This window comes from Lepidochelys olivacea (assembly GCF_965140295.1).
Source record: "Lepidochelys olivacea isolate rLepOli2 genome assembly, chromosome: 3".
In the NCBI taxonomy this organism is placed as follows: Eukaryota; Metazoa; Chordata; order Testudines; family Cheloniidae; genus Lepidochelys; species Lepidochelys olivacea.
In genome coordinates this window covers 202,530,082-203,683,514 of record NC_140413.1, presented here as the reverse complement: position 1 = coordinate 203,683,514, position 1,153,433 = coordinate 202,530,082, and the positions used below count along the sequence as shown (strand labels likewise).

Sequence of the window (1,153,433 nt, the reverse complement as noted above, 5' to 3'; positions counted from 1 at the left end):
TAAAACAGCACTCCTCTCCATTAACCTAACGCTAACTATAATAAATGAAAACACTTTAAAGGTGCAAAGAAATCAAGTACGAACAAAACTACATTGCAAAGCTCCCAACTGCTTCTGGGGCCTGACCCAAAGCAATATGACAGCAGTGAAACGACTTTGATTGCACAGGCCTTTGGATCACTCCTCTAAGAACAAGTGAAACTAACTCTAATAGGAGAGTGACAAAACCATCCATCCATTAGGAGCTACCTCACTATTATGGTATTAGCAGCACTGCCAACACCAAATGTTCAAAACTCATGAGTCAAGCTCACCAAAAGTCACGAGATTGTCTTTAAAGTCATGAGATTATGTACAAATAATACATATGCTGTTCTTTTTATTTGCCTTCTGCGTTTTGAGCCTTTAGGGTGCACCGGGGTCACATTTTGAAGCTTTCTCCACAGCCGCAAGGCCTGGAAACTTATTTTTTCTTTAAGAACGAAGGCTGAAATCATCCCATACCCACTTGACTCCAGGAGCTGGGGCTTTAAGGAAAACAATATTTATCATGAGACTCAGGACAAAATCGTGTGAGCTGGCAACACTGTAAAAACATCCAGTGAGCTGAGCCCAAGGGTAGCAAACAGTGACAGAGGTGCTATCTACCACCGCACGTTTCCAGCCATTAGCTTTATAAGGCTGACCGGCACTGTGGTCTTTCAGCACTTTCTTGGTTCTGATTGTTAATAAATCGGGAGCAGTTACTGCATCTTCAGTACTGTTAGTATTTTTACCCCCTAAATGTAAAGAGCAGCATTTCCCTGCATGTTCTTCCTTTAATTCACTATTGCTTTCCAACTTAAATTACTTTAGCTTTAAATGAGATGGGATTTGTTCTTTCTAATCTGCCAAATTAAACTGTAATTTCTAGGGAGGGGAAAAAAAGAAGAATTTCCATAAATTCTCCTGATAAGAGTTAGCTCGTAACAATATAGAACTCTGGGCACCAGTCAGCACTTCTACACACCAAAAAACCCTCTTTGGGGTCTTATCATAGCTAAATATTTACTGTGTCTTGGTCTTCCAAAAAGGCAAATGACCTCTCTATCACCAGATCAATATAAATTATATCTAGACATTTGCTGGCTACAACCTTTACACTTGAGCAAGCAATTAAAAACACTGTCTTGACGTGATTCTGCTAAGAAAAATGCAAACAAGCATTGACACTTGAACAGAGTGTAACTACAAGCTATGTTTTACTGCTGACTGCAGATGGAATTATATATGTATCAAACATCTAGGGCCAGACTCAAAATCCCATTGAAACCAGTGAGTGTCTCACACTGATTGCAATAGGCTTTGGATTGGGCTCTTTAAGGAATCCCAGCTATTACCCGTGTTTGTAAGCCCTCGTTAAAACGAATCTAGGAACCCATTTACACTGGGCCAGTAATAGAGTTAAAGGGACCGGTTTAAACATGGTTTGATCATACCATATTTTAAAAATGTGTTGTAACTTAGATCGACACAGCCCACAGTAGCACATTGGGTTAGAAACCAAGATAAACTACAAGATTGTGGTTTTATATATATATAATTTTTTTTCTCCATTTACACTCCCCAGCCAAAGCATGTTAGAAACTGTCTTGGAGTCTGCCGTGTTTCAGCTGAGGGCCAGATCCTCAGATTTTGTAATTCAGAGTAGCTCTTTTTATATCAATGCACCTATGTAATTTACATCAGATGAGGCTCTGACCCCTGAGTTTCAAAATGTTTACTTAACTCAGGTTGATGGGCAACATAGACAGGATCTACATCACTGTGAAGATGGCTTGGAAGGGCATGAGACTCCATTATTTTGTGTGTGTATAATCATGATATTGCATTTTAAGACATCCTTAATTTAATAAAGACTAAAGCATCACAGAAGTCCAGATAGTTGACTCACCATAATTCAGAGTTACCAAACTTGAAGGGGAAAAAAAATCTGAAATGATTTTTGGGATAATAGCACCAAGATCAATAAGAATTCAGGTTCAGAATAGAGAAATTGAGCCAGACAAACAGGACCCCATTTTTAATTTTGGTGGAACTGCAAAGGTGAAAGGAATACAGTCGATTATTATTATTTTCGTACCTGCACAGCGGGCCAGTCGTGGAACAGGACCTCATTGTGGTAGGCACGAGACAAACACAGAACAAAAATCTTAGTTTTAGTGCAGCATTTCAAAGAGTGCTCATGAAATCTTAGAAAATGGCTCGGATAAGAGCATTGTCACTCGGTGACGGAGCACAGCCAAACAGGACCATTAAACATCCAAGGTGGATTGTGGCGTAAAGCCGCAGGTCTATGGTGAGGCCAGTATGGAGGAATCCTGTCCCCACCTGGAGCTTCAGAATGCACAGTGCTTTCAGGCAAGTAAAATTCTCAGGAGCATAACCACAGCACTACAGCTGGACTGGGTTGAGCATCCACTGCGCTCTGTGCCTGGTCAGTTCCCTCCCATCTTTCCCACTCCCTCTTAGAGACCAGCACTGACCTAATGCTAGCCCTGCAGAGTCCTTGTGCTTCCTGGGGGCCTTTGCTTAACCAAATGAAACGCTGAACCACAGCGGGGGTCCCCCAGCCATTAGATTTACATGTAGTCTTGTAAGTCGGAGGCTGGGTCACTGTATGTTTTATCTGTATTTTTGCAATGGGGGAGGTTGCTTTTCTTAGATATAGTTTTGCATGGTTTATATGAGGTTTGGTCTACATCAGTGTTTCCCGTGGTTCGCTGCTTCAGGCCAGTGGGGGCTGCGGGAACCGGTGCGGGCTGAGGGACATACCGGCTGCCACTTCCCGCAGCCCCCATTGGCCTGGAGTGGCGAACCGCGGCCAGTGGGAGCTGCGATCGGCCGAACCTGCGGACGCAGCAGGTAAACAAACCAGCCTGGTCCGCCACAGGCTTTCCCTGAACAAGCAGCATCTCAAGTTTGGGAAACACTGGTCTACATGATGCTTTACTGTGTGATCTCAGCTGGAGTTTGGCACTCTTAGGCCCCAATTCAGTAACACCCTTCAGCATAGGCTTGACTATAAGCACAAGTCATCCTGTTGAGTTCAATGGAATGTCATGGGGTCCACATGGGGAGCCTCCTCCTGGCAGCTCTGGGGATTAGCTCTGGCCAGGTGCTGCCCTCTTCTGGCTGCATCTCTACCCATCGTCTTTCACCTGGCAGCCCCTCTCGCTCCCAAAGCTGCAGCTTCCTGTTCATGGCTTGGCCCTCTGGCCAGGTCACTAAGGTCTTCCCTTTCTGGGGAAATCAAAGTCCTTCTGTACCAGCTGGCTGGCTGGCATCTCCAATGCCCTGCACCACTTCCCAGTGGCTGGTAGGGAAACCCAGGCCTGCCCTCGACCCTAGGCTCCAGGCCAGGGACCCTATAACAAGCAGCCAAGCTCTGTACAGTCCTACCTATTGCTGCTGTTTTCCTGGGCTTCTCCCTCTTTCTGGGTTTGCCAGCCCAAACTCCCTCTTCCCAGGGAATGACTGTAGATGACTTCATTGCAGCTCACCTTGCAACTCTCAGCTCCAGGGCTTTATACAGGCCTCTCCTGTTCCTGACCAGCTGAGCCCATTCCCAATGAGTGGCCTGCCCTCTGACTCCTTCTTCAAGTGCAGCCTGGGCAGTTAATTGGCCTGCCGAGCCACTTTAACCCCTCTAGGCCTTGTGTGGGGTGGGCGTCCTATCCCATAGTCTACATATTATCTATGTACTTAGAACTCAGCATGCCTGCTTTGCTGGACCAGGCCTAGTGCTGGACTCTGCCTGGTTTTTATTCTGTTCTCCTCATGGGACATCATGCACCTTTGTATTGCTGAATAAGGGGGAAAAAAATCAATAGACGGAAGTAAGAGAAAGATGAGAATTTGGCAAAGTCTATAAAAAAACCAACGATAATAATCATGCCGCCTAGCTCCAGTTCTATAGTCGATCCCAAAGCGCTTTACAAAGGAGATCATCACGGTTACCTTGGTTTGGGATTCACAGGGGAAAAGTGTCGCTGGCATAGATCACAGCCGGGGTGTAGGCACAGATTACGTGCAGAAAACTAGATTACGCACCATATGTATACTTGTAACGTGCAATCACTGCACCCTCTGTCTGTAGGCATGCAGGTCAGAGTCAGTAGAGCTCCATATGTATATATTTACAAAGAAAGAAGGATCCTGATTAGAGACCAGGCTCAGGCTACTGGAACAATGTTTATAGTGGGGGTACTGACAGCCATTAAACCAAACTGTAAACCCTGTATACAATGGAAACCACTTCAAGCCCGCACCCCTAGTTCCAGCACTTATGACCAGGCTCGAAGGTTTGCCTGACTTTGCTGCTCCAGCCTGAGCTTATTATTGTCTTCTGCTTTCTAAGTATAATCCTCACGTCTCTGACTCTGTGCCGTGTATGACTCATAACAACCAGCGGTGCTTTGAGTACGCACCGAGATTCTACGAGGGAACATCCTGGCTTTTCAAAATCAGGGCATCTCCTCCCATTTACACCAGTTTCGGATCTGACCCTGTGTTTTTATTTCCACCTTTATGGTTTTTATTTGTCTTTGTGTTGCCAGCCAGCCCATTTAAAATTGGGAAGTAACACGGACACAGTATGTAACCAAAAGAAATTAAATACAAATGTTTTTGTTTCCATTCTTCGTTCTCGGACATTCGCTCTTCCGTCTGCTCATCCATTCTGTCAATTTCTGCCTTCACCCCTTTCTTTCCCTTTTGTGTTTCTTTCTTGATTGGGGTGTGGGGCACGTAGGGTCAGCAAAGTCGTGCTCAGCTTCAGCATTCTGCTGTCCCGTTAGCAAATCGCTTTCCCCTGGTATTGTGCTGTGCAGAGCTGGTTTGCTCTCCCAGAGCTGCACAGTGGCATTGTCTCCCTGCCAATGCTTTCTCCATCAGGCCAGTCCTCATTACCAAGCCCAGCTGGGCTCAGCTGACCTTGTACTAGGTACCGTGGGGCTGCCAATGGTTCCTGACTCAGGCATCCTGTTTAGACATCAGCCTGGTTCACCCTCCTAGAGGATGAAAGCAGTGGCCAAAGTCGGTCGAGCTCTGCACGTACAGGCTGCAGCGTGACACTATAACTGCATCTCCATGTAAGAAAACTGTATGGCATAATACCCAGGATGTCACACTAATATCACGTGGTGTCCCAAAGCATTTGAACGTGATCCAGATACAATTATAGGCACCTGCAGCTGATGACTCAGCTTCAGTACAGGAAGCGCGTGAGGTTCCGAAGAAGTAAAAGGAAACTACACACTGGCTGTAGAAAACCAATTAAGCAGTCTGGGCGTTAGTCAAAAAGAAAAATGACTTGGCACTTCTGGTCATCTTGCAGTTCATTTCCAGGGCAGCCTTGGAAGCGACTCAAAGATTTTCACCTACTGCCTAAAATTTAGACTTTGAAACATGCCAAGGCACCGACAAAACAGCAGCTGCAATGGCACAAAGAGACGGGGGGGGGGGGGGAAGGGCTTATACCTTATTATTATACTAACACTGAGCTTTGGCCTGCTTATTATTAAGAAGTGTGTCTACAAGGCCAGATCTTCCGCTGGTGCAAATCAGGGTCGTTTCGTTGAAGTCAATGGGCCTACGTCAATTTACACAGGCTGAAGAGCTGGGGCTGTACAGTCTTGGATTGTGCTGCATGAGGCTATGGAGCAGGTGGCTACCTTGTACAGACTGAAACGCCATCCCGCTGGCGCGCAGGGGGAACCCCCCACAGTGAAATCTGTCTTCAAGTGTTAATACTTTCGTTAATAATGCTCTGGAGGTTCGCGCAGGGGAAAGGAACATAAATGATGGAAAGTTCAGAAAGTTGAACAGCAGACCAACACCGCGAGCGTGCCTGAAGCTGCGTTGCTGGTTTAAAATTAGATGACTTTAAACAGAAAAAAAAAAGAAGAAGAAGAAAAAATGAGACACAGTAATGATCATGGATCTGGAATAAAAATTACAACATGCAACCACCATTTATAGTGTTGACCTTGTATTACTTTAAAAAAAAAAACAAAACACTGCAAAGGACAGACATACCACCTACAGCCTCATCCACCAGATGAATGACTGCAGCTATTTTTGGCATTCGTTATGGTCCAGGTGGCCCATCTGGCCTGATTCACTTCGCCAGTTTTCCTTTGCATCTGGGAATTTTGACCCTCCTGCTTTCCGACTAATTGTATCACATTATCTGCTTTTTGTTCGTGATTTCCCTCTCGGCAAAAGGTTGCAAAAATCTCATGCGCTGTGTTAGAAAGTCTCAATTAACCTCTAACCTTGCTTCAGTGCATGTGGCTTGGGTTACTTCTCACACCCAACCGTGGGCCCATTAACACGTTGTCGTAAAACAAAAACTGTTTTGACGGGCTGTAATTGCTGCTAAGTGACGCTGAACAATGGGGCTCCTGTACCACTGCTAAATGGGCAGTATGTCCAGCAGAGCCTGTTCTCAGCACCCCAGTCAAGGAGATTTTATTTGAGATAAATCTGAGCCCCCTGTTGTATCTCTTTAAGCACTTAAGCAACCCAGCTTCCTAGAGCTATGAGCTGATGAAGGGGGCGTCGTATTTTGAATTACATGCTGCAAATCTGACAACGCTGCACAAAGCCTGAGCGACAACTCCCAGGGAGAACCACAGAAAGTTTTTTTTCTCCTCTGCCGCAAATATAATTAGTTTATGTTAGCTGGAAAAGGCCAAAGGCTACCAAAGGGCAAGGCCCTTTTTGTTTTTAGGCAAGACAGTGGAATAATTGCTTGACGCTCAGATCTGCAGGTGCTTTATGAAGCTCATTTGGTCTTGGCAGCTTGCAGTGAAAGCTGATTTCCTCTGAAAACGCTGGATTCCATGTGACAGGATTGATTTGCTGAGCCAGGAATGATTGTCCATTCATGCCATTCATAATTACAGTACCTGTTACAGTCAACACTTACCGTAGGTGCTTGTTCTTTTAACACGATTCGCTCACTTTTGGAAGGTGAATTTTTGGGTGGAGTGAATGTAGCAACTTGCTGCAGGTACTTCTAAAAGACCAGGGGAGCAATGGCCCTTTATATCTCCAGCATATCTCAGACAAAGCTGACCAACACTCACAATCTTGTTTTACTTCCTTTCTGGAGTTTCCACTAACGAAGCAAGGCTGCTTGGGAATGATATCACATTGATGGTCACTTCTTAACAGGGAACATCATTTCCACCAAGCACCACCATCTGGAGTCTCTGCTCCTGGGACCACTATAAAACAGTCACTAGCCAATCTGAGCAGGCTTCCGGTACCATGTGCTGAATATTTATGGGAGATCCATAGGTATTTCATTCACAGCTCAGCTCTTCAGTAATCATTTCATTTCAAAATCAGCTGTAACGTGCTATTATTCACACAGAGTCTTAAGTATACACGCTTTGCAAACACACAGCAGGGAAGGTCCATGCACCAAAGGAGATGACAGGTTCCATAGAATATTAGCTTACGAGCTTTTTTTTTCCACCCTAAATGAAAGTTTTCTTGGGGATTTGAATTGTGGGTGCATCTGCGTTTCAGTTTTCAGCGATATTGGCAAGACAAATAGCTAGATGCTTTTTTTATAACTCGCGATTAGCCAAAGACTGATGCTTTGACATGGGATGCAGACCCCACCGCAGTCATCCATTCCTTCATCACCTCCAGGTTTGAGCAGGACAATACCCCATGCAGCGGGCCAAACTTGCAAACTATTCAGGAACTGCAGCTAGTGCAGAACGGTACAAGTGGTGCTCCCCACGGGCAGCACGTTACGTCTGTGCTCTGAACTACCTTCCAGTCCATTCTGGGTGTGAAACAAGGTGTTCGTTTTCACCTATAAACCAGTAAATGTTTTGCGCCTTGGCTAAGCGAGACACCACTTCTTTCCTCATGGGATGCCAGGGCAAATAGGATCATCTGTTAGTTAAGCGGAGAGCCAGTCCCTGGCATTATGCAGAAGGGGGCTTGCTGCTAGGGATTCTTAGTCCAGGACTATGGAATTCACTCCCTGCATTGGCTCGCCAGAACCTGGGTCTAAATACATTTAGTTGCCAGATGCACCTATCTTCCCAGGCATTTCCTGAGGAAGAGGACTGAATGGCGTCAGGTGAGGAGAGGCCATTAAGAAGTTTTTATATAAACATTGTGGGTGAGATTCTCAAAACTCAGGAGGTGGGAGGTATGGTGGCTTTAAGCCACTTTTGTCTCCTCCTGCTCCTGGGCAGCTCTGGAGACCCCAGCAGAGTTTAGTCAGCCCTGGGAGCTTACGTTTCAGCAGCCTCCTGGGGCTATCCTATGGGTTGCAGTGCAGCCCAGATTCCCCACTGTGCTATTTGGTATGGTCTCGCCCCAACTTGCCCCATCCACCACCGGCACCATCCCCCCTACACCAGGGCTCTTGAAGGGTCCTTGGAAGGAAACCTTATGGCTGTCTTCCACAGTGCCTGCACTGGGGGAACCATCCCCCAGAGGTATATGGGGCTTTTAGGACCCCTTTACACCACTTCAGTTCTTTTATGAATTATAAAGGGAGCCAGCTGGGGGAGCAGGAGGAGCTGAGGCTTTTGACTCCATAGGTCTGTGCTGGGGTGAGGGAGATCTTAGACGCTTTATCCTTAAGCTGGTTAAAATGGATTTATGGAACTGTGTATACATATGTGTTTTAAAAGTATGTAATACACATATAAAGCCAGATCCGTGGAGTTATGCAAACATGCACCCTCTGAGGATGCAGCACGCAACAGTACAAGACAAGCACAATGAATACTTACTCCCATTGATGGGCACTTCTTCGCCAAGGCATCCCATCAATATCAATGGGACACCTCACATGGGAAGGTGGGCATTAGCCTGAGTAAATCAACGCATGAATAAATAAGACAATAACGGCATGCAGAATATTATGGGGCTGTTATTGGGTGAAATTTTCAAAAGTTCTCAGCTGTGGTTCAATTCTGTTCCTGTTGACGTCAAGGGGAACTTTACTACTGGCTTCCATGGGAGCAGAGTTCTGCTGATGCTGAAAGCTTTAGAAAATCCCTCCCATAATGTTTCAAAGCTAGAAATGCCAGTAATCACCATGTTCAGAGATTACCATATAATACAATGAGCAAAATTCTTAACTTCTTTAAACAAGGCCAGAACACCACTGCCATTGCAGCATCTGGCCGCTTTGTGTAGCCGCTCTATCACTCAACCACCCATTGTCATGCAGGGAGAGACCCACATTTTAGGATCCAAATATCCCTCAGATGCTTTTATACTTTTCTGACTGTAAATAGATAAAGTTAAAAACCGTTTTGAGCATTAAACTTTCACAGCAGTCTTAGGGCTTGCTTATTTACACTTGGAAACAGCTACTTCAGTATATTTCCAAGTGTAGACAAGGCCTAAGAATGAACCATATGATGCCGAATGCCAGGACTCTCTGACATTAAGCATCAATGCCAACATTCTATGCTAGTGGGTGGTACCTATCTTTAGGAATTTACGCTTCACCATAGCAAAATATTTAAGGGAAAGCCCTCACTTCGTCAGCACACACATCCGGCCTACTGTATCTATTGTTATTATCTCCTTTGGCCTTTCATTTCTGAGGAATCTGAAATCTCTACATCGATTAACTCATTACCCCTCACTGACAGAACTCTTATAACTCCTAGAGCCAGGTTTGTAACTGATATAAATTGGCATAGGTCCATTGACTTCAACAGAGCCATGCCCTTCTATACCAATTAAGGATCTGGCCCATCCAGCAGTGCGTTAATCAATAATGAAGTCCAAAAAATATATTGCCCTCAAGAAATGTAAGATTGCACTTCATGGTGTATCTAGTTATATGTCTTTCATGAGATATAATCTCTATCTTGGATATTACTGTGCACAGTATCTAGAAAGGTTTGGATGTTTTCAAACACTGTGCATGTTCAGAGACCCTCAGTTGGTATTTCACTCCATGCTCTACAGTAGTATTTTACCTACATACTTTCCTTCCTAATCAACCTTATAAAAGTAGTATAATAATCTACAGTCATGGCCCCATTATTATGATTTACAAGAGTTTTATGCTGAGATGCAGTGTATCCTAGTGCAAGGGTTCTCAACGTTTTTCTTTCTGAGGCCCCTCCAACATGCTATAAAATCTCCATGGACCAGCTGTGCCACAATAAATTGCTTTTCTGCATATAAAAACCAGGGCTGGCATTAGGGGATAGCAAACAGGGCAATTGCCTGGGGCCCCATGCCACAGGGCCTCTCGCGAAGCTACATTGCTCAGGCTTTGGCTTCATCCCTGGGTGGTGGGGCTCAGGGCCCTGGGCTTCAGCCCCATTCAGTGGGGCTTTGGCTTTCTGCCCTGGGCCCCAGCGAGTCTAACAGTGACCCTGCTTGGCAGCCCCCCTGAAACCTGCTCATGGCCCCCCAGGGGGCCCCGGGCCCCTGGTTGAAAACCACTGTCCCAGTGGATAAAGCATTGGCCTGGGACCCAGGACACCTAGATTTTGTTCCCATCTCTGCCACTGATCTGCTGGGTGGTCTTGGGCAAGTTACTTCACCACTCTGTGCTTCCAATTCCCCTTCCATGCTTTGTCTGTCCTTTCTATTTTGATTACAACAAGAGCTGACTCTTTCTGCATGCACGTACAGTGCTTAGCACAATGGGGCCCTGATCTCAGTCGGGGTCTCCAGGTGCTACTGCAATATAAATAATAAATGCTAATACAGTGTTAGGGGTCAGATGGGCCACTCTTGTAATAAGATTCCAAAAAAGAAACCCCTTGTACTTCTAGGGTTGCATCAGCACATTGGACAATGCTTTGCTAGCAGTCCTGTAAGTAGCGTTGGAGCATCGATCTGTTATCACCGTATGCCCAATAACGTGCCATACCGTTGATGGAGCAGCTTGAAACAAAGAAAACCAGCATCTTGTGTCTGCTCTTGAACTGGGACACTCGACTCTTCCTCTCTTCATGTGAAATGGCCCCAGTAAAACCCAAAACACACTACAAATCAATAGCCTCTGTATTGTTGGGTCTCCTATAATGTTCATTCTTTCATCAGTTACAAGCCAGAAGGGGCCCACTGCATAACACGGGCCACCGGACTTCCCTGAATATTTCAGCGATGGTGGGATTCCAAGTACCAGAACTGGGATTCGGGCATTGCCAGTGTTATATAAAGCTACAGTGACAACAGTTATTAGAGGATGCTCCTCCAGGCACGCTGGTGTGGCAGTTGTCTTCTGAGCCACCATTTTGAGGGATTCGGAGGAGCCACAAAATGGTTGGCGTTCTTTTAGAGGAAGCCTGAAGAACTTCGGCTCCTAACTGTGGGCTTTCGTAGTTTGGGTTCAGCTTGTGTTTCCCATTGTTTGTCTTTGACGGTCAGGGCAGTGCTGGCATTTTTCTAACCTACACTTAGTAACCCACCTGTGGAATTGTGTGCTGCTCTTTCCCCAGTGATTCCCCAATATGTTCTACTTAACTGTTGATGTCAAACCCATGAATAGGGTATCTTCTTCAGTGAAGAAACATAATCGCTGAACAACAAATGCAACCACATGACAGAGCTCCTAGTTCTTCTGAACAACCCGTGATTACTGTTTTCTCCCCCTTTCTGTGTGCGAAGAACTCAGATGTCAGTCACAGATTGGCCTGGATCACAGACGCTGACATAAAAAGACATCTGGAAGCAGATAGTATCACACTGTGAAAAGGAACAATAAATTAACCATGAGAGCCATATGATTTCCCTGGAGCAAAAAAAAAACCCAACCCCGCACACAAATGGACTTCCAGGCCAGGGGCACCACATATGGAAATCAGTACTGGAGGTGGGATGCAAAGGATGTGGGGAGTTCAAGTTCACGAATCACTGTTGGAAGATGAAATAAAGATGCTTTAATTGAAAGGCAAATAATTTTCTCTTTCCCCCACAGCCATGCTTGACATGGATTCTAAAGCTTGCTCCTGATAGTTCAGATAAATCTCCGCATGACCTGTTTACCAGGTCAACTCCACATCATTAGATACAAATTGAATACCCACTCATTCACAACATGGTCAAGCCTTTGTAGCTAACCCCACCCTTCAAGAATATTTACTGATAACACAGGAAAAGATGCTGCAGGATTCAACAGCGTGCTTCAACCTTCCAGGTGTTCCCAGACATTTGCCATACCTAAACAGATCATATGGAGTTTGGGGCCTGACTTTAGGCACCAATCTTTGAAGCTTTCGATCCATTTGTTCATCAAGTTTGTCCTGATGCTTAAAATAAGGTGAAAATGCCCTAAAGTATCTAGTCAATTTGGCAGTGCTGCTTCTGGGGTAGGAAAAATATATCTTCCTGACCACTCGAGGCAATTAATTCAGTGCCTGAAACGTTAAATTCTCTTAAATTTCTATTCAGAATTACAACTATGTCATTAGTGAAATCATCCATCCCCTTTCTAAATCCAGTTGCAGCTTTTTGACTCCATGACCTCCTGCAGCAGCGAAACCGACAGGATAACCAATTCACTGTGTGAAGTGGTACAGTGGAGCCTCGTTAATATTCCCCTTGCTAATCCACACACCTCGTAATTCACACACCAAAACCAGTGGTCTTGTCCCACTTCTCAACTAAGATTTAACAGATTGTTGCAGGGAGCTCTCATGTTACTAAGGCTTCATGGCTATTTCAAAACATGCTGCAGGACACTTACTAGCATAACACAAAGTCTGGACATCAAACATTCAAACTAAAGTCCAGGTATTGCTAATCCATTCCCTTCTTGCTTTTTTTGCTGTTTGCTTGCTTATGTGCTCATTCACTGAATTCATAGCTTTACAGTGGTTCTCCTTCATTAATATGAATTAGCAAAATGTAACTTTTCAGGGGGATGAATTGGCTGATAATTTAATCGAGTGCCACCTTGTTCTCATACAGGGTGGAAAAAGGAGAAGTGATCAGTTTCCAGTGCATCCTTCAGGATTTGGAAAACCTTCGTAAATTTCCTGATAAGGGCTTGTCTTCACCATAAAGTTAACTTGAGTGTTGCCTCTATCGTGAGTCCCATCCACACACACCAAATCCCTGAACTTGAGTGTAATAGTGCTTTTAACTCACATGGGCTGGCCCAAGGGGGGGGCTGAAACTCAACCGAGTGCAACTCCAGAGCCGCTAGCCCTCCAATGCTTGGAAGGGACAAGTCAGTTCTCCCCCAGTTCACCTGCAAAAGACTTCATAGCACAGGCCGCTCAGTTCACCACAGCACTAAGAACCAGGAACTGCTCTGAATTCTTTCACAGCTAATGGTGGGGAAACGTGCCTGTCCTTCTGCTCCCTTGAGTGGCTAAGCCTGTGGCCTGACAGCAAAGTGACCAGCCCGACTGAAAGCAGCAGCCAAGCACCAGCCTGTACCTCCAGCTGGGCCTGCTAGCCTGGCTTGAAAGCACCCCCACACTCAGGAGAGAGGGTTTCGGGTGGATGGAGCATAGGTGCTGGAACTAGGGGTTCTGCCACATCCCCTGGCTCGAAGTGGATTCCGCCATATACAGGCTTTACAGTTTGGTTCAATGACTCTCAGCACCTCCACTATACAGATTGTTCCAGCATCCCTGGACAGGAGAGGGGGGTCTAGGCAACACCTGAGTAACAGCCCAGGCTAGCTTTGCAATAAAGACACACACTAAGGCAGGCTGTGTGCTCCTGAGAGTAATAGAGTAATCTCTAGTAATATCTTGGGGCTTGGTCCATAGCCCATTGAAGTCAAGGGGAAGACTCCTGTTGAGTCCAAGGGGCTTTGACTCAGGGTCTTTGCACTGTATTTGTTGCTCCACACCACACAGACGCCCTCAAAGGATCCCACATTCTGGCTAGTTTTGCCAGCATCCTTATGCTGTGTTACCAACATCTGGTGAAACGAAAGTCTGGGCATTCCCAAGGGGTTTGCAGCAAGGGCATCTGTAGTGTTTGCTGCCCTAACTCGGCTTCAGGTTACAATTTCCTGGCCGCTTCCTGTTTTTTTAAAGCAACACTTTTTAATGACATCACTGCATTGTACTCACTTCAGCAGTGAAATGTAGCCCTCATGATACCTGGTCCCCACCCCCATGGATTCAAATCCATCTGGAGTATTTCACCACCGGTTTCTTCCATAACTTTCACTAACTGAAACAACTTAGTGACAACAGAAAACTTCACCGACTTGCTCTCCACATCCTCTTTCAAATCATTAATAAAATATATTAAACTGCCACACCTGGGATTGACCCCAGAGCACATTCCACTATTAGCCTTTCTCCACTGGGAGGAGCTGCCATGAACTGGGACTCTGTTTCCCAGTGCTCGACCAGTTTTCAGTCCAGGACAAGGCTTTCCACATGAACCAATTTTGTTTTCCTTAATGATCTTGTATGAGGGACCCTGTCGGAAGCAATCTGAGAACTGACGTGAGCTGTGTGTGTCTACTCATTCGCTAACTTTTCAGAGGACTCAAATAGGTCAGTGAGTTACCTTTAGAGCAGCTGTGTTGGTTTGACCCTGCAGGTTACCCTGCAGCTGGCTGGAAAATGATTCTTTTTTTTCTGAATTCTTTTTTTTTTTTTTGGTGGTGGTGGTGGTTCCTGGCAGTTGACGTTTTGGGGGTTGGGTTTTTTTGGTGTGTGTGTGTGTGTGTGTGTGTGTGTGTGTGTGTCTTTGACAAAAACCCACATATTTTTGACAGGAACGGAAATTAGTTCATGAAAATTTCTGTGCCATTCCAAAGCTGTTTCCCTTTGAAAAAATGTCTAGCTGGAAAAATTGAGACCAGCTCTGCTGATATAGATCCTGAGGCTGTGCTATTCCAGCTTTAGCTGGGCCCAAAGTCAGCTGCAAATGGAGTTGAGATGAAGGTCACCTGCCTGTGTTGCGATCCCCAAGATTTCCCACAAACAGGTACCATCTTAGTCACTTTCCAGTCTTCTGGTAATTCGCTGCTGATCCCTTCCAGACTGAGTCATTTGTGTTGCTCAGCTGGCCCAGAGGAGCCAGGAATTCCTCTGGTGCTGATGTAAAACCAGCACACCCAGCTCGTACACCAGCTGCTTCCCCAACCAGAGTGAAGGGCAAGAGCAAGGTAAGGAGGAGGTGGAGCAGGAAGAGAGCACAGCTTTGCACTGGCAACTCTCAGCCAATGGCTGGTCCCTTAGGGGCTATAACCAGCTACTATAAGTTAAAACAAACTGGGGTGGCACAGATCACCCCAAAGAATCAGACTCACTGACATCTCCCCCACCCTCCTCTCTAATAAGCACATCTCAGCACAGTAGAAACTCTGGTCCGGGCTTTTTTATTTTAATAATATAGGCCAAAATCCAGACAGCATCACCTGGCCTGAGTATCTGGCTATGCTCTGGGCAGATGCATGGTGGGAAATTCTCTCCCAAGGCTACATTAGCAGCTCAGCCCAGTGGGTACATGCCCCTCCCACTGTTTTGCCAGCATCCTTATGCTTCATGGAGGGCGACAGAGGAACCTATGCAATGGTAGATCCCCTTGACCTAGACTGCCCATGCCAGCCCCTTGCACTCTGCCATGCAGAAAGCTCACGCAGAGCAAATCTCTCTGCAATGCTCCCAGATGTCCGTGCTGCAGGACCAAAACTGTCCTGGTTTCGTTAATCAGGAGCCTTCTGCAACCAATACTGCATACTGTCATCAGCACTGTACCTCTGCCATTGCATACTGAATTTTCTGCAGAGCGCGCCAATGAATCATCTCCGTTGCTGGTGATTTATGCGCTCCAGTTTCTCAAGTTGCTCCATAATTTGATTTCCTCCTGAGAGCCTCCAGCTTCTGTCAAAGCCAAACTCCAATTTCTCATAGAAAACTGCTTGTGGAGTCAGCATTTCCTTATGATCTTCTCCAGTAAGGACAGAATGATTCAGAGCTAACTGAAACGCAGTATGGTCCAGTGGACAAAGCACCAGACTGGGAGTCAGACCTGGGCTCTGCCCCGACCTCCTCTGTGACTTTGAGCAAGTCTCTTCACCACTTTGGGCCTTGGTTTCCTTCCTCTGTCTTGTCTATTAAGACTGTAAACTCTTTGGGCCAGGGATTCTCTGTGACTGTGTGTGTACAGTGCCTAGCACAATGAGGCCCTAATCCCAATTAAGGTCTCTGGGTGCTACTGTTTTACACATTAAAATAGCAGCCTGGGAGCTAACAGAGATCTTTGTTGTGTGGATTGCAAGGCGAGGACAAGGTTGGAAAGAATTAAGGTTTCAGTGTGACACTCCGACACTCCTATTCATGTTGAGAAGCTCCTTCAATAGAACCAATCAGGGAGTAAGATATTCATTGTGGGCAAAGGCATCAGAAATCTGGGTTTTAGCTTACTGGGTTAATCCTTCTATCCTGAAAATTGCAAATTATTTTATTGTTTAGTTTAAATACTGCTTTTTGGGGAAAATAATGTATATGTTGGAAAAGTTAAGAGACTCACAGCAGATTATTTATTATCAAACAAATACTAGCTTAATCGTGACTTTCACAAGCCTCAATCTGTCCAGCTGGTTTTCAATCCAACTGAAAGCAAGAATTGTAATAGTTATAATGTGATTCCCTATTATAAAGGCTGAAGTTTAAAAAAAATATTGTTATTCTTGAAAAAAAAAAACCCTTTTAACTAGGAATTTGGAAGTTCAAGAGCTTTTTTATTTTTAGCATTTAGAAGGAAATGTTCTCTCTTTTTTCTAAGGAAATTAAGTTCGCACACCTACCTGGAACATAATTAGCGTGCATTTTTTAATACAAGTATATTTGGATTTGACACTTCTTCCCTCCGGTAAATGTGTGTTTGTTTAAAAATAATGAAACACAGTGGTTCAAGACTATTGGGACTGCCGGGGCAGAATGTTGAACTTTACGTTCCCAAGAAACGTGCAGCCTTGACCTTGCCAAAAAATTCTTTTTTATGTTTAAATGGTCACTGCTTTAACAATGGGCATCAGGAAAGACTCTCCTTTAACTACATCCTTTACTTTTCATGTAGTTAGCTAAACATGCGTGCCTTTGGTGGATGCTGTCTGAACTGTGTTGGTTATCTCGGATAATTTGTACGCGTTAGCAAATGATGTCCCACTAGGTCAATGCAGAAATTAGTTGTGGAATTCTTGTCAGATTCACATTGTTTCCTGGCACAGTTGAAATCCACTCAGTTAGACACCTTTCAAGGTCTTTCGCTGGTCTCAATGTCGTTAATTGCTCCAGTTCTGGATGTGATGATTCATTCCCAGATGTCTCAGACCTTTCAGCAGCTATGCTCTGCTAAAATCAAAACGCACAGCCAGCGAACAGGACATTCTTGCAAACAGGATATTTTACTCATAGCCTCTCTTTTATGTGATTAATCCAAAGTAAGGAAGGGCTCCTGAATCATACTCTTGACATGGCAAACCCCCTGCACATTAGCGTGCTTCCCACACACACGAGATTGGTCATGAATGCAGCCTTTCTGTCGCCCCTCTCCAGGTGCAGTGCTAGTCACACTTTGAGCTTGACAGCATAACATAACAGTTTGCATTTGCCAGCCTTCTTGGCGAAGTATTCTTTTCTCTTCTCATTTGCCTGTATCTCAGTAGCAGGGCCAGCCAAACCGAAAATGAGCGAAGCACAAAGAGAGACTGTAGTTTCCAGTGACCGTCTCTGGGAAAATAGTGCACTCTTTGGGGTTTTTTAAATGGAGCCCTCAAAGGTCACTGGTATCACTTGTGCCTGTGAATCCGCAAACGAAAGGCCTAGCGCATCTGGTCCATTGGTTCCCAGCTTTCAGGAGAAATCACCACGAGCTGTGTGGTGTTTGTTTGCTTGACCTTGAAACCTCTTCATCAACCTACGCTCTGCATCTGCGTGTGATTGCATCCCATGGAACGGGAGCAACCCAAGTAACCAGCTTTAGAAGGCAGGTTTCATACACATTGTTATGGGGCAGCAATGTTTTACATTAGAGGTTTGCGATTCCAACCTTGCTGGGCGGCTGGGACTGTGAAACTGTAACTAGATTTAGTGTAGAACCCACTATACCACATCAGCTGGGCTCCCAGCTAGGGGAACATTCACTCACACACCTGCCATTAACCTAAGCAGCCACTGGATGTCTGCATTGCTCCATTCCAATGCTCCTGAAAAAGCATTTCCCTGAGGGGTAGAGCGGGAGAAAGGTCTCTTAAAGATGGCAATACAGAAATGATACCTGGGAGGAAATACTCCTGTGTTACATCTATGCTTAAGTAAGAAGCTACATCCAATGATTGGGATGCTAGGCTGGGGGCCAGGAGCTCTCGGCCTTCTTCCCAGCTGCACCACTGACTTGCCATGCGACCTTGGGAAAAATCATTTAATGGCTCCATGCCTCAGTTTCCCCTGCTGCAAATTAGAACTGATAACACTGCTTACCCCGTAGGGAGAATTCATCAGTGCCTGCGGAGCACTTTGAGAAATTGAGATTGAAGGAGTTATGTGATGTGAACACACAGTATTACCCATTACTGCACACCTTGTTCGAATGGGCCTTTCACTCCATACCCTCCGACCCCAGGGACTGCAACATTACTCTAGTAACCAATACAAATGAGTAACCTTAGCGAGACTTGAGCTCCGGTTCTGGCCTCACTATGTTGGTTAAACTGGAAAGAATAGGGAAAAAAAAGAAGGAGGCAAGCCAAAGTGAGCATAATTGCAGTTATTTGTTAATTACCGTAGTATCATGGTAGCATCTAGAAGCCAGGACGCCACTATGCTAGGCGCTGTACAAACTCATAAGGAAAAGACAGGCTGTGCCCCAAAGAGCTTAGGTATGTCTACACTGCAATTAAAAACCCATGGCTTGCCCGTGCCTACTGAGTCGGCCTCCTGGGACTTGAGCTCAAGGGCTCTGAAAAGTGGGAGGGTCGCAGACCTCCGGCTGCAGCTTGAGCCTGAACGTCGACCTCAGTTAACCAGCCCAAGTCAGCTGGCATGGGCCAGCTGCGGGTTTTTAAATTGGCACGTAGACAGACCCGTAGAGTCCAAGCGTAAGGCCGTAGACACCCGACAGACACAACAACAGACTGGGAGGAGCACACGGAGCAATGAAACGATAGTGGTCAGCAGGAAAACCAGTGGTTGTGGCATGCCAGCTGCCTCACCGCCGTGTTGAGATTTCTGTAGCATCACAGCAGGAAGGAGTCCTGCCAGCGAGCGTGTTACCTCCAAAAAGGGACAGAGCTAGCAGCAATCTGAACTGGAGTTATCCTTTGGCTGGGGACCTGGGGAAAAGTGACCTCAGTGGCTGGTTGTGGGACTACTTCCCTATGCACTGGGGCTGGAGCAGGGACCAAGGGCACCCTGTCCTAGGGGGAACAGCCCCCCCACAGATGAGATCATTGGGGAACAGCCAGGGCATAGATACATCCTAACCATGTCTCCTCCCTCACCTGCACTGGGTGTTACTGTGGGGCTGCATAAGCTGGTAGCACTTGCTCAAAGCTTGTTGGTGAGGACCTCTGTGCCATTGTCCCAGAGGGAGCTTACAGCTGCTTTGAGGACCCATTATTAATTCCCCATGCCGTGAGGTTGCTCTCATCATGTGTCTATAGGTGGTGTACAAGGACCCTACCCAGTAAAATCCATCTATGCGCCCATGTCTACTCTGAAAGTCTCCTAGGCAAAAATACAGTAAGCCAGTGGATGAGGTCTTGGTTTCCTTCCTACTTCCTCTGAAGCACCAGAGGTTTGGGCTTTAATTTCCCTGGATTTTCTTCTACTCTCTCTCCTCTCCTAGCATTTCTTTCCTTCACTCTTTCTCACTTCACCTACTTTTCCTGCTCTTCCTCCAGTGTTCTAACAACCTCGATGTCTGCCTTTTGCAAGACATGCATCCCTTTTGATGCTCTCCCTCCCCGGTACATGTAGACTATAGAAGCAGCAAGCTCTTTCCTTGTGTGTGGTATCTTCCCCAGTCTTGGGTGTAGCATTTGGAGACAAAGAGGACAGGGAGAGAAGGAAAAAGAGGCAAACTGAGAGCAGATCATCAGCTGGTAAAGTAGGGTCCCTCAGCATCCAGCTGGTGCAAGTAGGGAGGGAGCAAGGCACACTTTGCAGGATAATGTGTATTGCACGAACGTTGATTTTGGGAAACTCCACCAGGGTTTTGCAAAAGAAGTGCAAGTTTTTCTAACTGGCCATTATTCCTCTGCAGCATTTTCCTTATTTGTGGTTGTCTTCACCTACAGCCATGGGAGAGCTTCTTTCCCCTCATGGCACTGTCCAACTTCTCCCAGCAGCAGCTTCTGGGTTTACAATTCCGTTGTGACCCAGAGCTCCAGAGACAAAGGGGTGAATAGAGGAAATGGCTATCAAGGCCCACACCTTTGGCTCCACCCCATGAGCTCCTATCTGCATTTATGTCTTTCTGGTGTAAAAAAATATAGGTTAATCAGGTTGATGGAAACTAGGACCTAATCTACAGCCCATTGAATCATAGGACTGGAAGGGACCTCGAGAAGCCAGTGGTAATCTTTCCAGTGACCTCTATGGGCTTTGGCTCAGGCCCTTTGTCTGAATTCACCATGGAACAGCTGCTGTAGCCCCCTCTCCTCTTTTCTACACATGTAACCCAGAATCACATCCAGATGGGCCAAGACGTAGTCCTACTAAATAGAACATATCTAGTCCTATGACTGGCAAGAAGTTTAAAGATGTAAGGCAGATGGGCTAAAGATTTCAGAAACTGCTTAAGGGCTTGAGTTAGGTGCTTAAATACCTTTACAAATCATAGAATCTCAGGGTTGGAAGGGACCTCAGGAGGTCATCTAGTCCAACCCCCTGCTCAAAGCAGGACCAATCCCCAAATAAATCATCAACTAAATTTGACCCCAAGTGACTGAGGAGTGGGGCTGGTTGAAAAAATGTCCTTAGAAAATTCAGCCAAAATATTTTGGTTTTCGTCTAGAATTTTTCAGCATTCAAATTCCAGCCCTCCTTCCAAAATCAGAATGTTCACAGGCACCCCTCCCTCCCACACCATTTTTGACCAGTTCCACGTCAAAGCACCTAAGTGACTTAAGAACCTGGATGGCATTGAAAGTCAAGAGGAATTATGTACCCAAATGGCAGGCGCTTTTAAAAATGGAACATAGACTCCTAAGTCACTTAGGCACATTAGAAAATTTTACCCAGAGGCTTTGGGGCAAATCTTTTTTCCTGAATCAATTCTCCAAAACAGAACTTGTCCTGCCACTGAGGAAAAAGTTTTCAGCTTTGCACAGTCATAATCCAGGATGATTTATTCCCCCTCCCCTCTGGCAATTTCAGGTTGATGAAGTATTGTTCATTTCCAGTGAGAGAGCTAGTTTTCTGGGAAGGGCGGAAAAGTCAAATTTGGAAACAAAGGTTCAAACTTCTTCCTTCTTTTCTTGCAATTTGGACATACAAGAAAATTATAACATAACTGGCGAGCTCTGATTGCTGTTTATTACACTGCTCATAATTATTTATGTTACCTTGTGCTCCCCACGCCTGTTTGTTGGGTCTCATCATCTATGTAAATACTTTGCAGCCCTTTCTTTGTATCTGTGTACAGCTGCTAGCACAATGGGCCCCCGATCTCTGGCTCCTCTTGGCACGGCCACAATACAAATACATGATTGTTATGCTTACAGAATGCAAGGAAGCAAATTAAATGACTGTGGAAATGTGAAATGCCAAAAAATGTAGCCAAGTCTGGTACCTTGCTCCCTGGGACAGCAGCACGGAGGGAGGCGGTGTATTCAGCCCCTCAGGGGGCAGGGAATGCCTCACTGAGGTCACAATACAGGATCAGTGTTGATTAAATGGGCTCCAGTTTTCTTTGGTGTCAGCAGTTTCAGGAGGAAGTGTGCATGACCATGATTACCAAATGAATCCGTAATCCCAGAGGAGTATTTTTCTGACTTTAGAAGACCCCAGTTCAACTCCTTAAGTAGGTGAATTGTCCCACTGATGTCAGTGAAAATACTCCTATGCTCAGAGTTACATACATGATTAAGTGCTTTCCTGAGGACTAAATACACCATGGTTCTTCTGATTCAAAGCTTATCAAAGTCAATGGAAAGACTCCCATTGATTCTGATGTGCTTTGGATCAAGCCCCATGCCTGTAAAGGACCCATTCAAAAGTGAACATCTATCTATTTTATCTAAAGGTTTTATATTGTCAGCCATCACCATAATATCCGAGAGCTTTCCCCATAAAATCAAGAGCAAAGTTCCTGGTGAGCGTCTCACATTTTCCACTCAAAGGTATCTGAGATTCCATAGTTATTTCCTTTTCCAAGTATAAGGAATTAATTCAGTGTCTGAGCCACCCCAGTGGCAAATGTTGACTTTTTCACCATGAACACTCACATCTATTTTTTTAATCTGCTGTGAAATAACAGCAACATTTGCTAGCAAAAATACCATCGTTACGTCCTGTTCTTTGTATATGGAAAATCTGGTATCTCCGGATACTACTATATGGGAACTGTTGGTTATTGACTGAAATAGTATCATGGGATCATCTTATGATATAGCATATTATAAATTATTAGGGTGTATCAAATAACTGCAGCCAGCCAGAGTGAAAACGGTGTCTCTCTCTCTCTCTCTCTCTCTAACACTACCTACCATGATGTTTCACAGGAAATCTCCTTATGGGTGTGGAAGTATAACATTGTATAAGTATAACGTTGTATAAGGGGACATGCTGGATACATTGTATATGAGAGGGCATGCCAAAACATGTTACAAAGTATCTGAGGGAGCACACGTAGGGACAGTTAGCTTTTGAATGGAGAAGCAATTAAGATAGAGCCAGCACGTCTAAGAAACAGGCATCAGAATGGAAGGTGTGAAGGGTAATTAGTTAAGTTAACTGGAAGCTGTTAAAGGAGATTGTTAAGTGTGGCAGGTAATTGAAGATACGTGACTGGTCTCAGGGATCTCAAAGGGTGGTGACTAAAATCTTTTTCTTCTTTTGTCTGTAACTTCTCTGTAACTTGTTCTCCAAAAAACTGTATAAATTAAAAGACACAAGCCCCACTCGGGGGGCTCACTTCTAAATGTATTAGCAGAGCAGCTTTGCTAATAAAACAGAGTGGTCTGATAAATTGTGAGTCTGAGTCAAACTTTGACATGGGTAAAGAGGGCAGTGCTGCCTAGCGGATAAAGCACTGGACTGGGACCCAGGCCACTTGGTTCTATTCCCAATTCTGCCACTAGCCCACTAGGTAAGCTTCGGCAAGTCACTTTACCTTGATGTGCCTCAGTCTCCGCATCTATAAAAGGGGGATAATAATTCTGACCACCTTTCTAAAGCCATATGTGGTTGTGCAAGACGAGGGTTAGGGTACAAGGAGCCTTCCCCACATTCTGCAGCTGTGTCCGGGCTGAGCACAGTGTCAGGTGCTGTGTTCCCATGAGTGCTAGGGAATTACAATTACTAATGCCAGGCTCCTCAGTGAGGCCATAATACTCACCAGCCAGCAGCGCTGGTGCTATGTGGGGGAATGTAGTGGTGGCACCCCGTGAAAGGCTAGCAGAGCACCTAGAAGCACTGGGTCTGATTCATCATTGGGTTCATCCAGGGTTAACCCAGAGTAACTCATCAGTGGCATAAAACTGGAGTAGTGCAATGGTGGATCAGGCCCATTTTGCACACCTGGGGCACAACGCCCCAGGAATTTCCATCCCAATGCACTTGTGCACTAGAGGCTAAGGACTTAAGCCACAATTAACCCTCTGGGCCAGGGTGTGTTTAGTCAGTGGAAAGGAGGGGGGCACTGCTGCCACCTCTCTACTCTCCAGAAGAGTAGAGATGAGACCATAGCTTTGATCCTCTTTGGCTCTGGCCAGTAGGTAAAGTACACTCTGCCCCTTGATCAAGGGTGGTCCAGCAGCATCAGGAGCTCCCACTCGGGAGGTGCATCTGTACACTGCCCCCAGCCATGGGCTTTGGCTTATGGCCACTCTCAAGCCCTTTAATGAAAAGCATGGTGCAGTATATTACTGCACGAATAAAATTAGCCCCCAATCAGCAAATCATACAAGTACATGTGTAACTTTAAGTACGAGTAGTCCCATTCAGTACAATGGCACTATTCGCATCCCAGAAAGTTATACACATCCTTAAGGACTCTGCTGGATCAGGGCCTTCCACAATGATTCTCTCTTTTAATGCCACAAGGCCGAATGTTTTAATTTTTTTGCCAGGCTTTTATTGAAATTTCTATGATACCATTCCTTCTTCCATTTGTAGCTCAGATCCATTGCTGGGACTACATTTGTGATGACTTGGTTTATAGCATGAACTTAGTCTTTTTATTAATTATTATTATTATTATTCATTGTAGCACCGGTTAGGCCTGAATTACTTGCCTTGTGCTGGGAAACGCTGACCTTTTCCTTGAGTATTTTCTGTTTTGGAACACGGAAGTTGACAGACTGAACTATATTTCTCAGTCCTGGCTCTGTGCCATTGACCTAAATTATTTCATAGTAAAATTGATGCCTGGTTGTTGAGGGACAATAACCATGTCATGAGCACAAATCCAAACCTGGTTCCAGACCCAAGTATTGCAAATGGAACCCATCTTTATAATGGGCCAAACCAACCTGCTAAGTCTGAACACCAGCAGACTTTCTGGGTATTCAAAACCCAGAACTGGTTTTTGTGATGTGGGTTCATCTCTAATTTTAGATTTAACATACTGACTACATACCCAAGCATCTATCCTCTTTTCTCTCTCCATCTGTGCCATACAAAGTGTTTTTCCCCATATCCTAGTGTTATATTACCAAGAGCCAGAAATAACAATAATCCTAAAGGGAAGCATAGTTGAGTGATTATCAATGCAGCACTAAAGTAGGGAAAAAATAATACCACCACCTAAAATATTACTTTCTATATAAAGGCTAGACTGTTCCATTGATCTTTGTGCAAACTTCCCATTGACACCAATGGAGGTTCTGCTCATGGATGGGACAGATGAGGAACATGGAGTCCTACATGTAGACCCTTGGCCATTCAGAGGCTGTGCTGAAGTAGCACAATCAAGCCTCTTTTGATTAATTCTATTACAGACTCACGCTAGGGGAACCATTTCAGACTTAACTTCAGGCCTGTCTCAGTCTGAACATTCTGTAAGGTTCAAAACCTTGGTTTATATATATATAAATCAAATCAGTGATCCCTCAAAGCTGAGGATGATTGTCTTTTATGGATTGTCCATTTCAAATTTCTGTGAGTCCGCTGATGACTGACGAGGCCTATTCTCTAGAGCTATAGACTCTGCCACATTGCAGACATGTATTTCCGAGCAGGGTGGGTGAACCTGGGATGTTGGTTTGACCCTTGGTGCGCTCTGTCGCTCCCGTTTCGTGTAATCACATCTGTTTCCTCAAAGTGCTGAGTTCTCTGCCTCAAGCAATTCTTCCATTGTTGTCAGTCCTGGACTATAGAGTCCCACGAGTTGATGTCAATGTTGCATTTCCTCCGATTACCCTTAAGGACATCTCTGTAGCATTTTTTCTGCCCTCCTCTAGCACATTTGCCTTGATGTAGTTGAGAGTAGAAAACTTGTTTTGGCAGTCTGGAAACAGTCATCCAAACAACAAGCCCTGCCCAGTGAAGTTGATGATAGATAATCATCGCATCAATGCTCATGATATCGACTTGCAATAGGATCCTGATGTTAGTGTGTCTATGAGTCCATTTAATTTGAAGAATCTTACGCATACAGTGTTGATGATACTTCTCCAGAGCCTTAAGATGTCTCATATATGTTGTCCACCTTTCAGCCCCCAACCATAGGGTGGGGATCACAACAGCTGTGTAAACCATAAGTTTATTTTTAATTCTGATGTCACAATCTTCAAATATTCTCTTTTATCAGACAACCAAAAGCTCAGCTAGCACATCTGAGCTGGCACTGAATTTCTTCATCAATGTCAGCTGTCTGTGAGAGGTGGCTTCCAAGATATGGGAAAGTCGGCTCACCAACAAGCAAAGGTAGAGGTCCAAAAAAGAACTCACAACATGAGGAACAGGTGGTGGCTGGACAAGTCAAATGAGCTTCAACTCCTTGCTGAAACCCATGATATGCATGACTTCTTTAATGCTGTTAGAACCATTTAAGGCCCATGCATCTGGGGGCCAACCTTCCTGAGATCAGTGGATGGAGATGAGTTGGTCAATGAAATGGATGCTGTCATCGCACACTGGAAGGACCATTTTGAAGATCTCCTCAATCAGGACTCTGCTATTGATAACAGGGTATTCAGCTTCATCCGATAACACCCGATCAGAGATTAACTTGAAATTCTTCCCACCCTAGAAGAAGTGTGCTTTTAAAACAGATAAAGAGCAACAAGGCATCTGGAGTTGATTGAATCCCTGTAGTAATCTCTAAGCGGGGGGGAGGGCGGGGCAAAGAACTCACCTTACAGCTATACACTTATTTTGAAAATCTGAAACCATGAGAAAATTCCAGATTAATTTAGAGATACTATGATTGTGATGATCTTTAAGAAAAGAGATAAATCCTACTGTGGAAATTATAGAGGAATCTGTCTGCTAGCAACTTCAGGAAAGGTCCTACCAGATTTCTCCTGAACCATCTTCTTCCCCTTTTCCGAAGACATTCCTCCTGAATCTCAATGTGGATTTAGACTGTCTAGAGGCACTACTGACATAAGCTTAACTGCTCGCCAGCTACAAGGAAAAATGTATCAAACACAGACCAGTATACATGGAGTTCATTGACCTGACAAAGCCTTTAACTCCATCAACAGGGAAGCGCTGTGCAAAATCCTCCTGAAGTATGGATGTCCACTGAAATTTGATATATAAACATAGGCTTCTACACTACTTGGTTTCAGATAGGACAGGAAGCAAAAGGGCAAGATCATGTAAGTGCGATTCTCATGGTGTTTCCAACCTCCTGCCATTAGACAGAGCAGAAATGACGTGAGAATTCAAGCCCAAAGCTCAGGCCAAAAAATGTTCACAGAATTTAGTAAGATTTCAATAAGGGGAGGGAGGAGATTTAAATAGGTCTCCTGTAAACTCATTTGGGGACTATATCACTCAAGGAATTGATAAAGACCTGCAAAGCTTTTTAGCTCTAGGTCACTGGTTTGAATCCAACCCAACTGGTAGCGACAGAAAATCTTTGCTATCTGGCAGGTGTTCAGCAGCTCTTGTGAAATGAGTTACTGGTGTCAGTCCAATTTTTAGTGGACAAGTGCAAGCATCACAAAAGCAATCATCATTTGCTCTAATTTGCACCCTGATGGGCAGTCTGTAGAGAATAGGAATGGGCTGGTAGCCTGAGAGTGAGGTGCTTTTTCCAGATCAAGGTTGAGACACATTAACAAGGTAATATGTAAAAAGAACAGGAGGACTTGTGGCACCTTAGAGACTAACCAATTTATTTGAGCATAAGCTTTCGTGAGCTACAGCTCACTGCATCGGATGCTGTAGCTCACGAAAGCTCATGCTCAAATAAATTGGTTAGTCTCTAAGGTGCCACAAGTCCTCCTGTTCTTTTTGCGGATACAGACCAACACGGCTGCTACTCTGAAACCTGTCATTATGAAAGATAATGTGTGTAGAGAGCTTGCCCTACCACTGCCTGTGCTAACTGTACTTGGTGCACAAAGAGTTTCTAATTTGCCACCACTCACATGCACGGAATCCACCCCCATACAGATAAAGACAAATCTCAACCACTGTTAAAAAACAAGGTTCATAACAACACAATTCTCATACGGCTAAGCTGCTGAGATTCTTACATATTGAATACCGCAACAGAAACTAAGGTGTAATTAATAATTACTTGGTTATTCACCCTAATCTTACTCCAGATGGTCTTATTTGATGGTTTCCTTTTTTTATTGCTTTGTTCTGTATTTTTGCTGTCCTTACTACTGTGAAATTCATCTTTATTAATTTAATTACATTTCCACAAATGTCATGTCTGCAGAGGGCACAGGCCAGAAAACTATTAGAATAGTATTTCTCCTGTTGCCCCCACATTCAGCATACATTACTTTTCCGAAGATCATTCAACCCAGTCCATCCCCCCCAGCTTAAATGAAGACAAACACGCGCACGCACTCGCAATGCCAACTTACTAAGAGATCATTTTGGGAAGAACACCTGAGTTAAGAAGATTTTTTTAAAAGCCAGATGAAGTTCACCTACTTCAGTGAGACACTCCAGAATAAATAGTATCAAGAGTATTAGAATGACTGTTTCTAAAGCAGATTACTCATACATACTGTAGTAATCTGAAAGTCAGGGCTGTACAAATAAAATAGTAGATAGCAAAACCATTGCACTGAAAAAGCAAGGCAAAATTCCAGATTTGTTCCACAGAAATCCAGGAATGGGAATACATTTACTATCTACTATCACCTGTCACAGTAGCAAGCTCCCAGAAATGAAAGTCTAAGTCGGTCATGTAGGGTAAATGTCATTATTCTTCATTAATTCACTACAAATCAGCCTTGTTGTAAATCAGGGAATGTTCATTAATCAATCCATTTTTAAAAATATTTTATTTGGCCAAGAGTGTCAGTTCATGCAAGTAACAAAGTAAAAATTAAAACCATGTGCTACAAAGGGGTTCATGGCTGCGTGCTTACATCAACAAAGACTCATAACTGCACAAACAATTACCATAGATCATGTTAACTTTCATTAAATAAAACCATGCTGAAAGCCAGTAGTACTGTTCTTATAAAACACACATGTTGTCTAATCTGTTTATGTATTCAGGAAAAAAATTTGCCCTCCGTCAGGGAAAACTTAGGTTGCAAAGGTGTACATCAGGGCAGAATTTCTCTCACCAGTTCCCCACTATATTAGAGGGCATATTGTGTGAAGACACCTATTAGGAAGCATGAGATGGTTAGAGTCCTGCAAATTGGCAGATATCCGCTTTATATCCATGGACCACGTTTATGGATCGTGGATGGATGCGGATCCAAATTTTATATCTAGAGCCCTGCAAATCTGTGGATACCCGATGCTTTATATCTGCGGATATCCACATACCATGTTTACGGATCGGATGCAGCTACAAATTTTATATCTGCGCAGGGCTCTAGAGATGGTGCTCTCATTTCAGATCTTTAGTAGCTCACTTGGAAACATGGGTGAGATAGCAAGGGACTGCAATGTAGCCTCTATTGAGAGACTTACGTAGTGATTAAAGTAGGAGCTACTGGGAACAAGGATGCTTTGGTTCGATTCTTAATTTTGCCACTATCTAATGGTTTAACCGTTGGTGAATCACTTATGCTGACCTGCTCAAACTTGGGAGGGGGCCAGTTAATCAGCTAGTGTAAACTGGAATAACTCCATTGACTGCAAAAGAGCTACACCTATTGTCACCAGCCGGGGATCCGGCCTTCTTCGTCTCAAGTCAGACACCTCCATCCACAAGACCTAGTCTACAAGAGAAAAGGTTTGCCAGTATACCTCTGCTAGTACAGCTTTACCAGCAAACCCTGCTAGTGTAGATGAACCTTACAGGGGCAAAAGAGTGTTTTTACTGGTATAGCTTATACCAGTTCCCCAAATGCAATAAGCTATACCAGCAAAAGGATTTTTGCCAACATAACTGCATCTGTACCAGGGCTTTTAGCAATATAAAAATGTCATTAAAAATAAAGAGACAAGATGAGTGAGGTAATATCTTACACTGGACCAACTTCTGTTGGTGAGAGAGACAAGCTTTCGAACAGACACAGAACTCTTCTTCAGGTCTGGGAAACTCAGTGTCACAGCTAAATACAAGGTGGAAGAGAGAGTTTAGCTTAAGTAGCAAAAACATATTTCAAGGGACTATTCAAGGTGAAATGGCCCGTTAACACCCCTCCCATTATAGACAGGAAAGGAAGGGGAGGAAAAGGCAGCTGGGGGAGAGGCGTGGGGTTGTTAGTGGGTCATAGATTCTTGTAATAAGCCATAAATCCAGTGTCTCTGTTTGGTCCATGATTTTTAGTGTCTAGCAGAGCTATGAATGTAAGCTCCCATCCTCAACTATTGAAAGTGTCGCTCAAGTTTTCTGTGAGGATGAGGACCGACATGTCAGATAGAGAGTGATCGCTTTGTGAAAAGTTTCAGAGTAGCAGCTGTGTTAGTCTGTATCCATAAAAAGAAAAGGAGGACTTGTGGCACCTTAGAGACTAACCCATTTATTTGAGCATAAGCTTTCGTGAGCTACAGCTCACTTCATCGGATGCATCCGATAAAGTGAGCTGTAGCTCACGAAAGCTTATGCTCAAATAAATGGGTTAGTCTCTAAGGTGCCACAAGTCCTCCTTTTCTTTTTGTGAAAGTGTTCACCCCCATGTGATAGGGGGTTTTGGTTTTTTTTATAATTTTCCTGTGTGAGTTCATTCAAGAGAGTAATGATTGTGGGGTTTCACACAATAATTGCTATTGGGGCATTTAGTGCACTGGATGAGGTACACCACATATTGCAATAGGCATTTATAGGACCCAGAGATTTTGAAAGGTGTATGGCGGGGGGTGTTGATCATTGTAGCTGTGGAGAAATGTCTGCAGGTTTTGCATCTGCTATTCTGGCAGGGTGGGTCTGGTGCCGCTTTGAATTGGTGTCCTGTTGTATGAGGAGCTTGCTTCTGATGATGAGCTTTGAGAGGTTGGGGGTTTGTTTGAAGGCCGAAAGAGGGGTCAGGAAAGATTTATTTCGTCCTTTCGAAATAAGAGGGGTCAGGAAAGATTTATTTCGTCCTTTCGTCCTATGAGTGATTTATTTCGTCCTTTCGTCCTATGAGTGGAGGGGTGTTAATGGGCCACTTCACCTTGAATGGTCCCTAGAAATACATGTTAACTACTTATGTTAAACAATCTGGTCCACCTTGTATTTAGCTGTGACGCTCCGAGTACCTTTTCCAGACCTGAAGAGCTCTGTGTAAGATCGAAAGCTCGTCTCCCTCACAAACAGAAGTCGGGTTCAATAAAAGAAATGACCTCACCTACCTTGTCTCTCTAATACCCCGGGACCAAAATGGCTACAATAACACTACATAAGTTGAAAAAATAATCACATGCCTAACCAACATTACTATACCCACAAAAGATTCTAGTGTAGATCAGGCCTTAGTTACCTGGAGGTGTGACCTGTTTTCCAGAAGTGCCTGGACACCCAAGTGGAAACATTTTTGCCAAGTTTGAAAGAGGAAGGGATACTATTTGCACAGGAATGTTTTGAAAATAAATGGTTGTTAAAGGGTCCAATCCAACTCCAATTAAAGCTAATGGAAAAACTCCCATTGAAATTACCCCCACTGCTCTCTGAACTTCTTCGATCAAATGCACTACTAGTCTTGATTTAGCAAAGCACTGGCTTAACGTTAATGTGCTGAACTGCTTTCCTGAATCAGTGCCTATATATGGTGGGCCTGTGTCTCCGATCTCGTGCAAAGTCTGAGTGTGTGTGTGGGGGGGGGCGGGGGATGAGGTGTAAAGGTGTCTCTGACAGCTTTGCGCACCCCCACGTCCTTGGGCTTGACAGCTTTGCGCACCCCCACGTCCTTGGGCTACCAGGGGCCAGTTTGGCCTCAGGCATAGGTAAGAGCAACCTTGAGGCTGTCCTAACTTACACCAGCTAATAATATCTCCTAGGTGCTATTACACCAGGCAAGACTCTCTGGAGCACAACATTCATTAGTTTGTACACCGCTGTGAACTCCCCACTTAACCATCTTCCCTCCAAACCAAATAGCCAACATCTTTTTAATCTCTCTCCGAACATGTTGGTCTTCTTGTACTGCTCAACTGGCCAAACCCCATGTGGTACAGAATGTAGAGAAGATTCAAGCCTGTGCACTGAGTCAGGACAAGGTCTCTTATGCCCAACGTCAACCCTATTTCCGCTGTATCTTGTTGAAAGGGGATAACCGAGCGGGGGACATTCCAGCTGAGGGAGTGCCGTCAATTAAGAGGTCACTGTAATATTTTCAGGAATCTTCTCTATCCCTTTCTTACATACCCTAATACCTTTTGACTGCTGCTTCCCATGGAGCAACTAGTTCTACTGAGCTGTCCACAGTAGCACCGAGGTGCTTGTCCTGAGGCACTGCAGTTAATATTTTGCCTGTTAATGAGTCTGATGAGTTCAAGCTCTTCTCTCTAATATACACTAACTCACACTTGTCTACAATCAATTTCATTTGCTGCCGTGTGGCCTGCTGCTTAGTTTTATTAGGTCCATCTGAAGTTGCCCAGAATTCTCTCTGCTAATTGTGATGGATGATATAATGATATCCCATGTACTAAAGTACGTCTTCTTAAACCAGTATTTACCATACACTCCCAAGCGATTACCTAGTCATAAAATAATCCTGTTAAAAGACTGAAGTGTGAGCAAACCAGGGTGACCAAGTGCCTTGTTTAAAGCATGATTTCCCTGCCCCCACTCCTGCATGCTAATGCTACTACAGCCCAATGGAAATGGATGGCTCAATTGCCAGATCTTGAGATCTCTGAGCTAAAGGAAATTCATCAATCATCATCATCATGTTCCCATTACACCTCTGGCATTTAGGGCAGTGACAAATCTCCTCCACTCCTGTCTGTTTCTGGCAAGTCTTTCAATGGTTCCCCAACTGTGCCCCAGGTTTTTCAGCTCAGCTTCCACAGCTCTTCACCATGTTGTTTTCAGGCGGCCTCGTTTTCGCTTGCCTTCAGGTGTCCATCTTATTGCTACTCCGGTGATGGAATCAGTTTCCATCCGAAGCACATGGGCAATCCATCTCCAATGCCTCCTGGCAACGATGGTGCTCAGAAGCTAATTTCAACGTGCAAAGGAAATGTGTTCTAACACAAAAGATCCCTCACTGAGAACGATCCTTCAGACGTTTTGAAGGGTGACCCTGCTAGAGTGAACATAGCTGAAGACCCTGATTCCATTGGGCTGCCACAGTGGAGTGCGAGAATTCAGAACAAAAATCTCTAGGCTAAAATGTCAGCCAAAGGTTAAGGGTCCATATTAAAGAAGTGAAGGGGCTGTAGCAAGTACTTCCCTAGATCACAGCAAGCCACGTGAGAGCTGCCAAAAGCTGAATCTGGAACACATTTCTACTTCTTTTGTAGACTGCTACATATCGATAGTTATTACTTATATTACCGTAGTACCCACAGGTCCCAAATCATAGCAGGGTCCCATTGTACAAACACATAGTCCTTGGCCTGAAGAGATGGCAATTGAAATAGGTAAGACGGACAAATGGGGGAAGAAAATTTCTTGCATGGAAAATGGAGACAAAAAGATTTAGTCCTTGACCCAAAGAAGCAGTTAAGCATGTGCTTGACTTTGAGCATGTGAGTTCTTCCACTGAAGTAAATGGAGCTCTGCACATGTTTGAAGTAAGGCACGTGCTTAAGTGCTTTTGCTGGATCCAGACCTAAGTGACTTGTTCAAGGTCACCTGGAAAGGCTGTGGCAGAGGTGAGAAGTGAAGCTACAGCTCCTGAGTAGAGCTGAGTGAATCACTGATTTTTCAGTTCGGTGGCCAAAACCAAAAGAAAAGATTTATATTGGATCAAACAAAATGTTTCATTCAATCTGAAGTTGTTTCCTCCCCCCACCCCCGCCCCGCTCTATTTCATTTCTCCTTGCAAGAAAAAAGTCAAAATAGTTTGACATTTTGCAAATTATTTTTAATTTCTTTTGGCCAAAACTATTCAGCCCAAATTTGTGAATCAATCCAAAACTGTCTTTTCTCGCAAATTCTTTACCCAGTTCTACTCCTGAGTCATAGTCCAAAGCCTTTAACACATACCTATGCTCTCACAATTCCCATCATTACTGTGAAATGTGTTTCACAATTTTTTTTTACTTGAAAAATTAATGTATAAAACAATGCCCCTTCATTTTGGGGAACCCAGAGCTCACCCCTAAACTCATATTCCACCCCAAAGATATCTACATGTAAAGTTTTCAAAAGCACTTAATGATTTAGGAGTACAAGTCCCATTGATTTTTCCGGTTGTCAACTCTTGTGATATTTATTGTTTTTTTCTTAAAACCCCAGCTCCTGGAGTCACGTGATGATGTGAGAATCTCAGCTTTAATTAAAAAATAAATCCTAGCCCTTATGGTTGAGGGGAAAAGCTTGCAAACGGCTCCCAAACCAGAAAGCAAATAAATGAGATTTTTTTTAAAATTGTGGGGTTTTTTTAAAGTCAATCTTATAATTTTGGAGGGGAGGAGGGCTGACTCATGCTCTGACCACGTGAGGCTGGCAATACTGTGATATATCAGATCTTTCCTAATACTGGAATGCACACAAATATCCCCAGTAAAGTACAAAGGATGTGTGTGTGTGCACTTGCAAACCTGTTTTATGTGAGTCTCTTGTCCTGAAGGGTCCATACGCTAATGGTTATCAAATGGGTGGCTGTTTATTTTAACAGGGAAAGCCTACCCCGTGGAGCTGGTAGTTTTAAGTACTTTAAATAAACATTATCTGTAAACCCTAAAACGGTGCATTTATTAGCGCTTTTATAAAGGGCTCGTTTACGGTCAGATTTGCAGAAAAAAAATAAACAGAACGGATAATTTAAAACCTTGTCATCAGTGGAGTCAATCTCTGAGCTCAAACATCTATTGCTTTTTTTCCCCCGAGTGCAACTCTTTGGGGCTGCTGCTTATAAACTGCATTCTAGTCTGTCATATGGTCAAATAAGCCAATAAATATTCCTGCAAGAGTTTCATCATTTATAAAAATCTATGCTTCAAACAATAAAATATTTGATTTGTGAGGTGATCTGTAGTTTTCACAAAAATCCCTCCTGCTGTACAGAAAGATTATCAGTTTAACGGTCGGGATTAAAAGCCCCTGACGTGTAGTGAAAACAAATGCCTGTCCTCTTACAGGCCCGTTGCACTTAGCACCCGTTTGCTGATGAGTTGCATTGATTCTGTTAACTGTTCCATGAAATATGCCTTTGGAGCAGTGAAAAAACACCCTGAAAGAGCACCACCACTGTGAACGCCACAGAACCTTCTGTGTGTGAAAACAGAAAAGCACCTCCTCATGCTCCCTTGTTAATAGAGGTTTCAGCTATGAACAAAGCAAGATGGAAGGATGTCATAGCTTTCAGTGTAAGTGCTGGATCATGCAATGACTTCCCTTACTGATTTCTTTCTTTTGCTCTGTTTTTCAATCTGCTTCTCTTCTCCTTTCATCTTCCAAACTTTCAGACAGCTTCACTACTTGCCCTGGGACCCCACCCACACTTTATCACACCCCAAGCACAGCAGTGAGACACTAGGTTCGAATATTTAGAGACGGTCAACATTTTTCAAACATTTTCCTCTTTTTCCAAAAGTTTGCCAAAAAATCATTTTCAAAATTTTCCAATTTTTTAAGAATACCCCAAATGATTTTTTGCTTTGTTTTTGCTTTATCTCTTTTTTTGGGGGGGGGGGGGCGAGGGAAATGGGGCAAATTGACAGAGAAAACTAAAAATCAAAAAGTCAAAAATTTTCAAAACGTCCTGAGCAAATGTCCAGTGCCAAAATGCCCTCTTTAGTGGCCTACGCTTTCTTGGTCACAGCGTTGCCTAGTATGTGATGTAATGCAGGTTTAAAGTATGCATATACTACCGCTGAGGCTTGTTGAAAACTGTCAATACTCATTTTGGATGGAAAAATGGATTTTCAACTCAACCTATATTTGCAAAAAATATCTGCTTTTCTTGAAAATGTTAGATTTTTTCCTGTGTCAGAAAACCATTTTTTGTTTTGTTTTGTTTTTTGGCTAGTTTCCAGTTGAAAATATTCAGTTGCTGAAAACCCACAAAAGTTTTGTGTGTTTGTAGCTTTGCAATGAAAATTTGAAATTTTCTACTGAAATTTTTGATGAAAACTTAATCTCTCATTTTTGCTGAATTTTTTTTTGGGGGGGAGGGGATTTTTCCAACTCTATCTATCACCTTTACAGTGTATCAGATGCACTCTCTAAATTACAACAAATAACTATAGTACAAAGGCGTTTTGCACATTATGGCTGCTAAACTTTAAAGTAAAGGAGTGGGGGAGGAAACACCAGTTTCCCATACATCTGTGGATAATTTGGGTAGCTGCAGGATCCCCAGTAGCTTCCCTTGTCCTCCAGTCTGTGGGATTAGTTATCTAGGAAACATTTTGAGGCATTCACACTTGCCTTCCACCTTAATGTTGAACAGCTACAGGGGTATAGTTGAAAATTAAAGAGTTTCTATAAATCCTTTTTATTAAAAACATGGACTTTAAAGAGGTCTAATATACAAAATATTCAGCTCCGACGGTGATTACTCAGACCCTCTCTGGTAATTAGAGATGCTTTTTATTTGTCAAGAAAATATATTTCTCATTTCTCACTTACTAAAATCCAATATTGGGAACTTCCATTTGAGCACAGTGGGCCCACTCCTACACCCACCAAATACATGGCAAAACTCCAGTCAACCTAAATGGGACCTCGATCGGGACCTCTATTTGTACAATATATAAGTAGATCTTAGGAAGAAACTCAATGACATGTTATTTTTATTATTGCAATGCCTAGGAGACCTAGTCATAGACCGGGATCCCATTGTGCTGGGTGCTGTACAAACCTACAACAGAAAGACTGTCCCGACCACCAAAGAATTTACAGTTTAAGATCTGATTAAGGGCCCAACCCAATTCCCCTTTAAGTGAATGGCAAGGCTCCCACTGACTTCAATAAATGAGAATTTGACCAGACCTTCACAGATATATTTATATTATACACAAATATCCAACTGGTGTAGTTGTTTGACAAATATTGTTCAACCCTACAGAGCTTGCCTGAAATCTAGGTGGTACTTACGGTTACAACAGGTGACTTAATAACGAACTTTGGCTTTCCTTGAAAATGTGAAAGCGATCAGGCATTTTACAAATATCTAGGCTAGAGGTCAAAAAAGTTTTTATTAAGATATTTGAATGGCCAAAATTGTTCTGCGCTAAATCGATGTATATCTAGGTTACATTATTTCAATGGAGTGTATCAAGATATATATCTGTGTAACTAAGAACAGCATTTGGCCCAAATCACTTATAGATTACCTATAATTATGCAAAAAGAAAAGGAGTACTTGTGGCACCTTAGAGACTAACCAATTTATTTGAGCATAAGCTTTCGTGAGCTACAGCTCACTTCATCAGATGCATCCTATAGAACTTTTATTTAAACGTATCAAGGTTCGTTCACAAAAAGGAAAAAAAAATCTACATGGAGTAAGTTTGGAAACAGGCTTGAAAGATCAGGGATGGAGGTGGTTGGGAAAGGATTTTTTCCCCTCCAATACAACATTTTGACAAGTTTTTGTCTTTGTCAATTTTTCACTTTGCGGGTTTACAGTATAAGAACGAGAACCCAACATTTTAACAGTTCTTGCCCCCTCTCAAAAAAATCCCCAGGTTTTCACAAAAAATGATAATTTTGTCCAAAGAGCCATGTTCTATTCAAAAAAGCTTTTGTCAGTCCAAAGAAACACCACTGAAATGAACGGAGTTATTCCAGATTCACCCCCCTGTGACTGTGATCAGAACCTTACCCAGTCTCTCTTCAAGCTCACCTTGAGATAGCTCACTTCCCTCCCACCTTTCGGATATAGAACTAACACAGGAGAAATGAGACATGTCTATTGTTTTCTCAATCACACCAGCTTCTTCCGAATTAATTGTCAAGATCTATTCTTTGGCAGGGATAACAAGAAAGGTCAGGCTAGAACACAGCTGCAGGTGTGCAGACACAACCCTCTATGGTGCTTTGTTTGAAGATGAATGAAAACGTAAGTCCTTTTAACTCTGTCTAATGATCCAGGGGCTGCTTTCTCTCTTCTTGAGGGACTTTGGAAGGAGGGTGTTCAGCTGCTGCCGTATAGGAAACATTTGGTCCTGCTGATTTCATGGCTGGGAAGCTTATATTACAGCTGATTAGACAATCTGTTCTTTCCTCATTTAGCTTTCATGTGTCTTGCATACCACAGTGTCTTGCAAAGGAAAGTAAATAAGAATGAAAGAATCAAAGCAAAAGTCCAGGGTTAGTATTAGTCCAAAATAAGGGTTAGATCTAATATAATTGTAAAAATTACATGCAATGTCTAACATATGCAGAGAGACTAATTAAAACAAAGCAAGCACCTTGTATGTACTTGTTTTGTTTTAATTAGATACCAGGTTTTTTTTAAAAAAAGAATTGTACTGATATGTTTAATCTGATGTTTTACGGAAGCATGTTTCTGACCAGAGCTGAATTCATACTGAATATTCAGATGGTTGATTTTTAGGAGAGACTGGAACCACTATGGGAACACTGGAAAGAATACTGCCATGCTTGGTACAACAGAGAGTCCAATTCTCATCTCAGTAACAGCCAGGCAAATACGGACTTACTCCATGTTGCTGTAATTCCATAAACATTTGCTTTCCCCGGCTGCCCCTCAGCCTACCTACTAAGGGCCAGATTTTTAAAACTACTCAGATCCCAATAGCTGCCTTTTGGGCCCCAAATAAGTGGCCAGATTTTTAAAATGCACTCACCTCTCAGTTAGGCAGGCAGAAGTAGCAGCCAGATTTTCAAAAGCACTTAACATCCTGCAGCAAGTAGAATTCCCCTCCCCTGCTTCCCCACAATGAGCAGGGCTGAGCCCTTTTCAAAGCCAGGCTACCTCAATGGGCATGGAGCTCTTTGAAAATCTGGACCCAGTTGCGGGTGCTGGGTACTTGAAAACTTTCAAAAGTGACTTAGGTGCCCAGGTCTCACTGGGTGCCCATAAGTCACCCGGGCATTTTGAAAGTTTTACCCTAGGAGCCTAACTTCAGGCTGCAACCTTTGAAAAGCTTGAGCTTATGCCAAATCTTATACATATAGTTCTCCATGCCACCTCAAACTTTCTAGTAAGCATGAATGGACCAGATTCACCTGTGCTCTTATTCTGCTGGCTTCAGCAGAGTTACTAGGTAAATGGCTAAGGACAAATATACTGAGAAGTGATTTTATAGATAATATGCACAATATCGGATGAAAAGCACATTCCTACACTGGAATGTATCCTGGTTCTGGTAAAGGACCTGAGAAAGGAGCAGCCCAGGAACCAGATTGTGATTTTGAGACTCAGGATCTAGCTCCCAGTTCCCATCAGTGCTATACCAGCCACATATTCTGTCTATTTTAGGTATTTATATGGACCCTGCTATCATAGTATCTGAGCAGTGCATCACTTTTAATGTACTTTACTTTCTTAACACCCTGTGAGGTAGGGATTATCATTCCCTTTTACAGAAGGGGAACTAAGGCACAGAGAGACTGAGTGACACGCCCAAGGTCACACAGGAAATCCGTGGCAGAGCAGAGAATTGAACCCTAGTCTCAGACTAGTGCCCCACCACTGGATTGTCCTGCCTCCTGTTTCACCGGGCACACAAGATAAGCTGTACTGGGTAACTCACTGGCCAGGGGAAGCCAAGGACAATACCCAATCCCAGGTGCAGGCAGAGTAGCAGCAGCCTCAGGAAACCTGCTCTCCACCCTGAAATGGGAGCAGCCTACAAAAGGGGGCACTTTACTGCCTTGCACTGGTGCATTAGGTGGCTCACAGCTGAGCCCCTATCAGTGTGTCTACACTACATTGTAAACCCAGGTCTGTGGGACCTGGGCTTGTGGACTTGGTGTTTGTTTGAGCATCCACACAACACTGTGAATCTGGCTTTACATTGCTGGACCCATGTCCCACAGCTAACATGTCTGTACTGTACCATTCAGATGTTCTCACTCAGGTATGCAACTTGAGCTGTTTTCAGAGTAGCAGCCGTGTTAGTCTGTATCCACAAAAGGAACAGGAGTACTTGTGGCACCTTAGAGACTAACAAATTTGTTAGAGCATAAACTTTCGTGGGCTACAGCCCACTTCATTGGATGCACAGAATGGAACATACAGTAAGAAGAGTTGTGTCCACACTGCAAAATGATTAGGCTTGGATCAGAGTTGGGACTTGGGCTCTGACCCAGCCCGCCAGCTGGGTCCTAGCACCTGGAACTTGAGTGCTTCCTGACTGGAGTCAGACTGACACATGTGAACAGAAGGGGAGCTTGAGCGCTAACTTGAGTCAGAGCCTGGGCTTAATGTGCAGTGTAGACACACTCTAGAACACATGTTGTTGATTTCTTGAGAAGGTGCAGGTTTGGGTACTGCTTGTGAATACCTGATTTGAACCTTTGCCCTCCCCAAAATCTGGTGCAAATTGCTGAGAAGTAATGGGAGTTTCACAATATTTTTTAATAAAAGGATTGCTTACAAAGTTCATGGATAATGTTTCCAATATTTTATTAGAGGCACTTTGAGCCATGATTCTAAATGGCTGCACTAAACACAGAAAAGATTAATACTGGTAGTGGATGAAGTTCCAGGCTTCATTTTGATGAGCATTCAGAAGTTATGTTTAACCAAGCTTATACAAACTTCTTTGGTCTGAAGAAAATGTATATTTAGGCACTTCCCCGCCTAGGGTGACCAGATAGCAAGTGTTAAAAATCGGGACGAGGGTGTGGGGATAATAGGTGCCTATATAAGAAAAAGTCCCCAAAATCAGGACTGTCCCTATAAAATCGGGACATCTGGTCACCCTATCCCCGCCTTTCCCCAATTTCTATGGGAAGTTAAAATACGTTTCATCCTTAATTGAGCCTGACACACCTTATAGTTGCCACCAGGTGTCCTAACTGAGCTATTCAGCTCCCCTTTCTGTGCCAGTGAGAGGTATACACCCCATTACACTCCCGTTCAGGAATCTTCAGCTCTGCCACTACGCTACCTCCCCTAGGAAGCTATCGGGTAGTTTCAGTAGTCTTCACAATAGCAAGTCTATGATACTTCTCCTGAAGACACACATTGTCCCAGGGAGGCCCAGTTGCCCTTGGAAGCTTCGGAAGATGTAAAGGATCGAGGTTCCTTAGCCTTGCTACTAGGAGCAAGAGCTGGCCTTGCAGCCCCTTGATCTGATCTGGCACATTCTTGGCAGGGTTATCCTAGATAGCACTGTGTCCCAAGCAAACCCCAGATTAGAGATTCTCCAGAATGCTGCGAACTGTGCAATGCCATCATCAAGGGACACCCTGGTGGCAACAGCAATGAGCTGACATCTTGCCACCAGATGGCGAAGGAGGAGAGGAGAAATTCTTAATCAGCTGGACCGTGAGACTCAGGGAAGGTTCAAGGTTTGCTTCATTTTGAGGAATGGACCAGATGGCCTGGGTCAGTTATTATTTAACAGAAGTAGTTTGCCTAGCCCTCAATTCACATCTGGCAAGGACATTTCATAGGGGCTGTAATGATGCTGGGTGATTTGGGTTTTCCCAAGACCCCGGACGTGAGCTGCCATTCCATGGCTCGAGAGGGTTATATGATGATGTGGCAAAAACACACAGAGTCCTAAATGAAACTAAAACTGTGAGTCTAAGTAAAGAGAAGTGGTTGGTGGCTGGCTGTGAGACCCTGGTTTGCTGGCTCAGCTTAGCATTAGGGATATTAAAATGAGAAGCCAAATGCCTCCTTTCCTCCTGTGTTGGGGAGTACAGCGGCCTTCTCACATTCTGTCTCAGTCAGCTACTGGGCTCATTCAACAGTGACTGTGATTAAGACTAAACATACATAGCCACATGCACCAGCCTGCACAACAAATACCAGGCAGCTCAGATGAGGGATTCAGATAATGGTTTGTCCTTCTTTACATCAGTGTTATTTTCCCAGCAAGATAGGGGTTAAAGATGAGCTGAAAAGATATTCAGCTACCAAAAACTGATTTCAGGGATACCTAGGTCTGTGTTTTCCTTGGAATAGTTAATATTCTTCAACTCTAAAATAGTACCAGAACAATTCACTGCTAAAGCTAATTGTAGCTTTAAGGCACTGTATAAAGAGGATCATTTCTGTAGCCCTGCATTAAATCAAAATTCCATGATGAAGAAGAAGGTAATCAAAACAAGTAATGAACCAAGCTCCAGCAACAGATGACTTCCACCAGCTTCTTGGACTCTTCGCAATCATGCTGTAAACCAGGGTATGACAAAGTGAAACTTTTATAGCACTAGAGGGGGATCTCCACATGACTGGACGAACATAACTTCTAGAACTTGGTTTTCTGCATGAATGTTGGCAGAAAACAATTCTACACTTCTCCAGGATTTGCTGAAGTGTGGGTAAAATATAAACCTAACCCCATGTATTTTCTTGAGGAGAATCTACCTACTTGTGTCTGCACATCTGCAAGAAGGTGAGCATTTGCCTTGGAATCACAGCTCCCTCTTCATAATCCTAGAACCAATATTGTTGATGAAACAGTTTTCTATCATTTTAGGATTAGAGCTAGCATTTAATCCTGCCAGGCTTGGAAATGGTTGGAAATGCTTGTGTCACATTTAGGCTGGATTACTGCAATCCTGTCTCTTCGGCTTTATTAACTTTACAGAAGTGACAGTTCACCCAGAATAACACAGCAGCATTTGCACTTGATTTGGCTTGTGTAAGAACAAGACAGACTTACCTATCCGGAAATCGACACATGGATTCCAGACATCAGCCAAAGCCAGTTTTGAAACTGTCCTATCAAATGGAGAATAAAACCACATTATTTTTTCTCTGATGTATCGATCTGGAGCTTTACATGAGATGGGCCGCAGAGCTATATTTCACACCCAAAATATAAGTCATTGGGGTTTTCCTATACATGGACTATCCTTTCTCTCCCCAGTGATATTTTTCCCCACCTGACAACCAGTCCTTCCATCACCACCACACAGACAGCTGCCAATCCTGCTCGCTCCACTCCCAACTTCCTCTCTGCTCTGGTTGAGGATGCTGCTCAGGGTTTGGCCTGACCTCTGCATCCTGCTGCTTTTCAGACAATGGATCCAGTGCAGAAGATTTCACTGGGGCCTTTGAAGCTGAGCCTGCCTCTTCTTCGCTTGATATCTCCCCAGTGGGACCTCTCACCCATTCCCCCCCTACCACCACCAGCTGCAACTACAGAATCACCATAGGAGACGCCCTCAATTTAGTGGAAAGGCATCCTATCACCATGGTTACCCCAACTCCCAGGCTTCCTTACATAGTATGAGAGCCTCCTCTCTTACGGGCCCTGTGCTTGTGGCTTGGATAAGTTCTATCTTTCCAGTGGCCTATTCATGGGTCATCTGTCTGATTTCCCTCCAGGCTCGGGCAGTAAGATGGCTACTACTCCAGAGGCTCCTGATGGTGTCCCCATCGCCACTCCAGAAGAAGAGATAATGAAAACCTCTTGGGTACCAAAAATATAAGGTATCAGAGCCAACCTGTCTGTACAGTGTCGGCAATTAACACGTGGGTTAGGCTTCAGCACAAAGAATTTGCTTTGGCCTGGTATTTCTAAAAAGATACCAACTCCGACTGGCAAAGAAATCAAAGGCAGTGTTGCCATTGACTGAGGTGGTATCAGAGTTTTGTCCTATCATGTTTCACAGTCCCACCTCAGAGCACAACGAACAAAGCTCAGAGGGGTAATGGGGACAACTAACCTAGACGGTCCCAGCACCTTCAGTTGTGAAGCTTCTAACCAACAAAACAAGAAGGATATTGAAGCAGCACGTGGGGCCATAGTCAGTTATATTGGTATAAATCTGGAGCAGCTCCGTTGAAGTCCATGGGACAAGTCATGTGAGAAAGTGCCTACCTAGTAAGGGCTGTGCTAGCTGGCCCTTGGGGAAAAGGACAGAGTTCTCGGACAGTCCATTGGAAATTGCGGATAATATTGAGCCCCTGTCCATCACGGGCAGTCCTGCTGGTTACTGCCAGCACTAGAAGAGTCGAGTACTTCAGCTGGCAGCAATAGACAAACATTTTCAAAGCCTTCAGAGCTCAGACTTTTCATGGTGACAAGCTTTGGTTCAGCTTATGAGAAGGCCTGCTCCAGGGACCTGGCCGAAATAAGTATCTTTCCACTTCTGTATGTCTCGCTGGAAAGATTCGAATCCACTGCCATTTCTAGGCAGTTCCTCTGCATCTACTAAAAGAGATTTTCAACCTGCCACTGTCAAGCGCTCCTAGGCAGGCTCAGACATACTATCCAGGTCTAGGAAAAAACAGCCCCTGCTCTCTGTTGCAGGTCATAACCCACTAACCCTCCTCCCCTTTTTGTCCTATGACTACAGAGATGTGAAGTGGCCACTTCACCTAGAATGGTTTTTTTACAATATGTGTTAGCTACTTATGGTAAACAATCTGGTCCACTTCATATTTAAGCTATGACACTCAGAGTCCCTTTCCTAGGCCTGAAGGAGAGCTCTGTAGAAGCTCAAAAGCTTGTCTCCTTCCCCAGCAGAAGTTAGTCCAATAAAAGATATTCCCTCATCCACCTTGTCTCTCCCATGTTCTAAAGTGGCTTCTCAATCTATATTTCAATTCAGACCTAGAGTAAAGGGTCCCTCATTCACAAATACATTTAGACAGGAGTATCTTCTAGCTCAGAGGAGGAAATTATAGAATCATAGAATATCAGGGTTGGAAGGGACCTCAGGAGGTCATCTAGTCCAACCCCCTGCTCAAAGCAGGACCAATCCCCAATTAAATCATCCCAGCCAGGGCTTTGTCAAGCCTGACCTTAAAAACTTCTAAGGAAGGAGATTCTACCACCTCCCTAGGTAACGCATTCCAGTGTTTCACCACCCTCCTAGTGAAAAAGTTTTTCCTAATATCCAACCTAAACCTCCCCCACTGCAACTTGAGACCATTACTCCTTGTCCTGTCCTCTTCCACCACTGAGAATAGTCTAGAACCATCCTCTCTGGAACCACCTCTCAGGTAGTTGAAAGCAGCTATCAAATCCCCCCTCATTCTTCTCTTCTGCAGACTAAACAATCCCAGTTCCCTCAGCCTCTCCTCATAAGTCATGTGTTCCAGACCCCTAATCATTTTTGTTGCCCTTCGCTGGACTCTCTCCAATTTATCCACATTCTTCTTGTAGTGTGGGGCCCAAAACTGGACACAGTACTCCAGATGAGGCGTCACCAATGTCGAATAGAGGGGAACGATCACGTCCCTTGATCTGCTCGCTATGCCCCTACTTATACATCCCAAAATGCCATTGGCCTTCTTGGCAACAAGGGCACACTGCTGACTCAAAGGCACACTGCTGACTCATATCAGAAAGGCTTCATGCTCAAGCCTTAGAAGTGGTACTGAATAGAGGCATTCAGTGTAGCTGGATAAGTTCTATTTTCATGGTTCCCCAAAGTCCGGGGGGGGGCTATCACCCTGTTGTAAATGTAAACCCCTTAAATCAGTTTATTATAGATCAGTTGTTCACACGGATGGTCTCAAAGACTCAAATTACTGAGCCACATCTTCAGCTTCAATGACATCACATCCTGGAAGTCAATGGGTGATTGACATCTGCTGAGGATCTGGTCCAATGTTAGCACAGGGGTTTTCTTGCAAAAAATACATCTGAGCTTTGAGTTTTGGGTTCTAGAATGTGCTACCTCCTAGACAAACAACATGGCTTTATTCCCCAGAAAACCACCTGTGATTTCATGAACAGGCAAGTCTATTTAATAGTGGGGAATAAGGACAAATGATGTTATTTCTCCCCATTTGTTCCTATGCAAAAATCACAAATGTGCAAAGTGCTGATGTCCTAGTCTTTCTCAAGGCCTGAGTTTCAAAATCAGAAGAGGGGACGCTAAGCCCCATTTACAAAAAAAAGTGTTTGAGTTGATTGTAAAAGTTTGTTCTGTCCACGTGGCTTCATTTAAAGAGACAGGTGAATCCCCCCAACTGAAAAAAGAATGGCCTTATTTCTCAACTCAGCTACAGTGGTGATACACTATTATAACTCCAATGGATTGTGTGTTTGTGCCCTATAAAGTAAAGAGAAGTAGTTCGTCTTTCAACAACAACCACCACCACCACCAAATTGGTTTGCCTTAATGATCTACCGGTGATTACTGGAGTGAATCATTTAGTCCCACTTGGATACCCTTAGGGTCAGCCAGTGCTGGACATTTTCTCAAGACTGGCAAAAAACTCCAGAAGCAGAATGCATTTATGTTTCTCATACGATGCTCATGAATGAAAATATCGGCCCAGAAGATCAACAGCTGGAGTAAACGGACAGAGCTCCATTGACTACAATGGCAGAAACTTTCACACATTTTGCATGAGGCCAGCAAAATTAAACAAACTGGACACCAGGCAAAATGCTTGAATTCAGTTAGGGTTCATTGCAAAGTAACAAGACTGGTGACATTTTAAAACTCTCCTCCCCCAGTTTTGCTGTAGAAGCTGTGTGAGGCAAAAACAAAGGCAAAGTCAATGTGAGTTGGGGGTTTCTAAATCTATTGGGCTCTCCTGAAAATCTTAGCCACCATCATAAAAAAAAAATCCACATGTTCTCAGGAAAAATGCTGTAGGTTATCATTAGCTGATTTGTAGTCCAGGGTAACAGCCTGGGACTCAGGAGGCCCAAGTTTAATTCCTTACTGGCCCACAGACAAATCATTTAGGTTTTCAGTGGATGTTAAGAGCCTAAATACCATTGGGGATCTGGGCCATTTTACAGATAGGGATTAGAGCACTTGCTTTCCTTGTCAAGAAATGACGAAGATAAACACTCTAAGGATTATGCGGGGTTCAGATACTATGGTAATGTCTGAGTACATGCGACAGATATTTAGTAAGGTCCCAACTCAACAAGGTACTTAAGCAGAGTGCATAACTTTAAGCATGACTAATGCCATTGATTTCAATGGCAGTACACACACGCCCTGCGGAACCGGAGCTTTATTATTATCTGCACTTGCAAATGCTTCTATATTTAGACTGTCTGATACCTGAAACTTCCACTAGCAAGTAGCAAGAACCTCATGCTTGCTATGGATGCTTTGTGCCACCTCCAGCAGGGAAAGCAGTCCCAGTGTCACCAGGAGGGGAGATCTCCGCCTGGCACAGAGCTGTGGTGGTGTAGGAGGTATGTCCAGGAAAAAAGGAGAAATGGCAGCGCATCTCTAGACTCTAGCGATCATAGGTGCCAACTCCTTGGGTGGTCCAGGGCTGGAGCACCCACCAGCAGCCCAGATCCCCTACTCCCCTCCGCATGCGGCCCCTGCTTCTCAACTCCTCCCCCTCCCTCCCAGTGCCTCCTGCATGCTGTGGAACAGCTGGAGGAGCTGGTAGGGAGAGGTAGAAGCAGGGATGGGGCATGCTCAGGAGAGGGGGCGGAAAGAGGCAGGGCAGGGGTTGAGCAAGGACAAGAAGGGGCGGGATGGGGGTGGGGTGGGGTGGGGACTTGGAGGAAGGGGTGGAGTGGGGGCTGGAAGAGGCGGGGTGCGGGCTTGGGGAAGGGAAGGAGTGGAGGTGGGGCCAGGGGCTGAGCAAGGGTTGAGCATCCCCGGGGAAAATTAGAAGCCGGCGTCTGTGCCGGTGATCCCCAACCGCCAAACTAGCCCGAGGCAACTTAATAGAAGTTAGAGCATGATAGGCACAGTCCATAATTGGGGCCTATAACTTTAGATTCCCCTCTACGACCCTCATCCTTCAAATCAGAGGTGATGTATGGGGGAGGGGGTTACATCCCCCCCCTCCGATTTGTTGCTTGGCTTGTACTGAGCATGCTCACATTAACCGAGCATGCTCAGTAACATGGCTGAAGCCGGCTGCCCTCACTCTCCCCGCCGCCCCACTATTGGCGGACACGGTTCATCTCTGCCATCAAGTATGTGCTGAACTTTCTGCACGTCAGTGGTCCCACTGAAGTCATCAAGTTACACACAGGTTAAAGCGTTTGCAGGATCTGGCCTAATTTGTGCTGTTCTGACAGGTGTGTGAAAAAGCTAATGCTCTCCTCCGTGTTTTCACCAGCTTCAGGACAAGCAGGATGCTTTCAGATTTTACCTCCGCTCTGTATCCTTCCAGAAAACAAAAGCTCATTGGCTTAGATGAAATCTTATCACTTCACTCTGAAAAGCGGGGAGGGGGTTTTGTTTTCGTTTTGTGGTTGTTGAAAAATAGCAAGTTTTCACCTGGGGTAAGTAGCGGTAATTGTAAAGGTTTGGGTGCATAATTTTCCTCACACAGCCTGTTTCCCACCCACCCGCCGCCACTTACAGCTGCGTAAGCTACGCCAATAGGATTCCTGTGACTTCCGTGGAGTTGCTCCTCATTGACATCAACGTCATTTAGAGCAGAATCAGGCCCTTTATCCATAGTGCAATGTTATTTTTCATTGGTAGAAACGACGACATATCATCCCAGGCCAAATGCGCATACAAAAACATTAGAAAATGGAAAAAATAATAGAGGGTGCTCAACCCCAACTAGCCACTCGCCAATCTGCTGCAGTGGGTGGGAGAAGCTGGGGGGAGGGGGCGGAGTGGGGGCAGGAAGAGGCAGAGCAAGGGTGGGGCCTTGGGGGAAGGGGTGGAGTGGGACAGGGCCTCGGGGCAGAGCACCGACCCAGAAAGAAGAAAGTCAGTACCTGTGCTATATTCCCCTCTTCTAGCCCCATCCTCCCACTGAGGCCTGTTCCTGCCAGACTTGAAGCTAAGTCCTTTGGCAATTTCAAAGTGTCAGGGGGGAAAAAAAATCATTTCACGTTGGGCTAAAAATGAAAAACTTCCTAACCTTCAGCAAATTGAAAAATTAAAAAAAAAAATCATTTTGGATCAAGGAGGGTAGCGATAGGGTCCAGAGTGACCTAGACAAATTGGAGGATTGAGCCAAAAGAAATCTGATGAGGTTCAACAAGGACAAGTGCAGAATCCTATGCTTCGGATGGAAGAATCCCGTGCGCTGCTACAGGCTGGGGACTGCTGGCAGTCTGCAAAAAAGGACCTGGGGATTACAGTGGATGAGAAGCTGGATAGGAGTCAACAGTGTGCCCTTGTTTGCCATAGAAGGCTAATGGCATATTGGGCTGCATTAGTAGGAGCATTGCCAGCAGATCGAGGGAAGTGATTATTCTCCTCTATTTGGCACTGGTGAGGCCACATCTGGAGTACTGTGTCCAGTTTTGGGCCCACCCATACAGAAAGGACGTGACACACTGAAGAATGTCCAGTGGAGGGCAACGAAAATGATTAGGGGGCTGAGGCACATGACTTTTGAGGAGAGGCTGAGGGAACTAGGCTTATTTAGTCTGCAGAAGAGAAGAGTGAGGGGGGATTTGATAGCAGCCTTCAACTACCTAAAGGGGGGTTCCAAGGAGGATGGAGCTTGGCTGTTCTCAGTGGTGGCAGATGACAGAACAAGGAGCAATGGTCTCAAGTTGCAGTGTGGGAGGTCGAGGTTGGACGTTAGGATACACTATTTCACAAGGAGGGTGGTGAAGCACTGGAATGGGTTACCTAGGGAGGTGGTGGAATTTCCAGCCTTAGAGGTTTTCAAGGCCCGGTTTGACAAAGCCCTGGCTGGGATGATTTAGTTGGGGATGGTCCTGCTTTGAGCAGGGGGTTGGACTAGATGACCTCATGAGGTTTCTTCCAACCCTGATATTCTATGATTCTATGAAACCAAATGTTTTGTTTTGACAAAAATCAAAAGGTTTCATTTTGATTTTGGCCATTTTCTAATGTTTTTGCATTTAAAAAATTTTTTTAAAAAAGGAAATCTTGAGAAGTTGTTTCAAACCAAAAAATCAAAGTGTTTCATTTTTAAAATGTCAACATGAAACGGTTTGATTTTTTTTTCTGTTTTTTGAGGGGAGCAGGAAAGGGGGGTCCAAAACAGTTCAGCAAAAATTACATGTTTGCTGTCACCAAATCTACATTTTTCACCCCCAAAAAATGCCCAAAAAATTTAGCCCAACTCTATTCCACATACACAAAAAAGATAAAAATTGACAGGTCAACATCTTTATAGTTAGTTCCTTGTACTACAGCTGTAAGAAGATGGAGTAATTATCATGTAGTGGACACACCTGTTATCTGATCATCTGACATACCCTGTTATGGAGTGTCTGAAATGGGAGTCAACAGAATTACTTCTGTCCTTACACTTCTGTCCCTATTCTAGAAATCCAAGGGACATCTGTGAAGGGAAGTCTTTAACCCAGGTCAATAGTAGACATCAGTAAGGTATAGTTTTCATAGTTCTATGTGGAAGTTTGCATAAATCCCATGTCAACAGGATTTGTTCATGAACTTGCCACACACAGCCTAGAATTTTTAACCTTGCCATCTGAAGGTTGGCAGAAACAGGTACTGAAGCAAAACATAAAATGTTTAGTGGGTCATAAATTTAAAAGGTTTAGATTGAGGTTTTCATAGCCAGCCAGGAGATTTAGCCCCACAACTTCCATTGAAACAAGTGGACTCCCTTTGTGGAGCTGGACCAATTTCAGTCAGCTCAGGAGCTGGCCCTTTGTAAGTAAAGCAGACATTAAAATAAAGCTTGGTCAGTTCATGCCCTAGCCTGAACTAACACCCTATAAACTCGAACATTTCAAAGGAACTAGGCAAAATGGCCCTAACAGGTTGCTTACTGTCTCCGATCACTGTGCGCTAATCCACAGCTGTTCCTTATAAAAAACTACTAATCGGAACCTGAAAGTCTGACAAGAATTTATACCCTTCTTTCTACATGTTTTAGTGTTGATTTTCTTCTCTTCTAACTAATGCGAATAGTTTCTGAGCTATTAACCTTTCTGTGAACTTCATTAAAATAGGAACCTGTTACTTCTAGCTGCTCAGTTGTATAAACAAGGGGAATAGAGTAGGAAAGGGAGAAAATGTCTGTATCCAGCACAGGCATACAGCGTCCAGTTCCCGTGTCCACACTTCTAAAAGAAAGTTGAAAAATTGTAGATTGTTCAGAGACAAGCTACAAGGAGGATTTGTGTCTGGAAAAAATATCCATACAATGAGAGCCTTAAGGACCTCACTCCATTTAGTTTATCTACACTATGAGTTTATGATTTAGCAGCATTAAATCGAATTAACCTGTCCACACAAAAAAGCCATTTTTTTCAGCATAAAGGGCTCTTCAAACCAATTTCTGTACTCCTCCCCGATTAGCACTGAAATTGACATCGCTGTTTTGAATTAGGGTTAGTGTGGACACAATTCGAAGGAATTGGCCTCCGGGAGCTATGCCACAGTGCACCTTTGTGACCACTCTGGACAGCACTCTGAACTCTGATGCACTGGCCAGGTGTACAGGAAAATTCCCGGGAACTTTTGAATCTCATTTCCTGTTTGGCCAGGCGAGCTCATCAGCACAGGTGACCATGCAGTCCCAGAATCGAAAAAGAGCTCCAGCATGGACCGAATGGGAGGTATGGGGAGAGGAATTCATGCTATCAGAACTACATTCCAAAAGACGAAATGTCAAAACATTTCAAAAAATCTCCGAGGCCATGAGGGACAGAGGCAACAGTAGGGATGCAATACAGTGCCACATGAAACTTAAGGAGCTCAGACAAGCGTACCAAAGAATCAAACGGACGCTCCAGGACAGAGCCCCAGACATGCCGCTTCTATGCTGAGCTGCATGCAATTCTAGGGGGGCCGCCACCACTCCCCACCCCTGTCTGTGGACTCCAATGATGGGGTACTCTCCGCCATGCCTGAGGATTTTGCGGATGGGGAAGATGAGGACGACGATGAGCTTGAGGAGAGCACACAGCACACCATTCTCCCCGACAGCCAGGATCTTTTTATCACCCTGACTGAAATACCCTCCCAACCCAATGAAGCCGGAGAAGGGACCTCTGGTGAGTGAACCTGTTAAAATATAATACATGTTATAAAAGCAAGTGTTTTTTAAAGATTAAGTAGCCCTGAGGACTTGGGATGCATTCATGGCCAGTATAGCTACTGGAAAAGTCTGTTAACATGTCTGGGGATGGAGCAGAAATCCTCCAGGGACGTGTCCATGAAGCTGTCCTGGAGGTAACCTAAAAGCCTTTGCAGAAGGTTTCTGGGGAGAGCACCCTTATTCCATTCTCCATGGTAGGATACTTTACCATGCCATGCTATTAGCAAGTAATGTAGTATCATTGCATGACAAAGCCTGGCAGTGTATGGTCCCGGCGTTTGCTGGCATTCAAGCAACATCCAATCTTTATCTCTCTCTGTGTTATCTTCAGGAGAGTGACATCATTCATGGTAACCTGGTTGAAATAGGGGAATTTAATTAATGGGACATTCAGAGGTGGCCGTTCCTACTGGGCTGTTTGCTTGAGGCTGAAAAGAAATCCTCCCCGCAGTTAGCCACGCGGTGGTGGGCGAGATAGGGGGGCATTGGCGCTGAGCTGTTCGCATTTGGCTAGCAGGGATCTTCCCTGATTCCAGCCACGCAGTGAGGGGAGAGGTAAAGCGATCATCCCAGAAAATTGGATTGGGGCAGGAGGGGGGTTAGTTTGGTTTCTGCTGCTGCACGTTAACAGGAAAACCGCAGTACTAAATGGCCAACTCAACGTGCTTTGCTTGGTATGGGAGAGGAGGGCGCTGCTGTTATGAAGGTTGCAGAAGCCGAAAGACTATGGCTTACCGTGGCCACCTGCAAGCCAAATTCTGTTGCCTGGCACTGCGTGTGTGATCTCTAAACACCAAAGCCGCAGGCACTCAATATAAGATGCAAAATGCGACCCTGTACCAAAAATCACATGTGCTATGTAATGTGAATAGTGTTGCTCACCGTGAAAGAGTATAGCCATTGTTCTGTAAAATGTATCTTTTAAAATACTTCACTCCCTTTTTTTCCTCCAGCAGCTGCAAATGTTTCAAGCCTCCCTCCTCCGTCCCAAAGGCTATCTCAGATAAGGCAGTGAAAAAAATGCACGTGCGATTAAATGTTCTCTGAGCTCATGCAGTCATCCGGCACTGACAGAGTTCAGCAGAATGTGTGGAGGGACACAATAGCAGAGTACAGGACAGTGGCCGATGAACATGAGGAGACGTGGCGGCAGGAAGATCAGAGGAGGCATGAGGCAATGCTGGGGCTACTGCAGGATCAAACAGACATGTTCCAGCATCTAGTGGAGGTTCATGAACGGCAGCAGGATCACAGACTGCCTCTGCAGCCCCTGTTTAACCGCCCGCCCTCCCTCCTCCCCAAGTTCCATTGCCTCCTCACCCAGATGCCCAAGAACGCAGGGCGGGGGGGGGCTCCAGGCACCCAACCACTCCACCCCAGTGGTCAGCCCAAGCAACAGAAGGCTGCCATTCAAGAAGTTTTAAAGTGGCCTTTTCCTTCCCTCCTACCCTTCCCCCACACCCCACCTGGGCTACCTTGTGAGTTATCTCCCTATTTTTATAATCAATTAATAAAGAATACATGTTTTTTAAACGACAGTTACTTTATTTCCTTTGCAAGCAAGCTGTGATCGAAGGGGGGAAGGGCAGGTGGCTTACAGGGAATTTAGAGACAATCAAGGGGGCGGGTTTTCATCAAGGAGAAACAAACTGAAGTGTCACACAGTACCCTGGCCAGTCACGAAACTGGTTTTCAACGCTTCTCTGATGCGCAGCGCTTCCTGCTGTGCTCTTCTAACTGCCCTGGTGTCTGGCTGCGTGTATTCAGCCGCCAGACGATTTGCATCAACCTCCCACCCCACATAAATGTCTCCCCCTTACTCTCACAGAGACTGTGGAGCACACAGCAAGCAGCAACAACAATGGGAATATTGGTTTCGCTGAGGTCTGAGTGAGTCAGTAAACTGCGCCAGCGACCCTTTAAACGTTCAAATGCACACTCTACCACCATTCTGCACTTGTTCAGCCTATAGTTGAACAGCTCCTTACTACTGTCCAGGGTGCCTGTGTACTGCTTCATGAGCCAAGGCATTAAGGGGTAGGCTGTGTCCCCAAGGATAACTATAGGCATTTCAACATCCCCAACAGTTATTTTCTGGACTGGGAAGTAAATCCCTTCCTGCAGCCATTTAAACAGACCAGAGTTCCTGAAGATGCAAGCGTCATGAACCTTTCCTGGCCATCCCACGTTAATGTTGGTGAAACGTCCCTTGTGATCCACCAGTGCTTGCAGCACCATTGAAAAGTACCCCTTGCGGTTTATATACTGGCTGCCCTGGTGGTCTGGTCCCAAGATAGGGATATGTGTTCCATCTTTCGCCCCACCACAGTTAGGGAATCCCATTGCAGCAAAGCCATCTAGTACGACCTGCATATTTCCCAGAGTCACTACCGTTGATAGCAGCAACTCAATCATTGCGTTGGCTACTTGCATCACAGCAACCCCCACAGTAGATTTGCCGATTCCAAATTGATTCCCGACTGACCAGTAACTGTCTGGCGTTGCAAGCTTCCACAGGGGTATTGCCACTCGCTTGTGAACTGTGAGGGCTGCTCTCATCTTGGTATCCTTGTGCTTCAGGGCAGGGGAAAGAAAGTCACAAAGTTCCATGAAAGTGCCCTTATGCATGCAGAAGTTTCGGAGTCACTGGGAATCATCCCAAACCTGCAACACTATGTGGTCCTACCACTCTGTGCTTGTTTCCTGGGCCCAGAATTGGTGTTCCACGGCATGAGCCTGCCCCAGTAACACCATGTTCTCCAAATTGCTGGGGACCGCTGTTTTAGAGAAATCTGTGGTCATGTCCTCATCACCACGCTTCCATCGCCTCCTCGCCTGGTTTTTCAGATGCTGGTTTTGCATAAACTGCACAATAATGCGTGAGGTGTTTACAATGGTCATAACTGCTGCGGTGAGCTGAACGGGCTTCATGCTTGCTGTGCTATGGCATCTGCTTGGGCAATCCAGGAAAAAGGGTGCAAAATGATTGTCTGCTGTTGCTTTCACAGAGGGAAGGAGGGTTGACTGATGACATTTACCCATAACCACCTGTGACAAATTTTTGGCCCCATCAGGCATTGGGAGCTCAGCCCAGAATTCCAATGGGCAGCGGGGACTGCAGGAACTGTGGAATAGCTACTCACAGTGCACCGCTAGGAATGTCGACACTTGCCATGGTACTGTGAACGCACGCCGCCGAATTAATGTGCTTAGTGTGGACGCATGCACTCAACTGTATACAGTCTGTTCCCTAAATTCGACTTCTGTAAAATCGGAGTACTTTTGTAGTGTAGACATGGCCAAAGAGAAGGTTAAGAGGTGAGTGAACTGATCAAGTCTATAAGCACTAAAATCTTGCTCACACATTATGAAAGAAATCTTTCTGTTTGACTGTGTCTAGTAGCACCAACCTTGCCATAATAGCACTTATGCTGGGAGAAGGTATGAATCTAGGGGGCTATTTAATCTAGCAGACAAAGGTATAGCAAAAGCCTGGAGCGGGAAAAAAAAATTGAAATTAAAATATATCTTTAACAGTGGAATCGTAGCAAGGGAAGCAATCAATTTAACAACTCTTATGTCCTTAAATCAACACTGAATATCTTTCGAAGAGTGAAACTCTAGTTCAACCACAAGTTATTTGGCTCCATCGTGTTACCGATGTAGTAGGAAAGAGTTACTTTAACTTCAGGAATTACAAGGGGAGGTTCTATGGCTTGTGTTATGCAGGAGGTCAGACCAAACATCAGAATGGTCCCTTCTTGGCCTTAAAATCCATTAAGCTATCAGTCATTGTCCTCTGCTCCTAACGGTCATCAAACAACAGCTCAGCCAGTTTTCGGTTGTTTTGGGAGTGTACAAGTAAATACACTCAACATATTTAGTTAACATTTCACCTTTTCATTACAGCACTTTAGAAAGAAAACCTTAAGTACATTCTCTGTACAAATACTGTCTGGAGAATACCAAGGGCTGCATGAAATAAAACATGGCAAATGATCTTCTTTATTGGAGGTAAGCACAGCTGAAAAGGGAGAATTCTCAGAGATGAAAATATTCTCTCTTCAAATAAGGGGACCATTGATCCCAGCACACTTTGCTTGGATTTATTTGACTGGGAAGTAAAGTGAATGGATGTTTCATTGTCTTTTAGTAAGAGACAATTTCTACACTCTGGGCCAATCCAAAGGTCGTTGTTGGAGGTCAAATGGGAGTTTTTTCCACTGACTTCAAGGGGCAGTGGATGAGGTCCTATCTTTGGCAACCATAATCACATTTGCACTTTAATTCAGGAAGGAAAATAGATGACTAACAGAGTTTGGGGCACTTTTCATCTATATGGAACCAGGATACCCCTGTGCAAACACCAACTTTCAATGAACAGGTGGGTTGCTGACTAGTGTCCTTGCACTCTCCCCTCTGAGTCAGTATTGGTGCCAGTAGATCTTGTTAAAGGAGGTGCCATATTTTGAAAGACGTAAATCAAAGGTCCTAACCTTTGTGTACTTAAGGTTAAGCATGTGCTTGTAACCCTGATTCAGCAAAGCACACATCACCAGAGTGTGGAATAGATTGTATTGCTAATTCTATTTCTGCGCTACTCTTCAGTACTGTGTATTGAACTTAAGACCACCTCTGCTCATTAAAGGGCCAAAGTTTTAGGGAGCATCTATTTAATGTACCTGAAAAATGTACAGTTGTATTCATTTCCTCACACAAAAATCCAAGTGGAACTCATTCATAGGGTAGTTAAGCATGAAATCATACAATTTTTGAATGCATATGCCTATGTGTTGGTGCTAATGTGGGGTGTCTGTGGCATAAATAGATGTAACCTTAATGCAGGTCAGCTGACAATGTGGCTTTAAAGATCTCATGACATCTTTTGCAACAGAATGATGTTAGCCCTGGTGTTTCCGTTCTAGAACTGCATCTTTCATTCTAACCTACATATTTATAGGCTGCCAGTCACCATAGTGTCTAGGGGCCAATACACAGTACTGAAGAGTAGCCCAGAAGTAGAATTAGCAATACAATCTATTCCACACTCTGATGATGTGTGCTTTGCTGAATCAGGGTTACAAGCACGTGCTTAACTTTAAGTACACAAATAACGACAATTAGACTAGTAATTAAGCATGTGCTATAACTGAAAGTTTTGAGGGAGTACCAGACTCATAAACCGCATTAGGTGATCCAGCCAGTGGAGAGAACGAGGTCACTTGGTCAGCGTGTTACATACATGTGTGTTTAAAAGGAGAGGGGATAGGACTGATCCCAAAGGATTGTCCCACAGGAGAACTCCTGAGCACAAAGGCCAGTTGCCCATCTCCAATGCTTTCTGGAATCTGTTTAAGAGGACCACCATCATCTCCTTCTATCCCTAACTCTCTACCAACAGCAAACAGAGTGGAAATTAATAAACATCTCAAAAAAAAAAAACCCAAACCAGAACCCTATCTAGAGGAGAGTTTTGACACCGAAGAGGAAGAAGAGCCAGAGACTCCATGTAGCCTACTAGAGGCTTGGCTATTGCAATTGATTTGAAGTGGAAGGTGCCTCGACACTGTGGTGATGGGTAGAAGCGTAAAACCCTGAGGTTTGGTCTGCACTTTAAACATTTTACTGATGTAATTAAGTTGGTCAAGGATGTGACGACTTCTTGTTGTCCATCCCCCCTTCCCTCCCGTTATGCCAGTAAAAGCCCTAGCATTGACAACGTGTGAACTGCTGGCTCGGGAAGGCTAGACCCCCAGCTCCATCCCTTCCTACCAAGGCCACGCTTCTTCTGCTCCCCCCGCACCAGAGCCCAGAGGCCCCCCTACTGCAGCCGCTGGCCCCCACTCCAACCTCCCCCAGGCTACCCCCGCCCCAGAGCACCGGGAGGGCAGTGCAGCCACTCCCACCCCCCCACCCCGGTAGGCCAGGAGCGCCAGGATGGGGGTGGCGCATCCCAAGTCGAGGCCACCACACAGGGAGACTGGACTCCAGACATGCAGAGAAGGAAGCAGGAAGGCAGGGCAGTCTGGGGGCAGAGTGTGAGCAGGGCACAGCCTCCCCCAGGCTATGGGCTTCTTAAGTCTGCAGAAGAGAAGAGTGAGGGGGGATTTGATAGCAGCCTTCAACTACCTAAAAGGGGGGTTCCAAAGAGGATGGAGCTTGGCTGTTGTCAGTGGTGGCAGATGACAGAACAAGGAGCAATGGTCTCAAGTTGCAGTAGGCAAGGTCTAGGTTGGACGTTAGGAAAAACTATGTCACTAGGAGGGTGGTGAAGCACTGGAATGAGGGAGGTGGTGGAATCTCCAGTCTTAGAGGTTTTTAAGGCCCGGCTTGACAAAGCCCTGGCTAGGATGATGTAGTTGGGGTTGGACTAGATGACCTCCTGAGGTTTCTTCCAACCCTAATCTTCTATGATTCTATGATGCCCACCGCCCAGGAGTCCTAGCCTACACACAGTGATACGACTATAAGCTATACCAGTATAAAGTGCCTTATTTCATTTCAACAAATTGGAGTAAACTATACCAGCATAAGCATTTTGATAGCAGTATAACTGTGCCTGGACTATGGGTGGGGAGATGCTGTTTTAAGTATATGAATATAATTCAAGTGGCAAAACTTTTAAGTGTAGATTAAATTAGGTAGATATTGGCCAGTGGCCTGGATTCTGGGTCCTATGTGCACTTTGGGATTAACTATGTCAAAATTTCTAGAGAATTTAAGTAGAATAATCACAGAAATGAATGGAATAATACATTTACAAGGAAATTCATCTAACATTTTAACAGCTTGACTGAGAGGGCAAGCAGCAACAGTTTGCCTCAGTAAAACTGGACTAAGGATTTGGCCCTATGACTGCACACTTAACTAGACATGGTCAGATGTCTACCAAGGACAGGGCAAAAGCATTTGGACCCAGCTGCTTATAATTTACAGTCCTCCAAATTTTATGGATCCACTAACTTCTTGTAATAAGTTTTTTAGTAAAACAAAAACACTACTCTTAAAAAACATGGCACCACAAACGGAATGGGATTTACAACTAAGGCATTAGTACTACTGTGCGCAGCTACTGGGTATTACTGGCAATGGTACGAGATGACATCACTGTCAACCAATCAGAAAGCTCCAGTGGTGTCCCAAATTCCAACACCATTTCATAATCAGACTATACTACACAGCTTCTCCCGCCCCCTGCTCTCCAAAAAAAAACCCCAAACATTAATCTTAGGTAGAATTGCTTCAGAGCATGTTAGGTAAACTTTTAGATTCAGGATGATTGTCCACCAGGAAGTGAACCCAGAATTTCAGCCAAAAAATTTGTACTCCAAAAGCTTGACTTAGATAAACATAGTGCTATCCTCAGGTATATAAATGACCCCAATTCAGTTTCAGCCATTCATTTCAGCTGTTATAATAATGCATGCTCCTCTGTGTTTTTGTTGCAAAGGAAAAAAATCGCCATAAAATAATGAAGCACTGTAGTTGGTTCTTGTTAGAGGGAATGAAAATGCAACATTTCCTGTTTACTTTTGTAAATGAATGAACAGAAAAGTTTCACTGGCAAACCTGTGACATGCTGACCTTTTGCAAACCTTTGTAAGAAACACTGACAATTTGTATTTCAAACTTTTTTTTTGTAGAGTTAATGATTTCTCCAAATCTCTTGCAAAAGGGTTCCTTTGTGTGTTTTTTCCTTCATTCTAAAATGTTTCTTTTCATTTTTCCCCCTTTGCTTCTACAGGTTTGAGCCAACAGAAAAAAAAAACCCACACACCTGATTTATCAAGAGCCGCTGATTGGTTGATGAGCTTGGCAGATTAGCAGGGCAATTCTGCAGTGAATTCAGATATTAAACACAAGTTTAAAAGTTAGTATATACCGGGGGAGGGGGCAAAAACTACAATTTTAGCCTGATGAAATTGTTGTTCCTATAAAACACTAGAAAATATACATAAACAGGACTGCATTCATCAGAAGACTCATGGAAGCCCCAAGAGATTGTAGATACAGGGCCTGATTCAAAGCCCACTGAAGTCAAAGAAAAGACTGATCCAACTTGTATTCAAATGACTTACATACTGGGTCTTGCAAATTTGTTTATGCAGCTGACATATGCCTTGGCACTGGGTCACACTCCTTTGACATATTTGAGGGTGTTCTGAATGCAGATATGTTGGCTATGACCAATTATTGTCATTGGTGGCACCTGACACCAAGTGAAAAGTAAGACTTTGCTGAGTGTCTTCCACTTACATCAAGCATAAGCAGGCAGAGAGCTGAATATAGTTCTCAGTGGGCAGCGAATCAAGCATGATTCAAACCAGTTTATCTAGGTCACGTTGGATAGAACTCTCACATATTGTGACCATCTTATAAAGACAGAGACGAAAGTCAAAACACACAAACACCTGCTTAGAAAACTGGCTGGAACATGGGGGGCCAATGTCTAAACGTTACGCACTTCATCCTTGGCACTCTCTTACTCAGCGGTGGAGTACTACGCTCCAATATGAGATCACTCGTCTCACACAACGATGATCAATGTACTACTTAATTCCACCATGTGTATTATTTCAGGCACACTTAAATCTACTCCTCTACCATGGTTACCGGTTCTCTGCAATATTGCTCGCTCAGTGTTCGCAGAGAGGAAAACGTAGCAAAGCTCATAACACAATTGCATGATATTCCACATCTACATTTAAATTAAAGACTTGTTGAATCCACCACATGATCATCTGCCCTTGTGTCGCCCATTGTGGATAAGTTTACCAAGTGAGAGATTTACGGTAAAGGAGGCATGGAGAGCTTCCTGGTCTGCACGGAAAGTGACAAATTATCTGGTCTTGGATCCCACTCAAGATCAACCTGATTTTGATTTACCACGAAGGCAATGGAGCCTTCTGAACAGGCTTTGCACTGGACATGGAATTTGTGCTGCAGCGGAATTTCGGTGGTGTTTCAGAGACAGTCCGCTACGTCAATGTGGGCAGCCACAAACCATGACACACATTGTTGAGGACTGCAAAATGACTCAATTTCCTAGAGGTCTTGAATATTGTTGATAAGAACGCTGTGGCTTGGCTTGACCAATTGCATAGGCCAAATAAAAATGGGCACTGGATCAGTTCCAGGGCTTCCATCCTAAACCAACTCTATCCATTGTCAAATTTCCCAGTCTGCTGAAGGTTCTTACATAGCTTTGTATAAGGCTAGAACTCAGAGCAGGGGTCGATCTATCATGTCTAGTATAGACAGGATAAATCAATCGCCGATTGCTCTAGCCTCAATTCCGGTAGTCCACCTCAACAAGAAATGCAAGGGGAATCAACGCGAGAGCATCTCCTGTCGACACACTGGAGTGAAGACACTGCAGTAAGTAGATCTAAGTACGTCGATTTCATCTACTTAATTCATGTAGCTGAAATTGCGTAACTTAGATCGATCTCTCCCCGTAGTGTAGACCAGCCCTTAGAGACAGACACAACTTCTTCATAGCTACATGTTGCACCCTTGATTGTGAGCACACTCCACTTGGTACACTGAACTAGAGGAGAAAGCCAATTTGTAAGCATTTGGAGTGCATAGCTAATGGAGACATTGCAGCGGCCTCGCAGATGTCACCCAGTATCGATGGCAATAATGCACTTAAGTAGTATAGAAAATTGTTTTATTCCCCTTGCAGCTGAAGGGCTGGATCACCTATTTTGCAGAAGAGCCATAGCTCTGGCTTTTTTGTCTGGCTTTTTTTGTTACCCCTGAGCAGCTTCTAATTCAATTTAATTATTCAGATCTCAGTTGTTCACACTCTTCTGGACTAGAAGGTGGGAAGGGATTTCACTTTGTAACCAAAGACTAGAAAAGGCCAGATCCTTAGCTGGTGTCAGTCTGCGTAGCTCTACTGAAGTCAACATTGCCAATTTACACCAGCCAAGGATCAGGTTCGTTGTTGTAAGAAAACACTTCTAGTGTAACTGCGCGTGGACCCCTGCTCTGGTGGCACGAAGGAGCCATATAGCCAGTAGATCCCACCCCCTCAGGATTTACCCTTCCCATAACCTATAAGGAAAGAAGCCAAAAGATAAAGAGGTTCCAGAACCAACACACCCCACCCGGTCTCAGTCGAGCAGCTTGGATAGATAAGTCCTCACCTAGTGAATTGTGCAACCACTGGGTGAGGCTAACCAAGAGGTAAAGCTGAAAGACCCAAGGGGAGATAGGAGCTGCTGGCGATGTTGATCACAGCTGGATTTTCAGCTTGGCATTACTTGGCCTAGTTTTTGCACCCAGAGTTTTGCAGGTGCAAATAATTGTGAGTATCCTTTAGCCCAATTAGACGTCTACTTACTTCATTGCACCTGCACACCAGATAATTGGATGTCTAAATAGCCTAAGTTGAACATAGAGTTATACATACACACCTGCAAAGAAACCCAGGAGGGCAGTATTAAAAACGGAGGGCCTGATTTCCAGAGATGATGAGGACTGATGACCCTTACTGAAATCAGTAGGGGCTGGGGGTGCTCAGCATATCTGAAAATCCAGATGCAGGAGCTTGAAATATACGGGCTCAGATCCTCAGCTGCTGTGAATCAGCATAGGCGGCTTCACACCAGGCCCCTGATCCAGAAAAGGAGTTAAGCACATGCTTTGGTAGGTTTCTATTCAAGACACTATTTAAGCACATTCTTAACTACTTTCCTGAACTGGGGCTTTGGTGAGGATCTGGCCCCCTGAGTGTTGGTCTGGTTGTGTTGGGAGTATAAGTTGAAAAAGCAGTTGGACAGAATCAAGCTAATTTTTTCCCCACTTAGTTCTAAATACCACAGCAGAGTATATAATATAAACAGTGGCTTCTCATTCCTAGTGGATTTATACCAAGAATCTGCCGTGTCCATAGAAACGCCAGGAAAAGGATCTCAAGTGAGATTTCCACTGTCTACCACTCACTTTACCGAGTCTCCCTCGTACATTAGTGGCCATTGTGTCCTCCCGCAAACAAGGCCCTGACCTTAATCCCACCTGTCAGCCATGCCCTGTGAACAATCTCTCTTCATTACCATGCTTCAGCCACATTTGGACTCACATACACAGGTAATAAATATTGTCAGATTAACATCGAGAGGAGGGAATGGAAGTGTGAACACCTCAACCAGAGATCGAAATGACATATTCCGTGCCTGAGGTGGCTTTGTTATAACAGTCGAATGGGGACATCCGAGGAAGAATAATTGAAAAAACAGCTTCTTTAAGTACACCACATGATGCCTGTGGACTAACTCCCCTCACCCCCACCCCCAAGAATGTTTCATATCATACTGGTTTGGTGTTAAGTGTATATATCTAGAGGCATTTTTCTCCAAAATTTGGATCCAAAAACACATCAAAAACAACAGTTCATCTGTCACGGTTGGGAAGCATGTATGACAAGAAAATATTTGCTTTGCTCTGGTTTTGTGTTTGGTTTGCTGACCACTTATATCAAAAAGCTAAAACTTCTTTTTTCATCTTGGTGTAGTTTAGAAACATTTATAGGACAGATGGTCTAAATTTGTGGGTTTTATAAACTTAATGAGAATGAAGAGGGGGAAAAAAGGCGCATATGGGTGCAATATTTTCTGGGGCTTTTTTGAGCTGACCAAAAGGTAGCCCTTTGCAAAACGAAGTAAGAATTCACATTGGGAACTCATTCAAAGGCTGACAAATGACTGTGAAAGGGTAGTGGGCTTGATACCAAAATGAGACTGTCACGGGCTGACTTTTTTCACCTCGGTAGCAGTTTTGCTTGCAGTATATGGTGTGGAAAAAACATGCATTATTCTTTCCAGCAAGCAACTGTTTCTTTAAAAACTTTTCCATTGTGGCCTGGGTGTCAAAGCTCCACAAAACTGATTAACATCATGTATTGTAGAATCATGCCTGGGAACTTGCTCTAGGCCCAAACAGCTCTCCTGTTAATGGGAGTGCAATGCCCTTTATTCTACAACGTAACTAGCATTTTATTCCGACATGCAGCTATGGGGTTTGGGGGTTTTATTCTTTTTAGCTGGAAAACATCGCACAGAGACTTGACAATACAGGTCTTGCGATTAAGGCACTGTGCTGGGCCTCAGGAGATCCAGAATCAGTTCCTGGTTCTGCCAAAGACTGCCTGCACGAACTTGGTCAAGTCACACACTCTGCACCTCAGCTCCCCCTCTGACAGATGATAATCCTTCCTTTCCCTCCACCAATTGTCTCTCTCGTCTACATTTAGACTTCGAGCTCTTCAGCACAGAGCCTGTCCCTAACGATGTGACTGCACAGCAGATATCGCAATGTGGTCCTCATCTCAGTGAGTCTGTCACAGAAGTATTAAACATTCCATGTAAGAGTGATGTAAGGAATAGTGCATGAAATGTATACCCCAGTAGGAGATCCACAAGGGTTAACAATATCAAATCACCTGAGCTGGCTTCTTCCCAGCTGCCCTACGTCACCACCATTTAAACAACAATGGGCAGAAATTCTCAAAGTCCTTTTCACTTTGGCCAGTATCACTTGGTTGCAAATTCAATTCAGTCAAAACCTTTGAGAGCTTGAATAACCTATTCCAAGGGCACTCTAACAAGTAGAGATCGCAGAATCTGTGCATATTCTCATATCACGACTTAGCTAGACCAAAATCCTTACATTCACAGTATTAAGAGGAAAAAAAATCAGCATTCAACGTACAAAAGGGTAACTCAATAAGGGGGCTCTGTTGGGCTGTCTAAGGCCCCGATTCAGCAAGGTACTTCAGCACATACTTGAAATCAGGTATGAAAGTCATCCTACTGGGTAAAATTTTGACAAGCACGCAAGTCACTTAGGAACATTGTCATCAAAGATGCATCCTCTAGTGAGGACCGTTGTGCCAGTCAGAGTGACCATGGTGGATGGCATCGCAGTTTTCTCAGATCTGGCTCAGTCCCACCCCAAAAAAAATCCCTGAATCTCCGGAGCGCCCACATGGGTGATCCCAGATAGAGTCAGGGCATGCACCCCTTCCTGTGTTGATGGAGAGTTTGAGAGCAGAGTGTATTAAGATGTTTTTGCCCATCCTGGCAGACATGGCTGAAGAGCATTCAGTGCTGTTTTTGAATGTAGTGCGCAACCATCAGAAGGTCAGATCTCCGTATAGTGATGACATTTTGCACAGATTTGAACCACTTTATGCTTAGGATTTGGGCCTGAACAAACATATATGGAATGCCTCTGTCTGCTTCATAGAATCATAGAATATCAGGGTTGGAAGGGACCTCAGGAGGTCATCTAGTCCAACCCCCTGCTCAAAGCAGGACAAATCCCCAATTAAATCATCCCAGCCAGGGCTTTGTCAAGCCTGACCTTAAAAACTTCTAAGGAAGGAGATTCTACCACCTCCCTAGGTAACGCATTCCAGTGTTTCACCACCCTCCTAGTGAAAAAAGTTTTTCCTAATATCCAACCTAAACCTCCCCCACTGCAACTTGAGATCATTACTCCTTGTCCTGTCCTCTTCTACCACTGAGAATAGTCTAGAACCATCCTCTCTGGAACCGCCTCTCAGGTAGTTGAAAGCAGCTATCAAATCCCCCCTCATTCTTCTCTTCTGCAGGCTAAACAATCCCAGTTCCCTCAGCCTCTCCTCATAAGTCATGTGTTCCAGGCCCCTAATCATTTTTGTTGCCCTTCGCTGGACTCTTTCCAATTTATCCACATCCTTCTTGTAGTGTGGGGCCCAAAACTGGACACAGTACTCCAGATGAGGCCTCACCAATGTCGAATAGAGGGGGACGATCACGTGCCTCGATCTGCTCGCTATGCCCCTACTTATACATCCCAAAATGCCATTGGCCTTCTTGGCAACAAGGGCACACTGCTGACTCATATCCAGCTTCTCGTCCAATGTCACCCCTAGGTCCTTTTCCGCAGAACTGCTGCCTAGCCATTCGGTCCCTAGTCTGTAGCGGTGCATTGGATTCTTCCGTCCTAAGTGCAGGACCCTGCACTTATCCTTATTGAACCTCATCAGATTTCTTTTGGCCCAATCCTCCAATTTGTCTAGGTCCCTCTGTATCCTATCCCTGCCCTCCAGCGTATCTACCACTCCTCCCAGTTTAGTATCATCCACAAATTTGCTGAGAGTGCAATCCACACCATCCTCCAGATCATTTATGTAGATATTGAACAAAACCGGCCCCAGGACCGACCCCTGGGGCACTCTACTTGACACCAGCTGCCAACTAGACATGGAGCCATTGATCACTACCCGTTGAGCCCGACAATCTAGCCAACTTTCTACCCACCTTATAGTGCATTCATCCAGACCATACTTCTTTAACTTGCTGACAAGAATACTGTGGGAGACCGTGTCAAAAGTTTTGCTAAAGTCAAGAAACAATACATCCACTGCTTTCCCTTCATCCACAGAACCAGTAATCTCATCATAGAAGGCGATTAGATTAGTCAGGCATGACCTTCCCTTGGTGAATCCATGCTGACTGTTCCTGATCACTTTCTTCTCATGTAAGTGCTTCAGGATTGATTCTTTGAGGACCTGCTCCATGATTTTTCCAGGGACTGAGGTGAAGCTGACTGGCCTGTAGTTCCCAGGATCCTCCTTCTTCCCTTTTTTAAAGATTGGCACTACATTAGCCTTTTTCCAGTCATCTGGGACTTCCCCCGTTCGCCACGAGTTTTCAAAGATAATGGTCAATGGCTCTGCAATCACAGCCGCCAGTTCCTTTAGCACTCTCGGATGCAACTCGTCCAGCCCCATGGACTTGTGCATGTCCAGCTTTTCTAAATAGTCCCTAACCACCTCTTTCTCCACAGAGGGCTGGCCATCTATTCCCCATGTTGTGATGCCCAGCACAGCAGTCTGGGAGCTGACCTTGTTAGTGAAGACAGAGGCAAAAAAAGCATTGAGTACATTAGCTTTTTCCACATCCTCTGTCACTAGGTTGCCTCCCTCATTCAGTAAGGGGCCCACACTTTCCTTGGCTTTCTTCTTGTTGCCAACATACCTGAAGAAACCCTTCTTGTTACTCTTAACATCTCTCGCTAGCTGCAGCTCCAGGTGCGATTTGGCCCTCCTGATTTCATTCCGACATACCCGAGCAATATTTTTATACTCTTCCCTGGTCATATGTCCAACCTTCCACTTCTTGTAAGCTTCTTTATGATGTTTAAGATCTGCTAGGATTTCACCGTTAAGCCAAGCTGGTCGCCTGCCATACTTACTATTCTTTCGACACATCGGGATGGTTTGTCCCTGTAACCTCAACAGGGATTCCTTGAAATACAGCCAGCTATCCTGGACTCCTTTCCCATTCATGTTAGTCCCCCAGGGGATCCTACCCCTCCGTTCCCTGAGGGAGTCGAAGTCTGCTTTCCTGAAGTCCAGGGTCCGTATCCTGCTGCTTAGCTTTCTTCCCTGTGTCAGGATCCTGAACTCAACCAACTCATGGTCACTGCCTCCCAGATTCCCATCCACTTTTGCTTCCCCTACTAATTCTTCCCGGTTTGTGAGCAGCAGGTCAAGAAAAGCTCCCCCCCTAGTTGGCTCCTCTAGCACTTGCACCAGGAAATTGTCCCCTACGCTTTCCAAAAACTTCCTGGATTGTCTATGCACCGCTGTATTGCTCTCCCAGCAGATATCAGGAAAATTAAAGTCACCCATGAGAACCAGGGCGTGCGATCTAGTAGCTTCTGCGAGCTGCCGGAAGAAAGCCTCATCCACCTCATCCCCCTCGTCCGGTGGTCTATAGCAGACTCCCACCACTACATCACTCTTGTTGCTCACACTTCTAAACTTAATCCAGAGACACTCAGGTTTTTCTGCAGTTTCGTACCGGAGCTCTGAGCAGTCATACTGCTCCCTTACATACAGTGCTACTCCCCCACCTTTTCTGCCCCGCCTGTCCTTCCTGAACAGTTTATAACCATCCATGACAGTACTCCAGTCATGTGAGTTATCCCACCAAGTCTCTGTTATTCCAATCACGTCATAATTCCTTGACATCACCAGGAGCTCCAGTTCTCCCTGCTTGTTTCCAAGGCTTTGTGCATTCGTATATAAGCACTTGAGATAACCTGCTGATCGCCCCTCATTCTCAATGAGGCAGGAGCCCTCCTTCAAGTCTGCTTGTAAGAAGTTTCCAGGTTTCTAACACGAATATCAAAAAAAGTAGTACACAAGCTTGGTAGGTCCTGAACTTTGTCTCAGCACAGACATTTTTGCATCCATAAGCAAGACATGGACTTCACGCAGGAGGTGGAGAGACTTATATGTTGGAGGACATCCGGTTTGCTGTGACTTTTTGAACTCTGCTTGCAGCCTAGGTAGATTAACTTGTCAACCCTCTCTACGGTGTTCGTATAGGCAGAAGGTAGTAGTGGCAGAAGCTGTTCTACTTTAGGATGTGGTTGTCCCTGCCCACACAGGCCTCAGGTCCAACTGGCCCTGGTCAGTAGCACCCAATAAAAGCCCCTGCTCAGGGTAATGAGTGAAGGCCAACAGCAGACCCAGCGGACAAGGGCCAAGTTCCACAACGGTGATGACAGTGGCCTGTGTAGGACTGTTGTTTCATGGACCACACAGGGTGGAAGAAAAGCTAGATCTTCTAAACAGTCACCTATGCACAAAGAAACCAATGGCATCTGGGGGAAGCAGTCCTGGGAAGGGGGATGGTGTGTCTCTTCACACCAAACCTTCTACATCTCCCCTCTCTTAAGGTGGCAGAATGGATTAAAGGGACCACCAGCCATGACAGACTGCAATTACAGAATCAGGATTAAAGCCCTATTACCAACTCCAGAAGAAGGAGCATGTTCCATATGCATATGGACAGGCTCAATGACCCCAACTTCCTGGAAGTCCAAAGCAGACCTCAGAGACGCATTCCATGTTAACACCAAACAACAGCAAGTACAAGACAGCACTTGTCAAAGACCTCACTCATTACAAGTTTATAATTGCTGGCATCAAAGAGGTGCTCCTGCCACTTCAGAGCCTAAGCACCATTTTCTAAAGTCCCTAAGATGCACTGGCTTCAGGGGAGCTACTTATGTGTTTGAAGTTAGGCACAGTTAGGCTACGATTTTCAAAATACATCAACCGGCCAATAGTAAAGCAGATTAATGTTTGAAAGATGCGCCAAATGAAGTGGGTCCCATGTGCTCAACACAAGTTGGACCTAAATTCTATGGCAAAGTCCCTGGATTCCACCGCAGCCTGGTGAAAAATCGGGAAATACTGTGGCAGCAACAGATACATTTTAAAAACAAAGACCTTAATTCAGTAAATGAGAACATACAATCAGGGCAGGAGCCCCCGTGTTGTTTAGAAAGTAAATTCAATTTCATGCTGTTCCCACATGTTCAGTTTTCCATATGCCACAGAATTGTGTATTGATGGAACTGTATTTTGCCTGAACAGAAATAAAATGTTTCATGAAACTGTCAATTTGAGCAGAATTTCATTTTGGAAGAAAACCAGGAAAAAAGGTTCCAACAATATCAACATGCCCCTTTTTGATATTTTTGGAACAAATATACAAAAATGCTGAAAATGTTACTGTAACACAAAACCTTTAAGAGGTCAAAACAAAGCATGTTGATCAAGTCAAAATTTTAAGAAGAATTGTTTCGGAATGAAACCAAAATCTCAAAAGCCATTGACTGGAACTTGCATCCTCCACACGGCTTTGTTGACAATGGCTAACCACATCACTGGAGTTGTCAGGGTGGAAGCTGGTGGAGTGGGATGGGGGATAATTGGAGCTTTTTACCAGATGTGGAAGCAATTTGCAATAAAACGCATTAGGATTTTTTTATTTTTAACACCATAAAGACCAGCAGTGGAATAGTTAGCCATGTTGACCTTTAAATAGTCGTCTTTAGATTTCAGGGTAAACACCGCAATAAGATAAATGGGCAGTTCATATTTTGAAATGGTTGTGTTAGTTTCTCTGAAAACTCAGGCAGACAACGGAGCTTCATTTTACAGTAGGTTGTGTTCCCAAAGTTTTGCTTTGGATCCATGTGGACTAGAAGTATAATTTTCTAAAGAAAATGACAGCTCAGATCCTGGAGCACAATTCAGTGGCCAGGTGTGAATTGCTTGGCGGTGGCACTGTGGAACACACAGGGCCCAGATTACAAATCCAGCTGTCCACAGATTTCAGCGTGGGGGTTGACCGAATAGGGATTGCATTGGAAAGTGTGTCAATAATGCAGGACTCTCTTTTAGCCACTCATACCTGCTTTCCTTACCAAGACACACACAATTGGAATGGGTTTAAATCTCCCCTAATACAAACAAGTGCAAAGCAGCACAGGGCCAAACTCTGCCCCAGATTCAAACCTCACTGCAATCCCCAAGAGTTTTATGGGTGTGAGTAGAAATAGAATTTCACCTTATATGAAGACAGATCCCCCCTTCCCCCCGAAAAAGTCCTTTCTACCTACCAACACCATGAAGGACTATACAGTAGTTATTCAGTGTTCCCGGCCAGGGTTTTTGTTGCTCCCCCCCCCCCCCCCCGGTCACTTCCTCCACAAACCACCTTTTTCTGCAGGGTAGAGGGGAGGGTTTAAAAAAAAATATTCAGCTAATGTCTAACGAGTACTTCTACAAATAGCTGAAGATCTCTTAGTCAGAACGTCAAATGGTAATTGAATCTTAACGTGTGCTTTCCAAAAACATTTTTTTTGGTTGTTGTTTTTTGAAAGGAAGGTAGTAAAATCCACAGATGTGGACAGTCATAAACCTTTAGATGAGACTAGATTTCCTTGATGTCAGCTGATAAAATCCACTAATAAATGTGTACAGATGCAAAGGCCTATTTGTTGTCCTGTCAAGTCAGGCCATGTGGAACAAAAAACCTAAAAGCAACCAGGAAAGGAACTAATGAGGGGGGTTGCCTCTGCCAAGAGGCACTTACTGAAGTTCCTCTGACATTTAAGGAACATAGCGATGCGACATTCCTTTTTAACTTTATTGTTTTGTCAAAAGCGGGCTTTTACAGCCGAAGATCACGTTCCCAAGATAGTCAATTAGATTATGCAGATTTACAGACATGCTGTGATCTCTTTTGTGCAGCATGACTCGTTTCTTTGCTACCAATCATTCATATTTGATGACAAAGACGAGGCTGGAGTCAATATCTCCCATATGGAGCTGGATTCCCACCCCTACCCCCCTTCTACAAATAGCTCTTTAGATCTCACAATGCATCAAGAAGCCATATTTTTATATTATACACACACACACAAATAAATATATATCTCCTGATAATTAGTTCTGAATGCGCAAATATAGTTTAGAAAAAAAATCCCTTTCCGAAGTAACTGAACACCAGATTTCCGCAGAATGCAAGCCATCTCAAGGCATTGTGGTGTGCTCCGTGGTTAGCTCTGCTCTTACTTAATTAGGGACCGAAGTTATAAGTCCACAGCTGCAGGAGAGTAATAAATAGCTATTGCTGACTTCCTTATTGCCAGTACATAGGTCATAATTGTAGGGTGAAAAGCAGAGATCTTTTCATACACTAAGCTTGATGCAGCAATAGGACTTTGATGTCATAAGGAGGTTGTTACATATTTTGAAGTCCTAATTGTGGGCTGTTGTGGTGCTGTCAGCTTCCTGGTGAAACATTAAACCATTCCATGATTTCTTTGGTATATAGTACTGGCCTTATATTTGCAGACATCTGCCAGATCCTCAGCTGGTGTGAATCAGTGTAGCTCCGCTGACTTCAGTGAAATGATACCAAGTTACTCCAACTCTCTCTCTGGTTATAGATCACACACACACACCCCGTTTTTTAAAAAGAGCCAATATTAAGGCTGCTTCCTGGATCCACATTGTTCTAATTAATAGCACCTGTTTACTTATTGTTCAGAACACTCCCACCCTAACAGCACTGGTCCCCTCCAGAAGTCCCCTTTTCAGCTCCTCAGCCATGCCAGCCCAGTTTCCCTAGCTAATCTAAGACCTCTGAGCGATGCGGTCTTGCATCAATATTTAAGTAAGCTCTTCCCACCCTTGTAATTTTAATAACTTCACAGCCTTTCACTGCCAATGACTCCAGGTTCCGTGACCTTCGGCAATTTGAACATCTAAGTAAACCTCCCTTGTAACTCCTTAATCTTGGATTTTGTTGGCATCTCACTGAATTTATTGGTAAATTAAAATATGAGAACCTTTAACTCTCATAGGAGGTCTCTCTAAAATGCATGCTGTAGTTCAACCACAAGTCAGAAAGAGGCTTGACAATGTGGACATGTCATATTGAATAGTAATTCTGTCCGCTGAAGGAATTACAAGGTAAAATCCAGCCTGTGTCATGCAGGAAATGAGACTAGATGATCATAGTGGTCTCTTCTGGCCTTCAAAAATATAACAGTACTTCAGTAGCAAATACATGAGTTCAAAAGAGCTATGAAATGTGGATTAGGGTACTAGCCTAGGAACCAGGAGACCTGGGAATCTATTCCCCAATTTCCCACTGACCTGCCGTGAGTGGCATCTTGCACAAGGGACTCCCCCTACTTGTCCCCCTCTAGTAGTGTCTGGAAATTATAAGGGCTGATTAACCAGCCTTGACTATCTGAACTGGGTTTCTTAGCTCAGAAAGTTGACACTGATACTTCTAGATCCAGAGTTCCCAGGTTCAATCCCGGAGCACAATCCACTCCGGAGCCAGTGATGCATTTGCACGATGCCTAACACAATGGGCTCCTGTCCTCAGTTGGGATATCTAGGCAACATTGCAGTACAAATAAGTAACAATGACAGGAACGGGGGAATAATTGCATACATTTGCATTGGCCACTATTGTGCAATCCATGCCACTTGCCAGTTACAGCACTTTGGAATCTGCTTGACAAAGGAATGGTCTGAAAACACAATGGGATTTAGGATGAAGTGGGGACAAGTGGATTTCCTCCCCTGCTGCTGGAGGCTCCTATTGTTTGCCATCTGCACAGAATACCACCTCTTGCTACAAGAACACTGAGTTCTGGATAAAAAAAAAAAAAAAAAAAGCACCCCAGGTGACAGTTTCCATGCAAGGAACAATTGGGCTAAAGGTAGAGAAGAATCTTCTAGAGCAGGGGTGGGCAAACGTTTTGGCCCGAGGGCCACATCGGGGTTGCACAACTGTATGGAGGGCCGGGTTGGGAAGGCTGTGCCTCCCCAAACAGCCTGGCCCACACCCCCTATCCACTTCCCGCCCCCCTCAGAACCCCCGACCCATCCACACACACACCCGCTCCTTGACCCCTGACCACCCACTCCAAGGACCCCCCCACCCCAACCACCCCCCGGGACCCCACCCCCTATCCAACCCCCCCTGCTCCCCATCCTCTGACTGCCCTCCCCAAACCTCTGCCCCATCCAACCACCCCCTGACTGTCCCTTATACAACCCCCCCGCTCCCCGACCCCTTACCATGCTGGAGCCAGCCATGCCGCCGCGCTGCCCAACAGGAGTGGCGGACCAGAGCGCTGCTCATGCAGCGGTGTAACTGCAGGGGAGGGGGGACAGTAGGGGAGAGGCCAGGAGCTCAGGAGCCAGGCAGGACGGTCCCACAGGCCAGATGTGGCCCACGGGCCGTAGTTTACCTACCTATATTCTAGAGGTTACAAGACAACAGCAGTTACCAGAAAAAGAGGGACTAACTTAAGGACAATTGATGTGGGGAGGAAAACATGGGTCCTGGGTTGTCTGAGAAATACAGCTGGGGGAGAATGAGAATATTGGTAGATGGGTTGGGAGGGGCTGGCTGGGCGAAAGGACGAAGAGTAAGGTCACAGGATATAACTGTGTACAGGATGTGCAGTTAGGGTTGGGAAAGGCAGGTCAGTAGCAGAAAGGGAACTGGGATATGGCTGAAAGGAAGGCTGTTTTAAGGAATGGCGGGAACAGCCAAATTAATCCAGTGAAAAAGGAGAGGGGCTGCTATTGGACTAGGTGGGGAGGGCGGGAACGGGACGCTGAACAAAGTCAACTCAGTTTTGTTTTAATTTCAAACCTGAAGCTCAGGCTAGACTTGCTGAAGTTCATGGATCTTTTGAGCGAGCCTGGTTCCGCCTCCCCACCCACCACTTACAGGTTTGGATGAGTCAAGCTCATGATTCTATGCCAGAGCTGGGCTCATAGTTTAGAATGACAGTGTGTGAGATCGGATGAGGTCCTCTTGTCCCCCGTTAGGGGAAACAAACTCTGCTCATGGAATCACTGCAGCAGGTCAAGGTAAATGCACCAACTGGTCTGGGCCTGGGATAACTCGCCCTGAGACCGTGTCTACCCTTAAGAGTTCCCTACCTCAGGCTCAGTGGAACTGCCTACCACAAGACTGACACTTGTATGTACAGAGAGAACTATCTGGAATTGGCTGCAGACCACAGAACTGACTCTGGCAGGAATGAAGAACTACCATGTCCCAGTCCAAAGACAAAGCACATTTTGAACTTGCTTCCCCATGCCACAACAGCTAACAGAAACCACCCACACGCAATCTTGGCTCCTGCGAATGGGGAGAAATCCCCGTGGGAAATGTTAGTCACTATGAGGAGAACTGGTAACAGCAGACACGGGAGTTAGGCACACAACTCCCACTGAAAGTCAACGGGAGTTAACTAACGGCCTTTGGTGCCAAATCTAAACAAACCGTGCTCAGATACTATAGTGATAAGAGTAATACAAGAACCGGAACAGAGCAAGGGTGCCAAGTAGCATTAAGTGTTTTGTAAACTGCATTAAAATAAGTTCATTTTACATAAGCCACCAAAGAGCTGACAGATGGAAATAACCACACTACATTACCAGCTTAAGTTGGATTTGAACTCGTGGGTTGTGCACACAAAGAAAACAACCCACCCTCCCCACCGCCACCAAAAGAAAAACACTTTTCACTGTTGACTTGAATTGAATGAGAGACTGCATGTGTATGTACAAATTATTTAGCTCAGTAAGGAACAGCACTATAAATAGAGCACTACTGGCAAACACATATGGAGTAAAATTAACCAATACACATGGGGACCAGATCTTCAGCTGAAGGCAATAGGACTGTACCCATTTATAGCAGATGAGGAGCGGTCCTAGGATGAATGTAGATTGCAACATTTAGAAAACAGGCGAAATACGCCTGAGGAATTAGATTTCATTTTGTAGGTATTTAAAAATATATATATATATATATATCTGTTTCAGTATTTAGAAGACCAGAAATAAAACACTACTAAAGAATTGATGGATAATAAACGTCATGGTACAACATTGTTCTTGGCATCACCGCATTGGATTCTGTGTCAATACAGCAGTCACGCAAACAGGAAGTCAGATGGCCCACAATCATTTGGCTGACATAGGGCTTTGCCCAGAGTTGGTCTTCGTTGCATTCACCATCACGCGGTGGCCCCAATTCGACAAAGCAGCGAGGCTGCCATTTTCAAAGGGCTGAAGGGACTTAGGTGCCAGACTCTTATTGAAAGTCAATGCAAGTTGGGCACCCTACACTTTGGGCCCATTGAGCAAATGCATTAAACTGGGAATTCCCAATTTTAAACACCGGTGCTGTCCCACTGAAGTCAATCAAACAGAGTTAAGCATATGCTTAAGCAGCTTGCTGGATCAGGTCCTATGTTAATAAAACTGCTGACAAGTTTTACACATGTAGCTGGAATTTGTTTAGGAGTAAAACATTTAGAAGCTGGACTTCCCTTGCTGTTGGTTAATCTGTAGCGACAGGCAGACTCCCCCGCCCCCCGCAGCCTTTGTGTGGTGAGTAGCTATATCATGCTGCACGGGTAGTGCAGATTTATTATACAGTATTAAAAGAACATTATCTGAAGAGTCTAGCCTGGGCCAACAGAGATCCATGCATTCCGAACACCCACACAGATTCTGAAGATTTAGGGTTTTAGTAAACATTGTCTTTGGATTTTATTGCACGCAGAATTTAAAACAATCATTTAAAATTAATGAAGTTCCTAGCCCTCTGGGTTCTCCAGCTACACACGAGAACATAAACCCATGTGCTGGAATCCCAATCAACAGCCAGCGAGACCCAGACAATAGCACTACGGGCCTGGGTTCTGATCCAAATGAGCGGCGGAGTCCATGCAAAGACTCCCGTGGACTTCAGTAAGCTTTTGGATCGGGCCCCAAGTCCTGAGGTCCTCACTGAGCACCAGAATACGAATGTGACACAGTGGCCTCTGCTAGGGGGTGATGTGGGGCTGCACTACTCCCCCAGGAGGAACTGTGCCTGACTCTGTATTCCCAGCATGCAACGGAGCGCACAGAGAACTATCCCTTCACAGGATGCAGGCTGCTCCTCCCGTGAGGCTGGCCAGCTCTGCAGGTTGGCATGGAGGCAGGCGGGGGAAGAGGAGGGGGTGACCATCTCTGCTCTCCACCTCTCCTTGCTTTCCTTGGGGTGGTCTGCACCCTAGCAGCATTAGGCAGGAGCAGGAACTGCACTCCAGATGTAGAGATGACATTTTAACTTGGTAGCTGTGCCAAAGGAGCAGTGAGGAAGGTGCCTGGGTGCCCTCCACTGCCCTGTTCATCCATGCCAGGGACAGGCTCCATTTTTCCCCTCCCTCAGGTAAACCCACATTGAATTCAGTAGGAGCTTGCCTAAGAAAAGACCTCAGGAGTTGGCCCAAATCTCGAACCTGGCTCACACGGCATAGTGGGGCATGGGATTGCATTACTCCCACATCTGGACTCAGCAGTGCCTTTAACTCATCTCCAAGACAGTCAGGTTGGTGCAGATTGATTTTGCTACAGTTGTCCTTTGGGTCCAGCTGAAGAGGGCAGAAGACTTTTGCAGAGGCCTAATGTCCCTCTCCAGTGGGTTGGATGTACTTGTCATGTAACACACAGACATTCTATTCATTAGACACACTATCACACAGGCATAGGGACTGTGAATGGAGAATATGTGAATGGTCGAATACTCTATCCTGCATTCTTGGATATTCAGATAACAGAGATGCTTGCTATGGTCCTTCAAAATTAAGGTTATTTACAGCATCACTTTGTCATTTGCCCAAATGCCCCCAGGGATTACAATGCAGGCACAAAATCCAATTAACAGGAGACCTCAGTCACGTTTGATTAGAGACAGGCTAAAAATGTCATTGAAACTATTTTTAAGGGAAAATTAAGTTTTCAGTAACAGGAATATTTCCATGGAAATTAAATTGTCTGCTCTCTTCAAAAAACAAAAAATTGTTTTTTCACTGGAAAACCAACACTCAAAAAGTCTGTCTGTTTTCAGCTTTTTGTGTTTTTAAATAAAAAAAAAACGAACAAGAAGTGTTTCATTTTCATCAAAGATTTCCATGGTGGGGGGCGGGGGGAGGAAGAAGGGGAGAGACCATTTTCCGTTTAGCTCCACATGCGATCTGGCATATTATCTGCCTGCAGAACACCACAGCATCTGCCCATTATGAAGACTCATTCCTTCCTTCCTTTCTCCAACGTATTTAAACATATTGTACACATCTTCAGCATCTAGAGCTGTTGAAATTTTCCAAATTTCAATAGAAACAATGGGGGGGGGAGGGAGGAAATCTGGTTTTTAGTAAGGAACATTTTCACATAATCCTTTTCATGTTTCTTGAGCCAGCTGTAGTAAACATCCTTTGGGGGAAATACATCGATATCATTTTAACAGCAAAACAAAAAGCTGGTCTCGGCACAGAGACTCAGGAGATCTGGATTCAATTCCTGACTCTGCCCCTCTATGCAATGCTGGGCACTTTCTCTCTCTGAACCACAGTTCTCCATCTGTGAAATGGAGACCGTATTATTTCTTGCTTCAATTGTTGGTCCATCTTGTCTACTTGGTTTATAACAGTAGTTCTCAAACTTCTGTACTGGTGACCCCTTTCACATAGGAAGCCTCTGAGCGTGGCACCCCCCCCCCTTATAAAATTAAAGACACTTTTTAATATATTTAACACTATTATGAATGCTGGAGGCAAAGCGAGGTTTGGAGGTAGAAACTGACACCTCAAACGACCCCCAGTTTGAGAACCCCTGGTTTATAAGCTCTTCAGGACGGGAACTGGCTCTTGCTTTGTGTACGCACTGTGCCTAAAAGTGCAACCACAATCTTAGCTGGAGACTCTAGGCTCCATTCTGCATATTATATGTTTAATTTTTTAAAAAATGTGCAAATGAGACTAAATTCTAGTGGCAGTAGGGAGTCAAATGCCTGTCATACCTTCTTCACTCATCAAGCTCCTGCAAAAATTATGCCCTTCCCATCTCATTTCTTTTAAGAAAAAGCCTCAAAATCTCTTTTACAGTGAGGTTTACTGATGTTATTCCAGAACCAAATCAAAAGGCTATAAAAAGACAGGAGGATTATGGGGGAAAGGGGCTACACTGCTCATGTATTTTTGATTGTGTCCAAGAAATGATTCAGTTGAAATAATTATGAAACCATTATTATGATTCACATTAAATAACGGTAACTTCACCAAGCTGTATGTGGAAGAGGGCAGTTGGGGGATAGTTTTTAATGTAATGAAGCAACGCTAGCTCCCCAGCTTCTAAAAGATTACTGTACAGCAGTTCAAACAAAGGTTATCCCTGCCAGTGGTATTTACACTAGATAGGAATGGGTACTTATATACCCACCTACAGGCATTCACTTGTGGGTACCCCCAAATTACTAACTGACTCCAGAGGTAGCATTTCTGGAAAGTATGATTCAATTTGGTGGGGTGACTAGATAAATCTTTTCCCTCCCACCAAACCCAAACACATACACCCATAACCTCAGGTCTGTGGCACTGATGTGTTTGGAAGCAAGCAACGATGTGGGAGACTGTACCAACATCAGTCAACTGTGTCCCAGATCCTATCTTGGGTGTTGTTTACAGCTCTCAACTCTGGCAGTCTTCCCGCAAATACCATTCCCTTGATTTAATACCTACATCAACAGAGAAAGAAATAAATAATCCATCAAATCTGTAAGTCAGCTCCCTAGATTTTTCTTCATTATTGCAGATTTCACAGTGTTTTGGCGAATAATTCTTAATTCATGAATTTCACCTCTTTGCGATGAGACAAACACAACATGATTCCCTTGAACATATTTTTGTTCAAAATGATTCATCCAAATGGATTTCTTCAAATAATGCTTGCCAGTGTTATTTGTGTTGCAACAGAATCTAGAGGTCCGGGCTGAGATTGTGGCTTTGATGTGTTGGACGATAGAGTTGAGTAAAACGTTTCAACCAATATTTTTTTCCAGTGAAAAACAAAAAAACAAAACTTCCTTCAAAATTCATATTGAACTCAAATTATTTCAGTAAAAACTAAAAAAAATGGTTTAGAAAACGTCCAAAAGGGTTTTTTTTAAACATTGCAATTTCAGTATAAAATGACACTTCTTTTCAAAATTTTCCTTGATTTTATTAAATTTATTTAAACCTTTCAAAATGTAGATTTAGATTCTGATGAAGCTAAATGTTTTGTTTGGCCCAAAACAAAAAAAAGTTTTGTTTTTATTTTTTGATTCGCCAACATTTTCAACACATTTTTTTAGTTTGACCTGAAACTATGTTTTCCTTCAATTTTTTCAAATGGCCAGCAAACCAAAAAATCATCTAGCGGTACTAGGCACTGAACACGTACATAGTAAGGAACCGTACCAAAAAGAGTTTAAAATCTAAAGCTTCAATGCTGCAAAAGACTCATGCGTATGTTTAACTTTAACACAAATTGTCCTATAGAAGCCCTTTTGTGCATAAATCTTTGCAAAATAAAGTCTCCTTGTATCTTGTTTGTTTCAAGTAATCAATATGCATTATTTGAAATTAAGGGTGTTATGAGTCAATGCATAGGTCACATGATATTTTGTGGTTTCCCCAACTGGAGCAGACTTCTAGCATGAACATGAATTCAAAATTTGCTTTCCAAATACAAATTTGAATTCTTCAGTGGGATTTGCTTAACATTCACTGTTTTGGCAAACTGCCCTCAAAGCTCATTTGCTAGAATGTTAATGGGAAGCGAATGCAAAACAGTCAAAGTAAATTCACTTCAAAACTCAGTCAAATACTGGCAGAATGTTGGCGGTGGGGATGTTAATATTTGCCCAACTCTAATAGTTATCTCTAAAAACAAAGCTATACGGATAAAAGGTCCAAATTAACACATGGATTTACACCTGGGATTAATTTGGCTCAGACCTTTATAGTTCAGCAGCTCCATTCTGCTGTATATATACACTAAGTGAAATCATTCCCCTTAAAGAGCAGGCTAGCAAGCAGAAATCAGCAACACCTGTGATGATGGTAAAAACAACAACAAACAACAACAAGGCAGCAAGATTTTGCTCATTTACAGTAACTGGGATCCAACTTTGCCAAGGTTTGTTTTGGCCTCTGGTAAACCTATGTCTAATCAGAAAGTAATGCATTTCATGGAAAATAAACTGCACCTGGATTTGAGTCATACCTAGTCCCCTTGAAACCTATCACATCCTCTCCCTAAATGTCTCTGATACAATAAACACATGAACATAAACAAGACTGTGACTCTCGTCTGCCCGGCCTCTTTCCTCATTCCAGACAGAAAACCTTAAAAACAGCTAACAGATCAAGAGGCAGGAAACCATTTCTAAAGCTACTTTGGGTTGGTGTTTAACATAATCCAGGATCTCTTTTGTTCAGTGGACAATTTTCCTACCATGTGTTCACTTACTGTGTTACCTGCTGATGGATTTCCCTGCAGAAATATCCACCGAACACAACTGTAGACAGCATACTTCTTTGCTAGGGGCACATATTTCTGCACCGCTGAAGTCAATGGAAGCTTTCAAAGCCCAGTAAAGCTAGGAAAGGCAGAGATGGTGCAGGTGGCTTCATTAACGATTGCGAGGAGCTTCGATATTATGGCATAGGAGCCATATAATTAAAACCACATGAAGGAAATCTCATACAGAACAGAGAGTACTCCTCTAACGTACTGGAACCCTGTAGGAAGGATGGTGGTTTGGAACACTCCAATTTACCTGGCTGGAACAGGACAATGCCTAAAATGCAGGACAATGCCTTGTGTCATGTCAAAGAGGCTACTCTTTGTTTCTTAACTCAGAGACTTTCAGAATCAATGTCAATTAACTATTCTTTAGTGCTAATTGCAGGAACTCCTGGTTTGCCATCTTCTTGAAAGTCCTTTGCACAGTTAAATACGTATCCAAAGGGTGATATTATTTCAGGAGCAGATAGAGGCCCTGGAGGAGATTGGATGCTGTACAAACATTTAGTGAGAGACAATCCCTCCTCCAGACAAACAGTGCACTAAGCAGTTCAAAAAGAGAAAAAAAGATTTTCTGGGTAGTGAGGTCATGTGCACAATTGCCCAAATCTGTGGAAGAAATGTCAGCACAAGCATGGAGAATAAATATTCTCTGTTAAATGCACAACATTGGTAACCTTTAAAGTACCACATTTGGCACCGGATGAAAAAGAAGAGACAAGAACGTGATAATCTTAGGCCAGGTTTTCAAACCCGAGGAATGGAAATGGCATGCTTATAACTGAGCGCGTTACTTTCACACCCACATTGGGTATTTCCCCATGCACGTGCCTTAGTGTCACTGAGAATCAAGCTCAAAGGTTGCTACCCTTAGGGTGAGAAAGACAAGAGGGTTGTGTTGAGAAGAAGCCGTGGCAGGTAGCTCTAGAGAAACACAGGAGCAGCCCTGGGTGGTTTATACCTTTTGGTTTTGTATTTTTTGAGTTTACTACTTAATAATCTTCATGGAAGGAATAAAAGCCAAACTGGGTTAGCCCAACTTGACACCTGAACCCATGAAATACATTTACAGGTGGAGAGGATGTTTTTATTCATGTCTGAGCTGACAATTAATGCAGTCATTGTGGATCGGGCACTGGACCAGGAATCAGGAGACCTGGGTCCTCTTCCCAGCTTGAGCATTGACCTGCTACGTGACCTTGGTGAAATCACTTAAACTTCATTTCCTCTTTTCTTTGTCTTGTCTAATTTAGATAGTTAGATTGTCCAGGGCAGGGATGTTTTCTTACTATGCATATGTGCAGCGCCTAGCACAATGAGGCCCAAAGCACTACCATAATAAAAAATAACCTTCCTTTCCCAGGCCACTAGCTGCTGCTTTGTATTAACAGTTATTTGGCAAATAGCTTAGATGAATAAATTCCAGCCCATCGTTTGTACTCAAAACAATTTGCTCCCACTGTCCAGCACTCGATATGTGTGAGGTGGGAGCCAGAACACAAATAACTTGCTCAAATGCCTGGGTAAATCTTTTCACTAATCCATTTGTGCCAGGATAGGAAGGAGCTGATGTGACATGCTGGATACTGTTTCTTTTAACAAACAATTGAAACTCTTCAGACGTGAGTCGAGTTCCATTGTAACAATCTGTTCCTGAAAACAAGAAAGTCTTAACATTTCCACCATCTGTGCTGAACTAGTTGAATTCATGCAAAATACTTCAGGCCATTTAGAATGGGCACGTACGGCAATCAAAAACATATGCCCCATAAACGGTCCAGCATAGTTTGGGTAGATTCACTGCCACGGGGCAGTTGGCCTCTCTCAAGAATACATAGTAGCATGGTTAGAGATGTGTTGAATTTGCTGACTACTTTGACATTGTCCATTTCCTATACTTATTTATGTATCAATTCCTGGCCACCACACAGCTCCTGGCAAGGACTTTCCATTTTTAAAATTCCCGAATGGCCTTCATATAATTCTTGGAGTATGAGTGTCCAAAACTTTCCCCAGTTATATGGTGGGGGTGTGATGTGTGTACAGATCTAATTTACTCCATTCCAGCCAGAGTGGAGATTTACATTGTTGTAGTGGTAATATATCTGCTCTGAAATCACTACTGAATTATTAATTTGCTGCTTACTAGAAAAGTCATAATGTTCCATGATTTGTAAAATGTAACACATTGTGGACAGGTGAGGTGCTGTTATAACCATCTATGAGCACCTAAAGTACATAAGCACCAAGAAAGGAGAGGAGGGGAACTGCTTAGACTAATCATCCAAGGATAGAATTTGGAGTAATGGGACAACATTAAGCACAGGAAAATATTAAGCTACATATCAAGCCAAATTTCCTATCTGTGGGATTTATTAGATTGTGGAATAGTCTCTGAAGGGTAGTAGAAGAAATATTGCTCGAGTCATTTAAAACTAGTCTGGACAAAGACTCAGAAGTTGGCCACATCCCTGATTTCTCATTGAGTCAATGCATGCTGCTACACCACCCTACACCATCTTAGCGTAACTTCAGAAAGGAGACATGCACTACATTATTTGCACAAAGCCTTCCTTTTGATCACTTTCAGTCTGCTTTTGGGAGTCCAGTCAGTGTGTCATCCTTCCGAGATACTTGATAAACCCTCTACCCCTGAAATACAGTACAGAAGGTAGATAAAAATTCTGGGAGCGTCTTTCATTTGTCTTTTGTAAATTGTATTCAGTTATTTAATGGCAGAATCAGAGGGCATGGTCTTGTCAGCTGTGATTCAGGGAAGTCCTTAAGCACATGTGTCTCTTTAAGCAGGTGAGTGGTCCCACTGAAGTAGTCACATGCTTAAGATTACACATGTGCTGAAGTATCTTGCTGGTTCAGGGCCATAATGAAAAGCATTCTTTTTACTGACACTCTTCTCAATGGGCCTGATCCAAAGCCCATTAAGGTCAGTGGGAGTCTCTAACTTCAGTGGGCCTTAGAGGCAGCACTGGAATTTCTGTGTGTCAACGCGTTGCAACAATTTGAGTCTTTCATTCAAATTCACTATAATCCCTAGGATCCAGTACCCTGGATTCTGGGAAAGATGAGCTCTGAAGATAGATCTGAATTTCAACCTATTCCCCACTTCTATAATGGTCCGACTCAAAACATAAGGATACAAAGGAGCATCAAAACTTTGAGAAAGTTCATATCTGGATCAGGATCCAAACTTAAAAGCAGATGGAGTCTATCCCTACGGCAGATAGTTTCATTATAGCTTTGTTATACCACAGGTTAAGTAGTATAAAGAACCACTGAAAGGACATCTGCTGAGGTATACATTTCCAGGGTCTTTATACAAAGATCAGAGCTCCACTTCTTAATAACCATATAACTCTATAAAGAATTATCTATGATTTCACTGATAGATCACCAATGGAAAAAGAAAAGCATAAAAGCATTCCACCTGTATTGCTGGCAGATGGCTTATAAATGTCGCACAGACTTAAACCTACTACTGGCTCGTACAAGAGGTATTAAACAAACTGCTGAACATCTGCTGGTAAATACACAGCAAACAAGAATGCAACTTTGAGCCAAACATCTGGTGAGTGTGGGCCACATCTCTGCTCATAAACTAAGCAATGTTTTCTGCTAATCATTAGCAGAGTTATTGATTTTAGATGTGTATCGCACAACTATAATTTTGTCAGAGAGTAGACCACATAAGTTGTTCTTTTTCTGGTTGTTTCATTTTGTCTTATTCCAAAAGTCCGTAAATTGACGAGCGGGACAAAAATTATAATTGACATCATCTGTGGGAAATATTTCATAAAACAACAGGCCCAGATGTAGGATTAAAGCCATGTGGTAGTAAAATACCACACTGAAAAAAGTCCAGGTTCCATGATTTCTTACGAAAACAGATGTGCTATTACTCCACTTTACTTGTTTTTCCAATGCTTTTTACTCCAAATAATTCCTCCCCACCCTCCCCCCAGCAACTGCACTAGGGAGAGAGAAGAAATTGATTGCAGATGGTGACTTGTACTTCAAAATCCTAACTGTCACACTCTTTGAAATAAAAATAAATGAAACATTTTGCGAAATTATATTGAACTGTGTTAAAGGTTATGAAGATTACACAAACACATGTCTGCTTGTCATTTATATAGCACCTTGAGGCATGACAACCAAATCTATTAAACAGCGCTCTCCTCCCTGGGAAGGAGTAGTTCTCTGTGCATCCAGGATGTATTGAAATGTAGTAAATAACCCTGTTCTGAGAGCCCCTCAATTCAAACCACAAGATGGTTTTAACCTCTGAATATTCTAACGCAGTGTTTCTAAACCTTTTCGATACCAGGGACCTGCTTGCTGCCTTCCAAAACCAAAACTAGGGAGATTCCACCTGTATTGCTGGCAGACCGGCCCCAGTCCATGCACTGGTCATTGAGAAACACTGTTCTAATGCACTTGATGAGAGGTGCCACAAGTACTCCTGTTCTTTTTGCTGCTACCTGTGTTTTCTAAGACCGCCCTCAACACAGGAGTCAACATAAAAATAAGACATCAGTTTTGTGTGTCTTGCTTTTCATGTAATCTCATGGTACTGTTATGTTCTTCACGTGTGTAGCCAGCCAGATGAGACACAGAGGTTTAATTGTTTTGAATACTAATTTATCCTACTGTAGTGCAGAACAATTGTATTCTTACTAAATAGCTTACTGTCATGTGGAATCCATTATGATGACACTAATTACAAGTCATTAATTTAGCATTTATGGGATTTCACAATAGACTTGCATGGATTCTCCATAGGAATTTATCATAGCTTTAGTCAATCCTAATCAAATGCAATGTAAACTAAGCTCCCATTATGTGCTACTTTAAAGGCTTTTGACCCAATCCTAGTCCAAGAGAGCCAATTGGTGTTTTGTCAGTTACTCTCATGGGAGCAGGATCAAGCCCTCTGTTGCGATACTAAAAGCCCAGAAAAAAATGTGATCACAGAAGTTTACTTGCAAGAAGTATTTCAACTCCTGGTATTTGGTTTGGGATATTTCAGTTATATTATGTGTTTCACTTTTGGGTGCACCAGTGCAAAGGGCAAAGAAGGGGCAGCTAATGAGAACCAAGGGGGGGGAGGGGGGGTATTCGTACCAGAGAACTAGAGCAGAGGCTAGACCAGAGGTTCTCGAACTGGGGAGCAGGATCCCCTGTGGGGAGCAAGGAATGTATTTGGGGGGGGGAGCGTGAGGAGCTTTAGGAGGGAAAGAGAAACATACTGCACACATTTTACCCACAGCAACGAACAACTAGTAAAGCTGCTTCCTCCAGACATATCAGGTCCTCAGAGGGCACTGTGCATTGGACTGTAAAATGGCACTGTGCATTTTGACAGATCTGGCTCCAATCATCGACTCTACTAGACTAAAAATCATTATCCTGGCTACAGCTGTGCCCACATCAAAGCAGAAAAATCCATGTAACTGTCTCAGCCCAGACTCACTGCTTCATTTGCTCTCCTAGAGACTAGCGCCCAGGAAGCGCTGTATTGCATGGCCTACCACAAGGCCCCCTCTGGCCTTAAACAAAGGCTACCATGGAGTCTAGCATCACCAGCAGCATTTCAGATGCCACAGGTTAAGACCAACCAAGGCCAGTCTGAATTTTCCCTGTGCAGAAAGCTAAGCCAGAGAGCCCTGAAAGCTGCGCGGAAACCATTTTTCACACTATCTGGTCTAATGCATAGCCAGACCTTGGGCATGGTCCAATAATTCAGCTGGCTAAATGTTTAGGAAGGTTTTTAAAAGTTAACTCATTTCCATTACCCACCAGTAAGCAGCACTGGGCGTATTGGCAGAGGTTACATTTAAGCTGCTGACCTACTAGATTTTCATTTTAAGCAACAGCTCATATTTCACCACTAATGGTACGGAAGGCAATAGGAAATGCTTGATTGTTATTGGCACTCTAAATCCCATCCCAGTTTTATCAGTTCCATTCATTTTCCTTCCAGACCGTGGTACAATTTAACAGAATTTGTGCGGTTAAAGTTAACCAAGCCTGAAAAAAAAAAGTTCAGCAAGACGGAGTTAAATGAGCTTCAGCCAATTCTTCAAAAATCACACTTTCTTCTCAATGGACAGTGAAGCATTTTCAACAATTCCTGGATTCAGCACGCATTTAGGGTTAAAGATGTGTCAGCAGGCAAACATTGTTCAGTATTATTCTCTCACGCTATAAGGAAACGCCCTTCCAGACCTCATGACAGAATCCTACTCAATAACCAAATACCGGGTGCCAAACAACAACAAGCTGTTGCATGACACAGCAAGAGGGAAAAGGTGTAGGACTGGAACCAAGGAGTATGAACTCCTCATGATCCTACATCATCTTATTCTCAAGTCAGAAAGCCCAGGCTATGCTAAAATAATTGACCCTTAAATAAATCCTCTCTTGGGGAGAGAAATATGGAGAAGAAAGGAAGTCCCACGGACAAGAGGTGTCACAGTTTGGTTGTAAGCTCTTCATGGTAGGGATGCCAGGCCAAATTCTGCTCTCACAGCTCTATCTTCATTGGGGTTATATGGAGCCAGGGCTTGCTCCTGCAAGGTGCTGACCGCACTCTACTCCCACTGAAGTCAACATCTCACAAGACTTGGCCACACATGAGAGCAGAATTTGCTTCCTTGGTGCGCTGTGCGCTCCCCGCCCCCGAATCTCACACACGTGTTTCTGGACTACCATAGGCATTGACTGCAAACTGTACATAATAATAAATGTGAAACAAACTAATTATCTTCAAATGTAACCAATTCAGAACATGTACATCCATATTCCTGACAGCAGCGACTGGCTCACCTGTTATTCTCATGCCTAGTAGAACTCTGTACAGGTCTGATTTCAAGCCATTTGTAGTAAGGCTCCTCTAAGTTCTGATAACAGTCATGTTTTCTTCTTTGCCAGCACCCACTACACCAGAGTCCCGGAGACAGGGTATCCTAACTGTTGCTACAGCGGCTCTACACTGCCTAGAAAAATTGAGAGCAGCTCAAAGTGGCTAAAGAGTAGGTCAAAACCTGGCCCTAGGAGTTCATAAGAAGAGAAGTATAAAAGTTCTGCCCTCCTTCAAGTAACTAGTTAGAACTGATCAACGCTTGGAATTTCTATTTCACAGGAAATTTCAACATTTCAGCATTTGGTTTGGACGTTTCCCGAAAATCTGGAAAAGTTCCTTTTGAAAATTTCATTTAAAAAATTAATGAAATTTATTAATTTTAATACTTTCATTATTTTATATTACTTCATGACCTGTCAGTTGCAGTGCATAACATGACATGTCAGCATGTCATAATCATGACATGTAATGATGTAACAGTCACCATAGTCTATTTTATTTTTTAAATACACATTACTAGCAGCTGCTATTTAGTACAGATTGAAACATCTTATTTTCTAGATCAAAGGAGCTCCTGCTTTGGTGCTGCAGTAAAACAGCTTGAAACTGACACACAAAAACGTGTTGCTAGGGAAAAGAATCAAAATCTGTCCTATTTGTTTTCACAAACACTTTTGGTTTCAGTGAAACGGCATTTTCCAACAGAAAACGGTTTTCACGAAAAATTTTCTGATCCGCTCTAGTTAGAAATCTCTTAACTTTTGGGAGACCCCGTGTATCAAAGATAAATGCTAAACATCCTTTGCCACTCTGTACATGTGTCCAGATAGATGCTGACAGCAGAACAAACTACTGGACAAAATCACTAAAGAGGTTTTTACACCATTGAGTTATGAATTCTTTATGCTCTTTCACCATATCTCCTGGGTATTTTATATCAGAGATCTAGTAGGTGGAAAATATCAATCAATACACTAGGACTAGGTTTACAGCCATTTGATGTGGGGCTGTAGCACAAGAACTATCATTTGGATAACGAACAGTATGGTCCCATTTCAAAGTCAGAAACAGTATGCACCAATCATACGCAAGAGTTAGTGCCACCATGTGATTAGCCATCTACATATGGGAGCAAATATTATAGGATGTTAAAAATGACAGCACACTAATCAGCATGGTGCATGTCAGTGAGCTTACAAGATTAGCTCACTATATACAGCAACATACATTTGTCAAAAGGAAAAGGAGTACTTGTGGCACCTTAGAGACTAACCAATTTATTTGAGCATAAGCTTTCGTGAGCTACAGCTCACTTCATCTTATGCTCAAATAAATTGGTTAGTCTCTAAGGTGCCACAAGTACTCCTTTTCTTTTTGCGAATACAGACTAACACGGCTGTTACTCTGAAACCATACATTTGTCAGTTACACAAACAAATAACTGCCTGATCTTGTTTTGTGTAAGCCTCAAACTTCCCTCACCTCTCCACCCTCGAAACCTGCAGCTAATGCCGAGTCTCCTGTTGCAACGTCGAAATGTGGATGGCTACAAAAGCTTGCAAGCATTCCAGCAAGTTGTTCAGATCCAGCAAGCCCGTGAGGTAATAGTATTTCCTATTTCTTCTCTGTTTAGGCCCTAATCATGCAATTTGTTGCATACGCACCCATGTGCGTAGTGGGGAGGACTTGGGGGGAGGGGGAGGTAGCGTTTTCAGCTCTGTTTTACCCACATTGAACTTAAGGTAGCAGCTAGACATGCACAAGGAAATGTCAGAGATTTCAGTTTGGACAGATATCGACAGGTATGGAGTAGAGGTAGATCTGTCAATCAAGATAGAGATGGTAGTTTGTTTCTGGATGAGATTATCTAATTCCAGAGATAAGGTGCAGAGGGAGACGAGAACTGGATTAAGGACTGGACCTGTGGAACCCCCACAGAAAGCTAGATAGGGAATAAAGAGGCTCTTCCAAAGGGCAAGCTGAAGGAGTGATTCAAGAGGTGGGAGGAGAACCAGGAGAGGACAGTCACAGAAGCCACAGGATAGCTCCTGCTATCCCTCACAGGCCACAGATCCCTACTTTTGAAATAAGAAGCGTTTCATGGTGGTTTTTAAAGAGGTTTTCTTGTAGGATTACCTTCTTCCTCATATGCCCCGCTCCCCTTTCTCCCCCCCCCCACCCGTGACATACAATCCAGATTAATGAGTAGATATGTCACCCCTGCCCTGTAACCTGGGGTGCCTGTTACAATGCCTTGCTACTGTAGCCTCCAACCTGGACAGCTCACAAACAGCCTCCAGCATACAAGTCACTCCTAGCTATGTCCGTGTGTGCTGCAGCCAGCCAGTCACACCTTGGCACTTAACAGCCTTGGTTATACTGCAGGGTGACCCCAGCACAGCCCCAATCCCAGATTTTTCCCCAGAAACGCATGTCCTGTACTTAACGTTGCCAATACCCCTGACGAATGCAGTTGAGTACTGCTTATTATTAATAATTCTTACTAAATAATAATATCATTAATATCGGGAGGAGGGGTGAGGCAAGGGTGTTAAGAAAACCTTCCCTTATTTTTGAAATACAATGTTGGAAATCCTACCTGTATGGCCCAGCCCGCTCCTGGACAGTACAAATATATTTGAGTCTGATATTTCTTTAAAGGAATAATATGCACACAACTTATTCCTCCAAATGGAGTTTCTCAGACACTTCAACTCGAACACACTGGATTAGATAAAAACAAGTGTATTAACTACAAAGAGAGATTCTAAGTGAGTACAAGTCAAGAGGCATAAGAGTCAGAAATGGTTACAAGAAAAAGATACAACAGTACTAACATCTACTTAGGAAAAAAGAAAAGGAGTACTTGTGGCACCTTAGAGACTAACCAATTTATTTGAGCATAAGCTTTCGTGAGCTACAGCATAGATGTACATACACAAAGTGAGCTGTAGCTCACGAAAGCTTATGCTCAAATAAATTGGTTAGTCTCTAAGGTGCCACAAGAACTCCTTTTCTTTTTGCGAATACAGACTAACACGGCTGTTACTCTGAAATCTACTTAAGAAACTCTCTTTCCTTTAAATCAAAGCTCTCTCACCACATGCTTCTGGAAGACTTATTCATCAAACTCTTAGGTCAGGACCCCTCCCTCAGAGTCCAATGCCTGCTTCCTTTGCCTCTTCAGGTGCAGTGAATACAATAGGCAAGGGGAAGGATTCCTTGGGGTGTTTGTCCCTCCTTTTCATATTTTCAGTCCCCAATTTGAAAAACATTTCCAGCTGATGACCCAGAAAGCAAAGAGCCTATGGGGAAGGCTATTCCCTGCTGGGTTTTTCACCTGTTTGAACATCCTTTGTTTTTCCTTCCTGCTTGATCATAGAATATCAGGGTTGGAAGGGACCTCAGGAGGTCATCTTTTCCAACCCCCTGCTCAAAGCAGGACCGATCCCCAACTAAATCATCCCAGCCAGGGCTTTGTCAAGCCTGACCTTAAAGACCTCTAAGGAAGGAGATTCCACCACCTCCCTAGGTAACCCATTCCAGTGCATCACCACCCTCTTCGTGAAAAGTTTTTCTTAATATCCAAACTAAACCTCCCCCACTGCAACTTGAGACCATTACTCCTTGTTCTGTCATCTGCTACCACTCAGAACAGTCTAGATTCATCCTCTTTGGAACCCCCTTTCAGGTAGTTGAAAGCAGCTATCAAATCCCCCCTCATTCCTCTCATCTGCAGACTAAACAATCCAAGCTCCCTCAGCCTCTCCTCATAAGTCATGTGTTCCAGTCATGATTCTGCTGCTCTCCTTTCTTCCTTTTGTCAGGATCCTGAACTTGACCATCTCATTGTCACTTCCCAGGTTCCCATCCATTTTTGCTTCCCCTACTAATTCTTCTCTGTTTGTGAACAGCGGGTCAAGAAGAGCTCTGCCCCTAGTTAGTTCCTCCAGCATTTGCACCAGAAAATTGTCCCCTACATTTTTCAAAAACTTCTTGGATTGTCTGTGCACCGCTGTATTGCTCTCCCAGCAGATATCAGGGTGATTGAAATCCCTCATGAGAACCAGGATCTAGTAACTTCTGTTAGATACTTGAAGAAATCCTTGTCCACCTCATCCCCCTGGTCAGGTGGTCTAGGATTCAGTGAACTGCTTAAATGCAAATTAAGGCAAGGATACCTTCCTTTGTTTGGACAGACCTGTTTGCCAACTTCTTCTTATGGGCAGGGCGATGGGGTTTGGAACATGTGTTAATAGTACCATACAGGGGAATCTTATTTCTCCACATACAAAGGTTGCCCTACATATTTCACCAGGGCAATACTGACCAGCAAATTATGAGGTTTTCAAAGGATACCTCACAAGGCATACGCTGTACAAAGATTATTACAATGGTGTGCAGGGTGTGACCACAGGCGTATATTCTGTCGCAGCCCCTTTCATTGTTTTTATTCTTTGAAATTTTAAAACGATCACTATCATAATCATGCTTTGCTTTATACAGCACTGCAAGCATGTTGGCCACAGACATCAATCAATATTTAATGAATCATTGTAATTCCCTTCCTGCATTCTTGTTTCAGTATCTATCTTTTTATAAAACTTACTGCTTGCAACAGCCTTTGAAAATGAAAGGCACTGTGGGCATCATTAAACAGCGAGCACCGGTCAAGATACAGCACAAATACTTCACCGTGGGATCCATTCTAAATATGGGGACTGCCACAGTCAAGCTAGCAATATGGCACAGTATTTGTTTCCCTGTTAATGGGGCCCAGGTTATTAATAACAAAAAGGTTTTGTTTTTGTTTTTAAAAAAAGAGGCAGAATATGATACAGTGCCTTTCATTTACCATAGTAATGTATTGTCTTTTGAGCCGCATTTGATGTGTGTTCAAGCGTGCTTTTAGGCCCAGGCGTGGTGGTGTGTAAAGTGCACCACCGCAAGACAAGTTGAGGGAGACGTAGCCCTGTGAGTCACAGTTCTCCCTATGCTGAAGAGGGGATGGCAATAGTCATGTGATCTGGCCTACCCCATCGATAAATTGCAACACAATCTGTACTGGCTCATCTGCAGAAGCAAGCAACTAGATGGATCCAAAGTTCTGCTTATTCCTTAACTCTTCTGCCCACCTGCTCCTGGGGAAGGGAAGTAGGCAGTTGTGCAGTGCCTGCTTACTCCCGCATACCCCAAAGTAACCTTCGCAGAAATGCAAGGGGCAGGGATTCTTATTCCCATGCATATCCAGTGCTGAGATGTTCAAGAACGCTAAAGTGACTTCTGAAGACAAGCCCCATTGATAGTCACTGATGAGCTAAATCTAGCCCTATGTCAGTATCCACAACTTTACAATGCATTGTAACCTTCATATTTTTGGAGCCTGCATTTATTTTGCTAATTATGGGTGGGATTTTTCAAAACCATATTGGGGATTAGGACACCCCGTTCCCATGAGTTTTAATGAGAACTGAGCACCCCAATTCCTTATGCTGCTTTAAAAATCAGCCTACAAGTTTAATGACTGCTAGAGATGAGCATAAAATAGTTTTCTTGCCCTGCAAAATCTGAAATATCAAAGTTTTCCCATCCCAAATCAGGATCCAAAGTTGAAATCTCAAGTTTCCACGGATCAAAAAACCAGAAAAAAATTTCATTCAGATCAATCGAAACATTTTAATAAATTTCAAAATGTTTCAAATTCATATTTAACAATTAGCTTACATTTCAAAGAGAAAAGTAATTTTGAAGTCAAAACTGGACTTCCATTGTGAAAATGTCAAAATGGAGTTGACACTTTCAGATTAAAAAAAAAAATCAAATAGAAAAAGATATATCAAAATCTACCATTTCCTGCAAATGGTTTTGGCAAATCTGCATTCTCCAATGAAAAGTCATTTTGTTGGAAAATACCCAACTAGCTCTAATAACGACGCATCGCAAAGAGCAGAAATCTAAGAGTAAATTACTTGAGGTCAAAAAGAAAAAAGTGAAGGCACCTCTAGTACATGAACATCCCTTTCTTTGTGAAAGGCTTTCCTCTGGGAAGACAAGTCTTTACATTCAGATGTAAAGCCAGTCTTCAAAATGTAAATATTTCTTGTAATTTGTTATTGCCAAGATAGAAATCCAGCCTTCTTTCATAAAATCATAGAACTGGAAGAGACCTCGAGAGGTCTTCTAGTCAGGTCCCCTGCACTCAAGGCAAGACTAAGTATTGGCATGTGTTTGTTTAACCTGCTCTTAAAAATCTCCAATGATGGAGATTCCACAACCTCCCTAGGCAATTTATTCCAGTGCTTAACTATCCTGACAGGAAGTTTTTCCTTGCTGCAATGTAAGCCCATTGCTTCTTGTCCTAGCCTCAGAAGTTAAGAACAATTTTTCTCCCCCCTCCTTGTAACAACCTTTTATATACTTGAAAACTACCATGCTCCCTCCCCCGCCATTGGTGTTCTCCTCTCCAGATTAAACAAACCCAATTTTCCCTCATAGGTCATGTTTTCTAGATGTTTAATTATTTTTGTTGCCTCTCTCTGGACTTTCTCCAAATTTGTCTACATGTTTCTGGAAATGTGGCACAAACAAATGGGCAAATACTCCAGCTGAGGCCTAGTCAACATGGAGTAGAGCAGAAGAATTAATTCTCGTGTCTTGCTTATAACACTCCTGCTAATACATCCCAGAATGATGTTTGCTTTTTTTGCAACAGTGTTGCACTGTTGACTCATATTTAGCTTGTGACCCCCAGATCCCTTTCCCCAATGCTCCTCCCTAGGTAGTCATTTCCTATTTTGTATGTGTTCAACTGATTGTTCCTTCCTAAATGGAGTACTTTACATTTGTCCTTATTGAATCTCATCCTATTTACTTCATAGCATTTCTCCAGTTTGTTCAGATTTTGAATTTTAATCCTATCCTCCAAAGTACTTGCAGGTTGGTATCATCTGCAAACTTTACAAGTGTACTTTCTATGCTATTATCAGGATCAATGGTAAAGATATTGAAAAGAACTGGATCCAGAACTATGATCCCTGTGGGACCCCACTCATTATGCCTTTCCAGCTTGACTGTGGATCACTGATAACTACTCTTGGGGAATGGTTTTCCTACCAGGTATGCACCCACCTTATAGTAGCTCCACCTAGGTTGTATTTCCCTAGTTTTGATACTGTCATGGGAGAGACCGTATCAAAAGCCTTACTAAAGTCAAGGTATACCACATCTACCACTTCCCTCCTACTCACAAGGCTTGTGACCCTGTCAATGAAAGACATCAGGTTGGTTTGACATGATTTGTTCTTGACAAATACATGTTGACATGTCACATTATCTTCTAGGTGTTTTCAAATGGAGTGCTTAATTATTTGCTGCATTACCTTTCTGGGTACTGAATGATTGGTCTGTAATTCCCCCATTTGTCCTTATTCCCCTTTTTATAAATGGACAGTATATTTGCCCTTTTCCAGTCTTCTGGAATCTCTCCCATGACTTTTTGAAGATAAGCACTAATGGCTCAGATATCTCCTCAGTCAGCTCCTTGAGTATTTTAGGGTGTACGTCATCCCTTGTTTTATGTACATAGCTAACTGTCAGTTGGACTTCTGGCTCCGTGTGAAATTTTGCTGCTTTATTGACCTACATCAATGCAAAATGAAAGGGCAACAGAGAAATTGCTGTTCATGGCAAAACAGGAGTTGCCACCTAAGACTTTTTGTCAAACTAAACAGCCAGCCCATTATTTTCTTCTTCATAGCTATTCCTTGCACATTTCAGCTGGTTTCCAAGAGAACTCTTCTGGGATTAAGTAGTAACATTTCATTTTTCACTGATCCTTAACAAAATATAGCAAAGGTTTCTATAATATAACAGAAGGGGTGCTGTCATTGTACCAAGTATATTACATTTTGGATTAGCTGAATAATCTTTTCAGAACCAGAATGCTGAAACATACATAAAAGGTTACTAGGCTTTCTTGTCCATTAAGCCACATTTCTACAGAAAAGCATTCCTTCTTTTGGACTGTGGGATTTGCTCATCTGTGAAGCAAGGGACTTCACTCTAGACATAGGGATGAGATCAGCTACAGCCTCAATATTTTTCTTCACTTTAGTCCCCTTGCAACTGAGGTGTTCAATGGCTTAGCCAAAATTGTGTTTAGCCTGTGGCCCTATATAATCCCATTTTTTAATCTCACCAGTCACACACAAGAATTTAAAATGTTAAGTTCCTGACCTCTATTTCCTTGGGGGTTAAATAGTCTGACCTAGCTTCTGCAGTGAGACTGGTTAATCAAATGTCATCTTGGCTGAGGGTGAAAAAAAAAATCTGGTCTAAACTATAACTGGTGCTAATGTTTATTAAAATTAAATTTAAAAGATCAGGTTTCCTCCACAGCTGAGAACCGCTTGGGTGCATGGGGGTGAAAGGTTACAACTCCTTGATTCTCCACCCCCTTGCAGGTTCAATGTACACTGGAGCAGCCTAGGGACTGCTCTAATTCCTGACAGCCATCAACAGCACCAAAAGAGTATGTACTAGCTGTAATTGCAGAAGCCATATCACTTCCTCCCCCATTTTTGTTTATTTCTACAAAAATAGTTCTCCAAATCTAGCCTATTTATCCTTGGGACTAAAAGCCATTACGACACTTCAGTTGTCCTACCTTGTAGCTCTTTCTTACCCATTAAACTCTTCCAGTCTCCTGGGGGTTAGAGAGAAATCATAGAATCATAGAACTGGAAGGGACCTCAAGAGGTTATCTAGTCCTGTCCCCTGCACTCATGGCAGGACTAAGTATTATCTGGACCACCCCTGATAGTTGTTTGTCCAACCTGCTCCTAAAAATCTCTAGTGATGGAGATTCCACAACCTCCCTAGGCGATTTATTCCAGTGCATAACCACCCTGACAGGAAGATTTTTTTAATGTCCAACCTAAACCTCCCTTGCTGCAAGGACAGCTCAGTTGTTAAGGTGCTTAAACATAGGCTTTCCGAGTCACAGACAAGTCTCTGTGCTGCCAGTGAGACTTACAGCAGGTTTTTCCAAGGCATTTAGGCACCTGAAGATGTCAACTAGCACCTAGTTAAGGACCTTTTGACAATCCCACCAGGCGCCTATGTGGATCTTCAGGTGCCTAAATATCTTAAAGTTTGGCCCTTAATCTTTGTGGTTAGGTCCGATCTCTTTCCAACCTCACAGTGGTTTTATGAGGATAAATATAGGAATAATTGTCAAGGGTATAGATACTATGACCAGGGGAGACATGTAAGTACTTAAAACAGCTCGCTGTCCAGTTGCTCATAAATATCCAGTTTAAAAAAAAAAACCCACACCCACTCAAGTACATGAGTAAATCGCCTTGGAATGAATGTATATGTTAAAATAGTTTCGCTGCCCTCACAAGCATTTTATTAGCTGCTATAGGCTCAGATCCTGCCTCACTGAAGCCAAGATAGGAGCTTGGCCCGTGACTTCACTGCGTCCTGACTTCAATGGAACTACTGATGTGCTTGAAGTTATGAATGTACTTAAGTGCTTTGTTGGATCAGCGCCACCAGGTCCAATTCTGCCGCCCCCAATTACACTGAGTATTTCCATTGAACGGGTCTAATTTGTGCCTGAGCAGAAGGGCTGGTCGGATGCCTGCACATCACTTACATATCAATTAAGTCCTTTTAAGTGGTACATAGGCAGGATTGCTCACCCTCTGCAGAAGAGTGAATTTCACCCTCCCATTGGTGTCAGGGCAAGCTTGCAACGAGGCCTCTGCTCTCTCCAAGACCTTTATGTGGTGGAAAGAACCACTACATAAATTATCTTGTCTGTGGCAGGCTTGGCTGTCTCCCCATCAGATCCCCATATGTGGGATCTTTTCCACCCTTTCAATTTTAACATGAGCGATAAAACAAACAGAGCAGCCCACATGTAGGAATGGTCTCCTAAAACCCTAGGAACGTGGGTTTCATGCTGGATAAACGGCTCTGAAATTCCACAGTTATTGTTGTGTAAATACTAAGTATCACCTCAAAAATGTTCAAGTGAAACACATCAGTTTGATCCCACTTTGGATCCTCAGGCCCTTTTTACTCCAAGGTCAACTTCACCACAGGCACATGGAGATTTTGACTACGCCGATTACTAAAGATGAGGCACACAATTCATCTTATTTTCACTGGAATAGGCACTTGTCCTGTGTGTTCCCCAGAGAAGTTCTCAGTGTAACTTAAGGAGGTCCCACTTTCAAGATGTCAGAACTAGAGCAAAGAGTATAATGGATATTTCTGGTTTGCTGGCAATTCGGGGGGGCGGGGGAGGAGGAAGTCACCTAAACATTGTTAGATCTGAAACAAAATATTGTGTATTAATTTCAAGCATATAAAGCGGATTTTTTTAAATTTAGTAAGACAGAAGGAAATTTTGAAGGTCATTTCAAATCAATTAAAAAAAAAGTCAAAACATTTAAACTTTTTCATTGTGTTTTTAGTGGTCCCCCTCTCCCTCCTCCCCCAACATGAACAGTTTTGTGAAAGCAACACAAATTCATAACAATGTTTTGGTGTCACTGCATCTGCATTTTGCACTGAAAAGCTTTGGACAAAAATATATACATTTCAACCAATTCTACTCAGAGCACACCCAGGGCCTGACCCAAAACCCGTTGACGTTAAATGAGACTTTTTTCATTGGCTTCACAATGGGCTTTGGATAAGGCCTAAAGGAGCCCAGTACGGGACACATCTGACTTCTTTTAGGAATGGGAAAGTATGTAGGGCCTTCTTCCTACAAGACTATGGGTAGTTGGTCAAAAGTAAGCTTGAGTACGACTCTCTGCAAAATAGAGAAAGGGGGAAAAAATGGATAACAGGCAAAAATTGGTTCTTCCTGCTTTCTGGGTCTGAGATGCAGAGTTCTGACCCAGATCCAAAGCCAAGCTGCCCTCAGATTCAGGGAGGTTTGGATCCATTACAAAGGTGAGGACCCACAGCGAAGTCCAAAACCAGGTTCAGATGTGAATCTCCTCAAAAATCGCTGTGCTTCAGTTCTACCCCACTTCTGTAAGAGGGGGAAAACACTTCCTTTCTTCCACCCTTTGTCCTGTCTATTTGGACTGTAAATGCTGTGGGGGAAAGAGAGACTCTCTCTCAGGCACAGGTCCTCAAAAGGTATTTAGGCTTCTCATTTCCACTGAAATCAATGAAAGGTAGCAGCCTAAATACCTCTGGGGATTGGAGCCTTATTACCGACCACTGTGGGGTCTTGATCTCAGCTGGGGCCTGTGATAAGAGGGGGCACGCTGGAGGCAGGCCCAATGGGGCACTACTCCCTCTGTGACAGGCTCTCCAATGGTTGGTTGCTGCTTCAACCCTCCAGCTAAGGCATACTTGAGCCCCACCCCTTTCTCCGTATTGAAGTCCAAATATAAAGGAAGAATATGAACTCAAGAACAGGGTCATCCGAGAAGTCTTTGGAAGGATCCCTGCCATTCTACTTCTACATGTCTTCATGCAGCTACACCTTTGATCCATCCCCCTGGGCCCAAACATCCCATCCCCTGAGAAGCTTATTGAGGCAGCAAGCTGTCTCAGGCTCTTAGCTGAAACCAGACTTCCCTCAACAAGAGAGTGAAGCAGAGCCCTGCTCTCTGTCCTAGTCAGCCTGGAATTGAACTGGGCCTTCTCCTTTTAAACTCCCCTCTCCACACCGGACAGGTGTAATGGAGCGGGGCCAGTTAGGTACACAGGCCCCCCTCTAATCCCCTCACAGGGCCTGTGACAACAACAACAGAGTTCTGCTGCAGGATTTTGCTTTTAATCCAACAAAAAGCGTTCTGATTTGAACAAATTATTTTGAGCTGCGCAGTTCTAATTAATAAGGAGAAGAATAGAATTCTGCCACCCTTGAGGAGGGATGAGAAACTGAGTTTTGTTCGTTGTGGTGATTGTTGAAAAGAAACCTCTAAAAAACTGCTGCACAAGTCCAGGCTGCTGGTCTAGTCCCACTGCAAAAGCCCTTTGTCTTGCTTTTACAGGACTTAACATGTGTCCAATCAACTTCAATTTCTGGGTAGATCTAGACGGAAAACAATCAGGTGTTATCAATAGTATCATTTGGAGCAACATCAAAGCTCTGCTTTAGGGCATGAGGCTTGATACTTCCCAGCTGCAGTGTACAGTACAGTGAGAAACTCCAGGATCTGACAGAGGCTACAGGACACCTTGTAAAGATGGAGGAAATTAACCAAGCAGGTGTCTAATGCGGAGCATTTCTTGAAACCCCCTCTCTACATTAGACTTTGTAAAAAGGAGAGAAAGACAATGAGTGTAATTTGTATAATAAATGCTTTTCATAGTATCAAAACTAGAGTTTTGGGAAGGACAGAATCCCTTATGCTTCAGGGAAGGGTTTATGCCAGCTTCCAAGTAACAGTCATTAGAAGAAAACCTGCTTGTAGGACAAGTTATCCCATACTGTCTACCACAGAGTTCCTTCCACCTTCTTCTGAAGTTGCTGGTACTAATCTCTGCCAGAAGCAGAGATTTTGGACCAGGTAGATCATGCATCTGATCCAGTATGGAGTTTTTATGGTTCCTACACATTTCCCTATAGGATTTTCATTTTAGCCAGAGCTGTATTTCATTTCTGATGTTAGGGTGAAGTGAAAAGGAGAAGGAAAGATTCAGAAAGGCAGGAAAGAGTGGATTAATAAAGCACAGTTTTACAGCATCCTGACTGATATTATGAAAGGTACCAACAGATGGAGTGGGTGTCACACTTTTGCTTCAAGAGTACAGGGGGTAGCATAAGATGGGGAAGGGCCTCCATGGGACACACATTTCAATAAGGTTGATCAAAGCAAAGCAAAGCAATTTTGTATTTAATATACCTAACGTCTCAAAAAAAATGGAGCAAGTTTCAAATGTCACCGCTCAAACCGTTACCACCAGGACTCACTCTCAGAGTTTAGTGAATAAATGAAGCATAAAAGTAGGACGTATCATACAACAAATGGCAAACAAAGACAGCCAAGCAGATGCTATGCAAAACAGATGTGCTCCGAGTCTCACTAAACTCAGGCTCTGATGGAATGAAATCCAAGGTGCTGAGATAACACAGTTATGAGCACAGTACGGCTTGTTACGGACGACACGTGATGGATCTTTGTGACTGACTCAAAAGATGGTTGAAGGTTGGGTGGCAGACCCAGACCATTGGGGTACAGGAGTCTGGTCGAAGAAAAATATACCAGCCACTGGATGAATAGTTTTCATTGAGTGACCAGAGCAGGGGCTGTGCTAGAGCAATCAGGAACCGGCTAGAGCCAATAAAGACAGGCAAGCTAATTAAGACACCTGGAGCCAAATAAGAACATACAAGAATCAATTATGGCAGGCAGACTAATCAGGACACCTGGTTTAAAAAGGACCTCCCATCAGTTAGTGGAGGGCGTGCAAGGGACATGCTGCTGGAGGACTGAGGAGTACAAGCGCAATCAGGCTTCAGGAGGAAGCTCCTGCGGTGAGGATGAAGAAGGTGCTGGGGGGAGGCCATGGGGAAGTAGCCCAGGGAGTTGTAGCTGTCAAGCAGCTGATACAGGAGATGTAGACAGCTGCTATCCACAGGGCCCTGGGCTAGAACCTGGTGTAGAGGATGGGCCCAGGTTTCCCCCATTCCCCCAAATCCTGATCAGACACAGGAGGAGTTGACCTGGTCTGTGAGCAACACCAGAAGAAAAGGTCTAATTTGGAAAGGGATGTGGCCTGTCCCCGACCCACCACGTGGGACAACAGAGACTGCAGAGATTGTTCTCCATTTCCCCCAGGCTGGCCAGTGATGAGGTTAGCTGAGTGAATGGCAGCTTTAAGCCTCTAGCAGAAGCGGCCAAACTGAGAGTTGCCGTGAACCTCTGAGATGAGTAAATCCACCAAAAAGCGCAGGACCCACAAAGGCAGAGGAGGAACTTTGTCACAGTTGCAACCAATTACAGTCTCATACCAGAGTCATGTATTCCATGAAACCTAGTGGTGACTATAGTTAATTAGCATCCCTTGCAGCAGCAATTAATTCACAGGACTGAACTTGGCCATATATTGCTCTCCTGATTAGGCCTCAACCTCCTAGTGCCCTGGCCCATTCACGTCACAAACCTCAAGATGGAGAAAAGCAGCCAGCGATAGAAGCCGGAGATGGCTTTTGAACTTGCATCTCATTTAACAGTGTTGACTAAGGAGGTGAAAGAGAGAGACCCATTTAATGGTAAGAATTCCCCCCTCTGATCAGCAAAACACTAAATGTGCTTTGACAGATAGTATACAGCCCAATAGATCAACTCCGACTCCTGGGTGGGGTGAGGGGAGAGTTCTAACCAGCCAAAGGCCCATTTGTAGGGTGACTTTCTCAAAGTGAAAATGATGCTGGCCCAAGCCACTCATCCAAGCCCCCGCCCCGCTGGGGCTGGTCCAAGCCTCCTGAGGCCCCCCACACGGGGGCTGGTGTCGCCACTCCATATCCCTTCCAAACATTCCCCGTTGGGGGGGGCATGCCCCACTTTTGGGGGGAAACTCCCCACCCCCTGGCATGCTCAGCCCTTGTCCCCAGCAGCTGAGCCTGGACAAGGAGCAGGCTGCTGTGGCCTCCCGCCACACTCTCAGTCAGAAGCAGCTCCATCCTGTTTCCCGCCCTGCTGCCACAGAGATCTGCTGGGGCGGGAAAGGTGGGGAGAGAAGGACAGAGTCCCTCCCCGTCCCTGGCAAGCCAACCTGAGGGGGCACTTGACCTCCCCATGTCACCCCCTCACCCGTTGCCTCTGCAGAGAAGCTATACAGGATGTGTCAAAATATCCTTCCTGAAGTCGATGCAGAACCTTGTGAACCCACCTGGCTTCAGGACCAGTATTAACAGGCTGTGCCACTCATGCGGAGACTCCTCTCTGCCCACTAGTTCCTTCGCTTTCTCACTCCCTGCTCTTACCTAGGGTTGCCAGGTGTCCGGTTTTCAACCAGAAGGCCCAGTCTAAAAGGGAACCTGGCGGCTCCAGTCAGCACAGCTGACTGGGCCCCTAAAAGTCCAGTTTGCCACAGTGCCAGCGGGGCAGGCAGGCTCTATGCCAGGCTCCGTGTGGCTCCTGAGAAGCAGCTAGCATGTCCCTCCAGCTACTAAGTAGCAGAATGGCCAGGATGCTCCGCATGCTGCCCCTACGAGCCACAGTAAGCGTCGACTCCACAGCTCCCATTGGCCAGGAACTGTAGCCAATGGGAGCTGCTGGAGCAGCACCTGCAGAGGGGGGCAGCACGAGGAGCTCACAGCCACCCCTCTGCCTAGGAGCGAGAGGGTCATGTTGCCACTTCCTGGGAGCTGCCTGAGGTCAGCACCACCTGGAGCCCGCACCCCAAACCACCTCCTGTGCCCCAACCTCCTGCCACAGCCCTGAGCCCCCTCCCACTCTCTGAACTCCTTGGCCCCAGCCTGCGGCCCACTCCTGCACCCCAAACTCTTCATCCCTGACCCCATCCAAGAGCCACCACCCCCAGCTAGAGCCCCCTCCCCAACTGCCTGCCCCAGCCAGAGCCCTTTCACACATAACCTCTTTGCACCATCCTGCAGCCCCCTCCTGCACCCCAAACCTCTCATCCCTGGCTCCATCCCAAAGCCTGCACCCCCACCTGGAATCCTCACCCTCTCCTGTACCCCAATCCCCTGCCCTGTGAAGCTGAATGAGTGAGGGTGGGGGAGAGCAAGCAACAGAGGGATGGGGGATGGAGTGAGCAGGGGTGGGGTCTCAGGGAAGGGGCAGGGCAGGAGTGTTCAGTTTTCTGCCATGAGAAAGTTGGCAACCCCATCTTACTAGCATGAATTTTCCAGATTCTTCTGGGGGTGAGGGGGGGGGAGAGGGGGGTAACCACCGCTCAACTCAGCTGAGGTGCTTCCCAGAGTCTGGATTAGCACACATACCTATATCTCTAGCCACTCAGCAGTGAGGCTCACTATCAGAGTCCAGGAGGTACATGTGACCCCATTTTTACATAAGCAAGAATGTGCTTGAACTGTATCTTGCCTACTGCATTCTGGGGCTCTGCCTGGGGAGCAGACAAAAAGATTAGGCTGTGTGGAAGGGTGGTGCTGTGGTTACGACACTGATGTGGAAGCAGGAACAACTGAGTTGAATCCCTGTCTCTGCTGTAGACTCCTGGTAGGACCTCAGCCAAGTCACTTAGTGTTTCTGGACCTTAGATCCCCGCCTGTAAAACAGAGATAATGCTGCTTCTTTCTTTTCACACCTTGCCTGTGGAAACTATAAGGTCATTGGGGCAGGGACTGTCTCTTACTATGTGTATGTACAGGGCCTTGCACAGTGGGGCCCTGAGCTTGGTTGAGGTCTCCAGGCACAGCTGTTATACAATTTATAATGTGCCTGTATCCTCCCTGTTCTTTTAGGGAAATATTTTCAGGTACAAGCAGGGTGCCTAGAATTCTTCATATAGCTCTTTAATCTCATCTGGTTATATACATGATTCAAGCCAATGGGACTACTCTCATAGGCAAACTGAGTTGTATGTACCCCTCAGTGTTTTGTATTCACCACCACACACTCGAGGATCTCAGCTTGTCTACGTACCGCCATGTCTAAGCGGCATTCTGTCCTGAACCCACCAAAGAATGAAGAGAACTAAGCTATGCAGCACTCACTGCTAAGGAAAATGCAGGAGCTCACAAACTTGGTCCAGCAAAAACGTTGTTAAGCTTTTATACATTTCTTTCTACTGGGACATTAAAATCATTTTCCCTCCTTTCCCCCCAACAGGATTCGAATCAAATATTTGTGGTGTCCTTATACTTGGACTTTAAGGTCAGAAGGGACTATCATAATCATCTTAGTCTGATCTCCTGCATATCGCAGAAGAGAAGCCAAGCCCAGGCTCCTCTGAACAATCTCTGGACTGATCATTCCTGAGTAGACAGAAGTCACCCCTCAATACTTGCAATGATCAATATTCACAAACTGACAGGTTTCAGAGTAACAGCCGTGTTAGTCTGTATTCGCAAAAAGAAAAGGAGGACTTGTGGCACCTTAATAAATTGGTTATTCACAAACTGATCACCCCAAATGGTCAGCTGTCACAGTAATAGGTCTGCAGCAGGAGATATCTGCGAACCTGAGTGGTCAGGATTCACCCCTAACGTCTTCCCAATAAATAATATCCATGAACACATCACCCATGAGCACTTAGTCATCCCAACCTGTTTTCATGGATGTTGTTCATTGCAACGATCCTGCCTAAAAAGATAGCTGCAAAGTTATTGTGCCTGACTTGTTAGGGCTCATCCCTAATCACTTTGCACTGAACAATATTCAGAAACCGATCATCCAAGAGTGGTCAGTAGTCACAGTAAGCTCTGCGCCATGAACAATATCCAAGAACAGAGAACCCTTGGGTGGTCATCATTCTTCCCTAAGCTGAGCAGAGGTGCTGGGACTAGGAGTGCTGGTGCACCCCCTGGGTTGAAGTGGACTCTATTACACACAGGGTTTACAGTTTGGTTCAATGCCTCTCAGCACCTCCACTATCCAAATTGTTCCAGCACCCCATCCAAGTGGTCTGCTGTCACCAGTAACGTCTACAGTGAGAGATATCTGAATCGGTTATCCTTGAGTAGAATCACTCCAATGTCTTTCCAATGAACATTATCCATGAACAGAGAATCTCAAAGTGGTCAGAAGTCACCCCAACTGGTTTGCAACCAGTTTTATCCATCTGATTCCCAACTGGTTGACAATCACCCCCAACCGGTTTGCAGCGAGAGATATCAGCAAACTGATCATCTCTGAGTTGTTAGCAGTCACCACCCCAATGGGTTTGCAGTGAGAGATAGCTGCAAACCAATTATCCCTCAGTGGCCAAGACGTCTTTGCAATAAACAATATCCAGTGAAAAAATTATCTGTAAGAGGTCAGCAGTCAACACTGTACTGTTTGCAATGAGAGGTATCTGGCAACTGATTGTCCCTAATTGGTCAGAAGTCATTGCAAACCTGTTTCCAATTAATTTACAGGAAGTGATTAGCCCTGAGGGGTCACCATTCACCCCACAACTGTTCGCAATGAGAGATAGCCATGAAGCAATCATCCCTGCACGGTCAGCAGTCACACCCAACCTCTTTGAAATGAGCAACTTCCGCGAACGTGTGATCTCTGAGTGGGGAGCAACCACAACTAACTGTGTCACGAACCATATCCACATACTAACCATCCCTGAGTGGTCAGATGTCACCCCAACCTTTTGCAACGAGAGAACTCAGGGATGATCGGCTTGCAGCTGTCTTCGATGCAACGAATAAATACTTCATATTGATCATCCCTGAGTGGTCAGGTGTCGCCGCTAACCTATTTTCAATATCCATGAACTGATCATCTGAGATGTCACCTGATATAATAGTAACATTGCAAATACAGAACGCCTTCCATCCACTGATCTCAAAGCATTTTACAAGCATGAATGAATTAAGCTCCACGAGCACCCCTGTGAGATGGATAAAAAGGGGACAATATTTACCTATGGAAAAACTGAGATGCACAGGAATAAGGACCTGATTTTCAGACATGCTGAGCACTTGCAACGTCCATCGACTTCAGATGGAGGTACGGGTGCTCAGGATTGCTGAGAATCAGGCCATAGGAATCACAAGGCAAGACTGGGGCAAAGCTGGGGGAAAAAAAAGACACAGGTCTCCTGCCTCCACTCCTGAACTTTAGCCACAAGACCATCTAAAGAGCTAGCTCAGCAAAAGGGCACAGCCAGGGTCCAGTTCAGGAGTGTGCATTGGAATGATTGTGTACATGACCAGTGAGAGATTGCAGGGTAGCCCCTAGAACAATCTAACCTTGGTACTGTGTGCAAGGGCCTGGGTAGAAAGGCAGCGTGGCCTAGTGTCTAGAGTAGCAGACTGGCACTTGGGTTCTATTCCTGGCTCTGCTGTTGGCTTCCTAGCTTACCTCAGGCAAGTCATTTCGTCTCTCTAGGCCTCAGTGTTCCCCTCTGTAAAATGGGGAGAATGGTGCGTACACAAACACTGCACAGCAAGCTGGGCTGTATCTCTGATGCAGTAGCCTACTGCATGCTGTCAGCGTGGACTCTGCTGCTGCATGCTAAAAGTTCCCTAGTGCACTTTGATGTTCAATCAGGAGCACGGTAGATTTACACCCCAGCTGGTCTTACAGGGATGTGAGGCTTCCCACTTTTCATCAGCGCTTTACAAACTGCTATCTAAGAGCTAGGTATTGATATTACTCCCCAAACCTAAGATACAGGCAGCACCCAAGGGACCCCAATTTGTGAATTCTGTTCCTGGGGGCTATCCTGACGTGCAAACGAGAAACCAACCCACTTTAAAAACAAAAAACAGATGTATTCACAGAAAGAGCAGAAATATCTCCCTGGTTCTACTCTGCACTAGAGGGTGGGGAAGGCGTTAATCCAGCAATAGTCTGTGGAAGGTGTGTCCAGTGAGGCAATGAGACATAGAAATTAGTTATTTTGCCCAGGGATGGGCTGATAGATAAACTCAGCAGATCGTTAGCCCTGAGATGGAGGATGTACCACCCCCTCAAAAAGGGCCATTAATCTCCTTCCATTCAGGGAACGTGCGTCAGAACGACATACTACTCACAGAGCAGACATAACCCACCCGTGTCCCAGTTCAGCCTCCCTAACAAATTGAAAGGAATTATAGTGTGTAGGACTCTGTCACCCAACAGTGTGTCAGAACAGCCTGAGGGGACAGGATATTTTCTGCTGTCAAGACAGAAAGAGACACAGACACCCCCACATCCAGAAAATCCCTGTAAATGAAGGGTGTGGGGCACACACACACCCCCCACATTATTTTCTCAGTGCAGAAGTTGTAATTCAGCAATGGGAGCCAGTGAGGAGATGCATGTGGCTGGCTAGTCAACCCCAACGGCTGGACCCTGAGCTGGATTCTTCAGGCTGCTGAGGTCACTTGAGGCTATTTAAACAGTCTGGCGATTCTCAGCAGAAAATTCCCCAGGCACAGAATTTCCACTAGCACAGAACTGACAGAGCCTCACCTTTCCCTGGAGCAGAGGGGGAGCAGGAGGTAAGTTAGGGACAGGAGGGGCTGTGGTCATGAGGTGCAAAGGATCTTATGCCAGCAGCATAAATCAGGACAAAGCACTTAAATCTCACACTGCTCTAATATAGAGAGTTGCACTCATACAAAATATGCACTCAGGCTCGAATTTTAAAAAGGTATTTAGGCAAAGCAGTGCAAGGCCTAAGGCCCATATCCCAAAGACATTTAGGTGCCTATTTCCATTCAGATCAAAAGTGGCTTAGGCTCTTTCAGGCTAACAATCTCACAGGACTCCTAAATCCCTTTTGAAAATGGGACATCACTGAAGAGAGCAATTTCTGAATATCTTTACAAATCTGGGCCTTACACTAACACTAACTCTGCTAAACTGCTTTAACTTTCAGAACTGCCCAGCCCCAGTGTATCAGAGAGCCAAAACCAGCTCCCTGCCTCCACCCCTCAGCTCAGACATAATTGGGAAGCAGGCCCCACGCACCCAGCTGCTGTATTTATTTATTTATTTTTAAAAACACCATTGTTCCCTTCCTGGCCCAAGTCAGGAGCTGCCCTGAGTGGGGAAGGGTCTCCAATATCCCCACAGTCCAAGGCACAATTACAAATATTCTTTCCCCTTCTTTTCATGCGTCCAGAATTCCCTTCTCCCTCCTACTCTGGCCATGGTGCTGAATGCTATGGGGCAGGCAGGGCACATCTGGAGTAGCCCTAAACAGTCATTTACAGTTAATTGGTTCAGATGCCAATCTCGGCTCAAAAGTCATAGCAGGTCACCTGCTTACGTGTTGCTTTTGGAAAGGTGACTTGCCTCTCCGCGGCTATTTAAAAAGTTTACTTTCCTCCCTGTGGCTATGTTGAAGGTGGCTTTATCCCTGTGGCTATTTTAGGGACTGCTTTGCCTCCTTGCGGCTGTTTTTCGAGCATCCTGCTGCTATGTGGCTATTTCGAGTTGACAACTCACCTATTAGCGAGGAGTAATATGATCGCAGTCCCTGCTGGATTGTAAGAATGAGAGTTTCTCACTGAGACAGGAATTGCCAGACTGGCTCAGTTGGCCAATACCAAACACGTCACAGGAAGGGGCAAGCTTCTTCCCATCCCATCAGTTAGAGATTGGCATCTGCCACAGAGCATCAGGGTTTCTATCCCTTCCAGAACTCTTTGGGAGGTTTTACTTTCACTCCTGATAACACTGAATGTTCTTGTTATCTATCTAAAGGTCTGATCCTTTTCCGAATCCTGTTAAGCATCTTGCCTCAAAGTCCTTTTTCTGCAGCAAGGTAATTGTGCCTTGTGTGCAGCAGTATTCTTGTCTTCTTTTGTATTTGATTTATGAATAAGTAGACAAACAGATTGTGCTTTTGTGAATCACCAGGCATTCTGCTTTTGGATTCCAGAAGATAGCCCTGTCATACTAAAGAAAATTGCTATGTTTAGTCACGTGGCCATTAGCAAAAAAAAAAACCCCACAGTTAAACAACAGATCTGTCAGTGCCCCATTCAGAGATGAAAGGGGCTGGCATCACTTCTAGTCCTTGCAAAGGGTGTTCCTAAAGAGCACAGATTGTAAGATCCTGGGGGCAGGGACCATCTTTTTGTTTTGTGTTTATATAGCACCTAGCACAATCAGCTCCCGGTCCATGACTAGAGCTGCTAGGTATTTCAGTAATACAAATAGTAAATATTACCACAATTGTATGCTCCTCTCTAACATCTCAGTAGGAATAAGGTAGTGAGAATCCTGTACTTTTCCCCAGCATTTGTTTTTCCTTTTTAAGCACAAAGCAATCATTTTCTGCCACTGTAATGAGGACCCAAGCTGGCAGGTTCACCTTTTCTGAGTTCTGACAGACAAACTTGGATGCCATCAAACATCTGGAATGAGGCATTATGCTGGTATGACCCGTGGAGTAGGGTATTGATTGAAGGGGGAAGAATCCGGACTTAAGTGTTTTGTATAAATTGAGTAACAGTTGTTATTCACATGGATCTTGACTCGGTATCCTACAAAACTTCTAGCTAAGCTGTAGTATTGAGTGATTCCAAATGTGGATTTGTCGCATTGCCAGTTCAAACACCACTATAATCAATTACCGGAATGGTGAATTTTGGTGTTACAGAAACTCTTTGGCTACATAAACTTGAAGACGTCAGCTTTTCTGGCTCTTCCTGTGGGCCACAAGAGGTTATTCAGACTTCAGCACTTCCACCTTTTATTTTTAACTGCAATATTTAATTTGACATTCAGTTCTCTTGACCTTCAGGGCCTGAGCCAATGCCCGCTGAGGTCACTGGAAAGATTCCCATTGATTTCAACGCTAGTTGGGCCGGGTCAGGAAGTGTTGATCAGAACGGTTTATGTACAATTTACATTAAGATCTCTTCATTTTGCCTTGAGGATGTTTTTTAAAAAGTTTAATAATCTGAAAGTCTTTGTGCTCTAAGGAATTTTTCCATGGACTTCTGTTTTGTTTTTCCCTTTTTAATATTAGAGTTAGCATTACAAGTACTAGTCTGGCCAAATGTCATTACTGAACTACACACTGTTGTGACCTCAACTGGCAATGGAATTAAACCTCTTAAGATATATGCTCCATGAAAACAGATGAAATTCAATTGCCTCTTCAGATGTTCGTGAAACACTATACTGAATACGTAAGTCACTGGTACCCATGTTAACTTGCTGTCTTCATATCCTGCTGACGATAGTTACATTATTTTTAAATTTGTGGTGAAAGAAATGACACTGTCTTGGTTGGTAGCTAATCTGGATATTGGGTTTATAAAATTGGTGTCATCTTGCTTGTCGTCATTTACTATTACTCTGGAGAGTCTTGTAACATTTAGGTTTCAGAGAAGCAGCCGTGTTAGTCTGTATCTGCAAAAAGAACAGGAGTACTTGTGGCACCTTAGAGGACTAACAAATTTATTAGAGCATAAGCTTTCGTGAGCTACAGCTCACTTCATCGGATGCATAGAATGGAACATATATTAAGATATATACACATACAGATAAGTTGGAAGTTACCATAAAAACTGTGAGAGGCTAATTAATTAAGATGAGCTATTATTAGAAGGAGAAAAAAAAATTTTAACGTCTCATGCTCTTTAGGAGCATATGGTAGATATTTCCATATCAGATCATCTTTTCCAGTGTCCTGTGGCCAAGGCCATAGGCTTAAAAGGAACGTGCAGGAAACCCCATAGCGGACCAGTATGGAATAAGGTTCCCATGTGCAAGGGTGACAATATTAGGAAGAAATTATGTTCTGACACCTGAGGGTGTATTCTTTTTTATTATTATATCTAATGTTCTCATTATCCATACAAATGTCCTACTAAGCTCTTGACCTCAAGTAATAGCTTGTGGCAATGAGTTCCCAGTGTTAATAATGCAACATGTAGAAAAGAACTTTCTCGTCTGTCACCATTTTTAAAATGCCCCATCTTTCACTGTCATGAAATATCTCCTTGGTTTTTGAGAAAGCTACCTGGGGGGGGAAGGAGAGCTATCCTCTCTGCACCATTCATTATTGTATAGCTCGATCACATACCCTTTGAGTGGTCTACTCTCTAAATTCTCCCAATCTCTTCAACAAGGACTTGAAATGTTTTGTGGAACATCATACTTCTCTATGTTCTCCTACCTTCCCACCCCACAAAGATAATCCCAGGTTTTAATGCCCTGCACATCCAAGTGCAAAGAGCCATTAGGCGCCCCTTTACTGCCTGGGAATGGGATACCTGCAACTGCAAAACACTGTGCAGAAGAGGCAAGAGTTTCTATGTTGTGGCTATTCCCTCTCCCGCAGAGGGGGCAGGCGGTGGATAGACAAGGGTGGGGCATAGGCAGAGCCTAAGATTACTGCCCCCCCCTCCACCTCACACACACACACACCCCGCAGCAGAGCTGAGAGGGGAAAATAGCTTAAGACCTGGTCTATGTACAATTCTTATAGTGGTTTAATTATTTCAGGTAGGGATGCAATTTTTAATACCAAAATAGTGAAAGCTATTATTTTGTTGAGGTACCACTAAAAACAAGGTTCGAAAACAGAGACATCCCTCAAAATGCATTCACAGGAAACTGTCTAATGATGTTTCTTTGAATTAAAAAAAAACAACTCTTTGTGAATCCTACAAAGTCCAAAACACATGTTTAAGAGAAGAAATGTTGATATTAAAGAATTATCCTATTTTCCATAACTCTCCCTCCCCTTTCTTTCTAATAGATGAAGGGTAGCACTGAATAACACATTCATAACACTGAAATATAAAATGAGGAATTGTTAATGGTCAGATTAAGAGTTTTGATAGCCATGTTTTTAACGATTTGTAATTATGTATGGTGAATTAGTGAAGTTGATACTCCTTGCTGGCATAAGCATGGTTTTGCCAATTTTTACACAGAATTGCTAATCTGCTGAAAATGTTTTTGCTGAAAGAACAAAGGTAACCATGCTGTGTTGGAAAATACAAGTAAAAGATATACCAACATGTAACAATAAATAAAAATACCCCTTCCTCTGGGAAGACCCTGGGCAGGGTGACACAAAAACCATGACCCTGGAACTGGAAACCCACCAGGAAAAAGACAGAGGCTGGGTGATCAAAGCTTATGTGTGTGTAACATACGGGTTAGCACATCAACCCTTTGGATTTTAGGTAACAGCCAATTGGGTAAATATTAAATCATCTGTAATGTAGAAATGTATAAAGGATTTAAGTGAACTTGGGCCCAAACTTGAGAAACACTGGACCTGAAACTGAAGAATGGGCCTGAGGGACCAGACCAAAAGGATCAGAGAAGGTGACGACTAGCATGAAGGTGGAAGAACTTCTGGGTGCCCCTGAATGTGGTAACTTGGGGCCATTTACCAATTCTGTTTTGTCTTATTATTTGTCTGGCATAAATGTACGTCCAGACAACGTAAGTGACAATAGTTATGTCTGAAGTTGTATAAATAAAGGCAACAATTGATTAAACCTAAATTGGATGGATTTGTGACTCAGTTTCCAACTTTTACCCCCAACACTATCAATAGTTGTATTGGTATAAAGCTGCCATATATCTGTACAACTCATTCCCCTTCCCCAGCTATAGCAGTATAAGGCACCTTTCTACTAACAAAACAGTGTCCACACTAGGCATGTTGAAGCACTTTAACTATACCAGTACAATTTGTTTGGAAATAAGGTTTTATTTATCGGATTATAGACCGGTAGTAAGTTATACAGCCGTCCTGGAGAAAGGGGATTGCCAAGGAATGAACCGTGACTCAAAATTACTTCACTTGACCCTTGGTTTGCTCCTGGGGCAGTGTAACTATGTACTGCCCCTTACTTAGGGCAAATTGTTAGCTCACAGTCTAGCTCTTAAGCAGTTCCCCCAGAGTGCAGCTCTTCAGTACTATGGGCCACAGCAAGGTTACACAGGGCAAGTCAACATTTCAAGTAGACATAGGCTTTAACTGCAAAGTTCAGATGTGAAGCTGGACTCTTCTCAAAAGCTCAGGGGGTGCCTGGCTCCAGAGTTTCAGTCTGACTCTCTCCAAAGAAGTTTGGTTCCAGATCAAACTTCTCCAGGTTGTGGAGAGCACTTGGTATCTGGACCCATCTCTGATGGTGGAAGAGGAGAAGAGGCTAGTAGCTATTCCTGGCTCAGTGTTGCAAAACTATATGTATTCTTAGAGAGAATAGAAAAGGCCAGGGCAGAGGCCGAGTCTGCTTCACTGCAGCTCTGAAATGCCTTTGGCCATTTATATGTTTTTTATGCAAATATTTACTGTGCTTTCAATCAAAAACAAATATTTACTATTCTAATTGCAACAGTACTTGGCGCATACATACACACACACACCCCTCTTCAAATACGGAGCATCTTCCTAAGGAAATACACACTCGTAGACCAGTTGGTAATGAGCTTGCAAGGGAAAAGTCTGTTCTTTCCACTATTAAAGACACATTTCTTTTAGTTTTCCCTAAACCTGTGCCAGCTGAGTAAAAATAAAATTTCTGCTGCTGGTTTATCCCGTCCTACCCACAAGTGATTTACTGAGTTGCTATCTCCACTCAGCTAGCTGTATTGCCTTGCCTTTCTAATGACTGTGATCCATATCTGTTCTACACTTGCTCAGTCTTTTTAATAAAGTGTAAAACAAATTAGCTCTTGCTTCCCATAAATTAACTCTTAAGTGTTGAAGTTTGCTGGAGGTCACAGTGAACTCCAAGGATACCTTGGAGTAGAGAGTAGCATGCTCACAGACCATCACAGACTCTGCTCCCCCATTAGCACACTGCCACCGTTACTTTAAATAAAGCACTCTCCACAGAGTAAGGGGAAACAGATCAGAGTCCCGTAGGAGTAATGGGTTGTCTACAAGTTTACAAGACCAAGAAAGGAAAACTCAACAAGGCTTGAAACGAGCAAGAACCAAAACACCTAAATACTGTATAGACATACTATCAAACTAAAAATTACACTAAACTGTCAGCAATAAGTTTGTCCCAACTAAAATCATAAACTAGGTTTCTCTTGCCCCCCAAGAATTGCTGTCTTGAGAACTCAGATCTTCAGCCGGAGTAAATCGGCATAGCTCCATTGATCATAATGGAGCTATGCTGATTTACACCAATGAAGGGTCTGGCCCACTCTTTGGAGCCTCAAAAGCTAAGCCTAGAGCCTGACCTGCTATTTACTCTATGTCTATGACGGACATGGATCCAACCAGCATTTCACTCAAGAGATGAGCCAGGGACTTCACTTTCACTCCTAACAAAGCCTTTACCCAGACAGCTCAGCTAACCCTTTCTTTTCCCTTTGAGAAGCTTCTAGACTATACTGGGAGTATCCTTGACAATCAGCAGTATGATATCCTATGGCACATGCCCATTCAGGTTCTCAACGACTATCCTGCAATGCAACATTCTCTCTCACTTCTGGTAACTTGTGCCAACCTGGTATCACACACAAGCCGTGTGTTACATCTCACCACGTGGATGCCTTGGCTAAAACTACTTGAGCACAGCCCTAGCAACCACAAATTTTCTTGTCTTGTTTCACTTTGTGTCTTATCCATAGGAGCTGCTTTTTATTGCTTGTGAAGTGGCTTGCAATTCATCTTCTTGAGCACAATTAATTGCAATATCTGGTGCTGCACTGTATTGCTTCTTGCCATCATTCTGCCTCATGTAGCTCAGGCTGGGACATCCCTCCATACTTCCATTTTGAAATCCTTATTGTATAGTTTCTCTCTGATACTCCGTTTCATTTATTCCCTCCCAGAGAAGCAGGGTGGTCTAGGGCAATCTGCCTTGAACCAGGGTTGTGGAATTGCAATTTGAATTCTTAGCCATTCTGTATAATTTGTATTACCGTAGTTCCTAGCTCCAGGCCCCCGCATGCTAGCCACAGAACAATAAGTGGATCTATACCCCCAAATAACTTCCTGCTTAAGTAAGCTCTTCCATGGACTTGCTGCATACCCTTAGCCAGGTCACTTAACATCACTGCATCTTAGTGCCCCCAGTAGAAAATAGGGATAACAATTACTCACTTACCTGACAAGGATTTTTTATTTGATACCTGTGAAGTGCTCTCCACATGTAAACCACTCTGGAAGTGCTAGTATTAATGATCAACCTTTTAAAATACCGAGTTATAGAATATTAGAGGAGGGAGCTTTCCAAAGAGGTATGAAACAGCCAAATTTGATGCAATGTAATGAATATGCATGGCAAACTTCTTGCAGCCAAGTCCTGAGCTACAAGAGGAGTAGTCTCCAAATGGTGGGGCATGCCCCCTGGGGAGACAGAGGAACCCTGGGGAATTGTGTGACAGGGCATGGCCCAGCCCCCATGCGCGGGGGGCAGGGAGGGAGCACCATGCTTTCAGCCCTGTTCCGCCCCCAGACCAGCTATACCCCTAGCCTCGCTCCTCCCCCAACCCCATTCAGCCCCCACAAGGAGGGAGGGGCAGAGAGGGAGTGCCACACTTCAAGCCTCGCTGGGCCCCCAGGCCTACTCCACCCCCCAGGCCCTGCTCCACTGCCGAGGAAGTGCTGGCTATGCAGTAATGGAGGGAGAGGCACGGACAGATTCCACTAATGGTCCATGGGGGAAAGAAAGCGACTGGAAAAGTTTGCACACCACTGTACTAGAGTAAAACTCACCCCTGGACAGCAGCTAGCACAAGGCCTATGCATGCTTAAGTCTCACTTAAGTTGTCAAAATCAGGCTTCAAGTGATAAATGGTGCATCTTTCACACAGGCCCTCTGCACAGGGGTGAATTTCACTTCTAGCGCACAGGGACCTTGTGAGCTATGCTGCCCCTCCATAGTGGCGTCTCCCTGCAAGGCATCCCATTTCCTTTTAACTCTGAAATTGCAATACTCCCATCCCATGAGAGAAAACAGGCTGGAATGACAGTATCCACCACTGCAACCTGGTGACCGCAAGGAAATATGCTTCCTGCTTTTAGACTCGAGGTGAGTGAAATATTTTTTCCTCATGTATACGGGTGAAATGCTAACCCCATTAGAGTCAGTGGGAGTTATGCCATTGACTTTAGTGGAGCCAGGATTTCATCCTGTAACAATGAAGTGAACTTTAACAACAAAAATACCGTTGAGCGCCACAGTTGAACCAAAAGAACACCGTAGTTTTGATGAGGAGTTTTTCACACTTGACATATTGGGATGGATTCTCAGCAGATCTAAATTGGCCTCGCTCTCGTGATTTCAATGGTGCTTTACACCAGCTGAGAATCTGGCCAATTATGACACTGTCAAGTGTAAGATCATCATAACATTCACAAGAAGGCAAGTTCATTGCTCAGTCAGGGTTTAATTTTGGCCTTATTTTTTCCTTTATTTTCTCAAAGCTGAAGAGCAGCGTCTTAATATTCACCCGGCATTACTCACTTTGAACCCCGCTACTCACCACAATTGCCTGTACCCCACTTCCCCACCGTGTAGCCATTATCACGTGTCTGCCTCTGCCTTTGCTTGCGTATCGCTGTTAATACTAGACTTCATAAAGGTAGACTTTACAGAGAGCCAAGCCATGGGTTTGGCTTGATGCTAGGAGGCCAAATACTAACCAAGTCTTGGGAGCTGCCAGTGCTGGTAACTGCTGAGACATAAAATTGTTGGTTTTTGCTTTAAAAAGATGTTTAATTATTCTCTAATTTCAATTTCCATGAACTTCTTGGATTGGTTGTCTTTGCGGTAACGTTTAGTGTACACTGGAAGTTCACAGTGGCTAAAGGACTGCATCTGTAAGAGCAGCGGCCACACTGCACACTGCCAGCGAAGAGGTAGGAATATTCTTAGTGACTTGGCTTAGCCTCAGCTCATGCTTCTTTTTTACAGACAGTGGCTTGAGCCAGAGCCAGACTTAGCACTAAGTCTACACCAGGCTTGAGCGTAGACCATTGGCCAGCCTACCTCAGACAAGCACACTCACGCGCATGCACAGAAAAAGGTTTCTGACTGCAGTCCCATACCTATTAGTACCCTGCTCTCCCAGGCTGTTCACTGCTGCTAAAATTCAGGTGTTTTGTAATTGGTAAAGATCTGTGAAATAGTGAGACTCCAGGAAAGGGGATAGTCTGAAACAGTGTTTGGGAAAGGAGAGGTGTGTGTCTGCCCAGCGTCAGATGTACTCACCGAGTGCAAGAAGTTCTTCAGAGGCCTACAAAGAAAGGTGGTTCAGTGGTTTGAGTGCTAACTTAGGCCTTGGTAGCCCTAAGGTCAAATTCCTGCTCTCCCTGGATCTTCTGCATAACCCTGGGTCCCTTGGTCTCTCCCTGCCACATTTTTCCATCCACAAAATGGGGATAACAGCACTTCCCTTACCCTCACAACACCCGTGTGCGGAAGTGTAGTAGAGGTTGTGAAGTGCTCAGATGCGATAGCAATGGTGGCCATATAAACACCTGAGACAGAGCAGCTGTCCTCCACCATTCAGACTGCAGCCCGATCTCTAAACCAGGCAAAAGCTTGCTGTATCAATAGCGGGAGGCTGAAAGACTGATGAGATACAGAGCAAGATCATGTAATTGTTGCTCATTTTAGATGATTTTTTAATTAAATTTCAGACTCCTTGCCTCCAGAAAAATAGAGGGTTGAGGGGTTTGGGGATGGAGGGCTGTAAGCAGTGCTAAGTTTAATTACTGGCAGAAACAAGGAGGGAAATATTATGATAGTGCTAGACTTACATAGAACCATATTTAATGTATACTGAAACTTTCAAGTAATATGAAATATTTGGGATTAAGTACTTCAAGGTTTAAATGTAATTTGTTATTTCAATAGCTTTTCTTGGTTGCATTTTACTAAGCTCAAGGCTATGCATATATAGAGACAAGACACTCCCTGCCCCGAACAGCTGAAACTAAGGCCCCAGAACCCACAAAGACTTACGCAGAGGACTGACTCTGTGACACTAGCCACATGTTTAAAATTAAGCAGGTCCTGAGCTAGATCAGAGCCCAAGTAACTCACCCCCCAGTGGTTCTGTGGCAGAGCTGGTGAAGGTCCTCTGCAGCTTGGGCCATTGCCTTTGCCACAAGGCCAACCTTCCTAGGACAATACAATTGTATTTTTAAAGTTACTCCCGGAATAGCTCTAGGAATCACATAAAAGGACCTAAAGTGAACAAGTGAGAGAGCAAAGTAGGGATTCTGCATACTCATCTAACCTTCTATCCATATTTCTATGTCCATCATCCCACATTAAAATTTTTAGGGGGAGATTTTTAGAGGTACAAAGGACAGTTGAGTGCCCAAGTGGCATTCAGTTTTAATGGGCAACAGGCATTTAACTCTTTGAGACTTTGAAAAGAGAGCAGAAGAGTAGGTGGCACACTCTAACCCGAATGCTAGATGCTCTATACAAATCTTCTCAAATAGCACAGCTCCTGGACACTTTTTGTTTTTATTATTTAAAAACAAAAAACCCACCCACTTCCCTGTTTTGAATAGACGCAACCTGAAAGCACTTCACCCTTATTCCAGCATGAAGAGCTTGTTCCTTCTCTTATTGAAAGCCCATGCCACTGGCTTGCATAAAAGCAGGAGCAGGCCCCAAATTATGCAGAAATAGAGAGCATCAGGGCTTTGTTAGAAGGTTAATAATTGCTACAATGTGAATAATATAATGTTCTAACAAATAACTCAGTGTTGCTATTTAGTAGCCTGATGCAAAGAATAGTCAGCAAGAAGACTCCCACTGACTTCAAGGAACTTTAGATCAAGTCCGTAATCCTCATCATAGGATAGAAAGGGAAAAGAAGAAGATCTAAGCAGATACTAAGAGCTCAAGGGAAGAGGATTGAAAGTCTTCAAGGCAGAATGAAATCACTCAGTTTGATGGGAAGGTTCCCCCCGCCCCTCTTTGGAAAGGCAAACACATGGTGAAATAAAAAATTCCACTGGATAAAATATCAATAATTGGAGTCTCCTAAAATACCGAAATAGCCTCTTGCCCAGCCATTGAGTTTCCTGCATGTTTCCAATAAGACATTATATTAAGAAATATAAGATACATTTGCTTTTACACAATAAAAAGTTTAGCCATATTCTAGTGAGAGATTTAAAATGAGGGATATATGCATAACCTCACCTTGCTTAATAGTATACAGTTTAAACAGTTACACCTGGCTTGGCTAGTGGGCTTTATAAGGTCTCTGTAGTCAGTTACATACTCAATTGTCAATACATGGTACCTTGAAGTGTAGTTGCCTGGTCTTATTTAGAAAGCATTTAATCCTTTTCTTTTTCTGACACCCAGGGTTTTCTTTACTGTGTACTGATAAAATATTGGTGTCTCCGGTGGGTGGGATGCACCCTCAAACAGCTTAAGCTGGTTAACCTGAAACTTCTCCATATTTCTTTTATTTCCAGTAATCCAAACTCATCTACAGATGAGCTCAATGTGTTTACAGCGTGATGGAGACCAAGCCATCTGGGACAGCAGTTGTGCTTGGATACTGCATATGTCTGATGTACAAAGAGGTTTTGTACTCTTTATTTTAAAACAAAGATAATTTTTGCGCTTTATGTTTTGACTTCGCCAATTCTTTAGAATATATCCGTTTTATTTGCTTTTGCGGGTTTTTCCATAAAGACATTCATTTTTACTTCCTTAGCATGTGCATTACTAGTTTCCCATAATAGATATACTGCTTGACTGCTAAATCTGGTGCTCACAACCTTCTGTGAGACAATGTATGCTCTCCCCTGTGCCCAAGCACTGTATTTTACCAAACAGAATTTTTATCCAAGCTTTTCAGAGTTAATTTGTTACAGCAATTTACTGTTAAATATTTTAAAGCACAAACTTTAATAACCAATACATTTTTTCAAAAGCGTAGCACAACGGAAAAATCGTATAAAAATAAAGTTTAAATGCAGGTCTATATAAACACAGAGGATAAACTCTTATGTCATTGGCTTATGCTTTTGTGAGACATAAAAAAACCATGTTGAAATGTGTTGGTTTAGGTTACAGCATATTAAAGCTAATCAGACATAATAAATATTATAACCAAAAGGTTTAAAATATAACTATATTTTAGTTTTTAATGAAGGTGCAAACAGGTTTACCAACCAATAAAGTTATATTAATGTAATTTTTGCTTTAATATTGAGGTCTTCTCTCTATGGTTTTAAAAACTTGTTTGTTTGCAGCTGAATTATTCATTCAGGCAGAAATATATGTACACATATTTATAACTGAGGCCCTCTTGAGCTTTTCAGGAAAAGTGAGTTGGTATTATGAAGTGCAACCATAGTATCAAAATAATGTGGTACTACTAATGGATTTTTCTCATATATCTATATATAAATCAATTATGCACCCAGCATTTTTTTTGTGGCAACAAAAAATAAAGAAAGAGCTAAAATAGTTGTGACCCACAAAACGTAACACATGGACAACATACATTACATATAGACCTACTAACGATTAAAAGATGAAGATACCAAAACAGTTATATTTAAATATAAAAGATGAGGAATAGCTTAAAGTTACTATGGAAATGTGTGCTATAAAATAAAAAGTTAAACAAAATAATTAAACAATTCATTAAGGTATAAAGAAAATCCAATGTTTTATACACAATGTTAATGGCTAGTTTTTAAAAACGCAGGAGTTTTAGGATCAAAAGCAGAGTTAGCATTCTGTTCTCGGCAACCGCATCTTCATTAGCTGTTGAATTCCTGAAAGGTTAAGACAATTTATTGGACTGATTTATACCTTCGGCATTTGATAATTTCTTTCAGTTTGTCTTTTTATGAGGGGTGTTTCTGTAATAACTAGAACTTTTCAAACAAAAAGGAAGGAAAGAAGGCAGGAGGAAGCAAGGCACGGAGGGATATTAACTAACTTTGCAAGGACATTTCAACTAGTATAAGCAGCAGCCGCAAAAGAGCCAAATGAGCAACACAAGCAAAAAGGAAAGGAGAGGGTCTGAACACGAGAAAGTTCCAGTTTTTCCTTTATGTTCTACAATTGAGGAGCCATTAGCCAGTATTAGCCAAACCGTTTGGTAGAGGTTAGCAATCTGGTCACTTGGATTTTGGATAATAGTCACACAGAGTTTAGTGGTTATGAATCCTAACTACAATCTCACAGCATGGCCGGCATAGACGAGGGGTGGAAAAGAAATTTATAATAGTGCTACTTCAGCAAAATGCCTTAAATAACTGATAATATCAGGCACTTATAGCAAAATGCTTCACTTAGCAAAATGCCATTTATAAATACAAACTATGGGAAAATAAAGAAGCTCTTGAATTGTTTCTGTCAGGAAACATGTAACATCACCAAGATGCCTCATTCATGTGGTACTTGATGGATAAGAGTGACTCCTGGCATTAGGGTGGTTCTTTATACACATCGGAAAGAGGAAAAAAGGAAAAGATAAAAGACAAAGGAGGAGACTGTCAGTCACGATGCAGCCAGAAAGAAGCTAAGCTAAGCTAAGCTGGCAGGAACAAACTGAAAAATCAAGTGGCCCAGGAACAGTTAACTGCAGCAAAGACAAGCACCTTGACAGAGCATGTAGACAGTAGAGATGGGAGTGAAAGGAACAGCTTCAGGATTTGCAGAGAGAGGTAGTGGTGCCCACTCCTCCCAGAGCCAGGATAAAACCGAAAAGTCCTGGCTGCCATGCCCACTGTTCTAACCAACTAACCCTACTCCCCTTCTAGAGGAGGAGGGGAAATTCAGAAGAATTTGACAAGATTTTATACAGATCCCCAGTTGCTTCAATTATAGCTGATACATTATAATCAGAGATATGTATTTACTGTCCACCTATTCAGTGCCTAGCTCAATGGGGTCCTAACCTATCACTGGGGCTCAGGAGTGCTACCACAACACACATAATAAATCAGAGTCATAATACGGAGCTGTAATTTAACCTTTTGTTGGCGGATTTCCTTTTCTCTGGTGCTGTTTCGAGACCCATTTTCATTTCAATGGAGAAATTCACACACACACACAAATTGACAACATTTGAGAAACAGCAGCCACTTTATGAAACTGGGCAAAACTTGTGCATGCTTGCCAAAGACAGGAAGCGGATTATTTTTGCAGAGGTTGTATCTTGCAGTGTGATGGGGCGGCTGCCCCACACAAGCAGAAAAGAGGTTAAAAGCATCCCTAGGGAGGCAGCCAATTAAAAAGGGGCTGAGAGGAGCAGCCACTCATGGCATGGCAGGCTCATATAAGAAGGGCTGCAGGACAGAGGAGAGTTCAGTAGCTGACTAGAGCTTGAGGGCAGAAGAGCAGGCTTCTAGCAGGAGGAAGGAGAGCTGCAAGCAGGGGCCAGGGGAGCTACAGAGAGCTTCTGGCTGGCTGCTAGGGCCTGCAGGCTAAGACCCTGAGATAAGGGCAGAAGAGCGTGCTGGAGCCACATGGGAAGTGGCCCCGGGACAATGGACTGCAGTTGCCACTGAACGAGTTGCTGGACAAACATTGCATGTCCCCTGAAAAACGGGGGGGGGGAGGGAGAACACAGAGCGCGGCACAGTCAGAGGACAGCGTCACTGAAGAGGATGCCGCAGTCTTGGGAGTGCAGGTCTTGGAACAAAACTGAGGCGGGTGCCCTGGTGAGCAGAGCTAATCCCCAGGACAGCCAGCAGGAGGTGCTTCATTGACGAGTGACACCCTGTCACACGCAGATACAAGAGAGAAGTTGTGCCTATTTGTAAAACAAATGCAAAAAAAATGACATAAGTGTCTTGCTTACGTGTAACAGTTTTCATAAAATAAGTCTACGGGGAGAATAGTGTCAGATAGAAGGATTTTGGCAGGAGTGATTTTAAACATATACTGTATCAAACCCAAAGGTTAACGTTCCTTCTGAAGCTATACATGACAGAAATAGAGCTTTTATATTACATGAAAACGACAACTGAGGAGGAAGATATTTCATGATTTTGTTTCTATACCTGAACGTCAAACAGACAAATCAGTCTATTTGGTGCATGCTGACATGTGACTTTGACCACACATCATAAACAGACAGAAAATTTTGCTTTACCAGTCAGTTATGTAGGACCAAAGGTGGAGAGAGAATACAGCAACAATGCCAAGTCACCAATAGGAGAGGAAAAAACCTACACCTTCTAATAGGCCCTCTCTCCAGAATTCCACACAGCATGAGTGAGTGTGGAGAGGCTTAATTGATTGTGGCTGATCCAAAAAGCAGCAGGAGTCACTACACGCAGCAGCAGACTGAATTCAAAACAAGATTAGACAAAAAGACACTCACTTTTGGTTCCTCTGGCTACCTACTCATTTCAATTTAGAGTTTGTTGATAGTTTAAAAAAAATCATCAAGTGCTTCTTGTTGCTATGCAATATTCCTTTGCAAGTCTACCAACTAAAACATACAGCCACATGCACATAGCCTACTAAGGACGGTTACAACAGCCAGGTAATGGCTTTGCTCAGTTCTGCGATCTGGCTCAATCCTACAAATCCATGAGTCTTCGGGGTGGCCCCAGAGGTGGCAGCAAGTAAGGTCAAGGTGGGCAGATGGCAAGTTTGAGAGCATACGATGCTGGGGCGTTTTTGCGAGATGGCCAAAGAGCAGACAATGCTGCTTTTGCATACGAGGAGTGACTGACGGGAAGCCAGCTCTTTGCAAGGATTGTGACATTTCACGCAAAGTCAAGCCATTTCACACTCTGGCTTTGGCAGTGACCTGCACGTATGGAATGCCTCTAGCCCCTTCAAGTCTGTGTGTAGGAGGTCCCAGGTTTCCGACGCATACAGTGATATGGGCAGCACCCAGTTTTCATAAATAGTCGCATTTTATATTAAGGGTACATTTACAGATAGGTTATGAAGGATTAATGTATTAATCTATATTTTAATAAATAATTCATCAGCAGAGTCCAACAGGTTAATGGGTTGCTTATGATGACTTATTGATAACATCTACTGAATGCGTACTTATAACAATCTATGCCACTTGTTATTCACGTCTCAAACAATGCTTGTAACATCAATCAATCATTTAGGATACAATTGTCAAAAGTGCCTAAGTGACTTAGATGCCTGTCACTTTTGAATATGGGACTGAGACTCTTAAGCACTTTTGACAATTGTATCCTTAATAACCTGTTATAAACCATTTATGAATTTTCCCCAATATAAAATGTTACCTGAAATAGGACAATATTGATATAGGTTTCTATATTGTTGAATGCTGATGCTATTAAAACAGAATAAGAGCACCTTACATCACAAAGTGACCCATTGACTTAGATGAAACAACTTGTGGAGGAAGGTGCTATTCAGTTATCTACTCAGGGCATTATTCCAGAATGACTAGTCCATTTTGGATTAAACTAAAAAAGGAACAAGGCACACTTATTCCAGACTAGGAGCATCTACACATGGATTTATTCAGGAATAGCTATTGTGCTTTTTATTCACACCCTGCCTTAATCTGAATCAACTTTCCAGTGTAGACAAACCCTGAGAGTAAGGAGTCCAAATCTGGCACTAAAAATATTTAGTGGATTTGCAACTGTGGATACTGTCAAACATGCACTAACAAGCACTCTCAGAGAAGCAATCTGTTGTTAGAGATAATTTGATGGTATCCCAAGTTTCCAGTACAATTTTGTTTAACTCAGGGTCAAAGTCCCTCTGCCTAAACAACTAACTTTTGCTGACTTAAAGTAATAATAAAAACATTTTTAAAAAAACGTGCGCCAGGTTTTATTGTATTTATTGGAACATCTGCTTGTAAGTCTTAAAAAACACTACAAAAATATGGTATTTTTCAGTGATGTTCAAAGCAATTTTGGTTGGTTGGTGTGATGTTTTGCTACTGTACAATGATGAACTGGGCCAATATTTTTAAACTCGGATGCCTAAAATTAGGTACCTAAACCCATGCTTAGGATGTGGTTCCCAGAATTTGTCAGTGAACTGGAGGTTTGCCACTGAGTTCAGTGGAAGCAGTAACAGCTCTCCAGTGTTACTGACATTTGCCATTAAAGTTTATTTGACCCTTCTAAAGATTGTTTTTTTCTGCATCAAGCACTAGGAGAAGGGAAATTCAGAAGTAATTAATGCATTTTGCAATCGTTTATTCTTTTTGAAAACCTTGAGCCAAATTCAGTCCTCAATTTCCATGTGTGTAAATCCATAATATCCTTGTTAAATGCAGAGTATCTTCAGTGGCATTACTCTGGATTTACCCTAGCATATGTGATCAGGATCAGGCCTGTCATGGTTATGAAGAGCAGTTTAAAAAAATGCAGTGAACAGATGTTTTGTTATCATAAGGCATTTAACATCTTGCCCCGTGCACATTTTTAAAACCCTGAGGTTAGTAGGGTTCCCTGATATAATTCTTGTATACTCTTCTTTGTAAAAGGAGGCATCCAGAATTTCCTGCAACATTCTTACTGTAGCTCCGATATTCTCTTAACTAAGCACCAGAGTCAATACAACCACCAAAACCCCTCTTATTGTTATATGCTACATACATTGCTTGAGATTTGCAGGACCAGATGCTATGGAGATGGCATTAGATCCTAAGGGATATTTCTAAACTAGTAGCGGGCATTCACTCCATCGCTCAGTATTCTATTTACTTCAGACAACTGAAAAGCTGTTACAAAGGACACTGTCTTTTTGTCCCAGAGCAGATTTATTTCTATTGGGAAAATCTGCTTGCTGAAAATGGACCCCTCAAAAACCAATAGCAGGATATTAGCTATGTTAAACTTTGTTCTCACATGGCCTGACCCAAAGCCAGTTTGAAGTGTATGGGACAATTTCCACTAGCTTCAAGGGGATTCGGATCTATTGAAGTCAATGGAACCGCTCACCACTTGAGCATGTGCTCGAGTATTTTGCCATCTAGAGTCTTTGAGCTCTTGAAAGAGCCAGGACTGCCGGGAAGCCTTGTATGTCGCCAATATAGCTTCGGCCCTACATGGCGGTGGAGTAATTATGCCGACGGAAAAGCGCTCTCCTGTTAGCATAGAGCATCTTCACCAGACACACTGAGCTGATGTCGTGCTTCTAGTGTAGACCTGCCCTCAATATCAGTAGAAATTTTGATATTTTATTTTGACTTGATGGGAAATTTTGAAATCCTCCTGTAATGACAACAAACTTGAAAATAGCACCATGCTAGTGCATGGTACCAGAAAGTGAAACTGTCTATAAGAGAAAAGGAAAATAACCGCCCCCCCCAAATAAAACAGATTTTAAAATAACCTTGGGGCTAGACGGGTTCAGGCCATAACAGCACAGTGACCATTAAAATCAAAGAGAGTTTTTCACGGTCTTCAGTGTGTTCAGCTACCTACCTAAACACATGAACAGACCGAGTCACAGGATGAATCCCTCAAGATGCATGAAGCATTCTTCATCCTGCAAAATACTTAAGCATCTATTTATCTTTAAGCATGTGAGCAATCCCATTGACTTCAAATTTAAACTCAGATGTTCTGACCAGTTTTACGTAGATTAGAATTGGTTGACTTTTATTTTTTAATAAACAAAAATTTTTGTAAAATGGCTTTTTTTCAAAAATAATTCCCTCCCTCCACAGACATACAACTTGTCGTCATTCTAGTAATGTCTTGGTTTCGTGAAGAGTGTCAATTTTTATTTATTAAAAAGTCATCAAAATGATTACAGAAACGTTGAATTAGTTACACCCTGAACTCTCAGTAAACAAAGTTTTCAATAATCTTCATTTCTGAAAAAATTGAAATGGGTGAAGAATTCCTCTATTTTGAATGCTTTGAAACAAACAAACAAAATGCACATTCAGCAAAAAATGGTTTTCCTGCCCTAATAATTCTGCAATTTTGGTAAATTGTTTTCCGATACAGTTGGGAGGAAAGATGCTATACCACAGTGCAATATTAATTTAAACATGCAAAATTTACTTTTGCCAAAAATAATATAACTTCAGTGGAAATTTTACTCTATCAACCACAAGAATGTAATGCATGATGCAATCTCTTTAAAAATGTCCATTTATGCATGGGATTACTGACAGGAATTTCCATACCGGGTCAGACTAGTGGTCCATCTAGTCCAGTAGCTGGTCTCTGACTGAGGCCCATACCAGATGTTACTGATGAATGTGCTGCCCCACCATTTGCTATTATAGGCTAACTTGCCCTGGGGGAAAGTTTCTTCCTGACCTCTGTTAGTTGGATTATGCCCTCAAGCACAGGGGTCTGTTCTGGGACCAGTCCTATTCAACATATTCATAAATGATCGGAAAAAAGGAGTAAACAGTGAGGTGGCAAAATTTGCAGATGATACAAAATTACTAAAGCTAGTTAAGACCCAGGAAAGACAGTGAAGAGCTACAAAAGGACCTCTCAAATCTGGGTGACTGGGCAACAAAATGGCAGATGAAATTTACTGTTGATAAATGCAAAGTAATGCACATTGGAAAGCATAACCCCAACTATACATATAAAATGATGGGGTCTAAATTAACTGTTACCACTCAAAAAAGAGATCTTGGAGTCATTGTGGATAGTTCTCTGAAAACATCCACTCAATGTGCAGCGGCAGTCAAAAAAGCGAACAGAATGTTGGGAATAATTAAGAAAGGGATAGATAATAGGACAGAAAATATCATGTGGCCCCTATATAAATCCATGGTACGCCCACATCTTGAAAACTGTGTGCAGATGTGGTCGCCACACCTCAAAAAAAGATATTGGAATTGGAAAAGGTTCAGAAAAAGGCAACAAAAATGATTAGGGGTATGGAACGGCTTCCATATGAGGAGAGATTACTAAAACGGGACTTTTCAGCTTGGAAAAGAGACAGCTAAGGGGAGATATGATTGAGGTCTATAAAATCAGGACTGGTGTAGAGAAAGTAGATAAGGAAGTGTTGCTTACTACTTCTCTTAACACAAAAACTAGGGGTCACCAAATGAAATGAATAGGCAGCAGGTTTAAAACAAATAAAAGGAAGTATTTCTTCACACAACGCTCAGTCAACCTGTGGAACTCCTTGCCAGAGGATGTTGTGAAGGCCAAGACTATAACAGGGTTTAAAAAAGAATTAGATACATTCATGGAGGATAGGTCTATCAATGGCTATTAGCCAGGATGAGCAGGAATGGTGTCCCTAGCCTCTGTTTGCCAGAGGCTGGGAATGAGCAACCGGGGATGGATCACTTGATTACCTGTTCTGTTCATTTACTCTGGGGCACTGGCCATTGTTTGAAGACAAGATACTGTGCTAGATGGACCTTTGGTCTGACCCAGTATGGCTGTTCTTATGATTTATATCCTCTTTTTTAAAATTCTAATTACAAGTCTGGATATTCTAGTTATCAGACTTAGGGTTTTATACTACCACCCATCACCATAGTATCCAAGCACCTACCGTGTGTCAAAAATCAGTAGCAATGGACCCAGATCCTCCAAATGTATTTAGGTGACTAACTCCCATTGAAATGAATGGGAGTTGGGTGCCTAAATACCTTTGAGAATCTGGGACAAAGCCTATACATGTACACACAGATACTGCTTTTTAGACACACAGCTCTTGGAATAAAACCCAAAGCCATCAAATACAAATTCCTTGGGCTCTATAGCTATTTACTCCAAGTGTCTGGCATGTTCCAACTTCAGAGCACATACTATTTAGGCTAAGTGGTAGTGGGGCCCCAGTAGAAAGGTGGGGGGCATGGATCAGCATTCATGTCACACTCCCAGTCAGTACCCAGCACGGGCAAGCTAATGATCCGCCCAGTGGACCACATCCGGTGATGAATCCTGGTCACATGCCACCTGAGGTACACTGTGCATACGCTAACTAGAAAGATTACATCACAAAATAGGACTTATTAATTATGACTGCGCCAGCATGGGGAGATTTCGGGGGGAGGCCTCTGGGTGTCACTTAATTCTTCTGAGCAGCAGAAAGCCATAATATAGTTGCCTGCCTTCATTTGGCCTGGTTCTCCATTGCCCTACACCTTATGTAGTCATCTACACATGTGCAACGGCTGCACGCGTCACCCTTGTGATGATGTAATAGTTTATACCCACTTTGCACAGGATGCAGGGCAATGGAAAAAACAGACCTCCTGAGTGAAAGAGAAAGAGGTTCTGGCTTTCCCCTAGCATTAACAAGCATCTGCAAAGCTGAACTGTAGGGGGTGCACTTGTACTAATTGCGGCTATTAAGAATACCCCCTCCCACACACCCCTCAAAAGGCATTGTACCCCCTCCTAATTCTTGTAGCCACCTCCCTAATAATATGCTTCCCCTTCCCCCCTCCCCCTCCCCATCCCCATCCCGGCTCTGTTTCACAGCACTGAGCCTCTCATACTGTCTATTATGTACCATATTTCAGTGTATCATCAACCTCAGCTCCATAGGCTAGGCCCAGTTTATTTACAAAAGTTAAAAACTTAGTAAAAGACGTAAGGTTTAAAGGGAGTTTCAGTGGAGTCCCGTGCAGCCTCTTTACACATCTGCTCTAACAAACCTCGGTATGAAATATAAACACCCCATCACATGCTCTTCATATTGTCTCCCTTTGCGATTTCCCCCGCCCCACCCAAAAACGTTAAGTCTGGGGATTTCAAAGGGAAGCAGGCACGCAGCTTCATTTAAAAGTCAATGAGTTTCAACAGGAGCTGGGCCCCCAACTCTCCTGGGGCCCCTCTAAAAATCCCAGGCAAAAAGATTTTACCCCATCAAGACCAACCGCGTTAGAGTTTATAGCCATTCTGGAGCTAGGATAAGCCAAAGATGCGTTAGGAAGGTTTTCAAAAAGGCCCAGCCAAGACTATGGTTTGAATGCCACTGGCCTGATAGCCTCAGAACAGTGAGTGGAGAATCAAGCCCTGTAACTTTAAAACCCCCTCTTCTGCCCCCTGCCCCCCCCCCCAGAAACATTCTATCCAGAATGAGGTCTGGCCTGTGACATTTCATGAGAGGTTAATCTTTTATGCAGTGGGGTGACTGCAAACAGCACTTAGATTGGAAGCCATGTCTGGTGGTGGAAGCACCCTGCTCTGTTGAGTGGAGCTCAAATCCTAAGCCACATGCCTGAGAGAACCATGCAGATCTCCCACCAAACGCAGACCTCTACAATCCCTGAGAGGCAGGCATTAAACCCACAAACAATTCCTATACTGACCTACAGATTACACCTATGTCTGGGCAGAGACAAACTCTCAAGTAATACCAGGGACCATTCAGGGACTCTCATGGGGAGTCCCACAGACCTTCACCCCAGCAACAGCACCCTGTTGCAAGTCCCCAACACCTAAATACACAGGGGGATGCTCTCTAAGCCAGTGCAGAACCCCCAGTCTCATAATGCCAAACGGGGTACCTTCTGTCCCTTGTGCTGGTCACCAGGGCTTGGGTGTGGGACAAGCTCAAAGGTGAATCCCAATTTCTGCTGTGCTGCCTGGCTCCCATCACAGAACTCCCACCCTGGATCCAGGCTGCTCCTTCACCCTGGCTGCTCCCTGGGCCAATCTCCTAACCCAGATTCCAGCTGTGTTTAGGCTTTCCAGCAGCAGCAAATACATAGGCAGGCTTCAGCAGGTGTCCCTCTTCCATTCTATCCACACCAGCCCATTGGCTCAGAGCCAATCAGCTGACTGGCAACCCAGCACCACCCCACTCGAGCAAGGCTGGGTGATATTCCTCTCCTCCAGTGGGATTTCCTTCCAGGTCCCTAGCCAAAAGCATCCGGGGCCCACAGCCCTCTCTGTCCAGCCCTTCATCAACAAAGGCTCATAGGTATGGGGCGCTGCTGCTGATTTGTGGAGTAGGAGCGCCACAAAAACCCTAACTGTGGAGTGGCTACATAATACTGCATATGCTACTATTCTCTTCGTGGTTGATATTTAAAGAGTTATGAGAGATGGATTTTAGCTAGACTTTGTCCTGTGATGTATGTTTCATTACAATTTTTATTGCCAAGGATTTAAAAGTCCATTTTCCCCTCTAGCCTATGTAAAAGCCCGTACCAGTGTCTGCCTTAATTCTTTAAAGAGTGAATGCTTCAGGTCAGACATCAGTCACTTGCTAAGCACATCTGGGCCAATAAATGTCTGTGGATTACATACAATCTACTTAAAGAGCATGTCTGTAAATTACGTCACTTATTCCTGAACCCACAATACTCAGATTTTGATCAGCTTCCTGGTTCTTAAATCAAAACTCTGCCGCCTGTTCTGATAAGAGTTTTATTTTTGCAGCTGTCAGCCAAACAATATGCCATCAGTTTAACAAAAGGATCAAGTTTCAAACAGAATTATAAACCAGCCTAGTTTATTTGTTTTGTTTTAATGGAGACAGCTTCTACCAGTGGATTCTAGGGTGATTCTAGACTCTATTCGCCAGTAGAAATCAAGTTGAGTGGCTTAGCCTAGCAAGTTTGGACTAGGGAGGGGCTTTCAGGGAACATAGAAAAGAGGAGTGGGGGCCTGAGGCAGAGGAAACTGCCCCAGACAGATGGAACCCAGGATCCATCTTTTCTGGGGGTGGCAGAGGGCATGGTTGGTTCAAAGTGAAGATTTGCTTGGTGGAGTTCTCCACTAGACAGGGGTACCCAAGAGCTGTCAGGACTCCAGCCAAAGAGGCAGGTGTACCTTCTGAAGCTACTAAGAGGATTTTCTGGGGGGAGAGGAAAAATAACCTGGCACCCACTGTGATGTATATGAAATCCTGCAGCAGGCCTCTGGCCAGTATAAAAATCACCCCTTGAAAAAGCTGCTTCCATGCCCCATGGCTCCCTCTAGCCCCCAGGGTTTCTCCCCAGATGACACTTTCCTCCATTTCCTCCCCTTTCACAGGGCTGACCTGATTTTATGGGAAGAGCCAAACCACGCCAGGCAGCTTGGTGTCCCAGGCTGCCCAGCTCCCTGCTAGCTCTCTCAACAGCATCAGCACCTGGCTCCTGTTTCTCTTCTGGGCAATCACCGCACAGTGGCTCTCAGGGAAAGGCAAATGCTAGAGGGGCCTCAGGGAGCTAGGGCGGGACTTACTGAGCTGCCCGCGGGGGAGAGAGCAGGTCATTTTTAAAAACACTGTCTCCTGCTGGCTGCAACCTGGAGCACCCATCCAGACCCGGGTTTCCTGGGATGTGTGTGTCCGACTCTGGACTGTCCTGGCAGTTCCTTTCCAGCTCTCAGACAGGGTGGGATGGGTCTGGTGCTTGTGCTCCTGTCCTGCATCCACAGTGCTGGTCAGGAATGTGAGCCCCAGACTCTCCTTTTCTTCTGGCTCAGGCAAATGTTGCAAGAGGGCAGCCGCCATTGCGCGGGGTGGGAGGAGAACTGCTACTCCAGAGGGTGAGAGGAATACAGGGAAGCTACTGTGTGTGCTAGGTGAGCTGCAGGTGCGGGAAGTACAGAGGGGCCCATCTCGGTCCCAACCTTAAAGAGACAGACATTGTGTTTGTTTGGGCGACTTGATTCGGTTCTCTCTTTCCAATCCCGTTTTGGGCAGGCTGGCTGGGGATCACCTAAAATGCCCCTGGAACCTCCATGGGCCATTCTGGTCCTGCAGCCTACTCTTCAATTGCCTAGGCGGGTGTGCACAGGGCCACACAATCCAGCTTGTTTGTGGTCTCCGCCATATGGAATGATACAACCAGAGCGTTGCAGATCCCACTGCATTGACAGCGCTGTATGGAGAAGCTGGGATAGTGTCCCCCTGCACTATTAGGCCTGATTCTGTTCTCATTTACACCCGTCTAGCTCCCCTGATTTCCCTGGAGTCATTCTTGATTTACATCACTCTAGCTGAGCTCAGAATCAAGCCCAGTATCAGGATCTGGTACATGCTAGACGGCCCTCTCATTCATGCCCATGAAAATGACTCGCAGGTGGCATATATATTTTTTGCAGATTGAAGGAGTTCAGTTATTTAACATCTGTAAAGGATTAACGTGCTGAACAGTTTGGGGGAAATTAGATAGCAATGAGCACAGTGCATTTGCCCGCGCGTGGGATTGAACTCAACTTGTCTAGTTTTAGCACCGACAGGCGTATTTTCCTTTAATTACAATGTGAATCGTGAATGCCATGCACACACAGTATATGTCATTTCTGTCAGCCCATGCTTCAGCACTAAGCTACTGTAGTTTGCAATAAGTGAACACTTAGCGGGCTGATGCAGCCAGCTGCCATTTTCCATCCCCATCAGTGAGTATAGACTAACACTGGGGAATAAAGAGAACATTTATAGAGCTGCAGCCTTCTGAGTGCATTTCCAGCTGAACAGGAAAACATGGAGGGAGAGTCAACTGTAATGCACAATAAACCTCATTTAATTGTACTGCTGGAACAAGCTACAGCCTCGATCCAGTGGGGTCAGTGAGAGTCTATCAGTTGACTTTATGGGCACTAGATCAGGCTGGGTCTGTAATAACTGGTCCTTTAAGAAACAACCATTTTCCCAAGGAATTTCTTTTTTTAAATGAAAGTCTGTGTTGGGAAGTCTGTGATGCTGCTATCCTAACACCATTCCACCATATTTCCTACAGAAAATGAAGGATGACAGAAGATGAAAGAAGACATTAGCCTTCCCGTGTCTTCAATATCTCAATCCCTTTCTCTAGCATTAAAAAAAGATAAACGAGGTGGCCTGCCTCCTCCTTCATTCTTTGGGAGAACAGGTTCTCTCTTCGTCTGTTTGATGCTGCCCCTTACCACCCGCCAGCATTTCTCCAGGGGACAGCTGAATCCAGGTCACCACAAGAAGAATCGGTGCCTAGCACAGGATGACACTGTTGATTGCCTGCAGGACTTTTGATACTCCAACAGCAGATTACAAACCTAAGAACCACCATGCCTTGTAAAACAGAATATTCAAGGCTTTGCATGCCGTATACATTCTCTGTTTTCCCAGCAGCTGGGTATCATCTGGGACATTCCTCACACTTTTGCAAGTACGGAATCAGGCAGGACAGAATATAGCAAACCACCAAGAGTTCAAGAACTAATTTTGGAAGCCTTTGGTTCAAAATGGAAGGGAGTTTCAGCTCCACTATTTTTCTTTTTTAACTCCCCCCACATGCTAGGACTTTTTCTCCACTTGTCTGCAGTCTGCATGGAACTAAGGCAGGAAAACATTCCTGCAGGTGTGAGGGAAAGAATCAGTGCAGTGGGTCAACGTACAGGAGATTATTTTACCATATGGATAGCCATGTGTCCAAAAAAAAGTCTATATGCATTATCATTGTAGGACTCGGTGGATATGTCAAAAATCCCAGGTGTGACAGTAAAATTGGTTGCGAAGCCTTCACCTTCAGAAGAGTAATAAAATACAGGTTCAAAACTCATATTAAGGCCAACTTTTTCAACAGGCTTTGAGTTGCCTGCACCCCTCCTCCCCCTCCCCTTCCCATTTCTGCACCTATATAGGGTAGGACAGAAGGGCATATAGGCCCCAAGGTATATAGGTGCCTAAATACCATAGCTTTCAATAGGAGTTAGGCACCTAAATTCCTATGGGGACTGGGGCCATAGTCTACTGCAGATGAAGGGAGCTGCCTCCATACAAGGAGACAAATTGAAGTGTGGGCCTAAAAAAAGTCTACATAAGTAAAATTAGTTCCAGTTGTTACATTTTAACGATATTCTGATTATCCTTGAAACGGGACACTACTGAAATTGAGATTAGTCTGATACTTTATTATAGCCAATAGGTTTATGTTCCCAGCTGTGCCACATAGTTCCTGGGTGGGCTTGGGCAAGTCACTGCATTCTCTGTACTTCTGTATTCCATCTGTAAATGGTGGAGACGGATCCTTCCTTTCTCCCAGCCCGTTTGCCTTGTCTGCTTTGACTGTAAAAGCTTCAGAGGTGAGGCTGTCTCTTTTGAGCCTACCTGGGCTTTCTAGGTGCTTGAACCAAACACCACCAAATAACTCTTAGAATTATACCCAAATACAAACCTACCAAAGATATGATAGCATTTCATGTTATCTTTTTATTTGCTACTTGCCATTTAAAAAAAAAAAGACTTTTGAAGTCTTTTGGAAGTGGCCACATTAAAGAAAACTGAGAACACCCAAAACTTCCCAGAGCCAAGTGAACCCACGAGTCAAACAAATGCACTTTAAAAGTCCTCTGTTATTTATATTGGCTGTGTTTCCGTAGCACTCTTTTATGAACGGCCTGCCTAAGGCGTTTGTCTCCTTTCCAGGCCAAAAGGTACTCTGCTGGGGTTGGGTACACCATGCTTTAGTTTCTGCACTGGGCTCCTCGCCGAAGCTTCCACCTGTATATTCCAAGCCGGAGCAGCTCATTTGTTCTGTGAGGGCTGATATATGAAAGTTAAAGACATATGCAGTGACGACCCATTGGTAGTACTGCACTCTGTCTCACTTATGGAGCTGAGAACAATCCGAGAGCCAGTCAAGAGTAAAGAAAGAGCAATATTTTAGACACTAAACTTTCCAAGCATTTAGCAGAGAATGGATTGCAGATGTATATGTTTAAATGCCATTTTCGGTCCTATTGTTTCCTTTAACCTATTGCCTTTCTTTCTGAAAGCATCTTCTGATGAAAATACCAATACTGCTGAAAGCAATGGTCTTCTCGGTGAGAAATAATATCTTTCTCCTGAATGCTAAAACAAAAGGCCAGCATTTCACTTTTACTCCTTCACAGAGATGAGGCCAGACTGTTGCCTTTTGTGCAGACCTCAGAAATGCCAATATAGCTTGTGTAACTGGCCACAGGTGAATCACCCCAATGCAGAGGGACCCTGACTTACACAACAACACAAGAACGGCCATACTGGGTCAGACCAATGGTCCATCTAGCCCAGTGTCCTGTCTTCCAACCATGGCCAGTGCCAGATGCTTCGGGGGAATAAACAGAACAGGGCAATTATTGAGTGATCCATTCCCTTGTCATCCAGTCCCAGCCTGGGGCAGACAGAGGCTTTGGGACACCCAGAGCATGGGCTTGAGTCCCTGACCACTTTAGCTAAAAGTCACTGATGGACCTATTCTCCAGGAACATAACTAATTCTTTTTTTAACCCAATTATATACTATTGTCCTTTACAACATCCCCTTGGCAACGAGTTCCACAGGTTGACTGTGCATTGTTTGACATACTTTCCTATGTTTGTTTGAAACCTGCTACCTATTAATTTCATTGGGTGACTCCGGTACTTGTGTTGTGCTAAGGAGTAAATAGCACTTCTCTATTCACTTTGTTCATGATTTTATACATCTCTATCACATCTCCCCTTCAGCATCTCTTTTCTCAGCTGAACAGTCCCGGTCTTTTTAATCGCTCCTTGTATAGAAGTTGTTCGATACCCCTAATCATTTTTGTTGCCCTTTGTACCTCTTCCAATTCTAATATATCTTTTTTGAGAGGGAGTGACCAGATCTGTACACAGTGTTCAAGGTGTGGGTGTACAATGGATTTATATAGTGGCATGATCTCTTATGTCTTATTATCTATCCATTTCCTAATGGTTCCTAACACTGTTAGCTTTTTTGACTGCTCAATGTGCAGGAGCAGATGTTTTCAGGGAACTATCCATGATAATTCCAGTTCACAGCCTGCCAATCTCCTACTGCCATTTTGGCTCCTTAGGGCTACTAGTAGCCAGTGTAACATAGAAAAGCGACTGGATAGATACCAAAACTCCCTCAAGGCAGTGGAAAGGTGAGCTGTATGTCACATTTGCGCCTGTTTCCTAATCTCCACTGTGTGGTTCTCAGCCACGCCTAAGGACCTAGCCCACAGTCAGCAGGACTTTGAGCCACCCAGTAGAATCAGTTTCAATAAGGGCCTGACCCAAAGCCCATTGAAGCCAAAGGGAGACTTTCTATCAAAGTCTGTGAGGTTTGGATCAGGCCCTACATGCAAAACTATCACTGTTACCTGAGTTTTTCTGTTTGCACACCTCAAAAATCACCTAAAGATTGAAACAGGCTACAGTAATAAAATACTGGAAATTAAGATGTTCTAGGGATTTGGGGGGAGGAAGGGTGAGGGGATGGCCTCCTTACCAAAGACCTAACCAAGGGCTCACTGAAGTCAGTGGCAAGGTTGCCACTGACCTTGGTGCAAAAGCAGACCCTAAGCTTTGTATTAGCAGAGTTCTTTCAAATTCATATTGCAGGATAGGAAACCTTAGCATATTTTAATAAGAGTTCAATATTTCACTTTATTAGGCTTACATTAATGGCACATTGCCTGGTGCTTTCAGATAATTTAATCCCCAAATCAGCAACCCTTAAGTGCATATTTAAGCAGTTTGAACATAGATGGAATTATTCAAATGCTTGAAGTTAAGCATGTGCTTGAATCCTTTGCAGAATTGAGGGTTAACTACAGAAGTAACCTAATGCTGATTGAGAAATAGAAAAAAAGTCTTCGTCAAATATTATAATCAACAAATTTCACTAACATTCGTCAAGTAATTGATTTCATCAGGGCTTAAGCACATGCTTAAACTTAATCACACTTCCTGAATAAGGATGTGTTCCTGAATTGAAGCTACAGTCACCAAGGAGCATTCTAATAGAATTCTACAATTGTTATAAGGCTGGTTCATCACCAGAAAAAGAAAAAGCAAGTAATTATTCAAGCAAAAAAAGTGAAATTTACTAGTCATATTTAGTAGTCAAATACTACTTGAGTGGCCCTTATTATTCTGTAAACCAAAAATAGCCCCAGATAAACAAACCAACAAAAGCCCAAGCGTAAATTAAAGGGGCCAAGTTCTCATTTCATGTGTTCTTGTGCAATGGTGCGGAGTTTCAAGTGTGGCTGAAAGAAGAATTTAATCCCAGAAGTTTAGGGCCTGCTCCTGCTCCATTTGACTTCAATAGCACAGTCCTCTCCTTGTTAAAACCAATATGATAATTATTTTTTCATTTACCTGGGTGTTTTGATTTCCTGGATGACACTGCTTCTCTAGCCTTTACTTGTAAACGGTCAGATAAGCTCTAATGGTCTAAAAAGGAACTGCAAACCACTCCAGCTGTTTAGATGCAATATGACATTGCATCTAAATTTGCTGTAGGTATGGAATTTTTCCCATAGTTACATCAACAGTTCCATTTAGCCTAGGACTGCATGGTTTCCATTAGATTGCCTCCCCTGATTCCTTAAAGATGGAGGCTGCCTGGAAGTTTAAGATTCAACATTTTTGAGAAAGAAAAAAAAAGTCTACTTAGCATCTGAATAATGTTATCAGAATATTTGCTGATGTATAAAAGAACAGTGCTTCGAACTAGTGATGGCAGAGAGTGGTTGGGATGGACATCCACAGCATGATTCTCATTTTCACTAAGGTACCTCTACACCTCTCTGGCAGAGGTATGGGGCCATAAAGTGGACATAAAGTCAGAGACACCTAGTACATTGAGAATAGCCTTCCTCAGTAATAAGAGTGGGCTGCCACAGCTGAAGCATGAGGCATAGTTATATAGATAGTGCCTGACTCATAACATTTTCCAGATGGACGAGAAAAATGGATCACAGAACTTCAGTAGGAATAATTGAATAGCAGTGTCCTTTTGAGTAACTATATTTATTCACTGCACGGAGCCAGCTAGATGCGTCACCTTGTCTTGATGATGGGTCAGTCCCCAGAAATCAGCAACAGAGGTGGCTGGATATCAGAATTATATTTTATTTCTTTCCCCACGTGGGAAGGCCGAGATATGGAATAGAAATATCTTAACTTTGACATTTGCTAGCACTGTCATTCTATACAGACAAGCAAGGCGCATTTTTGTGGCTATCGTGTACACAAGTGAACAGGAGTTAAGAAACAGTGGGAAGTAGTAAGAATTTTTCTAGAAACAATTACGATATCAAATACCAACCCCAAGGCCTGACCCAAAGGCCACTGAAGTTGGTGGAAAGAGACTCCCAATGACTTCAATGGACTTTGGAACAGGCTCTCGCTTTGTTACATCTCCACAGCAGTTTTTAATTCAATTTGCCCAACAGCTTCTTCCCAAATGGTGCGGATACTTTGGCATCCCATACGACAGTGTCTCTATTTTTGATTTTCTGTCTTGGAAATCTCCTTTGTGGTTCAACCACTTTTTTTTTTATTTATTTTTTTAAATTAAAACTTCCTACTTTGACACATGATCTTAGGTTGGCCAGGATAAAGGGACATGCTGCCTAACAGGTCATCAGGAGGAAACCTGCATGACCAAGAAGTTTGCATAGAAGCTGATGGAAGTTATAGCTCCATTGGAGATACCAGCTCCCCAGCTACATAAATTAATGTCACCAGATTTATGAAACTAGCCATGCTTGAAAAGACGTTGCCATTCAACTGGTGACATTCCCCTCTCCTGTCTACAAGAAGTGACAGGTTCTATTACATGGCATTGCTGAGGTTCTAGCAGGAGGATGAAATAAGCAATGGTTGGTTCTCTACTGGCCTGCTTTCATACATGGGCTGAACTAATCCTAGGTCGGAAGACAATTCTATGCGTTGGTCATTTAAATAGCTCACGCTTTTGGGGTGCAGTTTGCTTTCCCAGCTATCACATGTGAGTTGCTCTATGCTTATTTCCTAAAAGCTCCCAGGAATAGTAAAGCATGACACATTGTTGCTGTGGATGTTGCAGTTAACACCAAAATAACCATGCCTCGTGAATTAGGAACGTTTCCCCAAAATCGAGGGGGGCAGGACCTGATTTGGAGCTTTTCTTAAACCAGGGTAAAATCAGTGTCACTCTAATGGACTTATTCCAGATTTACACCAGTGCAAACGAGAACTGGGTTTATGATTCCTAACTCTGGGTCTGATTTACCATACAGTTTTCAGTGGCAATTGCTTTTGCTGAAAGCCTGTAGCTCCAAGTCACCCCCTTGGGAGCTGTTAAAAATATACTAAAACAGAATTCTGTTTACATTTATAACCTGACATTCATGCATAGATCTCACACTGCATGACAGTTACAGCAATGGGCATCGCTGTAAAACGTTACAATAAGAAGCAAAAGAATGTGACCAGTAAATTGTGAGAGGCATAAAAGCTCAGGAATAGTACTGCAAGGGGTTGACGTCTTATGGAAAGGAGGCAGCGCAGATGGTTAGGTTTTGCTTAGTTCAAAAGGGAGGGTGAATAGACTCCTCAGATGGCTTCAATAGCAGATTTTTTAAAGAAATCCTCTGTCATGCAGAATTTCCAGGCATTTTGCCTTGTGGAGAAGGTTTTGTTTTTGCCTCACTGGGAAAACAAAAAGTCAGGTTCTAAGCAAGTACCTGACATGTTAGAGATGGCAACACCCTTTCCCACAGGCAAGTGTGTGTAAATTCTGTGCGAGTGTCAGGGCTGGACAGCGGGCAGCCAGTGTGCATTGCGCAGTTACCAAGTTGTGATCAGGAGAGATGTAGCATAGTCGGAGTCAAGCCAAGTCAGGATACCAGGAACAGGCACCAAGTTGAAGGCAGGAGGCAAGTAGCTGGGTTCGGGTTGAGCCAGGTCAGGATACCAGGAACAGGCACCAGATTACAGACAGGAGGCCAGTAGTGAGGACAAACTGGGATCAGAAGTTCAGAGTAAGCCATGGTCTGGAGCAGAAGCAAGCTGACAGTCTGCATCATTGCTCAGACAGCTCCCTGTAATGACTTCCTGGTTTATGTACCGGCATAGGCTAATCAAGGAACTGCGGAGGTCCACCACTCAGGCCCTGCTGGGCAGTATGTCCCACAGTGTCTAGCTCCACAGGGTCTCCCAGAAGAAACCCATCCTGAGCTTCAAGGCAACACAGAAGCATCAGCACACCACAGCCTCCATGGTCCCAGGTTCTAGTCCAGCCAGTGCTTACACGAAGGGCACTTACAGTGTGTCCTTGTGGACTGGAACTTGGGAGACCTGGGTATTATTCCCAGCTTTGCCACTGGCCTGCTGGCTGACCTTGCGCAAGTCGCTTTACATCTGTTTCCCCATTTTACAGATAGGGATAAGATACCGACCTTCTTTGGAAAGCACTTTGAGATCTCCTGAGGAAAAGTGCTATACAAGAGCCAGCGCTACAAGAGTTAGGTAGTAATATATAATCATGTAGCTATCCAGTGCTTAGAGTGAAAGAATGTGTTCCTGGAACAGTCGCAAATGGCACAAATTACAACACAGGACATAATGGGACCAAAAATAACCGATCAGCTACATTAGGCCTTGCTTCATAATTGCTTTACACACTCAAGTGCTTCCCTGATATCTCCACTAAACTATTCCTCATTGTGGGATGGATCCAAGCCCACTGGAGTGGCTGGAAAGACTCCTGATGACTCCAATCGGCTTTGGAGTGGACTCAGTCTGAATAATCTGAAGTAAGTGTCTCTGTGCCCTTCCATTTCATCTATTTGCTTAGAATAAATAAAAGCCGTAACTTCTGCTAGATGGGGAAAAAATGGAGCCCAACTCCATTCACAGCCTTGTGGGATTTAATAGCAATGCACGACTAACTCCCATCTCTTGGAGATGAGCTTTTGCAACCCCAGAATTTTATCTTCCTCTTTTGTAGAGATGCAATGGAATCTGCAAATATTTAAGGTACCTCTCCCACCTGGGGTCCGATCCAAAGCCCACTGAAGACGGTTGCTGCTTTTCAATCAAGTTCTCCTCATTTAAAGTCTCAAAAAATAGCCAGTACCACCTCTGTGTAGATACACAGAAAGGGCCAAGTTGTGCTCTCAGGCTGGTGTAATTCTGGAACAGCTCCCCTGATTTCAGTACAGCCACTGCGATATTTCAGTGGCGTAACAGATTAGGCTCTTGGCCAATAGCTACCCCATGCGAAAAAAAGCAAAGTAATCTCATTTTTAGAGCTTCATGATGAGGTACATTAGCTAATTATTTTTTTAGGAAATAAATAGTTTAACTATCACCCCGTTCAGTTTTTGTGGGTACATCACCAAGTTCTCCAAAAGTTCTAGCTCCTGAGACAGTAAAAAAAGCCTGACTGCAGAAGTGTATTTATGCCCTCCAACACTTGCATTAGTGAATGCCAGGTCACCCAGATAGTCAGCTGGTAACTGTTGCTGACATAAAAGGAGTAATGGATGCAACCCACTGCTGCTTACATGTGAGAGAATGGTTATATGGAGTCTCACTGTCCACCAACTAGCTGGTCACACACCCCTACTGTCCCTCCTTCCAAAACCGCAAATTCAGTCTCTCCTAAACTTGGAAATCTCAATTTCAATCCAAATTCTGCATCTCATACCCACCTCCACTGCCACTTGCAAAAACTTGAATTTTTTTTTCATTCCAATGTGAAACAAAAAGAAAATTTCAAAACCTCAAAAGTTATCACAAAACAGACTTGTCTTCCTCCAGCCAGCTCTAGAAGTGACCATTTACTGGTAAGAGAACAGGTCTTCTGAGGGCTAGATTATGCCAGTCAGGCACAGCCCTATATTTTTATTATTTGTATTCTCATAGTGCTAGGATAATCAGCCACGGACCAGGACCCCATTGAGTTAGGTGCTGTACAAACAGAGCAAAGAACTTACAATCTAAGTAATGGGGATGCTGCAAAGTCTCAGGCACACAGGATGCCTCCTAGACCACCTGTTGTCACAGTGCACAACACACACACTAGAGAGGTACTACATTAGAATGTAATAACGTAATTTATGCGACCAGCTTCCACACCTTTAACGAGTGCTGATTACTTCCAACCCATGAAGCTGGACAATTCCACCAGCCAACATGTAGGGCTGGAGCCAGGGTCCCACTTTCTCCACCCTCTCTTTGGGGCTGTATTCATTTATATTTCTTGAATATCCACCAATGAACAGGTCCGGGCAAAGCCTCTGGAGTGTGGTATTTGAAGCAATTCTATTGCACACGTTTTTGGAAGAGCACTTATGTACAAGACCTGCTCTAGGAATTATTTAGAGGATGTTCTCTGGCCTGTGCTATACAGGAGGTCAGACTGAGATGATCACAGTGGCCCCTTGTGGCCTTGGAATCCATGAATCTATAAATTAGGGACTTTACAAAAGAATCAGAATATTAGTTATAGGTAATAAAGTGTTTTACAAATGAAGCTGTCCTGTCCATGTAACCTGTATTTATGTACTGCACTGCTATATTACTGCCTGTTTGTAATGCCAAGGTCCGTTTGGGATCATTTTGCTTTGCACAGCCTTGGCTCAATGGATTATTAAGGCTTTTCAATCCTGTTATGACTTTGTATATCTTCTCAATCAACAGCTATGGATTAAAAATCCATATACAGTCTCTATTAAGCCCATTACCTCAGAAATGTGCACAATCGCTGCCGTTTGTCACGAAAGAACAAAATTTACCATTTCTCTTTCAAATGCCAAAGGGTATCAGTGCACATTAGAGAGACATGGCCTATACAATTTCATTTATATATACACACACCAAAGTAGCTTTCCATTCATACACGTGCAAAACAAAACAAAAATGGACTCAATTTTTTGGTATCGTTGCTGTTTTTTGCCATCTTATCCAACTGCATAAAATGTCTAAGCAGAATTCCAACCTCCTCAAAATCTTACGTGAAAAGAAATCCCTCCTGGGCTAAAACCTTGATTGGAATGTCTGCAATCTCTGCCAGACATGCTTGTGAGTGAGGAACGCCTCAGTACAGCTGTTGGGAATTATTTTTCCCTGTTGTGAAAAGTTTTGATGAAAATAAAAACATGTTCATCAAAAACATCCACTGAAAGTTTCAATTTTTCAGCAAAAATTCAAAACCTGACGTTTTTCAATTTGGAAATGTTGCTGCAGTGCCTCATGGGAGCTGCTGCTCTGGTAGCTCACGCTTTCGTTCTCCTTTATAGGCTAGGCTTAATGGCTGGGGGTGTGGGCTCTGATGTGGGGCCAGAGATTAGGAATTTGGGGTGCAAGAGGGGCTGGGGCTGAGGGGTTCGGAGGGCAGGAGGGGGATCAAGAATGGGACTGTGGGTTGGGGCCCGGGAGGGGGTCAGGGGTGCAGGCTCTGGGCAGCGCTTACCTCAAGCAGCTCCCGGAAGCAGCGGCATGTCCCACCTCTGGCTCCTATGCGGAGGCGTGGCCAGGCAGCTCTGTGCGCTGCTCCATCCGCAGGCACTGCCCCTGCAGCTCCCGTTGGCTGTGGTTCCCAGCCAACGGGAGCTGTGGGGGTGGCGCCTGGGGCGGGAGCGGCATGCGGAGCCCCCTGGCTGCCTCTACACATAGGAGTCGGAGGAGGGACATGCGAGCTGCTTCCCAGGAGCCACTTGGCACAGAGGCTAGCAGGGAACCTGCCAGCCCCGCTAAACGGCGCCGCCACCAGGATCCCTTTTTGACCGGGTGTTCGAAAACCAGACACCTGGAAACCCTGACTCCCTACTCCTAACCTTGATGTGGCCTGGTCCACTTTGCTGGTTGGTCTGGAGTGAGGAGGGGGCCAAGTCCCCACATATTCTCTCCCCTTCTCCTTGCCCCCTGGGTGGTTTGTAGGGGGAGCAGACCTTGTACTCCACTGAATGCAGGTACTGTGATTGTATCTGTCCCTCATGCAGTGTGAGTGTTCCTAGCTCTCATTCACCACTGCATCTGTGGAATTGAAAATCTTCTTCTACCTGATCTCTGCCACTCTTTATAAAAGGGTCAGAGACAATCCAGCCCTAAAAAAAAAAAAAAAAAAAAAAAATAGACCAGAAAAAATGTTTACAGCTCGGTTTTCAACCCCTCCAACAAGGGATTCTTTAGAACCAGAGACAAGCCAAGATCCAATACCCAGCTCTGACCCAACCCTTGGGAAAGCTTGGATTCACACCAAAAGAGTGTACCTCAGGCCTATTTCTGAGTAGTACAAAGGGTGAACTCTCACCTGTACCTCAGCTTCAGGGGCAAAAACAATGCTTGGATAAAGACAAAGTTCCATGGTTTTTAAAAAAAAAAAAAAAAAAAAAGTAAAATCCCAACTAATACTACAAAAAAAACCACACTTGGCAACAGGGATATTAAGTTTGATAGTTGCATCACTAAATCTAATACCCTTCATGAAGGCTGACATCAGAGGAAGGAGACGTCCTAAGAGTGATCTGTAGACTACCAAGGATTTTCAGATGATCAAAGAGAGAATACTGGCTCCTTTATATTACCAGTGATACCAGGAATTTCCTGGTTCACTAGAGTCTCTGGGCTGGATTCTGCTCTTACTCCCACAGGTTTTACACTGTTGCAACTCCATTATCTTGGCAGGTGTCACTCCTGATTCACAGAAGTGCACGCTGTAAATAGAATCAAGCCCTTTATCTCAAATACTGGCTAACTGAGAAGAATGCTAGGAGTGTGATCATTTGGGGCAAGATTCACCAACATGCTCCAGCTGCTTTGCATGTGTCTGGCAATGCAATGTAGCTGTAAACCCAGTTTAATGAGACCTGGCTTAAATGGTTAGTTAAGCAGCGTTTGACAACTTTGTATCAATGGAAGCACACAAAGCAGCCGGAGCCTACTGGTGAATCTGTATGCGCTAAAGGGATAGACAATAAGACAGAAAATATCATACTGCCTTTATATAAATCCACGGTACGCCCACATCTTGAATACTGCATGCAGATGTGGTCGCCCAACCTCAAAAAAGATATATTGCAATTGGAAAAGGTTCAGAAAAGAGCAACAAAAATATTAGGGGTATGGAACGGTTTCCGTATGAGGAGAGATTAATAAGACTGGGACTTTTCAGTTTGGAAAAGAGACGACTAAGGGGGTATATGATTGAGGTCTATAAAATCATGACTGGTGTGGAGAAAGTAAATAAGGAAATGTTATTTACTCCTTCTCATAACACAAGAACAAGGCGGCACCAAATGAAATTAATAGGCAGCAGGTTTAAAACAAACAAAAGGAAGTGTTTCTTCACACAACGCACAATCAACTTGTGGAACTCCTTGCCAGAGGATGTTGTGAAGGCCAAGGCTATAACAGGGTGTGGCAGAGCTCAGACCTTGTCCCCGTGGGTCCCGCGCTTCCAGGCAATTTATGCTACTTCAGAGGCTCACTGCAACCCTCCACATAGCCCTTCTCTCGCTAGGGCCAGGGATACAGTCTACTGAGCCCTTTTCATCATAAGCAAGCAATGGAGGTTGGTGAGAGAATTCCCACAGTCTCTGTTGCTCCTACAGCCTCATGCCAAAACAGTTTAGCCTCCTGTCCTGACAGGGGCCTGTTTTCCCCTCCCAGGAGGTGTTTCTGTAGTGGTTGGTTGGGAGGAACCCGGGCCCGCCCTCTACTCCGGGTTCCGGCCCAGGGACCCTAATGGTAGCAGCTGTTGGCAGCCAACCTTTTACTGCCAGAGTTGCTACATTTCCCTGGGCCACTTCCCCACAGCTCTCCTGCTTCTCCCTTCTTCACCCTTACCTTAGGGCTCCCTTACCAATGGCTTGAGGGTGTCTTTATTAACCAGCCCTTCAGCCACACTTCCTCTCCTCTGTCCCCTCTCTGACAGACTGGAGTGAGCCCTTTTATATTATCAGAGGGGCCTTAGTTAGAGTCAGGTGGTCACATTAGCTTAATGGCCTCACCTCACTCTTTGCAGGTTAATTGGAGTCAGGTGTTCTCATTAGCCTGGAGCAGCCCCATCTCTGGTCAGTCAGGGAACAGAAAACTGTTAATCCAGTGGCCAGTATATCTGCCTTCTGCTCCTCTGCTGAACCCAACTGGCCTGGGTCTATCACAAGGGTTCAAAAAAGAACTAGATAAATTCATGGAGGATAGGTCCATCAATGGCTGTTAGCCAGGATGGGCAGGGATGGTGTCCCTAGCCTCTGTTTGCCAGAAGCTGGGAATGGGCGACGGGGGATGGATCACTCGATGATTACCTGTTCTGTTCATTCCCTCTGCGGCACCTGGCATTGGCCACTGTCAGAAGACAGGATACTGGGCTAGATTGGTCTGACCCACTATGGCTTTTCTTATGTTCTTAAATTGTTAGGAGATGTCAGACATCTAGGTAATGAAGCTGTGACTTCTCAAAATCTGGTGATCATCAGTAGTACACAAGTATAAATTCTGCACACACCTTCTCGTTTGTAATTAAAGAAAATACTGAAAAAGAAACTCTTGCATTGCGAGGCAGGAACAACTTAGAAGACACTGCCCCATGAACATGATTTAACTCTAAACACACAATACTTCTGAGGGTGAAAAGATGATTTCTTCTCAGGGCTCATTCAGTCCTTGGTTTCTCCAGTGAAACTGCCACCAAGGAACTGTAACTGTAGAAACTACTGAGACTGGGCTTTTTGCGATCAGCTGACCGCCACGAATGGGACTGAGGCCTCCACCTCAATTCACATAGGCTGCTGACCTGCAGTAGGATGGCAAAATTGCCATTGGTTTCTATAGGGCCCAGTGATTTTCAAGCACAATCAACCTCCCCTGGTTTGAAACCAGTTCCCTATATAGAAAGTCTCTGTATCACATTACCAGTCCTCTTGTCCCATAATATTTTGGGGGTTCGTAGGTTCTCGCCCTGTGTTAAGGTTTACCAAGCATTAAGTTTAAGCACACTACAGGAGCATATACAACTAAGTTTAATGTGAACCCCACTCCTTCTAAGCATTTACATGCTTAGATTTTGAAATAGCTTGCAGCTGTTGCTTGAGTTCGGCTAACAAACTCCCATTTCCTTCTCTCTTCTTTTTTTACTTTGGTTGGGAGCTAGATGTAGTGATGGAAGAAACACCAAACAACAATTCATGTAGTGTATTCCATGCAAGATGAAAACAAAGAAGGAACCAACAATGGGACAAGGGCAAGAAAGCGTTTCTAGTTTGTTGGATACATGCTACCGGGAAGACCACCCTCTGCGTGTGGTATATATCGGTGTTAAGTCTCACATCTCTTCTGCAATACATATATTTTTACAAGGTTCTAAGCCTTTTTATGAGGTGAATAAAACACCCAAGAGCAACCTCCCAAGCAATTAAAGGGCAGTGGTAGATGTCTCCGCTGTACACTTGCTTCTAATAGAATTCCCAGTTGCTTGCCTTCAGCAAATCAAAAGGCTTTGATGGAAAAATTCTTTGGAGATCAGTGGCCCACACTATCCCTTTCTAAAGGAATGAAAGAGGCATTAAATGTTTGCAAGGCTTCCCCCAGAACATACATCCACGGAATACGCTGTTGAGTGAACGAAATGCACAGTAGTTCCCGATGAAATCATACAGGGTTACAGGCTCTGAGAATTTCAGGACTCCACACTTCACTGGAGACTCCAAAGGGCCTACAGGATACTGCAAAATCACTCTTGATGTCCCACAGCACACTGTACTTCCCCACGTGGGTTTGATCAATTTTCTTGGGTAGCAGCAATCTGCTCCATAGTGTTTTCTTTCATTTGAAGGCAGCTAATTGTTCTTGTCTCTCATCAGTCCTTTTTGAATCAAATGGTTATTTACTCCAATGGAAGTGGAAGCATCTAGCTTTCTTCTCTGCTGCTTTTCAGGCCCTTTTCTTTAGCCACCAAACCATCTTCTCTAATCCAAGAACTTTCATTTTTTTCTGTTCTCCTCCTCCATTTCCAGGGTCAGTGCCTGGTTATAAGCAATGGGTACATTCTTTTAAGGATGTAGTGAGCCCAGCAAGATTCACTGAGGCCTCTAGATCTATCGGAGGTAAAGGAAGGGGATGCTGACCTCCAATGTATGGGAGAAAACTAAAATGAAGCACGTGACAAAAATTAGCAAAGAAGGAAGCTTGAAAAGATGGAAAGAATTTTCGTGGAGTGAATCAGATTTCTCATATGATTCAACAATTCTGTTGTTACACTGCAAGTTGAAGTAATGGAAAACGGAGCAAGGACTGGGAGGATGGGAGGTGGAAGTGAACTGAAAATAAAATGATGTGCCACCTTTTAATGCAGGAAAGGTGACGGTTACATATGTTTAGGATGCATTAAAAGTATCTATCACTTGGTGAAATAAAATAACTTGTTCTATTTGCCTTTCCATTTGAATTTTGTTCTTCCACAAAAGGGTTTACTATTATTGGCTCTGTGTTTTACAAGAAGACCTAAGGTCTTCTGAAGGTTTGTTGGTCTCAATTTGGCCTGTAAACTTCAGCATCATGGAATCTGAGCAGCAGTTTGACACAGGGAAATCTCACTAACTGACCTACAGCTAAACTGTCATAACCTCTTACATCTAGTGGAGCCAAGTACATCATCACATGGTGTTCACACTGAATATCAGTTGTGAATAGAGTTCTTTTCCGTTTCTAGAGCTGATGGCTCATTAGCTTTCCCCACCAATTTTTACCCAGCTGACAAAGGAAAAATATTCAGTCATCACACTAAAAAGAGGAAAAATTCAGCAGTGTTACCTCTTCTCAGAATTTCATTGAGTCTTACAATATTTGTTGTTTTTGTGAAACCCCACTTCCAAGAATCAAGAGATGATAACATGAGAATCTCAGCTTTCATTTTATAAAAAAGTAAGTTTCTAGTCTTCATGGTTGTGGAGAATAAGCTTGAAAACATGAAAAATCTTATGATTATTTAGGCTTATATCATGATTTTGAGGGGATTGCCATGATTTCTGAATGCTTGCAGTTGGCAATACTGTGTGCCATAACACACAGGGGAATTTGCTCTTACTGTGTGCTAAGCATCGAATAAGAACACAAGAGAAAAAGAGAGATGAGTGACAGATAGAGAGCAGAACAGGAACTGTGCTTGGAGGGCCACCTGTGGTACTGTGGGTGTAACCTTTGCAGGGGGCTAGAGTTCACTTCCTTGCCGTTCTCCAGTGCCCCACAAAAATCCAACTCCCCTAGAAAAGCAGTTGGAGGCCCAGAATTCAGTCTCTGAGGATTTTCCTCAAGGATTGCCCAGGGTTAGCCTCCCTGCATTCAAGTCCCAAAAAGAACAAAAAGGAATGAACTTAACTAAGTACCAACTTTATAAAATCTCATGATAAAGAAACATAATTTTTTACAACAGAACATGGCTACTTTATAATTCACATACATTAACTTTACAGTTATACATCAGCATAAATAAAGAAAACAAATGACATCTAAACAGGTCAGTCCCCACAGAAACACAGTGAGCAGAAACTCGGAGTTCCCAAAAGCTTAAGCTGAGTTCACCTGAGTCTCAGAGGCTTTGATCACCAAATCTATGCAGTCTGGGGAGTCAAAATCAACATCTTCCCTCCACTTGCCTATAGGAATCTTCAGCTGGAATCCATGCAGACTCTTCCTTCTCCTCTGCCGAAATCACCGTTAGCTCGTCAGCTCCCTGATTAACCAACCACTCAGTGAAGTATATAGATTGAATTTTAAAAACCCTGCAGCAAAATGCTTCAGAGTTATGGAAAAAACAGCCTGCTTTCTGCTCCTGGACTCAGCTTCTCCCAGCCCACACAGGGCACATGGCCTTTGTAAAGCAGCTGCCTTGACTGCTTGTTCTCATGGAGCCTGAGTCCAGCTACAGGGAACCTACTAAGCATACCCAAAACTGCCACACCCAACTCCAGAAACTTCTGGGTGTGGAGTTAATTGTGCATCTGCCTAGCAACAACGATCCAGACACAACTCACTCCTACCCACCCCCATAATAGAGCCCTTAAAGAGATATCTCCCTATTAGTCACGTGGGTTACGAGATGACAGTCCAACTTACATCTGCAGTGAGACGATGACATGCTATAGCAAGAACGCCATGATAGGATGTGGAAAGGCACGTCAGTAAAGGATGAAACAAATGAAGACCGCCGTGGGAGACAGAGGGTAGGATAGCAATGCTGGGGGCAAGCATGGATAGCAGGAGACAGGCTGCCACCTGAGGGAAGGGGTGGGAACCTGAAAGAAAGAAAACATGGAGAGAAGAAACGGAAAGGGAGATAAAAAAGAACCAAGCAAAGCAGGTTTGATTTTAAAGTGGTGTGCAAATGTTATGAAACATGTGACGGAGATGCAGGCATACAAACACTTTCACTGCATTGTGCAGTAAATGTACCCAGTTTACAGTGCAGCTGGGACCTTCAGTTGTGGGAATTAAGCTCCTTGTCCCTTCCCAATATTTTGGGTCAAAATTACCCCACTTCCCAGAGACAGAAGACCTGGGGCGATAGGAGTTAGTGCATAGCAGAGCAGATACCCAGCTGGTATAAATCAGCTTACCTCTATTTGAGTCAAAGGAGCAATATCAATTTACACGGGGGAGGTTTTGGCTGCATGTGTTTTGATAGCAGTGTCCAGGAAAAAATCCCTCCCCGCACTTCTCAGGGAAAGCATGGGAGTATCCTGCTGACAATGGCTGTATCTAACACACCTGTTCCACAGCTAACATGGTTCTGATCCAGAGGTGGCAGGACCTAAGTCTTGTTCGTGTCCTTAGTGCCTGATCCCGTGCCCATTGAAGTCAATGCGAATTTTCCCATTGACCGTAAAAGGAACGGGATTGGCTCCTTGGGAAAGACATGACTGTAACAAGTATACCCTCTTGCAGTGATTACACTCAGCTTGCCAGACAGATTCATTCCAGACATGGTGGATGAGAGATGAAGTTTGAATTTCTACCACACCCACCCAAAATGAACTAAAAGAGCCCCCCTCTCTTTCCCTCCTTTCCCCCAACATTCCCACCACCACCTCCTAGAAAAGCGCAAAACTCTAACTCGTACAGACCAAATTATATAAACTGATGTTCCAGTTAACAGTCACTTTGGAAATTCCCAAGCCGTGAGCTGTCCTGCAATCTAGAAACTGTGGTTACCAAACATGAGCTAAATCAGAAACTGCTGCACAAAGAGTCTTTGCAAACATTCCTGGGGTCATTGTTTCCAAATAAAGCTTGTAACATTTGAATCCCATGACCACAAGAGCTTATCCGTTGGAGCGAGTAAGGAATATCCAGTGAGTTAGGAAAGCACCCCTTCTCCCCGCACCCCCTTTCCACTCTGACAACACTGTATTGGATCAAGACTAGTAGCAAGGGGCGGGGGTGGGGAGGGGCTGCTGGAAAAGGATACTGATTTACCTGCAGCACTAATGATAACTTCAGGATAACTCTCAATACATCTTAAATCAAGGTAATTTCCGTATTCCTGTTACTGGTCGCTGTACATCCTGGAAGGCATTTTTAAAGACTTTCCTTAGCGTTCATGCCTGAGGAAAACATTGGAAAGTAACATCTTATCCGCAGAACCGATACCATATGGGTTGCAACACTGCAATATTTTCCTTCTAGAATACCACCTTTCTCCATTGTTAGCAGCAGAATTACCATAGCACATAGAGGCTCAGATCACTGTACAAAAACCATAGTGAGAGTGTGTCTCTGGTCCCTCGGGAGCTTGCAGTTTAAACAGACAAGTATCACCATCCTGATTTTATACTGTGCAGTCTAAACAGACAAGTATTACCACCCAGATCTCCTGACTCTTAGTCCAGTGTCTGACAAGACCATCCTTGCTCTCGAATGCCCAGCTACCACTCTGGAAGATATGTTGTGGAAGTGAGTTCACTTTCAATGCTCATTAAGGGCTGAATCTAATGCCTACTGAAATCAACTGAAAGACGTCTGTCCTGATTTCACTGGTTTTTAGATGAGGCTCTAAATTCTCCAGGACAGGGACCTTCTCTCACATGGTGTTTGTACAGCACCTTGCACACTGGGGGCCTCAATCTCAGATGGGGCCTCTAGGCACTTCTAATAAGACATTTAATAAGACATTTCATATTTTTGCTAGCAGCTCAGCCACTTCACACTTCTGCTCCTTCCGAACTCTTGGATATAGCATTTGGGCCTTACTGCTTTTTTAAAATGATCAGTTTGCTCCAGAACCTGTTCTCCTGACACCTCATTCTCCGAGACTACCTGATCCATAGTACCAGAAAAGAGCAAGTCTGGGGTAGGTCTCTCCCCAACATCCTCTGCAGTGAAGACTAATGCAAAGACATCATTCAGCTTCTCCACAATGCCCTTATCTTCTTTAATTGCTACCTTTAGCCCCTCATGGTGCAATGGACCCACCAATTCTTTCACGGACTTCCTGCTTCTGATATACTTAAAGAATTTCCTGAATAGGGATGCTTTCCTAATAAGTCAGGGCCTCTCTGAAGCAAGGAGGTATTAATATACCCACTGGCCACTCTTGGCTGCAAGAAATCTTTGGAACTTCTGGTTTTATTATAAAGGCTACGTAGGACTATAATTGTAACTGTTGGTGAAATTAACACAAATATTTAGTAAACTGAAGTTCATTACCGGCAGATGGTATGACTCACTGAAAATCAAAACTTACCAGTAGGCTGGCAGTTTGTTTTCAGTAATTTAGGAGGTGTTGGGAAAAGGAAAAGGAATTTATCAGAGAACCGTTATCTTCAGTCTGTTCCAGCCGGAGAGGTTAAAGGAGAATCAGCCAGAGGCAGTGAAGTGCAAATAGGATTTTTTTTAGCTCCATAGCAGATTGTAGAGCTCTGCAAAAGTAAAAATACCACAAAGATTCCAGGAAAGCAACAAGGATTTGGATAAGTCAGGCTAACACAGACTATTAACTCTCTGGAGTTTGTGGACATAGAGAGAATTCCAAATTTTGCTTGATCAGCTGAAACAATTGAGGGGATAATTTTATCCAATTTTGTTGCCGGAATTTTAGCAAGAATTTTGTGTCAACAGTAGGGAAGATATATGTTTATAACTGCAAACATTAGGAGAATCCCTGCCTCGCTTTTCTAGTAAGGTGATATGAGCCTTGGAGGATGAAGCATCTTCCAGTGTCAATGAAATTTGCAAGTTAGAAGAGTGCTAAAGGTTTACATTAATACAGACCAAAAGCCAGCTGAAGCACGGGCTTTGCTCATTTTCATTTTAAGGCTGCTTTGGGAGCTTTCCTGTTCAGACTTATTCTTCCAGACCAGCTTGCACGGCTAAGACTGGTGGTTTTGTTGTTGTTTTGTCTGTAAGGGTAGCCTTCAAACTTGTACCTCACAACACAACAGAGATGTGTATTAATGATCTAATATGCACCCTGTCATGGCGTATTGCTATATTAGTGTCTAGTTATAGAGAATGATTAGCCAAAACCACATTCTGATTGGCTAAATGGACATTTCTGATGATGTCAAAACTGTGGCCAACTCCTAGCAGTGCACAGCTGATACCCTTGTCACTATAACACACACTGGCCTTACACCTGGTGCAGCAATTTACACCTGTGTAAAGTAAGTGTAAAATGGTAGCATTCCGATAGAGGAGTGTGTATACTCACTGCCCAGCATAAATGACTGCACAAGAACCTTCATGCATCAGGCCTATAGTCTCTAGGCCCATTATTTTAAATGTGGAGTGAGGAGAGAAGAGAACATCTGTCTTGGAAGTATATAGTTGTAAGGCACACTCTAGGAATGGGGGCTGAAGAGGGGTAATTTGGTGTGGGTGGGGAAAGAGGGACTGAATGCAAAAAGTGACAGGAGGATGGATAGGTGGAGAGGATAAGTGGAGAGCCCACCTAATGAAACACTAGAGATGCAATTACAGGCAGTGGAGGAGAACCAGGAGAGGACAGAGTCATAAAAGCTGAGAGGGATAGACAACAAGAAGAAAAGCACAGTCACGGCGTGGTTCAGGGAGGGTGGAGCTTTGCCCAGAGACCAGCCACTGGAGACCATGGTGAGTATAGTTTCAGAGGAGCATGCAAGGTGGAAATCAGATTTGGAGAGGGCCTAGGATGGAATCAAAGGGAAGAATTCCAGGTACCATTTTTGTAGACAGCATGTTTGAGAATTGTGGAGAAGAAGGGGAGAAGAAAGACTGGTTGATACTTTGAGGGTGAGGTGAGGTCAATAGTATTATCTTAAGTTGGGGAGACCAAAGCATGCTTGTATGGAGAAGAAGGAACCTGATGAAAATGAGAGAGCCATCAGAAGTGGGGGGAAGCGGGGAAGAAAGAGAGACTATTGTACTATATGCTTTTGACAGCATCTTTATCCTGTTGGGCCAGTCACCTGCACATACTACGGAATATATGTCAAGCCATGAACATCATCCCAGTCCTCCAGTACATCATGTGCAGCATTTGCCCATGTGCATTGGGAAGAGCAGCCATAGAGCCCTATTAAACAGGGCGGCTATAAAAATTCATTCTGCAGTGAAGAAAGCAGATTTTGGCAGGTGGCTCCTTCCTCCAAGAGGTTTTGCTGAATAGGCAGGCCATCTGTTTGGGGTGGATGTGGTTCGACAGCAAACCCAGCCAGTTCCCTGCAAATCATCATCCACTGGTAATTGTCATTGTATGGATCTGCAGCTGTTTAATTTTTCCCTAAAAAATGATAACAATGCTTTAAAGTTAGACACTGGAATAATAAAACCATGTAGGTTTGTACAAAGAAAGCGTGTTGGGGGGGGGATTCTTGGGTATGCTGTGTTTATTGTTTTAACTAGTTGTGAACCACAATCTATTTTCATTGTCTCTCTGATCTGCATTGTACATCTGGCTGCCGGTGCTAATGTCAGCTTGGTGGGAAAATTCTCTAGTGGTTTGTGTATGTCAAATCTCTCTGTTTGGCAGCCTTGTATGTAGGTTTGGAGGTTTCCTTTGTTCTAACCTCCCACGGAAGGCTCACAAGTGAAATGCACTTCCATTAAGAAAAGAATCCAAACAGCAAAGCCACAGCAGCCAACTATGTATATGACTGGGAAAAATCAAGAAGCAACATGTCACTTGGCTTCTATTAACCACTTTGCCCAAACCCATCAAAAGCTTGTTTGTTCATGTCCAATAAAATAGCTCATGTTAGTGGTCAACCCTACTGTTCTGTCCCCCACAAGCCCTTGGGAAGTGTCTGAGGCACTAGGATTGTCTCAAGTTTAACATCTCTATTATGTCTTCTTTAACCATCTCTTGGTGAATGTGGACATACAAAAAAGAGGGAATATCTCAGGCAGTGACCTGCTTTCTTGTGTCAGTTGAACACTTGGCATCTCAACTTGGCTGTTGGAAATAAAGTGGGGGAAGTTTTGTATTTTGTCTCTTCTGGCCATGAGCCTCATCCTGGGAGCTATGCACCTCCTGGGAAATGCTGAACATTTTCAACTCCCAAGATTTACTTCACTGAGGGCTGAAGGCACTCCACATTTATAATGCATTGTTGGTCTTACAGTAACACCCAGAGGCCCCTACTGAGATGGGGGCACCATTGTGCTGGCTATCATACATATACATAGTAGGAGACCCTGTCCTGAAGAACTTACAATCTAAACCAGAGGTCTTCAATTTGTGGGGCGTGCCTCCCTAGGGGGGTGTGGAGTAATGTTTGGGGGAGCTCCACTCCTGACCCTAGCCCCGGCTGCCAGTCTGCGCCTGAGGTCCCAGTTTCTGACCCCACGCCCAAGGATCTGTGCCCGGGGTCCCAGCTGCCCTCCCCATGCCTGGCCACGGCTGAAGGCCTCAGCCCCTGGCTGAGGGTCCGCTCCTGCTTCCGCCCTCAGCTGTAGCTCCAGCCTCTGCTCCCTTACCCCTGTCCGCCTCCCCCCTCCCAGAGCTGTGGCCCCCCCTCCATGGGGAGGGGGGGTGCAGACAGAGGTAAGGGGGGCGCGAAGTAAAAAGTTTGGGGACCACTGATCTAAACAGACAAGACAGAGAAAGAAATACAATACACAAGGAAGAACTGACGCACAGAGAAGTTGGAAGATTTAGCAAGGAAGTCTGTGGCACAGCTGGGAATTGAACTCGGTATTACAGAATCCCAATCTACTGCCTTAATTACCCATCCTGCCCTTCCAGGACCAGGTAATTTCTATTAAGGTAATTTCTTTGTCATCTATATAGTCAAGCGAGAGAGAGAGAAAAAACACAGCCAAATTCTGCCCTCAGTTACATCTGTGCAATTTCTCTAAGTCAATAACATTGCACCAGTAGAAATGAAGACAAACTCAGTCCCTAATTGCTAAGACAATAAAACAGTCATCTGTGGACACAACCTCTGATCTTGACGTCACACACCATTCTATGGGCCCCTTCAGGCTCCCCTTGAAGGTCAGTGTTCTAATACCCACACCAAAGTCTGGGTCATAAATATGGGTCTAACTCATGGAAATTCATAATGCTGTAAAAACAAAGATGATGAGTACCATAATTTAAAGAGAACATTGTTGGTTTTGAAAACTAGTCTATTATATTTATGCTTTATGCGTGGATTTGGAAAATGGAAAACTCGATCTGTCTCTAGACATATGTATATTTTTTTAAATGCGCTTCGTTTAGATTTTCTACTCACTGCAAACCACACAATCCATATTTTTATCTTTTGAGGCTTTGTTAAAGAATTTGGCAGACAGTCAGTGATCTGGAATGCTTCATACACTGCATACGCATAAATGAGCTGTAAATTGGACCTCATTTTCTCTCTCTTGTGACGAGCTGCTCCTCAAGTGCTAGATACAGCACGGTAATTACAACTATACTAATTTTTTTACTCCTGGTTTGGAGTTCATAATAGTGCGAATAACTGGTTTGGGGGTTCCCTGATGCTCCTGGAAAAAGAAAAAAAAAGCCACACATTTTGGGTTGAACAAAACATTTAAATAAATTTTCGTGAACCCAGAGTTAAAAGAAATGTTTCAGGTCAACCCAAATGTTTTGTTTAACCCTGTGATGGTCTGTAATTATCAGAAGCATCCCCTAGTGGTGAGCAGTTGGACCCTTTTAATGCAGAGGGAGGTGGTTAGGGGAGCTGGGTCCCTCCCATTCCCCTAAGCTGTGACCCAGGGCCCTGTAAGGGTTACCAAAGTTCTGGCACTCAGGAGTGCCTTAAGGCTGCCCTCCCGGAGCCACTTCCTGCCACCACTGTTCCCTCTAAGCTGTGCGCGCTGTGAAACAGGAGGGCCAGGGAGCAGTGGGAGAGTGCTAGATATACAAGCTCCAGGCTAATTAAGGCGTGGTTCCCTGTAGACTAGGGAAGGTGGTTGCAGGTTAATTGGAGCACCTGCAGTCAATTAACCTGTTAGGAACCTAATAAAACCCTCTGCATCAGGCAGACAGAGGAGGAGGAGGAGGAAGGAGAAAGGAGTGGAGTGGAGTTTGAAGGTGTGTTGAGAGATTTGGAAAACCTGAGAAATGGAGTAAGGGAAACCCTGCGCCCCAGCATCTAAGGACTGAGGGTAACCCCACCTAAGGGGAACGAGGGTAAGAAACCCACAGGGGTTGAGAGGGGCTGGGACTCAGAGCGAGAAGCAAACCCAGACCCCTCCCCCTGCTTCCCTCCTCTACCACCTTCCCGGGCTAGTAGCAGGGCCCTCGGCACCCAAGAGCAGGGGCAAAGGGTGGTATCTTAGCTCCCCGCCGAGAAAAGCGCAGGACCCACCAAACTAAAATTGGCCATCTTGCCACAGCTCGCACACAGATCCTAAACACAGCGAAACACCGCACGCACAGAAATGTGCACAGAAGCACAAACATTTGCACAGAAAACTTTTTTTGCACACACGGCCTGTCAAAAATTTGCACAGAAGAAATTTTTTGCACTCACAGCCTGTCAAAAATTAGAGGGAACGTTGCCTACCATCCAGTCTCTCCTCAGAGTTTTGCAGTCTGTTCTGAAAAGGTAATAGAAAAAGGTGCTAACTGCACCTTCAGTCTGTCTGAGCCCACCAGGTAGGTACCTCTTCTCCAAGAGAAGGCTTCTGCAGCAGCCCTCCTCAGGATCTCCCAGGGCAGGTCTTCTTCCCTGCCTTGTCAGCCCCATTCTGAGCTTCCTGGCTTCCTTTTAAGTTCCACCTCCATCTGGAGCATGGTCTGTAGGTGAGGCTTGGTGGAGTCATCTGGGCCCAGAGTTACTCTTTAACCCCTTCAATTCTCTCATGAGCTTTATATACCCCATCGCAAACCCAAAAAGAAATGTTTTGTTTTAGTTTTAAGCTTTTTTTTTTACACTCAATATATATATTTTAATAAAATTGAAGTCAATTTCAAAATCAAAAGTTTTGAATAAAAATATATTTTAAAATGTCAAAAGTAAGCTTTTGTTTGTTTGTTCTTTTGTTCAGGTTTTTCTCTCTCTTTTTTTTTTTTAACCAAAACAATTTGGCAAGCTCCGCACAAATTTATAAAACATGTTGGCTGACCCAAATCTTCATTATTCAGCCCAAAAGTTTAATCCAGCTCTATTTATAACTTCTATAAATCTGGAGAAGTCTTCTGAAAATGGCCACTGAAAGCTCATGCAAAATTTTATTTCATCCACGATTGCAAAAAGCTCACTTTCATGCCAAAACTCCACTGGAAATTTTTTACAACCTCAAAGAAAAGTAGAGGGTGGTACCAGCGCTTAGTCCAGTGGATTAAATGCTAAACCATTCTATACTGTCAGTGGCAGAGGCAGGGACAGAATCTAGAAGTTCCTTGTGCCAATGACCCCTAGCTAAATTCACTAGGTCAGGAAGGTTTTAGGATACTGTTGGGCTTAGAATAATTTGCCATTATTATTTGTTAGGTAAACAATATTAACAATCATCCTGCCGGTCATATGCCTGATTCACCAGAGAACAATGGCCACGACTAGGAATGTCACTTGACCTTTCCAAATCCTCACAACAAGCATATTAATATTTAGCTACTTTCAATAGCTGTGTGACCAATTAAAATCCTGTATATTTCTGGATTTCACTTTAGATTTAGAGATAGACGGCCCTGGTCTTTGTGCAAGGGGGACAATCACAGGCCTGTCTCATCCATATGAACCCATAGAAGAGATTAAACACCCCCAACAGGGTGGGGTTATGGCTCTCCACTCCTATATGTCAGCCCACAAAGCTCACTGGTCATCCTGGGGAAACAGATGTGCCAAGGGACAGTGCATCTTGCTCTCTCTGTGTACTGGAGTAGGGAGAATGCATCCGGTAGCATAATCCTTCTTCGGGCTCCTGCTCCAGTGGTGCGGCTCCACCCTGCTGCCCGAGCAGGGCTTTCCCTCACTGCCTCAATCTAGTCCCTAGAAATTTACATTCAAGAAGGGAGAGTGACTTTCATGGCAGCCAATGTAGCCCTCTATGTTGGGCATAGGACCAGAAATCATGGGACCCGAGTCTGGTTTTGACACTACATTGCTGTGTTACCGTGGGTAAGTCACTTAAATGGGTTAAGCCAATATCATTCAGGCACTGAATAAGACATACCATGGTCCAGTTCCCAAGCGTATTGGACAATTACCGCTGCAACTGGCATCCTTGTTGGCATCCTCTCACTGCCTCCAGGAACATATTGACAGGACAGGGTGGAGAATTCTGATCTACAATTCTCTGTGCTAGATGGGCTCTTTGAGGGTAGATAGATAAATAATTTCACCAGTTGGGAGAGATAAGATCCAGACAGACCAGGGTGACATCAGTATATTAAAAGTACTGTGGCCTATAACTCCTCACCAAGCCTCCTATCAGCTTCATATACATGTTGACTAGGACATTAGAAGAGAGAAACCCTTCCTGACTCCCATCAAACTAGCAACTGCCCCTCAGAATCTCTCAGGAAGAAAAGAACAGAGTCATATTCCATCTACCCTTACAAGGGGCCACAGACATTTCACCTCTACCTCACGGTCAACAGCTGGCAAACCTGAAAGAACTAACTTGGTCATCTGATCATCATCCATTGCCAGTGAGAAATAATTCATCAATGAAATCAGCACGGTTGTTACTTTACCAAGAGCGAAACTAGTTCAACCCAGGTCAACTCCACATATTGGTTGCTTTGTCACAAACCTTCCAGCAACTTCTCGCACCACCCCAAATATGGGAGGAGGGACTTGCTGTCATTCTCCAGCAACTCAATGCCTACTGCTCCCATGGTAGCTTTTGCAAGCAAGGACAAGCATGGATCCCTGCCAATATCAAAGCTCTCCAAGCACCTTCACTAGCCATGCACAAGTAATGAATACTTGGTATTTATCCCCTTATAATGTTGTTCTGCCACCACAGATAGATAGCTTTGTCCAGATGTGGGAAGATTACCTTATATGACTCCATAAAGAAGTGCAAACAACCCCGATTAACCAGGACGTCCTCCTCCATGGACCAGTTTCACTGTTTCAGCAGAAAACAGAGAACAAGCAATTTGGGAGGTTTTTTTGTAAACTGTTTATGGTTAAGATTTTCTGCTTTTCAAAAGCTAAAACCTGAATATTTTGATTTAAAAAAGAAATAACATTATCGAAAAATGTTTTGTTTCCAAGTTTTCATTTTTTCCAATGAAAAAGTAGAACATTTGGATCAAAATGAAAATTTTTGTGAAATTTGCTTTTGATCGGAAAGCCATATTCCATAGAAACACATTTGGATGGGAAAAAAAGCTTGCAACCAGCTGCAATAATGCTATAATGAAGGCAAAGACTAATTTCTCCACCTCCTGCACAGTCATGGCCTAGAACTCCAAAAGCTATATAACACAACTGGTAGACTTGGTACACAACTTCTACCTGTGAAACACTCACTTTATATTGAAAAGATTCTCAGACAGGGCTATAATAGTCTTAATATGAAAGGCCCAGATTATCAGGATTCTGATTTCTACATGCACATAACTTGTGTCTCCATCTGTCCTCGCATATGAAACCTGCATCTGCACTGTCAGATGAGCATTTATGCATACAAACTGGGTTGGGGGGGGGAGCCTTGCAGATGCAAAACAATGCTTTTGACCATGAAAATGAGTACACACACAGACTATTGGCTTGTCCTCTCAAAGGAAAATCTAATCCAAAATTGTGGACTAAGTGACCTCAACAGAAGGAACCTGATTTCCTATATAGGGATCATGGAGCGGTGATGAGAGAGCGTGCGACCAGGAGTCAGGATCTGTTTCTGGAGCGGTAACTGGCCTGCTGTGTGACCTTGGGCAAGACACTTCTCTGTGCACGAGTTTCCTCCTCTATAAAACAGGAGCAAAGAGAATACCTACCTGCCTCCCAGTGGTCTATGGAGGCTTAATCCATTGTGTGGAAAGCAATTTGAGATCCACAATGGAAAAGTGTTACAAGAGTGCAGAGTGCCATTATTTAATGGTAATGTAACAGTTATACTGGTGACAGCCCTTCAGTCCCATCACCTGTCCTCTGAGCTGTCTAGTCACTTTGCCCAAAAGCTACCAGCATACTTTGTGATATAGCTAGTGCTAAACAGAAAACAGCAGTACGATTCGGGCATCATATCCTGCAAACAGACCATGGTGTGTTAATTTTATTCGCCAGGTATTATATTGCACACACAGGTTGGGTAAGAACCAAATGGGAAGAAGATTGAAGGGGAAAATAGTGCCGATCAAAGTAAGTAACGTTTCATGGAATACTGGAAATTTAATTTTGCGCACATCACAGCCATTTCAGCAAAACCTTCGCTAAGAGAACAGTTGCACTAAGAATGTCCCATAAATGAAGATGGTATCTCATTAGATCCATCAACTCCTTTTAAATCTGTTTTCTCTCTCTCAAGTTTTTCATTACCACCATAAGACATTGATTTTGCAATGTAAGGATGAACCATATCGTAGCCCCAGTAAAAGAGAAACAGAGTAGTTGCCAAGACTTAGCAAAGCTCAATGAATCCTGAAGTTTTTTCTGATCCAATTCCAGCTTATAAATGGTCAAGGCTTTGCAAACTTTATGGGACATCTGCAGGCCTTAGACAATTTATGTTTGAAGTGTTATGTCAGATCTTTAAATCCTATTTTCACTGAAATAAAATAGTGGGTAAAATTTATGCTTTGCAGAAATTTCTCTTACAATCCAGTTTTATCACAGTGAAATTGTGACAAACATACCGGAGGCCCTTGGTTTTCCTCTGAGCTCTTTCCCGTTCTCCCCACCATCCTCTCAGCATAGATTTGGTGGCTAAGGTCCTTTCTGGACACAAAAAGTGACCAAAACCTTAATCTAAATCTCAAACCAAACAAGAAGCAAGCTTTGAGCCGTGGGTTGGACAAGATGACCTCCTGAGGTCCCTTCCAGTCCTGATATTCTATGATTCTTCAAACCCCAACACTTTGAATTACAATATTTTGGTTACAATATTTTTCTTCATTGTTTTTACCCTTTCCAGGCACTGGGTGATAATGGAAGCAAAAGAGACAAAATACCATGAAAAAGCCTGTTCTCATGAGATTCCATCTCATTTTTTGTAGACCCAAAGGATTCAGATAGCTTGGATACACTATGCATCCTAATGTTTGGGTATGAATGAAAGTAAGGGGCAAATCCTGTTTACTCATGTCATACCAATGAAGTCAAAATAACATAGGGACATCAGCCGTGACAGACACTTACATAGAGACCTCTCAAGATGTGCACATGCTAAGCACCGTCAGATATTTCTAACAGAGTGATACACAAATGTGTAATTTATGGGTTGAGTTCAGGTCTCCATTTACTTGATGAATGTTCAGCGTCTACATTTTTTTAGTTCCAAGAGATTAGGTAAATTTAACATCAATAGAAAGAAGCAATGTAGCAAAGTATGTTGAACAACATTAATATTTATTGGTATAAAGGTGCCACCTATTGTTATGACCACCACTGTGAGAGTAGCTTTAAAAGGTTCAATTGAAAAGTGTACCCCTTTTAACTCTATCTATGGATCATTTTTAAAGACCCATCCCCAACAGGTAAATATTTCTACGCATATTTATGTGGGGATTTTTGTTAATGGCACAGATTATAATTTAACCAAATGTGGTCAGTGTTATGAATGTTTTAAATATATTTGATATTATCCTAGACAGTAAATGTCAAATATATAAATAGGCTTGGAAATGACAGTAAACATACAATTTCACCATACACGCACAAGCCAATGGAAAAATATTTCCGTCACCACTGATCGAAACTTACAGATACACAAAATAAGAAAACTGCTGCTTGAGACTTATTAGAGTTGATGAAAGGATATTTACTTTGCATACTTGTACACGTGATGCTGGCAATGTGTATTCTAATGGTTATACATTTTTGAACCTCAACATCAAATCATCATCTGGTTTGGTAAATCTGCTCAGGTTTACAAAGGCTGGTGTATATCCACTTGATGAAGTGGTGAACCAATTAATAAGCTTGCACTGCTTGTCTTGAGCAGTGCAAGACGGTATATTCCTGAGGTACAAGGCTGGGAGCTGGGGGGATTCGGCTGGTGTCTGTCTCATGAGTGGCTCTGTGAGCAGTCATGCAATCTAGCTGGCTGTGGGGTTCCACATGCGGTTGTGCTGAGTGATAAGAGCACCTGGAGGGGGTTGCTGCTTGTCACTGGCAAAGCACTGGGAGAGACAGACGGGTCTGGAGAGTTAAGGGGACACAGTGGTCCCACAGTCCCAGGCTGCACCCCGGGGATCCCGTCACAGTGTCATTGGAATAATACGTTACTAACGCTGCTCAAAAGCGTTGCTTTGCCCTAGTAGCGATGGTACAAGAAAACTAAAATCCTCATTGCAAAGCATTGGCTCTGTTGTATCCCCTAATTTTTGATTTGCATTTTGGGTACAGACGCAGTTAATAGGTAGAGAACAGATTTTTTTTTTTTTATAAATGGTGATCATTAGAGATGAGAAACACCATTAACGATATGGGACTATCAAGCTTCTCTGACTGTCAAAAGGGTGAATCTGCATTTTTACTAATGGGATATAACAAAGATCAGGTACAAAAAGCTGTGTTATGACCAGCAAGTGTTCATCCTTATCTTCAATAATAGTTAAATATTTTGGAGCAGGACCACCCAGCTGCTGCTAAGACTAAAGAAACATCCATTGCCAGTGGTGTGGGGGTTTTGTTTGTTTGTTTTTGCTAATAGTATTCTGAAAAGAAGGAGCATTTTGCTGCGTGTTACAGATCAATATCTGCTTCTTTTGAACCAACAGGGTCTTAACATTAAGATTAACAGTCTCTATGAACTGGACAGGTACTCAGACACCATAGCAATGGTCAACCTTCTAAAAACCTAGAGGGATGCAAAGGATTAGCTGGGTTTCATTTCATTTCATTTGATCGTTCTGTGTTGCATAGACTGTGAGACCAAGAACTACTGAACTAAGGTGTTCAAACCATCTTGTACGCTACTTAAAAACAGTCAGGGTACAGACTGAGCCGGTACATGGTCAGCAGCAGTTTTTCTTTAGTGACTCATACAGTCCTGCTATCTTTGAGCTTTCAGGTGTGATTTTTTTTTGGGGGGGAGGGAGGGGTAATGGGGTTAAGACACATTTCTAGCCCAAAGAAAACCTACCAAATATGTAGTGATGCAATGCCAACTTACTGAGTCTGCAGACAGAAAGAAACAGAAATTCTAAGGCAGTAGAGAGTGATCCCCATTCTCCTCAAACGGAACTGAACATGGAAATCTAAACATCAGCATTGTTAGCTGATTAGAATTCAAAACCTTGATAAATTAGAGATTTAGTCTGAAATCAACCTGATGAAATGTAATAAAGACAAGTACAAAGTACTACACTTAGGAAGGAAAACATCAAATGCACAGCTACAAAATGGGGAACAACTGGCTAGGCAATAGGACTGCTGAAGAGGATTTGGGTGTTGTAGTGGATCACAAATTGAATAGAAGTCAATAACGCAATGCCATTGCAAAAAGGCTAATATTCTAGGTGTATTAACAGGAATGTTGTATATAAGACATGGGATGCAGTTGTCCTGCTCTACTCAGCACTGCTGAGGCCTCAGCTGGAGAATTGGGTTCAGTTCTAGGAAAGATGTGAACAAATTGGAGAGATACCAGAGGAGAGCAACGAAAATGATAAGATTTAGAAAACCTGACTGATGAGGAAAGATCAAATAAACTGGACATATTTACCCTTGAGAAATGAAGACTGAGGGTGGACCTGATAACAGTCTTCATATATTTTAAGGGGTATAAAAAAGGACAGTGATCAGTTGTTCTCCTTGTCCACTGAACATAAGACAAGTAATGGACGTAATCTGCAACAAGGGAGATTTAGATTAGATATCAGGAAAATCTTTCTAACTATAAGGGTGTTTACTGGAATTTGCTTCCAAGGGTGGTTGTAGAATCCCCATCGCTGGGGTTTTTAAGAACAGGCTAGACGAACACCTGTCAATAATGGTCTAGGTTACTTGGTCCTGCCTCAGTGCAGGGGGCTGAACTTGATGACCTCTCAAGGTCCCTTCCAGCCCAACATTTCTATGATTCTACAATTCTGTGGTCTTTTTAGCAGAAATAACCAAATATTCCAGGACTGTGGGTTTGAGTGTGTGGAGCTGCCTGTGGGGTCACCACTCTGACCCCAAAAGACAGAACAACCGAACCAGTAGCTATTTGACTCTTCCAATCAGAATAATTCTATACTCGGTCGTTATTCTTCTAAGGCTAAGCTATAGTTCTGGAATTCTAAAAGTAAAAGTAACCCTGAGATTCCTAACTGACAATGTTAGCAGGAGGCAAAAAAAAAAAATGCTTGTTTTAATTTGGCTGCCCTTTACCAAACAATATTAGTATTATTTAATATAATTGTTTAGATTTACGCAGCAATGAAAAAAGCCCTATACAAAAAGTTCTAGGTGCTCTAATGATCCATTAGATTTATAGTTGCAGATATCAACCAACTGGCAGAATTAAATAATCATAAAAAATCATTTAAAAAAAAAATCAACATTTTCCCATGGAAAATCGATATTCCAGAAACCACATTTTCTGCAAAGAAAACATTTCAGTGGAAAATTCCCAACTATCTCTTGGATGAACAAGTTCCACAGTCCCGGAGATAATGGATGGCTGTGGGAACGAATAGTGAGGTAAAGACCCAGGACGCCAGCTGAAATCTGCCTTGGGTCATTCATAACCAAAAGGCGCTACTGGCTGAAGCCCATGCAGCTTTACTTGTGTGTACAGTATATTAAACCTCTAAAGAGGTTGGGATAGGAGGCGTCTCAGGACTCGGGGCATATTTCAGAGGTAATGATTGAAGTAACCTCATTTTGGCTCTGCTAACTAACCAGTATGTAGCGACAGCAGATTTCAGCTCAGCTGGTAAGTCCCTTAATGAACTTGTTGACTTGTAACTATCAGCGGATGAGATAAGAAGCCCATTTGTTTCCCTTTGGGAAAGAGAGATTTAATGAGAACAGCTGTTCTTAATAACATCATCTAACCCTGAATTTGACCAACTAATGGAAATCCTGGTGACAATGCCAAAGCACACATCTTAATTGTTGACGCCGCTTTTACTTTTTGCAGTAAAAATATAAATCAATAAGCCAGTAATTAAAATTATAATATCCTAAGTGAGATCTTTATGCTTTGGCTCTTGCCAACAGATAAGAGTGGAGTTTAAGAACCATAAATGGACTCTTTTCAACTGCAATGGAGCAATAAGTTGTTTTTTGGAATTCATGTGTCCAGCCCGACAGCTCTTCTATGACAGCTCTGTACCCATAAAAGCAGGGGGGAGGTATTGATAAAGCAGAGTCCCCACCAACTTACATCAACCTCTCTTTCCCTAACCCCTCTCACACTGGGGACCCTGAAGTGCACGGCTAAGTCTCCCAGAGGGCGAGGTGCCTGAGCCCCTTTCTGCAAGGAATTGGATGGTTTCCACACAGATGATCTGCAGCCATAACAATTGGGGAATTAATCTGCCCCATTATTCATTAAAGCTAGGGGAACAGGTAATTATACCCCAGTTTAACAGCAGAACATCCCTCTCCGCCTGTTCTCAGCGGAGCAGCCTAATGAACCATTTCTACAGTTCAGCATGATTCGACCTCCGTATAACATGGGGAATGTAACAGGATGTTCAGTGCAGCGATTGTCACGCCCGTGGGGGCCGCGGACCAGACATTAAAAACACACAGCATTGACTGCGTGGCAAAGGTGCAGATTTCTGTCCCTTGCGCAGGCACAGAAAACTGATGTCTGCTCATTGTTTGCTTTACAGAGAATCCACCCTTTTGATCAGTGGGGCAATGCTCTGAGTGCCTGAACCTACAAAAGCATCCTCTCCTGTGGACTCTCTCTCTCACACTGAGTGACACTGGACTATTGCAAGGCAGGTGCCCTCCTGGCCTCAGTGGGGTTCCATAAAGGGGTCAGGGTCCTTTTGTGCAGATTCTCCCTGGTGCTACTATTTTATTACTATGCTGAGTAGTGGGGAGGGCGGTATTTTGGTTAGGGCACTAAGCCAGGACCAAAGAATTCCAGCTTCAAATCCTGGCTCAGCCACAGACGCCTTGGGTAAGTCATTTAAGCTCTGTGCTCCAGTTTCCAATCGCTTGCTTTCATGTATTATCCCTCTCTCCCTCCCTTTGAGTGTCTTGTTTATGTAGCACGTATGCTCTTCGGGGCAGGGACGGTCTCTTACTGCATGGTTGGACAGCACCTACCACAGTAAGTTCCCCATGTCAGCCTCTAGTCACTACTGTAATGTAAATAATAAGAACATTCCATCGCATCCACGGCCTGGTCCACACACAGTTTTGTACTGGCCCAACTAGGTCAGTAGGGGTGAGATTATTTTACTAATATTACAACTCTTTATTACTTGTGTAACCCTTCTGCCCATCAGAGTTGGCAGCAACAAGGGCCGGGTTCAGTATCTAGGGGTTCCATTCCAATAACACAATGCAAAACCGGCTTGAGCACCCACCCAGTGACCTTGGACAAATATATACCACCCCTGCTGGGCACCTCTAAGAGGCAATACTTCCCCTCTCGCAAGCACAGAGTCTGAGTGTAGCAAAAGCCTTTTAAGAAGAGAAAGAAATAATGTGGCATTACACCACCAACAGGATTCATAACACAACCCATGAGCAAAACCCATCCCAAGCAAATTGGGCTGTGTTCTTTCCCTTTGGTTCTTGAGTCCAGCAACCCAAAACCCACTCAAAGTCCCAAAAGTCCAACAACCCAAGTCTCTGTCCCTGGTCAGTACAGCCCCAAAGTTCGAAACTTTATCTGCAGAGTTTTACCTCCCAACGTGGGTGGAAATGGGAGGGTTAAGGGGCACCTTACGTGGTCCAAAGTGGATTGCCCCATCTCTTTGTGGGGCTCCGCTCCGCTCTACCAGCTGTCCCATGAATCGCTCTGCTCTGCCAGCCCCCCTGTAAGCTGTGCCAGCTGTCCCACAAACTGCTCCACTCCACCAGCCGCTCCGCTCTGCCAGCCAACCCATGAGCCGCTCCACCCGTCCCGTGAACTGCTCTACAATATATCTTCAGGCCCCCCCACTACTTCACACAACACTCAGTGATTTCAGCTCTTTGTAATTTTAGCTCTGTCATGATTTCAGCTTGTAGTAGGAGCCGCCTCAGTGCTGGTGCACCATTGGCCCAAAGTGAATTCAGCTCAGCAGCGTGTAACTAGATTCCTAATGAAATCAAAATTAGCTCTGATAATCCACAGTGGAGAGAGGAGGAGGAGGAGGAGGAGGAGGTGGTGGTGGTGGTGATGGAGGTGCAATTGGCATGTAGGGCCCTCACCAGGGGCCCATACCACCCGGTATTAATACCTGTCCCCAGCCTCTCTCAATTCACTGAATTTCAGAACCCATGTTCCTTGCCTAGCGAGTGCTACTTAGTTGATGGCAAGTCCCTCCATCATAACAAAAGGCCAAGGACAGTTCCACTGTCCTTGATTCACATAATCAAGATAATAACAATTTATTCTTCCTGCCCCAATAACAGAGAAACTGGGGATCCCACAGCAGCCAAAGTGACCATTTGGGAAGCTATGGACTCATGCTAGGTGGGGTGGGTGTGCCTATGCAAATGAGATACATAAAACTCCACAGAGATTCAAGCATCACAGGGCCCATAGTTAGATGGAGAGGGACTATGCTAATGTAAGACTGGCACTGCTGTAAAGTGACTGGTTACTTCACCACCACAACCCAGCAAAACACAGATCCCATCAAACACATTACATATTCTTGCTGCTGCAGCTTTAAAATTAACCAAAACACGGAGGGGAAAAAAACAAATGAATCTAGCAAGTGGCTGTCGGTTACAGTTACATGTTTATTTAGTGTCTCTTTTGTTGGATTTAAATGGATGGCATTGTCAAGCAGGGTAAACAAGTTTCTTCCTTTCCCTTTATTGATCCCCCCCTTTCTTCCCCTAGCCCTTTTCTCCACAAAATCCCGTTTCCACCTCAAATGGAACTTCAAAAAAGCAAACAATGATTACAAGTCTGCCGCTCGCATGGAATTTTTGCCACTTGACATTCAACGTGAAGTCGTATATAATTGGATTTCTGTTTGGCACTGTACATTACAGTTATATTCTTGGCAAAGGAGACCTAGAACTAGTGAAATTTAAAAAAAAAAAACAAAAAAAAACCTTCTTTTGCTTTGTTTTGTCCCCTACTTTCCTTCCACAGCCAAAAATCACAATTTGCTCCACAAAGGGAACACTCAATAAGTCTCCGTGAGTCTGCCTCCTCCATTTATTTGCATTGTATAAACCACCGTAAATCTAACGCTGCATTTTAATTCCACTCCAAACCTAGGCTTTCTGCTCGACTGACATAATCGCACAATGGACACTGTCTATTATATACAGCAAAACATGCCGCCTGTCGAGCTTCCGCTAATATGAAATTAAGCAGGAAAAATGCTTTTGTCCACTATTTCCAACTAGAGAAATAACATGCCCAATAACGCTCTCATTCTTGCATGATTTCCTATTAAAAACAGGACCACAAAGTATGCCTTTTATACAAACATCAGTTGAGAGTTGTATGCTACCAGATCAGAAACCTTTTATAACAAAGTTTGCCTATTTCAAAAGAGTTGTAAAGTTTAGAACTCCAAAACCCAGGCCTGCTCTATGAAGACATTCAACAGCCTGACGTGTAAGTAGGCAGAGAGTGCGGATCTAAAAATCAAATGCTTTGCGTCGCTATTTGTAGCCAGATTCTTCCCTCTCCAACAATAGACATGCACGATCCTCCTGCTGTAGTTGTGTATCAAAATCTGACGTCAGAACAATTATGGATGAAATGCAGCCCCATTCAGAAGGCCAGCGTAAGATCAATGCACAATTTAAGTCCGCAAAATAGCACCGCATAGACTTCATGCTGGTTCTCCACCCAGGGTGAAATTCACCTGGCAAGAATTTAAAATGGATGAACTAAAGACCTGTGGACAGGTCTACACTACAAAGTTGCATCAGCGTAGCTATGTTGGTTGGCGGCTGGGCTGTGGAAAAAAACACCATCCCTGGCCAACACAGAGATGTCAGCAAAATCCCCAGTGTAGGCGTAAGTGGGAAGAATTATTCAGTCGGCTACACTAATGTCGTTCGAGAAGGTGGTGTTACTCTGCTGGCAGAAAAACTCCTTCTGTCAGCAGACCCTGCATCTACACTATGGAGCTCTGCCGGTGTTGCTATACTGGCAAAGCAACTAGCCAAGGTATAGTATTGGGAAAAGAGGTGCTGGGAAGAGCTCTGGGCCAGCAAACGGGCATTTATAAGATTACAGCTATCATGGTACAATTCACTACAAGGTGCTCCACCAAACACAGAGCTATGATCCAAAGCTACCGAAGTCAATGGGAGTCTTTTCACTGACGTAACTAGGGTTGGATTAGACCCTAACGTTGCATGATGTAAAATAATCTACAAACTGGGTACAAATCCTGCTACTCCCACAGTGTATCATAAGATCGTACCTTACACTGATAGGATGCTGTGGCAATGTGCCTGTATGAATTCACTCTGGTAATCTCTCATTAACTATATTTTTAACCTTAAAGACATTACACTTTGCTATTTAAATACAGTCAATAGTCCTGTGAGTAGGAACGAGGAGAAATACAAATACTTCCCTAGCCAAATGCAGGATACTACTACATTAGTAAACCAGTCTTAGCCATTCGCAAAGCAAGATGGGGCAAACAATATAAAGGTGCTGTTGGATAAGGCCTGCAGCACAATAGAAGACCAAGAAGCAATATCTGAATTCATAAAGGGAAACGTCTATTGCAACGATCAGTTCAAACCTTAAACCCTGTGAGATGGATGATCTGGAAATGCTGTACAAGTCTGTCTTAGTTGCCTCGTGGAAGGGGAGAACAAACAGGTGACGTACCGTATATTCTGGACTTCTCTCTGGAAATCTGGGAGCTAAACCACAAACATTTGTACAAGTAGCAGTCTCACCCTTTCATCACTATCATCATTTGTAAAAGAGCATGTAGTCAGTTGGATATGACATAAGCTTTGCAGTATTGCCAACTCTCACAATTTTTTTTTTGGTCGTGAAACATTTACATACACATCTTAATATAGAATTAACATTATTAAGCAACACATATATTGACCGTGTATTGTTATATCATTTACATTTCCTTTTTTTTTCCAAAATTATTTAAATATAACCTTAACATTGTATCTATATTGTAACCATACATATGAACTTGTTTTGGGGAAACTGAATGGTTTCCAGGGTGAGAGAGAGAAGATTCTCAGGAAATCAGGAAAAGAAGCTGGGTCATGAGGGCAGAATGTAATTCAGTTATCTTCTGTGTATGTCCTTTATGACTAACCAATAAGCATAAGGTTACTGTGTCTACGTCACATCATCTCAATCATTTCAGTAACTGGAAACAAATGCTAATAGAATATCTTATAATGGAAGATTTAAATTTTGTGAGAACAGTGCCAAACAAATTCACAAAAAAGGATAAAATGAAGAGCATACATTGCACAGGAAAACTCTCAGGGTTTCATTGTGAAGTCCTTGATATTTGGTGGGGGAGGGAAAGTTAAAAGCCGCAGCTCCTGGAGTCAGGTGATTTACATGAGAATGTCAACTTTTTTTTTTTAAGTAAGTTTCTAGCCATCATGGTCTCAGAGAAAAAGTTTGAAAACATCATCCCTAAAAGATCAAAAATGAGAAGGCAAATTAAAACAAGTCAAAAATGTATTATTTTTGAAAACTTCTTGATTTTTAAGCTGATGTCATAATTTAGTGGGCCCTGATTCATGATCTTAGAATCTTTAGGGTTTACAATAATGTAGCTAGCAATCCAATATGCTACAAGTCTATTACCCAAATCACTAGAATTACCCAGGTTCACATGTGATTTAATGTGGAGTTCTTCTCTTGCATAGTTTGAAATGTCCTTTTTTTAGTTGTTAAACTTTTGTTTGCAAACTAAATAAATAATGATATTCTTAAAGATAAAAATATTTCTCTTGGAGAATTCTCAGTTTGCTAGAGCACTTAATATATTACACATAAATAGTTGCATTAGCAAGTACTATGGATCTGATACAGTTATAGAAGCACTGCTGATTGACTGACAGTTCAGTTTTCAACCAACTTTGTTTTGTAATGAATATATGGAATGTAGATCCAGCTATGAACCATGTACAGAAAAGGAAGAATATTTGTTTAAAGTAGAGACATTAACAGATGTTTACATCCCCTGTGAATTAGCAAACAAAAGAAAGATTTTGCAATATTACCTTGGTGTTTACCTAGATTTTGTAGCTTAGATAAAGTATACTACATATTTCTCCAGAATGACTCAAATTGATGGCCTTGTCTATTCATTTTTGCAACGTAGTAGTCACCAAGACAGCAATGCATTGCAGAGAGTAGTGCGTTTTACTGATGACATCTTTAAGAGTAAAGTTTAATTTTGTTAATTTAAATGAGCAAAGCAGTTGTCATGACCAGATCCGCAGTGGGTGTATATCAGCATAACACTGATGTACTCCAGCTGAGAATCTGGCCCTACCGGTCCAGTCTATATTAGATATAGCATGGACTGGTTTGGAAAAATCTCACACTCTTTGAAGTTTCATGCACTTTGCAAACAGTGCACAGGGTTTGGGAAACTAGAGTTTGTGAACTATTTCCCTCCGTAATTTAGATCCTATGTTTTTTCAGGGAGATTCAATAAAAAATAACCAATGAATGGGAAGCTGTAAGGTGTATGAGGTGAACTTGCTCAATGTCATAGTATTGCCAACTCTATAACTTTATCATATGTCTCATTATTTGGTGCTTATCTTAAATCTCTAGCTCCTGGAGTCATTATTTGAGAATCTCTGCTTTCATTTTTGAAATCTCATTCCTAAAATGAAGGTATGTTTTCTTTCAATCTTTGCTTCTAAAAGGAATTAAAATGCCAATTTAGCCCCTGATCCTGCAACCACTTACACATGTGCTTAGCTGTATTATTGTGAGAAGTACCGCTGGCTAGAATGAGTTGATTTCAGCTGATTGATTTCAGTGAGATTTTTCACGGTAGCAAACACAATCATGTGCATATGTACAGGACTGAGGCTTTTTATTGTTGGTATGCCTTGCGTAAGGAGCCCAGTTTTCCAATAGGGCATCTGAATCATGCATTTTAGACACACAAACTGGCATTCACAGTAAGCTCTTGAATGCTAGTTGCTGTAACTGAAGGTCAACCTGACCCTCCAAAATGTGGAATTTTTTACATCCAATTAAATAGCCCACCTTTTAGCACTGGACCCCCAATGGCTGCCAATATTTAATTATGTCTTGAGAAGACAAGAATTTAACTGAGACAATTCACACCTGCCTCATAAGGTTTTGATGGTGGCACTGAATAAATAGTCCTTTGCTCAACAGATGCACTGGATCAAGGTTTAGCTTGTTACATAGGAAAAAAAAATAAACCAGCTCATGTTTCCTTTACTTCATTTTTCCAGCTCTCTCATTCCATCAAGGAGCACATTGCATGGTCAAATCAGGCATGGCCATGCTTATTAATAAATCTTTGGAAAACCATGGATATCATGGTGCAATCATTTTTTATTATAGTCAGCGCACACCTGGTGAAAGATACTTTTATTTGTTATTAAAGCTCCCAAAAGCAGCTGAAGAGAGGGGGGGAAGTACTCCATAAGCAGAACCATAACTGTGATGCTGCTTTTCAAATCAAAAGGACAATACAGTCTTCACAGGATATGGCTCTTAGCCAGGTGTTTAATGCTCACAGGCCAATATACAACCACCTGAGCATCTGCTACCTAATTGAGAAACCAAATATCAGCGGCAGTTAGGTTAACAATTTAGCATTCCTTCATTTAAGATCTGGCTTTGAGTCCCTTAGCTCCTACCTCTTTTTATTTTATCATATACAAATATCCACTCTGATCCCAGAAAGACAATATAAATTTGACCCCTGGTGAACGGTGGGTGTTTGGACACTTTTGAGCAAGACCAGCTGTTCACCACCCTCCTGGCTTTCAGTCTGCCAAAGCAGTTCAAACCCGTCATCACGGGCATAAATTATTCGCAGACTTGCAAACCAGGAAGACATTCCTCCCAAATATTTTTGATGGGTCACATCATGACCCCAAACATCAGCACATCACCAGGCAGCATGATACAATCCAGTAAAGGATTCCATCTTGTTGGTAAATCATTTGTGTTGCAGACTAAATTTTTAACTGGGCGGGGGGGGGTGTGCCGGCGGCAAAACCAAGCACTCCAAACACTAACAAAGATTTTTTTAAAAAAAGCCACACAGTTATTCTTTCTTGTCCTTTCTCTATTTTGAGTGAGCAAACACACATGCGATGGCAGCATGCTAGGAGGGTGCACCGAACAAAGAATAAGCAAACAATAGAAGTCAAAGACATACATACAATTGCCCAGACAAGTAATCACGAGCCAACTTTAAGTATTATATGCTAGGGCTGATTACAGCCCTCATTCTGACCCTTCTATTGCCACTGAGGCTAAATATAAGGGCCAGAGAGGTGACAGAAGGGCCCAGATCCTCAAAGATACATAGGTGCCCAACTCCCATTGATCTGGGCCAAGGGACCGAGGAGAAATTCCAGAACTCAGCCCCATGCTACTGCTCCCTGCAAGCCTGAACATGCCCTGCCCCCAGCTCAGGGGTAAGGTGGGCTACTGGTGGGAGAGGGAGTAGAGACAGCACTGAGAGCCTGTCAGAGTGGATTCTGGGCTGTGGGATAGCCCCAGAAAGGGTACTGTAAGTTACAGCAGTCCTTACACAAAGGGCCATTTGGGCCCCATCAGCTGCCCAGAGACCACAGGCTGCAAACCTGGTGTCAAGCCCTCTCCCTGGGCTGCGCCTTCCACGCTGCATCTCTCAGGAAGTGCAGCACCGAACCTAGCTGGAAGCCCATGAGCGAAGTATGTCTGCACGATGCTGGGATCGTGCCCAAGCAGATATTCAGACACCAGATGGCGCTCTCAGTTACACCAGTGTAAATTCCAGAGTCACTCCACTGACTTCGTCAGCTTGCTCAGTCGTGGATTTAAACCAGTGTAAATGGGAGCGGCATCTGCCTTCTTTCAAATACACATCGTGATGCGTTCTGGCATGGCCTGTGCCGGAAGGGAGAACACAGGCACTCCCTTGGCGCGGCCATGCAGGACCCCGGTGTAATGCTACCACCAGCGTTTCCTGGACGTAAAGGGAGCAGAGGGCCACCCAGCACACGGGGCCGCTGCGGGAGAGAGCCCCTGTTCATTTTGGAAGCAGCGGTAAAGGCTGGCTGCTTTGCTCGGGCCCCTCTGTCAATTTTCCCTGCCTCTGCCTTGTGCAGACAGACTGGCTCAGGGAAGCACCCCGCAGCTGTGACATCTCCACGGCCTTCCAGCAGGGGAAAAGCCAGAAACTGGCCCTTAGCATATGCAGCACAGAAAAATAGCCCTAGTACAATGCTGTGACCTGCAGGTTACTCTTTGCACATCCTCCTAGGGAGAAAGCTGGAACTTACCCAATGTCTAAGAGAGTCTCTGTTCCCTGGTCTTGGCCTGGTGGTATCCTGTGAATGTGCTTCACTGGCAATTATTTTTTTAAAAAATACATGTTTTATGAAGTTGCTGAGCCTAAATTGTAGGCCTGGGGGGCTGGAGCTGCAATATGCAACACGCAAAGCGGAGAGAAAGCTGCTTGTGTCACGAAGCCAGTGGAGTCCCTCCAGCTTTGCACCAGGGTGAGACCAGACACTCCACACACTTCCCCCTCTGGGGGGGGAGAAGGGAAAGAACAAAGAGCATGTGACAGATGTGTAGTCGCGTTGCCTAATGCACTGCTGAAAGGTACTCCAATGCAAGGCTGATGAGCGCAGTGTAAAACCTACGTAGAATAAAATACACAGAACTGGGAGCCAGTGGAGAGACAGGAGCTTGGGCCTGGCATGCTCAGAGTGGCCTGAGTCATGGAGGAAGTGAGCAGCCGCATTCTGTACCAGCTGGAGCCTGGTTTCAGTTTCATAAGAACATAAGAACGGCCACACTGGATCAGACCAAAGGTCCATCTAGCCCAGTATCCTGTCTTCCGACAGTGGCCAATGCCAGGTGCCCCAAAGGGAATGAACAGAACAAGTGATCCATCCCCTGTTGCCCATTCCCAGCTTCCGGCAAACAGAGACCCGGGCCACGTCAGAGCATAGGTTTTGCATCCCTGCCCATCCTGGCTAATAGCCATTTCAGACACAATGTGTTACAATAATCCAGCTCGGAGGTGACAAACGCATGGATCACCATGGCCAGATGGCTGTTGGGAAGGAAGGGACAAAGTTTCCTCAGAAGCTGGCAGTGAAAGGAGGCATTTGGGGAAACTGACGAAACGTGATCATTCAAGCTTAGTGAGGAATCAAACAGGACCCCAAGGCATTGCTCTACTGTGATGAATGGGGGCTGCATGCCTTCAATGGAAGTGAGAGATAGTGCTTTGGCCAAGCATTTCCCTTTCCAAAAAGCATCACTTTGGTCTTGCCTGCGTTCATCTTAAGCCAGCTGCTTTTCATCTGAGAGCTGATCTGGTAATTTTGTAGGTATGTCTACAATGCAATAAAAAAAAAAAAAAACACCTATGGCAATGAGTCTCAGAGCCCAGATCAACTGATTTAGGTTCATGAGGCTCATGCTTCAGGGCTAAAAATAGCAGTGTAGACATTCAGGCTCGGGCTGGAGCCTGAGCTCTGAAACCATCCAGGTTGCAGCCCAAACATCTACACTCTTCATTTTAGCCCCATAGCAAAAGCCCTATGAGCCCGAGTCAGTTGACCTGGGCTCTGAGACTTGTTACCACAGATCTTTTATTGCAATGTAGACATATCCAGTGAGTGTTCAGTGGATAAGGGGCTGAACACTACAGGGGAATGCTTCAAAGGGGCTTGGCGACTGGGGTGTACCTATTGTTAACAAAGCAAGGGCTGGCATAGCCCAGAAGATTGTTTGGGTGGCTGACAGATTGGAGGTGTCAGGGAGCTGGCACCCAGTTAAGCACAAACAATTCTCCCTTTCGTTGGAGGCGGGGGGGGATAACAAGGTGACTCTCAGGCCTGGGTACCCCAAGAACCCGCACAGAGGAATTGAATTTTTCCATTAGTTATAGGCATAGTTGTTCTTCACTGGTCTTCATGCACAGATCCACTTTGCAAGGAGTGGCTCTAATTTTTTTTTCGTAGGGTTTCCTTGAGTCTTGGCGTGTACGACGGGGCCAGTCCCAGTGTGGGGTCATGAAGTGGGTAGTACAGTCTGGGCAGCAGTGGAATGCTCTTTCCCAGATCCCTTGGAGTGTATTCGGGTGATCTGACCACGGCAGTGTGCCGACAGCTCTTCACAGCAGCCTGTGCTTGGGTCCGGTGTCTGAGCCAAGCGAGATAGCTCCACTGGCTGTGGTTCCGCTGGATCGATTGCAGATTCGCGTTGCTTCCTGTCCTGATGTTGCTGCTGCTCTCAGAGGGATTCAGAGTCTTTGGCTCTCTTTTTTTCCTGCCTGTGCAGAAAAAAACACACACCCCTGACCAACATAAGCAGAATGCTCTGCCACCGACATAGCTACCGCTGCTCGCTGGAGTGGTTTAATTATGCCGGCTTCGCAGGAGACCTTACAGTGCTGCAGCGGTACAGCCGAGCCGCTGTAGGGTCCATAGTGTCGACATAGCCTCAGAGATTGAGTCAAATGCTGCAATAATCACGGAGATCACCTTTGTTCTAGTTTTCCATAATCGTTCCACGCCATTAAGAATAGAAAGGAGCTCAAAGCACTGAAAAGGAAGGCTGGGCTCACCGGATTATCTGTAGCAACTACAGACATGGATACCAAACAAACAAACAAGTTTCTGAACCGACAGTGACCAATATCTGATTTGAAAGTAAATTCAGCATTCTATCCCTTTCCATGCAAGATCTTGTTCATCTTTGCCTTCGTAAACACAGTAACTTTGAATCTTATAGTTATTTATTATAAGCCTTCCCATCATTACAATAACAAAACGGAACCAGCAGAATCCATGTGGCTTGATAGGCATGAAAACAGAAAGTCCTTAAGATAAGTTCATAGCTCTGAAAGTATCACAAGAAGGCCTAACACTTGCCTTAATAGCCCGAGCTATAGCATTTTCAGTTTTGCCAAAAGCAACGACTTTCCTTCTGATCCCAGAGTAACTGTTTCCACACAAATCACATGTGGAGACAGTTTACAGGGAGTTATGATTGTGATGCTGGGAGACCTGGTGCCAGCTCTTGCCAAGTCTGTAGGCATCAGTTGAGCACTGACAAATTCATAGCTGGAAACCAGACCAGCTCACCTGTATGTTAATATAGTTCAAGATAGGTGTTAGACTTTAAAGATGTGTTTAGTGTTTAGAGTCTATAAAATGCACGTAAATTGCTGAATGCGTTAATCTTACTCGTAATGTCTGCATCCCATGCCATCAGGTAATATGCAAGTTTTGCTTTATAATTGTAAAAACGCCTGCTCTGAACTTGTGAAGAGTGGTTGCTCTGCCCATCAAGGAATATGAAGACTAAATGGGCCATTGTAGGACAAATACGTTGTTGATTGCCCCTAGTCATGAAGAAGTTACGTGCAGGAGCCCTCGTCCCATCAGTTTGAACTCTGGGGAAAAGCATATAAAGATGCTCTCAAGAAGAAATGGTTCTCTTTTATGCTGCCTGGGCTCTGAGAGACAACATAAGCAAAGAGAACCGTATGCTGCTTGGCATGGGTTAGCCCTGAAACACATTTTGAATTGACAGATTACTACAACTCTGTCCCCTTTGAAATCACAGACTGAATCATTTGTATGTATATACTTGGTTTCTTGAAGCTGTACATAACTCTCTCGTTGCTTTTTCCTAGTTAATAAATCCTTTGTTCATTGATTATAGAACTGGCTACAAGCGTGGTCTTTGGTGTGAGATCTAAGGTACGAATTGACCTGGGGTAAGTGACTGGTCTCTTGGGACTGGGAGCAACCTGACTAGTTTGTGCTTTTTGGAGTAAAGTGACCACTTAGCACTAAGTCCAGCTTTCATGGGTGGCAAGATAAACTAGAATGCCTGTGACTCCATAGTAAGACTGTTACAGTGATCCAGGAGTTCACATTTGTTACTGGGTTGGTGAAATGTAATTACAGAACATACCATCCGTCTGGGGTGTCTGCACTGTTTTTTTGACAGTCTCCCCAGAGGTTCGCACTCACAGTCATGACCACTCCAGAGAGCATGACAATTGTATCTACGCCTCTTCTGTTATCTCTGTGCATCAATTATTGTATTTTAACACTACATTTCCTCCCTTATAGAAAGATCTTATCAATTAAATGTACAGTTTTACAACTGGGGTCAGATTGGTCCAGCTTGTTATAGTTTGGTATATGGAACAGGAATGAACGTCCTTCATGTGTTTAAGGCAGACATTACCGTTTAGGAAGTGAGACAGTGTTCATCAGTGTCTAGATCAAAGGACTTTGGAATGAGGGAGCCCTGGGTTCTATTCCTAGCTCTGCTTCCGACTTGCTGTGCAAACCTGGCCAAGTCATTAAGCCCTTCTGTGCCTCAGTTTCCCCATCAGTAAAACAGAGCTATAATAATAATACTGGCCCACTTTAGCACCACAACATCCCTCTGCATTCATAGAGCCCTAGAAATGTAGGACTGGAAGGAACTTTCAGTAGTCATCAAGTCCAGCCCCCTGAGCTGTAGCAGGACCAAATAAATCTAAACTACCCCTCACAGGTGTCTGTCTAATTTGTTCTTAAAACTCGCTTGTGATGGGAATTTCATAACCCTTTTTGGAAGCTGATTCCAGAGCTTAACTACCCTTATAATTAGAAAGGTTTTTCCTAGTAGCTAACCTAAATCTTCCTTGCTGCTGATTAAGTCCACTCCTTCTTGTCCTACCTTCAGTAGACATGGAGGACAATTGATCGCCGTCCTCTTAATATTTGAAGATTGTTATCAGACCCCTCCCCTTCAGTCTTCTTTTCTCTAGACTAAGCACACCCATTTTTTTAAAAAAAAAACTTTTCCTCACAGGTCAGGTTTTCTAAACCTTTTATCATTTTTGTTGCGCTCCTCTGCTCTCCCTTCAGTTTGTCCACATCTTCTCCTAAAGTGCAATGCCCAGACCTGGACACACTACTCCAGCCGAGGCCTTACCTGTGCTGAGTAGAGAGGGACAGTTACCTCCCGTGTCTCACTTGTGACGTTCCTGTTAATACCGCCCAGAATGAAATTCACCTTTTCCACAGTTGCATTGCACTGTTGATTCATATTCCAGTGGTGATCCACTCTAACCCCCAGACCCTTTTCAGCAGTAGTGCCACCTAGCCACTTATTCCCCATTTTATAGTCGTGCGTTTGATTTTCCCTTCCCCCGTGAAGCACTTTGCACTTATCTTTAATGAATTTCATCTTGTTGAATTCAAACCAAAAGGTGCTTGCAACCCCGCCCAGCTTGGTGTCATCGGCAAAGTTTATAAACATACTCTCCACTCCATTATCCAAATCATTAATGAAAATGTCAGGTTTCGGAGTAGCAGCCATGTTAGTCTGTATCCACAAAAAGAAAAGGAGGACTTGTGGCATCTTAGAGACTAACCAATTTATTCGATCATAAGCTTTCGTGAGCTACAGCTCACTTCATCCGATGCCTATGCTCAGATAAATTTGTCAGTCTCTAAGGTGCCACAAGTCCTCCTTTTCTTTTTATTAATGAAAATGTTGACTAGTACTTTGATGCCTGCAAAGTGCTGAAATACTGCAAGTATTCATAACATAGAAAAGATTCTAAATAAGGAAACCCAAGCCACTCTGGTAAAAGTGAGGTTATAAGGGAAATTGAATGACTCATCATTCAGGAGAATTATACCCCAGTATAATTACACGGCAAGCTTGTTAATTCTCACCTATGCAGTGGATAGCAGTAACAGTAGGCTAGCATTTAACATTAGGGCAGTATTCATGGTACTCCTTACATATTCTCTCTGCTAAGTGCAATGAATGCTGCAAATACCATGGTATTGTTCATTGCTTGCAATGGGGAAAAAAAAAAAAAGATTATAAAAAAAACTGTATACCAACCATTGTACAAGTGCCAGTGTATAAGGCTTCAGGGGCATGGATAGGACATTTGTACACTTTCTCTGAAAAGATAAGGCACCAAGATTTAAGTTTCCAGACACAACACAACTTAAGGATGCATGAGACGAATGTTACCTAATTTTAAATATTATTATTGGGCAGACATTCTGTTCGTCTGTGTTAAGCTATAAAACAGCAAAGCCAAGGAGACTGGGTAGTCATCACACAGAGAGAAATGTTGAAACAGGAGTGTCACGTGCGGAGACCAATGAGAAATATAGGTGAGGGGTAAAACTCAGACAAAAATTGCACTGCCAGGCAAACTAATGACAAACGATTGTCTTGTCAATTTCACAAAAGGCCGGGCATGTACTGGCATTATAAAAAATAAAAAAGACTATTGCAACATTTGGATTCCATTTGCCTATCTATCTATCTATCACTGGAGGCAGCATAATTTAGTGGATAGGGCACAGGCCTGAGACTGAAGCTCTATTCGTGGCATAGACCTGATCTGTGACCATGGGCCAATCATGTCACCTCTCTGCCTCAGTTTCCCTTCTCATCCTTTGTCTGGGTGGTCTACCATTCTTTCAATTTTCTGCCCCGTTATCAACTTCTAGCTTCATGCAGTGCTGTAATACTTAAAGTGAATTTCATTTATTGATTATCCTTTGGGCCTGATATCACTGCAGTATTCACTCAAGCACCTATTATTCTCTGTAACTTGAAGTTTTTAAATCAAAATTTGAGGCCTTCAGTAACTCAGCCAGAGGTTATGCACCTATAACAGGAATGGGTGGGTGAGGTCCTGTGGCCTGCAGTGTGCACGAGGCTAGATGAGATGATCAGGATGGTACCTTCTGGTCTTAAAGTCTATGGGCATGTCTACAGGCCAATAAAAAACCCACAGCACCGAGTGTCAGAGGTCAGGTCAGCTGATGGAGGTTCACCAGGCTACAAATTGCAGCATTGATACTCAGGCTGGGGCCAGAGACCAAGCTTTGAGATCTTCCCTCACTTGAGGGGCCTCAGGGTCCGGGATCCAGCCTAACATCCCCACAGCCAGAGCCCAGGTCAGGTCAGGTCAGATGACCTAAGCCAGTGGTTTCAAACTTTTTTTCTGGGGACCCAGTGAAAGAAAATTGTTGATGCCCATGACCCAACGGAACTGGGGATGAGGGGTTTGGGGTGTGCGCTGCAGGGTAGGGCCAGGAATGAGGGGTTCAGAGTGTGGGAGAGGACTCTGGGGTGCAGGAGGGGCTCCAAGTTTGGGGGAGCTCAGAGCGTGGGAGGGGAATCTGGGCTGGGCAGGGGGTTGGGGTGCAGGAGGGGGTCGGGGTGCAGGAGGGGGTCGGGCTCTGGGCTTGGGCCAGGGATGAGGGGTTTGGGGTTCAGGAGGACTCTGGGTTTGGGGGGGCTCAGGGCTCTCAGTGCAGGCACTGGGGTGGGGCTGGAGATGAGAGGTTTGGGGGGCTCAGGACTGGGGCAGATAATTGGGGCACGGGGTTGGGGCATGGACTTACCTCCAGTGGCTCCTGGTCAGTGGTGCAGTGGGGGTGCAAAGGCAGGCTTCCCGCTTGTCCTGGCACCGCGGACCATGCTGCGCCCCAGAAGCAGCCCGCAGCAAGTCCGGCTCCTAGGCAGAGGCACGCAAGCAGCTCCGTGCGGCTCTCAGCTGCAGGCACCATCCCCACCCAGCTCCCATTGGCCAGTTCCTGGCCAATGGGAGTGCAGAGCCTGTGCCCGGTACAGGGGGAGGGGAGGCAGCACATGGAACCCCATGACCCCCCTGCCTAGAAGCTGGACCTGCTGCTGGCCACAGGGACTAGCCTACCTTAGCCTGGCAGCATCACCGATGGGACTTCTAACAGCCCAGTCAGCAGTGCTGACCGGAGCAACCCAGTGCCTGACATGCCACAATCCAGTACTGGGTCATGACCCGAACTTTGAAAAACACTGACCTAGGTCAGCTGCGGCTGTGCCATAGACCTTTTATTACAATGTAGCGACACCCTATGAGTCTATGAAGTCAATGACCGCCTACCACAGGGTGCTCCCTCAGGTACCCACTGTGTGCGCTTCCTTGCCGGCTTCCATTGCCTCACAGTCATAAACTCACTCAGGCGGCTTCCCTTTCACCACCCGTACCTATTATTCCACCATTCTTTTCCAGACAGAACAAGACACAGGCATATTGACACAGAAGGTTGCCACATACCTCTCTCTCAGCTCACCCTTAAGGCTCCTCCTTCCTGTTCCTCCCAATTATTGAGCTAATTGTCTCCTGAGCCCAGCTGTTACCACCTAGATGTCAGTAATCCCCCCAGCAGAAACTGGTTAAGTACTTCCAATTAAGCCTGCAGCCTTCTCTGTGCTGCAGGAACCTCAAGGTGCTCCAGCTATTCTGTCACACACTGCCCTTATTATTGATAAAAAAAAAAAAAAAAACCACTAAACTGTAATCTAACAAAACCAGAAAAGCCCAGCGGAGTATGTTCTCTTCCAGCTTTTCACACATTGTTCTGCATTCCCATATATAAATGTTGTGTTTATTGGGAGTATGCTTTTTAGTTTATGGGAATAATCTTACGTTTAAGAGGAATAGCTTCAAAACATTTCTAAAAGTGGCCTCAAATATCTTTACTATACATAAAAAGAGTCATGATAGACTGATCTTCTCTGCCCCTCCTCCCAGGGCTAGATGCAAGTTTTGTGTGTCACATTGTAAAACTGGAAAATCTCCCCCTAACAGTATAACACAGCTCTTTCTCAACCTGAAGGGTGGTGATATATTGGACCTTAAACCTGACTATGATGCAGGAATGGACAGTGCCCATCCTGCTGCTCAAGCCAGTGTCATTTTGGTGGAAAATCTGCACATTTGGAGGAAAGAAGAAAACAATTAATTAGGTTTTTTTAAACATGACACAAAAAATTGGTTCATTAATATCAGCTGTTTGAAGCTACTCAGAGGTTTGGAACATTATTAAGTAATCCTGGAGGAGAGGGATTAATGCACACAGTTTAGGTGAAGTAAGCAAATGTGCTTAATAAATGCTGTTTACCAAATTGAAGAGCCATGTATCACACGAATATCAACACCAGATATATGTGTGTGTGTTTGTGTGTGCACACATTATTTTTTAATATGATGGGTAATACATATAACAGTATAGCTGGAAATCCATACATCTATAAATACATGTTTTATGCTAGTTATGTTTGAAAACAAAAAATACATTAAACATTTTCCCATCACCAGAACTCCAAACCCTTGAGTTGTTTGAAATCCACATTTGAATTATGAGGGTTTCGGGCCCTTCTCTAGTGCAAGGCCTGGGGCATACCCCTGCAGAAAGGAACAAGGACAAACGTCTGAAAACACAGTTTCATTGCAATGATATTATCCTTTATATTGGATCAACTATTAGGTAAATTGTATAACAGGAACGTCCAACTAGATTTATCAAAACGGCCACAGATTATGAATTCATTACTTTGCTTTGGAGCCAAATGCTCAGCAGGGACAGCGTAAGGAAGGTACAACAAAGGTTTTGTTTGTAGGGGATAGAACCACTGCTCGCTGGTCAGCGACGAGGTTGGCTGATGTGTTTTCCATAATAACCAGTTGAACAATCTGAGCACTCAATCCCAGCCAAATATTAATCTGCTGAATTTATTACCTTTGGGGTCTTAAATTAAAATTGCCAGCTGGAGCCTGCATGTGTGGTATACTGAACAGTGCAGTACTGTGACGAGGTAGACAAACTCATCTATACCTTGAAGCCCCATGAATTGTGATACTGCACACGGAGCATTTGCTTGCTTTGGTGGTGGGGGATTAATGAGATATTTGTTAATAATTCCGCAATGTACCTCTAATGGTGTACACAGCTCAGGTCTGGCTTGACCAAACCAGTCCTATCCATTGAACAAAGCCAAATTTTATAGGAAAAGGGCTGTGGTGGCCAGAAATAATGCACCTACACAAAAAATCCCAACTATTTTTCCCTTGCAGGCATAAAATGGGGCAAGACAACACAAACGGCTTCAATACTGCAGCTAGAGAAAGCTCACCAGGTAAAATCCTGGCCCCACTGAACTCACTGGGAGTTTTGCCATTGACTTCACTGGGGCTGAGATTTCACTCACAGCTTTGGTTTGTAAAGGTTTCTGTGGAGCTGCAATTTTAATTCACATTGTTTCATTCAGTCACAATGGGGTTAAATTTAGGCCCTTCACATCTTGCAAGTTATACTCAGGTGCCAGGGCCACAAAGCTTGAAAACAGATTACTGAGTTGTGCCACACTTTGGGCTTTCACAGCAGAGTTATGCCCAACCACCAGCACAACATGGTTTAGATGAGACATTGGAAGTGAGTCTAGGTTCACTGGATGCTGGACTCAAGTTCACTCAAGGTATGTCTACAGTGCAAAGAAAAACCCACAGCACAGCATCTCCAAGCCTTTCTCCTGTCTCTCTCTTCCCTTCTGGGACTCCACTCCTTCCTTTACGAAGCAATCCCAGCTCCTCCCCAGATGGTTCTGATAAGGAATGAAGTCTGATACTCTCCAGCTGCGACAAAGTGGACTAACAGAGCTCCCATTAGGCCCTGGCCTACCATCACACCCCACTATGATCAAAGGAGATCCTATTCCCTGCATCTGCTGCTCAATGTGGGGCGTGGAGACATGTAGAAGGGAGGATATTTTCTATTAGCCTAGCAAATTAACTCTTTCCCCGTCCCTAGGTGTGGTCCCACAGAAGCATATTGACTGGGCATATGGGTAGCAGCATGCTTCCACAGCTGCTGCCCATGCTGTATAGAAAATGGATATAGATCTCCATAGTTATCATTACAGTGCCTTTCCTGGGCATAAACTCACTTTCAAATATGCTGTTTGCAGTGCAGTTGTAGCTGTGTTGGTCCCAAGATATGAGAGACACCAGGTAGGTCCAATATCTTCTGTTGGACCAACTTCTGTTGGGAAAAGAGACCAGCTTTGAAGCTTAAGAACTCTGTGTAAACTTGAAAGTTGGTATTTCACTAACCAAAATTGGTCCAATAAAATATATCACCTCACCCCACCTTGTCTCTTTGAAACATGTAACTAATTGCAAAGTGCCAAAGAGAGGTGAGGGCTTTGTTGGTTGGTTTTAGTTGCTGTATTTCCATGTAGCAAGAGAACAGATATGCAAAGAATCCATTTCTGTTTTTTATGTTGATATTTACGTCAGAGAAAAAGTGTGTAAACCTCTTTTCCCAACCTTTAGGTTTGTCAGTCTTAATCACTGTCATAATACCATCTCACTCACCCTCTTGTAAATGGATGAGTTGTTATGTTTCTGACTGTCCTTATAGAACCTCCTGTAAAGAGCAAGCTCAATGGAGTTCTCCACCGCACCCCCTGCCCCTTCTAATTTGTCATCTCTCCAGAGCTTTATGATTTAGTTACTTGAAACATCCTGTAAAACCTAACAGGATTAGTACCCCCTACAGAAATATTTGTTCTCCATCCAAGCTTACCAGGTGTTCCTCACATTCTAAGTCTTGAGGTTTAACAAAGTGCACCCAACATATTAGGCAAGAGTGGCCTTCCTAGTGTAAGAACATTATCCTGCTTTCTTATATTGCTTTGGCTGAGACAAGACTGAGTTGCAGCCATTGTGAATGAACCAAGGACAGCAGAGGAAGTGTCTCTCTGATGTCATTAGGACATTATATCCCAAGATGAAGAAAAGGTTCCCTTTTTAGACAGAACTGGACATTTTACATCACAATCTGTTGTGTGTCTTGACACAGCGTGTTGTGTTTAGGATTTTTGATCTCTGTTTCATCCTATCCCATAATCTCCAGAAGAATAAATAATCAGATTATAACGCAACACAGGTTATAACCCAACCCAACCCTAATATCTAGTCATGCCGGATGTCCTGATGATTAAGAAATTAAGGTGGGTAAGAGAAAAGGTCAGAATCTGGTTGTGGTAGAAGTGTGCTGAATTAGATGGAAATGGTAGTGGATTACTATTTTTGAGCAAACATTTCTTGCAGAACCTTTTATCAGTTTTACAGTGGAAACATGAAGGATTTTATAACAAAAAAGCCCACCAAGATGTCTGGTTAGATAAGGTGGCTTATTTCTAGTCATGTACAAGAAGGTATTTGTTTACACAGTGATAAAGATTGATTTCCCTTTCTTTGAATCATTCACTTCTCCTCATTGGAAGCTTTCGCCCACACCGCCCCTCACGCTTGGGAGAAATTCCCCATAAAGATCCACAAAACTAACTCATTATCCTACTTCAAAATCCTCCTTTTCCGTGAGACCTACCGAAAAACAAAACAAAACAAAAAAAACATAACAGGCTGCTGTTGCACATTGACCAATTGCTGATCACATTAACCAACATTGTCTCATTGTTTCCCTTTCCTTTCCATTGGCCGGTCTGTAACCATCTGGTGTCTCTTGTCTTACACATAGGCTATGTCTACACTGTGCACCTTACAGCAGCACAATTGTGCTGCAACAGCCATGCTGCTGTAAGGTCGGCCATGTAGCTGCTCTTTGCAGCAGGTCTCTCTCCTTCTGACAAAATAAAACCACCTCCAATGAGAGGCGGCAGCTCTCCCGCCAACAAAGCTCTCCACACTTATGCTTTTTGTCAGTAAAATTTTTGTCGGTCAGGGGAGTGTTTCTTTCACACCCCGACCGACAAAAGTTTGACCGACAAAAGCGCCTGTGTCGATATAGCCTAAGATTGTGAGTTCTTTGGGGCAGGGACAGTCTTTTTGTTCTGTCATTTTGTAGCTCCTAGCACAATAGGGTCCCAGTCCATGCTGGAGCTCCTACGAGAATGCAAACAACACATCATAATAATTGGAAGCATCACTGCAATGATGAAAGCTTGGAGGGTTCCAACCTGAAATGACTGCATTTCAGGATTTCAAAAGCCAATATTTCAGAACTAATTTCATTTGTTGAAGGCGGCTGTAATTCTGTACATCTTTGAATACCCATACTTTATATTTCAGCCTCTCTCTGAGGCCCTGTGCATACAATATTTAGACTTAAATTCACAGTAAGTCAATTATGAAAATACTTACCCAGGGCAGAGTCATGGAGGTTGCTACTTTTCCACCTTTACCAGAAGTGACTTTTGGGGCAACATCCAGATGAGGATGGTCAAAAAGCAGTAAAAATTTGTCATTTAAAAAAATTATGCCATTTTCAATCAAGGTGTCAATAATTCGTAACATTTCTACCAGCTTTGTTTGTAGATTGTTCTAATTTTCCCTTGTTTAGTCATCACTTATTAAAATCAGTAGCTTGGCTCTTTTCTCATAACTCAGTCCCTTCTATTTTTCTTGCTCTTCTGGGCTGACCTCCAATTTTCCAGTAACTTTTCAGGTAAGGAAAGGTACCTGAAGTGGATTCAGTATTCTAATATACACTAGAGCCATAAAGAGGGACAATCACCTCCCTTCTCTGAAATGTGACAGCTGTATGCATGCAGCCAAAAGCTGCATTAACATATTACATTGCAAAAATCACTTCTAATTTGCTCTCCACTACTATTAGTCTTAAGGCTTTCTGGATATTACTGCTTTCAAGCTGTATTTTGGTTAAATGCTGCACGAATGTAGTAGCACACATTCTAAGTTAGTCTCATGTTCTGTTTATGTAACTCCCCGGGTACCTTTTTTCACCCTGTGCTCTTGAGAGGAAGGGAGTGAGCAGGCAAAGATCCGGAGCCTTTTCAGCACAGAGCACCGTGCCTACTGCTTAATTTCCCCTCAGACCCACATGCAGTATCCACTCATACCACAGTGCAAAAACCTTGCAAGGATTTGAGGATCAAGACCTTGCTATCATTTGAGAAGTTCATTAATGCACTATCCACTCCTGGTTCCAGATCATTAATGAACATATCGAACAAACACAGATCTCTCTCCAGAGGAACAAAAGACACGTTCTCACAATACCTAGCTCTTCATCAGGTAACAGGGCATCTATCACTTGCTTTGGAAAACTGAATTGGTGTTCTTTTTACCTTTGTCATTCCCCATTGCAGTACAATTGACTACAGTATATCAGAGCTGAAAAAGTTCCCCCAACAATCACACATAAATCCTATATACAGAGACTGTTCTGCAGAGACATACTTGGGTGTCATGAGTGCTGAGCTACAAGTGTACAATACCAGGTTTACTGTGGCGCTGAGCCCACACTCAGAAGGGGCCCATTCTCTGCCTTGAGGCCCTGCCCCTGCTCAGCCTCTTCCCCCCAAGGCCCTGCCCACTGATAGCATAGGAGGAAAAGGCCGAGTGGGGGTGGGGCCTCAGGGCGGAGCACAGGCAGAGCAGGAGGCAGAGCCAACCATGGGTCTGGGCACCGGGGCCCACAAAAGATTAATCTGGCCCTGCAAGAATACTGTTAAAAATACAGGGCCATATCTGTTATACCAGATAATAAGAGCACCCGTTAAGATATAACCCATAACGTAAGAGCAAATCATGGAATATTTTTCAGGAAGAAGCAGACCCAAAAGCCATCCATTCAACCACAAGAGTATACAATGGAAGCTTCACTGTGCCGGAGCCATGATTCAACAGCAGTCAGACTGGGTTAGGTGGTCTACTAGATATTTCAGTCACCACTTCCTTTTAAATACTCCTTTTCCCCTCTCTGAACGTGGTACTCCTCCTGCTTTGACCACTAGTACAGCCTAGTTTATCTGGAAAGAATAGTAGCTTGTTATAGACCCAGAGTTTAAGGTCAGAAAGGACCATCATGATCACCTAGTCTGACCTCCTGCACATCTCAGGCCACAGAACCTCACCCACCCACTCCTGTAATAGGCCCGTACCGTCTGGTTGAGTTACGGAAGTTCTCAAATCTTGATTTAAAGACTTCAAGTTACAGAGAATCCACCATTTGCACTAGTGCAAAACTGCAAGTGACCAATGCCCCATGCTGCAGAGGAAAGTGAAAAGTCCCCAGAGCCTCTGCCAATCTGACCTGAAGAAAAATTCCTTCCCAACTCCACATATGGTGATCAGTTAGACCCTGAGCATGTGGGTGAGACCCACCAACCAGACACTTGGGAAAGAATTCTCTGTAGCAACTCAGAGCCCTCCCCATCTCGCATCCCACCTCTCGACATTGGAGATATTCGCTAAAAGCAGTCACAGAAGGCCATATGCCATTATAGGCAACCTCATCGTGCCATCCTCTCCACAAACGTATTAAGCTCAGCCCTGAAACAAGTTAGGTTTTTGCCCCTACTGGTCATCTTGGAAGGCTGTTCCAGAACTTCACTCCTGATGGCTAGAAACTTCTGTCTAATTTCAAACCTAAGCTTGTTGATGGCCAGTTTATACCCATTTGTTCTTGTGTCAACGTTGGCCCTTAAATTAAATAACTCCTCTTACTTCCTGGTGTTTATCCCGCTGATGTATTTATAGAGAGCAATCATATCTCCCCTCAGCCTTCATTTTATTTGGGTAAACAAGCCAAGCTCCTTAAGTCTCCTTTCGTAAGGTAGGTTCTCCATTCCTCTGGTCATCCTAGTGGCCCTTCTCTGCACCTGTTCCAGTTTGAATTCATCTTTCTTCAACGTGGGAGACCAGAACTGCACAGTATTCCAGGTGAGGTCTAACCAGTGCCTTGTACAATAGCCATAACCCTTCCCTATCTCTTCTGGAAATACCTCACCTGATGCATCCTAGGATTGCACTAGTGACAGATAAGCAAAAAGACTTGTGTGCATGTGTCAGTCACAAGATGACTATGAACTACCACTACAATACAATTGTCTTTTTCACAGCTGCATTATATTGATGGTTCATAGTCAACCTGTGATTGACCAATATACCCAAATCTTTCTGCTCCTTTGTCACTTCCAATTGGTCCCCAGCTTATAGAAAAAATTCTTCTTGTTAGTCCCTATGTGCAAAGTGCAAGGTAATGCACAATTAAGTTTCATCCCATTTCTATTACCAGTTTACAAGATCATCCAGATCTTCTTATATGATATTCCGGTCCTCCTCCATATTGGCAATACCTCCCAACTTTGTGTCAACCACAAATGTTATTAGCACACTCCCACTTTTTGTGCCAAGGTCATAAATGAAAATGTTAAATAAGATTAGTTCCAAGACCAATTCTTGAGGAACTTCATTAGTATCATCCCTTTGGCCTGAGAGTTCACCTTTCAGTATGACCGATTGTCCTCTCCCCTTTAACCAATTCCTTACTCATCTTTCAATTCTCATTAGTCCTCATCTTCTCCAATTTAACTAATAATTTCCCATGCAGAATTGTGTCAGATGATCTACTGAAATCCAAGCAGAATATATCTACTGCATTTCCTTTGTGTAGAAAATCTGTTATCTTCTTGAAGGTTGGTCTAGCCTGATCTACCTTTTGTAAAACCATGCTGTATTTTATCCCAGTTACCATTTACCTCTATGTGTTTATCCTCCCTCCCTTTCAAAATTTGTTTTAAGATCTTGCATACAATTGAGTTCAAACTAACAAGCCTGTAGTATCCCCAGATCACTTCCCCCGCCCCCCAACATGCCTTTCATAAAGAGAGGTACTATCTCTGCAATTTTCCAGTCAATAGGATACGAGCCTTGAGTTTATAGATTCATTAAAAATCCTTGCTATTTGACTTGCAATGTCATGTGACAGTTCCTTTAATATTTTGCATGGAGATTATCCAGCCCTCCCCGCAATTTGGTCCTATTAAGTTGTTTGAGTTTGGCTTCCATCTTGGATGTGGCAATTTCTGCTTCCATATCCTTGTTCCCATTAGCCACTCTGCTGTTGCCCCCAAGGCTCCTCATTATCTGTATTAAAAACGGAGACAAAGTATTTGTTTAGGTATTGGGTCATACTTAGGTTATCTTTAATCTCCACCCTGTCCTCAATACTTAGCAGTCCCCCTTCTTTTTTATTTATATGGCTAAAGAACTTCTTACTATTGGTTTTAATTTCCTTTGAAAGGTCCAGCTCTGCCTGTCTTTTGGTATTTCACTTTTCCCCTGCACTTCTGATCTCCAAGAGGTAGCTCTCCTGGCAGATCAGTCCCTTCAACTGGTTAGGAGCAAGAGCCACAATTACTGCTTTGCATTCTAGACTTGTCATTAAGAGTCTCAAATGATTCACAAAACTGCCATGCTGGTTGCCTCAGATTCTGCCTCTTGACAGAAAAATTGTGGGCAGAGTAATGAAGGAAAGAGGGAGGTTTGTAAAAGACAAAAGAAACCCACCAGAAATATCCATGAAAGAACAGGCAGGACAAGTACCTATTTTCTCCATTCTGGATTCTAACACCACCAAAAATAGGGTACACAGGACAGATCTAGAGCCATGCTTTTTTTTCAGTTCAGTGGCAATTCAGAAAAAAACCCAAAACTTTTGTGTTGAACTGAAAAATGAAATTTCTGGTTAACTGCAAAGTTTAAAAGTATTTCATTTCAGGTTGAACAAAACCTTTCGTTTGATCCGAAATTAAATGTTTTGGTTCAATTTTGAGCATTTAACAATTTTGATTGGTTTTTTTTGAATGAAGTCAAAAAAATTGAAACAAAAAAAGTCATTTCAAATTGAAAAACTGAAACATTTCAATTTCAGAATTTTTTAGGACCCCCCCCCCCCCAGCCAAAACAATTCAGTGACGCCAACATACATTTGTGAAATGTTTTGGTGTCAAATCTGAGTTTACACTGGCAACAAATTCCATCTGAAAAATTTCTTCTAGCTTTAGCCAGAGCCACCATTGTCCACAACCCATGTAATCATTTAAACTTGTGCATTGGGGGTGTGAAATGCTCTCAAAGCACAACAGTAGTGTTTCACATTCATTTTGCACTAGTAAGAATCTGTCCCTTTGAGCTCATTCCCACCTTTCTTCCACCAGTGTAGATCAGGAGTAATTCCACAGAGATCAATGGAATTACAGCAGTGTAAAACTGGTGTGAGATCAGAATAATATCATAAGAGTGGAAAAATTAAGAATGAAAGCAATTGACTTAAAAGCAGAGTACATGCAGAAAAAAAAACCCCAAGGGACGCATTAAAAAGATAAACACTGACTTTGCCCCAATAAGTGTCTCTTAAGCACTTTTTGAATAGAAGTCCTGCTTATAATTAATAAAAAAAACCAGCTGTGTGTAGCCTTGAGGCAACCTATGCGATCTTTGAATTTAATAGAGATAATCCAAAAATATGTCCATGAATCTACAGAGAGAAAATGTATTTATTTTAATTTTGCCCAGGCTTTACAATTAGAATGCAAAACATCTTGTTAATACTAAAGCCAGAGAGAAAAGAATTAGGTTAGTAGGTGAGTTGAATTCCTTGACTGAATTTGGCTCAATTTAATTCTGAAACTATAATGTAGCATTAGTAAGAAATTTAATTTTTTACACAGGTTAGCTGCTTAAATTCCATTCGGGTAAAAGCAAACAGTCAAATGGATAAATCAAAAGATTTTGTCAGAAAATTTCAAAGCTTCCTACAGGGTTTGGACACCCAGTTCCCATTGATTTTAATGGGAAGTAGTCATCAAAATCCTTTACATGGCTTTGCAAACGTCAGCCTTTATTTCCTTAGACATACTAATATTAAAGAATGGGCCTGAGCAGCAAAATCCAGGTCTGGATCTGGATTTCCAAAGCTCTCCCTGCAAAGGGGCTAAGGTCTGGGGTTTGAGTTCCAGAGAAGCTTTGATCTAAAGCATTTCATTTCATGGTGGATTCTGTTTTATGTATTGTTTTAAAGTGTGCACAGTATTCCTACCAACTGGTGTTGGATCCTATTTGTTGACTCCTGGAACTGTAGTTGTAAAGAACATAAAACTGACTCAGAAGTTACAGCATAATAAGAAAGCGTTACTCACATGCAAGTCTGGTAGCTTTTCCTGGCCTAAAATTGGAAAAATCCTGCCTTCCTCTCTACAAACAAAATGCAAAAGTAATAATTGTAGTAAACCCAAACTCATGCACACAAAGGGGGGAAAAAAGCATGGCAGACAATATTTTAATTGTAATTAAGTTGATTTTCCATTAGGAAAGCAATTAAGAGCTTTCATTAAATCATTATACTTTGTGCATGGTGGCATGTCATACCACAAAAAAAAAAAAACCCAAAGGAAAAAAAACCACCCCAAACATACACAACCCAGGTATTCCACCTTGTCGCAATTTGTCACAGTCCAAGGGCTTGTGTGATTGGTAGAGAGGCTGAGATACATGGGCTGTAGTGTTAATAATCCAAGACGTTATTTGTAACAGGTAAGAAGCTGTGATCTAATCCCACGCCTGGTGCAAGGACATGTTGCACCTACTTACGCATGTGGCAGCTGTCCATCTCAGAAGAGGGTGGCATACTAACTGAATGGCTTTGGCGTCTACGTGTCATGCTGCAGCATCACAAAGGAATAAAAAAGTCCAATTCTTGAGGGACAGCCCTTGCCACAAATAATTCGGGGGTAAAGTGCTTGAGGCCTGCTGCACTTTCCTCTCTCCCAGCCACCTCTTTTCAGCCTTTTTAACTTCCTGGTGCAGCACAGCTCTCCAGTATAGCCTGTTACTCGCCACATCTTCCCAGCTGGTAATGTCAATTTTGAGAGTTTTCAAATTGTTCTTGCAAACCACCTTGAACTTTGGCCTCAACGCTTCAAGGCCACTGGGCTGACCCACAAGTTCTGCATAGAGAAGATCCGTTGGAATACATCTGTTGTCCATGTGGTGCAGTTGACCAAGCCAACGGAGGTGTCTGTGTTTGAGGGTAGTGATTAAACTTGGTAATTTCGCTTCCTCAAATACTTCATTGTCAGGAACTTTAGTTTGCCCTCTTGATATTTAGAGTATGGTGAAGAAAGCAGGCGTCAAAGGTGCTAGGCTTCTTTGTGGCCCAGGTCTTGCCACCATACAGATGCATGCTCAAATTTCAGTGGGTAGACCTGTGTTGTCAGTGTCCTGTTATCTCACATGTACTTGGTCAGCTGGCCAAATGAGGTTGCTGTCTTTCTCATGCAAGAATTAAGCCAGATTATCTGAAACAATCTCAAGATGACAATTGATTCGAGAGAGCAGAACTTGTGCACAAGCTATTAAAACTTCCAGTGCACTCAACACACCTTATGCCATAAACACTGTCTTCTGTACACTGATGGTTAGTCTAAATTCATAACAAGTTAGTTCACACCTACTCTAACATTGCTGTAGCTCTCCTTCACAGTCTGTGACGAGCAGTGCCTCACTGGTGAAAAGAAGTTTTCCTATAGGGTGGTGTTTGACATTGCTTTTTGCTCTTAAATATGGAACGTTGAAGAGTTTTCCATATGGTCTTGTATGGAGAGGTACAGCCTCGGTGCTAGATGAGAAGGCAGGATGATGCAGCAGAGAGAAGAATATACCAAAGACCGTAGGTGCCAAAGCACATCCCTGTTTGACTCCTCAATGGATTTCAAAGCTGTCAGACTGATCACTGTCAGGCTGGACTGTAGCCTTCATGCCATCATGGAAGCATTGAATCTAAATGAGGACTGGAGAGTACCCAATTCTCTCAAGTGATTGGAAGAGGCCCTTTCTGCTGGCAAGATTAAAAGTCTTACATCAGGGATGAATTTGGGCTCCTGTTTTCAAAAGTAACATTTAAATTTTTAATTGTACAGAGTTGCTTTAAACCAAAATCTTTGGCCTACAACAGCAGTTTCATCAATAATGTGTGGTGTATGTAACAAAGTCATCACAATTTCATAGTATTTTGTGTGCCACAAATTTACATTTCCAAGAATGTTGCCCATGCACACTTGTATGGTATAAGAGACACAAGGTAGGTGAGGTAATATCTTTTAGTGGACCAATCTTGGTATATTGGAAGGTACAAACTTTCAAGCTTCACAGAGCTTTTAAGGTCTGAGGAAGGCAACCAGAGTGTCTGAACTAAATATAAGTTGGGACAGACGGTTAAGCATAAGGTGTTTCCATTTTATAGTAAGCAACAACGAGAGCAAAAGTTAGTTGAAATCTCAGTTATTTCAGTGACTGTAGCATTTTCACATGCAGTCATGAGCTCCGTATTATTCAGTTATAACATTTATGTAAAAAATATTACTTGGTTTTGTCCCAAGAAGAATTTCTCTCTGTTAAAAAACCTCCAAGCTATTTCCCTGGTCAGAAATTAGTGGTTACATAACATTTACTCCTGGAAACCAACTGTTAAGAACTATCAGTTTTCTTGAAAAAGGTCACACTAAGACAAATTAACTTTATTTCCTGCCTGGGTCACAGTCACCTTACCTGGGTCAGAGTTACAAAAAATACTGACCCCTGTCATATGAGAGGGGTATTATCTATTAATTCTAGTGGCTATTGTTAGTCAGCACTTCCGAGATACATTACAATCTACTAGAATATTTAAGCCATGTTCAGCGATACTTAGCACTAATACAATTAGGGGCCACTCCACTGAAGTTAATTTGGTCTAAGGCTAAATACATTAGACTTCTTTTTCTTAAAAAATTTCCCTGTATTGCTTCATCAGTGACTAAATTAGTCCCTAGGGCAGGGTGATTAAAATGCCAGCAGCCACCACCACTTTGTCTATTGGAGAGTCCCTGCCACTCCTGGTGGAATTGAACTAGTGAGAAGCAAAGATGGGAGATTTAAAGGAAAAAAGTCTACAATAGACAAAGCCCCAAATTGGGAAATGGGGCGGGGGGCGCATCCAGGAGGAATTGACTGAGGTATCTAGGTCTGAGATTTACATTGTCAATAGCAATTATTTTACAACTGTCTTTTTACTGAGAGATTCCAAGATCATGAGAACCATCACTACACACAGCTGTTTTCTGCTATCAGAGAGGATTCAGACAGAGCCCTCTGACAGTTCTCAGGGTGCCCGGGACTGTGAGTCACCTTGTTATCTCTGCCTCATGTGAGGGGGAGTCTGATAGAGGTTCACAATACACCTGGGACCATTCTTGCTCTGGCTGCACTGGATTCCATGAGGTTACTACAAGCATAAACTCGACCCTTGCTCTTTTCATATACTTTTGTAAAAATTGGTTGCACTGCGGTCTCTGCTCATCCTGAGCAGCCCAGGGTGGTTGGGACTATGCCCTATGGAGATAACACATCCTGTGTGGAAGCAATGCCTTGGCTTGCTTCTGCAGGGCACTGAAAGGATTAGGTCTCCACTCCAGTGTGTATGGGTGTAGTCAGGGTTAAGTTCATGTGATAGATGTATATTTAATATACTGCAAAATTGACTTCTAATGAGTGTTCTTTTTTGAGGTGTGCATGAAAGTGCAGAGGTGCTACAAAAGTGCAACTGTTTAATTATAACTCCTTTCTGTTAGGGTTAATGATCCATTTGGGCCCATAGGTGTCCGTGGAAAAAGAAATATAAGATCACAGGCATCTGTTTGGGGTGGTGTCAGAAAGAACCGAAAGAAAGAAGGGAACAGACCTTGCAAATAGCCAACATATTGAAGGATTGTAGAAGGACAATGACATAACTATCATTCAAGCTGCCTATTGCCAGTAAACCTTAAAGAAACCATTTCTTTATCAGAACAAAAGTTTAAAACAGGTTGCACAGGAAGTTTGGTGGAACTGATTGAATTTCAGTGGGTTTGAAATCCCACGTGCTATGTTCAACCTACCCCATAGTAAAGTGCACAAAAACCCTATGTTAGTGGTGCATGCAACTTTATTATGAATCAGTCTCTTTCTCTGCACAGACACAAGCTCTTTGTTTATTGTGGATACTAGCAGTTACAGCTGCTACACGACATAGCTCAATAGAATGCATCATATTACTGTAGTTATGATAAATAACAGTAACGTTGTTATTGCAAATAAGGTGGTGTTGTTGCTGTTCCTCTGCAACGTGAAGACTCATGGAATATATCTTATTTGTTTTACAGGGAAATTCAGGGCAGTATTCTGGCTTTTATAATCGGACCACATGTAAGGAAAGTGCAAGATGACACAGCACCAGTGGTCATTTCAGGAGGCACTGCCTGCCTAGGACCTAGGCAGAATATGTCCCATGTCATTTAGGAAAGAATATTCAGAAATGACTCTGACCCCCCCCTCCTGCCTTTTGAAAGTGTTGCTGGAAGGACTGGTAGAAAATTTTCTGTCAGAACTGTTTTGCTACAGAAAATTGGGTTTTGGACGAAACGAACATTTCTCTGGATCATATCTGCTGTCCACAGTAAATTTCACCTTTTCAGCAGATAAACAAAAATCCCAACTGCAAATTTGTTGGTTTTTTTTTTTAAAAAAAAATCTAAATTCTCTCCACATGAAAAAATCCCATTTTCCAGCCACATCTAGTTGTGTGTTTTCCCCCATCCTTCCCCAGTGGCAGTTTCAGTCTGCCAGCCAGTGCGAAATGAGGGGCCTATAGCTCCACCCAACATATCTACGCTGGAGTATCTGTGGGGCTTGCAGCACTAACAGCCAGCTGTCCTTGAGTTCAGAAATCACAAGGACCTGGACTGTGGCTTCCCCCGTGAGCAGGTGCCAAAGCAGGGCGCTCTCCACCCTTTATTCCCATGTACCAGTAGCTGCCCTATGTATTTTTCATGTTTCCAGTCAGGAGATGTATTCAGACTTTCCAATACAAGGTGCCATGGAGACACGACCATGACCATGACCCTCCGGAATTAAAAGACTATGGGTACGCTCCTTTCCTTACTGCTAGGCTTTAGCAGTTGGTCACTACAGGTGACATTGGTTAGGTGTTGTTTAATCGAACAGCTGTGTACAGCTAGAAGCCAAGAACCGAAGGGATCATCAAAATTCAGAACTAGTGTGCAGTGTGAGGACCATTTCACACAGAGCCCCCTTATGTTTGCATTGCAGTTAGAAAGTACCATCTGTATATAATAGTACAGCAGCAACCACGTACCAAGTACGACTTCATGGGCGGCGGTTGACGCTTCCCCTTGGGGAGGCTAGCCCCCTGTCCAACCTCTTCCAGCCGAGGCCATGCCGGTGGCTCGCTGCTCTCATCTCCCCCCTGCCCCTTCCCCTCCGTGGCCCCAGCCAGGGTAGTGGGGAGGCTGAGCGCTCAGCCCTGGCGAGGGTCAAGCTCTCAGGCTCTGCCAGGAGCATGGTGGAGCTCTCTCGGCCCTGGCTAGAGCTCTGAGCCCTGCCCCCAATTCCACCCCTTCTGCCCATGGCCCCACCCCATTCTGCCCCTTCCCCCATGGCCCTGCCCCTGTTCGGCCTCCACTCCACTTCTTCCCCACCGACAACCTGCCCCCCACTCGATCCTTCTTCTCCCTCCTTCCACAGCGGGGAGGGACAGCTCCTCCAGCCCCGGGGCCATGGAGGGGGGAGATTTTTCCTGGGGCCCCCAATCTGCCACTGCCCCTCCCCCACACACCTCCAGCGGCATGAAGATTGGGGAGGCTTAGCCTCCCCCGGCCTCCATTACACGTTGCCTCTGTACTACTTCCATGTTTTGAAACCGGCAGTGCTTTTGTGGCCTATTTCTCTGGTTTGTCATCACTGATTGTTTTTAGACAACTCACATTCCCTTACATACTTTTCAAGTCCCTGTAAGTGAGACTATTGTCACTGAACTCCCATCACCAGGGACCCCGGCTAATTTTAGTTGCTGCTGGGGATGACAAATAACAGTTGGAGATTAAGGTGGGTGAGGTAATATCTTTTACTGGACTGACTTCTGTTGGTGAGAGAGACAAGCTTTCAAGCTTACACAGCGCTCTGCTTCAGGCCTGGGAAACTAGCTCAGAGTGTCACAGCTAAATACAAAGTGGAACAGATTGTTCAGCATAAGTTGTTAACACATATTTCAAGGGACCGTACAAGGAGAAGTAGAAGGAGAAGGAGACCTCTCCCAGACATTTATAGGTAAAGTTATAGTGTATTTATATGATGCCTCATTTAGAAAGGAATGGGCTTGAATGTGCTGCCCATGCTCTCCTTGAATAGTTCCACTGATGTCAACAGGTGCTCATCGCTCTAGGTGAGGAAGGACAGCACCAGTTGACCCAGCCTAATACTTTGTGTGACTATAGTGGCTTCTATCTGAACATCTCAAAGCACTTTGCAAACATCAAATTTAGCCTCATAATTACTGGAATCAAAGAAACCGAGGTGCAGCGAGACTAAGGGCCGGATAGTCAATAGCACTGAGGGGCCTAAAGATGCAGATACACGTTGTTTGTACTGGGGAAGGTGGTGAAGGCTGCTGGTGCTTCTGGAACGCTGGTGTTAGTTGCACCAGCCAGGAGTCCAGCTTGCCCATTCAGACCTCAGTGTTGTTCATAAAGAAAGACCACAGGCTCGGTGTGGTGGCGAAGGCGCTCGGCCAGGTTCAGTGTGGACAAAGCGTGATACTAGTGCCCCATAGGAGCTACAGGTATACTAAGACATGTCCACGACAATGGGACCAGCTCCATTAGCACACCAGGGCGCAGTCCCCTAGGCCAGCAGAAAGATGCCAGGTCTACTACACAATCATTGTTTTATGGTCCTTTAGGACGTTTCCCTAGTCCGGACCTAGGGCTTTGGAATGACGTGTCAGTGATGCTGACAAAGATGGAAAGATCAACATACACTTGCTAGTTGGAACAAAACATCATCATCCATTATCCTGGCATTCTCTCCTTATCTTCTGTCTCCTTGTGTGTGTGTCCCTGTACCACCTCCTAGGAATGTGTTCACGCAGTTACTTCTGACCGCTGAGTGTTCCTGTACCATCCTCTCCGGCCAGGAATGTGCTTACTTGGTGTTAGTTATTACTTGGTGTGTTGCTATTTTGCCAAGGCCAGACCTCCTCTGGTTCACAGCCTTTGGTTCATCCGATTAGTTATGCCAAGGGCTCCCGCAGGGCCTACCTTAGGCACTCAGGGGGATTTTCAATGTGCCTAAGCAGGTTAGTCACGTTACTCCTACTGACTTCAACCCAGAAACTCCCAAAATCCAGGTTTGTGCTTCAACAGCAACAAGGCCATGCAATTGTATAGGAATTCCCTTGCCCACCACTGAAACACAGCCATTCTTAAGGTGCAATGTAGCAATCCTAGGTAACCGTTTAGTACAACAAGCACTCGAGTTGAAACCACAGGTGTCATTTATGTACGGAGAATATATGTAGGTAAGCTGCAGTTTTGGCAAGACATGAAAGCTAGATTCCCCACTGTTGAAAAAAGAATCCTGGATTCTTTAAAGACCCTCACAGTCAAGATGAGGCCCCCATATACGTTACAATTCTGCAGATACATAGTCTGCAACTTGTTGCAAAGCTGCTCCAGAATCTGTTTTCATGTAAAACAATTGTTTCTAAGCCTTTATGTTTATAAAGAAAATCGTCTTACTATTGACTGACTATACCAAAGGTACTTGATTTTGCAGGACAGTCTAGCTGATTTAGACTCCCTGTTCCAAATCGGGTGACACTCCAGGTGTGGGGGAGAAGAGCGAGCCTCCTTATCCTTTAATCAAGGTGAAGGTGCACTGAATTCTGAACTAGGGAACTCTGAGGTCTGTTCTCACCTCTACCAAATTCTGCTTATTTTGCTGTGAACCTCCCAGCCCTTATTAATGCGCAAAGCCTCATAACCCTACCTGAGTGGACAGTCAAATAGTATTTGCCACATTTATAATGAAGGTGATCGAAAAGTTGCACATGGTCACTTGCAGCAAAGCTGAGACTAGAACCTGAGTCCCTAATACAAAAGGCCTAACGCTCATTTATTCAGCTGTACTGCCTTTTGATACGAATGGGCTAGCTTGTCTCTATGCAAGCGACCACAACCCTCTCAGAGCCCTGAGTAGAACCTAGGATTCCTGATCACCAACACTCTGCTGCTTAACAAACAGCCATGTGGATTCCAGCAGCAAAAGTGTGTGTTACATCCCCCTCTAGTGGCTAATCGACTTGAAAAATAACAGTTTCTCCTCCAGATCAAGAGGCAGATCTCCGTGCTCGAGATTTGAAGGGTCAGTGCAAACGCTTCTACCAATCCATGGAGAGATCCTGAGGATCGCATGGGATGAAACTCCTGTTTTGGAAAACCTGGTTTATTTAATTCACACAGTGAGAAAACAGCCTTTAAAACAGGTTTTTAAACAGACCATTATATAACCTATTATGGCACAATGTGCAACAAAACATGGCTTTCCTCATACGGGTCATTTGTCAGACACCTCCATTGCTTGAAGAGGGTTGAAGGGTGGGATATATGGTTGTCTTCCTGCATCTGCAGACAGCCTGAAGTAGTAGCTCTTGGAGATGTGTGAACTGCTTCCGTTCGCTTCCAAGGAGCGTTAACGATGAAGCCAAACCATCAGTTTAAATGTCAACATGGTTGACTGCTTCCCTGTTGACCCTGTCAGCACAAACGCTCAGCTAATGTTCTTGCCCCACAATCCAAAACTGCTTCCTGCCTCTTCTCAGGTGCCCAAAAGTGCCATCTGTGCCCAACCCAGCTGCCAGAACATCGATAATCCCCCTCACACAACTGTCTTGCAGAAGGTGTGATCAATACAAAAATCTGTAGCAAACTGCACATTGGAGGACACCATAAAAGAAACTGAGAAAGTCAACGTCAGAACACAAAACACACGTGCTACTGTGCTGACTGCATCATTTATACGCATGTTTGTGGAGAGGAAAAATACTGTTGCGGTTAAAGTATTGGACTAGGACACTGGAGATCTGGTTTCAGGCACTCAATCTCTATGAGTCTTGGCTCCACATCTGTATAATAGGAAAACAATACTTCATTTGTCTATTTAGACTGTAAAGTCTTTGAAGCAAGAACCATCTCTCATTAGATGCTTGTACAGTGCCTTGGTTTCACCTGGGTACACAAATAGCACCCAGCCATTAAAAAATGTCCATTCCTCAACTTAAATGATCCTGACACTGAACTCCCAATCTGCTGCAGAAATCAGGTCATCTGGCTGCAGAGTCCACAAGGCCTTGGCTATGACCATGGTATTCATGTGTCATCCAAAAAGGAGCACATCGACGAGACAGCACCTCCTAACACCACACAAGAGCACTTGTTCAGTATTGACTCATAAGGAAATGTACCACCTACTGAGTCACCAACACCACTTCCTACTGCACCTCAGTTTCCCCTTGAAGGTCTCCCATTTACGTACAGATTTGTCCTGACTAGAGCTGTGCACAATGTTTGCAACGAAACCCCAAACCGCACAAAATTGGCCTGGTTTGCAGTTCCACTGCAAACTCAAAACTCACATCAGGTTTGCCCTGAAAAAATCTGCTAAGGTTCATGCACTTTTGGAGCAAACCTGAGATCATTTTATTTCAAGCAAACCTGAATTACTTTCTGGCTGTTGATTCTGAATCTTTGGGATAATGATGGTTTCACAAAACCAGTTGGAGCACCGGAACCGAGGACTGAATGGCATTTTGAAATTCTGATATTTTTTAACTCAAAACAAATCAAAACTGAAAGAAAATGTGAAAAGCAACTGCTTAGTTATGCACAGATTTACACTTAATCTGATCCCCAAGACCACTGGGATGAGAGGTATAGCTGTCTACAAGAGATATTTGATACATTTATAAAGCAATGATTTTTCAAATGAAAATTTGTCCTAAGTAATGAATAATTTACTATGTACAATACATTCCATATGCATCCCACAGTCAACAGCCACAGCAACCGTTGGCATTGTATTGCAAAATACAGCACAATGTATTTAAGGAAATGACCCTTAAACAAACAAAAAAAATATTGTCTACAGGATTGTCATATGCATGTTTTGCATCTTTTGTCTGGCTTTGGGGTGAGTGTTCAAATACAGTCACAAATGAGACGTGCCAGAAGGAAACATGCCCTTTTCTATGGAAGATCAGCTCACAGGTGGACTCGCCTTTGATTCACTTTGACTCACATTAATATATATTTCCCCTTCCCCTTTAACCCACATCCTGAAAAGCTCTGCATTAAGGCAGCCATCCCCCTAGCCAAGAAGATACAGCTCTGGCTCTCTCCGGCGTCCCGGCACTGCTCAGCAACTCACGGCCACTAACCTAGCATGACAGCATCCCACAGAAGAAATGGCCTAGGCCCCAGTGACCTGAAACACCACTTCCTTCCCCACATCCTGCCCTGAAAGTTAAAGTCAGCTGTTGTGCTCCAGTTTACAGCCCCCAGACTGGAATACCTGGCTGCTGGGTGTTTTCAGTGGAAGGCCTCCATGCTGGAGTTTGTTCCGCCTCCACCTCCCCCCCAGTCCAAGTCAATTGAACTTCAATCCCAGGTGCAAGACTCATAGAATCATAGATGAACCAAAGGCTGTGAACCAGAGGAGGTCTGGCCTTGGCAAAATAGCAACACACCAGATAATAACTGACTCACCTGTCCTCCCAGTCCTTTGCCCTGAGGAGGGGGCAGGGGAAAGAGGAACAGGGTGGAGTTTCTGTGTTTACTTATTTCTCTATGTACGTAAGTCTATGTATTTATTTTTGTCTGGGTGAGGGCATTTATTTATCTTTGTTAAAATTGCCATTTGGAGTTTGTAGATTTTAAAGAAACTTCACATTGCAGGAGGCATTTGCCACAGCTACAGTTTTATAAATAAAATATTAGCAGCCAGATTAATAGGTTATTAGTAGAGAGAGACCAAATGCATTCAGACAGTTCCAAACACAGGAGGACCTCTGGTTAGCACAAACTAAGCCTAGCAAGTTCATTAAAAAGCTACGTCTACACTGAGAAACAAACAAACACAGAAGCAAGTCTCTGGCTCCAGGCTCAGTGGGAATGGCCACACTGCGATTTTTAGCCCTGTACCATGGGCCTCCCCGGTCCGAGTCAGTTGAGCCAGGCTCTGAGAGTCGTTGCTGCTGGGATTTTTGCATTGTAGGCATACCCGAAGAAGCTTATCAAGGGTTCCCCCTATATACAGAGATGGTTCTAGTTGATGACCTCTCCTCTCGGCTATGGAAAGGGCCAGACATCCCTACTCACGCTGCTGGGCCTCTTCACAAGGTTTAATACAGTGAACCATGGAATGACAGGTTCCTGCCTCAAGATCTGGCAGCAGTCAGTGGGGCGGCACCTCATCCGAAGTCACAATCGTTCAGAGAAATTTCGACGCAACCACATCCCATCAGAATATGCGGTTCCATCAATGCTGAAATGCTTTGTGAAGCAGGGCGGATTTCACTGGCATTTCGTTTAAGAAGAAAACCTGGGAAGGGGGATTCGGAGGGGTGGAGGACAGTAATTCTGACAATGTTAAAACATCCTGTTATGACATGTTTCTTAATTGAACATTGCAATCGTTTGTTTTGAATTTATATTATATATCATAATAGAATACGACATTTTAAAAGTCAAAATCAAAACAAAACGTTTCCATCCACCTGAAACAAAAACCAAAAAAAATCAGAATTCTGCTGAGAATTTTGAGATCTTCTGTTGATTTGAAATGTTGCCAGATTTCAAAATCTCCAAGAAACAGAACTTGCACCCTCTGCTCAGCTCTATCCTTCAGCCTCCAAATTACCTCAGCCTCACCAGACCCCTCACCCGGGGAGTGCTGCAAGAATCCAGCCTCTCCCTCTCTGATTCAAAGCCCTAGAACACAGTATGAAACTGCAAGGGTTGATACATCAGAAACATGAAAACGACACCTAGCTCTATATTACCTTCACCTCAGCCCCGAACAAAACCATCTCCCAAGGGCCGGGCTGAAATCAGCAACTGAATGAAGAATAATTGGCTGACGTTGAATCCAGGAAAGAGTGAAGTGATATCAGTGTGGAGAAAAAGGGAAGATCACTTCAAAGAAATTGCTCCACCCATAACATCACCCTCCATAGCGGTTGTCCACCCTGATATCATGAAAATGGTCTGCTTCCTGAGTGTTCACCTGAATTCCTCACTGCTTTTGGATTCCTAAATAACCACATCCGTTATTCACTGTGGCCTTGATTCAGCAAGGTACTCAAGTATGTGCTTCTAGAGTTTGGGAAGTGCTGTGGGATACACAATACAGATTATTTGTATTGCAGTAACATACAAAGGACTATGTGATCTCTGTTTGTGCAGCAGCTAGCAGAATGGAGTTTTGACCCATGACTAGGGCTCCTAGGCGTAATGATAATAGACATGATAAATAATTGAGACTCATTATTATTATTATAAGTAGTCACTGGTAGGTGCTGCATGAAGACCCAAGTGTAAAATGTAATTTTTTTCTTTAATGTATGCTCATTATGCGATATTTACAATCTGTCTTTGAAATGATCAATGACAAGTATAAGTGTGCTAGAGTGAATCAATACACATGCAGCACAGTACCAACAAACTCACATAGATAGTCACCTTACCCAGTGAAAACCAGCTACGTAACATACAAAACTTGTTCTGTACGAACCATGCACAGGGAAAAGCTGATCACGCATTGGAATAGATCTGTTAAAATCATAACATATATTTTCTGTGCACTGAATCAAAACACACAGAGAATAATACAAAAGAGTCCTTTAAAAAGTATGTCTGTCGAAGGAATAAATCTGTTAAACGAATCCCGTTTCTGTGTAACAAGGTTATGGCCCAAATTTCAGTCTCAGTTTTTTGGATGTAAATCTGGGGTAGCATGGCTTCAGTGGAACTTCTGCAGATTATACTTGTGTAGCTGAGGGTGCAATTTGGATCTATGGAGCATTAGTGGGTCCCCAGACACTGTTCAACAGAGAGTATCACGTCAGCATTACTAACATTTTGAATCACACACTGGAGTTAGTTGCAAGTCCTTGCATTTGCCCTTCCATCGTTTTTTCTCATTAAGATGCGTATCGCGTCTCAGTCGGCACGTTGCCCTATTTGCTTTCAAATGAAAACCAATGGGGTTCTCTCCAGATGGACTCTCCTGCAGAACACTTGAACACACCAGCATCCTGGCTCATTATTCAGTGATTCCTCAAGGGAAAGAAAGATCAGACTCAAATTATGTGTCTGAAAAGGAGGAGTCGAAGTTCTAAACCCAGGTGGTCTGACACTCATTTGCTCTTTCACCCCAATGCAGAACATCATTGTAAAAAAGTCACTAGGTATTGCTTTTGGCATATCTGGTAGGCCAGATGCTCAGCTGGTGTGAATAATCCCAGCTCCAATGGAGCTACTCCAGTTTACATCACCAGCTGAGGATCTGGCCCGTTCTCATTCAAACACCGTGTATTATATATCGAAGGGCCCGCTCTCATTTTTTCCAACTATTGTTTGTGTAAGTATTGGGGGTTGCTCAAGGCTAGAGCACACCAAACCCCAAGGGGGCCAGTCGTGAGCCAGGTGCACCACAACTTGGAGGCGGGCATGGTAGGTGTTTAAACACGAGCCCTGGTGGGTCCCAATAACCACCCAGACACATGGTTGAGGGAAAGGGTATTTTCCTAGGGCTGGTAGGAAAGGCTGTAGATACCCTAGAGGCTTCAACAGTTATAGTGCAAAGGGAGCAATTGTTTGGGTCCTTGGGGCTCTCCAGTAGAGAGCTTGGGGTGTCCTCTCCAGTCCAGTGTCTATTCAAGCAAATAGGAGCTTGCAGATTTCAAGGCCAGGTTCAGTTGAGTGTCTCTCCTGGGGTCCCTCTGTAGTGGCTCCCTGCCCAGCCGCTGCTGCTCTCCCATAAGTCCCACCCAGGCCTGCACTCAGTAGTCATGGCTTGTTCCACACACACTCCTGGGGATTCTACTCTGAATTCAGTTCCTCTCCGGCTCCCTGCTTGCCATGCACTTCAGCTGAATTCACGCATTCTCTGCAGCTCCTGGCTCACCATGCCCACATTGCTTCCAAAGGGAGCCCAGACACTTCCCAGTTCAGGGACCTACCTGGCCAAGCGCAAAGGGATGTGTAGTGGGGTGAGGGCTAATGGGAGTTGTAGTCCCCTGCTTAGCAGATCTATCACATTTGAAAAAGAAAATACAAGGGCAGTCTCACACAAAAGTCCACGCTGAAACAACTTGAAGGGTCAACTAAAAGACAGGAACCTGACAGGCTTTAACTCTGTCCTTAACTCACCATTGGGCCTAGGTACAAACAGATTGAGAGAGAAACCTGGAGTTCAAAATGTGGTGTCTCTCTTTCCTTCCATGGCTGAGCTATTAAACTTTAAAAAAAAAATAAAAAGTTAAATTGACTCAAAGCCCAAAGTGCCAGTAAGCAGAGCAGGATGGTGCGGAGTCCCCTTCTCTTGCTTTTCAACTCCTTTTTCAACTTTACAGCTTTGTGGGATAACAAAACCAGCTGCTCGAGGTTGTTTATGTTCCTTGCCATGCATATTTCACACTAGTCTAGTTGCTGCCCTTTTCCAGGTCTCTTCCCTTTACAGCACATTGTCAGCTCGCAAGATGCCAGTTCCAGCTGGCAAACACGGGGTTACTTTGCAAGAGAGTGATACGTGTCCACAGGGGGGCAATAATGCATTGGGTCTGATCCTACACTGATTGAAATGTGAAGGTGTCAGTGAGCCCTTCCCTTATCCCTGTAGCTCAGAAAAACAGGCATTAGGTGAAATCATAACCAACAATACAGGACTGTGTGATTCATTTAACGTTTCGTTCCACAGAGACACACTGGGTCTGGATATTCGTACATGCATATATAGGACATGGCCTAATTTCCAGTCTGTGGAGGGGGTCTGGTATAGATGAGCCACAGGGATAATTTAGGGGCATTGCTCCTGGCAGCTGCGAGGGCCTGGCAGCGCTGGGCAGGAGTAGAAAGGAAAGGTGATGCTAATCTGGGAGGTGGGGGAGAAGCAGCTGTCAGGAAGCAGCAGGTGGACTGAGAAGGGGTGCGTGAAGCATGAGATGCATGTGAAGGGACAAAATGAAGGAATAAGGTAAAGAAGAGGGTGGGAGCGTCTAGGGGAGAGGGCCACATGAGTGGGAGCACATAAGGGTACCAGTGAGCTATTGCCATTGGAGGAGGAATAGGGAATCAGCCATTAAGGGCTGGGGAACAGGTAGGGGGGCAGCACTAGATGGGATGGAGAGGGGGAATGGGGACTGGAAACTCAGTGAATGAGGCCAAGGAGCCAGCAAGGGGAAGGAGGACTGAGAACTGAAGTGATGAAGGGGAAGAAGCACCAGGTGGGAGCAGGTAGGAACTAAGCGCTGGGGTTCACACCCTTCCTTTGAGGGGAGGGCAGAGGGTTGTCAGCCTGCAGTGCCCCAGTCAGAAACATGCCGCCATCTCTAGGCTCATGCTTAGCACCTAGCTGGAGACTGAAAATAGAGCCCCTCCTCCTGGCGGGAGGCAAAAACCAGCAGAAGATGGCTGTCCAAGGAGCAGAGAAGATAGTGGCTGGATTTCCAGACCAATAGGAGCATCCCATTGCTGTGGGGAGGAGAAGGTGGATTGCCGCCGCAGCAGCTGGCTGAGAGTGGGCGTTCCATCATGGCAGAATCCTTGGGGCTGCTCAAGTGGGGACCCTTCTACTGTTCAGTCATTTGTGATTCCAGAGGCCCTGACCCTGCAATGAACTGCATGTGGGTGAACTCCCATTGACTTTGCTGCCTCCCACACAGAGCTCATGGCAGCACTAGGCCTTAGAAGGTTTTATGGGGGATCTCTGTCTCCTTGGCCCGCCTTTCCCCATGAATAGTTGTCTACACTAGCATTGGCCAGAGTAGCCATGCCAGCTGGCCTCGCCTCTCACAAACAAAACAACTTTGTTATGGTGCTTGGACAAGAGAAACACACCTTCCCGCCCTCTCATCTTGGTCTCCCTAGCAACCTTGTTTTGTTGTTCCACAAAGAAAGGCCAAATCAAATAGCATTGGAGGCAGAGGCACATTAAAAACCTCTTCCCTTCATTGAAAGCCTCCATAACTTGGCAAATTCCCTGGTTTGGGAAAAGTAAACAGTTTAGACAGCATGCTGTACACTACGATTTCTATTCTATGAGGATGTGGAGATCTGAACTTCACTCCTGTTCTGTTAGTAATTACACAGCCTTTCCTGAGAATACGGTCATGCCGCTTGTCAGGTTAGAATTAGTAGCCTATTACATAAGGGTGCATTTCCCCCAACTCACTTGATGTATCACAGCACCATCTGCTGGCTCCTATAAATTAAACAGATTGACGTCTCTGCTAAAAAAACAAAACAAAAAAAAACGACTGGTAGAATATTCTTAATGCTTCACAGCTAACCTGAAGGTTCTAGATCTTGGTCTCTTCAACTAATTGTTGATGGTAAATAAAATAATTATCTATAAAGGGCTTTCGCCAGGAGTTCCTTCTCAGAAACCGTATAATGATCAAAATCTAGCCATTATGCTAGTCCCCCCAGCTGAACTCTTGTGCCTTTTACAAGATTCTTTAGCCATGATTTTGCAATCCAACTAGTTATTCTGGGTGCCTCGGGTTTTGGGTGTCCAATTTGACACATCTGAAAGGGACCTGATTTTCAAAAAGTGCCACACACTTGCCTTCTGAAAATCAGGCTTTTTGAAGGTATCTGAAATTGGTCCCACGCAAAAGCTTTAGAAAATCCTCACTGGCCTCTGGCAATTATTTACTCCAGGCAATTGCCTCACTGGGCTTGCTTCACCAGAATGGCTCGGTCATCTTTATGAACTTTACTGACAGTTGCTTCTTGCAGTTAAGTTATAGCTTCTTGGGCATTGAGAGGAGTGTTCTGATCCCAGTCCCTTGCATGGTGATGCTCTGTGAGTGTCTTGGAAAGGCTTTGAAGAGGGGAAGACTTGAGCAAACTGGGAAAATGGCTAAAGAACTAAGAATGAAACATAATGTCTCTGTAGACACACACAGTCAAACATATTTACAGCACCTACCAGGTGGATCTGCCGGGGCTAGTAAATGTACTTTTATTTTTTAAACAAGCCAGAGGAATACAAAGAAAATGTGATGTTTTGCTGATGGTCCCTTGGTTGTTTTTATTTTCTCTGAGTGGGTTTCCTTTGCCTACTTAAAACAATCCAGATTCAAAGGAGACTGGGTTCCCACGCGCAAGCAAAAAGTAATATTGTTTTTAGATTATGAAATCTTTGATACACAGAAGATGAAAATAATTTTACTTTACTGCCTTACACACCCAGTCCCCAAAACCCTTACTCATTCCTGTAGCACGGTGTAAATTAGTGGGACTACTCAAGTGAGTAAGGGCTATCACAGAAGTAATGGCAAGCAAGATCAGGCTATTATTTAGAAGTGTAGCATAATCACTACGTAAACTGGATAACTTAACCCACAGCAGTCAAATGTGTCATGATATTTGAGGTAGCTCCTAATTTGGGAGATAGTATGGTCAAATGGATAGTACAGACTGGGAATCAGAAGACCTGCTTCTATTCCCAGCTCTGCTTCGTAACCTAAGGCAAGTCATTTCATCTCCGTTTCCCCTCCTGCCCTTTATCAGGCTTGCCTGTTTAGATTGAAAGCTCTTCAGAACAGAGACTGTCTCTGACTATATCTTTGTACAGCACCTAGCACAGTGGGGGCCCATCTCGGTTAGGACCTCTAGGTGCTACTGGAACGCCAATAACAGGAATCATCATTTTAATCAGACAGAACCGATCTGCAGACAAAGTGGTAGAACTGAATACTGTGCAGCGGTAAATGGCCATTCTCTACTGTTGCCGGTAGTCTGCGTGCTTCCATTTCTACAGGCGGTGCTAGCATGAATATACCATCTCCTAAAATTCAAGTTAAAAAAAAAGGGATTTCATCCACACCCCCCAGTAGCACTTTATATTCCTTTCCAGTCTCGCTCTTTCATTGAGCCGTTTGAGCTGTTATGTGATGAAGAGCAATTTGCAATAATAAGCATTTAAAAATGTGACTCCAGATACACAGCATTTGATTTAAGGAAGAGGGTTTCCCCTTTCACGGCCCAGCACACATACAAGGTTCAAACAAAGTGCGAGGTGCTGATGAACAGAATCTTGACAAACTTTGTTTTCCTGTGCGGCATCTCAGCACATAATGATTTCATTCAGCAGCTACTGCTCAAGCGTGGAAAGCATTGCTAAAGAAATCCCACAGAGTTCAGACTATCTTTTCCCTAACTTCAGCTCCCCACACACACACACACTCCATTTGCCTTTCAGGTTTTTTGCCAGGGATAACATAAATATTCATCAGCTGATATTTGCCATAGCTGTGAAGTCATGAATGAGGCCAAACGCTTTTCCCGCCTGCCCTGTCTGCAAAATGGCAGCTTCTGGTCTTAGCTCATCGCCAAACGACACTTTCCAAAATCCCCAAAGTGCACTTGCAGGCTTTTCAAATTCGGTCAGGTTTTTAATGTGCAAAGCAGAAATGCTGTCTGCCTAATATTTACCCTGGGATTTACAGGGAAAAAAAATATTACTTTGCTATGCTTTAAACTGTGGGATGCCTTGACATAACAGACAGAAATGCTGGCAGCTCAAATCTTGGTTGGTTTATTTCAGTGGACATGACTGCTGCAGGTTTCCTTTCTGAGTCAAACACCAGACACTTCAACGATTTGTTGTGCGGAAAAGAGAAACAGCTTTAGTCCATCATGCCGTTTTCTTAACCACTTAGGTGCTGTCACAGGAAGCCACATGCATTGGGAAACACTTTTAATAAGACTCCTTTAAGCTTGCCTTGAAATTTGGATCCTGAAATGTAGACTCTCCCATCCCTTGTCACAAGTGTTTGCCCTCTATGGTCCAGGTAGTGATTACCTCCTTAGAATTGTTCTAACCAAATCCAGAATCATTCATTCAAGTTTATACAGAGTTAATAGGTAGAGGAGTATCTTACTTACTAATACCTCCAGGGATCCCCTGACCACTTCTGATACTGCTGCTCCAGGCTATGGGCCATTACCATTGTCACCAGTGCAGAAAAGAGGGTGGGGGGACAAGGATTGCTTGGTGCCACTTTTCCAGCCACCAGTCTCTCACCCTTCCTCCCTCTTTCTCTTCTTTTTCTCTCTCTCTCTCTTTTTTATGCACACACAGTGAAAGAGATAGCTCGTGAGGAAGTGAAAGAGAGAGAATGACAGAGCAAGAATGAGCAGTGACGAAGAAGTGATGAGGATGGAGAAGCACTGTTGCCCAGCTAGCCTGCTCCCTGGGTGCATTCAGAGTCATATTTGCTAACATAACCAATGGAGCTGCACCAGATTACACCAGCTGAGAATACAGCCCAGTCAGCCATATCATTACAGCCCTTTGAGACATAGGAAACATTTTTCTCAGAAAGCTTTCATCAAAATTGCCAAAATTTGAAACATTTCAGTCATCACTCTGCTTTGCTGGCCAGCCAAAGCAATGAATGTAGCTGTGCATTTTCCCAGTGCATTGCTCTTCGTATATTGATTACTATTAAGTCACTATTAATGACAATAAAAATACTCTGGGGTAAAATATTCAATGCAAAGTGTTAGGATTCAGTAGGGGGAAACTTTTGTTATTAGTGGGAGGCAGTAGTTAAGTCCCTTCACTTCCCTTTCTCTACGTCTGGGATGAAACTGTAGCTCTGGAGATCACAACTAAGAACACAGTGATGGACTTGGATGCCTGGAACTATATCCAAAATGTTTGCTTGCTTTAGGTGAATCAGGGATTTTTGATCACATCAGTGGACAGTAACTTGGAGAAACAGAGGGTTCAATAAGAATAAGTTCTAGAAGTACATTAGGAGCAAGAGAAAAACCAAAGAAAGTATTGGTCCTCTACTTAGAGGGGAAGGAAAGCTAAAAATGGAAGACATCAACATGGCTGAGATGTTCAATACCTTTTTTAATTCAGCCTTCATTAAAAAGGGTAATAGTGACCAGATACTTAACACAATTAATATTAATATGGAGGGAAAGAACAGGTTAAAGTGCTTAGATAAGTTGTGTGTATTCAAGTTGGCAGGGCTTGATGTAATTCACCCTAAGAGACTTAAGGAACTAGCTGAAACCATCTCCGAATCATTAGCAATTATCTTTGAGAACTCCTGTAGAATGGATGAAGTCCCAGAAAACAGGAGATGGGCAAACATAGTACACATCTTTAACAAGGAGAATGAACAGAACCCAGGGAATTACAGCATAATTCACTTAACTTTGATACTTGGAAAGATACTCGTACAAACTATTAAACAATCAATGTGTCAGCACACAAAGGATAATAAAGAGTTATAAGAAATACCCATCATGGATTTACCAAGAATGAATCATATAAGCCACTAATTTCATTTTTGACAAGTTACTTGCCTAATGGATAGGGGGAAGCTGTAGACATGATATATATTGATTTTAGTAAGGCACCTGCCACAATCTCACATATTATCATAAGCAAACTTGAGAAATGTGGTTTAGATGGAATTATTATAAGGTGGGTACAAAACTGGTTGAAAGACCATATTCAAAGAGCAGTTATCAATAATTTACTGTCAAACTGGGGTGGTGTATTTAGTTGGGTCCTGCAGGGGTTAGTCATGGATTAAATACTATTTAATATTTTCTTTAATTACACGTATAATGGAGTGGAGAGTATGCTACTAAAATTTGCCCATGAGAGCAAGCTGTGGGGGGTTGCAAGCACTTTGGAGGACAGGATTAGAATTCAAAAAGACCTTAACAAAACTGACAAACTGGTCTGAAATCAACAAGATGAAATTCAGTAGAGATGAGTGGGAAGTACTGCACTTAGGAAGAAAAAAATCAAATGCACAACTACAAAATGGGGAATAACTGGCTAGGTGGTCATACTGCTGAAAAGTATCTGCAGGCGATGGTGACTCACAAATTGAATATGAGTAAACAATGATGCAGTTGCGAAAAAGGGCTCATATTGTTCTGGGGTATATTAGCAGGAGTGTTGTATATAAGACAAAGGAGGTAACGGTCGCTCTCTACCAGGCACTGGTGAGGCCTCAGCTGGAGTATTTTGTCCAATTACAGGCGCCACACTTTAGGAAAGCTGTGGACAAATTGGAGAGAGTCCGGAGGAGAGCAACAAAAACAATCAAAGGTTTAGAAAACCTGGCTTGTGAGGAAAGGCTAAACAAACTGGGCATGTTTAGCTGTGAGAAAAGAAAACTGAGGGGGGACTCAATAACAGTCTTCAGATATGTTCAGGGCTATACAGAGGATGGTGATCGATTGTTCTCTGAGGTTACTGAAGGCAGGACAAGAAGTAATAGGCTTAATCTGTAGCAAGGGAGATTTAGGTTAGACATTAGGAAAAACTTTGGGACTGTAACAATAGTTAAGCACTAGAACAGGCTTCCAAGGGAGATTGTTGAATCCACATCAGTGAAGGTTTTTAAGAACAGGTAGGGCTAATACCTCTCCGAGATGGGCTGTATGTACTTGGTCCCACCTCAGCACAGGGGGCTGGACTAGATTCCCTGGACTATGATTGTATGGTACAGTGGGACTGAATGACTCAGGATAACTGCCTTTCCCCTCTGAGTCGTTAATTCCAGTGTAACCCAGGCAAGTGGAAACAGAACATTTTAACCATGTGGCGGCTTTTTAGTGTTCCACTTCGTAAATATGTTTTGCACCATGAAAGCCATCAGCAAACCTTGCAAACTTGTTGGTTGCCACGTCTTGGGCTGTGTCTACACGAGGGATATATTCCCAGGGTTCTCCACCTTTGCAGCTCCACCAAAGGTCGCCTGGGACAGAAGATGCTTCAAGCCACCACTTCAGTTTTAAGCAGGCCTGCACAAGACTCTGGTTAAAGCACCAGCAGCATCTTGCAGGTATGTGCATTGTCACCATTGCTACCGGCAGAGGAGCAGATTCAGGGTTTGCAACGGTAGGGTGCTCTGGTGGGAAATTCCTAGGGTAGACGAGGCCAGAGAGGATGAAACAGGCATGGAGAGCAGTGGAGTAACTGCCAGCAAAGTCTGGGCAAGGCAATGGGCACAGACCTTCAGTGCTGAGTGCCCCCTAGCAGGATAAATCCCCTGCTACACCCCCACCACCAATGAGGCTCTAAATGCCTCCCTCTCCCCAAATATTCACTCCTACACCTTCCTTCCAAACATCCAGCTTTTCCTCCCTGTCACAAACACTCCTCCCACTACCCTCCCATCAAACCCTCACCTCCTCCAACCATCCTCCCCCTTCTCCCCAAAACACACCTCTCTCCCACCCCACACTCAGCCCACAGTTAGCATGATAATGCTGCTGGAACTATTATTGCTATTTTATTTTAAACAAGGAAAGTTAAAAACTGAAATTCTCTGCACCGATTTGTGTCTTTATAGCCTGTTCCTGCGCTCCCTTATCAAGGGAATGAGGGTTTCCAAGATGGGCCCTCAGTTTGCAAACCTTTGTTAAAGAATGTTCTATGCCCCTACCGGGACGGTTCTATTGAACAAATGCTATTCTGAAAGCTCAAATGGCAGCTGTTTACTCTAGATGGGCAGCATCAGGATGGGGTGTGGGCTTCATAAAACCAAAGTCAGGTACATTACAAATTCAGTTCCATAGTTTTCAACCTGTCAACATTTTGCAAGAGACATGTCTCCAAGTAAGCCAAGGAGTTGACCACTTGCTGTTTGTATTAACCGTTTAAGCACTGTCCCTTGAAATCTATAAAATGCAATGCCTTTGAAAATGAAGATGCTAAACTGTGACAAAGCCAGTTTGCATCTGGAGGAAAAGTTTTGCTACACTGAGAAATTCTTTGTGTAACAGATGTGGTATTCTCCCACTGTTTGGCAGGAAATAAGATAAACAGAAGCATAGCAAAATGAAAACAAAATGGAGCATGTATGCATCATGAAATAATTACAGTGCCATTTCATTAGAATCTAAATCTGGATTGGCAAACCTGCTTTCAAAACAATTTTGCTCAATCCACTGTGATAGAATTTGAAAGCAGTGACATCTTGCAGTACAGCAGCCAGAGCCCAGCTGCTGTAAATCGGTGTAGATTGACAAAGTCTATTTGGAGTGACACCAATTTATACCAGCTGAGGGGCTGGCCCAAAAACTTTAAATCTACTTTCTAGGAGTGTTCAAGGACACCAACTTCTCTGTGTCCTGTAAGTCAGTGGTTACTTACAATGGCCTTCAGTGTGAGTTGGAGCCAAATGTCCACATCAAAAGTAGTTTTATAAGACAGAGCCTTACAGTGAGGTTCAGCACACCATCACAACTTCAGAAGGCAGCTTTTCCCATGCTCTTAGGATTTGATTTGGGGCTGAAAACCATTCAGGAAGCCAAAAAACACAGCGCCTACTTCCCTAGGTTTGTTTCATCTCTGAGTCTTCTGCATATTCAATAGCATCAGGACCTACACTGTTCTTTTATCAAAGTGAGTTACTCTAAGTGTCTGTTTATTAATGTTAGGAAATTCTCAATAAGACAGACAAGTTTCACCCATAACTGGCACTCTCCCCACCAGCCGAGCTTGCGAAAAGGTAACACATGGCTCGCCAGAGCAATTCTGTTTGGTTTGCCCACAAGTAAAAATAAAATAAAATACACCAGATCCCAGAGGAGAGCTGAAGGTCACAAACAAAGGTCTGGTGGGCTGGAAGCTCCCTGTAACACCCTTTCAGCTCCTGATTGTCAGATTACTACTATAATTTACCTGCTGTAGCACCCACTAGATGCTCTTTCCAAACATTCAAGAAGGAGCAGTTCCTTGCTCCAAGGAGTTCACAGTCTAAGGACAGATAGACAATAGTGAAGTTATACCACGTAGAGGAGATCAGCTGGAAGGAGGCATGAAGATGATGTTGCAAAACAAAAACGAGCAGACCAGTCAGGAGCGCTGGTGGAGCGGAGGGCATGGGTGACAAGATGAAGGACGGACAGGCAGAGTTTGAAGGCACTGACAAGAAGCTTAAATGTGATGCAATAGCAGAAGTGGAGCCAGTGAAGGCATTAAAAGAGGGGGAGACATTATCAGATGGTCATGCCAGGAAGATGTGTTTAGGGGCTGAATTTGGAATGGACTGAAGGGGACAAATCAAATACAACCCAGTGCGTTATGTCTCCAGGGTTGGGTTGAGGTACATGGTATGAAGAAGCTAATGTACCTTCTGTCTATGCTATTCCTGATCTGTAAGGGCCTGATCCAAAGTCCGTTGAAATAAACTGAAAATCTGTTGATTTGACTGGGCTTTGCATCAGGTCCTAGATGAAATAAGGATTTCAGTTCCTGGGGCTATCAATCCAGCACCTTCCACAAGTAATAAATTCACATGAAAACTCCAAGTACACAAAACCCAAGAAATGCCTCTCAATGATACATGATTCGCAAAAAGAAAATGATACATGATTGTTAGGGCAGTAGCCTTGTCAAGACACATTTTGGAAAAAGTTATCATTGGAACAAAAGCAAATGTATTTTGTTTGCAGAACCACCCCCCTAAGTCACACTGTTTGGTTCGGATAGTACCAACAACCTCTAGGGTCTCCTAACATCTACTGGCCCAATCCTCCATCTCAAAGGCTCAGATTAGTTACTTGAATTCTTCAGAAAAGTTGTCAAGATTTTGGAACCCCCTAATTCTCCCTCACTTTTCCTTTACCTCCTTGTCCACAGAATACAATTTGGAGGGTGAAATACCCAGTATGCTTTTTGCTTTGCTACAACTGCTGTGCCTTCTGTTGATGATTATCACCCTCTGTGATGGGCTTAATCCCCATCACCTGTAACACAAGGGAAAGAACCTAATTAATTATGCTTCACACATGGGAGGTGATTATCTAATTGCCTCCTGGCCAAAGCTAGGCTGTATAAGATGTTGAGGGAGCGACTGCAGAAGAGAGAGGTCCTGCGGGAGAAGGTCCTAGACTAAGGTTTAACTGGTAGGATACAATAAGGGAACTGTACTGAAGCCCAAGAGGCGTAGAAGGGCTATTAATTTAAAGACTCGTTTGAATCCTTATTTGGACTTGTTCATGCTATCCCAGAAGGGGCTTAGACTTTTATGTGACTTGACAAGAAGGCCCATGGAACACCTGGAGGGGGAGAAGATGCAGACTGAGAAAAGCTATTGCTGGCCAAAGGACTGGCCACTGGTGTTGCGCACAAGAGGCGAAGTCCTATGCAGTGCTGCATGCCCAGGTGTGAAGGGGCACCCTAGAGGCAAGGATGCACATTTACATCCTCCTCTGTGCTTTTTGGTTTTGGGGCAACACTGCCAATTACCTCTGTTTTCCCTACTTAAACAACTGAACTTATCAGCCGAAGACATATTCTATTCTATACAGCGTCCTATCCCATCGTCATCATCATGCATTAAGTGACATGAATAACTGTGACATACCAGGGTATAATCCCGACTAATACATAGCTGTGTCACCTCTGACCTGGGGTGCCCTTTACAACACTTCCCACCTGGACTGCTCACAAACAGCCTCCAGCGTGCAAGTTACTCCCAGCTATGTCTGTGTGGGTGCTGTAGCCAGCCAGCCAAACCTTGGCTCTTACTAGCCTTGGTTATACTGCAGGGGACCCAACACATCCCCAGTCTTAGATTTTCCGCAAGAAATGTAGGTCCTGCCTACAATGCCCAGCTCTATCTAGGGCAATACAAGTTTCTATTAAGTCCATTATTCCTTGAATAGAAATAATATGCACAAAACTTGCCACCCGAATGAAGTTTCCCAAATACTTCAATTTAAGCACATTGGGTTAGATAAGACAAGTTTATTAACTACAAAGAAAGAGATTTTTAAGAGAACACAAGAAACAAGGCATGAAAGTCAGAAATGGTTAGAAGGAAATAAAGTTAAAATGCCATGAGTGCCTAACTTAAACTGTATCAGATTTAAGCAAAATTTCTCACCATATGTGTTCAACAGTCTTACTGACCAAACCCTATAAATCAGGACTTCTTCTCTTCCAGAATCCAATGAAGGCTTCCTTTGTTACTTCAGATGTAGAGAATAATATGGGCAGGGGGAGAGAGATGGGTGCCTTGGGGTGTTTGTCCCTCCCCGTTTATAGTTTCAGTACTCCTCTTTGGTACCAGGAGACAAAAAGTCTATGAGGAGGGATGTTCCCTGCTGCTTCTTCCCCACAGGTTTCCCTTCCTGCTTGATGACTCTGTTTACTGCTTAAATGCAAATCAAGCAGAGCACACATACCTTTGTTTGAAACAGACCTGTCTGCCAACTTCTGCTTGGTTAGGGCTGTGGTTTGGAGCATAAGTTATCATCATCATACAGGGAAATCTAACCGTAACATACGATATCACACATCTTATCAGGATGATACTGATCAGTAAACTACAAATTTTCAAATGATACCTTAAATGGCATACTTTGTACAAAGATTATTACAATAGTGTGTAAGTTGTGAATACAGGGGTACATTCTCTCACACTAACATCTGTCACATGTGGCTCATTCTCACTCATCCTAGCCCCAGGGGGGAAATTGGGTATGCAATGAAAGTTGTTTTTATTTTGGTTGGACGGGACTGGGGTGATTTGTGTGGGTTTTTATGAATCTGTGTGCTCCTCTGCGATCTGTTGAGCCAACCCCTGCTATCCCACCCCATAATCAAAAATCAGATACAAAACTCCTGTCTTTTCACATTAATTTTCACAAACAATGTTGTTAGTCTGTCACAAGATCCAGGGAAATTCCACTTCACCATGAAAGTTTTTTTTAAAAGAGGAAAGATTTAAGGCAAATGCATTAACTTCATCCTGCAGCATTTGGCTCTGAAATCACTCTTTATGAAGAGGGCTTATCAGCTTTGAACTTGGAGAGTCAGTCAGTTTGGAGATAAGCAGAGCAAGTTCATTATTCCACAGGAGCAGTAACTTAGAAATGGTTAATTAAACCCAATAAATAAAGTCTATTTCCTCACTATCAAAATTTACTCTGGGCCACAACACTATGGAACCTTCCTCAAATTAAGCTGGGTTAAGGACAGGAAACTGCATCTTCTAAACTTTAGAAATAGATCTTAAACATGTAAACATAAGATACTATGCCCCTATCTTTTGAGTAACATTTATATTATCTAAAATAAACAGTCTTTCTGAAATTGCTCTGTAATTGACATCTGACACAGTCCACATTGCAACACATATGATAAGTGCAGTAAACAGTAGAAATTACGCTTCCTTATGCTCTGAGAAACATATTTCCTTAAACAGATAAACTTTATTTTGTTGCTATGCAACCGTCATGCAACATAATACACTCGGCAGTAAATACGAGTAAGAATTTTACAACTGAAGGGTAGTGTGTGGCCTTTTGTTTCCTCCCTCCCCCACCCTTTGAGTTCAAGTCCCAATTTACGTTCATGCTGTAATATTCCATCATTTTATTCTAAAACCTTTTGCAAATTCAAACTTTTGGCAAAAAATGATTCAATGAGTAAAGCTCAATGCGAGGTATTTCAAATAGTGCATAAGGGAAGTTGGGGTAGGAGGATGAGGGGATGAAGATGCACCACTCCTATGTGGTTGATGGGAGATAAATGACTATGGGTCTCAGCCTACACCCATTTATATCAATGGCAAACTGCCCCGGGACTTCAACAAATGCAGAGCAATGGGATAGAGCCCTACTTTCTGTTTAAAAAAAAACCTTATTGCTAGATTTCTAGGGCAGACTTTTCCAAAACATTCTGCACTGATTTACCTTCGCTCCCACTGACCGTGCCACTGACTTCAAAGGAGTAGAGTTAGGCCAACAGCGATCGCTTTAGAAAACTCTAGTCCTAGTATTTTGTGTTCACTTGAGAGGTGAGATATCAAGAGCAATCTTGGGTTTAGGCTGAGGGAGACTACTAGATTCTTAACCCGACTGCCTTTATGGATTCGGGGAGGTCACTTAACACTGCTGTGCCCATTCCTATATTTTGTACCAAGGCAAAATTCCCATTCCCTTCTACTGAGAATTCTAGTTTGCTCAAGGCATACAGGACCAAGTCCCTTGTCTTAGTTTTGTCGTACCAAATAGCGTCAATAATACTTATGGACCTGCCTCAGACGGTGTTAGATCTAAGGGCTATCAACCCTTCAAGTACACAAGTAGTTCTTATTTTATTGAAATACTCACGTAAGTAAAGCTTTGGAAGGTCAAGCCATGAATAGCTACGGCCCTCATGTGAACAATGGGACTAGTCATTTGAAAAAGGACTACTTATGTAAGCAAGGGTTGGAAGAATTAGCCTCTTGGGGGCCCAATCCAAAGGCCATTTAAGTCAACAGGAGTCTTTCCATTGACTTCAATGGATTTTGAATAAAGTCCTTGATGAGTCAAACCCTGCTCTCCTTACTCGCGCAAGGAGCCACACTTAGTTTAATGGGACTTGGGTAAATGGAACATGATTTGGCCCAATGGCTGCAGAGTACCACTTATATGCCTATGTGAAATATCAGCCAATATATGGCTGCTAGGCTGGAGAGTTGGCATATTATCTAAGCACTCTCCTACTACTTTCTCTGAGGTGTAAAAATTCCCAGTACACCATTTTGAGGACCTCCAACAAAATGAATACTTGTCAGCACTAATATTCCTGAATTAATTATCAATCCAAAAAAACAGAAACGCACATCCAGCCCTTCTTTATACATCATCAATGGAAATAAGAGGACACACTCAATTTTACTTACTTTCTTAGCAGTTTACCTATAATCTTTCTGCACCTCAGTTTCCCTATCTGGAGAATAATGGATAGAGACCTTCCTTGTGTGAAATGCTTTAAGATGTGTGGCTGACAATGTAAGGTGTCATACTCAGCACTTACTGCATCATTATTATTATTTAGTATTTATACTTCGGGGAAGTTGAATTTGTCCAAGAAATCATCTAAACCAATGTTAATTTTTTTAAAGTAAAAATATAGCAGAGCTCCAGCTGGTGTCAGTCAGCACAGTTCTGTTCAAGTCACTAGGGCTACATGGATTTATACCAGCTGAGGATCTGGCTTATGGTCAGTATTCATATGTTATTGTAATTTAAGTGCAAAGAGATTCATGTCAGTTAAGACTGTAAACCTCCAAACTCTGGATTGGCTGTACAATCCCTTGCATCTCAAAAGCCTCCAAGATACTTACCCAGCTCCCAGCCTACGCTGTTTACACACTGTAATGTAGTTGCTAGGGGAAACGATGCCATGTTGATACGAAAAGAATATTTAATCCGGACAATCTGAAGTGTAGTTTCTATAAACAGCGAACAAGAGGTATCCTTTAAACTTTGATATTTTGGTAGTTGTTTGCTATCAAAACATTTCTGTTTATAGTTTCATTTTAACATCTAAGCTCCTTCCAGACATGCATGTTAACATCTGAGAAAAGTTCTTCGCATCTGTACACATATTGAAAAGTCAGCAGTTTCTGCTTAGCTGGACAACAACTACAATTGTGTGCACCAGGAGAGAATTAGGGCCCACTCTTTCCATCCTTATTCGCACCAGGAGCCAGATTCTCAAAAGTGCTCAGCTCCTTTTAAGGAGCTAGTGCGGGGTGCTGAGCACTTAGGAAAACCTGGTCCATGTACACCTTTCAGAAGTAGCCCTATTGGTTTAAACCCTCTCCTAAGTAAGGGTTTCATGATGAGGCCCAAACAGAACAATCTGGCCACAGTGAATAGGGTGGCTTTACCCAGAGCCACACTTTTTTTGTGCTAAATCTTGGAAACTGCAGATGAAGTTCTTCGTACCAATGTCGTGTCAATCCCTTTCACGCTCTGGCATCCTGGGAGATAAATTACATACATATAATATGAATATGCTTAGAAGAATAATCAGCATTATTCAGGAACTGGTCTTCCAGCAAAAGATGACCCTTGACTGGTGAGAGGATAGTCTTGTGATTAAGGCATAGGTATAGAACTCAAGTCATAGGGTCTTCACCAAATGTCCTGTGTGACCTTGGGCATGTCACTTTCAGAGTTTAATTCTGGAAGGGACCACTATGATGATGCAATCTGACTACCTTACATAACACAGGTTAGAGAATGTCATCTGTGATTCCCGCACATTGAGCCATACAATTTGTAATTGAGCTCGAGTTACCTTTTAGAAAAACACTCAATCTTGATTTACAGATGCCTAGTGATGAAGAATGTACCACATCCCTGGTGTTGTGTGCTAATTGGTAATTAGCAACACTGAAAAATTTACTATTTAGTCTCACTTACTCTCTCTGTGCCTCAGCACTCCATCTGTAAAAGAGGGATAATTATACTTCTTTTCCTGGTATTGTCTATGTAAATTGCAAATTTTTTAGGGCCGGGACTCTTATTCTAGATCTCTGCAGTGCCCAGCACATGGGTCCTTTTCTCTCTGGTCCCTAGGCACTACTGTAATAAACATAATAAATAATAATAGATGGAACTATTCAGGATGGAGACTGTTTTGCTATATGAATGTGCAGCACCAAGGGCAATGAGTCTTGGTTGGAGTGTCTAGATACTACTGTAATACACAGAAATGTGTAAAGTTTACAGCTCAGTGCAGACTTGTTAACTTTTATAGTTTGGCGGATAGGACAGTGGGCTGGGACTCAGGAGACGTGGGTTCAATTCCAGGCTCTGCCACTGGCCTGCTGAGTAAGGCACATCCTGCCCCGTGCCTCAGTTTCCTTATGCATAAAAATGAGGATAATGATACTAGTCTCCTTGGTAAAGCACTTTGACACCTACAGATGAAAAGAGCCAGATACTGAACCATTTTTATTATCTGCACTCAAGTGTAGGACTGGAAGGGACCTCAATAGGTCGGCTAGTCCAGTCCCCTGCCCTTAAGGCAGGACTACGTAATAACTAGACCATTCCTGACAGGTGTTTACCTAACGTCCTCTTAAAAACCTCCAATGATGGAGATTCCACAACCACCGTGCACAATTTATTCCAGTGCTTAACCACCCTGACAGTTAGGAAGTTTTTCCTAATGTCCAATCTAAGCCCCCATTGCTGCAATTTAAGCCCATTTCTTCTCATGCTCGCCTCAAAGGTTAACAAGAACAATTTTTCTCCCTCCTCCTTGTACCAACCTTTTATATACTTGAAAATTGTTATTGTGTCCCCACTCAGTCTTCACTTTCCAGACTAAACAAACCCAATTTTTTCAATTTTCCCTCAGAGGTGATGTTTTCTAGACCTTTAATCATTTTTGTTGCTCGTCTCTGGACTTTCTCCAATTTGTCCTCATCTTTCCTGAAATGTGGTGCCCAGAACTGGACATAATACTCCAGCTGAGGCCTAATCAACATGGAGTAGAGCGGAAGAATTAATTCTCGTGTCTTGCTTACAACACTCCTGCTAATACATCCCAGAATGATGTTTGCTTTATTTTTGCAACAGTGTTACACTGTTCACTCATATTTAGCTTCTGATCCACCATAGCCCCCAGATCTCTTTCCGCAGTCAGTTCTCATTTTGTATGTGTCCAATTGATTGTTCCTTCCTGAGTGGAGTACTTTGCATTTGTCCTCATTGAATTTCTCCCTGTTTTACTTCAGACCATTTCTCTAGTTTGTCCAGATCATCTTGAATGTTAATCCTATCCTCCAAAGCACTTGCAACCCCTCCCAGCTTGGTATCGTCCGCAAACTTTATAAGTGTACTCTCTATGCCATTATCTAAATCAATTATGAAGCTATTGAAAAGAACTGGTCCTAGGACTGATCCCTGTGGGACCCCACTCGTTATGCCCTTCCAGCTTGACTGTGAACCATTGATAACTACTCTCTGGGAACAGTTTTCCAACCAGTTATGCACGCACCTTATACTAGTTCCACCTAGGCTGTATTTCCCTAGTTTGTTTATGAGGTCATGCAAGACAATATCAAAAAAGCCTTACTGAAATCAAGATATATCACAATTACTGCTTTCCCCCTATCCACAGGTTTGTTACCCTGTCAAGGAAAGCTATTAGGTTGGTTTGATGGGATTTGTTCTTGACAAATCCATGCTGATTGTTACTTATCACCTTATTATCTTCAAGGTGTTTGCAAATTCATTGCTTGATTATTTGCTCCATTATCTTTCCGGATGCTGAAGTTAAGCTGACTAGTCTGTAATTCCCTGGGTTGTACTTATTCCCCTTTTTATAGATGGGCACCATATTTGCCCTCTTTAATCTAGCCAGTGCTGCTAAAAACAGCCGTGAAGACATGGTGCCACTGACCCCCAGCACAGGTTACCTACCTGACTGGGTACTCAGGCGGGCTTGTACAGCCTGCACTGAAGACCATGCTGCCACATCTTCACAGCTATTTTAGCCTCACTAGCTAGATTAAATCGAGCACAGGTTGGCCTATCTGAACTGAAAATAATGCTTTCAATTACAGCATCCAGAGAAGGAGTGTGACTATGGAAAGGAAGCTGGTGTCTCACCAGAAAGTGCCATTGCTAGCTGGAATTCTTCCCTCAGCATCTGGAGAACTTCTTTTGCTCCTTCTTCACCCTAATAGATTGGAAGACAATACATTGTACTACGACATATATACGCACCAGGGGGCTGAATTAAGGTTTCATGGACAATCTTAATTCTGGCATTTCATTAATTTCATGTGCTTGAGTTTGCACCCATAACAGTCCCTAGTCATATTTTTTGAATGTTAATGCATGTCTAAAAGTTTAGTCTAATAGTCAAAATTTGGACTGCAGCCTTTGATGAATTACCTGATAAACCAGCCCCCAGATGATAGGTCTTCCAATGAACACTGCCTTGGCACCAAGAGCCAATGCCTTGAGAACATCTGTGCCTTTTCTCACTCCACCATCCAGGAACACCTCTGCCTTCCCTTCCACAGCCTCAACAATTTCCGGCAAGACATCAATCTAGGAAAGCAAGAACAGGACAGTAGCAATTCAGTCCCATGTGACACTACTGAAGTTTTAAGCGAACTGCCACCTGTAGGAACCAGCCTTTAATGAAGATAAGCATGAATTTTGTGCCTAATCTATGTGCACAACTAATGCAGTTGTGTGTACAAATATGGGCGTGACTAACCATACTAGTAGGCAGAGGTTAGTAATGATCCAGTGCAGTGCTAGGGGATACTTTGGTGAAGGTGCTGTCTTTCTCATTACACATAAAAGCAAGGTCCTGGTTAGGACTGTATGTGCCTTTCATAATGAAATCTAGAACCAGATTAAACTCATTTTTCTCTTAGCACAGTGTGGTATGGCGATTTACCAAGCCCAGTGACCAGCCACAATGTACCTGATCCACAAGACCCGAAGAAGAGCTCTGTGCAAGCTCAAAAGGTTGTCTCTCTCACCAGCAGAAGACGGTCCAATGAAAGATGTTACGTCCCCCACCTTGTCTCTCTAATTGTGCTAGAAGGCATACATAAAGATCCTGTTTTACATGCACAATCACAATGGCTACATATACAAGTTTCCTGTGCATGATACCATTTGTGTGTGTTATAGCCCATCAGAGATCGGGATCCCATTGTGCCAGGCTCTGTACGTACACATAGCAAGAGACAGCCCTTGCCCTGAAGAATTTACTGTTAAAGCTGGTAGAAAGTTTTCCATCAAAGGATTTTTTCCAGTGAAAATGGCTTTTTCAGTGAACATATTTTTGTGATCAATTTTCCATTTTTGTGAGGAAAATGTCGGCATTGATTGACAACCAAAACATTTTCAGTATTTCAACTAAAATCTGAAATACTATTTTAAAAAATGGTTTTGTCTAATTTTGGGGGGGGCGGGGGCGGAATAATTCAATATTCAATAGGAATAATTTCCAACCAACTCACTATCCAGCCAACTTAATATCAAACTAACCACAGGAAAGGATGGAAGAAAGAAAGGGGGATTATTCCTATTTTACAAACAGGGAACTGAGGCAGAGGCAGATTAAGTATCTTGCCCATGGTCACACAAGATGCCTTGAGTCCCAGACTAGTACCTTAACTGCAGGACCACCCTTCCTGTCATGCCTAACTTTTACTATCTCAGCAAAGCAGGAGAGATATTCGATTAGAAGCAAAGTGCTAAAGAGGCTGAAAATATCACGCTCTAGGAAAGCAAGCAGGGATCCAAATTATCCATTTTCAAACAGGGATGTAATTCCTTTCCCTTTTAAAGGATCAAAACATCTCCCTCTTTCTACATCCAAGCAAACTGCACCACCATACAAGTGCTGTAATTACTAAAGTACAATGTTTTAATTATGGTTTGTATCAATTTCCTCAATGTGTAATTAGATATTAGGAAATGTTAACCAGTTTGGGTTCAACTCACATTTCAAAAACCCATCCAAATTAAAGCATGTGATTATGATGCAGAAACAGAAACACTTTATGATCCGGTACAAATATATATTATGAAAAATGTAATATAAAATATACCCCATTGTAGCAATATGAAATCCAGTGAACAGACCAAACATTCAAAATACATAACTTAACGGTTTCTTCTCCTCCAAACTAACTTATTACAAGCAAATAATTTGTAAAAAATACAGTTTTCAGTTCAATTTTTCCTTTATTTCAGTTGGCAAAATGTCAAAATTCTTGAATTTCCTTATTATTCAAAATAATTTGTTAATTTCCTCATGAATTGTTTATTTCAGAATAGCTCTCACATACAGTGTAAAATTTTCAGAAGTGCCCAAGTGACTTACGAATCTAAGTCCCATTTTCAGAAGTGAGCAAGCAGATTTTCAGATGTGCCTCATTTTTTGGGTGTTCAGCTTCAGCCACCTAAAAAGAGATCCTCATTTTCAGAAAGGGCTGAGCCCTTGCCCTCTGAAAATCAGGCCTTTTTTGGTGTCTTAAATTGAGTACCTGAAAATTGAGGCTACCAAAAATCACTGGACATGTTTAAAACCTTGGTCTAGGTCACTTTTGAGAATGGGACTTTGACTTAAAAGTCTATGAGGCACTCTTGAAGATTTTAGTGATAATTCACTGCAAATCCTCTTTTACATTTACACTTCAGAATCCATGCAGCACTGGTTAGTAAACACAAGTCACATGGTAATAGTTAGTTCCCCAGTTGAGGGTCTTAAGTGCTGCCTGACACCATGCAAATTTGGAATTTTACTATCAAGTATATCATTTGACATTTGCTGTCTGCAAACATTCAAGGTGGTAAAGCCAGACCAAGTGAATGCTTGCAGAAAGCAAATATTAAAAAGTCATGATCACAGTTAAATTTCATTTTGAATGCAAACAAATGTTCATACAAATGCTTTCCCATTGTTGACTCCAATCTAATTTCATAAGTTAGCTGGAAGGGACAAGTACTAAATTCTGCTCATCTGACTTATCGCAAAGCATCTTCTTCTCTCCCTATAGGGGTAAGTTTCCTACTGTGATGTCATGGGAGAGCCACACTAGTATTCAGAGAACATCTGAGAACTGAAAGACCTGAGAGTAGAATTTTGACCCCTACCTTACATTTAAAAACTGAGCCAAGTTGCCAGCTGACATATTCACATTCTCCCAGGGTGAGAGTATCACTGCATGGCTGTCTTCCCCCTATCCTCCTCCTCCCTCCCCACCATCATCAGTAGTCCTTGGTCTGCCTGAGACACATGGCCAAGCTAGGGCCAATCAGAGGCTGACTCCTTGCTTTCTGTAACATTTAGGAAACACGTGTGATCGTAGCTGGAATAGAGAGCTAAGATCATTTTTCTTCTGGAAACTAGCAAAAGGTCATTTGTGTAACACCAGCAGGATCTAGGGAGGAGGGTTAATGGTGGAAATTGGCAGGCCCCCCCAGAGAGGAAGGAAGAAAGGAAGGAAGAGCTTGAAGGGTTCTAAGGGAAGGAAGGGATGTTCTAACACAAATACTGGAAATTTTTCATTCAAAATGTTTTTCAGTGAAAAACAGCTTGTGCTTCAGAACGGAGAACTATTGTGAAAACATTTGTATCAAGCTTTCCAGTTTTTTATCAAAAGCAACAATTTCCCCAATTACTCTTCTCTGCCACTGAATGCAAAAGCATGACTGAGTACTAGCTGTATGGTTATTCACCTCAGGTAAACATCTTTTCTTTTTTACTCTACTCACTATCTTTTCAAAGTTACAAAGTTACAGAGCAGCAAAAGAAAAAATGAAACACGAAGGGGCGCTACATTGGCACAGCTGCACCTCTGTAGCATGTCTGGTGAAGACACTCTGTGCAGACAGGAGAGGGTTCTCCCGTTGGCATAATAAATACACTTCCGTGAGAGGCGGTAGCTATGTCGGCAGGAGAAGCTATTCCCATTGACATAGCGCTGTCCACACTAGCACTTAGGTAGGCGTAACTACGTCACTGAAGGGGGTGGCTTATTCACACCCCTGAGCGATGTAAGTTACACCGAAGTAAGTGGTAGTGTAGACCTGGCTTCAACGACTCTGTAAGGTTTCCAAAGTTGGAGAAGTAGTGAAAAGTCACAGTGGCAGACTTTGCAATTTTCATTTCTCCTTTTGCTGCTTCATAGCTTGCCAGTAGGTTTTGAAAAGTTATAGTGTATCAAAAGGAAAAGACGTGGTGGTGGGGACAAGTCTGGACATGATTCAATTTATTGCGCTAGGTGGTAAAAAGGGGTGGGGAGGAAACTGGATACAAATACTAAGAATTTCTAATTTTTTAAAATTCAGAAAACTTTGAAATAATATTCCATACATTTTGGGGGGTGAGGGGGAATAAGTTTTGTTGTATTGATCCAATCCTGCACAACAACTTTGAACTTTTTTGTCAATTCCTTTTCCCATTTTCATCCAGTTCTATTAAGACTCCTGGTTTCCTGTAAAACCCTTGATTTTGGGCAACCTCTCCCACCCACCTGAATCTCCTGCTTTTCACACAGTCTCTCAGGAGCTCAGGAATCTCAAGCAGCAAGGAGCCAGAGAGAGGGTGAATGGGGGAAAACGGTAGAGAAACTCAAAGGGGAGGAAAGCTAGGTGTGGTGAGCAGGAGACCTTTGATAGATTTGATTGTAGGAAGGTTTATTCAAATGAGGAAATGCATATTCAAATCTGCACATTAGAATATTGCCTAATAAGCATAAAATCCCCAGAATTCCAGGCCTCCATCCTTAACTGGTATGATTAGGAGAAGGTAGTACAGAAGTTGCTGGGCCCTACCATTCTTAATGTAAGTGGAAGACTGCCAAAGACTGGGGGCTCATGGACATCAGCGGGAACAGAGACAGATGGGAGCGGAAAGGAGTTCACTAAGGCTCAACCCCCAAACAAATGCAGACTTTCTGCTTACAGTAAAGTGGAGATATCGGAGTTAATTCAGCTATAGCTGGCTTGTCACCCTGGCTAATCCAGCCAACAAATTCTTTAGATGTCACCTCTGGCCTCCTGATATATTATTTATTCCACATTCCGCTGTGTTGTATTGCCATCAGGTAACAGGAAGTAAGACATTGTTTCAACGTGTCAGAAGACATGGACCCACTTGCGCCTCCTAGTGCAGTTAAAGTTCTGAATTATCCAGGGCATGCCAAGCATCAAGGACTACTTTTCTCCTTTTATTGCGCTCTTAAATGAGCTAACCTGAAACCACTCCTTTGGATTGCTTTCCTGAGCCCTGCAGCCAGGGCAGGCTGCCCAGGTTCCCAGAGGCAACTGCCCACATGTTAATCCTTCTGTGGCTTTTGGTTTGATTTCTTAGAAGAAAGAAATCCACAGGCTGCCCTCACACACACACCAGTAAGAGGCTACGAGTGCCTACATGCACGTTGTGAAATTCTAAGGGGCCTTGAAAGAAACAGCCCATTGGAGCTTAAAAAATATAGCACACGTTTACATGTTTCCTCTCCAGTAACCACATGTGCAACTTAAAAGGGGCAGGGCGGGAGCAGGGGACACAGAGACAGAGAGAGAGAACAAGTTAGCAAGCAGCTGTAGATGCAATTAAAGTTACTAAACAGATTCTCAAGTGCCATTCCTAAGTGGTTTCACCAATACTCACAGTTGCTGGCACACCATCCAGTTGGCGCGCACCATGGTTTGACACCAGGATCCCATTTACACCGTGCTTCACAGCTTCTCTAGCATCATCAGCTGGAAGAAACAAAAGTCAGCCCTTCAGACAGTGCAGTTTATTAGGGCTGTCCATGTAGAAATGAGAGCATCTGTAAAAATATTCTGTTAATAAGAATTTACCCAGGGCTCTGGCTTCTAATAGCTGGGCCTTGTACCAGCCTGTGGACAGCTGTGTCCATAAATTGTGGCCTGACCAGAATTAAAGTTAGCATTTGTATCACCTGGAACATTGGAGGAGGTAAGTAGCTCTGAGTGGGCAGTTATTGATCTCTTCTGGTGGCTGACATGTACTTTCATCACACTGATCTGCAGTTCATCATCAGTAAGACAATCCTGCTGTGGTGAGTTTTACTGTAGTCTGAAATTATTAATATCATTACAGTGTGTAATCACTTCACTAGGTTCAATTGGCTTTTGATTGATTACAGAAGCTTCAGAAAGAAACAAAAAAAAGTCCCATTCTCACTTATACACATGCAGAGTGTAACTCAGAGCTGAGCTTGGGTCTGTACATGCCATGGGTAGAATACGTCCGTTTGTTCCCATTTCCTGTCATAGCTGATTTCAGATTCACCCTAAATTAATGCCAACATATGAATGCTTATACAATTATGGAAAATGGAATATTGTATTGATTTGGGAATATCAGTTAAAATGGAAAATGAGGGTCTTCTAGAACTTAGACAGAGGGAAGATGGTCTAATGGTTAGGGCCCTAGTCTAAGACTTAGGATTCCAGTCTTTGCTGTGGCTCAGACTGAGTGACCTTGGTCAAGTCACTCAGGCGCTTTTGAAAATATGACCCTAAATGACTAAGCCTTTTAAGTGCCTATGTCATTTTTGAAAATGGGATTTAGGAGCCTAAGTCTCATCAGAAATCAATAGGACTGAGTACCTAAGTGACACAGGCACTTAGGTGTCTAAGTCACATAAATACTTCTGAACATTTTACCCAACGCTTCTTTGTGCCTTGGTCTCCCTATCTGTACAATGGGGATAATAGCACTTCCCTACCCCACAAGGCTGTTGTGAGGATAAATATATTAAAGACTGTGAAGTGCTCAGCTCCCATGGCCCTGGGGGCCATTATAAGTACTATAGATAGAATTATACCGAGTTTGACATATTAAAGTAGGTAAACATGTAAAACTATTGATTGTACTTATATGGTGCCCGCTACCATAGTATCTGAGCACGCACGCACAAACACACACAAATCTTTTAACGGGATCTCAAAGTCCTTTCCACATGCTAATTATGTCCCGCAAATATTACTGTTCACCTTTTATAGATGGGTTAACCATATGAGTGGTCAAACAACTTACTCAAACACCAAGACAGGGGCTGAGTCAGGAACTGAAGCCAAGTATCCTGACTCCAAGTGCACGGGACAATGACCCTTCCCTTATGCATGTAAATGAGCTGTAAGAATCTCTGATATTAGGCAGAACTGTGTTGCAATAATACATGGGGTACGGGATATGCACAAAGCAATACAAACTTGATTTCCACACAGAACAACGCTCTGTGTGTGTGTGTACAGCACCTAGCACAATGGGATTCTACCCCATGAATGACATTCCTAAGTGCCATTGCAATAGTTAATAACTCAAAGCCAACTTTTGGCTGTCCAGTCTGCAGTGCAGTACATGAAGACGGCTGAGATGAAGGGTCCCGTACACATCACTGATTTGTTTGCAGGTGGTGATGGTCTCTCAGGGAGGCAGTGTGACTTAGAGCACCCGGGACAGCACTCGGAATAGGGAAATACAAATGCAAAGTCCTGGCTCTGTGCCTAGCTTGCCATGAGACCTTGGGCTAGCCACAACGTCTCCATACTTGATTCAATTACTTACACTGGTGTTAATTAGAAGTTACTACAATGAGGTCAGCAGAGTTTAGGTGATCGGAAACCTGCGCGAGCAAAAGCACAACCCAGCCCTCTTCATCTCATCGATGTGGTGATAACACTTACCTACCTTGCAAGAGTAATGTGAGGAGTAGTTACCTAAGGTCCTGGTTCTGATGTCACTGACACTGGTCTAATTCCATTGGTTTCCAGGGAGCTACACCCACTTTACACCAGCATAGGTGAGATCAGAATTAGGTCCACAAAATTCTATACCATGTAAATGCTTAATAGTACTGGTGAGATGCTCTGTAACTATGCAAGGAGGCCAGTCCTGGTTCTAATTCTCTGCCATTACCCATGTTACACCTCTGTAACTGCACTGACGTCAGAAGCCCATAAAAACCATGCTTCACTGGTTTGTGTGATGCAGAAGCAGGATATAATTTTTGTTAGCTTGCACTCTCCTAGGGCCCAATCATTGAAGGCAATGAGCATCTCTTGGCCAGGTGATCAAAGACCTCCGACAATGCCTCCAGTGCCTACTACAAAACCCACATCTTTGCCCTAGCCTTCCCACAACTGGAAAAATAATGACGTCCAGTCCCTGCTGACCAGGAGGAAGAGACAGAGCAATATAAAATCTATGTGTATGCTTCATAACGTTGGGAGAGACTCCCATAGCACAATGAGGCATGCCATAGAATAGTTTACATGAGAAAAAAAGGCAGAGAAAACGCCCTTTAACTCCCATTGAACTCGGTCAACACGGAAAGAAAGTTAGCACTTCCCAAGCCAGCCCCCAGTTAGGAAAAAGAAGAAGCCATTTGTTTCAGCTGGTTTTTTAAGGCTCCAGTTGGGCAACTCCTCCCTATTCAGCAGATCGTTGAAGCATGCAGGTAATCCCCATTAAAATCCATGAGATTTCAGCATATGCTTAAAGTTACAGTGGCCTATGTTATAAGAATATTTTTTGAAAGATAAAGGAAAATCAGGCACACTCTATATCTATTCTATGCACACATTCTTGCCATTTAGTCCTACAGAAAAATCTGTGCCAATAAAGCAACATAAAAGTGTTTCTTTCTATCAGCGGTTGATTTAAATAAAAGAAGCCTCACGAGAACCTGTTGCTGAACCTTCACTGCTACAAACCTCGGAGAATTCCTTTAGTGACTATCGGCAGAGATGTCAGTCCTCTGAGCCATGTAATATCCTCCCACTTGATGGACGGATCGATTGCTTGGGCTACATAAACAGCCAGTCCGCTATTTTCACCGTAGCCTTTCTCGGAGGAAAATGCCAAATCGTTGGTGTCGAAATTTTTCATTCTAACATTACACAGAGACAAAAGAAAATGACACTGAAAAAAAAACATTTAAAAACCCATATTCGCCCTGCAATGAGTTCCATGCCAGCAGATCCCTTCACTGGTACAGATCTTATGGCAGGATCGGGGCCTCATATTGCACAGTGTGATGGGGCCGTCACCTCCCGTGAGTGCCTCCTATCCTCCTCTCTCTCTAGCTGTGTCACTTGCAGTGACCACCTGTTGGGCTGTTAACTTCTCAAGCAGGTTTTCAGTGATTCAGCCCTCCGGCTGAGTCACACACTGTCTGTAGGTGTGCAACACAAGTCAACCCCTTCTGGGGTACACAGTCTAACAGGGCCTCTCACAGTGCCGTTAGCTATGTCTTTATCTGTAGCCCTGTCCCTGGGCTCAGTCCTTAATCAGTCCAACCTAACCTAGGCCTAACCCAGTACCCTCCGTTGGTCTCTTTCGCCCTACCTCTGGGCTTGGTTCTCAACTGTCTCTCAGCCGATTCTGGGCTAGCTTTCATTACTCCCTGCTCTGTTATAGAGCAGTGCCCCCAGGACTCCCTCCCTGGAGACTCTTCGCTTGGTAGCAAGGCTCACTGGCCCCGGCTCTTCAGCTAAGCCACTAGTTCAGTCCCCTTCCAGGGGGTTATCAAAGTCCACAAATGCTGACCCTCTTTGGGGTCTTCAGCCAGCTCCCTGGGGCCTGTGTAAATTCCCCTTCTCCAGGGCTTTGGCCACTCCACCTGTGGCTGGTGGTGGGGGGGGGTACCTGCTGCTGGGCTCACCCACTACTCTGAGTCCCAACCCAGGGACCCTATAAAGAGTAGCCACCTGCTGCATCCCTTTTAATTATGTGGCTAGTGCTCCCTGGGCCACTTTCCCACTGTCCCTTCACCTGTACCTTCACCCTTAGCTCAGGGATAAAGTCTTGCTTGAGCCCCTGCAGTCAGCAGGAGCACCTTCCTTCCTCCCCTGGTCCCTGCTGGCAGTGCTCTGTCCAGTCCTGGAACTGCTGCAACCTGAAAAATGCAGCCAGGAGCATTTTCTTTGCTCCTCAGGCTCCAGCCAGCAACTGGTCTGATCTGTCCAGCAGCTGATTTTTATAGTAGCCTGATGGGCTCTGATTGACTACCCCTGCAGCCTCTCTCTAATTGGCTGCTTCCATGCAGCCACTCTAGGAAGCCTGGAGGAGTCACCTCCACTGCTCCTTTTCTGGGACACGGTGTGGTAGGACAGCAAGACCTCCAGGAGGGGACCTCAGATACACCCCATCATACACAGTTAGCAAAGGCACATATCCTAGCATTTAACGTAGTATTCGATATCAACGAAAAAAAATTGGCCATACATACGTCGGCCAGGGGTGTGAAAAAAACACCCCTGACCGACATAAGTTTCACCGACAAAAGGGCCAGTGTGGACAGTGCTATGTCAGTGGTAGATGCTCTCCTGCCGACATCGCTACCACCACTTGTTGGGGGTGGTTTAATTATGTCGGGGGATAGCTCTCTCCCACCGGCATAGAGGGAGATCGTACAGCTGTGCCACTGTAAGGTCTGAAGTGCAGACATAGCCTAAGTTTTAGTTGAGGACGAAGCTTTAGTTAACCCACTTACATTTCAAGAGTTAGCTTGAAGCAAGAGGGATATTAAGGGGAATTTCCCCAGTGCAATCTTCATAGGCTGGCTCATCAGATGAGCTCACAAAGGCTTCATTAGCATTATAGTGGGAGTGGCAGCAATTGCTAACAATGAAGGTTGCTTAACAGTTTCCATTCAAACACCCCTTTTTACAGTTGTACATAACTTTCTGAAATGTTTACCTTTGGGACTGAGGTAATTATTTTTTTATTGGACTAACTCCTCCCCTCTCCAGAAGTAGGTCCAATAAAAAAATAACACTACGCCGAACTTGTCTCTGTAGTATCCTGCGACCAGCATGGCTACAAAAACATGAATATCTTTTGGACTGAAATTTTCCTTGCGTGGTCACTGCCTGAAGGTGAATATTTTTGGAAAGTTTGAGCAAATGAAGCTTCCACTGTTTTTTTTTAAGTAAGATGAAGAGGGGTGTGTCACATATTTCTTGTACGCAGTAGGTTGCAGGGCTACTACTAGCAGATCAGGCTCTTATACCAGATATGGACCGGCTACAAAGCTTCTGACACTGAGAGATATACCAGAGGTGTGTATTTCATAACCATCCTTTAATGCACTCCTGCTTATGGTACACTAACTCAAGTAAGGGATGTTGCACATGGTGCCACCTAGTGGCTGAACAGTATTGTACAGTTTAGCATTCCAAAATGGTGGGGGGGAAATCACATTGGGTTTTGTTAAGCTCTATGGCTTGCATATGGGTATAGGAGGTTTCACAGTCCTTAAGCCTTGCAAAGCCTTGTGAAGATTCATCATTTCATTTGTCCAACAAGCATGACATTGAATCAGTTGATTCTAGTTTCCTTGTGAAACACAAAAGAAATCCATGACACTCCATACCAGAACGTATACTGTTATTTGGATTATGGTAACACCCAGAGATGCTAAGCGGTCCCTGCTGTGCTAGGGGCTGTATATACACCTAGTACGAGATAGGCGCTGCTCCAAAATGCTCATTGTCTTAATAGACAAGAGACTTACCCAAGTCACCCAGTGGCAAAGCCAACAATAAAACCAAGCTCTTCTGTGGCCCACTCGAATGCCCTATCTACCAAACAACTCTGCCTTTTCAGAAACTGGGCCCATTCTCTGACGGCAGGAAGTTTCATTTTGCATTTCAATGAACAGTTCTAAGAACCAAGCAATTTTCACATGAAACCAGCTGGTTTCACTTCTCTGTCCGTACCTAAAACTGGCTGAATTTCACCTGGTTTTAGGCTTTTATTGTGCCACTCTAATAGTAGCATTAGAAGAAAATGAGAAGGGAACAGTCTGCGTCCTCCCTCCCCTCTCCAAGTAAGATCCAGCTTTCCAGCACTTGGTTTGTGGGGTGGATAGGAAAAAACAGAACCATGGAGCCGATTTTAGCAATAACTGTTGTTTTTCTTGGACTCTGAAATGCAGATCAACGCTTGAATGAATGTTGTCTTACATACATTTCTGTGCACAATGGCACCTTGTTGTTACTCTGAAACTTTGTTGAAAGTCTGAAGCCAAGAAAAAGTTATCTGATAACTTGACAAAAGCATCATCCTGGAGAATTTCACCTATGGCTCTGAAACAAAAAGCTACATGGAAGTCTTGGTGTGTTTTCCATTTGAATTATGCTATTTCAGTGTTTAAAATAATTCTCTGGCTTTAGAAGGTTTTACAGGGTTAATTCAATGAAAAAAGCAGATTTTCCCCAAGTTGTGGAATTACCTTGATGACAAACTGTTTCAGAAATGTTCTACTCAGTCTGACCACGCAGAGGCTCACAGGTAAGACTTGTTTCATTAGCAGTAAGTGACGCAGCAAACAGGAAGAGTTGTAGGAAACAGATCTTCGCTATGTGCGCTGAGCTACTAGTGTTATGTGATGAGAGCCAGCAACCTGACTCAGCGTGGGTTCCGCAGATCCCCTGGTGGCACACGGAACAAGGTGCCTCCTGAAACTGGATCCTCTTTCTCCAGTCCAACTCATTACACTGCAAGATCCAGATTGGTTTGTTTTTAATCAGGAGGAGTTCCCCTTCCCCCCTCCCCACCGCTTGTAATACTTCCACTGACACGAAAGTGTTGGTCTCAAGTACGCTCCTAGAGGTGGCAGGGGTGAGCACGACAGAGGAAGCTTGCTCAGCTCCTGAGTCATAAAGGAAAATGTGATGCACCTAACCTGGAAGAACCTGCCCCCCACCCGCCCCGAAGGGAACAACCCAAAACGACATACAACACTGCAGGAGCAGCAGCAACAGGTGCATATGTCCTAGCTGAAAATGGGCTTTCCAAAGCAGCAGGCTGGTAAGTACCTGAGGTGCGGGGGGAGCTGGAATTTGTTGCGTACGTCGTCAAAGCGCTTGCCAAGGAGCGGCGTGTCCACCGTCACGAAGATTCCTTTGTAGCCTGCTCTCTCAGCACGCTGCACGAGCGACCTGGTGACCTCCCGGTCCTTGTAGATATAAAGCTGCAGCCAGTGAAGGCCATCAGGAGCCGCCTGGGCAACTTCTTCGATGGTGGAGGTGGCCCAGGAGCTGAGCATCATCCCTGTCCCCAGTGACCTGCAAGCTGAGGAGCAGAAGTTAGATTAGTGCCTGTTCTAAGTGTTGGACCCTTTTAGAGCTGGCTACTTGGCAGGAGTCACCAGGTTAAAACAGCAGTGAAGACACGGCGTCTCTGCTTCCAGTACAGGTTAGCAGCTCAAGTTAAAGTTTGTAGGGAAGTCTGGAGCGGGACTCAAAGCACCTAACCCAAGTTAAAGGCAGAGTAGCCATGTCTCCACTGCTGTTGTCACACAAATTAGCTCACTCGGGCTCAGAACACACCTTTTTTCCTGCAGTGAAGATATACCCTGAAAGTGGGCACACAAAGAGTAGGAGGTAAAAGAGAGGTGACTTGCCCAAGACCAAACAACAGGTCAGTGGCAGAGCTGGGAATACAACCTAGGTCTCCTGCCTCCCAATCTAGTTCCCGGTCTATTAGACCACATTGCTTCTTGAGCTTTTTCCTCCTAGAATTTAAATATCTTGTGGGTGAAAACCCCCTCCTGTGCAGAAAGTTAGCTATAGAGTTATGCATCATTTAAAAGCTCCACACAGGGGTTCAGTGGTGCCCAGGATGTGTTCTAGCTGTCTGCTCAGAGGGGACTTCCACCCCAGGGTGCTTGACAAACCAACTAACCTCGCACAATCACATTTTATGACTCTAACAGGGCAATCTATCACAATGTAAAATAGAGGGAAACCCACCGTAAAGCTCTAAAATATCAGATAGAGCCTGCTTTTTTCTTGGTGCACCACAGTATACATATTTTTCATGTAAATGGACCTCTGTCCAAAAACCTCATCTCCATACTTTCCAGGCCCTAAAAAGTGGTCTTTATGGCGACGTTTGATTAAATAAGGATTACAAATCTCTCAAAGTGCCATCTTATGAACAGTTTATTCAAACAAATTGGTTACACCCTCCCACAAACACTAGGCAGCCTTCAATCGGTGAAACAAGCATGCTTTGGTCTTCTATCTTGCAAGTTTTGCTACTCCATGAAGCACAAGCAGAGGGAAGCGTAAATTACAGAATCCGTGAAGCAGGATAAATATAGATATCAGACAGGCGTTTATGATGCATTAGAATCTACTAAGCATTTGTTTTTATTTATATTCTCCTTTGGCTTAACTCAGTAGAAGGACAACCGTATAAAGTGAACAGCAGCAGATGGGTCTCTTGCATTTGCACTGTCCCAGTGAGAGAAATGATAGACAACATTTTTACTCCCTGGCCTGCCCAGAAAATTATAAAGTGCAAATCATTAATTATTTGAAAAACTTTGCCTCTCATTTTTTTCACAAATTAGCAGCAACTGGATAACGACTTCTGCCAATGGCTCCATTGCCCAGAATTACGTGCTGAATAATTCTTGGTCTCAATGACAGGTGGTTCACAAAGCAATTCCTTGAAAATATTCAAAACTCAAGCTGATTTGGTGGGACATGCAAGTAACACAGTACATTTCTGTCACCTGATTAGATGAGAATCATTTTAACAGTTCGGTGTCTGGTATGAATCCTCTCATATTTGAAATTCGCTTTCAGCAAATATTCCACAATATGACCTTGAAACTCACCATGTCAACAAATATTCCTACCAAAAAACTTAATGACAATATTTGTGAAAAGAAACATCTGTGCAACACTTTCATAATGTCTAAATTGAGCCATGATTTGGCCCAATGTGTAAGAAAGAATCCAGATTGATTTAAAGTCCTCGCTTGATTTCACGTGACTGGCAATTCAAAGAAAAATCTTTTTACTCATGAGCTAACCAAATCATGATGGAATCTCTCAGAAATCATCAGCTTTTCACGGTAGAACTCACTTTTGGCTCAGATCTAGCAAAGAACTGAAGCACACGCGTTAATTTGCCATGAATGGGACTGTACTCATGCTTAAATTTAATTGCTTAAAAGTGTCATAATCAACAGTGCCTAAGCAGGCTAGGGTCATAAATACACAGACTTTAAGGGACCATCATGATAATCTAACCTGACCTTCTGCAAATTTCAGGCTAAACTGCCACACCCACCTATTCCTGTAATAGGCCCATAACCTCAGGCTGAGTTAACAAAGTCCTCAAATTTTGAGGTAAAGACGTCAAGGTGCAGACTCAACTGAGATCAATGGGAGTTAGGCACCTTAGTCACTTAGGTGACTTTCTATATCCCGCTATAAGTGTTTTGTGAAATCATGGCCTGTAAATGTTGGTAACTCAGCTACAGCAGACCTGAAATCTAATAATGGCAGAGAATGTAAATATTTTGCATTCAGATGTGTTTAGATAGTTATTTATTTTCTGTTAGGGCTTGTCTACACGGTGGGGTAATGTGCTCTATGGGGGTATGATTTCTCAAGCTCATTAACGTGTTGCATATTAATTGGACCATATAGACTCTGCTAGCATGCTTTAATTAATGCTGCTTGAAACAATACTACAGGTGAGTCGCATCATACGTGCATTTTATTTACGCGAATTCAACTATATGCGCTTGGCAAAAAAAAAAAAAAGACCTGTAAATAGTGTGGGCGATTCCACCCACCATTCCACTCAGTGAGCGTGAGATGGGAGACGTGAATCTGCTGTTCCCTCAATCGGTCTCAGTTCCCACGTGCCTCTCATAGTGTGAGCATCTTGCCACGCTGAGTGTGATTCTAGTCTTTAAAGATACGTATTTTTCGTACAGCATGGCCCCTAAACGCAAGCCAACTACTTCATCTGGTGCTCAACCGAAGAAACAGCAATCTGTTCCAACGCTGGAGGAAAAACTGGCTGTGTTGGACTTATTGACAGATGGTATGTCGGTCTCCAACGTGGCGCGTAAATATGGCCGCAACAGATCTAGCATCCGTGCCATCAAGATTCGAGAGAGAGAAATTCGTCAAGCTGTGGCATCAAGTGCTCCAATAACTGTTAAGGTGACGAGCCAGGTGCGTGGTAAGACTTTAGTGAAGACTGAAAAGGCATTAAACTTATGGCTGGAAGACATGAACCGTAAATGTGTGCCTATCGATGGCAACACGTTGCGGGAAAAGGCTCTTAGCCTCTACGCGCTGTTCAAACCTCCTGCCGAAGGGGGACAGCCTCCTGCTGAGAAGGAATTCAAAGCCAGCCAAGGTTGGCTTAACAGTTTTAGGAACTGCTTCAACCTCAAAAATGTGCAGACTACTGGTGAAGCTGCATCTCCCAATGAAGAGTCAGCAAAAGCCTACCCCGAACAATTAAAGAAAATCACAGAAGAAAAGGGCTATCTTCCCTAACAAGTTTTTAATGCTGATGAGACTGGGCTCTTCTGGAAAAAAAATGCCCAACCGCACTTACATTTCAAAATCAGAAAGACAAGCCCCTGGCTTCAAAGCAGCTACAGACCATGTGACTGTTGTTTTGTGGCAATGCGGCTGGGCATTTAATAAAGCCGGGCTTGTTCTACAGGGCTGGAATTCCCCATGCCCTAAAAGGCAAGAAAAAAGGTCTCATGCCTGTGATCTGGCAATCAAATAAAAAGGCTTGGGTGATGGCAGCATTATGTCTGGATTGGTTCCACAAGTGTTTCATTCCGGAAGTCAAGCGATACCTCGAAGAGAAAGGACTTGACTTTGAAGTGTTACTGATCGTAGAAAATGCTCCTGGCCACCCTGCGGCACTCCGGTTTGTGCATAACGATGTTGAAGTCGTCCTTCTCCCCCACAATACCACCTCCATCCTCCAACCTCTCGACCAAGGCGTGATTCGCTGTTTCAAGGCCACGTACACAAGGCTTACGTCTCACGGATACGTAGCACTATGGATGCTGATCCCAATCTTAATGTGATGGAGTGCTGGAAGTCCTTCAACATTGGCAATTGCATCACTTATATTAAACAGGCAATGGATGCAATCAAGCCTGAAACAGTCAATGCATGTTGGTGAAACCTATGGAAAGAATGTGTGAATGATTTTAAGGGTTTCCCCAACCATTGACAAAGAAGTGAAACGCATTGTTCAGGTGGCCAGGCAAGTGTGTGGTGATGGCTTCGTCAACATCCTTGAGGAAGAAATTGAAGAATTAATTGAGAGCCATAGAGAAACATTGACTAATGAAGAGTTAGAGGAAATGATAAAATCGTCTACAGAAGATGAAGATGACGACGACGAACAGGAAGAGCCAGCAAGTTGGAATCTTCATAAATTTGCTGCAGTGTTCCAAGCAGCGAAACACTTGAATGATTTAATTTCTGAATACGATCCCTCTATGGAACGAAGCCTCAAAATCACACGTAGTATTACAGACGATTTGAGACTGTATCAAGAAATGTTTGAGCAGCTCAAGAGACAACAGCGACAGTTGCCGATCACCATGTTTTTCAAGGAAAAACAACCAGCAGCAGATAAGCCTATGCAATCAACTTCTTGAGCTGAACCAGAGCCAACCACTTCATCTACGACTCGCTCTCCGTCACCCAAGCTCTCAGTCACCTCCGTCTCCTGGACTGACATCAAGCCCTGACGACCCCCTGTAATTAATCCCTTTAATTAAAAATAAAAAAAATTCGTCTATTATATATTGTACATTACTGTATACATTATACATATTACTGTAAGGGGTTGTACAGTATACACAAAACCATGTACAGTATACTGTACTGTATGGGCGATTTAAAGGATTTTCAAGGGTAATTTTGACTATACACGATTTTCGCCTTATGCGCTGACTTTAGAACCTAACCCGCGCGTAAGATGCGACCCCACTGTGCATTAAAGTGCACTTGGGAACTGACCACAAGGGGAGCTGGAACACCAGCAGAGTCTACATGGGCCAATTAACGTGCAACTTTAGAAATCACCCCCGCCCCATAAAGCGCATTATCCTACCATATAGACATGCCCTTCGTTATACCTCTGTAACCCTGGTGACGTAAGTGTAACCGCAAATGAGTAAATGAACATAATCTACCCTATTTACATTCATGTATATTCTGTTAATAGTAAAAGATCGTGGATATTTTTAATAAACATTTCAGTTCAACTATATATATGGAAATGAATTGGAAAGACTGTGTTTACATCTGGATCCAGATTAGGTTTAGGTTAGGGTTTGAGTTCAAAGTTGAATCCGGGCTCAATAGTGCCAAATTGGATTAAACAGAGCCAAAGTCTCACAAAATTTCAGCCTCATCTGAACTATATATGGAAAAGTCAATGGCTGGAGTCTACAGTCTAGGGGAACTTGGGCCCTCCCTGCTCCACCAGGTTCCAACCCAGGACCCAATGAAACAATAATTCGAAATGTGCGGCCAAGGGCGTGGGTGCCCTTATGCCTGCTCCCTGAGCCACTTCCTACTCCTGCTTCTGTTCCTCTGTTAGCATCCCCGGTTCGCCTCTGAGTCCCTCCTGGAGTCCTCCCTCTCTGTGCTCCAAAGGGCCTTTCTCTCTCAGTCACATCTTGTCATCATCAAAGGCCTGGGGCGCCTTGGCAGTGAGGCCAGGGCCCAGCCGCGTAGGGCCTTTGCGGATTCTTGGTAGGACCCTGCACCACACAACGGCTCCCCTGCTCCATCTGCCCTGACTGAGCTGAGCTGCTCCCTTTTGAGCTCAGCCTCCACTGTGAGCCTGGCCAGCGGGGTGGCTGGGCAGGGCTTTCTGGGCCCCGAGCTGCTCTTTAACCTTTACCTCCCCAGTGTGGGGCTTGTCCACCCCATCGCACATGCATATTGGCCTGTGTCAACTGGTCAGACCAGATGATCGCAATGGTCCCGTCAGGTTTGATAATCTAGCTGTTGCTGGAAATATGCACCCCATTCCAGTATTTTATTTTAGCAACAGTTTTATGATGGATGAAACTAGCTACTCCAGCAACCATATTTTACCCTTAAATTTCAGAATGTGCTTTTATTTGCTTAGTTATGCAAACTATTCCTGGATCCACAATAACTTGGGACACTCTTGTACTAACAAGAGACTTTTGGACAGAGCTTACACATCAGATTAATTTTGCTATCCTGCCCACCCACTCTTGTTTTTCATTTACCTTTTACTTCTTGTCTTTTAGGCCTCAATCCTACTCTGGTTGACATGTCTTTAACTAAATACATGTTGATTACTCCCATTAAAGTCAAATGGGCTACTCAAATTGCCTAAAGTTGGGCATGCATGAAGGTCTTTTCAGGTTCAGACTGTAAATTTCAGACTGTAAATTCTGTAGGGCAGAGCCCTGTATGTTTTTGCCTAGCACAAAGGGGTTCCGATCCAATTGAGGCCTGCGAGAGGCCTTGGGACACTACCACAACATAAATGATAAATAATAATCAATTGTGATTCTGCTGGGGAATTCAATTTTAAAAATGGGATAAAGGGACCGATTAAAGCTTAATGAGCCCAGATCAACCAAGAAGTGGGGCCAAAACCCCACCAAGGAGCATGGTGAGAGGTAACACAGCATTTCTTAACCCTTTTCATACTAGCAGCCCACCTTCCCAGGTTCCTCCTCCCACCTAGACAGGATCTAGCTGGGATCCCACTCCCATTTAACAGAATGGGCAAGATAGGTTGGTCAGGACCTCTAGGTTAAGACCCCTTGGGAAAGCATGTTTAAGGTTCCCTGGGGTTTGGCTTACATATTGTGACTCAGGTTGTTCATTGCCTTGTATGTTTCTTGGGAGGTTGACTAATTTTCTTTGTTTCTCGCAGGGAGGTTCTCCCATCATTTCCAGTCTTGGGGGATCCTTTGGAAAGGGCAACCTGAATTGCCAGTCAGACCCAAATCCATCACTAAAGATATCATCTCTAGGTCACAGGATAATGCATTATGTTGGTTCAGCATGATGCCTTTAGAACTTGGCAGTATTTATGGAGAGAAACACCCACGTTTTCCAAGTTGTTTGAAGTGCCTAAAGTTATTTGCTTGACGAAACACGGTTGGTCCCTGCAATGACTTGCTCAACAAAATACTCTGCGCCAGCTCTGCCTAAAATAATTTTGTTGACAAAATGAATTTTGTCATCTTTGCAGGAAGTCGTTGTGGAGTGGGGAAAATATGCCATGATGAAGTATAAAATGGTTTCTGTTGATCTAAAAAAAAACAGAGCGGTCATTCCGGAGCATTTCCACAAATGTGCACCCTGAAGGCCACGGGCTGCGTCAGCCTCTCCCATGGTTCTGTTTGCTGCAGGGGCTGTGATTAGCTCAGACCAGCCATTTTTGCCAGTGTTGACATTGTTTGTTGAACAAATGAAAATGACTCCATTGAGATTTTCCAGAAGTACGGCTGAAGAGCGGTGACCTAACGGGGAATTCGGCACCCAGATCTGCCAGTTGCAGTAGACTAAAAGTACTTAGGAGAAGTCTCACACACAAAAGCAGTGTAAGATCTGTTCTCTCTACAAATGCTTAAGGAATACATCCCCCCTGCTTCCCTACGAAATAGGAGAGTGCAGGGGGGAAACTTTGACCCTGGTTTCTAGCTGGTTTGTTTTTTAAGTGCCAGATGATAGCCCAGCCATAAGTGACCCCCCAAGGAGCCTAAGCAGGTATAAGCAACTCATCGCCCCCTGCCTGTGCACAGCAGATGCAGGGGGAGAAAAAGAAATGCTGCACGATTGGCTCATCAACACCTCATGCAGGTGGGCAGAAAGAGATGAGCACGGGTGGAACCTTGGCTCATCCCTACCTCACATACCTGTCCAGCTGAGCTGGTGGGGTGAGGAGCGGTTCATTATCTAGCAGTAGTCAGAATCACGGGGAGATGACTTACCCCCCCCGTCTCAGGCTGATGCTCTGTATAGTGGAACTCAATGAGCAAATCAGACGTAGTAACTATGCTTTTGAAAAACAAAGAGGCGGGCAAAGACAGCCCATTCTACAAACCATACAACCTGTTGGGTTGGAAAGTCAGCATCATGCTGTCTCTTGGACTCCCATCCCGATGATGGTGTGCCCACTGAATGGTAGCCAGCCACCCAAAGTAGATGTATTAATTAGGAGAGTTGCTACATCTCAAAGCTGGATTTATTGTGCCTGCAACCTGACCAACACTCCTCCCACATCCCTCACTGAGATTCAAATCAGGGCATCCTTAGTCCCCAGGCAACAGCTTCTCCAAGGAACTAACAGGACATCCTTCTTCTGGTCGAGAGCCCCATGCAGGTGGGTGGTTCCTGAGACCCCTCACAACAGCCATTCTCCTGCTAGAAAGGGTACGTTCTCACAATAGGAGAGGAATATGACATCTATTTTTTCTGTATATCTTACAGAGACTGCAAGGTTACAGAGTGTTGCATCTTCCAAGGGACTGGCCCAGATCCTCACCTGGTGTAAATCGCTGTAGCTTCATTGAAGCCATGTTGATTTACACCAACTGGCGATCGCCTGTGTGTGTTTCTGTAGTTAAAGGGGATACTGCACAGGCTTCCACAGGGGTAGAGGCTTATTTCACCACAAAATCCACTAATAACTAGCTTTTATATAGCACTTTTCATCACTAGATCTCAAAGCACTTAAAGGAGTAAGTATCATGCTTTTTCCTTTTCTGATTTAAAACTCAGGACAGTTAAACATCAGATCATCTGTTAAGCTTGAAAATTTCAGGTGCGCAAAAGTCAGGGCATTCCAAAATGAAGGTACATCAGACTACCACAACGCAACCCTTGCGGATAGTAGTTTGTATCGCTGTGCTGTATATGCCAGTTAACGTATGCCTTAAAAGCGAGTCGGTCCTGGGCTCTGTGGTAATCAACTATGGAATGTCCTGAATTTTGTGCATTTTAAATCTCAGCCATAACACGGCGTTACCATGGTTGCATTTAACAGCATTATGGGTCGCAGTTTCCTCAGTAATGTCCTATCATTGTAACCGAGGCCAAAAATATCGAAACATGTTTTCAGCTGACCAGCCATTTCTAAGAAAACGGACGGTGCGGGAAGCCCTGGTCTCTAATCACTACGATCTATTAAAGGTATTAGAGCTCCATCATGTGGAACACATCTGTATAACTATAGAGATATATCAAAAGCCATTAACTCACGAATAAATCTCCCAAGAAGCAATACATCTTTAAACCTGCTATAAATCTTCATCAAAGCAACTTGCTCTTACAGAGTTTCTGATTCAGGCTGACGGTTAAAGAGCGATGAAGGCTAGTCTGAATAGAAAGGCTACGATTGACCAAGGCCTGGAACGCTGGGGGGAGCTGCGCTGCAATTCACCTCAGCAGACCCTGTGTGCAGTGCCTCTAACCACTTTTTTCATATAGAACTCAATCCTCCAGTAGGAACAGAACCAGACTCAAAGTTGCCCCTTCATAAGGAACAGACACTGGCATTTTTCGGATTCTAGCATGGGAGATGTAGCTAAATGTATAGTTTATGCATGCACCATGCCCACACGGTGCCGATATTTTACCTTGTTATCCCTTGTTTATAGCCTCGTTCATTATTTTCACATTACAAAAACTTAAAGGTACTGGCTGGTCCTCTTTCATGAACAGTTATTGCACGGCCTCTGAGATGCACACCTGGTGCTCTCTGTAAGTCCATAGGGTTAGGCTGAGCTAGAGACAAACAGCCCAGAGTAAGGAGTAAGAAGTAGCTCCAAGCTGGACACTGAATACTGGTTAATGACCCTGGACTTTAGCTCTATATTACAGCCTTGTAGACTGTAAGCTCTTTGGAGCGGAGACCATCATTTACTATATATTTGTACAATGGGGCCCCAGCTTGGCTGACTCCTTGGCACGACCACAATATAAATGTGAAATGTTAATATGTGCTTGAAGGGTTAAATTCCTTCAGCAGGTAGCACCTTAATGGGGAAGCGTCCGGAAGTCCTACCGACAAAGGCGTGGATTCTCGTAGCTGCGCATAAACAGACCCACGACTGCCAGTAGAGGAGGCGTAATACCGGGGAGACAATCCATTAATCGGTGTTTGCATTTTTACAGACTTATCTGCACTGAATTGTTGCATTGACTGCTTTCACCTACCCTTCTGTGTGCAAGTATTCTAGCAAAGGACTTTACCAGGAGGAACGATCCCAGCAGCAGCTGATTGTCAGTGGCTATTGCAGAACATGTGGGCCCAAGTAAACACTGAATTCACAATAAATAAATTCACCAGAAACCTGATTCTGAGGATTATGCTCCTCCAGTCAGGGAACAGAAACAATACCACATGACTGGCATGTAAAATGAAAATGACTTAAAGGATGAATATCCATGACTCCCCTTGTAAGCTGCTTGCAACAAGCTATCAGCCAAAAAATCATTCATAGAATGTGTTGGGAGGATAATTTTGAATAACAAATCTGAGGAAATTACCTGGGGATGTTGTGAAGGCCAAAACTATAACAGGGTTCAAAAGAAAGAACTAGATAAGTTGGTGGAGGATAGGTCCATCAATGGCTATGAGCCAAGATGGTCGGGGATGTAACCTCATGGTCTGAGTGTCCTTAGCCTCTGTTTGCCAGAAGCTGGGAGTGAATGACAGGGGATGGATCACACTCAACGATTGCCGGTCCTGTTCATTCCCTCTGAAGCATCTGCTATTGGCCACTGTCGGAAGACAGAATACTGGGCTAGATGGACCTATTGGTCTGATGCACTATCACCGTTCTTATGAAATTGTGATCGGTTTGCAGCCAGTTCCCAACAAACAAAAAGGAGGCAAAATGCCTTTAATTAATTATTTGTTATGAATCATTCAGCCAGCTCAAGGTATCATGAGTGATAACTTGAATGACTAGAGGCCTGGAAAACATGCCTTATAGTGAAAGACTACATTAGCTCAATCCATATAATTTACTGAGGAGCAGGTTAAGAGGTGATTTGCTCCAGCTCTGTAAGTACCTATATGGGGAAGAGACTTCTGGCAGTGGAGGGCTTTTTAGTCTAGCAAATGAAGGCATAGCAAGATACAGTGGTTGGAACCTGAAGCGAGAGACATTCAGACTAGAAATCGGGCACACAAGGGACATGCTGGATTCCCCATCACTCGGAGTCCAAGTCAAGACTGGGTGTCTTTCTAAAAGACATGCTATGGCCCAAGCAGAAGTCATGGGTTTGGGGCAGATCTTAATGGGTGAGGTTCTTTGGCTTGTTTTATATGAGGAGTCAGACTAGATGATCAGAATGTTCCCTTCTGACCTTAAAATCTCTGAATCTATAAAGCATTATTTATATTACAGTTGATTCCAAAAAGCATGTGATGATGTGCAGACACCTCGAAAGTCATAGTCTTTGTCCCAGGAAGTTTACAAAAGAAAAACAGACAGAGGGTCAGAGAAAAGGGTGCAAAATAGAAGCAAAATTGATCCATAGATGATTGACACCCAGTGAGAATCTGCCAAAATCTCAAGGAGTTCTGCAGGGCTTCCATACAACCATCTGCACTTTGTAGCTCCGACAATGCAAACACCTGTCATTTGCTCCTGTTTGCTTGCCATGTATTTAAGCTGATGGCACTTTTCCATGTTTATCTCTGCCACAAACCATTGTTACCCTGAAGCGCCATCAGGTTGCAAGTGGCCCCCACAGATGTTCTTTTAAAGAAGAATGTTTCTAAATGAAAGGTCAAATTTTTCACAACTGGGTGCCTAAATAGAGGCAAGTAAATCAAAGTGACCTGCTCTTCAAAGGTGCTGGCTGTACACGGTTCTCATCTGAAGCCAGATGGAGACGCATGTGCTCAGTAGCTTTGAAGGCCACTTTGATTTAAGACCCTACACATTAAATTAGTGCCTGGCATTAGATCCCCGATGTTTGCAGCCATTGGCCCATGTCACGGTTGAAATGGGATTCATTTGGTTCCAAAGAATATAATTGCTTCATGATTTGTCCCTTCTCTCTTTTACCGAGATATAATGATGGCAGTGAGCATGCCACCGTTCATTCTGTGCCTCAGAGCGTGCCTATGTCTGGAAGGAAGAGAAGAAATAAAAATGGTAGACCAGGAAACTGGTGCAGCTCCATGGACTCCAGCAGAGCTACGCTGATTTATACCCGCTGCAGAACTGGCTCAGGTGGCAATTCCTTTCCCACAATACTCATCTTACCTGGCTGACTTTTTCAGGAACTGGAGCCAGAAAAGGAATTGTTGCTAATACGTAGTGCTAAGAACAATGGGATAGACCTTTGACAGCTCCTCCAGTGGAGCTATGCCGATAGACACCAGCTGAGGATCTGGCCCCTAATTCTAAAATAATTCTGTTATAGCTGAGCAAGGTGTTGTGAGCAGACGGGATTGTGTGAGTGTATGGAGGGCAGGGAAGAAACAACAGGTACATCTCCAGAGTTATGCATGTTTTAATTCCCTTTTACGGTAATGGGAAGTGCATGGCTAAATGCTAAAGTGCTCCAAAGGGCAACACAAGTAAAAACAATTTAAAAATGAGACCTTGGCCACACTGAACTGATAAGTTCATCCCCTCATCCTTAAAACATACAAGAGAATATTTTAGCCTTGTTCCCATAAATGTAACTGCCTAGCCACAAACTACTGCTGAAGCATCCAGTTGAGCCTGAAAACCAGGCCCAAATTCTGCTCCCAATTCCTAAACCCACCAGGAATTGAGTTTTCTGTTCTGGTGTGGAGTTCTCCTCTCCACGTATCAACAGTGGGAAGGACCAGCTCTCTGTGCCCAAAGCCCCAGCTGGCTAGGCAGGTGGCTAAAAATCCCATGCCTACCTCCCGTAGGTCAGGTCAGGCTTTGTAGCCTGCTAGTGTAATGGCAGTAGATGGTACCACCTGCAGCTGGTCCATGCTGTGTGCTGAGAAGCAGTTAAGTGACTTGGCAAACCTCAGCAAGTGCCAAATCCTTCAGATGGATGTGCACTTGCGGAAGGTAGTAGGACCTCAAGGAAGGAAATGTCATCAGAAGGCAGAAGAGGTAAATCATGATTTAACCAATGGCAGATGGGAGAGAACAAACTGGAGAGAAAGCGATGGGAAACCACCCTCTGTACTTTCACCCATGAGAACTATAATAGCAGAACAAAGGTAAAGTAATCCATGGGTGGCACTAGACAGTGAGCTCCCCAAACCAGAAGGTGTGGCAAATTATACTGGAGAAGAGGCTCCAGCCATCAATACAAGCTGTGGTTATGATGATGTTGTACCAAATCCTTGCACCAAGGAAAAGAATGACTTGAACCTTCATAAATGAATCATCAGAGTAGGAACATGGAACTTGAGGAGTCTGTATGAAGGGAAGCTCACCATTGTGACCAAAGAATTGGAAAGATGTAGGACAGAAATATATGGAACTCAGAGCTGCATTGGAAAGGTAGGGGGGTCATTTCATGACAATGGATGGATACAAGTGTACTATTCAGGATCTGAGAAAATGGGCATGCATTTATGTCATCGGCGGAAACATCATAGTGTGTGCTTGGATAAAATCCAATCAGTGACAGAATCATTACAATTCACCTTAGAGAGTAGCCTGTCAAGAAGTTGAGTATACAGGTTTATGCCCCTACAACAGCAGCTGATGACAATATGATTGATGGGTTTTGTGAACAACTTGAAGAGACACTTACTAAAACACAGCGTAAAGATACCATTGCTGTAATTAGGGACTTGAATACTAAAGTTGGAGCTGTAAGCTTTCATAAAATAGTAATGGGGGGAAATGGTCTGGGTTCACAGAATGAAAGATGAAGGTGTTTAGCTGAATTCTGTTCCTCTGCTCACTTGGTTATTACAAACACCATCTTCACCCAACAACCTAGATATTTATACATGAGAGCATATGCCAAAGAACCAAATCAACTATGTAATGATATAGCAATACTGAAGATGGAGTGTCCATTGAGCAAACACTGTCTTGAGTGCAGACTGTGGGTCAGACCATCAGCTGTTAGCTCCAAAAATCAAATTAAAACTTTAAAAGATATGATGTTCAACAGAAGCAGTAGACGAATTCAGTTATCTGGGATCATACACACCAACCGAGGAGGCTGTCCCAAAGAAATCAGAAGACTAGGGATAGCTTGCTCAGCTATGGCCTCCTTTAAGAAAGTGTGGGAAACCTGTGGTATCTCGGAATATATGAAGGTGCAACTGGTGAAAAGCCTAATTTTTTTCCCCTAGCGATTTATGGATGTGAATCATGGGACATTAATGCTGCTGACATGAAGAAAATTGAAGCTTTTGAAATGTGGTGCTGGCAAAGACTCTTGCATATCTCCTGGATGAAAAAAAAAAGATGGATTGCTGTGTTAGAGATACTATTGGAGAGAAACAGACCCTGATGTCAGAAATCAACAGATGCAAATGGATGTAATTTGGTCACATTAGACGATGGAAATAACCTTGAGAAAGTTACTGTGGAAGGAACGGTGGAGAATCATTGCAGATGGACACCTGCTGCTGTTGCAGGGACACAGCAACAGAGTGTCTGAGCTTGGGGCAAGGGGACAGGCCCAGGGAGCAGCTGGTCTGTCTGTCCACTGTGCGCGTGTAATGCACTGCACAAAGACTAGCCATAGCCCAAAGGAAAGGGGTACCCCGATGGGTGGCTGGGGGAGTGATACTGGAGCGGCACGTGGGCTGTTTGCTGATGTTAGTTTGTTCTGACCACGGTGATGGAGCGATTACAGGTGAAATCCTGACTCCCCAAAGACTGTTGTAGGGGTCTCCATCCCAAGGCAAAAGGTGGGAGTTTCTAACTACCATGGATCCATCCCCTGTCATCCAGTCCCAGCTTCTGGCAGTTGGAGGTTTAGGGAAACCCGGAGCATGGGTTTGTATCCTTGACCATCGTGCCTAATAGCCATTGATGGACCTATCCTCCATGAACTTATCTGATTCTTTTTTTAACCCAGTTATACTTTTGACCTTCACAACTTCCGATGACAAGTTCCAACTTCCCCAGGTTGACCTTGCGTTGTGTGAAGACGAATTTATTTTTGTTTGTTTTAAATTTGCTACCTATTAATTTCATCTGGTGACCTCTAGTTCCTGTGTTATATGAAGGGGTAAATAACAATTCCTTATTCACTTTCTCCAGAGAGAGGACACCACCACCATATGGCCATAACTGTGGTGACTCCCTTAGGAATAGCAAACCAAGCACAAAACTTACTTGGCTGAAAGAGAATAAAGAGAACATGGTGGAAGATATGCTCATCACACAAAGCGTCCAGGTTATGACACTCATGACAGAATTAATATGTAGGCACCTGCAATCTTTGAAAAATGTCATTCTCCTGGGAACAGAGAAATGTTTGCCGTCACTACCCCATCTCTCCCTGATCCAGAACAAGTTCCTGTGTGCCAAAATGTATTCCAATTGGTGTTGGGTCAGTTTTATACTCCACAGAAGCCAGATCTTCAGCTGGTGTGAACTGGTGTCGCTCCATTGTGGAGTTATGCCACTTAGACTAGCAGAGGATTAGGCGTGCATACAACTCAACCGAGCAGAGGCTATTATCTGCTTGTACATGGGCTTAACGATCAGTGGTTTCAAAATGCCCTTACAGCTTTTGTAATTATGTATAGCTGTTTTGAAACATGGATTATGAAATGGTTATTAACTTAGGCCCAATGCCTCAGCCGCTGAGTCATTTCATTTCTCAACACCGTTGCACACTGAGGGAGAACCAAAAAAAAAAAAAAACACCCCAAAAACAAAACAAAAAAAACCTGACAGCAACAACTAAAAGCCATTTGTAGAAAAGAATCACCAGCAAGAAACAAAGCAAAGATTCATGAGCTGCAAGCTCAATGTCATTCCATTCATCTCTTTGATTTGCTCGAGGGGGTTTCTCTGCTGTGGTGGTTTACCTCTGGCGGTAGCTGCTTCTCCGTCCACATGAGCCATGCTCTGCATGGCAGTTGCTCCAACACATATTGGCATGCTGATTTTCTGCCCTAAGACAGCGGTTGACAGGTCCATGACAGACACATCCCTGAGCATCCGTGGGTACAGTCTCAATCTGACATAAAAGAGAGGGGGGGAGAAAAAATTAACTATGTTATTCATAGCTCACAATGAATGAGATCAGGTTTCCTTTCATGGCGACAATCGTCAGGAAAGATCTAGAAGAGAAGGAAGCCCGGAGAGCTATTTGAAAGGTAGGCAGGGGTAAGTTAAAAGCTAGGGAGGGACATTGCTTTAATTTACTATCCCAAGCTTCTGTGAAGCTGCTGAAATGTAGAAAGCAAGGGAGGAAAAGAATCAAAAAAGGAGGAAATAGGTGAAGAGCATTAGATAAGTGGCTCTCAACCTTTCCAGACTATTGTACCCCTTTCAGGAGTCTGATTTGTCTTGCGTACCCGCAAGTTTCACCTCATTTAAAAACTACTTGCTTACAAAATCAGGTATAAAAATACATAAGTATTGTCACAGCATACTATTACTGAAAAATTGCTGACTTTCTCACTTTTACCATACAATTATAAATCAATTGGAATCAATATTATATCCATATTGTACTTACATGTCAGCGTATACTGTATAGAGCAGCATAAACAAGTCATTGTCCATATGAAATTTTAGTTTGCACTGACTTCACCCATGCTTTTTATGTAGCCTATTGTAAAATTAGGAAAATATCTAGATGAGATGATGTACCCCCTGAAGGACCTCTGCGTATCCCCAGGGGTACGTGTACCCCTGGTTGAGAACCATGGCCTTAGAACATTATCTGTTCATACAGTATTCAAAAAACAGCCAGCCGGTGCAAAACAGCTACATGAGTCTCCATCCCCGAGCAGAAACGGGTGTCTGTCAATGTCAGATAGCAAGAAAAATTATTGCTCAGCTCAGCTGCCCTCGATTATTTTCCCCCTGTGGAAACAAGCATTTAACGGAAAATGGTACAACATGGTCAGTGATCTCATGCACTTTTGTCCCCATGTGGCTGGCACCCTATGCACTGGCTGTCTAGAATATGCCATGGTCTTTCCTTAAGGCTAGGTTGTCTTACTTCCTATGCACCCAGTCAGGGGGAGTAAGGGAGTCCCAGGTAAGCCTTTAATTCCCTGGCATGGGCTACCTGCATCATAACTGGTGACCTTGCGGGGAGAACATGCTCCACTGGGCTGCTCTTTAAATGCAAATTACAAGATAACTCTGATGGAGTAGTTGAATTAGTTTGACAGTTTAATTTTTGTCAGCTCAAAGGCTGCATTAAGTGACAAATGAGTAGACAGGTGATCAGTGAATATCCTAGCAGGTGAGCGATTATGTGACAATTAACTGGGTATGCACCATGCATATTTTGAGAGGAGTGGCATGTAAATACATTGGATTGTAAAATGCTTCTTTGAATTGTCAGGCAAAGGGGAGAAGTTTGAGTAGCAGGGTGGTGGGAAAGAAATGGGCACAGGCTTGGTTTCCCTCACCCTCTCCACTTAAAAGCAATGGCCCAGTGCAGAGGGGGAAGTCACCTGCTACTGATCTGTACCAGCAGCAAGATTACGTCCTTCCTGGAGGAAGTGGGGCGGGATGGAATGAATTGAAAGTTCCTTTTGTTGCATGGTCTGCTCCCGCACAGCTACGTACTCCCCCTGAGGCAGGGCTGACTGGTAAATTACACTCTACTCCTTGAATGAGTCTGGCAGAATCCGCATGACCCTCCCAGCCCCTGCATTGGGCCCCTTCCATTCCAATGCCTGGAAATAATACCATTGCAGAGCACACCATTCTGGTTCTTTATAAAGGCCAGATTTCCAAAATGGATGCTGCAGCAAGGTGGTTTCCCCGCTCCGGCCCTGAAGGGCTTAAAACAGCCCTGGGAGAGGGCTGTGGCAGAGGAAAAGCTGGGCTGATTGGGAAAGCAGCCACAGCTGTAGCCAGTGCAATCAGGGCCCAGCTGGCCCTTATAAGAGGGCAGTGGGCCAGAAGGAAAGGCAGTCTCTCTCTAGTTGCAGAGAGAGAAGGACCTGTCTGCCTGGGAAGCTGAGGAGGGTACCTAGGGTGGAGCAGTGCTGGGGAAGTGCAGAGGGAGCTGGGGAGTTCCAGCCTAGCAAAACCCCAGGCTGCAGGCCGAGATAAGGACCCACAAAGGGTACTGAGGCTGCCGAGGGGCAGCCCAGAGATAGGCAGAGGCAGCAGATCCAAACCCTCCTTGCCAAAGATGAGTGGCCTTTACAGGCTGCAGTCTACCCCAGTGAGCGGGGGCTAGATGGTGACAGGCAGTAGTCACTGAGGTGGAGATAGGGCGTTGGGGGTTCACCTGAATGGGGAGGCCCAGATTGTGGGTTGCTGTGGTGGGCAGAACCCCTGAGTAAAAGGCACCGGGGGCCAGCAGCAGGCGAGACATGAGCTGGCAGAGGGTGCTCCGGGGCTGGAAAGACCTAATTCCCTGGACAACCAGCAGTGGGCGCCACAGCAGGGAGTCATCGTTGCCCCGCCACGGGCCATGAAATGGTATTCCAGAACAGGTAACAGAAGAGTCATGTATTACATCTCAATAAAGCCGAGTGTCGTGCTTTGACAGTAAGCAACTCAGGACAGGGAGTCTTTGTACAAACAGCTAGCACAGTGGGGTCCTGGTCCCTCCCTGCCTCCTTTATCACCCCTCCGCCCCCCGTGATATCACAATATAAATAACAAACATGCATGGGGTGACGTTAACGCTGGGCTGTCTGTCAAGTCACCCTTACTGTGACCAACAGGCTGAGGTCTGAAAGACAACAGTAACGATCGAGCCATTATTACGACAAGCCACAAGAGGGTGTGCATTAGTAGGTACTGGTGCATGTCCGGAGTGCATTGTGAGACACAAGGAGGGAAGGCTGGGTGCTTTTGGCATGCAGTGACAAGACACGCATCTGTATCTTGCTAATGCACATGCTGGGATGGCTGCTTGCTATTAGATTGTGGCTCCTGAATTTTAACTAAAGAAAACTAATTAAAAGCTGCCCAGCTATCGGCTGAGTCCAACCACCCGTGCTGCACGGGAGTCATGGATTCCCTTTGAAGCACTACTTCTGTTGTTATTCATAGGGTACCACCTAAATGCCCCAATGTGCTAGGCATTATAAAGCCATAGTAAGAGGGGGTCCCTACCCTGAGAAACTTACAATCTAAGTAGACCCAACAAGTTTTATAGAGGGCAAACTGAGACACAGAGAGATGAAGTGACTTTTCCAGGTCTGCGGCAGAGCCAGGAATTAAACCCAGATTCGTGCATCTCCATGCATTGTCTTACCCATGAGAATATCCTACTTCTCCAGGAAAGCACTCCTCGGGGAAGAGAAAAATGTTACCTTCTCTTTTGTTCAAGTGATGGTGCTCAGCAAGAGCTAAAGAAGTAGTGTGTGATTTTAACTATGCTGGCATTCTTTGCGTTCTCGTACTGCATAGGAACCCTAGTCATGGACCATGACCCCACGGTGCTAGGTGGCGTACAAACACAGAACAAAAAGATGGCTTCTGCCCCACAGAGTATATAATCTATCCTATTTCTCGCCCGTTACATTCACATAAGACATGGCCCTCAGCCTTGTGCCTAACAACCCACTAAATAAGGAATTACCACTCCCATCAAGACCTCCCCCTGTCCTATCTGATTGTTGTGTTTTGGTGAAGAATGGGTTGAGGGATGCAAGGAAGGGGACACTGCTTTCCCCCACCCCCTATCATCCTCTCCATTCCAGCACTTACAACTTAGAGTTTACAGAGACTTCCTCTATGTAGCCATAGGAACATTTTCTGTTCTGGCCTGAGATGACACTAGAAGATTGGTGTGAACTATGTGTTCTGGGTCGGGGGAGGGATAGCTCAGTGGTTTGAGCATTGGTCTGCTAAACCCAGGGTTGTGAGCTCAATCCTTGAGGGGGCCATTTAGGGATTTGAGGCAAAAATTGGGGATTGGTCCCGCTTTGCGCAGGCGAGTTGGACTAGATGACCTCCTGAGGTCCCTTCCAATCCTGATATTCTATGATTCTATGATACTGCCACCAGATAACACTTACTCCTTGCCTTACTGCAACTGGTCTCCTCTGACACTCCAAGTCCACTTTTCCCAGCACTTATAAAGCAGGGATGGGCAAAACAGAGCAGAAAATGTAAATCCCTCTAAAACTTTTGCTCATTTTTTTGGGCAAACTTAAAATAAAACCTTATGGTTCGGGCAGTTTTTATGGTGGATTCTCTGTACCTTGAAGTCTTTAAATCACGAGTTGAGGACTTTAGTAACTCAGCCAGAGGTTAGGGGTCTATTACAGGAGTGGGTGAGTGAGGTTCTGTGGCCTGCAATGTGCAGGAGGTCAGACTAGATGATCACAATGGTCCCTTCTGACCTTAAAGTCTATGAAAGGTTTGCCACACCCCACCCCATCTTCTACTTTCAGGTTTTGGCTGTGCTTTATTCTGTAAGGCTCAGATTCATAGGTGCTGGAACTAGGGGTGCTGGGGGTGGCTGTAGCATCCCTTGGCCTGAAGTGGTTTCCATTATATACATAGCTCACAGTTTAGTTCAATGGCTCTCAGCACCCCTACTATATGCATTGTTCCAGCACCCCTGTTCAGATCCCCAGCTGGTGTAAATCAGTGTGGTTCTGTTGAAGGACACCAGCTGAGGATCAAGCCGTGCGTGCCAAAATACCATAACTCCCGCAGTATTTCTGGCCAGGAACAGATGCAGAAGTACCCAAATCTCTCTTTAAAAAAAGCTGATTTTCATGAGATTTCCAGCCTAAATTTGCAGAATCAGGAGGCGTGGCTGTTTATAAACATCCACATTTTAGGAGAATAACCTCAGTTCCCAGCCCCTTGGACTTCTACTGTCACTATTACATGGCTCCTAAAAGTGAATATTCTTTGGTTTCCTTTTTTGATACTTCTCCCCTTTAAACGTTTTCACAGAGCAAGTTCTAGACCAGGGGTGGGCAAATGCCTGAGGGCCACAACAGGGAATAGAAATTGTATGGCAGGCCATGAATGCTCACAAAATTGGGGTTGGGGTGTGGGACGAGGTGAGGGCTCTGGCTGGGGGTGCGGGCTCCGGGGTGGGGCTGGGGATGAGAGGTTTGGGGTGCAGAAGGGTGCTCCATGCTGGGATTGAGAGGTTTGGAGCGGAGGAGGGGGATCAGGGCTGGGGCAGGGGGTTGGGAGAGGTTCAGGGGTGCAGGCTCCGAGCGGCGCTTACCTCAGGTGGCTCCCAGAAGCAGTGGCATGTCCCATCTCTGGCTCCTAGGTGTGGAGCAGCCTGCGACCCTCCGAGCAGGGCCGTGCCGCGGCTTCCGGGAGCCACGTGGTGCGGCTCCCCAGCAGGAGCTCACGGGCCGACTTAAAACAGTTCGCAGGCTGGGTGCGGCCTGCGGGCCGTTGTTTTCCCATGCCTCTTCTAGACAGATGTTGGACCAATGCTCATGTTTCAGCAGTGGTTTTACAAGGTCACCCATTCTTATGAAATAAAGAAAATGACACATTTGGCTCCTCCAGCCCTGGAACAATAGCATTTCCTGGACATATATTCAAGACCATGTATACTTTTTTTAATAATCTATTGAGCACCCCCACCCCTTTCTTTTTCTCAAGTTAATATAGCCTGCACAACCATGTGCTGTGATCCGCGGTTCTAAACTGTCAGTCGTTGGGATGAGAAACCACCACGATACATCTCAGTGATATGGAAAGTAGCTTTTGTGATTTCAGTGGCTGTGATGGTCACTTGTAATAACAAACTATCATTCTGTAGTTGTTAAGATAAAACAATAAGATGAGTTTAACCAATGTGTTTGGATTAGAGTGGAGGGAAACTCCATTTAGAATAGCAAGACTGGGGCATATAGGATTTCCTTTGATGAAAAGGTCTGTCTATGAGCATGCATTGTTCTGTAGCGTGCTGGACAGGACAAGACGCACATTTCTGGGGGAAGATCTGGGACTGGGAATTAGCGGGTGTGGGCCTATATGTAATTAAGAAGTGACTGGTCAGAGCACTCACCTATTTAGCTGGGAGTGAATTTGCATGCTGAAGTCAGTGTGAACAGGCCAAGAGGCACTCCAGGCCAGAGATTTTAGGGGACACAGCTGTTCAAACAGTCCAGATTGTACCCTGGGGACGGTCACAGTGGCTTGCTTCCAAAGTTGGTTTAAAAAAAAAGAGGAGGGAGGAGGAATTTCTTTTCTCTCCCCCCCCCCCTTATTTTTGACATTTGAATTCCATTGAAATTTCAAAACCTGAAAAATTTCAATCAGTTCTATATTTGGTTTATAAAAAGAGAAAAAAAAATCACTGACATTTTCCCCTATTGGTTTTTAAATTTCAGTATTTTAACTGTCATTGAATTGTTTAAATATAATAAATTTTAACCAGCTCTCCTTTGTTCCCTCTAAGTCGGTGCTAATTAATACCCCAGCTCTGTGCTGCCAGATAAACATATTGTGAAATCAAGCTTCTTATCCCAGGCAAATTCTAACTCATTCTGCTACCTTCCTGCTCTCTACAGCTCTGCACTTCCTGTCATAAACTGTCACGGCTGGTGCTGTGCCCTGTTCAGCAGTTACCCAGAGGAAACGTATTAGATCTCACAGGCTGTTTTGAATTTAATCCGTTTATTTTTTTGCAAAGCACTTGGAGAGCCTTAGATGACAGACATCACACAAATGCAGCCAGCGTATCCTCATTAAAAACCTATAAACCTTTTGGGGAAAGACAGGTGGAAATTTCCAGAGATTTATTCAAACAAGCCATGTAATAGTGGGTATGTCCACCCCCTTCTCTGGAGATCCCTCTGCAGTAGAAACAAGAAAATATTTCAATCACCCTTTGCTATCGATGGGGAGACAGCATGATACACATGTTCAGAGTAGATTCTTTAGTCTCCCAGTGCAGCGCTGTGTGGACACAGTATAGGGTTATCCTCCAGCAGCAGGCACTCAGCACTGAGAATTTACACCTGACAGGCTTAAGGAAGATGCTGACCAGAGTAAGTGAGCACAAGCCATAAATCACCCCCACTTCAAACATCCCCCTTGAAGAGGGAGATGCCAAATGAGGTGACTTGCTGCTACTCAGTGAAGTACTTTGGCTTTCCAGAGGCAATGTTCCTCTTTGTTCCTTTGAACTTCTATCTAAAATACAAAACATTCCTGGCTTTTTTTTTTTAACTGAATATAAATACCTGCTTGAACCTGACTGCATTCTCAATCTTCCCCAACAGATATGGCCAGTCACTTGAATTACCTTAATACCTAGCCACAAGGCAATGATCGTTTGCTGTGGCTTTGGTAAACAAGCAGTCGTTGTTCCATGTACGTGTTCCTGAGTGTAATGTCTCTTGTTCCAAATGCCTTTGGAAAGTCCATGGCAGAGTGTGTCACAACAGGTTATCAGAGATTTATTCCCCTCCCCCTCCGCTCTTCATTTAAAATGCTGAAAGAAGAGATTTTAGATTGATTTCTTGAGTGCCATCAAGCCAAAGACACCCTCACCTTGTCCTAAAATCCATTCTTTGTTCGTCCTGATTGGTAATTAGAAAACTTTAGGAGTGAATTTAATCACCAGGCAGCACAGCCTTGGAAGGACACAGTGTCGTGAGATAAAAACAAATGCAAAGTGAAAAAGGTCACGTTCTGTAGGGATGACGTGCTCGGACATCCCAAAATCTTCTCTGACCTTAAAAATCTCACCTTTACAACAATTACCACCATGTTATCCCAGGGCTCTGAAGGAACAGTGAGCTACTGTTAGCAATAAAGTCCTGACATTGGAATGTGACCCCTGGTTCTTATTGCAATACAGACTCATGTTCCTGATCAGTGTTAACAATCACTTAAAAATCAAAGAATACAAGAAAGTTACTGTGACTAGCATAAGAATTGATCTCTCGTGAAAATTTATACTCTAGGTGAACTGATATGTCAAGAGCATCTGAAGTTACTCAAACGTCTCATTGCTTAAAAGCAAAAACAATTATTTTTAATCCATTATATGTGCGTGCCACTCCTCCAGAAGCACACATGGTCCAGACCAAATTATCTGTGTCACATCCCAAAGTAATCTCTCTCTTGCTAGTACATTCATTGATAACCATTCTAATCATTTGTCACTTAATGCAGCCATTGAGTTGACAAAAAAAATAAACTGATCCAACAAAGTAATTCACATTTAAAGGCACCAAAACTATTTACTGCATGTACCTAAATAATTGCATCATGTACCAAATCAGCAACCTGTGCATTTCCCACACACTTTCCAAGTGCTGATTCGGTGTCAATTTTGTGCTGTTACTTTGCAGTTAAAAAAAACCTGAATTTTAAAGCCAATCGGTCCTGACTCCTTTGTCTTCAAGGTATAAGGGACATCTGTGCTTTTAGGGTAGGGTTTTCAAAAGTATTGGCTTAATTCTGCCTCCATTGAAGGCAATGGGAGGTTTAGGGGTTTCATAAATAAAGTTCAGTGTTAATGAATCTTTGCAACACTAACTTTGTGAGCTGAAGAAGTAAGATTCCTTTCTCTCCCCCCCCACCCCAGCCCGAGAACCCAATACTCCTGAGCCATAATCCAGCCACTGAACCACAAGACCATCCGTCCTTATTCAGCCTTGTGGCTGAAACATATTTGACAGCCTTCTCCATAGGCCCCAAAACACAACGGGGCAGAACCTCTGCCGGTGTGAATGGTCAATGCTATGTAACAGGCACTCTTCAGAATCCTGCAGAAAAACATCATTGCGGTGAAGCTCAGGTTGCAGACACTTATCCATGTTTCGAGTGCACGTTACCTTTCAAAAACATTAGAGTTTAAAAATACTTATACACACTAGAAATCCAGGAATGCAGTTAAGGTTGCACTTCTCAAACAAAGCACCCAAACTACATTAACTTTGTACCCTTAGAGATGCCAGATTACTACCTTTCCTGATAGCTATGCATAGATAAGGGAATGGGAGTATTTCATGTTCTCAAGGTGCCTCTATAAGTTCTAATAATTACATATACATTAGCACACAACCAGTGGAAAACTCTTCGATTTTACAGTGTCACAGGAGCAGGTAAGTAGCTGAGGATCACCTAAATGGAGAATGAGCATTCTAATAGAAAGGACTTTTTTAGCTTCACGTGTTAAGTATAATACAGCAGGATGGCCTAGCGACTAGAGCATTGGACTGTGACGCAGAAGATGTGAGTTCTATTCCCAGCTCTGCCACTGGCCTGCTGGGTGACCTTGGACAAGTCATTTCACCTTGCTGTGCCTCAGTTTCCCCAGCTGTAAAATGTGGATAAGAATTTCTACCCTCCTTTGTAAAGGAGCGTTTGAGTGTTGAATAGCACCATAATGGAGCCAGTTTTTCTTAGTATTAAACCACAACTGCTGTTTTGGGTTTTTCCAATAATAATTCCCAATAGTAAAGACTCCTCCCTATAAAAAGTAACACTGAAAAAATATACTGGCCCTGCTTCCAGTCCCATTGACCTCAGTGGGAACACCCATTGTTAATGGAGTTTGCATTTCATCCTTTCTAAAAGCTGATATAATGGTATTTACTCATCCAAGGTTATTAATCCCATATAATGCAGAATATTTGTTACATATGAATAGGCCAATAAACACTTGCAAAGGAAAAAAGTGAGCAGTTATTTGTGTGAGCCTTTTGGCTGAACATCCTAAGGAGACTTCCAATTAGTTGAAGACTAATTATTTTTAATAGAGATAAGCTATCTGCATTGTCCTGTGATGTAACAGGCAGGGTCATACCTGTTATGTCTTCCATAGGCATTAGTTATACTCTGTATGTTATAGTGATAACGGGGTGTCTTGTGCCCATCAGGAAACAAGGATTTCATTAACATCTTGTCCCTTGTTATATTAAATGGCTAAGTGTGGTCCAAAAATTTCAAGTTAAGTTAAGGCTGGTTTTCTTCTGTTATAACCACCACCATTAACATCTTTTTAACCTTTTATTAAATATACAGAAAAAGGAAAAACAGTTTCAGCATTAGAAATACAAAATGTTAAGAGTAAGGTTTTCATTTTAGCCATTTCCCTTATTCTCTTCCCTGTAGCTGCACAGAGTTGTTTATTGGGAATGCCCCTCTTTGTCTGTCTTTTAGACGTAGTAACTGGCCTTTTTTGGAGAAAAGGTTAGTTTAGATGATCTGGTGCCATCATTGAAGTCTGATCCTGGTTTGTTTGTTTTTTTAAGACGAAACATGACAAACACACACTGAAAAGAGAACAGCAAAGATAGAAAAGCAGCTTTGGTCTCTGGTGTGTTTTTCAGACTCCTGAGCAGTGAAGGTAAGCCAACCGAATTTTCTAGCATAGACCAGGCCTAAGAGAGACCACCACCCAACAAAACTGGTCTCTGACTACCCAACAGTAATGGCTGGCCTTTGTAGAGATGTCTAGCACGTAACCCAGCCACTCAGACTGTGCACTAGGTTTTGTGGTTTGCCCCTGGGGGCACCAATAGGACACAGCTTTGATTCAGCTGCCCGGCAGGAATGCACGTCATTGGTCATCTGAATAACTGAGTGGAGGAGCAGTGATTCACTATTTTGAGATATGATATAAATCCCCTTGAATTTCATCCTCGCAAAGAGAATCTGACGAAGGTTGAAACTGATCTAAAGATTGTTGCCTACTGCTGTTAGTACATTTTGTCTGAGTCAATAAACATGAGTGTCAGTTACCCGGGGTTGCAAATTTGCTGGAGTGCAATCCAGTTTTGAAGTTTTCCCACATCTCTCATTAGCCCGCGGGAGGCTGAAACGTGGAGGCTGAAACATACCCTGATGGCAGATGTGTGAAGACGAGTGTAGAAATTAAAATCTCAATTAGCAGATTAAATACTGCTTACCCCAGGGGTGATCCAAAGCACACTGAAGTCAATAGGAGTCTTTCTACAGAGTGCAGTGGAAAATCGATCGGGCTCCCAGTAAGAGCTGGTCAAAAAAACACTGTCAAAAATATTTTCCATCTTGGATGGAAAACTTCGGGGGTTTTTTGTTATTAAATGGAAATTTTCAAGAAATTCCGTGTTCACAAAAAGTGTTACTTAAAAACTAATTTATTTTCTCTTTTCAAAGAAAAAAGTCTATGGAAATGAACAATTTTTCATTTCTGGGGTTTTTTTTGGGGGGGGGGAAGGGGGAGGGTTTCTTGCTGGAAAAAAAATTATTTCCCAACCAGCTCCACTCCTAGTAAAGACTTTCAACCCGTTAAAGAGTGATTCTGTCTTTTTCCTACCTTGAAAAAGCTGCTACGTTATCTGCTAATGTCTGTTGATTGTCTGCTCCTGACCGGTAATAGTCGTACACTGCTTTTGGAAGAACTCTCTTGGCATATTGTTCAAAATCACCCACACAAACTGGTTTTCCAGACATTTTGCAGACCCCACAGGATAAGTCTCTTCTTACATTCCACTCTTTTTAAGGTCTATTTTTCGGCCTGTAAATAATTAATGTGTGACTTTTCCAAAGTTCAAGTATCTGAATCATTTGAATTGATTTTTTAAAATGTGCAAACAATCCTGGCACATCTGGACATTCTCTTTGGACTTTGCCATTCTGTTCTGATTCACAATTTGAGGGACGTGCCCAGTGTGTTCAGGGCAGATCCAGACTGTAAAAGGTCTACAACATGGGGAAAAGGAAAAGCAAGAAATAAAAAATGAATAAATAAGCAAAATAAACATATTGGCACTTTACGGATGCATGAATTAAAATGCTTAACCGAGGCTGGTCCCTCGGGTCAGGGACTCTGTGGGTGTATGCACGTGCGTCTTGTTCAGTGCTCTAGACCTTGTCAGTGCTAAAGACTAAAAAATTCTGATCTAGGCAGTTTGCAAAACCAGCTCCAAATCCAGGGTCAAACACCCACAAACGTAGAGGATTCTCAGATGTCTACAGGTAAGGCCCCTACTCAGGAGATCTGGCCTCAATGCCCAGTTCTACCACAGGTTTCAGAGAAGCAGCCATGTTAGTCTGCATTTTCCACTGAATGCATCCGATGAAGTGAGCTGTAGCTCACGAAAGCTTATGCTCAAATAAATTGGTTAGTCTCTAAGGTGCCACAAGTCCTCCTTTTCTTTTTAGTTCTACCACAGACTCCCTGCCCCTGGGTAAGTGACTTTCTCCCTGTGGCTCAGTTCCCCCTTTGTAAAATGGGATAATAATCCTTCCTCTCTCCCACCCTGTCTTGTCCACTTGGACAGGAAGAGACAATACGTGCCCCAAAGTACTTACTGTGTGTCTGTACAGCACCAAGCACTGTAGAGTCCACTTCTGTAACATAAATAAATCCCACCTCTACTGATCACCCGTAACACGTAAAACTGGCCCCTCACTACTTCATTGACCAACACCTAGATCAATGGTGCTGTGCTTCCTTTTTTCCCCTGCAGGGGGGGCTGTGAGCAGCAGAAGCCTCTGCCCATTCCACCACTGCAGACACAAGCTCAGCGGGTGGGGGCCAGTCCTGTGAGAACCCCAGTGGGAAGAAGGCTGAATGCCCCAGCAAAAGGAGAGGTTGTTGAGGGGGTCAGAACAGTGAGTGGAGGGTTGCTGGGGGGGGGGTTGGGGGGGAGGGGGTGATCTTGGTTCTCTCACTAGCTCTCCTCCCCCACCCATCAACTCCTGGTGGTCTCTTCCCTCCCCCCATGCCCAAACTCCATGCTCACCCACATTATTAAGACCTCACCAACCCCAGTTCGTTTGCCGGCCTGGCCCTTATCCTTAAATCTCTCTCCATACTGGGAGGAGCAGTGCATGATAGGACTAGTGGTTTCTATGGGTTGCAGTCTCAAAATAAAGATTAGGCAGGATTCTACTTTTGGCTTTTATGCATTTTAACAGATAACATTCACATTTATTTTCAAACTACACCTAAAGACATTGTCTACAAGTAATGATTTGCAAAGTCTTGTTGAAACTGTGCAATCAACTGAGATTTATGCCTTAGCTGGAAATAAAATGAACTCACCTAATAGCTGTTATTTATCCAAAACGTAATAACTGTAAAACAATTCAAGATTTAGAAATTAAATCATAGTACTTTGACTATATAACATTAATTTCTTCTTACCAGCTTGCCAAAGAGAATTGTAACTCACAAGCACAATGTATCTTAAAGTTTTCAAATTTCTTGCTCTGTGGGTGTCGGTTATTAATGATGAAGATGTTTTCCATTGCTGTTTGGGGTAGAGGGAGAAATCTAGAATTGAATTAAAATCTTATCCTTCCAAGTCATAGGATGAGGTACAGTAGAACTTTGAAGGTTACCTACAAGCTCGGTAGGTCATATTTGGGTCACCATAGGTAAACATAGGGCCTGATTTCTCACCGCATGACTTCACTATTGAAGTGACACCCGCTTCAAACTGGAGTAACGTGCTGATGAACCAGGCTCTAGTATCTACTTGTGATGTGCTATCCAATCAGGAATTGCACGTAATCAAAAAACAAAGCCAGCCACCCAGTCCCCTGGCCATTTGCATTGTAGAGTGGCTTTATGTTTCTTTAATGAGGCTGCAAAGTAAATAAACAAACAAACAAAACAAATCACAATACTTCCTAGTACACTGTAATGTGATACAGACTGTTTTTTAAACCAGTGCCTTTGTCTTGTTTTAAAGGTGCATCTTTTTTTATGGATACACTGTCCAGAGTATAACATCCAACGATGAGTGAGAAAAACAATTCAGCAGGGATTTCCTAACATCTTTTAAGAAACACCTTAGGGATCGGAACAGGATGGGTAGTGCTGACCATACGGTCAGTCTTGGGAAACATTTAAAGAAAGCTACAGCACTTAGAGAGAAAGCTGTATGTCTCTAATTGCTTTTCCCATATGAAGAGAAGATTAGTCTAAGAGGCTTGCGAGAGAGAGGTTTATGCTTCTTATGGGTATTCATCTGCTGAGAACTTTCATGAGAGGAATTACTGGAGATGAATATTAACGTAGGTATAATTATACCAGGAGATATTTAATCTAAAGAATGGAGGTCACACATCCATGTCAATTTCCAGCAAAATCCAGAATGGTTTAATTGACATCTCTCGCCCCTCATGATACAAAATTGGAGCTGTATCCTACTTATTTTATTTCAAAAGCATACAGTCTATGCTAAACAGGCTATCTATCCCAATGCACACCAGAGAACAAATACTGTGTGATAGCCAGGCATTTTAATACAGGCAGCTGCATTCAAAGGTACTTTGTATGTCACTTTATAATCTTGATAATTTGCCCCAAAACTGGTGAAGATAGCTTAGCTGCTCCACTCTTCCCAAGCTGTTCATGCCACCTCCCCCACCCACTACGTCTTTTCATTAGTCACCCTCACATAAATGAGACTACCTTTATGTCACTAAGTAGTTATTTGGTGCACAAGCCAATGCTTCCTCTCCCATACTATGGGACACAAACTCACCACACACACAAAACAGGGGAGAATGCTCAGTCCAGACTGGCTAAGAAGGTAAACCTAGGACCAAATTCTGGCTGCTCTGTGCACAGAGCCATATGCCAGAAAATCCTCAAGGAACAGGAGAGACCTTCCACCTCAGTTTTAACCCCCCTCCCAAAGCATTCCACAGCTGTCCCATGACAGGCGACCAGGGAAGGACACTCCTGGTTGGAGCCTCAGTATAAGAAAACGTGGTCCACACGTTCGTATGTATAGGCTACCCTGACCCAGCAATGGGGACTATGAACACACCTCAGACAGATCATTCATGTTCCTAGCAGAGATAAGGTGGGTAAGGAAGGCTAGTGGGCAGGGCTGGGTCGTTACTGGCCACAAATCAGTAGCACGTTGCTATTTCAAAGGTTGCATTTGCAATATCCATGCATTTCCATTATGGAGCTACTTACGCGATAGGCCGGAATTTGTCCCATGTTTTTGATGTAGATGTAATCTATATATCTTTGTGTACATCCTCTGATTATAGATGAACATTCAGCAAGCAGAAAAGGATGGCTACATTATTTCATGTTCATTTTCACAGCAAATAATTCACTCTGCTGTACTGTGAAAAGATATGCTATAATCCCAGCAAATTGCCTTGGAGGTGGAACGAAATGCTTTTAAAAAAATGTACTAAATGTATAATCGCCCTTGGTGCTCTTTCCGTCTCCCCAGCAGCCCTGCTTTCACCGACATAGGTGTTAGAGATGTCACTCACACCAGCCTACAGGACATGTCGCGAGGCACCATTGTTTAAACACGCCCTCTTCCCCAAACAGCAATGCTGTAATGATGTCAGGCGCAGAAGGCATCAAGCACCTGTGCCCTGTGGCTGTAAGGAACTGTTTTGGAAGAAGGGGTCCAACTAATTTGAGAAGGAGTTTGATATATTGTGAATGTTGGACAGTGCAGTCATGCTACCACACACGAATGCCATAGACATGCTTCTGAATAGCATAGTTAGGGGCTACCAGGCTGGGATGGAGATAGGATGGGATGAGCAGCTTTTTCAGTGACATCACCTCCTAGCTTAGGGTGGCAGTACACCTTTACACTTAGGGGCTCACGTTATGTCTTGTGTTGGGAAGGCAGCAGGCGATATCATACATCGGTGTCCCAGATGCCATGGGCAGCTCAAGACTGATCCGTATCTGATTGTCATGTACCCCATCAGGATGGGTCTGCTTCATCTACTGGGAGCAACCCAAGACCATCAAGTAGAGGGTGGGGCAGCTCAAGCCAGGGAGGCAGGATACATTTATGTTGCCCAGCAAAGGTGCTTTGAGCTTTCTGCATTGACTGTGAACACGTTATCCCATCCGGCTTCTCAGCACATGAGAACAGGGGGGTTATGAGTCTGCCCATCCACACTCCTTATTCTTAAGCAGCGCAGCTGTCCTCTTAGGCTACAGATGAGATGTATAAGGTGTGTGATTACTGCTACCTGATCATTTCTGACCGGGGAGAACCTCCAAATTTATTACAGAGCACATCAAAAACTGGTTGTCTGACTATAGGTCTCATCATTTGGCCTCTTGCAGGTACAGCCCGGTGCACTGAACAGCCTCCTCACTGCATCGGACAAGATATATACGCTAGCTCTGACATGGCTTCCTTGTAAGTAATTGGCTCCTTTATTTTAACGAACCTATGCACTTGCTGTCCTGCAGGATGAACGTCTCCTGTCTGCTTAATGAGACCTCCGCAGTCTGAGCTTTCACCTTCGGGAAAGGCAATGGCGTTTTGAGGCTCAGCAAAGAGCTCGCTGGACAAAGGCAAAGACGGCTGATAAAAGTCAAAGAGCAATCCAACTGAAACATTCAGATGTAATTGGAGGGGTCGAAAGGGGACAGAAATCAAGGCAATGTTAACATCCTATTCTGCAGCTACCACTGCTTCTCATTTGTTCCCCTGGCAGACACTGGGGAGTTACCATGGGAGTGACACAGCAGTGAAAGATTAGCCAGGCTGTCCACAGAACGCTGCCCTTTCCCAGGATTAAAGAGACAGTGAAGACAGAAGTCATATGTTCTTTTAAAAAAAATTATCATCCTTGTTTCAAGCACCTTCAGTGATTAAAATGGAGAGGCTGTTCTATTCAGGTTCTTAGCGAGGGCTCTTGATCACTGAATCAGAGTGATATTAACGCTAGGTTTCCCTATTTATGCTCTTTGTTTACTTTTCACTCACCTTGGCTATGAAGTCAGACAGGCCTGGTTCCTTTAGAGCATAAAATGCTTTCACAACATTATAGTAGCTGAGTTATTGCCGACCACTTTTTGGCAGAAGCTGAGCTTTCCTTTTTCAAGGCTGAAGTCCAGGTCCTCTGCAAAGCTGGCCTCCCAAAGTAAGGTCTGATCCATGCAGCCAAGCAGCTCGGTCTGGCAGTGGCTTTTAACCTTGGGGGTGGCCAAATTAGGCTGGAGCATGGTTTAGTTCAGCCCGTGTGGATGGGGTGAGGCACCAAATTGGGCACACTAGTGATAGCACCCGCTGGAAAGGGGGGAACAGGGTCAGGAAATGTTGTGAGGTTCACATCAGAGCCCTCGTCTAAGCAGCCACTTGGGGATGCAGGCTCTGCAGGGGGTGTAGCTGCCCCGCCCCACAGATCTTGGAGCTCCTCAGGGAACCCCCAGTCCTGCAGAGAGTTAACACCTCTGTGCTACTCCCCAGACTCTTCCTGAGTAGCCGGGCTCCCTGAAGAGCCCTCGTGTCAGAAGGCAGCTATCCTGTGATTACACAGTCCCCACCCACCAACTCTCACAGCTTTTCTCTGATCAGCCTTTAGTGTGGGGGCAGATGTATGCTAGGATGGGCCCAACCACAGAAAGGTTCCTACTGCTCCCACCCTTGTCAGAGTGCCAGGCAAGTCCATTTTTAAAAAGGAAGTCTAGCAAAGGGAGAGGCAGCGTTCTGTATTGGACAGTATGGCCCAGCACTTCTGGAAAGATAGGACCAATTAGCCCTTTGTTTAATGAAGCAAATCAAAGAGGACAAGTTCTACAGGCAATCCTGTGAGCAAGAGTCAGAATCAGATGAGGGTATTCTTTGAGAGTTCTCTTGCTTGTTCTCAGATGAACGATCATCCACGCTTAAAGTGTAATTATACTCTGATATTTTGGTAGAGTGCCTCTCTAGGGCCCCATCAGAATGCCTTGCAAACATTAAAGAATCTATGCTCAAAGCACAGCAAGGCAGATAGGTGTGATTATCCCCATTTTACAACTGGGCAACTGATACATGGAGGTTAAGAGACTTGCCCAGGGTCACACAGTGAGACTGCACAGCCAGAGCTACATTTCAATCAGAAAGACATATCTCCTTTTATTTACACAGCTACATGTATCTCAAGTCTGGCCTGGCCTGGCCAGGCCCTTAATAACATTGGCAATGGTATATATCCTCCCTTCCATGCCTATCTAGACAAATCACTTTCCGTGTGTGGATCTTTCTTCTGCCAGACTAACAGTGACAAGGCCTGGGGCCAACCTTCCCCAGTGGTGGCCATAGTCGCAAACTGAAATTTAAGATAACAACAGAGAGGTGAGGGACTGACACACCAATTTTACCTTCCCCTGTGGCAACCTGTGAGTTGAGGGCAGGTGCGCAGTGCCGGGTTGACAGTGGTGGGGAAAAGGGTGGCTTCTTGGCCAGGCAGAGCGAATGGTGGATGATAGCAGGGGGAAGCTGAGGGGCTCTGAAGAGAGACCATTCAGCCGCACAGAGTCAGAAGGACAGTGACCTCTACCTGGAGATCAGATGGTGGAGTGATAAGTGCAGGAAAGGGGCTTCTGGCAGAATCTGCAGGACTCTGTCATGAAGATAGCGGGGTATTACAAAAAGGGACCGTAACATTCTCTCCTCCTTCTTAACCAGGGTGATTTAGAAAGAAGCTGCATCCATCTCAGGTGTAGGTTTTGCACTCCCATTACAATAGGGCGATTTGGTCCTGGGAAGCTCTTGTGACGTGTCAGGGCACAAGCCTGGTCAAACACGCAGTCAGAGCACAGGTTTCCCCAGACCGCGCCATTTCACCTGCTGGTTTGCAAGAGGAACAGCCTTTGGGATTCTCAGCCAGCACCTGCCTCAGTCTGTGCATTCTCCACCTCCCTCACCCCAGGCCAACTGATAGGGCTCTGTGGGCCTCTGGAGATCAAGTCTGTGCACCATCATTTGAGAACCTCTGGCCTACAGCTTTAGCATCCTTCTAGACACCAATAAAAGAGTGCGAGAACAGGCTTCATTCTCCATGAAAACAGCCCAGTTTCTTTGCTCACCTTGAACGGCTTGCACCACTCCCACGCTCCAGCTATATTCACTGCATGAACTCTGAGGAGATACTCCACATTGGGTGTTAGGTTCCGCAGTTCCACAGAGTTGCTCGCTATTTGGAAGAACCATGGGCTGAGCTTCTCAATGGCCATATCTGTACTGTTGGTGTCTACTTCCTGCACGACCAGCTGATAAAAACTCACCTGCTGCCTGTTGAATGGGGCCATCCAGCAGAGCCCACATGAGCTTTCTTAGACCTGTGGATCTGCAGAAATCATCCGCAGACTAGAGAATGGGGAGAGGTTGTTATCTTTAGAGCAAACACCAGAAATGGCCATGCTGACACACACAAGCAGCCTGCTGTTCTGTGACTACAAATGCCCCTAACCACCACTGTTATCTAGAGCCATATCCTCAAAGATATTTAATGCCTAATTCCCCTTGATTTCAATGGGAGTTGGGTGCCTAAATACTTTGAGGATCTTGGCCCTAGTGACTAATGAATTGCACTTTCAGGTAGAAGGTTGAGGGTACATACTTTACATACGCTGCGGTGTGTGTACTAGCATTTGTGAGTAAGTGAACTGTGTGCATATCTTGTGTACATCATTTGTCAGTGTATGAGCCAAATTCTTTTGTCACTCACACCTGTGTAAAATCAGGAGTAACACCATTGAAATCAATGGCTTTATACCAGTGTACAACCAACCGACGTCAGGAGAGAATCAGGCTCTTTGTGTTTATCATTATTCATTACAGTTGGTTGAATTTCTTTGGTCAAAGTTTTCTGCATTAAAATGGATTTCAATGAAAATTGAAAATTTTATGGAAAATTTCATTTTATTTGTTCCCCCCCTTTCTTTTTTTAATATACACTTTTCCTCCTCCCACCAGAAAAGAGGGAGAAAAGTAAAGAAAAGTTGGGGGGGAGGGGGGAATGGAGCAGAGGGGAACACTTTTTATTAAAAACTTTTTCCAGTGGAAGAGTAGAAAAGAGTGTGTTAAAAAGCAGGAGGAAATGTTACATTCACTTGTTCTTAAAAATACACGTTTTCTAGTTGGAAGGAAAGGTCAGAAAGAGCTGGGAAGGAAATGGGTTGTATTGATAGGACTGAGTACAGGTGGGAATAGAGTCAAACAGTGAATGAGGTTGTGGGTAGGGCAGGCTGGAAAACAAGAATTCCACTTTGCAAGGGCTTTTGAATTTTTTTTTGGGGGGGGGAGAAAGATAGAAAGAGAGACCTCTGCCTCATTATAGCCAACAGCCCAGTGGTTAGGGCATTCATCTGGGATGTAGGAGACCTGGGGTCAGGTCCCTGTTCCATCTGATTCAGAGCAGGGACTTGAACCTGGTTCTCCCACATCCCAGGCATGTGCCCCTGCAGCCCAACTACTCATGCTGGGAATGAGGAGCCCCTGGCCTGCTTCGCGGGACAGTGCCTATAGTGAGTGTGAAGGACTGGAAAATGAAGTTAAACAGTCAAGATGGGGCAAGGAAAGGGAATGAGGCCCTCTTGGAAACTTTTGATGAAGCAAGTGGCAATTTTAATTTCCTCTCCTACTGCCCAGTTCACTAGCAGCATGATGATGGATGGGTGGCTTTGCTGTAGATCTAGAAAATCCAGGCGGTGGGAGACTGCAGCAGTCCATTCACTCCCCATGCCAATGGATTCAGGGTATGTCATGGAGGAATATACTGGCCTGAGACAAGGAGTTGGGGAGGGGTTGGGATGTTCTACTCGTGCCACCTGGCAAGCCCTCCTACAGAGTAGCCACTTTTGGGGACCAACACAGCCAAGAAAAGCCATGTTCCACTGCCAGGGAAGTGCATTCCTCAGACAATGATACATTGATTACTGACTGATCAATTCTACCTCATTGATTATAACTCACAAATCAGGAGGTTTGCTTTTAACATGAGATACATCCTTGTACCATGGCAAAGGTCACCCTGTTATTACAGTAAAAATTAAAGTAAACAAGTCTGAGCTGCTTCCAGTTACTCTCTACTGAAATGAGCCAGCCATTTGTTCATTGACCTTCAGATGATCTCACCTCCTGCCATATTTAAAAGAGCTGGTTAAATACAGCACAATATTATAATAAAAACAATAAATATTAAAATAAGTTATCAGTCAAATAAATATACCACTTGGTTAGCGTTTGACCAGCTCTCACACTGAATCACACCACTGGTCCACCAAGTTCAGAGACCCGCCTTCAATGATGACCAATGTCTGATGCTTACAAGGAAGGCAAAAATACACCTAATTGTGCTATATAGTTGGCAAGAGAAAAACCTCCTTCCTGACCCTCTGCAGCAGTCAGCCTAGGCCCTGAATCATGAAGTTTGATCTCCCTTATCAGTAGCACAGGAATTTTCTGGCCTAATATTTTTCACAAGGTGGTCTGGTTTCCAGAGACACAAAATGTTCTTTGGGAAAATGTGGATTTGAATGAATTTTTTTTTGTTTTATTTTCCACCCAAAAAAATCCCTTCACCTCTACCTGAGCCACCATGAAGAGACACATTCTAAACTATGCACCAGTCATGCCAGGCAGCCGGTACTTCCCATGATGGACTGGCCTCTCTGAGTGGCCAGGATGCAGCATGGGAGGCGTAACATGGCAGAACAGTCCAGCCCTTAGAGGAGAATGGGGGCACGAGGCACCATGGTTCAGGTGGATCCAGACTGAAGTTGAACGGATCCAAAATTAAATGTTTCAAGTTGGGTTGAGAAACTAAAAATGTGATGTTTCAATCTGGGAATCTCAAAATGTCTCATTTTGATTGAAATGCTTTGAGGTTTCTGTATCCGATATTTTACGGAACTTTTTGTTCCAACATGGTGACAGGACCACTGAGGTCACAAGGGAGTTTACATGGGAAGAAGGCAGTAACGTGAGCTGCAGAGGAGTATGGAATGAAGGCTGTGCCAGGAACTGATGCGGGCGCTGTGGAAGCAAGAGCGTGGAAAGGAACAGGGGCAGGAGAAAGAGGGACTACAGTCTGAAGCAGGAAGGGACTACAGTATAAAGAGGTGGCATTTCCTTTCCTGAGGGTTAATAACTACAAAGAGGAATACCTTCCTACGGCAGTTGCTTAGGGGAAGCCTCTCCATTTGTCTGTCTGCATTTCAGACTGAATTTACCAAGAGAAAGAGTCTCTCACGTTGAGAAGGGCTCCCCCCAAAGAGTTCCAACACAGAGGGCAGGCCAAAAATTCTGAGAGGCTGACGACAGGGTAGAGGCCCCACGGTGTACCTATATTAAAAGAGTTAAGGTTTTCAAAGATCCCCCAATAGGTCTATGAGATGTTTATCTCTGGCTTCCAGGGGCTAATACTATTGTAACTTAGGACTCTGGGACAACACAGTGTGTGCATGGTGGGGAGAGGAGGGGAAAATCCAGAGCTACCAGCACCATGTTGTGAGGCTGCCTATAAACAAAGCAGCAGTGTGCATGCAAGACCTTGCATTGAGCTTGTGAGAACAGCAGGGACAGCAACTTTCTAAGATGCCTTGGGAAGACCAGTGCTGTTAGGGGTGGGTGCCTATGCATATCTGGCACGACAGGATGCAAGATTAGGTGTAGGTTGCAGCAAGGACCAGTATCACGTGCTAGGGCAGAGCTGATGTCAGGATTCATCAGTGTAATATATAAGAGCAGTGGTCCTTAATGTAACTTTTCACCTTTCGACCTTCTCTGTGCCCCTCGCTCCACCCTCTCTGGCTTTTTTTTTTTTAAATAACTAATTTAACGTGTGTTCTGAACATTTGTCATTGACATGACCGAGGTAGGGGCAGCACTTCAGGGAGATGATGTAAATGAGCCCGCAACGGCAGACAGGTGGCGCCAACAGCAAGGATGTCCGTTCCAGTGCATGGGAGGACTAAGGAATAAGGAAAAAGGAGAGCAGCTCCACTCTTTCCCACCTGGTTACCCTTAATTCGCTCACCTAGTGACCCCTACGCCACCCTCAATCATACATAAAGTCCCCCACCCACCTTCCAGCACCACCCTGGGTGGATTTGTCTTTTGTTCCTCCTTTTTCTTGTTCTCATTTTTCCTGACTCTGTTCTCTCGTCTAAAAATGTAGAAGAAAGGCAGAGATGCCCATTGGGAACTAAGCTTTTATAGCAGGTTTATTTCCAAGAGACACTCTCCAAACAGAATAATTCTTGGTTTAAATCCTTATCCACTAAATACCACCACATAATTCCCAAAGAGGAAAATTAAGGATTTGTTAGGAATTTATAATCTGCTATTCCAGAGATCCTGTGATTTTTATATTTTTTCCTGTCCTAGAGATTCTGTGATTTTTATATTTTTTATAAAATGTATATATATTTAAAGCCACATAATCATATACCAGTCAAGGAATCAGCTACTAAAAAAGTTATTTTAAAAAAAAAAACACTGCCTTCTCCATTCCACAAAGCAGGCCTGTCTAATGAAACGCTGAGGGAATACTGAATTAATATTTTATAAGTGTTGATAAAGATTTGAGAGTGCTTCAGTTACTCAGTAAGTATTCTCTCTCGGGCCCCCGATAGTTTAGTTTAATGAGTGTCTGAGAAGCTGTGGTAAGCAATGATAAAGTGTGAGGAAATCCCTACTTTCCTGTACTACTGAGCCACTCACCAAATTGAAAAGATCTTTGTCCTCAATATTTCACTTAGGCTCAGAGTTTATACTCTGAATAAATGGTAATGGCTCCCTATTAACTTCTAGGATGGTAGTGCTTTCAGGCTAACTCCACACTGGCCTTTGACACTGTAGCTAGCCACATTTTTATTATAGTGGAGAACAAACATTTGATGCTGAGATTCAAACCATGGAGCTGTACAGAATATTCACACTGAACCTCAAATGCAGACAGCTTGAGCCTCGATACCTGGATTTGAAAGTCTCTCTGGAAGTCAATTAAGTCAAAGAGGGAGGGAGCACAGATTGGTGAGAGAAAATGAAGGAGAGGAGTTTGATGTCAGATTTATAACCAAACACACATACACACACAGGTCATTTGACTTTGAGACTGTTCGAACCAAACTTAGTTAAGATAGCAAACCCTTTCACAAAAGCCACATGGGTCTAATTTGAGAAACATGCAGCCCAGATGTAAAGAGAAAGATCACTCATCTACAGCAAGTGAAAAGGTGACAGCTACACAAAACTCAGCTGCTTCACTCAAAGGGCATATGAGAATATTTTGATATGCATGAGTTTGCATCTCATGTTTCACTGTGTTTTGGATTAGAAAAATGCAAAACCTTAAAAAAATAAATTTAGTTGCAACCTGGTTTTGTATGAAGATTAGAACACAAACCCATCAGCTGTCTTACTTTCACTTGAAATTTCAGCCCACATTAGCAACTCTTTGGATAAACAAAGAGAGAGCTTTAACTTTGCACCAACACAAGAAACTACAAATTTCAACCACAGTGAATAAATAAGTCAGCATTTCAAAGAATTGCAAGAATTCTGTTTCCCTACTGAATATAAAAACAAATTTTACATCTCAAAATACTGAGCCATTTGGGATTACAAACTCCGTTGCTTTAAAAATAATTACTAGAACAACTAGATCTTAGGCTCTCTTATTTCCATACCTGAAGTTGGCTAAGGAAAATTATTTTATCAACTTCATAATTGGGTTTGCAGAGCTAATTATAAGTAGAATGTAGTATTAAATTGGTCAGATGTCATATCAATGGAACACTTAAAGAGTTAAAAATGATGTATAAATGTTACAAGCACATTATAGCCACACTGTGTGTTATAGATGGCTTTAAACATCAGCAAGTGTTGTAAAACTAACAATTGATTAAACATTATTAAAACATCTTAATTTATTAATCCTTTATAAACTATTTACAAACGCAACCTTGAGATACAGTGTGATTTTTCAATCAAATGTAATTGTGCTGAAAAATAAAAACTAGCCAGAACCAGATCATAAATAAAAAATTTATATGGAATTCCAGTACAAATACCCATGGCTTAAAGCCACAGAATTTTTAGTATAAAAAGTAATTTTGCATAACATTTCCATGAAAAAGCCATGTAACAAAAAATGTTGTCCAACAGAGTAATTATAGTCGAAGGTTTACACAGATTTTATTTCACTTGAAACTTTATCGGAAGCATAAGTAAAAAAGGCAAAGCTTCATTTGTGCCCTCTTTAGAAATGTAGCCTTAACATTTCAAGACTGACTTACTGGTTTGTGGATGCCTCATTTTTTGGAGGCTCTTGTTGAGACACTTTCAGGACATGATTGCCAGAACATGTTGAGCACCAGCCTCTGAAAAGTAAGTCTCTAAATTGGAAATCCAAAATCTCTAGTCACCCTTCAAAACTCTGCACTCCCCGTCAGCAGATCTTACCAGAGTTAACGGTGCTACAGTTACTCAAACCATTTCAGTCAATTGTGTGAACATCAGCCTCTTTTCAAAGACATTTTGTCTATATTCCAAATGCAAGGACAAATGCTACTTCTGTAAAGTGAATCAAAACAGAGGATGGAGGTGATGAGATGACACACAGTCTTCTCAGTTGGCACAAATGAGAGGTATTAATCCTTTAAATAACCCAGAAACACAGACGATGCTAAAATTGCAAGTCTAATACTGATGTAAACATTTCAGTACTACACTAACATGTCTTAAGGTTAAGAAGACATTTTTCAGTGAAAAGGTACACGCCTTCCATATATTATTCAAGACCAACACTGCTATTATTGCACGGTTACCACATTATTCATTAAGGAGAAACCTGCCTTTTATAATGCCCTTTAATACCACCTGTTACTTAAGCCGAAGAAAGAAAAGGAGTACTTGTGGCACCTTAGAGACTAACCAATTTATTTGAGCATGAGCTTTCGTGAGCTTCAGCTCACTTCATCGGATGCATACCGTGGAAACTGCCGAAGAGTAGATTTCCTCCACAAGCCAAGAGTTACTACTGTTTTGCTGCAAGTCTATCTGACAAAGAAAAATGACAATCTTAAAGCTGAGGTGTTATTAATGTCTGCACAGCACTTTGAGAAGTGTTCCATAAATACAATAATCAGACCCACTGTATTTCAACTCCATTTGCAGTACAAGAGATCAACTGTCAAACCAAAGCTAGCGCTAATCTTCCTTATTAGCGGGAATATGGAAATAAAGGGGCCACCATCTACAGGGTCTGATGTTTGAAACACCTTAAAATGAATGTTTCATCACTCAAACAATGTCAGATTCACAAAAAACATAACTGGGGGGGAGATGAACAGCTGCCATTTGGTATGTGCCTAAAGGTTTGCTGTTCTGGCATGAGTCCCACTTGCTTGTGTCCCTTCATCTACAGAGATTTCATGTCTTCTTTAGACCGGTTTTCACTGAATGCTTTCTACAGCCCGAACCTGAAACATGTGACATGCTCCTTGACTTGAATGGGAGTTACTTGAACATAAGGGACTGCAGAAATTTGTTTATGTCATTAAAGTTTTGTTGTTTCTCAGGACATCTTGTAATCCCTGCATCTTGTACGGCAATAAGCTTGTTATATAATTTGTTAAGATCTCTTAGTTAATGGAGACAGAGGTGTACCTCTTTGCAAGATTAACAGATTTTTCAACACCAGCATGTCAAGATTTTCAAAAACAGGTGCCTACAAAGTTACTCCACACTTAATTCTTAGGCACCTAAACGAGAGGAAGGTTTTTTTAAAGGCTATACACCTAGCATCTTGTACTGAAGTAACTGGGAGGTTCTAGATACTCTGTACTTTTGAAAATTAGGCCTCTAATTTAGATGCCTCAAGATGACTTTCTGAGGCCAACTTTAAGCTCTTATTTTTAAAAAATCTTTGCCATCACTTTTTGACATTTTTAATATGGACGTTTCTCTCCCTCCAAATCTTTTTGGAGCAACTCAAGACTCTATTCTGTAGGGAACACCCTTTTCTTTTTATATAGCACAAGTCAACGTTTTCAATTACTTCATGATGGACACAATCCCCTATATTTTCAGGTCAAGCAGAGTTTTAAATCCATGACTCATTGAAGATGTCATCAACTTGAATCTTAGTCAGGTCACTGAAGATATGACCCTTGGTCTGCTTGTCCTAGCCAGTTTTGGTGATTTTAATATTTCATTTTCCTATTCTTAAAATATTTTCCCCTCTCGCTGTATGATTTACCGACACAAACAAGGAAAACTGACTATAGAGGAAATTGTGAAATGGAGTATACACAGCTCTGTTAAAAGCACAGCCATGGTTTCTCTCCCCCCCAATCTCTTCCATTTACAGTAATCTTGCAACAGATGTAGGCAAAAATTAATTTTTTATATTGACTGTATCGCTTTAAAGACAATGGGCCTCAGCTACACAGCTGAAGCCCTTAGCACCACTTCTGAAAGTTTAGGGGACTGTGTCCAGGCAAGCCAAGCCATCTGCTCTCATTTTAGTGCACTGCAACAATTTCATTTCCATCATTTCTATTTCAGAATTTTCTCTGCATCTATCTTCTCTGCATCCAGAGGGCTGGAGAAAAGAGTCTAATCTTCATGGCTGTATGAACAGTCTAAATATCTGAGTATATGCAGAAGTACTGCCCCAATTCTGATCTCCTTTATGCTCAAGAGCTCAGTGAAGTTACACCTCTTTACACTTAGACAACAGACCAGAATCAGGCCCTATGACTGCAGGATTTATACTAGATTAGCAAATGTTGTACATTTGGAAACATTTAAAGAACAGTGAGACACAGTAAGTTAGATTGCTTTCTGCTAAATAAAATTTTCACATTAACAGTAAAACAATTCCCAAGACAGATGTAAACTGACCCTGTCAAGACTGATTGTCTCCAAGAAATCACCTTTGTGCACTGGTAATATCCCTTTTCTCACACAAGGGGGCAACCATCTTAATCTCACAGAACACTCCTTTTTCTCACAAAAGGAAATGAAGAGACTGATGCTAGATGGCCAGGTTTACGCAACATGGTCATTAAATATGCAATACAAAAGATGTAAACAACCTTTCTGCTTCTTATTATGCAATCTGGATCAGCATGCTGCCAAAGTGGGAATGTACAGGATTATCCTTTAGATATTCATTCACGTAATGGGATGTGGTTATTAAAAAAAATTCTTAATATAAGTCATGCTAACTAGAATGAATAAAATGCTGATCTCTTGAATAAACTCGACAGCATGGGGTGTTGTCAGCAGATTAGCTAATGAGCTGTTTCCACTTTATGCAGTTCAAAAGATGCATCTGAACGTAGACAAGACAGCAGTGTAACCAAAAACTATTTCTTTCATTTCCTGATGTGTTTTTCCCACTACTTCCGTCATTAAAGCCAGTACACTGGAGGTGAAACCATAAGTGGTTTTTCAGTTAATATTACTAAAGCAGTTCTGACTGCCAACTACTGTGAGCTGGGAACAGCAAAAAAAAAAAAAAAAAAATACTGCAGTTCTCCGCATATGACTAGCTTGTATTGGTAAGAAATATGGCATTTTACTGTTTTAGACACAAATACTTCTCACTGCAACATCTTAAAGGAAAAAGGTTACACTTTGGTAAAAATTCCTTGTTCTCACTAAATCATTTCCCTTCCAGCCTCTGAGATTCCAAACATGTCATTTCAAGCATCTAGTTGTCTATGTTCCATAGCCCAAGGTTTTTTGATGATTTTAAATTATTAAAATCACCAGCTGACTTGTGCACTATGCCTCTGAATAATCAACAGTTGAGAAGCTTTGGGTGCACTTCAAGCATAGAATAAAACTAGTTTCTGTTATAAAATTATGGTATAGTTTCAAAATATCTTCAGCAGAAAAAAACGAGAAAAAAAGCAACATAATGAAGGTGCTTCAGTTGAGTTGATGAAAGCAAAACCACTAAACACAAAGCTGTTTTAATGGAAGACAATTAAGGTGCCTCTGTCTGCTGTTTTATGATGTGCCTGATATTCTTATGGCATTTAAGGAACATATTCAGAGAGAAAGAAAAGGAAGTCAAGAGTCCTGCTAAGCTACTTCTTGTTAATGCAGGTTTGTGAATTCAGATTCTCTTGCCTCATCTTGCTTTGAGCAGTGTCTATAAAAGAGCACAAGCATGAACAACAAGCATCTCATTACCAAGTCTTTCATCCCATTGGTCACGTCCCCCTACCCCTTAAGTCTCTAAGCAGACCAAATTATACTTATGATTTTGATTGTCATGCCCAACGTAATATATAAAGGCGTGCTTATAAAAATGAAAATCTATGAGCAAACATTGGCTTAGAAAAAGGAAAGAAGAAAGAAGCCAGCTGATGCAGAGCAGAGGTTTCGCTTTACATAAACACAAACTACAAATCAAGTGTTTGGCTTCAGCTGCAGACCAGAAGGGCCCCAAATATTTCTTTGGTCCGAGTCGATGGAAAACACCAAGAAAACTATAGTCCATTGTCAGCCATCTGGCTTTTACGTTGCCTTACTGAGCTTTGGGTCTCTGAATCAGATGGAGGTTGTTCACAGATGTCTTCTGTCTCTTCTGTCCCTGATCCTTCATCAACGGCAGAATCGTCTTCTGAGCCATCCTCACTTGAATTGGCCTCTTCACTTGATCTGGCTCCATCTTCCCCATCTGAAATGTCCTTCTTTTCCTCTGCAGCCTCTTCTAACTCATTTGCTGATAACTCTTCAGCTTCTTCCACCTCTTCTACTGCTGTAAGCTCTGCATTCTCCTTTTCAATCCACTCTACTGAAACAAAATAAAGATTGAAAATGTTTAAATCATAGGGCAAGTCATCTGCTGAAGCCTCTTTTCTTGTTACCACACTATCACAAGAGTACAAAAATTACAAAATATGCTTTGTGAAAAGATCCTTGGTGTAATTCTAATGTAGCATCATCATCATCTCATTTTATTACTTTACTCTGTTTCTCTGTACTCTCAAACCTAGGTATAACTTCCACCCCCTTATAATTTGTCTGTTACTATTAGGAAAATATTTGTTTTCATTTTGTTCCTAATGGATTACAAGTTAACAGTAGCTCAATTTTATTTAGTTCCTTGAATGTCCACCGTCATCCTACAAGCATTAGCTGGAACATAAGCAACTCTGGGAATGCTTTTTGTTAGGTAATTGTAGCTATAGAGCCAATCTAGCAAACACAAAAAGCACATATTTGTGTAAATCTGTCATAAATATACTGTTCCCATTGTTTCTCAGAGTGATGGATGGCTTCATATTACATGAAGTATATTCTCCACAACTTTTAAATGTGGCCAGAGTGGGACCTAATTACTTAGCAGTATCACTTTAAATGATGCATTTGAGACACTCAGTTCATTATTTTCAATACTACTGAACCAAACCCAAAAACCTACCAGCAAACATTACAGAGATATTTATGATTCCATAAATCACATACATATATACAAATCAAATTTCTTTACCTCCAGGTATCAGTACAACTATGTCAAGATAAGATTCGTGGAATATGGTGTTCCAGAATCAAACCTAAACCTAGACACCATTAAATGATTAAATATTCACTGGGGACTGAGATTTTTGCTTTGTGCTCACTGCTACCACCATTACGTTTGTAGAGTGGAACCTTACTATAAGAATCTTCACACTGACAAGGTGGCAGGACTGTCTCCTTTATAAATCATATACAGTAGATTCCGCATATTAGCAACCCCGCTGGTTGCCAGCAAGAAGTTGCTTTTATCTGGCATTTGTCAATAAGTGGAAGGCAGGTTTGCAAGGCTGCAACCAGGGAAGCAGAGGGGAGAGGGGCTGCATTCCAGATGCTGCGGCCTTCTACAGGGAGCAGGGTGTGCTGCAGGCCCACAGTACTGCACAGTACCTCCCCCTGCACTCTCTGGGGATGGGGGTCTGCACATCCCAGCACTTCCTTCCCTGGGCACAGCCCTCCAGCAAGACACAGCCCAGAGAGCCCAGGGAGAGGTACCATGCAGCAGCCCCCCTGCGTGCTACTGCCCTGCCCGCAGCCTCCCTCCCTCCCAGCTCACAGACCCTTACCACCTGTGGGGTCCCAGTGCACAGGCAAGTTTGTGGGGCTGAAGCCAGGAATGACATGTCCCAGCACTTCCTTCCCTGGCGGCAGCCCTTAATAAGAAGCATGCCCATTGCCAATATCCAAATCCCATTAACACAGAAGTCATTGGGACAGGATTGGTTCCCAGCAAAATATTACTATTAACCAGATATCAATATCTGGGCTGCTATTAAGCAGAATCTACTGTATAAAAGTTTCTAAACCTTTCCAAAGGGCAGTTTCAACCCTCAGCTGCACATATTGCTTTCCATTAAAGTAATGGAGCGTTCTAAATATACTGGAGGGGATAATTCGGCCTTAAATGTGCTGAGACTACAGACAAAGATAATGAAATAATATTAGATTATTAAAGGTGCACTTTGTGCCATAAGAGGCAGCTTGGTCTACGGGATTGTCCCAGGGACTTGGGAGCCAGAAACTCCTGAGTTCTCATCATACGCTGCCATGGACTCACTCTATGCCTTTCAGAAAATCTTACACAGCAAATCTGCACCAAGTATGTCTTGAGGTACATCTGCCTCCTTTGCAGACCCAGTCAATCAATCAATCAATCAATCTTCTCGTTCTATTTTAGCAGCAACGATTGAGATGAACTCTACTAAGCAAGTGTCAGCTAAAATATTTAGTTCTGGTACTGAGGTAAGAGGCAGAAAACTTCCCAACTTGCAAGCGGGGCACACTGGATACGGAAGTAATTAATTACTATAAAACTGCATCACGCCAACTATTTTACATCTTTGGTGACTTTAAGCATCACAATACCCACTCTTGCAGACCGTATGTGAACGTAACTTCCACTTAAGTGTTGCAGAGGGAGGTTCATTTGGGTCCAAAGTGCAGTCTGTGTAATGTCTGCCTATATACAGAATGTGCATTAGAAAAATCCTGTCAGAGAGCAAGACTGCTTGTACCTTTAAATTAGACCAGTGGTTCCCAAACTGGGGTTCGCAGAATGTTACAGGGGGTTCGCCAGAAAAATTTCACTAATGGAGGCCAGAGGACCCCGGACATTGGAGGTAGCAGGTGGGACCTAGTTGCAGAGCAGTGAGCCCGAGCCCCAGGGAGAGTGGGGTCAGGCATCTGGGGCTGGCAGCCCAAGCCTCAGCGGAACCTGCAGCCCAAGCTCAGTGGAGCTCAGTTGACCAGGGCGGTCAACGGGGTCCAGCAGCAGGAGCCCCATGGAGTGCGGAGGAAATTTAAACTTAAATCCCCGGAAATATTCATTTTTAGGAGTGGGTTCATAAGATTTCACAATTTAGTGAAAGGGGTTTAGCAGGCTGCTAAAGTTTGGGAACCACTGAATTAGACAATTTTGTGGATAAGCATAAAACTGGGAATCAGGAGAACCATTTCTACTTCTGGCTCTAACATGGATTTCCTGATTGACTTGGGATGTTTTTTAGCCTCAGTTCATGTGCCTGTAAAATGGGACTACTACTACTTTTTCTAATAAGGCTGTTACAAGGCTAAACTCTTTGGTGTTTATAGAGTGCTTTGAGTTCCTCAGATGGAAGGACATGAAATCATAGTGTTGTTTACAACAGTAAATACAGACCCTTCTCAGACATGCATGAAGGAATTGCCTGTACTCAGAATTAGTCAGTTGCCATCAATGAATCTTAGAGGAAAGTTTTATCATGAAAAAAATGTACATTAGTAGGCATAAATCTTTCCAAAAATAGAATATCCAAGCATGTCGAGTGCTTACCGGATGCTTCTTCTCTGTACCTAGCCTTGGAAGGGCAAAGGCAGTCTGCAAGCAAAACCAATATCTGAGTAGAAGAAGAAAAAGTGTAATTCAGTAACTTAACCAGTAGGAATTTCTTATCTCACAGCCCCTGCAATATATCAGTCCCTTTGCACCACTGAACTGGGTTTATGAGCTTACAGTAAATTTAACCGGTGACCGGGTAATAAGAAGACTTTTTGAAGAAGACAGTGCCATCCTAAGTCATTGCTGTACTGGTCCTCCACAGTGCAGGGGCCTAGTTCTAATGTTTTCTCCTATATAATTACTTACTTTTACATTACGAAAGGGGTCACACTTTGTATTAAGAATGTTTATAAAAGGTTAATAAATGATTAGACCATTTTAATAAACAGGTACTTTTTTACAATCACACCTTACCGTAATGGTCTATAACACATTCTATTCATATCTAACATGGTTAATAAATGATTAATACATGTTCTAAGCATTTATAAATATACCCTTAATATCAAGTAAAGGATTATTTCAGTATTTGGAATTTATATTACTCCGCATCTGTTCCTAACTAATATCTACACAAAAGTAAAGTGGCAAATGCAACAGATGAATTTCTTCAACAGATGAAAGCAGAGAAAAACAACAATGGCAGTGGACAGGCTCAGATAGGTTTAACAGCTATCATAAGCGGAATCACATTCAGAAAGGAATTACTACTTTCAAATAATTCTATGGGTCATTTTCCTCTTCTCCTATCCTACAATAAGAATTCCAATAGCCTCACTTACCAAGAAGCAGAGGACGAAAAACAACCAGTGACTGGCAGTATAAATATCCACGCTTAAGCCCCTTGCCTTAATTTATAAAGAGGACAAAGCCTGGGAAACATTAATACTAAATACACAAAAATGGAGGAAGCAGAATAGGAGATGGTGCTGACAAAGTTACTAGCTTTCCATTGCTGTATGCTCAGCTTCTCTCATCCTACAATAATTCCAGTACAAGCAAGTAAGTAGACAGTACAACCAATGCAAAAAATGAGTTAGTCTAACCCTAAACAGCAACCTAGAAAAACTACAACCTCACAGGACAACAGCAGGTCAGGCTGTCACAATAAAGTACTGAACAGAGAACTACACAACAGACATGTCTGTATCAAGCTTTGAAGCGGATCCCCCCTTCCTAAAAACCATCATTCTTTTTGAGTATCTATTAATAGGTCTTCTATCCACTGAACAGTGGTCTTTACAAAGCTGACTGAAAACAACATTTTTTTCCATGCAACAGAATTTTAGAGACTTACAGAGAAGCTTTATCCAATTTGATTGTCTCCTTAACATCTAAGCTATAGAATTTCTTCTGGGAACTAAAGTAAATAGTTCAGAGAGAAATAGAAAACTCATGTGCTGCCAACATTGAGATGAAAAGTGTGCAAGAAACCAACACTGAGATGAAAAGTGTGCAAGAAACCGGAGGTTTATTCAAAACACTTGTAGGTGAGGTGGACCAATATCTCCTCTCTTCCAATAGAGAGCACAACTTAAATAGAGCTGGACAGGAAATGACCTTCCTGTCCCAAGAAAACTTGGTATTTCAAAAACATTTTCGTGTCCCATATCAGGACAGTCAAAATCTCAAATGTTTGCGAACTGATAATCTAGAAAAATATCAGTTTTGATCAATCTAAACATTTTGTTTCCACAATTTGGAAATGTTTTCTTTAGATTTTGACGTGTTAAAAACGTTTTATTGTATATTAACTTGCATATGGAAATAAGTCATGTCAAACCAAAAAAGCAGCCTTTTCATTTAGAAAATGCCAAATAGGACATTTTGACAATGCTGAAACTTCGCAAAAAAAAATGTGACATGGGAAATTCATCAAAATTAACTTTCCACTGAAGAGTTTGGGTTTTGCCAAATCTGCGTAACAACAGAAAAACGTTCTGTGGAAAAATTCGTGACCAGCTCTACTGAAGAAGGCTATTTGGGCAGAAAGAAAATGAAAGGCTGCCTTTACCAGAGTCTTAAAACAACAACCCATAAAATACCACGTTTAAACGTAAAGTTGGTCCCACTGAGGGAAAATAAGTGTGCTTACTGCGCAAATCATTAAGTTCTGGAGAAAAAAACAAAACAGGAAAGTGATATGAACAAAAAGGCACATTCCTCAGTGAAGTACCAAACAGCAGAAACAGTAGCTGTGAACTATTAGCACAGGGGTGGCCAACCTGGGGCTCCGGGGCCCCACGCGGCTCTTCAGACGTTAACACGCGGCTCCTTGTCCAGGCACCGACTCTGGGGCTGGAGCTACAGGCGCCAACTTCCCAATGTGCCGGGGGGTGCTCACGGCTCAACCCCCGGCTCTGCCCCCACTCCACCCCTTCCTGCCCCCTCCCCTGAGCCTGCAGTACCCTCGCTTCTCCCCCCTAGAGCCTCCTGCATGCCACAAAACAGCTGATCAGGAGGCGCAGGGAAAGAGGCGCTCATCGGCCTGGTGGGTGGGAGGCGCTGACGTGGGGCTGCTGACGTATTGCTGTGGCTCTTTGGCCATGTACACTGGTAAATTCTGGCTCCTTCTCAGGCTCAGGTTGGCCACCCCTTTATTAGTGATCAGCCCAAGATGCTCGGGGTGCATCTACACCACATGACAATATCAAAAGACACCTGCATCACATCTACCTGAGTGCTTACATTATTAACACCAGTGCAGAAAAATGGGTAAGAAATTACCTAGAGTAGACAGGCCTTTAAATGCTGTTAAAACAAAAATCAAGAACTTGTTGAAAAAGCAAACCTTAAACCTTAAAAAAAGAGAGTAAAATTTTCAAGGGCACCTAAGTGACTTAGGAGACTAAGTCCTACTGACTTCCAGCGAGACTAAGGGTCCTCAATTACTTATGGTCAAATTTTTAAAGGCACCAAAGTGGATCAGTGCTATTAGCAGACATCTGGACACTTCAGGCAAGAAATCTTCATTCAAAGAATGAAATGTGTGCATGTGTAGATAGAAACACAATGCATTGGCAAATCTACAGGCCTTACTCCTGAGGGAATTCTGCACCAAAAGATTTCAAATTCTGCAAATTTTATTTGTCAATAAATAAATGTGGCTCCAGCATGGCAGTGGGGAGCACATGCCACTACTGAGGAGGAGATCACCCTGAAGCCCTCACCTGCCCTGTTACAAGGACTCGGCAGTGAGGTTGCACCTGTCCCTGATACAGTGCAAGGGCTGGGCCTGCCCTAGAAACACCCCGGGGCGCCAGGTGTGGGTGGGCAGGCTCAGCCCAGCAGGATCCAAGTATAGAGGGGCTTAGTGTGGGGGGATCCAGATGTGGTGTGAGGGGTTACTGTGCGAGGCAATCTGGGTGTGGGCGACACAGTGGGAGATCTGGATGCGCAGCGGCTCGTTGGGGGGTACCAGGTGAAGGTGGCTGGGACTCGGGGTGGTGGGGGGGGGGGCTGTGTGGGGGCTCCAGGTGCTGGGGAATTGGGGCTTGATGGGGTAGAGGTCCAGGTGCAGCTGGTTTGGGATCAGTGGGGTGGGAGTCTGGGTGTGAGGGGCTCGTCGGAGGGGTTCAGGTGTAGGGCTTGTCAGGGTGAGGGTTCAATGGGCCTGCTTAACGGGGAGCTCCAGCTGCTACTGTGGGGTTGCCGCATGCTGGGATCCCACTTCCCTTATCCCCGTTTTCCCTCCATCTCCCTGCCCTCACTCCCATATTCCCCTCCCCTGCCATATTTCATCCCCCTTCCTTCCCACCCCCTCGCCCCCCCCCCACATTACCCAGCCCCACCACGGGCACTCACTGTTGCACAGAATAGAAAACAGGAAGGCTCCCAGCACAGAATGGGACCACGACTGGCACTAGATCCAGGAGGCAGCATTCAGCTGCAGAGCCAGCGGAGCCCAGACACAGACTCCTTTGGATGAGCAGCTCTGTGCTAGTGGAATGAGGGGGGGGCAGTGGCATGTGCCCCCTCCCTTGCCTCGCCTCTGTTTGGAGCGGGGCAGTCCCCGCAAAAAAACTGCGCCCATCCCCGGGCGGCTTCCCTGCTATTTTCTGCAGGGAAAGGCAGGAAATCTACGGGAGAGGGGAGGACATTTTCTGTAGGCATGTAGTCCCGCAGAATCCCCCCAGGAGTAACTGGCGCATTGGTATAAGCTATAGCAGCGTGACTATTCCATTTGCCTGTTACATGTTGCACCACTGTCATCCAGCAAAAGAATCTAATGGACATATGAGCTTCAGAGCTGGAAGAGGGACTGAAGACGCAAAAACTCTTGATCTCAGGAGATGAAGGTCCTGCGTGAATCAAGCCACATTTCCACTGACAAGGTAACAATCATATCAGCCTGTAATTTGTCAACTCCCTCAAAAACTTCTTTCAGTTGCTTTTTGCAGTGTTGTCGTCACTGTGTTAGGTGACGACAACACTGATACTACAAAGACAAGGTGGGTGAGGTAATCTCTTTTATTGGACCAACTTCTGTTGGTGAAAGAGACCAGCTTTCAAGGTACACAGAGCTCTTCTTCAGGTCTTCAGTTGCTTTTGTAAGTTCATTGCTTCTCTGTAGAGATGCGAGGTGTAAAATGCAGGTTATGTTTTCATCAAAGACCTCCTCATGTTCAGTACATATTTATGGGAACGGGATGCAAGCAGACAACTTCCTGAGATTCCTGTCCCTGAGAAGTTGCGGTATTTATCCTCCTCGTTCAGTAAGCCAACAATGGGTGGTCAAAGACTCTTCTAACTTCCACAGTGTGCTCTGGAGGGCAGTGTTTAATGTTATTTTTTCCTCTAAGAGGTTTGAGTAGCATGCTGAACACACTAAAAGTTTAGGTTGCTTGCATCATAGAAGTGACCTACTTTCTCATTTTCTTTTTGTTGTGTGAGCAAAGACCTCCTTATACTTCTCTGCATTCCTGGGTTACAGTCAGCAATTTGGATGCAATATTCTGCAAGTTACTTTTCAGACTCAGAATAAATACCAGTAAGTAGGAACATATTTTTCCATTCAACCACCATCTTACAATAATGCCATGTTGATTAATTTAATCCTTTAATTTTCCCTTTATTGCTTCACTAGCAGTATCTAACATTGGATTTACAAGCTTAAATCTGTCTCGAGAAGTACATCCAGTAAGAAACACTTCAGTTATGTCTTTAAATTACTCGTTTTGTGCTACACTGAAGGCCAAGTTAGCAGATACGACGGTTGCAACATTTTTATCAAATTCACTGCTTTGCCACGCAGTTTTTGAGACAATTGCTAATTGTTCTTTGCTATTTTTGGATGGCAAACGTGCACTGAGAAGGCTCCTGAATGATGCTGATGCACCGCTGAAAGGCATCGAGAACTTAATTATTGTGGCTACACTGCAAGGGCAATGGCCTATTCGCCTCAGACAAAATTTCGAGTGCAACATCAATGGAGTTTCCCACAATCAAATCATTGCAGCGCTTTCTCAGTAATTATTTCAGGAAGTTTTCTGGAGGGAGAAGAGATGTAAGGTTAGTATACAAGGCAAGCCATGTGTCCAAGCCTACAGTGAATCTCAGCATGAGACTTTAATCCATGTTCCATGAAAGGAACACGAACAGTAGGGTCATGACTCAGACGGTTGTCTTCTTTTTGCTGGGAACCTGCAGCGTAAGTGGTGATTCCCAAGCTAAATGTTAACCTCTTTTTCCCCCTCATCCTCTTCCTTTATCTAAACGATCTCTTTTTCCCCCTCTGAAGACTCACATTTGTTCGACGTTGAGGAATGAGTGAGAATTCCATGTTTTCATTCTAAAGAAGCTAAAAAGTGCTGTAGGGAAGTGCTGCTGGAGCCAGGGTATTTATATGGACAGTTCCCTTCCTCCTGCTTCCTTTGTGTAGGGCACGTTGAAATGGCTTAGGCTAGGAGAAAAGGAAACGTCCAACAAATAAGCGAGGCTCTTTACAGCAAAGAGCTGACGTAGGGGGTGTTATTTATTTGCAAGGCCTATGAAGTGTTTCTATCCACTGGATAATTATCCAAGTTATTTTTGCATAGAATATTTTCACCTCCTGCTATGGCTTTTTGTTTTGTTTTTTTACACAAGGCTTTGCTGTCGGAGTAAGTTGTGACTTAAACTGCAAACACCATCTTATCACTTCTCAAAAAGTGCACCATGTAAGTGCTCAAACCAAAATTTATATATAAACAGTAGAAAAAGAAAAACAAGAAAATGGTACTATATATTTCAAGAAACAGATCTTCCAGTCAGTACAAAATACAGTTTTTCTAGAAGTAATGGCAAACAAATGATCCACCAGCTGAAACTTTTCACCTTCATCCATTTTTGGGTAATAAATGTATTCTGTTTCTTGCTAGCTGTGAATCTAATAAAAAACACCCATTTGATTCACATCCAGTTAGCAAGGGTACATTTACTACTTAAAAGAACACGCAGACATCTAAATGTAATAAAACTTATAATGCAGGACATTCATCTTTGCACAGGTTATACACTGGTGCCCACAATGTGCTGCATATATCGAAGGATAGAGAAACACACAATACATACTCCGCTTCGATACAATTACAGCTCTGTTATAATTAAATTCTCAGAGCCCTTTATTCAATCCCAATCCCAATCCCAGCAATCTGTGCTCAGGACCTAAGGGGAACGCCCAAAAGGTGGCTTTAAACCATCTCTTAGGCCAGTCAGGGGTCTAGTTCAGCCCCTGATGCTGCTTGGCAACCAGCACACAAAGCTTATTTTGCCAGTAGATCACTGGACTACAACAAAACTACAGCTATGCCTCCTACTCCAGCCATACTCTCCATGCCAGGGGCTGTGAGGTGAGTGTATGATGCTGGCCACACCATCTTGGGGAGGACAGGTGAATATTCAGTTGTCCAGTTAAAGCTGCTTTATATAGCCCCTTCCCAACGCTGAAGCAGTGCAAAGGCTTGTTGTATTACTTTAGATGGACTACATGAGCCAAAGGTGTAACATAACCTGGTCACTGTCTAACACTGAACAGTGTTAAACAAGGTTCAGGGTTTGGTATACAGAGACCGTGGCCTCCTTAGTACCATGGCAAACACACTATTAAAAATCTTTTTAACCTTTTATTAAAGATAAAGAAAAGAAGAAAAGGCAGTTAAAGCATTGGTCATGTAAAGTACTGCGTAAGGCTTTCATTTTAACAACATCCCTCGCTCCCTTTCCCTTTATCTGGAGAGGGTTTTTAGAAGAAAAAAAAACCCTTGTTTGACAGTCCCTTAGATGATACCAAAGTTGGTAAAGTAACTGTCTTTTTGGAGAAAAGCAAAGAAATTAGTTGAGACAAGGTGGAGCTGTTACTGTTAAAATCCAATCGCATTTCATCCTTATGTTGTTTGGGATTCAGCTGGAGCCAGCAGAGGTGGCAACGTCATCTGGGTTCCTCTCTGGCCTGGTCTGGGCAGGACCTCTCTCAGGATCAGGGTGATGAAGGCCTGGGGTCCCAGGAGATAGCCCAAAAGGGAATGTTGGGTGGAACAGCCCATCCCCTCATTCTTTTGTCCACTAATTAGGCCTTATAATCCAACACACCAATTTTGATTGATTAATTTTTCTGGTCTTACACTTTCTCATTTCCAGGCATGATCTTAACACAGTCCTTGAGTTATATCACTAGGCCTTTTTGTTTGGACTAATTCAGTCTGTCTTCCTTTTCCCACCAATATTTGTCATTATAGGCTATTGTGACATCTTATGAACTTTCACGTAATTGTTAGTTCAGCTGTAAAAAGTAAGGAAAATGTGAATACCCAGTTAACACAAGAGGCTCCAGAATCTGGCCCTCAGCATACAGGTATGTTACCAATGTTGTACAAGTCTCTACTGTAAGTACTTTTTTCAGCAACTGTAGTTCTGTGACCATCTGGGGATTTCAGAATACTCTTGGGTGTCAGTTTTGCTCAGTGACAACAGATGGCAATGTCACAGATACTTGATTTTGATTCACCAACGGGGACTCAAACCAGGATGGAACACATGGACGAAACAGTGGGAAATTAAGTTTTAATATAGACTAAAATATCAAAACAGAGAAATTATGAACCACTGTTAAAAGCAAACATCTTCATACACAATGGAATTACAGAAAGCCTCTTTCAAGCTGGGTTCCTTCCCCCCCCAAAAGACCAAAAGTCAAACCTTGAAATTTAATGAATTATAACCTCACAGAGTGAATCAAAGTGACCTTATGCTTTCAGTATAACTAATCATTAGTATAAGATTATTTTTCACTGTTTCTGTTTTTTTAGCAATGGTATGGGTAGATATGGCACTTCAAGCACTACAATGCTACATATATCTCCATTCCACCTACCATACACAATCTTTTCCACAGTGACTGTGCTTTCAGAAAAACTGAATCAGATGGATATGTAAAAGATCAAAATATTTACCTGTAAACATGGAAACTTTCAATATAATGGTACATCTTGTGAAGTTATTTACTGCTACTTAATTTTAGTCAATTTAAAAGAATATTTTTACTCCATCTATGAAGATAAAGGTCAAATAAAACCTAACCTGATTGAACCAATGAGTCCTGATCCCTGCTTAAGATAATTACTGAAGCCAAAAGAAGGCTCTGCTCTAGAATGGATAATATTTAAACCCACAACAGGAATGGAAAAGAGGAAAGCGTTTGTACAGTTCTACAAGTGTTGCAAGATGGTCACACACGAGATCAGTGATTCCTTCTTAAAGTAGGGAAGAGGTGTGTGATTACATGACAATTTACAGAACAGAAGAGCTTGACTATTTAATAAACTGCTATTTATGAAATCATTACATTTTGAAACAGTATTAAAAGAGCTAAAATAATTAAATGTCTATTACTTCTTTTCAAATCTTTTTTTGGTTTGTCAAATAACCAAGACAACTTTAGGATTACCCCCATAACTTCCTTTCTCAGAGTAGAGAACTGGGAAATAAACTAAACCTCTACACAGGAAATGGTAAAGAGGAAAAAAAATAGCTCTCAAATTGTGAACAATCTATCCTAATAATCCTAATTAGATCCATTCTAATTCAGTATTGCTGCACCTTCTGTCACTTAGCTTTTGAGAAAGCCAAACAATACAGCAACATTTAAACCAGTAAGAGAACATATGTGCAGACTAGTTTAAAAAAGTAATACATTATAAAATTATATAATTGGGATTGGCAAGACAAGCGGAGCATAAAGAGACAGCTTTAAGTTTTTGAGGTCAGGCTTGACAAAGCCCTGGCTGGGATGATTTAATTGGGGATCAGTCCTGCTTTGAGCAGGGAGTTGGACTAGATGACCTCCTGAGGTCCCTACCAACCCTGATATTCTATGATTCTATGATCTTGAGAGAAAATCAGTGGTAAACAAAGAAGCACCATCATGAAGAGCCTTGGATACGAGGAAGAGAAGTTTGAATGAGATGGGAGCACCGTGAAGGAACTCAAACACAGGACCAAGATCAGAACTACGGGCAAGGAAGAGTGTTGCATGAACTGGAACTATGGAGAACGGAATGGAAAAAGTTGCAACCGTTTAAGCAAGAGATGACGTGGGCATGGACAAGAGTTTTAGCAATATGGATGCAGAGGAAGGAGTGGATTTTGAAGATTATGTATAAGTGACTGATTTGGCAAAACCCTAGGGGTGAGAAGGACAGAGAAAAGTCAAAGATTGCAAGTTTGAGAGGCTAAGGAAAAGAGGCTGACAAAATATGGGGGGAAGACTAGAGTTCAAAAAAATAAATTACTAATCTGTTTACATTTTAAAGACTGTATCTGAAGACTGGCTTCCTTGTTTAACTAGTATAACCCACTTTCTGCTCCTCCAGCTACTGCTGTTGACTGTGGTCACATAAGGCCTCCACTCAACTCTCCTTATTCAGGCAAATCTTCCACTGAGCGTTGTTTGAGTAATGAGTGCTCAGCAGGGCTCGAAGGGTATGTCTACATTGCACACACACAAAAAAGCTGCAGCAGTTCTTATCAGAGCCCAAGTCTACAGACTCAGGTTCACAAGGCTCACACTATGGTGCTAACAACAGCTGTATAGGTATTCCTGATCCAGCTGGAGTTTGGGCTCTGTTACCCAGAGTGGGAATGTGTCCCAAGAAAGCTTTGCTTACAGTAGTTTTCTCATGTTAGTGATGCCATCAGCAGGGTAAATGAATTCAGAACATTGCAGCTAGAGGAACTAATTTTAAAGATTTTTTGTCTAAAAGGTAAATATATTTGTAAGTGGTAAACTTTGTCATGAATGCGACCAATTTGGGGAATGGGAGCTAGTTCAGGGGCTGGTAGCAGGGTGCCTCTTATTCCTCCCATACAGAAAGTTTGGATGCAGCGGGTGAGGTGAGTTTGCGGAGTATCCCACAAAACAGCTGCTACCAACACCACAGAGGTAAGGAAGGTTCACAGAAGTGCCTTGATGCTATTTAGTATCAAGATCTTATTGTGACAGTACATGCAGCCATTAATGGGACATGTTTTCTTCTCTGCAACCCTATGAAGACAGTTTAGAGCCATTATACATACCATCAGGTTTCAGAGTAGTAGCCGTGTTAGTCTGTATTCGCAAAAAGAACAGGAGTACTTGTGGCACCTTAGAGACTAACAAATTTATTTGAGCATAAGTTTTCGTGAGCTACAGCTCACTTCACTGGATGCATTCAGTGGAATACTATGTACACATTGAAACAAACGTTTAATTTTAAGTATTACAAAAGAGCCCCCTTGTAGCCCTTCATTAAAAATAAAATACCCTTGCTGTTTCTTTTTCAGCAATTACTGTAAAGCAAGATCTCTAGATAATTTTTAAAGCAATGAGTTCACATTTGGCTGTAAAGAGGAAAATTAAAATGTAATACGCTTTCTTACCAAACCCAGGATCAGGCCAATCAACAAGGTGGCTAAAATGAAGATTGCATAAGAACCCCAGACATGAATTCCAAGAGTGCCTGTGAAGTAGCTGTGAATTTGCTGCAAATGGGAAAAAAACAGATTTAATATGCTCGTATTACACATATTTAGTACCCATTCTGTAAACTGTTCTTAAGTTAATTCCCAATTGAGACTTTTCATTCAACAGCCACTAATTACATTAAAAGAATCATCCCCCTTTGCCCTCACGCTCTTCCACACTATATTTAAGCTTACTGATACTGTAATTCTTATAAGACATATGATAGTGATAAAAATCAAACCATTTGTTTTCCTTATTTAATAATTCTACATGTAAAAGCTGTTTCAGGAAGGAAACTACAATTTTTCCTTCCTGTAATACTTGCAGTGACTAGTATTACAATATCAAATCTTCCTGAATTGAAATTTCATATTGGCTCCATCACTAATTTACAATGCAATTTCCACACTCCACTCATCATACTGGAAGGGACAGAGACAGGGCCTACACTTGTAAGAGGGCATACGCGCAAAAATATGTACCCAAGTTGTGCATGCACTTTTAAAGATAAACCTAATCCTTTATATTAAAGAAAGGAAAGCCATGTCATAAGGAAATAATTACATATAGTGATCTTCACATTACTGACTTGAATCTTTTTCACGCTCTTCCCTAGGTCCTGTAGCACACAGTCCTGTGACATCTACTTTTGCTCAGAAATCGGGTAGCAAGAGGACAATATTAACAAATTTAAGGCTTCAGATTATCTTAATGATCTGATCCCTGTGCTCAGCACTATCATGCAGATCCATTAGTGTTAGCAATGTTAGGGGCCCTAGTAAAACAAATAAAACTTCATTACGTAATCTGTGCAAATCTGCAACAATTAGTATCACAAGGATGTTTACAATTCAGGGAACTTCTACCCCAATTTCTAATCAACTTAAGAACTAAAATATGGCTTCAGACCCCTAGTCATTGCCCTGTCTCAAACACTGGCTGGAAGGTACAAGAAACCCAAGAATACACAGATGTAGGATAATCTACTGCCCTCAAGAGAAAGTCTCCTCCTAATCCCTTATAGTTTAGATTGGCTTTAATGCATGAAATAAAAGGTTTTATATTCCTTCTGAAACCTCTCTTTTTAAAAAAATATTCCGTAAATTCTGGATATTCTTGTTATCCATCCAAGTGTCCAATGCCACTTGCACAATGCACTGATGCACAACAGTGTGCAAGTCATTTAACCACTGAATCTTAAAAGTGCCCTCCTGTAAAATGGCATAGAAAAGATTTGCACCTACTAGGAAAGGAACGAGAAGGAGCAATAAGCTATGCCATTCACTGTTCCATCCAAGGGAACAACTAAAGAGTAGCTCAACCTACCTGCGTGGAATTCAGCTGCTCAGCTTCCCGTCCCTTCAGTTCAATCTTTTAATTTGCTGCAAAGCCGACTTTTCTGCCTCCCTTCTTTAGGGGCTGCAAGTTACCCTGCTATATGTGGCCTCTCCTTCATAGGAAGCTGAAGCCCACTGCTTGTGCTCTAGTGACACATTTATGAGCAGCTCTATACTTCATTAAAAATGCATGCTTGATAGAGCATTCTGATCAACCTAGTTTTTGCCTGATTAATAGAAAGCAAGTACCATGGGACTTAGTGAAATCAAGGATTCTGTTATCTTCAACCTTTTAGAAAAAACCTGGGTTGTTCACAATACCATGTGCATTAGGCTCACAGGGAGGAAAGACTCGTGTTTCTCTATGCCGATGTAAGTGTGTGTGTGTATTTGTGGACTGGTTTCTTCCATCTCATCTTCTAAAAGGTGCTCTTTAAGCAATATTCCCATCTGCCATCACCTGCCTTCCCACCCAGGCACAGGATTTAAGAATTTGCCACCTCCTTACTCACCTACCAAATTGGTGGGGAGGTAGAGACTGGCAGGGGCTCAGAATTTCTCCTAGTAGCTCTACTGGGGAAGAGACTCTGGGGAGCATGTGGTTGTGTGAAGATTCCACCCCACTGTCCTTTCTGGTGAAAGTTATTTAGGTAGATGCCAGTGGACAGAAGCAAGAACTAAAGATGGGCACTCTGGCAACCAGTGGCTGATCAGAAAGGGCAGTAAAGAACATAGCTGAGGTATGGGGATTGCTGTGGGAAGGACCATGGATGATCTGAGCAGTTTTCTATCATTTAATTTATATTTTCGAAGACTACATTCAAACAAGTCTCAAAATTTAATTTAAAAAAACACTGTCTACCCCATTTCTTCATTTGCATTTATCCAAAGGATAATAAAAGGGACTCTGGACTCCTTGCCATTATTCAGCATTACAAAAGTTATCACCCATATCCCAAACAACTTCATCAATTTGCAAATAAACCCAGAGTATTCAAAACTTCAAATCCAGCACAAAATTCCCACCATGCCTTAAATCCTTCCCCTACACATCTAATCCATACATAATTCTCCTCCTCAAAGGCCCAAACAGATGGACATGCCTTGAACTTCAATAAATTCAGGCTATTTCAGAATGACCCCGGACGTAGGTGAGAGGATGAAATCCAAAGATGAGGGGCCCTCATCATGGAGGACACCTTGGTACAGCTCCATCTGTTACATCAAGGAGACTACAGTTTGAACGTCCCCAATAATGGCAGTTGTGACAGTACTGGCAGTTGTGAAGCAAACAAGCCACAGACCATTAGAGCTTCCTAGGTCAAAACATACTTTAATCTCCACCCAGAAGCCAAACAGCAACTATTGCAGATTACAAAGTAGAGATGTCATGTGACCTCATAAGACCTTTCACTCAAGCAGGCAGCTGCCTTCTTCAGGGTTGCAGCTTCTGAATAGCCTTAAAACGTAGCCTCATACTACACTATCCTGGATTTAAAAGATGTTTTAATGTCTAAAATTTCATAAAACCAGATTCTCCAACTTTTATATTGAACCTTCAGTCAGGTAATTTGGCCTATAGTGAATAACTAAAATGAGCCATCCAGTTCCTAAAAGTACTTAAAGGCACTCCTCTGAGCTGAGGACAACTGAGGACACATTGAAAGTTTCTAAACTAAATCTTTTCAGAGGAGATATTCCAAAAATAAATGTTAAGACTTCCCCAGAAGTGAAGAATCTCATTATTCAAATCCGTACCTATAAGAAGTCAGATTTAAATAACGTAATCTTAAGAAAAACATTTATCTGGCTAGACACCAAGCATGAAAAATTCTAGGCGGAAGACTTTTTTTTAAAATGACCCTAGAAAGATGGAACAGTCTAAAATAGGCATATACTAGAAAACTATTTCTAACATTAACAGTGTCACTAATAGAATTCCAAATTCATTTCTATTTTCTTTTTCAAGGTTTTTTTACTTGTATAAATAAGAACGTCAGAACACAAGAACGGCCCTAATGGGTCAGACAAAAGGTCCATCTAGTCCGGTATCCTGTCTTTCAACAGTGGCCAGTGCCCCAGAGGGAGTGAACAGAACAGGTAATCATCAAGTGATCAATCCCCAGTCGCTCATTCCCAGCTTCTGGCAAACAGAGGCTATGGACACCATTCCTGACCATCCTTGCTAATAGCCATTGATGGACCTGTCCTCCATGAATTTATCTAGTTCTTTTTTGAACCCTGTTATGGTCTTGGCCTTCATAACATCATCTGGCAAGGAGTTCCACAGGTTGCCTGTGCATTGTGGGAAGAAATACTTCCTTTTGTTTTAAACCTGTTGCTTATTAATTTCATTTGGTGAACCCTAGTTCTTGTGTTATGATTTGTTTATACTGTTGATTTGTTTATTCCTTAGATTTGTTTATACTGACTACACAGCTCCTAGTCTGTCAGTCATTCTGAGGAGGGCTGCTTTTTCTTTATTGGATTCCAACCCTTATTAATATTTCAGCAGTACATTCTATAAATCTACTTCATATGACTATTCAAGGCAATGAACTGAGGGACAAAGCAGCAAAAGGCCACTATATCCACAACAGGTCAAATAGTAGAAATACACAGCAGCTGAAGGATTAAGGGGATGTCCTGCTCAGAATGTGTGATACCCTTGCAAAAGACCGTACAATTCTGGAATGCTTATTCTGACAAATAAAAGGGAATTATTCTAGCAACATAAAAATTACTGAGGATACATTTAGAATGTTGTGCTTACTTCTGACCACCTTATTTTAAAAAGGGCATTACAGAAATGGAGAAAACACAGTATGGGGCAGCCAGAGAGTTTGAAATAGGTTAGTAGTTAGATGTGACAAGTCTAAATGGTTCCAAAAAAGGCTATAAGTTACAACAGAAAAAAGGACAAGAAATTCTAAATTTGAACTTGGGTCTTCTCTCATAGTTATATGGAAGTGATACTCCCAGCTTTGTATGATTAGAGAAAGATACGACACTAAAACAAGCTCATGTATAAAGCAATTCTTTCAGGCCGTGGTGCAGAGGGCCAACACAAGACCTTCCACAGACAAAGCAGTCTCTCAGACTTTAAGGTTAGAATGGACTATCATGATCATCCAAGTCTGATCTCCTGAACACTGCAGGCCACAGAACCTCATCTATCAACCCCTGAAATATAAATATTAAGAAGAGAATCATCTAGAGAATATGATGGCATCCTACCTCCACTGTGAATGCAAAATATATTCTGCAATATGGTAGTAATCAGACTATAACAACTCCAAGTACCAGTACAGAATTAATTTTAGGCTGGCTCATTTTATTAGGGCTGCTAACCAATATTAAGATAACACTGAGCAGAGAGTACCCTTTGGCATTGATCATAATCTTATCTATAGCCTTAAAATGTCATTTTTGGCAAACAATTAATTAGCCAAGCACAATTTCTGCCTTCAGTTACAAGGACACAGGAATACATCAAGGGCATAGCCAGCCACAATAAGAAAAACGTAAGTTATGTATAAGGCTGTCAAATATCTGTTTAAACATTGTTTGACACACTTTTTCCTCAGATCTTAAATGCTGTAATAGCGAATAGTGTTACTTACCCTGATACATCCAGAGAGATGAAAAAGACCTGCCATTCCATGCATCCTAAGAAAGAAAGGGGATTAAGAGTTTGATGCACGACATACTGTACAAATTGAATGAAAACTGATGGAAGAGATGGATGTAAAATTTACAACATCCATCACATCCAGCCGTTCACATCTTCAAAGAGAAACTTATATTGCACATTAGTGAACGTAGGGTGAAAGTCATCCCACCTGCACTTAGCCTGAGGTAAACCAAGTTGTGTAGAGGACACTAAGTAGAGGCTTGGGAGAAGAAATTCAGACAGACACAGCTGTCCACAGCCACTACTTCATTCAATAGGCCAGAAGAGCCACTACCTGCCTTTTTATAACCCCCATGCAGGGCAGAGTCATGGATCCTGTGGTTCTTCACCAGCCCAGCCTCCAACAGACAGTGTAACAGGAGAGGCTCCTTATACCTGTAGAATCCCTAGAGCCTTCCCAGCAAAAAAAGGCTGGGGCCCTCGACACCTCACTTGACTTTCACTCATGATGACTAAAGGACTCTCTTACTTGCAGGTCCAACACAAATCTCTGATTCATTGTTTCATCACCATCTCTAACGGGAAAAGTGTGGTTTTCACTTAAAGCAAACCCTATGTAAATGCAGCAGGTTACCGGAAAATACCTTATTCTAGCACTACGCTTTACCTCCCACCATTCAGCAACAAAGTATGGGAAAACTGCACGTTGATGTATGTGCTAGTCACTTAATGACAGAGATTTTTAGTGAGTCAAAATGGCCCATGTGACCAGAAGTCATTATATGGCAGACCTGCATAACAAAGCAGTTTCATTCCAGTACTCAGTGGACATAAAACTGCCATTCCTGTTAATAATAATGCTGAGCAGTTATGCTTTTCACCTTCCAAGAACTCTCTGTATTTAAAACATATAAATCTTAAAGATGTCAAGGACTGAACAGGCATGGAAAATAAACCGCTCACACACCAAAGGGTCAGGGCTGAGGCACCAGAGCAGGGTAGATTGCCAATACCTATGCTATGCTTCTCCAGTGAACAAGGACTTCAGTCTTTAATGCTATCAGTCTAGCACAGAGGTGGGCAAACTACGGCCCGCAGGCAACGTCTGGCCCGCAGGACCATCCTGCCCAGCCCCTGAGCTCCTGGCCCATGAGGCTAGCCCCCGACCCCTCCCCCGCAGTTCCCCTCCTGCTCCGCCATGCAGGCAGCGGGGCTGCGAGCTCCCACCACTCCGAGCGGCATGGTAAGGGTGCGGCGGTGCACGCATGGCGGTAGGGGGACAGGGAGCGGTTGGGGTGGGGAGTCCCAGAGGGCAGTGAGGGGACAGGGAGCAGTTGGATGGGGCGGAGGTTCTGGGGCGGTCAAGGGTTGGGGAACAGGGTTGGATAGGGCGTGGGAATCCCGGGGGCCTGTCAGGGGGCAGGAGTGTGGATAGGTCAGGGCAGTCAGGGGACAGGGGGGGTTGGATAGGAAGTGGGATCCCAGGGAGCGGTTTGGGGCAGGGGTCCCAGAAGGGGACAGTCAGGGGACAAAGAGCGAGGGGGGGGGCGGGCGGCGCGTTGGATGGGTCGAGGGTTCTGAGGGGTGCAGTCAGGGGAAGTGGGAGGGGGGCAAATAGGAGGCAGGGACCAGGCTATTTGGGGGGGCACAGCCTTCCCTACCCAGCCCTCCATACAGTTTTTCACTCGGGTGTGGCCCTCGGGCCAAAAAGAGTTTGCCCACCCCTTGTCTAGCACCGTTTATTAGCAACATCAAAAGCCAGTTATTTTTAAGGTAAAATTATACGGCAGTTACATTAGAGAAGAGGGGGATTTCCACCCAGCTACAGGCTCTACGGCTTCCCATTTTTTCTCTAGGACATAGCCTTGAAGGTCCTCTGACGTCCTTGATCCGCGGTATCTGCGAAACACTCCATCCTTCGCACTGAGGAGCACAGACACATAGTGATTACAATGATGCCCCTTATTAGAAGAAACTGCCCCCTACAGCCAAAGTGAATTACCCATCATCAGAGGTGTTGGTGCCACTTACGAAGTTTGAACTGCACACCAACGAAGAGACCCTTGATGGTAAATTAAGGTTCCAAAAAAATTATGAATACTTCAATTCATGAACTCTTGCAAACTAAACAATCCCGAGGGATTAAACCTATTTTTAAAAGAAATATACCCACATATACACACCATTAAGGCAGCGATTTTCTGAGAAACCTAAAAAAGTTGGGATTCCAAATCTCATTCAAATTCAATAGAATTCAGGCACCTGACTTGCTCAGGCTCCTTTGAAATAGCCTTCAGTGTTTTTGTTTTTTTGTTAAATTAGTTTACTGTAATAGACCTAACTGTGTGACATATTATTTATGTGCATTTATTTGAAGGATTCTTACAACATAATGGAGCGGAAGGATGAGGGGGTGTACACCTTACAATTTCTCCCCTGAATGTTTTAAATTATGTTACGCATAAACAAGGAATTTACAGACACTATTTTTCTTGGAAACAACTTCTGGTGAGGAATTTTCCCTGTGTTATCACAGACAAAAGTTTTAGCCCAAAGCTTGAATTAAATTTCAGACAATTAGTGTGTTCTCTTTGTCCATTCATACCCCCATTCTGCTTTCAATTATACCAGTTTAAGACCAGTTACAAGCAGAATTTGGAATACACACACACAGTATATGCACACATTAGATAGAGTTATTTTTAAGGTCCATACATTTTAAAACAATCTAGTAATAAAAAATCCAGTACTATATATATATGCAGTGCAAGTAAGTTATTGTTGAGATGAAAACCCAGACTTCAGTTTCCTGATATGTTTGAATTTGCAACCTTAATGTTATTAACATTCCTATTCTTCCTGCTCAAATAATTCCCTTCGGACTTCACGATTACATAATTTTTCCAAGAAAATTCTCACTTTGAGATGATATGGTCATAATAAATCTCGACTCAAAATGAAAATTCCAAGGAAAACCACAAGCAAGTAAGAACAGAGGAAAATCTTTGTGCAAATTTAAACTATAGCACTGGTTGGTAATAATGCAATTAAAATTGTCTTTAGACTAAGAAATAGCTGATTTAATTCATATTAATCTGAACTACATATGCATAGCAAGGCTATTTTGTCTTGGAACAAAAAAAACTGTTTTTAAAAGATATTTTAAGCTCTAAAATTTATTTCTTCAATTTAAAAAAAACCTGTACTTAGCTATCCGGGGATCTCGGTGCTTATCCCATGAATTAAAACACAAAGCAGACAGACATAGGACTACTTATAGCTATAACCACTCATCCCACACCCTCCAACAGCCTTAGCAGAGAAGGAAAATAAACTGCAAGTCTTGTTCTTAGCCACTGCAACAGCTAATGCTCTGGGGAAGGTGAGGAGAATTATGTTACATAACATATGCCAGAATTATGTTCAACAGGTGGTGGCTATCAATAACAGTATGTAAGAAATAATTTTAATTTGCATCTGTTCACAGGCTCTGCATGATGCTTCATCTGTATGGAAACTGACAGCTTTGATTCCTGTATGATACAGACTTACTGGTAAATAGTAGGAAGTGTGGTAACAAAAAAACGGCCACTCAAACCTGGTGGAGAGAAAAAAAAAATACAAATCACATTTGTTCAGTTCAGCTTTTGAAAAATAAATTTCTATTTCTATTTTCTAAAGATACCTATAAACATTTGTCTTTTCAGAACAAAATGTGAACATGAATGGGGTTATCACATTTCTAATAAAATGTTTAGTTGTTTTATTCTAGAGAATACTGCAGTAAATCCATGACAACGCTATTCAATATAAAATATTGTCTAGCATAAAGGCAAAAAACTTAAAAACTGTTACTTACCTTATGGTAACTGATTCGTTGAGAAGTTTTGTCTGTTTGGATCCCACTCTAGGTGTGGGCATGTAAGATCAGAATCTTTGAAAAGCAGCATCAGTTGAGCTGTGCCTACAACGTTCATGTGCTGGCCCCCTGCCAAGGGCATAAAGTGCAGAGTGGTTGCAACTGTCCCTCAGTTCACTTGCTAATTCAGAATCAGTTAACAAACGCTCCAAAAAAAGCAGAGAGAGAGTGGGTGGGGGGGATCCGGCTGATGACAACCACTCAAGATTACTAGTTACTAGAAGTTAAGTAAATGGAGGTTACTTACCTATAACAGGAAATTCTTAGAGATATGTAATTCCTATCTGTACCCAACACACACCATGAACCTGAGTCTGGCATTTTTTGCCAGCAATATCTGTTGGCCCACGCACGTGCTGTAGCTCTCTCTGTGCTCCAAACTGGTGATCTGGGCAGATGCCTCTCCAGTTTCCCCTTCTTATTGCAGTCCAAACAAAATGCACCGCAGGGGATGGAGGGCAGGTAATTGAATAGGTTTAGGGACTACAAATCTCAAAGAACCTTTCGTTACAGGTAAGTAATCTCCATTTCTTCGAGTGAAGGTCTCTGTGTATTCCACATATGGCAGATTATCAAACAGTAGTCAGACGGGGGAGGGTGTGCGGACGCAGAAGTAACAGCTGTCCCCACAGCTGCATCCACAGATGACTGGACCAGAGAGTAACGTCTCATGAAGGTATACAAAGGCTCCAAGTAGCTACCCTACATATCTCTGGGAGGGGTACACCTCTCAGAGATGCAGCCGAAGTAGCTTGCGCTCCAGTGGAATGAGCCCTCACCCACTCCGAAGGAGGAACACAAGCTAGTTGGTAACAAAGCAATGCAATCCAAGATCCATTTTGAAAGTCTCTGGGCCAATACAGCTTGATTACTCAGCTATGGAAATAAATACTTTACGCATCTTTCTAACATCCTTTGTTCTTTGCAGATAAAAGACCAAAGCCCTTTTATCCAGATAATGCAGCCATCTTCCCTCATATGAGGCATGTGGTGTAGGGAAAAAAAAAAAACAATGGTAAGTGGATGAAAGGGGACTCGTATGAAACTTGGAAACTATTTTAGGTATGCATCTGGGGTGGGGTCACAATGAGAACTTTTCGTTACATTCTCCATGAGATGTTTGCTGAGTCTCAGTTTCCAACCCTCATGAGGGAGGAGAAGGGCAGATGTTGCGCCTGGCAGAAACGTTAGCCTCACCCAAGCAAAAGAGGCAGCATTGATGTTCATCGCTTACCAAAAAGGAGGGAGACCATAAAACACAGGTTTTGAACTCTGGGACCCTGGGCATAATCCCAGACATCTTGAGGAGAAAAAGCCCCCGGGCGGGGAAGAAATGGGGGAAGCTATCTAACTATACTATGTTGGACTATACTATAAAGACTACTAAAGTTACTAAAATTACTAAAAAAAACTAACTATATGCAGTATCTTACAGCTATGACCCAGGAAAAAAGGTGCTGAGGACACAGAAGATTCCAACTCAGACCTTGCGGCAGTAAGAAGGAACTGGACAGGTGTCAGTTTCATGCCCACAGTTCAGAGCACAAGGAGAGCTGCAGTGCACGTGCGTGCCAATGGACACTGCTTGCAAAGAAAATTCTGGACTCAGGCAGATGGCACACACATGTATCCCATATGCAGAATATGCATACGAACCATCACTCGAAGAAGAATCATTTGTTCTTAATATTCATCCACGGGGATCCCTCTCTCCAGGTGACTGATGAGCAATGCCCTTATGGAAGGTGGGATTGCGCAATCCAAACTGCCAGTAAGAAAAGTGATTTTAACACTGTCCTACCAAATCTGGCACCTGATCTTGCAACCAAGTGTTTAAACAAAAATAAGGGGATTACCCAAAGTGGCTATCTTGCAGATCTCTGATATGGGGATGTTTCTAAAGCATGCAGAGGAGAGACTGTGGTCTAGTGGAATGAGCTTTGATGCTTGGAGGAAAAAGCGTTCAAGCCATGCGATAGATACACTGGGTAGTCCAGTTAGATAGTCTCTACAAAGAAGTGGCCTACCCCTTAGAAGCACTACTTTTGGCAACAAATACAGGGAACTTGCCTAAAGGACTTTGTTCTCTCAAAATATTATAACAAGACTCTGAAAAGATCCAAAGTGTGAGGTTTTGTTTCCCCTGGGGACAAATGGTGTTTTGGAATGAAAGCAGAGAGATCAACAGACTGATTTAAACGGAAATCTGACAATTTTGGTAATAATATTTTAGAGGGGATCTCAACATCACCTTATCTCTGTGGAATGTTGTATGAGGATCATCAGCCACAAGGCTTGTAATTCACTCACCTTCTGGCTGATGTAACAATAAAAAAAGGTCATCTAAAGAGTAAGGTGGTGTAAATTATTCACGAGAAATTCAAAAAGAGATTCCATGATGCTTGCAAGGACAATATTAAGATCCCACATCTGAGGGGGCTCTTTGGTGGGTAAGTATGAAAACTACAAAAACCTTTAGATATCTGGGGTGAAGAAGAGAGAACACAACTGCATAGGATGCCATGAATAAACAGCTGCAAGGTGGACCTGAATGGAACTAAATAAAAGTTGAGAGTGTTTCAAATGTAGAGTACAAATCAAGAATTTTAGGTCTGGGAGCCTCCAATATGTCAAGGTTGTGCTGTGCTACCCAAATATTGAAAATCGTTTCCACTCAGAGGAGTACTTTATAATTGTAAATCGCTTTCTGCTTGGCAGGAGGATTTGTTGGACTTACAGTGAATCTGTCAGTAGCAGTCAACTGGACAATATCCAGGCTACCAGGTGTAGCAATTTTACTTCTAGGTGAAGTACTTTATATTGGTTCTGTGATCTGTCTGGACAGTTTGGAAGTGCGATTGGAAGCTGAATAGAAGGAGACTAAGATCTATCAACCAGAATTTTCTTTGCCAATATGGCACTATCAAGATAAGTACAGATACATCCTGTCTGATTTTCCATATCACGCAGGTTATCAGAAAGATCAGTGGAGAAACACACAAGACTGTGATTCCACAGCATGATACAGACATCTTTCAAGGATCACAGGCTCATGAATCCTCTGAAGCAAAAAAGACCACACACTATTTTCTTTGGTGGCAAACAAGACTATAATACAATTCCCCATGGATGTTTTTATAAAAGGTATGATCTAGGAATTATTTGGGGGAAATTGTATGGCTTATGTTACACCACAGGTCTGCCTAGATTATCACAATGGTCTCTTTTGGCCTTAGAATCTATAAATCTGTGAAATACAGGCATGATGATGAAGCTCTTCAGAGATCATTTGTTGTTGCTGATGGCTTTCCTACTTGAGAAGTCTGTTACATTGTTACTGGCTCCTGGGAAATGAAGAGCTATTAGGGCTATCCTGTATTGTTGACACCATGTCCATAATTTCATTGCCTCCAGACACTGGAGTGATGAACAAGTATCTCCGTAGTTATTTACTGTGGAGTCTGTGAGAACCCATACAGTGGAATTCTATAAAACAAGCACAGCAACCTCCTCTATCATAAGGTCAGCTGGCACTATTAATGCTGCTATTATTGGTGCCTGTGTCAATGCTAGCAATTGCCAACATTGTCAGGTGCAGGCCCCATAAAGGTCTGAGCCAGAAGTTAAGCTCATGTCACTTGCCCCATCATATGAGTGGTCTTAATGCTCTATCCCAAGAGGAGAGCAAAGGTTTAAGCTTCTTTGGGAATGAGAAGATTGGCATGAGGAATGATGTTCTGACCTCCTTTGTTTTAAGGAGGAGATACTACTGGTCTTGGTGCAAGCCCATACAGCCGGGGGGGGACAGTGTTCGACAATCTCAGATCCTTATCAGACAGTGTTGGGGCAGATCTTTTGCAGGTATCAACCGCAAGGGTTGCAAACTGGCTATCAGGGGCACCAGCAGACTGGGATTTAGAAGCGACTAGTCCCATATTGGAAATTGATGTCCATTCTTCATTACTGAGGCTCCTCTCTCCAACTGCTGAAAAACATACTGAGTGTTTCTGGCTTTCTTGTTTTGGCTGAAAAGATCAGCAAATCAAGCAGCAGCCTAGTATGTGGCTCTAGCCAAGACAAAAAAAGGCAGTGGTTTTGACAGTCTGTGACGGCAAGGGTTTTGTCGCCAGAGGAACACAGGTTTGAAGCCCTAATGCTTCAAATTTGTTATTTTAGGATTATGATATCGGCACAAAGTACCATGGAGAAATTAATTTTTTTTTAAAGGAGGAATTTTGTTTGGAAATTAACCTTAACCAGGTGAAGATAGGAAAGGAAAACTTCTGCTATGTGTAGCGGACAGACACCGCTTCTTCGGTCTCACTGCCATGGGTCGTAAGAGGGAACCAAGGGACTTGTGGCCACTCTGCCCTTTATGCCCTGAAGTGGAGGAGTGTAAGTACATGTATAGCACAGACAAAGCCCAACAGAGATGTCTACTCATTCAAAGATTCAGACCTTGTACACGTCAGGGACATGTGCTTCTAGAGTGGGATCCACATGAATAAATACTTCAAGAAGAAATTACTGATTCTGTTATCTTTAAACTTCACTATCATTCATTTATGTATGTAAATATTCATTAATTCAGGCACGCAACTTCACACAGGTCTATAAAATTTTGCTAGAAGGCAGCCTGGCAGGAAGCCAGGGACAGTAGCAAGGGGCCCTAAATGCCAGTCAGAAGGTACAGGGTCTTATGTGTAAATGCCAACTCACTTGTATATACCCCAGGCTTAAGGATCAAGCCTCTGCATCCCCACAACTCCCTGCTCTCAACAAAGAAGGTATTTGGAGAGGCATTTTGCTTGGTTTATTCTTAGCCAGCACTTTGGATTTTAAAAACATGGATTTTTTTTTTTAGGACTTGTTAAATGATGCTTAAAATAAGGATTCTATGACTCTTGCATTACCCTAGACCAAAATCTGTGTTAAAAATGAGATGCTAAATGGATCAATCAGAAGTGAAAATTCAAATACCCAAAAAGCCCTTCAAAATTGTTGCAGTAAGAGGGAATCAGAGTAATCTCATATTAATCAGCCAAGACACGGCACTGGATTAAGAACCTGCTGCTTATTTCACCTCTGTAACGCAAGACCAAAAAAAAAAAAAGAAGAAGAAGAAGTGGGAGGGGAACAGAGGAAGGAAAAGCAATTAGATTAAATAAAGAAGAAACAATGTGAGATTTAAAGCTATGTATTACTTGTTAACGAGGGATCTAATTCAACCTGTAGCACATCAGAACTTTTAAAATATAATCACCGAAATGGCACTTTGTCATCACTGCACATTTTTTGATTTTCCAAGTTTCATTAGATCAGCTGGAAACTTCTACCTAGCAGTACTTAACTCCTGGTGTTTCCATCGCCAGCATCCTTAATGGAACTTATACCTCTCCGTCATGCTTAGTAATACCATTTTTTTCTTACATGTAACTGGTGTCGAAACAGATATTAACTTTTTTACATCAGTTGCCAGATATTCTGTTTTATCATTTTAGATGAGATCAAATAAAATCCCATAGTGCTAGAGAAAATATTTTTCAAAATCATAACAATGAATTAAACCACTGATATGTCAAATTATTCTACACCACCATTTTCATTACATCTGCATAGTAACAGTTCCCATTATAGTTGTATACATTTCTAGAACAAAAGCACAGCCATACTGGGACAGACAGATGGTCCAGCTAGCCCAGTATCCTGTCTTTTGACAGTGGCCAATGCCAGATAATTCAAAGGGAATGAAAAGGAAAGGGCAATTTTAAGTAATCCATCCCTGTCATCCAGTCCCAGCTTCTGGCAGTCAGGGGCTTAGCGTTACCTAGAGCATGGGGTTGCATCCCTGACCATGCTGGCTAATAGCCCTTGATGGACCTATCCTCCATGAACTTAGCTACTTCTTTTTTTGAAAACAGATACACTTTTGGCCTGTACAACATCTCCTGGCTACGAGTTCCATAGGTTGACTGTGTGTTGTGTGAAGAAGTATTTCCTTTTGTTTCTTTTAAACCTGCAGCTTATTAAATTTCATTGGGTGACCCCTGGTTCTTGTGTTATATGAAGGGGTAAATAATACTTCCTTAGTCACTTTCTACACACCATTCATGATTTTATAGACCTCTACCACATCCCCCCCTTAATCATCTCTTTTCTAAGATGAACAGTCCCAGGCTTTTTAAGCTCTCCTCATATGGAAGCTGCTCCATACCCTTAATCATTTTTGTTGCCCTTTTTTGTACCTATTTCATTTCTAATGGATGTTTTTAGAGATGGGGCAATCAGGCCTGCACACGATATTCAAGCTGTGGATATTCAAGCCCTGGATTTATATAGTGGCATTACTGTAATTACTATCTTATTATCTATCCCTTTCCTAATGGTTCCTAACATTTTTTGACTGCAGCTGCACATTGAGTGGATATTTTCAGAAAACTATCCATAATGACTCCACTTTCTTGAGTAGTAACAGCTAATGTTGACCCCATCATTTTGTATGTTTTCCAATCTGCATTACTTTACATTTATCAACACTGAACTTCAGTTGCCATTTTGTTGCCCAGTCACCCAGTTTTGAAATATCCCTTTGTAACTCTTCACAGTCTGCTTTGGACTTAGCTATCTTAAGTAATTTTGTATCAACTGCAAACTTTGCCCTTCACTGTTTCCACTTTTTCCAAATCATTTATGAATATGTTGAATAGCACTGGTCCCAGTAACGATCCATGGGGGACACTGCTATTTACCTCTCTCCAGTCTGCAAACTGACCATTTATCCCTACCCTTTGTTTCCTTTCAGTTACTGATGCACGGGAGGACCCTCCCTCTTATCCCATGACTCCTTACTTTGCTTAAGAGCCTTTGGTGAGGGCCCTTTGTCAAAGGCTTTCTGAAAGTCCAAGTACACTGTACCCACTAGATCACCCTTGTCCATGTTTGTTGACCCCCTCCAAGAATTCTAATAGATTGGTGGGCATAATTTCCCTTATAAAAGCCATGTTGACTCTTCCCCTACATATTGTGTTCATCTATGTGTCTGATAATTCTGTTCTTTACTATAGTTGCAACCAATTTGCCTGGTACTGAAATTAGGATTGCCTATAATTGTGAAGATTGCCTCTGGAGCATTGTTTAAAAATTAGCATCGCGTTAGCTATCCTCCAGCCATCTGCACAGAAGATGTAAGTGATAGCTTACATATCACAATTAGTAATTTCACATTTTCTTTCCTTCTGAGCTGTTGGGTGATTTATTACTGTTTAATTTATCAATCATTAATTTAAGGAGCATTTGGTCCTGGTGATTTATTACTGTTTAATTTATCAATCTGTTCCAAAATCACCCCTACTGACACCTCAATCTGGGACAGTTCCTCAGATTTGTCACCTCTGACAAATGCAGAGAATTCTTTGACTGACGCAAAGAATTCATTTAGCTTCTTCGCAAAGTCTTTTTTTTCCTTGAGTGCTCATTAAGCATCTCAATCATTCAGTGGCCCCACTGATTGTTTGGCAGTCTTCCTACTTCTGATGTACTTTAAAAAAATTGCTGTTAGTTTGTGTGTTTTGTTAGCTGCTCTTCATATCTTATTTTTTGGCTTGCCTAACTATGCTTTTACACGGGACTTGCCAGAATTTATGCTCCTTTCCATTTTCCTCAGTTTGACTTCCAATTTTTAAAGGGTTCCTTTTTGCCTCTAACCGTTTCTTTTACTTTCTTGTTCAGCCATGGTGGCATTTTTCTGGTCCTCTTACTTTTTTTTTTTTTAATTTGGGGTATACATTTAACTTGGGGTATATATGAAATTTAATTTCTACTGTATATATTAATCCTTCACTGTTCATGGAGGCTACCATCATCCCAGGAGACATGCATAAGGCATTCATGCAGTACATTTATTAAGTTTGTAATGAATGACATGACCATTAATGTGTCTACTTTTCAAAGGCACAAATGGCAGCTAGGTGCCTAATTCCCATTGACCAGTGAGAGTTAGGCACCTAAAAACCATTTAGGCCTTTGAAAGTCTCCCTCACTATCCCTAAGTATTCCCATCCCTATCCAATTACCCAGTCCATCTGAATGGAGACTTTTAGGGAGAGCAAGGCAAGGACATGGAAAAAAATTTTCCCCACCTGTTGATTACAACCAAGTTCACACTTCCAACAATGATCTTTCCCAGCACATACCTTCTAGCCAAGAACTGAAGCGGGCAAAGCCCCAGCATGATTGCCCCTATGGTTGAAAAATACTTCAACTTAGGTTACAACCAAAAATGGACTAAACTCAAGTAACCTTAACAGGTCCCCTTGCAAAAAACTTTTTAGAGCACAAAAAACATGGAAGCCTATGGTCAACTGAATTGCCACATAGGGCACACTGTAATTGTAAACTTACCTACTACAAGAAAAATCAGATGATAAACCAGAGAGCCAAAACCACTTAGGCTTTTTGAAAATCCTACCAGTAATTTTTAGGTTATTTATCAGAAAGACTAATTCTTTGAAATTTTCCCAAACAGTTCTGCTTGTCACAGCCTTATTTTTGAAAGAATCATTTTCTTAAAAAAATCATATGCTTCACATAAGTGCCTGTAGGCCCTAATAAAGATCAAAGTCCCATTGTTTTAGCATGGTACAAACACAAAAGAGCTTAAAATTTAATGCGCATTGGAAGGTCAGGCTCACAATGGAACACTGGTTGCAATCTTAATGTTGATATTGCAATAGTTAGGAGCTCATTGTTTCTTTAATATGAGGAAGCAGAGGTTCGTTTTAATTAAGGTCTTGCCCATGAGAAAGGAAGAACTGTTTTCAAACTCATCCCTTTATTAATCAGGTAACGATTTGTGCATTCGCTAACTGAAGAACCCATACCGGTACCTTTTGAATTTCAGAGAATTTTGGTGTTCCTCCAACTTTCTAATAATACAACTCACAAGCACACACTGAGCCCTTACGAACAGCCGGTATTCTTTGTCCTTGAGATTAGAGTTCAGCTTCACAGGTACAGAAAAATTAAGTCTGAACTTGTTAAAATTAACAGTATGGAATTAACTTAATTGCAGTATCACCTGCACTTGAGAAATAAACCCATAAAGTATGTACGCACTTCCACGGTTTGATAAAGCAAAATCATCAGCCATGGTTTTCTGATTTGGATGTATCTGGAACTTCCTCCCACTTTTATCACAAATCATTACTATAATTAAGCTTAGCATATTTTTTTTATTTCAGTGGATGACACTGATGTTTATTTTAAAGCCTTTTTATTGTCATCAATATAAATTTTCATAGTTGTGGGAAATTGGGGGGCGGGGGGGACAGGCAGTAATTATTTAAAAGGTAAATGTTGAGATTCAAAAAGTAGAAACTGTATAACCATTAAACCACAAAGTATCCTTAAGTCAAATGCTAATAATGGTTGTCAAACAGCATTTTTCTTTGCCCATCTGTAAAGTTTCAATCATCATCAGTGGAAATATTTTTTCCTAGGTTTATAAGTCTACAGTGAAATTGACGTTTACCGACATTTACTGATAAAAATCTAATCTTTCCAAGCCTAACTATAATAAACTTCATCCCTCTGCAGCTAGGATAGAATTGTAAAAATATTGCATTTATCTGCATGTACATAAAAAACTAACAAAACTTTTTTTTTGTTTCAAAATGTTACATATCTGTGTCAGACTCATTCAAAAAACACACCGAAGCCAAGAAATAGCCTATTTGAAAGTATAATTTATAGAACAAGTTTATAAAAGCTTTTTTCTATTCATACTTCATTTAAAAGAAACAAATTAAACTGGTCCTTTAAAAGTACTTAAAAGCATTACTATAGCTAGATAATACAATAAAGCAATAAAGCAGCCAGCTAATAGAGAGAGTTTATAAAAATTTCCATTTAGCTTGAGCAGACTTCAAGATTGTTTCCCCAACTAGAATAATCCATGGTTTTCAATCTCCTTGTTCCCCCAACCATTACTACCAGGCAGTGGAAATATCTCAGTCAACTAAGAGCCTTCCATGGCAGAAGTAGATCAACACTGTAGGTAGACACTTTTATGGGATGTCCGCTGCAGACGGCACTACAGCAGAGGACCCACGCTGATCCTTCGTTTGGAAGATAGAAACACTATGCTGTTAAATTCAAAAATGCAAGCAGCACAAAGAAATGGAAGGAAATAACATTTCTTTTGATTAAATAAGCTCATTTTTCTGAGTTGGCCAATTTTTCAGTTGCCCCAGTAAAATGGAATATTTTCCCAGTAGCTAAGAGTTACACAGGTTCGAGTGTTCCTTTTAAATACCTATATATAGTGCTCATTTCATAGCTTACCTGGTTCTTGAGTGACATCCACTTTTCCTACGGTGGTATCTAGATGTTCACTTTCTTTTGCAAAATTCTCCCATGCTGCTTCAATCTGTTGGCAGGCTGGACACCAAGGGGCATAGCTAAGAACAGAGAAGAATGTATTAGTTTAATATACACACACAAATTGTTTTTTAAATCAAGATTTCAAGAAAATGCACATCTGATACAATGGAAATATAAAAGTACTAGCCACAGATAAGTAGACACTTTTTCTAATTTTCTCTTAAAACTACTGGATTAGGAAAAAAAAATCATGAAATCCCAACCAGTTTTCTATAAATCCATAGGGATTTTTTTAAGTTGTTTAAACAATTCACAAGTTCGAAAAGATCAGCTTTTCCAAATCCTTCACAATGCAGCACAAATAACTCCATTTACACACAAAATTGATTTTCATGGAAGCTGTAAAAAGTTACTGAAGCGAGGTGTATCTTCAAAAATTATGTCCTAAAGACAACATTCTACATCACCTTCATACATCTCAGGCCCTCCTCTAAATTACATTGACTCTAATTTGTTAAAAGAACAGGAATACTTGTGGCACCTTAGAAACTAAAATTTATTAGAGTATAAGCTTTCGTGGGCTACAGCCCACTTCATCGGATGCATAGAATGGAATATAGTATATATATGGAATAGTATATATGTAGATATATATATACTCATACAGAGAAGGTGGAAGTTGACATACAAACTGTAAGAGGCTAATTAGTTAAGATGAGCTATTATCAGTGGGAGAAAAGAAAAAAAAACTTGAGTGGTAATAATCAAGATGGCCCATTTAGACAGTTGACAAGAAGGTGTGAGGATACTTAACTTAGGTCATGTCTACACTACGAAAGTACTCCGATTTTACAGAAGTCAATTTTTGGGAACAGATTTTATAAAGTTGAGTGCACGCATCCACACTAAGCACATTAATTCAGCGGTGTGTGTCCACAGTACCCTGGCAAGTGTCGACATTCCGAGCGGTGCACTGTAGGTAGTTATCCCACAGTTCCCGCAGTCCCCGCTGCCCACTGGAATTCTGGACTGAGCTCCCAATGCCTGATGGGTTCAAACATTTGTTGCGGGTGGTTATGGGTAAATGTTGTCAGTCAACCCTCCCTCCCTCCGTGAAAGCAACAGCAGACAACTATTTCGTGTCCTTTTCCCTGGATTGCCCAAGCAGACGCCACAGCGCAGCAAGCATGGAGTCCGTTCAGCTCACCGCAGCAGTTATGACCATTGTAAACACCTCGTGCATTATCGTGCAGTTTATGCAGAACTAGCACCTGAAAAACCAGGCGACGAGGCGATGGCAGTGTGGTGATGAGGACATGAACACAGATTTCTCTAAAACCGCGATCCCCAGCAATTTGGAGATCATGGTGTTACTGGGGCAGGCTCATGCCGTGGAACGCTGATTCTGGGCCCGGGAAACAAGCACAGACTGGTGGGACTGCATAGAGTTGCAGGTTTGAGATGATTCCCAGTGGCTCCAAAACTTTTGCATGTGTAAGAGCACTTTCATGGAACTTTGTGACTTGCCTTCCCCTGCTCTGAAGCGCAGGAAAACCAAGATGAGAGCAGCCCTCACAGTTCACAAGCGAGTGGCAATAGCCCTGTGGAATCTTGCAACGCCAGACAGCTACAGGTCAGTCGGTAATCAATTTGGAGTAGGCAAATCTATTGTGGGGGTTGCTGTGATGCAAGTAGCCCACGCAATCATTGAGCTGCTGCTATCAAAGGTAGTGACTCTGGGAAACGTGCAGGTCATAGTGGATGGCTTTGCTGCAATGGGATTCCCTGACTGTGGTGGGGCGAAAGACGGAACACATATCCCTATCTTGGGACCGGACCACCAGGGCAGCCAGTATATAAACCGCAAGGGGTACTTTTCAATGGTGCTGCAAGCACTGGTGGATCACAAGGGACGTTTCACCAACATCAACGTGGGATGGCTGGGAAAGGTTCATGACGCTCGCATCTTCAGGATCTCTAGTCTGTTTAAACGGCTGCAGGAAGGGATTTACTTCCCAGACCAGAAAATAACTGTTGGGGAAGTTGAAATGCCTAAAGTGATCCTTGGGGACCCAGCCTACCCCTTACTGCCCTGGCTCATGAAGCTGTACACAGGCACCCTGGACAATAGTAAGGAGCTGTTCAACTATAGGCTGAGCAAGTGCAGAATGGTGGTAGAGAGTGCATTTGGACGTTTAAGGGGTCGCTGGCGCAGTTTACTAACTCGCTCAGACCTCAGCAAAACCAATATTCCCATTGTTATTGCTGCTTGCAGTGTGCTCCACAATCTCTGAGAGAGTAAGGGGGAGACGTTTATGGCAGGGTGGGAGGTTGATGCAAATCGCTTGGCCACTGAATATGCACAGCCAGACACCAGGGCAGTTAGAAGAGCACAGCAGGAAGCACTGCGCATCAGAGAAGCTTTGAAAACCAGTTTCAAGACTGGCCAGGGTACTGTGTTATCCTTCTGTTTTTTTCTCCTTGATGAAAACCCGCCCCCTTGGTTGACTCTAAATTCCCTGTAAGCCACGCGCCCGCCCCGCTTTGAACACAGCTTGCTTGCAAAGGAAATAAAGTCACTGTCATTTAAAAAACATGTATTCTTTATTAATTGATTATAAAAATAGGGAGACAACTCACAAGGTAGCCTGGGTGGGGTGTGGGAGGAGGGAAGGAAAAGGCCACTTTAAAACTTCTTGAATGGCAGCCTTCTGTTGCTTGGGCTGCCCACTGGGGTGGAGTGGTTGGGTGCCTGGAGCGCCCGCCCCGCGTTCTTGGGCATCTGGGTGAGGAGGCAATGGAACTTGGGGAGGAGGGAGGGTGGGCGGTTAAACAGGGGCAGCAGCGGCAGTCTGTGATCCTGCTGCCATTCATGAACCTCCACCAGACGCCAGAACATGTCCATTTGATCCCGCAGTACCCCAGTGTTGACTCATGCCTTCTCTGATCTTCCTGCCGCCACCTCTCCTCACGTTCATCAGCCACTTTCCTGTACTCTGTTATTGTGTCCCTCCACACATTCTGCTGAGCTCTGTCAGTGCCGGACGACTGCATGAGCTCAGAGAACATGTCACCGCGCATGCGTTTTTTTCGCCGCCTTATCTGAGATAACCTTTGGGACGGAGGAGGGAGGCTTGAAACATTTGCAGCTGCTGGAGGAAAAAAAGGGAGTGAAGTATTTTAAAAGATACATTTTACAGAACAATGGCTATACTCTTTCACGGTGAACAACACTATTCACATTACATAGCCCATGTGATTTTGGTACAAGGTCGCATTTTGTATCTTATATTGAGTGCCTGCAGCTTTGGTGTTAGAGATCACACACGCAGTGCCGGGCAACAGAATTCGGCTTGCAGGTGGCCATGGTAAGCCATAGACTTTTGGCTTCTGCAGCCTTTATAACAGCAGCACCCTCCTCTCCCATACCAAGCAAAGCACACTGAGTTGGCCATTTAGTGCTGCAGTTTTCCTGTTAACGTGCAGCAGAAGAAACCAAACTAGCCCTCCCACTCCAATTCTCTGGGATGATCACTTTACCCCTCCTCCCACTGCGTGGCTGGTATCAGGGAAGATCCCTGCTAGCCAAACGCAAACAGCTCAGCGCAATGCCCCCCACCACCGCTTGGCTAACTGCAGGGAGAATTTCTTTTCAGCCACAGGCAAACAGCCCAGTAGGGAGGGCCATCTCTGAATGCCCCCTTAATTAAATTCCCCTATTTCAACCAGGTTACCATGAACGATATCACTCTCCCGAGGATAACACAGAGAGAGAAAGAACGGATGTTGCTTGAATGCCAGCAAACACTGGGACCATACGCTGCCAGGCTTTGTCATGCAAATGATACCACATTACTTGCTACTAGCATGGTGTGGTAAAGTGTCCTACCATGGAGAACAGAACAAGGCTTCTCTCCCCAGAAACCTTCCGCAAAGGCTTTTAGAGTACCTCCAGGAGAGCTTCATGGAGATGTCCCTGGAGGATATCCGCTCCATCCCCAGACACGTTAACAGACTTTTCCAGTAGCTGTACGGGCCATGAATGCATCCCAAGTCCTCAAGGCTACTTAATCACTAAAAAACGCTTGCTTTTATAACACGTATTATATTTTAAAAGGTACACTCACCAGAGGTCCCTTCTCTGGCTTCGTTAGGTTGGGAGGGTATTTCAGTCAAGGCGATAAAAAGATCCTGGCTGTCGGGGAGAACGGTGTGCTGTGTGCTCTCCTCAAGCTCGTCCTCCTCATCGGGACGCATTGGGCTTTGTTGCAAGGATAGGTTCCTGGGTTAGTGTTTTTGTTGTGTGGTTGCTGGAGAGTATTTGCTTCAGGTTGGGGGGCTGCCTGGGACTGGTCTGTCCTCACTTAGAAATTTGTCTTATAGCTGCTTCAATGCCACTAATATCACAACTTGAGAGAATTTGATGGTATTTTAGAAATTGAAAGGGAAATTGTGATTGGAAATAAATTGTATTGCTTGTGATAATTAGAAATGGAAGCCTTAGCTTGAAAGCTAACCTAGTGGAATTATGAAGTAATGACATATGTATTAGACCATTTAAAAATACAAGAATATCACATATCCCGAGAGGGAACAAACATTTACAGATAATATTGTAGAAATGCATTTCCCAACAGAAAAGCAACAGATTTTTGTACTGAACTTTCTAAGTCACATTCCCCAAGAGAAAGCGCTTCTGACAAATAAAGCAGACAATATTGACAGGAAAAAAGCCATAAAATAACTCTGTGCTCTATGAAGAAAAGAATAAATCACTTAAGGTACATTCAGAAATCAGAGAGTAGTCAGAAAATACAAAAGACAAGAAGAAAAACTATTTAATGAGAAAGCAGAAGGTGAGAGAGAAAGCCGCTGCAGACAGCTGATGTGAGAAGAAAGAGAGAAAGAGAGAAAGAGAGAAAGAAAGAGAGAAAGAAAGAAAATCCACAGGCCTACATCCAAGTGAGCAAAACTGGGATTTAAGAATACTCCTAAAGCATTCCATTTTCAGAATAGCAAGAGAATTAAGTTTGTGCTATCCTTTTAGAATTCAAAGCTCCGTGTTTGCGGAGAGTTGAAAATGTAAAGTTTAAGAATTATGGGAAAGAAAAAAATGAGAAATGTTAAACTAAAGCAAAAGTATTTTATATTGATGTGAGAATAAAATGTAAGCAAAACCATCTCTTATACTACAACCAGATTTATAGGAAAGGCCAAATGGGACTGTGTCACTGTAGGCTACATTAAATTGAAAACAGTATTAAAAAGCGGGGCACAACTTTTAAAGTTATGTATGGAATAAAGGAGGGCTCTTTTATTGAGAGGTGGGTTTTGGGCAAGAACATGAAGTCTCCACTCCAACCACAAAGAAGAAAATATAAAATAAAACAGGCAACATAGAAATATTTAGATGAAAAAAATGGGAGAGGAAGATGAACTTAACACTGATTTCTGGAGTAGACTTATACAAGACTGTGTATATTACATAACAATATACCCTGCCCAAGATCTGCAAGTGGGATTGAGAACAATGGGAATTTCATTTACAACCAGATGACCCTTGTTCGCACATCAAGCTACATTTATTATACACATACCACTCAATACAATGCATAAACCCTGTAATATAAGCAATCCCACAGCCTTCTTTCTCATAGATGTCCAACATCCTATGTCACCTCATCTCTCATGTAGACCCTCACCCCATCAGGGATCTACATGGACAAACCCTCATTGTAGTAAATGGGGTTCCAGGAAGGCATAAATTCCCATTGACTCCTGTCATAAATATAAAGGGAAGGGTAAACCCCTTTAAAATCCCTCCTGGCCAGAGGAAAAATCCTCTCACCTGTAAAGGGTTAAGAAGCTAAAGGTAACCTCGCTGGCACCTGACCAAAATGACCAATGAGGAGACAAGGTACTTTCAAAAGCTGGGAGGAGGGAGAGAAACAAAGGGTCTCTGTCTGTCGGTACGCTGCTTTTCCCGGGGATAGAACAGGAATGGAGTCTTAGAACTTTTAGTAAGTAATCTAGCTAGGTATGTGTTAGATTATGATTTCTTTAAATGGCTGAGAAAAGAACTGTGCTGAATAGAATGACTATTTCTGTCTGTGTGTCTTTTTCGTAACTTAAGGTTTTGCCTAGAGGGATTCTCTATGTTTTGAATCTAATTACCCTGTAAGGTATCTACCATCCTGATTTTACAGAGGTGATTCCTTTACTTCTATTTACTTCTATTTCTATTAAAAGTCTTCTTGTAAGAAAACTGAATGCTTTTTCATTGTTGTAAGATCCAAGGGTTTGGGTCTGTGGTCACCTATGCAAATTGGTGAGGATTTTTACCAAACCTTTCCCAGGAAGTGGGGTGCAAGGGTTGGGAGGATTTTGGGGGGTAAGACATGTCCAAACTACGTTTCCCAGTAAACCCAGTTAGAGTTTGGTGGTGGCAGTGGATATTCCAAGGACAAAGGATAAAATTAATCTGTACCTTGGGGAAGTTTTAACCTAAGCTGGTAAAAGTAAGCTTAGGAGGTTTTCATGCAGGTCTCCACATCTGTAGCCTAGAGTTCAGAGTGGGGGAGGAAACTTGACAACTCCAATGAGGGGCTACCTACATAACTTGCATGGATTGATAGTAAACAAAGAAATAACATGCCATGACTGAAGTGGCAGCATGCTTTAACTGTTTCTTGTTTACAAACTTTATTATGTTGAGATGGTGCACAGTGTGCTCTTGTATAGTAGTAATATATGTAGAATTGTAAAAAGAGAAAGTGCCTTTTACAGGCTATAGGTGCCTTTAACACTAAAAACAAATTGCACAATATGACTGACCCAGCAGCCAAGCTTTCCTATGTATCAAAAATAATCAGAAGAGATTGAAAAAAACATCTTTCTTAGACACCATCCCTTAGCTACTCCTCCCTCCTACTCCCCAAACCTGAGAAAAGAGATTGGTTTTTCAGCATGCCCTGGAAGTCAATCATGGAATATTTCAGACAAGGACTTCACGCAATCGGCTGAGCCAGCAGTCCTCCCATCCTTTTAAAAGAAGGGGAATATAGCTGGAACCTTGCCATTCACCTCAGTTATGCTATTTTTTTTTATAGATATAAATGTGCTGATCTATCAAATGCTTTTAGGCGTAGCGTGGCTGTGTTCATGGTAAGTACTTACATTTATTTTATCCCCCATTGCAGATGAGGACAGAATTATTAAAGAGGAGATTATTACTACATTCCACAGTCTACTGTGCACCCGTCACAAGCGTTATGAATGTGACGTTACCAAACATGTTAAGAACAATGGCAAGGGATCCTGAGTGAGGACCAGGCTTCGGAGAATCCTCTGTCCCCACTACTGCTGCTAACATAGACCTGCTAACACAAGTACACACAATGGCAGTCTTTCCCCTTCAGTGGGCTATAGGATTGCATATCCATATGTAGGCACTTCCACCAGGAGTTCCAAGAACAGTGAGAAAGAGCTTGAATAGCTGAAATTTTTTGGCGCTATTCAAAATTTTGAGACACTGCGACCCGCCTTTAACTTTCACTTCATATTTTTATGCACCTTAAGTTGACTGGTTTTGAGTCATCTCTTCACAAGCCACTCCCAGACACAGCCTTACAGACCTTAAACTACTACAGTCCAATAGTGATCAGATGTCACAAGAATGCAGTGAAATTAAAGAATGTACAGAAAAAACGACATAAGTCCCAAAATAGTTAAGAACTAAACTGGATGGGAAGTGGAGGAAAGGAGTACTAAGATTGTGTGTGCAGAATGGAGGTGAACGATGGAATGGAGAAGGACAAAAAACTATTTTTATTTTCTCCTATTTCCCGCTGTTTACACCTCTTCCTCTTTAAAAATGACAATGGTTTTAAATAAAAATTACAGAAAAGATGAGGCTCAGGGAAAGCAAAAACTGAGCTCTTGAAAGAATTTAGGTTTTAGTAAGTTACATAACAGTGGGATGGGTAATAGATTAATAAAGAAACTAAAGCCAGCCTATGCCCCTACAACCTAATAATTGGACATATTGATAGGAGTTTTATAAACCCAGCTGCACTACAAATGTGTTACCTGAGAAGATAATCACAAGATTTTCAATATTTACAAGATCAAAGAAGTTTTGTTGTTGTTGGTTTGGGGGGGGGCCGTTAAACCAAAATGTCACAATCTGGTCACAAAATTGGATTCCCAGATAATGAAGTTTTTCATGCCTCCCAGTTATAAAAGTAAAGCTACAAAACCATTTGAAGAAATATGACAGTTAACTGGTTTCCTGTGAGTCTATTAAGTTATAGGTAACCTCAAAATAACAGATTATTTTTTCCATTGATGCTAAAATAGAAAATAGTCAAAATATTTTACAAATGCAGTAGACAACATTTTTCAGATCTGTGCAACAAATGAGAGCGCCAACCAGGAGAGGAAAAAAACTCCATGAAATGCTTCACACTAGAATTGTAGCTCAAAACTCCTTAAATAGAATCTGCTCCTTTAGAACAGGTCAGTGTCACACTGACATCCATAGCTTGTTAATAGGGCCAAAAACACACATCCTAACACCATCACAAACAGATATGGTTGAAGTATATTTATTTATATTTTTTAAAACTGCCTATGAAGTTCATTGATGCAAGAGTATAGAATTGTTTTAGTTACTGAACAAATACACATTTACCATCTTGTTATAAAGGCAATGTTTCAAAATCTTATCTACAATACGCTGTTTGAAACAGAAAGGTGAAATCACTGAGGTCAAAGTTTCAAGTTTGGATGCCAAGTCACCTGAGACTATATGGACAGCTCTTCCCTATGGCCTGGTCTACACTGGGGTGGGGAACGATCTAAGTAATGCAACTTCAGCTACATGAATAACATAGCTGAAATCAATGTACTTAGATCTACTTACCGCGCCGGTGTCTTCACTGCAGTAGGTCGACTACTTACACTCCCCAGTCAACTCCGCCTATACTTCTCACTCCGGTGGAGTACCGGAGTTGATGGGAGAGCGCTTAGCGGTCAGTTTATTGCGTCTTTGCTAGACGTGATAAATCGACCCCTGCTGGATCAATCGCTCCGGAGGCAAGTGTAGACATGCTCCTATCATGCCTTTGAGAAGAGTGCCAGAGCCAGGACAGCAGCAGGGAGAGAAAGCCAACTGATAAAGGGAAATATCAGACAACCCTGAGTGTTGATTTTATTGTATCATCAAATTATTATATTTTGCTGTTGAGCACATGGGGAATAAGATGGATTTTCACAGAACACAGGAATCGGCAACACTGGGCACCCCAGAATATAAAAGTAATTTCCTAGAGGCCAGCAAAACCACACCCAAAGCACACAAATCCTCCTGTGTTTTTGCCCTTACTAAAAATAAAATTATAAATTGTTTTTATTTATACTGCAGTAGCACCCAAAAGCCAAAGCAAGATTTGAGACCCAGTTGGGTTAAGCACTGTTCAGATACAGTAAGACCATCCACATGAATCTTAACAGCTTCAACCCTACTGTCTCTGCAGCCACTCTCAGTACAGCAGCTCCCAGCTGATACTGAGGTTATTTGTAGGGGTGGAAAAGGCCACTAGTGAAAACGAATCCTTAGACTGCTCTTCTCTGCCTCACATCCAAGCACATACCCAAAGAGAAACACACTGTAGATGGGACCAAATATGGCAACAAAACTAGCTTCAAAACAGTGAGTTAAACGTTATTAAAGCCATACTATTCGTTGTGCTAAATTTTACAGGTGGACAAATGGCCCAGGAAGCAGGGGAGGCAGAAGAATCTAATCTGAACAGTGATCCTATCAACAGTGGCAGTTGGGATTAGGACAGATATTTAACACACGTACGTTTTACTGTAGAGTTCATCTTCCATTGCACCTATTGAGGCTCTGGGGATGGGCAGGCTCAAGCCAACCTACATCTAAAGCACCACCCTTCACCCCCCTCTCCCCCCCACAGCCTAAGGGGAGGAGCCACCAGACATAGGCAAAAAAATGGAAAAACAGGGGCACAGGTTCAAAAGCAGGGATCCAGATAGGGACACTGAGCAGAGAACCCCGGACAGCGCCCACTGCTCCTTGAAGGCATCCAGGGAGCCAGTGAACGTGGCCCAGAGGAACTCTGCCTGGAGGTGTGACTTGAGGGAAGATCAGAAATAGACCCTGCACCTGCAGAGCCCTCAGCCCCCATCCAATTTCCTCCTACTGGTATGATGGATGACCACCATGGCCAGCACTAGGTGGTTGACGAGGAGGTCTCGCAACTTTGCGGGGCCACAGATAGGGTGTGCATAAATCAGGAGGTGTGGGAAAAGTGCAGCCAAAACTTAAGGAGGTGGTTTTAGAGGAGCTGGAAGAGGAGCTGCAACCTGGCACACCTGATGTAAATGTACGCCAGTGTCTCCCTCTGACCACAGAACGGACAAGTGTGTGAACGACACCAAGTACACGCCCATGGTTACGGCTCCATGAAGGAGCCGCCAACTAACATCCCCGGTGGGCCATAGGACTAGGGTGGAATACAGACTGGCCCACTGGGGTTCCTCATCCCACTTGGGTGGTGAAAGATCCCGCCATTTGGTGTCTGGGAGGGACATGAGGGTGAGGAGCATAAGCATGTACAGCTGTTTCTTGGGCATGATTCGGTGACAGCCTGGCTGCAAGTCTCACAGCCAGCTTCGGTGGTGCGTGAGGCAGGAGGCGCTGAGGGGGCTCACAGGGCAGAGGCCCGATGGTGAGGTCCCCTGAATCTTCCACTGCAGTGACTCCCTGCTATACACTCACTCATCCAGCTCAGTGGCAAGGCTGAGGAGGCAGGATGTCCTTCCCGTCTATCCTATCAAAATTGATGCGCCTTTTTACAGCACCAGGGGAACAGCCTTTTTTTTTTTTTTTTTTAAGTTCAAATCCAAATCTGACAGGGCAGCCTAGGATCATATGCAAAAGATTTTCTCAGAGGAAGGGGAAGGAATACTCATCATCTGTGGCCTATTACAACCAGTAGAGTACCCTCATTTTGCCTATAATTCGTCAGTCTTTCAAGGCCCAGACTGACAGAGAGCCTCAAATATTTAGAAATGTATATTTAATATAATGATCTATTCTGGTTCTCCCCCTTTCAAGTGCTCTAGGCAAGAATATTTCACCTTGTTTTTAAAACTTAATGGTTTCAAAGGGAAAAAATCTCTATATTTACTTTCTCAGAGACTGCACTTAACAGTGGGCTGTCTGAAGCTTTATCCACTGAACAGCTGTGGATTGAAACCTGCAAGACTCACGTGCTTCAAAGCCCAGAAGCAACTGTGTGAGTATATTTCTTCTACATTGGGTCCTGGCAACAGTGTGCATCACGTAAGGAAGTTGCTGCCTTTATGAGATGTAATTAAATATAACGTGATGTAACACAAACAAAAAAAGATTCAGGAGGCAATCTACAAAGAAGGCAAGCAGAAGTCCAGCAACAGAGTGGGGGCTATCCAGTTTATTGCACTGAATGCGGCTTGTATGATTACCTGCCTTGTGGGCAGCTGGTGTATGTGTGCATTCGGTGCAAGGAGCTCATGGCCCTCAGACACCAAGTACAGATTCTTTATACTAGAGTGGCTGATCTGGATGAGCTAAGGGAGATAGAGAGCAGGTCTACACTGGAAGAGTTTACATCTGATGTAGATGTGCCGCTGTAGTGCGCATCGTGAAGACGCTCTATGCCGCTCTCATGTCGGCATAATTACTCCACCACTGTGAGAGGCAGAAGCTATGCTGGCAGGAGAGTGTCTCTCACCGACACAGCACCGCTGTGGACAGCACTTAGGTCACTGTAATTTGCGCTGCTCGGGGGGGTGGGGATATGTCTTTTTCACACCCTGAGATCAACTTAAGCGGTAGCATAGACCTGCCCAGAGATACATAAAAGAGACTTTCTGAGACAAGGAACACATGAAACCCCAAATCCATACTAGAGGAAGGTGAAGATAGAAAGCCAGGCCCTGTTGATCAGGAAGATAAATAAAGGCTTTTATGCTGTTATGAGAGCGAAATCATGGCCCATCAGATATCAATGGAAAAATTTTCATTGACTTCAATGGAGTCAGGATTTCACCTCAGAGATCTTATTATGCACAGGAACCTACCACTGTTTTCCACCAGCCCCAAATACTTTCCTGTCCAGCATCTCCCCCTTCATATTCTAGCTTCCTTCCATCATTTTCTGCACCCTCTCCATTCCCCTAATACATTTTCCTCAGATTAGCCTCACGCTACAGTTCCTCTTTACATGAGCCTATAATCTATTCTTTCAGTGAACTCCACTCAGGGTAGGTGTGTAAGACTTATTGTTTATTAACATGTCTGTTACAAAGTGTGGCATCATTTACAGTGAGGAAACCACATCTTAAACCTTTGAATATATTCCAAAAGAGAGAGAGATAAAAAGAATTGATAATCATGCTCTTAAAAACATTTCCTCCACTTTATAGCCAAATATGGTAAAATAATCCAGCATTTAACTTAAGCAGGAAATTGGTGACTAACGTAGCTAATATACCCACAGTAACTACTATTGGCACGGTTTTCTTCATTTGTTTCCTTCCTCGTCTTTGCATTGCAAAAGCATTGCAAAGAGTATCACTTGGGTTAGGTTTCTTGACATGCACAACAGCACTAGCCTGGCATTCAAGGAGTTTCAGACTGATGAAACAGGGTTTTTTTAACCTCCTTAATCCATGCATTGTGAAGGGAGATGTATATTGCAAATACATAGTACACAAACCAAACATCGGGAATGCAGGTAGTGTTATCACTGCTCTTCAGGAGTTATCTTAGGACCATTCAAATCTTGTTTTTACAACAGCTTCCTCAACACTCTGTGTTGGTTTATCCAGGCAGGCTGCATTCTCCAAGGAAATAAAAGATAAGTAGACTCACCAAGATTCTGCAGTAACAGAGACCTGATTTCTATGAGGAGGTGAGAAGAGAGTCACCTTTCACAAAACTCAGTAAGTCTCGAGTGCATTTAATCTGACCAGTCAACAAAGATTCAGGAATTAACCTCTGTAATCCACTAACTCCATATCACAAAGGAGTAGACTTTAAAATTGATATATTGATGCTTTTTGTTATAAGCAGAAAAGAAATATGTGAGTTCCATCAATCTGTCCACTATAGCTGCAGAAGGCCCAGAGAGTATGCCTACACTGCAACTGAACAACCAGGGCTGGCCCATGCCAGCTGACTCCAACTTGCAGGGCCTGGGCTAAGGGGCTGTTTCACTGTGGTGTAGACATGGCTCAGGCTCAAGTCCAATCTCTGGGACCCTCCCACCTCATAGGGTCCTAGAGCCTGAGCTCTAGCCCAAGACTCTAGAACGCAATTGGACAACCCCTTAGTCCAAGCTCGGGCCAGACATGGGTTTTTAATTGCAGTGTAGACATACCCTAATTATGCTCAAACCCTCAACAGTAAACACTATCTCTAAATTCTATTGCTGTATAGACCGTTAGCACAATGGCTTACACAGTAGACTTGCCTACACTTTACATGGAGGACAAATAAGTGGTACTCGATATCTACAAACAGCATCCCCAAAATAATAGGTATTCTTTTGCCCACAGGAGGTGAAGCACTTGTCTGGGCAGCACTTATGCCAGGCCAAAGCCCTTTCTCCTCTTCTGTTAGTTCTTTGACCATTACTCAGTAGCGTACACCATTAGTTCAACTGGGGCCTAGTCCAAAACAAATGCCCCACTGGGGCAGAGTTCGTGGCCAACGAACAGGTAAACCAGGCACTATCAGGCCGTTCAATCCACCACTAGACCTGGAATAGTGTTCAAGGCCTGGGCAGTTGTCAACAGTCACACTTGCACATAAATGTGTGAACTCAGGGACAACCTTCTGGCTCCCAAGTCATTCCTCCCACAAGTACAGGAGACAGCGGTTCAAGTTGCCACAGACAACGTCAGCAATGTATTCATGTAACACAAAAACAACAACATAAAACCAAAAACAAAATATTTTCTCAGATATTGTGGAATGTATGATTTCTACTCTGTAAGCTGAGAAAAAATAGAAGTCAATTAAAAAGCCTTTCCTATTTTGTTCATACTAGCCTCCTGCTATCCCCATTTCTTGCAAATGTTGGATCTCACACACTTCAGCACACTCCTTTTCACCTTGATGCAAACAGAAGCCCCAAAAAAGCTATGATTTCTTTCAAAGATAGTTATCCTACATTTCATTGATAAAACGTTCTGCAGTATTTCCAGATCCTGCAACTTTGCCAGCTGTGAACAGTTACAAAAAGCCATCCAAGAACTAATTTTTTTTATTGGCGTGTTTTGCAGTGATACACTGTACTGTTCTGGAAAAAGAACTTGACTCTTCACAGCTGGTATTGTGTAGAAAAATTGAAATGCTGACATTCAAGATTTTTCTGGTTTCTATTTGCGGCTTCTAAATCGTGTCAGTACTATGCCAATTAGTTTACACTATTCCCTAAGTATTTGCCATTGTATCATTTTGAACAAATGACAGCATTTTTCAGATATGCAGGTTGACATGGTCTAGACAGCAGCCCTTACTATACAACAGACAACTTACAGCCTTTAAATAGGGATCTCCAGTGTAGTCATGGTTGCCACAGAAGTGCTAAGAGAACTCATCATGTGTTAGTGTAGAAAGAAAACTCTGGACACACCAAAGGAGTTGGAGAAAATGCCAGGCCTCCCAAGCAGCTAGGATTTTTATGTCAAATACTGCAACAATTTCAGAGGAGTATATCGGACTAAATTCTGGATCAAGAGACTGGTAACTGGGTGGGAATCTCACCTCCAGGTCACCAGTTCAAATCCAGACAAAGTAAGCAATGACAAACAGTTGTCATCATTTAATGGCTGTTCTGTGAATACCAGTGGATCTCAGACTAGTTTCTAGTAGAAAGACGTCAAGACTCCTGATCACAAATCCAGCACCAGTGGATTCACTCTCACTTAGAGAGGTGACCTCTTGAGGTCAAGCCAGAGGCACTTTAGGATATTCAAGGAAAGAGAGCACGGGGAAGCTTAAACAGATATTTCCTATTACATACAGTGTCTATGTATAAACATAGTACAACTACCATAAGGGAAAAGAATTTAGGCAAGTCAAGTCCTATCCCCCATACTCAGCTAGTGGTAAAATCTGGGCTGATAGGTTTCCCATGCTACCATCTCCACGAGTCCCTAGTTCATTTATCTTCATCACTTCTAAGCAGAGTTAACACTACAGTTGTAGTGTGGAAAATATAGTTTTCAGATTCATGAAGTTAGTGGAAGGGCACAAAAACACATTGCAGACATCAGTCCAGCGGAGGAGTTTGTTGCTAGTTAAAAAAAAATCAGGAGCTTTCATTTTTAAATTTAAAATACCATAGGAAGTATCTTAATTAAAAAGTCCCAGTGTCCCATAATTCAGGTGATTTAGTTAAATTAAGCACCAGTTTTGAGAAGAAGAGAGCATCTGACTGAAACAAGCTCTGAGATCTAACCAGCACTGAATTCTGACAAAATTAGCTCTTAAGGAATGAAAACCAACCTAATAATGTCCTTGCTCCACCACTGTTGGTTTTAGACATTCACCACCATCTTTGCATGCTCCATTTCTCCCTGCCCCCCTTTTTTGGCAGGTTGTGTGTGGAGTGGGCAGCTGGTTGCTTAAAATATTTTCCATCTTACTTTTTATGGCCAAGAGAAAGTGAGGAGCCACCACCATTAACCACCCACTTGATTTTAGTATAAATTTATTATTCATACACAGGCTAGTGAATCTTCTTTCTTCATATAAAAACCTTAATTTATAAACCTTCACAGAAAGTCTAAAATTTGTGTTAAACCATTCAAGGTCTAAGTGAATGAAAAGCTTTGTTACATTATGCAAAACCTCTTCTATTTAAATCCTACATTTTAAGTCTAAACTAACAGATTGTCTCCAACTAATGAAATACTAAATGACTTATGGTTACTGAAAAAGGTACTAGGAAATCATTAATATATCAGTTGATTATAAGTGGCTCATAATATTTTTCATACGGCAGTAACAAGGCAAAACACTAACTACCAGATGACCTCAACTCTATTTTATTATTTTTCTTCTATTTATATCAGAAACTTTCCTTTCATTTTCATATCACAGTTTTGCACTTAAGATAGACAATGAAAAATCAAGCCCGATCCTAAAAAACCTTATTCACAATAATGAGTCAGGGAATGTCTTTAAAGCAGGGCCTTCAAGATGGTCAGGCATAATATCTATTTTGACTACTTGCTGATATCACTAAGACTCCAATAGGCTTCTGAAATCTAAAATTCCTAGGTGGACTAGACAGTCCCTCCCTCTAATCACCTCCCAATGCAGAGTGACTCAATCCCAGTAGAAGAACAATAACAAGGCAGAAACAAACCTAGGGAAATAGTCTAAAAACAAACATGAATGCAGCTTTCATAGACTCAATGCTAGTTTACATCCTAAATTTACCCAAGGATTTACTGAAGTTTAACACCCACCACCATCAACTTTGAGTCATGTTATTTAAACATGCACAGACTTTCTAGGAATAACGCGTACGGAATTAGATCATCCAAACTAACTCACGGCTTCAGTCTAGGACTAAGCTCTTTATTCTCTGTTATGAAGAGCATTTTTTAGAAAACAAAATTTAGGAAACAAGTACACTTGATTGTTCCTCATAACATCGTTGCAAAGGACACCACTAGTAGTTCTTAGCTTGTTTTTAACTGCTCGGATATTCAAGCTGTGAGAGCACTTTTACAGAAAGGCAGCAAACATGCCAAGATACAAATTGCACTTTACAGCACCCCTGCACGCAAAACCAGGGAAATATCATAATCCCTTCTAACGCTTGTTTTTAAAATGTTTTGCGGAAATACAAAATTGTTGTTTCTAAACAAATACAGCTGGGCTAGCCTATAAATTCAAAATATCGGTATTTCAGAGATTTGAATGGTCTGATATCCTCGGTGAAATCCTAGCATCATTACAGTTAATGGGAATTTTCCATTGACCTAAGTGAACTTCGCTCTATTTGCTAGTCTCTAAGGTGCCACAAGTACTCCTTTTCTTTTTGCAAATACTGACTAACATGGCTGTTACTCTGAAACCTGTCAACATAGAAGTCAATGGCAGAACTCCTACGGATGTCAATGGGAGACGGAACAGGCTCATGAGGCATTTTTGGTGTGGTTCATATCTTCCAAAGACAAGGAGAATTGGACATACCCTGCTGGGAAGTAAGAAGGGAGAGGGACGGACTTTGTAGTTTTGAACTCATGCATAGTACCACTGTATCCCAATTTTGCATTCCTTATTCCAACAAAACTCAATCGAAGCTTTGAGTGCAAAGAAGATGCAGGACACATGCTTAACTTTGCAAACACAAATAGTCTCACTGAAGTTAGTCTCTAAGGTGCCACAAGTCCTCCTTTTCTTTTTGCGAATACAGACTAACACGGCTGTTACTCTGAACACTGTATTTGGGCGTTAGTTACTACACAAATGAACAAAAATAATGATGTCCCAAGTAATGCAGTCACTCTCTCCTTCTAAGATGGTACACACAGGAAAAATATCACTCTAGGGATGGGAGAGCGAGTTATCTGGAGCACGACATTATTTCTTCTCCTGGCCCCCTACACTGTCCCTCCTCTGGATAGGTGTTTGGGCTGGAAGGATGCACAGTGTTGTCACCCCACCAGCCCACAGGAGTTTGCGGGGCAGGGGAGGGTACAGTATAGGCATCCAACACCGTGGGGTGACTGTCGCGGGGGAGAGGAGACTGTGCATGGGGAGGACAGGGGCTGCCCTGGGGTGAGGGGGACGGCACTCCCGGGGCGGCAGAGGCTGTGGAGAATAGGCAGTCCTGGGCAGGGGACAGACACGGGGGGGGGGGGGGGGGGGAAACGGGGCGATGGAGAACGGACTGTCCCGGGGAGAAGGATTGTTGCCGGGGGGGGGGGGAGCGGGGCGATGGAGAACGGACTGTCCGGGGGGGGCGGGGCGGGAGGGAAAGACGATGGAGGACGGACTGTCCCGGGGGGCGGGGGCGATGGAGAACGGACTGTCCCGGGGGGGGGGGGAGGAACGGGGCGATGGAGAACGGACTGTCCCGGGGGGGGGGGGCAGGGCGGGAGGGAAAGACGATGGAGGACGGACTGTCCCGGGGGGACGGATTGTTCCGGGGGGGGGGAAACGGGGCGATGGAGGACGCACTGTCCCGGGGAGAAGGATTGTTGCGGGGGGTGGGGAGCGGGGCGATGGAGAACGGACTGTCCGGGGGGGGCGGGGCGGGAGGGAAAGACGATGGAGAACGGACTGTCCCGGGGGGCGGGGGAAGACGATGGAGAACGGACTGTCCCGGGGGGGGGGGGGAGACGATGGAGAATAGACTGTCCGGGGGGGGGGGGCGGAGGGATGGATTGTCCCGGGGGCGGGGGCGATGGAGAACGGACTGTCCCGGGGGGGGGGGGGGAGACGATGGAGAATAGACTGTCCGGGGGGGGGGGGGTGGATTGTCCCGGGGGCGGGCTATGGAGAACGGACTGTCCGGGGGGGGTGCGGGGGGATGGATTGTCCCGGGGGGGGGGGAAAGACGATGGAGAATAGACTGTCCGGGGGGGGGGGGGCGAGGGGATGGATTGTCCCGGGGGCGGGCTATGGAGAACGGACTGTCCGGGGGGGGTGCGGGGGGATGGATTGTCCCGGGGGGGGGGAAAGACGATGGAGAATAGACTGTCCGGGGGGGGGCGGGGGGATGGATTGTCCCGGGGGCGGGCTATGGAGAACGGACTGTCCGGGGGGGGCGGGGGGATGGATTGTCCCGGGGGCGGGCTATGGAGAACGGACTGTCCCGGGGGGGGGGGGAGACGATGGAGAATAGACTGTCCGGGGGGGGGGATGGATTGTCCCGGGGGCGGGCTATGGAGAACGGACTGTCCCGGGGGGGGGGGGGGAGAGACGATGGAGAATAGACTGTCCGGGGGGGGGGGGGGCGAGGGGATGGATTGTCCCGGGGGCGGGCTATGGAGAACGGACTGTCCGGGGGGGGGGGCGGGGGGATGGATTGTCCCGGGGGCGGGCTATGGAGAACGGACTGTCCCGGGGGCGGGCAGGCGGCGGATTATCCCGGAGGCGAGGTGCCGGCGGCGGGGCCGTTACTCACAACTGCACCATCCACTGGCCCTGCAGCACCAGGCTCCAGTTGGCGGCGCTCAGGACCCGCACGCGGCTCCGCGGCTCGCCGGGGCTGCCCACCTCGGAGGGGCGGGACGCGGCGGCGGCGGCGGGGCCCAGCGCTAGCACCAGCCCGGCGGCCAGGAGCGCGCTCACCGCGGCGGCGCCGGGCCTGGGTTGCCGCGCGCCCGCCGCCATGTTGCCCGGCCCAGCCCAGCCGCTGGGGAGAGGCGCCGGAAGCGGTCCGGGGGCGGGGCCTCCCTCCGCGAGGGGGCGGGCCTCGCTGGCCGGGACGGCATGAGGGGCGGGGCCTGGGGGACGGGGCGGGGCTGTCAGGGGGCGGGGCCTGGGAGGAGGGGGCGGGGCGTCACGTCGCTGGAGCGCAATGGAGGGGGCGGGGTCTATGGGGGAGGGGGCGGGGTCTATGGGGGCGGGGCAGAGGTAGAACCAGAAGTGGGGTGTTGGGGGTGAGGCCTGCCGCAGACCAGCTGTCTGGGGGCTTCCTCCCACTCCCCCCCCCCCCCCCGTGTGGCAGGGCGGGGCTGTGAGCATGTGTTCACCTGAGTGCACTTGCCCATGCCTCCGCCTCCATTGGCTGGTGCGTGTGCACGCCCTTCTGCGCCAGTGGTCTTGCACCTCCCCATGCTTCAGGTAGCCTGTGCCTGTTCCTTTGGCCTTGTTTGTGCCCATTGTAAATTGACTGCCTGACTTAAAAACAAACAACATGTGCTGGGTCATCATCCGAGCCCGCCACAACATGAACTATCATAGAACATCAGGGTTGGACGGGACCTCAGGAGGTCATCTCGTCCAAACCCCTACTCAAAGCAGGACCAATCCCCCATTTTTGCCCCGGATCCCTCAATGGACCCCTCAAGGATTGAAGTCACAACTCTGGGTTGTGCAGGCCAATGCTCAAGCCACTGAGCTATCCCTCCCCCCCATATATGGCAGAATGTGGGTAAAACAGAGCAGGAGACATACAGTTCTCCCCCAAGGAGTGCAGTCACAAATTTAATTTACGCATTTTTTTTAATGAGCGTCATGAGCGTGGAAGCATGTGCTCTGGAATGGTGGCTGAAGCATGAAGGGGTATACGAATGTTTAGCTTATCTGGCCTTGCAATGCTGGCTACAAAAGTACCATGTAAATGCCTGTTCTCACTTCCAGGTGACACTGTAAATAAGAAGCAGGCAGCAATTTGTCCCGTCAATGTAAACAAACTTGTTTGTCTGAGTGATTGGCTGAACAAGAAATAGGACTAAGTGGACTAGTGGAGTCTAAAGTTTTACATTGTTTTGGTTTTTTGAGTGCAGTTCTATAACAAAAAAGAATCTACAGTTGTAAATTGCACTTTCTTGATAAAGAGATTTCTTTAGGGTACTTGTATGAAGTAAATTGAAAAACACTGTTTCTTTGTTTATCATTTTTACAGGTGCAAATAGTTGTAATAAAAATAATAATATAAAGTGAGCACTGTACACTTGGTGTTCTGTGTTGTAATTGAAATCAATATATTTGAAAATGTAGAAAAGCGTCCAAAAATATTTAATAAATGTCAGTTGGTATTCTATTATTTAACAGTGTGATTAATCGCGATTAATTTTTTGAGCTAATCATGTGAGTTAACTGTGATTAATTGACAGCCCTAATTTATACTGATTAATTTTTTAAATGTAGATGAGACCTAAGTGTCTACAGGATCAGGGGCTTACTGTCTGCTTTTCTACAAAAATTCAAGATGGAACAAAGTTGGATTTTTTAAAAATTGTTGTTCTCTAATTCAAGAGTGTTGTGTGTGAGTTTTTTTTAAAAAAGGAGGAAGGGTGAGGCTATTGAAAAAAGCATTTTGCGGTAGAGGCCAAAGCCTGCTCTAAGTTGATGAGAGCTTTGCTATTGGCTTCAATGGGAACAGGTTCATATATATATATTGGTATATATTTAGGACTTGTTTACAATCGAAGCACAGCTACTGTGCTGTAGCTATGCCACTGGAACACTGCAGCATAGACACTTCCTGAAGTGACAGAAGGGGGTTTCTCCATTGGTGTAGGTAATCTACCTTCCCAAGGGGCAGTAGCTAAGTTGTCAGAAGCTACTCTTCTATCAGCCTAGATATGTCTACACCGGGGTTAGGCCAGCATAGCTCTGGTGTTCAGAGATGTTGAGTTTTTCATACCCCTGAGTGATGTAGTTATGTCAATCTAAATTTGAAGTGTAGACCAGGCTTTAGCGGTCTGTCTACAAATCTCCTGGTTTTGTATGCGAGATGTGCAGAAATGGTGGACTGGGGGAAAGCCAACAGATGCAGGAGGGCACAGGATTTGGGTGGAGACGTCCCTTAGGAATACATTTATTGAAGGGGGAATTCTATATCCTAGTAAAGAGGATAGGAATGAAGTTGGTAAAGCACAGACAGGAGCTCGTGAGGAACAGTCAAATGTATATTTTGTCAATATTCAGTTGCTTGCCTTCCTGTGTTACATTTAAATAGGTTTCAGAGTAACAGCCGTGTTAGTCTGTATTTAAATGTAAAAAGAAAAGGAGTACTAGTCATGAAAGCTTATGCTCAAATAAATTGGTTAGTCTCTAAGGTACCACAAGTACTCCTTTTCCTTTTACATTTAAATAGGACTCTCTTACATGTGCTTACATACAAATACTAGAAGTCTACATACTAAGATGGGTTAACTTGAGTGCCTGGTATTAAATGAGGATATTGATATAATAGGCATCATAGAAACTGGGTGGAATGAAGATAATCAATGGAACATGGTAATACCAGGGTACAAAATATATAGGAAGTAGAGTAGGTTGTGCTGGCTGGGGAGTGGCACTATATGTGAAAGAAAGCATAGAGTCAAATGTGGTAAAAATTTTAAATGAATCAAACTGTATCATAGAATCTCTAGGGATAGAAATTCCATGCTTGAATAATAAGAGTATAGCAGTAGGAATATATTATTGACCATCTGACCAGGATGGTGACCGTGATTGTGAAATGCTCAGGGATATAGAGGATACAAAAAGAGAAAATCCAGTAATGAGGGATTTCAGCGATCCTTATATCAACTGGAAACATCTCACCTCAGGAAGGGATGCAGAGATAAAATTCTAGACATTAAATGACTGCTTCTTGGAGCAGCTAGTCCTGGAATCAGCAAGCTAGTCTTGATTTAGTCCTGAGTGGAACACAGGATCTGGTCCAAGAGGTGACTATAGCTGAACTGCTCAGTAATAGTGATCCTAATGTAATTAAATTTAACATCCTTGTAGGGGGGAAACACCAAAGAAACCCACCATAGTAGCATTCAACATCAAAAAGGGGCACTATGAAAAATGAGAAAATTAGTTAAATGGAAATTAAAAGGAACAGTCAAGTGGAAAATGCCTGCAAGCTGCATGGAACCTAGTTAAAAACAGCATAATATAGGCTCAAATTAAATATATACCCCAAATTTAAAAAAAACAGTAAGAGAACCAAAAAAAATGCCACCACGACTAAACAGCAGGGCAAATGAAGCAATTGGAAGCAGAAAGCATCCTTCAAAAATTGGAAGTCAAATCCTACTGGGAAAAATAGAAAGGAGCATAAACTCTGATAAGGTGATTGGAATAGTATAATTAGGCAGGCTAAGAAAGAATTTGAAAAGCAATCAGCTAAGGAGACAAAATCTAACAGCAATTTTTTTTTTAAATACATCAGAAGCCTGCCAAACAGTCACTGGAAAATCGAGGGGCTAAGAGAGCATTGAAGGAAGATAAGGCCACTATGGAAAAGCTCAATTATTTCTTTGCATCATTCTTTATTGCAGAGGATGTGGGGGAGATCCCCAAACCAGAGTCATTCTTTTTAGGTGACAAATCAGAGGAACTGTTCCAGATCGAGGTGTCAATTGAGGAGGCTTTGAAACAAATTGAAAATTAAACAGTAGTAAGTCACCATGACCAGATAGTATTCACCCAAGAATTCTGAAGGAACTCAAATATAAAATTGCAGAACTACTAACTGTGGTATGTGACCTGTCTCTTAAATCAGCCTCTGTACCTGATGATTAGAGGGCAACTAACATAACGATGATTTTTTTAAAAGGTTCCAGAGGCGATTCTGGCAATTACAGGCTGGTAAGACTAGCTTCAGTACCAGCCTAATTGGTTGAAAATATGCTAAGGAACTAAATTATCAGATACATATAATGTTTATCTATGTTGGGGAAGAGTCAACACAGCTTTTGTAAAGGGAAATCATGCCTCACCAATCTAGTACAATTCTTTGAGGAGATCAACAACCATGTTGACAAGGATGATCCAGTCAATATAATGCACTTGGACTTTCAGAAAGCCTTTGATAAGGTCCCACACCAAAGGCTCTTAAGCAAAGTAAGCAGTCATGTGACAAGAGGGAAGGTCCTCTTATGGATCACTAACTTGTTAAAAGATAGGAAACAAGGGTAGGAATAGGTGGTCAGTTTTCACAATGGAGAGGATCCCCCAAGGATCTGGACTGGGTGAGACCAGTGCTGTTCAGCATATTCATTAATTATCTAAAAAAGGGGTAAATGGTGAGGTGGTTAGATTTATAGACAATAATAAATTATTCACGATAGTTAAGTCCAAAGCAGACTGTGAAGAGTCACAAAGGGATCTCACTGAACTGGGTGGCTGGGTGACAAAATGGCAAATGAAATTCAAAATTGATAAGTGCAAAGTAATGCACGTGGGAAAAAAAATCCCAACTATACATACAAAATACTTTTGTCTAAATTAGCTGTTACCACTCAGGAAAGAGATCTTGGAGTCACTGTAGATAGTTCTTTGAAAATACAGTATCTGCTCAGTGTGCAGCAGCCCGAGGCAACGCATGGGGGGGGGGGGGAAGAGGGAGTCACATTCCCCCCAAAATTGCTCAATTACATGGTTCAGCTGAGTCCCCTCCTTGCAGGGCAGCTGAGCCTGCGAGCTGCACCTTGCAGGGAAAGGCAGAGGGAAGAGGAACAGCTGGAAGCTGCAGGGAAGGATAGCTGCTTTCTGGGAGGAGGAGGGGTTGCTTGGTGGATATGTGACTTAAGCTGTTCCAGGGTTGTGCCCTCCCACCCTTACCATCAGCAGGCATGGGTCATCTCTGGTAGCAGCAGCCAAAAAAGCTAACAGAATGTTAGTAACCATTAGAAAGGGGATAGATAATGACAGAAAATATCATATACCACTATATTAATCCATGGCATGCCCACACCTTGAATATGCATGCAGTTCTGGTTGCCCATCTCAAAAAAGATATTTTAGAATCGGAAAAGGTACAGAGAAGGACAACAAAAAATGATTAGGGGCATGGAACAGCTTCATTATGAGGAGAGATTTAAAAGATTGGGACTAGCTGTCTTAGAAAAAGAGACGACTAAGATGTTGAGGAGATAGGAGAGAGGTCCATAAAATCATGAATGGTGTGGAGAATAGAGAAGTTTTGTTTACACCTTCACATAGCACAATAACCTGAGGTCATCCAATGAAATGAATATGCAGCAGGTTTAAAACAAACATAAGGAAGTACGTCTTCAGACAACACATACTCACCCTGTGGAACTCATTGCCAGGATTTGTTTTGAAGGCCAAATGTATAACCAGATTCAAAAAAAGAACTGGGTAAGTTCAGGGAGGATAGGTGCATCAATGGCTATTAGCCAAGATGGTCAGGCATGAAACCTCATGCTCCAGGTGTCCCCAAGCCTCTGATTCCCAGAAGCTTGAACTGGACAGCAGGCTGGATCATTCCAAATTGCCCTGTTCTGTTTGTGGCCCCTGATGCATCTGGCACTTGCCATTTGCCAGAAGATAGGATACTGGGCTAAGTGGACCATTGGTCTGACCCAGCATGGCCAGTCTCATGTTCTAATGTATGTGCTCTTTATAAACAGCGCTTTGAAATTTATTCTTGTCAAATGACAGAAATCACGCATAAGACTGTCTATGGATTCTATCCAAGACAGGGTTTCTCATATGAAATCCAAAGAGCACTATTTATTTCAGAGACTTGTAATTAAAAAACAGAGCAGCACTGCTCTCTGTTTACAATATCAACAAAGTCTATAAACACTGAACTAAATCATTACATTACAAGGAATATTTTAGCCTCATCATTCAGCAAAAGTCAAAACAAAGTTTTTCTCCTATAAATCTATTGTTGCCCTTAAACTCTTCTGCGGTAGGACCTTCCTTCTAGACACAGGAAGTTTTAGGGAATATTGCAGTAACATTTAGCTTCAAAGGGAAAATTGAAAAGTGTAAGGGGTTCAGCTTTGAAGACAGCTTCCACATTAAAATAATCTGTAAAGTGAAAACATGAAACAACTTTAATTTGGTGTAACCACCAGCACTTCCTTCAGACATCCACATGTGATTCCCATTGAAGTCACTGGGACAGATCCTCAGCTGCTCTAAGAGGGTGCAGCTCCATTGACTTCAGCAAAGCTACACCAATTTACACCAGCTGAGGATCTGGTCCATAGTAAGTCACACGCATGCATGGGCAGACTGAGTGTTGGTGGACAATATGGAGCAAATGCTGCATCTCTATCAACGGGCATGCACAAGTTCCTAAGCACAGCAGAAGTTCTTTGCTTCTACTATAGCAGGGGTGGCCAACCTGAGCCTGAGAAGGAGCCAGCATTTACCAATGTACATTGCCAAAGAGCCACAGTAATACGTCAGCAGCCCCACGTCAGCTCCCCCCCTGCTCCCAGTGCCTCCCGCCCACCGGCAGCCCCGTTAATCAGTGCCTCCCCCTCCCTTCCCGCACCTCCCGATCAGCTGTTTCATGGCGTGCAGGAGGCTCGAAGGGATAAGGGGAGGAGTGAGGGCACAGCAGGGGAGGGGACAGGAAGGGGTGGAGGGGGGGCAGGGCCTGTGGCAGAGCCAGGGGTTGAGCGGTGAGCACCCCCTGGCACGTTGGAAAGTTGGCGCCTGTAGTTCCAGCCCCAGAGTCAATGCCTGGACAAGGAGCCGCATATAAACTTCTGAAGAGCCGCATGTGGCTCCGGAGCCATAGGTTGGCCACCCCTGTATTACAGGATGTTGGAGAGCCTGCAGTGTAAGAATCTGCAACCTCGAGACACAGTACAGAGCTCTGCAGTGTCTCGCTGCACTAGAATAGAGAGGATGATTTCTGTTTTGGGTGCATGACCCGTGTACCCATATGCAGCATAGCCACTAACCTGCAAAGAGAACAACAGCAGACAGCCTGCTATTTTTCATAAACTGCCACAGTGGTAATGACCTATTTGCATAAGTTCTCAGGTCCCATTTGTTGGTTGTGAGGAAGATCACCCTCTGTGCCTGTTATGATCATGGCATACACGCGGAGAAGTTAGATACAAACAAAATACTCTTGGCTGGGAGGCTGGAACGTAACACTATTTTATCTCTTAGAATTCAGAACAATAACACACAAGAACCAAAACCCAGAGAGAGACAAAACAGGCTGCTCTCTAAAACAGAGTGGCACAATTCACCCCCATCTTATTCTAGGTTGTCTGCTGACTAACTCTGTTGCCCCAGACAGATCATACACTTCCCTACAGATTTACAGAGACCCGTAAGGTGCAAGCAGGACCAGGAGAATCCCTGACAATTTAAAGTAATAGATCACTCTGGTCCACGGTATTAAAAGCTGTGTTAACACAGAGTACCATGTCTTTTCCACGGGTAAAGGCTTTTTACTTATGCTTTGTTCACTGACCCAGAATTTGGACTTCTGCGGCCCTGTCTGCCTGGCTATTACCATAAAAAGGGTTAACAGAACACTCAGTTCTAGATACAACAGTGTAAGGTACAGCATGTGTTTGGAAACTCTCTTTTGTAACTTTCCTCTATCAAGTTTATTTTCTACATTGTTAAACACTGTCCTATTATTAGGCTGGGTTGATGTCCTATGGTAAGGAATGTATAATCTGAGTGACTTCTTTCACTATGTGCCATGACAGATTCATGACACTGCCTCGGAGCAGAATAGATCATTGTAACACTCATTTTCCTAAAATACACCTAATTGCATAAGCCATGTAATTTTATCAGGTCAATACCGAATTTCCAGAGCTGTCATTCTAAAGTTTCATGGTTTGTTTGGGTTTCGTTGTTGCTGCTTTCAAGAGCATATCTTAAAAACATGTCTGGGAGCTAAAGTACAATAGCAAAAAATTTCTCTTTTTATGATTTAATGTTCAAGTTAACAGAAAAGTAACTGTTGCACTCAGTTGCCTCATTGTCAGCAATGTTGGTGGTTTGCTGGAGGAAAGCTACACCAAGTTTGGTGAACCCAACTGTGTGGGGAAATACATGATAAGAAGTATATTTCACTCTGTATAAATTACAATTTGCATTTCCAGTCCTAGTGATGGAGGCAAACTTTTCGGTAGAAAGTAATAACATTTGTGATATCACCTACGTAACAGCATACAAGATGCTGTGTTTAAAGCCTGTTTCAACAGTGATTTGAAAACCATACCGTGTAATATTTAAGCAGAATGTTTAGTTTTTAAACATTAATGTTTTCTTCAGTTAAATTATTATCACCACATTCTATAATACTAACAGGTGCTTGGTTAACAATTTGCCATTGCACTAAATCTTGGTATCTATTTAAACTGAACCAAAAATTTTTCACAAAAAGCAGAGTTCCAGTTTTGGCGCCAGATGACAAACAGACAGCGTTTGCTTCCGTCCTGCATGAGTCAGACTACTATATTCCTGGGATCATTACTTCTTTACAGCAGTAAACTTGGAAAGCATGTCATTGTTTGTATGCATTAAAAGGGATCTTTACCAGAGCATCTGCTAAACCATTATCATGGACTGTAGATAAGGGATAAAATTGTAAGAGGACATTGCATGGTAACATTTTGCCTCAGTAATACACTAGGGCTAGAGGAAAGTTGCTACATTAATAATATACACTTAATTTAATATGGTGTTAAGAATTTATATCTGAGAAATTCCAGTACACAGCATCCTGTATATATGTACACAAAGGAATTAGGGCTAGATTTTTCAAGTGGTTACTACCCACAGCACCTCACATCCTGAGCTCTTTTGAAAATCTGACTACTTATTTGGAACCTAAGTGGGAGCTAAGGATGTGCAGAACCTATCTTTTCTCATAGACAAGGCATGAAATAATGTACCCTCTCATCTTGCTGGAATATCTAACTACAGAAGGCATGTGAGAGGTGTGGTAGAAAAACCTAATAGTGTACTGAACCTGCCGGCTCATTACTGAGCAAAGTGTTAACCCCCAGTGCAACATCCCGCCCATAGAGGACTCCACAGTCTACAAAGCACAGGGAAGGAAAGTATCACCAGAGGACAGAGGGGACGGGATGCAGGAGCAGCAGGCTGGGTCAGGGAGCTGACTGCAGAGGCAGTTGGGGAGCTGGGACTAAAAGTGGTGGTCTGGAGTGCATATCCTGTCAGTAGGCTTGAAGAGACGCACTTTCATACTCTTTTATCAGGCCAACCCTAAGGCCTGAGGTAGGAACTGCAGGTTCATTGTCTGTGACTTAAAGCCCTCGTGCATAGGGTAATGGCAGTGATTGTACCTGGCAGTCCTAGGTTATTCATCAGCCTCTGGGTGTTTATGGGAACTCACCATGGCCGAGCCTAAAAGGCCTAGTCTTTAGAGAGCCTACAATGCTTACCTCCAATTGCGTTATACACCCAGCGCACGGCCAACTGTGTTGAGACTACAGCGCTCCCAGCCACTCCCTCATGTGGGCTTGGATATAGTTGACTAGAATTTAGGTCTAGGTGACTTATTTTATATTTAAGGGAAACCAGCAACGTAAAATCCCCACGGGAGAGAAAGCAGCATCTCTCCTGTTGCCAGATCCTCCATTTAGAATTGCCTCACCACCCTGCCCCTAGCAGACAGGCAGGCACACATGCTGGGACAGGTCCTCAACTGGCAGCATTCAGCATATCTTCACTGGAGCTAAGCCAATTGACCTCATGGTACATAAAGGTGCATGGCCCAGAAATCAGAATCATAGCTCTGTGCACCCTACTGAGGATCCAGTCCTGAGCCCAGGGCCATGCAAGAGGACTCCTGTGCCCGAGTGAAGTCTGTATGCAGACAGATCCCTGCAGCTGTCTCTTTGCAGGATTCAGGCCCCACCCCTCCAACTGCTGCTGTTCACTTTCACAGTCTACTCATAATGCCTGTCTAGCTGCTACAACAGCATGAAATGAAGGCTGACGTTGCGCAGGAGATATAGGAGCAAGCTTTCCACTTTGAGCGGATCCGATCAGAACAGCGCTGACAAGAAGCATGAATTTTTATTGCTTCAGTTTTTCAAGGAGGAGGAGTTCTCCTTCCACGGGAGGAAGTGTTCCTAGCAATCTATTTCTTTTCTGCAGTAAAAAAAAAAAAAGAAAAATCTCTAAGGCAGAGATACCATTCTCCCTTTGTGGCCCTGACACCTCTGAAGCCTGCTAAATAGGTTGCTGTGTAAACTAGATAAAATGGTTTTATTAGGTTATGAGGCAAGCCCCAGAGGGCTATGCTTATCAAATTGTAAATCTGCTGCAAACATGGAGGACCAAATTCTGCCCGCATACACCTGTCCCCGTCCAGTGACCACACCTTTCCTCTTTACCCTAATAGTAGCAGCCTTCCTTGAAATCAGTGTGGCGGCACAGGGGTAAATGAGAGCATGTTTTATTCCATACACAAACCTTTAGTACAGAGGTGGGCAAACTACGGCCCACGGGCCACATCCAGCCCACGGGACCGTCCTGCCCAGCCCCTGAGCTCCCTGCTGAGGAGGCTCACCCCCGACCCCTCCCCTGTTGTCCCCCCTTCCCCGCAGCCTTAGCTCACCATGCTGCCAGCACTCTGGGCGGCGGGGCTGCAAGCTCCTGTCGGGCAGCGCAGTGGTATGGCTGGCTCCGGCCAGGCGGAGCGGCTGCCAGTCCTGCTGCTCTGAGCAGCATGGTAAGGGGGCAGATAAGGGGCAGGGGGTCCCGGAGGGCAGTCAGGGAGCAGGAGGCAGTTGGATGGGGCAGAGGTTCTGGGGGGTGGGGGCAGTCAGGGGTTGGGGGGGTTGGACAGGCATGGGAGTCCTGGGGGGCCTGTCATGGGGCAGGGGTGTGGACAGGGGTTGGGGCAGTTGGGGAACAGGGAAGAGAGGGGTCCTGGGGGGGGCGGGGAGTCCCAGGAGGAGGTGGTCAGGGGACAAGGAGTGGGGGGGGGCTTGGATGGGTCGGGGGTTCTGAGGGAGGCAGTCAGGGGGCAGGAAGTGGGAGGGGGCAGATAGAGGGTGGGGGCCAGGCTGTTTGGGGAGGCACAGCCTTCCCTACCCTGCCCTCCATACAGTTTCAGAACCCCAATGTGGCCTCAGGCCAAAAAGTTTGCCCACCCCTGCTTTAGTAGCAAGATTGCTTCTGATCTCACACCCATGTCAAGTCAGGAATGATTCCATAAATGCTGGTGAAGCTATGCCAGATTCTGGCCCTTTGTATCAACAGAAACTGAATCTAGCTTCTATAGTGTGAGTAAAAAGAACAGGAGGACTTGTGGCACCTTAGAGACTAACCAATTTATTTGCGCATAAGCTTTCGTGAGCTACAGCTCACTTCATCGGATGCATGTAGCTCACGAAAGCTCATGCTCAAATAAATGGGTTAGTCTCTAAGGTGCCACAAGTCCTCCTGTTCTTTTTGCGAATACAGACTAACACGGCTGCTACTCTGAAACCTGTCATTATAGCATGAGTGTTTCCGCATCAGTCCCACTTAAACACTTTGCCATTTCAGAGACGTTCTGCTGCTAGAGAATCTGAGGGGGAGAGACTGTGTTTAGGGTAAGCAAAACCAGCTGCGGGGCCACATTTGCATGGACAGCTCTCATTGACTTTAGTAGTAATTGCCCAGGGATCGGGTATGTGAAGGCAAAATCAGGTGTTCCAAGTTCAGCAGCTATGCCCTCTGCGTCAGCTGGTGAGACTGACCCATCGCATTGGTTCTAGCAACAGCTAGCTTTGTATACAGTCACCTTATGCACATTTACATCCTCAGGGATTTATATTTCTGTAAAAAGAGGCTATTAGAAAGTATACTGGACCAAATGCTACTGGTGTAAATCTGGAGTAAATTTCATGGGTGTCACTGCAGAGCAGAATGATCTCGGCAATATACAGCAGGCATACTGTACGTGTATAAATTAGATTTTTTTTAAAAGGTCACCTAATGCTTCGAGACTTCATATTAATAGAAAAGCTAGACGCTCACATGAAAAACTGCATGTCTGTGATCATGGAAACTGATACATCGTAAGCCGTGTTCATGCTCACAATCTGCATCTGGACACACAAGTATTAAGAATGGGCCTGAACCAAAACCCCAGAAGCAAACATTCTTGAACTTTGAAAATAAATCCCAATCCAATCTTCCACAAACTTTTCAGTTGGCCCCTGTCTGTATTGCAGGCCAAATTAAATCCCCAAATCCAGGTACTGCTGAAGAAAGAAAGGAACAAAATAAACAGATAAAAATAAACCAGTTCCTACCCCACCACTTGTGTGTATGCAAATTCCTGATGGCTGTCAGTCTGTCACATCCACAGCAAGAAAGTACACCTTCATCCACATGCAGTGAGAGCTAATGCACTTGGAACCCACACCTGTGCAATTAGGGCTCTGCAGGATTGATGTCCTGCCAGTATTAACAAGCTGTTGACGGCTGTCTGAGAAGTCCACTTTCATCCTTCTGAAACCTGGAATCAAGTAATATTTGCTCATCCTCATCATCACTATGGTCAACAAATGTGCAATCCTTGCTCTGGAGTAATTAGTCAACTGGTGGTCAATCAAAATACTGTGAGCCTGATTTGCCATTGCTCTGCACTTTGTGTAGGCCTTTACATCAGGCCGAAGTGAGTGTAACACCGTCACTCTGATCTGGTAGTCTTTTACATCCTCTTAAGAGTGGGGTAATGACTTTATGATGTGTCAGGCAGTGGAGAATCAGACCCAAGGGCTTTTTCACGTGGAGAAACTGACTGGCAGAATGAGAGTTGTATAAATATACTAAGCTGGCATAACTCCCCATATGGTCACGCTATACTGGAATAAAGTGCCTTTAGTAAAAAGTATCCACAGTGGGGGGTTATACTGGAATAGCCATAGTAGCATAATGATTCTGCTATAGTCAATTTCCCCCTGTAGTCAATTCCTGAGATTTGATGGAAGAGTTGCTTCTTACCCTTTGAACCTTTCCAGTCATTTCTTTCAAAGGAAAGACCTGCTTTGTTTTGCAACAGGAGAATTGCCTTGTCCAACGTGAAGTCTATTGGCGATGCATCCACAAAGTACTGAAACGGTTCAGTGCTTTTAGATCAGTGCTAGCATCAGCAATACACTCTGATGGAATCCAGTTCCTCTTTCAGAAGTATGTTCTTGATTACCCAGTGCAAGAGTTCATTATCCAATCACTCACCACAATGGCAAATTGAGATTTCAGCCCATTTACCTTTCATGTGATAATCAGCTTTTCCTGCCACCCCCACTCCACCAAAGCAACAAGAAGAAAAACAGTGTTGTATTGAAACAGTCACTTCCCAGTGAATAATCGCTTTGCTTACCAAGTGTCTTCTCCCTTGGCAAGTCTGCTCACTTCAGTGTAAGAACAAGATATGAGGAGGGAAATATTAGAGGGCAAAATCCTGCTCTCCTTACTCACACAATTAGCCCCATTGATTTTAAGGGGGGTTACTTATGGAAATAAAATGAACAGGATTTGGCCCCAAATGCTCTCTCTGCTTAGTTAACATTGAAATGTAAAGCATGCTGAGTGTATAATTCTTAGTCAGCAACAAAAAGCCCAGAAGTGCACAACATGCCAAGACAAGGGGATTTTATTGCTGTTGAGTGGGAGACTGGATTTTCTCTCCAAGAGGAATGCAAAATGGAATGAGGAGAGTTGTTTAGGTTACATAGTAATTTATGCAGCCATGGGAACGTTCCTTTTTGCACCACAAAGGGGAGGGTGTGCAAATCTTTCAAGACCCTCATGCAAGAAAATATTTAGGGGTGAGCAGAAAGGGTCTAGAGTCATCAGAACCAAGAGAGTCACAAAGACTTGGGTGTACAGAGAGAATGAGCCACATAGATAACCCCATTCATAGCTTGGTCACACATCTGATGCATAAGCATCAGGCTGTTTTCTTGTGGTGTTTGCCAGGGGCCCAGACAGGGCTGCGGCTGTTGGAAGAAGCTTTTCAGTAACTTGCCATCTGGAGTTTGCACTGCCAATTAGACGGTAAATAAAACAGAGATCAAGGGCCCAATCCTGCCATCCTTACTCAAACAAAATTCCTTTGCCTTCAGTGGGAATTTTGGCTGAATAGTTACCGCTGGATCAGATCACAGAATGTTGTAACCATTTCCTACTGGCATGTTATACTGATGCACAGATCTTCTTAAACAGAAGGTGCTTAAAAAACAAAAACTAGAGCCATCCTGTAACAGGCTGGCTCACCCCTGAAGGGCTGGAGTCAGTCAACTCTGATTACAGAATAAGCCACACCTGGGATAAAGATCAGTGTGATTGCCCTATAGCAACAGGAGCCATAGCAGATAGTGCTGGGATTTAGGACTAAGAGTCCAGCCAGGTAGGGCCTGCTAAAGCAGCAAGTGTAGGTGTGAGAACTAGGGGTGTGGGGGTGCTGCAACATCTCTGCCGGCCCTGTGCGCCTGGGGTCCTGGCATCAGCTTGGGGGAAAGGGGCTGGCTTTCAGCACCCCCACTATTAAAAATGTTCCAGCACCACTGGCAGCAAAACCCCAGGCAAGAAGGTCTGGGAGGAGGAACAGAAACCTTTGTTTTGCGTGGACTTTTAACGGGACTTGGAAACTTTATTTTGAATGTTTGTTAACTTATTAAAGGTAGAACCTGAGAAGGGACTGAAGGGGCAAAAAGTATTGAATTTATTGAACAGTCTGATAGGGGAAGCTGAGGCAGGCTGCCTCTCACATGACCCTAGCCATGAGGAGGAACATGGGAGACAGCTGGTCCAGTTACACAGACAAACAGGCAAGCTCCCATGTAGCTTAGAGCTTGGTCTGGGGTTTGTTTTTTTTAAAATGCTAGAGGCCACAATCTGCATGGAACTCCATAGTGCACAGAGACATCTAGTGACTCAATATCACCCTGCAAGTAAACCTGCTATAGCCACGAGATACTATTTTGGAAATACTTTGGATCAATCGAGTTGTGCATTGTCAAACTAAGGACCTGGTCCTGGAAGCTCTCCACGTCGATGACACTGATTGACGTCTCGAGGTGTTACACAGGTGCAAGGTTTGCAGAATCCAGCCTTGTGAGATAAGGGGAAAAAAAGCCTGTGGTAGAAACAAGCAGATACTTGAACAGAAATGTTTCTTTAAAGATAAAGACGTTGGGCTAGTTTCATCCTGGTATAATTGCACAGTCTGAAGTAGAGTTACAGCAGGGATTAAGTTAGCATATCATGGGCCCAATACAACTCCCACTGAAATCAAAGAAGAGAGACCAGAGAGGAAATTCAGATCTTAGGACTTATACAAAAAATAATCAGTACCACTGAAATGAAGCTCCTTTTGCCAAAGGCTGCATTAGCAGGCACCATGGGGAATGAGTTTATAATATTTTGAAAAGAGTATGAATGTTGGACCTTGCATCTTATCTGGCAGGCTTTTCCTACCCATTAACTCATGCGTGATCTGGGCAAGTAACCACGTGTTTCTCTAAGCAAATATCCAATGAGATTCACTGTATGTCTACACAGCGAAGAAAAACCCTTGGTTGGCCCATGCTAGACTACCTGGACTGCAGGCCTGTTTCACTGGTGGAGCCTGAGCTCTAGGACCCTGTGAGGGCAGAGGGTCCCAGAGCTCAAATTTCAACCCAAGCCTGGAAGTCTGGGTAGCAATGAAACAGCCCCGCAGCCCGAACCCCGTGAGCCTGAGTCATCTGGCACGGGCCAGCCATGGGTTTTTCTTTGCTGTATTGACATATCCATTGAGGGTTATAACTATCACGTCTGCTGTGGTTCACGGCCATTAGTGCCAACCTCAGGGCAGACTAACAAAAAGCAGGGAAAACACTCCAAACTAGTGGTATTTCACCCATCCAATAACAAATGTGAACTCCTGGATCACAGTAACAAAGTCTTTCCAGAGAATCCCAGGCAGTGGCCTTGGCATTCCAGCCTATGTCGCCACCCAGGTCAGCTGGACTCAGTGATAAATGAATGGAGTGTAATTGTAGCTGTGTTGCCCCAGGATATTAGAGAGACAGGGTGGATGAGGTAGTCTTTTGTTAGACCAACTCTCACAAGTGTAGGACAAAAAAAGGGGAGGGGGTGCACTGTAACCCACCAACCCCCTCTTTTTGTTCTGTGCCTGCTGAGGTTTTACCAGACCACTCTACCTTGCATGGTCCCTTAAAATATGGGCTAACTACTCATGCTAAACAATCTGTTTCACCTTGTATTTTGCTGTGACTCTGGGAGTACCTTTCAGAGACCTGAAGAGCTCTATATGGCTCGAAAGCTTGTGTTTCTCACCAACAGAAGTTGGTCCAATAAAAAAGTATTACCTCACCCACCTTATCTCTCAGTAATAAATGGTCACTTACACCAAAGATCACAAAATATTTAGGTTGCTCCCAGGCTGACCCTGGGGATCTCTATTTTTGTTTTCCTAGCTCCAGCCCTGTGAGAGTCCAAGTAGCCAAAAGAGGAAGAATTTTCACAGCAGCTATCTTTATTTCCTACTTCCAGAATTCAAGCTGATGGGACAAGCTTCCTTGCACATGGCTCCTTTGCCAGTCTGAGAGGGCCATTAGCCCAGCCTTTGTATCGTGATGTTTCAACAATGGTCCACTTAGTTTTTTATAGTTCTTGATGGTTGGGGGAACCCTCCACCTGAGTTCACAACCACAGCAGGCATTTTTATCCCACCTTATAGCATGGGATACAGGCATTACAAGTAAGATTCACGTACGACCCTGGCAAACCAGGTGCCAGCTCTTGCCCAGGCTGCAGGCATTAGCTAAGTACTAACAAACTCATAGCTGGAGAGCAGACCAGTTTGCCCGCATGTTAGTTTTGCTCAAAATAGGTATTAGTCTTATAACAATGTATTTAGTGTTTAGACTCTGAGATGCTTGTAAATTGCTGCATGCATTAATCTCACTTGTAATGTCGGTATTCCATGTGATAAGGAAATCTGTAAGTTTTGCTTTGTAACTTTGAAAATGTGTGCTCTGAACCGGTGAGCCCAGGCCTGGGAATCATCTCCCCCACTCTCCAGAAGGGCTATCAAAATCAGATGGGCCACCAAGGAACATCATCATCATACAGACAGGTTTCAGAGTAACAGCCGTGTTAGTCTGTATTCGCAAAAAGAAAAGGAGTACTTGTGGCACCTTAGAGACTAACCAATTTATTTGAGCATGAGCTTTCGTGAGCTACAGCTCACTTCATCGGATGCATACCGTGGAAACTTCTGCTGCAGTTTCCACGGTATGCATCCGATGAAGTGAGCTGTAGCTCACGAAAGCTCATGCTCAAATAAATTGGTTAGCAGTTTCCACGGTATGCATCCGATGAAGTGAGCTGTAGCTCACGAAAGCTCATGCTCAAATAAATTGGTTAGTCTCTAAGGTGCCACAAGTACTCCTTTTCATCATCATACAAAGGATTAGTTAATGGCCACATCACACCTACATGCAAGGAAGCTCCTCTTGTGGACTTGGAAGCAGAATGAAGAAAATAAGAACAGGAAATTTTTCCACGTCGCTCTTCGCTGTTTGAACACTGCCAGGGCCAAAGCCTCTAAACTGAGACAGAGATATGCAGGGGTTGCGCCTAGGTCCACCCCTAAAAGACACTTTGAATTGACAGATCGCTACAGCTCAATTACTCTTAGGATTTAGATTGTAACTAATTTGTGTGTATACATTTACTAGCTTTAACCTGTAAATAACATTTCTTTTTCCTAGTTAATAAACCTTTAGATAGTTTATTACAGGACTGCTATGGGCACTGCGTTTGGTGTAAGATCTAGGGTACCAACTGATCTGGAGTAAGTGACTGTCTCTTGGCACTGGGAGTGTCATAAATATAAAAGGAAGGGTAACCATCTTTCTGTATACACTGCTATAAAATCCCTCCTGGTCAGAGGCAAAACTCTTTCACCTGTAAAGGGTTAAGAAGCTAATGTAACCTCGCTGGCACCTGACCCAAAATGACCAATAGATCATTCATGTGGTGTTAATATTTCAAATCTGCTTTCCTAATATTTTAGGCCATTAGCTCACTGTGAAAAGAAAATTAAAACACAAGGCACATAAAATGATGATTTCCAGCTTATTGTTTGCAGTGTTGTTATAGCCGTGTTGGTCCCAGGATATGCGAGAGACAAGGTGGGTGAGGTAACATCTTTCAGTGGACCAACTTTTGTTGGTGGTTGAGCCAAGCTTTCAAACTACACAGGTCAGGCCTGAAGAAGAACTCAGTGTAGCTCAAAAGCTTGTCTCATCCACCAACAGAAGATTTCTAATATGAAACTTCTGTTACTCATATTTACTGCTGCCTGGATCAAAGATAGATAAACTAATTCCACTTATTTAAGAACAAGTCACAGGGCTGACAAGCTGGGTGCCCCTTGCATTCTCAGATGATTTGAAACAGCAAAGTTACAAACTGCTGAAAAACCTGGTTTATAATGACAGGTTTCAGAGTAACAGCCGTGTTAGTCTATATTCGCAAAAAGAAAAGGAGTACTTGTGGCACCTTAGAGACTAACCAATTTATTTGAGCATAAGCTTTCGTGAGCTACAGCTCACTTCATCAGATGCATACTGTGGAAAATACAGAAGATGTTTGTTTTTATACACACAAATCATGAAAAAATGGGTGTTTATCACTACAAAAGGTTTTTTCTCCCCCCACCCCACTCTCCTGCCGGTAATAGCTTATGTAAAGTGATCACTTTCCTTACAATGTGTATGATAATCAAGGTGGGCCATTTCCATTTATAATGGAAATGCTGTCAGGGCCTTGACCATAATAATAAAATCACTTTTTGTAATGAGATTGTGTACCTATAACTACAATATTTCAATAAATTACCCTCTTCTGTTTGGCCTGAATATAGATTCACACTCACCAAATATATCCATCTAAATCACAGTTTCTAGCTTGAAAAGCTGTAGCAGTCTATTCTCTAGGGCTACCCGTAGTGCTTTTACAAACTTCTGTGAAGAAGCAAAGTTACAGCTCTGGCTGAAAAAGAAAAATAATTTGTTTAGTAGAGTTTAGAAAAGAATAAACTTCAATTCAATGATCAAATCCTTGAGCAGCCTCTCAATCATGGAAAGCACAGAATTAAATGGAACAACCAAGGTACTGGTCATAAGGCAGCAAAGAAGTGGAATGTTTATGTAGAGATTTCATAGTCCTACCACCGCACTCTGGAACTGTGCTCTGCAGTGAATCTTCTAATATTACTGAGAGTCAGTAGATGGTACTATTACTGTATAATACACTGTATAGGCTGTTAGACCCTCCAGTAATGTTTATAGACAGCTGTGGTGCAATTCTTTTTAGAAGGTGAACACATCACCAGTAATGCTTGAGCCACTTTTCAACTAAAATAATACCTTGGGTGCAGAGTAGCTGCTTACAGATTAAGTCTGCAGGAGAGAGAGAGGAAAAAAAATCCTAGAACATTTTGTGGTTTCCAAAGCACTGTATCTGTAAAAAAAAAAAAAAAATGGCCTAACAAGAAAACAACTCTGGCCAGGATTTTAGTTTTCTGAGGTCCAGATGCCCAGGATGAACAGGGAGGGAATGCTTCTGAGAAGTGTAAAGAACTCCAGTAGCATGGAGAGCTCATTTTCAGTGATTCTATGAAATCTAAAAATGAGAGAAATATCATCTGCTAACCTGGGTTATCGAGAAAGGTAGAGAGCTTTCTAATACTTAGATAAATATGTCAGCAAATAGAAAAAAGGACTGAGGGAATATTAGAGTAGTTTTAATGAACTGTGTACTTTCAATGGGTAACCCATCATTTGCACGTAATAAATTTTATCTCAGGGTACAAGGTCCAAGTGAACCCATAGAAAAGTAGAAGATTTGCTGCTCAAGAATTTTGCATTAACTGACACAGATGAATTGTTTCAGATTTAGTATGCAGCCGGGTCACAGTTTCCAAGCTTTCCTAGGCAGCTTTGAAGGGCAGAAACTTAACTTTTTAAAAATGAAAGCAGAGACTTACATTTTCACTTGACTCCAGGAGCTAGGGCTTTAAGAAACACATGAAACTGAGGCTCACAATAAAATCATAATAGTGAGCAACACTGCTGAGTTAACATCGGGGGTGGGGGGAGACTGCCAGGTTAAATTTAAATTGGACAGTGGTGTACAAGTTAGTGTAATATCCACTGAAGTATACAAACTGCTCTCGCTCTTAAATCCCCCGCTTCCTTCACCCAGAAGGTGTCTGGTTATGGAAGTGAACCACAGACATACAGGAACTGCAACATGTAAATGTAATAATGATGCACAATGTCTACAATTTCACATCATAAATACATGGTCTCAGAGCATGCCTGGATCTTAAATTGATCAAATTTGTATCGACGGCAGTAAACATCTCAGGTACAGTGCCAAGCTATGACAGATGACCTAGTAAGAGAAATATCCAGATGCACTTCATTGATTGGGTGCTGGGAACGCAATATAAAAAATGAGCACCAATAGAGATACTTGTAAATAGCCCTCAAAAATTCTCAGCTGCACTGGGAGACGGGTTGACTGAAGAGATTTTGAGATTGGAAAATGCCTGCAGAGGACAGTGGCAGTGATACAGGGGGCTGGAACAATTTGTGTAGTGGGGGTGCTGAGAGCCACTGAACCAAACAGTAAACCCTGTATGTGATGGAAACCACTTCAAGCCAGGCAACACCCCTAATTCTAGCACCTATGCAGTGATACCCAAACTCATGAGAGCTGAGTAAGGAAATCAGTTGAAAACATTACCAGATGCAACTATCTGATGATGTAGTGAGTGAACTAGCTGATGGCCGGGTTGTTGGGGGTTTTTTGTTTTTGTTTTCATGTGCTGGATGCCAAGTCTGGATACAAGCAGATAAATCTAAATAAAAGATCAGTGTTACTGCAAGAAGGGAAGACACTGGTTCATGTGTGCAAGCCTCTCACATCCACAGAAACTGCACTGCTCGGAACAGATCTGTGCTGTTTTAGCGCTTTGAGTGCTTCCATCTATGCATGTGAGGGAGAAAAGCTGCTGCAGACCCTTAGCGTTAGCCGTAGGAGACAATAATGAAAAACACTTACTACAAAACCCCCAAGGCTAAAAAAATGAATGCATTTCTTTTTAAAAAATTGGAAAACAACAAATGGACCAAGAAGGAAAGGGGAACATTGTTGATGGAAAACATTTCAATAAGCAGATAAAGTCCACGATATTCATAGAGTATAAACCCAGAAGGGACTATTCGATCAACTAGTCTGACTTCCTGTGCAACACAGACCATAGAATTCCATCCAGTTACTCCTGAGTTGAGCCCCATAATTTGCATCTCTTCCAGAAAGGCACCCAGGCTTGATTTGGAGATGGAAGAGATGGAAGAACCACCATGTCCCCTAGTAGATTGTTCCCATCACCTGTGGGGTGGGAGGGAGTAAATTCCTTAACTGGAAGATGTTGCACAGTATTTTGGGATGATAAAAGGTATGCTTGTCACCTCCTTAAATCACAGGAATTAATGTGATTACGGAGAGCAGGATTTGGTCATAGTTTTGTTAAAATGGGCTGATCGGAGTAACAAATAAATAATCTTCCAAAGACACCTGGTTACTGCCTAGAGAGTATTTCCAGTTACTTTTCTTGGCAGTCCTACCCAAGTATGATTTTATTCATGATAGCTTGAGTGGCCAGTCATTTCCGTACAACTCAGATGCATTACAAAAATGTGATTGACAAGCTATTGCTCTGAGGAAGTAATTATCCCTGTGTAACTGAGGAAAGGCGGCTTGGGGCTAAGATGCAGAACTGGTCGTCAGAAGAGCTGGGTTCATTCCCCCACGCCACAGATTTACTGTGTGACCTTGGGCAAATCACTTAGGGTGGGATTTTTCAAATGTGCTCTCAGCATCAACCTAACGCTGCTCCCATTGGGAGTTTTATCATTGACTTCTGCAGGAGCGGAATTAGGTCAAAACTTAGTGCTTTTGAAAATCCCACCCTATATTTCCATGCCTCATTCCCCAACCTGTAAAACTGGGATAATAATAAACCTTTCCCCCACCTTTTGTCTGTTCTATCTATTTCAACTGTAAGCTCGTTGGGGCAAATTATTTTTATAAAGAACCCACACAACAGAACCCTGATCTCAGTTGAGCCCTCCAGGACCTACCATAATACAACTGAGAAATAACAAGTACTTTTCAGATTCAGTAGCAAGGAGTCAATTTTAATCAGTAACTTTTTCAGAATGTCTTTAACCAGTACTATAAAACCAGGGTATATTTTGTGCATCATATTCTCCTGATGTCCATGGGGCTCTTTCTTGCAGTACACAGTGTGAAAAGCAGCTTTGCTCCTCACACTGAGGCTGTGAACCGTTTCTCTGTGATATTTCAGCTTGAACGATGACAGGTAGTTGGCACTGCCCTGTGGAGTCTTAGCAAACAGTCAAGCCTTGACTCACCAAAAAATAGGGCAGAAAAAGACTGTTTCGCAAAAGGGCTTGTGATGGTTTATACTCCCCACACTGGCCCTGAGAGGGTAAATTAGGCCTAATTAATTAATAGGCAGCACCTGGAGGAGGAGGCAGGGAGCAGGGATTGATTAGTCAGACATGAGGCTCAGCTAGACAAGAAGAAGAAGGGCCTGTATAAAGCCAGGTAGCTGGCAGCAGAACTGGGTGGCAGGGGAGTAGGTTACAGTCCTTCCCTAGGAGGAAGGAGTTGGGAGGTTGGCAAACCCAGAACTGGGGGGAGGTAGGAAAAGGCTCGGGGGCCGGAGGGGGAAGCAGCAAGGTAGGGCAGTGCAGGCCTTGGCTGCTGACGGGAGGGCCCCGGAGCTGGAACCTGGAGGGTGGGCCTGGGTTCCCCTATCAGCCACTGAGGATGTAGCATAGACCAGGCAGAGGGCAGTGGATTGCCTGGGATGACTTGTTCTGGAAAGACTTTGTTATCCCCCCCTGAAGGGGGAGCCACGGAGTGACCTGGCCGGAGGGCCGAGTCACGAGGAGGAGGCTGGGGTTACTGGAACGAGAGGGGTCTGCAGGGCAAGAGGACGATGGGAGAGATGCTGCTGCCAGAGGAAGGCGCAATATCTGGAAGAGTTAATCCCCTGAATGAGCAGGGGGCGGCACCTCAAGCGGTGAGCGGACCCCCTGACAGGGCTATATTAGTCTTACCTGAACTTCCTCTGCTTGCAATGTGGATTTGCGTGTGATGCAGACAGGACACATGTGGACCTTGGAGAGACAAGGTGGGTGAGGTAATATCGTTTATTGGACCAACTTCTGTTGGTGAGAGAGACAACAAATCCTTGTCTAAGTAATGTCCTGGGTCCAGAGCCGTCCCGTCCAGAGGATGGACCGGGGCAATCGCCCTGGGCCCCATGCTTCGGGACGCAGGGTTCAGGGCGGCCTGGGGGGTTAGCAGGGAGCCTGGCACCGGCAGCAGCGAGCGGCCCTCCGCACTCTGCTGGCTCCCAGCATTGCTTGGGGAAGGGGGCGGAAGCCGGAAAGAGGTGGAGCGGGAGTTTGGGGGAAGAGGTGGGGTGGGCGTGGAGCGGGGGTGGGAAGAGGTGGGGTGAGGGCAGAGCAGGGGTGGGAAGAAGCAGGGCGGGGACTTGGGGGAGGGGTGGAGTTGGGGCGGGGCCTGGGCCGGAGCGGTGGGGTTGTCCTGGGCGCCATACCCCACTAGGGATGGCCCTGCCTGGGTCCAACATGGCTACAACAACACTTCATACAAGGTATAGATGTGTGGGCAGGTTGGCTTTTGACAGCAGAACTGGAACGATGGGCCCTCTTGTCAAGTGTGGCGTACTCCCACTTCCCCTTGATGTCTTCTCAACATAGATCCAGTCCCATATGTTCCCCACATGGCTGGGAAGTAAAAGCACCAGAAAAGCAGGGGGCAGCCAGGTCTCTTGGCATGTCTTCACTGCAGCCATAGATGTGATTTGCTGCTCATGAAGACACAGCCACACAATTTGTATACTAGCTAGCTCACTGAAAAGACATGTAGATGCTTTGGTGCAGGTTTTAGCAGGGACTGCACAAGCCTGCCTGACTCACACCCCACCTGCTCCTGGGGTACGTATTCACTTGGGCAGCTGGCCCTGAAGCTCACACCACAGCATCCTCGCTTCTCTTTTTAGTGAGATCACTAGAGGGCAGCTAGCACAGGTATGTCTACACAAGCTTCAAATCAAAGCCATGGCCACAGGTGTTGGTGCTGGGGGTGCTACTGCACCCCCTGGCTTGAAGTGGTTTCCATTGTATACAGGGCTTACAATTTGGTTCAATGGCTCTCAGCATCCCCACTCTAAAAATTGTTCCAGCATCCCTGCCTGTGGCTGCTGTATAGATGTACCCTAAGAATTCACCTAAAATATAGCTGTAGCTCAATCACTTACTAGCTTTTTCCCTCCATCATAAATCCTCTTTCCAAAGTCCCATGTTCAGAAATGTGCCAATGGCTGGAAGAAAGTTTAAGATGTGTTACATTTTTGTTTTACCTTTGCTTTAGTTGTCCAACAGTAAGATTGGAAAAATATGCTATCAGTTTGGAGTCCACTCTGATCAAATTATCTGCTAGCTCCTTGTTGTTGTTTGCAATATTTCAGGTGCACTCTAACTGATTCCATTCTTTGCAGGGTACACATGGATAAGGTTACTAGCTGTACATTCCCTTAGCACAGAACAAGAGACAAATGGATGCATAAAGCATCTGATAGAATAGGTAGACAAGTCATAAACTCTTTTGGAGTTTCCATCTCCCACTTAGCCTTGGCCTGCACAACTCTCAATCAGTCTAGTTCTCCATTGTCTGGCATTTGGCAGTCATTCACACCAGGGCGAAGTGGGAATAAATGCTACCAAATGAGAATGGCAGCGTTTTACACCCACTTTGCACAGGTATGATTAACCGTACCAGGTGCAGAGCAGGGGAGCACAGCTATCTGATCATCTTTTCAGAAGAAGATGCCTGCCTAAAACCCCCTTTGAAAGGCCTATGGAAAATAGCATCTGCTAGGAGGGTGTGTAGTCACCTGCTTTGAGTGCACAGACACAGGGTGAGAGCCTCCCCTTCTGTTCTGGCCCCTTAACACTGAGTCAAAGGGCTGGAATGGCATAAAGGGACCATAAAAGCCCTGTATTTGGCCAGGGAGGATATGCCTTAGGGCACGTATGGTGGTTAGACAGCCAGAAGGCTGCTCTCTGAGACCCCCAAAGAAAGTCAAGATGTGGAGTGTGTGCTAGGGCAGCACTGCAGAGATCCTAGGCGGTACTTAGCCTACAGAATTGGGAACCTTATGCCGAGGGTCTCTCCAGTCTGCAGAACTAGGAGGGCACAAAGGTGGCTTAAAACCCTAGAGGTGCAGCACAAAAAAACTCACCGCCAGCATGTTGCAAATTCTGATCTTAGAGGATTGAACGCAAAAAGCAATTTAAAATCTAAATGCATTTGTCACCATTTATGCCCTTTGCTTATCATTTGTCATTCACTCACCTTGTTGGACTTAAATTTCCCTTTGGTGGGCCTTGGGCAACAGTTCAGGGAAGAGAAACTGTGTGAGGTTTGGGGGGGGGGGAAAGGTGATTCTCACTGGGGATTTTAGCCTTTGAATGGAAACTACAGGCTCAGCACTGCCCTATTTGGCCCAGAACCAAAGCATTCTAAGACCCATAGTTCTGAGAGAAGCTGTAGACTTCACAGCAAGGAATGCCAAATAAAAGAACTGGGTGGGAAGCAGTGTAGGGGAAAGTTGCAATGTGAGTGAAAGATATCAAAATCTTATTGACCATGATCTGAAAGAAAGCATGAAAAGAATCCTGGTAACTCTACCGTAGTATGGTGATGCCCTTTAAGCACCTACCTCTGACCTTATTGTTGGACTTTCGATGGGTATTGCTCCAAACCAATGATACTTAACGTTCCTGCTAGGAACTTGTGTCACCCTTGCATCTTTCTAGGAGATAAATAAGGATCCCAATAAAAGTAAAGGAAGCCAAATGGGACCCCACTCAGATCACCTGCTAAACCATTCGCCACGTTTTCTCATTTTAGAAACAAGGGAAATAAAACTGAAAATGGCAAAATGTACTGTCTGGATTTCGCAGCTGCTGTCCTTTCACAGTTGGCTTATTCCTGCGCCCTGGGGAGAATTCAGTTACACATAAAGATAGGAAATCAGATTACACCTCCAAGGCTTCAGTGTTAAACATTTCAAGACCAAGCGGGCTGCAATTTAGCAGAAATGTCAGTAGCTTTCTCTTGACTGCTTTATGAAAAACAAGATCTATCATCCCCTGACCTCAGACATTAAATCCAAATGGCCATGTTAGCCTCAATTAATGATCAGGATAGGGCCACATTTGCTCTCAGGGAGTGAATTAGAATTTTGCCCATTTCCTCAGTAGGAGCCCACCCCCAGTGGTCTCTTTGGTTTTATTGTGGAAAGATTTTTTTAAAAGCAAAATCTATGTTTGATCTTTCAGAAAAATAAACACAAAGATGAGAGAAACCTCGAAAAAGCAGCATTTAACCCCCCCAAATCTGAGAGGAGAGACAGTAATTTGGATTGCTACACACTTCCGCAAGGTAGTTAGAAAGCCTCCCTATATGCTCTTACTTGGCTACACAGACTCGCATCTTGGGAGCGTAGTAGTAAACAGGGGAAACCCTGCTTATTCCCACTCCTGGAGTAGCTGGGCAGTGGGTCATGGTGGGTAAGACTTTGTAATGGGTAGAACTTTGACTCAGCCCCTCACCCCTTGGTGCCAGAGTAGGTGAATCCGTAGTAAATTCATTATGGGTAAAATTTCAAAAGTGACTTAGGAGCCTGACCCACTTTCAGAAGTGACTTGGACACTTATACACCTAGATTTCATTGAAAGTTGGTGAGATTTAAGAGCCTACCTGCCTACGTCACTTTTGAGAATGGGACTTAAGCACTTCTTGAGAATTTTATCCTATAACTCCAGGGAGATACTAAGACTCAGGGAGGGATCTGAGCTAGACAGCTTCCAGGAACTACTCCTGAGATAATGCATTTTATGCATCACACCTTCCTCAGGGCTAGTCTTGAAACCTCAATCTGACTCACAGAATTAAATAGAAAGCAAGAATCTTTCTGTATATATATTTTTAAAAACTATCCTTTAGAATTTGAGAGAGAACTCTGTCCCTGTAATAGAATCCTCCAGGATCTGTCCTCAAATGCCTACACACAAAGGTTTAGCATTTGCTCAAAGAAATGTAAGAGCATATTCTTTTTTTTTTTATTGGCTTCATTCTTGTTAAATTTTATAGGACTCTCTCCCAAGAGAAAACCTTTATAAATATAGACAGAGAAGCTACAGATGAAGTGCTTGCTTTTTCCACTTCGTCACTCCAGTTTTATGCCATACAATGTGCTGAAATCCATGGAGTTTCACCGCTATGGAATTGATATAAAGGAGTAAAATATCAGGTTCATTGTGCCAGATTATGCCAGCTTTACTCATGTTGAGTAGCACCTAACTCCTCAAGGAGTCCCATTGAATACAATGGGACAACTGGTAGAGTAAGCTGTTACTCAATGAAGGGTAAGAATAGCAGAATCTGACCCTCCCTGGTTATTCATTTAAGGCTGGTTACTTACAACAAGGAAACAAACGTGAACACAACATATCCCTATGCAGTTAATAGTTGCTGACTAAACTAATCCTACAAATAATCAACAAAGAAAAGGGTAACGCCTTCAAAAGAACATCCATTTAAATAAGGAAAGAGATTTGACTGAGTTTGGCCCACTGCTTGCAGATGTTAATTTATCTGGGGGGTTGTTCCCTGGGGAGGCAGTGTTGCCTAGTGGCTAGCACTGGGGCTCAGGAGACCGGGGCTGTATTCCTAGCTCTGCCACTGGCCTGCTGGATGGCCTTTGTTGGTCACTTCAGTGCCTCACTTTCCCCATATGTAAAATGGGGATAATGATACTGGCTTCCTTTGTAAAGTGCTTTGAGATTTGCTGATAAGAGCTAGGTTTTATAATATGGGTGTTTCATTGCTACTGTACACGTACTCTTACTCAAATTCAGGGTCGGGGGCCAGGCTCAGTGAGTGGAGAGTTAGGAGATGGTAAAGATGACTTCCAGTTTCTCATTGCAACACACTGTTCAGCATTTTCAAACTAGATACACAATTTATTTTTCAAACCTGTTGTGTGGACAGGTTCCCAGTGTTCCTTCTTGTGGCCACTTTTGACACCCCATATTCAGGAATTCCTTCTTTCTTAATAAATAGTTGAACCACACTAATGCTACCCCAGGATCATGAAGGAGTCTGTATCAATTTAGCACTTAAAAAAAAAATAAATGAAAACTCTCTGCAGAAAGCACACAACTTTCCGGGTAAGCAGCATACAAGTACACTGGATGAAAATCTTGTAGAAATCTAAGACGTCTATGTTTTAAAAAAAACAAACAATAAAAAAAAGCCTGCTATTCCTTTCATGGAAAAACGGACACCACAATTCATCTGCTAGTGTCTCAGACTATTGCGTTTTCACTGCCATCAAATAAATAAAAATATGGTTACCTCCAGCTTTGATAGTTCTACCACGAGCAATTTAGATTTGTTAGCTATGGCATCACTGTGCAGAATGTCTGGGTCTGCAGTAGGGAAATTAAGAGGAGTCTGTAAGCTAATAAAATGTCATGCAGACGTAGAAAATGAAAGGAACCATAAAAACTCCAACCTCTTCAGCCCAGATCCTCAAAGATCCCATGGGAGCTGGGCACCTAAATGCATTTGAGGATCTGGGCCTTCCTGCTCTAAGCAGTGTTGCAGGAAAATACTGCTTGGAATGGGGGAGTAAGGGAAGAACCCAGCTGGGGCAGATACAGAGGGGATGATGTAAAGGGAGGGGAGCAATTTTCACTCTGAGGTGTACACACTTAAAATGTTACAGTGGCACAGCTGTAGTGCTTCACTGTACACACTGCCTACATCAACGGAAGGGATTCTCCTTTCAATGCAGGTAATCCACCTCCCTGAGAGGCGGTAGTTATGCTGATGGGCAGAATTCTTCCATCGACCTAGCACTGTCTACACAGGGACTTTGATCGGCTTAACTTCACTACTCAGGGGATGTGGATTTTTCACACCCCTGACCAATGTAGTGAAACAGACCTCATCTTCTAGTGTACACCAGGCCTTAGTTCCCGTTGACTCAGTAGGAACTGTGTCAATATATTTGAAGGCAGAATTTAGTTCAAGATCCCCGCTGATTCTCTGCTCACACTAAAGCTAATCCATTTTAGAGCCAGACTTTTGGGTAGGGCTCAATTTAATCTCCTCTTTTGTGCATGCAACTTTGCTCCTGCAAATGCTTGTGTCTGCACTTTTGTCTGCAACTTTCACGGCAGATGCAAATATGAGCAGTTACACCCAACCTGCTGATATAAACAGATTTTTATATGCTTAGCTACTAATACGTACACATATAATGAATATCAGAGGAAAACTGTTCATGAATACGCAGGGAGAAATGGAGGCCAATGGTGAAAATCTGTCTTACCTGTCCTAGGTTGTCCAGTAGAAATCAACAATCCTAGGTAAGCAGATCTGATTTTGCTTAGTAGACTGCAGTAGAACATAAACACACATATATTGCAACATATAAGGCCAATTTTCAGAAGTAGCTTCTTATTCTAATCTTGCATATATTCATTTGCATGCACAAAATCAGCATTGCCCCAGGCACATGGACATTTGCAAGTATAAATCACTGTGAGATTTAAATGACCCAACACTTGTTTTGGTAAAAAGGGCCTGATCTTGATCCCACTGTAGACACTGGCCAAAGTCCCATTGATTTCAGTAGTGGCTCAGAATTTGCATGGGCAAAATTGGAGGCTGTTTCAAAGCTGGCTGCTACTGGTCAGCCACCCTGGAACTGACTGCTGGATGCGAGAGGTGGTTGAAGATTTACCAGGTTTACATAAATGGAAGGAAAAATGAGATGGCAACTTAAAACATGGATTCTTTTCAAAATGTAACCCTAGGAGTTAGTACAGCTTAAAATGAATTACCAAAGGGAAGATGAAATTGTTCAGCACTTAAAGAGTTTTATCTTTTCAGCTGCTGGACTCATCTGATTTTCTGCAATAGGAATCTTCAGTTTCTTATTTACGCTTGGGAGGCATTAGCTAGTACTTCCTAGCCTGCAGAATCACTTTAACAGTGACAGGGCGGGAAGAGAAAAGTGTGGTAAATAGCATGGGAGATCAAAAATCACTATCATCGGATGCACTTCTCAGTGTTAAAGCACTTTAAAGTATTCTAAACTTTTCTGACTTTTCTAAATGGATCACTCCTTTCTAAATCATATCTATTCTACCATCAGGCTTGTTTTGCCAGGAATGCAGAACAAGAGTAATTCTGAATGGATTCAGATTAATCTACCTAGCACCGCATTTCTTTTTTCACTACCCACTAATTATTAATATTCCTCACTGTCAATAACGTTCACTTGGGACCTGATTCGAAGCCCGTTGAAGTAAATGCAAATAATCCTATTACTATCCCTGGGTTTTGTATTGGGTCCTACCAGCACTAAAGTACACTAGACACCGCACTATCCAAATAGGATGGGTTGGAATGGCATTTTTCTAACTGGAGTAGAACCAAGCAGCTATTTGTACAAAAGAGAGAGAGAGATGCAGAATTAATACGCCTGAGCTGAAATTAGTGACCATCTTCATGTGTGGATGTCACAACTCCGGTCAGATACCCACTTCTTGGCCACTCGTCAGACTGTTTGAGGGGATCCAACGGCTGGACCCTGTGTGTTTTAATCCTCTGGGGTCTGAATGAAGCCCAGGCAGTGCTGTTGTAAGGCTTGTTTTTTAGCTTTTGCAATTTTGTTTTATATAAGTGGTTGTTTGCCCTCCGTGTTTGACCCCCTTCTTGTTCATCAGTTGCTGCCCTTGTTCAGTAAGAGCAGGAAAATTGTGCCATGTGACTTGGGAATAGCCTGCCTAGTAACAGGAGAGCATAAAAGCCTGGCACGTCCCATGAGCGTGCTGTCCATCCCAGAGGCAGCCCAGTGTCTGCAGAATACCATCAAGAAAGAAGATCCACTCACCCGTTTGTGAGTCCCTGATCTGGTGTCATTGTTCCTGGTCCTTGTTGTCCAGTCCATGGTGGTCTTAGTCATGGTCCTCTTCCGTCCCTGTTCCAGCCATGGCCCCGATCCTGTTGTGGCATCCCTGCTCCCCTTTAGGTATCCCTGTGAAATGGTGATGTACAGTTTTACCTGTTTATCTTGTTAATCCACTTATAATTTGGGGTCCTGGCTGCAAACCAGTTTGTGTGTTAACTACTGAGTTACTTCAATAACTCTTGTTGTTTTGTTAACACTGAGAAGCACCTCATTAATTGCTCTTCCTTTGATGGGAAGATCTGGGGGTGAGGGAAGGGGATTGCAACCAGTGATCAGACATAGATCAAGGGGTGCTTGCAGTAAGAAGGAAGGGAGAATTTATTTCTTGGCCTCTCCTCCAACCCAACATTGTCTTGGGACCTTGTCATGGGGTGAAAAAAAACCCCTCTAGAGGGGAAGGAACTTGGCCCAGACTGGAGGAGGAGCTTTAAAGGAGAAGAGCCAGTGGAGGAGGGCTGAACCTAAGCTTGCAAAAGGAGCACAGTGGGAGGCCCAGCTGCCAGGGCCCATGATTACTGATGGTCTGCCTGACCTGCTGAGGAAAAAGGACTCTGGACACTTGCAAGGTCAGAGACATTTTTCTTTGATTTATTTTCTTTACAAGTCCTTGCTTTTCCTTCATGTGTGGGGAGGCTGGTAGGAAGGGATCCAGGGAGGGTATTGCATAGCAATCCAGCATACAGGACCCTTTGGGCCCCAGATCAGAGCCTGGTGGAGATGGTAGGCCTGGGATCCCCTACCCACCTGTGCTGGGGCTGGAGGCAAGAAGCCTAGCTCTGATACTAGGGATAGGACTAAAAGCCCATATGCCAGAGAGCCCTGGCTGTGGCTGGGTGAAGCCTGAAGCCCCTGGCTGGGTAGTGGAACTAGCATTTGTTGAATTCTTTCCACACCCTGAAAGGGATGGATACAACTTGCAGCCCAGTCGGTGGGCCGAGTCTCAGAAGGGACTGGGCCAGAGCAGCTATTGATAGGGAATGCTAAGATACAAGAGTACCTGTCACACCTTTTCCCGACCACTAGGTAGCACCTGTGGGGAGCAGATCCCTTCACAGGCCTTATGGCACACTTTTGGGTCTAGTACCCCTCCTGTAGAGCTGGGACCATCTGGCCCACTGCCCAGGCTCTGGAATCAGTACTGACCCCCTCGGACTCCTTTCTGCAATGTACACACTGTGGCCCAGAACCTCCACCGTATGGGTGTTCTGGGTCCACAGGTTAACTCTTCAAGGGTGCATCATAAATGTAACACATAACATAGACAGACTCTTCAAAGGATTCTAAATCACCTTGGCGCTTTACTTAATTGCACAAGAAATACACAGATCTATACCAAAATATACCCTACTTGCATTTCCCTGCCTCGGTTTCCTCACCATTCTTTGGAGTGGGGTCCGACATCTGGTTATATCCAGGATCCATCTGCTGCAGCACATGGCATTGTCTTTTTTTTAAACATGGAGTCCTCTCTCCACCACACTTTCTGACTTTGGATGGTCGATACGCTTCCTGTCTCCTGCCCAAAGCTTCCTGTATGGCTCTGTGCATCTTTCCTCTGGCCCACCCAGCCTCTGTGCTTTTCAAAGACTAGCATCAATATCTTGGTGTCTTTGTCCCGCATTAGGGTATTTACAGTTCTCCAAATGCCAGCCACTTGCTGATGGCACATGGAAAACTGCTTCTCCCAGCTTCAGCCAACCTCTCTAAAGCATTGTGTGGTGCTCTCTCCCATCTGAATAGGCGATTGTAGAGTTCTAACAACTCACCATTGTATCTGGCCAGCAAGTTAAAGAAGTATGGGCTGGATGAATGGACTATAAGGTGGATAGAAAGCTGGCTAGATCATCTGGCTCAACGGGTAGTGATCAGTGGCTCCATGTCTAGTTGGCAGCCGGTATCAAGCGCAGTGCCCCAAGGGTTGGTTTTGTTCAATAGCTTCATTAATGATCTGGAGGAAGGCATGGACTGCACCCTCAGCAAGTTTGCAGATGACATTAAACTAGGAGGAGTGGTAGATACGCTGTAGGGTAGAAATAGGATACAGAGGGCTCTAGACAAATTAGAGGACTGGGCCAAAAGAAATCTGATGAGGTTCAACAAGGACAAGTGCAGAGTTCTGCACTTAGGACGGAAGAATCCCGTGCACTGCTACAGATTAGGGACCGAATGGCTAGGCAGCAGTTCTGCAGAAAAGGACCTAGGGGTTACAGTGGACGAGAAGCTGGATAGGAGTCAACAGTGTGCCCTTGTTGCCAAGAAGGCTAATGGTATTTTGGGCTGTATAAGTAGGAGCATTGCCAACAGATGGAGGGACGTGATCGTTCCCCTCTATTCGACATTGGTGGGGCCTCATCTGGAGTACTGTGTCCAGTTTTGGGCCCCACACTACAAGAAGCATGTGGGAAAGATTGGAAAGCATCCAGCGGAGGGCAACAAAAATGATTAGGGGACTGGCCGGAGCACGCTGCGGCCAGGCCAGAGACATCCTCCCCGGCCCTCCACAAATAAGGTGGGAAGGGATGGGATGGGGAGAGTGTGGGGGTCCTGGGCTAGGGGTGGGGTCACGTGGGGAGTGGTCACAGGTGTTACTCCCCCTCCACCCCCCCAAAAAAAATTTCCCTACCAGTTGCTGTCCCAGCCTGTCAGGGTAAGTAGCTGGCGTGCCAGGACACTTTGTTTACTTAGGTTTACCTCCATGCCTGCGGACGCTTGAGGTAAACAAACCATCTCGGCCTGCCAGCAGCTTATCCTCATGGCCCGGGAGCCAAAGTTTGCTGACCCCTGAATTACAGGGTCGGCTTATGAATGGGTCACAAAAATTTTCCATTTTTACTTATCCATCTTGGGGGGGGGAGGGGTTGGCTTATAAACGAACCGGCTTATGATTGAGTATATACGGTAAGTCTTCAAGTTTCATTTCAGAGTGCATTTTTAGTTTCCAGGTGGTCAGTTTTTTGACTGAAAAGTTGAAACAGAAAACAGACGCTTTTCATGAAAGTCTCTGTGTTGTTGAAAATCTGGTTTTCCATTGGGAAAACGCTCTTGATGTAAAACTTTCAACCAGCCATTGAGAAGAGTCACTTTGTGAAAAAAGGCACCTTGATGTATATGCTTCCTTTGTACAGTCAGCATCATAGCTGCATGCTTGCATGACGAGTGGCGTTTATTTTTAACCATTGTAAGCCCTGCAGAGCTAAACCAGAAGTGGGAGAGTGAAGTGGATTCTCTTCTGGCTTTTGTGTGGTTAGAAACATTGCCTAAATTCTACTAGTAGGACAGGTGTGATTATATAGCTTGCATTCACTTTGCAGCTGAGAATCAGGCTCAATAAGTCTGGAACCCCATGCTTCAGCAGATGCTCTCATTAAAAGTACTAGGGACAGATTCATGGTCTTGTTAAGTCTGTGTTGTGCTGTGGGAATGCCTTAAGCCCATCTTAAAGGGCCACTTCATAATTCCCCCTGGTAGAGGAAACCCCAGGAGCAAAAGCTGTTCCCTTCAGTGTATGCATTCAGCAACACAGAGGCCACTGTGTGATAATTCAGGCCAAGAAAACTGAGGAGGAAATGAAATTAGAAGAAAGCCTGTATAGTGACAGGCCAGCGAGTGGATTAATCAGTACATGGAGAATTGATTTGGAGTTCCTTCAGTATTTAGTCCTGAAGACATGCCATAACATTCCTTTGGGAGATTATTTTAAAACCCCAAGGAATGTGTGCACTGTTCTTGGGTGTTAAATATCCACGTGCTTGTGCAGTCTGCTTGTCCAAATGCCGAGGGAGTGGGTGATATAAAGAATCTCCTCTCTATTGAAAAAAGGCAGTGCTATTGCTCTTCTTCAACTAGAAATAAGTTTATTCTTGTCACGGAGTCACCGGGCAATGCTCTGGAACTACTCCATACGAAGCCAGTCAGGACTCTGGGGAAGCGTGCCTCCTCTCTGTGAGCAGACTGTCTCCAGGGCAAGAGGCTTACACAGCTTCGACCTTCCTAGGTCTGACCTTGGAGCATTCAGCATCCCCTTCCGCACCGTGCGCTTCCCACAGCGAGTCCGCACCGGCGAGGCTCCTGGGGAAGCCAGAGGGCCCTGCACCCCAATTCCGCAGTCAGACGTGACTCTCAGACAGCCAGTAAAACAGAAGGTTTATTAGACGGTAGGAACGTGGTCTAAAACACAGTTCGTAGGTACAGCGAACAGGACTCCTCTGTCAGGTCCATCTTGCGGGGGCAGGGAGGCCAGAGCCCCATCTGGGCCTCCCTCCATTTCCCCAGCCAGCTCCAAACTGAAACTCTCCAGCACCTCCTCTGGCCTTTGTCTCTTTCCCGGGCCAGGAGGCCACCTGATCTCTTTGCTCTCCAACACCTTCAGTTGGCACCTTTTGCAGAGGAGGGGCCCAGGCCATCAGTTGCCAGGAGACAGAGTGTCAGCCATTCTCTGTGAAGACACCATCACACTGGCCCTCTAGGGCTCTACCACAATCACACACCCTTATCCCACCACCTAGATACTTAAGAAATGCATAGGGGAAACTGAGGCACCCACCCAGTATTCAGAGAAAACATTAAGAACAGTCCTACTTCATCACAATTCTGTTTCCACCTCTTGCACCCCCCGGTAGCCATTTTGGGTGAGAGCTTTCATGAGGCTCTCTCATTTCACGTCATGATCGTGATTTCTCTGCCAGTGCAATGCCACACTTCCCATATCATCACACCCAGGAGATGAGTTTTGTTTGTTTAAGCAGAGAGGTTTGTTCAAAATCAGGTTTAAAACAGTTTTCCGGACCAATTTTGGTAATCAATTTTATGCTGAGTTTAAGACAGACAAAGGCTTAAAGTGGACTTAAAGCCTTTGAGTAACTTCAATCAAAAACATCACAACCACTTTGAAGTGGCAATGTGCATAAAATTGAAACTTGAATCCTGAATATTCATAGTAATTATTTCATTCAGATGTGAAAACTAACTTCATTTTAAAATGTTCTTGCTCCAGCAATAGAATATCAAATGGCAATTGTAAAATTATCGTTAGTGGTCTATGGACTTCAAAACTCCAATAATGTGATTGCATATCTCTGGAGGTGGTGCAGCAAAGTCAAAATGCTTTGAAACGACATCAGTGGAAGCCCATGGAGAGAACAGCAAAACTAAACAGAGTAATGTCAACTTACAAGTCAAAATCCTGAGATGTAGTTGTGACCAAAAGCATCCCTGTATTCACACCCTACACATTGTTGTAATAATCTTTGTGTAAAATATGCCTTGTGAGGTATCATTTAAAAACAAATAACATTGATCATCAATATTCTTGTGTAATGTATATACAAAGTGCACATTAAAATTATGAAAACAAGCTGAAATTATCATGCAATGTGTTTGCCAGACAAGTCTGGGAAAAGGGTAAACCAGTTTCTCAAAGACAAAGGACAAGCTGATGCCTCTTGCCAGGTGTCATCAAAGTTGATTGGCTATCACAGGTCAGGTGGCAACAAAGAGGGACAGGAACAGATCGATCTGCATTTTAGCAAACAACAATGTAAAACCTCGTTCACCACAAGACTCCATGTCTCCATCCTCACAGCTGGAATGAACTTTATCCAAGGATAACCCTTAGGAAAATGCATATCAAAGGGTGTCTGGACTATAAAGTGAGGGCAAAAACACCCCAAGATCTCACGCTCACTCTTTTATTTATTTTTTCCCACCTAAGATGACAAAGGAGCCAGCCTTTTGACTTTTGGAGGAGATCCTGACCTGATGTTACTGGTAACCTATGGTAAGGATTTTACTTTGAACCAAGTCTAGCTTACTAAGCTTTAGCCACTAGGAAGCATTTTATCTTTTTCTTTTGTAATCATTTCTGACTTTAATACCTTGTACTTGTACTCACTTCAAATATATCTCTTTGTAGTTAAATAAACTTGTTTTATTTTTATTTTTAATTAAAACCAGTCCAGTGCTGTATTTGAACTGTTTGGTAACTTAAGTTAAAGTAGCAAACTGTCAAATATTGACTCTTTATGGGGCAATGGCCAGATTGAATTGCCCAAGAGAGGGTTGGACAGTGAAGGACACAAATTTTGGGGGAAATTCAGGACTGGGAGTGTGCTAGGGTCACTCTGCAAGAGGTAACTAAGGTCAGCGGAAGCCAGAGTGTGACTGGAGAGTTACTGACAGGCTGTTAGAAAAGAAGTACTTGTGGCACCTTAGAGACTAACCCATTTATTTGAGCATGAGCTTTCGTGAGCCACAGCTCACTTCATCGGATGCATCTGTAGCTCACAAAAGCTCATGCTCAAATAAATGGGTTAGTCTCTAAGGTGCCACAAGTCCTCCTTTTCTTTTTGCGGATACCGACTAACACGGCTGCTACTCTGAAACCTGACAGGCTGTTGGAGTCAGAGTTGCTGGAGCTATACACAGACTCTCAGGGTGTGGCCTGCATGCTGCTAGGCTGTTTGTGAGCGTTCCTGGTTGGGAGTCACAACAGCAAAGCCTTGTGAGGCAACCAAAGTTACGGGGCAGGCCACCACCCCTTGCTGGCCGGAGTTGCACCCTGGAATGTATTCTCTGGGGTTGGCGGTTACTGACCTGTGCCATGTAACTTTAGCTAAAGTAGAAGGGGGTTTCTTCTGCGGGATGGGAAGAGAGGCAGACAAGTGACAATAAATAATAGTCTATTGCAAAGTATAGCAAGATCTTCTAAGACATATCCACAAGTATGTCAGGCTAAGCATAGACTCTCCGCTCATGAATGCTAAGTTAAGCATGCTGTCAGTATACCTTGCTTTCATATATTTATCTCACTCAGTTTCAAATACTTCTTACTCTTTAATATGTACGTGAGTGTAAAAGCAAAGAAGGGGAAAATCCATTAAGAACATTCACTAAAATGTTGACTTTTAAATTAGACAGAGGGATTACAAATTACTCTGGGTTTTTTTAGTAAACTAAGCAGTGTTAAGAACAGGAGGACTTGTGGCACCTTAGAGACTAACCAATTTATTAGAGCATAAGCTTTCGTGAGCTACAGCTCACTTCATCAGATGCAAGTGTTAAGCAGTGTTAGTCCACTTCATAACCATTATCAAGGGAGAAGGACGTCAAATACCCTTCATCAGTTCTGCCAGAGAAGGGAAATTATCCTTATTAAAGTTGTGGTGTTTTTTTGTTGTTTTTTTTTTTAAATTTTATTCTGGTTTTTCTGGACTCCATCCAGGATGAACTGCTTTAATGACCATTGTCAGAGAAGCAAGCTCCATTGCAAGACAGACTGTGGAAGAATTTACTCTCAACAACACACCTGGAGCAATTCCACTAAAGTCAGTGGAGTCTGCACCATTGTGACAGATCAGAATCTGGCCCACACTGTCTCTCATTATAATGCAACAAGCTTAACTTTGTCAGCAAATAACTAATTTGCAGTCTGATGTTCTGGACCAGAATATTGAATGGAGATCAGAGGGCAAGCCTGCTGAATGTAATTTTAGAGAAATGGTGTGATTCTTGTAACCCCAACTGCGAGAGCACAGAAACAGTGCTTCTGTGGACCAAGCACTTAGTTGTCACATGCAGGGGAGCTGCTAAGACTCCAGTGGTAAGAGAATGGTATTTGCAAATGGCAGACGCAGCAGTTTATGGCTATATTTAGCAATCACCTTGGCAAGGGATTGAGTGCCCTAATTCCTTCAGCCTGGGTGTAGGCATGTTGAAAGATTGGGCCGAGATCGAATGCTCTTAGAAATGAATTTTGGGAGCCACACCACAGACGTGGGCCTCCAAATCTCTTAAGCGCACAGATCTTCAAGGAATTCAACCTCTGACTCCTCTGAGTATCCACAGAATGGACCACTTTCTTCCTCCCTTCCCTGTGCCTTCAAGACCACTGTCCTGGTAGCATAGCCCCTCTCTGTATCGGAAATATTACTTGTATCAGTGTGGGAGGGGTTACTTGGCTCCAACGGGATGAACTAATCTTTCACCCCTCCACAAATTCTCAGCTATCATATGGCCCCTTGGGCCACCAGGGAAGCTTCTGTCTGAGGGATCCAGTTCCCCTATTCCCCTCCACCCCCAAATCTTCTCTGCCAATGTGATCTCTGCAAAAAGAATCTTCCCCCCCATGTTTGCACGGTTGGAGGCTACACAAGAAAAGGCTTAGGTTAGATACCAGGAAAGGCCCCTGTCAGAAATGGAGCTGAATATACTATTGTTAAAGCTAAGTTTTGGTCACAGATATTTTTAGTAAAAGTCAGGGACAGGTCACGGGAAATAAACAAAAATTCACGGCAGCCTATGACCTGTCCCTGACTTTCACTAAAAAATATCCCTGACAAAAGGGGTAGGTGAGGCTGCTGGGGCTCCCAGGTCCCCCCACCAATGCGGTGCTTAGGAGCTCCAGGGTCCCCCAGCTCCAGGGTCTGGGCAGCTGTGCGGTCTCCCCACCAGGTTGGGAGCTAGGAGCTGCAAGGGCAGGGCTGGAAAATGTCCCGTAGGTCAATGGAAGTCACCGATTGACATAATCGTAGCTTAACTATTGTTGGAGATGTTCACAGACACGAGTTCAAGCCCCAAAATATAGTTGCAATGCAGAAGTACAGTGAAGTGCATGATGCTGAATGGCCAGCTGTGACTGCAGTAAGATGACCCATTTCACTCCCCCTCCAAGTCAATGGTGAAACCTACCACTGACTTGCATAGGAACAAGCTCCAGGTGATTTTCTTCCTCTATAAATGCTACAGGTCTAGCGCTGCCCTCCCATACACCTGTACGATCCCAAGGGAAGTTGCCCACTAACGTGGGCATGCACAGGTTAGTCCTGTGGTTTTTGTGTTTCAGACATATTAGGCAAAGCATCGGTGTTTTTCCTAGGGTTTTTATTCTGCACTTGCAATAACGGCTTAGACTCTTTTACTAATTTTTTTTTAAAAATGTGTTTTAAAGTCTTCCAGTTATTCTCAGTTTCCTATTTCAGTTTCCCCACTGACATGAATGATTTGAGCAGACAAACTGTATTGCTCTAGGTAACCAGCTTGCTCATCAAATGCCATGTGTGATTGAGCTAAGTGACTATTATGATTTCAGGACAACGCTAAGTGCTAGAAGCTGAATAAACTTCACACTCTACATTTCAGTAGGTGAAGGCTGTTTATGCAGGACAAATATCCAGTGGAGACTGACTGTTCTAATTTTTAAAAGCATGGAAGGCTTTTGACACTTACACTATTAATTTTCCAGTAAGGACAGTGAGTCCTTAAAATAACTGTTTAGCTAACCTCTGTATGAACTGGCTCTGCTTGTTACTACTAAAAGTGGAAGTACTCATTGTACTAATGGATTTTGGCTCTTCTCTGCTGCTTTACCTTTATCTTTTAAGCATAGACTTTATTATTTGAGAACTGGTGTTTTTCCTATGCGAAAAGATAAAGCGTGCATTTTAAATTAATCATACTTATAATATTAGCTACCATATCGCTGTAGCATTTCTTCCTGGAACAGGGGTGGGCAAAGTATGGCCCACAGGCCATGTCTGGCCCATCAGAACTTTTAATCCAGCCCTCGAGCTCCTGCTGGGGAGCGGGATTTGGGGCTTTCCGCGTGGCTCCCGGAAGCAGCGGCATCCCCCCCACCCCCGGCTCCTACACATAGGGACAGCCAGGGGGTTTCGCACGCTGCCCCCATCCCAAGCGCAGCACCCTCAGATCCCATTGGCCGGGAACTGAGGCCAATGGGAGCTGCAGGGACGTCTCCTGCGGACGGAACAGTGTGCAGAGCCGCCTGGCCAGCACCACGCCTCCACATAGGAGCCGGAGAGGGGACATGCCGCTGCTTCCAGGGGCTGCTTGAGGTAAGCACCACCTGGAGCCTGCACCCCTGAATCATTCCCCTGCCCCCCCCCATGTCCCAGCCCTCTGCCCAAGCCCTGATCCCCATCCCATCCTCCAAACCCCTTGGTCCCAGCCCGGAGCAACCTCCTACACCCCAAACCCCTCATCCCCAGCCCCACCCCAGATCCTGCACCCCCAGTCAGAACCCTCATCTCCCCCTGCACCCCAACCCCTAATTTCATGAGCATTCATGGCCCACCATACAATTTCTATACCCAGATGTGGCCCTCAGCCCAAAAAGTTTGCCCACCCCTGTCCTAGAAGCTCATAACTGCTGAACAATAATGCAATTACTAACATAGTAAATTGGACTGTACCAACATCCACTGCAAAGCTTTGCTTTGCTTTTTCTAGCAATACCCTTAAATCTCAGGTGCCAATGTCTTAGCTTGACCGCTGTTAATCTTGATACTCAAGGATCTGAAGGCCAAATGTAAACCTATATCCCAAAATACTGTATGCAAGCAGCTGTGTTTGATTAAAAGTCTTATGCTGGCAATATATTAATAAATTATTTGTGTGAAGATATAAGTGCAGTAAATATTTCATCTAAATATTTTAGATCTCAGCTCTCCCAAGTTTTAAAGCTCAGTTTCAACACTGAGAACTGCTTTTGATGGACACTTTTAATCACTTCAAGTCAAGTCCCCTGCTTGGTATATCAAGACTCACTAGCTGCCTTGAAATCCTAAAATCCCAACTGAACCCTAAGCAGCAGGTTTCAAACTAATTTCCTGACTTCCTAGCAGTTGAAGTGTGGGGCGGGAGTAGTCATCTGCAGCTGAACTAAGGCTTGGATTTGTATCATGTATTTATGCAATTAGGTTTCGTTGGATTTTAAGTTCTTTAGAAATTCTTTGAATATATTTTTTTTTCCAGAGGACCTGTCGGAGGATAAACAACTGTACAGGAACTCTGAAAAATAAACGTATGTTCCGGAATAACTTGCTTTTGAAATAACTTCTGTAACATTGTGTGCCTGTATGTCGTCATCTTAGTAGAATTAGGTGTGGGTTTTTTTAAAGATATAGAGGAAAAATCAGAGTATCATTCTATAATGGGTGAATAAGTAGCTGGCTAAGATTCATTCTAGAACCCCGTCTTACAGAATGAAAAGCATTTGAGGCATAACAAGTCTAGAGGCTAATCCCAAATGCCCCAGTGGCTCTAGAGTAACCAAAACTCTATTTGTCAAGCAGAAACTATATCAGTACTAGTACTGACAACATTGGGAAAAAACCAATGTTTTCCAGATATATCTGTGAGATTGGCTTGTCTGTTTGCTTTCAGTGGATATGAATGTCATCCTGATCAACGAGTCTTCTACAAAGCTCTTGTAGATGTAAAACTGAATACTTGGTGCTCTTTCAAATGTCCTTTATTGGCTGGAAAATGTGATACTGAAGTCTTTTTAATCATATGTTTGCATTCTGTGTATGTATATGTAATATGCACTTTATCTATGCCTATGTCCCTTTAGAGTGCTTGACTTTATAACCACATTCTTATAACATACCATTTTTTAAACAAAATATAGCTCCCTATATCTTATTTAAAAAACGGGAAAAAATCATAGAATCATAGAATCTGAGGGTTGGAAGGAACCTCAGGAGGTCATCTCGTCCAACCCCCTGCTCAAAGCAGGACTGATCCCCAATTAAATCATCCCAGCCAGGGCTTTGTCAAGCCTGACCTTAAAAACTTCTAAGGAAGGAGATTCCACCACCTCCCTGGGTAACACATTCCAGTGTTTCACCACCCTCCTAGTGAAAAGTTTTTCCTAATATCCAACCTAAATCTCCCCCACTGCAACTCCAAATGCCATCATGTGGAACAATATCAGCCTGCTGTGTAGGTCATCAGGAAGACTTCAACCCAGGACCTTTAGACCCACAGCACAAACTTCTACTGCTGAAACTCAAGGAGTAACTGGTAGTGGTAGTTGTCTTCTGTGGGAATCCTCCATTAGAAGAGAAGATGGAACACTGTGTCCTGCCAGGGGCTTACCATAGCTATTTGCTAAACAGCAGAGGAATATATGGAATCAGAAATCCTGGCTTTGGAGAGGAGCGTTGTCAAGTGGTTCACCAGCTGAGCCCTAAGTTTAGAGTTGGTCATTTCTTATAAAAGACAGCATGGCTCAAAGGGTACTTGAGTGTGCCGTGTTAGAGAACTGTCTTCTATTCCTTGCCTTACTAGAAGCAACCTTATGTAACCTCTTGGTGGGGCATGACACTTGTCTGCTTCCTAAGGTAAGGGTATGAGGCCTTGCTCAATAAGAGCTCTGAAGTGAACAGAGCTACTAGCATTAGTCAGTGCAGGAACTGAGATGAGAACTCATGGTAGTCTCCTGGCTCATAATAAAGTAGACCTTCCTTAAGGCCACACACAGGGACTGTTGGCTTGCCTGTGTATAGTCCAGAGTTTCCTCAGTGGGGCCTGGAAATATGCATGCTCAGTGCAGCTGAAATGTTCAGAGATCTTAAGAACAGGACTTTAAAAGGCTTTATTGAACCGGTACAAATAGTGATTTTTTTTCCCCAGAGACTTATTACTTGGTGAAATCTGGATGAATTTTACTGGAGACAGTAAAAAGGCACTTCTGTGAACGTGGCAGTAACTCTCTGCCAGATGTCCAGTTCCTGCTCCAAAGCATCAAGGTGCTAGAGCTCTGCCAAGAAACAGTATGAACAAATGTAACTGTGGCAAAACTACCTACTTTCCCCTAGCTTTATTCTGAGAAACAGCTCAACCACTTTTGCTGAAAGTTTTCCAGAACAATTCATTCTGAGGTAGACACCCGGCCTGGAAACATTTCGACCAAATGGTTAAAGTTTGGCAAAGTCACAAGCAACAGAAAACTGGATTTTATAACTGACTGTGTTAAGCAGCAGTGTTGCTACAAGTTCCATCTATAGTAGGATAGAGATGTTCCTGTTTGGCAGAGAGAGGTACCTAGAGTACTTGGTGTATGATTTTGGTACGTGCTCTTTAAAGGACTCCACATTTATTGAACCACTTTGGCTATGATTAAGCCCTTCAATTTCCAAAGTGAGATAAACAGCATCGTAGCAGTGCTAGGCAAAGGTCTTTGGTTTGCGAAGTCTGCAGCTGCAGAATTCAACACTGAGCCTTGCTTTATATGAGGCTTACCTATCTCATTCTAGAGACAGGACATGTTCAATTCCCATGCTCATTTCAGGTGTACAAATAGTTCAGGAAAGTCACAGGCTCACTGATGCTGTCCTCTGAGAAAACTTTTTGCAACTGACATTGGGCCAGATCTTCCTTGACTTTCTCATAAGGCATGTGTGTTGAGTGAAAGTTTTCAGTGTTAGTAAGGCAAGCAGAAATTGGCCTATTATTGCCACATCAATTTTGAAAGGCCCTGCTATGGAATCAAAACAAGCACAATCCTTTCAAGTGTGTCTTGGCACCGTTTGACCGGAGGCTAAAATAAAGATGACTATCCCCAGAACAGAATTGCTTCTGCCTGACGTTATGATGATAATTCCAGAACAGCTGTTTTATCTACAGCTATAGTGCTGGGCCAGATCCCATAAATCCAAACCACAATATTTCTATTTGTATCACTCCCATACAAAAGAGAGGAAATAGCTCTGATTTCTTCAAATGAAACAAAGTATTGAGATACTAGGGTTGGAAGTGGGTCAGTAATAGTGTCTTTCAGTTTAAAACAGCTCCTTTTTTAAAAAAAGAAACCCATTGCTCCTTAGGAAACTACACAACCCTGCCCGTGGCTCTTTTTAATTAGCTTTCTTGCTTTCATCTCATTTTTTCTGGAGACAGTTTAAAATGCACCTTTCTCTGTTACTTAGCAGAAGTTGTGACGTGTAATAATACTAAAACCCTTTTTAAAAAAAGCTGGAAAAAGGCAGAACATTCACAGAATGCCACTGTGCAACATGCCTGGTTATTACAGGGGGCAGGGGGGCAGAGCAATAGTTGATTCAGCAAATATGCAGTCAGTCCACAGAATATAGCTTTAATGTTGGAGCATCATTGTTTTACTTGGCCTAATAATCATTAGCAGTATGTAAGATAGCTTTTGAATTTCATTTTCCATATTTTAACAGTTAGGAATGCTTTTTCAGAGGAAAAATGTGATTATCTTCCATTGTTGTATGCAGAGTTGTTGCCATATTGGTCCCAAGATATTCGAGAGACAAGCTGGGTGAGGTAATATCTTTTATTGGACCCATTTCTGTTGGCGAGAGAGACGAGGAAGAAGAGCTTGCTTCTCTCACCAATGGAAGTTAGTTTAATAAAAGATATTACATCACCCTCCTTGTCTCTCTAATATCCTGGGACTGACAGGACTGCAACAACACTGTATATTTCCTTGCTAACATTTTAAAGGGATGCTGTAGCCCCTTTAAAACCAATACATGAAGTTGATGTCTCAAGAACGTTTGATTTGTGGTGTTTGCTGGTATTGTGGACTAAAATGTTACCATCCACGTGGTCACTGAGCTGGCTGGGTATGTATGGATGCCAGACTGTGATGTCAGCTTTTGGGGCCTAGCTGCACCCTGATATCGGCACAGCAATCTGTTTCCTTTATGGATGTGTTAGCATCCTCACAGAGCAGACCATGGCAATGACTCATGCCTGATATCAGTAGCTATGAGTGGGGAGGGAATGGAGGCCTTATGTCCTCATAGGGGCTGGGGTCATTAGTAAATGTGAGGATCAGATTGTTGACCCCTTTACTCTCAAAGCAGCACCATTGACTTCATTGGAGCTATCGTGGAGTAAAGTACTACTCAGCATCACTGGGAGTATCCCAATCCTTTCAGACATCCAGCACTTCACACCCTTTCAGGAAGATTATACTACGTTTTTAGGCCACACCGTTGTTTATGACAAATGTATTTTCAGGAGGATCCATAGAATCATAGAATATCAGGGTTGAAAGGGACCTCAGGAGGTCATCTAGTCCAAACCCCTGCTCAAAAGCAGGACCAATCCCCAATTAAATCATCCCAGCCAGGGCTTTGTCAAGCCTGACCTTAAAAACTTCTAAGGAAGGAGATTCCACCACCTCCCTAGGCAACACATTCCAGTGTTTCACCACCCTCCTAGTGAAAAAGTTTTTCCTAATATCCAACCTAAACCTCCCCCACTGCAACTTGAGACCATTACTCCTTGTCCTGTCCTCTTCCACCACTGAGAACAGTCTAGAACCATCCTCTCTGGAACCACCTCTCAGGTAGTTGAAAGCAGCTATCAAATCCCCCCTCATTCTTCTCTTCTGCAGGCTAAACAATCCCAGCTCCCTCAGCCTCTCCTCATAAGTCATGTGTTCCAGACCCCTAATAATTTTTGTTGCCCTTCGCTGGACTCTTTCCAATTTCTCCACATCCTTCTTGTAGTGTGGGGCCCAAAACTGGACACAGTACTCCAGATGAGGCCTCACCAATGTTGAATAGAGGGGGACGATCACGTCCCTCGATCTGCTTGCTATGCCCCTACTTATACATCCCAAAATGCCATTGGCCTTCTTGGCAACAAGGGCACACTGCTGACTCATATCCAGCTTCTCGTCCACTATCACCCCTAGGTCCTTTTCCGCAGAACTGCTGCCTAGCCATTCAGTCCCTAGTCTGTAGCGGTGCATTGGGTTCTTCCGTCCTAAGTGCAGGACCCTGCACTTATCCTTATTGAACCTCATCAGATTAACCTCATCCAGTAGAACCCTGTCTTGTAACAAACCTAAAATTGCTAGGTAGATGTCTGTGCTTACACTCCGGGTATGTCTACAGTGCAATATGAGGAGTGACTGCAGAATGGGTAGACACACCTGCACTAGCTTGGCTAAATAGCAGTGTAGATGCTGGGTATGTACTAGTGGTTCTAGTCTGTGCCTTTGCAACTACACTGCTACTTTTAGCTGCACTTGTGCAGGGACGTCTGCCCAGGCTGCACTCACACTTCTGACTAAGTGTAACTACGCTGCAGTTCAAGGTGTATCATATGGCCCCTTCTATGTGAAAGAGAGAACAGGCCATTTGTGACATGAAGAGCAGTTACCACTTCTTGCAGTGAACTCTAAAATATACTGAAACCCACTGTATGGAAAGGAATCCTTTCCTTTATGACACTGAGACCAGCATGACACCACAGCCAACATCACAATAAGGTGAATTCTGCATTTCTAATGTAAGCTAAGGCATAACCTCCTCTGCCCTGTGGGCAAAGAGCCTGTGAAATTTCATTTAAAAATGAAGCTTTCATTATTGTTAACATCTAAAACAACCAATCCGCTATTCATTAAATGCTGTTTAATTAAAAACTGGATTAAGTGATTTAGGGGCCTGAACCAATTCCCCCGATGTTATTGAGAATATTTCCACTGACTTTAATAGCAGTTGGATCTTGCCCCTAAGTTTAACCTTTTGGAAACAGCAAACAAGAGCATATTCAGCTTGTCCTGCTAATCGCTCATTTGGCCAGCAGTCTGGAAACTGCAAATGTGCTAAGGCTTAAATACAGCTTTGTCACTGGACAAAGAAATTGCACACCAGGTTCTCACCAGTTGCACATTAATAAAGTGGGAATTTATAACTACCTCTGAAGTAGGCTTTATAACAGTCTGACATTCAGGGCTGAGAGTGGGTTAGGGAGACTTTTTTCCCCCTCTAGGTTACTCGTGTTAATCTGAAATCAAGTGAGTGAATCTTTATCTGATTTTTTTTCTGAAATTGGTTAGTGTTGCTGTCACTGTCCTAGTTGACAAGTGTCCATGTCACAAAAGAACACCCTCCCTGCTGCCCTTAACTGCTGCCCTGTGGGCATTCCTAGCAGAGAGGCCAAAGACCAAATGAACATGGAGGCTACACTACCATTCAAGCTAAGTGGCGGTCTCTCCGAGTCAAGGTTGAGGCATGTTGCCAAAAAGAGCGGGAAAGCTTGTGCGGCTGCTCTGCTCCCTGCTTATTTGTTCTGTACATTTGGCAACTTTCACAAGCACTGATATAATGAATTTATTTCCCCCAGCAGTAGAATTTCTGTTGAAGAAACACTTCCCTATATCAGCACTGTTGTAATGCACTGGTAGCTGAGGAAACGGCTTAACTGCTACATTCTGACTTGAGGCACAGCATCGTATAAACTGTACTGCCCCAGGAGCAGCTGTTGGGGGTGCCGTGACTCAGACATGCCTGTATGAAAATTACACGGGCTCCCAGCGTGTAGAGATTTACCGCATGCCAATAGCAGCAGTGATTAAGTACCCTCCTGCCCCAGTGCTGGCTTAGCTACTGGGACCAATGAGTCCCACGGCCCACCGGGGATATCAGCTTGCGGCTCCTTTATGGAGCTGTGAGCACAGGTGTGTACCTGGCGTGGTTCAGCACCCTCCCCGACACCTGTCCCTTCTGCGGCGTCAGGGAGACCCTGGGGCACGTCTCTCTGGGGTGTGCCAGGTTGCAGCTCCTTTTCCAGCTCTTCCAGAATCTTCCCCTGAGATTCTGGCTGCACTTTTCCCCGCACCTCCTGATACATGCACCTCCTATCCCTGGCCCCACAAAGCCTCAAGGCCTCCTCGTCAACCTCTTCCTGGTGCTCAATAGGTACTGGGACCAATGAGAGTGGGAGTGGGGAGCCAAGGGGTGGTCATTCTCCATCTGCTCCCAAGACTGTAACTGAGCAAAGATTAAGCCCGACTTAATTTTATATGCATGAATCCAAGGTAGCCCATATAGGGGCATACTGTGGGGGTCTTGCTCCCTCTTATTCCCTTGCGCAGGTGTATAGTCTGAGCCACAACCTGGCACTTAACTAGACAAATCGCTAGGAATTTTTTTAGTGATTTCTTTTATGTATCTACTGCAAGAACAAAGAGTTTATTGTATTGCTTATTGTATGTATTGCATATTGTAGACAGAAGGTGCAGGATAAACAAAATAGTTCCCCCACCTCCCTTTAAACTCTACCCCTCAGAAAGCAGCTGAACACTGAAAAATGCTCTTCACGAGGGCCAGCCAGAATGATGCTGAACTCCTTGCTGGCCTGACAATGGCTCCCAGCCTTCTTTTTGGAGGTGATCTCATTGGCTGTGCACACAGGCTCTTTCAGCTTGGCTTGGCAACCTCATGACCGCCATGAAAGCGGGTGGAATACATCAGCTACTAACGGGGACTAGGGAATGACTGAGACTGTACCATAATGGGGGTGAACAATGGGTGGGGATATGTCAGTAGAGACAGCGCTTTCTGTGCGTGATGACGTATCTTTTCTAATAACTCCCAATATTAATTATACTTTAATGTCTGTGTATTGGATAAGGATAGAAATCACGGTCTCTTTAAAAAAAATGGGGTGAATCTATTTTCTTCTGGGTTTAGATGCCTAGTTCAACTACACAGTCAAGATGGAGGAAAGGAGCAGAACCTTGCTTGGGGCTGGACTGTCACAGCTCCTATATGGCCATGCAGGGGATAAAAGTGAGGAATGCCCCACACTCCTTTGCTTGAGCCCCTGCTCAGCCAAGGGATGCTTGACTTCTGGCTCTAGCCAAGAGAGAGTGAGTCAATGAATAGGGGCTACTCTGCCGATACTCCCCACTGTGAGTGGGGTGGTGGAACTGGGCAGGGTCTGGGAGGAACCCTGGCTCCACGCGCTCCCTTGCTCGCCGACCGGGCACATGTGACTGGCTGGGCACATGGGGGAGCAAGATACTCCATGGAAGGGTGAAGTAACTTACTCCTTCCCCAAAGCAAGTGGGGAGCAGTGAAAGAACAAAGTGTGTTCATTTCTGCGGTAGGCCAACTACATGCTGCCCTTTACCCAGGGAAGATAGCAAAGTTATGATCCGGCTCTTGGAGAAGAATGGCAGGGATACTCCACACGCTCTTAGTCCTATTTCCTTCCTTTTGCAGGGGGAGTGGGGGGCGGGGGGGCTGTGATCAGTGTCATTTAAAGCATCTCACCCCGTTTATTAACTGAAATACATCAGACAATGCTGTGTGGAAGTAGCAAAGCTGACACATAATCCTCTGTTGCTCTGTGCTCCTTGTCTTGACAGAAGAGTCCCAAAGAAATCCCCAGGCTTGCTTCGCTGGTGAGAAAAACCTGAGCCAGGAAAATCTCCACAAACAAACCCTGCCGAAGGGACTTGCATTCTAAAAGAGAAGTTATCATTTAGCATGGCTGAGGAAACAAGGGTCCTGAGGCAGACCCCACTGGCAGGAGGATCAGGCCCCAGGTTGGGAGCCGTGAAGAGCAAATGAGAGTCCACAGTGGCTGAAATCTCAGAACGGAGAGGTTGCAGTACAATCGTGGGGAACTAGAATTGACACACCAAGTTGTACAGAAATAGAATCCTGGTGCTAAAGGATTTAGGTGCCCACCATCTCATGTCGTTTAGCATCGCCCTCTAGTCTATCAGTGTCCATGACTGGGCTGCCACTCTGACCTCTCTGTCCTGCTCTCTCCTCTGTTAATTCACTCCACAGTCCAGCTTCATGGACTTCTTCACCTCTCTTTCCTGCATGCTATAACCTGCCTCATCCATGCCCAACAGCTACTTCCTCTACACCTAGCCTCTCAGACCTGAGGGGCTATGGAGAAAATATCATCTCCCTTCAGAGGAGGAAAACTGATAAATAGCAAGAGAGAGCAGTAGAAATACCAGAAGGGAAATGGGTCACTGGTGCCAGTATCAGGCCTCTTGTTTTCTCAGCCATGTTAAAAAGATAATTTCTCTTTTAGGATGAGTCCCTCTGATAGGGTTTGTGGAGATTGTGGAGGCTCATCTCCAGTCTTGATTGTGTGGCTGGATGGTCCAGTGGACCGGGCACTGGCCTGTGACTCAGGAGGCCTGGTTTCTAGTCTCAGCTCTGCCACTGATTTCCTATTTGACCTTGGGCAAGGAATTTACTCCACCCTGTGTCTCAGCTTCCCATCTGTAACATTGGGATACTACATCACAGGGGTGTTGTGTATATCAGATCCGCTAAAGATTGTGAGGCTCTGTGATGGGCTGTCCATGCCACACAAGGCAAAGCAGGTTGTTGGGGCAACTAACTTGGTAGGCCACACCTGGGGGACAGCCAGGGCCTGAAAGGCTAATTGATGAGGGAGCCCAGCTGGGCACGGCCTGGCTGAGCTTGTATGAAGCCAGCAAGCTGATAACAGAAGAGGGCTGCAGGGGAAGTAGTCTGCAGTTGTTCCCTGGGAGAAGGGAGTCTGGGATGGTAAACCCAAAGGAGGGGGCCAGAAGATATGAAGGAGAAATCACAATAGGGCCTGGGAGCCAGTAGACAGTAGTTGCGGGACAGGGTCCCTGGGCTGGAATTCAGAGTAGACAGCAGGCCTGATTTCCCCTACCAGCCGCTGGGAAAGTGGTACAGACCTAGCCTTGGACCAGAAAACAGTGTACAGCAGAGGACAGAGTGGGATTTTGATATCCTGGAAGGGGAGAACTATACAGTGAACGGGCTGGAGTGCTGAGTCATGACAAAGGAGCACCACGAGTCTTGGAGAGCAAGCGGGATATGTGGTGTGAGCAACTGTTGAGAGGGGGTGTCTGATCAGAAAAGAGCGAATCCCCAGATGCAACCATACGGCAGGACCCCAAGGATGAGCAGTAAGCCCCATGACAGGCACTCAAAAACTATAGGGATAGAATTTGTTTTTAAATAAACCCCAAGAAGCATTGTAACTCTTTCTTTTAGCTATAATTCTTGTCCCAAAAGAGCTAAAGCCAAGTCAGCTTAATGCTGTTATTTTCTATCTTCCCATAAGTCATATTATATTAAAAGGAAGAGCTTTTACTGCAGAATACAAATGGCAAACAAACCTAGTAGGGAAAAGGAGATGTATTTCACAATGTACTAATTGTGGGCCATTCTGGAGATAGCACAAATATTTAGTACTGACTAATATTCTTTCCTAGACTATACGAAGTCATTATAATGAATGATGTACCCTTTTGAGTGTCTGTGCATTACGCATGCTCTCTGGACAAGTTGTGATCAGGACCAGGAATTATGCCAATTTATTATGGTTAAAGTGATACTATTTAGCATTTATATAGTACTTTATATTTGCAAGGGGAATTTTAACTAACTAACCGTTTCAACACTCACATGTACTCAAGTGTTATCACCATTTTACAAACGAGAAACAGATTCAGAGGTTAAGGCCCAGATCCTGAAAGGTATTTAGGCTCCTAACTCCCACTGGCTGAAATCAAGGAGCCTAAATACCCTTGAGGATCTGGACTTGTCTCTGACTTCAGAATGCTGTGTTTAGAATGCAGGATTAGAACTCAGCGTCCTGGCTCCGTGATCCATCCACTAGATCATGCCACTTCATATATCTCCAGTTAAGAGTTTATAAAAGTGATTGGGATTGGGGAACGCTGGAATCTTCTGGCGTATTCCAGAGCTCCCCACAATAACCGCCCTGCTTCCCCGGGGTAGTTAGTGTGAGACGACACTGGGCAAAGAAATGGAAGCATCACATCATCAAAACCAACTCTGAGGCTAGCTGATGCTGTTGGCTAGCAGTTTCCCGGAATTGTTTTTTATGAATTAACCCTTTGATGGGTGTCAAATCCACAGTTAGTTCTTGGGCACTTACACCTTCCCCTGAAGAACTTTGGATCCTCAAACTCCATGTCCACATGACACGCAGCCTTAAGCCCCACAATCTCAGCTGGCCAAGCTTTTAGCCACTCTGGACTTAAAAAAAAAAAAAGAAAGAAAAGGCAGATGGATTGAGGGCATATGAGTCCTTGTAGTCCTGATTTGCCAAATCCTTCAAAGAATGTATTTTTCATTTTTTACAGGCTATCTTTATCCCTAGGGCTCTCCTTCCCCTTTAGCTCAGTCCACATTTTCCTTTTTTTAAAAGCTACTCTGGTTTTGTGGCACGTAGCAATGACTTTCCGTGTACCTATCCTGCAGAATCTAAATGTTAAAAAGCAGCCATAGCCTTAGGTAAAGATTTTGGGTGCCTCATATTTCAGTCCTGTATCCCATCTTCAGGATACAGACACTCCAGAGGAAGGTGGATGGGGAAATCTTTTGTGGCCCATTATGAATAATGGGCCAGATTCTATGCTGCAGCAGGAGTAGGAACCCAGACTAAGGGGCTAGAAAGACGGCATTAAATCACTTATTCATCTCCCTAATTTGCACAACTGTCCATTGGCTGTTCTGAGTTTTTGAGCAGCTCGAGTGCCCTGGCTACACCCCAGCATGCCACTAGTGAGGGGCTTACAGGTTAGTTTAGAGCTGCATGCTTTGGCCCTAACCATCTTGCGTGCCGCATGCATTGGAGAATTCTCAAAGGGGCCATCCCTCTTTACTGTTCCCTTACCGCCCATTAATCCTATATTGGTTGTGTAACAGGGAAGAGAATCCATCTCAGCATTCCAAGTTTCTTCCCAATCCTGGGAAGTCCGTGATTAGTTTATGTCGTGAAGGAAGAGGATGTGTTCCCTTTCGAACTGTCTTACCCTAGCTGGTATAAAACGATATTCACATAAATGTCTAATCCTCATTTCATTACAGAGTCAACTTTAAAATCTGTTTGCAGAACAAACAAAGTTAAAATCAAAGCTAATGGAATCATGAAATGATTTAGTTGATTTACACTTTAGCTCATGCTACCACTAAGTACACTTTTAAAGTTATAAAGAGATGAAGAATTATGGTATAATGTTAAAGCACAATTCATCTAGACATTGTTTGGAATGCTCACCCTGTTAGGCATATAATGCATCTGAGACACTGTAAAGATGCATTTAAAAAACCATTGAGAGATCAAAGTCAGTAGCACGAATGAGTGGTCATTGTAGACAGGGTTGACACATTTCATATCTGTTCCTACATATATATATATAAGGCTCTGAACTTCTGAAGAGATTTCCAATTCAATCTTAGTCAAAGATTATCTCATATGCCACTTAGCGTTGACAATTTTCATGTGCTTTTGTGTGATGAAGCAAGTACTCCCTCTGGGGATGATGTACACGGTTGCGTTAGGTGTTAAAATAAATTGTGGTAGGAGGGGGAAAGAGCTGATTGATTGAGAAGACAATTTCCTGGATTCTTAGCTTTTGCGTACTGTGACAGTGTATCTCTTTCATCATGGCAGGATTCAGCGTTGCCCCTCTGGCATTGAAGGGACCTGATGTAAATCAGTCCCACTCAGGATGTTTAATCCTTCACATTGTCTTATTCACAATATTTTACAGGGTAGGCCCACAGGGCTTCTTTAAACATAAACAAAAAAAAATTAGATTTCCTAACTCCCACTGGAGTACTGCCTCTTATGCCAGCTACTGATCACCAGCCACCCTGTCTAACCACTCTTGGCCCAGCAATGTTGGGAACAAAGGCCTCCCTCCCCAAATACAAGGCTTCCCCTTACAGGGTAAAACAGCTCTTTACCTAGGAGGAGCCTGTCCCCTTACTTCACACAACCCTTCTGCACCTTGCTTCCCACCTCTCCTCCCCTTTCTCAGTGGGAGAGGTTTTTAAAGGTCACAGGCTGCCCTTAATTAGACTCAGGTGACCATAATTAACCTGAGGCAACTTCTTTCAGTTCATAGGGGAAAGGGCTTTAGTCATTCTAAGACAGAAAGTTACCTTCAACCACCCTCCCATTACTCAGGTCTGACTTTTTCACAATACCTATTGACAGAAAGACCTGTTTTCTGGTAGGATCTTAAAACGGTTAGTAAACTTCCCCTGGCAAATGGGTAACTAAAGTCCTGACTCTGCAACCAGATCCAATAATTCCAATCCTTGCACATTGGCACTCTACAGGAATGGGTGCAGGAGCTATGGATGTCACTTTGATTTTTGCCAGGGGGAGAGTAAAGCCTTGTATTTGATGTGATACAGCAGTCTGGCACTGCTCAGTGTTCCTTGACTAGTATAAGAAAGTCCTTCTCACAATTTGGGCTAAATGCAGGGATCATTGGGAGAACTCTCTGGCCCGTGTTTTATGCAGAAGGTCACACTATGTGATCATAAGGGCATTACAGACCGGAATAGGTCCAAGGGAGGGGGGGGGAAATCAGTCATTTTGAAGAGTTTTGGTTTTGTTTGTTTTTCCTCTTCCTATCTCCCCCAACCTCCTCAACATTAAATACAGTCAGGGGTTGAAACGTTCCCACATAAACAGGAAATGTAAGACTGCTGTATGTAAACCCTCTTTGTCACAGGAGGAGATTAAATCAATGGGCACAGTCAAGTACAGGCTGGGGGAAAATTGTTCGAGAGCCCCACTACTCTGGGAGCAGCCATGTTTAAACATGATTGGCTACAATCTCAGAATTTATAGAACCTAGGCTTAAAAAACAGACATAAAATACACAGTTTATGGTTTATGTTTATGGGCATCCAGAATCCAGGCCAGGTTTTCAGCAGAGCTCAGCTCCCATTTAGACACCTAAATAAGCGGTCATCTTTTCAGATGAGTATGGCCTATACTGGGTGCTAAGTACTCTTGAAAGTTTGGGTTTTTTTAAGGTACCTAGATGGTGCTAGAGCACTTTGTGAAGATGTGTCCAAGAGCTCTCTTGAAAATCTGTCCTCACATGGGTGAATAACTGGTACTTACCCTTTGTTTTGTGTTTGATTAACCTATGCTGTATATGTTAATTTTTGTAAAATATTTCCAGCATCCTACTAACAACTGGTTAGGTGGCCTGATGGAATCAAAGTTTTGGTTCAAATACACAAAGAAGCTTATAAGTGCGAGAATGTGGATAAGATGCATTCTCAGTTAAAGACATAGAGTCAATAACCTTAAACTAAAGTTGCGTGTTGTGCATTAGCTGTGCAATGGCAACGTAAGAGGAATGTGTATACCAAGGCCTTCATTCCTAGGCCAGTTGGGTGGACTGTTGAAACAATACTGAACAGGAATAACGTCCCATAGGATTGGTCAGTGACTATGTTGAGGCATTGCAGTCTTGAAAGAAGGATGTACTGTCACTATCATTTCTGACACCTTTTATACAGCATCCCTTTGATAAAACAAGATGGTTTACCAGAAGACAATCTTGCATCTAATAAGATTATTTTTTAATATGGATATTCTGCTTTCTCTCAGTTTACATTTAAATTTGTCAACGTTGCACTAGGAAAATCAGAATACATCTGGGGAGTATCTTTTGTAGTATCACTTCATGAAAGACTTCTGACAATCTTTCTGATCTCTTGTCACAACTGAAGTGCAGTCTTACTCTCTGCTCGGTCTGATGACAAACGGTGTGTCTGTCAGTCTATTCAGCCATCCTATAATACTCATGCAAATTATTTTACTGTCATTTTAATGGTATGGGTCTGCCACAGGGTGTTGGCACAGGGTCTGCCACAGGGTCACTCCTAGGTGGTGCCTCTCTGGCAGTTCTGGGGATTAGCTCGGCCCAGTTCAGCACCCCCTTTCTTCTCTCCTACTGTTGCAGCTCTCTTTCTGCCCACAGAGTCACTCAACCCTCCAGCCGGGTCACACTGTGATTCCCCTTCCAAGGGAGTCTTTCAAAGTCCTCATGCCCCCTGCCCTGTGTCACTCCCACAGCGACTCCGGCAGTCTTCCTATTCACCGACCCTAGCAATGCCACTCTGTGGCTGGCAGGGAAACCCAGGCCTGCCCTCTGCTCTGAGTTGCAATGCAAGGCTTTACAGAGAGCAGTTAAGGTCTGCACCTACATCTCTACCTTACTGCTTTTACCCGTGAACTACCTATTGTGCTTGTCCAAGCTTTTCGTTCTCCAGCCTTCCTAGTCAGACACCTCTCTCTTAGGTCTACTAGGTAAACCCTTCCTCCTAGTTTCCTATCCCTTTCCTCAGGGGTTGCTATTTCCCCTTGCCTCGGGGAGAGAGACTGCAGGCTTCCTCCCGGCTCCCTCCTTGCTTTGTGGTATCTAGAAATTTTGTCTCAAACACATCCAGAGGTGACCTGTATCCAGTCAATATGGGGATTGTTGAAATCATCCATTATTATTGAGTTTTCTATTTTTATAGCCTCAGTAATCTCCTTGAGCATTTCACAGTCACCAAGACCATCTTGGTCAGGTGGTCTGTTTTATAGTCTGTCTGCTATACTCTTATTATTCAAGCATGTAATTTTTATCCATAGAGTGCATGTCACTTCAGGATGGGATGCACAGACAATATATCTACACACATTAAATGACTGCTTCTTGGAGCAGCAAGTCCTGGAACCCACAAGGGGAGAGGTACTTTTTGATTTAGTCTTAAGTGGCACACAGGAATTAGTCCAAGAGGTGAATATAGCTGAACCACTGAGTAATAGCAACCATAACATAATTAAATTTAACATCCATGGTGGCGGGAGAGGGGTGGGAGAATGCTAGAGAAACCCACCACAATAGCATTGAACTTCAAAAAGGGGAACCACACAAAAATGAGGAAGCTAGTTAAAATGGTAATTAAGAGAAACAGTCACAAGAGAAATGCTTGCAAGCTGCATGAAAACTATTTATTAAACAACTTAAGAGAGGTTCAAACTAAATGCGTACCGCTAAATGAAAAAAAAAAAACACAGAAAGAAGCAAAAAAAAAAAAAAATTGCCACCATGGCTAAACAGAATAAAAGAGATAGTTAGAGGAAAAATGGTACTAGAAGCCAAATCCTATTAAGGAAAATAGAAAGGAGCATAAATTCTGGCAAGTCACTTGTAAAAGTGTAATTAGGCAGGCCAAATATTTGTAGAGCAACTAGCAAAATAGACAACAGCAAAAAAAAAATATATATATATATTTAATTATATAAGAAGCAGGAAGCCTGCCAAACAGTCAGTGGGGTTACTGGAGGATTGAGGCACTAAGGGAGCAGTCAAGGAAGACACAGCCTTTGCGGAGAAGCTAAATGAATTTTATGCATCAGTCTTCACTACAGAGAATGTGAGCAATTCTTCTTAGGTGACAAATCTGAGGAACTGTCCCAGATTGAGGTGTCATTAGAAGTGGGTGGAACAAATTGATAAATTAAAAAGTAATAAATCACTGGTACCAGATGATATTCATCCAAGAGTTCTGAAGGAACTCAAATGTGAAATTGCAGAACTACTAACTGTGGTATGTAACCTATCATTTAAATCAGCTTCTGTACCAGATGACTTTAGGAAAGCTAATGTAACACCAATTTTTTTAAAAAGGCTCCAGAGGTGATCCTGGCAATTACAGGCTGGTAAGCCTAACTTCAGTTCCAGGTGAAAAACAGAACCTGTAAAGAACAGAATTATCATATGTATAGATGAACACGATTTATTGGGGAAGAGTCAACATGGTTTTAGTAAAGGGAAATCATGCTTCATCAATCTAGTACAATTCTTTGAGGGGGTCAAACATGTGGACAAGGGTAAGCCAGTGGATATAGTGTAGTTGGACTTTCAGAAAGCCTTTGGTAAGGTCCTTCACCAAAGGCTCTTAAGTAGACTAAGCAGTCACAGAATAAGAGGGAAGATCCTTTCATGGATCAGGAACTCGTTAAAAGATAGGAAACAAAGTGTAGGAATAAATGGTCCATTTTCAAAATGAAGAGAAGTAAATACCACTGTCCCACAAGGATCTGTATTGGGACCCAGTGCTGTTCATAAATGATCTGGATCATAAATATTCATAAATGATCTGGGAAAAGGGGTTAACAGTGAGGTGGCAAAGTTTGCAGGTGATACAAAATTATTCAAGATAGCTAAGTCCAAAGCAGACTGAAAAGTTGCAAAGGAATGCACATTGGAAAATATTATCCCAGCTATACACACAACATGATGGGGCCTAAATTAAGTGTTACCACTCAAAAAGAGGGACCTTGGAGTCATTGTGGATAGTATATTAGCTTTTGACTGCAACTGCACATTGTTCAAAAAGACTGTAAGGATCCATTAGGAAAGGGATGGCCAAGAGAAATTATCATAATACCACTGTATAAATCCATGGTACACCCACACATTGAATACTGTGTGCAGTTCTGGTTGCCCCATCTCAAGCAAGTTATATTAGAATCCGAAAAGATACAGAGAAGGACAACAAAAATGATTAGGGGGATGGAACAGCTTCCATATGAGGAGAGACTAAAGACTGGGACTGTTCAGCTTGGAAAAGAGACATCTAAATGCGCAGGGAGAGAAGAGAGAGAAATCTGTGGATGTTCTAGAGGTCTATAAAATTGAGTGGTATGGAGGAAGTAAATAGGGAAATGTTGTTTATCCCTTCACATAACACAAGAACCAGGGGTCACCAGATTAAATTAATAGGCAGCCAGTTTAAAACAAACCAAAGGAAACACTTCTTCACAGTCAGCCTGTGGAACTTTTTCCGGGGGATGTTGTGAAGGCCAAAAGTATAACTTGGTTTACAACAGAAGTAAGTTCAGGGAGGCTAGGTCCATCAATGGCTATTAGGCAAGATACCCTGAGGTGACAGGGGATGGATCACTCAATAATTGCCCTGTTCTGTTCATCCCTCTTGGCCACTGTCAGTTGGCAGGATAGTGGGCTAGATGGACCATTCATCTGACCAAGTATGGCCATTCTTATTTATCCAGGTAATATAGCAATAGTTGTAATCCATTATTCCTAGGGTTTTTCTGTTTTTTGGCAACTCCCTGAGCATTTCCCAGTCACTGTTACAAACCTGCTCAAGTGGTTAGTAGTTGAGTCCTACTGCTTTACTTTTTTTTTTACATATAGTGCCACTCCCCCACCATTGTAACCTACTCTGTCATTCCTATGTATTGTGTACCACAGGGCCGGCTCCAGGCACCAGCGAACCAAGCAGGACGTCGGGCTCTGGGGCGGCAATCTGCCTTTGGCAGTGGCGGGAATTGGCGGCAGCTCCGTCACAGCGTGTTTTGCGCTCAGCGGCAATTCGGCAGTGGGGACGTGACTCTTCTTCGGTCGCCGGCAGCAATTCGGTGGCCATACCGTCACTCCACCTCCGTGTTCAGCGGGCAGGATTCCGCCTCCCCATTCGGCAGCAAGTTTTGGGTTTTTTTGACGCTTGGGGCGGCCAGCCGTGGTGTACCAGGATATTACCATGTCCCACTGATTATAATTCTTTCATCACGCCAAAACGCCCAAATAAAATAAACACATTCTATATGTTGTACCATAATTCTGCTGTATTTTAGTTTTATAAGGCAGTCAAAGGCTTTGACCACTGAATGGATTAGATTTAAATCAAGGCACCAAAGGTAGGTGCCTTACTTTTGAAATACAAAAGGAATTTATTTTAAAAGCAATGTACATTTGAGGAAGAATTTCTCTTTCATAAAGATAACATGTACTTTGCCAGTCACATTTATAATGCAGTACCAATACTCTCCTGCACTGTGCATTTGTAATATTTCACATAGTTCTCTTAAAAAATTGATGCTGTGAGTGGAATTACTTCAGCTCTGGCACTTACTGGCTGCAAGCATAGTGTCCTCTATTGAACATTTACAGCAAGCTAAAACACTACGAAAATATTGTTGCCGGCAAGAAACGTGTTATACTGAGTGCTAAGCACAAAGTTGTTGTGGTCTTTTATGTCAAAGAGCTGACCAGCGGAGCCCCAGCTGTGTCAGTTTCATTTATAATAAGGGTGTCTACTACTCACTGCTGGGTCATCTCCTTGTGGCCACATCTGGGGACTACCGCTCAACCAGTCTGATGCCCCCTCCTTTGGTTGCATACCCTTTCTCTCTCTCTCAGGACTCTGTATTGCTCCCTCTTTGTGGCTTGGCCCTCTGGCCACCTCACTATAGTGTTTTCCCCTTCCAGGGTCTCAAAGTCCCACTGGACAATCTGTCTCAGGCAGTCTTCCATTCCATTCCCAGACTATGCCACTTCCCCTGGAGCTGGTTGGGGAACCCCAGGCCCATCAACTCCTCAGGGTTCCAGCCCAGGGACTCTTATGTCCAGCAACTATGATCTAAGCAAGCCCAGACCCTGTTGCTGCTTCCCTGGGCTCTTTCCTACTGTCCTTTCTCAGTCTTCTGGCCCACCCCTGAGTTATCACTAGAACCACCACTGTTCCCTGTGGCTACTTCATCCTCTCTCGGGTACTTGCTAGAGTCTGTGTTCCCAGGCAAGATCCCAGGGTTTAGTCCCCACTAGGATTCCGTGTCTCTTTTCAGTTCCCTTCTGCTCTAGAGAATGACTGCAAAGTTCCTTCCTGCAGCCTCTTTCTTACCACCAACTTCCTCTTTTTGTAAGTCCAGCCCAGCTTCTCCCCAAGCCGAACTTCATCAGTGATTAGGCCTCATCCATCCCTGACTTTCTACCAGGTGCATCCTGTAAGGTTAATTGGCCTATTTTACTGTTTAGGGCTCGTGTTGTGTAGATGGTGTCCTATCAAAAAGGGCATTGCAAGATCCAGACAAATCATTCACTTTCTTCAGTGCCTGCAGATCAGTAAGGACGTGATTGAGCAAGGTACTCAAGCATGTGCCTAGTTTTAATCATGGGAGTAGTCTTCAATGGAAGACTACTCCCATGCTTAAAGTTAAGCGTGCACTGAAGTACCTTGCTGAATTGGGCCCTTATCTTTGTGTCTGTATTTTATTCAAAGGGCTTGCAAACTGGCCCTCTTTGTATGCTTCCATTCAACCAGACATGCCTCTCAAACTGGGGACCAGAAGGAGGTGGTGGAGAGCCACTGTGTCACTTCTATATCATCCCAGGGATTCTGTCTACATTGGAGCAATCCCCATGTAGCCAGTGAAGTGAGCTTTACAGCATCTTTGTTTCACACTAGAGTAAAAGATCTGGCCCTTTAAGATAAAGAGGGGCTAGATAAAGGCTTGTGGCAGGTGGGAAAATATATTTAAGCATCCTGTTTCAAGAATTACGTATTCCCAAAGTTCATTTCCTTAACTGTGGAACAAACTTTTACAGGTGAAGCATGTCACGTGTCATAGGCAATGCTGTCTGACTAACAGCAGGCAGAGCTAATTGAGCACAGATACTAATGTCAGGGAGGGATGGTCCTGAATACAGGGTAGCAATTCCTTTGTGCCTACAGGGAATCTCATTTGTATGCAATGGCACAGACAGAGTACCTCTTCTCTGCCCCTCTGTTAAACCTAGTTAGCCTAGAGAATCTCCGGAGATTTAATAATGCAGTATAACAAAGTCACCAAAGAGGTAAACAAGAAGAGAGTGTCTTCCTGCATATTTGATGGGCATGTCAGGAAGCTTGGCTGTTAGGGGGGCAGATGAATGATGAATTTCAGTCCAAATGGTGTTTAGTTCAGAAAATTACAAGTGCCTCAAATCAGGGCCTTAGAATGAAAACACCTCTTAAGCCTTAACAATAACATCCTTGCCGCAGTGCCATAATGCTTTCAATGTATTTAGCCCATTTTGATGCCGAATGCTATCATTTTTTGTGCACAGCTGATCTCGTATCACTTGATATGATGGCAAACAAATAAACCCCTTCAAATATAAAATACCATGTTCATATACTGAAGTCTGTCAATATAAAGTATCCATTATTTTTTATCTCTAAAGAAGTGGTGTATGTATTTACCTTCTCTAAAATGTACAGTGGAGTTTACAGGTTTCCTTCTGAGTCATTGTGCTTAGAAAGTACTTAACACTGAAACAGGTTTTAACTCATTTTTATAGCACTAGTAGGCAGTGTCTTCTTAATAACATTTTCTGAGACTAGAGAAATGTTACCATTAGAGGTGGACTGTTGCTAGAAAGAGGCAACTGAGATCAACTAGACCAGCGGTTCTCAAACTTTTGTACTGGTGACCCCTTTCACACAGCAAGCCTCTGATTGTGACCCCCCCCCCCTTTTAAATTAAAAACACTTTTTAATATATTTAACACCATTATAAATGCTGGAGGCAAAGCAGGGTTTAGGGTGGAGGCTGACAGCTTGTGACCCACCACGTAATACCCTTGCGACCCTCTGAGGGGTCCCGACCCCCAGTTTGAGAACCCCCGAACCAGACACTTCATTAAAGAATGCAACAGAATAAATTCAAGCAAGGCTCTAGCTTCTTTTTGGTGTTTTGGTTTTTTGTTTAATAGAAGTCTAAAGAAATAGAGGGCATTTCTGTGTCACCTTTCTGCCTCGTCTTGTCAGCAGCAACCAGGGGGCTGGATTAAATAGCTCCTGCAACCAATAAACACCAGACACTTGAACCCCCACCCAGAAGTTCTGGGCTCACTAAAATCTGGGCTCGCTACCTTCCCTATGCACCTCTCATGGGCAATACATCCCCACTCACAAGCACTGAGTCTGGGTATGAGACAAGGAAAACTTATTAGGGGAAAATGGAACACAGCATCAAGCTGGGAAGACACAGCACCAATATATCTATGTGAATGGTAAGTAAAACCATTACTCAGGGTGTCTTTGGCAGTCTTTTGCATATCAGCGCCACGCTCCCCTCTTCCCCCGCCCAATAACTTAGTGTTAGTGAGCAGGATAGTCCTAGAATCCCGAGGTCCATTCCAGCAGACTTGCCTCTAGTCCCTCAGGCAGTGCCGCCTGGTCCTGTCTCGAGGATCCACCACCTAACCCAGTGGTAGTTACCTCAGCTTTATTTAATGGCTGGATAGGAGGGACCTCACTAACATTCATTCAGCTCTGTGGCTTCAGCAAAGAGCCCTCTTTAGGATCCACCTTGCAGAGATGACCCATGTCTGCTGATAGTGGAGGGGCTGAGTGCGGTCAGCCAGCTTCAGCATTGTTACTGAGCATGCTCAGTACAAGCCAAGCAGAAAATCAAAGGGGTCGAGGTGTATGTGATCCCTCGCCTCTACCACCTTGGCATCATCTCCCATAGCAAAGTCCTTAGCCTGCATTATCTCTCACCATGAAGTCCTCTCAGGAGCACAGGATCTGCAGGAGAGAAGAACCAGTAGCATACAGGAGCTGTGCGCAGATCCCTTGTCCTCCGATAGACCCTTTTCCCCCTTCCTTAGTTCCATACCACTATCCAACCAGTCTGGAGTTTGTGTATAGTTATGGCGGCTCTCACAATATAATTGGAGGATTCTGGGTAGAAAGCTTATGCAAATTAAGCTAGCTGAAGCCCTATATGTTCCTGTGCACTAACAGATGGGAGCAGAGCGCCTTTTCCTCTGTAAAGCTTCAGTACATAGGGCTTCCGTTTATATATATTAAAAAATAAACAAGGCATTTGTAAATACCAATCACCATAGTATCTAGGCACCAAGTGTCATATCTGTAAGACAGAAGTGTTTCTCCACCAAATTGATTTTGACCTGTACAAGATGTTTCAATCTAACATCTTTGCCCTATGTGTTCTGCTTGCTCTTGCTAAAACATGGTATTGATTTGAAGCCTTCCATAGTGCTGTAAATTCCATGCTATGCCTGCTTTTGTGTACTTCGGATGGATATCAAAATGGACTGATCTTAACCTCTTCATTTTTAAAGATCCTATGGTTCTTTTGCACGACAAGCGCTAGCCCTGGCATCCTGGCAAATTGGTTTCATTTTATCTTGGTTATCTAAAATTTCCCAGCTGTTTCCAGTGGACAAATTCCTCTTCGTCTTCTGTCCTCTAGGGATGTGTAAAGTTCCTGTCATCTGTTAAATGGCTCCCCCGCAACTTACATCTCTTGACATATTGTTTGACTAAGTGATCTCAGTCTATCTGATGCAAAGAATTATATTGAGACAGTGGTGTGTGATGACTGCCATCTTTGGCTGGCTGACGCACTAAGAATTGAAGTAGGGACCTCCAGGCCTAAAAGGTACACGCTGCTACAGCTTGAGGTAAAGAGCACAGTCTGACATTACACTCCATAGACTTTATGAAATTATGCTTATGATATGGATATGACATATCCACATGAGATGTACTTTATGCAAGATAGCTCATGTAAGATATCATTGGAAAGGTTATGACTTACTGAATGAGATTATCCAATTTGTATGCCTGTATCATTTCTGTATCTGAAGTTAGGAATATTGACTATGTATCTGTATTTCAAATGGGTTACTTTGGGTGTCACCTCCAACTAGCCCTTCAGATACAACAGTGAGAAAGCCAGACAGTGCTAATGGCCCATTAGCAAAGACAATGGACTGTAAAAGAGCTTAGTCTTCCTGTGGACCTTGGAGACAGGCTAGGAGCAATGGCTACCACAGCCATGCATAGACATGGGTCTGAGTCACCTGATACTGGATACCCTTCATTCCCTTTTGGAATGCCAGTGTTTTTCTGCTGGAAGACAATGGGTTCCCACCTTACTCAAGAGCTATATAAGGCAGGGAAGTGACATCATTGTCGTTCTCCTCTGCCTCCCCACCCAAAGAGACACTGAAAACAAGAACTGAACTGGGGGGAGAAGGGTTGAGCCCAAGCTGTAAGGGAGTCTAGCTTGTGAGTAATAATACCTGAGGTCTCAAGCTGTAGACCAGTGCAGGTGCCTTTCAAGACTGTCTGTAATCTCCCTGTAACAATATCTAGGGTGAGAAATTACATGCATCTGAGGAAGTGAGCTGTAGCTCACGAAAGCTTATGCTCTAATAAATTGGTTAGTCTCTAAGGTGCCACAAGTCCTCCTTTTCTTTTTGCGAATACAGACTAACACGGCTGTTACTCTGAAACCTATTTGTAACCAATTTCTTTAGTGAAACAAGCTTAGTTTGCGTGTTTTGTTTTATTTGCTTCATAATTTCCTTTGTTCTGTTTATCTGTTTATCTTTAACCACTTAAAATTTACCTTTTATAGTTAATAAACCTATATCTTGTTTATAATATAATCCCGTTTGTACAATTAATAATGGGGGGGCAATAAGAGGCTGTGCATACCTTTCTCCACATTAAGAGAGGAGGTGGATTTCATAATATACCTTTGGGTCTGCATAATATACCTTTGGGTCTAAAGGAGGTGGACACCTGAGTGCTGGGGCAAGTCCCTTAAGCTAAGTCTTCCCAGAACTGATCTCAGTGTCTGTGTCATTCTGCAGTTGGGTGTGACCCTGCCCGTGTGCGTGCTGGAGGAGGCTTAATAGCCTGGCTCAGCAAGACAGATTAAAAGGGTGCCCAGGCTGGCAGAACAGGTGGGCTCAGTGATATCAGCACATCAGGTGGCATCCTAATGGGGGCAACCTGTCATACCCAGACTCTGTAGCCATGGGCTGTAACAACTCCAATCCTCTGTGCATTGGCACAGAGAGGGGACCTATAACACACATGCACTTGCCTGGGGGTTACAGTTGCACAGCTGAAATCACAGAAAATGGGGAAATGGAAAAATAGTTTTCACTCCTGCAACAGAGTTGACTCAGCCGTGTTGCACAACCGCTGGGTACACAAATGGAGATTTAAAAAAAAAAATGCTTGTGCTTAACTTCAGCATGTATGTGCTCATAGTTTGGCATGAGGGAGAGGAAAGTTCCCCCATTGGTACCACTGTTTGTTTGGTTAGAGATGGTTTTCTGTAAAATGGGGCAGTTGCACAAATGTTTAGGAAAAGAGGTGCTCATTTTTGGATGACAGGTTTCAGAATAGACAAGAAGTTGCAGAGTGTCAGAGAGAGAACAAAAACTGCAGCAATGCTAATGTTGCAAGATCCATGATTTCTTTTTCTTCACCTGCAGTTTTCTCCTTCAGTGCCATTAAGGCAAGTTTTTAAACAGCTTTTGCGTTAAGGCTTCCTCATACAAACAGACCCAGCAGCAAGCCCCTTCTTTGGAAAATCATACAGCAATTAAGCAAAGGGGTGGGGTTTTGGTCACTTTAAAACAAAAGCTTAGCAAATGCACATTGGTTGTGTTTAAAAAGTCAAGGTGGTCAAAAATGTTGTCAATTTTTCTTTGACAGAATGGAAATTTTCACCGATATTTTTTTTATTGAAAAATGTTTGTCAACCCGCCTCCCCCAGATAGTCAGATTTCAGCAGCTGAAAACCAAATATTGTTTTTTCTGTCAACTCCAAAATATTTTTTTTAAATCTTTTTTGAGGAAAATGAAGGGGGAAAAAATAATTGAGAATATCCATCGGGAGAGAAAATCATTTGCCAACCAGCTCTATGGAAGTGATTTTTCTATTGGCTGTTTTTCATTCTCCATGCAATTAAGCAAAGGGACCAGATCTCAATTAAGAGCATATATCTCACATTCCAAGTTTCAGACTTTACCTGGTTTGGCTATAATTCGGTCTAAATATGTGGTCAATATGTTTTCTTTTTATAGTGGCAAAAGCAGATTCCCTTTCTTGTAGCTCAGAAATGCTTAGATTTTATTCAAATTTCATATTAACAAAGGAAAACGAAAACCATTTTCGGGCAGCGAACAAGATTATAAAAATTTAATTCCAAAATGCCAATGTTATTGAAAGTCACAAATGTGGGAGAGCAGAAGTTTATAATAGAAATTTTTCTGCAACCTTAGCTATGCTGGACGCAAGCATTGTCTGGTATAATAAAGAGCTCTATTTTCCTCTATGCAGGAACAAAATGTATAGCTCAAAAGATCCTCTTTCCATTACGGTGGCATAGTTCAATCCATCCCTGAAGAAGCCAGCAGTTTCTGAGAATAAAATGGACCTCAGGGTATCTGCGGGAACCAAGGGACATTCACACAGATGTCCCCTGCTTCTCCTTGGCTGCTAGGACCTTGTGACTCACACCTACCTATGGACTAGTTGGGGATTGGTCCCGCTTTGAACAGGGGGTTGGACTAGATGACCTCCTGAGGTCCCTTCCAACCCTGATATTCTATGATTCTACGTGGATCCTGCAGAAACTATTGTTCCGGGATTTCCCCAAATGCATCTGCGAAATTCCACCTCACGGGGGTAGGGACAGAACAAGTGAATGCTACACCAGACTGTATCAACTTGAGCTGGGTTCCCACACAGGACTAGGACAAGGGAATCCATAGGGTGCCAGGCACATCTTTCTTCACCCACTCCAGTGCCCCCCACCCCCACCCCACGCACACACAAAGGATTCTGTAAGACAAGGAAGGGGTGAGACCATGATGTCATCCTTGCATGGCAGGGAGCTCACAGAGAAAATCATGTTTTCCACAATTTGAATGATGTTACTTTTGAGCCCTTTGGTGTCTCTGGATAAGAGGTACTTCATAAATGTCAACCATTAGCCTATGTCTGTTCCTTTGCTCTCTTAACTGGCCAGACCTTTAGTAACCACTTAAATACCAAGGCAATCTTTGGGCTGTTTAGAGATCTTCCTCCTTGTTCCTGATATTCATACCCCAGCCAGGAGTGTTGTGATGTTTTTGTTTTTCTCCCTCTCATCAATAAAATCTGGTCCCCTTCTGCATGTGATTTGCTGCTAGGTGATCTAACTTCCACCATATTTTATGTGCCCTTGCTTATGGCTGTAAACCTAAGTGTAATCTTTCTATACAGCAGTCTGTGATATAGAATTGGTAAGAAGGGAGACTCAGTGTAGTTAGTATTTCAGAGGTGGTGACCAAGTCCTCTGGAGTTGATGTGGCAGTCAGAATTCAGGGACGGTATTCCATATTCCTCTCCACCCCCCACAAATCCATCCATTCAGTAAGTGTCCACAGAATGAGCTGGGGGAAGCTTTTGTGGAGTGTTTTTAACCTTCCTCCCGTTCCCTCCCCTCCTCCAAAAAAAAACCCCTTCACACACAAGTTTTGCCAGCATCCCTATTGCCAACATTTTATTATACAGGTTTATCATTACTGATGTTTTCCTACGATAGATCGAGCACCCTTTAGCTGACAATCCCACAGTGCTTTGCAGATAGTAAGTAAGCCTTGCAACACCCTAGTGTGGTGAATAAGCATCATGATACCCACTGAAACTGAAGCACTTGTGCAAAACATTTCAATTTCTCTCAAGTTGAGAATGGCAGAGATGGGGAAAGAAACCAGGAGCCCTGATGCCTAGTCCTGCGCTTTAACGGATACACAAGCTACCTCTGTGTACGTGTGGTCAGACTGAAGCACTGTGGTTGCATCTTTCATCAAAATTAGCCATGTACATGTAAATTTATGTGCAGGAATCTATACCATGTTTTGATAGATTTGTACTCATTACTTTAGGATCCACTGGATTTTCCCTGTGGAATGCTGGGATTCTGGCTGAGGAAGGGTGATCTTTTATGACCTGAAGTTGACAATTGATGGGCACTTACAAACTCCATGGAGATCAATGGGTGCCCAGTACCTCCTGGGATCAGGCACGTGGATTGCAAGCACTTTAACAGTCCCTGCTGTGGTGTCTTTGCCTTCTCAGTGATTAAACTCATTAGGTTGCCCTACCCTCCACTCTGCCAATGATGCCAGCCTGGATGCTGCATTTATGTGGCCTTCCTGCCATACTTTCCTGATTTTCTTTGATGCATAGAACTTCTTTCTTGAGCTCGTCTGCAAAGCAGCTCTACTTTCCTCATTTAAATACCTCCTTGTGAGCAGTTTCTCCTCTGTTATCTCTGAGAAGTTAGCTCACGCTGAGAATATGTTCTTGACAATTATTTTATGTATACTTTTTTTAAAAAATGGGCCAGATCCTCAGCTGGTGTAAATCGATATAGCTTCGACTTCAGTAGAGATGTGCTGACTCACCTAAGGATCTGGTCCCATGTTCTTACTACAGCATGGTATGGGCTAGCCATCACCGAGGAACTGTGTATACTTATTAATGTGCCCCATGTCCTTTCTCCCACTCCCTTCCCTACTGGTTTGTTAACCCCTGATGCTGCATCCTGGTTAGAACACCTGTGTTTCCTTATATGTATTGGGAGGCACCTGGGAAGAGAGAAAATGACAGGTGGTTTGGTTTTTGGTGAGTAAGGCCTTCCACTGGGATTCTGGCCATCTAGGCTCAATTCCCAGTGCTCTCTTAATCTCTTTGTGCCTCATTTCTCCATCAACTCCCTAAAATGGGAATGACACTTACTTTCTTCCTGTGTCCATCTTGCCTATTTAGACCGTTTGGACAGGGACTGTTTCTTACTTTGTGTAGGTACAGCACCTAGTTGTTGTGTCTTCCTGGCACTACTGTATTATGAATAAACAATAACCTAGCACATTCTGGGCACTGTCAAACGAATGAAAGATGTTGATTGTTCCTGGTTTTTCTGATGAATCATAGAATATCAGGTTTGGAAGGGACCTCATGAGGTTATCTAGTCCAACCCCCTGCTCAAAGCAGGACCAATCCCCAACCAATCCTCAACTAAATGAAGAAACAGCAAAATATACTGTCTTTAATTTGCATACCCATTCAGATTAATGCTGGAAGCACGCAGTTGGATCAGTAATGATTTATGAAATAATGTTGGGCACATTGCTGCCGGGAACAGTAATGCTCATGTGTATTATGGGTCCATTCTGGATGACCATCGGTTACATTCACATAAAATCAATGCTTATGCCAGCTGTTCCAAATGACTACTGCAAATCTCAACCTCGTTAGAGAAAGCAAGATATGTCCTTTATTATATTTTGTGTAGTTCGTTTGAGTTCTGTTTAGCTCAAAGTTTTATTCCTACTTGCTGATGAGAAGCTGAGGTTCCTTTATGGTAACTGCTCTTTATTTCAAATTATATGTCACAACCTTTAAATATTTACAACACTACTGGGAAAACAAGAGTTGAATCCTAAATTAATCATTGGATGTTTCATCGAAACTGTTGCATAATCTCATAAAAAGATCATTAGGAGATCACTTATATTGTTTGCTTTCCTAGGGCCCATTCCAGCTCCCACTGAAGCTGATGGAATGACTGCAACAGGAGTTGGATCGGGCCCTTGGTAATCACTTTCAGTGACATAATGCTTTGTTTTGGTTCTCGCTCCCTGGACAAGATGGGGATTGGATTGCTCATGGGGAGTGTGAGGGGAGAATGGGAATAAGGGGTGTGTTCTGCATTGTTTGAGAGATCCCAGTGCTGTCTAACTCTTATACAACAGACACACAGTGGCTTCTCATTCCTCCCCCCCCCCCCCCGCCTCCCCCAGCAACCCCTACTGCCAGTCGTGGTTAGATCATAAATACCAAGTTGCAGGCTGCTGGCTCCTTCATAAAGGCTTTTTTTTTCTTTTTCATTTAACCTCCTCCCTTCCTCTACACATGACTTGTGTATCTCCCAGTTGGGAACTCAGGGAATGTTGCTTCTGATTGCCCAGCAAGTGTCCCCACAGAGCAGGTTACATCCCTGAGAATTCAGTGTTTCACCTCACAGGGCTCTGACTTGCCCAGGTTCAGGGTACGAGGCGCTGATTGCACCATTCTTCAGACCCAGATCTCTAGCTTCATAGTTCTTAGCTCACTTCTAGGTCACAGAGTCCATTACGGCTAGTCGCTGTTTAATAGATGCCTCTATGTGTCCAACAGAATGATTTCTAACTCACAAAACCTTGTCACAGCTCTTAGTGGTTCATCAGTTTAAGAATTTGGATAACACAGAATAGCCCTTAGGTTACTTAGCTAAGCTGCAGTCTTTGGATCAAGGGGGAAGATACTAATTGGTCTCAGTTTGGCAGTTGTACATATGTTGTATCTAGCCAGGGTGGAAGGAAATTAACTGGTTGTCTACTCTATATACCTGGGCATAAGTGGTCAGACACAACATTGCTAAAGAATGCTAAAGAATGTTAAGAACTAACCTTAAAATTTAAAGAAACCTCTTTGAAACATGTCACTGGCTTGTAGGAGAATGAGTTAAAAATGAGAAGGATCACTGTAAGATATTGTGGTTCAGAGTTTACGTCATTAGAAACACAATTAATCAAACCTTGGAATATCTCTTCTGTTTCAACTACGTAAATGGTGTTCTGTTGTTTTGTGACTAATTTTTTTGGTCATGGAATTCCAGTTTTTACAACTGTGTTTTGTAAGATAGCCAGAATGGACATGGAAAGCCTGTGCTGATTTCAAAATGCTTTGGGGAAGTGGAAGTAGATATTTCTGAAAAGGGAGGAGAGAAGAAACATTAGGAGATTACAAACAAGACTTTACATTTTAAAATCAGATGTTTAGCTCCATGATACGGCATAATCATAATCTATTTGTATTCTCTTGAGAGAGGTATCAAAACACATAAGCGTCTGGGAACTTTCAAAAAGTTTGGAAAACAACATGCCAGAGTGCCAATGCAACACGTTCAAACCCAAATTTGCCTGTAACATGGAATGACCTAAAAAAAACCCTGAACTATTTTTGTGAAATTAAATTGAGATGATGTACATTTTTCAATATCTTAAATGTTCTCTTTCGTTTCTGGCTATTTAAGCCAACAATTCCTTATTACTTATTTGTATTGTGGTAGTACCTAGAGACCCTAAGCAAGATCAGGACCCCATTGTGCCAGGCACTGTACATACAGAGACAGTCCCTGCTCAGAAGATCTTATAAGTTAAATAGACAAGCCAGTCCAAATGACGTGGGACTGGGGGAAGAGAGGCACAGAGAGATGAAGCCACTTGAACACATTCACATGACAGGTCAGTGGCAAAGCCGGGAATAGAACCTCCAGAGTCCCAATCTAATACCCTAGCCGCTAGGCCACCCTGCCTTGCCTGTGCTGTGATGCGTGAGTGCTTGTAAAACTGTACAAAACTTGGTGCTCGAGACTGAACTCGTGAGCTTCCACAGGACAAAGCTTGCAGGAGCTGTTTGGTCCCCTTGGCCTCTGCAGCCATGGAACTACCATACATACTGAGAAGGAAGGAATGGCCTCTGAAGTGGCTACGTGCGGCCTATGCTGCTCCCCACCCCCCTTCCCACTGGTAGAGTCCAGGACCTTGCCCATCCTGGCTGACACACATGGCAGTCAGGCTTGTGGGAATAATACCCAGGCATCCACTGAGCATGCATACTGCCTTCCTGATGGTCCCTCCCACCGGCAGGACAAGGTCTCAGAAAACAGTCATCTGGCTGACTGCTCCACAAAAGAGGCATCAGCCAGGGTGTTGAGATGCCCCTAACCGATCCCCTCTCCACACCAGATGCATAGCCTTCTCAATTGTTCTGACCTTATATGTCTCCTGCAGCTATGCAGGCCAGCCTCAATGTTCAGCTCTTAATCAGCACACCATGGAACAAAAGAGGCAAAGCTGGTCTTGGTTATTAAAATACAATTCCAAAGGACTTATAACCTTGTCATGGTCTGACCATTACTGCCTTTCCTTCAAGGTTAACTCAACACAGCTCTCATCAGGACCTACTGTATTGATCCTCCCTCACAGATAAGTGGAACTGGTGTTGTTCGGGAGACTGCTCTGAGGAGAATACAAGGCAACTGATTAAACCTAATAGTCAGATTAGAAATTATCACTTTCTCTAGTTAAATACAGTTGACACAGTGCCCCCAACCTCCGTTTTGTATTGTTCTCGCAGGTCATTGGCACACAGACAACCTACAGCAGATGAATCATAAAGCAAGGAGGTTGGAATTACTTGCTGTGACGTTACCTATCTATGTGACGGATACGATCATCTAGATTCAGACCGGGCTGGTCCCTTCAGTGGAGGCAGAACCATATTACGAAGGGATGGGGTGAAGTCATCTCTGCCTTAGTTTTGGCCATTTATCCTTGATGAATTATGGTGCTCAGGGAGCTCTGGGCTGTGGGCCACTCCTTTGCAAGCTGATGAAAACATGCTGGGACACACTGGGTCCATTACTGGTGGAGATTATCAGTAGATCTTGGAGTGGGGGGCAAGGTTACAGGCACCCCTAAATAAATTATTATTAGGTCTGTTCTTAAGAGACCAACTCTTGACACCGACAGACTTACTAGTTACTGCCCTTTTATTTATTATTTTTATTATTTGTATTACCATAGTGCCTAAAAGCCCCTGTCATAGACCAGGATCCCATTGTGTTAGGTGCTGTACAAACGCAGAACAAAAACATGGTCTCTGCCCCCAAGTGGCTTACAACATAAGTACAAGGCAAGAGACAACAGATGGATACAGACAGATGGGAAACTACAAGGAAACAAGACAATACTGGCCTGCATGATAGGCAGTGGTCTTGGCATACCAGCAGGTGAGCCATTGTCAAGTTTTTGCAGGTGTAACCCACACACCTCCTGGGTGTGGTGTTCTGTCCCGTCTAGCGGCACCGAGACCACTTAAAGAGAGAGAGAGAAAATGAATCTGCTCTACAGCCTTAGCTAACAGTCAGTTGACCTTTAGCTCATGTGGTAGAGGCTCATGCACTAAGCTCCAGAGGTCCCCGGTTCGATCCTGCTTGCTGACAACTGGGGTCCCTCGGCATTACATAGGCATCATGGCAAAACAGTTTTGAGGAGGGATTTCAAGGTGGATAATGATGTAGCTTTACAAGTATTTATGGGAAGTTCATTCCTCCCAATCACGATGGAGAACGTACAAAGGGGTTTCTTCAAAAACTTAACAAGTGGGAGTGGCATGAGCGGCGGGTATAAGAAGCCAGGGGAGTCTAAGCCTCCCCAAACAGCCAGCTTGCCGCCTTTGGAGCGCGTTGCCACCAAAAGGGTGCCCAGGCCATGGCCCCGTCCCCACTTCACCCTGAGACCCCGCTCTTGCTCATCTTCTTCCCTTCAAGACCCCACCCTCGCTCCGCCTCTTCCCATCCCCACGCCGCCCGCATGGGGACCTGGGGGAGGGGATGAAGAGGCGCATGCAAGCAAGTGGTGAGCTGCCGAAGGGCAGGCAGGGGGCCTCAGGGGAGGGGGCTGAGCGGGGCTGGGGGTGGAGTGGGCTGGGGCTTTGGGGGGAGGAGCTCGAGTGGGGACAGGCCTTGAGGTGGGGCCATGGTCCGGGTATGCCCAACCTCCCCAAATGGAGGAGTCACATGCCGCCCATGGGGCGTGGAAATTGGTATCATGGGCCGATCAGAGGTGAGCATCGATAGCAAATGAGGGATGTTAGGGAGAGTGGGAATTGACTGTGAAGGGCCATGAAAGTGAGGACCAGCAGCTTATATTTGATGGGATAGAGAAGGGGGGGCCAGTGGAGGGATTCAAAGAGAAGGGTATTATGGTCAAAGTGATGAGCTAGGGAAATGATCTTTGCAGCAGCAAGATTACATGTGTCAAGGCCAGAGAGAAGGATGTTGCCAAAGATCAGAATTGAGATGATGAGGCCTTGGACGAGAGTTTAAATTATCTTAGAGATGTTATGCAGAAAGAATCAGCAATACTTAGACATTGTCTGGACGTGAGGACCTAGAGAGAGGTCTGAGTTGAAGATAACACCTTATGGGCCCGAGTGACATGCAGGATTGTAGTGTTGTCCACAGTGATCAAGAAAGGAGTAGCTGGGTCGACTTTAGGAGAGAAAACTAATAGCTCTGTTGAGCTAGAGCTAACAGCTAGACATCCAGACATCCACAAGGAGATATCTCAGACAGGCTGAGATTTTAGTTTGGACAGAAGGAGACCAGTCTGGAGTATAGAGGTAGACCTCCAAGCCCTTAGCATACAGAGATGGCAGAATTTGTGTCTGCTGATGAGATTTCCCAGAAATAAGGTGTAGAGGGAGAAAAGAACAGGAAAAAGCGCGGAGCCCTGTGGAACCCCCACAGAAAGTTGGAGAGAAGACCTGTCTCTAATGAGAAGACCTGTCTCTAATTTCTCTGAGAAAGAAAGGTTGTGATGAAGCAGCTGGGGCATTAGCTAGACTCCTCAGAGTTCCTCAGTAACCAGTGACTAAATAAGTAGATCGGAATGAATAAAATAAAACCAAGACAGTGGCAGAGACAATTTCAAAAGAGCAAAAAAAATCTCAATGTGGGATTTCCCTTGGCAAGTGCTTGTTATGAAAATTCTGCTCTAATGCCAGAAAATTAAAGTGCTTCTGCAGAATTCCTTGCTTCTCGCAGGAGCCGTGCTCTCATTAATGACTTTGCCAGCACCTGCACAAAGCATTGCCACACAGGGATAGAGTGAGAGTTAATGATTTGGAAAAAAGTGAGGAAAGCAAATGATAAAGGGTCTAGAAACTCATCTGGTGTAAATTGGTGCATCAGTATTAAAGTCCATGGAGTTGTGTACCTGTTTTCACCAGCTGAGAATCTGGTATGTAACAGGATATTTCACAGCAATGATAATTTAGCCATTATTGTACATTCTGTACAGTTCTTACGGTGTGTAGTTAACGATAAAAATATATTAAAACACACGTTTATCAGAGAAGCAAGAATAGACTGTATTACATACAGCAACAAGGGTGAAGTGACATCACTGTGAACCCTACCTTTTGACTCTCTCGACTTGTTCTGTTTTTACCTGGGCAGTCATGACACTGCATTAATGGAGTTTTTTGTGTTTAACAGAGTCTTAATGTGCTTTATTTTTTCTGAGTAAAGGCAATTATCTAGCTGTTCCAGTTCAGCTGCTGATCCCATATAGGTGACACAGAAAAGGATACTGAGAGCATAGGGCTATATGATCTCCCAATGGAATGAATTAAGGGACATTAAGGACATATAGAACCACAGAGCTCCAAAGACATTGGCTGTAGAGCCCTGATAGGCAATGTTTGCTCTAAAGATCACTGGGGGAATAGATCTACCTAATCCTGAATCCTGCTCAGAAGAAATGAGCAGCTTTCTGAGGTATGGCAATACATGTGCCAGCTAGTGTATCAGGCTAGCCAATCCGGAATAAATGGTGGGCTTAGTGCAGAAGTGACTTCTTGGGTCACTTCATATACATGCAGGTGCTGATGAAGTCCCAGATAATCTCAACCATTATGCATTAAGCTTTCTCATAGTCTATATTCTCCCAGGATTTTTAAAGATGTTGCATGACACATTATGAAGAAAAAATGTTGTTTTTTAAAAAATTCTATTGACAGGGAATAGATGTTTGTGGCAGATTGCTCTTTTATTTTTCCCTTTCCTCCCCTCCTTCTAATTTTTCCTTTGTGCAGCTGCCGCTGTTGCCAGGCTGTCTTTGTTGCTATGGTGTTGTTTTGTGTGCCAGAATTTTATATTCACTCTTGAGTCACCTGATAACTCTGTCTGCTCACTCCTATAAAGATAAAGGATATATCAGACCTCACCCATCAGATCTTATTTACGCATGACATCTAGTGAGTTGATCAAATTAAACATAAATATTTTCCACCATGTACTGTTCTTGGGTGCATACAATTATTCATTTAGCAGGTGTGAATTTTTTTACTCTGGGGGATCTGAAAAAAGATCTCTTGGGGATTTTTACCTTTACTAGGTTTATTTTTCACAAGACAGTCATCTGTGAGAGGGTTTCACTACACATTGCAGTAAACACTGGTAAGATTTGGATCCTACTCATGAAATCACTAGACTATTTTCTTGGCAATTACTTTGTTTTTATTAGGAGATTAGGGCCAAATTTTGCAAGTTGTCCTACTGAAGCCAGTGAGTCTACATGTATTATTAAGGAAAACGTACTTTGCCCCAATTCACAATGTAATTAAGATAATGCCGTTTTTTTATTTTTATTTCTTTCACTGAATTTGTCTTTCACCTTTGATCTGCAAACACTTATGGGCATGGTTAGAGTTAAGCATGTGAATAGACCCACTGATGTGTGTGTGTGTGAGACTAAGGCCATAACTTGTTTCTTGACAGAGAGTTTAACCAGAATAAATCATTTAAAATTCTGATACACTCAGAATAACATCTCTGGTTGATATTTTGCATTTATTCTTTCTGAAATCAGGATAAAGGAACTGTATTTTTCACATATTTTTCTTATCACTTTGTGGCACAGTCATCCAATATATTTCTTATAGCTTTATTTAATCTTACTTAGAAAAATGCCATCTGTTATTTAAATAATTTCTGACTCCCCTATCTGTATTTGTCTACTTACATACGCATATGTGAATCTAACACACACTGTACATTGAATTCTCTCTCTGTAAATTACATATATGTACACGTGCACACACAATATAAATATATAGTGTGCATTTAATATATCTGTTCACTATCTATGTTAATACAGCAGTAAGGGTGAGATTTTGAATGCACAAAACATCGAGACATTCAAAAGCGAGCTCCCGCAACTTGGGACATCTCATTTTAGATGGCCCTGGCTCTCAGCCCCAAACACTGCCCCGCTTAAGTTGGTGGTGGAAGTGTTCCTGGTGAGGATGCGCACTACCAACGGAAGAAGGGTGATGTGGACATGAACCCCTGCAGGAATTACTGCAGTGGCTGTAAATCAAACTAACGTAGGTCAACTTCAGTTTATAGTGTAGACATGTGATAGACTTTGGGGCCGAGGTATGTCAGATTCTTATTTTCCCTGAACTGCTCCAACCCGCTAGTTATAGGACCGCCTCATCCCTCCTTCCTGCTGACCCCAACCTTCTCCCAGAACCTTAACTTTAGCCTTTGTAGCTATAAAAGCTTGACTTTAATTGTGCATTTTTATTTTATTTGCAACATGCATTGCCTATTTAGGGCCAGATCCTCAGCTGGTGTAAATGTCAATGGAGCGACACAACCTGATGATTGGGGATTAAATCCTGGTCCCACTGAAGTCAATGGCAAAACTCCCATTGACTGCACTGGATCCAGGATCTCATCCTGGGTCCACAGTATCAAAGAAGAAAGACACATGCTAATGTTACTAATGTTCATATACTTATTTAATGCCATCTCCTCACTCACCTTTTTTAAGAATTAGTTATTGAAATAACATGCTATATTTTCCTTTGTTCCTCTTATTTGGGTGCAAAATTCATTACCAAAATTTATTATATGTGCTATTAAAGGCATATTTCTGTGAGGCCAAATTCTATTATCGGGTACATCTCATATAAAAGTGACTTAACTGAAGAAGCTTGTGGTTGAAATATGTGTGGGTGGGTAGCCAGGTATATGCTGTATGTGCACCTCTTAGACTTTAAGATTTATAAAGCATCCCCAAAATGGAGTGTGAGGATGGAATAGTGGAGAAACAAGTGTTTTTTAGCACAGTGAATCAGAAGCATCTGTCCTGATGCTGGATTTAGTAAAGGCTAGCTTAGGTGAATCGGTTCTTTCTCTCTTGTTGAGAAAAAGGGACACAGTAGTCTCTCATGTATAGCCAATAAGCAGATGGAAGAACCAAGATGGGTATTCATTACCCTGCACGGAGATCCACACACCATGAAACTCCTTCAAGGGTGTCTTCCCTACAGGTGAATTAGTAGCTTGCTGGGAATGTGAGAGTTTAAGTGATCATGGATGATCATTCTACTACTCCCACTCTCACCTACCAGTTTTTTCCAACCCAAACTCTTCATAAATCACACACTATATGCTTGGGTGAAAAGGCAATCCTGACAACTGTCACCCAGATTCTGGTCTCAGCTACCCCGGCATAAATGGAGCTGTTCTGGCTTTACGCTGGTGCATTTGAAAACCGAATTTGGCATCGTCTCTCCTAAATCATGGCAAATCAACAGAAATTAAAGCACTGCAGTGAGTGGGCAGACTTTCATCCTGACTAATGTGACATTCGTTCATGCATGCAAGCTTGATAAGAAGAAAAAATAGATCAAACAGGTTCATGGGTAGTGGAACACTGATTATTGTCTGCATGGACTATCACAAAGGGCCAGATTCAACTCCCATTGAAGGCAATGGAAAGTATCCCATTGAAGGCAATGAAAGTTGGAGCAAGCCCAATACATTTTAATAACCCAGGAACTAACAATAAGAGACAAATGAGTAAATTGTAACATTCTTGTAACTTATTTTTAAAAAATCTCAAAAACATATACCTACACCAAATGAATTATTTGTAATAACAATACTCAACCCCAAAACTTATTTCCTCAAAGGCTGTTCCTTCTGCATAATTTGCATTGGCCAAGTTAGAACAAGTTTGACCAGCTGCCTTTAAATCTTAAGGGTCAACCAGAAAATTCTGCAGGGAAATCCGAACTCTTATGTGCTGCGTCATCTGACACTTTATCTCTGCAGTGACTCTTCAACAGGCAGGTCACTGCTAGAGCACGTTTGATTTTGTTCTTCAGAAACCTTTTTCTTGAAAACCTTGGTTTTAGGATGTCACTCGAATGTTAGTGCACATTCTGTCTTTAAATGAATTGAGAAAAGGATACCTAAAATGGAATTAAGGTCAGAGGTCTTTATTCCAAGAAAACCTCTCAGTATGGATGATTAGTTGGAGATGATTAGTATTGGATGATTTAGTTGGGGACTGGTCCTGCTTTGAGCAGAGGGTTGGACTAGGTGACCTCCTGAGATCCCTTCCAACCCTGATATTCTATGATTCTATGAAGAGAACATAAAACTTTCTAAAACCCCTTTCTTATACACTTTTGTGGCTCACCAGAGACCAGTGCTATGAGATTATAACTAGATCCCAAAAAGAGTTGATGATTTTAGGTGTTGTCTTTACCCTTTCGTCACCTCATTTGTCAATTTCCAGACGAATGAATTTCTTCCCTTTGTCTGAACAGCACCCCAATAACATTTTCCAGACTTAGCCTCAACTTTCTCTGCACTTTATTCTCTCTGAAGAGGTATTTGTAACCACTAACAACCCTACCTGTCACACTGTACCTAAATAGCAAGTGTGATACAACTTTTACCCCTGGGTCTTGCAAACCCAGTGTTCTCACACCATCTGTTACAGTAAGTTAGGGAATAAGAGAAATGCTTAATTATTACAATAATACTCCCTAGCTCTTATACAGCACTTCTCAGCCATAGGTTTCAAAGTGCTCTACACAGCAAGTCAGTATCATTATTCCCATTGCACAATGGGGAAACTGAGGCAGAAGGCTGTGCGATGACTTGCCCAAAGTCACGCAGCCAGCCAATGGCAGAGCGGGAAATAGAGCCTGTGTCTAAGCATGGTGTTCTTTATAGGTAGGGTGGGCTACGTTTCAAGGAAATAAAGGACAGGTGTAGGAAAGTTAGGGACATAATTTTTTCCCCATATGTTTTACTGATGATATAAAGCAGCGGTTCACAAACTGTGGGTCGGGACCCCAAAGTGGGTCACGACCCAGTTTTAAGGGGTTCACCACGGCTGGTGTTAGACTTGCTGGGGCCCGGGGCTGAAGCCCAAGCCTAAGCCCTACCACCCGGGGCTGAAGACTGAGGGCTTCAGCCCTGGATGGCAGGGCTCAGGTTACAGGCCCCCCAACCGGGGCTGAAGCCCTTGGGCTTTGGATCTGGTCCACCTGGGGCAGTGAGGTTCGGGCTTTAAAAAACAAATAACCAACCCCGGCATTTGTCCCAGACTAGAATTTTCCCCATCATTGCTGGCTGCCATGTGGGCTGTCTCCTGTATGTCATGTGCTCCTGGGGACACTCGTCACCGGTCCCTGGGCAGGAGGGACGGGTGTCACCCTAGCTATAAGACTCCTGGGTGGAATTTTGCCTCTGCTTGCAGGCCAAGGGGCGTTCTCCCGCGTGGGGCCAGGATTTCCCCCTTCCTGCTGAGCAGAGAAAGCCTTTGCCACCTGTTCTGCAGGTGGGCCCTGCCCCCCCCAGCTGACTGCTGGCAAAGGGCCATGAAATACTGGGGGCGATTGGAGCCGGGGGGAGAGGGGAAAAGCTGCAGCTGTGCTAACCCCTCTCTCCCCAGATAGAGCCAGAGCTGGCCTGCCCCCTAACTTCGCCTTGCCTGGGGGGGTTGCAAAGCCAGTCTCCCCCACCCCACCCGCCAGCTCCGCGCGCGCCACTCTGTCTCCTCCCCCCCGCCCGGCTGCAGCGGCCTTCTTGTGCCGGTAGGTGGCGCTGCCGCCCCGCGGGCAGGCGGGTGACCCAGCGCGGAGGAAAGTTGGGGGCCGAGTCAGCTGGGGAAGGGGGGGGGAGGAGGAGGAGGAGGGCGGGCAGCGCGCTCGCGCCGGGCGCGCGTGTATATAGGATGTGCCGCCGCTGCATGGCTCTGTCCGCCGGCGGCCGCGCCAGCTGCCTGCTCGCCGCCCCTGCGCGCCGGTGACTCCCTCGCCCGGCTGCGGCAGCCCACTCCCCGGTGCTTCCTCCTCCTCCTCCCCGCCGCCGCCCGGGGCTGCCCTCCTTGCGGGCAGCCTCCATGCGCTGCCCATGGCCGGGGCACAGCCAGGCGTCCACGCGCTGCAGCTCAAACCCGTCTGCGTCTCCGACCTCCTGAAGAAAGGCACCAAATTTGTCAAGTGGGACGATGTAAGTCGGATCTGTTCCTTCCCTGTCCCCCCCCCCCCGCCCGCCTCTCCCTTTCCAGGACAAGGTGTGTGTGTGTGTGTGTGTCCCCCTCTACCCACCCTCCAGGCGCGTCCCCCCCCCCAGGGCTGCCCCCTCCGGCGGCGGGATGGGGGACAAGGCAACGTGCCGAGCGTGGCTGGATGCCCGGCTCCGGCCCGGCACATGGACCGCGCCGCGCACCGCCGGGGGACGGGGAGCGGGGGAGGCGGGGGGCAGCCTCACCTTGGCTCACACCTGTTGTGGGCTGGGGCAGAGCGAGGGGGCCTCCCCGCGTCCTTGCCGAGTGTTGAATTTCATGTTGGGGCGGGGGAAGAGGATGATTCCTCCGAAAAGGAGGAGCCCGCGCTCGGGTGCAGGGGGTTTGGGGCCGGCACCGGTGTGTGGTGTGGCCTCCCCCGCGACTGGGGTTGTTTCCAGAGCGTAGGGCGAGTGTGCGGGGCCGGAAGCCACACAGGTGCCGGCCCGCATTATACAAGTTGGAGGATGCGTCTGGGGGTGGGGGGCGTTTAAAACGGAGGGGGAGCAGGTTGACAGTAGGGATTTGTTTCCATGCCGGCGGTGAATTATGGTCCCTATTCCTTTTAGCATGCCATCTACGTTAGCGTGTGCACCTTCGGATCTATTGTTTATTGTAACCCTTTGACATCTAAACTGCCTCTTGACTGCTAAAACTTTTCTGAACTTACTTTGTCTCCCTTGCATCTATCTGTTCGTCCCATTTCACTTCATTCACTGTTATCTTTCCCCTCTCCCGTGTCTCTTGGTTATGTTGTATTCCATCTAATTCACCCTGTATTAGATGGTGATTTAAAGTGTATTCTTTTTGCTTTTGTCCCCTTCCTCTTTCTTTCCCTGTGTTCTCTCTCTCTCTTCGTAATGACTACTTTCGCAGCCTTTTGCCGCTTTCGCCAGTCTTCTTCATTCCCTCTCTCTTTATGGACTCTTCCCCTTCCACCTTGTGACCTGAAATAGGCTGAAAGCTTGTCTCTTTCACTGACAGAATTTGGTCCAATAAAAGCTTCTACCTCACCCAGCTTGCCTCTCCATCCTCTATCACACGACCTGTGCATACACACCCTTGCATCCCCTAAATGAAGAACATCACAGGTACCCGCTCACCTTTTTTCCTCGGCAAACAGCTCTCACAATCCTTGACTCCTCCCAAAATCTACATGCATTCAAGCCTCCCAACAAGACCCCCTCTCTCCTACACACTTCTTCTCTGATTCCCCCAAAGCTCTCATGCATTTTTGTTTCTGCAACACAAAACACATTCACACCCCTTCAGTACAAAATCACACACACACAAGCAGCATCCCTTCCTCCCCTGAAACATCCAATACTATTTCTGTCTCTTCATCTCAGCATTGCTACATAGTGTGGGAGAGGGGTAGGTCTATGCTGCCCCCTGAACGGTAGCTGATTAGCAGTTGGGACTTCTTTTTCTCTTTATAGGCTGTGCTAGGGACTTCTTCAGAGACTGGGTGGATAACATTCTCCTCCCCAGCATTGGGCCACCAGTTATGAGTGGGGAGGATATAGCATCGGGTGGAAGGAAACAGAGGGGGCAGGTTCCTTGTGAATCCCATCCCTCAGTGGTTGCTCCTGTGGTAAAACCTCAAGGGTTCCTGCCCTCCGCACACAGCTAGAGAAATGGACAACCCACCAGGGCTGGTGCTGATGTGTGCACTGAGGCAGCATTGCGATGAAAGTATATGGATTGGGCATAAAGGAGAAGACCGACTTGCTGCACGGACTGAATGGCAAGAGTTGTTGAGAAGAACTAGTTTTCGAGATCTCCTTTTATACTAGCTCAGCTCAAAAAGAAAAATTCTTGTGTAAAGTTGACTTCTCTAGAGACATGCGCAGTAACAGCAAAGAGAAAGTGCCGTTCACTGCTCCCGTTCTGTTGCACAGTATCACGTTACCATTGCTCTCAACCTGTCAAGAGACTAAAGGTGTGATCCTGACCTTCATAAATGTGTGACAAATGCTTGCAGTGAGGAATGCAACACCAAAAAATTAGGAGGGAAGTCTTGAAGCAATGGGGATTTACTTATTAAGGGATTCCTAGAAGCTGAGTTTCATGACTGTGCCAATAATTTACAGTTATAAACAGTGAGATAACACAAGGGTCACATAGTGCCTGAGGTAGATTTGGATCTAAAATGGATGATTCACTTGCTGTTCGGGTTGAGTTGACACCTGTGAGTTCTCACCGATCAGATTTGCTGTATTGTAGATCACAGCACAGTTTCAGCCTTAGTGCTGTGAGATATATATATATTTTTGATAAGCAATCTTGCCAGCAAATTCATAAACTACATATATGCTGAGGGCAAATTAACAGTGATTTATACTCTCCAGGTGAAGAATACAAGGAGTTATCAAACATGGATTATGTGTTTTGCCTATTTTTCATGGCCCTCGAATGTGTAACTGTGACAAGAACAGAATTGTTTGCAATATCTCATGGATATTGTTACCTTGAAAGATAGGACTAAATTATCTGCAAATAAAACTAGCTGATAGAGTTAAATCTGCAGAGAATTTGGTCCTTTGTTTTTATTTGTGAGGGCTATTACTGCACCATAATTCAGAAATGTGTATAGGTGAAGAGATGCACTCTGTGAAAATGGAGTCTTCCTGTATAAATAACTTACAGGATTTTTTTATTTAATTATGACTATATATTAGTATTGTATAGACTAAATGAAACCACCCACAATATTAAGCATGAAGGTTGTTAGCAAAAATTGACAAAGGATATAAATCCTAAATCAAGATTAATTGTTATAGATTCCCTGTTATATCTGGCACATATGAGCCCCCCAATCCTGCAACCTCATACACAAGAATAGATCCTCATGCCCCGCCCCATTCTTTATTGGTGGGCTCTCTAAGTGAGGAGGGTTCTCTGGAACATATATGAATGTAGAAATGGGACTGAGATTATCTGGCACTGAGACACCTGCCATGGGCATAACACTGAAATAGTTTTGAGCCTTAACTCTCTTTTGATTTATTTAATTGCAATTTACTTAGTGTGTGCGAGAGGGTTTTTTTCTTTAATATTTTTTTACCCACAATGCCTCATTCCAGCAATGGAATCACCCCAGGGAAAAATATTTTAGTGGAAGTGATCCCTACTGTAGTATGGAACATTTCATACCTTAAATTGTCAATAGACATACATTGCCTGTATTCAGAGAGATTTTTTTTTTAATGAGCATCATTGACCTGAGGCTTTATGGTCTAAAGTGTGAAAATGTGTATATAGGAGCTCCTCTGTGAAACAATAAGCCATAATAATGATGATACATAATATGTTAAAGAATTTACCATGACAATAAAACCTAATAGACCATTACAACTACTTTGGATCCATTGTGTAAACCTAGTGGATGTGCAGAGAAGTTAAGCTCATGCACTAAGGTTCCTTATGAAATATTTGTTGGGTGGAGGCAGGGGAGAATACTTCCCACAATCCGCTTTTGTAGGAGGAGATTTTAAAAGGTGCTAAAGGGGTTTAGGAGCACAAGCCCCTTTGACTATCAATGGGACGTGTGCTCCTAAATACCTTAGGTGCTTTTGAAAATATCTTACTAAACAAATAATTAGCTATTCTTCTCTTACCCCCTTCCTCCTCCCATACATGAATACTGGTCCTGTCTGTAGGCAGAGCCAAATTACCACTGAAGTAACAAGTCGACAGAACTTGGTCCTGGAATTTCAGTTTATGTTGTTTGGGCCTCCCCAAAGCACCTGAAAACGACTTTTTTCGTGTTTGGTACAACCCTAGAAATCTGATATGGAAAAGATTTGATCCACTCCTCTGTCAAGACAGCATTATCGCCTACCTATGCTTTCCCATACAGCACATTTCCTGTCTGTTTTATTTCTCTAATAGAAAAATGACCATATTGACTTCTTTTCACATCTCATAAAACAAAGGCTCTTCCTCAGCAAAACCTTGTGACTTGTACCAAGTTTCAGCCCAGAGCAAAATTTTCCAGATGAGTTATAAGCCACTGAAAATAGCTTTCTGCAAATGGGAGTGCTGAAAGGATTTTACCCAGAGTAGCACTTAGTGGCTATCACGCAGTCACACAATGTGTTGGAGGAAGAGTAAAGCAATAGCTCTTAAAGAATTAATTTAGTACTTCTTTGAATGATGCTGGGGTGAGATGCTGGCAGAAGCAGTAGTAATGTAAGCTTTTAAACTGACCCACCAGTGTGCTTGAAACCTGGCCTGGAGCAGCCATTCCTAGGTGTTAGAGAGCGAACTGCCCTCCAATATCCATCTAGTAACTTTGCTGAGACCACTAAGAAGTGCAACATGTGCAATGCTAAATGTGTGATGTGGACCCTCATCTACTCATAAGTGCAAATTGGTCACCTACACGCCTCGTATAGGGCCTGATCCAATGTCTGTGTGAAGTGCATAGGTGATCTCAGTTGAAAGACTCTTGTTGACTTCATTGACCGTGCTCTGAGCAGTAATAATCTTCTGTCAATTTAGACTGTTTAAATTGGTGCAATCTACGCAATCGTAAAGGCTGGAAATTCCATGTGTTCTGCAGGGGATTTCCTGTCCTGTACGTTGAAATCCATTTAAAATCTTATTTAAATAAAAGAGAATACACCTCTATCCTACGAGACAAGTGAAGTTCTCATACACCAGGATTACAGGTGACTATATAATATCCCCATAGCCATCTGCTTCCCCACTGAAGGATGTTTTGGCTTGAGACTCCTTACAGGGGGGCCTGATTGTCAGAATGGGCTGAGCACCTTGCTCTCCGAAATTGGGATCCTTTCAGTTGTCTCAAGTTAGGCTTCCAAAAATCAAGATGAGCAGAATCACTGGTCAGGAACAATCTTAGCCTTTCGTAGCAGGGAAAGAAGTCTGGGTTGTTCAAAGATTGGTTTGACTGCCAGTGCTGTAGACATGCTGGTGTCCCTCATTCCCAGTGTTTGACAGTTACCGTTTCAGGAAGAGGAGATTTATAGACTGGTGGCTGAACTTTGTGACTTTGTCCTTACCCATAACTATTTCACATTTGGGGACAATGTATACCTTCAGATCAGCGGCACTGCTATGGGTACCCGCATGGCCCCACAGTATGCCAACATTTTTATGGCTGATTTAGAACAACGCTTCCTCAGCTCTCGTCCCCTAAAGCCCCTACTCTACTTGCGCTATATTGATGACATCTTCATCATCTGGACCCATGGAAAAGAAGCCCTTGAGGAATTCCACCATGATTTCAACAATTTCCATCCCACCACCAACCTCAGCCTGGTCCAGTCCACACAAGAGATCCACTTCCTGGACACTACAGTGCTAATAAACAATGGTCACATAAACACCACCCTATACCGGAAACCTACTGACCGCTATTCCTACCTGCATGCCTCCAGCTTTCACCCTGACCACACCACACGATCCATCGTCTACAGCCAAGCTCTGCGATACAACCGCATTTGCTCCAACCCCTCAGACAGAGACAAACACCTACAAGATCTCTGTCAAGCTTTCTTACAACTACAATACCCACCTGCGGAAGTAAAGAAACAGATTGATAGAGCCAGAAGAGTTCCCAGAAGTTACCTACTACAGGATAGGCCTAACAAAGAAAATAACAGAACGCCACTAGCCGTCGCCTTCAGCCCCCAACTAAAACCCCTCCAACGCATTATTAAGGATCTACAACCTATCCTAAAGGATGACCCAACACTCTCACAAATCTTGGGAGACAGGCCAGTCCTTGCCTACAGACAGCCCCGCAACCTGAAGCAAATACTCACCAACAACCACATACCACACAACAGAACCACTAACCCAGGAACTTATCCTTGCAACAAAGCCCGTTGCCAATTGTGCCCACATATCTATTCAGGGGACACATCACAGGGCCTAATAACATCAGCCACACTATCAGAGGCTCGTTCACCTGCATATCCACCAATGTGATATATGCCATCATGTGCCAGCAATGCCCCTCTGCCATTTACATTGGTCAAACTGGAAAGTCTCTACATAAAAGAATAAATGGACACAAATCAGATGTCAAGAATTATAACATTCATAAACCAGTCGGAGAACACTTCAATCTCTCTGGTCACGCAATCACAGACATGAAGGTCGCTATCTTAAAACAAAAAAACTTCAAATCCAGACTCCAGCGAGAAACTGCTGAATTGGAATTCATTTGCAAATTGGATACTATTAATTTAGGCTTAAATAGAAACTGGGAGTGGCTAAGTCATTATGCAAGGTAGCCTATTTCCCCTTGTTTTTTCCTACCCACCCACTCCCAGATGTTCTGGTTTAACTTGGATTTAAACTTGGAGAGTGGTCAGTTTGGATGAGCTATTACCAGCAGGAGAGTGAGTTTGTGTGTGTATGGGGGTGGGGGTGTGTGTGTGTGAGAACCTGGATTTGTGCTGGAAATGGCCCACCTTGATTATCATGCACATTGTAGGGAGAGTGGTCACTTTGGATGAGCTATTACCAGCAGGATAGTGAGTTTGTGTGTGTGGGTTTTGGGAGGGGGGTGAGGGGGTGAGAGAACCTGGATTTGTGCAGGAAATGGCCCACCTTGATTATCATGCACATTGTAGGGAGAGTGGTCACTTTGGATGAGCTATTACCAGCAGGATAGTGAGTTTGTGTGTGTGGTTTTTGGGAGGGGGGTGAGGGGGTGAGAGAACCTGGATTTGTGCAGGAAATGGCCCAACTTGATTATCATGCACATTGTGTAAAGAGTTGTCACTTTGGATGGGCTATCACCAGCAGGAGAGTGAATTTGTGTGGGGGCGTGGAGGGTGAGAAAACCTGGATTTATGCTGGAAATGGCCCAACCTGATGATCACTTTAGATAAGCTATTACCAGCAGGACAGTGGGGTGGGAGGAGGTATTGTTTCATATTCTCTGTGTGTGTATATAAAGTCTGCTGCAGTTTCCACGTATGCATCCGATGAAGTGAGCTGTAGCTCACGAAAGCTCATGCTTAAATAAATTGGTTAGTCTCTAAGGTGCCACAAGTCCTCCTTTTCTTTTTGTGAATTTACTCTGGCCACTTGACAGTAAATCAAACCCAATGTTTTAATAATTCTTCCTTGGAGAGTTTTAAAGCCATTTTCAAAAGAACTACATTCAACTGCAAAGTGACGTTGTAAGGCTTTCCAAAGTCCACTTTGTTTAGGGATAGTGCAGGGGGTGGGGCCTGATAACGGCAGATATATTACTAGCTGGGTGAGTTAAAGAAACCGGAGTAGAAAGGAGTTTTTCTCATGGGGTTGGTGGAGGTACAGCTCTGCTCTGGTTTTGTGTGCATAGTTGCTGGAACTAGGGGAGCTGGGGGTGTGGCAGCTTGAAGTGGTTTCCATTATATACAGGGCTTACAGTTTGGTTCAAAGGCTCTCGGCACCACCACTATATACAAATTGCTGATTGTGCATAATGGTTTCCGCTGTGTGGCCCCAGCAGGAACAGGACAGACATTGCCGAGGTAGCACCAGCCCCAGAGCTAGGACACCGTTTAGCTGGTATTGTCTAGTGGTGGTAATTGGCATGCCAAGGCAGGTTAATGGAATGGTATAAGTTAAAAAACTGTATTTGTTTTCAATTCTCACTTAAAGAGTTTCTTATCTTCCGTAGTGATAATATGTACTTTACATAAAGGCTTTGACTGGGTCTTTGCTGCTTATGCTATTTACTTTCACTTTCAAGTGTAGTCTACCAATAAATAATGGAGAGGTTATATTTACTGGGAATGCTGCCTAAATTAGGCGACTTTCTGGCCATAAAACTGGCACGCAGTTTGAACCAAAAATGTAGTTATCAGAATTGAACTGTTGCACACGCAGCAGCATCCAGTGGCTAGGGCACCAGGTGGGAAGTCAGGAGACCGGGGGCAAGGTAGTCCAGGGTGACTAGTGAATTCTGAGCGCCCAAATTGAGATACTTTAAAGGGGTCTTATTTTTAGGAAGGGCTGAGCACTCACCTTTGAAAATGAGGTTCTTCCGTTTGTCTCATGTTGACTTGCTGCTCACTCTTAAAAATCTTGGCCCTGGGCTCTGCCATGTCATTTGTTTTATGACCATGGGCAAATCACTTAACCACTCTCTGCCTCCACACCCTCCTCTGTAAAATGGGGTAAATATCATTATCCTATCTACTCATCACAGTTGCGCCTGAGCCCCTCAAAACCACTAATGGATTTTATCCTCACAATACCCCATGGGAGGTAGGGAAATGTTATTCCCATTTTAACAAAGGTGCAGGGGAACAAAGATGCAGACAAACTAAGTGACCTGCCCACGCTCACCCAGGAAGTTCAGAGTGAAGTCAGGAATTGAACCCAGAGTTCTTCAGTAGACTTCATAAGGACTCACCTGCTAGACCAGTGATTCTCAACTAGGGGTATTTGTATCCCTGGAGATACGCAGAGGTCTTCCAAGGGGTACATCAACTCATCTAGATGTTTGCCTAGTTTTACAACAGGCTACATAAAAAGCACTAGCGAAGTGAGTACAAACAAAAATTTTATACAGACGACTTGTTTATGCTGCTCTGTATACTATACACTGAAATGTAAGTTCAATATTTATATTGCAATTGATTTATTTTATAATTATATGGTAAAAATGAGAAAGGAAGCCATTTGTCAGTAATAGTGTGGCTGTGACTCTTTTGTATTTTTATGTCTGATTTTGTAAGCAGTAGTTTTTAAGTGAGATGTAACTTGCGGGTAGGCAAGACAAATCAAGACTCCTGGAAGGGGTACAGTAGCCTGGAAGGGTTGAGAGCCACTGTGCTAGATTATCTTTACTCACATTTATAAAATGCTTTTGAACTTGGTGGGTGACTAGTGCAGTGTGATTTGGTCCGGGAGAATTCATGGGCCTATTTGTTTGTTTGGCGTCTTTTTTTCAGAAGATTATCAAGAACATTTGATGTGTTTGTTATACTTTATAAACATCCAGATATGTACATGTATCAAGTATTATCAGTATGGATAAGTAGAAATAAATAAAACAAACTAGTTGTGAATACTTGCCTGAGAATGTATTTCTCCTTTGAAGAAACTTTCAGATGTGGTTTAAATTATTGGCTGTCATATAGCTTGTTTTATTTTGGCATTTTTTTTATTCTGTCCAAATCAGTCACTACTGAATATTTCTGAGACCATCAGAAATGAACCAACATTGGTCTGCTCTTAGATATATTCAGAGATTAGACTTTTCCTTTTTTAAAAACAGAAGAAAAACATACTCAACTGAACAACTTTGTTTTTCCAGCCGGTTTGGATTTGGAACTCTCTTGAGTCCAACGTGTTCTGTTTGTTTTTCTTTAATTATATTTAATCTGCAATGATCGGACCAAATATAATGAACAAAAATAAAGTAGGGAAGGATACACTGTTATCTAAACTAGTGGGAAAATGTTGTATAACCGTTCTCTTGCAACACAAGAAGAAAATCAGATACTGAATTTAAACAAATCATATTTCAGATGTTCAATCAGCTAATATTTCATCACAGGATAAATTCTGATCCTATTGAACTCCATTGGAAAGCATTTATTGGGACAGAGATTTGGCCCCAAGGTTATCTTGTAAAATGAGTAGACTCTTATCCCAAAAGGATATGAAAATGATTTTCAATTCCATATATAGCCTCTATTACCTTAATATCTGACCACCTCACAATCTCTTTGTCATAAATATAAAGGGAAGGGTAAACCCCTTTGAAATCCCTCCTGGCCAGGGGAAAGCTCCTCTCACCCATAAAGGGTTAAGAAGCTAAAGGTAACCTCGCTGGCACCTGACCAAAATGACCAATGAGGAGACAAGATACTTTCAAAAGCTGGGAGGAGGGAGAGAAACAAAGGGTCTGTGTGTCTGTCTATATGCTGCCTTTGCCGGGGATAGACCAGGAATGGAGTCTTAGAACTTTTAGTAAGTAATCTAGCTAGGTATGTGTTAGATTATGATTTCTTTAAATGGCTGAGAAAACAACTGTGCTGAATAGAATAACTATTTCTGTCTGTGTATCTTTTTTGTAACTTAAGGTTTTGCCTAGAGGGGTTCTCTATGTTTTGAATCTAATTACCCTGTAAGGTATCTACCATCCTGATTTTACAGGGGGGATTTCTTTATTTCTATTTACTTCTATTTTTATTAAAAGTCTTCTTGTAAGAAAACTGAATGCTTTTTCATTGTTGTAAGATCCAAGGGTTTGGGTCTGTGGTCACCTATGCAAATTGGTGAGGCTTTTTATCCAACATTTCCCAGGAAAGGGGTGGGGTGCAAGTGTTGGGAGGATTGTTCATTGTTCTTAAGATCCAAGGGTCTGGGTCTGTAGTCACCTAGGCAAATTGGTGAGGCTTTTTATCAAACCTTGTCCAGGAAGTGGGGTGCAAGGTTTTGGGAAGTATTTTGGGGGGAAGGATGCGTCCAAACAGCTCTTCCCCAGTAACCAGTATTAGTTTGGTGGTGGTAGCGGCCAGTCCAAGGACAACGGGTGTAATATTTTGTACCTTGGGGAAGTTTTGACCTAAGCTGGTAAAGATAAGCTTAGGAGGTTTTTCATGCAGGTCCCCACATCTGTACCCTAGAGTTCCGAGTGTGGGAGGAACCTTGACACTCTTATTATATTTATTCTCACAACATCCGTGTAAGATAGGCAAGTTCTATTTTACCCTCTTTACAGATGGGGAACTGGGACACAGACAGGCTAAGTGAATTGCCTATGGTCGTACAGGAAGTCTGAGGTGGAGAAAGGACTTGAAGTGAGGTCTCTGAAGTCACAAGCTAGTGCCCCAAGCATTGGATTATCCTTCAAACAGCTATGCCAGATAATGATGAAAGGACTGAAATCCTTATCTGTTTTAATCTGGTAAATACAAGTTCTGTCAGTAGAATTTGATGTATCATTATTTTCATTGTGCAAAAATGCTTTCTAGCAGAGTGGAAAAAAATGGAGAAAAAACGTGGCTATCCAAATGTGTCAGCCACCAAAAACTGACTTTTTGTTAACTAAAACATTTCAAAATGGTCACTGAAGTTTTTGATTTACTGAAACAAGATGGGTTATTTTTAAATGAAAAACTTGTATAAAGTATAAACATTGACATTTTTATGCAATAAATTGCAGTTTAGAGAAAAAGGTTCTTATTTGATTGAAAAAAGTTCGAGTTAAAGAAGTTTTGACCTGCTCTACTTTCTACACAAAACTTCGCTTTTTAAGAAAAAAAAAATTAAATAAATTTGTTGTTACTACAGTCAAACCACATTAAAAGACCATTAGTAAGGTTGCAAAATCAAGCAATTAAAAGCTAGGAAATGCCAGAATTAAGATTGCCTGTGCAACTTAATTTGGTCCCTTGTGTGTATGCATTATGATACAGTCTTTAATTACATAATCACATACTATTTTGCTACAGGATTCCTGGCTCATTCGTTGCACAGGACAGTGGTGTTGACTTATTCAATCTTATTAACAGTCCTCATTGTTCAGTGGATGGCTCCATAGCTTATTTAATGTATGCTATTCAAACCCTGCGCTGATGACACAATTATTAATTTCTTCATGGGCTTTTCTGTAGTACCCCTCACCGTTTGTTGAAGCACTCAGATACTACATCAATGAATTAATGTTCACAATGCCCCTGTGTGCTCAGGGTGTGTTGTTCCCATTTCAATCCCCATCCCCAACACTCTTCCCCCCCCACCCCCCCAGCCTTGTTTAGCGGCATGACATGAAGGGCATGTCTACACTTTGAGCTGGGTGGGTGATGCGAGACTCAAGGAGACATCCTTGTGTGAGCTCTCAGCTGGCTCGGACAAAGCTAGTGCACTAAAAACAGGGAGTAGCCGCGGCAGTGTGAGCAGCCCTGAGTACGCACCCGCTGGGGACCGTAGGCATGTACTCAGGTCAGGAGCGACGGAAGCGCCCTAAAAGTGGATGGGCCACCGGTGCCTGAACTGTGGCCCTGCACTGCCCCTTCTTCCCACCCTCGTACCGCCCCTTCCATGAGGTCCTGCCCCTGTGCTACTGCTTCCCTCCCCAAGACTCCGGTGCAAAAACAATGAGGAGTCCTTGTGGCACCTTTAGCCCACGAAAGCTTATGCCCAAATAAATGCGTTTAGTCTCTAAGGTGCCACAAGGACTCCTTGTTTTTGCTGATACAGACTAACACGGCCACCACTCTGAAACCTTCCTGGTACAGTATCCTAGGGCTTGTGTGTGTAGAAAACTTGTACCGCTTTTAGCTATGCTGTACTGGTATAGTTAAAGCAGTGCAACTCTAGAAATTGCACTGGTAAAGTGCTTTTACCCCTATCACTTATTCCTGTACGGGAAGGGGGGTTAATTATACTGGTATAAGGCACCTTTATGCTGCTCTAACTGCATCCACACTAGGGGTTATACTGGTATAACTATTTTGGTTTAAAAAAAAAAAACCCCACACCCATAACTGTAACCCCCTACAAACTCTGAATGTGGGCCCGGCTTTAGCTGAATCTGAGGGGCTTGTCTACATGAATGTTTAGTTTGTCGCAAGTTGGGGTGTGAATTTACCCCGCACTAGCCTGCAGCTCACATCTGTCCTTGGAAATCCTGGAGACGTGTATTAACAGTTCTTTAAAGTGCATTTATCTAGTGCTCTTTACACTGGGAGGGCATCAGCAGGGGCCATACAGACAGCGCAGCAGGTCAGTGCAGAGTAGGGTCACACCCCAGCTTGCAATGAACTAAACTTTCTTACAAAACTGCTGTAGGTGAAGACCAAAATATTGGGAGATTAAAGCCATGATCCTGTGGATTCTTAAACAGGTGCATAATTTTAGTCATCATCTCCTGTCTGCTGCTCTTGTGCTTAAAGCCATCCATCCACTTTTGTAGCATTTCTCATAGGACGTGTCTCAACACAGAAGTTGCACCAGTAAAAGTTTTGGCAGAATGCCTTCATGTTGGGTCGTTTGTGCCATTCAGCATGTCACCACAGCATTGGGCAGTAGTGGCAGAAGTGTGGAGCAGTGCGGGTAGACATCCCACTTTCTTTGTTTGTGCCTCAGTGGCATAAAATCTCTTTACAACAATGAAAAGTCACTTAGGTTTTTCAGTACACTAAAAATTACAGTGACCTTTTTTTATATACACAGGCCCGAATTTTCCAAAATGGGAGCCTAAAGTTATGCTTCTAAGGGGGTGGGGGGGGGAATTTTCAAGTCTCCTGAATGATTTACGGGCACAAGTCCCATTAACATCAAACTTTGATGGAGGCATGTAGCCTGGTTGATGCATTTCAGCTTTCTTGATTTCTGTGAATGCAGTATGTCAGGAGGTGGTTTTGGTTGCAAATACAGCACAGGGCTAGAAGAGTGTTTTAAGTGTGAAACGTCTTAGTGGAAAATATCTCTATGCAAAATATGAAATTAAGTTAGGAAGTTAGGAAACCATTTAAAGAAAATAGTCCAAAATGTCTGTTTGAGCAATTCAAGACTATAAAATTGGAAGAGAGTAAAGAACATGTAAATAAAAAAAAATCTGTTTTAAATTAAAAATCAGGGTTTTGTTTTTTTTTAATCCCTCTGATGTTGTATATACTGGTCTATCAGATTGGGTCCACGCTGCTGCTGTTCTTTTTATTTCAGGAATTTGCAGAGGAACTCCATCAGAAGCCAGAGCTCTGCTTGGCAATAGTAGGCAGAGGGTGGTATTTGAAGCTGCTAACAATTTGCGGTCATTTGTGGCACGGACTTGTTGGCTAGACGTTGCAGATCTGCTGTGCCTTTCTCTGCTTTTTTTTTCCTTCTCCACCCTAATTGTTTCTCTTCCCCATCCCACATCTTGATTGTATTCTCGGAACGTCTCCATGAATGTTTCAGCATGCCATGTATTGGTTGTTCTGTTTGTTTATTTGGGGCCAGATGTTCAAAAGATGTTCTAAATACGTGTTTGGCTTCCCAAAAGGGACACCTGTTGGTCTCAATGGGAGCTGCTGCGCTTTGAGTACCTTTTTGACAATCAGGTGCCTAAATGGGAGTTGAGCTCTTTAGAAATCTAGTCCTGAGAGACTGTGCTGAGAACAGCCTCTTTGCTCACTTCTGTGAGGATACAGTCAGCCGAGCCTCGTCTTTCCTTCTGTTGCTTTATTTTCTCTCTTTTCTTTTGTGTGTTGGATTCAATAGGGGTGGGGAAGAAATGAGTTTGCCCCCCTCCCTCTTTGTTTGTCCTTAGGTGTTTTTCCTTTGTAGGGGTGGCTTGTTTACCTGGATGGAAGGGAATTGTATTTCGTACACTCATAAAGTGCTTTTGTGTCTCCTCGGTTTTGTTGTCTGTGTAGGTGTGGATGGAAAACCGCTCCATTTGGGGAGGTTGGGAAGTGGGTCAGTTATGTGCGGGAGAAAACTGAATGAATGGGTTTGAAGATACTCCTCAGCAATGACTCGTAGCAATGTGGGGTGCAAAAATATCTTATTTGTAAATATAATACAGGAATTGTGTATGAAATATTTATCTTTTAAGTCAGACAGTTATTACTTGGAACGGTGGGGTTGACCAAACTTCTGATGCACTGGTTTAGGTTCTTCATTTTCTTATGTGTAAATGTATAGGGAGTTTTCATGGTTTTTTTTGCAAAAAGAAAAGGAGTACTTGTGGCACCTTAGAGACTAACCAATTTATTTGAGCATGAGCTTTCGTGAGCTACAGCTCACTTCATCGGATGCATGCCGTGGAAACTGCAGCAGACTTTATTTATACACAGAGAATATGAAAAAATACCTCCTCCCACCCCACTGTCCTGCTGGTAATAGCTTATCTAAAGTGATCATCAGGTGGGCCATTTCCAGCACAAATCCAGGTTTTCTCACCCTCCGCCCCCCCCACAAATTCACTCTCCTGCTGGTGATAGCCCATCCAAAGTGACAACTCTTTACACAATGTGCATGATAATAAAGTTGGGCCATTTCCTGCACAAATCCAGGTTCTCTCACCCCCTCTCCCCCCTCCCAAAAACCACACACACAAACTCACTATCCTTTTTTTTGATTGATTTCCCCTCCCCAAATAAAAAGCTACTTGTGGGTCCATAGTCCCAAAGACTGTGTGTTTGTGAGTGGGGAAGAGCATCCTGCAAAGGTGAGCAGAGAAGTTTTATTTCTGTTCCCAGATCCAGAAATAGGAGTATGGCTCTGGATGAGAGCTTGACACAGTTTTATTTTAGAAACAAGAACGTCGAGACAGTCTGAACCCAGCCCTTGCTGCTGCTGCTGCCACTCACAGCTGCCACAAGGGTGAGGAAGATCTGTAGACAACATTTTTAAAAAGTTAGATATGGTAAATAAAAGTTTTATAGGGCAGGCACTGTCTCTGGCTCTGTGTTTATACGATGTCTAGCAGAATGGGACACCAATTTTGGTTGGGACTTTTATGTGCTGTTGTAATACACATCATAAAATGTTTTGTCATATCAGAGCAGTGCATTTAACATAAAAAAACAAGAGTTGAAATTATTATAAATTAGTAACAGAGCAGAGAAAATGTTCTTGCTTTTGCATTTCCTGACTTAAAGCTGAATTTTTTTTTGTTAGCACAGCTTTTGATTTTGTAATATAATAAAATTTCTACTATACTCGGAAGCTTTAATTGAATTCCTCTTTATGCATCGCATGGTGCAGATTCCGTTTTGTCACTTTACGGGGATTGGAGGCTTTGGTGCAATTCTTTTTGTGGCACTACGAAGTCTGCTGAGTGTAGCTGGCGTCCCACAGCCTGAGACTCGAAAAATCGTACTTTGACAGCCGTATATCGTCCACGCAGATGCAGCCAAACAGCTTTTGGATTTAAGCAGTTGATTTGGAATGATTAACCAGCAAAACGGATTAATCCTAGACATAATCTCTTTATGCCTGTCTTTCCCAACACCTCCGCCCCCTCCAAATGTCCTGTGTGCCTCATCCTTCAGAGGAGCAACTTGCATCTCTTTTACTGTGCTGTCAGTTTACGTACAAACGGCACAAAAAATGTCTAGAGGTGGGCTGAGGAAAGGCAGTTACGTGATGTGAATCATTTCTTTTCGAAAGGAACAGATTTCAGAGCACTTTTATAGTATTTTACAGATACTGACATCCACTCAATCTCTTCTTCATTAGGTTTGTTTTAGATTTATTTTCCATTGCATCTAGTACAAGTGTAACATGGACAGACCCTAGTCGTCGGCAGGTGGGATCGAACCTAGGACCTTAGTGCATGAGCCTCTACCACAGAAGCTAAAAGCCAGCTGACTCTTAGCTAAGGCTGTAGAGCAGACTCATTTAACTCTCTCTTTCTAAGTGGTCTTGGTGCCACGAGATGGGACAGAACACCACACCCAGAAGGTGTGTGGTTTACACAAGCAACCACATTGCACCCTTTGGACTTGGGGAAGACCCTGATTCAGGAAAACAATCCAGTGTGTTCTTATCTTTATTCAGCAAAACATTTAAGCATAGGCACAAGTTCCACTGAAATTGAAAGTTAAGCAGGTGCCCAAATGCATTGCTGAATCATAGCAAAATATCTTGTCTCCCTCCATACTTTTAATTTGTTGTGACGTCTTTTGCTAATACACAGTACCACTAGTATTTTTTTAGTGGATCAGACTTTCCCTTCAGTTGACAGTCAGGACACTTGTCGCAGGACAGTTAATGTCCTAGTGTGACTTACCAGCTTGTGTTCTATGACTTTAACGTTTGGAGAGAGAATTTCTGGTTTTCATTTAACAAAATTCTAGCCAGCACATTTTGTGTTTTGTTTCCTTTCCTTATTACTGTCCACCTTTCCATAGCTTCTTTCCCTCAGTGTTTCCCCTTGATCTTACATCTGAACTGTGGGTGTCCTGTGTTGTGCTTCTGAGTTGAACTGTAATACTTTCAGGGCAAGGACATAGACTTTCCTCAGACCTTCACGTGTTATCTGTTGAATTAAAGTGTTTTGTGTGGTAAGGTGCTACTGAATATGAATTTGAATTGTGCATTATGTGCTTTGTAAAGCTGACATAAAATACTCCATAAATAATCATGTCCCCAAAGCAGATAATGTCACATGTCAGTTACTTTTGTCAGGTAATCCTCATTAAGGGCTTGATGCTGCATTCCTTGTGCATCCACAAGAAACATAGAGTTTGGTTCTATAAAGTATATGTCCTTATGCTGGGATGAAAACTTCTTTAAGGGACACTGTTCACACTTCTCTGTTTCTCTCCCTCCCTTCCCCCTCCCCACCCCCGTTGATACAAATGACAGCTGACAGATAACAGAAAGGGATTAGAGAAATTATTTTTCCAGTGTGTGTTTGTGCATTTGACAAGCAGTTTCACTATTTCTCTTTATAGTCTAATTTGCCTATTTGGATGTATCTTTCATACAGCCATGGGGACAGTTAAAAGACTGTAAAACCGTTTAAAAAAAACTGGTGAGGGTATTGAGGGCAGATGTCTCACCGTTGTTATGATGGCTGTCAATTGCTTGACCATAGCTAAGTGGTGGACATGCTGTCACTTTTGCTTATTGTATCAACTATGGTTATTTCACTAGTTCGTCTTCACCTATTGCCTCCTCATACGTTCAGATTGTAAATCCTTTGGGATGGAGATTGTCTCTTTATTATGTATGCGCACTGCACAGCACAGTGGGGGCTCCAATCCCCGTATGCTGCTTCTAGGCACCACTGCAATACAAATGGTTCATCATTTGAAACTACTCAACTCTCTCTCTCTTTTTTTTTTTTTTTTTTTTTTTTTTTTTTTAAAGCTGACTAGACTTCAAGTCAATGGGATCACTTTTAATTAAATCAAGCAACCTGCTTGTGTCCGTTGTGTATTAGACATTATATTCTATACACCGCCCTTGATCCATTCACACAAGAAGGGGGAAAAATCAGCTGTGAAGCTGAGCGGCTAATGGATCAGTCAGCAAAGGAATGTCCGAGCCCAACTGAATTTGTCAGAAAAAGCAAGCTAAATGCCACTGAGCCAGCCCCCGTACTGCATTCTCCCCATGCGGTGGTCCCTGGGGAGGATCGAATCAGAAAGACGGGTCTTCAAGTCCTCACCCACAGAGGCCAGTGAGAACAAATTATAAACTGGTACTGCATTGGCCTTGTGTGACCAATAAGTGCTTGTCAGGGTGGATACCAAGGGAAAAAAGGTGACATGGCTGCTTCAGGCAGGCAGCTGTCTCAGGGAAACCACTGTTCCATCCCTGTTGTTGGAAAAATAGTGATGACTGTCCAAACCTTGCACCCTGAAGTGCAGTCCACCCCTGAGGAAAGCACTTGATTGAGGCCTACCCTGACTCCCATGACCGCTGCACTGGATGCTCTTGTGTAAACACTGCAGGAAGCAGGATGTACCCTGTGGGAAGACCCGGCAAATCCGTTTGCCATCTGGCTCCCATTCTGTGATCCCTGGTGGCTAGGCCACTGGTTATCTTCTCAAGACCAGTGGCTCTTGCTGAGATGGTCAGCGTTGGATCACTTTCCTTAAGATAGTATTTGCCGCTGCAAATTTAATACCTTTCCAGTCCAGACAGGATCCCCAGTCTTTAAAAGCTTGTCTATGGAGGGGAAGGATGCTCCAGTGGTGAGGGCCCTCTTTTAGGAATTGGGACCCTGGGCCCTGCTCTCTCTCAGACTTTGTGTGACCTTGGACAAATCCAGTTAACCTCTCTGTGCCTTGTTTCCCCATATGGAGGGTAATAGCACTGTCCTACGTTGTGGGGGTGTTGTGAGGATAAGCATGTTTAAAGATTGTGAGGTGCTCCGATACTACAGTAAAAGGAGCCGTATAAGTATTTAAGACAGACCAACATTATCCTGCTTTTTAAATTTTTTATTTGTATTGCATCTGTTTTGTGGAATAAAAGAAAGTTGAGTAATATCATAGACTGCAATTTACATGATTAAATCGTGTTCTATGTTTTTTTTTGTTTTTGTTTTGTTTTTTAAATGTTCAGCACATTTTATTTTAACTTGGATCAATTGGAGCCATATTTTCTAAAGATCTGTAGAATGTGGCCTTATTTTTTGTTGTGTGGGAAATGGCTGAGTTTCAAAGCTTTACAGGAACTGTAACTGGTTAGGAGAAATATACATCCACTTTCCGAATAATTTTAATAAATAAAATTTTTCAGTGATCCCACATATGGACTTTACAATTGGATTTTTATCTGCTTTCAGAAAAATGCATATCGTTATAAAAAACGCATATATGAATTACAGACAAAAACAGGAAGTATTTAAATGGAAAACAGAATTAACAAGATTCCTACAGTAATTTAATATGTATAACTGAGCATGATTGGGCAGATACATTCTCTCTCTCTCTCTTTCTCTTGCACGTATACAGAATGTAGAACATGAAAACATTTAAATTACTTAGAAATATATTATGACATCGGAATGGAGATTTGGGATGTGGGATTAAACTGTGTAAGTGACATTCTGTGATTTGGTACCTTCAGGGTGGCTGTTAGGGCTGTTATTTAACAGTGAAGATAAGGTGGACCCGGCCTTGTGGCATCTGCCTTGCAAGTTTAATGTTCATATTATTTACCCTTTTTTTTTTTTGTAGGATTCCACTGTTGTGACTCCAATTCTTCTCAGAACAGATCCACATGGATTTTTCTTTTACTGGACAGATCAAAATAAGGTAAGAGAAGAAATGCCTTTTTTCGTATTGATTTCAATACAGTGCGATAGGGCTGGTGCGATAGGGCTTTGGGCAGGAAGCTTTGCACTCTAATTCTGGCATAGAGGACGCCCAAGGAGCGCTGCAGTGCAGAGAGCTCCTCTGTGATGTAGAGAAAGCATATATGCTCCTCCCCAGCCCCTGCTGCACAGGGCATGTGGCTGGGAAGAAGGAGAGTGATTGGCGATCCTCAGCTGCCTGAGTGGCCCCTTGTGGACAGGGGCCACTACTGGCATAATACAGAGTTGTTCCAATTTATACCTGGGGACCAATCTGGCGTGAAATCTTGGCTCTGCTCAAGTCAGTAGGATTTTTTCCATGGTGTGGTTGGTCCAATATTGGAGGAGTTTAAAGCCACCTATTTCAACCTCCCTGCTGAGTTACTCTGCACTCCTCAGCTGCGACTAAGGATGTGGGTCTCTGTTTTTATTAATCTGTGTTGGAGACTCGGTCTCTTGTTAAATATGTTCCTGTATGCTTGTTGGGAAGGCTTAGAGACTGCTGCATTGCTCCTATTTTACACCAGTGTCATTCCAGTGCTGTCCTGTTTCCCGCAGACAGAATCCATGGCATTACACCAGGGTGAAAGTGGAGCAATACAGTGGCGCATCAGGCCTTTGATCTTTTGTCAATATGCTGTCATAGCGATTCAATGGAAAAACACAGTCCAAGTATTATGAAGAAATTAGTTCCTCTTGTCCCCGAAGATGGATTGTGGTGGTACCTTGTTAGAAAGTAACCTTATCTTGTATCTGTTGCCTGTTACAAAAGAAAATATTAGAATAATGTAATTGCTTCTGTACAGTTTTCATTTTCTGTTAGTGTTTTTTGCTGGGTTCAGAGTATACAAGGCTGAAGCATCAAGGCTGCTGAAACTTAGTTTTCAAAACACACCCTCTCACCCTCAAGTCTTTACAAATAATTCTTTGGCGTTGCAAAAAGGCTTTTATTTTGGTTGTTCTCTATACCACATAGTCCTCTTTAAATATAATGTCCCTTTTAGGCTTTGATTCAGCAAAACACTTAAGCATGTACTTAAGTCTGGAGTTAAAAAATGACCCAGAGTTGATTGGAGAGTTTATTCACATACCCTTCAGTTTCCTACTGTTGTCTGTAAAAACAATGCCTTGAAGCAGTTCTGTAAAATGGCTATTTATAGAATGGTTATTTCCATATTCATGAAAAAATGTTTTTATAATGCCCAAAACATTTTTTAAAAGGTTGGGTATTTGTACAAGAGACATAAGTATCAGTTTGATTTTTTTGAAACTGGGGAATCAAATATATATAAATGGCAACAAAAAAGATTTTGTCTGGTTAGTAATTCATGACAACTAAGTAAAGCTTGTTTTCAAAACCTATCCTAAAGGTCTCTTTATTTAAAAAGTTTGTGTTTGGGGATGATCATTTTCTGCTTATGCAGTGAATATTTTGATTTATATTTATTGTGAAATTATTGAAATTTTTAAAAAAAATTAAATTCTGGTTAAGTATTAGGTGAGATATTTAAGGTGGTTCTTATGATTTATGGTTGGAAATCCAAAGAAGGAACAGTAACCTTGCTTACACACCTACAACCATTGAGAGATCTTCTAAGAGACACATTTTTCACAGCACTGCTGTCATGTTTCTGACAGATGATAGACCATCACGGGTTAATCTGCTCCCTTCTAAAAAGGAGAAGTTATGAATTCCATCGCATTTTGGACTTACCTGAAACCATTCTCTTCCTCTTGTGTCCTGGAAGAAGCAGACACAGGTTTTGGCTTCATTCCATGTAATCGGTGCTAATTAAAATGGGTATGTGCGACTGGCATTACATTTTGGACAGGTTTGTCAAAACCTCTCTCTAAATCCAGAGAGTCATACACCTCTAACAACATTAAAGCCTCAGTGAGACACGCATCTCTTCACCGTTCATCCTTATTATTATTATTATTTTATTTTATGATCAGCTACACAATAATTTGTGTGTGTGTGCACTCATCAAAAGAACTGAAGGAAAGGGTAGATATAACAAAGGGAAAATTCTGCATGCATGACCTCTGTGGTGTTTTCTTGAGACAATGCACAGTTGGTGCAAATATAAATTGCATTTATGCCAGTGGTAGTTCAATTTACACTGGCATCTATGGTATTTCCTGTTCTGTGTTTACAAGATAGAGCAAATACCTCATTAAAATCAGATTCTGAGGTATAGATTGATTTTTTTTTTATCTTTAATGGTGCTTGTTTGATATCTGTTGATAAAAAGACACATGAAATATTAAGGTAACCAACTTTGCTCAGAATAGCAAAACCACAATAAAGAACTTTCTTGCTCAATCATTCCCCTCTATTCAGCACTGGTGAGGCCTCATCTGGAGTACTGTGTCCAGTTTTGGGCCTCACACGACAAGAAGGATGTGGAAAAATTGGAAAGAGTCCAGCGGAAGGCAACAAAAATGATTAGGGGGCTGGAGCCTTATGAGGAGAGGCTGAGGGAAATGCGATTATTTAGTCTCAGAAGAAAAGAATGAGGCGGGATTTGATAGCTGCTTTCAAAGAGGATGGAGCTCCGCTGTTCTCAGTGGTAGCAGATGACAGAACAAGGAGTAATGGTCTCAAGTTGCAGTGGGGGAGGTTTAGGTTGGATATTAGGACAAACTTTTTCACTAGGAGGGTGGTGAAGCACTGGAATGCGTTACCTAGAGAGGTGGTGGAATCTGATTGGGCTGATTTAGTTGGGGATTTGTCCTGCTTTGAGCAGGGGGTTGGACTAGATGACCTCCTGAGGTCCCTTCCAAACCTGATATTCTATGATTGATTAATATAGGATAGCTGGCTTTGGGCCAAGGGAAAGAAGAGACCTCGTCTCTCTTTATGACAAGGAAAATGTACAAAGTCGGTGCTTACAGACGCTGTGTTTATTGCCTTGGAGCTTGGATGTTCGCACTCCAGGGATGGTGTGAAGCTGAAAAAAGACCTGTTCGTGTCACATCTGTGCCTTCTTCACAGCCAAACCAGAGTACAGAGATGCTAGCAGATATCCCGCTTCCTTCCTCAGAGCACTGGCACCAAAACAAGGTCTTCTGTAGCTGAGAAGAGAGAAGATCAAACATTTCAGAGCAAGGATTCAGTAATATTCCATAGGATCTAAAACTATGCCTTTCTCCCTGATGATGATGAGTAAGAGGCATGAGAGACTAGATAGTCGTTGATAACCTGACCCCCAATTTACAGCTCCTGGGGATTATTCTATTATCCTGTGCAGAAGGAGGAACAGGGAGAGTATGACTGTATCCCAGGTGATGTGTATATTGTGGAGTCCCAGCAGTTTATGAATGGGAAGAATCAAGGGACTGGTATAAAGTCAGGTTGGTTTTGGCAGTGGAGGAAAGGAAGGGGGAGTAGCACAATGAGCTGGAAAGTGGCATTAGCTCTTAGGTTCTTAGACTGTGTTTTTTTCCAAGGCATGAACAGGGCCTTTCTAGGTAGGGGTAGGGATGTGTGTGTAAAGTCCTATCACAGTGTGGCCCAATTTGTGATTTCGGGGTGCTAACCAATATAAATAACATTAGAACAAAATGAGTAGTGACTGTCGCCGTCTGAACTTTTCCTGGAAGGTTGCTGTCCGCAGAATACTGATCAGTTCCAAGGTAACCTGGGTTTTTATGGGACCCGGATCATGCATGTAGATGCTTGGGATGTGGCTTGTCCACTGGCATGGGTGAGCCCCACAAAGGTGAGAGCAGCGTCTGTGATTTTCAGGGGTGGACTTGGTCATGTGCAGACCTCATGGTGCTAGGGCTCTGCCTCTCTCCATTCTTGAGGGAGTGTACTACATTGCACAAAAAAAAACAAAAAAAAAAACACCCCAAAAAACCAAACAGCCCTGCAGCAGTAAGTCTGAAAGCCTGGGTCCACTAATTGCAGCTCTCAGACCTTGTGTTCGGGGGCTCAAAATTGTAGTGTAAACATTCCCACTCAGGCTCTGAGACCCAGCAAGGGAGGGGGATTTCAGAGCCCTACCAGGAATGTCTACACTGCTATTTTTGTTTTTGCAGTGTGGACATACCCTTGGAGTCCCCCCCCTTGGTCTCAGGAGCTTTGCTCTGTTGTGTTTCCCTAGAGCTTGGATTGGGATGCTCTGTTAAACACTGGCAACCCATGGACCCTCTCCTAGAGAAGATGATATGAAAAGGTTGCGGTTACTATTTCAAGGACTGTCTTCTTGGACAGATACTGTACCCTGGGACAGTATTCTTCCACTTTGCCCTGCCTCATGAAATTCATAACTCATAAAAAAAAATAGATGGTGAAAAATAAATTTCTGGACGGCGAGGGTTTTGTCATAGTGGTGATGCGGTTTCTCTAAGAATAGTCTTTGTGTGCAATGGGAGAGCAGAGCATAACTCAAGATACAGGTTACCTATTGATAATAGTTTTGGATCAGCTGAATTCTGCTGCTTTGATAAGGAGTTTGAAGATAGAGAAGCTGGCAAAGTACTATTATAATGTGGCCCAGCGCCCATTCCTGTGCTAGCCCGAGGCAGAAGCTAGCTTCAAAACAGAAGCTTTGGATCCCTTGACATTTTTGGAATATTTCTCTTGTCCAGCCAGCATGAAAGGTAAAGGATTGTTTATAGAATTCTTCAAACCCTGTGCTGTACAGGTGGCTGGGTACATTTTTTTCCCTCTGAATAGCTTGATCTGGAGGAAAAAGCAGTCCCAGGCAAGAATGCATGCAATTTCTGACCAGGATCCTAGAGACAAGCTCACCTGCATTCTGATCCTGCAACCAGATATAGACAAGATGGGGATCAATCCATTGCAGGATTGGACCTTTATTTTGTAAATTTTCAAATTAACAATTTTATAAAACCATAAGATGTCTTGTATTTTAATTGTTTATAATGTGCCCATGCACAAAGTGCACTGCTGCCTTCGATTTACAACTGGGCTATCATTTGTTATCATTCAATCCTAACTTAGTTATATTTAAATTTGAACTGTGACTGGTTTTTTTTCTATGTTGCCTTAGGGATTTAGGTGCACACATTTCTCTTTGACATTAATGGGTGGGATTTTTATATATGCTTAAGTGACTCAGAAGCACAAGTCCCATGTGTCTCCTTGAGTCATTTAGCTGCTTCTGAAAAAGTACCATCCAGTGTCTCTGAATGCCCTAGGCAGTTTTGAAAAATTTCAGGAGTGCTCTTCAGTTGTTTTGGAGTTGCACAAAAATTGTGCTTTTGTACCATTCTGAAAGAAAAGTAAACTTCTGCCTGTAACAAAATTAGCATACTTCCCCCCCCCCCCCCTTTTTTTTTTTTTGGAACTTCCAGACAATGAAAATATCCATTGATACTTTAGGAATCATGGAGACCTATTAATATTCGTGCCTCTCCATGAGATGAATAGCAAGATTTTTGCCTGGACAGTACAGGGGTGCAGTGCAGAGGTGTGGCATTTCATTGGCAGCTCTAAGAGGAACTGTGGTAGATGCATACAGAATTTCCCTTGGGGATCTGGAGCAGCATATGCTGAAGTGGCAGCTTGACCACCTTCTGAACATGTTCATTTCATATTTCAGCGCTAGTCAGCTCTGTTGGCCAGTGTGCAGTGTGGGAGAGGCCATGGCCCAACCCTCACCCTACCCCTTTTGGGAAGGGTAGACCCTCTGGCTTTGCTAGTATCGAGCTCTGGTTGTGCTCTCCTACCGTGGTGAAGATGGCCCCTTACATAGAGGTGTTTAGTAGAGGGGAAAAGTTCTTTTTGCAGGTCCATGCAGAGTCAGCCAGAATACCGGCTCTGTTCACAGTAGACCTCAAAAATTCTCCCTTCTGCTGTATAAAGTGTGTCCCTTGTCTAAATCTAAGGCCATGTCTACACTACAAAATTATGTAGACCTAAATGACCTTGGCATACAGCCGACACAGTTATTAAATCGTTTGTGTTGTGTGCACACGTAGCTCACAAAAGCTTATGCTCAAGTAAATGGGTTCGTCTCTAAGGTGCCACAAGTCCTCCTTTTCTTTTTGCAAATACAGACTAACACGGCTGCTACTCTGAAACTTGGTTCCTTGTGTCAGCAGTACGCATCCTCACCATGAGCGCTTGTATCAATGCAGTGTGCAGTGCAGTATGGGTGAGTATCCCACTGTGCAACTCAGCACCATCCAGTGCAGGCTGTTTTGGAAATTTTTTGCAGTGCCTGATGGGGCTGGAATGAGTTGCGCAGGGGTGACTGGAAGCATGTGGTCAAATTCCCATAACGTGGTCTTCTCCGTCCCATAATTTCATCTGCAGCCCATAATATTTTGCACCTTCTTTTCAAAGACCCACAAACCCACGCATCCCTCCTCGCTGCCCACCATCTCTGATGGAAGCATGGGGCCTTCACAGCTCTGCACTATTGTCATGAGCGTTGCAATCACAGGGCGCCTGATCCTGCAGTATTTGCAGAGGCACAAGAGGAGCCGTGGGGAACATGATGTTTCCTTGGAAGCTAGATTGCGATGGGACATAGAAACAATTCAAGGTTCTTGGTGTCATTCATGGAGTAACTGTAAGGGAGATGGTGGAGTGCCGGTTCCAGGCCCAAGAAACAAGCACTGACTGGTGGAATCTCATTGTTATGCAAGTTTGGGGTGGTGGGTAGTGGCTGGAGAACTTTCGGATACATCAGACCACATTCCTTGATCTGTGTGCCAAACTCACCCCAGTCCTCCAGCTCAGGGACACCAAAATGAGAGCTGCACTGACAGTTGAGAAGTGGGTGGTGACTGCACTGTGGAAACTTGCAATGCCAGGTTGCTTCTGGTCAGTTGAGAATCAATTTGGAGTCAAGAAATCCACTGCAGGGACCGTTGTCATGCACGTGTGCCGGGCCATTAATCACCTCTTGCTATGCAGGACTGTGACTCTGGGCAATCTGCAGGATGTGCTGGATGGTTTTGCAGCAGTGGGGTTCCCGAACTGCAGTGGAGTAATAGATGGCATGCATGTCCCTATTTTAGCACCAGACCACCCTGCTTCAGTACATCAACAGAAAGGGCTCTTTTTCTACAGTATTGCAGATGCTGGTAGATCACCGGGAACACTTTACTGACATCCGTGTGGGCTGGTCAGGGAAGGTACATGACGCCTGCATCTTCAAGAACACGGAACTGTTCAGAAAGCTACAAGCAGGGACTTTCTTTCCTGACTAGTGGATTACCATTGGAAATATGGAGATGCCAAGAGTCATCCTGGGTGACCAGCCTATCCCTTGCTCCTGCGGTTCATGAAGCCATATACTGGCCCCCTCAACAGCACCGAGAAGCGCTTCAGCAACAAGCGCTCAGCAGGTGCAGAATGACCGTTGAATGTGCCTTTGGTCTTCTGAAAAAGGGTGGCTGGCATTGTTTACTTCCCAGATTGGTACCTCAGTGAGAAAAATATCCCAGTGGTTATAGCTGTCTGCTGTGGCCTGCATAATATCTGTGAAGCAAAGGGAGAAAAGTTTCTGCCGAGGTGGTGGGCGGAGGTGGAGCGGCTGTCTGCGGAATTTGAACAGCTAGATACAAGGGCTGTTAGAAGACCTCAGTGCAGAGCTATACAACTCAGGGAGGCTTTGAAAGATGATTTTAATAGTGAATAGTGTGGGTTGTTGTTGTAGTGTGCTCTACCTGGCCTTGCTGTTTCGTGGCCTGGTATGAATCTTGTGATTGCTGTGTATGTAGGACTATAACAATGTCCATGCACCTATTAATATTGTTTGTTGGTGAATGGTGTTTATGGGTTCTGTAACACAGTGCAGGAACAGGAAATTGGTCGCTGTCAGATCTGCTTAGTACCAGCCAGCATATGTTGTGAACTAATAAAGATGAATTCTGTTCCAAACAATAAAATTTTATTCTGTAACATGAACCAGGCAATTAAAAAAAGGCAGTACTTGATTAAATTTAGGGAACAGGACTTACGAAGGAGAGAGAACAGTTGTTTCCATTTCAGGTACCCCTACACTGACCTGTGAAAGTCACGGTTGGTGCATGAGAAGCTGTGATTGTCTTTAATGCTCCCTGGGTGGAGTGGTAAGGGCAGTGCACTGACCCCTGATGCCATGTGGAATTTTGGGGATAGGAAGGTCCCAATATAGAGTTTTCTCTATGGGCTGCAGAGAGAGGCAAGCACGGGATGAGATTCTGGTCCCCTTGAAGTCAATGGTAAAGCTCCAATTGATGTCAATAGGGCTAGGATTTCAAGAGATGCTCTAGCTCAATCACAAGATATGGGCTTGATGGTCATAATAGTCCCTTCTAGCCCTAAAATCTGTGATTGAGAATTGATCTGCTATGTGTCATGGGGCCAAAGTGCTACATCTAGAAAAAGAGAGGAGTAGAGTATGTAGGATCCTTCAGGATCCGAGTCAATTTCAGCATTCCTGTAAATAGCGGGTCACTTTTCAGCTAGTTAAATTGCCAATGATCCATTCAAATCGAAGGAGCTGTGCTCACTTGCACCTGCTGGGGATTTGGGCCAGTATCTTTTTATGGTGCTCTGTGTCCATTTTTAAATTTGGCTTTAAAGCAGAGCGTTCCTTAGTGACCTGCAGGCAAAAGAACTTTAAGTCCTTTATATGTTTTACAGTGCATCTGATTAGAAAACTGTAGTAATGGGTATGTTTTTAAATATATATTTAATACATAACTAATATAATTTCATCACACTAATTTCACACAGAATTTTAAAAGGGTCATATAGCTTTTTTTAAAAAACCTGCTCCAACATTGAAGTAGCTTTGTTTAGTTTAGTAAAGAAAGAGTATACTGTACAGTCTATTTCACTGCTAAGGAGGTCTTGGCAGGATGTCTATAAACATTCTGACTGCCTAGTCTCTCTCTGTGAAAAGAAGGCCAAACAAACCCTTTGTACTGAGGCTTTTAGAAGATCAAGATTATAAATACTGCTGAATCAATGGGAAGAGGTGATGCTTATGCCTCTCTTGTTAAGCGATCATCTTAACATGCTAAATCAAATAAAAGTTATTGTCTTTTTCCCTGTTTGTAAATATTTGGTAGTAACCTTACCATTTCAGCAGACAGAACCACTTACAGTGAGTCTGCACTTATCTGTCGTGAGCCTTAGTCACAAAGGCATTCTATCAACTTGTAGGTACCACTCAAACAGCCTTTTGCTGCAACTGCAAGCTATAATCCACACAGAATCCGAGAGCCAAGACACATGGACTGAAGAGTATTACAGGCTTTGAACACAACTTCAACATTTTTGTATCAGTTGGGTTTTTTGTTTTGTTGTGAACACTTTTAGAAAGCATATGTTTTACGACATAGTCCCAGCATTCTTGTACCTGTGGGACTTTGATGTGGATATAGGTACGACATCTAACCCATATCTCCACATCCCCTCTGGTAAACTGAGGCTAAGTGGAGCCCTTGGATCAATGGTGAAAGTCCAAAATCCCTTTCTTCTGAGCTCTGTGACCTTGTTAATTATTGAAGGAACCTCTGATAGCATCTGAACGTTGTTGTCTTCAGCTATACTTTGAGTTAAACTCCTAGAAGTCTATCTGAGTGAGTAATGAGTTAGCGCACGAATGTGGGAAACAAGCATCCTGTTCTGTTGATACCAAGCAGACTGATTTAAGTGGCTTCATGACACTTCTCGGGGCACCCAAGGTTCCAAGTCACCTTGCTTCCACTGATGTAAGTTGCCCTCTACACCAACCTAATAACTCCACCTCCGCGAGAGGCATAGCACCTAGGTCAATGTCGTTAGGTCAATGTAGTGTCCCTGTAGTCACTGCGTTGCTTACATTGCCTGTTGCTGCCTTTGACAGCCAGAGCCCCGCCACCCTGGGGCTGACCGCCCAAGTGGGACTTCACCTTGAATGGTTTCTTGAAATATGCATTAGCCACTTATGCTAAACAATCTGTTCCACTTCGTACGTGGACACACTTCGTAGCAGGGACATACTGAGTTAGTTTCCCAGACCTGAAGAAGAGCTCTGTGTAAGCTTGAAAACTCATCTCTCTCCCCGACAGAGATTGGTCCAGTAAAAGATATTACCTCACCCACCTTGTCTCGCTAATATCCTGGGACCAACACGGCTACAACAATACTGCATATTTAAGACTTTACTCCTCAGCAGAGCCCTCAAAAATAAGACTGGCAATAACACCCATCCTGGCACTTTCACGCTGTACTGGAAACTGACTGGGTTACCTTTCTCCTCCCTGCTGGGTTTTGAGTTAGAAAGCGAGCCCCCCTGCTTACCTTAGGTGTGCTATATAGATCACTTGAAAGGAAAAAGAATCTGTTTATATATTTAAAGTGGAGCAGCTTTCTAGCTTAGCAGTTAACACAACAGGGGAGTCAGTCTAGTAACAATCTGTAGTCACCTGTAATTCCCAGATGCTGAGATGCCCCCCACCCCAACTACTTACAAATCAGCATGTGGAGAGGGAGGGAAGTGAGGGGGAGTGATGGGATTGCAGCTGAAAGTGAAAATAAAGAGAGATCTTTCATGGAGGCCAGCTTTCTGTCATTTGCTATTGTATTTTATTTTTAAGAGGAAATCCCTCAACTTTCAAAACATGGAAATTGTTCAGGACTTGTAAGGGAAATGGGACTACATCAAAGACAGAGGCACACTAATAAGCATTTGCCACTGGTAAATATAACTTCTTATTGCGTGGGATATAACCTTCGTAAAACAGGTGTGGGAAATTATTAATACACAGTTCCGGCCCAGTACTTAAAATGAGAGAAATCCTCAACTTTTAAAGGGGAATACTGCTTTTGTGGGGTGACTAAATTTTTTGAGACCAACATGTGACCCCTTAAATTGGCCTAATTATTCAGAAAATGCTGAGCACCACTTCTTCTCTCTGAAAACAGTGTTGTCCTAATGTAGCTGTTGGAGCGCAAGAGTATGTCCAGCAAATTGCTGTATGGCGAACAGGCTGTGCTCACTCTTGTAAGAACATACTGTAGCTTGTCCTACTTTTGGAGAAGAGATAGGGTTATGCAGTTGTAGATTCAGTTCAGAAATAAATATTAAGGCTGGTCAAATTTTCCATTGTAACTGTTTTTTGGTGGGAAAACTGGTTCTTTGAGAAACCAGTGTTTTTCATAACAAGTGTCTGATTTATGTGAAAAATTTCAGGTTTTAAAGTATTTCAGACCCAAACTTTGACAGAAACAAAACAAAACATTTGGACCGTCTGCACTAGAAAGGTGTAACAGGATCCAGTGACTGGAAGTTGAAGCTAGACAAATTCAGATAGGAAAAGGCCTATATTTTTAGCAGCATGGGTAATTAACCAAGGGGACAACTTACCAAGGGTCGTGGTGGACTCTCCGTCACTGGCAATTTTTAAATCAAGATTGGCTGTTTTTCTCAAAGATCTGCTCCAGGAATTATTTTGGGGAAGTTTTATGGCCTATGAGATACAGGAGGTCAGACTAGATCTCAGCGATCCCTTCTGGCTTTGGTACCTGCAGATATGACCTATTGATCTTGTATTTAGCTGTGACACTCGTAGTACCTTTCCCAGACCCAAAGAAGAGCTCTGTGTAGCTCAAAAGCGTCTCTCTCACCAACAGAAGTTGGTCCAATAAAAGATATTAACTCACCCACCTTATTTCTATGATTAGCCCATGTTAATTCATACATCCTGTGAGCTGTTCGGAGTGTTGCTTTATCTCTGTCGCTACAGTAAGTGTAAGTAGCTTAAGTAAGTTTAGTGATCTTCAACTAACAGTTGTGCACAATTTTAGGAGTAGCGTGGTGTAGTGGATTAGGGCAGTGGAGTGGGGTCCAGAGGATCTGGGTTCTAGTCCTAGCTCTGCTGTGAGACCTTCAGCAAGTCACTTCGTCTGTTTGTGCCCGTTTTCCCTCCTACTTTTTGTCTGTCTTGTCTAATTAGAATGTAAGTACTTTAAGGCAGAGACTGTCTTACTGTGTTTTTTATTATTTTTTTTACAGCGCATAAGACGATGGGGCTCCAGTCTACTGTAATACAAATAATTTGGCAGCAGAATTGCTAATGTACATAAAATCCCCCAGCTGCACAGAGACCCGGGCAATAATTGAACACAGCAGCGGGTTGGTCAGCTGGAAGTCAGACTTCCATTTCTTTGTTTTTTACTTTTTAAGTCTTTTCTTATTTCATAGTCTTCACTACTGCACAGGTGCCATTGATTTTGCCAGCTGACCTACTGTTAGTATGGTTGGAAAGACTACTGCTCTTACATCAGCCTTTGTACTTTTGAGAAAAAGCAATTGATCTCTTGATGTCTGTTAAATTGGATTCTCTGTGTGCAGTTGGGCTAGTTCAAATACTACTATCTCTTTGGCATGTTTGCTCCTCTTACTCACTATTTATTCTTCCTATTGTGCTTTTAAATAGCCATTCTTTTTTGGGGGGAAAGTTTGCATTCAAACGCATTTTCTCCAGGTAGGGTATGTTCCATCTCTGTGCATGTCCTCTCCCTCCATAGGTGTATTCTTTGACTGCAGCTACTAATACGAAATAAGACAAATTGGAAAAAAAAAAAAGGGGGTTAGCAGAAACATGGGGTGGCACGCAACTAACTGTGGGATAGTCTGAATATTTCATCATCTTTGAACAAATACGTGCACTTCTTTAAGACCAATCAAGCGCTGAGACTATTCACTTGACCGCACTGCCTTGTATCTTTCGGTATGTCTACACGGTAGTAAAAGACCCATGACTGGCCCATGCTAGCTGACTCGGGACTATGAAATTGCACTTCAGGCTCAGGCTGGAGCCTGGGCTCTGGGACCCTGCAAAGGTATGTAGACATACCCTTTGTGCAGTCTTGCTGATCTGGTAGCTTTTTGCTTGAACTCGGTATAGCTATAAATGACTACCCAAGTCTCCATGGTGGTAAGAAGAACATGCTCTATTGTGCAGCGTTCTCTTCTGTCTATACCACAAACTGTTCAAAGCAAGTGGACAGTAGTGTACTAGGCCGTCCTCGTAGAGAGAGGACAGCAGCAGCAGCAGCATTCGGCTACATCTGTCCTGCCTCTAGCCTTGTCCCTGCTCTTTAGTACTTGATGTCCCCCACTGCTCCAACTCCTAGTGCTATGCATGGCCAGTGATCAGATGCCATGCAGGCACACCTTCCCACAGCAGCCTTCAGCGCTCCAAGTTCTTTGCACATTCGTCCCACAATATTATTTTTTAAGTGTTTTGTAACTATGGAGGGGCAGCACCCATCACCATCCTCCTCCAGAGAGTCTGCTGGGGTAGAAGACTGTGGCTCTGTGGAAGAAGTGTCCCCAACAGAGGCTGTCTGCGGGTTATGCTGAAATAGAGATTTCAAAATTTGTGTCGAGATTAAGGCCAGAAGGGACCATGAGATCATCCAGTCTGACCAGCACATCCCAGGCCAGTAAATGTCTCCCAGTTACCCCTATGCTGAGCCCAATAATTTGGGTTCAACTCAAGTATTTCAGTCCTCAGGAGGCTCAACTGCTGCAGAGAACAGGCAAGAACAAGATGCCACTAACGCTCAAGACCCCTGCAATGACAGGGCCTTGATTAGCGAAGAGACTCCCTTACTGGTTCTGCAGGAGTAGGGCTTTTTTACATGCTGGGGGGTAGAGGGGATGACCAGACTAGCTCTGCAGTAGCTATTCCAGTCAACTTCCCAAGGTCGACAAGCCCCCTAGCTATAATGCTTTGTTGGAAAGAAGTCCTCTTCTATTTCTGGGCAGGTCACTGATGGCAGCGCCCTTTTAATAGGAAAACCAAACCCAATAGGCACTGGCTCAGAATCTCACTTGCGACTGTTTAGTACGCCTTTTCTTTTTTTTATGTCAGTGTAACTCCACTGATGTCAACGGTTCCTCCTGAGTTACACCAGTGTGAGGGTGTAAAAGGGTTTACTGGCTCCCATGCCTTATCCATCCACTTGAGGTTCTGACACAAGTAACTCTTTACATTATTTCTCCAAAGATAGGCTTCACAAGGGGTGAAATGGCACTCTGAGGCCCCGAAATCCAAAATTTAGATCCTCAAAATCCCTGTTTAGCTGCTGCCTCATTCTGTAGCTGCCTAAACTCCTCAGCCACGTGATCTTCTGCCAGCTGGCGTGTGCATAGCCTCCTCCGTCCTGCTGCTGCTGACACCTAACTCATGCTTAAGCCCTGTCCGGATTCATAAAACAGGGTCTGCCCCTGCTTGTTTTGCCTGTGGGGCCCAATCCACTAGACGAGCTCCGAGACCACTTTAGAGCACATCTACCTGATAGGCCTCCCCACAAAACACAGCTGGAGGAGGTGGTGTCCCCTTTATATGCTTGAGACCTGTAGTTTGAGCCCTCAACCCAGGTGTGGGAGACGTGGGCTCAGTTTCCCCCTCTGCTTGCTGTAGAGCATGGACTTAAACCCAGGACTCTCACCTCCCAACTCTCACCCCTAGCGTATGGGGTATTTTGAGGTGGGTCTCTCCTGTTGAAGCTGTTCATTTGCATAAAATATTTAAACAGTGATTGGAGCAGAGTCTTGAACTTGGATCTCTCATCCCAGGTGAGGACCCTAACCACAGGGCTATGGGGTCAGTTGCTCTTTCTCTGGGCCAATGCCTTGTTATACAAAGTGGAACAGCTTCAGCAGGAGTGACTGAGAGAGACTTGCTCCAGGAGACCTCCGAACCCACTGGTTGGAGCACTAATCTAGGAGTTCAGAGACTTGAGTTCAAGTCCCTGAACCGTCACCTTAGGCAGAGTGGGGCTTTGAACCTAGGTCTCCCATGTCCTTGGGGTGTGCCCTAACCAGTGGGATATGTGAGTAAAAGTGGGAACAATGACAGCATTTTTTCTGAAATCGGGCTGAGCTGGTGTTGGTGCCTGACTCCACGAGAATGGTTGATGCTGTGAATCCCGAGCAGAGGGAGATGCATCCTTCCACCTGGAGTTAGGTGCCCAGCTCCGTGAGAGGGCCAGGGCTTAGGCCTCACCCCTTTGCTCAGCATTTTCTGTTGGCTAGCTTAGGTGCCTCCCCACTCAATGTGCTGGCTTCTGTGAATCCTTTTTTAAAAAAAGTGAGATGCAGCAATGCTCAGCCCAAGCCCCCCGCAAGGCGTACTTTTAAGCTGGTGCACAACTTTATTCAGGATGTGCTCTGCACTATAAGATGAACAGGGGGTGCAAGATTTCAGTGAACAGTTGCTAAAGAACATATTCTAAATTATGGCTCCCCAGGGCATCTTTAAAACCTCTAACATGTCCCATTAGCACGGTGATAAAACGTACGCTTAGGAAGTGCACACAGCACTGCAGTTTAAATGTGCTGCAGTGACACTATCTCCTCCCCCCACCCCACCCTTAAGAGTTAACAGACTTCACAAGGTTTTGGGGGGGGGGGGGGTTTCAGACCTCAACCGCCCCCCCTTCAATTTATGCACAGGCTGTAATTCTGCAGCGTAGCCCTTCCATGTCCAATGTCCTAATCTGCTGTGTTGCTGATGGTAATAAGCTGACCAAAATCTGTCAATACACATATCTATAAAGTATGTTCTTAAGTGGGACATGGGTAATCGGGACAGCTGCTTTAGGGGAACATTTTCCCAGGGAGCTGATTAATCCTGGCGTTCACAAGTGGCAATGACTGCCGCTTAACAACCGCAATATTAACAAAAATGTTGATTAATGGGCATGCGCTTGCTTGGTGCCAAGCAGTAAGTGAGGCGGGCTTCCCCAGCTGTTCAATAGCGGTGAAACTCTAAGCTCTGCTTTTCATACGGAAGTTGTTTAATGTGGTAGAGCTCAGTTGAGCAACTCTTGCTCAAGTCAATGGGACTGCCTAAGTAAGTGCTTCCTAACATCAAAATTGCACAAATGACACCAATAATGATTGAAAGGAGGAGGAATAAAGGTGAAATATAGTGTAGAGCCCTCTTGTTCGGTACAGAATTCTATGCTGCTTAGCCCTTTGAGGCTTTATTGCCTCGTGTTTGTAGGAACATTCAGAGTGTGTCAAGCAGCTATGCTCTATAACTCATCTAACAAATTACAAAGGTTGTTCATCTGTGCTGGCAACCTGAACCTGCCTGCTAAATATTGACAGTTGTTGTTTCCCAGGGTAGATGTAAAAGCATGTAACTCTGTACATCACCTTTCTCAGGGCCAATTAGGACTGTCTGTCTGAAACGTCAAACAAATTGTCCTTATCTCTACTTGGGCCTGTGTATCAATCATAGGTTTCAGAGTAGCAGCCGTGTTAGTCTGTATCCGCAAAAAGAGCAGGAGTACTTGTGGCACCTTAAAGACTAGATGAAGTGGGCTGTAGCCCACAAAAGCTTATGCTCAAATAAATTTGTTAGTCTCTAAGGTGCCACAAGTCCTCCTGTTCTTTTTGTATCAATCATGCTTCCCTTCGACTCCGATCCCCAACTTATCTCTACTGGCTATCCAGTGTAAATTCTCTGCTCCATCACTACCTACCCCTCTGCAGCCTGGACAACTCTTAATTTAAACAAAAGCAATCCCCCCCCCCCCATAGATGTGAGGTGAAACTGACTTGATCTGCGTTCTTTGTAAACAATGCTCTTCCAAGGCCAATCCCCTTCCCTGTTATCACTTGTGTCAACTCCTTTCCGCTGCCCCCCTGTTCCCATGTTGGTCGTTACGCACTGTGATGTCTGGACATTGGAGTATGAGAGGTGCTGAGCGGATGCTTTTCTGCATCTTGCAGGCTTGGACCTGAGTCTGCTCTCATTGCAGTCCACTGGAATTTTGTTCCTATGTTCCTTGGTTCAGGCTCATGCTGTAGCGCTGGATTGCGATGTTAGGTCTGGCCCAAGTAAGGGGTGTGGTGGAAACAGCATCACCGGGAGGTACTGTGACTGGGTCAGAGTTCTCCCTTGGGGGAGTGGGAAAGGAGGAGCTAGTGTTTTCCTCGTAGTCTGTGGTGGCAGAAAATTGTGACATCTTTCTGCAGCAATGTTTGCTATGCTGACCAGTGATTAGGGGTGCAGAACCATGGCTACCCTGACACCCCATCCAGCTGCTCTGGTCACTAACCCCACTTTATTCCCATATATCTGGCTCCTGTAACCCATGTATCAGTGTAAGGGGGGAAACTACTTATTCCATTGTGGGTCATGTTGTCAAAGTCCCAAGCTAGTCCATACATTTTAGCCTCCTATGTATCACCTTGCCTCTGTGTTTGTCTGTAGTGCCATGCACACTTGTTATAATGCTTTAATATTGAAGTTTTGCACAGTGTGTTTTAAATGGCTTGAATGCCGTAATGCCATCTGCATAAATACAGTAGCTATTGTTTGCATTTTCTGTATCTACAGTTACAGATCCCATAATGCCTGCCTTCTCTGTACTGTATCGTTTATACAATGATTCATAAGCTCCATCCTGTGCTACGTGTGTTTTGATTTACATGAAAATGACTGTCTATAAGTCTTGCACCCTGTCACGTATAGCTCTGCATTTCAGCACATAAACCCATCTTACTGAGTAAAGCTCCCAGTGGGAACTTAATGAAGCTCAATGGGGTCTTTTGAACAGAGCATGGGGAGATATTGTACTCCATCACTTCCTGCCCCATGCTAACCATTCTTGGGAATATTTCATGAAGATAGAAACGTGTAAACATCGTTCATGGTGAAGGTTGCCTGAGAAAACTTTCTTGTTAAACCCATCATGCTGGTGATACTTTAGTATGTCTTTAACAAGAGTTGTGTTGAATTCGTGGAAAGGAGAGAATCTCTTTCATCAGGTCACATCATATAATCCCTTTCATAAAATTATCAAGCTCCATCTTAAAACAAGTTAGATTTCTTGCCGCCCCTACTCCTATCGGGAAGCTGTTCCAGAACTGCATTCCTCTGACAGATAGTAATCTTCTTCTAATTTCCAGTCTAAATTTGTTCATGACCACTTTATCCCCATATGTTCTTCTGCCAACATTGTCCTTTAGCTTAAATCATTCTTCTCTCTCCCTGGTGTTTACCCCCTGGATGTATTTATAGACAGCAGTCGTACCCCTCTGAGCCTTCTTTTTGCTAGGCTCAACAAGCCAAGCTCTTTTAGCCTCCTCTCTGTAAGACAGGTTCTCCGTTCCACTTTGAGTTCATCTTTCTTGAACACAAGTGACCCGAATGAGATTCCTTCCCATCCATTACCTGATCATAACTATCTGCATCTCAGTCACACACACCTTCCAAAGCATCCGTCCCCCTGCTGTGTGTCTGCAACATATACACGAGAGTGATGTTTCTAATACAGGGACACGTATTTTTTTTTAATGCACGTGCTTCAGTATTCTTGTGAAAAATGAATTTAGAAAAAACCTGTGCCCGTAGGTAAGATATAGCATGTGAAGTTTCAAGTCAGTTGAACTGGGTGTGCTGAGGTGCTGAGAGTGCGGTCTTATAATGGGAAACTAGCTTCAACTTGAATTATGGGCAAACTAATTCAAAGGAGAATTAAGCCAGGGAAGTCCTGTGATTTGTGTTATGCAGGTCACACTAAGTTATCAGTGTCCCGTCTAGCGGTGCTACGTAATGGAGAGGAAGGGTGGTTGTGTGGATGGTCAGGGCACTGGACTAGGAATTAAGAGACCTGGGATCTAGTGCTCCATGGCAGGCTTCCTCTATGACATCAGGCAAGTCACTCCACCTCTCTGCGCCACAGGTTCAGCAGCTGTAAAAGAGGCTCAGCACTTCCCTACCTCAGATGGATGCTATGACGCTAAATCCATGAGTGCTTGTGAGGTGTACAGATGCTACAGAGGAGCACCATAGAAAAACTGACAAATCACTACTTTCTAGACTCACTTCATGTGAAGTATGTCATGGCTTTGGATTTTGTATTCAGGAGAAAATATGCCATATCTAACCTATCCATGGAATGGAGCATAGGCTTGGCCTCCAACAAGTTTCCAAAAATCTTCAACCTATTTAAGACCCACTCCTGTACGCACTTATATACATGTTTAACTTTAAGCATACGGGTAGTTCCATTAAAGTCAATCATAGGCATAAGTGTTTACAGGAGTGGGACCTGTGGGACCTTGGACAAGTGACTTAGTTGCTCTGTGCCTCAGTTTCCCCATGTGTAAAATGAGGGATAATAGCACCTCACAGGGTGTTGTGAGGGTGAATCCATGGAAAAATTGTGGGGTGCTTAGATATTGTGATACTGGGAGCTGTATAAGTCCTGTAGAGGTAGCAGTTCACAGGAACCAAGTTCTGAATTGTTAATTTAGGAGTGTGATTTCCCTGTTTGTGTTTGCAGTGCAGTCTGTGTCTATACTGGGGATTTGAGTTTCCAAAGTTGCTGCAAAGGTATAAATCATACCTAAAGCAGGGGTGTTGCACTGGTGTAGTTGCATGGGTGACTGGAATCCCTGAGTAGCAAGGACTAAAGGGGGTTGCAGGAATGAAGGCAAACCACTCAAATGTGATAGTTGGATTGTAAGCAGGGCCCATCGTTTTGTTCTGTGATGGTACATTGCCTAGCACAGAGGGGCTTCGATCCATGACTGGGCCTGTTGGTGCTACTGAGGTACAAACAAAGAAAGTGAGTTCTTCCAGAGGATTTCAGAACATGAATTTCACAAATGCAAGTCCTTTAGCTGATTATTTTAGAAACGGTAAAATCTACTGCTTTAGCATGATATCCTAACACTGTTAGACATGTTGTTTCTGTTGCTCGCACTGTGTTTGGAATGCAGATTGTTATGCTGTTTGAATGCCATCTAATACCAAAAACACCTATCAGTAAGTGCATTGCAAAATTAGTCTACTCTAACAAGCGCATATTTACACGCTTGTAACTTGTAACTTTAGTCTAACTAGGTAACATGCCAAACAAATGAAACAGCATTACCTGAGCCTGAGTTCAAAAACAAAAGGCCATATTTATCCATAGGGTTACTTTAATAAGTTGCACCATGGGTGAACTTGGACCAGTGTAACTAAGCAAAAGGAAAAGATTGTCTTGTGGTTAAGGAAGTGGGTTGCAATTCAGGATATCTACATCCAGTTCCTAACTCTGCCATAAACTTCAAGTGTGATGATGTGCAAATCACTTAATCTTTCCATGCCTCCATTCCCCATCCGCAAAATGGGGAAAATAGCACTTCCTCCCCCCAACCCCTTGTCTGTCTTGTCTATTTAGACTGTATATAAGCACTTTGGGGAAAGGACTGGTTTTTGCTGTAGGTATGGACAGTGCCTAGCAGGCTAGATCTTGGTTGAGCTCTCTGAGCACTACAGTTCTACTAATAATGAAAGATGTATGTATGTGACAAACTGGGGCACAGACCAGTGTGGGGCTATGTCGTCTGTACCGTGCAATCTTGGGTGCCTTACAATGTCTTGTTGTCATAGATCCCACCTGGGCGCTCACAAACAGCCTTCTAGCATGTCTGAATGTCTGGGTAAGATTTTTGGAAATTTTGTTCAGCATTAACACAGTTGTATCATAATCCTAGAAAGGAAGTATAGAGTGGAGAAGGGGGATGGGTTACAGTTACTGGGATCATGTGACATTTTTCCTAACTAGCATTTGCTTTTGTAGCTTGTCATAAAACTAGAATCTCAGGACTGCATTTCAACTAGATAACCCATATATTCAGATTTCAGAGTAGCAGCCGTGTTAGTCTGTATCCGCAAAAAGAAAAGGAGGACTTGTGGCACCTTAGAGACTGACAAATTTATTTGAGCACAAGCTTTCGTGAGCTACAACTAAGTGAGCTGTAGCTCATGAAAGCTTATGCTCAAATAAATTTGTTAGTCTCTAAGGTGCCACAAGTCCTCCTTTTCTTTTTCCATATATTCAGAGTCATTAGTCGGTGTATTCACCTACAAGATGGGAAACTCTTTTTGGAGAAAATCTGCATGACCTTGTCTACCATTTAGCTCTGCATATGGGTATTAGATTGAGTAGATTAGCATATAGCAAGCCGAATATGGGGTGAGTGAGCAATTCAGGTCTAAATCCAAGTTTGCTTGAGTTTTGGATTATTTGAATGCAAACACTATGGCTTCAATAATGCTTGTATCTGTGCTCTCTCCCATGCTATAGTTCGCACATGAAGAAGCAAAGACTGGGAGCCATATACGGTTGAGCTCAGGGTAAACTGCCATCGTTGTGTGGGAAAAGCCTGACCGTTTCCAGGGCATTATCAATTAATAGGACAGCAGGAGTCAAGTTGTTCAGTAGTTCAGTTATAAGGTTCCAAGATGCTAAACCAAAGCATTTTCTGTCTGAGTTTTTCACAGAAGTCCATTTTCAAGAGGTAAGAAACAACTTAGCTTTAACTTAGCTTTGAGTAGTTTTAGCGTAGCTGGTAATAAAACTGTACAGAAATGGTGGAAAGGGAAGAATATCTTCATATAACCCACTTCTTGGTTGAGAACTTCAGCACCTTATCATAATATGGCAAGCACTGCTAGAAGACACTTTATAAACAAACATGAAGGCAGTGTTAACAGGAAATATACACGTTTCAGACTGGATTCATAACACAGCCTTTGTTCTGTTTGTTTAATTTGAGGATAAGACTTCTGTTTGTTCCTGACCTCTTCTCAGAAATCTCATTACTACCAAGCTTCATAGCTTTTAATCTGCCGCTGCTAGACTGGCGACCTGATGCACATACTGCAGCGTAATGTACTGTTATTGGTATTTACCTGGAGGGGGGAAAGTTAATATTTGGTGATTGTCCTCCCCAGGAGAGCTTTGGTAATGTCTTCTTTCTTTCTTTTTGTCCAAGCTCAGGTGAGTGTCTGCTTGAAACTTGTTTATCCAGGTATTCTCTTCCTCTCAAACAGTTATTAGAATCACAGGTTTTGACATGGAACAACAGAATCAAGAAGTTCACTGTTAGGATTGTAAGCTCCGGCTTTTGGGCTTTTTCATTATAATTCAGCTTGGTGAAGTGCAGAGTTGTGTTCATGAGTTGACGAAAATGAGTGAGAGTAGTATGCTTCTAAATCAGGGGTGGCCAACCTGAGCCTGAGAAGGAGCCAGAATTTACCAGTGTACATTGCCAAAGAGCCACAGTAATACGTCAGCAGCCCCACGTCAGCTCCCAGTGCCTCCCCCTCCCTCCCTGCATCTCCCAGTCAGCTGTTTTGTTGGGTGCAGGAGGCTCTGGAGGGGAGGGGGATGGAACGAGGGCACGGCAGGCCCAGGGGAAGGTGTGGGAAGGGGTGCAGTGGGGGCAGGGCCTGTGGCAGAGCCAGGGGTTGAGCAGTGAGCACCCCCCGGCATATTGGAAAGTTGGCGCCTGTAACTCCAGCCCCGGAGTCGGTGCCTGGACAAGGAGCCGCATGTTAACGTCTGAAGAGCCGCACGTGGCTCCGGAGCTCCAGGTTGGCTGCCCCTGTTCTAAATGATGAGTTGCGTGGGGTGATCTTGGTCTAGATTTTAGCTGTCCTAAAATCTCAGGTGTGCCCTTTCCCACGTTAAAGGGACACAGTCAACTGAAAAATCACACTTCTTCCGCCTGACTTTTTAACTTACTGTTGAGGGTCAATCTGTTTCCTGGGTGTAGCCGGCCCCCGCATTCACTTTTCACATATTCGACTCCCACGCAGCGGTTGGCAAGGAAGATGATTAGTTCATGTACTCAGCTTCACGTGGTTTATTTTAATAAGGAACCGACATCTTAAAAATGTGTAAGGTTCGTCATTAGGATTGTCTGGGATCTTGGCAGGAGAGATTTCTATGGTGTTTAAATTATAAGATCAGAGGGGACCATTAGAACGTCTAGTCTGACTTCTTGTATATCACAGGCCATGTTGTTCAGTTATTCCTGCATGGAGCCCAATGACCTTTTTGGCGAAAGTGTATTTTCCAATACAGGCATCTTGTTTGGATTTGAAGCCATCAAGAGATGTAGAATCCACCACTTCCTTTGGTAGTTTGTTCCAATAATTAATCTCACTCTTTGTTAAGTGGTGCCCAATTCCTAATTGGAACTTGTCTGGCTTCAGCTTCCAGCCAATGGTTTGTGTTCACTGAAACAGCTGCGAAGCCACTTAGGTTATGTCTACACAGCAAAAAAACCCCAAACCCACTCCACAGCAGGGCGTCTCAGAGCCTGGGATCAACTCAGTTGGGCTCACGCCATGGGGTTGAATGAGCAGTGGAGATGTTCCTGCTCAGGCTGGAGCCTGGGCTCTGAAACCTGACAAACAGGGAGGGCCTTGGAGCGCAGACTCCAGTCCTAGCCTGAATGTCTACAGTGCTCTTTTTAGCCCTGTAGTGCGAGCTTGAGTCAGCTGACACGGGCTCTGAGACTCGGTGCATGGGGTGTTTCATTTCCCTCTGTGTAGATGTACCCTTAGGCGAACGGTCAAGGCTTGTCTGTACTAACGGTGGCATGTAGGATACAGGCACCTACCTATGTAGCTGTGCGTTGGAGTGAAAAGCGGGTTGCGTCCATCTGTAGCTACATAACATAGCAAAAGGCTGTGGTGGTAGGGAGAACTGGGGAAAAGCTCCAGCAGCTCCCTACTGCCACAGGCTTTCCCTGCCGCCTCCACCATGCCAGGATCTTTTCCTGACGCTGGAGCCTTTCGCTGCTGCAGGGAGGCAGTGGGACACCGTGCTGCTAAAAATAGCAATGTAGATGGGGAGGCGTTGCTTGGGCGTGAGGAGAGAGCCATGTAGGGTAGGTACCCGAAGGATCTGGTGCATGTCTGTACTCACCTGAGCAGTGCCTTGCTGTCTAGTGTCTGTTCTCTACTCGCTGCCATATGGAGTTTGCAGCATCGACATACCCGTAGCGTTAGATATCTTTCTGGGTTATTTTAGAACAACTTGACCTGATGTCTCAAAAAGCTTCCCAGCTGCATATAAACGCATCCGTCATTGTTCATACCCAAGGCTTCATATAGAGACTGATCCTGCAATCTGTTGGGCTGGAATCTGCTCAGCACTTTTGAAAGATAGGGCCCCCTTTGCTGTTCAATGGAGAAAGAGACATCTGCCTAATCCAACACGATGGAAAAGGTTCATCAGTTGCAAAGCATGAGACCTGGCTCATTGATTTGCCACTCCCACTGACCACAGGGACCTGGGTTTAAAATTGAATGGCTGGCGTCTGATTAAAGCCTTCCCTGCTGATCTTTTTTTTTTTCCCTATTGAAAATGGCACATAAAAGAATATTTATCACATACCTACAGGGGGAAACTTAGCAAGCCTCGAGCACAGATATGCTGCATTATTTAAGAGTATCTGGTAGCTTCTTTCATTTCCCTGCTTGGATGAACAGTTAAATTAAACTATACACCAGGATTTCAATAGAGTCTCTGTAGCAGAGGCTTAGGAAAAGTCATGCTATATATTATTTACTTTCCTGGAATTAGGAGTCTACATGTTTTTCCATACTAGATAAGACCCTGCCAAGAAAAGGAGCCAAAGAGCTAATGTTTTGTCTCATTTTATTGTTCCAGTACAGTTCTAAAGCACCTGTTAGTGGGCACTCATATGTACATTTGTCTACTACAAGGCTTGTCCCTTAAAATGAAGAGCTATCTTCCTACTTTCCTCCTGCACAGCTTTGTATAAGAAAAATTAGACGTCCTGCTCTATTTTATTCTAGACATTGTTATTTTTTAAATGTATGTGGACCTGGACAGACACACATTTGAACCTGTTTGGGGGTGGGGGGAGAGCGGGTTGGTTAGAAACTAAGTAGGTTTTAGCTACAATATGTGCAATTTTTTACAGCACCCAAGAACAAGGAGCAAACGCAAAGGGGGATTCTAGTGGGTCGGACAGTGGCAAAGGTTTCATGTAGCTCTACAGAGCTTTTATGTGGGTCTACGCAGCTCTGCTTAGGCTTCCCTGTAAGTATAGGAGCTAGACTGGAAATAATCCTCTCACCTGCCTTTTGACAGAAGGTTCTACTATGGTGGTAACATGCTCATCCTTTCTTATGACATAGAGACAGTGGCCTAAGTTTCTGGAAGCCAGGCCCAAGTGTAAAGTTTTTCCCAGGGGTGGGGAGGAAATGAGATGTTTGGTCCCTGAGCCTGTACAGAGTACACCAAACTCTGCTGTAGTCATCTCATCTTTCATCAGGTGATATCACTTGGGGGTCTCTGAGCCTTTAGACCATGGGACGATAGCCGGAGTATGAGGAGCGCAGGCATGTTTGGTTTCCTCCTCACCAGCTACCAATCATAGTCACAAAATCAATCATAGAATATCAGGGTTGGAAGGGACCACAGGAAGTCATCTAGTGCACCCCCCTGCTCAAAGCAGGACCAACCCCAACTAAATCATCCCAGCCAGAGCTTTGTCAAGCCTGACCTTAAAAAACCTCTAAGGAAGGAGATTCCACCACCTCCCTAAATAACCCATTCCAGTGCTTCACCACCCTCCTAGTGAAAAAGTCAATAGGTCATCACTTAATGTTGTGTTTTGCAGTTGGTGTGTAAGCTTTTTGCCTTTCACAGAGGACATTCTGCTGGTACACTTATTTATAGTCTTGTGCACTCATTGTCAAAGTAAAGCTGGAGGATGGGTTTCTCAGAAGTACTCACCTTTGGCCCAACTCCGCTCCTATTGAAGTCCATGGCAGTTTTACTATTGCCTACAGTGGGAGCCAGTTCTGTAGACATATCCTACCCGAAGTATATCATGTGCCATAGTAGGGTGCTTTTCTGGGTGCGGACTTGGAGCAATCATTCTCAATAGTAAGAGGAATGCTATTCTGACCTATGGAATCCCCTTTTTTATGATGACTTCTCTGTCTTCATCCCATAATCCTCCTGTCTTTATATTAAGTGGAAAGCAAGTGACTTGGTAGTGATGTCTGGGGATGTATTGGAATCTTATGTCAAGGTTTTGCTGAAACACAAGGGAAAATATTAGATTGATGTAAATTAAAGCTCTGGGAGATCGTAGGGGGGATGTATGAGAGTATGGAAGTATTGCTTGCTACCTAGCAATTACATTGATAAGAGACTTTTTTTTTTGCATCCACTTTGAAGTGTTGTGCTGATGGTAAACAGCTTTTGGCAACTGAAATCTTAGATCAGGTGGTAAATGAGTAATGAGTCTAGCGTTACAAAGGAAAAAAATCCTTCCTCTGATGACCACAGGGAAGATTGTCATGAGGAGATAGCTTGAAGCCATTGAGCTCCAGTAGCTTCTTTAATTAAAGTGCTAGGGCAAAAGAACCAGAACTTTTTCAAAGGAGTCTGGCTACACAGTGTGGTGGAACCTTGGGGTTTTTTCAGAGGTTTCAGAATAAAATGAACAGCATCAAGAGCAATGTATTTGTACAGCCCAACACAGCAAAGCTCTTCCATTATAACAGAGAAATGAGAATGACTTTTTTTTTTTTTTAGACAAGTACAGAATTGTATTCTATTTAACTTGTGCCGTATTTTTTTCCCTTTAGCTGTGACTTCAAATTAAATGGGCTGTCGAAATGAGTAGCTGTGTGTGAGCTGTTTATTCAGCATTCTTCACTGAGGATTTACTGGAGTAAGGAATTGGGAAACACAGAGTAAAATAACTGCCTCTTCCAAGGTTGGTGGATTGACTCAAGGTCGTCTTGTTTGGGAGGCCTTTTCCCAATACAGGACTCGTTACGTAGTGAAAGTTCAGGGATGGATGCCTGCCCTGCACATAGGCTAGTTAGGATAAAGGCCTGTATCTTCCATCCCATCCCTGCCCTTGGAGTCTGGCCCACTATACAAAAATAAGGATCTACTCTGATGGGTTTCAATAGGAGGAGTACTGAGCCCGAAAGTTGGCATTTCCTATTTTTCCATTGATTGACTTTTTGCCCTTAATGTAATGAGATTTTATTTTTTATGAATATATCTGTGGGACCTCTTTCTTAAATTAGCACTTATTGAGGGCCTGAATGATTCAAGGCGTTGCTAGTGAACTACAGAGCCTTCACCTGTGGTTCACCAGTTTGAATCCAGCCTTGCTGAGTAGGGTTTAAAAGTTGTTTCTGTCTAGTGGATATTCAGTGGCCTCTGAGATGAGTTTGGGTCTTTGTTCCAGCTTCCACATCACAAATTTATTAGACCATTTGGGGTAACTGGCATATTAAACAGAGAGGCAAAGGACTGCATAGGCAATGGAGACTGAGCTACCACTAGAGAAAGTCCTTGCTTTTTTTTTACATTCCAATCCGTCAGGCATGCTGGCAGCGCAGTTTGTGTGCGAGGATTACTTTGCTGCTGCCCTGTTAAGCAAAGGTTTTTAAATGATCAGTTCAGAACTGCTGATTTTTTTTGTCTTGTCTTTGCGTACGACACCGAGCATAGTTGTCCAGGACTGGAGCTTCTAGATGCTGCTGCAGTACAAGTAATAATCCAGATGTCTAGCCGATGCCTCTCACAAACACTAAATCTAGTTTTTTATAGTTATATACGCAAACAAGCTCATTAAATAACCTGCCTAAAATATTACACATGGAGCTGTACAAAATTTGGCAGCTACGCCTCCTTTCTACTAGGAAGGAGTAACTGTACCTGCACAGTAGCGTTCATTAAAGCGTAATCGGATTTATGCTGCCCTTTGTATCAACTTTTTACTGTATGCTATACGTGGAACACATTGCATCAGTTCCACCGAGGATCATACCTTTTGATCCTGCTTTGTATTCAAAATAGTGAAGAATATCATTTGCAATTCAAGATTTTTTTGAGGGGGTGCCTTTTGAATTTGTCTCCTGTAGGAAAATGGATTCTTTGCCCCTCTTCCTGCGGCTTGTGTCGTATACTTGAACAGTAACCATCCTTCTTCTTTTTTTTTTTTTTGTGCTACAAATTTATTCTTGTCTTGTGTCTGTATGCAGTGGATGTAAAGCAAAACCCACTGAAAAACACACAGTAAACTTGGCAGCACCCCACCACCACAAAACCTGTCCTCTTGGATATTTAACCCTACTCTTCCTGGCGTTACCTCTGTGTCTTACTTGCTCTGCACATGGGCAAGACTTCATGCTAACTGATATTGCAACAATTGGTTCAGCTCCCATGAGATCCAGCTGGCTGTCAGAAGACTCGGAGGTTCTTCTCTGGAAGCTGTCCCTCTGGCAGCGACATCTCCCTCCTTGGCAGCTTCCGTAGGTAGTTAAGCTGATAATGCTGGAGTTGCATCTGAATCTGTTACAGAGGAGAAAACCTCAAGCCTTTTGAATGCTTACCTGAATATTTTGAGGCTTCCCATGCTACTTTCTAAGGAATGGATTAAATCTGTCTCAGTGTTTTTTGTCCTCTTGCCACCCAGCCTTCCAGTTGCTCCTGGCAACAACTCATTCCTGTGACACCCAATCACCCCCCTGCCCTTCACTCAACAACCTACAGGTTTTGAAGCTTCCACTGACACTGGTTCTATTTCTGCTGGCCCCCTTTGTGTGCCCATGTGTGTGAGATTTGAACTCAGTGTAGCATCCATCCTTCTGCAGAGAAAGTGTCAGGGCTGCTGGGCACTGGAATGGGATCTCCAAAGGGTAGACAGATTTGCAGGAGGAAGGAGCTCAGCGTCTTTGGTTCACTGGTTGTTCCCTGTAGTGTTAATACATGCCCTCTCTTACAGTGACAATCCCATCCTCCAATCAGAGGAGGCTTAGCAGTAGGAAATAGGGTCAGGATTTCCTGCTGGCTTTCTAGCCAACTGGGTCTCTGTGCGGGGAGGGTAGAAAGGCCAGCTTCTTCTTGACTGCCCATCCCCAGTCAATTGGGATGCCAGGGCAAGGCCAGCCTTTGTAGCCTGGTTGCTGATCTGCCATGTGGGCACTCTACAATACTATTTTCAATGAGGCGTTTAGTAACTCTTTAAGACTATCCTTAATGGCATATAAGCCACTAATTGTTGTTTCTTCTACACTGTAAAACTAACATCTTTGTCTTCCGCTGCCACCAGCTTGCTGTACTCAGCATGGCTGTGAGGGGCATTGATTAGTGTTGCACTCAATTATTATAGAGCTGGCTTTTCCTGATTCTAATCCTGAAGCCTAGTTATCCTGCCTTAACTGTTCCAGAGTCAGAAGAGCGTTACTTCATGCACCCAAAGGTTAATGAACACGGGACTGTTCTTAGCACCCACATTTGTACTGCGCAGAATGTCTACACTCATTGGCCTTAAAGCCAGCGATTTTTGAGTGTTTGGATGTTGGCTTCCTGGAGGAATATTGTGAATGAAAATTTGGGAGAAAGATCAGTTAGGGGTGTAGCATTGATCAGGTGGCATTTGGCAGGGGCTAGCATCCCCTTAGTTAGAAATAGGATCCACTGAAGAGTAATTCTAGCTGAGTGAAGGCTTTCTTTCCTCCTCCCCCCCCATTACCTAAAATCATTGATCAGTTTGGAAACTGCATCTGCACTCTAAGGTCTAAAACCTGTCCTTGCTGTCACCCGTGTAACCCCTGTTCTAGTCAATGAGGATGCATGGGTGTGAATAAGGGCAGAACTTGGGCTCTGCATGTCATTGTCTTTTTTTTTTTTTTTTAAACCAAACTAAACAGATACACTGACCTGGATTATACAGTGCATGATGAGCTCTAGTTTCCATTTATGTTTATATATGCTTGGGATTATTACCACGTCTGTAGCTAATATGGAACACTGGAGTCCTATGTTGGAATACCATCGTGGAAGGAATCATGGAGCTCCAAGACAGACTCCAGAAGTGGATGGTTCTGTCCAGGGAGGGGGCGTGGTAGGTCACCTGGAAGATGTATGGACCCCAAGTGAAGGCTCTAATCTTCTGGAATGTGATGGGGTGTCTGCCCCACACTAGCAGAAAAGGGGGTAAAAGCAGCCCTTGGGAGGCTGCACAGGAGGTAGCCAATCACAGAAGGGATTATAGGAGCAGCCAATCGGGGCCAGGCTGGCCTATATAAGAAGGGCTGCAGAACAGGGCAGTGGGAGTCACGCCCTGGAGCTTGAGAAGGCAGGAAGACTGGCTGCCTTGCAGGCGGAGGGCAGCAAGCACTCTGGGTAGAGCAGTGCTTCAGGAAGAGACCCAAGGAGCTAAAGGCAGTTCCTGGCAGGTTGCACGGATCTGCAGACTGAGGTCCTGACACAAGGGCAAGTAGGGTACTGGTGCCACTGAAGGAAGTGGCTAGAGTGTGGACTGCAGGTGCCCCCGGAAGTGGGGGACATAGACTGTGGCACAGCTGGGGGGCAGTGTCACTGAAGAGGACATGGGTCCAGGAACAGAGGTGAGAGCGGGCAACACACCACCAGAAGAGGGTGCAGCATCAATTCCCTGGACTGCCAGCAGGAGGCGCTGCAGTGATGAGGTGAGCCCCGTCACATGGAACCACAATGCAAAATGACTGCGTTGAATGCCTCTTCAGATGCCGCTTCCCCACTGCTGTAGGAGTGCTGCAACTTGCATCCTCCACTGTGAGCAGGGATGAGTCAAGCCATCAAAGTGTGAATGCAGATAGTTTTTATAAAGTGAAAAACATTGCCTAACATTTGGGCAATAAATGAAATAGAACAATTGAAAGCCTTGTAATCTTCATAAGGGTTGGGCTTTGTGGTGTTGTTTAGTATATTATCTCTCACCAGGTGGGCAAACGTGGCTAATCATTAGCTCTGTTGCTACTAAACCTCTCCTTAAGGCATCTAACTTCCAGTGGTCTGCAGGTGAATAATAATGAAGCATAATTTAGCAGAAGAAAGGGTTGCTGCATGCTATATGTAATCCACACCTGTTGCTACTAGTTTAAACATTAACTTGGCCTTTTTAACTCTGATAAAGTAACCGGAAACTATTATCAATATGGACGGTATTACACAAACAAAACTCTCAAACTCTGCTCCTTATGTTAAAATGGAGAAAACACTTTTATCTTCTGTTGGAGGTAATATATATTCCTAAGTGTGTGGGGTTGTTTTTGTTTTGTTTTGGTAGATTTTTTTTTTTATGATTTGCCTCCAAAAACCATGGTGTGCTTAACCAGAAGATTTTGGTACAAAGTGATCAACAGTTTGGCTCTGAACAGAGAACTTAAATATATCCCTGTACTTTTAACTGTGACTGTTACCTCCTTTTTAGATCTACATTTTTTCCCCTGTACAGCCCTCTTATTTCAAATGAAAACCTCCATAGTGTAATGTTCTTTTCAGCAGTGTGAGCAGGTCGATCTATCGCTATCTTCCCCTCTCATCAATGACATTTAGGAATACATTCATAAAAAGCTGCATGCATGGATACTCTATGCTCTTTGGCAAAGAAGCAGAAAACCTCATGAGTTCTAACCACTTACATTTAGCCTGTACTGGTTCATGTGCTGAAATTCTTCTTTCTGGGGCATCAGGGTAGCCCGGCTGCAAATGCTTTGGCCAGTGGGCAATCTTGTTAGCAGAACTTCGGAGACATACGTTGTTTTCTTAATGAATGATAATGAGAATGCAATAATGAATTGTTGTTGTTGTTGTTGTTGTTTGATTATTATTTTATTATTTATTATTAAAGATTTATATTCTGACATCTGTTTTCACTAATGGCTTAGAAGAGCAGTAGAGAGACAATAAAGAGGGACCCAAATCTATTTTCTGCATTTTCATTGTCTGTTGAATATTTATTTGTAAAGTTCTGGAAACCACTTAGGTACTTGGAGGGAAAAAAACCCTCTTAAGAGCCTGTTAAAATTGGCTCGTGTTCTAGTTTCAGCGTGATTGTAAAACTGGGTTGAGTAGTTCTAAACTGGAATAGGAATGGTTAAAGATCACAAGATTCACGATACATGCAAGTAGTGGTTAAAGCTTTCAGCAGAATTTACATGTGTTCTGTTATTCTGATATGTATATTTTAAAGTGAATGGCACTATTTTATATGTCACATGTCGTTTCTAGTTATAGAGTTATTGGGAGTTGAACCTTGTATGTAACAGAATGAGGTGATCACTAGAATTAATGACATAAAAAGCAACGAGTTTTTTTCCAGTACATGTTTTGACTGAGGTAAGCTAGAAATTGAACATTACTTTTGTTATTACAGCTTCATAAAAAGTGTCTTCACAGTCATAAAAGAAGTCTTATTCACAGCAATATTCACTGGGTCAAACCCCGAGCAGCTACGAATTGGCATAGCTCTATTGAAGTCACTTAGGCTCTTTTGATTTAAACCAGCTGAGGATTTGGCCCATCTTATAGAGCGTCTGCTCTCTCTCTCGCTGGCTGAAAGTTAATCATTACAAAATGAAATAGGTGAGTGGCCTGCTCATCTGTTGGAGGGAGGGACATGAGGACACTGCAACTGAAGCTGGTGTGAGAGAAAGCCAAAGGGTTGAATTATGGAGGAAGGGGGCTGCAGAAGATTCAAATATGTTTCATTTAAACAACGAGTAAGGCGTGTGCCTGTTGATCATTTTGATTTTATATTATAGACTTCAAGGTCAGAAGAGACCATTATGATCACTTAGTCTTATGTCCTGTGTAACACAGACCAGAGAATTTTCATGCATCCAGTACCCTTTCCTCAAACCGATCCCTTTTGTTATTTAGACTGCATATATTCTTCAGGGCAAGGACTGTGCCTTCCTTTGTCTTTGGAAAGTTTCTAGTAAATTTGGAGTATTACTGCAATCCAAATAACTAACAGAGAACACTAAAGGTATTGTAAAGGCAAGTGTAAAGGCAATCTATTGCTAGTAGAAAAGAATATGCTGTGATCTAAATCATTAAGTCTAACGGCAATAGCTGTAATCTGACTTCTTGCCAGATCCATTGGCGGCTTTGTCAGAGATTGTGACTGAAATACAGAAACAAGCACTAATCATATTCATACAAAACCTGTATCATTAGTCTCAGGCTCATCAATGCATGATTACTAAATGCTTCACCAGCTGCTTTTTATTAGCCTCTTTTTAAAAAAATCTTGCAGGGTTTAGACAAAAAGTCCATTAAAGTAAGCTTGTAACTCAAACTCCTAAAATCAAGGAAATTTGAAGTTAAAGTTGAAGCTCACTTCTTTTAGTCTGGTTGTGTTCAGTTATTGCAGCACGCATTACTTCAGGTCTCATTTTTTTCCAGCAATGTGTAGGCTCCATCTGTCTCAACTGTTCAGATCAGCCTGCCATTTTGAATCTCTTTACATTTTGTGTTTGAGTTGGAAACGTTACCTCTAGGCTATCAGAGAGAGAGAGTGAACTGGGATTTTAAGCATTCCCTGATGTAAATTCAACTCAGGTATTCCAGAATTGTTCTTCGTGGGGTTCCTTGCACCATGATCCGTTACTGGCCAGTAACAGACACAGAGTGTTTGACTTACACTCTGAGTGCAATCCAGTGTGGTATCTCCTATGTTTATATGCATCACTGGGATGAAATGATGGAAACTGTTTAATAGTGAAACACCATCCAATAGTTCAGTATAGGAAATTAAGAATATATATTTTTTTATTTTAATTGAAAGTGCTGGGAAGTTTTAAAAAGTTTTTTCAATAGTGTGGAGTTCCACATAGGGAACAGATAATAATGCACAAATGGGTGCTCTGCAGCTAGGGGTGTGTGTGTGTGTATGTACGCGCATTTTAGTTGCATTTAAAAATGTGATCAATTGGAACAACTTTTTTTCCCCTCTTTTTAGATTAGTTTAGAAGAGTATGTGAGTCAACCAAACGTTATGGGAAAACATAGTTGCTCTGCGTGCACCACTTTTAAGATATTAGGGCCTGATCCTCCACTTTGCAACTTTGTAATAATTTATACCAATGCAGAGTGGGGGGCTAAAGTGTTGTCCTTCTGGCTTGGCAATGCCTTGCACTCCCTCTGCACAGCTTGTGATTCAAAGCTTGTGGAAATCAATGGTGAGACTCCCGTTGTCTTCAGTGCCCTTTTGTCTCTGGATAGTATCAGATGTAAACTCCATATTCTCATGTTACTCTTGTTTCAAAATAACAATGCCTCCATGGCTCAGTTGATGGTTTTTCCTACCTCTGGGGCATCTGGTCTTAGTTTCATGTACTATTTCAGAACTTGTGCTCGCTCCCACTGTTAATACCCCCGTGCAATACTAAGTATTGTAAGGATCCAGTGCTTGATCCTGTGATCACTGAAATTGATGGTACAACCTTCACTGACTTCAATGGGAGCAGGGTTAGGCCTTTGTCCTCATACAGACTTTGTCCTTCTGCTGAAATATTGAATCGAGGTCCCTTCTACCCATTAAGAAATGTCCTTTTTAGAAAGTGCAGGTCAGAACCTTGGTGTTCTAGCCAACATTCCCCCTCTCAGTCAGGAGCTGATGTTCAAGGCTGTGCACAAGATATTGGGGAGGTGTTCAACTATTGAAGTCTGAGGAGTGAATTGATTCTATGCTAGCACTATGGGGTCCTGGTCCAGATTTAGGGCTCTTAGGCACTACAGTAATACAAATAATACACTATAAATTGCTTTGTAGTACTGTACCTTAAGTAAGAAAGGTGCTACATTAAACCAAATCCCCTTCTATAATTGTCAACCAAATGTCAGGGTATTTTTAAACAACTTGATTTGCTAGTAAAGCACTATGAAGGTCTGAAACCAGTTGAAGTCCTTTTTACCCATTAAAACACTTAAAAACAAACAAAACCCAACCGAATGGATCTTTCACACTGTACAAAAACATGTGCTGATAGCCTGTGTGCCAATTTTCAGCACAAAACTATTAATAAACTTTGGATGGAAATATTAACACAGCCCTAAAATATATCCTTGGCTGTATTATTTGGGGAGAGGTGGAAGGAAATCATGTTCAGTAATTTGAGAAAAGATTTCTTTTATTGATTCAACACTTATCCAGATTATAATTACCCATATCATGCCATTTCACCAACAAAAATAATTTTTTCAAAGGTCACATAACGTATTGTTAGAAATGTGACGTCCACCACCCCAATAATGTCAGGTGTTACAATATTCTATGTATGCACGGTACATAATCTTAAAAACAAACAAACAGAAACCTCTTTGCTGTGGATTCGAGGACATATTGTTTCTTGAAGTTTGGCATTTGAGCCCTAAGCTTGTTTTACTCTGCACAGTTGCTTGTGTTGAATTTTTGCCCACTCTTTTCACTTCTCAGGGCATGCAAAACTTGTTAAATTTCATGGGAAAGGATTGTGTTTTTGGTACATAAACATCCAGCCAAGTGTTTTTAGAACTCAGGAAGAGCAGGCACTTTCTTCAAAAGTTGCTGGAGTCAAACACATCCATGGAGCTTGTACATGGCCCTTTCTCTAGGGAGAATATTGTATTAAAAGATCAGGAAATGTCTTTTCCAAGCTGGAGTTTCAAAATACTCTCCCCCTACCAGAATAAAATGCACATCAGACTGTCTCATGAAAGCTGGTTTTGTCACTTGCTGGATGATGTCTTTACATTCTAGAAAAATCAGGCAATAAATAAAGCAAGACTTGGCATGGCCAAGGCTGATTTGAAATTTTCAAAGGAAATGCCCCCTTAAGGTTAGCCTTTGTTTTCATTTTCCCTTGAACTTGCTAAAAAGTCACCTAAACAAACCAGAGAGGCTTAATTCAGACTAAACAGGGAGCTTTATTTTTCAAAGTAGGTCCCGGTTTGTTAAGAAACGTTAAATTTGCAAGCACTTCTAATAGGATAAACAAAAGCTGCCAAGATCAGCCACAGAAAGCATCATAGTCACGAGTAACCATTTCTCTCCAGAGTCATTAAAACATGGCATGCGTTATGTTTAAATTTTGTATCTTGATTTATTAATTGACCCAATGAGTGTTGGAAATTAAGGGATACATTGAGTCTTTCATGCATTTAAGAGCACCAGGGGGATGTAAGAGTTGCTCTTCTGAGTTAGCCAGAATTCCTCCTAGGACTGCCCTAGATTCCAGCTACATCACTCTCTGTGGGGGTACTGGATGATCTGATGCCTCCATTGAGTCCCCTATGGCCAGATACTGCGTTAGCAGCTCCTGCAAGGTGCCCCTCCAAAACTGGAGAGCCTGTGGCTATGAGGTTCCTGGGCTGCCATAGCTGGCCTTGGGCAGCTGTGATGGAGACCGTGAATAACCTGTGAGTTTCAGGGGAAACTGCCAGGACACACTTTCAGTCCTGGGCCCATTTTATGTTTTGAAGCATACACTTTGCAACAACATGGCTTAAAAATAAATGATTTGGAAGCTGAGGTCAGCATTAAGACTTACAGGGGCTCAAAAATGTGGGGGCAACAGAGGCTGAATAGTGGGTAGGCCCCAAACACCAGCTCTGCAACCTTGGTCCAATCCTCCAGTTTTAAGCCCAAAGTCATGCTTTTCTAAGGTTTGTCCCCAATCCGGTACTGAGACAAAACTGAACATGGTTTTGTGTGGTGTAGAGCATGTTGCCTCGGTCTCGCAGGTGCGGGTGGGCCCATGCCATTCCCAGAAATCCCGGAATGTTTGGTTTCTAGGGATGCATCGGTGACCACCCTACTGCAATCAGAGTTTGCCCTTGAAAGGAAAAAAGGCATTTACGTCAACTTTTCGGTGGTTCTCTGCATGGTATAGAGGTAGCAAAGCTCCTGCAAGGGTGGTGTGTAAGCTTCCCCCTTATTTTTATAGATCTGTTTTTCCGTCACTCCTGGCTTTATTCTCACTGATGCCCTTCCAAATATTTTTCAGAAAGAATGGACCTCTGAGTCATTTTGGTACCTGGAAAAATTCAGTGATCATCTTCCAGACTGTACTCAGAGATTAGTGTCCCAGACTGTGCTCAGACATACCTGTGCTCAGAGATCAGTGTCCCAAGAAACTATATGAAAAAGATTAATCTAAAATGAATTATCCTGGGTGGCACATCTCAACCATGAACTAATAGTATGCAAGAGAGTGTCAAATTATGGCAGCATGATACTGTGGATACTATTTCTTAGCAGTGTCTAAGTCCCACCTTCAAACGTGAGCTAGGCATGTCCAGATTTTTAAAGCTTTTTGAGCATTGCTGTGCTCAGCGTCACAATGTCAAACTGACGTAGGAGCCTAAAACTAATTTTCAAAAGGGATTTAGGCATTCAGGAGTCATTCAGAGGTAAAAAGTAATTGATGGCATATCTGTTTTCATTCTCAAAGTCCCGCACTTTTGAGTGTGTTGGCTACTTGGGCATCTAGCTGTCTATTTTCATAGATTAGTTGATGTAGTTTTCAATGGTAGCTGAAAGTGTGGCCCTGAACATTTGCACTCTTCAAATTAGCAATATTGAGCCTTGCAACATTCCCCTTATCCTTAAACAATATGATGTGGCCATCACAATATTTCTGTGATTCTGAACAGTACAAATTTCAGGTCTACAGTCCGTATCCCTAAGTGACTTTAAACATTAGCTGGGATTTTATTTGCTGGAAGATAAGTCCATCACAAGTGCTTGCTAATTAAATCTGGCACTCTGCCTTCATTTTAAATGTGGCCCTGTATGTTCATTAATCACGGTGTCGAACCACTTGAAGCACCACAGCAATTCCACCCTTCTCTTGCTCCTTTCAGCTTGCTCTTTGTCCCATAGAGTAAATGTTAGTAATGAAACTGCTTCCCACATGACTTTAAATGCCATTGCTAAAGCAAGAGTGAATTTTAAAATGTCAACCCTGCTTAGCCTTATGTTTAGACTAGGAGTTGTGTTAAAGAAATAAACTGAACACGAACTGAAGTTTTAACATTTATTTAAATAAATCCCATTAGCCTTTGCTGGCAACAAGAAACTTGGCCCTGTAATGTGTGCTTTCAAAGGAATGCCCACGCTTAGGGTGCCTTTTCTGTGCCCCTCCTGGGATAAGTATTTTGCATAAGAGAGTGCGCTCGGGTTCAGCCTCAACATGTCAGGTCCTTAGGTGTTGTATATGTTCCTTTTATTAAAGTGCTGTATAGTGTAAATTCATTTTTGTGGTTAAATATTCATTCATCCAAATCCCACTTTGTCTTCTGTTCATTTATGTTCTTCTCTTTTAAGGATTTCTTGTTTAAACCCAAAGAACTTCCATTCTTGAGGTGAGCCAGGACCTGAGGCAGATTTAACTAATGCAGCAAGCCCCTGATTCCATTCAGTCATCATGTTTGTTTCAGCCCTTACGACATTAATTATATCACGTAGCTCTTTTCATCATCAAGGTGCTGTATTAACGTTAATTGACTAATTCTCACAGTGTAAGTATCGTTGCCCCAATCATTTGGTGCACCCAGAACCTGCATAGTTAACTTAGTTGCATACTCTGAACTCTAGGGTACAGATGTGGGGCCCTGCATGAAAACCTCCTAAGCTTACTTTCACCAGCTTAGGTTAAAACTTCCCCAAGGTACAAATTAATTTTATCCTTTGCCCCTGGATTTCCACTGCCACCACCAAACTTTAACTGGGTTTACTGGGAAACATAGTTTGGACATGTCTTTCCCCCCAAAATCCTCCCAACCCTTGCACCCCACTTCCTGGGGAAGGTTTGGTAAAAATCCTCACCAATTTGTATAGGTGACCACAGACCCAAACCCTTGGATCTTACAACAATGAAAAAGCATTCAGTTTTCTTACAAGAAGACTTTTAATAGAAGTAAAGGAATCACCTCTGTAAAATCAGAATGGTATATACCTTACAGGTTAATTAGATTAAAAAACATAGAGAATCCCTCTAGGCAAAACCTTAAGTCACAAAAAAGACACACAGACAGGAATAGTCATTCTATTCAGCACAGTTCTTTTCTCAGCCATTTAAAGAAATCATAATCTAACACGTACCTAGCTAGATTACTTACTAAAAGTTCTAAGACTCCATTCCTGTTCTATCCCCGGCAAAAGCAGCATACAGACAGACACAGACCCTTTGTTTCTCTCCCTCCTCCCAGCTTTTGAAAGTATCTTTTCTCCTCATTGGTCATTTTGGTCAGGTGCCAGCGAGGTTACCTTTAGCTTCTTAACCCTTTACAGGTGAGAGGATTTTTCCTCTGGCCAGGAGGGATTTTAAAGGGGTTTACCCTTCCCTTTATATTTATGACACAGCTCCTTGCACTCTAATAACCATCTGAACTTTTGGCTATCTCAACGTCTCCCCACTGCGTTACACAATCGAACCCTGGGAAGTGCTCTTAGTTCCCCACCCACTTCCCCTCACTAAGCCCTCCTCAAGGGGCACTGAGGAACTGGGACATAGATTGAGAAGACTGGGGTTTTGTGAGGAGGGAATACAGTTTAGGTGGCCATATTTCTTGTGGTCGTGTAGACAGGGAGTTATGTGAGCAGAAGTGTTAACAGGAGCCACTCTGAGGGCATAAAATAGAAGATGGAGTGCATATTTCCCAATAACAACTTGTAACGCTTCCTCTTAACCATACTGTGGGCTAAATTATCGACTCAGCCTCGGTGCCTCTTATTAAGCCCAAGTTGATATTACTTCTTAAAAAATGAGCATGCTGAAGGCGTGTTCAAATTCTTCCTGTTTTACAGATTTGGGTAGCGAGGCTGAGAGTTTAGGTGGCTTGCTGAAGGCTTTGAGGCGGACTGTTGTCAGACCTGGGATTAGAACTTGACATCCTGGCTCCTGGTCTGGGCTCAGATTGCCCGCAGTACCTTCTTGCGTATGAACTTTAAACGCAAATGGAACGCTACGTTTCCAGTAAGAACCGGAACACACAGACAAAACAAAGTCCCGACACCAGTGCTGCACGCCTTTAACAACCAAAAATCAGCTCAAAATTGTCTTTTGCTCTCACCAGGCTGTCTGCCATCTCCCAGCACTCCCTTGGGTCTTCTCAACCATGGCAACGTGCCGAAGAGCAACACAGATAGTTGAGCCTAGTTCTGCAGGTGCTTCTTCTTGTGTCTGGAAACAGGCTGAATGCTTTCATGGGCACAGCGAATACAGAATCACATGTTGATTGAAAATCCCCAGGGAAATCTCAGGCCAGTGCCTCCCCTTCCTGGGTGCACCCATTTCTTCAATGGATGAGTCAAATAAAAACCGTGTAGCTGGGTTTGGCTCTGCAGCAGAAGAACTTCTAGTTTTCTTACCACTGAACACCAGATAATCAGTCACATTTTTAAAAGGCAGACAAGGAAAAATTGTTCCAGAGTACTAGAGGACCTTATTTTCAGGCAGCCACCTCTTCAGTTGTGGGTGCTTGGTACTTTTGAGAATCATTCCCTAAATATTTCAAACTTCCTTCTTTTAGACAGTCTTCACTCACTATCAATGCTGACCACTCTGATCCAACCCAACGTTAAGCAGGTGTGTTGTTGTATTGACGTTGGTGGGACTGTGGATGTGCTTTGTGGGATAAATGCTTGAATAGTCAGCATTTAGCATACGGTTTACCACCGAATACCAGAATATTCCTAATAGCCCTGCAGTTAACAAAACATTATTATTATGTAGGCACAATAATGCTCCACTTAAACAATTCAGGACTTTCTCTTGGCATTATCAGGGAGTTCTTAGGGAATGTCATGTAGAAAGGGTTTTCCTAAAGTATGAACCTCTATGCCGGAACACTGTTGCAGAAATTTGCAGTTGAGAAATATACCATTAAGCTCTTGAGACGTGAAAAGGAGCCCACAGATCAGTTATTGGGAAAATAGATCTTCTTCAGTGCTGAATTCCCATTTTGTTTCCCTCTACTGTTGCCCAGTAATACTGAAAAATAATTGACCATTCCTCACCACTGATACTTGAACCAATGGAAGTTAAAACTTCTGGGCACGTCACCCCCATTCTCATTTCTTTGACTGGTAAGTGCACTATACATCTCTTAACCAAATTACATGCATTGCCTGAAAGTTTCTGAAATACCAGAGGAGAGGATACAATAAGCCACATAAATACAGACCGCTAAATAGGTTTGTCTTTATGAATAAGCACCTATCTGCTAGTGTCAGTTCTAACCATTCCACCTCATCCCCTTAGCCTGAGAAGTGGCAGTCTTCTTATCCTGATTCAGCTTTGCTTCTGAATCATTATTAAATATTATTCCCCAAATTGCTGCTGCTGCTGTAGGACTTGACACCACCTGCAAAGCTCCTGGAAAAGGAAGTCCCCATCCTCAAGCCTGTATAATTTATATGTTAGTCTCAGCTCGAGCTGCAGGTAAATAGTGTGTGGGTGTGAGATCTCTCAAAATGTACTAACATTATCACATGTGCATGAGGAAACATTTGATTGCCTTATCTAAATATTTATCTCTATTGTCCATGCATTTTAGGTATGCAATTGCCTGTTACCGTATGCTGCCCACAATAATGGGGTCCTAAGAGAAACAATCCAACAGTGAAAAGAAAAGGAGGACTTGGGGCACCTTAGAGACTAACCAATTTATTTGAGCATAAGCTTTTGTGAGCCACAGCTCACTTCATCGGACGCATACTGTGGAAAGTGTAGAAGATCTTTTTATACACACAAAGCATGAAAAAATACCTGCCCCCACCCCACTCTCCTGCTGGTAATAGGTTATCTAAAGTGACCACTCTCCTTACAATGTGTATGATAATCAAGGTGGGCCATTTCCAGCACAAATTCAGGGTTTAACAAGAATGTCTGAGGGGGGGAGGGGGTAGGAAAAAACAAGGGGAAATAGGTTCCCTTGCAGAATGACTTAGCCACTCCCAGTCTCTATTCAAACCTAAGTTAATTGTATCCAATTTGCAAATGAATTCCAATTCAACAGTCTCTCGCCGGAGTCTGGATTTGAAGTTTTTTTGTTGTAATATCACAACTTTCATGTCTGTAATCGCGTGACCAGAGAGACTGAAGTGTTCTCCGACTGGTTTATGAATGTTATAATTCTTGACATCTGATTTGTGTCCATTTGTTCTTTTACGTAGAGACAGTCCAGTTTGCTATTACCAGCACGAGAGTGGGTTTGTGTGGGGGGGGGGGGGGGGGAGAAAACCTGGATTTGTGCTGGAAATGGCCCAACTTGATTATCATACACATTGTAAAGAGAGTGATCACTTTAGATAAGCTATTACCAGCAGGAGAGTGCGGTGGGGGGAGGTATTTTTTCATGCTTTGTGTGTATAAAAAGATCTTCTACACTTTCCACAGTATGCATCCGATGAAGTGAGCTGTAGCTCACGAAAGCTTATGCTCAGATAAATTGGTTAGTCTCTAAGTTGCCACAGGTCCTCCTTTTCTTTTTGCAAATACAGACTAACATGGCTGTTACTCTGAAATCCAACAGTGGACTCAAGGACAACATTGCCTTTTTAACCCAGAGTGTGCTTCTATAACTTCCCCTTCCACACATCCACCAAAGGAATATGCACTGCTGGAATTTACATGACCTGTAGCCAATTAATATAAAGTATGGTGGAATATTATGCAACAAGGCCAGCCATAAATAAATTAAGTTCACGCTATCAAATACAATGCTGGAAAGAACCCTCCCCTTCGCCCACGTTCAAATACCTCCCATAGACTACTTAGCGTATCGGCAATAAGCAGTGGCTGAGTACTGGAGATGAGTTTCAGGTACAACCTTCAAATGTGATGCACAAGTAATACACCGCCCAAGGCATTTCTGTTATCGATGGCATTTCTAAGCTCTCTGCTTAATTGTGAAATATTAAATGGACCTGCATGTTTACCAACAACTGTTCAATACAAATTTTTTTTTCTTTCTCTTTCAGCTACTCCATTTAAAAAGTCATCTCACTTGTATTTGTAAATGAGCAAGAATAGACATCAGGGTCTACTCATTTGATGCTGTTTGATGTTATATTTATAAAATGCATAGTTCCACAGGGCTTAGGCTACAGGTAAATATGTCAAGTGATCATCTAAACTCTCATTTCACACTCTAATTACACATTATAACTGTGTTGGGTGTCTTTTTTTTATTGGGGGGGAAAAAAAGCTAGCAGTTTATACTGTTCTAGCATAAGCATTACAGGAATTGGCTGCAAACATCTGGTTTTCTTTTTTTTTCAATTTCACGGAACTGCTGCATCCCCAAATACACTGTAAGCTCACTCTTCCTTTCGATACTGATATATCACCTAAGTTGCCAAGGATCATGAAATACGTAACACACGTGGGGATATTATGATACTATTTGGAAAGCCATGTCTTACCATTGTCTGTCATACTGAGAGGGAGTTTACGAATGGTCTATTTATGATAAGGCTTTTTAAGACAACTGTCAATTAGAAAGCCTGTATGCAGCTCAGAGTTGGTGCAGTTGTAAGACACACTTCTGACTCCCAGTGATGGGATTTTTAGAAGAAGGAGGAATTAGCATTATTATTATTATTACACTAAATTCAGGGAGTCTTTATTTGGAGGAATATAGAGTAGAGCAGATTTTTTTGCCCCCCAGGTATTGGGGGAATTCCTCACAGCAGGATGCAATGCAGAATTTATACTGTATTTCAAAGCCCATCCTCTTCATTAACAGCAAACAGTTATGGATAACATGCATCTGGGGGGGGCCTCTCTCCAGTTTATATTTGCTGAGCTTATCCTAATGTTTTCACGCTCCTCTATTTAGAATGTCTAGTGCTTTCTTTAAAGCACAATCTGAAAGCCCATGAAATCAAATTTCAAGATATTCTACCTGAAGTGAAGAAAACAAAAGATAAAAGTGAGATATAAGTGGAGCAAAAGAAAAATAAAGCGCTGCATACAAAAGCAGACAGATGTTTCAGCTAGATACATAATTTGTAGGAAAATGAGAGAATGCCTGTAACCTTGATTTCTCTGCTGGGTTTTCTATCCTTACACTGTAGAGTTGTTTAGTACCAAGGGTCTGATTCTGATCTCCTTTATATTAGTGCGTGGCAGTAGGAAAGTGTGGTAGTCTGGTCATTTTAGGGAGGACTACTAAGGCACAATGAATCCATTTTTGAACTCTCATATTTTACCCAGATGTAATTCCACTGGCTGCAATGGACTTGTTTTCTATGCTCTCTAAAGGATTTAGCTGTGAATGTCCCATAACACATGAATGATGGCTTTGATTAACCCAGCAGCAGGTCAGTCTGATCCCATCTTTGCCGTGGTTATCCACTAGAAAGAAAGTGCTGTTGGTCGAGTACCATTACCAGATCTTTGGCTCAGTGGCATGGCAAACTAGTGAGAAGGGAAAGAACAATGCTTCATGCCACAGATACAAAGTAAAACCTGATTCTTCCCGCCTTTGCCTGTGGGTGACTTGCCCAGTGGCCAGTCCTGGACCTGGACTACTTCTTAACCGATCCAGTTACAGCTCCCAGAACCAAGTAATTGGTTGCACTGGCCATGTCTGCTGGGCCAATTGAGCTCCTGTTGTCAACCATCAGAAGGATTATCAATTGTTTGCTGCTAACTCTAGAGGAACTGCCATTTAATGGATATCATTACATGAATATAAATAGAACCTTTAAAGAATCCAGATGCACTCCTCACAGCTGTTACTATTTTTAACTTTAAATTCTGACATATGAGTTATTTAACGCTCAGACACAAATTACCTTTGTTCATAAAACGTTTAATGCATGAAGTAATGCAGTTTTATGATTTTATATGATATCATAAAATGAGAACCTTTGCCCCATATACTGTAGCAAGAATCTAATATTGCTAGCTTAATTTTTTGTTCCCACTTAACTACTCCATTTTGAGCATGAAGAGGCCAACGTTTTATATTTTCTTAATGGTAGCAATGTAACTTCATAGGTACAGTCAGAGTTTCGTGGCTACATTTGCAAATAGCTTGATACTTAAAAGGAAAACTGATTAGCAAGCATGCCATTTTCATCCAGTTTTTAGTTTTGTCTTCTGTTTTCCTTTTCTTCTGCCAGATGGCGGTGATATTCCAGGGGTCCAAACAGCCCATTTTGTGTGTAGTGCACGTTAGACAAAAAAGTGTCAGTTATATCTAATGCACTCAGAAGTGTGCCACACACACACTGCCATTTTATGAATCCAAGAGAGAACAGTCTGAGCATAACCTTGGTGCGCAGACATGGCTTGTTCACTCATAGTAGGCATGGTCTTTTAAAAAGTTGTGGCCAAATACCCTGTACTCAGGACAACTCCTTCTAACAGCTTCATGTAAAAAGTCACATAAAAAGTTGTGGCCAAATACCCTGTACTCAGGACAACTCCTTCTAAGAGCTTCATGTAAAAAGTCACAAGTTAAAGCTGCTAAGTGGAGTTTTAACTTGCAGCTCAGCCTCTTCACATGTGGAACTGCAGCAGGTGTTGGTGCCACTGAAAGCAATGGAAGTATATGAGGGCAGAGCAATGAGTATAACTAACGGCAGAATTTGGCCTAGTCTGCCGGTTCCTTAAGGGCCTCCTCTTTAACCCATTTAAATTCGTGGGAGCTTTGCCTTGACTTCCTTAGAAGCTGGACTGGGATCTAGGTCCACAAGGTCCCCTCAGTGAAAATTAAGTTGGACGAGTGCTTTGAAAGCAGTGCACATTTTCTGTACGTTACGGGCTTGTCTTCATTATGGAAGCAGCGGCATCGATTTAGCGGGTCTAGTGAAGACCTGCTCAGTCGATGGCAGAGCGCTTTCCCTTTGATTTCTGTACTCCACCTCAATGAGAGGTGGAAGCAATATCAGTGGGAAAGCATCTCCCAGGGACATAACATAGTGTGGACCCTGTGGTAAGTAGATCTAAGCTATGCCGACTTGAGTTACACTACTAATGTAACTCATATTGCATAGCTTAGATCGACTGGCAGCTGTGGTGTAGTGTGAATAACACTTTAATTAGAATCCTCACAGTTAAGAGAGGATGGTAGAAACATTCCTTTTGGCTGGAAAAGACACTGTAGCAGCAAAATGTCCAGCAGCAATGAACGGGCTGATTCAGCTGTAGCACGTGGAATATCTAGAAGCGGAAAGAGCCATGTGATACTGCTGTTTAGGGGGTGGAGGTGAGGTGGAGGGCAAGAATCATTCTAAAACATGGAAACCTCTGTTTTGAAGCTGCCAAATATATTTTGCCTGTGGCTATGGGTATTAGCTTTAGAGCTGAAGGGGTTAAAGGAAGAAGGTATGAAAGGATCCCATCCAACATCGCCCAGGGTAGGAAGAAGGTATGAAAGGATCCTGTCCAGCATCACCCAGGGTAGGAGACAATGCACTATCAATGAGTAACTTACACACAACCTGGATCCAAATGTTATTTGTAATGGAATTACTAACAAAAAAAGACAAATTGTGCTTCTCTGTTCTTTTGCATTTGGGGATTTGTGACGAGCTATGGTGAGAGAGCAATGAAGATTTGAAAGCAAGAGGATAACAATAATGAAATGCATAAAATACTAGTGCTAATTAAAGTTGCAAAAAAACAAGCCCTGAAAAGTCAGGAGATTCCAGGAGGAAGGTGTCTCTTGTAATGCTGACCTTGACTGTGTTGCCCATCCCATGTATTTTAGTGCACACTAATGAACACGTGAAAATATACATTTGAGATAGGAACATAGTAATAAAGACTATATGAGTGTAATATCAAGAAGTTAACAGTGAAGGGTAAAGTTTTCTTTCTGGGGAAACAAAGGAAAATTCCTTTATATTAAGTTTATTAGTGACTTAGGATGTTAGCTCATGGAGCTTTATAGTCACAGACTATAGCTCATGTAGCATAACCACAACTTTCCAATGGATCTTGTAAGTGTTTGTGCAGCTGTCAAGCTGCTCAGGCTTTACCTTGAGATCTTGGACGTTCCTTCAAGTACAGGTGCAGTAAACCTAGAGGGACTGAACTCGGTTTGTTTTTATAGCTCTTGCTCAATTGAAGATAATACATTTCCCACAAGATTTGACTGACATTCAGGTATGTAAAAGCCTTCCCGGCTCTCATTTGCTTTGGGAACTGCCTCTACCAACTTCTCCAGCAGATATAGTCCATTCCAGAGTTTTCAAAGTACAATAGCTCCATTCACAGCAAATACTGTAAGTTTGTGGCGGCTGTGGACCTCTTCTGCTAAAGATCTACTAGTTTCATCCACAAAGCTTGTCGCCACCTTTCTCTGGAGCTAATGGGCTTGAGGAGTATCAGTATGTATCGGTAAACAGCTGGCTATGTTTACAAGCTCCACCACCCATTCATAACATAACATAACATAAGAACAGTTATACTGGGTCAGAGCAAAGGTCCATCTAGCCCAGTATCCTGTCTTCGGATAGTGGCCAATGCCAGGTGTCCCAGAGGGAATGAACAGAACAGGTAATCATCAAGTGATCCATCCCCTGTCGCTCATTCCCAGCTTCTGGCAAACAGAGGCTAGGGACACCAATAGGTCTAATAGTCATTGATGGACCTATCCTCCATGAATTTATCTAGTTCTTTTTTTAACCCTGTTAGTGTCTTTGCCTTCATAACATCCTCTGGCAAAGAGTTCCACAGGTTGACTATGTGTCAACCTGATTGATTGCTCCGAAACCACTACCCTTTTGGGCTTGCAAACTTCTGCTCCAGTAGCTGAACTTGTAAATACCTGTAAGCAAAGACCCATGTGTGAATAATTCATAGCAAATAGTTTGTTCAGCACACTTAGCCTCCTTTCTTGTTTGTGAATTGAACATGAGGCGTTAGAGAGAATCAAATGTATGTACCTTAATTGGATGGATAATTTCTGAAAATTATTTGTAGATTGTTAATTAACAGGTTGTATTTACTATCCAAACTTCAAGCTGTCTTGTCTCTGAATACACATAGAGCTGATGGTATTCTTTTTGTTCCCTGATTAGATGAGTGTAGCTCTTAGAATCTGGTTCCCAGTGCGAATACTTGCACTTACAAGTTCAGAACTCACTTACCGAGAATCTTCTATAACATCCACTTTAAATTCACTATTTCTATTAACTTTCCTGCCGGTAAACTCTTCTTCTGGAACATTAATGAAAAGGGGAACAGACACAGGCCAAGCCAGTTCACGTTTTTATTCAAGCAAAGAGTGAGGTACTGCATTTCCATTAGCTGTAGCTATGAGCATGTAAAAATGTGTTTGAGTGGAAACTGTTTTTCATTGTTAACGACGGACGCTTTTACCGGCACAACCACTAAAATACTTGAGATTCTGTGCTGTGCCTCTTAGAAGCATAGTACTGAACTTGCAATGCAGTGGCAGGGAAGGCCAATCAATGGTGGCTTTAAGCCACCTTTGCACTCTCTTGATACTGGGCTGTTCTGGAGACTGAAGAGACCCACAGCATCAGAAAAACAGCTCTGGGGGCACTCCAAGTTACAGCCTCTCTGGGCCCCTCCATGGGCTGTAATGCTGACTGGACTCTCCATAGCACCATGTGCCATGGCCCTTCTTGTCCTCAGCCATTTCTCCAACAAGCCCCCTATGCCAGGGCTTGTGAAGGGAGTCCTTGGGAGGCAGCCTGCATAGCCTGCACTGAGGTACCCTCCCCAGGCTCTAGAGCGGCCCCTTTTTGCTACTCTGGCCCTTTTACATGGCATAAAGGAGTCAGAGTTGGGGGAATGAGCTTGCTATCTGCCTTTCCATAAGGCTTTTCAATGGAGGACAGAAAGTGCTTTACCAATGATAACAAAGTCTCGCAGCATCCTTGTGAGGATGGCATCTTGGGGTTCCAGCATCCTAACAATTTCCATATCAAATTAGCTCAAGTTCACAGGTATAGTGTAGTTGGTGTGTCGTGTTCCCCCCCCCCCCCCCCCGCGCAATCTAAACCTGGTCTCTGAAACTCAAGTTGTCGTCTTTCTGGATGATGAATAAAAGATTTTTCAGGTTAAATTCTGTTTCTGAAGTTCCAGCAACTGTCCTCTTTAGAGTGGCAGGTACCACAACTGAGGGCAGAATTTGGAAGTGCAGTGGGAACCAAGGCCCAGATTCACAAAGAGATTTAGGTGATGCGACACTGAGCATCGCACCACTAAACTTTTAGAGGCTTAGAGAGTTTGCAGGAGCAAAACTTTAATTCTCACAAAGCCCGAGTCAGTTGCCCAGACTCCCTATACATTGAATAGGGAGAGACAGGTGCCTTTGAATATGATTCACAAAAGCCAATACGCTAGGCAGGGAGCTGCTTAAGCTAGCCAATGGGAGAAGCTGAGGAGAAGAGAATATGCTAAACCCTTCCCCTATCATGGAGATAGGCACCTCTCTGCAGCCCAGACTTAGGTGTCTATCTCTGCTGGCCATTCTCAGCTGTAAACCCTCTCCTGGAGTTCGGTATCTATGCTATTTCTTGCAAAAAGCTGTGGGTGGCAGGAGGAGGAGGCCCTCCTTCAGGACTTTTAGCCTTGAGTACTCATCTGGGATGAAGGAAAAGCCCCAGTTCAAGTCCCTCCCACCCAACCTGATGAGGGAGGTGAAGGGATTTGAACAGGGATCTGCCATTTCTTGGGTGAGGGCCCTAAGAACTAGGCCATGGGATATTCTTATGGGGAATGTCCCTCAGTTTCTCCTGATGAAGCTGGATAAAGAGTCATCGGAGCAGTGGGACTGGATCCAGGGTCTCCCACATTCTGGGTGAGTGCTCTAATGACCAGGCTAAGAGTAATTCTCATATTGGTGTGCACGGGCTCTCTGGCCCAGTGACATTTATCCAAAGTGCAACAACTTCCTCGGGGCAGATTGAGGGGACTTAGACTTTGGATTTAGAATCTCCTTTGCCTAGTTGCACATGAAGCATCTCATTTTTCCCACTGCCGTGTGCCTGGAGCAAGACGTTTGACCCCATGGGAAGTTGTCTCTGTGAAAGCAGCATCCTTTTAGATCATCCTGCAGTCGGCCATTCTTTGTTCTCGATGCCTTCTCTTCCCTCCAGGCGGGATCCAGACCAAGATGTACCTTTTGCTTCTGCCACGAGAGAGCCTGAAGATATGGCTAAACTACAGTAGCCATCTGTCTAATTATTGAGTCCCCAGTCTTACGTCCAGAGTTACACAATGTCTCCAATCACTTCCCCAAATTCTTCTTAAACAATCCTGGCAGAGTGGATTCTGTTTTCTATTGTGTACTTCCACCATCTGCCACATTTCTGAGGCCTACAGTAGTTTAAGAGGACAGTAGCATTGTACAGTCTCATTTGAGTGTGTAGATGTATCTTCTTACTCTTCCAGATGTTTGACAAGCAGGAAAGTGATCTACTGGCTTTACCGATTCGTGTGTGTGTGTGTGTGGGGGGGGGGGGGTTCTGGCTGGTTAAGCACAACCTAGAAATGTTCCACCCAACAGGCTGTCTGTCCTTCCTCTTGGGCTAAAATTGTGCCATCTGAAGCCTTCACAATGCCACAACGGTTCAAGGTCTGTGATGTCAGTTATTTAGAGATTTGAAAAATCTTTTCAGAATCCCTTCTTTTGGAACGTGTTCTCAGCTTCTCTTGCTTTATTTTCCAGCCCTTCTCTTTTATCTCTTCTGGCTGCTCTTTTAACTTCCTTGTTTTTGTCCGCATATTCTTGTCACAGAATAGCTTTTATTGTTGCCTCGTTCTTGCTGAATTCTCTTCTTTAATTATTTCCTAGCTTCAACAAGCCTTCATATATTTGGTTGGAGCCAATCTTCTCCATTAGATCTTTTCATCCCTACTGTAGTCCTGGCTACATCCACACATGTTTCTTAAAAGTACAATGGCAGTTTTTCAATGTTATCCATCAATGTCTGTCTTTAACTTTTCAAATCTATTGTGAAATATGCCTTCACTGCTGGATCCGCTAGGTTTCAAATATAATACATACCCTCTGATAGCTTGTTTTAGTCTACTAGTGCTTCAAAGCGATCTAACGGTCCAAAACCTAATTCTTGTCTTAACCTTAGCTACGAAGATGCCGCATTTCAGATGAAGAATTTCCCTGTGGCTTTGATTCTCCATTATCATAGTGTCACCTGTATTTGTTGGTTGGCCAGTACTATCTTTGTCTTACGTCCAGCTCATGATTCTCCATAGTTGATTATTGTATTTGCAAATCCGTGACAGAGATTTCTTGTGTCTGGGTTATTTCAGTAACAGAAAAAGCATTTTTATGTGGACAGTTTGTTCTCCTGCATCACAATCCCCTACTGGGAGGACTGGTGGACTGCCTTTAGTTTGCCCCCTACCCTTTGACCTTTCTGGCTTGGATGGTCCTACTAAGAGTTCTTCTCCCACCAGCACAGCTCTTAGGGTCATTGGATGCAAGCCTTCCCACCATGTCAAGGAATAGTCCCTGGGGAAAGGATTGAAGGGAAACCCTCAGACTAACCCATGCCCATTAATTAGGTCACTCTTACTTGAGAGGTGGCAGATCCTTGTTCAGATCCCTTCTTCTTATAAGGTGGATAGGGGGCTTGATCTGTGGGTCTCCCACATCCTAGTTGAGTACCCTAAGGACTGGACTAAAAGTTATGAGGGAGGTCCTCCTCCTCTTTCTCAGTCCCCACTGGCTTTGTGTGAATTCTCCTGCAGGGCCTGAGCTGGTAGGCATGCTTTGAGTACGCCTACTGGATTGGGTTCTGCAGGTGGGTTAGGCAGAGGAACGCCTATCATCCCCCAGTTTGTGAATTGCTCTCGGGCTTACATGGGAGATAGGTGTCCAGATGCCTAGTGTGAGGCAGCAGTGTTTATGCCCAGAGACAGTAAAATAGGTGCCTAGGGAACTTATATTCCACAAATGTCAGCACTGAGGAACCAACGGGTTTCAGCAGATTATTTTTTGAATTGCAGTGAAGCTTGAAACTGGAATGCCAGTGCCTAGTCCTGGATTTAGGCACCTAAATCCGCGGTTTAAGAGCCTAAGTCCCTTTGTGAATCCAGGCCTAGTGAACCAATGTGTTGGTGTGAGCCAGAACAGAACCCAGGTCATTCTCCTTCTGTGCTTCTTTTGGTGCTGAAGTGCTCCTGGGAGCAAAACTAAGTCAAAGTAACTGTGTCACTGAAATCAGCAGATAGAACTGTGAATACACATGGGAGCAGGTCTACTGAGTGAGAAGGGGCCATTTTTACATAGCCACTTTTCAGAGAAGGTAAAATATGGTGTATTGGGCCTTCTCTATCCAAGCAAAAACTGACACCCTAATTCACCGTCAGTACAGCTCTACTTTGTCAACAGTGGAAGCTGTAGATTAGAAAGGGCTTCAGCGTCTTTCCCATTGTGTTGTGTATCCCTAGTTTTAGCCAACAAAGTCATTTTAAATACTGGAATCCTGCCTACGCTGCAGCTTCCATTCCTCCTACCACTGGCAATGACTTACAGAGGCTGTATCCACATTGACAGTATTGCACAAGTGCTTCTTGAGGTGAAACATCAAATGATTAATTAGTAAGAGACAGACAGGGAGGGGACGAAAGACTTAAACCTGATATCAGCAGACCTCAGACAGACCAATTTGCATGACAGCTTGGCTTATGATCATGAGTTTTGGAAGAAGGCTATAAAAGTAGCCAACCCTGAATAGGTAAGTGGCAAGAAAGAAGAGGTAATAAGAGAATGAAAATATTATACTGTAAATGTTTGTTACATGACTACTACATAATGTTAGATAATAAAATAATGTTTAAGTCTGAACTTTTATGACATGTTGTTTGGACTTTCTTTGGAATAGTTTCAATGAGCTTTAGAGGTGCATGTTACTGGAGAGTCATAGATTTTAAGGTCATAAGGGAGTGCTATATCATTTAGTCTGACCTCCTGAACTACACAGCATATAGGACTTCCTGAAATTAGCTCCTGTCTCACGTCCTATAGCTGTGTTTGAACTAAAGCAGCAGTTCTCAAGCTGTGGGTCGGGACCCTGTTTTAATGGGGTCTCCAGGGCTGACGTTAGACTTGCTGGGGCCTGGGGCCAAAGCTGAAGTCTGAGCCACATCATCCTGGGCAGTGGAGCTTGGACTTTGGCTTTGCCCGCCCCCCCTTCCACTGGAGGCAGTGGGGCTCGGGTGGGCTCAGGCTTCGTTCCCCCTCGGGGTCATGTAATAATTTTTGTTGTCAGAAGGGGGTGCAATGAAGTTTGAGAACCCCTGAACTAGAGCATATCTTCTAGGAAAAAAAATCCCCAACAAGCAGCATGTTCTTGTAAACCTGTATTCCTAATACTTCTCTGTTTTTGTTGTGTGAAAAGAGCATTGTAGGGAACTATGGGGAATCTCTGGCAGTTTCCAACCATTCTGAAGGCTGTGAAAGAGTTGTGTCCAATTGTATGTAGTAGATTTCAAGAAATGGAAAAAATAAATTACTTCCTTGTTACTTTGCTTAATCCAATGTCCTTTCCCCTCAGATCCTTTATAGCTGGCCTTTTCGTATAAACAATAGAAATACTGAAAGCAAATCTGACAGCTGGCAGGGAAGGAACTGTTCCTTGGCCTGCTTCAAAATAAATAAGTAAACACAGGTTTTCATTCTTCAGTAAAATTCCAAACCTTTTGCTCTCAGTGGTGATATATTAGAATGAATGGATTAACTCAGGAGAGCTTCATTGATGCATCCTTAACAAACACGTCCTTAATTGTCTTATTCTACACTGCAGTATCCTTACTGCAGGAGTCCTCAACCAATGCATCCTTAACTGAAGCCACTTGTGACAAACTGACAAGTCCTTAACTGAAGTGGCCTGCAAACCGCAAACATTATGGATTGCTCTAAAAGAAAGCTGTTCTAAGTGAGTAGGAAATGTTCTAATGCCCAAGAGAACATCTTAAATGTACATCAACTTTAAAAATATCAAACTTTCTTCCATCCATAAGGTCTCTAAATAAAGTCAAATTTGAAGCTTCCATCTTTAGCCACTACTGAGTTCTTGGCATGTGAACATTTATGTTGGAACATGAGGGACCATGTCTAGGCCTGGCTGACAATTTTCTGTCAAAACTGCTTTTTAAATGGAAAACTGGGTTTTGCGAAAAGTGTTTGCTTTTCATGGAAATCATTGGTCGTTTTTTTGTTTTGTGGTTTGGTTTTGTTTTAATATCAAAGAAACTTGGATATATTTTGGCTTTTGGCCACATTTTTTTTGCCATTCTAATTTCTGCCAAAAAAATCTAAATTTTCCACAGGGCAAAAATATTTTCAACCATCACTAAATGTGTGGTGGTTTCCCCCCCAGGGCTCTCATAACACAAATATAAACAAATCTTAGCCATTTCCTCAAATATATGTGTATGCAATTCACCTGTTAAGCTGAAAACCAGCAAAGACAATTTCATCCTCTGTAATTTTTTTTAATAAACAATTGAGAAGGGGGAGTTAGAAAGGTAACTGTAAAAAGACAAGTAGGACTTCTGGCACCTTAGAGACTAACAAATTTATTAGAGCATAAGCTTTCGTGAGCTACCGCTCACTTCATCAGATGCATACAGAAAGGTAACTGGAGTACAACCTTCAGCATTCTCTATGCATGAATGCTATATTAAAGCCACAGACAGTTAATAAAAAGATTTAAACAGATGCTTATGATTATGAAGCACTACAATATGTGCTGTTTGTTTTAACCTGAGGAAAACTACCATGTGCATGTCTGTTACACAAACAATATTGTAGTGGTGACTAAAACAAATGTTGCTTTTTTAACAGTGTGAATGGCATGACATAGGCCTGATCTGAAGCCAATGAGAGTTATCCCATTGACTTCAGTGGGGTTTGGATCAGGCCCCTTGAGATCACAGTACAGGTACATGCAAATCTAAAATCCTTTTACTAAAGTCCAAATCCGCTTGTGACATTTGTGTTCCTCTTGGCTGTCATTGCTTTAAGAATATTTTTACATTTGCATTTATTGTTTGTTTATCCTTGGTGCCCCCCCCGGTGTTCTGAGGTTTTTTTTTAACATAGCATATGCAAGAAGTTGCTGAGGTATAAACTGAGGTATGTATTTACACTGTGATGGTAATTGCATGCATAGCTTTCTTTTCATCTGAAACCCAGGAAGTCAGTTACTATGAACATATTTTTGTTGGAGATTAGCATTATAGGAAGCCTTATAACCTTGGTTTTAAAATGATTGTATTAAGACCGCTCGCGCTCTCTCTCTCTCTTTCTCTTTCTCTTTGAAGAGTCTTCATTCCTTTTGCACACCAAGCTCTTATTGGCTTGGGTTGGAGTCATGCACTTACACGGCTTGCAGAAGTGGCTAAAAATAAACAGATTGATCCCACGAACTGTACAAATTTAGGAATCCATTTTACTCTGTGATCAACAGTCATGCCAGACACATTGAAATCTTAGTTTTTACATATGAAAGTAGTTTCCTTAAGTATGTAAAGCTGACCATTTTTCTTTACAGTAGACATATGGCAAATCCAGTTTACAGGCACATTATTAGACAGTCCTGTCTCTGGAAAGCACTTAGCTTCAAGTTGCAGCTTCCAGTGTTTAGTAAGTGACCTTTTCATAGGCCTCTTCTCCTTGTGCTTTATTGCTTAAATAAAAAATATTAATTAAAACCATCAAGGATATGCTTAATAGAAGTCTGAGAATCAGTGACCTAAGAAGAAATGTCTGAGCTGACACTGGCCAGGAGGTGTTGCCTGCATGCAATAAACAGGGTGAAATTTAATGTAACTAATAAGTGAAAAGTGTGATGTAGCTATCAGAATCTAGCAGGCTAGACTGATTCCTTTAGTGTCTGAATGTAGTTGGAATAAGGAGAGAATAATGTGAACTTCAAAATGGACAATACAGTAAAAGAGAGTGGAATAAAGAGGTGGAGAAGTTAGATGTCTGGCTTGGGGTTGCCTCTTTCTAGGTTGTCTGTGAGTGCAAACATTATTAAACGATTCTCCAAGCCACTCAGTGATGCATAATGTGTGTAAAGGCAGAATTGCTTAGTATTCTACAGCTCACGAAAGCTCATGCTCAAATAAATTGGTTAGTCTCTAAGGTGCCACAAGTACTCCTTTTCTTTTTGCGAATACAGACTAACACGGCTGTTACTCTGAAACTTAGTATTCTAGTTTCACTTGATAGGTTTATCTTTAAATTTATTACTGTGTGGCAATTTGTAACAGTTTATTAACTGATATTTGTAAGGTATGTTTATCTTGAGCTCGGATGCAAATACCATTTCTAAATCATATGTCAGTCATCTTACGTTTGGGAAATGCGTTTGGCAAAGGGATAATTTTTGGAAGGAATTCATTGTTGCAAGATTTTTACCATATATGGGTGCCCATTTGGCCTGCGTTTGTTCCCCTTTTGATTTCACTTTCCAAAGAATATTGTAGAGAAACTTATCGGAAATGGTCAACTTTAAGTGACTATTACAGAATATTCTCAGAAAGTGAGGTCTGAACAGGTAAGTGCAAATATGCACACTGGAAATTTGATTCTAAGAGTTACGCTTACCCAGTCAGGGAACAGAAACAATGGCATGAGACCAGTGTCCAGTCAGAACTAACCAACACTACTTGAATTATGGGTAGTTTTGTACAACATGCACAACATCAAACAGCCAGCTAAAGTAAAATGACTTAAGGCCCATACCCTATTGGACGTTGAAGACCTGAGTTCTTTTTAAGTGTGTGTCCCTTTTTAACAAATACAGGTATCTCTGTGCTATTGTACCACTGTCCAACATAATGAAGCAAATGCTCTTCTGGGCCCAGGCTGGACAGCGTGGGAGAGAAGAGGACATTAAAAGACAGATTACAGCTCTGCCCAGTCCCAGCCTGTTGAGTGCTCTAAGGTACACCAGCTGGCAGTTGTCCCCAAGGGATCTTGCACCTGTTTAAGATTTCCAGAATGCATCATGCTTCAGTCATGTGCGTGCTCTCTCTCTCTCCCTCCCCTGCCCCCCTTCCCCTCCCCGGCATCATGTCCTCTGCACTGGGGGCTGTGAGGGATGGATGAAGAGAGTCCTAGGGCCAGATCTACTGCTCTACACCAAATGGGGGAAATTCTCCCAGAGGCCTCTTTGGGGATGGTAAATCTGCTGCTGCACAAAAGGAGAGGGAGAACCTACCCCAGTAATGTTAGGATGTGTTGTGTTTGTCAGAACTGAAGCAGAGCTTGGGGAAACTCAAATTTGCTGCCTCAAAAACTGATTAAATGGTCAGATGAAAATCTTGAAAATGATGAGGTGTGATCTGAATTTCTGGCTAGGAAGCAGTGGGGAGATTGGATGAGTGCTCATTCCTATTTGGGATTATAAAATATATGAATGATCAGCATCAGTATTATTATTTTTAAAATTCATGATAACGGGAAGCTGTTTTGGGACTGTAGCAGTTATACAGTTAGGGCCAAGCCCTATCGCTGGGCAGATCTTGAGTAACTGGGCTGCAAGTTGAGGAATTCCTTACAAAACAAAGGAAAAGAACCTTCCCTACCCCTCATGCCCAAAACCACTGTGGCCGTTCCTGTGGGCCTGAGGCTGTAGGAGCCTATATAATCCCCATAGGGGGTTTGATGCATGGATCATGTGCAGCCATGTTCGGCTGGCCTCAACTAAGCCATATCCCCACACTTAAAATCCTAATATCCTCTGCATCAAGACAGACAGGGAGCCTCTGCTAAGCTGTACTCCACAGTGCACGGAGATATATAGCTTCTATACGAGTCACTGATTCCTGCATAGTAGAACCATGTCCCAATCAGTTGAATCTAGAGCCCTCTCCACCTCCTCCTAACCAGGGCCAGCGAAGAATGTGGATCTCTGATTCCCTCTAGTGCCTGGTCCACTTAAGTGACTTTGTTACTGCGTTCTGCTATAGGGTTTAGTCTTTCAGCTCAAGTGGTAGAGCCTCAGGTTTTCTGCACTGAAGTCCCTGGGTTTAGATCCCACAAGCAGAGTCCGTTGCATATGGAAGGAGCAGGGGCAGCATGTCCTCATGGTCCTTATTGCTGAATGTACTTCCTTCTACTAAATAATAGTATTAAGTTATAGTATTAAGTTATAGGTAAGTTTACAAGTGCTCTGAGTGGAAGGCAGGGGATGTGCAGGGTGGTATGACCTAGTTCTCTTCCTCCAGTAATTTTTCTCTCCTCTGCATTTTCATATTAAGTATGGAATTTAGTTATCAGCCCTTACAGAAAATGCCTTTGTCAAAGGGGGAGATTTCAAATACCATTACAATGGTGATTACTGTCACTTGTTACCTTTAAGTCCACTGTGAGTCTTATTTGAGTAAGTGAAGAACTCATTAGGCACATGTGGAAGACGCGGCAAATGTAACTCTGCCCCGATTAATCGATTTCAGCTCCTAGTGCACAAAAGATGTTGTTGGCCTTGTTTTAGTAGTTTTCCAGGTATCAGGAGTGTAAGACTGCATTTAAAGTCATTTGTCACAGCATTGTGTCCAAAATGAGAATTGTCACTGCCAGCAGCTAATAATATCTGAATTACCCAATTATAATCTTATTTCTGCCAGTGGTTTATGAACACTGATCTTGCTGAATCTCTCCGTTCAATAGGTCAGTTCCTAGGATATATGTAAAGTCAAGACAGTAGTACTGACTTGTACAAAAATGTGTTATGACTGTAGCTCTTTCTGCTAAATTACATTTATTAAGACATTTCAGGTCTCTCCAGGAGACTTTAGAGAGGAGGGAGCAAGCCATCAAATAGCTTCTGTCTTCTACAGGATTTTCCCTGGTGTTGACGTTTTACTGAAGCCTCCAATCAACTGTCAGATTCAACATCTCCTTCCTTTGATCATTGAGCTCCCAATGTGGGCGGTGTTTGAATGTTTTTAAAGAGAATACATCATAAATGACATACTGTGACATAATTTTAGATTACTTTAAAGGGTGAGGGGAGGCTTCCATGGAATTCTTGGTGATGGAAATTAAGGGCATGGTGGGGTCTTGGTGTTGATGCATTATTATTATTATCTTGGAGGCCCAACAAAGACCAGAACCCCACTGTGCTCAGAAGCTGAGACAGAGAGACTTTCCTACACCGTAACTTTGTGATGCAGCCAAGAATTTAACCCCAATCTGCTGGTCTAACTAACAATTAAACAAGTTCTTTGGTGATCATTCTTGTGCCTTATAACTGAAACATTCAGAACTGTTCAATTTTAGGGCCCAGTCCGACTCCCACTCAGGTCAATGGCAAATATCCATCTGTATTAGCCAATCAGAATATTAAAAAATTGATTAAAATACGAAGAAATACATTCACCAGGAAAGATATGCATCAATGGCAAGGATGAAACATGGTCTCGGGGTGTATCCAAACTAGGAGAAAAGGTGGGTATTTTTACCACATGTTAGCTAACCCATCCTAAAATCCTAGATTGTGCAAAACAACTGTCGTTTTAACACTAGTTGGTAGGTTGTCCCACCCAGTGTTAACATGTGTTAGTGGGTCAAGATAAAAACTATAATTGCATTGTCTACCCTGGGATTTTACCGCACGTTGTTACCATGTGTTAGCTGATATAGGGTGGTAAAATACTTCCACTGCCCCTCTTTCTCCCTGATTAAGACAAGGCCTAACTGAGGTGGGATCCCACAGTCTCTCCTTTCCATACCTTGCGCCAAGAGCACAGATTGAGAAAGGAAGCCTGGGTGTTTTAGTCACATAATAATGTGATGCAAGTAATAAGTGAAGTTAAATAACAAAAACAAAACAAAAACAGCGTTTCCCCCTTGCGGGGTAGTCCTTTTTCAAAGGGACTAACAGCTTACTTCAAAGTGAATAAGACTCTAGACCAACCGAGAGGACCAAATATTTCTGAATGTGCACTATAGATGCTTTAACATCTGTATTGGGGAATAACATCCCATTTCGGCTGAATGTGTCACTTGTCCCTAGACTTGACTGGAGTGCATTTGAAGAGTGTTAAAATCAAGGATTATGGAGCCCCCATCTAACAGAGAAGACTCCATTCTACCCATATATCATCTCTTCTATGCCATTGAGCTGACTACCCCTGCTCCACCAATAATGCCGGCCTTCATTGTCTATTGTCATATTTTCCCACAAACACCACTTCACTTTCTCCATTGTCTCCCCTTCTATGTGGGAAAAGTGCCACATAAATATCTGCAAAGCCACTACATTGTCCTCCTCCAAATCTCTCCTTAAAACGACTAAAATTTGCTACAATGCCTACCAAACAGTCATCAATGCCTAGACAGCTGGTGTGCTAGGACTGCTACTTATCACACTTACCAGTGTCCGACTATTAGTGCTTCCTGCATCCTGTTTGCATCCACCTGATGTCTTGTCTTTTGCTTAGGTTGCACACTCATTGGACAGTGACTGCTTAGAGCCTTTAGACCCAGCATGAAAGCCATATGTTTTAACTTCTGCAGGGGTTATTGGTTGGCAACTCCACACATGGGAATCCAAAGTCAAGTTACATTGCTTCCTTATTGGTCTGTAACAGTTCTTGGCATGAGATCTAAAATGATAGAAATCTATCTTTGCCTACTTTACAAACATGTACTGAAAAGAAGGAGAACTAATTGATTCTAACATGGAACAAGGAAAGCATAACCCTTGGGCATGGATTTTATGGGGAAATTTTTTTTCCCATGACTAATTCCTAGCAGATAAAAATGTTAACAGACAAAAACCAGCTTCTATATCTGCATTTGGCATAAAGGACCTCTTGACATGCCTTGTGACTTGACCATATAAATTGGCTTGTCAAATGAAATAAATGGATCCACAAGAGCAGGTCAGAATAATTAGTGACAGCAGCTTTCCCTAATTCTGTAACTAATAAAGTAGCCAAGATTTCCTTGAGACAGTTCACAGGTAGAGTTAGCTGGAAAATGGAAATTCCTTCCTTTGGAAAAATTTAGTTTCTCAGATTTTTTTTCATCACAAATCAGGATGAAAAGTCAAAAATGTAAAATTTTTGTGAGGCGGCATTTCCAGAAAAATTGTTTTTTGGGAGAACCAAGACAGACTATTTTGGCACGCCAACTGCTCATCTGGAAGGGTCTTGTCACTTTCATTTTGCCTCCCAGCTCTCAACCTCCATTTCTAGGATTTGCCCAAAATTTTAAAATGAAAATTCTCCCTGTCTGGGGTTCAAGCTGCATTCTCTCCTTCCGTAAACCTACCCCCACCCCTCCCAAACGTTGTTCTAGATTTTTCTAGAATCTAGTCACTGGGCCTGATAGATTACAGAACCCAACTTCGTGTGCTCCAAGCTGCCAAATCCTTTTCTTCTTGCTTGTACACCCTTGCCATGAAAAGGGAGTGTTGGCTAAGTCGGACAAGGTGGAACCAATATGCCCAAACACTTCCAGGATTCTCATGATGGGCAGTATAAGGCATTACAAATCCCCAATTCCTACATGCTACTCCTTTTGAAGGATATTTTCTTCAGTCATAAAACCATTTATAGCTAATCTTAGTTCTGTACATAATTACTGTATTTTCAACCACCACGGCAAACTCCTTCTACTTTCCCAGGAGTTCATGTTCTTAATTGCAGCCTCAGAGTGACTTTTAAATTTAACATGTCTTTCCTTTGATCTTGATACCTACTTGAAACATGTAGTAATTGGGAATGCATCCTCTGCATCCTAAACATTCATGCTTTAAAAACTGCTATTAAGCTTAATTGCCCCTCTTTCTCTCTTCCTCTGCTACACAGTGCTGAACCATTGAAGAAAGCTTGAAACCTACCCGTCTTATTGTTCTGTAGCATTTCTTTTCCTGCTCTTTGCAGTCTGCTGATTTTTCCTACTTAGTACAAGCTGTGCCAACTTCTGACAGCCTCCGGAGGGCACTCATCAGGCCATAAAGAACTGCCCAGTGATCCGTCTAGTTTGATACCTTGTTTTTGACAGTGATTAATGTGGGATTAATTCAAGGAAAGAATAAATCTCTGTAATGCACCTGATAGCACACTATTATACAGCACTTTTTCCAGATGCTAGTGTAGGATTATTATGGTTTAATACTGTGGCAGTACCTAAAGTCCACAGCCAGATTTGGCCCTATAATCACCGTATGCAAGAGAAGAGATAGTCATGGTTGCATAAATATCTAATTTGTTTTTGACTATGCTACTTGTCTGCCACAGGACATTGAGGCTACTTCTAGAGTGTTGCCTTTTAATGTCAACGCATAGTCCCCTTTCTTCTAAGAGTAGAAGGAGAGGAAGGATGATGCAATGGTTCGGGTGCTAGCATGGGTCTCAGGTGTCCTGGGTTGAATGGAAGTTAGGCATCAGAGCACTTTTGAAAATCCCACGAGGCGCCTTTCTGCATCTTTAGGTGCCCTAATACCTTTACGTTTCTGGCATCTCATCTCTTTGGCCCAGATCCTCAAAGGTATTTATGCTTCAGACTTCCATTGATTCATCTGGGCCCTTGTGCCTCGGTTCTCCAGCTGTAAAATGCACTTCCTTACCTCATAGGGGTGTGTGAGATTTGCCAAATATTAAGGATTCGGAGGCTACGCTAATACACCTTAGATAGCTAGACATGGTTGCCAGCAGCCTCTTCTGTAACTTATTAGGCCTTGTTTGCATTCCTTTCCGCTAAACCATTGATGTGTGTTCAGTAGCCATGTGTTCTCTAAACATAGTTAATTTTGAGGGGGATTAGTAAACTGAAATCTGCTGCTAAAGGAACTTCCGCTGCTTTCGTCGCCAAAGAGATTTGCCATGTGGAACCCACTATCCAAGTACACCCCCCACCATACCATCAGCTGGTCATTGCTGACAAATTGGCCTGAGGACAGCAGGGCTTGCTTTCTCCATCATGCTTTAAACTCCTTGCAAATGCTTGTTGATGGCTGATGGTATGAAATGAGTGGTGCGAAGTACGACGAAACCATCTATCTTCTTTGCTAGACAGGCAGCCAGACTTTTGAAGACTGAATTTATTCTACTTTGAAAAAGCTCTCTATTTTCAGTCTATCTAAAAAAATTTTATGCCTTTCAAGCAGGCTTCTTTGGAGGGTCACCAGTTTTGGTTGGATGTATTTTGGGAAGTTTCATCACATGACATAATCGTTAACTAAAAATTAATCTTTAATTCCTGGAGACGCCAGGACAATCCTGGAGGGTTGGCAACCACACTTCCTTAGCATCTATCATCTGTGGATCTTAAAGCACTTTACAGGTGTTAACTAGCTGAGCCTTGCATCATCCATGTGAAGAGGTTGATAGGGATTATACAAGGATCACTTCAGTAATCACTGAAATGCAACCACTTCTGAGGTTGAACACAGCCCCAGTTTAACAGTCTAGCAACTCACTTAGGCCTGAGTTCAGCGAAGTTCTTAAACACCTGCCTAGCTTTAAACATGCTCGCGGTCCTGTTGGCTTTAAAGTGGTATATGCTGAAGTAACTTGAATGCAGGCCTTTGGCACTTTTGAAAATCTCTACGTAAAAGCATGCTTTTTTCAAACACTCTTGTATAATAAGCACACGCTTGTTATACTTTCAATACATGGTTTTTACAGTCCCACCTTCCTTCCCTACAACCCATTATCTAAATCAGAGGGAGGGTGGTGCCATGGCTGGGAAGTTCAAAGGAGTCTAAATTCATTGATTCAGTGAAATCCTACAGGAGATGGTTGCCCGACTTTCTTAGGGTCTTTTGAAAGTCCCAGCTTGTCTCAGGATATCAAATGGATACCAAGTGATACAGAAGGGGTAAGGTAAATATAGGTAGCAGTCTTCCTAAAGCCCTTATTGAATTCTGTAGCATTCAGAGTGTGCCGTACCTGTGTGTCGTACACAACATATGTATGAAAATAATGTGTCAGGCTATCTTTGTACAGACAACGTCCTTTTATTAGACAACTGTTTTTCTGAAAGGCATATCAAGCTTAAAGATAACAAAAGTATTCTGTCTGTTTCATTCCCAGACTTCTGCATCTCTCAATAAAACACCTTCCCTTTATTATAATCATTCACATCAAAACCGTGGGAGCCTTGGAGAATAGTGATGTATCTGGAATTCCCTTTTTGTCCTGATCAGTGGTGATTAGACAATACAGTATCCGTTTGCCCAAAACTCTAGTGACAGTGTGTGCCAAACCTTCCTTCCAGCATTTCTCTAAGTGCCTTCTTTTTTTCTGTCTCTCTCTTTTAAACTGATTAGCTGACAAAATAACTATTATTCCTTGGCTTTTCTGAACTACAGTTAGTATAGAAAGAAAAGGAGTACTTGTGGCACCTTAGAAACTAACAAATTTATTTGAGCATAAGCTTTCATGAGCTACAGCTCACTTCATCAGATGCATTCAGTGGAATTAGTCTCTAAGGTGCCACAAGTACTCTTTTTTTCTTTTTGCGAATACAGACTAACACGGCTACTACTCTGAAACCAGTTAGTATAAAAGGCTCTGTTAATTGCTGAAAGTCTTATACTGGCTTCAGCCTATGTATTGAAAATCTGCCTGATGTACTAGATGTACAGGAAAATCTGCCCGATGTAGTTGAGGAGTAGACTTTCTACTAAAGCAGAAATTACCTTTCCTTAACAAAACAAGTTGGCAACAGTCATTCAGTCCTGTAAGAATTTTTGGCATTTTAGTGCTTGTTGATTCACCAGAAGATTCCATTTCCTTGATTCTGGATTATTTGCACATACAGGAGTTCATGTTGATACTTGCTAGACGTAATCCTTCTGAGCAACAGGCAGAACTATCTCATCTGATAAAGCAGAAATTTACTTAACGAAAGTATTAGAATTCCTTCTAAGAGCTATATACACCTCTCTGTCTGTGCACGCAGCTTCCACGGATATCAACAGAAATATAGCCACAGATCAAGGGCAGTTTATGGCCCTAAGTATATAATGTTGCTCTGTGATTAAAATGCTAATATAAATAATTAATGTAAACCCTGTAGATGCATCTAATAGATCCTAATTTTGCTCAAAACTGTTGAGTTAATGAAGCTCTGAAAAAATAAGCTACCCAAGTACATTTTATAGAACAGTTTGTTTCATCTTTGTGCATATTAAATACTGCTACTTTTTTAAATAGAAAGAGCACACAAGTGCTTAAAGTGCACTTACGTTTTAATGATTATAATCAGGACAAAACACCTCGTTAGCCAATATATTATGGGTACAGATCCAGATTCAATAGACTAAATTAGAATAAACATAATTGACTTCATCACTCAGTACAATAGGTTTGCAAATCAGAATGAGATGAGTCTTTATCCAAATGCTTGCTCTGTCAGTAGGCTCTACTTTAACAGGGAAAAAGGAGAACAAATGTACAGATTTCTTGTCAGGCCACTGAAATAATTTCCCAGTTCTTTTTCTCTTGCCCAACACTGGCTGCAGTTATTGTAGGGAGCCCAGTTGGGAACCAGTGAATCTGTGTAGATACTCAATGAGATTGTATTTGAGCCAAACCCTCTGCTCAGTGCCAAGTAACCATGTGGGGCACTGGGCAGCTGTAGGGGGATAGGACATGGAATTGTTCTCCACAGGCCTCCAGGCAGTGTAGTAGGTACAGAGTTGATCTGCAGAATCTATTTCTAGCAGCCAGCCCAATAACTGGAGTAGTCCCCATAGAGCCAGGGCCAGCCCTAGACGAGTGATGCCTCAGGCGAGGAGTGTCTTCAGTGCCCGCCCCATTTGTTAAACTTTTGAATACCTTATTTTTTATTGCATTTGTAGCCCATTTCATCACATTAATGCACAATTTGCATGCATGATTTATCCCTGTCACATAAGATGATAAATTGGCACACTAGGGTCTGTAAATCTGTATTTATTCATTATATTTATGAATCCGCATATGGAATACCTGAAACGTTTTACTTCAAATATTCTATTTTCCCTGTTGTCGCTAACAACAAAAATGGGACCCTGAACCTGGTGCCCCCCAAGTCCAGCACCCCAGGCCGTTGCCTGGGTCGCCCGCCCCTATATCTGGCCCTGCATAGAGCTTTGTACAGCAAGGATGGAAGGATCTGTTCAGTGCAGGATCTCCTGCCCGTACTTCTTCCCAAACATGACCCATCTCTTCAGAGCCCTGTATGTTGCAGTTGGCCAGCACTTGCTCATGCAGCAGAGTCATGCCAATTCCCTTGACTGTGGAGAAGAGAGCTAGTTTCTTACCTTTGTCCTTCAAGGATTATGAAGTAAGAAATATTTTAAAATGTGGAGTGGGTACTTGGGAAACATTAATGAGTGAGTGTATTTCTGCCATTCCTTGTCTGTTGGTTGGAATTTGTGTGATCATATGTGATGGAGGGGTGCAAAATCAGTTGTATAAATGGCAATGTGCAGAGCTCACAGGAAATGTTTTGTGACCCTGTCAGTTATACAGCCCACAGTACACCAGGTACTTGTAGGAGATGGTGACATATAGATCTTTTAGTATTTTATCTATGACCTCACCCCAAAGCCCCTTGAAGTCAATAGATACACTGACATTGATTTTAATAGTCTTTGGATGTGACCCCCTAACCTCACAAATCATCAATATGTTTTGATTTGGGAGACTCAAAGAAAATAGCTTGAAAGTTACTTTGCACTGTAAAGTTACCAGGAAAAAACAGTATAGGCATGTGAATAAAGACTTTAACTTCCTGTAATTTTACAACATTACAATTCTATTAGCAAACAGAGATACCAACCTTACTAAGCACACATCGAATTCAGCCGTTTCTGACAGCAGTTTTAAGCCATTCTTTTTAAGTTTTGCATCATCCGTTTCTCAACATACCATTTTAAAGCAATGTAATGTCACAAATGATTACATCAGCGAAGGGGAAAACCGTAAATTCAGATTCAAGCATCACTCAGGCATAGCAGCTCTCATTTGCACTTTCCAAAATTGGGCTGGGGAAGTTGGCATTTGCAAACCAACAATAATTTCAAGACACTAGACGCTTCTGCATGAAGAGGTGGTGTGTAGTAGTAACCTCAGGCTACTGCATCAGAGTTAAAATGGATCCCTAATTCTACGAGCTGTTAAGATGGTTGCATATGCCTAAAGGCCATATTAATCCTACCCAAAACTAAACTTGAACAAACTATGTATTGCAGTTGTTGGTAAAATCCGTATTGTACAGGAACATATACTGTGACATACATTATATATTTTGTTAACCAGGTAGGGGAAATAATTTTTTAAATATATTTGGATTTATACTTTAAAATTTAAACACACAAGAATACCTATTCCAGATTCTAGGCACCATTGCCATCAATTGAAAAAAACAATACAGTGCAAACCTTGCTCCTAAATGAAACCGAGCCGCACACTCTTTGTTACGGACAATCACCATATAGCATACCAAAACTTTCTGACCCTTCTAATTTCCTGAAGCAATGTCCCCCTACTGCCACCTCACCCCTCCCCAGCTATCTGCTGCAGAAGACAGGCTTTGCAGCATTCCCCAAAGGTCAGTTCAGGGAATTTGGGGCCATTCCGAGTGAGGAATGGGTGGGCCAGAACTGTGATGTACTTAGCCCCGGTTGGGGATGTCCCTGGCCGTGCTGGGAATGTGGCAGCTTTTAAAGGGGCAACACCCTCTCTCCCCGCCCACAGATAGAGGCAGTCCAAGACCTTTTTATTTTTATTACAAAATACTTTTTTTTTTTTTTTTAAAAAAAAGGTTGCTGGAGGAGGATTCAGATCTCATCGTGAATTTCTCTTTGGTGGGATCAGCTTGAATCCTTGGTGTACAAACTTTTTGGATGGATTGCCCGAGGCAATCTGACAATAGGGACCGGAGCTAATAGATCCCCTGATGTTGGTTGGTTTGTTGTGTGTGTGGGGTACAATGTTTTGTGTGTTGCTGTTATCTGCAAGATGAAGAGCCTGTGCAGAACCCACTGCCATTACTATAAATGCTCCTGTACTATTATTTCAAGGAAGGCTAAATTTCCCCATAAATCTATAAAGGGGAAGAGTGTTTTGCCAGTGATTCACTGTTTTCTGAGAAGATGATTATCTCCGTCTGCATTCTTAGAGTTTACTTACTGTCACATAACTTCATACGTTTATCTATTTATTCTAATTTCTAAAACAAAAGGCACGTACCTAAAACATTATGGCCCCTGCTATCATTTCAAATCACTATTCAATATTATATAGCACAGTCCAGAGAGGAAGGATGATCTTGGGGCAGACTCAGGGAGATGGGGGTTTACTCTTCAGCTCTGCCACAAAGCTCCTGTGTGACCTTGGGCAAGTCACTCAATCTCTCTGTGCTTCTGCGCTCGACCTACAGAGTAAGGATAACACCATTCCTTTCTCTCGCCCTGCGTGCGTTTGTCTTGTCTATTTAAATTGTGAGCTTTTGGGGGCGGAGGCTCTCTCTCGTTATGTCCTGGTCTGCATTTAATGGCTGTGTCATTGAGGGGTGTGATTGTTTGTCTTTCCTCCCCATAGCTCTGCTGGCAAAAGCCCTAGAGTAGATGCAGTAATACCAGCATAAAGTGCTTTTGCCTGTATAGCTTGTTTTGCTCACCAAACTGCACTAAGCTCCGTCAGCAGAAGCACTGCTACGCCAGCATGGTTACACTGGAAGGGTTTGCTGGTGTAGCTATACAGGCAAAATTTCTAAGCGTACACCTGGCCCAAGTGTTTGTACAGCACCTATCATGACAGGGCTCTGATCTTGATTAAGGCCTCAAGGCCTTATTGTAATAGTACCCCCCATTGGCCTTATCCCTTAACATTATCCAGTGACTCTTAACCAGCAAGGATTAAGCTCATTCCACATCAGACCCGACCCATTTTCTCCTATTCTTCCACCTTCTTGAAAAGCCTGTGAAAACAGATGGGCTTTGCAAGGTGTCCAAAGATTTGGCTATTTCAGCCCAGGCAGCATAAAGCACCCTGCTGGCAGCTCGCTCCAGCTTCATCAATGATGCTATTGCAGGGGCAAGGAGGCAGATTATGCAACCTGGCAGATCCCAGCTCTTCAGGGCTTTAAATTGTCCCCAGCCAGCAAGCAGGGTGGATCCTGGAGTATAGGTGTCATGTAGGCTCAGTAAGATGCTCCACTTAACAAGATGGCAATCGCAATCTGTGCGAGTTTCAGCATCTGGAGGATGTTAATATAAGCTCACAAGTGAATCCTTCTGAGGTTCAGGAGCCCCTGCTAGCAAAAAAGGTGCAGTTTGCACACACCCTTGTGCTAGTAATTGTGAGTTAAGTCCATAGTTCAGGGTGCTGTTACACAGGACTCTTGTTAGAGGCAAACAATATGGTATTGCATTCACAGCATTCATTAAAACTTACATGGGAAGGCACCATGCCATGCTCTGCTCTCATTTGTACCAGTGTAAATCTGGAGTGACACCACTGACTTCTTCAGAGCTGCTCCAGATTTGTTCGGGTGTAACAGAGAGAAGAGTTTGCCCTGGAGTCTTTAAAAATGCTGAGCATTCTCTTCAGCTATATCCACACTACATCATGTACCGTAGCGCAGCTGCACTGATACACCTGTGCCACTGTAGCACTTCTGGTGAAGACAGTCTAAGCCGATGGGAGAAAACTCTCCCGTCGGCTTAATACCTCCCGCCTCCATGAGAGGCGGTAGCTGCGTTGGCTGGAGAAGCTCTCCCACCAACATGGCACTGTCCACACAGTGCTTAGGTCAGTACATCTACGTAGTGCAGGGGTGTGGATCATTCATGCCCCTGAGTGACGTAAATTATACTAAAGTAATTTGTAGGGAGTCATAGCCTTCCTTTGCCTGGATGAGAGAGAGAAGAAATGCTAGTTAACGCAATTGGGGACTTTGTTAGTTCTGTGGAAAACTCTTCAGACGTCTGAAGGGAAAGTGGTCTCCATGCTGTTTCAACTCCAGCAGCTGCTTCTACAGAGATGCTGAGATAGGATCACTAGTATTTGTAAGATTATCACCTCTTGCCTTACCAAAGCCTCTCAGGTTGTAGATCTGACTTTTGTGCTTACCTACTGTATTTAACTCACCAGAGCGGCCTTGTGCTCTCATTTCTAAAACTGGACTTCACAGACCCACCTTAGAGCTTCTGGGCTTACTACACCGTGAGTATGAACGATACACCGATCGTTTGGGAATATTCACTTAACAAGAAAAGTGAAAGAAAGAACAATTAAAGTCCTGCCCAGGAACTCTTTAATTCAGTCACCGACCATTACATATGTGTTAGCTATTGTAAAGATGGAGCACAAAATCCAGACTCTAGTGAGGTTAATGGCAAAACACCCTTTAGGGCCAGGGTTTCACCAAGAATGTCTGTTTGCCAAAGGAGCCGATCCTGCAAGGTACTGAACATCTCTTTTATCCATGTCCTGAAATCCATGGGGTTTGAAGTGGGGCAGTACCCCACCTGTGATGTGGAGGGCAACCCACAATGTGACAATTTGGAGGAAAACCCGCCAGTCCAAATGCAGATTTTCCCATCTGTTACGATTTTTTCTCATAGAGACAATGAGTTAGCTGTAGATGTGTCATTCAATAATTCAGACATATCATCTGTGTTAATCCAGTTCTTCTAATAGATGTGTAGATCTGTTTTCTCCTTTCTTTAACTGAAGCGCCCGGGCCTTTGCAGCTCCAATTGGCTAAAACATTTTCAAGACTTAGACAGAGGCTATTTGTCATCATAAGTTCCTCGATTGGAAATACTGGCAGGCTGACAATTAGGTTAACCGCCATTGAGTCATTAGGTAATACAGCCCCCAAGTTTTGCTGCCATGGCATACCTAAGCGATACTGAAGGTGGGTGTTTGTTTTTCACTTACTGGTGTTTGAGCTGCTTTGCATAGGTTGCAGTGCACTGATTGTACCTCCCTTCTGTAAACAAAATACTCCCGTGAGAGTTTTACCGGTATAGAATTTCAAGATCAGGTCTATAATATATAACGATGTTTAAATATATTTATTGGGAATTCACTTCAAAATTAAAATATTGACTGTGCAAATAATACATTTCACCTGGTCATTTCAGTTCATTGTAAGTTTGATTAATGTCAATTTTGTAAATTGCAAACAACAGAAATAAGATTTGTCCTAATTTAATATTTATATAGGTGCCCTAGCAATATGGCCTAAATATATAACAGAGACAAGGGTCAGTGCTGACATGAGGATCACATGTACATGTAGGACAAGAAGCCTGGCTGAATAATTAGCCTCCATTTCTAGCAAGCAGCACATATTCTATCCTCACAGTGTAACACTGCAGGAAAAAAATAAGATTTTTAAGGCATAATGAGGAACAGCTGTTTGATGTTGACATTTAGCTTCCCCATTGTTTGATAAAATTTGGCTAGCGTCATGTTTAGCATCAGTCAGGTAGCTAACGTGTTATGTAGTTCCTTCTTCTTTGAAGACAGTAATAAGGCAAGAAAAGTATTGAAGTAACTGGTTTTTCTTCAAGTCATTTTATCTGCACTGGAAATGTATTTCTCATCCCCTGTAAGAATGAATATTTACGAGGTTTATGCAATAACATCTTCATTTCCCAGCTAGAGATGCCGTAAGAATTATGTTTAATATGTATTATTCTCTCTACTCAGTTTGTTTTAAACTTCTTAAAAATCACATGAACTGTCATTTTGAAATTTGTCATGTTTAGAATTAGTCCAGAAAACACAGAGTGGTTTATGGCGTTTTTAAAATAAATGGGTTTGTTTGCTTCAGTGTGATATTTTTAGATCAATTAGGTTCCATTCCTGCAAATACTCACTTCACTTGACTACCAAAGGATAGTCCCTTTGATGTCAGGGCAGGCCTTAATTGCAGGCCTAAGTGTTTGCAGGATCAGGACCCTGTTTATTGTTGAGCCCAATTTTGTAATTCCTCATGTCATGGAACTCTTCCATACTTCAGCGATTGAGCCCATCCATTGTAAGTTCTTTAAGGAAGAGATTTGTGAGGGCACAAATCGGTGTTAGACACCCAACATCTATTGACTGCCAGTAGGAGTAGGCAGCCTAGCTGCCCTTTGTGCCTTTGAAAATCTTCCCCTAAAATCATTATGAAACCTAAAGCAGAGAGACTGCACAATTAGTGCAGCCTTTTATCATTTAGAAAAACATAGGAGACATAATTTCTTTAATAAAGTTGTTCGATGAAATGCTTTCAGTGTGCCATAATAAAATGAAAGATTATTATTGTTCTTCAACATCAGAAAGACAAATCTGGGAATACAAGGACTAATGCAGGAGGGGACAAGTTTCTCAGCTGTTTTGTCATAATTAGCACAATTTTGTGGGGTGAGGGCAGAGGCGAGTGCAACAGTGGAAAAAAGACACAGAATTTAATTTTCCAAAGCCACTAGGTGATGTAGGTGCCTAAAGCTAGGTCTGTACTACAAAGCTTTGTCGGCATAGCTGTGTCTGTTGGTGTGTGGGGGAAAAAACCAACACCCTCTAGTCAATATAACTGTGCCATCTGTGCAGTGTAGATGGAACTATGCCGAGAGAAGAGTGCTTCTGTCAGCATAGCTCGGCCTGGTCTGCACTTAAAAATTAGGTGGACGTAGGTATAGCACTTGGGGTGTGAAAAATCCACACCCCGGAACACCAGAGCTCTGCTGACTAAACCCCCAGTGTAGACGTGGCTAGGTCCATGGAAGCATTCTTCTGTCAACCTACCTACTGTCCCTGAGGGAGACGGAGGTACTAAAGTGATGGAAGAAGCCTTTCAATCACCATAGCGTGTGTACACTACTGGTTTACAGTAGCATAGCTGCAGTGCTGTGGCTATGCCATTATAGTCCCCAAGGTGTAGACGAGCCCCTAATGTCGTTTGAGGAAGTGGCGTTCCTATCCTGAGAGAGAAACTCCTTCTGTAGGAGTGTAACTGTATGCGCGGAGTCTGTGGAGTGTGGAGTAAGTCTTGTGTCAAAGCCCCATCAACTTTATTGGGACTTAGGCTACTGGGTCACTTCGGTGCTTTGGAAAATTTAACCCTGTTTCCTGTATTAAAGTTGTTCGTGTCTTGCAGCTGGTTCCCTGCCTAGCAAGATATCTAATGTGCAGGCTTTACCTTACGCAGGGCTGGTCGACCCAGCTGTGTCGCTGAGGGGTGTGAAAAATCTACACCCCTGAGCGATGTAGTTAAGCTGACCTAACCCCCAGTGTAGACTGTGCTAGGTTTTGGAAGAATTCTTCCGTCAACCTAGCTACAGTGATGGGGAAAACCCTTCCCATTGGTGTAGATAGCGTCTACTCTGAAGCGCTGTATTGGTGCATTTGCAGTGCTGCAGCTGAACCACTGTAGTGTTTCAAGTGTAGACAAGTCCTTGGTCTTTACTGAGGGCCTGGCTACACTTGCAGATGTAGAGCGCTTTGAGTTAAACCAGCCTTCGGAGGGCGCAGTAGGGAACTTAGCGCAGCAGGCGTGGCCACATTTGTGGCACTTGCAGCGGCATTGGGAGCGGTGCATTATGGGCAGCTATCCCAGCATGCAAGTGGCTGCAACGTGCTTTTCAAATGGGGGGCGGGTGGGGTGGAGTGTGACAGGGAGTGTTGTGTGTATGTGGGGAGAGAGAGAGTGGGTTTTTGGGGGGCCGAGAGGATGTCAGCATGCTGTCTTGTGAGTTCAGACAGCAGCAGACCTCCCTCGCTCCCCCGCCTCTCTCTCTCACACACAGCATTCCACAGTAATGGTTGCTTTGTCTCGGAGCAGATAAGCAGCTGGCTGTCAGAGACGGAGCTTTCAAAGGGCATATCCGCATTCCTACAGCCGATTCCAAACAATGACAAGAGTGGCCACTTGACTTAAGGGGATTATGGGACGTTTCCGGAGGCTGATCGGAGCGCAGTAAAGCAACACCTCGTCCACACTGGCGCTGCGGGACTCCAGCGAGGGCGCAGCAAACGTTATTCCACTCGCCGAGGTGGAGTACCAGCAGTGCTGTAGCCGCGGAGTCAGAGCGCTCTACGTGCCTTGCCAGTGTGGACAGGTAGTGAGCTAGTGCCCCTGGGGCTCCTTTACTGCACTGTAACTCGCAAGTGTAGCCAAGTCCTTTGGCAGAACTCCCCACTGAAGTCCCTGCTCAGGCTAGGCGGCAGGAGGTTTGCTTTGATAAGCCCTGAGGATTGTTTCCGTTTGTTCAGTACTCTCTGAAATACATTGGTAGCCAGGGCGGTGCCCCAAAATCAGAACAGCCCTAAAGCACATGCTAAACATCAAACACACACTTAACTGCTGTCCTGAGAATAAGGATGGACTTAAGCACGTACTGATGTTGCCTTTCTGAATCTATCCTGAGTGAATTAAAATGGGTTTGATTAAACAGGTTTGGCAGTTAAAATGCACATAGAAAAATGGAGTTTTCTGGGTTGTCTCAGCTGAAAAGTTGAATGCAACTAAGCCATTTTTGCAAATAGCTTTGTTGCAAACTAAAAAACCAAATGGATTTTACATGGAGCTTGTGAGTAAGAGACGATCTTACAGAGACTTACACTCTGACATGCAAACATTTGCCATTCCATTCTGCTTACCGTGAAACAGCTATGATTGATAAATAGATGATCAAATGGTTTGTAGCAAATGAGAATTCTAATACTGAGACAGCTTGAGTTCCAGCCAATGCCGAGTGCTTTTTGAGGACAGGATGAACGTAATATTATGGGTCAGGTGCAACTGCCACTTTACAGTCAGGATCAATGTAAAGAAGACATTGTCATCCGGTGGCTGAAACAGTTAAGTGGCCTCCACCCCAAACATAGGCCCACGTATCTGGCCAAAACAAAGGCAAATCCAAGGCCACTCAGGAATTTGAACTGTGTGGGTAGGTGCCAGGCTGGGCACTGTTTATTTGGAGGACGGGTATGTGAGTGAATGAGAAGCAGGACAGAGAAACAGAAGCAGAAAGAAAGCCAAGCAGACAGCAACAGAATGCTGGTAATCTGGCCCTGGGATTTCCGTTTTCATTGAAAATGTTCAGGCTTACCTTGAAAACCTGAAAATTGTTCTACTTTCGGCAACTGAAAATAACACCTTTTTTAAAAAAAAGAAACACCCTATCCCCAAACAAACACTTTCATTGAAAGAGTTTGACGTTTGTTTGTTGGTTTGTTTCCATCCCCATATCTTGCAGGAAAAATATTTGTTTCGTGACCATCTGGCTGCAACGCATAAGTTAAGGAAAAGCGCCTCTCATGTGATAGCTGTTAATAAGCCATTATGTACATACTGCTGGTAAATCTGAGAGTGCTATGTGACCTATTCTGTGCACAGCTGTATCTTTGCTTTACAAAAGGTGTTTTTTTGCCATGGTATAACTAACGTGTTAGCGATCCCACTGGACAGACCTAGTGGATACCAGGTCCCTGAAGCATTTACCGTGAGGTAGCTATGCAATGTCAGCGCTATGCACCCCTCCCCACCCATGATTGCCCTGGCTTCATGTACCTGACAGTGAAACTGCAGCGCCTTGGCTCCACTAGGATTGTACAGCAGGATTGCTAATGTACAGGTTTAAAAGGTTCCACCTTTTTTGCCATGGAGGCAACATTTTTGTATGTCAAGCTCCTGTCAGTCAGCTGTTTGGGAAATGACACTCTCATTGTGTAAGTGACAGGGATATGTCTGAAGAGTGCTTGGTTATGTAAAGAAGGGTGAGTGCGAAATATAAAACAATGGAGAAGTAATGTGTTGCTGTTCAGGTTTTATTTTTTCCTTTTGAGCTTGCCAGTATCAAAGGCCCTTTTTCTCTTCCTCCCCATTACAACTGAAGGAGAAAGACAAGAAAAGGGAAAATAATTCACCACACTCACATCTCTGCTTCTGTCCAGAGACTCTGTCCTTGGTGTGGTTTCCCACATCCTGACTGATGAAAAAGTAAATATAGAAGATTACGAACAAAAATGCAAAATGTGATGGGATGTGTTGTATAGAGGCACTGTCTACATTTTATTTTTGTAACCGACAACTAGCATTTAAAAATGTAAAAATAAATTATTTCAGATCCCAGATTTATCCAGAAAGTTGTGTGATGGTTTTTGATCAATTTGAAAGTGTCTTAATTCTGAAGGACTTCCATCCCTCTGTTATTCGCTGGCCAAGTGGGAGGTGGGCTTTAGTACTTTTTGGTTACGTTCATGTTGCTGCCACCATAGTGTTATTTATGGATAAATACGTGAGTCTCTTTTTGTTTGGTTGCATTTATAGATGTAAGAGTTTATCAAGGTCTCCCAGAGCTCCACATAGGCATTCTTTTATATAGTGTAATATAAATCTAGATAATAAACCACATGCTAGTGATCCATTCAGTCCCTTGATGTATATCGTCAATGACTGGCTAGGTTAATTGCCTCTTTCTGAGAGTGTAGGTCAGGATTGCACAATAGATGTCATATGATGGACAAATATGGATAAATAGTCTATTTATTTTAGGTGTAGCGAGACGAAGTGGGTGAGGTAATATTTTTTATTGGACCAGCTTCTGTTGGGGAAGGAGATAAGCTTTTGAGCTTACAGAGTGCTCTTCAGGGCTGGGAAAGGTACTCAGAGTGTCACTGTGAAATACAAGGTTTGAACAGATTGTTTAGCATAATACAGATGTGCTCCCTCCCCTTCCAATTACCATAGTATCTTACAATCTGTAATGTCTTTAACTCTAGGTACTATTATCCCATTTTATGTATAGGTGCACTAAGGCACAGACTGATGGTGGCTTGTCCAAGGTCCCAAAAGGTAGTCTGTGGCAGAACAGGGAATTGAAATGAACCCAAATATCCCAAGTCCTAAGTTAGTACCAGTTGTTTGTGTTAACACGAAGATCATCGGCTGATGTAAAATTCATTTTGCAGAACTCTGCTAGTGAATGCAGTTGAGTGTATGCTCTTTGTATTGTTAGTGTGTGTTCCGTGCTGATAAAATGGCATAAAGGAAGTAAAGCTGCACATTTAGGGCCCGATACTCCCATTCCCTTATGTGGGCTACATACTCCGTTGTAAGAAGAAAAGGAGTACTTGTGGCACCTTAGAGACTAACCAATTTATTAGAGCATAAGCTTTCGTTGTGTTTTTTTTCCCCAGAGAACCCGACAACCCCTCCTGTACAGCTGGCTGGGGCTGCATGGCCTATGAGGGAGTGTTCCGGGGAGGAGTGAGCTGCTGCTTTCTATTGCATAAACTCTTTGGGACGCAGCAGCATGCTTAGTGGGTTTCCAAATAGCATTAACTTTCTGCCCTCTGAGGAGTGAGTCCGTTTGTGGTCATGTGTGGGACAGCTTTAAAGAGCTTGAGCCTGGGAAGCCAAGGAAGCAGGCCCAGATCCATGAGGTTGGAACCTGGTTTCCTGAGTGTACCCACCATTCCCTTTTGAGGCACTACTAGAAGAAGGATCACCATTATATATGTGATATAGTATTATATCATCGTCCCCATTTTAATTTTCCTTCCTTTTTTAAAAGAATGAAGTTTGGCATTGTGACTCCATTAAAAGTAGCTCTGAATAACACAGAGTGCGCTGCACATGTTCCATTGCTTTGAAAGAATTCCCGGGTTCCAAAGATTCCTTAGAGCTGGGAGGAAAATGCTGTTTATTATCTGCAAACTGTTTTCAAGCAAAGTGAAATTTTTCATTGTGTTTGAATTATTTTTTGTCCAGTTTTGGTTTCAGCCAAAAAAAAAAAAAAAATTAAAAAAAAAAATCGGTTGTCTGTTTCCCACTGAAAACCAAGGAATGTTTGTTTTGGTCAAAAAGCCATTTTTCATCAAAACCTTCCCTCACGTTTTGATGAAAATATGTCAACCAACTCAAATATTCACTATTTGAAAGTAGGGATTTCCACAGGAGATGGTAGAATCATCCAAACCTACCGTATTCACCACGTCATGGGCAAAATGCAGCATGCCTCCAGCAAATATCTGAAGTCAGTAAACACACCATATGGTACCTTCATATTTTAACTACCTTGTCATAGTGTGGCTTTCAACTCCCTTGGTTTTACATTCTCTGCTTTTCCATAAACGATATCCCACATCAGACTCTAATTTCTCACTTTCAACCTGCTGGCCATGGTCGACACCACTGCTATATTGCAGACTAAAAGGCTTTTCTAAACTGCCTTTCAATCAGTGTCTGTTGGTAAATCCATGTTTAAATTTGTCATTGCAATTGCAGGGCCTTTGCAAAGTTTCCCTGGTACTGATTCTCTTGAAGTTCAGTATGTTCATTTGGTCCCCTTGACCTTGTACTTCCATCGCTTCAGTTTAACACAGCACCTTATGTACCTCTCCTAATTTGTCCTGTTTTCTTTTAATTTGCATAACTTTTAATGGTTATAGGGAAACAGATTAGGTGAAGCTATCTAAGTGCCTGGTAGTGCTTTTTTGCCATGAGTGCTCCCGCTGATTTCTGATAGACACTTTGTGGGAATGATAACAGCACCTAGGCCTTACTTACCACTCTCCAGGAGTAGATCTCAAAGCGCTTTCACATTTCAGCTCCGGCTCCTGGCTGTCAATCCCAGGTGGGAGGAGGGGGCTCCAGCTGTGAAACAACAGCAGCCATGAAACGGACAGGAATGTCAGTTTCTCTGCTGGTCAGTTTTCTGCTGTGAAAATGAGCCCTGAGCGGGCTCCCAGCTCGGCTGTCAGTGCCAGGGTGGGGGGCCCCAGCTGTGAGCCAGTGCCTGCCTGACAGTTGCGGAGGAGGGGAGCTCCAGCTCTGTGTCCAACAGAGCTCCAGCTCTGTGTCCAACAATTCCCCACTTCAGTTGGTGGAAGCGCTCCTGCTGAGGACATGCACCACCAACAGAAGGAGCCAGTGTGGACATGAACCACCTGTTTAATTACTGTGGTGGCTGTATGCCAACTTAACTTAAGTCAACTTAATTTGTAGGGTAGACAAGCCCTTATTGATGTCACATTAAAACAAATAAGATTCCCTTTGTCACAGAGAGATTTTTATCTCAACACCTCCCACCTCTTCAGCATCAAATTGCATATAAGTCAGTAGTCCAGTCTCAGTGCTTCACAGAGTCTGATTTTTCCTGAGAGAAATGGACGGAGCCTTCCACACACTTGATATTTGCCCGTTCAGAAGTGAACTCTATCTTTACTCACCCAAGTTTTATCAATTGATTGATTTTACTATTTGGATTGTGCCTAGAGGTCCCAACCTATCTGTACCAGGCACTGCAGTTGTAGTCTATCCAGTGCTGTTTGAAATGAACCCTTGCATTGAAATCCCCTCTTGGGGTCTAATTGCTTTACAGGTGTTTGAGCACTGTCAGCTCTGTGGCAGAGGGCTTGGAGTTAGCAGGTGAAGCCAGCACATTGATCACTCTGGTACTAATTAGGTCCCACAGAGTGGCCTGTTTGGGGATTGGGGTGTAATTATCCAATCAAGCTGGCAGGCTAGGGGGCGCTAGATGATTAATTAGCCCATCTGCTGAGGACTGATCAAAAGGCACAGGAAAGAAGTGGGGGTGGAAGGTAGTAAGTAGGGCTAGCTAAGCTCAAATTCAGAGGGCTCTCAAGGAAGGGCGACCTCTTCTACTCTTGGGCTCTGGGGAGAGGGCTGATGAGCCAAGGGGCAAAATAGTACTTCCACACAGAACTGTAAAAGTGTTGGCGGAGGAACCTAAGTAAAATCGCTACTTAACTGGCAGTTGGAGCAGGTTTCAAGCTCCCAGGGACATCAGCTGGAATTCTGGGTGCTGCACGTCAGCAAATCGAGCTAAGAATGTATTTGTTTGCAATCAGGTCAAATGCAAACCCTCCTGCCTGCCCCACTGCCCAAACTAGAACTCAGAGAAATGGAGCATGAACCATGAACCTTTTCTGTTACCCTAAGATGATGAGTCCGGGATGTCTACACTACAAAATTAGGTCGAATTTATTAGGACGTGATTTTGTACAGTCGAATGTGTGTGTCCCCACTAAGCACATTAAGTCGGCGGAGTGCGTCCACAGTACTGTGGCTACCATTGACTTTCGGAGCGTTACACTGTGGGTAGCTATCCCACAGTTCCCACAGTCTCCGCCGCCCATTGGAATTCTGGGTTAAGCTCCCAATGCCTGATGGGGCAAAAACATTGTCGTGGGTGGTTTTGGGTACATGTCATCAGTCGTCCCTCCCTCTGTGAAAGCTATGGCAGACAATTGTTTTGCACCTTTTTTCCGTGCGGACGCCATACTGCTTTCAGCAGACGGTGCAGTAGGACTGCTAGCTGTCGTCATCGAATCACCACTTCCGCTGCAACTCTGTTCTCCTGCTCTTGTCTCCTGCTCTTGTCTCCTCTATGTTGGGTATCATGGGCTCCCACTTCTACTGCAACTCTGCTCTCCTGAATCCACCTCTCAGGTCCTCTCATTGTTCTCTCTAAATATCTATTCTTGTGGCATCTGTCGTCAGCAACCGCTTCCGCTGCAACTCTGTTCTCCTGCAGATGCCGTACCATGGCAAGCATGGAGCCCGCTCAGATCACCGTGGCAGTTATGAGCATTGTAAACACCTCACACATTATCCTGCAGTATGTTCAGAACCAGAACCTGCGAAAGCAGGCGAGGAGGCGACAGCAGTGTGGTGACGAGAGTGATGAGGACATGGACACAGACTTCTCTCAAAGTATGGGCCCCGGCAGTTTGGACATCCTGGTGGCAATGGGCAGGCTTATGCCGTGGAATGCTGATTCTGGGCCTGGGAAACAAGCACAGACTGGTGGGACCACATAGTATTGCAGGTCTGGGATGATTCACAGTGGCTCAGAAACTTTCGTATGCGTAAGGGCACTTATATGGAACTTTGTGACGTGCTTTTCCCTGTCCTAAAGCGCAGGAATACCAAGATGATAGCAGCCCTCACAGTTCACAAGTGAGTGGCGATAGCCCTCTGGAAGCTTGCAACGCCAGACAGCTACCGGTCAGTTGGGAATCAGTTTGGAGTGGGCAAAACCACTGTGGGGGCTGCTGTGATCCAAGTAGCCAACGCAATCACTGAGCTGCTGCTATCAAGGGTAGTGACTCTGGGAAATGTGTAGGTCATAGTGGATGGCTTTGCTGCAATGGGATTCCCTAACTGTGGTGGGGCCATAGACGGAACTCATATCCCTATCTTGGGACCAGACCAACTTGGCAGCCAGTACATAAACCGCAAGGGGTACTTTTCAATGGTGCCACAAGCACTGGTGGATCACAAGGGACGTTTCACCAACATCAACGTGGGATGGCCGGGAAAGGTACATGATGCTCTCATCTTCAGGAACTCTGGTCTGTTTGAACAGCTGCAGGAAGGCCAGAAAATAATGTTTGGGGATGTTGAAATGCCTATAGTTATCCTTGGGGACCCAGCCTACCCCTTAATGTCATGGCTCATGAAGCCATACACAGGCAGCCTGGACAGTAGTCAGGAGCTGTTCAACTATAGGTTGAGCAACTGTAGAATGGAGGTAGAATATGCATTTGGACGTTTAAAAGTACGCTGGCGCAGTTTACTGACTCGGTTAGACCTCAGCGAAACCAATATTCCCATTGTTTATGCATCCAATGAAGTGAGCTATAGCTCACGAAAGCTTATGCTCAAATAAATCGGTTAGTCTCTAAGGTGCCACAAGTACTCCTTTTCTTTTTGCGAATATTCCCATTGTTATTACTGCTTGCTGTGTGCTCCACAATATCTGTGAGAGTAAGGTGAAGATGTTTATGGTGGGGTGAGAGGTTGAGGGAAATCGCCTGGCCACTGATTACACCAGACACCAGGGAGATTAGAAGAGCACAGCAGGGCGCGCTGTGCATCAGAGAAGCTTTGAAAACCAGTTTCATGACTGGCCAGGCTATGGAGTGACAGTTCTGTTTGTTTCTCCTTGATGAAAACCCGCCCCCTTGGTTCACTCTACTTCCCTGTAAGCCACCCAACCTCCCCACTTCGATCTCCACTTGCAGAGGCAATAAAGTCATTGTTGTTTCAAATTCATTCATTCTTTTTTAATTCGTCACACAAATACGGGGATAACTGCCAAGGTAGCCCGGAAGGGGTGGGTGAGGAGGGAAGCACTGGGTGGGGTGATGGAGGAAGGAAGGACAAGGCCACACTGCACTTCAAAACTTATTGAATATGCCAGCCTTCTGTTTCTTGGGCAGTCCTCTGGGGTGGAGTGGTTGGGTGCCCGGAGCACCCCCTCCCCGCCCCCTGTGTTTTTGGGCATCTGGGTGAGGAGGCTATGGAACTTGGGGAGGAGGGCGGGCGATTACACAGGGGCTGCAACAGTGGTCTGTGCCTTTCCTGCACCTCAACCATACTCTGGGGCATATCAGTTTGATCCTCCAGTAGCCCCAGCATTGCATCCTGCCTCCTTTCATCACGCTGCCTACACCTATAATCTTGATCCCGCCGCCTCTCCTCTTGCTCCTGCCACCTCTCCTCTTGCGCATCCCTCCTGTCCTCACATTCATTTTGTGCTTTCCTATTGCTTGCCTCCACACATTCTGCTGAACTCTTTCAGTGCGGGAGGACTGCATGAGCTCAGAGAAAATTCATCGCGAGTGCGTTTTTTTCGCCTTCTTATCTGCATTAGCCTCTGGGATGGAGATGATGGGGGAGCGTTGAAACATTTGCAGCTGCGGGAGGAAAAAAAGGGAGAGTAGTATTTAAAAACACACATTTTAGAGAACAATGGGTAGACTCTTTCAGGGTGAACCAAGCTGTTAACATTACATAGCACAGGTGTTTTTGGTACAAGGTTGTCCCCCCACCCCCCGCCAATTCTCTGGGATGATCACTTCACCCCTCCTGCCACTGCGTAGCTAACAGCAGGGATGATTTCTTTTCAGCCACAGGCAGGAAGAGCCACCTCTGAATGTCCCCTTAATAAAATTCCCATTTCAACCAGGTGACCATGAATGATATCGCTCTCCTGAGGATAACACAGAGAGATAAAAATGGATGTTGCTTGAATGCCAGCAAACACTGGGACCATACACTGCCATGCTTTGTTATGCAATGATTCCAGACTACGTGCTACTGGCCTGGCATGGTAAAGTGTCCTACCATGGAGGGCGGAATAAGGCTGTCCTCCCCAGAAACCTTTTGCAAAGGGTTTGGGAGTACCTCCAGGAGAGCTTCACCGAGGTGTCCCTGGAGGATTTCTGCTCCATCCTCAGACACGTTAACAGACTTTTGCAGTAGCTGTACTGACCGTGAATGCATCCCTAGTCTTCAGGGCAAATTAATCATTAAACATGCTTGCTTTTAGACCATGTATTATATTTACAAAGGTACGCTCACCAGAGGTGCCTTCTCCACCTTCAAGGTCCGGGAGCCCGACTTGGGATGATTGGGAGGGTATTGGCTCCAGGGTGATAAACAGTTCCTGGCTGTCGGGGAGAACGGTTTCATCCTCCTCCTCATCTTCCTCGCCCCCAAGATCCTCATCCCTGTTGCGTGAGACTCCCCCCTTTCAGGAGTCCATGTACAGGGGTGGGGTAGTGGTAGGGGCACCACCTAGAATTGCATGCAGCTCATCATAGAAGCGGCATGTCTGGGGGGTCTGACCCAGAGCGGCCATTTGCGTCTTTGGATTTTTGGTAGGCTTGCCTGAGCTCCTTAAGTTCCATGCGGCACTGCTGCGGGTCCCTGTTATAGCCTCTGTCCTTCATGCCTTTGGAGATTTTTTTCAAATATTTTGGCATTTTGTCTTTTGGAACGGAGTTCCGATAGCACGGATTCGTCTCCCCATACAGCGATCAGATCCAGTACCTCCCGTTCAGTCCATGCTGGAGCTCTTTTGTGATTCTGGGTCTGCATGGTCACCTCTGCTGATGACCTTGCCATGCTGGCCAAACAGGAGATGAAATTCAAAAGTTCCCGGTGCTTTTCCTGTGTACCTGGCTAGTGCATCTGAGTTGAAAGTGCTGTACAGAGCGGTCACAACAGAGCACTCTGGGATAGCTCCCGGAGGCCAATACCGTCAAATTGCGTCCACACTACCCCAAATTCGACCCGGCGATGTCAATTTCAGCGCTAATCCCCTCGTCGGGGAGGAGTACACAAATCAATTTTAAGAGCCCTTTAAGTCTACAAAAAAGGCTTCGTCGTGTGGATGGGTGCAGGGTTAAATTGATCTAACGCTGCTAAATTCGACCTAAACTTGTAGTGTAGACCAGGGCTAAGTAGCAGCCATGCATGTCTTCTCAAATGTATTTTCTAATTTAGAATACTGATACCGGCTTTTGTTTAAAATGCACTTGGGAATCTCGGTGATATTTCATTCTGCTCAAGTTGTCGCCTTTTAAAAAAAAAATGGATAGTACATGATTGTAGAAAATTGTTAGTTTAGTTTGAATATATTTAAAATTTTCCTCTTTTGTGTTTGACTCATCTGTTTATCTTGCTCGTAGTTTTTGCTTTGTTTCCTGTGCCGAAATACGTATGTAGTTAGAATATTATTTTAAATTGTTACAGAATACCCATTTTTATGGAGAAGAGATCTTCCAATGCAGTATTTAATATACTGCACTGGTGGGTTAAATTTGCTTAAAATGTAGAAAATCTCCCACATTTTACCTATTCTTAGACCAATAGAAACATTTCCAAATAATCCTCTTTTGTGACTTCCAGCCAAAGCATTGCTAGTTGTAGAAATGTGCTGGTGCCTGAGAACCTGAAAGTGACTAATGTGTATTCATTGTCTAATTTGAGAGAATTTTCTAAGGTGGTGTTGTAAACTAGGTAAATGCTCTCTGGAAATCTGAGAGTTTTTTTTTTTAACCCTGACACTGTTCCTAGCATATATAAATAAACCCAGCAATCCTTCGTGTGTTGTAGGATAAAGTTTTCAACATGTTACAGAGGAGATTAGTTGTACCATGTCACCAATAATTGGGACTTGTCCGATGTGTCCCTCTAAGTTTCAGCTTTGTCATAAAATCACCACTTATCACAGTCTGTATATAGATCGGTCTATGATTGATCCTACAGTCCTTACCCAGATTACATACTCACTGATGTCTGTGGGAGTTTTGCCAGAGACCATGGTATCAGTCCCACCATGAGTTAAAATAGTGCTAACCGTCCCGGAAACATGCTTAATGCAATCCTTGTTTTTCTTCTTCTGTCAGCCAAGCGTGTGCTGTAATCCTACAACACTGATGAATCATCTGGGTACAAGTGGAAATCTGAACACACTAAAACTAACATGGTTTATTTATTTCTGTCCTCGTCTGAGTGAAATTACTTAATTTGACAACTAATAAAAATTACTCTTCTTTTTTACAAATAGCTCTCACTGATTAAATGACTGGAGATGGATATACCTACGCCCGCCCCCCCCACCCCCCTTACACACAGACTCATTCACTCAGTCTCGTTTAGATCACAGATTTGAGGAAAATTTTAAGCCAGTGCAAACCTCTCATCCCATATTGTGGCTAAGAAACGCATTGGAAGTTACTCTCTAGGGGGTTATAATGCATCCTAGTACCACACAGTAAGTTTTTATAGTCCTTTAGGGTGCCCTTTCTTGACCTGTATTCTCTCGTAACATGTCTCTCTTGCACCCCAGCCTTAGGGAAATGACACCCACTTCTAAAAATAGTTGCTGCTTTTTGTTAAGATGCCAGAAGTATTTGCATGAATAAACAAAGTCAAATTCTTTCTTTTAAAATTACATGTACTGCTCTCAAGGGAAGTTCTTGCTGACAATCTCCAGACTTACCCGTGATGGCTTTTCAGCCACTTTAACCTCTTCTTGTAACCTCTTAAACTAATGCTCACAATTTTAGTCATCTGTGTTCACTTTTTTTTCCACTTTCTTCTAATGACCATTTTTAAACTGCTGTTTACCTTTGTGCAGATGGTGCTGTCAAATTCAGTAGCGATGAACCAGTTGTGTAATTGGAGTAAATTGCATGTGTATTACATCGGTGAATAGATAACAATTTATGTTATATAAAGAGGTGGTGAAGAGGAAGGAGGAAAAGCAGTTAACTGGAAGGGTGTAGGCTAGTTTTCTTATCTATTCGTGCTAGTTACTTTTTCCACTGCTACCTTACCATTTCATCCCCTTGACAAGTAAGACATGCCTATTTACACTCACACCCATATGCAGACTTGTAACTTCAAGACTTGTACACTCACACCCATATAGCAAACCTATATTTGTTAATTGGGAGGAAGGCTGGTTTTGTGGTTAAACTGCTGGACTGGTTCTTGGGAGACCTGTATTTGGTTTCGAGCTCTGCTACAGATTTCCTGTGGGAAAGTCACTTAATGTCTGTGCCTCAATTCTCCCATCTGTAGAATGTGGGGTAATAATGCTTCCTTTCTCCCACCCTTTATCTCTCTCGTCTGTTTTGACTGTAAGCTCTTTAAGGCAGACACTGTGTTTGCAGGTTTCAGAGTAGCAGCCGTGTTAGTCTGTATTCGCAAAAAGAAAAGGAGGACTTGTGGCACCTTAGAGACTAACCAATTTATTTGAGCATGAGCTTTCGTGAGCTACAGCTCACTTCATCGGATGTTTGCAGTGCCTAGCACAATTAGGGCCACTAGGTACTACTGTAATAATAATATTTACCAAGTCAGTTTTCAATTGTAATTGGAAGGGTTTGCACGGCTCTGTCTATAGCCTTTGTTAGAAACCAAAATTTAGAGCTAGGCCATTAATTTGCCTGGAAAGCAAACCTTGTAATAAAATTAGTTCTCTGCTGATTGTCCGTCAGAATACTGCTTCCCCTCCTCAGTTGATCTGGAAGTTCCAGAGGCCAATTGAACTCTCATCTGAATGTCAAAAAGTGACTTCCATGTTTCCATTTGATCAACTGGTGACTAACTGGTATGAGTGACAGGCAAGCCGCTTTCTTACCAGGCATCCAGTTTGTTTATTCTGTGGCACTTGCATGAGTGTGCGTTTCTGAAGCACAGTTAGAGATGTCAGCAATCAGTGTTGCGTGAGTGAAGGTTTCTGTCAGCTCCTTCAATTCATTTTCTCCTTTGGGTGGAAACAGATTGAATTTGATTTTTTTCTGGTAATTGCTGAGAGCCGAAAATAACTACTCTTAAGTGGTTGCTAAGGTAGTGGAAAGCTACAGCAACACAAAACCACAAACACCAAAGTACAGAACTGTGGCCTGGAAGGCAAAATAACTACAACTGGCACATCCTTTATTGATAACATTGTCGTATGATGGACGCTTACCTAATGTTAATGCAGTGATAATGCACTGAGTCCAATTCTCCCAGAGCAATCCAGGTTAACCAGGGATTCGACAAGCAAATGATTAAAAGTGACCTCTGAATAATGCACCTGTCAAGGTTCCTTCCCCACTCTGAACTTTAGGGTACAGATGTGGGGACCTGCATGAAAGACCCCTAAGCTTATTCTTACCAGCTTAGGTTAAAAACTTCCCCAAGGTACAAACTTTGCCTTGTCCTTGAACAGTATGCTGCTACCACCAAGTGTTTTAAACAAAGAACAGGGAAAGAGACCACTTGGAGACGTCTTCTCACAAAATATTCCCCCAAGCCCTACACCCCCTTTCCTGGGGAGGGCTTGATAATAATCCTCACCAGTTGGTACAGGTGAACACAGACCCAAACCCTTGGATCTTAAGAACAATGAAAAATCAATCAGGTTCTTAAAAGAAGAATTTTAATTAAAGAAAAGGTAAAAGAATCACCTCTGTAAAATGAGGATGGTAAATACTTTACAGGGTAATCTGATTCAAAACAGAGAGAATCCCTCGAGGCAAAACCTTAAGTTACAAAAAGACACAAAAACAGGAATATACATTCCATTCAGCACAGCTTATTTTACCAGCCGTTAAACAAAACAAAATGTAACGCATTTTCTAGGTAGATTACTGACTAACTTAACAGGAGTTGGAAGGCTTACATTTCTGATCTGTTCCCGGCAAAAGCATCACACAGACAGACAGAACCCTTTGTTCTCCCCCCACTTCCAGATCTGAAAGTATCTTGTCCCCTCATTGGTCATTTTGGGTCAGGTGCCAGCGAGGTTACCTTAGCTTCTTAACCCTTTACAGGTGAAAGGGTTTTGCCTCTGGCCAGGAGGGATTTTATAGCCCTGTATACAGAAAGATGGTTACCCTTCCCTTTATCTTTATGACAGCACTTCATTAAGAGTTTATTGATAAAACACTGAAAAGCTGTAGAGGACAGACAGACAAAGGCCAGCAAATACGCAATAATAAAGGGGCTCACTGAACGATGACTGGGATCAGACACTGTTGATCTACAGAATGGCTGAGACAGCTTTCAGAGAATTCTGAGGATGTTTTGTTACTAGTCCAAAATTGCTTTTCAGGCGTTAAAGGGCCATTAATAGTTCTGAATGAGAGGAGACATTTTCACTGAAGCTCATATGAAGCTGGCCTGGAATCTTCTGTTCCTGCTAGTGAAAGTTGCCTGGCAGATATCCACATCACACGGGACTATGCACCGAAGCCATGTACCTGGGACCACACATGCCTAACGCAGAGGGAATTATGTATTTCTGGAGACGAATTGGTGCTGAGCCCATGCTTGGGGCCTCAGAGGGACTTCATGATGAAAATCTCAGCTATGATAGAAGGGGCACAGCAGGCCATATCTGCTTCTCCCTTTGCTAAACTGACTGTCGTCTCAGAGCCATGGCTGGGCCTTGTGACACACATTACAGCTGAGATTTCACTCCCTCAGGCTATGTCTACACTACTGTGGGAGCAACACTCCAGTGATTGATGCACCGGGGATCGATTTAGCGGGTCTAGTGAAGACCCACTAAATTGACGGCAGAATGCTCTCCGGTCGACCCCGGTACTCCACCGGGAACGAGAGGAGTAAGATAAGTTGCAGAGTAGACCCCGCAGTAACTTGACTTAAGTTACGTCAACTCCAGCTACGTTATTCGCTACGTAGCTGGAGTTGCGTAACTTAGGTTGATGTACTGTGGTAGTGTAGACATAGCATCAGCCTTGCTGGCTTTGCAGCACATTGTTATTCAAGTGAAGCTCACTTGCTCAGGATAAGTTCTGTAGTGCTAAAGTGAATTTAGTGCTCAGGTAAGGTGTCATGCAGACAGTCCTGGAGATGGAATTCTTCTGTCCATCTGCAGAACAGATACAATCTGCAAAGCAGCAGTACAAGCTTCCCTCCAGTCTCCTACCAATGTGTTTCATCCCTGCTCTTCTTGTTGATGGGGAAGTCAGTCTCTTTGATCATCTTACCATGGCCTCTGTTGTAAAACTTCCCGCAAGGTTGATAGGAAACCATTGTAAGCCACCAAACAGCTAGCAGATAGCAACAATATTTGGTAGCAGTCACTCTGATCTGGATCAGATGACCTAGAAGTAAAAAGCTCCCTGGCCTATTATTAATTCCCTGAGCCTTCTGTTCCCCTGAAAATGTACCTCTAAGTCAGACTTCCATTAATTATTCTTTTTTACCTCTGCATCATTCTTATTTTACCCACAGTTTTCCTAAATCTGCAGATACTCAGCCAGTCCAGGGAATTTCCCAAATCCTCAAACGTGCTCTGACGCTACCACAGAGAAAACCAGCCGGGTGAATTTGGGCATTTTACTTTCGGTGAATTATTGCAGCGAGTCCGTATTTCTGCTAAAAAAGTATCTGCGGTTTCACACAGTGCTTTCTCTATGAAGTGTTGATATATAAACATAGTGTGAACATACATATTGGTGCTGCCTGCTTTATGGTGCTATTCAAGCAAAAGCAACATGAGCCAGTCGGAAAACTTGCAAGTCTTAAATTATTTTGAAAATCTCCCATTTTACATATATGACTCATTATAACACACCTTTGTAAATTCTAGCTTGCTGATTTTTTAAATAAATGTTTCTTGGCATCAGTAAATCCATTACATTTTACCCAACAATTTTCCTCCCTAGTTCTAGACACGGGGCAGAATTTAACTTAAGATAAAGAGATTGCTGTTGAAGATATACAGTGATTTGCCCATATCAGCCTGCACTATTTTGACTTCCTTTTCACATGGGATGTCAAGACATCATGGTCATTGTCGTTAAAGGCAGTGGATTGGTCTAAAAGAATCTACATAGACACCTAATCTTCATCCACCTTCATGAAGGGACGTATGCAACTAATAAACTCTTTGTGCCCTACCCAAGCTTGAAACCAAGTTGACAAATTCAAGGAGACCCAAGATGGAACCACTTCCAAAATGCCTGAATTTGTCAAAGTATGTAAACAGCCCGAATTAACCAGGTTGTTCATCGCCCAGAAAAGTTCAGCTGATCCTGACTTTGTGGATGCTATCACTTTCCTTGAGTCCTACAAAATGATGGCATAATATTTCAGAAAGACTTTACACTGCAATCAGCAATATTCAGCAAAAGCTGTTTCCCCTTGACTTTCTTCCCCTCTTCCCTGCTTATTCACCTGTCACAAGCAATCAGTATATCATATTGACAAAGGGTAGCAGATGCTCAAGGGCCCACTATTTCAATTGTCAAGGACTAGAGAGATTATGATGCGTGTTGCACCACGCTACCAGTAGAGTTCTTTGTTGGCTCAACAGTATTCTTCCCCTGAGTCCTCTTACCATAATGATTTAGGAGCTCAAATCATTTTGTTTATTGTTACCTTTAAATAAAAGCATTTAATTCCACCTTTAAATTGGAGGAGTGAGCATGTTGCTGCTGAATTTCTGCCAAAGCATTTGCTGTTAATTTTGCAGACGTGTAAACAAACATGAGGGATGGAATTTCAAGAGTTATTTACAACATTATTCACAGCTTAATTTCACTGCCTGGCAGTAATAGAAACTCGGGTTAGGACTATCATTTCACTTCATTTTATTTTCAAGGATTGCAGTATTGGTTGTATCTGTAAAAACAATGCCTTGCTCTTCTGATAGCAAAACTTGCAAGAAGTCTACGTATGTATCACTGACTGTGCAGGAAGTAGCAGAGGGGGAAATGGCACAGACAAAGCAATTGAGAACAAATTAACACTTCATTTCTATATTCAGAGTGTCTAGGCCTCCATAGAAATGATTTAACTGCAGCCCCCAATGCACCAAAGTGCTCAACTGCCTACGTAACTGTAATCAAACGAATTGTGCTCTTGAAGTCAATGGGCCAGATTCCTTGACCTGCACATTGCATAGTCACTTTCACCAGTGCTAAGCGAATGCTACGTGCTACTCGATTTACACCCATTTTTCACAGGGGTAAACGGCTGCAAAAGGCGCAGAACAATGGTGAATCTGGCCCAACAGGTCTGCTCTTGTGGTCGAAATTAGGCATGTGTTTAGACGCCACTGCTTTAGAACCTCATCCTGCAAGGTGGTGAAAGACTGGCATGAATACCAGTGACGGAACCCTGAACCTTTTTGCTGGGCCTTGTGCAACCTGGTTACCTGCCTCTCATTCATCATCACATGCCTTAACTCTCAATGGAATTTGGTCTGCTCCCAACCCCAGTCTTACTGTTGTGTCCAAGCTCCATGGCAGGTTACAAGGTGTGCTTTGAATAGGTGGTGGACGCTGCCTGGTACATTTAGTACCAACTCTGCGAGGGCAGAGTTCCACTGATGTCAATGAGGCTCTGTACAGAGACGTAGTTCATTGCAGAATGGGGGTGGAGTCTTAGTTAGATGTAGAGTATACAGAAGGAAGCCAGTGATGGGCATTTTGTGCTAGAGTGCTGTGCCCCCGGGCACCATTTCTTTTTATTGGTAAGTTTTCTAAGTATACTGAAAAGCTAGGGAAAGCCACATGAGGGTGTCTAAAATAATAAAAGTGCCTCCAGGAGTTCTTTGCTGGGCATTCATTATCCCTTTTATTTCTGTTTATGTCCTCTGTAGGTTTTTCCCAGAGTGGAGAGACTAGGAACAGGAGGAAATCACTGGTTTCCTTCTCAGACCCCTCCTCTCTCCTTCCCTTGATCCGCTCTGCATGCTTGACACACGTGGTTGCAACCACCTTCCCTCTGGCTTAAGAGAATTGGAGGGAGCTCTCCTGAGCCGGCCAACATATTGCTTCTGTTTACGCAGCTGCAGGGGGAGCCGTTGAGCAGCCCACCATTGTATCGCTCCCCGGTCATGGAATGTGCTGTCTTGACAGCACACCCAGCAGGTGATGGGAGAAGGGAGAGGCTGGCAGGGAATTTGCCCTGCGATTTCCCAAGTGCCAATTCCCCAAGCAACTGGGGAGCTCTGCTGCTTTTTTGCGTATGCGCAACATGCCTCAGACATGAGCAGGATTCAGCACCGAATTTGGTCCGCTAGCTGGATCATTCGCTTCCCAGCCCAGGCCGGGTACCAATGGGGAGTGTGACATGACCGCTGATCCACGCTACAAACTCCTGTACCACTTGAAAAATGAGTGATGTAATTTAGTTACCTCATGATTTATGAGTAAATAAAGACTATAATAGTAATTGGCACCCCGTCAGTGCATTCACAGCTGGTTTCAACTCTTCTCTATCCCTATGATTGGGTTAGATCATACAAGTGGTTTTTCCACTTGCTCTGCAGAGACGACATGAAAGGATCTGTGCCACCGTGGGTGGTGAGTTAGGCACACAAGCCCTGATATTGTTAAGGGAAGTTGACAGCCTGGCATTCCACACCATCTGTTCCCAACTTATACCTTGAGATTTAATGTCTGTTGGAAAAAATAAAAAGTCTTATGAAAGGAAGTTATTGACTGTGAAGGCAGCAAGGGAAATCCAGTGTATATATCGGCATGTGCTTTTTAAACTGGAAAGCAGATCAGTCATTGAAATAATGGCAATAGTTTTTCATGCAATTTTGTTTGGGTTTGACCAGGCCCTCTTCCTCGGGGAATGTGGGATGATTGTCATCTTGGCCAACCCTGGGCACTTCCAGGAGTAAAAGCACTAGTCTCTACAGCTTGTGCTAAAGCACCAGCCTAACTGGGAGACGGATAAGACTTGCATCCTCTGTGGACTGGGCACAGAGGAGGTCTGTATCACAGGTGACAGAGGCGCAGGGGAAGACAACAAAAAACTCCTGCCCCTTTTGTGCCTTCTGGACACAGGGCTTGATCCTGCAAGGTGCAGAGTGGTGCCTCCAAGGGTGAGCATCCTCAACGCCTGCTGAAGTTAATGGAAGTTGAAGCCGCGTTGCAGGATCGAGCCCGGAGACAGAAGAGAGTCACAGTGCATGTTGTGATTTTGGATGGTCAGCAGGTGAGTGCATGTAGCTGGAGAGTCATTCAGACGTGATTAGGCAGAGCAGTGGTGCCTGAGGGCCAAACATTATCTTATAAAAGTCAAAGGACTGCAATCACACTTAGGCGGATTCTCCAGCAGGGGAACGGCTGCCTGAAGACTTAAATCCACAGTCTGTAGCTGTGACAGGTTCTCGGTGGAGTTCTCTTAGATGAGGTTTGAATTAGCTGCAGTGAGTTATTATTATTTTTTGTACTAATGCAGTGCTTAGGAACCCTAGTCATGGACCAGGGTCCCCACTGTGCTAGGCGCTGTACAAAGCCTGAACAAAAAGATGGTCCCTGCCCCAATGAGTTTACAATCTAAGCATAAAACAAGAGATTATGAAGGGATTGATGGGGGGATTACAAGGAAACAATGAGAAAATATTAGTCAGCATGTTGGCAGCGGCCTCAGCACCTGGGCACCTGAACCAGTGTCAAATTTTTTCTAGGCATCACGGCAGAGGAGAGTTTGAAGGAGTATAATGAGGTAGCTTATGGGGATGCTCTTCTCAAATGTGAGGAGCATCATGGGTTTGTTTGACAAGTTAAACTGACAATGGAAACTGGCATCATGAGCCAGTTGGAGGTAGGAGCTGACATCTCGATAGCAAATGAGAGATGTCTGGTGGGGATAGACTGTGACCAGCCTCAAAAGGGAAGATGTGCACTGTATGTTTGATGCTATAGAAAAGGGGGAGACAGTGAAGGGATGCAAACAGAGGAGCAATATGGGCAAAGCGACAGACTGAGTGGATATGAGTGGGGCCAGGCTGCATTTGTCCAGAGCAGAGAGAAGGATGCTGCCATAATCGAGATGTGAGGTGATGAGAGCTCCCGCTGGGTGGCTGGAGAAGAACGGTGTACCTTAGAGATGTTACGCAGAATGAATCTGCAAGATTTAGACATAGCCGGAATGTGAGGACCTAGGGAGAGGTCTAAGTTGAAGATGACATCCAGGTTACAGGCCTGAGTGATGGTCAGGAAGGTGGTGTTGTCCACAGTGATCAAGAAAGGATGGAAAGCTTAGTTGATGGCTAGGCATCCATGGGGAGATGTCAGAGAGACAGACTGAGACTGTAGTTTGGACAGAAGGAGACGAGTCTGGAGCAGAGAGGTAGAGGAAGTGGATGTTGGGAAGAGCCAGGGCTGAGGATCAGCAGGGCAGGCCTTGCAATAGGAAAAAGGGGCAAAAGAGTGGAGGGTGGAGCCATTGTGGACTGGATTCTAGAATATCCCTGGCTGTTCCTGAATGTGCAGAAATGTTTTAAATGTTCAGAACCCCCAAAACAATTCATGGTCTCCTGCACAATTGATTTGCAGCAGGAAGTTGGCAAATAGTGCTTATATTGAAACTTCTTCAGATGGTCTGGGTGGGGATCCAACCTCAGATGTTCACTATCCATTGGTCTTTTTTTGAAAGAGCTTAGAATTTTGGAAGAATGCAAGTCCTCTTTTTCTTTTTGCGGATACAGACTAACACAGCTGCTACTCTGAAGACAAAGGGAGATTTCCCACAAATTTCAACTGGCATTGGATCAGGCCCTCTGCTTCAAGCAGTAAATAAATAAAAAAACAGAAATAATACTGCTGATAAGCATATTAGCTGAACTCACAAGTTGCATCAAAAAATATTAATCCCCCTTTTAAAAAATTCCTGTTCATTCTATTTTCTTCCAAATATGTTGTGTGGTATGAGAGTTGCAATGGGGATTCATCTTCCTTATTTAATGCTGGGAAAATATTTTTAGCAATAGAGAGGAAAAATTCATTAAAGTCATAGCAAAATATTATTGGTATTCTCCCTGTAACTTTTCTTTAAAGCCTTATGTACTGATGCAAAAGCAAATAGAATTAATGCTCCAATTATATTTTAAGAATATTTAGGGTGTTTCTCCCATAAATATTTTAATGTGCCTAGCTTTGTTTTTCCATTGTATCCAAAATACTGGAATTTGATATCATCACTGGAAATTGTAGCCTAGATTCTAACCTCAAAATCTGTGGTTTACAACTACGTAGTCCTTGCAACAAAGCCCGTTGCCAACTGTGTCCACATATCTGTTTGGGGACACCATCATAGGGCCTAATCACATCAGCCACACTATCAGAGGCTCGTTCACCTGCACATCTACCAATGTGATATATGCCATCATGTTCCAGCAATGCCCCTCTACCATGTACATTGGCCAAACTGGACAGTCTTTACGTAAAAGAATAAATGGACACAAATCAGACGTTAAGAATTATAACATTCAAAAACCAGTCGGAGAACACTTCAATCTCTTTGGTCACTCGATTACAGACCTAAAAGTGGCAATTCTTCAACAAAAAAACTTCAAAAATAGACTCCAATGAGAGACTGCTGAATTGAAATTAATTTGCAAACTGGATACAATTAACTTAGGCTTGAATAAAGACTGGGAGTGGATGGGTCATTACACAAAGTAAAACTATTTCCCCATGTTTATCCTGCCCCCCTTCCTCCCCCCCCCCCCCCGGTTCCTCAGATGTTCTTGTCAACTGCTGGAAATGGCTCACCTTAATTATCACTACAAAAGGTCCCCCCCCCCGCCCTCCCCTGCTCTCCTGCTGGTAATAGCTCACCTTACCTGATCACTCTCCTTACAGTGTGTATGGTAACGCCCATTGTTTCATGTTCTCTATGTATATAAATCTCCCCACTGTATTTTCCACTGAATGCATCCGATGAAGTGAGCGGTAGCTCACGAAAGCTTATGCTCAGATAAATTTGTTAGTCTCTAAGGTGCCACAAGTCCTCCTTTTCCTTTGTCTTCAGTGTTCTTTGAGCCTGTATTGAATGCAAAACAGGAAGTAACTGATTCAAAATCAGTTGAGGAATTGTTGAAAGTGGGTCATTGGCCACTGAAGTGGCGTTCGGTGTAGTCTATAAGTAGAAATGTTTAAAGGCATCCATAGTACAGTAGTTAAGTAGAGTATTTCATTGGACAATACAATGAATAGGCATGGGAAATTAACTTTGTTGGCAGGATGGAGGGGAATATTTTAATCCTTTTTAATTCAAGTTGTTTATTGGTGAAGGGAGTGCTTTCCTCCTTTATCCTGCTATCTTGGGTGGGCAAGTATTGGATTTTGTTCTGCAATCTGTCTTCTACTACTTATAAGCACTCTGTGCTAAATAAGCTGAACCACGTGCATTGTAACTGGTTGTTCTCTTGTGTGCTTCCTGTACGGCAGAGTACTCACAGCTCTTGGTGGCTGAACTTAAAGCAACAAAGAACTTAATATTTATTTCCTTTTATCGAACAGGATGATGGGACGGACCAGAGAGCATGAATCTCTGCAAAAGCATAGGCACTGATTTTTATTTTTCCCCACCTCCGCTCTGCCCCCAGGCTCTGCCTCCACTCCGCCCCTTCCTCCGAGGCCCTGCCCCAACTCTGCTCCCTCCCTGAGACCCCCACCTGCCTCTCGTTGCTCTCCTCCCTCCTCCAAACCACTCCCCCAACCACCAAACATCTGATTGGCAGCACAGCCGATCAGCTGTTCGGGCTGGTGGGTGCTGAGCATTCACCCCCGGAGCACCCATGGAATCAGCGCCTATCTGCACAAGGCACCCTCTTTGGTTCAGAAAGCCTCTCACCCATTAGACATTCTCAGACAAATTTTGCAAAGCAAATGGTGAATTTGGGTTGCTCAGTTTTTGGATCCACCGCTTGAGACATCTTGAAGTGGGCTGATATACACAAAGCAGTTACTGAAAATCAGACCCTTCTGATGTATCTCAGGTTGGGTACCCCGCAAACATATCACAAGTCACTTTTGAAAGTTGAGGCCATTAAGTGCAGAACAAGGCTAAGAATCAGGGCTTCAAAAATTTACCCAGCACCTACTGGCATGAAGACTAAGGCTAAGTCAACACTTCAAGCTACGACCATGAGTTCCGTGCTCACATACATACTTTATGTCTTAAACTAGCTTCCAGAAAGAGCAATACCTATAATGCCCCCGATCCTGCAGCTTTATTGTGTATTGTTTATTATATTGATTTCAATGTGACATCAATGTGTTTAGGATTCTATTTAGTACATTTGACTGTCAACTAAGGGTGGTAGAACATTATTTGGCTGATTTCGCTGACGTTTCTGGAGTAATGTACTGCTGAATAGTAGTTGGCCAGTTACAGAGCTGGCCAGATAGCTCAAATTATTTGCCCAGCCCCAGTTACTGTGAGTCTGATTGAAAGCACATTGAAATCAGCGGGAGTTTATACCATCTTTCCCCTTCGTCTTTTATGTAACAGATCACTTGGTGTCGTTGCCTACACGTCAGTATCTGTTTCCTTCTTTCTGTTCCCCTACACCCATTATTTCGTCCTCTCTCTTTCCCTGCCCTTTTGAGTTGGTAGGATTGCATGCTCTGTTTGCACTGCTGTAAATGACTGCACAAAGTGCAGGGCAGTGGACAGTCGGGCCCCTGAAATCTTTGGACAGGCGGCCCAGCGGGCCTCTCTGGATTTGTCTATAGGTGGGGGGTGACTGGCTGGTTGGCTCACTCCTTGACTTCTTAGGGAAGCAGAGTAGCTTCCAGGTTTGCTTTAGATAGTGCTAATGCTTACACCAGTTCTTATTTTGCAACAGGTGATTTGTTCATCACTAATTTTATTAAAAACATTTTTTTTTAAATCCCCAGAGGAAAGAAATGAAATAGGGAAGACATACACGAGCATCTCTGTTTCCTTTCCAGGAGAAAGCAAAGGGGAGGAGAAACTCTTACATGGCTAGAGTTGCTCGGGAAACCATTTTATAAAGAATATGCAAAATTCAGAACCTTTGGAAATGAAAAGCAATTGTCATTAAAATAAACAAGAAAAAAAACAAAATTGAATCCCTCATTTCTATAGGTTACAGGTCAGATTATTATCTCTTTGTTATCTGGCAATGCAAGCGATAACGGGCTAGCTGCTGATGAAGTTACCAACTGACGTGTTGAATATAAATACCATAGTTCAGTATTAAGGCAAATGACACAGTGAAATGCTATCTCTTTAAGTAATCCTGTTGACAGCCGTTTTCTTTAGCCCTTGATTCACTGCTCTTCTGGTGAGGGCTGATTGCCCTTAACTCAGCGCTGGCATTTCTTTGTTTCCATGGTACTGATTTGCATATGGAACTAGTCCTTGCATTTTCATGTGTTCGTGTGGCTCACACATTTACTGTGTTAACTGTTCTCAAGGAAGGGATAAGCCTGTTACTGTTAAAGGGAGTTTGCCAGAAGGAAAGTGTGGGCGAATAATTCTTTAGGATGTGTTTGCAATGGTGGAGTGCTGACTGAGTGACTGGCTTCTGCAGTGCCATAGAAAATGAAAAAGGAGTTTGTTAGGGGTCTATCCTTATAACTGCGGAGAGGCTTACCCCTTCCTCCAGTGACGGATTAATAGGCCCCTGCAGGAGCACTGGACCTGCATAGAAGTGGGGGGGCCTCCGGTGCCAGAACTGTGGCCCTGCATCCCTACTTCTCCTTGTCCCCCTGGGGCCCAGCCCCTGCTCCTCCTCTTCCCCCAGAGGCCCTGCCCCCTGGCCGGGCCAGAAGCTGGAGCTGGGTGGGAGGTTGGGGTGTCCAAGGGCAGCCCCTGGCCTGTGTTCCCGCCTGCTGAGGTGCACCACCTAGGGCAGGTGGAGACTTCGGGGCTCCCCACAGCGGCCTAGGCTCCCTGGGTGGCTCTTACCATGGCCTGGCTTCAGTTTCCAGCCCGGTCATGGGGTGGGACCTCGGGGGACAAGGAGGAGCGGGGGGGGGAGCCCCATAGCGAGGGAGGTGTGGGGGGCCCAAATGTTCTTAGCACCCAGGGTTCCTGCCTTCCTCCCACCCTTTACTGGAGCCAACACCATTCAGGGGTGGTCCTTAAACTGCAAGCTCTTCAGGGCAAGAATTTAGGGTGAAATTTTCAGAAGCGCCTGAGTGGCTTGGAGTCCAGATGCTTAACTCCCACTGATTTCTGGGATTTAGGAGTCTAGATCCCATTTTCAAAAGTGATATGCACGTGGGAGTGACATTCAGTGTTGAGCATGCACAGCTGCGACTGAAGTCAGTGAACAGTTAAAGCGCTACATAATATTTAGCTCTCTGGAAAATCAAGTCTTGGGCCTCTCAAACTGGGGATCCAAAATTAGTGGATGCTCTTGGACCTTAATTGATCTGGGCCTCAGTTCCCCGTCTGTACAATGGGGATAATATGCCCTCACCTCGCCAGGATGTTGTGAAGTCAATTAATATTTGTAAGCACTTGATTCACGTAGTAATGTGTGCCATTGAAAAGCCTGTGAGGAAATTTAATAATCCCGTCTTCAGAGCAGGGTGTGAATAGTGGGCAGTGAATTAGGCCCGGGGCCCACACCCGGAGCAGTGAGGATGAAACGAAATGTTGAATAGTTGCTCATCACTTGAGTCCTGTCCATTCTATGGAAGTGGAATCCTTGCCCTTCCCTTCTTTTTTGGCGTGAGTGTGCGCAACTACCCAAAGGAGAGATCCTTGGAAAAGTCCACATTTTCTGCTTTCCTAGGGAGGAGAACAGGGCTCTAATTTTAAAGCTCTGTATTAAACATGACTCCAATGGAAAAATGAGCCTTTGAAAATGCTGGCCTTTCTTATCCCTATGTTAGCACCATTTTGCCCCCTGAACCGGGATGTGGTTAATTGAGGCAGTCACTTTTACTGGGATATCTCCCAGGGAACCGTCTTAGCCTAATGATAATCAGTGGCAATCACTGTTGCTTAATCAAGGCAGCACCATAAATCCCACTTATCAGGCATGCATGTGGCCAGTGTCAAGAGTGGTTAAACAGGTGTTAAATAAGCATGAGCGGGGGGGGGGGGGGCGCTTCCTTCAGGCATTACAATGCGGAGGATGCCAAGTGACAACTGGAAGCAGTTTTGTGCTTGTGCTTTGTGTATATTTGTGCTTGTCTTTTTAATTCCATACGAGATTTTATGTAGTGTTAACAGGCTGCTTTAAAAATAGCCTCCTTTCTTAAGTGAGATAGGATGAGAAGGGAGGAAAGAGGGTCTAGGGGATTGGGCACTATTCTAGGGTTAGAGAACTTGGGTTAAAATGTGCACCTCTGCCAGGGGCTGATGTGACTGTCCTTGCTCTGGTTGAGTTCCCCCTCTTGACCACTCACCAGACTGCATCCCTGCGTGTTTTAAACCTCTGGAGTCTGAACAGCATCCAGGCACTGCCCCATCTTGGTGTCCACAGGCACGCTGTCTGGGTGCAGACCCAATATCTAGCACCCTTCATGAGAGCTGCAACCACGTGGCCCCCTGCCTCTGGAACCAGTGCTGAGCCTCAGACTCCATTGCTCTTTACTTAATCACATGAGCAATACACAGCTCTAAACAAAAATAATAAACTCTCCAGGCATGTTCCTGCCTCAGTTTCCTCACCTCTCTGGGGCATTCTTTGGGCTGAGGTCAGAGTCATCTGGGGCATCCAGGGACCTTCTGCTGCAGTGCAAGGCCTGCATTCTGAAATATGCAGCTTTCTCCTACCAGCTCGCTTCTCTGAGCTTGTCTGCTCTGTCCCCTTCCTCTCACCTGCCTAAAACTTCCTGTGTGTCTCCTGCAGTCTTCCCCCTGAGAGTCCTTTTTAAAGACTATCGTCACCCCTGTGGTGACTGTATTCTGTTGTCTGCTCTCCAACCCCTCAGACTGATGGTGAGAGAAGTTGGAGAGAACTGGTTTCTCTGCTCAGGCAACCTCTTCAGTGTACCTGTTGTCTGGTCATTAAATTCTAACGACCCTCTGTTGTCCCTGGGCTGGCAGAGATGAGACACAGCCCACCTAGCGGCATTCACTGATACAGCAGTTTTCATACTAACAACTTCATTGTAGCAACTAGAATTTACAAGTTGTACAGACAGATCCCCCAAATTGTCTCCATGACCTTGGACAAGTCCCTTAGGGTAAAAATATCAAAAGCCCCTAAGTGACTTAGGCTTCTGAGTCTCATTGAAAGCCACCACATGGTTGCTTTTGAAAATGTTACTTCTAGCCTACTCTGTTTCCCAGTCCCCCTTCTGTAAAAGGGAAATAATACTTCCCAAAGGTGGTGTTAGGATAAAATCCATTAGTGACTGAGAGTCTCTTTGTGACTATGGTGATGCGAACCAAGGAATGACCTAGAGCGAGAAGCAGCAGCATGATTGTGTGGGATCTGCCAACTCTTGTCTCACTTATGTAGGTGGCTCAGGCAGAATTGCAATCCATACATTCTCCCACTCCATGGAGTACAAGCCAGGATCATGGGCGACTCCCACTACAAGCCCACATAGCCTGGCCAGCCAGTGCTCCTTCTTGGGCAGTGCAGCTCCACCTATCCCCTTTCTCAGAGTTGTCCCTTATGGCACAAATTGCCCCTTATCAGGGATGGTATAAGTTGTCCCCTGCTGTTAAGAGGGGAATGGAATGCTTTGCAGATTCAGTTTTCCATCCTAGTCATGATGGAATTTTACTGATTTAAAATGAAATATATGTACAACACCTTTTATAAACATGTAATCTTGAACATGAATTTGGGAGGGGAAGTTAATGGGTTTTTCGTATTTTTAATAAAGATTAAGAAGAAGTGCATGTTCCTCAACAGAAAACAAAATATCGCTACAAACCCACTGTAAGAGAGAAATCCCACAGATCCTTATTGAACCCTGTGTAATTGCTGCAGAGCACTTATGCCAGGGACAAATCAGTCTCACTGAATTGATATGAAATGTATGCAACCAGACATACCTGAAACAGATGGTAGGCCACAATTGTCATGCTCAATCATAGACTTACAAGATACGGGCCCATATTACACGATACTTGTCATACCCATAATTGCTACCTCAGCTCTGTTAATTTTGTTTGCTGACATCTAGATTTTTAACAATTATTTTCCTAGCAACTGTGCCTGCTCTGAGGATAAAACACTTTACACACTTTACTAATATCACCTAAGTAAGAATTTCTGGGTTTTCTGCTAGGAAATCTCAGCATTGCCATAGGTGCATGGTTTTTCTTTCCAAATAGAAGAACTGTGGTGTGATCCCAAAGCCTAGGTACTAAATCACCCCAGTTCCTACTCAATCTGTGCATCCATCACTAACATACAACAGTAGGTGCCACCTCCCCTCCTGAAAAGGGACAGTCCCCATTTTACAGCAGCTAACATTGTTAAAATTCTTTCTAAATGTCCCTCCTAGCCCATTGCATTTCAGGAGCGTTTCCAGCTGTGCCCCTGTATCTCTCACCTTGTTTCCCTGCATGTTGCTTATGTAAAACACTTTGCTTCCTACCAGAGAATCCTAGGGTGGGTTCTATCCAGCATTATGAGCTGATGCAATCTCATCCTAAAATGTGCTGTAGAGGTTTGTATTAAAAGGAAACTCTTCATATCAGATTAGTCTGTGCATTGCGTACTGCCCTGGGGGAGAACTGGAGTCCTTCAGCTTTCCGAGTCCTCAGAGTGGTATGGGCCTCCTGTGGAGCAGTTTATGCCCTGCCTCAAGTAGGTACTGCAATTCTGCCTGGCCTAGGTTTGGGTTAACTTGACTTTACCCCATATGACTTGTTTTATTTGCTGCTTGGTCCTCAGTAACCTAAGGAGGTAAATACGTACAGAGCAGAGAAAGAACTAGTCACATGCTGCAGATGAATGGATGTATTACGAGTAGAAAGCCCCACTGCACTTTGGTACATTTTTTTAGCTAACAGATCTGTCATCTCCCTAACTGGATGTAAGATTTGGAAAACTCATCTCACTCAAACTGACATCAGCTTGGTGTTTATAAATAGCCAGTCCACTGCCAGCCCCTTCGCTCCACACACATTGCCTGGGTCATTACAAGTTTTAAATAGAAATAGCTCTGTATTCTGTTACACGGTGAGCTCGAGGATGAGGAGATATTTGGGAACTCACAGGAAGCCAGGATGGTATTGCAGCAGCTACTTGATTTTTGCTTTTCTTCTCCAGCACGGCAATGCACAGCCAGCAGATACAGAGGGACAGGTGGTGTTAAATCTTTAATAGAAGCCTTGGTTAATATTGCAGGACCAAAACCTTACATAGGAATGGGAAAGACTTTACTGTGCACATCTTCACAGCATCACGGCACGTTTCCGCAATGCAGACGTTCCTAATCCAGCACTAGAACGAAGTGTCTGTCATTTCAAGGCCCACTCCTGTAAGGTATAGAGCAGGGGTTCTCAAACTTTTTTTCCTGGGACCCCCTTTGAACATATTACAGGCTGTGACGACTCCCCTTCCTCCCCATACCATGCCATGCTTGCTTCTGCACTGAATAGCTCTGAAGGCAGAGCAGAAGTAAGAACTACAATACGGTGACTCTTCCCCCGGCCTTCGCAACAGCCTTGCAGCCTCCTCTTGGATCAGGACCCCCTGTTTGAGAAATGCTGGTACAGAGCTACCCCCAACTACCATTGACTTCAGTCATGATCATTATTTGTATTTCGTTAGTGCCTTGAGGTCCCAGTCAAGATCAGGGCCCCATGGCATTAGGCTCTGTGTAGACAGAGTAAAAGATAGTCCCCACCTTGAAGACATTATAATTTAAAAGAGACAGGAAGTGTTCTCCTCATTTTATAAATAAGGAACTGAAACACAGAGAGATGAAATCACTTACTTAAGGTCAGACAAGATGTCTGTATCAAAGCCAGGAGATGAATGCAGATCTCCTGAGTCTGAAACCAGTGCCTTCACCACAAGCAAACCCCTTCTTTTTGCATAGCAGTTCAATAGACATTAAGGGTACTGACCTCACAGGATCATCTCACTGGCTTAGGGCCTAGGAGGCTAGCACTGCAGCCAGCCAATTACTGCTTGCAGTCTCCCTGAAAAATGCAGGGAAAGGCCAGGATTCAGGAAACTCTGTGGGTTGAATCTCAGAGACCTTCCATGGAATCATTCCATAATGGGATCTAGTTGCCCACCTGTGCATGTATATTGAGAGAAATCCTTCCCCATCGGGCCGTGAAGTGGAAGCAGAGCAGCTCAGTGGCTGCAGTAGCCTTTGCAGTTCTTACTTGGCACCTGTGTGGGGAAGTGGGTGTTGGGAATGGTTGGGGAGCCCACAAAAATCATACATCTACCAGCTATTGCCCCAGCTTCTCCAATGTCATGACTGGGACAGGGGCAGCCTGACCTAGTGGTCAAAGCAGGAGTCAGGCATCAGGCCGGGTCAGATACCCGGAGGTCAGAGTCTGAGAGCGGCCATAGGCACAACTGAGATTCGAGTGTCAGGAGGCAGGCAGAGTCACGTTACCAGGAGATCAGAAGCAGGAGACAAATGTGAGAACAGAACTATGGATCGATAACCAGAGTCAGATACCATGAAGTCAAGCCACAGAAGCAGGAAGCACACAGTCCAGAGCAAGGTGGATACTGGTTGCATGGACAAATTTCTGTTTCAGTGCTGGGTTTACATGGGGGCTGTGGACCAATCAGGGCCCCCAGCGTTCTGCCAATCTGCTCCCAGGACTGGAGTCCTCTGTCTAAGTTCAGCTCCTATTCTGACAACAATTAGCAGGTCCCTGGGTGGCAGGGTAGAACCTGCTAGCTTCAAAAAGCCCAGTGGACCAGCATTCAAGACCCATGGTGCCTGACATCCCCTGATCTGCCCCAGTGTGTCTCTCTGCAGAAGCACCTTCTTAATAGTGTATTAAGAAGGAAATCAATCTGGAGGTATGCTTGTGCAGCTAGCATAGGCTCACTTTCCAATTCAGTATGCATGCACACTGATGAAGGAGGAAGAAATAATAGTAAGACAGAGAATATGACTGAGGGTGTGAGGTTAGAAGTGAAAGAGCTATCATAGGAATGTAGGGAAGACTAAAAATAAACATGTAAATGCAAAATTTGACAGAACGTGAGATCTAATCAGCGAAATTAAAGAAAAAGGTGTGTGCATATAGGGAGGAAAAAATACACCAGACATTTCAAAAGAGCTCAAAGTAGATTTTCAAATGACCGATATCCACAATTTGAGAGCAGATTTCCATGTACAGGTTGAACATCTCTAACCTGACACCCTCGGGACCTGACTGGTGCCGAGCCAGAGAATTTGCTGAACCATGGAAGTGGGCAGGTCTCTTTTTATTTGTATCTCGCCAAGGCGAATAAACGGAACGATGCTTGCAACGCCGCTAGCCAAGGCTTACCGACTTCCTTCATAGCAAAGTGTTAGTGTTGTTACACAATTTTACTATATTGGCACAAGGAAATAAGTAGACGAAGCACAAAAAACATAAAATAAAATCATGCCAGAGCACAGATGTTGCCGGACCAGAGAGTGCTGGACTAGAGTGGTTCAACCTGTACAATTAACTCCCATTATCATAACAAGGAGTCCGGTGACACCTTAAAGTCTAACAGATTTATTTGGGCATAGGTTTTCGTGAGTAAAAAACCCACTTTTTTACCCACGAAAGATTATTGTTTTTCTGGATACAGACTAACACGGCTACCCCCGATACTTGATCTCATTGTGATGTGGAGGGTCAGGTTTTGTGCTGAGGTCTTTTGAAAATGTAGACTCAAGTGCTGAGTACTTTGGAAAATCTGGCCCTAGTGGAATAGAAAGGTGAGTAAAGCAAAATAATAATTGCATGTTTAAAAAAAAAAAAGCTGTTTGTTTTAGGGAGTAATAAATATAGTGAGGAATAAAAAAAGAACTGTGTGTGGGTGAGTGAGAGGAAGTTCACCAGTGGTGAGCTGGAGCCGGTTCGCGTGAACCGCTTGTTAAATTTTTCAGCCGGTTTAGAACCGGTTGTTAAAGGGGTGGGCAAACTCCTGTCCTGCTCGTCCCGCCTGAGCTCTCGGCTCCCCCTGTGAATTTGTACTCACCCGGCGGCACTGCGCGCCTTCAGCGGCATTTTGGCAGCGGGCCCTTTACTCGTTCTGGGTCTTCGGCGGCATTTCGGCGGCGGGCCCTTCACTCGTTCCGGGTCTTTGGCGGCAGGTCTTTCAGTGCAGCCTAAGACCTGGAGCGAGTGAAGAACCTGCTGCCAAAGTGCTGCCATAGACCCAGAGCGACGGTAGGAATCGGATCTTCAGCTTCTGGCAGCTCATCTCTGAAGTTCACCATGTAATTAAGAGAAAGAAAACAATTGATGAGACACCTAAAATATCAGGGAAGGAAGAGGATGAGCAGGTAAATGGCTGAAAGAGGTAATGGATGCAACATACATGTCCAAATGATAAAGTAACTAATACAGTCCTAGTGGCAATAATGTAAAGAAAGAGACTCTGGATACTAAATAGCCTGGAAGCAAACATAGGATCAGAGGCAGAGCCTGGAAGAAACCTGATGTGCGGGAGAGCATTGAGAGTGGGAGGATGTGAAAATCTACGTGTACTTTCCGCAGCCATCTGCCCTGGCCAGGATTTTCAGAAGGGCTGAGCACTCACAATGGGAGGGGAGTCAACCAGGGATAGGAGCAGCAGAAGCTCCCTAAAAGTGGAGGAGCCACAGGCTCCCAAACTGTGGCCCCAACCCCCAATGCTGCCCCTTCTCCCTGAGCCCCCACCCTCGTGCCACCCATTCCCCCGAACCCCTGCCCCCACACTGCCCCTTACCTGAGGTCCTATCCCTGTGCTGCCTCTTCCCCCCAAGACCGTGCCCCCTCTCACTCTTCTCCACCCCCTTCCCACTGTTGCTCGCCCTTATGGCTGGTAAAAAGTGGCCCCCTCTGTTCCAGTGCCCCTGACCAGGGATTTCCCGAGCTAAAGCCTGAGCTGCTACCATTTAGACGTACTCGCTGGTGCAGTAACACACTTCGACCTGCTGTGGATCTGGTGCAGAGGGGGACCTGTTACACACACTCCCAGCGGGTTACAGAGGCACCAAAATAAGCAGCCATATTTTCAGAAGAGCTCGGCATGGTGGGTCCTGAGATATTTGGAAAAAAATCTGGGCAGAAGTGTTACAATGGGAGCTGCTGGATGAGCACTATTGAAAACCTGGTCTTTGTATAGGTGTCTAAAGGGAAGCTGAGCTCTTCTGAAAATCGGCCCACCTGTGACCAATGGGACTGCCACTGCCAGGATCCTGTCCTCAAGATTCACTCCTTTAGGCTGAAAGACTGCAGTGCTCCTGAACAGCTTGTCATACAGAACTAATGATCTAGCCCCTTTTGAAGCATGTATTCTTTATAGACGACACATTCCGGGCATCATTTATTTACACGCTAGCTTTTGTCTGCAGCAAATGGGCAACGTTTTAAAGTGCAGATCTTCTCTGAAAAGTGACCCTGTTCCAGTGGAATTGTGGGGATTCCTGTTTGTTGTGTCTCACTGATTCTGGCAGATCAAATGGGCTTCATGAGGAAGTGAAAAGATGTTTTTCCTAACTGCTATGCAAACTAGGGTTGACACCTGTCTGGGTTGTACCTGGACAGTCCAGTTCTTGGCTTTTGTGTCCGGGTGCCATTTAGGGTTGCCAGGTGCCCGGTTTTTTACTGGAAAATGGCACTTGGCAGTTACCGCGGGGCGGGGGGGAAGCACGGGTCATTAACTTGCGCCAGCCACTGCTCAGCCGGGGCCACCTCCTACCTGCAGGCAGGCTCCTTGTCAGCCCCGGAGCAGAGGGAGCCCAGCTGGGGACTTGAGGGGAGGGAAGGGAGGTGGAGACGATCCAGAGAGTGATGGGGGAAGGGGAGAGAGGAGCGAGCGATCAGGACGGGGCCTTGGGGGAAGAGGCCGAGAAGGGGGTGGAGCCTGGGGGAAGAGGTGGGCCAGGGGGTGGGGCTTGGGAGTCTAGTTACCAGCCATTAGAAAAGTGGGAATCCTAATACAAACTCAACATGTGTTTAAGATTCCCCAGGCCAAATTCTGCCTTTAGTTTCACCTGTTCAATACCATTTTCTTCAATTCAAGCGGAGTAGGCATTTGGAACTTTGTTATCTTTGATGTGATTGCATTTTTAATCCTTGCCAAGGGCTCTCTGAGCTCTGACGAGATGCTTTTTTATATATATTATACACTAAAAAAGAAATACATTACTTGGGGAGTCTGATAGAACATGGAATGCACCTTGCTAACCCTTAGTACAGAGCTAAGAGTGGTGGACACTGGGGATAAAATGAACACAAATGCCCTCTGCTTTGCAAGATGTTTAATGTACTTTACCTACCACTAGCAGGTACGCCAGGTTGTTGGGTTTTTTTTTTCACTTTGGCAGCACCATATAGTGGGGAATAAAGGCAGCGATCCCCCCTTACCCCATCTTTACCCTGTCCCCCCCGGAGTCGGGGCTGAGCGGGGCCACAGCTCGGGAGGGGAGCATGGACGGGGTAAGGGGGCCAAGGCTGGGGGTGGGGACAGGAGCGAAGCTGCAGCGGGATCTGCTTCTCTCCCGGCCCCGCCCCCAGCCTTGGCCCAGGGGACACGGCCAGGGAGCTGGGGAGGGGCTGAGGGCTGGATCGGAGCAGATCTGGGCTTGGGGAGGGGCACGCTCCCTCCCCGCCCCTGCAAGGGCTGGTGCAGGCCCTGCCGTGCCCCCCGGACGTTATTCCATGCCCCACAGTTTGGAGACCTCTGGCATAAGGTATTTTGAAAAGAACTGCAGTTAAGAAGGTTACAGTCTCTAACCATTGCAACCCGCATATTGGACTCTGGAGCCTCCGTTCCTTCCACCTCTTCCGCCTTCATCCCCATCCCTCGAGTCTGATCTGATCCCCTTCCTTCTCTGGATCCCTTTTACTGAAAAGAAACCTCCAAGCACCTTTGTCCCTGGCAGCAGCAGGAGTAGAAGGGTCCTGAACAGCAAAGGCAGGCACAGAGTATTTAAGATGTTGAGAAGGGGGCAGTCAGCTGGAGAGTGAAAAATATTCGGGATCAGATATGGTTTGGTGGGCTTGTTCTCCTATATCCCAAAGCCAAACAAATACACCACCTTCCTAATTCTATGCATCATTAGCACCAGAGCAATCCCATCCATGTTCCTCATGGCAGGGAGGGATTGTCTCACTATGTGTGTGTAGACCACCTAGCAAAACTGGACATATTTCTTGATGCTCTGTGGGCCCCTATGTGTTCCCCTTACCACCACTCTGCCACGGAGAAGCCCATGGGGAAGGGCAAAACTATTTTTTTTTTAAACGGCAAAGTTTATCTTGTGGAGGTGGTGCTGCCGGCTGCCCTCAAAGGGAGAGGTCTGGGGCCCTAGAACTGAGAAGGAGGCATATGACTATGTAGTTAAGGTCATTGGACAGGAGCCACCGTCCATTCCATTTGTGCCTCTGCTGAAAATAGTTTATTGCCATGTTTAAATTTAGTGGTGGTGTTGCTGTGTCGGTCCCAGGATATTAGAGAAACAAGGTGGGTGAGGTAATACCTTTTATTGCAACAACTTCTGTTGGTGAGAGAGACGAGCTTTCAAACTTACACAGAGCTCTTCTACAGATCTGAGATATGTACTCAGAGTGCCGTAGCTAAATAGAAAGTGGAACAGATTGTTTAGCATAAGTAGTTGACAGATATTTTGAGGGACACCACAGAGCAGACAATCACTACATTGATTGCCTCAGGAAATTTTTTCGTAAAATCCTTAACAAACAACACATTCACCACAATCTCTCCACTGATGAGAGGACAGCTATGCAGTTCCTGAAATCTAACCACTAAATAGTGTTCAAAGGAGCAGAAAAAGGGGGTGCCATTACAATCCTGAGCCATGAAGAATATGTTAATGAGGCCAACGAGACAACTCTCTCACACCACCTGTTATAAAGAACTCAAAGAAGACGCCACACACAATTTACCCAGGAATTTAAGGATATCATCAGATCCTTTCCCAAACAACTCCAAGAGAAACTTCACAAACTTCTTCTCCCATGAACTCACCCCAGGTTCCTTCTACACGCTTCCTAGGATAAGGGAACCCAGGCAGGCCCATCATATCTGGCCATGGCACTCTTACTGAAGGAATATTGGGACTCATAGAAACCATCCTCAAACCACTCACCACACAAAGGGCTAGTTTCCTCCAGGACACAACTGACTATCTCCACAAACTCTGCAACATTAATAACCTCCCTCAGAACACCATCCTCGCCATCAAGGATATCACTTCCCTATACACCAAAATCCCTCACAATGAGGGCATAGTTGCCTGATTCAAATATTTACATGACAATGGACAACCCTCAGATATCCACCCCAAACATGTTGCCAAACTCATGCATTTCATCCTTACCCATAACAATTTTACATTCAACAACAAATGCTTTGTCCAAACCATGGGAACAGTCATGGGTACTAGGATGTCTCCCAAATATGCCAACCTCTTCATGGTCCATCCTGAAGAATTTCTGGACAAATGCACCACAAAACCAATGATATACCTGAGGTACATCAAAGATATTTTGATCCTCTAGACAGACGACTTAAACTCCCTCATAGATTTTCACCACAACTTCAGGAACCACCACCCATCCATTAAACTTTCTCTGGAACACTTGCACACCAGCATCAATTTCCTGGACACCACACTCAGCTTCAACAATGGAACCCGACACACAACTTTATACAAGAAACCCACAGATCACCACACCTACCTTCATAGATACAGTAACTACCTCAAACACACCAAGAAATCTGTTATCTACAGCCAGGCACTCAGATACCACAGAATATGCTCTGAGGAGAAAGTCTGGGATATACACCTTAACACACTCAAAACCGCCTTTATCAAACAACGACACTCCACCAGAGAAGTAGATCGCATCATGGACTGGACCACCCAAATGCCCCAATAGAATCTGCTTATACAGAAATAAAACCCCCTCCTATTGCACACCCCTAGTTGTCACCTACTACCACACACTGGAACCCATATGAGGTCTCATCAAACAACAATAACCCATACTCAATGGGGACCCCATCCTGAAAGAAATCTTTCCTGAACCCCCTCTTGTAGTCTTCAAACCTCCCCCCCGGCCCCGCCAACCTCTCCAAGCTCATCGTCAGAAGCAAGCTCCTCACAGACCAGGACACACCAACTCAAAGCAGCACCAGACCTTGTCAGATCAACAGATGCAAAACCTGCAGACATCTCTCCACTCCTACAATGATGAACACCCCTCGCAACACACGTTTCACAGTCCATGGATTGTATAAATGCTTATCACAACATGCAGTGTACCTCATCCAGTGCACTAAATGCCCAACAACAACTATGGGGTGCGGGGGGGGCAGACAATCTCTATGCTCTCGAATGAACTCACACAGGAAAGTGGTAAAAGACAAGAACACCGTATCACCTCGGGCTGAACTTGCCACAAGTACTCCTTTTCTTTTCATAAAAGCAATCACTCTCTATCTGACCTATCAGTCATAATTCTCAAAGGAAAGTTGCACAGCGCTTTCAAAAGATGGGTCTGGGACCTTAAATTCATAACTCTGCTAGACACTAAAAATCATGGACTGAATAGGAAGATGCTGGATTTATGGCTTATTACAACAATCTGTAACCCACTTACACCCCCCTGCTGCTTTTTTCCCCTACCTTAGTTCCTTTTCTCCCTATGACTGGCAGGGTGTTAATGGGCTACTTCACCTTGAATGGTCCCTTGAAATAATATGTGTTAACTACTTATGCTAAACAATCTGTTCCACCTTTTATTTAACTGTGAGGACCTGAAGAAGAGCTCGGTGTAAGCTTGAAATTCTCTCTCACCAACAGAATCTGGTCCAATAAAATACAGTACCTCACCCACCTTGTGTCTCTATTTTTAAATTTATTATTTGCATTTCCTGCCCAGGCAGAATTGTATTATTTTAAGGGTCGCCCGAGGCTAATCAGACGAGCTGTTCCTAAGTTATAAGGCTTTGAAAAAGTGGTGGATTTTTCCATACTTTTTTAAATTATATTTTTTGTTCAGAAACTCACAATGCAAAAATTGCTTGCTGTAAAAATGTCAGACGTGAGCCAGCCCTGGAACAGGTGTAATAGATGGGATGTATACACCGCCAGGCCATACTGCCTCTCTGCTAACACCTCAAGATCAGATTTAAAATCACTTTAACTTCCCTTGTGTAAAGATAACCTTGAATACCACAAAGTAGACAATATAATGATAATACAGAAAATATAGCCTACCTATGTAGGAAAGGACTTTGCTATATGCAGTTTTCTTGACCCTGAATTTTGCTGCTGTTGGTATAGTAAAGTACTGCTCAGATTTAGCATTTAGCTGTTGTATTTAGACTGAATGAAGGTTTTTCACATTCTAGAGACTGATCCAATACCCATTGAAACAAGTGGAAAGACACCCATTGATTTCAAAGGAGCTGAATCTGGCTCCTAGCCTCCACTCAATGAAAGCATTATCCACCTAACTCTCATTAACCTTACTGCAAGCCAGACAATGAGCTGAGACTCCAGATTGCTTCTAGGACATTGCGTGATGATGATTATGCTGGCAGGCACACCTATTTTTTTAATGTGCTTGATTTGACATAGTGCTGTTCACCATCTGAATTTTACCACAAGTTCTTTCTGCCAAAAGGAAAGAGGTAGTGTTTTTCTTTTCATCCATTTTAGACAATCATTTACTCCCTTTCTGTGGAAGAAGAATATTAACATTGTGGTAAATTCTTAACTCTTCACTTCCTAAATTAAAACAACTAGGAAAAACTCCTCAGCTGGTATAAATCAGGATAGCTCAAACAACTCTGTGGGGCTACCTTTATTAACACCAGGTGCAAATCTGGCCTGGCTATCTAGAGTGGCAGCTGCATGTAATTTATCTTATCTGCTAGTTCATTATTCTGTGCACTTTGGAAAGTGCTCTGACTCCTCTTGTTGTGTCAGACTGGTCAAAGGAGACCTCTCTGCTGCTGCTCTGCAACAGCGGCTCTCAACCTTTCCAGGCTACTGTACCCCTTTCAGGAGTCTGATTTGTCTTGCGTACCCCCAAGTTTCACCTCACTTAAAAACTACTTGTTTAGAAAATCAGACATAAAAATGCAAAAGCGTCACAGCACACTATTACTGAAAAATTGCTGACTTCCTCATTTTCCCCATAACATTATAAAATAAATCCAGGTGGAATATAAATAGTGTCTAACATGTCAATGTCTGTATGGAATGTTAGTTTGTACTGACTTCACTAGTGCTTTTTATGTAGCCAGCAGTAAAACTAGGCAAATATCTAGATGAGTTGATCTATCCCCTGGAAGACCTCTGTGTGCCCCTGGTTGAGAACCACTGCTCTGCAACACCGTATCAGAATGTATAGTATGGGATGGTGATGTACCTGTCCTTTGTCCAGGAGAACTAGCTGTTAAATAGCTATACTGTCATGCTGTGAATTGGGAGGAAGATAAACAAATTATCCTCTGACTTTATTTTCTCCATTTTCTGATTAAGGCAGTGCCCTAAGGTGCACTCGTGGCAGAGTTGCCACTGAACCCAATTGCTTCTTGCAGTGTTTCCTTAGTGTTCTTAACCTTGAAAGGTCACTCTGGAGATCTGACCCCCAAAAGGAGGGAAAGATCTTAAAATTGTCTTCTGAATGCAGGGGGGCTGGAAAGTCTCTGAATTTGGACTGACAGGGTGAAATCCTGGTCCGATTGAAGTCTATGGTAAAACTCCCATTGACTGTAATGGGGCCAAGATTTCACCCACAAAGCTTTCATGGGTTTTTTCCTGCTGTCAGTGTTGCCAACATGGGTAATTTGATCCCAAGTCTCATAACCTGTGGTGTTTTGCTGAGAGTTCCAGCTCTGGGAGTACTGTGATTGTGTGAGGATCTCCCCTTATGGGTGCCAAGAAAATCTTGAGCATGTGGCCTGAGCGCACCCTAAAGACTCAACCCTCCCCAAAGTGTGTATAAAAGAACCCCAGATCTATTATCCATTTAAACTCTTGTGATTTGTAAGCCAGTCTCATGATTTTTGAATGTTTGGGGTTGGCGGGAGCATGAAGTGCACAGATCTCCAGAGGGCTGCTGGAGATGCTGGCCATCATCCATGACTGATTTACCCAATTTTCAGAGTAGCAGCTGTGTTAGTCTGTATCCGCAAAAAGAACAGGAGGACTTGTGTTAGTCTCTAAGGTGCCACAAGTACTTCTGATTTACCCAAGGCTGGCAGTTAGAAAATAAACCAAAACATCTTGATGCTTGCAAACAGAACCACGCTGAAATGGTATCCGGGAGAGTTAGCAAACATGAACCTGTGCCATGGCACTCGTGCAGAGCTGAGCCATCTTTCAAACGGATTGAATGTCTTTGAAGATGGTAGAATAAACATACGCTGACCTCGATCTCTGTAAAGAATAACACTTTGCTTATTGTTGATGGATGTCTTCCTACTGGCACACCTTTTATTTGTCTAAAGGGAGAGAGCGGGGTATCGGTTTAATGTTCTTGTTTATCATTTCAGATAGATTACAAGATGTTCTCTTCAATGGCAATATATTTTAAGGAATTTTATGGTTTTCATTTTTTTTTAATTTAATTTTCTTTGTTTTTTTGCCAGCATGAGAAACTTCCTCCTATTCTCCCATCTGGCTAAACAACAAGCCGCAAAAATGTCTAGAATAAGTTGAAACTGGCAAAATCTGTGACTTGGTTAATTAACTCCCCATTAGTTCAAATAGCCAAAAAGTCCATTTTCCATTAAATACTTTTGTATAGATGCGTGTACCGCCCACACGTATGTAGTTAAAACAAACCATAAGGTATTCAGTCTTGGCTGGTCCATGCAGCAATGATCTTGTTTCTGAATTCAGCTTCCAATAGATATATAGCAGCATGCTGTCATTTGAAGTACATGTTAAAGACATGGTGATGTCTTTATGACGTAACTGACATGTGCGAATATGTGTTCTAGCTCTTGGCAGAAGCTTGGTAAGGAGGCTGAGAGAGAGAGAGAGAGAGAGAGTAGGGCTACTATTGTTACCTTTATTCTAATAAAGTTTCTTGTTCAGTGTTCAGTTAAAGTCTCTTCATGCGATCCTTTACCATTGTCATATGACAGAAGCCTATCTATCTTCCCACCTCACCTCATCGCTTTCCCTTGTGAATGTTCTGAAGTGTAGCTCTTGGGTGTCTTTGTTTTGCCTGCTCCAAGACTGAGCAGAATCTGGAGAGGGTAATGGATTTGACAAGCACCATTTTTTAATTGGGGGCGGGAGTTTCAGTTGAAAAAAATGGCACCAGTTCTAACAGTGACTAATGATTTGGGGACATTTTTTCATTGCTATTCATGCTGTGTCAATATCTGTCCCCAGATTTATAGTCATTCTCTCTTTTCTTTTCATAGGCGCAAAAGGGATTCTTATATTTAAATCTAAAAGCTAATACTTGAAATAGCTGATTAATCCGCCCCTCCGCCCTTTATTTTTTATTGGCCTTTTCTTAATCCAGTGTTTGCTAAATCTGTCAATTCCTCGCTCTATAAACCTGTGCTGAGGTTGCAGAACCATTTCTGTGCAGACACCCAGTGGGGAGGTAATCCTCTTGCCCTCCTTCCCAGGAGCCTCTGCAAATATCTGCCTGAGTGTGTAGGGAGGGCAAGGCTGCATGCCCAGTACTTCCTCTGGTGGAGAGTAGGTGGCTGGCACCAGGGGAAGGAATCTGCACATGGTAAAGGGGTGGCATAGTTCACTTCCCCCTAGGAGCAAGGGTAGAACAGAGAAGGGATTGTGCTAGGGTAACCAGACAGCAAGTGTGAAAAATCGGGACCGGGGGGAGGGAGGAGGGGAGGGGAATAGGATCCTATATAAGAAAAAGACCCCAAAATCGGGACTGTCCCTATAAAATTGGGACATCTGGTCACCCTAGATTGTGCCATTTTGAAGAGTTCTTCTGAGGCATGCTGCTGTCTCTTATACAGGATGTTTAGCAAAGTCTTGGTCTTCTAGCCTTTAGATCTCGGCCTCCTGTTTCCGTCACTCATACTCACATGTTGAGGCCAACAAATGATGTGTCTGTTATATGTTACTGCATATTTACTTGCTAAGCAAACCCTCTGTACTTTGTTATGGTCAGAGACGTTTGTCCTGAGCTGGAAGGAATTGTGGAGGAAAAAACCCATGCCCAAACCTACTAGCGTGCTGGTCACCGATCAAAGGTCACAGCTAAATTTTTGAACCTGGAACATCCAGATGATAAAGATGGGGTGACCAGAACCAGATATGTACCCGGTGGCTGCATATGTGTGGTTGGCCTCTGCTGGCAGAGGAGGTACATAAGATATAATGAAGGGGAAGGAATTGCTCCCAGATAATCTGTTTGACTGGTGTGGGCCATTCTAATGTTGCCTTTAAAAAAACAGCATGCTCAGGGCTTACGACTCGAAGGGTCTCATCCAAAGTCCATGGAAGTCCATGAGAGTGCATGAGTCTAGCACAAAGAGCTGTGCTGCGAGGACGAAGGAGATGTGTTGCCGGAGTGCTGGCGTCTGGAGGCCTTATGCCTGTAGTAGCCAGGAACAAGCTCGTTCCCTGCAGGTGCACTGGGCTGGGTAGGGAGGTCTGTCTTGTTTACCAGGGACAGTTACTACATCACCAGCTCAGGTGGAGTGTGAGCTGCCCCTCTTTTAGCTCTGCTGCCACTGGCCAATGTGCAGGAGATGGGACTATCCCCACCCACCCATCTTGCCAAGACACAGCCCCTTTGGAACAGCAGCAGTCGCTCCTGGGAGTGCTAGAAGTCCCCACTTCTCCCTCTCGCATTCAGGATGTGCATTATTGCAACATCCTAAGCAGGAACGTTAAAGGGGGAAGCTGCTGGTGGTGCCCTCTGCTGTGTCACCCTGAGCTTTTAGGATCGTTTGATAGAAGGGAACTCACTGCAGTGAAATGGAATCTAAACACTACTGAGATCACCACATAACTAATACTGCAAGCAACCCCCTGCTTTCAACGGAGGACAATAAAATGTCTCTTTCTGATTCTCAGATCTGATCTGTTCAAGTTGTTTCCAGCTCTAACATGTGTTGTGTGTGTCAGATCCTTCTGTGCCTAGTGTTGTGTTAGAAATAGCTCCTGTACTCCATAAAGGGGCAAGTGTGGCAAATGCCTCTAAAAATGCTGTTCTAATACCATGCAACTTTTAGCAAATAAGTGTCAGGAATAGAAACCAGGCACCCTGACTCCCACTCTCTTTCTGTAGCTACTAAACAACATTCCCTCTCAGCTGGTGTTCCGTATTAGGAGTGCTATAGCTTGCAACATGTATTGGTGCACTGAACTGGCTCTGTCCGACGCAAGGGAAAGATTATCGATTAGCTCTGCTACTTTCCTCTGAAGATGCATGTGACTAAGAGCTGAAGTGATGTGTGACTGGAAGCGTCTGCTGATGTCTCTGAATGTTCAGAAACAAAGACAGCTACGTGCAGCAGGCCTGATTCTTCCCTCACTGGCTTGAGTCCATATCGTCACTGAAGCCAGTGGAATTACACGGGAGTAGAACGTGTGTGAGTGAGTGCAGAATCGAGCTGCTGGGTATACTAGGCTGTGATTAAAATGGTGTGTCCAGACTAATGCAGCTAGAGACGCAGCTCTGAAGCTAAGTGAAGTGAATGTATAAGAAGAGCAGTTTTGGAAGAGCATTTTCTCCCCCCTCTAGTGAATACAAGAGAGATTTTTGTATCTCAGATCCAGATATCCAGAGCACTGACCACGCCCATTGAAACTAATACTTAAGCACATTGAGATGAAAGGCCCTATGTAAGTGCAACGTATTGCGTAAGGCACAGGGGTTGCCATGAAAAATAAATAATTATCCACGTTGGCCACACAGCTATACGTGAGATGCTCGTTCTTACTCTAAGTGCAGGGAGAAACTATGCAGCATGTGGACTACCACTAAATGGTAAATGTGGTCAGCCAGTCTAAGGGTATGTCTTCACGACCATTGGGAGGTATGATTGCAACACACATACACATATCTGAGCTAGTTTTGGGCACTGGCTAGCCTTGCCTGCCCAGGACCTAGGCTATTACTTGAATGGCTGCCACCCATATTGCTGTGACTTCAGCACTGTAGGAAGGCTTGTAACTCTTCCATTCATTATACACCAAAGACCATCGGTGGCAACTTTCAGAGCAAGACTCTAGATCAGTGGTTCTCAACCAGGGACACACGTACTCCTGGGGGTACGCATCAACTCATCTAGATAGTTGCCTAGTTTTACAACAGACTACATAAAAAGCACTAGCAAAGTCAGGACAAATGAAAATTTCATACAGACAATGACTTGTTTATAGTGCTCTATATACTAGACACTGAAATATAAGTACGATATTTATATTCCAATTGATTTATCTTATAATTACATGATAAAAATGAGAAAGTCAGCAATTTTTTCAGTAACAGAGTGCCGTGACACACGTGTATTTTTTTTGGTCTGATTTTGTAAGCAAGTAGTTTTTAAGTGAGGTGTAACTTAGCAGAAGGCAAGACAAATCAGACTCCTAAAAGGGGTACAGTAGTCTGGAAAGGTTGAGAGCCACTGATCTAGATCTCTTTGTTTTCCGTGTTGCTGTATTGATGTCATTAGGTTATGCTATTGCATCTTGTACTGGTATGGGGGAGGAGATGCTGGGAAGGTTTTTTTTCCACTCCTTTTTGCAGTCTATTTGACACATTGCTCCTTGGCAAATTGCTGTATGGAGTATGAACTCCCTCATACCACAGAGGAAGGGGTTTTGGGTTGGGGGGCAGGAGGAGCTAGTAACTGCTGAGACCCACAGTCCATTACTCCCTGGAGTTATGGGGTGCACCGTTAGTAAGGACAGCTACTACAGTGAGGGTACTGTTTGCTCCTGGGACTGTGTAGGGAAATTTATCCTTTGTGAAGCTTGCATACCTCCTCAGCACGTACTTAGCTATATGGAGGGGAATAAATATTTTGCCTCTTAGTTATTTTTAGCTTAGGGTGCCCAGAGGTCTTTCAAACACAAGGCACAAAGGAATGCTCCTTTATTTATTTACTTACTTAATGTTTATATAGAACACAACATAGAGCAGAAATAGATCTAACACTTTGACAGCACCTGGCATCTTAAATCATATCAGACGTGGTTAGAATGGTCAGGTTTAGTCAGTTGTCTATGTGGATTCACTCCACAGCTCCTGGAGATGATTGACCGTTCTCCTTCGACAAGAAATGCATACAGTGCGTTCAGCAGCCGACATCTATTAAAATGAGAAGCAGAGCAGATACCGCGGATTGCATCCCTTGGAGGAGTATCTCTGTGTGTGTGCGTGTGCGCTCAATAAGATCTTTGCTTGACGGGTCACAAATGACTTTGCCCATTTTTTGAAGAGAAAAAAAAATGGACAGCCCTTGAGACCGAAACTCTTTCCATTCAGAGAACAGATACCGCGTGGCAGCAAAGCTCCATAGTCAGTGTGCTTCACCCTAGCCACTCTAGGGAAGAGAGGGCAGCTCAGTTTCTATTCTCACTGAGAGTCTGATCCAAAGACCATGAAAATCAATGGAAAGACTCTGACTGACTTTGGATCAGTCCTACAATCCAGTGAGAGAACCAACTCATTTTACATAAGCCAGCACTGACAATCTGCTGGGGCAGGGCTCCATTCCCTATGGCACGTTTTGCAGCCGTCCCTTCCCATCTGAGTGCATAGTTTTCAAGCCTGTTCCATTTTCAGCGTCGTTTGGATTCTGCAGCCTTTAGAGCATTGCAGCTGCCAGGTATAAAGACATCAAGTAGACCTAGAAAAATGAAATGGCAGAATATTTTATTGATTCGTCAAATCTAGTTGCCCAACTGCCCGTGGTGGCTTGGGTGAGCAGAAGCAGGACACGTCCAATGCTCCTGTCAGAAAATGTTCATAAGACGATAATAGCTAGTCCGTTCCAGTGCTTGCAGAGAAACAAACCTAAATTATGAGAGCTTATTATTTTAATTATAGCACTTAGTGTGTGCTGCATGCTCTAATAAGAAGACTTGAGGAGTCAATCGCATAAGAGGTCTTATTTCCACAATACCAGTTCCTATAATAACTCCTCAAACAGTCCACCCCTTTTTATTAGGTACGGAGCTGAAAGAGTCCTTGACCCTGCTCTCTCCGTGTTGTGCTGCTAAGGTAGATCTGGGTTCCGTTGCTTGCATAGTGACTTGTATCCCTAAACATTTTGTTCCAGGATTGCAACAGGTAGACATCACATGATCCTTGATATTTAAAATAGACTCATAAAGAAAGAAGCTTTTGGAAGGTGGTTTAGCAATCACTTCTTGGATTTGACTTGAAAGCAAAGTGCCTGGGTGTAGCGTAGGCACATGTGGTATGCTGGCAGCCTAGCGAAAGTTAAACTGGAAAGGCTTTTTATCTGCCAAGCCCTGCATTCGGGATTCTACGTATGCCTTGCAGCAGGCGGGGCATGACACTAGTAACTTCAGACTACACTCAGAAGGTCACATCTTCTATTGCTTTAGCTGGTGTAGGCAGGGGAGATCAGCTGCAGTTGTAGTGCGGTGTTGCAGTCCTCCAACAGCCATAGCAGGACACATACAGGATGCAGCTGGGATTTTCAAAAGCATGCAGTGTGGGTGTAACTCTGCTCCCATTGATGCCATTAGGAGTTTTACTGTGGACTTCAGTGAGAGCAGATTTACACCAACACAGAGTGCTTGTGCAAATCCCAGGTGAAATGTTGTGATACACATCTGCTGGACGATCCTAAGGAGGAAAAGAGCCTTGTATGTCTAAAAGTAAGAGGTGTCAATCCTAGGCATCGCTTATTCACGTGCTGTTGTCGGCAACAAAGGATAAATGTTGTGCTCATGAAACATGCTGTCTGATCATGGGGCTTTTCTGGCATTTCTTGCGCACCCAAAGCTCTCGCTGAGGAGAACAGAAATTTTAGGTGTATGATGAATTGAGGATGGAGCCAGAGATGTGCAGGTACGTAATAAGGTGCTACCTCCCTCCATAACACGGCATACGCCTGTCAAATAAGCTAGACGTGCAGTAGCAAAATCCAGCTCTTGTGGACAGTGAATGGATTTATGTCACTGCATGTTGGCCGGGAAGGGTTTGGATTGCACAGATATGAGAGCTAGGGCCTGGGATGGGGCGTCATAATTTACTAGCAGGAATCAAAAGAACCAATAAACATCCAGAATATGGAATTCTGGACAAGTCCCTAGTGGAAGTGAGAAATACTAATGTATGCACTGCTTTGGAATTCCATGCATGTGTATATAACTAACTGCATTGGAATTGCTTAGCCAGTTGAGAAGGGACTGCTGTGTTTTCTGGTATGTGCCATGCCTTGCGGTTAAGCAAAAGCTATGTCATGCTCTACTTTTTTGCAGCTGAGGCGTGCCACCAAGACAAGCTGAAAAAACAGCCTTTAACTCTGCCGAGAAGCGCGACACATGTCCCCAAGTCCATCAGTTCTAACTTCACAATGTTCAGATCTATACTAGTCAGTTACACTTTCTATCCATGTTGCTGAAGTAGCTGTAATTTATGAAAGCAACAGTTCCACATTTGGGAGCCTCAGCTGGTGTCAATTCCCATGTAATCCCTTGATTTTCACAGGCTGAGTATCCAGCCCATTGTATAAAAAATGAGGCATTTATTATATATTATGGGGCAAATTCTGCTCTGGGATGTGAAGAGCCCCTCCTAGTGGCATAAGTGGGATCAAGGAGTGTGCATCGAATGGCAGATTTCTTTGGTTTTAGTTCCGTTTTTAAAAACCTGTTTCTTTTATTTAAAGAGACACTGTCAACTTGAATTTTTTGCAAAGTAGCAGGACACCTGATTTTATTCTGTTAATTATTCCTTTTAAAATACCATTTAAGAGTTTTTCTGCTGATCCTTATTAGGTTCTCTTCGGAAAGGAGAGTGGGCACATTCCAGAGCAATACAACCAGACATGCTCTGCTCCCTCCTCATACCCTTATCCCTTCCCCAGGCTATTCCTCTTCTCAGTTCCTGTTGCTCCTTTCCTCCAAAGGGTAAAGACTCCTGGAGCCAAACTCAGAAGCAGCTGTGGTGTTGTTCCTGCTGAAAGCCTTCTTGAAAAGCCTGGGAGAAAGTATGCACAACAGTTCTTCTTTCTCTCCCGCCCCCCTTCCCTAGCTCCTCACCCCCAGCAGTGCATAAGAGTGGTGTCATGATGCTGGTTCAGGAGACAAGAAATGTAACTGACCCTTGAAGAAGAGCTCTGTGTGGCTCAAAAGCGTGTCTCTCTCACCAACAGAAATCGGTCCAATAAAAGAGATTACCACACCCACCTTGGCAAAACAGTGAAACTGACTACTCACAAAGTGCTGCCTAGTCCACAAAGTAAATAAACTAAAAAGATTGGGGATTGGGTGAATAGTTTCCTTTCTCCTTCAGCCTTAGGAATTGTAGATGTTACTGGTAAATATAGTAGTTAAAAGAAAAACAGAAAGAGTTGTGATCCCCCCCCCCCCCCCAAGCTGGTGTCCTCTTTTAAATTTAATTTTAATTCCATGCTGTGTTTAAAGTAAAAATAATACAGATTTGATATCTGCAGATCCAGATACCCATTAGTACAAACAAATTAGCTTTATGTTAGATATTATGAAGGAAGGTCTGGGGGCGGGGGGGAGAAGAGGGAAAAAAAAATCTTGAATGCACTTGGCTTTTAAAGTTCACCTTTAGTATTAACCTGCCATATATTTCCTGCTTGTACAAACAAATTGTTCATTTTGTTTCCCTAATGCTGCATATATGTCACTTTACTATGTTTGTTTTGAGTAGTACGCAATAAGACCCTTTTCTGGGTTGACAGCTAGAATGAGACACTCCAGGAAAAACCCATACGATGCTTGGTTATAAGTAATGGTTAGACAAGGACCGTATCTGCCAGAATCCCTGCCCTGTGTCAGTTGCTCCAGGCACAAGGATGAACTAAAACAAATTGAGCAGTATGTGGTGTAATTGAAATGTCACTAGAGCAGTACATCTACTTTTTCCACCTATTCATTTCCCCCCTGAATTGATACCTAAGATCATTACAAGCTTTGAATAGTATACTCAAGCCAGCACATTGGATTTGGGAGGATAAAACAGAAATGCGCTGGTTATTTATATAGCAGAGGAGGTAATTGGCTATATCGTTTTATAATACAGAAGTCCTGTAATACAGGTACACATGCTGTACTATCCCAGTCATGTAACAGTTAACACTAACATTTCGGCCACTGAGTATGCATGCTTTTAAACCTGAAAATTGGTATCTTTACTTTGTACTATGAGTGCTAATCTGTAGACACCTTTGTGTTGCCCTGTGCACTGTGGTTAATTTTGCCTCTGGGCCTAATTCCATCTTCACATATGTGGGGTCAGGAAGGAATTTTCACCCAGATCAGATTGGCAGGGACCTTGGCAGGGTTTTTGCCTTCCTGTGCAGCGTGTGGGCATGGGACACTTGCCAGGATCATCTAGGTGTGGCTCATGTAATCATTTCCCTACCCTTGTGAGGACCTAAAACATCTTGGTCCCTCCTATTCTCTGCTGGTGTTACATCGTAGTTTTATGTCCTCTGGGCTGTAATACTTTGGTCTCATTTAGGTTGTTGGATTTAGTGGTGTTGGTAGCCTGTATATATAGGAAATCAGATTAGGTGATCTATTGGTCTGTGATTTAAGCAGAGTTGCCTCCCAATTTGCATGGGCATCAAGCGTGTCCAGAATTGGGCCTTTTGTTCCTTTACCTGTTTGCAAATTGACAAAGCCATTGGCTGTGGTTTTTGGCCACATGCTGTGTGCTACGGTTAAAGGGGACAACAGAATGCGTTAGAACTGAAGATTCTCAGCTGTCATGGAGAATTTGATCTTGTGAAGTAGGGTCAGGCTCTAGTGAGACACAGGAGTTGCTGCAACAATGCTCATTGGCTCTCGTTGAATAAATATGGGATTATAGAATGAGTATCGTTTTCTGGTTATTCCACAAAGGTGTTTGGATACATGGTGCATAAGGACCTGAAAGGAATATATGTATTTATTTGATTATCTGTAATGGCTCCACCAGAGCCATATAAATATAAAATATATAATTATGAACCTTTTTAAAATGGGTAACATTTCTTCTGTAGCACTAAGGAAGCCATTACTGAGCCTAGCTAGACTATTTAGTGGATTATTGACTTGACAGACTATAACCATGGCCTCCAGTGTAAGTGTTATTGACATAAGAGCCTGTAATGGGTCCTTTAGAAGCCATTATGGCCTTTCACTGAAGGCGTGCTGCACTTTGAGACTTGCTTCGGGTGGACAGATCATAACATACTGGGTATATGTTAACCGACATACACAATAGGCATTTGTTAAAATATTTCATAACAGCCAAAGAAAAAACACATCACAATAACAATCCAGGCACGCGGTCTTTTTCCTAGGTGGAGAGGATATCCTCATGCACAGCCAAGAGCCATAAAAGCAGCCATGCAATTTCAAGTGGCAGTTATTGCTATAAAGTTATTTTAAAAACAAAAACAATCCCCATTGGTTTTTATTCATTTGCCTTTTGTCGTAGTTTGATTTGGTGCAAAGTTCTTACATAACTTTTGACCACAGTGCCCTAGCTGTGTAGTCTCCATTATTCAAATCACTACCAGATATCCCCACTGCTCATGTCAGCATGTTGCATCACACTGCCCTGCAACCATTAAAAAGCAGTTAAGCATAAGCCAGCATTGCATTTCTCAGTGCGTACAGAGAGAGGCAAATGTGTGCCAAGAGGAAGGACGACCTAGTTGGGAAGTGAGAGGCGCTACTGGGACCAAATGAGGCAAGTGGGGCTAGCCACGATGGAATTAGGTGCAGGAAAGGCTCATTAACCATGTCTAGCTTGAAATAGAAGGGAGAAGGCAACAATTCCGAAGGGGTATAGGGCAGAGGAAGTTCCACACCAGAGCACATTAAATAATCGTAGCCTTTTTAATCTGAAAAGAAAAGACTGCTGTTGGAGGAGATAGGATAGAACCATATAAAGTAATGAATGATGGGCCATCTGGTTGCTCCATTTTATGTTGTCTCATTACACAAAAAGAGTGCACTCAATGTAATGAACATGATAGGAACAAATTCAGAATTGTTTATGCAATACAGAGTCCAAGGAAAATCCCTGCTGTGGGATATCATTGAGACAAACAATGCGGGTAGCCATATTGGAATGGAACTAGACTGCTAATGTGAAGGAGAATCTGCATGTTTCAGTGTGTAAGATGATCACTGGTGGGTACCAGCAAGAGTATTCTTCACCCTCCCTCCCACCCAATTCTGTACAGCTGGAGAATTGCCAGATATACTTTAATGGATTTTATGGTGCATTGAAAACTATCACTTTATCAGGGAGATTCTTGGTCCTGCTTGTAGTCCAGGGGGCTCTGTAAGGAAGTGTGCTATCTAGGTCCAGTAGCAGTAAGTCTGCAGAAAGCCACCCTAGAATAAAGTGGGTTGTGCCTCTCTATTTTAGGGAGCAGCCTGCTTTGTTTCTCTCTGTTTCTGGATTCTTGTGTGTTATCATTCTGAATTTTAAGAAATAAAGTAGTTACACTGCAACTTCGCAGAAACAGTACTTTGCTTGTATCTAAACTTCTCTGTGTATATTCCATGAATAAAACAGATTTACATTTTCCTATCAAATATCAGAAGTAGAGTTCCTGACTAGTTGGATCACTGGTCTATTCCAGTGTGGCAATTAATCATAATAATAACTTCTTACATTTTTCTATTGTGTCTTTCATGTCACAGCACCCTAGATACAATCCATACCTATATTGTGTGGGGTGTGTAAACAGAGATTTTATATACCTATGCAAAGAGAGACTATGTGTTTGCATGCTATATTATGGTTTTATTAGCAAGTGTATGGTTGGCTACATTGCTTGCATGTAGTGAAGCTATGTGTGAGCTATGTTTGTTTTAGTGGCATCTGAAGCTGTTCAGATGTTTAATGTTGTAAGTCCCACTGAAGATGGATTGGTGGAGGGTAATTCAGGCACTCAGACTTTATGGTAAATGTTGTTATTTATCACATGCTTGGCAACTTCCCAAATGCAGCTGTCTCAAGAGTGTATATATATGTGTGTGTGAGCACACGCATGTGCGTGCGGGATATGAATAGTGTAGGCATGTTTTTATATTGTGTGTATGAGGGGAAATTGCTGTTTTCCACTGAAATGCAGCCATTTCAATAGCAACTGTTAAATGCACAGCAATGCTACACAGATTTTAGGACAAGGAATGAAGGAGATTTCTGTATTCTGTGACACTGTAGGGAGAGTTTACATAGGCAGAATGTACAGTAGTTACCCAGTTACTCTCCCAAAACTCTCCTTTCTAATTAGTTGGAGGCAGGCGGAGGGCAGCTGCGTCTTCCAGATCTCTCTTTGTGCCAAATAGCATTTAATCTACATCAAACCCTGCTGGGACAGAAGGATAAACTATCTGATTTTTTTCCCCTCTGTCTGCATCCAATCTCTGCACCTCAGTCTTACTGAGAAAAATTGCAAATTCTAATCCCTGCATCATGAACATGGAGAAATATTAAAAACTGATCTCCAATATTACTGAAACCCATTGATTTGCACAAGCTGAAGTTTGGTACAATTTCAATTTATGAAAGGGGGCGGGGGGGAAGGGGGCTGTAAGTGTATCCCAGAAATAGGTTGATGAGGATATTTTAGAACTTTGGGATTTGTTTGATAGTGGGTGTTTCAAGACTCTTCTGAACTCCAGAGATACTTTATAATTTATCTGAGGTAGAAAACTAGTTAAACAATCCAAACTGGGATTCTTTGGTTTCTTTGCCAATGGCTAGACTTTCTACTCTAGTGTTTATAAGATTTTAGTTAAACAAATGAACACAAATGAGTAGTTAAAAAATGATGCGAGTTTGATGTGCAAATCTTTAATATCACAGACAGGAATCCCATTCCTAGCAATGTTTAAAACAGCTACGTGGCTCTAAAGATATGGACTTTGAAATCACAGGAGGTACTGCAACCTGAAAAGGCTTGGAAAAATGAACCATACAATTCCATATACCTCTGGAAATGTCACACTGAGAAGGAAATGCTAAATCTCACACAGTATTAGGAGATTGCCCAAGAGATCAGCCATTTTGGCCCTGTGTCTTCTCCAGAATTAGTTTGTTATTGAGTCTGTTTCTGAAGAAGTCTGAATCCACCGTACTCGATAATACATCTCAGCTGGTTTGATATGAGGTAATACTTTGACTCATAACCGAAGTTACTCATGTGGCTTCAAATGTAACAGTAAAGAAAATCCCAGCTCTTCCTGTTACTAACCATTAGGAGCCAGCCAGATTATACCATTCTCACTGAAGTTATGGTAATATTTTACCCACTAGTAGATTCTTTGAAATGACTGGCTCTACTCCAAAGAAGGGACCTACTCAAAGAATAAGGTTAATTCAGCTTCAGTAAGAGTGATAGACTTTGCCCCTAGAGTATTATTTTATAAGAAATATATGATCTCTGTACTAATTAATACACAACCTACAGTATTATAATAGGTGAACTCTGATTTTATGCTTATGCATACGGCCAAATTTTCAGAAAAATCATCTGAATTGCACCTCTCAAATTTGAGTGGAGAAGAACTTGTGAATGCAAGCAGAAACATGCATACAATTACACCTTTCTGCTTGCACAAATGCAGGATTGTCCATGCACACAATTTATGCTCTGGTACAATTTAGGAGGATCCTTGGAAAATGTGACCCATAGTCTTAAAAATAAGAATTTTGGTCAAGTGCTAAAACATCATACATCTACACTTTTTTAGAGCCAAACTTCCTAACAGGAAAACTAATCTTCCTGCAGTGCGTGCTATATTTCATGGTTCATTCCATGACTGTTCCATTTGGAAGACTGGGATGAGGCTTGGAGAATTGAAATCTGTGTTTTGTTTTCTCTCTTCAGTATTTGACTGATACTGTTTATTTTGCGCTGGTACAAAAAATTATTTCAGCCCTTGGCGTGTGCCTTCCATGCATATTCTGACAATGCTTGTACACAGATTTATCCCAAATATGGAGCTAACAGGCAAAAGTAATTTTTGCAATCTGTATATTCCAGAATGACAGCTAAGCCTCAGCTGCTTTGGGGTTTTTTTTAGGTTTTGTTTGTTTTTTTACCATAGCTGGTACATGAATGTTCTTGGCTTGTCTGTAAAGCAGTGAAACTGATGTTATTGTACAGACCAAAGTGAGAGCAAAGCACCTGAGGCAAGATTATACTGATTAAAAACAAGGTTAAAAATTCACATTGAAATGTCTTTATAAACTGACTGACAGCCAAATTTATAGCAGGGCTTTCACTTAAAACTTTTCAGGGAGCATGTACATTATCAGGAGAGGTCTGTGCTTTGAAGCACCTTTTGTGTATTTGGGGGATATAATACCAGTGTGGTGAAAGAGCAGGACGAGGCCAAGCTGGCTTGTGTTTTAAGTTCAGATTGGCACAGGCAAGCTGATCTGCAAAAACTCACCAATCAAGTCGAATATGTTGCACAATAACTTTTGGTATATTAGTCACTTGGTTGATGAAATTAACCAGGTTATTTAACACTTGATAAAACTACTAACCCCTTGTAACGTAGAGTCTGATCCTTATCCCCTTGCTCAGGTCAAGTAGCCTCTTACTCCCTGAGTGGATCTGTTGGCTTAAATGGGACCACTTGTGGCACGAGAGGTCTGGGACTTTTAAGAGAAAGCTGATGCAGCTCACCTGTGCCTCATCATGGGGCTTGATAGAGAGCAGCTGATCTCTATAAAGAGCCAGAGGATGTCTACATTGCAATTGCACATCAGTGGCTGGCTCATTACCAGCTGACTCGGGCTTATGGGGCTCAGGCTGTGGGGCTGTTTTATTGCGGTGTAGACATTCTAACCCAGGCTGCAACCCAAGCTCTGGGACCCTCCCACCTCACAGGGTCCTAAAGCCCACACTCCAGGCTGAGTCTACTCTGCAGGTAAACAGCCCTGCAGCCCAAGTCCCATGAGCCCAAGTCAATTGGCATAAGCCAGCTGCGGCTTAATGGTAGTGTAGACATACCCAGAGAGGTAGCTGTGGCAGGGGGAGCCGCAGACAGTTGGATGACTCCTGCAGGTAGCAGCAGAAGAGTTTGAGACTGCAGGGGAACAAGCCCCCAGCCAGGGAGTGGCTGCCTAAAAGCAGGAAATTGAATGGGACTTTGTGAACTTTATTTGGGGACTTTGCGTTTTGTTTGCCCCTTTGATAGGAATTGATCGGGACCCTGAGGGGTGTTGCAACAGAGAGAAAAGTGTGTGAAGTTGATGGAAGTTTATTTCTCCCCAGCTGCCTTCCTTGAGGAAATCAGAAAGTTGTTTTCCTTTCACTCTGCAGCCTCTTCACCTCAGAAACAACCTGAGACTTGTCTAATTGAAAATGAGCTTTATCAAGAATAGGGAGTTGATCAGATTGAAACAAAAGACTGGATAATGCTTAATGCAGCAAGTCTGAAACAGTTCAGCAAGATAGGTACACAGCACTGTTAACCCCAGCATTCAAAAATCTCATGATTTTTTCCCAAGTCTGACTTACAAGGGGCCAGGTAAGTGTGTGCATACTATAAGTGAGTGTATAGCTATAAATAATCTTGGGATCTTTGTTTGCCTTCTGGTTTCTGAGTCTTTACCATACACTTTGGTCATTTTTTCTGTCTTTCCTTTGTAACCTTGAGGACTATAGACTTTTTATTTAAGTGGAATCTGAGATTCTCCAATAATCACAGGACTCCAGGAGGTGGGGCTTTCAAAAATACCAAATATCACAGGACTTGTGATTAAAATCATGAGATTTGGCAACACTGTATGGTATCGTTACAATGAAGACTGTCTTGCCTTCCTAGAGTGCTTGCTTTCCCCCCTTCTGAGCCCTTCAACAATCCTGTATGTCAGAAACAGTTTCTAGTTTCAGGTATCTGTCGTCATCTTCCCTGCTCAGACTGACTCACACCCTGGCTAGACTTTGAGTGGGATGTTCAAAAGTGCTCAGCACTGGCCTAACTCTGCTCCTATTGAAGTCAGTGGTAAAGCTCCTGGTGTAAGAATTAATATCCTCCCATGGAACTTCTCCCAGCCCACGCCATGCAAAATGGTGTCCTCTGGTTTCTCCTCAGGGAAGGATATTTTCTGGCTCTCCAGTTGTTTTTACTAGTCATTGTAATCACTGTCTTGGAGACAGCGTTTAGCTTCCTGATGAATTCTGTTTACCTTCCATAACTTAAAGTTCCTTTTGAAGGTTTAGCCACACAATAGCTCTCTCTTATTACCAAAATAAGCACCCCTCCTCTAAAGGCTGCCTGCCCTTTGTTCTCTCCTCACTAGCATGCTTTTTTGCATGTTAGTAGTTTTGGCAGGAGGTATCTGTTTTTAAAGATACAGCAGTTCTTAGTGTTAAGAATTAACTACAACTTGACTGTAGATCAACTTACATCCAAAAAATCCTGTGTTAAGTAATGCTAAAGTTGCCAAGCAAAGAACTCAAAAGTTAGGAATTGCCAGATCTAAGGCTGCATGTGCAACCTTAATTCGGTCTCCATGTGCATGATGATACAGTCTTTAACTAGATCATCCCATTCTAGCTTTTCCACAGGACCTTTACTTAACATGTGCAAATTGAGATTTTTCACAGGCATATCATTTTTCCAAATTTGGATGTATTTTCATGTGCAAAAGGCACATCTCTGAACACTGGGTGATCCCTGCCCAAGCCAGATTTAAAATCTTGTGGGGATGACAGTACTGTCTTGTAGAATTTAGAATCTAGCCCTTTTTGGCTGAGCCATTTTAGCTGAAACTTTAAAAAAATATTCAGCCTGATGATTGACACCTGAGACTGGCATGGAGAATCTGGTAATTTCCTAAAAGATAAGCCAATCAGTGAACAGCCAGCAAGTAGCAATATGCTGCTGTTGGAGGAAGGGAGCTGACTGGAGGTCATAGACAAGACAGTGGGAATTTAAAGTGTTTGTGGGTTGGGGAATTTAGGACTTCAAAAAAAGTCAAGAGCTAAATATGGAAACTATAGTAATAGCATTAGTTAACAGAGGCAGCCTTGGGTTCATTGCTTTTGTGTTTCACTCCAAACTGTTCACATGTAAACAATACAAACATGAAAGGCATTAACTGGGAAAAGTTTCACTTCAGTCTTCTGTAGTAAGGAGTACAAATAAAATGCTAACAAACCAAAATAAATAAATAAATAAAAACCCCTTTGAGATCAAGACAATAAAATATCTAAAAACAGCAAATGTGTTACAAAAAGACCAAATGGGGCACTGGAAAAAAAAACCACACTTATACTCCAGAATCTATAAAACAGACTTTTGTAACAGACAGCACAGTTTATTCCCATGTTTTCAACAAGCGGGAATTTTAAAGTGTGATGTTAATTATGGGCCGTTGAGAACTGAAAAATCCCAGATTTGAAATTTGATCATTCTGTCCAAAGTCAGTAGGCATGGGATTCATAAAGGTAAGCTAATTCAGTGCAAGTTAGGTCTCTAAGTACCTTTGTGATTTCCCCCTAAAAGCCCGGTCATTTTTCTTGGATTTCAGCCATATGAGTGTCCTTATGTATACTAAGGGTAACAATTTACAAAACAAATTTTTCTGTGACTTAGTCGTGTCCGGTACAAGCCATCCAATTAGGAGTAAGGAAGGCCATCTGATGTTACTAGTTCAATGGATCATATTTTTAGACAGGAAAACGTCCATAAAGTGCATTTATTGGATAGGATTATAAGATTTTTTTTGTTTGGTAGATAGACAATGTGACACTGAGCTGTAGCTGAGGTTCTCCCTTATTCTGTCACTTATTCAAATCCTTCCTAATATATGGTATGAAAGATTCTGTGCAATGGGACAGCCTTTTGTACAATGTCAGTTCATCTTGTTTGCAGAGAATGGCAACTTGAATAGAAGGATAAAAATATATTAAAAACATAAGAAAATTAATGATTGAAATCCCCAGGATGATCTAACTCTTCAGATGTCATTGAAGTACAGTCCCGTACTTTTAGAAGGTCCACATGTCCTGTGGAGTGGAGTAACGCTTACAGGAAATCAGTGTTGTCCATTGGCATTCCACTTGTAAGTGGTATTTAAAGGCTTCAATGCCCATAATCAGTGTGTGATTAAGTCAATCCCTATTCATGAAAGCTCTTGCTCACTTCCCAGTGAAGTTAATGGGATCTTAGTGCACACAGGCTTTATTTAAGTTAAGCACCCGCTTAAGTGCTTTGCTGAATCATGAGCTAACAGTGTAAAGCAACCCAAGTGTGACGGCGTCAAGACTCACCACCGCTGGCGCCTCCTGCTGGTTGTTCTGGGAATTAGCTCTGTCCACTGCGGGGCATCCTCAGCGTGTGGTGTCTTGCCTGTTGTCAATTCTGCTGCCCTGGGACCCACATTACTCCCCGCTTGGTGGCATCCGCTTCAGGACACTGCCCTCCAGCAGTGCCCACTACTCCAGACTCACCCCCCTTCCAGGGGGCGGGTTAACAGCAGTCTTTGGGACTTGCACCTGCCTCAGTGGCCAACCATAACCCAAAGTCTAGCCCCTTAGCTCAGGGGCAGGTTGCAGTCTGTATTGGCCACAATCTTCTGTGGCCAGGTGCAGTATAAGGGCGAGGACCCAGGCCCGCCCGCTACTCTGGGTCCCAATCCAGGGACCCTTTAGCAGCAGCCTCTTTCTGCTCTCCTTTGTTCCCCTCTTGTCCGCCTAGTCTTCCCTGGGCCACTTCCCCTTTGTTATCTGTGCACCTTCTAGGCCCTTTGTAGCAGGGTCTGCAGCCTGGCAGGTAACAGGGCTGGAGTTCTCTCCTGCTCCCCGGAGCCTGCCCAGCACTGCTCTGTCCAAGGTGCTGGCTCCTTGCTTCAGGAGCCTGTTCTTCTCCCTCACTAGTCAGGGAGAGACTCCCTTCATCTCTGCTAGGCAGCCTTTATAGAGGGTCTTGCCCAGCCCTCATTGGCTGCCTCTTCCTTCCCCTGATTGGCCCTCCACAGGCCTTTATTGATTGGCTACTGGTCTGCGCGGCCTCAAAAGGCCTGTTCCAGCCCTTTTCTCAGGGGGTGGGGGCGACTGCCCCACCACACCAAGATTTTCAAGTTTTGGGGTAGCCAGTTCATTCATCTTTCAGTGAGATTACAGAATGTCCCACTTCTTTATGCAGTAGAATTCTAATTTCAAGTGTAGCTTCCCCCTCACAGTATGAGAGCATGAGACATACCACTACAAATACACTAAGAAAATAATTATTTCCCATATGTATTTAGAAGATTCATAAAATACAGTAATAATAAAGGAAATTATGCACTCAGATTTCTAGTGGATGAATGTAAATTAAATCTTTAGAGATTCACCCACTAGTAATTTAGATCCTTACGTGTTGCTTATCTTTATGTTTTTGACTTTGATTTTTAAAATGTACTTATCCACATACTCAGGGACCACATACAGTAAAAATAAGTACAGCTCATACAAAACAAGCCAGTAAGAAATTCTAAGCTCCACCCAATTAATTCACCAATATGAATAACCATCCTCCTCAATGAACTGAGTGAGTTTAGGAGCTAGAAAATGGGAGAAACAGGGCAGGTTAAAAGATGTCAACTACAGATGTTAAGAGAAAAAGAAATGGAAATAAGTTTACTTCTGACAGTGGCATCATCTGTTGCTGGAGTATATGTCAGTGATAGTTTCTGCTGAGTTATTACACTAGAAACTATATAAATTCCAAGAGGGGAAAGTGAGATTTGCCCAGTGATAACATGTTTTCCTGTGCTCACATTTGATTGCTGTATACAATTATGCACTCACCTAAACTCTTCTCATCTGTTATATTGAGGCATAAAGAGCCAATCCTCAGCTGGAGCAAATTGGTGCATTTCTATTGACTTCAATAGAGCATTGCAAATTTACAACAGCTGAAGAACTGGCTCAATAAGTTTTCCATTTTATTTTTCTAAGTCTGTGTAACTTATATTGGGTCTTCCTTACACCTGCATAAAGGGTTTTTTCCCTTACACAGGGAAAACATCCACTGAAACCACTGCAGGATCAGACCCACAAGGTAGGCCTCAGTTTAAACTACTGTTTAATTATTCCTTCCTTAACTGTCCTATGGTAACTTTAGATTTGATAAGCAATTGCTGTTGTAGGGGAAAAAAGAGTTTTTGTTCATATAGTCTCTTTTTATGGTATCAAATCAATAATTCATACATTCCAAAACGTCTCCTCCAAACAAAGATGAGCTTTTCAGCCTGCCCTGAATGTCAGCACCTTCAGGCTGCATAAAACAGAACCTATGTAGAATAGGTCAAAAAGACACAGCTTGTGGTCCATACTTGGACAGATCTCCCCTTGCCATCAAGGGTAGTTTTGCATGATTAAGGACTGCAGGGTTGGCTCCTACATGGGCATATCATGCTTTGCGACAAGCAGCAAGCTCTGCATTGTCTCGTTCAGGTCTGTGGGTGGATTAGGTGACAGCCTGTGTTCCAACTATCCACTATCTAGGGCACTCTGGAAATAATACTTCACGGACAGGTTGTGGGCAATACACAAAAATTCATGGGAGCCCTGACCTATCCATAACTTTTACTGAAAATAATGGGGGTGGGGAGAGGGAGGAATGACACCTGGATCCCCATAAGCGGCACTGACAGCCCCAGCTCCAGAACCTGCCAAAGCTGTGGGGTGGGGGTGCGCAGCAGCAGCCCTGGCCACGGCCAAAGCCACAGGGACAGAGGTCCGGTAAATTCACGGAATCCTTGACTTCCCTGAGCGCCGAGACAAAAATCGTATTCTTAACGATCCCGAGAGCATGAGCCAATGTCAGGAAATATCTTACAAAAATATGATCGGTCTCTCATGTGGGGCGGCATTTAATCATTATGGACTCATGTGATTATAACTGTTTGGTTTGGAGAGACAAGCTTCTTAACAGACAGTGCTTTTTGTCTGCTGCATGAAAGGTCAATTCAAAGTGACTCTTACTTGAATTCTGGTCCCAACTCCATCATTTCTACCATTGCTACTCATTGGTCATGACTGTAGAGAACAGCTCCAATGGAACCAAACTAATCTAACTGGTATATCAGTACTGTCTGTGCAAACTCCCACTGCTCATTGCAGAAAAAAAACCAAAACACCTGTTTGGACGCAACATCTAGCTGCAACAATCAAGAGAAATTGACTTGCACTATGGTTCAGCAAATAGCTCCTACTGTGTGCAGACCCCCAGCTGTGAAGGAAGCAAAAGTTTCTTTCATAGTGAGACCACAGTCATGTGAGCCAGCGGAGCAGTGCAGAATTGAGGATTCCAAAGAAACCTCAGACATGCTGATTGGAACATTTAAAGCCGGAAGACAACCATGAAGCTTATCAAGGCTTATCAAATCTGATGTGGACACTTACACCCTGGTGGGATCCTCCTGTGAGGCATTCCCTCACTGTCTCGCCCGTGGGGCCCAATCCAGCAGGCATGTTGTGAGGTCAGTTTCCCTGTCTATGAAATGAAGGTAGTGATAATTCATCAGCTTGGTATGATACTAAAGTCAACCTGATTCCCCAGGTAACTCAAGTTACTACCACCACAGAGCTCCCAGCTGCTACGTAGCAGCTCTTTACTCCACACCACATAGCACTAGTGCGTGGGCATTCAAACATCACCCTGGCTTTCCAGCCCATTCTTGGGGAAGCGGATCCCCTGGATTTGGAGGATACGGGCCATTGCAAGTTCATCCACCTTGTAGGGGAGGTAGCCTGGTCTAATGGACTGGAAGCCTTTGAGTTCTATTCCCAGCTCTGCCACTCACTTGCTGTGTGACCTTGGGCAGATCACTTCACAACTGTTCTCTCTCAGCCTCTGCCTGCCCCACAATCACAACCTGGAGAGGAAACTAGGACCAGCCAGTGCATGTTGCGGCAGCACTGGATGAGCCTGAGAGTAGCTTCTTGAGCCTGGTCCAGGATCTGTGATCAAGATCAAAGACACAGAGGCAGGTGCAGAGATGGGCTTCTGAATTTACTTAGTGTTAGACTTTATCCCACTGATGTTTCCACTCTATAAGAACGTAGTTTTCAGCTCCCTGGCATTGCTGCTCATCCGTGCATGGAAAAGCAACAGTAAGGCTCTTGTCCGAGAGTGCATGAGTTGCTGTAGCAACGGGGTGTCAAGAGATCAGCTGTGATGTCACATCCCGGTTTGCAGCAGTGGGATTCCTTGCCTGATTATGAGCAGACTTTTGAGCTGGCACAGCGTGTTGCCTCCTGTCCTATAATGGGGCATCAGTCAACTGGAGTCGTAAGAGGTCTGTTTCATCTGTCACAGCTCTCCAGGCAAACGTAACAGCAGTAGCATCTCATCGATGGTCTGGCAGAGTGAAGCGCACTGGCACATACAGACTAGTGGTTGATGTATAATTCAAGCAGCCGCTCAGAATAGAAGTGGGCAAATTCAGCTGCAAGTCACCAAGCTGAATGTGGTGACTGTACCCCCATACATACTGACCAGTATTCAGCTGGAGCAAACACCAGGGCCAGTACAGCTGTGTGCAGGACCTAAGGGTCTGTTCCCCAGCAGACTCCAGACAGTTTTTGTATCAAGGCAGTACTGGAAGAGATCTTCATTTTCCGGTGCTCCAGGTGAGGCTAAATGTCAGGCTATGGTTGAGTTTTACTCCCAAGTATGTGACAAGTGGTTGGAATAGCGGTAGCTATCCTAGTACATGGATCGAGATGGGTCAATTGGCAAGATGGTTGTGATGGCAAGTAGTTCGCACTGTCTCCGTTTCATTAAGAATTTGTCTCCATTTCTGGAAGTAAGTGGTCACGTCTTGGAGGAGATTCCCTTCAATGCTATGGAAATTGTTTCCATACAGATGTCATCAGCATACACATACTTCTCAATCTGCCTTTTAGGAAACTTTTATGTGTATATTGAACAATGGGAACCAAAACTGACCCTTGTGGAAGGCTGTTGCAGAGATATTTAAGGCACGTGATTTTTTTTTTCTCCCCCAACTTGCAGGATGCAACTGCAATTACTAAACATTTCTTGGATGAAACGTATCGTCGATCTAGAAGGAATAAGTTACAGCAGCTTGGCTTTCAGCCCAACGTGTCAGACAGTGACATAGGCTGCCGTCAGATCAATACGTTTGCTAATAATTATCTTGCTCTACCCCGATAATGTCTAATCTCATCATGCTATAGCAATATTGAAATATAGCCATAGCTTCAGACATGTACAAGAAAACACAGATTTAAAAAAATCTTAGTCCAAACTACATGCTTTTCAGATACACGGAGAGCTTGAACCTGGGCTGATGGCTAGCACAATAGCATTGACTGTGTGACATGTGCTTCACTCATCAATATGGTTCAGTTCACTGTGCACTGGTGGAAATGAGAATTGTTACTACTGTCAGAGCATATTCCAGGGTTTCCATTCCTGGGAGCAGGAGGTAAGCACAGATTGTGATAAGGGCAGAGATTCTTGACCCTACCTTTTGGCATTGGGAATTGAGTTGCAATCAGCTCCCATGGACCAATTTCCAGTCTGCTCAGCCACTATGTCAGTAAATCCAAGCAAATGTATTTATTTTTTTAACGTAGAGGTGAGGAACTGAAGACCTAGATCTGCAAGGGCTGTTTTTGCTTTGTTTTGGTATCAGAAGGGTACACTAGTATGGAAATCTCTTTGCATTCGTTCTTCTAATGGCATTGTGCATCCTATTTCCTCTGTATTTGAAAATGTTGTCATTTCTAGGTCTCCAGGGACATATTTTTAGAGATTGCGCATCATTAAGATGGCAAACACTTTTTCTGAGTCAACGGTGGTTCTTTTTCTTCTCTGGCCTTCCAGTAAGAATGTCACTACAGGAGTCACTGGGTACTACTTTAAGAATAACTGCTTAGAAGATCAGTGTGACACTGCACCCCATATTCTTCATAGTGATATTAGTATGATTTCATTTATATCATAATTACAATGTATTTTATGCAAGATAAGGCATGTGAGGTGTCATTGGAAAGTTTATGGTTTGCTGAATATGATTATTCTATTTGTATGCATGTATCATTTTTGTATTAAAAGTTATGGATATTGACTATGTATCTATTTCACCTGTAGCTATTCCTGGGCAATGCCCAGTAGGCAAAATGCTCTGTGTGTGTAGATGGGTGGCTGGGAAGGGCCCATTCAGGTTAATGAGCCATTAGGAAGAAGCAATAGGCCTTAGGAGAAGCTTCGCTCCCACCTGGTGAGCCTTCCTGTGAATGCTCCAAACAGCTCTGGGGGATGGCTGCTGTGACTCTACAGGGACAAGTGACCAGGTCACCTGGTGCTGGACTCCATCTTGGGATGTCAGTATTTTTCCGCTGCCTGGTGTGGGAACCAAGCTTTGAAACAAAGGATTCCCCCCATATGCAAAAGCTATATAAGGGAGGGGAGTGACATCATCTGCGTTCTTCACTGACTCCCCACCCAAGAAGACTCCTGGAAACACCTGAGGAACAAAGACTGAACTGGGGAATGTGCTGGACCCAGGCTGAAGGGATTTTTAGCCTGTGAATGGAACGTCTGGGGATTCCAAGCTGTAAGCAAGTGCAGCTAGCCCCTTAAGAGCCTTCAGTCTGCTTGTATCATCTCTTAGGGTGAGAATTTGCTACTCATATCCAATCTATTTAGTATATTAAGTGTAGTTTGCGTTTTTTGTTTATTTGCTTGGAAATCTGCTTTGATCTGTTTGCTATCCCTTATAATCAGTTAAAAATCTATCTTTTATAGTCAATAAACTTATTTTTGCTCTATCTAAACCAGTGTGTGGGAATCATAACTCAGGGCAAAAAGCTGTAGCATATTTCTCTCCACATTGAGGGAGGGGGCAAATTTTATGAGCTTACGCCGTAGAGTTCCCTGTGTAGCACAAGGCGGTATAATTTTGGGTTTACGCTCTAGAAGGGATGTGTGCCTGAGAGCTTGAAGGTGCCTTAGCTGGAGCCTTCCCATGCTGGGGCTGGTCAGAGAGCCTGCATGTAACTGCAGCTGGGTGTGTCCCATCTATATGTATGTTGGTGAAAGTGCAGGCTAGAGAAGGCTTTGCAGCTTGTCATAGCAGTACGGTGTAAAAGGGAACCCAGGCTGGTAGGTCAGGGAGGCTCGGTGGTATCCCAGTTCCAGGTGGCACCCCGGGGGAACCCACCACAATAAGAACCTCAAATAAATGGACTCTAGAGGACATCTGAAAAACACACGCAACACAGTTAAGTTATATTGCAAATATTGCAGCAACTGAAATTGCCAGGTGCTGAGAATCAACAACTCTTTGCTCAGCCCTTGAAGGTTCAGCTCCACAATTAAGTCTTGAGATAATACCTGGCTTCACTGCTTGCAAAGAACACCTCATGCTTTTGGATGAATCACTGCCCCAGGCTAACTGCGTGTGTGCGCGATGGAGGCACTAGACTGAAAGAGAAATAGCCCATAATGTCCTGACCAAAGATGTGTGCCTAAGGGGCTCACCTCTGCCCAGGACAATGACCCTGAACATAAAGCTAGTCAGGCTGAATTTGCAAGCTTCCACCTCTTCAAGCTTCACCTCTTCTCTATGATGGACATTGCTCTTCCACTGCCTCAGCAGCTTGCCATGCCTCAAAACCCTAAGCATGCTGCCAAGGAAGCAAGCAGCCTGTTGGATGACCAAAATACTCAGCGTTTTATAACAAGAAATGGGATTAGACATTTCTACAAATGGGGGAGAAAGGACAGTCTGTACGCAAGGATAATAAGGCATCAGAATGCTGTAATAATTTAGTAATGCTTTACTGTTATATAGTGCTTTCAGCTCAAAGCACTTTACAAGCACAAATCTTTAACCCAGTGCAGAGCCTGAGTGTTTTCCAGGAGAACAAGTAGGGGAATGGCTCCTACTCTACATGGGTTGCACAGAGGAGCAGTGTAGCCGCTCCATGGCTGCTAATGCACCCTGTGGTTCCTTGCACCAACTCTATTCATGGAGAATGGAGCAATAGGTGGTGGGTCAATCCTTGTGGATCCCCTGCATCTGCTCCTTCCTAGCTTGTCTCCCCAAAAAAACCCACCTGTGTATGGGGGTGGAAGGATCCTCTTTCTGTGGCAAACAGGGGTTTGGACCCCCTGTGAAGGGTCACAGCATTCTGCTCTCTCCCCACCTGCAGTGGGATCCTTGGATCATGGGGATAGGGTTTGCCCCTAATTACGCCTCACCCCATGGAGTCTGTATGGTATCCTCCCCTTTTACTGGTGGGCAAGTAATGCACAGAAGAGCTAATTGGCTTACTCAGCTTTGCACAGGAAGTTCGTGTAGAGCTAAGTTTAGAGCCTTGAACTCCTGTCCCCCAACCCCATGCTGTAACTGATAAGGGATGTCCATACATTGCAAATGTAATGAAACTCGACTGATCTTTAAAAGCCATAGTTAGGCACTGCTCGTTGAATTTCAGTCTTTTAGTGAGCAACTTCAGAGGAAGTCCGAGTAGACTTTTTAATGCATGGTGGGCACTGAAATCAATGGAACAACTCCCCTGGATTGAAACAATATATTTGACGCTACAGTGCCACTCCATGACCTGTCAGTCCAGGGCGTTGGAGCGTGATGTAGACTTCTGCCGTCCCTCACTAAATAGTGCCATGCGCTGAAAGCAAGTGGCACAGAATTCTCAAGGGTGTAAGCATAAAAGAAATCCTGACATATTCCATAAAATGTATATAGGGCTTCTGGGTTTTTTTGGAGGAGGGTATTAATTTCATTGGGAGAGGGGTTATTTTGGCATTTTTTGAGTTCTACATCAATGTCCCATAACCAGGTTTTTCAGGGCTCTCTCTTCGTTATGTTCCCCATTGCACTTTAATGTGTGTTTCAGGCAGCACTACATTAAAGCACACTAGGGAACCTTTAGAGCATGTCAGCAGGATCTACATGGACCAATTAATGCGCAGCACATTGGTGTGTTTTAGAAATCACATCCCCATAGAGTGTATTACTGGTCCATATACATAAGCCATTAGGTACAAGAAGGCTGGATAGAATTCAATATTTGGTGGGGTTTTGTAATAATTGTGACAGATAATATTGATTATTTTTAAGCATTTTTTTCAATATCCATTTTCACAGTTGTGGGAAATTATGGGGGGAGGGTCAAACAATAATTATTTAATAACTGTCGACGTTGAGATTCCAAGAGTTAATGCTCTATAATCATTACCAGACAAGTTGTCAACATCGCATATGAAAATATACACAGTAAATATCCTTAAATCAAACTCCAAGTTCTCAAGCGCCGTTTTCTTACTTTGCTTATTTGTAAATTTTTATTCTTATTGAAGGAAATATTGTTTTGGTGATTTGTGAGTGTGCGGCAAAATCGACATTTACTGACATTTACTGGAAGAAAAAAAAAACAAACCAAAACAAAACCGCCCTAATTCTTCTAAGCCTAGATTCAAGTAACAATCTCTGGTTCTTTTTCTGGCATTTATTGAATAAACACCAACTTCATATTTTTTTTGTATTGAGAGTGTTTTACTGGTGTTTGAGTTAAAACTGAAAATCAGTATCCTAAACACGTTTTTATATGGTCACATCTGCCATTTATTGGGCCTCTATGAGATGATCCAATGTTTGAGTTTCAAAATCTCTACAATAGTTAAATGTTGCTATTAAATTCTCCTAACTACAGCTAGTTTAGATTCTTCAGTCCAAAAATAATTTGATGCACAGAGGCTTTTTACTAAACGTTTTGAAAATGTCTAGTGTGTCAACAAAAGTTAAAAAAAAGTAAAAATGGAAAATGTCCATGAAAACTTTGAAAATGAACATTCATTTCTTTCAAAAACTTTTACAGAAAATACTTACTGTTTTCCAACTAGCCCATTTAAGAAATGGGACCATTTTCTGTTCTCTGCTAAGACTTACCATTTGAGTTAGGCGCTTAAAAAAAGCAAACCCCAACAACTTTGTCTCAGAAAGATTGTGGTAATTTAAAAAGGGCATTATCTGATGGCAAAATACTTTCCTCTTTCTATTGGAAGTCGTTGTCTGTATACAGCTTGTTTAACGTGCTTTATCTTTTGGGCCAGATTGACTTGTGTAAGGAACCCACTCCCTGCTTACATCTTGTGCAACGACTGGGCTCAGTTAGCTGGAGTGAAAACAAAGCAACTAAACAATGTTGCTTGCAGCATATCCTGCCCCCATTGGGGTGTAAATGGTCATCACTCAATTGAAGTCATCAAAGCTATGACAGTTTACACCAGCTGAGGATCACTGACTGTCATCGGACCCCTACGTCTGGTCCCTTTCAATTGTGGTGGTCACAAGGTGACATTGGCCCTTTAAGATGGAAGAGGGGCTCCCAGTTGGGCTTAGGAGTGGGCACCTGAGACCGAGAGGGAACGAGACTGTATGAATCAGAGACTTGGAGAGTCAGAGGGGTCAGACTCAGGCAGGGTGGGTGAGAGCTCCCTAAGACTCAGAGAGAGAGAGACAGGAAGCAACAAGAAAGTACTAGCAGGAGTTGCTTGAAGAGAGCAGTAGAGAGAGCTGAGTCTGGATGAGACCTGGTGGGGGCAGAATAGGAGCTGAAGAAAGCCGTTGGAGAGGACTGGCCATATCTGGGAAACCCTGCTGAATTGCAGGAAGTTTTGTGCATAGGTGCCTGGGCTAAGGGGAGAAACCAGCTTGGTCCACGGAGACTGAGCCCAGAAACAAGAGAGTTGTTGTGGGAGGCTGGCTCCTCCTGTTGTGGGCAGGAGTAGGACTCCCTGGCAGGGAGGCCTGGAGGAGTGGAATGCTGCAGGAGGGCGAGCCTCCTGGGTGAAGACCAGGGCTGCAGGAAGGCTGGTTGCTGTCAGGAAGGGAGGTCTGAAGAGTGGGGTCTTGGCTCTGAGCAAAAGGGACTGGGAACAAAGTGCTGCTGTTCACTCTTGAATGGGTGATTTGGAGGCGAATGGGAAAAATCATATGTTTATATGGGAATTGGATAATGGTTTTATTACAAGGATTTTGGGGAATTACAGCCCTAGTCTTTGTGAATAAATTTGTATTAAACACTGAGAAACTGAATTCCTTTCACGGGTGGACAGAAAGGGAAACCGAAGCTTGGTGTACATGTCGTGCCATAACCTGATACTGGAGGGGGTTTGAGGCAGGACCGCCCTGCCGCAGTGGTTGATGTGGATTTATGCTTCATGGGTGTAGGATTGTTTCCCTAGACCCACATATGGAGGGGACTTTTTGTGCATGGAGAGGGATCCAGTGATTTCCATGCACTTGTTCCACTGTGTCCCTGCACATGGTTATGGGGGGCAGGCCTAGGGTTGCACTAGGGGTGAATGTGCATCTTTCTGCTAGCACTGGACCCCAGGCTATATTACCCATTCTGCATTCCCCTGCACAATCGCTCTGTGGAGCAGAGCCCTTCTCTGTGGGATGTGTAGGTGGAAGAAACAGTGGCCAAATGGCTCAAGGGGAACTCCATCGCTAGGGAACAGTCGAGAGCCACAGGGGGCTGCAGAACCAGTAGGGAGGCACATTACCTCTGCAAGCATGGCCCTTGGCCTGCAGAGGATCCCTGGGAGGCTCTGTCTGGGGCTGACTTTGCTGCTGTTTTGTGAGGTGCTCAGGAATTTGGGGAAACTCGGTGAGAATTCAGACCCTCACAGCGTTGTTTTCTCCTTGGCCTCCCTCCTGCAAGTGGGAGCTGGTTCTTATGTTTTAAATGGCACTGAAGTGGAGGAGGGCTGTAGAGGGCTTGGGTCAGCATTGTCAGCTATGGAAGCAGAGCTTGCAAATAAATGCGCCATTGTCAGGCAACTGAAGCTGAGGAGGAAGCCGAGGATTCTGTCTTTCGCAGCACTTCAGAAACGCTGAAGCACTGGGTGCCAGAACAGTGGGCGTTGATTTTTCAAGAGGTGTTTGGAGGCAGAGAATTCAGAATTTCCTCCTTGCCAGCTTAGAGGAGTTAGAATACAGGAATAGCAATGTTCATTAATGTGCCTTCATAGCTGGTCCGTGTGTTTTTATATAAATAGTACCCACAGCAGTGCTGCCCTCAAGATCCACCCCCTCCTCCTCACCTCAATCTAAGCAATCTTTCCACTGTACCTGATAATTGCATGCCTGCCCGCAGAGTTCAGGTAAAATCCTGCCTTTTTCTGAGCTGTGGTGCGGAGGGAAGCAGAAGTTTAAGTGCCAATGCAGGGCAGGAAGTCTTGGGGAGGGAATGTGCCATCAGGAGCACCTTATGCAGCTCCATTACGGCCTCCCCGTCATGGCAGCTGCCATCCATAGCTGACAGCAGCATATGCAGAGGAGCCTCACCATGTCCTTACGTAAGTAGATAACGCCCTGGCTTGCCACGCACCCGCTGGGGTATTAGCCTGTGTCCCAGCAGGTCACTTGAATGCTAGGTTAGAATCTTGCCCTGCTACATTATAGGAAAAAGAGGAGTGTCTCTCTCCCCTAGCTTCCCTGCTTAGTGCACCCATACAGAAGATAGCAGGGTTTGGCTTTTTTAATCCATAACAGATTTTTAGGATGTTTTAGCAGCTCTCTGGCTTTAAATCACAGTTTGAAGAGGTTGCTATATTTTCTTCCGGTAGGGACTACAATGAACATCCAGAGAGCAAAGTGTGCTGTTAGCAGCAAGACAGTGGTCCTCTTTGCGCTAGTGGACCTGCGTGATGGGCAGTTTACCAGAGGGTCCTTCTGGCATTGTCAAGCAGAGATTTCAGTCGTGACCAAAGTAAATTGCTAACTGGATTCTGCAGAAAATGAGGACGAACCCAGAACTGCACCGTTTTTTCATTGCCATAAATGTTTATTCTTGTGACATCTTTTGATTACCCTTCTGGAAACCAATTACACATTCAGTGCCAATACAAACAAGTTTTAGGTATTTATGACCAGACAAGAGCATTTGTTTCCTTTCATTTGAATACCTAGCTATTGCCACAAATATCTGCTAGCAGAAGGAGATCCCATAATTGATTTGAATCCTATACAAGACGCTAGAAGGGAACTGTGCAGTTAGAAAAGGTAGGCCAGCCTTAGCATGAGAGCAATAATGTGTGTGTGTGTGGGGGGGGGGTAACAGTTCATTGTTTAAGGAGCTAAGAGGGAAAAAAGGGGTGGATGAAAGATCAAAGAATTTGACAGAGAATTGCCAGCTAGGATTCATAAAGAAAATTAACTTATAAAGATCCTTCACTATTATCAGTAATACCTGAACTTTTAAAAAGGCGGATTTAGTGATAAATTGGAGAACACAGACTAGATTCTAACCACAAAAACCATGTATGCATACACTATGGGTGAAATCTCTGCCCCCTGGAATCCCAGGTGAAGTTTTGACCCAAATGGGAGTTTTGCCCTTGACTGCAATGGGGTTGGGATTTCACCCTGAAATTCCATTATTGACAAAGGAGTTGAGTTTATGATGCTTGACAACACGCCATTTGGTATCCATCTTTTCATGTTTCCACAACCTGAAGAAGCTTGTGACTTCCACCGAGTTGGTCGAGTAAAAGATATTCTCTCACTTACCGTGTCTCTCCTTATATCCTGGGACCAATGCAGCTACAATAACACTTTAGTGGAGTTAGGGAAATGCTGAGAGCTTTTAACCCCCCCTCACCGCCCCAGTCTCCCATAAAGCTTTCCTTTTGGGATGATGACATTAGTTTTGCTGTGTGCTTGTAGGCGTGCGGGACTCACCCCTGCAGCACCTCCTGCTGGCGTCCTGGGAATTAGTTCTACGTCAAGCCTTAGAGTGCCCTCTGCAGGCCAGTATCCCGCTTACGCCAGACCCAGTGCCCCTTGTACCCCGGGGTGCCGCCCCCTGGCACTAACCCCTCACTTGCAGGGTCTCCCCTCCCCAGGGAACCCCTATCCCTACCTTGCCTCAGTCATAGGCTACTGCCAGTCACCAGCGAGCCCCCACGCCCTGGGGCAGACTGCAGTATAAGCCCCTCATTACAGGCCAGACTGGGTTTGGATCTGCTGCCTCTGTCTAACCTTGGGCTGTCCCCTACAACCGCAGTACATGTTGGGCCTAATACCAGCCTGCAGCCTGGGGCTTTCCTGACTGGAGCTCCCCAGCCCTGCTCCAATCTAGGTATTCTGCTAAGGTCCCTCCCTCTCAGAAGCTAGAGAGAGGCTCTTGAGTGTCAGCCCAGGAGCCCCTTTATAGAGCCAGCCAAGTCTGTTTGGGGCGTGGCCACAGCTGAGGCTGCCTCCCAATCAGCCCCGCCTAAGGCTCCCAGCCCCGGCTCTCTCCAAGGGCTGGCTTTTAACCCTTTTGGGCCAGGAGCGGGTGACCACCCCGCTACAGTTGTACACGCTCGTGCTCAATACGTTACATTTCCTCACCCTCGTGTCCCGCCCCGACACCAAATGGCGGGACTATCTTCCACCTAAAGAGGGTGAGGAGCCCTGGTGGGCCAGCCTTTATTCCACCTTGGTCCCACGGCCTGCCGGGGACATTAGTTGGCAGCTCCTTCATGGAGCCATGAGCATGGGCATGCACCTGGCGCGGTTCACCCCTACACCTGAGGCCTGTCCCTTTTGCAGCGTGAGGGAGAACCTGGCGCACGCCTATCTCGAATGCGCCAGGTTGCAGCCCCTATTCCGGCTCCTCCAGAACCTCTTGTTGAGGTTCTGGCTGCACTTTTCCCCACACTTGTTCCTCTTCGCACACCCTATCCGTGGCCCCACGAAGTCGCGAGACCTCCTCGTCAACCTCCTTCTGGCTCTGGCCAAAGTCTCCATCTACAATACCAGGAGGAGGATGTTGGACGAGGGGGTGCTCTGCGACTGCGGGGCCTATTTCCATTCCTCCCTAGTTTCATGTATCCGGGCAGAGTTCCACTGGGCAGTGTCTGCTGGCTCCCTCAACTGCTTTGAGGAGCAGTGGGTGCTGTCCGGGGTTCTCTGCTCGGTGTCCTCATCCGGTATCCTCATTTTGAACCTTTGACCCTCACTCCGGTCCCTGTTTTTCATTAGTTGTCCCCTGTAATCAGTTGGTCCCTGGGTCCAGTGGTCCGTCCCGCTAGGCTGGGGGAGGGGCCTTTAGCAGTGGGTAGGCTTGCACCCACCCACTTCCCGGGTTTTCCAATGAGACCCCGCTACAGTGCTATATTGCAAAGTGACTAAAGGAAAGAGAAAAGGAAGGGAAGAGTACATGATGCAGCCCTGACTGAAAAAGAACCTTTTCTATTTCAACCTTTCATGTTCATTGGTCATTTCGGGGAATTTAATACCTGAGACAGTTTGGATGTAACTGAAGTTGGAGCTTTCTACTGAAATCTCTAACCCTGAATGTGGCTGCCATATTCACTCTAGAGATGAGTGTGAGTCACAAAATCTGCATACATATTTAGCCCTGAATATACAGGGCGAGATTCTTAGCTGGTATAAATCAGCATAGCTCTGTTTACTTCAATACAGCTACACCAATGTATATAAACTAAAACTCTGGTCCATAAACATAAACAATTATCTTGATAAGAATTTGCCTTATTAAGGCTTGCCAAACTCATTTTCACTTAATCTTTTACACTTAGTGGACAACATTTTCCCATAATGGGTTGTTTAACCTAAAAAGAAATCACATACTTATTTGCTTGTCAAGTTGAGTGGAAAAACAAAGCAGTTACTCCAGATTCATACTGTTGTTACTGACAAAAAAAATCAAGTTCGGTATGTTCAGGTTGGGCCAGGGTGTATTGATAAAACATTTGTCACAGTAACTGTGCTACACAGATTTTCCATTTAACTGAAAATTCTCTGATTTCAAAATTTGGTTTCATTCTGACTCGGAACGGAAGGTCAAATTTAGAAATTTCCTGCAAAACAAAATTTTCAAAAAAAATCACTTCAGGTCAGTCAAAACATTTTGTTTTGATAAAACCGAAATATTTCATTTTAATTTTGACTCTTTCTATTTCATTTTTTAACGACTTAAAAGAAATCGAAATAGGTTATTTTGATGCACAAAATCAAAACATCACAAAAATGTCTAAATAGAACACTCTGACATCACAACCCTTTGTTCTGATTTTTTTTTTTCCTGAACAAAATTTTGTCAGCCAACATATTCCTGTGGAAAGTTTCAATTTCAAGGAATTGACATTTCCGATTCAAAAATTTTCATCCGTCTGTAATTATTAGGAAACAACATGATTTAATTATCATGTAATTAATGCAGATTACAGTAGGGTTTACTCAACCAAATCCCCTGCTAATGTAAATTGGCATAGCTACACTGAAGACAAATCTGCCCAGAGTTGTGCTAGGCACTTCACAGCAGTAGTCTGACGTGATGCAAGGAGGAAGGTGGAAGGATGAATGGAGTTTATAGCAGTAAGATTACGTGGTTTCTCAACAGGCTAGCACTCAACATGGTGGAGTAGAATTGTGTTTTTGGAGAGGAGTGGAGTAAGGTTGTATATAAAATAAGTACATACCTATGCTGATTCATTCCATGCAGACATCAAAACAGACATCTACATTTACTATGTAATCTTGAAATAGGCTAAAGTGTCATGCAGAATTTCACAAACTAAACTATGAGCCATTGATCTTATTGGGAACTCTGGTTCACAAATGGATGGCACAATCCTTATTTCTATTTATGTATACTGTTTACATGTAAATCCACACTATTTAGCAAGTAGAGAACAACCACCAAGAGGGATTTATAGCTAACTGGCTGGCTGGGTGTCCATAAAAGGGAGCTACCCCACACCTTTCATTTATCACTGAGGAATTTTGCCTTGTTAACTAATGTTATGTTAATACGAAGTACCTAGACAAGGGGTGATGTGCTTCGCTCGGTTTTGGGAGGCTGAAATTATCTAATAAAAGTAAGAGTGAGCCAGATCCTGGGCAGGTATGAATTGGTGTTGCTCTACTGAATTCAGATGAGACTGCTTGCATGAGTAAGTGCTCCCCAACACAGGAAGGGTTGCACAATGCGCGGTTTCTGTGAGAACGTGCTCACCCAGAAAAGTGAGGATGCACAATCTAGCCCTATATGGATGGGTCTCTGTCTCAGATGATAGCTGAAAACAAACATAGCAGGAGTAATATTAATTTCTTAGTGTTTTTGTGGTAGCTGAATTAAGAGACATTATTCTCTTGCAAGAGTAATAGCTCACAGTAACAATGGTTACAGGTCTCTACTCAGTGCCAGGCTGGACTTATAGTGTTTTTGCTTCTCCGTTGCCATAGGCTTTCATGGCTCATCTAGCACACAGTTCCAATCCTGTGCCCATTGATTTCCGTAGCAGCAGGATTTAGAATTTCAATTTTGCAGCTCTTGAGCTGCAGCATTCTTCTGCCAAGTAGTAAAGAATGGAAGCATATTTTGGCTTCACAAAAAACCTGTCCAAAATGTATACTAAAATATTAGGAAATTGCCCTCCCACTCTTTAATGAGTCATTGGGAAGATGAAAGCAATTACTAAAGGTTGCAAAGTTCCCAAGGGTTTGATATTCTTGAACCTCGGAACTTCTAAGAAATGTTACATTATGCCTTCTGACTTATTCAGACCCTAGAGAATGTAGGCTACAGTGACATTTATGTGGGTGTGCTTACCTCAATCTGTTGCCTTTAGATGGCAAATTACAATGGCATAAGGGTTACTGTTTTCACAGTGCAGGAGGCACATGTAAAATTAAATTGCATAAATGTACCGTAGTTGTATGCAGTGTTGCTGTAGCTGTGTTAGGCCCAGGACATTAGCGAGACAAGGTGGGTGAGGTAATATCTTTATTGGACCAACTTCTGTCTCTTGCCTCTCTCACCAACAGAAGTTGGTCCAATAAAGATATTACCTCACCCATCTTGTCTCTATACATGTACCGTTCAGTTCTAATATCTGTTAATAAACAAGGACTATGGGGCATATGTTCCCAGGGCTTGCGTAGCTACTTCCTACAAAACCTACGTGAAAAGTCTGTGCGCTCGCCAAAAAAACCCCCTATGTGCTCGGTTGCCAGACCCAAAATATGGTAACGTGGATAAGGTCGCAGCAAGGATTGACAGATCCCACTCTTTAAAAGTAGGGATCTAATTACATCCCCTCTTCAGATGGCCTTGGTTTTGTAGACTGAGTGTGCTTACAGCTCCACTGCCCTGTTCTAACAATCCCCTTCCTAAAGGGAGCCCAGATCCTAGGATACAAATGCTGGTAATAATATTGACTTGATTGTTCTGTGAGGTGTTGATTTGTTTGGCTGTTTGTTGTTCGTGTTTATTCTTGATGTGTATTATTTGAGTTGAAAGGCTCTTGTTATATGTTTGTGTTAGGGGAGGTCTAGCCATTTATTCTCTTTTTAAAATAAAACACAAGGCCAATCCTACAATAACAAGCTTCTCACAATCACCTTGTGTGTGGTTTTTCACCTTCTCTTGTAATCCCTTTTTCTTCTGCTTCTTTCATTCTTTCTCATGTTCTCGCTGTTACAACCATTCACTTCTAGCAGTTGTCAGTCTTTTCAGTTTTCTAAATCCTTCTTTGATTGCGTAAGCGGAATATCTTTCTTCATGTCTATAGCGTCCTTAGAGCCACATTGCCACAAGGTTGCCATCCCTCAGGATTTTATCTTGTGATATTTGGTGTTTTTTGGAAAGCCCCAGTGTTGGGAGACCTGTGATTACACAAGCGTCTTGGCTTTCATTTTAAAAAAAAAAGTTTTTTCTAGCCCTCATAATTGCAGGGAAAAACTGAAAACCACAAACCCTAAAGGCTCAAAAACCAGAATACAAATAGAGCACCCAAAATGTTTCCATCATCTTTTGATTTTTAAGCCCTTCTCGTTACTTTTGAGCTCTTGGTGTTGTCAGTAGTGGATTGTGGATACCTGAACTCATGTTGAATATTGCCTGACCCCACAAGCAGTCTCACTGAAGTCAGTGGGACTTCTTTTGGGGTGAAGGTATTACTCAGTGAGACAAGGGGATCACCATGTGATCCTTAACATTTAGGGCCAGATACTCAGCTAGTGTCCATGGATCTATGCTGATTGACACTAGTCGAGGATAAAACCCTGAATTTCGAATAGTCATAATCTGCATGCTTCATTGTGTGTAGAAATTTTTTTTACCCTGTTCAGTTCTGTTGATAGAGCAGAACTGCAAAGAAGGAGAAAGACTGTCTTAGTTTCCATTTCCCTCTCAAATCCCTGGTTCTCTTTTCAGTTTCTCGCTTACCTTATCTCCCTTTTGTTAAATGTCCTCTCTTCTCCATCTTTCTTTAATTACATCTAAAGTCTAGAGCTCCTCTTCCCATTCTAAATCTTATTGCCGTTATCAGTCTGATAAACATGAATGCAACTCTTCCATATATTTCATTAGTTTTGTTCTTGCCCATATTTGAGTGTCTCTCAGACATTAAGTCAACAGAGAGACTCCACATCGCGTCCTTATTTTGCTGTATTCAGAGTCAAGCTCGCTACCAGCCCTGCACACGCAGCTATTTAATAGAGCGCTGCAATTAGCTTCATTTGTTTCAGATGCTTTTCTTCCTGTCTCCTCCGTTGAGTCTGCCCTTAGTTTTGATACATTCCAAATGGGACTTCCACAGAACAGGCGCTAGAGTGGTTCCTAAGAACAGCTTGAAAAAATAAATAACTTGTATTTTTTTATCTTTCTTACATCAGAACTAGGGGGGAAAAAGCTTTTTTAATTAACAAAGAATAGTCTGGCTGTCTGCACCAAAAACGTTATGCTGCATTCTGAGATGCATTTACAGTGGTATGCAAATATGGCATAAAATAAATTGCAGAAGAAATAAAAACGTATGTGAGGCATTCTTGCACAGATCTGACATCTCTGGGGTCTGGAAGAAAATTCTGCACAAGGATGGACAAAATATGAAGAGAATGTAGAAATGTTACAGTAAGACCTAGGGTCAGATTCTCAACCGGTGTAAATCAGCATTGCTTTGTTGAAGTCAGTGAAGCTGTGCTGATTTACACCAGTTGAGGATCTGGCCCCATCCCAGCCTGGGGATCAGTTGTGCTGGAGAACAAAACACAATCCACACTGCACTCTTTGTGCACTGTGGATGACGCTCATGCTTTGGTAGAGGGCCCATTGCTAGATCCTACATGAAAGAAGGTGTCATGCAAGTGAGCTTCTGCAGCACCTTTGCACTGGGAGCGGGTGAGTCCCACAGCAGCTTCAAAACCCACCTGGATGATCTAGAAGAGGAGCTGCTCCACCTAGACCTGAACAGATTCAGTAACTAGGAACCTTCACGTGAGGACACCAAGGAGCAGCATCCACTCTTCAGGCCTGTCAGCTGGGGTATTAGCCATGACAGCATTGTACGCTGTCACAGAGGGACTGTGTTTCACTGCTGTGGCCTGCCCGGGTGTTTGGGGGATGGTTCTGTTATCTTCAATCCCCATTTCATTTCCATATCCTAAGTCTCTTCATGCTTGGGTGGGGGTTGGAATCGAACACATAAGCCCATGGGATGCCAAAAGGCCTTTCTGCTCCCAGCAGAGGTGCATGCATGGATCTGATCCAATCAATATCCACCTCATTTGTGATGGTATGTCAGACGGAGCAAGGGACGGGAGAGCGTGGGAGCAGTGTGGTATTTCTGGGAGTGGATCTTCAGTCTGGAATTGAAGTGGTGCACAGTGGCCATTTTGTTAAGAATCAGATACTCCTGAACACTGGTTCGGATAACGGTACAGGCAGCCAGCTGTGAAAAGGATAGGAACTGGTGTTGTCAGGTGAATATTTTTTCCACAGGATACAAGTGTATTTCTCTCACTCTTTTTTTTTTGTTTGTCTGTTTTTTGTTTTGACTGGCTCAGGATCTGGCCTACAAAAAATGAAAAAGAAAGTATTGACTGCTACTATAGTACAGGTCACAGAGAAAACCTGTATTTTCTCTTGGGAATTTGCTTTTGCTTTTCGAGGTATAGTGGCTTTATACTGTACATGGATTTCAGATTTTCTGAGCATCAACGCAGGAATTATTTAAGATAAAAATTCTGTTAAAGTAGTGTTGCTCTGTGGCTAGTGTGGTCTGATTCTTGCTTTAGCACTGTTTATACCTGTAATTGAACAGATTTATGCTAATATGGACTATTAGTCTTCATCAAGGTGTAAATGAGGCAGACAATAGTAAGAGGGGCTTTAATATTTTTAAGCAATGTCCAGTCAAATCAGAGTTATTTGCCCGAGTCTCACAGGATAGTTTGTGTTGCTACTTGGGAAATATGTGCTCGGCGCTTGCAAAGAGCGTACAAGTGGAGATAAATCTCTCTTCAAGTACTGTTCTTTCCACAGTAGCTATGTCCATATGTGATGGCCTTCACTTGTGGGGAGCATTGCCTAGTGGTGAGGCTTACTGCCTTCAAACGGCGGGTGGTGGTGGTGGGGGGAGGGTTGGTAGGGGAGCCCAGGCCCTCCCATTCCACCAGACTCCGGCCCAGAGCCCTGTAAGGACTATCAAAGGTCTGATAGCCGATGCTGCCCTCTCTGGGCCACTTTCTACCACCCCATGGTTGCCCAAAGCTTGCTGTCTATGATTAGATGTGCAGGTGGTCAACTCACCACTTGGCACCAACTTGTGGCCATGCATGGTGTGGTAGCTCCCTCTGTCTGGGGGCAGCAGCTATCTCTTCCGGTGGCTTGGCCCTCAGCCAGGTTCGGGACAGGGTATGGGGAGGGTAATAGGATAAGAAAAAGACCCCAAAATCGGGACTGTCCCTATAAAATCGGGACGTCTGGTCACCCTAGTTCCAACTCTCTCCCCTGCTGGGGTAGTCCATAAAGAAAACAAGAAGAATTAACGCAAATAAACTGAGTCCATATGTGGGAGGGAATGCCTCCCTCTCAGGGCATCCCTGAAGCAGGTCCTCCCTTCCCTCAGTGAGGGACCTTTGGTAGGGGAGATTCTGCCTTCCCTCAGCTTTTCTCTCAGGAGCTGCGAAGTGCACGTCTGCTCTCTTTTTTGATCTGCCCCCAAGGGAGCTGTTCTGCATCCTTTAATTTCTCCTCCACCCTGTGCCCGCCTTGCAGGTGTGGCAGGGCAGGCCTGGCCGAGCCCAGAGCAACCCCTTAACCCCTTGTTGCCCAGTGTGGGGTTTGTATACGTTAAGGTATTACATCCAAAACCCTCCATGATGTGCAATTACACCTACCCAGGAGCAGGTAGGGAAGAGGATATTGATTCTGAGTCTGCCTGGTTTCCCCCTGCTCCAAGAGGGTGGGAGTCCTTTGTACCAATCCTAGACTTGGTGATGGGTACGCTCCCCAGCACAATGGTGCGGCAGCAATGCCCTGCTCATTGTGTGTGTGTGTGGGGGGGGGCTAGCCATGGTTCCGTTCATTCTCTGCACCTTCTCCACCTCCCCATGCAGCGTGGGGGAATACTGGCCCTTCAGAGGGTGCGTCTCATGCTGCACTGCTACCCATGGTATGGGTAGTTAGTGCAGAGTAATGGGGGGATACCTTACACCTCTGCATGGGTATGCAGGACTGGACACAATGAGGCCCTAGGGGAGATAAAGTCTGGCTATTGTTAAGGTGGATGACTGGGACTCAGGAGACCTAAGTTCTGTTTCTGGCTCAACCACTGGCCTGCTTGATGAGCTTGGACAAATCATGTCACTCCTGTGTGCCTCAGTTTCCCCATCTGTAAAATGGGGATATTGATACTGAACTCCTCTTTGTAGAGTGCTTTGAGATCTGATAAAAGCTAGCTGGTATTATTAAAACTGTGTTTAAAAGGTAAATTTAAACCCTTGGAAAATACAACACAATATTCTCTGTAATTGTTTCCCTATGTAGGAGAGGTCACGTAGCACATCGTTTTTATTCTCTTAAGTGCAATATGTAGAAGTCATCTGAAGTGTGAGATGGTGGTCGAAAGTAGATGATTTTTAATGAGTAGTAAGGAAAATAGTCGTCCTAAAATTGATGGTGCACGTTATCACTGAGTGCATAGCATCCTTCTTATTCACACACACTTTTCAAAATGTCCTGTCTACAATCATGTAGATTTTTCCACTGTGAAGTTAGGATGTTCTGTTTTTTTCTCTTTTGCAGAATGGTAGCCAGGAGCTAATTATTGCGAGACAAGGGATACATAAAAAACAATACACAGAGGTTTTGTTGAAAAATGTGAACCACAGTAGAGTGCTTGGCAACACAAGAAATAGGCTAAATAATTTTGGTTTGAAATGAGTACCTGGAAAATCAATATATCAAACTGGTGGTGGAGATGGGGTGGGGGGGAAAAAGACCAAAGCAGATTTTCAAGGAAACAATGGGGCTATATGACAACGGTTCCGCTATTGCAGTGAGGAATTGTTACTCCTGACTGGTATGCAATGTGCAGGACAGAACCTGCACAGAGCTCACTGAAGACTGAGGTCTAACAGTAGCATTACTAGGGAACAAAAGCGCAGTTAGCGAAGTGTGCATTTTCAATGAATGGGTAACAATGTGTATTTCAACTTTTCCTTATAGGAGACAGAGCTGCTAGATCTCAGCTTCGTCAGAGATGCCAGATGTGGGAAACATGCCAGAGCTCCCAAGGTAGGAACTGCTGTTGTGTACGTACCAGATGTTGCATTGATAACTTAGATGAGATGGCTTGGAAACTATATACAGCAATTAGAAAATTTGCCCAACACAATAAATATCATTTTGCTTTTTTCTTCATTTACACAGCCTGTGAAACGATGCACTGAGACGGCTGGGCCATTGACTGTTGAGCCTGTGTATACAATTCTGATGAATGTTTTCTTTGCAGTGAATAAACAAAAAACTGGAAACTCATGCATTATTTCTAAAGATCCAGTCAAAATGATGGAAGCTCTTAACTTCCCTGGGGGCTGAGTGTTTAGTTTTAGTTCTCCCTTGCATTTGGTATGGGATGTTTGCCTGCTTGTTGAAGCCAATTAGTCTTTTTCATGTGACTTCAGTGGTCATTGAATCAGACCCTGTGGATCCCGTTAAGTGGGGTTTTTTTTGTACCTTCCTGCTGAACGTTGCTGACAGAAATATGTTTTTTGTATTGTTGGTTTTGGACAGATAATTCACATCTAAGTGGAAAATCCCTAGCGCGCCGTTCTGGTAACTGGACTGTACCCTAGGGAAATCCACAGAGGTTTGTAGAAGGAAAGAAAATCTCTCCAGGGCTCTGGAAATGAATATCTGCGGCTTCACGGCTGCTGCCGAAGCTTCAGGGTTGCAGCGGCCTCTGGAGTTGCAATTCCTACCCTGGCCTCAGGGGAGGAAGTGGATGATTGATTTGCAGTTGATCCTCTCCTTCCACACTCCTTTCTGCCCCTCCTGTGCTCCACCCAGCTGTGTTGCAGGATGCTTTCCCATAAGCTGCTCAGGTTTTGTCAGAATACATTTTAGCAGCATGAATGGCAAGTCCTGTGTATTTGAACCTATCTGATGGTTATCTTCAAATGTATTTAAATCTGGTTTTCAAAGCTTTCCATATGGTGCCAGCAGCATTTGAAATGCTGAATTGTAATTGAAATGCTACAGAAGTACTTTATGACATCAACATTAATATCAAATTAGTTCTTCATGATTAATGGTTTTATGATGAATAGTAATAAAAAATTAACAAGGGCTGGAACATTATTTTTAAACTGATACCCACCTTTATATAAGGCATTCAAGTTCTTCTAGCAAAAATGTTTTTAGCTTAGATTTATGTGCAGGCATTGTTTTGGGGGCTTTTGTTTAGTAGGTTACATAAAGGCTGTTTTTGTTATTGTGTTTCACCAGCTTGAGTGCAGTGGCATTAATTGAAGGGTACCAGAAAACCCAGACTTCCGTCCTGGTGTAATGCCTCGTACCTGTGTGAATCAGCCCGCCTTTCATCGCTGGTTGCGTGGGATCCTTGATTGCGAGGCGCAATAGATGCAGCACCTGCATTGGCAGTTTGACAGGGCCATGTTTACCCGGTGGAGCAAAATGCTCATTTGGGGATCAGTTATGCCTGTTATGCACAGGTCCGTGTTCTGAGCACTGTGGGCAAAGAGGTGTAATTCATGGGCGAGTGTATGTTACAGGAGACTCGGTATGACAGAGCCACATTAGCAGCTCATGCTTTGAGATCTGGACATCACTAGTTCAACCCCAGGCCGAGGGGGTGCCGCCAGAGAGGTATAGTGACTCCCCAAGCTACCAGATGTACAGAATCACTTCTCCACCGCTACCCTCCTTAACAGGTCGCAGGGTGCCCTGTCCATGGACCCTCTACTTCCCTACCATTAAGTACTAGTGGGAATAATCCTTGCATTCAGGTGAGGGCAAGGACTGTAATTGTGGCCAGCCCCTGCATGGAGCCTATTCAGAGGAGAAAGTTCCTTGCACTTAGCACCCATGTAAAGGCATAGCACCCATAATCTGCTCATCCTACATCATTCCTGAATGTATGGTATATAAATATTATGGTCCAGAGTCTCAGCTTCTGTAAATTGGCGTAGATTCACTGAAGTTGTCTTAGACCAGCTGAGGATCTGGCCGTTTATGTGGTGCCGGAGGCACTCTCCGTACCAGGGACATGTCGTAAGCCTATATGAGCTGTGTCCCGGCTGTCTTAGAGATCGTGTGATATTTAGGTCATGGCACAAGGTCCAACTGTTTGTATCAGAAAGAGGATTTGGATGGAAGATTCATTAAATGGGTAGAAATAACTTTTTTTCTTTGCATTCCTCTAATTTATGATGATTTGTGGTATTGAATTTGGTGACTCTGTTTCCTGCTAGTTTGAGTAAGCTCATTTAATTTTGTGTATTAATTATAATAAAAAAGGCTTGTAGATTGGGCCTCAGTCTTACAAGGGCCTGATCCAAAACCCATTTAAGTCAGTGGGAGTCTTTACACCACCTTCAGTGGTCTTTAGATCAGGCTTAAAGGTGGACAGAAATAAAGTGATCATCTGTATCCAGCACTGGCTTTTCTAATGTCCTATTTGATTTATTTACTTTTGTAGTTAAATAACAACACCAAAGATGCCTATACAAGGCACTAGGTACCCTAACACATTATTAGTATTGCAACAAAGTCCCAGCATCATTAAAATAATTATTTGAAATTATATTAAATTTTACACAGCCACCCACATGTTAAAAAAAAAAACCCTCCTTTCCACCCGTTCATTATTCCAGGATGCTCTTCCTCCACCCTCTTCTGAACCCCTATCAAACAAAAGGGAGGTTGTAAGGGACTGCGGAAGACTTTGTTACAGCCTAGCTAGGGAACTTCCGCTATCTCGAAGCTGACAGGTCACTGTAGGACATAGAAATCCGACTATAACCAGCTTTAGTTATAGGTTAGCCAGGTAGCGGAAAACCCCTTTAGGAAAGTACCTAATTATATATTCATGAGGTGTTTCTGTGTACTGCTTATTATGGCTCACTGTTTGCCCCTTCGTCGGGCTCCGTCCCAGGCAGAGCTCCGGTGCGCTGGGTTCCCCGCCTCCGTGACAGCAACGCTTGGAGTCCCTGTTGCGGGTGTGTCACTTACCTTCATTAAAGCCAATAACTCGCTGCTTTGCTGCTTGTAGGTCTCATTCTTTTGGAGCACTCCTGATAGGCCTGCGGCCTAGCACAGAACAGGGGTGTTTCTTGGGTTACCTTTAATTATTTGCCACGGTATTGTATAAAGTCCATCTTTGGTAGTAAGTGCTGGCATCTTTAAGTACAGGAAGCGAAACTGCTCATTTATAGGTCTATTTCAAACTCATCTGTGTGTATTATTTTCAACAATTGTCTTCCACCAGTCAAGAGAGCCATACTTTGTGAATTGTTTTGTATGTGTTTTGTAATCTCTAATGTGCCTTCTTAATTGTTATAAAAAGGAATATTCTTTTCCTTTGGTCATTTTTAGCCGTAGGGGGAAAATACTCAATTCCTTTTATCTTCTTGTATAGTGGGTAACATTGCTAGTCTTTCTGTCAACCTATCTCACTCTGTCTCAAACTATCATGATATGTTTTGCTCTGATAACAATCATTAAAGCTAAGCTATGGATTTATGTGCTGTGGTAGGGTGGGAGCAGCCTGTCCTCTGGAGAAAGGAAATATTACGAAGGTGATCTTTTTAATACCTGCCATGGCCACAATGTATGGTGCCTGGTACACCTCTTGGGAAGGTGTAATCTGTAAATCCCCTTATACTCCCCTGTAGTTGTGATTAAAAAGGACATTTTCCTGTACACGATCCCACAAGACTTGTTCTTGCCAACCAGGTACCAATATGAACCTCATCACCATGGCATCTAAGCCTCCTCACAGTCTTTAATGTATTTTTCCTCCCATCATCCTTTGAGGCAGGGAAGTTCTACTCCCCTTTTACAGGTGGGAAACAGGCACAGGGCATGTTAAATGCCTTTCTCAGCATCACACAGGAAGTCGGCTGCAGAGCCAGGGACTGATCCGAGGTTCCTTGTGACCCAGTCTAATGCCCTATCCATGACTAGACCCTCCTTCCTTTCGCTGCGGACAGTAGCATGATGGGCGGTACTACTTCTCCCCACGTCTGCACTCCCAAGCACTGCAGCTGAGTCTTGTGGCTCTTCTCTGCTGGGGTGCCTGAGGAAAGAAGGGGCTCTTTTGCACCCACCACTCCCCCTGAGTACCCACTCAAGCATTATTTGAACCTTCATGTTTTCCTAGGATCAGCATCAGCTGCTGGGTGTGAATATACCAACTTCCTGATCCATCTCATGAATTCTCCAGAAATTGACCAAGCATTTTGTTGTCTTGCACACGTGCAATGTACTCTATCCAATGCCTTTTTGAAAGCTGGGCGGGTGAGATCCTGGCCCCGCGCAAGTCAATGGCAAATCTTCTGTTGGCATCAGTGGGGCCAGCATTTTATCCAGTATCCGGAACAACGGCTCACTGAGACTCCAACTGTGGTATTTGACTACTTGCTCAAGTAGGAGTGCTGCAGAGGAGTCTCACCCCTGGAAAGCTCAGGGGAAGGACTGTGCTCCAGGAACAATTCCCTCCTAGTGTGCAAGGGGCCATTGTAGGTGGCACCATACTCCAGATGCACCTGGCCAACTATGACCTATAACTCTTTTGGTGCCAACTGGCAGAGGGCACAGGGCGTGCATATAGTTTTACAGAGTTCCGCCTGGATCAGATTCCCTGGATCACTAAAAGGTGGCATGTAGGGTCTCTGCTGTCATCATAATCACTGTGGAGCGTATACATAGATAATATTTACCAAGGTATGCATCGTATACTGAAAATTATGTTCTTAAGGTAAGGTAGGTCACTGGACGGTTCCTTCTAAGCAGGAAGTAACAGGCACTTCTCTTTCTGTCTGGTTATGCATGTACTGGGCATTGCATAATGAGCCTGATACCAGTTGAAAGATTGCCAACTCTACAAGAGAGGACATTGCTAGGAAGAAATAAACAGCTGGAGGGGATCCTGTTTACGAGTAAAAGCAATGGATTATGGGGGTCTATCTGGGAGAGCAGATGAAGGTCCACTCTGGGTCTTTCACCTTGGAGACCAGCTGACAGCATGTCTTGTCTCATGAGAAACGGATCACAGCCTGACTTATGTCTGAGCTACTGAAGTCCTCAAATCGTGGTTTAAAGACTTCAAGATACAGAGAATCCTCCAGCAAGTGACCCGTGCCCCACATTGCAGAGGAAGTCAAAAACCCCCCAGGGCCTCTGCCAATCTGCCCTGGGGGAAAATTCCTTCCCAACTCTAAATATGGCGATCAGCTGAACCCTGAGCATGTGGGCAAGACTCACCAGCCAGATACCCAGGAAAAGATTCTCTGTAGTAACTCAGATCCCACCCCATCTAACATCCCATCACAGGCCATTGGGCCTATTTACCACTAATAGTCAAAGATCCGTTAATTGCCAAAATCATGTTATCCCATCATACCATCTCCTCCATAAACTTTTCAAGCTTAGTCTTGAAGCCAGATAGGTCTTTTGCCCCCACTGCTTCCCTTGGAAGGCTGTTCCAGAACTTCACTCCTCTGATGGTTAGAAACGTTCATCTAATATCAAGTCTAAACTTCCTGATGACCAGTTTATATCCATTTGTTCTTGTGTCCACATTGGTACCGAGCTTAAATAATTCCTCTCCCTCCCTCATATTTATCTCTCTGATATATTTATAGAGAGCAATCATATCTCCCCTCAGCCTTCTTTTGGTTAGGCTGAACAAGCCAAGCTCCTTGAGTCTCCTTTCATAAGACAGGTTTTTCATTCCTCGGATCATCCTAGTAGCCCTTCTACCTGTTCCGGTTTGAAATCCTCCTTCTTAAACATGTGCGACCAGAACTGCACACAGTATTCCTGATGAGGTCTCACCAGTGCCTTGTATAATGGTACTAACACCTCCTTATCTTTACTGGAAATACGTCGCCTGATGCATCCCAAGACTCATTAGCTTTTTTCACGGCCGTATCACATTGGCGGCTCATAGTCATCTTGTGGTCAACCAATACTCCAAGGTCCTTCTCCTCCTCTGTTACTTCCAATTGATGCATCCCCAGCTTATAACTAAGATTCTAGTTATTAATCCCTTAATGCATGACCTTACACTTCTCACTATTAAATTTCATCCTATTACTATTACTCCAGTTTACAAGGTCATCCAGATCTTCCTGTATGATATCCTGGTCCTTTCTGAATTGGTATTACCTCCCAGCTTTGTGTCATCTGCAAATTTTATTAGCACACTTCCACTTTTTGTGCTGAGGTCAGTAATAAAGATTGGTCCCAAAACCAATCCCTGAGGAACTCCACTGATAACCTCCCTCCAGCCTGACAGTTCACCTTTCAGTATGACCCGCTGTAGTCTCCCCTGTAACCAGTTTCTTATTCACCTTTCAATTTTCATATTGATCCCCATCTTTTCCAATTTAACTAATAATTCCCCATGTGGCACTGTATCAAACACCTTACTAAAATTGAGGTAAATTAGGTCCACTGCGTTTCCTTTGTCTAAAAAATCTGTTTCCTTTTTAAAGAAGGAGATCAGGTTGGTTTGGCATAATCTACCTTTTGTAAAACCATGTTGTATTTTGTCCCAGTTACCATTGACCTCAATGTCCTTGACTACTTTCTCCTTAAAAATTTTTTCCAAGACCTTGCATGCTGCAGATGTCAAACTAACAGACCTGCAGTTACCCGGATCACTTTATAGGAACTATGTTAGCATTCTCCAGTCACATGGTACAACCCCTGAGTTTACAGATTCATTAAAAATTCTTGCTCATGGGCTTGCAATTTCCTGTGCCAGTTCCTTTAATATTCTCGGATGAAGATGATCTGCCCCCACCGATTTAGTCCCATTAAGCTGTTCGAGTTCGGCTTCGACCTTGGATATGGTAATATCTACCTCCATATCCTCATTCCCATTTGTCATGCTACCATTATCCCTAAGCTCCTCATCAGCCTCCTTAAAGACTGAGGCAAAATATTTGTTTAGATATTGGGCCATGCCTACATTATCCTTAACCTCCACTCCATCCTCAGAGTTTAGTGGTCCCACTTCTTCTTTCTTTGTTTTCTTCTTATTTATATGTCTATAGAACCTTTTACTATTGGTTTTAATTCCCTTTGCAAGGTTCAACTCTACATGACTTTTAGCCTTTCTCACTTTATCTCTACTTGTTCTGACCTCAATAGTTTTCTTTGCTGATCCCTCCCATCTTCCACTCCTTGTATGCTTTCTGCTTTTTCTTAATCGCTTCTCTGAGATGCTTGCTCATTGAGCTTGGTCTACAACTCCTGCCTATGAATTTTTTCCCCTTTCTTGGGATGCAGGCTTCTGATAGCTTCTGCAGCTTTGACTTGAAGTAATCCCAGGCGTCTTCCGCCTTTAGATCCATAAGTGTTTCAGTCCAATCCACTTCCCTAACCAATTTCCTTAATTTTTGAAAGTCAGCCCTTTTGAAATCAAAAACCCTAGTCACAGATTTATTTTTGTTTATCCTTCTGTTCAGTTTGAACTGAATTAGCTCATGATCACTCGAGCCAAGGTTGTCCACTACAACTGTTTCTTCTATGAGGTCCTCACTGCTCACCAAAACCAAATCTAAAATGGCATCCCCTCTTGTTGGTTCAGCAACTACTTGATGAAGAAATGCATCTAGGAAAATCTGAGCCCTATTATTATTACTTGCACTTGTCCTCCAGTCTATATCTGGGAAGTTAAAGTCTCCCATGATCACACAGTTCCCATTAGTATTTACTTCATTAAAAACATTAAAGAGGTCTCTATCCATATCCACATCGGATCCAGCGGGCTATAGCACACCCCAAGCACTATCCCAGGGGAGGCTCCAGTAGCTTTCTTCCCCACTGTGATTTTTGCCCAGACAGACTCTGTCTTATCCATTCCATCACTTCTTATTTCTTTACAGTCTACCTCATCATTGATGTACAATGCTACTCCACCACCTTTACCTTTATTTCTGTCTTTCCTAAACAGCACATACCCTTCAATACCTGTACTCCAGTCGTGACTACTATACCACCATGTTTCTGTTATCCCTATAATATCTGGTTTCACTTCCTGCGCCCAGTAGCTCTAGTTCCTCCATTTTGTTTCCTAGGCTCCTCGCATACAAACATCTTAATTTTTGCTGTTTGGCCTCACTCACTTTCTTCACCTGATTAGGCATGGTCATTCTACAGCCAGTATGACCTATTAGACTGATATCCACACTGTCCTTCCTCCTTATGTCCATTCTCCTATCCACAGCTGTATCCTTTCTTACTTCATTTTCTTCCCTCTCAGTGTTAAAATCTGGCATGGAGATTACCTGAACATCTCCCAACCATCTCCCCCAAATTCCTAGTTTAAAGCTCTCTTAATCAGTTGTGCCATCCTAGAAGTCTATTTCCCTCCCTACTCAGATGGAGTCCATCCCAAGAAAACAGTCCTGTCTATGAATGCCTCCCAGTGGCCATACGTCCCAAAGCCCTCCTTATAGCACCACTGCCTGAGCCATCTGTTGAGCACCATAATCTTGTCACACCTTTGTTGCCCTTCTCTAGGAACAGGCAGAATCCCACGGAAGATCACCTGAGTCTCTATGTCCTTAAGCATCTTCCCCAGCCTGGCATAGTTTCCCTCGATACGTTCCAGCGAGAATCTATCGGTATCATTTGTTCCCACATGAAGGATGATGAATGGATTCTTTCCTGCTCCCTTTAGGATCCTCTTCAACCTCAGGTCCACATCCCGTATCATAACACCCAGTAGACAGCATGCCCTTCTGTTCTCTGGATCAGCTCTGGTTACAGACCTGTCTATTCTTCTCAATAAGGAGTCCCCAGTCACGTAGATCTGCCGTTTCCTGGTGACGGTGCAATTCTCCGGTCTATCCCCTGTTCCCTCTGGCTGCAAGTCCTTTTCATTCCTATTCCTATTTTGGGCTGTCGTGTTCCTTTGGGAGCAGCAAATCTGTGAGTGTCCCATGGAACAGGGATGGGACACTCCAGGCAGACTCTTGGAGGGCTCAAGGGGTGAGCTGTGCCTATCGCTAACCTTTAGAGAGAGCAAGGCCTGTGCAGGCCTAGAGGGGAGGGCTTGTGTTGCGTGTGGCTGGTGAAGTTGGGGAGAGGACCCCCTGCAGGCACAGACAAGGCTTCCTCATTCTAAGGAGCAGATGGTAGCGACGTGTCCCCATAGCCATGGGTACCCCCAGGAAGTGTCACACCCACCCTTCTCCATTCTTTTTTGCCCCTTTTTTTCGGATGATGTGTTTCCACAGGACCCTGTCATGATTTAGCTCTAAAAAAGGGCTTGATCCTGCACCTCCAGCTCAGGCCAGATTTCCACTGATCTCAGCTGGCAAGGAAACAACAGAAAGATTTGTTTTCATTGAATTTCCTTGTTCATTGTCTTCACTACCGGTGAACGCTGAATGTTCCAAATAGGTGAAAGAGGGCTCAACCAGTCCCCACATGTAAAGAAACTGGGTGAAACTCAGGGGTGGTAACCATGGAAGTGGGGCCCATTGATTGTATTGTTATTTACAATTCAACAACACCTAGAAGCCCCAGCCGAGATCTTTGGCCATTGTGATGATCACTGTACATTCACATAGTCAGAGCTCCTGCCTCCTATAATAAATAGAGAAGACAGACAGAGTCAGAGGAAGGGAGTGATATGCCCATTTTACATATGGGGGAACTGAGGCAAAGTTAGATCAAGGACCAGATTTTAAAGGTATTTAGGCACCTAGAGATGCAGGTGGACCTTCAGTGGGATTTTGAATGGGAGGTAGGCACCTAGGCACTTTTGAAAATCCCACTGGTGGAGCCTCAATATCTTTAAAAATCTGGCCCCAAGTGACTTGTGATAGAGGGCTTTAACCACAAGCCAATCCTTCCTATCCCCTAATTTTAAAGGATTTATTCTTCTCTCTTCATCCTCAAAACACCAGACTTGGAAATTATGGCAATATTTCCCACCTAACTGGGGTGTTTGTGCAAAGTCTTATGCTTTAGGTACAGAGTGCTGGTAACCAAGGACAAATCTCAAGCGCCGCCAGTGTTGCAGTGAATTTGCAAATGAGAAGATAAATGGAACTAATGTTCCAAAAAAACCCAAAAGAAACCTTTATAATTGTGAATTAGGAGAAGTGTCTTGATTCCAATATAATCAGAGATATAACAGGGCCGAGGGAATAGTAAGATGATAATATTAACCTCTGCTTTTTAAATAAGTTATTAGAATCATTTAAGAAGGAAGCAAAAGTAATTTGGGGAGCAGGAGATTAATAAGCGATTCATCTTTAAACCAGAAGGAATAACTGCTGATGTAGATTCATTTCTGAAACATGAAATGCTCAGGGCCTCACTACATAGTCCTCACTCATCAAAACTCCCATTGACGTCAGCCAGATTAGAACTCCAGCAAGGGCAGGCCCCAAGCTATTTATGTTTCAAAAATGCTGAAGCTGATTTGTAAATCAATAGTTGCTCCTTTGAATTCCACATTCATTTCCTCTTGCCATCCCATTTACCTGGTAGCAACCTCTGCAGTTTTATTTCAGTGTGAGGGCTGGGAAAGGCCTGTTTTTGTTCTTTTACTTGGAATGTTCCGTGTATAGAAGAAAATTAACTATCTACATGCAGTGAAGAGAAAAATTGGTTCTTGTGCAATAAAACACACATTTCTGTGAACATTCATATGCTCTGATGTGAGGTGTAAATGTGTCAATAATATTTAAATTCTTAAATGTAGGAACATAACTTAATAATGTCATAAGATACTAAATATCAGTTGAACGATTAACTATTGAAGAATTTGCATCCACAGTATGCTAACAGGACTATAAAATACACATTATTTTTTACCATTTTGAAATTCTTGAGACAATAACAGTTTCTATGGAAACTGAAATCTTCATGTAACTATATAAGGGTTTCAGCAGCAAACAGAAATATTAGGACGAGTTGGCGAGGCTCAGGAAGAATCCTTATGGCAAATGTTCACCTTTTAGAACTTTTGATGCATTTGATTATTGCTTTCCCCCTGTTGAAATGGAATATTTTAAAGTGACAGATGATATAGAAACTTGAGAAAATTAAATAATAAATAATTAAAGGGACTGTTCTGAAAGCCTAAAATAAATAAACAGGGCAACCCCCAGTACTTCAAACGTTTCAGCCCTGCAAACACATTTCCAGTTAACATGGTAAAAATCTGCTAAGCGCAGTCGTTAGCGTTTTGAAGTGTCAGGTGTTGTGTTCACAACTCTTGTGGTCTTGAGATATTTGGCATTTTTCTCAAAGTCCCAGCTTCTGGAATCAGGTGACCTGGGGAAAATCTCAGCTATCAATTTAAAAAAACCAGGAAGTTTCTAGCACTCGTAACTGTGGAGGAAAGCTTGAATATGTGAACCCTAAAAGCTCAAATACCAGAGAGGCAAATAAAAAGGATCCCAAGTTTATTACTTTTTAAAGTCTCATGACTTTTGGATGGGGTCATTCATGAATTTGAAATGCTTGGGGGTTTTACTGCACTCGATTTTCTATTCTGTTGCACTGTTTTTTTTCATTGACAAGTGTGATGGAGTGGAGAATCAGGCCAGATGTGTATTGAGATTTCTTTAGCAGTCTCTCTCTCTCACTTTGTTTTTAACCCTGTCCTCTGAATTTACAAACTGGGATTTTAGAACACTGTTTCAGACTCATTCAGCGCATGCATGCATAAATAAATAACACATGGTGGTTCTAACTTCTGATGCAGCTGATCAAATAGGAATTACAAGAAACCATCAGGATAGTAAATATAGTTGAGGCATTTGACTTTTGCGTGAACCCTGTCCTGAAGCAGAATTTGACCGCTATTTTATGTTTGCAAAGATGGTCTGGTGCTTTGGGGAGTGTATACTTCAGGGGAAGTTTCTATAGTCTCATGTTGAACGGGGTCTGATTTAAGGGAGTGAGTGTGACACCAATGAAATATGAAAGATTGCCTTGTTTTGGGGTGTTTTCTTTCTCTCTCTTTTTAACTCTCTCTGATGTTCATTTGGTTCCCAAAAGAGCCAGGAAGGAAATGTCTGCACTGGAACTGGAAAGTAGGATTCCCAGCTCCATGAGACATCCCCGTGCGAAGTCTGATCGAGCTGATGTCGCTGTGGCGGTGAGGGTGGCAGGGCGGGGCTAGTCGCTTAAGTGTGGCAAGCTGCCAGGCATCATACGCCGATGGACTGCCTGTTCCGCTGCTAGCAGCACTGCATCTACAGTGCTCTTGCTAGCATGTTAGCTTGATCAGAGATCGCCTGGGTATGCCTACCCGGGCTGGAAGTGACACCTTCCCAGCTCCACAGTAGACAGACGCAGACTCCTGAGGCCTCGCCGTGTTGCTTTAACCACCGACTGACCCAAAAAGAGAGGGGCTAATTGTCCTTGTTAAATTCTCAACAAGCCCTACCTGGCCTCTGAAGAAAGTAGATTCCTGGGCCAATCGGGAGAGCTACCATTCAGATGTTGGAAGCTTCCAAGTGCTGGCAGTTAAACTGCGGGGGCTGGAGCTGAAACCTCAGAGGACAGTAGGCTGGAAAACCACCCGAAGGGGCAACTGTGATGCTCTAATCTGACCTCCTGTAGAATGGGGGCCATAGAACTTCCCCAGATTAAGGGCTTGTCCACAGTGGCAATTTACAGCGCTGCAACTTTCTCGCTTAGGGGGTGTGAAAAAACGCCCTGCTGAGCGCAGCAAGTTGCAGCGCTGTAAAGGGCCAGTGTAGACAGTGCACCAGTGCTGGTAGCTATGCCCCTCGTGGAGGTGGGTGTTTTCGAGCGTTGGGAGAGCTCTTTTCCAGCGCTCGTACACGACCACACAAGCCACATTAAAGCGCAGCGTTGCCAGCGTAGACTAGCCCTGACTCATAGAGCACATCATGGACAGCCTGTGTTATGACTTGGGTTGGGATGTTTTTGAAATGTTTTGGCACATGTCCTCTCCCAGCTCAGGGAAGGACAAATAAAACTCCTATTCTACCCTCTAGAGAGAGAGGGAAAGCACCTGTGACTTTTTGTGTGTGGAGGCCACACCCACCACTCAGGGTGGCCCTGTGACAACAGTCGAGTTATATTTTTATCAGTGGAACAAAAGAGGCTTTTGTTGTCTTTATCACATTTGAAAGCTGGAACGGTTGTTCTTTTCTTTGTGGTGAAGGCTGAACTAGGGCAATTATGCTGTGTTTAATAGCCTCCCTGATAAGACAGCATGTGGGAAATGGTGCATAGCCTTTTTCTTCTGTGCTATAAATCCCCTAGAAAAGTTAGCTGCCTACTTAGAATTTTATTGGAAGGTAGATCAGGCCCTAGTTTTGCAGCCCAGCAAGATTTCTGCTGCTCTGCCTGTTTCAAATGTTGGCATCACTGCTATTTATATCCCTTGATAAATTCATGTCATTTTTCCCTTCAATAACCTTGGCGTTAAGTTAGAAACTCTTATGTAAATTACACCTTAGTAGGGCTCTATTTCTGCCAACAATAAATAAAAGCAGATTGTGCACATTGCTCACCTTCTCTTCACCCAAGCTCATTTGAATTCACTGTACTTAGATACAACCGTGGCATCTTTTTTAAAAAAAATGTTTGTTCTTTTCCTGCATAGCATTTCAGTTTCACGTTCACAATAATGAGAGTTAACCGTATTTCTCCCCCTCCCCCAGGCAGTTGGCATAGCTGTAAAAGGAGAGTTGTCTTAAAAAAGCAAAATAAAGATGTCAAGGAGTCTTTCCTCTGCTGTGGAAAGTCGGATACACACCATGCTGTGTGTGTTTATCTGAGGGAGATGTTGATTTAAACAAAAGCATTTTTGCTATGGGTTGGAATTGTCTGGTAAACGTTACACCTGAATGGAGTTTACCTTGCGAGTTCATGGTCACAGGACGCGGGAGTTTAAATAACTGGAGTGCAGCAAAGAAAGTGATAAAGGAAGTTTGCCTTTAGAGCGCATTCCCTGGGAGAAGAACACATTTCTTGCTTGTGAATTCTTTGCAAGGTGTGGAGGAGAGAGGTCTTTGTGGACAGAGTACTTGAGATGGTCTTAGGAAGGTGCAGTCAACTAATAGTGTACTAGAGGGATGACTGAAAAGGAAATGCTGGATTTAGGCCATGTCTACACAAGCACATCTATCGGCAAAACTTTGGTCGCTCAGGGGTGTGGAAAAAAAGTCCCCCTGAGTGACATAAGCTTTGCCAGCATAAGCAATGTGTGTACAGCACTGTCGGCGGGAGTTGCTCTCCTGCCTACATAGCTACTGCCTCTTGTTGAGCTGGTTTTATTATGTCGACTAACGCGCCTACACGAGCGTTCTTACAGTGGCACAGCTGTCTCGGTACAGCTGTGCCGCTGTAAGCTTGTAAGTGTAGACATGGCCTAAGTCTGCCCAGGAATGAGTCTGTGTTGGGGAGTTCACCATGCTTACCTCAGATCTCCTCACAATGGGTTGGAATCCTTTGACTTTCAGGAGGACTTGTGCTCCTCAATCCCTTAAACACTTGTGAAAATCTCCCTCAGAACGGTTCCAAGATGGTGAGAAGAGTGCTGAATCGGGACGATCTACAGCAGTGATACTCAGACCTCAGTGGTTCAGGAGCCAAATTAGTGATCAACATTACCCAAAAGAGCCACAGCAGTGTGAATTCATTGTTTCGTTTACTATATTACTATAAATTCATATTTGAACAGTATGATGGGGAAATATTTAGTGTGTGTGTGTGTATTATTCTCACAGCAAAATGACTGATCAAGTACTATTATTTTACCAACTACAATTGGTTAATAACATAGTAAAAGCATCCTGATTGGTTAAGAACTTAGATTAGTTAATAGTTAAATCAGTGTTTTAATATGTGCTGCAAAGAGCCGCAGAACATGCACTAAAAGGCCACTTGTGGCTTGCAAGCCTCAGTCTGAGTATCACTGATCTACAGACACAAGCATTTCTCTGTGAAAAGTTTTCTAGACAGTCTATGCATAAAACTAGCTGGATCCACAACAGTTTGACTCCTTCCATGGCTGGTCTTTGTGTCCTCACACTCCTTTTCTGTGTACCACCATATTGCCCCTCACACCTAGGTCACCCGTTCTCTTTGTGAGAGAGCAAACATCTCATGTTAGCAAACATCTACCCTTTCCTCTTTCAAATCTCTCCTCAAAACACACTCCTTCCAGGAAGTGTATCTCAGGGTTACCTGCCACCTGGTGAAGTGCTGTTATTTATTTAAAATCCCAACTGCTTCACTGCTAGGTGATGGATCCTTATCTTACTGACATGGTGTTCTTTATGTTTCCATTGTTGTCTGCTTGTATAGGGGGTCAGCTTCTTGGGGAAGGCCCCATTATCTCCACTCTGTTCTGTATAATGCAGATTACATTGTTTGGGCTCCATAAACAATTAAAACACTACAGTATGAAGTAGAGAGACAATGGTATCCTCTTCGATAGAGCGTCACATGACATTTTAGACAGAAGGTGTAGTGTGGGTGGGAGGAGGCAGAGAACTCACCAGTGCCAAGAGCAAGTTTCTTGAGCAAAAGCCCAACAATTACTTCTTTAAGAGAAGCCAGCCCCTTGTCCTTCCTAAAGGGAGGCAGTGACATTCCACTCCTGCAATGGACCCACTGTTTTCCACAGTAAATTTTACCAACCAAGACATAGGGGCTTTGCATAACGTGGCCTGAAGCTCATTATTTTCTTGTACTCCCCCATCTTTCTGTCTGAATCCATCCGTTGTCTCTTGTCTTATGCTTAGATTGTAAGCTTTTAGGGGTAGTTCTGTGTTTGTACAGTGCCTAGCACAATCGGGCCTGGTCCAGGACTGGGCTTGCTAGGTGCTATGATAATCCAAATAATACTAATAAAATAATAACAACAAAAACAACAACTTTGCTTTCCTAGAAAAGATAAGACGTGCTGCACTCTGAATAAGCTGCATTTTACGTAATTCTATCATGAACTTCAGAAAACAATTACAATTATCAGTTGCAAACAAAGCCATTAACTAACGTATGTAAATCCTTCTTGCTGAACAATGGTCTCAGCCTGGTAATATTATAATAAATAAAATATTTTAGCAGTAGACTGAACCTTACCCATTGACAGATCTGATGACAGTGTATGTAACAGACCTAGACTTTGGATGCTTGAAGATGGAATAAATAGTGCCTTATAAAATAAAAATGCCAAAGTGGGAGCAATTTTCAGCAGGCACTTAGAACAAATAATTAAACCTTCCCCGTTTTATTATAATTCAGTTTAGTAAATTTACATGACACCCATAGCTGGATGTCTTGTAAACAATTGGTCAGAGTGGAAGTTGCAGCATTGACAATTAGATGGAAAGTTAGATATATTTGTTGTCCTCAGCATATTAATGACAGGCAGATTATTCTGTACCTCGCTGAGCTGAAAGCAAGTAGAAGCATATAAACACTTAGAAGTTCGAAAACTGCTTCCTGTAGAGCACCACAGTAAAGAGAAGCAGAATCTGAACATTGCAGACACAAGGAAACCATCACCAAATGAAGTGCTAGGTTCATTTTAACCATGGGAAAGCTGTATTACTCAGCACAGCAGTGGACACTAAATGTGTTAAAAGAATGATGTGACGGGTAGCATGGAATGCTGCTGGGGAGTCCAGTGATGCTAAACATTGACAAATGATGTAAGAGTCAGGAGAATCAGTAAGTCATTATCTACCTTGAGCAATGCAGCTTCCGAGCTATGATGCATCCTAAAACTTGATTTGAAAATATTTGGATAAACAAATGGAACTAAACCATTTGCAACAGACTATAAGCACTTTTTAAACAGTATCTTTGATCAACCTCATTACTTAGAAGCTGAGTAAAAATTAGAGACAAGGTAGGTGAGGTGATATTTTTTATTGGACCAACTTCTGTTGGCAAGAGAGACAAGCTTTCGAGTTACATGGAGCTGCTTTTCAGGTCTGGGGAAGGTTCTTGAGAGTGTCACAGCGAAATACAAGATTGAACACATTGTTTAACATAACTAACTAGTTAGCACATATTCTAAGGAAACATTCAAGGTGGAGTGTGCCATTAACACTCTTCCAGTCATAGGATAAAAAGGGAGGTTACAGATTATTGTAATAAACCATAAATCCAGTGTCTTAATAAAGACTGTGATTTTTAGTGTCTAGGAAAGATATGAGCTTAAGCTCCCAGGCTTGTCTTTTGAAAGTGTTGTGCAGGTTTCCTTTGAGGACAAGGACTCAGATATAGAGTGATTGATTTATGGCTTATTACAATCAATAACCCACTAACAACTCCCGCAGCCCCCTTCCTTTTCTCCCTGTGATTGGAAGGGTGTTAACAGGTCAGTTCACTTTGAATGGTCCCTTGTTAACTACTTATGCTAAAGATTTTCAAATTTTTGTGTTGGTGACCCCTTCCTCACACAGCCAGCCTCTTGAGTGTGATCCGCCATTATAAATTAAAAATGGGGGCGGGGTTTAATTTAATGGAGGCTCGGGGCTGTCAGTCCCACAGAACTGACAGCTCACAACCCTCATGTAATCACCTAGCGACCCCCTGTGGGGTCACAACCCCCAGTTTGAGAACCCCTGTGCTAAACAATCTGTTCCACTTTCTGTTTAGCTGTGAGGTACTCAGGCCAGGTGTACACTACAGACCAGGTATAACTACGTTGCTCAGGGGGGTGAAACTGTAGTTATACCAACCTACCCCACCCTCCCACCCACCCATATAGACAGCGCCATCAGCGGGAGAGTTTCTCCCATTAACATAGCTACTGCCTCTTGGGAAAGTGGAATAACTACACCAACAGCAGAAGCTTTCCCATCGGCGTGTTTGCATCTTCATTAAAGCGACACAGAGGCACCGCCGTGGTGTTGTATGTGAAGACGAGCCCTGAGTAAAATTTCCCAGTCCTGAAGGAGAGCTCTGTGAACGTTCGAAAGCTTGCCTCTCTCGCCAACAAAAGTTGGTCCAATATTACATCACCCAACTTGAGTCTCTAATATCCTGGGCTACAACACTGCATACAACGCTGGAATATATCGAGCTTAGTTACTTGATGGAATGCAACTTGCTAGGATTCAGTTATTGCTGGATTCCAACAATATTTGGGAGTCTAAATATTAGATAAAAGAATGAGGAGTATTTGTGGCACCTTAGAGACTAACAAATTTATTTCAACATAAGCTTTCGTGGGCTAAAACCCACTTATTAGATGGCTCACTGGGTGATTCTGGATTTCTTACATCCTCATGTTCTAGGTAAGATTGGATTTATTGTAAGAGTAGAGTATACTCATTGTATGTGCCCTGAAATTGCAGTACACTGTGCTTCCCTTGTTGTGGGAATATGTTTTCAAGCCCCTGTACTCAGCCTAGGATGTATGTCTTACATTGGTGTTATGTTACTGTATTCTCCTTGTGTGCAAGAGAATGGAGGTGAATGCATCCCCACCTCTGTTCTTGTTTATACCAATGGACATTTCGGTAAGAAATAGTTTTTTAAAACATAGGCAGGAGTGCACTAATATTAAGGCGTGTCCAAACCTCACTTTTTAGAAGTGATAACAAAATACCTTAGACCTTTATTCAGTACGAATTCTATGTCTCTGGGCTTCCACAGCTCAGCTGCCTCACCGCCTCATCCTAGTTAAGTAAACAAAATTATCAATTGTTGCTGCTGGCGAATTTAGCTGCTTGCCTTTTGATGACACTCCTCCACCCTGCTCACCCAGAAGGCCTTCATGAGCCATCTGTGGGTATGATGGCTCAATATTTCTATTTCTCTACTTCTTATACACCTTAGAATCTGAGTGCCTTCCAGCAATGCATTGAGCGGTATGGCTAACATCTGTCACATGTTGGTTCTCTCATCCTCTCCCCAGAGGGACATTGCGTCTGCAATGAAGTATTTTCTTTTGGTAGGTTTGGGGTTTTGTTTTTGTTTTTAATATACATGTTGCTGTATGTCTGTTAGAGGAGGCAAGGTCAAAGAATTTTACCTGGCACTTGGAGCAGAAATTTGCGATGATTCTTAGTTCCTTCCACATATGACCCATTGACATATGTGTTTATTTATGGTCCACTGACATCAACAAGGCTGAGCAATATTATTGTACTACCCATAATATTGATGCTAGAAGAAACACCCAGGTTAGCTTAGTCCACATTTTACTCAGACTCCCACTGGAATCACTGGCAGTTTTGCCTGAGTAAAAGTGAGGACTCAGCTTTGTCTGGTATACACTGCCCAGTGCTGGGAGTGGTACTAGGCTGTTGCCTGCCAGTAACACACAATGCATGCAGGAATTGTCTGCCACCCAGGGGAATGCACATACTGTTACAGCGCCTAACTGGAGTGCCACATGTACTCACCTTGACGGCCAGCCTGGTCTGCCTCTTTTGAGGGTGGCTAGCCTTCCCTAATTGCTGTGCTTGGTGGGCCTTTGACCTGTCACTCCCATGCAGGGGCTGATCTTGAGTGACAAAAATCAGGAGTTGGTCCCTCCTGACAAGGTCCAAAGGCAGAGGAATCCTGCCCATCAGCCAGTGTCACTTCTATTGAGTGGAGCCCTTTTGTATGATCTTCTGGTTACAGCATGGAAGTAGCTAAATTACACAAATATAAATGGTTTCACCGTGGTAGTCGTGCTAGTCTGTATCAGCAAAAACAATGACGAGTCCTTGTGGCACCTTAGAGACTAACAAATTTATTTGGGCATAAGCTTTCGTGGGTTAAAACCCACTTCATCAGATGCATGGAGTGGAAAGTACAGTAGGCAGGATGTATCTACCATTCAAGTGCATGGACTAACACCACATTTCATGCTGACTTAAAGTGTCTAAGTTGGACACAGGTTTTTTGTTGGAAACAGTTGTTCTCCGTTCCAGGGAGCTTGATATGTTCCAGGCATAGAAACCCCAGGAGTTCTCTTCAAAATGTACAGGAATGATGCCAGATGCTTGGTAGAAGTTCTGGCAAGCTGTACGGCATATGTAAGAGCAGGATCAGTCTGTTGGCTTTTGCATTAATTAGGACTGATGACTTCCCAATCTGAATAAAGTAGTTCAGTCTGAATTTCACACCTGCTCCTAGATATCATGGACTGAATGCCATTTCAGGCCACATAGTACTCTTAATAGTCAAATAGTTGCATGTGTGGATCAAGGGCAGTGATATGATCATTAGACACCATAGGTGAATTGTCAGATGTCCACACCAAGGTTAGGAAGTGCTGTAAAAATACTCCTAAGGCTTTTAAGCCAAATTCAGTCCAGGGCTGAGTGTTTCTTTGTTGGTAATCAGAAAACAACTTCTACATCTAAAACTAAAAATCAAACATGTAACTGTAACATACATTAATTTATTAGTGCGAAGTTTCGATCTTTAGGTCTGGTTCCATGTGGTTTAGGTTTGTTTGTTATTTGTGGGGAATTTTGAAAAAAATAAACACCTCTAATTCTGAGACAATAGAAATACTGTTTCTGTGAGTTGCCACGTATCGGTGCATGTTTAAGTCGCTCTATTTTGTGTGTGTGTGTGTGTTTGTCAAAATAACAATACCTCTAGTCGATACAATTTTAGAAATAGAATCAGCTATAATGGAGAGTGGGTGGAAAATATTCTTTGTCATGCTAAAATTATTAATTCCTCTCATACACTGGGATTGCATTGCCTCTGATTAATATGCAGAGATGTTTAGTTGTTTGCCAAGATACAAATTCCTTGGGAATGTTACTACCCATAACACTTTTATTCTGTGTATTAAAAAAAAAAGTGTCTGGCTTTTCCTGATTATTGCCGTGAAGAATCCTAAAACACATATTTAATTATAATGTGAGAATGCTAACATAATCTATGTTCCATGAATTGCAACATTTCTAAAACTGAATGAGCATTTCTTCTGAAATATGATTACATTAGTCGATACAAGCTGGATTCTTTGCTGATGGTGGGAGGCTAGCTGCAGACCGTAGTGAGTCTGGTTCCACCTGGCCAGCATAGTAAGGTGATAGGGTGCGTGCGTGTGTGTGTGCATATATGTACGCACTCCCTCCCTCCCATCCACCCCCGGCCCTTGCAACAGAAACAGTGTCTCATTAACCTGGCCAGTTAAGACCAGCAGGCTGTAAAATGAGTGGTGGTTCATTAGCTGTTTAAAAAAAAACAAAAACCAAAAAACCAGCTCTACGGAGGCGAGACCTAGTTACAGGTGTTAGAAAGCAGTGTTGCCAATTTTTATGATTTTATCACAAATCTATTGATATTTGGTGACTTTCCATAAGGGCTCAGCTGCTGGAATCAGGTTATTAGTTGAAAATCTCAGCTTTCATTTAAACAAAAGGAAAGCGGAGAGTCTTCTATAAAAGGAGTTGAGCACCCTAATGCATAGGGGCTGACTCTGCAGGTGCTCCGAGGCTGGAGCACCCACAGAAAAAAAAATGGGTGCTCAGCACCCAACGGCAGCCCCCTCAATCAACTCCTCTCTCTCCCCCCAGAACCTCCTGCCCACCGGTGATCAGCTATTCAGTGGCATGCAGGAGGTGCTGGGGGGAGGGAGAGGAGTGAGGGCAGGGCATGCTTGGGTGAGGGGGCAGAACCGGTGGGAAGAGGTGGGGCAGAGCAGGAGTGGGAAGAGGCGGGGCACAGGTGGGGGCTTGGGAAAAGGGGTGGAGTGGGGGCGGGGCCTGGAGCGGAGCAGAGGTCGAGCACCTCCGGCAACTGAGAAAGACAGCTCCTGTGCCCTGATGTACTAGCAATAGTTTTATCCTTTGAGGTATTTTGAAGGCTTTGCTGTTGTCTATTAGAAAGGGACAGCAGTAAGGGCAGTCTTTGGGGATTAAAAATGCAGAGTGAAATCCTGGCCCTACTGAAGTCAGTTAAATATCCCCTGATACATTAGGATTTAGATGCAATCACTTCCGATAGAAGAATATTTAGTAACCAAAACCTGACTATCAGGGTGGTGGAACTGGGTATCGGACAGGATTTCACATTCAGACAGTTCAACTTGAGCATGACTAACGGCTTAATTTGACTCACTGAAGTCACTGTTAGTCTTTCTGCTGAAATGATGGGAATTGTATCAGATTCCAAGTAGTGATGGCTTTTTTGTAGCTTAAGTAAAATGAATTAGTTGTCTCAATTCCCAGTGGACATCTTCACATCACCAAACTCAGCCTTCCCATTAGCACTAACTGGCACTTGTATTGGCATTTGTCAAGGTTCCTTCCCCACTCTGTACTCTAGGGTACAGATGTGGGGACCTGCATGAAAAACTCCTAAGCTTACTTTACCAGCTTAGGTTAAAACTTCCCCAAGGTACAAACTATTTTACCCTTTGCCCTTGGACTTCCACTGTCACCACCAAACGTTTATCTGGGTTTATTTATTAGGAAAGTGTTGTTTGGAAACATCTTTCCCCCCAAAATCCTCCCAACCCTTGCACCCCACTTCCTGGGGAAGGTTTGGTAAAAATCCTCACCAATTTGCATAGGTGACCACAGACCCAAACCCTTGGATCTTAAGAACAATGAAAAGCATTCAGTTTCTGAAAAGAAGGATTTTAATAGAAGTAAAAAGTAAAAAAGAATCACCTCTGAAAAATCAGGATGGTAAATACCTTACAGGGTAATTAGATTCAAAACATAGAGAATCCCTCTAGGCAAAACCTTAAGTTACAAAAAAGACACAGAGACAGGAATATCCATTCTATTCAGCACAGCTTAATTTCTCAGCCATTTAAAGAAATCATAATCTAACGCATATCTAGCTAGATTACTTACTAAATTCTAAGACTCCATTCCTGTTCTGTTCCCAGCAAAAGCATCACACAGACAGACACAGACCCTTTGTTTTTCTCCCTCCTCCTAGCTTTTGAAAGTATCTTGTCTCCTCATTGGTCATTTTGGTCAGGTGCCAGCGAAGTTATCCTAGCTTCTTAACCCTTTACAGGTGAAAGGATTTTTCCTCTGGCCAGGAGGGATTTTAAAGGTGTTTACCCTTCCCTTTATATTTATGACAGCTTGGAGACAAGCTATCCTGGTTCACCTTCAGAGTAGGTTACACTGCTGCAGTTTCTTGTGTGTGTGTGTGTGTAATATGGTTTCTGGAGCAATCAGTTGTTTGGGATTTATCACCAGCAAAAACTGTTAATCAAAGATTCGTAGTTAACCCTGTGATGATCAGCCAAATATCTTGTGAAATCTTGGCCCCTTTTGAAGACAATGGGAATTTTGCCATTGACTTCACTGGGGTGGGAAGTTCACTCTACAGCTAGGCAATGTTAGTGAAGCATTTTGTATTTAAAATAGCAGTGAAAATATTTAAACTCACAGTAATCCTTTTGTAGTTAAAAAAAAAAAAAGTGAAAATCCTGTTTTTCCTTATTTACTCCTTGTATTTGTTTCTGCGAATATCCCACCAATGATTCTCAAGCAGAAAAATGAACAACACAGAACATCGGTCAATCATTTTTTGTGTCCCACTGACTTTATTCAATACTCTCTCTTTAACTTTTCTTGGTGGTGTTCCATTTGTGTTTTCTTTTATAGGCTGTGTGCTGTTTGATCACCCCAGAAACCCAATAGAGCAGGGGTTCTCAAAATTCATTGCACCGCGACCCGCTGCTGACAACAGAAATTACTTCACGAGCTCAGGACGGGTGACCGAAGCCTGAGCCCCCCGCGAACCCCACCGCTCCAGGTGTGTGTGTGTGTGTGTCTGGGGGGGAACAAAGCCTGAGCCGGGGGCAAAGCTCAAGGGCTTCAGCCCCAGGTAGGGGGCCTGTACCCTGAGCCCTGCCACCCAGGACTGAAACCCTCAGGCTTTGGCTTTGGCCCTGGGCAGTGAGGCTCAGTCTTCAGCCCTGGGCCCCAGCAAGTCTAAGCCAGCCCTGGCAACCCCGTTCAAAAGGAGTCACGACCCACTCTGGGGTCCCAACCCACAGTTTGATGCAATAGAGCATCCTTTTGGAACTGCAACTCCTACTCCAGTGGTGCTGGAGATGGGGGATGGCTTTGGCACTACCTTTACTCTACCCAGCAACTCGTTCTGATGCTTTCTTTGTAATGAGTGGTTTCTATTATAATACAGCCCCGAGTAAAGGGTAGTGCATTGTTGTGCTGACCCAATAGCAGCCCAGCGCAGTCTTTTCACAGCACTAAGAATGGCCCAAACTGCGAGAGGTCTGTATCTGTTGCAGCGTGGGTTTCTCAATGAGCTGCACTGCCAGGCACGTTCTGCCCACTCATAGACTTTAAAGGCCAGAAGGGACGATCATGATTATCTAGTCTGACCGCCTGCACAAGGCAGGCCACAGAATCTCACCCACCCACTCCTGTAATAGACCCAGAACCTCTGGCTGAGTTGCTGAAGGCCTCAAATCATGATGTTAAAGACTTCAGGTTACAGAGAATCCACCATTTACACTAGTTTAAACCTGCAAGTGACCAGTGCCCCATGTTGCAGAGGAAGGCGGACCCTGCCCCACCCCCCCAAGGTCTATGCCAATCTAACCCTGGGGGGGGGGGGGGGAAATTCCTCCTTGACCCCAAATATGGCGATCAGTTAGACCCTGAGCATGTGTGCAAGACCCACCCAATCAGTCAGACAATTGGGAAAGAATTCTCCATAGCAACTGAGACCCTCCCCATCTAGTATCTGATGGTATCTCCATTGGCCGTTGGAGATATCTGCTGCTAGCAGGCACAGATTGGCTACATGCCATTGTAGGCATCTCATCATAACACCCCCTCCACTCTTCATCTTTCCATTCACCTGCTCAAGGGGGTCACACAGCAGCTCTATAGGACTTGTTCCCCTGACTCACTGAAGGCAGTGGTGTGGCTCACCAGTGCAAGGGGAGGAATCGCACCTTATTTCCCTTTTGTCCTTTGTGCCGGCATGCAGGAATAAAAAATTGGAGACAGGTTTAATGTATGTATCTGTTCAACTTCTCGATGTTTTGCTTACAGTAGAGTTTATATGCTCCTTCTTTGCATGATTTACAAATCCCCTGATACTGTACAGGCTATGGTTGTGGAGTCCGTTACTGACTTTTGTCACGTGCTAAACGACTGATTGTCAGACAGCATACTTCGTTTGCCGTGAGCATATCCTGGAAATAGTAAAATGTGGACATTTGATAAGAACTATCTGAGCCCTGTAACCTAACGATTCAGTGGCTTGCAACTGTCTCTCTGAGAGTACGTATCTGTTCAGTGATTTTAATCTCAGAGGCAACTGTCAGAGGACAATGCTATCATTCGTATTGTGTGTTCCATTAACTGTGTTCCCCCCCCCCCCAAAAAAAAACCAAAAAAAAACGAAGCAACAATTTCTTTCAAGCACTGTAACAGTGAGGCTTGGAGGCAGAAATCTTCTCTGACATAGCCTCAGCCGTTCTGCTATAGAGTTTCAGCAGCCAGGAAAAATAAGGCAGGTTGTGCACAGAAAATTATGCGTGTTTTAGTCAAAAGAGTGCACGAATGTGTTACTTGCCAAATGAGATACAGTTCATATCAAGCCCAGTCAAGCAGAAGAGTTATTCTCTTCACTAAACAAATAAAAAAACACTCTTCAAGTAAGAAAAATCGTGCAGCCAGTGATGTGCTTGCTGTGTGCATAGTTACTGGCCTGTAATCTAGACTGCTGTTCATGGAGTGGTTTCTGTCACACTGGTGCAGCATCTACCAGTCTTCAAACAGCAAAGCTTGGTGCTGGCTTTAGCCTGGTGCAGGAGCCAAGTTAACCAGCACTGTAAACTGATTCAATTGCACTGACTTGCGTGGATCTGTTTCTCCATGATTCCACTGAGTCTTACAGTGAATTTGTCACCAGGGCTCATTAAAGATTTACAGAGGCTTTTCTGAGAAACAAATGAGAACAACTCCAGTACTTTTCCTACATCCCCCATATCTGCTTCATGTCTTTCTCTGTTGTAAAATCAACCAGGGTCACATCTGTAGAGGACATTGCAGTTTGAGAAGTAGCAAACGCAGGAGGGCAGAACGCAACTGCAAAGTAACCGGGAGAGATTAGAGCAATAGGGGCTGCCCTCTATTATGGAGTGAATCAGTAACAAGAAGATTCATCCTTGGTGTAATATCCAGCATGTATTTGGTTCAGCAGAGGTAATTACAAGCATAGACACACAATTGTTTGAGTTTTGATTAGATGGACAAACAAGCAGCCACATACATCACGTTAACGGAAATGCATTGTCGTCATGTCAACTTTTAGGACCCAAATCAGCAAAGCACCTACCATGTGCTTATGTACTTTGCTGAATCAAAGCCTATATGACCTAATATTGCTTTTGCACATAGCCAAATAGTAGAATAGCTGCAGGGAAGGTGTGAAATCAAGACTGAACAAGTAGGAAGTGCGGTAGAGTATGAAGGGATCTTGGTCTTGAGATACAGTCCAAAATATTGTGAAGGTTGAGAATCAGTGTATTAGTCAAAGGGCTCTGCCTCAGTGAAATCAACAGCTCCTCCATTGACAAACCACCATGTCAGTATTAACATGTTTTAGCCGAAAGATAAATTCAAAGCCATTTTGATGGATTATTGACAACCATTTATAAGGGGAAAAGGATAATCTGCACTCACTCCTGGAGTTAATGCCAAGCAGTTCATTGATTATAAAACTGTTTTATTTAAATATAGGGGATAGCTGTATGACTTTAACCTTTATTTATTTGTGGACTGTAATAGGTGTCGGGAGAGAGGATATTTTCCTCTGTCTGTAGCATTGCGTGGCAGTCTAGGTACAAGAGTAATTTACTGGTCACTTCTAGAAACAGGAGATTGAATTTCATGAACCCAGTGGTCTGCTCTGGCATGGTAAATCCTATGCTCTTGTTCAAACTTCTAAATATCTAATGGCACATGTGCTTTGGTTAAAGATTCTGTTCTGCATGAAAATCGAGAAGGGGGTGTTTCTATTTAAATTTACCAGCTATTGGCAATTCCTCTGAAGTTTTACAGTTGCAGTTTGTATTTTCATTTCCTATGTTACAAAGATGTGAAACACAAGAGTGGTACTGAGGGTCTAATATTTATTTCAAAGCCTGCCATATGCCATGGGTTGAGTTTTAAAAGGTTATACCATGTCACATAGCAGGGATCTATACCTGATGACTTAGTTACATTCTTGGCAACATTTCCATTTGAAAGTGTTGTCTGATGCCAAAAAACCTCCAAGAATATCCTGGCCTATAGAACTTTTGATCACTCGTGAGACTGTTTACTCCTGAGAATAAGAGAACAGCTAACATAAATGAAGATATATCTCATGGGGCTTTCAGAAATCCTGCCAAATAAAAGACTTGGAAACTTATGCTCCCCGAGAAGCTCACAGAAGTCATGGGCTACAAAAAGCTGATAGTTTGAGTGTCTGTGGAATGGAAAGAAGACAATTTGTGCTGCTAGTATAGGACTTTCCTTTTCTATAACAATGGCTTCAAGTAGGGTTCGAAGTATAGAATGTTGGAACAAGTTTTAGGGTCACTGGACCCATGTGAATATTTGGGTTTGAAATTTTTTGACTTCAATGAATTGATCAATATGTACTTTAAAGACCGGTCATTTTTATCTCAGTCCTTTGATGGCTGCAGTTCATACATAGTTGGCATTCATGTTACACTAAGAAAATCCATTTCCCACTTCTGTGTTGGTGTCTTCTTCGCTACAGGAACTCAGACATGCACCATTAATTAGGTACATCATTTTGACTTGATGAAAAGTACCTCTAGCGGGATCTCAAGTAATCTAATGAGCATTGAAATTCAGCCATGAAATTCACCCAGGGGTTCTTTACATAACCTGAGCTATACAAGTGGAGTGCACCACTGTGATGTTTTGAGGATCACCCAGACCACTAAGGGGTTCTGTCACTGCCTGCCCTGTAACCTGCAGTGCCTTTATGCTGTGCAGCTTTGGTTCAGAACCCCGACACCAGTAATCTGCCCACCAACACAAAGTCTCGCCCTGGCTTCCACCAGCCTAATTACTCCATGCAGGGTGATACCATTTGCCCTTCCTGTCCCAAGTCTCCCCAAATCTGTCCTGCCTGAGTTCTGAACTACCAGACCCTCCGACGTTTCCCCTCTGATTTGTCACTCCCAAAGGCGTGAAACCAGCCCCCGCCCAGATGTCAGTGTGGTTTGGTACAGCCATTCAACACAGTTTGCACGACAGTCTGTGGTCTGTGTCGGATAAAAATAAACAAAGGGGTTATTTTAATAGAAAAATCAAAGATGGGAAGATAAAATAGTAAGGAAAAACAGACATATACAGGTTACCTGGAAGATGAAAGTAAAGACACAACCTCAAGCTTTACACTTTCATGCTAAATAAACTTCCTTTTCTAATACAGGCTACCTGTTGCCTCTGGACAGCTTCCCAGTGTACCCCCTGCCACAAAGGGGACCCAGCCATTCACAGACACTACCCTCAGTTTCTGGACCCCAAACCTCAGATACAAGTCTGCTTTTAAAAGGCTTTTTCCCCTCTTTTTTCCCCCCCTCAGTCCATGGTGACTCTTATTTATTCAGAGTAGGGAAACCCCTTCTCAATCAGGCATTACTTGGAGCTGGCTCCTTGGAAACACCTGTCTTGGGAGGTGCCCCTCCCTGCTGTGAGGTGTACTTGAAATTGTGGTACAGGCTATGAGCACAAAAAGAACAGGAGGACTTGTGGCACCTTAGAGACTAACCCATTTATTTGAGCATAAGCTTTCGTGAGCTACAGCTCACTTCATCGAATGCATCCGATGAAGTGAGCTGTAGCTCACGAAAGCTTATGCTCAAATAAATGGGTTAGTCTCTAAGGTGCCACAAGTCCTCCTTTTTGCGAATACAGACTAACACAGCTGCTGCTATGAGCACAGTTTTCTATATACATAAATACATAGATTCATAACCACAGTCTGTATACATATCTTATAATGATCATCAAGTTCAGAACATTGTAAGCGTTCATAAAAGACCTTACTTGACATTTTTATACACAGTGACTTCGTATATAATCAGCTGATTCAATTGCTTATTCTTTGGGGTTCATACCACTTGTTCTCCCCTTGGGGTGTCTGGACTTTGATTGTCACACCCACACATGGGTGCACTTGCATACACAATGGAAAGACTCTTCATACTGTGGTATAAGGAGTTGGCGTGGCAAACAGCAGTGGGGTGGGACAAGGATCATCACATGTATGGCATTATGGTAACCATGTTTTCAACGTCCTGAGCAAGGGTGGCAAAGGGGAGGTGACCGCAACTCTAACCCAAAGACCTGAGCCCAGGCTGGGGGATGGATTTCATGTCCACTTGTCCTATGTTGAGCTTTGTTTAAGCAGTGAAATGGGTTTCACATTATCGAGTGCCAGAGCGGAGTACTGTTTATTTCAATGTTCATAAATCAGGTTTCCTGTAACAATCAGTAAACTGCGAAGTATTTATAGGGCTCTTTGTTATCTGTATTTGCCATGTGTTTTTTCAATTTCCTTAATGGCTGTGTGAGTCTACTGCTTGAAATAAATAAATAAATCCCTTTTTGCTACAAATATGTGTTGGTGCCCACTGAGACATTCGAATGCCCCTGTTAAGGCTGAATCCCCACTCTGGCACCTCGAGTGCAGGAAGTAGGGCCTGCAAGGTTTCTAAAAACTAATACTTGCCACTCCAGGTATTAAACTCCCAGGATTACAGCTTTTCTCTGACCTAGGCTTCGTAAATGCAGCCACCACCCAAATGCAAAAAATCCCTTTTGGACCCAGGAAGGAGCAGTTGGAAATTCCTCCCTGTGGGGTACCCTCAAACACTTTCACCCCACCCTCCGGCAAAGAGCTGAGAAAGAAAACAAAGGAAATTAGTGGTGGCCACCAGCTAATTAAACAACATATGCACAAACCTCTTAGGACACCAAAAATCCAATCCTGTTGTTAAAAAAGGTAAATTTTATTAAAAAGAAAGAAAGAAAGAAAATACATCTGGAACTTAGGCTTTTGCTAGATTTTAAAAGAGCAATTCCAAAAATTAAGCACCCAAAATAGCTTTCTTGGGGGTTCAGGTTAAAGGTTACAAGCAAACCAAAAGCATCTGGGGTTAGCACAGAGGAGATCTACAAGCCAAAATAAGAAATAAACCTGATAGCGTCTAACTAAACATTCCCTGGTTTGTACCTGGTTCAAGCCTTACACAGCATTCCTGCTGCCCTCTGTTCCCTTATTTCCTGGAGAGACACAACACACAAAACAAAGGGAAGTTTTTTTCCCCCCATTTTAAAAAGGTCTAGCCCTCCCATTGGGTCTTTTGGTCAGGTGTCCACTCCTTTTCCTTTACCTGGGGAACTTTATTAACCCTTAGAAATTCATTTCTAGCTATTGTGATTAAGGAGAAAAGCTTGAAAACATGACCTGAAGGTACTAAAGACGTTCTTACTCTCGAAGATTAAAAAAAAAATCAACGCTGTGTTCTTTTTATTTATCTCATGGTTTTTAAGCCAGTCTCATAATTTTAGGGAACTGCCTCATTTTTGACAAGTTAAGTAGGTGATACTACTTTCTACAGCTCGAAATATTTTGGTCACATCCATGTTTGATGAGACAGGAGAACCAATCCACCTGTTCTTCATCTCCACCCCTTTCCTTTTCTTCTCCTGCCCGTCGCATCTTCCAGTGTGCCAGAACATGAAACTCATTGGCTTTGAAACCCAAGTTGATTCCATCACTGCTGTTTTCCTGGTATGCAATTTTTCAAGCTCATTCTTGATTACTGATGATAAATTACCTCTGAGACGTGAGAAAAATGATCCCTGGTAAACTGCAAGCAAATGAGCCTGACTCTTCATTAATATGTGTGTGAAATAAAATCATGGAGGAACATCAATTCATAACTTACCTATGTAACGTGACTGAGGAGGAAATGGAAATGTGTCTAGTATTGTTTGAAACGATTCCCAGTCTTAACATAAAAAGACAAGTGATGTGGACATCAATGCCTGCTGTGACCCAGTTTTAAATAATGTTGCAGTCACTGGTGTTGTAATGGGGTCTACATACTGAATTTAGCATGGGGAGGAGAACCTCTCTAGTTTACAAGCAAGCTGCTTCACCACACCCTAGGCAATTGCCAGAGCTGCCAGTCATGGAGACAGGCACCTGCAGCTACAACCAATAGAGGAAACTGGGCCTGCTATAAAGGAGGGAGTACAGAGAAAGAAAGGGAGGCAAAAAGGTCTGGGACAGCAGAGGGGAGACAGTCCTGCACCAGGCTGCCAACAAGAAACTGAAGCAGACTGCAAGCCCTAAAACTGAAGGGCTGCTAGCCTTAAATAGAGGTGAAGGTCCAGGTATTGATCTGACCGAAGGCAAGCTAAGGGGAGTGGTCAGTCCTTGAAAGACCACACGAAGGGACAGTGACAGGTGTATTAGGACAAAGATGCCTGCTACACTGAGAGTTCAAAAATCTTATTAATACTTCAATTTTTTTAAATATAATTTCTATGGAAGATCTGTTTTCCATGGCTCTATAAATTGTTTAATTAAAGGCCACTGAGATGTGGGTTTAACAGATGAACAACAAATGAGCATGAGATTGCAAAAAGAATTAACTCTCTTACTTCATTCAGTGTTAAAAACATTTCAGTCAGTGTTAAAAGAGGCATCTAGAGGAAATACCCTTTCAATTCTGCTATTATAATTACTCACTGCAGGTGTGGATCACGGTATTTACTTGTTTGTTTGAAATTGCATGACAATGCCACACGAAGACTCCCTAATTGTGGGTATATATAGTTTCTGTCAATGTTTCTATCTACCTACACAACCTTTTGTGAATGTTAAGAGGAAATAATTGTGTTATCTCACATACCACTTTGTGTAAATGTTGGTTTGTTAAGGGAGAAAACTGTATTTCTATTGTTATTGTTTTAATCTATCGCTCTTGTCATTTGAAAAGTGGAAGTATGTTTTCATCATATGCAATTGTTTCTGAAACTGGCTACAGCACAGTAGCTGATTTCAGAAGCTATGCAGTCTGTATGCCCGCATATCTTTGGTTAGGATCATGCATTAATCTATAATCAGTTTAGGTAAGATGTACAATTCCCGTCCTGTTCTCTGTAACATGTTTCTTGGAAGAATAAATTGTGCCTGACAATGTACTTGTTACTGGAGAGAGAAAATCAAATCTGTCTAATCCTTGAAATCTATCTCATGTTTTTATTAGTGAAAAAAGCCTCCGTCCAGAGTGCTGTCTGGAATGTCCCGCAGAAATAACAACTAACAGCCATTAACCTCTACCAGTGCACAGTACATCCAAGCACGAGCTAGGTAGGACACACCAAAGCTGTCTCCATGGTTTCCCCCATGGCTTCCGACTACAAAATATTAGCATCACTTTAAATTTAAACATCTTCATCGTTTACTTTTCAGAGACACCCACGAGATATCTGAAAGATAAGCCATTTGTTTCTGTGGCCATTCATCAAAATTGTTTAACTGGTGAAAGAGATGGCTTACAGATATTGTCATCTGCATCTCTATGAATACAGCCCTTCTAACTCTGCTTTGTAAGCTGCTGGCTTGCAGGCATGGCATTCAGTGTGTTTGCAAATGTGTACAGGTTGTGTAAAAGCCAAGGCACGGAATGGTTATTATTTTGAGATCTGTGCCTAATGCAATTTCACAGTAGTAACTGAATCAGACAATGCCCTCCATATTTATTTGCTTTCTTTTTCTGTTCACGGTGAGTTTGGAATACCCTGTTTTTGTGAATCTGAGGAAGAAACAATGAACATTTGAAACGGAACTTATGAAAATGTTCATATTTTGAGTTGTTTTGAGGTGTTTCTTTCTTTCTCTTTCCTTTTTGCTGGAGAATATATTTAGAAGAAAAAGCTCTGATTTACTTACCCTTTTTCACACACGTGATTAATGCTTCTAGGACACAGGAGTGAATATTTGCAGATGTGAAGTGAACATGTAATATTGGAGCAATCAAATATTTAAACTGACCATCTACCGCACAACTTAACAGATGAAAAATGAGCAGCAGGGAATTTATATAACATGTCACCTGTTTGCATAAATCTGGGATTAATCCTTTACAGAACTATCACATTAGACGCACGTGCTAATTTTGTTTTAAACCCTCCGATGTGGTATGTAATCTAATTGTGCACCTCAGCACTGTCTATCATTTTTAGTGGAACAAGAGGGCTTGTTGATAAACATAAAATAATCAAAGAAGCATCAAACATAAGAGCCAAAAGTTCCTAAAACTACTCAGAAAAGAGCACAAAATATATCTAGAACTGATTTTAAATAATCTCTTATGCAGTGTACAGATTTCGTGTACGAAAATGAACTGCTGACTACTGGTAGACTTTGCAGCAGGTAAATTACTGAAAGAATGATACATAGCTGATGTAACTGAATTATTGTTGATTTGCCTGACTCCTTGCCTAATTAATGGCTAATATAAAGGCATTTTTGAAAGCACACATTTAGAAGTTAATGACTGTCACAGAAAAGCGGGAGCTAACATTGTCCCTGAGCCTGAAGAGCTATGATGTACAACAGCAGAGGATCTGGCCTCTTTTCTGGGGAGAAATTAAAAGATAGCGGGCCAAATTTCGCTCTAAATCCTTCCCTTTCGAGACCATGTCCTTGAGATTCTTCTTTCAGTTCAACTTGTTGGTTTGTTATTGACTTCAAAGAGTGGGCTTTGAACCAGTGGCTAGAGTTTCAAGGATTTTAAATAGGGAAAATGGTATTTATGAATCTATTAGTGGAGAAGCTTGGCTTTAGGTTATCTATTATTAAGGATAACTAATTAAAAGAGATGTTTGATGTTGTCACTACTGATGTTTTCCCATGTTAATATTTTAATTTATTTCTAAAATCGCCTTAGATAGCAGCATGCCCTGTGCACAAGTGATGTCCAGGGACCAGCCCTGCTGTAACTCTGAGAACTAAAACAGTGATCAAGCACATCAGAGAAGTAAATAAATCATGGACAGGCAAATATGTGGGGTTTGATTCTCCACTGGCCCTGTATTTTGCATAGGTCATCCTCACTAATACACGATGAGGCCAAAATGTACCGGAATCATAATTATTTTGCACACTAGTGAATCAAGCCCATTGTGGGATGCCAATCTCAAAAGTTGAAAAATCATGGTAGCCCAATGTATGTGAGGTAATACCTTTTATTGGACTAACTTCTGTTGGTGACAAGGATAAGCTTTCGAGACTGTGAAGCTCAGAAGCTTGTCTCTTCCACCAGCAGAAGTCGGTCCAGTAAGTGGTGTATTAACCTCACCTACCTTGGCTCTCTCGGATCCTGGGACCAACATGGCTACAGCAAAACTGCAAATAGTAATAATAAAAAACCCCATAAGTCAGGCTCCCAATATTCATGACAGTATTTATTAAAAAAAAAACCTCATGATTATTAAGAAATAATAACTATTAAGTTCTTTTTATTTTCTTTTGGAGCTTTGAGGCTTCAAACTTCTCTCTGCAACAATGAGGGCTGGAAATTATCTTTTTCAAAATAAAAACTGAGATTCTCATGTGACTTCCTCTGATTCCAGGAGCAGGGGCTTTAAGAAAAAGACCAAATATCATGACTTGGCAATGCTGCCATTGTGACTTCATTACTAATTTGTGATGTTTCTGTGCTCTCTATACCCATGAGTTACTATGAAATAATTGAGAATTGTTTAGAGGAACTGTGAGAGGAGGTAAGATATTTAAAAACATACAGATCTTTCACTTTAGTGAGCCCTCAACTGATGTACAAATAGAAGATAACGTTGCTTACATATTGGCCTTTTACGTCTTTAATATCATTCAAATAGACATCCCTCTTTTTAAAGCATTATCCATATCAGCACCCTGCTCCATTAGGTAAACAATAAACAAACCTGGGTTAGGCCAGGACAGTAGGTGGATCAGTGAAGACTAGGTGCTGCAAGGTATGGAGCTGGTAATTCAACAGGTGATGGTACTCCTGTTTCCAGCATACTTAAAAAATGACCTAGTGCTAGGTGTACTGCAATGCTGGAGGTAGGTTAAATGGAGGTCTTGACCTCTTGTGATAACCCAAGATCCTGTAGTTTGTTTTGCAAGGGTAATTATGTTTGACCTTAGTGTCCTGGCCAAATCCCAAAGTGGCTCATTTTTCATTTCCTGCCGTGAACTCTTGTGGCGTTTTGCTATAGTCTGTTACAGAGCTACTTCATTACAAGAGGTTACGTTTTCAGTGGTGGATGAAGTGAACTTTGTGCATAGTTTATATGTTAGTTTATTAAAGATGTAAAATGCTCTGGTATCGCTTTATAGGAAAGGTACCAAATATATTCAGGATTATTTTTATTATTTGCTCTTTAAAATGTGTTTATTTTGTTCATATTTGCTCTGTGTTCATAACAGCGCCTTATTGTTCATTGTTTGTATGCCCCTTTTCTATGTGTGGGATAAGGAAAGAGTCCTATCTGAAAACCATAAGCAAAATGATCTTCAAATATCAATATTGGTCCCTCTATTTTTACAAGGCTAAAAGAGTACAGAACTCAAATGAAAGCAATGGTAAGCTGGGGAAACAAGGAGGAGCTCTATCTAATCGCAAGACAAATGACTGTCTGAGGTCACTGAAGAGAGAGCTCCGTTTTGGGGCACACTGAGCCACAAAGATTGTACCATTTAATGGGTGCTGCATTAATAAATAATAATACGAATACTTAACAGCGTTGTGGTGATGCCCAGAAGCACAGTCACAGACCAGGACCCTATTGGATTAGGCCCCGTACAAGCACAGAACAAAAAGACAGCCCCTGCTCCAAAGAGCTTACAGTCTAAGATGGCACTTAGTTCATTCACATGCTTTAAAGAGTTTCCTAAATATGGCCCCAAGCCGAGAAGTCCCTCACATCTCATTATGTGCTGCTTAGGCTTATTTAATAGTTAGCTTGGTTTGGCCAAAACAATCCAAAGCAGGTTGTTGAGGAGGTCGTAAAAGATAGTTAGCAAGAGGGTGCCTGAAAATAAAAAGGTTTGTTGGAGGTGCTCCCAGAACTATAGGAGGTGGAATAGTGCAGATTTATGCGCATGTCCCACCAGCTCCTCCCTTACGCAGAAAGGTCAGGCAACAGAAATCTTTTTGTAATTGCTCATCTATGTACATGTCTCCACAGAGCAATCTCCAGATCTCTGAGTGGCCTCTGGATGAGGCGTACCAGAGGGGTAGCCAGGTTAGTCTGCATCCACAAAAACAACGAGGAGTCCGGTGGCACCTTAAAGACTAACAGATTTATTTGGGCATAAGCTCTGGATGGGGGTTCACGTAATCAAACAGGGATCCTCAATGGGTGGTAGGATGTTCCACCAGGTGATAACTGGGCAGGACATAATGGCAATTCAGCAGACTATGTAGAACGTGTGTTATAAAGTTATAGTCCTTGGCATGGATGGGAGTGGGCTATGGTAAAAATCTGACAGCTTGGTTATGTTGTCAGTAAGGAAGGGGATTGAGAGACTGCACACGAAGATTTGATTTACGGTGCCAGAGAGTTAGAGGAGGATGGTGAAACAACAATTTTCACTGGAGCTGTGACAGCTCTGTGCTGTTGATCCACAAGAAGAGCGTTCTGTAATAGAATTAAAAGTCCTGATTCCCCCTGTCACGTACACTGGGTTAAATCAAGGGCAAGATCATTGAAATCAATGGAGTTGCATTAGTTTAAACCAAGTGTAAGTCAAAGGAAAATCAACTTCAAAACTACCATTAGCTTCAGTAGAGTCAGGATTTCACCCTTGATCTACATTCTGCAATGGTTTTATTTCCTTCAGAATGTGCCTGTTGGTGCTGGTTTGGGACTTCCCAGAGTCTAGATTTCTATATACAGTAATACTAAAGTAAGCCACTGCAAAATCAGTGACTGGCTGCTGGAACAGATAACACTCCATATTGCTTTTTATTTTCTGTACAGCTTTTCTCTGGATCCTCCCTGCCCCCCACTGGGTTGATTTTTAATTTGATGTTTGGTGAAGCATTTAATAAAAATGATTTCCCCAACATTTTCAGGCAAATTATCAGTGTATTTAGTTTCTAATGGATAAGGCTGTGCTTGCAACTAAAGATAGCATTAGTATCTACAAACCAGTCTCAAGTTTAGATACTAATGCTAAATCAGCTGGTCGAACTTAGCTCACCAGATGTATTTAACAGAAATCAGAGCATGACTAATGCTTTGAGAAAGATTTGCACACACAGAAGGGCCAAAAAAATCCAGATTTACAAGATGGTATTTTTTTTTAAAAAAGAGAACCCTTTCATGCATATTATAGCCATAACATTATTAATATTTTAAAGGAAAGGCGTAATTGCAGAAAGAGGAACCCATCAAAAATGAAAAATACTGGTGACTAAAAACTGCATATTGGAGACATCTTCATGGAATGCGTTTTTGAAATTGAATTATCTTACTCATGCAAGCTGCTTTGCTCCAGATAAACAAAACCAGACAGGCTATAAACAGATTAAGATATTGTACAATTAAGGAAAAATCTTGGAAGTGTAAACCGCTATTTCAGTTTTAAAAGTTTGCAGCTGAACCTTTAGACTGCTAGCACAACTCTATGGCCTGGTCTACACTCTGGCGGGGGGATGATCGATCTAAGTTATGCAACTTCAGCTGAGTGAATAACGTAGCTGAAGTCGACGTACTTAGATCTACTTACTGCGACGCCTTCACTGTGGTAAGTCGACGGCTGATGCTCTCCCGTTGGCTCCGCCTGCGACTCTCGCCCTGGTGGAGTACTGGAGTCGATGGGACAGTGCTCGGCCGTCCATTTATCGCATATAGACTAGACGCGATAAATCGACACCCGCTGGATTGATCGCTGGCTGTTGATCCAGAGGGTAATGTAGACAAGCCCTATGTGTGCTAGGCATTTTAGACACCTGAGTTATTGAAGATTTGAATAACTACAAATAAGTAATTCAAAATTTAACTTATGCATTAGAATAAAGCTTTTTGTCTGTGCTAAATAATTACAAGTCATTGGAGGTTGAAGTTGTTCCATACCACACAGCCTGGCTCAGCATCTTGCACGATCAGGCTTTTAAAGTAATATCCAACTCAGATGCTGTAACTTAGTTTGTTATTTCCATGAAGACAATGGTATGTTTCATGTACTGTAATTTAAGTTATGTAGTGCACAGCTATTTATATTGCACATTATCATCTTCTAAAATATAGACAACAGGTGATACACTTAGAAATAATTTGGTATTGCCAGCTTGAAGGTAATTGCTCGATAGGTTTTAGAAGGAATGAAGGGGAGCTGACAGTATAATTTTAATGCTGCATTTTTGGTTTCTTAAACATAATATATACTAGAAGCAACATCAGTAATAAAGGCCATTCGTTAAGCTATAAAAAGCAAGCAGGTAGGCAGCATAGTAGGATAAAGTGAAGGTTGCCTGCATTATGAGGAATGAGAGGCAAAGTAGAGTTCTTTAAATGATTTCAGATGGCATCGGCTCTGCTCAATTAATGCCTTGAGGTAGCTTCCTTTGGTTAGAAAATAATATATTAAAAACAACAAACAAACAAATACATACCTTTTAATTTTTATTTATTTGACTTTTCCTTGCTCTATTTTCTTATCCTTCTCCTAGGAACTATTTTCCTTAGTGGAAGGATACATTGCATAAACACTTCAATTTTTAAAGTGTGTTGTTTTCCAAATTTAATTTCAGTTTAGCTGCTATACTGGAATAACATTGAGTGATTGCGCTTAATTCATCAGTAGGATACTGAAGTCAGGGTTACACATCAGGCCATACAAACGGCCAACTTATACATACCCTCCTTTGGCCTATTGCTGTGTTAAACCATTTAGACTATATGATGAATATTTCTGTAAATTAATACCCCTTTTTCAAGATCCTGTGAAAAAGTTTTATATGATTATGTAACTAAAGTAGTAAAATGCATTCACAGAAATGCTAGAATTCCAGCATTTCCCGATGTTGGAGTGCTTCACTTTGGAACCTTAAAAATATTATTTGAACTTTTTTTTTGTTTAATATTGTGTGGGGGTGTGTATTTGTAAAATATATTATATACAGGTATGTATAAATCTGATGTCTAGCATCTGGGCATATAAGGAATGGTATCTGTGTGTGTGTGTTTGTATTATATACAAATATAAAATCTAGGCTTCAGTGGTGACTGAGCATATTAGCAATACTTAAGATAGAAGATATCTGTACCATCATGCAATGACATTTGCACTATGAGATTATATGTTTGTGCCAGCATAGGCAGTAATATCCATATCATTTATTCCACATCAGTAATTATTGAGTCAATCATACTACATCAAGTTGAGTTCTCATAAGCTAAGCAAGGGCAGCCCTGATCAGCATTTGAATGACAGACATAAAGGAAAACCTTGGTGGTTTAGGAAATTGGCAAATCAGTTGGTGGTGGACCTCCTTTTGAGTCAATACTTAAATAGTGCTCACCTGAAGTGCCCACCGCAATGTCAGTTGGAGATTCGTAGACTGGTAGAGTCCAAGGTCAGAAGGACCATTGTGATTGTCTAGTCTGACCTCCTGTATACCACAGGCCATACAACTTCCCTAAAATAATTCCTAGAACAAAATCTAATCTTGATTTAAAAATTGTCAGTGATGGAGACTCCACCATGAATCTTGGTAGATTGTTCCAATGATAATTACTCTCACTGTTAAAAATTTGCACCTTATTTCCAGTCTGAATTTGTCTAGTTTTAACTTCCAGCCATTGGATCATGTTATACCTTTCTCTGCTAGACTGAAGAGCCCATTTTCAAGTATTTGTTCCCCATGCAGGTACTTACAGGCTGTGATCAAGTCACTCCTTAACCGTCTCTTCATTAAGCTAAATACATTGAGCTCCTTGAGTCAATCACTATAAGTCATGTTTTCCAAACTTTTAATTGTTCTTGTTGCTCTTCTCTCTCCAATTTATCAACATCCTTCTTGAATTGTGGGCACCACAGCTGGACACAGTGTTCTAGCAGTGGTCTCATGAGTGTCAAACAGAGGTAAACTAACCTCTCTTTTCTTACTCAGGAGTCCCCCTGTTTATGAATCTCAGGATCATATAAGCTCTTTTGGCCACAGTGTTGAGCTCATGTTCAGCTGGTTATCCACCATGACCCCCAAATCTTTTTCAGAGTCACTTCTTCCCAGGAGAGAGTCCCCTGCATCCTGTAAGTGGGGTCTACATTCTTTAGTCCCAGATGTAACCATTTACATTTAGCTGTATTAAAATGCATACTGTTCACTTGTGCACGGTTCATCAAATGATCCAGATCACTCTGAATCAGAAATCCGTGCTTTTAGTTATATACCACTCCCCTAATTTTTATGTCATCTGCACGCTTTGTCAGTGATTTTGTTTTTCTCCAGATCATTGATGAAAATCATGTAAATGTGCATCTGCACATCCCCACTTAAAATAATTGTTCATTACTGGTGGTGCAGAGTGGCTGTTGTTTTGTTTGTGAGTAATCCCTGTATATACCATCTGTAATGGACTTTAGGGCCTGATCCAAAGCCCACTGAAGTCATTTGGAGTCATTCCATTAACTTCAGTGAGCTTTGGATCAGCCCATTCTGGTATGGACAAAAGGTGCTATAAAAATAATGGAAATGGAAGTTTTAGAACTTTAATTAATTGCCAGCTCCGAATTAATGAGTCAAACAGTATTACTTGCACAAGATAGTTTAAACTAAATCATTATTTTTTCTTTAGTTTTAAATACAGGCTTTTGATAGCTAATATGGCAGAAAATGTAAATTAAACTCCTTGGGATTAAGAGTAAGTAGTTCAAAGTAATTAAAATGTGTGTATATAATATACTGGGGATATCTAAACCATTTCCCACCACTCAATGATGCCACGTACTTGCACTTGCACTAGATGAAATTTTCTGAGTGGCACACTATTTTTGTATGAGCAGGATCAGTTATTACTACTTGTATTAGCACAGCGCATAAGAACCCCTAAGTATTGCTAGGTGCAGTTCATATAGTCCCTGCCCCAAAGAGATGACAATCTAAGGCCTTGTCTATACCACGGGGGGAGATCGATCTGTTACACAACTTCAGCTACGTGAATAATGTAGCTGAAGTCGACGTACTTAGATCTACTTACCGCGGGGTCCACACTATGCTATGTCGACAGGAGACACTCTCCCGTCGACTCCCCTTGCGCTTCTCATTCAGGTGGAGTACACGAGTCGACGGGAGAGTGATCTGCGGTTGATTTAGCAGGACTTAACTAGGCCCGCTAAATCGAGCGCTGATGCATCGATCACCGCACGTCTACAGGTACTGGGGAATTGACAAGCCCTAAGTATAAGACAAGAGACAACAGATAGCTACAGACAGACAAATGGGGGAGTACAAGGAAACAATGAGAGAATACTGAGCAGCATAGTAGGCAATGATTTCAGCACACCAACAGCCTAACTACGATCAAGTTTTTTTTGTAGGCATCACGGTAAAGGAGAGTCTTAAAGAGGGTTTGAAACCTGCAAAGCTTTATACTGACTTCCTTAAATGTATACACTGCATTGATTTCATTTAGACTACCCACAGCAGATACATTTAAGTCTGTGCAGGATCAGGGCCTTAGTTCGATCCACTGTAAAATGGCAACACTAAATATTAAGTCATGCACCTTTTAAAAATATTTTAATCATGAGGCCGAATACCTGTTCTTCTGCTGATTAATATTGAAGGCCTGACCCTGCAGTGTTCTACCTCTGGGCAGGGCATGCCACTACACTTGCACAGATCCCCAGTAACTACAGGGGGGGCTCTGCATAGACGCTACATTTGGTCTCTGCAACAATTTCCAGGATCAGGGCCTAAAAGGTGTAAGTTTAAGTTTATTAGCTTTAAGGAAAAACACCGAGATTTACTATTTGCATTTGAGAATTATAACAGAGAATCCTTTGGGAATTATTTTTCTATTAGACTCAGTTTTGCACCAATTCTGTACTCTTCCTCTGTTTCTTTGATTTTTTTTTTTAAATTAATAGATTTCACAGCTGTTCATTCTCTCCTAGCTTTCCCTTTCTATTTCCTATTCTTATCTGTTATAAAACTATGTGCTGTTCATCCTCTCAGCTTCCCACGAATGAAATGTTTTATGTATTCTGGTTATTTTTTAATTGATCTCATTATTTTGCCATCTGATAAATAAGCATTTTTATGATAGTTCAGATGTAGATCAATACTATCAGATAATTGTTTCTCTCCAGATGGCCAGATGGATTACTGGTTTTAGGGATTAAAATACTTGACACTGCCTTTCCCCCCAGTTAAAACAAAAGCAAAACTCCTGTTTACATCCCAAGACATCAGGAGACAAATTCTGCCCATCTCACTTGGGCAAAACTCCCACTGAAACCAAATGGGAGCTTTGTCTGAGAGAGCCTGGCAAGATTTGATCCTAAGAGAGAACATATAAGCACATATGCGTTCAAATAAATGCCTTTCACAGTGGACCTGGTAGGTTTTTGCCTGTTATGTCCTGAGCTACAGCTCTGAAAGTTTACAGTGGGTCTTGCAGCAGCTGCTGATCACACTAGCATCTAATCAGTACAACAAGTGACTATGTTATTAACACAGCTTTAGGGATTAGAGATGTCGACAGCTCTGGTAGAGAAAATACCAAACTTGAGTCTTGGGAGGAAAGCAAAGAGGGAACTAGTGGGAAACAGTGTCTGGTTGTGCTTGTTTGTAATTCCTACCTCCCTACCCATATCCTGTTAACATTGTTCATTTATTATTTTAAAGGCATTTCGGTCACCTTCAGTGTAGGATTTGAGGTGTTCTCCTTTTCTGTTTCACATAAATTGGGACAAAAAGAAAATATTGGAAGTGATTGCTACCTTATATCTTACATCATTTGCAGGAATTGGCAACACCTAGTTAAGAGGCTGTCATTAAACACCATGGTCTAGGTTCCAATTTACACTAAGCCCCATCCATTCTCCCCACTGCTCTGGTAGTTTAAATGGGGCTTAAAGTGTGAATAAATTATTTACACTCACTCCATGGGCCCTTTATACCACCGTGGTGGTGCAAATGAGAAGCCAACTTTAGCCCTGTAGTAAGCAGGCACTACTCTGTTGGGTTCTGTGGACTGTGCTAAGGCATGATTTGGCCCAGTGGACTTGCAGCTATAAAAATAAAGGCAGAATTTATCTTAACACGGTTCCAAAGATGCAACCAACGGCAGAATTTTCCCGTGCTGGTACAAGATATATAATTGGCATTATAGATGGTGAAATTCACCCCAGTGCAGAGAGTCTGTCCAACGCCCTCGGTGATGCTTATCCTCCATGCACAAGTGAGTTTGTGGAGAGAGGAGACAAGCAGAGCGATATCCAGTAGTAGAGATGGGCTCCCAGTGAGCTGGCATAGAGAGGAGCGTTGTGCAGGAGGAGCCCATTGCATCTGAGTTCACATAGATCCAGGGCCTAGTAACCCCGACATAGTGTGCATAAAGGGACAGCAACCACTATTCCAGCCCATAACCATGGAGGAGGCTGGAATACAGCCATGTGGCCTGTCCATGGTTTGAGGTTGCTTTACATTCCTCCCATGCAGAGGTGACGCATGTGGGGGCCGTACAAGGTCACATCCTCCCCCCCCCCCCGATTTGCTTGTACTGAGCATGCTCATACGGACTGAGCATGCTCAGTAACAGTGCTGAAGCCGGCTGCCCTCGCTTTGTCCCCTCATTACCATCAGGTACGGCTCATCTCTGGAGGAAGTCTGTTTCTGGGGCTTCATATAGGTAGAGGTGAAATGCATTAATGGTGCACTGAGAAATCAATCCAGGGCTGTTCAGTAGGATCCCATGCTGTAAATCAGTGCAGTAATCCATCCCTGCATTGTGAATTCTTTCCTTGTTAATTTCTAGACACCTTAGAAAACCTAGGCACTGATCGTTTAGTTGTTTTGGTCCTGAATGTGTTGTTTGTTTTTTGCTATCACTTCCATGGGCAGAACTGGGCAACTGGGGACCCTTTCATGTGTTCAGGACTTTGCATTAGTTGTATTAGCTACAGGGCAGTGGTGTGTGCCATAGCTTATTCTTCCATGGTGTGTCTGAAGCAAAATCTGCCCTTCACGTGAACTTGGAAATGTGCTCACCACGTTTTTACCCAACTGTTATCTGAGCTATTAATATGTCACTATGTGGACACTAAAGAGGCCATGGGGTGATATTTACAAAGGGTTCAATGCTTGCAGAAGACTCCTCATTAGGCTTTCATCGCTATCAGCCTAACAGCTAATCTTTGCTATTCTACCTTTGTTAAGGAAAGTAGGGCTAAGGTCCTGTTGCTTCTTTGCAACTGAGGCCTGGTCTACCGTTAAAAGTTTTGCTGGCATAGCTCTGTCATTTAGGAGTGTGTGGGGTTTGGGGGGGGGGAGGGGAGGGGAAATCACACATCCCAGCCAACATAGCATCCCACTGAGAGTTTAAGGGCAGAAGGGACCATCAGATCATCTAGTTCGACTGGTAAATCACAGGCCATTTAAATTTCACCCCTATATTGAGCCCAGTAACTTGAGACTAAAACATTTCAGTCTTCAGGAGACTAAACTTTTGTGTGCCACAAATTTGAGGCCCCTGTGATGACAGGGATAGGTAAAATATGCCCAGATGTTCCCAGCAGACAATCAACAGTCCATGCTCCAGAGGAAGACAAAACCCCCCTAAGGTCCTGTCAGTTTGGCCTGGGGGAAAATTCCTTCCTGGCCCCAATTCTGGTGATCAGCTTGAACTTGATCACGTAAGCAAGAGACACCAGCCAGGCACCTAAGAAAGATGATTGTATTACCTCAGAGCACTGGTCCGTCTGGTGTTCCCTCTCCAGCTGTGGCCAATCTCTGATGCTTCAGAGGAAGGTATTTATTTTTTGTTTGTTTTTTTTTAAAAACCCTCCAAAATGCATCTGGCCAGTTGTGCATTGGGGAAATAATTCCTGCAGATAACCAAGTTAAGCCTGAGATTTATGACAGTTATTGTTATACTACAGAGCTGCACATGTTAGCAGCAACATGTTGAGGGCAGAGCAGAACTTCCTGTTTGCTCCATGACCTGTGAAAGAAGAGGTGAAGAACATTCACAGATTCAGATGTCAAGGCCAGAAAGGCTGGATGGTCACAGTGGTCCTGACTGCCTGCACACAAGATCTATGGATCTTGAAATGTGTGTTGCGGGGTGGGGGGGATTGATCATAATAGTAGCAGAGCTATATCTGCAGGTTTTGCATTGCAGGTTGTTCTGGCAGGATCTGGTGCCGCTTTGAGTTGGTTTGACCTGGTCAGTGTGGAGCTTGCTTCTGATGGTGAGCTTGGAGAAGGTGGGGGGTGGGGTGTTGTTTGAAGGCCAGAAGAGGAGGGTTCAGGAAAGATTTCTTTCAGGATGACGTCCCCATCAAGTATGGAATGTAGTTGTTTGGTGTGCCATGGTAGGTGACAAGTAGGGGTGTGTAGTTGGAGGGGTTTTATTTCTATTTTGAAGCAGGTTCTCTCGGGTATTTGGGTAGCCTGTCCCATAATGTGATCTACTTCTCTGGAGTATCCTAGGTTGGTGAAGACGGTTTTGAGCATGTTAAGGTCTATATCCCAGATTTTCTCCTCAGAGCATATTCTGCAATGTTCGAGTGCCTGGCTATAGGTAACAGATTTCTTGGTGTGTTTCGATGATTACCGGATCTATGAAGGTAAGTGTGGGGATCCATGGGCTTCTTGTGCCTGGTATAAGGACATCTTGTTAAAATACTGTAAGTTTTTAGCTTGTTCCCTGAAATTCCCTATCCAAGAGAATATAGTGAATAGAAATTGCCTTTGGTCTAAAGTCTGGGTTTTGCTATATTAAGACTTGTAGCTTTGGTATAGAAAGCATTTGCTGATCTGTTGAACACTCTTAAGGTTGAAAATTTTGTAAAGCAGCAGGGATAAAAACAAATGCTCAAGATGTCAATAAAAATGATTCCACAAAACTAAAATAAAAGAACTGAATGCAGTGACAAGATTTTGTCACCTGGGCATCTGGCCCGATATTTACTCTGGTATGGCTCTTGCTCCCTATGACATCTGAGGACTAGGGTGGGGGAGAAATACAGTCCTATGATGCATCTTAGGTAGAGCTAGTCAAGTAATGGGATGTTCACTTTCCAATCTGTCAAAATCTGAAATGTTTCAAGCAGCTCTCTAACTGGTTATAAAATGGGGCAAAAATGTTAACAGTGCATATTTTTGAAATCTTTTTACCATGAAACAGTTCTCTCTTCCATGCTTTTAGAGGATTTTCAACAGTGCAGTGAAATTAACTGGAGAAAATGTTGGATTCCTTATTTCTTTAGGTTAAATATTTCTCCATTTAACTTCTATGTAGCTTCTCTTGTATGTGAAAAAGGAAACAATGACCCACGTGCATAAGATCAAGAGTTACAAATAGGAATATTTATGTAAATATTTATGTTGTGAAAGTACAGAGAAGTTTTAAGATGTTTGCACTAAATAACAGATTATATATCACACATTTTGTTTTAGGAGGTTGATAGCCAGGCCAAAATATTTGCAGATGTAGTACTGTTTTGAGAAGACCAGTACACTACTTTAAAAGAAATTTTGTTCCTGTAGTCAGTCAAATTCTGTAAGACTCACTCAAGTTCTCATCATACTTATTTGGCCAGATAGTTACTACCACCCACTTAGGCATTTTACTTTCATAAGTAAAAGCACTTTTAGTCTATAATGGCCTTCTGCTTAGCCAGCTTAATCATCTGAATTCATTAAAAAGATCCCCTCAGATCACTCTTACAATCAGTCTGGGAATCAAGAGCTTCTGCAGGAAACCATATATTTTAGTTTTAAGTACCTCTGAAATGAAGTTCTCATGGATTAGTTAAATCTCTGGACAGAAAGAGGAGCTGGAAGAGAAAGATAAAACTTTCAGAATTCCAAATAAGAAATTAGAATGATACTGGTAAATCATCAGAAGGATAAAGTATTTAAACATGGGACACAGTGAAGGCAACAGTCAATCAAAGGCAATACTTCCTTGCTGGAATTCAGCCATCGAGAATCATAAATGAAGAGATTATGTAGCTGACCCTGTGACAATTTCTGCTTCAGTATGACTATTGCTCTCTCAGTAGATCAAGAAAATTTGGTTCTGTTTGTTTAAGGAAAAAGGAGCCCTGTCTAAGGAAGCTGAAAGTCTGATTTACCTATGAATGATATCTTTATGGATGTATTATTAAATTTTCTGGCAAAAGGGTAAGTGTAAGTCAAATGAAAGCCTGATCCTACAATAGGTAGGTAGGTAAAGTTGTAAGTCTTGGAGCAGTTAAATTTGAGTTCTGTGGTGGTGATGGTTATGAAAGGCCTTTGGGAAGTATTAATTTGTAAGTATATTTGTCACCTGTAATCATTTCAAGGCTCAATTTTCAAATCTGAGTGACTCAGATTAGACACTTAAGGCACATTTTAGAGCGAGACTAGGTGGGTGAGGTAATATCTTTTACTGAACCAACTTCTGTTGGTGGAAGAGACAAGCTGTTGAGCTTTTCTTCAGGTCTGGAAAGCTCTTCAGCTCTCCAGCTCTGACAGGTTTTCTTCGGGTCTGGAAAAAGTAACCAGACTGTCACAGATAAATACAAGATGGGACAGATTATTAAGCATAAAGGGTTAACACATGTTGCAAGAAAGTACTTAAAATGAAGTGGGCAATTAACACCTCTGCAGTCATAGGACAAAGGAGGGTTAGTAGGTTACAAATTGTTTTCATGACCCATAAAACCAGTGTCTCTGAGACCATGATTTTTACTGTCCAGCAGAGTAATGAATTTAACCTCCCTGGCTCATCTTTTTAAAGTGTTCTGCAGGAACCTTCTGTAGGTTTCCTTTGAGGATGAGACTGAGAGGTAAGATGCGGAGTGATCACTTTGTGAAAAGTGTTCGCCCACAGGTGATGCGGTGTTTTTGTTTCATCTTTTTTCTGTGTGAGTTCATTCAAGAGCGTAGTGATTGTCTGGTTTCACCACATAGTTTTTGCTGAGGCATTTGATGCACTGAATGAGGTATGTCCCATGTTGTGATAGGCATGTATAGGACTCATGAATTTTGAAAGATGTTTTGTGGGGGATATTGATCATTGTAGCAATGGAGAGATGTCTGCAGGTTTTGCATCTATTCTGGCTCTGAGTTGCCGCTTTGAGTGCCCTGCTGTGTGGGGAGCTTGCTTCTGATGATGAGTTTGGCAAAGTTGGGGGGCTGTCTGAAGGCCCGAAGATGAGGTTCGAGAAAGATTTCTTTCAGGACGTGGTCCCCATCAAGTACGAATTGTTGTTTGATGGTACCCCATATGGGTTCTTGTGTTTCTGTGGTGTAGTAGGTGACAGCTAGCAATGCAAACATTTTCAAGACTCAGGATAAACTTTTCAAAGGCATGTGAGTGACTTAGAGCCTAAATCCTATTTTCCAAAGCACGTAATTCCCAATTAAAGTGTCATTCAGGAGCTAAATCAGCTCTTATAATCTAAAATCAGTATTAACTGGATTCCTAAAAACAGTCATGTAATCAGTAGCTGATGAGAGATGCTGGGTGTTCAGCACTTTTGAATATCCAGCCACTTACTTAAGTGCCTGATTGTAGACCTAGGAGCTTAACTTTAGGCTACTATTTTTGAAAATCTTGTCCCTAGATTTTAAAACTAGGCCCATATTTAACTGTATATTAGAAAAATATTTATTGTACATGTTTGACACCAATATAAACATCTGGATAGATTATTAGAAGATTGGGGGGGGGCAGTCTTTCACTGTTGCAATACTGCTGATTTCCTCTGAATTACCAACTGACAACTTTGCACAGTGTCCACTGATATTTTGAACAGGACAGAGATGAGGTACAGTTTAGCAGGTATTATGGACCAGCTCCAGCTTATGCTGAAGTCTGTGGAAGTCTTTCCTTTGACATCAGTTGCAATAGGATTAAGCCATATAAGAACTGCTCCACAGACCTCTGGAAAATAACACTGGACACATAGGGCAGAATTCTTCCATTTTGTGTCACAAGCAAAATCAGGACTTTCATGGACAGGCTTGATCTGTAGTTGACAGCTAATATGCTACCACTAGTAATAGCTGAACTTTGAAGACTTTAGGCATTCTGTTCAGATAAATACTTCAGAAAATGGATTGAGCCAAACCTCCTTCGGTCACCAAAAACAGGCAAAAATCTTGCAAGAAGAAGGTTCTCTTGGAAGATTTTTTGGTACCACTTACTGCTTCAGCCTGGTCAGGGAATGCACAGTACTATGATCTCGGGATAGAACATGGAAATAAAAATCTAAGGCACAGCTGCAAAATGAGGAATAACTGGCTAGACGGTAATACTGCTTTAAAGGATCAGGAGGTTATAGTGGACCACAAATTGAATAAGAATTAACAGTGTGGATCACTTTAGAAAAAGGCTTATATCAGTCTGGATTGTATTAACCAGAATGTCATGTATAAGATAGTGGAGGTAATTGTATTTCTCCACTTGGCACTGGTGAGGCCTCAGCTGGAGTACTGAGTCCAATTCTGATCACCACACTTTAATAAAGACGTGGACAAATTGGAGAGAGTCCAGAAGAGAGCAACAAAAATGGTGCAAGCTTTAGAAAACCTGACCTCTGAGGGAGGATTTAAAACCCCCCACAAAAACTGGGTATATGTTTACTGTTGAGAAAAGAAGACTGAGGTGGGAGCTGATAAGTCTTCAGATATGTTAAGGGCTATTATAAAAAGGATGATGATCAGTTGTTCTCCATGTCCATTGAAGGTCAGACAGGAAGAAATTGTCTTAATTGTGCAGGAAGGTTAAATTTTAGGGGAGGGGGAAGTTTCTAACTATAAGGATAGATCAACACTGAAATAGGCTTCCAAAGGAAGTTGTGGGATCCCCATCACTAGAGGTTTCTCAGACAGGTTGGACAGACACCCAATGGTCTGAGTAGGCTTGGCCCTGCCTCAGTGCAGGGGGCTGGACTAGATGACCCCTCATGCAGAGATGTGTAAAGACATGCAGAGATGTGTAAAGACAAAAAGCAATGAATGTCTGGATTTTACAGAACCTCAAAAGAAAAAAAATCACTTTGGGTGAACATTCAAGTCCGTTCTTACTGTATGCAAACCAGCATGCACATTTCTTAATTTTTAAGCATTTGTTTCCTTAATGTGGCCTTAGTGACAGCAAGAATTTTCATGTCCATTCTCATGAGAATATTGGATAGAAGCACTGGCTTATATCAGCATGATGTCTCCCACACAAGCTGAACGATGAAATCAGGACTGGTTATGTGAACACGTTCCCATCCCTGAAAGTGTTTGCGCGTCTAACCCCAAATGATTCTTGCTACCAGGAGGGACCCCTTCATCCACCAATAGCCATAATCGGAAGGCCCTCCTATCAAAATGAAAATAGTTAAAAATAACTAAGAAAAAGTAAGAAAAAAATAAAAACCATGATCAGGAACAAGGAGATAATGAATTTGCAAAGCTCTTCTTCCATTGCCACAGTGATCTAAGTGCTTGCACCACAGTACTTGATGGTCCTAGCTATAGAATCTTACAACACGGGGCAGGAAGCCGTGGTTGGGCACTCATGTGCATGGGTGCTGTGTACCGGGCACACATGCTATCCTAGTAGCATCAGCATTTGTGTCATGGCTGGATATCATGGGTGAGGGCAGGAAGTAAACTGCTAGCAGCAGACAGTGCTGCTGGAACAGTACTCCTGTGATTTTAATTGTCTTAAAAATAAGAATGTAATTTTCATAGAATGAAATAACTTGGGGTTTGATCGTGTTCCAAAGGGAAAGTCATGGAGAGAAAGATCCCGCTTTTCTTTCTAACAGGCTGCAGCCAACAAGTTCTCCAGAAATTCTGGCCTTGTATCAGAGGGAATGCCCTCGACTTCTTTCACAGTTCAGGCTGTTCAACTCTTGTCTACCATGCTTATTGCTGACTGAGCACCAACATGTCAAGGGGAATATCACAGCATCTTTGCCCAGCGAGGTAGATGCACAACTCTTAAAGCCAAGTCTGAGAATATATTTTATGCAGTTTTATTCTTGGATGAACCAGAAACAACTGGTGTGAAAAGATTAAGACATTCAGTTTGTGGGGACCACAGTGTGTACATTGTGACATTTTGGGCTTATTTTATCAATCATTAAATCTGGAAGTGCTTTGTTATCATTCTGCTAGTCTCCCTAGAGAGAAAAGCAACTGCATTCATCAAGGCAAAAATAATGATGTAAAATTTATGAAGTGAAAGAATTTCCACTAGCTTATTTTCAAACATAGCGGGGATGAGCATTTGCAAAACTATTACACAAAACTTTCCTCTGCTCGTATTGCAGAAGTTATACATAGCTTGAATCTCTTTCAAAGTGAAGAAAGGATTGCTGCTTCTCACTTGGATTTATGTAAGCATCCACATGAGACATAAACCCCTAATGGTACCAGGATTAATAAAATCAGAGTTCTGTTTGGGATTTAATTGCTTGTAGTCTTTTTTATTAATAGTAGTGAGACATTTTAATGTTAAGAATGCATTATCTAAAACATTTAAATATTCAATAGCAAGGGAGCAACTTAAAAAGCAGTGATGCTGATAAAGACTTCCATGTTATATTGTACAACAAATTGGAGGAACTTCAAGGAAGACCAACACAAGTTAAGGAGCTGGAGTGGTTGACTTATGAGAAAAGATTAAAAGGGGCTAAATATTGATATTTGGCTAAACAATTACTACACAGTACATAACAAATCTGAAGAGTGAAAATGCCAAGAGCTAAATTCATCTACAGAGTTTTGGGATGGGGAATAGGGGCTGTTGGTGCCAGTCATCAAAGACCCAAAAGAGAGCATAGGGGTATGTATGCATTGATTCAGTATGTTCCCTAGGCACTCTAAGCCAGTGGTTTTCAAGCTTTTTTCATTTACAGCCCCCCTAAAAAATTTCAAATGGTGGTTCAGACCCCTTTGGAAATCTTAGACATAGTTGGTGAAGCTCCAGGATATGTGGATCACAGGATGAAAACCACCGCTCAAAGCCTATTGGTCTCCTCCTGAGTTCACATCCAAAAAACTCTAGATCTGGTCTCCAAACTGCAAATTGAGGTTAGGTTAGTGCAGGGGTTCCCAAACTTGGTTCATGGCTTGTCCAGGGTAAGCCACGCTTGCAGCTCCCAGTGGCCACGGTTTGCCGTTCCTGGCCAATGGGAGCTGCGGGAAGCTTTTGCCCAAATAAATCTGTTATTCTTTAAGATGCCACTGGACTCCTCGTTGTTTTTGTGGATACAGACTAACACGGCTAGCCCTCTGATAATAAATAATACATTTAAAAAAAATCTGCCATGGCTTTGTGTAATTAACTGGGACTACTTGCCTTAATTTTGCATTATTTTTCATCATCTCAGTCCACTGTGGCACTGTAGTGTATGTCTAATTGTTAGAACTGTGTTTCAAACCTCTCTCCTGTTTTGTGACACAGGGCGATGACGTCTTCTTGTTATTGCTAAGGGCCAAGTAATGCCCTAGAGCTGTGCACATGACTTCCATTGACACCTGTCACAAGAGATCTTCCCTGAAACTTTTGGCTGGAATGTATATAAAGATCTGTTGTGAATTGCTTTGGCCCTGATCCAGCAAAGCAGCAGGTGTGTAACTTTAAGAACTTGTCTTCAATGGGATATTGATGTCAATAGGAATACTGACAAACTTCTAGTTATGCATATGATTAAGTGCTTTGCTAGAATGAGGTCTTAGCTTCGAAGGCAAATTTTAACATAAATCGTCACTCTATTTTTCTCTTCTTTTATTTATTATCAATTATTTTAGAGTGAAGTAAATTAAAAACCTCATTTACTTACCAATCCATCAAAGACTTCTGTGAATAAAAGCTTCAGGGAAAAAAAATGTAAATATCACAATAATATATCTTAATGTAAATATTTAGCTCCTTATATCCTTAAGAAGCCTAAGTAATTCCAGAATGAGTTAAATTAAATCAGCAGGGGGAAAACCTTGATTTAAATAATAGATTTTAATTATTCTTTGTATTTGTGCTTTTTTGTTATTTTCCTAAAGAAAAGAGGATTTTTGTTGGTTGGTATCCATTAGACATTTGCAAGTATAACCTTTACACTAAATTTGGTGCTTCTTTTTGCTAATCAGGAGGATACGGTATAGCTATACACATGTAAACAGTTATGTAGCTTAATTTGCATTTGTTCAGATTCTTAATTTTTATATTTTTTGAATATTTTAGAAAATGGTGAATGATCCATCTTATTTACTAGATTATGCTTCATTTTTTACTTGTGATTTGCAACAAGTTCTCTTTGAATGGAAGCTCAAATTCAATTACAAATACACAAAAACTGCATTTTATTTTTTTCTTAAATTAAATAAATCTACTTTTAAATGTGCTGGAAATACAAGACAAAAAGTTTGGCAAGGTTTATCAAAGTATGTTTTGGATTTAAAATTAACTGCCCAATTAAAGAAAGAAAGTTAGTAAATTGAATTGATTATTTCTTGTCACCGTGTCCTTTAAGATTTTAGAACTAGTAGATCTCATCCTCTCAAATGTTGTTGTTATTCATAGATTGGAAGACGAAAACAAGCTGTCCTGATTTTTCAACTCCCAGTTGGTTTCTTAACTTCGAATGACTAGTAATTTAACTGATCCAGTTGAATAATCTGAAGTGAAGAAAATATTCTTTCTGTATCTGTAGAAGAGGCTACCGCTGTCAAAAGCCATTTTAACATTCAGTAACTTCCGGTTTAGGTACTTAGTCAGTGACTTCCACCAGTTCAGTGGTTTGACTTTCTTTAAAACTTGGTAGCAAACGTGCTATTTAATATTATTTTTTTGAATTTCATTTAAATACTTTCAATAGATTGTAATAAAATGATGCTTAACATTTATTGTCAATTTCCAATTGAATATTAAATGGAGTTAGTTTTAAAAAAACAAAAAGTTAAAGTTAAAAAAATCCAATTTAAATAAAAAAAAATTTAAATCTTTGACTTTTATCCACCCTGACTATGCCTGACTTTCATTAGTTTCAGGTAGTGCTTGAGAATAGATGGCCAGGCATAAAATAGCCTTCTATTCCTAAAGGCTAATGTTCAGAAACCAGAAGTAAGGTCACTTTGTGGTTGAAAAAAATGTAAAATTTACCATATGGTTTCATTCATTATATCTAAGCAGTAGAAAATGATACGCGTTTTCCAGGACTGTCTTTGCCCTAACTAATGTTTCTTCAGCCATTTTAGTGTAGGAGATTATTTCCATCATTCCTTATCAAAGTCTGCCCTGGGCCACAGATGGCTCATCAGTTTCCATAGCCAATGGTACAAAAGGGAGTAATATAGCTAGCATCACGTCCAGCCCCCTTTGTTTTCCCTAATCCTATGGGTCAGGTACCCATTTGGCTGCTGATGGAACACAGCCTTCAGTGTGAAATAGAGCAATCCTTGAACTCACAACTTCTAGGATTGTAGTCAAGCAGTTTAATCACTCAGCCTCTGCACTTCTATTGTTCTTTGTAATAAGGAATTATTCTGACCTGTTACATTCAAATTTGCATGACTAGTTGTGTAAAAATATCATCATAAGAATGGGATGTATCCAGTAATTGCCATGTAATTGAGGGAAATGTCACCATTGCTATGACATGATTTTAACGACACCTGGGAGCAAAATGTGTAATGTTTTGGGCTTCGGTTAATCATTCCCACAATGTTAATATATGTAAACTCAATATCAGTCTTGTCTTTACATCTCTTTTGTATGCAATCCAATATTTCCAATATGAGAAAGTAAATGAATAATACAGTTGAATATGGATAAAAATATCACTTGCTTGAAGTGATCAGCTAAGTCTGAAAATGAGTGATTAATCATCTCTACATATTCTGGCAGGTCTCTTTATGGCTTTATGAAATGTACAAACAATCCTGTCCGTTTTAATGGCCACGTATAGGGCAAGATCCTCAGCTAATATAAAGCGTGTAATACTACTGCAGTGGAAGTCAGTGGATTTAAACCAGCTGAGATCTTTACTCTGCTTATGAAACTAAGAAAACTATTTTAATCTCTGTGGGCCGGATTCTGATACCCATAATTTGTGTTGAATAGCATCGTACTCCACAAGTATCTCCAGTGACTTTGTTGGGGCAATTTCTGAAGGAAGATGCTACTCCGTGTGAATAAAGGGATTGGAATCTAGCACTTTACATCTGGGCATGTGTGAGTGGAATTCCACGTGCATTAAAATGAGCACAAACCAGTTTGAGAGGCTCAGTTTTTAAGAGAGAGAGACATTAATTGTGTTCTAAACAGGAAGGCAGGCGCAGATCACATCAGTAAATGACTATTACTAGAAAACCTGCCTAAGTGAATTTTAGCTGGCTTTCTTTTAACCTAAAAACAATAGTGCTGGAGCTGAAAGCTCTTATTAAATTAATATTTTTCAGCCTGCTTTTTCTCCCCAATGTTTCCCTATGTCAGAGAAATAGATGCCAGGTTTATCCTAATTCTAATTTTTTTTATGACAGTGGAAGTAACATGTTTTCTTGCTGGAGGCTGGGGTTTAATAGTCTCAAGACTTCCATTCATTTCCCAGAGAAGCAGTTTTTACAAATTCCTTTCTTTGCAGCAGAATTTTTGCCTTTTTTAAAAAAAAATCTTTGCACAATACTTTAACACTGTCTCTGCTCAGTAACAATAGGTCATCTCATTTCATAAAGTTGTTGGAGCTGGTGACATGCTATTGATATAAGCAACAGCATGATCGTAATTTAGCCATTAAGCCATTATTCTTTTTTCTCTGCCTTGTCTGGATTTTTGGAAACTGTCTCCTTAGTTTAGTTGAGTGGCCTGACCTGCCACTGCTAGTGGCAAAAGTTCACGATTTGGATTTATTTCATCCTTTATATTTACATTGCTGGAAGATATATGTCAGAAATACTGGAGCTTTGTAATTCAGTGCTATTCAGGGGAGCTGGAATAATTTGTATAGTGGGGGTGCTGAGAGCCTTTAAACCAAACTGTAAACCCTGTATATAATGGAAACCACTTCAAGCCGGGGGGGTAGCAGCACCCCCAGCACTCTTAGTTCCAGCACCTATGGAACTTAGTCTCAAGTTCTGTTGTTCATGGTTCTCTTCATGGTTTCTTAGTTTCACTTCTTGGTGCATAGTAAGCTTTGTGGGACAAGAACACAAAATAATCTATTTTGCCATAAATATCTTTTTAAACAATGACAGTGGCTACCCTTGAAATATTGTTATTGAACTTTATACACCAAGAGCATCATGCCCTTTTATTATTATACTTGTTTTCTTCATGATTATTTGTCAAGGATTAGGGCAGTGAAAAGTTTAGTGCGCTTGAAAGCATTTGTATGGATTGGTTCACCAAAGTGTTTCTAAACAAGGTGCCACACCAAAGTGTCACATGGAAAGATATTGCACCCTGAAATGGCGCAATACATTTTAAGACTGGAAGAGGAACTCTTTTGGTCAGCTGGTTTGACCTCCTGTATCACACAGCCTTTAGGATTTCACTCAGTGATGTCTGCACGGAGTCAAATGACTCGTGGTTGAGCGACAGCACCTTTTTCAGAAAGACAGCCAATCTAGATTTAAACACTGCAAATGATGGAGAATGAATCGCATCCCGGGGTAGATGGGTCCAATGGTTAGTTGAAAATGTGTGCCTTATTTCCTGCTTGAATTTATCTTGCTTCAGTTTCTCGTCATCTAACCTTGGTTGGCCTTTGTGTGAACATCTCTTGCATTTTGCTCTACTTCCGTTCTGATAAGGACTGCTGGGGCTAGTAAGGAAAAACATTGACTCACCTGATACCGAAGCAGGAATGAAGCAAGTGGGTTATCGGAATGATGGGATCTTAAGCATCCATATTTGCCACCTATATCTCACTGCCTGACAAGGACAGAAATGAGTGCTGAAAACCGCAGCTCTCCAGTGTCACCATATAAGACAGATATTTCTGAACCTGATGGTTTGGAAGGCTTGCGGCAGTAAAGCTTTCACCTCTCCATCAGCCTAGCAGAGCTTTTTGGTCTAAATATAACCAGTCCCAGACCCACATCAATGTAATTAATATTCAATACAAACATCCCGTTGACATCCTGAGGATGGTTGATTTTGGAAGATATTTTGTGTCTTTGAGTTTTGCATGTATTACACAATTACAATCACTTATATTTTTACTGCTTTTGTTTCTAAACACCAGGGCAAACAGCAACATTCAGTCTGTGAAGGCATTTTGTTCCCTGCTGTTGTCAAAATCCACTCTTTTTACTGCACCAGTTTTACCATCCTGCCACCCCCTCTTTACTGCCCTGTACCACCGTGCTTGGGTGATGTGTAGTTTCAGGCCTGAACCATAGAATTGTCTAGCTCTCTGTAAGATAAAATCCATTAATGTATTTCACAAAGCATACTGTCTTTGCAAAAGAGTTTAAATGAATTATTCCAAGTAAAAACAATTGCATGAATGCAACATATAGAGATCTGTCCTGCTCCTACTGGAGTCAGCTTAAAACTTCCAGGGTCTGATTTTCAAAAGAGTTAAACATCCACAGCTACCACTGACTTTGAGTTGGAGTTGTGGGTGGACAGTGCTTCTGATTTCAGTATAACATTGTAAATTAGAATTTCTCAAGGTAGCCCACAAGAGAGACTTCTTCTCATGCTGTTGGAAGTCAACATTACATGATTCTGAGTCATTTAAAAAAATAATCAAACCTATTTAGAGGTGCTTCAAAGTCGACTGTGTACCTTGTTATGGACAAGTATTACAAAAGAGTTACAGAGATGTTGTAAATTAGAAGTATATTCTCTTTTAAAAGCTTTCATGCTGCATCTAAGTTTGGAGAGTCTGAGTTCTGTAAGATTATTTAAATGAACTTGTTTGTGCAAAGATATACTTTATAAGAGTATTGGATGGCGGGCCTGGATTGTGTGCTGGGGCTGATCAGTTTTCCTGGCTGTTCTACACATGTATCGATCGATCGATCGATCTATCTAGACTAGACCAGATGACCTCTCAAGTTTCCTTCCAGTCCTAAGATTCCATGAGTCTATGCTTTTTGAGTGCGTGAACATGCAACCATTGCATGTGGGTAAATCTCTGACACCTTGTTTAATATGCAGTCATAACTATAATATAGGCTGCTGCTAATGATAAATGGAAATTCTGCTTGTGAGGGAAAGCTAAATGTAAAGCCATTGTTACCTTTTTGGTTTCATTAATCTTTTATGGGAGATCTGCCACATTGGACTATTGTTTTCAAGTACTTTCTCTGGTCCCTTCTTATGCTCTGTAAGCAAGTAATATTACCACCATTTCTTTTTGACTCATATAGAATAAGTGCTGCAAAGAGTAGCCTTGGATTAATAATAATTGACTGGCAGGTGGCCCTACAAAAAAAAAAAGTAAGACAGCATCCCCTAATAAAAATCTGCCACAATACTAACGGCCTTATCAAAGGCTCATTGAAGTCAATGGGAGTCTTTCTAAAGACTTCAAAGGGCTTTGAATAAGGCCCCAAGTAATATGTTAGTCTCTCTTAACTTAGGCCCTGATTAAACAAGGTACTTATGCCCATGACCAACTTCATATACATGTGTAGTGGGACTAGTCATTTACTTAAAGTAAGGCACATGTTTGAGAGGATAGTTGAATTTGGGCCACAGTGATCCAATTTTTCACTATTATTTCATAGTTGTTACTGTCTTTTTAAATAATTGAAACATGCCCTATCTTTCCTGGTTAAATAACATTCTTAGATGAATACTAAAAATAAAACGGTTAGAATTTAAAGTTACACACTGCAGACCTTACCCAAGACAGGAAATGGAGGGCATATGAGGGTAGAATTCAACCTGCGGTATTTGAACAGTTCTGACATGCAGAATTTTTAATGTAGTCCCTAAAAGCACTCAATGTACCATAATCTTTCTCTTGTTTGTATTCCTACTATCATAAATGTTTCTAACTAAACCTAAAATCCCTCCTGTGCTACAGTTTCCCCTTGTTAGGAAACTGTTTGTAAAAGGTTTTTAAAAGTCGGGGTAGATGCTCAGCCGGTGTGATGCTTTAGCTCAACTAGGGGTTATGGGCTTGATGCAGGGATGACTGGCTGAAATTCTCTGGCTTCTCTTGTGCAGGCGGTCAGACTAGATGACCATAATGGTCTCTTTTTTTGGCCTTAGAATCTACCAGTAAATTGGCACAGCTTCATTGGAATGAATCCAGAAGGATTGCAATGTGCTTAGCAGGCATGTGTCATATACAAAACCCGCTATGTATTCCACCAGCTCAATCCCTGCAAATCAAGCAAAGTTTCATAGTATTTTACTGCCCGTCTAAAATACATTTTCTCTTGATAGAAAACATCTTTTAAAAATGGGTACAAAAATGGTTATTGCAAACATAGTTGCACCAGCCTTTGTGGATGGAACATGGCATTGCTAAAACCATTTGTAAAAACAATTTTCCATAATTTCAGCCAAATCCTGCTCACTTTACTCACTGCAGATTGATGCAAACGAGCATATTTGTGTGAATAAATTGAGCAGAATTTGCCTTATCTCTTTGCAAACAGTGGTTTTACAAAGCGGTGCTCCAAAGCAGCATCAAAACCACACAGGCTAGCCTAAATAGAGCCATGAACTGAATTCTGAACGCTGGCCAGGCCTTCAGCTGATGTAAATTTCCATTGAGGCTTTACTGGAGAAGCTAGTGGAGTTGAAGGGGAAGCCTTGGAAAAAGTACGGGGAAGAGGAGATATCTGTGAGGGGCTTTGTGCAGCAGCAGCAAGGGGGTCTTGAGATAGCAACGAGGCTTCAGCCCACGTAGGAGCACCCTGGGCCCATGCAAAGCTCAGATTCTCATGCGTGCAATGTTTATAAAATGTCTAGTAGTACATTTGGCTCAGTTTCTGCTTTAGCTTCACCATTGTGAATGTTGTCACCAGAACCTCTTGATGGAATTGCAGCCCCACAAATCCAAGTTACCTGTGGTTGGCTCCCCCCCAGCGGAGATCTTCAAAGGCAGCTAAGGGTTTTAGGAGCACAGTCTCATTGACTTGTGCAATTGGTTTCCACTGGATTAATATTATGTTGTTTTTCCCTTTTATTACATCCTCCGAACAGTCAGTAGTATTCAGTATGTACAGGTGATCAGATAAAAATGGCTTCCACTTAATTTTGTTCCATCTGTCCTTTTCTATCACACCATGAACTCTTTTTACTACATTTCCCTTGGCCTTTTTTCGAGTTTCTGAGAGAGCGTCCTGATTGCTGAGTGACGTTTAGTATGTGGGAAACTCTTTTAAACCCCTCTGTCAGCTCATCAGATAAGTATACTTGAGTGAGTTGGACATCACTATAGCAGATAGTTCCTCAATCCCATTCTTCTTTGGCCTTCTATCAGTTAACGATCATGAAATAACTGCGTCTGTGTGTGTGTGTGCCAGCAAGATATGAATGATTTTCATTTTTATTTTAGCTCCGGGACCATGAAAAAAGAGGCTTGTCAAAACTGCTACATTCTCACAAGTTCACTTTTTACAAGTTCAAGTATGCCAATAAACAGAGAGGGACAGAAATAGATATTCTATCGAAGTACTGAAAAGTTTTTTGGTTTACAGCTTGTCTTTGCTGCTTATCACTATCAAGAGACTCTTCTACCTCCCAGGATCTTTTTAGTTCCTGAAAGAAGAGAACAGAGTGGTGTGCTTGTCAGTGCTTTTATGGGAGGGTGCTTTCTCTCTTTCATTCCCTCCAATCAACACACTGGCAACAGCTGTGAATCATGTTTCCCCAAACTCTCACTGGCAACACCAGGAAGGCAAAGAAGGGCTTGTGTTCCCTCCTTCACACTAGTTACACCGCCAATGAGGCATTCAGTGACGTACAATGGGGTAGTGTGCTGCAAAGATTGAGTGCTCCTTTTGGATGGGGTGGGGAAAGGGGTTGTTGTTTTTGCACAGTAGGAGCCAGCATTCTGGAACAAACTACTTTAGAAAGTGCAGATTCTCTCTCTCTCCTCCTCCTCCATGATCAGAATAAGAAATGTATTACACAAAGAAACTACATGCTGTTTGTGTTTTTCCTTCCACCCCTGCCAGATACTTTTACCAAGTGAAAAGGGTTCTGAAAACCCTTGTAATGAACATCAGTCTTGAACATTTTTTTTTGTATGCGTGCTACTTAATGGTTGGTAATTATACCTCTTTTCAAATATTCAGCAGATCTGACTTCTCTTTCTTTGGGAAGGGGAAAAAAATCCGTTTTCTGTAGCTAAGTGGTTGATGTACTTGGGAGCAAACCTGTAGATGCATTGTTTAGAAAGTGGGAAGAAAGTGAAAGGTGGCAGGTTAATTACTGGGCTGGGATGCCAATAGAGACAAATAAGGTGCTCACATCTGTAAAATGCTGTCTTGTAAAATACAAGGACTTAGTTCTGCAACAGGAACTCTTATCTCAATAGAAATATAGAGATGTCTAGGAGGTAGAAATTTGAGCAAGCTGAAGAGGAAAAAATCAGTATTGTGTTACAAGGGCATTATTGTTATTATTTTCAGTGAATATAAAGTCTCTGCTTAGTGCTGCTTTTAAAAGAGACTTGTGTTGGAATTTTGGACATACTTTTTGGTCTAAAGTGCCCCATTCATATCTTCCTTCTGGTGGGTAAGAAGCTGAGACTGATGTTAATCTGGCCCTACAACGGCTGCCACACCAACTCCCTCTTCCTACATCCTTATTACCACTGATATATACTCTGCTTAGCTACTGAGACCAAGCAGCAGTGCAGTTCAGATGAGCCTTGTCCTTTTTAGGATCATAAGACAGTGAATTTATTTTCTTAGATATTTGTCAGAGTACTCCAGAATTTTAGAAGAATTTGTATATTGCAGAGGACTCACTGATGCCCAATTTCAAACAAATTAATCTGTTTTCTTTGTTTTTTCTTCTTCAAACATTTAAGGTTCTTGTGAGTGTAGAAGACTTTTGGATATTGTCTCCATGGTCCTCTGTGTTTAAATGATCATATTTAATAACAGGCTATTTGTCACTGAGGCTATTAAATGATCTGTCATTTTGAAGTATGTATCATGGTGGGTATATTTTTAAACTAAAGAAGAATCACTTCAGATACTTGCCTTGCATTCTGTTCTTGTGGGAATGATTCAGTTGCATTAGACAATCGTCAACATATTTTAAGGTTAATAAAAATAGGAACCTGCTAAAAGTTCCCGAATCTTGGCATGTTAATGATTGGTTTGCTAGTCAGAGTTGGAAGAGTTGTAAACCTTTTTGACTTGTACAAGTTAGGTTAAGGCTTTGGACACAGACCTCAAAAAGTTGCAGTGTCCCAGGAGATAGCCTCCAGAGATCCCTGTGAAGCACCGTGTCCCTCGCTGGCTTTGGGAATGTGGTGATTTGCTGCTGACCTATACTACCAAAAATTGCTGTTCTAGTCTGCACTGCCTGGTGCATGAGGGAATGGGAAAAGCCAAGCTCTGCTCTCTCTTCTCAGCCCACCTGCTCTAACGCAGGCAACTTGCAATTACTTGTATGTGCTCAGACCCAAGGCCTGGGTAACTGTTGTGGGCATGCAAGAGGGGTTCTTTCACCACCTACGTGCCCTGTATTGACACTCAGCCCAAGTCACAACCTAACCCTATGTTAATTTGAAATGCAGGGAAGCAACTCTAGAGATTATAACAAGCATTTTAAAAGCTACAGAAATATATATTTTTCCTAATAATTTTTGCAGCATATCACTTACAATAAGAACATAAGATGCATCCTGAACTTTCCAGTTAGGATCTGTATTTGTCCTGTTCTCTCTATATGAACTCAGCTCACTGCATACATGGCTACTGCTATAACTTGATGGTGATTTTTTTCTAATCTTGGCTCTCTCTGGGCATATATACATAACCATATCATGCTCTGTGTGTGTGTGTGTGTGTGTATTTACACACATATATATCACCACAGTCTCCACTGAAATTAATATTTGCCAAGAGATACTGTTTTACTGTTGCTACAACTATTGTTAATTCCAAGTAACGGGGAATTTGTGATAATTTGCATGTCAATGTTTCATGAACTGTTGCAGAAATATGATTTTTCAGAGGTGAGCACCGCGGGGGGGGGGGCTGGGCTATTTTTATTGACAACTTATTTCCACAGTCCTTCAGAAGGGGTTGATTTTTGTATGTAATTACATTATTTCTCAAGCCACTGGCCTGTACAGTACGGCTTTCTTAGACAAGCTCATTCTACAGGAACTTACACACCTTAAGCTTCCCATCCTTCCCCTACTTTGAGTTCAGACTCACTCTGCTGAACTGCTGCAGCTCTACATTTGACCCCGCTTCACCTTCCCTCTGAGAAAGTAAGGCTAATCTCATTGCTCTCCACAACGGAGAGATTTTGGGAGGATGAGAATTTCCTCTCTCAAAGTCCTGGGAATTTGTCAGCTTAAGGATCTTTTGTGTGGGACCTGCACTTCCATTTGATTCTGAAGTTTGTATGTGAGTCAGAGTGGTATAGTTTGGCCAGCCATTTCACCTCCCTTGGTTTTCTTGGCACTGACATATCGGGTCATCTATGACAGGCACTTTCTCCTTCCTGTGCATGTATCTACCAATATATGACTTTCTTCCCATGGTCTGAGTGGCTCAGCACATGACTATTTGCAGCACAGTCCATAGCTACCCAGGTTCATAAAGATGCAAGTTTGATAACAGCCAATGCTTCCAGTTTTCACCAAGGCCACCACAACCACTCTTGAATTTGACAGTGATCCTCCAGCAAGGATACTACCCCGAGCTAGTATCAGAAACCGTGCACAGCCTGAGAATATAAAAAGATTTGGAGCATTTTTTCAACAAGTACATAGGTCTTGGCCTAAATCTGTCCCAAAAGGCTGTCACAGACATCTTCTAACTTAAGAATCTCTTTATGCCAACTGGCGAAGGGCACATCTAACACACTGTTATTAAAATATTTAGCCAAACTGTCTCATGGTATCATGTAAAAACTGGTAACATGCTGGTGATGAATTGTGTGATGCACATGCTGGTCATGTGTAAAGAGTTATCGATATGTGCTGGAAATATGTTCTTAAAATATGTTTTGGAGGCAGCTGATAAACAAGCCTGCCCTAGGCACAGGAGAGCTGGGTCTTGGTCCTCCACTTTCTGCTGTACCCTCGCATTGGTTTCTTTGAAGCTCTCACTCGAGAGACGCTTCATAAAGAAATCAGTAGCGCTTTCGCCTGGTTGTACAGGCCCTCGCAGAATGTCCTTTGAAATATTGGCCTCAATTTATTTGTCTCCAACATTATAACAGTTGCTTCAGATAAGAGACTAAAATACTTAGGCTTCTTCAACTGATGAAGCTCCTTTCTCCAATTCTTCCTTGTCGAGGTGATACTCGGTTCCAGTCCTGCCTGTGTAGGCACTTTAAATAAATTAAAAAGAACACAATTCCCTTTAAAAAAGTTTTTCTCTACCATACTTTTGTCCTATATCTGTTGGGGAGGCTGCACACACCAATGAACAAGGCATTGGATGTGGGGCCTGGGTTGTGTGCTGGGGCTCATCTGTTTTCCTAGCTCTTCTACACATTTATATCACATGCAACCACTGCATGTGAGTAAATCTCTGACATCTTGTTTAATATGCAGTCATTACATAACTATAATATAGGCTGCTGCTAATGATAAATGGAAATTCTGCTTGTGAGGAAAGCTAAATGTAAAGCCATTGTTACCTTTTTGGTTTCATTAATCTTTTAAGGGAGATCTGCCATATTGGACTATTGTTTTCAAGTACTTTCTCTGGTCCCTTCTTATCCTCTGTAAGCAAGTAATATTACCACTATTTCCTTTTGACTCATATAGAATAAGTGCTGCAAAGAGTAGCCTTGGATTAATAATAATTGGCTGGCAGGTGGCCCTACAAGAATAAAAAGTAGCCAGTATCCCCTAATAATTAACATGCACACAGTCTCTTTACACATTCAACAACCCCTGGGAAAATAAGGATGTCAGTTATGGTATGTAATGCGGCTAGCTGGGGCTCGACCCTCTCTGGGGTGGCGGGGAGCCACACACCAGCTCGCTACACACAGATAATGTTTGGGGAAATTAGTCTGGCCGCGGGACTCTCCCTCGGCAGCCCTTGCTGCAACTGAAACAAGCACCGTAAGCCCAGGCCCTAGATCAGGGAGGGGCAACAATAAGTCAGGTGCTCAGGCCCTCCGGCAGGGGCTGAGCAGTAGCAAACATTATATAGAAATAGGCCCAGGCCCTGGGCCAGGGTGGGGCAAGCAAGTCAGTAGCTCCGGCCTTCAGGCAACGGCTGAGCAAACAGTTCAATGTTAGCAGGCCCAGGCCCTAAAGGACCTGGAAGAGGGGGAGACGGCCACCCACGAGTTGGGTGACAAGGGGGACACAGGCCCTCCCACTCCACTGCGTCCCAGACCGGGGCCCTAGTAGCGGCAGAAGACCCGCTTCTGGGTCAGTGGGGATCCTGGCCGCAACACACTGACGTGGGCTCTGTCAATGCTACAGCCAGACTGGGGTCGACTGTCCCCGGGCTACTTCCTAATCCCTCTTCTTGGGGTATCTGGGTCCAGGCGGTGTCCTCCGGGGCGTCCAGCACCATGGGTTCCTCAGGGTAGCGGGCAAGTGGCAGGCCCGGCAACTCCTCCGGGTAGCGGGCGCAGGGCAGGTCCGGCAACTCCTGGCATGAACCGTGGGCGGAGGGGGCTTCCCAGTTGTGGGCCAGGCTGGAGGCGTCTGGCCTCCCCGGCGGCGGGGCCCTCAGTGAGCTCTGAGAGTGAGCTTTTATACTTTCAGGTCGCTGCCTGACCCTCTGAGGGGCGGGCTCAGAGCTCCCTGTCTCCGCCCACTCCGGCACCCGGATGGGCTTGTCCCTCTCCAGAGCAGCGGGGAGCCACACTGCCTCACTACATGGTACCACTGGTTCAACTTCATTAATTCTTACGTATTTTGATATATGATTCCATTATCTTCTTTCTTATGTCAATAGTGATATGAGTATAATTTTCCTCTTGCTATTCTCAGAATAAAGGAAAAATAATTACTTTTAAACAATCTCAGCTCCTGCCTATCAGTTCTGACACCATGTAATTAACGTGATCATGGACTCTGTTCCCTTCCTAAGAAACCTCCTAATCCAGAGCCCATTGATGTCCATAGGAGCCCTTCGATTGACTTCAGTGAAATTTGGATGAGATGAGACCTTTTCAGCCAAATCCTGTAATCAGAAAACTCTCATTTCCTTTAACACTTTCGCCTGCAAAAGGACTGCAGGATTTCACCCTAAATAATTCACTGTTGGCTGACTAGCTCTTTTCTTTCAGTTGTCTCCTTGTACATTTTCACTGTTTCCGTGGTATAATTGCCCCTTTCCCCCCTTAGTGAGTAAGAAATAATGAGGTTGTTCCAACGAGAAAGGAAATGCGTTTTGACTCCATTGTGTCACAGTGCCACTTTGGAGGTGATTTGTTTAACTTGTGTTAAGTTTCCGTTGCCAGTTCTTTTAGATGATTATCGTTTTGTAAACATTACATAGTAGGTTGCGGAGTGCCAGCTGCTTTCTGTTTTCTGTTCAGTAAAACCTATAGTGTAGGCCATTCCCATGGTGAACTTGCCTTTGGTTCCCATGTTGTTAGGCATCATTGGGGCCAGTGCCCAGAAGAGGGCCAATGTTCAGTAATTCATAAACATAGGGGCCGTAGTGCGCTCAGCGTTAGAAGCAGTGACGGCGAGATGTGGTAACTAGAATGAGGGGGCAAATTAAAACACTGAACGTAGTTCATTTCAGTAAAGGAGAGAGATTCATTTGGCAATGAAAGCTGTAGGTGCTGCTATACCGTGTAAACCTGATTTCCTCATAGCTAGTTTGTACATTGGGGTCCTGACCATTGATACCCAGGGTACGTCTACACTGCACCGCCACTGGTGGCAGTATGTAGGACACATGTTGCCATATGCAGCAGTGAAAGGCTCTGGCAGGGGGAGACGTTTGGAAAGACTTCAGCAGCGGGGCAGGGCTCTGACAGTTTCCTGTGGTGGGGAAAGGCCCCAGCAATGGGGAGTTGCTGGAGCCTTTCCCTGCTGCCAGAATCTTTCACTACAGCTGGGAAATGCTCCCACAGTGGGGAGGCAGTGTAGCTGGAAGAGTGTTTGTGTAGAGCAGGGAACATACCCAGAGCATTCAGGTGTGTCTTTTCGTACTCGCCTAATCAGTGCCTCGCCATCTACACTGCTATTTATACGCATGCCAGGGCGGGTGCGCAGTGTATGTATTCTACACACCGCCATATGCCGTGCAGGGACTCTATCCACTGAGTTCAGTGGGCATGGGACCAGTTACCCCAGGCTCATGTCTGTGTAACAAATGCTGGTTTGCTCTCTTTGTTCCTTTTACCCTTTGTATGTTCCAGTGGGCAAATCCCATCCACAGTGCACGACCTGTGGATAAAACCACCCCAGCAACACAATAGTTCTCTTACAGCTGCTGTAGCCCCAGGACCAACCATAGGAGCTCTGTGGCTCTTGTGTCCCTCTCAGTGGATGGGGGAGAGGGAATTGCTAGGGGAGCCATATAACTGTGGAACCCTTGGCCTGGCCTGCCCCTAGGATAAATCCTCTGTCCTGCCTTATCAGTTCTTGACCCTATATTCCTGCTGGTTGTACAGGGGAGTGAAGGGTAGGATTTGACCCCAGTTCAGTAAGAAATCAATTCCTGTTATAATTACGATTGGTTCAAATCCATTTCACAAGACCAGAGCTGATAATTGAATCACATTTAAAATATTGAACATCAAGGACCTTCATGAGTTATCTAGTTTTCAAGAGGACCATGCGCCTGTCTGTTCTAAAAGATGGTATAAAACGTGGGAACATTATTTCAGTTCAGACTTCCTAATGGCTCTCACTATCTATATTGTGTTAACATGCATCACTTCTCTACTTAGCCCTTTCATGGATGGGCGCACACAGACACAAAGAGGGCAGTTGACTTATAGTTAGTGCAGGCAAACAGCAGAAATGGATAATTATGCATATTGTGGAGGGTGAATATTTAAAAGTAATTTTGGATGCATTAACTACCCTCTCAAAATGGTATAGTCTTAATAATCTGTTATGGCTAGTTTCCATTGTTTTCATAAAGTTCCTTCAGAAAATCTGGAAACCTCTTTTCCCTGAATGGTAGCAATTTTTTTTGCATAGGATAAAACTACCAGTTGATAGATTTTTAAGGCCAGAAGAGACCATTATGATCATCTAGACAGACCTCCAGCATAACACTGGACAAAGAACCTCGTCCAATAATTTCAAGTCCATAACTTCTGTTTGAGCAATTGCATAGCTTTAAGGAAGATAGCCAGTCTTGATCTAAGAAAAGGAGTACTTGTGGCACCTTAGAGACTAACCAATTTATTAGAGCATAAGCTTTCGTGAGCTACAGCTCACTTCCTCAGATGCATATCGTGGAAACTGCAGCAGGCTTTATATATACACAGAGAATATGAAACAATACCTACTCCCACCCCACTGTCCTGCTGGTAATAGCTTATCTAAAGTGATCATCAGGTGGGCCATTTCTAGCACAAATCCAGGTTTTCTCACCCTCCACCCCCCCCCACAAATTCACTCTCCTGCTGGTGATAGCCCATCCAAAGTGACAACTCTTTACACAATGTGCATGACAATCAAGTTGGGCTATTTCCTGCACAAATCCAGGTTTTCTCACATCCCCCCCACCCCCATACACACACAAACTCACTCTCCTGCTGGTAATAGCTCATCCAAACTGACCACTCTTCAACTTTAAATCCAAGTTAAACCAGAACATCTGGGGGGGGGGGTAGGAAAAAACAAGAGGAAACAGGCTACCTTGCATAATGACTTAGCCACTCCCAGTCTCTATTTAAGCCTAAATTAATAGTATCCAATTTGCAAATGAATTCCAATTCAGCAGTTTCTCGCTGGAGTCTGGATTTGAAGTTTTTTTGTTTTAAGATAGCGACCTTCATGTCTGTGATTGCGTGACCAGAGAGATTGAAGTGTTCTCCGACTGGTTTATGAATGTTATAATTCTTGACATCTGATTTGTGTCCATTTATTCTTTTACGTAGAGACTGTCCAGTTTGACCAATGTATATGGCAGAGGGGCATTGCTGGCACATGATGGCATATATCACATTGGTGGATGTGCAGGTGAACGAGCCTCTGATAGTGTGGCTGATGTTATTAGGCCCTGTGATGGTGTCCCCTGAATAGATATGTGGGCACAATTGGCAACGGGCTTTGTTGCAAGGATAAGTTCCTGGGTTAGTGGTTCTGTTGTGTGGTATGTGGTTGTTGGTGAGTATTTGCTTCAGGTTGCGGGGCTGTCTGTAGGCAAGGACTGGCCTGTCTCCCAAGATTTGTGAGAGTGTTGGGTCATCCCTTAGGATAGGTTGTAGATCCTTAATAATGCGTTGGAGGGGTTTTAGTTGGGGGCTGAAGGTGACGGCTAGCGGCGTTCTGTTATTTTCTTTGTTAGGCCTGTCCTGTAGTAGGTAACTTCTGGGAACTCTTCTGGCTCTATCAATCTGTTTCTTTACTTCTGCAGGTGGGTATTGTAGTTGTAAGAAAGCTTGACAGAGATCTTGTAGGTGTTTATCTCTGTCTGAGGGGTTGGAGCAAATGCGGTTGTATCGCAGAGCTTGGCTGTAGACGATGGATCGTGTGGTGTGGTCAGGGTGAAAGCTGGAGGCATGCAGGTAGGAATAGCGGTCAGTAGGTTTCCGGTATAGGGTGGTGTTTATGTGACCATTGTTTATTAGCACTGTAGTGTCCAGGAAGTGGATCTCTTGTGTGGACTAGATCTAGTCTTGATCTAGATTTCAAATGATGTGAGAGTCCACTGTTTTCTTAAAACCTGATTAATTTTTCACATACGATTGCTGAGGTCTTCGTAAATCATGGTCCCCTATCTTCTCCATACATTTCTTTTTGTAGGACTTTTGTCGATTTCTAAATATTATTGCGTTTTTAAATTTGTGGTCTTTTCCAATAGGCCAATTGGAGATTTTGGGGAGCTCCATCTGAGGCAGTGCAAATTACATAATGACACTTCCCAGATTTATAAAGCAATATTGGCCAAGCAGGCTGAGATGGGACCTGTCTACAGGGTTGTGTGACAGTTCTAAGGACTTGCTTTCCTGCAGGCAAAAGCAACCAAGCTGCTGTACTGACAGCATGTCTGCTGGTAATGAAGGAAAAATTAGGTTTTCAGGGGCAGGAAGATTCTTGTTATATTTGTGACAATAGTTGAAAGATCAGAGAAAGTTGTTTTCTTTTAACACTAATCAAGGAATTTCTTAGAATAAGGCGAAAGGGTATATAGCTGAAGCCAGCCATCCTGCCTGATTCTCTCTCTCTCTCTCTCTCTCCCCCAGAGTTAACTCAGACATGAACGGTAACTTTCGGAAACATTCTTATTTAAAAATCTTAGCTACTAGACAATCTCTTTTATGCTTTTTTTTGCTTATGTGACGGACATGGAGCTGTTGAATTATAATTTACTAATGCTGTGTGGCAACCTGTCTGTTGAGATGTTTACTGTATGGATATATTGGGTTAAATCAACAGCTCTGTTGGAAAAACAAGCAGGAAGTAAAACAATGGCTCCGGATAAGTCACCCCTGTTAAACAATGTGACAGTTCTATCTCTGAGTTCCAGCTAAATTCCCAAACTTGTTTTGTCACATGGGGTCAAGGCTGGGAGCCACCAAATCAAAAAGGACTACAAAGACTTAAAAAGAGTCTGTGTCCACAGACCAGGCAGTTGTTGTAGGGGGGGAGCAGTTCCCAACCAGAACCGTTGGGGATGTCTAAAGGACGTAGGCCTGCCTACAGGATGGTAGGGCTTTAGGTAAGATAGACATGCATGTAGACTGTTACCACTGGTGAGGGACTCCCGAAAGGAAGAACTGCAAATGCCTAACTCACTAAGACCTGCTGGGTAAGCATACATGTGGGTCTATTCTCCAGGACACTGTCCAAGATTGGGAGAATAGCATGATTTCACCCCCGGAGAGGAAAAGGCACATGAGGCCTGACATCTGAGGGAGTGCACTCAGAGAGACCAGGGATGGGACAGAGGTGCAGCTAGCGCTGTAACTGCGGCAGTTTATATTAGTCACATGATCCGATAGTTAATACAGCATTCTTATAAAGGTTCCCATACTTTCCCAGGGCCTCTGGGCCTTTTGGTAAAAGAGTGCCCATTCCCAAGTTCTGTTCTTTTTGGAAGGAAATGCTGATGAAGCTTTTTAAGAATAGCAGTGTCACTGTTCTTGTTTCCTCCCTCCACAAAGGCACATGACTTATCACTGTTTGCAGATTTGATCCCTGTTGCATCTATTAATGAGCTTACCTGCACTTTTCCATTCAGCTTTGTTGCAGTTCAGAATCTGGAGAATTGCTTCTGGCCATCAGGCTATTGGTGGGGCTTATCAGTCTGAAAGATCCAATCTCAGGAGTGTCCATGAAAGAATCACAGAGAGTCTCTTTTTGCTAAGAGTGAATAAGGAACTTTATGAGAACATTAAATAGTGTCGTCCTTCACTGTAGTACCTTCACTGTAGGACCTTCTCCAGTCCTCTCCTGTAACAGTGTACATATTCTTGCACTAGGTGCTTCTATTAGCTACTCATTCACTAAATGCAAAACATAGTGTGTAGAAGGTAATTAATAGGCCAGTCTTTGCTGTAAAATCAGTCTTTCTTTCAGCTTCTTGCATGTGCCAATGTGCCTTTGATAAACTTTTGACTCAGCCTTGTTTGGATCAGGTATGTATGCTGCCTTAATTTTAAAATACTGATGCTGTATTCTTACTTTAAAAATATTTTTTTAAAAGGAAATAAGATGGGACCTTAGTGAGGATATAAAATGCTAAACTGAAATGGACACTGCATGGCTGACAAATCAGTGACAACTAAGAGTCGTAACTAAGGCATATACTTTTATAAGCTATACAAGCACTAGGGTCCCTTGATTTAATTCTAGTCATTCGTTTCTGCTAGCTAAGAGCAAGGAATGCTTCTTCCCCTATCTATATACCTATTCTGTAATCGCCCCTAGCTTTACAAATACTGCCAAAGTCCAGCTCTAGGAGACAAAAGCCATCTTCCATTCAGATGAGTCACTGGGGTAGGCATACAACAAAATGGATGCACATCATGTTTACAAATACACTGTGGCCAACCTTATTTGGTAGTTTATATGGATGAGCCTATAAAGTAGCTGCAAGGTTTAAAGTGGTGTTGTAGCTGTGTTGGTCCCAGGATACTAAAGAGACACGATGGGTGAGTGTGACATTACGGGGTGTAATCCAGGCCAGTGAAGGGCTGTGCCACCCCTGCCCTGCAACTTTGGGTGCCTTATCATAGCTTGCTGTAGTAGCTCCCGCCTCGGCAGCTTCAAACAGCCTTCCATCATGCAAGCCAAACTCTGAGTGTTGTTGCGTAACTTCAGCCTGCCTGCTGGTTTACACTCTGGCTTTTACCAGCCTGGGTTACCTCTGCAGGGTAACCCCAACACACTCCTAGTCCCAGATTTTCCTTCAGAAATGTATATCTTCTACTGCCCAGTCCTCTTCTGGACAGTCCAGAGATATTCAATCTGTTGTCCCTTTAAGGAAACAATACACAAAAACTTGCCACTTTAAGTGGAGTTACCCAGACAATTTTATTTAAACACACTGGATTAGTTTCAATTAAAGAATCAAACAGGTTTATTTAACTACAAAGAGACTAAGTGATTACAGGCAATGAGGCACAGCAGTTAGAAATGATTACAAGAAAAATGCAGATTAAATGCTTCCTTCCTAGGGCCTAACTTCACAAACAAGCAAGCTTTTGTGCTGAACAGAGCTCTTCTTCTTTCGAGCCTGTAGCTCGAAAGCTTGTCTCTTTCATAGAAGTTGGTCCAATTAAAAGTAGTACCTCACTTTCCTTTTCTCTGTAAGATTTAAACTCATACTGCTGCCTGAAGATAATAAACAGCACCAGCTTCAGGTGTAGCTCATACAGCTTTCTCTGTCTTAGTCCTAGACAAACCCAGGGAACCATCAGTACTTCAGCATTGCTAGCCCCAACACTCAAGTCCCTCGCAAAACATAAAATTGGCTTTAAAATTAATTATTTTTATTCATCTTCTGGTTTCTGAGCTTTTAGGGTATACCCAGGCCACATTTCAAGCTTGTCTCTGCAACCATGAGGGCCAGAAACTTGCTTTTAAAAGAAAATTAAAGCTGAGATATTCATGTAATTACATAACTCTGGCACATGGCTTTTTAATAAAAGTAACTCACAACAAAATTGGGAGAGACTCACGATAAAATGAGGAGAATTGCTACAAGGAATACAGTAAGTAAAATATACCCCAGTGCAGAGATCCTGTACAGGCTCACAGTTTCAAAAGTGGCTTCTACTTTTTGGTGGCTCACTTTCACAGGCTCTGCATGCGCACCGCTCCTGTTGACATCAGCTGGAGTATGCCGTACTCAACTTCTGAAAATTCTGAAGAGCTTCTGAAAATCAGACTCAAGGTGACTCGAGTAGAAGAACCAAAAACAGAAGCACCCAAGGGTAGAGGCTACTTTTTGAAAGTTTGAACCCCAAGGTGGGATTTTCACAGACATTTCGTGGCAGTCTAATTCAATTCCCATTTAAGTCAATAAGGATTGTATCACTGATTTCAGTGGGAGCAGAGTTAAGGCCAAAGCTGAGTGCTTTTAAGAAACGCATCCTACTTGCTGGGCCTAAGTCAGGAGTAAGGTGTGCATCAGGCTTTGTACAGGCCTTCTGGAATTCTGAATTTCACAGAGAGGAAACTGAGATCAGGCTTGTGGTGTGTTAGAAAGGGAGCAATTTAACATATAAGCACCTACAAACGACTATAAGACCACACAAGTTTGTCATATTATATTTAAATAGCACTGAGAGAGTCTAATGACGGTACTAGGTACTGTAGAAACATATCGCTGAAATGCAGTCCTTGTCCTGCTGATGAATGGGAGGGTTCCTAACCAAAAGACAAAAAAGACCTCCCCTCCCCCCAGAAAACTAACCAAACACCACCACCTCCATCTGAAGGCCTCTTCCCTACTTCCCTTTCCCCACCATGTGTAATCCTAGCCCAGTGAAGTTAATGGGTATTTTATCACTGACTTCAGTGAGGCCAGGATTTCACTGCAGCTCTCCTGAATTTTCTCATGGTGAAAGAATACGTCACCATATCAAGAGAGCTGATCTTTATTTTTATTCAGCTTTCCTGCTTGAGCCTTTAGTATACTTGATTTCCTAAGTACCTTGTTAACTGAGAAATCTTCTTCTTCAGAATCGCCTGCCATACAAATTCCATAGCCCACTTCACTGGCAGATGCTTGGGGCATAACCTCAGCTGGAACTAGCTCAGTGGAGCTCTGACAATTTACACCTGCTGAAGATGTGCCACTTGTTCTCCCTTGTACAATATCATCTTCACTTACTATATAAAGAATAAGATGCTCTTCAGCATCTGTTTCTTGACTCAGAGCAGCATCAGTAGCTGTATTGAGGGGCTCTGTTTGGAACTCTGAAGTGGTTTATAGAAAAGGAGTACTTGTGGCACCTTAGAGACTAACCAATTTATTTGAGCATGAGCTTTCGTGAGCTACAGCTCACTTCATCGGATGCATGCCGTGGAAACTGTAGCAGACTTTATATATACACAGAGAATATGAAAAAATACCTCCTCCCACCCCACTGTCCAGCTGGTAATAGCTTATCTAAAGTGATCATCAGGTGGGCCATTTCCAGCACAAATCCAGGTTTTCTCACCCTCCACCCCCCACACAAATTCACTCTCCTGCTGGTGATAGCCCATCCAAAGTGACAACTCTTTACACAATGTGCATGATACTTCAAAACTGACCACTCTCCAAGTTTAAATCCAAGTTAAACCAGAACATCTGGGGGGGGGGGGTAGGAAAAAACAAGAGGAAATAGGCTACCTTGCATAATAACTTAGCCACTCCCAGTCTCTATTTAAGCCTAAATTAATAGTATATATGCCATCATGTGCCAGCAATGCCCCTCTGCCATGTACATTGGTCAAACTGGACAGTCTCTACGTAAAAGAATAAATGGACACAAATCAGATGTCAAGAATTATAACATTCATAAACCAGTCGGAGAACACTTCAATCTCTCTGGTCACGCAATCACAGACATGAAGGTCGCTATCTTAAAACAAAAAAACTTCAAATCCAGACTCCAGCGAGAAACTGCTGAATTGGAATTCATTTGCAAATTGGATACTATTAATTTAGGCTTAAATAGAGACTGGGAGTGGCTAAGTCATTATGCAAGGTAGCCTATTTCCTCTTGTTTTTTCCTACCCCCCCCCCCTCCAGATGTTCTGGTTTAACTTGGATTTAAACTTGGAGAGTGGTCAGTTTTGAAGGGGTTTTACCAGCAGGAGAGTGAGTTTGTGTGTGTATGGGGGTGGGGGGGATGTGAGAAAACCTGGATTTGTGCTGGAAATGGCCCACCTTAATTATGCACATTGTAGGGAGAATGGTCACTTTGGATGAGCTATTACCAGCAGGATAGTGAGTTTGTGTGTGTGGTTTTTGGGAGGGGGGTGAGGGGGTGAGAGAACCTGGATTTGTGCAGGAAATGGCCCAACTTGATTATCATGCACATTGTGTAAAGAGTTGTCACTTTGGATGGGCTATCACCAGCAGGAGAGTGAATTTGTGTGTGTGGGGGGGTGGAGGGTGAGAAAACCTGGATTTGTGCTGGAAATGGCCCACCTGATGATCACTTTAGATAAGCTATTACCAGCTGGACAGTGGGGTGGGAGGAGGTATTTTTTCATATTCTCTGTGTATATATAAAGTCTGCTACAGTTTCCACGGCATGCATCCGATGAAGTGAGCTGTAGCTCACGAAAGCTCATGCTCAAATAAATTGGTTAGTCTCTAAGGTGCCACAAGTACTCCTTTTCTTTTTGCGAATACAGACTAACACGGCTGTTACTCTGAAACCTGAAGTGGTTTATGTAATCAGTTCTATACAGTGCATTATGGTATATTAAAAAATCACTCCCCAGCACTGTCTGAAAATAGTTTGTTACTGAGGACTTTAGGTACGTATGCCCTTTCACAATGGATTGCATATTCTGCTATATAGATGAAATATAAAGCAGATGGTTAATTTTATAACTAAGTGGGGAGGTGGTTTGCGCCTTCTTGACAGTACACCTGCTAATTTGTCCCTCAGCACTAGTTAGAGTAGCCTCAAGTGCTGCCTTACTAACATGCCGACAAAATGAAGCCCTGATTCTGCAATCTGATCCTCAAGGGTAGACTCTGACACCTGTCCAGGAGCCATATTAAGGTCAGTGGGGCTCCCACAGAGTAAAGATTGCCTAACTTCATGGCTCAGCTTGGGTGATCAGGTTGCATGGATGTAAACATGATTGGAATTTAGTCATTAACAATTTTATTTTCGGTTTTCTGTTTGCTGAATTTGATTATCTGTCTTACCCTTTCAAATATTTCCTCCTCCAGCCATTAGATTATTATTAGTGTTGCTATTAAAAATAATGAAACAGTGTAATTAAAACAAAAGAGAACAAAGCAACACATTTAAAATCAGAATAGAATTGTAAGTAATGCTAGGACTTCATGTGAATGAGTGAGGCATTTCATAGGGCCAAATGTTCCTGCTAATCCGGACACTTTTTTTTTTTTTTTTTTTTGTTCTAAGGCTGCAGAGGTGCTAATGCACTCCATCTTGAATGCTCCCATAGAATATGTGCTAATTACCTATACAAAACAATCTGTTCCACCTTGCATTTAGCTGTGATGCGGGGAGTTCCTTTCCCAGACCTGAAGAAGAGCACTGTGTAGCCTGAAAGTTTGCCTCTCTCACCAACAGAAGTTGGTCCACTAAAAGATATTTCCAACCACCTTTGTCTCTCAACTGAGGAGGGGACACGTCCTTGATTTTAGCAGAGGATAAATAATGTTTCCCAACCATTTTCCAAAACATGCCTCAGCACCAATGCACATCAAGGGAGTTAGAATGTGGGTCCTATTTTAAAACGTTGGGCAGTTAGTGACTGTTTTTCAGTTTAGCTATAATCCACTGCAACTGAAAGGTTCCAATCACCTTTTTATTCATATATTCATGCACATTTCCAGGGGTTGTCAATACCCCAATCTGTTTTATAGCCTAAACCTCGTTCTCATATATTACGTTGCCATTCGGGTAATGGATGAAATCTACTCATTCTCAGCTGGAAGTGACTTGTCTGTGCAATATCTCAGTATAATTCATTTCACTGCTAACTTGAGATTTCATGGTGAAGAGAAGTGCTGAGTGCCCGTTTGATATCAGACTTGAGGCTGTTTAGTTAGAACAGCCAGGCAAGCCTCAATTAACCATGTTTTTAATTCTTTAGGACTGTGTCCCTGAAGTCATACATATAAATCAGAAGTCATGTGGGTGATTTGGCTGGTATTTTAGTATCTAAGGTGATCTCAGTTTTTCCCAGGATTTCATCCCCTGATTTATGTGCAATTAACTTCCTGCTATGCCAAAGCACATGGCGTTAGATCTCATTCTTGTTTTGCGACTCTCCAGCAGAGAGAGAAATTCTCAAGCCTAGCTGGTGCCTAATAAATAATACCACAGTATTTCAAAGACCTAGTTCACTAACATACACATTTTCTCTATAGTAAACTATTGTTCTCTAGGATACAGCTTCCTACTTAATAAGATGTTCCTGGCCATCCATTTCTGAACTCAGAAGCACCCAGACCTCTGTGATCCTTTGTACTTTCAGGGTCTTGTGTTAGTTTTTGTATTGTACTTTAAACAGCCACAGTTTTTCAATTGTGGTGTATTTTAACTGCTCTTCTGCTGTGCTTCTGTTTACTGAAACCTTTCTTTTTCATAGAGGTGGAAAGGACTTGAGTTTTAAAGCCCAAAGTTAGAGATCCAAGAAGCTGAGGGTTGATGTACTTTTTAAATCTTAATATGTTTAAAGTTTTAGACAGGTTGTAATCAAGTCTATCTAAGGAGTCTCCCAAAACCCAAAAAAATCCTGTGATCTGCAGAAATATCAACTATGTATGGAATTCCTTTTTAGCCCCCAGCTTTTGAAGTGATCTCAAACATTTTTTTTGAATGCTACTTTAAAAGGAAACAGAGACAGCTGAAGAGCAGGGCTGTAGAGTGAGGGAGACAAGAAAGTTTGGTACTGCTCAGAGTGCTCTTATTATATTAGCTGAAGTCTGGCATCCTGTATAATGAATTAGATTTGACAGGCTCATTCTCCTCATTAATGGCTCTAAATTACACTTCCCGTTGCCCCGTGAAGATGGAAGAGTGTGTGTAAGGGGAACAGGGTAGGGCTGCATCATTACGGCTTTGGCTCTGGCAATCTGCTCTGTTTCTTTCATACCAGTGAGGCCTGATGGCATCTTCCTGAGGGAAGGGAGGAAAGTCCCAATGCCTGGATCCTGTTCAATGGGGAGAAAAAAGGTTAAGTGTCTCTAGGAATCTGACACTTTCTCAGCTTTCATTGCCTGTTGGAGACAAGTGTGTCAGAAAAGGGAGGGGCAAGGGGACCATGGCCCCACCACTTTTAAAAGTAGGAGGGCTATGCCCTTCCACTTCCTACTGCTGTAAGGATGAGTGACAGGGATAGGGGATGGGGTCTTGGAGGGAAGAGGTGGCATGGCGGCAGGGCTTCAGGGGAAGGGGCAGTGCAGGGGATGGGACCACGATTCAGATGCTAGTGTTCCCACCCCCCCAACACACACTGTTAGGAAGCTTTCACCGCCCCTGGTTGGAGATGCTTCTATAGACAGTGCAGGTGGGAGAAGACAGGAAAGGACATCCTTGGTGAGTTCATCTCATGTCACCTCTCCAGACCACTGCTGGCAGTTCAGCATGGATCATTTGTGTTAGTGACTGTCCCAATTCATCTAGAGTTAAGGAAACTCCAGCCTACCCGAATGGCTTTTTGGGACTCTAGGGATGTGGTAGCTAGTGAATTCACATTGTAAACTTTTATGTTCCAGCCTGCTTTATTGCTTCATTTTACTTGGCAGGGTTCAGGTGAGGTGGAGAATCTGTTGCTTTGAATTAAAGTGTTTTCTTGACTTTACACATTATTCCCACTATAGGTATTGCAGGTTACATCCAAAATGAGCTACAGAGATTATAATTTTCCATATTTCTACATTCATTTGTGTTATAAATAGAAGAGCCCTATGTAGGAGAAATGCAGCCTAACCACAGTGCTCTACTGTCTGTGCACTCTGTCCACCAATATGGGAAGAGTTTTAAAGGGACATGAAGGAGAGGAAGAAGCATCTACCAACCTGCGCTTCCTATCCCCTTGGTGAAAAAGGAACAGGAAATGCTACCCACTGTCTCTGCAGCCATGGCACTTAAGCTGGCCAGAATCTGTTTATCTGTCTCCTGGGGTCTCCTACAAGGGGTTCCTCAATCAATAACTCTGTTTTTGTGTTTTTCTTGTCTGGGTGGATAACTGCTTAGACGGTTTGCTGTGTCAAGACTTAGAGGTCTTTTGCTTTGATTATTTGACCTTGTTTGCATTGAGAAAAAGTCTCAAGTATATAGAAAACTCTCTTCACAAATTGTTGAACCCCTCTCCGCACCCAAAGTATTACATTATCAAATGCATCAACAAAACAAATATTAGGTTTTCAGTTAGGCAGCATACTAAGGAACAGGTCATTATGAAACCAATGCCGATAAAAATTGTATCTGACAGTCCACCCTTGTTTACTAGTATCATTTTGATAGGTATCATTAACATGTGGATTCAGAACATTGAAGCAGATGGAGAACACTAATGGATACCAAGTGCCTATCAAGGCAATGCAGCAGCATCTTCAGCATGGAAAATAACTTCATATAATTTGTTTAGTTTGAATTTCTCAATGGATGAAAATGGATGGTTGGGACCTTGTCAAGACATTGTCATGTCTTGTCATTTTCCATAGAGAAGATTCTTGTAAAGTTAACTGTGTCAGTTACATTCTCTGTCTATTCCACTCTTCCGTTAAACAAATTTTTATCACAATGTCCTGTTAAAGCCAGTTACTCATTTCGCAACCTAATTCTGAAAGGAGGATACAATCCAAAAATCTAAATAGCAAATGGTTAATCTCATTTGTACAAAATACATGTAATTTTCTCAGATTGGTATTAAACAGGTTAACATGGGCAGTAGTACGCAGTGCTTAGTGAAACTATTGATGCTTTTAATTTAGATTTGTATACCAAAGCATAGATTCAGTAAGTATTCTTCACACGTGCTTAAAACCTATTGGCATAAATGAAACCAAATAATTTTGTATAGCCTGTTGGAAATGCATATACGTCTCTATATAAATGTATGTATGCCAGAAGCTATCCAATTGGCTGAGAGAGTCAAGTGATCTAGAAGATTTGTAGTATTGCTTTACTAGCTGATTAATTATTTTCGGTGACTCAGTTAGCTATTGGCTGAGACAAATTGACGTAACCTGTGACCTAAAATAGTGCCTCTAAGTGAGCTGTTAGGACATACGTGTGAAACACAAAGTCTTTTCCACACTTATTTCAGTGGTCGGGACCCATTTTTGTGGCTTTTTTTTTTTAAATTAGGTTTGTTAACTCACAGCAAATATCGTTTTAAAAAAATACATCCGCTAGGCACCAACAGATACAACAAAGTCCCGAGTAAGTTTAAAATCTTACTGTCAGTGCGATTGTGTGAGGGACAGGAAACGTAAAGTAAAATTTAAATGTATAGACATCAAAGATAGCCGCCACAATTCCTGTTGGGACTCTGGAGTGAGGAGCGCATTGTCTTGTGATGTAATCAGAGAAGCCTCAGCAGAGAGTAAATACAGATTTTGCATCTTGTCAAGAGTATTGTAAAACATCACCTGGCCCAACCCTGAATTTGACAGTCTGACATGTGGTGCCTGTCCCTTTGGGAGCCTAATGAGGACTTTAATGGGTTACACAGAGACACAGAGGGCTAATCATGCACTTTCAATGGAAAGACTGGCCATATATTGCCAATCGCAGTAGGTCGGAAAAAAACCACCCTTATTCTGTGCAGCACTTCAACACATATTTAACCTTAAACATGTGCTGAAGTCCTAATGAAGTCAATGGGACTTAAGCACTTGCTCAAAGTTAAGGAGCTAATTGAGTGCTGACATGAACTGAAGCTGCAGTCTACAGCTTTCTATTGTTGGTGTGTATTCCAACCCCAGATATTAGTTGAAGAGGACCAATAAACCTGACAAGAAAAGGAATGGCCTCCCAGTAACTGACAGTAGTTCGTACCTACATATTGCAGAATACAGCTACATTGCCCTTATATGGGAAGTGTCAAACTGATGCAGTCCAGCTCACTGAGAAAGCATGTCCTAAGGAAATATAATTGTGGGTCTGACTACTTTCATGTAACCTCACTCTGTTCCCTTGTGCACAGAAAAGTTGGAGTTTTTATTACTATGACATTCCTCCAGCATAATTTATTTTTCTCTCTAGGTAGAAATATTCTTCCAATTGCCCTGGAACCTACAGGCTGTCACAGAAGTTTTGGCAACCTTATATTAATTAGTTGATGTGGTTTTATGTGCTGGGATGATTTCTTTCATATATTGCAATTTATCATGGTTACATACTGTTATATCTTTTGTAATCCTACTGTTCAACGTACACACATCGTGTGTGCACTGAGATCAGCCCCCTCCATCCCTCCTACCCCCAAATTTTCATCCATCCCCATGCTCAGATTTTTCAGTGTCTTTTACTTGTTACAAAGATGTGTTGGTGGTGAATCACAGAGTTCCTTCATAGTGATACTCTTTCTGTTCTTGATTCAGTGACATACGCTGTTTAAATAAATTGGATTTTTCTTTGTTCTTCTATCTCTTCATCAGTAATGCTCTGAATGCTCCATTTCCCCCCAAAAAGGCAAAACACTCCTTGTATTTGCAGCCTGAATGTCAGGGAGCATTAATTACTAATGGCAAAAAGAATAGTGTATTATGTAGGGAGAAATACTATCATTTGGTCCAGTGACTTATTCTTTTTTCATTTATTATTGCTATTAAATGGTAAGCATTAGAAATTACACTACAACCAGTTTTCCTTCTCCTACTCTCTCAAAATATTTGATAAAGAGAAGGGAATGTCACTGATTCTGTGAAACTGCACGTAAATATCTATCAAAAAATATTATAGCAAGATTTCTTGTTCAGGAGCCATTTGGAGTTCTGTTTCTTTTTTTCAGTGGTTTAAGACTGTTGCTACTCCATGCACTTTTAAATGACTGCTAAAGTGCAGGATTGCAAAGTCTGATTAAATATTAATTGTGAAGTTGAGAATTTCTATCTTCTATTAATTGCTTGCTACATTGATCCCTAACCTCCACTTGAACATCCTTTTGCAACTGATTAAATATGATGAAAATGAGAGGAGAGCCTCCATGAGGCTAAGTTTTAGCTGGACTGCTTATTTACTGGTATGGAAACAGATTTTTTTTAAAAATAAAACATTTTGGTGACATATTCAGCACTAATTCTGTACCCAGAACTTCCACTGATGTCCAAAGGAGTTTTCCACATTGAAGACTCAATCCTGCAACCTAGCAGTCCCTACTTTGGCAAAGCTCCCATTAACTTTACCAGGAGGTCTTTTGATGGCTAAGGACTGCAGGATTTGCCCTTAATATGCGGAATACATGCCCCTCTTATAGTTAGTTTCCCAGAGATACTCTAAATAGTTTGTGCTAAAATTAGGCGCATCCCACTGGAAGACGTACAAATTCTTATAGATACAGAATACTGGCATTTGTGCTATACGCACAACAGTGCTGCATTCCTTATGTGATGGCCACCCTCCTGGCTAAAAGTATGAACTGCTACAGCTTGAGTTAACACGCTGTAGCTGCGGATGTTACAGACTCATATACTCTGCAGACTTGGTGCAGACTGGTACCTGTAACTTGAGTTGGGCCAATCCCATGACAAATTCAGAGATTTTGAACAGTTTGCCCCTCCCCTCCTAAATCCCAGGGATGAGCCATAACCACTGCACTATAGAATCCATCTGTTTCTCTCTGACTGAACGGATATTTATTTGCTTAAAAAAAGTGGAAAAACTCCAACAGGAGACGTTGAGAATGATCCACCTCAGAATTGCTGATAGCCTGGGGATTGGAGCACACAGTTGGGATCTTGGTGACTCAGGCTCGAGTCCCTGCTCCAAATCTGGAAGATCACGGACTTGCATAATGACCTCCCACATCCCAGGTGAATGCTCTAGCCACCTGACTATTGTATGTTCTGGCCAGAAATTCTATCTTAGACCTGAGAAATTTTTCCCGATGAAAGTTTCGTCAGCATTCATACTCAGAGTGTCGGTTTCAGTGAATTCATTTTCTGATGGAAACACTCCGGTTGAAATATTCCTGATCAGCTGTACCTGTGACAGTCATTCACCACTGGATTGCACTTAGGCAGAAACTGAATTCCCATTGACCCCATGATCGGGCTCTGAAAAGTGCATTCCCATTCATGCCAGTCACAAATTCTTTTGGTCTCTGCACATACTTGCAGAATTGGGCCCTTATGCTCTTAGGATTCCTTTTGCTCACTGGACCATGTGTTTGTCACTGTTACAAATCTGATTTATGTTGATGGAACTGAGAACAGAATTTGGCCCACTGTTTGTGTCAGAACATTTAATATATTGTTTACAAGTCAAAAAGGTAAAAATTCTGTATGTAGAGTTTGGCTCATAGAACGCAAACATTTGTTAGCATACAACCTATTTATATATTAAATACATTTGTGTGCAGTATACTCCTGTTTGTACAAAATCCTATTATCCGAACCTCCACATTGTTCAAATTTCTTCCTTGTCCCCCATCATGGAATGATTAGGATGATTTACTTGGGGGTTGGTCCTGCTTTGAGCAGGGGGTTGGACGAGATGATCTCCTGAGGTCCCTTCCAACCCTGATATTATACGATTCTGTGATTCATGAGACACATACTGTCTGCAGCATGTATCTCGTGCTAGGGGACAAGAGAGGGGTTTGGATAATCCAGCAGTTCGGATAATAAAGCAGAGACCCCTGGGCAGGACTGCGGAATGGCGGAGGGCGCCCTGCGCTGTCCCCGGTCCTGTGACACTCCATCCCTGCAGGCGCAAGGTGCAGGGAAGGCTGTGGTCCTGGCGAGACAGAGAAGAGTCCAAACTCCCCATAATCCAAATAAAATCTGTCTCTCTGATGCTATTCGGATTGCAGCGAGTACACTTGTGCGTATGGAGTCAGTGCAGATTGTCAGGCCTGAGACAAAAAGTCTTTTATGAAGCCACAAAACAGGCACTGCGAAGGCAATGGCTTCTGCGCTCTGCACCAACTACGGCCTGGAACTTGTCCTGAAGCGACCTCCCTCTAGAGGTGTGGAGAGAATTCATTCTCTGTGGCAGACCCACAGGGTATTCAGACTCCAAGACTGCCATTAAGGCAGCTAATTAGGGACAATTATGATCGGAGCACCAGTCTACTGAGCACCGAGACAGTAGACCGTGGTACTCAGACGTCACTGTGGAGGGCATAATATAGATATCATGATTTTATGTAGACCGCTTCACAGCCACCCATGAGCTAGAGTCAAACCAGTGACTTACTGCAGAGCTGAACGGCTCCATACCTCATTGCCAGTTCACTGAGTCATGCAGTGCTCTCTGAGGGCAATTTTGATTACTTTTCCTCATGTGCTTTTCATATCTTGAAGTGTGTAGTAAGACGGTAGCAATCATTGGTTATCAGTTTGCTGTAGGGTTTTATGATAATAAATGTCTGTTAATACAGTTTTCGCATAAAATATATTAAAAACTAAAAAATCCTGCCTAAAGATTTTTTTTTAAATCAGTTCCCATTCAAAGAGCATAACACTGAATTTTTCTACCATTGCTGAATAACTAAGGGGATCTGGCCCCAAAAATATTAATGGTTTCAATATTAAGCTGTTCTATTTGTCATATTTTCCCTCACTGAAAATGAGTTATGAAGACTTTAAAGGCATAGTGCCAACCAAGAGGAAAGTTATTCTGTTGGAAATCCAGTTTTTGAAATACTGAATTTCTCCATTGAAATAATCAAAAGTGTAAAATCCGTCCCAGTGGAGTATAGCAAGGGTTTAAATTGGCAGTATCGTGAGAACATATACATGCTTTAAACTCCAGTGTGGTAGCAAAGCATGTAGCATATTCAAATTCACTTACAATGAAACAAGTGAAAGATCCGGGAACAAACAGGGAGAGGTTTGTGCACTATGGTGTGACTGCTTTGTATCGTGGCTCAAAGCTGGTGGAAATAGACTCGGAAGTGTAGGGAGAATCTTTCTGGTGGCACAGAGCCAATATATAACTTTTGCTCCAAGGGCTTGCCCATTGCTGCTGACATAGTGGGCATGGTTAGCAGAAAGGGGGAATAGCCAGGAGTAGCTTATGGTCACCTAATTCCTGTCTGCTGTATCAGCTCTGGAGTTGTTGGCAGCTGGTGTAGCTTAGAGCAGCCTTTAGGCTGCTCTAGATTGTTACGGGATCAACTGGAGGAGACAAACCTTTATGTTCTGCCTGCTGAGCAGTCATATGCAGTACTTGACTACATCCAGGTATCTAGGGGTAACATTTTCAAAAGTGATTTAGGAGCCTAAGTCTTACTGAAAATTTAGTGGGAGTTAGGAGCTGAAATGGGATTTTCAAAAGGATCTAGGTACCTAATTTCCATTGATTTCAATGAATGTTAGACACTTGGGTGTTTTTAAAGCCTTACAAGGCACCTAATACCTGTAAAAAATCTGGCCTTAAGTGCTTGAGTCACTTTTGAAAGTGAGACTTTGGCTCTTAAATCACTCAGGTGCTTATGAGAATTTTATCCATTTTATCCTTTTTTTTTCCATGAGAATTTTTATCCATTTTATCCTTAATTTCTGCTATAATCTAGTTCACATGATGTTGTGATATTGTAGCTAATGAATTTTAAAATGCTTTGTAAAGATTTGGGATGGAGGGAGCCGGGAGAAAACCCAAGACATTTTAAACCATAAGAAGACAATGTGGACTAAGTGCTGATCACATATTTATAAAGATTCTGCAGAACATTTTGAGTTGTGTTTAATGGTTATGTGGCTACCGTCTGCACTGCTTTTAAACATTTGGGGCAGAGGGTAGCAGTATTGCTAAAAGGAACGAGTGGGGAAAAATCAACAGTTACTAACCAACATTGATATTGTTCTGAATGATGACATGGCTCTTACCAGACGTTTTCTGGCTTGCTGCTGACTGCAGCTTCCCACCTGTTTCCAACCATCTGTATCCACAGCACAGCTTCTCGTATCCAGATCATCCACCAAATCACCATTTAATGTCTCACTTGTTTGCCTTCACTCTTATCCCATTTGGTTATCTTGCCTTTTACATCTCACGTTGTAAGCCTTCAGAATCCTGCCCCATTACCTTACTTGCCACTAGCGTTACCCGATTCACAAGTTAATTCTCCAGCTTTCTCTCTAGCAATGATTGTTCTGAGTCAGTGGGCTCATATTTAACCCAGTAATTTTGTTGCCTGCTTTAGAATTTTATGTAAGTTTCTCCCCAGTGGTAATGTTACTATGATGAGTTCAAATTTCGGTGCTGAGAGTCTGGTACCTAAATCTGTAAAATGGAAAGTTAGCCACCTAAATGCAGACTTCCACTGTGACTCCCATTTCCTTCATCCGGAACTGTGGATGCAATTTTGGAAATTGACCTCTTAGGGGAGGAATTTTTGAAGAGGCATAAAGGAGTTGGGTGCCCAACTCCCAGTGATGTTCTTACTTAGCTTACATGGTGCAAAATGGCCTTTGGGCAGCTGGAGTGGGCCAGTGGAGAGGAATTCTGCTGGTGTAAATCTGATGTAGATAGTTCTGCTGCTCCTATACTACCATCCCCTGACCCCCAGGATAAGGAGATTGAGAGCATGAGAGACGTTCCAGGGAGGGACATGGCAGAGCAGAATTCCAGAAACCTCATCCTCTGGTGAGGGACATTACACCTGTAGCCTAAAGGCTGCCCTAAGGGCTGGGCAGCTCTAAATCAGGGAAGTGCAACCAGTTCTCGTATCCCTGACCACTACATATAACTGTGGTCACACATGGGAGATACAGTAGGGATGGTCCAATGGTTAAGGTGCTGGCTTACAAGTTAGGGGACCCAAGTTCAACACCCTGCTCTGCTACAGCCTTACTGTGTGACCTTGGGCAACTCACTTACTGGTAGGGCAAAAAAGGGGACTTTGACTCTGGATTGCAACATCTCATTTTTAGGGGCTCTGCTGTGCAGTGGAATCCACAGCCCTGAGTTAGGCACCCCAGCTCCTTATACAATGCATGCAAGTGTTTAAAAATGGGGTCCACAACAGCCATGAGTCTGAGCAAGGAGCTGCCTAAGCTAGCCAATGGGAAATGCTGAGGAGAGTGTCCTAAACCTTGCTCTTCAATGGGAGTTAGGCTCCTTATGGCAGGCACCTCCCTCCACTTGGGATTCATCACTGTGAACCCTCTCCTGAAGTTAGGCACCTAAGCCACATCAGCCCTTTCTCACAGGAAGCAAAGTGGAGGCACTCCCCTTTTATCATATAACCTAGTGGTTAGAGCACTCAGGGAATGGGAGACCCAGGTTCAAATACCCACTTTGCCTGAGTCAGATCGGGGTCTTGAACTTGGCTCTTCTAGGAGAGGCCTTGAACCAATGGGCTACAGAGCCATTCTCTCGCTGGTCAGTCTGTATGAGTACCTAAGGTAGATAAGCACCCAGACCATGGTTCTTCTTACTTAAAATAGAAACCTCTTATTCTTTATCTTCCTAAATGTATCCTTTTACTCTCTGCATCCTTTATAAAATCATATTTCCCAACAGGAGGGAGCTTTTTATCCCTCCTCATGATGGATTTTGTCTTTTGCAGTGTTTATTTAAATAATTTCCCTTCTTAATCTGCAACACACTTGTACATCACTTGAATTTTGGCTCATATTCCTCTTTATTCACGTGTCCATGCTCTCCTAATCCAGCAGTTATTTCCATTAATATTATTAATATAGAGCTGCTCTTAATCGATGTAACATCTACAGCAGATTGCAAGCGATTCAATTCCATTGTTTAAATAGAACTTTCAAAACTTGTTTTGTTTGAACACAATATGGAATAGCTTCAGGCAAATTCAGTCCATGCATTCCTTCTTCTTCTTTGCTAAAAACTCCTCAGTCACAAGAGGAAATAATCAAAATGATTTATCTCATTGCTGTTCACTGTTGACACCGCGTTTTCGGTACACATGGCACTTTGGAGACATGGTTCCTGGACTAAGGAACTGACCATCTAAATTTGATATGGCAATGGAAGGACAAGGCTCTGCCTGTCTAGGTACTTTATATGGCTCTCATCACTATGGTGTATGAGTGTGCCACAGTCATTCATGGGTTGGGTTTTATCTTCCCCATGCCATGGTAGGGCAATATTATCCCCACTTTACAGATTGGGGGTAAGGGACGTGGTTTGAGGCATGGAGAGGTTTATGCCTGCTTGAGAGTGAGTTTAGATACCTAGCGGGTTCGGCAGGAGTCTTATGCATCACGGTGGTCCCAAAACTAGGACTTAGGTGCCTAATGTCTTTGTGCATTAAGGCCTCAGTGACTTGCCCGAGGTCACACCACAAATTTGTGGTGGAGCAAAGAATTGAAACCAGCGCTGTTGAGATGGATCACCCACGCTACCTTTACATGGAGGGGTCATGAAAAGTTGTTTTCCTAATGTGGGCACCATAGTTCAGATGACCCGGATCATCCTTTCCTCTGGAGGAAGGAGAGAAATCTCTGTGTAGATCCTCCCATGTCATCCTGTTGGTAGAGTGCAGTTTGGCACCCCCTGCAAGGCCACAAGTCCCACCCACAGACGTGGCAGAATCACCTCTGTGGTTTTCCTTGCAGCGGGGTTCTATCAGATTGTTACTAGGGACTAGCTGTAGCTTCAGGAACGCTTGACAAGGAGCTCAACAGAAAAGATAATACAGCCCTGGGACCATGTTCCTCCCTCCAGCTCCACTCCAGTCCCCTCTCTCTTTTTTCTCCTTGCCCAGTCTCTATTCTTTCCCTCATGTGGATTCCCTGACCCTGTGGGACATCCTCCGTGGGACTGGGAGGAGGGAGAGGAGATGATATGATGGCAGCTGGGCTCCCATGCTGTGCAAAATTGGAGAGATCCATGCCCAGAGGCCCTTCCATACGCAGACATGCGGGCACGTATGTGTTATCCATTTCCTCCCTTGTAATGTAAAAATATTTGTACATCACTTTAAGTTGTATTTCCATTAAATCTGGCTCTGTAGTGGGGATGGGGTTTGGCATTGCTTCTTGTTGATAAACTTTAAATTTTCAAACCATTATAGCCAATATTCTGGCCCTACCGTAGGTGGGCGCTGTTGTCTTTGTCACCCCTGGTCATTAGTCCTTTGCCTAATAGGGAACACTAAGTTTTCTTGTGTGTTTCATGGGGCTTGTCAGCTGCCTACTTCTAAGCTATGAAAGCTAATGCTCTACTTAATGCCTATAATCCTACTTTCCTTAGTATCTGATTCACACCATTCCGTGGCGATACTAAAGCTATATGGAAAGCCTGGTTTTTGTTCTCTGCTGGTTTGGGCGAAACAAAACTTCTAGTAAATAAGGGTGAATGTGTATTGAAAGGCTAATGAAACACCTCTTTTCCTTCCTCCTCTCTTGTCTCCTTTTTAATACAACCAGTCATGGGATGCACTTTAGTGCATAGTTTCCTTAATTCATAGTGTTTGGTAAAAACTTACAGGGTTCTTATTACCAGCCTGATCCACTTCTGCCCCATGGGAGCAACACAAAGGATCCAAACACCAGACTCTGGGAGGATGAGGCAGTGAGAAGGGGGTCATACTGCTGCTTTTCTCTGCTCCTGTGGCAAAGCGGCATTTCCCCCAGGCTGCTCCGGCGTTTCTACTCAGAAGTGCTGACCACCCACCCTGAGGAGGGCAAGGCACATTGAGATGAGTGGAGAGCCTGGAGGCAAAGCCTGCTTTTCATTAGGGAGAGCAGATTCTGCAGATACTGACCCATCCAACAGGAAGGGTAGGGTGTGGGCCACTCTCTTCTCTATGACAGGTTTCAGAGTAACAGCCGTGTTAGTCTGTATTCGCAAAAAGAAAAGGAGTACTTGTGGCACCTTAGAGACTAACCAATTTATTTGAGCATGAGCTTTCGCGAGCTACAGCTCACTTCATCGGATGCATACCGTGGAAACTGCAGAAGACATTATATACACACAGAGACCATGAAACAATACCTCCTCCCACCCCACTGTCCTGCTGGTAATAGCTTATCTAAAGTGATCATCAAGTTGGGCCATTTCCAGCACAAATCCAGGTTTTCTCACCCTCCGCCCCCCCGCCCCCAAACTCACTCTCCTGCTGGTAATAGCCCATCCAAAGTGACCACTCTCCCTACAATGTGCATGATAATCAAGGTGGGCCATTTCCAGCACAAATCCAGGCTTTCTCACCCCCCACCCCCGGAAACACACACACAGAAACTCACTCTCCTGCTGGCAATAGCTCATCCAAACTGACCACTCTCCAAGTTTATGCACATTGTAGGGAGAGTGGTCACTTTGGATAAGCTGTTACCAGCAGGAGAGTGAGTTTGTGTGTGTGGTTTTTGGAGGGGGGTGAGGGAGTGAGAGAACCTGGATTTGTGCAGGAAATGGCCCACCTTGATTATCATACACATTGTGTAGAGAGTGGTCACTTTGGATGGGCTATTACCAGCAGGAGAGTGAGTTTGTGTGGGGGGGAGGGGGGGCGGAGGGTGAGAAAACCTGGATTTGTGCTGGAAATGGCCCAACTTGATGATCACTTTAGATAAGCTATTACTAGCAGGACAGTGGGGTGGGAGGAGGTATTGTTTCATGGTCTCTGTGTGTATATAATGTCTGCTGCAGTTTCCATGGTATGCATCCGATGAAGTGAGCTGTAGCTCACGAAAGCTCATGCTCAAATAAATTGGTTAGACTCTAAGGTGCCACAAGTACTTCTTTTCTCTTCTCTATATGGAAGCAGAGGATTCTTCTTTAGCAGAGAATGAGGGATGCGGGTAATATTGAAGTAAGGGCAGCTGGGAAAAGGAGGGGTAAAGGGAAGAAAGAACTGAAAGAGAAAAAAGCCCCAGACCTTACACTCTACTGGCAGAAGACTGCAAAGAAGAGCCTCTTCCCACATGCCAGGCAGTGATATCCATCTGCATTTCAGGACCCATCTGCTGACTTTCAGAGAGAAGTTGCCACTATATCCCAGGCCTCTGCTTTGCATCATTGTCTGCTTTGGCACTCCCAGGGATTTGGTACGCTCCATGTTCAGTACTGAGCCGTGGTATACAAGAACTCAAAAGGAGAGGTGCAGGGTGGGAAGTGGGCAAGGGTAGGAGGGAAGGGAAAGGAGGAAAAAGGAAGTGGGCTAGAGTGGGCTAAGGGAAGAGGCAGATCATAGATCAGCAACTCACCCGAAATGAATCATTTATTTGGTGTCTGGAAAACTGGTGAGAGGATCAGAGCAACAAATATTTGCTCACATTTTGTTCAGCTATCCATGCGCTTCCATCAATCTAAAGTGACAATTTCAAATTTCCTTTCTTCATCCAGTTTTTTAGTTATTTATTTTAGCCAAACAGTGAAAGGCCCTATTACTAGACTGTGAACTAAACGTGACTTGGAGTGCGGAAAAAAGTGCCTTGCTGTAACGCCTCATGAAATATACATGCTTCAGACATTAGGTTCGATATGAGGAGATTGACTCATACGCTATTTTTAGCTCATTACTGCATATGATTTTACTGGCCATCCTCTGGCTGCCTGCTTTTTATGTTTCATAAAGCATGTTGGGTTATGCATGGTAAGAGTGCTTATATGAATAAGAATAGTATCTGCCATTATACTAGCTAGGTTAGAAATTGCCAGGGCTATCCATCAATCCGCCAGTTTCAGGAGGATGGTGATAATCAGTTGGGCAGGGGAAAAAATTCTCCCCATAGTATTCTGCAATTAGCCTGGTATATTATGGATTATTCCTCCTTTCTCTGGAATAGCTTTTTAAAGACACTGTTGGTTACAAGATACTAGATTAAATGTGGCCTGGGTTTCTACCAGTATTGTACTGTGCAATTAGCCAGATTCTGCTCCGAGAAAGCCTGCACAAAGTAAACTAAATTAAAATAAAACATCCATCTTGCCAAAGCAGGATGAAGCTTTTATTGAATGTGCCCTTGAGAGATTAAGTTAGAGTTCCTAGAAGCTAAGAGTACGAGACTGTCTGTCAGCAAATAAAATTATGGCTCAGGATCTGAATGGGAGAGTAGACGTTACCCCCATGCTGTGTGGTCTCAAATGAACTTAATATCGCACCTGAATTGCCACACTCTAGAACAGTGGTGCCCAAGCTTTTTCTCTCACCTGCCCCCGCCCCCCATAGTGGAATCTGTCTCCATTACTGCACAGCCAAGGCTTTCTCAGCAGAGGACCTTGGGCTGAAGGTGGAGCTGGGGGAGAAGGCAGGGCTGCTGGGCTGCCGGTGGAGAGGGAATGAGAGAAGAGCTGGGCTGGGGGCACAGCAGGGGCTGGCGTGGAGCTGCAGCTGGGCTGGGTCTGGAGCAGAGCTGGAGCCAGGGTCGGAGCTGGGCTGGGGACAGAGCCCGGCTGGGTGGCGTTCCCTCCCTGTCTCCTGTTGGGACTGGCCTGGGCCCCACCGCTCCCCCTTCCCCCAAACATTCCTCTGTGCCTCCCTAGGGGGCCATGCCCCACAATTTGGGGACCAATGCTATAGAATATATGGAGTTTGTCCTAGTCAATTCAAGAAGCAACATGTCTCTTGGGAAGGTTAAAAAGGAGAATCTACTGACCAGTAGGAAGTCTAATAAATAGCTACCTGGTTTCTTAGGCACTAATGAAAAGCCTTTCAAATCAGTGGCAGGTCTTGCATTAACCTGAGTAAGCTTTGGGTCAGGCCTGTGTTCTGTCGGAGAATGTTCCCTGAGAACATAAACCCATCCCTTTATCTTTTTCAGTTTGGAGTAATTGTCACACTGTGGTTACTGGTTATGCTGTGTATAAAATTACATGCATTTTACAGATTATTTTTTTCCACAATGCTGTGCTATACGGTACTCATCAAATTCCCCCCTTGGGTTGATTCTCATCTACTTTCCCTCCATACTTGTTTCTCCCTGTGAATACCAATTCTTTTCAACTTCTGAGCAATATATATATGTTCTGTAGCATTCCACACTTCTTCAGATATCCCACTTTCATCGCCCTTCTGATTTCGATAGCACTGTGAAAATATTTAATGACTGGGGAGTGTTTGCATCTCTTTGTATTGCATGTTGCAGAATTAAAAGGATTTTTTTGAAGTTCTTCTCCTCCACCATTAGAAAAAAAACCTCTCACAAATGAAATTTCATACACTATTCATAGCTTCTGGAAAACTTTTCAGCAGTTCTGCTTTCATATTTTAGGCATCTGAGATAAATGAATGAGTCTTGGTGGGATTTTACTGTGTTCTATCAGATGAAACTGGAAGCAGACTGTAAGGGTAACCTGAAATTATGACACCCAGAGGAATTTAGTTTCCAGGTGGCAATGGGGAAATAAAACAATTTTAAGTAGTTCATTGATGACATTGTTTTAAAACCACTGTAGCAAGATTTTCTCTGGAGACTTCTTTTTTTTCCCCCAAGTGAGTTTATTTTACACCTGAATAGACATATTTTATACGGCACTCAACACCAGAGTGCCTCACATTCATTGATGGATTTTATCCTCACAACATCCTTGTGAGATAAGGAAATACTATTCCCATTTTGCAGACAGGGAACTGAGGCACAAGGTAAATCAAATGACGTGCCCAACATCACACAAAAAAGTCGATCGCTGAGCCAGGTGTTGAACCCAGATCACCTCCATCCCTATCCAGTGCCATCACCACTGGTTAATCCTTTCCACCACTTTATGGTGAAGAAGCAAAAAATGAATTCGTATAAACGGATTTCAAAGGTCATGGTGGAAAGTTTATGCCAGGAAAAAAACTCGGAGGAGCCTACATGAAAAAAATACCACAGTCAGTATGTGTGTAATAAACTCAGGAGGATTTTGTGTTGAAAATAAAATGACTCCAAAGGATTTCCTGTCTCTATGCAATGTTTTTGTTGTTGGCATGTGTTCAGCGTGTGGAATATTTTTGAAATTTCAAAAGTCTTTTCAAAGGTTATTTATAGACACTTCAAAAGTTAAATGATGAACTGTTACGTTAGAACTGAAAGACAAGTGTTGTTGTGCGTAAAGGCTGAACTCTCTCTTACTTGATAGATTAATTTTTGTGCCTTGTGCTTTAAAGGGCTCTGAGCACTCTGTGTGCTGAGCATTCTGGCCTGATCCAACAAAGTGCTTAAGAGCATGCATTGCCTTCAGTGTGTGAAAGTCCTACTGACTTTGGTGGAACTATCCAGGTGCTCGAACTTCAGTACGTGATAAAATGCGGGATTGGAGCCAGAATGTTCAGCACACCTTGCAGGCTCGAGCCCTACATTTGTTGTGCTGTAGTCCATCTCGCTATTTCTCTCCTCTAAACTAAGCTTCTTATGCAATATCTCTGTGCTTTGTAAACAGGTCCCTTTTGCCATTAAGATGGATGGGAGAAAGATGTACCTCATGGCTGGATGATTATTAGCTCAATTATTAGCGGAAAAACCTTCCTCAGTTATGCATGCAATAATGTGGGATAAGTTGTGTAAAACTCACTGCCCACAGAGGAGTCCTTGTGCACATGTTGCAATCTCCATTTTAAATGGTGCAGCAGGCTCTCTGCTTTGCTGGAGTGCCTAGGAGCAAAGAGAGAAGTTTCTGCACTTCCTGGATCTCAGGGGCTCTCCTTGTACCCAGCACTTGCACAGGGATTGCAAGATGGAAGAGAACACCAAGAGCCTTCAACCAAAGGCTAGGTGAAATCTGACCCACAGTGAGCCAGATTCTGATCTCAGCGACAGTCAGTTACTCCAGATTTACACTGCCATGCCGCGAGATCAGAATCTGACCCAGTGACCTGGAGTACACTGTGTGTTTTGTAAGGAATCCATTCTTCTTTCTAGTAGTACTTTATATACGCTTTGTAATGCTGGCTGTTCAGGTACCAGTTGATGTGTTGGTTTCTTTGTTATAAAATCATTTAGACAAACATCTTCAAACCTGTGGGCTAAATTCTGGCCTGGCCACTTGTCTGGAAGCCTGCTGCCAGCAGGAGCGGTGTGCAGCAGGAACTGCCTACCCCATTCTGGCTATATAGGTCTAATATAGAATCCACCCACCCCATGTTGGATTCAACAGTTTTAGTCACATCTATACTATTAAGAAATTCAAAGGATAGTTCAATAATAGCAGTATTTGACCTGCAGTAGATGTCACCCAAATTGAAGCAAACCTTTTTGACTACACATTATAGATAGCTGCCTAAAGAGACATCCTGTTCCCTAGTGTCATTTGGTGGTCAATAGCAGACACCAGCTAATACCCCATCTTGTGCTCAATCTGTTAGGACACTGGTCCATTAGCATTTAAGATCATTTTCTTCCAAGTTATCAGAGACTGGGAAGCAGGTAATGCCATTTTTTGGCATATAGTGTCACTCCCCCAACCCCTTTTCATAGAATCATAGAATATCAGGGTTGGAAGGGACCTCAGGAGAGCATCTAGTCCAACCCCCTGCTCAAAGCAGGACCAATCCCCAATTTTTGCCCCAGATCCCAAATGGCCCCCTCAAGGATTGAACTCACAACCCTGGGTTTAGCAGGCCAATGCTCAAACCACTGAGATATCTTTTGCTTTGGAATCCTTCCTAAATAAGTTATAACCATTGATTTTAACATTCCCATCGTGCAAATCATCCCACAAGGTTTCAGTAATACCAACTAAATCAAATGTATGCTCACAAATGAGTACGGCTACGATTCTGTCATGGCTATTTTTAGTAAAAGTCAGGGACAGGTCAAGAGCAATAAACAAACATTCTCAGAAGCTCCTGACCAGTTTCTGACTTCTACCAAAAATACCCTGGTGGCGGACAGAGGGCTGCTGAGGCTTGCAGCTGCTCCAGCCCCGAGTCTGCTCCTGTGGCAGGGGCTGATTGCTGTTGTTGCAACCCTGGGGGGCTGATCCAATCCCAGCCGCTGTTCTGGCGGGTCATGGACCACTGTTCTGGCAACTCTGGGACTCCAGCTGCCCCGGAGCTGACAACTGCTCCAGCGCTGCCTCAGAAGACATCCCAGAGGTCTCGGAAAGTCACAGAATCCGTGACCTTCATGACACAATCAGAGCCTTATAAATGAGTAGTTCCTTTTGTTTGTTACCCAGATTCTCTTAGCACTGGTGTCTAGGCAATTAAAGAATTTCTTCTCTTCATGTCCTTTGGTTCCTTGATTAATTTTGTTCTCAGCATCTCGATTTTGTGCTAAATGAGTGCTCATATCTCCCTCTTTTTATCCTCACCTTTTGTTATTAGTTTAACACTCTCCTGACTACTCCAACCCTGGAGGATATGGCTTGTTGGTTCACCAGCTTGACCTGAAAGTGCCAATCCAGGATTATAAAGGGCTTCCTCCTCAAACTTCCCACATGGGAATGTAGAGAGTTATTGCTAGATCACTGGGGCAGCTAAGCACAGCATTACAATATGTGCTGAAAACGAAAGGCTTAAATGATGGAATTTATAAGTGCTCTGGCTGTATTAAATTCAATTTTCCATTTAAAGTTTGAGGCCTTTTGTCATTATCCAAAGGATAGTTAGGTAAGTGTCTAGTTTTTTGAGCAGAAATAAAATATCCAAGCCATTATTTTGCTCATACAGTAGACTGACAAGTCACAATATAAACTCCACTTTAACCATGGTATCATTGGTTGAGTTCCACTGAAATCCAAATGACAGAATTAAAGGCTTTATTTTATTGCCTCAGAAATTCTCTTCCAGGGATCTGTTTTTCTAACCTGTTCAAACCTCTGTGATTCTAGATTCAAAACTCAACTATAAAAAGAGCAAGCCACTCACCCTATGTGGATGAATTTAATCTATCATGTCAAATGCACAAGGTAACTCTTACTAAAGCATTATGTGGTGGGGGACAGAGGCTGAGGAACGGATCAGGGGAGCAGGTGAACGAACACCTCCTCACCACAGAAAAGATCTCAGCACCAAAGCTGCATTTTTACGGACTGGGAGAGGGACCCTAAAGAGCTGTACTCTGGATTGTGTGTGTGCACGTTGCAATTCACCCCCCCACCACTGTAGTCTGCACTGCGGTGGTGTGTAGACAAGCCTGTCTTATTTATTTGTTTGTTTGTTTGTTTAAATCTGCCTGCTTATTTTGATGTGATGGGATATTAGATGGGGTGGGATCCGAGTTACCCAGGAAAGAATTTTCTGTAGTATCTGGCTGGTGAATCTTGCCCATATGCTCAGGGTTTAGCTGATCGCCATATTTGGGGTCGGGAAGGAATTTTCCTCCAGGGCAGAATGGAAGAGGCCCTGGAGGTTTTTCGCCTTCCTCTGTAGCATGGGGCACGGGTCACTTGCTGGAGAATTCTCTGCTTCTTGAAGTCTTTAAATCACGATTTGAGGACTTCAATAGCTCAGACATAGGTGAGAGGTTTTTCACAGGCATGGGTGGGTGAAATTCTGTGGCCTGCGTTGTGCAGGAGGTCAGACTAGATGATCATAATGGTCCCTTCTGACCTAAATATCTATGAATCTATGTGTAAAAGGGAGCTCTTTTGAAAATAGAGCCCCTAGTGTGTGAGCTTTCTTGAAAATCTGGCCCATTGTCAGTTTATAGGCATTTTCAAGAAGAAAAAAACCATGCTGTTTCATTCAAACATTGAATGTAAATATTGTTAAATGCTTTTCTGGGTATAAATTGTATCTAATTTGATTTTGTTACATTGTTACTGATTGAGGTGTTAAAGGTTGATTAAATGCTAACTACTCAGGCAATAAAAAGTGACAGACCGGGCAGAGCATTTTGGGGCAATCGTTGCTGCTTTAGCTGGTACTGGTGGACATGAGGCTGATGCGTGAGTGAATTTAACTACCTGGGAAAGGCATTCTCCCATAAATACAATGCCTGGAACATGGCCTTGTTGCTATGTCGATAAACTTCCGGAAGGAAAACAATCAGACGTGTGTATTTGCCAGGTGTTACTATACATAAGAACAGCCTCACTAATGAACAGACATGCCATCTGTCTGACTCTCTAAACCTAGTCCCTCATCTTCTAAACACTTCATTTATTTCCATGAGTAGTCCCGCAGTAAAGTCGAAAACATGCCTACGTGTTGGCGTGATAATTTCAGATACTTTAATCCACATATCTAGGTTTTAGACACTTACCCGGGCACATACGTATACAGGATAGGGGAAGTTAAAATTCTCCAAATCAAATCCAGCCTTAAGTACTTGTGCAGAAATTGTCAGTGGGGTCCTACGGATTTGCATTTTCCAGGTGTGTACTTGTTACAATAGGAATAAAACCAAACAGCCAAAGAGAAATATGAAAATGTTCAAAGAATATTTTAACTAGAAAACATATTGAACACCGCTGTTTCAGAATGCATGTATATTTTTTTGAAGCCAGAGTTGCTAATGGAATCTTCTGTTTATGATCCAGAGAACCTGAGCTTCTGGTGGAGAACCCTGTTCTACTAATTGCCCATATGAAGGGGCAACTGCTGTTAATGCTAACTTTTACGTGAATGACCTTTGTCTCATGTAAGCAGAGAACAAATATGTGCAGAATTTGCATTTCATTCTTGGCCAGATTCCCTGAGTCAGTATTAAACTTAATTATGCTATGAATTGAAAAATACAAAGCTGCCTGTGTGGTCATTTCATATTGCAGTCTCCTTATAATAATATGGAAATGGCATCGTATATTGAGTTGATTCTAGTAATTATATTTATGCAACACCACACATCCATGTGCAGCATTAAAGCAATGCAGGGGAGAGCTAATAATGAATAAGCTGCAATTCTGTAATATTAATTAGACTGTTATCATAGAGTTCTACTATTATGATCAAAATGTGCATCATATTTTGACTTTATTTTTGCAAAATTGCAGAAAATATTGCAGATCTTCAATCCTTTTACCACATTCATGATTGTCAAAATTTGTATATATCTATTAAATGATATACTGTTGATGCTGGTGAATGTATTACATCTACTTTTACGTCACACGTTTTATGTTTTCCTTTATTATGAAAATATTTTTTTTAACTTAAAACACAATCATGATCAAGTTGTAAGAAAATGAAATTAGCTTTATAAGAAGAAATTTTCACAAACAAAAGCCGTCATTAAAAATGGGCATAATGGAGAGTAATATGTTGCACTGTAGTGGGAGAACCAGCTTCCACACAGGTTAGGTGCCTAAGCTCCTCTGAAAAATCCTGGTAGATGCCTATCTATATCTTTAGGCCCCTGCATAGCTTTGAAAATCTAGCCCACTGTATGCCTGGTTGATATGGCCATTCTATTCTAAGGCCCCGATTCAACAAAGCATCTAAGCATGTGCTTAACTTTTAAGCCAGTGGTTCTTAAGCAAATGCTTAAAATTAAGCATGTGCATAAGTGCTTTGTTGAATTCGAGCCCCTATGTTCTGGCCTTTACTACTTTCTGAAAACACTTTAAGGTGCTTTTTGCTATTTTCCCAGAACGGCCATCCGCCATGACTTTTCAACTAGTCACTATCTCAGTGATCTATAAAACTAGAAAGCTAATCGTATAACAAGTTGTGCAACTGATTTTCAAATAGCTGATTGTACAAGAAACTCACATTACACAAGTGCATCCTAGGATGACCAGATTACTGAGGACGCAGTCAGTCACAGTTGAATGGAGAGGAAGCTGCAGGTTTGAGAAGAAATATTCTGACTGGTTTTGAGTTTGTCTGATTTTTACAAATTGAGCAGACTGTGTCCTGTTCAATATTTAGATGGGTGACCTACAGAGAATACCTCTATGTTCTGCACACATGTTGCTTCTCTGTCATAGCAATGGCTGATCTTAATTATTGTGGCTGAGATTTCAAAGGAGCCTGAGGTATTTAGGTGCTCAAGTCCTCATGGGAATTAGGAAATTAGTGGCTTAATTTCCCAGTGGATTTATATGTATACACATGTAATATGATTTTTTAAAAACGTTCTCTATAGTCTATTACACACAGCTGCATGAGAGCGCACACACAACAAAAAACAGCACTATGTTAAAAGAACAGTAGCTAGGTTGTAAATTAAATACTAAAAAGTTAGGAAATGCCAAATTTATATTTGTCCATGCAGCCTTAATTTGACCCTCTTGTATGTCCACTCTGTGCACTGAATGAGGTAGGGGGTCATGTGGAAAAAATAATACATTATCATATACTTAAGGATCATAATACACGCTCACCCCACAGCCAAATTAAGGTTGCTCTTGAGAGCATGTTTTGTGATTTGGGGAGGCTGCCTAAGCTTTCCCAAGGAAAGCAAGAGGAAATGGTGATTTTTAACATATTGTAACTCAGTTACATCTGAGTGCTATTTCAAAGGACTATATATATACTTCTGTAGCCTGAGGAGCGTCTCCCTGCAGAATATCAAAGGCCTGCTTTTGTCAAAGAAAAGGTCAGAAGAATCTTTAATGTGAAAAAGTATTAGGTGATCTAAATAAAGGGTTGTTGCCAGCTCCCCTGATCCTATATTGATGTTTTTTCTTGTGACTCTGACAGTATTCTGAAATAGTTCTCATGTGGAACCCTTGGTTTGATTCCTGCCCTTGTTATCCCACAGTATGAATCTTCTATCTAAACAACTGCAAAACAATATAAATAAAACATTGAGAGAAACAAGGTGGGTGAGGTAATCTCTTTTATTGGACCACCATTGGTGGAAGAGACAAGCTTTTGAGCTACTCAGAGCTCTTCTTCAGAGTGTTCTTCAGCTTTTTCAGACCTGAGGAAGAGGTCTGTATAAGCTTGTCTTGCGCACCAACAGAAGTTGGCCTAATAAAAGAGATTACCTCATGCCCCTTATCTCACTCGTATCCTGGGAAAACATTACTTCAACACTGCAAACATAAATTTAACATTGTTATTTCTGTTATTAATAAACAAAAGTCCCTAACCTGTAGACACACCGTATCAGCACAGGCTGTGATCTTGCCACATCTCATAAGGTCAGCAAGGCTGGTCCTGGTCAGTACTTGGATGGGAGACATATAAAGAAGATATATATGATATGCAGCAGACTGTGACTACTATTTCTTCTTCTAAGGAACTTCTTTCTCCCTGCACCTCTTATCTATTAGTGATATTAGAGATGGCCTGTACCAAAATCTCCAGTATCACCTTTGGTGTGGATGAGAGTTTATAGCTTGAATTTATCTTTATAATTGGCTGAATGTGAAATTTGAGAAAGTTTAGCATGGTCCCAACTAATCCATCAGTACTTCTAGTTCTGCTAGGGCCTGCTTTTGCAGCAGTGAAGTCAAAGAACCATTGCCATTGACTGTAATGGTGAAGGATTGGGCTCTAGGTACACTGAAACCTACAGCTTAAAAAATAAAATCTGTTCAGCAGCAGGGACAGAAGGCCAGATCTTCAGCTTGTGTAAATCATCAAAGCTCCATGGATTTCAGGGGTGCTGTACTGATTTAAACCAGCTGGGATCGGGCCCAGAGTTTCTATTTATGAATTATATTGAAATTTACCAGTGAGTAGTTGGTTAGGTAAAATATTCTTGATCAGCCAGTGAGTGTGTCTGTGTGTGAATGACAGAGCAGCAGCAGGAGTTACATTTAACTAGTATTTTTGCCTTTGAGGAACTAGATACGTTCATATCTCAAACTGATGAATTAGTTATCCTATTCTGACATACTGAGGCACAATTAAGACTAGTCAGGGGCTGTGCACCCCTGCTCTGCAACTTGGGGGCCTTACAATGCCTTGCTGTAGTAGCTCCCACCTGGGTCGCTCAGAAACAGCCTCCCAGCATGCAAGTCACACCCTGAGTGTCTTTGTGTAACTGCCCACTACACCCTGGCTCTGACCAGCCTGGGTTATATGGCAGGGTGACCCCGACACGCCTTCAATCTTCCCCCAGAAATGTATGTCCTGTACTGGCCAGCCCTCTCCTGGACAGTTCAAGTATGTTAACTCTATTTAAGATAATAGGCTGGTATGTTATTCCTTTAAGGGACTAATATGCCAGGCTATTATCTTAAATAGAGTGACCCAGACACTTCAACTTAAACACACAGGATTAGATAAAACTATAAAACAAGTTTATTAGCTACAAAGAGAGATTTTAAGTGAGTAAAAGTAATGAGGCATAAATGTCAGAAATGGGTATGAGAGAAATAAAGATAAAAGGCTTACTAGTATCTACTTAAGAAACTGAGTTGCAAAGCAAACTTTCTCACCACATGCTCCAGCAGATTACTGACCAAACTTTCAGGTCAGGTCCCCTCCCCCAGAGTCCAGTGGCTGTTTCCTTTTGTCTTCCCAGGTATGGAGAATGAAGTGGGCAGGGTGATAAAGAAGAATGTCTTGGGCTATTTGCCTCTGCTTTTTATAGTTTAAGCCCCCCTGCTTGAAAAAATTTTTCCAGCTGAGAACCAAGAGACAGAGTCTGTGTGGAAGGATATTCCCTGCTGTTTTTTCTTCAATTGTTTGAGCTTCCTTTGTTTCCCTTCCTGCTTGATGACTCTGTTTACTGCTTACATGCAAATTCAGGCAAGCACTCATTCTTTTGGTTAGGACAGATCTGTTTGCCAACTTCAGTTTGGGCAGGGCTTGGAACACATGTTAATAACACCATACAGGGAAATCTTCTAACTCCACATACAATGTTACCTCACCTATTTTATCAGGACAATCAATACTGATCAGCAAATTATGAGTTTTCAAACAATACCTTACAAGGCATACTCTGTACAAAGATCATTACAATAGTGTGTCGGGTAGAGTACGGGGTGTATTCCATTACACTGATGAATCCTGAAAAACTTAGTTTTCGTTTGTTGAACATTTCTCCGCTTGCTTTTCAAAATGAACATGTTCCATGACCCTTAGTGTCAGCCTTGCTATTTGACAGACATGTAAATTGCCTTTTCTGTTTAGATTTTCCGTGGAGTAGCTATGATATCTTTTTAGGCCCCTAATTCCCTTCTTGGAAATATGTTTCCCATTGTATTTTGCAATGTATGTATTTATGTGTTTTTGAATAGAAATGAAATTTCTGAACATAAAAAGAATCTTTATTTAGAAAGAAATCAAAATATATTGTAAGAAGTAAAAATGCGATAACGTAACTAATTTTCTCTCTCTCTCTCTCTAGATAAAGATCTTATATATTTGAGCTATAAATCTATAAAATCATCTATTCATTCCCACAAGTGAATCATCAATAGTCACTATTTTATATATCTTTTATGTTTTAAAGTATTTAAAATAGATTAAAAAATAACAAACCCATCAAGATGTGTATGCATCTAAACTGAATAACTGTGAATTCAATTTACTGTAACTACTCTTCTTTCTCACCTCACCATTTTGTCATGGCTAACATTTTGACCCCAGTCTTGGATGTACATGCATACTCCCAGTGAGCTTAATAAAATGACTCATGAATAAAACCATTTTACTAGCGTGTGGCAGGGTTTACATGATCAGGGCCTATGATTGTGATGTTTAGGGGGCAGGGATCATGTCTTCCTTCATTTCCCATAGAGTGCTTAGCACACATGTTGGTGCTGTAAAACAAATGATAACAGCATAAAATGCTGTAGAGACTACATGTGTGCAGGGGTTGTTCCATTCACCCCTGAATTACATCCGCCCCTGGGATGAGAGGGATCCAGGTAGAGAGACCACTGGCTCAAAGGATGTTTCACAGCCATGCCAGGAAGGGGATATTTTTCAGGGTGAAGATGTAGCTAAGTACTGTTAAGAAGAATGACATGGGATCTGTGATGGGATTCCCCAGCCTGGAACTGTGGGACCGCTGTGCCCCCTTAACTCTCCAGCCCGGGCTGTCTCTCACAGTGCTTTGCTAATGACAACCTGCAAACCCCTGCAGCCGCTGTGATCACTCAGCACAGCAGCATGTGGAGCCCCACACCCCGCTAGGTTACATGAATGCTCCTAGAGCCGCTCAAGAATCACATAGAGAAAGGCACCCGCCAAATCCCCCCAGCTCCCAGCCTTGTACCTCAGGACTGTACTGTCTTGTACTGCTCAAGATGAGCAGTGCGAATGTATTAACTGGTTCACCACTTCATCAATGGAAAGTGGATATACACCAGCCTTTGTAAACCTGAACAGATTTACCAAACACTTTAAGCAAACTCACTGGTAAAGATAAAGAGTTAAACAAATTTATTAGCTACAAAAGCTAGGTTTTAAGTGATTATAAGTGATAGGCAAAAAGTCAGAGTTAGTTACCAAAATAAAATAAAATATAAGCACGCAGTCTAAACTCTCAACCGTATTAGACTGGGCAACATCTAGATCAAGCAGTGTTTCTCACCCCACTGGATGCTGCAGTTCATAGTACACAAGTTTCACCCTTGAAACCTGGGCCAGTCCCCTCTGCTGGAGTCTTCAGTCTTCCGAGCGTCCTTGTTATTTGCAGCATAGGTGGGCAAAGAAGAAAGGCCCAGCATGTGGCCACTATGTTCTGTTTTATGCCCTTCATCCATGTGCTTGGAGAACACAAGACCAGGCATGTCTGGTGGGCATTGCTGAGTCACAAGGTGAAGCAATATCCCTGCTCCGGTGTGTATCCTGTGAGTGAGTCATGGAATTGCTGGACAATAGCTGGTGATGTCTGTTCAGCGCCCACCCAGGTGTTGGTTACTTCCCTTGTCATTGTCTCTGGAGAGCTAGTATCTGGGCGCTTCCCAAACCCACAGCATGTTTTAGTGTCAGCCGTACAATACAATTCTCATAACTTCATATGCCCTAATCATATACATATTTAGATAGAACCCTGGCTTTCAGCAGATCATAACGTTTCCCCTGATACCTCACATGACATGCTTTATACGAAATATCACAATTATATATCAATGATAAATATGGGGGTTACAGGGCGCTCCCTCAAAGTATGGAATGTCACAGAATCTTTGGTCCAGATTCAGCAGAACACTTAAGCATGTGCTTAACATTAAGCATGTGCTTATGTCTGAGTGGTTAGAAATGGCCAGGGGAAAATTCCCAGTGTGCAGGGGAATTCTCTGCTAGCCTTCTCCATGTCCTCGGCAGAAGAGTGCATTTCGGGACAGGGAACTGGGCTACTCTCACAGCTATTGTAGGGCAGGCAAGAGGCAGACAGGCAACCAAACCACACTCCAATCCCGCAGCTGGGTGTTCAGTGCCTCGCAGATTTCCGCTCTCTCCTTGTATCTATGTGGAGCTGGGGTGCAGAGGCCCATCTGCCACGGCAGGACTAGTTGGGCAGGGCAGAGGAACAGCAATAGCAATCTCCATGAGAAGCAGCGCTGCAGAGAGGGAGGACAAAGAGGTGTGAAGGGGGAGCCACTCAGGGGTGGTGAACAGATAGCTATAGCTCTGCATGTAGTAATGAAATGCAGCACTGCTAGTTGAATGCAGCAGAAAATTTGGCCCAGAAGATCTTCAGTAGAGATTGTGAGTATTTTATAGAAGATTTGACTTCTACTACTGCTACCTCTAAGGCTTTGTAAAGGGGAAATAGTGTTAAAACAGTGAAAGATGTGCTCTGTGTCATCTTAAGATTAAAAAGACAAGTTTTCAGGCTAGTGAAATAGGAGACATTAACTCTTTTCCCAAGGCATTCTTTGGCATCCATGTGGGTTATATTAGATCAAATCAGAGCTTATTTAAGGATTGCAGGTCATTTGTTTTCAATATATTTTGTCCTGCACTAGCCACAGAAAGCTACAATAGTACATATTCTTGGCAAGACAAGTCCCTTACAACCACTTCTTACACTTCCGCGGTGGAAAAAGTGCCTCCATCGATCATAATGTTTTAAAACTTTTGATGTATTTCAAACACTCCAAGATTTTCTTTCATCCGTGAAGCTAACACGCTTTTTTGTCAAAAAGATCTGAGCATCCGTGAACAAAAGCACTTTGGGAACAGAATGGAAAGACAACCAGCAATAGGCTAGATTTATGTTAACTTCTTAGTATTGCTGAAATGTCGTAAGAAACTTTCTGACCAGTTTTAGTATCAGTTGCATTTAAAACAATGTTGAATCATTCAGCATTTTGATGTGTGCTCAGTTTGTTTGGTTTAGGTTTTTGTGTGCCTTTTGAATTTAGATATAATCTAAAAAGATACCCATAAAAGGATCATCCAAATAGCAGCTCCCTGATAAGTGTGAAAGGAAAAATCATACAGACACAGGCTCTGCTCAGTATTATTCCCTGCAAGTCAGCATATTTGCCTGGCCGGGGTTGGGGGAGGGATAAACATCAAAAAACATGCGGGAAAGGCAGTTAGCCAAAATAGTTTCCTCCTATGCCCCTCAAGCACTAAAAAAGAAGCATGGCTGAGAGAAGAGCTAGGGAACAGCTGAGCTAAGGAGGATTGCTCTGTCTTGCAATAAAATCTGTGGGTGAAATCTTCACCTTTGTTCCAGCTCCTCCATGCAGCCTAAAAGGGCCTAAACCAGCTAAAGGCACTCTAAAAGCGCAGGTTCTGACCAGAGGAGGTTCCTCCTAATGCAGATATTGTAGTGAGCAGCTGTAAGGCTGCCAAAGATATGTCTTGGTATGGGGGCTGTGCCAGGGCAAGGCTGTGGATGGGGCAGCAGCACTCGCAGTTCTAGGCCCCTGGGGCTCTCTAAATTATGCCAAGGACTTTGGAGAAGCCCAGTATTGTGAAGGTGCAGAGGTGGCTTAACTGCCTCTGCTCCGTTCCCAGGTGGCAAGTTTTGTGCTGTGTCTCTGACAGCAGTGGTTCTCAACCAGGGGTCTGGGGCCCACTGGGGGGCCGAGAGCAGGTTTCAGGGGGTCCACCAAGCAGGGCCAGCATTAGATTTGTTGGGGCCCAGGTCAGAAAGCTGAAGTCCCACTAAATTCTTTATTTTTCAATTTCAGAGTAAGAGCCGTGTTAGTCTGTATTCGCAAAAAGAAAAGGAGTACTTGTGGCACCTTAGAGACTAACCAATTTATTTGAGCATGAGCTTTCGTGAGCTACAGCTCACTTCATCAGATGCAATTGGTTAGTCTCTAAGGTGCCACAAGTACTCCTTTTATTTTTCAATATGCTCCTTCGGGACATGTAGTGTCCTCCTAAGTATTTACATCAACAGTCTTCGATAGGCACTTTTCAAAAAGCAGTAGTGAATTTTTGCCCACTAAACCTGTAGATGTCTACTGCTCGCAACCCCCAGAATAGAAGCATCATGTGACTACCTGATTCCCCAACACTTCCACTTCTGTGCTCAGCAATCTGTTATCTTCTATGTCCTCACCTGCGTTTCTATGTACTTACCTACGTTTGTATGAGAAATCATCTTATCCTCTTCTCAATCTACTGTGGCTACGGTTCATTGTAGGTTATTCAGTTTAAAGTGTGTTTCTTCTAATGACTCCTTCGAAGTCTTATCACAGCTGCTGTGGTGTACCCTATCTAAAATGGACAAAAGAATCAAGTTGGACTTGGTGGGTTACATCTGGTACCAAGGTGACATTTTTCTACCAATTTTGAAATGAACCAGAAAAGTGGTTCTTGAATTATGACACCCTAAAAATGCAGGTGCTCACTACAATGCAAAAGGTCTCTAATATGTTTTTGGTTTGTTTGTTTGTTCTGCAGCTGTAGGAAAGAAAGAGAGAAATTAAAGTTAGTTTATTGGACTTCCTGTATTGAGATCTAATGTCCAGGACTGAAATTTAGTTGATTAAAGTTTAATTTCAAAGGTTATTAACTCATAAAGTGGTATAGCATAACAAGAGGCTTGTGGAGCCCTAAGCTTTTATTTGGGAGAGTGGGTGGGAATAAGACCTTTTGAGACCCTAGACCTTTTGAGCCCTTTGCCTTGCAAAGATAGATCTCAAAATGTGAACCAGGCAGTCCCCAGAGAGGCTTGTCATTGGAAAAAATTCCTCTTGTGAGGTAGAACACCAAGCCTACTGAGCCTCACTAAGCGTTTTCCCAATTTGTAGACTTCAGGAGAGCTGCAGATTGCCCCAGTCTCTTCTTCAACATCTCTGTTTTCAGTCTCCTCTTCCCATGAACCTCCTGAGCTTCCCTGACAGTCCTCTCTGGGCCACAGCTGCAGTGGCCACCTCACCCATTACAAAAACCACAGGAGGGTCATTATCAGGGAATCACTAGTGTTTCCACCCTGCTTTCTTCTGCAGTACGGAGGTGCTTTTCATCTCCAGACTTTGAGGCCCCCTCCTGCCACAGCCCACTCCCTCGTGGCAATGTACCCCTGAGAGCCGTTAGCACTTCCTGAAGTGGAGCCCTGCACTGAGAGCTCTCATCCTGTTCCCAGCATCAAGGCTTCCAGGCTCATCGCTGATGCCTTCTTCACATGTAAATAATAAACCACATCACTTCTTCCTCTGCAATATCTCTACATTCATTCTTCCTTCCCAGCCATGCCACTGATGGCGCCCTGGTCCGTGCCTCTGCCAGCTCGTGCCTTACCGACTGTGACCTCCTCCTTTGCTCTCCCTGCATCTCCCCTTTCCAATTAATCCAAATTGCAGCTGCTAAAATCATTTCCCTCTCTTCTGACTTGGCCCAGCCTACGTCTCTACTCTCCTCCCTTCCTGCTCCCCCCTTGTCCTGCTGCCCAGGAAGTTCTGCTCGCCAGTGCTGTTCTGGCTCCACAATCCCCCTCCTGTTCCCTCACCAGGTAGGGGGGGTGACTCTTCTTCTGTGCTGGTGCAGATACCAACCTGCTCCCTGCCCTTGCCCTGCCTGATGGTGCCCAAGTGCGAAGGGGTGGATGAGGCAGGAAGGCAAGGGGAACAGGGGTAGACCGAACCTTCCTTTTCCTCTCCACAGCAGCTTCTGGGTGGAGGCCAGTTTCTTTGTCTGTTTTTTTCAAGCACTGAGCCTATTGCCTCAGAATTCGGCTGGACTTGCAGACGCATAAGAATAGGTAAAAACACTGAGGGTGATCCTGGCCAAAATCGGAAAGTTGGGGTAGTTGCCGTTTACAGTGCTAGGGTATATAAACACTAGTGCTAGAGTGGGCACACGCATGCACGCTTGTGCACATATTACACACACGCGCGCACACACACAAAATGGCAGTGATCCAAATACTCTTGAACTTGTAAGAGTTTGACTCTTGAGCTGGACCTGATCAGTACCGCTCAGGTCACTGCACTGCTCTTTTGTGCATTCTGTATTTTTTATGAACAAATCTGAATTCTAAATAATGGAAACCCGTTTCACCTCTTATTTTGTTAAAAAATACAGAATGCACAAAAGAGCAGTTCAGTGCATGCCTAAACCTCTGCAACACCTAGGGCTCAACCTTATGTGGGGGTGCAAGGCACAATGCTATCAAGAGCTCCCATAGGGGCACTGCACCTCCATACCATGCCCCCACCTCACTGGCCTGGGGCTTAATCGCACAAGACTCAATGCGCAGTAATGACCTCCCAAATGCATCCAAAGGATCAAAATTCATAACGCTTATCTTGTGTGATGGACCTGAGCAGTACAGATCAGGTCCAGCTCAAGATTTCCCGGCCAATGGGAGCTTCGGGGGAGGTACCTGGAGAAGCGGCCAGGGCAACACACAGACCCCTGTGCCCCCACTCCCCCAGGTCCCGGCCGCTTTCCGGAGCAGCACGGGGGCAGGGCAGGCAGGCAGGGAGCCTGCCCTGCCCCTGGTTTGCGCCAGGCCAGACCCGCCCCCCCGAATGCTTCCTGCAGCCGAATCCTCTGCCCTGAGCCCCCTGCTGCACCCCACACCCCCCTGCATCCCAACCCCCTGCCCTGAGCCACCTGCTGCACCCTGAGCCCCTGCCCCACCCTGCACCCCGACCTCCTGCCCTGAGCCCCCTGACCCACCTCGCACCCCTCCTGCACCCCAACCCCCTGCCCTGAGCCCCCGATGCACTCTGAACCCCTCCTGCACCCCCTGGGGGCAGGAAGGGGGAGGAGTTGGGGTGGGGATTTCAGGGAAGGGGTTGGAATGGGGGCAGGGAAAGGATGGGAAGAGGCAGGGCAGGGGCGGGGCCTCACGGAAGGGGTGGAGTGGGGGCGGTACCGGGGCAGCGGGGTGGGGGTCAGTGGTGCAGCCCTCGGGCCAATGTACTAGTCCTCATGTGGCCCTTGTTGTCATTTGAGTTTGAGACCCCTGATACAGCATGTCTAATAAGGAGGCTTTTAAATGGGAACTCTTGCTAAGTGTTTCATCTCCTAGTACAGTGTAAATCATGAGATCTCAGATACAGGAAATTGTCTTTGTTAGATCTCGCCATTCTGATCAAAGTGTGCCGCTCAATAACTAGGCTCCCAAGAAGAAAGTATCCATTACATTCCCATTACCATTCTCATCCTATGTACCAAAGAACAAAAACTAAAGTTTTGAGTGGGAAGGGAAGGCCTAAAGGTGGCTTTCCATTCTGGTCTGTGAACTTCAAGCAGTGAACGGTTTCTGGGATTATGTAGCCGTGACTGACACAGATATATGGTATCATTAAATGGATTATACTGACATTTTTGTGTGTGTAATCTCTCTCTGCTTAAATGCTTACAAATTAGAAGCAGATGAACAATAAATGACCCATTATTCAGAAGGTAGAAATAAGAAAAGACGGCAGCATGCCCTTCTGTATTCACCTGCCAGCTAGATATACTGAAGGGAGAATTCTTACCCACTGGGGTAAATTGGCGTGGTTCCATTACAGTCAATGAAGTTATGCCTATTTACAACAAGGAAGGATCTGGCCCTTAATGGTTCATAGTATGAATTGTTTTATATTTCCCGATACCCATCTGATATTTGTTACAGAATTCAGAATGATGTATAGGGCTTTAAATAAATATCATCTGTCGAAAAACAATTTTGGAGAGTCACTCAGAAAATAATGCTGTAAACATACACGTACCAGTAATAATGAAATACACTTTGTGAAGAAACTGAACTCCAGATTACCCATCTAAGATCAGCTTTATCAGAAGCTAGAAAATATAGTTTTATTTATTAAAGCGCTGCTAACGAACAATTAGACGCTAATTGATTGAAACAGTTCTAAGGTTCAGTGTTCCACCAAAAGGATCAGTTCTGGTTGGCTGGCTGCCTTGGAGACAGTTTGGAATAATCTTATGCGGATAGAAACAATACTTTTTGACAGATGTATCATTAATTGAGAGAGAGTCCCTGCGCCTCTAATACAGAAGGAAATGGAAGTCATTTCTCTTCTTGTGAATTTGGGAGATATTTTGAGTGAAGAAGTAACGTTTGTGAAATAGCAAGTAGCATTTATAAATTATTTAAAATCAGTAAGTGTGGACTCTTTTATATTTTAAAACTAGGTGTCTGAAGAAATTCAGCTTGACAGATTTCATCTCCTTTTTCGTTACTATGAAGAAAAGGCGACCGTGTGGATCACTGGATGCAGTGTATCAGTTCTAACTCAGAACAGTCATTAGAATTCACGAGTCAGGGAAAAAGAGAGGAGGTACCCTTTTTTCCCCTACCCTACCCCTAATCAGATGAGAAGGGACTTTCTTCAGCCATAGATGTGCCCCTCTGCTAGGTCAACAGTTGCAGTTCGGAGTGGTCAGCTGGGATTGCTGCTTAAAATTTCTATCAAATGGGCTGTTGGCAGTGTTGTGGTAGCCATGCTGGTCCCAGGATAAGTGGCCCAACTTCTGTTTGTGAAGGCGACGAGCTTTTCTGCCGCACAGAGCTCTGCTGCTGACGAAGAAGCAACTGGCACTGCACCCCGGAGACTCTGGCCCTGCATCCCCAGTGATTTTATGAAACACAGAAAGTAGGATTTAAGTGGTTCCAAGTAGTAACAGACAGAACAAAGTGAATTACCAAGCAAAATAAAATAAAACACGCAAGTCTAAGTCTAGTACAGTAATAAAAACTGAATACAGATAAAAACCTCACCAGTTCCAGTAAACTTTCTTTAACAGACTAATCTCCTTCTAGTCTGGGTCTAGCAATCACTCACACCCCCTGTAGTTACTGTCCTTTGTTCCAGTTTCTTTCAGGTATCAGGTGCTGTCCTTTGTTCCAGTTTCTTTCAGGTGGAGAGTCTCTCTCTTTTGCCAGCTGAAGACAAAATGGAGGGGTCTCCCAGGGGTTTAAATAGACTTTGTCTTGTGGGTGGAGAGTCTCTCCTCTCTCCTATGCAAAGTCCAGCTACAAAATGGAGTTTTGGAGTCACCTGGGCAAGTCACATGTCCATGCATGACTGAGTTCCTTACCAGCCAAGCCACATTCCTGGGAAAGGTCAGATGTGGATTGGCATCTCCAAGTTCGTTGTTGGCTTAAGGGCTTCTTGATCGGGCACTTACTGAGAATAGTCTTTTCTCAGGAAACTGGCTGACTGCTTCACTAAAACCTACTTAGAATCAGACAAGTATACAGACAATATTCATAACTTCAAATACAAAAATGATACATGCATACAAATAGGATTAATAGATTCAGTAGATCATAACCTCTACAGAGATATGTTATATGGCATAAGTAGCATAAAACATATTCCAGTTATGTAATATAGATACACTGATAAGCATATTTCCATAAAGCCTCATGGGGGGCACTGTCACTGTAATGTCTTTTTATTGGACCAACTTCTGTTGTAGCTCAAAAGCTTGTCTCTTTCACCAACAGAAGTTGGTCCAATAAAATATATTACTCCCCCCCGACACTTTGGCTATCTGATGGACTGTGAGCCAGTGGGGGAGAAACCTGCAATGCCCTCCCCCACCTCTTGCCTTGTGCCTGCCCAGCAGCTCCCTGAAAACAAAGCCCTGGTGATGCAGTGCTAGAGTTTGTCAGCTGTGCTGAGGAGGTTCCTGTCTCAACAGATCCTATTGTCTGGGTGCTAAGAAGTAGGCTAAGGCCTGGATGTCAACCCTGTACAAGCACCAATATTCAGTCACCACTTATGTCACTTTTGCAGTTGTTTAAAGGGACATTGAAAATCACATTTTTTTGTCCAAGAAATCCTGTGCCAGTAACTCCTAAAAGGATTAGAATTGAAATCAGTTAGTGGAAAACAATATTTTTCTCATTTTAATTTTTTTTATTTGTTTATTCTGTGAATTTTGCAACACCTTGTGTGTAGTCATGTCTCTTGTTTTCCCTACAGTCAGCCAGTTTCTTTCTTAGTGCAAAGACCCAACTGGGGAGTGGAAAAAACAAAACAAGTCTAAAATTTTATAAAGGAATTAAAAATAAATAAATAACATGGTGTTTGAAGGGGGCTTTATCAGATGGGATTTTCAAAATGTCCATGTTGACACCTTTCACTACATAAAACAGTCCTGTATGAAAGTTTAATGTAAGAAATGAAAATGGACTGATGGCCAGAAGAACCTGGATGGGGATTTTAGTCAAAATAACCTCCCTAGGTAAATTATTCCAGTGCTTAACTACCCTTGCAGTTAAGAAATTTTTCTTACCTAAATCTAACCTGGCTACAATTTAAACCATTTACTTCTTGTCCTGTCCTTAGTGGATAAGGACAATTCATCACCCTCCTCTTTACAACAACCTCTTTAGGTTCTTGAAGACTGTTATCATGTCCCCCCTCAGTCTTCTGTTCTCCAGACTAAACAAACCCATTTTTTTCGATCTTTCCTTGTAGGTCATGTTTTCTAGACCTCTAATAATTTTTGTTGCTCTACTCTGGACTTTCTCCAGTTTGTCCACATCTTTCCTGAAGTGTGGTGCCCGAAACTGGCCATGGCACTCCAGTTAAGGCCTTCTCAGTGATGACTAGAGAAAGAATTCCTTCTCCTGTCCTGCTTACAACACTCCTGCTAATACATCCCGGAATGATGTTCGCTTTTTTTGCAAGTGTTTCATTGTTGACTCATGCAGTTTGTGACCCGCCATAACCCTCAGATTCTTTTCTACAGTGTTGCTCCTAAGTTGTCATTTACTATTTTGTATTTGGTGCAGTTGATTATTTCTTCCTGAACGCAGTACTTTGCATTTGTCCGTATTGAATTTCATCCTGTTTGTTTCAGCCTATTTCTCTAGTTTGTCAAGATAATTTCGAATTCTAATCTCATACTCCAAAGTGCTTCAGCCTCTCCCATCTTGGTATCATCCACAAACCTAATAAGTGTACTCTCTATGCCATTGTACAAATAATTTATGAAGTTGTTGAATGGAATTGGATGGAGGGCAAATCCCTATGGGACTCCACTCAATATGCCCTTCCAGCTTGACTGTGAACCATTAATAATCTCTGAGTACAATTTTCCAAACAGTTGTGCACCCACCATATAGTAGGTTCATCTAGGCTATATTTCTCTAGTTTGTGTATGGAAGGTCCTGTGAAACAGTATCAAAAGCCTTACTAAAATCAAGATAGAACACATCTACAGCTTCTCTCCTTTCCACAAGGCTTGCTACACTGTCAAAGATGGATATTAGTTTGGTTTGACATAATTTGTTCGTGACAAATCCATGTTGACTGTTACTTATCACTTGTTATCTTTTCTAGCTCCTTACAAAGTGATAGTTTTATTATTTGCTCCATTATCTTATTGTCCTTATTCCTCCTTTTCTAGATGTTGCTATATTTGCCTTCTGGGATCTCTCCTGTCCTCCATGAATTCTCAGAGATAATGGTTAATGACTCAGAGATCTTTTCAGGCAGTTTCTAGTATTCTAGGATGTATTTTGTCAGGCCCTGCTGACTTGAAGAGATCTATCTTCTCTAAGTAATTCTTAACTTGCTCTTTCCCTGTTTGAGCCCCAGATCCTATCCCGTTTACCCCGATGTTCACTATTTTAGTCATCTAATCACTGCTAACCTTTTTGGTGAAAACTGAAACAAAAATGGCATTCAACACGTTGCCCATTGCTGCATTTTCTGTTATTGTCTTTCCCACCTCAGAGTAATGGACCTAGTCTGTCCTTGTCTTCCTCTTGTTTCTGATGTGTTTGTAAAATATTTTCTTGTTACTCTTTATGTCCCTATCTAGTTTAATCTCGTTTTCTGCCTTGGCCTTACAAATTTTGTCCATACCTGCTTGTGTCATTTGGATCAAAATGTAAAAATGAGTTCCCAGATACTAGTGACAATTAAAGATCTCAAGGAACTTTTTGAAAAAGACGTGTTAATGCAAATTCACTAGGCAAATTGCAGTGTGGAATATTGCATTTAGCCTACTTGAAATTCTACCGGCAGTTTCAATGTTGTGTGATATTTTTAGACCAAACCATTGTGTACGGTATCTGTGTATACAGTATGATCAGTACTCTTCTTCTGAAATATTAAACTATTCGTGCACTTCCACCAGAAGTTCCACCTCTGACATAAAGTAGGTGATCATTTTTCAAATCATCTCTTGGTACCATACAATGAATTTAAAATATAGGAGGCTTTTCAAAGGGCAAAAAAGGAAACTGGTTATTATTGACTAAACAATTTAGAGAACATCTTTTCAATAATTGGAGGGACTTGTGGATTTCCTAAAACAAGGTGAACTTTATTACTTGACTACCTCTGTTTCTATGATGTAGAGTTGCTAACAGTTGCCCTGTGTTATAAGCAGGTGCATGGTACAAATTCAGTTGTTCAAATCTCAATTTTAAGAATTTCCTGTTAGATGATACAAAGTCATCTTTCATAACATTTTTTCATTACTCTGAAGGTTACCTTGATTACCCAAAACCTCAATTCATCAGGACTTAATCAGTGTCTCCGTAGGAATTTAGAGAATCCAGGTTTGACTTCAGTTATCCATGTTTCTGAAACAAGTAAATGTCTTTTGGTGATTTTAAGTTTCAAATAGAACTTTTTGTTTGCCTAAATAAACTAGGTTTTTTTTTCCAGGAGGCATACATGTTTATTACCTACCTTCATCAAAGCTTACCAAAAAGATACAAATATTTTAATATGTACAGAACTTTGACAAAGGATGATCCCAGCTCCAGGCTGTGAGAAACTCTTAGGGAATATTAAATTAAGTCAAAGGAGTTTAAGCATATTCTTAAAGTGCTTAAGTACTTTCCTGAATCGGGTCCCTGTGCTTTTTCTTCCTCATGTACATTCCCAATTCCTGAATTATGGAACTAATTTGCTACTGGATGGTAACTAGAGTAGATAATATAAACTGAATTCAGCCCTCATTTGAGCATGTACATTTTCCACTAAACCAGCTTCAGAGAAACTGAGGTCAGTGGGATTTGTGCCTGGTTATTCTAGGTTTGATTATGGTTCCATGGGTTTTGTGGATATAGAGCCTTGATCCAAATTCCATTGAAGTTGATGGCGGACTTTCCATTGATTTCAGTGAGGTTTGGATCTGTCCCCTAAAATCATAAGCTTGAATCTCTTGATTGCTCTCACTTTCTCCACGTATCTAGAACTTTGTATTTAGGGACCTCTCTTACAAAGTTAGTCATTTTTACTGATTTGCATTTAAAGCTAGGGCCCTGGAAAGTGCTGCTTGGAGAGGAGTGTTTTGATGCTTAAGAATTAAGAGCACAAAGTAATTAGCAAATGTATAAATAATAAAACAGTTTGCATTTGTTTTTAAAAGCCTAATTAATATAGCAAGATGCTCATTTCCTTCCATAATCCTTTTCTGTATTTCAGTTCAGTATTTGACCAGATTTTTTTAAATATTAAAATAAAATAATAATAATTAATAATAAAGACTTTACAGAAATGCTTAGAATGTTTTTCATCTTAGATTATAGCCGTTTATATTTCCCAAGAGACCAAAATGAAAAAGAGAGATTGCATTGCTTGGTATTTCCGTAATAAGCTTGCAGTAGGTATGAAATGATAGCATTCATGTAATGTAGTGTCACAACACCAAATCCATTTCTGCGTGAGGCTGGGAGTCAGAAGATCTGGGCACTACTGCGAGTTTAGCCACTGCATCTTGGGAAAGTCACATCTCTTCTCTGTGGTGAGAACTCGCAGCCCAGGGGAGGTGGGGCAAAGGTAACTTTAAGCCACTTTTGTGCCCTCCTTATCTTGTGCTGTTCCTGGGGCTAGAGAGGCCTCCAGAAGAACATAGACAGCCCTTGGGGCGTCTTTAAGTTACTACAGCCTCCCTAGGAGGCTCTAGTACTGCTCAGAATCTCCACTGTGCTATGGTCCTGGCCCCAACCCACTTGTCCTGCCCCTAGCCCTGCCCCTGGTATGTCTTCTACACCAGTGGGTCCTCGGGAAACAGCCTTACAGCTGTCATCACAGTGCCTGCACTAGGGAATCAAACCCCAGCTAAATATGGGGCTTTTAGGACTCTTTATGCTGCTCTGTCCCTTAAACCTAGTTTAAAGCGGCTAGAGTGGGGTGGTGAGGATTTCACTAGTGCCTTTTTCCTTATCTGTCTTACTGCCCTGATATTGGTTGTGGTCTCCAAAGTGATCTGTATGTATTGCAGAAAAAGAACCAACACTTGTAGTTGTTCCTTCGGGGCCTACAGGAAGTGGTGTTGCCTTTTTTGTTGTTAGCAGTACTCAGAGGTTAAGCAGTGGTGGCATCAGCTGTATATGGTGTATATTCAACTCGCCTGTCAAGGTACAGTGTATTGGAATAGTCCTGTATTGTTTTGACTCATTTAAAGTCAGACTTTTAAAATGTGATTTCATACCCTTCTTCTTGGACTGATCAGATATAGAATTCAGTATTTTGTTATTCCTGATGGATTTCTTTTAAAATGTATATATATATATTTATATATTCTTGAAAGAGGTCTAGTTAAATACTGTTACTGTAGAATAAGATGCTTGGGAGAAGGGGTAGGCTCGGGTAGGCTTCCACAAATTCCTCGACTCTACGAGTATTCTAACGTCTTCCTGCCCCAGTGGTTCACAACGCTTTGGAGCTTATAAGCTTCACAAGCCCCAGGCTGCAGTGACTCATACTGAGCTTTCTTTGATACAGATGTGATATTTTACTAATATAGGTATGTCAGTACAACCCCTAGTGTGGATGCAGTTATACCAGTATAAATGTATGACTTTTAGTCCCCTTCCCATATGGGAAAAAGCTATACCTGTATAAGCACATTGATAGCAGTATAAATGTGTCCATTGGTGGGTGGAGAGAAAATGGGTGTGTTGTACTGCTTTAACTATAAAAGCATCCGTGTACACAACTATACAAATATAGGTAAAGCAGTACAACTTGTGTGTGTAAACAAGACCTTCCTGAGTGCTCCTTAAGAATGAGGCAATTAAGAATGGTGCAATTTTCGCCAGACAAAAGAGGATTTACAACTAGCATTTATTTCCGAGATTCTGAAGAGTTGTTAAAAATAATGGAGTATGATAAAAACACAATGTAATCTGTGGAGCAGTACTTGACAGTAGGGTGGTTGTTGTTTTTTTAGTACTTGCAGTTGGGAAGAAGTCTCTCTTTAAGAGAATGATACCTGCTTAATTAAAATGTCCAATTCTGACACAGCAGTACTTTGATCCTCTTTATACTTCCAACCTTGTCTAATTAGGTAATAAAGGTAAACTTTTAATGGCTGCCCACTCTTCATGTTGCTGTACAATGGTGGAACAATGCTAAGGCAGATATGTAGGCTGTGAATCTCATCAGACCTTTTTCTGGTGAGTCTTCTTGAATGCATTGCTACTTGTAACAGAGACAGGTCTTTTCCTTCATTTTTGAGAATAAAATGGCAAGTTTTTATTGTATTTGAATCCAGCTTGCTGAGTCTTACAACTGAACACGTTTAAATAAAATAAAATCCTCGTTTATATTTGCAAGAAGAACCAATCTTTTTACTTTAATACTTTTTATTGTAATTGGGCCAACCATAGGAATGTCATACAGTGTTGGCAAAGAAAAATTAATTGAGGTTTTTACAGGGTGTAAGGCCAAACAACAGGACAGAGTCACTAAGGTGACCCCTTGCCGACTGAATGTAACTAACTAAAGCATTTTCAAGGGACCACAAACCCAACTATTGGGCTGGCCCTGGCTGACGACTGTCTTTTGGAGGCATGTGTGACACCCTGTACCTCAAAATAACACCCCGTACCTACGTATATTTTCTACTAAGTATGCCTTATGAGGTATAATTTGAAAAGTCATGATCTGTTGAACATTACTAGTCTGTTGAATTATGTGTATTGCCATTGCATGTGAAGTTAGGAAGTTTTGCTCTATGGATGTTACTGAAATATGTTGTGAGTCTGGGAGATGCCCACAGCCAGCTCCATGCTGGCCTAGCCTGGCCAGGGTCTCACGGGGAAGAGGATGGGAAGGGGCGGGGTTCACCCTGGCGAAAAGTGGGTAGGCTAACGCCACTGGCCTGGGGCCCCAGTGATCTGGGAAGGAAAAGCTGCAGCAGAGCATGGCAGGAAGCAGGAGAGGGCCTGGGGGTGGAGTGTGGGCTGGGCCATGCAGGCAATTTGGTTAGGCTTAGCCTTCCCCTGCCTTTGATACCCGCCACTCATGGTTGCCATCCTCTCAGGAGAGATGTTTCTTGGAACTATCCAATAGGTATCAATAGACACCACCAATAACACTACAGAGATAGCAGTGATATGTCCCTCCTCAGTAATGATTATTTTAATATATTCCAGACTCTTAAATCAAGATCAGATCTCCTAGCCTAGAAAAGTGAGACATTCCCTGGTGCTGGAGCAACTCACACAGGCTGTAAGATTGCAGTAGTGAGGAACCACATAGATTAGGGGTGATGGATGAAGAACTGGGAGTCCACCTCATTTGTCAGTGCTGATAATGTAGGAAGCACTGACTGAATGACAAGACCTGGTGCCTTCCTCAATTGCTTAAATGTAAATAGACAATCAGCCACGCTGACACAGAACCCCTGGTTCTTGTGTTATGTGAAGGAGTTAATAACACTTACTTTCTCCACGCCAGTCATTATTTTATAGACCTCTGTCATATCCCCTCTTAGTCGTCTCTTTTCCAGCATGAAAAATCCCAGTCATTTTAATATCTCTTCATACGGAAGCTGTTCCATACCCTTAATCATTTTTGTTGCCTTTCTCTGTACCTTTTCCAATTCTAATATATCTTTTTTGATATGGCGCAACCAGAACTTCATGCGGTATTCAAGGTGTGGGCATACCATGGAATTATATAGTGGCATTATATTTTTGGTCTTATATCTATCCTTTTCCCAGTGGTTCCCAATGGTTCCTTTTTTGACTGCTGCTGCACACTGAGCAGATGTTTTCAGAGAACTACCCACGATGACTCCAAGATCTCTTTCTTGAGTGGTAAAAACTAATTAAAACTGTATCAAAGAATTCTAGTAGATTGATGAGGCATGATTTTCCTTTTCAAAAACCATGTTGACTCTTCTCCGACATATTGTGTTCATCTATCTGTCTGATAATTCTCTTCTTTATTCTATAGTTTCAACCAAATTGCCTGGTACTGAAGTTAGTCTTATTGGCCTATAATTGCCAGGATTGCCTCTGGACCCTTTTAAAAAAAATTGGCCTTACATTAGCTATCCTCCTGTGTAACAGGGCCTTCTTGGTCCTGCTTCTGTCTCCGTCTGCAAACCACGCAGAGACCCTTGTGCTGATTCAACACCCTGTGCAGTTTATTTATAATTGAGTCCCACCAACTTCACAGCATACCTAGTGCCTTTACAAGTAGGGGGAGAGCAATCAATCAATCAATCAATCAATCTCTCTCTCAGTCAGTCAGTCAGTCAGTCACCCCCCCCCCTTTGTCACTTCTTTCCTGTGTCTATTTGTAGGCTCTGACTAATGGCTTAATTAGCCTTTCTGCCCTGCCCCACCCACAAATTAGGCACAGGTCTGCCTTGTCAGCTCCAATCTGCTATGCCTGATTGAAGCTGCTATGAACAGAGTGCTGACTCAGGGTTTCATACCTAGCACTCTGTCGCATCCTGATCGCTGATTTAAGTGATAGGTTACATAGCGCAGTTAGTAGTTCTGTAATTTCATATTTGAGTTCCTTCAGAGCTCTTGTGTGAATACTGTTTGGTCCTGGTGACTTATTACTGTTTAATTATCAATTTGTTCCAAAACCACCTCTACTGACACCTCCATCTGGGACAATTCCTCAGATTTGTCATCTAAAAGAAAGGCTCAGGTGTGGGAATCTTCCTCACATACTCTGCAGCGAAGACTGATGCAAATAATTCATTTAGCTTCTATGCAATGACCCTATCTTCCTGAGTGCTCCCTTAGTACCTTGGTCATCCAGTGGCCCCACTGATTGTTTTTGGCAGGCTGCCTGCTTCTGATGTACTTAGTTTTTGTGTGTTTTGCTAGTGGCTCTTCAATTTCTTTGGCTTGCCTAACTACTTTTACACATGACTTGCCAGCGTTTATGCTCCTTTCTATTTTCCTCAGTAGGATTTGACTTCCAATTTTTAAATGAAGCCTTTTTGCTTCTAACCACTTCTTCTACTGTGACAGGTTTCAGCGTGGTAGCCGTTTTAGTCTGTATCAACAAAAACAACGAGAAGTCCTTGTGGCACCTCATTGTGTTTTCTTTTACGGTGCTTCTAGCCATGGTGTCACTTTTATGGTTCTCTTACTGTGTTTTTTAATTTGGGGTATACATTTAAGTTGAGCCATGTCAAGGTTCCTCCCCCACTCTGAACTCTAGGGTACAGATGTGGGGACCTGCATGAAAAACCTCCTAAGCTTATCTTTACCAGCTTAGGTCAAAACTTCCCCAAGGTACAAAATATTACCCCCGTTATCCTTGGACAGGCCGCTACCACCACCAAACTAATACTGGTTACTGGGGAAGAGCTGTTTGGACGCGTCCTTCCCCCCAAAATACTTCCCAAAACCTTGCACCCCACTTCCTGGACAAGGTTTGGTAAAAAGCCTCACCAATTTGCCTAGGTGACTACAGATCCAGACCCTTGGATCTTAAGAACAATGAGCAATCCTCCCAACACTTGCACCCCCCCTTTCCTGGGAAATGTTGGATAAAAAGCCTCACCAATTTGCATAGGTGACCACAGACCCAAACCCTTGGATCTGAGAACAATGAAAAAGCATTCAGTGTTTTACAAGAAGACTTTTAATAAAAAATAGAAGTAAATAGAAATAAAGAAATCCCCCCTGTAAAATCAGGCTGGTAGATATCTTACAGGGTAATTAGATTCAAAAACATAGAGAACCCCTCTAGGCAAAACCTTAAGTTACAAAAAAGATACACAGACAGAAATAGTTATTCTATTCAGCACAATTCTTTTCTCAGCCATTTAAAGAAATCATAATCTAACACATACCTAGCTAGATTACTTACTAAAAGTTCTAAGACTCCATTCCTGTTCTGTCCCTGGCCAAGACGACTACAGACAGACACAGACCCTTTGTTTCTCTCCCTCCTCCCAGCTTTTGAAAGTATCTTGTCTCCTCATTGGTCATTTTGGTCAGGTGCCAGCGAGGTTACCTTTAGCTTCTTAACCCTTTACAGGTGAGAGGAGCTTTCCCCTGGCCAGGAGGGATTTCAAAGGGGTTTACCCTTCCCTTTATATTTATGACACGCCCCCCAAATCTCAGCTAGGGTGAAACACTGGCTGGGATTTCTTCCTGGAGCTCTAGGAAAACAGAGTTAATAAGACACATGCATCTCTAAATATACTACCAAGTACATAAAGACTAACAATATTTTCCACATCTCAAGGACGATTTTAACCAGTTGATTCTGGGAAACTTTCACGGGAGAGTGCATCAGCCACTTTGTTAGAAGCTCCTGAGATGTGTTGGATGTCGAAATCAAAATCTTGGAGAGCTAAACTCCACCGAAGAAGTTTTTTGTTAGTTTCTTTGACGGTGTGAAGCCACTTTAGTGCAGCATGGTCGGTTTGCAGGTGGAAACGCCGTCCCCAAACATATGGGCGTAGCTTTTCCAGAGCGTAGACAATGGCATAACATTCTTTTTCAGTGACTGACCAGTTGCTTTCCCTCTCAGACAGTTTTTTGCTGAGAAACACTACAGGGTGTAATTCTTGATCAGGTCCTTTCTGCATTAAAACTGCTCCCACACCACGCTCGGATGCATCTGTGGTTACTAGGAACGGTTTGTCAAAGTCTGGGGCCCTTAGTACAGGGTCAGACATGAGTGTCGCTTTAAGCTTGTTAAAGGCCTTCTGACACTTTCCGGTCCACTGAACAGCATTTGGCTGTTTCTTTTTGGTTAGGTCTGTCAGTGGGGCAGCGATTTGGCTGTAGTGCGGTACAAATAGTCTGTAATAACCGGCCAAGCCTAAGAAGGATTGAACCTGTTTCTTTGACTTTGGGACAGGCCACTTTTGGATAGCATCCACTTTGGCCTGTAGGGGGCTGATAGTTCCTTGACCCACCTGGTGTCCAAGGTAAGTCACTCTGTTTAGGCCTATTTGACACTTCTTAGCCTTAACAGTTAGTCCTGCCTCCCTTATGCGCTCAAGGACTTTTTGTAGATGTTCCAGGTGGTCTGCCCAGGAATCCGAAAATATGGCCACATCGTCAAGGTAGGCGACTGCATATTCTCCTAATCCCGCTAGGAGACCATCTACAAGTCTTTGGAAAGTGGCGGGTGCATTTCGCAGCCCGAAAGGGAGTACATTAAATTCATACAGCCCGAGATGTGTGATGAAGGCTGACCTTTCCTTGGCAGATTCATCTAGCGGTACCTGCCAGTACCCCTTGGTTAAGTCCAAGGTAGAGATGAACTGGGCCCGTCCCAGTTTCTCTAATAGTTCATCTGTGCGTGGCATTGGATAGTTGTCTGGGCGAGTTACAGCATTTAGCTTACGGTAGTCCACGCAAAAACGTATTTCCCCATCTGGTTTGGGAACTAGAACCACTGAAGATGCCCATGCACTTTCAGAGGGGCGGATTACACCCATCTGTAACATATCCTGGATCTCCCGTTCTATAGCAGTTTTAGCTTGAGGAGACACCCGGTAAGGGTGGACCCTAATTGGGTGAGCATTACCTGTGTCAATGGAGTGGTATGCCCGTTCAGTCAGTCCTGGGGTGGCTGAGAACGTTGGCGCGTAGCTAGTGCACAGCTCCTGGATCTGCTGTCGCTGCATACGCCCAAGGGTCATGGAGAGGTTCACCTCTTCCACACCACCAGCACATTTCCCTTCGTAATAGACACCTTCAGGCCACTCAGCGTCGTCTCCTCCCTGGGCTGTAAACTGACAAACCTTTAATTCTCTGGAATAAAAGGGCTTTAGAGAATTAATATGATACACCTTAGGCTTTCGGTTGGAGGTGGGGAATGCTATGAGATAATTAACAGCTCCCAGGCGCTCCTGGACCACGAATGGCCCTTCCCACGATGCTTCCATTTTATGGGCCTGGAGCGCCTTTAAGACCATGACCTGGTCTCCTACTTTGAAGGAACGCTCTCTGGCATGTTTATCATACCAGGCTTTTTGCTCTTTTTGAGCATCCTGTAAGTTTTCTCTAGCAAGGGCTAAAGAGGTTCGGAGGGTGTTTTGTAGGTTGGTTACAAAGTCCAGAATGTTAGTTCCTGGAGAAGGTGTAAATCCCTCCCATTGCTGCTTCACCAACTGCAATGGCCCCTTAACCTCACGGCCATATACAAGTTCAAATGGGGAAAACCCTAAACTGGGATGTGGTACAGCTCTGTAGGCAAAGAGCAACTGCTGCAATACTAGGTCCCAATCATTGGAGTGCTCATTTACGAATTTACGTATCATGGTCCCCAAAGTTCCATTAAACTTCTCCACCATGCCATTTGTTTGATGATGGTAAGGAGTGGCAACCAAGTGATTTACCCCATGAGCTTCCCAAAGGTTTTTCATAGTTCCTGCCAGGAAATTAGTCCCTGCATCTGTGAGGATGTCGGAGGGCCAACCTACCCTGGCAAAAATGTCTGCTAGGGCCTGGCACACACTTTTAGCCCTGGTGTTGCTTAGAGCTACTGCTTCCGGCCATCGGGTGGCAAAATCCATGAAAGTCAGTATGTACTGCTTTCCTCTGGGTGTCTTTTTTGGAAAAGGACCCAGAATATCCACAGCTACTCGCTGAAATGGAACTTCAATGATGGGGAGTGGCTGGAGAGGAGCTTTGACCTGGTCTTGGGGTTTTCCCACTCTTTGGCACACCTCACAAGACTGGACATAGGTAGAAACATCCTTGCCCATTCCCTCCCAGTGGAATGACCCCCGCAAGCGGTCTTTGGTCCTGTTCACCCCAGCATGGCCACTAGGGTGATCATGGGCTAAGCTCAAGAGCTTGGCCCGGTATTTGGTTGGAACTACCAACTGTCTCTGAGGATGCCAGTCTTCCTGGTGTCCCCCAGAAAGAGTTTCCTTGTATAAAAGTCCTCTTTCTACAACAAACCTGGATCGATTAGAAGAGCTGAGAGGCGGTGGGTTGCTCCATGCCGCCGTCCACGCTCTCTGGAGGCTTTCATCTGCTTCCTGTTCGGTCTGGAACTGTTCCCTTGATGCTGGAGACATCAGTTCCTCATTGGATTGGGGACATAGGCTTGGTCCCTCTGGAAGCGATATAGGGGATGGAGCTGTTTCTGTTGACTGTGAACCGCTCTCCGCTGGTGCACTATGTTGGGATTCAGGCTCCGGCTGAGCCTCTTGTGTAGGGTTATCGGCTGCTGCCAGTTCAGGTTCGGTGGGGCCCTCTGGTGTTGAGGTTGCAAGTACTGGATTCAGTGCTGACACGGGGTCTGGTGTTGGTTGTTTGGCTGGTTCCGGTTCTGGGACTGGTTCCGTCTGGGTCTCTGGGACTGGATCCACTACTGCTGTTGCAGACATTGGCCTGGGGTCTGGGTCCATCACCTCTGACCGGGCCCTGATAGAAGTTTCCGGAACAGAGCTAGGCCCCACGGCTTGTTTAGCCTGGCTGCGGGTGACCGTTCCCACCCTCTTGGCCTGCTTCACGTGATTGGCCAAGTCTTCCCCCAACAGCATGGGGATGGGATAATCATCATAGACTGCAAAAGTCCACATTCCTGACCAGCCCTTGTACTGGACAGGCAACTTGGCTGTAGGCAAATTGAAAGAGTTGGACTTGACGGGTTGAATCGTCACTTGGATCTCTGGGTTGATTAAATTGGGGTCCACTAAGGAAGCATGGATAGCTGACACTTGTGCTCCGGTGTCCCTCCACGCGGTGACCTTCTTCCCGCCCACACTCACAGTTTCCCTCCGCTCCAAGGGTATCTGGGAGGTATCTGGGCCTGTGGACCTCTGGTGTGATTCCGGTGCAATGAACTGTAATCTGTTGGGGTTCTTGGGGCAGTTGGCCTTTACATGCCCCAGCTCGTTACATTTAAAACATCGTCCAGCTGACGGGTCACCGGGGCGAGGTGGGTTGCTGGAGAACGGGGTGGTGGGACGATAAGGGGTCTGGAGGGTTCTTTGGGAGGTAGGTGGGGCTTTGGGCAGGCCCCGGTAATAGGGTGTGGTCTGGGGTGGTCCCTTCTGGTCTCCGCTCCAACTGCGACCAGTTTTCTTCTTCTCTGCCACCTCCACCCATCTGGCTCCAATCTCTCCTGCCTCGATTACAGTTTTGGGTTTCCCATCTAGGATGTATCTTTCTATTTCCTCAGGAACACCCTCTAAGAATTGTTCCATTTGCATTAGGAAGGGCAAATTTACTGGGGATTCAACACTTGCTCCTGATATCCAGGCATCCCAATGTTTCACAATGTGGTAGGCATGTCGGGTAAATGACATGTCTGGTTTCCACCTTAGGGCTCGGAACCTCCGACGAGACTGCTCGGGTGTTATCCCCATTCTGACTCTCGCCTTGGCTTTAAACAGTTCATACTTGTTCATATGTTCTTTAGGCATTTCAGCTGCCACCTCAGCTAAGGGTCCACTGAGCTGCGGCCTCAGCTCTACCATGTATTGGTCAGTAGAGATGTTGTACCCAAGGCAGGCCCTTTCGAAGTTTTCTAAGAAGGCCTCAGTATCATCACCTGCCTTGTAGGTGGGGAACTTTCTGGGATGGGAAGTGGTACCTGGAGAAGGATTGCTAGGGTTTGTTGGTATATTCTGCTGGGCCTTTATCCTCTCCATCTCCTCCACATGCTTCCTTGCCTCCATTTCCCTCTTGTGGGCAGCCTCCTGTACCTCCTTCTCCAGCCGCATGAGTTCTATCTGTCTTTCATGTTCCCTTTGTTTTTCCTCAGCCTGAAATTTGGCTAATTCCAGCTGTAGTCGAGCCGAGGATTTGGCCATTCTAACCTCTCTGTTTTTAACTAACTTTACACCCGAGGTTTAGAAATAAACAAACAAAACTTGGCTGTAAAATTTTGCTGTGCTGGAATAGAATACCTATTCTCTGATAGTGATTGTCAGCCTACAGAAAAAGACAATTCCCTTGTCTCTGCTCTGGGCCCAAATTAAAGCAAAAAACCTCCAACTACTTGGAAACCTGCTTACCCAGCCCAAAGAAAAAAAAAATTTCTTTTCAAACCTGTGCTCCTTGTAAAACAAAAAAAAAATCAAAATCCTAAAAAAAACCCTGCCACTTTGTCTCCAGGCAAATGGGTAGAGCACACACCCCCTATTTACTTTTAGGAAGAAAAGAAAAAAAAAAACCTCTGGGTTGGAAGACTGTGAATTTCCCTGCAGGAGTTAAGTACCCTGCCTCCAGGCAAAGAAAACCTGCAATTCACAAGATAATCCCCTTTTGTCTCTGCTTGGCCACAAAGCAGAGAAAAAACAATCTGCTTTCAGTTTCAACTGCTTCCTTTCCAAAGGAAAAAAAAATTCTTTTTTAAAATCTGTATTTCTAGTTCAAAAAATCTCAACTGGATCTCAAAATGATTTCAGGTTAATCCCACCACTGTGCCACCATGTCAAGGTTCCTCCCCCACTCTGAACTCTAGGGTACAGATGTGGGGACCTGCATGAAAAACCTCCTAAGCTTATCTTTACCAGCTTAGGTCAAAACTTCCCCAAGGTACAAAATATTACCCCCGTTATCCTTGGACAGGCCGCTACCACCACCAAACTAATACTGGTTACTGGGGAAGAGCTGTTTGGACGCGTCCTTCCCCCCAAAATACTTCCCAAAACCTTGCACCCCACTTCCTGGACAAGGTTTGGTAAAAAGCCTCACCAATTTGCCTAGGTGACTACAGATCCAGACCCTTGGATCTTAAGAACAATGAGCAATCCTCCCAACACTTGCACCCCCCCTTTCCTGGGAAATGTTGGATAAAAAGCCTCACCAATTTGCATAGGTGACCACAGACCCAAACCCTTGGATCTGAGAACAATGAAAAAGCATTCAGTGTTTTACAAGAAGACTTTTAATAAAAAATAGAAGTAAATAGAAATAAAGAAATCCCCCCTGTAAAATCAGGCTGGTAGATATCTTACAGGGTAATTAGATTCAAAAACATAGAGAACCCCTCTAGGCAAAACCTTAAGTTACAAAAAAGATACACAGACAGAAATAGTTATTCTATTCAGCACAATTCTTTTCTCAGCCATTTAAAGAAATCATAATCTAACACATACCTAGCTAGATTACTTACTAAAAGTTCTAAGACTCCATTCCTGTTCTGTCCCTGGCCAAGACGACTACAGACAGACACAGACCCTTTGTTTCTCTCCCTCCTCCCAGCTTTTGAAAGTATCTTGTCTCCTCATTGGTCATTTTGGTCAGGTGCCAGCGAGGTTACCTTTAGCTTCTTAACCCTTTACAGGTGAGAGGAGCTTTCCCCTGGCCAGGAGGGATTTCAAAGGGGTTTACCCTTCCCTTTATATTTATGACACGCCCCCCAAATCTCAGCTAGGGTGAAACACTGGCTGGGATTTCTTCCTGGAGCTCTAGGAAAACAGAGTTAATAAGACACATGCATCTCTAAATATACTACCAAGTACATAAAGACTAACAATATTTTCCACATCTCAAGGACGATTTTAACCAGTTGATTCTGGGAAACTTTCACGGGAGAGTGCATCAGCCACTTTGTTAGAAGCTCCTGAGATGTGTTGGATGTCGAAATCAAAATCTTGGAGAGCTAAACTCCACCGAAGAAGTTTTTTGTTAGTTTCTTTGACGGTGTGAAGCCACTTTAGTGCAGCATGGTCGGTTTGCAGGTGGAAACGCCGTCCCCAAACATATGGGCGTAGCTTTTCCAGAGCGTAGACAATGGCATAACATTCTTTTTCAGTGACTGACCAGTTGCTTTCCCTCTCAGACAGTTTTTTGCTGAGAAACACTACAGGGTGTAATTCTTGATCAGGTCCTTTCTGCATTAAAACTGCTCCCACACCACGCTCGGATGCATCTGTGGTTACTAGGAACGGTTTGTCAAAGTCTGGGGCCCTTAGTACAGGGTCAGACATGAGTGTCGCTTTAAGCTTGTTAAAGGCCTTCTGACACTTTCCGGTCCACTGAACAGCATTTGGCTGTTTCTTTTTGGTTAGGTCTGTCAGTGGGGCAGCGATTTGGCTGTAGTGCGGTACAAATAGTCTGTAATAACCGGCCAAGCCTAAGAAGGATTGAACCTGTTTCTTTGACTTTGGGACAGGCCACTTTTGGATAGCATCCACTTTGGCCTGTAGGGGGCTGATAGTTCCTTGACCCACCTGGTGTCCAAGGTAAGTCACTCTGTTTAGGCCTATTTGACACTTCTTAGCCTTAACAGTTAGTCCTGCCTCCCTTATGCGCTCAAGGACTTTTTGTAGATGTTCCAGGTGGTCTGCCCAGGAATCCGAAAATATGGCCACATCGTCAAGGTAGGCGACTGCATATTCTCCTAATCCCGCTAGGAGACCATCTACAAGTCTTTGGAAAGTGGCGGGTGCATTTCGCAGCCCGAAAGGGAGTACATTAAATTCATACAGCCCGAGATGTGTGATGAAGGCTGACCTTTCCTTGGCAGATTCATCTAGCGGTACCTGCCAGTACCCCTTGGTTAAGTCCAAGGTAGAGATGAACTGGGCCCGTCCCAGTTTCTCTAATAGTTCATCTGTGCGTGGCATTGGATAGTTGTCTGGGCGAGTTACAGCATTTAGCTTACGGTAGTCCACGCAAAAACGTATTTCCCCATCTGGTTTGGGAACTAGAACCACTGAAGATGCCCATGCACTTTCAGAGGGGCGGATTACACCCATCTGTAACATATCCTGGATCTCCCGTTCTATAGCAGTTTTAGCTTGAGGAGACACCCGGTAAGGGTGGACCCTAATTGGGTGAGCATTACCTGTGTCAATGGAGTGGTATGCCCGTTCAGTCAGTCCTGGGGTGGCTGAGAACGTTGGCGCGTAGCTAGTGCACAGCTCCTGGATCTGCTGTCGCTGCATACGCCCAAGGGTCATGGAGAGGTTCACCTCTTCCACACCACCAGCACATTTCCCTTCGTAATAGACACCTTCAGGCCACTCAGCGTCGTCTCCTCCCTGGGCTGTAAACTGACAAACCTTTAATTCTCTGGAATAAAAGGGCTTTAGAGAATTAATATGATACACCTTAGGCTTTCGGTTGGAGGTGGGGAATGCTATGAGATAATTAACAGCTCCCAGGCGCTCCTGGACCACGAATGGCCCTTCCCACGATGCTTCCATTTTATGGGCCTGGAGCGCCTTTAAGACCATGACCTGGTCTCCTACTTTGAAGGAACGCTCTCTGGCATGTTTATCATACCAGGCTTTTTGCTCTTTTTGAGCATCCTGTAAGTTTTCTCTAGCAAGGGCTAAAGAGGTTCGGAGGGTGTTTTGTAGGTTGGTTACAAAGTCCAGAATGTTAGTTCCTGGAGAAGGTGTAAATCCCTCCCATTGCTGCTTCACCAACTGCAATGGCCCCTTAACCTCACGGCCATATACAAGTTCAAATGGGGAAAACCCTAAACTGGGATGTGGTACAGCTCTGTAGGCAAAGAGCAACTGCTGCAATACTAGGTCCCAATCATTGGAGTGCTCATTTACGAATTTACGTATCATGGTCCCCAAAGTTCCATTAAACTTCTCCACCATGCCATTTGTTTGATGATGGTAAGGAGTGGCAACCAAGTGATTTACCCCATGAGCTTCCCAAAGGTTTTTCATAGTTCCTGCCAGGAAATTAGTCCCTGCATCTGTGAGGATGTCGGAGGGCCAACCTACCCTGGCAAAAATGTCTGCTAGGGCCTGGCACACACTTTTAGCCCTGGTGTTGCTTAGAGCTACTGCTTCCGGCCATCGGGTGGCAAAATCCATGAAAGTCAGTATGTACTGCTTTCCTCTGGGTGTCTTTTTTGGAAAAGGACCCAGAATATCCACAGCTACTCGCTGAAATGGAACTTCAATGATGGGGAGTGGCTGGAGAGGAGCTTTGACCTGGTCTTGGGGTTTTCCCACTCTTTGGCACACCTCACAAGACTGGACATAGGTAGAAACATCCTTGCCCATTCCCTCCCAGTGGAATGACCCCCGCAAGCGGTCTTTGGTCCTGTTCACCCCAGCATGGCCACTAGGGTGATCATGGGCTAAGCTCAAGAGCTTGGCCCGGTATTTGGTTGGAACTACCAACTGTCTCTGAGGATGCCAGTCTTCCTGGTGTCCCCCAGAAAGAGTTTCCTTGTATAAAAGTCCTCTTTCTACAACAAACCTGGATCGATTAGAAGAGCTGAGAGGCGGTGGGTTGCTCCATGCCGCCGTCCACGCTCTCTGGAGGCTTTCATCTGCTTCCTGTTCGGTCTGGAACTGTTCCCTTGATGCTGGAGACATCAGTTCCTCATTGGATTGGGGACATAGGCTTGGTCCCTCTGGAAGCGATATAGGGGATGGAGCTGTTTCTGTTGACTGTGAACCGCTCTCCGCTGGTGCACTATGTTGGGATTCAGGCTCCGGCTGAGCCTCTTGTGTAGGGTTATCGGCTGCTGCCAGTTCAGGTTCGGTGGGGCCCTCTGGTGTTGAGGTTGCAAGTACTGGATTCAGTGCTGACACGGGGTCTGGTGTTGGTTGTTTGGCTGGTTCCGGTTCTGGGACTGGTTCCGTCTGGGTCTCTGGGACTGGATCCACTACTGCTGTTGCAGACATTGGCCTGGGGTCTGGGTCCATCACCTCTGACCGGGCCCTGATAGAAGTTTCCGGAACAGAGCTAGGCCCCACGGCTTGTTTAGCCTGGCTGCGGGTGACCGTTCCCACCCTCTTGGCCTGCTTCACGTGATTGGCCAAGTCTTCCCCCAACAGCATGGGGATGGGATAATCATCATAGACTGCAAAAGTCCACATTCCTGACCAGCCCTTGTACTGGACAGGCAACTTGGCTGTAGGCAAATTGAAAGAGTTGGACTTGACGGGTTGAATCGTCACTTGGATCTCTGGGTTGATTAAATTGGGGTCCACTAAGGAAGCATGGATAGCTGACACTTGTGCTCCGGTGTCCCTCCACGCGGTGACCTTCTTCCCGCCCACACTCACAGTTTCCCTCCGCTCCAAGGGTATCTGGGAGGTATCTGGGCCTGTGGACCTCTGGTGTGATTCCGGTGCAATGAACTGTAATCTGTTGGGGTTCTTGGGGCAGTTGGCCTTTACATGCCCCAGCTCGTTACATTTAAAACATCGTCCAGCTGACGGGTCACCGGGGCGAGGTGGGTTGCTGGAGAACGGGGTGGTGGGACGATAAGGGGTCTGGAGGGTTCTTTGGGAGGTAGGTGGGGCTTTGGGCAGGCCCCGGTAATAGGGTGTGGTCTGGGGTGGTCCCTTCTGGTCTCCGCTCCAACTGCGACCAGTTTTCTTCTTCTCTGCCACCTCCACCCATCTGGCTCCAATCTCTCCTGCCTCGATTACAGTTTTGGGTTTCCCATCTAGGATGTATCTTTCTATTTCCTCAGGAACACCCTCTAAGAATTGTTCCATTTGCATTAGGAAGGGCAAATTTACTGGGGATTCAACACTTGCTCCTGATATCCAGGCATCCCAATGTTTCACAATGTGGTAGGCATGTCGGGTAAATGACATGTCTGGTTTCCACCTTAGGGCTCGGAACCTCCGACGAGACTGCTCGGGTGTTATCCCCATTCTGACTCTCGCCTTGGCTTTAAACAGTTCATACTTGTTCATATGTTCTTTAGGCATTTCAGCTGCCACCTCAGCTAAGGGTCCACTGAGCTGCGGCCTCAGCTCTACCATGTATTGGTCAGTAGAGATGTTGTACCCAAGGCAGGCCCTTTCGAAGTTTTCTAAGAAGGCCTCAGTATCATCACCTGCCTTGTAGGTGGGGAACTTTCTGGGATGGGAAGTGGTACCTGGAGAAGGATTGCTAGGGTTTGTTGGTATATTCTGCTGGGCCTTTATCCTCTCCATCTCCTCCACATGCTTCCTTGCCTCCATTTCCCTCTTGTGGGCAGCCTCCTGTACCTCCTTCTCCAGCCGCATGAGTTCTATCTGTCTTTCATGTTCCCTTTGTTTTTCCTCAGCCTGAAATTTGGCTAATTCCAGCTGTAGTCGAGCCGAGGATTTGGCCATTCTAACCTCTCTGTTTTTAACTAACTTTACACCCGAGGTTTAGAAATAAACAAACAAAACTTGGCTGTAAAATTTTGCTGTGCTGGAATAGAATACCTATTCTCTGATAGTGATTGTCAGCCTACAGAAAAAGACAATTCCCTTGTCTCTGCTCTGGGCCCAAATTAAAGCAAAAAACCTCCAACTACTTGGAAACCTGCTTACCCAGCCCAAAGAAAAAAAAAATTTCTTTTCAAACCTGTGCTCCTTGTAAAACAAAAAAAAAATCAAAATCCTAAAAAAAACCCTGCCACTTTGTCTCCAGGCAAATGGGTAGAGCACACACCCCCTATTTACTTTTAGGAAGAAAAGAAAAAAAAAAACCTCTGGGTTGGAAGACTGTGAATTTCCCTGCAGGAGTTAAGTACCCTGCCTCCAGGCAAAGAAAACCTGCAATTCACAAGATAATCCCCTTTTGTCTCTGCTTGGCCACAAAGCAGAGAAAAAACAATCTGCTTTCAGTTTCAACTGCTTCCTTTCCAAAGGAAAAAAAAATTCTTTTTTAAAATCTGTATTTCTAGTTCAAAAAATCTCAACTGGATCTCAAAATGATTTCAGGTTAATCCCACCACTGTGCCACCATGTCAAGGTTCCTCCCCCACTCTGAACTCTAGGGTACAGATGTGGGGACCTGCATGAAAAACCTCCTAAGCTTATCTTTACCAGCTTAGGTCAAAACTTCCCCAAGGTACAAAATATTACCCCCGTTATCCTTGGACAGGCCGCTACCACCACCAAACTAATACTGGTTACTGGGGAAGAGCTGTTTGGACGCGTCCTTCCCCCCAAAATACTTCCCAAAACCTTGCACCCCACTTCCTGGACAAGGTTTGGTAAAAAGCCTCACCAATTTGCCTAGGTGACTACAGATCCAGACCCTTGGATCTTAAGAACAATGAGCAATCCTCCCAACACTTGCACCCCCCCTTTCCTGGGAAATGTTGGATAAAAAGCCTCACCAATTTGCATAGGTGACCACAGACCCAAACCCTTGGATCTGAGAACAATGAAAAAGCATTCAGTGTTTTACAAGAAGACTTTTAATAAAAAATAGAAGTAAATAGAAATAAAGAAATCCCCCCTGTAAAATCAGGCTGGTAGATATCTTACAGGGTAATTAGATTCAAAAACATAGAGAACCCCTCTAGGCAAAACCTTAAGTTACAAAAAAGATACACAGACAGAAATAGTTATTCTATTCAGCACAATTCTTTTCTCAGCCATTTAAAGAAATCATAATCTAACACATACCTAGCTAGATTACTTACTAAAAGTTCTAAGACTCCATTCCTGTTCTGTCCCTGGCCAAGACGACTACAGACAGACACAGACCCTTTGTTTCTCTCCCTCCTCCCAGCTTTTGAAAGTATCTTGTCTCCTCATTGGTCATTTTGGTCAGGTGCCAGCGAGGTTACCTTTAGCTTCTTAACCCTTTACAGGTGAGAGGAGCTTTCCCCTGGCCAGGAGGGATTTCAAAGGGGTTTACCCTTCCCTTTATATTTATGACACGCCCCCCAAATCTCAGCTAGGGTGAAACACTGGCTGGGATTTCTTCCTGGAGCTCTAGGAAAACAGAGTTAATAAGACACATGCATCTCTAAATATACTACCAAGTACATAAAGACTAACAATATTTTCCACATCTCAAGGACGATTTTAACCAGTTGATTCTGGGAAACTTTCACGGGAGAGTGCATCAGCCACTTTGTTAGAAGCTCCTGAGATGTGTTGGATGTCGAAATCAAAATCTTGGAGAGCTAAACTCCACCGAAGAAGTTTTTTGTTAGTTTCTTTGACGGTGTGAAGCCACTTTAGTGCAGCATGGTCGGTTTGCAGGTGGAAACGCCGTCCCCAAACATATGGGCGTAGCTTTTCCAGAGCGTAGACAATGGCATAACATTCTTTTTCAGTGACTGACCAGTTGCTTTCCCTCTCAGACAGTTTTTTGCTGAGAAACACTACAGGGTGTAATTCTTGATCAGGTCCTTTCTGCATTAAAACTGCTCCCACACCACGCTCGGATGCATCTGTGGTTACTAGGAACGGTTTGTCAAAGTCTGGGGCCCTTAGTACAGGGTCAGACATGAGTGTCGCTTTAAGCTTGTTAAAGGCCTTCTGACACTTTCCGGTCCACTGAACAGCATTTGGCTGTTTCTTTTTGGTTAGGTCTGTCAGTGGGGCAGCGATTTGGCTGTAGTGCGGTACAAATAGTCTGTAATAACCGGCCAAGCCTAAGAAGGATTGAACCTGTTTCTTTGACTTTGGGACAGGCCACTTTTGGATAGCATCCACTTTGGCCTGTAGGGGGCTGATAGTTCCTTGACCCACCTGGTGTCCAAGGTAAGTCACTCTGTTTAGGCCTATTTGACACTTCTTAGCCTTAACAGTTAGTCCTGCCTCCCTTATGCGCTCAAGGACTTTTTGTAGATGTTCCAGGTGGTCTGCCCAGGAATCCGAAAATATGGCCACATCGTCAAGGTAGGCGACTGCATATTCTCCTAATCCCGCTAGGAGACCATCTACAAGTCTTTGGAAAGTGGCGGGTGCATTTCGCAGCCCGAAAGGGAGTACATTAAATTCATACAGCCCGAGATGTGTGATGAAGGCTGACCTTTCCTTGGCAGATTCATCTAGCGGTACCTGCCAGTACCCCTTGGTTAAGTCCAAGGTAGAGATGAACTGGGCCCGTCCCAGTTTCTCTAATAGTTCATCTGTGCGTGGCATTGGATAGTTGTCTGGGCGAGTTACAGCATTTAGCTTACGGTAGTCCACGCAAAAACGTATTTCCCCATCTGGTTTGGGAACTAGAACCACTGAAGATGCCCATGCACTTTCAGAGGGGCGGATTACACCCATCTGTAACATATCCTGGATCTCCCGTTCTATAGCAGTTTTAGCTTGAGGAGACACCCGGTAAGGGTGGACCCTAATTGGGTGAGCATTACCTGTGTCAATGGAGTGGTATGCCCGTTCAGTCAGTCCTGGGGTGGCTGAGAACGTTGGCGCGTAGCTAGTGCACAGCTCCTGGATCTGCTGTCGCTGCATACGCCCAAGGGTCATGGAGAGGTTCACCTCTTCCACACCACCAGCACATTTCCCTTCGTAATAGACACCTTCAGGCCACTCAGCGTCGTCTCCTCCCTGGGCTGTAAACTGACAAACCTTTAATTCTCTGGAATAAAAGGGCTTTAGAGAATTAATATGATACACCTTAGGCTTTCGGTTGGAGGTGGGGAATGCTATGAGATAATTAACAGCTCCCAGGCGCTCCTGGACCACGAATGGCCCTTCCCACGATGCTTCCATTTTATGGGCCTGGAGCGCCTTTAAGACCATGACCTGGTCTCCTACTTTGAAGGAACGCTCTCTGGCATGTTTATCATACCAGGCTTTTTGCTCTTTTTGAGCATCCTGTAAGTTTTCTCTAGCAAGGGCTAAAGAGGTTCGGAGGGTGTTTTGTAGGTTGGTTACAAAGTCCAGAATGTTAGTTCCTGGAGAAGGTGTAAATCCCTCCCATTGCTGCTTCACCAACTGCAATGGCCCCTTAACCTCACGGCCATATACAAGTTCAAATGGGGAAAACCCTAAACTGGGATGTGGTACAGCTCTGTAGGCAAAGAGCAACTGCTGCAATACTAGGTCCCAATCATTGGAGTGCTCATTTACGAATTTACGTATCATGGTCCCCAAAGTTCCATTAAACTTCTCCACCATGCCATTTGTTTGATGATGGTAAGGAGTGGCAACCAAGTGATTTACCCCATGAGCTTCCCAAAGGTTTTTCATAGTTCCTGCCAGGAAATTAGTCCCTGCATCTGTGAGGATGTCGGAGGGCCAACCTACCCTGGCAAAAATGTCTGCTAGGGCCTGGCACACACTTTTAGCCCTGGTGTTGCTTAGAGCTACTGCTTCCGGCCATCGGGTGGCAAAATCCATGAAAGTCAGTATGTACTGCTTTCCTCTGGGTGTCTTTTTTGGAAAAGGACCCAGAATATCCACAGCTACTCGCTGAAATGGAACTTCAATGATGGGGAGTGGCTGGAGAGGAGCTTTGACCTGGTCTTGGGGTTTTCCCACTCTTTGGCACACCTCACAAGACTGGACATAGGTAGAAACATCCTTGCCCATTCCCTCCCAGTGGAATGACCCCCGCAAGCGGTCTTTGGTCCTGTTCACCCCAGCATGGCCACTAGGGTGATCATGGGCTAAGCTCAAGAGCTTGGCCCGGTATTTGGTTGGAACTACCAACTGTCTCTGAGGATGCCAGTCTTCCTGGTGTCCCCCAGAAAGAGTTTCCTTGTATAAAAGTCCTCTTTCTACAACAAACCTGGATCGATTAGAAGAGCTGAGAGGCGGTGGGTTGCTCCATGCCGCCGTCCACGCTCTCTGGAGGCTTTCATCTGCTTCCTGTTCGGTCTGGAACTGTTCCCTTGATGCTGGAGACATCAGTTCCTCATTGGATTGGGGACATAGGCTTGGTCCCTCTGGAAGCGATATAGGGGATGGAGCTGTTTCTGTTGACTGTGAACCGCTCTCCGCTGGTGCACTATGTTGGGATTCAGGCTCCGGCTGAGCCTCTTGTGTAGGGTTATCGGCTGCTGCCAGTTCAGGTTCGGTGGGGCCCTCTGGTGTTGAGGTTGCAAGTACTGGATTCAGTGCTGACACGGGGTCTGGTGTTGGTTGTTTGGCTGGTTCCGGTTCTGGGACTGGTTCCGTCTGGGTCTCTGGGACTGGATCCACTACTGCTGTTGCAGACATTGGCCTGGGGTCTGGGTCCATCACCTCTGACCGGGCCCTGATAGAAGTTTCCGGAACAGAGCTAGGCCCCACGGCTTGTTTAGCCTGGCTGCGGGTGACCGTTCCCACCCTCTTGGCCTGCTTCACGTGATTGGCCAAGTCTTCCCCCAACAACATGGGGATGGGATAATCATCATAGACTGCAAAAGTCCACATTCCTGACCAGCCCTTGTACTGGACAGGCAACTTGGCTGTAGGCAAATTGAAAGAGTTGGACTTGACGGGTTGAATCGTCACTTGGATCTCTGGGTTGATTAAATTGGGGTCCACTAAGGAAGCATGGATAGCTGACACTTGTGCTCCGGTGTCCCTCCACGCGGTGACCTTCTTCCCGCCCACACTCACAGTTTCCCTCCGCTCCAAGGGTATCTGGGAGGTATCTGGGCCTGTGGACCTCTGGTGTGATTCCGGTGCAATGAACTGTAATCTGTTGGGGTTCTTGGGGCAGTTGGCCTTTACATGCCCCAGCTCGTTACATTTAAAACATCGTCCAGCTGACGGGTCACCGGGGCGAGGTGGGTTGCTGGAGAACGGGGTGGTGGGACGATAAGGGGTCTGGAGGGTTCTTTGGGAGGTAGGTGGGGCTTTGGGCAGGCCCCGGTAATAGGGTGTGGTCTGGGGTGGTCCCTTCTGGTCTCCGCTCCAACTGCGACCAGTTTTCTTCTTCTCTGCCACCTCCACCCATCTGGCTCCAATCTCTCCTGCCTCGATTACAGTTTTGGGTTTCCCATCTAGGATGTATCTTTCTATTTCCTCAGGAACACCCTCTAAGAATTGTTCCATTTGCATTAGGAAGGGCAAATTTACTGGGGATTCAACACTTGCTCCTGATATCCAGGCATCCCAATGTTTCACAATGTGGTAGGCATGTCGGGTAAATGACATGTCTGGTTTCCACCTTAGGGCTCGGAACCTCCGACGAGACTGCTCGGGTGTTATCCCCATTCTGACTCTCGCCTTGGCTTTAAACAGTTCATACTTGTTCATATGTTCTTTAGGCATTTCAGCTGCCACCTCAGCTAAGGGTCCACTGAGCTGCGGCCTCAGCTCTACCATGTATTGGTCAGTAGAGATGTTGTACCCAAGGCAGGCCCTTTCGAAGTTTTCTAAGAAGGCCTCAGTATCATCACCTGCCTTGTAGGTGGGGAACTTTCTGGGATGGGAAGTGGTACCTGGAGAAGGATTGCTAGGGTTTGTTGGTATATTCTGCTGGGCCTTTATCCTCTCCATCTCCTCCACATGCTTCCTTGCCTCCATTTCCCTCTTGTGGGCAGCCTCCTGTACCTCCTTCTCCAGCCGCATGAGTTCTATCTGTCTTTCATGTTCCCTTTGTTTTTCCTCAGCCTGAAATTTGGCTAATTCCAGCTGTAGTCGAGCCGAGGATTTGGCCATTCTAACCTCTCTGTTTTTAACTAACTTTACACCCGAGGTTTAGAAATAAACAAACAAAACTTGGCTGTAAAATTTTGCTGTGCTGGAATAGAATACCTATTCTCTGATAGTGATTGTCAGCCTACAGAAAAAGACAATTCCCTTGTCTCTGCTCTGGGCCCAAATTAAAGCAAAAAACCTCCAACTACTTGGAAACCTGCTTACCCAGCCCAAAGAAAAAAAAAATTTCTTTTCAAACCTGTGCTCCTTGTAAAACAAAAAAAAAATCAAAATCCTAAAAAAAACCCTGCCACTTTGTCTCCAGGCAAATGGGTAGAGCACACACCCCCTATTTACTTTTAGGAAGAAAAGAAAAAAAAAAACCTCTGGGTTGGAAGACTGTGAATTTCCCTGCAGGAGTTAAGTACCCTGCCTCCAGGCAAAGAAAACCTGCAATTCACAAGATAATCCCCTTTTGTCTCTGCTTGGCCACAAAGCAGAGAAAAAACAATCTGCTTTCAGTTTCAACTGCTTCCTTTCCAAAGGAAAAAAAAATTCTTTTTTAAAATCTGTATTTCTAGTTCAAAAAATCTCAACTGGATCTCAAAATGATTTCAGGTTAATCCCACCACTGTGCCACCATGTCAAGGTTCCTCCCCCACTCTGAACTCTAGGGTACAGATGTGGGGACCTGCATGAAAAACCTCCTAAGCTTATCTTTACCAGCTTAGGTCAAAACTTCCCCAAGGTACAAAATATTACCCCCGTTATCCTTGGACAGGCCGCTACCACCACCAAACTAATACTGGTTACTGGGGAAGAGCTGTTTGGACGCGTCCTTCCCCCCAAAATACTTCCCAAAACCTTGCACCCCACTTCCTGGACAAGGTTTGGTAAAAAGCCTCACCAATTTGCCTAGGTGACTACAGATCCAGACCCTTGGATCTTAAGAACAATGAGCAATCCTCCCAACACTTGCACCCCCCCTTTCCTGGGAAATGTTGGATAAAAAGCCTCACCAATTTGCATAGGTGACCACAGACCCAAACCCTTGGATCTGAGAACAATGAAAAAGCATTCAGTGTTTTACAAGAAGACTTTTAATAAAAAATAGAAGTAAATAGAAATAAAGAAATCCCCCCTGTAAAATCAGGCTGGTAGATATCTTACAGGGTAATTAGATTCAAAAACATAGAGAACCCCTCTAGGCAAAACCTTAAGTTACAAAAAAGATACACAGACAGAAATAGTTATTCTATTCAGCACAATTCTTTTCTCAGCCATTTAAAGAAATCATAATCTAACACATACCTAGCTAGATTACTTACTAAAAGTTCTAAGACTCCATTCCTGTTCTGTCCCTGGCCAAGACGACTACAGACAGACACAGACCCTTTGTTTCTCTCCCTCCTCCCAGCTTTTGAAAGTATCTTGTCTCCTCATTGGTCATTTTGGTCAGGTGCCAGCGAGGTTACCTTTAGCTTCTTAACCCTTTACAGGTGAGAGGAGCTTTCCCCTGGCCAGGAGGGATTTCAAAGGGGTTTACCCTTCCCTTTATATTTATGACAAGCCACTATTTGGTGTTTTAAAAAAGTTTTCATGCAACTTGCAGGAGTTTCCCTCTTGTGACCCTATCTTCTAAGTTCTGTTTAATTAGATTCCTCATTTTTATGCAGTTCCACTTTCTGAAGTCAAATGCTACTGTGTTGGGTTTCCTCTTGTATTTTCCCTCATATGAAGACGTTATATTCAGTTACATTATGGCTGCAATTACCAAGCAGTTCAGGTGTATTCACTTCTTGGACCAGATCCTGTTCTCCATTTAGGGCTAAATCAAGAATTGCTTCTTCCTGTGTGCGTTCCAGGACTAGCTGCTCCAAAAAGCAGTCATTTTTAGTCAGTATAATAGAACTAGTCAAAAACTAGTCGTTGAAAAATATTTTAAAAAAAAATTTGCTTTTTTATAGAATGAAAATGTTCACAAATAAATTTAATTTCTATTGACATGTTTTTTATTTGTGGTTTGTTTCCTCTTTTCTCTCGCTCCCTCCCTCCATTTCCTTTTCTCCTTTCTCCTCCTTTGCCAGAGGCAAACTGAAAGAAAGGAGAGGGGCATAAAAGAAAAAGGGGGAAAAAAACCAAACCCTCCAAAGTGAAAAATTTCAGCTTTCAATTAAATACTTTAAAAAACAAACAAACATTTTTTTCAAATGATTTTTTCCCTTTTTTAAAATAGAATTTTCAGACAAACTGCTTAATATTTTGCAACCAGTTCTAGTAAACAGAACTTCTTTTTTGGAGATTGATTAAGACATATGGGCATAATGGGAGAAGAGGGTTTTGAGGAAGGGTTGAAGGAGGAGGAGCTCCAGTGTAAGGGAACCTTGGCAGAAGGCACAGATCTGAAACAGGGAGAAAGATGTAAAGGAGCGTAGTTACATGCAGGCAGAGTGGAGAGAGAAAATGGGGGCATAGGAGGAAATGGTAGTGCAGCTGTAGACTGGAGCAGTTGTACAGACAGTTGCACAGGAGGAAAAGGAGGGTAAATTTAATTCAGCAACTAAGAGGGAGCCAGGAGAGGGATTCAAACACATGGCCAGAAAGGTAGGGAAGGCGGATGATTTGCATCGAAGCATGTTGGCTAGGGAGGCAGAATGAAGGGGGATGGATTTTCAGGAATCAAGGCAAGACGATTGCTTTAGCTAAAGGAAAGGAGTGGTATTGGAGATGATGTATAGGAAAGAAACCCACTGGGATTGGATGCTGGGGGGAAAAAGAGGAAAGTCAAACTGGCAAAAGCCATAGGCTGAGTACGATGGAATAGTCAGTGAGCGAGTGATGAAGGAAAGCCAAGGTCAGCTATTGCAGTGGTTCTCAACCTTTCCAGACTAGTATACCCCTTTCACGAGGTTGATTTGTGTTGCATACCCCAAGTTTCACCTCACTTAAAAAGTACTTGCTTACAAAATCAGATATAAAAATACAAACGTACCACAGCACACTATTACTGAAAAAGTGCTGACATTCTCATTTTTGCCATACAATTATACAATAAATTGATTGGAATATGGATATTGTGCTTACAATTTCAGTGTGATACTCGAGCCTGTTTTTTCACTTCTGAGCCTTGTCTGAAGCCCAAAGCCAGGCAGTGGGGCTGAAGCATGTAACTTTGCTTCGCTGGGCCCCCTGTGATGGGCAACCCTGAGCAATTGCTTGCCACCCCTAATGCTGGCCCTGCACTTGTGACCACCCCCCTCCCCAAACCTGTCCCTCGATCCCTCTCGAGGCTGCAACCCACAGGTTGAGAAACACAATCTAGATGAGTTGAGTACCCTCTGGAAGACCTCTGAGACCCCCCAGAGGTACACATACCCCAGGTTGAGAACCACTGAGCTATTGCACATTTTGGGTTGAGTTGGCAGTGGGATGTCCATAATGAGACCTCGCAGACACAGATATTTCTACACAAACGCCTCCCTTTGTCTTGTTGCTCTCCACAGTGGCTGACCTTTCCACGGAAGTGGTCTGTGTGCTGCAGAGCAAGCACTTTCAGCCATTTTGTATGGTGCACCAATATCGTCTCATCAGACCTGCTATGAACAGTATGCTTGTAAAAAGCCTAACTTTTCATTTTTGTGCACTTACCCATATTGCGTATGGTTCTCTTATAATTTAAAATGGTCAGACATGTTCCCCCCTGTTGCTTTATTTACACAGCAGTTTAAACGCGTCTGTAATATGACAAATCTCAAAAACGGTGCCTGCCAAAGTATCATTGCATAGGAATCGGCGCCCTATAAATGCCCGAGAGAGGGAATGTAATGGCTTAATCCAGCAGTTGGTAAGAATTGTTTGTCATAAAACAGTTTGACTGCACTGAAGCCGTGTGGAGCTCACTTAGACAGAACATCTCACTGTATTAAAGCCCTGCCACTTTTCCTGCTTTTGCTACACACTGCAGCACAAAACTTTAGAAATAAGTTCCTGGAGATTTTTAATGTTACTCTTTTAGAAAAATTAATACTCTTATTAAAAAATGAGGGAAGAGCTCAAAGAAGGGAAAAGACTGATCCTGTGCACCGTTTGCAAGGTGTTTAGTGCCCTTGGTTCACACTGATTTAAGAGGGAGCTGATTGCATTTAGCATCTAGGTATTATTAATAATACTATTGTTGAGATTTGCAGCTCTTTGGAGGTTTAGATCCTTTCAGACCAATATAAATTATTTTCAGGCTTCTCCATGTAAACTGTCACGAATCTGCTGCAATTAGCAGTGGAGAAGGGACTAAGCCACAAAGTGTTGATCCACATGTAAATACCTAGGTTGTTCACATCCAAGGTTTTTCTTTTGGCCCATCCATAGACTGGAGGGCCAGGTTTTCAAAAGAGTTTGGTGCTCAGCAGCTGCCCTTGGGACACCTGTGGCTAACATGCTGACTTCTTTTGAAAATCTGGCCCCAGCTTTCCACCAGACGAACATCTAGATCAGTGGTTCCCAAACTTGTTCCGCCACTTGTTCAGGGAAAGCCCCTGGCGGGCCGGGCCGGTTTGTTTCCCTGCCGCAGGTTCGGCCGATCACGGCTCCCAGTGGCCGCGGTTCACTGCTCCAGGCCAACAGGAGCTGCTGGAAGCGGCGTGGGCCGAGGGACATACTGGCTGCCGCTTCCAGCAGCTCCCACTGGCCTGGAGCAGCGAACCGTGGCCAGTGGGAGCTGCGATCAGACGAACCTGCAGAAGCGACAGGTAAACAAACCGGCCCGGCCCGCCAGGGGCTTTCCCTGCATAAGCGGTGGAACAAGTTTGGGAACCACTGATCCAGACTAACCCCCCACCCACAGTCATCCCTACCAAAATAATAGTAGTCCGTATTGTCCCCTTACCCGGTGTCCCATCAGACTCCGTCCTTTCCCTGGTTCTATGCAACATCTAGATGAAATGGAGACAGAACATTCTCACAAGAGATCAAAATGATCACTGATCTCATAGCATTCAGAACCAAGTAACCCCACCCCCCATTTTGCCTGCTTTGCACACCTCTTAAATTCACTTATTAAAATAAAAATCCAACATCATCCGCCTACAGGTGTGGGAAGGAGAGAGAAGGCTTTCAAAAATACAAATGACAATTATAAAACTAATTATTTGGGAGGCATGCAGCTACTACTGTGATGGGCCCCGTAAAAGTTGGTAGCACTTTCAGCCATAGGAAGGACTAGAGATGTAGGGTTGAGAGGTATACAGAACAAACTGCAGGAGACAGCTAGCATGGCTCAGTAAATTAAAGCATGAGCTTGTCTATCCCTTTGTCCTAAGTGACCCTGTCTGATTCTCTGCACATGAGTTTTGTTCTGTGCAATTTAGTAGCAAGTATAGAAAAGCCTCTGTTCGGCTGACAGAAGTTCACAGGTGCTGACTGTGGCAGGCTGGTCGCTTCTGGAGTAATCAAAGGGCTTATTGCACTCATAGCAACCTTCCACCATATGGACATAGGCTGGAATAGAAAGTACCGATGACTGAATTCTGTAGCATGTGGATCCATTCAGTGGCACACATAGTAGTTTTAAGAAAAAGTGTGTTCTAGCGAGAGGAAAAAAAGCTTTACAAATACCTATGTATTTAGCTGCATTACCATGTAGCTTTATATGGTATTTTAATGCAACTTTGTGGATGACAGAACTCTTTTATAGTCTCTGAATCTTTTGGTCCTTAGTAAGTTGGCACAGGGTTATTGATGGGAGGGAAAGGACATTCTATTCACTCATCTGCTTGAGCCAGAACAGGCTGCTCACTTATTTTTGGCTGCAAGCAAAGAAACTCATTTGTTTTCCATCCCGGAAAGTGACAGTCTAGGCATGCTGAAGCGCAAAGAAGGTACAGGTAGGAATTTTCTGTAGAATAAAAAGTTGTAACAGTAAAAAAAAAAAGATTCTTTGGGCATTTTCTAAAGCTGTATTAACCGATTTTGGTTTCGATAACATTGCAGGTGCTAGCTGAGATACTGCTACTTTGAGACACTTTGCAAAAGTTCGCTCCCTATCTTTCTACTGGGAACCAAAATACGTTCAATAGATAAGGACTGAACAAAGCAATGTTCGAAAAGAAAATAAGCAGATGTTGAGGTTACAGCTGATCCTACGAGGACAATTCTCTGGTAATAAGCACTTTGTTCCAGAGATGCACTCAGTCATTGTGCACAAAGTTTCAGCATTAAGGCTGCTGTCATGAGTCACAAAAGCTGTTGTTACATCTAAGACATTGGAACTTAAAATGGTGTTATTTCCAGTGCAAGGTACAATTTGATTCAGAGGGTTAAGGCACAGTGGAGTTGAGGGGTGTGGCAGTCCTCTCCTAACAAGTGTCATTTGGCACTCCCGCATTCCTTGTGTTCGCCATTTTCCATGCCCTCTCTTTAATCTCTCCTTCCCTTTTACTGTCCACTACAGGAAAGGGAGGAGGGTCTTTCTCACCCACCTCCTAGCTACTCCCGGCTTCTGTCTCTGTACATCATTCATCACTCTGCTCCAACTCCACTATCTAACTTCCACCAACTTTGTCTCTCATTAGACTCACTTAGCCAGATTCTGTTCTCAGTTATAATGGTGTAAATCCAGAGTAACACCATTGGCTGAATTGGGTTTGCTCTGGGTTTAAACTGCCATGATAGAAACCAGACCTCTGGGCATTTCAACTCTTTCTATCAGAGTGTAATTTAGACTGCCGTACTCATCACCTCTGAATTTGTCCCAATGTCTCTAAAAAGGTTGAATCCCCTTGTAGTGGGCAAACATCGATTCCAATTACTTTGATAATGAATGAAATAATTCATTGGAATCACATTGACTTTGCGTTGTTGGAGGCAAGGGAGGAATGTTTTTAATTATCAACAAGACTATCATTCCTCTAAGGGAAGTGAAACTGGAAATCTGATGATTTCAGAACAAACTCAGATTGTTCAATTCAGAAAAGAACCCTGAGGATTTTTAATGTAACCAGGATCAGTTTAAGGAAAAACTAAGGTAACAAATAGGGCAACAGTTTAATTAAGGGCATGGTGAGTTTTTTATGAGTTACTTGCTGAAATTTTTTATAGCTGTCCCAGCTGTAGCAGATAAGCGGTGACAAAACTAAATTACTGTGTTATTATTTATTAAGGCTGGTTGAAAATCAGAATTCCCATTCTGTTGGAAATTCTGATATTTTGACACCTGTTTTATCTCAGATTCGGAAGAAATTTAGACATATTAAAACTTTTTGCTGAATGGAAAGTTATGATTTTTTTTTTAATTTGGAAATGTCGAAACCTTTGTTTTGATATTGTCGATCAAAATGAAATGTTTAATCATTCCTGGATCTAAACACTTCATTTCAGTTTGTTGAACTGAACTGAAAAGTTTAAACTGCACCCACTCAAGCTGTCACAGTGCCTTATGGACATTGTTGTTCTGATGCTTCATGACCTTATTCTTCACCATGGGCTGGGCTACCTGGCACATCTCCCATGCTAATGCCATGAAATATTTTATTTTGATTTTCCCAAGTGAAAATCAAAAATTTTCAATAACATAAATTTTTTTCAGCAAAACAACATTTTTCATGTACATAAGAACATAAGGTAAATAGGTTTATGCATTTATGCAAAGCCCATTAAAGTCAGTGGAAAGACTCCCATTGATTTCAATGGGCTTCAAGTCAGGTCTTTAATTGACAACATTGTGATAGCTAATGAACTGCACATTACAAAGTGGATGTCTAATTCGTATTTTGGAAGGAAAAAACTGGCAACAGAGATCTATAAAAGTTCTGTGATCCTAAATTCCATGAACAAACATAGATGAGACAGAATGTAAGTAACTACCCTTGAATACATCCTTGTTATTGATATAAATAGCTGCTTGTTTTTTATCCACCATGCCATTTATTAAAGATATTGTCAACAACAGAGCTGTTAAGAGGCTATTTAAAAATAACAACTTTGTCTGTGTTTAGATTGGGGGAGTTAGTTCTGCAGAAAACTCCCAGTATGCAAAACCAGAGTAATTGCCCATTTTCTAACAGAATGCTCAATATACTGTTGCTACATTAGTCATTTTAAAGACTTGCCTGCATCTAAGAAGGTGCCACCATCTGCTTTATTTCCTGTGAACTTGCACACAGTTTGCTTTTGTTTCATGAGATACTTTACGGAATGGCTATCAACTAGAGTATGTACCATGATTGGACCTGATGAACAAGAGTGGGCATGAGTACAGCTGATAGATGCATGATGAGTTGTAAGACATTGGGAAAGATGGTAAACCTGCTGCCCATTTTCTGTGACCTGAGAGTGGGGAACATTTTTCTCATTTGGTGATTTGTGACCCAAAAGGCCAGTTTACCAATAATTGCAAAGTGCTTTGAGTGTTTCAGGGGATCCAGCAAGTAGATTGATCTTTTTGATGATTTCACAGTATGAGAACTGGCTGTGGGATCCTATTTCATTATTAATTGTTTTATTCCTATGGTCAATTTTTGTTCACTTCTTTAATTATATTACAGATTATACAAGAGTCCCACATGACATTCTGATAAGTAAGCTGGAGAAATGCGGGCTCAGTGGAACTACCATTAAGTGGATACATAAATTGTTTAAGCAACCGCAAACAAAGAGTAGCTATTAATGGAAAGATGCCAGATTTGAAGGAGGTTTCAAGTGGGGTTCCACAGGGATCAGTTCTACGTCCCTTGTTATTTAACATCTTTATGAATGGCCTGGATGTAGGAATAGAGAGCATACTGATCAAATTTGAAGAGGACACAAAGCTGGGGTTGGATTGCAAACACTTTGGAGGACAGAACTAAAATTCAAAGGGATCTTGATAAATTGGAGAACTGGGCTATAGACAGAAAAATGAAACTAAATAAAGATAAATATAAGGTGCTACATTTAGGGAAGAAAAACCAAATGTGCAAATATAGAATGAGGGATAACTGGCTTGGCAGCAGCACTGCGGAGAAGGATCTGGGATTTGTAGTGGATCACAAACTCAATATGAGTCAGCAATGTGACGCTGTTGCAAAAAGAGCAAATGCAATTTTAGGTTGCATTAACAGAGGCAGAGCATGCAGGTCATGGCAGGTAATAGTACTTCCCTACTGGTGCTGGTTAGGCCTCAGCCAGAGCACTGTGTCCAATTTTGGTCACCTATGTATAGAAAGGATGCAGAGAAACTGGAAAGGATCCAGAGGTGAGCGACAAAGATGATCAAAGGGATGGGATGCAAGCCATGACAGCAAAGGAACTGGGTATGTTTAGTTTGGAAAGAGGAGATTAAGGGGGGACATGATAGTGGTCTTCAGATACTCGAAAGACTGCCATAAACAAGATAGAGAAAAGTTGTTCTTTCTTGTCACAGAGGGCAGGGCAAGAGGCAGTGGGTTCAAACTACAGCAGAACAGATTCAGATTAAATCTCAGGAAAAACTTCCTAACTGTAAGAACAGTAGGGCAATGGAACAGACGCCTCGGGAGGTTGTGGAAGGTCCTTCACTGGAGGTTTTCAACAGGAGGCTGGATCGTCAGTTGTTTAGACAAAACAAATCCTGAATCTTGGCAGGGGTTAGATTAGATGACCCTTGCGGTCTCTTCTAACCCTATGGCTTTATGATTCAAAGAGAGTTTTCCAAATTGTACAATATTCTAATGCCTGGGCTGCAGTTTTAAACTATTCTGCTTCCTTAGCAGCCAGTTGATTTGTTTAATTACTTTCCTCCCAGACAGAAGTTAAAGCCTGATAATTCAGTGGAATTATAAAATTATCCTGCCCTGGCCTCACATCTTGCATGCTATAATTTTTTGATTGGTCAACCACCCTTTTGAGAAAGCTGCATTTAAGTCTTCGCTGGAGGTTCTAATCTTTAATTGGAAAACCCATCAAACTTGGAGCCATTCAACTACTAGATTTAGGATGAAAAAGAAAACATTATCGCCATTTGTGTTATCCAAGCATTATTTTCGGCTGAAAGCAGATGTGTGTCAGTTTTCCAGAGCCATCATTTTCCCTATGACACCATGTAGACAAAGACTTCTACATGAAAAGTGGAATTGTGAACTGCCTTACCCAGAGTTTCAGTTCCTTGAGTCTCCTGTTCCTGCTTAGTCCAGGCTATCCTCAAGCAAAGTTCACACTTGAAATTTAACCTCACTGATCATAGCTTAATGACCAACTGATAGCTATAAAGTACTGGATAGCCTTACAAATTCTCAGAAACAAATAAGATATTAAACAACAATAATATTTATCAGTTATATAGCATGATTATATATTTAAAATGCTGTACAAAGTATCTATTCAGACTTGTGACTTAAACTTCACAATACTCCTGTGAGACAGGAAAGTTATATTACCTCCCACTTGAGATGGAGAAACTGAGATTCACAGAATAGTTAAGGCCCAGATTTTCAAGAGGATCCCCTATTTTGGACACCTCCATTTTGGGGTGTCAAACTTTAGAAACAGTGGCTAGGAGTCTCAAAGGAACCTAGGGGAGTTAGGCACCAGTCTTAGGGTCCAAGTTTCAGAGGAGCAGTACACCTGCAACTCCAACTGAAATCAGTGTCCCCAAGGGTGAAACCCTGACTCCACTGAAATCATTGGCAAAACTCCCATTGATCCAACATGGACAGGATTTCACTCTGGGCTCTGTAATGTCAGGCACTCAAATTAGAGGCTACTATTTAAAATGTTGCCCTTGCAAGTGGCTTGTGGAAGCTAAAACAGCATGTTAGTGCATGTCAGTCCTTTGCTCAGTCTACAAGATGGCTCTGGCTTGCTGAAGTCTGGCATTGTCTGATTCCATTTCAGTGGAAATACCTCTCTCATTTCTTCTGGCTTTGTAAAGCTACCTTCACATTGTAATGTATTTATTTTATTATTGGGCTTTTGATGGCTTTTACTCATGAATAAATTACAATAAAATAACAATTGCAGATATTATATTTGTCTTTACTCCATGTAGATATTAACTTCAGATGGTAGAGGATTCAAAGAAATCAAATGTAAAACCTAGCTTTTATTTAGTACATTTTGCCAACCATTTATATATGATTTTAAACATTGATAATTCAGGCCTATAGAATTGAGGGATTTATAAGAGCTAAAATATGGAGGCCGAAAGTCAAGTTTCCATGACTGATTCACATTTAAAGGAGACAATTTGGTCTTCTTTCTTCATCCTCCCAACTTTTGACTGGCGGCCTTGAATGCCACCTGACATTTTAGTAGGTGGTAAGATTTAAAACAAGAAAAGTCATCAGTCATACAGCAGGAGTATCAAAAGCATTAAGAAAAATATAAAAAGCAAGATATCCATCAAAGAGCAAGAGGCCTCAGCCTGAAATCTTCACTTAGCTTCCTCTGACCCCCTCATCTGCCCCACAGTGATGGAAAGTTCACCTGGAGGCAATGAACAGTAATGCATGCTACCTGCTACCATGTGACCTCTGATCTTCTTCTTCCTCTCCCCTCCCGCCACCTCACTCCATAGAAGCTGCTGTGGCCCAATGGCTGAAGTAACCTCTCCAGCCCCCACTTGCAAAAGGTTTGAGAGGGGAAAATGCGCCCTGCCTCACCTGCTTCTCCGAGTTCCCTGCAATCGCGCATCTACCTCACCCAGCAGAAATATTTCTTCTCCCTGGGGAGAATGAACGGGATGGGTCTGGATCTGGTGCTTTGTGAACACACAGCTGTACTGTAGCTGGTGATAACTGGAACGTGGTCAACCTCAGCTGACCGACCTGGAGACTGAATTACCCACTCAGCTCTGTAGCTGGTTCCTCCATTATACGATCAAGGCAGATTAGGAGGGAACGTTGCACTGCTGATGAAGGTGTTTGGGCGTGTATAGACAATGTTAGGCTCCATAACTTTCAACTCGGCATCTTTCAGAAATGCTCACTGTACTTTATGAACATAATCCAGATCCTCTGTCTAAATCAAGTTAGTTTTATAGCCTTTGATATCTGCTGTCACTTTAATTTTGTCAATTTTTGCACTCCTTTAAGGCTGAGACCCTCTACGCTGCCTCAGTGATTTGGACATACAATTCCCATTGGAAATTATTGACAATTGGGTGTCCAAATTCCTCAGACAGCTTTCACATGCGTAATTCAGAGGAGGTCTTTCTTACTGCCATCATGTTGGGACTCTTTACCCAATTGCCAGGGACACCTAGGGTAGAACTCATTTTTCTAAGAGAAGAGGCACCCTAAGTAACTTTCAGCATCTTCAGAAGAGAATTTTCAGTATTTTTTAATAACACAAGAGAACTTATCTTAACACTTTTATGATAAAGGTGATTCTATAATATTGTTATTTAAATGCAATAGTGTTTCTGTGATAGTATCAACTCACTTAAAGAAGTGCTCTTATTATGGAATAGCCATTTTCACAAGCACACTATATTATTAAATTATATTATATTATTATGCTTTTATAATTCAGGCCCCAAATAAACCTGCCAGTATTGAAGAAAATTATTACAAATTTACCCCTGATCATAAACTCAAGAGAGTAGCGAGATTTAGATTTTTATGGCTAAATCATGTTCTGTTTGCTCTGTTGAATAGTCCTAGTAAAATCAACTGGACAACTCTGCTGAGTTAGAAGAGCAAGATTTAATTCAAATTCTTTAAAAATCCCTACTGAGGGCCTTTTCCTCAGATGTGTATTTTGGCTTAGCTTAGGCTTCAGTTTAATTTATGTAATGTTGCATTTTCCTTCCTGGAATCTGATGAGATGCATCTACATGGGAATCTCAAGTAGGAGTAGAGAGGTTATTTTACCTCTGTATTTGATAGTGGTGCTATGCTGCTAGCATATGGCATCCAGTTCCGTTTTCCACAGTGCAAGAAGGATGTTGATAAATTGGGGAGGGATAAGAGAAGAGCCAGGAGAACATAGCTGCTGGAACTAGGCTGGCGCACGCCCTGCGTGGAGGTAGTAATAACAACCCAAATACATGGCTTCCACCTTTATCACCCCGCTATAAAAATTGTTGCAGCACCAGTGTATGAGAATGATTAAAGGATTAGAAAACATGCCTTATAGTGAATGACTTAAGGAGCTCAATCTAGTAAGTTTAACAAAGAGACGGTTGGGGTGACTTGATTACAGTCTATAAGTACCTATATGGGGAACAAATATTTGATAATGGGCTGTTCAGAATACCAGAAAAAGGTATAACATGATCCAAGGTCTGGAACTTGAAGCAGACTGGAAATAAGGAGTACATTTTTAACAGTGCAAGTAATTAACCACTGGAATAGTTTACCAAGGGTCATGGTAGATTCTACACCACAGGCAATTTTTAAATCAAGGTTGGGTGTTTGTATAATTAACATTTTAGCTAGTCTAGAAAAAGAAATTCCAGACATTTTCCAATTTGGAGTTATTGCCCAGATCTTAGACACTAACTCCACTGTGAAATGGCTGAATGTGAGGGGTCCTCTTATATGCAAATAAACACATCCAGTTTCCCACTTTCTTCAAAATGCCACTGCCACAAATGCTTCTTGAGCTAAACAATCACTATTCCAGGCAGCAAAGCCAACATGCAAAATGTCCATTAAGGCTGGTCCACCTGCTATAATAGCCTGCTGTAGTGGAAACAAACCGAAATTGTATGGCTGTTAAAACTGAGTAAAATTTAATTCATTTAATTCATTCCCACAATTGAACTATCAAGGCAGTGTTGGGATGATTTAAATGCTTATTCACATGTTAACTTCCAAAATCCTCTTCCATATCCCAGCTTTTTAATAGTTGATGCTTGTAGATTTAGACACTAATAGGCCATTTTATGTTCTCTTTTTTTTCCATTTATTTTTTTCAACCCAGCAAACATACAGTTCCTGACCCTGTCCTCTTGAAGAGAATGGGAAAACACCCATTGACTTCAACTGGGATATTTACCATATTTAAGAAAATCTCACCGTTCAGCTTTGTGATTGTCATTTAAGGGTTGAATTTTCAAAAGCTTTCCTTTACTCCTATTGACATCAGTGCTTAAACTCCCATTGATGTCAACGGAGGCAGAGTGAGGCCAGTGCTAAGCGCTCTTGCAAATCCCCTCATATATTCCACTCAGTCCATCTTGCAATATCTCATGTCACTGATGGAGCATAGGAAATCATTTGTCTTCTTTACAAGGAAGGAGTCACTCTGAGGAAGTCAGTCTCCAGACTGCAGGGCTATAGACCCAGTGATCATGTTTGCCATGGTAGTTCCATATTTTTTTTTCCAAAGGTCGTAGCTGAGTCTCTTTCTCTTGTATCATGAAGATTCATATTGTGCTCAGGCTCCTTTGCAAGCATCGGCACCACCAGCAGCAAGGAATCTGCAGGAAGACAATTTTCATGCATCAGGAATTGCAGCTTCAGGAATACACACATGAATAAATTGAGTTTTGCTGGCTTTTATGTGCTGATCACAAGTCTTGTGGTATGTGGTGCTTTTCTTAAAGCCACAGCTCTTGGATTCATGTGGCTAGAGGAGAATCTCACTTTTTATTTTTCTAGTCCTTACAGGTACAAAGAAAAGCTAGAAAATATGACCTGAAAGTAACCGAAAGGCTCAGAAATCAGAATACAAATAAAAAAAATGAATTTTAAGCCAATGTCATGATTTTTTTGAATGCTTGCTGTTGACAGTACTGAAATTGTGTTCAGTTAGCTTAACCAATCTATCATGGGAAGGTAGGGGAGATGTTTTTAGGTAAGTTAAAGTCTCTCAGTTAAGTTTATTGTAATATAATTAATTTGTATAGTACTTTTCTTTCAGAAAGGTTTCAAAGCAATGCTAATAATCAACGACATAGTTATGTATTATTTGAGTTTATTAAAAATGATAGTCACAACATTTAAATATAAAAAAAAAAAAACCTGTAAGTGGCACAGCACAGAATCTCACTCCAAAATATTCCTTTATTAAATATTGTCACAATTATATTTTCCTCAGTGTACATGGAACAGGATCTTTTTTTTTAATTAATATTTTATTATAGATTCTTATTCAGCTGCCCAGGTTCTAGTAAAAGTGATTCCAGCAGTTTATGTCTGACTTGTGACTGAACATGCTAAATATTCATTTAAACCAAAAGGAGCACATCTGAAGCGTATTGCTATCATCTGCTATTAGTTTTGTAATCTTTTGTTTGGGTTTATCTTAGAAGTGGGAAGGAAAAATTATTGTCCCTCTCCAAACTTCAGTATGACAAGTGTTAATCTGTTTTGAAGATCAGGAATAAATATATGTATGTGGATGGTGTTATAAGCATTATACAATGCTTAGAATACTGATCCCGTCTTGTAGGACATTGTCAGCTGTCAGCAATGGGTATTGAGTCAGTTTAGCTTACACGTGCCATTAAAAAATCAACATTTGACAACAGTTATCAGAAATTGGTGGGTGAGACAGAATAGGAAATAATCATGCTAAGTAAAGTGAAACTGTGGCATTTCAGAGGGCAATATCATAACTGTTGGCAAATAGTGACCTTTCATGCAAACTCTGGATTTCTTGCATCTTGTGCTTTTACATTCGAAGCCTTGAATATAATTTCTGACATTCAATTCTAATGACAACAAGTGAAAATAGATAGTGTTTGTCCGGTGCCTAGTACAGTGGGCTCCCGGTCCATGACAAGGGCTCCTAGGCATTACAATAATGCAGATAATACATTTTTATACATATGATATAGTCAGTTTAAATGTAAGTGATTATTTTCAAAGATGTGCTTTTAATAGCAGAAGATACAAGAAATCCAGAATTACCACAAAAGGTCCGCGTTCTGTATGGGACCTCATCATCTGCTCCGACTGAGGATTGCACTATGCAAATCAAGGAGGGCGTGGGCATGTTTGTATTGTGTGCGCATGCAAAGGGAGATTTAAGCTGCTTTGTGTTCTCCTGATCCTGGACCAGCTGTGAAGGATGATCCTAACCAGTAGACTCAAGAGATCAGCTGAGTAGCCAGTGGCCCTCATTCCCTTTGCCATGTCTACAACACTGCATCACACAATGTCACCCAGGGATAGTCCTCCGGTGGCCAGTTAACATGGCTTCAGGGCACATCTTTATGCTGGCAGAACAGCGTGAAAGTGCCCTAATACAGGGAGAATCTGGCCCATTATATTTTGTCACCAAATGTCCTTGTTTAAAGTTTGAAACAAAAAACTGTCTAGCAGGATTCTTGAGGCTCAGACATTCAAATTAGCACAAAAAATCATCATCGTTGGGCTGGGAATAAGCATGAGATATTTCATCCCTATAGATAATTGAAAATAAGTTGAGAATGAAAGTGCCTGCTCAGCCATAAGCCGTACAAAAAGAGCAAATGAATAAGTGCACTCTGGCAAAAATAAATAAAAACTCCACAGTCTGTCACGGACAATGCGGAATGCAGAAAGGTAAACATTATGTGAAGGACTATCCTTACTTGAGAGGAATCATTCCAGCAAGGAGCTCTCCACCCAAAGCCAATACAGTTTATGAAATCAATGAGGAATCTTCTTTATATGTCAGTAGGAGGAGCCATATCTGAGGCCTGCAAAGCAAAACATTAGTATGTCCCACACACAGCCTGTGGATGACTGCCATATTGGTTAGATCCAGACATGATTGTGCTTACGTTTTACAAACCAGATCAAATAAAGCACATTCCAAGCACTCTAGCCATCCTCTTTCAAGCACCCAGCCACTGGTTCTTAAATTTCGGTGTAATGTGACTACTTTAATTTATTAATCTCAGAATGAAGAGAAGGGCTGAGGCTCAGAGAGTTGAAGGAGGCAGTTGAAGTTAGATGAAAGGCTCTGCAGCCCATCACCTGTCCTGTGAGCAATCTAATGTGTCAAAACCAAATTCATTTTATCATAACAGTTAGATTCACGTTTTTCACACTCTGGTAACTTTAATGACTGAACTTCAAAGAGAATCATCACTACAGTGCTAAGAGTAAGAATAAAATGTTCTTCGAGTGCTTGCTCACGTCGATTCCATCCTAGGTGTGCGTGTACCCACATGCGCAGTCGTCGGAGACTTTTGCTTTAGCAGTATCCATAGGGGGCCCTCCGTTCCTTAGTTCCTTCTTGCCAACAACTCTGACAGAGGGGCAGGAGGGTAGGTTATGGAATCGACATGAGCAACACATCTCCAAGAACAACAGTTACGAAAGGTAGATAGCCGTTTGGGTTTTTTTCAATTCAAGGAAGATTTTTTGAGAAAATCTACAAGTGAGCGACATTGGGGTTTCGGAACTGATGTGCAAACTGATTCTTAACTTCACATGCTCTGCCTGTAGGGTAGCTGTGATGGATCATCTTCTTTGGGCAGGGAATTATTACAGGTTCTGCCTTAAAATAGATGTTAACATGATCCTTTACGTGCCTCACTGAGAAATAATATTTTCTAGTCTATGAACTTACCATTATGGAGAAAGTGGAAGAAATACTTACAATTACTAAAATAACTTTGGTAATAATGCATGGTTAGATTGACAAGTCAAGATGCTTGGGAAAAAATGGACTTTGTTGTATTTATATAACTGAGGAAAACAAGGTACACTTTTAATCAATAATGCAATGTATCACTCAATTGTTGCTATTTTTCAGAACCCTTTTTGCATCACAAGATGTATTTCAAGTCTGTTTGTTTCAGTGACAAAGTGCTTCTTGTAATAGTCTCTCTCTCTCAAGGTCATTGCAACCTTTTATGTCGGACCTAATTCTTTATTCTCAGCCAGGCATTCACATTCAATAAAATATGTATAAAACCAATTGGGTGAACTTTAAATTTAGCAGACGATCATTTTAACAAGTAAAACGCTGAGTGTCTGACTATGGAGTGTTTTCTCTCCTACTGTGTGCTGGGTTTTCAGTTCTCTTGTTCATATGATCATTCAAATTGAGGGTTAATGATTGCTACACTGGTGTTCTCAGATCTAGGTAATATGCTATAATAGTGTTTGAAAACCTGTAATACGTGGAGCTCATGCCATTGAAGGATAGGGGTTAGGAGGAAGGACTGGACCCCTGAAGGCCCCACACATGTCACAGCCACTTGCTGCAGTTTTTTTCCCTTCAAAAGTAATTCACTTTTCTGCCAGAAGAAGCTCTTCCCCTACCATGCTGCTTGTGTATTTCACTGCCTGTAGAATGAAGAGAGAAGAAGAAACCAAGCACAATGGAGCTGTTGACTGTGAGAAGGAGAGAGAAACTTGGGAAGGTGTCGTGGGCAGTAGATAAAATGCAAGGGAATCCTGTAGAGGCAGAAAGGAGGAACTGGTGGGGAGGAGCCAGGAGGAAAGATACATATTGGGGGTAAGAGAGAAATGAATGTACTGTGAGGGAGGCATCAGGTGAGCTTAGACCAGGGTGAAGCAGGGAGAAAGGAGAGGTCCCTAGGTTGGAACACTGGCCTCACACGGCCATGATAAAGGAGATGCATTCTGTTGATACTGTATCTGTAATTAAGCTGGGTACACTAGAGGTGTTTTCATTTTCCTCCAGGAAAATCCTACTGTGACAGGGACACTCGCCTCTCGTGAGTGCCTCCTGTCGGCCAGGTCTGATGCTGCAATCTTTTTTCTCTTGGCACGCCCTGTAGGTTGTCGGCCTCACTAGATGGCTCTCCAATAGCACAGCTCTCCCGCTAAGTCAAAGCATCAGAATTGATGAATGAATCCCTTCCAGAGTAACAGGAGTTCAACACAGGGTCTTCAGCACTGTCTCTGCGCCCTTTAAATCTAGTCCCTTTCTCAACCCTTTGGTAAAGAGTCCAACTGGAACTGTTGGTCTACCCTGAACAGGGTGTTTAGCCCTACCTCTGGCCCCTTCAAGTCCTGCCTTCACTTGGGCTTCCCAGCAGAGCCTTCTCAGGGCTTAGGCCACTTCACTAGTGGCCTGTGGAGGGACATGGCTCACCCACTACTCCAGGTCCCAGCCCAGGGCCCTGTAAACAACAGCCACATACTGCTTCCCTTAATAATTGCTGCTGAATTCTCTGGGCTGTTTCCCACTTGGTCCCATCACCTTAGGGTTACAGTTCTTGGGTTCTCTCTGTCTGTTCCCTGTGGAGCAGGGTCTCTCCCAGGGCTCTTTGCCTGGAGAGTTGCTCTGTCTTCCAGCCCGTTCTCACTCTTCTGGTCCCAGCCAGCAACTGACCTGCTCAGCCCTTGCAGCTCCTTTTATCTGAGCCTGCTGCGCTCTGATTGGCTGCTCCCCTGCAGCCTTTCTAGGCAGGCCTGAAAGACCCACCTTCACTGCTCCTCTCCTGGGGCTGGGTGTAGTAGGACCCAAGGCCTCGAGCAGGGGACCACCAAAGGCCTGATATACCCTGTCACACCTGCGTATCGGTATTAGGGTGCAGTTTAGGGTTGCCAATTTTGGTTGGCCGTATTCCTGGAGATTTCATTCCATGACATAATCATTAATTAAAGATTAATCTTTAATTCCTGGAGACTCCAGGACAATCCTGGAGGCTTGGCAATCCTAGTGCAGTTTCTTTCTGTAGGCAGTAGAAAGCTGGTGTGTGGGTGGGCGTAACATAAATTTGGTGTCATAGAGGATACAGTATCTCCTGCCTTACCCTCTCCACTCTCAGGACACAGTGTTTTTGACTCCCAGAATGAATGCAATTACTGTATAAAATTATAGACTTCTGGCTATTTGTGGCTTTTGGCAGATTTTTTCAGGGCACTTGATGTGCTCTTTCAGCGCCAGTAGGATAATCCTCAGTAAGCAGGTTAAGTACTTTTCCTGTGTAGTATCTTTTATGTTGGATTCTCTCTTTAAATTTGAGTATAGTGGGAAGAAGAAAGCTGTTCTAACTTTGTAGCTACTAAGACCTACTAAAATAGTTCCTTAGATTTTTCAGGCAGCAAACATCAGGGATTGTAAAATTGTCTGTTTACACTCTACTTTCTTTCATATGTTTATTCTTAGCCTGATGTGATTTACAAAGAAATGATTATTTTCCTTTGAATATGTTTAGGCAACTACTATACTGGATGATTATTAGTCTGCATATATTTTCAAACTCTTTCAAGGGCAATTGAGTAGAAAATGACCAGAAAGTATCACAATAGAAAAAGTAAGATATTAACTTTAACACAATTATCCTAATAATCTGTGGGACAGATTGTCAGGTGGTGCAAAGCAGCATAGCATTGTACAAATCGGTGGCACTACATGGATTTACTGCTGTTGAGGAACTCTGTGTGTGTGTGCGTTTTTCTATACACAGACTTTATATCTGGTGTGTATTAGGTATGTTTGCTATTACTGGTGTGTATATCTACATAGAAATATTAAAATTAGCTTAGATTATTTATTTTAAATGTGCTGTTCATAGTTATAATTGCTGTAATATATTTTGGGAGGTGGAGTTGATAAAATTCAAATACTTTCTGTTTTTTTCTAAAGACAAGTACCATTTTAAATAGTTGTTAATAATATAAGCATGGATGCGGTGCACTTAAAATATGAAGGGCATAACCTCTTAGGGACAGATTTTCAAAAGAGTTCAGGGTCAGATTTTCAGATGCCCAGCACTCAAAACTGGAGCCAAATTTTCAAAAGTGCTTAGCACCCAGCCACTCCCATTCTAACGTTTATAGCTGGGTTCTCAAAGGAGTTCAGATTAAAACAACATGCTGAGTGCTTTTGAAATTCTGGCAAGTAATTTTAGTGCTGAAATGGGAGCTGAGCTCATCTGAAAATACAGCCTTAATGTACTGTATTCTTAGGCTACTATATCTACTTAATGAACAGGACTAACTCGAGCAACCTCCTTCTGTGATTTAGGCTATGTCTACACAACGGACCTTACCTGTACCGCTGCAGCCATGCCGCTGTCAGGTCTCCTGTGTGGCCGCTCCATGCCAGAGGGAGAGAGATCTCCTGCCGGCATAATTAAACCATCCCCAATGCCGGTACTTTTGTTGGTGAAACTTTTGTCTGTCAGGTAGGTGTTTTCTTCACACCCCTGACTGACAAAAGTTTTACTGAATAAAGTGCTAATGTAGACATATCCTAAGTACTCACCAACATCAGTAAAGATTGGACAATGTAGCCCACAGAGTGTAGCTTATTGCAATAGTCCAAATATAGGTTCCCATTCAAACTCTGAGCAAATTGGCCTTCTATAGGAGATCTACACTTGTTGCTATTAAAAAGTCGTCATATCCTAATTGGCTATAGCTTCTAAGTGGAAGTCTCTGAGCAACATCCCTATTAATAGATCACTGCATAACCTGTCAACTGAAAAATGTAACCGTATTAGGAATTGTACCTTGAAAACGCTTATTAAATATGGATAAAATACAATTTCATTTTTTATACCAGGGAAGTGCAAAAAAACCCAACCCTTTAAGTTCTTATATTGCAATTTATGCTACATGGAGAGACTGCTATACCCAGATATTGTCAATTGTTGGGTTGGAGCCAAAATCTTATTTTTTCACTTTGCTAGTGCAGTTATAACTTACACTTTTTTTCTTTTTCAATTCGTTCAGTATTACCACTACTTTTCTTTAACATACAGATTGCACGCTTTTTGATTCTGTAGGTGTTCATTTCTGACCATGTGTGTGTTCTGTTGCTTTTTCCCTAAAGTTCTAATTCCACCTGTTTTAATAAGATAATGTATAGAAGTCAGCATTTGCTGTAATTGTGAGGGCATTTTTATTCATGTTTGGCACATATTCACTTTTTAATAGCAAGTACTTGTACATGAATTGCACAGTGTTTACTAGCAATAAGTGTGGAATAGAATTTTCCATTAAAATTCCTGTTATTCCCTAATCATTTGGTTTTCCTCTGATGGCATTGTAACATCTGTTTCAATAAGGATTATGCACGCCCAAATCTGGAGGAACATGTAGCCACAAAGAAGATCCCAGTTCTAACTGTTACATATGTATATTCCTCCAAGAAAAGGAAGGAAATGTGGATGAATAATGGGTTTCAAAGTAACAGCTGTGTTAGTCTGTATCCGCAAAAAGAACAGGAGGACTTGTGGCACCTTAGAGACTAACAGATTTATTTGAGCATAAGCTTTTGTGGGCTAAAACCCACTTCATCGGCTGCATAGAGTGGAACATATAGTGAGAAGATACACATATATATACAGAGAGCATGAAAAAGTGCAGTAAGAGGCTAATTAATTAAGATGAGCTATTATCAGCAGGAGGGGGGAAAAGGATAAATAATGAATTTTTATATCTAGAAAGGAGCAATATATTTTTGTCATAGTATGAAGTGGTTTTATGTCTACTTAATATACTAGTCCATAAAATGTGCATATTTGCAATGATTGATTAAATCATGCCTCTCTTTCTTCAGGACAGTCACCCGGAGATAAAGGAATAGGCCAGATTCACACCTTTTGTTAACTCACTCAGGTTCAGTGAACTTCAGTGGAGTTACCCCAAGGATGAATTTTAACGATTATATTCTTTTTCCCACATGCCTCATGCTTTTCTTCGTGCATCTAGCTGCATAGTACTGGTAATTCTATGGAACTGTTGATTTGTAATCCCCTATGGTTTGATTGGCATCTTCATCTGTTAATGGTGCGTGTTAGATTTTGAAATGCTGTAATCAGTTGAGTGCCACCTGCATGTAACATCATATTGCTTTAATGTTTATCAAGTCAGCTATTTTTAGGTACAAATCCTAAATAAAAAGGGGAAAAGATACACTATTTATAGGCATATAGCTGTCTCCATTAAATAAATGGAAAGGAACTGTAATTATAACGCCGATTGACGTTATAAAAGTAACATTTAGCCATTGCTGTAAAATCAGTTGCATCAGTAGCAAGCTGATGTATCACATTGGAATTCTTGTTAGACTTATTAAATACAACCACTTTTCTATTTAAAAACTGATCATGTATAACATTTTGTTGCTAGGCACCTGCTTGGCCAAGCGGTGGTTTCTAGGCATGCAGTTACTTTGACTGTAACCCCTGCAATGCCTACAAGTGATTCTGTTCATGCAAGCTCTAATTTTCCCTTCATTATTTTCCGTGTTCATTTTTCAGTGTTTCAAAGGAATTCCATTTGTGTGGCCTACCTTTAGTCAAGATTTATATTAAAGCCACTCTTTTTTGGAGCTGAAGAAAAAGCATGCGATGGAAATATTACATGACAGACGTTGTTACAATCAAGGGATAACAACAAAAAATCTAAATGAAAGGGCTCTACCTTTTACCCTGTAATTTTTGTATTTTCATGTTCTTTGAACCAAAAAATGTTTCATTTTCAAAAAAAAAAAAAAAAGAAAGAAAGAAAGAGGAGAGTCGTTTTCCATTCAGAGAATTAGATGTTCTGTTTGCGAGGTATCCATGAGTCCAGTACAGGTCCAAGAGGGGGGCAGGGATACTACAAAAAGGAAATAATTGGGCTTCTAAACGCAAGTCGCATGTATCTTGTCCAATGTTTTAAAATTATAATGGGAGTTAAATTGTATGTATCAGTTAAAGTTGCTTCCTATAACTTGTGTAACTAATATTTTTTTTCACCTAGGACCAAATTCAGCAAAGCATTTAGGCTTCGATTCAGGAAAGCATCGCTATTTAGAAAGTGCTTAAGCACACGCTAATGTCCCATTGAAGTCAGAGAGGCTTAAGCATGTGCTCTGCTGCATAGGGATGAACTCCTGAGTCGGGGCCCAGGGTCCTCATATGTCCCTCTGACCTTGGACATTTCAGATGTCACATTTTCACGTGTGTTGCTTGGTATTGCATCATTTTTCTTCTGCGTATTCTGCACAAACAGGCCCCCACTCTACTCTTTTCAAACACATTGTGGCCATTGTAAAGTATGATCCCACTACTTATAATGCTTGAGTTCTCCTGTGCCCTTTCTAGGACTAGTGGTGGAATAAAGGGTCTTGTCAGATTTTTTTAACTCTTTAAATGCTATTAAAAGTGTGTACTCAAGATGACATGATGTGTCAAGGCGCCTGACATGTTTTGTGAAACTTCAATGGAATATTGAGGTATTTAGTGGCTGCCTTTTGAGGTGTATAAATACTACATTTCTGGTCAAATGGCAAATGTTTACAAGGCACCAAAGTGGTCAAAGGCACCCTATCCACATTGGATCCTGCCATGAGGCAATGCTATTGTTACTCCTCTTGACCCAAGCAGTTAGCCAAATTCAGGGTATTACCGTTTGTTCCAGCTAGGAGGGAAAACTAATAGTACAGCCAGATATAAAAATTGTGAATGCAGGTGGACCAAGGATGAAAATCCTGGCTCCACTGAAATCAATTGCTAACCTCCCATGGACTTCAGTTGGGCCAGGATTTCACCCCAAAAGTCTACTTAACTGTCCCTTTCATTTACCTAGATGAAGTCAGGTTCGCAAATAGACATAGTGCCGTCTTTCTTACCTGCAAGTTTTACAAGCTTAGCCTAAATCTACTTTGCATGGCATACAATATGTTCTTTAATATGTGGGCACAAGAGAATGAGTTTAGAAGGGATAAGAGCCTTTGTCTGGAATTGTCTAGCTTTTGTAGTTTCAATAAAATCTATTTAATAGTATAGTCGTTTTAAGGGACCCTTGCTGTTCTGTATGTTGAAGTTAGATTGAGGCTTTGAGCCTACATATTCAAACAATGATATTCTGATTGAAAATAAAAACTAAAAAAAAATGGAGTGCTGAACGTTCTGTTTCTGTCTAAAAAAATTAGAGAGGCTCTGAACAAGAAAGTTTGTTTTTTTTAGTAGGTAGTCTGCTCCAGAGACATGTTCTGAGTGCATATCTCAGCAGTGATTAAAGGAAGTCTTGTCAGTTTCTGCTAACAGCTGTGCTCCACACAGGTTAGGGAATTCTTCTCTTCTTATCTGAAAGAACAAAAAGGGCTACATTTACAAAAGACATTAGAACTATTGCCTGGAATTTCTTTTTTAATTGGGGATAGATCAAGAAATGTCAAAGCATCCAACCCTGTAGCCTTTACGCATATGAGGTATCCATTCCTTTTAGAGTCAAATTGATATTCTCTGGAGGGATAAAGCTTTTCTCAGACATATATGCCAACTACAGTTTTGGAACCTGATCCTCAACTGGTGTAAATCAGCACAGCTCTGTTGAAATAAAAAAATCTACACCATTCCAGGGAATATGTTAGTGACTTGTCTTTCTATGGGCTACTCATCACTGCAGTTAACTCAAGTTGTAACTTGAGTGTTGCCCCTAACTCAAGTCCAGTCCACACACACAAACCCTTCACTCATGTGTGATTGTGTTTTTAACTCAAGTTGGCTGGCTCCTTGGGGGGTGCAGGATCAGTTCAAGTTAGCACAACTTGTTAGCTGCTAACACAATCGTTCTGTGCAGCTTGAGTGGTGTTTTGCAGTACATCGCTCTCGAGCTCGGTTAACTTGTGTTAACTCTGTAGTGAAGACAAAACCTCAGAAGCCGTATATTCGTAATGATTTTCCTTGTTCAGCTGCAGAAGAACAAAAATTATACAAGATAAAAATAAATTTAAAAAATCCTAAAATTAGACCCAGCAGGAAACTGTGAGCAGCTCTATGACATTCTAGCACAACAACAATACTGTATACTAGTCAGCTGTGCTCGCTGCTCAAAGCATTAGGAAAGATCTCATTGATACTCTCCCTGGAATATGCTATTGCATTTAGAAAAGTATGAGTATGTATGTGCAAAGGAAGAGAAACCATGGTTCTTTTTTTTTTTTTGCCAAAGAACCATGCTCTGTTTCAGTTAGTTTTCAGAGCTATTTCCACCTTTAAAGCATGATTACACCTAGCAATAATTTAAGACTAATATTGCAGTAATGACTCCATGTGCTGCAGACAGTGACACAATTACTAGAAAAATCATACACAAATACAGGGAGCTCGGACTACAGCCATAGACTTTCAGCAAGAAAAGCCAGCAGTTCTGTCACATGAGGTAGAGGAGAACTTTCAGTGGGTCGTATTTGCATATTCCCCTAGCCACTTAGCAAGCCAGCTACTAGAAACAGATACAATCCCATACACATTACATACTCTGGTGAACTACCAAATGTGGTGTGGAGTATTTCTAAAGGCATTGATAGAAAATTTACAATTATAGAAAGATAAAACATGCAGTTTAGAATAGTATAAGGACACAGAGGATAGCTGGTGCCATTGTGCTGTTAATGAAGAATAGTACTGCAGGGGTCCATCGCTTTCACTAATCCACTTGATCCCCCACAGATCCAGGCTAACTATGAGATATCAAAGAAAACGTTCATAGTGATATATATGCATGGTTCTAGCTCTTCCCTTTTTGTCTGGGTTATTTCAGATCCATTGCTCACAGATTGTTTCTACAATCCATTCAGTCAGTGGTAAGTGCCAGTCATAGATTAGGTGATTATCTTCATAGTGGCATGTAACACATTATTATACTTTATTCTCATGAAGAAAAGGAGTACTTGTGGCACCTTAGAGACTAACCAATTTATTTGAGCAGGAGCTTTCGTGAGCTACAGCTCCTGTAGCTCACGAAAGCTCATGCTCAAATAAATTGGTTAGTCTCTAAGGTGCCACAAGTACTCCTTTTCTTTTTGCGAATACAAACTAACACGGCTGTTACTCTGAAACCTGTCTTTATTCTCATGGTTTCTAAATGAAACAGGTTAAGTATGCTTTGAGTAGCACCCAAACTGATGCAAAGATACAATTCTTCTAGCAGTACATATGTTATGACAGTGGTTACAGGGCATGAAGAATAACCTACTTTTAGACTTGTTTCTACTACATGTTCATAAGACTGTAGAGACAGTAATGTCATCTACAGTGGAACAGAGGGAAGGATGAGGGGGTTTCAGCTATCTATAGAAGACAGATTCTGATGAATATGCTTCACAGCTGCTTGTAATTTTCACTCCAAGAAGAGTCAGTATTCTGAATAAAATGAGCATGTCTAATAGCAGAAGTACTGTCATTAGAAGTATGGTTCAGTTACTTGGTAAAGAGCTCAGATAGCCAACTGGCATGAATGCTCAGGCTAAAATGTTTTGCTTTCCACTTTAGACTCCAGTGCAAATAGATGGACGAAGATTAATAAACCACTTAATCTATCTCTATACCCAAATACTGCCATGTGCCCGTTGTGATTCTTTCTTCTGCATCCAGGGATGTTATCCATTAGCTATCCTGGGAACTGCTCCTTCCCCCAAATCTCTATAGATAAACCCATATATTGGTCAGTGCAGCCTTGTATCCTAGAGACCAGGCTGACTGAGCACATTTGAATAAGAACATCTTAAGAGCTTGTCAGTGATGTGACTTAACTGGCTAGAGGGATCTCTGTCAAACAACACAACCCATGCCCTGTTCAAGGAGGACTTTAGCATGCTGCTTACAGCAGTGCTCCTAAGTCCATGGCAGTTCAAAGAGAAAGGGTAGGTACTGAATGTAGATGGGTCTCCCATAAAGCAGTGCAGATGCAAAGCATGACCACACAGTCGTAAAGCTGGGTTGCCTTTTTAGTTGGGGTTTATCATGAGTGTTGCATTAAAGTCAAGCTTGTGTGCCTCTCTTAGCAGCACCGGGAGAGAGGAAGTAGTTCCAGAGCTGGTAAGTGTGTGTGTGGAGGGGAAGCCAAGTGAAAATGGAACTTGCATTTATTCACTGGGGGGGTAGGTAGTCACAGCCCTTACATGGCTGTCTGCAGAAGTAAGTCCAAGTACCTTTTGCTCCCCTCTCTTCTCAGATTCTGACTCTGGCTGTGGGAGGAAAGGTGGGTGCTGCTTACCTGATATTCCCTCCTACAAGAGAGTGGGTGGGGAGTGGATAGAGCTCCGCCTCCGTTTGTAACAGGGAGGAGTGAGCAGCTCCATGAAAACAGGTGAAGTAACTTATTTCCCACTCTCTCCCAAAGGCAGCGGGGAGGAACAGTGAATCTACATGCATCCGTTGATCTACTCCTGGGGTGGCAAAGCTGCGCGTTGCCCTTTACTCAGGGCAAGTTGTAACTAGAGCTTGTTGAAAAATGGAAATCCCTTCCTGTGGAATTTTTGAAAAAAAAAATCATCCTGAACTATGAAATTTTTCAGTGGAAAGGAGAACTGAAATGGAATTTCTCAGCTTCCCAGAAGCCCAGCTGGAAGGCTCTTGTCAATTTCACTCACTAAGTGAAATTGTCAAGTGCCTTTAGCCGGGCTTCTGGAGAGGCAGAGAGTGGGGGTGCTCATTTTGCTTCCCCCCAGCTCCAGGAGCCAGTGAGGCAGAGAACTGGGGTGCTCATCCCCTCTGGCCCCCAGATTGGGGTGGCGGGGGGAGGCAGAAAGGCAGAGTCAGGATGCTCAGCCTTGGCAGCCCCCTTGAAATGCTTTTGTCAATTTCACTTTCGGCCCAGAAGAGCCTTCCTGGCAGTAGACAGGGAGCCATCACTTGGATTTTCCCAATAGAACGTTTTTGTTAGTTTTTTTGCAATACTGATGTTTTCATGCAGACCATTTTGGTTTTGCGAAAAAAAGACATTTTTCATTGGAAAATCATTCTGACAAAAAAATTTCCAACCAGCTCTAGTTGCAACCTTACCATCTAGCCCAGAGCAGTTCGAGGTATAGCTAATGCAGTGCTCTGATATAGCTACACAAAATGATGCAGACGACAACAGTCAGGCTACTTTCCTGGATTATCTTTCTCTGAGTCTATGTCAGAGAAGAACAGATGTAACCACTCTATTGTCCTGGTTATCTGTATTCTATGTATAGGCCATGCACATTCACTATTAAAAATAAAATTTGTCATCACAACTGGCAGTAACTGTCACCTTTGTCTGGGCTGTCTATTGAGAGGCACCTGTGTAACTCAGTTTAGTTTGGGATTCATTTTAAGCAGGCTCTTAGGGGCAAAGACGCACAGATGGATTTATTTATAGAAGTAAATTGCAGTCAATGAAAATACTCCTATTTCTTTGCGAATGCAGTTCTTTGACTCATTAATCTTGATACTTGTTGAAAGGGTTTTTCCTTTACAACATAAAATGTATGTGTGAGAGCACCAGTCAAAGTGCTGGTTTCAGAGTAGCAGCCGTGTTAGTCTGTATTCGCAAAAAGAACAGGAGGACTTGTGGCACCTTAGAGACTAACCAATTTATTTGAGCATAAGCTTCTGTGAGCCACAGCTCACTTCATCGGATGCAGAAAGTGGAAAACTGCTGAATTTTCTGGTCTTATTCTAAAGTACAGCATATGGCTTACACTTTCAAAACCTGCTTCCGATTGTGGGCACAATTAATTGGGCTTTTTAATTGCACCCACTGGATGTGTCTACATAGTTATTTTTACCTCACATTAGCTGATTGTCAGTTAACTCAAGGTCGTTAACCACTGGGTAAAGGCAAGTATGGACACTCAGTAAGGCCTTGTCTTCACTAGGAAAAGAAGTGTGTTCTTCACTTGAGGTAAAATCCTAGTGAAGACAAGGCAAACTGTTGATTTAACATGAGTTAGTAGGTCAAGATAAACCCTAGGCTCCTCCCTCATCTTTAAATTGACCTGCTAACACTATGTGAAAACTGCAAGCCTCCTTGTCTTCACTGGGATTTTGCTTCATGCTGGTTACTTTGTGTTAGCTAACTGGAGATACGAACCTTCTTTCTTGAAAGAAAGTGAAAATGCAGTCCAAATATTTGTGCCAGGCTACAAAGGTTTGTGATTTTTCTTAGGGTAAATCACAATCTCTCTCTTACACTCTCACTTGCTCTCCAAACCCTTCATTATTAAGGTTGCAAAGTCAAGCACTTGAGAGTTAGGAAATACCAGAATTAAGGTTCCCTGTGTGGACGGATAATGTTCAGTTCCTCTGTGGAGGTGGCGCATGCTCAGTGGGGTCACACACAGGAGCTGTAAGGGGATGGTAGGTATGGCACACAGGGATTACGTGCTGTGAGTCATTGGAGTGTGCTCAGTGTAGACAGAATCTTCAGGGAATTTAGCTTCTAAAACTGAGGAAACCTCTAGTGAGCATGTGCCCACTGAATTTTTTCAAAGGCTTATCACTTAGCCACAGTATTTGGTTGGATTTTCATAGGAATGGCAAGAGGCATATACCTGACACAAAGGCCACCCCCTGCCAAATTTCAAGTCCTGGTTCCAAATCATGGGGGCTCCAGAGCTTCCCAAAGAAAAGATAATCAGAATACTTTAACATGGGCAAAACAATATATTTTTCCTTTGCCTCATTCTTGGAAACAGATGAACCATTTTGGCTGATATAAATTAAAAAAAAGGGGGAAAAAATCAGCTCGAGGAAGACATCGGCCATGTAAAAATTCAGCCCAAATAGTTAAAGTTTGGCAAAGTTATAAGCCATTGAAAACAGCTTCTTATAATGGGAAGTGTCAAGCAACTTTAATTATTGGTGGCACTACCAAGCCCATGTATAATTACAAATTAGGGTTGTCAATTAATTGCAGTTAAGTCAAGCGATAAACGCAAAACAAATTAACTAGATTTTAAAAAATAACAATTAATCACAGTTAATAATAGAATACCAATTTAAATTTATTATAAATGTTTTTGCTTGTTTTTCTACATTTTCAAATACATTGATTTCAGTTACAACACAGAATACAAATTGTACAGTGCTCATTTTATATTATTTTTATTCAAAATATTTTCACTGTCCAAAAGCTAAACAAAAGAAATCATATTTTTTCAGTTCACCTCATACAAGTAGTGTAGTGCAATCTCTTTATTGTGAAAGGGCAACTTACAAAAGTAGAATTATTTTTTTAGGGACGTCAATCGCAGTTAACCCAAGTGATTAATGCAAAATTAACGCTTTTTTAAAACAAATATTAACCGCACCTCTCTATTTTCACCCTTTTCACTTACTGTACTTCATCACTTAGAATCATAGAATCATAGAATATCAGGGTTGGAAGGGACCTCAGGAGGTCATCTAGTCCAACCCCCTGCTCAAAAGCAGGACCCATCCCCAATTAAATCATCCCAGCCAGGGCTTTGTCAAGCCTGACCTTAAAAACTTCTAAGGAAGGAGATTCCACCACCTCCCTAGGCAATGCATTCCAGTGTTTCACCACCCTCCTAGTGAAAAAGTTTTTCCTAATATCCAACCTAAACCTCCCCCACTGCAACTTGAGACCATTACTCCTTGTCCTGTCCTCTTCTACCACTGAGAATAGTCTAGAACCATCCTCTCTGGAACCACCTCTCAGGTAGTTGAAAGCAGCTATCAAATCCCCCCTCATTCTTCTCTTCCACAGACTAAACAATCCCAGTTCCCTCAGCCTCTCCTCACTTGGCGGACATTGGCACAGAGCTGTGTTCTCATGATATGAAGTGATTAAATATCAGAAGAAGTTAATGGAGCAAAGCAGTAAAAGTTTAGGTCTTTTGAATAGGAAGTTTATTTTTAAAAAATGTCCGGATGGTTCTCTGGATAAAAAGATGGTTATCTTTAGCTATTGCAAGGCTGAGTTCCAATACCGTCGAAGTACTTCAAATCTGCAATACCACCTAGGTGCTAAACATGCTTTCTCCTCCAGTTCTTGTGCTCCAGATAACCCCGCAACAGCAAATGAATCCCACCAGTCGAGACAGAGTACTCTTACAGAGTTTCAGGATTGCTACAAGCCCATGGATCAAACAAAGTACAACAGTTTAACCAGTGCTATTGAAAGTGAATAGCTATGGACTGCAGACCACTCAACACTGTAAACAACAGAGGGCTGAAAAATGTTGTTCAAATTGCATCTTCCAATCAGTCACACACCTTGCCGTCCCGAGGAACCATTTCATCAGGAATACATGACCTATATAATAATGAGCAGATTACAAAGCTGGAGCTTCTGTAAAATGCACTCGCTGTTGCTGTGACTGGTGATCACTGGACATGCTTGAGCAATCACAGCTATCTTGGAGTCACGACACCCCTGATTGAAGCTGCATGGACACTGCAATCGTTTGCTTTAATGATAACACATACTGAAGAGAGACATTATGCTGAAGCATATGCAGAGCGTTTCTTGGATGTTGCAGAAGAATGGAATATTCAGGAAAAGGTAACAACAGTTAGTACTGACCGTGCATGTAAAATGATAGCAGCAGACAGTGGTTTGCCTTTTGAACACGGCCGGCATCACGCACAGTCTGCAGCAATCCCTCACAGTAGCGCTCAGTGATGGCGGTTTGGAAAATACGCTGGCAAAATGTAGAAAACTTGTGGGCCATTTCAAACACAGTCCAGCTAACAGTACAGAGCTAGGAATACCACAAGCTACAAATGGACAGAAAACGATGCACAAGATATTTCAACCAGATGGAACTCCACATTGGGTAGGGTTCAGCACCTGCTTTTCAGTAAAGCCACTGTCTCAGCCACATTAGCTCTTCAAAAGCACAATCTATCAGTGCCAACAGGTAGGATTTGGAAAGGCTAGAAACAGGACTTGAGCCCTGCAGGTTTGTGACTGAACTCCTTGGGGGGAGAACTGTATGTCTCCTGCTCTGTGGTTTTACTCGCGTTCTGCCATTTATTTCATGTGATAGCAGTCTCAGATGATGACTCAGCACATGTTGTTTGATTTAAGAACACTGTCGCTGCAGATTTGTGAAAACGCAAAGGAGGTACCAATGTGAGCTTTCTAAAGATAGCTACAGCACTCAACCCAAGGTTTAAGAATCTGAAGTGCTTTCCAAAATCTGAGAGCAACAAGGTGTGGAACATGCTGTCAGAAGTCTTTAAAAAGCAACACTCTGATTTGGAAACTACAGAACCCGAACCACCAAAAAAGAAAAACAACCTTCTGCTGGTGGCATCTGACTCAGATGATGAAAATGAACATAGAATATCAGGGTTGGAAGGGACCTCAGGAGATCATCTAGTCCAACCCCCTGCTCAAAGCAGGACCAATCCCCAATTATTATTATTTTTTTTTGCCCTAGATTCCGAAATGGCCCCCTCAAGGATTGAAGTCACAACCCTGGGTTTAGCAGGCCAGTGCTCAAACCACTGAGCTATCCCTCCCACCCAAGCATCAGTCTGCACTGCTATGCAGTGATTGTCATCGAACAGAACCCATCATCAGCATGGAAGAATGCGGGTAACACAGACCAGGAGACATATAATTCTTCCCCAAGTAGTTCATTCACAAATTTCATTAACACATGATTTTTTAATGAGTGTCATCAGCGTGGAAACATGTCCTCTGGAATGGTGGCTGAAGCATGAAGGGGCATATGAATGTTTAGCATATCTGGCACATAAATACCTTGCAATGACAGCCACAGTAGTGCCATACGAATGCCTGTTCTCACTTTCAAGTGACATTGTAAATAAGAAGCGGACACCATTATCTCCCGTAAATGTAAACAAACTTGTTTGTCTTAGCAATTGGCTGAAGAAAAGATAGGACTGAGTGGACTTGTAGGCTCTAAAGTTTTATATTGTTTTACTTTTGAGTGCAGTTATGTAAAAAACAACAACCTACATTTGTAAGTTGCACTTTCACGATAAAGAGATTGCTCTACAATACTTGTATGAGGTGAATTGAAAAATACTTTTTCTTTTATCTTTCTTACAGTGCAAATATTTATAATAAAAATAATATAAAGTGAGCACGGTATTCTTTGTATTCTGTGTTGTAACTGAAATCAATATATTTGAAAATGTAGAAAACATTCAAAAATATTTAAATAAATGGTATTCTATTACTGTTTAACAGTGTGATTGAAATTGCGATTAATCATGACTATTCTTTTAATCTGAGATTAATCGTGATTAATTTTTTTAATTCTTTGACAGCCCTATTACAACTGTTTTTAGTCTGGAGCAAATATTTGGGGAGCATCCAGACTTGCCTTTACAAAAGTGTTAGCTACCTCGAGTTAATTTTCAATGAGTTAATTAGAGGTAAAATACCTCTAGCGAAGAGAAGCCCATTGAAGAGATTACTACTCTATCACATCCTCACATTTTATACCAAAGTCTATAGGTATAACTGTGGACACAATTAATTCCATTTGTATTAAACTGTGTGTGCAAAACTGCAACAATATTGGAAGGTGGACTGAGATCCTGATATTTAGTTGAGCCACAACCCCACCTTCAATATTAAGGTAGAAAATTTCATTTCAAAATTAAATGTAGTATCCAGGTGCAGTTAGATACTTAGGTTTCAAAATGGGTACGGTTCTGGGGCCAACTTAATTCTGCCCACAATATTGAAGACGGTTTTGAAAAATTCAGGCCTAAATGTCTCTTGCCTTCCATAGATTAAGCCGCTGGAATTTCTCCCACTTCTCCATTCGGTGTTTTAAAACTTATCATTTCACGTTATTTATTGGCTTAAAAATATGACTGAGATAATAGTACTGTGAAGAGACCACTGGGTCTCTGTTCATCTGTCCCCCAGAGTTCAGACCCTTGAACTATCAGTTCTGCAAGTTGCTGAGAGATCTATTTATATCCAGCGTTTTGAATTCAGATTCCTTGGGGAGAACAAGATTTTTGTGCAGATCAGAAGTAAGAGCACTTTTTTATCTGCTACCTAATGTCTTCCTCCTACCTTCATTTCTGTGACACCCCTTCTCTCTGACAGACAAAACCTTGTTGAAGCTCAAGCTCACGCAGCGTTGGTTAAGACTCCTACTCCTTCTAAACTTAGAATAACTTTTGCTACTTATAAAAAAAGAGACATCTATTGTTAAAGCAATCAGCAGCCTTTCCTGCCACGTTTAAGGTGTTTGGTTCCTATAGAAAATGTTTCCCTTAATTTTTTTTTAAAAGCATGTTTTGGTTCATATTGATCCCAGAGCTGTAAATCATAATTATTTAGAATTATTGTCTCAAGAAATGATTCTCTTTGGCTGGCCATGGAAGATTTGATCAGTCTTCGTAGAAATATGGCTAACCTGCTAAAATGGATGATGCCTTCTTCTGTTCACACTACTGCTTGAGGGTTTACCGTTTACAGAAGAGGGATAAACTTGGTCATGCCATTTCTATGCGTCCAGCAGTGAAAAACTTAGTGGGTAATACCTGGGTCACTCCTGATGCAAAATGTAAGCTTTCTTCTTTGTAGTTCTAAATGACTCACAGATAAAGTGAAGCTGTGGACTCAAGCACTCCAGGTCCTCTAGCAAATCTTTTCTTCCTAACGAGCAACAAATTCCTATTGAGGACCCCAGACAGAAAATGAATTGTAGAGTTTTAAAGAGAGAGAACAATACATTCTCATATGAATTCTGTACCATTTAGCTTGCCATTTCCATATGCTCCTGCAAGATTTCTTAACAAAAGCTAGGGATAATGCTGTCTCTGCAGAGAGACTGTAACGGAGTCCTACTCACCACTGGGGCACCTTCTTGGGGCTGCATCTGGGAATTAGCTCTGCCCAGTCTGATATCCCCTTCCGTCTTTCATTCATGCTGCAGCCCCTCTCATGGTCCAGGAGTCACAGTGCTTCCTCTTTGTGAGTCAGGATGCTCCCTCCGTGTGGCCTAGCCTTCCAGCCAGGTCACTATCGTTTTCCCATTCCGGGACATCAAAGTCTCACTGGATTGGTTGACCGGGTTTTGTTCCCAGCAGTCATCCAATTCAAAGCTATCAGTTCAATTCAATCCTTCCCAGTGGCTGGTAGGGGAACCCAGACACGCCCACTATTCCGGGTTTCATCCTAGGGACCCTCAGATCAGTGGCCAAGGTCTGCACCATCCCAAACCTTGCTGTCATCTCCCTGGGCCTTGTGCTAATCCACCTCTACAAGTGTAACTCCACTTAAGAAGAAACCCTATCTAAGTTAGCTTGTTGTAAAGCACATCGTTAGGTGAGACTAAATACAGTAGGCTGCTTGTGTTTTAAAATCCCCTTTTCCCCAAAACTTTGCTCCAACTGCTAAATAAAGCATTTTATTTTAGGAAGGTTTTTGGTCACAATATCACTGATCACCAAAGGGAAGAAATGCAGGTGCCTAACATCCAGTCAGTCCTGCAGGGTTAAAAGCAGTCGATAGTGCACCTGGGTGCTAATTTAAGAGTTTCCCACCCCAAGACAAGTCTGGGCAAGACCTGACGTGTCTACACTCTGAGAGGCTGAAAAGAGGGCGGAGGCACAGCTAACTCCATCACCAGGACTGTATCTTAAATAAATTAAACATTAAATCATAGTCCTAACGTGGACACAAATTGCTCCATATTCCTCGTCATTCTCCTGTCTGTCACCACAACACCACAGTTCTTCCTGTCATGCAGGCTTATAACCAAAGCATCATCTGTCTCTCCTCCCTCTTCTCCATCCCTGACATCTCAGCTGCGTCCAAATGCTGATGCTCCTTCCTTCACAACATTTTTAAGGTCTGAACTTTTCTCTCTGTCCAGGCATGAAAACTTGTCACCCAGGCCCTCAATGTCTCCTCCCCTGACTGTTGAAGCTTCCTTTTCTCTGGCCCCCCTTAAACACACACATCTTCCCTCAAAAAAAAATACGCACACACACACACACACTAACATCATCTTCCTTGCTCATCAACCAGACCCAGTCACCCCTTCTTTGAATCTTTCCACCTGTCACCTTTGCTTCATTGCACCATACTCAAGCTTCTTGCCCTTGCCTTCAAGTCTCTGAATAACTCTGCCTCACCGATGTATCTGACTGAGTCTTTCATCTCATTGGCCCACACCCACTCAGGTCAGTCAGGGAAGCCAGCCACAGTGCGGTGTGGGCCAGCTTTTCAGAAAAGCTCAGCATATTGGGTACGGGGCTCTTTTGAAAATCTGTCCGTAAGTGTCACCAGGGGAGAGCTGCCAGGTGCTGAGCACTTCCGAAAAATCTTTCCCCATTTGTGAGTGGCTGAGCCATTGAAAAATTGACCCAAGCTTTTTGGAAAATCTGGCCACACAATCCCCTTTTTCCAGTAATTGTTTCTGTACTTCTTCGTCATGCAACTTCCCATGCAGCAAAGTCCTCCGTCTCCAACCTACCACCCTTCCCGCATTCAAATCCTACCTTCTGACCTACCTCTGCTGTTACACCCACCAGAAACGAGTCAGCCAAAACAGTTGTCTTCCCTGTGCTACACTATTTTTTTTTTAAACTATACTTTTTAAAAAAATTCCACCACACAAGACTTTGCTGAGCAATTACATAAACTTGTTACTGTGTCTGCTGTCTCTCCCCTTGGAACCACAATGCTCTCTTTCGTTGCCCATTCATTGCACTGTGTAAAGTTTAGTCCCGTTCCTACAGTGAGCACTGTCTGGGCACAGGTGCCCCTCCGGGTGTTGCTCACTGCAGGAATAGAAGGTTTAGATTGCAAGCTTTTGGGGTCAGGGACAGCATGCTGTTCATTTGTTCTGCAAGATGCCTAGCATGCTTGTGAGTTCTGTAAAATAATCATAAAAAATTAGACTTGAGTCCATATTGTGATTTCGGTTATGGGTACAGAATTCTCATCAAAATCCCTTATGTGCGTGGAATTCTCACTAAGGCAATTGTAGCTGGCTACACATGTGGCTCTGAATCCAGAATATAATTCAGATAATTTTAGCACCAACTGTTTCCCCGTCAATAGATAATGAATTTGAGCTTTCAATTTTGGCAAACGTATTGCAAGAATCATGAAATATATGTATGTATTCACTTGGAATGGGACACTGAATTTCCTTATAGTGGTTCAGTGAAGCTTTGTGTCATATATATTTCATACATTTCTTGAAAAGTATTGCACTGGTCAACAAGTCAATGAAAGTTTAGGCAGATAAAGGAAAAGCAACTGGATGCATTCTAGCTATTTGCCTTACTAGATGTGTTTATGTAGCAGCAGTGGAAAGAATGAATAAGTGTAGTACAAGTTGTCAGGGAGCTGCCACGATATTTATTCTGTATCCTTCAGGTGTATTTTTTATGTTTGGCTCAGTCATTCCAGTAAACAGTGGATGAAAAGTTTGTAGATCAAAATGTAATTTATTCAGGGAAGAATCTAAAGGTCTCAGACATGAATAAATGCAGGGTCAGTGTTCTTACTCTGTTCTACTTGCTTCAAAAAAATCCTATAAATTATTCTACCTCTTCCGTACTTCAGCTGTCTTCCGAATCTTTTTGAACACACCAAATCATCAGCATGGCATCAAATGCTTGGCAGCTAATTCTTGATAAACAATTATTGCTACACTAATGCACAACACGGCACCTTATAATTAATACACATCCGTCTTACAGCCATTTTCATAGATACTAAATTTTTCTTAAAAGACGATGCCCTCAAATTAGCACCTGCAGAATAAAGATGCAGGTTTAGTTTTGGGTAGAGCCATGGGAAAGCCAGTAAAGGATATGATGATTACATAAGCTGCTATATTTTTGTTCATGCAGTTCTTATTGCAGTTGTACATTTCTAGGGAATAAGTCATGTTTCATTTTTAATAGGGTCCCGCTGAAAAAACAGCACAAAATCTCAATTAGGATTCCCTCCCCACCTAAATAGGACTATAATGGAAGCAAATGAATTCTTCTTTTGAATTCTTCCGGCCTTTGTTTTTATTATTTGTTAGCAATGGTTTTAATCTTACTGTGTCTGCTTACTTGCTTCACTTCTGCTCGTCTGATAAGCTTTTGAAGATACCGTATGCTTAAAAGACAAGGCTTAGATGTTAATTAAAACTTCAAATGAAATAACCATCTTATTAAAATATTGTCCATACTATTGCTGGGCAGTACCTGCTCAGTCCTCCCTCTGCATGCCGGCCACCCCCCGCCCCCCCACTCAGCACAGACCCCTGTACCCACAAAAAGGCTTCCTCAGGTTTCCAGGGAAGTGAAAGAGACTGCTACAGAGGAAGTCAAGTCGTGTTTTTGCCTGGGGAAGGGGACCCTCTCTGCTTGCAGATCAAAAAAGCACAAACTGGTCCATTACCGACATGTTTCTCCTAGAAGTTCCCAGGCAAAAAACTCCATTAAGTTAAGGCTGAAAGGATGTATCAGTGATTTAATAATAATAATAGTAATAATAATAATAAAACGATTACAAGGATGTTGCATTTTCCCAGAATCATGCATTATAAACCCAGGGAAATTCAGAGTTAAGACTTCATTTAAAATAAATCCAAGTATGTGAAAGGGAAGACATAGGTTGTTAAGGCATCCATGCAACCCTTACTCTGTCCTGTAATGCTGTCAGATAAGATTAAACAGATTTTGAAAGACACGTTCGATATTTTTCGTATTTATTGTTTCGTAGTGGCATCACTGGTTACACATGGTCTTGTACAAGTGGGCTGTAAGCACTGCATTGAACAGCCCCACCACCAGAGCCCCATGAGCAGGCCAGCTGCGGGTATCTACGGCAGTGTAGACAGACCCATAGAGGCAAATTCTTTCCATAATAAATAATTGGACAGGAGGGGTTGCAAACTCGGTTGATATAATAAATTATTTTGGGGGGATGCTGACATTATATGCAAATGAATGGGGCTGTATACTTAGCAAGTAACAAAATTAAAATATCAATTAATCTAACTGACCAAAATGTACTGTACTGTGTGAGTTTAGCTCAATAAAGAGTATTTCTAATGCACACAAGGACTTGAGCAGCTGTGGCCATACTGCGCACTAAACACAATCTGTTTTGAGTTTGGCAGATTTTTTCCCCAGCAACTTTGCCAGATTAGTTTTTATACATAAGTGAAATTGCTTCATTTGAGGAATATTTTGCTAGATGGAATGATACTCAATTTAGAAGCTTGAGATGACTTCAAACAACTATGAACTATAATGAGGAAAGATATTATGCATAAACTTCTCAAACAATGCTATTCACGAAGATTACAGTGAGACATTCATTATCTTTCCATTTATATTTTTATTCTTATTATATTCCAAGTCCTCTCTTCACTGTTTTCTGACTGAACTGAGTCATTTATTTTCATTTTGCAAAAAGACCGCACTCCTGCAAACACTTTTTGGCACCTGCTTAACTTTGTATTTGAGTTGTCCCATCGAAACCAGTGGGACAGCCCATGGGCATGATCTCAAATACATGTGCATGCTTGTTTAGGCCTAATTGTCAAACATACCCTATTAATCAGCTTCCTGTGTTACTGAAAGCAACAAGACACCTCTATTTTGTAATATTCAGTATATCATCTCCCCTGATATCTTACATTGGTATTAAATTGTTTTCTTATTTTTGTTTTGGAAAATATTATTTATATAATCTTCATTTTATGTAACTGATAACTTCTAATATCTGTTGTATTTATATCTTTTTGGATAATTGTTTAGTCATGAAAAAATGTTCAGTACACATTACATATTTTTTTTAAAAAATGACTCCAGGTTTAGGTATTTGGGGACCTTACAGTGACAGCACAAACTACTTGAAAAAGATGTTGTCTATGACCCTGATCCTGCAAACACTTTATTAATTCAGTGGAACTACTCCTCTGTTATTTACTCACTGGGGTAAGAATTTTTAGTTCCGATTTATTATTTAAGAGCCATACAATAACTTTCCCATGTTCCAGTGATGGGGTATTTTCAGGGGTGCTGAATGAATGTTAAAGTGATTTGTTTTTAACTTCTAACTAATATTTTTTTAACAAAAAGAAATGGAGTACTTGTGGCACCTTAGAGATTTATTTGAGCATAAGCTTTCGTGAGCTACAGCTCACTTCATCGGATGCAATACTGTGGAAAGTGTAGAAGATCTTTTATACACACAAAACATGAAAAAATACCTCCCCCCACCCCACTCTCCTGCTGGCAATAGCTTATCTAAAGTGATCACTCTCCTTACAATGTGTATGATAATCAAGTTGGGCCATTTCCAGCATAAATCCAGGTTTTCTCACCCCCACCCCCTCACATACACACAAACCCACTCTCCTGCTGGTAATAGCTTATCTAAAGTGACCACTCTCCTTACAATGTGTATGATAATCAAGGTGGGCCATTTCCAGCACAAATCCAGGGTTTAACAAGAACGAAAGTTGCAATTCTTCAACAAAAAAACTTCAAATCCAGACTCCAGCGAGAAACTATTGAATTGGAATTCATTTGCAAATTGGATACAATTAACTTAGGCTTGAATAGAGACTGGGAGTGGCTAAGTTATTATGCAAGGTAACCTATTTCCCCTTGTTTTTCCTAAGCGCCCCCCCCCCCCCCCCGACGTTCTTGTTAAACCCTGGATTTGTGCTGGAAATGATTGCCACCTTGATTATCGTACACATTGTAAGGAGAGTGGTCACTTTAGATAAGCTATTACCAGCAGGAGAGTGGGTTTGTGGGGGGGGGGGGGTGAGAAAACCTGGATTTGTGCTGGAAATGGCCCAACTTGATTATCATACACATTGTAAGGAGAGTGATCACTTTAGATAAGCTATTGCCAGCAGGGAGAGTGGGGTGGGGGGAGGTATTTTTTCATGCTTTGTGTGTATAAAAGATCTTCTACACTTTCCACAGTATGCATCCGATGAAGTGAGCTGTAGCTCATGAAAGCTTATGCTCAAATAAATTGGTTAGTCTCTAAGGTGCCACAAGTCCTCCTTTTTGTGAATACAGACTAACACGGCTGTTACTCTGAAACCATTTTTTTAACAATTAGATTATATTGTATGTGTTTGACAGTGCATTTATAGGTGCCTTAAATGGAGTGACTAGTGATAAATCCTTTTTACCAGTCTAAGGGATTGCTTAGTATTAGATAAAACACACAAGGTAGGAGAGGTAATCTCTTTTATGGGACCAGCTTCTGTTGGTGAGAGAGACAAGCTTTTGAGCTTACACAGCGCTTGTCTTCATGTCACGCAATACCTAAACCTCGAGTAATTTTTTAAAAAGCATGTAATGTGTATTGAACATTTTTCGTGACTAAACAATTACCCAAAAGATATAAATGCAATAGATATTAGAACTTATCAGTTACATTAAGGGACCTGAAGCAGAGCTCTGTGTAAGCTCCAAAGCTTCTCTCTCTCACCAACAGAAGTTGGTCCAGTAAAAGAGATTACCTCACCTATCTTGTCTCTCCAATATCCTGGGACCTACATGGCTACAACAAGACTACCGAAAACATAGTATACAGGAGACTGCAGTCCAGAATCTCTCAGTGACAGTCCCGTAATTCCAGAACAGCTTTGTGATTAGTAGGGCTAGAAATTTCTCCGTGAGATCTAGCCCAGGTGTCTGCTGTCGCTGTTGAGTGTGCCAGAAAATGCAGTCATGAGAAGAATGTGGTTGGATCAGCTGCAGAGGACTACTCTGTCTGGGAACCGTACGAAGATGTGAGCTCTTGAGACTCCTTCAGGCTGAGCTTGGAGTGGCTTGGGAACCAGAACCACCATGGGGCAAGGAGAGAGAGGCTAAAACATGCATTTTTCTTTCAACATTTAGGATGAAATTCACCCAGGAGTCTCTGATACCATTTAAACCCTGTGAGGCTGCAGCCAAAACAGCTGCTCAGGGGAATATTTGTGCCCTCTCCCATTGCTGAGCGGATCTCCCAGCCAACTCTAACTAGGTCAAACGAGAGAGGAGAAATTAGCTAGATTTAAAGCTATGCTCATGCTTATTAGAGGGGATTTGAACTCCACGTTGTTTGTAAACCATTGTTAAGAGCTCAAACATGTTTCTTTCCTCTGGCCATTTGTTTCATTCCCCACCCATTTTGGAAAGCATTGCTTTTTCCTGTGTTTTTGAATGGCGTTCGTAACACAGCTGCTTTTATTGGATAATAACTTTAACTTTTTATATTTCTTTATCATGCCAAAACAGCTGTCTACCAACGCCATTCACTGATAGCTCCAGAGACTGGGACACAGGATTTGTTACTGAACAGCTGCTGCTGCAAAACTAGTAGTTTAAGCACAAACCATGGTTTGGAAACTGACCAAATGTATCTGTGTTGGAAAGACAGGCTTTTGGGTTTGTTTGACAACAGCGATACATTTAATATCTGTAGAATTCCTCTTCGCCACCTCTCTTCTGACAGATCAAAATATTTAGGGTGACATTTTCCAAAGCGCTCAGCATTGGCCTAACTGCTTCCACTGAAATCAACAGTGAAATTCTCATGGAGATCTAAAAATCTTTAGTGTGTGTCTCTGAGGTCAGGTAACCTGAGGGAAGGTGAACTACGCCTGAGTTTAATCAGCTGAGGACCTATAGGTCCGCTGAAAGAAGGCTTGTCATAGTGTTAATTCACATGGAGGAAAGTCACCCCTCCCCTTACAAAGCAAGAAGCAAGAACTAAGCGAGAATTCAATCCACAAGTTGTGTGTTGTGTTTCTACATAGCCCCTTCCTGGCTACTGTCTCAGCCAGAGGATTTGATTGCTGCTGCTGCCCATCCATACACCCCTCTTTGATAAATGTGTGGAGGACTGCTGTACTAGATTTCCTATACAGCTCAGATCCCACAGCTTCTCCTCCAAAATGCACCCAAACATCCCTCTCTACTCTGGCCTAGTCAGGGGAGTTGGCTAAACTGTTTAGTCAAAAACACTTTAAAAAACCCAAACAGCTTTTCGATCAAAACAAAATTTTCATTTTGGTTGAAGTTTTCTGGAGGGTTTCTACAAAAATAAAAAACAAACTAAAATCGAAAAAAGTGCTTTGGAATAAAAAAAAAAATCAAGTTTTGGCCTTTGAAGTTTTTTACCAAAAACCGAACATTTTTACTAAAAATCGGTTTGAACACCGAGAAGTTTATATGTTTTGGTTTTGTTTTCTTCAAAAAGCTGTAAACTTTTCATGGAAAATTAAAAACGCAAAACAAACTTTTTAAAATTTCCTGCAAAACAATTAACCTTTAACATTTAATGAATGTTAACACTGTTCAACCAGTTCTGCTCGTCCTAGCTGGCTCAGAGATCCCCTCAGCAACATGCCTGGAGTTCAGAGGCCCTCCTGGATGCAGCTTTGTGGGACTTAGTTACTTCAGAGGACCTTGCCTCAGGCTCCTCCACCACACCTGGGTAAGCTTCATCCTAAATGAAATGTGAAAAAGAACTTCTCTTATTCAGGCTTCCTTTGTCCCAGGAAGGCTCCAGTTACCAGCTCAACATAAGTTCATTCTGAGGGCAAGTTCGAGAGGGATGACATTTTGCAGAGTCCCGCAGAAGAACAAATGCTCCAGCTGAGCCTAGCCACATTCCCCCTAGCTGGGTTTTCTGACAATCCCAGCTCTGAACGCTGACACCTGGCTTGATATGGGTGGGATTTTTAACCCACTTAGCAGAACCTTTATAGCCCTTGACAGTGTCCCTTTGACTTTCCCTAAAGAATCCTCAATCCCATGTCTTTGACAGGGAAATGAATTGCCCTGAATTTCACAGATCCTGAGCCTCTGAAGCACTCATTAACTCTGGGCCTGAAAAATGGTCCATGCAGGCCTTGTATATTGACCTCAAAGGGGGAATGCATGATCTGCCTGCCTGTATTAGCTTGCAGGATTGGGCCATAGACTTTAGAGGGATTTTGTTGGGCACTCAGAACTTCAGAAAATCTGGACCCGTGTGTATAACTGTGTTTTCTTTAATTTGTAACTGGTGGGCTAAGAGAGGTCACTCCAAGCGTTCAGCTGACTCTTTAGCCATTAGCGCTTAACATTTCAAAATGTCCCAGTGTTCCCCAGTGAGGATACTTGCCTTTTGATGTACCATGTTACAGTACCAATCCTGCAAACACACACACACACACAGCTTTACTGAATGAGTATTCCAACGGGCATCAGTGAAAACACTTGCTGGCATAGCATTCCACAAGAGGCCCCAGGGTTACAATCAAGTTAACACATTTAAATATGACTTGTCCCTTTCTTCCCAAGGCATGTTTAGCATTGTCAAGGTTTCTTCCCCACTCTGAACTCTAGGGTACAGATATGGGCACCTGCATGAAAGACCCCCTAAGCTTATTCTTACCAGCTTAGGTTAAAAGCTGCCACCACCAAAGTGTCTAACAATAATAACAGGGAAACGCCCACTTGGAAACTTCTCCCTGCCGAAAATATCCCAACAAGCCCTACACTCCCTTTCCTGGGGAAGGCTTGCTAAAAATCCTCACCAATTTGCATAGGTGAACACAGACCCAAACCCTTGGATCTTAAGAACAATGAAAAAGCAATCAGGTTCTTAAAAGAAGAATTTTAATTGAAGAAAAAGTAGAAGAATCACCTCTGTAAAATCAGGATGATAAATACCTTACAGGGTAATCAGATTCAAAACATAGAGAATCCCTCTAGGCAAAACTTTAAGTTACAAAAAGATACAAAAACAGGAATATACATTCCATTCAGCACAGCTTATTTTATCAGCCATTTAAACAAAACAGAATCTAACGCATATCTAACTAGATTGCTTACTAACTCTTTACAGGAGTTCTGACCTGCATTCCTGCTCTGGTCCCGGCAAAAGCATCACACAGACAGAGAGGACCCTTTGTTTCTCCCCCCCCCCCCCAGCTTTGAAAGTATCTTGACTCCTCATTGGTCATTTTGGTCAGGTGCCAGCAAGGTTATCTTAGCTTCTTAACCCTTTACAGGTGAAAGGGTTTTTCCTCTGGCCAAGAGGGATTTAAAGGTGCTTAGCCTTCCCTTTATATTTATGACAAGCATCATGTAAGTTATCATGTATTCTAACATGAGGAATTTTCCTAATGTGGACCTGGCCTATGTTTTAGCGGGATAAGGGCCTCATAGTGCAAAATATTCTACATAGTTTTTTATGATTAGGAACTACTGTGATTGCCATTGATCTTCAGGAAACTCTCGCATTAGACAGGCTCATTTTATTTTGTTTCTTCTGCTGTCGGTTGGTTAATATTAGCTGGCAGGTAGAGCTCTCAGGGCTTTGAGGTAACAGCAATGAATATTCCCCTAGGAGGAGAGAGACAGATGTGTGATCACCGTGTCAGGTTAAGGATGGCTGAGAGGAAAGAGGCACCATTTATCAAACCTATTAACTTTAAAAGCATATTCTGTGCGGCAGATGAAACTGGTAGTTTTCATTGCAGATTAGACAATGGATTGAATAGGCAGCATAACAACAAACACTGAAGGATTAATATTGTTAAATGCTATATGACAAAAGTCTTTCTAAATAATCAGAGCTCTTCAAGATCTAGAGAGCATTTCTATTAGTCACTCTTCATCAAAATGGATAGTATTCTTCTTTGATGAGAGCCAGAGCCAGATGGAGCTAGACTGTTCTCAGTGGTGGCAGATGACAGAACAAGAAGCAATGGTCTCAAGTTGCAGTGGGGGAGGTCTAGGTTGGATATTAGGAAACATTATTTTGCTAGGAGGGTGGTGAAGCACTGGAATTGGTTACCTAGGGAGGTGGTGGAATCTCCATCTTTAGAGGTTTCTAAGGCCTGGCTTGACAAAACCTTGGCTGGGATGATTTAGTTGGTGTTGGTCCTGCTTTGAACAGGGGATTGGACTTGATGACATTCTGAGGTCTCTTCCAACCCTAATCTTCTATGATTCTAATAGCTATTTATTTGTATCTTTATGAGTGAGGAGGGTCTAGTTTCTTCTACGTATGACTGATCTGTAAGGTGATCGCCTCTTCCCTCTCCAGCAAAGCTGTGGCCCTTGTACTTGAATCAGAGGGAAAGAAGTTAGCAAGTTAACAGCAGGAATGATATGATTATCATTTCATTGACTGCAATATTCCACAGGTCACCAGGAGGAAAGAAGAGCTACAAAAGCTCAAGTAGTATTGAAGGGGGAGGGGAATTGTAACTGAAGATGTGAAAAGAGCTCCGCTATCCACATCTTGGACTCCATTCCTTAAAAAAGCATACTTTATATTTACACTTTATAGAGATGATCTTTTCTGTCTGATGAGAACATTCAGAAATATGATCATCCCCAAACTGTTATGGACCAGGATGTAGGCAGCATGGCCTAGTAGTCAGAGCAGGAGTCAGGTCTAGTGGGCGGAGCAGGCATCCAGGTTGGGGACCAAAGCCAAGAGTCAGCACCTGAGTCAACTGCCAATTACCAAAGACAGGGGTCAAACCAAAGTCAGAACCAGGAATCGAAGCTGAGGGTCAGAACCGAGGTCAGATACCAAATGCCGGAGCCAAGGGTCAGGCAAGAGTCAGGGTCAGAGGCCGGGGTCGGAGCCAGGACTGAGGAGTTGAGGTGGAAGGGCAGGAACTGGAGGAGAAGAAAGGATCAAATACAAAGCAGAAGCATGGTGGGAACAGGAGAGAAGGCAGGGGTGAGGCAGGAGCCGGGGGTGGAGCAGGAAATAGGAACAGGGTTGGTGCAGGAGGCAGGCAGAAGCAGGTTCCAGTGCAGCCACAACAGGAAATCACCTTGTTGCTTCCTGTGCCTCCTTCTGGCTTAAATAGCGTGGTTGGACCAATCAGTGGAGCCGGGCGATCCTCCAATCAGGGCTCCTGTGCGTCGTGGCTTGCCAGAAGCTGTAGTCCTACTAGCTTCTGAACCCTGCAGGGTTCAGCAGACATTGGGTAGCAGCCCGGAGGTGGTGGCTGTCTATGGACTCCCAGGCTTGGGTTCAAAACCTGGGACATCACAATTACAAAAAGGAGGAAGGACAGGAAGAATGGATTTGAGCCATGAACTGGCTCCTTCCTTATCTCCCAGATAAATTTGCAACTTTCATCTTGTTCCTTTAAACGGATGTCAGGCTGTACCAATTAAACTCAGCGCCTATGCCAAGAAAACTCCCATTAGCGTCTCTCAGTTTTGCCTTTATATGGGTTTCAGGATCAGAGTTTGGTGTTTGTCTAGTGATATGGACAGAGTCATAACTGCATCCAGACCATTGCTAGAAATGCTACGAATAATAGCTGATCTATGAAGACAAGTTTGCTATACAGTGTTTACTGATACACATACCACAGCAACTAAATACAGTCAAAAGCCTTTGTTTTGTCCCAAAAGTGTAGTGTGCTAGAAACGTGAAAATATGAGAGTCCAATTTTCTTTAATTTTGCAAGTTTCATTTATTTTTTCTGTTTGATCATGGAGACTAAAATGCATGTGTTATATATTACCAAATAAGAGAGGAGACTTCACCAGAATTCAAAATCCCAAATGGCCTCAGACATTGCATAAGTGTGAAATCTGGGCTTGAACCTAGATCTGAACAGTGTGATTAGAGCCTGTGGGTTCAAAAGTGCCTAAGTCCCATCATGCTCACAAGTGATTTAGGGCCATATTTTCAAAGGTATTTAGGTGCCTAAGGGTTCGGAGAGGCACCTGGTGGGGTTTTCTGAAGTGCCAAAGCAGGTTAGGTGTCTAAGGGCTTGTCTATGCAAACAGTTCATGCAAACTGAGGTGCAAATCTACCCTATCTAAGTAGCCTGCCGCATACTAAGCATCCCATGTGGACCCTGTTGGCACATACTAAAAGTTCCCTAGTGCACTTTGATCTACCCTGCTTTGATACGGGAGTAGATTAAAGCAGACTGGGGAGTTTTTAGTACATGGGAGCAGAGTCCACATGGGAGACCAGTGTGTGATAGACTTACACCCCAACTTGCCTCAAACTAAGTGTTCGAATAGACAAGCCTTTAGACACCTAACCTGCTTGGTGCTTTTGAAAACCTCTCTAGGTGCCTATCTTCATCCTTAAGTGCCTAAATACCTTTGGAAATCTGGCCGTAAATCATTTGTGAACATGGGACTTTGGCTTTTGAAAATGTTACACTGTCTCTCTAATGAGCCAGATTAAAAACCCAGTTCAGAACACTTTCATTTTAAATCTAAACCTGAACTCTGATCTCCATTTTGCAAACTCATCTGAATTCAAAATAAATACTGGGAAGTAAATGAAATGAAAAACATGGGGAAATACAGCTTTTTTTTTTTTTTTACTCTCTGTCTTCTGTCTCTTATATATTAACATTACAACTCATTTAGTGTCATGAAACCAGTTTTCTGGTTTAGCACGTGGCAATTAGAATGTGTATTTTATGGAAGAAAGATATTTTATCAACAAGCTAATTCATCAACAATACAGCCAATTAATATAATTGACTAACACTCTTTAAGAAATTCAAGTGAGCAGCTCAATGAATGGCTACTGTGCAGTATTAAACTGAAATGATACATCACAGAGTGACAGAAACAAATGCTCTCCTAGGACTGTGGTTTTATGGATATGTATAGTGTGGTGTTAACAGCTGGCCTCTATTTAGATTAATTATATAGCATTAAAACTGATAAGTAACTTTCATTTACACATGTTTTGCGTACCCTGAGGTTTGTTATAATAACTAGAGCATATACGAGTAAGAAGGTGAAGAGGTAAAGAAAAATGAGTGGAATATTTTTCTCTGTGTATGTAGCTGTTTGACATGACGACTAATTTTCTGCAGCAATGTGTGGGTAGCCCCAAATTTACTGATAATTTCATGCTCACCTGTGTGACTCATTTTCATTGTATAAGTGTTACTGTCATTTTAGAACCAATACAGAGATTCCGCTTAAAGTGACAGTTAAGTAGCACATCCACTAGGGATGCCATAGTGAAATTATTTGTCTTGGTAGATGAGATAAGAACTAGAGTTGGTCAAAAAATTTCCGACGGAACAGTCTTCCATCATAAGATGCTGATTCAATGAAATCGTAATGTTCTGCGGGACCATGTTGATGCTGTCAAACTTTTGATGGAAATCAGGCAGGCCAGCTGGCTAGCATTTTGACCTAGCATTTTGACAGCCCACCTGGTGAGCTATTGGAGAATCCAGGCTCCCTGGCTTCTTGCTCTTTTTTTCCCCGAAAACTCAGAACTTTTCACAGGACAGAAATTCAATTTCCTGGCCAGCTCCAGTAAGAAAGTCTAGCCTTTAGTGTTGCCAGCTCTCGCAAGTTGATTGTGAGTCTCGCAGTATTTGCAGTTTATACTTATAGTCCTGGCATGTGATGAGCGGAGAATCTCACCTTTCCTTTGTTTAAAAAAAAATAAATCTAGCCTTCACGACTATGGAGAAAAGCTTGAAAATGTGGCCTGAGTGCACCCTAAAGACTCAAAAATTCGAAGGCAAATAAAAAGAATCTCAGTTTTAGTATTATTTTTAAATCTCATGATTGTTTGGCTGTGACTCAAGATTTTTTAACGTTGGGATTGGCAATACTGAGTCTTTTCTTGTGGATCTAGAGGACTAGCTGTCTCTACTTCACATGGACCTGATTCTGAAGTTCCTAGCCAGGCAAAACTTTCAGGTCCCTTGTCTCAGCTCTGTTCAGTATGGGATTGGGGAGCCGACGGGTGGGAGCATTAGAACTCCATGATACTGTGTTGGCCTGGTCCTAGTGCAAAAGCAGCCTATGGCCCTTATGTCACACAGACCAAGGTTCTCAGCTCATCTACCAAAGACGAGGGGCCTGATTCTCATCTCACACTTACTTTAGAGCAATGTAATTCGTCTGATGTCAGTGGAGTAACTTGCAGTGTGAGACCAGAATCAGGCTCAGAGACTCCTGCAGTATGGAACCTGCTTGCATTGAAATTAATGGCAGTTTTGCCCCTGGTCGTGCTCTCTCATTTCATGTGAGTCAGATCCTATTGACATCAGTGGGAGTTTGGCTGCAAGATTTGTTCCTTGATAGTACACATCTCAAAGATGCTGAAATATTGGACTGATGTTTTGCACATAACCGTAATTTAACATGCTTGGCCATCGGTACCATTGATGGTAAGCCTGCTATGCATCAAATACCATAACAAACGCAAATAGAATTAACAGCTTCAAATCCCTCAAATGTGTGGACGTTTAATTACTGATAGGAGATGATTTCAGATGCTCCATCGAAGAATGGAAGTGACTGAGCCCTGCCTATCGCATTGTATTTTTACCAGTTAGCTTCTGCTGTTATTTTAGGTCAATATAAATATTGGATTGAATCTGACAAAATTGGGTGAGGAAATGTATCTGACTTAAAATGATGAAGTCAGTCTTTACTGTGTGTTTGGGGAAACTTGTTGAAAGCAAGGTGTGTAGTCAGTCCTTCCCAGAATCCAGTGTAACTTCCTGCAAGGTTGATATTCCAAAATCCTGGTTTAACACCAGCTAAAAAACAACATTTCCCTCCCACCTGTTTCTTAAGGCTGTTGTGGCAGGTGTGGATGAAGGTGGATACAGTTACGGGCAGCTCTAGATCTGCATTTTAATTTTGTAATTTTTTTAAATGTATGGGATAGGCACTGTAAATGCCTTGCCTCCTCCTGGGTGCCCGCTGCAAGTGACTGCTTGCCTCAGTTTCCCTTCTTGGTTCCTCAAGTAAACTCAGTAAAGCCTTCTAAGTATCAAAAGAGTTCTTTTTTGTAAGGGTTAATTTATTACCAGAAGTCCCACTACCATAAACCAGAACTCCCCACCCCCTCGGTCCATTTGTCCCAACAGTCGAACACCAAATATGGCTCCAGCATCTCTCACCATGCCTTACCCCAGCGCCAGGTGCAGCTGCTATGCTTCTCACCATGACTCACCTCAGCCCCTCCAGTTTCCTTCCCAAGGAGGGTTACAGATCTTGCCTGAAGACATCAGACCGGTCACCCCTCTATCATTCCCCAGCCTTGAGCCCTCTCTGGCCCTCTGGGTTCTTCCTCTGCTGCTCTCAGCCTTCAGTCATCTCTAGCCAGGGCTCTTTGCCCTGGAGAAGTATAGAGGTGACCCCCTGCCTGCCTTCTGCTTTCACCAGCCTGATCTGGCTCCCCTGCTCAACCAGGGAACTTTCCATGCTCCCTACTGCAGAGGCATCTCCTTCCTGAAGAACGTAAGAACATAAGAACAGCCATACTGGGTCAGACCAAAGGTCCATTCAGCCCAGTATCCTGTCTACCAACAGTGGCCAGTGCCAGGTGCCGCAGAGGGAGTGAACCTAATGGGTAATGATCAAGTGATCTCTCTCCTGCCATCCATCTCCACCCTCTGACAAACAGAGGCTGGGGACACCATTCCTTTCCCATCCTGGCTAATAGCCATTAATGGACTTAACCGCATGAATTTATCTAGTTCTCTTTTAAACCCTGTTATAGTCCTAGCCTTCACAACCTCCTCAGGCAAGGAGTTCCACAGGTTGACTGTGCGCTGTGTGAAGAAGAACTTCCTTTTATTTGTTTTAGCTCTCAGTCTAGCTGAGCTCTTACTCTCGGGACTCCGGACTTTCTCCCTTTCTAGACTCCAGGTTCTAAACTCTACGCGCTTTCTCAGAAATCTGGACTCTGCATTCTGGACTCTGCTCTCAGCATCCTGAGATCTCACTTATAACTCCCCTGGGGCAGCCACGCCCTCCTCATTGCAACAAACTAGGGCGCGCCTGGACTGGAACAGAAGAAATGAGCCCAGTTTCATTTAATGTGCTATTACAGGCACCCAAGGCATTGGACAGATGCCTACAGATGTATTTTAAACATTTGAAGGACTAAATAAATACAACTTCTGGGAAAAACCCACATGGCCCAAACTCTCTTAACAGAACGTACCTGCCAGAATGCGAGGGAGTGCTACAAGTTTATATGGAAAAGTAGGCTAGATAGAATGCTTTCAAATACTTCTTTGATTCTGATCATCCCTCTAGTGCAGGGTTCTCAAACTTCATTGCACCATGATCCCCTACTGACAAAAAAAATTACTACACAACCTTGGGAAGGGGGACCAAAGCCCGCGCTCCGCCACCCTGGGCAGGGGGAAAGGGGAGCCAAAGCTCAAGGTGCTGAAGCTTGAGGGCTGCAGTCCTGGGCAGTGGGGCTCCAACTTTGGCATCAGCCCCAAGGCCCAGCAAATCTAATGCCAGCCCTGGCGACCCCATTCAAACAGGGTCATGACCCACTTTGGGGTCCCAGTTCACCATTTGAGAACTGCTGCTCTAGTGGGAAGGGAAAAACTACATACAAGGTTCTGCTTGGTTCCTGCCACAGATTTTCCACTTCCATTTTTCCAGGCTCATGGAGATGGGGAAGAGGAAAAGGCTGTATAGGCCTGGTAATCTCTTGGTAAAGTGAAAACCAAGGGCAGGTATTCTGTCTGGACCTCTCTATGGCTACTGGGCTTCCCCTCCTATATGGCCACTTAGATTCAGTAGAGTGGTGCAGCATAATACAACCTTGTGCATGGGGAGTGGTGAGCCTCAATGCACAGAGGGTAGGTTATGCTGGATGAACCAGAACTCCATCTGTGCTGAATTGCCCCAGACTGTAAGACCCCTTCCAGGGGTTGGCAAGTCAAGTACTGCCACCACAAACAAGTGATGGTGAGACAGCAACCTGAATATTGTCTTTAACTCACAGACCATCATTAAAACTGGCCTCACTACAGACCAGCACATCTCTCCAGGTTAAGTGATTTATCAGTTTCCCTGTGGATCTCTGCTGCTCAAGACAAATGGCGATTTCAGCCCTTCCTTTTCTTTTTAAGCAATAACTAATCTTTCTCAGGTGACACCGCCAATTATTCGACATTTCAGGGATTGGAGTTCAGTTGCTATCTCTTGGGTTTCAGTACACAAGGATATAATGTGCAAAACATGACACATTAGAATGTCCTGGCTATGTGATCTACTTTCCTCCATCTTTATGAATAAGAACAATATGACCTGGCAATTGTAGGCGAGCACAAATATTATATTAAGCTGTGGTATTAGGACTCACAGTCAGAAGATATCACTGAGACCATGAGCTTAACAGGATTCAAGAAAGGATTGGCCATATATAGACATGACAATGATATCTAGAGGTATAGCAGTAAGGATTTAAAATGTAACTAATGCTTTTGGAAGGCATAGAAACCTTCATGATCCAGGGCTAATAGGGGTTAGGAGGATACTTTCCCCATGAGCAAGTTATCCCGTAACTGCCTACTGCAGAGTTTCTTGCACTTTCTTTTGAAGCGTCTGGTGCTGGAGGCAGATACTGGTCTAAGTGGATCACTGTTCTGATGCAGGATGGTAATTCATATTTGCCTTTGTAGTTTGCTTCTTCCTCTTACCTTGTTCTTTTTCATGTTTGCAAGCAAGTATAATATATTCCTCTTTTTTTTTTTTTTTGGTATTATTGTTTCATTCACTTGAAATCAAGTTAAAAGAAAAAAATTCCTTTTCAGTTCAGACAGGAAAAAGAGGATGTGGCGATTGTTTTTGCTACTCAGGACAGCCTAAACCAACAAAACCACAGTCAAGTGTGTACAGATGTGACGCTGATGTGGTTCTGTTAAACTAGGCTGAAGATATGAAAGGAAGCACATGTGTTTCTTTTAAGGAGGGAGAATATGAATGAGATTGGGATCATAATTTAAATAACACTGAATAAACATCATGTTGTTCTGTATTTTTTAGACAGCTAGAGTCTCTACAGCATATGTTACAGCTTTGTCATGCTTAGGAGCTAGGTAATCAGGATATTGAATTTAATAAATAGGAGTTATTGAATTTCCTTTGAATGCTTTTGGTGATGTAATGTCACTACTGTACTTATCACATGCAGCTGGCTGCTGTAACATGACTTTTACTTTCTAAAACTCTAGTGAATAAATGTGATGCATTCTGAACAGCTTTGTTACTGACTAGGGATGCTCAAACTAGTTTGGAAAACCAGCCTCCTGGCCCAGACCCTGTCCCTCCAGTTTATCCAGGCTGCATCTGAATGGGAAAACATAGCCATGTTCAGTGTCATTTTCCCCACCATCACCAACCCCACACCTCATCTCATTCTAAGCATGCCTTATTGAAGTCCTGTAGATCAGACAACTTTCACTAAGGGCATGTCTACATTACGCACTGGATCGATGGGCAGCGATTAATCCAGCGGGGGTTGATTTATCACATCTAGTCTAGATGCAATAAATTGACCACCGAGCACTCTCCCATCAACTCCGGTACTCCACCAGAGTGAGAGGTGCAAGCAGAGTTGACGGGGGAGCGTCAGCCATCACCTTACCGCAGTGAAGACACTGCGGTAAGTAGATCTAAGTACATCGATTTCAGCTTTGCTATTCACATAGCTGAAGTTGCATAACTTAGATCGATCCCCCCCAGTGTAGACCAGGGCTAAGAGACGTCTGCTCTCCAACCCAATCATTGTTTCTTTTTACCAATCAAATTCTCTTTCCTTTTTAGATTCTCCTATAACCTCAGCCTGTCACAATAGTCCTGTTGCTACTCTATTAAATAATAATAATTAATAAACTACTCAGTCCACAATCACAGTCTCTGTCTTGTTCTGCTGCTCTCTTGTGTTCTGACGGGCTTGTGGTCGGTGCATGCTGGGGTTTTCTGATCAGGGGACACACACCACAAGCGGCTTTAGGAGTTCTGCTATAAGGAAAGGAAGGACAGCTTGGCACAGTGTTTAAAAGAGAAGATTGGAGTGGAAGGCAAAGGTAGTCGTTCACACATGCAGAGAGGGCAGAAACTGATCAAGGTTGTGGCTGCTGAGTATGTAATCCACCAGTCAGCATGTGTTATTGCAGCCCTCTCTGTGCCTGATCCACAGAGGATGTGGGCCTGTTTCTGTTTCAGCTCTCAGCATGAGAGCCTGTCTTTCTAGTTCAAACTGCAGAGACTCCTGCTTTCAGCTCTAGAGGTGCCTCGCTCGTTCCCTGCTGTTGGCCAGCATGGAGCCTGTCACAAAGCCTGCCTTTCTTTCTTTCTTTCTTTCTTTCTTTCTTTCTTTCTTTCTTTCTTTCTTTCTTTCTTTCTTTCTTTCTTCTCCTTTTGCGATCTCTCAATCTGCTGCACTGAGCAGGAAGCCAGAAGTAACCGGGAGGGAGGAGAGCCTGTGCAGAGAGAATGTTCAGCAGCAGTCAGCAGGAAAAATGAAATCTTCTCTAGCCCAGAGGCTACAAAAATAGCAGTGACAGCAGTCTCTGTCCTGTCCCTACCACCACCAGGGCGCCTTGAGGTCTCAATGGGGAAAACAGCACAGAGTGAGGGAGCAGGGAGAAGAGATAGTGGAGTGTAAGTGTGCAGGACACCAGGACATAACCAAATGAAGGCTTAGGGGAGATACGACTGCTCTCTATAAATAAATCAGAGGGATAAATACCAGGGAGGGGGAGGAGTTATTTAAGTTAAGCATCAGTGTGGGCACAGGAACAAATACCCAACAACTTTAGGCTTGAAATAAGGTTTCTAACCATCAGAGAAATGAAGTTCTTGAACAGCCTTCCAAGGGGAGCAATGAGGGGCAAAAAACCTAACTGGCTTCAAGACTGAGCTTGATAAATTTATGGAGGGAGTGGTGTGATGGGACTGCCTACAATGGCATGTGGCCCATCGGCGACTGCCAGTAGCAAAAATCCCCAATGGCTGGAGACAGGAACTAGATGGGGAGGGCTCTGAGTTACTGCAGGGAATTCTTTCGCAGGTGTCTACCTGGTGGATCTTGTTCACATGCTCAGGGTCTAATTGATTGCCATATTTGGGGTCGGGAAGGAATTGTCAGATTGGCAAAGACCCGGGGGTTGTTTTTTTTGGTTTTTTTTTGTCTTCCTCTGCAGCATGGGACACTGGTAACTTGCAGGTTTAAACTAGTGTAAAGAGCGGATTCTCTGTAACGTGAAGTCTTCAAATCATGATTTGAGGACTTCAGTTACTCAGCCAGAGGTTAGGGGTCTATTACAGGAGTGGGTGAGGTTCTGTGGCCTGCAGTGTGCAGAAGGTCAGACTAGATTATCACGATGGTCCCCTTTGACCTTAAAATCTATGAATCCATAGCCTGGTGGTCAGGGAACTAAACTAGGTTGTGGGAGATCCAGGTTCAGATCGTTGCTTTAGTGACTCTTCAATTATTTATACAAAGTGAAACAGCTTCCATAGGCAATCCTGAGAAAGCCACATACCAGAATATCCCATAACCCACAGGCTGGGTTGCTTTCCTGTAATGTGGGGTACACAAGTTCAAATCCCTTCTCCACCTGAGGTAGCGGGGGGACTTTACCTTGCGTCTCTCACACACCAGGCGAGTGCTCTAGTCACACAGCTAACACTTGTAAGGGCAGTGCTACTACTTCCTCCAGCTGGTTGGTGAGTCCGGTCCTCCTTTCCTTTGCTTCTGTCAAACCGCCTGAAAATCAAAATGCAATGGTTTGGGTTGAAACTCAACATTTTGTTTCCCACATTACTGAAACATTTCGACTTTTTCAGATGGGTCAAAACTGTTTGGTAAACTTGACACAAATGTGCAAATAGATTCGGTGGATTTGAAAGAGCATTTTTTCAGCAAGTAAACTGTTTGCCCGAAAAATATTGCCCAGCTCTCTCAGTTATTGGCTCTTGCAAATCTGTCTGCTGCCATGGCTCCCATCTGCCTTTGTATATTGACCAATATGTAAGCCCAATAGCCCTTCGTTTCATTGATATCATTGTACTGTGTCCTCCCTTGAGTTTTGACATTAACTTTGGAAGTAGTTAGTTGAGATTTCAGGGAAAACTGCAACAAGTGGTGGATCCTGATTGGTTTTGTTAATTCACTGACATTTTCTAGGGTGAAATCCCCTTTTTGGAACTACTGTTCCTAGTCTCAGCTCGTGGTAGGAGATTATTGCTTAAAGCTTAGTTATTGTAAGGCTGAAACCTCTGCCTTTGTAAGCCCTAAACTGATCTCTTTTTTTCAGTGAGAAAGTCAGTGCTGAAAACTTCTCAGAAAACTGCAGGTTTGTTCTCGTGCTGTTGTTTCTATCCAAATAATCATTACATCCGATCAAAAGGAGGAAATTGCTCAGGGCTAAAGAAGCCAATTTTAGAATAGTGCCTGGACTTTGTGGCCCTGCACCCATCCCAGTTTAGAGTGAATTGGCTGCATAATCATCTTCAGAGAGTTGAAGAAAAATAATGTAGAAGAAATAGGAAATAAAGGGAGATCTCCAGAGTATGACCTCTGAAGGCTCCACACAGCAAAGACTTAGGGCTTTTTTGATGTTGTTGCTGACCCAAAAGCCCTGTGTTTCACTATAGCAAGCTATTTTTTCCTTTGGTTGGATGATATGTGGGGCTTAGCAGAGAGAATCAACAGAGCTTTGGAAAGCTGTGAATATATTGTTTTTAATTTTCCTTAATTACTGAAGCGCTCATAGATGATCTCTTTTTATGATGGTTTAAGAGAATTTATGCGCTGTACATTTCTGTATAGCTAAAAAGGTTCTCAGGTTATTCATCTTTGTCAGCTACTAACTGCATGATGGAAATTTAGGTATATTTGGGAATATCTTATGTTTCAAATGTAACAGTTCTATTTTTGCTGAGTTTTGATGTGTTTTCTAACTAAAAAGACAGTCAATTTCAAAGTTGATGCTAATTTCACATAATTCAGTTGACTGACAAAGTATCCTTTAGATAGATTTTGATTTTTTTTAAATAAATCTGTTAAAAATATTTATGGGGTGTTGTGGATGATTTTGGTATTCCCCCTGCTCTTTACTGTGTGTACAAGGGTCTGTATTTAGAAGGGCCCAGCAGCAACACCATCAAACATGTTTGTTTGGGGCTATTTATATTTTGTTGTTTATATAGTTTTGAGATTTCTCTTAATTTAGACAAAAATACAGTAGTCGATTGCTCAGTGTTGGCAACTCTCCTGATTTTATTGAGAGTCTCACAACATTTGGTGTTTTTCTTAAAGCTCCAGCTGCTGGAGTCAGGTGATTATGTTGGATCTAAGTTTCTAGCCATCATGATTGCAGCTAAAAACTTTAAAATATGAACCCTAATTCAAAACCTATAAGGTAAACAAAAAGAACCTCAAATATAACATTTTTAAACATCAATCATTTTTAAGCCAATCTCATGAATTTTTGAATGCTTAAGATTGACAACACTGGTTTCTAGTCAATTTCACTTTCAGGGGCTCATTCACTGGCACAATATAGCAGTGTCTGGGTGGAAAACTGCAAGAAAATAGTTATTGGGTTCTGTTTTTTAAACTGCTTCCCTTGGAATTGACCTTTTTGGACAATGTCCCTTTACTATAGCTCTGTTTGATTATTTTTCCACCTACAGTAAGTGTTCACTGGTGTATCTGCCATCCCAGGTTACATCTACACTACACACCAGTGTGAGCGCCATATAGTATACGTGTAGCTACATGCTATGGTGAAAAGCAAGCTGCATCCACGCTGTAGTATGTAGCTCCATGTGTCAGTGAGACTCTGGCAGAGGGGAGACAGCGGGGAAAAGGCTTCAGAAGCTCTCCACTGCCAGAGCCTTTCACTGCAATGAGGAAAAGCTCTGGTGCGGGGAGGCAGTGTGAATATTCCCTTTCCAGAGTCTTTCCATGCTGCTGGAGCCTTTGCCTGCTGTGAGAAAAGGCAGCTGGATACTACATTGCTAAAATTGATGTGTAGACAGGGAGGTGCAGCTTCTAAGTCATATCTTACACATAACAAATTTGGCGATATGCGTGCTGCTTTTTCTCTATTTGAATATATAATCTCTTTAGGCTTAAGGTCTGTTGGGGAGCAGAAAGGCTTTTAGAAAAGCATGTTCTTTAGATAAATCAGATCCCTAACATTATTTTAAATCTTGCTGTATACAAAGAAAGTATTCCTCTTTTGTTTTAATTACACCAATTCATAGTATTGTTTTGTGTACTTCTGTTTCAAGATCTCTTACATAGTGTAGTGTTTTGAAACATTCATTTGAAGACACTTGAAAGTTGTTGTCAGTTTAGTTTAAATGCAGCTTTCTGGAAGCAATACGCCAAAGTTACAGCCTTGAAGTAAATTTATACTTTAAAGGGAATCCGTGATCAGTTAGAGTTTCAGATCTTGTGTCCCAAATGAAAGTATCATCTCTGTTTTAAGAGGAATTTGAAGGTTTGAAGAGCTGACCATTTTTCACAGCAAATACATTTTTAAACATGCACCAATAATAGCGTCTCTCAGCGGAAAGCTTGCAAAGTTTTCTTTTAAAAGATCCTAAGTGCGGGCTCCTATTCTTACACCTGATTGGCATGAAGAACTCCCATGGAAGTTCTATCTGTGGAGGAGCACTTGCAGAATCAGGCTCTGATTTATTGGATCTCTGTGAATTAACATCAGCCATTCATGCCACAAAATACCAGAAGATGCTATTATAGTTCATCGTCCATAGGCAGAGTGTTCTGATAGAGGCCTCTTTTTGCTTGCAGAGAGCAATAACATTCAAGTTTTCCTTATCTGTTTCCATTTTGACCATACAAACCTGTCTTCTTTGCGATTACTAGTCTTGAATCATCCCCTTGAGTGTTGATGGGGCAATTTGTACCCATGGGGGCAGCAGCACCTGCACTGGGATTCGTTCATGGGGAGGGAAGGAGATAGCCCACTGTAACCCCCTGCCCGGGGAGATGAACTTTACACTTAGTGAGAACCCTGCCAGCCGAATCTCTCTGGGAAAAGTGCAGATGTAGTGCACCTTCCAGATGGCCAGGCTATGCTGCTGCTTCAGGATCCTGGTGGATTGCTGGGAAAGAGGTGGGAGAGAGACTGCATCACAGCTCCCCTACTCTTTTGGTCTGCAGAATCCAGGCAGTGGATCTGGCCCACTGGATGTACAACTCAGGTCCCGAATAAAATGTGAATTGAAAAATAAAGTGTGTGTATTTATGGGAACAAGTGCTGCTTTGCTTTGATGTGATTTCCTTTAAGCACCCCACAATTAAAGCCTGGTGAGAATCCGGCTGCTTACTTTCAACTAAAAGATGCAAGGTTCTAAACTCCACCCCTAAGCAACTCAGAAAGGCTTCTATGCTGTGAAGCCTTTGGGTTTTTTGTAAACAGTTTCTCAGTGTACCATAGCCTCACATTAAAAGAGAAAAAAAAGCTGACGATCCCAATACCTTTAAATGGCTAAACTCCTCCCTCCACCCCCAGTGCTATGCAGGGGGAAGGCATAATTGGAGCTTGGCAGCTCCAGGAGTGTTACTAGCCCTGCCAACAGAGCTGGGAGCGCAAGAGGGCATGCCCCTTCCCATGCTTCAGCAGGACTGTTATGGAAAAAGCACTAGCTGCAAGTTGGCAGGCGTGTAGCAAGTCCTGCCATACTCTCCCTGGTTTCCAGGACTTGCTAAGAGTCTGATTTGTGACCAGTGGATGGTTTTATTGCCTTTTGTAGGCTTTGTGTCAGAGCAGCATGCTTTTAATATATTTTTCTGTTACCTTATTATTATTTAATGGACACTGTTGATTTGTGGGCATGGCTCTCTGTTGGATGCTGTCCTGTTGACGGAAAACAAACCTTTAGAAATCACTAGATGCTTATTTCTTGACCTTGAAGATTTTGTATCTGTGTTTTAATAACATTGAGGCCGAACCTCTGAGGCAGTGAGCAATCTTGACTTCCATTGAAGTCGGGGAGAGATGAAGGCATGGTCAACTTGCCACAATAGCTGAGGTGATGCATCATGAGACGTTTAATCTGTGAATCCAGAGTTCGTGTCCCTGTTCTGGCAGTAACATTTCCGTCGCAGGATATGTTTAAATGAAGGTGGTATGGTTTTTTCTAGAAGATATGCTCTAGTTCAGTCACAGCTGTTGGACTTGAAGCAAGAATTAATTTATGGAATCTTGTTGCCTGTGTTCTCCAAGAGGTCAGGCCAGATGATGATTGATGATCCCTTCTGGCCTTGGAATCTATAAATCTGGGAATTTCATTGGGAATTGAAGAACCGGTCTCATAATTAGCATCTTGCCTATGTCTTTTTCATCTTAGAAACAACTGTACTTTTTATAATCATGCTAAAATTTGCAGACCCATCCATTCGATTGCAGTTTACATTGATATCAGTGCATTGGTCTTTTTCACCCTTTAGTGCTCAGAGCAGTTTATCAGTCTGCTGCAGCTTGTGGGCTAATGACTCTTATTCTTTAGATCAAGTAGTGGAGACCCCTTTTTTTAGTTTCAGTGGTCCTGGGTCCAAGCCTTGCTAACAACCCATGAGCTATCATTACAAGATTAAATTAAGAGCTAATTGTGTCGGATTAGACCACCCGTTCCACCAGCCTGGGCTTCCTCACCCTGTTTATGCTGTGCCAGGCCTTCAAGCCTTCGCTAGCACACACACACAGGTAAGGCCACACCCAGCTGCAGACACAATCCAAAGTTAGCTCTGTGTGAGGGGGTTCAGCCCAGCAGTTCACCCAGCACTCATGTGCACACCTCCTTTGGGGAGTCAATCGAAAATATTGCCTTGCACTGTATAGAAAGATCTGCACAGTGCAAGCTCATAAAAATTTGCCCTCTCCCTCAATGTGGAAAGAGATATGCACAACTTCTTGCCCCTCTCCCCAGTTATAAATTGCACAAACTGGGTTTTATGATAAACAAAAACAAGTTTATTAACTACAAAAGGCAAATTTTAAGTGATTATAAGGGATAGCAAACAGAACAAAGCAGATTAGTAAGCAAATAAAACAAAACACTCATACTAAGCTTAAGATTGTAAAGAGACTGGTTTCAAGAAGTAATTTCTCATCCTAAATGTTGCTTTTGGGCATGATGCAGAAATTCTTGAAGGTTAGCTACCCTGCTTGCATCTTAAATCTTCAGACACCATATTCACAGACCAGATCCCTTTTCCAGCCTGGGCTCAACAATTCTCCCCCCTGTGTCTTTGTTTCTCAGATCTTTCCAGCTGTCATCCTGGGTGGGAATTCAGTGAAGAGTGAACCAAGATCAACTTATTCCCCAGCCTTAAATAGAATGTACATAAGGCGGGAACTTTTGTTTCCCAGTCTTGACCTCCCCATCCTTCTAGTGGAAAATTACTAGAAGTCCAAGGTGGTGTTTAGTACCAGGTAACATGACCACCTGACCTTGTAGTGTCAAAGCAACATCCCAGAACATTCTTCTCAGGAAGGGGAGAGATTAGTATCTTCACAGACTTACTGTTTCTTCCTAATGGCCCATCGAGGCTGACGGCCTGTTGTCTGGTGGGTGTTTTCCAAGTACACACACACTTGTAATTGTTACATAGCCAATATTCCTAACTTTAGATACAGAAACGATACATGCATACAAATTGGATAAACACATTCAGTAAATCATACCCTTTCCAGTGATATCTCACATGATCCATCTTGCATAAAACATATCTTAGTTATGTCACGTTCATATCATAACAGTATTTCCATGAAGAATATGGAGTGTATCGTCACACTAATAATTTATATTTATAAATGGTCTGCTAAGTGGTTTTAAAGCAGCTTAAGATGGCCAATGGACAATTTCTCCTGTGCAGGGCAACTTGCCACTTCTGCAAGATTTCCACCAGTATCTTCATCACCTCCTGTGCCAGCTGTTCACCCCTCCCGCGGGGTAAGGGGAAGTCATGGCATGAGTGGGACAGAGAAGGAGTGGTGGGGTGGAGCTTTGCTATGTCTGATTCTCCACAAACATCAGGGGTGTTGAATCAGGGAACTATGATCAACTCTTTTTGGTCCGTCCTCTTACTCTTTCTGAGCCAGACTCGGAGAGAAAGGAAAATTGAGCTGCTAATTGAGCATAGTAACATAAAACAAAATGGTCACATCTAGCAGCAAAACAATTTCTGGAAGTTTGTCCAGAAAACAAGTAACTTTAAGGTGGGAATCGGTAAAGAAAATTGTTGGATTTGAGTGGGGGTTGGATAAGGTCCTAATTATCTGACTTTCTGATTCCACTGTAATAAAACATGCAAAATCTTTCAGAATCAGACATGTAAAATTCATTCTTGAAGACCTAAAAAACTGCAGCAGGTCTGTTAACCTACTGGCAAAAATGTACAGAACTTTGCTTATACAAACTGTGAAATCAGCATGAGTGAACAGGCAGAATTAATGTATTTAATATCAGGGGGAAATACCAATATCAGTACCAGATTAAACAGATTTACAATTAATTCCATTGGGTAGATTTAGGGAAAAGGGCATCAGAGCAATTTTTGACATATGAGATTTCCTTCTTCCTTTTACCTTAATTTTTCCCTTGTGCTTGGTTAGATGAGGTTCCAACAAGGGTCCAATCTTTTACCTATGGCTAAACACATAGACTGAAATAAGAATCCAGTACAGGATATAGCCATTTAGACACAAGTGGCTTCATTTATACGTTTTCTGTTTAACAGGCACTGGATTATGAGATAGCCTGTTAGAGTTTAGAAAGAGTGGACCATAAGAGTCTCTGGAAAGACAGATGCAATGTTTTGCCCAAAACACAATCACCTGACCAACCTGGTACACCGAGGTCCTATTTAAGAGTGAGATATCAGTATTTATTATGCTATTGATTGTACAATATGTTTGGGGGGGCGGAAATAGTAAGTCTTGAATAGTGTTAAATTGTGTTAATTACTGTCTCTTTGAGCCTGTTATACATGAGGTCAGACTAGATGATTTAATGGTCCCTTTTGGCCTTAAAAAGCTATGAACACTGTCGGAGAAAAGGAAGAAAAAATATTGATCTAGTCAGAGGTTTTTGGAGACTCTTCAACAAAATTCCAGGAATTTGTTGAGTGAGGTTGCTCTTGCCGTTTGAATGAAAAAAATCCCGTGTGAAGGATGTCCCTTGAAGAGATCAACCATAGATTCTGAAAAGTAAATACAGTAGCATACAAATATTTTTTAAAGAATGAAATAAAATGGGAAAAAGTAATGAACTAAACAGCTTTGGCAATGTTATTTTGTTAACGCTTTATTTAGAGCCCTTATCCACCACTATTTTATATTGTTAATCTTTTCCTGATTCATTTGTCTGTGTTATAAAGTGCACTCTGGCACTCAAACTAAATGGATTGTTCTGCTTAAATTTGGAGGAGTGACAAACCAATCTTTTCTTAAACCCCGTAATGGAAGATACTGTTCTTTCTCCCATTTCCTTAGAACTAGCTACGTTTTTTTTTTTTCTGTTTACTTTCTGTATTTTCTTTTTTCTGCATTAACCCCCTTGGAGACCAGTGTATTGTAGCTTGTTGTGGTGTAGACATATGCACTGAGTTTCCAGGATGCTACTGGAATGAGAACAGCATTCGCACAGCCCAAATGGCCTGGCCAAGCACTCCTTGACAGTGATAAAGCTTTGCCAGATGGCTAAAAGGACACAGTGGTTGCAAGGTTCTTGAGCCCTACCAGTTTGGTCAGCTTGTCTCTCAGCTTCATTATTCTTCCCTCTCCAGCACTGTTTAACAGAGGGGCGACACATGGGGAGGCATGCAGGGTAACGTGTCCCCCACCAGATTTGCTGCTTGGCTGAGCATGCTCAGTAACACTTCTGAAGCCGGCTGCCCTCACTCTGCTCCCTCCCCCAGATAGGCAGGCACAGGTCATCTCTGCTGTTGAGCATGGGTTGTGGAAATGTTATTTATTATTCCCCACTCTGAGTGTCATGGCTGCAATTTTTGTGACACCAGAACCATACCAATGTAGCTTTACAAGCATGAAACAATGCAGAGTCCCACGGCTGATGTCAAAGAACATTACAGATGGCTACCGCTTGAAGGAAATTTGGGCCTGATCCAAAGCCTTTGAGTTAAATGGGTTTGGGATCAGGCCCTAGTTTAACCCCCACCCCAAAAAAAGAAGAACAAAATCCATCAACAAGAGTAAAGAATCCTCTAGTGTTCTAGAAGCCATGTTTTGTTTGGAGAACTTTCACTAGACTCCCTGCACAGCCAAAGAAAATTGCACTTGCAGACTAAGGAATACGGGATAGGGTCAAATCTACTGGAGGTGTAGCTCTGACTTCAATGGAACTGTGTCTGTTTGAACCAGATTAGGATCACGTCTGCTGTAGTGTGTCATTTTTCCTCTGTCCAAAGAGTGTAACAAAAGAATATAAAATGTTACTTGCATCTTATTTTAGCATCAGACCAGATTTTCAACTGTCTGCGAGGTATGGAAATAGCAAAGAAATAGCATTATAAAGTCCAAGTTTGACTCCATGTGGGTCAAAGGGAAATCACACGGAGCAAGCAGATACCAATGCGGCAGGAGCATTTTGCCACTCTCCATTACTTAACATGCTGGCTCACTCGTCTATGTCTGGGAAGATGAGAAAAGGGGACCATCAGCATACTGAGTAACCGCTTGAGGAGTTGTAACCATCCTCGCATCTGCATTTGAATGAACTTGTTCTGCAGCAAGAAGAACCCTTAAGACACTACACTGTAACCCTTTAGCTGATGAGGGTGATACAGCAGCCTTCTGATTAGGCAGTCGGAGAGGACAAGAATACATTTTGTTTGATTAAACGGACATAAGAGTTATCATAATTTTGGCACAAAGTTGATCATGTAGAATACTCAGAAGAGGGGAAAAAATGAAAAGAAAGCACTAGTTGTATTCGAGACCAGAAACTGCAATCAGATTTGTATGAGTTTGTGGATGTTGGAACATTTCCAATCATGTAACAGAAATGAGATGTTAAAAGCTTGCATTCACTCTCCGAGTTGTTGCTATTGACCTTGTTGGCTACACTGACAACCTAGTGTGTTCAAAAAGAACGTTAAAGCCTTTCCTAAATTAATTACAATATTCTTTGCCAGATGTGCATGCATACCTTCCGTTTACATAAGTATGGGTTTCATGTGTCTGTCAAGGAGATGATAAAATCCTTCTGTATTTAAATCAGTCAATCAATCAATCAATCGAGGTGTGCTTCCAAGAGGAAAGGAGACAATATGCAGCCTCTGAGGAAAACCTTTTTACAGTGCAGTAGTTTAAATACATTCTTACAGTATGATCTCAAGAAATAGGAAGATGTTGACACGAACACCGTATTTCATCAGAGATATACATTCTCACATGGTTCACTGGATCTTCTGTGTTACAGATGCTGTATAAATGAAGTGCAAGACTTAATTAAAGCAAATAAGTGTTGGGAGAAAAAAAATTCAAAGTCAACTTTTACTTGTGCAACAAAATATCGTATCTGTACAGTAGTAGCATGGTCTCTGGCAGACGCTGATTAGAAGTTAATCAATTTTCTACATGGAGACATTCATTGCTAGAGACATGAATTTACAATGCGGTAAAGATTTAGTAGAACTAGTTGGCAAGGGGGCCAAAGAGATGCAACTTTTATCATGTGATGTAAGGCCAGATATTTTTAGGAACATATGTTTACTAAACCAACAGGTTTTGTGCCTGTGCTGGAAATAAGTCTTGTCAGTTCAAGAATCAAACTATCTAATTTTAATGGTATTGATTGTACTGGATAGCTCTTTTGTATGTTTGCATCCCTTTAGATAAATACATTATAACTCAGGTTAAGATTTTGTCAGTTATGTTTAGTAAAAGTCACGGACAAGTTGTGAGCAATAAACAAAAATTCACAGTAGCCTGTGACCTGTTTGTGACTTATACTAAAAATATTGGGGAGGGGAGGTGATGGGGGACAACTGAAGCCGGTGGGGAGGGAAAGAGAACCCGAGCCGTGCTGTGCCGGGGACCCACTGCAGTCCTGGCAGCTTGGCACTCTAGGGCCCCCCCATGGCAGCTGACTGCTCCAGAACTGAAGAGGAAAATGTCACAGAGGTCCCTGAAAGTCATGAAATCCGTGACATAAGCTTATCCTTAATTTTAACCATGGCCACCTTTCAGTAGCCTTTGTCAGAGAATAGTATCAGTGCCATATTAGCAAAGTTCCCACAACAAAAAAGGCATAAAATAAATAAAAAACCCAAACGTCCCTCTTTATATATTTTTTTAAATGGCTGCTAATTAGTGAGCTGCAAAATGTTGGTATGCTCTGTTTGTGTTCGTATTTGTATTTATACAATCTGTTCTTGTCAAAAAGATATCAAAGGAGCAAAGAAGGCAAATGAAAGAAAAAGGAAATGAGAGTAAATGTGACCAATAATTTGTGACTAATTGATGAGACGTCACTCAAACAAATCCTGGGGTTGTGGAGGTTCACATACACCACAGAGTTCTGAACGCACATATGTCTAAATAGACATGTAGGTTTCTCACTTGTTCTCAGGTTTGCGGTATCGACAACATGGTGGTGCGGTTGTGCATGTGCAAAGCATAGCCTTGTTTGCGGCCTGCAGATTAGGCCCACTGATGTGTGTTGCAAACTACTGCAATTTTATCATTAGTCATGAGATATTTGGTTATTTTCTTAAAGTCCCAGCTCCTGGAGCCAAACGAATACATGAGAATCTCAGCTTTCATTTTAAAAATAGTAAGTTTCTCAAACCTGTGGTCTGTGGAGAAAAGTTTGAAAACATGAACCCTTACAGGCTCAGAAACCAGAAGGCCAAATAAGTGAACCTGCCACTTTCTATTACTTTTTAAAATCTTATGATTTTCAAACCAATCTCATGATTTTGGGGGCCTGACTCGCAATTTTTGAGTGCGTGGGATTGGCAGTACTGTGAATACAGAACTAAAATAGCTAGCATTAATAGAAGGCTATGGGCAGGTGAAGGAGTAAATGAAAATGCATTCCAAGAAGTTTATAATTTAATTACATCCTTTTAAAATTCACACTCTCCTTCTTTACCTCTAGAACTCCAACAGATATATTCATTTAGACTGAGAGTAACTGGGAAGCCCAGAGCTACTGAACATCCCCTGGTTCAAAGTTAGCCAGCCTTCACTTATCTAGTTTTGCTCGTCTCTTCATCTGATTCCATCTTTGGAATCAAAACAAGTATTAAATTATTTTAAACCAGAATAAGTAAAAGGTTGTTCTCTGCAGATAGAAGACAAGCATTAGAGTCTGACAGCATAAGGGATCATTCTAATGGAGTGCGTTACAATATTTTATGTTTAATGTTTCCTTCATCCAAACAAAGCCAAGGTTGCCAGCTGTTCAAGTTCACAGAAGAGGGAAATAAGTGTGAGCTACACCATGCTGAAACAATGCTGTAAGAAAAATATTGGAAACTGTGGCTCAAATGAACTCAAATATTCTTTTTAAAAATGTACAACACTAGGATTACTGACAAACTGGAATCTTTCAAAGTGTGGAAATTCATTGAGAAAAAAAACAGCTGTCACATTAAAAAGTCATCGTTTGCGAACATTTACCACAATGGTTTCTAAAATACCACCATTTCTCCCATATGTAGAATAGAAAATAACTATATGGTACCTGTTGGAAAATATTGACTTTTAAATGGGAGCTACTCTGTAGAATGTGTAATCGCGAGCTGTTCCACTTTGCAGATAAATGCAGACGTGCCTGAAAATTAATTGAGTGTTACAGCCACTGGCCAAAATTTCAGTCCAATTGTGTGACACCCTACTTGAGGCATTCATGCTGGTCAAAGATGATAAAAGAGAAGCTTAAGCTGTGTGAGAAAAGTACCCTGTGTGTGTAGAGAATGACTGTTATGCTTCAAGTAAGCGAACTCATAACCTCTGTGATCTGTTTTCATGAGCATTTGAAAATGGCACATGCAGCATTTAAAGTAAAATCATGGGATCAGGACATTTGAGTCTATTATTCAGCAGAGGATTGCTGGACCGAGTGTTTTAAAAGGACAGGGCTCACAAGGTTATTGATTTATGTACTGAGCACTCAGTACATATATCAGTAACCGAGTGCTACTTGTCATATTATTCAGTGTGACAATTCTGGCTGAATATGGGTTCTCATAAATGTGAGAGACTGATCAGCTGGGTAGCACGTGTGTGGAGTCTGCAAGGTAGGAGTTCTGCAAGTTTTTCAGGCTTTCCCATTAAGTTCTGCCATGAACCTCATTCTTGACCTGTGCCATTCACCTGCTATTCCCATATTAGATTTTCCATATCAAATTGCTTGTTGGCTTTGTGAGGTGGTTGGATGTCCACTTGGTTCTATGCTCAGATCATTTTTAAAAACTTTGAACTGCTTTGAATTTGGCACTGTATTTATTTAATTGTACTTCTTTCTATTTAAATTAATTTAATCTCTCCATGAAGCCTTGTGCAGTCTTCTAGTCTTAAGCAGTCATGTAGAGCCTGATCCAAACCCAAGGAAGTTTCTATGATGAGATTACTGGTTCTGTGGATGAAGGGAAAGCAGTGGATGTATTGTATCTTGACTTTAGCAAAGCTTTTGACACGGTCTCCCACAGTATTCTTGTCAGCAAGTTAAAGAAGTACGGGCTGGACGAATGCACTATGAGGTGGGTAGAAAGTTGGCTAGATTGTCGGGCTCAACGGGTAGTGATCAATGGCTCCATGTCTAGTTGGCAGCCGGTGTCAAGTGGAGTGCCCCAGGGGTCGGTCCTGGGGCCGGTTTTGTTCAATATCTTCATAAATGATCTGGAGGATGGTGTGGATTGCACTCTCAGCAAATTTGCGGATGATACTAAACTGGGAGGAGTGGTAGATACGCTGGAGGGCAGGGATAGGATACAGAGGGACCTAGACAAATTGGAGGATTGGGCCAAAAGAAATCTGATGAGGTTCAATAAGGATAAGTGCAGGGTCCTGCACTTAGGACGGAAGAACCCAATGCACAGCTACAGACTAGGGACCGAATGGCTAGGCAGCAGTTCTGCGGAAAAGGACCTAGGGGTGACAGTGGACGAGAAGCTGGATATGAGTCAGCAGTGTGCCCTTGTTGCCAAGAAGGCCAATGGCATTTTGGGATGTACAAGTAGGGGCATAGCGAGCAGATCGAGGGACGTGATCGTCCCCCTCTATTCAACATTGGTGAGGCCTCATCTGGAGTACTGTGTCCAGTTTTGGGCCCCACACTACAAGAAGGATGTGGATAAATTGGAAAGAGTCCAGCAAAGGGCAACAAAAATGATTAGGGGTCTGGAACACATGACTTATGAGGAGAGGCTGAGGGAACTGGGATTGTTTAGTCTGCAGAAGAGAAGAATGAGGGGGGATTTGATAGCTGCTTTCAACTACCTGAGAGGTGGTTCCAGAGAGGATGGTTCTAGACTATTCTCAGTGGTGGAAGAGGACAGGACAAGGAGTAATGGTCTCAAGTTGCAGTGGGGGAGGTTTAGGTTGGATATTAGGAAAAACTTTTTCACTAGGAGGGTGGTGAAACATAGGGAGGTAGTGGAATCTCCTTCCTTAGAAGTTTTTAAGGTCAGGCTTGACAAAGCCCTGGCTGGGATGATTTAATTGGGGATCGGTCCTGCTTTGAGCAGGGGGTTGGACTAGATGACCTCCTGAGGTCCCTTCCAACCCTGATATTCTATGATTCTATGAAGTCAATGGGAGTCTCCATTGACTTCCATGGTCTTTGGATGATACTGATAGACTCTAAGGTTGGCAGCTACAAGTGTTAGAATGTTTCTTCTTTTTTCCCCTCCACTATTGATAATACTTAGTATTCTTTAATACTTAGTACATCAATAGAGTATGCTAACGTTGAGCATCATACATCCTGGATGTTGGCCTGCCAGACAACTGTGTCAAGAGCCATTTCTCCAGACCAACTCAGCTTTTTGCTTCTTGTGTCATTTTTCTTATGCCGTATAGAAAGTCAGTTTGTATTTTCTGCACGGGTAACAGCTTTCATTTCCCAAACAGCTCGACAACTGTCCAGTCCTTGCCGTGCTCCCTTGATGGTTTCTCTGGGCATGTATAATATGTCAATTAAAACACAACAAATACAAATACATAAATAATATGTATAGTCATAGATAACCCTAGCTATCATGGACTAGAGGGAGCAGGGAAGCGATCTGGTAGGTTGTGGAGCTGCTGGGGAAAGGACTCTTTTAGACAGCTCACAAACTTTACTGTATTATTTAGACCCTTTGTTTTCAGTTTTTACCAAATTTCCCTGAAAAATCCCTTTTGAAAAAGGAAGTATTTGAATTTTACCGATTTTTTGTTTTTATGCAAATTTTGCAAACGCTGAAAATCCCTGGACCCAGCTGCTTCCCTTGCAGAATGCCTGCAGGACAGCATAGTGCGAGTGTGTACATGTATAATGTAAAGTAATGCACACTGGAAAATGTAACCCCAACTATACATGCAATATGATGGGGGCTAATTTAGCTACAACTAATCAGGAAAAATTTTGGAGTCATCGTGGATAGTTCTCTGACGACGTCCACACAGTGTGCAGCGGCAGTCAAAAAAGCAAACAGGATGTTAGGAATCATTAAAAAAGGGATAGAGAATATGACAGAGAATATCTTATTTCCCTTATATAAATCCATGGTACGCCCACATCTTGAATACTGCATACAGATGTGGTCTCCTCATCTCAAAAAAGATATATTGGCATTAGAAAAGGTTCAGAGAAGGGCAACTAAAATGATTAGGGGTTTGGAATGGGTCCCATATGAGAGAGATTAAAGAGACTATGACTTTTCAGCTTGAAAAAGAGGGGAGACTAAGGGAGGGATCTGATAGAGGTCTATAAAATCATGAGTGGTGTGGAGAAAGTGAATAAGGAAAAGTTATTTACTTGTTCCCATAATAAAAGTACTAGGGGCCAGAAAATGAAATTAATGGGCAGCAGGTTTAAAACAAATAAAAGGAAGTTCTTCTTCACACCATGCACAGTCAACCTGTGGAACTCTTTGCCTGAGGATGTTGTGAAGGCTAGGACTATAACTGGGTTTAAAAGAAAACTAAATAAATTCATGGAGGTTAAGTCCGTTAATGGCTATTAGCCAGGATGGGTAAGGAATGGTGTCCCTAGCCTCTGTTTGTCAGAAGGTGGAGATGGATGGCAGGAGAGAGATCACTTGATCATTACCCGTTAGGTTCACGCCCTCTGGGGTACCTGGCATTGGTCACGGTTGGCAGACTGGATCCTGGGCTGGATGGACCTTTGGTCTGACCCAGTATGGCCATTCTTATGTTCTTATGTAGGAGGGTTACTGCAAGTTGGCAGCGGGTGCTGCACTGTGGGGGAGTGAGACAAGCAGGGAGCCTGGTCCCGGCAGTCAAGAGGGGTCTGTTCCTGTCTCAATCCCCTATCACCCAGTTCCCTGTGCAGTGGGGGTGTAAGATGGGCAAGTAGCTGGCTATTAGCCCTCTCCTGCTTTCCCTGCCTGACAAAGTCCCCCTGAGCCTGGGCCCTTATACATGCCCCATCTGCGTCTCCTTTGTAGTAGGGGAATGAAACAGGCTGGGTCCTGGCAGCTGAGACCACCTGACCGCTTCAGCGATAGGCCGGCAAGGAGCTGAAGGTTGCCTTCACAACCCATCACACATTTCTGCATGTGGCCTCCTGTGAATACCAGGCACCACTGTACACCCCTGGGTACTGGCCCTTTGTTTTCAGGTTTTACCAATTTTCGTCCTTTTTAATGTTTTTTAATAAACACCAGTAAATTCCTGGGAAATTTTATAAAAAATAAAAAATGAAAATGAAGGACCATTTTGCACAGTGGGCCTGATCCAAAGCCCTTTGAATTCAGTGAAAGGATTGCTGTTGAATTCAGCATAATTTGGATAAGGCGCTATGTTTGTGTACTTTAAATCCATGGAATATGCATCCTTAGACAGACATTTATCCAGAGAATTAAAGCTATGTTTTTTTTAAAATCTTGCTACACAGTCTCACAAACAGGAATGAATTAGGGATGCAGGATGAGACCCAGAGATTGCAAGTGGAGGTTTTTTTTTTTATTGTTTCTGAAAATGTCTTTTGTTGTGTGTTCCCTATAGACTCCTCTGAGATAGTGTTGTCCGTAATTCCAGCTCACCTTTACTGTGCACAAGGCTATGCTAGCTAGAATGTCAAATCTTAGAGAAGAACAATTTTTTTCTAATATCTGATCTTCCTTAAACAGTCTGAACATTGCTAATTTGATCTCAGAGGTAGGCTATTATCTGTATTAATTCCACATACGAAACTTCCATTCATGCACCAAGAGACTGCAGGTTTGGGTCTGATGTTTGTATGAGGCATACTCAAAATGAAAACCAAAAAATATACTTGGAAAACAACCTCTTGGAGAAAATGTCTCTGGCATGAAACAAACTGTTTTTTGTTGTCATTGTTTAGTTCAAATCAAGCATGTGGGTTAAGACAAAAACTTTTCTGTTTCTCACATTAAATTCTTTGTTGTGTGTATTTAATCATATGTGAAAGGCTTCAAACAGTCATATATTTATCGAGCAAGAAACAAGGCTTGGAAAGTGAAAAGCTGAAGTTTTCAAATCATTGCCTCATCTTATAAATGTCAAAGCCACTATTCATTTCTGTTACATTGCAAAAAATAATAAAATTTCTCTGTCAATATTTCCTACCTAAACAGCAGAATGCTTAGAAAATTTCAAGTCCTAAGTACAAAATTCCAGTTTCCTTTTATTTTTATAACTATAAAAAATTGGTATGTTTGCCTGAATAATGGTTTGTATTTTACAAGTTTGCATTAAAATGACATATATTACACCTATGTAAAATCAAAACAGAACAAGCCTGATTCTTATTTACAGTAAGCTCCCTTCACACCACTCTGACAGAGTAAAATGAGTTTAAATACAATTTACTATACTTTACGCTCCCCCTTCACACTGCCAGATTGGTTTAAAGGGGCCGAAGTTTAAAGAAGTGTTAGACCCAAAATGAAATTTTCAGAATGTCACCCCCTGCTCTCTGTCCCCTGACCCCCTGCTACCCCATCCAACCCCCCCTCTCCTCCCTGACTGCCCCCCCCCCCCGGGACTCCTGCCTCATCCACCTGCCCCCGGAACCCCCGCCCCTGACTGCCCCCCGCCAACCCATCCAACCCCTCCTCTACTTCCTGACCACCCCCAGAACCCCTGCCCCCATTCAACCCCCCTGTTCCCCACCCTCTGACCGCCCCGACCCTTATCCACACCCCTGGCCCCTGACCACCCACCGAACTCCCCTGCTCTCAATCCCCCTCCCCCGCTCCCTGCCCCTTTACAATGCTGCCTGGAGCACCGGTGGCTGGCTGTGCGGTTGCACCGGGCGTGGCAGCCACACTGCCCGGCTGGAGCCAGCCATGCACCACGCAGCACAGAGCTCCGGGTCAGGCCGGGCTCTGCAGCTGCGCTGCCCCAGGACCTCGCAGCCCTGCTGTCCAGAGCATTGCTCCGGTGATGCCGTGAGCTGAGGCTGCAGGGGAGGGGAAACAGCGTGGATGGGGCTGGGGGCAAGCTTCCCAGGCCAGAAGCTCAGGGGCTGGGCAGAAAGGTCCCACGGGCCAGACGTGGCCAGCAGGCCGCAGTTTGCTCACCTCTGATCTAGATACTGCCATGTTTGTTGCTCTATGAAGACTGATATTTGAGCCACAAGGCAAATCACGTTTTTAAACAAAGCTTTGCATTAACTTCTCATTTCATAAGGTTTTCATATGCTACTACGTGAATGTTTCTTATAAAATTGCCCATTAATGTTTAAACAGTGGGATGAAACAGAAGATACACTGATGTACTTTAATTTTGCTTTGCACTATTAGGTCATTCTGTGGGCTGCATTTTTATGTTCCTTCTCAGTTTCTACCCAGTCTTAACTCAGGTAGAATTCATAATGACTTCATATGGAAATATATAGAATTTAGTATCTGCAGCCTTTTGTAGGTGAGTTTCATAGAATCCTACGCAGAAAATTCCCTTATAAATTTGCTTTTTTAATGGTTTTATTTAAAGGCAAAGAAGAATTCATCTGACAGCTGATCTAATAAAATATGCCAATGTCAAATATTTTCTCCACTGCTGCTGACACTTGATCCAAGGGGGGACAAAACATGTTCAGTAGCTCTGGGCTTTTTTTTTTTAGCTGCAAACTTGTTCTTTGGTAGACAGTTGTGTTGCTCTGAAACATTGAACAGACTACATTGCCTGGAAGGGGTCTCAGAGCAGGTTTGAAGAGGTGACTTTTCTCTGCTTAGATGTGAGAGAGAAAAAGGCGATTTTTTTTTGGGACGGGATCCCCAGGGTTCAACCTGGAACTGGAGTACTGCCGTGCCCCTTTAACTCTCCAGCCTGGGCTGTCTCTCACAGTGCTTTGCTAGTGACAAGCTGCAAACCTCTCCAGGAGCTGTGATCACTCAGCACAACTGCATGTGGAACCTTACATCCAGCGAGATTGCATGAATGCTCCCTGAGCCACTCACGAATCACACAGAGAAAGGCACCAGCAAATCTCCCAAGCCTCCAGCCCAGCACCCCAGAACTGTACCGTCTTGCCCTGGTCAGAAGGCTGACCACTGTAAGTTCATTGCCCAGTCTGCCCCTCCCTCGATGTAGAGAGGACACGCACTAGCCTTTGTAATCTTAGCTGAGATTGCCAAAGCACTTGAACCAAAACACTCTGTTTTAGGTAAAATATAAAACAGATTTATTAACTACTGATAGATTTTAAATGATTATAAGTGGTAGACACAAAAGGTCAGAGATAATTACCAAAGAAAATAAAAGGTAAGCACACAGTCTAAAAATGTATTAGACTGAGCAATATTTGGATCAAGTAGTTTTTCTACCCCACTGGATGTTGCGGGTAGGTTATACTCCTTAATACACAGGCTTTCCCTTTAAGCCTGGGACCAGTCTCCTCAGTTCAGGGGTTTTGTGTTCCCAGCGTTCTTGTTGCTTCCAGCATAGGTGAGGGAGAAGAAAAGTAAAAGCATGATGCCACTGTCTCTTATTTTATACTCAAAAAAGTATAGTCCATGTCCCTGAAAAGAAACTAGCCCAGGCTAGTGCCTGGTGGGCCTTGCTGAGTCACAGGGTTGAGCAATCACCATTGTGTGGTACTGCTATTACAGAATTTCAAATCCCTTGTCTACAACTCCCCTGATGATTGTTGGTCGTTTAACACGTGCCTGGGTGTGGGTCATATCCTTTGTTGTCACTGGAGAAATAGCCAGGGACGACTCCCAAATCTTACACATATTTCAAAAACAACCATATAGCAAAATCTCATAATTTCACACACACTAATGATATATAGACAGAACAGTGGGTTTTAGAAGACCATGACCTTTCCTATGATTTCTTACATGACATACTTTGTATGAAACATATCATAATTACGTGACAGTGGTGAATATGAGAGTTCCAAGGGGCTGTGTTGAGGTACAGATTGCCACAGTTTTAGATTTCAGTTTTCTCCTAAATCTCCAAGTTAGCAGAAATCTGTTTGGTTTTTCATTTGATTCTCCTTGTTCATGAAATCAATGGGAGTCTTTCCAGTAACTTCAGTGGTCTTTGGAGCGGGTCTGCACTTTCTAATAGAATTATAGTCCACAATTCAACACCCTTTTGCATATGAAATATAGATTCCATAAGAGAGAAATGAATCCTCCAACTTCCCTCTGAGGTTTAACTGGATGCCTCCAAGTTTTTTCTGTTGTCGGATGATTTTCCTGGAACAAAAGCTTATTACACATCTGCAGGTTGCTGAACCACTTTTCAGTGACTTGACTGATGTCACGCCATAGGGACCTGGTCCTTCTTGTAGGGTGATGAGCATCCTCAGTTTCTGTGGGAGTTGAGGGCTCTAAGAACATTGCAGTTCTCTGAATTGGACCATAGATGTTCATGGCATTTTACAAAACTGACTAACATGGATTCCTTGCCCCATAGAGTTTACAAGCCAAATACAATGAGAGAAACAAGAAGAGGCTCCGAAAGGTCAGCAAGTGTAGCAGGGTGGTTGCTTACTAAGCACCCCCTCATGCCCAAGAATTGTTTTGCAGGTACCCCGCTTCTGCTTCTCCTTCTTCAAGGCCCCCTTAAAAACTGTACATATGGATAACACTGCCTGCTGCCTGGGGCTGGTTTAATAACAGAAACACTCCTTTTCTGAATTAACAATACCCCTGCATGGGCCCAGTTTAATAACAGAAATAATTCTAACAGTCCTCAGGATCCCCAAATTAAGTCCCTCACCACATAAAAGTCTACACTTCGCTCTGAGGTCTCTCACAGCCAGAGCTCTTTCTCTGGCCCAGTCTTGTTCTCACAGCCCATTCTCCCAGCTCTCCCTACCTGGAGCTCAGTCTTCTGATTCTGGCCAATGGGCCTCCAAATGTCTAGGCCCAAACCCTGTCATGGTTTCCCCTCAGAAGCTTCCTGAGCTCCTTTTTTTTTTTCACAGCTCCCTTGGTCTCAGAGTCTTCCCTGCAGGAGCACTTCACATTCTCTGCAGTCTCGCTAGTGTTTCCTGAGTTTTCCAGCTTCATTTTAGGTAAAGTGACCAGATTTCCCATTTTTTGGGACTTTTTCTTATATAGGCACCTATTCCCCCCCTCCCATTTTTTCACAGTTGCTATCTGATCACCCTAATCTTAGGCCCCTGTTGCTATTTATAGGACAGTCCCTCTGTTCTGTCCCAGGTCTGGCTTATTCTGTGATCGGGGTTGGCTAACCCTGTTATAGAGAGGGTTATAGATTTGTAGACACCATGCACCATGAATGTCAAAAATGGTGGAATAATAGAGCCATTCAGTAGAACATTGCAAATGAACCCATTTAATAATACTTATGTCGTACATAGCACTGTTCAGCTGTAGGTCACAAAGTGCTTTGCACAGGAGGTAAGTATGATGAGAAAACAAAGGCTGAATGACTTTCCCAAGATCACCACCAGGCTAGTGGAATAGAACCCAGTTCTCCTGTGTCTTAGCCAATGGCAGAATAAACTGGATCATGCTGCCTTCCAGACAGACTGCCTCAGTGAACTGTACTTTGCTGTCAATGTCAACATCGCAATAGCATTTTGCAAGAGGGAACACAAGGGCAGAGGGAAAAGACTTCTTGTGCCTTCACTCATGCAGGGGCAGGTGTATGTCTTGCATGTGTAGATTATAATTGTCTGATGAAGTGATTGATACATTTACTATACTGGAAAAGTATTGTTTTCGTATTCCATTTTTTTATTCTTCCCCCAAATTTCACTCTGGGAAAATATAAACTTGCCATCTGTGATCGCAAGGCAACCTTCTAAATACTCATGTTATATGGAGTTTTCAATAGAGGCTTATCATTTTTTTCAAATCTATAACGAATTGTAACGTTAAAGTTTCAACATGTCCTTCCTTATCCTGTTAAAAGGTTCAGCTGGGTAAAGGGACCTTTTCACCAGTTATACAGAGAGCTTCACTTGCAGGTTCCATCAAGAGTAATGGAAATATTGTGGAAAATTGCACATTGAACATATATGGTATTCTGTAGTTCGTTCTGATAGATCAGGGTTCTGGGTTACATAACTTAACAAGCTAGACTTAGTGTCAGAAAAAGTCATATCACACAAAGTTTCTCACATTTGAAAGGTGAGCAAAGGTGAGCACAAGGCATAATGATTCTGCAGCACTTTTGAAGGCTGAGACAAAAGAACTATCCCAGACTAGACTGATGACCAAAAGATTCTGATGGATCAAAGGCTTTTTCTTTTAAGTCACAGAAGTGGGTAATTGTATGAAATGTCTGCTAAAGATCTCAGCAAAATGACACAATACAGCAAACTAATTGAATGGTTCTGGCATTGTCCAAAGATTAAATGTTCTTACAACAATTTATAGCAGTGTGTAATGTGGAACAGTAAGTTACTGTTTGCAGTTTGTCCAGTTGCTGTATATTTCAAGTATTTTACAATTCTTACTTGCTGGTGGTTGATAGCAAACCTAAAATAATAATGGCTCTGAGGGGACTGTGGTACTATCATCACTGCTAGATTATGACTCCTGCTATGGCTGGCCTAGGGGCTGCTCCCCAAACTGACTCTGTACTAGGCAGGAATTACCTGCTCACTAGAGCTGGTCAGAAAATGGCCTTTTTCCCCTGGAAACTTTTGACGTTTCAGCACAAAATCAAAAACCTAAATATTTTGATTTGGAAATGCTGCAGTGGTGCTGTATGCTCCCATTCTCCCCTATAGGCCAGGCTCTGTTGAAGGACTAGATCTCCCATACTGTACCTAATGATGAGGGTAGATGTGAGGGTGATAAATTGTTCTTGTTGTCCCTGAGGGCAGGACAAGGAGTAATGGTCTTAAATTGCAGCAAGGGAGATTTAAGTTGGACACTGGGAAAAATTTCCTGTCAGGGTAGTTAAGCCCTGGAACAAATTACTTAGGGATTTGTGGAATCTCATTGGAGTTTTTTAACAACAGGTTAGACAAACAGCTGTCAGGGATGATCTAGATAATACTTAGTACTGCTTCAGTGCAGGGAACTAGACTAGATGACCTGTTGAGGTCCCTTCCAGTCCTACATTTCTGGGATACTATTTTTGCATATGCTTTCTAAGTCTCTTATCTAAATGAAACAGTTTTAAATTACTGGTTGTAGTTCAAGAAATTCTTGAATAAGTAAAATCTTCTGTGGTGCCTACTTAGTGATATTAGTAATAAAAACACTGGCCTATATTCCAATGTAAGAAATTTAAAGTTCTTTGCAAGTTGGCATGATCTAATTGAAGAAGTCTATTAAAAAATTAACAAATGTATGACTGTTAAACAAATGGTCCCAGTTCTGCCCGTTTTACACTGCTGTAAATCCAGAATAACTCCTTTCAAGTTAATAAAGTTATTCTATATTTATGCTGTCATGGCTGACAGCAAAATCTGCCCAAACACCTTTAATTTTACTAGACACACAAAGTGGGCGAGATAATAGCTTTCATTGCACCAGCTTCTGTTGGCGAAAGAAACAAACGTTTGAGCTACACAGAGCTCTTCAGGTCTGGGAAAGGTACTCAGAGTGTCGCAGCTAAATACAAGTGGAACAGATAGTTTAACGTAAGTAGTTAACAGATATTGAAAGAGACTGTACCGGAGTCCACTTGCCGCTAGGGCACCTCCTCCTTGCTGCACAGGGGATTAGCTCCGTCCAAGCCTGCCATCCCTTTCCTTAGTTTACTCTCACCGCAGCTCCTCTCTCTCTGGGGCTCAGCACGCTCCCTCTTCATGACTTAGCCCTCTGGCCAGGTCATTATCTTTGTTTCCCTTTCCAGGGGTATCAAAGTCCCACAGGATCAACTTCCAGGCTGTCTTACCAGGCCACCCTCTAATTCAAGCCTATGCCACTTTTCTCAGTGGGGGAACCTTGGCCCACGCACTACTCCAGGTTCCACCACCAGGACCCACTAGTCAGTGGCTCACTCTCAGATCCCATTGCTATTTCCCTGTGCTCCTTCCTACTTCCCTTCTCTTTCTCTGTGTTCTGGCCCTCCCATGGGGTCCAGCTGAAGCTCCCAACGCCTAGGGAATGACTGCAGCCTACTTCCCCTACAGCTCCCTTCTTTCCTCACCTTGCTGGCTTCGTATTAGCCCAGCCCACACCTGCTCAGCTGAGTTTCATCTTCTATTAAATCTTGCCTATCATGCCTAATTCTCCCTCAGGTGTATCCTATTAGGTCAATTAGCTCCTTCCCAGCTACCTTAACCGTTTCAGGTAAAGTGTGACATGAACACCAATCACAGAGACTATTCAAGGTGAAGTGGCCAGTTAACACCTCTGTAGTCATAGGAAAAAAAAGGGGAGGTAGTGGCTTGCAGATTGTTGTAATAAACCATAAATCCAGTGTCTTTAAGTCTGTGATTTTTAGTATCTAGCAAAGTTATGAATTTAAATTCTCAGGCTCGTCTTTTGAAGATGTGCAGATTTTCTTTGAGGATATTGATCATCATAGAAGTGGAGATATGTCCACAGGTTTTGCATCTGTTGTGGTGGCAGGGTCTGGTGCCGCTTTGATTTGGTTTGTCCTGGTCTGTGGAGGAGCTTGATTCTGATCATGAACTTGGCGAGGTTGATTTGAAGGCCAGAAAAGGGTATTTGGGAAAGGTTTCTTTCAAGATGTGGTCCCCTTCGAATATGGGTTGCAATTGTTTAGTGATATCCTGTATGGGTTCTAGGGTGGGGCGGTAATTTTACTATGTCTGTGATGGGCTGGATCGCAGAAACCCCCTTGGGAACTGCCACCTGATGTGCTGAGACTACCCTTGAGCCCATTTTCCCTGGCAGCTTGCGACTTCAGTGCCCTGCCTGGTTTGAGCCAGACATGCTAGCCTGCTACAAACACAGACCCAGCTCTGAAACACATCCCCCAAAAGCTGCAGGCTTAACTGAAAACAGCTTAAGAAGTGTTCCTGTCTCCAACACTCAGATGCCTAACTCCCAATGGGGTCAAAACCCCAAATAAATCCATTTTACCCTGTATAAAGCTTATGTAGGGTAAACTCATAAATTGTTTGCCCTCTGTAACACCGATAAAGAGATATGCACAGATGTTTGCTCCCCCTCAGGTATTAACACATACTCTGGGTTAATTAATAAGTAAAAAGTGATTTTATTAAATACAAAAAGTAGGATTTAAGTGGTTCCAAGTAATAACAGACAGAACAAAGTGAATTAGCAAGCAAAATACAATAAAACACGCAAGTTTAAGCCTAATACAGTAAAAAAGTGATTACAGATGAAATCTCAGCCTCAGAAATGTTCCAGTAAGCTTCTTTGACAGACTAGAATTCTTCTAGTCTGGGTCCAGCAATCACTCACACCCCTATAGTTACTCTCCTTTGTTCCAGTTTCTTTCAGGTATCCTTTGGGGGTGGAGAGGCTACCTTTTGAGCCAGCTGAAGACAAAATGGAGGGGTCTCCCAGGTCTTTATATAGTTCCTCTCTTGTGGGTGGAAACCCCTTCTCCTCTCCTAAGCAGCATACGGCTGCAAGATGGAGTTTTGGAGTCACATGGGCAAGTCACATGGGCAAGCCCATCCATGACTCAGAACTTTATCGGCTGATGCAACATTCCCAGGAAAGGTCAGATGTGGACTGGCGCCTCTCAAAGTTCATTGTTAGCTTAAGTGTTTCTTGACTGGGCACTTACTGAGAATAGTCTTTTCTCATGAAGCTGACCAACTGCTTCACTGAGGCTACTTAAAATCAAACAAATATATGGCCAATATTCATAACTTTGAACACAAAAATGATACATGCATGTAAATAGGATGAATATATCTAGTAGATCATATCCTTTGCAGAGATCTGTTACATGGCATATCTAGCATAAAACATATTCCAGTCATGTCATATGTACACTCATAAGCATATTTCTATAAAGCATTATGGGGTGCAACGTCACAATGTCATTTAGTATTTTTGTTGAGCCTGAGATTTTGAAAATTGCCTAAGGTAGTTACCAAAATACATTTGAATTGAGAGTGTCCATTTATATAAGAACGGCCATATGGGCAGACCTATGGTTCATCTAGCCCAGTGTCCTGCCTTCCGACAGTGTGCCAGGTGCCCCAGAGGGAATGAACAGAACAGGTAATCATCAAGCGAGCCATTCCCTGTCACCCATTCCCAGCATCTGACAAACAGAGGGACATTTCAGAGCATCGCTTACCTTTCGATTTCAATGGAATTTAGGCACCTAGCTTCCTTAGGATCCTTTGAAAAATCCTGATTAAATTAATTACTATTTGCTAATTTCCATTCATGGAAAGAATGGGAATCTTGCATACGATATCATTGTTATCAGAAGAGACGTTTACTGGATATTGTCTATTATTTCAAGAACACAAACTATTACCCTTCTTGATTTTGCTCTTCTCATCCCTGCTTTTCTGGTTGTCGTTAGTATTCCATCTGGGTTTTCCTACATACATTCCTAATGATGTACACTCCATTTTCTGCTGGAACCATTTCCATCACCTCCTTCACACATTGATTTTTCCATCATCTCTATTTTCGTTTTCTCACTGACCATGTTGTTGTGCTACTCACACGTCTATGCTTCTCATTATTTCCATCATGACTCTGTTTTCCAAGCTGATGTGTTATGTTCTCCATACAAACCTATCTCGAATGCATCCAGCCACGCTTTTTATGTTGTCTTCATTGATTAGCTCTCAGCACTATATAGTTCAAAGCAACCTGTTTTCAATGATTTTCATGACATCCCCTGAGAAATTTCTTCTCCTTCCAAGTGCTTGCCAAAAACATTGCCATTGGAATGTTCTTTTTCTAACAGGTACTGAGAGACAGCATTATGCACTTTCTCAGCTACTGAAATTCATTTATCATTTAACCACCTGAATCCAATTTCTTTACTGATTCTTCATTTCGCGCTCTCTCCTGATGCACAAGGTCTCAGAACATTTTCATAGTTCTTACTCATACTCCTGGTATATTTCATTCCTCTTTTTCAATATACAGGTTGCATCCATACAAAGTCACATTGCCTTGTGAAGTTGAACTGTTCATTTTCAGTGACATGTCCATACATTAAGTTTAAATATACTTGTAACACACCACCTTCTCAGCAGGGCCGGATAAAGGCAGGGACTTTAGGGGCTGCAGCCCAGGGTCCCAGCTCAAGGGGGGGGGGCCCACAAAAATAAATTGTAGGCAGTGATCTCCAACTCCAGGCCACTAAAAGTCCCATGGCACAGCAAGGCACTCAGGCAGGCTGCCTGCATGCCATGGCCCCACACCACTTCCGGAAGCGGCTGGCTGCTAGCACGTCTCTGCGGCCCCTTGCGGCGAGGAGGCGGGTCCGCGTGCTGCCCCTGCCCCCAGCACTGTCCTCACAGCTCCCACTGGCCAGAAACCAGCCAATAGGAGCTACAATGGTAGCGTTTGCGGGCGCGAGCAGTGCATGGAGACACACTGTCCCCCTACCCCCAGGGGCTGCAGAGACATGTTAGGAGCCAGCTGCTTCTGGGAGCAGTGTGGGGCTATGGCAGGCAGGCAGGCAGCCTGCCTGAGCCCTGCTGTGCCACCGGCCGAGAGCTGCCTGTTGTAAGCGCCTCCCATCCGGAGCCTGCACCTCGCACCCCCTCATCCACCCCAACCCTCTGCCCCAGATCAGAATCCCCCTCCTGCACCCAAACTCCCTCCCAGACCCTGCACCCCAATCTCCTGCCCCAGCCCCCTCCTGCACCACACTCCCTCCCAGGAAAACGACTTGTATACAGGGGCCCCACAAAATCTAATAGCCCCGGGCCCAGAGGAGAGTAAATCTGGCCCTGCTTCCCAGGGGTTTTTCCATAATAAAATAACCTATCAGTTAATCAGTCTGTTTTAAGGACTTATCAGGTAATTGTAAAATTACTGCAGTGAACAAAAGTCACAGAGTACCTTCGGAATTAACTTCTGAAGTTATTGCACTCCATGACATCTCGTGAGAACTTGTGGTTAGCATGAAGTAGCCCAGGAGAAAATGTGTCATAACTCACTGGTGAGTGTATGTTATATGTCCCCCTCTGTGCCGCATCCACAGAGTATATGAGACTGTCACAGCCCAAGCTCGAGAGCTCAAGTTGTAGCAGCTTATACTTCTTAGCTCTGGAGGTCTCCACTTCAGTCCTGTTGTGTCGGCCAAGATGGCTGCCATCACGTCATCACTGTAATTCTTTCCTCCTTTCAAATATGCTCTGTAGCAATGAACGCTTAAAGTCAGTGGGGACGGCAGGTATTTAGCAACACTCACAATAATAAAGAAGAAATAATTACTCGCAAGTTTGTGGCTTTCCCTTCCTTCATCTGCTTTCTTTTTTATACTGCCACACCTATGTCTTTTCCATCTTCCATTCTCTTGGTAAATCTGAGATTGTATCAGTAAGAACCCTCTACCACTCTCTCATAATTGAAGTATTCGTAATTGTAATCTATATTTCTAACCATTTCTGACCAAAGTGAGGCTGGTCCCTCTAGGCAGTGGGTTATGGTGGAAGAAGATAAGGTGGCCAAATAGAATACTTCCCGCTCATTGTCATTTTCCAGCAGTTCTAATCAAACTGTCAAAGTCATATGTATTAACTCAGAAGTTTATAATTCATATGTTTTCAACAGTAACTGTTAACAGTCTGTTCCAGACAGCTATTTTGATGCTGTGTAGGCAACAATTACATTCAGTACCTTCAATGTTCTGGGTTTAAATTTCCACCAGATAAAAGCTGCAGCAAACTCAATACCGATTGTGGGAATTCACAGTCCAAGCCCTGCAGAGCTCTCAAAGCATAAATGACGTTTATACTGTGCCTTTCATCCAAAGGATCTCAGAAAGTCTATAGACTTTGCAACCTATATATAGAGAAGTCGCTGAAATGCATGGCCACATCTGAGATAAAGCCTTCAAACAGAGTAACGGCACAGCAGTTAAGGACTGAAAGAAGAATATTTTATTTGTAGGTAGGTGGAAATTGAGCCAGGACAGCAGGGCAAACGTTCCTGCTCCTATGTAATGTGCCATGCAACCTGCTGTAGAAATCACGTCTTCTGTAGAAATCTTTTCAGTGGATAGCTATGATTACAATACTCCACACTGGACCAAAGAGAATGAATTAGCAAGGGTTTTGCTGGGGAAAAAAAGTGAATGTCACGTTTGTTTTCTCTGCTTTTTCTACCCTTGAAATTCCATTGCAGAAAAATAAAATAAAATATTTGAGAAAGAGAGGAGTTGAAAAATTTTTAGGTTACCAAGTTTTTTTGGGTTTTTTGACAGTGAAATATCTGCAGCTGATGGAAATTGCTACAATTTTGCTGCTTTCAAAAATCTTAAGAAAGGTTGATCATTAAAATGGGATTGTTGCTTTCTTCTGTGAGTTAAGGCTTCTTTGTAAAATATCTTTTGGATTAAGATGTGCTTTAACACAGTTGAATGTGACGATTGATAGAAATTATTCTTAGTATTGGGCTATTTTCCCTGTAGGCATACTCCCAAAATAGCATGGATTGAAAAAAATATCACATTTCGTTCAGTTTTACAGGGGTAAACATCTTCTTGCGCTTACATTTTTGAGTCTTTTTTGCTAGGGTGTTTTTACAGGTGTGAACTGGATGGCATTACTATGGTATAGTGTCTAGCAAAAGAAATGCTTTCAAGAAATAAAAGCTGCCATACTAAAGCTGTGGAAGAATAAAAGAAAGTGTAATATAGCTGTATGGTACAGTAAATGGAATGCCAAACAAAACATCTGGTATGATGATGATTATTATTTATGTCAATAACAACCAAAATATGCTAGGAGCTGTACGGACATGTAGAAGACCACCCTGCCTTTTTAGAATTTCCTCAGTTTATCAATTAATCTAAAAAAAGTTAAAAGGAAATGCAGAAAGTCACGTCACCAGAGTTCTTAGAAGACATCGGTTCAATTCCCTGGTTTTGCATAGACTTTCTTGGGCAAGTCACTTAGGCCCTGATCTACAGAGGTATTTAGGTTCCTAACTTCCATTGATTTCAATGATTTAAATACCATTGGGGTTGTGGGCCCTAGTCTCTCTGTGCCTCAGTTCCCCATCTGTAAAATGGTGATAATCGTACTTCCCTACCTCACAAGGATGTTGTGAGGATAAATGTGTTAATGATTGTGATACTGCATTGATGGGCCTATCTACCTAAGATGGATAGATAGTACTAGTAGTAGCATTGAAAGGTTGTGCATTGGATGGTCAAAGATCCAAAAAGAAAACCATCCCTAACTTGTTTCTGCAAACATGCCTGCTGTCTGATCTCTGGGAATGACCTAAACACTTCCAAGGTTGCTATCTGGGACCGTAGTTCCAGGCATGCAGGGGTCAGCTGGGCTGTGCAACCATTTATTCCCTCCCTGGAGCAGCTGTGAGGAGAGTGGGGCAGAGAGCAGCTGGGAATGGCAGGAGCCACCCCTTGCTCTCTGGCCAGTATAGCTGAGCATGTGCGGGGGAAAGGCCAGCAGAAAATTACTCACTCCTTTTCTCCCTAGCAGCTTGGGAGGAACAGGGAGGGAATTGTGTCTTCCTGCACCCCCAGGGTGCTCCTAGGCAGTGCAATCGTGCTCCACACCTTATTATTGGCACATGATCTTGCCTATAGTAAATTTCAAACACGAAGAGCATGAAATGAGAAATCTGGACATTATAAGGGAAAACAAACAAAGGAGTGAGACAGAGATTTGCTTAGAATTATGCCCTGGGCGAGCATGGGGAATCTGGTTTTTGATTGCTTAAATTATGAGAGAAGTCAGAGAAACGGAAAATGATTTTGAAACATTTTCAGGGCCAGGGCTTTTTCTTAACGCACAGTAAAATCATAGGAAACCCATCATGGCACAGAGCCTGGCTTATTACTAAACAGTAGATTGGCCATATTTCCTAATAGGCCAAAAGTGCTTTATTCTACAGGGAAAACCAGTAGAGTAGGAAGGTCTTCTGCTGAAATTCTATCTGTAAGTGAAGCATACCATGCCCTTGATACTGTTACACTTGCGTGTCATAACCACACCATATATACGGTATAGGAATCAAGTAATACAAATTGTAGGCAGTTTCGGGCAGGGACCATCTTTTTGTTTTATGTTTGTATTGCACCTAGCACATTGGAATTCTGGTCCAAGACTGGGGATCCCAGGTCCTACAGTAATGGCAATAATAATGATTATTAATGAATTATAATTTTCATAACCTGATTTTCTTATGTGGTGATTTTTATAATGAACTGGAAATGGAATCACTGCTTTTTCCTTTCAAAGTTGAATTTTGTTCAGACAGGCATATGAAATCTGCTTAGCATTTAATCTCTATACTGAAAAAAACCCACTTCATTTTATATAGGCACGCATATAATTCATAAAATGTTTCTCTAATTATTCTCCCTTTCTCAAAGACCCCATATCATAATGCCAAGGGAAATTTAGATACTGTTCGCATCTGAGCCTTTCAGCCTGCTATATGTATCCAAAAAGATCAGTGTTAGAGGGCAATGCAAGGTGCAATCTGTTTCCACAGGGACTAAATCCTCCTCTAAAGCGCTCCCAGCTCCTGTTTGTCTAGTCTTGTAGTGGGAGCCATACGTGTAGTCCCATGATATTGGACTGTGCTAACTATAGACTGTCAGCTTTAAACCAGCCTTTGATTTCTGGACGTTTAGAGACAATTTTGTGCATTCTAAATTGGGTTGTGCAACTATCACATTTGCAAACAAGTACCTGGATGTTCAAATCAGGCAGCTGGGCACCTAACTACTCTCTGTACGTACACCACTGCAGTAATTGAACACACACATTTAAAATATAGTTTGATGCCATAGGAAAGATGAGTATTTTCAGTAGTATTTTCCGTTAGAACGTATCTGCATAATTCTCAGGAACTCATTGATTTGATATTTTTGCAAAACGTGCATGAGAATATAAGGGCTGCTGCACAGGGTCAAACCAATGGTCCATCTAGCCCAGTATCCTGTCTTCGATGGTGGCCAGTACCAGAGCTTTAGGGAGAGTGTACGGAGCAGGGAGACTGAAGAGACCCACCCGTCTTCCACTCCCGGCTTCTGGAAGTCAGAGGTTTATGGTTTTCCTTAGCATAGGATTGTATCCCTGACCATCGTAGCTCATAGCCATAGCTGGACCTATCCTCCATGAACTGATCTAATTCTTTTTTTGAACTCAGTTATACTTTTTGACCATCACAACATCCAATAGCAAATGAGTTTCACACATTAATTGTGCTATGTGTGAAAAAGTACATCCTCTTGTTTGTATTAAACCTGCTGCCTATTAATTTCATTGGTGACCCCTGATATTTTTGCATTGTGTGAAGGGGTAAATATCACTTCTCTATTCCCACACTACTCATGATTTTATAGACCTCTATCAGATCCCCCTCTTTGTCGTCTCTTTTCTAAGATGAACAGCCCTAATCTTTTAGTCTCTCCTCATATGGAAACCAATCCAAACCCTTAATCATCTTTGTTGCCCTCCTCCGAACCTATTCCAGTTCCATTATATCCTTTTTGAGATGGGCTGACCAGAACTGGACACAGTATGGATTTATATAGCAAGAATTATATAGTGGTAGGATATTTTCTGTTCTATTTTCTATCCCTTCCCTAATCATTCCTAACAATCTGTTAGCCCTTTTGACTACTGCTGCACACTGAGCTGAAGTTTTCAGAGAACTGTCCATGGTGACTCCAAGATCTCTTTCTTTAGCGATAACTGCTAATTTAGAACTCATATGTACAGTTGGGATATTTTTTCCAGTGTAAATTACTTTGCACTTATCGGTGTTGAACATCATCTGCCATTTTGTTAAAATGTTTTTATTAAAAGGTGTTAAAATGGTTGTTGTAAAAACCCATTACACAGCTTTTGGCTTTCTTGGACTAAATTAATTTGTGGATTAGCATGATGGGGGTCTGTCAGCCCTTCCCTGCTCCCACTAGACACATTAGCAGCGACAACTCTCCAACCAAGGAAAATCCAGTCAGACCTAGCGACCAACAAGAGAATTCTCCAGAGGCCTAGAAGGGCCAGAGTAAATACTGACCAATCAAGAACAAGCAGGCTAGTTAAGACAGCTTGCCTGTGTTTGCTTGGGGCAGAGCTGGGTGAGATGGGGAGCTCCTCAGGATTGGCCCAGGCCAGGGCCTTGCCCTAAATACTGCAACTAAGCACTTGCTTTCTGAAGGGTTTTCTTCTTTGTTTCAAGGCTCAGACAGCCGAATCCTGAGTTACAGTTTTTGTTTAGAGACTGATGCCAAGCATATGGCCTGGGCTACCCTGCCCCAAACAGGTGGCCAAACTTTGCAAACCATACTGGGGAGCAGTTCCAGTACTATGCATGGCCCTCAAGCGGGTACTGCAGAGCACCCCTGCCTGCCGGTTAGCCGCTGCAAATTTAGTAAGAGTGAATTAATGATGTAAATAGACACATTTTAAAAAAATCAGAATACATTTGCATTTTTATAGTAATGAAAAGGGGGAGTTTAAAAAGTGCTGATTTGAATATCTTTGATGTTGCCAATAATGTCTGTCGGGAATGAAAAACATATGAAATCCTTTCAACTAGGGGTATGTCTACACTACGGAATAAGGTCGAATTTATAGAAGTCAGTTTTTTAGAAATCAGTTTTATATATTCGAGTGTGTGTGTCCCCATAGAAAATGCTCTAAGTGCATTAAGTGCATTAGCTCGGCGGAGTGCTTCCACAGTACCGAGGCTAGAGTCGACTTCCGGAGCGTTGCACTGTGGGTAGCTATCCCACAGTTCCCGCAGTCTCCGCTGCCCATTGGAATTCTGGGTTGAGATCCCAATGCCTGATGGGGCTAAAACATTGTCGCGGGTGGTTCTGGGTACATATCGTCAGGCCCCCCTTCCCTCCCTCCCTCCGTGAAAGCAAGGGCAGACAATCGTTTTGCGCCTTTTTTCCTGAGTTACCTGTGCAGACGCCATACCATGGCAAGCATGGAGCCCGCTCAGGTAACCGTCACCGTATGTCTCCTGGGTGCTGGCAGACGCGGTACAGCTTTGCTACACAGTAACAGCAACCCCTTGCCTTGTGGCAGCAGACAGCACAGTATGACTGGTAGCCGTCATCGTCGTGTCCGAGGTGCTCCTGGCCACGTCGGCTGGGAGCGCCTGGGCAGACATGGGCGCAGGGACTAAATTTGGAGTGACTTGACCAGGTCATTCTCTTTAGTCCTGCAGTCAGTCCTATTGAACCATCTTATGGTGAGCAGGCAGGCGATACGGATTGCTAGCAGTCGTACTGTACCATCTTCTGCCGGGCAGGCAAGAGATGAGGATGGCTAGCAGTCATATTGTACCATCTTCTGCCGGGCAGGCAAGAGATGAGGATGGCTAGCAGTCGTACTGTACCATCTTCTGCCGAGCAGCCATGAGATGTGGATGGCATGCAATCATTCTGCACCGTCTGCTGCCAGCCAAAGATGTAAAAGATAGATGGAATGGATCAAAACAAGAAATAGACCAGATTTGTTTTGTACTCATTTGCTTTCCCCCCTCCCCTGTCTAGGGGACTCATTCCTCTAGGTCACACTGTAGTCACTCACAGAGAAGGTGCAGCGAGGTAAATCTAGCCATGTATCAATCAGAGGCTAGGCTAACCTCCTTGTTCCAATAAGAAAAATAACTTAGGTGCACCATTTCTTATTGGAACCCTCCGTGAAGTCCTACCTGAAATACTCCTTGATGTAAAGGCACCCCCTTTGTTGATTTTAGCTCCCTGAAGTCAACCCTGTAAGCCATATCTCCCTCCGTCAGAGCAACGGCAGACAATCGTTCCTCGCCTTTTTTCTGTGCGGACGTCATACCAAGGCAAGCATGGAGGCCACTCAGCTCACTTTGGCAATTAGGAGCACATTCAACACCACACGCATTATCCAGCAGTATATGCAGCACCAGAACATGGCAAAGCGATACCGGGCGAGGAGGCGACGTCAGTGCGGTCACATGAGTGATCAGGACATGGACACAGATTTCTCTGAAAGCATGGGCCCTGCCAATGCATGCATCATGGTGCTAATGGGGCAGGTTCATGCTGTGGAACGCCGATTCTGGGCTCAGGAAACAAGCACAGACTGGTGGGACCGCATAGTGTTGCAGGTCTGAGACGATTCCCAGTGGCTGCGAACCTTTCGCATGCGTAAGGGCACTTTCATGGAACTTTGTGACTTGCTTTCCCCTGCCCTGAAGCACATGAATACCAAGATGAGAGCAGCCCTCACAGTTGAGAAGTGAGTGGCGATAGCCCTGTGGAAGCTTGCAACGCCAGAAACCTACCGGTCAGTTGGGAATCAATTTGGAGTGGGCAAATCTACTGTTGGGGCTGCTGTGATGCAAGTAGCCCACGCAATCAAAGATCTGCTGATATTAAGGGTAGTGACCCTGGGAAATGTGCAGGTCATAGTGGATGACTTTGCTGCAATGGGATTCCCTAACTGTAGTGGGGCCATAGGCGAAACCCATATCCCTATCTTCGCACCGGAGCACCAAGCCGCCGAGAACATAAACCGCAAGGGGTACTTTTCAGCAGTGCTGCAAGCTCTGGTGGATCACAAGGGACGTTTCACCAACATCAATGTGGGATGGCTGGGAAAGGTACATGACGCTCACATCTTCAGGAACTCTGGTCTATTTCAAAAGCTGCAGGAAGTGACTTTATTCCCAGACCAGAAAATAACTGTTGGGGATGTTGAAATGCCTATATGTATCCTTGGGGACCCAGCCTACCCCTTAATGCCATGGCTCATGAAGCTGTACACAGGCAGCCTGGACAGTAGTCAGGAGCTGTTCAACTACAGGCTGAGCAAGTGCAGAATGGTGGTAGAATGTGCATTTGGACGTTTAAAAGCGTGCTGGCGCAGTTTACTGACTCGCTTAGACCTCAGCGAAACCAATATTCCCACTGTTATTACTGCTTGCTGTGTGCTCCACAATATCTGTGAGAGTAAGGGGGAGACGTTTATGGCGGGGTGGGAGGTTGAGGCAAATCGCCTGGCTGCTGGTTACGCACAGCCAGACACCAGGGCGGTTAGAAGAGCACAGGAGGGCGCGGTACGCATCAGAAAAGCTTTGAAAACCAGTTTCATGACTGGCCAGGCTATGGTGTGATAGTTCTGTTTGTTTCTCCTTGATGAAACCCCCCGCCCCTTGGTTCACTCTACTTCCCTGTAAGCTAACCACCCTCTCCTCCTCCCTTCAATCACTGCTTGCAGAGGCAATAAAGTCATTGTTGCTTCACATTCATGCATTCTTTATTCATTCATCACACAAATAGGGGGATGACTACCAAGGTAGCCCAGGAGCGGTGGTGGAGGAGGGAAGGAAAATGCCACACAGCACTTTAAAAGTTTATAACTTTAAAATTTATTGAATGCCGGCCTTCTTTTTTTTGGGCAATCTTCTGTGGCGGAGTGGCTGGTTGGCCGGTGGTCCCCCCACCGCGTTCTTGGGCGTCTGGGTGTGGAGGCTATGGAACTTGGGGAGGAGGGCGGTTGGTTACACAAGGGCTGTAGTGGCAGTCTGTGCTCCAGCTGCCTTTGCTGCAGCTCAACCATACACTGGAGCATACTGGTTTGGTCCTCCAGCAGCCTCAGCATTGAATCCTGCCTCCTCTCATCACACTGCCGCCACATTTGAGCTTCAGCCCTGTCTTCAGCCTGCCACTTACTCTCTTCAGCCCATCACTTACTGTCTTCAGCCCGCCAGCTCTCCTCCTGGTCATTTTGTGCTTTCCTGCACTCTGACATTATTTGCCTCCACGCATTCGTCTGTGCTCTGTCAGTGCGGGAGGACACCATGAGCTCGGAGAACATTTCATCTCGTCGAGTGCATTTTTTTTTCTTTCTAATCTTCACTAGCCTCTGGGAAGGAGAAGATCCTGTGATCATTGAAACACATGCAGCTGGTGGAGAAAAAAAAAGTGACAACGGTATTTAAAAAGACACATTTTATAAAACAGTGGCTACACTCTTTCAAGGTAAACCTTGCTGTTAACATTACATACATAGCACATGTGCTTTCGTTACAAGGTCGCATTTTGCCTCCCCCCACCGCGTAGCTACCCCCCCAACCCTCCCCTCTCCCCGTGGCTAACAGCGGGGAACATTTCTGTTTAGCCACAGGCAAACAGCCCAGCAGGAATGGGCTTCTCTGAGTGTCCCCTGAAGAAAAGCACTCTATTTAAAACCAGGTGACCATGAATTATATCTCTCTCTCCTGAGGATAACACAGAGAGATAAAGAATGGATGTTGTTTGAATGCCAGCAAACATACACTGCAATGCTTTGTTGTACAATGATTCCCGAGTACGTGTTACTGTCCTGGAGTGGTAAGGTGTCCTACCATGAAGGACGCAATAAGGCTGCCCTCCCCAGAAACCTTTTGCAAGGGCTTTGGGAGTACATCCAGGAGAGCCGCGAATGCCAGGGCAAAGTAATCCTTTCACATGCTTGCTTTTAAACCATGTACAGTATTTTAAAAAGTACACTCACCGGAGGTCCCTTCTCCGCCTGCCGGGTGCAGGAAGCAGCCTTGGGTGGGTTCAGGGGGTACTGACTCCAGCTCCAGGGTGAGAAACAGTTCCTGGCTGTCGGGAAAACTGGTTTCTCCGCTTGCTTGCTGTGAGCTATCTACAACCTCATCATCATCATCTTCTTCGTCCCCAAAACCTGCTTCCGTGTTGCCTCCATCTCCATTGAAGGAGTCAAATAACACGGCTGGGGTAGTGGTGGCTGAACCCCCTAAAATGGCATGCAGCTCATCATAGAAGCGGCATGTTTGGGGCTCTGACCCGGAGCGGCCGTTCGCCGCTCTGGTTTTCTGGTAGGCTTGCCTCAGCTCGTTAAGTTTCACGCAGCACTGCTTCGGGTCCCTCTTATGGCCTCTGTCCTTCATGCCCTGGGAGATTTTGACAAAGGTTTTGGCATTTCAAAAACTGGAACGGAGTTCTGATAGCACGGATTCCTCTCCCCAAACAGCGATCAGATCCTGTACCTCCCGTTCGGTCCATGCTGGAGCTCTTTTGCGATTCTGGGACTCCATCATGGTCACCTCTGCTGATGAGCTCTGCATGGTCACCTGCAGCTTGCCATGCTGGCCAAACAGGAAATGAGATTCAAAAGTTCGTGGTTCTTTTCCTGTCTACCTGGCCAGTGCATCTGAGTTGAGAGTGCTGTCCAGAGCGGTCAAAATGGAGCACTCTGGGATAGCTCCCGGAGGCCAATACCGTCGAATTGTGTCCACAGTACCCCAAATTCGAGCCGGCAAGGCCGATTTAAGTGCTAATCCACTTGTCAGGGGTGGAGTAAGGAAATAAATTTTAAGAGCCCTTTAAGTCGAAAAAAAGGGCTTCATCGTGTGGACGGGTGCAGGTTTACATTGATTTAACGCTGCTAAATTCGACCTGAAGTCCTAGTGTAGACCAGGGCTAGGTGTGTTGTTGTATTTGATTCCCGTGCCTGGACATTTTTTAACGTTTAATGTTTAATCAGTGAGAAGGGATTAGTGACAGATAAACTATTGATAGTTTTGACTTCGGTCTCAGAAAAGAAAAGATTGAGAAAAAAAAATTGATTTCTGTGAAAAATGAGGCTGTCAGTCTATTTGATTGGAAGTCCTCCATCCTGTATTATTGCTTGATGGTGTGTGACAAAAAGGGTTTTTGAATCAGCTTTGAAATTTAGATTTGAGTTAAAAGCAATAAATTCCACTTAGCTATCTGTGATGTCTCATACCTTTGTGCTACTGTGTTCCACTAAAGAGGCCACAGGCTTTTATGGGGTATTATTGAATGATTGTCCCTTCAAGATCTTGTTGTGGAGCCCTTATTCATACTGGTGAAAACTTACACAAAAAGTCTTAATGAGCAGTGTTGTGGCCGTTAGCAGAGAGACATACACCCTCATTAGGCATTGGGCTTCCTTGGATGGCCTGGTGCACTGGATGGTACATGACAGGGTAGTATATAGCCTGCTCTTTCTCTCTCCTGGAGTTTGACCACTCCAGAGGTCAGAGCAGGTAGTGACAGGAAAAGAAAGGCAACTAATTCCATATGTAGTCACTGAAATAAGTGCCCTGATTTCAGAGGTTTGTAGTCTTTGTCATCATTCAACAGTTAGAACCCAAATTAGACTATTTATTTATGTGGTTTAATAGGTACCTAATTTTTGGATCCAAAGTTTCAAAATTTTTGACCTTTTTTTCTTTTTTTAAAATGTGTACAAACTCTGATAAGGTACTTGTGAAGTAAGGGCCTGATTCTGCATCGTGGAACTTCATGGGAGTTTTGTCACTGACTTCTGAGGAAACAAAATCAAGCTTTAAGGCCCCAGAGCAACAAAATATTTAGCATGTGCTTAACGTTGAACTAAGTTAAAATCAAACACGTGCGTAAGTGTTTTGTTGGATCAGGGCCTTTGAGAACTCTCTTTGCAACTTTAGCCAACTTAACTAAGCTGATTTCTCCTGGGATTTATTCAGAGCTAGAAATGTAGAAATTCAGCAAATGTTATGGGCTTAGAAATTTCATTTTATTAAGCACTGCACTAACATGAAATCCCACTGCCAATTTTATTGATAACCTCTCCAGTCTAGTAGTCATTAAAGGACAATAATAACAATCTGTGATTAAAAAGCACCTCACGTTCAAAGGAATTCCAAAGTACTTTAAAATGATAAAATGCAGGTTAAAACATTTGGAAAATGCGTGTGTCGTAAAATATGCTAGCAGTGAAAATGATAAAAACCTAGGCCATGACCTTGCAATTGACTCTAACTAGTACTTGTGTCAGAGCAGGCTACATACAATAACATGTCTGATTTGTCTAGAGTGGTTCTTTTCCAAATACCCGCAACTTCTTGCACTGCTCGGATGTCTTTTACACTACCTCTAATAAGGCTGGTAGCACAGGTTTGTCAGTTGGCACGATAATGAATTCTGTGACTCACCCACTCAGACTGAGACAGATGAGATACTTAACGTGACAATGGAACTCCCAAAGATGTCCCCTAACTTTGCTGGTGCCGCAGTGTTCAGGTTTTGTTGTAGAGCTGGGGGAGGTCCTTTAGCAGTGCTCTAAAATAGTTGTCATGAGAATCATGGAATATAACCCAGCAGGACTCATACAGACTCAGCTTCCCCTGCACCACATTCTCTTTCGGAACTGGGAATGTATTACTGTCGTTGTTTAATCTTTATAAGGGTGTGCTGTCAGCTTTGCATACCTTGCCGTTGCACTTCTTAAACCTCATGCAAGATGCCTGTGAGCCCAATTTAATCTCTTCAGTGATTGGTTTTTGTTTCTGATTTAGTGGCAGCTAAGCTTTAAAGTATGTGTAGGAAAGAGACCCCCCCACACAATGTCTTGTTCACACACAAGGGCTGCCTCTGTTTATGACCAGGGTATCATCAGGTATGTGCAGATGCAATGATTGTTACTGGCCATTTACATTCAGAGATTTGTTCTGATTTATTAATTTACCCTTTTTATACCTATTCCTAAGTTTTATAATAACCCTGCTGTAGTTTTCTATAATGCTTTACTGACTTAGGACCTGATCTTTGGCCCCTCCAAGTCAATGGGACCTGTGGTTTGGCTATAGTAAGCACAGGATCAGGCCCCTACTGAATTTATTTCAACACTGTGAGGTAGATACATATTGTTATCCGAGACGTAAATGCAATAGATGGAGGAACTGAGAGACAGGGAAGGTAAGTGACTTGCCTCTGGTCACTTGGGATAGTCTTTAGAACTGCTGGAAAGAGCATTCACGACTTGACGCTCAATACTGTTCAGTCAGCACAAGCCCACCATCCCATATAAAAAGCAAATTGGATACCTGGAGAAGGCTTGTCCCAGAATGGTGCAAGTGTCCTAATGGTACTGGCAAACACTGCAGTTGGACCACCTGATCCCCTTCCAAACCTTTTTTAAAATTAAAGTACTATTAAAATATCAGCATCTGTTTTGAATAAATTCCCAGCAACACTCCACCAGCCCTTTTGTAAGCTGTGTGTTGCTCTTTTAGCAGTACTGATCATGTAGCACTTTGGCAGTTTGCCACTGGCATAATAGTACTCTTTCACCAACAGAAGTGGATCCGATGGAAAATATTACCCCACCTACCTTACCTTTAATACTCAATACATATTCATAAGAGTCCTTGCAATTCTCAGAATTGCATGTTTAGCCCTTGATCAAATGAACTCTGCATTCTTACAAAGAGGTCTGTTATCAAGTTCTTGGCCAGTCCTTTTTTACTAAAAGAAGCCTTTGCACCATGGCCTTTGAGAGTTATAGAAACTGAAAGAGAAAGTGTTAATCAGGATGCTTTATTAAAAGGATTGTTACGGGCTTTTTACAGTTGCGAACCCCAAGCATTCAGAAATCATGAGTCAGGCATCCAAAATCATAAAATTGGCTTAAAAATTATGAGATTCCTTTTTAGGGCTGTCAAGTGATAAAAAAATTCATCGCGATTAATCATGCAATTATAAAAACAATAATAGAATACCATTTAAGTATTTTTGGATGTTTTCTACATTTTCTACAATGTCAAACTTTAGCGCCTACAAGTCCAATCAGTCCTACTTCTTGTCCAGACAGTCGCTCAGACAAACAGGTTTGTTTACATTTGCAGAAGATAATGTAGAAGGTTGATTTTCTTTTTTGGTGATTAGGCTTCTGTAGTTTCCGCATAGGAGTGTTGCTCTTTTAAGACTTCTGAAAGCATACTCCACATCTCGTCCCTCTCAGATTTTGGAAGGCACTTCAGATTCTTAAATCTTGGGTCGAGTGCTGTAGCTATCTTTAGAAATTTCACACTGATATCTTCTTTGCATTTTGTCAAATGTGCAGTGAAAGTGTTCTTAAAACAAACATGTGCTCGGTCATCATCCAAGTCTGCTATAACATGAAATATATATGGCAGAATGAGGATAAAACAGAGCAGGAGACATACAATTCTTGTCCAAGGAGTTCAGTCACAAATTTAATGAGCGACATCAACATGGAAGTATGTCCTCTGGAATTATGGCCGAAGCATGAAGAGGCATAGAAATCTTTAGTGCATCTGGCATATAAATATCTTGCGACACCAGACACAACAGTGCCATGCGAATGCCTGTTCTCATTTTCAGGTGACATTGTAAATAAGAACCGGGCAGCATTACCTCCTGTAAATGTGAACAAACTTGTTTCTCTTAGCAATTGGCTGAACAAGAAGTAGGACTGAGTGGACTTGTAAGTGCTAAAGTTTTACATTGTTTTGTTTTTGAGTGCAGTTATGTAACAAAAAAAATCTACATTTGTAAGTTGCACTTGCATGATAGGTTTCAGAGTAACAGCCGTGTTAGTCTGTATTCGCAAAAAGAAAAGGAGTACTTGTGGCACCTTAGAGACTAACCAATTTATTAGAGCATAAGCTTTCGTGAGCTACAGCTCACTTCATCAGATGCATATCGTGGAAACTGCAGCAGACTTTATATATACACAGAGAATATGAAACAATACCTCCTCCCACCCCACTGTCCTGCTGGTAATAGCTTATCTAAAGTGATCATCAGGTGGGCCATTTCCAGCATGATAGAGATTGCACTACAGTACTTGTATGAGGTGAATTGAAAAATACTATTTCTTTTGTTTATCATTTTTACAGTGCAAATATTTGTAATAAAAATAATATAAAGTGAGCACTGTACATGTTGTATTCTGTTATGTGACTGAAACTGATACATTTAAAAATGTAGAAAAATATTTAATACATTTCAATTGGTATTCTATTGTTTAACAGTGCGGTTAATTGTGATTAATTTTTTTGAGTTAATCACGTGAGTTAACTACGATTAATTGGGAGCCCTGTTCATTATTTTTTTAAAAAAACACCCATTTGTGGTTCTTGTGGTTCTTTTTCTTGGCTTTCTGCTTTTTGTGCCTTTGTGCCTTTGGGGTTCATATTTTCTCGCTTTGATGTCAGTGGGGTTTCAGCATGTGTTTAAATGCTGTCCTAAATAAAGATGTTTTCGTGAGTCAGGGTGCAGCTGATTGATATGCATGGAGTGGCAATGTGAAGTTGGTATTTTCACAGCAGCAGCCTATAAAGATCCAGGCTTTTACTGTAATTGGATTTTCACTCCACATATATTACAACACTCTCATGTCACATTCATAATTTTATAACAAAGAATCTGAAAGCTGATAATGCGTCAAAATGTCTTTAAGTTAAATGTGGCCGTTCAAACAGTCCAGCATTTTTAATAATACATGTTATACGGGAATGTAGAATCATGACTGTAACACATCCTGCTATAATATTTAAGCGGCTAAGAACTTTAATACATTTTTCTGCCAAAACGACATTCAAAATTGACTTCCCTTTAGAGAGAAAATGGTTTTTATGTGAATCTGGTATTTCTCAAAGGCTTGAATAGTATCTAAAGGAAAAAATAGTTCTTGTGAGAGACATGTTTCCTTTTTTGGAGTTATTCTAAGAGACTGAAAAGTTAGAATTAGGAAATCAATGCTGTAAATTTCCCATACAGGTAAGAGAGATGGACAGAAATCATTAATCGTCTCTGCATACGCTAAGCCAGCTTTCAATAAAGCTCTGACTTACGTTTTTCATAATCCAATGGTGTTTTACTATAGAATCCGATACACCGAGAAGCAGAATGTAGCAGTTAATGTATCATCCACGCATTTTTTATATTCACCCCTCCATTAAATAAACACCATAACGTGGAAATGACAATTTACAGAAAAGGTAGACTATTTTAGTTTAACAACGGATACTTCTGCTCTCCAGAAATGGCAACCTGCCCTTCCAGGACAATTAACTTAATGATCACATAGGTCTTTTCTACATCCATTGCCATGATTCTGTATAAAGAGATCCACAGCACTCCTCCTCCGCATTTTAATTCTTACAAAACTAGCAAACCCCCAGGTGGCTGTTACAAGAAATGTCAACTATTACCTAAGGATTTTGGTGGCTTCTGTGTGATACTGTGAGAGAATGGAAGATTTCTGACTATTCGGGGGCATGATGGTGGTTGAGATTCTTGAAATGAGGCTTTCTGCCACTGCGGTGCATGTATTTTGGCTAGCAGAAGGCACAGGGGTGTGATTATGTGATCCTCTAACTTGAACGACAGACTGTAAACTGTTTGGGGCAGGGACTGTCTTTGTAGTCTGTGTGTGTGCAGTGCCGAGCACAGTGGGTGTTGCTCCATGACTGCCGCTGCTGTGTGCTACCACAATACAAATGATGATGAAGATAATAGTAATGATAATAATAATATGTAATAAGGCCTCCATGAATGGTGAGCACGAGGATTGCAGACAGTGTTGTTAGGGTAGCAGGTACCTGGTTTTCGACCGGAAAGTCCAATCAAAAAGGGGACCTGACAGTGTCCGGCCATATCTACTGACTGGGTACGCAAAGTCTGGTTACTGCAAGCAGGGAGGCCCCAGGTCGTCACCAGCGCCAGCCTCCTACCTGCGTCAGGCGGCTGCAGCTCCCATCCGCAGCACTGCAGGTGACGCCTTCCCAACCCAGGCAGGGGAGAGAGGGGAATAGCAGCAAGCAATGTGGGGGGGAGGGGAGGAAGAGGATCAAATGAGGGGCGGGGTCTTGGTGGGAAGAGGCGGGGCAGGGGTGGGGCCTTGTGTGGAAGAGTCAGGATGAGGGAGGATGACGGTGTCCGGGTTTTAAATATTATGAAGTTGGCAACCCTAAGTGTTGTCATTATTCAATGTGTAGATTGCGGATAGTGCCTACAGGCCTCAGCCAGGCCAAGGTCCCATTGAACTGGACACTGCACAAAAATATAGGAAAGCCCTGAGGAGCAAACACTCTAAAAGACAAGATGTAACAGGCCAGTGAGACAAACAAGCGGGAGGAGTGCAGAGGAGACAGGGTAACAAAAATAATAGGACCGGCACAATTCTTAGTCACCTGCTTTGTCTGTGGCAGCTTTCAAATAGCTCCACTCCTGCTCTGCAGCCTGGGAGAAGTAGTCCGTCTGCCTTATGATCCCTACACTTGGCTCTTTCACCTGGGCTTTGCCCAGAGGTCATGATCTGGCATGCATTGACCTCTGCCTTTTTTCTTCTTCTCATCCCTTTGAGTGGCTCTCACTCACCCTGATAGTTTTTGTTAAATAAAGAACTAAAGGTTGGAAGATTTACACAGCTATTAAAGGCTAAATTCTCTCTGGTCTGGGCCACAGAGCTGATCTCTTGATGCCCATTCTGCTCTGCGTGTGAAATTCCTCCCGTGCAAAGGGCCAGCAACAGTCGTGTATGTGATGTAAGTCCTTAAACCCTCAGAATAGCACAAAAGAGAGACAGAAGAACAGAAGTGAAGAATTTCATCATGCAGATGACAGAGGAGATTTTGGCCCTAAGATTGTGGCATGACCCACAGTTTCAAACTCTGGTTTATGGGGTTACTGGGGGTCATAACTCTCAGCTAGAATCAGGACTCCCTGAAGCCCAGATCAAAGGTTCCCCTCTGGGGAGGAACAATGGCCCACTCCCTCTACTTAAACAAAAAGAAGAAACAAATGGGCTCTGCCCTGCTTTGGACTGCTCACCCAGCTCTACTTGTTCTTGTCTTCTAATCCAGACCTCCTTGTTTCTTGACACAGTCTGATTCCTGGAATCTGACTCATGGTTCTTGATATCTGGTTTGTCTCCTTTTCCTGACCTTCTTTGGTTTCCTTATTTAACCTGATTCCTGGTATCTGACTCATAATTCCTGACCTCCCTGTTCCTGACTCGTCCTGATTCCTGGTGTCTGACTCTTGGTTCCTGACCTCAGCTCCTGACCTCCTGGTTCTGAACCCTGGCTGGCGTGGAGACCTGCCTCCCCCAACACTAACCACTAGTCCTGACTGCCTACATCCCGGCCTTGATAGATTGGTCCTGACAGTATAGGCCCAATCCAGCATCCAGTGAATTTAATGGAAAAACTCCAGTTGACTTCAATAGGATCTGCATCATGCACTGTGAAAGAATTATTTTAATATATACATTTATCAGTGTCAGTTTCATCTCTAAATATTCTCATTCCTACTATATTATAAATGACTGAGCTTATAGTGAGATAAAAGTTATAGCTAGATGAAAGTGTTGCTCATTTTAAGGAAATTATTCTTTAAGTCTTGGAACAATATTAACCGAGTAGCTAGAGGTGGGAAGAGTATGGAAGCTCCATTTTGTGAAGGACTTCAAGTTTTTGAAATTTGACTTAGTTCTGATTTGACCCAAAATTTTGAAATTTTGCAAGAAGGAATTTTAAAAATAAAACAAAAAAGTGTTTCAGGTCAATCATTTCATATTGATTTTGATTCTTTAAACTTTCTTTGCATAATAATAATAAATAGGATACAATATTTTAAAAATTTCAAAACAAAAAATCCTTTCAGAACAAAAAATCGAAACATTTCATTCTGAAAATGTCAAAATTGGACATTTCAACATTGTCGGAACTTCCCCTCCCATTTTTCCGAAATGAAAATTCCGGTGAAATCGACCCAATTTTACAAAGTCTTTTGATTTCAAGAGAACTGTATACTCTGATGAAATATGGTTTTGTCAAAGTTTCGCTGAGCAGCTCTACTAATATCTCAGATATAGAAATAAGAAACATTTTGACAATATATTTTATTGTAGGTGAATGTGTAAATGTTACTTGATCAATGCAGGAACAGGAGTCACATTTCTCACCAAAGAGGTCTTTAGGAAAACTCTATTGTGTTGATAGATTAAATTATTCATAGGGTATGTCTACACTACGAAATTAGGTCGAATTTATAGCAGTCGGTTTTGTAGAAAGCGGTTTTATACAGTTGATTGTGTGTGTCCCCACACAAGTGCTCTAAGTGCATGTAGTCGGCGGAGTGTGTCCACAGTACCAAGGCAACCGTCGACTTCCGGAGCGTTGCACTGTGGGTGGCTATTCCACAGTTCCCGCAGTCTCCACCGCCCATTTGAATTCTGGGTAGAAATCCCAGTGCCTGATGGGGTGAAAATATTGTCGCGGATGGTTCTGGGTACATATCGTCAGGCCCCCGTTCCCTCCCTCCCTCCGTGAAAGCAAGGGCAGACAATCGTTTTGGGCCTTTTTTCTTGAGTTACCTGTGCAGACGCCATACCACGGCAAGCATGGAGCCCGCTCAGCTAACCGTCACCGTATGTCTCCTGGGTGCTGGCAGACGCGGTACTGCATTGCTATGCAGTAGCAGTTAATTGCCTTTTGGCAGCAGACAGCACAGTATGACTGGTAGCCATCATCGACGAAGTCCTGGGTGCTCTTTTAATCGGGCGCCTGGGCAAACATGGGAGTGACTCAGCCAGGTCATTTCCCTTTTAAGTTTCGTCTCATGGCGATTGAGTCCTACCGGCAGTGCACTGTCTTTTAACCTCCAACCAGCAGAAGATGATGACTAGTCGTCATACTGCACCATCTTCTGCCGAGCACCCAGGAGATGATGATGGCTAGCGCTCGTACTGCACAGTCTGCTGCCAGCAAGATGTATAAAGATACATGAAGTGGCTCAAAACAAGAAATAGACCAGATTTGTTTTGTATTCATTTTCTCCTCCTTCCCCCTGTGACATCAACGGCCTGCTAAACCCAGTTTTGAGTTCTATCCTTGAGGTTTTGCGTTCTATCCTTGAAGGAACCATTCAGTTTCTTGCAAAGCCACCCCCTTTGTTGATTTTAATTCCCTGTAAGCCATGTCGTCAGTCGCCCCTCCCTCCATCAGGGCAACAGCAGACAATCGTTCCGTGCCTTTTTTCTGTGCAGACGCCATACCACGGCAAGCATGGAGCCCGCTCAGATCACTTTGGCAATTAGGAGTACATTAAACACCACGCACATTATCCAGCAGTATATCCAGCACCGGAACCTGGCAAAGCGATACCGGGCTAGTAGGCGACGTCAGCGCGGTAACGTGAGTGATGAGGACAGGGACACAGACTTCTCTCAAAGCAGGGGCACTGGCAATGTGGGCATCATGGTGCTAATGGGGCAGGTTTATGCAGTGGAATGCCAATTCTGGGCTCAGGAAACAAGCACAGACTGGTGGGACCATATAGCGTTGCAGGTCTGGGACGATTCCCAGTGGTTGCGAACCTTTCACATGCGTAAGGGCACTTTCATGGAACTTTGTGACTTGCTTTCCCATGCCCTGAGGCGCATGAATACCAAGATGAGAGCAGCCCTCACAGCTGAGAAGCGAGTGGCAATAGCCCTGTGGAAGTTTGCAATGCCAGACAGCTACCGGTCAGTCGGGAATCAATTTGGAGTGGGCAAATCTACTGTGGGGGCTGCTGTGATGCAAGTAGCCCACGCAATCAAAGATCTGCTGATATCAAGGGTAGTGACCCTGGGAAATGTGCAGGTCATAGTGGATGACTTTGCTGCAATGGGATTCCCTAACTGTGGTGGGGCCATAGACGGAACCCATATCCCTATCTTGGCACCGAGCACCAAGCCGGCGAGTACATTAACCGCCAGGGGTACTTTTCAATAGTGCTGCAAGCACTGGGGAATCACAAGGGACGTTTCACCAACATCAACGTGGGATGGCCGGGAAAGGTACATGACATTCGCATCTTCAGGAACTCTGGTCTGTTTCAAAAGCTGCAAGAAGGGACTTTATTTCCAGACCAGAAAATAACCGTTGGGGACATTGAAATGCCTATATGTATCCTTAGGGACCCAGCCTACCCCTTAATGCCATGGCTTATGAAGCCATTCACAGGCAGCGTGGACAGTAGTCAGGAGCTGTTCAACTACAGGCTGAGCAAGTGCAGAATGGTGGTAGAATGTGCATTTGGACGTTTAAAAGTGCGCTGGCGCAGTTTACTGAGTCGCTTAGAGCTCAGTGAAGCCAATATTCCCACTGTTATTACTGCTTGCTGTGTGCTCCATAATATCTGTGAGAGTAAGGGGGAGACGTTTATGGCGGGGTGGGAGGTTGAGGCAAATCGCCTGGCTGCTGGTTTCACACAGCCAGACACCAGGGCAGTTAGAAGAGCACAGGAGGGCGCAGTGCGCATCAGAGAAGTTTTGAAAACCAATTTCATGACTGGCCAGGCTATGATGTGAAAGTTCTGTTTGTTTCTCCATGATGAAACCTACTGCCCCTTCATTCACTCTACTTCCCTGTAAGCTAACCACCCTCTCCTCCTCCCTTCGATCACCGCTGTCAGAGGCAATAAAGTCATTGTTGCTTCACATTCATGCATTCTTTATTCATTCATCACACAAATAGGGGGATAACTACCAACGTAGCCCAGGAGGGGTGGTGGAGGAGGGAAAGACAAGGCCACACAGCACTTTAAAAGTTTAAAACTTTAAAACTTGTTGAATGCCAGCCTTCTGTTGCTTGGGGAATCCTCTGGGGTTGAGTGGCTGGGTGGCCAGAGGCCCCCCCACCGCGTTCTTGGGCGTCTGGGTGAGGAGGCTATGGAACTTGGGGAGGAGGGAGGTTGGTTACACAGGGGCTGTAGCGGCGGTCTGTGCTCCTGCTGTCTTTCCTGCAGCTCAACCATACACTGGAGCATATTGGTTTGAGCCTCCAGCAGCCTCAGCATTGAATCCTGCCTCCTCTCATCATGCTGCCGCCACATTTGAGCTTCAGCCCTGTCTTCAGCCTGCCACTTACTCTCTTCAGCCCGCCACTTACTCTCTTCAGCCCGCCAGCTCTCCTCCCGGTCATATTGTGCTTTCCTGGACTCTGACATTGTCTGCCTCCACGCAGTCGTCTGTGCTATGTCAGTGTGGGAGGACACCATGAGCTCAGAGAACATTTCATCACGAGTGCATTTTTTTCGCCTTCTAATCTTCACAAGCCTCTGGGAAGGAGAAGATCCTGTGATCATTGAAACACATGCAGCTGGTGGAGAAAAAAAAAAGATGCAGTGGTATTTAAAAAGACACATTTTCTAAAACAATGGCTACACTCTTTCACAGTAAACCTTGCTGTTAACATTACATACACAGCACATGTGCTTTCATTCCAAGGTTGCATTTTGCCTCCTCCCACCACGTGGCTAGCCCTTCACCCCCCAGCCCCGCCCACCCCGGCTAACAGCGGGGAACATTTCTGTTCAGCCACAGGCAACAGCCCAGCAGGAACGGGCACCTCTGCATGTCCCCTTAAGAAAAGCACCCTATTTCAATCAGGTGACCATGAATTATATCACTATCCTGAGGATAACACAGAGAGATAAAGAACGGATGTTTTTTGAATGCCAGAAAACATACACTGCAATGCTTTGTTTTACAATGATTCCCAAGTACGTGCTACTGGCCTGGTGTGTCCTACCATGGTGGGTGGAATAAGGCTGCCCTCCCCAGAAACCTTTTGCAAAGGCTTTGGGAGTACATCCAGGAAAGCCACAAATGCCAGGGCAAATTAATTATTAAACATGCTTGCTTTTAAACCATGTATAGTATTTTAAAAAGTACACTTACCAGAGGTCCCTTCTCCACCTGGCAGGTCAGGGAGGCAGCCTTGGGTGGGTCCGGGGGGGACTGCCTCCAGGTCCAGGGTGAGAAACAGTTCCTGGATGTCAGGAAAACCGGTTTCTCCGCTTGCTTGCTGTGAGCTATCTACAACTTCATCATCATCATCTTCCTCGTCCCCAAAACCTGCTTCTGTGTTGCCTCCATCTCCATTGAAGGAGTCAAACAACACTGCTGGGGTAGTGGTGGCTGAACCCCCTAAAATGGCATGCAGCTCATCATAGAAGCGGCACATTTGGGGCTCTGACCCGGAGCAGCCGTTTGCCTCTCTGGTTTTCTGGGAGGCTTGCCTCAGCTCCTTAAGTTTCACGCGACATTGCTTTGGGTCTGTCATAAATATAAAGGGAAGGGTAAACCCCTTTAAAATCCCTCCTGGCCAGAGGAAAAATCCTCTCACCTGTAAAGGGTTAAGAAGCTAAAGGTAACGTCGCTGGCACCTGACCAAAATGACCAATGAGGAGAAAAGATACTTTCAAAAGCTGGGAGGAGGGAGAGAAACAAAGGGTCTGTGTCTGTCGGTACACTGCTTTTGCCGGGGATAGAACAGGAATGGAGTCTTAGAACTTTTAGTAAGTAATCTAGCTAGGTATGTGTTAGATTATGATTTCTTTAAATGGCTGAGAAAAGAACTGTGCTGAATAGAATGACTATTTCTCTGTGTGTGTCTTTTTTGTAACTTAAAGTCTTGCCTAGAGGGATTCTCTATGTTTTGAATCTAATTACCCTGTAAGGTATCTACCATCCTGATTTTACAGAGGTGATTCCTTTACTTCTATTTACTTCTATTTTTATTAAAAGTCTTCTTGTAAGAAAACTGAATGCTTTTTCATTGTTCTCAGATCCAAGGGTTTGGGTCGGTGGTCACCTATGCAAATTGGTGAGGATTTTTACCAAACCTTTCCCAGGAAGTGGGGTGCAAGGGTTGGGAGGATTTTGGGGGGTAAGACATGTCCAAACTACGTTTCCCAGTAAACCCAGTTAGAGTTTGGTGGTGGCAGTGGATATTCCAAGGACAAAGGATAAAATTAATTTGTACCTTGGGGAAGTTTTAACCTAAGCTGGTAAAAGTAAGCTTAGGAGGTTTTCATGCAGGTCCCCACATCTGTACCCTAGAGTTCAGAGTGGGGGAGGAACCTTGAAAGGGTCCCTGTTATGGCCTCTGTCCTTCATGCCCTGGGAGATTTTGACAAATGTTTTGGCATTTCGAAAACTGGAACGGAGTTCTGATAGCATGGATTCCTCTCCCCACACAGCAATCAGATCCCGTACCTGCCGTTCGGTCCATGCTGGAGCTCTTTTGCAATTCTGGGACTCCATCATGGTCACCTCTGCTGATGAGCTCTGGCCAGCGTGGCAAGCTACAGGTGACCATGCAAACAGGAAATTGAAATTCAAAAGTTTGCAGGCCTTTTCCTGTCTACCTGGCCAGTGCATCTGAGTTGAGAGTGCTGTCCAGAGCGGTCACAATGGAGCGCTCTGGGATAGCTCCTGGAGGCCAACACCGTCTAATTGCGTCCACAGTACCCCAAATTCAACCTGGCAAGGCCGATTTAAGTGCTAATCCACTTGTCAGAGGTTGATTAAGGAAATCGATTTTAAGAGCCCTTTAAATCGAAAAAAAGGGCTTCATTGTGTGGACGGGTGCAGGTTTACATCGATTTAACACTGCTAAATTCGACCTAAACTCCTAGTGTAGACCAGGGCATAGATTCATAGATTTTTAAGGCCAGAAGGGACTATTAGACCATGCCTGACCTCCTGTATAACACAAACAATAGAATTTCATCGAGGTACGCCTGTATTCGGCCCAATAAATTGTGTTTCAATAAAGCACGTCTTTCCAGAAAAACATCTAGTCTTGATTGGAAGACTTTAAGAGATGGAGAATCCATCACTTGCCTTGGTAGTTTGTTTAAAAGCTTAATCACCCAATTAAAAAAAATTATGCCTTATTTCCAGTTTGGTTTTAACTTCCAGCCATTGATTCTGTGTTATGCTTTTCTCCACTAGATTAAAGAGCCTGTTAGTGTTTTCTCACTGAGAAGGTACTTATACCTTCCTGTTATAGCTAACATTCCTTTTTAAGCAATTTATACACACCCACATGCACAAAACGTGTAACAAAAAAGAAAGAAGCTTTCCACTGTCATTTCTTTATTTTACTAAAAACTTGGTAAATTAATGACTTTAACGAATGAGACTTGCTATAATATTTTAATTGTGCACCTGTTTCTAAGAAGCAATGTATTCCTGTTGAGTCTTTTGATACTTATTTCATTTTACCCTGGTTGTTCAGTCCTGAGAAAATCTTTAGCATCTGGCACATTCTCCAAGTGCTTGACACAGATCTCAGACTCAGCTGCTCTAGGGGGGAAAAGAAAGGGCTGAAGCTTTGACAGGCTTTAGTAAGATGGGTGTCGCAGTACATTTAAGTTGAAGACTTGGCTGGTCTGTTGCCCGTTGATGTGTATAAGAGAAAAAACAGTGTTTGGGCTTTAATAAACACAGAAATCTGTTCTGCAGAGATGGGATAATTTAATCATTAATCCTTGTGGTTCAGAGAAAGTGAGGCTTAGCTAGGCAACGTACAGTATGCTACACACAGCCCCTGAGAGCGAAGTATGATTAGAAGACGCAATAAATGCATGCCGCTTATTAGAGCTGGGTGTGTTTTTTTGCACAAATATTTTATTCACCAAAAAACTGTAGCTGTGGTCACATGTCTACACTGCATTTTAAAACCCATAGCAGTGAGTCGCAGAGTCTCGAGATGTGGAGCTCGTGCTACAGCATTAAAAACAGCAGTCTAGACATTGTGGCTTGGGCTCTAAAACCCATCCCCTTCCTTGGGCTTCAGAGCTCAAGCTCAGATGTCTACACAGCCTTTGTCATCTTAGCACAAGCCCAAGTCTGTAGATCTGGGCTCTGACGCTCACTGCTGGGTGGCAGGAGCAGTGGAGGACGAGAGCACCCTTATAAATTTTAGCCCAGTGGTTCAGACCCTCATTTGGGATGTGGGAGACCCAGGTTCACTACCCTGCTCTGCCTGATGCAGAGAAGCAAGTTGAAATTGGGTCTCCTACACTGCAGGAGAGTGCCTGGGCCACTAGCCTATGGGATATCCTGATGGGGGACTCTTTCAGTCTCTCCTGTTCAAGCTGAACCATTATATATAAATAGTCACTGGATCTTTCATGTCCTAGGTTAGTGCCTCTTTCCCTGGCCCAATGACTATTCATTGTCATTCATTTTGTCATTACTGGCCTTGGCAACAATCCCCCTCAGTAAAACAGGTTCCTATATCCAAGGTGGTATGTGGTCTATTATCTGATCCATAACATTTGCCATAGCAATATAGACACTGCAGTCTCTTTATCTAAAGAATAGCTTTGTAAAATACCTCTTCTTTTAGGATGAAAAGCACTGTACAATAAGCATGTGAAGAATCCATCTTTTTTCTGATTTGTTGGATACTGTATTCCAGCTCCCCCAAATGTCACGGCTATCAAATAGGAATCCGGGTGGGGGTGGGGGTGGGGGTGGGGAATGTATATCCTTTAATCTCTGAGGAGAGAAATTGTCTAACATGTCCCAGCCAGGCTTTAAAAGCTAAGTCAATAAAACTACATTGTAATGTTTTATATACACAGCCTACAGTATGTAACAAAAACAGTATGGTCAATTTCCTCTTAAAGATGGTGCAAATTTTAGGGGATAGGTTAAACAAATTCTGATATCATTACAAGGCTATATTGTATTGACTGTAACATATAAAACATATATTAGTTGGAATTTAAATACCAGCAAGTTACATTTTAAGAACACTAGCCTTTCTGCATTGTCTGGCAGTAATGTAAGGATATGTCTAGTCAGCAGAAACTGTGCAAAGGCGAGTCTCTCCAAGCTAGCTTGAATCCAGCTCATGTGGGTCGCACTAGCAGTGAAGATGGTCAAGTGCAAGTTTCAGTGCAATTAGTGCAAGCCCAACACAAACCCTGGGTATGTGCATGGGTTGCTTGCCAGCACTGAAGGCCGTCTTCACTGCTATTGTTGTCTGCAGTAGCAGGATGCAAGGTTCTAGCCCACGCACCACTTTTGCTTTGTGGATATACCCTAAGACTGGAGAAGCTATCATTGAGATTGCTGGACATGCTATTGGTCAGACTTCAAGGAAAGACATCACAACTGGAGAAGGATTTGGAACGCTGTTAGAATTTTATTTCCATCAGTCTATGGACAAATGGGAGAGTCCAGCAGAGTGCAACAAAAATTATTAGAGGGCTGGGGGACATGACTTACAAGGAGAGGCTGAGGGAACTGGGGTTATTTAGTCTGCAGAAAAGAAGAGTGAGGGGGAATTTGATAGTAGCCTTCAACCACCGGAAGGGGGTGTTCCAAAGAGGATGGAGCTAGGCTGTTCTCAGTGGTAGCAGATGACAGAACAAGGAGCAATGGTCTCAAGTTGCAGTGGGGGAGGTCTAGGTTGGATATGAGGAAACACTATTTCACTAGGAGGGTGGTGAAGCACTGGAATTGGTTACCTCGGGAGGTGGTGGAATCTCCTTCCTTAGAGGTTTTTAAGGTCAGGCTTGACAAAACTCTGGCTGGGATGAGTTAGCTGGTGTTGGTCCTGCTTTGAGCAGGGGATTGGACTAGATGACCAACCCTCTTCCAACCCTAATCTTCTATTATTCTATGATTCTACCTGTGGGCTAAGTGGGTTCTAACAAATGTTCAGTACAGTTTCATGAATGTCAGTAGAATCCATCAATAAACTTCTCCCGTCCATCCCATCCACTTAACTATTCTGGCTTTCTTTTCATGTTGCTGGAGGATTTCTTCTCTGCTCTGCACTTCTATTTTGGCTTCTTCACTTTGGGGCATATTTTTGTTTACCAGTTTCAGGGAGGGAGCAGAATGAAATAGTTCAGCTCCTACATAAGGGGATGGCAACACAGGCACCTGTCCTATCCTTGTTCAACATGGATGAACCAGTTCGAAATGGATTCTAAATTCTTTCCTCCTGCTGACACTATCCTTTGTCACTCTTCGTGTATTTGTCTGTTTAGAATGCTCCTCACCCTGGCATCTATCAGTGCTTGAGCCACGGGGTGTCACTGCAGAAATGCTGGGTTTGTGTGAGTTCATCTCCTGAGTTAGGTCTTCAGATAGGTCCAGTATGAGAACTGTAGTTCGTGAAAGACTCCAGTGGGATGGAGTCAGCCACCATCTGACCTTTTGTATAGAAGACCATCACAGGCTGTTTATCTCTTGCAGCAAACATCTAAGCATATTGGAAGTAGAATCTTATCTGGTCACTACATCTGGAATCAGCTGTGAATACAGTCTTCATCATGTTAGCACCAATGTTTAAGACTTACATGGATGCTAACATTGACAATCTGCCATTTAGCAAGCATGCCCAGAGATATCTTCTAATCTATATGGTAGTTCCTGACTGTTTGGTGCCAAAAGACTTCGTCTATAGCACAAATATTTTCTTTATAAGCTTGTCTAGCTGGTTTTCTGTGAATCTTAGAAAGAGCTGGGTGATTTTTCTTTTTCCCTGTGTCCTCACTAAAGTCCCAGTCCAGCAAAACACTTAGGCCCAGATCCTCAAAGGCATTTAGGCTCCCGACTTCCATTGATTTCAATGGCAATCAAGCTTTGTTGGATCAAGACTGTAACCTGGTGGGCCCACTTGCCAGCCGGTGCATCAAATTAAGTTCCAAACAGCAGCAGAATTTCAGTCCCTTTCTTTAGGGACAGGTTTATTTCACCAAACCAGACCATTCTAACATAAATCAAATGGATAAATCAGGTCCTGCTGCCTGACCTCTGTCCAGGTCCTTTCCTATGACCTAGGGTGTCTTGCAGGTCTTTCTCCCCACTGAACTGCCTGTTGGCCTGAGGAGCAGATGATTTTAGACTATCACCTCCTTCCTGCCCTCAGACCCATCACTGGAGAGGCAGGTAATTGGTCACAAGTGGGGCTAAGACCACCTCCCTTGGAGGGCCAAACCTCCTTTGGGCATGACCTAAAAGGGTAGTATTTTGCCATTTATCAGAATTATCACTTGGGTCCCAATTTCTTCATATATGCCCGGGGTAATGATTTTAGCAAAAAATATGCAGGGAAGTTGGTAATGAGTTTTCTAGAGTTCTCTTTGCCACCCCAATGTAAATGCACAGCTGGAATGGGTTGGGTATCTACACCTGTGATTCGGGGAGCTATTTCAGATTTCAATAGGAGGGTCAGGTCCAGAAGTCTGGAAGATCTTGGAAATTTCTGAAAGAAAAAATGTAAAAAATCAATCTATTTCAGGAGCATTTCTTGTGATTATTTCCTATATCTTTAATAGCAATTCATATAGATTTACTACAACAAAATTAACCAACACAGGGCAGACAGGCAATTTTTAAAGCTAAGTAATCTGCACCTGTGGCATGCAGACCCAGTACCAAATAAAACCTATTTTTCAAGCTAAAAAAAACAAATTCAGAACACACAGGAGACAAATATAGTAAAATATTATTGATGCCCTGGCCTTAATGTATCCATCTTTTAGCCTTTGCACTGCAAGCAATGTAGTCTCGCAGTATGATACATTGCTACTATTTTTAGTAGAGAAAGATCAAATGATTTACTTTTAAAAAATAAAATCTATTTACCCCCATATATGTAATCCCCCATTATAAAGCCTGAATGACATTTACTGCAGTCTGTGGTGTAGTCCCTGGTGGTTTCAAATCCAAGCATAATTCTGGATGGTTTCATAGCTCTCCTCATTCTTATTTAAAACATTATCTATGCATAATGAACTTCTGAAGTCAATCCATTAAACTATTTATAAATGAATGTTTTAGTAGTTAGTTGATCATATTTCAGATTGTGGGAAGGAGAATGAGTATAAGGATGGTCATATTGGGTTAGGCCAATGGTCCATCTAGCCCAATATCCTGTCTTCTGACAGTTGGCAACATCAGATGCTTCAAAGAGAATGAACAGAACAGGCAATCATCAAGTGATCCGTGCCCTGTCATCCAGTCCCAGCATCTGGCAGTCAGAGGTTTAGGGTCACCCAGAGCATGGGGTTGCTGACCATCTTGGCGAGTAGCCATAGATGTTATCCTCCATGAATTTATCTTATTCTTTTTTGAACAAAGCTGTACCTTTGGCCTTCACAACATTCCCTGGCAAGGAGTTCCACAGGCTGTTTGTGTATTGTGTGAAGAAGTACTTCCTTTTATTTGTTTTAAACCTGCTGCCTGTTACTTTCATTGGGTGACCCCTGGTTCTTGTGTTAAGTGCAGTGGTAAATAACACTTCATTATTCACTTTCTCCACACCATCCCTGATTTTATAGACCTCTATCATATGCCCCCTCAGTCATCTCTTTTCCAAGCTGATTAATCCCAGCCTTTTTAATCTGTCCTCAAATGGAAGCCGTTCCATATCCTTAATAATTTGTGTTGCCCTTCTCTGTACCTTTATCATTTCTAATATATCTTTTTAGAGATGGGGTGACCAGAACTGCACACAGTATTCAAGGGGTGGGATTTGTACCATGGATTTGTATAGAAGCATTATGATATTTACTGTCTTATTCTCTATCCCTTTCCTAATAGTTCCTAGCATTCTGTTAGCTTTTTTGACTGCTGCTGCACATAAATGGAGAACTATCCACAATGAATCCAAGATCTGTTTCTTGAGTGATAACAGATAATTTAGGCCACGTCATTTTATATAATGTGCATTACTTTGCATTCATCAACATTGAATTTCGTCGGCCATTCTGTTGCCCAGTTACCCAGTTTTGTGAGATCCCTTTGTAACTCTTTGCTTTGTACAACTATCTTGCATAATTTTGTATCATCTGCAAACTTTGTGCTGTATATCCCTTTTTCCAGATCATTTATGAATATGTTGAACAGCACTGGTCCCTTGGGGGATCCCTCCATTTACCTCTCTACATTCTGAAAACTGACCATTTATCCCTACTCTGTATTTCCTGTGTATTATCCAGTTACTGGTCCATGAGGGGACCTTCCCTCTTATCCCATGACTGCTTACTTTGCTTTAGAGCCTTTTGTGAGGGACCTTGTCATAGGATTTCTGAAGGTCCAAGTACATTAAGTCCATTGGATCACCCTTGCCCACATGTTTGTTGATCCCCTCAAAGAATTATAGTGAGTTGCTGAAGCATGATTTCCTTTTACAAAATCCACGTTAACTCTTCCCCAACATACCATCTTCATCTATGTGTCTGATAATTCTGTTCTTTACTATAGTTTCAATCAATTTGCCTGGTACTGAAGTTACCCTTACCGACGGGTAATTGCCAGGGTGGCCTCTGGAGCCTTTTTTAAAAATTGTTACATTAGCTATCTTCCAGTCATCTGGTACAGAAGCTGATTTAAATGATAGGTTACATACCACAGTTAGTAGTTCTGCAATTTCACATTTGAGTTCCTTCAGAACTCTTGGGTGAATACCATCTGGTCCTGGAGACTTATTACTGTTTATCAGTTTGTTCCAAAACCTCCTCTACTGATTCCTCAGTCTGGGACAGTTCTTCAGATTTGTCCCCCAAGAAGAATGGTTTAAGTGTGGGAATCTCCCTGGCATCCTCTGCAGTGAATACTGATGCAAAGAATTAATTTAGCTTCTCAGCAAAGACCTTGTCTTCCTTAAGTGCTCCTTTAGCATCTTGATCGTCCAGTGGCCCCACTGATTGTTTGACAGACTTCTTGCTTGTGATGTGCTTAAAGAAAAATTTCTGTTTGTTTTTGTGTCTTTAGCTATTTGCTCATCAAACTCTTATTTGGCCTTACTAATTATACTTTTACACATGACCTGCCAGAGTTTATGCTCCTTTATATTTTCCTCAGACGGATATGACTTCCGGTTTTTAAAAGATGCGTTTTTTTCTCTTAACTGCCTCTTTACTCTTTTTTATAGCCATGGTGGGTTTTTTGTTGTTGTTGGGTTTTTTTTGGTCCTCTTACTGTTTTTTTTTTAATTGGGGTATACATTTAGTTTCAGCCTCTATTATGGTGTTTTTAAAAAGTTTTCATGCAGCTTGCAGGCATTTCATTCTTGTGACTGTTCCTTTTAATTAACTAGCTTCCTCATTTTTGTGTAGGTCTCCTTTTTTGAAGTTAAATACTGATGTGGTGGATTTCTTTGGTATTTTCCCCCTTACAAGGATGTTGAATTTAATTACATTATGGTGGCTATTCCTGAGTGGTTCAGCTGTATTCACCACTTAGACCCGATCCTGTGCTTCATTTAGAACTTTATCAAGAACTGCTTCTCTTCTTGTGGGTTCCAGGACTAGCTGCTCCAAGAAGTAGGCTTTAATGGTGTCTAGAAATTTTATTTCTGCATCCCGTCCTGAGGTGCCCTGTACCCAGTCAATATGGGGATAGTTGAAATCCCCCATTATTGTTTGGTTTTCTGTTTTTGTAGTCTCTCTAATCTCCCGAAGCATTTCACAGTCACCATCACCATCCTGGTCAGGTGGTCTGTAGTACATTCATACCGTTATACTCTTATTATTGAAGCATGGAATTTCTATCCATAGAGATTCTATGGTGACATTTCAGTCATTTAAGATTTTTATTATATTTGACTTTATACTTTCTTTCACATATGGTGCCACTCCTCCGCCAGCATGACCTACTCTGTCATTCCTAGATATTTTGTACCCTGGTATTACCGGGTCCCATTGATTATCATTGTTCCACCAAGTTTCTGTGATGCCTATTATATCAATATCCTCATTTAATACCAGGCACTCAAATTCATCCATCTTAGTTCTTAGACTTCTAGCATTTGTATACAAGCATTATTAAATATGTCAATATTTAATTGTCTGCCTTCGTGTAATGTAATTGAATGGGACTCTTTTTCGTTTGATTGTCTCTTCAGTTCCTACCTGTACTTTATCAACTACTGTCTTCTCATCGTTACTAAGATGTACAGTATGCCCCTTAATAAATCTTCCCCTAGGGATATCTCTATGTGAACTGTGTGCTCCTCACCTGTCAGCTTTCTTCCAATCCTTAGTTTAAAAACTCCTCTAGTCTTTTTACATACCAGCAGTCTGGTTCTGTTTTGGTTTAGCTGAAGCCCATCCTTCCTGTGTAGACGTCTCCTTTCCAATAATTAATAAAGCAAAATCCCTGCTCCAGAATACCATCGTCTCATCCATGCCTTCAGACCCTGCCGTTCTGCCTGTCTAACTGGCTCTGCACGTAAAACTGGAAGCATTTCAGAGAATGTTACAATGGAGGTTCTGGACTTTAATCTTTTACCTTGCAGCCTAAATTTGGCCTCCAGGACCTCTTTCCTACCTTTCCTTATGTCATTGGTACCTACATGTACCACAACCTCCAATTCCTCATCAACAGTGCACATCAGTCTATCTAGATGTCTTGAGAACCATCTAGATGTCTCACAGCCTTCACACCCTTCAGGCAATTCACCATGAGGTTCTCTCAGTCATCAGAAACCCAACTATTAATATTTTTAATAATTGAATAATCCCCCATTACTATTCCCTGTCTCTTCCTAATAACTGAGGTCCTCTTCCTTGCAGGGGTATCCTCAGTGTGAGAGGATACCATGACATCAGTTGTAAGGAGAGTCCCAACTATAGGATTCTTTCCCTCTGTTCCAGCTTGATGTTTTCCTTCACTGAGACTTTTATTGCCCGCAGCAGCCCAGAGGCTGTCAGAGCGGGAGGTTCTCCTCTACTGTGTCCTGAAAAGTCTCTTTTTTGTACCTCTCTATCTTTCTTAGATCCTCCAGTTCAAACCCTCTGGTTTTGAGAGCCTGTACTTGCACTCTGAGGGCCCTGAGTAGCTTTCACCGAATGCACACGCATGCCTCTTGCCCACAAGGCAGGTAATTATACATGCGGCATTCATTGCAATATACTGGATAGCCCCCACTCTGTTGCTGGACTTCTGCCTGTGTTATTTATACTCTTGGGTAAAGATTGAGTAAACCTTGTACACACTGTGTTCTGACTGAAAAGTCTACATTTCTTCTCGGTCTGTTTTTCTCCTTACCCAGCAGCTAGCTGACATCATCTCTGTTTCTTTCTTCTTTCCGTCACGCGCCCTTGGCCGCCGCTCCTGCTTTTATATTCCTTTGCTGTTTGTGTCTGAGGTGTGAAAACGTTGTTTTAACTTGTTTATCCGTGAGGTCTGCTTTGGTTCAGAGCACATACCATAATATTCCTCATCTTCAACATATTTGAATAGGCTTATTATTCTGTCTCCTTTCCCGACGCAATTTACCGTTGTACCCAATATTTAAAGAAGCTCAGCATCCCGTGAGAGACAGCTTTTCTATTTCCTTCCAATTAACATGTGGTGCTTCAAAATATTCCTTTGAACCAGGGTAAGCATTCAGTAGATACTTACAAGCCATGCATGCAAATGCATGTAATACCTATCAGAAGATGTCCGTGTTAGATTAATGTCTACTAGCATGTTGATATTCCTCCTGTGCTGAGATCTCCCTATTTTCCAAGATAAATGGTCATTTTCACACACTGAAATTTATCATCCTGCTATAATAAACCCCATTTATAGAGGACAAATAGCTCTTAGTTTGTCATTCCAAGGGTATTTGAGTTTTGAAGAACGGTAGCATGAATAATAATGGCATTTGCTCAACGGGGGAAAAGTTTACATGAGCGCTAAATGGGAGCTGCTATTATATATGTCTTTCATAGATCACAAGTGATTCAATTCACTAGAGAGATTTCATCATGTCTTAACTTTTCTGAAGGAATGCGAGTGTTGGTTTTAATTTAACCCAGTAAGGATCCGATTCGCTTGGCAAATTTTTATATTTATAACATTCTGAAAAATTTTACCTGTGAAAGAAGCCTACGCTTTCAGATTGTGCTAGCAAAGGGGTGAATGTCACCCAGTTTGACTTCAAAATTTTTTTTCCACCAGCTGTCATTGTCTGAAGACTGTAAACTCTTCAGGGCAAGGGCCATGCATCGTTCTGAGTTTGGAAAGCGCCTAGCACAGAGGTTCTCAAACTTTAGCAACCCGAGGACCCCCATTTTGATTTAAAATGTTTCAGGGACCCCCAAACCCTCCCTGCTCCATGGACCCCAGTTTGAGAAACACTGACCTAGCACGCTGGTTGGCACTGCTGCAGTCTAAATCATCAGAAGCCAAGAGATAAACAAAATATCCTGAAACAGGTTCTTGTTAGAGATTGTGTTACCAGTGGCAAACCTCAGTTACTATAGTTAACTGCAAAATTAATTATCTCTTCACTATTCAGAAATGGTATGCATTTGTTTTTACAACACTGCTACAGATTAATATTGCTATAAGAGCATGAGACTGGAAATCCTGCAAATTAAATATATCTGGATTATAACTTTCAATTAAAATAATATGTTTTTATTATTTTCTTAAAAGATCTCTTGGGAGGAGAAGGGAGGGGAAGGGAGTGGAGTAAAAGTATATTCTTCTGTTATACGTGGTGGTGTCGTTTCTAATGATTCTGCTTGAATTCTTTGTGAGGGAAGAAATCAGCTGAAATCCTTTTCTTCCCACGTTGGGGCTGATCCAAAATCCATTAAAATCACTGACTTCAGTGGATTTTGGATCAGGCTCTGTGGCTGTGATTAAGCAAAGCACTTAGAAGAACATGATTAACTTTAAGGAGGCCAGATGGGTGGGAAACTTTAAGAGGCCCTTACAATCTGTCCTCTTCACTGCACCCATCCAGAGATCAGGCTCATTGGAAAATCAAGATCAAGTCTTTCACTGTTCCTGGAGGTGATTACTTTGGATATTTGCAGTGAGGAATGAACCAGGCCAGAAATGTAGCTGATGCTTAAAATGTTCATGTCTCTCAAAATGCAAGTTATTTTGCAAATCAGATGTTTACTGTCTCACAATATATTTACTTGCAGGATCCAAAATTGCGTGAACTGTTGGATGCTGGGAACCTAGGAGGTCGGCTGGAGAATCGAATGATAACTGTTGTCTATGGTCCAGATCTGGTCAACATATCGTACTTGAACTTAGTGGCATTTCAAGAGGAAATAGCAAAGGTACATTCAATGTTACCATTATTTACATTTATGAATATTATTATTATTATTATTATTGTTTTATTTATTATTCAAATATGGGTAAAATAGAAAAAAGGAGGGGATTGTTAAGATGCACTCGTGGATGAAATCAGCTTGCTGTTAGAGAAATATACTGTACTGCATCACAGCAGCAAAGTGTGTTCATGGGAAATTGTAAGCCATTGGTGTCTTTATCCTCAGAACATTGCTGGTTATTCTCTTTGCACAGTCGGAATGAGTGTTTTGTAAACAACTGTATGTCCAGAAAATTGCCTCCATGTCAAAGAATGCATTGTGAATTTCCAATAATAAGTCAATTTTTATCAACACCAATCACAAGTCATTTCCTATTGTGGGATATCCGTGATACCACAGTGCGGAAACTGTTGACTTTTTAATGTTGTCCTAGGTCAAAGTAATGAACTGAGGTTTGAGAGTCTATTTATCTGCACCTGCCTATTTATAAACTGATATGCCAGCAACGACACATGGCTTATACACCTAGCCTTTCTTGTAGTGTGCAAAGGTTAGTACTCCACAAATTTTCAGCATGTCTTTTCTCCACTCTTAGTGATTACCATATGTAAACACTTTTTTGTACAGTTTTATAGTACAGGCAAGTTGCATAAAATTAACATGTATTCGGCAAAATACAACAGATTTTTTAACGCAAGCTTTAGTTCCCTGTCTTCAAATACCTCCTAAATGCCTACATTCATTTAATTAAAATCATAATGTTTTGATCATGAAGTCCTCTAGATTGGCCAAAGATTGCTAGTCTTTATAGACTCCTGCTCTTTGTCTAGGGAAGGGGATATTTTCATTACTCACCAGTACCCTTTGGCCTCTCAGCCAACCCTCTTCTGAGCGTGCGCAGCCCTGGCCTCTGAGACCCACCACCTGAGCAGACCATCCACCCATGTGGGGAGGGACATGAGCAGCAACCCATTTGTCCCTGTGTGGGTGTGGCTTCCCTCTTCCCCATGCAGCTGTGATTGCAAATTCTCTCTGGCTGGTTGGTTGATCCTGGAGGATATAAAAAATGCAGAATGGTTACCTCACAGTACATTGTACAGCTAGGCTGCTAAGAAACCCAACACAGGTTTATCCTGCATGGGAGGAAGCACTTGAAATAAACATGAATGAATGGAAAAAGAATTTGAAGGAAGATGTAAAGGCATAATAAAGCCAAATTGCGCAAATCTGCTCACTCTTCGGAAGAAAGAAGAAATGAACTAACACGGGACGAGTTGTATGCCTTTCTTTTCTGTTTTCCAGTCTAGCCATCCTGGGTCAAAGTCATGATATGTTTGCTATCTGAAGGACAAATTAGAAAAATCCAGAAATACTGTTATGTGTCCATCTCCAAGTTATTGATGGAAAGTGAAAATACAGTAAATAAAATTAGGTTCTGTGGAGGTTGAGCTACAGTAAATCCAGAGTTTCAGAGTAGCAGCCATGTTAGTCTGTATCTGCAAAAAGAACAGATGCATGAAGTGAGCTGTAGCTCACGAAAGCTTATGCTCAAATAAATTTGTTAGTCTCTAAGGTGCCACAAGTCCTCCTTTTCTTTTAGTAAATCCAGAGTTAATCTCTTTGATTTTAGTAACTAAGATCTGAATCAGGCTCTTAATTTATCCTTAATGTAATCTGACATATATGTAAACCAGCTGAGTTCATTTGTTACTGATCTGTCAGGCAGTATGTCCTGAGGGTAGGATTTTTAAAAGCATTCAGCACTGACATAGCTCTGCTCTCATTAAAGTCATGCTAAAACTCCCACTTATTTCAGTGTGAAAATCCCACCCTGCTTGTATATACCGCACTATACTAAATAAACCCTCTAATTTTTCACAGGCCCAGTTCCTGCAATGAACTCCATGAGTGTAGAGATATCCCTGCACCCACATAAAGCCTCACTGGAGCTTCTAATGTGGACCTCATTGCAGGATCAGGGCCTTATAAATTTAGGAGGAGATTTTCAAAATCCCAGATGGCAATTAGGCACCTAACTCCCATTGACTTTCCAATGAAAGTAGGTGCCCAATTGCCATATGTGCTTTTGGAAACATACTCTCAGTCACTGGCATGCACACTTTGCTATTTACCTTTCACATGTCCTATGTTTGGGCTTGGCAGAATTCAATTTTTATTTTTTGCTGTTTTCTACAGATAACGTTTGTTTATTTCTAAGCACTGACTTTAGATTTGCATGGATGTAAAGGTTTAAGGTTGTGCAAAATGGATTTTAAGCCTTTTATTTTTATTGATTTAAATGTTTAGTTGTGGAATGGGCGGAGTCAGGCAATGGGGTGGGTCAGACAGCAATAATTTAATGGTAGTAGATGATGAGATTCAAAAAGTTAAAGCATTATAACTATAAAACACAAATTGACAACATCACATGACAAATATACATCAAATATCCTTCAGTCAAACTCTGATAAGATCTCAAGATGCATTTGTCTCATTTCGCCTATCTGTAAATTTCAATTATTATTGTTGGAAACATTTTTTGTAGGTTTGTGGTACAGTGAAATTGACGTTCATTGACATTTGCCAATAAAATCTAATCTTTTAAATCCTGAGTATGTTATTTTTCAAGCTAAAAACACTCACTCTGAAAAACTTAACCTAAAATTATTTGAAAAAGATCTTAACAAAGCAATTTAAATAATCAAATTGTGTTTTTTTTCTTACAGGAGTTGGTTTATATTTCTGTAGGATCTGAGTTTATTATTATTCAACTTTTGAAATTAATATATTTTCAAGACTTTTACTGGTCATTCAGTTCAAAAGGTTCAGTTCCTCACCTCCACTCTCTGAGTTGTGATAGAATTAATGCGGATATGAGCCTAAAGCTAAGCATTTAGTACTGATCTTGCTTTACGTGAATTAAATAAAGAACTAGAAAATTAAAATGAAGTCACAATACACTGCTTTGCTCACATTTCTCTAGGTAAAATAAATAATTGTTAATGCTCTCTAGGTGTGAGTTGAAGGTAACAGACATGCTAGTTAATACAGAGAGTGCCTGTTTGTACCTCATTTGTTGGGAATCCAAGAAATGGATTAGTAGATACATTCTAATGGTGGTGGGGATGAAGATGAATGGCAGTTACGCAACTCTTTTGTTTATTTAAATGGGAGTTGTATGTGTGTATCAAGGAGCAGAATTTGCAAGGGATTCCAGACACATTGGGTCAACATCTGGGCTTGAGTCTTGATTCTGGCATATATTGAGGTAACTCAGAAGTCGCTTTGCTGTAACCAGTGTAATTGAGAGGAGAATAAGCCCCTCCATGTTTGTTTATTTTTCTCCTTTCCCTATATGATCAAGGGCAATGTTTCCCCAGCCCCATTTTGTCTGATCCTTTCCATTCGAACTACTCTTGAAAACCCTTGGAGCTTCTGACTTCCACTCCATTAACTGTCTTCAAAGCATTTTTTCTTCCTCCAGTAACCTAATCTCTGCCCCTTCAGACACCTGCTGTTTCCCATCATTGTCTTTCTGATGGTTTCAGTCTTCATTTCTTGCATTCACTTCATCTTTATGCTCCTCTTCCAGAATCTGTTTTCAAAGCTATCAAAAAATCCTTCTCTTCACATAGGAACTTATGCAGGGTCTCATCCACCAGTGTGATTGATACATGAGTTTTAAGGATCATCAGTCTGGTCTGAAAGAGACTCCCTTACCTTTGTTTAAAGACAACTCTGACCATTGCATTCCTATTTCACCTATTCTACATCCGCTTGACTGTTATACAGTATCAGACTTCCTAGACAGACAAAGCTCTCAACTGTCTTATTTCCCAGTCTCAGAACCTATTTTATTTTGTCTAGTTCTATATCTTTTATGGTCCTCATTTCATTCTTTTCCATTTACTTAGAAAATGTTGTTGAAGAGAAAGATTTATATACAGATTTTATACAGATAAGGAGCTCAAAAAGTAGGGTCCTTAATATAAAAATTGGGGAGATGACCAGTACCGATAGAAAGGGAACTGAGACAGGGCTAGATCACGTGCTGGGTACGTGGCAGTTCAAGGAACAACTGGATCTAGGTGGGAAGGGGCTTTGGATCAGGCCTTTAGCTAACAGTTTGTCATTTCCTCCATACATGAGGGACAGTCCCTCATTTGTCTACATGGGGACACTCAGGAAGGTTAATCTGTATTAAATAAAGGTGTGTAAGTGCATTAAAGGAAGAAATCAAATTAAGGCCACTTTAATTCAGAATAAAAGTGTTTACATGGGGGTTTAATGCTGTTTATCTAATCCATGTTAAAAATTAATTTCTATTAACCTTCCTTAATGTCCCCTGGTAGATAAGCCTTAAGTGATTTATCTACAGCATGTGCCCAGATACCATATGTTCTGTGATATGTTTTTTTAGTATACTTCTTTATTCTTCCAAATTTCCTTTTTTGTTAAAATAAGCAGTAAAATAAATAATAAAATAAACAGTACAGAGTCATGCTTTAAAAAAAAAATAAAATGAAATGTTTCATACCAGAGGATGCTGAAACATGTGACTTCAACAACTTCAGATGGTAATTTTGAGCCAAAAACAAACATGCGAAAAACGTTGTCTTCACGCATATTCAGTTCTGATTTGAATTAAATGTTTTCAAAAATGTGTAGCACTTAGGTACTGTCTTTTGCCATGAAAAATAGCTCTCATCTCTCATACTGAGATAAATGCCTCTAGGTATATGTTCTGATTCATGTAATAGATGAAAGAAATGTGTTCACTGAGCAAGAGCTCTCAAAATATACTACACATTGTTTGCTCCTTACTGACTAGAGTACATAACAGCTACCTGATTTGTTAGTAAAGTTAATAGAAATGATATAAATATGAATGATGGTAACAGAACAAAGCCAAAAGGAGAGCAGGAACATATGGCTCTTTTATTATGATGGAAGCAGTTTGCTTGAAATTAAAATTTGTTGCATGGCTCCATTTTTCTGCTTTTAAAAAATACCATAGCTCAGAGGCTTCCAACTTGGGAGAGGAGTTTGTTGGCACTAGCAAAATCTTACTTCAAAATCTCCAGATTTATCATTTCCTTTTGCATTATGTATGGGGGTAAGTGTTCATAGTTACAATCCCATGGTAAGCAACCGTGATTGTGAGTCTGTTGTAATCTTCCCACAGTAAAATACCAGCTGTTTTCTTTCTATATATAATAGCTATTCATCCCATAGATGAAGTCTCAGCATGGCTTGCCTTGTGGAATCTATGCTGCTAGTAATGTGGGCTACCACGATGTGTTATATGTAACACCTTGGTTTTCAGTTTTTACCTTTTTTTTTTTTTTTACTGAAAATTTCCCAGGCTTTACAAAAGGCATTATTTGGGTGTTTTTTTAACCAATTTCTACCTGAATTTTGGAAGTGCCAGAACTCCCTGGACCTGGCTCCCTGCTCCAGAAAGGGAGATGACGGCTCGATAACCTGTGCCAGGTTACTGAGCTGCCATCTCTCCTTCTGGAGTAGGGAGCCAGGTTAGGAGTACTGGAATGATTTGAGCACTGGTGTACATGTTATCAATCCCATGCACATACACAGTAGCAGCTTGACAGATAGCTTGGATAGTTAGCAGCATTCAAAGCAAATAAAAATTAGTGAACTACTTTTCATGCCAAAATGGTTCAAAAATGAAAACCCTGTCTAACTACATTTGAGAGCGTAAGTGTTGGTTTTTTTAAGTTAAAAAAAAAAAACACAAGAGAAGAAAGTAATATTTACCTAGAAATTGCAAAGTAGATTTTTTTGCACTGATTTTCACCTGTTTTTAATTTTTTGTATTAAACACTGGTACATTTCCAGGAATTTTTAAACTAAAAAAACCTGAAAATAAAGGGCCTTAATTATATGATGCATCATAATTCCAGATCTCAGTATTGACTGTATACAATACTGCTTAACGAAAGAGAGCGGATGTCCATTCGGTAGCTAAAATAACAGGACACCGCTTGTTTCATAGTCTGATCCAAACAGAAGTCAACAGAAAGACCCCCATTGGTTTCAGTGAGCTTTGGATCTTTGCTCAGTGCCATCATTTCATGACAGGAAGGATGATGTGACGTTTGGCAGCTTTCCTGATCTTCTTGGCTTTACTGGCTGGAGCATTTGGGGATTTAAATGTATACCCTTGAAAGTGAGGGGAAGTGATCAAGTATTATTTCTCACTCATTGCTTCACACAGATATTTGACAGGGTCAGTTATTGCTCAATCTGAGGGTAGGCGTTAGATTACTTGGCTCGAGTGTTGCTTCTCTTGCAAGTGTCATAGAGAGGTTAGGGAGGGAAAATATCTTGACAAGGATAACTGCATATAAAAAATGCTTGCAATAAAAATCCAGTAAGAGCCTGTCCACTCTCAGTTCTTGGGATGCATTTGAAGTGATATAGTTCTGTCTGACCAAAACAGAGCCCACCAGGTTTTCTTAAAAGAAAACGTATCTTAAGATGCTAAAATAACATTTTATGCTGCTGTTAAACTTTGCAGCAGTTAGTGTCACAAAGAACGTTTTTAAATGTTGCTGTTATTCGTGCTTAAACAAAGCAATGTTTACAAAATGTGGCTATTCTGAGACTGGAAAACTGAGACTCCAGGATGAAATAAAATGCTATCTTTAATATGCCTCTGCTGAAAACAGTCACAGGAGAGTAATGATGCTAGAGGCCCTATTCTTTTGTTGTTCTCACATCCCTTGTGTCTTAAGGTTAGACCTTACAAGGTTACGGTCAAGAAAAACAATACAACACAGTCTGTATTTGGACCTGGGAGACAGAGGTCCAAAATCTCTCGGCAATGAGTATGTAAATCCAGAACAACTTTGTGACCAGCAGGGCTAGAAGTCTCTCTCTGAGATCTAGCCCAGGTGTCTGCTGTCGCTGTTGGGTATGCCAGAAAACTCAGTCATGGGGAGAAAGTTGTTGGCTCAGCTGCAGAGGACTACTCTGCCTTGGGACTGTACAAGATATGAGCTCTTGAGGCTCCCTCATGCTGAACTTGGAGTGACCTGAGAACCAGAATCAACTTTGGGGCTGTTTGACTAGAGACCCATGTACAAAGGTATGGTATCAGAATACTTTGCCATTATTAATCTTGACACATTCAGAATGGCAGGAGAGGAATATTATTTTGCTGTTGAATGTTGGATAGACTCAAGAAGGCAGCTTGGAGAAGAGGAGGTTACAGTAGTCTGGGTGAAAGGGAAAATTATGGTATGAATGAATGTTTTAGAAGCAGAGACAAAAGGGGTAGATTCTGGAAATGTTATAAAAAACAACAAGATTGGGCAAGATCCTGGTTGCGGGAAGGAAAGGAAAGGGGGTATCAAATATAACCCTCCAACTGCCAACTTGAATGACGGGGGATTAGCAGAGCTGTCAGTAGTGTTGGAGAAAGGAAGAACATATTGCACGTGCAGTGATGGATTCAGTGCACCCAGCAGCACGCGTCACCAGAGCATGCAAAATTTTAATTAACCACATGATTGTGACTTCGATGGAACTATTAATCTGACTGAATCCACAGTATCCACATGCCTGTGTCTATCCAAAACAAAATCCTGTCTGTCAACATCAGTTAATTGCAGTAAAAGTATTCTTACTGGAAACTATTAACTGAACATTCATTCTCCTCTCCTCTCCCCCAGGATATTCAGATAATCAAGCCACTTCGGTATTTCCCTGATGCTGTGGTTTCTTTTGCATATTTCTCAGGTCAATGCATAGTAGCCCATATAAAATCTATACTTACATATACGTTTTGACCATATACCTTAAGGGGGAAGTGCAGTATTGTTGCCTAACTATGTTACTTTCCTGTACTTCATTGGTTTGTAGTGATGTATCCACCAAGATGGTGGCCATCACACGGTCATAGGTATTTTTTTGTGGGCCTGATTCACAGTCCATTGAAGTCAGCGAAAAGACTGCCATTGTCTGCAGTGGGGTTTGCATCAGGCCCTATCTGACAATATTTGAAATCTCTTTTGAAACACACAGGTGTCAAAGTTTTGATTTATGCATAATGAAAAAGACAGTACCTTAGTCTAGAACTTAAGCTGTGTTGGGAAACGCATGGTTCAGGCTTTTATGAAACATTTTCTGTTAATGATACTCATGTTGAAACTATTTGCCATCATGAAAATAAAGGTCTAAACAAGCACCTTTGAGAGGCTGCATCTGGGCTACATCAACTGTAATTTATATCTCCCTAGGAATGGACGGACAAAGTTTTCAGTTTGGCAACAAACCTGCTGGCACACAACATGTCAAGGGATGCATTTCTGGAAAAAGCGTAAGTAGCAGTAATATTTATTGCCAAGGGTGTTGCTCCTTGTTCTGAGTCATTTTCCTTTTTCTTTTGTCAGCCTTCTTACCATCTATTGTTTATACTTTGTTGGCTTGTCAGTTCTATAAACATGGATTTTCCTCTCTCACTGAGTTCAAAAAACTGATATCTAAAAAAAAAAAAAAATCAGGGAAATATGATTCCTTTCACAAACTATTACCTAGGAGACGTGGCTGGAATATACTTTTGAATGCCATTGCATTCTTCCTGCTACACACACAGAGAGTGACGTCAGGTCTTGGCACTGCTGCTCAGGGTTAAAAACAATGAATTTCAGACTGACCCACTTCTCTGTTTTTTTTCTGTGCTATCTATTATTAGTCAAAGAATGAGAAGTACAAGATTTCCATTTTCCTCCGGCTGATCCCTCGGGTCTCGGTACTCAGTAGAGAGAAACTGTGAATCTGTTCATCTAGATTCATTGGCACACAATACATTGATTCTGAGTGTTGTAGGACAAAGTACAGAGGGTGTTTATGAGAAGTTCATAAAAATAGCAGGCATTTTGCAAATTAAAGAAACATAGTTGAATAAATCCAAGATTACCAGGTGTCTTGTGGATGATGAACGCACAGACAGAGATAGTTTTGTTTAAGTGACAGTGCTGAGAACGTCATACTTTGAATGCAGTTCTCTTTATAACAGGATAAAGCAAGCGACACTGTTTTCCAGAGCTAACCCCAGAGCATCGCTTGATTCATTTATCTAAATGGTTGCTATTTGTGGGGCTCAGAACATGACACTTGAGTCTTCTTTGAGAGATGGTCCCTATTGTATTCCATTGTGGGTTATGCATTCGCATCATGCACCCGGAGTTGGAGAATTTGAAAGTGGTGTCCGTTGGTCTGTGCATGTGCCCTGACTCACCTCATGCTTCCATCTAAGGTGATAAAGGGCGGGACGGACTGACTGCGTCTTCAGTTCCTTCTCACTGCCTCATGGTCTGGGTTGGAACCTCCAGGGTCCTCATCTCTGACGCAGCTCTAATACTTTTAATTGTACATATGTCTATCGGTTTTAGTCATAGCTTTAATAGTTCTACTTATTTTCCTAGTTTTAGTAGTTTACCAGTTTAGAATAGAGTAGAATTTGGGGGGCCTTCCCCCATGCTCCATTAGGGTACCGAACTATGCCCAGAACTCTGGTCTTCAAACTCTGCACCTCCTCCTGCAATCCTTCTCAGTCAGCGACAACCACCAACACTGCCTCTACTGCCTGGGAGAATCTCACATCGCAGCTGGGTGCAATATGTGTCAAACTTTCCCCAGGCATACCTGAGAAGTTTGAGCAGTAAGGCCTTGTCTACACTACAGAGTTAAGACAAGTTACATTGACAGTTATATGTTGCTTTAGTTACATTGGTTGTGCATGCCACACAACGCTCCTTGTGTCAGCAGAGCACATCCACAGTTGGGTGCTCTTGCTTTGACAGATAGAGCATTGCATCATGGGTAGCTATCCAACAGCGCAACTCACCACCCTCTTCCCCTGGGAGATACGGGAATAGATCACCGTTCACCATGGGGGCAGGCTCACTATCCCATTATGCAGTTCTTTCGGTCCTATCATTCCGTGAGCTTCTAACTTCATTTCGTACCACTTTTGAACACCCCCTGTAAACTGTGTGCCTGCCATCTCTGCCTGAAAGCATGGATCCTGCACTGCTCTCCAGTCTTGTGATCAGCATTATGAATACAATTCAGCTGATCTTGCAGTATTTCATGAGCTGTGAGTCTAATAACGACACCGTGGCGTCTGCCCTGCTGTGTGCCCTGGAAAGAAACAATTCAAGATTTCTTTTGGCATTCACGAAGGTTACCTTCCTTGTTGATATCACTTTGACGAGAAGGGTCGGTGAACTTGGAGCTATGCGGGCAGACCCGCTATTTACAGTATTCCACAGGGATAAGGTCTCTTTATGCTTATACCTGAAATTTTTACCAAAGGTGGTCTCCCCATTTCATATTAACCAATCCATTTACCTACCTGTTTTCTTCCCGAAACCGCACACATCCACAGAAGAACATAGACTCAATTCCCTCGACGTCTGACAGACTTTGGCCATTTACCTGCAGAGAACAAAAACAATCAGGAAGTCCCCTAGACCATTTACTGAGGTAGCAGAGAGAATCAGGGGACACACCATCTCTACCCGGAGAATCTCCAAATGGATTTCTGGCTACATTAAACTCTGCTAACAGCTGTAAAATCAACCTCTCCCCACGGGGAGGGTACGGGCTCATTCCACTAGAGCTCAAACAATGACTGTGGCATCCCTTCAAGATGTGCCTCTGACAGATGTATGTAGAGCAGCCATGTGGAGTTCTGTCCACACGTTCACAACACACTACGCCTTGGTGCAGGACTCGGCAGTGGATAACTCCTTTGGCACGGCAGGAAGAGGAAGACGACGTGACTTACCTGTAATGGGAAGTTCCTTGAGTTGTGTGGTCCCTATCTGTATTCCACTTCCCGTCCTCCTTCCCCTCTGCTTCCAATCTGTCAGATTCATGGTGGAGAAGGAACTGGAGACATGGCTGGCCTGCCCCTGCCCTTTATCCCCTTGGACAGAAGCACAAGGCAAGTCAGGGCGCATGCATAAACCAGCAGACACTACTTCTAAATTCTTCAACTCCAGGCTAATGGTGTGCATGCGTAACCCACAGTGGAATACAGTTAGGGACCACACATCTCAAAGAACCTCCAGTGACTGGTGAGTAACCTCCTCTTTCAGCTCTTAGCTCATAAACTACTAACACTAGACTGTATTGCGCATGGTAGACACAACCCTGTGTTGGGGACAGAGCAGAGATGCACTGCTTCTAGGGGAAGCACAGCATGTGTGTGTATGTACAAGGGCACACAAATTGCTACAACTCTAAGATGTGTAGAATAGCAGGCAAGCATGGTATCTCCATGCCTTTTATTTTTTCACCATTTAATAGCTCACTTAGGTGCTGCAGGATTTCCAGGACCCTTAAGCACAGATGCCAAATCAGAGTTACTCAAGGTATCTTTGACTTTGAAGATTAAACATTTCCCACCTATTATAATGCCAGTCCTGCATAAAGTGGTGATCATAGTCCTATTAGAATCATGTCATCCAATTTAAAAATGATTGCAGTAGAGCTGAATTATAGAGGCATTTTCCTCCCTTTGGCATCCAAATTTTTAATGTCCAGGGTGTATTAATAAAATGACTGAACAGGTTTCCTGTGATCAGGTCACATGAGGAAAAATAGGGTTAGACTGTGGTGTACAAAACAGGCACCTAGGATTTAAATCTCTGTTGTCTTTGTTATACTGTAATTGTGCAGTACAGTTTTGCCTTTATTACTGGAGTACATAGCAAAGGCTTAACCAGGGCTGACATGGAGACCTGGGATTGGTTTCAAGTCCTGGATCTATCATTCTCAGAGCCAGCAGTGAGCCACTGAAGTAGCATGTTTAGCTTTTGAGGGTGGTAATATCTCTCAGTAGCAGCCCTTCTAGCCAGTAATGGAGCAGGAATAACCTCCAGACCTTCGAGGAGGGAAGAATTGTGGCTATAGAACAAGGTAAAATGGTGTGTGCTCGGGTGTTCCATAAAACATACTGAGAAGTCCTGGGGGAAGAAATCCCGATCAGGATTGGTCAGAATTGTTATAACACCAGTGTTGTTCATTCTTGCGATACCATCACAACAGTTGAAGCTTTACATAAAGAACACAGCTGAGAATCTCAGCTTTCATTTAACTAAAATGTAAGTTTTTAGCTATGGTTCTCATGGGTGACTTTAATTTTCCTGATATCTGCTGGGAGAGCAATACAGCGGTGCATAGACAATCCAGGAAGTTTTTGGAAAATGTAGGGGACAATTTCCTGGCGCAAGTGCTAGAGGAGCCAACTAGGGGGGAGCTTTTCTTGACCTGCTGCTCACAAACCGGGAAGAATTAGTGGGGGAAGCAAAAGTGGATGGGAATTTGGGAGGCAGTGACCATGAGATGGTTGAGTTCAGGATCCTGACACAGGGAAGAAAGGTAAGCAGCAGGATACGGACCCTGGACTTCAGGAAAGCAGACTTCGACTCCCTCAGGGAACAGATGGCCAGGATCCCCTGGGGGACTAACATGAAGGGGAAAGGAGTCCAGGAGAGCTGGTTGTATTTCAAGGAATCCCTGTTGAGGTTACAGGGACAAACCATCCCGATGTGTCGAAAGAATAGTAAATATGGCAGGCGACCAGCTTGGTTTAACGGTGAAATCCTAGCGGATCTTAAACATAAAAAAGAAGCTTACAACAAGTGGAAGGTTGGACATATGACCAGGGAAGAGTATAAAAATATTGCTCGGGTATGTAGGAATGAAATCAGGAGGGCCAAATCGCACCTGGAGCTGCAGCTAGCAAGAGATGTCAAGAGTAACAAGAAGGGTTTCTTCAGGTATGTTGGCAACAAGAAGAAAGGCAAGGAAAGTGTGGGCCCCTTACTGAATGAGGGAGGCAACCTAGTGACAGAGGATGTGGAAAAAGCTAATGTACTCAATGCTTTTTTGCCTCTGTCTTCACTAACAAGGTCAGCTCCCAGACTGCTGCGGTGGGCATCACAGCATGGGGAGTAGATGGCCAGCCCTCTGTGGAGAAAGAGGTGGTTAGGGACTATTTAGAAAAGCTGGACGTGCACAAGTCCATGGGGACGGACGAGTTGCATCCGAGAGTGCTAAAGGAATTGGCGGCTGTGATTGCAGAGCCATTGGCCATTATCTTTGAAAACTCGTGGTGAACGGGGGAAGTCCCAGATGACTGGAAAAAGGCTAATGTAGTGCCAATCTTTAAAAAAGGGAAGAAGGAGGATCCTGGGAACTACAGGCCAGTCAGCCTCAACTCAGTCCCCGGAAAAATCATGCAGCAGGTCCTCAAAGAATCAATCCTGAAGCACTTACATGAGAGGAAAGTGATCAGGTACAGTCAGCATGGATTCACCAAGGGAAGGTCATGCCTGACTAATCTAATCACCTTCTGTGATGAGATTACTGGTTCTGTGGATGAAGGGAAAGCAGTGGATGTATTGTTTCTTGACTTTAGCAAAGCTTTTGACACGGTCTCCCACAGTATTCTTGTCAGCAAGTTAAAGAAGTATGGGCTGGATGAATGCACTAAAGGTGGGTAGAAAGTTGGCTAGATTGTCGGGCTCAACGGGTAGTGATCAATGGCTCCATGTCTAGTTGGCAGCCGGTGTCAAGTGGAGTGCCCCAGGGGTCGGTCCTGGGGCCGGTTTTGTTCAATATCTTCATAAATGATCTGGAGGATGGTGTGGATTGCACTCTCAGCAAATTTGCGGATGATACTAAACTGGGAGGAGAGGTAGATATGCTGGAGGGCAGAATAGGATACAGAGGGACCTAGACAAATTGGAGGATTGGGCCAAAAGAAATCTGATGAGGTTCAACAAGGACAAGTGCAGGGTCCTGCACTTAGGACGGAAGAACCCAATGCATAGCTACAGACTAGGGACCGAATGGCTAGGCAGCAGTTCTGCGGAAAAGGACCTAGGGGTGACAGTGGACAAGAAGCTGGATATGAGTCAGCAGTGTGCCCTTGTTGCCAAGAAGGCCAATGGCATTTTGGGATGTATAAGTAGGGGCATAACGAGCAGATCGAGGGACGTGATCGTCCCCCTCTATTCAACATTGGTGAGGCCTCATCTGGAGTACTGTGTCCAGTTTTGGGCCCCACACTACAAGAAGGATGTGGATAAATTGGAGAGAGTCCAGCGAAGGTCAACAAAAATGATTAGGGGTCTGGAACACATGACTTATGAGGAGAGGCTGAGGGAACTGGGATTGTTTAGTCTGCAGAAGAGAAGAATGAGGGGGGATTTGATAGCTGCTTTCAACTACCTGAGAGGTGGTTCCAGAGAGGATGGTTCTAGACTATTCTCAGTGGTAGAAGAGGACAGGACAAGGAGTAATGGTCTCAAGTTGCAGTGGGGGAGGTTTAGGTTGGATATTAGGAAAAACTTTTTCACTAGGAGGGTGGTGAAACACTGGAATGCGTTACCTAGGGAGGTGGTAGAATCTCCTTCCTTAGAAGTTTTTAAGGTCAGGCTTGACAAAGCCCTGGCTGGGATGATTTAATTGGGGATTGGTCCTGTTTTGAGCAGGGGGTTGGACTAGATGACCTCCTGAGGTCCCTTCCAACCCTGATATTCTATGATTCTATGATTCTATGATCTTGGTTTCACAGGAAAGCTCATAAATGTGAACTCAGGACCCTGTAAAGCTGCAAAAGCAGAAGACAATGAAAAAGAACCCCAAATGTATGCATATTTTTAAAATGCTTGTGATTTTTAAGCCAGTCACATGATCTTGTAACGTTTGGGTTTGGCAGTACTGTGTAGCACAGGAAGTCTGGCTTCTTTGGTATATCTCTAAAGGCAAGGATTTGTGAAAACACCTCACCGTTATTACACAGGCTAGAGTATTAGAACTTGCTCTGTTTTTGACAGTGCTGCTAATGTTCTGATCTTGCAAATGCCAAACCTAGAAGAGGGCGGGTGGGGATGCTAATTATATTCTTTATGTTATAAAACAAACAAAAAACCCTAAACCAAAAAGCTTACCCCAGAAGCTCTGCTATTTTCAGACAAAGGGCTGATGCGGTAGATAGATCCTTATGCAAGTAGCCCTCACTCAGCTGGGCAAGTCCCAAGGAAGGTCTGATCTAATGCCCGCTAGAGTCAATGGAATGACTCCCATGGATTTCCTCAGGCTTTGGATCAGACCCTGTTTGTGTGAGTGAGGATGTGCATAGCTTGGAAAAAAAGAAATGTATTCTTATCCCGATGTTCCGACAGGCATGGCATGGGTAAAGCTGTGAGGGTTGGGATATAAATACACTCTAAGAGGTCAGTCCACATAGTGCACTTAGTTGCCTGTATGTAGGCACCTTTGGTAGATAGTTAATAGATTTGTCCACCAGAAAAGTACTAGTGAGACTTTAACCCATTTGATCATCACACAAGGCTTTCAGGCTGACACGAGTGAAGTGGCCAGACTGATAGTCAGACTTCTTTAGCACATTGATTCTAAGTCTTTGAGCTGGCTTATGTTGGCTAGAGGGGATTTCACGCTCTCACTGCTGCCAGGATGTTTAATTGGCTGTGGTTTGACTTGTTTTCGTCTGACTAGTGATATGAAGACCAAGGGCCACATTATCTCTAGTTCTTCCATGGGTGTGCAGTGGGGTGGGCCAGGGACAGTTACAATCCCTGCACTCGGCAGAGAGTGTGCCCCCTACTAGCCCGTGGAGAGGGACTGGCACAGCATAGGGAACAGGCTGCACCATCTCCAGGAATGGGGCTGCTTACTCAGTATCCCTGTGCGTCAGTGAACTAGAAGTTGTACCTCCTGAGGCATATTCTCTCCTTCCCCTCTCCCTGGGATGGGCTAGCTCTGCACCAGGCCCACAATTTGCCTCAAGGAAGGAATTATTTCTAGGGTGCTTAAAGGGGGTTATAATTAGGAGTAACGAGATGCAATTAAGCAAAGGAAAATTTAGACTGGCTATCAGGCAAATTTTCCTAGCAGAGAAAGCCATCAGGCTGTAGAATAGTTTTCCAAAGGAGGTGATGGAAGGGTCCATTACTTAAACATGGACTCAACAAAGCAGTAGGGAGCAACCCTCGCTTAGCAGGAATCTTAGCTCAGCCATTCCATTCCTAATCTAACAGTTCGTCATCTCTGGATCTAGATGTTGTATCGCGGAGACCATACCCATGTTAGCTTGGTGAGAGCTAGCTTGCTGAATGTAGCCACAGCGGCTAGCTACCCCAAATATTATCCCATCTAAAACCCTAAACACGTACTTAAGATGACTAGCCCTGCCCACTAGCATGGCTACACCACACCAGCTTGATCAGAGGTAGCATGGGCACATCTCCTTGAGCTGGGAATGACATGTTCCATCTCCAATGCAGAGAGAACCTCTGATTCTGAGTTTTTCGATGTCAGTGTTGTGGGTTTTGTTTTGTATTCATGTGTACTGCTGATTTTTGCATTGCTCCATATGAAGGCAGGCGACGTTTCTCACTCACCAGCGATGTTTGTTAATGATGTCCTGCAAGATTTTCAGACAGTACAAAATGAGCGAGTAAAACTCGCAGACTGATAGAAACAATAGGATTGAGCTGTAAGAGTCTTTGAAAAGCTTTTAAAAAGAAAAAGACATTCCCCGTGTTTTTTTTCTCTACAGTTACACAAAACTGAAGCTGCAAGTCACTCCAGAAGGACGTATTCCTCTGAAGAGGTAAGTTCTTCTCTCCTTTGTTCTTAAATCGGATCTTTCAGACTTTTGAGTGTGATTTTAATCTTTGGAATGGTGCTGGACTGTCACCCCTTTGACTGAAATCTGTTTATCCACGCAGCATGCATATAGCCCCGCTGGCAGTGCGAGCTGCTTCCTCACTGCTGTGTCAGTGTGCGCCACCCCTTGCTAACCAGACCACTTTTGGGGGGCAGGAGCCCGCTCTGTCTTCATGGGCTGTGGGTGAAGTCTATGGAGGTTGCACTTCTGTATCTGATGCTAAGACCACCCGGTTAAAATACCAAAAGGGAAGGATGGTCCACTGGTTCGGAACCTAGGTTCAAGTCCTTTCTTCATCCTAGATTGCCTGTGTGATTTTGAGCAAGTCACCTAGACTGTCTGCACCTCAGTTCCCCATCTGTAAAATGGGGATAATAGCACTTCCCTACCTCAGGGTTGTTGTGATGATAATATATTAAAGATTATGATGTGCTCAAATGCTACAGGTATTGGGAGCCATTATAACTATGCTAGATACCCATTGTGATGATGGCTTTTTTGGTGGGAATGCTGGGAAATGGGCTGACATCACCCAAATTATTTAATATATGCCACTAAGCACCCAACAAATGGTAATAAGTGTTGATAACTACCATTCTGGGCTGGATTTGAACCAGTGACCTAGAGGTGAAAGAAACTGATCTCCCCTTTCAGGGCTCTTTCTGTCCTCACCCTTTCTGTCCCTTCTATGACTACTTTCCCCGTCAACTCCCTGCCTCCAATGTTAAGTGTTTATCTGATTGGAATATTTTGATTTCTTTTTGTTTTTTTGTGAAAGTGTTTCTGTTTTCAAGATCTAGCTATGAAACAAAGGATGAATGCACAAGTTTTCCCAAACAGTCACTTTGCTGTGCAGTCCGTTAGCCATGCACAGCTTGTATCCATATAATACAGAAAAGTGTGATGTGCCTTTGAACAAATCCCTGCTTGTTTATTTCCATTTTGCAGCATATACCGCTTGTTTTCCGCTGACAGAAAGCGAGTAGAGACTGCATTAGAAGCTTGTAGCCTTCCATCTGCCAGGGTAAGCATTCAGATATTTTCTTGGCCTGCTCTGAAGTGTTGCCAAATCATAGCTGATTCCAGCAGTGTTTTCTCAGGGGCTGATCATGCCCCTTGAGACCTGCCCAACAAACAGGCCCTCAGCCAGTGGCTCTTCCTCTCCTGCACAGAAGATACCCCTGGATTCCAGAGATGGCTCTCTGCAAGTCTGAGTATCTTTGCTGAGGAGTTGGGAAGGGAACTGAAGGAAGTGTAAGTGAGCTGGAGGGAAGGGTACAGGATTGTGTGCCATACTTTGTGGAGATGCCATGAGACTATAACACAGTCACTGACTCTATTACAGACTTTCAGGACTCATTTTCACTGCAGTGTTAGCTCAAGTTATAATTGGAGCATTGCACAGAACATGACTCCCGCCCACACACTTAATCTCTAGGTCAAGTTAAGTGGTGCTTTAAACTTGAGCTAGTGAGCCTGGGAACATGGGTAAAATCTTGAGTACAGCTAACACTTAGCTACTACGGACACAGCTACTCTGCTCTGCTAATACAATCATTCTGCACTGCTAATACAGCTAGAGGGCGTTGGGAATTTTCTGACGAAGCATTGTTATGTCAGAAACCAATGTGTTAAAACCGAAGCTGTTCACAAGAAAGGGTTGATATGGACAGATCTCCCAATTTGAAAACAGTTTGAAAAAGCAGTGTGAAACATCCCATTTTGATGTTTTCAAAATGAAAAGTTTAGGTTTTTAATTTATTCAAAATGTTAGTTAATGTATACTAAAAATGTTATTTTGTTTAAAAAGTCAAAATCTCAATGAAACATTTTGAAATGATCAAAGCCTTTCAATTTTTTAGATGATCAGTTGATGGAAATTTTTGAGATTTTAATTTTTCATCCCGTTTCGGAATGGAGGAAAAAATCCAAAATCTCAGTAACTCTCGAAGGATGGGGAAATGGTTTCCCACCCAGGTGTAAATGCACTCATTCTGTGCTGCAGATTCAAACACTTTGTGCATCTCCAGTGGTGTTTGGTGTGTGATTTGTTCTCACTTGAGCTAGGATAACTAAAGAGGAGTTAACTCAGGTGTGGATAACTCCAGCTCACTCTGCAGTGAAGGTAAGCCTGTAGTCTCTTCACTGTTGAAGAGACCCCACTTTAACAGAGGGATGCCAGGAACAGCTGCCACCAAGGTAGTCTCTAGCAGCCTAGCTTCAATGGAGACAGGTCTGCTGCAGAAGCACAGAGCTGGCCTGCAGAAGGCCCAGACTTCTTGTGAGCACCCAGACTGTCTTTGGGACCTGGTTCCACAGCTGATTCCTGCGGGAAGGGCAAATCTGGTGCCCCAGAACAGCAACAGGGCAAAACTCCACAAGCCAATCCTCAAAGATCTCATCTTCCCCGGTTCAATCAGACCCTCAGATGTTTCAGAAATCTAGGGGAAAATGGATCTAAAAAGATGGAAAGAGGCTTTGGGAGCTTTTTGCAAGCAATTTATGTAAATATTTGCAAAACGTATGTAAAGATTATGGAAATCTAAACTGATTGTGAAAATAATGCACCATATACTTTACCACACACAGCAGATATGTGATTGGTTTTCTACCTTCTCATTTGTTTCTTAAAAAAAGAAATATGTTTGAGGTTTGTTTCCAGGATTGCTTTTCATTTAATTGGCAGTGCAGTTAGCATTTAAGATGAGATATTCAAGAATCTCCGAGGCATGCTTTTTAACTCATTTGATTTAATGTATCCGTTTACTGAGTGGTAATAAGGATAAAAATGATTTCTTAACTCTCACTGAAAGAAACATAAACATTGTTACAATGCTTGAAGGAAACCACAAGCTCCTTCTGTTGTTTATTTGAGTCAATAGTCAATTTTATCTAGAGATTGCTGTATATTTTTTGCCGGGACACTAGTTGGACAATTATTCATAGTATAAGGTAGATCTTTTTGTTCAGGACAAAAAATGATGTGTTACATGCAGTAAGGAAAACTCAGTTGATTATCCTGGAAATAAAATCTTTTAAAAGAAACACTGTTCCATGACCAAATCCTGCAGGAAAGAGCAAATCCCACGGAGTTAAGGGGAAATTTGACTGTTTTGACTTCTGCTCTTTCACCTGTGTTCCCATTTATTTAAACAAGCAGAATTCTGGGCTCTCAGCTTCCAATTTCTGTGATATTTTCACCCATCTTGTGTCCTCTAGACATAAAGTTTAGACTAGAACAAGGTAAAGTTGAAACTAATACAGGATACTGTCTCTCATTGAGGTATGTGAATAGCATGCAATCCTCCTTGGAAAAGTGGAATTTGTTCATTTAGTATATTTTTTACAAAAGTTGACGGAGCACCCAGAACACTAGATGAGTGTGCTTGTATATATTTTCTAAACCTCCAAAGATGTCTCTCCAAGCTGCGTAGAAAGGATATTTACGATATACATTAGGGAAGCATAGGACTCATGGGCTGAGATTTTTCCAAAGTGAGAGTGTGATTTTGTGCTGCACTTCTAAGAGACTGTAGTAGCCCCTAAGGCACAGCAAAAAAACCCTGCAGCCCTGGGGGGGAAAGGGGCTTAGGTGGGTTTAAGCCACTTTTGCACCATCCTGATTCTAGGTTGTGTCAGGAGCTGATATGGCCCCTGGCATGTAACTTAGGCTATGGCTACACTGGAGAGCTTACAGCAGTGCAGCTGCACCAATGCAAGCCCTCTCGCATTGCCAACGGGAGAGAGCTCTTCCATCAGCTTTACTAGACCAGCCCCCAAGAGCGGCAGCAGCTATGTCAGTGGGAAAAGCTCTCCTGCTGTCCACACAGGTGCTTATGTCGATGTAACTTATGTCGCTGGGGGAGATGCTTTATTCACGCCCCTGCCAACATAAGCTGTAGTGTAGTCATAGCCTCCACCTTAGGAGACTGCCTAAAAGTTCATAGAATCATAGGGTTGGAAGGGACCTCAGTCCAGCCCCCTGCTCAAACCAGGACCAATCCCCAATTTTTGCCCCAGATCCCTATAAAGCCCCCTAAAGCCCCCTCAAGGATTGAACTCACAACCTTGGGTTTAGCAGGCCAATGCTCAAACCACTGAGCTATCCCTCCCCCAGCCCAAAGATATTGTAGTCTGAGCTGAACTGCCTACAGGTGACATCTTTGCACAGAACTCCTGTGGCTGCGTCGACTACAGGCCCAGCCCCTGCCCCTGCCATGCCCCTAATGCTGCAGCTTGTGGAAGGGGCCTCCCAAAACAATGTGGAGCTATCTGACTTAGTTCCTGGGAGTTCTCCTCCAGCTGGCACAGAGATTTAACAGTCCCTTTATGCTGCTGTGGAAGAATAATAGGAAGGGGTATCTCGCCCTAAAAGCCTAAAATTAAGCTCTTCAATTCATACATAGGCACCGAAATAAGGGCTCGCTCCTGCAAGGTGCTGAGCACTCTCACCCCGAGTCTGTAAATCACTTAAACATGTGCTTAGCTTGAAGCATATGTGTCGTCCTATGAAAGTCAAGGCGATGATCCGTGTGCTTAAAGTGAAGCACCGACGCAAGTGCTTTGCTGGTGCTGGGTCAGAGTGCTCAGCCCCTTGTAGGACTGAGTCCTTATTGACGTGCCTAAATATGAATTTAAGAGCTTGTGGCCTGATTTTCCACATTTTTGAGTATCCAGCAGCAAATACTGAAGCCAGGGGAGTGAATTTTTCAAAAATGCCTGAGGGGATTAGGTGTCCAACTGGGCATCCGACTCCCCTAGGCATTTTTTAAAATCTCAGCCAGGCTGGTTGAAGTCAGCAGGAGCTGAAAGGTGCTCGGCACTTCGGCAAACCGACCATGCTTCAGGATGTGACGTTTGTAGCTTGACTTTGGGCACTTGTTTTTGAAAACCTTGGCCATGGAGATTGTATTCTACACTCCACTGAGCAGGAAAAACAGGCCACGAATATACATATTCACTCCAAAATAAAATACCCTGGCTATTGAATCCTATCATCTGAGTAGCTGTTGTGCTGTTAAATCAATAGGGGAATGAGACAGGTGCTGCAAAAGCAAGTGGGATTCCAGACGAATCATAAATGGTCAGTGCCTGAAATGAACAGAGGGCCTTAATAACAAAACAGTATTGAATGCCAAATATACAGCAAATTTAGAAACAAGGCGTGTTTTTCTGCAGTGCAAAAAGCAGGGCAGTTTGTTCAGAGAACGCAGAAAGAGCTTAGGACAAAAGGTCTGTGGGTGACTCCACTGATATGTGGCTAGCTCTCAGGCCAGCATGTTGAAAGGGACAAAATATATTAAATATTTCTGGCAATGAGGATTTTGCTGTCCAAACTCAGCGAGTGTCTAAAATTGTCTCTTAGGTTGTAGAAGCTATTTGGGCCAAGCTTTTATCTCCTGTCTTTATCTTTGGGTCATGTGCAATACTGAGCACATTGGCAGGGGCGGCGAATTGTATGGGCCCGGGGTGCCTGTGCTCCAGGAATGTTCAGAGCACAGGGCCCGGATCCACCAATGTTTGGGCCGGGTTTCTCCCCCAGCCCCGCTGCCCTCGCACGCCTCCCCCCAGAGCATCTGTCATTCCCGTCTGCCGCCCCCGGGCGATTAAAAAGGGCCTAGGGGCCTCGGCCACCACCACCAGCAGCACAGCGAGGCTAAAGCGGCTTCCTGCCTGCCCTCGCTCCGCGTGGCGCGCCATTCCTGGAACTCCCCGCTCCGAGCACCGAATCTGCAGCCAATGGGAGCTGCTGAGGTGGTGCCTGCGGGCAGCGGTGTGCAGAGACCCCTGGCCCTCGCCATCTAGGAGCTGCTGCCTGAGGAGTGTGCGGGTCGCTTTCAGGAGCCGCCTGAGGTAAGCGCCGCATCCCTCACCCCCTCCCATACCCAAACTCCCTCCCACAGCTTGAACCCTTTCCTGCACCCAAACTCCCTCCCAGAGCCCGCACCCCCTCCTGTACCCCAACCCCGTGCCCTAGTCCAGAGCCCGCACCCCACACCCAAACTCCCTCCCAGAGCCCTAAGCAGGTGTGGAAGTGGGGTGGGACTTGGACCTGCACCAAAAATTATACAAACCTGCCACCCCTGCACACTGGTGGTGGTAAATAAATAATATGTACATTTCATACTTTATTTCCTCCCAGCGGCTTGCATCGATGGCTTTTTGTATGGTTGTGGCCGTAAATGGATGGAAATTCAAATGCGTTTCTGAATTTGAACCAAATTATATGCAAAAGGGGACAGAAACGCAGATCTCTGGTCATCAGGAAAGGTCCCCATCCAGCAAAGTGCTGAGCGCTCTCAAACTCCCATTAAAGCCAATAGGAATGGAAATCTATGGGAATATAAAGACCCTCAGTAATCAGAGCACTGATATCAAAATTGCCCCTGTAAGAAATACTTACTCATTTAGTGAAGCAATGGCATATTGTAATTATCCATTGTCTAGCGAGTTTTCAGACGCAATGCAAATTGAGCTACATGCTTTACTGCAGACAGCCTTTCTTTGTTCTGTTTTTTTACGAATGTATAGCAGTCAGATTTGGGAGAAAATGCCTATTGTCAGCTGTGGTACAATTCTTTTTAGACATTGCGCATACCACTGGGAAGGTATTTTTCTGCCTGGTTCTCTCTAAGAACCATAATTAGGTGTAGCAACTGCCTACAGATTATGCCCACACAAGCATTCAGAAATATTACAGTGTGCCAAAACAAAGAGTGTAAAGAGCTTTTCGCTCCTCAGCTCTGTAGAACTGTATTTTTCAAGAATTGTCATTATTTGTTATGTGTTGTGCCCCACACTATTTCAAGTTAAATAGAGGTGTCACTACGTCTGAAGACTGAATCAGTTCATTTGAAGCCTTTTCTCCACTTGCTATAGAAACGCAAATGTACATTAACAAAGAAAATAACTGAGTCTCCATTTGTCACACACAATGTAAGCAAACTTATGAGAAAGTCCAACTTGGTTATTCATAAAACATTTTGTACCCATCAGTGAAAAACCACTGATTTTTTTAATCCAGAAAAAAAGACACCCCAAAAAGCTGTCGAGAAAGCTTTACACTCTGTAAGCAGGCATCACATAGAGCCAGCAATTCCACTTCAGGGTATGATCTCATTCAGTCTCACCAGCTAAACAGGTTCAGTTTGGATCAGTTCTTTGATTGGAGGCAGAACTCTAGGTGGCCTGGGAAGCTGTGTTGGGTGATCACTAGATTCTCTTCCCTGTGACTCAGTAGTGCACCAGTGCGCCACCATCGTGCTGGGGAGGCGAATACTTATTAACATGCCCTTGAAACAATCACTGAATTTGGGAGCGAAAAAGATTGTCCTTGTGCACGTGTCCCCACAATGCATTGGGGATTTGTGCATGTCAACAAGGTTTCACCCAAAGCCGTTGGGTCAGATCTTTGTCCCAATTCAAGTCACTTTTTTTATCACTCCAGCTTCTAAAGGGGCAGCTGGGGATTCCTGTGTCTGGGTGAGGCTGGAGTGTTCCATGCTCTAGCTATCTCAGGTACTTAGGGGACTGTTGGACTGTTCCAGCCAGCATAATTTTGAGCAGCCAGGTGGCTGCTCTAGCTTATGTTGGGGGGGCTGGTTTGGCCTCTGGTCACCTCTGGGATTAGGGGAGATGGACAGTTCCCTTGTAGCCACGTTTTACCCCCACACCTCCATCCCAGCTGCACTGAATATGAACTTGGTGAGGATTAGCCTCCATTTCAGCAGTGGGTTTGGTTGTTTTAATAGATTTTTGTATATTCTGATTCTACTTCACTTTCCATCTGCCCTGATTCCAACTAGAGTATGACTCTGGGCACTGATTGTCCAAAGCCACATTCTGGTTGGACTTGTGTTCTGATCAAAATGCTGCATGCCTGTGCACCAACGCCTGGTAGTATGTAGGAGGGAACCTCACCACTGAGAAGAGTGAAATGGATAAGTGGGGAAGATAACTAGTGACAAATATAACAGAAGGAGATTTAACTCACTGGTCATTCTGTCCCCCAGAGAATGTGGGCCTGTTGCTATGTAATGGCCTCCATCTTGGCTGACAGCAGGGATTCAACTAGAGATCTGCAGAGCTAAAAGTAGGAGTCTCTACAGCTTGTGCTAAAGCTCCAGGCTAACTGGTATTTATAGCAGACTTACATCCTCTGTGTATTGGGGACAGACAAGGACACATCACATATCCTGAGTGGTGGCTTACACACTTCCTCTGCACTTTCGAGCATCTGAGGCCTACAACCGTTCAAATCCCAAGAATGGGGGCCATTACACAGATGCTGTAGGAGTGGAGTGTTGAAAAGAGGAGGCTTTTGTGAAGGAGATGAGGAAAACATCCCAGTCCCTCAAAGATCCAAACTTGCCCTTCAGCCCTGCAGCCACATTTAGCTCCCTTGCAATTATAAAAATGACACTGAGGACTGTTTAATACACCCAACTTAGGTGTTTATAATAGAAAATGCATTGAAGGTGGTTGTTGGGCCACAAACTGCTGATGGAAAGGTGTCCAGAGAGCAGGAAGGAACAGTTCAGGAAACCTAAGGAAGCAAAAATGAAAAAAGTTGGGAAGAAATGAATAGCCCGTTAAGCATAATGAAAATAGCTGTGTGTGTGTGCGTGAGAGATACATTTCCAGTTCCCTCAGCAACTGTATGTGCATATAAAAACACGTTACTTTTTTTGTGGTTGTCTGTATAATTGGCTTATTTTGAGGCACTTTTGCTGCCCCCACTGCATGGAACTGACTGGAGGATTACAGGGTCTGAGGCGGACACATGTGGTAGGGCATGGCAAGTGTATGGTGGGGAGAGAGGTGTCTCGTTCTGAGCCTCACCGTGCCACAGAGCCAAGGAGCTTTGAGCTTGGGCTTTTATTGCTATAACTGAGGGCACAGGCGCCTGGGTGGTGGAAAGCCCTCTTTTGTCACAGACTCCTGAGCCATCCAACCCTAAACGTGGGTACCTTGGGTAGGGAGGAGGTGTGGCCAGGACAGTGGGGAATATACAAGTCAGCACATCTCCTAAGCAGCCTGCAGTGCTGAGCTTTGGATGTACCCCCTCCCAGCAGAAACATCAAGGGGTGGTTCTGATACAAACACCCACAGGTGACTTCCCTTTGGGGCTGGATGGATCCCACTAGTGCAGGGGAGGTGGGGACAATCACTCCAATGGCACATTTTTAGCAGAAAAATATTGAAAAGTTCCCTTCTTTCTAACAAAAGCTTGAATAGACACTTCCGGTTCCCTTGGCAACAGTGCTAAACAGCAGAATAAATAATAGCAATGATTTCCTCTGTCGGCGGCTTGCTTCTGACACAAGTGGGCTCAGCAGCATTTCCAGGGAAATGGCTTTGCATCCGATCCCAAAACACTTTCTTCTCACTGATTGGAATCATGTACTTAGTTTGGAGGTATGGAGAAGTGTCACCTGATACTGTAGTCCTTCCACAGGCCAAACCCCCAGTGCCTTCCATGTGGGTGGCTCACATGAAAGGAATTCAGGATCAGGTCTTCGATATGTCTGTTCCACATTTTTGCATTTTCAGTTTTGTTCTGGCTCCTTAGGAGGTTTCCTCTACACAGTAATTATTTTGCATGTCGTCCTCCTTTCTCAGAAGAGCTCATTGGACTGATGCAAAGGCAAAAGTCAAAACGTGTGAAGCTACTGGCCTGCATTGGGGCTTGCATCATTATTTAGACCTCCTCTCTCCGTTTTCCCTGCCCCAGTGGGTGCATGGAGGGAGCAGCCCCTGCTCTTCGCTGAGCTCAAGGACTGTGATTGGATGGGCTCTTAGACAAGTGTCAATTAGGAAGAAAGCTCTTGCATCCACCTGAGTCCCATGAAAGGGCCAATCGCAATAAGGCTCAAATCTTCTGTACTGTAATAAAATACCCCATGTGTAAGAGCAAACACAATAATCCTATTCTTCTGGAAAAGCTCTGAAGAATATAATAGAGATTATAAAAATAGCATGTAAAAATAGAGTTATATACTTTACTCTAGAGACTTATAAAATTTAAAAAATCTTTCTTTCTATAGGTTTTGGAACCATTCTGCAGAATTCTGTAGTATTTTCTCTTAAGTTATATTGGATGTTAATACAAACAAATGAACAAAAACTTTTAGAAAAGCTAAATTCCATAGGACTTTTCCAGGAGAAGAATATTTTATCCGTGTGTCCTGAGTAAGTAGCGGGAAATATTTGTGCGGTCCTTGGACAAGACCAGGGTATTAATTTTTGCTCAGGGTTCCAATTCATTCCCTGGTTCTTCACATGCTCCAAGGAGTCAAGTAACCTGTTGCAGCTCTATAAAAGTATCAGTTTGTTTCCCCTTGGGAAGGCTGGGAGGAGCAGCCTGGGTTCCACCCATTCCCTGCCCCTAACCACTCTCCGCGCACCTGTGTGGAGTTGGAATTAGCAGCTACATGGAGGCTGCTCCTTCACCCATTCTGTGGGTAACTCACATAGGGGAAGAAGGGAAAGTTTTGTGTCTTCTTACAGTTCCGCATGGGTGCATAGGGTAAAAGATAATCTTGTCTAAGGGAGGACATAGTCATACAACAAATCACCCAGTTATTGAAACAGATCATTTTACTTTTTGTCAGAAGCTATATTCTTAAAACTGCTCTGTTATTCAGGAGAGTTGATTATTCTGCAAAGGGAAATAATCTTGTAATGACTTGCTTATAAACAAAATGTGCTATTTCTTTACTTCAGTGTTTTTTCCCCCGTTTCACAGAATGATTCAATCCCTCAAGAGGACTTCACCCCAGAAGCATACAGAGTATTCTTAAACAATCTCTGCCCTCGGCCTGAAATTGACCACATCTTTTCTGAGTTGTAAGAAATGACACTTTTTTTCCCCTCCTCCACTGATTTTCTCTGGTAGTGATGGCAAAGTAGGTTATTTAGGCTACAGCATCACAACGACTGCCAGGAACAGATTTCCATGTCAAGAAGGATTGTTATTTAACCTAGAAGGTGAATGTAGATCAAAAGTTCCTTCCTCCAAGCTTTAGTCACTGTTTGTAATAGCCAGAGTTTTACAGTAATTTATTTCGAGAGGAATAGAACTGCCAGGCCTTGTTTCTCAATATGTATTATGATAGTTTAAGCTTCAGTGACAAAAAAGGAGAGGAAGTGATAAGCATGAGAACAGGCATTAGATATCAGTGTATAGAAACCACTTGAAGACTAATAAGGAGTTGGAATAAGAATGCAATAGCATTTAGGATTCATGCATGATGCAGTTAGAGATCATATGCCTCATTACAGCGTAAATTACATTTGCAAACAGCTGTGCTTTTGTCATTTCATATTTTCAATTTCTTAAACACCTGAAAGCCATACAACTTTAGCCGAACTTTTTCACATCCTCTTTTTCTGGGATTGGATCAGTACGGTTTTATGTTTCTTTGGTGAACCTCACAGACCTTTCAGGCTTAAAAAACTTGCTTTGGTTTCACTGGCGTTCCTATGTACAGCTCCGTCCTCCACAAGATATTGACTATTTCTGCAGCAACCTGCTGTCTCACTATTGGAGATAAATGCAACCCCAGCTTAAGTAGATGCAACACTCCTTGATTTCACAAAATGTTTTACTCTGCTTACTCCAGAGCTAAATTTGGCCCCTGGCAAGCAAGCAGTCAATGGCATGTGGTGGTATGGCTATTCCTGCAAGAGTCACTGTACTTCTCAGCTCCAACACAGCCTCTTCTCCTACTACCAGTGGAGCAAGAAAATGGGGCAAGATGGTAGCCACGTGGATGAGATGTTAGTTCCCAAGATACCTAAGACACATCCCAAGAGCCATCAAAGCAAATTCATGAGCTTATATTTGAAACCTGTGTGTTCTTGCTCTGTTCATCTTTTTCTGCCCCAACCGATAGGGTGACATTTTCAAAAGTGCTCAACCTTCTTCCCATTGAACTTAATGGAAAAACTGTCACTGATTGCAATAGGAACACAGTCAGGCCACCAATAAATGCTTCTGAAAATGCCACATATAGTAATCTCCTTTCGCACCAATCCTGCATGCATGCAGGCACATCACAGTGCCTGGTATTCATGTGGTGTTCATTGGGGCCCTAGGTGTGTTCAGAGGTCCCTCTACACAAAGCCTGTTGCAGGATCGCAGCCTGAGATGGTCAGCTCCTTGGGTTGGGATCTATTTTTTTTTGCCTGTTTTGTAAAGTCCCTAGCATTCTTTGAGGGCACTGTAAACCAAGCAAATAATCGTATAATAAAATCAGGGCTTCTGTCCTCCAACAGAAAAACCTAATAGTTAGGCCTGGAATGCCAATGGAACTTAGGTAACAGGCTCAGTAATACAGCATTTCGTTTCCTCTCATTTAAAAAGTATGTCCTGTCCAGGAATCTAGGAGTAGAATTTTCAAAAGCTCTCAGCATTGGCCTAATTGTCTTTCACTGACATCAACAATGCTGAGCCCTCTCACTGATAGGTGTTTAATAAAGAAAGTTTGCCATACCTAGTCATAAAGTAAATGAGTTTGAAGACTTAACAGAACATATTTTTTTGTTGCCTGGTAGTTTGAATCTTGTTTCTGTTTCCATGGGAAGTTGCAAACCATTGAACAAAACTGCAAGGGAAAATATTCTAATTTCTTTTATTTTTTTTAACCATCATTTTTCTCTAGCGGTGCCAAGAGCAGACCATACCTTACTGTTGATCAGATGATGGAGTTTATAAATTATAAGCAACGTGATCCACGGTTAAATGAAATCCTTTATCCGCCAATGAAACAGGAGCAAGTTCAACAACTGATTGAGAAATATGAACCCAATAATACTCTAGCAAAGAAAGGTCAGTGGTTTTGATAGTCTTGCTGTCTTCTGTTTCTGGTTTGAAACAATGAACAAATTATACTAGAGCAACACACTGGAGCAGACTTTGGATCAGAGTCTAATCACATTTCCAAATGGCTGATTTTAGACTTTACAGGCTTGTGAGACTTGATGTAGTTAATATTCCAATGAATTTTCTGGGAACTTAAGTTAGGAAGGATGGGCTGGTTTCCGTTTGCTTTTCAGTACGTATAATTGAGAGTTCAGGACAGTTCCTCTGATATGTAAATTTCAGCACAAGCAGCACTAGGACAATAACTATTTTCTTGCGTATGAGATGTTTGGGAAATGCAAAACGTTATAAAACAATCAGTGGTATTGAATCTGAGAAGAATCATTCTATGGCCTGATCATTGGAATAACACTAATAGCTCAGCCATCTATTTGCTGATAAGGTGGTTATACAACGCAGGCTTTGATTACAGCAGAATGTGGGTTTTTTGGTCATAATCACAGAAAATTCTCTTTTGAAAATCTTGAATGTTTTCTGGGCTCAGCTGGGCTTTTTGCCAAAAGCTCTGTGAGATCCTATTCTACTCTCAGCAGATAGACTTTTACTACCACCCTGAGTCTTAACATAACATTGATTTTACGCATGCATCTTGTTTTATTCTGATTCATATGTTCTACTGTCTACACTCCTTTTCAATGTGTTTATATCATAGAATTGTTATGGGTGTGGGAATATCCTGAAAAAACAGATCTGATGTGAAAAAACATATTTTGATTCAGAGATACAGGACGCAGTCCTACAAGTTGCTAACCATCTCCTCAGAGCTGCTGAGTACCCTGAATTCCACACCCTTATCACTTCAAAGGATCAGATTCAAAATAACCATCAAAGAGACAAAGCCTTGGAGCCTCAGTTTAACAAAACTCTCAGAGTCTGATCCTCATTTACACTAAGTCCAGTACATTGGCACCAATTTTAATGCCCCTTTACACAGACAAAGCCTTGGAGCCTCAGTTTAACAAAACTCTCAGAGTCTGATCCTCATTTACACTAAGTCCAGTACATTGGCACCAATTTTAATGCCCCTTTACACTGCCAAAGGGGGTGTTAAGTCCAAAGCAGACTGCAGAGAGTTACAAAGGGATCTCACAAAACTGGGTGACTGGGCAACAAAATGTCAGGTGAAATTCAATGTTGATAAATGCAAAGTAATGCACATTGGAAAACATAACCCCAGCTATACATACAAAATGATGGGGTCTAAATTAGCTGTTACCCATTCAAGAAGGAGATCTTGGAGTCATTGTGGATAGTTCTCTGCAAACATCTGCTCAATGTGCAATGGCAGTCAAAAGAGCGAACAGGGAAAGGGATTAAAGAACAAGACAGAAAATATAAATCCATGCTATGCCCACATCTTGAATACTGTATGCAGATCTGGACACCCCATCTCAAAAAAAGATATATTGGAATTTGAAAAGGTACAGAGAAGGGCAACTTAAACTGATTAGGGACATGGAACAGATTCCGTATGAGGAGAGATTAAAAAGACTGGGACTTTTCAGCTTAGAAAAGAGTCAACTGGGGGGTCTATAAAATCTTGACCGGTGTGGAGAAAGTGAATAAGGAAATGCTATTTACTCCTTCACATAACACAAGAACTTGGGGACACCCAATGAAATTAATAGGCAGCAGATTTAAAACAAACAAAAGGAAGTACTTCTTCACACAATGCACAATCAGCCGGTGGAGCTCTTTGCTAGAGAGGTTATGAAGCCTAAAAGATACGAATAGACCTGAAATCAACACCGATCAATGGTGTGGGTTTAGAGTCATGGTTTATCCTTTAAACTGAATTTTTGCTTCACATTCTTTGTGCTATTGGAAGGGATTGTGCAGAGATTAAATTGGAAAAGGAAAGAGAAAGGTTCTGGTACTTTTCCAAGTTCTGCCCACAAAATGAGCTTTCAGTAGATCATGCAAGAGTTCAAACCATGACATGTTTGCTGTCTGGGCTCCAGTCCCCTAATACACCATTGGGCTCTTCCAGCTTGGCTTCCTTCTGGGTGTGGCTCAGATGGCCTGTTGGGTTTCTTGGGGCAGGTCTCCACTACAGCCGGGATCGACGTTCTGAGATCGACCCCACCAGTGGTCGATTTAGCGGGTCTAGTTAAGACCCACCAAATCGACTGCAGATCGCTCTCCAGTCGACCCTGACAAGAAGAGTAAGGTAAGTGGATGGGATATTTTCTCCCGTCGACCCCCCACAGTCGAGTCCCCCACGGTAACTCGACTCTAGCTACATTATTCACATAGACATAGTAGTGTAGACAGAGCCTTGGGCTTCACTCCTTTTTGATTTGGGGAAAAAATAAGAGGTGGTATCTCCCAAGCCCGCCCACTCAGGGTGCTAAAATGAGCAGCCGATTAGAGTTGATTGGGAAGCTCTTCCCAGTATGATCCTTCCTCTCCTTCCATGCAGTTAAATAACTTTAACCCCCTGGCCCAATCACTTGCCAGCCGGAGCTCTACGAACATGCAGAAGCTCCACGGTTCCCAGAACATACCAGAAACTGGCCAAAGAGATAAGCAAGAACAGAGCGGACAGCCTCATTTGGTATATTTGGCCCCTTACTCCTCCTCCACAGGGACCAGGGCAGCAGCAGTTCCAAGGGGGGTGGTTTGAATGTTCCCTGCAGCCATGAAGAAAAGCTGCTCTAGTGAGGCAGAAAGAGGGCCTGACCTGAGCAACCATCGCCCAGGTTTAATGAGGTACAACAAGGAACAGGGTGATGGTATGAGGAAGGCAGGAAGCAGCATGCCAAGAGAGACAGGTGGAGAAGGGACGCTGGGAGATGGTGTAATGAGCATGGATCAGAGGGGCACAGATGGCTGAGGTAAGCAGGCTCCTATACTGAACTTATCACTGTAGTGCCTGGACGATATACTGAAATAAGTGCATATTTGAGACAGGAGAGAGGATCGGGGGAGTGACAGGAGTTGCAGGGTTGGAGCCCCCAGGAGCAAGTCATTGTCAATGTGCTGATCGTGTTATATGGTTTTGCAAGAAAAAAATATCACTGTACTTGAAATGAACCAACACCATTGAAACTGAATCAAATCCAAACCCAGAACAAAAGAAAACCCCGTCAGAAATCAAAAGCTTTTTTCAACCAAGTGATTTCAACCACTTTAAATCACACCAATGTACACATACAGTGTTTTATGGTGGTATTAGAGAAACTTTAAAGACTGCGTACTAGCATTAGGTTGATTTAATTGGCTAGCCTTAGAGCAAATTACATTGCTTCTTCCCCAGATTTCTCAAAAGAGTTTAAACGTGTGCAACTGTTTCTGGGTTTGTTTTTTTCAGTCCCTGCCATTTCTGATTTTGTAAAACCCATCAGCTGTGCTCATTGTCTTGTTTTAGGTTAACTGATGGTTTGCAAAAGTGCATACAATGAAACAGAGACTAAATGTAAAAACAGATATTAATGGTGAAGGGTGTCCCCTTCCTTTGTTTGAATATCCTTATATATTTATGTGAATTATTGGCCTCATTTTCAGAAGTTCTGAGCACCCGCAAATCCCACTGAGGTCAGTAGGCGCTGCTGTGTTGCACCCTTGAAAGCCAAGCCAAGTCTTTCTCTTGCATTCCTAGCTTTTAAAGACATTATTTCCCTGATTTAAATTGCCATGTAAAATAGCTGTTACAAAGCGGGAATCAGATTCAAAAGCTTTTGATGGCTCAAGTATCCCATAAAGTTCTGGACTTCTAGTTGATTCCTACAAAGAGAACCAAAAGACTACGGCATTTATTAAATTTTCCTGTGTGTGTAATAACACACATCAAGACTTTGACTTAGGCTGGGTACCTGTAATTTTGAGATGGTTGAAAACATTTGACTTCAAGCTTTCCTGTGGAGCTGTGCGGTGGAGATGAGGGTTCAGTTTTGTAAGGTGTTGAGCACTCTGACCCCAATTGGATGAAGCACTTCAGAATGTACTTAAGTTTAAATGTAATGGTTGAGGGTAATATTATGGACAATTCTATTACACTCCACTTTCTTACTCCTCATTTTAGCTCTTTACGTATGTCTACACTGCAGTCAGGAGGAGTGATTGCCGCACAAGAAGAAATATCTGAGCTAGCTTTGGTCAAAGCTACAATAACCCCTCCTGATTTCAGTGTAGACATACACTGTGTTGAAGCTCAGTTCTCTATTTTCAGGACTTCAGAAGGCATTACAGAGTTAAACCTTGGGACCGTTGTATGCAAAACCCTGCTTTCAGTCCTATTCAAAGAACGAGTTCTACACAATTCTTAATAAACTGACATTTGATATATACAGAAAAGTTGTAAACGGTATTCAGGATATTTCGTAAATAACTTTTAAAACAAAAGCTTTTAGGCAGTAAATCTACTGGTGCTCTTTCTACAGACTTCCACCACTTTGTTGCTGTTACGCGTATTGCAATGAAAGGTTTCAATGTAACATTAACAATCGTATACATTAGTACTACTATAAACACATTCCCCTCTGATCTTCCTTCACAGATGATCTCTGATGGCTTAAATATATAGTGTGTGTATGCATGTGTCACTTGGAGACTTCAGAGCTTGTGAAGAACGGTACCATCTCAGTTCTTTTCCAAGCTCTTCAGCCTTGTCCGAAAATGGCTGTCTGGGGTTTCTTACAGCTTGCAGCATTCCAGTCCTTGGGCTCCTTTATTCATATGAGTAGTCAGAGTCCCATTAAAGTCAATGGTGACTACTCACATGAGTAAAATACATGCAGGATCAGTTAGATGGTAAAGTTTAGAGTGCAGGGGGCTGTCTTCCTACATATCTGTAAATCACCTAGCACATTTTGTGGCAATGTAGTCTGTTGCTAGGTTAAAATTAAGGTTTTGCAATATCAGCAGACGCTTATGGTTGACAATGCACATAGGTCAAGTATATGGTGTGTTGTTTGTTTCTGGAGGAAGTGTGAGGTTGTGACTAATGTTTTGCATGATAACTATGAAGGAGATTAATGCGTGTAGTATTTCCTTATCTATTGGAAGCAGAAGGAAATTCCTTGTGATGATGTGCAGTCTATCACGGTCAGCAGAAACATGCTATGCAGGCATTTGGCATGGTTAAGAGACATCTCATAACTTGGTATTTCCATGCTGTTTAGGGCTTGCATAAGATAGATGTCACACATGAACAACCTTAATCCCTTTTAAAGGAAATTTGTGTATATGAAATAATAACCATAACCTTATTGCTACACCTTTGATGTGGGAATTGCCTGAGTTGATTGGGTTTTAAAGAAACCTTTGGTCTGTGAACACATGATGTCAAAGGGCTTGTTACAATTTTGATCAGAGAGCGATGAGACTTATATTCTGAGTCCCAGGAGTATGAGCCCTGTCTCTCTGTCTCTGTCTTTGCCTCTGGAGTTTAGAAACTCCTCAAGAACCGCATCCTGTGTATCTATTTTTTTTTCTGTGAAAATTAAGTTCTGCAGGAATTCCTGCAAGACGAGTAAACCCTGCAGGAATATCTGCAGTGCTCATAAGCTGTGCAGAAATCCCAGCCCAGCTCTGCCAACTATCATACGAAGCTTGTAAAATGTGCAGGCAGAGCTGTGCAAATATCTGATTTCTCAAGTCACTGGCTGTTCCAAAATAATAAATAATAATAATAATAATAATAATAGTAAAAACATTTGAAGTTGAATGAAACTTTTTGTTGGCCCAAAACATTTCAGTCAGTTTTAAGCTTTTACATTTAAAAAAAAATAATAATTTAAATAAAATGGATGTAAATTTTGAAACAAAGTCATTGGGAATAGAAAAATTGAAATGTTTCATTTTGATTTCTTCCAAACTTTGTTTAGGTTGTGTTTTTTTAACCATAACAATTTGGCGAAATTGTCATAAAATTGTTTCAGTTGATTGGAACCTGCATTTTCCTCTGGAAAAACTGAAAAACGTCACCCAGCTTTATGTCTAGGATCCTTTATTAAAGTTATAATCTTTGCACAATAACACCTACAAGTTTACTGCTGCTGAAGTGAATCATTTTTCCATCAGCCACCCAGCATAACTCAAGGCCCGACACATAGTGACTTCAACAAATTCAGAGTTCCTAAGCAAAGCAGGAGAATAGTGTAAGCCCTGGGAATGGAGTCTTGACGTGCCTTGCAGTTTCTCCTTCCCTGGTGGATGAATCAGAACACAAGCTCCCCCAAAGCATATTTTTGAGATATGAGAGGGAATAAAGATTTTAGACTTTTCCATGTCTTAAATATGGGCATGCTGAAATATTAATTCTGCCTGTTGCAAACCCTTTCCTAGGGAAATTACCACATTCTCCATAAGCCAAAAAACTGACCAATTATAAAACTCACAAGGGTAACCCCCTTTAATCTTCAAAGAAAAAAGAACCTTCCCACAACAGCAAAGAGTGTTTCTCCCCTCAAACTCAGTCAGCTCCTTGATCAACTGCCTCATAAATATTGTGTGTGTGTCATTAGTAGGGAGAGAGGGAGATAAATAGGCAGCGGGGTTTCAAAGCACTCTACGGAAGGTGTCCAACTCCTATTTAATTTCAACATCCATTCAAATTGTCTTGTGCAAGTTTCCTGGTTGTTACTCTTGCTTTTTAAACAATAAGGTAAATTAATGAACTCCCTGTCGTAGATTGAAACACACTTTTATTTTATAGAGCGCCTGACACATGGATTTTTTTTCCAGAGCACTGTTAAGACATCATGCTGTGTTGTTTGAATATAAATGTACTTTCCCCACCCTGTTAAACATCAATATGTTTTTAAACAATTTGGTTCCACTGCTTTAAATCGCCTTTCAGTAACTGCTTTAGAATGGTTAGAGACTCCAGGTTGGTGAGGTAATATCTTTTATGGGACCACGAAGAAGAGCTCTGTGTAACCTCAAAAGCTGGTCTCTCTCACCAACAGAAGTCGGTCCAATAAAAGGTATGACCTCACCACAAACCTTCTGTCTCTAATATCCTGGGACCAACACAGCTACAATAACACTGCATGTAAGAATAGTCACATTAGAGTCCTTTGATGACTTGATGGGGTCATTTCCTAGGCAACAGTGTTTACTGGCACAAACAAGTACAAAGCAGGTAAGGGCCCTGCTGTTGCAGTTTGAAGGAGCTCTAATAATGCAAGTCTATTTAAAGCCTAACTTTGGACATATAGGCGGTGGGGCTTCCTGTCTCCAGAGGTCATGGAGGCAGATCTTCCAAGGTGCTAAACACCTCCTACAAGCTTCTCTTAATTCTGACATTAAACATTAGAGATGTTTATATTAACTCCTGCGTTCTGGACATTTTCCATGCCGCTCCCCCATGTTACAGCAGAAGACCTTTCAGCAGTTTCTGTTGTTTGATGAGTACGGTACAACAGAGCCCACCAAAACAGCAGTTCACTAATCTTCAGAATTTGTAATTCACAGAAAAATATCTGGCTTCTCCCTCCTGTCTCCGCAAAATATTCATAGAGTGCTCAGGTTAGGTTCTCTTATTACTGAGACTTCATTAGTTTTATAAACAGAACTGCAGCAAATTTTAGAGTGTGTTCTGTATTATCAAAAATAATTACACGTAAACTGCTCTTGTCAAAATAAATGAGCAAAGTACAGTTTTGTAATGCGCTCTCTTTTCTTTTTAGATGGGTGTGTTTGACTTGCTTGCCGATTGGTAAAATTCATTGCTTTGCACTAGCTTGCACATTTGCTAACAAGAGTCTATTTTAAGTGAAGCCCCAGCCCCTAAAATTCCTACTGAAATGTGAGATCTCCGCACACTGGATCCACTTTGCAAATACATTACAGTGGAAGCACTTAAACTTTCTGAATTATTAACTGAAGCAACATAATAAATAAATAATGGAAAACAAAGCAATGATGTGTACTAGCACTAATGGATATTGAAGGTGCTAACCTAAAAATACAGCTGTGGGAAAATATGGCTTTATATGGATTGATAATATGGCAAGGTTTTTTGCTTTTTAATCACTGGGTGGGTTCTGCAACCCTTTGTTGAGCAATACTTATGGTGTTAGGTTTTGCGCATTGTCCCTACATTTATAATATTAAAGTTTAGGCTGTAGGGGAAATTCCCTATTCTGTTACATTTGTTGCATATACTTGTATAGAAATATGAGCTGTCTTGCACATATGCGTTCTCAGCCTGATTCTGCTCTCAGGTGTTAATCGGGAGTAACCGCACTGAAGCCAGAGTAGTTACACCGGTATCAAACTGGTGCAACTGAGAACAGAAGCGTATTTCCAGTCTTCTTGATCCATATGTGAAGATAAATTTTTTCCCATCCCAGTCTAGCCTCTACCAAAATCATATTGCTGAATTTGTGTCATCAACCTGTGATAGTGTTAGGGAGACGTATCCCAAAAAGCTTTAATGAAAGTTTGTCTCACAACATAGCCTGATCAGGCTCCTTGCTAGGAGGGGGAAGGTCCCCAAACAAACTTAAAAAGGGAAATTCGCCAATCACTCACAGATGTCCAAAAAGTCTGTCCCAGGGTGTGGCTCTTACCTCAGAGCTTGGGTGAGCAAAAAGGGCTCCTTCACAGTCTGTCTTGTCTTAGCTTCCAACTGGCCTTCCTAAGCAGACTCCCTTGTGGCTTCCCAAAGTCAGTCCCCTCCACCTTTTCTTTCTCCTCCTCCTCTGGAGCTGCTTCAGCTACTTTGATAAGGAATCAGCTGCTTAAGGTTCCTTCTCTGTGCAGGTATCTCTGGTTGGCTCATTTTGCAAGCCTGCTTGAGGCTTCAAGCCGCCTACAGGCCAGCTCCTTCACTCCCACTCACTCAGAAGTCAAGGGAGTCTCTACCATAGTCAGCCTAGGCAGTAGCAAAGGCCTGGCTCACCCAGGCAATTACCCCTGCCACCACAATCTCTTGTTGACTCTGGCAGTGTGGAAGGAACCTGCTAAGTGAACGCTGATGCGTGTCAGCATGAGGAGTATACTTTGTGCCCCTCCTCCTCTTCTCTTCCGTGGAGGAACTCATGGTGCCTAAAGAAAACAAGAGCCGTGGCCCAAAAATCCTAAAACAGCCAGCAAAAAAGACAGCAAAACTGCCCAAAATGGGAGCAGCTGGGATTTGCTTCCTCTTTCCAGTGAAGCAAGAGGAAGACTGGGAAGAGGAAAGGGGGAGGAGCTTGGGTAGCTGAATGACACTAAAATAACTATTTCCCATTGGCTGCTGTCCTATCTAATAAGAGGAGGAGGCCCAACTCCTGTCCTGTGCTATTGGAACCATTAGTTTTTCTTTTATTTTTAAAGTTTTCCATTTCCACTTTGGTAAGTTATTTAAGAATTTTCCAACCAATATCTGCTTCTTTCCAGCGCAGACTGTTTGGTCTCTTCATAGCCGATCCCACAACAAAATCTTAATGCAGAATTTCCGACAGCACTGTTACTTTAATTAATTTTAACCTTTAAAACAGCACTACTAAAATTACTGGGGAACTTTTAGTTCTCACCAACAGGGTCTACATGGACCAATTAATGGGCAACATGTTAGTGTGCTTTAGAAATCACATTCCCCATAGTGCTCCATTTAGACAAACCCTAAGTGGCCCACAGATCACAGTTTGGAAAAATAACTACATATGCTAATAGTGGCATTCCTACTAGACATTATTTGGCTGAGATAAAACAGTGGTCTACTGTGAATCAATGTATTTTTGTCTGTCACTCTAGATCTACCATGGGATCCAGGCACCATGTACGTAAGAAAAAGTCAGAACTAGTTCTCTTTGCAAAGGACCTAATGTCTCTGCCTCTCTCATGTCATAGAAAATATCTTCTACAGGACTGCTTAGTTGTTTGTCTTCCAAGAAGGCATCTCAGGGCCATTTCATTGCTCTAGAAAGGCCTGTGTTATCTTGCATTGTGACCTAAAAGTGTCCAGACATAAGTTCATTCTGAATTTTGGAGATTAGGATCCTCTACTAGGAAAACAAGAAAATATTTTGGGCTTACTGCTTTAAAGACTGTACATATCAGGGCCATCACTTTGAAATGAAATGGGAATTGGATAGGGAGTCAGAGAAAAGCACAGAGTTAGCAGTAAGATGTGTTCTCTTTGGACTGCACGATGGAGCAAGTTGCTGAGGTTCCATGTGGCTTTTATGGTTAACCTCAGATGGATGTTTTGTGGTAGTCTAACCTAGAGTTGATGAAACCATTGGTCACCATGTCTAGGTCTACACTCTGGAGGAAAGAGTATGCGTATTTACACCAGAATGAAATTTAGCCCCCTAGTTTTTGATATTTTTTAATGTAACCCTTTAAAAAAGTATTGTTAAAACTGTTTTGGTTTAATAATTTTAACTGTGATATAAAGTAAAACCAGTGGGGCTGACCCCTGCCTACATTTATGCAATTCCCATTAAAGACAGTATAACTGAGATCAAAATTTGGTCTGTGGCTTTGAAAAATTACATTATAACTTTAAAAAGCAAATATTAGATTGTCTTGTATCAAAGGGAAATGCATAGACTTTTAAGGCCAGAAGGGACCACTACGATCATCTACCGTTACTTTCTGCATAACATGGTCATAGGACCTCACTCAGTAATTCCTCCATCAAGCCCATAACTTCTGTTTGAGCAATAGCACATCCGTTAAGCTACCTCTACATTACACGTCACTTTTGGCAGCACGTAGTGTACATGTAGCTACAAGTGGGAGTGAAAACAGGCTGTGTCCATGCTGCAGTGTGTAGCTGTACGTGTCAGTGAAAGGCTCTGGCAGAGGGGAGGCAGGGGGAAAATGATTCAACTGTTCCCTGCTGCGGGAGTCTTTCCCTGCGGCAGAGAAGGGCTCCAGCAGTGGGGAGCTGCCAGGGCCTTCCCCTGCTGCTGAAGCATTTCCCTGTGACAGGGAAGGAGGAGAGGCTCCAGCAGCTGGAGGCAATGGGATGCTACACTGCTAATAAAAAGCAGTGTAGACAGGAGGTGTGGCTTGCAGCAGTAGAGAACGCATAGGGTATGTACTCTGGGTACATACCCATATCCCTCAGGTGTGTCTTTACTAGATTCATCCATGCCTCACCATCTACAATGCGATTTATACCATGACAGGGGGGCTATGCACGTATGCACACTACATGTTTCCAAAAGAAACCTGCAGTGTAGACATACCCTTGGCGAAACATCCAGTTTTGATTTCAATAAAGGCAAAGCAAAGAGAAAAGGGAAGCTTTTCCAGAAGCTCCGTATTCTGAAATTATGTTTTTAACACACAATGTGTATCCATTAATCACCAGCAGTTGTGATTCCTAGTCCTACTTTCTAGCAGGCAAAACAGAGATTTTCAAAACTACCTTAGGGAGTTAGAAACCCAATTCCCATTGAAATTAATGAGAATTGGTCACCTGATTTTCTGAGGTGGCTTTGAAAAACCCACCCTACAAGTTTAACCTACTGGTATCAACCACCACTATGGCAGAAGGCACAAATTCCATAGACTGTGAGCCCCTTGGAGCAGAGCCCATCTTTCTTGAGCGTTTGGAAAGTGCCAAAGGCAGAATGGAAATCTCCATAAATAGATAGATAAATAAATAAATAAATAGTAATAAATTTAACATTGTAACATTACTTGCGTACTTCCTTGACCTGTATTTATTGACATGAACCAGGCACATCTTGGAGAAATTTTTGGAAGCTTTGCCTCTTCTGTTCTCCTGTCTTCCTTTTACATTTGACGTGACCATGTTCTTCTTGGAGATTTTCCGAGGTTCGTGATACTAGAGGCACATGTAGATTATTGGGTAGACATTCACTTTGCTAGTGCATTTCTGCTTGGTTCATATACAGCTTAAGAATGGTAGTAAGTTGAGGAAAGGTTTACTTACGTAAATGCAGCGTAAATTGCTTAAGGGTCTAAATTCCTCTACCACAGGCAGTAGAGTGGAGGATATATTGTTTTCCTATTGCAGAAACTATCCTGAGACATCAAATGTTTGTTTTCCCTGTTCCATAGGGATCATCTGAAATGATAAAAAGTTGGTGATGCCTTTGTTTTAAATAAGAGCTGTGTGAATTGCTGGGGTTTTTTTTCCCCATCTTTGTTTGTTTTTTGTTTTGTTTTGTGGGCTAAACTAAAAAATAAAAAAATAGTTGTGGGCCAAACCAAGTGGTTTGTTCAAACTGGAACAAAATGTTTTGTTGAGTTTTTCAACTTTTCTTAAATAAAATTGTAAAATTTGAAACAAAAAGCTGTTTTGAATTGAAAAGTCAAAACGTTTCATTTCAAAAATGGCAAAAGGGAATGTTTTGACTTTTTTGGAATCTTTTTTCTGATCAGCAAATTTGACCCACATTCACATACTATTTCAGTTGCCCTGAATCGGGATTATTTTGGCAAAATAAGTTTCATCCAAAAAATGTTGCCCAGCTCAAATTATAGTGACAAAGATTTCTAACTCAAACAAAGCAGATTCTTCTTTCTTTGTTCAACTGGCTCTTACTCAGCAAAACATCCTAGAATTGACTGTCCTTCGCTGCAGGATGGAGTCGTATTTCCACATGGATTAACTGATATTGAACAATTTCCTTATGTACTCAATTAAAGGGCAGACATCTTTTTTCTTCCAGACCTATGTTTTCTCTCCCTACCTACTTGTCATTCACCAACTATTTATTCTGGAAATTGCTTAGAAAATACCATTCTCCATTCCTGTGTCTTTAGTACAATATTTCAAGGCAGCCATACAGCAAGGAATCTTGCTCTTCTCCTGTGTTATTGGTTAAGAGTCCTCTGCAAGATTCTAATTTTATAGTAAGCCTGCTTTTTTTTCAGCAGTGTTACAGTCTGTGTAAGTCTGAGAGTTGCTGGGTAGGTGTAATTCAGAGTAGAATTTAGTGTGTTATTTTTATCTTTAAAAAAGTAAAGATCCAAAGTGTGGTCACCATTCTCAGTATGACCGTATATTCTCCAATATTATATCAGGTCTAATTTTAAATGATTCAAGCAATGGGGCATCTGCCACATCCATTGCACTACTGTTCCACAGTTTAATAGATTTCACTATTATGAAACTTTTTCAAATATTCCGACGTAAATTTTCCATTGCTTATTCTGTTCTCATTACTCTTAGCTGCTTCTGCTCTTGGCCACCTTAAACAATTCCTTCCCATCCTTGTTGTTTATGCTTCAGATCCTTGCTGACAGTTATTACATTCCTACTTAGTCACTGTTTACACAGGTTATATGTATTGAGCTCTCTCATTTTTCTTATTTCTCTAGGTACCTTAGGGAGGCAATGTCATCTAGTGGTTAGAGCATAAGACACAGAATCAGGAGACCTAAGATCTTTTTCCAGGTCATATAATCTTGTTATAGCTCCATTTCTGTCATGAGATGGAAATAATAATGCTTACGTTCCTGTTTAAAGCTTTTTACGATGCTTGGGTAGAAAGTGCTATCCTGTTATCCTGGGCGCCACATTTCAGGAAAGATGTGGACAGATTGGAGGAAAAAGAGCAACAAAAAAGATTAAAGATCTAGAAAACATGACCTATAAGGGAAGATTGAAAAGCTTGGGTTTGTTGAGTCTGGAGAAGACTGAGAGGGGACATGAGAACAGTTTTCAAGTACATAAAAAAGGTTGTTACAAGGAGGAGGGAGAAATATTGTTCTTCTTAACCTCTGAGGACATGACAAGAAGCATGGGCTTAAATTGCAGCAAGGGCGGTTTAGGTTGGACGTTAGGAAAAACTTCCTAACTGTCAGAGTGGTTAAGCACTGGAATAAATTGCCTAGGGAGGTGGTGGAATCTCCATCATTAGGGATTTTTAAGAGCAGGTTGTAGAAATACCTGTCAGGAATGGTCTAGATAATACTTGGTCCTGCCTTGAGTACAGGGGACGAGACTAGATGACCTCTCGAGGTCCCTTCCAGTTCTACGATTCTATGAAAATATTATAAATAATTTCTGTTGCTGTTCTCTAAATTATCTCCAGTTGACAGACACCTTTGCGATAGTGAGGAGTACAAACTTAGCACTTACATATAGACCCTTATCCTTCCAACACTTCTAGCACATGCTTACCTCTAAACTCATGCGTCTAATGGGACTCCTCTCATTATTAAGGTTATGTATGTGCATTAGTGGTGGTATGACTGAGGCCATGTATTGTCACTTCCTTGGTCTGTGATTTGATATTGGTATCCTCTGCAGCCCTGAATCACATTGGCTTCTTTTACGACCATTTCTCATTGCTAACTCATCCAGTATTGCTGCCCTTTGTAACCTCTCCATTTTTCCAGTATTGCTGATTTCCAAGTATCTCCCTCCCATCCTATTCACAAAGACTCCCATGTCAATTTATTTGTCATGTGGCTGACCCTTCTTTCAGATTATTAACAGAGATGTGAAATGAAACCAGCCCTAGCAATGGGACCCCCATGCAATCCAATTCATAGCTTCAGAGCCAGGAGGAACCATCATGACCATCTAGTTAGCCTTCAGTTCATTTTCATTTCTCGTTCTCTGCTGAATTAACTTTTCCAGTAAGATTCCTTCATCAATAATAGCCAGATATATGCATTCTAGTGTATCCCTTCTTCCACTAGCTTGTTAATATGATAAAAAAAGGGATCAATTTTGTCTCATGCAACTTTTCTGTGTTGCCGATCACTGTGAGAAAGTGGCTTAAAAGGAAGGGGGGAGGGGAGTGTTCCTCTTCTCAGATAACCGATGAAGTTTATAAAATGCCCAGATATTATGGTGAGGGCCGAAACAATTAAACAATTAAAAAACCTTAATTCCCATTTTCAAAAGTGACTTGGGCACCTGAATATTTTTGAGAATCTGCGTCTGTCTCCTTTGAAAATGTGGGGTAGGCCCCTAAGCCACTTGAATGCTTTTGAAAATGTTACCTCATTTACAAATAATACATAGAGTAGCAGGACTACATATTATTCCAGGTATCCTTTAGGCCCTTATATGTTTTTCTCAATACTTTTCCAGTATTTTACTTCTCCCATTCCTTTATGTGGTAAAATATGGGGCCACATTCTGTATTCACACTCCTAGGAGGCCGCTTTCACCAAACCCCACCAAAGCCTTTTGTGTGTGTGTGTGTTCATGTTTTGGGACCCAAATATCATGCAACTGAAACACTCCTCCTCTCTCTCTATCTCTCAGTATAGTGGGTCCATGGGAGAAAAACGATAGTCATCAGCAGGGAATTCTAGTTTTCTGTGATAAAAAACCCAAAATTCTCCAACAAAAATAATCTTGTTTTTTTCGTGATTAAAATTAAATGCTGCACTTTAGTTTCACTAGCCCCGATATAGATAGGTATCAGTTGAACACAGTGTCTTACTGATATACAGTAGAACCCAGTGTATCCAAGCCACCATTATCCAGCTCTGCATCTTAACTGAACCACCCAGGGCTGCCAGCGGCTGGTGGTTCGGCTTCAGCCCTGGGTGGCTGGTGGTTCAGGTGGTCAGCCCCATGAACCTGGTGGGTCAGTTAATATGGAGAGATGGATAAATGGGGTTCTACTGTATGTTTTTTTTCACAAAATGTAAAAACTAAAGATTCTCTGTAAAAATGCAAATTCCACTTTTTTCCATGGTAAACAGATTTCTAGGCTCCATGGTCATCAGACACAAAAGTATAGTCCATTCTGCGCAGGAGCAAGATCTTTATGACAAGCTCTGCCAGTAAATCCAGCTGTCACATAATATGAAATATGCTTGGTGTGTTTTTAATTTTAAAACAAGTACTAGTGAGTGAGGTCAAAAGCTCATCAGTCACCAGTTGTCCTGTCAAATACATAACTAATATCAATAATCCATCAGTTTTCTCTGTGTATAGAAGAAAAAATTATGTACCAGGCTGGTTTTTACACTTTTTTGACAATAAAAATAACAGTATGGATTTCCTTTCTTAAAAAGAAGTATTAAGACAAATTGTAATTGACCATTAATCAGAAACAGACTTGGCTTAAGTTGAAAATTGGTGATCCATTAGAACATCCTTAATATTCTCCTGCATGAGAACTGTAAACCTTGATATGATGGAAGTACAATGTTCTGTTACAAAGGACATCAAGGGTATCTTCACAAAGAGTATACATGTGGTATTTTTCCCTTAAGAAACTTGTATCTTTAAACAGAACAAGTACTTGCTGAATGATGGGAAAGGTCTAAGTAATGTATAGGATGTTTAATGTATAGGATGCACAGAAGGGAGGAAGTATCTTTTTTTGGTGGACATCATCTGGGTGAGCATTTCATGGCGGAGAGTCCTTCTGCATTACCCCATGAAATATAATTTTGTAAATAACTTCTGAAGAATTACATGTATTAGAGAGGAGCCATCTCGGTGGGAAAGAAAGGCATTCTGTGTACTGGTGACCTACTGAACAGTACGCTACCCCAGTAAAGGAAAAGATCTCAACTGTTAACTGCAAGAGATTTATGAACATAGCTGGTGTGATTAAAACTAGAGTACAGTTTACTCCAGTGCCAACACAGCTAAGAAAGTGTGTTTTGGATTCTATTCCTTCTTTTGCATTATCAATGAAATTATTTACTGTATACTTGATCCAAAACCCATAGGAATTAATGGGAGTCTTTTAACTGACTTCAGTGTGCTTTGGATCAGATCCTATGTAGTGGTTAGTTACACTCGTTCCAACGCATAGAAGGCAAGGGAATTGCAGAGGTATCGCTGAGGGCATCATTTGAAAGCTTTAGGGCCACACAAGGAATGATTTGACCCCTTGAACTCTTATTAATGGTAATGGTGAGTGAGAGGGAAACAAGCCAATTGAATTCTCTTTTCACAGCAGTGCACTGCACTTTATATCAGGGATGTGGAGAGAGATTATATTGATTATTTTAAAGAAATTAAATTGGAACATTTCTAAAGACCTGAGTTAGAGGAAAAAAAGAAAAAAAAAAGCTTAGGTTAGTGAAGTAGATAAAAACACAACATAGGCCTCGTGGGAATTGCCCAAGTAAGGTCTCTGTGATCAAGCCCGATACTTCAGTTTCTTGTGCTGCTCCTTTTCAGACCCAGGACTGTGTCCTCCTGTTTGTAGAAGAGCACAAAGAACAGCAGTTTCACTGTGGACCTGTCTTGCTGTGCTTGTTCGCTTGGCCAGTTTCCCCTTTTCCTAATACTCAGATGAAATATGGTAGTCGCTACTGAAGAAGCTGGTCATGCTTTTTTTTCCCCTTGTGGCATGACTGAGAAAACTCAGAACTCACCGTACCAATACGTTCAAGTAATTTTATTGCAGACTACCATCTATGGAGAATTGTTGCTCATTGGTTGGCCTTGGCAAGATCATTTACATGGTCACAAACGAGCTACTAAATTAGAACCCAGGAATAAAAGCATCTTTGACATCTGCTGTCTCCATTCCACCATCAAACTCACACCACTGCAAAATCTGCAATAATTCTGCTTGCATATTGTGTCAGTGTCTGAGATGCAGTCTGCCTCATTGTGATGAAGAAGAAGTAGCCCACTGTCGCAATGAACTAGCTGCTAAGCTATGTAGTTGTATAGCTAGCAAGGCTATGAGGCCTCTCCACATTAGCACCACCTGTTTAAGGCTCCACAGATATTTGAGGTGAGGATGAGGTAGGGAGCTGTGGTGGGGGTATGATGGGGCATGCCTCCATCCCAATCAAGATGGCTAACAAGCTCCTCTGGAGCAGAGCCTGCTCCACTTGGAGGAAGCAAGTTTAAAAGGGAGAACTTGTCACAGGAAGGGCAGCAGCCAGGAGAAAAGCTGCTGTCCCTTACAACACGATTGCTGGGAGGAAGACAGCATGTAAACTTCCGCCACCCACAAGGACTCACCAGACCAGATACAAGCTGATCACTCCAGGGAGCAGTTGAAGATAAACCCTGGCCCGAGGTTTAGCCATACCTACCTGCTATAAACAAGCCAGACATCAATGGATTCTCTTAAAGGAAAACTCAGACTGAATGTCCTTAAGAGGAAGGTCCTTGTACCTGGAAATCCAGGAAGACTGAAGTAAGGTTCCCAAAGGGAAAAAAAAAACTTTGGAAGGGAAGAGAAGAAACTCTGAAAACACCCAAGCGGGGCCCAGGAAAGCCCCACCCTGTCCCGGGCGTGGGGGTGGAGAGTGGGGTTAATTCTGCAGGAAACAGTCACAGAATAGCATTAACTCTGCATTTATGTCACACAGAGCCTGATCCAAGTCATTGGGAGTCTTTCTGTTGACTTTGATGGGTTTGGGATCAGGTCTGTACCAGTAACAGCACAGCTCCATGGCACCTGAACTGGTCAGGTCTTTGTGCCGAGCAGATTGTCCAGCCTTCTGATTGTCCGATGAATCACTGGGCTTGAAACTCGAGGAAGGTTTCCTGACTCTTTTTGCTCCAGCTGTGAAAGGGAAAGCATCTAGGCCTCAGTCTGTAGGTGATTGATTACTCTGTGTCAGAGCATCCAAGGAGGCTGTAGTCAGATTGCTATGTTCAAGCTGTGATGGGCTTGCTGTTTTCCCTTTCACCCTTCTTCTGGTCTGGTTGTCATGAGAAAGAATGATGATTGCGCTATTTTGTATTCTGACTATGCTCCTTGTCACAGAAATAGATTCATTTGGTGTGATGATCATTGGTGGTCATGAGAACAAGACATCAGAATTTAAATCTGTTACACACTTAACACGCTTTGGTTCACTGGCCACATCCTCCTCTCTGATCACAGCCAAATCCTGAAGTCCATGCCCAGACTTAAAATAGCTACTTTATGCAGGGAGAGAGAGTGAGCACATTTTCACCTGATAATCTCAGAGGCCTTTACAAAGGCCAGGTGCCATTTTCACAGGTCAGGTTGCTTGAGGCATAGAACTTGTGATTTTTGCTATGATCACAGAGTTAGAACAGTCTCAGAGTTAGGAACCAGATCCCAGATCTTCCACGTCCTAGCCCAGTACCGAGTCCGCTAGCTCCTGCAGTTAGAGATATTGTACAGATACACAGATATTGTGTATCCTAGGTTCTTCAAAGGTAGAGAAGTCAGTATTTATTTATGTTTATCTACAAGGAACAAGTATGTAGTGCAGGGGCGGGCAAACTTTTTGGCCTGAGGTCCACATCGGGTTTCCGAAAGTGTATGGAGGGCCAGTTAGGGGAGGCTGTGCCTCCCCAAACAGCCAGGCATGGCCTGGCCCCCGCCCCCTAGCCAACCCCCCGTGCTTCTTGCTCCCTGACGGCTCCCCCGGGACTCCTGCCCCATCCAACCCCCCCATTCCCTGTCCCCTGATGGCCACCCCTGGAACCCCTGCCCCATCCAATCACCCCTTCTCCCTGACCGCCCCCGGAACCCCTGCCCCGACTGCCCCCCGCCACCCCATCCAACCCCCCCCCTCCTTCCTGACTGCCCCCCCGGAACTCTGCCCCCCCATTCAACCCCCCTGTTCCCCGCCCTCCGACCGCCCCGACCCCTATGCACACCCCCACCCCTGACCACCACCCTGAACTCCCTTGCCCTCTATCCAACCCCCCCCCCCCCCGGCTCCCTGCCCTCTTAGCGCGTTGCCTGGAGCACCGGTGGCTGGCGGCACTACAGCCGTGCCGTCCAGAGCACCAGGAGAGGCAGCCGCACACCACGCAGCACAGAGCCCCGGCTCAGGCCGCGGCCCTGCAGGAGCTCGCAGCCCCGCCGCCCGGAGCATTGCGCCAGCGGTGCAGTGAGCTGAGGCTGCAGGGGAGGGGCCGGGAGCGAGCTACATCAGAGGTTTCCCCACCTCTGAGGTAATGCGCTGAGGGAACAGCCTGAGTTACTACAGTTCCTCTAACAGACCAGTAGAGGAAAACTAGACAAATAAAATCAGAAAAAAACGGGGGGGAGGGGGGGAAGGTTGAGAGGGAATGTTATGGCTTGGCCCAGTGGAGTAGCATGTGTCAGATCCAGAGTAAGTCAAAGCCTAGTGGTTTACAGCTCAAATTCAGCCTCTGTGGAATGAGGCACAGCTTCACTGCCGTCAGTGGTGTAGATCCCGCTTGTGCCCAGGCTGATCTTGCTCCTGCAGTTTCAAAGGGGTGTTCAAATTGGTGAAATAATTACAAAACAAAACACTAACTCACACTTGCTGAGGGGGTTTGTTAGTCTAAGTTCAGATGTACATACTGGAATCATGTTGACAGCAGAGAATTTACCAGATCCTTTTGATTGGTTTGTGTCCATAGCCTTCTGACCTACAGATTCCTGGCATATTTATTCCCCCAGCAGTGGGGTTTTTTACTCTGTCCTTATCCAGGAAAATTGCAAAGAATTGAATGCAAACTGAGTTAGGACCTCAGGCTTTGGCTCTAGAGGAACTGGAGGGAATGAGAATAGTTAGAAAGTTAATGAACAAACCAAAATAAATGGCAAGGTAGTACTATTTATGACATTTTATGTATGGGCCATATATGGGGAATTTTGATGCTTGGCTCTCATTGCAGTGAATGGAATGAGATCAACAGTGTGGCAGGACAGTCTCTCTGTACGAGACTGTACAATTGATGTCATGTGTTTAGATCCCTACACACAATTCTGAGAGTTTAAGGGTAATAATAATAAAAACACTTCTGTAAATGGTATAAATGTAGGCCATATTCATAACTAGTCTAATGTGATTATAACGTGGCCTTTCTCATATGCCACATTCTAGATATGCATTGAATGGGAAAATATGTATGTGCCGAGGATACTGTGCTTAGAATTAACGTGTGATTCCCCCGAATCTGTGCTTTCCCAGGACAGATATCGGTGGATGGATTTATGCGATACCTGGGTGGAGAAGAGAATGGCGTTGTTCCACCTGAGAAACTGGATTTGAATGAAGACATGTCTCAGCCATTGTCTCACTATTTGATCAATTCCTCACACAACACCTACCTCACAGGTATAGTACGGGAAGGATCTGATTTCTTACTTTGCAACATTAATAGACAGCGTATTTGCAGTCATACTGGATGGATGCACTAACCACTCGGGTGTAAATGATCCCACACTCTGATTGTTTCTGAAAAGTAAGGACAACACAGACAGTGATTCTTATCCTGCTTCACAGAGATGTTACCTCCTTATTCTTATTAATATTGAACATCCATTGGAAGTTATATAGTTCAGTCAGTGCCTGATCCAAAAAGCCTAGTGAAGTTGAAAGATCCCCATGAACATAAACAGGCTCCGGAGCAGATGTTTAAGTTGGAAAAGAAATGGTTCATTGTCTAGCGTCCAAGACAATATTTCATTACGATTCGTGAGAGGTGAACCAATATGGTAAAATCCTCATAGTAAGAACCTCCCTGCATCTACTTCATTTTTCCCCCTCTAATTGAAACTAATTGAACCTGAAGCTTTTGTGAGATCAACCTTCCCAATAGATTTGTTTTGGTTTGAGAGATCAGAGAGGTCCAGAATGGCTCATGAGTCTCCTGCCTTTCTGCCCCTTTCTTCTTAAGGAGGGGCGATCTGGGCTGCTAACTGCCTTCAGCATCTAGGCTCTTTGATGGTGCAAGCCAATTCTCAGAAATGCTGAGCTCCCAGAAGCTCCCATGACATAATTAAATTAAGGGCCTGATCTGTATTATTTATGCTCTAAAGTCAATGGAGCTTTAAAACACTCAAGACTGCAAGAGCAGATCATTACCCTGATTATGCTACATAAAGATTTAGGAGCCTATCTTTTGACTCTCCTTTTTTATAATCTTGGCCATAGGGTTTATCTCCGGGGAAAGAATTGTGAATTCACAATTTTAAAATGTTTTTTTTCTATATTATATAAAAATTAAGCATTTTTAAGCACACTTGCCTAAGGGAATTTTGTTTGTTACATTTGATTTTATGTTAGCATCATCTTGTGTTATATTAAACAAGGAAGAAGTGATAACAGTACATAGTAAAAATCTGGCTCGTATAATTGATTTATGGTCTTTTTAATGTTACTGATTTAGAGACATGCCTTAGTTCTGCAAAATGCCAGGGAGCACTGATCCAAACACAACAATTCCATGTAGAAGCCCAATCTAAACAGGGCAAGTGGTTGTTAATTTGCATCTGTTATATATGTTATAGAACTTTCTGCAGCACCTACTGCCGCTGTTGTATAATTAATGAACTGTCAGTATTTCCATTAGACACCCGTAGTCCAGAGTTTTATACCTTGGCTGTAAATCGTATTGTATCCTAAAACTTCTCATGGTCTGCTCAGGAGCAGCTTTGTTTCTGCAAATTAGATTAAAAAAATATCAGCGTGGCTGCTTAAAAGTTAAGATTCTAATATATAGAAATGTATGATCTTTTGACGAATTCAAGCATTCTCAATACAAAAGCAGCTTTATTTTTATGGTGATATTTTGCAGGTCTATTGTCTGTAATGTAGACTGGGCCTTACTGATATACAGAAGAATCCATTTAGTTAGAATGGTGCAATGTTACAAAGAATTCCTGATCCATGGAAACTGTCACTTAAATAGTAAGGCTGCTGTCCAAGGAGCTGTAGAGAAGTGGCAAGTCTCTCACATTAGTGGATAGGCTCATGGAGTGGGGAGGCCGTACAGGGCCAAATTCTGCTCCCATTTATGGTAGTGAAAATTTGCAGTCCTGCCCTTGATTTCAGTGGAGTAACTCTAGATTTACATAGGTGCAGCTCAGAACATGATAAAGCCCTAAAGGTCTAACTTAAAAGCAACCAACAAAACCGACAACTAGCTAACAACTAACAGAAGCCAGGAAGTACAGAATCAAGGATGAAACTTTGGCAGAAATCCAAACTATTCGTCTTAGATATCGTAAATGTCTCAGGACTGTAAATAATCTTACAGTACACACCTTAATATTGCAGCAGGAAGGAGTGAGTTACCAATTGTGTTTCAAACTTGCCTTGCCTTTTATGAGTTTAAGTCAGACCAAATTTGAAAAGAATTCCTACCAAATTGCACCAGCACGTTACTTGATGTACATTTTGGGATAGTTTCAGAAGCTACTCTTGGAAACAATAGAATTGTAGGACTGGAAGGGACCTCAAGAGGTCTTCGAGTCCAGTCTCCTGCGCTCAAAGCAGAACTAAGTATTATAGACCATCCCTGACAAGTGTTTGTCTAACTTGCTCTTCCAAATCTCCAATGGTGGAGATTATACAACCTCCCTAGGCCAGTGGTTCCCAAACTTGTTCCGCTGCTTCTGCAGGGAAAGCCCCTAGCAGGCCAGGCCAAGGGACGTACTGGCTGCCGCTTCCAGCAGCTCCCATTGGCCTGCAGCAGCGAACCGCGGCCACTGGGAGCCGCGATCAGCCGAACCTGTGGGTGCGGCAGGTAAACAAACTGGCCCGGCCCACCAGGGGCTTCCCCTGCACAAGCAGTGGAACAAGTTTGGGAACCACTGCCCTAGGCAATTTATTCCAGTGCTTAACTATCCTGACAGTTAGGAAGTTTTCCCTAGTGTCCAACCTTAACTGCCCTGGCTGCAATTTAAGCCCATTGCTTCTTGTCCTATGCTCAGAGGTTAAAGAGAACAATTTTTCTCCCTCCTCCTTGTAACAACCTTTTATGTACTTGAAAACTGTTATCATGTTCCCCCTCAGTCTTCTCTTCTCCAGATGAAACAAACCCAATGTTTTTCAATCTTCCCTCATAGCTCATGTTTTCTAGATCTTTAATCATTTTTGTTGCTCTTCTCTGGACTCTCTCTAATTCGTCCATATCTGGTGGCACCCAGAGCTAGACACAATACTCCAGTTGAGGCCTAATCAGCATGGAGTAAAGCAGAAGTATTCCTTCTTGTGTCTTGCTTACAACACTCCTGCTGCTAATATATCCCAGAATGGCATTTGCTTTTTTGCAACAGTGTTACACTGTTGACTCAAATGTAGCTCTCAGTCCTATTTAACATATCATTTGTGGATTGGTAGAATTAAAATGCTGTTACAGAACAAGTGAAAAAAAGCTGTCATAATTTAAACCAGAAAAAATACAAAATCATGCTGAGAGTGTTTTAACTTTTGAGATACAAAATGTGTGCCCTGTTTCTTTGTGGGTTCATGTGCTCCATAAATCTGAGACAGCTGGCGTGGAACGGGACTTAATAATTAGATTTTATAGATTCATTACAAAAGCTGAGAGCCATAGATTTATTTTCAAGCTAGCCCAGATACAGCCGTGTTGCTGTTTTCATTTTTTCCGCAGACACTTCATTCAGTTTAACATGTCAACAAATGCTACTGGATTGTAATCTTATTTGTTGACTGTTGAAGGCTTGGAAAGTTGGGAACAAAAGCTTCAGCAACATCTGTGTACTCATTTGAGCAGTGCAAATGGCAGTAGCAACCAATCATGTAATCATTATTAAGGAAGTAGGGAAACCATTCAGTCTAGCAATCCATCTTTATTATGGTTACAATTATTGCCCTACTAATTATCAATCCTTTTGTTAGTTTTTAAGCTAAGAAAAAGGCATCCCCAAAGAAACACTGTTACAACATGAAGAGAAACATATGTACAGTCTGACTTTATTTTTAATTGTCGTGACCATTTTTCTAGCCTTTAGTAGAAACAAGTCCTGATTATTTATTTAGAAGCTTTATTGCTTCCCCCTCCCCCTGAAAGAAATGCAACAGTTAAGAACAAAGGTAAAATCCATCAGGAAAGAAGTAATTTCTATTAATTCAAACGTGGTTTAAAGAAATCTCCTCTTCGGGGCAAAAAATATTTCTCTCACCACTGATTTTTTAAAGAAATATCCTTCAGACATTAATCGGCAGTCCTGTTTTGTGACTGATTTCTTCTCAGAGTTGCCTGAAGTTATTGCTGTTGTCACAGTGGGGAGTGACACTGCAGCAGCATTCCTTGCAGCACTGGAAGCCAAGCAGTAATGATCATTATCTATCACAATCGTTTTCGCACACTTATTTAACCTTTAAAATTATATTTTGCCATCCGCCTTTTTGCCTGTTAAGAAGAAAAACAAATGCAGGATGCAGAGCTCATCAGTTTTGTGTTGAGTGTGTGTGTATAGACTGCAAATTCTGCCCAACTAACTCCCAACCCTGCTTCACCTCCAATATCCATTTCCTCTACCTGTGCTCCTAGGCCACTGAGCATCTCCCATGAAGAATGCCGAGCAGTATTCCTTGGATACAAATTCATTATCTCCTTCTTTATTGCAACAATATTCTTTGCTTACAGCACCCATCTGCTTTTATGCTTCAAGTACTGAGCCCACAACTTGCATCACTTATTTGCAACCTTCAACACTTCCCTAAAACCTTTCCACCCAACCTGTGCACCCACCTCCCTTCTTGCACAGGATCTTGCCAGCTTTTCCAAGCAGAATAGACCTTCCCAGCTTGTGGGTTACCAACATCTACCTCACAACACCTGAAGTTTCAGGGGTGGGAAGGAAATTAAGATGGGCAAAAAAACAACAACAACAACAAAAAACCCAACACCATGATGCTCCAGCTTCACAATTTCAAGAGACAACAATGTGCTATTGAGGAGGGGGAGGACAAGACGGGACAGTGACCAGTCTGAGGTTGCTGTGTTATGTAGCAGCACTAAGCTAACTTTCCTCTCCCCTCACCATCTTCCCTGCTGTCACTGAACACTTATTGAGCTGCTGGGACCAGGCAATAGGGTAGCAGGGCCACCCCCCGGTTTCCCCCCGGCCATCTGTCTGGGTTTTTCCCACCCCTGCTCTGTTGGCTTGGAGGGTAGAAGAGCTTGGGAGAGGCAGAAACCTGGTCACCAGGTGGGAGCTGAGCAGGGTGGGGAGGAGCCCCAGGTATCCTCTCAGGAGCAGCTTCTCGTTCTCCCTCCATTCAGAGACACATAAAGAGTGTTGCTTTCCATGGCAACAGGGAAAGTTGGGGTATGGGCACCTTTGGGCAGGACAGAAGCAGTGATGAGCTGCCAAAATCTTAATAACCTGTTCCCTCCTCATCCCATGATGGGGTCATAGCCCCCCTAAGAGCCAGAGGGACCTGCCGGGGGGCGAGGTGGGGAGTCCTGGCGGTGCTTACCTGGGGCAGCTCCCAGGAAGCATCCCGCAGGTCCCTCTGGCTCCTAGGGGCGGGGTAGTGTAGCTAGGGGGGAGCAGGGGGAGCGGCCGCTCCCCCTACTGATCACATCAAAAGTGGCGCCTTAGGCGCCAAATCTGTGGGTGCTCCGGCGCTGGAGCACCCACGGGGAAAATTTGGTGGGTGCAGAGCACACACCAGCAGCTCCCCGCCCCACCCTGCGCCTGGCCCCAGCTCGCCTCCACCCCTGAACGCACTGTCCTGCTCTGCTTTTCCGACCCCCCCCCCACTTCCTGCTAATCAGCTGTTCACGTGGGAAGCCTGGGAGGGCTGAGAAGCAGGTGGCAGCTTCGCACTCAGGCCCAGGGAGGCAGAGGCGAGCTGGGGAGAGCTTCCCCTGCGCGCCCCCTGGGTTTACCTGCTGCGGCACGGGCGGCCCTCCTCGCCCCCGCACCGCCCCAGCTCACCTCTGCTCCGCCTCCTTGGGCCTGAGCGTGAAGTCACCGCTTGCTTCTCAGCCCACCCACGCCCCCGACTTAGAATCATAGAATCATAGAATATCAGGGTTGGAAGGGACCTCAGGAGGTCATCAAGTCCAACCCCCTGCTCAAAGCAGGACCGATCCCCAATTAAATCATCCCAGCCAGGGCTTTGTCAAGCCTGACCTTAAAAACTTCTAAGGAAGGAGATTCCACCACCTCCCTAGGTAACGCATTCCAGTATTTCACCACCCTCCTAGTGAAAAAGTTTTTCCTAATATCCAACCTAAATCTCCCCCACTGCAACTTGAGACCATTACTCCTTGTCCTGTCATCCGCTACCACTGAGAATAGTCTAGATCCATTCTCTTTGGAACCCCCTTTCAGGTAGTTGAAAGCAGCTATCAAATCCCCCCTCATTCTTCTCTTCCGAAGACTAAACAATCCCAGTTCCCTCAGCCTCTCCTCATAAGTCATATGTTCCAGTCCCCTACTCATTTTTGTTGCCCTCCGCTGGACTCTCTCCAATTTTTCCACATCCTTCTTGTAGTGTGGGGCCCAAAACTGGACACAGTACTCCAGATGAGGCCTCACCAATGTCGAATAGAGGGGACTGTAAATCCTCATCCTTCAGGCCACGAGATGATCACCAGCTGCAGTCAGAAATTCCATACTGCCCCAATACAGTATCACACAGCTACTGTATAGGGGTCTTACATTTTCCCCTGAAGGTGAGATTGGCCACTCTGAGTGACCCGTTACTGGTCTAGATGGACCACTGTTCTGGTCTAGCATGACAATTCTTACGTTCTTAGTGCCAAAAATAAAACATCCTCATTTGGATTCATCTCAGGTCTCCTGCTCCTTCACTTGTCAGGCTCTGAGTGTGCCATGGAGGCAAAACTCTTAGAGTATGTCTACACTGCAGTTAAACACCTGTGTCTGGCCTGTGTCAGCTTGGGCTTGGGCTGCAGGGCTGTCAAACCGTGGTGCAGATGTTCAGGGGTCCCAGAGCTAAGGCTCTAGCATGAGTCCGAATGTCTAGATTGCAGTTTTCCAGCTCTGCAGCCGGAGCCCTGCAAGCCTGAGTCAGCTGAGACAGGCCAGCCATGGGTGTTTAATTGCAGTGGAGACATACTCTCAGTTCAGGCTGTCTTTAAAGCAGCTGGTACAAATAGCTTCGAGGACTTCTGCCTTAACTAGCTGCAGAAATGAACAGCCACAGTAGAAAGTAGCCGTTTGGTCAGATGGGAACATAGGATACACAGAGAGAAAATAGGCCCAAATTAAAGGGCAGGTTAAAAAAATCCACAACTTTTAATGGCCATTCATCACTTCTTTGTTTCCTTTAATTTGTTTTTTGTGGGGATAATTCACTGTTGTTTAACAATGAGCTATTAACCCTAACCCTAAGCTATTAACATTTTCTGTGCCCGTTCTTGTTGCCATTTTGAAATTTCCTAGGTTTGGGCATATCCTTTAGTGCAATGCTCAGAAGCCTGAGGGTTAGAGTGCATTAAAATTAAAGAGTTATCCTCAAGCTTCTATTTTAAGGAGGAGAAAGTACACTGGTACTGTACGTTGTGCTGAATGGAGTACCCGGAGCAAATACATCCAGGCTGCCAACTTTAAGCCCCATGGCCACATTGTGCTAGTCCCTCTTGATCCATGTGCTGTGGCATGTTTCCACATCTAGTCCCTTAAAAATGAACTGGGGAAAACTAACCAGCACACCAACTCATGCACCAGAACACCCAGCAAGTATAGTCAGACACCTAAAGTGAAATCCTACCCCATTGAAGTCAGTGGGATTTTTGCCAGTGACTTTAATGAAGTCAGGATTTCACCCCTGGATTGCATGTGCTAGAAGCAGCTGCATACTGCATCTGTTAGAAGAAGTACTAAGGTGAACTTCAGAATACATTCTCCCCCTCTCCCGCCGAACCAGTCTGCCTTGCACAGGAAGGGTGAATCAGGGCCTCACACCTGACTTGCTCTGATCCCACCTCTAGAGAGGCTAAAGGTAAGTGCAGGCTTTTGTCCTATGCCATGTGACACTTCAGTGGTTTGTTTGTGTAAATCATTGAAATTCAGATTTGAAGTCACATCTTTGGCAATCAGACAACTCTGGCATATCAGATCCGATGCGGGATGTTTTACACGTCAGATATGAAGCTTACTGCTATGCAAATATAAAGAAAAATGAGCTGGTACTCAGCATAGCTATGATAGTGATAAAGCAATAGTTTAAAGGGCACATCCAACTGGCTATGTGCTGGAAAAACTTACCTCTATGACATGTTTTACGCATGTGGAAGGGGTGTGTGCAGACAAGCGGGCTAGCATAACTTTGAAAATCTAGACCTGAGTGAAAGCTTCTGCAAATCATGTTGTTTGCAGGCCGAATGGGTAATTGTAAGTGCACGGATGTGGAGACAGTAGGCTAGCCCTCCGACAGCCAAAACAGCTGTGATGGATGAGTGGTTAACACATTGGACTCAAAATCAATGGGGTTCCCCTGTGCAGTTTTGAATCTTGCTCACAGTGAGGGGCTGCTTTTGACTGAGTGTCTTTTTCTAAAATACACGCTCTAGGAATTATTTTGGGGGGGCTCTGTGGCCTGTGCTATACAGGAGGTCAGACTAGCTGAGCACAACGGTCCCATCTGGCTTTGGAATCTATGAATCCTCAGCTGGTATAAATCGGCATAGTTCAATTGACTTTAATAGTGCAATGCCAGTTCCTACCAGCTGAGGATCTGGTCTTGTGTTTACTGGGAAATTCAGGTTTTGTCAAAAATATGCTCCTCCTTATTCAATGCAATTCAGTAGCAATTAGAGTACTATGGTGCTAAAGCAGATTTAGTATGTATTGAAGAAGGGAACTTCCAGTGTTCAGTATTATATTGTTCTGTAGTAGCGTGATACTCAAACTACCCTATTGCAAGTATTACCATTATTGCTTCTATTAGTACCTTTCAGAATTTGTCTGCGAGAGAGATTATTTGGAATAGATGCAGAATCAAGTGGCCATCCTTTGAATAAATAATATACGTTAAACACTTGGAATATTGCTTTTATTTCATGTATTAGAAAAATTAGTCGTCCAAAGCACTAAACCAATTGATACTGGTTTTGCACACTGGTTGGCAGTCTTGCTGAGGATTGAATGTTCATGGACACTGAACATCCTCTCACCCTTAGCGGTGATCGTTCCAAAGAGAGTTGAATCATGTTAGCAGAGCAACGTGGATACGTGTCATATGGCAAGCAGTGCATGTGATGCTTTAGATAGAGATTTCCGAAGTCAAGGATTTCACAAGTCCAAAATGTTTGATGCAAACCAGTAGATGATGGACAATATTCTCCTAAAACATACAGTAGCATTCATCAACATTCAGACTGCTTTGAGGGAAAACAAAGACAACGTAAAAGAAAACAGCTGTAAATACATACAACTTTTCAGTCAACATAGATCAGCGGACCCAAACATTGAGAGCTGAGTTTTCAAAAACAGACACTTAAGATGCAGACACAATATGTGCATGCCGCTGCAAACAGACATGTGCTTGTGCAAATTAGGCATTCTACAGGGGAAATGGATAATTGTGCATCACAGACGGTGTGACTGCGTGCACGGTATATGTTTGCAAGCAAGATTATCTGCTTGTGCATCCATCTGCTTCTGAAAAGTTATGATGCGAATCAAAGGGGAAAAGCACTTAAAGAAAACAGGAAGGAGATGTGAAATGGGGGAGGAGGGAATAACAGTGAGGCAGGGAGAAAGAATTGAAGGGAGCCAGGTTCATATAAACAACAAGTGCATTAACCACATGGAAAAGGTAGAAAAACTCTAAGACTTCAGTAGCAGAGTTAGGCCAGCATAGAGCACCTTTGAAAATTCCATCCTCAGTTTTCTATCCCAGGCACCAGCCCTAAATAAGCATTTTCAAAGAGGAGGGCTTTTTATTGTTTTTAAAGTGAATTTAAAATAAGAGTAAAGGGTAGAGAAAATAGAAAGTAAACATTTAAATTGAGTGGAGCAGTCAGAGGAGCTGAGCTCCCAGCAGAGAGCTTATCCACAGGAGGACCACAGAAATGGTGAATGCGGAGTGCATTCATCGACAGGTACATTATATATCTCTTTGACATACTTATATGACCCCTGTTATCATAGTATCTGAGCACCTCACTGTTCTTAATGTATTTATCTTCACAACAACCCCACAAGGTCAGGAAGTGCTATCCCCATTTTAAAAATGGAAAAATGATGTGTGAAGAGATTAAATGACTTGCCCAAGGTCACACAGGAAGTCTGTGGCACAGCAGGGCATTAAACCCAGGTCTTCCCAGTCTGAGGCTGGCATCCTGCTCACTGGACCATTCTTCCATTATCTTTAGTCTTCCATCACAGGACATTTGCACTGCCATTACTGGAGCTGAACCCATTGTACAGATTGAGGTTTCCAGTGCTGGAAGCCCAGAACCTTTCATAAACACAAACATTTGATTTAAACGAGAGGGGAATTTTTTTCCTAAAGTCTCCAGGTTTGAGAAAAAGCTGTTGGTTGTTTTTTTAATTTTACAATATGTCAGTATTGCAAACAGGTAATATAATTAAATTTTTAATACATAGTGCAGCATCACCTTGGGAAATTTAACTAACCAAATAACCGTGGTGATTAGTATGATACGTATTGATTTGGGAGCTACTGTTGATCCATGAGTGACTGTACAGCTGTTGATTTTCTCTTGCACTGCACTGTATTGTGTGTTGTGACAAAAAGAGGTCTACTGTCCCAGTTTTGTGGCGTAGCCTTTGTATCTTGTGTGGCTTGTTTAAAGTATAACACGTGCTTAAGAACTGAAACTTTAAAAAGAGCTCTTTATTAATGTGAAATTCAGACTAACTTGGGGATCTTAGCAATTACTTTTGAAGACAACGATAGCAAGGAACTTTTTAAAATCTTGTTTATGAAGTCTTGCAATTATTACATCTCACCGATGTCAAAGATGCATGTTTATCTGCCATTTGAAAAATGCAAACATTTAAAAGATAGGAGAATAATAATGAGGCACACTGACTTGCGTGTCTGTCTGTCTGTACAGGCCTTAATGCTAGTCTCCTGGTGGCTTTGCATCAGGGTAACTCTGTTGCCTTCAATGGAGGTAGTCCTGATTTACACCATTGTAAATAAAGACAGAACCTGGACTATGGCACTGTCTTGTGTTAAGTCATTTTCATTTAGATCTGGTGCTCTTAAGATGTCTTTGACAGCTTGCCTGTCACCAGAGGGTGAATGATGTTATTAACACTCATTGTTATTAGATTCATTATAATTATCCCAGCAGCCCAGAATGAATCCCCTTGTTTTGTGTCCTTGTTATGTTGTTGCAGCTGGACAGCTGGCTGGTAACTCCTCAGTAGAGATGTATCGCCAAGTGCTCTTGTCAGGCTGCCGCTGTGTGGAGCTGGACTGCTGGAAGGGACGAACAGCAGAAGAAGAGCCCGTCATTACACATGGATTCACCATGACAACGGAAATATCCTTCAAGGTATAATGAGGCAACACAGTGTCACTTTATCTTGGGTAGTTCCTTGCATGTAAAATGTGTCCCAACACATGGCAGAGTTAAACACCTTCATACAGCGAAGGTAGAAGGAAAGAGAAATGGAGGGGCAAAGAGATGTTTTCAGATGAGTGTTGAAAACAGGTGGAGAGTCATTGAAACTGAGATAGAGGGAGGATGTTCCAGTAGTCCAGAGCTGCAAGAAGAAGATCATGAGTGGAGAGATGCCACATTCGGACAGAAAAGAGACCAGTGCTAGATGATAGAGAGAGCAGACAGACATGTATGGAGTCCCTGGCGGGTTTTATAAGCAAGGAGGGCAAGTGTGAACTGAATCTTGAGGTGAATGGGGAGCCAGTGGAATTGTCTGAAGATAGAGGGGATATGGCCACATTTCTTGTATGGGTGATAACAAGAGCAGGGGGATCCTGTATGTGCTGGAGTCTGGAGAACTGGAATTGAAGCCATGACAAAATGAGTCCAAGCAAGAGAAGAAGGCCTGAATGAGGATTTTGACAGAAAAGGGGACAAAGCTCCCTCTCTTCTCTATCTGGCAGGGACTCTTAACTCCCTGCCAAGTTTGCTGTCATGTGTTTTCTTTCCTTTCCGTGGCCTGCAGCTTTACTCATTCCTTTCCCCCTGCAGGTCTGACTGTTAGCACTAAGGTTGCAGAAAGGCCTGCAGGGAGAACGGCTGTGTAGCAGTAGCCCTGGCTGGGATGATTTAATTGGGGATTGGTCCTGCTTTGAGCAGGGGGTTGGACTAGATGACCTCCTGAGGACTCATAGATATTCTATGATTCTGTGTGAGGGAGAAAGGAGACAAGAGTGCACACAGCTAGTGGCAGAGGACCTCTTCCCCTCTAGGCATTCAAAAGCTGCCAACACCCTGGCACGTTCAGTGACACTTGAGATGTTATTCCCATGATTCCCCTGAACAGTCTGGTACCCACAGCTTGGGAATCAGTGGGTTAATGGGGAAAGCAGGAAACAAAAATGCTGGAGCTTAGAAGGCAGCAAGATAGTAACTGTAGATAAAGAAATAACAAAGTTGTAAATTCCAGGAACTAAAGTGACAATGGACTGCCCATCCAGGTAGCGAGACATTAACAGTGTCAGTGCACAGCAGTAATTGAAATTGGCTAAAAGGCTATCTCACTTTCAGTCTACAGTATGTATTTGATCTGCAGTTTTTGTGCCTCCAGCACAAATGCTAGATAGCGGTAATAGTACATTAGCTAAAATGCTGTGTAAGGGCAGCATTCTAGAGTTCTGAAAGAAATACCTCCAGTTAATTTTAGGTACTTCTTTTCTATGGAAATACAGTTCTAGGCTTACTAATATGCAGAAGATATTTGGGAAAATATCATCCTTCTCTGAAGTATCCTTTTGTTACTGGTGATAGGCTTGGCCACTTTAACAGCTACAGATTTTGTGTGGGTCTCTTTCACTGTAAGGCACAAGTGTTTACTTGTCTTGATAGTCATTCACTTACAACATAAATAAGTAACACAACAACAAAGTATCTATATTTCACTTGCACTGCACTGCTTCTCTGCTTTTTTCACTCTTTCTCTCTAACTCTATGCTGATAGATTTAGTCACAGGAAATTGTAAAATACTACCCCGGCACTATTATTACTAACCTTCCCCATTCACAGTTGAGAAATTAGTTGATGCTGATGTAGAGTTTGGTTTCTGAAAGTTGTTTAATTAAATAAGGTGGTTCTCAACCTCTCCTCAGCCAAGTACAAGAGTATAAAGCAAAACCTGTCTGATTCTTTTAAAGCATACACAAGAATAGGGCCCAGGAGATTTCAGGATCCAGTCCACATCTCGCTGGCATCTGAAGGGGGTGGGAGGGACGTCTGAGTGTAATCAGAATCTTTCAGTCACCCCTAATGCAAACGTCCTTTTACATTTATTTATTTATTTATTGCCGCTTCTCTTTTCACCTCTAACGTGTGTGCTAGGTGAGCAAAGCAGTAGTGATAGAACGCATCAGAGGTGTGTGACTCAGTTCTGAACCATCGTTGGCTCTGGCTGTTGGGTGCTAAGTCACTGAATGGTTCGTGCTTTTGGCGTGGCTGTCACAGGCACTGCTGTTTGCTCAGACCGTCGGTTTTCACTGACGTAAAGAGATTTTCTAAAGTGTAGAGACAAAAAGTAATATGAATCCCCTTTGAGACAACTTCATTCATTCGTTTTTTGTCTCCTCTCGTGACTCAGAGCAATTTGTGAGGCTTCTGACTCCTTCAGATTGGGAGCCACTGCAGGTATATGACCTTATAGCAAAAACAACCATATTCCTTTTGTCAAATTCAGGAGTTGCTTTCTAGATATACGCACTTTCTGTGTCTCTACTTTGGAGAATCATTTCAAGTGAGTCACGCTCCTGCTACAATGAAACATGGATCTTGGCATCATTTCTGCACTGACTGAAGTGGATCTGTATATAAATTTGAAGATGCAGAAAGCTCAGTGTCTCCAAAAGGGCCCATCACTTCATTGACCCAAAGTTTGAATCTCACATCTACAGATTCAGCCAATCCCAGAAGGGTGACCAAGCTCTTACCCTTTCAAGCTGACTTTCCCCCCACTTCATTTTCTCCCCCTGTATTCAGTATTTTATCCCATCTGAGGAGTTGCAATGACAGCCGAGGAAGTAGTTTCATATGACTATACAGAACTAGTCCATAACTGGAGCAAAGCTCTCCTTCCAAGTGCACAATGGGGTGCTTAGCTTTCATACTGTGCTCTTCCCAACACAGGCAGAGCTCCCACTGCTATCCATACTGTTGCATGGAGCTGAGAAGAGAATTTGGCTCACTGTCCCTCGCAGGTGTCTAAAATGTAACACACGCTGTACCCTTTCATCCGGACATGAGTCACAGGTCTCTTAGAAAGAACATTTCATAGAATGCTATTCGGCCCAAGTCTACTACAAAATGAGAAATAGATCTCTGCAGTAGGGTTAAGGGCCTGCAGCTTGATTATTTTAATTATGCTTTCAGGGACTCTTGCAGTCCACGTGTGAGAGTGGTGAAGTCTAAAGGGAACGAAAAATAGAGCTAATAAATCTTAAAGATCTAAACTAAACTTTCTGTAGATCATAATGGGTGGGATTTTCAAAAGATCCTTGTCACTTAGGTGCACAAGCCACATTGGCTTTCAATGGGACTTATGTGCTTACGTCGCACAGGTACTAATAAAAAAATCCCACCCAGTGTCACAAATGTAAGGTGACATCAGTGTTTTGTGATCTACCTGGGCTAGAAGCAAGTTTCATCTAGAATGAGGTATTTTGTACTGTCCAATGGCGTGCAGTGTCTGTTGCTAACTCTCATGGTTCATGAGATATCCGACTGCTTACTTATGTATCATTTATTTATCAGTTTTACTTCTACAAATAAACATGTAACCAGAAACCTATTGCTAGATAGAATCGACCCATGCTAGGCCCTGAGGAGGAAGATTCCACATTTGGGAAAAGGAAAAAACAAATGGCTTTTGAAGCTTTTGAAGCTCAGAGGCTAGAGAATGAGAAGTAATCTTGGTAGAGCTGGGTTAATGATCAGTGTGCCAGTGAGGTAGTTAAGTGTGTAAAGTTTGCTATTTATTATGTGGGGAGTGTGTGCATGTGTATACAGTCATATCACTGGTGAGTCAGTTCTTCAGCTGGTGTAAATAGTCATATCTCCATTGACTTCAGGTCAGGATCTGCTCCATACAGTATAGATATAATCTGATGTTTCTATAGGGAACATCAGGATATACACTCAGTGTTGCCAACTCTTGCTATATTTGGTGTTTTTTCTTAAATCCCTGGGCCCTAGAGTTGTGTGAATGCACCGGAATCTCAGCTTTCATTAAAATAAAATTAATTTCCAACCCTCATGGTTGTATAGCATAGCTTGGGAAGGTGACTTCTAAAAGTTCAAAAGCCAGAAAGTAAATTAAAAGAACTCTCACTAGATTAAAAAACCCTCATTATTTTGCATTCCATTGTATGATTTTTGGTGCTTGACTCATTTTTTTTTTTTAATCACTGGATGGGTATAACAGTCTTCGATGCTAAAGCGAATTCATCTGGAAGCAGGTTTGTATTTCAAGAGGGAAATGTGAATTATTTCTAACAATATGTGCATTGATATAGGATAAAATGGGCACGCAGCTAAAATTAGTGTCATAAAATGATTCCTCCGGTAGATAAACTATTGCCATCTTCAGTCAAGGCTGAAAGGCAGCCTTTACAAATAAATGGTTCCATTTCTGAATATATGTTTTATAGATTATTACATAGTAGGATGCTAAAACTCAATGAAACAGTCTTTTTTGTATTGTGCCTTGAAGGCTTTTCCCACAACAAACAGGAGAGGACTGAAAATTTGTGCATCAGAGTACTACGGATTTTACAAAAAAAAAAAGAAACGAGAAAAGAAAAAGAAAGATGCTACTTAGAAGATACAACAGGCTTGTCAAATAAAACATGATTATTTTAATTATTCAAAATAATCCATGAAAGGTATAACTTTAGGCATGGAATGAATCATGACCTGCAAAAAGTTGTACAATAAGCTATAGGTTCAGTCACAGAGAGGCACAAAACCACGTTTGGAGTGAGGTAACACTTTGGAGATCAGATTGTAGATCAGACTGTAAAAGCACATCCAGAGCTTTCAAGTTGTTCAGAATAAAAAGTCTGGGCATGGTTTTGGAAGGCACTGAGTTCTCTTGTGTTTGCTTTGCAGATAGATAAGTTAGATCAAGAACCAAAATATATCTCCTGGAGACATAAAGGGTGTGTAACCTATCTGTGTCCTAATTTCTTTAGGAAGTAATAGAAGCTATTGCTGAGTGTGCATTTAAGACATCGCCTTTTCCGATCCTCCTTTCCTTTGAAAACCATGTGGATTCGTAAGTAATTATGGTGTTACAATGTTTATTATACAGTGTTACAATGTCAAGACACAAGATTATTTAGCATTTTTGTTATCTGGCATTATCGTCAATCATCATAATTACTGAATTTGTCATCCTACATGTAAGCCCTTAAGGTACTTGAACATGTGCATAACTTTCAGTATGTGAGTAGTCTGATTGATTTAAATGAGATTACTCACCTTCTTAAAGTTAGGCACAAGCTTAGGTATCTTGCTGGAGCCTTGAATGTGAGGGGAATGTTTTAATAATTATTGGCCAAATTCTCTCACCTGCACTCAGGTTCAATAGTATCTTTCTGCCCAAGTAGCCTCAGTGATTTTAATGGGCTTACTCCTGGAGTAAGGTTCTACTCCAGCAGAGTATGTGAAATTCGCATTGACAGTAAACATAACAAAAATGAAAGAGAGCGCGAGAGAGAATATGCCCCATAATCTATTTTAATGTACACAGCAATTTCCTTGGAGGTGGCACGAGTGTAAACGAGAGTGGAAGTTGTCCACAGTGTGTCTTAGAGGAGAGCCCAGAAGTGGGCTTAGCGTGTGTGTGTGTGTGTATGTTGGAGTTGGTCAGTAATTTTTCAACCAAACCTCTCTGGCAAAAAATGCAGATTTGTTTAAACCAACACTTTCTTGCATGAAAGGTTCAGTTCTGACAAATTTCCTGATTTAAAAAACTTTTGAGAAAAAAGTCTTGAAATTGTTGAAACGTCTCACTTTGATGCTTTCAACACAAGAAGTTTTGCTTGTTTGATTTGGAAGGACTTTTCATTTAGAAATTTAGGTGAATAGTAATTTTTTTAATTAAAAAAGCTGAATGCAAAACAAAATGTTTCGATTGACCAGAACCAATTTTTTTTCTCACATTTTTGGTTTGGGCAAATTTTCAGGATTTTGTCATTCTGTGCCAATGTGGTTGGGAAAAATGTTAAAATCTTGAAAAATCTCCTGTGGAAAAAAACTGTCTCTCCCCTCACCCCTACTTCCCCTCCTCTGAGCTCCAAAATATATATGATTAGTCATGGAGTCGGGAAATATTTTGGGACTCCCTCTTTTTGTGCTATTAGACAAAGATAAAAAGAAAAAGGGATGGATTTGCTTACCAATGGATACTAAATGCACTGTTCTTCATTGCCCACACTGATTGATTCACAGAGCAAAATTAATGTCGAGATATAGCTACTCATCCCTCCTTTTTAGCAGAATCTAAGATCCCATTGTCTTATAGTGAACTGGGGTGTCTCTACATCATAGCAAAACTGTCACCAAAAAAAATTAGGGAAAAATCACATGCATCCCATTTCATCTGCAGTTGACCCATACAACACTGACACTATGCTGATTGTCGGTCTTGCTCCCATTCCCCCTCCAATCACCCCTTTGTATCAACCCCTCCTTCCACTGACGAAAGAAATCAGGAACCCTGGATGATCAGAAGTTTGAAATGTACCCATAGGACCAAATTCAAAGGTGTGGTTAAAGGTAGCAAAATGTGTGGAAGGGAATCTCAGTTTGTCACTTTCACTCTGAGAGACTGGAGAAATGTATTGTACAAGTTAAAGTTGAGGGGTTGACCTATTTTTTCCTACACCTGTTAGTTTCTTTCACTGGTAAAACCTTTATTCTGGCTCCTATGTAAATCACGCCAGCTGACACTCAATTAGACTCCTTTACACATACCCACTAATGTATAACTTACATCACCTTACACATCAAATCTGAATCTGACCCAGAGTCAACAAACTTTGTTTAGAAAAGGCAGATAGGAGAATCAGCATAATGACCTATTTATTATCTCAACTGTTCAGGTCTACAGATTAAACAAAAAGCATTAAGGATAAGGTCTTTTCCAGAGCACCAGCCTCCACTTTATTTTAAAGAAACAAAGAAATTAATAATTTTTTAGAAAAAGAAAGAAATTAATAATTGCAAAAAAGAAAACAATTATTTTCAGAAGTAAAATAAGTGCCAAAATATCTTTTAAAAATGGGATTACATTTTAGTCACAACTAGATATGTTGTAAAATTCCAGGAAGATGAAAAACCAGGAGTAGTTTCCACTGTGTTACTCCAGTTTTACGCCAATGTTACCCCATAGAAATCAATGGTGTGTCAGCATCAGAAAACTGCAGTAACAGAGAGATGAATCAGGCCCTACGTGTATTATCTGCAGTGCTCTTTCATGTGTTGTGATGACAATAACAAATTATTAACAAAGGATATTTGGGAAAGCAATATCAAATGTGTTGTTTTATTTGGCTTTAAGGTTGATTAACTATTGGTATTGGTTGTTGTTAACTTTCTGCTGCAATAAATTATCCCATTTAATGTGTGAAGCTTCTAATTTTGCCTTGGCCAAATACCACTTCCAGTTATTTGACTGCATGTTATAATTAGACTTTCATTTCTTCACAAGTTACTGGAGAATACGGCAATTAGTCATGCCAGTCAGAGAATCCCTCATCTAATTTCATGGAATGCTTCTTCTGCCTTTCCGTTTAGATGGAACATTATTTTTCTTTTAAGATTTTCATGATCATTCAGGCCTAAATACCAGTTTCTAATGCTAAGTACTTTTAGAGCTTGCACTTTTGGAGAATTTATGTAAATCCTGGTCTCATGGAAGTCAACTCCCAGTTATTTCCGTGGGACCAGAATTTTCCCTGTAATTCTCAGCTATTAGATTTGTCTTCACTGAAAATTTTGGGTGAAATCCCGATTGCATCAAAGTCAATGAGAATTTTGCCATTGACTTCAGCTGGTACATGATTTTACCCTGTATGCTTTGGTCATGTCATTTTTTTTTAGTGACTATTAGATCACCTGAGGTAAATATTTGTTATTACCTTTCAATATTTTTCCCAAAAGGACTTAAACCTCATGGAATTTGATACCATGTGAATTAGCTGCTCCGTTTTCCTTACCACTATTCCAATATGTGGCACCATAATCTGCGTGTCATTTTCAGCTTGGACCTCTGTCATAAATATAAAGGGAAGGGTAAACCCCTTTGAAATCCCTCCTGGCCAGGGGAAAGCTCCTCTCACCTGTAAAGGGTTAAGAAGCTAAAGGTAACCTCGCTGGCACCTGACCAAAATGACCAATGAGGAGACAAGATACTTTCAAAAGCTGGGAGGAGGGAGAGAAACAAAGGGTCTGTGTCTGTCTGTAGTCGTCTTTGCCAGGGACAGAACAGGAATGGAGTCTTAGAACTTTTAGTAAGTAATCTAGCTAGGTATGTGTTAGATTAGGATTTCTTTAAATGGCTGAGAAAAGAATTGTGCTGAATAGAATAACTATTTCTGTCTGTGTATCTTTTTTGTAACTTAAGGTTTTGCCTAGAGGGGTTCTCTATGTTTTTGAATCTAATTACCCTGTAAGATATCTACCATCCTGATTTTACAGGGGGGATTTCTTTATTTCTATTTACTTCTATTTTTTTTATTAAAAGTCTTCTTGTAAAAAACTGAATGCTTTTTCATTGTTCTCAGATCCAAGGGTTTGGGTCTGTGGTCACCTATGCAAATTGGTGAGGCTTTTTATCCAACATTTCCCAGGAAAGTGGGGGTGCAAGTGTTGGGAGGATTGTTCATTGTTCTTAAGATCCAAGGGTCTGGGTCTGTAGTCACCTAGGCAAATTGGTGAGGCTTTTTACCAAACCTTGTCCAGGAAGTGGGGTGCAGGGTTTTGGGAAGTATTTTGGGGGGAAAGACGCGTCCAAACAGCTCTCCCGCAGTAACCAGTATTAGTTTGGTGGTGGTAGCGGCCAGTCCAAGGACAACGGGGGGAATATTTTGTACCTTGGGGAAGTTTTGACCTAAGCTGGTAAAGATAAGCTTAGGAGGTTTTTTCATGCAGGTCCCCACATCTATACCCTAGAGTTCAGAGTGGGGGAGGAACCTTGACAACCTCGCTCTTGGTCCACACATCTAGATTATGTCTAAATCTTGATGATTCTTTGTGCACAACATCTCTAAGAGACAGCGTTTTCCCCCCCATCCAGACAGCTAAAACACTTATCCAGGCTCTTATGATCTCATGTCTCGATACTGCAACAACCTTCTCTCTGGCCTTGACAAAGGCAATTTTGCCCTGTTCCTATCCATTCAGAATCCTGCTACTAAGATAATTTTCCTAGTCAGATGCTTTGGCCACGTTTTGCATTCTTCCACTGGCTTCTCCATCTCTATCACATCAAACATTGGCTGCTTGTATTCACTTTCAAGGCCCTTCACGGTCAATCCCCACCCTACTTATCATCTCTCTTTCACTGTCAAGCTGTCAAAGCTCGCCTCTGATTGGCCAATGATGCCAATCTGCACTGCCCATTTGTTAAACTTTCAAACACATATCTCCATACCTCCCCCATCTGTCTGTATTAACCTGTTGTTTCTTGTCTTATATTGTAAGCTCCTTGGATCAGGGATTGTCTTTTTGTGTTTGTACAGCACCTAGCACAATGGATAAGCCTGGATAAGTGTTTTTTTTAAACAGGGCTCCAGAGGCGATCCTGGCAATTCCAGGCTGACAAGCCTTACTTCAGAACCAGGTTGAAACTATAGCAAAGAACAGAATTATCAGACACATAGATGGTGTTGCGGAAGAGTCAAGATGACTTTTGTAAAGGGAAATCATACCTTGCCAATCTACTAGAATTCTTTGAGGGGGTCAACAAACACGTGGACAGAGGTGATACAGTGTACTTAGACTTTCATAAAGCCTTTGATAAGGTCCCTCACCATAGGCTCTTAAGCAAAGCAAGCAGTCATGGGATAAGAGGGAAGGTCCTTGCAAGGATCACTAACTGGTTACAAGAGAAGAAACAAAGGGTTAGGAATAAATGGTCAGTTTTCAGAATGGAGAGAGATAAATAGCGGGATCCCCCAGGGATTTGTTCTGAGACTAGTGCTGTTCGACATATTCATAAATAATCTGGAAAACAGGGTAAACAGTGAGGTGGCAAAGTTTGCAGATGATACAAAATAGCTAAATCCAAAGCAGACTATGAAGAGCTACAAAGGGATCTCACAAAACTGGGTGACTAGGTAATAAAATGGCAGATGAAATTTAATGTTGACAAACGAAAAGTAATGCACATTGAAAAACATACTATACATCAAAAATGATGCAGTCTAAATAAGCTGTTACCACACAAGAAAGAGATATTTGGGTCATTGTGGATAGCTCTCTGAAAATATCTGCTCAATAGGCAACAGCAGTTAAAAAAGCTAACAGGATGTTAGGAACCATTAGGAAAGGGATAGGTAATAAGATAGTAAATATCATAAAGCTACTATATAAATCTACCATATGCCCACACCTTGAATACTGCACGCAGTTCTGGTTGCCCCATCACTAAAAGTTGTATTAGAATTGGAAAAGGTACCAAGAAGGGCAACAAAAATTATAAGTGATATAGAAAAGCTTCCGTAAGAGTAGAGATTAAAAAGATTTGGACTATTCGGCTCTGAAAAGAGACGATGTGATAGAGGTCTATAAAATCATGAATGGTGTGGAGAGAGTGAATGGGAAAGTGTTATTTACCCCTTCACATAACATAAGAACCAGGGTTCACCCAGTGAATGTAACAGGCAGCAGTTTTAAAACAAACAAAAGGAAGTATTGCTTCACACAATACACAGTCAACCTGTGGAACTCATTGCCAGGGGATGCATAAAACTATTAACTGGATTCAGAAAAGTACTAGATAAGTTCATGGAGGCCATCAGTGGCTATTAGCCAAGATGGTCAGGGACACAACCCCATGTGCTAAGTGTCCCTAAGCTTCTGACTGCCAGATGCTGGGACTGGACTACAGGGGGATGGATCACTCGATAATAGCCTGTTCTGTTCATTCCCTCTGAAACACCTGGCAAATGGACCATTGGTCTGACCCAGTATTGCCATTCTTATGTAATGGGGTTCAGGTCCATGACTAGGTCCTTGGCACTGATGATAATAATAATCATAAAAAATAAATGTCATTCATGACTCACTAAGGCATCCAGTATTGTGTGTAGGTTTTACAGTATAGAAAATAATTATAATGTTAAGATATATCATCATTTAGTAATGAATATTGAGGTCAAAGGCAGCATACTGAAAAAAACAGCACTAAGAAATGGACCCACAAAATGGAGTGGGGGGCGGGGAAACATTTAGACCCTTGAAAGCATTGGAAAAGCCTCAGAAAGACCTTGAGTTTTGAAGTGAGATTAATACAAGGTATCTAAAAATCTGAAGGCAGACACCTCTATAATTAGAAACATACTCATGACCTAGCAGCTAAAAGGTTAAGTAATCCTTGGACAATATCCCTCTAAGATCCATTTTAAGATTAAACTTAATTAAAGGCAAACTCACCTTGCTGTTTTCTGTCTAGAATTAGTATTACAAATATTAATAGATGTTATGCTCTCTGGAGAGGCTCATAGCCTTGAGTGCTTACCTCAGGGCAGACACTCCAAATTGATGCTGTGATCTAAAATTAGATTTCACCAAGCCAGTAACAAATGTGAACTCCAGGATCACTACTGCAGTCCTTCCATGGAGTCACAGACAGTCCCCTTAGCCTCTCCAGTCTGTCTTGACACTCAGACAAACTGGACTTAGTGATAAATTGTCACTTACGCTAAAAATCACACCACATTCAGATTGCTTCCAGTCCCAAGAGATCAGCCACTTACCTCAGATCAACTGGTACCCTAGATTTTACACCAAAGACAGCATCTGTAGCAGTCCTGTAATAAGCTGTCTAAAGGTTTATTAACTAGGAAAAAGAAATAAGAGTTATTTACAGATTAAACCAAGCAAATGTATACACACAAATGAGTTACCATTTAAATCCTAAGAGTGATGGAGCTGTAGTGATTTATCAATTCAAAGTGTCTTTCAGACAGAACCTTGGGGATTTCTGCCTCCATTTAGAGCCTCTGGCCCTAAGAGTTCAAACAGCGAAGGGTGAGATGGAAACTTCTTGTTTTATTTCCTTCATTCAGCTTCCAAGTCCACAGGAGGACCTTCCTTGCATGTAGCATTTCGCAGGTGTGATGTGGCCATTAACCAAGCCTTTGTATGGTGATGTTCCTGGATGGCCCATCTGATTTTGATAGTCCTTCTGGATGGAGGGTGGAGTGGGGGATGATTCCCATGCCGGGGCTCACTAGTTCAGAGCAAACATTTTCAAAGTTATAAAACAAAATCTACAGATTTTCTGATCACATGGAATACCGACATTACAAGTGAGATTAAGGCATGCAGCAATTTACAAGCATCTCATAGAATAAAAAACACTAAATACATTCTTATAAGACTAATACCTATTTTGAGCAAAACTAACATACAGGTGAACTGTTCTGGTCTTCAGCTATGCGGCTGTTAGTCCTTAGCTAATGCCTGCAGTCTTGGCAAGAGCTGGCACCTGGTTTGCCAGAGTTACAATAGTGCTTTTAGCAAAGTTTCTTTTTCAGAATCCTCTTTACAATCTTTTAAACTTCTGGGGAAGGACTGTGACTTTATGCATGGCTGGTACAGCAGTAGCACATTGTCAACAGTTCATAAATAATAGGCTATTATTATATGCAATGCCTAGGAGACCCAGTTATAAAGTAGGACTGCATTGTACTAGGTGTTGTACATACACAAAACAAAAAGAATGGTCCTTGTCACAGAATTTCACAATCTAAGTAAAGGGACAAATATCAGTTTGTGTATTTCCTGCTTAACACATATTGAAAGTACAAAGGTATTACGCTCCTCCTTTATCTTGTAAATAAAGTCCTTTGCCGTTGCACCTTTTGGGAGGGTTCTCCATTTCGCATACTGCTGGTACAATTCCATACAGTACGGATCATTACTGCGTGGCTCAGTATGTTATAAACTGTTAGTTCTTCACACACTGAGAAGTGAGATAAATAGAGAGAGAGTTCGATGTGGGGTTAGGACAGGATTGTACAATTTCCTTCTAGTACTACTTCTAGCGAGGATAGTTCTAAACCTAAATTCTCTCTGAAGTGCTATAAGATTTTGCTGTTGTGTAGGAGTGAAACTCTCACTACCTCCAGACATCTGGGTTTTTTTTTTCTGTTGATGTGCCCTTTTAAAATCTAATCTTATGCCTGTTCCTAAGTTTTAGATAATGTGGGGTTTGGTTTAAAGAGGAACAGACTTTGAACATCATACTCTCTAGGAGTGTGGATCCGTTAGAAATACATACTAGTTGAGAAAATTAAGATGAACTTGCCTATAATAATTTCCCCATGGAGGCAGGAGTTATAACAAATCCCCACTCACCCACCCACTTTCCACAGAGAGCTAGGGGTGTTTTGTGCACCCTGTCTGTTTTATTTGTTTGAAAAGGAGCTGCCGGTTAGATAAGGACTATAACACTCTACCTTCACCCCCAAGTCACTGCATTCTCCACCAACCCTTCTCTTGAGGGCTCTTAGCTCTCTTTGCTTCCTACGCATCTTTCTAATATTATGCCTGAGACTGAACCTGCATCTTAACTTTCTTGCAGAACTGGCTAACTTTAAGTGACAGCATTAACAAAATACTGCAGTGATGAAAAACGTAGCGGTTTAAAACCCCACATAGCTTTGTGGAATCATTTAAAATCTACATCCATATGTACTGTGGGCAACTGAAGTTTGTGACTGTTTTAACCTATGGCTGCTAAAGACAGAATCCCCCAAATGGGAGCAATGCTGAACTTTGGGAGATTCTGATTCTGAGTTAAATGACATCCAGGCTTGGTCCTATCTCTGATTTACTCACTGTGTCACCAGCTATCTTTCCATTACCAACTACACTGCTGGCACACAATGAATAATTAGTGACCATAATAAGAGGGCAAGCTGGGCAACAGAATGGGGTGTTCAGTAATGTGAACAGTGCATATTGCTGAACTGCAAGTTTATCCAAACACTTTTGGCTAGATTCTCATTTACACTAAGGTTCTTTCACGCTGCCCTGGTAGTACACTAGAGCTAGTACAATAGGGTAGTTTAAAGTAGATGCACTAGTTTATTTGTGTTTGTAAAAGGTTAGTCGAGAAGTAGATTAAAAATTGTTCCTGTCAGCTGGGCAGTTGTCCTTTCAACTAGAGCTGGTTGGGAATTTTTGGAGGAGTTGTTTTTCATTGAAAAATGCAGATTCATCGAAATCCAAACTGTTCATGAAACAGGGTGTGGTTCGATGAATTTTCCAACTTAACAAAAAGAAGAAAACATTTCATTTCAGAATGTTCAAAATAAAAAATCCTGTTTTCCTGTTCCAAATGTCCTCTTAAAAGGTTTTACAAAAGAAAAAAATGTCAACACTGAAAATGTATTGTTTCAAACTGACCAAAACCAAACGTTTCAATGACCAAAACTGAATTTTTTTGGGGGGGAGGGGTTGGCCTTTTTTGGTTTATGAATATTTTCAAAATTTTCAACTTTTTCTCCAAATTGAGAAACAAAAAACAAAACAAACCCCACAATGCTCAAAAATATTCACGAGACTAGAAAACTGTTTCCCACCCAGCTCGAGTTTCAACCTCCTGTGAGGAGATATGATTGTAACAGCGGGGTTCCCAAACATTGTGATACACGGGACTGTAACTTGCCAGAAAAAACCTAGGGCCTCACCTCTTCTATATTAATTTATATAGATACATTCTGTTATCAACAATAGATGCAACGATAACTGTTTGGCGTGTCCATGTGTCGTCCATGATCTGTGAACAGAAATTGCTTTTTGTTTGATTTCACTAACGAAACAAACCCTGTAGTTGAACAGTTTTAACCTGTCCCTGTGGTTATAAAAAAACTGGAGCTGCAGGCCGCATTCTAAGCCTATGCAAGTGGCATTTATTATAACCTATCTGTAGTCCTAAAACTCCCAAAACAATGATATGTAGACATAATTTCACTCTTGGTTTGCACTTTGGGTAAACTGGCTGTAAGCACAGTCTGCTCAGTTTGACTTATCCCTAGTGGATGTCATGAAAACCACCAAAGTAATTTACTGTAGTACAATATGATATAGGTAGACAAGCGTCTGATAAGGGGCAGTCTCAACAGTGGTCCACACTACAGGCTAAAATAATTATCCAGCTACTTGCTCCAGGAGCTTGTTGCTAAGGCCAGGTCTACGTTAGGAAGATGTTGCTGATCAGTATAGCTTTTCCAGCAAAGCTCTCCTATACCAAAAAACTGTGCTTATGCCTGTTTCCCAAACACCATATAAGATATATCAGCCTAAGCAGAATTATGCCATTATGACTGCGCTGAAAATGGGTCTTTTGCCAACAAAGCTATGGCAGTAAAAAAACCAAAACCACTAGCTAGTATCTAGTGTAGAACTGGCCGGAGGGTGACCATGTTTGAGAACGTTTCTATGTGACTCTGTGCAAGATGTTGGAAGTGCCGTTGAAAAGGAAAACCCCTTTTCTCTTTTTTGTCTCTTCTGCTTTACATTCTCAAGTTACAAAGAAGAAAAGCAAAAGGGGGGTGGGGGGTGGGGGGGGGAATAAAGGCATAGATATACCTTGAAAATCCTTGATGTGACCTAAAAGTATGATGAAGGGAAACATATTTAAATAGGTTGTCTAAAGAGCCAAACATGTGTAACAGTTTATTTCGATCACTCCCGCAACCGATATATTCAGTTTTTATATTCTGTAAAGTGCATGTGAATATTTGTCTCTATGTGACAAGGGCAGTCTCACTATTTATGACCTCAAATGGCCAGTGCCTTTATTGTACTATTTCATGTATGAGCTCTGCAATAAGAGCTGTCAGAGAAGTCAGAATAATTGTATGATGAATCAAGATCATTGTGAACAATTTACAACGATAGGGTCAGGAAATTACCCTTTCCCCGAGTTAAGGGATATTAGATTTTTCCATTACTGCTGCTTTCAGCTTGCAGTATGAATACGTCTCACTGAATTCTATCCTTTCCCCCCTTCTAGCCCTAAGCAGCAAGCCAAAATGGCAGAATATTGCAGATTAATTTTTGGAGATGCACTGCTCATGGATCCACTGGAAAAATACCCAGTAAGATGGTTTGGTATTTCCCTGATCATAAGCATATGTATGAATATGTATTTGCATATTTCACTTTTCTGTTGCTCTTCATATACCGCCTTACAAGATTGAAGCTGCTGGATTTTTGGGTTTGGGGTTTTTAAAAGTAATGTATGCTATTATTGGTTTAAGCATATGGTTTCTGATCTGGAGATTATTGTGAGCTAATCCTCTAAATCAAAATTGGCTCTAACATCTACTCTTTTATAATCTGGGCTTTCACATTGGAAATAATACTTCTTATGGTTACTGTTGTAGATATTTCATAGTGCATTTTTTCTTTATCTTCTAAAGCGCCTTCATTGGTGCTGTTTTGTTTAGCACAGAGCCTACCTGTTGTGCAAACCACGCTTCATCTTAAAACGGGGTTACATTTTGGATTGCACAACTGTACATTGTATCGTGGGGAGAATGAGAAGCTGGCGTGGGACCATTTTATTTATTACACATCTCTCCTTCTTTCCTCTAAGCTTGAAAGTGGCATTCCCCTTCCAAGCCCTATGGACTTAATGTACAAAATTCTGGTGAAGAATAAAAAGAAATCACAAAAGTCTGCCGACGGAAGTTCAAAAAAGAAGCTCTCTGAGCAAGCTTCCAACACGTGCAGTGATACATCCAGTGGGTTTGAACCCTCATCTCCTGGAGCAGGTAAAAGTTGAACTCCCAAATACATTACTGCCTGAAACATAAGGAGCCCAATTGTGATTGACACTAAGTCTTGTTTACACCACTCTGTAAGTGTAAAGGTGCCTCAGTGTGGGTCTAGCCCAATAGCTGGTACGTTACTTAGTTAGGGCAAAGTGCTGTCCCCCTTACAAAAGCCAAGTCAACAGGCTTTGCTCAAGATCTAAGCGAGGTTGAGGCTCAGGAGTATTTCCTGCTAATCATAGAATATCAGGGTTGGAAGAGACCTCAGGAGGTCATCTAGTCCAACCCCCTGCTCAAAGCAGGACCAATCCCCAACTAAATCATCCCAGCCAGGGCTTTGTCAAGCCTGACCTTAAAAACTTCTAAGGAAGGAGATTCCACCACCTCCCTAGGTAACGCATTCCAGTGTTTCACCACCCTCCTAGTGGAAAAGTTTTTCCTAATATCCAGCCTAAACCTAATATCCAGCCTAAACCTCCCTCATTGCAACTTGAGACCATTACTCCTTGTTCTGTCATCTGCTACCACTGAGAACAGTCTAGATTCATCCTCTTTGGAACCCCCTTTCAGGTAGTTGAAAGTAGCTATCAAATCCCCCCTCAGTCTTCTCTTCCGCGACTAAACAATCCCAGTTCCCTCAGTCTCTCCTCATAAGTCATATGTTCCAGTCCCCTAATCATTTTTGTTGCCCTCCTCTGGACTCTTTCCAATTTGTCCACATCCTTCTTGTAGTGTGGGGCCCAAAACTGGACACAGTACTCCAGATGAGGCCTCACCAATGCCGAATAGAGGGAAACAATCACGTCCCTCGATCTGCTGGCAATGCCCCTATGTATACATCCCAAAATGCCATTGGCCTTCTTGACTACAACGGCACACTGTTGGCTCATATCCAGCTTCTCATCCACTGTCACCCCTAGGTCCTTTTCTGCAGAACTGCTGCCTAGCCATTGGGTCCCTAGTCTGTAGCGGTGCATGGGATTCTTCTGTCCTAAGTGCAGGACTCTGCACTTGTCCTTGTTGAACCTCATCAGATTTCTTTTGGCCCAATCCTCCAATTTGTCTAGGTCCCTCTGTATCCTATGCCTACCCTCCAGCATATCTACCTCTCCTCCCAGTTTAGTGTCATCTGCAAACTTGCTGAGGGTGCAATCCACACCATCCTCCAGATCATTTATGAAGATACTGAACAAAACCAGCCCGAGGACCGACCCTTGAGGCACTCCACTTGATACCAGCTGCCACCTGGACATGGAGCCATTGATCACTACCCGTTGAGCCTGACAATCTAGCCAGCTTTCTATCCACCTTATAGTCCATTCATCCAGCCCATACTTCTTTAACATGCTGGCAAGGACACTGTGGGAGACTGTGTCAAAAGCTTTGCTAAAGTCAAGGAACAACACGTTCACTGCTTTCCACTCATCCACAGAGCAGGTTATCTCGTCATAGAAGGCAACTAGATTAGTCAGGCATGACTTGCCCTTGGTGAATCCATGCTGACTGTTCCTGATCACTTTCCTCTCCTCTAAGTGCTTCAGAATTGATTCCTTGAGGACCTACTCCATGATTTTTCCAGGGACTGAGGTGAGGCTGACTGGCCTGTAGTTCCCCGAATCCTCCTCCTTCCCTTTTTTAAAGATGGACACTACATTAGCCTTTTTCCAGTCGTCCGGGACTTCCCCCGATCGCCATGAGTTTTCAAAGATAATGGCCAATGGCTCTACAATCACATCCACCAACTCCTTTAGCACTCTCGGATGCAGCGCATCCGGCCCCATGAACTTGTGCTCGACCAGCTTTTCTAAATAGTCGCGAACCACTTCTTTCTCCACAGAGGGCTGGTCACCTCCTCCCATGCTGTGCTGCCCAGTGTAGTAGTCTGGGAGCTGACCTTGTTCGTGAAGACAGAGGCAAAAAAAGCATTGAGTACATTAGCTTTTTCCACATCCTCTGTCACTAGGTTGCCTCCTTCATTCAGTAAGGGACCCACACTTTCCTTGACTTTCTTCTTGTTGCTAACATACCTGAAGAAACCCTTCTTGTTACTCTTAACATCTCTTGCTAGCTGCAACTCCAGGTATGATTTGACCTTCCTGATTTCCCTCCTGCATGCCCGAGCAATATTTTTATACTCTTCCCTGGTCATTTGTCCAATCTTCCACTTCTTGTAAGCTTCTTTTTTGTGTTTAAGATCAGCAAGGATTTCACTGTTAAGCCAAGCTGGTCGCCTGCCATATTTACTATTCTTTCTACACATCGGGATGGTTTGTCCCTGTAACCTCAATAAGGATTCTTTAAAATACAGCCAGCTCTCCTGGACTCCTTTCTCCTTCATGTTATTCTCCCAGGGGATCCTGCCCACCAGTTCCCTGAGGGAGTCAAAGTCTGCTTTTCTGAAGTCCAGGGTCCGTATTCTGATGCTCTCCTTTCTTCCCTGTGTCAGGATCCTGAACTCGACCATCTCATGGTCACTGCCTCCCAGGTTCCCATCCACTTAAGCTTCCCCTACTAATTCTTCCCGGTTTGTGAGCAGCAGGTCAAGAAGAGCTCTGCCCCTAGTTGGTTCCTCCAGCCCTTGCACCAGGAAATTGTCCGCTACGCCTTCCAAAAACTTCCTGGATTGTCTGTGCACCGCTGTGTTGCTCTCCCAGCAGATATCAGGGTGATTGAAGTCTCCCATGAGAACCAGGGCCTGCGATCTAGTAACATCTGTTAGTTGCCGGAAGAAATCTAATGACCTGGTGCATTGTGTTGTGTGTGATACATTTAGGCCCCCTCCCCTCTTCCCCCCCCCACACACACTTGGGGAGTTTAGTATATGATCAGCTCCTCCAGCCTGCCATTGCCATGTGCCCAAACTTCCAATGCAAAGGGAAGCACCATGGAGCAGAGCTTTGGGCCAAAAGAAATCTGATGAGGTTCAACAAGGACAAGTGCAGAGTCCTGTACTTAGGACGGAAGAATCCCATGCACCGCTACAGACTAGGGACCAAATGGCTCGGCAGCAGTTCTGCAGAAAAGGAACTAGGGGTTACAGTGGACGAGAAGTTGGATATGAGTCAACAGTGTGCCCTTGTTGCCAAGAAAGCCAATGGCATTTTGGGATGTATAAGTAGGGGCATTGCCAGGAGATCAAGGGACGAGATCGTTCCCCTCTGTTCGACATTGGTGAGGCCTCATCTGGAGTACTGTGTCCAGTTTTGGGCCCCACCTTACAAGAAGGATGTGGATAAATTGGAAAGAGTCCAGAGGAGGGCAACAAAAATGATTAGGGGACTGGAACACATGACTTATGAGGAGAAGCTGAGGGAACTGGGGATGTTTAGTCTTCAGAAGAGAAGAATGAGGAGGGATTTGATAGCTGCTTTCAACTACCTGAAAGGGGGTTCCAAAGAGGATGGCTCTAGACTGTTCTCAGTGGTAGCAGATGACAGAACAAGGAGTAATGGTCTCAAGTTGCAATGGGGGAGATTTAGGTTGGATATTAGGAAAAACTTTTTCACTAGGAGGGTGGTGAAACACTGGAATGCGTTACCTAGGGAGGTGGTGGAATCTCCTTCCCTAGAAGTTTTTAAGGTCAGGCTTGACAAAGCCCTGGCTGGGATGATTTAGTCGGGGATCGGTCCTGCTTTGAGCAGGGGGTTGGACTAGATGACCTCCTGAGGTCCCTTCCAACCCTGATATTCTATGATTCTATGAAGCATGCAAGGGATATGACTTCCATGAAGGGCCTTTCTGCGTATTAGCTCCGTGCACAGTGAAACTGCAGTGGTTCTTCTGTATTTAAGACTGAATGCAGGGGGCGATTTGGCTCTCAAAGTCCCAGAGCCCCATTCACTGCTGCCTCACATCTAGTAGGGTCACATGTACCTGTGTAAAGTGGGTGTAAAATGCTAGCACATCAGAATGGTATCATTTTACATCCACTTACATTGCACTGGGGAAAATGACTACACAAGTTGCAGGGCCAGGGTAAATCAGGCCCTACATCTTGTATTACTTCATGGTATATTTCTCAGCTCAATGCACCGCTATTTAACCATGTGACTCCCATTAATTCCCACTCCTCCATATGAAAGTACACTGCTCTGTTTCCATTTTACTCACCTAAATAAAACAAATAAATTGATAGCACGGGCTGTGCATTCCTCTGGACAGAGAGCGGATTAATTTTTCCAAGACACCACAGTCACCAATACATGGATGTAGATTATTTGCATTTACTTAGCTTTGATTTCTCTAATTATCATCACACTGTACTCTTACTTTTATACTTGTAGCTGCTCCCACCCACCCGCAATGCACAGTACAGAGAGTTCATGCAGCTAGAGTTTACACTATTCCTATTGTAAACCTCCTGTACTGAAGAAGGTAAAAAACTTGCTCCAGCCTAAAACTGGGCAAACTAAGTAGAAGAGCAATTTCCAATAAATAAAATATATAAAAGTATCTTTATCTGCTTTTGATTTCAGAGCTATATATCTATATATCTATCTACCTGAGTTCTCTAAGGTTTGTTCTGCACTCCTATAACAAACCACATTAAATTGTTGTTTTTTTATGTTCCTATGTTCTAGTGAGAAACATAATATTGAAACTAAATATCCAGTACAATTGGTGATTATAGGGATCTTAGCCAATGGGAAGCAGTAGGTAATACTTCATTTCTTGTTGGTCACTAGCTGGTTTCTTGAATGCAGATTTAGAACAGGAAGGTTATCATCATGTATTAGTTGTATCATGATAGTGCCCAGAGATCCCATGTGAGATCAGAGACCAGTTGTGCAAGGCACTGTTCACACACATAAGAGAAATCTCTGCCCTGGAGAACTTACATCCTAAACAATTATTATAGGCAGGTAGCGCTGCCCAAAATTAAGGTTGTCTAACACTTTTCATTATAAGACCCTGTTTTCCGTTGCTTATAACTTTGCCAAACTTTAAGCATTAGGGGTGACATTTTCTATGCCAGGTGTCAGCCAGTCATGTAATTAAAAACTATCATTATGCATACACACAAGACAGCTGTATTAAGGTAGCACAGGCAACTTCAGTTCTGCCATTTCCTAACTTTTGACTGTGTGATTTTTGCAAGCTTAAAGTTCCTTTAATGTAGGTTTTTAAAAATCTATTATTTAAATGTGTTTATAGCAGTATACAGGACTTGTGAGAATAAGGACTTGCCTTGACAAGCAGTGTTGCATAGTCAATAAAGCACTGGACTGGGACTTGGGAGACCTAGCTTCTATTCTTTGCTTGCCCATGGGCCTGCTGGGTGACCTTGGGCAAGTCTTGTCACTGCCTTGTGCCTCAGTTTCCCCATCTGGAAAATAGAGATAATGATTCTGACCTCCTTTGTTAAACACCTGTGAGATCTGTGGATGAAACGTATTGAATAAATCCTGGGTATTATTATTACATGAGAAAGTTGAGCCCATTTAATTATAGGCGCGATTTAAAACCATTTTAGTCAAACTGATGCAAAAGGTGAGGAGACTTGTATTTCATTTTAAGCTAGGCTTATTTGGCTTTAGTTGAAATTGATTTGGGACAGTCTTAAAGATGACTCTTGGATGTACTTATAAGCAAAATATAGCAGCAAAATATTATTATTTATAACCCAAAAACAGAGTGTTCAGAGAAGGCTTTGCACCTGATTCACTACATTGGTTTATAAACCAATTTAAGTCACTTTTCTGTGAGTTGAAAATGCCTGTATACCACCAGCGTCACTGCAGCATTGTATGCTGGCCAAATCACCAGACGTTTGAGAAATTGGTTTGGATTAGAGTTTCATTTTGGAAAAAGAAAATCTCATTCCTAGCATTGTGGTATTGTGGTATTTTGTTTCCTTTTCATATTACCTCTGTACGCGGTAGGTTGTTTTTCATGGGCTTGACGTGGACGGATTGTTTAATATAAAGGCCCAAAGCAACTGACAGTTTAAAGCAGCCAAAGTTTGGATAACTGCTAAGTGCCTGGCTAACACTTAAAAATAGTGGGGCAAATTCTTAACCCTTCCCTCTTAGGGTGAGATTCACTATGGTCCGCAGAGGAACTACTCACGGAGAGTTGCAGGAATGCTAGGGGAAGATGAAGGAGGCATATGTGCTCCCTGGGTGACTGAGTAAAAATGGATTAAAGCTTTTAGAGCTAGCTCCTCAGCTGGTGTGAATCAGCATTGGGTTGTTGTAGTCTGAGGAGCTTTGCCGATTTAAACCAGCCGAAGAGCTGGCGCGTTGCCAGCTGTCAGCAAGTGACCACTTTAAATTTACAAGCTAAATAAAATGAACTCCTAAATCTAAAAAGTATGTCAGCACTGAAAGGTATCCAAAGAGTAAATAAAAGGTGCTTTCCCGCACAAGGTGTTCCTGCAGGTCTTCAGTTGATTGAGCTATTTTGGTGCAGTTTAGACCGCTAACAGAGCTGCACAAGTGAATTTTAAATTTTTTTTCACTCAGATGGGGATTTGCAAAGGGGCCTAAGGCGGTTCTGAATTTCATTCAATGTTGGACACTTACTTATCTTAGGCTTCTTTGGAAACCCCAGTATCTAGCACCATCTCTTATCTTACTGTATACATCGTGCTCAAATATCTGTAGTCAGACTCTGTTCAACTAGCCTTTCCCGCCCATGGTTTTCGTTGTAGCTTCATATAACGTCATAAATCCAGATCCTTAGCTGGTGTAAATTCCAGAACAACAACAGTCAATGGAGCTATGGCAACTCAAGTTGAGGATCTGACCCGTAGTTTCTAAAGCTGCATTAATTTGCAGTATTTGTTTGTAGACCCTTACATGTACATAAGAGGGAATGAACAGAACAGGTAATCATCAAGTGATCCATCTCTTGTTGCCTATTCCCAGCTTCTGGCAAACAGAGTGTTCACAGCTGCAGCTTATGCTGTCCTAGGAGAACTTTTGTAAGTGAGAATTGAACTAATTGGGATTTTTCAGTTAAATCTTTTCAAATAAATAGGTAATATGTTGCAGATTTCCCTCCATGGACACATCTGGTGGTGATAAGCTGCCAACCAATGGGTGCCACCAATATATACTAATCTCAGCAGGGCAAAAAGTTTGCCATAATCTGCCTCTTCTTCTCGTTTAATGGGCTCTAGGAAGTGCTTTTTGCTAATCTAAATGAATAAATTAAGAGATTCATAGCCAGTGGCTGTTACTGCAAATCCAGCGAGAACACTTCAGGCTCTTAGCAATACATTAAAGTTCCCCCAAACTATCCCCTGAGCCTGTTGAGTGCTCATGTTATTTTCTTCAATGAAATGTTCAAACAAAGATTTGTTCATGAAAAAAGGCATGGCATATCAACACCAGTGTCTGGGAGAAAACCCAGCCTGGGGAATCATAGCTCGATTGAGAAAGTAGCCCACGTTGCTTTCATTATATATGCTCTACATAGTCAACAGAGGTCATTACGTTGACTTCGGTGGGCTTTGAATCAGGCCATGAATTGAGATGAAGAATCAGGACTGAATTATCTCTTCCCCCCAAGGAGAAAGGTTGTGGCATTGTAGATGAATTCTCACATCGCAGTTTGTTTTTGCAGCAGGCAAGGATGTTAGCCGTTCCTGATGCCAAAAGAAAATTGCTTTGCCATGGTTAACTGAGAAAAGTGAAAACCGTGGGCAAAAGGTTGTGAAATAAAAAGATTCATGCAGCCTGTAATAAAACATACTGACCTAGCAGGTCCATCTAGGAATCTGCGTTTAAGTTAAAGCTCAGTTTTGATGGCTTCTTTCTGAAAGTAAAACCTACAGCAGAAATTTCTAAGGAGAAAGATAAGGCTGCAATTTTTGTTGAACGTGATTGTTTCTGGAAAACACTATAATAAGACTATTTTGTTTAGGGGGAAAATGTTTCTTTGATTTAGTAACAAATTAATCTGTCTTGCCAATAGGGTTTAAATTGGTATACAATAACTGAGAACAAGGCTTAAAAATCTATGTGATTCAGTCTCATCAACTCATTCAGTACTTTTTGAGTAAAAGAATGATATTTAAGCAGCTTCTTCACATTATTTAGTTTGCATTGCCCTCTGCTGGTGAGTGTGTGATATGCCACCTCAGCGCTGAGGGCTAGAAAAACATGCAGGGACAAAAAGAAAAGGAGTACTTGTGGCACCTTAGAGACTAACCAATTTATTTGAGCATAAGCTTTCGTGAGCTACAGCTCACGATGAAGTGAGCTGTAGCTCACGAAAGCTTATGCTCAAATAAATTGGTTAGTCTCTAAGGTGCCACAAGTACTCCTTTTCTTTTTGCGAATACAGACTAACACGGCTGTTACTCTGAAACCTGTCATTATGCAGGGACAGAACTTCAATTGGTGTACATTGAAATAGCTCCATTGAAATCAAAGGAACTATTGCCAGTTGACAGCAGCTGAGTATCTGCCTCACAATTTTCAATATATTATGATAAAAAATATTAAATATTTTAATTTAACCCAAAATATTATTTACTGAATAAGTACATTGTTGTTAGTAGTAATAACTAAGTTTATTACAGTAGTGCATAAGGACTAATGGAGAATGCAGCCCCATTGTGCTAGGCACTGTACAAACAAAGACGTTACAGTCTAAGTAATGGTACTTATATAGCCTCCATTGCCATGGTTCCTCAGGATCTTTAATGTATTTATCCTTACAACACCCTTAGGGAAGTGCTATTATCCCCATTTTACAGATAGAGAACTGAGGCATAAAGAAAAAGGTAAGTGACTTGCCCAACATCACACAGGAAGTGTGTGGCAGAGGAGAGACTTGAACTCAAATCAGCCAAGTCCTAACCATTGGACTATCCTTGGTTAATAATATGTGATATTGTATATTGTATATGCACAGACTATCAAAATGCAGCATTCTTTTTTCTTTTTTTTTAGTTCATTATTCTAACATCTAAACTGCTGTTCTGAATCACTGTTTTGTTGACCACAAAAGTCCTTTACAAAAGACACAAAGGGGTTGTTTGTTTGATAGGCAAATTCCCCAAAGTAAGTCAGCGATGTTGAGGATGGCTAAACCACTCAAGACAGTGAATTTGGTGTGTTATATAAGAGGCAGTCCCCCTAAAATGTGGAACCCTCTAAAGCAACAGCACTTGAAGGTGTCTATCAAGAATAGTCTTGGTATTTATAATCATTGTTTCAGCCAATAATTGTATTGTAATTAAAATGTTGCAGGAGAAGCAGAGATCGAGAGTGACGATGACGATGACTATGATGATGACTGCAAAAAATCGTCAACAGATGAAGTAAGGATTTAAATATTTTGTAATAGCGGTGGAGTAATTCTGGTCCTTTAATTTGGCTTGCATTACTAAGTGTTGGACTGCCATCTAGTGGAGAAAGGAAGACATGCCCTTAAAACATAATACAAACTTTAGAAATATTTGCCAATAGTCCTAAAAGAATTCGCTGGAGCTCACGAAAGTTTATGCTCAAATAAATTGGTTAGTCTCTCAGGTGCCACAAGTACTCCTTTTCTTTTTGTGAACACGTGTACACTGTTGCTCACTTTATTCATATTTTAACTTAGTAAAATAAGATATAATGAATCAGTTTTAGACAGCTACTTCTTTATTATATGTGTGTATATACATATATATGTATGTATATATGTGTATCTCTCTCTCTCTCTCTCTCTCTCTCTCTCTATATATATATATATATATATACAGCTTATATATAACTATGCTGTGACAGCTCTGTGGTGAAATCTGTAGGAGACACATTTATTATTATTAATTTATATGAGTGCTCACAATGTGCTCGGCACTTTTCAGAAGATAAGATAAGGCAGTCTGTTCCCCAGGAATCTTATAGGCATGTATAAAGTATTAAAATACCCAGCTATGTGATTTAGCTTTTAAATAGAGTGGTAAGGTCTCCTCTTCATAGAATCATAGAATAATCAGAGTTGGAAGGGACCTCAGGAGGTCATCTAGTCCAACCCCCTGCTCAAAGCAGGACCGATCCCCAACTAAATCATCCCAGCCAGGGCTTTGTCAAGCCTGACCTTAAAAACCTCTATGGAAGGAGATTCCACCACCTCCCTAGGTAACGCATTCCAGTGCTTCACCACCCTCCTAGTGGAAAAGTTTTTCCTAATATCCAACCTAAACCTCCCCCACTGCAACTTGAGACCATTACTCCTTGTTCTGTCACCTGCTATCACTGGGAACAGTCTAGATCCATCCTCTTTGGAACCCCCTTTCAGATAGTTGAAAGCAGCTATCAAATCCCTCCTCATTCTTCTCTTCTGCAGACTAAACAATCCCAGTTCCCTCAGCCTCTCCTCATAAATCATGTGTTCCAGTCCCCTAATCATTTTTGTTGCCCTCCGCTGGATGCTTTCCAATTTTTCCACATCATTCTTGTAGTGTGAGGCCCAAATCTGGATGCAGTACTCCAGATGAGGCCTCACCAATGTCGAATAGAGGGGAATGATCACGTCCTTCGATCTGCTGGCAATGACCCTACTTATACATCCCAAAATGCCATTGGCCTTCTTGGCAACAACGGCACACTGTTGACTCATATCCAGCTTCTCATCCACTGTAACCCCTAGTTCCTTTTCTGCAGAACTGCTGCCTAGCCATTTGGTCCCCAGTCTGTAGCGGTGCATGGGATTCTTCCGTCCTAAGTGCAGGACTCCACACTTGTCCTTGTTTAACCTCATCAGATTTCTTTTGGCCCAATCCTCTAATTTGTCTAGGTCCTTCTGTATCCTATCCCTACCCTCCAGCATATCTACCACTCCTCCCAGTTTAGTGTCATCTGCAAACTTGCTGAGGGTGCAGTCCATGCCATCCTCTAGATCATTAATGAAGATATTGAACAAAACCGGCCTCAAGACAGACCCTTGAGGCACTTAGCTTGATACCTGCTGCCAACTAGACATGGAGCCATTAATCACTACCCATTGAGCCCGACAATCTAGCCAGTTTTCTATCCACCTTATAGTCTATTCATCCAGCCCATATTACTTGCTGGCAAGAATACTGTGGAGACCATATCAAAAGCTTTGTTAACGTCAAGAAACAACACATCCACTGCTTTCCCCTCATCCACAGAGCCAGTTATTTCATCATAGAAGGCAATTAGATTAGTCAGGCATGACTTGCCCTTGGTGAATCCATGCTGACTGTTCCTGATCACTTTCCTCTCCTCTAAGTGCTTCAGAATTGATTCCTTGAGGACCTGCTCCATGATTTTTCCAGGGACCTAGGTGAGGCTGACTGGCCTGTAGTTCCCCAGATCCTCCTCCTTCCCTCTTTTAAAGATTGGCACTACATTAGTCTTTTTCCAGTCATCCGGGACCTCCTCCAATTGCCATGAATTTTCAAAGATAATGGCCAACGGCTCTGCAATCACATCCACCAACTCCTTTAGCACCCTCGGATGCAGAACATCCAGCCCCATGTCCATATAAATCTGTGAAACTCCCATGAGGCTCATTAAAACTATTTCACATGTATTTCCTTTTGTCCCCTTGAAATTGCTCCTTCCCTCAATGAGTTTCACGACTTTCAGAGTGAATTTCATTGCTTAACACCCTGTTAACAAAAACAAACAAAAACGACTCCTTTCCTCTAGATGAGGAGCCTAAAGGGGATGAGCCAAGCCCCATATCAAAGGGAAATAGGCCAGATAATGTGCATATACAAATGAATAATGATCTATTGGACATTGATCCCACACCCACTAAAGTAAATGGTAAAGCTCCCATTGACTTTGCTGTGGCAGGTAACGGACACTTGGAGTCTTAGATATATAAAGTCTACTTTATAGAAATCCCACCAGTGACCTTTGCCAGCAGGCTGGCTAACCTAGTGAGGAGGGCTTTAAACTAGGTTCACCGGGGGAAGGAGACCAAAGCCCTGAGGTAAGTGGGAAAGCGGGATACCGGGAGGAAGCACAGGCAAGAATGTCTGTGAGGGGAGGGCTCCTGCCTCATACTGGGAATGAGGGGCGATCAACAGGTTATCTCAAGTGCTTATATACGAATGCACAAAGCCTTGGAAACAAGCAGGGAGAACTGGAGGTCCTGGTGATGTCAAGGAACTATGACGTGATTGGAATAACAGAGACTTGGTGGGATAACTCACATGACTGGAGTACTGTCATGAATGGTTATAAACTGTTCAGGAAGGACAGGCAGGGCAGAAAAGGTGGGGGAGTAGCACTGTATGTAAGGGAGCAGTATGACTGCTCAGAGCTCCGGTACGAAACTGTAGAAAAACCTGAGTGTCTCTGGATTAAGTTTAGAAGTGTGTGCAACAAGAGTGATGTAGTGGTGGGAGTCTGCTATAGACCACCGGACCAGGGGGATGAGGTAGATGAGGCTTTCTTCCGGCAGCTCACGGAAGCTACTAGATCGCATGCCCTGATTCTCATGGGTGACTTTAATTTTCCTGATATCTGCTGGGAGAGCAATACAGCAGTGCATAGACAATCCAGGAAGTTTTTGGAAAGCATAGGGGACAATTTCCTGGCACAAGTGCTAGAGGAGCCAACTAGGGGGGGCACTTTTCTTGACCTGCTGCTCACAAACCGGGTAGAATTAGTGGGGGAAGCAAAAGTGGATGGGAATCTGGGAGGCAGTGACCATGAGTTGGTTGAGTTCAGGATCCTGACGCAGGGAAGAAAGGTAAGCAGCAGGATACGGACCCTGGACTTCAGGAAAGCAGACTTCGACTCCCTCAGGGAACAGATGGCCAGGATCCCCTGGGGGACTAACATGAAGGGGAAAGGAGTCCAGGAGAGCTGGCTGTATTTCAAGGAATCCCTGTTGAGGTTACAGGGACAAACCATCCCGATGAGTCGAAAGAATAGTAAATATGTCAGGCGACCAGCTTGGCTTAATGGTGAAATCCTAGCAGATCTTAAACATAAAAAAGAAGCTTACAAGAAGTGGAAGGTTGGACATATGACCAGGGAAGAGTATAAAAATATTGCTCTGGCATGTAGGAATGATATCAGGAGGGCCAAATCGCACCTGGAGCTGCAGCTAGCAAGAGATGTCAAGAGTAACAAGAAGGGTTTCTTCAGGTATGTTGGCAACAAGAAGGAAGCCAAGGAAAGTGTGGGCCCCTTACTGAATGAGGGACGCAACCTAGTGACAGAGGATGTGGAAAAAGCTAATGTACTCAATGCTTTTTTTGCCTCTGTCTTCACTAACAAGGTCAGCTCCCAGACTGCTGCGGTGGGCATCACAAAATGGGGAAGAGATGGCCAGCCCTCTGTGGAGATAGAGGTGGTTAGGGACTATTTAGAAAAGCTGGACGTGCACAAGTCCATGGGGACGGACGAGTTGCATCCGAGAGTGCTGAAGGAATTGGCGGCTGTGATTGCAGAGCCATTGGCCATTATCTTTGAAAACCCGTGGCGAACGGGGGAAGTCCCGGATGACTGGAAAAAGGCTAATGTAGTGCCAATCTTTAAAAAAGGGAAGAAGGAGGATCCTGGGAACTACAGGCCAGTCAGCCTCACCTCAGTCCCTGGAAAAATCATGCAGCAGGTCCTCAAAGAATCAATCCTGAAGCACTTGCATGAGAGGAAAGTGATCAGGAACAGCCAGCATGGATTCACCAAGGGAAGGTCATGCCTGACTAATCTAATCACCTTTTATGATGAGATTACTGGTTCTGTGGATGAAGGGAAAGCAGTGGATGTATTGTTTCTTGACTTTAGCAAAGCTTTTGACACGGTCTCCCACAGTATTCTTGTCAGCAAGTTAAGGAAGTATGGGCTGGATGAATGCACTATAAGGTGGGTAGAAAGCTGGTTAGATTGTCGGGCTCAACAGGTAGTGATCAATGGCTCCATGTCCAGTTGGCAGCCGGTGTCAAGTGGAGTGCCCCAAGGGTCGGTCCTGGGGCCGGTTTTGTTCAATATCTTCATAAATGATCTGGAGGATGGTGTAGATTGCACTCTCAGCAAATTTGCGGATGATACTAAACTGGGAGGAGTGGTAGATACGCTGGAGGGTAGGGATAGGATACAGAAGGACCTAGACAAATTAGAGGATTGGGCCAAAAGAAATCTGATGAGGTTCAATAAGGATAAGTGCAGGGTCCTGCACTTAGGACGGAAGAATCCCATGCACCGCTACAGACTAGGGGCCGAATGGCTAGGCAGCAGTTCTGCGGAAAAGGACCTAGGGGTGACAGTGGATGAGAAGCTGGATATGAGTCAGCAGTGTGCCCTTGTTGCCAAGAAGGCCAATGGCATTTTGGGATGTATAAGTAGGGGCATAGCGAGCAGATCGAGGGATGTGATCGTTCCCCTCTATTCGACATTGGTGAGGCCTCATCTGGAGTACTGTGTCCAGTTTTGGGCCCCACACTACAAGAAGGATGTGGATAAATTGGAGAGAGTCCAGCGAAGGTCAACAAAAATGATTAGGGGTCTAGAACACATGACTTATGAGGAGAGGCTGAGGGAACTGGGATTGTTTAGTCTGCAGAAGAGAAGAATGAGGGGGGATTTGATAGCTGCTTTCAACTACCTGAAAGGGGGTTCCAAAGAGGATGGCTCTAGACTGTTCTCAATGGTAGCAGATGACAGAACGAGGAGTAATGGTCTCAAGTTGCAGTGGGGGAGGTTTAGATTGGATATTAGGAAAAACTTTTTCACTATGAGGGTGGTGAAACACTGGAATGCGTTACCTAGGGAGGTGGTAGAATCTCCTTCCTTAGAAGTTTTTAAGGTCAGGCTTGACAAAGCCCTGGCTGGGATGATTTAACTGGGAATTGGTCCTGCTTCGAGCAGGGGGTTGGACTAGATGACCTTCTGGGGTCCCTTCCAACTCTGATATTCTATGATTCTATGATTCTATATGCAATAAACACAAAGTCTTCCCTTGTCTCCTTGTTCTAGGGCACTGCTGGCAGTGAAGCCATGGCCACGGAAGAAATGTCTAACCTGGTGAACTACATACAGCCAGTGAAGTTTGAGTCATTTGAGATATCAAAAAGTAAGTAATCTAAATAGCCATAGCATGATTTTATACTGGGAATTACTTAGGAGGTCACTTTCTTATCCTCAGTCGGAATTATTTGAACATATCATGGGGCAGATCTTCAACCTGTGTAAATGCAGTTGTCATATCTTCATGGAAGTCAAGTAGACACCCATAGAGGATCTGTCCCCATAGGTATAGGAGAAGAGACTGCTTAGAAAACTGATGACTCTCTGCTTTTCTCTCCTTAGTGCGTTGCATAAATCCTGTTAAGGGTATTAGGAATTACCCACATGTATCGAGGGACAATAGAGCCACATTCATTTTGAGATATGCACTGGTCTAAACATTCAGTTTTGTCTATGGTAAACATTGGTACGCAGTGTGTGCGTCAGGTTCGACAAAGTTTCTGGAATTGAAAAAGTCTTTGCTTGTCAAATTAAATGTCCATGAATAAACAGGGTCAGAAAAGCGAGGCGTATTGTCAACCTTTGAACAACGAGATCGTGAGCATTGAGCGAGAAACAGCAAGTGCTTTTACGCTGTGCCCATGTTGCACGTACAACAGATAAAATATAAACACAGCGCTCACCCCTCATGTAAATCTATCTTTTCTACCACAGCCTAGGCTATAACTTCATCCCCTGCTGATTTTTCACTGATAAAGTCTTGCTGGGAATGCACATTGCAGCATCGTTAATAAACAGAACAGCAGCATTTCCCGTCTAGGAGCAGAACCCCCTACCATCTACCTGCCCTTTTTCATGGTGTTTTGACAGGATACAACATGTTCTTGACATTTCTTTTTTGTTAAAGCAGCCTATTGCATTTTCATTTTTAAGTCCTGGATTTATGAGGCCCTTGAAGACCAGGGTTATGGGTGCCTAAATCCATTACCTCTATACAAGATTTTACATCTACTGAGCCTTGTATTGCAGATGTTATGAGCATGATGGCAACTGCTTCATCAGAAGCAAATTAAGTAACTCCCCCAAACAAATATATTGAAATATTTAAAACTTCATTGTCAATATATGTATATATTTATATATCTTTGATTCCCATCCATCAGCTCAACAGCGACAATAGGACTGCAAGAAATCTTTACATCACTTTCTATCTTGAACCAACTTCATGGCTTCATTATAAAATATTTAAAACATTGTGTGTGTGTGTACTGGTCCAACTTATAGTAAGCTGTTTGTATTCAAGTTGCCTTTTTCTAATACTAAATTTTCTGTTGGATGCACATTTATACTCCCTGTAGAGGCTTTGAGTGGTTCCCCCCCGTCAGTGTCAGAGGGAATAGTCGGCTAGCCTCAGGAATTGACGCTCTTGTCCCTTCATGGTGGGTGGTAGCCAGGCCTGCAAGGCTTGAACCTGTCCAATGAGAGGCCGTGCCTGTCCTCGGCCCAAGGTGTATCCAAGGTATGTCATTTCCTGCCACACTTCCTTGGGTTGGTGGGCAGTTAAGCCCACAGGGCCCATACGACAGCCACCACCTGGTGGAGATGGTCCTCCTGGCGTCGGCTGTGTATCACCCCGTCATTGAGATATGCTGCAGCGTAGGAACCGTGAGGCTACAGGAAAAGGCGATCCATCAGCCTCTGGAAGGTGGTGGGGGCCCCATAGAGACTGAAGGGCATCCAGAGAAACTGGTAGATCACAGTTGGCATGGCAAACGCTGTCTTCTCTCTCAGGCTTGGATTAAGGGGGATTTGCCAGCAGCCGTTTGTGAGGGGCGGTGATGAAGTGAGCTTCCCCGAGGTGGTCAAGCAATTCATCAATACGGGGTATTGGGTACGCATTGAATTTAGAGATCTTGTTTACCCTTTGTAAGTCGATGCAAAAGTGCAGGGTCACACCGTGGGAGGTGCCGCGTCACCTCACAACCATCACACCCCTGGGTTGGTCAGGATGGCATGGTGGACAAGAGTGGTCTGGCCAGGTAGAGCAGTGAAGGTCTTAGGGAAGGCCTTCAACAGGCTTCAAGCCTGCCTCTGTTGCTCCTTGGTGAGGGTATCCCTGAGTTGTGGTTCCTCTGGGCCGATTGCCCAGGTCTGGCTCAGTAGAGTAAGGGACAATCAATAGATGCCGCTGCTCTTGCGAAGTCTTCAGGAAGTTGACAAGATAGAGCTGTTTTTTCTTCTGCCAGTCCAGTTGCTGAATTTCATACACTACTGGCCCCACCCGACAGATTACTTTGTACAGCCCCGCCAGGGGGCCAGGAGCTTGTACTCCTCAGAGGGTAGTAGGAGCAGGACCCGTTCACCAACTTCAAAGGTCTGAAACTGTGCCCCCTGGTTATAGCTTCCCTCCTGGGTCCCTTGGGCAGCTTGCAGGTTTTCTTTCGCCAGAGTCCCGGCATGGTTCAGGCACTCCTGGCACTGGAATACATATTGTACGAGTCTCTGGGCCTGCGATGGTGAGTACTCCCATGTCTTACACATCAGGTTGAGCAACCCAGTAGTCCGCCAACAACTACAGGGCTCGTAATTTTTTCGACAGGCTGCTTGTGGGCACCGGACTCTCCCATGCAGATCTGGCCAAAGGTACAGTCCATCAGGGGACATTCCTGCTGCGAGTGTCCAAAACTGCCACAGGAGAAACAGGGTCCTAGCTGGGGATGTCTGAGCCAGGTCTCCTGGTTCAGCGAATGTGTGTGCGAGGGGAGGGGTGGGGGCGTCCTCAGGTTCTGAGGTCCCGCTCAATGCATCGGGTTTGCGTGTCAGGGTTCAGTGCCACCTCGTCTGCCATGACTCCTCAGGGTCAACCTAGAGTTGGCTCATGAGCCAGAACTTTCTCCAGGCTTGTCAGGGTTGACCCCAATATCGTGGCTTGGGCCTCTGGCCTGACAAGGGCCTCTGCTGCCAAGAAGTCCTCCATGAGGGTGACTGCCACACTTAAAGTAGTGGGGCAGTGTTGGAGCATCCAGGACCTCCCTCAGGGTGGGAGGATGTGGGTGAATTGTTCCAGCGTGACCTGTTTGGCCACCTCGGCGACAGAATGCTGATTGGTCTGGAGCCACCACCAGCAGCTGTCCTTCAGCTCCTGTCATATCCCCTGAATCTGGGGTCAGGCACGTGGTGGGTACCCCTTCCCCGGAACCGCACAGAACATCTCTGGGGTGATGTCCAGCATGTTAAGCACTGTGACCTTTACTTGCCCATAATCCCGGGCCTCTTCGATGAGGAGCCCACAGTAGGCCGATTGGGCCATCCCTGTTAGATATGTGGCCCACTCCTCAAGGGGCCCCCGGGTGGCCGAGGCGACCCTCTCAAATGTCATGAGAAAAGCCTTGGGGTCATCTTCGGGTCCCATCTTTGCTAGCCATACAGGAATGGTAAGCACAGCAAGGGTTGTTTCCCCAGAGGGGCTAGGGCCACTGTGACCAGGCAGCAGGGCAGCCAGCTCTTGCAGGCACTGCTGCTGTTGTTCCCGATGCTGGGTCCCCAACTCCTAGAGCAACTGTCGCTGCTGACCTGCCAGCTACTTCATGAGTTGCTGTTGATGTTGCAGCTGGGTTGCCTGCTGTTGCTGCTGGCTCTCCGGCAGCCACTTATCCAGTTTCTCGACCACATGGCCAGAGACGGTTGCTGGGACGTCTTTGGGGCATCCTCAGCCCCTTGCCTCAGGGGTTGGGTTGGTGCCCACCTTCTCCACCAAGTGTAGCGACTTTGAGTGGTTCCTTCCTGTCAGCATCCAAGGGAGGCCACTCCGCCTTGCTATGCCACCTAGCTGCTGAGAGCCAATCGACAGGGGATTAGCACAGTAAATCAGTAAAGAGTCTCGGGCTCTGGTCCCTCGGGACAGAGCAGTGGGCTGTCTTTAGCCCAGCTCTCCGGCTGGGGCAGACAATCGCCACAGTCAGGCTCAAGCCCTCTGGGCAGGACAGAGCAATAGCAGTCTGTAGCCAGCCTTCTGTCTGGGGCAGACAGCATCTAAACACAGATGAATGGCCTAAAATAAATAGGCTGCCACCCCAGGGGTGAGGTTGGCAGCAGGGGGTAGGGAGACCCAGGCCCACCCTACTCCACTGGGTCAGCAGGGATCCTGCCAAAACACGCTGACCATGGTTTAAGCACCACAACCGGACTAATGTCTGATTTCCCTGGACTACTTCCTAACCCTGTCTCCTCATAGGGCGTCATTTCTCACGGGTCCTTGGCACATGGCTGTTCCAGCAGCTCCTCAGGATGTTCCTTCAGGGGTCCGGCAGGGGTTGGTATAACATGGTCCCTGGCTCAGGGGCCAGCAGCAAGGCAGAGGTGTCTGACTCCTTCCCTGGCTCTCTCTTAACTGAGCCGGAAGCCCTGCCTCTTATACTTCTTGTTCTGCCCCTCTGCTTCCAGAACAAAGGGCGGGCCTGACCTGGCTTCACCCGCCCCCCCGGGGGCCGGGAATGGTTCCTCCCTGTGAACGTCGGCGGGAGGCCACTTTGCTTCTCTACACTTCCCTTAACACTAATAGGAGTTATGTGTACACATTATGGGGAAAAATATTCCTCCTAGAAAGGAAGCTAAATGGGTGAGGGAACTCTTACTTTGAAGCCTACCAACCTTTCTGAACAATATGATGTATCTGTTGTCAAAAATCTGGGCATGACATTTATCTCTCACATGCTCTTACCCTAACTGAGTTCTACCTCTTGTAAGGAACAGTATGTGCAGATTTAACACAGCAGGTTTTAACTCTGAGCTTTGATCCAAACATATTTTATTCTCATTTGAGTACTCCTTGCATTATAACATTGGGGTGAGTATTTATGGTGTTCAAGTATAAAAAGACATTATTGTTAGGGTGTTATATATTGGTTAAAAGTGGCCTGGGTGGCAGGATGCCAGGCTGCATTGCTAACTCTGCCTCTGACTTACTCAGTGACCTCAGGGAAGTCCACTAAAGATTAATGCAAAGGGGGGGGATTAAATCAAGCTTTTTTAATTTAAATTGATTTTTAAACATTTGAAATGACTTTTCATTTGTCTTGCTCATTCTTTACTTTCTTCCCATTTTGTAGTTTTAAATTGCAAAAGTGTTTTGTACTTGTTTCTTTCCTAGTTGTTAGTAAAATTTCAAATTTTACAAAGATTTTTTTTTCTGTTAAGAAGTTTCACACTTAAAAAGCTTATCTGAATTGAAAAAGACACATCCAGGGCCTCGTTACCATCTTTACTGTGAGAAAACACAAACTCAAGAACATCACCACAACATAATTAAGCAAATCACACATGCTATATTCGCAACCAGACCAACCTTCCAATATATTGAACTTACACAAGTCACAAAATCTGAAATGCTTCGAACAGGCCACTCTCCTCCATTAAGATTTGCTCTTTGAAGTCAATGGGTTCCTAAATCACCTTGGTGCCTAACTATGGGCTTAGCAGCTGACCTTTGGGCTCCTATTTGTGAAAATTGTGGCCTGTGTGTATAAACACGTTCACAATAATTTTGTTTAATGTAGTGGAAGCCTACTTAACTCCCCATTGTTAACACTGAAGCACCTTTGTATTGAAGTGAAAAAGATTGTATGCCACTAAGATAAAAGTTTTTAATAAAAATACAATTTTAGCTCCTGATACTGCAAACACCAAGGCATGTGCTTAACCTTAAACAATCCCTTGAAGTCAGTAGGATTGTTCATGTGAGTAAAGTTATGTCACTCTGTCAATGCAGGATAAAGGCCTTAATTTTCAATATTTTGTTTTTTGCCAGTAGCAGTTTTGTTAGGTTCAAATAAGATACCGCACCAGGAGTCACATTTATGAAAAATCCAGCATGTATCTGTGATGGGGTCTGTGATGTATCTGTGATGGGGTGCAACCTGGACTGTGAATAGCTGAGCCCTTGGTGGGTCACCTCTCACACTGTGATGCTGATGTCAAATTACAAACCTCTGATATGCACTGCACTTACACAGCCATCCATAGGCACAGACACACCCAACTGAGTTACATGAATGACTTCCCGGTCACTCATGAACCATCAATAAGGAAGCTCCAGCCAATTCCCCTCAGCTCCCTAGCCTTGTATCCCGGAACTGTACTGAGTTGCACTAGTCAGAAACCTGGCCAATGTAAGCTCATTACCTTGTTCACCACTCTGACAAAAGGATAGTGGGCGTGCAACTGCCCTTGTTGACCTGAGCTGAGTTTTCCCAAGCACTTCAACCAAAACACACTGTTTTAGGTAAAATATAAAACAGATTTAATAACTACAGAAGGATAGAATATAAGTGGTAGGCATAAAGGTGAGAGATAGTTTACCTTAAGAAAATCAAAAGTAAATATGCATTCTAAATCCTAAACTTTTAGTCTAAGCAAGAGTTGAATCATACAGTGCCTCACCCTGACAAATGGTACAAGCAGGTACAGTTCCTCAATACACAGGCTACGACTACATTCCAGCCTTGGTCCACCCTTCCCCCGTTCATAGTCTTTGTCTTCCAGACATTCTTCCAGGGGGAAATATGCCAAGTGATGATGTCACTTCCCCTCTCTTATACTTTCTTCCAGGTTGCTGGAAAGATCCTTGCTCTAACGGAAGGATCAGGCAGTCCCCATTGGTCAAGAAGTCTCCATTGCCTACCTGCTATAGGAGTCTCTGGGATAGTGGATTCTTTTCTTGATGGATGTTGATGAGCTATTAATGCTGTCTGGCTATTGATGGCTACTCCTTTGTTGTAACTGAAAGGCTGTTGTGGATGTTCCCAACCTCACAACATATGTCAGTAATACATAGAGCAATACTTCATAACGTCACATATAATGACAGCACATACAATCCAACAGGATATTCATGTTCAACAGACTAAGACTTTAAAAGTACAGTAATTTAAACTGATTATTTAAGCAGAGAACAGCACAAATCCATTCTCACCCACTCCTTTTCACACTGCAGCTCTCTTTAACCTCTGCATGTCTGCTTCCCCATTCATAAAAGTGGGGACAATAATACTTATCTCCCAAGGGTGATGTAAGGCAGAATTAAACTTTGTCAAGTGATTTGAGACCCTTGCCCTAAAGTGCAAAGCATCCCTATGGAAATAAATGTCTCTGCACGAATGTATCCTGTTCATATGGCCAATTTCTATCCTTCCTAATTTGACCAAAAATACCCATTATTATTATTATTATTATTATTATCATCATTGTCATTGTTATTAATTGTACAGCTGATTAAATGCTCAGCCATTTCATAACCGTGAACATAATTTGCAATTGCCAGCTCCTCCATTCCTGTGGGCATTTCCCTTTGGTAGGGCATGGCTAAAAGATACCATATGCCACAAACCCTAACACAATACATCTTAAATAGAAGAAACAGAGATGCTGCTTTTCCTTCCTGGGCGCATTAGAACTTGAAGGCTCTGTCTTTCTCAGCCTTTCCACTGAGGTTATATGGAAGTTGAATAGCCACATGGGGCTTAAAAAGCCAATGGTCATATCATGACAGGATTTAAAAATACTCATTACAAGGAAAGTTCATTGTGGAAGAGGACAAATGTGATTACACAAACAGAGACTTCAGGTGTCTGGCTAGTAGTTTCTAAAGAAAGAGGGTGTTGGAAGAAGACCTCAGTGAGTTCCAGTAGCTTGCTGCTGAACAATGCACAAAGCACCCATCCCAGCAGCAAGGAGCATAGAGCTGAAACAATCCAGCTTGTAGGACGGTCCCTACCCTGAGTACAGCCAGGCTTTGTTTTGGTGTATATGGCAGGTGCGTAGGAGCATTTCTCAGCCAGCTGCATTAGCGTTGTTAGCCTTCACCAAAGCAGTGGGTGCTAAGGAGGGATTTGAACAAAGAGAAGGGGGTGGCCTTGGGCAGCATGGGAAAAACCCCACAAAGATTAAAGTGAGGAAAGAAAACAAGGGGTGTGGTGAGGCAGCAGGCAACGGTGCTGCAAAAGGAGTGAGGACTCAGTGAAGATTTAACACCCGATGGAACCTGCAGTGATCCTGGTGCACTGTAGCCTTTGCGCCTATAAAACTGTCCTGAGAATAGTTTCCACCATCTGGTTTTGCTGCTCCTCTGCCAGCAGCTCTCTCTCCCTCCGTGCTGTGCGCACGAATACAGCTCCTTCACCTGTGCGGGTGGAGTTCGCCTTCTGGCTCCCTCTAAGAACGGGGAGAGTTTTCACCTACCTCTACTATCTCTCCGCAGGAGCAGGGAAAGCTCTTGTTCAGTTTTTGCCTGCTTCCACTTGGCTTCTTGTTCTGATTGCACAAAGCAGACCAGGTCGACTCTGCGCCTCTTCAATCCACGGGTGACTGCAACAAAATTACTTCTAAGACCAACATGGGTCAATTGCCCTCCACTGTGCCTCTGGCTTGTACTTTGCCTCTGAGACCTTTGTGAGGCACCAGAGCTCATTCAGATGTGACACACATACACTCACTAATTGCTTCATTTCAAGAGAGGTGCCAAGGCATTTGGTGGAGGGGAATCAGCTCTCAATAGTGTAGGCACTTCTGTGCAAGCGACATGGCTTAGAATTTGCTGGAATGAAAGGCTTTTTTTCTGAGGGGTCTGTGCCTCGTGTGCAAGACTAATTTGGGGCGAAAATTTAAAGGAGAACTTACTTAAGCCACAGGGGTTTTGACCTGGGTTTTCCATTTCAGGAGGCTATTCCGCTGCATAGAAAGGATCCGCACAAGTATCACTTGAGGGAGTAACAGACACAAAAGAAAAGGGAGATTTCCTTTTTAAGTTGAATATGCAAATTGCAACCAGCTCTATGCATTTAGCCCAATCAAGCCATGAGCTTAGGCTGTCTCTCCCCTGCTGCTGTGACTGTTTTATGGCAGGTAAGAGGTCTGGGCCAGTGTAAAGGATCCCTAAAAACTCTGGATCAGCCCAGGGGGTAGGAATGGGGACAGGGCCATAGCACATAGCGCTGTAAAGATTCTAGCCCGCAATTGCAGGTCACTGTAACTTGGAGAGATTCTGAGGCTGACCTAAGTTACACCGGGGGCTTCTCCAGTCCCTGCAACTTTCTAAAATCAACTGTATGCAAAGGTGGCTTAAAGCCACCAGAAGCCTCCTACTTTTGTGCAGTAAGTTCTGTGCTTTGCTTCTCAGAGTATATTTACACAGCTGAAAAAAGCCCATGGCAGTGAGTCTCAGAGCCGAGATCAATGGACCCTGGCTCCTGGGACTCGCACTACAGGGCTAAAAATTGCAGTGTAGAGACATTCCCACTTGGGCTGGAGCCCAGGCTCCGAGACGCCTCCCTCCTCGCTGGGTTTCATCCAAATGCAAACGTCTACCCTGCTCTTTTTAGCCCTTTCGCCTTGATCAACTGACTCGGGCTCTCATACTTGCTGCCCCAGGTCTTTTTTTGTGTGGTGTTGACTTACCCGTAGAGCAGTGGTTCTCAACCTATCTACCATTGTGGGCCACATTCACACAATATATATATTATCTGTATGGCCCTGAGGATGTCACCTGGGCCTCAGTTGTGTGCTGATTGGGCCATGGGTTGAGCGCCACTGCCTTAGAGGGATAGCGTAGAATCTCACCCTTACTGGGTTACTGGGACAAGCTTTTTAGTCAGGCTCATGCATTTCTCCTGTGCATGAGCTGATGGCTGAAATGTTCAGGAAGAAAGTTCTTTCTACTATGCCCAGCATTTCCTGGTGGCTGGGTACCTCATGGTCTGTATGGAACTCGTTGCCACAATGTACCAGTGACACCAGGAACTTTTTTTTGAAGAGGGACTAGATACTTATATGGAAAGTGAGACCATCCACAACTATATTGGGCAAACAGTTTAGGAGGGATATAAGCTCTCTTGCTTCAGAGCATGATCCAGCCTCGAACTTCCTGGAGTTGGGAAGAAGTTTCTTATATGGACAGGTTATTCCATTACAGGATTATTTACTCCTTCCTCTGGAGCATCTGGCACGCCTACTGTAGGAGACAGGCTACTGGGTTAGAGAGTGTACTGGGATGATCCTGGATGGCAGTTCCCATGTCCCTATTTGATTCATAAGCAAACTTTCTTTATCAGCCATTTCCTTACTGTGGCTGTAGGAATGTAGCAACATAAGATTTGTCATATCCCATTACACAATGGGTCATAACTTGGGCTACAGATTTGTCATGGTGGTCACGCAACTGGTGAATTTGGTTAAACTCCTTGGAGTCTTGGCAATGGCTGTAAGACTACATCTGATTGGGCCCGAAACCTAGTGTCGTTGAGCTAGGCTACATCACTTGGATTTGTCCCATCCACCCCTCAGAAGAAGGAGGAGCAGATGGGCCAAACCGGAGTGGCACTGCAACCCCATGTGCCAGGTCAGAACATCGGCAGTGGGGATCTGGATACAGCCTTGTGGAATAGAATGAATCCAGGGTGGACTTGCTCTCCAAACCCCATGCTCTGGGCTTCAGCTTTCACCACTTGTACTATACTGTTGTGTACTGCATTCTTTGGTGACCTTTCCATGACTTACCATTTTTCCCCAAACCTCTGCTGTGAAATTTACTAACAGTGGCCATGCCAAAATCATACCCTTCTTCATGACATTTCCCTCACTTTTAACACCCAGCTGACAGCAATTGTACCCTGGGCTGCTGCGGTAGCGAACTCCATAGGATGAGCAAGCGCTGTGCAAAGAAGTCTAGTCCTTTTTATTCCTGACAGCTCTTTATTCTAGTGCTCGCTATTATGCTGTGGTGGCTAAGGTGTGGAAACAGTTTCCTTATTTAAACCTTGTTTTCATACACTCCTGTCTTTACAAAACATTCATTTTTTCAAAGTGAAACTGTCTCCGGTTTGTGTATCAAGGTGATTCTTTTTTAAAGTGTGAACACAGTTTTTTTCAGTCTTATTTGAGTTGAGAGAATGAAAAAGAATTGCATGTGCCCATTCGAAAACAATTGTCTCATGCTTTTATCCAAGGAAAACACCTTGGAACCTTATAACCTGAACTTTTTTTTGCTATAAATACATAGAGCTAGATTTAGGTGCCAAAAGTTGCAGATAGGCATCAAGTGGGATTTTCAAAAAGGGCTTAAGCAAGTTAGGCACAGAACTCCCATTGACTTTCAAGGGAGTTTGGCACCTAACTCACTTAGGCACTTCTGAAAATCCCTCTTGATGGCTATCTGCAATTTTTGATACATAAATACCTTTGTAAATCTGGGCCATAGTCTGTCATGAGTGTACCAAATATATTAACAAATGTATTGGTTTGACGGTTAGGGATGTTTAAAAGTGCATCATTGCAGAACCCAAGTAGAGAAATGTGTTAACTTTTAAGCAGCTCACGTGTCCATCCCAACTAATTGCCTCATGAGATGCCTGGTTAACTAAAATTATCTCAATCTCTGGGGGCTTTTAAAAGCTTTCATAGATTCCAAGGCCAGAAGGGACCATTGCGATCATCTAGTCTGACAGGCTAAATAGCTCCCCCAAAATAATTCCTAGAGCAGATCTTAAAAAAAAAATTCCAATGTTGATTTTAAAATTACCAGACTCACCATGACCTTTGGTATATTGTTCCAGGTGTTAATCCAAAGGTTTGGCCCTAATTTACTACCCAAATTCTAGCAGCATTTCTTCAGCCACAATGTATTTTGATTTAGTCCCAGAGTTTTGTGCTGCCTGTGTTTCGGCATCATTATCTTTTTGCATAATCTTCCCAGTCCTTGATAAGATTGGTGCACAATTTACTAATGCTGCACTCTGCCTAGAATGAAACACCTTTACTGTACCTCAGTAAACAAGGTCGGCGCTCTTCTTTTCATGTCGTGGAAAATCATAGCTGTGGGAATAGCATGACTGCCACTGCTGCTCAGCTTGTGCTTATTTTTTATTAATCCTGAAGAGCAAGAAAATGGGGGATTAAGACAGTTGACAGGACACTGTACTTCTGACTGGCATCTTCGACATTTTCCATCCTCGGCTTGGATGCTGCCAGTAGAGATACTGGAAAAGCTAGCAGAGGCCTGCAGTAAGCAGGAGAGAACTGGACAATGTTTGCACTCCAGTGTGTGCTTGCATTTTACCTCAGCACTCCCCTTTCCCCGTTCATGAGATCAGTCACCCCCCTAGCTCTACATGGGATTTGCTGCTCTTAAAGTGGGGTTAGTGCTGTGTCTAACCCTAATGAATGTTTTCAAACGCTGGAGGCTCCTGGGCTCAGAAACTTTTGTTTTGTTTTCCTTTTGTTTGTGGTTTTAATTTCCCCAAACGTGTGGCTTTGTCAAGCATTTTAATTTTAAATATTTTTTAAAAGAATGGAAAAGGGAAATGTTGGAAATCATTTGATGATATGAACGGTGGTGTGAAATAGGTAAGTCTATGAAGAGCAGATGGAATATAGGCACTGCGATGAACCCATTAATTTGCAGCTCTACTGTATGTCAGCTTGAAAGTTTGTCTCTTTCACCACGAGAGGATGATCCAATAAAATATATTACCTCACCCACCTTGTCTTACAATATCCTGGGACCAACATGGCTACAGCAACCTGGCAAACAACAATGTTTTATCTAATCTATCACTGTTTTCCCCCTTTGAATTACAGAACGCAACAGGAGTTTTGAAATGTCTTCCTTTGTGGAAACCAAAGGGCTTGAGCAACTCACAAAGTCTCCAGTGGAGTTCGTGGAGTATCCTTGGCATTCAGAAAGATACACCATGTGCTTTTGTAAATCTGAGTAAGAGCCGTTATGGTTCTTCATTGGGCTTTGGAGACATGAGTTTGGGAAATTTGGAACCTAGCCTAACTTTGTTAGCTCGATTACCTCTTCCATTAGCAAAGAGAGCTGGCCTCTCATGAGACCTCATTGAGTTTTAGAGTGAATTCTTGTGATGTGGATTAAGGGCAAAAGGGATCATCTTAAAATACAGATTGAAGGTCTGGGGAGGAAGAGTGAGTCAAATCATTAGTGAGCATGTGGGAAAACAAAGCAATGGTAATTTGTTATATAAAATGATAGAAGATAAATTAAAACAAAGGAAAATATGTCAGAGAGAGATCATCTGGGTAACTCAGTACTTTGCATAGTCTTATGGGAGATCCGATTTTGATTCCTGGTCACAACTGATTCTTTCCTGACTGCCAGGAGCTAGCTGCACTGATTTGTTTTTTGGAGAAAAATAACTAAAGGGGAGCGCTTTTCGGTTTAATGGCTCTCAGTGTATGTCATTGTCTCCTTTGAAGCCTACAATTTACAAAAATGGATCCAGGTACAATATGGCCTTACGGAACATTAACTGAGAGCAACTTCTACATCTAGACTGCAATGTATTCCCATATCTAAAATTTGTGGAGTGGCCATTTGACGCTCAGGCTCGCTACATCAGTTTACTCACCATTGCTTTCTCTATGTGGAGGCTAAATCTGAAACTCGTGTGAGGAGAGCACTTCCTTCTTAACTGGGCTCTCCTCAGTCCAGCTCTAGAAGGATTGTTACTGCTGGCTAGTTTCTGTAGAGGCAATTTAGGACCATATTAGATTATTTACTGTGTAACTGAAGTTACACATATATTGTCTTCTCAGATCCACACTTGCCCTTGCTTTTCCCCTGCTTCTTTAGAGTCTGTTAGCCCTCACAGGAACAAAAGGAAAGTATGTAACGTATCATTTTATAACCTCAACTTAGACACCTGAGTATTTATATAGACCAGCCGCCCTCCCAAGAACGTGAATCTGTGAATATAGTATGTTTGGAGAACTCCACTAAGCAACCTACTATTGTTCTGTAAAGAGCATCTACATTTAATGACTGAAAGTATATATAATTATTTTGCCAAATGCACTGTCTCTTAACCACTCACCATCTAGATATAACAAAAGGCAGCTTAGCCGGATTTATCCAAAGGGAACACGTGTAGATTCCTCAAACTACATGCCGCAAGTCTTCTGGAATGCTGGCTGTCAGTTGGTGGCTCTTAACTTCCAAACTGTAGGTAAGTCTCAGCTTTTTCTTGGTTTAGTGAGCTGTACGTGCCACTTTTTCAATAGGTTCTGTTATTGGGAGCCAAGAGAGTTGTTTTGTTCAACAAAAGACGTTGGGCTATTGACCAGTTCTACGAAGCTGTTTGTTCATGAGCCCAAGTTATTCTCAAATTCATTAGCATATTATACCGTAATGCAGCATGCGCACAGTGGTCATCTTAAAGAGCCATCATTTACCAACCACTACATATTTCAGTTTCTCATATGCAGTTCTGCAAATATTCGCTTGTTAATAGCAGCCCCTTTATATTGCGTAATGAACTGAAAATATAACTAACTTTCCGCCAGTCTCCAGAAATAATTATTATTAATCATTTTATTGCAAGTAACACCTGGATTCAAATGTTCTTGGCACTGTACAAAATGACAAGGCCAGATTTTCATAGGCGGGCCCAACGGGAGCATCCCGTGAAATGCATTTTTGCTGCTCCCACAAACACCTGCATGCACATGCACAGAAGGGAAATTGTACCATATAGGTGCCTATGTCTCATTGAAAGTCAGCTAGGGTTACCAACTTTCTTCTCCCACAAAACCGAACACCCTTGCCCCACCCCTTCTCCGAGGCCCCACCCCACACTCACTCAATTCCCACCCCCCCATCGCTCACTCTCTCCACCCTCACTTGCTCATTTTCACCTGGCTGGTTCAGGGGGCTGGGGTATGGGATGGGGTGAGGGCTCCATCTGGGGGTGTGAGCTCCGGGGTGGGGACAGAAATGAGGGGTTCAGGGTACTGGAGGGGGCTCCGGGCTGGGGCAGGCGGTTGGGGTGTGGGGCGGATGAGGACTCTGGCTGGGGATGCAGGCTCCGATGTGGGGCTGGAGATGAAGGGTATGGCATGTAGGAGGGTGCTTCAGGCTGGGACCAAGGGGTTCACAGGGCAGGAGGGGGATCAGGGCTGGGGCAGGGGGTTGGAGTGTGTGGGCGGGGAGAGTAAGGGCTCCGGCTGGGGGTGCAGGCTCTGGGGTGGGGCTCGGGATGAGGGGTTTGGAGTGCAAGAGGGTGCTCCAGGCTGGGATTGAAAGGTTTGGAGGACGGGAGGGAGATCAGGGCTGGGGCTCAGGCAGGGGGTTGGGGCCCAGGAGGGGGTCAGGGGTACTGGCTCCAGTTGGTGCTTTCCTCAAGCAGCTCCCAGAAGCAGCAGCATGTCCCCCCTCTGGTTCCTATGTGGAGGGGCAGCCAGGCAGCTCTGCGCGCTGCCCCATCTGCAGGCACTGTCCCCACAGCTCCCATTGGCCTCGGTTCTGCCAATGGGAGCTGCAGGGGCGGCACTTGGGGGGGCAGCGTGCGGAGCCCCCTGGCTGCCCCTATGCATAGGAGCCGGAGCGGGGACATGCCTGCTGCTTCCCAGGAGCTGTGCTGTGCGGAGGCTAGCAGGGAGCCTGCCAGCCCCGCTGTGTGGCGGAGCCAACCAGATAGTCAATGGCCCAGTCAGTGGTGCTGACCAGAGCTGCAAGGATCCCTTTTCGACCAGGTGATCTGGTCGAAAAGCAGACATCTGGTCACCCTAAAGTCAACAGGACTTAGAAGCCTAACTCACTTTTGAAAATGAGACATATCCAAGTCACTTAGGCTCTTTAATGCTAAGCAGAGCAACACATAAGTACCTTTAAAATCTAGGCCTTAGGGTCTTTCGAAAATGTTATCCCACAACACAGGAATGGGTTACCTAGGGAGGTAGAGGAATCTCCATCCTTAGATGGAGTTTTTAAGGCCTGGCTTTACAAAGCCCTGGCTGGGATGATTTAATTGGGGTTGGTCCTGCTTTGAGGAGGGGATTGGACTAGATGACCTCCTGAGGTCTCTTCCAACCCTAATCTTCTATAATTCTATCATTCTATCTTCTGGAACATCTCTAGAGAATTCCCTCCTCTTACAGAGAGAATCCAAGATGGTGGCCACTGAGGACTGTGTGAGTGAAACTTGAGTCTTTCAGGGAAATATTTCCTGAAACCTAGGTTTAAGTGACAGCAGTGCTCAAGAAATAGCTGTTTATTTGCATTGCCCTTAGTCATATTACTGCAGTTATACTTGTTTTTGTATATTTGATACTTATCCAGAAGTTAATTCCTCGTGATATTTTTATTGCCTAGATTTGTCTATGCAAATAAACATGGGGATGTATGAATACAATGGCAAAAGTGGTTACAGGCTAAAGCCAGAGTTTATGAGAAGACCAGACAAACATTTTGACCCATTTACTGAAAGTATTGTGGATGGAATAGTAGCCAACACGTTGTCTGTGAAGGTATGTACACAGTTGTTGAAAATTCTGTTTATGTTAGAACCTGGACATATTTCTGTTTTATCTGGAGCCCTGGCAGATCTTCTTTAGCTGTGTCTGCACTGCAGTCAGGAGGTGTGATTACAACACGCGTAGGCATACCCAACCTAGCTTTAATCTAGCTAACTTGGATACTGTGGCAGAGACGCTCACCACCAGCGCTGCCTAGTGGTCAGGCTGGGATGTGGCAGGTGGTCTTCCGGGCATCCCCCTTTCTTACTGCTGCTTCACCCTGCAGTCGTCTGTCTTTCTGGTGACTCTGCCCTCCAGCCAGGTCATGTATTCAAGTCTGTCCCTTTCAGGGTATGTATAGAGTCCAACAATGGGGGAGCCTTCAGGATTAAGCAGGATGCTCAGGACTCTACCCCTTGGGTCAAGATCTCACAGCCCAGACCCTTTTATCTTCAGGGGTTTCTCCCCACATCAGGAATAGGCCTCTGTAGTTGCCCCTCTGCAGAGGTTGGTAGGGAAGCCCAGGCCCACACTGTCAACTGGGCTCCGATCCAGGGCCCAGTGGCAGGCAGCTAAATCCTGAGATTCTATGCGGCTGCCTCCCTGGGTCACTTCCTACCAGGCCCCTCTCTTCTCAACAGCTAAAGTAAAGAACTAAAACACAAAGATAAAGTCTTTGGCTTTCAGAGAGTCACAGGTCCCTTCTCTGTTGGCTCGGTCAGGTCACCATAGCCAGGTCTCAGGAAGCAAGAGCTCCATGGTACTCCTTCTCACAAGCTCAGAGTATAGGTCAGCTCACCTCCACAGCCTGCCTGCCAGTGCCACTAAGCTACTGTGTTCCCCTTTGTAAGTTCTTCCTCCAGCCAGTGCAGGTGTGGCAGGTGTGGTGGAGCAGAGCTGCCTGGGCCCAGGGCATCTCTTTAATCTGTACCTTTCCAGTGTGAGGTTTGTACACCCCATCACAGGGACCAACCGCAGTGAAGGTGCGGCTTCACAGGCTTCAGCATGGCCCGTACAAGCCCACCCAGAACCCTGGGCACTTACTTGGACAGCTAGCCCCCGCTGAAGTCTGTGCTGCCATGGCTACACTATTGGTACTCACTCTAGCTAGATTCAAGCTAACTCATGTCTACATGTGCTGAAGTCACACCTCCAGTTGCAGTGTAGACATACTGTAAATTGAGACAATGAGATACGTTTAATTTGCAGTGGGGCATATTTAATTTTTAAACTCCACAGTATCTAAATTCATAAAAAAACAGAAGCTCAAATTTTGAAGGAATATTGCCTATTAAGTAAATTTGCTTGTGTTTTGTTTTTAATTTCCTTTCCAATCCCTTTTCTTTTCATCACATAAGACTTCCCAGGAAACTGATGTATTTAAGAAGAGGTTGAAGATTTTTAAGCTTTTGTTTATGAAGTGCTGTATTTCAAATAGTGTAACCTTAAAAACATCCCTAGTCCATGCTAAATGCTAACTTGCACTGAGATGACCAACAGAGCATGCTGCTTAGTGTAAATTAATACAATAACAGGTTTTTGCAATGAGACCAGGAAGTTATAAAAGTCATGGTTTCGTACCGAGAGTTACAAAAACAATTTATTTCATTAATAGGCCTATTCAGCTGAACAATCTCCCCTATCAGAAGCCACCCACAAAATATCCTGTTTTGTTCAGTGGTAGGAAACTGATATCCACCCTGAGGCTGCAGGCACAAGTCAGCTGTGGCAAAGCAGTGGTGTGAGAGCGTGTGTGAAAGAGGTGGCTGGCAGCTTTGGGACCACATCTAAATGGAGGTTATTCAGTAGCTCTAGGGAGATGCTTAGCCCTTTGCAGGAATTGAGTCCCTAAGAGTAATGTGGCCACTGCCCGAAGTTGGCTCCTTCTGACTGTCCAGTAGAGATTGTGCTAGTTGTGATGTCATGGCATGGTAGATGCTGAGGCCTCACAAATGAATGGGAGCTGGCATACTTTGGGCAGATCTGAGGTTCTTTAAGATACCCTGCCATTGGCTGAATATCCCTCGCTCCTTGTTACTCAGGGAATTCATCAACAACCTTTACATTTACCTCATATTTAAAAAAAAAAAAAAAGGCTGGAAGGAGACAAAAACGAGACAGGTGCGTCTGCTTTTTTATCATTGCCTTGGTTGCAAAACCACCACACATAGCCCTGGCGTTACCGTATCTTTGTATTTACCACAACAGCATGTTACAGTCCTGTATTTGCAGTATTAGAGAATGCTTGTTTTGAGTTTGGGGTTTATTTAGGAGAGAACTATACCGTCACTAGGAAGAATTCTTCAGCCTGAATTTCAGCCAGAAATTTCAGAATCCACACTAAGCCGTCTTTATTAATCATTTTCAAACACTCCTATCTTGTTTTCCAGATAATTTCAGGTCAGTTTCTTTCGGATAAAAAAGTTGGTACTTATGTAGAAGTAGACATGTTTGGCCTGCCTGTGGATACAAGACGAAAAGCTTTAAAGACAAAGACCTCTCAAGGCAATGCTGTAAATCCTGTATGGGAAGAAGAACCCATAGTATTTAAGAAGGTTGGTGTGATGTTTATTTCCCTACAGTGCAGAGTGATTATTTTATTGCTTTCCACTAGGTTAATTTTGTGTTGTACAGAAAATCAGAATGATTGCATTTGCTGAAGAGATCATTTAAAAGACTCTGAAACAGCTATGCTGTAGAGCCCACCCCTGCTCCAATAAAATCAAGCCAGCTCCTACTGAAATCAGTCAACTGATGTAACTTTGTTAGTTTCATTGACACAAGATTGGGCCTCTGTACATACAAGGCAAAAAATTCCAAAGTGCATGAAACCCAGATTTTGTAAGGTATTTAGGGGTTGCATCATTGAGCGTTGCAATGCCTAACTGATTTAGGAGCCAAAGTCTCATTTACAAAGTGATTTAGGCATTTAGGAGCCTATCCTATTGACTGTCAATGGGATTTTGACGCCCAAGTGCCTTAATCCCTTTTGATTAGAAGATTTAGGTTCCTAGATCAGTTAGAGATTGCAATGCTGAGCACAGCAACACCTAAATACCTTTAATCATCTGGGACCAGATGATTCAAGAGCCTAAATCCCATTCACTTACAATGGGACATAGGCTCTTGAGTTACCGAGGTGCTTTGGAAAATTTTACCCAGAGGACCCAATCCTACAAAGTCAGTGGGAGCTGAGGGTACTAAGCATCTTTCAGAATCATGCCCCTGCAGCATTAGTATCTCACAGTGCTTTGTAAATGGGACTGCAGCCAATTTCCTAAAGAGAGCTGTAGTATTGTCTATTTTTAGTTTACTGGCTAATGCAGTTAATTAGTCTTGGATCAAGTAGAGAACCTGCCTTTTCCTGACGTCCCATGACAGCAATTAAAGTTCATGGAGGCACTTACACAGTCAGTGCCTGAAACTCAGCTTTCTAGGAGCTGCAGTAGGACGCCCTCATCTGAAGGGCCTGTCCTCAGACCTCCTTCCCTTTGGCATTCTGCCAGGGTTGGATTTTGGAAACAGCACTAGCATTTTGTTGTTGTTGTTCTCATGAGCCCTTAATTAATATATTTTATTTCTGTTACCAGTTTTACTATAATGTGTGGGAGCCTCCAGGCTCATAATGGGCCTGGATTGTTATTTTGAGTGATCTGAAGATTAACTCATATAATCTGTTGTTAGTGGGAGGTGAAACTAAGTGCCTACATATTTTTAGGTGTCATATAAACATCCATTAAATAACACACTGATTTCCGCATAGTGTGCTCTGAGGAAAAGAGGCCAGTGTAACCAGCCTTACAATGTGTATGTGTATCTACACATGACTTCTCTATGACACAGTAATGAGATATGGTGCACATGTTTTACAGTACCATTTGGTTGGGTAGGAATTAAGGTCGGGTCTGTTACTTGTGGGATTTGGGCCTTGACTAAAATTTAAGGCAATGTAAGAATGTTCATTCAATGCCAAGCACAGTTTTGGTCTCGAGTAGGCCTTGTTTTGGGACACGAACAGTCCTGACTTCTGGGTCCCAGTTCTTGTCAGCAGGAATGATCCAGTGGCACAGAGCTTTTGAGGATGAAATCAGAGACTGCCTTTCTAGGACTCTACTCAAGCAAACAAGCCCTTCTGTCTGATGGCTTGCAGAAAAACCAGCTGTTGGTCATGGCCAATCTGACAAAAGACTACATCCCACTGGAGAGCCCTATGGGGTTAATATTTGATGATGTCGTGTTCAACAGCTCTATGACACACACCCCGTACTATCCCCATGTGCCAGGGATAAGGATTGGGGGATATGTCTGTTGCCAGAAATAAGCTGGGTGATAGGAAATGTCTCATTACTGCTTGTTGGACTGGGAGCTGAAAGCTCCAGTTTGACTGCATTCCGCTTTGTAAATCTAGGCCCTAGCTCACCTGGGCCTTCCCACTGTCTTGAATATTGATCCCTATGAACAACGAGTGCTTTCGAAAGGGACAGGCCTTCCAAGCTCAGTTCTTTCACGTATCCTTACCTCATAAAGGAAAAGATTAATCCTTCTCGCACAGGCAGACTGATTTCCTACCAAATCACCCGTCCTCTTGGAGAAAGACACGCTATTTAATATATCGCCAGAGCAATCTCCCTTTCGAAAGAAATCACATCACGTATTTGTTTATGAGGTTAGTCCAGGTTCCTTTCTGCCCTACTGCTATTATAGTCTTTTAATGTATTTCTTCCTCCACCACCAAGGTCCATCCATTGTAGCAACCCTCGGAACTTAGTACAACCCTGAAGGACTTTTCCATCCTTTCACTGAGGCTAAGGTTAGCATCCCAGGCATACCCATCTTTGCTCCTGGCCTCACCTGTCCAGTAAACATCATTTGCCTGATCTGTGGAAGGCAGGATAGGTGTTCTGAAACACAAGCTACAGAGAGCTCTGTTAGGTGTAGGCATGCAAGGGAAAGCACTTATGACAGGTATAGTTATTGGCATTATGCAAGCATGCTAAACTGCCTCAATCCATTCAGCCTGTCAGGATGCTTTATGTAATTAAATAACTAAGGTCTAGCAACCTGCTCAGACTTTTCCCTCTTAAAACACACCGATTGACCGATTTGTTATTTGATGGTTTTATCAGCACTAATGTGCTTATCACTGCCCTGCTTAATTAATTAAGGGGTCCTTAGGACACATTGGTTCTGAGTGACACTCATGATTTCACCTCATACATTGTCACTACATTTTCTACATGTACATGTCTACATTTTCAAAGCCTCATTCAGGCCTAATTAGAGGCATGATGCTAAAGATCTATGTGCTGCTTTGAAAATGTAGGGACAAGTTCTCAGCTTCAGATTTGGCTGTTCTAGCCATTCCCTGTCAATGAGTTATTCGCCTGTAAAGAAACTGTCCTGCCACCTGTTACTTGACTGAAGCATGATCATTTCAGAATGATTTTCATACACGGGTCATATGCATTCTGACCTGTTGTATGGCAAACTCCTAGTCTGGCTATAGAACTCTTTATTTGCTGACTAGAGCCTTATCTTTCTACTCTGCTATCTGCCTTGTATGCAGAAGGATCTTTTCTTATTTATAGCAGACAACTGATAACTGTACCAAATATGTCCCTGTAGGTGGTTCTGCCTTCTCTGGCATGTTTGAGGATAGCAGTATATGAAGAAGGAGGAAAGTTTATCGGACATCGGATATTGCCTGTCTCAGCAATTCGACCAGGTAAGATTATGGCTCTGCTGTAGTGAAGAGAAGCAACTTGGCAGACCCTCAGCAAGATTCTTTTGACGTCAATGCAGCTATGCTGATTTATGCCAACTGAGGCTCTGTCCCAGCGTATGCAGCCAATGGAGAAATTCACCTAATTTGGTACTGCATTATTTCAGCTTTAGCTATAACTTCATTTTGTTTTTTTAAAAAGTAAATAATTTTGAATATGTTTATATCATCCATGAGAGGAGAAACACCTGAATCACCGAAAGTTAAATCTAGAATGAAACAAGAAAACCTACAGAACTAAAACATACAAAGCAGTTGATGGCATTTACTGGTTAATTGTAGCTATGAAACCATTTTAAAAGAAGGAGCTTGGCAGTCGTTTCTCCTTTTCAGTCATTGTTTCTGAGATCGACTGCTCAGTGAGCTTTAGCTGTGGTGGGTGGAGACACTGAGGGCATGAAACATGCTCTCACGGGACAGTCAGCTTGGCTCATCCTTCCTCACTTTCAAAATTGCCTGCAAATGCTCATATTGTAGGTGTATTTTAATTTTAGCCACTGTGAAGGATTTATTCCCATTCATTCCCGGTCTTTTTAAATATGTTGCTGTGTCATTTATTCTGGTATTCTCTGGGTTTTTTATTGTTAGGTATTCATGTTGTATGCATATTACGGCATCCTGATTCCTTTTAATTAACATTTCAGCTCTCTGAGTATCTTGACTGGAAGTACTTATAAATATTTTAAATGAAAATAAGTAGGGTTACAAAGCCAAATCAATCCAAACTAAATGGAAAACAATAAGAAAAGATCAAAGAATTATATAAATTAGAGCTAGGGAAATAACTGATTTCTTTTGTTCGCTGGCACTTCCGAAAAATCATTTCAGTTCAGGTTGAACTGAAATGAAAAAATGCGGAAAAAGTTGGGCACATTGAAAACATTCATTTAAGGTCAAAGAAACCAAGTTTTATCTGACCCAAAACATTTTGTTTCAAGCATGTTTGAAGGGCTCAATTCACCAAACAGCCAGAGGAGGAGGAGGAGCCGATGATGGTTATAAAGAGGCTAGCACCGGCAGCTAACACTGACATTTTTGTGCCATATGGGAGACCCATGTTCAAATCCCTGCTCCATGTCAGGCAGAGGGAACATTAAACTTGGCTCTCCCACATCCCCAATGAGTCCCCTAAGAATTTAGCTAAACGTTCTAAAGAAAGCACCATCACCAACTCCTCCTCCTCCAGCCATTTTGCGAATGGCATCTCGGTATCCCCAAATTACTTTTGGCTGAAACTGTTTGGCGAATTCATGTACAATTCCCAAATTTATTTCATTCGACTGATATTCGCCAAAAAAAAATTCGCCTGACTCTAATAAAATTGCAAATTGGCATGAGCCGAAGAACAAGAAATTAGTAAATGGTTTAAAAATAAAGGGGGAAAGATTTTTTTTTTAATTGTGCTGTCTTGAACCTTTCACCTGCTCCCTTGTCTGTATGTTGTCTATGTAGCTTGTAAACTTTTCTGAGTCAGGATTTGCCTTCCCACAGTCTCTAAAGAGCCTAGGTCACTTGGGCACTATATAAATAAGGAATAATAATCCAGTTACATTGGACACAGTTTACAATTCTGGACTCGACTGCTCTTGTATTCCAGGCTATCACTACATCTGTCTGAGGAATGAGCGGAACCAACCTTTAATGCTGCCAGCAGTCTTTGTGTACATAGACGTTAAAGACTACGTACCCGATACTTATGCAGGTAACTATTAAACTATGAACTATAAAGGTAAAATTAAATACACGAGTCTTTGGAACCTTCTCAGTCTGTTTGTGACAGAGAGCCTGAAACACCCCTGTATAAAACTGGTGTAACCATCTGCAGGCTGCCTGCATGGATCACAGTCCAGGATCAGGGCCTAAGTACTTATTTCCTAGCGGACTTTGGGTAGCCCTAAAGAAGCCAGGAGTCTTGGGATTTTGTAAGATAAACAATATGCAGTAGCTGTGAGATCAAATTGCAAATGTGCAATTAAAAAAATATGAGTGTGAACGTAAGGGTTCAAAAGCGCTCAGCATTGTCCTAAGTAAGCATTGGGAGTTTTACCATTGTCTTCTGTGGGAACAGAGTTGGGCCAATGCTGAACAGGCTAGAAAATCTCATCCTAAACCTCCCCCCAAAGAGTGCTCATCCCAGGCTCCAAGTGTTTTGGACATAAACTTAAAAACACAGCACATAGGAGAGACAAAAGAAAACTCATTCAAAGCAGCAGTATTTCTCCTACCTTTTCTTTCCCCAGTACCTCTCACAGTAGTGAAATAGGGATTAAAATTCTCACCTACATATTGGCCTAAACATGTGCAGAATGTATATTTCCATAAATGGTGTTTCACAGTTAATGCCTTTGGTATGACGGCATAGTCACATTCACTGAAGTTTCTGATGTCCAAGTGGTATTGAATAATAGATTTCAAGAAAAACTATGCACCTTCTTAACACCTTAGGATCTCTAAAACCATAGATTAAGGAACTTTGACCTGAAATGTTTACTTCATTTCCAGATGTGATTGAAGCATTATCCAATCCAATTAGATACGTAAACTTGATGGAACAAAGAGCTAAACAGCTGGCAGCACTCACACTGGAGGATGAAGAAGAGGTAAAGAAAGAGGTAAGGGAGAGTCACTGAAAATTCATCATATTTGGTGGGACTTTCAAAAGCATCTATGTGATTTAGAACTTCATTGAAAGTTAGTGGGACTTGTGCTCATCAGTCACTTAAGGACTTTTCAACACCCCACCCATTATCTGAGAGCCAGGTTTTGATACACTTACATTGTGTACATTGTACTGTATGTGGGATCCTCTTGAAGTCCGTGGGCTAATGCAAAGTCAAATGAAGTAAGGTATCAGAATCTGGTCTTTAGTGAAAAAGTATTGGATGTCACACAACACGCAGAAAAAAAAACACCCCCAACCACAGACCCTCACGTTTGTTTAGCACTCTGATCATGTGGTTTTCCTAGTCCCGAAGAGAGGACTATATCATTTGCTTTCTTTGAAAATATTACAGATTTTGCAGGAATTTTGAGGGCTTTCTATTTCACAGCAGTTTGTCCCTAAAAATTGTATTCTGTTCACAGGAGGAGAGAGTCTCTTCACATCCTGCACAAATTCTGATGTCTCCATATTACAAGCTCAATTTTCATTTGCACAAAGGCCACTTTACATCCACTATAAGGCTCCATTAAACTGCCAGAGTGGTGTAGAGTCTTTCACACGAATGAGAATTCAGGCCTATTGCTCTAGTTTAACTGGAATTTTGTGGAAGCCAGATTTTCAGTGGTTCATCTTTGTGCCTTTGTTTGCATAAGCGCTTGTCACTAAGAACATATAAGAATGGCCATACTGGGTTAGACCAAAGCTCCATCTAGCCCAGTATCCTGTCTTCCGACAGTGGCAAATACTAGGTGCCCCAGAGGGAATGAACAGAACAGGTGATCATCAAGTGATCCATCCCCTGTCGCCCATTCCCAGTTTCTGGCAAACAGAGGCTAAGGACACCATCCCTGCCCAGCCTGGCTAATAGCCATTGATGGACCTATCATCCATGAATTCATCTAGTTCTTTTTTGAACCCTGTTATAGTCTTGGCCTTCACAACATCCTCTGGCAAACAGTTCCACAGGTTGACTGTGCATTGTGTGACGAAATACTTCCTTTTGTTTGTTTTAAACCTGCTGCCTATTAATTTCATTTGGTGACCCCTAGTTCTGGTGTTATGAGCTGGAGTAAATAGCACTTCCTTATTTACTTTCTCCACACCAGCCATAATTTTATAGACCTCTATAATATCCTCTCTTAGTCGTCTCTTTTCCAAGCTGAAAAGTCCAAGTCTTATTAATCTCTCCTTATACAGAAGCTGTTCCCCTAATCACTTTTGTTGCCCTTTTTCAATTCCAATGTATGATTTTTGACATGGGGCGACCACAGCTGCACGTAGTATTCAAGATGTGGGCGTACCATGGGTTTATAAGACTAAACTCACATTTGCTTGTGGAGATGCAGTGATTGTACAAACATATGTAGACATATGTGTATTTTTGTGCATGCCTGGGGGCCTCTGACAATTATGCACTTACTTTCAGTGGTAAATGCATATTATAGTTTTATTTAAATTGAGGTTTAAAAAGCATCTGTGGAATTTGGCTTCCCAATTCCGATTAATGTTACTAGAAATTGGGCACCCGAATGGCTTTGAAAATACCAGCATTAGATTTTAAACAATTCCTGTGTCATTCTCTAGGTCTATCACATGAGTTAAAGAGTATTCAGTACAAGCAGTTAAGTCCTGATTCCTGGAAGGCAGGGAAACAGTCCCTTTTTTGCCTCCTGCCCTGTTTCCTGGATCCTCCATTCTCAAAGGTATAAAAGCTCAACTGAACTCGCTTTTGTAACCAAGAATACATTCCCCCAAATAAGATTAAATGAGTGATAATCATTACAGTTCCTTGGCCAACAGTTTGCCTCTTTGTCTCTTTATTATGTACAGTCTCACAAGTTTGCTTGAATGAGGACATGGAAATACAGAGTATCTGCCCCATTCCATTCCCTTTGCTCATATGGCACAAAGGGAGCAGAAGTCACTCACAGGTCCCCAGCTGGAGATTCCTGGGCATGAGGAAGTCCTTGTCAGGTGTACAGCCATGTAACTAGCTCCTGTGCTGTTCTCCCTGCAGCCATGCCACAGTTAGGGTTGCCTACCCTCCCGGATTGGCCAAGAGTCTCCCGGAATTGGAATCAATCTCCCTGTGGCTACTGAAACCAATCCAGGAGATTTTAATAGGCCGCTAAAAGGCTGGTTGGCAGCGCAGCAGGGCTAAGGCAGGCTCTCTACCTGCCCTGGTTCCGCGCGGATCCCGGAAGTGACTGGCACGTCCCTCTGGCTCCTAGGTGCAGGGCTGGCCAGGGGGTCTCTGAGCACTGCTCACCCCCTCCCCCGAGTGCCAACTCCGCATCTCCCGTTGGCCGGAGCAGCGCGCAGAGCCGCCTGGCCACCCCTGAGCCTAGGAGCCAGACATGCCGTTTGCTTCTGGGAGCCACTCAAGGTAAGCACCACCCAGCCGGAGCCCGCACACCAACCCCCTTTGGCACACCAACCCCCTGCCCGAGCCCTGAGCCCCCTCTTGTACCCCAACCCCCTGCCCTAGGTTCAGCCCAGAGCCCCCTCACGCACTCCCACAACTGGCATTCTGCCGATGATACCGACTTCAACGTCCTGTTAGCCCACTTCTCACGGTTATCTCTGTGTCTTTGTCCATTGCCATCTCCTCGTGGAATACCCATTCTGAGTTGACACCCCGGCCGCTACTCTCTCCTCATTCAGATCCTTCCTAAAGTCTCCTCTGCTACTGACATGCACAGATGTGAGTGAACAAAGACTGTAATCCTGAAATCTCCACTACATCTAGACAGGGTGTAGAGTGGTGGCTACAGGGAGGTGATTGTGACTCACTGATTCAGAGTCACTCAGCCTTGTCATAAGTCAGAGCACAAGGGGTGCTGCTGGCATAAAATCCCTTTTACAAGAAAGAATCGGGTCAGGCATAGGGGATCTTCTGAGATGATCCCCCCTTCTCCTTACATCAGGTGTGGTTAGTGTGGAAGATAGCTACAATGCCACTTTTTGGTGTATAGTAGAACAGAATCCAATCCTATGTGTCTATATAAGACTGCTCTTCCCTGCTGACCACTAACCTTTGCTGAGTAAGCACAGTCTTACTAAAGACATGAGAAAGCAAAGGGTGTAAACTAATGTTCCTTTTATACCTCGCTACTAAAACTGTAAAATATGAGGGTGGAATACATAATGTATTAAGAAAGATAACCTGTGATATTCTCCATTAAGGGAAAATCACATTCACTTAAGAATTGTGGGTGGTCATGAATTATGAGAAGAGAACATGCTTTATAACAAGATTAAATTGCTTGTTACACACAAAATAATGGCTCTTTGTTCACTTCCTGAACTTGTCTCACGTTTGTGATTTAGTTTCTGGAAACAAATGTCTCCGGTGTCCAAAACTAAACAGCCATGCTAATTGTTTGAAAACAAGGTGCAGTGCTACATGAGTTTTATTAGCATATATAAACCTGGTGGCCAAAAAGAAAATGTGCACCTGCACACGCAAAATTGGCTCCTAACTTTCCATGCGTGAATTTGCAAGCTGGGATGCGAGCTTGTAAGTCTAGCTTTATTTTTATTAATCATTCATGCAGTCCAAGTTCTCACTAGCAGAGCCCTTTTTATTAAACTATTGAACATCACTTCCTTTAACAGTGTTTAAAGGAGAAAAAAAGAAAACCAGCCAAGACTTCTGCCAAAAACAGGATCATTCTAGAATGAAAGTGGACGTGCACATCGCTGTTCAGATCATGTTTTGCTTATGCATGAGATAAATGAAGTGGTTGGAATAGATTGAATCTCCTGATAGACACAATGGTGGTGGTATCCTTGTATCCCATTGTATAGCTGCGTTAGAATTAAGTTGTTGAGACAGAGATCCCTTCACAATACACAAAGTGTTAAGTTATATGACTGTTGAGCCAGATTGCAGTAAACTGGCAATGTAATTAGTGTAAAACAATTATACCAGAACCTGTGTTGCCTCTTGATAGAGTGGCAGATGGATATTCTGAGAGCTGTCTCCTGCTTCTGCCTGTAATTTGATTTTCCTCGAAGAGTGAAACAGAAGCAGCCTGAGGAACAAGCCAGGACTGTATTCAGCTGGTGCCATGGCAACCAGTTCTTCATACTCTTTTTGGCTGTCTCAAAATCCAAATACCTTACCAATGCTGTGAGTCCCCCTCCTCTTCCTCCCTGAGCATGGAGTGTTTGTATGTCTTTATAAACCTGACATCTACAAGAGTAACTGTAAGGTGTTCATAAGCGAACTGGCAAGGAGGGAAAAAACGGCTGTGGAAAATGCTTAGATGAGTTGGATACCAGAGACACGTTTATGTAGAGTTCAGCAGGATGGAGGTACTGTTTATGTGCTCTCTGTTGAGTGTAAATATGACACTATTATATCCTGGGGATAAGAAGTATGTGTGCGTGTCTTGAGAGGTGGTGAATAATTACACTGTCATGTGTATCTAGTAAAATTAGCTATGAAATTTAGCAGCCCTTCTATACACATATTTTGTTCATAATAAGGATCTGAATGGTATTTTCCTGCTACCTTCTGCTTACTTCTAGAAGGGTTTTATGATGCAGCACAATGCTGATTCCATGTAGTTTCACCTCTGATATTGCTAACTAATACATATTATCAATGAGTAAATTACCTGTCTGTTTTGTGGCTGAAAACCACCAGCTGAATTATATCCTGTTAACAGTTTTTTTTTTCCGGTGGTTATACAAGACAAAAGTACACTCAGAATAATTGTTCTGAAAGATATGTGCTGAAAGTTAAACTGCAAAAATGAACTGTCACTAATACAGTGGAAAACTGAAGCTACTAAGTCCAGATTTTTCTTTTAGAGCAGTGTATTTAAAACCTGTACGAAATTTCAGAATCAAAAGAGGCTTGAAGGTTGGACTGGAAATAAATAACACCTTCCCCCTCCCCCTGTGTGTATTTATTATGTATATACCTATTTGGAAGAGTAATGTAAAATATTCTGTATCTTTAGGTTGATCAGGGGGATGCACCATCAGAAGATAAAAGCGAGCCCAGACCAACTCCAGCAGAAAATGGACTAAGTCACTCCACTTCTCTGACAATGAAGCCAGCAACTCAGGTTGTCCATAGCCAACCAGTCCCGGGTAAGAGACTTAAACACAGTTTTCCTACATTAATTATTTAAAAAGCAAAAACCAAGAAATGGCCGAATAACACATTCTGTGTGTGCTTTGCATTTAAAAAAAAAACTATATAAAATGAGTAGGGGAAAATTGTCCTCTGTTGTAACATATATTATTATTTTATTTCACAGCATAGTAGTCTCTTTCTTCCAGAAGGATACCTATAGGCTTCACATACTGTATCCAGTATTTGAGTGAAACAGGTCATGAGTATGCAAGAGTTGAAGACAGAAATAATAAATAATAATAATAAAATATAGGGCGGTCAAGCAATTAAAAATTAATCATGATTAATCGTGCAATTAAAAAAATTATTTGCGATTAATTGTGCGATTAATTGCGCTGTTAATAATAGAATACCATTTATTTAAATATTTTTGGATGTTTTCTACATTTTCAAATATACTGATTTCAATTACAACACAGAATACAAAGTGTACAGTGCTCACTTTATATTTATTTTTATTACACATACTTGCACTGTAAAAAACAAAAGAAATAGTATTTTTCAATTCACCTCATACAAGTACTGTAGTGCAATCTCTTTATCATGAAAGTTGAACTTACAAATGTAGAATTATGTACAAAAAATAACTCACTCAAAAATAAAACAATGTAAAACTTTAGAGCCTACAAGTCCACTCAGTCCTATTTCTTGTTCACTCAATCACTCAGACAAACAAGTTTGTTCATATTTGCAGAAGATAATGCTGCCCACTTCTTGTCACACTGTCACCTAAAAGTGAGAACAGGTGTTTTCATGGCACTGTTGTAGCCGGTGTCACAAGATATTTACATGCCAGATGCACTAAAGATCCATAGGTCCCTTCATGCTTCAACCACCATTGGCAGCCAAAGCATGAAGGGGTATACAAATGTTTAGGATATCTGGCACATAAATACCTTGCACCACCGGTGACAAAAGTGCCATGTGAACGCCTGTTTTCACTTTCAGGGGGCATTGTAAATAAGAAGCAGGCAGCATTATTGCCCGTAAATGTAAACAAGTTTGTTTGTCTTTGTGATTGGCTGAACAAGAAGTAGGACTAAGTGGACTTGTAGGCTCTAAAGTTTTACATTGTTTTGTTTTTGAGTGCAGTTATGTAACAAAAACCCTAATTTGTAAGTCACACTTTCACGATAAAGAGATTGCACTACAGTACTTGTATGAGGTGAATTGAAAAATACTATTTCTTTTGTTTATCATTTTTACAGTGCAAATATTTGTAATAAAAAATAATATAAAGTGAGCACCGCACATTTTGTATTCTGTGTTGTAATAGAAATCAATATATTTGAAAATGTAGAAAAACATCCACAAATATTGAATAAATTTCAATTGGTATTCTATTGTTTAACAGTGCGATTAATCGCGATTAATTTTTTTAATCACAATTAATTTTTTCAGTCAATTGTGTGAGTTAACTGCGATTAATCAACAGCCCTAATAAAATAATAATAATAAAACACACTCATAGACAAGGACTCCTTGAACTTTCGAGAGGCAATGAGCAGAATCCAGTATGAACATTACTTTGGTATTTGCTTGTGAATCTTAAGTACCAGTGCAGCACTTAAACATGCAGTGCCCAGCACTTCCCATTGTGTCAGTGGAGTGAGATCTTGAGAACAATGGAAGCCGTGGAATACTAAACACATCTGAAGAATCTGGCCACTTCATGAAGCTGAGCTGTGTAGAAAATCAGACTCCAATATTGTGTGCTGAGCATTTTTTTGACACTTGGCTCCATGTTGATAAGCATAATAGCAGTATGTTTTGAACTTCTCCTAGTCTTACAGTAAAGTACACATGTCCCTCACTTCAGATGCTTTCTAAAATCTCACTTCTTCCAGAGGTGAGTTTGTTATCCCAACCTCTGGATGTTCCAGGGTGACCAATCTTCTGGTATTTAATATTTACATGCCTCTGTCTCCTAAATTGCCATGTCTTTAGGGCTGTCTTCATTTTCATATATTAATACAGCACAAGCACATTATTAATGCTAAATAAATAATCATAACCCCATGCACATTATCCTGGTAAATGTACATTTTTACTCCTGTCTCAGGTCCTCCAAAACAATTGCCCCATCATCTCAATACTTTTATTGGTTCGGCCATTGGCCTATGCTACTTGAGAAGCAATTTGCCCGCACAAAGGAAGATGTAAATAGGAGAGGGCATGTATTTTAATGAACATGGGGGCACAGATGCAAGCATAGACATTTTTTCTGAGTTTTGAAAATTACGAAGTATTCTGCAATTGTGCAGCTGAGTGTTCCATTATGGGCAAGGTCGTTATGTCCAAGGGTGGTAGACCCTTAAACTGCTTTTACAAAAATATTTTCAGTTATTTGTGCATGCATTTACCTTTTACTGTACACTTTAAATTCATTCATTGAAAATGGAGGCCTGTGTACATTTGTATAGATATATCTATTTTAATATGAATTCTAAAACTGCATTATTTCCAATTTAATTATTGATTGTTCATCATCAGCCCGATCCAACTTCCACAGACTTCAGAGGAGTTATATCAGACCCTTTTAAAGCAATTTTGAACTGTCACTTAAAGTACCAGTGTTGTACTAACCATGAGCCAAATCCTGTTTACCTTACTCACATGATTGGTCCCACTGAGTTCACTAGCATCCCTTCCATAAGAAAAGTGAGGAGGCTAGGGTGTTTTATTTTGTGTTGTGTTGTTTGGTGTTGATACAAGCGTTGCCTCTGTAGACCATAGGGCTAGTTTGCCTTTATTATCTTCACGGCCTTGCTTTCATTATATTCCACCTTTATGATATTCAGCAGTCACGCAAGAAACCTACAGGCCTGTATCCTGTAAGACATTAGCCTCAGCACTTAATTTAAGGCTTGAAGCCTATGAACTTTGGCACAGATAAATGACCCAATGGTAACCCCCAAGTTCTGGAGAACTGAGAATAAAGTGTTTAAGGGGAAATTTTGTCAGAATTTACCATAACTATGTGAACATGAGCTAACATCTGCAGATGTCTGACCACAAGAATGCCCTGGCAACGAATTGACATATATCATAATAAATGGAGATCATTAGTATACTAACCTATAGGAGAAGGGCACCTCAACATTAGTATGGTGAGGAAATACAAATAAGGAAGAGGGGAGAAACCCCTTCTGAATGTGCATTGGGCAGAGTGGTGTCAGCATAACATATTCTAAAAGTTGTATTCCAGCCTGCGGGCAATAGGAGAGGGAGGTGTAGCCCTTGGGAGATGCCAGGATGATGGCCACTGATGATGAGGAGGAAGGTGATGATGATGAGGAAGATAATGGCTAACATTTTAGGTTGTTCTGCAAGGGATGGTGTGAGTATATGGATGTGCAGAAGGACATTTTGTATTATCTCCATCTACCTTACTGAGTTGGAGTGTTCGTGACTTTGCTAAATGTATTAATAAACTATTGTAAATACAGAAGTTTTCCTATAGTGTGAGTGTTGCAACTGTGCACATCGAGGTTTCCACATCTACAGTAATGTTAATACTGAGCCTGATCTTGGGACAAGAACCTGTCAACTGTCAAAGTGATAACTGGAATTCTGAAGTAATCAATATAATTAATACATAATCTATGAACTGGGATACACCTCCATGTTGCTACATCTTGGCAGTGTAAAGGGTATCTGAAAGATATATTTTCTCACATTATTCAGAATGTTTACACAACTGTATATGCTATGTCAACTGCAATAATGATATAGAATATATATACATTTTGTAAGGGCAACACATGTGTCTTGTGTTTAAAAAGAATTGATATCAATAATATCTTTTACTTCCAGGTTCTGTGAAAGCACCTGCAAAAACAGAAGATCTTATTCAGAGTGTCCTAACAGGTAATAAATATACGGGTGTTATGCAGTAGCATACTCTGAATAAATTTTACGGTTTTGTCCAGGGATATGTACATTTCGTAAAATAGGCTACCTGGTTTAGACTTTTCATTGTCTGATTATTCTGAAAGAACTTTGTGGCAAATGTACATACCACGACTTGTGCCCACAGGACATAATCCTGCATCTTTGAATGGCAAACGCCCCGTTGACTACAACGAGAGTAGGATCAGGTCCCTACAGGGAGCTTTTTCTTAGTATCTCCCTCTGTTGCACTGCCACCCGTGCCGGTAATGGTGGGAGTATTCGGAGTCTGAATGCAAAGAAGGTACCAGTATTATGACCACCGTGTCATCTAGACTTGCTGAAGTCAATGGCATAACTCCTAAGAATAAGATATACCACTTGTATTTCATCGTACCTCGTTGAATGTCATTGCTGGCTTAGCTTCTTGAGGACATCAAGTCCATTCTCCACTTCCAAAACTGAGAAGCCCTTCAGTTCAACTTCTTTGAAGAATGCATTGATTCTGCTGTAGTAAGAGGTATATTTTCAATGTGGTCCATGGAGCTTTAGTTTTGCAATCCTCCTGGGCATTCAACTGAAAATAGAAGTAACTTGTCAAAGTGTTGCACAGCTAAAGCTTTGTGTACTGGTATGAAAATGTGTCCTTATGCAGACCAAACTGTTGCCTAGAGAAGGGAGTGGGAAAGGAATAGTTAACAGTATTTACCCATGGACTGCATTGTACCTTAGGACAGAACTGGATTTGACATTATCTTTGGATTTCAGTTAAATACAGTGGCTTGCACTGTTTAAAATTTCATAATTGGAGGCCCATCCAGAGCTTTGGCTTCTTTTCCATAAGGATTTTTGTGAGGTAACATCTCCCATTTCCTCTTGTTAATCTCCATTTCCCAAAGAACACGTGTAACCTGTCGGTGAGTGTGTGTTACTGGTCTCCCAATCCTCAGAGGAATATGAATTGTTACAGCCCACAGCTGTATAGCTTTACTTCAAGCTGCAGCTGCTCGTGTTTTTTTTTTTTAGCTCTGGCGGTCCCTGGTTTAATCCCTGGTGTGTCAGCCAAGATGGCGACCATCACACACATACAAACTGAACATAAGACAAACACAACATAGGATGGAACTCTCCAACCTGAACATGTTAGCATGACCCATTGTAATTTAGACTACGAACAGTGTCAAGTATAACCAGCCTCAGCCAGTTTTTGGATCCAGAAGAGATGTGTAGATTTACTTGACTGGTTTTTTCAGCATCTCTTCATTAGGTCTATTTTAGATGATGTTTCCTTACTGGATGGACAATTAAAGAATAAAAATAGATCCGTCTTTCCTTGTGTTTTAAAATACAACACATATTTGCCTGATAAACTGCTGAGAAATCATCCATAGCAGATAAATGTGAGAAACTGGTCAATCTCTGTCTAAGTGGGAGGACCTCTTTAAGAGAAAATGAGCCAATGGAAATGTAAAGGAAACAAGAATAAAGTCTATCTGCATAATGTTTTTAGAACTGGGACTGCCCCATTACTCCAGCCAGACTGGTCTGATGTTCTTACAGTAACCGTCTGTCAGTGCCTGGGCAATGGCAGCTTGTACTAGGGATATTCTGAAGCAGCTCCTCTAACCCCAGAATGGTTTTGTCTTGTCCTCTGCTGTCTGAGGGATATTTGTCCACAGTGATATGTTTCTGGTGTGTTGGGGAAACACAGGAGAGGACTGTGGTTTGGTTTGTCTTGGGCTGGTGGTGGGAGTCCTCTGCATCTGAAAGGGATTGAAGGAAAGATAAAATAGTGTATATTTGTCTTGCAAAATGTGATGATTCTGAACTTATCACTTAACTACCTAGACATTAATTGATTACACTTACTACAATATTTTCAGCCTTATTCGTTTATTTCCAGATAAAGTTGGTTGCTGTCATTGAAAGCCCTTGATTTATCTCAAGCCAATAAAAGTTGTTTATCAATAGTAAACAAAAGCCCTTGGTTCCATGTCCTGCTGATCAGAATTTGAATGTCCGACTAATATATCATTTCAATCAGAGAAAAATGATGCATTTTCCATTATTATTGTTGCAGAAGTGGAAGCACAGACCATTGAGGAGCTAAAACAACAGAAGTCATTTGTTAAACTTCAGAAGAAGCACTACAAAGAAATGAAGGACCTTGTAAAGAAACACCACAAGAAAACCACTGATCTGATCAAAGAGCACACTGCAAAATACAACGAAATTCAGAACGACTACCTGCGACGTAGGGCAGTCTTAGAGAAAACCACAAAAAGGGATACTAAGAAAAGGTATGTTAACTGGAGCTTCCTCTTCTTTAATCTTAAAAAAAGATCTTTATCCATTTACTCATAATTGGTAACATAACAAGTATGTGGAGATAGCACTAGAGTACAGATGAAAAACAAAGGCCCTGACATTCATAGAATGAGGGCAGGGATCTTGAAATAAAGGTGGACCCTGAAAAAGTGGACGGAAGCCCCCTTTGTGATGCATTTCTTCTCTACTCGCAACCCAAGAAGACCGTCCCAATTTACATGGTAGATTGCTTGTATATATCACCTTCCCTGTACAACAGGGGAACACACTGTTTGTGTATTGAGAAACCCACTTTCATCTGTATGGTGATCTCATGTGATTCAGCTGTTCTGATAATCCATTCTTTTTCGGGAGACCATACATCCTGTTTTGCGTGGGACAGCCCCTTTCTTAAGCCCTGCCCTGGCCGTCCCTTTTTTTTTTTTTTTTTTGGCAAAAGTGGGCATTTGTCCCCTTTGCTCTTGCCAACTTTTGTCACAAAAGTATGGTGCAGTGCAGAGGAACATGTGGAGGGGCAAGGGGCGATGCCAGCCCGGTGCAGGGGGAGAGGCAGGGCTGGAGCGACCAGGGATAGTGGCAGGGGCGGAGGGGGACTAACGACCAGTGATAGCCTTGCGCAGGAGTAGGGGAGAGGGAGGAGGAGGCAGGGCTCAGACGAGCGGTTCAGTACAGCCTCCACGGGGTGAGGGGAGAGTACAGGAGGAGAGGCCCTTGGGCCAGCCATGTGCGGTGTCCCGTTTTCCCTTTGGGAAATATGGCCACCCTAATTCTTTTGTAAATTGTGGAGTTCCCACATGCCCTGAGTAAGAGGCTGCACCTAGGTGCAAGAGTAGACCAGGGACCAACTTACAGAGTCACAATTCAATCCCTGATTCCCTCCTTGCTGCAGGCAGGAAGTAATCTGCATCAGCTCTTTACTGGCACAGATGACTTGCCTCTCCTAGTAGGCACAGCTACACTGGCTGATGTGCTTTGCAAGGTACCGCATGCTTCCCGTGCCTCCCTGCTTTTCTGCAGGGAAGGAGGAGGATTATCCCCAGGGAAACTGCTGCTGCCCCCTCTCCTTTACACTGTAACTCATGTATGTAGTCCACAGGGGGGCGGGGGGAGATAAGAGACCACCTTATGCCCCTTTACTCCCCTGCAGAGACAAATAGGACAACCCATGATCTGGCCCCAAACGAGCAAACAATTGGCTCTAGATCCCACAGTGTGAATTCTAAAGGTGCAACCCTAGACATGAAAATCAAAATTGGTCCTGTTTTATTATTTGCGGCAAGGGGGGCCATCCTTAACTTGTGTCTGCCTCCAAACTGGAACCCTGGAAAGAATACTAAGAATTAGACCTATTCCTTGAATTTAACACCTGATAGATTTACTGACTAACAACTGAAAGTAATCAAATAAATTTTAAAATATGAATTCTCTAGACCACTTGGTGACGATTGATTTATTGTAAGTAGATCTAGGCAAGATGTTATGCCCCCTTCCCTTTATGCAGTCCCTTGCTGTGCCCTGTCTACTTTTCAATCCTCCATTCCCCTGTATTTTTTTATATGTGTAAAAGTGTTTTGTTTTGTTTTTTAGTTTGTTAGAAAATAAAGGGGCATGGACATTGTAGTTATTTCTGTCAATTTGATGTGGGAAGTATACTGTGACTCACTAAATCTTTCCAATACTCTCATTTTGTGCATGTAGCAATGAACTATATATTAATAAACAACTACTACTATAAACAGTTACACAAAATATAATTACTCACATGCCTAAGTTTATGCAGGATTAGATGCTAATAATACCACAGTTGAATCTGCTTAATCAGGGATGCCTTTTGGTAGATTTCTGTTCATCGCAATTATACAGCATTTTCATTTAATTATAATTTATTTAAATGTAGTAAACATTACAGCATCATTCTGCAACTCATTTAATTCAAATAAGCACCATTACAGTCTAAGTCCTTTTTATTATTTCATAAAATTGACTACTTGCAATTCATCATAGCTTTTCAAATAAGAAAACCATGAACATAAAAAAAAAATCTCTGGGAGACAAGCAGAGAGAAAAAGCCAAGAGTGATTTCTGGCCCCTGACTTCCATAATAACACCTCTGATTGTGACTGGCAGGGAATTAGCCCACAAATTGTTCCCAGAAGGCAACTTGGCCATTTATGTTTGTCCAGCGGCAGAACCCTCATTCAATTTAACAGGAATTTTGTACTTCTAAAGCAGCCTCCCCATATTTAAGTGACTTAGAATTTGACATTCTGAAAACAGAATACAGCCAAGGTTTGAGTCAATAAAATTCTTTAGCGCTGTTTGTCAGCTGTGTTACATAGAAATTTGTAATCTGCTATATAGTCCAATGCCAACATGCAGGACAGAAATCTACAGACAGCGACGTTAAGATTTTTCTTGCTTTGGTTTATTCCATTCAAACTTCAAAAATATAACAAAACCAAATAAATAACTCATTTACCTTTCAGTGATGGCCATTTCTGTTCCATTAGGATGTGGTCATAGATCTTCCACAGTGTCAGGCAATGAAACATTCAACTACCCGTTATTACATTGAGCTGCCAAAATAATTTCAAAGATGAGAAGTTTTATATTGGAAAATCTGAAGGTTACACTAAGTCTGATGCTGAATTTTAAAAAGGCAGGAATATATCATTAGGGTTTTTCAAACTTGCAAGTACATAATATCTTAAGCAAAAGACTTCTAATAGATTACAACATCCCAGCAAAAAGGCAGTTTATATCATTTTAGATCGTTACTGAAGCTGTTTCCCTGCAACTACAGTATACAAATTACTATTTTGTCAGTAGTCCCTGTATTAGAAACTGACTCAAATGTGCATAACCGGATCAGAGGGCAATCCGTGTTTTGCAGCTGTGTGTAGAATTGGGCCCTAATTCAGTAAAGTTGAAGTCAGTGTGGGTGACTCACATACTGAAAGTTACACAGAAGCTCTGCTGCATTGGGGTCATAATGGTGTAATAAATTAAGATTTTTTATTTTGTGATCTTGTTGGTTAAATATCTTAAGGTCTTAGTAGTTTTAGCTGAGGTTTAGCAGAAAGCCATATTTTTTCAACAACACGAGTGAAGTATTATCCTGAAAATACATAAACTAATCATATAAATTGCTCAGTTTAGTAAGTATGACCACCTTATTCTGGGCTGCAGCTCCATATTTAGATTGGACTCTCCTTTCTCAGTGCTGCCATTTGAGTCCTGAACACTTTGGACTTAATGCTTAGTAGGCAATGGCATTGCACAAATTGATTTTAGGATTAGATTGATACTTGGTTAGGAAGGTTGTAACCCTACTTAAATTTTCCTTACTAAAGTAATTGTTCTGTCAATATAAACTACCTGAACTAGGAAAACAGTGCTGTGCCATTATTTCTGTCATTTCTTTCTAGAATATGTGCTGCTCATCTTGCCCCTCAATCCTTGTAGCTGAAAATTGGGTTAGGGGCATTCAGAGATTTGGTGTGCATGTGTGCATGCTAAACCTGCATTTTGTCTGGAAATTGACCTGCTAATCTCACAAGAACAGACTTTTCCATAAAAATACCAGTATTCTCTTGGTCTGGCCATGCTGGGAATACTGTGAGAATAGCTTTTCTCATGCTATTTCAATGATTGTTTTTTTTATTTGAATCCATGTCAAAAGTCTCCCCCATTGGAACACCTATGTTCATCCACAGTGTTTTGCCTACCTGTGCCAAGGACGGGGCTCAGAGGAACTGGAGTGAGGGCTTTCTGAGTAGCAGGTCCTTCTCTTCTGAATTCTCTTGCACCATAGATACATCTGAGTTGGAACATGGCTGTATTTAGGAAGCATTGTAGGACACACACACACACACCTTTATCTGGACTTTTTGCTGATTCAGTTTTCACTTTAATTTAGAATAGTCGCAAGATCTTCCTAGTCTGGGTTTTTGTTTTTGTTTTTTAGGATCATGGTGGTGAGTGGGCAGGGTCTTGGGATTTTCAATTTACAGGAATATAGGAATCTTTCCTCCCCCGCCCCCACCCCCACCCCTTTAGTCTAAGGTAGGTGGTGTGTACCCAGGTATTTTAATGATCAATGCTTATAATAAGCATTTATATTGCAAAAAGCAGAATTTATAGGTCTGCCCAGTAGGGGGACAAACAATTAAACATGCAGTATGAAAGAGAAAAAGGGGAGTTTTATTGCTGGTAAAAACTTAAAATTGAGGTACAAAAGTCCAGATCCTCAGCTGGTGAAAATCAGTATGGTTCCATTAGCTTCAGTGAAGCTACTCCAGTTTGCACCAGCTCAGAATCTGGCCCAGTGTATCCATCCAAACAGAAAGAATGACACACTGGCAAGGTAGAGAGCTCTCTACATTATAATTGGTTTTCTGGATTTGAATTTCTGAGTGGCTGACCCATGTGTTCCTACAAATTATGCTCTCTCTTCAGGGCTTTATAATTCCGTCTATCTGAAGCAAGAACTCTATCCTAGGCTGAACTCTGGCCCTTTTCCACATCACTATAAACTGACAATGCTAATTGTATTCTTGATGTTTCCTAGGCAACTAACTTAATGCCTAGAATAAAGCAGTAAACATGTAGGAATATGGATCAGGGCATATTCTTACATGTTTAATTTTTTTTTGTTAGATAGTTATTATTTTACCTTAATCCTTTAACTTTATGCACTGTTTATCTCACTCTCACATGCACATGCTCCCTCATCAATCCCTTTCCCTGCCCTTGTTCGTTTACCTTTCTTTCCCAAGACCAAAATCTCATTCTGCTTCTGAGGGAATTTGGGTTTTAGATTCTTTTTTTAAGTTTTCCTTTGCTTCTGTGTGCTCCCTTACTCAGACTCCTTAATCCTCTGCTAGTTTTCTTTTTCACAGAAGTCCACAGTTCTGCAGTTCATAAAATACTTCCACACAAATGCACACACATTCACTGTAAGTTAGCAGATATAGGAATGTTCCTAGCTCCTGAATAAATACTGGCCATGCTTTTTCTAAATGCAAGCGTCAGGTTAGGTTCCTAAATCCCCATTTAGGGATCTAAATAGGTGACTTGATTTTCAAAATGGCTCAGCACCCAAGAGCTCCCATTATTTTCATTGAGGGCTGGGCTATTTTGAAAATCAAGCCACTTATTTAGGTATATAAATGTGAACTTACGCCCAGTTTGGGGAAATATTGGTGATTATGTTTATGACTTATTTATATTGATCCTGATTCTCCACGGCAATGCACCTTGTGCAAATTGAGTTTAAACCACTATAACCACCACCACCAAAACATTACATGTTTTACACTCATTTTATATAGAAAATACAAATCAGTGATGAAACCAGCCAGTCATTTTAAGTGTGCAGTAGATCGTATAATAGCACTAGTAAGAATATACAGCTCTGAGAGACTTATGCATTCTTGATGGGCTACAGCTACTACTTTAGACAATTGCTTAAAAAAAGAAAGAAAGAAAGAAATAGGAATTGTACTAACTGTACCTATTGAATGAGTTATCAGTATTCCATGTGTCTTTGCAGATGTGAAACTGGCAGCCCGGATCACAGTTCAACTATTGAACAAGAACTGGCTGCCCTTGACTCAGAAATGACCCAGAAGTTAATAGAACTGAAGGAAAAGCAACAACAGCAGCTGCTCAATCTCCGACAAGAACAGTATTATAGTGAAAAGTATCAGAAGCGAGAACATATTAAGCTGGTAAGTGTAAAGACTCATGGCTTACACTTTTCTTTGAGGCTCTCTCAGTCATTAGTGGAAATTATGTATTGTTATTAATTATGTTGCATTTTGTCCTGTACTTCCCTTCCCAGACTCCAGTTCTGAGCCTTAATTTATCCAGGTCCACAGGGTGCATTCTGTGTTCAGTGAAAACAAAACTGGCCAATTACAGATGGTGACTTGGGCCTGAAACCACACGAATAAACTAGTCAAACACCACATATAAAACTCACTCTTACTCACTTGCTTGGGCTACCAGCATCACAGGGAGGTGGGAAAGAGAGTAGCCTCCATGCTCTCCCTCCTATCCAGAAATGGGTGAAGCCAGATTCCCTCCTCACCAACCCGAACACTCCAGCCAGCAGAGCTGAGTGAGCACTGAAGGGAGTGTAAACCTGCTGCTTCCACTGTGGAGCAAGGGAGCGATCAGGGATAGTCTGGTCTACTCCTGCAGCTGTACAGGTATGCACTGATTCTTGCTCGGGGCAGATTATAAACCAACAGTCGAGCCTTACACGCTCAGGGCCAGGATGGAATTTAGAGAGAGGCCCACCATGCCAGAATAGGTTGGTGGCTTGGAAATTCTGCCTTGATTCAGAGCAGCGATTTGACCTAGGTCTCCCACATCCCAGGTGAGTATCATAACCACCAGACTGCTGACTATTCTGTAGGTGTCTCTCTCTTCCCCCCTCCCTGTTTTTTGTCATGCAAAACTTCAAAAGTTTCATTCCGCTTCAGAAAAAATTGCAAAACACCCACATTTTTTTGCAAAATGGAAGTGTTGTTTTCTGGCCAGCCCATGTGTTTATGTGTTTACTGAAGGTGTCAAAAGGAATATTAAGGTACATTAAGTTATGTCAGACTTCTAAGTTTTCTCATAATGTAATTTTTTGGTAGAGCCAAAGAATGATTATGTGACTGGTTGATCTCTTTGATGTTACGAAGTCGGTGGCCTATACCATGTATTTCTGTGTGTGTACACCTTGCAATGTTGTATTTTTAACAATGTTGTTTAGCAACTAACACAGCTTTTTCGTAGTGGGTAATGTGACACCTGATGGTGTCATGCTATTTTAGAAGGGCATACCTTTAATAGGAAATGGGATTTTCTAATCTTATTTATTATTTTGATCTTTGCATATGTTTTGCGGATGTTAGGAGTCAATGTGAAGGTTGGATGGGAGTGTAAATTAGCAAATGATGAAGGGTAATATGGCTGTGAGGAAACAGCTCTCGCGCTCACCCTGCTTAATAACCTCAGCACAGAATATTCCACACTCATTTCATCATTTGAATCAGATTTCCTCTTTTTTTCTGCTGCTTTTTAGACTTTTGATATTCTCGGAAGCAAAATTAATTGTAAAATAAAGTAAAAGTTCATGAAAATGAATCAATAAAAATAGCTTCAAACATTCCCTGAGGCGTGAAGTTGTGCCAAACAGTGTCCTCAGCAAAAATGAATGCTTTAAAGGGATGCAAGGCCATCCTTTATAGATAGTGAAAAAGTCTTTTGCATACATTATTCCAAGTCAGTTTTTGTTTTCCCAGCTGGAATTCTGCTGTTGGCTGAAGCAGGATCATAAGGCCCTATGAGCTAATATAGGGAAGACTGAGCACATGGCAACCGATGATGCAGAGTGTTTTGAGGGAGGAAAAGCTTTTTTAAGGGTGTTATAACACATACACGAGAGTTTTAGTGAATAGAGAAAGCCATTGCTCATAGGGTAGAAGAATGAGCTGAGATTCTGTGCTAAGCCCCCAAGATGCCCAGTACAAAGGCACAGCTCAGGGGAATTGGGAGCAAAAGTGGCATCTTTGTGCCTTCTGGATTCTGGGCTCATCTGTGGGCCAAAATCCCTCCACCTTAAATTAGAGCAACGCTGGGGGTGATTCTAATTTACAGCAGCCTCCCAAAGTCTAGGGAATTCCCAGAATCTCCATAGCAGCATGGACTAGGAAGATTCCCCATCCCAGTCTACCTTATCCCTCCTACCCTGAAACACCCCCTGCAACAAGGCTTGCAAGTGCTGGGAGAATTTTCCCCTGGTCTCTTGGTCTATATTCTTCTAGAGCAAATGATAAGGCCTGAGGGGCAGGAGACAGATTCTGTCCCACAGTCGCCAATAGACAATCATGCCCTTAAGATGTAGCTTCAATTGTTGTATCTATCGATCATTTTTTTAACCTGCAAGGCTGTAATTTTCACTATAAACTTCAAGTCCAGTCAAATATTGTCCCAAATTTTTAAAAGTGTGCTCAGGATGTCGTCAGTGCACGCACAACAAGGTACGTGTGCTTGGAAATCCCAATGTGCAACCAGGGCTCATGCACGAGTGCGTGTATGCTTTTGCAATTATGCGTCGCAATTAAATATGGCAATAGAGTTATCTGAATCTAAGGTGTGATACCAGTGTTTTAGAGCAAGCAGAAGGTGTAGAATGGAAGGCCAAAGCAGTTCCATGGCTTCCAAAAATATTTTTATGAGATATATAAATATATCGAGTGAGATTTTCAAATGCACTCAGCATTGATGTACTCTACTCCCTTTGAAGTCAATGGTAAAATTTCCAATGATTTTAACAAGAGCAGAATTATACCAACCACAAGCCCTCAGCTTCCCCCATGATAAAAGTGGAACAATGATACACACCTCCTCTGTAAAGTGCTTTGAGATATATGGATGAAGAGTGCTATATAAGAGCTAGGTATTTACTATTATTGAAAATCCTGCTCACAACAAAGGTGAAAATATTTTTTCTTGGTGGTTTTAGTTATTTGTTGATTGACAGTTGCCTCTGCGGGTTGTGTCACCAGTGAAAGGGCTGGGCCAGAGATGGAGAAGCCTCAAGGAGACTGTAACCACACAGGGTATTTTGATAAGGCACACAATGATCTTATTAATCAGCAGTAAGCAAGACAAGAATAGAAGTAGGCTCTGGCAGGTCTATGGAGTGGGTGGAACATCCTGACTGATAGACTCATACAAGCTAACCAGAGGCAAAAGAAGGAGAGATGGGACATCCAGTGATTAGGGCCCTAGCCTGGGGCTCTGGAAACCCAGGTTGGGTTCCCTGCTCTACCACAGACTAACTGTATGAGCATGGGTAAGTCACCTAGCCTCTCTGTGCCTTAGTTCCCCATCTGTAAAATGGGAATAATAGCACTTCCCTACCGACAGGGTTGTTGCAAGGATAAATACATTAAAGATGAGAGCTGATCAGATACCTCAGTGATGGGGACTATCTAGGTATCTTACACAGAGGACCTGTTTAGTTGTCTGTTCCATCCCTTTGTTTCTTCATTTCCATCCCTTTATTCCTTTAAGAAAAGTATGTGTTTCTGGCTTCCTTCTATGCTCCAGCTAGCAGCTAATCAGCAAGCTGTAGTCTTTGCAGTTACACTTTGTAATTTCTTATCTCAAGTGCTCACTCTCAAGGTGACATAGTCCATCATAAGAACGGTTACAGATGTATTCCACCTATGACCTAGTGTTACTGTTCTGCCATCATTTCTCAAGTAGCTACCATGCTCAGACTTAGCAAAAATTGCAGTAGAAAATTTCCCTTTGATATAACATGTTAGCGATAAAGACTTTTAAAATTCTTTGTGTTGGCTCTCTGCCAGCACTCAAAGCAATACATTGTCCTTAAGAACAATAAGGAGTCGGGTGGCACCTTAAAGACTGAAGTCTTTAAGGTGCCACCCGACTCCTTGTTGTTTTTGTGGATACAGATTAACACGGCTACCCCCTGATATTGTCCTTAAGGTAACTGAGAAATTCTCTCTCTGTTCATTCCTCACAAAGAGCTGTGTGTTCTGTTATTACCTGAAAACCTTTGCGTCCTCCAACATACATCAAGGGTCATGAAAAGCAAAAAATGTATGATGTTGCATGATGTGAAAAAATCCACACAATTTAATATACTGAGTTATTTATGATTATATACTCAAGTCTAATAGAGTGACCTACTACACATATATTTTTGAAAAACACAGAGCTAATAAAAATTAACTGGCAAAGCAAGAAAGGGTAGGAGCGCGCTTGTCATCTTTGCCTCTTATGTAGTTTATCGTCAAAGTTAGGGCAGATATCTTGTCCCCATATAAGTCCATGGGAGTTTGGCCATTGTATTTAACCAGGCCAGGATTTCACTCTCAGTCCCTATCCTTCAGTTGGGTCCACACAGAGATCCACTTTTGGGGATTTCTGGATCAAGGATTTGGCTTGTATTTTGCACTGTAGACCTTGGACAGTTTGTAATGCAGACTCTTGTTTAAAATACAGTTTTTGAAAAAAACTTGTGCTTAAAAACACTTGAGTGGCTGCCCGTGAACCCCAGTGAATGCAGAAGGGTTGTATGAAGTGCAAGTCCAACAGAATCTGGATGCTTCTATACAGTACACATAGCTGTTGTAATTTTTAATATACATCTGTTAAAAATGACATAAACAACCTTTCTGTAAGATCAGTAGTCTTCATTTTAAAAATGTCTTCAGTTTACTTTCTATAAAAGTTTAGGTGGGAGCTTTTCATGTTGATGTATCCTTTTGCTATAGTTTGTTGATATGTTCATACCTTTCAGGAAGATAGATGTAGATTTTTTTCCTCTAGAAAAAATTGTATATAATTGTGTAATTAAAGACTGTATCATAATGCATATGTAAAAGGGGGTCAAATTAAGATTGGATAAGCAACCTTAGTTCTGGCATTTCCTAACTTTTGGTTGCTTGACTTTTTAACTTTAATAATGCTCTTGTAATAGTGTGGGTTTTTAGTGTAATTTCCCAGGTTTTTTAAAAAAGCAAACTGAAAAAGCAGATATTCCATCATGTGCCATCATACTGACACCCACATGGATCAGCAGCAGGTTTGGAACTTTTAGATCCATGCTACAGACCTCTGCCACTTCAGCTAACAGAGTGGGTTATCGTGCTGTGTATGGCCCAGCACTAGAGGTGATGGGACCCTTCGTGAACAGGTTTCACAGATATTTGCTGACAGACGAGAAATAGTGAGACTCAGGAATCTTGGGTTCCATTCAGGGCTCTGGAGGGGAGTGTGCTCATGGGGGATAGGTATAAACTCTTCTGTTTTTTTTCTCACCAAGTATGACCCTGTCTGACTCATCTGCTCCAACCTCTTCCAGTCTCCACTCCTCAAGTGTCTCATCCCAGTCTCCTTGCCCATCAAGTCCTAGTCTGACCCGTCCAGACTCACTGTCCCAGTCTCCTCAAGTCCCAATTCCTCATTTATTCTCCTTATTTACCCATTTCCAGTTACCCCCCCATCCCACCTCCCCCCTGCAGCACTTTGTCCCCAGTCTCCTTGTCTAGCCATGACCCCACCCTCCTGCCAGCTCCTCATCTACTCTGTCTGCATCTCTCTCTCTCACCATGGCCTTCTATGTGACTTTCTCCATCCCAATTGGTTTCCAGTCCCAATCTCTCTCCTCAGGCTCCTCATCCAATCAGGCTCCTCATCCGATCTCTGCGACTCTTGTCCCAGTTCTCCCCTCGCACCTGAGTTCCTTGTCTGATCTCCTTTCCCCCTTTACTTTGTTCTCTCTGTTGCAGTTTCAGGGCAGCTGCACCTGTTTCCCCCCAATGATCCATCAGTGGCACCCATTCTAGGCTTCTGGCTGCGAGCCATCACCTAACTTGGGCAGAGACTGCATCTGACTCCCTTCTGACCAGGGTTTTTTAAAGCTGCACAGTTGCCTACCTTACACTATGATATCCCCAGCAAGCCAGACTGCCTAAACAGGCCAGGGTCTGCACTTTGTATTCTCTCTGATTTCTATGAACAGTGTGATTGCCTGCAGTTATGAGTTACCACTCAGCTCCTTCTAACCAAGCACATTTATTCTTAAGGTGGAAGCATTACAGAGAAAACATATTAAAAACTATAAAGAACCTACCTGCTAAAAACCTTACCAGAGGTCACCCCCAACTCCAGCGTTGGGCTCTGGTAGCTGTCAGTCCTTCAAAACCCACAGCTGGGTTTTCCCCATTGTTGCAAGGTCATGGCTGTCTCAGATTCAGAACCAAAAGCCAGGCTGGGCAGTTCAGCCATTTCTTCATACCCGTTGGGCCTTTGATCTGGGAACAAGTAATCATCAGACAAAGACTTAGCTCAGGATATAGCTTCACAAGGCAGGAGTTTTGCATAACCAGAGGTGGGAAATTTTCATTTATTTCCCCCTTGACATTTATGACACTTATTGTCCATTCTTGTCTGGCACATTTTTAGTATAGTCCTTTGAACTCCCACACTTCACATCACATCTCCCCCCTACAGAGCTAACATACAATCCTGGCCCACAATAATACATAAACTTTGCATGTAATGCAATGGAACCCAAAGATACTTAGGGCTTGTCTACACTTACCAGGGGATCGATGCATCGGCGGTCGATTTAGCGGGTCTAGTGAAGACCCGCTAAATCGACTGCAGATCGCTCTCCCATCCACATAGCATAGTGTGGACCCCATGGTAAATAGATCTAAGCCACATTGACTTGAGTTACACTATTAACGTAGCTCAAATTGCATGGTTTAGCTCGGCTTTCCCCTGTAGTGTGGACAAGGCCTTAAACTTATTTTTCAAAGATATTGCAGGAAACTGCCGTATCTGTCACACTCCCCAACCCACTAATTTTCATTTCCAGTCTCCTTGCTCAGCCAGTCCCAGTCTCCCTGCGGCTCCTCATCTGGTCTCAGTCTCCCCTGCAGCTCTTGTCTCTTAGTCCCCCCTCCATTTACCTTCATGGGTTTTGGTCCCAGTCTCCTTGCCGCATCTCCTTGGCTTAATCTACCTCTCCCACCCCATCCCCCATTGCTTCAGCTCTTCTCCCCTCTGCATTTGGATCAGTGCAGCTGCACTGATGCAACATTTGTAGTGTTGACCTGCCCTCTGCCCCTTACAGCTGTGTGAGGTTTAAGTCTGAAGCTAACTCCGTGCTTACTTTAATACAAGGGATCTTGATCGGGTCACACTGTGCAAATTAAGGCCCCCTCCCTATTAGGAGCTCTGTGTGAGTGCTGGGATCCGCCCGCAAAACTCATTGCAGGATCAATGCCTAAAGGCTCTCAGGGACACGGCCATTTTCTAAAGTTACCGAGTTTAAATGTGTTGTCTCTTCATTGTGTGAAATACATATGGAATGCTCTCACATATCTGATTGTTCATAACTCATCTTGATGAATGGGAGATGTGTGATTACACAGGGAAAGTGTTTTTGCTGCATTCATGGACAGCTCTTGTTCATTTCACATTACGGAGGTGCTGTTCAGGACTCCATAGTTAAGGATGGAGTTTGATTTAGCACTTAAAGAAACCTTTTTGTTTTGTATGAAAAATGCAGTATATCCTCAACAAACTTTCAGTGCTTATTTTAAGTATAGAGTGGATTTTCTGAGCATTTACAAGTGGGGCTCTCAAGCGATTAAAAAATTAATTGCAATTAATTGCTTGATTAAAAAGATTAATCATGATTAATTGCACTATTAATTGTGCTGATAAACAATAGTACAATGCCATTTATTTAAATATTTTGGATGTTTTCCATATTTTCAAATATATTGATTTCAATTACAACACAGAATACAATGTGTACAGTTCTCACCTTATATTTATTTTAGACTTATATATTTTAGGCTTCTTGTTTAGAATGTCACCTGAAAATGAGAACAGGCGTTCACAAGGCACGGTTGTAGCCAGCATCACAAGATATTTACATGTCAGATGCGCTAAAGATTCATACGTCCCTTCATGCTTCAACCACCATTCTAGAAGACATTCGTCCATGTTGATGATGAGTTCTGCTCGATAATGATTCAAAGCAACCCGACGCATGTTCCAAAGCATGTTCATTTTCATCATCTGAGTCAGATGCCATCAGCAGAAGGTTGATTTTCTTTTTTGGTGGTTCGGGTTCTGTAGTTTCCGTATCAGAGTGTTGCTCTTTTAAGACTTCTGAACACATGTGCCACACCTCAGCCCTCTCAGATTTTGGAAGGCATTTCGGTTTCTTAAATCTTGGGTCGAGTGCTGTAGCTATCTTTAGAAATTTCACATTGGTATCTTCTTTGAATTTTGTCAAATTTGCAGTGAAAGTGTTCTTAAAACAAACATGTGCTAGGTCATCATCCGAGACTGCCATAACATGAAATATGTGGCAGAATGCAGGTAAAGCAGCAGGAGACATAATTCTGCTGTTCAGTCACAAATTTAATTCACACCTTATTTTTTTAACGAGTGTCATCAGCATGGGAGCATGTCCTCTGGAACAATGGCGAAGCATGAAGAGGCATATGAATCTTTAACGCATCTGGCACGTAAATATCTTGCGACGCCAGCTACAACAGTGCCATGTGAACACCTGTTCTCATTTCAGGTGACACTGTAATTAAGAAGTGGGCAGCATTATCACCCGTAAATGTACACAAACTTGTTTCTCTTAGAGACTGGCTGAACAAGAAGTAGGACTGAGTGGACTTGTAGACTCTAAAGTTTTACATTGTTTTGTTTTTGAGTGCAGTTATGTAACAAAAAAACTACATTTGTAAGTTGGACTTTCATGATAGAGATTGCACTACAGTACTTGTATGAGGTGAATTGAAAAATACTATTTGTTTTATCATTTTTACAGTGCAAATATTTGTAATAAAAATAATAATATAAAGAGAGCACTGTGCACTTTGTATTCTGTGTTGTAATTGAAAGCAATATTGAAAATGTAGGAAAACATCCAGAAATATTTAATACATTTCAATTGGTATTCTGTTGTTTAACAGTGGGCTGAGCTGGGTGTGAGCAAGAACCGAATTTGGCCCACTGATTTTTTCTCTCTTGTCATTAATTTGCTCTTATCCCTTGATTTTGTCAAGTTACATATACCACACAGGAAAAACTATTGAGGATAGTCATTCCCCCTAGGTCAAGAGCAATTTAACTGCTTCTGGTGACGATTATTAGACATTGTGGGTATTCACTCTTTGTGAAATGCTCTCCACTTGATTTTTCTCCTGGATGATTTGAGATCATCTTAAAAGTTGGATTCACCTCTGCCCAAGAAATACTTCTTTATCTCTCACTGGCACTTTTGCTAAAGGCAGGTTTGAATAGGTCCAGAAGTGAGTCAGCACTCTAATTCCTTTCCAGGCCACACACAAGACTGGCTCTCGCTTTCTCTCTCAAGATTTCTCTATCTCATTTGCCTTCGCCTTTCTTTCTTCCTCACATCCACACTCTTAAGAAATAAATCATCATTGAACGACATGAGGATGTGGTAAGAACTTGGAATTCCCAATGTTGTATGATGCATTCCACTCACAAGAAGATGTGAGGAGAACATTGAACAGTTATGCACTCAAAGTGAAGAAATGCCAAAGTTAAGGAGGCGTTCAAATCCTTATCACTGCCCCCTTGGCTTTATAGGCTGGTCTGTGTTCATGTGATCACAAGCTATTTCTCAGATAACACCAAGTAGTATCATACCGTTTTTCCTGTAGCATTAGTTGCATATCCGTATCATTTTGAAGTATTGTGTCCCTGCCATACAAATAGTCCAAAAAAAGTATGCATTTGAAAAATACACAATTAATCCTTTCTACACAACATACTGCAGGTTACCTATAGCAGAGTAATATGCAAAGCCCCTTTATGTTTGCAGTTGGAGGATATGAAGGTAAACCCCTTACTCACACTGATGAACAGTTACATGATTAGTCCAATGTCCTCAGGAACCCACCCTCGGTTTTGGTAATGAGCTATGTCTAAAATGGGCTGTGTCTTATCTTTTTATTTGGAATGTAACATTTATATTACTTTCGTGCAAACAACCATTTTGGACTAGTATATAATTATTTTGTGGGACTTCTTATTGTCTGTGAACTCATTTCCCTGCTTACATTTACATTTCAAAACACATAATGACTGTTCCCAACTTGGTTACATTTTCTGAATTGTTCAGTTATGAAGTGTCATGATAATTACTTTTTCAATAAGAAACATTCTGACAGTTTCCTCTGAGCTTTATTTGCTCTGATGAAAATTTGCTTCACAAACAAAAGAGAATTCTTTCTTAGTTGTATACTTTGTTATTCTGTAGTTCTAGAAGAGAGTTCATACTCAATACCCTCCTTTTGTTCTCTGCAAATAGGAAATAAAAATTGGATTTTACTAACTACCCTTTACTATACGTTCTCTGTTTCATGGTTCTAAATGTCTATCTGATTATTTTTACTGAATTATGCCTAAACTGTAGTGATCTTCAAGTGAAATATATCAGTGACCCTTTTATGACTCATAATATTATGAAATTAGTCTCATATGATGTAGGGAAGTATTGTTCCCCCTTTTACAGATGGGCAAACTGAGGCATAGAGGGTTGGGTTTTTTTTCGCCAATAGGGACCACTCTTGTTCCTACTGAAGTCAATAGAGATTTTGTTTCTGACTTCAGTGGGAACAGAATTTGGCCTTAAATCTGCCAACAGTCATAGACCAGGTCTCTGGCAAAGCCAGAACTCAGATCTTCTGACTCCCAATCCTGTGCTTTAACCTCTAGTCCGTACTTCCTAGATATGAGCAAAGAGTCACTTCTAACCCAAAATGCATGAAACTATTACTTCTACCTGGCTACACCAAAATCAGAATTGTTGCAAATAACAGTGTTCTGTTCATGGAAACTGTATACCACACTTGCATGTGTGAAACTGAACTAGACAAAGGCACGGAGATTCAATTGTAATTTATCAATGACCACAATTATTCTTGTTCATAAGTAGGAAAACACTTGGAAGCGAATGAGATTTTTATGTGTAAGTCCACAGTTCTCAAGATGACAGTCCACACTTCATTGATAGAACTGCTGCTAGCTTTTAATCACGTATACATACTGGTGATGAAATAACATTTGCACGTATTCACCACGCTACATTTTTGAAGAAATCTGGGATTATTTATGATGACAAAATATAAAATACTCATTGTTTTACTTTTTTCAGCTCATTCAGAAGCTGACAGACGTGGCAGAGGAATGTCAGAGCAGCCAGTTAAAGAAACTGAAAGAGACTTGTGAAAAGTAAGGTGCTATTCTCATATAACTAACTAAATCTTCTTCAGCATCTAACTTCTGGTTGAAATATGTATGTGTGTGTAGATTTATCTTTATTTCTCTTTCCTGTAGAGAAAAGAAAGAGTTAAAGAAGAAAATGGACAAGAAGAGGCAGGAGAAGATCACAGAAGCTAAGTCCAGGGATAAAAATCAAGTGGATGAGTAAGTGTATTCTAAAACTGTGTTAGACTTTATGAAGAAGTTCAAGGACATTTGGTCCACGTGACATCAAAAGAAAAGCCTCAACTAAATGATCAGTATGCAGGCAGTAAGGGGTCACCAAAGGAATCGTGCCACCTCCTGTTGAATGAATCCAAACCCCTCCTCTGCATGTAAGCGCTTTGCCAGCTGAATGGGTGTGCTTTTGCACTGCAGTCCATGTCAAATGAGAGAATCCTCATGAAAAGAGCCAAGGTCAGTGTGGTGACAGAATGGCACACTTAGGCACTGATCCCACAAACACTTCTACATGTGCGTGAAAAAGCCCATTGGCTTCAAATCAATGTTGTAAAGTTACTCATGTGCGGGAGTGTTCGTGGGATTAGGCCTGGATTTGAGAGACACCCTTAAAACACACTATAAAACTAATGTTCTGTGGGCCATTTTTGATATGGAGCATACCAGGAAAGGAATGTGGCAGGCTGGCCCCTCTGTGGGTGCAGCGTTCAAGTAGTTCGGGTGCCTTGTTTGAGAAATGCAATCTTACCGGCATATTACCTTTTTCCTATGTTTAAAAAATTATAATGTTATTGAATGATAGCATGAACTCAAACTACTGACAGTTCCTGAGGCTTTCATTTCACCTTAACAGAGTTTGTTGGGTAGGAATTTCCTTTCTTTTTAACTTTACCTATTATAAACTCGTTTCTGATTGAAACAAACAGCATCATTATAATGGAGGGTTTGTGGTAGTTTTGTAATGTCACCTCAGATCCTTCTTTCATGCTAGCTTTAGCCAATGTGGAGTTTCTCCTGATTTTTCAACAGTGGAAGTGAGAAGAAGTGGGTTCTGTGGGTGCAGTATCTCTAAAAAAGTGCAAAAATATTTATTTGATTTATGGTTCACAAATAAGCACAGAATATATCTGGGTAAGTGGGCTATATCCTCCTCTAGTATGCAGTAAATAGGATTTGTTTGTTTTCCTCAATTCCTTTTTGGCAAATAATTCAAAGAGAGAATAGAACATTTTAGGTTGCACTACTGTATTTATTATTAGCTATCACTCTTTGTGTAAGGCCTAGTGGGTCTCAAACCCAGGCCTGCAGAGTTTCTAGATAGCAAACAACTCCGCACTGCTACCCAGTAACATCTGTAAGTAGCTTGCGTATCCCCACCCATGAACTGTAAGTAGCTTGCGTATCCCCACCCATGACCCGCTGCAGACACCAACTACAGGAAATCCCACCTCAAGGGACTTGTGAAGTGGCACCTTTATGGCACTTGATTGGCTCACTGCTCTATATAAACCCAAGGGGTGTTTCAGGAAGTGTCCAGCTAACAGTGTGGATTATTAGCTAGCTACTATGACCTCCCTGTTCCTGAACCTTGGTATTGGCTTCTTCTCTGATTTGGACCTTAACTCCTGCTACCCTGCTACCCAGTATTGACCCTCAGCCTGATCTCCGACCTGTCCCCGGCTCTGCCTCTCAGCTGGACCCTCGGCCTGACTGGTGACTCTGATACTGACTCTGAACTCCGGTGGTTGTTCTGCCTATTGAGCTCCTGCCACTAGTCCTGCCTACCTCTGCCCAGGATCCTGATGCTTTGTAATATTTAAAACCAAATTTAAAAAAAAAATGCAATAGAATTTAAAAAACCCAAGCAAACAAAAAAAAACCCCAGGCTTTTCCACAAAGCCACGATTATACAGTGTTTAATATAGTATCACCACTGTGTATGGTTTGGAGCTTCTTGTTGTAGGAAAAAGAAATACATCTTTTTATTGATAGAAATGAAAGATGGGCTACAGAGATAAAGGGACTACAATGCATGACCTGAGAACAGACATTAGAGGAATTTAACAAGCAGCCTAAGGAGAAGATGACAAAACAGGAATAAAAAGTGATAGTGTAAAAGGGGAAGAATTATTTAAAGTGGTTAAAGCTGGCATAATGGCATGGAAATAAAATTGGAAAGAATCAGTTAGACATTATGAAAAATGTCCTAATGGTAAAATCAATTGCAACGTGAAATGATTTGCCTGTCGCAAGATTATTGAAATATCAATTTAGGTGTTCAAAAGTAGACAGGTAAAAGTCCCTAAGGAGGCTCCCTCAAACTCCTTGCACAGGAAAATCCAGTGGAGGCAGCAAAAGGAGCAGGAAACTCATTATGTTTCTCCCCAGCTGTTCCAACAAGTGGACACAGTTTGCCCCTCCCCACTGAAAGAGGTAGCAGGACCTGTGTGCAAACTCAGTGGTTTCCTTGAAGACCTCCTGTGCCAAGTAGGGATTTGAGGATGCTCTCTTGCAAATGTGGGAAATCAAAATACGCCCAGATTAATATATCGTGCCAAACTTTGCAGGCTTTTGTTTTTCTATCGTTCTTAATTTTTCCCTGTCTCTAGGGTTTGCATAGCTGCCTGGAAGCAACATATTTTAGTCCCTTATGTATAGATAGGTTTACCAAGCAATTCAAAATTCTGTTTAACCTCTTAAGTGCTACTTGATTTTATTGAAATTTTGCAACTAGTCCATCATTTGGGAACAGTTATCTTCCCCTCTGCGAACTTCATAAACAGTAAAGAAACCTTTTACACTGTATACTCAAATTACTACATGCCATCATCTCTAATGAACTGCATGTTCACTGTGGGCTTGATACTGTGCTCATTGAAGTCAATGGCAAAGTTCCCATTCATTTTAATGGTGCGGAATCAGGGCCTATATTGCCACAAGTAAAATTTTCAAAGGCCCATAAGTCCCACTGACTTCTAATGTATCTGCACTGCCCCTGCTATAGTGCTCATGTCTATGGCAGTGTGTGCTAACTCTGACTAGGCCATCCTGAAAAAAATCTGTCTAAAAGGTCACTGCTGATGAAGCTGCTGAGATATTCCCGCCCAAGTTCTCCTGCCTCCACTTAAAATGGTTGTAAAGAAAACCAGTGACAAAGGTCAGTAGAAACCTCTTTTTGTTGTGTCCAGTCAGTGTGGCAGCTGAGAGGCGAACCAACATGGCACAGCAGCATTGCTGTGGAGAAGAATAAGACAATGCAGTTCAAAAGCAGAAGACAAGCAGCCGTGCCCTACCCCCCAAAGTATCGCAGCACATCACCAGCTAAACTACCACATTAGCAGAGAAGCTCTGTTAAGTCATTTGGCCTGCCAGGCTGTCTGCCACGGTAGAGCAAGCCCCTATCCAATGCCATTCATAGGCACCTTTAAAATTCAAATGTTTTAACTGAATCCAGAGCTCCGTGGCTCACATAGTAAAGTTATGGGGTGAAATCCTGACCCTACTGGAGTCGCTGAGAGTTTTGTCATTGACTTCAGTGAGGCTGGATTTCATCCGCAGTATCTGCTCACTGACATGGAATACTGCGTAATATAACATGTTGGGTAACGTAGCTGGTGATGCCCTGTGCGTTCTCTTTGGTATTCCATTTTCCACACTTAAAAGAACAGTGCTGCCACATAGAAGCTGCAACAGGAACAATACTCTACAGCAGAAGGACTAACTGAGAGCAGGACTTGCCTGACATTATCAGGACTTAAAGGCAAGCAAGGGAAAATAATTTCATTGCAGGAAGTCACAGATCTGGACATTTTGGGACGTTTCTGAAGATACAACTCCAACACCCTGATTCTAACGTATTAGACACTTTAGAAATGCAGATGGATGGACAGACAGAACTGTCTCTTCAAGGCAGAGTCTATCACATTGGGTATTTGATGTATCTGAATTGACAAACATATTGATGTAATTTTGTCTACTGCAATAACTTGTTAATCCCTTGTCCCCAGAGAGAAGACAGAAATGATTCGATCGTATATCCAGGAAGTGGTGCAGTACATAAAGAGGGTACGTCAGTCTGTTGTATTTACATTCTTTGTAAATCTTCAGCTTTTACAGATTACAGTTTGACTGGAAGTTATCCATGGGCGTGAGTATGAGCATATACATTTCACTGTAGGCGTATGTGCACCCAACGCACTCAAGCCAAAGACCACTAGGGGGCGCATTCCCCCCATGCACAGAGCCAAGGGCATAAAAGGGGCATAGCCACCACCTTCCTCTCAGTTCCCTCTCACCACCCATGGCGATATTTAGAGCTCCCCAGCACTCATGAGCCTTGGTGAGCCAACTTAGGGATTTTCTCACTTTGTACATAGTTATAGTTCACTTAGTATAGTTATAGTTTAGTTACTTAGGCTTTGTGGAGAGGGTTTTGCCAGGCAAAAATGTGCCATGTGCAGGACCCTTGTCCCATCACTGACAGGCACAAAAGTTGTCTCGTTTGTTTAGGCGAGGGACATGTGAGGGACAAGTGCTGTATCTGCATCTCATTCCCCATGAGGGCAAAGAAACAGAGGGATTTGTGATATAAGGTTTATTTTCTTGGAAAGGCAATGCATCCCTCTTCAGAGCCTGATCCCTAGGACGAGAGAGCAAGATTTACCCCACAAGGAGGGCCCCTCCAGCTGCCATGGCTCCAAAGTCAATTTCGGGGGAGAATCATAGATCTCCTTCCTTTCCTGCGGCCACCCCAGCCGGTTCAGAACTTTGGGGCAGATAGGCCGCACTCCTGATCTCAAAAAATGGTGCTAAAAGTCCTCCGGTGCCAACTCAACACCCCCTGTACAATGTCTGAGGCTGCACTGCTGCTGCCAGCTCCAGTGGGCCTAACAAAACCAGTGTTTTCTCCTTTACTGGAGAGATCGTTAACCCCGGCACTGGTGGATCCAATACCAGCTCCAGCAACAGAAAATTTACCTTCATTGGTGGTGCTTGTCTGCTTCCACCAGCACCGTCGGATACTTCGTCCTACCTTTGGTGCAGTGCCACGTGTCTCCTGTGCCCAGGACTCCACCGGGAACCACTGGACTTGCCTGTCCATTCAATGAAGAGAGGGAATTACCTTTCCTCCTCGTCAGACTCAGACAATGATAGACCTTTATCTCTGAGGTCTTTTGGATCTCCATACGGATCTCACTCTTAGCATTCATGACCCGTGGAGCAAGTTATTCATACAGATGCCCTGGTATGGTGCCCTTCACCACAGACACCGCAAACACTGCTATAGCCCCTTTGGCCATACTGGGCCTCTGGGACTGCTCTCAGGCCCTCTGGACTCTATCAGCTACACAATCCAGGAGGAAGTCACCTCTTCCAACTCCTGTAGCCACTAGTGAAGCTCCTGTGGAACCACGAGATCCTGTCACCCTGCTTTGGAGTACCCAGACCAAGAGGACCCAATAGAAGAACTCCAAGATATTCCTCCTCTTCTGCAGATGAGTCCATCGCACTTGAGTCAACTTCACCTCTGCCTGAGCACTTTAAGGTCTTTCAAGACTTTAGAAGGAGGGTGGCGGCTTCCCTAGGAGCACAGGTGGAACTTTAGCAAGATGATCTGCACAAGCTATTATCAGCCTTCCCATTAACGAAATCCTGCTGGAACTTGCTAAGACCATTTGGCAGATACCTGTTTCTCTGCCAAATGTGTGGATAGGCGACATCAGGTTTCCCAGCAAGAACATGATTTTTTTTTCACTCACCCTACCCCAGTTTCTCTAGTTGTCACAGCAGTGAATGAACAGTTGAGGCAGTTGCTCCCCAAGGCTACCCCGAAAGACAAGGAATTTAAGAGATTGGATTTATACCGGAGAGAGGCCTATACCTTCATAAACTTTCAAATTAGAGTGTCGAACTGTCAGGCTTTATTGGCCAAGTATTCCTTTATTAATTGGTGGGCAATTTCTAAATTCACGGATAAGTTGCCTGAGGAATATAAAGAGCAGTTCTTGGCCATAGCCTCTAAAGGTCACCTCACTGCCCAGGCATCTCTAAATGGCTATCAACACAGCGGATATGGCTTCATTTTCAAAGGTGACAGCCATCTCAATGAGGTATTCTCGTTAGTTACAAGCCTCCTGAATGCCAAGGGAACTTCAAAATGCAATAGAAAACTTGCCACTTGAGGGCACTAAGCTCTTTTCTCGAAAGACTGATGTTCATGGTGTGCATGTGAAGATTCCTGTGCGACTCTTTGCTCTCTCAGTATCTGTACCCAAGTGATGAAGAGGAAATATTTCAGACCACAGGGACAATATGAACTTTAAGATCATTCTAGCCAGAGATCTAAGCCTTCTAGAGGTTGTCCATCAGCTTTGTCCACAGCAGGCCTTTCTCACCAGACCTCTGCTTCAAAACAGTCATTTTGGCATCAGAGTCGAAGACAGCATACTGACTGTAAATCATCTCCAAAGTTTCGGCTGCCCATTTGGAAACTGCCTACCTTTCTTTTACAGTGAATGGATAGAAATTTCTTCTCGGCCAATTCACTTCCTTCCCCACCCTACCTTCCCCATCCCTTTTCGGGGACCCATATCATGAGGCTGTATCTATGCAAGATGTACAGTCTCTTGGATCTGGGCTCAATACAGGAAGCTGTTTATCAGCACATTAGGAAAGGCTTTTATTCCCACTATATCCTGATTCCAATAGAGGTACTACTAGGCATGTACTGCCTAGTGGTTCTGCTGGCAAAAGCCTCTGACTTGAGTGCATTGGGTGTAGATACTCTACAATGAAATGCATAAGTACATAAAACATCCTGAAGAACAATTGTTATTGTACAGGTGAGTAACCATTTTTTCTGAAGTTTTAAATGAAGCTTCTAAAATTTCAACTTTTTGTGCAACTGCCATACGGATTATTTCTATATTACTGTATATGAAATTAGAATTTTATGTCTTTTTTGAACAATCCATGACTGGGGGAATTAAATTATTTTTCTTATCTGAATCTAGATTTATTTTGATCTTTGTGCAGTTTTTATTCATGGAAACTGTGTATGGAAACTTCTTGCCTTCAGGTATTGGAGAAACATTTTTGTAAATTGGTTTGCTGTCTCAAGAATGCATTGATGGCTTAAAGAACGCTGAGAACCAAAGAACATTTAATTACAGCATATTCTTTATTAGGTTTGTAGAACTACTGAAATGCGTAAGCATTCTAAGCAGAGCTCTGCAAAATACATTTTTTTTCATGGAAATTCATGAGAAAATGTTAGCTATTTTATGGTTTTAGCTGTCTTAATGTTGTACTGAGCCCCAAATTTTGCTTTGTGAAATGTGGATCAAAATGTTTTCAAATCAAAAATATGCAAAATAAACTCCCAGGAATTTCTTTAGGTCTTCAGTGCAGAACTATTTTAATTCAACAGCTGGGTCATTTTTGCTCACAAAGGCCCCAATACAGGAAACCACTTAAGAATATGCTTAACTTTAAGCATGTGTTCCATTTCCATGGAAGTCAAGTGCATGTTTAAGTGTTTTGGTGAATCAGGGCCCAAGTTCTGTACTATAGCCAAAAATATGTGGATGTTTCCTTCTTCAAGCCCCGCAAAGAGTTCTTTCTGGGTGCAGAAATTAGCCATACAAGGCTCCTTGCAGGATGGGGACCAAATATTATTTTTAGGAGCATTGCCTCCTGTGAAGTTTATATGCAGTGTTGTAGCCGTGTCAGGCCCAGGATATTAGAGAGACAAGCTTGTCTTTCTCACCAACAGAAGTTGGTCCAATTATCTCACCCATCTTGTCTCTCCTGTGAAGTGTGCATGTGTGGTATATGTACCCATAGAAGAACTATTGCCAACAACATAAGTCATTGGTGCATGTCAAAAAGGGGATTACACAGCTGTATTAAAAAGGTTTACAGTTGTCACTAGAGAATTTTTAATTGGAAAAAAGCAGGTTTGTGTATTGGGTGAAACAGAACTTTTTGCTGTTTTCTTATAGCTAGAAGATGCTCAGAGTAAAAGACAGGAGAAACTCGTAGAAAAACACAAGGAGATTCGTCAGCAAATACTGGATGAAAAGCCCAAGGTAAAGAGTTTTGTACAGTGACATAGTGCTTTTAAAAACTTTTTTTCAGCAAATGCACCTACTGTATGCATCGATTAATTTGATACTCGAGAAGTGTGATAGAATCCGCGCATAGTGAGAGTTTCATAGACAAGTTCCCCGATATTTGAGATTATGAAAAAAGTCAGATAGCAAGCTGCTAGTGAGTAACCACTTCAGACCCTGACCCCCTGTAATTAAATTGTTCTTTTAGTCATTGTAGAGTATCTCTGAAAGGCACCTGGTGTAAAGGGTGCTTCTGACCAGCAGAGTGTGCCCTTTGCTGTAATGTTCTTTAGCCGTACAAAAACAAAACACAGTTTGCATAAAAAAAGGAGATATCTTTTTAGCATGCTTAGCTCAAAGTGTTCTTGATAGTAATGAAAGCCGGTAAAAATAGATGATGATAATAAATGTTTTTCCATTTGTGGAAAAACAATGAGATGTCAAAATGCTGTTGCTGAACATGGCATATATGCAGAATTTTCTACACTGGATTTTGTGCACTGAATCTTTTGTATTCTCCTTCAGGTCAGCTAAGATCATGTAGTATTCTGAAATCTCTCCCTGTCTCTGTCTCTCTCTCACTTTATTTTAGAGATTGTGGGCTGAATCCTGGTCCTGCTGAAGCCAATGGGAATCCATTGACTCCAGTGGAGCATATTTAGGCCCCCAAAATGTTGTAAAATTTGTTTCAGGAAGTCTTAATTATATCAACAGGCTATTGTACATGAATATGGTGTCATTCAACAGAGTGCTCCTCCTGGTCTAATTCTTCATGGACCATTTTGGTCATCTCTGCTTTCATGTTTCCTATATTAGAGCCAGTATGTTACAGACTTCAATTTTAATTTCTTGTCTGTCTACAGACTAATGTTCCAATGCTTGTATTACAGTTAAATTGGCAGTAATAAGGAATTTTAATTTTGACAGTAGTTAATCAGTGTTGGCCTCCCATTTGTGTGAAATATCAAAAGAATGAATCAAGTAACTATTTTAACAGCTAATGGGTGATAAATGATAAACTTAGTACGTTTCTAAAAATAACATATTTTTGTTCATGTAATTTTCTACTTTGATTTTAAAAATAAACTTTATAAAAAACAACAATAATAATTAATAACAGATAGTGTAAATGCCGTGGTATCTGGGATCAGAATATATACCTTCTTTAAACTTTTAAAATGCTTCCTTTTTGTGTTTGATCACCAGCTTCTCTTGAGGAATAGCGCTAACTTATTGTTTTTACATTAATAGAATTTAAGTGCACAAATATAATGCAAAAATAACTCATTGTCAGTCATTCTAAGGCTATGGTTTGATAAGCTTGTTTATACAAACTCTTGATTAACTTCTTTCCTTCTTTTTTTAATCTCAAGGCTGCTACTGTATTTCTTAGTAAAGTAGTAGCAGATCTGAACTCTGGACTCACTCCTACCACAATTGTATGACTTGCATGCAGAGAGAAGGATCATGTGCAGGCTTGGCAGGATTAGAATTCTCCCACGCACATTCACATCCACAACCTCAGGACAGGGCATGAGGCAACTCTGCCTTTATATGGGCTTTGGCTAGATCCTCTCTGTAGTCAGTGACCCATTGACAATGCATTTAACCTCCACTTTCAAGGTCCTGCCTTGAGAGCCAGCATAGTGTTGTGCTCTGTAGTGCACCACGGGATCTGTATCCTACCCTTTACCGCATAATGGAAATGATTTCAGGACTGTGCATAGCTTTTACTTGGGCCAAAAGATTTAGTGCAAAACAACAATTCATTGTATAAACAGTTTATTTTTTGCTTCGTATTCAAAGCCAAGCTCCCTTATTAGCAGGGCATTAATAAGCAGTAGATCAAAAGTTTCCCCAGTTGTAGGTGTTTGAAAGGTGCAGACACAAATATGTACTCTGTACCCTTTCCAGAGGTATTTCTCTAAGTACCCAGACATGCATTATTTGTGTATCCAAAGCTCCCATCAAAATTAATGCTAATGTAAGTCAATGGGAGTTTATGGGTACATAAGCAATGCAGGATCAGTCCCTAAACAGCCTAATATGTTTAGGGATAGCATTAGCTTTGTGTGCTCCTGCCAATAATGTCACTGGGGACACCCTTCCATCCATTCATCATTTTACTTAGTTACTTAGCAGTGACTCACAAAACTTCTTGTATTATGACTTTACATGCAGAGCCCAGTCATAGAAAAAAAGATTATTGCAGTCTTAGCCATTATGTTTGCAGCAGGGCTTGGTAGTTTGATAAGTGTAAGTTTGTAATTTCCTGTATTGTAAATTCTCTAGGAAACTAGAGAGAATTTTGCACTAAATAGCTGAGGTTTTAAATCTTTTTTAAAAATGCAGAAATCCTGTAGAAAGATATGCCACAGATAAAGGCCTTTGGGTTTTAAAAAATAATTTTTCTAGACTAAGGCACCACATTCACCACTGATTTACACCTTTATATACCCCACTGAAGTCAGTAGAATAATAAATCAGTACAGATTTTTTTTCCCCTAAACAAGTCCTAGACACAGGGCTACTTTGTACTTTTTCAACTGCTTGGCTTATAGTTGAAAATAACTTGAACTTCCATCTACTCTTGTTTGATTCCTGAACTGATGCTGTCAGCAGAAAGGGATGGGAGCAGTCCCTCTGAATACTATATTCCCCTTGAAGTCAGTGGGAGTTCTGCTTCAATGGAACCAGAATTTCACATTGTATCTGTATAATACGATACTCCCTCTGATCACAAATTCATCTTTGGTCTAGCAGAGACTAGAAATTTAATAATCTCATGGATGTTTTTCTAATATATGTGTGTGTGAGGACATACCAAACACTTCCAACAAGCTAATGTGGGAGAGCTTCCAGGCAAAGGAAAATGTCGCCTTGTTAATTCAAAGACTATGTGCTCGTGTGTGGAACAGTAAATACCCTGGCCTTATCCTTCCTTGATTGTCCTCTACCTTGAGTGTTATCTTACAGAATGCACACCAGAGAGAGCTTGTTCAAAAGTTACTCCTACAAATGCATACATTGAAAGCCAGGTAGCAATTGGAATCCATTAGGATTTCTAATTGATGCCTTCCTCTTGAGCATCAGATATTGACCACTGAAAGCAGGTAGATAACTTAACCAGGTGGATTAGTTATAACGATTCAGGGTGGTTCACCTTTGTCCTATGTGATAGTTGCCTCCACTGTCTTCTCCCTGACAGCCCCATTTCCCATCAGTCCAATTATTTCTTTGCACTCCTTTTTTCCCTTTCTCCTCCACCTGCTCTCCTTTTTGCTTTCTATTGTTCACTTCCTATTCATACACCCCTCCTCTTTTCTCCCCGTTCCCATTCCTTGTCTTCTCTCTTTATTTCATTCATTTACATTAAGCCTTCTTCTGCCCCTCTCTTCTTCCCCTTCAGCTGCCTCTCTTGTAAATTCCTGAGGGCTACTGTAGGAACACAGTTCATTACACCTCAGTATGGAATTTAGTACATTCAGGGCAAAGAGTGATCTGGGATGCTTACTGCCGTGCATGTGTGGCGCTGTGATATCGAAGAACAACTGAGGGACTTGAGGATGGCGTGGTCATTTTATCTCAGTGTCTTTGCTTTGAATAATCTGTTCATCCATTTAAATCTAAATTAAGTGCATTTCCATCTCCTCCTCCCCCATTGGATTGTAATGACAAAACTCCATCCACATGAGATATGGCAAGGAATTCATTCTTTTGCATGAAAATTGATTGTTACAGTAAATGGACCCTGCACTTCCTGTCACTGGAGTCAATGAGGGTTTGTCATGGATGTTGAAAGGGTCAGAATCAGGCCCATTACAGTTTGCAACTTTTAGCTCAATCCATTAGAGCACATTATTATTAATATTTTACACTTCTGTAGTGCCTTCCATTCAAAGACCTTAAAGCACTTGACAAACATTAACTCATTCAGCCCCACGTACTTAGGTAAGTGTTGTTATTTACAAATGGAAAAGCCTGAAGCACAGTGTCAGTAAGTGACTTGCCCAAGGTCCTACGGAAGACAAGGCCTTGCCACAGACCTTCTGTATGACCTTGGGCAAGTCACTTACTGTAGATAGAACCCCAGTCTCCAGACTCCCAGTCTCAGACTGGAGCATCCTTTCTGCCTATTGCTTTTTCTTTTTAATTCATAGCACTTACCCGAAAAGCTAATTGAACAATGCAAACAGTGGACAGCCATAGATTATGCAGAAAAGGCGTGGGGAAGCCATAGAGCAGAGAAATGCCGCCAAGCAGTATTTTCTCATGACATGCCTTAGTTCATACATGAATGCAGGGGCGGAGTCTGAGAGCAGCCACTCTGCATGGCATGATCCCCTCTGTAAGAGCCGGACATTTTCTATGCAAGATAAAGCTGCCCCAAAGCATTTTAAGATAGCCGATAAGCTCCATAACCAGCTGCCACTCTCACCACCATTGTAGGAGTCACATATGCCATGCTGCAGTGCCAGAGGAAATCCAATGGCAGCACAACAGGAGAGACTCCTGCGCTGTTAAAGCCTGATCCAGCTCCTGCTGAAGTTGACTGGAATCTTTCCATTGACTTCAGTGGTAACCTCAGTGCCTGGAGGAAGGAAGACTCAGCACAGCAAGGAAGATATAATCATCTGTGTTCATGCTCCCACAGCTTATGCTCAGTTTGCACGAATCAGAGGAGAGAGAGATGGCCAAGTGTGTCTTGCTAAATTGCTCTGCCTGGCTTTCACCTCTGACATTTATAATTTTTTCCTCAAAAAAACACCATAAAAGCAAAGGTACTTTTAATTTAAAATGGTGTATAAATAGAGGCTAGTTAAGAATCTGATGTATGTTAAATAATTTAAAAACACAAGCTTATTATCTCACAGTTTGTTATGCATTATTAATTGCACCCACTGTGTGTATACATTGCTATACCTAATCAATAATTTATACCAGGGCCATGCCTGAAAAATTTATGGGGACTTAAAATGACACGTTTTCAAGGAGCAAAGTAAGGAGCCACTCCAACTCTGAAATAATAATCCTCCTGTAACTCCAGCATCTTCATCCTGTTGAAACAATGCCTTGCAAAAACAATGGATGACTTCTTCCCCCCTGCCAGGTGCAGTAGTTAAATTCAATTATTTGAAAACACAATTAAGGGAGAATGATCCTGAAGTCACAGACAATCTTAAAGTATCTTTTTTGTAGACCGCAACTTGGTTATCTAACACCCATTTTGTGGTTTTTGTTTCAAATCATTCATTTTACTCCTGCAAATAATATAAGTGATTTAAATGTGGCTGTTCATAAAAGTAAGGTCAGCAGGATTCTCTCTCTAATTTTTGAGAATAGTCAATGTACAGTGCATATGATTCACAGAACTTTTGAAATTACTTTAGATATGTCTTTATCAATTCCTAGAGCCCAGAATTGCTACTTTAAATCAATTCCAGGGCAGAAAGTAATTCCCAGGGAGTTTTATGGCTCTTCCAATATGTTTTCAGGTCATTGCACATTGCACAAAAAGACCATACTCCATTTTCTCAACTCAGTGCCCAGGTAAGAAGCCAAACCTCCTTTCAGGACAAGCTAGGTTAGACACACTTCCATCCAACTCCTGTCAGACCCATTCGAGTTTCTACTGCATGGGATCACCCAAAAATGTTAGGGATAGAGCTTTGCAAAGTGATGATTTCAGTTTGCAGGGCTTCGCGAAGACCTTGGATGCTATAGACTCATACTGGAATGGAGAAAGTGGCCTTCTTAAAGTGTTCCCCATCTTAATCCCCCTTTGTCCCCTACTCCCAGAGGCAAATAGTCTTTTCTGTGCAGTGGATAGTTTTAATCCCTCCAGATTTTAAAAAGAAATTTCACAGCTTTTAAGAACCTGCATCTTTTAAGCTACATGTGTTACAGCAATGCCTAGCAGTAAAACACAGAAGGAATACAGAGGGTTTAAAATAATGTACTGGTTTTTTTCATTGTTCAACTTTTTTTCTAGGCTTGTAAATCCATCAGAGTCATACGAGTTAACTGTCTCTGGGTCTTCTTAAGTAGGCAATAGCACAGAGACATGCATGACATTTACTCAGTCTCAATGAACTGCAAATTTTTAAAAGAATATTTTTATAAAAAGTAATTTCTGTGGGCTGAGATTTTCAAAGCCACCTCAGGGCTTGATCCCGCAAGGTGCTGAGCACTTTGGTCTCAATCCTGCAATGTGCTTAAGCACAGTCTTAACTGTAAGCACATGAATAGTTCCATTGATTTCATTGGGATTACACACATGTTTAAAGCAAAGCATGTGCTTAGTTGCTCTCAGCCGCTCACAGGATCAACCCCTAAGAGATGGGCATCCAAATCCTGTAGGCAGCTTTGAATATCTCAGCTCTGATGTTTGGGTGTACTTTTTTGTGTCACATTTGGGTTAAATTCTTAGGCTTTCCCTAGAATGTGTTGTGGTCATTGAATAGGCTGGTCTGGATCTCATACTGGTTTTGCTCAAGTAAAACTCCACGGACTTCAGTGGAATGACTCCAAACCATCACCAGTGTGGGGTCAGAATCCTGCCCATAATCTTCAGCCTCAATCACAAAAAGCAGAGAGGCCTTCACAAGTGAAAAGAGTGAAAACTGGAGCTTTCTCATGTGCTTTTTATTCATATAGATCCCCTCTTTTAATAACTTTATTTTTCCAGCACAATATCCATTACAGTTCTAAAGATAGATAACAGGTCACAAACGATACATGTAACAATCTGAAGCGATATTCAGTATGTTAATTAAATCTCTTTTCGTGATGATACTGTACACACAAGTGTCACTTGGGAATTCTAGCTTTCAAATCAAATAGCCCAAATGCCTACATTAAATTTTCAATGGAAATTTGCGAAATGCTTCTACTTTTATTTTAATGACTTGCAACTTCATTTATTTTGAATAAGGGTGTCATAGACCCCCGGTAGAAAGAAAATATAAGTAATTATTTTAATGAAAACCAGAGGAGGGAATTGTTAAGAAAACTGTTTTTTCTTCAGCAGAGGACATTTTTCCAGACACGTATTTATTTAGTGTTCATTGGTGTTCCTTGTAGGAGGTGCCAGAGGAAATCTACTTTTTTGAGAGCTGTAAGGAATTGAGATTGAGAGGACTGAAAGGCCAAGCTTTGTTTTCATTTTTCACCAGTGTAAATCAGGAGCAGCTCTTCTTATTTCAGCTGACTCACTCTTGAATGCACTGGCAAGACTGAGAGCAGCATATGGTCCAGAGTATATTTCATGTAGTTGAAAAGTTTGATTTGTGAAGATCATTGTTTTGTAATGGTCTAGGCAAGTTAGACAGTTTCTAGCACCTCCCACCACCTCAACTCTCTGCCTAACATATTTCTGAGCCCCTTCCGGCGTGTGGCAGTCTTTCTTAAGCATTCTCACTTCTCCTATTCCAAGTTTTAAAAAATAACATTCCGAGTCAAAACCCAAAGATCGTCTCTGTTATAATGTGTAAATTGAGGTTTCTGAGTGAGAGGTGAGTGTTCATCAGTGGCGTTAGGCAGCAGTCCACTGCTGGAAACATTGGAATCGATATGATGCTGTGTCCAACAGGAGGCCAAGCACAGAAGCTGCAGCATGGGAGGAGTTGAGGCCAAAGGTAACTAAGCCATCTTTGTACCACCTGAATTATGACTCAGGGGTACCACAGCCTGTGGTTTCAACTAGAGCAGTGCTGAATTACAACACCATGGACACTCCCTCTTCTGGTCCTCCTGCACACATCCAGCCTGCACCGCCTCCCCTCTTCCACTGAGACAGCATAAAGCTGCATATTCAGCCCTCATGACAATGTAGTGCCTTACTGCCCCTGTATGCCACTAGGGTAGCATATAGGGGTTGGGTTGGAGGACAGAATCCGCTCCATTGGTTGTAAGGGATAAAGCAGTGAGCATTCTGCTATTTAGCATTATGCAGTTACTTACAAAGAGATCTCCTCTTATGATAGCTGATTCTTCCTAATGGACAGTCCTTTGAAATGACCAACTTTGCGTAAGTTCTCAGGGTATGTTTTCTCACAGTCGTGGGCCTAGCAGATGCCAGCAATAACAATGTGCTAATAAAAGATTTGTTAAAAGGTATATAAAGTAATTATTGATTTTGACACTAGTGCATGTTTAACTGTTCCCAAGACTATTGTCTCCCTGACACAGAAAGGAGAAGATGATAAAACTCACCTTGCCCTTCACGCAAGAGAAAACCAGACCAGGAAGGAGACATGAAGGTGGATATATAGCTTCTTCCTGCCAAAGCCCATCCCAAGAATAGATAACATCCTAGAGAGAGAGAGGCTGGTGATGTTGCCCAAACACAAAACTGTTTCTGTGGGCAATATGATTAGGGGTTGTAAATTGCTAAGATGATCCCAGGACAAGAAACATTGCCTATTTAATACCCAACTGACGTAAACAGGATAATGCTATAAAGATATCTCACACACTGAGGAATCTCAAAGCTTTTTAGAAGCTATTTATATATAGTAATCATTTCAGCATTGAAATTCAGAAGCATACTCTTGGATGTACAAAAAAGTTCTGTGGAATTTTCAGTGTTTACCCAAAGCAGCCAGGATCTCTATTCTTAGGTCTAATCTGAAAGAACCATGTGTAATACACTGCATGGAAGTTAATGCATCTACCTCTGGAGAAAGACGAGCTGAAAATGATAAAAATGAGTTGACGTGTGTAGCAGGGTGGCTTGTCCCACAAGGGCTGGTGGCCTAGGGGCCAGCCAACCCTGATCACTGGGTATGGATCAGGCGATCCCCCTATAAAAAGCAGCAGGAGGCTGCAATGAAGTGGGGGTACTCAGACTCCAGCAGAGTCCTGGGTGTTGAGGCTGAGACTCCAGGCAGGTAGAGCCTGGGAGTGGCCCGTCAAAGCAGGAAAGGGCCCAGGCAGAAAGGCCTTGGAGTAAGAAGAGAAACTTTTGCTTTGTATAGACTTTAGTTGGCCTTTAATTTGGGACTTGGCATTTTATTTGGAGTTTATTTTTATATGAATAAACACAGGCCCCAAGGAGGGTGCACTTTTGTCCACAGAAAGCCTGTGTGAAGTTTATCTGGGGAAACTGAGGTGAAGGGCTGCCCTGAGGATATGGAAACTCAATGACAACACAATTATGAGTTTGAAGAGATTCATGACAGAATGTTTACAAAAGCTTCCAATTACTGAATTAGACAACACTGATGTTTAAACCCCAGAAGGAAAGCCTCATGAGAGAAGAACAACTGCAATTCGCCAATGGGGATTACTTTTGCATACCAAAGCTAAATAATTGAAAGGGCCCTAACAGGGAATGTTTGAATAGTTTTTAATGTTCACTGTTAACATTCCATTCTTTATGACATCCCTCTTTGAAATTTGAAATAATTTTCCTCACTAGTCTTGCCTTTTGTTTCGAAACCCTTGACTTTTCCCTTCCTCCATCGTGGAGCTCAGACCAGGACCCTAGTGTTTATTAATATAGTGTTTATTACCCCCTAAAATAAGTACCATATATTGTATAGTGCTTTGTAATCTCAAACCATGGCCCAGCTCCAGGAATGAGCTCCACAGAGACAGATCCCTGCAACCATACAGAACTCTAAGCTATATCCATCTCTGTGCATCAGAATTACCATATTTGTGTTATTTAACTGCTGCTGTGAGGTAAAACCAAGGACTGAAGCACAATACTTCATATGATATGATTGAGGTCTATAAAATCATGAGTGGTGTAGAGAAAGTAGATAAGGAAGTGTTGTTTACTACTTCTCATAACACAAGAACTGGGGTCACCAAATGAAATTAATAGGCAGCAGATTTAAAACAAATAAAAGGAAGTATTTATTCACACAACACACAGTCAACCTGTGGAACTCCTTGCCAGAGGATGTTGTTAAGGCCAAGACCATAACAGCGTTCAAAAAGAACTAGATAAAGTCATGGAGGATAGGTCCATCAATGGTATTAGCCAGGATGGGCAGGAATGGTGTCCCTAGCCTCTGTTTGCCAGAAGCTGGGAATGAGCGACGGGATGGATCACTTGATGATTACCTGTTCTGTTCATTACCTCTGGGGCACCTGGCATTGGCCACTGTCAGAAGAGAGGATACTGGGCTAGATGGACCTTTGGTCTGACCCAGTAGGGCCGTTCTTATGGCTGGTTAGGAACTACAAAACTAATGTCTGTAGTTTTTAATAAATATTGATATTTATTACAGTAACCTTGTCTGAAATATCAAAATATAGGTGAAATAGGAAAAATACATAGAATAATACTGCATAATCCACCAGTATCAACTAATAGAGATGTCAAGGTTCTTTCCCCGCTCTGAACTCTAGGGTACAGATGTGGGGACCTGCATGAAAACCTCCTAAGCTTACTTTTACCAACTTAGGTTAAAACTTCCCCAAGGTACAAACTATTTTACCCTTTGCCCTTGGACTTCCCCTGCCACCACCAAACATTTATCTGGGTTTATTTTTATTAGGAAAGCGTTGTTTGGAAACGTCTTTCCCCCCAAAATCCTCCCAACCCTTGCACCCCACTTCCTGGGGAACGTTTGGTAAAAATCCTCACCAATTTGCATAGGTGACCACAGAACCAAACCCTTGGATCTTAAGAACAATGAAAAAAAGCATTCAGTTCTTGAAAAGAAGAATTTTAATAGAAGTAACAGTAAAAAAGAAGTAACAATAAAAAGAATCACCTCTGTAAAATCAGGATGGTAAATACCTTACAGGGTAATTAGATTCAAAACATAGAGAATCCCTCTAGGCAAAACCTTAAGTTACCAAAAGAGACACAGACAGGAATATCCATTCTATTCAGCACAGCTTAATTTCTCAGCCATTTAAAGAAATCATAATCTAACGCATATCTAGCTAGATTACTAAATTCTAAGACTCCATTCCTGTTTTGTCCCCTGCAAAAGCATCACACAGACAGACTCTTTGTTTTTCCCTCCCCCCAGCTTTTGAATGTATCTTGTCTCCTCATTGGTCATTTTGGTCAGGTGCCAGCGAGATTATCCTAGCTTCTTAACCCTTTACAGGTGAGAGGATTTTTCCTCTGGCCAGGAGGGATTTTTAAGGGGTTTACCCTTCCCTTTATATTTATGACAAGAGAAATCAATGCAAGTCTTGCAGAAACTTAAGCACATGTATAATTTATGCATGTAAGTAGTTGCTTTAAGCACATGGTTAAGTCTGCAGGATCAGGCCCCCAAAAAAGTCAGAAAGAATTGGAATGATTGGATTTTGTAAATCTGGCAGTTCTATAAAATCAAGATCTCAGGTAGTCTATATAAGTCCTACCATGGCAATGTATATTGTAGCTTTACGCTTACATATATATAGGGAAACACTCCAATAAGATAAAAATCATAGTAAATGAAGACTCCCCAAGCTAAGGCTAACTAAAGATATCAAGAATATTGTGACATTTCCATAGCTATAAATAAATTAAAACATATACACAGAATGGAGACAAAAATCGAAAACCTCAGAATGGCTCGTGGAGCTGGAAGTCTGCAATATTTTGTTATGGAAACACCTGCAGTAAGAACAATTTAGTGTTTCCAAAATGAAACAAGGTCCCTGTGTTCCAAGCTCCCCAGAGGTGGGAGCCCGGGCTCACCAAGGAGCTGGGGCACTTGGGAAGCAAGGCTCAGTCAGGGCTTCTAGGTTCCTAGTTTTTTAGCAGCAAGCTGCTGAGGAGCCATGAGCCTGGAATTCCAGGAAGCCCTGGTAGGTTGGCAACTGACCTGCTGGGGAGCTGGGGTTCCCAGGGTTTTCTGACTGCTTAGCAGCCTGCCAGGAGTCCGGAGGTCCTGAGCTCCTCAGCTCCACAGGAGCCTCTAGGCGAACTGCCAAGGTGCCTGGCATCTGGGAGCCCCGGAAATCATGGGCACCTGCTAGGCAAGCCCCTGAGGAGCTGTGGAGGTAGGCAGATGAGCCAGCAGGAAACCTGCCTGGCTCCTGCAAAAGAAATATCAGAATCAACACATTCCTGTGCAATGTTTTGCTTTTGAGAAATTGGCAGAAATATTTTTCATCAGAAAATTTCCAGCTGGCTCTGCTGAGCACTCACCCTTGTCACCGATGTCTTGGGAGCTGGGCTTTGACGAGATAAAGTACTTTATCATGCTGAGTAGTCCGGAAAATCAGGTCCCAGTTGTCTGAAGTTGGGCACCCAAGATTCGTGGAAACATTTGACCCTAATCTCTCACCCTCATCCCCTCAGCTCATAGAGGTGTTGTGGAAGTAGATTAGTAGACGCAGAAGCACTCAGATACTATAGTGATGAGCTCCATAGAAAACCCCATGAAGAAATAAATAATTCTGTCATCAGAGCAGGGTTTGAATAGTGTGCAGTAAAAAAAGCCTGCGTCACACACTGAACAATGAGGAGAAAAAACAGTTGAAGATGCTCATTAACTAAGCACAGTGCATTTTGTGCACTAAATGAGGCAGGGTCCTGTGGAAATAGCATTATGTGCTCGTGTAGTTAAAGACTGTATCATAATGCATACAGAGTGTCCATGTTAAGGCAACATTCGGCCATTTCCAATGATTGAGCACTTGACTTAGCAACTTTAATAATGTTCTTTTAATGTCATTGTGTGTGCGTAATATATATGTGTGTGTGTGTATATATATATATATTTTACACACACACACACAAAATTACATATAGATATATCTATATCTATCTATGTTTAAATGTATATAGATAGATATAAATATAAATGCACACACCGGGTATCTAACCTTTAGATTCTTATGCAGCACCCACCAGTGTCATATATGAACATTTTACAAAATTAGAAAATGTACAGCTAATTATGTATTTTTCTCTTTCCACTCCAGTCTGCAGAAACTCGGCTTTTGTTGTTGTTGGTGGTGGTGGTTAGAGATAGTAAAAATCATTCGGCAAGGTAGGGTTTAATGGCTGCTAGGGTTGAACAGAATTGAGTTTTCTCACTTTCATTCACAGTCAGGGTATAGGCTCATGATTTTTGTCACTTATACTCAAGTTTTCTTTCCTTCTGCTTCTTCCATCAGAGGCTGATAGCAAATGATGGGGATTTGTGGGAATGAGGGGGAGGAAAGTGGACATTTCAGTGATGATTGATGTGATCTTAGTGATTCCCTACACTTTTGATTCCACCGCCTTTTGGTGGGCAGGGGGGAGGAAAGTTAACTTCAGAGAAGTTTTGGAATGTGACTGGGCACATATGCTTCTGGGATGGACCACTGGATGATTTCTTGCCTATAGACATGGAGGTTTCTGATCTTCACCTGGAGAAGATGGTGTCAGTTAGGAGAGGCAGGTCTAATCCAGACATGGGTAGATATGGACTCTACACCAGGGCTGGGAAAGATGAAGCACTACCTTGCTGCGAGTTAAAATTTCCAAGCTAGTGAGGGGTCCAAAGAACTTCTCTTGGAAGATTCCTGTGAAATAGATGCAACCTGAAAGTGTCCCGGTGCTTAAATAAAGTGTGGGTGGATAGCCTCTGGGTTTTGATCTTCACCTCAAACTTGTTGGATAGTTGGCATAAGCACCTCTCCTTTTTACCACCTGATTGAATCCACCCATTCTAAAGGCCTCAAGCGGTGACCACTAGCTTTCTGACCCAGATAAAAATGGAAGGGAGGGTTCCTGTTTGTGATGGGTATATGCTGGTGCTGATAGGCAGACCATCTTCATCTTTCCTTGACCCTCCTCTGTTTGAACTTTTTGCCTCTCCATCAGTGATACTGTTTCTCTTGTTTGTTCTTCTCTTTCTTTCACCCTTTCTCCTCTGTTTTCTCCTGTTGTCTATCCTTACGTTATATTTTTCTTCTCTGCTCCGATTCCTCAGTTGTATCCCCTTTTTTCCAGTCCTTGTTTCCCTAGTTAAGATATTCATAGATTGTAAGGTCAGAAGGGACCATTGTGATCATCTAGTCTGATCTCCTGGATAGCACAGGCCATAGAACTTGTCCAAAAATAATTTCTGGAGCAGAACTTTTAGAAGAATATTCAATCTTGCTTTAAAAGTTTTCGGTGATGAAGACTCCACCATAACCTTTGGTAAATTGTTCCAATGGTTAATTACTCTCACCGTTAAAAATTTACACCTTATTTCCAGTCTGAATTTGTCTAGCTTCAGCTTCCAGTCATTGGATTGTGTTATAACTTTCTCTGCTAGAATGAAGAGCCAAATGTTTGTACGGCATGTAGGTACTTATAGACTATAATCAAGTCACACATAACCTTCTCTTTGTTAAGCCAAATAGATGGACTCAAGGAGCTCAATTACGGTAAGGCATGTTTTCTAACCATTAAATCATTCTCATTTAATCTCTTAGAATATCAGGGTTGGAAGGGACCTCAGGAGGTCATCTAGTCCAACCCCCTGCTCAAAGCAGAACCAATCCCCAATTAAATCATCCCAGCCAGGGCTTTGTCAAGCCTGACCTTAAAAACTTCTAAGGAAGGAGATCTGAACCCTTTCCAATCTATCAACATACTCCTTGAATTGTGGGCACTGGACATGGTATTCCAGCAGTGGGTCACACCAGTGCCAAATATAGGAGTAAAATAATCTTTCTACTCCTACTTGTGACTCCCCTGTTTGTGCATCCCAGGAGCACATTAGGTCTTTTGGCCACAGTGTCACACTGAGAGCTCATGTTCAGCTGATTATCCACCACAACTCCCAAATCTTTTCCAGAGTCATTGCTTCCCAGGATAGAGTCTCCCAGCCCATAACTATGGCCTAAATTCTTTGTTCTTTGTATATTTACATTTAGCCATATTAAAGTGTTTGATTGTGCTCAGACTACCAAGAGATGTAGATCACGCTGAATCACTGACCTGTCCTCTTCATAATTTACCACTCCCCCGATTTTTGTGTCACCCACAAACTTTATCAATGATGATTTTGTGTTTCCTTCAAGGTCATTGATAAAGATGTTAAATAGCATAAGGCCAATCCCTATTAGAAATAGACCCACTCAATGACAATTCCCCTTTTAGTTATATTTTGAAACCTATGAATTAAGCAATTTTTAATCCACTTAATGTGTAATTTTATATCTCATTTTTAATCAAAATGTCACGCCTTATAGAAGTCTAAGTATATTATGTCAACACTATTGCTTTTATCAACCAAACTTGTAATCTCATTAAAAAAAATTCAAGTTAGTTTGACAGGATCTTTTTTCCGTAAACCCACGCTGATTTGTGTTAACTACATTACCCTCCGTTAGTTCTTTATGAATCAAGTTCCATATCAGACATTCCATTACCTTGCCTGGGATTGATGTCATGCTGACAGGCCGATAATTAGCTCTGTCATCCTGTTTTCCCTTTTTAAAGATTGGCACAACATTAGCTTTCTTCCAGTCTTCTGTAACTTCCACAGTGCTCTAAGACTTATTGAAAGTAAATCTTATTGAAACTAATGGTCCAAAGTGCTCCTCAGCCAGCTCTTTTAAAACTGTATGATGCAAGTTATCTGGAACTGCTGATTTTAGAATGTCTGTCTTTAGTTGCTGCTATTTAACATCCTCCAGAGATACTAGTGGAATGGTAACACTCTTACCATGAGACTGCAGCACCTGCTTTTTGTCCAAACACAGAACCAAAATGTTAATTGAAAATGTGTGCCTATTCAGCATTATAATTCTACTATTTCCATTTAGTAATAGACTAATACCATTGTGAGGATTGTTTTTGTTCCTAATATATTTTAAAACTCCTCACTGTCCTTAATTCTGGTGGCCATAGATTTCTCCTTCGTGTCCCTTGGCTTCCCTTATCAATTTTCTACAATTCCTAACTTCTGAGTTATATTCATTACTATCAACTTGCCCTTTTTCCTTTTGTTATATATTATTTTTATTTTTTTCAGCTGCCTTCACTTCTCCTCTAAAGCAGGTGGTTTTATTAACCAGCACAGCCAACTTCCTTGATTGTGGAATTGTGGCTTTTCGACCATCTAGTAAGGTGCTCTTAAATGATTCCCAATTATCATTCACAATTTCTGATTAAATTCTTCCTCCCATCTGGTTTGGCTCATCTTTGTAAAAATGGCCCCGTAAAGCATCAACTATATATATGACTGATCTACTTTATTCTCTTTGCAAATTATAAATTTAATCGAGTCATGACCACTTTTACCTAAACTACCATAAACTTTTAGTTCTGTGATCAGTTCCTCTTTATCTGTTAGGACAAGGTCTAATGTAGAATTCCCCCATGTTGGCTGCAACACTTTTTGAGTTAGGAAATTGTCATCTAAAGTTGAAGTCCCCCATGATCACACATTTCCCCCGTTATACATTATAGATAAGTGTGTAAGGAGACAGTCATCTTGTTCCCTAGTGTGATTTGGTGGTCTGTAACAACTAGTACCCCATCTTGTGCTTTATCTCTTAGGCCAGCGGTTCTCAAACCTAAGCAACCTGAGGACCCCCATTTTTATTTTAATTTTTTTTGCGGACTCCCAAGCCCCCATGTCAGTCCCATGCCCTGCCCCCACTCCACGCCTTCCCCCAAGGCCCCACCCCTGCCCCACCTCTTCCCACTCACACTCCACCCCTGCCCCTTCTTTTCCTCACCTCTTTCCACCCCCTGCCCTGAGCACACCCTGTCCCCGCTCTGGCGTGCCTCCTATGTGCCGCTGAACAGCTGTTCCCTGGCTTGCAGGAGGCACTGGGAGGGGTGGGGAGGAGTTGATCAGCGGGGCCGGCAGCCTCCCCATAGTGCGCTCCATCCCTGCTCCTCCCCCTCCCTGCCAGTGCCTCCTGCACACTGGGGAACAGCTGTTCCATGGCATGCTGGAGGCACTGGGAAGGAGGAGGAGGAGTTGATCAACAGGGCCCGCAGACCCCCTGGAGTACCCTTATGGACCCCCAGGGGTCTGCGGACCCCAGTTTGAGAAACATTGTGTTCGGCCATTGATCCATAAGCATTTGAAATCATTTTCTTCCAAGTTATCTGTGACTTGGGAACAGGTATGTAAACAATTTATACAAACCCAGCAGGATAGCACTTTCCTGCAGGCTGAATGCCCATTCCTTCCAGCCTCATTTTAGTGGGACTACACACAAGGTAATTTTAGTCACAATTCAGGGCAGCAGAATCTGGAGCTAAAGAATCGAGAAGGCCACCAGATGATGGATACTTACATGAAATTGGCAGTTCTTGCCTAAATCATTAACATGTAGCCCTTCAGTGAAATTTATTGAAATATATATTTTCAAAGAGATTGCAACCAAATCCAAAGGGAAGAGATTCTAAAGAACTGCCAACTGAAAAGAGGACAATGGGAGTACAACATGTTCCTGAGTCTCTTCTCTTATCAAATAAAGGAAATGATCAATCAATTCTGTCTAGAGACCTACCATGAAAAACTTGTCAGTCACAAAGAAGTTGAACCCCCAGAATTACCAGCTCTAACAAGGAGAGAAATACTTAAAATGATGGCAACAGTTAAGTGTTGGAAGGGAAAACAGGACTGAAATGTGGGTTAAGCCAAAGAGGGGAAACCACAGAGTTGAACCTTGAACATACGACACAGGTTAGAACTGCAAACCAGCTGAGACTTTAGACAGCAAAGGAGAAATGGATCGAGTGTGATAAAAATTACACAAGAGTGACCCTATGGGGGAAGCATACCTGCTATTGCTTTGTTCACCCCTGCTCTTTTACTACCCTAGATTTCAATTTATGTCAGCTACCCAACACAGAAAAAACACACTGGAATTGCTCCCATCGTAGAGCCAGTCATGCCGCAGGCACTGACTTCCATTTTTCTGGGTGGGTGCTCCACGCCTGCTCTGCTCCGAGGCTGCACCCCCACTCCACCCCTTCCCCTAAGGCCCTACCTCGCTCCGCCTCTTCCCATCCCTGCTCTGTCCCCTCCCCCAAGCGCCTCCTGCCAACTGCCGAACAGCTGAGCTGAAGAGCTGTGGCTGGTGGGTGCTGAGCACCCACTGTTTTTTTTCTGTGGGTGCTTCAGTCCTGGAGCACCCACGGAGTCAGCGCCTATGAGTCTTGCTTTCTTTGTTCTGCGGACTGTGAGCCTTGAGCAACATGGGCTTTACCCTGACTGCAGTTTTAATTTGAGTTCATGCAATTTGGTGAACATCCTCTGCTCTGCATTATTATTACTGCTTAGATTTTGGTTGGTGATGTTTTGCTGTTATAGTCAAAGTTACAATATGAACGGGACAATTAGAGTCTTGCTTTGAGATTTGATGGTGGCTTAGCCGTGAACTGCCGAGTCCTTGTGATAATTGCTGGCTTTTGTTCAGGATATGTGAGATAGGGTTTATATAAGGAAACCCACTCGTGGAATGTGTATCAAATACATGTGAGCGGTGGGCATGTGCAACAGAGTGTTTGTGACAACAGGGGGCTTGGAAGGTCTGCTCAGAAGCTTTGGATGTCATGCTGATAAAAGAAATTGCCAATTACAGCTTAAATGTAATTTCATATTGTATTTCATGGCAGTCTAGGGCCCTACTACCAGTCATTAGGGCACTAAATCTTCAGTGTCCAAAAATCCCAGCTGCTGCCAGAAAGACAGCCTTGCTGTTTTCTTTTTCTGAATTAAAATATTTGTTTGTTTTGGTTTATCCATTTTGTACAGTCTACTTTGCAGGATTTCTGCTGCTTTCTGTTGCTGATCATATGCTGAACAGATTGGGAATGGGACCTGGTAGCCAATAGCAAGAATATTAATTGAAAATGAGCTAGAGAAAGGCTGATTAGATTCAAAGGCACGACCCTATAATGTCACAATTCAGAGACAAAGACTATCTCTAAATAATAAATTTTGTTTTGTCTCCCTCGTTCCTTTCTTAAAGCAAAGGTGAGGGCAGACAGGCAGTAACACCATGACGTCAGTGAAACAAATACACTTGACTTATAAATAAGGGAAACGTAGTAAACTCTGCTTAGCAACAGAAAACAATCTCAGTTAAGATGTGGTAAAAACAGCAACGCAAATATCTATGATGCAGTATTACGAACCTTTCTCTCTTTTCTCCCATTTTAAAAAAGTCATTTATTTAAATGCCTTGGATACAAGTACCAAATGAAAATGAATGAACAAAATTGATAAAGGTGTCCTGCAGTAAAATACACAAACAAAACATTAGCATGCATTTGGTGTTCATTCACAACACAACAGGTTTGGAAGCAAGGAGACATTACCAGGACTGTGTATAGCCTATACGCAATAGAAATCCTTGTGAATTCCCCAGTGAATGATTCTTTAGTTTCAGCAGAGTGAGCTCCAGAGTAGCTGTTACGTGAATTATTTGAATGAACTATCCATTTGTGATTTGTGGGTGTGAGTTTTAATCCACTACAATAAAACTCAGATAGTTTGCATCTTGTACCTGCTAAAGATTAATAGCTGAAGCACTGTCAATGAGTCATTCTGTGTCTGTAACCTTGGTAACCCCTCTTTTTAGTATCTTGAAGCCTTGCTAGAAGGAAGAGTATAAAAATATATGTCCTGTATATACTCTGTGTACATTCATATACCTCTGTGTGTGCATACATGTACACACACACATATGCCATGTGTGTGGAGATGATCTCAATGCTATTTATTTAGATTAATTTTGAAAGAAATAATAGAAGTGCTCATCTCCGGCCGTGGGCACCCCTTAGAAGGCTTAAAAATTCCCAGTCAGAAAATGACATTTGTCAATTAAATCTATCACTATCACTGTCGCCACAATTTAATTATCTCTTTCCAGTAAACAAACCTGTCTACTTCTGAACCTCCCCAAATACCTGAGGCGAAAAAGATGAGCTTTGCCACATGTCCAGGAAATAACAAATCCAGACTGTGGCAGACTCCGTGGGAATGTGCATTCTGGGGTCAATGGGCCCTCATGGATCTCTTTGATATTGAAGGAGCTCCATGCTTACTAACCACAACGGCAGCAGAATGACCTGAGGAGAGGTGTGGTCTCTTAGGCCTTGCCTAGAGGAGGATTTAAAGGTGTGATGTCAGATGAAGTTATCCAGCTCAATCTACCTAACACCTTCTTGAACTTTTGACAAGTCCCAGCAATTGTACTTGAGCTGCAGCACATGCTAAATTGGTTGCGTTAAAGCTGAAAGGGGAACCTAGACTTTAATTTGTCCAGTTTGGCACACGGTAAAGATCAATTGCTTTGTCTTGACTAGAGTTTCAGAAGGCATTAATTAGATCAAGCTGAATAATATGATAGTCTCAAGTAATCCAGACTGAGACCCATACTACATATGGCTTTACAGACAAATAGCCTCACCTTGAATTCCACTCTGAAGACCACAGACAACTAGTACAGCTCATTGGCCACTGGTGTAGTGTGCGCCCAATGTAAAGTAGTGCTTAATAAATGTGTGCCACATTCTACACTATCTTCAGCTTCTGAATGGTCTCAGTGTGTAACCCCAAAGAAGAGCACACTCCAGTAGCCTAATCTTGAAGAGACAAAGGCATGAATAAACTTAGTAAGGGACACATCTGAAATGGAAGGCCTCACTTCCTTACAAAGTGCAGATGGAAAACCATGTTCAACACAGCTGCTGTCAGAATAGCAGCCTTGGGTATAATATCCCTAAATTGTAAACCCATTTCACAATTAATAGTCACACACCATCAATTAGTGGGGCATGTACAATTTAGCTAATATGGCTAGCCTAGTCCTCTTGAACTATGACTCATCTATAGTGTGAGAGGTTCTGGACTAAAATCATGGGGAAGACATGGTGGCAGAAGTGAAAATTATTTTTTGGAAGGAAGGACAGGCTAGTCATTAGGCCGTTGGGATTCAGGAGACCCGCATTTAATTCTCTGTTCTTCCACAGACTTCCTGGGTGACCTTGGGCAAATTACTCAGTCTCTCTGTGCCTCAGTTCCCCATCTGTAAAATGAACCCCATTTTTTCTAAAGGGGACCAGGGTCCACAGCCACCTAGCTATCAGCTGAATTCTGTTCTCTGTTATCCCAGCATAAAGCTAAAGTAACTATTGACCCCACATGAGAGATCTTTGGAATGCATGAACAATTGTGCAGCCATTTCCATCTGCTTCTAAGGACCACAGCCATATCAACAATGTAAGACTTACTCATAAGAAAATTATTTTGTGGGAGAGATGACAGGTGAGGCATCAAAAGTACATAATAAATCCATTTCTCACATGCCTCCACAGTTTATCATATAGATATCTCACCCCACTATGCAATGTCTGTGTATCTCTCAAACATATAAACTGTATTGCTTAACAGTAGCTTTTAATTTAAAAAAAAAAATCTCCTGTACTTTGTAAAGGCCATTTTAACGGCTTGAACACAAATCTGTTTTCCCTTCCAGTTCTGTCCTTTTCTATTTAGCTAATTGAAACTAATAAGGCTCTTTTGTGTGCTTCTGTGTTTATTAGATTAACCTGATATCCTAGTTCCTGGGGATTTTTCTGAGTGCTCTGGCTGAATTATATTGAAACTGCTTCGTTACCATCAGCCATTGACACATTTAGCGCCTTCTGTCCTGGCTCCCCCTTTCCACCACAGTTTCCTTATTTGTTTTCTCCCCTTCCCCTTATGGCTCCCTGCCTCTTTTTCCTTAATGCAGAATTCTGGTCCAGATGTTTCTGGCCTGGACCTGCTGTATTGCTTGCCACCTCTCTGATGGCAAATACCTCCTCATCAATTAATGTTTTTCTAAAGGTTATGCTCTAGCTGAAGCAGGAATTACTTCAGGGAAGTTCTATGGCCTGTATTATGCAGAAGATCAGACTAATGATCCTTTCTGGCCTTGGAATATATTAATCCAAATTCGGGACATGTTACCACAAGCAGGTAGGGGGCATCGCAGATTGTGCCTTGTTCTCCCTTGCCCACGGCGTTAAAGGAGAAGAAGAGTAGGTGATGCATTCAGGCTTAGCACGGAGACAAGTGGGCCCAAGTTCAATGTTAAGGTAGGCAGGGGAGGAGGAAGAGGCTTGAATGTTCAAAAACAAGGGAGTTTGGGGGAGGGAGTGTGTGGTGTTCTGTTTTGTTATGTGTGTGGGGGGGGGTGTTTGTTTTTTTGTTTTCCTTCACAAGAGCTTAGGCAGGGCAGCTATGGCAGATACAGAGGCAGCAGCGGTAGTGACCTAAGGAATGGAGGAGATAATGAAGATGACTGGATGTGGAAGCTGTGGGATTTACATTATCCTGCATCTCCAAACCTCGGATCTCCTCTTCCATCAACTCTATCAAGCATGAAGCTCTTTTTGAGTACCCACTACAGCAGGGATCGGCAACCTTTGGCACACGGCCCATCAGGGAAATCTGCAGGCGGGCCGGGACAGTTTGTTTACCTGCAGCGCCCACAGGTTCAGCCAGTCGCAGCTCCCACTGGCCGCAGTTCGCTGTTCCAGGCCAATGGGGGCTGCGGGAAGCGACGGCCAGCACATCCCTCGGCCCATGCTGCTTCCTGCAGGCCCCATTAGCCTGGAATGGCAAACTGCAGCCAGTGGGAGCTGCGATCGGCTGAACCTGCGGACACTGCAGGTAAACAAACCATCCTTGCCCGCCAGCAGATTTCCCTGATGGGCCACATGACAAAGGTTGCCGATCCCTGCTGTAGTGGGTACTCAAAAAGAGCTTCATGCCTGATAGAGCTAAGTGGCCATTTCCTCTGTCTGGGTCTCATAGCCACATGCTTCCACTGGTCACTTTCCTTACCCATCAGTCTACCCTCATATTTCTCCAGTCCAGCTTGCATATGAGAATCTTGACTTTTCCCTCAAGCCTCCTCATGCTTTCTCTCCATCATCTGCTTGAATCCTCTTCAAAACTCAACCATAGTCTCCACCTGCATCTCCAAACCTCAGATCTCCTCTTCCACACTTCTAGAGTAACTTTAAATGGGTCAGATTTGGGTCCCAGCAGGCTGTCACTATGGCTTTGAAGAGGAATTTGTAGGGTAGTGTGTTGGCAACAGGTGAATGCAATAAAGTATTCCATTGTTTGCAGGTATTAGATCTTTACTGGAAGGTAAATGTGTCTCTAAAAGAATATGAGCACTCAGTAAATGTCTGACAATACCCTGCAAGCATCTTAGGACAGACTAATCAGGCAAAGTCTGATTTATCCATCTCACTTGCTCAATGTTCCAGCTAAACAGATCAACACCAGGGAGCTTTGACAAAGGATTGCAGCAGAGAAATGGGGAGCAGCTGGAGTAATCAGAGGAGTAATTGGAGAAGCTGCCAGGGATTGCTTCCCCATACCTGCCAATAGTCTGGTTTGGCTGGGCCCCCCCTGGATTATGAACAAGGATTCTGTGGTGCTGCTGTCCTGGCCTGTGTATTGGGACAGCAGCATGTATGATCTCCATCCTCAGCTGAAACTAGAAACTCAGGCCCTGCAAGAGAGCCACTAGCCCTTCTACTGGAGAAGAGGGGCTGTTGTTATTAGGGCAGGAAAGAGGAAATCCAATCCAAATGGCTGTGCTCCTGCTGCTGGACTGAACCACATGGCATCCTGCCCAGCACCAGAAGGAGCATCAGTTCCCCCAAAGCCCACCATCCGCTCTTCAGCCCCTACACCCTGCTTGCTATGGAGCTGCTTCTTCTCCATCCTCCCCCCCCCCCACCCCAGAGCCCCCATACTTCAAATTCTCCCCTACCACGTTTTCCCTGCCTCCCCAACCCCTGCCACCCAGCAACCCATGGTCACCACGTACCATTCCTGGGTGTGGGAGCATTAATAAAGTTTTGATTAACTCAGAACTTCTAGTCAAAAGAGTTCAGATTCACAGTCAACCGTTGGTTATTTTAACAATCTCTGTTTTGACTGTAATGGTAGTTAGACATATTTTCTATTTTTAGATTACTTTACTTTTCTATTAAAACTGAGAGTGATCTTTTCCTACCACAGCATCTTGATTTGGGCACACAGTATCGTATGCAGAATAACTTGTGCATACAAATTTGCTCACACAGACAAGGTGTATGCATGCACACCAGTAGTTAGACTCCTGACTGCCCAAACTATTTGATTTGTATCCACATATCATACTTGCACTTGCAAGTAATCATGCACGTAGACTTACAGGCTGATTGAGGTCCTTTCTGAGGATTTGACCTTTAATTTTAGCTTTTACTGAAAGGTTGGAGCTTTTAAACATTTTGTAGAACAACATACATGTTTTTCCTAATTTTCACCTTGACTCGTAGTGCTGCTGGCAATTAGTGTTCACCTCAGTGGTTTTGGTCCCTTCCCATGTCTTTTCCCCTTACTTTCATTCCTAAATTATCAAATGCTACCCCTAATCTTGTGCAGATAATCATCTAATTCTGGTACTCTCTGTGGTTGGCTCAAAGATTTGCAAGACTCTTGCATTTTTGCAGTGTCACTCTTCTCCTCTGTTCTGAGTGTTGATGGCACATTGAATTAATAGTGCCCACCCCCGTTTACTGTTCTATTAATTCTACTGTCCACCCTGCTTGCAGACTTGTCCATTATGCAGAGAACACCTATGAGGGTTCTTTCTCTGTGGACTTACTGATTGCTCTCCCAGTAGTATTCAGCTTTGCACATCTTGCATTGAAAACAATGTTCTCCGTTAAGCTTTGTGATGGCTTTACAGGTGAAGGTCCTGTTTTTCCATAGCAAGTCTGTGCTAAGGAAACCCAGTTCCTGTTTGTGGCATAAAACTGTGAAAATATAAAACCCTTAAAACGCAGTGTACATTATTACAAATTTATTGTCCATATTGCACAAATGTTGACAACTCGTTCTTAGGTCCCAAATCAAAATCTGCCCTCAGGGCAAAATAGATGTACAGACTCCACTTCATCTAGCTGCTGCCTATACCCCTCTTGATGCGAGACATCTTGATGAGAGTGAAACGTTCTGTGTCAATAGTTGTGCAATATTTGCTGTAAATACCCATTTTTAATCATCCAGTTCTCTCCTGGGGTTTTCTCCTTGTCCCAGCCAGAGACATGAGATTCTCCTTATTTCATCCTCCCACCTCCCAACATTTCACATTTGACTCTTTAAAACCAATTTGCAGCTATTATACTCTTTCCTTGTCAGACTATCACCCTGACACTCCTTAGGGTTTGACTTCAGTAAGAGTGCTTGGAAGGGCTGCTGTGTTGGATGGTTCATTAGAAAAAAAGGGATTGCTCTTGAGTGTTCTGCTGTTGTGAAATCCTTCCCATGGGTTTAAGCCTGTTGCCTATGTCATGCTCCCTTGCTGGCCCTGGAAGAAAGAGACTGTACTTGGAAGCAATTAGGCAGTATTATTTCATAAAATTGTATACAATTATTTACAAAACATACTGTATAATTGCTTCCAAGTACACTGTGAAAATATGGTTCATTTTATTTTTACTGAATTTTATAAAATTATGTAAAAACAAGCCATATTTTTCACAGGTTCGTTTCTATCATATGGTAATAGTAGCATGCTATCGGCCCCTTGTCTTATTTTGTAGCCCATGAGAATTCCATGTGGCTTGTAAACAAAAGTGATGCTTTCAATCAATCTTTTGATGATAAAAAAAATCCTACTTCCTTTGATTTTTTTCTGCCTATCGATTTCTTTTGCACCCTCCTGCGTTGTTATATCTAGATGTCAAATACAAAATTAAGATGCCCACTACAATGTTGTCCATAACTCTCCATCACCCCTTAATTAATGAGGTGTTGGGCTTTTTAATCTTATCCAACTATGAGAAATTAGAATGCAAGTTCCTGTTTATTTGTCCAGTGTTACGCACATCTATGATACTGCACACAAACCTTGTGTAATAATAACCAATGCCACGTCATTCTTCAGCTCTTGTCCGTCCCCCATCCGTCTATATCCATCTGTTGTCTCTTGCCTTATGCTTAGCCTGAAAGCCCACTGGGGCAGGGACTGTCTTTTAGTTCTCTGTTTGTGCAGCACCTAGCACAGTGGGGTCCTGGGCCACATCGAGGGTCCCTAAGTGCTATAGTAATACAAATTAATAATAATGTTCTTGAAATAAATTTTATGCACCTAAAATAGGAGTCAGCAGAGCGTGGTAAGTCTGTTTCCTATTTCACTGGACAGGAGCAGGAACGAACAAGCTGCTTTTCTGGCATGGAGCTGGGCACAGAGGCATCTCCCTCACTCTGGTCTTGACAGGGAGGAGAGCAGGAGTTCATTCTCCCATCCGTGTTATTCTAGAATTTTCTGTACCTGGCTAGGCATTTCTCAGTTGGTTCAGGTTTTAGGTCCGACTGACGGGAGAAGATGAAGCCACTGCCAATCCCTCCTACCATAGTTTGGCTAGTTTTAGCCCAATCTGTCCCCATCGCCCATGGTTCTTTATATACTTTTGTCAAAACACTAGATAGCACAGTTCAGACTGGTTCTAGAGTCTTGGCCAGAACCTCCTTGGCTATCACAGATGGTACTTCTACCCTCCAGAGGACATAAATACAAGTGACCCTGATTTCTGAGATGAGGAGGCTGAATGATAACTCCTGATTCAAAGCTGGATAAAGACTTGCTCACTGAATGTTGGACCATGGCAAAACTACTAAGAATATCTCACCTCTATTGATTCTGTCCATGACTTTTGCCCCTTACTGTTGAGGAGAAGCTGGATAATAACCATGCCTGTCTGGTTTTTTTTCAAAGGTACTGACTTATAATACTGATGTGGCTCCTGAAAGCAGACTTGTACACCTAGACAGCCATGGTGAAAATCCAGGGCTTACTCCAAAGAAAAGGTTATTGTAAACCAAGCGAACATATTTATGATGCCTAGGCAGATTATTGTCCTTATCAGGATATAATTTCAGAATGACAAAGGGGAAGGTCTTTTGCACATACACAATAACTCCAAAACTCCAGGGATTCTGCCATCAGCAGTTCTATACCTTCTCAAAGGCTTTAGCTTCAAGTATTCTGCATCCGTTTTTTCCTTGCTTCTGATTCCAAGTTCTACAGCGGCATGTGATGATATGTGGAACTGCAAGACCACCTATTTGAATTTATATTTTCTCTTTCATCTTCTCATTGGACCCTAATCTGGTGGCTGTAGCAATCCCAGCTCTCTGGAGGAGCTTCCATGTCCAAATTACCCTATGCTCATGACTACAGATGCTAGCCTGTTTGGAATCCCATAGGAAGCTGAATATGGCACAAAGCGACTGGCCTAAATAGAGTTATAGGTATATCTCAATGTGCTTGAGCTCAGGGCTGTAATATGAGCTTTTCACTTTCAGGAGAAGCATAGTGTACTGCTTTAGCCTTTGAGATGTCAAACTACCAAGCTTCCAGGAATGCTGAGAGCAGTAATCGCTCTTGGGAGAAAGACAAAACATGTGAATGAAGAAAAGCTGCTAGGAGACTATCTGGCAGTAACAAGTAATAGCAATTCAGAGAGACTGTAGATCTAGTATCCCTTGAGGCTTTGTAGTTGTTGTTGATTCCAAAGTTAAACAGGCTCAGTGCTCATGATATTTGCACAATCCCTAACTGAGGAATTATGTATGTTAAAATTACGGGAGACATCACAGCACTTCTCCTGTTTTTTTCATCTTTGACAGAGAGATAGGGGTGGGGTTTTTTGTTTGTTTGTTTTGTTGTTGTTTGTTTTTATTAAATATAGAGCATATTACCAGACTATCAAGCTAGGTCTTACCTTATTTTGTAAAAATGTTTTTAACACGTGATATTATTATTGTGTGAAACATAAGTCTGCTATATTTGGTGTTTTACTCTGTAATTCTTAGAAAACGTGTAAACCACTGGCCAGACTTTTAAAAGGACTTGGAATAATCTTGCTCATTTAGTTTGGGAGTTAGATATTAATTTTTAACACATCATTCTAAATTTGTGGTGCACAGATTATAAATTCTTCATGTGTTTTTATAGTTAAGTGTATACCGAACGATAAATGGATATTTTCTTGTAATGTTTTGTTTTGGTTTGTAATAACTGAATAGATAAGAGGATAACATTTCAAGCTTAAATCTTGGATTGCAAAGCATCTATATGTCTTATATACTTGTGAGAAAAATTGCCCATAATCACTTCTAGATACTTATATGCAGTATTACTGGTGCTCAATGTTGAAAATTAGCAATTTTGATTTTTTGCAATACTTCTAATGTAACCAACAGAGAATTTTGGACTCCTTTTAGTTCTGTTCATAAGAACTTTTTAAAGTAGTTGAAATCATGCCTCCCTACTCTTTCTTCCTTTGGAATTTTTTGTCATTAGGGCACTGCTATATATCACAAGTATCTGTAAAGAAACTTTGGGGTTTTTTGCCTGGCTTTTGTACTAGTGGTTCTTTCAGCATTGTTTCTCAAGGGTAATTTCTATGACATAATTAGATCCTGATTAAATATCAACATGCAGGTAATATTTCACTCTTTTGTAATTTCCAGACCTCAGTAGAGACAGTAACATGTGAGTGCAGCCTGTTCTGCAATGTGCTTGTTATAGTTTGGTGCCAGTTGCTAACTGGCAGTACGAAGGGGCATTGTTGTCCTGGTATATTTTAGTCTGTTTATACTTTTTGTGCTGCCCTTACTCCACATCTGCTGTTGTTTTTCTGATGGATTTTTGTAAATCAGATGAATTCTAATTCAATCAAAGTTGGAGTCAGACGATTTAGAGATAAGGCAAATTAATTTGGGTTGAGTAACACAATTCCTTAGTCTTTTAAGCATGTTTTTCAGCTGTTTGGGGAGGAAATTTATATCAAGCTACAAGTCTAAAACATTAAAAGCCCTTACTAATTAAAATGGGCAATATTTGCTATACGGTAACCAGAGAATACATTGAGGAGAAAGTAAATAAGGAAATATTATTTACTCCTTCTCTTAACACAAGAACTAGGGGTCACCAAATGAAATTAATAGGCAGCAGGTTTAAAACAAACAAAAGGAAGTATTTTTTCACACAACGCACAGTCAACCTGTGGAACTCCTTGCCAGAGGATGTTGTGAAGGCCAAGACTATAACAGGGTTAAAAAAAAAAGAACTTGATAAGTGCATAGAGGATAGGTCCATGAATGGCTATTAGCCCACGATGGACAGGGATGGTGTTGCTAGCCTCTGTTTGCCAGAAGCTGGGAATGGGCGACAGGGGATGGATCACTTGATTATTACCTGTTCTGTTCATTCCCTCTGAGCACCTGGCATTGGCCACTGCCGGAAGACAGGATACTGGGCTAGATGGAACTTTGGTCTGACCCAGTATGGCCGTTCTTATGTTCTTAAGGTCAAAATATTCAAAATTGAGTGTCTTACTGTCTAAAGCCCAGATTTTTAAAGATATTTAGGCAGTGCTGCACTCAGCTTGTTTCTTTCACCAGCAGAAGTAGGTCCAATAAAAGACACCTCACTACCTTTGTTTCTTTAATATCCTGGGACCAACACAGCTACAACACCACAATTAACCAAATATGTTAGTTTCAAATCATGTAATGCTGTATAAAAAAAAATTACAGTAAACCTCACTAACTACAGAGGCACTTGCCATTCCATAGTTGGGGGCAAGTTTAGTTTTGTATTTAAAACAGGGATTCATACTCCGTTATATGTGAAACAACAAAATATATCTTCCCCAAAATTACAGCATTTACTTTGAATACAAAATAACTTTTCTGAGAATGTGTTAATAAGCTTACTAGTTAAAATTAAATTAAAATGTGTCCTTTAAGAAAGTTAGCACATGGTATCAGATGTTCTTTTTGTCCAAAATGACCTTAGTAACAAAATAATGCAGGGCCTTTAAACTTCCCATATAGTTAAAACTCACTCAAATCTTGTGCATAGACTACATTGTACAGGCTGCTCTACTCAAAATGGCCACCATCTCCCATTGTTCTCCATGAGACTGGAGGTCACAAGCTGCCCTTAGTTAAGATGCAGCGTAGCGCTTGAGTTGCTGTGTCTACACTGACACTGCATTCACTTTTGTGTGGCGCTAAGTCTTCTAAGGGCACATCTCCTCATTCTTTGCGCTGTAGTGAGCTTATATGGTCTATGAATTCTCTCCCCCTGTGGGAGAAATAGTCTGTGTTTTCTGGGAACACCAGGTGAATTATGGGATGACATTGGAGGACTAGTGTTGCTAGCCTGCATTCACATTACAGAGTGGACATGTTAGCAGCTGACAAGTTGCGCTCACTCGAGTTTTAACCCGTACCTCGTCTTGGGCCAGTCACAATTCAAGTTAACTTTGCAGTGAAGACCATCCTGTAGCTGGTTGCTAGCGGGAGGGTGAGGGGAGGAGTCCTCCCATTGCCGCAGCCTCACCACCTCCCTCCTCACTGAACAGGGGGAAGGTCGAGAGGATCTGAGTAGAGGTCATAAAATCCAGCGTGACCTGCTGTCAACCCCACACGGTCATGTACTGATCCCCCTACAAAGCTGAGCACGTCAATCGGGGTGCACACCCAGTCCTGCTCACCCCCATGTACCGAGCAGAACCGCATGGGTTCTGCAGCTGGGCAGCCCAGTGCCCTTGTTGCAGTGGGACAGGATTTAACCATCTCTTGAAACACACAGTACATTCTGGCTCAGTTTTCTGCCTTTACCAAGTAGGGGGGAGAGATGAATTTTACCTTAGCAACTGAATCTATTTCCCTCAGTAGGATTTAATCTGGGAAGAGTCATTCCATTTTGTGTAAAGCGCCTCAGGCTAACCGATCTTTGTAGATTACTGAAACCGGACTCACAATATAGATTTGGAAAGTCATTGCTTTACGCCAGGCTTACTGACAGCCTTTTGTTCATTTGCCTTGCATATCATCTACATGGAGCATATAAATGTTCTGATCTCATCGCCTTTCAAAGATCTAGAAGACTCTGCATCTAGGAAGCTAGAAGAGTGAATATTTAAATACTGAAAAGAGGATGTTTTTATACAACAGAATTATCAGTCTCATTGTCTCTGTCTGTCCACCTGCCTGTCTCTGTGCAGAGCATGCAAGAGATGTACATTCCATTTTTGCTCCCCATTCTCCCTATGGTTTTAACCCTGTTCTAGAGGAGTACCTTACATTTGCATGAAAGAGAACTCAATATCTAAAGCAGTACAGAACCTGCTTTAATGCAATAATGCAAGTTGACTTTTCATGACTTAGTTATCATGTGATGAGTGTCCAAGAGTTGCATAAATATAATCAGCTATATCTCACTCCTGTGCACTTTAGGGAAAGGAATTTTTTGTTGCTGTTCTTGTAACTCGTTTCAACAGCATTAACCCCCATGAAGTCCACTCTGTCGCTGATACTGGGCAACCACAGGTCACTCAATCAATGGAAGCTCTGCAAATACAATAGTGGAAAAGGGAAGACCAGAGTTGTAAGGCACAGAATAACAACCCTGTATGACTTGAACCTGCCCCATTGAAGTCAATGGGAGCAGGATCAGACACTTTATGAATGCCTTTGTGAATCTATTATTTTTCTAAGGTCTGAAAGGCAATACTGCATACTCACTTGGCCCTAATGAGACAACTTCCTGGAAATTCCAAAAGGTTATCCTTGCAAAGAATCCTAAACCTTCTCCCATGAGCTTTTCCAGGGAAGGATTGAACGAGACCCTTGGTTTTAGATCACCTGTCTAATTTCAGGTAGATTCCTTTTCATTGTGCTGAACTCATCATTATCAATAAACAAATATACAATAAATAGACAGTACATTGGACAGCTCAGAGCTAGTGAGCAGTATCCAAAGTAGATGGATTGTCATGTTCCATACCTAGCTTAGGTAAAAAAAATTAATTAAGATCACCTTCCCTTCCCCACAGAATGACATGTTTTATAGCTTCCTTGAATGGTGTCATTGAAATAATACATCAGAAGTTGCAGCTGACAGTAAATGACAAGGTACAAGAGACAAAAGCTTTTTTAGAGCTGGGTGACTTAGATGAAACCTGTCTGGCTGCACTTGCTTCTTAGGAAGATGGTCTCAATGCTTGCAAGGCTACGGAGACAGCTTCATTAAAGTCAATGGAGAGAAAAATTAGGACTTTTCAAGTGGTGTTTGTGACTCACAAAACTTTAATAAGTAAAAATATGCAATAGTCAGCCAGTGCTTTGTATTTCTGGAATTTGCTTTGCAAACCCTATGCAGAGGGAAGGGGGTAAGAATACAAGTACACTTTCCTCTGCTTTGCTGCTCAGTGCCGGGTGCTTCTCCTTCTCCTCCTCCCCTCCCATGATTTGCCTCATGCACATGCTCACTGCTCACAGAGACTGCTTTCATTTCAGTCTCATTGTCCTCTCAGCTGCTTCTGGCACTCAAATCCTCTTGCTTTAGAAATATGTTGGAGACCCCATATCTTTGCCCTGTTGGGACAGATGCATTCGGCATGCAAACTGTACATGCCACATGTGAGCTAACTAAGAAACAAAATTAAAATTTTAATCAAAGCCTTCATGCTTTTACTAAGTATTAAGCAGCAGATTGTTAGGCGTGTAAGTAGGTCACACATTGTGTTGAACGATTGTGCTTTGTCCTTACCATCTGGCAGCATGAATCAACGTCAGCTGGATGCAAATATAACTATGCAAAGGTGACCTTGGTAACAGTATTGGTCCATTGAGCAGAGACCACAAGAGGGTTACCTGCATTCACAAGTACATTTTAAGGGTAAAACCGAAAGTGGCATTGCATGATTCTAATACTGGGAAACCTTCAGGACACATGGCCGCAACTGTCAATACCAGTTAAACAGTCTGCTGTTTTTCATTGATAACTATCTGTAGTTTCAAATCAGCAATTGCCTTAACCCAGAGTCATAAATCTGGATTTCAGTGCATGCCCAAGGGCTCACTGAAATTCAAGTGAGTTACAAAAAAGCACAAGGAAAATAAGATGAAAATTATCCTTTGTGTTTGATTGCTGTTTAAATAAAAAAGGGGGTGGGGAGTGAGACATTTCCAGGTATTATCCAAGACATGTTCTAGAGTGAAAGCCATTGTTCTTTTGTACACTGAAAGGTAGGGCTAAAAAAAGAGCTCACTCATTGTTTGGTTTTTTTTGGGGGGGAGGGGGAGAGGGAAGGAATTAACTCATCTCTTGAAACATAAACCACTGAACTCTCCCTGATATCTGAGAAAACCTATAACAAAAACCATTAACTTAACCATAACACTGTCAGATCAAAGCCTGCCCCTCGTTTTTTGTTTTTTTAAGCCTTGTTAAATCCTGGATTTGTGCTGGAAATGGCCCACCTTGATTATCATACACATTGTAAGGAGAGTCATCACGTTAGATAAGCTATTACCAACAGGAGAGGGGGTTTGTGTGTGTGTTGGTGGAGGGGTGGAGAAAACCTGGATTTGTGCTGGAAATGGCCCACCTTGATTATCATACACATTGTAAGGAGAGTGATCACTTTAGATAAGCTATTACCAACAGGAGAGTGGTTTTTTGGGGGGAGGGTGTTGGGGAGGGGAGAAAACCTGGATTTCTGCTGGAAATGGCCCACCTTGATTATCATACACATCGTAAGGAGAATGATCACTTTACATAAGCTATTACCAGCAGGAGAGTTGGGTGGGGGGAGAGAAAACCTTTTGTAGTGATAATCACCCATTTTTTCATGGTTTGTGTGTATAAAAACGTCTTCTGTACTTTCCACAGTATGCATCCGATGAAGTGAGCTGTAGCTCACGAAAGCTTATGCTCAAATACGTTGGTTAATCTCTAAGGTGCCACAAGTACTCCTTTTTATAAAAAGATTGTTAATGAATATGCATTATTCTTATTTATTTGTATGGCAGTAGCGCCAGGATCCACAGCCATGGACCAGCTAAGCGCTGGACAAACACAGCACAAAAACTCTTCCCATGTTGCTTCCTGACCACAGTGGTGAACCAGATGAATAGATACTCTTTACACCTTTAATTTTATGTGCATTGTATAATTACTAGTGGAATTTACTACTTGTATTATGCAAGAAAACTTGAACTACTGCTTGCTTACTGGAGTGTAGAACTGATAAATAGCCATCGCATTCATACATTTGGCATGATGGTTAGCATTATTTATTATTTACTTATGGTTGTATACGCCTTGTCCTTTCATTAAAACCTCTAAGACCAGTTGGTAACAAACAACCATTGTGAAGCCCTAAGAAATGAATGAGAGAGACTGCTGCAGCTTTTAGAGTAAATTTTTATCCCAAGAAAAGCAGACGAGATGACCCTTGAGATGACCGTCTAACCCTGTGGTTCTATGATTCTATGAATGAATAAGCCATCAGTTCTGATTCTGGGAAGAACAATGTGAAGAGTTTAACACAGCTTTGAGCGGGGGTGGAGAATGAGCGCTGCCCTTGAATTTAAAACTCAGACAAATAAAAGAGACATATTAGTGACATAATGAACATTACCTCCAAGAAAGGTGAAAAACTTTGCCTCAGGACAATGCAACAGAGCATAGCTACCACTGCTGTTCCTGACACAGAGCAATATTATCACCATGGTGTAGTCTAACCTCATGCACAGAGACATAATGGCATTACAAGAAAAATGTGTGCCATCATTCAAAGCAACAAGAAAGAGTGCAGTGATCAGTCAAACAGTTAATACAGCAAATGGATGGGACAGTCCTAACAATTTGTTGTGCCACCACTCCTGGCTCTTTCTATGAAGGCAGCATGATAAAAATATTTTGTAATGTATCCAGGTAAAGAACTAGTTACAACTTGTCGGACACTTTCTAAAATCTGATTACTTGACCCATTGTGAATTCCAGGCCTAATTTTGTAGAACACTGAGACTTTCAATTTGTCACATTCTCTGGTAAAAGTCAAGGCCAACATTTTAAACCTAGGTTCCTATAAGTTAAGCACCAAAATCCATTTAGGCTCCCAACTAAAAGTTCCCAGACTTTTGGAAGCAAGCAACAACTGCAGTTCCTATTGATTTCATTCAGGAGTTTAGAAACCTACCTAGTTTGCAAAATGTTCTCTGAGAATTGTCTCTGCAGATTGCCACTTATGGGTTGAGCACCCTGGAGCAGCTGAGCATCAGTAACCTTCTAGAGAGTAGTGCTTATTAGAGCTGCCCAAGCAGCCTTTCATGACATTAATCATCTGGTGCCTAAGCTATAAAAGGGCTGTGTGGTTCCAGCTACCTCAGATTTTACGTGAGTGGCTGTAGGTGGTAGAGCTACCTTCTTTCCATACCTGGAGGTGTTCGTGAATCCATATGTACCTGTACTAGATATTGGCTGGCTTGGGCTCAAAAGGAAAGCTCTTGAGGAGTTCCTGAAAGAGACATCCACTGTTTCTATCCCCAGGACTGCAGATAACTGGGGCAGATCTACCTTGATGTCTAACTAGAGGTTCTCTTTTGTATAGGCTAATGGGGCTCTGTACAAATCAAGGCTTTCCTCCCAAAGATGATTTGTGGACACTGATAGAGCTGAAGAAGCTTTGAAGACTTGCCTTTGTATTTTAGAAATCTGTTGGGCTTCCGTCTGAAGCTCTGTTAATACATTTATACACCACTACACTCTCACCTTCGCATCTAGAACTCATATTTGCTTCAGGAGGGCCGTTCTGCACTCTGATTGATAAAAACTTCTAAGACCACCTTCCTGAGCAATTACTGCTCCTAGACAAGAACATAGGAATGGCCATACTGGGTCAGACCTATGGTCCATCTAGCCCAGTGCCCTGTCTTCTGACAGTGACCAATGCCAAATGCTTCAAAGGGAATGAACAGAAGAGGGCAGTCATCAAGTGATCCACCCCTGTCATCCAGTCCCAGCATCTGGCAGTCAGAGGCCTAGGGACCCCCAGAGCATGGTATTGCATCTCTGATCATCTTGGCTAATAACCATTGATGGATCTGTCCATGAACTTAACTAATTCTTTTTTAATCCAGTTATAGTTTTGGCCTTCACAACATCCCTTGGCAACAAGTTCCACAGGTTGACTGTGGATTGTGTGACATAGTACTTCCTTTTGTTTGTTTTAAGCCTGCTGCCTATTAATTTCATTGGATGACCCTGGGTTCTTGTGTTATGTGAAGGAGTAAATAACACTTCCTTATTTATTTTCTCCACACCATTCATTACCATTCATGCTTTATAGACCTCTGTCATGTCCCCCCTTAGCAGTCTGTTTTCTAAGCTGGCCAGTCCCAATCTTTTTAATGTCTCCTCATATGAAGCTGTTCCATACCCTTAATCATTTTTGTTGCCCTCTCTGTACCTTTTCCATTTCTAATATATTTTTGAGATGGGGTGACCAGAACTGCACACAGTATTTAAGGTGTGGGCATACCATGATTTATATAGTGGCATTATTATATTTTCTGACATATTATCTATCCCTTTCCTAATCGTTCCTAACATTCTGTTTGATTTGTTGACTGCTTCTGCACATTGAGCAGATATTTACAGAGAGCTATCCACAACAACCCCAAGATCTCTTTCTTGAGTGGTAAAAGCTAATTTACATATGTATTGTTGGAATTATGTTTTCCAACAGTGTGCATTACTTTGCATTTACCAACACTGAATTTCATCTGCCATTTTGTTGCCCAATCACCCAGTTTTGTGAGATCCTTTTGTAACTCTTTGCAGGCTGCTTTGAACTTAACTATCTTGATTAATTTTATATTATCTGTAAACTTTGCCACTTCAGTGTTTAACCCTTTTTGCAGATCGTTTATGAATATGTTGAACAGTATTGGTTCCAGTACAGATCCCTCAGGGACACCAATATTTACCTTTCTCCATTTGGAAAACAGACCATTTCCCCCTACCCTTTGTTTCCTGTCTTTTACCCAGTTACTGATCCATGAGAGGACCTTCCCGCTTACCCATGACAGCTTACTTTGTTTAAGAACCTTTGGTGGGGGACCTTTTCAAAGGTTTTCTGGAAGTCCATGTACACTGTAGAAACTGGATCACCCTTGTCCACATGTTTGTTGACCCCCTCCAAGAATTTTGTTAGATTGGTGAGGCATGATTTCCCTTTACAGAAGCTGTGGTGACTCCTCCTCAACAAATCATGTTCATCTATGTGTCTGATAATTCTGTTCTTTATTATAGTTTCAACCAATTTACCTAGTATAGAAGTTAGGCTTACCAGCCTGTAATTGCCAGGATCGTGTCTGGAACCTTTTTAAAAAATTGGTGTCACATTACCTGTTCTCCAGTCATCTGGTACAGAAGCTGATTTAAGCGATAGGTTACATACCATACTTAGTACTGCAATTTCATATTTGAGTTTTTTCAGAACTCGTGGGTGAATAAATACTAATAAGTCACCAGGACCAAATAGTAATTTCTCATCTTGTTCCAAATCTCCTCTATTGACACCTCAACATGGGACATTTCCTCAGATTAGTCACCTAAAAATAATGGCTCAAGTGTGGGAATCTCCCTCACATCCTCTGCAGTGGGAAATTTGCAGAGGCAATAATTAGAGAAGGAAGAAAGTTTATTCAGCAGCAGCTAGTTATTTCAGGTATTACTCCTACATGTCCACACTACCTGCCTATATTTCCTTCTTCCTCAGAGCTCTTTGCTAGAACTCTGAGGTTTAGAGGAAGGAGCTAATGTGGTTAGGATGGCATGGCCCTTCTATACATTCTGTTCTGGAAGTTTGGTGAGAACCTTTCTGTGGTCCCAATGGGCTCTGCTGTCCTGGAGGTTCCCAAAGTCCTGGCACGCAGCTGCAGATGCATATCTTATAAGGGTGAATGTGCAGAGACAATACGCTCAAAGCACTGGACAGGGATCTCTCTTAAAGTTCAGACTTTTTTTCAAGTTGCTGTTCCACTGTCTCTTGAGTCTGTTTGCTTAACACAACACTGAAAAGAAAGGGATGGGTGTTTTCTTAAAATACACAGTCAGTTGAAAGTATTTTTGTTGAAAACTGAGACCAAAAGCGTGGGCCAATGAGGGTCAAACTGAAATGCCACCTCTGAATCTGCAGTCCTCTCGTTGGCAACAGAACAGTTTATTATTCTGCTGCATGCCTGGGAGAAGCTGGAATTGGGGCATCCAGGCAGGGGGAGGTACACATACACACCTGTGTGCCACAGGGTTCCGTCCCAATAAGAAATCAGATCTCCCTTGGACGGCACATAAAACTGTAAGTGTGTCATTCTTGGATTCTCTAATGCTCAAAAGTGAAATTGGCTGTGTGGAGGTATTCAGTCCACCCATTCCTTGTTGTATAGATTTGTTGTTCATAAAAACTGTGGAACTAGACTGTAAACATAGAATTATATGCCGCTGGCTGGGTTAATTGAACACCATTTGTGTGGAGTGCTGTAGTTCTTTAGGATTAAATGCTGCTTGGAGCAGGAAATCTGTGATTTTAAATTGACAGGAAATTGTTTATTGTGAATTGATCTGAAGTAGGCGCAGGTGTACTCAATTAGTTCAATATTAGCAGGATTTTCTACTCAGCAAATTGATATTAAGTCAGCATGAGTTTACCAGCGTCCATTCAATGTATTATCTGAATGAGGCGAATTTTGGCTTCAGATGAGAATGCAGCTGAAAATGTGTTGTTAAAAACGAAGAAAATCACTTCTTGTACAATATATAGACTGGAGAAGGGACTTTCCCATCTGGCACCTTGAAAACCGTCATTTGGCCTATATACTAAATCTGGCAAAATAAAAGTAAATAATGATGATTTGCTGAAAACTCTTTTGCATACAAGTTTTTTCTTCCTTTGTTCATTCAGTTTGTGATTTTGAAACCGTCAAATTTTGATTTTTAATGAAGTTTGAGGAGACTTAACATTTTTCTTGATAAGGCATTATTTGAGAACTGCAAAAAGGCCCTTCCTGGTACAACCTCATTGAGGAGGTGGCATTGGACTAAATCTTCTCACAGAAGAAGTCCCCACTACCTCTCTCCTCCACAAAAGCAGCACCATGTGGTCTGGTGCATTTTGAGCTCAAGAGAAGGATCTAGAAAGGCCTGAGTTTTAGCCCCCATCTCTGCAGCATAGTGGCCTTATCAATGCTTTTTACTTTCAGCTTTTTACAAACCATATTAAGTTTGAGGCAGGTAAATATAGTTCAGCCCATATTACAGATGGGGAAATTGTGGCTGATAGAGGTCAGGAGATCTGCTGAAAATCACACAGTAGCACAGGCAGGATTGTTAGAATGTCAGACTGCTAAATTTATGCCAAATCTACTAGACCATGGAGACTCCTAGACAAGGTGCATCCTCAGTCCAGTCTGATTCTGATCTCAGTTGCACCAGTGTAAACCTGGAGTCACGTCAGAGATAGCAGTGGAGTCACTCCAGATTTACACAGGTATGACTTAGAACAGGATCTGGGGTAGAAAGAGCAACATTTCTGAACCCCCAATGTTCCAAATCAAAATGTGTTGTTTCATCATAGAGATAACAGGGGAAATTGGAGATTTGATTTGGAGATCAAAGCATACAGGCCTCAGCTGTGAGTTGCATGCCCAAGCAGGGAAGTAATGGGACATATGGATCACCTTACATCCCCAAGTAGATTACCCACATCACACTGAGAAGCAGGGGGAGACAACAGCTGCCACTGGGCTGTTACTCCACCTTCCACATACATAGGTGAGGAGAGTCACATTCCTCCCTTTACTGGTAGCCAGTCCAGAGAGGCAAGTAAGTTGTACCAGCCAAAGAGCCTGAACAAATTATTTCCCCCATAGCAAAGCGGGAATCTGGGAGCAGATTGTGATCCCCGGAGTCACGTTCAGGTTCCTGTCTTGCTCTTGGGGCAGCACAGCTATGCACTGCCCTTGACTTACACTCTATCCCAGCAGTTCTCAAACTGTGGGTCAGGCCCCCAACATGGGTCGCGACCCCATTTTAATGGGGTCACCATGGCTGGTTGAGATTTGCTGGGGCCAGAGCTGAAGCCTGAGCCCCACCACCCGGGGCTGAAGCTGAAGCTTGAGGGCTTCAGCCCTGGGTAGCGCAGCTCAGGTTACAGGCCTCCTGCCTGGGGCTGAAGCCCTTGGGCTTCGACTTTGCTCTCCCTGCTTGACGCGGTGGGACTCTGGCTTTGGCCAACCTGGGGTGGTGGGGCTCAGGCAGGCTCAGGGCTTCAGTCCCCCCTCCTGGGGTCATGCAGTAATTTTTGTTGTCAGAAGGGGGTCGCGGTGCAATGAAGTTTGAGAACCCCTGCTCTTGCCCACGAAGACCTTTGGGGTGCATTGGCTCTTGTCCAAGTGCAGTTCTGAAGTTACCTTTGTACCACCACAGGAGATTTATTGGGTGTAGAAAACAAGCATCTGGGGGGAAGTGACTTGCCCAACCTCACCCAGCATGCTAATGGCAGGGCTGGGAATTGCACCAAGGTTTTGTAAGTCCCACACAAGTGTCCTAGCCACTAGGCCACAATGGCTCCCAAACTTACTGTTTAGGCAATTTTAAGATCAAAGAATTCACACAAGTGGTAACTAATATGGGGAACTGACCCTGGGAAATGAGTTAGAGCTTTGGTTAATTTGTTCTTATTGGGAATCAAGTATTAGTCTTTTGTGGATATATTGGTAAATTATTAAATATTATTTTTCTGGGTCATAAACTCTCCCAAGAGTGACCCAATAAATCTCTCTAGACCTGAGGAGCTTTATAGTATTTATACTGGTATTTTTAGCAGTGTAGTATCCTGCTACCTTGGAGTTCTTCCCCACCACAGTGAAAAACTCCAGAGGTGGGGAAAGGTTCTGGCAGAAGGGTGTCAGCAGGGAAAGCTCTGGCAGCTCCCTGTGGCCGAGCCTTTCCCTACTGCCTCTCTTGTGTCAGAGCCTTTCATAGACATGAGTAGCTATGCACCGCAGTGTGGACACAGCCTTCGGTGTGTAGATAATGGATTGATCAGGGATCTTGTCCACAGACTAAATTAAGACATGGAGTGAGGTTATATATTTTATTGGACCAACTTCATTTGGTGGAAGAGACAAGCTTTCAAGCTTCAGAGAGCCCTTTGATTACCTTTCCAGACCTGAAGAAGAACTCTGTCAGGATCAAGAGCTTGTCCTTTTGACAAACAGTAGTTGGCCCAATAAAAGATATTACCTTATCTTCCTTGTGTGTCTCATTGAATTCACAGAAGTTTTATTTCTGAAAAATAAATTACATTCTCTTGCTGTCTGTCTATCTAAAAAATGCCGATAGATAGACAGGCAGACAGATAGATATAGATATAGATATAAAAAGTGCTTTGTAGATGTATATATACAAAACAGTTTCTACCTATAAAAATTCAATTCTACTTTAAGCAGATTAAGTTATATTGAAAGGATTTAGGAAGGCCTTTTGAAGTTGAGAAATTTATGTACAGACCTTGCCTTTTAACTTATCTGGAATTATTTTACAATAATAGTAATCACAAGTTGATTTTAAAAAATTAGCATGAATAAAATAATCATAGAAGAACCCAGCCTGAAAACCTACCCTTCTTGCCCAGAAATGAAAATAGGAGGAAATATTAGAGGCTAAGTTCCACCTTTGATTAGATTGCGCAGTTTAACTGAAGTCATTGTGGTTGCACCGGTGAAATGAGGACAGAATTGGGCCTTTAGGTCTAATATTGCTTTCTCTTACACTGGTTTTATACTAGTCCTGATTTACACACACATAAGCAAGATCAGAATCAGACCCATTCTGCTGCTCGTACATTTCTTCTCTGTACTTTTCTTGATCAAAGAAAAATTCCGTGAATTTTTAATGAAAGTAGCTGCTCCAAAGTGGGCAATCGAACAGTTTTGATTCAAACAGACACTATAGTCTAGAGTCACAAAGAAACACAGTTTCTGGGTCTTTTGAAGGCAAAATGGCAGGACCAGAACGAGTAAGATAGGACATATTGTTATGATCCAGATTCTGCTCTGAGCTCCTCCCTATAAAGCCCAATTGAGTTATTGGAATTGCAAAGCGTTAAAAGTTGGGGGGAAAATTTGGCCCCGGATCTCATCTTTTCTTTTTGTGTTGTGTGATTTAACCTTCTGCTTGCAGACATTTGTATAATGAAAGTTATTATTTAAAATATCATTGACACCTCTCTTTTGAAGGTAAACTCTATTGCACATCTGAGGGAAAATTTCAAAGGAATCCATAGGTGCTGGAACTGGGGGTGCTCCCGCACTCCCTAGCTTGAAGTGGTTTCCAGCATATACAGGGTTTACAGTTTGGTACAATGGCTTTCAGCACCTCCACTGTAAAAATTATTCCAGCACCTCTTGAAGGAATCGTGAATTAAAAACAATTCTGGGAGAGATTTTCAAAGTTTAGGATTCCCATTGACCTGTGCTCCTAACTTGCTGGGCCTTTTTGAAAATCTTCTCCTCTTTCTCAAACAAAGAGGTCTTATCACAGACCTGAGCAGCCATGAAACCCTTGTTTTAGGCCAAACGCTAGGGTGGTGTCTGTACAAATGAGTTGCCAGCTGAGAGACTGGGGAAGAAAGTCTGATTTGTCAGGAACTGTGCAAACAGAATCAAATAAGGTGTTATGAGACAATGTTTTTGGTAGCTAGTATTCCCTTTGTATTTTCCATAATGTGATTCATTTTTCTTTGTAATGTTTTCAAGATGCCCATAAAGGATAATCAGGAAAAAAAAATCCAAATTGACAGAACTGATTTTAAGCTTCAGGCTCAAAGCTTCAGGTTGTTGTTGTGGATTCCAAGTACACAGTGCTCTGGGTGAGATTCGGCTCTCATTTGTGATGATGATGATGTAAATCTGGAGTAACATCATTTACTCCAGTGGCTGTCCACTGGATTTACAGCTGCGTAACTCAGAAGAGCATCTAACCCCTCATGACAGCTCTGAGACCAGAAATGTAAAATACTCTTTGTGATGGCCTTTGGGACAGTACAGAATAGCCACGCATTGTCTATTGTCAGATAAAATGAAACATGTTTATAACCTTCACGTTTTAAATGCTTATCATGCACTGAATGATTTTTGCACTTTCTATAATAGTAGGGCTTCTCCACATAAATGCTGGGAAAATACAGCATTGCAAATTAATTATGGATAACAGAAAAAATATACTCATTTGACTCTGATCTCCTAAGATCTAGTCCGTCGTCCAGAAGCTTAGTGTCTTCTCTCTGTGATGTTCCCTGAACATTACTGTGACTAATAGCTCTTCAGATGCATTTTTATGATTTGGGAAGCAGTAAATTCTGTCTGTGTTGCATTAATTATCTGCAGATTTAAAATGTTTCACCAAAAGCCATTTAACATGACTACCGGGCATGCACAAAGGCCACTAAAATCAATTCCTTGCTAGAACAAAGGAGTTGCTGGTTTTTAAAGACAAGATCCATGTAACTTACAATACGATAAATGTAGTCATAACAAATGAAATCAAAAGAGCTTCAAATTCGGAGTTCATTTTAATTCTTGTGTTTCTTCCTGACTCTCTTTCTTATGCTGCAAGACAATCCTGTTCGCTGACTGGGACTCCATAGCAAGCGAGCACTCTGTGGTAAATATGAGTGTGCAACACATGATTTATAATGTCTGATACACTTGTGCTAATTGCATCAAAAAATAGCAATAGTGGCAGAGTACATACATTATCTATATAAGCTCTGAAAATATTGTAGAATTTGAATTATGTGCACCTTAATTCAAACTAGGGTGTCATATTTTGTAACTGTATATCACAGAGAAATTCAGGCTGTCAGTTAGCTACAGCTGCTATACAGATATCTCTGTTACATCTGATTGACTGCGTTTTGGGTACTTGCTACTGATGAAGGTGAAAATCCCAAGTATGGTAGAGGAGAATTGTTTTATTGTCACTTTTGGATGTTGCTTTTATGAAGTGATTAGCCATTTTGAACCTGATTTTCAGCTTCCAGCTAGGTGGTATTTGCATGTTCGCAAATGTGCACGCACTTTGCACACGCCCCTCACCGTGTGCACACCCAGATCCCCGCCTGTGAACAAAAAAGGCTACAGGAATACCTTTCTAGCCCTGTGAGTATGTAAAATTGGGATCGCTTTCATGCAAAGCAAACGCCTTTTCACAAACGCAAATGTGCACTTACCCAGGAGGTAGGCTAAAAATAAGATCCTTGAAGTAAGGATCAGGAGGAGCATTAGACAAAGTAAATAAGTTAGCCCTGGGATGGAAGTTAGTGTGCTCCAAGGTTTGTTTTAAGGAAAATTCTAGGGGCCAAATTCAGACCTTATGTAATGGATGCAACTCTCCTGGAAGTAACTAGGCCAAATTCTGCAGTGACAGAATGGTAATGTAACTTAAACCTCACATATAACTGTGGCGTAAAACTGGGGCAAGTGCTAAAATAATGCAACTTCAACTGATTTATCTGTCAGCAGGTATGCAAAACCAGTGTAAGTTCCAGGCCAAAAGGGCCAGAAATTAAAATGCCCCAGGAAAAATAACAAGGAAATATGCACAATAAAGCAGCCGTCTCATCCCACCTTACATTTCACCTTCTCACTGCTCCATTTTTCCTGCTGTAATCTCCACATTCTGCTCCCTCCGCATAGATTATGGATTTACTTTGCAAACTCCACTCTCACGAGCGCCCATTTTCTGGCCAACTTATACCCAATATGTAACTTACAACACCATTTATGTCACTGCTAATGTAGTAGTTTTACAGCCCAAGGTGAAAGAGAGTTCAAGGGGAAAAGAGATAAAGTGGTTTCATTCATTCATTGTGACGCAATATAGGAGGGCTTTGTAAGTTCTGTTACATATTAATTTCATTCAAATCCAGCCATATTAAGTTAGTTGATGATGATTTTTTTCTCCACTGTGACTCAATTACAAGACATTTATAAATCCAAATGAATGTAAGATGAGCACACAATGCATAAAATGCATTTTTCTCCCCCTTCACCATTACCAAGGATGTGACTTGGTAATTATGATCAGTTTACAAAAATGCTTTAAGGGGAAACATTTTATGATCAATTTAAGTATTACTTCGGCTATTAAGTTACATAAACTTTATTAGTGGTTTCATTAGAATAGAAAATGAAAACACTGACCTTTGTGCTACTCATTTCTTTCTATTTCAGTTTAAAAGTTTATTTTCAATGCTTTCTTAACAAATTTAACAGACAACCAGCAAGGACCAAGCATCGTTGACTTTAATTAACGTGTGCCCAGCTATCATACCAGGGCTGACTTTGGCCCAGTGTCACCATGTATTTAAAACATACCGTGGTGTCTGTAATATTTCCCATTCTGAATGTATGGAGCACCATGTATGGCATGGTGTGGTAGACCCCAAGCTTTTAATAGCAACTACTGTACTGTAAAAATAGCCATAAAGTTTTAACTCCTACAAACAGAACTAGAACTGCAATCCTTATTCATGCAGCTACCATCAACATGTAGCAATCACATCACTCCCCACTGCAATCTCTGCTGGGGTGAAATATCAGCTGTTACCACACAGCAATGCTACACAACATTATAGGAAAATAGACGAAGAATGCACAGCCAATTGCAAGTGGAAAAGTAATTTTAGTAGGGAAAATGTATTTATATGTAAACTGATGGTGTTCTAATCCAGCTCCAAATAAAAGCTACACCTTAGTCAGCTCCAAAAAGCTACCCTTCCTGAAGTACAGTTTTATTAACAAAAAGATAACCTTCAAGGTAATTGCCGTATGTGGACCCTTTGGAGTTTTTTGGATGCTTCTAGGCTGGAGTTCTTTCTTTCAGGGCCTCTCTGACTCAGGCCTGTACTCTCTTACAGAAGGCTACCTTTACCCCCTTTACATTTGGGGTGGTGTATAATGAGCTACTCCTGTCCCAGAGAGTCAGCAATAATTAGTCTGCAGCTTTCTGAAGGGTTCCAATGCCTGCTAGCAGGGTGGGCTAATATTAAAATCCTGCCACTCTTTTAAATTACCCAAATATGAATTTTGACACTGGGAATCAAATGCAAATTTAGGTGTTTTTGTTTCATTTTGTTTTGTTTTTTTAAGGGCTCTTTGTTGGATCAGAATATTGGTCTTATACTTTATCCTGAAAATGTCACCTCCTCCAGCATCATGCCCAGTAGCTCCCTCTGCTCAGGCATTGGTTAAATACTGACTCAAAAGGAAGTGCTCCACCTGTTGATTCTCTAGCACCACTTTCTGAAGCATTCTGTGTATTGCTTGAAGATCTCCTATCTAAGAACTGATTAAGGCCAATCCCGCTTAGTTTAAGAAATCTGGCATGATCAGAGGCAGAGGTGATATATCTGTAGTGGCCTTAGATACTCCTTCCAGTAGGAACCGAGGTGGCATGGCTGATTGACATTGTCCTTATGGAAATATACTTTTCTTCCCCTATCGAAAGAATATGTCTCTTTCTTGAGGAAATTTTTTTTCGACAATGTGCCTGAGCTCCAGCTGTACCCAAGCTCAGATCTCCCACACAGAAGCATGCTGAAACATTGTCCTTTTTTAATAAAGAGTGACAGGTTATGTTTCATAGATTGGTTTGACTGCCTAATGTGTTCCTACCAACCGGTCAAATTCACTGCCTAATGTGATCCTAGCAACCAGTCAAATATTAATGAGCCAGCACTCAGAAGGGCAGAGTGATCTTTCTATTGTTCATTATGTGCCTAGATAAAAGAGAGGTTACTTTTTTGTACTGCACAAAATTATGTAATTTTAGTTTAGAGTAATTGCTAATCACCGAAAATTGAAATGATCCTTGGTTTTGTTTTAAAGAGCATAGAAGAACAAGAAGTAGAGGAAAAACAGAAGTAGAAATGGAATATGAGACTATAGTGAAAGTGAGTGAAATGTTCCCCTTCTTATCTAGTAATGCGCATGTTGTTTTCATTTTTCATGTCAAAACGTGAGTCGGTGGGGTCCACAGTTTACTGCCCATTAGTTCACGTGATAACTGAAATCTCTGAAGGTTTTGAATCCTTTTATTATCTGCTGGCTTCGTAACGTATGTTGCCACTGGTGGTTATACTCTTTTTAGACTGGGAAAGCAGTTTGTGGCTTCTTTGCCTCACACTCCACCCCACTGTTTTGTTTGTAATGCTTTTGTCTCACCTCTAATGCAGCGATCAAGAGATGCATGTAGCAGCATGAGTATAAAAGCTTTTCAGGCAGCCATCTCCATTGCCCTTTTGATCATCTGAGCATCTTCTGTTCCATCTCTCAGCCAAGTCAGAGCCAAAATCCCATTCCCTCGAGACCACCCACGAGAAGGCCAATGCTCTGTTTCCCATAGACTACTGGAAAGTCCCCTGAAAAAGCAAAGAAAGATTATGGGGAAGGAAAAGAGGGAACTTAAAGTCTCCAGAGAAGGGCATCAAGGACTGGCAGCATCAGAGAGGGGAAGGGACTGTAGGCAAAAAGTGGGACAGAGTGGGGCACAGAAAACATTAGAGGCGTGAGGGAAGGGGAGAGATTCAAGCATTGTTGATAGGAAAGAAGGAGGAACAGAAGATAATAGGGTAGAGAAGAGAGTGCCAAGGCAACAGATCTTAGGGATGGAAAGGAGAAGAGAGGTAACCAGGAGACGGGAGAGGTAGGGGAAATTGTGGCAAGCAGTGAAAGGGGGAATTAGTGGAGCCACCAGGAGAGATTAAGAGACAAAAGCGGGGGAATTATTCTGGTGGAAATGAAGAAGACTGAGGAAAAGACAGACACACCCACCAGGACAGATGAAAGTAGAGTATAAGAAAATAATTTCTTTCTTTAAATTGTTTTATAGACGGGTTGATTCTCAAAATGCCCTACCAGAAGGGATAAGAGTTTGATTGTGTGTCACAGGGCAGTGGGGATATGACTGTGTAGGAGGAAGGAGGCTTGGGACAGCTGCTTGAAGATGCGGATGTGCATGGGATCTCAGGTTTTCTTCTGCCTAGGGGATGGAAATAAACTGCTTTGGTTATTAATCAGTCATTTTTGTTTGCTTTGTTCTGATCTTTTACCATTTACCTGATTCTACCTTTCTGAATGTTTTAATATGCGTTGTGTCTTGCTGATGGAATAAGAACAAGTTCTTTTGAAGCACTGTCACTTTGGGGGGACTAGCAAGGGACTTGGGAAAACTAAGTATTGTAACAGAACATAACTTCCCATTGGAGAGTTCCCATAGTAAAGGATTTCAGATAATCTCTAGGAAGGCACTTACCTTTGTTTGCATACAATACATATTTTTCAGTGTTTTTCATATTTTTAGGGCCATATGGTGCCAGGGAGCAAGGGGCAACAGCCTTCACAGAGCTGCTACTTCTCCTCCTTCTGTCCAGGTAGAGAGGGAGGAAGCCAAGGGCTGAGGAGTGAGTGGAACACACACAAGTGAAGCAATTTGTGCCAGCTGTCAGTCCGCTGCAGGTACTCACCCCAGCCCTCCAAGAGGCCGATTTTGACTCTGAGTCACAATCTAGTTACCAGTGTGCTTCTGAGGAAGCACAACCACATGTTGCTGCCCCTTTCTCCGGGCTTTGGCAAAGCCACAAGTTAGTGCATAATCTTTAAAAATGCAGGGCGTTGCAATTGATGGGTACAGATATTTGGAGGGGGACCCCAGACATCTAATCTTAAAGAAGGAGGTGATTGGGCCACACAAGGTGGTACAGCCGAGACAGAGATCTGTGGTGGGGAAGTGTATTGATAGTAGTGTATGGAGAAAAGACTTAATTTACTGCAATCTCTATAGCTCTCCTCTGAATTTTTTAACACAAGGTTCCTATGCACCTTGAAAGTAAATATCTCTCTCTTTCTGTAATTCATAATCCTTGCCATCAGTAGCTCAAGATCACATCTTGTTTGGATCTGGAGTTACTCTCCTTTCTACTGTGATGGCTACAACAAAGTCAAACAGTGGTTAGGCCTCTTGGTTGCTTTGATCTCTGTTTTCCATGCTGGCCACAATCATTTCATTGCTTCCTTGTGCTCCCCCCATGTGTTGTTTTAGCCACCTGTTTTCTGTAGTCTTACAATTAGTTGTAAAGGCTTTGAGGGAGGGACTGTCTCTTCACAGCTTCATAGATTATAAAGCTAGAAGGGACCAGTTGAGTCATCTGTGTATAACAGGCCATAGGACTTCCCAGTTGAGTCATCTGTGTATAACAGGCTATAGGACTTCCCTGAATTAATTCCTGTTTGAAATAAAGGATATTATATGTTCGTATAGAGCCTACCATATTGGGACCATCGTCAGGACCTAGTTAGAGATTGATCCGGGCAACAGTCAGTCTGCAAGGTGGCTACATCCCTTTGGGATTTGCCATGATAACAGCAGTTTGGGGCCCTGGCCTCTAGGCTCTACTGTAATAGAAATAATAAATAATGTATATGTTTACTGATGCTTAAAATGCCACCTTAATTTGAGCCACATTGGTTTTCTGATGTGCATGATCAGTCTTCTGACCACGTGGACTCTACCATAGTCTTCACGTATCTATTAGGGTTGTCAGGCGTCTGGTTTTCCCCAGTCGAAAAGGGACCCTGCCGGCTCCGGTCGGCACTGCCAACCAGGCCGATAAAAGTCTGGGCAGCAGCTCAATGGGGGCCCGGGGCTAGGGCAGACTCCCTTTCTGCCCTGGCTCCACGCTGCTCCTGGAAGCGGCCACCAGGGACTACCAATGGGACCTGCGGGGGGTGGTGCCTGCGGGCACGAAGGCACTACACAGAGCCACCTGGCCGCCCATGTGCCTAGAGGCTGCAGGGACCTGGCGGCCGCTTCCTCGGAGCCACGGTAAGCACTGGTAGGACCCCGCACCTCCCTGCCCCCCAACCTCGTGGCCCAGCCCGGAGCCCCCTCCTGTACCCCAAATCCCTTATCCCCGGCCTCAGCCGAAGCCCTCACCCCAACCACCTGGCCCAGCCCGGTGTCCCCTCCTGAAACCCAAACCCCTCATCCCCAGCCTGCACCTCCAGCCCAGAACCCGTACCCCCCCCCCACCCCAGCCCAGTGAAAGTGAGTGAGGGTGGAGAAGAGGCGGGGTGGGGGTGTTCGGTTTTGTGTGATTAGAAAATTTGCAACCCTAGTATCTAAACATACTAATGCACGCTTATAATCTCTTATATAAATGTTTTTAGTTGTTGTAAGATCTCTTGCAAAGAGAATAATGAACTTGTAAAATACAATGTGTTTAAAGCAGATATTTCACTCTAAATTGTGCTTAGTTGTCTTCTCTCAGCTTGGCAGAATTAGGCCACAAAACTAGGGCTGGTCCTTGCTTGTCATGAGCTCTCGGTTCAACTATTTATACACAGGAAAGCATTGGACAAGCATTTTCATGAGCAAACTTGTTGCAACAAAAGCAAGTAGAACTGTGAGAGCATAATAAATACCTCGGTACCTGATGATGTGCAGAAGGGACAGCCCGGGTGACTTACGGGAGACAGCATTATTACATTGGCAACAGTTTGCCAGGGAGCTGATAGTTCTTTGTTTTTATGCAAATGTCATGAGGATATTGATTTCTGCTTCTCGGAGATGTACTCTCTTCTTTCCTGAAAAGCTGAAGGGCTAGACTAGCGCTCAGTTTCTTTGAAATAACTCAACTAACATTCTGAAAGTCAGAAATAATAGTGTTCAAGATTGCTGCCCCCTTTTGACCTGAGCAGCTCGGCAATGTTCAGGCCCTGTGCGATGTTCCAGTTGGAAGGAGAAATTGATGGAGTCTGGTATTTTCTTTGATGCAGTCTTTTTTATTGACAAGGAATGTACAAAACCCAGTGTTTTCTGAGTGCAGAAGGAACCAAGTAGCATAAAACAACTACTTTTGCTTACAGCACAAAAGGCACTCTTTTCAGCTTGCACCCCGACCCAAAAATCTCTTCCCAGGGTTTTTCCATGGTCAGCCACCATTCTTTCAAGTAGCAGCTCCTTACGTGGTCTCTCCCCCGCCCCCAGTCCTTTTTGTCTGTAGGCAGTTACTTTTTGTTCTGACTTCCCACACACAAACACGTGCCCAAAACAATGTTCAGCAAAAGCTCCTGAGCAGGGCCACAGACTTCTTTTGTCTTAGGTGGGCCTTATGCTTACAGTCTTGTTAATTAAAGGGTTGGCTCACACCCATCAATCTCAGTCCATAAAAACGTTTCACACAGATCATAACAACACCCCCCACATACACACACCTCAACTTCACTTGTTGTCCCAGTGAGGCTTAAAACGGTGACACTCACCAGCCCCATCCCAAACAGAAATTTTTTTTAAACGTTCAGAATGATACAAGGTTAACTATTTACATATGTACGGTGTCTTTCTGTCAAGATGTTTTCACATCACCAACCCAAAGGAATTTTATTTTCTCCCAAATCTCTTTTCTCTCCCTGGGTTTCATGTCAACCAGACCCTAAAGACTGCCAATTGTTTATGTGGAATTTGCTGGCTGAGGCAGACCACACCCTTGAGGAGAATTCACTCTGTAACAACTTTTCCAGTCTCGACTTCCACAGCTACATTCTCAGATTCAGAGGGCAGCAAAACTGAAATTCTGTCCTCCAGTATCTTCTCAGAGGGTTCTTATGGATAATGTTGGGTTTAGTCCTGTGACCCAACAATACAGTGTATACCATTTCATTGATTTGGGTCAGTACTCTATAGGGTTCCCTCCCAAAGTTTATCCAGTTTAGGCCTCCTACCCTTCTTTCTTCTAGGATTGTGGAACCAGACCAGGTTCCTCCTTTTAAAGGTTTCCCCAGATGACCTTACATCACACAGCTTTTTCATTTTGACAGAGGCGATCCTCAGATATTCCCTAGCCAAAGGTGTGATTTTTTTCAGTTTTGGAATGTAGGGTAGTCCCCATGGTTCAAATCCCTTTGTTCCTCTCCAGGAACTCCATACAACAGGTTTCCTGGGTTCCTTAGCTCACGTCCAAACATGAGGAATGCTAGGGTACACTTCTTACTCTCATTAACTGCTGTTCTATAAACCATCAAAAGGAATGGGATATGCTGGTGCTAGTTCTTTGATGCTGTTCAGCAAGGTAGCCAGCTGAACCCCCAGAGTTCTGTTGAACCTAGCCATCGCCCCATCAGATTGGGGGTGTGCTGAGATGGTGCAAATTTTGTGGATCCTAGAATCTCACAAACCTGGTGAAACACATTGGATTCAGAGATTCTCTCTTAATCCATAACTTGCCTGGGCCCCAAAATCTGGTGAAGAATTCATTCACTCGTCTGCTACTGTCACAACCTCTTGGTTTCTTATTAGATAAGCCTCAGGCCATTTTGTGAAGCAGTCCATAGCTGTCATCAAGTATTGATTGCCAGCCTCTGTCTCAGTCAAGGGCCTAAGAACATCAGTGGCAATGCACTCCTTTGGCACCCCCACAAGATGCTGCTGCAAAGGGGCTTTCCCAGTTTTAGGGGGGCCCTCCTTTGCAATGCAGGCATCACGTTTCCTGCACCAATTTCTGCACCCTGCCTGCATGTTACCCAATAGAAATTCTCCCTGACCTTGGCTAAGTTTTTTGCAACCCCCCAGTGTCCAGCAGTTTTAAGATCATGACATCACCTCAGACCCTCCTATTTCATTGCATCTGGTACAAACAGCTGCTACCTGTGTCCATCACTTGCTGCTTTTTCCCATCTCCTATACAATATTTCATCTTTAAGCCTTTAGCTTTCCTACTGTGACCAGACAACTTTTACTGTGGCATTGTTACATTGCATTCCAGGGTGGGTGCATTTTCCAGTTGATTTTCCAATCACACACTATCCTGATATCAGGGTCTCTCTTTGAGAAGTTTTTAGTTGCTCTGGGACACATACTTTAGCCCCAGCCCGGTTGCTCTAATGGATGAAATAGGAACATGGGCCCTTCTGCAAATTAGAGGAAGAGCGGCACACTCATCTTTTTGAGCGACTAGTTCCTTGCTCTCCTGCTTGGGGCAGCGTTGGTAATTAGCCTCCCAACAAGACTGTCTGGATAAGGCAGCAGCATTATCACGCTCATGGCCAGGCCTGTGTGTGGCTGTGAAATCATAGCACTGCAGTTTCTCCAGCCACCTGGCAAGCTATCCCTCAGGACTTGTGACTCTAAAGAGCCACTGCAGGGAAGCCTGCTCTGTCCTGACCATAAACTTCCTCCCATGCAAATAGTGCGGAAAATGTTCTGTGGATTTAACCACGGCTAAGAGTTCCTTTCAGGTGGTGCAATAATTTCTTAGGAGAATTTAGACTTCTGTTGTAACAAGCTGTCACTCTCTTAAGTCCCTTGTGTTCTTGTGTCCGTACTGGCCCCAGACCATAAGCACCAGCATCCATGTCCAATACAAAACGGGTTTTGAAACATGGATAGTCCAAGACAGGAGCAGGAACAATGGCACTTTTCAGCTCTCCGAATGCTACATCATCCCTGTTGACCACTGAAATGGCTCCCTTTCTCACCCAACGTCTGCAGTGGTTTCGCAATATAGGCAAACCCACCACTGAACCGTCTATCATAGGAGCAGCGCCCTATAAAATGGCACATCTGTGAGTGTCTGGCACATTGGCCAGCTCTATACAGCTTCAGTTTCCTTTTTTGTCAATGGAAATTCCCTGCTTGCTGATTTTGTTGTACCCAAGGTAGAGGACCTCTTCTTGGAACAACTCTCATTTCCTTGGGCTCAGTTTCAAATTGGCCACCTTCAGGTTGTCGCAGACCATTGGTAAACCTTTTAGTTCCTGCTCAAATGTTTTCGCAAGCACCAGGATATCCCGTAGGTATAACAGACAGGCTGAGAGAGGCATGCTTGTAATACCCTCTCCATTAGCCTCTCAGTTGTGGCTGGTGCATTGCACAAGCCAAAAGCCATCACTTTAAATTGTCACAAGCTCCGTTCTGGATCCACTTCCAAGATCCACTTTTAAATGTCAGTGTGGAAAACCAGACTGAACCTGCTACAGCATCCAGGGTATCGTCCATTCATGATAATACATAAGAATCCTTGAAAGTGACTTCAGATATTTTTCTGTAGTCCACACAGAAACTGGGGCTGCCATCCTTTTTCATAACCAGAACTATGAGTGAGGCTTATGGGTGAGGCCGAACCAGGCTTGATTATGCCTTCCTGTTACATTTCCTTGATGCCCTGTAGTGCACCTTCCCTTTTTGCTACAGGTAGGTGAGGTGGCTTTTTAATGGGTCTGTTCCCCCCAGTATCACCCTTGGGCCGGACCAGTGCAATACAACATATATCTTTGTTAGATCGGGAGAACTCCTGATTCCTTACCGGAAAGCACTGTAGACTGTTCTGCTAGTCCTCATTTAAGTGTGCTGTACTGAGCTGGAACAAATCCAATAGAAACTCTTGGAGTTCACCTTTATTCCTTTGTAATTGTCTTCTCTACCAGTGTTTACCAGATCTCTCACGTATCGCAACTGCATCCCTTTGTTTACAATTTCCTGTTTGTCAGAACCCTGCCACAAACAAGCGGGGCTCAGTTCTTGTTTCAGATCCACAAGATCTTACTGGCTAAGATTCCCCCAAGACCCTGGGTCTCAAAGCAGATTTCAAAACTCCGCATCTTGCCCTTGCTGAAAAGCTACCATGGCATGTAGCTGTTATAATGGTTCCTACCCCATCGGAGCAGAACAATTAGTTCACTGCAAACCAGTTGCCTACAAACCATTTGTCTCATGTGGGCCATATCTATATAAAGAATTTCCACAGACTGAATTTGTAAGATACCTTGCCTGGCATTGATTGCACAGTTATTAGCCACAATGAAATCCAAGCTAATCATTAGCTCATCCACTGTTTCTGCCACCCAGATTTCTTGTTCCAATTTCAGAGGTCCAATCTTCAAACCCAGTTTTCCCAGTTTTTGAACTGGTTCCCTGACCTCAGTCTCTGTGTCCATTGAAGACCAATTAGGTGGTTCAGTTTGGGATTCCTAGCCTCTTTAGTGTCTGGTCTAATAACTGTAATGTTTGAGCCTGTGTCAATTACCCCTGTATACATCACAGATCCTATTACAGACTCAATAGTCCAACTTACTTTACTGTTGTTTAATGGCCTCACATCTAAACAAAAATTCTGGGACTGATCCTTGTACTTCCCAGCTTTGCCCCTTCAGATTGGTGTTCCCCCCTTCCCCAAAGTGGGAGAGAAGCTTTCACGAGACCCTTGTGACAGCCATAAATTTATAAGAATCCTTCTTTTTGTGGCCAATTTTGTCACAGTACCAGCATTTAACTGAACTCTTTCTGAACACAAAAGTAATCAAATTTCAGGAACAGCTTTTTTCGCTCTCAGCGCCAAGAGTATTCTTTTCAGCCTGCACCCTGACCCAGAAATCTCTCTCCAGGTTTCTTCCACGGACAGCCCCTGTGCTTTCCGCTGCCCCTTTAGACTGTCTCTCTCTGTGTTTTCAGTGCTGTCCTGAACACGAGCCAAATCCTGATCAGTATCTCCTAATTTGGGCCATGTTACGGGGGTGGGAAGGGTGAAGGCTATTCAGTCCAAATAGTTACCCCAGTTGTGGAGAGCAAATCAGATCCCAAGGGGGAAACCTCTGTGTCATCGTGGAGTTGCTCAGATAAACCTATCCCTTCCCCTGGAGGTGAAGTCTGTGACTCCCTCTTGCCTTGCTCACCCCATTACATGGCAGTGAGGACACCAAGGAATGAGGTTGGGGGAAACTATGCCTGAAAGGACCATGGGGTGAGATCTACCCAACTGAGTAAAAGTTGGGAGACAGAATGCACCAAGTAGTGCACATCCAATAGGCTGCTCCAAAATGCAGTGAATGGGCCCATCGGCCCAAGGATCTCCCCTTCTCCAGAGCCAATAGGACAGGTGTTTGGGGAGAGCGGTGGAAGAATGACAGCACAGCCCCTCCAATGCCCACCAAGTCCTCTGCAACCAAAGGGTAAGGGTCATTTTGAGCCCCCAAGCTCACCCTTGCCCCAATAGATGCTCTGCAAAATGGAAAGAGGGCAAGCTTTACAGACATAGGGAGAGGAGTGGGAATCCCTTCAGGGCATCACATGGCCCTTACTCCCACATGAGATAGCATCAGATTTTGCTTCAGCAGAATTCATGGCCAAAGTGTATGCCCACTCGTAACAGATGCACATAACTCTCATTAGCATTGATGGTAGTTAGGCATGCAGCAATCTAGCTGAATTCATCAGATCTAGTTGCATAACTTCATGCAGCGATTCACTGACTTAACTACCTACTGTATTCTGCTACACAGAGGTGTAGGGGGAATTTTCTTTCCTCTGGTTAATGACATTGTGATTGACAGATGCCAGCAGTAAGAGGGCTAATTTGATGATTTTAAGAAAGAATAGGAGGAGATACAGTCACAAGTCTGTACTGTACACGGGGCTTCATAAGAAAGGCTGAAGCGAGCCCCTATCGAGAGCCTGGCTACTAGCAGCTAGTGAGTACTGCCATAATTTACTCGTACCAGAAGCCATGATTCAGGAAAGCTTTTACATACATGCATAAATCAATCCCTGTTCAGGACAGCATTGAAGCCCATATTTAACATTAAGCACATTCTAAAGTCCTTCAGTGGGCTTTGACCACAAGTTTGAGCGCTGTTCTGCATCAGGATGCTTTCCTGAATCAGCGCCGCAGGCTAAAATTTGCAGGCGCTGTTGTGTAGAGCTGGAATTCTGCCTGGCGTAGTGTCAGCTGCTATATCTAGTGACAGCATGGCTTATGGGAATAATATTGCACTTCGCAGATCACATTCTGACATCTTTATTTTCATGCAGTAGGTGTTAAAAACACATAAGTAAAATACATACCATGCAATATGTAGGAGGGATTATTTCCGCAAATAGTTGATACTGAACTTCAATGTTTCAGAAGTGATTAGTAAAGATTAAAACTTACAGTAGTTACTATTCAATAGGTACATTACGGTAGAATCCAGAGGCACCGATCAGAATGAGCGTTCCATTCTACAAGTTGTACAAACCCTTACAAGGATATGGTCGGTAATCTAGAGAATTCACAGTCTAAGGTACCTGCTTTTAAAACACTCGTTTCTGTGTAAATGCTACAAAGGCAAAATTTTCGGTGCAGGGTTTAGGACTTTAGAGTCAGTACTCCTGTTAGAACTAATGACATTTATGGGAATTAAACTCCTCCACCGTTCTTTTAGTAATGTGCCTTTTATTGCATATAGTGGATACTGCTGCAGAAAAGGCCATTAAAACACATTAGAGGTATCAGTGTAGAATGTCGAATGGAGCTGAGGGGTATAAGATTCTGAGAATTATAACTCACCGTCAGTCACTTTCTCAATACACAACGTCCTCAGCAGCACAATGGGACCAAATTCTCTGGCAACAACCGCTAAAGTCTGCTTCATTGTTAACTTACCCTATCGCCCTAGAATACCATTTATTCCTAACCCCACCCCCACTGAACAAACCATGGCACATGCTTGAAAATACTCATTGGTGAAAAAAATCATCCACCGTTATTTTTGACCATGATTTTATTTTAAAGATGGGTTTTGTTTGCTGTGTTCTCCGACCCAGCTCCACTCCCTAGGCCTTGGCTTCTGCGGTGTTGTCCAGATGGCCTGGCTGACTACCTCTTTGCTTTCATGTATGCCAGAGAAGTGGGATCCTGGTAGCCAACTTCAGCAGCTTATCTCCCTGGCTTACCAGACCCAGCTTACAAGTCTACACTTCTGGCTCCCACATTCCCTGCCTGCAAGCTGGACTCCCATCCTAGCTCCCCAAAGCCTGGCTCCAACAAACAGTGCAGGAAGCCTTGAGAACAAAGCTGGAGAAGACAAGGCAGATCTTGGCAGGACTGGGGCAGGGAGACAGGCACAAAACTGCAAATTCCTCAGTATCTTGGGAGAATGCCAATTGTAGTAGCAGAGTCCATGGGAACTGGGGCAATTCACATCTCTTAGAGCTATGGTTTCAGGCTCTCTGCAGATTCAGACAGAGAGGTTTTCACTTGAAACATCACCTAAGTGTATATCTGCAATAGCATGTGCTAGAAACAGTTTTTAAAAATGAAAGCTGAGATTCTCAAGCATGCATCCGATGAAGTGAGCTGTAGCTCACGAAAGCTCATGCTCAAATAAATTGGTTAGTCTCTAAGGTGCCACAAGTACTCCTTTTCTTTTTGCGAATACAGACTAACATGGCTGTTACTCTGAAGCACAGTTCTGTGGCACAAGATGAATTCTGCATGGCCAGATTACAGGGGGTCCTGATTATAGCATATTCTGCTTTTAAAATAATTGAGAGGAGAGCAGTTTTCTCCTGTGTCCCCTTCCAGCCTTCCTAATTATTCATCTTGGGCTAGTTTCTCTTCTTTTTATAATATTTTAATGTTTCCAATTCCCCTTCTCTGTAAGCAGTCAGATCCTGATGACTGATGCTGCAATCCATGGGGTGTGACATTACAAGTTGCTAGCCTGAAACCAGCTGTGGTGTCACAGATGCTAGAATGTGGCTTCAGTACATGAACAGAGCAGAAGGCTGGCTCTGAAGGAGAACTTCAGCTGTCTTAAGGCCTCTTTTACAAAGAGATCAAGGCAGTTTAACAGCTTCTCAGTGAGCCACAACAGCAGGCAGATAAAAATTAAGAACTGTGAATTCCCCATGTGTGTAGACAACGTGTCTCTCCAATAAACCCATCTCTGTTAGCTAACAGAAAAGCAAGAGCACTGACTGAACTATTTAAAGCTCCCCCATCCACATTTACCTTACATATCTATTATTTCTGAGGGCATTCTGCACCAAAAAATTAAAAATTCTGCACCCAATATTTTAAAATTCTGTGAGTTTCATTTGTCAATAAATGAATGCAGAGGATCCAGCATGACAGTGGGGAGCACAGGCCACTGGCTGCACGAAGGTGGGAGATCACCCTGCAGCCCCAACCCCACCCCTGGGACCCAGACTCAGCAGTGAGGCTGCACCCGACCCTGACACAGCAGAAGACCCAGAAACACCCTGGGGCCCTGCCCCTCTGCACCAGGTGCACCAGGGATAGGGCAGACAGGCTCAACAGGCAGGATCCAAGTGTGGAGGGGCTCAGTGTGGGGGGATCCAGGTGTGGGGTGAGAGGATTCCGTGTGGGACAATCTGAGTGCAGGCAGCTCAGTGGAGGGTCTAGGTGTGGGGGGATCTGGATGCACAGAGGCTCCTTGGGGGCTGGGTTCCAGGTGCAGGGGCAATGGGATTCTGCAGGGGCTTCCAGATGAAGGTGATTGGGGCTCAGCAGAGGGGTCTGGGTGTGGGGGTCTCAGCAGGGGTATCTGGGTGATAGGGAATTAGTGGGGTGGGAGTCTGGGTGCAGCTAATTGTGGGGTCAGTGGCATGGGGGTCTGGATGTGGGGGCTCCGGGTGGTGCAGGGGTGTGGGGCTTGTCAGAGTGGGGGTTTGAGTGCCAGGAGCTCAGTAGGCGGTGGTCTCGGTGCAAGAGTGAGGATCCGGAGGCAGGAGATTTGAGGGCAGGGGTTGAGGTGCAGTAGGGTGGGGTTTGGGTATGGAGGGCTAGGGGTATTCTGGATGTACTGGGTGACGCTTGGCAGGGGTGTCTGGGTATGGGAGGTCTGGATTCACAAGGGTTGGGTGGATGCGGGGGGGGAAGCCGCTCCCCATACAGTGTCCCCTCCCCCCACAGCTGAAGAGCGATGGGGCCAAGAAGCAGGGGGGGATGCTGAGCTTCCTGCAGCTGGGGGAGGTTTCTGGGGGTGAGTCTTACACAGCCCCAGCCACTCCTTGCAGGGGAAAAGGAAGTCCCATCCTCTCCTGCCTCCAGTCCAGCCAGGACTAGCAGCTGATCCCGGCTCAGAATAGAAGCCACTGGCTGCGGTGTCCCCAGCCCCACAGTGATTTTCCTCTCCACAGGCTGCTCCAGGTGCCTGAAACAATGTATCTGCACTACTAGGGAGCGATGTGTGACTGCTCTTGAAGCTTCCCTTTGCTTCCCTGTCAGAAAGTCATTTTTCTGCAGGGAAGCAAAGAAATCTGCACAGGGCATGAATTCTGCGCACACACAGTGGCGCAGAATTCTCCCAGGAGTAGTCTATTGCAGTATCTTCTAAGTGAAGTTTCTCAAACAAATAAGTCCTTGGACTTGTGTATGAAGCTGGCCTTCCTTTACATGAATAATATGTTTCTTTCAGCACCGGACTTTTGGCAGAAAGTAGTTATACTGTATAATCTGGAAAGAATACATGGAAAATACAACAATATGTGTTAAACATCTGTAGATAAAAGCTTATAGCTGCAGCAATCTGTCTTAGCGTGTAACAGCAGAAAATGGTAAACTGACAAAGAGTCTCTTGTGTATTCATTGCTCCCATTAACTTTTCTTTGTTATTTGAAGGCTGAAGAAACCTTTTCTGTTAGCCAAGATTCTTTGTTGCTTCAGCTTAATTTTCATTGCAGAACGTTAAATACAGGTCATGTCTACAGTGCAGCAATTAATGGATAGCCTAAAGTCTTATTATTTCAAACTAATTGATGTGTAAGAAATTTTAAATAACATAAGAGTGATAGGAAATTTTAGGAACGATTTATGTAACTAATTCAGAATAATCCTATCGCTGTTGTAAAAGTAGCAAAATAATTTAATTATTCAGTCATACTTATTAGTGCTAATATTGCATGCCTTTTTTCTACATTTTGAAATCCATGTTCATGGATGGGTCAGCCAAGATGAAGTTTTACAAGTCATAGTTTTTAAAAAAGAGTTTTTTAAATTTACAACCTCGCTCATCTCATAGCTGATACTTCCCTATCACCACTTGAGCTCTTCCCAAAGAAAAAGATAACTGTCTGGTATCCTAAATAAAACTATGCAATCTGGATGTATTTTAAATAGAGCCATTAATCAATCAACCAACGTTTTACAATTCCCAAAATAATGTGATCATGGCAGGTTGTGTTTTTTCTAGTATACATTCAACTTGTCTCCAGCTAGATTGTGATCAGAATTGCCATCACAGAATACATTCTAAACATGCATGAACTGAAAGAGCCTTTTAATGCACTTGGGAGATGTCAAGTGTGATAACAGTAGCAGGGGTCTAACAAAATAAATCTCTCTTCAAACAGACATTCTTGGCATCTGAAAAAAAAGCGTGGCACAGAAGCAGGAGAGGGATTGGTAAGAACAAAACTTAAAGAGCTTAAAGTTACAAATAGTCAAGAATAGAAATTAGATTCAGACAGAAAGCAAAGGACATTCCTAGGGACCACATTATACCCTCCTGTGGTATATCTCGGACAAAGGGAACAGAAGACTTGGAGAAACTCCATAGGGTTCACCTCACATCCGGCCACATACTCAGCTGGAGTAGACCTGGCCTACTTTAATGGGAATATGCTAGATTTACACCAGGGACTGAATCCAAAATCCATTTAAACCATTGGAAAGACTTTCATTGACTTCAGTAGGCTTTGGATCAGGCCTCAGCTGAGGATCTGTCTTACAGATTCTTCGTAGTGCCTGGATGACCCTGGAGGAAGCAAGGGTGGTAGCTTCTAAACCTCATGGATCTGTGGGATCTGTACTGAAAGAAAGTCCCAATGACATGGAGGGTTTCCTCTGTACTAATGTCTAGCAGCCATTCTCTCTCCCTTGGCATCCATGCTGTCCTTGGCCAGCCTGCTGTGCCTAAACTCTTCTCCCCTTCCATGGTTGAGTGGACACAGCATGGAACAAAAGGCAATAAAACCACTTGGAACAGCAGTAGCTTCCCCTCTGTATTCTAACAGAAATTCTGCCAGTCAGAGAGGGGAGTATGCCATACAGAGCAGCTGCTCCTCCTCTCTACCCTTTCCCCTGACACACCTCATTCCTCCACCCTCATGAGCCGCTGAGCACTGACCAGACACAGATCTAGCATAGAGGGCCTCCACAGGCCCCAGGGATAGGTGGGGGAGTCATGCCTTACTGCTGTTTCTGCCCTTTCTGCTCCTTTTGGGGCTTTCTACCTCATTTTATGCTTCTTTGCCCATCATCATGCATAATAGTGAATAGCGGGGAATTAGCGATCCCTTATATCTATATCTCCAAAATACTGGATGTGTGGAGTGTGACTGTCCTCTCTCCTGCTATCTCGATTTGAATTTGCCACTTTAATCTCTACTAGAAGCTATACAATCTGCTTGGGAAAAAGCATATTTTTCAGCTTCTGAACTTTCCTCGATAACATGGGCATCAAGCCCTAACAAAAATTTTAAGCAAAATATGCACAGCACTTCAACTCCAGACATACATCTGCTTCAGATAATATCCTGAACAGATAATATTTAGCCTGTTCATGTTGGGGTTATCCTGATATATTTAGGTCTATCTTGTCTGTTCTAATTTTTGTCTGTTCAGAAAATAAAAAACAAGCTGTCACTTGCCCTTAAACAGTTACAATTCAACACCTTCTGCGAGAATAACTTGCAAACGAATGTGAATTATTTAGGGATCTGACTTGCATGCCGAGAGAAAATCTAGATAGACTCCCTCGCCCTCTGTCTGAATCACTGAACAATTAACAAGCTGCTGTCAGTCAAAGTACAACTGAGTTAAAGATTCTCCCTTTCCTTTTCTGCACATGAGGGGACTCTCTTTGATCCTGTTTATATTCCTCCCTGTCAGTTGTCCCTCTATCATTCCAGCATTTTCTACCTTTAAGCTAGGAATTGTTATTAATGATTAGTAACAAATATGTATTAATTAGTCATTGATTGGGTGCTATTACCATACAAAACTATCAGAACAGGACCCCATTATATTGGACACTGTATAAACATACAGTAAAAGAGTTCTTACGTCAGAGAACTGACAAACAAAGACCAGGCAAAACAGGTGGGAAGAGCTGAAAGGAGAGGAAGACAAGGGAACACATTATGTAAACATGTCATGTGCATAACTTGCACGTTTTCCATGTTATTATATATTCCTGTTGATTTGTAATCCACTCACCATTGTGGCATCACTAAGTTGTACTAAACTGGTGCTTGCTGGGGCACCTCTTCCTGTAAGTGACTGGTGGGCCCATAGGTGCCGATTCCATCTGTGCACCAGGGCTCAAACACCCACGGGGAAAAAAGTAGTGGGTGCTCAGCACCTACCAGCCACAGCTGTTCCATGGTGCCACGATCAGCTGTTCGGAATCACCATCGATCAGCTGTTCGGAGGCGTGGCTGATCAGCTGTTTGGCAGCTGAGGGAGGCACTTGGGGGAGGGCGGAGAGCAGCAGGTGGGCAGGAGCTTTGGGGGAGGGGGCGGAGCAGAGTCAGGAAGAGGTGGGGTGTGGGTGGGGCCTCGGGGGGAAGGGGCGGGGCCTTGGGCCACAGTGGGGTGCAGCACCCCCAGGGGAGAATAAACGTCAGAGCCTGTGGGAGGGCTGCTACTGCAGAGTGTAGCACCAGACCAATACTGGTTCTGCAGCAGCAGCGGCCACACGGGTGAGTGGCTTCAGACACCTTCAGAGACAGGGGTGCCAAATCCAGATCTAATGTCAGCACTTGGCGACTCACCTCAAGCCCGTGGAATGTCCATGCTTATTCCTGGCTTGATTATTTAATGACTGTGCTGCGGCTTTATGCACGGGTATGTCTGCGCCATGAGCTGAGAGTTTGAGTCCCTGCCACGTGCTCATCGAGCTGGCGTACAAAAGTAGCGAGGTCTCTGGGGTAGCACAGGTGGTGGCGAGCAGTGGCCTGGGCTAGCCACCCCAATACGTACCAAGGGGGCTCAGGCAGATGCGCACTCGGCAGGGCTAACTCGTACCATCGCTTGCCGCTGCCTGTTTGACTGCAGCAACACCGCTGTGTTTAGCATGCTAGCTTGATGAGAGCTAGGACACCGACGTCTGCCTGAGCTGGGAATCACACCTCCGGGTCCAAGTGTAGACATAGCCTAAGTGGTCCAAATTTCGACCTAGTGCAGTCTGGAGGAAGCAGATCCAACTTCGAGGAAGTCTCTGGGCCAAAAGTGCATCATTGCCAGTATTTGAACATTTTTGCCCGGGACCATTTTCCAGAGGAGCAGCCCTTCCCCCTCAGCAGGGATTTGTGAGCACTATGGTCACATAAATAACACAACTGATAATAATATGTGCTACAATTCATAGGTGATATCCATGTATGGTAAGGTACTCCTCCTCCTTCTGAGGCATTGAGAGCACTGTAGTTTAGCTCACTCTTAGTATCTTCCAAATCCATCAGGGTTGAAGAACTCTCGTGGGATTTGTTTCAAAAGGAATAATTCCCTTTCAAAAGCTAACAACGCTAAACCTGAAGAATTTAGGTTAATGTAATGAAATTACCACTGTCCTTTCATGCTAAATAATGCTTTTTATTTTTTTAGTCCCGAATCGGCTTTATGAAATCTTTTAGAAGGAAACGGATTGTCATGCTACTTTTTAAAACCATTTAAAATGCTCAGTATGATTTACGTTTGTTTTTTACATCAGTCTAGAATTGTATAGCTCACCTGACAAAAGTAGAAGGTAGAATGACATTATGCATTAGCCCTTTTATCCACGTACTGCACCTAACTAAAATATTCAGAGACTTACATTTTTCCAGAAAGAATGCAAAGTCTAGCGGCCTGATTCTATCTCCTTTATGGTGATGTAAATCAGGAGAGACTCCATTCAGGTTGGTACCATGACACCAGTGTAAAGCACATGTACTTGACATCAGAGCTGGACTCTAAGTAGAGAAGAAAAGTCTTACGGCTCTCTCAGGCAAGATTTTTTTTAACAGCCATTTTTTACTCGTATGTAGCCCATCACTTGCATAGAATATGCTGTGTAATGTCCACTGTGGATGTATATGATGGAGGGCCAAAAATATATTGGATCCAGACTAAAATCCTCTCAAAATGGAACTAGGAGTCTGAATGGGAAAACATCATACCAAAGACATACTTAAGGTCAATGGCAAGATTTCTATCCACTTCAGTGGGTGCTGGATCAGGCCCCTATGGGATTGCTCATCTGCTCCTCAGCAGTACCCAAGTGCAGGTGACTAGACGAGGATAAAGTCCCTCTGTACTGCTGACCTTCAGAAGTACCACAGGCAGCTGTGATGGCTGTTCCTGGTTTGAAGTAGGGGAATTTCCCATCTGCAGAACACTTGATGGGTTATTCCAGATCTTCCTTTTCCCCAAAGCCATGGTCTGACTGCCCAGCCAGACTGCGCAGTTGGGAATGACACTGAACAGTTTAAAGGGACTGTGGTGCCAAAGTGGTGTCCCCAGCTCGAGATTTAAAAAAAAAAATCAGTAAAGAAGGAAAAAAACAAATACACACAATGAGGGGACAGCATTCCTGCAGTGCTCTAACAGCCGTGGAAGTAATAGGGGCACAACCATTGTGACTGGGATGGGAGCGTTCTCCATCCATTGTGGGAAGGCCTCTTTCGCCACAGGACTTGGTTTGTAAACAGACCTGCCTGAGGGAAGAGAGGCTTGTATTTTAAACACCCAGCTGATACTGTACCTCAGCCTCTAGCTATACCAACTCCTGCTTGGTTTCACGCCTCTCTCAGGTGTAGAGATGGGAGGATGGGAGCACTGAAGGCTCCAAGAACCTGAGTGGTGCAGTCGGGGGAAGCGAAGTTCCATTACATGAGGTTGTGAATAGAGTCTGAGCCTTAGGGCTTGGCTACACTTGCGAGTTACAGCGCAATAAAGGAGCCCCGGGCGCACTAGCTCACTACCCGCCCACACTGGCAAGGCACGTAGAGCGCTCTGACTCCGCGGCTACAGCGCTGCTGGTACTCCACCTCGGCGAGTGGAATAACGTTTGCTGCGCCCTCGCTGGAGTCCCGCAGCGCCATTTTGAACGAGGTGTTGCTTTACTGCGCTCCGATCAGCCTCCGGAAACGTCCCATAATCCCCTTAAGTCAAGTGGCCACTCTTGTCATTGTTTGGAATCGGCTGTAGGAATGCGGATATGCCCTTTGAAAGCTCCGTTTCTGACAGCCAGCTGCTTATCTGCTCCGAGACAAAGCAACCATTACTGTGGAATGCTATGTGTGAGAGAGAGAGGCGGGGGAGCGAGGGGGGTCTGCTGCTGTCTGAACTCACAAGACAGGATGCTGACATGCTCTCAGCCCCCCCAAAAACCCACTCTCTCTCCCACCACATACACACAACACACTCCCTGTCACATTCCACCCCACCTGCCCCCCATTTGAAAAGCAAGTTGCAGCCACTTGCATGCTGGGATAGCTGCCCATAATGCGCCACTCCCAATGCCGCTGCAAGTGCCGCAGATGTGGCCATACCAGTGCGCTTGAAGCGGTCAGTGTGGACAGACTGCAGCGCTTTCCCTACTGCGCTCTCCAAAGGCTGGTTTAACTCAAAGCGCTCTACATCCGCAAGTGTAGCCAGGCCCTTATCTGTTTGCTAAACTCAAACTCAGAGCATCACAAATGCTGCATCACTGAGAGGTGCTGTGGGTCTGTGTGGCTTAGGGCCCAGATTTTTAAAGCAATGTAGACGTTGGTGCTCTCAGTGTTGCAATGCCTAACTGATTTCAGGGCTTATATCTCATTTTCAAAAGTGATTGAGACACTTAGGAGCCAAACTCTTATTGACAGTCAATGGGAATTAGGTACTGAAGTTCCTAAATCACTTTGAAAATGAGATTGACGCTCCTAAATCAATTCAGTGTTGCAATGCTAAAAAGCGCAGCAATGCCTAAATGCCTTTAAAAATCTCGGCTTCTGAGCCTAAGTCTCATTAAAAGTCAATGGGATGTAGGTTCCTAGGTGCCTACATCTCTTTTGAAAAATGGAGTTTAGGCTCCTAAACCACTTAGACACACTTGAAAATTTTACCCAAAAATCTATAATGTTCCTGCTCTAATTTTTTGTGTAGTGTTGCCAGGCGCTGCTGAACAGTTGTCGAGTCTTGTCTCAGAGGTAGTTTTGTTTTCATAGTGGGCAAAATTATTCTTGTTTTTATGCCATTTGATAGAGAAAAGTTAATAAAAAGCTTATTTGAAAAAAAATTTCAAAGTATTCCAGACTTGTGCAAACCTTCCTGGAGAGAGCTGATCTGACATTTAATTTATCTCCAATCAACATATGCACCTGTTCAGTACAAATTAATATTTACTTTAAGAGAAACCTTCTTTAGTAAACAACTATGTGACAAAGAATCTTTTTAAACAAAGCGCCCCAAGCTCCTGTGTGGACTTGTCTGCTAAGTGCAATGCTCATAGGTAGGTGGTGGGGTGTGGAAAAGGGAGGTTACTTTATCAAAAAGTTTCGCTCGTTTATACCGTTTAAAATAATCTTTTGACGCTACAGAATTTATGAGAGACGATAACACTGAGAGGCAGAAGAGAGCAGTGATTTGAAAGGACTCAAGGAGTTGTTAATCAATGTGGCAATTCTACCTTGTGCCATTAAGCTGAGAGATAAATCAAGGAGCTCTGCTAGAATCACAGCACTGAGTAATAAGCAACCAGGAGTCCTTGTGGCACCTTAGAGACTAACAAATTTATGCCACAAGTACTCCTCATTCTTTTTGCTGATACAGACCAACACGGCTCCCACTCAGAGCACTGAGTAATGCTCTGTAGCCATTCCATCTGTAAACACGATGGGTATTGCCACATAAAAGAAGTGCATTACCCTGTTCTTTCTAGCTGATTTGAGCATTTGGCTATACCTGTAATCCTCACATGTACATTTGGATGGTTAATATCGGGGTCTCAGAGGCCACGCTGATCAGTACAAGGTCAGACTCTGAATAGACTTTCTCATCAGCTGATGTGCGAGAAAACTGGATTGCCCATTAAAATGCCACAGATAAATGGAAACCTCCAGTGAGATTCAGTACAGAATCTCTGGTTACGTGGAGTGCAAATCCAGGCTAGCGTTGTTAGTGAGCTAGTTAAGAAACCTTTCAGAACAAAGGATTTCGTTGCAAAGGATTACAGAACTATAACTACTTGAAAGGGGTTTCAATGACACTTCCATGGCTTTGATCTTTAATCATAGAGAGGCTGGTTTCTAGTCTAAAAACACTCATTTTTAACAAGATATTAACAGAACATCTGCTCGGTAATTTGCAGAACAGACTTTTCAAACAAACTCTGTGCTGCAGAGTCTCCTTCCTGACACATATAAGTGTAGTGACACATCAGGCTCATCTTGTCACTAAGCAGGGAAAATGTCAAAGAGCTGTATAGGGTTTTATCAGTGTGATTACCATTAAAGTCAACTAAAATCCCATGCAATTCTCCAACAATAATAGGTATAAAAATTGTACTAAACATGTACTGTGATTGGTGTGTCCCCCCAGCCAATGGGACAGTACTCTCAGGTGCAAAATCTTCAGCTAAGTCTACACTGCAAAAACAAACAACCTGTGGCAGTCTCAGAGCCCAGGTCTACAGCCTTGGGCTACGCTGCTAAAAATAGCAGTGTGGACGTTCCCGGTTGGGCTGGAATTCGGGCTCTGAAACCTGGTGAGGGGGTTGGATCTCAGAGCCCAGGCTCCAGCCTGAACAGAACATTTACACTGCTATTTTTAGCACCATTATGAGCCCAAGTCTCTAGACCCGGCTCTGAAGCTTACTGCTGCTGTTTGGGGGGTTTTATGCAGTGAGAGCTCTTGTTGCTGTAGAGGGTGCCTGAGGGTTTTGGTTGCTGGGGAGAGTAAAGCGTAAATCAGAATGACGCAGTGGAAGGAAGTAGCCAGACGCGACCAGAAGTCAGCCATGCTAGAATGATGCATTATGATGCCACACGGCGTTTCAGACAGGCCATGCTAGAATGATGCATTATGAAGTTAAAGTTCAAAAACTGAAAAGCACTGTTCAATTGTGTTCAGATACCTGTTTAGAATTGCAAGGGATCCACAAGAGGGGCCAGTTGCCCTCAGAGCATTTTATAGTGTCATAGGATAATGACATTGATTCCTTTGGAAAGTGCTTTGAGATTTAAAGTTGAAAAGGCGTTATATAAGAGCGAGGTATTATTATTATTACTACTGCTGTGTATCGCCTATTACGTCTTGTCATTTCTGGCCTCCAGAGAAGAGTATTCCAAGCTTTACTGTCTTCCTACATATCTCTTCTCCTCCAAAAAGAACCCAACCTCTCCCCCTGCAGGACAGCAGTGCTTTTAGGCAACAGAGACTGTATAACTGACCCTGTAGATCCCACTGCACTCAAGAGACATTCACCTTAGCTGCAAGGAAGGCTGTTCAGCTTTCAGAGTGCAGAGAACTCTAGCAGGCAAGGGACTTGAAACATTTCTGGAATAGATCGGCTCTGTCATAATCTCAAGATTTAATTGTGAGAAAGGGTTTCCAAGAGACTGTTAAGCACTTTTGAGCAGATAGTTAAAATAATGATACCCTTTAGAAGGGTTCTGCTGTCTGATAGTCAACTGTCTATTCAGAGGGCATACTGGAAGCTCCATGGAAGGGAATAAATAGCCATCATTAGAAGGCAATGGAGAAATCACTGTGTTAGTCTTTAATGCAGTGCCATAAAGTGCATAGCACTTTATGAAAGAACTAAATCAGAGCTTATATTGCAGCTTCTGTTGAGTGATGTCAGAGGAGTTACTTACCCAGGATCCTCACCGGGGAAACAGAGTGCAGAATGTGGCAATAAAGAGGCAGATGTCAATGGAGTTTCTCTGGATTTCTTCCAGTGAAATAGAGAAGACTCCGGCCATAAGTAGCTTGCAGTGAACTTACTACAGTTTCATGATGGTGTAAAAAGCAAAATCTGGCCCAACCTCATCATGCATAGTCAGAGAAGAGGGATTTTTTTCCCCTTTCATACCAGTTCAAATTCTCTCCATTTATTTCTATCATGAGAGGCATGTCACATATTTATAGTCATAAAAAAAATCACCGACAGCTTAAGAAAGCCTTCTAGCTACAAAAGCAAACAGTTAAACTGCAAGTACACAAAATATTAATCAGAAACAAGAGTAGTTCCAGATATACAGCTTAAAAGGCCCAGAGCGGGATTTTGCATGAGAATTAACTGAGGAAATGTTAGAGAAGTAGAAAACAAAGGGACCATGAAAAAATCCCCAGACATTTCAGAGTAATCCATCCATTTGAAGGAAATACAAGAGATCTGAAATGTGCAAATACAGCCAGTAGTGAGCTGAGCTTCCTGAATCTTCACACAATACCCAGGCTGCTATAATAACATGATTTTACTATGGATCCCATAAAGAGATATGTATTGCTAATGTATCTATCCTCTTGGATCTAGGTGTCTGGTTTTAAGGTTTTTGGTTTTTTTTAGTTGGTAACAATTTTATTTGACAAAGGATTGCTGATGCGTTTCACCAGTCACACTTATTTATTAATTAGCCCTTGAAGTAGGTGGCAGTTTGCTGAACAAACAACAGGTAAAGTCCCTTCACCAAAAAACTGCAATCTAAGAGCCTTATTTAAGGACCCAATTAACTTCACAAATCCATTAATTTAATCGGGGTTACAGTCGCATGAAGCAATCTGGTCAGGCAAGAAGCAACGTGCACCGGTCTGTTAGTAACCTGGATAAAACTAAGTCTCTGGCCATTTCCATCAAGCCGTCTCCAGCTTCAGATTACAAGGAGTTCAGTGTTAATCTGTCTGGATGGGAGATTGAGCGGGTGGCAACTAGCATATACTTGAGAGGTGGGATAGACCGTGTTGGAGGATGCTCCAAAGAGGTGGATACTCATACAGCAGCCCCTGCTGCCATGTTTTGGCCCCGCCAGGGTATGTGTACACAGCAGCTGGGAGCACGTCTCCATCCCAGCTCATAGTCATAGCATTTAAGGCCAGAAGGGACCACTAGATTATTTATAGTCTGATCTCCTGTATAACATAGGCTACGAAAACTACCTAAAAGGAAGAGAGACTTGTGCTAGCTTGGCTTGAGCTAGCATGCTAAAAATAGCAGAGTAGAGGTTGTGGCTTAGGGGGCAGCATGTGCTCTCAAGCCCGCCCAACACCCTGCATCTGAGATTGGGTGGCTAACCCGAGGATCCACCGGAGCTGCAATGTCCACACTGCTATTTTTAGCACGCTAGCTCAAGTGGAGCTAGCACGAGTCGGTCCACCCCGCTTGCTCCCAGCTCCAATGCAAACGTACCCTCAGTGACCTCTGTGGGACCTGTCCTGACATCAAGCTTGCTCCGAAGCGGTGGAGCTATGGAACCTCATACCAATTTTGTTGTATGGCAGTGAAAGATGGGCACTGAGGAAGGTTGAAGAGCGGTGGCTTGAGATTTTTATTCTGATCACCTTCATCAATGGCTCCACATTAAATGGCAGGACAAGATCAGAAATGAGAATATTCAAAGCTGAACCCACAACCACCTCCATCAGCACTGGTTTGGTTTTGGCAGCTTTCTTGGTACAGACACGTTGGAAGGCCAATGAATTACAAAGCATGTTGAATAAGGAATGCTGCTACACCGCCAGCAATCTGGTGCTCATCAAAACCTTCCGTGGCATGAACACATTAATTACCTGACTAGAGATTGATCCATGTGGCACTAAATCTGCAAGCAGGGTATATCCTTTCAGGATTTGCCATGATGAAGACAGTAGCACAGCACTTGGGGTTACTGTATCTCCACACAATACCTAGAGTGCCATAATACACCTGCTTTCACCAAGGATCCCATTAAATACATATATGCAATGTATCTATCGCCTTGGGTCTAGGTACCTGTCGACAGGCTAATTCATTTCACCAGTCACACAATCTAAAGCCTTGATCCTGCAAACAGTTATGCACATGCTTGACTTTATTAAGATGAGCAGAACCATTCAAGTCATCAGGATAACTTGTGCTTAACTTGAAGCAAGCATGTAAATGTTTACAGGATCAGAATTTAAGGGCATAATCCTGCATCCACTGAAGTCAATGGCAAAAATGTTTGGCTTTAAGAGGAACAGGAATTAAATTAAGACAACATGAGTGAGAAACATGAGAAGACAAAAGAAGGGCATAAGAGGGCGTAAAAGAAAGGTCAGATGGGGGAACAGAAGGTTTTGGGGCTGCCTAGGTTTGTAAAGGGCACTGGGTGGTTTATTGTGCGTTGTTTAACTCTATAGGTTTGCGGTTTATAAACAAAAGTTCTTCGAGATCTTGCAAAGGCAGAGAGAGTGGCAGAGGAATGACTGAAAGTGTTGTCAAGGTGCTGGAGGCTGTGACGGTGGGACCCTGTTGCTGCTGAGTGAGATTCCTCTGGGGGGAGTGGCCTTTATGGGCTGGAGCTGCTGCTACTCTCATCCCCCATGGGGCAAACTGGGATCTGAAGTCCCAGAAGGCTGGTCTGGTGGGAAGCAGAGGAGTTGGATTTAGCAGGCCCTGCTCTCTTGGGCCTGCTGTCTTCCTTGCTGCAGCTGAGTGAACTGAGTGTTCTGAGTGAACTGCAGCTGAGTGTTCCCCAGACATTGGCACCTGTAAAGTGTTGCCCCTGGAAGAGCCCTGAAGCCGATGCTGTCCGCGGTGGGAAGGGCATGCTTACCCCCCTTCCAAATCACACTTAATGTCCTGGGAAATGAACAATTTCCCAGGATATTGAGTGTGATTTGGAAGGGCGGCAGTGGGCATCCGCTGAGCTTTGGATGTTCTTGTCAGATGGCAGCAGTCATCAGTGGGAGAATTGTGCTATTTCCTAGTCAGTTAAAAGAAGTGCCTGCACCATGAGTCACTTACATAGCCTAATGCAGAGCCAAGTTGTCTCTGTACCATCATTGTTAGAGCCTTTATGTCTTCCCTAATTACTCCACATACCAGGTTCTTTGGAGATGATTCTCTAGTGGCCAGAATGGTTTCTTTTCATCCTTATCTATACTGACCGTGTGTAGTTTGTTGAAGTCCAGGTATTAACACGTGGGCCCCATTTGCTCTTGTGCTAGTTTGCACTTACTAAAAAAAGATACTCTTTATTTCACCAAGTTGGGTGAGCTCCACAGATGGTTCTCTGCAGGGTCAAGAAGGAGACCAGGGAGGAGAACAATGCCATGGAGATGACACTTCCATGCCATGCCAGTAGGCTTCTGCTTGGTGGCAGGAATAGCAGGGACCTTAGTAAGAAACTCTTGCTGTTTCAAAATAGAAAAGAAAAACAATTGTTGACTATAGATCACTTGATCCCTAAGCTCTGCTCCTCAATTTCAATCTGCTTTTTACAATTCTTGCTACTCAGCCTTTAATTCCGTATCCCTCTCAAACGGCTCTCTAATTAAGTAAGCTCTGAAAACGAAAAGTAGCAGCGCGTTTGCTCTCTGTCCCCTTAATCTGGGAGTCCTGCATGCACTGTTTTGGGAGCTAAATTGAGGATGTGGACATAGTGCGTATTTGTTGTTTGATGCTGTCATAAAAGCCCTGACTCTGCTACTCAAAATTGTCTTTGGGCACGTAGGTCAAATGTTTGCAGGCATGAAAACAAGTATGTGGCGCTTTACCAGGCTCAGAGAAGTGTGAGGGCAAATAAAAAGTGGTTTCAAGCACAATAGTTCTGTTACAGACATATGCTTTTCCTGATCCACAGCTTTAACAGCTCCCTGGTGTTGGGGAAACAAACCGTCGTTCCTAGTGGCTTGTGAAAATGGAAACATGAATTTAAAACAGTCGTTTATTATACTGAACTGCTGGTGCAATCCCACTTTTATTAATAATCAATATAGTCACTGATATATCACCTGCATTCAAAATGAATGCAGTTTATCCCACACAATGCATGGAAGAAATTAATTTAATTGCTTCGTTCATCCGTCGACCAAAAGGCAGATGGGAACATTCAGATAGAATTAAATATTATGCGGGATGCTTGCTAAAGCCTACAATTGTTATGGATACAAAACTGTTTTAGACACAAGTCTTCAAAACATTTTCCTTTAAGGCTTGCATTCTCCACGCTTGGCTTCTGCCGGGAAGGGAATTTTTTTCTATGCTCTTTAAACAACACCCTGTGACGGGGTCAAGACTCCCGCTACTTGTTCCGGGAATTAGCTCTGTCTGCTGCAGGGCATCCTCAGCATGGGGTGTCTTGCCCGTTGTCTGTTCTGCTGCCCTAGGATCTGCGTTGCTCCCTGCTCGGTGGCGTCTGCTTCAGGACACTGCCCTCCGGCAGTGCCCACTACTCCAGACTCACCCCCTTCTGGGGCGGGAGAAGGGGGGGATGATTAACAGCAGTCTTTGGGACTCGCACCTGCCTCAGTGGCCAACCACAACCCAAAGTCTAGCCCCTTAGCTCAGGGGCAAGTTGCAGTCTGTATTGGCCCCCGTCTTCCATGGCCAGGTGCAATATAAGGGGGAGGACCCAGGTCCGCCTGCTACTCTGGGTCCCGACCCAGGAACCCTCTAGCGGCAGCCTCTTTCTGCTCTCCTTCGTTCCCCTCTTGTCCGCCTAGTCTTCCCTGGGCCACTTCCACTTCGGATCCGTGCACCTTCTAGGCCCTTTGTAGCAGGGTCTGCAGCCTGGCAGGTAACGGGGCTGGAGCTCTCTCCTGCTCCCCGGAGCCTGCCCAGCACTGCTCTGTCCAAGGTGCTTGCTCCCTAGCTCAGGAGCCAGTCCTCTTCCCTTGCTAGTCAGGGAGAGACTCCCTTCTTCTCTGCTAGGCAGCCTTTATATAGGGCCTCGCCCGGCCCTCATTGGCTGCCTTTTCCTTCCCCTGATTTGCCCTCCACAGGCCTTTATTGATTGGCTGCCGGTCTGTGCAGCCTCAAAAGGCCTGTTCCAGCCCTTTTCTCAGGGGGTGAGGTGACCACCACACACCACTTCAGTTATTTTGAGTTCAAAGAAGCTGGGGGGAAAATCCCATTAAAAATATAAGTAAGGATGGCATGGTATGGTATTGCCACCCTTACTTCTGCGCTGCTGCTGTCGGGCAGCCCCCCAGCTCTGAAGGCAGCGCCAAAGTAAGGGTGGCAATACCATGACCCGCTAAAATAACTTTGTGACACCCTCCACCCCCACAACTCCCTTTTCTATCATGACACCCAATTTGAGAAACGCTGGTCACCCCCGTGAAATCTGTATTCACTGTATAGTATATGGTAAAAGCACACAAAAGAGCAGATTTCACAGTCTGTGACGTGTTTTTCATGGTCGTGAATTTGGTAGGGCCCCCACAATGACCATATGTGTCTATGTATGCAGCTGCCGATTTGTTACCATGTGCTTAGACTAATGCCGAGATTTTCTTAACTATGTTGTGCTTCTGAGAGCTAAAGTATTTTATTATGTGATGATCTGATTCCCATAACAAATTACCCCAGCCATTTCTTTCATGCTACCTGAAATGAAAAACAGTTTCACCAGCAAGAGCATGAGGATAAATTAGATTTCAAATACTGAGAACTGACGAAATCAGTATTCTACTCTTAAACTCACTAACAAGATAACTCTGAGCGCTATGAATCTGATCTTATTCAGCATTGTGGGGATTCATCTTTCTTTTTACCCAATACACTCCATGTGAACTACAATCCTCCTGGTAACTTGTGCTGGGGTTTTTCATGTGATCCTGTTATTTTTGTTCTTGGTGGAAGCAGAAGTTCATTAGATCATGCTGGAAGTATGCAGAGGTCTAGAGAGGTTGGTCAGAATAAGTTTGAAACCACAGTTTCTGCTTCTATGCTTGGTAATTCTGTCTGACCCAAGTTGGGTTTTTTTTTAGTATTGACCTCTTAGCATGTGCTCCATTTTAGTAAGTTTAAAATTAATTTGGGGCTTACGTAACATAAAAATTATAAACTGTATAAATCACAGCATTTATTTTCTTTCCTCAATGCTTTTCCCTTACTTTAAGCTGAATGACTCAGGTTAGCTTTCACTCCCGTGCTCCCAGGCAGTCCTGCTCAGACCTCTCCCTGCTCCATGCCCCTTTTCAAACAGTGGTTTTAACCAAGAACCCTGAAGACTTTTATTTTCCAGCTGAGAGGCAGTTTGGGTACAAGGGATTGCGCTCTAGGCTAAAGATCATGTGCTCACAATTCCTGTGCTGGCACGAACTTGGTGTGTGGCCATGGGAGATCAACGCTGCTGCAATCGATGCAGCAGGTGTTGATTTAGCAAGTCTAGTGAAGACCCGCTAAATCGACAGCAGAGCGCTCTCCGGTTGACTCCCGTGCTCCAGCTCCCCAGGAGAGTAAGGGAAGTCAACCGGAGAGTGTTTCCCATCGACGCAGCACAGTGAAGACACCAGGGTAAGTCGACCTAAGCTACATCGACTCCAGCTACGTTATTCACATAGCACAAGAATAAACAGCTGAAGAAGAGTCAGCTGAAGAATCTGAGTTGCATTACTGAAGGGCTATGTACGCTAAGTGTTGCAAGAAATCACACAACAGAATCCAGATCACCGCATGTCCTGTGTCATGTAGTTAGTCTGGGATCCCTCTGTGGCTTGAGCGCTGATGAAGCTGTGGATATAGACAAATAAATGAAGTTTTTTGGGCCAATCCCAATGAAGTTTAGAAATTCTTGATAAATAAAAGCCATTAATAAGCAACCTTTTATTACCAAAAATGAATAACGAACAGGTGAATCTATTTTATTCACACATATTAGATACTAGATTTCCTAGAGGAAGGATGAATTAACAGAAGTCTTTTTTTAAAGGCTCATGAAGCAAGAACCCAGGGAGCAAATCTGAGAATACTATTGATAATCCATGTTACACCTTGAATCATACAGAGATGTATGTCAACATGAGAAGTCAGGATCTCCAGAATTGACCTAGATGGATAAAAGTCATAGAAACCACACGCAGAAACTATAAACCTGCCCTGCAAAAATTATAGTTTGTATGATTTTTCAGATACCTGGCTCTGTGACAAAATATATTAAAGAGACAGTTTCAAGGAGATCAAGTAATTATGCTAGGTGTCCTTTTCATTTATGTCTGCAAGAGCAAGACTTCCACGAATATCATAAAATGTGATAAGAGATGTGCCAAAATTGGAAACCTTTTCTACACTCCTGTGTATTTCACAGGAGTGTAGATGCAAATTCCTCAGATCCAACTCTGCCTCCATTCCAAATCAGATTCTAAATTGAAAAAGGCCTATTTCCCAGGTTGGTTATAGCCAAAATCCTACAAGTCAATTTCACCATGTTTTGAGTTAAAATCGCAGAAATCTCACAAGATTTTAGTACCCTTAAGTCCAAAACTCAACCTTAGTCTTAATTTGGGTTTGAACCTAGACCAAATGTAATGGAGATCTGAACACCGTTGCCTCACTCATACGTCAAATTGATGCTGTTTAGTTCTAGGAATTATTTTGGTGAAATTCTATGGCCTGTGTAATATAAGAGGTCAGACTAGATGATCACATTGGACCCTTCTGGCCTTGGAATCTGGAAATCTAGGAGCAATACAAATAGCGGCTCAGAATGATAAACCTCTCAGGGATGTACAATGATTTCTATTTCATATGTCATTCTTGGGTGTCTCCCCAATACACTAATTCCATTATCCACAGTAAGGTGTATCACTGTAGGTATTGATGTGGTCCTACAACATGAAATATTTTATTATTTGTGGCCAAATTAAGTTGAAAACCTTGCATTCTGTACATCGTATTGCTGTTTGTAGAAATGTGTTGATTCCTGTTTCTTAATTAAACTTACTAATATTGTGATGTGTCCCAGTTCAATAAGCCTTGCGTTAGGAAAGGATTTTAATGTATGCTAATAATCTCCATATGTGGAGTTCATCACTAAGAGTTAAGAGTAACTGTAACAAATATTAACACCTACATCTCTGAAGATTCCTATAAAACAAGGATCTTAAGAAATGACTGCTTGATACAGCTTGACACTGACGGTCTTGCCAGCTATTGACTTAATTCTGGAGAGTCTCTACTTGTTATTGGAAAAAATCCTTGAGAAGTTTGTGGCAAGAAAACTCCAGTGGTTTCTGAATTGCCTTGACACCAATCAGTCAGATTTTAGACTTAGATATGGACCAGGCACTTGTTGCATTAGTCAGTGATCTCCTCCTCATGATCATAGAATAGTAGGCCTGGAAGAGACCTCGAGAGCTTATCTAGTCCAGTCCCTTGTGCTCATGGCAGGACTAAGTATTATCTAGTAGTATCTATGATGGATGGATATAAAGTGTCCATGCTGCTGCTTTTGTATGTGCTGGGTTGCCTTTCATAGTACTGACCACATGGTTTAGTTGACATACCTGAGACCCGCCCCTAGAAGGACTGGATGGAGGGTTTTTTTGAGCGTGAGAGAGCCCAATGGGTAGCGTTGGCCAGCTGCTCTTCTGCTGTAGGGTTCCCTTATGCGGGTTACCACCGTGGTTTATTTCATCATATCCACTGTGTAGAAGTATGAGGCTTAATGAGGAGATGTGGACTGTGATAACACACCCATGTCTACAGCTTTGTTGCTTTGATCTTGGTAGGTAGAGTTGAACAAATGGTCCAGAGGTTGTCTGAGACTGTGAACTGAATGAGGGCTAGATATAGAGAAGATAAAGGGAATGTTGGTAGGCTGGAGCAACCAATAGAATTGATAAACCAAGTAGAGTGAGGGAATCTGCCACATGCGGCACAGATTTTGTAATTTAGCAGTTTCATGCGATGTTGGTCTGCTCCTGGATAACTAGCTGTGGCTAAGAGCACTTTTGACACATGGTGAAACATGACTGTCCTTTTTCTCTAGGATGTGGTCCTTGATGCAAATATCCCTGCCTTTGGTCTCCTCCAGAGTAGAATATTGTAATGCATTCTGCACCATGCTGCGCATTGAGACCATTCTGAAATGAAAACTAGCGCAGAATGCATCATCTCAGTTGTTCAGTCGCGTGTCAGGCAGAGAGCATACCATAATAGTGCTCTGTAATCTTCACTGGCTGTCAGTAAATTTCCAGGGGCGTTTCAATGTGTTAGTTTGTAACTTACTGCTATTATATTTTTTATTAATTTATCTCAGGTATTGCCCACACTCTTCTAGGTGATCTCAGAGAAAAGTCCCTTAAAGACAGAGAGAGGGTAGGGAGAAGGGGCACAAGAAAAAGAAGAGGAGACATTGCATAAGAGAAGAGTGATCAAAGTGGTAACTGCCCATGTCATGGCAAAATAAGACTGATGCAAATACGTATTTGAAATCTGGGATACATAATTTATTCCTCAGACTTGTCAGCAGCAGTTAGGGTGACCAGCTGTCCTTATTTTATTGGTACTGTCCCAATATTAGGGGCTTTGTCTTCTATAGGACCCTATTACCACCACCTCCATCCCGATTTTTCACACTTGCTGTCTGGTCACCCTAGTAGCCATCAGTAATATGGATTGGGGGTGGGCAAGATGGCTGTCGTGAGGCCAGAGCAGATGGTTACCGCAATCAAAATGGGAGATGAGGGCCAGAGCAAGCGTTCTAGCAGCAGAGATAGAAAGAAGAGGGCTGATCTTAGACACTAAGGAGGAAAAAGCTACAAGATTTGGACACTGCTTGTATGTAGGGAGAGGAAGGAGTTAGAGATGGATTCAAGCTGGGAAGTGGTGGATTTGAGTAACAGGGAGGATGATGGTGTTGTCAATAACAACAAAGAAGTGGGGGAGTGGCCGGGGTTTAGGAGTGAAGATAAGGAGGTCAGTTTGGGTCATGGGAAGCTTACATGGATGGCAAGACATCCAAGAGGAAGAGTCAGAGAGACAGACCGAGATGTGGGATATGCTGGAGGCAAATTGAGGGCAGAGAGGTAGATTTGTGAGAGGTTGCCATAGCGCTGGTAACTGAAACCAAGTAAGCAGATGAGGTCACCCGAAGAAGAGGTGACCTAGTGGACAGAGCATTGTGCTGGGACTCAGGCTTCTATTGCCGGCTCTACTGCTGGTGACTTTGAGCATGCCACTTAGGCACCTAAAGACCAGTCTAAAGAGACTTAGGCACCTAAAGGCCAGTTTTCAGCCTACCTTTAGCCTAGTGGTTAGCTTACTCACCTAGGATGTGGAAGACCCTGGTTCACTTCCCCCTCTGCCTGATGAGAGGAAGGGATTTGAATAGGGACATTCTGATGTGGCTCAGTCTCTCCTGTTGAAGCCGTTCCATTTTGGATAAATAAGGAAATATGCACTGGGCCCGAGAGAGATTGAGAATGCCTCTGTAGTCCGTTAGTTGGGGCATTTCTTGTTCATCTCCCTTCTCCTCATCAAATAGAGGGGACAGTGGAACAGGGATCTCCCATACCCCAGGTGAGTCCCCTAACCACTGGGCTAAAGGTTATAAGAGAGGCCTTCTCCTCCCCTCAGCTGTATTCTTGCAAGAGAAATGGCTGAGGCTCCTGATTCTAGGAAAGGTTTCCCAGCCATGAATCACAAAGGGAGCTAGGCACTGACCTATCTGAGAGGGGCAGGGTTAAGGATACACCCTTCTCCCCAGCATCTCACACTGGTTAGTTTAGGCAGCTCCTTGCCTACTGTGCTAGCATTTGTGGATTTCATTTTCCGGCACCTGTCTCTCCCCCCATGCATTGTATATGGAGCCGAGGCACCTAAACCAGGGTTTGTGGATTCCAATGATTTTCCCAAGATGCCTTTCCTGGATCTGAGCTTTAATTTCTTTGTGCTTCAGTTTCCCCATCTGTAAAATGGGGTAACGATACTGACCTCCTGTGTAAAGCGCTTTGAGATCTGTTGATGAACAGTGCCATATAAGAGCTAGGTATTATTATTATTTATTACTAACAGAAGTAAAATTAAGCACATGCATGTTTGCAGGATTTTGGTGCCTATGAGTGTCATAACAAAACAAAATGTAAAAATGGTTGTATTTGCCTTCAGCTTTGCAGTGGATGCATGATAATTAATAGGTGTCTGATCATTATTAGGTGTATCATAGGTATAGCCCTAAACCTACAAACTGAAAATAAGCCCCCAGTCATGTAAAAATAACAAATGGAGGTGAGTTTGTAAGTTTTTCCTCTCCTGCTTGTAGTGTCCCCGTGCTGTAGGTTATTGTTCCCATCAGAAATTATTTAAGACCATTTCTGTTTTGTTTTTGTTCCAGTTACAAGGTGAACTTGATCAGGAATATCAAGACAAATTCAAAAGGCTCCCTCTAGAAATTCTGGAGTTTGTACAGGATGCCATGAAAGGGAAAATCAGTGAAGACGGAGACCACAGTTCTGCCACTTCCTCCCTGACATCTGACAGTGGAAAACTGAACCATAACCCTCTGCAAAATGAAGAGGAAACGGAAGAAAATAATCCAGATAAAGTGTTCGATACCCCTTTTTAACTACCCAGGGCAGCCCACAAGCAACAGTTATTGTGCCAGGGCATGCCACTCCCATGCTGCCCATTCTCTGGTTTCCTGTTGTGAGCTGCCATTGAAAAGCTTCTGAATGCAGGAGGCATCTGTATTGAAGTTCACATTTTAAAAAGAAACATTTTATAAAGAGATTGTGCAAAGGTCTTCACTCTCATGCTTCGTTTTTTTTATTATACTAAAGCTTAGTGCAGTGAGAGTAGGGAATGAATGTGTTAATACTCCCCCCTCCCCCAATTTACAATGGGTAATTTTCAGGCCTTATGCACTTTTAAGATAGTTTAATGAAGACCAGAGTATTGTACACAGGCAAATGTGCACAGATTTCCTTTTAAAGTGCCAATGCAAAGCGTCCCAAACTAATACTGACCTTACGGAATTGTATGACAATACTTAATCATTTTTGTTTCCTGCTTTCTAACTGCACCTTGACAGCTGTGTCATCATGTTACATTTGCACTGAAACATTTGATCCTTTTTCGCTTTGCAAGCACTGGTGGCTTGCTGTCTTGATATTATGTTTATCATGTGGAGAGAAATATATTTGCTGCTGAAAAAAATCCTTTGTTGGAACTGTGGTGATTAGAGTAAGTTTAAAACCAAGAGTTGGACTTAGTCTGCTTAGAGAAAGAGAGTGTTTGTATGTTGTACACTTGTGTGAGTGCATATATGTTTGAGCATATAGATACACACACACACACACACATATACACACACAGCATGTATGTATTTGCAGTCGGTCTGCTCTCATGGCAAAATGAAAAGTTTCAGGGATACGTGAATAGAAAACCTTTATAGATTGTAACCTCTGGGTTACAGTGATATTAAACAAACATTAAATCATAAGATTCTTTTCGTGTTGTTGGTGTTGTAAATTGAAGTACATTTAGCAAATAAATTTGATATATATTTTGCAGACTTGAAAGTATTGATTTTAAGTGTCATATTTTAAGCTTACTGAATTTGATAGGGTTATAAAAATGTTTAAAACTACAGGATTTGAACATTTAGGAACATCTTCCATCATTTTTAATTCTGCAGTTCAGTTTTACTAACGTCTGAAGTTTAAAAGCAAATTTAAAAACCCCACCCCTGTTATTTCAAATATCTGTTAATCCATATATCCATACTTTAACATAAGAACAGTCCAAGCTTATGTACAGTATGATATGCATGAGAGAAATAAACCACATATTTTCAGAAATCTATATAAAAATAATTAGTAAGACTTTCTGAAAATCAGGATATTTGAGAAGGGAAAGAAAAATATTATTCTCTGGCATCCCCTGTTAAAGAGGATATAGGGTATGATAATATATATGGCCTGATTCTCATTTACACTAAGGCCACTTTATACTGCTCTCGTCATGTAAAGGAGTTTTAAAGTGAGCATAAATATAATTTACTTGTACTTTAAGGCCCCTTTATAGTACCAGAGCAGTGGGGCCCTTAGTGTAAATGAGAAACAAGCTCAGAATGTGTAGATTTTCATACTTAGGCCGACGTCCTGCAAACACTCACATGCGTAACTTTATACACATGAATAATCCCATTGGATTCAGTGAAACTACTCTGTGGATAATAATGCTCGCATACATGTTTGCAGGATTTGGGCCTTAATTTGTATTTTTAAATAAATAAATTTAAATGGTCTAATAGTAGCATAGCAAAGCATTTTAATAAATAATAGCAATTAAGTTACTTTACTTGCTTTCCCTCAGGATTTTAATATTTTAAGTAACTTATTTTATTTAAATTTAAGCAATAAATACCGATCAAGCTTAAGTTTTGAGTTAAATCCTATATGTGTATATATATTATAAGTTCAAATCTTAGAAAACAAACAGTATTTTGATGGGTTTTTTTTAAACTTAGAGCAGGCAAAAAGAAAAATTGCACATTCTTTGGAGATCATATTTTGGATTAAACTATTCTGGTTGATGATGATTACACTAACTGAATGACCATAAAACTCAAAAGTCTGACTTTCAGCTTGATTTTAGAAAAATCAGTCTACTTTTGCACTTTGAAGATTGGCATTAATCATTCGATAAAAATCTAGAATGGTAAATTTAATGCTGCATTTTATAAACTAAAAATTACATAGGTTGTTGAAATTATAGGAAGGATATACTAATAGCAGTGTTCACAACCCTATTGAAGACTATTGCATTATAGTAATCATTGCCTTAGGGTAAAAATCATGACTCCACTGAAGTTTATGGTAACACTTCCAGGGACTTCAGGGTAGCCAGGGGCTTCACCATTAGTCTTCAAATAGACTTGGGCAAATACAAATTAGCCTTTTATTTATATTTTAAAAAGTGTATGGTTGGACTAAATATATGATCAGTTGTAGTCATTTTACAGTATGTTTGTATTTGACCATTTACTGTACTCCCATTTTTTATATCTGTACAGTGCTAATTTTTGCAGTTGTAGGGTAGTGTGTAATACTGTACACCTTGCATTGTTCAGATTATTACAGTGATACAGATATCATTTAATATTAATATTACTTGAACTAAATAAGATAACGAAAAAAGGGTCTTTATGATGTGCAAGTCTTGTGCCTTTTATGTATTTGCCTTGTTATGTGTTGAATGTGTGGAAATGCTGTACTGTGGACCTTTCTGTTGTATAGAATAGAACTCTCTATATTAAACTAGATTGTACACTTCAAATATCTTAACACTACTGAGAATAGATTGACTTGGGCAGTATAAGCAGAATTTTAAAAGTTCTAATGAAATGCCGGACATTTTGGATTTAACATGTTCATAATTATGTTAATTAATGCTCATGTATTAATTATTATTATTATGTATTCATTAAAAGATAACTAAAGGGACATTGCTTGCCTTTCTTTCAAATCAGTGTTGCTCTTGTACATTGTATTAATAGTGTCTGTGATTGATTGGATTTTGGTGATTTGCTTTGAAAAAAAATAAGAGAAATATTTCGGTTAACATGTACATATTTTCGTTTCTCAATCTAATTGTTTCAGATGCATAATTCACATTTTTGTAAGAATTCTATGCAATTTTGTGGCATGGTGTTTCTTCCATTTGTAATTTTATGTGCTTTCATCACAGATCCAAAGGACAAATAAAAATTTTCTTAACACAAAACTGTTGCTATGTTTGTTTTATTATTGGCTCAAAGCATTTACTTCCAACTACCAAGTCCTTTGGTGACTAGACGGGTAATGGCATGCCTTCTGTGCTGCGTTCAGAGCTGAGTGGCTAGAGAGTGGCGGCTGCTGACTGAGGGCCCAGCTCTGCAGGCAGCAGTGCAGAAGTAAGGGTGGCAACGCCCTACCGTGCCATCCTCACTTCAGCTCTACTGCTGGCAGCAGCTCTTCCTTCCGAGCTGGGCTCCTGGCCAGCAGCCGCCGCTCTCCAGCTGCCCAGCTCTGCAGGCAGCACCCCGCCAGCAGCAGCGCAGAAGTAAGGGTGCCAATACCATACCACGCCACTCTTTTGAAGTCAAGACCGTGGCCAGGAATCCAGCCAAGTGAGTGGGTCCTTCCTGATGGGAAGACTCAAGCTGTTAATTATTGGCCTGCCCCTAAAGAACCTACCCATCAGTTGGAATCCAGAATACTTTGGCTCTGAAACCAAGAGTAACAGCTGGAGCTGGAGCTTTCTAGTTTTTATCAGCTATACTTAGGGCTTCCAGCAGTGACTTAATCGTAACAGAGGACAGCTGAATGGGCCTGCTTTCCTGTGAGGGACTGAAGGGCTCGCCTGAAGAGAAAACTATTATAATAGAGGTTGAGAGTAGAACTCTGAGCCTCTCTCCCAGACCTTTACCCACTGGGCTGAGATCCTCTCCTGCTTACCACAGTAGGATTCACGGGATTCTGAGCAAGGGGCACCTGATTGTGCCTTGGAGTGCACCCTAAGACTTTATTTTTCCTCCTTTGGGAGCAATTTACTCTGCTTACGTTAGGGAGATGAATACTTACCTGCTGGAAGAGAAGGAGATGTAGCCAGCAGCAGCCACTTGTAAAATGGCCACTTTAGGGCTGCAGCTGCTTGTCTCTGCCAAATTTAAAGGGCCAGCCCTCAGAAAGTCATTTTTTTTTTGTGGAGGGGGAGTTCCTATAACAAGACCAGCCTACAGTAGGAAACATTAGTAAGAGACAGGTAGTTATCAAAAGCAGTGCACCTGGGAAATGTCTGTTTCTGTGCTGTTGTCACTATACCATATCCCCATGTTTGGTAGTTATTCTATCTGGGCATCTCTTTCATCTTCTGGAACCAATTCACAGATCATAAAAGATTTCAGGGATCTTGGAAGAGAGCTGAAGAAAAATAAAGACCACGTCATCTTCTTGGAGATCCTACCAGTCCCACAAGAGAAAGGAAAAATCAGAAAATACTAGAGTTGAAAAATTGGCTGTGTGACTGTGACACTGAAGACTTTGTGGAATACTGGGCCATGTTTCAGCGGGAGAGGACACTGAACAAACAGGACTGCTTGCATCTCACGGTGGGTGAGGGTGGGGGTACTCTTTTCTGTTGGAGATAGCTGGAGCAGGTGAGAGGGTGTTAAGAAGGCAAGGGTGTGGCATAAACTCTGCATGTTGTCAACCAATTGAACCGATGTGGTACAGAATGTGAAAAGAAGACATTTTAATTGCTTGTATACCAATGTTCGGAGGCTGGGTAACACACACAAGAAGAACTGGAAGCTGATTGATGAGAAGTAATTTGATACACATGTTATCACTGAAACCTTGTGGGTGATTCACAAGGTTGGAATGTTCAGGTATAACCTGTTAAGGAAGGACTGAGTGGGTAAGAGAGGTCGTGGGCAGCATTCTATATCAAAGACATTGTTGCCTTTTTTAGAGTGATTGAGAACTTGAGACTCACAGGAACCTGAATGCATATGGCTACAAAGCTCAGGAGGTATTACAGGTATGGATCTGTTGGAGATAATCAAACCGTGATCGTTCCCCTCTATTCGACATTGGTGAGGCCTCATCTGGAGTACTGTGTCCAGTTTTGGGCCCCACACTACAAGAAGGATGTGGAAAAATTGGAAAACGTCCAGTGGAGGGCAACAAAAATGATTAGGGGACTGGAACACATGACTTATGAGGAGAGGCTGGGGGAACTGGGATTGTTTCGTCTGCAGAAGAGAAGAATGAGGGGGGATTTGATAGCTGCTTTCAACTACCTGAAAGGGGGTTCCAAAGAGGATGGATCTAGACTGTTCTCAGTGGTAGCAGATGACAGAACAAGGAGCAATGGTCTCAAGTTGCAGTGGGGGAGGTTTAGGTTGGATATTAGGAAAAAACTTTTTCACTAGGAGGGTGGTGCAACACTGGAATGCGTTACCTAGGGAGTTAGTGGAATCTCCTTCCTTAGATATTTTTAAGGTCAGGCTTGACAAAGCCCTGGCTGGGATGATTTAGTTGGGGTTGGTCCTGCTTTGAGCAGGGGGGTTGGACTAGATGACCTCCTGAGGTCCCTTCCAACCCTGATATTCTGTGATTCAGAGAAGAGGCTGAATTACTCATTAAGCACTTGTCTTTAAAATGTGGATAGAGAAATTGTAGTGTTGGAGGCTTCAATTTGGGAACTATACATTGGAAGTCACATGCTGCCAGTGTCAAAACATCACTAGCCTTATAGATTATTTTTCTAACAAAAAGGCTTGCACTCAACATGAGGTAACTCTGTTTTGGGTTATTATTATAGACAGATAAAGCTGTATTAATCACTGGACTAGGAGTTGGTGGCTGTGGCTGCAGCTCTGATCATGACCTGATTTCCTAAAAGTGAGAAATTATGGGCAAAATTGAGAGGAGAAATTTAGACAACAATATATGATTAAATAGTGAGAGCGCTTTACGACCTGTTTGTTAGATGGCCAAAATAAATCACTAGTCCCCAGTCAAAAAACAAAATTAGCCTTAACTAAAGCACCTGCTAGTTCAGAGTTGAAGTGCAAGCAGCAAGTAAAATAAAGAAGCAATATCGAACAAATAGAAAAAAGGGAAATAGCAATCACTATAAAACTAGAAGTTATAGAGAGTAGAAAATTGATAAGGGACTCTAAAGACATCAGAGTAAAAAAATCCATAGCTGGGTGGGCCAGTGACAATAAGGAGTCTAAGTATATTAGTGTGATGGGGTGGACTAGTTCCAGAGGTCCCCTCCTGGAGGCCTCAGGGCCCTGTCTCACCCTACCCCAGAGGAGCAGATGAGAAGTCCTCCAAGCAGCCTAGAGTGGCTGCAGGGGAAGCAACCAACCAGAGGGGCTGAGGTGTGGCCAGTCAGGGGCCGGAAAGGCCATATAAAAATAAGCAGCAGAGGCAGAGTAGTCAGTTGCTGCCTGGAGCTGGAAGAGAGAGGAGTGGGTTCCTGGCTGGCTGGAAGAGCAGCAGGACCATGGATCACTCAGTATGGGCAGGACTGAGCCCAGGGAGGGCTACTAAAGCCTGGGGGAGCTAAGAAGGATCTCCTGCCTGGATGTGGGAATCTAGCAAGGACTGACCTCAGAACCTAGCCAGGCCAAGCAAGGGTACTGTGATGGGCCCTGTTGGATAGAGGGCAGTGTCTCCTGGGAGGAAGCCTTGGTGGAAGGTAAAGACTATATACCCTGGAAGGAGTTTTTGTTCTGTTCCATCTACAGTATATGTGACTTGGCCAGAAGGCTGAGTCACTGAAGACCCCTGAAGAAACCAGCAGCCAGGAGGGGTGCTCGTGATAGGTGTGTGCTGACCCTGTTACAGTTAGGAATAAAAGAAATCTTAGCAATAGTATAAACCCATTACTAGCTGTAGATGATAAAATTGTACTGATGATGCAGAAAAGGGAGAAATGTTCAATATTTCCATTCTGTATTTGGAAAGAAGCAGGGTGATAACTTGCCCCCAAGAGTCCTGAAAGAGCTGGATGAGATGGTCTCTAGCCATTGATAGATTTTAATAAATCTTGGAATTCCATGGAAATTACAGAAGGCAGGAAGAGTGCTAATCTTGTGCCAATCTTCAAAAAGGGCATGTGGGTTGATCAGGGTAACTATAGACCAGCCAGTCTGACATGAATCCTGAGCAAAATAATTGAAATGCTGATATGGAACTCAATGAATTAATAGAAACTTAACCCATATTTTCAATATGCCTATCCTTTATCAAATGTGGTTTTACTTTTTTGAGATTTTTCAAGAGTGGGCAAGGAAGGTTTGGTGAATGTGCGAAGTCTCTGTAATATTATTATGAACTATCTGTATACCTCTGTACCTATTCACTTTGTATTGGTAAACTTTCACAGGGCTGTGGAGTCTCAATGTTCTCCCTGGGACAAGGTAGATGTTTGAGACATAGAACCACTAGGCCTGTCTGGACTGGACTTAGTGGATCATGACCACTTGAGGGGAGCAGAGAGGAATCCTATTTCCTTTCCCATCCCTGCAACAGCTCTCGCTGGCTCAGGGAGTCAAGATGGCCATCAAGTTGTGGTGAGAAGTATCTCTGTCATCAAGCCATAGCCTGTTAGGTTCATTGCCATAGATCAGAGCTACAGACAGAGCACCCAGGCTAAGAAGGCTCTCCTCTTCCAGGAGGCCTGGCTATAAACTGTCAATGATTTGACAATCAGAGGCTGTCAATGATTTGTATAAGAGCATGTGACATCAATGGGATACTTCTTTTGAGCCCAGTGCTGTTGACTACTCAAGCCTGCTTCCCTGTCTTGTGGGGAAGGGCCAGACCTGTTCTTTCTAGGAAGAGACATTTACAGATAGGAAAAGCTTCATTTACTGTTTGGAAAAAATGCAAAGTCCTGCTTTTCTTCTAATACTCTACACCATGGCCCAAAATGCCCCCTCTGTCTTTAAGGGGGGCTTTTGTCCTTGAAATTCTTCCTCCCCATGATTGTTAGATATATTCCCCTACCAATGGCAGTGCTATTAGAGCTCCCTACAGCCATTCTTCTGTGTGGCATGGCAGGGAAGAAACGTACAGAAATCTGTGGAAATTGGCTGTGGGGGACATGTGGAATAGAACGGATACTATTGGGACTGGGTGGTCAGACCTAGTGGTCAGAGTCAGGAGCTGAGCCAGGGTTTGGAGTCAGAGGTAAGGGGCAGGGATTAAGAGCCAGACAGGAAAGCAGGAACCAGGTGCAAGTCATGGAAGCAGGGATCAGGAATTAGTTGAGAAGGCAGGATCTGATGGAAAAGCCAACCAGAAACTCACTCAATTACACAAATGCCTCCCTGAATATCCCAGCCAGCCCAGTCGGTGGGACTCGGTGCCCCCCCCAGGCAGGAGAACTATGGGCAGGGCCTCAGGGTGGCCTAGGGTTCCATTAACCACTTCACCCAGTAGCTACTAGTATGCTACTGGATCGTGGCTGGGAGGCAAAGGTTGCCTGCAGACTGATAGACCTGAGTTCAAGACCCCTGGATCCTTCAATACAATGAATGGGTTTTTTCCTACAACCTCCCTCCCCTTTGCATAGCCAGCTCTTCTCCCTTCTCCGCCCTCCACCACCTTCCCAGAACCTCTCTGTGGAAATGGGGAGGGAGGATGGACATCTCAAAGAAACAAAGTGGTGGAGCCGCAGAAGAATCACTCTAATTGGCATGGCCATTCTCCCTATACCAGCCAAATTTGTATGAAAGAAGGGAATATTCGTCAGTGCTGCTTAAAGCAGCGTGACGTCCTCTTCCATGCTCTGCAACAACCAATATGGTTTGCAAAGGGCAGATGTGTCATGGCACATCTGGGCTATGTTGCCAATGCCCTGGAGAGGCTGAAAGGAGTGCAGGTGGCTGAGCTCCAAGTGGGACCCCCCTGCCATGCAGGTTCAGGCATAGTTTCATTTCCCCCAGGTTTTACAAAGGGGGCTGTTGGGTCCCATGCCTTTCTCACAAAGCAGGCTGCTGAGCCCAAATGTGGCAGCCAAATAAGTCTCCTCTGAATTGTTTTGCGCCTTAAATTGTACAGAGAAAAACAGATTGGGTTGCAGGGAGACTCAAGGAAATAATTGCATGAAAGGTGTCTTGTGACCAGTTTATAAACCAAGAGAAATAATGCCAGAAGGCCAATGTGGAATTCCGTGTGGAATAAGAGGCCCAAGTCTTTGGCTGTCTTAGTCAAGTTGATGAACCTATTTTGGGTATGTAGTGTTGTGAGAAGCCTTTACCTCTACCAGTGTAGTGAACTTGGTTCTCTGTTGCTGAATATGATGTGCACAAGTAGTTAAAGAGCTGGTGTTGCACGGCTGGTGATTTCTTGTGTTTGTAACCTTGCTGTGTTTGAGGTCACCTTTCTTACACTCTTTGGTGGGTGATAAACTGGGGGAACTTAACACTTTCTTATGAACTGGGTGGCAAGAGAATTTCTCTTCATACCTTCTTGCGTCATTTGGATGCTACTGTAGAAAACTATCTTTGAGAGGAAGTATAGATGAATTCCTAACCTGTCCCTGGATATTTTTGTGCCTTGGCTTCTCTGTAGTGAATCAGACAAGCTTTAACATCTCAAATCACTGCGATCTGCTAATATTTTATAATAGCCTCACCTTTGCAAGGTCATTTCTGAAGATGAGGAAGAATCGGGTACCACCGCCAGACCTGTGAACTATCAGAAAGTTAGCCACCTTGTAGCTCTGCCACTCAGAACTCCAGAGGAAGGTGGGACCGTCAATAGGAACTGGAGGGAAACGCCTTTCCTATTTCCAAATATGGTGATCGTTTTAATTTTGTGTATGTGTCCAGTATCTCCATGGATTAGCATTGACTTTCAGATTCCATTTACAGCTGGACAAGTAACTGTCCTCCTTTATTTTCTTCATTAGTTTGCTTTGACAGTATTCAATAAATGAGAGCCATGACTGTTTCTAGACCTGTGTGGCTATTTATTCCAGGTATTCACTTTGGGCTAAATTCACCACTGGTGTAAGTGGGTACAATGCCACTGATGTGAATGGAGTTGTACCCCTTTCTGCCAGCATGGACAGTAACCCAGTGGCTTGGACCGCCACTCACTAATTGGTGTTATATTTAACTCTGATTCATGGCTCTTGCCAATGTTCCTTTTTTTTTTTTTTTAATATTACAGAGTCCCGGAACTTGGAAGAAAACATCCAGGTATCTCCTTGATATCAATAAAATTGCTTCTCCCTCCCTCCCCACAGGGAAATCCAGTTTAGAGCTGTGTCATACTCTGTACTAGAGTCATTTTACGAACAGCAATGTACGGTCTATTTTCTTAGTTTAAAAAATCAAAGAACTGAAGTCTCAGAAATTCCCAGCACATCATTCTGTTGGCAAGTCAGGGCGTTTAATAACTTTTGGGTATCAAAATAACTGAATTTCTTTTTTTTTTTTGCTGACTTACTATGAAAACATTACTCAGGCCCTAATCCTGTGTTTGAGTGCAGCACGATGTTGTACAGCCGTGCACACCTATGGAGCACCACTGACATCAACAGGGCTCTGCGTGGGCTCACACTGATCCCAGTGCAGGGCCAGGGTTAAGAGCCTTTATTCTGAGACCCTCCCTCATATTGGGTTGAATCTTACACTCCAGTTGGTCCCATTGATGTCAGTGGGATTAGTTGGACTAAAGTGCATTCAGCAAGTAATTGTATCAGAATCTAGCCCTCAGGTGTTAGTACACTTACATATTTTCTGCTTATTCTGTCCATTATTTAGTGACACTAGGTATTACAGCAAATGTGTGCTGTTTTGACTCTGACAGACTCGCTGTTAAAATATACTTGTATTTATATCCAACACACATGTAAATAACTAGGACCTATTTTAGATGCCATTAGGAGACTCTGCTAAATGTTGCTTACCGAGGACAGGTTTCAAACCGTCTCCTGGGCCACTTTCCTTTTTAAAAGCTCTTCATTCATTGGCACTAGCTGCCACTGTTGCTGGCAGGTTCATCAGAAGCCAGTGCAATAGGCATGGAGATTAAATTACTCTTACTAGCAAAGGTGATTCCCTCAAAAAAGTCTACTGGCAGGACGAGGTGCAGAGACCATTGGCTGCAGCATACTCATTCTTTGGATAATCAGACTACTTTATTCTCTGTTGCTATTTAAACTGATTTGTAAGTGTGCATCCTTCATCCTAAAGCATGTGGGAAAAACTCCACTAGAAGTTTAGTTCAGTTTATACATGAAATTACTTTAGAAGTACCTTGTTCTCCACCTACAATGACTTGCGATTTACCAGGTTTCTCTGACTACCTTGGAGCTACAGTTGAAATACCCAGCTGGTTTAGCACAGTATGTATTGCTGTTGTCTCAGAAGGTGAACATTTCTCAGAGCTGCTGGTTTGGAGGCTTGTATTTTCTGAAAAGCAGAGCTCTAAAACATGACATAGGCTGGGTCTAGGCAACTGAGCAGAATGCCTCTGTCTTCTGTCACTCCTTTACAACATTAATAACATTTCTACAACGTGTATTTCTTTTGTACAGAGATCACTTGTTTCAAATTGAGCATGGTCACTGACACTAGACTAGCCCCTAGAGCAGGGGTCTCAAACACGCAGCCCGCATACGGCCCGTGGAATTCTTTCCTGTGGCCTGCCAAGCTCCCCTCCCACTTCACGCCACGTCCCCACTCCTCTGCCTACCTTCCAGCGCTTTCCCACCGCCAAACAGCTGTTTGGCAGCGCTTAAGATTTTCCAGGAGGGAGTGGGGAGGAGCAGAGACATGGTGCACTCAGGGGAAGAGGCGGGGCTGGGGCAGGGATTTGGGGAAGGGGTTGGAATAGGGGGCAGGGAGGGGGAAGAGTTGGGGCAGGGGCTTTGGGGAAGGGGTTGGAATGGGGGCAGGGAAGGGGTGGGAAGGTTTCAGTGATGCGGCCCTTGGGCCAATGTACTAGTCCTCATGTGGGCCTCATGGTGATTTGAGTTTGAGATCCCTGCCCTGGAGGCCCCACCCAAGATCAAGGCCCAATTGCGCTAGGCACTGTACAAAGACATAGTAAGAGACAGTCCAAAGATTACAGTCTAAATAGGCAAATAGGTTTTTATCCCCATCTTACAGCTAGGGGACTGAGGTACAGAGAAATTAAATGGCTTGCCCAAAGTCACACAGGAAATGGATGGCAGAGCTGGGTACTGAACCCAAAGCTCTTCAGTCCAGTGCTTTAACCACAGGACCCGCTCTTCTGTTCAGCATGAAGCCAGGTCTAGACTGCAGTCACTGGGTGTGAGTGAAGCTTGAGTAGACATTCCTGAGCTAGCTTTATTCTAGCTAGCGTGGGTCCTGGCACAGTGACACTGGAGCAGTGCAGGCTAGCCCTGTGAGTAATTACCCAGGGTTCCTCACATTAGCTCTGATACAGCTTGTATCAGATGGGATGTTCACCCCCACACCACCCTGGAAGGAGTAAAGGTGGCTCAGAAGGGGCTAATTAACCTGGTTGACTGCATGGGGGTGGAGGGAGAGAGCCCTGATGTTCAATATAGCCATTGACTATGGAATCCATCTGGGCAAGAGGAGGCTGGGCTTGTATAAAGCCAGGAAGTGAGAGTAGAAGGGGGCTGTTGTGTGGGGGGTCTGCAGTCACTTTTTGGGCCTAATGAGGAGAAAAGATGGAAACCTGGGGGTGGGGAGCAGAAGCCCTGGGAGCCTTACCAAGTGGCTGGCAGGAGAACCCAGGCCCACCCACTACTCTGGGTTTCAGTCTGGAAACCCTACAATCAGCAGCTAAGGTTTCCTCAATTCTTGTTGCTTGTTCCTTGGGCTTCTTGCTGCTCTGCCCTTGTAGGCCATCTTCCCCACCACCCTGTAGGGAAAATTCATTCCTTCAGGGTAAGTGGAATGGCACCTGCTCAGCTGGTCTGGGTTTGCTTTATCCTGGAAGGGGAAAACTATATAGTGACCTGTCTGGAGTGCTGAGCCCCTAAAAGGAAGCACTGTGACTCTTAGCGAGCAATCCAGGCCACAGCGTGAGCGACTGAGAGAAAGGGGTATTAGACTGGGCAGCGCTAATCCCCAGACACAGCCACAAGTGAGTGAACCTCTGTTACACAGAGATTACTAATTTTTCCTTCAGCTTATTTAAGGGTCCAAGTTTACCAGCCCAATATAAATATTGATTTTGGGTGTAGATAGAACATATAGTAAAAAAAATCTGCTACCATTTATTTTTGCATAGCCTCTTTTGTACACTTTCACAATACATTTCAGGGCAGATTCCTTCTGTTACTCATGCCTGGGAGGTGGGGGGACTAACTAGCCATACTAATCTCAAAACCAATATTCTCTTCAGATGCTGCAAATAATTCTTTGGAGGCATTACAGGGAATGCTGTACTGTTTAGGCATGCTTTGTAAAAGGAGAAGTTTTTCCCCAGGTTATTCGTCAATGCCCCTAAAAGTCTTTACAGTCTATTTGCTTCTTAGGGGCAGCTTCTGTCTTACACCTCTAAATGCAAGGTTTTGGTGGCTCAAGCTACATAATCAGGGTAGTGGATCTGTAGTAAATCCTGACCCTTGATTTGTTCATGTTGAGCTGGCTATACAGGGCCCATAATGTTTTCAAGGCTAGATTCTGGCCTTTTTATGCTGGCTTTTCCTAGGATGAGCTGGGGTGTAAGGTCCCGGAATGGCAGTCCCACCAAGAGGACATGTGGTATACCCAGACACTCCTGCCCACACATCCCCTCTAGCAGGAGCCCTACAGAGGCCAGCAAATCCTCATGAGTGAGTAGTGGGACTGCAAATGGTAAAGCAGCTGTAGCTGGCTTGCCTCAAGCACCAGGTGTTGTGCACAATTCCACAAGCAAATGAAAGCTGCTGAAGAAAATCTTGGCTCTCCTTGCACCAGCGCTGCTAGATGGGAGGCCAGCCATTGGTTCCAGATTGCTGGATTCAGGATAAATTCCCAGCATAGAAAAGGCTTCAGAATACAATATAATTGCCTCCAAATCTCATTCTTCTTGTGGCTTTTGCAATCACATCTAAGCACAGCAATATAGTCCCTGACTTATACAGCCTGTATTCCAACACACTGCAGTCCTGGTGGCATCTGGTCATTTCTTGGAGTGAAGTGAAGGCTGCTGTGCTAGGAAACTTTTCCAGTCATTCATTCTATATCATTTTCTCAGATCTCAAAAGCCAGTGTTTAAAACTGCAATGAAAGGGTAAAGGCTCAGCAAGCTGCCTGAAATTCAGGAGGTGAGAACAAGTCACTCATTATTTTGGTCCTGAATCTATTGTGGAAGCAGTTTGGAATAAAGGGTTGCACACTCCTAGGATTAAAGACCTTCTTGATTATTGGTTCCTGCTGGAGTCCTATCAAGTGCCATCATTCTCTCTGAAAACAGCAGCAAGGAAAGCATATATGGAGGTGAGGTAACTTAAAACCAGCTTTAGTGTAAACATTTCCACCCACATATTAGAGCAGTGGATTCTTCGATTCCCCCCCCCCCTCCAATATTGCAGACCAAAAGAACAAATTGGGACACCCTTCAAAACCCTCCTTTGGCATGTTGCCTACAAAAAACCTGACAATGGTAAAGCCAGTGGTTCTCAACCAGGGGAACGCCTACCCCTCGGGGTATGCAGAGGTCTTCCAGGGGGTACATCAACTCATCCGGATATTCGCTTAGTTTTACAACAGGCTATACAAAAAGCAGTAGCGAAGTCAGTCCAAACTCAAATTTCAGACAGACAAAATGAGAAAGTAAGCAATTTTTCCAGTAATGTGCTGACACACTTTTGTATTTTTGTCTGATTTATTTTTTTAAATAAGCAAGTCATTTTTTAAGTGAGGTGAAAGTTTGGGGTACCCAAGACAAATCAGACTCCTGAAAGGGGTACAGTAGCCTGGAAAGGTTGAGAACCACTGGGTTAGGCTACTGGTGTGCTGAGACCAATCATGCTGACAAACATTGTCTCGTTTGCTGCTTGTACTCCCCATCTGTCTGTATCTATCTCTCTTGTCTGATATTTAGATTGTAAGCTCCTTGGGCCAGGGACTGTCTTGTTTGATTGTGTAGTGCCTAGTCCAGTGGGATACTAGGTGCTATGGTAATACTAATAATAAAAAGGGAGGGAAGTCACAACCCTCTGAATCCTGTCTGTGACCCTCAGGTTGAGAACCCATGATCAGAGAAGGAAACAGGGTGTTAGGAGATGAAGCAGGCCTTGTGAAAATATTTCCTTAATCTTCCTGTCTTTGGGCTTGTTTGCACTATAAACAATCATTTTTGTAACCAGGTTGTGATGGTCCCATCTCACCCTGTTACAGTAAACAGAATTAAGTTGGATTCATTTAGCTGCTATTTCCAAACCACAGACAGTTTGTGCCTCCTCACTGCCTCGTTGTGTCTACAGCTGTGTATTCTGGGAGAATCAGGCCAGTGCTTGAGCAGAGCATAGATGCCCAGAGGATAGTAACATATGAGGCAATGCATTGTGGGATGCCCAACAACAGAGCTGGGGGAAAGTACCAGTCAGTCCAGTTACACAGATTTGTTTTGGGAGTTCTCTCCTCACACAAAAATAACAGCCTGGATTCTGGAAGACGACTACATGCCAAATTAGGCTGCCAGCAAGGACCACAGAATATGAACCATGTTGTGTGTATACAAAGTGTGTTTTAGAGCCTACCTTGCTGACAAATGTTACCAACACAGCTATATGTTGTGGTGCATACTGGACCTCCTCTTCCAGATGCTGAGAATCCCAGAGAGAATGGGATGCACTGTGTCATCTCTCTGTTTAGCCTTGTAACTAAGCTTTTTCTGTTGTACTGCAAAAAACCTCTTAAATAGTCTTCAGTGAGTCATGCTGTGTAAAATGCATCCTCCACATATTCTATGGCCTTGTACATACAATATGTGCCATGGGACAGAGTGTAAATTGGCAGAGCTTTATTGATGTCCATGGCGCTACACTGAGTTACACCAGCTGAAGAGCTATACAATTTATGATCCTCTGACCGCTCTAAGAGGTCACTCAGGACAGCTCTTGTAGTGGACACGCTTTGGTAAGGTGCCTGCAAGTGTCTTTCTCACTAGACAGGAGATTTTAAGCTCTTTTGGGAAGGGACCATCTTCTTGTTGTGCTTAACCTGTTGGGTTGCCCTGATCCTTGGCTAGGGCGGCAAAGGACTGCTGCAATACAAATGTTTGATTTGCAGTCCCAGCAACTCAGAGACCCCAGCCTTATTGTCTGAGGGAGAAAACTATGACAGCCCCTTTCTGCTTATGGCATGCTGGCCTATAGGTTTCATTGCAACAGGCTAAAAGCGAAAGTTACACTCCATATTCCTTATGAAAATAGGCTTATGATATGGATATGACATAACTGAGATACTTCATGCAGGATGGCTCATGTAAGATATGATTTACTGAATGTGATTATCCAGTTTGTATGCCTGTATCATTTCTGTATCTAAAGTTAGAAATATTGGCCATGTGTCTGTATTTCAAATGTGCTACTTTGGGTGTCACCTACAATTTAGTCCTTCAGGTACAACAATGACAAGCCAGACCGGGCTGATGGCCCTTTGCAAATACAATGGACTGTGAAAGGGCTTAGTCTTCCTGTGGACACTCCAGACAGCCTAGGAGTAATGGCTGCCACAGCCCTGCAGAGACATGGGTCTGGGTCACCTGGCCCTGGACCCCCACCCCTTGGAATGACAGTGTTTCTTCCCCTGGAAGACAAAGGGTTCCTGCCATACCCAAAAGCTATATAAGGTCGGGGAGTGACATCATTGTGGTTCTCCTCTGCCTCACCACCAAAAAAGACCCAGAAAAACACCTGGAAGTAAGAACTGAACTGAGGGGAGAGGGTTGAACCCAAGTTGGGAGGGTGTCCAGTCTGTGAGTGGAATTACCCCTAATTTCAGTCTGTGTCTGCAGTGAAGTCACACAAATGAGGGTCATTCTTGTCAGTTGCCAGCTTGTGCAGGGGTGTGTGTGTGTGTGTGCTGCAAGTGGCCGGAGAGCCTAATTCAGCAAAACAGGGAGAGGGAATCCAGGCTGGTGGAGCAGGAGAGGCTCAGTTAAACCCCAGTACATCAGGTAGCATCCCAGACAGGGGGGTCCAACCCGTCACATAGCATAAGGTATGCAATTAATACCTTATCCTAATTCTAAAGGACAGGCCACATGCCATGAAATACTCTATAGCAAACTTTCTCAACCTGTGGGTCAGGACCCAAAATTGGGTCACCAGAATGCGTCCAAGGGTCACATGGCAGCTCCTGTCCCACAGGGCTGGCTGGGCTCCACTCCCTGTTACCGGCATTGCAACCTCTGGGGTCCCAGCACCGCTCAGGTTTCACTCAGCTGTCATGATGACAGGAGCCCAGGTAGGCCAAATTTGAGTGTGTGGCACGGCAACCTCATGAGCCAGGTCACAACTCCACTCTCTCAAATTTTGTCCAGTCAGGGCAGCAGGTCAAACCTGAATGGTGCTACAACCCCGGAGGTGGCAATGCCTGGAGCAGAGAGCCCAGCCAGCCCCACAGCACAGGAGCCGCCACTGTTCGGTGAGTGCCGGGCAGGATCCAACCCTCCCAGGGTGCAGGATCCGACTGAAACCACCCCAGGTTCTCCATCCCCAGGCTATTTACTGGGACACAACAGGCCATAAACATTTACAAATGGGTCCTGAGCCCAAAAACGTTGAGAACCACTGCTCTAGAGCATTTCTCCCATGCTTCAGAAGTCTGAGCCATTGCCACACTCTGTTCCACATGGCTGTTATGAAACAAACTGTGAAGTGAAGAATATTATTGTATCTGTCACTAATGACAAAACTACGATGATAGATCAGTATAATCCCTTTGTTTCTAGACCCCCAAATCCTCTTGGGTGCATTACTAATCTACTTGACATTCCTGAGAATTAGATTTTTGCCTTTAGATGTCTAATTTAGCTGAAAGATCTGACAGAGGCTCAAGGGCATAAATTATTCCTGCCAATTGTAATGTATGCTTATTAAATTGCCATCAGATCTGCCTATTTTCAGATGGTTGGACAAGAATATATATGTGCTAGGCCAAATCACCATCTTTGAGAAATTCAGCATAATAAGTGTAGATAATATGAATGCCTGGAGATCTCCAAATCTTATAGGAGGTCAGAATACTGGTGGATCAAATGAATCACTTAGCATAGTCTTCAGAGAGTTAGGGCCGTTTTAGGGGCCTAGATAAATGATTGTTGGCATGACCTCAAACACAAGTTACTGGGCTCAATACAGGGGTAGCTGGTCTTAAACTGTATGAATCTGTAGTGCAAGTGGGTGTAATTTATACAGTGGAAGGGTTTAAGGGTTGCGATGCTCAGGTCCTGCAGAAGAAACTTTGGTAGTTAGAACTGCCACACACCCCCCAAGCGTTCCCAAATCAAGCATCAAAATCCCATGTTCTTGGCTTTAAAATCATGAGGGTGTTTTCTATTTTGTTTTTTTGGGGTTTTTTAGATCTTGGCATTCTTTTTCTTCTCTGTTGTAGCTATTAGAGGTCACATTCTCCAGTTTTTTCTGCAAACATGAGTCTTAGATATTTTTATTTATTTATTTATTTATTTTTAAATGGAAGCTGAGATTCTCCTATAATTACATGCCTTCAAAAGCTGGGGCTCTGTGAGAATTACCAAGAATCATAACTTATGACTATTTAGGTACCTAGATTGGTTTTCCTGCTACAATCTCTATCAACTAGAGGGTGTAAAATGAAGGAAATCTCCCTGCTTTATCCTACATGCTCCTGCTGGACACTTTTCCAACTATTACCCTCTCCTCCTCACCTACCCATCCTGCCCCGCCCCCATCCCTCTTGCACTTCCAGGGACCAAACCTGCTCCTCCTGAAGTCCATTGCAGAATTCCCATTGACTTGATTTCAGTGGGAGCAGGGCCAAGCCTACTCACATTAAATTATGCCAGTTTACCAGTGTGTGTCCTCTCCATTTAGCCCCTAATGTGGATATGCTTGGAGGCTGAAGCCCTTTGCATTATATTTGTTTGGTTATTTGGTAATTCTGCTGCCAGGAAGTCTACACTACAGTAGGGATTGACACTCTGAGATTGATCCACCGACAGTTGATTTAGCAGGTCTAGTAAAGACCCACCAAATTGACTGCAGATCATTCTCCAGTCGATCCTTGTACTCTACCCTCGACGAGAAGAGTAAGGTAAGTCGACAGGAGATTTTCTCCTTTGTAGACCCCATGGTAACTCGACCTAAGGTACGTTGACTCCAGTTACGTTATTCATGTAGATGGAGTTGCATAGCATAGGTCAACATACTGTAGCAGTGTAGACATAGATTTAGGCTATGTACCTTCTTCCAACACAACTTTAAACACATTTCTGCCAAGAGACCTGCTATCAATTCACTGCCTATTCATTTGCACCAAAAAATAGTAGAAATGGTTAAAGGAGCATTTTTATAATTTAACAGGTGAAATAATGAATGTGCTATCTGCTATAGCAAGTAAAAACAATTTAAATTACTGCTCAGATTGCATAGTGTCCATTACTGTTTGGCACATATGGTTGCATTTCTGCACAAATAGCAAATAAATATATGCAACCTAGAGAGGATTGGTGGTTATCCCATACTTCTACCTCCTACTGCTGGCAGTTGAAAAAAAAAAAGGGGCGGGGGAGAACTATTAGTTTTGACAAAGTTTTAGTTGGGAATGGTTTTGAGGCCCAGGGTTTTCTGGTCTCTTCTGACCAAAGGAGGAGAGAGACCAAGCCAAATTGAAAAGGTCAATTTTTCAATCTGAAAACCACCATTTTGACACACATCTGTTTCAGAAAAACATTCCAAAGGTTTTGTTTTCATTTCATAAGTTGAATGAAAACAAACTGTGAAACCTCAAGTTGCCACAAAATGGAACTGTCATCCTCCAGACAACTCTAATAAATAGTAGTAATGAGAAAACACTGGCTTATCCCCTCACTTTATATACTGGTGTGGTTGTATAAGTAGTGGGTAGGTGATTGGCAATCCAGCTCCTCCATATTCTAGTTCTACCAACACTGCAGAAAAGTTCTAGATGCAGGCTCATGTGCCTGGCCTCTAGGCTTCAGAGCCAGCACTCCAGGCCAAACCACAGCTTCAAAGTGCTGTCTAAACAACTATTGTTACAGCTCTGGTATGACCCTCACTAGCTTGAGTCTTTGACCCAGGTAGGACGCTCACTCCTTAACTGTGTAGATGTATCCTTTGACTCCAGTATGGCTACTCATGTGAGTAAGTGTTTGGAGGATCAAACCCTTCTGCTAGTTGTGAGCAGAAGAGTAATTGATTATATCTAATATTTGAGGCCAAAAAAATCCATTTTATCTTTTCCCTCTTGAATTCCCAATGGTGGTTGAGATTTACTCTGCAAATATCAAAGCAGTTTATCAGTGACAATGAAATAGCTATAACATTTTCAATGGATGGAAGTTAAGTAAACAACCGGCCTTCACAATCTTGTTAAGTGACATGATTGAGATGGCTCTTGGGTCAGCTGTCAATGGGCTGATGGATGCAGAGATGTTTATGAAAGTCTGTGATTTGGAGATGCTTCCTCCTAAGGGACAGTGTTGTGAGTTTGGGAATTTGGAGATGTGCCCCACTAGAGGCAGAGTTGGGAACACTGCGTGGCTGTGTGCAGCAGCTCACTACAGAAGCTCTCCGATTTGTTTTGTTAAAGTTTATTCCTTTCTAATTCACTGGTTTGTTGTTGTGACGGGGCAAGGCCAGACGGCTCTAGGAAAGTAGTGAGAAACAGGTATATTAGCTCCAGGCTAAACAAATACCTGTTACCATGGTAACCAAATGGCAGTTGTTCCGGTCAATTAAGACACCTGGGGTCAATTAAGAGCCTTCTAGAAAGCAGTGGAGACAGCTAGGTTGACTGGGAAACCTGAAGCCAATCAAGGGCTGGCTATAGCTAGTTAAAAGCCTCCCAGTTAGTCATTTGGGGGACATGTGTCAGGAGCTGTAGGACGAAGCCACGCTGCTGGAGAAACTGGGCAGTACAAACCCTATCAGGCACAAGGAACGAGGCCCTGAGGTAAGGGTGAAGTAGATATTGAGGAAGTGGGGGAAGTGACCCAGGGAATTGTACTTGTCCTGTTTCCAAAAGTCAGCTCCCAATAGCTGCTACTATTAGGGTCCCTGGGCTGGAGCCCAGAGTAGATGGTGGGCCCGGGCTCCTCCCCTCTCTCCCCAATTAATCACAGAGACTGAGAAAACTGAGATAAGCTATTACCAGCAGGACAGTGGGGTGGGCGGAGGTATTGGTTCATATTCTCTGTGTATATATAAAGTCTGCTGCAGTTTCCACGATATGCATCTGATGAAGTGAGCTGTAGCTCACGAAAGCTTATGCTCTAATAAATTGGTTAGTCTCTAAGGTGCCACAAGTACTCCTTTTCGCGAATACAGACTAACACGGCTGTTACTCTGAAACCTGAGAAAACAGACTGTGCGATGGAGGGTAGCTTCTTCCCACTTCCCTTCCTGGCTTGATGAAAATGGCTCAGTAGGCTGTGACCCTTGCCTCGAGAGAGAGAGAGAAGGGAAGATGGAAGATCGTGAGAAGATCTACGTGGAAGATCACAGTGAGCCTCTGAGGCTAGTGTAATCTGCTTGGAAGCGTGGGACCCACTGAAACAAGGTAGGAGATTTGTCACATTTAATGAACCCCAAGATCATTACAATGGACATGTGGCTATATATCGTGGCAAAATGATTGAACTGAAATGTGTTGCAGCTGTTATCCTGAGGAGATGATTAGTGTGTTTGCATTGAGTGTATGCTGCATTAGTTCTCAGTACAGAGAAATCCCATCTCCAGCAGTTAATGGTAGTATAGTTCCATTTTCCATTTTTTTTAAAGTGACAAATTTCACAACTCTTTTGAAATAGCATTAATATTAAATCCTCTGGAAAATTTCAAACTGCACATCTGTGATGACAGTCCTGTGACAGAACATTTCCCATGAGGGGAAAAAAATTAAGGGGATATCACAGCTTAGCAAACTTAACTCTCTCATTTTCCTCCAGGGACATGTAAACCAATGGACTGGATTTCAGTAAATGACCAAGGGCATTTCTGTAGAGCAATTGACAGGTTTTGACAAGTGATTTGAATGTGCATGTAACTGGGCAGTGTCAGAGAAGAAGTAGTTGAAAACTGTCCCTTCTAAAATGTGCCTCACTGTCCTATGAGCATTCAATACATCATAATGCCTTCTATTACAATTCTCAGGCGGTCAAACCAGTGACTTTAATGTCTGTGATATATTTTATTTTTAAGTACTGAGGAACACATACTGTGAGGAAGCAAAGAGTACATGGATTTATCTGCACAGACTTGGAACATTTCAGAACTGTTCTGAATTAAGAATAAAAACACCCCATGTTTTGTCAACTCTGAAAATAAGCATTTTGCGTAGCTGAGGTCCAGATTGAAGTCAGCTTCTTTCATCTAAAATGTTCTAAAATGACTTAGGATCAAGATAAATGCTCTCCCTGGTACCCTGCAGTTAACATCGGTCATATTTTGATTTTTCTGTAATGGTTTCCAGATGCAAGTACTGTTCTATAAACACTTAAAATAGTAATATAAATCCTTTGGGGGAAATTATTGTAGTTAAGCCTGCTCTTCTGAATTCTGATGTTGATCTCTGTATTATAATTAGGGCTGTCGATTAATCGCAGTTAACTCACATGATTAACTCAAAAATTAATCACGATTAATCACAGTTTTAATCGCATTGTTAAACAACAGAATACCAATTGAAACTTATTAAATATTTTGGATGTTTTTCTACATTTTCAAATATATTGATTTCAATTACAACACAATACAAAGTGTATAGTGTTCACTTTATATTATCATATTTGCTTACAAATATTTGCACTGTAAAAATGAAAAATACTGTTTTTATTTATCAGTTCACCTCATACAAGTACTGTCGTGCAATCTCTTTATTGTGAAAATGCAACTTACAAAGGTAGATTTTTTTTATTTTATTGGTTACATAACTGCACTCAGAAACAAAACAATGCAGAACTTTAGAGCCTACAAGTCCACTCAATCCTACTTCTCATTCAGCCAATCGCTAAGATAAACATATTTGTTTACATTTACAGGAGATAATGCTGCCTGCTTCTTATTTAAACTATAACCTGAAAGTGAGAACAGGCGTTCACATGGGATTTTTATAGCCAGTATGGCAACGTATTTACGTGCCAGATATGCTGAACATTTGTGTGCCCCTTCATGCTTCGGCCACCATTCCTGAGGACGTGCTTCCATGCTGATGACGCACATTTAAAAAATAATAATAATGCATTAATTAAATTTGTCACTGAACTCCCTGGGGAAGAATTATATATCTCCGGCTCCATTTTACCTGCATTCTGCCATTATTTCATATTATAGCAGTCTCAGATGATGACTCCGCACATATCCATTTTAAGAAAACTTTTGCTGCAGATTTGACAGAACGTAAAGAAGGTACCAATGTGAGATTTCTAAAGATAGCTATAGCACTCGACCCAAGGTTTAAGAATCTGAAGTGCCTTCCAAAATCTGAGAGGGAAGAGGTGTAGAGCATGCTTTCAGAAGTCTTAAAAGAGCAACACTCCAATGTGGAAACTACAGAACCCAAACCACCAAAAAAGAAAACCAACCTTCTGCTGGTGGCATCTGACTCAGATGATGAAAATGAACATGCGTCAGTCCGTACTGCTTTGGATCATTATTGAGCAGAACCCATCATCACCATGGACACACATCTTCTGGAACTGTGGTTGAAGCATGAAGGGACCTATGAATCTTTAGTGCATCTGGCATGTAAATATCTTGCAATGCTGGCTACAACCATGACATGTGAACGCCTGTTCTCGCTTTCAGGTGACGTTGTAAACAAGAAGCAGACAGCATTATCTCCTGCAAATGTAAACAGACTTGTTTTTCTGAGTGACTGGCTGAACAAGAAATAGGATTGAGTGGACTTGTAGGCTTTAAAGTTTTGCATTGGTTTTGAGTGCAGTTTATTTTTTTGTACAAAATTCTACATTTGTAAATTCAACGTTCATGATAGAGATTCACCACAGTACTTATATTAGATTAATTGAAATACTATTTCTTTTTTACAGTGCAAATATTTATAATAAATATAAGTGAACACTTCACACTTTGTATTCTGTTAGAATTGAAATCAATATATTTGAAAATGTAGAAAACATCCAAAAATATTTAAATAAATGGTATTCTATTATTAACAGTGCAATTAGGAGTTTAATTTTTTATATTATAAAAATATAATATATATTATAGTAATTATAATATCCCCATAGAGACCCACAATTGTGCTAGGTGCTGTACATACATCTTGCCCCAAAGACCTTATAATTTAAATAGATAAGAAAGACAAAAGGTGGGAGAGAAAACAGGTTAATTGACTTGCTCAGCTCACACAGCAAGTCTGTGGCAAATTTAGGAATAGATTCCAGGTCCCCTGATACCCAGTTCACACTACCAGCTAGACCAGTAGTCCCCAAACTGTGCCCCCCCCGCAAGGAGGTACAGAGGAATGGTGGGGGGGACGCACAGCAGGGCGAGGACTAGCCCCCCTGGACAGAGGGAGCACCATGCCTCCAGACCAGCTCTGACCCCACCTTGCTCCCCCTTCAGCCCTCAGTCCTGTTCGTCTCCAGGCCCAGCTCTGCCCTCATTCTCCACTCTCATATAAAAGGGGAGAGCCCAGTCTGAAGAGAGAAGCCATAGGGTGCAGACAGGAATTCAGACTCCTGTAAAGGGCTGAAGAACCAGAAACTTCAGGAAGTTTGTGGTTGGGCAGGACTGTGAGGTGAGGAAAGGCAGTGGAACCCCAGGGAAGGGTTGAAGACCAGGCCCAGCAGATAGGGTGATTTCTTTGGACTGTACCTGGACACTTGTTACCTTAGAAGGGGTTTAAACTAGTCCCTTCTCAGCCAGAGGGCTGCGTGACCTCACGTGCAAAGGCAAGAGCCCTGGAGGAGGTGAAAACCCCTGCAACATCACACCCTGACACACAGGGGTGCAATAGTGGGGAGTACACAACATAACCTGTCGATATTCCAAGTATGAGTGTGTGATGCTTGGCTCTGCTGGCGTCCCAAGTATGGCTCCTTCTCAGTGTGACTAGAATATACCCATGGGCTCTGCCTTGGCTCTCCCATGAGAATGGGGGTAGGAGGAGTGGTGGTGTCATCCGCACACCACCTACCAAGATGTGGCACTGACCTGTTGCAGTAAATTGCACAGGCTTGTGACCTTCCCTCTCCTTTACGCGTCAAGAACCAAATCCTTGCCCATGTTAACATTTCAATTACTGTGACCAGCCTCTGAGTGAGCACCTCAGATGAATAAACCAGTTCATGACTCTCAGCTATCATTCCCACCTTTCTGAAGGCTCATCTCTGCCATGGCTATTTTCGAATCCCAATTTCAAGGTTTTTTTCCACCATCATAAGAGTCAGAGACTTGCTTTCCCCCCCCCCTCCCTTTTTAATGAAAGCTGAGATTCTGGAGAGCAGGATAGTGTACACACACATGCCAGTCCGAAACTTCTTTGAAGGCACTAACCGTTTCTGAACTCTCCATCTAGGATGAAGCTCAGGGTAGACAACGTGGGTTTCCCTTGACAGAAAAATTTGCCACCTACTCAATAGCCATTAACTAATGCAATCTCTGAATCTCACTGGCCCTCTGGTCATGTTGCCATTCTGGTCATGTGGCCAAATCTTTCCAGTAGCCTGTCCGGTCACTGAGATGGATCTGCTGTCTGCAGTCTGAATTTGCTGCACCTCGTGCTTTGCATTGTTGGTGGCTGGGAGAAGCGAGGGGGGATGTCTGTCAGCTGTGAGCACTCATGGTAGCATACTGGATACTGCAATGACACAGGCTTTTGGTTTAGATGTCTTCTGTTCTTCCTGCTGGACTGACCCAAAATGGTGATGTATGACCTTCATAGATTCTAAGACCTGGATGGATCACAGTGATTATTTAGTGTGACCTGCAGTCAAAGACAGGACATGGAACATCCCTGAAATAATTGCTGTTTGAACTGTACCGTGGTAGGATGGTATGGCTTTTTGCCTTGGCAAATTGCTTGAAATCTGACATTCTCTCCTACTGGCTATGCAGGTGACTCTGGCATCCTTGCTGTAGTTTTTCTGTTCTGGTTTCCTGGCATAGTTCTTTGGTAGCTACGACAGGGTTTAATTCAAGACGCCTATTAAATGTTAAACCTAAGGTGGTTGTCCTCTCTCTCTCTTTCTCTGTAATCAGTCTCTGAACTGACAATGTGAGTAAAGCATGGTGAGGTGTGGCAATTCTTGAACATGGCTAAGGCCTGGTCTGCCTTAGTTGAAAGTTGTAGTGGTGTTACTCTGTTGATCGGGAAAGTGCTTTGTTTTCCTTTTTCTTTTTTTCCCCACCTGAAAGTTTTATGCTGGTGCAATCCCTAATGTTGGCGTGGTTATACCTGCATACAAATTATTTACACCAGTTTAATTTATTCCTCTTCCCCTATGGGAATAGCTGTACTGGCATAAAGCATTTTCATTCCAATATAACTGCATCCACATTAGGAGGGGGATACACTGCTTCATTATACCATATTGTTAAAGCAATGCAACATAGTCGTGTAGATGAGGCCCAAGTCTGAATCCCTTGAATCTGCCAGGCTTTTAAAATTAAGTTCTTTGCTATTTGTACTGAATTTGCTGCTAGCCCTTTATTATGAGGACTTGATATGATATATCAAACAGCTTTTGATGGAAGCTCACATTCTTACATCCTCACGTGTTAGGATTTAGATATTCAGGCCTGTCTGTAAAGGCCTATACTCTAAGAATTTAGGTGTAGTCTTATCATTTGGCTAGTTAGAGGTATAAAAGAAAGAATCAAAATCACTATCTGCCAGTGTAAGATCCTTCTCTTACTGTGACAGTCTGAGGCCCTGTGCTTAGGCTAAGATCTTTGGCTAAGCAACAGAGGCAGCCATAAGCTGGGAAAGGACTGGTCACCGCCTCACATTCCAAACTAGTCACACTGAAATAAGGTGCTATTGGGCTGATAGGCACTATCAGGACAGGACTGTATTCCTATCGCCTCCAGAGAAAGGGAAGTGCCTAGAAGATTTAAAAGGAAACTTAGTTTGATAGCATCCTGTCTGGCAAGAACTCACTTATCAATAGCTGGGATGTGAAATCCTCACTTCTGTATTGTTTTGTCATTATGGCTCCCACTTTGCTATTGTTTGTCTGTATAATCTCTGTCTGGTTCTGTGATTGTTCCTGTCTGCTGTATAATTAATTTTGCTGGGTGTGAACTAATTAAGGTGGTGGGATATAATTGGTTAAATAATCATGTTACAATATGTTAGGATTGGTTAGTTAAATTTAAGTAAAATGATTGGTTAAGGTATAGCTAAGCAGAACTAAAGTGTTACTATATAGTCTGCAGTCAATCAGGAAGGGTGGGCGGGTGGGTGTGGGAAATGGTAACAGGGCATGGGGGTGGGGAAATGGGAACAGGGACACAGGTAAGCCTCTGTGGTGTCAGAGGTGGGAAGGGGGACACTAAGGAAGGAAACTGGAATCATGCTTGCTGGAAGTTCACCCCAATAAACATCGAATTGTTTGCACCTTTGGACTTCGGGTATTGTCACTCTCTGTTCATGCGAGAAGGACCAGGGAAGTAAGTGGGTGAAGGAATAAGCCCCCTAACAACATGACTCCAGGAGCTGGGGGCTTTTAAAAATGAAGCTCATAATAAAATCACTAGAGAAGTAAACTCAGAATCGGCAGCTGACACTATGCATTAAACATGCAATACAGAAATGTGACTAGTCTGCTCTGTATTTCTCTTCCCTAGCAACCTGACATGGTTCCAGGGTACAAATGGTTAATAATACCTCAGTCACATGGCAGAGGACATTTCCACTGATTTCAGTGGTGGTTGTTACAAAAGCGGTGTTCATAAAGCTGGGCTGAAGATCTAGGTAAACAATGCTCAACAGAAATTTTAAAAATTACCTAACTACTGTGTAAGGATGTTGGTGGCAAATCAAGAGACACTTCTGTGCTTAATAACAAAAATTATATAACAGTCTTAAATAACAGACTTGCTCAGTGAGCACTTTCCCCCCTCAAATTCAGTCGGTCAGTTTGTGGAAAGTTCTCACCAGAAGATGAGTGGGCCAAATCAACAGGAGCAGAGGAGCATTGCCTTGCCTAACTCATCCCTCAGATGTGTCACTGCTTTCATGCCTTCAGCATGTCATATGACTAGTTTAAGAATTCTTATCTTCTTGTATGTTCTGCATTAAATACACAGCCAGCAACAGAGCTGCCTATCGGCAAGTAAGGAGGGGAATATTTTTTTTTAAGCTTTGTTGACAGAAATATCTTCAATTAAAAGATAAAGGCTATGTTAAAATGTAGTTCTAGGTTCACATTACCATCCCTCCCTTCTGGATTGGAATGGATTGGCATCCTTATGGACAGACTCAACAGAGCCACCAATGGCTGGATGAGCATGAACCTAGCACTGAAATGGGATGGATTTAAGCATGAATCAAGAACTTTGAAATAATGGATTTCTCACCCTTAGAGAACATTCATAGTCATGGTTTGGATGGTCGTGTGGTCAAAGCACTGCCTTGGATGCCAGAGATTGGTGGGTTCAATTTGTGGGTCTGCCATAGACACTCTCTGTGAGCTTGGTGCAGTCACTCAGTCTCTCTTACCTTGCCTTATGGGACACAGTGCAAAGCCTATCCACTAACCCAGGTTTTTGCCTGAAGGGTAAATGTGGGTGTATTTTGATTGTGCTAATCAGTTAATTTTGATATTGTTTCACTTAGGCACATGTGCCCTCAGAAAGAGGGAAAGGCACACTTCGAGAAACAAACAAAAGACATTATAATGTTCTCCTTTTTAAAGTCCTTTTTCAGAGCAGAGCCACCCCCTATGTGGGTTTTCTGCACTTGCTGTACCCAACAGCTGTTTTTCAAGCTCAGATATCACCAGCATTGCAGAGCTCTTATCTTCAAAATGCCAAAAGACCCTCAACTATGAGCCTAGTGTTGCGGTCCTCACCCAAATGGGCCTTCCACTGAGTTCAGATGGGAGTTCGATTTGTATCAAGGCTGATATCTCATCTGCAAGAGGGAAGATTGTCCCCCATCCCCAGTTGTTTTTTTAAGCTGGAATTTAGCCAACCTAGAAAAGAATAAAGATCTGCAACATAAAAAGGATTAAAAAGGTGCAACAAGGCTCATGACTTTTCTCCAGTTTAGCCTGGAGAAAATTTAGCGTTTAGTTTGCTTCCAGCGTGCAATGCCACTTCCATTTCAAAATATTGCTACTGAAACAGTACGGACAGCAAATGCGCTGCGCACGCACAATAAGTGCTTACAGTGTGGTTTCCCCAGCATGGATGTGTAGGACTGAGTGGAGAAAAGGGACACAGAGAGTCCCATTTCCTGCCATGCCTGCCCTCCAGTGTGGGAAACACTTATTCCAGTAACTGAAACTGTAACAGAGCTCCCCCGTATAGCATTTGTATAGACTTAGAATCATAGAATATCAGGGTTGGAAGGGACCTCAAGAAATCATCTTGTCCAACCTCCTGCTCAAAGCAGGACCAATCCCCAATTTTTGCCCCAGATCCCAAATGGCCCCCTCAAGGATTGAACTCACAACCCTGGGTTTAGCAGGTCAATGCTCAAACCACTGAGCTATCCCTCCCCCCGACTTAGCAAGTGACAGGATGGTTTTGCACATGGGTTCTTTCTGATTGTTACACAGGCTAGTTCAAGGCTTTGCAAATCTGCTACACTCTCGGCTTCTCCTGAAGAAAGTCTAAAGATGACACAGTCGCTCTCTGAGCACAAACTGGGAGAGGAGGCATGTCTGGGCATGGTAGTGATGGGGCATGCTTTCCCCCCAGCACACCCAGTAAGGGTGCCAGAAAAGCCTGTGCCAACAGTACCGAGTACAGTCCCTCAGTGCTTCCGAAGACACATGCAAAATGTCTCCTTCCACACCATTCAAGGAGTGCCGCTTCTATCCCAGAGCAGATATAGCGCCTGCAGTCCCCTGGCGGTGGCAACCTGCTGTTTGTGTCCATGAGCAATAATGACAATAAAGGGTTTTTCTCTCTCCTAATACTGATGGGCACATCCAGGCTCTGTCTAATGGCTTTTGCTTGGTCTACTGCTGGAATCTTGGGTATGGATGTAACCCATGCCTGCTTGGTGGGGCACTCTGTCCCACTCTAGTGGTGACTAGAGATTGGTGAGCCTGCTACAGCCCTGGCTAATAGCCGTGTCTTTTAGCTCAGGCAGTAGAAACTCATGCATTAAGCTCCAGAGGTCTCAGGTTTGACCCCCAGCTGCCGCCGACCTGGGTCTGTTGGCGTTACATGTGCAAACCACAAACTCCATTTATCTGACATGATTTGAACCCATCAAAATGAAACCTGCTGATTTGGGTTGGCAAATCCCTCTCAGACCTAAAGCGGCCTACTTGGCACAGTTCTAGAACATGTAATTCCTGAATCAGGCAAGAAGCACCTAACTCAACTAATGGGCAGCAGCCATGACAAAAACTTAGCCTTAAATAAACTCTTCCATATCCTCAGTGCTGTAGCAGATAGGAGTAAAATAGCAACATAAACAAACATCAGGTCCCTGACTAAGCACAGAACACACATTTGGTTGTCAGCGATACGGGCTGCGAGATCTTCTTCACGTGCACTATTGCAGCTCAATCTTTGTGTCCTAATCTCCTGTGGACCCCTTTGACAAAATTATTGGCTTGTAAGTGGAAGACGGGGATTAGATATGCCAATTTTTATGGTTCTTAAAACTGCTATAAACCTACCAATAAAGATGCCTCCTAGATAAAAATCTGTCCTCGTTTGCTTTGAGTGCTGCCATAAGAACACAGCAAAGTGTCAGGAGCACAAGGAAGTCCTCAAGAAGCACTTTCCCTTGACATAATGAAGACATGTATTCATTGTGTTCTCCTGTGTCTGTCACAGCAGAATGCAGACAGATTTCTCCAACACCCAATTTGCAATCTGTAGTCTAGAAGAAAAGGTACTTCAGCTGTAAGAATAATTTGCACTAATAAGGTACAAAAAATGAAACTTTTCAGGATGGCTGATGTTAGTCAAGCAAATATTGAATGTCGTTAATGTGCTTGACAGGCATCTCAGCCACGCTGCTCCGTAACGGACATTGCTTTTCAAAACGTTTATTTTACAAGTTATCATGGTTGAGCAAATGCCACCAAAAGCTTTAACTGCATAAGAATGAAATTGTGTCATCAGGGATCATGCCTCCTTTGTGTTCTTTCTGCACTTTATAGGCATGCTATGTAAAAGAGAGGACGGTACATACATGTCTGTACCTAATATAAAGAGTGCCATCTCCTGGCACACAGAAATATGTGGCATTGTCCGTATGTTGTTAGGTTCAATACAATTGTTCCTGTTGTGTATCACAGCATAGGGGCGCCAACCCTCAGGATTGTCCTGGAGTCTCCGGGAATTAAAAATTAATCTTTAAATTAAAGATTAGGTCAGGTGATGAAACCTCCAGGAATACGTCCAACCAAAGCTAAGGAGTTTTACTCCCAGTTGCTCTCAAAGCGAATTTTAAGCTTGTGTGTACTGTTAGCAGAGCCCTGGCCCAGAGGCAATTACACAAACCAGACAAGAATATCACCAACTCTTCTCATCACGGCTAGGACTGTGCACATATACACAAGTACCTTGCATCAGTGACCATTACAACAGAAAAATACAGAACTGAGGCAATGAACTTGGTATATTTTAATTACTATGAATGTGATCAGATGCACCATTTAATTTTAAACTCCATGCCCAGCTAACAAATTCTATAACAGGCAGGCCTTGTCCGGGCATCACTCCAGTAAAAGTTACTCACCTCATTCCTCACCTGTCTTGTTCAGCTGTTATAGTTCAAAAGAGAACCATCTTTCTCCCTCACCCCCACAAAAGAGAAGGAATGTTAAATTGTGAGGATTGCCACCCTGAGATTCATAGGGTCTGCATGCCCCCTCGAATGAGGAGCAAGAGCAGTTTGCTTGCAGAGAACTACAAGCTAACGAGGGGAGGACTAATTTTCACTTGCAGTAACTATCCATGGTCAGAAGTGCTGACTTATCCTTCAGCTTGTCTATTTCTGCTCAGGTTATGGATTGGGTTTTATTTGTTTTTGTCTTATTTTTCTTTTTTCTTATTGAAAGCTGCTATATTACATAATGGATGATTGTATTGTGGTTATGTATACTGACTTCCACTTCCTGGAGAATCCTTTCTGTATGGTCATTAATTCAGCTATTGAAATAACACTTTACATGAACATATACTGGATTATACAATTTATTCATTATCCTAATATAAACCAGACTATAAGGTATAATGGGATATTATCTGTGCATTCTTCTAAGTGCCTTTTAATTTTCCCTCCCCTTTTCCCTCTCATCCTCCCTTCTCTTGTTAACGCCCCATGGAAAGCTCTTTGCACTTATATAGCATTGTTTACCGAAGGGTCTAAAGGACCCTTACAAAAGTGGGGTAAATCCACTCTTCCCCCTCTGCTGCAGCAACTGGACTATAGCATATTCAGTGTACAACTGCAGTCATCCCAGTGGGAATGCCGCATCAAGGCCTCCCTTCTGTATCCCTTACAGATCCAAAATTCCCACCAAAGACAACAGTATTTGTGTGTGCACAAGGAATGAAGGAGCAGGGTCAGATCTTCAGAAGAGCTCAATATCTAGCAACTCCCAGTTCGGCACCTGAATAACTAGATTGTCAGATAAGGACCTAAATGACATGGGTGCTGGACATCTCAGAAAAATTAGGCCACTTTATTGACATGTTTCAGTGGGAGATGAGCTCTTATGAACTATCCATGCCCAATTTGTGGGTGCTGAGCACTTTGAAAGTGCAGGCCCTGGGTGGACAACTCGGTTAATCAGTAGGTAGCTCATCTAATTCCCTCTCCTGTGATTCCTCCCTCATCCCCAGTAGGATTGTTAACATCAGACGGTGCAAGGGACCTCAGTGCCACAGTGAGGTGTCAGTTTTGTATGGCTTCCTTTGTCAGCATGAGTGAATCTGGAACTAACTCTGTCAGCTTGAACTACAGGAGACATCACTTAGTAACGATGTCCTACTGCCCAAACAGGGACAGCGTCACGCTCACCTAAAATACCTTAGTGCCCTGCAGGGAGTGTCATTTTTGCAGAAGTGCAAGGTGATGTTCCCCGCTGGTTACAAACCCAGCAATCCCCTTCCAGGTTAGTATTTCATTAAGATGACTGTAGCTGTATACTACACTGGTTCAGTATATATTGGACCAATCAACTGGAAAATATCTATGCAGGAATGATGAGTATTGTCATATAATTTGCTGATTAGCATTGGCATGTCAATCGATAGAATACAGCATAACTTCTGGGGTTTTCACCCATAGGATCTTCAGTCAATGCAACCAAGTAATTGAACTTGCTGGTTTCAAAGGTTACATGAAAACCAAGCATTACTATAACAAAAGCGATGTGGTGATGATACTGAGCAGCTTTCCATTGCAAATTTACCCCTATTGATTACAACTACATGCCGCAACTGGGAAATAAGAAAACCAAGAAGCATTGAGGAAGGTCCTTAAGCTATTTTTTCCCCAGCAAATGGCCAAGGTAACTTTTCAACCATGTCATTAAAAGCCATTTAGTGTCTGAAGAGAAGGAAAAAGTAAAAAGGACTAGGATTATCTTTATTTGAATTCAAAGACAGAGGCTGTCAAGGTTCTTTCCCCACTCTGAACTCTAGGGTACAGATGTGGGGACCTGCATGAAAAACCCCCTAAACTTATTTTTACCAGCTTAGGTTAAAACTTCCCCAAGGTACAAACTATTTTACCTTTTGTCCCTGGACTTTATTGCTGCCACCACCAAGCATCTAACAAATATAACAGGGAAAGAGCCCACTTAGAAACATCTTTCCCCCCAAGCCCTACACCCCCTTTCCTGGGGAAGGCTTCATAAAAAATCCTCACCAATTTGCATAGGTGAACACAGACCAAAACTTTTGGATCTTAAGAACAATAAAAAAGCAATCAGGTTCTTAAAAGAAGAATTTTAATTTAAAGAAAAAGTAAAAGAATCACCTCTGTAAAATCAGGATGGTAAATATCTTACTGGGTAATCAGATTCAAAACATAGAGAATCCCCCTAGGCAAACCCTTAAGTTACAAAAAGACACAAAAACAGGAATATACATTCCATCCAGCACAACTTATTTTATCAGTCATTTAAACAAAACTGAATCTAACGCATATCTAACTAGATTGCTTATTAACTCTTTACAGGAGTTCTGACCTGCATTGCTGCTCTGGTCCCAGCAAAAGCAACACACAGACCAAGAGAACCCTTTGTTTTCCCCCCCTCCAGCTTTGAAAGTATCTTGTCTCCTCATTGGTCATTTTGGTCAGGTGCCAGCGAGGTTGTCTTAGCTTCTTAACCCTTTACAGGTGAAAGGGTTTTTCCTCTGGCCAGGAGGGATTTAAAGGTGTTTACCCTTCCCTTTATATTTTTGACAGAGGCAATCAAACATCATGATTTTTTTTTCTTAAGAAATTGCTCAGTGGTGAACTCTGGGAAGGTGAGTGCAATTTCCCCCTTCCGTCAGAACAGCATCTGAAATTACAAGTCTGCGAGCCTGTGTTCCTCTTGTATAATGGCAGACCAAGTGACTTTCCTTAGCAAAAAGAGTTATCTGGATGTGAGAGCTTCTATAACGAGACTTTCTAATTTGGTTCTGTTGTTTTGTGGAGTAGCTCTTGCAGATACAATGGAGATTTTAAAGGGTGGCCATGTTCTCTCCACCTGGTCCAGGGAAGAGCAGCATCTTAGGTGTACCTGGCTGTAGTGCATTATGGGAGGTGTAGTGCAGCCAGCAAGTGTGGCCTATACAGGCAAATAAGAGTATAATGACCTGAACTACAACTCCCATGAGGTACTGTCACATGATTTGACTTAGAATAATTCAGGTTTTGGCCAAAACCCCAACACTTTTCAGGTTGGAGGCATTGCGTGTTTTTTGACAGACATTTTTTCACACAAATTCACGTAGCTGAAAACTCAGTTTTCTGTCAAAACAGTTTTGACAGAAAATTTTCAAGGAGTCCTAGCTTTTATTGAGCCAGTTAGAATTTTTGGAGACATGTCCTGTCCAGGGAGGATAACTGAATCAGTGAAAGAGCTGGCAATAGAACCCATGTGTCGGGACTCATACTAACTACATTCACTCTGTACTCCAACATGTATTCCGGGGGGAATTCTGCATGGAAAAAGTAAAAAAATTCTGCAACAAATAATTAAAAATTCTGCACACGATATTTTCAAATTCTACATATTTTATTTGTCAAAAAACACAATATAATTACACCACTTTTGATTATTTTGGTCATTTGTTTCACAATACCTGTCAGCAAGTATGTCTATAACAATACAGACAACAAAAAAGATTCAAGAAATGTTTTTTGAGAAATAGATTCCTTACTAGGCATATTAATACAGAAGAGTTGTAATTCATTTAAACTAAAATATAGAACTCTATTTCCCACACCCCTCAGAAGCAGTGCAAAGGCTTGGGGGAGTCAGGGGTAACGGAGGAGCGGAGGGAGAGAGAAGTAATTGCTGTAAAGGAGCCTGAGTGTGAACTTGGAGGGTTGTTGGGTGTGGGTAGGAAAAGTGTGGAACAGTTGGGGGTTTTTGGTGGGGAGGGGAGAGTGAATGGGAGATGCTAGGGGTCAGCCAGTGTCTGCATGGGGGAAGCTCCCTCACAATCAGGCACATCTGTCTCTGTCCCCATGTGTTCTTGCACCCCCTGTCCACATGTCCCTCCACCCCCTCTCAGACACCCACTCCCCCATCTCTATGTGGCCCTGCACCCCTTCCCGCATCCCCATGTGGCCCTGAAACTCCCTCCCCACTGTGGCCCTGTGCCTCTACTCCCATTCAGCCCCTCCCCCCTTATGAGCCCCTGTCTGGCCCCCCAGCAGCCCTAAACTGTCTGCCTCCCCATAGCCCCTGTCTCCTGTCCTGGCCCAACAGGTGCTGTGAAGAAGGAAGACTCTTTCTCTTCCCTAGCTGGTGGGAGCTAATGCTCTTTTCTATTGCCACAGTGCCCTCTGGTGGGCAATAGCAGATCTGCAGCAACTTTCCAGCAGAAGCTTTTTCTGTGCAAAAAATTAAAATATGCACAGCTCATTAATTATGTGCATGTACAGTGGCACAGAATCCCCCCAGGAGTAAGCATGCATACCCTGGTTCAAAGTTATTTCTAAACCACACCATTTTGCATTCCCACTTTCCTGGCACTCTTTTTAAACCCTTCCCACTTCAGTGGCCTACGTAAATCTAATTTCTGGGTCAGATTTCCAAAAATGCTCAGCATCGAGGTGATTCTACTCCTAATAAAATCCATGGGACTTTGACCATGGACCTCAATGGCAGAAGAGTCAGGCCAACATTAAATGCTTTGGGGAATCCCATCTTAAGCCAGTTCTCTCCCTTCCCCCTCATGGGTTCTGAAACATTCCCTACCTATATTAAATATTTTGCTGGTGAATTTAAACCAGATGGAATCGTCTTGCCATGAACCAGAGTGCATTGTTTCTTAGGCAATGGAAAGGAGAAGGTGGATGGAAGCAGTGATTGTATTCTGAAGAGTATCTGTCACTGGGACGCGGCCTCCAATACCTGCACTGTGTTTTTTCAATTAACTTTATTATGAGCATTTAAAGGGCATGCATCACTGTGGTATCTGGAAGCAACTCCTGCTTGTTGCTGTTTAAAAAGGGGAATGTGGTGCTGAGGTGCTTATACATTTTGTAAATGAAGTACCTAGTAAAAGAGGTGGATACATACTTCTTAATAAAACCCATTCCCAATAAGAAATCAAGCCCTGTTAATTCTGTGCTTTGTTTCCATGGTGGACATGTTTATAGGCTGAGAACATTCTTTTTAGTAGTACTGTAAATCATCAGCTTAACATACCCCAGGCTGCACAATGACTGCATGCCCATCTCCTTCCAAGATCACATGGGCTGAAACCCACTGCTTTAAGGGCCCCACCTGCAAAGCATTTAAACATATGCCTAACTGCACACAATGCATAGTTTCATCGAAGTCAATAGAGCTATACTTGTACCTAAAGTTAAGAAGGTGCTTCAGTGCTTTGACGGCATGGGGCCTAAATACATACGGACATTTCAAAATAGGGACACGGTCTTAATCATCAGCAACATCTCCTCACCTCAGCAGTGTGCTCTGCTGCAGCTCCAGTTTGTAGTAAAAGGGACCCCTCGAAATAAACAGACAAATGATACACTACAGGAACAGTCTCCAAGGGGCAAAGCCTAGAAATGTGCCCGTGACTCATTAGGAACCATAAATATGAAAATAACACACACCCTTCCAAATTTCATTGCTGTTGGAGCACTATAGTGGTTCATCTCATTGCATCACCGAGTGTGTTTTAGTTGTAAGTGTAACACCACCACCAACTTACTGCAGACTTCATTGTAGCTGGACCTGCTAATGCATTGTGGGGTTTTTTTTGTTATTGTTTCAAGTTTTGATCGTGGCAGTAGAGATGTTAACTTATGAGTGGACTGAAGAGAAGCTAATTCTGTATTGTTTATCAACACGTTGTGAGGGGGGAACCTTGAAAAACAAGCTCAGCTATATACACATGATTTCTTAATACAACTGCATTAAAAAAGTATTCATCATGTAAATGTCAAACTGTGTATGAAACATTAGTCACATGCCATTTGAATTCACTGCCTTTGCAGTTTAAGACAGACACTTGATGCCAAGGCCTAAGGGAATTTACAGGTGTTTAAATTAGCTATGTGAGCGCTCCCTGCTGTTCTCTGAATACAACAGAAATACATGAAGAATTAATCAAAAACAATTTATTGTACAGTTTGAACATAAGCACTAAATCATTCAAATGGAATTTGATTCAGTCACACCAAAATCTACATGTACGTAAAATTTCATATAACTCTAACTTACTTTAATGTTTTGTTTTTTCAAAAGAAAGCCAAAGAGCAATAAGTGACACAAAGATTAGCTACCCATCCCTTCAAAATAGGGCGCTGATTAAAATGACATTATTGGGGGTTTCAAAAACACTCTGCTTCCATTGATATTGTTGGGAGATTTACCATTGGCTTCAATGGAAGCAGAGTTAGGCAGACTCCGATTTCTTCTGAAAATCCCACCTTTTGTGTTTCATAGTTGGGTGAGCAGCTCTATGGAAAAACAGAGCCTGATCTAAATCCACCAAAGCCAATACAAAGCTCCCTTGACTTATGTGGGTGTTGAATCAGGTTCAGAAAGAATAAAGCTCCAGTATATGATATTGTCAAGCCAATACCTCAGATCCCACATCAAGCTTGGTCCATCTGTATTATAATGAGCAGGGAGAATAGCACCCTTGGAACCTGTGTTGGGAAGCTGGTGGGGAGCAAATAGGATAAAAATAAAGTCCCAAAAGGACTTGCAATAAGCTCTCCCTTCATATGTATCAGTGTAGAAAACTCAACAGCAAATTGACACACTCAGGATTCTGGAAGGGTTGGGGAGGTGCGTTCATGGTCCAGGAGCAACCATGTTATATCCAGCTTTTTCTGGCATTGGAGGAAATACCACTGAGGGGGGAGAGGGTTGGAGTGAAAGCTGCTGCGAGCAATGCTAGGTCCTGTCCTGTGCTGTTCCCTCCCCTTCCCCTGGAGGGGATGTGGCTATGCTGGGATCAGCAGGTGGTAGCATTGATATCCCAGACAGCAGCTTCCCCAGACTTCCCCAATGAGGACAGCATTTGTCAGGAATTCCACAAGCTGGCACACTCAGATTTTCCTGTTCTTTCTATCCTGCTCCAGCATGTGGATTTAACCCAGGAGGGTATCATCTGGACCTAAATTTCTAACTTGACTTACTACTGTACTTCCCAATAGATTTGTGTCTATAATAGAGAGGTATAATTTATAAGAAACCTATTAAAGTAACTTTCTGGTTGAAATAGAAAAAAGGCATTTACTCTTCTGCAAGTGAGAAGGAAAATATCTTGGATTTGCGGTGGATACAACTCCAAAACCGTTGGCGTATTAAAGATTGATTAGTGTGCTATAATAGACATATGGTATCAGGCACAAATTAGGAACATTATTTTAGTGCCCTCAAGGGAGGTAGTAAGGCCAAACAGCGTTGGATAAATCAAATGTGCAGGTCTGGTTCTCTTATATAATAAGATTAGTGTAGAAATCAAGGTGTACTGGAGAGAAACCAGAGTGGGACAAGAATGCAGAGATCAGGGTTATTAAAGGAAAAAAGCTCACAGAAATTAGGTCGTGTATTTTTAGGGAAAAAAACAGAAATTAATAGGAGACCTCCATGAGGTTTAGCGAATTCTAAGGAAAGGACATGTTGCAGCACCAGTTAGGCAGTATTAGATGCATGACATGGGGAGTGAAATCTTGAACTAAGGAAGTGCTAGTCTCTAAGCATTTCTTTGCAGAGAGCAGATAGTATAGGGTGCCATCAGCCAAACATAGCAATAGGAATAATGTGGTATAAAGGGCTTCTGAAAGGAGTTAGGCCTGAATGCACAAAAGGAGTCTGGCACCTGGGACAATTGTTGCGGTATGCAAAGCCTGAGTTCCCTGCCGAAGCTGGAGCGACAGGCACACTAGCTTACGATTTGTAAAAGCCAGCTTGCCTACGCTAGCCAATGGGCGATGCCAACCAGAGGGATGTGTGCTAAGCCCCATCCCTCTCACTGAGAGAGGTGCCTGAGCCGGAGCTGCAGAGAGGTGCCTATTTCTGCCTGCAAGTCACAGCTGGGAAGCTCCTTTGGACTTAGGAGCCTTATGCTGTTTCAGCAAGAAGCCTGGGGTGGAAGGAGGAGAAGGATGACGACTTCCCTCATAACTTTTGGCCTGGTGGTTAGGGTACTACACATGTTGGAGGTGGAAAATCCCTGGTTCGAGTCTCTCCTCTCCCTGAGGTGGGAAGGAACAGAATCTGCCCCCTCTCGTGTGAGTGCTCTAACCACCTGGCTATTGTCATTCTCCTGCTTTCTCTGTGAGTCATTTGGAGAGAGGGATGGCAGGAGCCTGAGAGTGACTCTATAGCCTGGTGGTTGGCGCACACCCCCAGGAAGTAGGAGATTGAGTCCCGTAGCTTCCATGACTCTTTAATTACTTATCTAGAGTGCAATGGGAGAAATTGAGGGAATCTCACAACAGAATACCGCATTGCCCAATGCTTACAGCACTCCTTTCTCCTTCCTCAGGTGGAAGGAGAACTTGAAGCAGGGGTCTGCCACATCCCAGGTGAGTACCCTAGCCACCATGCTGAAAGATATGAGGGAAGTCCTCCCTAGCTATCTTTTGTGTACCCGCCTGATGGGCCGAATCCAGTAGGCAGTCTCGGAGCATGCCTAGAAGATCAGGCCTCTGGGTTAGGGAGCTGAATGTCTATTTTCCCCCAGTTTGTGAATCGCTCTGGGGCTTAGGAGGGAGCTAGGCGTCCGGGTGTCTCGAGGAAGACTGCAGTGCGCCTGCTCACAGGCAGAAACATAGGCCCCTAGGGAACTTTTACTGCAAAAACTTAGGTGCCAAGTGATTTTAGGTGCCTACGGGGTTTCAGCAGGTGTTTTGTGCTTTACTGGAGCCAAAAATGGGACGTAGGTTTTGTGCATTCAGGCGTTAGCAAAGTATTTGTCTTACAATGGTCCATTACTCATACTCCAGAGTGCCCACGACACTTTGATATTGTTCGATGCCAAAGGTGTTTTGAAATAGAGGCTACATCACAGCCGCCCAGTAGAAAGCAAAGAAGCAGGTTTCGAACCGTTGTGGTGTTAGCATTGATTTGCAAATGCAGTACGGAACACTAAGATAGCTCCCACAGTAGTTTCTTTCCCTTCCGGACTGAGCCATGTCCTTCTAGCACTCTGCAGTATGGAACACAGAATTAACCCTGTGCCCAGGAATTTTTAATCTCAGTCAGAAATGTCCTATAGAATTAAGGGTTGGATTTAAATGTCTCCAAGCAGGATATCTTCAACAGGTGAGCGCTAAGCAAGCATCAAGCCAGGCTGCTATTTTATTCCATGTGCCATCATTTACAGAAGGTTAGTTTTTGTGGCGCAGCTCAGCAATATGTTTTCAATGCCAAGTATTAAATATGCCACATTTGCCGTCTCCTGCTCCATGAAACACACAGTATTGTCTTCTGTATTATCCACCTATACAACTCAATTTGTTTTGTTAGCTAGCTTATGAAAGTTACTTGTGAATTGCAGTGTGGGAGAGTTGTTCTTTGCTGTTCTGATCTGTAACATGGATATTGTAATCCCATATTCCCTCTGAACAATTGTAGTCATGATGCATTATTTATTGATTCATTTGTGGGCATCTCTGTGGCGTTTATCACTGCAGTATCTCATAGGAACCATGGGCTAAGAAGCAGACATGTCATTGCAGTAAAATTCTTGGAGACATGGGAAGTTCTGTTTGCTTCTCCACCTTTTGTGGTTCTGTTTCTGATTTATTTCACGATTAGAATATCAAGCCCTTTCCCAAGTTGCTGTTTGATGCTGGGACAAGGCTCCTTCAGGAAACCGTAGCGAAAATGATGTATATTGCAGTGAAGGAGAATTGTAAGAAGGTTGGGTGGGCAGAGGAGGGGTAACGCCAGGTAATCAGCAATTGGACAAGAGAACAATACCATCTAATATATACACACTCAGGAGGACACCCTTGGTTTTATTCCTGTTTATTATTTCCATATTACCATAGATATTCAGAGTACTTTACAGACAAATGCAAGAACACCTAACTTCTGCCAGGAGAATTCTCTTTTCTTTTTCCTTCTCTGTACAATCCTTTTTGTTTGGGCCCAATCCTGCTCCGATTGACTTCAATGGGAGCGCGACTGGCCCACCATAGTGCAGCAGTGGATCTCACTGAGAAAGTTATGTGGCCTAATCTACAGCCCTTCCTTGCACCAATAAACCCTGTGCATGTGGGTGGTCCCATTGACACCAGTGGAACTCCTGGCACTACAGTGTGGGTAATGTGTAGGGATTACGCATGGTTTTGTAGGACAAGATTCTGCCAGTGGCCGCTGTGCAAATAGGAATTACTCAGCATAAATAAAGGTGGTAGAATTTGCCCTTAATAATTACCTTGTGGGCTAAGGAGTGTGGCTTATTGCAGATGTGGAAGCCATTTTCTCTTCTGTGGAGTAGCTCACACAGAGTCAGTGGGAGTGGAAACCATTTTCTTTTCTGTGCATCATAACGGCATCGCTCCTACGGCTGAGTGGGTGGAGTTCTCTTGTTCTCCTCTTCTGCCTCCCTTGATGGTGGGGCAGGATTACAAAGGGAGAGGCTGGTTCAGAAAACCATGCTATTGCTCCAATTTTCCAATGGTATCTGATCACAGGACTTAACGAGAATGTGCTAGATGTGAATCGCGACTGCATGTATGTTTCCTGGCTTGCCAGCCACCTCTTTTTAATCCCCTTTGTTCTTTTTCCTTGCTAGTCTACAACACGGTAAAGGATGGCTCTTGAGATCATGGTGGGATTGCCCTATAATACATAAAGGCAACACAAGGGCTTTTTCTAGTTCTTGGGGGATCCCTGAAAAGAGGGACTTTTGGGATATAATAGGACCCTGGTGAACTGACTGAAAAAGTAGGGGATAGATGAATGAACTACCTTGTCTGTAGCCTTCTGTAGTAAAAAGGCAAGGTGATGCCCTTCAAACTTTAGCTTGGGCTAAGTCTATGGTTAATTTGGCAAGTTAAACAGTTAGACAAGTTAGAAAGGCCTTTCTGTTCCTACAGAAGGCCTCTGGGGAGGATTTATGTTCAGTGTGCTGCTGTGATCATGGTACTGTTTCTTTAAGGAAGCCAGAGTTTAAAAGCTACCTAAGGCGAGTGTAAAAATGCTTCTCAAGCAAAGAACATCACATAGGTGAAGGTTGCAGATACCGAGAGAGGTATCCACAGCCTGTGCTTTCAGCATAGAAACAACACGAGACAAGGTGAACGTGTATCCTCACTGTCTTCTGAGGTGCATTGCTACATTTCTTTTGTTTATCTTTCACTTTTGCTTTAATGTTTTATTCTCCTGCTGAGTCGCAGGATTTTTCACCCAGTTGCCCAGCCTGTCTCACAGTTATATAGACAGAACGAGGAGCAACGGTCTCAAGTTGCAGTGGGGGAGGTTTAGGTTGGATGTTAGGAAAAACTTTTTCATGAGGAGGTTGGTGAAACACTGGAATGTGTTACCTAGGGAGGTGGTGGAATCTCCTTCCTAAGAGGTTTTTAAGGTCAGGCTTGACAAAGCCCTGGCTGGGCTGATTTAGTTGGGGATTGGTCCTGCTTTGAGAAGGGGGTTGGACTAGATGACCACCTGAGGTCCCTTCCAACCCTGATAGTCTATGATTCTGTGATTCTATATCTAGCAAAATAATTACAGTTCAGCAAAACCAGCCTGCTGCGTTTGTCAGCATTGCACAATGCCACCTGTTTAGTTATAAAAAATTTAACGCTTTGAGATACTAGAAAGGTTTCTGGCTTGATTTTTTTCACAGGTGATCACAGCAACCGGGGGAAGGCCTTGACTTCTTTGGCCATGATGGGTTTTCAGCACTCATGAACATCAATCAATATGGCATTTTTCCTGATATTTGTGTCATCAAACACCACACTAAATGCAGGCTCCCTTGAGAAACTGACGAGGAGTAACATTTTCAAAAGCTCATAATTCCCATTTTCTAAAGTGGCTTAGGAGCTTAAATCTCAGTGAAAGTCAATGGGACTTAGGAGCCTAAGCATTCTACAACCTCCCTTGGAAGCCAATTCCAGAGCTTAACTGCCCTTAGAGTAGGAAAGATTTTCCTAATATCTAACATAAATCTCCCTTGCTGCAGATTAAGTTCATTACTTCTTGTCTTACATTCAGTGGACATGGAGAACAATTGATCACCATCCTCTTTATATCAACCCTTAACATATTTTACCACTGTTATCAGTGTCCCCCTCAGTCGTCTTTTCTCAAAACTAAAAATGTCCATTTTTTTCACCTTTCCTCATCGGTCAGGTTTTCTAAATCTTTTATCATTTTTGTTGCTCTCCTCTGGACTCTCTCCAATCTGGCCACATCTTTCCTATAGTGTAATGCCCAGAACTGGACACAGTACTCCAGCTGAGGCTTCACCAGTGCTTACTAGAGTGGGAGAATTATCTCCTGTGTCTTGCATACAAAACTGCTGTTAATACACCCCTGAATATTAGCCTTTAACCATCTGCATCACATTGTTGACTCAGATTCAATTTGTGATCCATTATAACCCCCAGAACCTCTTCAGCAGTACACCTTTGGTTTTTCACAGATATCTAGCCAGTATTCTCCATTTTGTTGTTGTGCATTTGATTTTTCCTCCTAAGTGAAGTGCTTTGCACTTGTCCGCACTGAATTTCATTTTGTTGAATTCCGACCAATTCTCCAATTTGTCAAGGTCATTTTGAATTCTAATCCTGTCCTCCAAAGTGCTTGCAAGCCCTCCCTGTTTGGTGTCATCTGCAAATCATATCAGAATACTCTCCATTATTCAAGTAATGAATGAAAATATTGAATAGTACCAGACCCAGGACTGACCCCCAAGGAACTCCATTAGCTGCACCCTCCCACTTTGACAGTGAACGACTGATAATTACTCCTTATTATGTTTTTTCAGCCAGTTGTGCACCCACCTTATAGTAATTTCGTCTAGATTACATTTCTCTAATTTGCTTATGAGAATGTTGCATGGACTGTCAAACCCTTTCTAAAATCAAGATATGGCACATCTACTGCTTCCATCCTATCCATTAGGTCAGTAACCCTATCAAAGAAAGAAAATGGGTTGGTTTGGCATGATTTGTTCTTGACAAATCCATACTCCTATTCCTTATAACCCTATTATCTAGAAGTGCTTACAAATTGTTTAATCATTTGTTCCCATATATTTTTAGGTATCGAAGTTAGTCTGACTGGTCTATAATTCCCAGGGACCTCTTTGTTTCCCTTTTTAAAGATAGGTTCTATGTTTGCCCTTCTCCAATCCTCTGGGACCTCACCCGTCCTCCATGAGTTCTCAATGATAATTGCTCATGGTCCCGAGACTGCTTCAGCTAGTTCCTTAAGTACTTAAGGATAAATTTCATCAGGCCCTGCCAACTTGAATACATCAAACTTATTTAAATATTCTTTAACCTGTTCTTTCCCTATTTTGGCTTGCATTCCTTCTCCCTTGAAGTTAATGTTAATTGTGGTGAGTATTTGGTCCCCACTAACCTTTTTTTGTGACGACTGGAGCAAAATTGGCATTAAACACCTCAGCCTTCTTGATGTCATCTGTTATTATCTCTCCTTTCCCACTAAGTAGAGGACATACACTTCCCTTTGTCTTTCTCTGGCTCCTAATATATTTAAAGAACATCTTCTTATTACATTTTATGTCTCTTGCTAGGTCTAACTCTTTTTAACTCAAATTATCCCATGGCTTATTTTATTACCTGAGCGTGTGCCATAAGCTCAGCCATTCAGGGAACCAGAATATAACATGTCTCCATCCATTTGACTTGAACTCAAATGAGCAACTCATCTGAAAATGTGTCTGGAAAAAACTTTGGTTTTTCACAGATATCTAAAAAATGAATAAGCAAATAAATAAAAATAAAATCTCTCCAGATTAGTCAAAAACTCTTAGCCACAATGTCTAACGGAACAATATGATTTTAGTTTCAAGTGAGATGTTGTAAAGCTCTAACAATGGCTTAATTTGATACACTTGTGCTTTTTTAACCAACTCTGAAATAAACAAGAGTGTGGACCATCAATTATGCCCTTTTCAAGGATGGTTTGCAATGTCTCTTAAGATCAAAATTTGGTTTTAAAGGAGAGATAATCTACCCCATTCATCTAATTAGGATATGGACTCTGAAACCTAATGACATTTCACATTAATGATTTCACTGCTGATAATTTTAGCAGAAATATACAGGTACTGGGTTTGCAGTAGTAGTTTGTTGCTAGGGACAGCACTTTTTTCTGCTGACTTGGGCACTGAATGTCAGCTTTTCAAATTGCAGATATTCTACTGTGTGTTTTTAGTGTAGGCTTTGTCGCCAATAGATTACTTTAAACTCCAATACTTCTGACTTGGTAATCTAATCAATTGAAAAAACAGCTTTTCAGGTAAAACCAGCCTCTTTAGTATCATTGCAGAGGTTTTATTTAGGCATGAGTCCAATTCCTTATGTCTCCAGAGGAGAATTACATTTGCTACAATCAGAAATGCAAAGGCAGAGTTAACATAATGGGGTCTATTCTTCTACATGCACAGGATGTGTACATAGTGACTAATTTTTGTGTAACCTCTTTCTAGTTCTGTTTAATACCAAACTTTTGATAGGGTGCAGACTTCTTTTGTCATTCATTGAAAGCAAAGATCCAAACTTCGGTTTGGATAATTGTGAAATTGTTTGAAAAGAAGAATAATCAGTTGTAGTTACTGGACTCTGGATTTTCAGTGGGCCCTAGATGAATTAGATGCCCAATTCCTACTCATTTTTTTTCAATGGGAGCCAGGAATTTAATTGTCCTAACTGCCTTAAAATCTTGGCCAGTGTAGAATGGAGAAAAGGGTGAGCTCTTAATTCCTTCTGAAGCCAAATCAAAACACTGCACACATTCTGTCATTCCAGCTCTCTGTTTCTTAACGGCTTCCTCACCTACCCGAACAGGCTGAGACTATAATGAGATGTCTTCACTGCAGAATTACCCTAGGTGATCCCCAACTGGGTTAGCCTAGCCCAGGTGCGAGCAGCCAGACTGCAAAACCTTACGCAAGTTTGTGTGTCCTCGCTGGTGTTGCTGGTTCCCCCTGCTGGACTTTGCTGGGACTAATTTGGAGTTCTTTGTGATGCAGGAAGCTGAGCCACTCTGATTCTTTCCCAGTGATTTGTAAGAGAACTTATCTTTCCTTCTGAGCACACAGGGGAATTATGGGAAAGCACTGGAAGACTATCGGGACTTGAGTAGCTTAGCTTGTGCTCTCACTGCAGAGTGGACAGGTTGGCAGTCTGAGTGAAAGCAGAACCTAGGCTCTGCCCCACACCCCCAGCTCTGCCAGCTAGCTCAGGTTTAAAGCACTCGTGTGAGAGGCTTTTGTGTGTGGACAGGGTGGGGTTAAGGGGCTTCACCGGGGAAGAGCTTGGGCCAATTCTGCAGTGAGGCCATACCCTTTGTGGTTAGAATCCTTGCTGAATCCCAATGTATGGAAGCTTTCTAACCTCTGAGCACAAATGAGAGGATCATCCTTGGGCTGTTTTCACTGTTTCTCTCTTATCCTCAAACAGCACAGAAAATGTTCTGATTCACTAACATGTAAATTATGCAAACTTTTTAGCGAAGAAGAGGATAAAGCTCTCAAAGCCAAGTGATTTTAGATTAGCATAATCACATAATAGAATAGCCTTAAATTCTTGCCAGCGATTAATTTCTCTGAAACAAACCACAACTGTTCAGCACCATTATTATTGTTCACTCGTATTGCAGTTGCACCCTCCTGAGACAAACATCCCATTGTGCTGGGAGCAGTATACATGCATAATGGGGAAACAGTCCATGCCCCAAAAGTTTACCATCTAACTACACAGACAAGGAGTGGAGAAAGGGCATATTATCCCCATATTACAGATAGGGAACTGAGGCACCATGAGATTAAATGACTTGCCCAAGATCACACATGAAATCTGTGGCAGAGTTGAACTCAGATCTTGTGAGGCCAAATACAAGGCCTTAACCACAAGACCAGCCTATGTCTCTGTTTAGACTATGTCTACACTCTGGAGGGGAGCTTATGCCCCATCTTAGGTGGCCACATGTGTACTAGCTCTGCTGGGAGTAGCAAGCTGACAAAAGCAGCATAGCGATTCAGGCTAGCAGTCCAAGTACAAACCCACATGGACCGCAGCTATTTTTAGTGCGCTGGCTCGAGCAGAGTTAGCGCGTGTCTGTCCACCGGAGATGCAAACCACACTTCCAGCTGCAGTGTACATGTTCCCTAAGTGACATCGAGATCCTTCATAGTAACTATTACATTTGCATTGACAGGAGCTACGGGCACAGGCCTTGTGTCCTTCAACAGACAAAGCAACTCTGTGGAAAACTGCCTCAGAGCTGCAGCTAGAAAATATCTTTGATTTTGCTTATTGTTTTGGTAAACCCAGTTACAAAACAACAACACTCTTAAATTCATCCTTGTTGGATTCCCCTAAGCAATAGTCACAATCTCTTCCTTTTGCTACCATGTTCATTTTAGCAAACAGATTAACATGCATGTAAGAGCAGGATGCTTGGTATGACAGAAGACCAAATTGTCTCACTCCACATTAGGCAAAATTCAGAGCTGCAAGGCAGACCCAAGTAGCCAGGCCAGACATTGGCTACCAGAGAAGGAAATAGGCAAGGAATCCATTTTCCTGGCTGCAGAGCTGCTCAACTGAGGTGGTTACCCCATCTCTGTGGTCTGCCTCAGGAGGTGTTGGATAGAAGGATCTCAATGGTTTCAGAGTAGCAGCCGTGTTAGTATCCACAAAAAGTACGGGAGTACTTGTGGCACCTTAGAGACTAACAAATTTATTAGAGCATAAGCTTTTGTGGGCTACAGCGCACTTCATCGGATGCATAGAATGGAACATATAGTAAGAAGATAGATATATAGAGAGATATAGATAGATACATACAGAGAAGGTGGAAGTTGCCATACAAACTGTAAGGGTCTAATTAATTAAGATGAGCTATTATCAGCAGGAGAAAAAAACTTTTGTAGTGATAATCAAGATGGCCCATTTAGACAGTTGACAAGAAGGTGTGAGGATACTTAACATGGGAAAATAGATTTGAATCCTCTGAATCCACAGCCTTAATGTGCAGCAGGGTCCTGAGACATCAGGCGGGGGATGGGGACGGGGGAAGTGGGGCTCCCTAGTAGAGCAGCAGGCTGGATTTGTATGGTCCCATGCTTACAAGTGAAGACAAAGATATAGTGGAAACAGCAGGGCAGGTCAGTGTCTTGGGCTAGTTTGATTTTGAAACCTGTTCTATCTGCGGAAAGGTTTTAGGACATGTATTTGGATAGAAGCTGAGTAGGAACTTGCTGGGATCCAGAACATTTCTAAGAAATAGTGCTCCTCATGAAGGAAGAAAGCAGAACGCAGGATTGATATTTGTGTACAGTGTTATGGTCACTGAAGATTCTACATGTTTAATGTCACGGTGCTTTTCTCCTGGCTCTGAAACGCCTGGTTTTCGTAACGCTCCATGTCATGTTATGGTGTGTTATACACACACACACAAGTTTATTAATAATTAATAAAAAATGAAGTGTACTGGGACTGCCATCCATCCAGAGCAGCCAACTAACATGCACAAAAGATCTCTCTAGACTGTGGCCTCAGTCCTATCTTTAAAACAATAGGAGGGTAATCAAGTATCTGTGGGCTAGTCCGCCACCGGGCATGCATGACTGACCTTGCAATGTGTGCAGCCGGGGTGCTCAAACATCAGAAGGGGAGGCTGGGTCATAAGTGTCTGACTTTAAGCGTTCAGCATGCCCGCTTCCTCCTCTGAAGCACGATGCTGATGCCTGCCTATGAGTTGTTCCACAGGTCAGACTTCCAGAGCTCTACTTGCCTCCAATATGCCTGCTAGCTAGTCATGCCTGCAGTGCACCCCTATGCTGAGAACTGCAGTGGCATGTATGTTGGTCCTATGCCACTCCTGCACTGGGGGTGTTCCCTGGTGGCCCCTGATTCAGACTGAAGACGGGCTTGCCCCAAGCTGTTTCTCTCTAAACAACCAGGCTAGAGGGAAGAGCAGAGAGAAGGACAGAGGTGGGGCAATGAAAAGGAGAAGAGGAAAGAATGAAAATAAGAGCAGGGGATTGGGGAAAAGCTGAGGAGCAAGTAGATCCTAGCAGGGAAGAGAAGAGAAGTGGTGGCTGGTGATCTTGGAAGGTGATAAGTAACTAACTGGATGATGTGATATTAGCATAATTTGCTACTGCCATCCTTGTTAAACCAGGCAATTACATGTAGACTGTCTCTCATTAGGAACGGTGTCCCCTATTTTAGACCCAGATTTACTTCTGCTCCGCAAATGGCTTCTCTCTCTCGCTGCATTAGCTTACATGATGGATGCACAAAATTCTGACTCGTGAAGTTGGGGTTCTAGTAACTGTTTCTTTGTGGTTATGGGATTGAGCCCAAATCGTTTTCACCCGAATCCAAAGCCCATTTTTGTTGTGTGTATTACAGTCGCTCCTTGAGGCCCCAGTCACGATGAGGGCCCCATTGTGCTAAGTGTTGTACGTATGCCTAGTGAGAGACGCTTCCGGCCCAAAGATCTCACAAAGGATGCAATGGGAAACTGAGGCCCAGAGTGGTGACGTGACTCTCAAAACATCACTCAGAAGGTCTGTGAAAGAGGGAGGAATAACTCCAAGTCCCTTTTCTTGCCCTATTCACTGGGTAATGCCTCTGTATTGAAGTATTACTTGAGACATGTCAAACAAACTCACAGATTCTAAGGGACATTACAGAGAAGGGGGTGAGGGAGATCCATATTAATACATCCTCCCACTGTCTGCCCATCTCTGCACAGGGACAACAGCTGTCAAGCCAAATCTTAAACTCCTTGCAAGGTGAATCTCCCTGTATGACTTTGTGGAAGGGTTATCCGGGTCCACACTTCCCAAATGCATGGGTAGTGTAGTCAGCTAATGGCTAACTCCATAGCTGGAGACAGATTTAAGTGTGTGCTATCAATTCACAGTGTCTGTTGCTGGCCTGGAAAGTTTTTTTCTCCGTTCTGAATTTCTATATTATCGCCTCAAACATATCTGTTTGTGCTCGGGGAGCAGAAATCTACCCAAATGAAAAAACTAAACAAAATTTATTCCCTCACAATGTGCTTCTTAAAGTGTGTGTATATATCACACATGCCAAAGGCCTTATAACATGTGTGCTGCTATTGAACTTTGTATAAAGTCTTGTGTACTATCACAGGGAATTAGCTTTGAAATGAAAGTAAAGGGGATGGCATCATTTAAAAATATATATGGGCTAAATTTTTAGCTGGCATACATTAGGCACAGCCCCATTAACATCAGTGGAGTCACACCAGATGACACCAGCAGAGAATGTGAGCCTTATTTCCTTTATTTGAAGAGAGATATTACAGTGACCATACTGCATAAACACAGCATGTAATGATTCATAGCTTCTTCTTCCAATCTACCTTTCTGCTCCCGTCTTTTTCCACTGCTCCCCATGCTCTGCTTCACCAACAAGGCCAGCCACAAACCCATGTCTGTCTACTTGTCCTACAAGCAACTTCACACTCCTTTCCATGCTGTCAATGAACTGATTCAAAGAGCCACTCTCTTCTTCAAGTTTCAGAGTAGCAGCCGTGTTAGTTTGTATTCGCAAAAAGAACAGGAGTACTTGTGGCACCTTAGAGACTAACCAATTTATTTGAGCATAAGCTTTCATGAGCTACAGCTCACTTCATCGGATGCTTATGCTCAAATAAATTGGTTAGTCTCTAAGGTGCCACAAGTACTCCTTTTCTTTTCTCTTCTTCAAGTCCCTGCTCATGAGCAACTCCTACTATAATGCCTATAAGAAATTAGCCAACTAATTATGGCAGGGACCAAGAGGAGGGGAAGGTTGTTGATATTTATAGAAAGAAAGGAGGGGGGAAATAGGAAGGGAGAGAGGAGTATATGCCATTTTTTTTTATTTAAAACTGGTTGACATTTTTAATGTTTTTTTTTTTTTAAAACCAACAATGGCCTTTTTCTACCAAATGAGAAAAATTCACAAAGAAGTTTAAAAGTTTTGTACAAAAACTTTTGGAATTTTTTAAAAACCAAACATCATAAAAACTGCTATCGAAACGGTTATGAAACCTTCATTTACAAAAAAAGTTTTCTATAAGGGGTTCAATAAACATTTTGATTAAAAAAAGTTACACTGCAAAAACATATTTAAAACATAAAAACATTGGAACTGTTTCCAACCCTGCAAAATGCAAATAATTTTTTAAAAATTTTTCTCAGCCAGCTTTAGTTTTACCCTTCTTTTCCCCACCTTTTCATTTGCCGCTTGTATCCTGAGGCCTAGTCTAAACTCAGATTTTTGTAATACTATAACTATTTTGGGTGTGATTTGTTTTTTTGTATTTTTTTTTGTTCTTTTACCCAAATATTTATACCAATACAACTCCCTAATGTGGACTTCTACTGGTACAGCTTATTCCTTTTCCCATACAGCAATAGGCTATACCAGTATAAGCACTTTCTATAGTAGCAGAATTGCAGCCACACTAGGGATAGTTGTAGAGGAGCCCTTGGAGTTTGTGAGCTTTTCAGGGCAGAGATTGGGCCTTCCCTTGTCTCTGGGCAATCCCTCGCACATTCTTACACTTAGGGAGCATACTATATACATACGAAGTACGCTAATACCCATCAGATCAACATTTTCTTAGTTGTAGCCATATGAGGACTTAATTTTTTGTGTCTTTCTGAGATCCTATTCCTGGGAGATTCATCCCTTAGAGTTGCGTAACACTTTCCTTTCACATTGACCTCCGAGATCATCTACCTCGTGCACGTCAAATTAACAAGAGAACCGGGCAGGAGCTTGGGAGTTAGCACAAGGTCACATGAATAATGGCATTATTTGCACTCAGAAAATGGCTAAATTTAAATCAGTTACTGAATTGAATAGAATGCTGGCAAGCGGGGCAGCGCTTGTGATGTACTGTGCAGAAATGAAATATTGCTTAGAGCCGGGGGTGGGGGTGTGGGAGGGGGAAGATGGGGGACAGCAGCAGTTTCACAAGAATATTCCCCAAGAGAAAGTGGAACAGAATTTTTTAAATGTTTGGAATTTTTTTTTCCATTTTGTAGACAATCTCTCCTCCTTTATTTCAAAGTCGTTTTAACGCAAATATAATTTCTCCAGACAACATACCAAATTAAATAAGCAACAATGTGAAAGTAATCGCTTCATATATCTGATCCTCTGCGTGTGCAAATTGCCCAGCATTGACTTCAGCTGAGCTATGACAACTTATACAAACTGAGGGTCTGGCTCTCAAAATAAAACCAGGGAAGCAGTGAGGGTGGCATGGACGCCCGGTACACTATTTACCAATCATATATTTCAATCAAAATTTGCATAAATACTTAATACACCAAAAAACAGATTCTGCCACCCTTACTCATGCTGACTAGCACCTTACTCCAAGAGTAGGCCCATGGATGAGACGAGTTGCAGTGTAAGGTATTACATGCTGAACTCAGTTCAGCAAAACATTTAAGTACATGCTTAAGTCCATCCCTCTTCAGGAAAGTTATTATATAATTTTTAACTTAAACCCTGCACTGCGGTCCCACTGGAAACATCGTGAAGTCAGTGGGATTTAAGCCGTATGCTGAATAGAGAGAACCCTGATTTAGCTGTCAATCTGAGTGAATGTGACAGAATGGGGGCCATTATAAGTGAAACCATTAGTGCTGCCTGCAGTTAGGTTTGCCCAATACTGCCCATTATAAAACTCTCCCACCACGCCTATGTACAAGAGGGTGGAATTAAGGCTGCACTGCTTCCTGGATTTTGCATGCTTGACTTTGCAACTTTAAGGATGATTTAAGGCAGGACTTCTGGTGTGTAATATCAATGTATAATATATACGTGAAGAGAATATCGTCGGTGCCAAAAATGAATTATTCTGTTTCACTCCTAGCAGAAAATTAGGCTTTCCCATCTAACAGAAGGAAGACGAAGCCAAACTGCTCTCTAAAATTATTAACACGGGGTACAAAGGTGAATGATGTTTCCTGTTTCTTATTTATGCTGACAAAAAGAGGAAGCAGTCAGACATTGATAACTCTCTTCTCGGGAATGGTTTTATATTTTAAGTTATATATCAACGGCATCACCAGTAAATACATATTAAACAGCAACGCATTTTAAAATGAAACCAGTGCCTAACAAAACACATTTACCGTATAGGGTGGTGGTGTTTTTTTTTTTTTGTGGGGAAGGCAAAATGCTTTAATTTACTGAATCTTTTTATGGTTGGTTCACTTATAGAAATCAGAAATGGAGAACACCTATTAGATCATCTAGATCTTCCCCCAGCTATTGCCAATATTGGTGAAACCTGTTCCTTCAAATATAATTTTCCCAGCCTCTCTGCCCTATACAAAGCAATATACCATACAGCAGAACAAACCATGACATTAAAGTCCTTGTATAACTGCAATTATCTTACCTGCCCGTGTTTTTAAAAGGTATCTGCTGCTATTGTGTAGAGTATGCAAAAGACAATGCATGTAGAGTGAGCTCCTGCTGTGTTATAAAAACAGGTTCAATTGGGTTTTGATTACAAGAGGCATCAAAGCAGAGCACCATAGAAATAGAGCACTATAGATGTATGAATATATTCACTTCACTCACATTCTTTATAGGCGCTGACATTATTAAAAAAATGTAATATATTTTCACCAGCATCACTGGGATTTTAGTTCTAAAGGGAAATCACTCCAAAGTAGGCTAGCCTAAGTAATTCATTGTGCATACTGTATGTAATAAGCCAGATCTGATATTTAGTTACATAATCCAAAAAAACTCCCAACCTATAGATTTCCCACCCCCCCTCTTTTTTTTTCTCTTTGCTAATTTCCTATGCTCCAAAATCAAAACAGGCTTGAACCCAGCCTTAGATACATGGCTGAACATGAGTGTGTAGTGTAACATAATCGAGATAGTTCATGTAGATCCACCTGTATCGGGGCCTGTGTCTACCACCTTTTCTCATGGTTAATACCTTACTTGATTAGTAGTCTCATAGAAATCAAAGCTGACTTAGGCTCTGATCCTGCAAGAGGGTACATGTGGGGGCAGGGGTCTTTCTGTGCAGGACTGAGTCTTTTGGCTCAGGTGCATGAGAGAAAAATCACCTCAGGGGTGTAAAGCATGGCATTCTGCAAACTTCTACCTATATAGTTCCACACTATGGAATCTATATATGCCATTGCCATATATTTGCAAACGTGCAGAGCTTCAAAGTCCTGGCAAATGACTGTCTCTCTTTCATAAATCTTTTTTCCCCCACTAGTTTTCTTCCAAGAAACTTAGGCAATGCCGTACAAAAATCTATGTTAAGGTCACACAGTCAAGTAGCAGTCAAGTCAGGAAATTTAAAAGTTAAGGCTCTTCAAGCAACCTTAAGTATAATGCAGTTTCTTCTATAACCTTTTTATATATATGTATATTATGTACTATACTGTGTAGAGCAGATGAACACGCATATGTAGGAAAAGTACACAGTAAAATGTACTTACGCAATGTATACTATAGATTTAATAGTAAAAGTGAAAATTTTCTGTATTATAATGAAAGTTGTACTGAAAATATATAACCCTGAGATAAGGGAACTTGTATAAAAAGTCTCGGGCTTAGACTTACTGAACTATTTTGACAATGAAAATAAGTATATAAAATGAAAAAATAAGATACAAGATGCTACTTGTGCATCTAAGATTTGAAAAAAATAGTGTATGGTATTAAAATACTTGAGAAATAGTATGTGATCATGTAATTAAAGGTGGCACATGCGACCTTTAATTTGTCATTTCCTGACTTTTGAGTGCTCAACCATGTATACCACAAAATACATCAGATATGTGACGCTGAGAAATTAATGCAATGGGGGGACGGTTTTTTGGAATTCCTCATGCGCTTGATTTTGTTACCTTAACATCACATTAAGATAAATTTTTTTTTGCTTTCATTACTGATGTAGATTTGTTCCCTGTTAAGTGAAAACTCTTGGTGCAATATTAAAGATTACAGGCAGGGTTAATGATAAGACAAAGAGAGGAAATACCTGGAAAGGATTAGAAATTGGTCTCCCACCTATGTCTTTCCTGCCTAGATTCCTACATGAATGATCCTCATAGGGAAAATGGGGGATGTTAAATGCGGAATCAATGGGAACAGGATTGTAAGCAAAGACAGGTGTATGTTAGGTTAGAAAAAAGAATGATATGGCATAGAATAGTTTGATTAGTCTGTTTGAAGAATATTGAGCTTCACTAAACATAATGGAAAGAAATTGTTGCTTTTCACTTATATTAAGATTTAAAAACTACTTTGGCAAAATAAAATGTGAAAAAGTAAAAGTAGGGCCCAATTTTCGAAAGATCAGGAACCTCAGATACTGTGTTGGGTGTGCAATTGTGTGTCTAATTTATACATACAAGACTCCTATGTGCAGCAATCATAACTGTATTTCTACATTCAAATAGCACATTGATAGCCAGAGGCCAATACTCAGTTTAGTCACAATAATTGCATGTATAAACTAGGTGTAGAATTGCATGCATGTGTCCCTTGGTGCCAGATGTCTTAAAATCACACCTTAAAGACTAAAAACGTTTTGATCTGGAACACAGGAACATTAGAATTGCTGTTCTGTATCAGACTCCTGGTCCATCTACTCCAGTTCTAGTATCCAACAGTTGCCAATACCAGTTATTTGTGAGGAAGTTACAGGAATCATAGAATCATAGAAATGTAGGATTGGAAGGGACATAGAGAGGTCTTCAAGTCCAGTCCCCTGCACTCAAGGCAGGACTAAGTATTATCTAGACCATCCCTGACAGGTGTTTGTCTAACCTGCTCTTAAAAATCTCCAATGATGGAGATTCCACAACCTCCCTAGGCAATTTATTCCAGTGCTTAACCACCCTGACAGTTAGGAAGCTTTTCCTAATGTCCAACCTAAACCGCCCTTGCTGCAATTTATGCCCATTGCCTCGTGTCCTATCTTCAGAGGTTAAAAAGAACAATTCTTCTCCCTACTCCTTGTAACAACCTTTTATGTACTTGAAAACTGTTATCATGCTCCCCACCCCCAGTCTTCTCTTTTCCAGATGAAACAAACCCATTTTTTTAAATCTCAATGAACACTACAATAGGTGGCTATGAGACAACCTGCCCCCAGGGCAAGTTTCCTTCTGACCCCTATCAGTCAGAAGCTTACGGCTTGAAGCATGAAGATTTATATCCCTTCCCTAAACTCCAGATAGTCTTATTAAACATATAAATGGCTAATCCCATTTTCTAATCCTTCTAAATTCAAGGGCTTGGTGTTACTTGGTGGCAGTGAGTCCTACGGGATAATTGTGCATTGTGAAAAACAGTATTTCTTGGGCAAATACATGTTACAGCAACTGCCCCCTGAAAAATAGGGGTCACCAGTCCCTTGCCAGTACAATAAAGAACTGTTGTCACATGGTTTTCATAGAATATCAATTGTTCTCCAGCATTTTTCTTTTTCATGGGATCCTGAAGGAAGCACAGAGGTGAAAAAATACAAAGGAATGGTCATGGGGCGGGAGCTGGAGAATGGCAAGTCAATAGCAAGGATCTTTCTCAATGAGCATTCCAAATCCAAGCAAAAGTTCAGTACCAGACTTAAAAAGTCTTCCTGTGGCATTGCCTGCCAAAATTTCAAAGGATATATGTAACCAGCTGAAGCTGAGGTGAACGTTAATTATGCCATGAGTAATATTTCTTGAGAACAGGTTTCAGAGTAGCAGCCGTGTTAGTCTGTATTCGCAAAAAGAAAAGGAGTACTTGTGGCACCTTAGAGACTAACAAATTTATTTGAGCATAAGCTTTCGTGTAGCTCACGAAAGCTTATGCTCAAATAAATTTGTTAGTCTCTAAGGTGCCACAAGTACTCCTTTTCTTATTTCTTGAGAACAACTCTTCTAGTGCTGTGTTGCTCTCATTTAACAAATTAAACTAAATCAACATAAATCAGTTGTAAACTGAAGTAAGCTAAATTGATACATGCCAATTCTAAACCAACGTTACATCCAAACAGCGATTTGCATCGGTTTAATTTAACCAATTTAAAAACTGATTTCAGTCAAACTTTTCTATGTTCAAGGCCAAAGAGTTTGGAATGATTTTAAAACGTATCAGGATAACTCCATGCACCAAAGTTTAAAAAACAAAACAACCCGCAAGCAATAAAGTTTATACTTTGTAAAATTTAGGGCAGGACGTTTACAACCTTCCAGTTTTTATGCATTACTGTACCTGAGTAAATGCATATAAATGCAATCAAAACATAGGCCATCACTTTCAAAAGTGACTACTGTAGTTACTTCACGAGTCTCGATTGCTGGTGCCCAACCTGAAACACCTTAAATGGGACCTATTTTCAGAAATGTAGAGTACTTGCTCTCTGAAAATTAGGTTCCTTTAAGGTGTCTCAAGTGCAGTCAAAAATTAAGGCACCTAAAATCTCTAGTAACTTTTGAAAATGTTGGGCAAAGTTTATAATAACTGAGGAGTCAAAATTATCTTCATGTGGATATCTGAAAACCAGATGCAACCTGGTGGATACTTTAAAAAAAAATTACTAGCCAGTACTTGGCATCCATAGATGGAAAATCAGTTGACTATAGTAACACTTAATCCACTCCAAACTGAGAATTAGGTTTTTTTTAAGTTGTTTGTTGCCCTTTTCACTGAGAATTATTTCCTATGTCTGCCAATATTTAACTACAGAATACACACAAAAAAGTATCGATTCTTTGGTTACTTCAAATATGGATGATTGGAGCTTCCTCTTTTATGACCTTCATGATAGGGATTATTTTTATTAGGGTATTTGGAATGTGTCAACTCCTATCTCAACTAAATATTACCAGAAACAGAATTTCATTCCACCATTGATAGCTTTCATTTGCTGTCAGTATGGGTCAGGATTTTTTTTAAAGGTTTTAGTTCTAGATTTCCAGATTTCCTCTTTGACAGGTTACTGGCCTAGTGGATTGGGGGAAGGAGTAGATTTTATATATACTGATTTTTAGTAAGGCTTTTGACATAATCCCGCATGACATTCTCATAAACAAACTAGGGAAATGTGCACCCACCTTATAATCATTTCATCCTGCCCACAACTGGTTGAAAAAACGTACTCAAAGCATAGTTATCAATGGTTTGCTGTCAAAATGGGAGGGTGTATGTAGTGGGGTCTCACATGGGTCAGTCCTGGGTCTGGTGTTGTTTCGTATTTTCATTACTGACTTGGATAACGTAGTGAAGAGTATGCTTATATATTTGCAGATGACATCAAGTTGGGAGGGGTTATAAGCACTTTGGAGGACAGGATTAGAATTCAAAACCCCTGTGACAAATTGGAGAATTGGTTTTAAATCAACAAGATGAAATTCAGTAAAGACCAGTGCAAATTACTTCACTTAGGAAGGAAAAATCAAATGCTAGATGGTAGTACAGTCCTGCCAAAAAGGATCTGGGGGTTATCGTGGATCACAAATCGAACATGAGTCAACAATGTGATCCAGGTGGAAAAAAGGCTAATATTCTGGAGTGTATTAACAGGAGTGTCATATGTAAGACATGGGAAGTAGTTGGTGCTGGTCAGGCCTCAAATGGAGTACAGTGTCCAGTTCTGGGTACCACATTTCAGGAAAGATGTGGACAAACTGGAGCGAGTCCAAAGGAGAGCAAGAAAAATAATAAAAGATTTATAAAACCTGACCTATGAGGAAAGATTTAAAAAAAAACTGGACATGCTTAGTCTTGAGAAAAGAAAACTGAGGGGGACCTGATAAGTCTTCAAATGTGTAAAGGACTCTTATAAAGAGGATGGTGATCAATTGTTCTCCATGTCCACTGAAAGAAGGACAAGATGTAATCGGCTTAATCGGCAGCAAAGGAGATTTAGATTAGATATTAGGAAAAACTTCTGAAACATAAGGATAATTAAGCTCTGGAACAGGCTTCCAGAGGAGGTTTGGAATGCCCATCACTGGAGGTTTTTAAAAACAGGTTGGCTAAACACCAGTCAGGGATGGTCTAGGTTTACTTGGCCCTGCCTCAGCACAAGGAGCTGGATATGCTGACCTCTTGAGACCTCTTCCAGCCCTACATTTCTATGATTCTATGACGTACTAGGCTCCCTTGTGTCCTGTAGAAGAGGGGTGTCAAATTTACTCTGTGGCAAGGGCCAAATTACAATATAATAAAGCATGGGTCTCAAGAGTAGGATAAGGCTTTTGTTTAATTACTAAGATGATGTTCCTGCAATGTAATTTTTTGGCATATCCCTCCCTCCACTTGAATGAAGTCTCATTGACTTTGGCGCA

General features: G+C 43.0%; 3 protein-coding genes across 9 annotated transcripts; 1 reads left to right on the top strand and 2 right to left on the bottom strand.

Moving 5' to 3' along the window:
* Nucleotides 1-185,788: 185,788 nt before the first annotated feature.
* On the bottom strand, nucleotides 185,789-268,123 carry HAO1 (hydroxyacid oxidase 1). Of its 4 annotated transcripts, none has more exons than XM_084622535.1 (9): nucleotides 267,922-268,123; nucleotides 256,556-256,707; nucleotides 240,562-240,817; nucleotides 236,452-236,627; nucleotides 233,375-233,466; nucleotides 228,124-228,282; nucleotides 227,836-227,905; nucleotides 187,396-187,490; nucleotides 185,789-185,857 (listed from the first exon to the last, which is right to left on the bottom strand). In XM_084622535.1, exons 1-9 carry the CDS (start codon nucleotides 268,056-268,058, stop codon nucleotides 185,810-185,812), a joined length of 1,185 nt encoding a protein of 394 aa, XP_084478661.1. In that variant the 5' UTR covers nucleotides 268,059-268,123; the 3' UTR covers nucleotides 185,789-185,809. The 4 variants fall into 4 exon arrangements, with proteins under 4 accessions (XP_084478661.1, XP_084478663.1, XP_084478664.1 ...); XM_084622537.1 differs by lacking the exons at nucleotides 185,789-185,857; nucleotides 187,396-187,490 and adding exons at nucleotides 193,205-193,366; nucleotides 195,421-195,475 and having other exon boundaries at nucleotides 267,922-268,121; XM_084622538.1 differs by lacking the exons at nucleotides 185,789-185,857; nucleotides 187,396-187,490 and adding an exon at nucleotides 207,750-208,485 and having other exon boundaries at nucleotides 267,922-268,121.
* Nucleotides 268,124-281,369: 13,246 nt separating this feature from the next.
* On the bottom strand, nucleotides 281,370-338,887 carry TMX4 (thioredoxin related transmembrane protein 4). 2 transcript variants are annotated; one of them, XM_084622533.1, is made up of 8 exons: nucleotides 338,671-338,887; nucleotides 319,406-319,521; nucleotides 308,698-308,743; nucleotides 306,940-307,068; nucleotides 305,135-305,180; nucleotides 300,090-300,191; nucleotides 289,191-289,254; nucleotides 281,370-286,154 (listed from the first exon to the last, which is right to left on the bottom strand). In XM_084622533.1, the coding sequence occupies exons 1-8, from the start codon at nucleotides 338,877-338,879 to the stop codon at nucleotides 285,847-285,849; spliced, it is 1,020 nt and encodes a 339-aa protein (XP_084478659.1). In that variant the 5' UTR covers nucleotides 338,880-338,887; the 3' UTR covers nucleotides 281,370-285,846. The 2 variants fall into 2 exon arrangements, with proteins under 2 accessions (XP_084478659.1, XP_084478660.1); XM_084622534.1 differs by having other exon boundaries at nucleotides 281,370-286,151.
* Nucleotides 338,888-420,892: 82,005 nt separating this feature from the next.
* Nucleotides 420,893-1,096,014, top strand: PLCB1 (phospholipase C beta 1). Of its 3 annotated transcripts, XM_084624012.1 has the most exons (34): nucleotides 420,950-421,168; nucleotides 440,840-440,917; nucleotides 596,403-596,471; nucleotides 857,334-857,474; nucleotides 865,736-865,815; nucleotides 874,099-874,152; nucleotides 875,158-875,233; nucleotides 884,957-885,057; nucleotides 886,875-887,041; nucleotides 907,832-907,978; nucleotides 918,970-919,127; nucleotides 923,976-924,058; nucleotides 935,039-935,123; nucleotides 935,624-935,801; nucleotides 945,005-945,075; nucleotides 950,705-950,801; nucleotides 963,323-963,407; nucleotides 964,586-964,710; nucleotides 966,855-967,009; nucleotides 969,388-969,552; nucleotides 972,623-972,722; nucleotides 974,377-974,481; nucleotides 975,282-975,391; nucleotides 980,415-980,547; nucleotides 984,410-984,463; nucleotides 986,565-986,784; nucleotides 992,367-992,544; nucleotides 1,003,575-1,003,651; nucleotides 1,003,757-1,003,846; nucleotides 1,007,650-1,007,707; nucleotides 1,011,646-1,011,732; nucleotides 1,055,221-1,055,268; nucleotides 1,058,496-1,058,560; nucleotides 1,092,712-1,092,809. In XM_084624012.1, the coding sequence occupies exons 1-33, from the start codon at nucleotides 421,070-421,072 to the stop codon at nucleotides 1,058,532-1,058,534; spliced, it is 3,513 nt and encodes a 1,170-aa protein (XP_084480138.1). In that variant the 5' UTR covers nucleotides 420,950-421,069; the 3' UTR covers nucleotides 1,058,535-1,058,560; nucleotides 1,092,712-1,092,809. The 3 variants fall into 3 exon arrangements, with proteins under 3 accessions (XP_084480140.1, XP_084480138.1, XP_084480139.1); XM_084624013.1 differs by lacking the exon at nucleotides 1,055,221-1,055,268; XM_084624014.1 differs by lacking the exons at nucleotides 1,055,221-1,055,268; nucleotides 1,058,496-1,058,560 and having other exon boundaries at nucleotides 420,893-421,168; nucleotides 1,092,712-1,096,014.
* Nucleotides 1,096,015-1,153,433: the final 57,419 nt, after the last annotated feature.

What these genes read in the sequence shown, in the direction of transcription:
- TMX4 (XM_084622533.1), bottom strand. Translation starts at nt 338,879, where the DNA reads ATGGCGGCGGGCGCGCGGCAACCCAGGCCCGGCGCCGCCGCGGTGAGC. An exon ending in GGATGTCACTCAAGAACCAG is followed by an intron (nt 308,744 to 319,405) that starts GTAAGCTATGAA and finishes TCTCTCCACCAG; the next exon opens with GTTTGAGTGGCCGTTTTTTT. An exon ending in TTGGCCTGATCCTGGGTTTG is followed by an intron (nt 289,255 to 300,089) that starts GTAAGAAAGCGT and finishes TCTTCTACTCAG; the next exon opens with ATATTGGTTTTGCTTGCAGA.
- PLCB1 (XM_084624014.1), top strand. Translation starts at nt 421,070, where the DNA reads ATGGCCGGGGCACAGCCAGGCGTCCACGCGCTGCAGCTCAAACCCGTC. An exon ending in ACACAACACCTACCTCACAG is followed by an intron (nt 907,979 to 918,969) that starts GTATAGTACGGG and finishes ATGTTGTTGCAG; the next exon opens with CTGGACAGCTGGCTGGTAAC. An exon ending in AAGAAGAGGTAAAGAAAGAG is followed by an intron (nt 975,392 to 980,414) that starts GTAAGGGAGAGT and finishes CTGTATCTTTAG; the next exon opens with GTTGATCAGGGGGATGCACC.
- HAO1 (XM_084622535.1), bottom strand. Translation starts at nt 268,058, where the DNA reads ATGTCTGGAAAACCAGTTTGTGTGGGTGATTTTGAACAATATGCCAAG. An exon ending in CAGCTCCCCCCGCACCTCAG is followed by an intron (nt 236,628 to 240,561) that starts GTACTTACCAGC and finishes GTGTAATGTTAG; the next exon opens with AATGAAAAATTTCGACACCA. An exon ending in CACTAAAGGAATTCTCCGAG is followed by an intron (nt 233,467 to 236,451) that starts GTTTGTAGCAGT and finishes TGTTTCTTCCAG; the next exon opens with CTGATGATGCTAGAGAAGCT.